Genomic DNA, 1,012,037 nt, shown 5'->3' on the forward strand with positions numbered 1-1,012,037 from the left:
ATTTATACTTAATTTAATGATTGGGATGTTTTTTAAATTTTTATTTAAAGTTTAAGTAGTGTTTTGGGCCCCTGTAGTTTTCATGAGTTTGACAGTTCTTACTCTCAAACTCATGAATGAACCTTCCCCTCCCCTGATTGGTTGTACAGTGCTCACCTGATCCCAGCCGGCACATCGCACTAACTACGCCGCTGGATCAGGTAAGCACTGCGCGCTGATATCTGAACTGGGCCTGTCACAGGAAATGCAAGCAGGCCCGGGCTTCAGATGTCAGCGCGCAGGGTGAGTGCAGATCGGGGGCTTGCACGCGCAGCAAGCCCCCGACACCAAGTTCTGGGCCAAGAACATAAGAACATAAGAAATAGGAGCAGGAGTCGGCCATTTGGCCCCTCGAGCCTGTCCGCCATTTAATGAGATCATGGCTGATCTGATCTTGGGCTCAGCTCCATTTCCCTGCCCGCTCCCCATAACCCTTCACTCCCTTATTGTTCAAAAATCTGTCTATCTCCACCGTAAATATATTCAATGACCCAGCCTCCACAGCTCTCTGGGGCAGAGAATTCCACAGGTTTACGACCCTCTGAGAGAAAAAATTCCTCCTCATCTCAGTTTTAAATGGGCGACCCCTTATTCTGAAACTATGCCCCCTAGTTCTAGATTCCCCCATTTGGGGAAACATCTTCTCAGCATCTACCTTGTCGAGCCCCTCAGTATCTTATATGTTTCAATAAGATACGGGAAGGGAGGCGGGTTCCTAATAAAGCAGGTACTCACATTGGATAAGGGAATAAGGGGTTACGGGGAGCGGGCAGGGAAGTGGACGTGAGTCTAAGTTTGGATCAGCCATGATCCTATTGAATGGCGGAGCAGGCCCGAGGGGCCGTATGGCCTACTCCTGCTCCTACTTCTTATGTTTTTCTTATGTTATAAGATCTAGAGCTAGGGGATATGTTAGTGCTGAGGAATGGAACACTTACCCACTATTTGTACCCAGCATCACTCCATCTCAGTTACAATGCAGGTTAGACACAGAGGAATCTCTTTCTCAGTAATGTGCCCAAGTTCCAAAATCAGCAACCTCACCCCCCCGCCACCCCCCCCCCCCCACTACTACACAGCTGGTTCTGGCCTCTCTGACAAACTCTGGCTACCAATTAATGCAGTGGGGTTTTTTTGTTATCGCAGAGCTGCACTTACTCATTTCAAATTGGGTCTTTCCGGCTGTCTGATGGAGGAAACTTTCATGCCATTAGTCCTCTCTGGATTCATCCCCAGGTCCCAGAAGTGAAACAGCTGTATTGCAAGGCACTGCATCATCCAGCCCTTGCCTTAGCTCAATACTTTTGGTGTTACGCAGGAAGAGTAAAAATCGTTGATAGGATTTTCACCCATTCTAAGTGATTTATGTGTTGTCACACCATATTACTGCATTATATCCATTTCAGTTCTATTTTTCAATGTAGTAGTTTTTTTTTAATGTTACAGAGGGCAGTGTTGAATGGTTAGAATTGAATAAAGCTAACAATCCACAAAGATGATTTTGCATAACTTTTGAGCTCTTTCATCCTTTTGAAAGATTTCCAGCAATGCTTTGCTCACCATTGTAGAGTTTAAGGGGGTGAAATTGGGTGCATTTGCGCCCCCCCGTTATCGGCCCATGGGGGGGCGCTAACAGGGCGCAAATGGCTTTGTGACCGGGCGTGACGCTGACATCGACTCCCGCCATATTCGGCGTGGGTTCTGAGGCGACGCTGCGGCGTTGCACCCCGATCTCCTTCGCCTGGAGATCATGACGTCATCGCCGTGCGCATCGCCCCGGTAGCACCCCGGACCCGAAACAGACTTCAGCCCCTTGCGGCAGCGCCGGTCGAAAACACCGACAGCTGCAGGAGGCGCGCATCGGGCGGCCGCTTCGGGGGCGATGATTAATGGCGAGATGGCCGAGGTAAGTAAAAAAAAACTTACCTTTGTTGTTCCAGGTTTTTTCGCAGGTTCCTGCCCGCAACCGATCAGCCCGGCTCTCTGCTTGATCGCGCGGGATCACGGCTGCCTTGGTGGTCCAGGTAGGTACTTTTTCTATTGCAGAGCCTGCAGTGATAGCCCTTCCCTTTAAGAGAGGGTAGGAGCCTTTGAATGCGGCAGTGTTGCACGGCCCAGTGTGCAGCGCTGCTGAAGTCTGCGATGTTAGTGCACTCAGAAAGAAGTGAAGTGCTTGATTTAGCGCTCCACTTCCCACTGGGGGGCGCTAAAACTCAATTTCGTGGTCGATGGCGCTAATTAGCGCTGGGCGCTGAAGTTAGCGCCCAGGCGATGTTAGCGCCCCAAAATGGCCGATACCGAATTTTTCCCCCTAAGTGCTTATTTTCAGTGCAGTAGAAAATGCCAACAAAACATATTGGCCAATTACAAAATGGGTGAACAGTATTGTTCAGTCCACATGTCTTCCTAGGATGCGGGTTCGTAATAAAGCAGGTACTCACATTGGATAATGGAAGCACAGAACATATTTTTGCACAAAGTCTTCAAGCAGGATGACCTTTTGGTTTCTTGCAGGGAAGGTGTTGCTGAAACGGTCTGTTCCAGTATTTTACTTAAAGGAAAGCTTAAATATGAGGGAGAAAGGAGTAGAAGGATACCCTGATAGGGTTAGATGAAGTAGCACCCAACACAAGCTCATGGTCTACAGAGCAGCAGTGATACCCGCCCTGCTGTATGCCTCAGAGACATGGACCATGCACAGCAGACACCTCAAAGCACTGGAGAGGTACCACCAACGCTGCCTCCGCAAGATCCTGCAAATCCATTGGCAGGATAGGCGCACCAACGTCAGTGTCCTTGCTCAGGCCAACATCCCCAGCATCGAAGCTTTGACCACGCTCGATCAGCTCCGATGGACGGGTCACATTGCCCGCATGCCTGATACGAGACTCCCAAAACAAACGCTCTACTCAGAGCTCCGACACAGCAAGAGAGCCCCAGGTGGGCAGCAGAAACGCTTCAAGGACACCCTCAAAGCCTCCTTGAAAAAGTGTAACATTCCCACCGACACCTGGGAATCCCTGGCCCAAGACCGCACAAAGTGGAGAAGAAGTATCCGGGAAAGCGCTGAACACCTCGAGTCTCTTCGCCGGGAGCAAGCGGAAGCCAAGTGCAAACAGCGGAAGGAGGCGCGCATCAGGCGGGCGGCCGCTTCGGGGGCCTTGGTGGTCCAGGTAGGTCAACCCACCCACCCGCCCCTTCAACCACCGTCTGCCCCACCTGTGACAGAGACTGTAGGTCCCGCATTGGGCTCATCAGTCACCTGAGAACTCATTTTTAATGTGGAAGCAAGTCATCCTCGGTTCCAAGGGACTGCCTAAGAAGAGAGATGAAGTAGCGTGGGTGAAGGCTCGTGTGGAGCATAGACCAGTTGGACCGAATGGCCTGTTTCTGTGCTGTGATGTTCTATGTAATTGCACCCCTACTTATGACGTCAGTGCAATAGCAAGGGACCATATGAACAGGAATATATTCTGCTCCAGGCCAATGGTGTACATTATTTTGTAGTAATTGCCCAGATTTTAAAGTCCCTACATACAAATGTGAAGAGTAAGTATCTAAATCCAGCACTATATGGCATGAGCTGACAATCTACAAAGAGTTGGAAAGCATATTGTCTGGACTGCCAGAGGTCTGCAGGAACCTCGAGGGGTTAAGCCCATTAGCCATTCATTAGGTGGATTTTGATCCCACCTCAGTCCAGATGAGTTTTCTTCCTGCTGCTAAAACGTAATCTCAGTCGGACACCACGGGCTGGATTTTCAATGGGCCGTGGAGGCGTGATTTGAGGCGTGTGGGGTGTTAAAATCGTGAAAACTGGCGGGCGGGAGCCCCCTCGCCTGGTTCCCGACTCCGAGCAACTTTAACTCAGTCGTGTCTAATGGTCCCGACTCCGTCCCGCCTCCAACAGGCGGGATAGGTCGTTAAGGCCCTTAACAAGCACTACATAGCCTCTATAATCCTATTTTGAAAGGCCCTTGCGAATTTAACCCTTTTCCCACGTGAAACACGCCTGGTGGGAAACACGATGGTGAAACCTGGCGGGAGCACTATTGGATTGCTGACTATCAGCTGCAGATCAACCATTAAAGAGGAGATTTGATCAGCCATCATTTGCAAGTGGCAGGACTTTGTTGTCTCAGGTCTGGGGGAACTTTTAGAAGGCATAACCACAGCTGTGGAAGTTTGGAGCCTGACACCCATCTCCAGCGTGACCTCCTGGGAAGCCCCTCTCGCCACCCTCACTGAGCGCTTCCTCAACTGAGGCATATACCAGAAGCATGGGAGCCATTTATTTCCTTCCCTTCTGGGCATTAGATGAGCTCGAGCACCAGCCGCGGCAGCAGCAGAACCAGGAATAACAGCAGCACCAACAGCAGCAGCAGCAACAGGAGCGCCAGGCTGCTGCTCACCCACCTGAAGCTGCACAGGCCAGAAGGGGTCAGCGCTTGGAAGCCCGTCGGCGCAAACAGGGTCTACAGACACAGGGTCAGCTACCTCAACATGTCTGAGCAGCAGTGCCAAAGGCGACTCCGACTTTCGTGAGAGGTAGTGAGTGACATCTGCGCAATGCTGCAACAATACCTGCAGCCCAGAGGACCAGGTGGACAAGCCTTACCAGTGGCTGTCAAAGTCACCACCGCACTCAACTTTTTTGCCTCAGGCTCATTCCAGGGATCAGCAGCAGACATCAGCGGCATCTCCCAGGCAGCCGCACACACTTGCATCACGCAGGTAACCGATGCCCTCTTTGCCATCGCGCACAATCACATCCATTTCACCAAGGATCGAGCAAGTGTCACGGCGCGTGCGGTTGGATTAGCTCATCTGGCAGGCTTTCCAAGGGTGCAGGGCATCCTTGACTGAACACATGTGGCCCTTAAGGCACCCCATCGCAATCCAGGTATTTTTGTCAACCGCAAGGGCTTCCACTCCCTTAACGTTCAGCTGGTGTGTGACCACAAGAAGGAAATTTTGCATGTTTGTGCCAAGTACCCTGGCAGTTGCCATGACTCCTTCATACTGCGCCAGTCTAGTGTGCCTCCGCTATTCAGTCCGCCAGACCAACTTAACGGATGGCTACTTGGAGACAAGGGCTATCCCCTGAGGACATGGCTAATGACGCCGTTGAGGAGCCCATCCAACGAAGCTGCGGAGAGCTACAACTCCAGACACATGTCCACCAGAGCCATAATCGAGCAAACCATCGGTTTACTGAAGGTGCACTTCAGATGCCTGGATAGATCCGGTGGAGCCCTGCAGTACACAGCAGCCAGGGTCTCCAGAATCGTTGTGGTTTGCTGTGCACTTCACAACATGGCACAGCTTCGTGGTTTGCAGATTCCTGAGGACCAAGTGGCTCCTCACATACCCCATAGGAGGAGGAGGAGGAGGAGGAGAGCAAAAATGCACATCCTGCAGAGGCCCATCAACCAGCGGCAGCATTACGCGAGAACATTGCTGCCCGGGATGCAAGGAATGCACTCATCTTGGCCAGATTTGCCTAGCCTAGCCGATCAAGCACCTTTGCCTCGCAGCTTCTTGCCTGAGCATCGACAATGGCCAAGACCCTGTTGATTCCTAGCTATTTGACCAGCATACTGACAGTTGCAAGTAATCCTAAGCCCTCAATGTGAAAGTCCCATTCGCGAAATGACACACGCCACAACTGCAACAGTTGCCATCAGAATTTTTATGTACAAGAACCAACTGATGGCATTTTTACAATAAACACATTTCACCCAAGTGACTACCCTTGTGACTATTTGTGCAGAATTTTTCTCTTATGTGTGCTCCTACGTGGTGCCTCCCCTGTGGCTTCAGCAGATGTGGAGGCCCCTTGCTCACTTTGCTGCTGCTCCTGTCTCGACACCTTTGGTGGGCGTCCTCTGGGGTTGCGAGCCTGTGAGGGCTCGTCAACAGTCTGCTGCTCCTGCGGCTGTGCAGGGGTTGAGACGCCTATCTCACTTGGGTGTGGACTCCGGTGGGGCTCTGACCGAGGGCTCTGCAGTGGTATGGAAGTGTGAGCGCTTGGAGAGGAGCCCCCACTTCCTTGCTGTCTGCCACCAACTTACCTCTCATGGGTCAGGTCCCCCTCAGCGCCTGCAAGTAGCTGGAGAGCACCTTGCTGCACACCAGGGGGGCTATGGGGACCCGTATCTGCAATGGCAGTCCTACTCAGAAGGACTTCCATGCAGGTCTGGTTTCTCAGTTCAGTAGATGACCATCGCTCCTCCAGAGATGTTATTCTATTATGAACTCTCACCATGTTTTCAGCACTCTGGCGATTTATCTCCTCCATGGCTGAAGCCATCCTCTCGTCTACTGTTGCCATCCGTTCGAGGGGAGTTGCCATCCTTTCCGTCGTGATGCGTTCATGCGCCAATGACTCCACAAAGGCTCTGCTCATGGTCGCTATGGACTCCTCCATTCGTTCCACACTCGCAGCGACCCTGGAGACAAAACCTGCCAGAGACTCCTGCATCTGTTCCTGGAGTTCCAGCACCGCTGATCTTATGGATGGACCCAAAGGCAGAGGGTCGACATGCAGCTGAGCTGAGCTGGCAGAGTCCTGCGCCCTCTGACTAGGACTCTCCACTGCTGTCCCTGTCTCCACAATCTGCTGATGCTCACTTGTGAGCTGTGATACACCAGGTGACAACACTACTCTATGTCCCGAAGGTCCCACTGAGGTGTGAGTGTCTGCGCTGGTGCTGGGTGCGCTGAATTCTGGGGACGCTGTGCCCTCAGAGGTTGCAGCTTCCTCTGAGGAGTCTGGCTGCTCAGCCTGTTCTTCCTGGCTAGTGGGGACGGATGCTTGTGATGGTCCTGTGGGGGAGTAAAGGAAAGAGTCAGAGATGTGATGCCAAGGTTACATGCACATTGCATATTGCAGATGCTCATAAGTCCATCTGTTAGAGCTTCAAAATCATTATCAGTGACTCATGCAATGCCAATGAGAGAGATGGGAAACTTTTCTGTCACCAGTGTTGCACCCGTCTGTCCGTCCCCCACTTGCGCATCCTCCTCTACTCCCACAATTTCCAGGACCGCCTCCTCCCAGGGGGTCAGGTGGACTATTGAGGCTGTCCCTCCTCCTGTCCTCGCTCGCTCTCTTTTATTGTGAGCTCTCTTTTCCTGCAATGAGGGAGACAAGTGGAGGTTGAGTGAGAATGAAGGAGTGAGTGTAGAGATTCCATAGCATCGATACTTAGAAGGAGACAAAGATGGAGTGAGGTGGCAAGACCAAGGGCCCTCCCTATGTGTTGTCAGTTGTTTGCATAGCATCACAGTGATAGGGAGTGTGAGGGCTGCATAGTCGAATGTGAATGTGACCATAGAGAGAAAGGGAATGGGTAAGGGTGCATGGATGTCAGTGTCAAGTGGGATGTGGAGGAAGAGATTGCTGAAGCTGAGTGCTGATGAGGAAAGGCAATGGGGATCAAATTGAGGGTGATGGGAAAATCATACTCACTTTTCCAGTGCGGAGAAGGTCATGAAATCTTTTCCTGCACTGTATCCAGGTTCTGCGGGTGACTCCCAAGGAGTTGACCTCCTCAGCCACCTGCATCCACACTGCCTTGTTCTGCTTGGGAGGCCTCTTCCTCCCTGTAGAAGGGAAGAGCACCTCCCTGTTGGCCGCAGCCCCATCTACTAATGCCTGCAGGGCCACCTCGTCAAAACGAGGAGCTGATCTGGGTCTCCCGCTAGTCATCTTTCCTGCAGGTCTCTCACACTCCACAGGCAAAAAGCTTGGCAGTCTGCAGAAGAAGCAAGGCTTGCTGTAGACCTTAAATACAGCAGCAATGATGACGTCATCGGAGGCGACTTTCAGTCAGGAAAAACCCATTTGCCAAGGGTTCCCACACGTTGGAAATCAATTGGACAATTAAGTTAAAATTGCATCAATCTCCCACATCCATTTAGATTCGGGTGGATAACACGAAATGCGGATAACACGACACCATCCCGCACCTGAGTTAAAATCCAGCCCCACCTCTTTCTTCAATAGGCTGGCCAAACTCTGATGGTCTAACCCAATGGTTTTCAAACATTTCTGTGTGGGAGACCCTTGCAAGTATTAACACACTTCTACAGACTGCCGCAAAGAGCGACATTTTCCTGGGGACTCTTTGTCCTAAAGTCCAAACGATTTTGTCAGCTACCCAATAGGGAAACAGTGATAACATTGTAGGATTTTTTAAATTTATTAAGTGATAGTTTTAAAGTCGAATAAGCTCTTACATGAGCAGTGGCCTCTCAGGCGAGGCACTAGAGAGCAGCCGTCAGCTGTGTCTGCCGTGGCTCAGTGGGTAGCACTCTCGCTCTGAGTCAGAAGGTCGTGGATTCAAGTCCCACTCCAGAGACTTGAGCACATAATCCAGGCTGACACTCCAGTGCAATGCTGAGGGAGTGCTGCACTGTTTGGGTGAGACATTAAACCGAGGCCCCATCTGCCCTCTCAGGTGGACATAAAAGATCTCACGCCACTATTTCGAAGATGAGCAGGGGAGTTCTTCCTGGTGTCCTGGCCAATATTTATCCCTCAATCAACATCACTAAAACAGATTATCTGGTCATTATCACATTGCTGTTTGTGGGAGCTTGCTCTGCGCAAACTGACTGCTGCGTTTCCTACATTACAACAGTGACTACACTCCAAAAAGTACTTCATTGGCTGTAAAACACTTTGGGATGTCCTGAGGCGCTATATAAATGCAAGCATTTCTTTTTTTGCGGAACCATATCCCAGCAGGAGTCAGTCAGCACCCTTAGGTGAGGAGGATAAAGCATCTGAGGGACGTACAAGAATATTGAACTCAGCTACGTGCCTTTTGCTGATTTTTTTCCTCCCGCTTTCTGTCTCGCCTTTTTTTTTTACTAAGCTATAAATCATTTGTTTGTGGTTTGTGACTGCTGACAAACTGCTCGCAAGCAAAGCGGAGAAATAATAACCGACTATCAATAAGATAATAGCGCCAAACCTTCTACACCACAGTCAGAATGCATCATGTAATCTCACAGGGTCAGGATTTGCCCACTATTTATGGGAAACTCAATCAGTGGTGTTAATCCCCTGAAATTTTATGATGTCAAATTCTGAGTGTTGGCAAAGCATCAGTACGGCATGTTATTATTCCCTGTCATTCTTCTTTTTTCAGCAATTATAATGATTCAAATTGATTCCCTGACAAATACAAGTAGTGCTTGGATCATATATTTACACAGCTGCCTAACATCATGACGTAATGATTTAGGGCTAGAAAGTCGATGCAGAGGCGCCTCTCGTTAGCAGGGGGCGTTAACGGGGCGCAAACGACTTTTCGCCCGGGCGCGGCGCCGATACCCACTCCTACTAAATTCAGCGGTAACCGGTAGCTCCCCGCTCCGCTGCGCAGGCGCTGACGACGTCACCACCGTGCGCAGGGCCCTGTTTTCGCCCCGCCTGCAAAATTGGCCCGCGTCCCCTGAATCTGCGCCGGGCGGTGACAGTGACCGATTCAGGGGGCGGGAACGGAGCGGCAGGAGGCACGCGGGGCGCTAACTTAAGGGGAGGTGGCGGGCGGGGGAAAAAAATCGTCCCGACTTACTTGTCGCGGCCCGTTGAGCCTTTCAACACGGGGTCCGTGCCGCGATCTGGCAGCCCGGCACGACACCTCACCCGCTCCCCAGTGATCCAAGTAGGGCCCCGCAGAGTTGTGGGCTCGGGCCCTCCCCTTTAATGAGGGGAAGAGCCCTTCCATGCGGCAGCGCTACGTGGCCCAGTGCGTAGCTCTGCAGAATGCATCGCATTGATATTCGAGGTCAGCACTCCAAGAAGGAAGTGGAGCACTTGAATGCGCACTCCACTTCCCTCTTGGGGCGCTAAAAAGGAATTTAGCGCCCAAGTAACGTTAGCGACCCAAAATGGTCGCTAACGAATTTTTCTCCTTTAGTTTTTAATATGATTTCTGATTGAATACATTCTGATTGATTTAAACTAAATAAAACATCAACTTGCATTTATATATTTTTTTTATTCGTTTATGGGATCTGGGCGTCACTGGCAAGGCCAGCATTTATTGCCCATCCCTAATTGCCCTTGAGAAGGTGGTGGTGAGCCACCTGCTTGAACCGCTGCAGTCCGTGTGGTGATGGTACTTCCACAGTGCTGTTAGGTAGGGAGTTCCAGGATTTTGACCCAGTGAGGATGAAGGATCGACGATATGCTTCTAAGTCAGGATGGTGTGTGACTTCAAGGGAAACTTGGAGGTAGTGGTGTTCCCATGCGCCTGCTGCCCTTGTCCTTCTAGGTGGAAGAGGTCGCGGGTTTGGGAGGTGCTGCTGAAGAAGCCTTGGCGAGTTGCTGCAGTGCACCTTGTAGATGGTACATACTGCAGCCACAGTACGCCGGTGGTGGAGGGAGTGAATGTTTAAGGTGGTTCTTGAGTGTTGTTGGAGCTGCACTCATCCAGGCAAGTGGAGAGTATTCCATCACACTCCTTACTTGTGCCTTGTAGATGGTGGAAAGTGTGGTGTATGTAACCTGTTCCACCTTAAGAGAACGTAAGCCTGTTCCACCTTAAGAGATGTACTACTTTCTCTGGCTGCTGTATACGTAATACTGGTGGTGACCACCGGTATATAAGTACTGTGTAGTGATATTGTATTTAGTATAGTCCTGACCTCCAACTAGTAAAGACCTGTTGAAACTTTATTCTTGTAGTCTGTGTCAGTAATTAATCTTAATACAACTGGAACACACAGACTTAACAGTGGCGACGAGTCCGATTCTTACCCTGCGACAGTTTATATCCACGGCGGCTTCGTCCACAGAACGGGCGTCGAAGAGAGGCATCCACCCTCATCACCCTGCTGGAAGACACGTCGCGCGGCAGGCATCGAGAACCCGGAGTGCAGAAGACATCCTGAACTCGAAGCCTCCATCAGCGGCAGTCAGCTATCTTCTTTCTACCTCGGTGGTGGGTAAGCCGGTCAGCGGCGCGAGCAGAAAGTCGGCCGCGTTGGCTGTACAGACGGGGGAGGAAGACGGAGGAATAAGGGCGGTGAGATCGATTGCGACCGGAGATAAGGGCCGGGCCGCATTCGGGCCGAAAGGCGCAGCGCGGGGACATCGATCGCGGCTGGTGATAAGGGCCAGGCCGCTTTCGGGCCAAAAAGGCGCAGCGTCTGGGGCGACTGAAGGCGCGAGAGCCGCGGTGAATGCGAACACAGCCGGTGCTAATAACCGGGCTGCAAGAAGGGCTGCGAGGCGCGACATCGGGGAAGCGCGAATGCCCGAGGGAGCCGCGGTGAAGCGGAGACAGCGTCGGGGGAGTTACTAACCGCTGGGAAAGGGGAGCAGCAGCGGCACGCCAAACGCCATTGCAGCCAGTGGGTGAAGACCGCCAAGCGCGGGAAAACCGCCATTTTGTAGGCGGAGGACGAAGACAAGAGCGGGAAGCCGCCATCTTGGGATAAAATAAAAAAAAATTAAAAATTTAAAAAAATAAAAAATTGCAACGATGCCTAAACATGGGAACATTAATACCTTTGATAGCGACATCGAAGATTGGGCCATGTATGTAGAACGCATACAAAATTATTGTAAAGCAAATAAAATCCCAGATGCAGAGAAAGCACTAACTTTATTAAACTTAATGGGTGCGAAGACATACGGGCAATTGAAACACCTTTTATCACCAGATGAACCGGCGGATAAGACGTTCGAGGAGATTGTTACTGTCCTGAAAAATCATCTAAACCCCACGCCGCTGATGCTAGCGGAACGATTTAAATTTTACAGCAGAAGGCAGCTGAAGGATGAAAGCAATGCTGAATATTTAATGGAATTGCGTAAGCTAGCAAAGTACTGTCAGTTTGGAACGGGACTAACAGACGCGCTAAGAGATAAATTTGTGTGTGGATTATTAAAAGAAGATACACAAAAGCGACTGCTCGAGGAGAATGAGCTGACGCTTGAGAAAGCGGTCACTATGGCAGCAGCACACGAAGCCGCAGCGAGAGGCACGGCAGTAATGCAGCTACGGTCACCGGAACTCAGTACAAATAAATTGGGTTTGAGTACTGTAAAATGTTATCGTTGTGGAAAGACAACACACGATCAGAACCAGTGTTGGTTTAAAAACCAAGAATGCAGAACGTGTGGCAGGCTTGGCCACATAGCTAAAGTATGCCGGTCAGGAAAGAAGACCAGCAACAAAAAGTCACCGCAAGGAAAATACATAAAGGTGCACAAGGTGACAAAGACCAGTTCGAACGAACAGAAGTCAGATTCAGACGCTAGCAGTAATGAACTGGGTAGCTTAAGAGTACACAACGTTGGTAAGGATGCAGATCTCCAGACAATTTGGGTCACTCTTCAGATAGCAGGAGTCCAAGTAAAGATGGAATTGGACACTGGATCGGCATTGACGGTCATGAATAAGAAAGATTACAAAAGGTTATTCCAACATATTCCCCTACGGGATACGAAGATTATATTGAAAACATACACGGGGCAAAGAGTGTACCCCATCGGAAAGATAGAGGTAAAAGTGGTCCACAAGGGCGAAGAAAGCCAAGTAATGGACTTATATGTGCTACCTGAAGGAGGTCCACCACTACTGGGACGGGAGTGGATTAGGAAAATGAATATGGACTGGCACTCCTTAAAAGCACTAACGGTAGATTCCGGGGAAACAGATGTCAAACCTAAACGATTGTCCAAAATATTGGATGATGCTAAAGAGGTGTTCCAGCAAGGACTGGGAACACTGAAAGGAATTACGGCAAACATCAAGATTGATGAACATGCACAACCAAAATTTTTCAAAGCCAGACCGGTACCCTATGCAATACGACCTACTGTAGAAGCGGAACTGGAAGCGCTAGAACGTTCAGGTGTACTGTCTAAGGTAGATTGGAGTGAGTGGGCTACGCCCATTGTTCCCGTTATGAAACGTCCTTCGAGCAACAAGCCAGGAGAACCAGGGAAGGTTCGCATCTGTGGAGATTTCAAGATCACCGTTAATCCGGTGCTTCACACGGTGCAGTATCCGCTTCCGCGGATTGAGGATATTTTTGCTTCGTTGCCTGGCGGGAAACACTTCACCAAGATAGACCTGGCGCAGGCGTACTTGCAGATGGAGGTTGAAGAAGAGTCACGCCAGTACCTCACGATCAACACGCATAGAGGTTTGTACCGGTATAATAGGCTGGTTTTTGGAGTGGCATCGGCTCCGGCAATTTGGCAGAGGGCCATGGAGCAGGTATTACAGGGAATTCCAGGCACACAATGTTACCTGGACGATATTCTGATTACAGGTGATGGTGATGAAGAACACCTCGCAAACTTGGAACTGGTGCTCAACAGACTGAAAGAGTATGGACTTAGAGTTAATCGGCAGAAATGTGAGTTCTTTCAGAAGCGGATCTCGTACTGTGGTCATGTCATTGACCGGGAGGGGCTTCATAAGTCTCCTGACAAGGTAGAGGCAGTTGTAAAGGCTCCCGCTCCGGATAATGTCTCTCAGTTGAGGTCGTTTCTGGGATTGATTAACTATTACCATAAGTTTCTACCGAATCTATCTACGGTACTGCACCCGCTGAACGCTCTTTTACAGAAGGGGGTACCATGGGAATGGAGCGAAAACTGTAAGAAGGCATTTCGCAAAAGCAAAGAATTGATCACCTCAGAGGAAGTGTTGGCTCACTTCAACCCGACACTGCCTATTCGGTTGGCTTGTGATGCTTCTCCATATGGTATTGGGGCAGTACTCTCACACAAGTTGCCAAATGGCACGGAAAGGCCAGTCGCGTTTGCATCCAGATCATTGACCTCCGCTGAGCGCAACTATGCGCAGATCGATAGGGAGGCTCTCAGCCTTGTATGGGGAGTGAAGAAGTTTAATCATTACCTGCAGGGCCAAAAATTCACACTTCTGACAGACCATCAGCCGTTGGTATCCATTTTTAACCCTAAGAAGGGTGTTTCGGTGATGACAGCACAGCGATTCCAGAGATGGTCCCTTTTCCTAGGGGCACATCAATATCAAATAGAATTCAAAGGTACAAAGCAGCATGGCAATGCTGATGGGCTGTCGCGCCTGCCACTACCTGAAGCAGAAGAGACGACGAAAGTTGACCCTGTTGAGTTATTTCATTCGACCATCATCGAGTGTTTACCAGTCACCAATGCAAGTATTGAAAGAGAAACCAGGAACGACCCGACACTGTCCCGAGTTTACGAGGTGACAGTGAAGGGATGGCCAACACATGGTGATCCTCTGTTACCGGCATTCTCGGCAAGGCGAGACCAGCTGTCCGTCTGCCATGGTACTTTGATGTACGGGACAAGAGTGATTATTCCTCCCAAGTTACGGGAAAGAGTTCTAAAGGAACTGCATGAAGGTCATCTGGGGGGAGTTAAGATGAAAAGTCTTGCTAGGGCTTATGTATGGTGGCCGGGCATTGACCAACAGATAGAGGAGTTGACAAAAAGCTGCGCTGGGTGCCAAAAAGTGCAAAATGCACCTCCGATCGCACCGCTACACCCATGGGAATGGCCTTCAGCCCCATGGCAACGCGTACATATTGACTTTGCTGGTCCATTCATGGACTCCATGTTCCTAATTGCGGTGGACGCACATTCCAAATGGCCAGAAGTGATCAAGATGAATACCACTACTTCAGAAAAGACAATTGCGGTGTTAAGAACAATATTCGCAAGGAACGGATTGCCAGAACAGATATGTTCGGACAACGGACCACAGTTCGTGTCGGAAGAATTGCAAAAATTCTTAAAGAAGAATGTGGTGAAACATTATACCTCTGCCCCATATCATCCGGCGACAAACGGGTTGGCCGAGAGATTTGTCCAAACATTCAAAAAGGCAATAAAGGCCATGAACGATGATCAGATTCCGTTACAACACAAGGTGGACAATTTCCTAATGGCATATCGAAACGCCGCTCATGCAGTGACTAACCAAAGTCCTGCCATGATGTTTTATAACAGGAGGTTGCGGTCCAGGTTGGACTTGTTAAAACCAAATGTGCGGAGGGAAGTGGAAAACAAACAGTTCCGGCATATTAATAACAAGTCCACTCGAAGTTTCGACGTAGGACAACCAGTGTTGGCAAGGGGCTATGGAAACGAAAAATGGCAGTCCGGAACAATTCGGGCCAGACAAGGACCTCTGATGTACACAGTAGATATTGGTAACAATGTGATAAGGCGTCATGCGGATCAACTGGTAGAATCAAGAGCAAGGGTCGAACCCATGGTTGCGACAGAGACAACTGTGGAAGACGTTAATGAACCTGAAGCATCTACCTCGGCAGGGACTGTACCTGATGATGACGTCCAATACATAGGAAACCAACAAGAAGAGTCACCTCAGCAACAAGAATCAGAGACCACTGAAAGGCGTTATCCAAACCGAATCAGAAGGCCTCCTGAGAGACTGAACCTTTGAACTGTTTATACCTGAAGTTATATATGTATATATGTTATTATGTTATGTTAAATGGGGATATGACTGTTAAGCTAAAAAGGGAGGATTGTGGTGTATGTAACCTGTTCCACCTTAAGAGAACTTAAGCCTGTTCCACCTTAAGAGATGTACTACTTTCTCTGGCTGCTGTATACGTAATACCGGTGGTGACCACCGGTATATAAGTACTGTGTAGTGATATTGTATTTAGTATAGTCCTGACCTCCAACTAGTAAAGACCTGTTGAAACTTTATTCTTGTAGTCTGTGTCAGTAATTAATCTTAATACAACTGGAACACACAGACTTAACAGAAAGGCTTTGGGGAGTCAGGGGATGAGACACTCGCTGCAGAATACCTAGCCTCTGACCTGTTCTTTTTGCCACAGTGTTTATGTGGCTGGTCCAGTTAAGTTTCTGGTTAATGGTGACCCCCAGGATATTGATAGTGGGGGATTCGGCGATGGTAATGGCATTGAATGTCAAGGGGAGGTGGTTAGACTTTCGCTTGTTGGAGATGGTCATTGCCTGGCACTTCTGTGGAGCGAATGTTACCTGCCACTTATCAGCCCAAGCCTGAACGTCGTCCAGGTCTTGTTGCATGCGGGCATGGACTGCTTCATTATCTGAGGAGTTGTGAATGGCGCTGAACACTGTGCAGTCATCAGCGAACATCCCCATTTCTGACCTTATGTTGGAGGGAAGGTCTTTGATGAAGCAGCTGAAGATGGTTGGGCCTAGGACACTGCCCTGAGGAACTCCTGCAGCGATGTCCTGGGGCTGTGATGATTGACCTTCAGCCACCACAACCATCTTCCTTTGTGCTAGGTATGACTCCAGCCAGTGGAGCGTTTTCCCCCTGATTCCCATTGACTTCAGTTTTACTAGGGCTCCTGGATGCCACACTCGGTCAAATGCTGCCTTGATGTCAAGGGCAGTCACTCTCACCTCACCTCTGGAATTCAGCTCCTTTGTCTATGTTTGGACCAAGGTTGTAATGAGGTCAGGAGCCGAATGGTCTTGGCGGAACCCAAACTGGGCATCAGTGAGCAGGTTATTGGTGAGTAAGTGCCGCTTGATAGCACTGTCGATGTCACCTTCCATGTTCCTGTTCCTGGGACTAGGGACAGGGTCACTGGCTTAAGGCTTAGGAAGCTAAGCAGAGCCAGGCCTGGTTAGTACCTGGAGGGGTGACCATCAGGGAAAACCAGGTGTAGAAGGTCACAGAAGGAGCCCTGAGGAGGGGTGGTTGGTGAGAAGGTCATGGAAGGAGCCCCGGGAGGAGCGGCTGGTGAGCAGGCCTGGGCGTTGGGCTGAAGATTGTCGGACAGGAGGAATGGCGGAAATGGAATGGAATGGCGGTGCGCACAGACGCAGCGGCTTTGCTTCTCCCAGGATGGTGCTATTTACGTTTAATGTTAATGTTATTTGTACTGGACTCATGGGAGCTTGCAAGATCACATTTCGTTGTTCATGTACTTGTGCATTGTACAATGACAATAAAGTTGAATTATTATTTATTAATTATTAATCACTTTGCTGATGATTGAGAGTAGACTGATGGGGCGGTAATTGGCCGGGTTGGATTTGTTCTGCTTTTTGTTGACAGGACACACCTGGGCAGTTTTCCACATTGTCAGATAGATGCCAGTGTTGTAGCTGTACTGGAACAGCTTGGCTAGAGGCGCGGCTAGTTCTGGAGCACAAGTCTTCAGCACGATAGCTGGGATGTTGTCAGGGCCCATAGCCTTTGCTGTATCCAGTGCGCTCAGCCATTTCTTGATATCACATGGAGTGAATCAAATTGGCTGAAGACTGGCTTCTGTGATGGTGCGGACCTCAGGAGGAGGCCGATAGTGATCATCCACTCGGCACTTCTGGCTGAAGTTGGTTGCAAACGCTTCAGCCTTGTCTTTTGCACTCACGAGCTGGGCTCCACCATCATTGAGGATGGGGATATTCTTGGAGCCTCCTCCTCCCGTTAGTTGTTTAATGGTTCACCACCATTCACGACTGGATGTGGCAGGATTGCAGAGCTTTGATCTGATTCATTGATTGTGGGATCTCTTAGCCCTGTCTACAGCATGCTGCTTCCGCTTTTTAGCATGCATGTAGTCCTGTGTTGCAGCTTCCCCAGGATGGCACCTCATTTTTAGATATGCCTGGTGCTGCTCCTGGCATGCTCTTATATAGTGTCTTTAATGTAGTAAAACCTCCCAAAAGCGAAGGCCCATAACTTTTCAGGCCTTATATGTGAAAGGTTATGGAAAAATAATGGAAAACATTGGGAAATATGGTTGTTGCAAAATTGGGACGTTGTTGTTGAGGTGTTTCATGCCTCTATCATTCCTACCGGATGTGCATGGGGGACAGTACCTTATCATAACAACAACTACTTGCATTTATATAGCACCTTTAACATAGTAAAATGTCTCAAGGTGCTTCACAGGAGCGTTATCAAACAAAATTTGACCCTGAGCCACATAAGGAGATATTAGGCCAGGAAGAGGTAGGTTTTAAAGAGCGTCTTAAAGGAGGAGAGAGAGGTAGAGAGGTGGAGAGACTTAGGGAGGGAATTCCAGAGCTTGGGGCCCAGGCAACAGAAGGCACGGCCGCCAATGGTGGAGCGATTAAAATTGGGAGTGCGCAAGAGGCCAGAATTGGAAGAGCGCAGAGATCTCAGAGGGTTGTGGGGCTGGAGGAGGTTACAGAGATAGGGGGGGGCGCTAAGACATTAGTAAATAAGGATGAGTAAGTTGTTGTTGATGATGAAAAATAAAAATAAATTATCAGGGTAAACAGGAATGGAGTGGTCGAAATTTTCCCGTTGCTGAGCGTGCGGGTTTGGGGGTGGGTCGGCAGTAAAAATCCCGGAAATTGTGAGCGTGTGGGAAACCACTACAGATTCGGAATGCTGCAAGTCTTTACACAAGTCTCCATGCAGTCTGACCTCATTAACTCTCCCACCATTGACAGATCGCTTCTGTCATCTCTACTTCACCTGCCCTCTATTCCATCAGCATGGGCGCACCTTGTACTCTCTCATCTTGGTCCTCAGAATCTCACCACGATCAGCCTGAACACCAGCATCACCAACAAGCACACCAACCTTCTCCGCAATCACCTGATGCTGCACAGGTCACAGGGCATCAGCACCCAACCACATTGCTGCCCGGGATACCAGGGATGCCCTCACCATGACCACATTTACTTCACTTGATGCTGTACACCCTGGCTGCCACATGATGCGCCAGGTTGGCACCACCCCACACCAATGCCATAAAGCATCCCTACAATGTCCAAGCCATTCCTTTCACACTCATCACAATTGCAGGGGGTGGGTACCGTTATGTCTCACCATTCACTGCAATGCACTCAACCAGTTCCAAAGGTGCACATAAATCTGTCCAAGAAGGCAAAGTGTTGAAAATAAAGATTTCAATGTTTGACACCACATTAACAGAAACTTCACATGAACACAGGTGCCTACCCTTGTGCATTGTTAGTTGGTATGATTGCACTAGGATGAGAGTGAGTGGGAGGAGTGGCTAGTGAGATGGGGAAGTGATAATGTAGATAGAGAGGGATGGGTGGAGGTACAAGGTAAGTTGTTGTGAGTAAGGATGTACAGGAGTAGGGTAGGGAAGGCAAAGTGTGGGGATGTGATGAGTGGCACAGCAGGATGATGTTGAGTCTGGCTTTGCAGTAACATTTCGTGATTACAGAGTGTGATGAAATATATGCCTTCATCAGCCTATGTGTTTTACCTGTGTGTTTCACCTGCTTGTATTGTGTGAACCGCCCCCTTTTGTTCCTATTGTGTGTATTGGCTACGCCCCTGTCTTTTGCCATATAAAGATCTCAAGAGCTGTATGAGTCATTCCTACCAGACGCCCGATGTGGGAAGACCTGTAATGCTGCTATGTTCTTAGTGATTGAATCCTTTAAACTCCTTGTCTTTGAGTTATTGAAGGCACATCAATTTTAATCACTAAAACACCAGGATGGATCGACTCCTGAAACCAGAGCGCTTGGATCTGGACCCCCATGCCTCAGATGCAGCCACACAGTTCGGACACTGGTTCCAATGCTTCAAATTTTTCATTGCAAACTCATCCACTGCCATAGCCGCAGCCGAAACCGCTACCGGAGACATGAAACTGGGAATCCTGCGAAACTGGGTGAGCCATCGGGTCTCCCCCCTCATCCAAGATGCCACCAGCTACGAGGAGGCCTGCACCATCCTGAAGGCCCACTACGCGCGGCCAATAAACGTGGTGTACGCCAGGCATCTTCTGACTACTCGCACGCAGCGGCATGGTGAGTCACTAGAGGACTTTATACTAAACCTAAAAGTACTGGGCAGAGACTGTAACTGTAAGGCCATGCCTGCCATCGTGTACACGGAGGAGATGATTCGAGACTCCCTTATTGCGGGCCTCAGTTCAAATTATATTCGGCAGAAACTGTTTGAAAAGGAGGGACTGGACTTAAAACAGGCTATAGATATAGCGCGATCGCTGGATATGGCCCAGAGGACCTCTGAATCCTGTTCCCCAGGCCACGCGGCCCACTCCGCCTCGTGCGCGCCGTGGGGGCCGCCATCTTGGAAGCCATCTTCACCTCTCAGGTCTCAGGCCAGCCCAGCACCATCGGAGCCCCAGCCTCCACCCAGGAGCCCCACTACTGCCGCAATGCATCGGGGCCCGAAATGCTACTTCTGCGGCCAGGACAAACACTCCAGGCATCTGTGCCCAGCGAAGGGCACCACCTGTTTTAAATGCGGGAAGAAAGGACATTTCAGCAAAGTCTGCAGAGGGAACCCCGCCTCCAACTCCACCACCGCCGCGTGCGCGCCGTGGGAGCGGCCATCTTGGAAGCCATCTTGTCCACCCTCATGGAGTCCACCATCTTGCCCCGACTACACAGACCTCCAGGATCCACTGGTGGCCTCGATCACAGTGGATCAGTCCAGGCCGCATCCGTTGTCTAAATCGATGATGGACATAGAGGTAAACGGGAACAAGGTTAAATGCTTGATTGACTGCGGGAGCACCGAAAGCTTTATTCATCCTAGCCTGGTAAAACGACTTTCACTAACGATAGTCCCCACACAGGGCAAAATCGCCATGGCCGATAAGACTCATACCTCAAAAATTACAGGTTTCTGCGCGGTTATGTTGTCGGTAAAAGGCAATGATTACAGAGATTTTAAACTATTGATAATGCCAGATCTCTGTGTGAGCGTGATCTTGGGTCTGGACTTCCAGTGCCACCACCAAAGTATCACGCTTACCTACGGTGGGTCCCAGCCGCCCCTCACAGTGTGCGGTCTGGCTACCCTGAAGGTCAAGCCGCCCTCTCTGTTCGCCAACCTCGCACCCAACTGTCGACCCATAGCGACCAAGAGTAGGCGGTACAGCTGGGAGGACAGACGGTTCATTGCGTCGGAAGTAGAAAGACTCAAGCGGGAAGGTATCATCGAATGCAGTACCAGCCCGTGGCGCGCCCAGGTAGTAGTAGTTAAGGGTAGCGAAAAGAAGCGGATGGTGATAGATTATAGCCAGACGGTTAATCTATACACCCAGCTAGACGCCTACCCTCTGCCCCGCATAACGGATATGGTTAACCAGATCGCGCAATACCGGGTGTTTTCCACCATCAACCTAAAATCGGCATACCACCAGCTCCCCATTAGGCTGGAGGACCGTCCATACACCGCCTTCGAGGCGAACGGACGTCACTACCACTTCCTCAGAGTCCCCTTTGGGGTAACGAACGGGCTCTCGGTCTTCCAGCGGGAGATGGACCGCATGGTCGATGAGAACCAGTTAACAGCCACCTACCCATACCTAGACAACGTCACCATCTGCGGCCACGATCAGCAAGACCACGACTCGAACCTCGCGAGATTTCTGAAAACCGCCCTCAGACTCACTCTCACCTACAACGAGGATAAGTGTGTCTTTAGCACCACGCGCCTCTGTATCCTGGGCTGCATGGTGGAAAACGGGAAAATCGGTCCGGACCCTGACCGATTGCGCCCCCTACGGGAGCTACCCCTACCAAACACCCCCAAGGCCATGAAAAGGTGCCTGGGGTTCTTCTCCTATTACGCCCAATGGGTCCCCAATTATTCCGACAAGGCCCGTCCCCTCCTGAAATCAACGTCCTTCCCGCTCACGGCCGAGGCCCACGCCGCCTTCAACAGCATTAAACACGACATTGAGAAGGCCGCGCTGCGGGCAGTGGACGAAAACATCCCTTTCCAGGTCGAAAGCGATGCGTCCGACTTCGCTTTAGCAGCCACCCTCAACCAGGATGGGCGGCCCGTAGCCTTTTTCTCAAGAACCCTCCAAGGGCCCGAGATCAGGCACTCCTCGGTAGAGAAGGAGGCCCAGGCCATAGTGGAGGCAGTGCGGCACTGGAGGCACTACCTAGCCGGCAAACGCTTCACCCTGCTTACCGACCAGCGGTCGGTAGCCTTCATGTTTAACAACAAACAGAGGGGGAAGATGAAGAACGACAAAATTCTCAGGTGGCGGATCGAACTCTCCACGTTTGAGTACGACATAATATATAGGCCGGGGGCCCTCAACGAATCCCCCGACGCCCTATCACGAGGGATGTGTGCCAGCATCCAGGGGGACAGGCTACAGAGCCTCCACAATGGCCTCTGCCACCCGGGGGTCACCCGGCTATTCCACTTTATAAAATCCCGTAACCTGCCCTATTCCATCGAGGAGGTCCGGTCTATGACCAGGGACTGCCGCACTTGTGCGGAATGCAAGCCCCGTTTTTTCAGGCCCGACCGAGCCCACCTGATCAAAGCTACACGGCCATTCAAGCGCCTGAGCTTAGATTTCAAGGGACCACTCCCCTCCACCGACCGCAATGTGTACTTCCTCAACATTGTGGACGAGTACTCCCGCTTCCCATTCGCCTACCCCTGCCCAGATATGACCAGTGCCACGGTCATCAAGTGCCTTGGCAACCTGTTTTGCACGTTCGGCATGCCCAACTACATCCACACTGACAGGGGGGCGTCGTTCGTGAGCGATGAACTGCGCCAATACCTGCTGTCAAAGGGGATAGCCACGAGTCGGACCACTAGTTATAACCCCCGGGGTAATGGGCAAGTGGAGAGGGAGAACGCGACAGTGTGGAAGGCGGTCACCTTAGCACTAAGGTCTAAAGGCCTCCCCACCTCCCGCTGGCAGGAGGTCCTCCCAGACATACTCCACTCGATAAGGTCGCTACTGTGTACTGCTACTAACGCCACTCCTCACGAGAAGATGTTTGTCTTTCCCCGCAAATCAACCTCAGGAGTATCCCTACCCTCGTGACTCTCCGCCCCAGGGACAGTCCTGTTACGGAAACATGTGAGGGGCCACAAAACGGATCCCCTCGTGGAGGCAGTACACCTACTCCACGCAAACCCACAGTACGCGTACGTCAAGCACGCCGACGGGCGTGAAGACACCGTGTCCATAAAGGACCTCGCCTCGGCAGGAAGCGACGACGACGACCCATCACCACCACCCCCAGAAGAACCTCCACCATCCCCAGAGGTATCCTCACCACCCCCAGCAGTACCTGCAACACCCCCAGCACATGGGTATGCCCAGGAGGGCACCACGGGCTCCCGGTCGGAACCCGAGGTACTGTCGCGACGTTCAGGAAGGACTATCACACCCCCGGACAGACTAAATCTGTAGAAGGGGTGAATGTGATGAAATATATGCCTTCATCAGCCTATGTGTTTTACCTGTGTGTTTCACCTGCTTGTATTGTGTGAACCGCCCCCTTTTGTTCCTATTGTGTGTATTGGCTACGCCCCTGTCTTTTGCCATATAAAGATCTCAAGAGCTGTATGAGTCATTCCTGCCAGATGCCCGATGTGGGAAGACCTGTAATGCTGCTATGTTCTTAGTGATTAAAAGCCTTAGTTGAATCCTTTAAACTCCTTGGCCTAGAAATTCAGTATAGCCACTTTTGGGGCGGTAAAGTCGGGCGGGCGCTAAAGTTTGCGCCCGCCGGAAAGTGGAGGCCACTTCGCCGATATTCAGTAGCTTTGGCCAAGGAGTTTGCTCGAGCGCTAAAACTGGCGTTGCACCCCTATCTTTAGGCGCTAAGCCGGCGGTGCAGACTGATACCGCCGAGGCCGGGCGCAGCGCAGTTGCGGTCATGTTTTGATTGACAGCAGACACCCTGGCGCCGGCCAGCTCTTAAAGGGGGAAGGGTCGACTTGGTCTGCTACCACGCCCTGGATACTGCAGCCCTCCAGCTAGGCCTAAACACTGCTGCTGGAGAGAAATAGCGCCAGCAAGGATGCAGAGGGCCCGTGAGCGAGCGCAGCGTTTCTCTGCCCATGATTTGAAGGTGCTGGTTAGGGCTTTGGAGAAGAGAAGAGATATCTTGTTCCCGGACAGTGGCAAGAAGGCTCCCAAGAGGCTGTACAGGAGAGCCTGGAGGGAAATCGGCCAGAGGGTCACAGCCAACAGCGATGTCCCCAGGACTGGTGACCAATGCCGGAAAAAGTTTAACGACCTCACTCGGTTGGTCAGGGTGAGTACCCTTTCCAGTGTCCTCCTCATCCTTGCATGTGCACCTCACATTATGGGCAAAGGGACCTCAAAGGCCTAATGGCCAGCCCTCCTCCAGCAGCTATGGCACTGGCATGAACATCAATAGCACTTTCTGCACTTTACACACTGGCCAAGCTATTCGACCATGGGAGGCAGTGCACACAACAACAGGGCACCACACTGGCCAAGCTATTCGACCATGGGAGGCAGTGCACACAACAACAGGGCACCACACTGTACTTAGAAGCCGTCCTTTCTCTTGCAGGCCAAGCTGGCCGAGAATCTGAAGAGCCGGACTGTCACCGGGGGAGGCCGTGCCCAGTTCCAGGAGCTCAGTGACCTGGAGGAGCGCGTGGGTCGATTCATGGGTGCCCGGGTGATTGGCCCCGTTGCAATTGGAGATGCCGACCCTGTGCTGTGCCCCAATGGAAAGGACATGACCGTTTGGACCTCTCTCGTTCCCCTTGCGCTTCAGATCTACATCCTTTGCCACTGTCCGACCAATGCACATAATGCCACCACTCATGCCTCCCTCGCTGACGCCCTGTCCTCACTCTAAAGCTACTCTTGGGCCTTCCTGCTTTCAGCTGGTGAGGAGCAGGTCCCTGAAGCTGCGAGTGTCAGTCCCTCGGAAGAGGAGGACGACGAGGAGTAAGAGGAAGGCGGCACATCGGGGGAACCCTCATCCGCGCCAGGGGATGGCAATGGAGGGGAGACGTCTTGCCTGGAGGAGAGCCAGGGGGAAGTGTTGCAGGGGGGTGTAGCTCCTGTGCCCAGTGGCGTCCAGCCACGCGGGAAGGGTCGGGCAGCACGGCTGCCTTCTCCCCAGAGGGGGGAAGTGTTGCAGGGGAGTGTAGCTCCTGTGCCCAGTGGCATCCTGCCACGCGGGAAGGGTCGGACAGCTCGGCGGCCTTCTCCCCAGAGGGGGGAAATGTTGCAGGGGAGTGCAGTTGCTGGGCCCAGTGGCGTCCAGCCACGTGGGAAAGGTCGGGCAGCTCGGCGGCCTTCTCCCCAGAGGGAGAGTCCGGCCTCCAGTCCGGAGACGGTCCTCGCCCAGGAGGTGCGCCTCCTTGATCAAATGTCCGCGGACTCGGATCGTCGCCACACCGAGTTCATGGGGGTTGTGGCACGGTTGCCTGAGGCCATTGAGTCCCTGGCTCATAGTGTGGCCGATTTCGGGGCCTCACAGGCCAGGGGTTTCGAACAACTCGCGGCAGCACAGGCCAGGGGTCTCGAACAATTCGGGGCATCACAGGACGCGAGTCGGGCAGAATTCAGGGCATCACAGGACGCGAGTCGGTCCGAATTCAGGGCAGCACAGGCAGCGAGTGGAGAGTTGACGAGTGGTGCCATGCAGTCACTGGCTGGTCTGATGCGGGCACAGACCAGGGCAGTACGGGCACTCACTGCTGCCACACTCGCTGTGTCACGCACGCATCGCCAGGGCACCCGCCGCGCTGCTGCAGCACAGCGGTCTGGCCTTCACCAGATTGCTGCGCTTGCTGCAGTGCTAGCCCGGCCGACTGCCAGTGTCTCTGGCGACCAGCGAGTGCCTGGCATCAGCCAGCTTGCCCCCATTGCTGCAGCCGCCACTGCCACTCCCCCAGCAAAGCTGCAACGAGCTGCTGGAGAGACTGATGCTGCCCAGCCACAGCTGCAGCAGTCAGCAGCCGGCCCCTCCAGGGCCGGAGCTCGTCTAGGCCGACCCCCAAGGGCATCTGCCGTCACGCATTGTGCCCCTCAGGAGCCTTCCCCCAGCCTTGCAACACCCACAGGGCCCAGGTTGAGGCGGAGCAGCAGGTTGGCCAGGGGCCGGAAAAGCCTGGACAAGGACTTGCCCTCTCGGCGCACAAAGTAGAGTGTGTTGCCAAATGTTTTTTTATATGGGGGTGTTTGTGTCTGTATGGGGGGGGTTTATTTTGGTAAGGCCGAGGATGAAGGCAAATGTTTTTTTATATGGGGGTGTTTGTGTTCTGTATGGGGGGGTTTGTCTTGGTAAGGCCGAGGATGAAGGCCATTTGGATGGACAAGTTTTGTTATTCCTCCCCAGGTTGTGGGAGTGAGATATGTTTTTGACTGTTTTTTGGGGGTCTTGTCTGTTTTTGGGTTTCATGTGGGAAGGGCCCTGAGTTTGTTCAATAAAGCTTTTTATTTATTCAGCTTGTCCATGTGTGATGTTTCAAGTGGTTGTTGCGTTAACCGGCTGAGGGCTTGCGGAGCGGCTGCATTCATGTGCCTTCATTGCCACAAGCCATTCCCTGACAGGGGGCCTAGAAGTGTCGTTCAATAAGCCGCCGACGGACGGCCCTTGGACCTTGTGGCTCCCTCCTGGGCTGGTACTCCTCCTCCTCCTCCTCCTCCTCCTCATGGTCCTCCTGCTCGTCCTCCTGAGGTGGTGGTCCAACGTGAGGTGGCAGTGCCTGAGTCCTGCGGATAGCCAGGTTGTGCAGCATGCAGCAAACGACGACGAACTGGGAGACTCTATATCCGGTGAATACTGTAGAGATCCGCCGGAACGATCCAGGCAGCGGAACCGTTGCTTGAGGACGCCAATCGTTTGCTCTATGATGTTCCTTGTGGCTTGATGGCTTTCGTTGTATGCCTCCTCAGCAGGGGTCCTGGGCGCGCAGAACGGGGTCATGAGCCATGTACACAAAGGATAGCCTTTGTCCCCGATAAGCCATCCTCTTGGGGGAGGCTGTGCCTGGAACATGTCAGCCACAGTAGTCTGGCGCAGGATAAATGCATCGTGGCTGCTGCCTGGAAAGCGGGCATTGACAGCTAGGATGCGCTGCCTGTGGTCACACACCAGCTGTACATTGAGGGAATGGTAGCCCTTCCGGTTGCGGTAATCCTCGGCATTGTCGATAGGTGCCCGCATAGCCACATGCGTGCAGTCAATGGCGCCCTGCACCATGGGGAAGTCGGCGATCCTCGCAAATCCGACTGCACGCTGCTCCTGCCTCTCTAGGGTCATGGGGAAGGAGATGAATTGGTGTCTCCTTGCAAAAAGGGCATCGGTGACCTGCCGGATGCAGCGATGCACGGCGAACTGGGAGATATTCGCTATGTCCCCAGCAGCGGCTTGGAAGGAGCCGCTTGCATAAAAGTTCAGAGCCACCGTGACCTTCACTTCCACCGACAGAGACGTCCTGCACATCAGCTGTGGACGCAGATCTCTGTGAAGCAGCTGGCAGATCTCTGCAACCACCTCCCTTCTGAAGCGCAGCCTCTTAACACAATGCGCGGCAGTCATGGTGAGATAGGACACCTGCTGGCGGTATTCCCTGAGTGGGTAAGGCCTACGTTGCCGACGCCTGATGGCCCCTCTGCGTCTCGGCATGGCTGCCCCTCTCACACAGCGTCTGCGAGCCCTTCGCACATAATGCTGGAACTGAGGGTTGGAACCCCATGCAGCCCCCATAATATACTTGCAAACAGTGAAATCACAATGAGTCAAATTTCCAAGCTCTGGCCAGAAGCCAAAAATACCTCTCCTATGTTGGCCCAAATCAGTAAGGTCTCTTCCTTGGTCTCTGTCCAGAAATCCATAGCACTAAAGTCATTGCAGCAAAATGGCTGGCCTTTATAGTTCAGTCTAAGTGCCCTTTAATTAGCGCTCCCCAAGGCCCGCAGGGCCTCTGCTGCGTTCCACTTCACAGTTCTTAACAGCGCCACACCCACATTGGGCGGGCGCCACTGAAGTTCCGGTTTGGGGCGCACAAACGGCGTTGCACGACGAAATGACGTCATAAGCTGCGCGCGCAGCTGAGCGCGCGCAAACACTTTGCGCCAGCGCTAAATGTCAACTGAAGTTGGGCGTAGGTGCAGATCGGTCTGCGCCCGGGCGCTAAGTGCCTAGCGCTCGAGATCTACTCCTCTTATGGCGCTAACGGCTGGCGAACGCAACTGAATTTCTAGGCCCTTGTCTTTGAGTTATTGAAGGCACATCACAGAGATCATTGAAAGGTTTGCGCCACTGCAGCCTGGTCCTCCTGACGACATCCCTGCTCGAGCCCTCTTGTGCAATGTTGCTGAGTGGATGATCCATATCAGCCTCCTTCTTGAGGACCCCACCATCACAGAAGCCAGTCTTCAGCCAATTCGATTCACTCCACGTGATATCAAGAAATGGCTGAGCGCACTGGATACAGCAAAGGCTATGGGCCCCGACAACAACCCAGCTATCATGCTGAAGACTTGTGCTCCAGAACTAGCCGCGCCTCTAGCCAAGCTGTTCCAGTACAGCTACAACACTGGCATCTATCTGACAATGTGGAAAGCTGCCCAGGTATGTCCTGTCCACAAAAAGCAGGACAAATCCAGTCCAGCCAGTTACTGCCCCATCAGTCTACTCTCAATCATCAGCAAAGTGATGGAAGGTGTCGTCGACAGTGCTATCAAGCGGCACTTAATCACCAATAACCTGCTCACTGATGCCCAGTTTGGGTTCCGCCAGGACCACTTGGCTCCCGACCTCATTACAGCCTTGGTCCAAACATGGACAAAGGAGCTGAATTCCAGAGGTGAGGTGAGAGTGACTGCCCTAGACATCAAGGCAGCATTTGATCAAGTCTGGTATCAGGGAGCCCTAGTTAAATTGAACGTCAATGGGAATCAGAGAGAAAACTCTCCACTGGCTGTAGTCATACCTAGCACAAAGGAAGATGGTTGTAGTTGCTGGAGGTCAATCATCTCAGCCCCAGGATATCACTGTAGGAATTCCTCAGGGCAGTGTCCTAGGCCCAACCATCTTCAAGTGCTTCATCAATTACCTTCCCTCCATCATAAGGTCAGAAGTGGGGATGTTTGCTGATGATTGCACAGTGTTCAGTTCCATTCGCAACTCCTCAGATAATGAAGCAGTCCATGTCCGCATGCAGCAAAACCTGGATGCCACAAAAGTGCCAGGCAATGACTGTCTCCAACAAGAGAGAGTCTAACCACTGCCCCTTGACATTCAACGGCATTACCATCACGAATCCCCTACCATCAACATCCTGGGGGTAACCAATGACCAGAAACTTAACTGGACCAGCCACATAAATACTGTGGCAACAAGAGCAGGTCAGAGGCTGGGTATTCTGCGGCAAGTGTCTCACCTCCTGACTCCCCAAAACCTTTCCACCATCTACAAGGCACAAGTCAGGAGTGTGATGGAATACTCTCCACTTGCCTGGATGAGTGCAGCTCCAACACTCAAGAAGCTCGACACCATCCAGGACAAAGCAGCCCGTTTGATTGGCACCTCATCCACCATCTTAAACATTCACTCCCTCCACCACCAGCGTACCGTGGCTGCAGTGTGTACCATCTACAAGATGCACCACAGCAACTCGCCAAGGCTTCTTCGGCAGCACCTCCCAAACCCGCGACCTCAACCACCTAGAAGGACAAAGGCAGCAGGCGCATGGAAACACCATCACCTGCAAGTTCCCCTCCAAGTTACACACCATCTTGGAAATATATCGCCGTTCCTTCATTGTCGCTGGGTCAAAATCCTGGCACTCCCTCCCTAAGAGCACTGTGGGAGTACTTTCTCCACACGGACTGCAACGGTTCAGGAAGGCGGCTCACCACCACCTTCTCAAGGGCAAATAGGGATGGGCAATAAATTCTGGCCTTGCCAGCGCCGCCCACATCCCAGGAACGAATAATTTTTTTTAAATGTGCTTGGTTGATACTGACCATCCCAATGCATAAAAAAGCAGATTTGTCCTGTAAAATGCTGACAAACTGACACGGGTTAAAAGATCGAAGGTCAGCTGACAATTGGCATGTATCCTCCTTATTGGGAGCATTGCCTAAACATAGGTACATATAGATACATAGAAGATAGGAGCAGGAGTAGGCCATTTTGCCCCTCGAGCCTGTTCCGCCATTTAATGAGGTCATGGCTGATCATCCGAATTCAGTACCCTGTCCCTGCTTTCTCCCCATATCCCTTGATCCCTTTAGCCTTAAGAAATATATCTAACTTCTTCTTGAATATAGATACATAGAAGATAGGAGTAGGAATAGGCCATAGGAGGCGTGAATGGCGAGGGAAAGAATGGAAACCAAGAACCATGTGCTCAGACATGTAGATCAAGTGCAGAGCCTGTACAGTAACCTTGTGAAAATAAGGCAATACAAGCCATGGACTCTGAAATTATCGGTCCGTTAGGGGCAGTGTGCTCTAGAAACTTTTGCTGAATGTTAACAATGTTCATTGAAAGGTGCCGTGAATATGCTGGGTAGATGCCTGGTGCGTTGAAGTGTGTCAGGTGTCCATCCTGAGAAAAATCAGACGCCCATATCCCAAGAATGAATTCATTAAAATTAAATAATTAATTAAATTGGTCTTGACTACCTGGGTGCAATGGTATGGGAGATTGAGTAGTCTTATAGGAACATAGAAACAGGAGGAGGCCATTCAACCCCTCGAGCCTGTTCCACCATTCAATGAGATCATGGCTGATCTGTATCTTAATTCCATTTACCTGCCTTGGTTCTTTATCCCTTAATACCCTTGCCTAAAAAGAATCTATCAATCTCAGATTTTGACATTTTCAGTTGACCCCTAGCCTCAACATCTTTTTGGGGAAATGAGTTCCAGATTTCCACTACCCTTTGTGTGAAGAAGTGCTTCCTGACGTCAACCCTGAAAGGCCTGGCTCTGATTTTAAGGTTAAGGCTCCTTGTTCTGGATGCCACCACCAGAGGAAATAGTTTCTCTCTATCTACCCTATCAGCTCCTTTTAATTATGTTAAACACCTCAATTAGATCGTCCTTTATTCATCTATGGCTAGAGTGGTATTTCCAACGCTTTGAGAGAACATTTTTCAAATTTCCCCTTTTTATTCAGGTGGGCCATCTGTCAGCTTCTCAGTGCTTATTGTGCACGTACATCCCTCTTATGACCTGACATGGTCTCAGCACTGAGGACGTGATCCTCTGGCCATGTGAAAAAGACAAAGAGACATACCAGTGCGGCTGTTTTTAAAGCGTTGTGAAAGCTGTGAAGTGCGCGACTCCCTCGACTGATGGTGACATTATGATTTATGGCGCCTAGTTGGGGTCTGTTCGTGACCGTGACTGGCTAACGTGTAGTCATGTGACCTAAAAGGAGCCTAACTCTTCCCTGCCTTCCAATGGGAGCTGGAACAAAACAAAAAAAATTCCTACCGAGATGCTCCTTATAAGGAGACTGTAACATTACTGCAAAAGTAGATAATTGCCAGCCTACAGTTAAACAAAATAGAACATTTTCAAAAGAGTTTGGAGCCATGCAGTGCCACTGTTTGCAGCAGGAAAGTGGTTCCTTTGATGTTCAAAGGATGACTCTCAATCGTGCAGCACCCACTTCTTTGGCTTTAGAATTTAACGTGTCCCATCCACCATTCATTTCCTGGACACTTTGCTACATTCTGTCTTTGCTTATTAAGGTGTGGAATACAATAGTAGTCCCTAAAAACAGCTTATCTGCTCATTATCACAGTGCTGTTTGTGGGAGCTTGCTGTGCACAAATTGGCTGTCATTTTTCCCACATTACAGTGGCAACACTTCAAGAGTACTACATTGGCTGTAAAGCGCTTTGAGACGTCCTGAGATCATGAAAGGCGCTATATAAATGAAAGTCTTTCCTTCTTTCTTTCCTTCTTTCTTTCCTTCTTTCCATCTTTCTTTCCTTCTTTCTTTAGAAACATAGAAACATAGAAGATAGGAGCAGGAGTAGGCCATTCGGCCCCTCGAGCCTGCTCCGCCATTCAATGAGATCATGGCTGATCATCCAAATTCAGTACCCGGTCCCTGCTTTCTCCCCATATCCCTTGATCCCTTTAGCCTTGAGAAATATATCCAACTCCTTCTTGAATATATTTAATGAATTGGCCTCTACTGCCTTCTGTGGTAGAGGATTCTACAGGTTCACCACTCTCTGGGTGAAGAAATTCCTCCTCATTTCTGTCCTAAATGGCCTATCCCTTATCCTTAGACTGTGACCCCTGGTTCTGGACTCCCCGACCATCGGGAACATTCTTCCTGCATCTAGTCTGTCCAGTCCTGTCAGAATTTTATAAGTTTCAATGAGATCCCCTCTCATTCTTCTAAACTCCAGCGAGTACAAGCCCAATCGACCCAATCGCTCCTCATACGTCATTCCTGCCATCCCAGGTATCAGCCTGGTGAATCTTCGCTGAACTCCTTCCATGGCAAGAACATCCTTCCTCAGATAAGGCGACCAAAACTGCACACAATACTCAAGATGTGGTCTCACCAAGGCCCTTTACAACTGCAGCAAGACATCCTTGTTCCTGTACTGAAACCCTCTTGCTACGAAGGCCAACATACCATTTGCCTTCTTAACTGCCTGCTGCATCTGCATGTTTACCTTCAGCGACTGGTGCACAAGGACACCCAGGTCTCGTTGCACTTCCCCTTCTCCCAATCTATTGCCATTCAGATAATAATCTGCCTTCCTGTTTTTGCTACCAAAGTGGATAACCTCACATTTATCCACGTTATATTGCATCTGCCATGCTTCTGCCCAATCACCCAACCTGTCCAAATCATCTTGGAGTTTCTCGGCATCCTCTTTACAGCACACACGCCCACCCAGCTTTGTGTCGTCTGCAAATTTGGAGATATTACATCTAGTTCCCTTGTCTAGATTATTAATATATATTGTGAATAGTTGGGGTTCAAGGACCGATCCCTGCGGTACCCCACTAGTCACTGCCTGCCACTCGGAAAAAGACCCGTTTATTCCAACTCTTTGCTTTCTGTCTGCCAACCAGTTCTCTATCCAAGTCAGTACCTTGCCCCCAATCCCATGTGCCTTAACTTTACACGCTAATCTCTTATGCGGGACCTTATCGAAAGCCTTCTGAAAGTCCAAATACACCACATCCACTGGTTCTCCCTTATCTATTTTACCAGTTACATCCTCAAAAAATTCCAGTAGATTAGTCAAGCACGATTTACCCTTTGTAAATCCACGTTGACTTTGTCCGATCCTGTCACTGTTTTCCAAGTGCTCTGCTATTACATCTTTTATGATGGACTCTAGCATTTTCCCCACTACCGATGTCAGGCTGTAATTCCCCGTTTTCTCTCTACCACCTTTTTTGAATAGTGGGGTAACATTAGCTACCCTCCAATCCATGGGTACTGTTCCAGATTCCATCGAATGTTGGAAGATGATCAGCAATGCATCTACTATTTCTAGGGCCACTTCCTTAAGTACCCTAGGATGTAGATTATCAGGCCCTGGGGATTTATCGGCCTTCAATCCCATCAATTTCCTTAACACCATTTCCCGACAAATACTGATTTCTTTCAGTTCCACCCTTTCATCAGACCCTATGTTCCCCGACATCTCTGGGAGGTTATTTGTGTCCTCCTTTGTGAAGACAGAACCAAAATATGTATTTAATTGGTCTGCCATTTCTTTGTTCCCCATTATAAATTCCCCTGATTCTGACTGCAAGGGACCTACGCTTGACTTCACCAATCTTTTTCTCTTTACATATCTATAAAAGCTTTTACAGTCAGTTTTTATGTTCCCTGAAAGCTTACTCTCATATTCTATTTTCCCCTTCTTAATGAATCCCTTTGTCCTCCTTTGTTGAATCCTAAACTGCTCCCAATCCTCAGGTTTACTGCTTTTTCTGGCCAATTTATATGTCCTCTCCTTGGATCTTATGCTATCCCTAATTTCCCTTGTTAGCCACGGTTGAGTCACCTTTTTTGTTTTATTTTTATGCCAAACTGGGATGAACAAATTCTGTAGTTCATCCATGCGGTCTTTGAATGTTTGCCATTGCCTATCCACCGTCAACCCTTTGAGTGACATTCCCCAATCAATCCTACCCACCTCGCACCTCAGACCATCGTCGTTTCCTTTGTTTAAATTCAGGACCCTAGTCTCTGAGTCAACAACTTCATTCTCCATTTTAATGAAGAATTCTATCATATTATGATCGCTCCGACCCAAGTGGCCTCGTACAACAAGATTGTTAATTAATCCTTTCTCGTTACGTAATACCCAGTCTAAGATGGCCTGATCTCTGGTTGGTTCCTCGACATATTGGTCCAGGAAACCATCCCGTAAACACTCCAGGAATTCCTCCTCCACAATATTGTTACTAATTTGGTTAGCCCAATTTATATGTAGAATAAAGTCACCCATGATGACTGCTGTGCCCTTATTGCACGCTTCTCTAATTTCCAGTTTAATGCCATCCCCAACCTCCGCCTTACTGTTTGGAGGTCTATATACCACTCCCACTAACGTTTTCTGCCCCTTGGTATTTCTCAGTTCTACCCATACAGATTCCAATTCATCAGAGCTAATATCCTTCCTTCCAATTTCTTTCTTTCCTTCTTTCTTTCCTTCTTTCTTTCCTTCCTTCTTCTTTCTTTCTTTCTTTCCTTCTTTCTTTCCTTCCTTCTTCCTTCTTTCTTTCTTTCCTTCCTTCCTTTCCTACTTTCTTTCCTTCCTTCTTTCTTTCCTTCCTTCTTTCCTTCTTTCTTTCCTTCCTTTTTTCTTCTTTCTTTCTTTCCTTCTTTCCTTCCTTCTTTCTTTCCTTCTTTCTTTCCTTCTTTCCTTCTTTCTTTCATTCCTTCTTTCCTTCTTTCTTTCCTTCTTTCCCTCTTTCCTTCTTTCTTTCCTTCTTTCTACCTTTCTTCAAAAAAAAGTAACACTCCCTTCCATTTCCCCAGAAACGGCTATACCTCATACTTGATAAACCTCAGGATTATATTTAAAGTGACAAGCTGGTTAAAACCTACAGAGAGGAGTGAGGCTGATCCCCTGTGTTATAAGGAACAACTAGATAAGCAAGGACCCTTCAGCCTGAAAATGAGAGGACTCAGAGGGGACCTTAGATAGATATGTAAGGTACTTAAGAGGATAGAGAAAAGATAACCTGAAACAATACTTTCAGATATACCAGGGCAGAAGGACAAGTGGGCACCGGCTCAGAGATGTGAATGGTAAGATTAGGACAGATATCAGAAAGTCTCTCTTTACACAGAGGGTGATCAACAGCTGGAATGGTTTGCCAGGACTGGACTCATTTAAGAAACTGTTGGATGCTGTAATGAAAAAATGATGAGTTTAGTATTTTGAAAGGATGAGATCAAATGGGATAAGGTCCTTCTATTCCGGGAATTGATAGTGAATCCTGGGAATCTTATTTCTTTGTAAATTAAAATTTGATGAATTTTTTTGTTGCTCATATTGCCGAATTATATTAATCCGTGAGAACGGGACATTTTCTGCTCTTTACATCACTGTTAGTGCTGGACGCGTTTCAAATGCAGAGTAAGACTGGTTCAACCTGCCTTGGGATATTGTGATCTTGTGGGTCCTACAGCAAGATGCAACAAGATCAGTCGCAATTTTTAAAGTTACTTCAGGTTCTTTGAACTAGTTCGACAGCCCAGCAGGTATATTCCAACATAAAACTGATATTAATTTGTACCCTGATTCCCCGTACGGTGAATTCCTGATCTAAGCCTGGCCATTTGGGGAAGGAAGGGGAAGGAGAAGGAGGGGGAGGTCGACCCAGACCACATTTACACATTTCCTAATTGCTGACTAACATTGTCAGATGGGCAGGAAATGGTGCTAGGTGCAGGGGAATCGAAAAGAAACAACTTTAACCAAAAAAGCTGGTTGGGGCAAGGGTAAGGAATCTGCACCAGATTTGCTCGAATTCATACCCACAGCAATTGGGGGATCTTAGCTACAAGGATGGGCTGGAGAAGCTGGATTTGTTTTCCTTAGAGCAAAGGAGGTTGAGGGGTGATTTGATAGAGGTGTACAAGATTATGACGGGTTTGGACAGGCTAGACGGGGAAAGGCTGTTCCCACTAGTTGATGGTACAAGGACAAGGGGACACAGATTTAAGGTTTTGGGCAAGAGATACAGGGGGGGATGTGAGGGAAAACTTTTTTACGCAGCGAGTGGTGATGACCTGGAATTCACTGCCGATGGAAGTGGTGGAAGCGGAGACACACGGGGGAGAAATTCGGTGGAGCCGCAAACGGGGTGCCAAGCTCGCCTGCGCGCCGGAATTAGCGCAGCGATCGGAGCAGTAGCGACCGCCGGAAATTCAGCTTGAGCGCCCCAAGAGGGACACGGGGCGAGGCTCGAGGCGCTCTGCGTCCCTCTTAGGGCGCTGAAACTGAATATCGCAGCGCAACGTGCCGCAGCGCAGGCCTTCTTCCCAGTCTTAAGAGGGAGGGGCCTGCACCAGCGCGATCAGAGATCGCGAGTGCCGGCAAAAGAGCCCGGCGCCGAGGAGAAGTGCCAGGCTCTCGGAAAACAGCCGGCACTGCCGCGGGGGGAGATCAGGAGGCTGGGGACGGAGGTGCTGGCAGGCAGCCGCCGAAAAAACAGCCGCCCCGCACCTCCACCTTAATTTGCGCCACTGCCACCACAGGTAGGCCCCGTGAACCGGGCGCAATTTGCGAACGGCGCTACAGAGGCAGGCGCTACCGAATATTGAGATCGGGGCGGTAGCGGGGCGCTGCGCACACCGATAACGTCATCGGTGGTGGTGCAGCGCAACAGGCTAACGCCGCCATTAGCGCCCCAGCTAAATATCGCGGGAGGCGTGGCCAGTGGCGCTAAAGCCACTGAGTGCCCTCTTTAGGCGCTAACTGGTGGCGCAGCCCACCAAATTTCTAGGCCTCAATGTTTTCAAGGGGAGACTGGATAGGCACTTGAGGGAAATAAACTTGCAGGGCTACGGGGATAGAGCGGGGGAATGGGACTGACTGGATTGCTCTACAGAGAGCCGGCACGAACTCGATGGGCCGAATGGCCTCCTTCTGTGCCGTATGATTCTATGACATCATGACTCTACTTTTGTCATCTTTTGTGGACAGCAAGTGCGGACAACGTGAGGCTCAGCTGTGAAGCCCCCCATGGTTGAGTAGGAGGATTGCTGTGCAGGCCAAGTACCCGAAGGTGACCAGCGACTGTGGAACCATACCTAAGGGTGGCTCCTTACCTTCAGTGAGGGAGAGGGAGGTAAATACAACATCTTCCAAGCAGGGAATGCAGTTTGTTCAACAGCACATTGCTTAAAATCAGAGTGCCGTTTGACTGAACTTAGTCCTCACTTTTACACAAATGACACTTTTGGTCTATTATTTCTTGTAAGACCATTATAAGTCCTTCTCTCCTTTTGCAAAGATTTATGAAAGGGATTGGGGGGTGCGGAGAATTTCCACGAGGGTTCTCCTCTTCGACCCAGGAGTCAGAGTTGAGACTAAATTCTCGCCTTTTCACTGTTGTTCAGATTGTCCTACGCTTCGTATCTAACCATTATCGCCATCAGATCAGACATTCCCCTCTCACCAATTTTCCTCTCTCCTGAAGGCACTGTGGGTTTCTGCCACCATCTGGTGCTGTGCCCGAGTAGCCATTATTCGGATGTGTGCCTTGTCAGTGAGTGTTGGCGGGCTATTCAACTACAGGGGCATCACAGTAAAGCCCAATCCTGCCCTCGCCTCAGTGCACACTTTCCGGCTGGCTGGAAATCAGGAGCAGGAAACTTGACTGATTTTCCCTTCTCTAACCCAGGGGCGCTGAGGCCAATTATCACAGAATCAAGGGCGCGATCTTGCCAGCCCTGGGGAGGCAGGTATGGAGGCGGGACTGCTGGGAAAATGGCAGAATCTGGGGGCAGGTGCCCAACCCGCCCCCAACCCGCCTCCGTGTCATCTTTCCAGGAGGCGGGTAGCCGACCCGCACCGGGTCCCGTCTCCATGGAGGCAGGAAGGGGATTAGTGCCACTTATCTGCCTGTTACCAGGTAGTTAACAGGCAGATAAGAGGATTATCCCCATTTTACCCACACAAGTGCGGGCTTCCCGAAGGCTGCGAAACCCGCTAGGGTCACTGAGGTGAGTAGTGGGTCTACGGGGGTCGGAGGGGTGCAAAAGTGCGCTGTGAAGGTAAGTGATGGGTGCAAGTGTGGAGAGGTGAGTATCTGAGGTAAGTGGAAAGTGTTAGAAAAAGTTTACTTACCTTTGTTTCTTCCTACAGGCTTCAAGAGTTGGGGATGCGGAGAGTCTCGCATCTCCGCGGCAGAGATGACAGACGGCCGTTGCATTCTCCAATGCAACAACCATCTAATTTCTGCAAAAGAAAGCGGTTTGATGAGGTCTTGAATTCAAGAACTCATCAAACTACAGAGAATGTCAATGTTTGGCAGCTTCACAGAGCTGTCAAACGATGACAATTCATCTGTCAAAAATTTTTGACAGATGAAACGTCATACGCTGATGTAACCAGCTTTCCCTTAATTGGCCTGCTAAGCCCGCTGGGCGGGCTTAACAAGGTCAATCAAGGGAAAATAGCGTGGGTTGGCCAGAAGTTGATGGAGGCGGGACTGAAACCCGACAAGTGGGAGCCCCGCCTCCAAAAGCTCCCCATTGGCAAAACCCAGCCCATAGAATCACACAGCACAGAAGGAGGACATTCGGCCCTTCGTGCCTGTGTCGGCTCTCTGAAAGAGCTAACAAATTCGTCCCACTCCCCTGCTCTTTCCCATGGCCCTACAATGTTCTTCTTTTCAAGTATATATCCAATTCCCTTTTGAAAATTACTATTGAATCTGCTTCCACCGCCCTTTCAGGAAGCGTGTTCCAGATCATCACACCTCGCCGTGTAAAACAATTCTCCTCACCTGCCCTCGTTCTTCTGCCAATCACTGTAAATCCGTGTCCTCTGGTTACCGGCCCTCCTGCCACTGGAAACAGCTTCTCCTTATTCACTCTATCAAAGCCCCTCATAATTTTAAGCCCCTCTACTAAATTTCCCCTTAACCTTCTCTGCTCTAAGGTGAACAATCCCAGCTTCTCTAAGTCTCTCCACATAACTGAAGTCCCTCACCCAATTGTAGCTTTCCTACCACCGGCCCCTCTGTGATGGTATTGGCTGAGGGAAGAATGTTGGCCAGAACACCGGGAGAAATCCCTGCTCTTGTTCATAGGATTACATAGGATATACGGCACAGAAACAGGCCATTCAGCCCAACCAGTCCATGCTGGCGTTTATGCTCCACTCGAGCCTCCTCCCGTCTTTCCTCATCTAAATCTATCAGCAGAACCCTCTATTCCCTTCTCCCTCATATGCTTGTCCCGCCTCCCCTTAAATGCATCTATACTATTCGCTTCAACCACACCCTGTGGTAGCGAGTTCCACATTCTCACCACTCTCTGGGTAAAGAAGTTTCTTCTGAATTCCCTATTGGATTTCTTGGTGACTATCTTATATTGATGGCCTCTAGTTATGCTCTTCCCCACAAGTGGAAACATTCTCTCTGTATCCACTCTATCAAAACCTTTCATAATTTTAAAGACCTCTATTAGGTCACTGCTCAGCCTTCTTTTTTCAAGAATAAATGTCCTGGGACCTTCAATGGTATGAGATCGCAGATTATTAAGGTTGGTGACACAAAATTATACAGGACCTCAAGGCACTTAGGCTGCAATTTTACCATTGGAGGCGGGTTGGAGTCGGGTTGGTTGGTCAGCGGGTTCCGGTCCCGCTGCCGGTTTCAGCCGCTCTGAATGAACAATTTTCCCTTAACTGGGCGCGTTACCCGGCCCAATCAGTGGGTTCGGGTCATGCTGCTCGTTTCTGCTGACTTCTTCCATTCAGCTGCATTTAAGGGGCCTTGTGGTGTTTCATTCATATTCTGATGCTTCTCGGTGTGGCAGATAGCGAGATGACTGCTTCAAGAGCAAAGGCTTCTCCAAGATTTGATGATGACTCCCTCCATGCTCTTGTGGAGGGAGTGAGAGGGCGCCAAGAGGTTCTGTTCCCCTCCAATGGACGGAGGAAGCCTCCTCAGCAAACCAAGGCAGCCTGGCTGCACATTGCTGAGGAGGTGAGCGCCAGGTCTTTGTGCACACGCACCTGGGTTCAGTGCAGGAAAAAGTTCAATGATCTGCTACGTACAGCAAAAGTGAGCATAACATCACACTTACCTTCAATCTGCTCCCCATCTCCTCTCATCACCAGCACTCTGCATTGTCAATGTACTCCTGCACATCCCAACTTACCCTTACATCCCTTGCACCCTTAACCATCCCTCCCTCTCTATGTACAGAATCACTCCACCATTCTACTATGCACCCCTCACACTCGCTATCACTGTTATGCAATGGCAACAACTAACAACGCACAGGGAGGGCCCTTGGTATTGGCATCTCACTCCATCTTTGTCTCCCTCTAAGCATCTATGCTATGGATTCTCTACACTCACTCCAACATTCTCACTCAAACTCCACTTGTGTCCCTCATTGCAGGAAAAGAGAGCCCACAATAAGAGGGAGAGGGGGAGGGCAGGAGGAGGGCCACCTTCCATGGCGCACTTGACCACCGCTGAAGAGGCTGCTATCGACATCGTCAGAGGTGCTGAGGAGCTGGAAGTGGGGGATGGGGAGACGGGTGCAGTACAGAAAGCTGGTGACAGAATAGATTTGCAACCCTCTCATTTAGATTGCATGAGTGACTGATTTGGCACCTGATGTTCATACAGATTGAATTCTGATCATCTGCACAATGGGATGTGTCTGCTATGTTAATATCACATGTCTAACTCATGCCTTTACTCCCCCACAGGACCATCGAGAGCCCCCCTCCCCACTGTCCAGGAGGAAGAGCCACAAGACTCTTCAGAGGAAGCTGCAGCCTCTGAGGGAGCAGCGTCAGCAGAAATCAGCGCACTCAGCACCAGCGCAGAGACACACACCTCGGTGGGTCATTCGCGAGATAGATTAGTGTTCTCACCTGGTGTATCACAAATGAGCATCAGCAGATGGTGGAGACAGCGACAGCACTGGAGAGTCCTTGTCAGAGGTCGCAGGACTCTCCTACCTCTGCGCAGCTGCATGTAGAGGCTGTGCCTCTGGGGCCACCCAGAAAGAGAGCAGTGCTGGAGCTTCGGAAATAAGTGCAGGAGTCTCTGACAGGGTTTTCATCCACGGTAACTGCGAGTGTGCAGAGAATGCAGGAGTCCATCTCAAACATGAGCAATGCAGTGGTGCACTCAATTGTGAATGTAGGTGCCGCCATGGAAAGGATGGCAACCTCCATGGAGGACATAAATCGCCAGACGCAAATGAACATGGTCACTCTTCGAAATAGATGGTCTGCTATGGAGGATAGATGGGCATCTATTGAGAAGAGGAACCAGAGACATGGACGTCCTTGTTATGAGGACTGTCAATACAGAGACGGGTCCTCATGGCCCCACTGATGTGCAGCAAGGTGCTCTCCAGCTACTTGCTAGCAGTGAAGTGCAGGTGACCCATGAGAGGGGTGTTGGTGGTCGGCAACAAGGAAGTGTGGGCTCCTCTCCAAGCACTCACACTCCCATGCCACTGCGGAGCCCTCGGTCAGAGCCCCCGATTCCTCACCCAACTGAATGGCCATCTCAGCCCCTGCACAGCCGCAGGAGGGGCAGACTGTTGCCGAGCCCTCCCAGTCTCCCAAACCCAGAGGAAGCCTGCCAAAGGCATCTAAGCAGGTGCAGCAGAGAAGTGAGCAAGGTGCCTCAACATCTGCTGAAGCCACAGGGGAAGCACCACATAGAAGCACACGCAAGAGAAAATTAACACACAAATAGTCATAAGGGTAGTCACTTGGGTGTTTGGATCTAATACAAAGTGAAGATTCTCATCATTATTTCAATTGTAATAAAGAAATGCGATGGCAAAGAATCAAAGTGTTGGCCTTTGTGTGCTCAGAAATGGAAGTGTCACAGTGAGGGGTCAGGGTGCCTTTCATCTGTAGTGATGGTGAGGAGAGTGATAGGAATGCACAGTTTATTGTACAGATGCTGTATGGTGTTTTAAGAAGGCCGGCTAGACAATCATTTCCATGTGCCAGCCACATGTGTTTGCTGCATAAAATTACGTGAATCTGGCATGGATTAGTGCATCCTTTGCCTCATGGCAAGCAATGTGCTCGCGTGCTGGTGGAACTGGCACATCCGCCTCCGCAAGATCTTCCTCCTCTTCCAAGGAGGCTGCGCGCTGAGCCACTTGTTCCTCAGGCAGCACTAAGCCACGCTGCTGTGCGATGTTGTGCAGGGCACAGCAGACCATCATGATTCTGGAGACCCTGGCTGGTGAGTACTGTAGGGCTCCACCAGATCTGCCGAGGCACCTGAATCGCATTTTGAGCAAGCCCATGGATTGCTCTATGATGCTTCTGGTGGAAATGTGGCTGTCATTGTAACGCTCCTCAGCTGTGTTTGATGGCTTCCTCATCGGTGTCATTACATAAGAACATAAGACATAGGAGCAGGAGTAGATCATTTGGCCCCTCGAGCCTGCTCCGCCATTCAATGAGATCATGGCTGATCATCCAAACTCAGTACCCTGTTCCTGCCTTCTCCCCATATCCCTTGATACTTTTAGCCTTAAGAAATATATCTAACTCCTTCTTGAATATATTTAATGAATTGGCCTCAACTGCCTTCTGTGGTGGAGAATTCCACAGGTTCACCACTCTCTGGGTGAAGAAATTCCTCCTCATCTCTGTCCTAAATGGCTTACCCCTTATCCTTAGACTGTGGCCCCTGGTTCTGGACACCCCCACCATCAGGAACATTCTTCCTGCATCTAGTCTGTCTAGTCCTGTTAGAATTTTATGTTTCAATGAGATCCCCTCTCATTCTTCTAAACTCCAGCGAGTATAAGCCCAATTGACCCAATCTCTCCTCATATGTCATTCCTGCCATCCCAGGTATCAGTCTGGTGAATCTTCGCTGCACTCCCTCCATGGCAAGAACGTCCTTCCTCAGATAAGGAGACCAAAACTGCACACAATACTCAAGGTGTGGTCTCACAAAGGCCCTGTACAACTGCAGCAAGACATCCTTGTTCCTGTACTCGAACCCTCTCGCTACGAAGGCCAACATACCATTTGCCTTCTTAACCGCCTGCTGCACCTGCATGCTTACCTTCAGCGACTGGTGCACAAGGATACCCAGGTCTCGGTGCACTTCCCCTTCTCCCAATCTATTGCCATTCAGATAATAATCTGCCTTCCTGTTTTTGCCACCAAAGTGGATGACCTCGCATTTATTCACATTATACTGCATCTGCCGTGCATCTGCCCAATCACCCAACCTGTCCAAATCATACTGGAGTTTCTCAGCATCCTCCTCACAGCACACACGCCCACCCAGCTTTGTGTCATCTGCAAACTTGGAGATATTACATCTAGTTCCCTCGTCTAGATCATTAATATATATTGTGAATAGCTGGGGTCCTAGGACCGATCCCTGCGGTACCCCACTAGTCACCGCATGTCACTTGGAAAAAGTCCCGTTTATTCCAAATCTTTGCTTCCTGTCTGCCAACCAGTTCTCTATCCAAGTCAGTACCTTGCCCCCAATCCCATGTGCCTTAACTTTACACGCTAATCTCTTATGCGGGACCTTATCGAAAGCCAGCTGAAAGTCCAAATACACCACATCCACTGGTTCTCCCTTATCTATTCTACCAGTTACATCTTCAAAAAATTCCAGTAGATTAGTCTGTAATGTTATCTTAGTAACGTAATTACGAGTCTCACAAGCAGTTGTTGAGGAGAACCATTTTATTCAGTCCTGCTTCTGTGTCTCCCAGTACAGTCTGAAAGCATGGCCAAGATGGCGTCGGATCCCGCCCCTGGATATGACATCAGCCGTCAACCAGCTGTCAATCAAACCCCCGCTGTCCTTACAACAGCTACGGTTATCCTTACATCTTCCCCCTTCAATGAAGACATAACACAGTAACAACATAACATAACATAACACATAGAACTTGTTAACATCATATGGAACCAGTCAGTGTAACTAATTGCAGGTAGGTATAAACCTTACCCACACCCATGAGTCCATTAACTGTTTACAGTCTTATCAATCCCTGTCTACAGGTCAAGTTTAACTACAGGCTTTCTGGTGCGCTGTGACCTGCATGGCTGGACGGGTGTTTGCTGAACCACCCCAGTTGTATCCACATTATCACTATTGTGTCCTTTGTCTCTTTGTGGCATTTCCCTCATCTCGTCTCTTTGTAGCATTTCCCTCATCTCATCTCTTTGTGGCATTTGGTAGTGCTCTCTTTTGATATTGGCGTTAAGGTCCTTGGGATCCATGCAGACACGCAATTTATCAGTTTTCTTTGAATTGACGCAGACCATGGAATTTACCCAGTCAGTCGGTTCCTCAATCTTCTTTATGACAGCTAGTCCCTCCATGCGGTTTAACTCTTTCCCCAGTTTTTCACGGAGAGCCACTGGAACTCTCCTGGGTGCGTGAATCACAGGTTGTGCATCCTCTCTCAGTTTGATGGAGTATGTAAAGGGCAGTGCTCCGAAACCCTGAAAGACATCTGCATATTTGTGTGTTATAGTCTCATGAGTCAGATTTGTAGTATCTTGGGGGGCACTCCGCACACAGTTCCATTCATTGATAGTATAGATTCGTTTTACCAAGCCCAAATCCACACAGGCCTTGTCCCCCAACAGTGACTCATGTCCTTCAGGCACTATAACAAAGGTCAGAGGGTGAATGTGATTTTTTACCTTACCATTCAGCCTACACGTTCCTTTTGTTTCAATGCTTTGTCCATTGTATGCCTTCAAAGACACAGTCTTGTTCAGTATTTTAGGTTTCACTTTGAGATTCCATGTATCACTCCAACTTATGAGGTTTGCCTTAGCACCTGTATCTAGCTTAAAGGGAACAATGGTGCCATTTACCAGCAAGGGAGCTATCCAAACTTCAGTCTGTGGTCCTACAGAGTGCACTTCATTAGCATTGTTGCCCTGTTTTGACTCATTTTGCACCATTCCAACAAACAAAGTCTCCGCTCCTGTCTCTTCAGTCGTAATAGCATGCACTGTCTTTTTACCTTCAGTTTTCTCTTCTAAAAAACACATCTTGGCAAAGTGATTCCTGCCTTTACATTTTGCGCAGTTCTTCCCATAAGCAGGACACTGTCTGGCCACATGTTTATAACCGCACCGTCTGCATTCGTAAGGCGTATTCGTCTTGAACTCCGTGGGCCCTCTTGTGTCCCTTTTGTGTATCACATCCACCGGCAGGCTTTTTAGCCCCAGGGCGCTCTCCTGCTATGCTGCTCCCTTCGAACGTTTTTGTGTGCATGGCTGAGAGTTCACTAGCATGACAAATTTTCACTGCTGCATCCAAATTTAGGTCATTATCTCTGTGATAATAATGATAACTTCCAGGAAGTTATGTGTCACTTCCTGTGAACTGTGAACTGTGAAACTATGAACTGTGAACGTTGTACATACATCACTTCCTGTCATACATCACTTCCTGTTGGACTGGTATAAATACTGAACTACTCAGTATTGTAAGGGGCTTCTACCAGAGGCATGGTGAAGACCTCTCCTGTATATAGTGTGATTATAAGTTGTTTAAAGCTTACTTTAAAGTTACTTAATGTGTGAGACTCCTTTTTCTTACATCAATCTCTAAGCATTCTCTCCCTCACCTTCTTGTCGAGTATTCCAAAAACGACTTGATCGCATATCATCGATTCCTTCAGGTCCTTAAAGTTGCATGTTTGTGCTTTTATTTTCAAGTCCGTCAAAAAAACATCAAAGGATTCTCCTTGCTTTTGCACGCGGGAGCGAAACATGAATCTCTCATACGTTTCATTCTTTTTTGGAGTGCAGTATTCGTCGAACCGTTCTATCACCTTGTCCAGATCATTTTTATCATCTTCGGCTGCAAATGTAAATGTATTAAACAGCTCGATTGCCTGCGAGCCAGCCACTGTTAGCAACAAAGCTACTTTACGTGTTCCAGAGCTAGTCGAAGCGTCAATCGCTGTGAGGTAGAGAAGAAAGCGTTGCTTGCAGACACACCAATTTTCATCCACATTTCCTTCTAGTTGCAGATTAGCCAGAGGTTTAATTCCTTCCATTGTTGTAGTATGTCCTTATCGTGAGTTCTATAAATCCTGGTACCATGTAATGTTATCTTAGTAACGTAATTACAAGTCTCACAAGCAGTTGTTGAGGAGAACCATTTTATTCAGTCCTGCTTCTGTGTCTCCCAGTACAGTCTGAAAGCATGGCCAAGATGGCGTCGGATCCCGCCCCTGGCTAGGACATCAGCCGTCAACCAGCTGTCAATCAAACCCCCGCTGTCCTTACAACAGCTACGGTTATCCTTACAAGTCAAGCACGATTTACCTTTTGTAAATCCATGTTGACTTTGTCTGATCCTGTCACTGTTTTCCAAGTGCTCTGCTATTACATCTTTTATAATGGACTCTAGCATTTTCCCCAGTACCGATGTCAGGCTTACTGGTCTATAATCCCCTGTTTTCTCTCGACCACCTTTTTTGAATAGTGGGGTAACATTAGCTACCCTCCAATCCATGGGAACTGTTCCAGAGTCTATAGAATTTTGGAAGATGACCAGCAATGCATCGACTATTTCTAGGGTCACTTCCTTAAGTACCCTAGGATGTAGATTATCAGGCCCTGGGGATTTATCGGCCTTCAATCCTGTCAATTTCCCTAACACCATTTCCCTACAAATACTGATTTCATTCAGTTCCTCCCACTCATTAGACACTATGGCCTAGAAATTAGCTATAGCCCCGCCAGCTCGCTGGCGGCCAGAATTTACCGCTGGGCGCGGAGCCACTCGCGCCCAGCCGATATTCAGTTTCAGCGCCCAAAGTCGAGGACGGCCGCTGTTCAAGGGCGTGGCCGCCCCGGCTTGGGGTGCTGAAACTGAATATCGGCGCGCTAGTGGCCGCAGCGCCACCCGCAGCGGAGCGGCAGGCTGCGGTACTGCAGGCCTTCCTCCCTCTCTTAAGGGGGAGGTGCCTGCAGCAGCCGGGGCCCCGATCGCGAGTGCCGGCAAAAGAGCCCGGCACAACGGAGAAGTGCCGGGCTCCCGGAAACCAGCCGGCAATGCCGCGGGGGGGGTGTGGAGGAGGCCGGGGAAGGAGGTGCGGGCAGGCAGCCGCCGAAAAAGCAGCCGGCCGCACCTCCACCTTAAAGCGCCCCACTAAGGCTGCTGTACGGACCCGGTCTCCGAATGTTATTAGCGGCCGCCACGGAAGAGGCGGCCGCTACTGAAGATGGGGGTCGGGCCGGTGTCGGGGCGGTACCGGGGTGCTGCGCACACCGATGATGTCATCGGTGGCGGCACAGCGCTAACGGCTACCGCCACAATTAGCGCGTCAATGAAGTTCGCCCGAAGTTTGCAGACTGGCGCAGAAGCCCTCTTTGGGCGGTAACTGGGTGCAAAGCCCACAGAATTTCTAGGCCTATGTTCCCCGACATCTCTGGGAGGTTATTTGTGTCCTCCTTTGTGAAGACAGAACCAAAGTATGTATTTAATTGGCTGATCTGGCCTTGGCCTCAACTCCACTTCCCTGCCCACTTCCCATAACCCTTGACTCCCTTATCGTTAAAAAATCTGTCTACGCCTTAAATATATTCAATGACCCAGCCTCCACAGCTCTCTGGGGAAGAGAATTCCAAAGATTCTCGACCCTCAGAGAAGAAATTCCTCCTCATTTCCGATTTAAAACAGTGCCCCCTTATTCTGAAACTATGCCCCCAGTTCTAGATTCCCCCATGAGGGGAAACATCCTCTCTGCATCTACTCTGTCAAGCTCCTAGAGTCTTATATGTTTCAATAAGATCCCCTCTCATTCTTCTAAACTCCAATGAGTATAGGTCCAACCTGCTCAACCTTTCACAGAATCACAGAAACCCCACAGTGCAGATAGAGGCCATTTCGGCCCATCGAGCCTGCACCGACACATATCCCACCCGATCCCCGTAACCCCTACACCAACACATATCCCACCCTATCCCTGTAACCCCACGTATTTAATCACCCTAACACTAAGGGTCAATTTATCATAGCCAATCAACCTAACCCGCACATCTTTGGACTGTGGGAGGAAACCGGAGCACCCGGAGAAAACCCACGCAAACACGGGGAGAATGTGCAAACTCCACACAGACAGTCGCCCGAGGCCGGATTCGAACCCGGGTTTCTGGTGCTGTGAGGCAACAGTGCTAACCACTATGCCACCGTGCTTTCTTCATAAGATAACCCCTTCATCTCTGGAATCAACCTCGTGAACCTTCTCTGAACTGCCTCCAATGCAAGTATATCCTTCCTTAAATATGGAGACCAAAACTGTACGCAGTACTCCAGGTGTGGTCTCACCAATGCCCTGTACAGTTGTAACAGGACTTCCCTACTTTTATACTCCATTCCCTTTGTAATAAAAGCTAGCACTTCATTTGCCTTACTTGCTGTACCTGCATGCTAACTTTTTGTGATGCATGTACAAGGACCCCCAGATCCCCTGTACCTCAGCATTTTGTAATCTCTCCCCATTTAAATAATAATTTGCTTTTTTATTTTTCCTACCATTGTGGATAACCTCGCATTTTCCCACATTATACTCCATCTGCCAGATTTTTGCCCACTCACTTAGCCTATCTATATCCCTTTGGAGATTATTTGCGTCCTCCACACAATTTGCTTTCCCACCTATCTTTGTATCATCAGCAAATTTGGCTACATTACACTCAGTCCCTTCATCCAAGTCATTAATATAGATTGTAAATAGTTGAGTCCCCAGCACCGATCCCTGTGGCACCCCACTAGTTACAGTTTGCCAACCTGAAAATGACCCATTTATCCCGACTCTCTGTTTTCTGTTAGTTAGCCAATCTTCTATCCATGCTAATATATTACCCCCAACCCCGTGAGCTCTTATCTTGTGTAGTAACCTTTTATGTGGCAACTTATCGAATGCCTTCTGGAAATCCAAATACACGACATCTACTGGTTCCCCTTTATCCACCCTGCTCATTACATCCTCAAAGAACTCCAGCAAATTTGTCAAACACGATTTCCCTTTCATAAAACCATGCTGACTCTGCTTGACTAATTATGATTTTCTAAATGTCCTGCTATCACTTCCTTAATGATGGATTCCAGCATTTTCCCAATGATAGATGTTAGGCTAACTGGTCGATAGTTGCCTGCTTTCTGTCTCCCTCCTTTCTTAAATAGGGGTGTTACATTTGCAGTTTTCCAGTGGACCTCTCCAGAATCCAGGGAATTTTGATATATTACAACCAATGTATCCACTATCTCTGCAGCCACCTCTTTTAAGACTCTAGATGCGCGCCATCGGGTCCAGGGGACTTGTCCACCTTTAGCCCCATTAGTTTGCCTAGTACTTTCTCTATAGTGATAGTGATAGTTTTAAGTTGTCCCCCACCCCAATAGCCCCTTGATTATCCATTATTGCGATGCTTTTAGTGTCTTCTACCGTGAAGACTGATATAAAATATTTGTTCAAGGTCTCTGCCATTTCCCAATTTCCCATTATTAATTCCCCAGACTCATCCTCTAGGGGACCAATGTTTACTTTAGCTACTCTCTTCCTTTTATATACCTGTAGAAGCTCTTACTGTCTGTTTTTATATTTCTTGCTAGCTTATTCTCATAAGCTATCTTCTCTTTCTTTATCATTTTTCTAGTCGTCTTTTGCTGCTTTAAAATTTTTTTCCAATCCTCTGGCTTTTCACTATTCTTCACAACATTGTATGCTTTTGTTTTCAATTTGATACCATCCTTTATTCCTTAGTTAGCCACAGATGGTTCATCCTTCTCTTAGAGTCTTTCTTTCTCACTGGAATATATCTTTGCTGAGAGTTATGAAATATCTCCTTAAATGTTTGCCACTGCTTTTCTACAGTCTTACCCTGTAATATATTTTCCCAGTCCACTTTAACCAAGTCTGCCTTCATACTTTTGTAATTACCTTTGTTTAAGTTCAGGACACTAGTTTGAGACCTAGCTTTCTCACCCTCAAACTGAATTTGAAATTCTACCATGCTTTGATCAGTCTTCCCAAGAGGATCCTTCACTTCGAGATCATTAATTAATCCAGCCTCGTTACACATTACCAGATCTAAAATAGTCTTCTCCCTGGTTGGTTCCACAACATATTGTTCCAAGAAACCATCCCGCATACACTCTAAGAACTCTTCCTCAAGTCTACCTTTGCCAATTTGCTTTGTCCAATCAATATGAAGATTAAAATCTCCCATTATTATAGCTGTACCTTTCTTACAAGCCTCTATTATTTCTTGATTTATTCTCTGTCCTACAGTGTGGCTACTGTTTGGGGGCCTGTAGACCACTCCCACCAGTGACTTTTTACCCTTATTATTTTTTATCTCCACCCAAACTGATTCTATGTCTTGATCTTCTAGGCCAATATCATTTCTCATTACTGCACTGATCTCATCCCTTATTAACAGAGCTACACCAGCTCCTTTTCCTTTCTGCCTATCCTTATGAAATGGCAAATACCCCTAAATATTCAGTTCCTAGCCTTGGTCACCTTGCAACCACGTCTCTGTAATGGCTATCAGATCATACCCATTTATTTCTATTTGTGCTGTCAACTCATCTATCTTGTTATGAATGCCATGTCTTCAGGGGATAGTCCTTGTCTACAAGGAGCCATCCAGAAAGTTGGGTTGACGAATTGAACAGCTGAGGCATAGTAGACTGCCGCAGTATGAACCAGTCATGGCAACTGCCAGGGAACTTGGCGCAAACATGCATAATGTTCTTCCTGTGGTTACACACCAGCTAGACATTAAGGGAGTGGAAGCCGTTGCGGTTGACAAATACAGCTGGGTTGTGATGGGTGCCCTAATGGCCACACGTGTGTGGTCTACGACGCCCTGCACCCTTGGAAAGCCTGCCATATTTGCAAAGCCAACCGCACGCGTGGTTACACTTGCTTCATCCGTGGAGAAGTGGATGTAATTGTGCGACTTTGCAAAGAGGGCATCGGTAACCTGAGTGATGCAAGTGTGTGCGGCTGACTGGGAGATGCCGCTGATGTTTGCTGCTGATCCCTGGAAGAACCCTGAAGCAAAGAAGTTGAGTGCGGCGGTGACTTTGACAGCCACTGGTAAGGAGTGTCCACCCGCTCCTCTGGGCTCCAGGTGTTGGTGCAGCATTGCGCAGATGTCAGCAACTACCTCTCGCGAAAGTCTCAGCCTCCTTTGGCACTGCTGCTCACTCATGCTGAGGAAGCTTATCCTCTGCCTGTAAACACTGTGTTGGGGGTATCTCCTGTAGCGCGGTGCAGCCCTGCGCTGACGCCCGCTGCCCTGTGCATCATCAGGTGGCTAAGGAGAAGGTTGGATCTCCTGTTGTTGATGCTGCTGTTGTGCCTGGTTCTGCTGCTGCTGTGGCTGCTCTTCCTCCAATTCTGAGGACCAGGATGAGAGGGTGTAAATGGTTCCCATTCCACTGGTATATATCTCAGTTGAGGAATAGATGTTATAAGCACTCAGTCAATGTGGGGAGAGGGTTTTCCAAGGAGGTCACAGTGCGTATGGATCTCAGCTTAAACACAAGCTCAATAGACTGCAAAATGTGTTCCAAAACCTCAAAACACAAAGTTCTGGCATCTGAAAGTCAGCCATGTTACACGTCCGCTTTTATGCTGCAGATGCAGCTGTCAAGAAATCAGCTAGTTGGTGAACCCGGCACAATCAACTGGCGTGTTTGTCGCACGACAGGCAACCCGCTGAAAATGTAGTAAAATGGGAAGAGTCTATAAAAATGGGATTATGTGCCTCTCTTGGTGTCGGGTCTGATCGGGACGCGCAGACCCGACACTTTGCAAAGTTGCGAGGAGGCAGGGTGGCGGCAGTTCCGCAACCCACTGTCAATCATTTAGATTTTCACTCCTGGCCCGCCTCCAAACCCGTCCTCTGAGCACCGGCAAAATCGTGGCCTTAATTTGCTCTGTGTGCTAATTCTAGAGCGCCAGTTAACGTATTTGTGTTAAATGAACACAGTAATTATATCATTTATTTTGCACAGGGTAAAAACTAAATTACAATTGTGCAGATTAGGATTTAACATGAATGCTTTAACCAGTGTGCTAAAAATAGCCACAGAGGAAATTAAGTCCCCTGATGTTTAAATTAAATAAAAGGTACCATCTTCCGTGTAATTCTAATACTGTACGGCCTGGACATTCTTTGTATTTAAATTTCCCCTTAAGGTTATAATTTCATAGCAGTGAAAATAATGGTTTGCATTGCATGCTGCATTAGGGACCAGTTTTGAAACTCCATTTTAATAATGTCAGAGACCAACCAGAATAGACTAACTTGAGCAGCTTCAAAAGTTCTTTCAATAACCCCCAACCTATAAGGGCAAACGTTGTGAAGCTTTGCTGCTGACATGGGGTGTCACTTGATGTAAGAGCAAGTCGGAGATAGGGCTAAGATATTGTTACTCCCATTCTGCACCCCGCACAAATTCAGCTCTGTAGTATTTAGTGCTGTCACTTCTACAACAACAATATGAATTTATATAGCGCCTTTAACGAGGTAAAATGTCCCAAGGCGCTGCACAGGAGCATAATCAGACAAAATTTGACACCGAGCCACATAAAGAGAAATTAGGGACAGGTGACCAAAAGCTTGGTCAAAGAGGTAGGTATTAAGGAGCGACTTAAAGGAGGAGAGAGAAGTAGAGAGGCGGAGAGGTTGAGGGAGGGAATTCCAGAGCTTAGGGCCGAGGCAGCTGAAGGCACAGCCTCCAATGGTGGAGTGATGGAAATCAAGGTGGCACAAGAGGCCCGAATTGGAGGAGAATAAAGAGGGAGAAAATAGATTATGAGAGTAAACTAGCATGAAATATAAAAACAGACTATAGTAATCTGGGATGTAATGTTTAAGTTATCCAACAGATGGAGCCAAAGATTAAGGGATCACATTCACCAGTGTTTAAGGTAATGTCCTGGTACACCAGTTAGTATGGTAATGTAGCATTGCATTATGGGTATGACTCAGAGGGAATCCTCCATCTTGCATCGTGCAGTTAGAAATACTGGGCTAGATTTTCAGTCGCTTGCGCCAGCAGTTAGCGCCTTAAGAGAAGTGATTTTCGGGCGCTATGCGTGTAGCGCCCGGGCGCAGCGCAGTTTGCGCCCTGCCCCAAATTAAGTTGCCCGTTAGCGCCGGCGCAAAGTTTAGCGCCCGCCCGGATGCGCGCGCAGAAAATGACGTCACATCCTCGTGCAACGCCCTTTGTGCGCCCCGATTCCAAACTTCAGTCGGACCGCCCCATTGTGCGGCTGGCGGCCGGAGCGTTTGGAAAAAGGAACGCAACACAACCAGCGCGGGCCCCGGGGGGCGCAAATTAAAGGGGACGTACTCTCCAGTATAAAGGCCAGCCTTTTTTCAGAAAACACTCTTGTGCAACGCATTTCTGGAGACACAACAAGGAGGATAGCTAACTGGTTTCAAGCAGCAAGAGCCAGGTATTTTTGGACTCAGGCCAGAGCGCTGCAAGTGGCCTTTTGGAAATTAGCGTGTTTGCCAGGATTTGATGGGGGTTGCATGGGGTGCCAACGCGGAGCTGCAGCTCCATGTCCGTAGGGCTCGCAGACGCATTGTGAGAGGGGCAGCCCTGGCTAGAGGCAGAGGGGGCTACAGGCGTCGGCCACGTAGGCCTTACCCAGTCAGGCTATACCGCCAACAGCGCTCCTACCTAAACATGAGTGCCGCGCGATGTGTTAGAAGGCTCCGATTCCGAAAGGAGGTGATTGCAGAGATCTGCCACCTGCTTCGCCGAGATCTGCGGCCAAAGCTCAGGTGCAGGACGTCTCTGTCGGTGGAAGTGAAGGTGACGGTGCCATTGAACTTCTATGCCACCGGCTCCTTCCAATACGCTGCTGGGGACATAGCAAACATCTCCCAGTACGGCGCGCATCGCTGCATCCGCCAGGTGACCGAAGCACTGTTCAGAAGGAGAAGCCAATTCATCTCCTTCCCCATGGCCCTGGAGAGCCAGCATCAGCGCGCATTGGGATTTTCCAGACTCGGGGAATTCCCCTTGGTGCAGGGCGCCATTGACTGTACGCATGTGGCTTTGCGGGCCCCTCTGGAGCATGGCGAGCAGTATCGCAACAGGAAGGGCTACCATTCTCTGAATGTGCAGCTGGTCTGTGACCACAAGCAGCGCATCATGGCAGTCAATGCCAGCTTCCCAGGCAGCAGCCACGATGCCTTTATCCTGCGGCAGAGTACTGTGCATGACATGTTCCAGGCACAGCCTCCCCCAAGAGGATGGCTACTCGGGGACAAAGGCTATCCTTTGTGCACCTGGCTCATGACCCCGCTCCGCGCGCCCAGGACCGCTGCTGAAGAGGCCTACAACGAGAGCCATCAAACCACCCGCAACATCATCGAGCTAACTATTGGGGTCCTCAAGCAGCGGTTCCGCTGCCTTGATCGCTCCGGAGGAGCTCTCCAGTATTCGCCGGACCGGGTCTCCCAATTTGTGGTGGTTTGCTGCATGCTACACAACCTGGCTATCCGCAGGACTCAGGCACTGCCACCTGACGTTGGACCAGCACCTCAGGAGGAGGAGCAGGAGGAGCATGAGGAGGAGGAGGAGGAGGAGCAGGAGTACGTTCCCAGGAGGGAGCGACCAGGGCCAAGGGCCGCACGACGCCACCTTATTACACGGTACTTCTAAGCCCCCTGTCAGGGAATGGCCAGGGGCCATGAGGGAAGATGAATGCAGCCGCTCCGCAAGCCCTCAGCCGGCGAAGCCAACAAACACTAAGAAGAACAACCATGGAGACTGCATGAATAAAGATAATTTTTTATTACACAAAAATGAAAAGCCCTTCCCACATGAATCCCCAAAAACAATAAACGGGCCCCACAAAAAGCCCAACAAACGACTCACTCCCACAAACTGGGGAGGAGTCACTCCACCTTTCTTCAAACCGGGCCTCAACGTCGGCCTAACGCAAAAAATAAGCCCTCCAACAACACAACCATGGGCAAAATAAAGATGGCCACCGCCATATAAAAGGAAAGCTGGCCACACCCTCTACTGAGTGGCCCGCGAGGGCGAGACCTTGCCCAGCCTTTTGCCTCCCCTGCCCGGCCTGCTGCTCCTTCGCAAGCTCTGCCCAGTGGCTGCTGCGAGGCTGGGGGAAGGCGCCTGAGGCTCAGATGCCCTTCCGCCAGATGCCGCTGGGGGGCGGCCTACACGGCGTTTGGGCCTCGAGGGGCTGTCTGCTGAGTGGCGCACCTGAGCCTGGCCACCATCAGCTGCAGCCGCTTGCCCTTGACGCCCCAGTGGGGGAATGGCGGCGACGGATGGCGCAATGTGGGCCAGCTGGCGTCTGGGATGCGCTGGCTGGTGCTGTGGCGCGGTGGCACTCGGCCGGGCCCGCACTGCAGGATCCGCAACAATCAGCCGAGGGGCGGCTTGCTGGGATGGTCCAGCGCGGCGGCTGCCCTGGCGATGCCTGCCTGAGACAGCGCGTGTGGCAGCAGTGAGTGCCCCTGTGGTCCTGCTGTGCGCGCGCATCACAGCCGCCAGGGTCTTGACGGCATCAGTCAGCATGCGGCCACTCGCGGCAGTTGCTGCCCCGAACTCGCGCACACTGGTCGCCAGCGACTCGATGGCCTCAGGCATGCGCCCCACCACGCTCATGAGCTCCGTGTGGCGCCGGTCCGAATCCTCGGCCATCTTATCCAGCTTCCGCACCTCCTCCGAGGTGAAGGTGTCCGGACTGGAGTCGCGACTCTCCCGCTGGGGAGGAGGGGGCCGAACTAGGGGACCCTTGCCGCGTTGGTGGCGGCGAGTGTGCCGAACAGCAGCACTCCCCTCTGATCCTTCCCCCCTTTGGGGGGAAGGCCGCGGGCCACGCGCACGGCTCCTGGGTGGCTGGACGCCACTGGTCCCAGAAGCTGCATTGCCCTGCGACAGTTCCTCCAGGCACTCGTCCAGTGAGGAGGTGTCAAGCATTTCCTCCTCTCCTGCGGGACGTGACTGTTCCCCCGAAGGTCCGGCTTGCTCCTCCTCCTCCTCCTCCTCGTCGGAGGTGCTGTCACTGGCAGCTTCAGGGTCCTGGTCGTCACCAGCTGAAAGCAGGAATGCACAAGAGTAGCTTCAGAGTGAGGAGACGGCGTCAGCGAGGGAGTTAGGACTGGTGGCATTCAGCGCATTGGTGGGACAGTGGCAAAGGAGGTAGCTCGGATGGGCCAGTGCGACGCGAGAGGGCCAAAAGGCGAGGTCCTTACCATTGCCGGGCAGTGGAGGGTCGGATACTCCGCACGCTGTGGGGACAATCACACGGGCTCCCATGAGCACACACACGCGCTCCTCCAGCCGAGTGAGCTTCTGCAGCTTGGCGCGGCCACCCCTGGCAAGCGCCTGGCGATTAAACGCTACTTTAGCCTGCAAGAGAAAGGACGGGCTGTAAGTGCGCAGTGAAGCCCTGATGTAGTGTGCACTGCCTCCCATGGTGGAATAGCGTGGACAGAGTGAAGCCCTGATGTAGTGTGCACTGCCTCCCATGGTGGAATAGCGTGGACAGAGTGAAGCCCTGATGTAGTGTGCACTGCCTCCCATGGTGGAATAGCGTGGACAGAGTGAAGCCCTGATGTAGTGTGCACTGCCTCCCATGGTGGAATAGCGTGGACAGAGTGAAGCCCTGATGTAGTGTGCACTGCCTCCCATGGTGGAATAGCTTGGACAAAGTGTAGAGTGCCGAATGGCCATGTGATGCTCATGACTGTCCCAATGCTGCTGGCTGAGGGCTGGCCAATAGGACTTTCAGCTCCCTTTGCCCATCATGTCAGGTGTACATGCAAGAATGAGGAGGAGACTGGAAAGGCTACTCACCTTCACAATCCTGGTCAGATCGTTGTATTTTTTACGACATTGTTTGTGGGTCCTGGGGGCATCGCCGGTGAACGTCACCCTCTGGGCGATCTGCTTCCAGGCTTTGGTGTAGTCATGGTGGGTTGGCTTCCTCCCACTCTCTGGGAACAAGATCTTGCGCCTCACCTCCAGAGCTGTGACCATTATGTCCAGACCACCCTCTGAGAAGCGCAGAGCACGCTGACGGGCCTTCTCTGGCGTTGCCATGACTCCCTGGGGCTGAGCAGCAGTGTTGAGGCCTCTTTGCAAGGCTGCAGTGTGCAGGGCGTGGCAGCAGACCAATTCGTCCCTTCCCCCTTTAAGAGCTGGTCGGCGCCACGGGGTCTGCTGTCAGTCCAAAAATGACCGCACCCGCGCTGCGCCCCGCCTGGGCGCTATCCCTCTGGACCGCCGGCTTAGCGCCTAAAGATAGGAGTGGAACGCCTCTTTTAGCGCTCCACCAATCCCTTAGGGCGAAGCCACTGAATTTCCGGCAACGGGGCGCTACTTTGGGGCGGGCGCTAACTTCGGGCGGGCGCTAAGGTTAGCGCCCCAAAACTGTCTATACTGAAAATCTAGCCCACTGTGTTTTGCTTGCAGCCTGTAAGAGATGTCTCTCTGCTACACCGTGTAATAAACAGTTGGGTTTTGTTCCTTAAGATCTCGAGATGTCTCTCTGCTACACCGTGTAATAAACAGTTGGGTTTTCTGCCTAAGAACTCGCTTCTCTCAGTTTCGGACCTTACTACTCGGATATCACACAGACAGTAAGAGCTTCTACAGGTATATAAAAAGGAAGAGAGTAGCTAAAGTAAATCTTGGAGGCTACCCGGGCTGGGATCAGCGATCAAGGAATCTCGAACTCTATCTTTGAGTTGGGTATTTGAACTGATTTGACTCCCTCACCCTGTTTAATCAAACTGTCATTTGTAAATAGGGGACTTTAGATTGATTCATCTCCCTAATTCTGTTTAATTGTACACTAGAACATCCCAGTCAATGGCAAGATTTATATTCACCAGATATTCATGGGTGATTTTAACCTTCATATAGATTGGACAAATCAAATTGGCAAAGGTAGCCTTGAGGACAAGTTCATAGAGTGTATTCGGGATGGTGGAACCAACCAGGGAACAGGTTATTTTAGATCTGGTAATGTGTAATGAGTCAGGATTAATTAATGATCTCATAGTAAAGGATCCTCTAGGGAAGAGTGATCATAACATGATAGAATTTCACATTCAGTTTGAGGGTGAGAAACATGGGTCTGAAGCTAGTGTCTTAAACTTAAATAAAGGTAATTACAAAAGTATGAAAACAGAGTTGGCTAAAGTGGACTGGGAAAATAGATTAAAAGATAAGATGGTAGATAAGCAGTGGCAGACATTTAAGGAGATATTTCATAACTCTCAACAAAGATATATTCCAGTGAGAAAGAAAGACTCTACGAGAAGGGTGAGCCATCCGTGGCTAACTAAGGAAGTTAAGGATGGTATCAAATTGAAAGAAAAGGCATACAATGTTGCGAAGATTAGTGGTAGGCCAGAAGATTGGGAAATTTTTAGAAACCAGCAAAGGATGACTAAAAAAAAATAAAGAGGGAGAAAATAGATTATGAGAGTAAACTAGCATGAAATATAAAAACAGACAGTAAGAGCTTCTACAGGTATATAAAAAGGAAGAGAGTAGCTAAAGTAAACATTGGTCCCTTAGAGGATGAGACTGGGGAATTAATAATGGGAAACAAGGAAATGGCAGAGAATTTGAACAAATATTTTGTATCTGTCTTCACAGTAGAAGACACTAAAAGCATCCCAATAATAGTAGATAATCCAGGGGCAAAAGGGAGGGAGGAACTTAAAACAATCACTATCACTAGAGAAAAAGTACTAGGCAAACTAATGGGACTAAAGGCTGACAAGTCCCCTGGACCTGATGGCCTGCATCCTAGGGTCTTAAAAGAAGTGACTGCAAAGATAGTGGATGCATTCGTTGTAATCTTCCAAAATTCCCTAGATTCTGGAAAGGTCCCAGCGGATTGGAAAACCGTAAATGTAATGCCCCTATTCACGAAAAGAGAGAGACAGAAAGCAGGAAACTATAGGCCAGTTAGCCTGACATCTGTCATTGGGAAAATGCTGGAATCCATTATTAAGGGAGTACTAGCAGGACATTTAGAAAATCATAATACAATCAAGCAGAGTCAACATCGTTTTATGAAAAGGAAATCGTGTTTGACAAATTTATTAGAGTTGTTTGAGTATGTAACGAGCAGGGTGGATCAAGGGGAACCAATAGATGTAGTGTATTTGGATTTCCAAAAGGCATTCAATAAGGTGCCACATAAAAGGTTACTGCATAAGATAAGAGCTCGTGGTGCTGGGGGTAATATAGTGGCCTGGATAGAGGATTGGCTAACTAACAGACAGCAGAGAGTCGGAATAAATGGGTCATTTTCAGGTTGGCAAACTGTAACTAGTGGGGTGCCACAGGGATCGGTGCTGGGGTCTCAGCTATTTACAATCTATATTAATGACTTGGATGAAGTGTACCAACGCCAAATTTGCTGACGATACAAAGATAGGTGGGAAAGCAAGTTGTGAGGAGGACACCATGGGCTCGATTTTAATAGCCCTGAGGAGACGAGTTTGGAGGCAGGTTGGCAGCGAAAATCAGAAAAAATGGCTTCAGACACCCAACCCACCTCCATCCCACCCCCACCCGATTTTCATGAGTGTTGGGTCAGCCGCTCCCAAACTAACCCGACGGGAACTGGTGGGACAGGTAGTTAAGGCAGTTAACAGCGTGTTAACTGCCTTGCTAATCCTATTTTTATAGTGGTTTCCCATTTTCGTGCTTCTGGCTCCTGTTTCCCGTCTTGTCAGAAACACGCCAGCTGCAAGGAGACGAGTTTCTCGAGGACATGATTTGTAGTCATTGGTGCAGCACTTTAAAAGCGCTCCTGTAACATGGCTGACATTCAAATGCAACAACTTTGTTGTTGGAGGTTTGGGATAAGATTTTGCAAATCTACTGACCTTGTGACTGTTCAAGCTGACACCCATCTGCAGTGTTACCTGATTGGAATAATTTCAGGCCACTTTGAGTGTACGCTTACAAGCTTCTTGCCTCAACTGAAATCTATAGCAACGGGATTGGAACCATTTACATCCTCTCGTCCTGGTCATCAGATTCGGAGGAAGAGCAGCCGCGGCAGCACCACAACTGCAGCACCAGGAACGCCAGCCTCCTCCTCACCCACCTGATGCTAAACTGGACACAGGGCATCAGGCCCTGATAAAATTGCTGGCGGGAGGCCAGCAATGGCATCACCATGGCCAGATTTTCTTCACTTGATGCTGTAAATCCTGGCTGCCACATGATGCGCCAGGTTGACACCATCCCACACCAGCACCATGAAGCATCCCTTTAATGTCCAAGCCATTCCATGCACACACATCACTATAGCGGCGGGGGTGGGTTTGGGGGAGCGGTGTAGTTATGACACAACAATCACTGGAACTCAGTAAAACACCTCTCAATGTGCGCTCAGATCTGTCCAATAAGGGGCACTTTTGGAAAAAGATATTGGGCCAGAAATTCCAGGCCAGAAGCGTGAGTACGGTTGGGTTACTCACGCATCTGGCCGTTGGAAATGCCAGCGTTCAGCAGGAACAGCGCATGCGGGGAACGCCGGCATTTCCAGACCCGAGGTCTATTCACAGCGCGTGCGACTGCACAGGCAGCGCTTGCGCAGTGAACTTTGTAGATTTCACTGATGGATTCAGTGAGGGTAAGTCCCTAGAACTTACACGTGAAAAAAGCAAGTGTAAAGTTGTTCATTGGCTGGGGAAGGAGATATATTTTATGAAGGAGCTTATGAAATGCAATATTTAGGTTTGGGAAAGGGAGGGAAGTTATTTTAAGTAAGTTTTAAACTTTAATTTTTTTTTTTTTAAACGAGTTTTCAGAACGGTAGGTAGAAGGAGCAATTGTGGCTGTGTGAATGGAATGTGAGAATGAGTTATGTATGTATGTCCACATATATTCCTTTACGTATATGTATGTATGTTTTATATTCCTTTACTAATGTGTATGAATGTATGTTTTTAATTATGATTTTCCAATAAATTACTTTCTCTGAAAGTCATAATTAAAATAATACATTCATACACATAAGTAAAGGAATATATACATAACACGCAAAGGAATATATACAGACATACATACTTTCAGAAGCTCCACGATAATAAATATCTTCCTCCGCAGCCTCTGGAGCAACTGTACCCATGCTTTTTTCATGTGTAACTTGTAATGACTTGACCTCACTGAAAGCATTAATGAAAGCGGCGAATTATACTGCGCACGCGCTGCCTGTGCAGTCGCACGCGTTCTGCCTCTGAACCCCTTCGTTCAGAGGACAGGAAATGCCGGTTTTCCCCACATGCACTGTGCATGCTGAAAACCGGCATTTCAGCCAGCCAGATGCGTAAGTACCCCGACCGTACTCGCGCATTTGGAAGGGAATTACTGGGCCAACATTTTACATGTCAATAAAATGAAAAATTTAACAATTGCATGACTTGCCCCCTCGCATCTGCGACTGAGGGTCCAAGGAGGTGCATTGCGCAAGAGGTCATCATCGTACGTATCCTCACACTGTTCCCTTTGGGGAACTGTATGAAGTGGTGGAAGGATTTATGGCCGTGATTAACGCTCATTCCGTGACCGTAACCATCTTTGAACCAGCCATTAGGGTGGTTAGTCCTATGGTGGGAGGGTTTTACGGGCTCCCACAACCCATCTGAGGGGGGGGGGGCCACCAACACCCACGGACGCAAGTATCCCGCTGGATGTCCACCCAGAATTTAAAGTTGGAACTCCGACTCCACTTGCCGGGACTGTCTGGAGTGGGGTTCAAAACCTTACTCCTTCTGGCCCAGCGGCGGGGATGCTTACTGCTACGCAAAAGGCCCACTCCGCACAAAAGGTGACACCCATACGTTTCCTGCGCCTTTTCCCTCCCCGTGACTGGAGCCCTATGCTGCCATTTCACGTTGCTAATCGGATTGGGCCTTTGTCATAGCGGTAGGATCCCCGCCGCTGGGCCAGATCAGGGTAGGGTTTCGAACCCCGCTCCAGACAGTCCCGGCAAGTGGAGTCGGAGCTCCGGCTCTAAATTCTGGGTTGACATCCAGTGGGATATTTGCGTCTGTGGGTGTGGGTGGCCCCCCCTCCTTGTATAGCTTGTGGGAGCCCGTAAAACCCTCCCGCCATAGGACTAACCGCCCTAATGCCTGGTTCAAAGATGGTTACGGTCACGGAATGAGCGTTAATCATGGCCATAAATCCTTCCACCACTTCATACAGTTCCCCAAAGGGAACAGTGTGAAGACACGTATGACGACGACATTGCTAAATAAATAAATGGAATTAAAAAAATTCTTTTAGGGCTTTTAAAAGTCTTTAAATTGCTTTAATTCTGTTTAAAACTACTTCAGATTACTCAAAATAATGTAAACATTTAAAAAAGTTTATGAAAGTTACCAAAATCTTCAAAAAACTTCCAAAAACCTATTTAAACTGCTGCTTTGCATGTAAAAATGGTTAGCAGCTTGACAGAAACATTGGGGGCGTGTCCAGTGAAACTGAGACCTCAAGGGGCGTGTCTCACTTGCACTGCACGCTCCTGACTTCACGCTGGCTGCACTCCTGGGCGGCGTGACGTCATACGCTGCCCGGGATTCTTTTTCTGGAAACACCAATTCCAGGCGTCCCTGGAGCTAATCGGCAGTAGCGCGGGGTAAGTGTAAATACGGGACTTGCACGCGCTGCAAGCCCCGTTCTGGAATTTCTGGGCCATTACACTGTGTGACAACACATTACCAGAAACTTCACATGGACATTGGCTAAACATCTCCAATGCCTACTCTTGTTAGTTGGTATGCTTGCAGTAGGATGAGGGTGAGTGTGAGGGGTGGCTAGTGAGATGGGGAAGTGATAAAGTAGATAGAGCGGGATGGGTGGCGGTTCAAGGTAAGTTGGTCTCCTGGGGAGGTCTCTTCTGTCCTTGGAAGGGAAGAGAACCTCCCTGCGTGCTCTGACTCCCTCCATAAGCATATGGAGGGAGTCACTGGAGAGCCTGGGTGCAATTGTTCACCTTTGTGCAGTGATTGTCAGTGTTTGCAGCACCTCAATGCTGTCAAACACTGACAGATCAACTGTCAAAATAAAATTGTGCATGGTCCCTTTAAGGAAACCGACAGGTGACACGTCATCAAATGACGTCCTCAGACCCGCTTCCTGTTAATTGGCCGGTAAGCTCGCAGGCCAATCAAGGGAAAATCACATCTGCAGAGCGGAGGCAGCTGGGGGCAGGACTGGAACATGGAAACCAGCTGTCCCACCCCCAGAATTAAATTTGCGGCCAAAGAGTCTGCAAAGGGATATAGATAGGTTAAGTGAGTGGGCAAACATTTGGCAGATGGAGTATAATGTGGGAAAATGTGAGGTTATCCACTTTGGTAGGAAGAATAGAAAAGCAAAATATCATTTAAATGGAGACTACATAATGCTGCGGTACAGAGGGATCTGGGTGTCCTCGTACATGAAACACAAAAGGTTAGCATGCAGGTACAGCAAGTAATTAGGAAGGCAAATGGAATGTTGGCCTTTATTGCAAGGGGGATGGAGTATAAAAGTAGGGAAGTCTTGCTACAACTATACAGGGCATTAGTGAGACCAGACCTGGAGTACTGCGTACAGTTTTGGTCCCCTTATTTAAGGAAGGATATACTTGCATTGGAGGCAGTTCAGAGAAGGTTCACTAGGTTGATTCCTGAGATGAAAGGTTGAGCAGGTTGGGCCGATATTCATTGGAGTTTAGAAGAATGAGAGGTGATCTTTTTGAAACATAAGATTCTGAGGGGGCTTGACAGGGTAGATGCTGAGAGGATGTTTCCCCTCGTGGGTGAATCTAGAACTAGGGGGCATAGTTTCAGGATAAGGGGTCGCCCATTTAAGACGGAGATGAGGAGGAATTTCTTCTCTGAGGGTCGTGAATCTTTGGAATTCTCTACCCCAGAGGCGGAGTCAGTGAATATATTCAAGGCTGAGATAGACAGATATTTGAGCTACAGGGGAGTCAAGGGTTATGGGGAACAGGCAGGGAAGTGGAGTTGAGGCCAAGATCAGATCAGCCATGATCTTATTGAATGGCGGAGCAGGCTCGAGGGGTCGATTTGGCCTACTCCTGCTCCTGTTTCTTATGTTCTTAAGTTCTTATGATATTTCAGTGCAGTTACCAAGACTTCATCTGCTTGTTCATGTGGATGTCAAAGATTCGATGACACTGTTCACAGAAGAGCAGGGAGTTCTCCCGGTGTCCTGGCCAGCAATCCTCCCTCAACCAAAACCACCAGAAACAGATTGTGCGGATTTTCACATCACTGCTATTTTGTGGGATCTTGCGATGCGCAAATTGATGGCTGCCCATAACAACAGTGATCAGACCTCAACAAGTAACTGATTTATTGTGAAGCATTTTGGGATGTCCCGTGGGACACAATAAGCTGCTACCTAAATGCAAGTTCTTCTTTCTTTCCACTCTCTAAATTGAGGGTAATTTTATTTCCTGGTACTGTGGTGAGGTTGCCAACACTCCAGGACTGCCTGGAGCCTCCTGGAATTAATCTTCAGGACACTGCTGCTGAGCGACCATGCTGGGAGAAAGATCATAGGGCCGTTAAAATGAATTGTCTAATTGTCTATTTCGTTTTCATTTTCTTTAAATTTATTAGTTAAAACATTTTTTGGAGGTGGGGAAAAGTAGCTGATTGGATGATTCTTGACTGTTGGTCAATCAGGTACGGAGTCTATTCACTTTCCAATTGGCGTGGGTAGGCCGGGCACCGTGACGATGCTTGTGCTGGGGGACCAATGGCGGGAGCGGGGTGGTTGGAAGCAGGAGGTTAAGCAGGAATATGTCCAACCAGAGCTGGTAACCCTCTTCTTCTTCTTAGGCAGTCCCTCGGAACCGAGGATGACTTGCTTCCACATTAAAAATGAGTTCTCAGGTGACTGATGAGTCCAGTGCGGGACCTAGTCTCTGTCACAGGTGGGGCAGACGGTGGTTGAAGGGGCAGGTGGGTGGGGTGCTTGGGTTGACATGCCCTCCTTGCGTTGCCTGCGCTTGGCTTCCGCTTGCTCCCGGCGAAGAGACTCGAGGTGTTCAGCGCCTTCCCGGATGCTTCTCCTCCACTTTGTGCGGTCTTGGGCCAGGGATTCCCAGGTGTCGGTGGGGATGTTACACTTTTTCAAGTAGACTTTGAGGGTGTCCTTGAAGCGTTTCCTCTGCCCACCTGGGGCTCTCTTGCCGTGCCGGAGCTCCGAGTAGAGCGCTTGTTTTGGGAGTCTCGTATCGGGCATGCGGACAACGTGACCCGTCCATCAGAGCTGATCGAGCGTGGTCAAAGCTTCGATGCTGGGGATGTTGGCCTGAGCAAGAACACTGATGTTGGTGCGCCTATCCTGCCAATGGATTTGCAGAGCACTGGAGAGGTACCACCAACGCTGCCTCCACAAGAGATCCTGGTAACCCTACACTCAGCTCATACCCAGTTTCCCGGCTTCCCGCTCCCTCATGCACCTCTGCTGTGCCAGTTTTCTGTGCGCGAGCCTTGGTTCCTTTCAAAGTGGCCAAACGAGTGCTATATTTTTTTGGTTACTTCTGTGTTCAGTTTTCTGCACTGATTGCCGTTGATGGGGTGAGGGGTGGTTGGATATTTAACGTAGTCTTGAAAAGGACCTCGTCCACTCCATGCTTGGGATGGGAACGAGGTCTTTTGCGATCATCCCTTACTCGGGCGGCGGACACAACGGAAATGCACCGCCGACAATGTAATCGCTGATACGATGGGATTCTTTTATAATTAAATCTTTAATTTGCCGTGACAACATTTCACTGTGCCAGAGGTTTCAGCAGCAGCTGAATCAGCTGCATGTGATCTGTAATAGACACATTAAATTAGAAGTAGGCAGAGCGGAAAGGGCTAAAATAAACATTTACCAGAGCAAAGATAACATGTTACTCCAGGCAGCCGAAGACAAAAGAAATTCAGAAATGAATGGTGTTGTCTCAGAGATTTGAGGCAATGACAAGCAGGAGGAAGAATTATGGTAAACAGCTTTAGGAAAGGAAACAGTAGCCTTATAGTGGGTATAAATGCGCCATCCCGTCCAGTCCTGAGCCTTACAGACCAGGAAGTTGCCAGGTTGGATTTCCGGTTCCAATTTAAGAATAGCGTTTGAGCTCCCTTGATGGCTGGTCCCAGCCTGGTTGGAAGTGATAGCACTAAATACAACAGAGCTGAAATTGTGCGGCAATTACATATGATTACATAGGATATAGAGCACTGAAACAGGCCATTTGGTCCAACCAGTCCATGCCGGCATTTATGCTCCCCTCGAGCCTCCTCCCGTCTTTTCTCATCTAAATCTATCAGCATATCCCTCTATTCCCTTCTCCCTCATATGCTTATCTAACCGCCCCTTAAATGCATCTATACTATTCGCTTCAACCACTCCCCGTGGTAGCGAGTTCCACATTCTCACCACTTTCTGGGTAAAGAAGTTTCTTCTGAATTCCCTATTGGATTTCTTGGTGACTATCTTATATTGATGGCCTCTAGTTTTGCTCTTCCCCACAAGTGGAAACATTGGGGTCGATTTTCCTGAAGCTGTCGGGAAGAAGGCGGGACTACAACTTTCGGGTTTTAGACCCGCCTACTTCGACGTCCGGCCAATCCGCGCGATTTTCCCTTGATTGACCTTGTTGAGCCCGCCCAGCGGGCTCAGCAGGCCAATTAAGGGCCACCCGGCAACAGGTGACATCACAGACTGCAATTTCATCTGTCAAGAGTTCTTGACAGATGAAATATCAGTGTTTCACAGCTGTTTGAAGCTGTGAAACACTGACAGTCTGAGTTCTAACATGAGTCCTTCTGCACAGACTCAGTTAGAACTCTCAGCAGCACTCAAAGCTGAAGGCTGTCACTTTTCACAGATCGCAGCCGTTCAGCTTTAAGTGCCGGCTGAGTGATGGGCTCCCGACGGCTACAGGAAGAAAGGCTGTTAAGGTAAGTACAGGTAAGTAAAACTTCTTTACACACTTTAGACACACCAAACACACTTACCTTTGCACTCATGCACCCATCACTCACCTGAACACCGACATGTCAACCCCTCCAACTCCTTCAACCCGACAGCCCGCCTGCTCTAACCTGGCGTGGTTTGGAGTCGTCGGGAATCCCACATGAAACCCCTCAAAATAGGGATTAGGCTAAAAACTGCCAGGCAGTTAATTGGCACTAATCCCTTCCCGCTTGGTTTCGGCGGGTCCCAGTGTGGGGCGGGTACCCGCCGCCCCTGAAACTTGCGTGGGGCGGGGTTTTTGGGCGGGATGGTGTCGGGACCCCCAAATTCGGGATTTCCCCCCCCCCCCACACGCCTGAAACCCCGCCTGACGGCGCCAGGAAAATCGACCCCATTCTCTCTGTATCCACTCTATCAAAACCTTTCATGATTTTAAAGACCTCTATTAGGTCACCCCTCAGCCTTCTTTATTCAAGAATAAATGTCCTGGGATCTTCAACGGCATGAGATCGCACAGATTATTAAGGTTGGTGACACAAAATTATACAGGACCTCAAGGCACTTAGGCCGTGATTTTACCATTGGTGGTGGGTTGGAATTGGGTTGGCTGGTCAGAGGGTTCCAGCCTGTTCATCCTTTCCTGATAGGTATACATTCGCATTTCTGGTATCATCCTTGTAAATCTTTTCTGCACCCTCTCCAATGCCTCTATATCCTTTTTATAATATGGTGACCAGAACTGTACGCAGTACTCCAAGTGTGGTCTAAGCAAGGTTCGATGTAAGTTTAGCATAACTTCCCTACTTTTCAATTCTATCCCTCTAGAAATAAACCCTAGTGCTTGGCTTGCTTTTTTTTTGGCCTTGCTAACCTGCGTCGATACTTTTAGTGATTTGTGTATTTGTACTCCGAGATCCCTTTGCTCCTCTACCCCATTTAGATTCTTATTTTCCAAGTGATAAGTGACCTCCCTATTTCCCTTGCCAAAATGTAATGGCCCAGAAATTCGGGTCCCAACGCGTGAGTAAGCACGGAGTACTCACGCGTGGACCCGATGGAAGTGCCGGTTTCTTGCATGCACTACGCATGCACGGGAAACCGGCATTTCCGATCCTCTGAACGAAGGGGTTCAGAGGTCGAACGCGTGCGCGTGGGAGTCTGCGCGTGCGCATTGAACTTCCTTTTTTTTTACAGGTTTTTCCATGCGTGAAGGCCTCTACATTTTACACATTTAAAAACCAGGCGTAAGGGCTTCATTTTAAAAGGTAAGTGGTCAATTAATTAAAATTAGAACATTTTTTCCACAGGTTTATTATTTTTAAATACTTTAAAGTAAGGTAAGTGTATTTTTAGCCCCGTTTTTTTATAAAATTATTTTTTTCAAAAATTTAAATTATTGTTTAAAATAGTTATTTAATGTTATTTATAGTTTATTTAAAAAGTGTGATTTAAAAAAAAAATTATTTTAAGGTTAACCACTGTTTTGGGGGCTGGAGTTTTCATAGGTTTGACAGTTCTTTCTGTCAATCTCATGAATGGGATTTTCCCTCCTCCGATTGGTTGGCCATGGCTCACGTGATCCCAGCGGACGCGTCGCACTAACTACGCCGCTGGATCACGCAAGCACAGCACTTCGGGAGCTGGACCGGGCCACAGACAGGAAATCCACGCAGGCCCAGGCCTCAACGGCCGGCATGCTAGGTAAGTGTAGGTCGGGGGCTTGCACCCGCGGGAAGCCCCCGACACGAATTTCTGGGCCATTACCTCACATTTATCTGTGTTGAAATTCATTTGCCAATTATATGCCCATTATGCTAGTTTATTAAGATTAGAAGCAGGGCAGCAATATTTTAGCCCCATCTCCGACCTACACTTACATCTAGTGACGCTATGTGCCAGCAGCAAAGCTTTACAATTTTGCCCTTGAAGGAAGTCAGAGAGGAAATAGCAGGGGCTCTGACCACTATTTCCAATTTCCTTAGATCTGCAGCTGTTGACAGAGGACTGCAGGGTAACCCCTAAGTTCAAGAAGGGAGAGAAGGGTGAACCAGGTAAGATAACTCGTAGAATCCATAATTCAAGATCAAATACAGCATTTAAAGATGCAAGGCATAATCAAGGGCAGCCAGCATGAATTTGTTGAAGTCACGTTTGAAGAAGTAACTAACTATAAGCTATAGATGTAATATATACGCATTTTCAGAAGGCATTTGCCGTGGTTCAGCGGTAGCACTCTCGCCTCTGAGTCAGAAGGTTTCCCTGACATCCAAAATCCAGGCTGACACTTCAGTGCGGTACTGAGGTGGGCCACACTGCACTGTCGGAGGTGCCGTCTTTCAGATGAGATGTTAAACCAAGTGACATGAATCAGTCATTCATGAAAGAAAGACTTATGAAATAATACTGAGCGGCCTGCGGGTGGCGCTGTCCAGGGAGAGTATAAATACTCGGGCACGGGCCCAGCTTGCGCAGGACATTCTTAACAGGAACTAGTGAAGGACGCAACTAGACCTCCATGTTGTAAAACAGTTGATTAAAGCTTTGTTTAACGCTTAGACCAAGTGCCTAGTAGTTTTCTAACGTCACCGAGGTCCTACTGAAACCACATCCCAAGAATCGGTGCCTTTGGGAGTGGGGAATGGAAGGGAAAAAGAAAACACTAAAAAGAAAAAATTGTTTTTGAAAGAAAGCACGAGCAGCAAATTAGAATTATAAACTGACCAGAGAAGTAGACTTCCAAAGGTGAAGGGACTTTCTCTCGGTTGTGATACTGAAACTCTGAGGTTATTTGAACTTTAGGTGATGGTGTAAAACAGGCGATAATCAGTTTTCACTTCCAGTGTGTTCGGTGACGGGCGGGCGGCATCACATATGAACCTCACACCACAGAAGGTCAGTTCCTGGAGCTGCTGACTCTGACCCTGCAAACCTTGGCAAGGATGATAGCCGCAACAGGCACAATCTGGTGTAACTGCAGGAATCACGCCCCTTCCGCCCTCCACCCCGCAAGGATATTCTAACCCCAATTTTGACTGGGGCGGGTTTTGTGAGCTGGGGGGGTGGGGGGGTGGAGGAGTTGTGTTCGGGAAGTTGGAAGGCTGGGTTCTCCTGCACGCAGTGCAGTTTTAACGTCACAGCGTGCGATTTTTTTTCCAGCACGTTTCCCCGCCTGGATTGACCAACTTGGTTGCCTGTTGGGTAGGGAAAGCTCCGGAGGAGGCCGCAGGCCAGGAGCAGCTGAGTTAGTGGTAGCGTGAGGGGTCCAGATCTTGGTGGGGGAGGCAGCGGTGGCGATTGCAGGGATCTGATCGCGGGGAAGGGGTCCGATCCCACGGAAACAGGTGAGATTGGTGGGCCGAGCAGAAGCGCTCCTGCTCCTCCTGGCCCACAAGCATTGCTGTAAAGGCACTTACCTTTTCCATGAAGAAGTCCTCGGCTCCCTTTAGCTGCCGGGTTTTCCAAGGCCCGGGAAACCCGGCCGGCCAGGGTTAAACCTGGAAGACAGGTTAAATCATTATAATATTTACATGGCCAACCTGCCTTCTGGGAGCGGGCTGGCTGCCCCCTCCCCCTGCCCCCCGTCCTGCTTCCATTAAAACCAGAAGTGGGTGGGTTGGGGCCGGTTTCGTGATTTTCAAAATTTTCACTTCTCAGCCAACCCAAACCCAGCCGTTTTTGGGGGTTAAAATCCCCCCCCCCCAAGAATCTACTAGGTCTAATTCATTTCCTTCTTTGTTGTTGGAAATAATTTGGCTTCTGAAGTTAAAATTGTGAAAGTCCAGAGACGACTGTTGGTGTTATCAGCAAACGAACACTGTGGGGGTAATTTTTGTTAAGTCTGTGTGTTATAGTGAGAATTATTACACAGACCACAAGAGTAACTTCAACAGGTCTTTACTGGTTGGAGGTCGGACTATACTGAATACAATATTATTACACTGTGCTTATATACCGGTGTGGTCACCACTGGTATTACGTATGCAGCAGCCAAAGAAAGTAGTACCTTTCTTAAGGTGGACCAGGCTTAAGTTCTCTTAAGGTGGAACAGGTTACATACACCACAATCCTCCCTTTTTAGCTTAACAGTCATATCCCCAATAAACATAACATATATACATATATAACTTCAGGTATAACAGTTCAAAGGTTCAGTCTCTCAGGAGGCTTTCTGATTCGGCTTGGATAACGCCTTTCAGTGGTCTCTGATTCTTGTTGTTGAGGTGCCTCCTCTAGTTGGTTGCCAATGTATTGGGTGTCATCATCATCAAATACATCCTCGGCCGAGGTAGATGCTTCAGGTTCATGAACGTCTTCCACAGCTGTCTCTGTCACAACCATGGGTTCGACCCTTGCTCTCGACTCTACCAGTTGATCCGCATGACGCCTTATCACATTATGACCAATATCTACGGTGTACATCAGAGGTCCTTGTCTGGCCCGGATTGTTCCGGACTGCCATTTGTCGTTTCCATAGCCCCTTGCCATCACTGGTTGTCCTACGTCGAAAGTTCGAGTGGTCTTGCTGTTAATATGCCGAAACGGTTTGTTTTCCACTTCCCTCCGCACATTTGGTTTTAACAAGTCCAACTTGGACCGCAACCTCCTGTTATAAAACATCATAGCAGGACTTTGGTTAGTCACGGCATGATCGGCGTTTCTATATGACATCAGGAACTTATCGACCTTGTGTTGCAGCGGAATCTGATCATCATTCATGGCCTTAATAGCCTTTTTGAATGTCTGGACAAATCTTTCAGCCAACCCGTTTGTCGCCGGATGATATGGGGCAGAGGTATAATGTTTAACTCCATTCTTCTTTAAGAATTGTTGGAATTCTTCCGATACAAACTGTGGTCCGTTGTCCGAACAGATCTGTTCTGGCAATCCGTTCCTTGCGAATATTGTTCTTAACACCGCAATTGTCTTTTCTGAAGTAGTGGTATTCATCTTGATGACTTCTGGCCATTTGGAATGTGCGTCCACCGCGATTAGGAACATGGAGTCCATGAATGGACCAGCAAAGTCAATGTGTACGCGTTGCCATGGGGCTGAAGGCCATTCCCATGGGTGTAGCGGTGCTATCGGAGGTGCATTTTGCACTTTTTGACACCCAGCGCAGCTTTTCGTTAACTCCTCAATCTGTTGGTCAATACCCGGCCACCATACGTAAGCCCTAGCAAGACTTTTCATTTTAACTCCCCCCAGATGACCTTCATGTAGTTCTTTTAAAACTCTTTCCCTTAACTTGGGAGGAATAATCACTCTTGTCCCGTACATCAAAGTACCATGGCAGACGGACAGCTGGTCTCGCCTTGCCGAGAATGCCGGTAACAGAGGATCACCCCGTGTTGGCCATCCTTTCACTGTCACCTCGTAGACTCTGGACAGTGTCGGGTCGTTCCTGGTTTCTCTTTCAATACTTGCGTTGGTGACAGGTAAACACTCGATAATGGTCGAATGAAATAACTCAACAGGGTCAACTTCCGTCGTGTCTTCATCTTCAGGTAGTGGCAGGCGCGACAGGCCATCAGCATTGCCATGCTGTTTCGTACCTTTGAATTCTATCTGATATTGATGTGCCCCTAAGAAAAGAGACCATCTCTGGAGTCGCTGTGCTGTCATCACCGAAACACCCTTCTTAGGGTTAAAAATGGACACCAACGGTTGATGGTCCGTCAGAAGTGTGAATTTTTGGCCCTGTAGGTAATGATTAAACTTCTTCACTCCCCATACAAGGCTAAGGGCCTCCCTATCGATCTGCGCATAGTTGCGCTCAGCGGAGGTCAATGATCTGGATGCAAACGCGACTGGCCTTTCCGTGCCATTTGGCAATTTATGTGAGAGTACTGCCCCAATACCATATGGAGAAGCATCACAAGCCAACCGAATAGGCAGTGTCGGGTTGAAGTGAGCCAACACTTCCTCTGAGGTGATCAATTCTTTGCTTTTGCGAAATGCCTTCTTACAGTTTTCGCCCCAGTCCCATGGTACCCCTTTCTGTAAAAGAGCGTTCAACGGATGCAGGACCGTGGATAGATTTGGCAGAAATTTATGGTAATAGTTTATTAATCCTAGAAACGACCTCAACTGAGAGACATTCTCCGGAGCGGGAGCCTTTACAACTGCCGCTATCTTGTCAGGAGACTTATGAAGCCCCTCCCGGTCAATGACATGACCACAGTACAAGATCCGCTTCCGGAAGAACTCACATTTCTGCCGATTTACTCTAAGTCCATACTCTTTCAGTCTGTTGAGCACCCGTTCCAAGTTAGCGAGATGCTGTTCATCACCATCACCTGTGATCAGAATGTCGTCCAGGTAACATTGTGTGCCTGGAATTCCCTGTAATACCTGCTCCATGGCCCTCTGCCAAATTGCTGGAGCCGATGCCACACCAAAAACCAGCCTATTGTACCGGTACAACCCTCGATGCGTGTTGATCGTGAGGTATTGGCGTGACTCTTCTTCAACCTCCATCTGCAAGTACGCCTGCGCCAGGTCTATCTTGGTGAAGTGTTTCCCGCCAGACAGTGAAGCGAAAATATCCTCAATCCGTGGAAGTGGATACTGCACCGTGTGAAGCACCGGATTAACGGTGATTTTGAAATCTCCACAGATGCGAACCTTCCCTGGATCTCCTGGCTTATTGTTCGCAGGACGTTTCATAACGGGAACAATGGGCGTAGCCCACTCACTCCAATCTACTTTAGACAGTACACTTGAACGTTCTAGTGCTTCCAGCTCCGCTTCAACCGCAGGTCGTATTGCATAGGGTACCGGTCTGGCTTTAAAAAACTTTGGTTGTGCATGTTCATCAATCTTGATGTTTGCCGTAATTCCTCTCAGTGTTCCCAGTCCCGGCTGGAACACCTCTTTAGCCTCATCCAATATTCTGGACAATCGTTTAGGTTTGACAGCTGTTTCCCCGGAATCTACCGTTAGTGCTTTCAAGGAGTGCCAGTCCATATTCATTTTCCTAATCCACTCCCGTCCTAGTAGTGGTGGACCTCCTTCAGGTAGCACATATAAGTCCATTACTTGGCTTCCTTCGCCCTTGTGGACCACTTCCACCTCTATTTTTCCGATGGGGTACACTCTTTGCCCCGTGTACGTTTTCAATATAATCTCCGTATCCTGTAAGGGAATATGTTGGAATAACCTTCTGTAATCTTTCTTATTCATGACCGTCAATGCCGATCCAGTGTCCAATTCCATTTTTACTTGGACTCCTGCTATCTTAAGAGTGACCCAAATTGTCTGGAGGTCTGTATCCTTACCAACGTTGTGTATTCTTAAGCTATCCAGTTCATTACTGCTAGCGTCTGACTCTGACTTCTGTTCGGTCAAACTGTTCTTTGTCACCTTGGGTACCTTTGCATATTTTCCTTGCGGTGACTTTTTGTTGCTGGTCTTCTTTCCTGACCGGCATACTTTAGCTATGTGGCCAAGCCTGCCACACATTCTGCATTCTTGGTTTTTAAACCAACACTGGTTCTGATCGTGCGTTGTCTTTCCACAACGATAACATTTGACAGAACTCAAAACCAATTTGTTTGTACCGAGTTCTGGTGGCCGTAGCTGCATTACTGCCGTGCCTCTCGCTGCGGCCTTGTGTGCTGCTGCCATAGTGACTGCCTTCTCGAGAGACAGCTCATTCTCCTCGAGCAGCCACCTTTGTGTATCCTGTTTAAATAAACCACACACAAATCTCTCTCGAAGTGCCTCTGTCAGTCCCGTTCCAAACTGACAATATTTTGCTAGCTTACGTAATTCCATCAAATATTCAGCATTGCTTTCATTTTGCAGCTGTCTTCTATCGTAAAATTTAAATCGTTCCGCTAGCATCAGCGGCGTGGGGTTAAGATGATTTTTTAGGACAGTAACAATCTGTTCGAACGTCTTATCCGCCGGTTCATCTGGTGATAACAGGTGTTTCAATTGCCGGTATGTCTTCGCACCCATTAAGTTTAGTAATGTTAGTGCTTTATCTGCCTCAGGAATTTTATTTGCCTTACAATAGTTTTGTATGCGTTCTACATACATAGCCCAGTCTTCTATATCACTGTCGAAGGCATTAATGTTCCCATGTTTAGGCATCGTAGCAATTTATCGTATTTTTAATGTTATCTAAGATGGCGGCTTCCCGCTCTTGCCGTCGCCCCCCGCCCACAAAATGGCGGTTTTCCCGCGCTTGGCGGTCTTCACCCGTCCCCCGACGCTGTCTCCGCTTCACCGCGGCTCTCGCGCCTTCAGTTTCCCCAGACGCTGCGCCTTTAGCCCGAATGCGGCCCTTATCTCCGGTCATGATCGATGTCCCGCGCTGCGCCTCTCGCTCGAAAGCGGCCCGGCCCTTATCTCCGGTCGCGATCGACCTCACCGCCCTTATTCCTCCGTCTTCCCAGCCCCGTCTGTACAGCCAACGCGGTTGACTTTCTGTCGCGTCGCTGCCTGGCTTACCCACCACGAGGTAGTAGAAGAAGCTGACAGTCGCTGATGGAGGCTTCGAGGTCAGGATGCCTTCTGCACTCCGGTTGCTCGATGCCTGCCGCTCGACGTGTCTTCCAGTAGGTGATGAGGGTGGAAACCTCTCTTCGACGTCCTGTCTGTGGACGAAGTCGCCGTAGAAATTACTGCAGCAGGGTAAGAATCGGACTCGTCACCACTGTTAAGTCTGTGTGTTATAGTGAGAATTATTACACAGACCACAAGAGGTCGGACTATACTGAATACAATATTATTACACTGTGCTTATATACCGGTGTGGTCACCACCGGTATTACGTATACAGCAGCCAAAGAAAGTAGTACCTTTCTTAAGGTGGACCAGGCTTAAGTTCTCTTAAGGTGGAACAGGTTACATACACCACAATTTTGACTCTGGGTGATATTGAATCAGTCGCCCATTGTACTGCTCTCCTGGTTTTCGTTCCCATGCAAGACTTTGGAATTAAAGCTGGGTTTCAGTCACAGAAACCAGGCACCGTGGAGAGTTCTGTGGGATAACAGCGTTGCTGCATCTGGATAAACGGTTTGCCGGGAGGTTTCATCACATGGCCTCTTGCCTCCAACCGCCCCCATACTCCCGCCATTGGTCGCCCTCGCCGCGCACCGCCTTCCCTGGAAAGTGAGTAGACGCCACCGGATGATTCTTGAATATCGGTCAAACAGACTTCACCACCCCCCCCTCGAATTTTTTTTTAATGCTCCCATGATTTTTCTCGCTCAGGATTGCTCGCATCGGTGTCCGGGAGATTAACCTGAAGGCTTCAGGACAATCCAGGAGGGAGGGTTGGCAACCCTAGTGGGATGCGAGACACCCGGCTTCAACTTTTAAAAGACATTCGGTTAGACTGACCTCCTAAATTGTTGCTGAAATTATTACGCAAGTGAAACACTTCCTTACCGGAACTGAACTAAAAAGCCCTTTATATAGTAGCCTCCTGTTTGGTTGCTTTCAAAAAATCCCCCAAGTGTTGGCCAGGTTGATGTTACAAGAACTGCCATTGACTCCAGTGCCCTGGGCCTATTTCTCAGCACGCAAGGTGGGGACTTGGGTTGGTGAGGGAGGGTTTCTAAGGAACTGGAGAATTCACTGATTTTGCTGGCCAAGGACGTCTTGTGTGTGAGCCGTTGCTGTTTAATAGCAGGGCGTTCCAATTATGAAGGAACAGTTGAGAGTTATGCCCCTGGTCTGGGAGGAGAAGAAAAATCATCCTTCTTAATGGCTATCACGTTACCCCTGCTGGAAAGTTATGTGTCTGTGCTTGTGTGTGAAAGTTGGGCGAGGACTTGGGTTGGTCTTCCTGTGGTAAATGCGCATCGTCAGAGAGCCTGGTGACGTTTACTGTTCAGTTCACACATTGTCACTTGGGTGAGGCACTAGAAGTTCTCGTGGAACTTTTTTGTATCCCAGAATGAGGATCAAGGGGGGGAATTGGAAAAAGGAAGCCCTTAGGTTTGAGTGGAAATTATAAAATGGAGGTGAATGATATCCGATCATGTTCTCGCTCAGGAGCCATCACCCACATTTTGAGGCGGTTGCCCCTTTTCCTCTGTACTTTTCCCACAATGACGATTCAATATTCTCAGAATTATTGAAAGCTTAGAGTCTAAATCAGTGGTTTTCAAAGTCTCAGGGAGCTCCTAAAAATACTGACATATTCTTGGAAGACTCCTTCGAATATACACTCCTGGAACTCCGGCAAATATTGATAACACTCCCAGGGATCCCCTTTACATACTGACACACGCCCTGGACTCCCTACAAATACCGGCACACGCCTGCAGATTCCCAGCAAACAATGACACACTCCTGTGGACTCCCTGCAAATATTGATACATTCCTTCTACTCCCCGCAAATATTAACACACTCCTGGGAACCTCCTACAAATATTGAGACATTCCCCGAGGTACTAGAGTCCTAATTTCTGAAAGACAGTGCCACTCACCCAAAGGAAGGGTGTAATATTATGGCAGAAAATATTTTTATTCGTACACACAGCAACAGAAATAATGTGCTAGTAAGTCAATAGATACAGTAAAAGATAGTAATCTGATGATGGATGAACAGGAATCTAACGATCTCGTGGTCTCCTTAGGGTCCAGGGTCCCAGTATGAAAAGCTATGGCCGGAACGGATTGCATTCTGTCGCAGCCTGGAAGCAAAATCATTATTTTTTGCAGGATGGGGAGACAGTATAGTCAGAGGTTCTTTCCCCTTGACCTTCAGATTTGGCCACCGACTTGGAAGAGAGAACTCATCTGTTCAGCTGCCAGGTCTTCCAATGTCCCAGTCCCTACACTCATTTTGCCCTAATTAATTTCACATCACTGGGGCTTTCAAAAGTCTTTTTATCAAAAGAAGCCCTTTGGGAAATCTCCATGTCTAACCAATGCTGGGATCAAAATCTAGATATCAGGTTTGAAAGAAAGACTGCGCGGAAGTATTTTTCCAGCTTGTCACTTTGCTGGTTGGGATGTCAGAAGGCTCCTCTGCTCCCAAAAGGGAACATTTTGGCACATAAGTAAGCTGGGAATGTTTTCTTCAGTTCGAACATCCAGATTGCAATCCAGATTGCAGGCCTGCCCTCTGAGATCCACGCAGATATCAGATTAATGCCAGCACAAATACATGTCATTGAAAAAAGGCAGCAGGCAATTGCAATCCCTGATTGTAATTAATATTGCCATTTATTTAATAGACAATTACATTATCTGGTGATAAGAAAAATAATTTTCGGTATTGCTGCATAGGGTAGATAGAGAGAAACTATATCCTCTGCTGGAGGGAGTCCAAAACAAGAGGGTATACTCGTAAAATTAGAGCTAGGCTGTTCATGCGTGACATCAGGAAAAAAGAAAGATTTGCATTTCTATAGCGCCTTTCGCGACCACCGGACGTCTCAAAGCACTTTACAGCCAATGAAGTACTTTTGAAGTGTAGTCACTGTTGTAATGTGGGAAACGCGACAGCCAATTTGCACACAGCAAGCTCCCACAAACAGCAATGTGATAATGACCAGATAATCTGTTTTTGTTATGTTGGTTGAGGGATAAATATTGGCCAGGACGCCGAGGATAACTCCCCTGCTCGTCTTCGAAATAGTGCCATGGGATCTTTTACGTCCACCTGAGAGAGCAGTTTAACATCTCATCTGAAAGACGGCACCTCCGACAGTGCAGCACTCCCTCAGCACTGCGCTGGAGTGTCAGCCTAGCTTTAGGTGCTGAAGTCTCTGGAGTGGGACTTGAACCCACAACCTTCTGACTCTGAGGCGAATGTGTTACCAACTGAGCCACAGCTGACACACTTCTTCACGGAAAGGGTAGTGGAACTCTGGAACTCTCTCCCCCAAAAAGCTGTTGAGGCTAGGGGGTCAATTGAAAATTTCAGAACTGAGATTGATAGACTTTTCGGGTCAGGCAGCATCTGTGGAGAGAGAAACAAAGTTAACGTTTCAGGTCGATGACCCTTCGTCAGAACTGGAAAAAGCACAGGAAATGAAACAGATTAAGCAAGTGCAGGGGGAGGGAAAGGAGGGAGGGGAGGAAAGAACAAAAGGAAAGAACAAAAGATCTGTGCTAGGATAGAAGGCAGGAGAGATTAAATGACAAAAGGGATGATGGTGCGAGGCAAAAGGAGATGGTAATGGGACAAAAGATGAGTCTAGAAGAGGTGTAAATGTGAAAAAATAGGGTCAGAGGTTATGGTCTGAAATTGTTGATCTTGATGTTGAGTCCAGAAGGTTGTAAAGTGGCTAATTGAAAGATGAGGTGCTGTTCCTCGAGCTTACGTTGAGCTTCGTTGGAACAGAGGCTGAGGACAGAGAGGTCAGAGTGGGAGTGGAGCGGTGAATTAAAGTGACAGCTCGGGGTCACGCTTACGGACTGAACGGAGGTGTTCCGCAAAGCCGTCACCCAATCTACGTTTGGTCTCTCCCATGTAGAGAAGACCGCATCGTGAGCAGCGAATACAGTATACTAAATTGCAAGAAGTCCAAAGCTGTGCGGGTTAGGTTGGTTGGCTATGATAAATTGACCCTTAGTGTTAGGGGGATTAAATACGTGGGGTTACGGGGATAGGGTGGGGTATGTGTTGATGTAGGGGTTACGGGGATCGGGTGGGATATGTGTCGGTGCAGGCTCGATGGGCCGAAATGGCCTCTATCTGCACTGTGGGGTTTCTGTGTGTGATTCTGTGTGTGAAGTACAAATAAATCGCTGTTTCACCTGGAAGGAATGGTTGCGGCCCTGGACAGTGGGAAGGAAGGAGGTAAAAGGGCAAGTGTTGCATCTCCTGTGCTTGCACGGGAAGGTGCTGTGGGAAGGGGAGGGGGTGTTCGGGGTGATCGAGGAATGGACCAGGGTGCCGCGGAGGGAGCAGTCCCTTCAGAATGCTGAAAAGGGAGGGGAAGATGTGTTTGGTGGTGGGATCACGTTGGAGGTGGCGGAAATGGCGGAGGATGATCCGTTGAATGTGGAGGCTGGTGGGGGGAAAGGTGAGGACAAGGGGAACCCTATCGTGGCTCTGGGAGGGAGGGGAAGGGGTGAGAGCACATCTTCCCCTCCCCTCCCCTCCCCTTTCAGCATTTTTTTTCACATGGCAGCTATTGATGATTCTGCCATTCTCATTTACACCTCTTCTAGACTTACCTTGTCCCATTACCATCTCCATTTGCTTTGTACTATCATCCCTTTTGTCATTTAATCTCTCCTGCCTTCCACCCTATCACAGACCGTCCCTTTTGTGCTTTCCTCCCCTCCCCCTTTCCCTGCACCTGCTTAAAACCTGTTACATCTCGAACCTTTTTCCAGTTCTGATGAAAGCTCATCGGCCTGAAACGTTGACTCTGTTTCTCTCTCCACAGATGCTGCCTGGCCTGCTGAGTGTTTCCAGCACTTTCTGTTATTTCAGATTTCCAGCCTCCGCAGTATTTTGCTTTTGTATCGATAGACTTTTGGTAGGTAAGGGTATTAAGGGATATGAAGCCAAGGCGGGTAAATGGAGTTAAGATACACATCAGCCATGCTCTAATTGAATGACGGACCAGGCTGGATGGCCTCCTCCTGTTCCTAAGTTCCGTAAAGCATCTGGATAAAGAGGACCTTTAGGGGACTTGGTAATGTAGTTGGGCATTGACCTGGCCCAATGCAACTTTCAGCCTCAAGAGTCGATACTGAAGACCCTCGGAACCAGACATCTGTAGATCGCTTTTCAAGTGACAAAAACTCAGATCATCCAGTTCCTTCGACAAACAAATGTACAATTATTTCCCAAAGCAACACTGGTTCTAATTTGGAAGTAAGGAGGGCAAACTCATTGATTCCACACAACCCAAGTGGTCTCTCCATCCTCGAGTCCCTTTAAACTGATGATGCCATCAATCCTCCCTAGAAACCAACAACTTCATTCTCACAAATAACAACAGAAAATGCTGGAAAAACTCAGCAGGTCAGGCAACATCCGTGGAGAGAAATTTGAGTTGACGTTTCGGGTTGGACCCTTCTTCAAAACTGGAAAGAAAAGAAACTAGATCGAAGGCAGGGCTGCGATCGGACAAAAGAATAAAAGAAACAAAAGAAGTAAAAGAGATTAGAAGCTAGACGAGATGGTAATAGGCTGGGATTGGGTGTAAAGTGTACTGGCAGGGCAAAAGATAGCTGCCAGGTGTGAGAGAGAAACAAAAGGAAAGGGGGGGGGGGGGGAAAGGAGTGGAACAATTACAAGAGAAAATGAAATGGGGGCCGAGCTTATGATCTGAAATTGTTGAACTCGATATTGAGTCCGGAAGGCTGCAGACTGCCTAATCGGAAGATGAGGTGCTGTTCCTCGAGTTTACGTTGAGCTTCCGTGGAACAATACAAGAGGCCAAGGACGGTGAGGTCCGAGTGGGAATGGAGCGGTGAATTAAAATGACAGGCGACCGGAAGCTCGAGGTCACCCTTACGGACTGAACGGAGGTGTTCCGCAAAGTGGTCACCCAATCTGCGTTTGGTCTCCCCAGTGTAGAGGAGACCACATCGTGAGCAGCGAATACAGTATACTAGATTGCGAGAAGTACATTCTCACATTTTTCCATCCCAAGAGACTTCCTTTGGGTCTGTTAAACCAAAAACTTTAATCATGTGGTTATACTAGATTGAGCTTGATTAATGATAATCTATAATGTACTGCAGCAACTCGCCAAGGCTTCTTCGGCAGAACCTCCTAAACCCATGACCTCTACCACCTAGAAGGACACAGGCAGCAGGCGCATGGGAACACCACCACCTCCAAGTTCCCCTCCAAGTTGACTTGGGAATATATTGCTGTTCCTTCATCGTCGCTGGGTCAAAATCCTGGAACTCCCTCCCTAACAGCACTGTGGGAGTACCTTCACCACACGGACTGCAGTGGTTCAAGACGGCGGCTCACCACCACCTTCTCAAGGGCAATTAGGGATGGGCAATAAATGCTGGCCTTGCCAGCGACGTCCACATCCCAGGAACAAATAAAAAAATAAGGTTTTCTTCACGCCTATTTCAAATTAATAAACTTTTGAAGAAATACATCTAATGATAAATCAGTTCTGCTCTGTAATTTTTGGTTTGATATTTACATTCACTGTGCTCAGAAAAGACAGGAGTTTTATTGCAATATAAAGAACATTTGATTTGTGCTTCATTACTTCTCCACTGAATGGAGAAATGGAAACGACAGAGGGCGCCAGTCTTTACTCTCCTCCCTTCCACTCTGCGCTTTCCAGCTCGGCTCCACTCTTCTGCTCAGCTACACTGTCAGAACCAGCCGAGTTGGGCATTTGCTTCCAGAAACCCGCACCGTAATAGTTTTAAACGAGCTCCTTTCCCGTTCGGTATATTTATTTGAAAAAAAACTTCTTTTATTGTCTATGATGTCTCAGTCTGATTCACTGATACACGCGTAACAGTTTGCAGCGCTCCGACTGTGTGTCAAAGCAGATCGCGAAGGGGGACAACTGGTCCGCATCACCCAACACAATTCCGCGCAAAATAGGAGAGCGAGAAAAAAATCAGTGCCTCTGGCTTCTAAGCATTCTTTTTGCAGATATACCTGGCATCTTAACATTGACAATTACCTTAACATTGACGATGCATTTTAACATCGACAATGCATTTTAACATCTTAACATTGACAATTACCTTAACATTGACGATGCATCTTAACATTGACAATTACCTTAACATTGACGATGCACCTTAACCCTGACAATGCATCTTAACATCTTAACATTGACAATGCATCTTAACATTGACAATGCATTTTAACATATTAACATTGACGATGCATCTTAACATTGACGATGCATCTTAACATTGCCAATGCATCTTAGACAATGTATCTTAACATTGACAATGCATCTTAGACAATGCATCTTAACATTGACAATGCATCTTAGACAATGCATCTTAACATTGACAATGCATCTTAGACAATGCATCTTAACATTGACAATGCATTTTAGCATTGACAATGCATCTTAGACAATGCACCTTAACAGTGACAATGCATCTTAACATTGACAAGGCATCTTAACATCTTAAATTGACAAGGCACAGTTTGACTGCGGTCTTATTTCTCTGCAAGGAATTCTTATGAGGTAAGGAGGTGTTTGGGGTGAATGTGGGATAGGGTGGGGAGAGGGCGAAGGCTGCCAATTGTTTTGAACCTCCCCCTACAACAACAAACCACCTCCCCACCACTGTCAGAACGACTGTGCATTTAAAGCCTTGGTTTCCGAGCCGAGCCGGCTCGCTGGTGCGCGGTCCGAGCCGAGCTGGGACAAGCCGAGCCGAGCCAGTCAGCTGTTGCGGTGCGCCGTATTGAGCCCAGCCCAGCCCAGCTCCGCCCACACGGCTGGCTCGCCGGAGTTTGGCACATTTTCATTTTAACCCGAGATTGCTTTGGTGTGGGGGAGGAGGAGGGCAAAAAAAAAAGCAGCCGATGCTGAAAAAGTGGCCAAGTTAAGCGCAGCGCCGCCGCCGGCACCCCTGAGTTCAGGGACTCAAAAGCTTGTGCAGCCTCCACTCAATCTGTGCAACCAGGGGCAGAGGGAGCAGTTGATTCTCTCTCTCGCTCTCTAAACAAAATGTAGCCCTGGACAGTCCTGCAATGAAGGGCAATGTGCGACTCGGGACAACAAATCCAGCAGCAATGATGTGCTGACAGGGCTGGTGAAGTTTTATTTTTTCCGCGGCAGTGATATTATTAGCTGTTTGTGGCTCTGGGTTGGTGCAGCGAGATTTTGGCTCCTCGTTGTGTGCAGAATCAATTCAGTAATAAAACAGGAGAGAGGAATTGTATTTAATATGAATTCTGTCTCTGGAAGCAAAGCTGGTTTTGCAAGGAATCGGAAGCATGTGGTGAGTGATTGATTGAATTAAAAAAAACTATTTTAGATATTGCAAATCGATTGTAAATGTGTAAGACAACTGCAGTTGGTACGAGTTGATTTTTATTTTTTCCAAATGTGTTGTCTTTTTTTCAAATCAAGGGGACGGCGGAGAGTTATTCGCCGACCAAACTGGCAACTTTCACCCCCGAGATCTGGTACAGGAAAGGGTTTCAGATGTGCGAGGATCCGCGGACTGCCAGCCGACCGGCCCCCGAGGGAGCGGGACCCGTCCCGGGTTCGGGCACCTCCTCGCCCGGCTCGTCTCTCGGCGGCTCGCCCGGCTCGGGCTCGGGCTCGGGCACCTCCTCGCCCGGCTCTGTGGCCGGATCGTCGCCGGGCTCCTCCTCGGGCACCGGCTCGCCCGGCTCCTGCGGCTCGGAGGATAAAGGGATTTGGTGCGAGAATTGCAACACCCGGCTGGTGGAACTCAAGAGGCAGGCGCTGAAGATGATGATCCCGGGGGCTTTTTCTAGCAAGGTATGTGTGTCTCTGTTTGTGTCTGTCTATGCGTGTGTCTGTGTGTGTGTCTGTCTCTGCGTCTGTCTCTGTGTTTGTGTGTGTGTGCCTGTCTATGTGCGTGTCTCTGCGTCTGTCTCTGTGTGTCTGTCTGTCTATGTGTGTGTCTCTGTCTGTCTCTGTGTGTCTCCGTGTGTGTGTGTCTACGTCTGTCTCTGTGTGTGTGTCTATCTATGTGTGTGTCTGTCTGTCTGACTCTATGTGTCTATATCTGTGTGTCTGTCTCTGTCTGTGTGTCTGTCTCTGCGTCTGTATCTGTGTCTGTGTGTCTATGTGTGTGTCTCTGCGTCTGTCTCTCTGTGTATCTGTGTGTGTCTGTGTGTGTATGTGTCTGAGTGTCTCTGTGTCTGTCTCTGTGTGTCTCTCTGTCTGTGTGTGTGTGTGTCTCTGTGTCTGTCTCTGTGTCTGTCTCTGCCTGTGTGTCTCTCTCTGTCTCTGTGTGTGTGTGTCTCTGTGTCTGTGTCTGTCTCTGCCTGTGTGTCTCTCTCTGTCTCTGTGTGTGTGTCTCTGTGTCTGTGTGTGTGTGTGAGGCTCGACACGTTTTACACTGTCACACAGCTCAGACCTCTCCTGCAGATCGAACCGTGCCGGAGTATTTAATACAGGTCGGGGGCTGAAGGTTAGCCGGAGATGGGAGTTGGGTGGTGGTGGGGGGCTAGCGATAGTATTTTATCGATCATAAGATTGTAATCGATTCGATTCTCCGCTTCTATATATATGAAAAGTGTTTAGCTCCGAGAAAGACATCCATTAGAACCGGATCATTAAGAATGTCACTTCATATGGGAGATTCCCCTTCACTGTAAAAATGATATAATATTTATGTGCTCAATATGTGTGTGTGTGTGCTGGAATGTTAATGATTTTTGCAAATGCTAGCAGGTCAAAAATCTTGAAGTGGCAACATAAATGATTGAAATTCCTCCCACTCTAGGTATATATTCGGGTCTATCTTCGCTGCTGAGCTGACTGACGGGAATTTAGTAGTAGTAATAAATATATTTAATATATAAATGCAAAAAACATTAAAAAGTCCCACCGCCGCGAACAGCAGCAGCAGCAGTCAGTCAGTCATTGAGTATGTGCTGGTTCCTCACTGGTCTGAACCATTTTACACTCCAGGTTTGGAAGGCAAAGCAAAATCTGTGTGTGCGATTTAAACGAGGCAGCGTAAAGGTTGGGGCGATTAGGAAAAAGTGGGTGCGCATTTAGAAGAGTACGCGCGTGTATTTGATGTTCGTACATTGGTGAATGATCTATCGCCGCTGCTTCAGTGGCCCGCCCGGGGCTGTGGGCAAGATTCGGTCTGTTACCGGGGGGCAGGGGGAATGGCACAGACCGAGCGAGAGCTGTACACGGTTAAAAGCTCCCTCTCTCTCCCTTTTCAACAGTGGGCACTGACTGCAGCGAGCAGCGAGCGGATCACCGGGCAAGCGATGCCTTCATTCATTCATTCATTCACTCACTCCTACTGGCGCAGTACCTGATGCTTGCTCGCTGCAGATCTTTTGCCCAATCCCAGCGGTTTTATGTTGCGCTCCAGACAGTTAACAATCACATCAGATGGGGGTGAGGGAGGGAGAGGGGAGGGGGGCACTCTAACTCTTTTCCCCATTAACCCTGTCGCCCCCCCCCCCCCCTCTCCCCCCTCCGGTCGAATCCACATTCACTCAGGTGGCAGAGGGCGAATATTGAACAGAAACACATGTTTTGCCCCCATCCTTAACACCAAATAGGAGATTATTTGCACAGTGAAGACGAGAACGGTCAACCTGCACCAGTTGGGGTGATTCCAGATCAGATATTCCTATATTATACATATATACAAGGTTAAAGGGGCTGGATTCATTATGAACTGACAATCTGTATTGAATTAAAGCGATCTGTCGTATTTATAATTCGTTCATTTTATTGAATGTAACATATGTATAATAATGGATAATATATGTTGAAGGGAAGAGGCGAGTCATGCTTTTCTGAATTCATACACTATTCACACACATCCCACTCCTTTCCCCTATAGCCCTGCAATTTAAGTATTTATCCAATTCCCCTTTGAAAGTTACTATTGAATCTGCCTTTCAGGCAGTGCATTCCCGATCGCAAAAAACTGGCTGCGTTAACACAAAATCTCATCTCCCCCCCTGGTGCTTTTGTCAATTATTTTCAAGCTGTGTCCTCTGGTAACCGTCACCCTCCAGCCAGTGGAAGCAGTTTCTCCCGATCGACACTATCAGAACCCCCTCCTCGGTTCGAGAACACGCTGCGTGCACATATACTGGCGGCACAGAGAGGAGGCGAGCTGATGGGGGAAATCGCACAGCACATGATCAGTGTAGCAATGCTAATCCCTGGGGACCCACTTACACTCTATCTGCAAAGTGACTCGTGGCAAGGGGCCGAGCCTGGTTAACTGGCTGTCTGGGATGGTGCTGCTGACGGAGGTGTTAATAATTCTTCCCGGGGGGTGAGGGGAAGGCACGGGGGGGAGGGAGCGGGGCATTAACCAGATCGCCCCGGCCAGGTGTCTGTAGACAGAAGCCAGGTATTTGAAGACGAGTCTTGCCCATGTCACAAAGGGGAATGAATGGAAGGGCACCCTGTGTGATTCCTCATCCATTGTCGGCCCGATGGTGCTAGAGTCCAGCTGCTTATTACCTTGTTGGTGACACCGAGGCACTGCACATTATATCTGAACTAATTGACTCATAAACCTCCCATTGCTTCCCGAAGACAGGCTGACCAGAAGGGCGGCATTTGACCAGCATTCTGAAACCTGGATCTCTCAGCCCCGCAGCCACCCTGTGAATTGGCTCAGAATCACAGGGAAGGGAGGGTTCAGTGTTAGGACACACAACCTCCAGGTGTCTAAAATCTAAATAGCAGAGGTTCTTTTGGCAGGGGAACCCGGACATCTAAGTAGGAACCGCGGAAATGAACCGGCGACCAGGTTTACGAAGCGGACCTCTTAGATTTATGTCAATGAAATGATGGCGAGAGGTTTTTGATCATTGATTTAAAACTCAGTCGAAATACTGTGTGTGTGTGTGAATCTGGGCTCCAGGTTAGAGAAGCGGCTCTCTGATCAGCTATTCGACCATGAAATCCCGCCCCCCTCCCCCGGACAGGGAGATGAAACTGATCAGAGGTTCGCCTCGCCAACACTGACCTCAAGGCGATGGGCAATAACTTTTGAATACCTTCCTCTTTAAAAGGTATCCGGCCCATTTTAACTTGCACACAATAAAGCTTTATTTCGGGACTCTTCTTTCCTGCTCCCTTTTATAACCACACAAGCAATAATGAAATACTGACATTTCCGTGGGGGGCGCAGTTTCCTTGTCCAGCGGCACAACCTCAGATCATAAACATTTAAGCACGGTGAGAGAGATTGTGGGAACATAAGCAGCACCTGGACAGAAGGAACTAGATTTTATAGCCAGCTGAAATCTCAAGTCTGGGGAATGTGTGTGTGAGAGTGCGTGTGTCTGTGTTTCTGTCTGAGTGTGTGTCTGTGAGTGTGTGTCTGTGTGAGTGTGTGTGAGAGAGTGCGTGTGTCTGTTTCTGTCTGAGTGTGTGTCTGTGTGTGTGAGTGTGTGTCTATGTGAGTGTGTGTGTGAGAGTGCATGTGCCTGTTTCTCTCTGAGTGTGTGTCTGTATGTGAGTGTGTGTGAGAGAGTGCGTGTGTCTGTGTTTCTGTCTGAGTGTGTCTGTGTGTGTGACAGTGTGTGTGTTTCTGTCTGAGTGTGTGTCTATGTGAGTGTGTGAGAGTGCATGTCTGTTTCTGTCTGAGTGTGTGTCTGTATGTGAGTGTGTGAGAGTGCGTGTGTCTGTGTTTCTGTCTGAGTGTTTGTGTGTCTGTATGTCTGTGTGTGAGTGTGTGTGTCTATGAGTGTGTGTGTGAGTGCGTGTGTCTGTGTTTCTGTCTGTGTGTGTGTGTGTCTGAGTGTGTGTGTCTGTATGAGTGTGTATGTGTGTTTTGTGTGTGTGTTTGTATGTATGTGTTTGTATGTGTCTATGTGTTTGTGTGTGTGTCTGTATGTATGTGTGTGTGTGTCTGTCTGTCTGTGTCTGTATGTATATGTATGTGTGTGTGCTTAAAGCTGGGTTTTCCCTTTCCCTGGTTTACACAATCTTCTTTATATCTTTAGTGCAGATGCAGTATGCACGGGCTATTCCTCGCAGTCTGTGGATGTGCATTTCTCTCAGTCCCAGTGCAGTGTTCCCTTATCTGGGTCTCTTCCCAGTGCTGTAACCACATTTAGCAACACATTAATATTGGAGCGACTGTCCTATTTTGTTGCATTGTGTTCCTTAATCACCTGTGTGACATAGACATTGCTAAAATGCAAGGGGATTCTTTGTCCTTGGAAGTGAACGGAACACTTTCAAGCCACTTATTGTACTGTCATGAGAGGGGACGGTATTAAGTGGAATATTGTACCTGTAGTAGGTAGATTTATTGAAAAGCAGTTGACGTGGGTCTGACAAAGGGGTTCCCTCACCTGAGTACAGTAATTGCAGTTTAAAATAAATTGATTCTGGTGAAATATTCGGGCAGTTTTTCTAATATTTTCTGCTTGGAACAATATCAGGTCGTGTTCTGCACCCACTGGCTAGTGCTTGATGTCACGGTGTTAATTCCTTTGACTTTTATTTAACTGTAATTGCCAAGGGAGTTGCTTTCTGATTAACATTGCTCGTTATAACCTTGTGATCGCCTTCATAGCATTTGCACTTGTAAAATCTGCTCTGAACGTTAGTTGGTTCAAAAGAGGGGGGCCAGTTGTTTTGTTAAGAAAACCCACAGCTCTGTGCTCTTCGTTGGTCGGGAGTGTTGCACCCCCCCCCCCCGCCCCCAGTACCTCGGCTTACAGCGCGAGCTTCCCCCGACCCAGTCAAGTTCCAGGAGCTGCCTTGTCACGCAGACCTGCCCAAGAGCAGGCCCTGCCTGGAATCGGGGCCTTTGCCCAGTCTTTGGCCGGGGCGGTATGTGATAGCAGAGGGTTGGTTCAATCGGGCATCTCCACCGCCAATTGCAGCAAGAATGGCCACTGCCAACTGCTCAGAACGTGGCATCGGTGGAGATGGCCAAGTACGATGGCACTGCCGACAGCCTGGCAATCTTTCATGCGGGCAGTGAATCGATAGCTGCAGCACTGTGGGATTCAGTTACTCCTGACACGTTACTGGGATACTTAACCCTTTGTTACCCATGGTTTGTAAAATAAAAAAACGGTTGTGTTTTTGTACTGTCATAACTATTTTCCTAATGACATGTCAATGGATAAGGGATCAGGAGCAGAATTCCTGGCTGGTTGGGATTTGTGCCTGGGGTTCGGATGCCTTATTAAAGTGACCGCCCCCCCTCCTTCCCTCCACCCCACCCCACCCCACCCCATGGATCAAGCATTGAACTTGGGACCTGGTTTTATATGGCTCAGTACCACACCAGCTGGTGCCTTTAAACACGGAGCTGGGGGAGGGGCACGCATTCTTACAGCGAGACGCTCTAGTGAAGCAAGAGGCCTTAAGGTCATTTTATGTTTTGGAGTGTTGGAGGAACATTGCTTAGTTGGAGACTCACTACCTCTGAGCAGAGCATTCCCCTTTTGACTCTACATGCCACACACAGGCCCTTATTGGGCCGGTTGGAGGGCCAGCAGGGAGTAGCCCCACCTTCTCTCTGCCTCTGACCTCCACTGCCATGAAAACGTGGGCCTCAGACTCCCTGGGAGGCTGTGTGTGCACTGTGTGCAGGCAGCAGTGGTCGTGTCGCCCTAGCTGGGTCAAGATAGGTGCCAGCCATGGCTCAGCGAGTAGCACTCTCGCCTTTGAGTTAGAAATTTGTGGGTTCAAATCCCCCTCCAGAGACTTGAGTACAAAATCCAGGCCGACACTCCGATGCAGCACTGAGGGAGCGCTGCACTGTTGGGAGGTGCCATCTTTCGGATGAGAAGTGAATCCAAGGTGCTCTCTCACGTGTGGATGTGAAAGATCCCATGGCACTATTTTGAAGAAGAGCAGGGGAGATCTGGTCAACGTTAATCCCTCAACCAACATCAAAAAAGGACCCAGAATATCAGGTCATTATCACATTGAGACGTTAAACCGAGGCCCCATCTGCTCTTTGAGGTGGACGTAAAAGATCCCACGGCACTATTTCGAAGAAGAGCAGGGGAGTTATCCCCGGTGTCCTGGACCAATATTTATCCCTCAACCAACATAACAAAAACAGATTATCTGGTTACTATCACATTGCTGTTTGTGGGAGCTTGCTGTGCGCAAAATGGCTGCTGCGTTTCCCACATTACAACAGTGACCACACTTCAAAAAGTACTTCATTGGCTGTAAAGCGCTTTGAGACGTCCGGTGGTTGTGAAAGGCGCTATATAAATGCAAGCCTTTCTTTTCATTGCTCTTGGTGGGAGCTTGCTGTGCGTAAATTGGTTGCCATGTTTCCTACATTATAGCAGTGACCACACTTCAAAAAGTACTTTGTTGGCTTTGTAAAGCGCTTTGGGATGTTCTGAGGTCGTGAAGGGCGCTATATGAATGCAAGTCCTTTCTTTCTAAAAAGCAGCATTGTAATTGCGAGCTGGGCTGAAGAACAATCAGAGGGAGCAACAACGGGAGATCACGGATGGGGACTTCATTGGAAAAAATAGCAACAAAGTGGACTAATTTTTAATGACTGCCAAATGCTTCAGCAGGTTAGCATGGAGCCGATTAGAGAGCGGACCAGATGTCCTGCAAGGTTAAACAGATTTTCCAAGGGGTGGGGAGAGGGGGGGGAAATGCACAAATGTAAATATTTGGTTCAGCAAGCAGATGGCAGCGGCTTGCTAGAGGCTTGATGCTCTTGTTATTTTGCCAGTGGTGCTGCTGGTCAGTTCTGATCTCGGGTTTCAGGCATTAAGCTGGGCCCACAGCTTTTATGGCAGGTCAAAGCAGCTCATAAACTGAGACACACAATTAAAATAGCATCCACCAGTAATGACCCGCTCACCGGTGGGGGGGGGGGGATGGTCACCAGTTGCAGTGATCTGAGTGATATATTGATAAGGGTTTCTGTAGTCTGAATACATAAAACTCTACGCTGCACTGGTAATGTGCTTTGTCCTTATTTTTGCTGCTAGTTTCATTTTTCTTCCCGCCCGTTCCCCCGTCTTGCCAAAAGTCCAATTGATTCCATGTAAATTCCGGAATCAAACGCACCATCTGCTAATTAGATTATATAGAACTCCAGTGTTCAAAGCCAACCGCATAGAGTTCCAGGCGTAACACTTCAATATACCAGTCTTTATATGTCAGTTGTGGCTCAGTGGGCAGCACCCTCGCCTCTGAGTCAGAAGCTTGTGGGTTCAGGTCCCACTCCAGAGACTTGAGCACAAAAATCTGCGCTGACACTCCAGTGCAGTGCTGAGGGGGTGCTGCACTGTCGGAGGTGCCGTCTTTCAAATGAGACGTTAAACCGAGGCCCCGTCTTCTCTCTCAGGTGGACGTAAAAGATCCCCCGGCACTATTTCGAAGTAGAGCAGGGGAGATATCCCCAATGTCCTGGCCAATATTTATCCCTCAATCAACGTAACAAAAACAGATTATCTGGTCATTATCACACTGCTGTTTGTGGGATCTTGCTGTGTGCAAATTGGCTGCTACATTACAACAGTGACTACACTTCAAAAAGTACTTCATTGGCTGTAAAGCGCTTTGGGATGCCCAGTGGTCGTGAAAGGCGCTTTATAAATGCAAGTCTTTTCTTTTTGCTCAGTGGGTAAGTGCGTCCTCAGCGTGGAACTGAGTTGCAACGATCATTAAGATACCAGATTCGAGTCCTATTACAGGCTGAGCTGTCTGATCTCAGCCATGACATTTGAGGGGATGCTATAACTAACCTCATTGCCATTGGGCTGGGGAGAGCAGAAAAGAAGCCAGGGTTCAGTCCAAAGATGTGCGGGTTAGTTTGATTGGCTATGATAAATTGACCCTTAGTGTTAGGGGGATTAAATACGTGGGGTTACGGGGATAGGGTGGGATATGTGTCGGTGCAGGCTCGATGGGCCGAAATGGCCTCTATCTGCATTGTGGGGTTTCTGTGATTCTGTGATTCCTGATCCTGAATCATCACCCAGTGAGTCCTGTTGGAAAATGTGCAAATGTTGGTAATGATTCTGCCACCTTTTACTTGTCACATTACCATCCTCTTTTGCCTTTGCACCATCATCCCTTTTGACATTTAATCTCTCCTGCCTTCCACCCTATCGCAGACCTTCCCTTTTGTTCTTTCCTCCCCTCCCCTCCTTTCCCTGCCTCTGCACCTGCTTAAAACCTGTTACATCTCCAACTTTTTCCAGTTCTGATGAAAGGTCACAGGCCTGAAACGTTAACTCTGTTTCTCTCTCCACGGATGCTGCCTGGCCTGCTGAGTATTTCCAGCATTTTCTATTTTTATTTCAGATTTCCAGCATCCGCAGTATTTTGCTTTTGTGCAAGTGTAGATGTCGGTTGCGATCAATGGTCCCCCTCATTTCTTTTTGGGTGCGCGGTCCCTTTAAGGGGCTGCGCGGCCCATTCAAAATTTCGCGCATGCGCGAAGTCTTGCATTGAAAAGCCAGTGAACGGCCTGCGCGGGACCTCCAGACAGCTGTGCGGCTGCGCAGCTTAGCGGGAAGGTTGGTTGCGATGCCCGCTTATGAGTGAATAGCGTGGTTAAAAATGGATGCCTGGGTGAGGTACTGGAGGCCTGCTGGTATGTGTGGAACCGTACCCCAGTGATGCACCAATTCCTTCTGCAGTACAGTGGAGAAAATACTAATGCTTGCATTTATCCAGTGCTTTTGACTTCGTGAAGTGCGGTGACTGTTAGAACATAACATAAGAACATAAGAAGTAGGAGCAGGAATAGGCCATACGGCCCCTCGGGCCTGCTCCGCCATTCAATAGGATCATGGCTGATCCGAACCTAGACTCACGTCCACTTCCCTGCCCGCTCCCCGTAACCCCTAATTCCCTTATCAGCTAGGAAACTGTCTATCTCCGTTTTAAATTTATTTAATGTCGCAGCTTCCACAGCTCTCTGAGGTAGCAAATTCCATAGATTTACTACCCTCTGAGTGAAGAAGTTTCTCCTCATCTCAGTTTTGAAAGGGCAGCCCCTTATTCTAAGATTATGCCCCCTAGTTCTAGTCTCACCCATCAGTGGAAACATCCTCCCCGCATCCACCCGATCAAGCCCCCTCACAATCTTATATGTTTCCATAAGATCGCCTCTCATTCTTCTGAATTCCAATGAGTAGAGGCCCAACCTACTCAACCTTTCCTCATAAGTCAACCCCCTCATCGTTGCTATGTTAGAAAGCGCTACACGTTACCACGGCAACAAGATCCCACAAACAGCAGTGAGATGAATGACAAGGACAGCTGCTTTGTTTTGGTGGTTTTGGTTGAGGAAGTAATGTTGGCCAGGGCATAGGGTGAACTCCCTGCTCCTCTTCATTTAGTGCCTCGCTCCTCCTTTAAGATGCTCCTTAAAACCTACCTCTTCACCTGTCCTAATATCTCCTCCTGTGGCTCGGGGTCAGATTTGGTTTGATAACGCTCCAGAGAAACGCTAAAGTCGCGATATAAATGCAAGTTGTTGTTGCATGAGGCATTTAATATCCACCTGAATCAGCGCAGTAGGCAGATCAGACTTTGGTTGAATGTATCATCCAAAGGACAGCACATTCGTAGGAGGTTATCTCCGTAACCTCCTCCAGTCCTCTGAGAACTGTGCGCTCCTCCAATTCTGGCCTCTTGTGCCTCACCCACTTCCTTTGCCTGATCATTGGCAGTCGTGCCTTCAACCATCCAGGCCCTAAGCTCTACAATTATTTCCCCAAACCTCTTCACCCCTCACGCTCTCCTCCTTTAAGACATTGCTTAAAACCTACCTCTTTGACCAAGCTTTTGGTCATCTGTCCTAATATCTCCTTATGTGGCTCGGAGTCAAATTTTGTTTGTTAACGCCCCTGTGAAGTGCCTTGGGACGTTTTACTACATTAAAGGCGCTATATAAATGCAAGTTGTTGTTGTTTGATGACGCATGAAATAATGCATTGTTAGTCAATGACATTTCTTTACAAACCACTATTGACGGATTTGTATTATTAATTGTATTGATGCTTTTGAAAAGACAATTCATCGTGTGCCTACACATTTTCTGGGGATAAACATGGTACTGCTCATTAAGTTGTCATTTATGATGCAGGCCCACGTTTTCTGCATTTACCCATCCTTTCAAAAGGAGACTGGATAGGCACTTGCGGGAAATAAACTTGCAGGGCTACGGGGATAGAGCGGGGGAATGGGACTGACTGGATTGCTCTACAGAGAGCCGGCACGGACTCGATGGGCCGAATGGCCTCCTTCTGTGCCCCGATGACTCTGTGACTGATCATGTTCTGCTCCTATCGGAAAGGCCCGGGTATCCTGCTACTTCCCGCTTGTTCATGCTTTTAATTTTTGACTGTCTGCGTTGTAGTCATTTCTTGGCAACGTTAAAGGAACTATATAAATGCAAAATAAAAACAGAAAATGCTGGAGAAACTCAGCAGGTCAGGCAGCATCTGTGAAGAGAGAAACAGAGTTAACGTTTCAGGTCAATGACCTTTCGTCAGAACTGGAAAAAAGCAGGAAATGGAACAGATTTTTAAGCAAGTTTAGGGGCTGGGAAAGGGGGGAGGGGATGAAAGAACAAAAGGGAAGGTCTGTGATAGGATAGAAGGCGGAAGAGATTAAGAGACATTAAGAGATATTCAAGGCAAAAGAAGATGGTAATGGGACAGGTTAAGAAACAAAGGATGGCCCCAGTCGCTCCCTCTCTCTCTTCCCCCCAGTTGCTCTCTCTCTCTTCCCCCCAGTCGCTCTCTCTCTCTCTTCCCCCCAGTCGCTCCCTCTCTCTCTTCCCCCCAGTCGCTCCCTCTCTCTCTTCCCCCCAGTCGCTCTCTCTCTTCCCCCCAGTCGCTCCCTCTCTCTCTTCCCCCCAGTCGCTCCCTCTCTCTCTTCCCCCCAGTCGCTCCCTCTCTCTCTTCCCCCCAGTCGCTCGCTCGCTCTCTCTCTTCCCCCCAGTCGCTCTCTCTCTCTCTTCCCCCCAGTCGGCCCCTCTCTTCCCCCCAGTCGCTCTCTCTCTCTTCCCCCCAGTCGCTCCCTCTCTCTCTTCCCCCCAGTCGCTCCCTCTCTCTCTTCCCCCCAGTCGCTCCCTCTCTCTCTTCCCCCCAGTCGCTCCCTCTCTCTCTTCCCCCCAGTCGCTCCCTCTCTCTCTTCCCCCCAGTTGCTCCCTCTCTCTCTTCCCCCCAGTTGCTCCCTCTCTCTTCCCCCCAGTCGCTCCCTCTCTCTCTTCCCCCCAGTCGCTCCCTCTCTCTCTTCCCCCCAGTTGCTCCCTCTCTCTCTTCCCCCCAGTCGCTCCCTCTCTCTCTTCCCCCCGTCGCTCCCTCTCTCTCTTCCCCCCAGTCGCTCCCTCTCTCTCTTCCCCCCAGTCGCTCTCTCTCTCTCTTCCCCCCAGTCGCTCCCTCTCTCTCTTCCTCCCAGTCGCTCCCTCTCTCTCTTTCCCCCAGTCGCTCCCTCTCTCTCTTCCCCCCAGTCGCTCCCTCTCTCTCTTCCCCCCAGTCGCTCCCTCTCTTCCAATAACAACATGCCCTCAAAAAAGCCTCGGCACCGCCGGGCACCCCCAGCTAGTCTATATATATAAAACGGTCCGTCTGTCTTTCCGTCTGTCTTTCTGTCTGTCTTTCCGTCTTTCTCTCTGTCTGTCCGGCTATACAATCAAAAGTTATAGAGCGTACCTACACACATGTTCTATCAAACGAAAGCTTATCATTAGGGGAGTCTAATAGGCGTATTTACTTTTTGGTCAGACAAAAATTTTACAGACAGTAGACAAAAAAGGTTCAAAAAACGGCAACATTCCGCTCATTAGCGTTGAGTGACGTGATGGTTGACCAATCGTACAGGGGATTAACCTGATGGTTAACCAATCGGTGCGTCACAGGGGGCGTTTCATTGCGTGTGTGGGCGGGCCTAATCCTTCTGAGCTGAGGTGAGTGGCCGCCATCTTGATTCCTAACGATTCATTTATTTTTCCCACTTTCTGCGTGTTTATTTTCAAATCTAGATTTCCAGCGAAAAAAAAGTTGCTTTTAAAACATAATTAAATTGTTTTTAAAAAAAGTTAATTAATTTGTCAATATTTTCTCTAACCTTATTAATTTTCCTACCTTTCACCCTTTTTTTCCCCTCTTGACTCGCTACCTCCACCGGGCGCCGCAACCTTCCAGGGTTACCCCGCCTGCAGGCCTCGAAGCCTCAGCCTCTCCTCCCCAGCCACGCCCGAGCTAGGCACCTCCCGTCCTGCTCAACAAGCGGCCCGCGATCGCCACCATCTTTGTAAAGGCTGGCGGGGCGGGCCTGAGCCAAGCGTAGCCACCACCGCCATCTTTGTAAAGGCTGGTGGGGTGGTACAGAGCTCCGCGGAGCCATCGCCGGCGCTGGGCTCGGGTGCTTTGTGGCCTGCGGCCGAACGGCGGCTGCGGAGCTCGGGCTGCCCGGGGCGCTGGGCTCGGCTGGGCCATGTCAGTGCGGGTGCCCGAGGCCGCGGGGCCTAGCCTTCTCCAACCACCGGCAGCACAACTCTCAACACTGGCAGAGGGGAGAGGGTCTGCTGGCTCCCCCCTCCCTTTCCCCCCCTTCCCCCCTCCTTCCCCCACACCCCCCCTTCCCTTCCTCCCTTCCTTCCCCTTCTTCCCCCCTCCCCCCTTCCCCCCTTTCCCTTCCCCCTTCCCTTCCCCCTTCCCTTCCCCCCTTCCCTTTCCCCCACCCCTTTCCCCTCCACCCCTTTCCCCCCACCCCTTTCCCCTTTCTCTCCTTCCCGCTCTCTCTCCTTCCCTCTCTGTCTCTCTCCTTCCCTCTGTCTCTCTCCCTCTTTCTCCCTCTCTCTGTCTCTCTCTCACTCCCTCTCTCTCCTTCGCTCTCTGTCTCTCTCTCCTTCCCTCTCTCTCTCCTTCCCTCTCTCTCTCCTTCCCTCTCTCTCTCTCTCTCCTTCCCCCCCTCTCTCTCTCCTTCCCCCCTCTCTCTCTCCTTCCCCCCCTCTCTCCTTCCCCGCCTCTCTCTGTCTGGCACAGGGTTCTTGAGTTCCCTCGGCACCGCCGGGCACTCCAGCTAGTATACGATATATGATATACGATATCTATATACGATAAGGGCCAAGGTTATGATATGAAATTGTTGAACTCTATGTTGAGTCCGGCAGGCTGTAAAGTGCTTAATCGAAAGATGAGGTGCTGTTCCTCGAGCTTACGCTGAGCTTCCGTGGAACAATGCAAGAGCCCGAGTACAGTGAGGTCTGAGTGGGAATGGAGCGGAGAATTAAAGTGACAGGCGACCGGAAGCTTGGGGTCCCCCTTACGGATTGAACGGAGGTGTTCTGCAAAGCGGTCACCCAATCTGCGTTTGGTCTCCCCAATGTAGAGGAGACCACATCGTGAGCAGCGAATACAGTATACTAGATTGCAAGAAGTACAAATAAATTGCTGTTTCACCTGGATGCAAGTTATTGTTGAATTGCTGGATTGTCGTCCTTGATTATACTCTCCAGTCCTGCCATGAGGTTTGAACCCAGAGGCAAAAGCAGTACCAGCTGAGCCAAGTTGATGCAAATTGGAGGATTAAAACAAACGCCAATATGTAATGCTGATCTGAGGCTGAAACTCTTCTTTGATTAGCACATTGCATGCAGTCTTTAATTGGTGCATACCTTTTTATTCAATTATAGTTTAGGTGATTACATGTTCTACAATCCTATGTATTGTTCTTGTACATTAGCTTGTCTTCATTTTTAAAGATTAGTTTCTAGAAATTCTGTTTCTTGGCAAAGTAGCTCTACAGAGACTTGAGCATAAAATTTCAGCGGACGTTAAACCGAGGCCCCGCCTGCCCTCTCGGGTGGACGTAAAAGATCCCGTGGCACTATTTCGAAGAAGAGCAGGGGATTTCTGGTCAAATTATGTTTAGCCGCAATTATAATCCTGCCCTGGAGTAATACAGCGTCGAGCCTCTAGAGGGAGCTCATTTGGAAAATCCAGTTTTGGTTGGTGTTGAAAATGTTTGAAAGAAAATGGCTGCATGGAAGTTATTCTGTAATATTTTTGCATGTAGTTCAGTAAGCGGAGCCCTAGATATTGCAGGTCCATATAATCCAGTTTACAGGTCCCTATAATCTAGCTCCTTGTATGTCAGAGCAGTTTGTGTGATGAAATATTCCATTCATCACTGCCTGTGACTGTGGTCGGTTTCAGTTTCATTTCCCTTCCCCCAGTTCCGTTTCCTCACCATTGTATTGTATATTGGAATGTGTTGTGTGTAGGGCTCCGCCCATACCTGGCCCCTATGTAAGCAAGCTCAGTCTGGCCTCATATCCAGTACTGCAGCCCTCCGGATGGAAGATATCTCTCTCCACTACGTGTTACCTTCTAAGTTAATAAAAGCCTTGTTTTGTTTCGCTAACATCGAGTCTCGGAATTATTGAGGCACATCAATTTTATTAACTTATTTTTCAACACAATGGATCAACTCCTGAAACCCGAACGTTTGGATTTGGATCAGCATGCTCCGGACGCATCAGCACGCTTCGGACACTGGTTTATGTGTATGGAATTCTTCCTGGACAATTCCGCAGCCGTCAAAGACGCTACGGACGCTGCGAGTATGAAACTCGGAATTCTGCGGAATTGGGTAAGCCACCGGGTTTACCCCCTCATCCAAGACGCCGACACGTACCTGGCCGCCTGCGACATCTTAAAGGCGCATTACCAGCAGCCTACGAATGAGGTGTATGCTAGGCATCTGCTCGCTACTCGCGCACAGCGACCTGGGGAATCGGTGGAGGAGTTCCTAGGCACCCTGAAAATGCTTGGCAAAGACTGCAAGTGCCGAGATGTAAAAGCCGCAGTGTACACTGACGAGCTTGTTCGCGATGCCTTTATCACAGGCCTCAGCTCCACTTACATCCGGCAAAGACTGCTGGAAAAAACGGGATTGGACCTGAAACAGGCTGCGGACACCGCGCGATCCCTGGATGTGGCCCAGAGAAACTCGGACGCCTACTCTTCAGCCCGCGCCGTCCACGCCGCCACGTGTGCACCAAGGGCGTCGCCATCTTGGAAGGCATCTTCCCCGCCCGGCAGCCCGACACCGTCGGGGCCCCGCTCTCCCCCCAGAAGCCCTACGACAGCCGCGACGTGTCGGGGACCCAACTGCTACTTCTGCGGGCAGCCAAAGCACACCAGAAACCTGTGCCCGGCGAAAGGCACCACCTGCTTTAAGTGCGGTAAGAAGGGGCACTTCGGGAAGGTGTGCAGAGGGAACCCCGCCGGAAAACCAACCGCCGGAAAACCCGCCACCGCCGCGTGCGCACCGTGGGAGCGGCCATCTTGGACGCCATCTTGCCCGACCTCGTGGGGTCCGCCATCTTATGAGCAGACAGCGTGGACGCCATCTTGTCTCGATCAGGGCCCTACAGTGGCATCAGTCACAGTGGACCAGACCAGGCCGCACCCGCTATCCAAATCAATGGTGGACATCGAGGTAAACGGGTGCAGGGTTAAATGTTTAATTGACAGTGGAAGCATGGAGAGTTTTATCCACCCTGAACTGGCACAACAACTCTCCCTAAAGGTGGTCCCTACTCAGGGTACCATCTCTATGGCTGATAAAACCCAGACATCGACCATTCTGGGTTACTGCACGGTACAATTGTCCGTTAACGGAACTGTATATGATAATTTTAAAGTATTAATCATGAAGAATCTATGTGCGAGCGTGATCTTGGGCCTGGATTTCCAGTGCAACCACCAAAGCATCACGCTCAAGTACGGTGGGTCCCAGCCGCCCCTCACAGTGTGCGGTCTGGCTACCCTGAAGGTAAAGCCGCCTTCGCTATTCGCGAACCTTACCCCTAACTGCCGGCCAATAGCGACCAAAAGCAGGAGGTACAGCTGGGAGGACAGGCGGTTTATCGCGACCGAGGTAGACAGGCTCCTAAAAGAGCGCATTATTGAACGCAGCAACAGCCCGTGGCGCGCCCAAGTGGTAGTGGTAAGGGGTAGCGAGAAGAAACGGATGGTGATCGACTATAGCCAAACGATCAACAGGTACACCCAACTAGACGCCTACCCGCTACCCCGCATATCAGAAATGGTGAACCAAATCGCCCAATACCGGGTGTTCTCCACCATCGACCTTAAGTCAGCGTACCACCAGCTCCCTATCAGACCAGAGGACCGCCCGTACACTGCCTTCGAGGCAAACGGACGCCTCTACCAATTCCTCAGAGTCCCCTTTGGGGTGACGAATGGGGTCTCGGTCTTCCAGAGGGAGATGGACCGCATGGTCGATGACCACCACTTGCAGGCAACCTTCCCCTACCTCGACAACGTCACCATCTGTGGTCACAACCAGCAGGATCACGACTCGAACCTCGAGAGGTTCCTGGAAACCGCACAAAAACTCAACCTCACCTACAACGAGGACAAGTGCGTTTTCAACACCACGCGCCTCTGCATACTAGGCAGCGTGGTGGAGAATGGGGAAATCGGACCAGACTCCAACCGATTGCGCCCCCTACGGGAGCTGCCCCTGCCCAACACTCCCAAAGCCCTGAAAAGGTGCCTCGGGTTATTTTCTTATTATTCCCAATGGGTCCCCAACTACTCCGACAAAGCCCGCCCCCTCTTGAAAGCATCCTCTTTTCCGCTCTCTGCTGAGGCCCACGCCGCCTTCAAAAGCATTAAGCAGGATATTGAGTGGGCCACGCTACAGGCAGTGGACGAGAACACTCCATTTCAAGTGGAAAGTGATGCGTCTGACTTCGCCTTGGCGGCCACCCTCAACTAGGCGGGGCGGCCCGTAGCTTTCTTCTCGAGGACCCTCCAAGGGCCCGAGATCAGACACTCCTCCGTGGAAAAGGAGGCCCAAGCCATCGTGGAGGCAGTGCGCCACTGGCGCCACTACCTAGCCGGCAAATGCTTCACCCTACTTACCGACCAGCGGTCGGTAGCGTTTATGTTCAATAATAAACAGAGGGGGAAGATTAAAAATGATAAGATTCTTAGGTGGCGGATCGAGCTCTCCACCTTCGAGTATGACATCATTTACCGGCCAGGGGCCCTTAACGAATCCCCTGACGCCCTCTCACGAGGGATGTGTGCCAGCGCCACCGGGGATCGGCTACAGACCCTCCACAACGACCTCTGCCACCCAGGGGTCACGCGGCTGTTCCACTTCATAAAGTCCCGTAACTTACCCTACTCGATTGAGGAAGTTCGGTCTCTGACCAGTAACTGCCGCACTTGCGCTGAGTGCAAGCCTCGGTTCTACCGCCCAGATAGAGCCCACTTAATCAAAGCCACACGGCCCTTTGAGCGGCTCAGCTTAGATTTCAAGGGCCCCCTCCCGTCCGTCGACCGCAATGTTTACTTCCTGAACATTGTGGACGAATACTCCCGGTTCCCATTCGCCTTCCCCTGCCCAGACATGACCAGCGCCACGGTCATTAAATGCCTCAACAGCCTGTTCTGCCTGTTCGGTATGCCGAGCTACATCCATACGGATAGGGGGGCGTCCTTCATGAGTGAAGAGCTACGCCAGTACATGCTGTCCAGGGGGATCGCCACGAGCCGTACCACCAGCTACAACCCCCGGGGTAACGGCCAAGTGGAGCGAGAGAACGGGACAGTATGGAAAGCAGTCACTCTAGCTCTAAGGACCAAGGGCCTCCCTATCTCCCGCTGGCAGGAAGTCCTCTTGGATGTGCTCCATTCGATACGGTCGCTATTGTGTACTGCCACTAATGCCACGCCTCATGAACGAATGTTTGTCTTTCCCCGGAAATCCACCTCAGGCGTATCCATGCCGTCATGGCTCTCCACCCCAGGTCCGGTATTCGTGCGAAGGCATGTGAGGGGCCACAAGACGGACCCTCTCGTGGAGCCAGTGTACCTACTCCACGCCAACCCCCAATACGCATATGTCCGGCACGCCGACGGAAGGGAGGACACCGTGTCCATAAAAGACGTCGCCCCAGCCAGTAACGACAACAACCACGGCGATAGCAGCAACAATGATCGCAGCGACTCTTACCCACCCACTACTCTTTCATCACCCCCGGAAGAACATCGACCAACGGCACCCCCACCAACTACCCCTTCAACAACCCTGGTGGCACCCCCGGCAGAGACCCAGGAGGCTACCGGGGACACCCAGCCGACACCCGCGGCACCGCAACAGCCACGTCGGTCGCAGAGGACTATCAAACCCCCGAACAGACTGTGGCCTAGAAATTGGGTTTTGGCTTAGCCAGGGCTTTAGCGCCGGAAGTTAGTGCCGGCGCTAAGTCCCCTGCGCGCGCCAAAACTTCAGTGGCGTCGCGCCCAAACGGCTGCCGGCGCTACTGAAGGGTCTTTGCGGCGGTACATCGGCGCTAACTGCCGTTTCGCGCCGCAATTCCGGCGCTGCGGCACCCGATGCGGTGCGGCAGGCTGGGGACGTGCAGGCCTCCTCCTCCCGTTAAGGAGGAGCTGCCTGCACCCGGCCGCGGCCCGCGCAAATCAGCTTAAAAATGAGCCCGGCACCTCGGACAAGTGCCGGGCTTGCATCTGTTCCGGGGGGGGAGGGGGGAGAAGTCCGGGGAGGGAGCTGCGGGCAGGCGGCCGGCGGGAAAGTGGCCGGCCGCCGCGGGGCCTTTAATGCGCCGGCGCAAACTGAAGTAAGGCACCTCTGCCAGAACGTTGCTTGCGGCTGCCACGGGCGAGGCGGCCGCAACTCAATTTCGGAGTTCGGGCGGGTTACCACGGCAACCAGGACGCTGCGCACACCGATGACGTCATCGGTGCCGGCGCAGCGCTACCGGTGCAACGCCGATTTAGGGCCCCAGGGAATTTTTAAACTGGCCATAACTCTGGCGCTAGTCCCTCTAGCGCCTCAAAAGCGGCGCTAAGGCTAGTGAATTTCTAGGCCTAAATCTATAGAAGGGGTGAATGTGATGAAATATTCCATTCATCACTGCCTGTGACTGTGGTCGGTTTCAGTTTCATTTCCCTTCCCCCAGTTCCGTTTCCTCACCATTGTATTGTATATTGGAATGTGTTGTGTGTAGGGCTCCGCCCATACTTGGCCCCTATGTAAGCAAGCTCAGTCTGGCCTCATATCCAGTACTGCAGCCCTCCGGATGGAAGATACCTCTCTCCACTACGTGTTACCTTCTAAGTTAATAAAAGCCTTGTTTTGTTTCGCTAACATCGAGTCTCGGAATTATTGAGGCACATCAGTTTGTACAGTAACTGGAGCCACATTAAACTGCCCAAATGAAAACAGAAAATGCTGGCGATGCACAGCAGTTTAGGCAGCATCTGTGAAGAGGAAAGACACACAGAGGTGTACAAGATTTATGATGGGTTTGGATAGGCTAGACGGGGAAAGGCTGTTCCCACTAGTTGATGGTACAAGGACTAGGGGACACAGATTTAAGGTTTTGGGCAAGAGATACGGCGGTGGGGGGGGGGGGGTGGGAATGTGAGGAAAAACTTTTTTACGCAGCGAGTGGTGAGGACTTGGAACTCGCTGCCGACGGAAGTGGTGGAAGCGGAGACACTCAATGCTTTCCAGGGGAGACTGGATAGGCACTTGAGGGAAATAAACTTGCAGGGCTACGGGGATAGAGCGGGGGAATGGGACTGACTGGATTTCTCTACAGAGAGACGGCACTGACTCGATGGGCCAAATGGCCTCCTTCTGTGCCATTATGACTCTTAAGACCCTGTCACCATTTTGAATGACTATCCTTCATCAGAACTGAAGATTAAACAACAACAACTTGTATTTATATAGCCCCTTTAACGTCCCAAGGCGCTGCACAGGAGTATTTTAAGACAAAAAATTTGACACCGAGCCACATAAGGATAAATTAGGGCAGGTGAGCAAAAGCTTGGTCAAAGAGGTAGGTTTTAAGGAGCGTCTTAAAGGAGGAAAGAGAGGTAGCGAGGCGGAGAGGTTTAGGCAGGGAATTCCAGAGCTTAGGGCCTAGGCAACAGAAGGCACGGCCACCAAAGGTTGAGCGATTATAATCAGGGATGCTCTAGAGGGCAGAATTAGAGGAGCACAGATATCTCAGGGCGGGAGGGAGGTGGGGGGATATTGTGGGGCTGAAGAAGATTACAGAGATAGGGAGGGGCGAGGCCATGGAGGGATTTGAAAACAAGGATGAGAATTTTGAAATTGAGGCGCTGCTTAACCAGGAGCCAATGTAGGTCAGCGAGCACAGGGGTGATGGGCGAACGGAACTTGGTGCGAGTTAGGACACTGGCAGCCGAGTTTTGGATGACCTCAAGTTTACGTAGGGTAGAATGTGGGAGGCCAGCCAGGAGTGCGTTGGAATAGTCAAGTCTAGAGGTAACAACAGCAGTGGATGAGCTGAGGCAAGGGCGGAGACAGGCGATGTTACGGAGGTGGAAGTGTAAACATTTCAATAGGGTGGGAAGAAAGGGTAGGGGAGAGAATCAACAGATGTTCCAATCACAGAGAGGGAGTTAATGGGTTGAATGACCTACAACCTGCTTATTGGAAAACGGTTAGCTGTTCTATTTATTTGTTCAGAGGATCTGTGTGGCACTGGAATGGCTGCATTTATTGCCCAGCCACGGTACGCTGGTGGTGGAGGGAGTGGATGTTTAAGGGCCTTCATCTGCCGACACCCTAAGCTCTGGAATTCCCTCCCTAAACCTCTCCACCTCTCTACCTCTCTCCTCCTTTGAGGCGCTCCTTAAAACCTAGCTTTTTGACCAAGCTTTTGGCCATCTGTCCTAATATCTCAATATGTGGCTCGGTGTCAAATTTTGTTTGATAACGCACTTGTGAAGCGCCTTGGGGACGTTTTACTACGTTAAAGGCGCTGTATAAATATAAGTTGTTGTTGGTACTGTAATCAGACAGCTCTCAGCGTCTAACCCGAAGCATTGAATTATCCTGAACACAGGCACGGCCCAAAGTTGCTGCAGTTCTTCCACCTGTAAGTTGGCGCAGAAAGAGAGTGCTGCCTAAACCGTGGCTTTACAAATCGCACGCACCTACAGTGTGACGGCAGCTGTGCTTCGAAACAAAAGAAGGACCTACATTTCTATAGCGCCTTTCACGACCTCTGCACCTCCCAAAGCGCTTTACAACCAATGAGGTACTTTTTGAAGTGTACTCACTGTTGGAATGTAGGAAACATGGCAGCCAAAGTGCACAGCAAGCTCCCACAAACAGCAATGTGATAATGACCAGACAATCTGGGTATTTTCAGTGATGTTTAATGAGGGATAAATATTGGCCAAGACACCAGGGAGAACTCAAAATAACAACAGAGAATGCTGGAAAAACTCAGCAGGTCAGGCAACATCCGTGGAGAGAAATTTGACGTTTCAGGTTGAAACCCTTCTTCAAAACTGGAAAGAAAATAAAAAGATCGAAGGCAAAGCTGCGATCGAACAAAAGAAGACGATCGCAGCTTTGCCTTCGATCTTTTTATTTTCTTTCCAGTTTTGAAGAAGGGTTTCAACCCGAAACGTCAACTCAAATTTCTCTCCACAGATGTTGCCTGACCTGCTGAGCTTTTCCAGCATTCTCTGTTGTTATTTTGGATTTCCAGCATCTGCAGTATTTTGCTATCGTACCAGGGAGAACTCCCCTGCTCTTCTTTGAAATAGCACCTTGAGGTCTTGCCTTTAACAGCCACTGAAGGGGGCAGAACGGGGCCTCATCAGAAAGACAGTGCCTCCGACGGTGCAGCACTCCCTCAGCCCAGCACTGGAGCGTCAGCCTAGATTTCGTACCCAAATCTCTGGAGTGGGGACTCGAACTCACAACCTTCTGGCATCAGAGGCAAAGAGTGACTACCCACTGAGCCACAGCTGACACACATCAGTCCTGCCAAAGAAAGGCTGTGTCGTTCCGACTGCGAGCGGGTAACTGTTGAAAGTCCTGGTTGTGTGAAATAAATCAGTGAAGGTGCCAGTAGAGGACGTTTCGTGGCAGCTAGCTCCGACTGCAGTCTGAGCTGCGAGGCTTAGTTAGCCATGCAGAGATGCTGACTGGCATGCGGGAGGCAGGAGGGAGCCTGCCTGGGAGTGTGCTGTCAGCTGTTGAGGACGTGTCATCTGTGCAGCGAGCGAATATTTTAGATGACTTTCCATTCATGCCCTCGGCATGGGAGGAAGCCTTCTTGTTTAACAAGGGCAATTAAGCAGCCAAGTGCTGGGGGACAGTCACTGGGTAGAGGCAGTTTGGCCGTTCTTTTTAACTGCGAGGGAAAGGGGGTCCTTTTCTTCTCCCCCCATCTCCCAGTGAAGCTCCGACGCGGAGTGAGGCGCAGAGCGGGACGCTGATTAATTGCTCACCGCACGCTTCAGTGACAAGCTGACAGACTTGGGTGGCTGTTTCCCAGCAGTTGCCTTTCCACACGGAGCTGGCAGGCCGGGCTTGGCTTTCTGTCCCTGCTTCGATAGCTTCATTACACAGGCCTCGATGACTCTTCAAGATAAGATGCGGGAATCTGATAAGGACTTATTTGCTTTCTAACGACAGATAACTGTGCGGTCGAGTACCAGAGGGGAGGTGGAGGTGGAGAAAAGGACTTGGCTGGAAATAAATCTATTTTCTCTCCCCCCCCCACCCCCCCCGCCACCCAACCTCAGATTATATCAATGCGATGCATGTACTCAATTCAGAGTGGAGATGATTGGATTGGGGAACTTGGTGAGAATTCTGTTGGTTATCTGCATAAACCGTCTTCCGAGGCACCAGCGCTGGGATCCTGTGCACTGAAGTCATTGACCTTGCCTTTGGCTCAATAGCAGCATTTTTTACTCCCATCTGGCCGATGCGTTTTTAACCTTTGTTGAAAATCCAGATCACTTCTCACCAAACCCCTCTTGTGAAGCCCCTTTGGTAATAATCGAAAGGGTCTCTCGGGTAGAATCGGGGGTCTCTGGTTTCCCCTCCTCCGCTGTCAGCAAACTCTTTCCCCCCCCCGAATGGTTAATGTTCCCCCCTCCACCCCCACCGCCCTCCATGCTTAAGCTGTGCCATATGACAACCAAGCTGAATGCAATCATTCTATTCGAGCTATAATTGGACTCCACTGAAATATTGAATGCTTTGGGGCAGGCTGTGTGCTTCAGGCCCCGGAGTCTGTAGTTTTACACTGAGCGCCACTGACTTTAATCGGGGGGGGGTGGGGAGAGGCAGCCTCCCGGACAGGCGTCCCCCAACCATTCAGGTGTCAACCGTGGCTCAGTGGGCAGCACCCTCGCCTCTGAGTCGGAATAGTCGTGGGTTTCAAGCCCCACTCCAGACACTTGAGCACATAATCCAGGCTGACACCCCAGTGCAGTGCTGAAGGAGTGCTACACTGTCGGAGGTGCCGTCTTTCGGATGAGACGTTAAAACCGAGGCCCCGTCTGCTCTCTCGGGTGGATGTAAAAGATCCCACGGCACTACTTCGACGAAGAGCAAGGGGGGTAAGTTCTCCTCCAGTGTCCTGGCCAGTATTTATCCCTAAACCAACATCATGGCAGGAATAACATATGAGGAGAGATTGGGTCGATTGGGCTTATATTCGCTGGAGTTTAGAAGAATGAGAGGGGATCTCATTGAAACTTATAAAATTCTAACAGGACTAGACAGACTAGATGCAGGAAGGATGTTCCCGATGGCGGGGGAGTCCAGAACCAGGGGTCACAATCTAAGGATAAGGGGTAAGCCATTTAGGACAGAGATGAGGAGGAATTTCTTCACCCAGAGAGTGGTGAACCTGTGGAATTCTCTACCACAGAAGGCAGTTGAGGCCAATTCATTAACTATATTCAAGAAGGAGTTCGATATATTTCTTAAGGCTAAAGGGATCAAGGGATATGGGGAGAAGGCAGGGACAGGGTACTGAATTTGGATGATCAGCCATGACCTCATTGAATGGCGGAACAGGCTCGAGGGGCCGAATGGCCTACTCCTGCTCCTATCTTCTATGTTTCTATTTAAAACAGATTATCTGGTCATTTATCACATTGCTGTTTCTGGGAGCTTGCTGTGAGCAAATTGACTGCTGTGTTTTGAAGGGAGGTGGGTAGCAAGATAGTGGGGGATAAATTCAGTTGGTAGCGCTACCTGTTAGCGCCTTAAGAGGGCGATAAGTGGGGCGCTAACCAACTAGCGCCCGGGCGCGGCGATATCTGCGCCTCTCGCGAAATTGAGCGGACATTTAGCGGCGGCGCTAAACCATACTGCCCGCTCTCCTGCGCACGCAGATCTTGACGTCATTCCAGAGTGCAACGCCCTTGGGGCGCCCCGGACCAGAAATTCAGTGGCGCCCCCCTCCTTTCCGCCCGTCGCTACCAACAACAGGTTGACTGGAATGCTTCCCAGTCGCTGTGGGGCTGGGGGGAGGGTGCTATTTAAAGGGGGCTCTTCCTGTCTCCTGTGTGGCAGCCATTTTTGGACCACTTGTCCTGAGAGAGTGGGAGATTTGCAGAGAGACAAAGGGAGAAAGAGAGACTTCTGCATTGAGTCAACGCTGTCTGAGGTAGTTTTGGCTTCTGACCATAACTTTGTAGTTACTTTGCTTTTTCACCGGCATAACTTTGATTGCCCACATACTATGGGGGCTGCAATGGATGGGAACATCGTGCTTCTCCATCACATTGAGAGGGCACAGAGACGCAGAGAGAGAGTGGCAATCATGGCCATACAGAGGAGGGCCAACAGGCCTCGGTACAGGAGACCTTCCCCTCCCAGGGTTTTTCGCCAACAGTTCTCATACATCAATATGTCTGAGGAGCAGTGTTTGTGAAGGCTGCGATTCAGCAAGGAGGTGGTCGCTGAGCTCTGCCACCTGCTTCAGCCAGATCTGCAGCCTCAACTGAGGAGCAGGACGTCTCTGTCGGTGGCAGTGAAGGTAACAGTGGCTCTCAACTTTTATGCCACCGGCTCCTTTCAATCTGCTACTGGGGACATTGCCAATATCTCCCAGTTTGCAGTGCATTGCTGCATCCGTCAAGTCACAAGTGCCCTCTTTAAAAGGAGACGAGAGTACATCTCTTTCCCCATGACCCCAGACAAGCAGCAAGAGTGCGCAGCGGGCTTTGCAAGAATAGCGGGCTTCCCCATGGTGCAGGGCGCCATTGACTGCACCCATGTGGCTTTTTGGGCGCCGCAAGAGAATGCCGAGGATTTCCGCAACCGAAAGGGCTTCCATTCCTTGAACGTTCAGTTTGTCTGTGACCACAGACAGCTGATACTCGCTGTCAATGCCCACTTTCCAGGCAGCAGCCACGATGTCTTCATCCTGCGCCAGACTTCTGTGGCAGACCTTTTCGAGGCCCTGCTTCACCCAGGAGGCTGGCTTCTCGGGGACAAGGGCTATCCTCTGTGCACCTGGCTGATGACCCCACTCTGTTCACCCAGTACCCCTGCAGAAGAACGATACAATGAGAGCCATCAAGCTACCAGGAACATCGTTGAGCACACAATCGGCGTGCTCAAGCAACAATTCCGCTGTCTGGACCACTCTGGAGGAGCCCTGCAGTACTCGCCTGAGCGAGTCTCCCACTTCGTTGTTGTGTGCTGCATGCTGCATAACCTGGCAATCCTCACTGCCCAGCCAATGCCACCGGGCCTTGGAGCACCAGCAGAGGAGGAGGAGGAGGAGGAGGAAGAGCAGCAGCACCAACAAGACGGGAGGGAGGCACAAAGTGCAAGGGCCGTCCGTCAAAGGCTTATAGCAAGTTGCTTCTAGGCCCCCTCTGAGGGAATGGCTTCTGCCATTCAAAGAACCTGAATGGAACCATCCCGCAACCCCTAAGCCGGTCAAGGCAACAATGAGTGCAAAGAGCAAACATGCACATTTTGAATAAAGACACTTCTTTATTTACCAAACTGTGTATCCTTCCCGCATGACAAAGTAATAGAAAGAAACACACAAAAAAACAGTCAATCACATAACTGGCTCTCACAACCTGGAGACAATGTCCAAAACAGTAACAAAAATATGACCACGATCCTCGGCCTTCAATAAAACAATGAACAACATTTTGCCACACCTTCTACTTTTTACCCTTCGAGGGTGATCTGCTTCCCTTGCGAAATTGCCCCCTTCCCACCCTGCAGCTCCTCCGCACTGGGACCCCAGTGGCTGCAGCAAGGCTGGGGGAAGGCTGCTGAGTGTCAGAAACTGAGACTGCAGATGCCCTTGAGGGACGGCCTGGACCAGCTCTGGGCCTGGAGGGCCCGGCTGCTGACTGCTCCAACTCTGCATGGGCGGCAGCAGTCTGTCCTACAGGTGGTGGCAACTGCAGTGGAGAAGTGACAGTGCTGGCAGCAGGAATGCTGTCATCCTGAGAGAGGACAGCAACTCCCCGCTCGACCGACACACTGGCACTCCCACGGGGCAGCACTTCAGCATGCGGAGCAATCTGCAGGAGCACAGATTGCTGGCCTGCTGCGGTGCGGGGAGGGCCCCGGGGAAACCTGCCCGATCCAGCGAGGGTGACATCAGTTAGTGCTCGCATGGCCTCAATCTGCGTCTGCATGAGACCAGCCACTGACTGCATTGCAGCACTTAGCATTTGCGTGGCAGCCGCCTGTGCTGCACCGAAGTCCTGGACACTCCTTGCCAGTGACTCAATAGATTCGGGCATCCTTGCCACTGCAGCCATGAGCTCAGTGTGCCTTTGCTCCGCCTGGGCGCTCATTTCAGCGAAGAGCCGCACCTCGTCTGCGCTCACTGTAGCAGGACTCGAGGCCATATTCTCCCTCCGGGGAGAAGGCCCCCGAGCTTCCCTACCCCCCTCGTGTTGCTGCAGCCCGCTGGGTCCTGGAGCTTCACCCTCATCAGACCATTCCCCCCGCTCCCCTCCAGGGAAGTTGTGTCCCCAGTATGGCCATGGGCTGCCTCGGCAGAGGGTTGCGCTGATGGTCCGGCTTCCTCTTCCTCCTCGCCTTCAGATTCACTCACAGTGGCAGCTTGAGGGCCCATCTCCTCACCTGGTGAATCAGCATCTGAAAGCAGGGAGGTACAAGAGTGGCTTTAGCGTGAGGACAGGGTGGCAGCAAGGGAGGAATGAGTGCAGCGATGTACTGATTTGGATCGAGAGTGTCAAAGGCTGTTGTTGTGAGGAACAAGTGGAAGGAGAGAGGTCAAAAAGGTGATGACCTTACCATTGCTGGCCAGAAGGGGGTCGGCGTCTCCAGTGGCGACGGGGCCAAGCATCCGGCTTGCCACAATCCGGTGGACTCGCTGCTCCAGATCGGTCAGGGCTTGAAGGTGAGGCCGGCCTCCCCCGGTACGTTGCTGCTGTCTCCTATTATGCGCCAGCTTGCCCTGCAAGAAAAACGACGGGGTCTGAGTAAAGATGCAGCCATGATCTTGGCTGAAATGCCTCCCATGGTCGAATAGCCCTTACTGTGTGCAGCCATGATCTTGGCTGAAATGCCTCCCATGGTCGAATAGCCCTTACTGTGTGCAGCCATGCTCTTGGCTGAAATGCCTCCCATGGTCGAATAGCCCTTACTGTGTGCAGCCATGTTCTTGGCTGAAATGCCTCCCATGGTCGAATAGCCCTTACTGTGTGCCGCCATGCTCTTGGCTGAAATGCCTTCCATGGTCAAATAGCCCTTACTGTGTGCAGCCATGATCTTGGCTGAAATGCCTCCCATGGTTGAATAACCCTTACTGTATGCAAAGTGCTGAATGTGCGTGTGAGTTTCCTGAAAGGGCCATAGTTGTTGGAGGAGTGCTGGGCATTGGGGCTTTCAAGACCCTTTGGCCATAAAGCAAGGTCGAGATGGAGGGATGAAGAGGTTTCTGAAAAAGGCCCTCACCCTGACGACCCGAGTGAGGTCGTTGAACTTCTTCCTGCATTGCACAGGGGTCCTCGGCACCATGCTGCTGGAGGTCACTCTGTGAGCCACCTCCCTCCAAGCTTTTCAGTACTCGCTGGGCAGAGGCCTCCTGCCACTCTCCGGGTACAGGAGAGATCGCCTGCGCTCCACCGCGCCAACCAGAGCCTCCAAGGCCCCCTTGCTGAAACGCTGCGCTCGCTCCCTGGCCCTCTCCATGGTCCTTGGCTGCAGGATTTGGCAACAGGTCTGTCCAGGCCGAGAGTCAGGGCTCCGATGCGCAGGGTGCGGCTGCAAATCAAGATCGACCCTCCCCTTTAAGAGCTGACCGGCGCCAGCGTGTCTGTGTGCGATCGCTAACTGACAGCACCTGCGCTGCACCCGCCCTCTGAGTTAGCGCCTCGCTCCTCCGGCTTAGCGCCTTAAGAGAGTCGTGCAGCGCCTGATTTAGCGCTGCAATCAGCTCCAGGGGCGAAACAGACCAATTTAGCAGTAGGCAGTGATAATTTGCGCCGGGCGCTAAACTTTGCGCCCGGCCGATAATAGCGCCCCAAATGGGGCGATACCGAATTTCTCCCTCAGTATGTTTTGGGAGCGCAGGGACCTGATCACTCTGGTACAATAGGTAGCTCTTCTGGTGGTCAGACTGAGGCATGTCCGTTGGATCAGAATAGAAGAGACTTGTATATTTGGCCACTAGATGTGAGCTGGGAATGTTTAGTCCTGACACTGGGTGCCTGGAATAGAAAGGTGCTGACATGAATCTTGTCATTCATGTGGAAAGACTTATGAAATAATACTGGGCAGCCTGCTGGTGGCGCTGTCCAGGGAGAGTATAAATACTCGGGCACGGGCCCAGCTTGCTCAGGACATTGTTTAACAGGAACTAGTGAAGGACACAACTAGATCTCCATGTTGAAAAACAGTTGATTAAATCCTTGTTTAATACTCAGACCAAGTGCCTAGTAGTTTTCTTACATCAGGTGCGCTGCAATTCCCAGCCCCGACATCAATCACTTTGCTCAGCAGAACCCAGAAGAAAACGAGGTTACAAAATGTTGGCGAGCACCAGACAGACAGAGCAGTGGTTCCAGTCAAGCCGAAACGCACGCATCGCTTAGCGAGACAGACATCGAGTTCAGATGTCCACACAGACCTGGCAGGTATCCCGCCTCAACATCAGTCAGCATTTTAGATGGTTGTGGTCGCTTTGACCTGGATATGGATGACTTAGTGTATGAAAGCACAAAGACACATTGTGACTAGAAGGTTTTTGCTTTAAAAAAAACCTACTGCCTTTTCTTTCTCTCTTGTTTTTTTCTTGTCTTCTTGCTGGGGTTTGGTCCCCGGGACACGTGTGAGCTGTAGGCGATGAGTGCCGTTCAACTATTCGACCATGGGGATCATCTCCGGGCACTGATCAGGAGTGGATTACCCCCTCCTCCCCGGAAACGATCCCTGGAAGCTGTGCTTTGTTCCGCGCGGTCCGTTTCCTTTGATGCGCGGTCCCTTTAAATTTGTGCGCGTGTGCGATATTTACAATGCAACAGCCGGTGAGCGGCCTGCGCGGGACCTTGCAGATTATTGCGCGGCCACACGCGCGCACCTTAGCGGGAACATCGCCCTGCGGCCGATTTTATTTGGGTCCTCCTTTGCGCACAGGCGCTGAGGCCACCTGCAGCGTCTGTACAACGATCTTAGCTGAGAGACAACGCAAGGATTGAACCCAGGACCATTCCTGGTCTGTACGACTCGGTGTACCACACCAGGCAGTATGTTTAACAACAGGGGGAGGCACCGCTTGTGCTTGGCATCCTTTGACTTTTAAGTGTCAGCTGTGGCTCAGTTGGTAGCACTCTTGCCTCTGAGTCAGAGAGTTGTGGGTTCAGAGTCCCACTCCATGGAACTTGTGTACATAAAGCTAGGCTGACACACAGAGCTGAGGGAGTGCTGCACTGTCGGAGGTGCCGTCTGTCGGATGAGACGTTAAACCGAGGCCCCGTCTGCTTTCTCAAGTGAACGTAAAAGATCCCACAAGCACTATTTCCTAGGCAAAAATTATCCCTCAATCAACAGGACAAAAACTGGTTATCTGGTCAATGGCCCAGAAATTCGTGTCGGGGGCTTCCCGCGGGTGCAAGCCCCCGACCTACACTTATCTAGCGCGCCGGCAGTTGAGGCCTGGGCCTGCGTGGATTTCCTCTCTGTGGCCCGGTCCAGCTCCCGACGCGCTGTGCTTGCGTGACCCAGCGGCGTAGTTAGTGCGATGCGTCGGCTGGGATCACGTGAGCCATGGGCAACCAATCAGAGGAGGGAAAAAGTCCATTCATGAGTTTGACAGAAAGAGCTGTCAAACTCATGAAAACTCCGGGCGCCCAAAACAGTACATAGCCTTAAAATAAATTTTTTTAAAACATCACACTATTTAAATCTACTATAAATAACATTAAATAACCATTTTAAACAATAATTTAAATTTTTGAAAAAAATAATTTTATAAAAAATCGGAGCTAAAAATACACTTACCTTACTGTAAAGTATTTAAAAATAATAAACCTGTGGAAAAAATGTTCTAATTTTAATTAATTGACCACCTACCTATTAAAATGAAGTCCTTACGCCTGCTTTTTTAATGTGTAAAATGTAGAGGCCTTCATGCACGGGCAAACCTGTCAAAAAAAAGGAAGTTCAACGCGCACGCGCTGCCTCATACGTCGCACACGCTGCCTCATACGTCGCACACGCTGCCTCATACGTCGCACGCGCTGCCTCATACGTCGCACGCGCTGCCTCATACGTCGCACGCGTTTCACCTCTTAACCCCTGCTTTCAGGGGACCGGAAGTGCCGTTTTCCCGCGCATGCGCTGTGCATGCAAGAAACCGGCACTTCCATCGGGTCCACGCGTGAGTACCCCGTGCGTACTCACGCGTTGGGACCCGAATTACTGGGCCATTATCACATTGCTGTTTGTGGGAGCTTGCTGTGCGCAAATTGGCTGCCGTGTTTCCTACATTACAGCAGTGACTACACTTCAAAAGTACTTCGTTAACTGTAAAGCGCTTTGAGACGTCCGGTGGTGGTGAAAGGCGCGATAGAAATGCAAGTCTTTCTTTTAAAGAGTTGGTAGGTTAAGCGAGCGGTTGGGGTAAAATGCAACGTGGGGACAGGTGTATCTGGTTGGAGGAGACAGTGGACATCTCATGGCTGGTGACCTGGTAGTTTAACCTGTCGGTGACGTATTGGGCCAGATTCCCAGCCCATTGATTATGATTGGCTGGAAAATCTAACGCGGGCAGTGTGTCTTGGAAACCAGAAGGGAGAAGACTTTGGGATGGTTTCCACAGCGGTGCTCGCTGGCCGCTGCCCTCGGTCCTACTCTCCTCAGCCCCCCCCCCCTCTCCTCCCACCCACTTGTTGTGCGGCACTGGTTCCAGTCCGCTAGCGAGCTCTCCTTTCTGTGACCTCCACCCCTTTTAAAACAACCTTTTTACGTCCTGACGCTTTGTAGTGAGGTTCAGAGATGCTGAAAGCTGGTCAAAGTGTTAGAGACCCGACCTGTACGAAGAGCCAAAGTCTGGGGGTAATGGAGGGTCGGATTTAACTTTTTCAAAGGTTCATCTAAGAGCTTCTTCTCACCCCTGTGCAAACACAGCAATGCAGGAGGCTTATCTTCTTCCCCCCCCCCCCCCAACCTTAACCAAGGCTGACAGCGTAGACCAGAGACTTGGCACCCTCCTGCTCTGTATAGCTCAGTGTCTCCCCGAGCCCCACAGACCAACTGTGAGACATCAGCTTGCTTCACAGTGCTCTACAGAATACACAGCAGGAGTTAACGCTAAGCACTTGTGTCTCGCCACTGAAGACGTTGCTGTTTTGAGGGAGAATTGGATGGCCATTGGCTTCTGTTGCCAACAGATGAGTGTGGAGCTCCCAACACCATTGTAAGAAGCAGAACACTGATGCTGTTTTCTTATGATTCATCAGTCTTGTGCCGATATATAAACCAATTTGTGCTGAAGTGCCTTGTATACCCACCCGCTCTGAAGTACGGGTTGTTGCTTCAAAAGAGAAGACAATTGTTTATCATTCACTGAACGCCCTCCAGTGACTCCCTTAATTATGACCCACAGAGAATTACTGGTGTTCTCCTCTTTGTGACTGGATTGCTAGCAATTGCATCTCTTCGCCCCTCTGGTATTCTCACCCTCGTTTCATGAAAGGACTGGCTCGTCCTACGGTATACGTCAGAGGGGCAGACAGTCCTCTCGTACTTCATGAATAGGCCAAGATTTTTAGTGTCAGCACACTATCCAACTGTGAGGGGAAACCATAGCCTAACGGGTACGGTAGCATAGTAGTTATGTTGCTGGACAGAAGCCTGGACTAATGATCTCAGCGCACATGAGTTTAAATCCCACTATGGCAGCTGGGGAATTTAAATTCAGTTAATTAAATAAATCTGGAATAAAAAGCTAGTATCAGTAATGGTGATCATAAAACTATTGGATTGTTGTAAAATCCCATCTGGTTCACTCGTGTCCTTTTAGGAAAGGAAATCTGCTGTCTTTACCCGGCCTGGCAAATGGTCTAGCAAGCCACTCAAACTGCGAGGAAAACACCTCACAGACTGCAGCGGCTCAACACCACCACCTTCTCGAGGGCAATAGATGCGGGCTTTGCATGAATAAAGAAAAAAAAACGAGTCCTATTCTCACCCCTGTGCAAGAGCAGGAGGCTTATCTTCTCCCCCCGCCGCCAACCTTAACCAAGGCTTATCTTCTTCCTCCCTAACCTTAACCAAGGCTGACAGCGTATACCAGAGACTTGGCACCCTCCTGCTCTGTATAGCTCAGTGTCTCCCCAAACCCCACAGACCAACTGTGAGACATCAGCTTGCTTCACAGAATGCACAGCAGGAGTTAACGCTAAGCGCTTGTGTCTCGCCACTGAAGACGTTGCTGTTTTGAGGGAGAATTGGATGGCCATTGGCTTCTGTTGCCAACAGTTTGAGTGTGGAGCTCCCAACACCATTGTTTAGAAGGGAGCTCGGATCGAAAAGTCTTGACAGGATTTTAGTTGTTTGGAGTAAACCCAAAATTGTTTTGCAAGGCCCAAAAGCAGCAAATCATCAGGGCAGCACCAAAGTCAGTAAAACATTGTACATTTTTTGTTCGTCTGCTCTGAACAGCTTGTCTGCCGAGTCATTAGCACAGCCTTGAGTGCATTCATCGACTCTCTCTCTCTCCATCAGCTCCCCCACTGAGCCCTGCTTTTTTGATCTGCTCATGATCCACAGCTCTGCTCGTTCCTTAATGACAGGTGGTATCTAATGGGCAGGAGCTGGGTCCCTAACCTGTGACCTGTGTTGGAATTCTTTGATATCTTTCCTCCCCACAGCAGAGGCATCTCAACGGACCAAATCTCTGGGGCCTGGGGGCATCTGGGAACCACAGAACCAAAAAGGATATAATTAAGACTTAACTACATGGCTACCCACTGTGTGTGTGTATGTGTGTGTGTGTGAGCTGAGGGCAGGAGGGGGGGGCGAGAATTTAACCGTAACGTTTTAAAATCTGTTGGAGTCATTAGAGACTGAAGGGGAGAACAAAAAGGCACCAACGAGGCCATGGCTTTAATTAAAGACAACAGTGTTCAGGAAATGATAGGGAATTCATTCTCCTGACTTCTCACTCCAGCTAATTGAGCCAGCATTCACTGGAAGGGCCTGCGGTTCACGATGACCCTCCCTCAATCCCCCCCTCACTCCCTCTCCCCCCTCATTCCCTCTCCCCCAACATAGTGCTGCGCGTTGCACAGTTGGACCCACTGTACGTGGGACACCAAGACCTTAACAACACAACTTATTGTAGGCCTCCTTCGCACTAGAGCGTGGCTCTCTTCTACAAAGATTTTCAATTTCAATTTCAATTTTCAATTTCAATTTCAATTTTATTTGTCACATAACCAAATACAACAAGTGAAATCCAGTCAGTGAAATGCTTTTTTCTTAACGAGCCGAGCACACCAAACAGCAAAGGACACTTAGCTGCCTGGTACGCACGGAGCTCGCAAGGACGGCAGCCATCTTCATTGGCGCCATCACAAAGAGGGTACAGGTCGGGTCTTCCAGACATAACAGGCGAACGGCTGAGGCTCCTCGCACCAGGAAACTTGACCCTCGGAAGGGTGGTGGTGTTTTTTTTTGCCACCTGGACCTCGGATCCCATAATCTGCCGTGAGTGCTAAAGGAGCCTGGCTCTCCTACATGACCTATAATTCCAGGTTTCAAAGCCGCTGTGTCATTTGACCTGAAGGATTCACCTTCAGTTGGGCGATCGACCCTGTTTAAAGGGGGCGGTTTAGGTTTTTTTTTTGCTGACCTTTTGCCTGCTCATAAAATTGAAAGCAGTTTAAGATGAGTTTAAGCGAGTGATTGTGCACCAGGCTGGTGTCCTTCAAGGGGTGGTGGTGGGGGTTATGACTCCCAACTAGAGAAGGTGCTGTAGACATGTTGACTTTCTGCTTCCCAGAACTGAAATGGTGCCCCCTGTTGACTCATAAGGGAATGGCACTGATAGATGTTGTAAATCCATGGCTCAACCCCATCTTTCTCAAGACCATTTCAGTGAGTGACTTTTGCAGGATGCACAATGGGACATGGTCTGTGTGTTTGTGGCAATCAATTGAGAACAGAAAAAAAAATAATCTGTTGTGCAAAACCAGCCACCATAGAATCTTACAGCACAGATGGAGGCCATTCGACCCATCGTGCCTGTGCCGGCCCTTTGGTAGAGCGAACCAATTAGCCCCACTCCTCCCCCGCTCTCTCCCTATAGCCCTGTAAATGGTTCCCCCCTTCAAGTATTTATCCAATTTCCCTTTGAATGTTATTATTGAATCTGCTTCCACCGCCCTTTCAGGCAGTGCGTTGCAGATCATAACAACTCGCTGCATAAAAAAAAACCTCATCTTCCCTCTGGTTCTTTTGCCAATTATCTTACCCCTGTGTCCTCTGGTTGCCGACCCTCCTCCCACTGGAAATAGTTTCTCCTTATTTGCTCTATCAGAACCCTTCATATCTTTGTTGTGGCTCTGAAATCACTGGAGTGTGCAAATAGATCTGGTGTACATCGGGAGTGTACCATCATTTTCATAGTCATAGAGTTATACAGCACAGAAAGAGGCCCTTCGGCCAATCGTGTCCACGCTGGCCATCAAGCCCTATCTATTCTAATCCCATTTTCCAGCACTTGGTCCGTAGCCTTGTATGCTATGGCGTTTCAAGTGCTCATCTAAATGCTTCTTGAATGTTGTGAGTGTTCCTGCCTCTACCACCCTTTCAGGCAGTGAGTTCCAGATTCCAACCACCCTCTGGGTGAAAAAGTTTTTCCTCAAATCCCCTCTAAACCTCCTGCCCCTTTACCTTGAAACTATGCCCCCTGGTTATTGACCCCTCTACTAAGGGGAAAAGTTCCTTTCTATCTACCCTATCTATGCCCCTCATAATTTTGTATACCTCAATCAGGTCCCCCCTCAGCCTTCTCTGCTCTAAGGAAAACAACCCCAGCCTGTCCAATCTCTCTTCATAGCTGAAGCGCTCCAGCCCAGGTAATATCCTGGTGAATCTCCTCTGCACCCTCTCCAATGCAATCACATCCTTCCTATAGTGTGGCGACCAGAACTGCACACAGTATTCCAGCTGTGGCCTAACTAGCGTTTTGTACAGCTCCATCGTAACCTCCCTGCTCTTATATTCTATGCCTCGGCTAATGAAGGCAAGTATCCCATATGCCTTTTTAACCACCTTATCTACCTGTCCTGCTGCCTTCAGGGATCTATGTACATGCACACCAAGGTCCCTCTGATTCTCTGTCCTTCCTAGGATCCTACCATTCATTGTGTATTCCCTTGCCTTGTTAGTCCTCCCAAAATGCATCACTTCACACTTTTCAGGGTTAAATTCCATTTGCCACTGTTTTGCCCATCTGACCAACTCATCTATATCGTCCTGTAGCCTGAGGCTTCCCTCCTCGCTATTTACCTCTCCACCAATTTTTGTGTCATCTGCGAACTTACTGATCATACCTCCTACATTCATATCTAAATCATTAATGTACACTACAAACAGCAAAGGACCCAGCACCAATCCCTGCGGTACACCACTGGACACAGGCTTCCAGTCACAAAAACAACCTTTGACCATCACCCTCTGCCTCCTGCCACTAAGCCAGTTTTGGATCCAATGTGCCAAATTGCCCTGGATTCCATGGGCTCTTACCTTCTTGACCAGGCTCCCATGTGGGACTTTGTCAAAAGCCTTACTGAAGTCCATGTAGACTACATCAATTGCACTACCCTCATCCACACACCTAGTCACCCCTTGAAAAATTCAATCAAATTGGTTAGACATGATCTCCCCCTGACAAAGCCATGCTGACTATCCTTGATTAATCCTTGTCTCTCCAAGTGGAGACTAATTCTGTCCCTCAGAAATGTTTCCAATAATTTCCCTACCACTGATGTTAGGCTCACTGGCCTGCAATTTCCTGGTTTATTCCTACTACCCTTCTTGAATAATGGTACTATGTTAGCTGTCCTCCTGTCCTCTGGCACCTCCCCTGTGGCCAGAGAGGTTCTGAAAATTTGTGTCAGAGCCCCTGCAATCTCCTCCCTTGCCTCACACAGCAGCCTAGGATACCTCTTGCTGGGGATTTATCCACTTTTAATCCCGCTAAAACCGCTAGTACCTCCTCCCTCTCAAAACTAATTTGTTCAAGTATATCACAATCCCCCTGCCTGATTTCTATGCCTACATCGTCCTTCTCCATCGTGAACACAGATGCAAAATATTCATTTAAAACCTCACCCACATCTTCCGGCTCTACACACAGATTGCCACTTTGGTTCCTAATGGGCCCTACTCTTTCTCTGGTTATCCTCTTGCCCTTAATGTACTTATAAAACACCTTGAGATTTTCCTTTATTTTGCCCGCCAGTGTTTTTTCATGCCCCTTCTGTGCTCTCAAAATTTCTTAAGTACCCCCCTGCACTTTCTATACTCCTCTAGAGCTTCCACTGTTTTTAGTCCTTTGTATCTGCCAAAAGCCTCCCTTTTTTTCCTAATCCATTCTTGACATCCAAGGTTCCCTGGGCTTTTTGGTCCCACCTTTACGGGAACATGTTGGCATTGTACTCTCTCTATTTCCTTTCTGAAAGACTCCCACTGCTCTGATGTGGATTTTCCTACAAGTAGCTTATCCCAATCCACTTTGGCCAGATCCTGCCTTATATTAAAATCGGCCTTCCCCCAATTTAGAACCTTTATTTCCGGTCCATCTTTGTCCTTTTCCATGACTACCTTAAATCTCACCGAATTATGGTCATTGTCACCAAAATGCTCTCCTACTGACACTTCTACCACCTGCCCGGCTACATTGTGGTCAGATAATTTGTGTACTTAACCTGCTATTAATAGTTATCACTAAAACAATTTGACTTGAATGTTGCAAGTACTTGTTCACTTCTGTAAATTATTATACACTACTTCTTGCGTAGTAAGAACCCTAAGCTCTGGAATTCCCTCCCTAAACCTCTCCGCCTCTCTACCTCACTCTCCTTCTTTAAGACACTCCTTGAAACCTACCTCTTTGACCAAGCTTTTGGTCACCTGTCCTAATATCTCCTTAATACAAAAGCAAAATACTGCGGATGATGAAAATCTGAAATAAAAACAGAAAATGCTGGCAATACTCAGCAGGTCAGGCAGCATCTGTGGAGAGAGAAACAAGAGTTAATGTTTCAGGTCGATGATCCTTCATCAGAACTGGAAAAAGTTAAGAGATATAACAAGGTTTTAAGCAAGTGCAGGGACAGGGAAAGGGGGGAGCGGAGGAAAGAACAAAAAGGTTTGTATTGATGCTTTTGAAAAGACAATTCATTACGTGCCGAGATAATGTTTTGGGCATCAACATGGTATTGGTCATTAAGTTGCCATTTACGATGCAGGCCCAAGTTTTCCGCATTTACACGGGGTTGGATAGGCTAGACGGGGTAAGGCTGTTCCCACTAGTTAATAGTACAAGGACTAGGGGACACAGATTTAAGGTTTTGGGCAAGAGATACAGCAGGGAAGTGAGGAAAATCTTTTTTACGCAGCGAGTGGTGATGACCTGGAATTTGCTGCCGACGGAAGTGGTGGAAGCAGAGACACGCAATGTTTTCAAGGGGAGACTGGATAGGCACTTGAGGGAAATAAACTTGCAGGGCTACGGTGGCTAGAGCGGGGGAATGGGACTGACTGGATTGCTCCACAGAGAGCAGACACGGACTCGATGGGCCGAATGGCCTCCTTCTGTGCCGCTATGACTCTATCCTGATCATGTTCAGCTCCTAGCGGAAAGGCCCTTGTATCCTGCTATTTCCTGCTAGTTCATGCTTTTATTTTTTTGACTGTCCGCGTTGTAGTCGTTTTCTTGGCAACGCGGTATTCCTAGCTCTGAAGTTGTGCGTAGTTGATTTTTCATGTAGAAAGTGGCCATTTTAAGTGTCGGCCATTTTGAGCTGTGCTGATTTTGCATTCTCAGGTGTCTGCAGTGCTGTTAAGAACTTTAAAAAAAAACTTTGAGCTGTGACTATCGTGAATAACTGCATTGTTTATATGTGGACAGTGACTGTGGGTCACCTGCAATGCCACAAGGGCGCGGGGAGTGAAGAAAGGAGGAAGTTGCTTTTATAGGACAACTTTTACGTCCTCAGGACGTCCCAAAGCGCTTTTACAGCCACTGAATTATTTTTGAAGTGTAGTCACTGTTGTAATGTAGGAAACGCAGAAGCCAATAGTAATGAGATGATTGACTGCATAATCTGTTTTTGGTGATGTTGGTTGAGGGATAAACGCTGGCCTAGGACACCGGGGCGAACATCCCTGCTCTTCTTCAAATAGCATCGCGGGAACCTTTACGTCCAGCTGAACAAGCAGGCGGAATCTCAATTTAACGCCTCATCCGAAAGACAATGCAGTACTTCCCTCAATACCGCACTGTGGCGTCAGCCTAGGTTATGATAGAGCATTGAATGCACACAGCAGGACTGGCTTGGAGAGGTTTGTGCTGTCTCACCATTCTCATGCAGCAACAACAAAAACTTGCATTTATATAGCGCCTTTCACGACCTCGGGACGTCCCAAAGCGCTTTACAGCCAAGGAAGTACTTTTTTTTGAAGTGTAGTCACTGTTGTAATGTAGGGAAACGCGGCAGCTCCGCAAATGTTAGACCCCTCCCTCCGCGTGGGCGGAAACCGGGTAGAAAGGGAGGTAAAATCCAAGCGGTCCACTTACAGCTCGTTTTCCGCCCCCCGCCACTGTTTTCTTGGGCGGGAGTCTCATATAATATGCAAATCGGGGGCCTGTTACTTAGATCGGACCCCGGTGCTTTTTAACTGCCTACAGAGTGAGACACCCTCCGCAAAACATCCCGGTCCATAAACCCTGCGGGGCCCCTGTGAGGTAAGCGTAAAACCTGTCTCTGTGTGGCCTGGAAGTGCACCATTCGAACACTCTTCCCCCGCCCCTCCCCGCGACTTACGCGACGGCCTCTGGGCTGCTCGATCCTCCTAGGCCTGAAGCCGGTGTGCTGCCTCTGGACGCCCATTTCGGATGAGGCCGGGCGTTTTAAGATGAAGCGGGCCTCCCACTGCAGCTCCTCCGGTGGACATCCCGTGCATCCCGCTGGCTTCTGGCCTGGGAGTTAAACTCCCCGCCGGCCCCCCCAATAGAGTGTCCATTTTCATCCCTATAAATTGTAAATGTTCTTTTTCAGCATCTCTTTGCATCTGTGGTGACATACGTCACCAGGATTAATTCCTTTCCTTTTTTTTCATCGACAGTGGCTGTTGGGAAAGACGATGGACATTGGCATAATTGACAGGCGCTGGGCTAGACAACAGGCGCTGGGCTAGACGACGTGCGCTGGGCTAGACGACAGGCGCTGGGCTAGACGACGTGCGCTGGGCTAGACGACGTGCGCTGGGCTAGACGACGGGCGCTGGGCTAGACGGTGGGTGCTGGGATAGACGACGGGCGCTGGCATAGACGACGGACATTGGCATAATTGACGGGTGCTGGGATAGACGATGGGCGCTGGGATAGACAACGGGCGCTGGGCTAGACGACGGGCACTGGGCTAGACGGCGGGCCCTGTGATAGACGACGGGCGCTGGGCTAGACGGCAGGCCCTGTGATAGACGACGGGCCCTGGGATAGACGACGGGCCCTGGGATAGACGACAGGCCCTGGGCTAGATGGCAGGCCCTGTGATAGATGACGGGCACTGGGATAGACGGCAGGCCCTGTGATAGACGACGGGCCCTGGGATAGACGACGGGCCCTGGGATAGACGACAGGCCCTGGGCTAGATGGCAGGCCCTGTGATAGATGACGGGCACTGGGATAGACGACGGGCCCTGGGCTAGATGGCAGGCCCTGTGATAGATGACGGGCACTGGGCTAGATGGCAGGCCCTGTGATAGATGACGGGCACTGGGCTAGACGGCGGGCCCTGGGATAGACGACGGGCCTTGGGATAGACGACGGGCCCTGGGATAGACGACGGGCCCTGGGCTAGACGGCGGACTCTGGGCTAGACGACGGGTACTGGGCTAGACGGCGGGCCCTGTGATAGACGACGGGCCTTGGGATAGACGACGGGCCCTGGGATAGACGACGTGCGCTGGGCTAGACGACGGGCGCTGGGCTAGACGGTGGGCGCTGGGATAGACGACGGGTGCTGGCATAGACGACAGGCGCTGGGATAGACGACGGGCGCTGGGCTAGACGATGGACATTGGCATAATTGACGGGCGCTGGGATAGACGATGGGCGCTGGGATAGACAACGGGCGCTGGGCTAGACGACGGGCACTGGGCTAGACGGCGGGCCCTGTGATAGACGACGGGTGCTGGGCTAGACGGCAGGCCCTGTGATAGACGACGTGCCCTGGGATAGACGACGGGCCCTGGGCTAGACGACGGGCACTGGGCTAGACGGCGGGCCCTGTGATAGACGACGGGCGCTGGGCTAGACGGCAGGCCCTGTGATAGACGACGTGCCCTGGGATAGACGACGGGCCCTGGGATAGACAACGGGCCCTGGGCTAGACGGCGGACCCTGGGCTAGACGGCGGGCCCTGTGATAGACGACGGGCCTTGGGATAGACGACGGGCCCTGGGATAGACGACGGGCCCTGGGATAGCCAACTGGCCCTGGGCTAGACGGCGGACCCTGGGCTAGACGACGGGCCCTGGGATAGACGACGGGCCCTGGGCTAGACGGCGGACCCTGGGCTAGACGACGGGCCCTGGGATAGACGACGGGCCCTGGGATAGACGATGGGCCCTGGGATAGACGACGGGCCCTGGGCTAGACGACGGGCCCTGGGATAGACAGGCGTTGGGCTAGACGGTGGGTGTTGGGGGGCTATTTGTCTGCAGGGAGGCATCACTGAGCCTTATTGTGCCCTTAGCCATTGCCACACACCTTCACTTACATTGGGCTCCTCTGTGATTCTGTTCTTTAGTCTTATTTTTGCGATTTTTTTCTGGAAGGATGATGGTGGCAGGTTTCATTGCGAGACTGTCTGATCCGCTGCCAGGGGTAGTGGCGGAATATTCCGGCACATGTCTCCATAGCGAGCAAACGAACAATGATCGCAGCCTCTTCATTAAAAAATCTCCAACCTTGTATTAAAATGCACAGAACCCATAACTTTGCAATAACCTGCCAGCGTTTAGCTATTCAATCCCTGTCACTATAATTATTAAGGATGATTCTCTATTATCTTTCTTCCTCAAAAGAAAAAAATGATTTTTTGGGGGTTGGGTGGGGGCTCGAATTCCTTTTCAAAGCTTTAGTGAGCTGAGCTGTCATTTGTCTTCAGCCTCATGGTGAGCTGACTGTCAACAGTTATTAAACGAAAGGCTTACAATTAAACAGTGCTACTGATTGTCGACAAGGCTTCTTCGCTGTGCGGTTGGTCCGTGTGTGTGTGTGTGTGTGTCTCTGTCTCTCACTCTGTGTGTGTGTGTGTGTGTGTCTCTGTCTCTCACTCTGTGTGTGTGTGTCTGTCTGTCTCTCACTCTGTGTGTGTGTGTCTGTCTGTCTCTCACTGTGTGTGTGTGTGTGTGTGTGTGTGTGTCTCTGTCTCTCACTCTGTGTGTGTGTGTGTGTCTCTGTCTCTCACTCTGTGTGTGTGTGTCTCTGTCTCTCACTCTGTGTGTGTGTCTCTGTCTCTCATTCTGTGTGTGTGTGTCTGTCTGTCTCTCACTGTGTGTGTGTGTGTGTGTGTGTGTGTCTCTGTCTCTCACTCTGTGTGTGTGTGTGTCTCTGTCTCTCACTCTGTGTGTGTGTGTCTGTCTGTCTCTCACTCTATGTGTATGTGTGTGTGTGTGTCTGTCTCTCATTGTGTGTGTGCGTGTCTTGCATGCATCCTGGCTCTCTCTCCCTGTCTCCCTCTCTCTGTTTCTTTGGTATACGCACTCTCTGTGTTGGCTGCTGTACGATGCTATCTTTGCTGTTGGACATTCTTGTCTAGTCGGATCAGTAAATAGAGGACAAGTGCAATGACGTTGGTTTATCAATGACTGCATGTGTAGCCACAAACTTTAGCTCGACTCCCCTCCAGTTTTCTTCTCTCCTGTTCTGGAAGTGGGGACTGGGGTATGGATGCCAGAGCATGTTATCCAAAATGTGTCACATGACAGGGAGCCTATGCTGTCCCACCCGTTCCCCCACGGGTGATGGAGCAGGTTTGCCGTTCTTCTGAACACGCGATGATTCGGTTCAGGACACAGGATTCTGCTTCTGAGTTTTGCGTGTGTAAAATCTACTTGGAAGAGTTACGTTTATTTGGGCTTTCATAAAACATGCAGCCATTCCCCTCCCTGAGAGAACAGACCAGGCCTCGGCTTAACATCGCATCTGAAAGACGGCACCTCCGACAGTGCAGCGGGCTCTCTCAGCCTAGATTTTGTGCTCAAGCCTCTTGGAGTGGGGACTTGAACCCACAACCTTCTGACTCAGAGGCGAGAGTGCTACCAACACCGCCACCGCTGGCACCTCGCTGGCAGGTTTGAGAAACATGTCATTTTGTGATTGATCTAAAACAAGGGGGCAGAGGGTGAAACAAACACAGCAAAGAGCTTTTGCGTGTAAGGCACTGTTTTACTTGGAATTACATTGAATAGGCAGCACAGAAACAGGCCATTCGGCCCAACCAGTCCATGCTGGTGTTTATGCTCCACTCGAGCCTCCTCCCGTCTTTCCTCATCTAACTCTTATCAGCGTAACCCTCTATTCCCTTCTCCCTCATATGCTTGTCCAGCCTCCCCTTAAATGCATCTATACTATTCGCTTCAACCACTCCCTGTGGTAGCGAGTTCTACATTCTCAGCACTCCCTGGGTAAAGAAGTTTATTGTTTGAGACGGGGGTGGTGGGGTGGTTGCACTGTTCTGTTGTGAGGAGTTGTGTCGAGTAGTTTCACGAAACGAATGGTGGAACAAGGCTCTGTGGTTTGGCTGGGGGGGTGGTGTTATTGGAGAGTTGTCCCCTACCAGCTCAGTTTCAGTCACTTATACCTCAGCTTTACAGCAGGGGCCAGGACAGTCCAACAAAAAAGGGCTGGTTGGGGCGGGGGTGGGGGGGGGGCCAAGTTTGTTATGTCAACCTCCCTGCCCACGGACAGTGGACGGCTGGTGCCTCTCAGCCGTTTGGGCAGCGGGAGGCTAACGAGGTAATCACCATTTTACAAAAGGCTCGCTCCCTAATCCTTTTTTTAAGTCACAACACTAAGAGCTGCCCGGGCTCCTGAATCTAGAGATCTGTGCAGTGAGACGAGGCATTCTTTCCATTCCGTTGCAAATAAGTTATGCCAGAAATAAGTCATCGGTCGAAATGAAGGCTTCTCTCTGAGAGCGGGGCGATTAGCACTTCTCTTTAACGTTGATTTATTTCGAGGAGTAATTCGTTTCTATGATGGGGAGGGGTGGGGGCGGGGGGGTAAGAAAGGGGACATAAATAACTTCTTCTAGTCAAGTGAAGGGAAATAGCAAAAAAAATCATTCCAATGAAAAGGAGTCTGTAATCGGTGAAATTGATACGGAGAAACATTCTACTGAATGGGATCTGATTAACTGACCAAAGCTGCAGGAAGTTTCCACTGGGCCTCCCGTCTCCTCAGTGTTCCTCCACCAAAATGCCCCTGGGTGGCTTTCAACCTCCAAGTTGTGAACAAAGGACGCTGAAGGTTGGGGTGGGGGGGCAGGGTGGGTGGAGAGGGGAACAGGTTCAAACTGGCAAGAAAACAAGTTTGGGACTGACGCATAGCGAGAGTGACCAGCAAGTGCAATGGACTTCCAGATATAGAGTATTAGAGGCAGAACATTGCATTCATTTTTAGAAACAGTTGGATGCTTTCCTTGGCCTTGTCTCACCCAACCTTTTACAACTTCCTCAAGCCCAATGTTCTGGCTCTCAGCCTCTCCTCCTTTGACTTTGTCCGTTGTGTATCCCCTCCCCTTCCCCTTCACCCGCCCATTTATGGCGGCAGTGCCTCCTGCCAACATATACCTCCCCCCCCCCCCGCCCCCCAGTACACTGGAATTCCTGTCAACGGCCCTCCCTTACAATGTGTCATGAATCTTATCATGACTCATGAAGTAACATTGGGCGGCCAGCTGGTGGCGCCATCCAAGGAGTATAAATACTCGGACGTGAGCCCAGCTTGCTCAGGATGTTTCTGTAACCAGGAACTAGTGATGTAACTAGAATCTCATGGTTGTGAAACAGTTGATTAAAGCCTTGTTTTATATTCAAACCAAGCGCTCGGTAGTCTTTTTACATCACACTGTCTCTCCACATCTTCAGAAACCTCCTCATAATCTTCCTCTTCGGTAGTGTCCCCGAACTCTTCTCTGATCTCCTGCTCGCTTTGCTCGTCACCCCTCCACACCGCCCCCCCCCCCCCCCCGCCATCCCTTTGTAGAGCACCTTGGGATGTTTTATTTCTTGAAAAGCACTGTTGCTGATGATCGCAAGTTCTTTCTTTCTGGATCGATGGGTTGTTGTTGGACTGAATGGCCTTCCTCCCCTGGATCCATCGTGTGACCTTCCAAGGCTACTGTCAAAAACTCAACACAACCTTAAAAGGGACATGTGAATATTGCAATGGCTGGGGATGTTTTGGTAAATAAATGCTATTTGTACCCTTAGCTCATTGTTGCCCGGGTTGCGCTTATGAATGGGACGAGCTCGCATTGGCCAGGACTTGAAATAAATGAGTTCAGTGTCTTCATTAAATCAGTGCGAGACTTCACGTGAACAAGAGAGTGTGTTCACTACTAATACTTCCTTGCGTGACTCCAACGCATTTTTGCGTGTTATAATGTGAGATGCGGTGATGGCTGGTGAGTCACGGTCTTTAAGAAAGACTTGCATTTATATAGCGCCTTTCACGACCACCAGACGTCTCAAAGCGCTTTACAGCCAATTAAGTACTTTTGAAGTGTAGTCACTGTTGTAATGTAGGAAACACGGCAGCCAATTTGCACACAGCAAGCTCCCACAAACAGCAATGTGATAATGACCAGATAATCTGTTTTAGTGATGTTGATTGAGGGATAAATATTGCCCAGGACACCGGGGAGAACACCCCTGCTCTTCTACGAAATAGTGCCATGGGATCTTTTACGTCCACCCGAGAGAGCAGACGGGGCCTCAGTTTAACATCTCATCCGAAAGACGGCACCTCCGACAGTGCCGCACTCCCTCAGCACCGCACTGGGAGCGTCAGCCTAGATTTATGTGCTCAAGTCCCTGGAGTGGGACTTGAACCCACAACTCAGAGGCGAGTGTGCTACCACACTGAGCCACAGCTGACACTTTCGGATAAGATTATGAGAAAGCTGGAAACCAGCAAGCGGCTATCCGGTTTGTCAAGCTTAATCCTCCCATAGGCCATGTAACATCTCAATCAGCTGCACTCCGCTTAACCTCTTGACGGACGGCTTTCTATAAATACTGCCTGATCTCCAAAGGTTATTGAGCTAAGTTCCAAAATGTTCATCCCTGCTCCCATCTCCACTGACCAATCCTGACCTCAACTCCAGAGACAAAATTCCCTCCCCTCCCCTCCCCGCTCTGCTGCCACACCACAAGATTTGATCTTGTAGCCTTTGATCTTTTCTCTCTGTACCTAAGGGGGGTAATTTTGACTTGAGATGTTCTTTTATTTATATATTCGCGGGATGTGGGCGTCGCTGGCAAGGCCGGCATTTATTGCCCATCCCTAGTTGCCCTTGAGAAGGTGGTGGTGAGCCGCTTTCTTGAACCGCTGCAGTCCGTGTGGTGAAGGTGCTCCCACAGTGCTATTAGGGAGGGAGTTCCAGGATTTTGACCCAGCGATGATGGAAACAAAATCGGGAGCGGCGTTCAACGGGAAGCCGAGCTGAGATCACCTGGGTTGCACTATTGACAAGAGTCACAATAACCCCCATGTTCTTCAGATTCAATATATTGACTATATATGGGCACTGTTATGGCCAGAACACAGGCACAAGTCGAGCTATCGCTTTGACTGTATGGATATGTGCAGTAAGTGGAAGTTGTTATACAGTTCGGTGTATATGCGTGCGGACAACATGATGACTCGATGTGTGGAGCATCCTAGGGCTGGGTTAGGGGCTGTGTGGTGTTAGATTGATTTAAACAGCAAACTGGTGACAATCAGGGCAAGAGCATCCCTTCCAGGGATTGCTCTACCAGAATGAGCATCAGTACTCATTTTTAAAATCACAACACACGTTTTGCTTTTGCTTTGAGGCCCGACACCCAGTGACAGCCAGAATTTCAGTATTTTAACAGTCATGCAACATGACAACAGGGCAGAGTGTCAGTTTCAAAAGTGAATTGTCCCATTTCCTACCAGCTCCCTGTCAGCCGTGGCTCAGTGGGTAGCACTCTTTCCTCTGAGTCAGAAGGTTGTGGGTTCAAATCCCACTCCAAAGACTTCAGCGCAAAAATCTAGGCTTGCAGTGCAGTGCTGAGGGAGTGCTGCACTGTCGGAGGTGCTGTCTATCGGATGAGATGTTAAACCGAGGCCCCGTCTGCTCTCTCAGGTGGATGTCAAAGATTCCATTGTGCTATTTTGAAGAAGAGCAGGGGAGTTATCCCCGATGTCTAGGCCAATATTTATCCTTCAACCAACATCACAAAAACAGATTATCTGGTCATTATCACATTGCTGTAAGTGGGAGCTTGCTGTGCGCAAATTGGCTGCCGGGTTTCCCACATTACAACAGCGACTGCACTCCAAAAATGTACTTCATTGGCTGTAAAGCGCTTTGAGACATTTGAGGTTGTGAAAGGCGCTATAGTAATGCAAGTTCTTTCTTTGTTCACTTAGGAGGCGCACTGGCTGGTATGTAACTAAGCCCTATAGACATGTTGGAGCCCAGTTGGCTGCTCTCAGCTGGAGTGGTAGAGGTGGAAATCTTGGCCTCAGTGCCTTGACTGGATGTGGGGGAGGCGGGGGAGGGCGCGGGGTAATCAAATCAATCAAATCAAATCAACTTTTATTGTCATTGTTAGTGCACAAGTGCAGTACAACGAAATGTAGGCTTGCGGCTCCCGAGAGTGTACATTTGGATTAAGACATTTAAACATTCAACATACATTTGGCTTGTAGTATATTAACATAAATATAACCATAATAAAGTGCATTGGCAGATGTGCAGGCTTTAGAGTTTATTTGTGGAGTTCAGTAGGATGACAGCCCTGGGAAAGAAGCTGTTCCTAAATCTGGTCGTACGGGTGCGAATGCATCTGTAGCGTCTCCCAGATGGCAGGAGGGCGAACAAACTGTGGCTGGGGTGGGTAGGGTCTTTGATGATGGACCGTGACCTCCGTAGGCAGCATTTCTGGTATATGTGCTCTATGGTCGGTAGCCGGGTGCCGGTAATGCGTTGGGCAGTTTTGACTACCCGCTGCAGGGCTTTCCGGTCATAGTAGCTACAGCTGCCATACCATACTGTGATACAGTTTGTCAGGATGCTCTCTATAGTGCAGCGGTAAAAGTTAGAGAGGATCAGGGGTGACAGATTACATCCCTTCAGCCTCCTTAGGAAATATAGGCGCTGCTGGGCCTTCTTCACCAGAGAGGAGGTGTTGAGGGACCAGGAGAGGTCTTCCGTGATGTGGACTCCAAGGAACTTAAAACTGTTCACCCTTTCCACCACAGCCCCATTGATGTGGATGGGGGTGTGACTTCCGCCTTTGGACTTCCTGAAGTCCACAATGATTTCTTTTGTTTTCTTGGTGTTAAGGGCCAGGTTGTTATCGGCACACCACTTCACGAGATGCTGGACCTCCTCCCTGTAGGCTGACTCATCGTTGTTGGTGATCTGGCCTACTACCGTGGTGTCATTCGCAAACTTGATGATGGTGTTGGAACCATTAACAGCCACACAGTCGTGGGTGAAGAGGGAGTAGAGGAGGGGGCTCAGCACACATCCTTGTGGGGCCCCCGTGTTCAGGGTCAGGGGGGTGGAGGTGTGGTTACCTAATTTGACAGACTGGGGTCTGTTTGTTAGGAAGTCCAGGGTCCAGTTGCAGAGGGAAGTGTTCAGGCCAAGAGTTTGGAGTTTGGTGGCCAGCTTGTTGGGGACGATAGTGTTGAATGTTGAGCTGTAGTCTATGAACAGCATTCTGATGTAGGTCTCCTTACCATCTAGGTGATTCAGTGCCGAGTGTAGAGCAGTTGTGATTGCATCCTCCGTTGATCTGTTTGCACGATAGGCAAACTGGTGTTGGTCAAGGGAGGCAGGAACACTGGCTTTGATGTGGACTAAGACCAGTCTCTCGAAACACTTCATTATGATGGGTGTGAGTGCGACAGGTCGATAGTCGTTCAGGCACGTCACAGCCGTTTGTTTTGGCACAGGAATAATGGTAGCGGTCTTGAAGCATGTAGGGACTACTGCCTGGGCCAATGACTGATTGAAGATGGCGGTGAAGACATCAGCCAGCTGATCAGCACATTCCTTGAGTACCCGTCCAGGGATGCTATCCGGTCCCGCAGCCTTTCGTGTGTTCACTCCGCGTAGAACACCCCTTACGTCGGAGGTCGACAGAGTGAGCACCTGGTCTTCCGGGGGTGGCAAGGCTTTGGTAGCCGGCTCCCTGTTGTCCCTGTCGAAGCGAGCGTAGAAGTTGTTAAGCTCCTCCGGAAGGGAGGCATCGCTAACCGGGGGACTGGTGTTTTTGCCCTTGTAGTCAGTGATGGACTGGATGCCTTGCCACATGCGCCGGGGGTCCGAGTTGTTGCGGAAGTGATCCTCTATCCGCAGTGTCTGTTTCCTTTTGGCAGTCCTGATACCCTTTTTTAGGTTGGTCCTAGCTGCACTGTAAGCCGCCGCGTCGCCAGATTTAAATGCTGCGTCGCGTGCTTTCAACAGTGAGCGGACCTCTCCGTTCATCCAGGGTTCCTGGTTGGGGTATGTCCTGATATTTTTATGGGTCGCGACGACCTCGACGCAGCTGTTGATGTAGAATAGCACTGTGGATGCGTATTCCTCCATGTCATTATGGACAAACATGCCCCAATCAGAGCGTTCGAAGCAGTCCTGAAGCTCCGATCCTGCCCCCTCTGGCCATACTTTCACTGCTCTCACTGATGTTCTCCCTCTTTTGATGAGCGGTTTGTATGCCGGGGCTAGAAACAGGGAGAGGTGGTCAGACTTCCCAAGGTGGGGGCAGGGAATGGCCTTATAAGCGTCTACAATGCTCGTGTAGACTTGATCCAGTGTGTTCTCCCCTCTTGTGGGGCAGGAGACATTCTGGTGGAATTTCGGTAGTACAGTTTTTAGGTTTATGTGGTGGAATTCTGGTGGAATCAGCCAAGGTCCCCGCGCCTGACTACCATCAGCGACTCCTGCCGCTCGCAGGAGGATAAGGACTAGATTCTGTTGTGACGTGTTCACATTGGAAAGTCTGCTGATGACACTCACTGTCTGGCTCTTCATGGGAGCAGTGGCTATTTTGGGGGGATGGGATGGGAGGAGGGGGGGGGGGCGGTGGTAATGGAGGGGGTGCCAGGAGCTGTGAAGCTGTACTCCAACACAAAGCAGTAGTTTCTGGGGAGGAGGTGGACAAAAGAAAATCAACCCCCTTTGCCTCAAATGTCCGGACAAAGTAATTCACAAATCATTAAAAGTAACAACGCAGGTTAACAAAGCCATAAAAAATGCAAACAAACACTGGGGTTCATTTCTAGAGGAATTGAGTTCACAAGCAGAAGCGCTATGTTAAATCTCTATAGAACCTTAGTTTAGACCAAACTTGTGAGTACTGTGCAGAGCTCTGGGGCAGGATTTTCATTGGGCTGTGAAGGCGGGATCAGGGGCATGTAGGGGGTTAAAATCACGAAATCGGGGGGCACGAACCCATCCCACCCCCAACCCGCCTCCATGCCAGTTTCAAAGGGCGGATACCCGACCTGTGCTGGGAGCCGCCTCCCCGAGGCGGGAAGGGGATTAGTGCCAATTAACTGACTGTTAACAGGTAGTTAACAGGCAGTTTTTAGCCTAATCCCTATTTTTATTCCTGAAGTGTGGGATTCCCGACGGCTCCAAACCACGCCAAGTTAGCGAGGCGGACCGTCGGGCTGAAGGGCTTGGAGGGTTTGAGATGTCCGGTGTTCAGGTGAGTGATGGGTGCATGAGTGCAGAGGTAAGTGTGTTTGGTGTGTGTAAAGTGTTTAAAGAAGTTCTACTAACCTTTACTTACCTTTACAGCCTTCCTTCCTTCAGGTCTCGGGAGTCCCTCATCTCACCGGCACAGAAAGCAGAATGGCCACGAGCTGTCAAAAGTTGCAGCATTCAGCTTTCTGTTCTGGAGAGATCGCTAAATCAGCCTGAGAGGCAGGAATTAACTTAGTGTACAGATTGTCAGTGTTTGACAGCTTCAAAGAGCTGTCAAATGCTGATATTTCATCTGTCAAAAGCTCTTGACAGATGAAATGTCAATCTGTGACGTCACCTGTTGTCGGGTGGCCCTTAATCGGCCTGCTGAGCCCGCTGGGCGGGCTCAACAAGGTCAATCAAGTGAAAATCGAGTGGGTTGGCCACAACTCGATGGAGGCGGGACTACAACCCCAACAGTTGTAGTCCCGCCTCCTACACGCCTCCAGTATCAAAATCCAGCCCCTGGTCTCCATATTACAAAAAAGGGTGTCGAGGCACTGGAGAAGGTGCAAAAAAAGGTTTACAGGGATGATACCAGAACTGAGAGGGTTACAACTATCTGGAAAGATTGAACAGGCTGGGGCTCTTTCCTTGAGAAAAGAGAAGACTGAGGGGGTGACCTGATAAGGGCCTTTAAAATTATGAAGGAGTCCGCAAGGGTAGACATAGGGAGGGTGTCCCCACTTGTGGTGAGACCAAAACTGGGGGCCATAAATATAAGATAGTCATTGATAAATCCAATAGGGAATTCAGGAGAAACTTCTCTACCCAGAGAGCGGTTAGAATGTGGAACTCACTACCACAGGGAGTGGTTGAGGCGAACAGCGTAGATGCATTTAAGGGGAGGCTAGATAAACACACGAGGGAGAAGGGAATAGAGGGTTATGTTGCTAGGGTTACATGAAGAGGGCTGGGAGGAGAGTTGTATGGAGCATAAACACCGGCATGGATCAGTTTTCTGTGCTGTAAAAATCTATGTAGTTCTATGTAAAGTGTCTCCACACGAAACATTAACCAGCCATTTTAACAAAATTTAAGAAGTATTTAAGCACTAAGCCATGTGGGGTAACTTCAGCGTATTGGATTCTAGGTGACATTTATGGGGTGGGGATGGAGAAAGGGTTTGCTGTTCCCTTTTCAGCAATTTTTTATTTTCTTCCTTTCCGCGGGAGGCTACGTGCCACAGCCCAGGGTGATGAGCAGCGAGCTGTCACTGGGGAATCATGCAGTGGGAGTTGGATTGACATTGTACCGTTAGTTGACCAGCAAACGCCATCCGGATTTATTTCAGTGTGCAACAGGGGGACAGCATGCCCTGAGCATAGCCCACGTTCGTATAATGGTTGACAGGGAGGGAGTTTCCGAGCTGGAGGCTTAACTGAGGGGGCCGTACAGGTGACATCGTAAATCTTGCGCGGGAGAAGCTGGGGATGATTTGTGAATGTTGTCTAAACCCACTCACTGTAACGCTATATTACAGCTCCAGTCGCTGCCCACTCGGTGACTCTCTCACCTTTCAGAGGTTTAAATATATATTTTAGTGTCGCTAAATTCAGATCCGTTACCATTCAAGGCTGAGTTGTGGCTTTTTTTAAAGGTTTGTGAGGTAAACCGACAGCCGGGTGTGGTGGCAGTGTAACATTGGCAGAAAGAAACTAGGTCAGTGTTAAGACAATAGCGATGCTGCGACTGCTTATCACAGTGTGGGTAAAGCCCCTGTGTACTTACTCACAATGGATATCCTTATATCTCTTTCTCTCTGTCTTTATCTCTCTCTCCCTCTCTCTCTTTATCTCTCTCTCCCCCTCTCTCTCTCTCTTTCACCCTCTTTCTCTCTCTCCCTATCTCTCTCACCCTCTTTCTCTCCCTCTCTCTATCTCTCTCCCTCTCTCTCTCTCTTTCACCCTCTTTCTCTCCCTCTCTCTCTTTATCTCTCTCACCCTCTCTCTCTCCCTCTCTCTATCTCTCTCCCTCTCTCTCTCTTTCTTTATCTCTCTCACCCTCTTTCTCTCTCTCTCTCTCTCACTTTCTCCCTTTCTCTCCCTCTCTTTGCATCTCTCTCCCTCTTTCTTTCTCTCTCCCTCTTTCTCTCTCTCACTCCCTCTCTTTGCATCTCCCTCTTTCTTTCTCCCTCTTTCTCTCTCTCTCTCTCTCCCTCTCTCTCCCTCTCTTTGCATCTCCCTCTTTCTCTCTCCCTCCTTCTCTCTTTCTTTCTCTCTCTCCCTCCCTCTCTTTGCATCTCCTGCTTTCTTTCTCCCTCTTTCTTTCTCCCTCTTTCTTTCTCTCCCTCTCTTTGCATCTCCCTCTTTCTCTCTTCCTCTTGCTCTCTCCCTCTTTCTCTCTTTCCCTCTCTCCCTCTCTTTGCATCTCCCTCTTTCTTTCTCCCTCTTTCTTTCTCTCTCTCTCCCTCTTTCCCTCTCTCCCTCTCTCTCTATCTCTCTCTCCCTCTCTCTCCTTCTTTCTTTCTCTCCCTCTCTCTCCCTCTCTCTATCTCTCTCTCTCCCTCTCTCTCTCTCCCTCCTTCTCTCCCGCTCTATCTCTCTCTTCCCCCCTCTCTCCCTCTTTCCCTCTCTCTCTCTCTCTCTATCTCTCTTGTACACTCAGTAATTTCAATTAAAAAAAACTAAAACCGTATTCACAAAGAACTCCTGGGGTGATTTTTTTTTCAGGAGGTACGTTATAAGGAATGTTGCTCAGAGCACAATTTGATCTTCGAAAACAATTTTTTGAAAAAGATTGCGATACGACTTATCTCCACTCCCCAGTCCAACTGTCCTGGACTTGTATCAAAATAGATGAATGCGATGAAAGGTGCAGATCGGTGAGCCTGGTATGTTATGAATAGGAATGCAGCTTATCTGCGCTGTTTGAAGTTCAGGGAGATCTCGCTGCACCAGCCAGTCCCTGCTTGTTGTTATGTTTCCCCGCGGTTTTCACACTTGCCTTGGCGTAAACCAGTGGAGCCCTGTGTAAATAGGTTGCTGTCACCGAGACCCGCACACAGAGCCATCTGGAAATCTGAGGTAACGGTGCTCTGCTTGGAACTGCCATGTTCGTTTGACCCATGACCTCAACTGTCCAATCCGCGCCTGGCAAAAATACACCGAACCCACTTAACTTACTGATCGCACTTTAGCCAAGTAATCAAGAGCAAGGAAGTGGAAATAAAGCTGGGCTCCGATAAGAAAACCAGCTTGCGTTAACCTAGAATTCACTAAGGCTTGCAGTCTTTCTTTCAAATCTTTTCTTTCTTGTAGAAAAACAGACCCAGTTTGTGTCTGCACTGTTGCACAATGCCATTCTTGCCTCAGTCGGTAGCGCTGTCGCCTCTGAAGCAGAAGGCAGCGGGTTTGAGCCGCACTCCAGGGATTTAAGCACGTTATCCAGGCCACCACTGCAGGGCAGAAAGAACGGAGCTGCATTTATAAACCACCTGCCGCATCTTAAGGCTGTCCCACAGTCCTTCACAGCCAATGAATTACTTTTGAACTGTAGTCACAGTTGTTAATTAAGCAAATGCAGCAGCCGGTTTCCGCACAGCAAGATCCCACAAACAGCAATGAACAGTTAGTCTGTTCCAGTGGTGTTATAAGATCATAAGAACATAAGAAATAGGAGCTGGAGTCGGCCATTTGGCCCCTCAAACCCGCTCCGCCATTCAATGAGATCATGGCTGATCTTCTACCTCATCTACCACACTATCCCCATATCCCTTGATTCCCTTCTTTCCCAAAAATTTATCAACCTCTGTCTTGAATATACTCAATGACGGAGCATCCACAGCCCGCTGGGGTAGAGAATTCCAGATTCACAACCCTTCGAATGAAGAAATTTCTCCTCATCTCAGTCCTAAATGGCCGACCCCTTATTCTGAGACTGTGACCCTGTGTTCTAGATTCCCCAGCCAGGGGAAACATTTTCCCAGCATTAACCCTGTCAAGCTCCTTAAGAATGTTATATGTTTCAATGAGATCACCTCTCATTCTTCTAAACTCTAGGGTATGTAAGCCTAGTCTACTCAATCTCTCTTCATAGGGTAATGCCCTCATCCCAGGAACCAGTCTAGTGAATCTTCGCTGCACTTCCTCTCAGGCAGGTATGTCTTTCCTTAGGTAAGGAGACCAGAACTGTACACAGTACTCCAGGTGTGGCCTCACCAATGCCCTGTTTAATTGTAGTAAGATTTCTTTACTCTTATACTCTAATCCCTTTGTAACAAAAGCTAACATACCAGTTGCTTTCCTAATTGCTTGCTGTACCTGCATGTTAACTTTCTGTGATTCATGTAGAAGGACACCCAGGTCCCTCTGAATGCAAACATTTCCCAGTCTCTCACCATTCAAAAAATATTCTGCTTTTTTGTTTTTCCTACCAAAGTGGATAACTTCACACTTCCCCACATTGTATTCCATTTGCCATGTTCTTGCCCACTCAGTCAATCTGTCTATGTCTCTCTGCAGCCTCTTTGCGTCCTCCTCACAGCTTACTTTCCCACCTAACTTTGTATCATCAGCAACCTTGGATACGTTACACTCAGTCCCTTCATCTAAGTCATTAATATAGATTGTAAATAGCTGAGGCCCAAACACTGATCCTTGCGGTACCTCGTTAGTTACAGCCTGTCAACCCGAAAAAGTCCCGTTTATTCCTACTCTCTGTTTTCTGTCCATTAACCAATCCTCAATCCATCCATGCTAATATATTACCCCCAATCTCATGAATTCTAATTTTGTGTAATAACCCCTTGTGTGGCACCTTATCAAATGCTTTTTGAAAATCCAAATACACTACATCCACTGGTCCCCCTTATCCATCCTACTAGTTACATCTTCAAAAAACTCTAACAGATTTGTCAAACACAATTTCCCTTTCATAAAACCATGTTGACGCTGCCTAATCATATTACGATTTTCTAAGTGCCCTGTTACCATGTCCCTAATAATAGATTCTAGCATTTTACCTACTACTGATGTCAGGCTAACTGGCCTAAAGTTCTTCGTTTTTTCTCTTGCTCCTTTCTTAAATAGCGGGGTTATGTTTGCTACCTTCCAATCCTTGGGGGTGTTCTCGAATCTAGGGAATTCTGGAAGATTAATACCACGATCTCTGCAGCTACCTCTTTTCAAACCCTGGGATGCAGATCGTCAGGTCCAGGGGATTTGTCGCCACATAGTCCCATTAATTTCTCCAGTACTATGGGGGAAAAATTCAGTTGGTTGCGCCTCCCATTAGCACCTTAAGAGGGCGCTAACGGGACGCAACGCAACTAGCGCCCGGGCGCGGCACTGCCCACGCCTCCCGCAAAAGTCAGCGGGAGGCTAGTGGTGGCGCTAACCAGTAGCGCCCTGCGGCGCTGCGCCGCTGGCGATGACGTCATTGGTGTGCGCAGCGCCCCGCTGACGCCCCGGCCACGATCTTCGGGAGCGCCTCCTGTCTTACCGGCAGACGCTATGTCCGACGGGGTCAGGGGGGGCGTACCTGCGGCCGGGGAGGCGCAATTTAAAGGCGAGGTGCAGGGCGGCCATTTTTGTTGCTGGCCGCCTGCCAGCACCTGCTTGCGCTCCCGTCCCAGACCTCCTGAAACGCCCCCCGCGGAGTGCTGGCTGCGCTCCAAGAGTCCGGCACTTCTCTTGCGCTGCACAAGGCCCCTCCCCTTTAAGAAGGGGAGGAAGGCCTGCAATACCGCGGCGTGTGGCGTGTGGCGCAATATTGACTCTCAGCGCCCCAAGAGGGATGCGGGGCACTTCCAGTAGCGCCCCGCATCCCTCTTGGGGCGCAACCACTCAATTTCCGCCGCGGGGACGCTAATTTTTCCGGGGCACTACTTTTAGCGCCCCGGCAAAGCTAGCACCCCAATTGAGGCACTACTCAATTTTTAGCCCTATGTCTTTACTTACACTAATTTGTTTAAGTTCCTCATTCTCTCTAGACCCTTGGTTCCCCATTATTTCTGGAATGTTTTTGTGTCTTCTACCGTGTAAACAGATACAAAGGGCTCGATTTGGTCAATGGGGAGCTTTTGGAGGCGGGACTCCCACTTTTTGGGTTGTAGTCCCGCCTCAATCGACTTGTGGCCAACCCACGCTATTTTCCCTTGATTGACCTTGTTAAGCCCGCCCAGCGGGCTCAGCAGGCCAATTAAGGGACACCTGGTTACTGGTGACATCAGTGATTGACATTTCATCTGTCAAGAGCTTTTGACAGATGAAAAATCAATGTTTGCCAGCTCTGTGAAGCTGTCAAACACTGACAATCTGTCTTCTAACTTGAGTCCTTCTACTCAGACTCAGTTAGAGAGATCTCCAGACCAGAAAGCAGAGGCTGCAGCTTTTGACAGTTCAGCGGCCATTCTGCTTTCTGTGCCGGTGAGCTGAGGGACTCCCGAGAACTGAAGGAAGGAAGCCTGCAGGAGAAAGTAAGGGTAAGTAAAACTTATTAAAACACTTTACACTTACCTCACACACTTACCTCTGCAGACGTGCACCCATCACTCACCTGCACAACGGACATCTCGACCCCTCCAACCCCTGCAGACCGACGGTCCACCTCGCTAACTTGGCGTGGTTCGGAGCCGTCGGACAGCCCACACTTCAGGGCTAAAAATAGGGATTAGGCAAAAAAACTGCCTGTTAACTACCTGTTAACAGGCAGTTAATTGGCACTAATCCCCTTCCCGCCTCGGGGAGGCGGCTCCCAGCACAGGTCGGGTACCCGCCTCCTGGGACATTGGCACGGAGGCGGGTTGGGGGCGGGATGGGTTCCTGCCCCCCGATTCTGCAATTTTCCCACCACTCCCGCCTCCAAACCCGCCTCCTCGGGGCTTGGAAAATCGAGCCCAAAGTATTTGTTTAGTGTCTCTGCCATTTCCTTATTGCCCATTATAATTTCTCCTGCCTCTGCTTCTAATGGGCTCACGTTTACTTTCACTAATCTCTTCCTATTTACATACCCATAGAAACGTTTACAATCTGTTTTTATGTCTCTTGCTAATTTACTCTCATATTATTTATTCTCTTTCCTCATCAATTTCTTGGTCGTCCTTCGCTGAATTCTAAAATTCTCCCAATCCTCAGGCTTACTACTCTTTTTAGCAACATTATAAGCCTCTTCTTTTGATCTAATACTATCGTTAACTTCTCTTGTTAGCCACAGTTGGACCACTTTTCCTGTGGGATTTTTGTGCCTTAAAGGAATGTATATTTGTTGTAAATGATGTATTAATTCTTTAAATGCTAGCCATTGCTTCTCTACTGTCATACCTTTTGTAGTTTCCCAATCTACCTTAGCCAACTCGCCCCTTATACCTACGTAGTTTGCTTTGTTTAGGTTTAAGACCCTAGCTTCGGATTTAACTAAGTCACTTTCAAACTCAATATAACATGTTATCATATTATGGTCACTCTTCCCTAAAGCCCCTTTACTAAAAGGTTATTAATTAACCCTTTCTCATTGCACAATACTAGATCTAAAATAGCCTGTTCCCTAGTTAGTTCCTCAACATACTGATCGAGAAAACTATCTTGTATACATTCCATGAACTCGTCCTCCACACTATTACTGCAAATTTGGTTTGCCCAGTCTATATGTAGATTAATGTCCCCCATGATTACTGTATTACCTTTGTTACCTGCGCCTCTAATTTCTTGATTTATACTCTGCCCTACATTACAACCCCCACCAATGTTTTCTGCCCCTTGCTGTTTCTTAGCTCCACCCAAACTGATTCTACGTCTTGATTTTCGGAGCAAAGATCCTTTCTCTCTACTGTCTTTATCCCATCCTTTATTATTAGGACTACTCCTCCTCATTTTCCATTTTGCCTATCTCTTCTAAAAGTTAAGTATCCTGGAATATTTAGTTCCCAACCGTGGTCACTTTGCAACCACATCTCCATAATGGCTATTAGATCAAACCTCCATCACTATATCCTGGGTCCACGTACCTTCCTGACTTACAGTCACACTCTCCTGTCCCTGACCACTGACGAACTCTAAAGTATTACTTAACCTAAAGAGTGTGACTGCCTCCTGGAACAAAGTGTCCAGGTAACTCTTCCCCTCCCTGGTGCATCGCAATGTCTGCAGCTCGGGATGGTTGTTGGTCGAGGGATGGTTGTTGGCCAAGAGATGGGTGTTGATCGAGGGATGGTTGTTGGTCGAGGGATGGTTGTTGGTCGAGGGATGGTCGTTGGTCGGGGGATGGTCGTTGGTCGGGGGATGGTCGTTGGTCGAGGGATGAGTGTAGGTTGAGGGATGGGTGTTGTTCGAGGGATGGGTGTTGGTCGAGGGATGGTTGTTGGTCGAGGGATGGGTGTTGGTCGAGGGATGGGTGTTGGTCGAGGGATGGGTGTTGGTCGAGGGATGGGTGTTGGTCGAGGGATGGGTGTTGGTCGAGGGATGGTCGTTGGTCGAGGGATGGGTGTTGGTCGAGGGATGGGTGTTGGTCGAGGGATGGGTGTTGGTCGAGGGATGGGTGTTGGTCGAGGGATGGGTGTTGGTCGAGGGATGGTCATTGGTCGAGGGATGGGTGTTGGTCGAGGAATGGGTGTTGGTCGAGGGATGGGTGTTGGTCGAGGGATGGTCGTTGGTCGAGGGGTGGGTGTTGGTCGAGGGATGGGTGTTGGTCGAGGGATAGGTGTTGGTCGAGGGATGGGTGTTGGTCGAGGGATGGGTGTTGGTCGAGGGATGGTCGTTGGTCGAGGGATGGGTGTTGGTCGAGGAATGGGTGTTGGTCGAGGGATGGGTGTTGGTCGAGGGATGGTCGTTGGTCGAGGGGTGGGTGTTGGTCGAGGGATGGGTGTTGGTCGAGGGATAGGTGTTGGTCGAGGGATGGGTGTTGGTCGAGGGATGGGTGTTGATCGAGGGATGGTCGTTGGTCGAGGGATGGTTGTTGGTCGAAGGATGGGTGTTGGTCGGGGGATGGGTGTTGGTCGAGGGATGGGTGTAGGTCGAGGGATGGTTGTTGGTCGAGGGATGGGTGTTGATCGAGGGATGGTCGTTGGTTGAGGGATGGGTGTTGGTCGAGGGATGGGTGTTGGTCGAGGGATGGGTGTTGGTCGAGGGATGGGTGTTGGTCGAGGGATGGGTGTTGGTCGAGGGATGAGTGTTGGTCGAGGGATGGGTGTTGGTCGAGGGATGGGCGTTGGTCGAGGGATGGGTGTTGGTTGAGGGATGGGTGTTGGTCGGGGGATGGGTGTTGGTCGAGGGATGGGTGTTGGTCGAGGGATGAGTGTAGGTTGAGGGATGGGTGTTGGTTGAAGAATCGGTGTTGGCCAGAACACCAGTGAAAGTTCTCCAGCTCCTCTTCGAATAGTGCTACGGGATCTTTTATGTCCATTCAAACAGATCTTTTACGTCCATCCGAACAGGCAGACAGATTTAACATCTCATCCAAGAGACAGCACCTCTGACAGTGCAGCACTCCCTCAGCACTGGTTATTTTTATCCAGTTTTGATTTAGTGGCTGTCCCTTTAAATCTAGTCAAGAGTGCATAAGCAGTTCAAAAACCAGCTATAATTTAGATTTTGTACTAAGCCTATCCTGGTACATTCTCTAGGCCGACACTCCAGTATTGTACTGAGGGAGTAGTGTACAGTGGGAAGCACCATAATAAAAAGGCATGGGAGAGGGTAAAGAAGAGATTTACTAGAATGGTTCCAGGGATGAAGGACTTCAGTTACGTGGAGAGACTGGAGAAGCTGCGGTTGTTCTTCTTAGAGCAGAGAAGGCTAAGAGGAGATTTGATAGAGGGGTTTAAAATCATGAAGGGTTTAGATAGAGTAAATAAAGAGAAACTGTTATCAATGGCTGAAGGGTCGATAACCAGAGGGCACAGATTTAAGGTGATTGTGATTGGCAAAAGAACCAGAGGCGACATGAGGAAAAACATTTTTACTCAACGAGTGGTTAGGATCTGGAATGCACTGCCTGATAGGGCGGTGGATACAGATTCAATAGTAGCCTTCAAAAGGGAATTGGATAAATACTTGAAGGAGAAAAATTGCAGGGATTTGGGGAAAAAGTGGGGGAGTGGGACTAACTGGATTGCTCTTCGAAAGAGCCGGCACAGTTTCGATGGGCCGAATGGCCTCCTTCTGTGGTGTACTATTCTGTGATTCTATAAGTTGGATGATACTGAGCCAAGTTCTGGCACGGTGTCCACATCCAGAACATTAACAAACGATTTTCAACAATATCTTTTTTTATTTTGTTTTTTCTGTTTATTTATAAGTTTTCTTCCCCCGCTCCCCCCCTCCCGCCCACCCCCTACTTTCTTTAAACATCTGAAAATATACCCTGTGCCCCCAGAACAGTTCATACCATTTCCTGCCAGACAGGCCCATTGCGAAAGGTGTGAAATTATTTTTCCTGTAAACTCCCAATAAAATGCGACCTACTTTTTAAATAGTGCGCTCTCAAAGTAACAGCATTCCATCTGTGGAATCCCTTGAGCTCTTCGACAATAAATGCTTCCTAGACAAGTATAGTATTTCTTCAAAGCTGGATGTGCCGTGTGTTTATTTGCTTTATTTTTGTCTTGAAGGAAAGGGAAGTCACTGGATAGCAACAGGAGGAGGCCATTCAGCCCCTCGAGCCTGTTCCGCCATTCAGTTAGATCTGGGCTGATCTCCGTCTCCCCGCCTTGGTTCCATAACCCTTTAATTCCCTTACCCAACAAAAAATCTCTCAATCTCAGTTTTGACATTTTCAATTGCGCGCCCCCGCCCACAGCCTCAACAGCTTTTCGGGGGAAAGAGTTCCAGATTTCCACTACCCTTTGTGTGAAGAAGTGCTTCCTGACATCACCTCTAAACGGCCTGGCTCTAATTTTAAGGTTATGCCCCCTTTGTTCTGGACTCCCCCCAACCAGAGGAAATAGTTTCTCTCGATCGACCCTATTGAATCCTTTAATCGTCTTAAACACCTCGATTAGATCACCCCTTAATCTTCTGCACTCAAGGGAATACAGGCCTAGTCTGTGCGAACGGGCCTCATAATTTAACCCTTTTAGCCCCGGTATCATTATGGTCAATTGCTAAAAGTTGGGCCAGCAGTAAAGAACGGTGGCTGCCAGTGACCGTGTGGTTTTATTAGCACCGCTGTCCCGATCATGCGCACAGCTTGGATTTTACTACCCCGGGGGTTGAGTCAGTGACTGGAGGCTGATTCCTTTTCCCAGCCCACTTTATGTAGGCCCCTTGTGCTGGGAGCAATCAGCTCAGCAGGAGAGCTTTTCAGCACCGCTTTGTGACATCCTACTGCTATTGACTGTGTGTCTGATGAGAGAAGCCCGCTTCCTAACAGCCGACGCTTTGAACCTCTCCTGAATTTCAAAGCCGCTTTCAAGATAAATAGCCGACAAGCTTTGCCCTCTTCTGTATTTGAATTGAGGAAACAATTGACCTTTGCACCCTAGTGTTCTGCCCCCATCCTAGCCAGAGGCACTCAGCCCAGGGCTGCGGCTCCCCTAGCTGTAGAAACCACCCCCTTTACAGGCACTTTTTAAATTGAACTTTCGGCGCGTGGGCCTCCTGCTACTGTCCGAAACCCCGTTCAGCTTTCGCCCCAGCGGCCATTCCCCACTATCAAGCGGAGCTGGTGAGTCCAGCAGCAGGTCCCACGGTCCACAGGATAGTGAGTCTCCATTGCCGCCAAAGCGAGGTGAGCCAGGTCTGGTGCAGCCAATAGCCGCGGGGCCGGGGCTTTTGCCGCCGGCTGCTCTTTTACCAAGTTAAAAAAAACTCAAGTCAGACAGTGCCTTTAACGTAGTAAAACGTCCCAAGGTGCTTCACAGGAGCGTTATCGAACAAAATTTGACACCGAGCCCACATAAGGAGATAGTAGGACAGGTGACCAAATATTTGGCCAAAGAGGTACGTTTTAAGGAGCATCTTAAAAGAGGAGAGAGAGGTAGCGAGGCAACGAGGTTTAGGGAGGGAATTCCAGAGCTGAAAGTCGAGGCAGCTGAAGGCAAGACCGCCAATGGTGGAGCGATTAAAATTGGGGATGCACAAGAGGCCAGAATTGGAGGAGCGCCGAGATCTCGATGGGTTGTAGGGCTGGAGGAGGTTACAGAGATAGGGAGGGGTGAGGCCATGGAGGCAGTTCCACATCAAAGCCACTGTGGACATGCAAGGTTACAACGCTGTCCATTTCCCCATTTCCTTCGACCCTTACTGTCGGCACTATTGGCTTTGAAGGCAGCGTGCAGAATCAGAAGAGATGGGGTCAGCTCCCTCCTCTGGTGGACACGCCAACTCTGCCAGCGGGATGAGCACTTGTTGGAGGGGGGTCATGGTTTTTTGTTGCGGTGCGTTCTGCTGATTCTCGCTCACTGGCCGTACGAGGACTTCTTCAGTAAAAACATAATCAACTTTGAAACAAATGCGCGAAGTGGAGATTGCAAGGTGATCTAATGGACGTTTTCCCACACAGCAGCCGTCACTGCACTCCACTCGTAATTGAAGCACGTTGAGATGTTTCTGAGATACATGGCAAGGCACTATTTAAATACAAGTCTTTGGCCGTGATTTTTTCATTGGAGGCGGGTTGGGTGCCCGTCAGGTGGTTTCTGGCTTCCAGTCTCACCCCCAACTGCATCCAGTCCACAGACATGATTTTACGTTGATTGACCTTGTTAAGCCCACCCTGCGGCCAATTAAGAGGAAGCCGGTCAGATGACCTCATTTGATGATGCGTCATCTGCCAGTTTTCTAAAAGGGACCACGCACAATTTTTTTTGACAGCTGCTTTCTCAGTGTTTGACAGCATTGAGGTGCTGCAAACACTGTACAAAGGTGAACTCTTGCACCCAGGCTATCGAATGACTCCCTCCATAGGCTGGAATAGATGGCAGCTGCAGGTGAGGTGACAGAAGCGATCTGTCACTGGTGAGAGAGGTTCTCCCAATGAGGTGGCACTGGACCTGGATTTCAAAACTTGTTACCTAAAGAAATGTGTAAATGCATTAAAAATGAATTTCCCAACATTTTCTTACCTCTGAGACTCACCAGTGCACCAGTGGATCCTTCACACCACTTCTGCAGCTGTCATCAATGCAGAAACATTACAGCAGACTCACAACATGCCACACTTACCTGGCGTGGTGGCCAGACATTGGGAAACCCGAGGCAGAAGCGGCAAAATTAAAAAATAGCCTGTCAATTACTATCAACTAGAAACATAGAAAAATAGGAGCAGGAGTAGGGATAGGCCATTCGGCCCTTCGAGCCTGCTCCACCATTCAATATGATCATGGCTAATCCTCTTATCTCAATACCATATTCCCGCTCTCTCCCCATATCCCGTGATGCCTTTTGTGTCTAGAAATCTATCTATCTCCTTCTTACATATATTCAGTGACTTGGCCTCCACAGCCTTCTGTGGTAGAGAATTCCACAGGTTCACCACCCTCTGAGTGAAGAAATTTCTCCTCTTCTCAGTCCTAAATGTCCTACCCCGTACCCTGAGACTGTGACCCCTCGTTCTAGACACCCCAGCCAGGGAAAACATCCTCCCTGCATCCAGCCTGTCTAGCCCTGTCAGAATTTTATACATTTCAATGAGATCCCCTCTCATTCTTCTAAACTCTAGTCGACCCAATATCTCCTCATACGACAGTCCTGCCATCCCAGGAATCGGTCTGGTGAACCTTCGCTGCACTCCCTCTATGGCAAGTATATCCTCTCTTAGGTAAGGAGACCAAAACTGCACACAGTACTCCAGGTGTGGTCTCACCTAGGCCCTGTACAACTGTAGTAAGACATCCTTGCTCCTGTACTCAAATCCTCTTGCAATGGAGGCCAACATACCATTTGCCTTCCTAACTGCTTGCTGCACCTGCATGTTTGCTTTCAGTGACTATTGTACAAGGACACCCAGGTCCCTTTGTACATCATCATTTCCCAATCTATCACCATTTAAATAATATTCTACCTTTCTGTTTTTCCTACCGAAGTGGATAACTTCACATTTATCCACGTTATACTGCATCTGCCATGTATTTGCCCACTCACTCAACTTGTCAAAATCGCCTTGAAGCCTCTTTGCACCCTCCTCACAACTCACAATCCCACCTAGTTTCGTGTTGTCAGCAAACTTGGAGATATTACATTTGGTTCCCTCATCCAAATCCTTGATATGTATTGTGAATAGCTGGGGCTCAAGCACTGAGCCTTGCAGTACCCCACTAGTCACTGCCTGCTGCCCCGAAAAAGACCCATTTATTACTACTCTCTGTTTCCTGTCTGTTAACCAATTTTCAATCCATGCCAGTATGTGTTGCTATGGGTACCCGCATGGGTCCTAGCTATGCCTGCCTTTTCGTGGGATATGTGGAACTCTCTTTGTTCCAGTCCTACTCGGGTCCCCTCCCTCACCTCTTTTTCTGGTACATTGATGACTGTATCGGTGCTGTTTCCTGCTCTCGCCCTGAACTAGACAATTTAATTCACTTTGCCTCCAATTTCCACCCTTCCCTCACCTTCACAGGGTCCATCTCCGACTCTTCCCTTCCCTTCCTCGACTTCTCCGTCTCCATCTCTGGAGATAGCTTATTGACCAACATTCACTACAAGCCCACTGACTCCCACAGCTACCTGGACTACACTTCCTCCCACCCTGCCTCCTGTAAGGACTCTATTCCATTCTCCCAGTTTCTCCCAGTTTCTCCATCTCCGCCGCATCTGCTCCGACGATGCCACTTTCCATACCAGTGCTTCCGACATGTCTTCCTTTTTCCTCAACCGAGGATTCCCCTCTACCATGGTTGACACGGCCCTCGACCGTGTCCGTTCTGTCTCCCGCACTTCTGCCCTCACCCCTGCCCCTCCCTCCCGGAACCACGATAGGGTTCCCCTTGTCCTCACCTTTCACCCCACCAGCCTCCACATTCAACGGATCATCCTCCGCCATTTCGGCTACCTCCAAAGTGATCCCACCACCAAACGCATCTTCCCCTCCCCTCCCCTTTCAGCATTCCATAGGCACCGCTCCCTCCGAGACACCCTAGTCCATTTCTCTACCACCCCAGCACCCCTTCCCCTTCGCCTGGCACCTTCCTGTGCAAGCGCAGGAGATGCAACACCTGTCCTTATACCTCCCCCCTTCCCACTATCCAGGGCCCCAAACACCCCTTCCAGGTGAAACAGCGATTTACTTGTACTTCTTGCAATCTAGTATACTGTATTCGCTGCTCACGATGTGGTCTGCTCTACATTGGGGAGACCAAACGGAGATTGGGTGACCGCTTTGCGGAACACCTCCGTTCAGTCCGTAAGGATGACCTTGAGCTTCCGGTCGCCTGTCATTTTAATTCACCGCCCCATTCCCACTCAGACCTCACTGTACTCGGGCTCTTGCATTGTTCCACGGAAGCTCAGCGTAAGCTTGAGGAACAGCACCTCATCTTCCGATTAGGCACTTTACAGCCTTCCGGACTCAATATTGAGTTCAACAATTTCAGATCATAACCTCAGCCCCCATTATATTTTTACTTATTTTTTATCCACACCTTTGTTTTGGCCCTTTCCCCCCCCCCCCTTTTTTTCTCTCTCCCACATGGCAGCTGTCTCCCATTCTGCCAGCGCATTTCACACCTAATCTAGAGCCGTCTTTTGTCTCCACTAGTCCTATCACCATCTCGTCTCGTTTTGAATACCTCTTAATGTCTCTTCACTTCTCTTTTGTTCTCTCCCAGCCTGGCCTCTCAATCTATTTCATTTCCTGTGCTTTTCCAGTCTTGACAAAGGGTTTGACCCGAAACGTTGACTCTATTTTCTCTCCACGGATGTTGCCTGGCCTGCTGAGTTTTTCCAGCATTTTCTGTTGTTATTTCAAGACTGCTGCCATCACCCCCTTCTGCAAAAGCCCTCTATTCTCTCCAACCACATCCAGATCTCCAATATCCCTTTCTTTTCAAGGTCCTCAATCAAATTGCCACCCAGCTTTGTGTCCATCTTAGAAACATAGAAAAATAGGAGCCTGCTCCGCCATTTCATATGATCATGGCTGATCCTCTATCTCAATACCATATTCCCGCTCTCTCCCCATACCCCTTGATGCTTTTTGTGTCTAGAAATCTATCTACTTCTTAAATATATTTAGTGACTTGGCCTCCACAGCCTTCTGTGGTAGAGAATTCCACAGGTTCACCACCCTGAGTGAAGAAATTTCTCCTCATCTCAGTCTGAAATGTACTACCCCTTATCCTGAGACTGTGACCCCTCGTTCTAGACCCCCCCAGCCAGGGGAAACATCCTCCCTACATCCAGTCTGTCTAGCCTTGTCAGAATTTTATACGTCTCAATGAGATCCCCTCTCATTCTTCTAAACTCTAGTGAATACAGGCCAAGTTGACCCAATCTCTCCTCATACGACAGTCCTGCCATCCCAGGAATCAGTCTGGTGAACCTTCGCTGCACTCCCTCTATGACAAGTATATCCCTTCTTAGGGAAGGAGACCAAAACTGCACACAGTACTCCAGGTGTGGTCTCACCAAGGCCCTGTATAACTGTAGTAAGACATCCTTGCTCCTGTACTCAAATCCTCTTGCAATGAAGGCCAACATACCATTTGCCTTCCTAACTGCTTGCTGCACCTGCATGTTTGCTTTCAGTGATTGGTGTACAAGGACACCCAGGTCCCTCTGTACATCAACATTTCCCAATCTATCACCATTTAAATAATACTCTGCCTTTCTGTTTTTCCTACCGAAGTGGATAACTTCACATTTATCCACGTTATACTGCATCTGCCATATATTTGCCCACTCACTCAACTTGTCTAAATCGCCTTGAATCCTCTTTGCATCCTCCTCACAACTCAGAATCCCATCTAGTTTCATGTCGTCAGCAAACTTGGCAATATTACATTTGGCTCCGTCATCCAAATCATTGATACATATTGTGAATAGCTGGGGCCCAAGCACTGATCCCTGCGGTACCCCACTAGTCACTGCCTGCCACCCCGAAAAAGGTCTGTTAACCAATTTTCAATCCATGCCAGTACATTACCCCCAATCCCATGTGTTTTAATTTTGCACACTAACCTCTTATGTGGGACTTTATCAAAGGCCTTCTGAAAATTCAAATACACCACATCCACTGGTTCTCCCTTATCTATTCTACCAGTTACATCCTCAAAAAGTAGATTTGTCAAACACAATTTCCCTTTCATATATTCATGTTGACTTTGTCTAATCCCGTTGATATTTTCTAAGTGTCCTGTTATCACATCCTTTATAATGGACTCTAGCATTTTCCCTACTACTGATGTTTGGCTAACTGGTCTGTAGTTCCCTGTTTTCTCTCTCCCTCCTTTTTTAAATAGTGGGGTTACATTTGCCACCCTCCAATCTGCAGGAACTGTTCCATAATCTATAGAAATTTGGAAGATGACAACCAATGCATCCACTATTTCCATGGCTACCTCTTTTAGTACTCTGGGATGCAGATTATCAGGCCCTGGGGATTTATCAGCTTTTAGTCGCATTAATTTCTCCAGCACTATTTTTTTACTAATACTAATTTCCTTTAACTCCTCCTTCTCACGAGACCCTTGGTTCCCTAGCATTTCTGGGAAGTTATTTGTGTCCCCTTCCGTGAAGACAGAACCAAAGTATTTGTTTAATTGCTCTGCCATTTCCTTGTTCCCCATTATAAATTCTCCCATTTCTGACTGTAAGGGACCTACATTTGTCTTCACTAATTATTTTCTTTTTATATACTCGTAGAAGCTTTTACAATCCGCTTTTATGTTCCTTGCAAGTTTACTCTCATACTTTATATGACTCCTCTTTGGATCTAATACTATCCTTAATTTCTTTTGTTAGCCATGGTTGGGCCGCTTTTCCTTTTGTGTTTTTGTGCCAGAAAGGAATGTATAACTGTTGCAATTCATGCATTCGTTCCTTAAATGTTAGCCATTGCCTATCCACCATCGTGCCTTTTAATGAAGCTCCCCAATCTATCATAGCCAACTCAGTCCTCATACCATCATAGTTTCCTTTGTTTAGATTTAGGACCCTAGTTTCAGATTGGACTTCTTCACTTTCCATCTTAATGAAGAATTCTAACATGTTATGGTCACTCTTCCCTAAAAGACCCCGCACAACAAGATTATTAATTAACCCCTTCTCATTGCACAATACCCAATCTAGGATAACCTGTTCCCTAGTTGGCTCCTCAGCGTCCTGGTCTAAAAAACCATCTTGTACACACTCCAGGAATTCATCCTCCACAGTATTATTGCTAATTTGGTTTGGCCAGTCTATATGTAGATTAAAGTCACTCAATTACTGTAGTACCCTTGTTACATGCTTCTCTAATTTCCTGTTTGATGCCGTCCCCTACATTACCACTACTGTTTGGAGGCCTATAGACAACTCCCACCAATGTTTTCTGCCCCTTGGTGCTTCTTAGCTCCACCCAGACTGATTCTACATCTTGATTTTCTGAGCCAATATCCTTTCTCATTATTGCTCTGATTTCATCTTTTACTAAGAAGGCCACCCCACCTCCTTTTCCTTTTTGCCTGTCCTTCCTAAATATTGAATATCCTTGGATATTCAGCTCCCAGCCTTGGTCACCCTGCAGCCATGTCTCCGTAATCGCAATTATATTGTATCCGTTTACATCTATTTGTGCTGTTAATTCGTCTACCTTATTATGAATGCTTTGTGCATTCAGATACAATGCCTTTAGATTTGTCTTTTTAACATTTTTAGACATCTTAACATTTTTTTCTACTATGGTCCTATTTGTCTTAGAAGCATAGAAGCATAGAAGATATGAGCAGGAGTAGGCCATTCGGCCCCTCGAGCCTGTGCCGCCATTTAATGAGATCATGGCTGATCATCCAAATTCAGTACCCCGTGTAGTGTCCGCGTACCAATAACACACGGACTGCAGGAGAACGGTAATAACAGGTGTTTACTGAACAGAGGGTATGCTGGAACTGAAAGTACAGAAGCCTGCTACGGCTTTATATACAGGTGTGGTCACTGCCGGTACTACAGTATAAAAGCAGTTCTCTCTTAAAGGTACATACACAACACCCCGTCCCTGCTTTCTCCCCATATCCCTTGATCCCTATAGCCTTTAGAAATATATCTAACTCCTTCTTTAATGAATTGGCCTCAACTGCCTTGTGTGATAGAGAATTCCGCAGGTTCACCACTCTCTGGGTGAAGAAATTCCTCCACATCTTAGTCCTAAATGGCTTACCCCTTACCTTTAGACTGTGACCCCTGGTTCTGCACTCCCCTGCCATCGGGAACATCCTTCCTGCATCTAGTCTGTCTAGTCCTGTTGGAATTTTATAAGTTTCAATGAGATCCCCTCTCATTCTTCTAAACTCTAGCGAATATAAGCCCAATTGACCCAATCTCTCCTCATACGTCATTCCTGCCATCCCACGTATCAGTCTGGTGAATCTTCGCTGCACTCCCTCCATGGCAAGAACATCCTTCCTCAGATACGGTTATTACCACTTTTTCTTACCCGGACCCTATTTGTTAGTGCACTCCTTTGTTTGTACGCTCTATCCCTTCCTGTCACAATCTAGTTATCCTTACCCCAATCACTTTCCTGCACTGCTTCCTGTCTTTTCTCTTTAGCATTCTAGATTTCTCTCCATGGGGGCCCTCCCCCCCTGAAATAAAGAATAGATTTGCCTTTCTAATCTAGGCTTTATTAACTTTAAAAACCCAGTAGCACATCTTTCAACACCAGTCTCCAACAATGACTAGAGAGAACTGAATTTAAGATGGCCACCACAAATCACCTGACATCCACTACCAATGAGTTTACAACATATATCTCAAGGTAGAAACAAACAACCAATTACAATACTTCTTACTAATACAGAGAACAACCACCCCATTCACCAATCACAATACTTCTTATTAGACATAGGAAATAATCACCACATTCACCCCTCCTTTTAAAACATACTCCAACCTAAATAACCTTTACAATTTATAATTAATTTATTTACAACTAAAATACAAATATAATATTTCAACAACTTTAAAACATTACTATCAATTTAAAAGTCCATTTTCAATCGGTCGACCGGATATCTTGTTCGTGTCGACCTTCTTAACCTTGGTGAAATTCCTTGCCCTCCCACACCCGGAGGCACCGAAGTATCTTCTGCAGACAGGCTATTCATATCCCGATTATCAACGGTTTCCAGATTGGAAATCCCATCAGGAAGTAAACTAGGACGGTCATGAACATCCATCAAAGGCTGACTAATAGAAGTATAATTATCTGCAATAGGATTGGAAACATTCGTAGTATCTATAACAACATCCACATTATCTAAATCATGACTATTATTAGTATCCTCGGAAGAGGGCTGGCCACCACAAGGAGCCAAGTCTTTAATTGAAACAGTACTTTCTTTCCCATCTTGGAATCGAATATGAGCATATTGGGAATTTGCCTCCAACAGCTCCACCTCCTCCACTAAAGGATCATATTTTGACAATCTAACATGGCGTCGAAGCAACACAGGTCCCTGCATAGTAAGCCATGAAGGTACCGAATATCCCGTAGTAGATCTCCGCGAGTAATTAAAGAGCCTTTCATGGGGGGTCACATTAGTAGCCGTTGAAAGCAATGATCTAATGGAATGCAGGGCATCAGGCAGTACCATTTCCCACTGTGTATTCTTAAGATTCCGGGATGTCAAAGCCAACATAACTGCCTTCCAGATCACCCCATTGTATCGTTCGCACTGTCCATTACCCTGGGGGTTATACGGGGTAGTTCTACTAGTAGAAATTCCCCGACTCTGAAGGTATTCCTTCAACTGGGAAGACATAAAAGAACTTCCTTGATCCAAATGGATATACGCAGGCATCCCAAAGATGACAAAAAGTTGAGTCAGACATTTGATAACTGTAGCAGCTGATACATCTGCGCAAGGAAAAGCAAAAGGAAACCTTGAAAACTCATCCACAACAGTAAATATGTATCGATTTTGAGTCGTTGAAGGAAGAGGCCCCTTAAAATCAACGCTCAAACGTTCAAAAGGAGAAGTAGCCTTTATAAGATGAGCTCGTTGAGGCTTAAAGAAATTCGGTTTACACCGAGCACAGATAGAACATGATGAAGTCATCCGCTTGACGTCTTCAACTGAAAAGGGCAAATTCTTACTGCGTACGAAGTGTATCATCCTCGTAACCCCAGGATGACATAAAGCATTGTGAAGATTAATAAGCGTATCTCCGTGAATCACAGAACAATAAGCCCTCGACAGTGCATCAGCAGCAACATTATCCTTCCCCGGACGATAAACTATATCAAAATGGTAACATGCCAACTCAATCCTCCACCTCATTATTTTATCATTTTTGATCTTTCCAAAATGTTTAACATCAAACATAAAGGACACAGATTTTTGATCGGTTACCAACGTGAAATGTCGCCCCGATAAATAATGTCTCCATTTACGCAGTGCTTCTACTATTGCATATGCCTCTTTCTCTATTGAAGAATGCCTTTTTTCACTATTGTTCAAAGTACGTGAGAAAAAGGCCACAGTTCTTCCATTTTGGTTCAGAGTAGCCCCAATTGCAAAATCAGAAGCATCCGTCTCAATCACAAAGGGAACTTGCTCATCAATAGAATGCACAACTGCTCCTAGGATATCCTTTTTACATTTATCAAAACATGTCCTGGCCTCCCATGATAGAGGATATGTCGTAACCCGTATAAGGGGCCGGATCTTCTGCGAAAAGTTTGCAATCCAATTAGAATAGTAAGAAAACAGTCCAACAACTCGTTGCAAAGCCTTAGAATTAGTAGGATAAGGTAAATCGATCAATGGTCGCAGACGTTCTGGATCTGGTTTAATCTTATTTCCCGAGATAATATACCCCAGTAGATTTACCTCAGTAGTCGAAAAGATACACTTCTCTTTATTAAAAGTTAAACCAACTTTTTCCGCAGCTTGAAGGAATCTTTCTAAATTAGAATCATGCTCCACCCTTGATTTACCACACACCGTAATATCATCTAAATATGAAAAGGTGTCAGAGAGAGAGTTATCACTTATAAAAGCATCCATTGCCCATTGAAAACAAGCAACACCATTAGTAACACCAAATGGTATTCGGCAAAACTGATACAGCTTTCCACCAGCCTCAAAGGCTGTATATGGTTGATCCCTCTTAACAATAGGAATCTGATGATAAGCACTCTTTAAATCAATAGTGCTAAAAAACTTATACTGAGATACTTTGTTGATAAGCTCATCAATCTTAGGCAAAGGGTACGCATCTAATTGAGTATACCTATTAATAGTTTGAGAGTAGTCTATCACCATTCGTTTCTTATGCCTCTCGTTAGTGGTGACAACTACCTGAGCCCGCCAAGGCGAACAACTAGGTTCAATGATTCCTTCCAATAAAAGACGTTGGACTTCAGAATTAATAAATTCTCTATCCTGACTGCTATACCTTCTTGACTTGGTAGCAATTGGCTTACATTCCGGCATCAAATTGGAAAAAAGTGATAATGGAGAAATGGATAAAGAAGTTAATCCACAAATGGATAAGGGTGGCTTAGTCCCTCCAAACGAAAGACTAAGACTCTCGTGTAATTTAAGCACATCATGACCAATCAAAATATCCGCACAAAGATTAGGCAAAACAGATAGGCATATATCAGTATACGTATTACCTAGAAGAATCAATTTCACAAGGCAACAACCAGCTACTTGTGAAGTAAGGGTCGTCTGAGCCATACACACCTGATAAGTAACAGGCAAAATTTTCAAACACTTTTCCTTCACAAACTGAAGACTTATAAAACTCTCGGTACTGCCCGTATCTATGAGAGCCTTCACTTCTAACCCATTAACTTGGGCCATAACTATAGCTTTGTTTAGGCCATGAGCAAATGCAGCAGAAATTGATGCAATAAACGCCCTTTCTACAGGTTGAATAGTCGCAGAAGAGGAGGTAATTGAACCTAATGATTTACAAACACGTGCATAATGACCTCTCTTGCCGCATTTACTACATACAGCCTCCCGGGCAGGACACTTCAAACGAGAATGCCGGACATTCCCACAAAAATAACACTTCTGAATCCTAGAGGCAACAGCCGCCGAAGTAAAAGGTGGAGCTGTTGGAGTAGAAACTATTTCAGAATCTAGTAAACCACTCCCATTAAGTCCACCTAATTCCTTTTCGTCCGGAACTGCTGAAACCACAGTCACAGGCCGATTAGAAAGAGCATAAGAATCCGAACTTCTCCGAGCCATATCCAATGTAGAAGCTTGCTCAAAAGCACTCTTGAGATCCAAAGTCTTATTTTCTAACAACCGCTGACGAATTGATCTAGGCAGTAGTCCATTAATAAAAGCATCCCGTACCGATTCTTCCTTATATTCTTCGGCCGTCACGGCTTTATAATTACAGTTAGCACCAAGGTGCCGAAGTGCTTGTAAATAAGTATCCAAAGATTCTCCCACCTGCTGCCTACGGGCAGATAGAAGGTAACGTGCAAATACCTCATTCTTTGGTTTAACAAAAATCTTCTCCAATGTAGAAATAGCCAATTCGTAAGTTTTACAGTCCAAAATATACTTATACACATCCGGAGCAATGTAGTTGATCAGCATATTCAGCTTATTCAGAGACTCTTGTTCCAACACACCCAAAAAGTTTGTAAATGTACAATACCAATGTTTCCATTTATCATCCACTCCTGCAGAATTAGGGTCAGCATTGAATCGTTCCGGTTGAAGATATCGCTCCACTCTGATAAAAAGTTAATAAATTGAAATAAAGAATAGATTTGCCTTTCTAATCTAGGCTTTATTAACTTTAAAAACCCAGTAGCACATCTTTCAACACCAGTCTCCAACAATGACTAGAGAGAACTGAATTTAAGATGGCCACCACAAATCACCTGACATCCACTACCAATGAGTTTACAACATATATCTCAAGGTAGAAACAAACAACCAATTACAATACTTCTTACTAATACAGAGAACAACCACCCCATTCACCAATCACAATACTTCTTATTAAACATAGGAAATAATCACCACACCCCCCCACACTTATTTAGTTTAAAGCCCTATCTACCTCCCTAGCTATTCGATTCGCTAGAACTCTGGTCCCAGCATGGTTCAGGTGTAGTCCGTCCCAACGGAACGGCTCTCTCTTTCCCCAGTACTGGTGCCAGTGCCCCACGAATCGAAACCCACTTCTCCCACACCAATCTTTGAGCCACGCATTCATCTCCCTGATCCTATTGACCGTATGCCAATTTGCTCGTGGCTCCGGTAATAATCCAGAGATTATGACCTTTGTGGTTCTGCTTTTTAATTTAGTCTCTAGCTGCTCAAACTCTCTCAGCAGAGCCTCTTTCTTTGTCCTACCTATGTTGTTGGTACCTACGTGGACCACGACAACTAGATCCTCCCCCTCCCACTCCAAGTTCTTCTCCAGCCCAGAGGGGATGTCCTTAACCCTGGCACCGGGTAGGCAACATAGCCTTTGGGACTCACGCTCCTGGCTGCAGAGAACAGTGTCTATCTCCCCTATCTATACTGTCACCTACTACAACCACCTTCCTTTTTACTCTCCCCACTTGAATGGCTCTCTGTACCACTGTGCCGTGGTCAGTTTGCTCGTCCTCCCTGCAGTCCCCGCACTAGTCCACAAGGGTTGCAAGAACCTTCAATCTATTGGACAAGTGCAGGGACTGAGGCTCCCGCAATACTACCTCCTGGATCCCTGTACCTGCCTCACTCGCAGTCACACCCTCCTGTCCCTGACCGCATGTCAATTCTAAAGTATTTAATCTAAAGGGTGTGGCTGCCTCCTGGAGCAAAAGGTCCGGGTAACTTTCTCCCTCCCTGATGTCTCGCAATGTCTGCAGCTCGGACTCCAGCTCCTCAACTCGGAGCCGAAGTTCCTCGAGCCGCAGAAGTATAATGGATTCAGGAGGTGTGTTTCTGGAGCGAGAGGATTGAGGGATGTGGGAAGAAGGTGGAGATAACCACAATTAGAAAGAGCAGGCTTGGGCCAAGTGGCATATTGCTGTTCCAAAGTCTCTTGTCTATCGAGATGATTTGGTAGAATTCCAAGTGGTTTAGCAGAATCTGTAGGGAACTGTTGACATCCATTCCCTTTCACCGTCACTCCTCTGTGATCCATCTCCATGGCACCATCCTAGCTCGGCTTCACTCCTACCCATCCCAATGCAGCAAGCGCATCTCCTGCAACTTCTCCTTCCACCTCCGCCTCGTCACCTCAGGAGTTCCATCATTACCCCACCTATTCACTCTCTCTATGCTGCCTCTCCGCAGCAACATCTATGGGCATTGGTGGTGGTGCGGGGGTGAGTGTGTCGGGGTGGGGGGGGGCGGTGGTCAGCTTCCATATGTGTGTTCACAACACCCAACTCTACCTCTCTACCACCATTGACTTCACCATTACCACTGTGCAGTCTGACTGCTTGTCTGACATCCAGTCCTAGATGAGCCAAAGGTTTCTCCAACTTAACATTGCTAATTCTCTTCAGTTCCTGCCAAAAACTCCACACTGGAGCCCTCTTTCCTTCCCGCTCCCTGGCTGCTCATTTGGGATGAACCTGATGGTTGGCGCCCACAGTATCTACTTGACTCTGAGCTGAATTTCAACCCTCATATCCTATCCATCACCAAGACCAACCGACACCGACTTCCACCTCCTCAACACTGCCTGCCTCTGCCCTTACCTCACTTGCTGCTGAAACCCCCAGCCATGCCTTTGCCATCGCCAGGTTTGAAATCTCCAAACTCTTCCTGCCAGTCTCCTGAGGTCCACCCTATGTAGACTTGAATTCAGCCAAAGTTTGACCCTGCCTCACACTGAGTCCAGCCCCGGCTCACTCTTGCCCTTGAAGACCGTTGTTGGCTCTTTATCCCTCAATGCATTAATTTCAAAGTCCTTGACCTAGTTTACAAATACCTTCAAGGCCTTGCCCGCTCCACCACGGCAACCTCGTCTTGTGTGTCAGAGCATCCACCCTCTGACTCTCGCCTCCTTTTCATCCCCTCGCCCTGCACTCCAATCCTGGCAGCAGAGCCTTTGACGGTCTTACCCCCACGCTCTCTCCCTAACCGCACCTCCCCTTGACTTACTCCCTCCCTCCCCGTTTTCAAAAGCCTCCTGAAAACTTCTCTTTCCGGTTACTTCTGCTATCTCTTCTACTGCTGCCCCACCATTGGAAGCCGTGCCTTTAGCTGCCTAGGCCCAAACCTCTGGAATTCCCTCCCTAAACCTCTCTGCCTCTCTACCTCTCTCTCCTCCTTTAAGACGCTCCTGAAAACCTACCTCTTTGACCAAGCTTTTGGCCACCTGCCCTAATATCTCCTTATGTGGCTCGGTGTCAAATTTTGTTTGATAGTCGCTCCTGTGAAGCCCCTTGAGATGTTTTACTATGTTAAAGGCACTATATAAATGCAAGTTGTTGTTGTGTGAATTCTGCCCTTATGAAAGCACTTTGGGACAATTACTACAATAAAAATGTCACACGACCAACGTTCCCACTAAGCACGCAGTCCAATTGCAAGGTCCCGCACAGGCCGCTCACTGGCTTTTGCACTGTTGATACCGCGCAGACGCAAAGATTTAATTGGGCGGCGCACGGGGGGAGGCAGGCCGCGCAGGAGGCGGTGCGGCTCACTGGGGACATTGCATATACAGTAACTTCTTGAAGCTCTATTTGTCGTAAAAGCCTTGATAGTCTGAACGACCATTACTTGTTCTGTTCCCTGTTACATTATTGTGCATGAACGGTTCCATGTTGAGTGAGGGGGCAGGAGGAGCTCATTTCCGCGAAGGTTCACCAGACTGAGCGAAGGTTCACCAAACTGATTCCTGGGATGGCAGGACTGTCGCATGAGGAGAGATTGGGTCGACTAGGCCTGTATTCACGAGAGTTTAGAAGAATGAAACGTATAAAGTTCTGACAGAGCTAGACAGACTGGATGCAGGGAGGATGTTTACCCTGGCTGGGGGGTCTAGAAAGAGGCGTCACTCCCGAGGAACCCCAACAAATATTGACACGCTCCCGGGGAACCCCAACAAATATTGACACACTCCCGGGGAACACCAACAAATATTGACACGCTCCCGGGGAACCCCAAAAATATTGACACGCTCCCGGGGAACCCCTACAAATATTGACACGCTCCCGGGGAACCCCAACAAATATTGACACGCTCCCGGGGAACCCCAACAAATATTGACACACTCCCAGGGAACCCCAACAAATATTGACACGCTCCCGGGGAACCCCAACAAATATTGACACGCTCCCGGGGAACCCCAACGAATATTGACACACTCCCGGAGAACCCCAGCAAATATTGACATGCTCCCGGGGAACCCCAACAAATATTGACACACTCCCGGGGAACCCCAACGAATATTGACACGCTCCCGGGGAACCCCAACAAATATTGACACACTCCCGGGGAACCCCAACAAATATTGACACGCTCCCGGGGAACCCCAACGAATATTGACACACTCCCGGAGAACCCCAGCAAATATTGACACGCTCCCGGGGAACCCCAACAAATATTGACACACTCCCGGGGAACCCCAACGAATATTGACACGCTCCCGGGGAACCCCAACAAATATTGACACACTCCCGGGGAACCCCTACAAATATTGACACACTCCCGGGGAACCTCTACAAATATTGACACACTCCTGGGAACTCTACACATATTGACACACTCCCGGGAACCTCTACAAATATTGACACACTCCCGGGGAACCACTACAAATATTGACACACTTCCGAGGAACCCCAACAAATATTGACACACTCCCGGGGAACCACTACAAATATTGACACACTCCCGGGGAACCCCAACGAATATTGACACACTCCCGGGGAACCCCAACAAATATTGACACACTCCCGGGGAACCACTACAAATATTGACACACTCCTGGGGAACCCCTACAAATATTGACACACTCCCGGGGAACCCCTACAAATATTGACACACTCCCGGGGAACCCCAACAAATATTGACACACTCCTGGGGAACCCCTACAAATATTGACACACTCCCGGGGAACCCCAACAAATATTGACACACTCCTGGGGAACCCCTACAAATATTGACACACTCCCGGGGAACCCCAACAAATATTGACACACTCCCGGGAAACCCCTACAAATATTGACACGCTGCTGGGTAACCCCAACAAATATTGACACACTCTCGGGGAACCCCTACAAATATTGACACACTCCCAGGGAACCCCTACAAATATTGACACACTCCCAGGGAACCCCTACAAATATTGACACACTCCCGGGGAACCCAAATAAATATTGACACACTCCCAGGGAACCCCTACAAATATTGACACACTCCCGGGGAACCCCAGCAAATATTGACACGCTCCCGGGGAACCCCTACAAATATTGACACACTCCCGGGGAACCCCAACGAATATTGACACGCTCCCGGGGAACCCCAACAAATATTGACACACTCCCGGGGAACCCCAACAAATATTGACACGCTCCCGGGGAACCCCAACGAATATTGACACACTCCCGGAGAACCCCAGCAAATATTGACACGCTCCCGGGGAACCCCAACAAATATTGACACACTCCCGGGGAACCCCAAGGAATATTGACACGCTCCCGGGGAACCCCAACAAATATTGACACACTCCCGGGGAACCCCTACAAATATTGACACACTCCCGGGGAACCTCTACAAATATTGACACACTCCCGGGAACTCTACACATATTGACACACTCCCGGGGACCCCCTACAAATATTGACACACTCCCGGGAACCTCTACAAATATTGACACACTCCCGGGGAACCACTACAAATATTGACACACTTCCGAGGAACCCCAACAAATATTGACACACTCCCGGGGAACCACTACAAATATTGACACACTCCCGGGGAACCCCAACGAATATTGACACACTCCCGGGGAACACCAACAAATATTGACACACTCCCAGGGAACCCCTACAAATATTGACACACTCCCGGGGAACCCCAGCAAATATTGACACGCTCCCGGGGAACCCCAACAAATATTGACACACTCCCGGGGAACCCCTACAAATATTGACACGCTCCCGGGGAACCCCTACAAATATTGACACACTCCCGGGGAACCCCAACAAATATTGACACGCTCCTGGGGAACCCCTACAAATATTGCACACTCCCGGGGAACCCCAACAAATATTGACACACTCCCGGGGAACCCCAACAAATATTGACACGCTCCCGGGGAACCCCAACAAATATTGACACACTCCCGGGGAACCCCAACAAATATTGACACACTCCCGGGGAACCCCTACAAATATTGACACGCTCCCGGGGAACCCCTACAAATATTGACACACTCCCGGGGAACCCCAACAAATATTGACACACTCCAGGGGAACCCCAACAAATATTGACACGCTCCCGGGAAACCCCAACAAATATTGACACGCTCATGGGAAACCCCAACAAATATTGACACGCTCCCGGGAAACCCCAACAAATATTGACACGCTCCCGGGAAACCCCAACAAATATTGACACACTCCCGGGGAACCCCTACAAATATTGACACACTCCCGGGAAACCCCTACAAATATTGACACGCTGCCGGGGAACCCCAACAAATATTGACACACTCCCGGGGAACCCCTACAAATATTGACACACTCCCAGGGAACCCCTACAAATATTGACACACTCCCAGGGAACCCCTACAAATATTGACACGCTCCCGGGGAACCCCAACAAATATTGACACACTCCTGGGGAACCCCTACAAATATTGACACACTCCCAGGGAACCCCTACAAATATTGACACACTCCCAGGGAACCCCTACAAATATTGACATGCTCCCGGGGAACCCCAACAAATATTGACACTCTCCCGGGGAACCCCAACAAATATTGACACACTCCCGGGGAACCCCAACAAATATTGACACACTCCCGGGGAACCCCTACAAATATTGACACACTCCCGGGGAACCCCAACAAATATTGACACACTCTCGGGGAACCCGAACGAATATTGACACTCTCCCGGGGAACCCCAACAAATATTGACACACTCCCGGGGAACCCCAACAAATATTGACACACTCCCGGGGAACCCCTACAAATATTGACACGCTCCCGGAGAACCCCAACAAATATTGACACACTCCCAGGGAACCCCTACAAATATTGACACACTCCCGGGGAACCCCTACAAATATTGACACACTCCCGGGGAACCCCAACAAATATTGACACGCTCCTGGGGAACCCCTACAAATATTGACACACTCCCAGGGAACCCCAACAAATATTGACACACTCCCAGGGAACCCCTACAAATATTGACACACTCCCGGGGAACCCCAACAAATATTGACACGCTCCTGGGGAACCCCTACAAATATTGACACACTCTCGGGGAACCCCAACAAATATTGACACGCTCCCGGGGAACCCCAACAAATATTGACACGCTCCCGGGGAACCCCAATAAATATTGACACACTCCCGGGGAACCCCAACAAATATTGACACGCTCCCGGGGAACCCCTACAAATATTGACACGCTCCTGGGGAACCCCTACAAATATTGACACGCTCCCGGGGAACCCCAACAAATACTGACCTGCTCCCGGGGAACCCCAACAAATATTGACACGCTCCCAGGGAACCCCTACAAATATTGACACTCTCCCGGGGATCCTCCACAAGTATAATGCAGGTGCCACCTCCCACACCAAAATGTCGAGTGGAAGTGTGCGAGCATCAACCCTGCCATTACGTGCCTGAAAACCATAGGCGGGCGTTTTCACTTGATGAAACAATTCAAAGAACAATTGAGATCAACGTTGCTCGGGAAGCTAAACCCCAATCTGGTTTCTTTGGGCTTTTGACATTAGCAAGCTGTACTGTGGAAAGGTCTACTGGAGGTGCATTCCAGAGGAAAACCTGGTGTCGGGCTGATAAGCATTTTCATGTGGGAATTCAGCCCAATAAATCTAATCAGCCCAGGTGGGCAAGATCTTATCACTTGTCTAACCACGGATTAGCACACATAGGAAGGTTGTAAAGCGAAAGATAAATGTCAGTGAGAGGTGCCTGTCTTACAATATAAAAAAGAATTTTTAAAATGTGTAGGCGACAGATGCACGAGGAGATTAGTGTTGGACAGATTCCTCCAGTGAGATTGAGTGCTGGCGTTTGAGTTCTTGTTTGTTCGTGATGTGACTCCCGTCTTCTGCCCTGTGTAAACTTAAGCTCCTCCAGTACTCTACTCCCTGTATCTTAACTCACACCAAGTCCCGTTCACCCATCACCCCAGGGCTCGCTGACCTACATTGGCTCCCGGTCCGGCAACGCCTCGATTTAAAAATTCTCATCCTTGTGTTCAAGTCTCTCTGTGGCCTCGCCCCCCTCCCTATCTCTGTAATCTCCTCCAGCCCTGCAACCCTCTGAGATCTCTGCGCCCCTCCAATTCTGGACTCTTGTGCATCCCCTCACTTCCTTCGCTCCACCATTGGCGGCCGTGCCTTCAGCTGACTAGGCCCTAATTTCTGGAATTCCCTCCCTAAACCTCTCTGCCTCTCTCTCCTCCTTTAAGACGCTCCTTAAAACCGACCTCTTTCACCAAGCTTGCGGTCACCTGTCCTAATATCCCCTTACGTGGTGTCAAATGTTTCTTTGATAATCGCTCCTGTGAAGCGCTTCAGGATGTTTTACGATGTTAAAGGCGCTATATAAATGCTAGTTGTTATTTTAGCACATTCCAGCTGCTGGCCTCTGCTCAGGTTGGATTCTGGGCGGCAGGTATTGTGAGCCCACTGGTCGACCATTCTGCTGCCAGATTTAAAGGAGTAAAAAAATAAGCGCCGATGGCTCCGGGAATCCGACCTGAATAAAAGTGGCTTTTCAGAGACTTGTGCCAGTGCACCACGAGGCCTCGAAGATTGGTCAAAGCCAGCAAGATGTTGGAATCCCAACAAGAGGGCCCCAGTTTCCCAATGAGAGGATCTTCCATCTTAACTTCCCAAAGCAGCAACTGGTGAACTGCATTTTTTGATTCTTTTAAGTGCAACTGGTCAACCCCACAACTTGGATTTTTGCAGTGTTGGGCTAAGCTGTTCCAAGGTCTGGGCGAGCCTAACAAGACCCAAACAAAAACCTACAATGAAATGGTCTGGTCTCTCATCTCTCCCCGGCTATCAGCGAGCAGCAGCGTAATCGTAAATGAAAACTTGTGGTTATTGGCGTGCGTCAGGTGGATGTTAAATATCCCTATACAACAACAACAACGATGAATCGCATTTATATATAGCGCCTTTAACGTAGTAAAACGTCCCAAGACGTTTCACGGGAGCGCAAGCGGACAAAATACTGACTCCGAGCCAAAGAAGGAGACATGAGGACAGGTGACCAAAAAAAGCTAGTCAAAGAGGTAGCGTTTAACGAGCGTCTTAACGGACTGAAGCGCAGTAACTGTTGCTGTTCGTTGAGTGTGACGGCCGTTGTTGGCACTCCCCAACAACAGGTGACTCTCAAACTGAAGGGCCAAACTCTGAATTCTGGCTTTCGGAGAAATGGAAGACACTCCTGTTCCATGTGCCCTGGGAATTGAATATATACTCAAAAAGGAAAAAAAATTGCAGCGTTATGGGGAAAGAGCGGGGTGGGGTGGGGGCGGTGTGGTGGGGGAGTGGGACTAATGGGATAGCTCTTTTCAAAGAGCCAGCACAGGCACGATGGGCCGAATGGCCTCCGCCTGAGCTGAAAGATTCGCTGATTAAGGGGGACTCTTATGTTGAAGTAACATTAAAGGGAAGTCAGAAGCTCAACGGGAGCTGGATGCCTTTTGCATTAAAATATTCACTCGCAGCACTTTTCCTGCATTAAATCAAAACTCCACCTCCTGCCGTAGCTGATCACCTGAGCAGGGTCATGTCTTCCAGCTTCCTCTCACCGATGTCTCACCTCACAGATGCTCCACTGGGATGCAATATGGCGTTGGCTCCTCTCCCTCTGAGTCAGTCTGTTCAGCAGCAGGTTTTGAAGGGCCCCAGGACTGTAACAGTGTTTGCGTTGATAATCGCTACATTTTTTAAACTCTTTTAATGTGGTCTACAGATCGGTTCCACTTTGTCAGTTCTGTTCTTAATAAAGACGGAGCTGGTCATCAACCCTTCCTCCCTACCTCTCCCTTAAGGTGTGATTGATATTACATCAGCACGTGCCATTGGGAGATCTGACAGTATTTATTATATACATGATACATGTACACATATATATATCAAAAATAAATACTGTTATACATGTATACATTAAAAAAAATTCCTTTATGAGATGTGGACGTCGCTGGCAAGGCCAGCATTTATTGCCCATCCCTAATTGCCCTTGAGAAGGTGGTGGTGAGCCGCCTTCTTGAACCGCTGCTGTCCGTGTGGTGAAGGTGCTCCACGGTGCTGTTAGGGAGGGAGGGCCAGGATTTTGACCCAACGATGATGAAGGAATGACGATATATTTCCAATGACAAGATGGTGTGTGACTTGGTGGGTAACTCGAAGGTCGTGGTGTTCCCTTGCGCCTGTCTATATATGTACACATGCATATATGTACACACACACATGTATATATGTGTGTACACTTATATATGGACGTATGTACACGCGCGCACACGTATATATACGTACATGTGTATATATGTACACACACACGTGTGTGTGACGAAGTCCAACACCGCCTTCAGTGTGCCAGTGCAGCCTTCGGTCGCCTGAGGAAGAGAGTGTTTGGAGACCAGGACCTCAAACCCGGCACTAAGCTCCTGGTCTACAGAGCAGCAGTGGTACCTGCCTCAGAGACATGGACCATGTACAGCAGGCACCTCAAAGCACTGGAGAGGTACCACCAACGCTGCATCCGCAAGATCCTGCAAATCCATTGGCAGGATAGGCGCACCAACGTCAGTGTTCTTGCTCAGGCCAACATCCCCAGCATCGAAGCTTTGACCACGCTCAATCAGCTCCGATGGACGGATCACATTGTCTGCATGCCCGATACGAAACTCCCAAAACAAGCACTCTACTCGGAGCTCTGACACGGCAAGAGAGCCCCAGGTGGGCAGAGGAAACGCTTCAAGGACACCCTCAAAGCCTCCTTGAAAAAGTGTAACATCCCCACCGACACCTGGGAATCCCTGGCCCAAGACCGCACAAAGTGGAGGGGAAGCATCCGGGAAGGCACCGAACACCTCGAGTCTCTTCACCGGGAGCAAGTGGAAGCCAAATGCAAGCAACGCAAGGAGCGCACGTCAACCCAAGCACCCCACCCACCTGCCCCTTCAACCACCGTCTGCCCCACCTGTGACAGAGACTGTAGGTCCCACATTGGACTCATCAGTCACCTGAGAACTTATTTTTAATGTGGAAGCAAGTCATCCTCGGTTCCGAGGGACTGCCTAAGAAGAAGAAGACACACACACGTGTGTATATATAGCTGTAATCTGTGGCAGTTCAGGATCAGCACTTCTGTTCCAGCTTTGGACTATCTAATGCATTCACATTTTGTACCCAGAGTGCTTTCATTTTCTCTGTGTCAGTATGCACATGAAAAATTCCTTTTATGCACTATTTTACTGCAGTTGTTAACCCACTGAAATGCGTTGTGTGTTGGTTGTAACGACTGCAGTCCAACAACGTGCAATCTAGAGCGTTACTGCGGGAGATGAAACTCCAAAGTGACTGTAGCAGACTAACCTCAGAGGTGTGTCGCAGTTACCGTGCTACCCAGCCCAGCCCAGCCCAGACCAGCTCAGCCCAAACCAGCTCAGCCCAAACCAGCTCAGCCAAGCCCAGCCCAAACCAGCCCAGCCCAAACCAGCTCAGCCCAGTCCAACCCAGCCCTTTTAATATTGTGTTTACACTGCAGAGTAATTTTAAAAGAACTTGCCTTTATACAGCGCCTTTCACAACCTCATGACACCCTCAAACACTTTACAGCCAATGAAGTACTTTTCAAGTCAAGTGTAGGCACTGTTGTAATGTAGGAAACGCGGCAGCCAATGTGCGCACAGCAAGCTCCCACAAACAGCAATGTGACAAATGACCAGATAATCTGTTTTTAGTAATGTTGGTTGAGGGATAAATATCGGCCGGGGCATCGGGGAGAACTCCCCTGCTCTTCTTCGAATAGTGCCATGGGATCTTTTATGTCGACCTGATGGGGCCTCGGTTTAACATCTCATCTGATAGATGGCAGCTCTGACAGTGGATATGAAGCTTGGGACGGGGAATTGGTGGCTGTCTGAATTTGCATCGAAGAGGAAAATCCAGCTCATTCAGGGGTATGACGAGCATCAGACAAAATTGGTGGAGCTTTCACACTTAGAAATTTGACTGAAAACATACCCATTAACATCTGGCGTTTCAGTAGGATTTTTATTGACCCTGTTCGGTCTCAGAATGAATACTTGCACTTCCAGCCATCTTGCTTTAGGATACAGCGACTGAACCATTGATCATTTTAAGTGCCTTTCTGAATTTCCAGCTACCTCATGGAGGTAAAATGGCACCATTTGATATAGTGTGAGCATTAGCACAAGAGACCCATTCAAATCTAGGTGTACGTTCAAATTAATGAGAGATCTGGCAAGGCAAAAGTAAGCAAGATATTTATCTTGGACAACGAGCCCTGGACCAGAGGAAGCAAAAATCCTCGAGCAAGGGTAGCCATTGGAATGAAAAGTTTTTGCTCGCAGGATAGTCGAAATGTCCAACAAAAAGTTCCAATGAAGGGTAGGCACTCGACATGTCATAACCCTTCTTTCTTCTTCACTGACCTGCTGTGCGCTCTGTTTTTAAATCAAATTTGTAGCTTTTTCCATTTTATCTTCCTGGACAAAGTAGTTGATTGGGATCAATTAGAATGATACAGCACTGAAGGAGGCCATTCGGCCCATCGTGTCTGTGCCGGCTCTTCGAAAGAGCGATCCAATTAGTCGCACTCCCTCCTGCTCTTCCCCTATAGCTCTGCAAATGTTTTCCTTTTCAAGTATTTATCCAATTCCCCGTTGGAAAGTTACTATTCCTAATTGGCAGATTTAAATAAGGAGCAGGGTCGATATCTGTCGAGAAGTGCGACTGAGGAATAGAGAGGGATTTAACGCGACTTGACTATTTTTCCCGGGAAGGTCAGGGAACGGAAATCAGCCTTGCCTAAAGTGAAGGGTCAACAGGTGGTGTGTGGGAGGAGAGTCTGCAATCGAATGATTACACCTGGACTCTGGATGGATGGAGTGGCCTTTTCCCTCTCTGGATTTTCCTGCAATGACCTTGTATTCCCTATTTTCCAGAATGCCACCTTCCTTAAATGAGGCTCTATTACACTCAGGAGCTTGGACTGTTACAGTTACTAATACTTGCATGTAATAGAATCATACAGCACAGAAGGAGGCCATTCGGCCCATCGTGCCTGTGCCGGCTCTTTGGTAGAGCGATCCACTCAGTCCCACTCCTCCTGCTCTTTCCCCAGAGCCCAGCATTTCCCCCCACTTCGAGTATGCATCCAATTCCCTTTCGAAAGTTACTATTGAATCTGCTTCCACCGCCCTTTCAGGCAGCGCGTTCCAGATCAACAACAACACGCCAGGTTAAAAAAGAAAAAATTCTCTTCATCTTCCCCCCCACCACCACCCCCCCCCCCCCACCCCTGGTTCTTTTGCCATAGAGAGAGATACACTATTACTGACTGTATAAAGAGCAGCATCGGTGCTTCTGCAGCAGCCTGTGCCCATTGGGATACTGAAAGTGGTCTGATTAATTCAAGGAAACGGTCTGAGGAGTAATTGGGAGGACGACACTGCTTTCATTCTGTTGATAATTTCAACGAAAAAATTGATGGAATACAAAATGGGAAAAAAAATCGCGACTTTTTCACTAAAATTATCGACAAGAGAAATTTCACCCCACCCCCTCCCGGTGAATAATATTAAAGGAACCTTCAGTACTGTTGGTGTGAACCACTTGACCCCCCTTTTGTCTAGCTGTTTTCACACTTAAAGGCGAATTGTTTTCCTGAAAAAATCTTCATGATTAAGGGAGGGGAGTGGGGTGCTCGGCCCCGATTTTAACTCCAGGCGGATTCCCTGCTCAGGCCCGAGTTAAAATTGCAGTCGGGTCTCAATGATGTCATCGGGCCGCAACACGCTTCTGTGTAAAGAAGGACCCTGTCGGCTCCGGGCGGGTGTCCTTGCTGCCTGCTCAGGAGAGCGGGTTAAAATTGCAGACGTTGCGACCATGGCGGCTTTCGGCCTGGTAAGAGGCAGGGGCGATTTTAACTGCCCACCCGCCAGGTTTCTGCTGAGCGAGTAGGGTTAAAATCGCCCCTGTGGCCTTGTTTTTTTTTTGCAGTCTGCTGGGGGAGTTTAGTGTGATGAGGGAGGGGGTGCAAAAGGCGAATCTTCGGTAACATTTTTTGGAAAGTTTCATTCGAGTTGGTTGCATCTGATTAAACAAAACTCATGTTGACAAACGGGAGCCAAACTGACCAGTTTCTTCCCCCACTCCCCAGAATTTGACATCCCTCGCCTCAAGTTCACTCCCAAGCTATCGAGCAAAATTGCAATGCACGACAAGAAAATAATAATTCCTCGTGAATAAAAGATTTGTTTGGATTCCGCTGAGGCTGTGGCGCTGTTGTTAAACCCTTGTATTTAACTTGTGAATGCGAGAGTAGCAATAAAAAGCCAGTGCTCCCTGGTCTGTTGACAGATCCTCGATTTGGTTCTCGAGTGCAGTTGTTGGGAGCAGCATTTTAATGCTTATCTCGCTGTAATAAAGCCAGAGGTTCCCACAGTTCAAGGCACACACTGCAAGGGGGCCACAGAGAGTGCTGGGTTTTCAGCATTACCCCTTAGCCACACAACAGTGTTTAGACAAATGGTCCCCCCCCGTCCCCGCTGCCAGAGCCCACTTATCAGTCAGAGCTGGTCAGTGCTTGGGGGCTTGCCTCATTTCACTCTCAATGTGCTGGACACCCTGAGAACAGGGCTTGTGCTGCTTATAAAAGAAAGACTTGTATTTTCGACAACGTCTTTCACGACCTCAGGGCGTCCCAAAGCGCTTTACAGCCACTGAAAAAAAAAATGTAAGTCACTGTCGTAATGTAGGGAAATGCGGCAGCCAACTTGCGCACAGAAAGCTCCCACAAACGGCAATGAGATAATGACCAATGATGTCTTAGTGATGTTGATTGAGGGATTAATGTTGGCCCGGGGAGGGGGGGCGGGGGGTGTTTGCAAGGGCTACCCATTGCAGAATGGAAAGATTGCATTTATTTAGGACCTTATCACTTCAGCAGAATGTCTGGAAGCACTTTGCCAATTGAATCGTCTTTTATTTGGAGTGCAGTGACTGTTGTTATGTGGTCAAAGCCCCCACAAACAGCGTTGAGATGAATGACCAGACAGTTTGTGCTTTTTAGTGATATTTGTGGAGGAAGGAATGTTGCCCATTTAATTTATTTTAAATAAAATAGGTTAGTGGCTCTGTTAAGAGCGGACGGAACAAAGCAGACATATTTGTACACCTACATCAAACAGTAATTTCCAGGCTATGATCTTGTGTTGGCTACATTCCGTTAGCCTTTTTAATTCTTCACCACATTGTAACGTATGTACCTGCACGGTCACATTACACTAAGTTATACCTGTTAGACAGCCCTCACCTGGCCATACCCACCTATTCCCAGTTACACTGAGCTATTTTATTTTATTCGTTCATGGGATGTGGGCGTTGCTGGCAAAGCCAGCATTGATTGCCCATCCCTAATTGCCCTTGAGAAGGTGGTGGTGAGCCGCCTTCTTGAACCGCTGCAGTCTGTGTGGTGATGGTACTCTCACAGTGCTGTTAGGGAGGGAGTTCCAGGATTTTGACCCAGCGACGATGAAGGAACGACGATATATTTCCAAGTCAGGATGGTGTGTGACTTGGAGGGGAACTTGGAAGTGGTGGTGTTCCCATGCGCCTGCTGCCCTTGTCCTTCTAGGTGGAAGAGGTCCCGGGTTTGGGAGGTGCTGCTGAAGAAGCCTTGGCGAGTTGCTGCAGTGCATCTTGTAGATGGTACACGCTTGCAGCCACGGTACGCCGGTGGTGGAGGGAGTGAATGTTTCAGGTGGTGGATTGGGTGCCGATCAAACGGGGCTGCTTTGTCCTGGATGGTGTCGAGCTTCTTGTTATACAGCCCTATTCCCAGTTACACTGAGCCATACCAGTTGCACATCACTTCCCCAGCCTCACTGACCTCGTCCCGGTTATATTGATCCATGTCATTCTTGCTGAGCCTTTACATCCCGTTTCCAATCATGCCTGTACGGCATGTTTGCAGATGACAGAACTAACACCTCAGCTAACACTGTACGGTATTAAGTATTGAAACCATCATCAAATGGTATCAGTTCTCGTGCTTCGCTGCTTGTCACTCAGCCGTTTTATTACACGGGCTGGCAGTAAGGATTAACGCGCCCATTGCTACATAATCCAATCTTCATTTTCTTTTTGCGAGTTCTCTTATTGTAAGATCGTAGGGGGACTACAAGCTGCAGAACAAAATATGGTATCAATCATGTACGATATTAACTTAACACCAGCAGCAAGTTATTAAAGTTAATGTTTAATAACTGCGCATCGATAATATAATATAAAGTTGGCAAGACAATTTAGCTGGAATCTATAGTACAGAACTCTGTTTTTAATATTTTATAATTGGGTCCCTGGGGTCAAACTATATTGCTTCCCATCCTCGGAATTTCATAACACTTGATTCCTGGTGTTAGCAGTTTGATGTAGCGGTGGATTTAATCTGTGCCGTGGTCAGAGTCAAATTTACAACAAAAAGTGGGGCAGAAATGTTGAACCCCCGTCCCGAAGAATAAAACGGAGTAGCAGAACTCCGCCCGGGGGCTCGGGTAGCCGGGGGGTAGAGCTTCCGCACGGCTGCGCTGGTTTTCTCGGCACAGTTCGCCTGAAATCGGCGTAACCCGCGCAAAAGAGCGGGAATTTCAAACGCAAGTTACGTTCAGCACAACTCGAGGTTCCGCGATCTCTTGCGCTGGAAGCCGGCCCTGCCCCCCAAAACAGGCCCCGCCCCCAGATCAAATTAATCACCATGGCGAGTTTCCGCTAACTGCGCCCGTTTGCGGGCCTTCGAGGAGGCTCCAAAATTAAGCTGGTTCTTTTGGGCGCAAGGACACTGATAGGCACCTTTTAAAAGCTTTTGAAAGTCTTTTTTTTTTAATTTACTAAGGAACTGATTACTGTACCCCAGTGTAACTAGCAAACGATTCAAAATATTTTTAAAAAAGTTGTTTGCAGTTATTTAAAAATTGGGTTACTCACAGGTGGTGGACTGGACACACTGATTTAAAAAAATGCTTATTTTTTGCGATTAAACCTATTTTCAGCTGTATTCATCAAACTTTACCAAGTTACCACTCTTACATATATCAAGGAATACTTCATGAAGCAAATTTTACGTTTTAAAATGCTGCCTGATTGTGCGGGTTTAATGGCAGATTTTGTGATCGGCAACTCGAGAAAAAAAAACTTTTCAAAAGTGGCAGAGATTTGGCCACAATTTGAGCCCGGATCGCCGACTGTGCCCAGAGCGGAAACTCGATCCCTGAGGTGGTTTTGAGGGGAGTGGCCTGGTCGATTTGAGTTGTGGGTGAATTCTAGATGAAAAAACCGTAGATTGGAGACCAAAGACCGCTGCTCTGCCTCCAGCTCAATCGCCTGTTCTCAATTAGGCACCGCGAGGCACGGATACGGCTGCTTGCATTTATACCGCGGCTTAAATGTGGATAAACGTCTCAAGATGCTTCACAGAGGCGCAATCGTAAAGAAAATGGCTGCCGAGCCAAAGAAGGTGCTATTGGGAGAGGTGAGCAAAAGCTGGGTCAAAGAGGTGCGTTTTAAGAAGGGTCTTAAAGGGCGGGGGGGGGGCAAAGAGGCGGAGGGAGGGAGTTTTAGAGTACGGAGCTTAGGTGGCTAAAGGTATGGCTGTCAATGATGGGGCGAAGCAGGGAAGATGCTCAAGAGGCCAGAGGCAGGGGAATGGATAGCTCTGGGGGCAAGGGCGGTGTGGTTTGTAGTGCTGGAGAAGGTTACAGAGCTTAGGGAGGGGTGAGGGCTGTAAGGTACAATTGAGTAGATTGGGCTTATACTCTTTGGAGTTTAGAAAAATGAGAGGTGATCTCATTGAAACATATAAGATTCTGAGGGGGACTGACAGGGTAAATGCCGAGAGGCTGTTTCCCCTGGCTGCAGAGTCTAGAACTAGGGGCCATAGTCTCAGGATAAGGGGTCGGCCATTTAAGACTGAGATGAGGAGGAATTTCTTCACTCAGAGGGTTGTGAATCTTTGGAATTCTCTGCCCCAGAGGGCTGTGAATGCTGAGTCTTTGAGTATATTCAGGGCTGAGATAGATAGATTTTTTGACTCTAGGGGAATCAAGGGATGTGGAGATCGGGTGGGAAAGTGGATTTGAGGTCGAGGATCAGCCATGATCTTATTGAATGGCAGAGCAGGCTTGAGGGGCCGTATGGCCAACTCCTGCTCCTAATTCTTATGTTCTTAAGCTGATTTAAGTATAAAGATGAGGGCCTAGAAATTCAGTTGCCTTCGCGCCGCTTTTGAGGCGCTAGAGGGACTAGCGCCAGAGTTATGGCCAGTTTAAAAATTCCCTGGGGCCCTAAATCGGCGTTGCACCGGTAGCGCTGCGCCGGCACCGATGACGTCATCGGTGTGCGCAGCGTCCCGGTTGCCATGCCGACGGGCCCTAGCGCCGAAATTCAGTTGCGGCCGCCTCGCCCGTGGCAGCCGCAACTAAGACTCTGGCAACAGAGTCTTGCATGAGTTTGCGCCGGCGCATTAAAGGCCCCGCGGCGGCCGGCCGCTTTCCCGCCGGCCGCCTGCCCGCAGCCCCCTCCCCGGACTTCTCCCCCCCACCCCCCGGAACAGATGCAAGCCCGGCACTTGTCCGAGGTGCCGGGCTCATTTTTAGACAGATTTGCGCGGGCCGCGGCCGGGTGCAGGCAGCTCCTCCTTAACGGAAGGAGGAGGCCTGCACTTCCCGAGCCTGCCGCACCGCATCGGGTGCCGCAGCGCCGGAATTGCGGCGCGAAACGGCAGTTAGCGCCGATTTACCGCCGCAAAGACCCTTCAGTAGCGCCGGCAGCCGTTTGGGCGCGGCCCTGCTGAATTTTTGGCGCGCGCAGGGGGACTTAGCGCCGGCACTAACTTCCGGCGCTAAAGCCCTGGCTAAGCCAAAACCCAATTTCTAGGCCGAGAAGTTTAATTTGGAGGCGTTGGTCGTTTTTTGTTGTTCCTACAAATTGATGCAGCAGTGACTAGAAATGCTCAAGATGTTTTCACAGTATCTGACTGTGATGCCAGGAATGTTGAACTGGGCTTTATAACCCCAGCGTAAAGAGAAGTAATGGGATTGTTGAGTGCTTAAAAGAGTCAATTTATCCTGAACTGGGAGGGGTTAACAAACTATCATTGGTATAGGCTAAGTAATGCATGACTATCTCATGTCTTGCCTTATCTGTATGCGTGGGGCATCTGTCTGATACGGGATGTTCGAGTAGGCTACGTGCCCACCCAAGATGTTATCCTTGAGATTAAGAGGATGCTGGTGTACCAGAACTGAGGTGTTATGTCAAACATCACAAAATGCGTAATTGCAATGTTGTTTTGCAATTTAGAAAACAAACCTACTAGTGACTTTGTGGCATGTCTTTCTGTCTGAGAAAATGTTAATTAGGGAGCCCATTTCAGCGAACTCCTAGTTTCTAATCAGACCAAAGGGTGAATATAATGGTGTGACCTCAAACCTAACAGAAAGAAAGATATTTCTATAGCGCCTTTCACAACCTCAGGACGTCCCAAAGCGCTTTACAGGCAATTATTTTTAAAATGTACTCACTCTTGTAATGCAGGAAATGCAGAAGCCAATTAATGCACAGCAAGAGCCCACAAACAGCAACGTGATAGTGACTGGGTGATCTGTTTTTTATTGATGTTGGTTGAGGGATAAATATTGGCCAGGACACTGGGGAGAACTCCCCTGCTCTTCTTCGAAATAGTACAATGGGATCTTTTACGTCCACCTGAGAGCAGATGGGGCCTCGGTTTAACGTTCCATCCGAAAGACGGCACCTCCGACAGTGCAGCACTCCCTCAGCACTGCAATGGAGTGTCGGGCTAGATTTTGTGCTCAAGTCTCTGGAGAGGGATTCTGTTAAGTCTGTGTGTTCCAGTTGTATTAAGATTAATTACTGACACAGACTACAAGAATAAAGTTCAACAGGTCTTTACTAGTTGGAGGTCAGGACTATACTAAATACAATATCACTACACAGTACTTATATACCGGTGGTCACCACCGGTATTACGTATACAGCAGCCAGAGAAAGTAGTACATCTCTTAAGGTGGAACAGGCTTAAGTTCTCTTAAGGTGGAACAGGTTACGTACACCACAATCCTCCCTTTTTAGCTTAACAGTCATATCCCCATTTAACATAACATATATACATATATAACTTCAGGTATAAACAGTTCAAAGGTTCAGTCTCTCAGGAGGCCTTCTGATTCGGTTTGGATAACGCCTTTCAGTGGTCTCTGATTCTTGTTGCTGAGGTGACTCTTCTTGTTGGTTTCCTATGTATTGGACGTCATCATCAGGTACAGTCCCTGCCGAGGTAGATGCTTCAGGTTCATTAACGTCTTCCACAGTTGTCTCTGTCGCAACCATGGGTTCGACCCTTGCTCTTGATTCTACCAGTTGATCCGCATGACGCCTTATCACATTGTTACCAATATCTACTGTGTACATCAGAGGTCCTTGTCTGGCCCGAATTGTTCCGGACTGCCATTTTTCGTTTCCATAGCCCCTTGCCAACACTGGTTGTCCTACGTCGAAACTTCGAGTGGACTTGTTATTAATATGCCGGAACTGTTTGTTTTCCACTTCCCTCCGCACATTTGGTTTTAACAAGTCCAACCTGGACCGCAACCTCCTGTTATAAAACATCATGGCAGGACTTTGGTTAGTTACTGCATGAGCGGCGTTTCGATATGCCATTAGGAAATTGTCCACCTTGTGTTGTAACGGAATCTGATCATCGTTCATGGCCTTTATTGCCTTTTTGAATGTTTGGACAAATCTCTCGGCCAACCTGTTTGTCGCCGGATGATATGGGGCAGAGGTATAATGTTTCACCCCATTCTTCTTTAAGAATTTTTGGAATTCTTCCGACACGAACTGTGGTCCGTTGTCCGAACATATCTGTTCTGGCAATCCGTTCCTTGCGAATATTGTTCTTAACACCGCAATTGTCTTTTCTGAAGTAGTGGTATTCATCTTGATCACTTCTGGCCATTTGGAATGTGCGTCCACCGCAATTAGGAACATGGAGTCCATGAATGGACCAGCAAAGTCAATATGTACACGTTGCCATGGGGCTGAAGGCCATTCCCATGGGTGTAGCGGTGCGATCGGAGGTGCATTTTGCACTTTTTGGCACCCAGCGCAGCTTTTTGTCAACTCCTCTATCTGTTGGTCAATGCCCGGCCACCATACATAAGCCCTAGCAAGACTTTTCATCTTAACTCCCCCCAGATGACCTTCATGCAGTTCCTTTAGAACTCTTTCCCGTAACTTGGGAGGAATAATCACTCTTGTCCCGTACATCAAAGTACCATGGCAGACGGACAGCTGGTCTCGCCTTGCCGAGAATGCCGGTAACAGAGGATCACCATGTGTTGGCCATCCCTTCACTGTCACCTCGTAAACTCGGGACAGTGTCGGGTCGTTCCTGGTTTCTCTTTCAATACTTGCATTGGTGACTGGTAAACACTCGATGATGGTCGAATGAAATAACTCAACAGGGTCAACTTTCGTCGTCTCTTCTGCTTCAGGTAGTGGCAGGCGCGACAGCCCATCAGCATTGCCATGCTGCTTTGTACCTTTGAATTCTATTTGATATTGATGTGCCCCTAGGAAAAGGGACCATCTCTGGAGTCGCTGTGCTGTCATCACCGAAACACCCTTCTTAGGGTTAAAAATGGATACCAACGGCTGATGGTCTGTCAGAAGTGTGAATTTTTGGCCCTGCAGGTAATGATTAAACTTCTTCACTCCCCATACAAGGCTGAGAGCCTCCCTATCGATCTGCGCATAGTTGCGCTCAGCGGAGGTCAATGATCTGGATGCAAACGCGACTGGCCTTTCCGTGCCATTTGGCAACTTGTGTGAGAGTACTGCCCCAATACCATATGGAGAAGCATCACAAGCCAACCGAATAGGCAGTGTCGGGTTGAAGTGAGCCAACACTTCCTCTGAGGTGATCAATTCTTTGCTTTTGCGAAATGCCTTCTTACAGTTTTCGCTCCATTCCCATGGTACCCCCTTCTGTAAAAGAGCGTTCAGCGGGTGCAGTACCGTGGATAGATTCGGTAGAAACTTATGGTAATAGTTAATCAATCCCAGAAACGACCTCAACTGAGAGACATTATCCGGAGCGGGAGCCTTTACAACTGCCTCTATCTTGTCAGGAGACTTATGAAGCCCCTCCCGGTCAATGACATGACCACAGTACGAGATCCGCTTCTGAAAGAACTCACATTTCTGCCGATTAACTCTAAGTCCATACTCTTTCAGTCTGTTGAGCACCAGTTCCAAGTTTGCGAGGTGTTCTTCATCACCATCACCTGTAATCAGAATATCGTCCAGGTAATATTGTGTGCCTGGAATTCCCTGTAATACCTGCTCCATGGCCCTCTGCCAAATTGCCGGAGCCGATGCCACTCCAAAAACCAGCCTATTATACCGGTACAAACCTCTATGCGTGTTGATCGTGAGGTACTGGCGTGACTCTTCATCAACCTCCATCTGCAAGTACGCCTGCGCCAGGTCTATCTTGGTGAAGTGTTTCCCGCCAGACAACGAAGCAAAAATATCCTCAATCCGCGGAAGCGGATACTGCACCGTGTGAAGCACCGGATTAACGGTGATCTTGAAATCTCCACAGATGCGAACCTTCCCTGGTTCTCCTGGCTTGTTGCTCGAAGGACGTTTCATAACGGGAACAATGGGCGTAGCCCACTCACTCCAATCTACCTTAGACAGTACACCTGAACGTTCTAGCGCTTCCAGTCCCGCTTCTACAGTAGGTCGTATTGCATAGGGTACCGGTCTGGCTTTGAAAAATTTTGGTTGTGCATGTTCATCAATCTTGATGTTTGCCGTAATTCCTTTCAGTGTTCCCAGTCCTTGCTGGAACACCTCTTTAGCATCATCCAATATTTTGGACAATCGTTTAGGCTTGACATCTGTTTCCCCAGAATCTACCGTTAGTGCTTTTAAGGAGTGCCAGTCCATATTCATTTTCCTAATCCACTCCCGTCCCAGTAGTGGTGGACCTCCTTCAGGTAGCACATATAAGTCCATTACTTGGCTTTCTTCGCCCTTGTGGACCACTTTTACCTCTATCTTTCCGATGGGGTACACTCTTTGCCCCGTGTATGTTTTCAATATAATCTCCGTATCCCATAGGGGAATATGTTGGAATAACCTTTTGTAATCTTTCTTATTCATGACCGTCAATGCCGATCCAGTGTCCAATTCCATCTTTACTTGGACTCCTGCTATCTGAAGAGTGACCCAAATTGTCTGGAGATCTGCATCCTTACCAACGTTGTGTACTCTTAAGCTACCCAGTTCATTACTGCTAGCGTCTGAATCTGACTTCTCTTCGTTCGAACTGGTCTTTGTCACCTTGTGCACCTTTATGTATTTTCCTTGCGGTGACTTTTTGTTGCTGGTCTTCTTTCCTGACCGGCATACTTTAGCTATGTGGCCAAGCCTGCCACACGTTCTGCATTCTTGGTTTTTAAACCAACACTGGTTCTGATCGTGTGTTGTCTTTCCACAACGATAACATTTTACAGTACTCAAACCCAATTTATTTGTACTGTGTTCCGGTGACCGTAGCTGCATTACTGCCATGCCTCTCGCTGCGGCTTCGTGTGCTGCTGCCATAGTGACCGCTTTCTCAAGCGTCAGCTCATTCTCCTCGAGCAGTCGCTTTTGTGTATCTTCTTTTAATAATTCACACACAAATTTATCTCTTAGCGCGTCTGTCAGTCCCGTTCCAAACTGACAGTACTTTGCCAGCTTACGCAATTCCATTAAATATTCAGCATTGCTTTCATCCTTCAACTGCCTTCTGCTGTAAAATTTAAATTGTTCCGCTAGCATCAGCGGCATGGGGTTTAGATGATTTTTAAGGACAGTAACAATCTCCTCGAACGTCTTATCCGCCGGTTCATCTGGTGATAAAAGGTGTTTCAATTGCCCGTATGTCTTCACACCCATTAAGTTGAATAACGTTAGTGCTTTCTCTGCATCTGGGATTTTATTTGCTTTACAATAATTTTGTATGCGTTCTACATACATGGCCCAATCTTCGATGTCACCATCAAAGGTATCAATGTTCCCATGTTTAGGCATCGTTGCAATTTATTTTATCCCAAGATGGCGGCTTCCCGCTCTTGTCTTCGTCCTCCGCTTGGCGGTCTTCACCCACTGGCTGCAATGGCGTTTGGCGTGCCGCTGCTGCTCCCCTTTCCCAGCGGTTAGCAACTCCCCCGACGCTGTCTCCGCTTCACCGCGGCTCCCTCGGGCATTCGCGCTTCCCCGATGTCGCGCCTCGCAGCCCTTCTTGCAGCCCGGTTATTAGCACCGGCTGCGTTCGCCTTCACGACGGCTCTCGCGCCTTCAGTCGCCCCAGACGCTGCGCCTTTTTGGCCCGAAAGCGGCCCGGCCCTTATCACCAGCCGCGATCGATGTCCCCGCGCTGCGCCTTTCGGCCCGAATGCGGCCCGGCCCTTATCTCCGGTCGCGATCGATCTCACCGCCCTTATTCCTCCGTCTTCCTCCCCCCGGTCTGTACAGCCAACGCGGCCGACTTTCTGCTCGCGTCGCTGACCGGCTTACCCACCACCGAGGTAGAAAGAAGATAGCTGACTGCCGCTGATGGAGGCTTCGAGTTCAGGATGTCTTCTGCAATCCGGGTTCTCGATGCCTGCCGCGCGACGTGTCTTCCAGCAGGGTGATGAGGGTGGATGCCTCTCTTCGACGCCCGTTCTGTGGACGAAGCCGCCGTGGATATAAACTGCCGCAGGGTAAGAATCGGACTCGTCGCCACTGTTAAGTCTGTGTGTTCCAGTTGTATTAAGATTAATTACTGACACAGACTACAAGAATAAAGTTCAACAGGTCTTTACCAGTTGGAGGTCAGGACTATACTAAATACAATATCACTACACAGTACTTATATACCGGTGGTCACCACCGGTATTACGTATACAGCAGCCAGAGAAAGTAGTACATCTCTTAAGGTGGAACAGGCTTAAGTTCTCTTAAGGTGGAACAGGTTACATACACCACAGATTCGAACCCACAACATCATATTAATGAGTGTTGTCATTAAGCTTATTTTCTTTTAGCTGCCTAGGTCTTACACTCTGGAATTCCCTCCTTAAACCTCTCCACCTCTCTCTCCTCCTTTAAGGCGCTCTTTAAAACCAACATCTTTGACCGAGCTTTTGGTGACTCGTCCTAACATTTCTTTATGTGGGTTCAGTGTCAAATTTTGTCTGAAAACGCTCTTGTGAAGCACTTTGGGATGTTTTACTACATTAAAGGCGTTATATATATGCAAGTTGTTGTTGTTATGATTGGAAGTCTGGAGGGCACAAGCAAAACAAATTGGAAAGTTTTAAATGATACTACCTGTGGCTTCGTGGATGTGGGAAGTGGAGAAATCAGTGGCTAAGAACAATATTGAGATAAGTACAGAAAACAAGTATAAAAAGGAAACATTCTAGTTCCAGGCCAGTTGGCATTATGGGAACGTCATCCGTGGAATGCAAGGGCCTGCGGTTGAGCATTGGGGAACTACGGAGATGTGGCGATGTCCTGCAGTCTACGATTGCCCGGCAGAAAGTTCAGAGCGCTTGCCTCTCACTGGCTGCTTTAGCTGTGGCTGGTCATCTGAACACTCCCAGGGGAGCTGGTGGAAAGTTTGTTGGCCGGCCCAGGCTTTGGCGAGTTGGATGGGCCCTTTCCCATCGCGTGCATCAGATTCTCCCCGAGAACTTGCCCGTGAGCGTTTTCTTTAAATGCAGCGCTGATTAAAAAGGACACGGATGGCACAATCCCTCTGCAAAGCCTGCCATTTTTTGGAATGGAGCTGAGAGGAGTTGGCCCTCGCTGTCCAAACCTCCAGTTTGCCGACACTCGCGGTTTCTTAGCGGAATTCACCGCTCACCATTTACTTGGATAGAGAGTTCGGCTCAAGCATCTGACGTGAAGCAGCGACGGCAACAACAACAACAAATTACACTTATAAAAAGCACCTTTGGTGTGGCGACCCACACAAGGAGGTTTGCGGGGGGTGAGTGGGAAAGGCGGAAGGAATTGGGACGCGAGGCACCAGAAAAATAAATTCTGCGAATTGAGTTTGTTGGTAATGATGAAAGGGCAGATGTCTTCGGTTAACGTGTTGCTTAAGGAGTGACCAGTCACTGCACTTGTCCCTTCACTGGAGTCTGGAGGTATGTGAGGAAACTGGTGTGATTGAAGCTTCACTTAGGATTACATTGGATATACGGCACAGGAACAGGCCATTCGGCCCAACCAGTCCATGCCGGTGTTTATGCTCCACTCGAGCCCCCTCCCGTCTTTCCTCATCTAAACCTATCAGCGTAACCCTCTATTCCCTTCTCCCTCATATGCTTGTCCAGCCTCCCTTTAAATGCATCCATACTATTCGCTTCAACCACTCCCTGTGGTAGTATTTTTTTTTATATCCCCTGGAACAATCTTAATTCTCGAGTATTAAAGGAACGGGCAGTTAAGGTTTAAGCTTTTCTTCCCCCCAGTTTATGAAGAAACAATAGGCCTATGTAAACTGAAAATGCACGTGACAGCTCTTTTTAAGATTATTATGACTACAGGTTCAGTAATTGGATATAAAACTAAATAAAATTTCACCGCCAGATATTCAAGTGGACAGAACCCTCTTTCTTTCAGTGGCTGAAGTCAGGAAACGGCTTCTTATTATGGCCCCACAGGAGGATGTGGGCCCATGTTAAGAAAAGTCAGATTAAAAATGTTCCTTCTACATAATAACTTACACATGTAACAGTAACGGCAGCATGCTTAACACATACAATGGATGCGTTATTTAATAAGAAGAAATAAAAGAGGGGCTCTGGTCACATGACACCAGCCCTTTCCCGCTCGGCACTGTTATCAATAATAACTGTGAGGTAATCCAGTGTTTGCAGAAGTTAGTCTTGATCCGGGAGTATTACACTCACTCACTAGTCTCAGTTATTGGCAAGGGTTACCATTGGCGGCCATGCCTTCAGCTGACTAGGCCCTAGGCTCTGGAATTCCCTCCCTAAACCTCTCCTGCCTCTCTACCTCTCTCCCTCCTCCCTTAAGACGCTCCTTAAAACCTACCTCTTTGACCAAGCTTTTGGTCACCTGCCCTAATACCTCCTTATCGCTGTTCCCTCTCAGCTGCGCGGCCACGCAATGGGAAAGGTCCCGCGCAGGCCTCTCCATTACCGCGGACGTGCGGAAATTTAAAGGGACCGCAAACTAAAAGAAACAGGCCGCACGGAGCAAAGCACAGCCTACAGGGAGCGTTGCCCCTAATGTGTCAAATTTTGCTTGATCATGTGACGCGCCCTGGGACGTTTTACTGCGTTAAAGGCGCTATATAAATACAAGTTGTTGTTGTATTTATTTAGAGCGCTAAAACAAAAGCAAAAATACCGCGGACGCTGGAAATCTGAAATGAAAACTGAAAATGCTGGAAACACTCAGCAGGTCAGGCAGCATCCGTGGAGAGAGAGAAACAGAGTTAACGTTTCAGGTCGAAACGTAAAAGGCCATCGACCTGAAATGTTAACTCTCTCATTCTTCCTCTCCCCACAGATGCTGTCTGACCTGCTGAGTGTTCCCAGCATTTGTTATTTATTTAGAGCGCTCTCCGCTTCAGGAAAGGCGCATCCCGCGGAGGAATGTTGGACGGGTGAGATTCTTCTACAGAAGTAATCGGCCACGCGGCGCTGTGGAGATTACAGTGCCTGCTCCGTTCATTCGCTGAATCAATCTGCCCATTTGACCCACAGTTAGAGGCTGTAAATCCAGCTGGCACCGGCAACCCTTATCTTTCATCTTCGTACTTTCTCCCAGCTTCATTGCGTACATGCTAGGCAGCGAACAGGCCCCTTTCTTTTAACCGTGGGGTTAATATGGTGCTAACAATCTCGTCCGTCAAAGGTCTTGGGTCTCGCAGTGATCACTGGCAGTCCAGTCCCAGATGGAGTCGCCTGATGCAGTCGCCTGGACTTTCTCCCCCTCACCAAGTTCCTGCCTCCTGTCTGCTTGCTGTCCCTTCTTATTGATACAGGAGTGATTCCTGCCCTCCTGTATGCTTCAGAGACATGGACCATGTACAGCAGGCACCTCTAGATGCAGGAAGGATGTTCCCGATAGCGGGGGAGTCCAGAACCAGGGGTCACAGTCTAAGGATAAGGGGTAAGCCATTTAGAACTGAGATGAGGAGGAATTTCTTCACCCAGAGAGTGGTGAACCTGTGGAATTCTCTACCACAGAAGGCAGTTGAGGCCAATTGATTTAATATATTCAAAAAAGAGTTGGATATATTTCTTAAGGCTAAAGGGATCAAGGGATATGGGGAGAAGGCAGGGACAGGGTACTGAGTTTGGATGATCAGCCATGATCTCATTGAATGGCGGAGCAGGCTCGAGGGGCCGAATGGTCTACTCCTGCTCCTGTCTTCTATGTTTCTATGTTTCAAAGCGCTGGAAAGGTACCACCATCGCTGCCTCCTTAAGATCCTGCAAATCCATTGGCAGGATAGGCGCACCAACGTCAGTGTTCTCGCTCAGGCTAACATTCCCAGCATTGAAGCTTTGACCACGCTCGATCAGCTCCGATGGACGGGTCACATCGTCCGCATGCCCAATAGGAGACTCCCAAAACAAACGCTCTACTTGGAGCTCCGACATGGCAAGAGAGCCCCAGGTGGGCAGAGGAAACGCTTCAAGGACACCCTCAAAGCCTCCTTGAAAAAGTGCAACATCCCCACCGACACCTGGGAATCCCTGGCCCAAGACCGCACAAAGCGGAGGAGAAGCATCGGGAAGGCGCCGAACGCCTCGAGTCTCTTCGCCGGGAGCAAGCGGAAGCCCAGCGCAAGGAGCGCACGTCAACCCAAGCATCCCACCCACCCGCCCCTTCAACCACCGTCTGCCCCACCTGTGACGGAGACTGTATAACCCACATTGGACTCATCAGTCATCTGGGAACTAATTTTTAGTGTGGAAGCAAGTCATCCTCAGTTCCGCGGGACTGCCTAAGAAGAGAAGCAGCCCACACTACGGGCTTCACTGCACTCTGGGGAATGATAATCTTGCTTCAATGCTGAAGGTTGTTTACTTGCAAACTCCAATTTCCTCCTGCGCTTTCCTGCTGGGAATGCCAGCCCAAGCATGGAATTCAGCCAACCCTCTGGACTCCCTTTTCCCTTTCTTTAGCAGTGATAATCGGGTGGGCTGAGCAAAGGGTGTCAGCTGGATTCATTCCTGGGATGGGGGGATTGTCCTATGAGGAGAGATTGAGTAGACTCGGCCTATATTCTCTGGAGTTTAGAAGAATGAGAGGTGATCTCATTGAAACATAGAACATTCTTACAGGGCTTGACAGGGTAGATGCAGGGAGGATGTTTCCCCTGGCTGGGGAGTCTAGAACCAGGGGTCACAGTCTCAGAATAAGGGCTCGGCCATTTAGGATGAGGATGAGATGAGGAGAAATTTCTTCACTCAGAGGACGGTGAATCTTTGGAATTCTCTACCCCAGAGGGCTGTGGAGGCTCAGTCGTTGAGTATATTCAAGACAGAGATCGATAGATTTTTGGATATTAAGGGAATCAAAGGATATGGGGATAGTGCAGGAAAGTGGAGTTGAGGTAGAAGATCAGCCATGATCTTATTGAATGGGGGAGAAGGCGCGAGGGGCCATTCTTTCACCCTAAAGTACAAGATGGCCCCTTGCGTCAAGGTGACCCCCTGCGTCAAGATGGCCCCCATGCCAAGATGGCTCCTTGCATCCCTAAGTGGTCACACCCCTTCTTTGAATGCCCTTTTACTACTTCTTTATAAAAGTGGCATGCTATTTCTCTTTATTTTGACCTGCAACCATCTTTTACACATTCTCCTTAGCTTTCCTAATCTTCCGTTCTATATTTCTTGTAGTTTTTTTCTCCATAGCATCACTTACCGTGCATCTAGCAGTTGGGTTGCAGTAATTGACCTCAGTTCCCACTCGTGATTGCTATCCCAACAATCCCCCTCGTCAGAAAGTGTGATATTGGGTAATGATGATATTGGGCTTTGATGCGATGCCTACGGCTGCTGAATAGTCTGCCAACAGTAATTGTTTGGACTCATGCATAAATAATAAACAGTTGGCTGATGGACATCATTGCTTTCGCATATTAGTAGGTTCCCAGAGGCTATCAGACAAATGGCTCATGTTTTTAAAGTTGTTCTTGAGATGTGGGTAACACTGACAAGGCAAAAAGACTTGCATTTTATATAGCGCCTTTCATGACCTGAGGATGTCCCAAAGCGCTTTACTGTCAATGATAGTACTTTTTGAAGTGTAGTCACTGTTGTAAAGTCGAAAACACAGCTTCCACCAACAGCATTGTGGTAATCTGTTTTAATGATGTTGGTTGAGGGATAAATATTGACTAGGACATAGGGAGAGCTCCCCTATTTCTCTCAGAATGGTGTTGTGGGATCTATTATGTCCACCTGAGAGGGCTGATAGGGGTTCAGTTGACTATCTCATCTGAAATACAGCACCTGGGAGTGTTAACCTAGATTTTTGTACTCGAAGTCCCTGGAGTGGGATTTAAACCCACAACCTTCGAACTCAGAGGTGAGAGTGCTACCCACTGAGCCACAGCTGACACCATGTTTATTGCGTCAGTAATTATTGTCCATCGCTAGTTGCCTTGAGGGCATTAAGCTCAACCATGTAGTGTGGGACTAACGTCATGCATGGACCAGACCGGTTAAGGGTGGCATGGTCCCTATCTGAAGGATATTAGTGAACCAGTTGGGTTTGAATGACAATCTGGCAGCTTCATGGTCACTTACAGGGTGCCAGCGCTCCAATCGCCAGATTTATTAGTTCCGCCTTCACTGTGTAATCAAATTAGTGACGCGTTTCTGTATTCGAGTTCCAATCTAGCACTTGAACATGTTAAGGGAGTCCACTTATCCCACGAGGTACATTTAATTGGAACTGTGCTTTCAGAGAAGCTCCACCAGAGAGCTGCGTGACGAGCTCAGTTAACCTCTTGGAACTAATGTTGAAATAGTAGCCATTCACATATATTTTTGCCAGAAGGCGGCACCTCCGGCAGTGCAACTCTCCCTCAGTACTGCACTGGAGTGTCAACCTAGATCATGTGCTCAGGTCCTGGAGTGGGACTTGAACACAAGAGATGTTTATGCTATCACTTGAGCTGAGATACCTTGTCCATCCCTCTCCTTGACACCTTGTCCTACCTGCTCCTTGACACCTTGTCCTACCTGCTCCTTGACACCTTGTCCATCCCTCTCCTTGACACCTTGTCCATCCCTCTCCTTGACACCTTGTCCATCCCTCTCCTTGACACCTTGTCCATCCCGCTCCTTGACACCTTGTCCATCCCTCTCCTTGACATCTTGTCCATCCCTCTCCTTGACACCTTGTCCTACCTGCTCCTTGACACCTTGTCCATCCCTCTCCTTGACACCTTGTCCATCCCTCTCCTTGACACCTTGTCCATCCCGCTCCTTGACACCTTGTCCATCCCTCTCCTTGACACCTTGTCCATCCCGCTCCTTGACACCTTGTCCATCCCTCTCCTTGACACCTTGTCCATCCTTCTCCTTGACACCTTGTCCTACTCGCTCCTTGACACCTTGTCCATCCCTCTCCTTGACACCTTGTCCATCCCTCGCTTTGACACCTTGTCCATCCCTCTCCTTGACACCTTGTCCATCCCTCTCCTTGACACCTTGTCCATCCCTCGCTTTGACACCTTGTCCATCCCTCTCCTTGACACCTTGTCCATCCCTCTCCTTGACACCTTGTCCATCCCTCTCCTTGACACCTTGTCCTACCCGCTCCCTGGCAACTGTCTGAGGCTGAACCACACTGTTCGCAGCCTTGGTGTCCTATTTGACCCCGAGATGAGCTTCCGACCACATAGCTGCTCCGTCACCAAGACCGCCTAGATCCACCTCCATAACATCGGCTGTCTCCGCCCCTGCCTCAGCTCATCTGCTGCTGAAACCCTCATCCAAGCCTTTGTTACCTCCAGACCTGACTATTCCAATGCTCTCCTGGCCGGCCTCCCCTCTTCCGCCCAGCTCCAACAACACTCAAGAAGCTCGACACCATCCAGGACAAAGCAGCCCGATTGATTGGCACCCCATCCACCACCACAAACATCCACTCCCTCCACCACTGGCGTACCGTGGCTGCAGTGTGTACCATCTACAAGATGCACTGCAGCAATTCGCCAAGGCTTCTTCGGCAGCACCTCCCAAACCCGCGACCTCTTCCACCTAGAAGGACAAGGGCAGCAGGCGCATGGGAACACCACCACCTCCAAGTTCCCCTCCAAGTCACACACCATCCTGACATAGAAATATATCGCCGATCCTTCATCGTCGCTGGGTCAAAATCCTGGAACTCCCTCCCTAACAGCACTGTGGGAGTACCTTCACCACACGGACTGCAGCGGTTCAAGAAGGAGGCTCACCACCACCTTCTCAAGGGCAACTAGGGATGGGCAAAAAATGCCAGCGACGCCCACATCCCATGAGTGAATAAAAAATAAATAAACTTGAGCTTATCCAAAACTCTGCTGCCATATCCTAACTCGCACCAACTCCCATTCACCCATCAGCCCTGTGCTCGCAGACCTACATTGGCTCCCGGTCCGGTAAAGCCTTGATTTTAAAATTCTCGTCCTTGTTTTCAAATCCCTCCATGGCCTCGCCCCTCCCTATCTCCGTCACCTCCTCCAGCCCTACAACCTTGCGAGGTATCTGCCCTCCTCCAATTCCGGCCTCTTGAGCATCCCCGATTTTAATCGCTCCACCATTGACAGCCGTGCCTTCAGCTGCCAAGGCCCCAAGCTCTGGAATTACCTCCTTAAACCCCTCCGCCTCTCTCTCCCTCTCGCTCCTCCTTTAAGACTCGCCATAAAACCTATCTCTTTGACCAAGCATTTGGTCACCTGCCCTAATATCTCCTTATGTGGCTTGGTGTCAAATTTTTGTTTGATTACGCTCCTGTGAAGTGCCATGGGATGGTTTACTGCATTAATAATGTTATATAAATGCAAGTTGTTGTTGTTGTTGTAGGGGATGCTACCACTTTGCAAGTGAACTGGCCCAATAACTTGCATTGGTCTCTTCCACTCCTGCACATTTTTATATCCCTAAATGCAAGTATAAAAAGAGCGAACTTGCATTTATATAGCGCCTTTCATGACCTCAGGATGACCCAAAGTGCTTAATGGCCAATGAAGTACTTTCGAAGTGCAGTCACTGTTGTAAGGTTTGTGCAGGGTTCCCACTCCCGGGTGCTGGGCAGCGGGCCCCCTGCTGAAAGGTGCACGAGGGTGGCCGTTGGCCGGGCTCGGGATCAGCCTCAGCTGTGAGGCCGCCCCGTGGGCCCGACAAAACGTGTCCCGGCTCAGGCGCGCGGCAGCCCGAGCGTGGTGCCTTGTTCACAAGCATGGGAACAGGAGGAGGCCATTCAGCCCCTCAAGCCTGTTCCGCCACTCTATTAGATCGTGGCTGATCTGCACCGCAACTCCTGCTGAACCGTCTTTGTTCCATATCCTTTGATGCCCTCACCTGACAAAAATCTCACTTTAGAATTTGACTTTATGTGACATTAGAGGGAGCTTTCCTGCGAAGGCTGGTAAATTTGTGATGTATGCCATTTACTGCTAAAGTTTTTATCAAAAATCTGTCAGTGCTATCATGGCTCTCAGCGGGCCGGGCAGGTCACATGATCTCTTCGACTGGGCTCTTGTTGGAGACTTGGCCCTTTAATTATTAGATATCATCTCACTAAATGGCCTTCTTTGTAACTGTAAAAACAATGTATCACTTTTCAGCAGCACTTACTGCAGTATTTCCTAGTTTAAATGAATCTCAGGAGCCGCTGGATGGAGGCCAGGGTTGACAACATGTACTGAAAGGGCCTTGGCATTGACTGAGATTCCAGCACTTTTCTGGGAGGGCTTGCTGAGGATTTTCTTTTTCTTCTTTTGTCGGCAGTTGACCCCCTGCTGAATTTTTTTTTCTACCGAGCGCATGGAGAATGACTGACGGGGGGGGGGCGGTGTGGGGGAATAGACCCTCTGGTCCCTCCAGCCTTGTCCCACACAATCGCGATGCCTCGTACACCACAGTGTGCACACTCCACAATGCACCCTGAAAAACTGTGTCATCTCTTGGTAGGCCTCCTGCAAAAAAAAAAACCACACACCCGCCCCCGGTCAATTTGGGGAAAAAAAATATCTGGGCAATTCCCCTCCTGACCCCCCTTAGACAATCGAAACTAGTCCAGGAGATCACTCTGGCCCTGATAATTCCCTGCAGTACCTACCGTTTGTCCGAGGTGATCTCCAGCCCAGCTCTCGCTTGAAGGAATTCCATAAATGGACGTCCACCGCGCGAGACGGCGGCCTGTTCCAGAGATCCGCTATTCTCTGGGAAGGGAACCACCTCCTGACCTCTAACCTAGATCTGCTAACGGTTAAAGAGCCCGACCTAATCTACTTGGGGTAAAAGCCATCACTTTGGCCACTTCGCTTCATGCCTCTTTGAATGCTGCCCGTGCCATAGAAACATAAAAGATAGGAGCAGGATTAGGCCATTCGGCCCCTCGAGCATGCTCCGCCATTCAATGAGATCATGGCTGATCATCCAAACTCAGTACCCTGTCCCTGCCTCTCCCCATATATCTATCTATCTATCTATCTATCTATCTATATATATATAAATAAAGCAGTATATCTGTCTGTATGTCTGTCTGTCCGCTATAAACTCAAAAGTTATAGAGCATACCTACACATATGTTATATCAAAAGAAAGCTGATGATCAGGGGAGTGTCATAGGCATATTTACTTTTTGGTCAGACAAAAATTGTTCCGACAGTATACAGAAAACGTTCAAAAATCCGCTCATTAGCGGTTGACCAATCCTACCGCTCATTAGCTTTGAGTGACATGATGGTTGACCAATCCTACACTTCAGTCACCTGATGGTTCACCAATCAGTGCGTCACGGGCGGGACCTAATCCTGCAGCCTCCCGAAACTTCGCCGCCATTTTTCCCCCTGCTTTTCCTCCACAGCGAGCAGGGCAGCTCCGTCGACCCGCCGGAGCGGGAGGTGAGTTGGGGTCACTCGGGCCGGGCCTCACAACCGCTCGGCGCGAGACACAGAGCGGGGGAGCGGCAGCGGGCGGCCGTCAACCACGTGGCCTGGCACACAGAGCGGGGCAGCGGCCGGCCGTCAACCGCGCGGCCCTCTAAACTGCCCTGGCAACGCCGGCCCCCCCCTGCTAGTAGAAATATAGAAGAAACACACAGTGTCACCTCAGCTGGAAGAACCAGGTGAGCCAGCGTCTCTCTGGCCCACACTTGTAAAAACCAGCCTCAGTAGCTGCCTTTACACTGGCTTTAGAGAGATGGCTGCTCTTCTGGTTCCCAGTGTACGGGCCCCATGTACTTGCTGGCACCCCTGACTTGAAGGATTTGCTAAGACTGGAGGTCGAGAAGACTCAGTTTTAAAGAAAAAGTACCAATAATAATAAGGAAGAAAGGTCTTACGTTTACATAGCGCCTTTCACAACCTCCAGATGTTCCAAAGCGCTTTACAGCCAATGAAGTACTTTTGAAGTGTAGTCCCTGTTGTAGGAAACAGCCAATTTGCGCACAGCAAACTCCCACAAGCAGCAATGTGATAACGACCAGATCATCTGTTTTTTTTTTAGTGATGTTGGTTGAGAGATAAATATAAAATGGCCTGGACACCAGGGAGAACTCACCTGCTCTTCTTCGAAATAGTGCCGCAGGATCACTTACTTCCACCTGGGAGGGCAGACGGGGCCTCGGTTTAAGAGCTCATCCGAACGACAGCATCTCTGACAGTGCCGCACTCTCTCAGTACTGCACTGGAGTGTCAGCCTAGATTATGGGCTCAAGCCTCTGGAGTGGGATTATAAACACACAAACTTCTGACTCAGAGGTGAGAAAACACCCACTGAGCCACAGCTGACACTGGGAAGCTGGATGAGGGAGACAAGAATATGTTGATGGGGTGCAGTGAAGTAAACGGGGCAGGAATAGGTTCGTTGTGGAGCATAAATGCCAGCATGAAGGACAAGGGCAGCAGGCACATGGGAACACCACCACCTCCAAGTTCCCCTCCAAGTCACACACCATCCTGACTTGGAAGTATATCGCCGATCCTTCATCGTCGCTGGGTCAAAATCCTGGAACTCCCTACACAACAACACTGTGGGAGCACCTTCACCACACGGACTGCAGCGGTTCAAGAAGGCGGCTCACCACCACCTTCTCGAGGGCATTTAGGGAAGGGCAATAAATGCTGGCCTTGCCAGCAACGCCCACATCCCAGGAACAAATTTTTTAAAAAGCATGGGCCGAATGGGCTGTAACTGTGCTGGAAGTTCGATGTAATTCTGTGTAAACTCGGCACCTCCTCCCCTGATGTGTAGCAGTCTAAGTAAGTCGGAAACTTCTGGAAGCAGCGGGGACCCGTAGCAAACGTGTCTGCACCATCTTCCAGAGGACTCCGCTGGCGTTATGGCGGGAGACCGGGAGAAGTCCCGAGGAGTTTAGGCTGCACCGTTGTGTTTGGGTACAAACCAAGGGCTCGACCTAAAGGCGACATGTAATGTATCCAGGCCACCAAAGCTATAGCGTTACATCATTGCCGTCAACTTCGTCGTCTCAATGCCCCACCCAGACTCTAAATTATGTTGGGCCTGATGGAGATGCCGGGGTGTTGAGGGACCAATGGTGGGATTCAATTTGGAAACCTGGCTATATTTAGGCCACAGAGAAGATTGCTTATCGGGATGAAATACTGATCCAGGCCAAAAAGCCCAATCTCGCGGGCGAGCGGCGATCTTTTACTGCTGTTCGTTAGGCATGGGGGTTACAAAGGTTGAAATAACATTTGAGCTCACTAAGTATTCCACTGGGTCATACCGGGACATTGGAGTACTGATTTGAAAAAGAATTATACAGAGATAGTAAGTGCTGGCATATGATTACCCCCAGCCTGTCATCACACTGAGAGATTCACATGATGTTACAAACCAGCAAAGTAAAGCCCGAAGGTTTCGAATTCTCATCTGAACAACAACAACAACTTGATGTTATATAATGCCTTTTTAAAATTATTAATTCATGGGATGTGGGCGTCGCTGGCAAGACCAGCATTTATTGCCCATCCCTAGTTGCCCTTGAGAAGGTGGTGGTGAGCCGCCTTCTTGAACCGCTGCAGTCCGTGTGGTGAAGGTACTCCCACAGTGTGTTAGGGAGGAAGTTCCAGGATTTTGACCCAGCGACGATGAAGGATCGGCGATATACTTCTAAGTCAGGATGGTGTGGGACTTGGAGGGGAACTTGGAGTGGTGGTGTTCCCATGCGCCTGCTGCCCTTGTCCTTTCTAGGTGGAAGAGGTCGCAGGTTTGGGAGGTGCTGCCGAAGAAGCCTTGGCGAGTTGCTGCAGTGCATCTTGTAGATGGTACACACTGCAACCACGGTACGCCGGTGGTGGAGGAAGTGAATGTTTAAGGTGCTGGATGGAGTGCCAATCAAGCGGGCTGCTTTGTCCTGGATTGTGTTGAGCTTCTTGAGTGTTGTTGGAGCTGCACTCCTCCAGGCAAGTGGAGAGTATTTCATCACAGTCCTGACTTGTGCCTTGTAGATGGTGGAAAGGCTTTGGGGAATCAGGAGGTGAGACACTCGCTGCAGAATACCCAGCCTCTGACCTGCTCTTGTTGCCACAGTATTTATGTGGCTGGTCCAGTTGAGCTTCGGGTCAATGGTGACCCCCAGGATGTTGATGATGGGGGATTCGGCGATGGTAATACCACTGAATGTAGAGGTGGTGGTTAGACTTTCTCGTAGTAAAACGTGCTGAGGCACTTCACAGGAGCGTTATCAGACAGAAACTTGACACCGTCAAGCTTGGTCAGAGAGGTAGGTTTGAAGCAGTCACTATCTTGGGCAGCTGTACCTATCAAGAGAGTTGGTGTTGGGTGGCTGTTCCACTGCTTGAGGTGTCACTGGCCAACACAAACCCTGCTTTCTCCTGATTCCACGGGTGGGTTTCCAGCGGCAGTCAATGGCCGATGATGAGGAGTGGGGGAATAGCTGGAGGTCACTGTGCAGCAAATGGCGGATTGGCTTCTGCTAGTTTCTGACTTTGTGTTTCTTCTGACCAACCGTTGCCATCTGCCACCGGCACACCGTGGACGTAGAATAGGTCACTGGACATTAATGGCGTTTAGTAAGGAAGGAGTTTTGTTCCGCACGATGGCTCCTGTGTCTGATGCTTGTGAACACAGGCAAGTCAGTGTAGTGCCATCCACACTATCCATCGCACTGACACGCACTTAGCTTTGGTAATGTTACAATATAATTGCAGCTCCAGTCCGCTGCGCACTGCAGGCTGTGGTCTGAGCAGCCCGCCTTAGGTTGGTGTGAAATTATGTTTACTGGGAGTTGTTCTGAAACGGCATTGGTCATGCACTGTTTCCCTGACGCCAGTGGGTTACATCACGTGACCACAAGAGACCAGTGAAAACAACAACAACTTGCATTTATACAGCACCTTTAACGTATTAAAACCCTCCCAAGGTGCTTCACAGCAGCATTATCAAAAGAAATTGACACTGAGCCATATAGGAGACATTAGGACAGGCTGAGGGGAGACCTTATTGAGGTGTATAAAATTATGAGGGGCATAAAGTGGATAGAAAGGACCTATTTCCCTTAGCAGAGGGGTCAAAAACCAGGGGGCACAGATTTAAAGTAATTGGGGGAAGGTTTAGAGGGGATTTGAGGGGAAATTTCTTCACCCAGAGGGTTGTGGGGGTCTGGAACTCACTGCCTGAAAGGGTGGTAGAGGCAGGAACCCTAACCACATTTAAAAAGTACTTGGATGTGCACTTGGGATGCTGTAACCTGCAGGGCTACGGACCAAGAGCTGGGAAGTGGGATTAGGCTGGATAGCTCTTTGTTGGCCGGCATGGACACGATGGGCCAAAATGGCCTCCTTCCGTGCTGTAACTTTCTATATATGATAGGTGAGCAGAAACTTGGTCAAAGAGGTAGGTTTTAAGGAGCATCTTAAAGGAGCAGAGAGAGGTGGAGAGGCGGAGAGGTTTAGGGAGGGAATTCCAGAGCTTGGGGCCCAGGCAGCTGAAGGCACAGCCGCCAATGGTCCCCACCGCATGATCAGCAGCTAAGACCGAGAATAAAAGAATTTATTCATCCTCGAAGGGCCCTTCAGCCAAACCTCAAGTTGAAAGCCTTTCAATGCGATGAGTTAAATTCGCATTAGAAGTGATGATCACGCAGATACTGGGAGGCCCATTGTGGTCCCCTGGAGATTGCTGACGCTCTCCACTTCAGAACACTCCGCACATGCTCTGTGGAAGCAGGAGGTTCGGTGGTCTGAAGGGGCCTTTTCTCCTTCTGTACTCTTCATTAGGTCCCAATCCCCGCACGACTGATCACAAGCGCCTCTTGCTGGAGGAGCTGGGACTGCGCTGGGGAGCTGTGGTTAGGGAGCTGCCCTTGGGGGGCTGCGGTTGGGGGGCTGCGGTCGTGGAGCTGCGGTTGGGGGGCTGCGGTTGGGGGGCTGCGGTCGTGGAGCTGCGGTCGGGGGGCTGCGGTGGGGGAGCTGCGGTCGTGGAGCTGCGGTTGGGGGGCTGCGGTCGTGGAGCTGCGGTGGGGGAGCTGCGGTGGGGGGCTGCGGTCGTGGAGCTGCGGTGGGGGAGCTGCAGTTGGGGGAGCTGCGGTGGGGGAGCTGCGGTCGGGGAGCTGCGGTGGGGGAGCTGCGGTGGGGGAGCTGCGATTGGGGGGCTGCGGTGGGGGAGCTGCGGTCGGGGAGCTGCGGTGGGGGAGCTACGGTCGGGGAGCTGCGGTGGGGGGCTGCGGTCGTGGAGCTGCGGTGGGGGAGCTGCGATTGGGGAGCTGCGGTGGGGGAGCTGCGGTGGGGGAGCTGCGGTCGGGGAGCTGCGGTGGGGGGCTGCGGTCGTGGAGCTGCGGTGGGGGAGCTGCGGTGGGGGGCTGCGGTCGTGGAGCTGCGGTGGGGGAGCTGCGATTGGGGGGCTGCGGTGGGGGAGCTGCGGTCGGGTAGCTGCGGTGGGGGAGCTGCGGTGGGGGAGCTGCGGTCAGGTGTCTGCGGTGGGGGAGCTGCGGTGGGGGAGCTGCGGTGGGGGAGCTGCGATTGGGGGGCTGCGGTGGGGGAGCTGCGGTCGGGGAGCTGTGGTGGGGGAGCTGCGATTGGGGAGCTGCGGTGGGGGAGCTGCGGTGGGGGAGCTGCGGTGGGGGGGCTGCGGTCGGGTGGCTGCGGTGGGGGAGCTGCGGTGGGGGAGCTGCGGTCGGGGAGCTGCGGTGGGGGAGCTGCGGTGGGGGAGCTGCGGTGGGGGAGCTGCGATTGGGGGGCTGCGGTGGGGGAGCTGCGGTGGGGGAGCTGCGGTCGGGGAGCTGCGGTGGGGGAGCTGCGATTGGGGGGCTGCGGTGGGGGAGCTGCGGTGGGGGAGCTGCGGTCGGGCAGCTGCGGTCGGGGAGCTGCGGTGGGGGAGCTGCGGTGGGGGAGCTGCGGTGGGGGAGCTGTGGGGAAGCTGCGGTGGGGGAGCTGCGATTGGGAGGCTGCAGTGGGGGAGCTGCGGTGGGGGAGCTGCGGTGGGGGAGCTGCGGTCGGGGAGCTGCGGTGGGGGAGCTGCGGTGGGGGAGCTGCGGTCATGGAGCTGCGGTGGGGGAGCTGCGGTGGGGGAGCTGCGATTGGGGGGCTGCGGTGGGGGAGCTGCGGTCGGGGAGCTGTGGTGGGGGAGCTGCGATTGGGGAGCTGCGGTGGGGGAGCTGCGGTGGGGGAGCTGCGGTGGGGGGGCTGCGGTCGGGTGGCTGCGGTGGGGGAGCTGCGGTGGGGGAGCTGCGGTCGGGGAGCTGCGGTGGGGGAGCTGCGGTGGGGGAGCTGCGGTGGGGGAGCTGCGATTGGGGGGCTGCGGTGGGGGAGCTGCGGTGGGGGAGCTGCGGTCGGGGAGCTGCGGTGGGGGAGCTGCGATTGGGGGGCTGCGGTGGGGGAGCTGCGGTGGGGGAGCTGCGGTCGGGCAGCTGCGGTGGGGGAGCTGCGGTCGGGGAGCTGCGGTGGGGGAGCTGCGGTGGGGGAGCTGCGGTGGGGGAGCTGTGGGGAAGCTGCGGTGGGGGAGCTGCGATTGGGAGGCTGCAGTGGGGGAGCTGCGGTGGGGGAGCTGCGGTGGGGGAGCTGCGGTGGGGGAGCTGCGATTGGGGGGCTGCGGTTGGGGAGCTGCGGTTGGGGGGCTGTGGTGGGGGAGCTGCGGTCGGGGAGAGCTCGGAGTGTTCTGAAGTGGAGAGCGTCAGCAATCTCCAGGGGACCACAATGGGCCTCCCAGTATCTGCGTGATCATCACTCCTAATGCGAATTTAACTCATCGCATTGAAAGGCTTTCAACTTGAGGTTTGGCTGAAGGGCCCTTTGAGGATGAATAAATTCTTTTATTCTCGGTCTTAGCTGCTGATCACATATCTCGATTCAAATGATTCATTATATGATAATGCTGCAGAAAACCTGCCTCGTTTCCTGTTAGTGTTTAACGGTGATGTATTTAATTCCCAGTCCTTTGTGTGTCTCCCTTTCTTTACATTTGGAATGATTTATTGTGGGCAAAGTACTGCCAGGTTACACATAATGTGGCTCCATTACTTAAAAGCCAAGTGCCCCAATGTCCCACCCCCACCGAGCGTATTTTGTCATCGATTCTATCTCAAACGTAATAAATACAGCGGATGGATAATTCCCGTTCATAGAATCGATTACGCAGCGCAGAAGGAGGCCATTTGGCCCATCGTGCTCATTGCCGGTTCTTTGAAAGAGCTGTCCAATTAGTCCCACTCCCCTGCTCTTTCCAACACAGCCCTACAAATTTTTCCCTTTTATGTACTCCAGTGCAGTGCTGAGGGAGTGCTGCAATGTCGGAGGTGCCGTCTTTCGGACGAGACGTTAAACCGAGGCCCTGTCTGCTCTCTTGGGTGGACATAAAAGATCCCACGGCACTATTTCGAAGAAGAGCAGGGGAGTTATCCCCGGTGTCCTGGCCAATATTTATCCCTCAACCAACATCGCTAAAAACAGATTATCTGGTCATTATCTCACTGCTATTTGCAGGAGCTTGCTGTGCGCAAATTGGCTGCTGCGTTTCCTAAATTACAACAGTGACTACACTTCAAAAAGTACTTCATTGGCTGTAAAGCGCTTTGGGACGTCCTGAGGTCGTGAAAGTGCTATAGAAATGCAAGTCTTTCCATCTTTCTTGTATAACCAATTCTCTTTTGAAAGTTATTATTGAATCTGCTTCCACCACTCTTTTAGGCAGTGCGTTCCAGATCACAACAACCCGCTGTGTCATTTTTTTCCCACATCTCTCCTCTGATTCCGTTGCAAATGACCTTAAACCTGTAAGCTCTGGTTACCGAGCCTCCTGACTGACGTAAGAAAACTACTAGGCACTTGGTCTGAGTATTAAACAAGGCTTTAATCAACTGTTTTTCAACATGGAGATCTAGTTGTGTCCTTCACTAGTTCCTGTTAAAGAATGTCCTGAGCAAGCTGGGCCCATGCCCGAGTATTTATACTCTCCCTGGACAGCGCCACCAGCAGGCCGCCCAGTATTATTACATAAGTCATTTTCACATGAATGACAAGATTCATGTCACTGCCGTTTTCATCTTATTTACTCAATCAGAACCCCTCATAATGTTGAACGCCTATCAAATCTCCTCTTAACCGTCTCTGCTCCAAGGAGAATAACCCCAGTTTCTCTAGTCGTCCACATGCGAGGGCACCAAATAGTTCATGTTTTTGCTCCAGTGAGTCTTCTCCTCTCCTGGAAGGGCTCGCTATCTCACCCTCGATTAGGTGTCGCAAAACCGCCTTCAGTAGCTCAGCCCGGGCCTCGGGTGTTTGTGGAAGTTGCTCTCAATGACCTGCTACAATTTACTGATGGGAGCCATGAATCATGTGGGGGGTGGAGGGGCGGGGCCACACTTCAACTGTAGGCTGGTTGTATAAAATGGCGGTGAGCCTGCACCAGGGGACATAGTGCGACAGTGCACACACGGACACAGTGAACAGAGAGAGGCTCCTCACACACACACACACACACACACACACACACAGTGAGCAGAGAGAGGCTCCTCACACACACACACACACACTGAGCAGAGAGAGGCTCCTCACACACACACACACACACACACACACACACAGTGAGCAGAGAGAGGCTCCTCACACACACACACACACACACACACACACACAGTGAGCAGAGAGAGGCTCCTCACACACACACACACACACACACACACACACACACACAGTGAGCAGAGAGAGGCTCCTCACACACACACACACACACAGTGAGCAGAGAGAGGCTCCTCACACACACACACACACACACACACAGTGAGCAGAGAGAGGCTCCTCACACACACACACACACACACACACACAGTGAGCAGAGGCTCCTCACACACACACACACACACACACAGTGAGCAGAGAGAGGCTCCTCACACACACACACACACACACACAGTGAGCAGAGAGAGGCTCCTCACACACACACACACACACACAGTGAGCAGAGAGAGGCTCCTCACACACACACACACACACACAGTGAGCAGAGAGAGGCTCCTCACACACACACACACACACACAGTGAGCAGAGAGAGGCTCCTCACACACACACACACACACACAGTGAGCAGAGAGGCTCCTCACACACACACACACACAGTGAGCAGAGAGAGGCTCCTCACACACACACACACACACACAGTGAGCAGAGAGAGGCTCCTCACACACACACACACACACACAGTGAGCAGAGAGAGGCTCCTCACACACACACACACACACAGTGAGCAGAGAGAGGCTCCTCACACACACACACACACACACACACAGTGAGCAGAGAGAGGCTCCTCACACACACACACACACACACAGTGAGCAGAGAAAGGCTCCTCACACACACACACACACACACACACACAGTGAGCAGAGAGAGGCTCCTCACACACACACACACTGTGATGAAATATTCCATTCATCACTGCCTGTGACTGTGGTCGGTTTCAGTGTCATTTCCCTTCCCCCAGTCCTCATTGTATTGTTTATTGGAATGTGCTGGAATGTGCTGTGTGTGTAGGGCTCCACCCATACCTGGCCCCTTTTGTAAGCTAGCTCAGTCTGGCCTCAGTCTCCAGAAGGAAGATACCTCTCTCTCTTACGTGTTACTTTCTAAGTTAATAAAAGCCTTGTTTTGTTTCGCTAACATCGAGTCTCAGAATTATTGAGGCACATCAATTTTATTAACTTATTTTTCAACACTATGGATCAACTCCTGAAACCCGAACGTTTGGATTTGGATCAACATGCTCCGGACGCATCAGCACGCTTCGGACACTGGTTTGAGTGTATGGAATTCTTCCTGGACAATTCCGCAGCCGTCAAAGACGCTACGGACGCTGCGAGGATGAGACTCGGAATTCTGCGGAATTGGGTAAGCCACCGGGTTTACCCCCTCATCCAAGACGCCGATACGTACCTGGCCACCTGCGACATCTTAAAGGCGCATTACCAGCAGCCTACGAATGAGGTGTATGCTAGGCATCTGCTCGCTACTCGCGCACAGCGACCTGGGGAATCGGTGGAGGAGTTCCTAAGCACCCTGAAAATGCTTGGCAAAGACTGCAAGTGCCGAGATGTAAAAGCCGCAGTGTACACTGACGAGCTTGTTCGCGATGCCTTTGTCACAGGCCTCAGCTCCACTTACGTCCGGCAAAGACTACTGGAAAAAACAGGGTTGGACCTGAAACAGGCTGCGGACACCGCGCGATCCCTGGATGTGGCCCAGAGAAACTCGGACGCCTACTCTTCAGCCCGCGCCGTCCACGCCGCCACGTGTGCACCGAGGGCGCCGCCATCTTGGAAGGCATCTTCCCCGCCCGGCAGCCCGACACCGGCGGGGCCCCGCTCTCCCCCCAGAAGCCCTACGACAGCCGCGACGCGTCAGGGACCCAACTGCTACTTCTGCGGGCAGCCAAAACACACCAGAAACCTGTGCCCGGCGAAAGGCACCACCTGCTTTAAGTGCGGTAAGAAGGGGCACTTCGGGAAGGTGTGCAGAGGGAACCCCGCCGGAAAACCAACCGCCGGAAAACCCGCCACCGCCGCGTGTGCGCCGTGGGAGCGGCCATCTTGGATGCCATCTTGCCCGACCTCGTGGGGTCCGCCATCTTATGAGCAGACAGCGTGGACGCCATCTTGTATCGATCAGGGCCCTACAGTGGCATCGGTCACAGTGGACCAGACCAGGCCGCACCCGCTATCCAAATCAATGGTGGACATCGAGGTAAACGGGTGCCAGGTTAAATGTTTAATTGACAGTGGAAGCACGGAGAGTTTTATCCACCCTGAACTGGCACAACAACTCTCCCTAAAGGTGGTCCCGGCTCAGGGTACCATCTCTATGGCTGATAAAACCCAGACATCGACCATTCTGGGTTACTGCACGGTACAATTGGGCGTTAACGGAACTGTATACGATAATTTTAAAGTATTAATCATGAAGAACCTATGTGCGAGCGTGATCTTGGGCCTGGATTTCCAGTGCAACCACCAAAGCATCACGCTCAAGTACGGTGGGTCCCAGCCGCCCCTCACAGTGTGCGGTCTGGCTACCCTGAAGGTAAAGCCGCCTTCGCTATTCGCGAACCTTACCCCTAACTGCCAGCCAATAGCGACCAAAAGCAGGAGGTACAGCTGGGAGGACAGGCGGTTTATCGCGACCGAGGTAGACAGGCTCCTGAAAGAGCGCATTATTGAACGCAGCAACAGCCCGTGGCGCGCCCAAGTGGTAGTGGTAAGGGGTAGCGAGAAGAAACGGATGGTGATCGACTATAGTCAAACGATCAACAGGTACACCCAACTAGACGCCTACCCGCTACCCCGCATATCAGAAATGGTGAACCAAATCGCCCAATACCGGGTGTTCTCCACCATCGACCTCAAGTCAGCGTACCACCAGCTCCCTATCAGACCAGAGGACCGCCCGTACACCGCCTTCGAGGCGAACGGACACCTCTACCAATTCCTCAGAGTCCCCTTTGGGGTGACGAATGGGGTCTTGGTCTTTCAGAGGGAGATGGACCGCATGGTCGATGACCACCACTTGCAGGCAACCTTCCCCTACCTCGACAACGTCACCATCTGCGGCCACAATCAGCAGGATCACGACTCGAACCTCGAGAGGTTCCTGGAAACCGCACAAAAACTCAACCTCACCTACAACGAGGACAAGTGTGTTTTCAACACCACGCGCCTCTGCATACTAGGCAGCGTGGTGGAGAATGGGGAAATCGGACCAGACCCCGACCGATTGCGCCCCCTACGGGAGCTGCCCCTGCCCAACACTCCCAAAGCCCTGAAAAGGTGCCTGGGGTTATTTTCTTATTATTCCCAATGGGTCCCCAACTACTCCGACAAAGCCCGCCCCTCTTGAAAGCATCCTCTTTTCCGCTCTCTGCTGAGGCCCACGCCGCCTTCAAAAGCATTAAGCAGGATATTGAGCGGGCCACGCTACAGGCAGTGGACGAGAACACTCCATTTCAAGTGGAAAGTGATGCGTCTGACTTCGCCTTGGCGGCCACCCTCAACCAGGCGGGGCGGCCCGTAGCTTTCTTCTCGAGGACCCTCCAAGGGCCCGAGATCAGACACTCCTCCGTGGAAAAGGAGGCCCAAGCCATCGTGGAGGCAGTGCGCCACTGGCGCCACTACCTAGCCGGCAAACGCTTCACCCTACTTATCGACCAGCGGTCGGTAGCGTTTATGTTCAATAATAAACAGAGGGGGAAGATTAAAAATGATAAGATTCTTAGGTGGCGGATCGAGCTCTCCACCTTCGAGTACGACATCATTTACCGGCCAGGGGCCCTTAACGAATCCCCTGACGCCCTCTCACGAGGGATGTGTGCCAGCGCCACCGGGGATCGGCTACAGACCCTCCACAACGACCTCTGCCACCCAGGGGTCACGCGGCTGTTCCACTTCATAAAGTCCCGTAACTTACCCTACTCGATTGAGGAAGTTCGGTCTCTGACCAGGAACTGCCGCACTTGCGCTGAGTGCAAGCCTCGGTTCTACCGCCCAGATAGAGCCCACTTAATCAAAGCCACACGGCCCTTTGAGCGGCTCAGCTTAGATTTCAAGGGCCCCCTCCCGTCCGTCGACCGCAATGTTTACTTCCTGAACATTGTGGACGAATACTCCCGGTTCCCATTCGCCTTCCCCTGCCCAGACATGACCAGCGCCACGGTCATTAAATGCCTCAACAGCCTGTTCTGCCTGTTCGGTATGCCGAGCTACATCCATACGGATAGGGGGGCGTCCTTCATGAGTGAAGAGCTACGCCAGTACATGCTGTCCAAGGGGATCGCCACGAGCCGTACCACCAGCTACAACCCCCGGGGTAACGGCCAAGTGGAGCGAGAGAACGGGACAGTATGGAAAGCAGTCACTCTAGCTCTAAGGACCAAGGGCCTCCCTATCTCCCGCTGGCAGGAAGTCCTCTCGGATGTGCTCCATTTGATACGGTCGCTATTGTGTACGGCCACTAATGCCACGCCTCATGAACGAATGTTTGTCTTTCCCCGGAAATCCACCTCAGGCGTATCCATGCCGTCATGGCTCTCCACCCCAGGTCCGGTACTCGTGCGAAGGCATGTGAGGGGCCACAAGACGGACCCTCTCGTGGAGCCAGTACACCTACTCCACGCCAACCCCCAATACGCATATGTCCGGCACGCCGACGGAAGGGAGGACACCGTGTCCATAAAAGACGTCGCCCCAGCCGGCATCGACAACAACCACGGCGATAGCAGCGACAACGATCACAGCAACTCTTACCCACCCACTACTCTTTCATCACCCCCGGAAGAACATCGACCAACGGCACCCCCACCAACTACCCCTTCAACAACCCTGGCGGCACCCCCGGCAGAGACCCAGGAGACTACCGGGGACACCCAGCCGACACCCGCGGCACCACAACAGCCACGTCGGTCGCAGAGGACTATCAAACCCCCGAACAGACTAAATCTATAGAAGGGGTGAATGTGATGAAATATTCCATTCATCACTGCCTGTGACTGTGGTCGGTTTCAGTGTCATTTCCCTTCCCCCAGTCCTCATTGTATTGTTTATTGGAATGTGCTGGACCGTGCTGTGTGTGTAGGTCTCCACCCATACCTGGCCCCTTTTGTAAGCTAGCTCAGTCTGGCCTCAGTCTCCAGAAGGAAGATACCTCTCTCTCTTACGTGTTACTTTCTAAGTTAATAAAAGCCTTGTTTTGTATTGCTAACATCGAGTCTCGGAATTATTGAGGCACATCACACACACACACACAGTGAGCAGAGAGAGGCTCCTCACACACACACACACACACACAGTGAGCAGAGAGAGGCTCCTCAAACACACACACACACACAGTGAGCAGAGAGAGGCTCCTCACACACACACACACACACACAGTGAGCAGAGAGAGGCTCCTCACACACACACACACACAGTGAGCAGAGAGAGGCTCCACACACACACACACACACACACACACACACACAGTGAGCAGAGAGAGGCTCCTCACACACACACACACACACAGTGAGCAGAGAGAGGCTCCTCACACACACACACACACACACAGTGAGCAGAGAGAGGCTCCTCACACACACACACACACACACACACACACACACAGTGAGCAGAGAGAGGCTCCTCACACACACACACACACACAGTGAGCAGAGAGAGGCTCCTCACACACACACACACACACACACACAAACGTTGCCATTTGCTTCTTGCCGTCAAGTATCTATTCCAAGTATTCCAACGCTCTCCTGGCACCCTCCGCAAACTTGAGCTCATCCAAAACTCTGCTGCCCGTGTCCTAACTCGCACCAAGCCCCGTTCACCCATCACCCCCTGTGCTCGCTGCCCCGTGTCCTAACTCGCACCGAGCCCCGTTCACCCATCACCCCCTGTGCTCGCTGACCCGTGTCCTAACTCGCACCAAGCCCCGTTCACCCATCACCCCCTGTGCTCGCTGCCCCGTGTCCTAACTCGCACCGAGCCCCGTTCACCCATCACCCCCTGTGCTCGCTGACCCGTGTCCTAACTCGCACCAAGCCCCGTTCACCCATCACCCCCTGTGCTCGCTGACCGTGTCCTAACTCGCACCAAGCCCCATTCACCCATCACCCCCTGTGCTCGCTGACCCGTGTCCTAACTTGCACCGAACCCCGTTCACCCATCACCCCCTGTGCTCCCTGACCTACATTGGCTCCTGGTCCGGCAGCGCTTCGATTTTAAAATTCACATCCTTGTTTACAAATCCCTCCATCGCCTCCTCGCCCCCTCCCTATCTCTGTAACGTCCTCTAGCCCTACAACCCTCCGAGATCGCTGCGCTCCTCCAATTCTGGCCTCTTGCGCATCCCCGATATTAATCGCTCCATCATTGGCGGCCGTGCCTTCAGCTGCCTAGGCCCTAAGCTCTGGAATTCCCTCCCTAAACCTCTCTCTCTCTCTACCTCTCTCTTCTCCTTTAAGACGCTCCTTAAAACCTACTTCTTTGTCCAATCTTCTGGTCATCAGCCCATGTATCTCCTTACGTGGCACGGTCTCAAATTTTGTTTGAGTAACGTTCCCGTGAAGCGCCTTGGGACATTTTACTACGTTAAAGGTGCTATATAAATACAACTTGTTATTGTTGTTGAATTAGAATCTGCAGGTGAAGAGATCGGAAACGTTTTGTTTTTACACTTGCTCTTAGAGCGATCCTGGCAGCCTCGCCAGGTGGTGCGACTACTGTGCCCACTAGATCGGTGTTTATGGTTTAGTTACACCCGGTACCTGGAGAAACCTCTCGCTGTGAAGCCGCCCACCCTGTCACTGCGGGTAGGTACAGCTGGCACCCTCTGCAAAGGGCAGACACATCCCATTCGGTACAGTTAGCCCTCACCCAGCCAGCAGCCCCACCCCTAAAGGCAGAGCTGTTAAATGTTAGGTCGCCTTTAACAGCACTCCCAGGACGGATTTGGTTGGAATGCAGTGATTGCTTTCACTCGTTTTCATTTGAGTAGATGATCGATCTAATGGTCAATGGCAGATTTTACAGCCCCAGACTCTTGGCTTAAATTAGTGCTGAGAATACCACAGGCCGTGCCGGTGCCTTGTTGTTGCCTGAACGAAGCAGCCATTTTGGTTGGGCCTTTCTAATCATGGAGCCTGTTTGCTCAGTCCTGATAACAGGCGGATAAGGCTAATTGTATTGGGTGCAGAAGTTATCAGTGAGGTTGCGTATTAGGCTGGGCAAAGCCGTGGAACTGTGTGCGCTTATGTTTAATGTTTAACAGTTCGTGGTGTTGTCAGTGGCACCTCCGACTACCTCAGTGCAGCCCTGTTACAGAACTGCTTCATTTTCTCTGCTGTTTTCTTCTCCTTAACTTGCATTAGCGCAACATTAGTGCACAACCGCTGGGCTCCTCACTGGCTCTGGGGACACACACGGCCTGCTGTGGTACTGAGCCAGTCACACCAGGAGGGCCCTAGGCTCAGCCTTTGCTCTGATTGGCCGGGATGGGCTTCTACATTGGTACAGGAAACTCTTTATTATCCGGCGCCAACGGGACCGGCGTGGTGCTGGTTTATCAAAAAGTCCGGATTACAGAGAGGTATAGTTTAAAAGGTACGAGAGCTCCGTACACAACAACAAATCCAGGCTTCCCTGTTGCTAAGCAACATGTGCAGGAACTCCGGCCACAGACCAAGCGTCCCTGTTTCTTAGCAACAAGTGCACGAACCCCAGTTACACAGCCACAGATCCAGGAACTGCCACTAATATGAAGTAAAACTTACCTGAACCTACTCCTGAATTTTGCCGGTTAACAGAGATTTCCGGTTATTTAGGTGCCAGTTAAAAGAGAGTTTCCTGTACTGGGTTATGGAGGATAAAAAGAATTAGTCGGTGTTCCTGCTTCTGATCATAAGTCAGCAATCCTCTTTCTAGCAGAGCTGTGTGTGTGTACATGTGTGTGTATATGTGTGCATGTGTGTGTATATGTGTACATGTGTGTGTATATGTGTGCATGTGTGTGTATATGTGTACATGTGTGTGTATGTATGTGGATGTGTGTGTGGTGTCAGCTGTGGCTCAGTGGGCAGCACCCTTGCCTCTGAGCCAGAAGGTTGTGGGTTCAAGTCCCACTCCAGAGACTTGAGCACAAGAATCTAGGCCGACATTCCCAGTGCAGTGCTGAGGGAGTGCTGCACTGTTAGAGGTGCCGTCTTTCGGGTGAGACGTTAAACAGAAGCCTCGTCTGTTCTCTCAGGTGGACGCAAAAGATCTCCTGGCACTATTTCGAAGAAGAGCAGGGGGAGTTCTCCCTGGTGTCCTGGGGCCAATATTTATCCCTCAACCAACATCACTAAAAAAACCAGATTGTCTGGTCATTATCTCGTTGCTGTTTGTGGGAGCTTGCTGTGTGCAAATTGGCTGCCGCGTTTCTTACATTACAACAGTGACTACACTTCAAAACAACTTAATTGGCTATAAAGTGCTTTGGGACGTTGTGAAAGGTGCTATATACATGCGTGCTCTGCAGTGATTCCTCTCTTCCTACCTTGGTTGAATAGCTTGTTCACACCCACTATCAAGGCTCACACATTAGGAATGGTGACTTTGGTGTAGCATTGGTGGGCGGACCAGTTGTCGAACTTTACCCCAGCTAGAGTCAGCACCTCCCGCAAAGGAAGGGAGAAAACTGAATTTAAGAAAAGCTCTCACAAAGACTCTAGCTTGTACTCCTTCAAACGGTGAGTGGGCACATCATTGTGTGCCTGGACTGGTGCCTGAGGATCCTCACACCCCGGGGTGCAGTAGGAAACCGTGGCTGTTCTTAGACCAAGGAGGCAGGTGTCCGAGTGTAGCCTCACCTCCCACTCTCCCTCGCCCTTTCTCTCCTCTCTCTCTATCCACGTCCCCCCCCCCCCGCCCACACCACAACCAGCCTTCACAAGAATGTCTGACAGGCAGAGGTAGCCCCGCCTGTAAAATAACTGAGGCAGTGAGCAAGTAAGTGCTCGTGGCATCTGGACCCACCTCTCACTGTTCCCAAGGTTCCCCCGGGCGGCCCACAGCCAATAGTCTTCAGGTTCTACAAAACGTTCAAGCAGCCGTCACGTTTTGGTGCAGCAGCAACTCTCGAGGTGCTTCACAGAGAGGGTGAAGGGGAGAGACAGGGGGCTTGGAGTTAGTTAGACGGAAGAAGCAAGGAAGGTGACAGAAGGCATGGTCCAAGAAATAGATTTCGAGGAGGTTTCTGAAGGTATGGGGAGATTTAGCAAAGTGGAGCGGTCTAGGAAGCAAATTCCAGAGTGCAAGGGAGCTGAAGGAGCCTCTCCGCCTCTCCCGCTCCTCCTCTCCCTCTCTATCTCTCCCTCTCTACATCTCTGCCTCTCCCCTCTCTGTCTCTGTCTCTCCACCTCTCCATCTCTCCACTTCCCCGCCTCTCCATCTCCACCTCTCCCCCTCTCCACCTCTCCCTCTCTCCCCCTCTCCACCTCTCCACCTCTCCACCTCTCCCTCTCATAAGAACATAAGAACATAAGAAATAGGAGCAGGAGTAGGCCAATCGGCCCCTCGAGCCTGCTCCACCATTCAATAAGATCATGGCTGATCTGATCCTAACCTCAAATCTTCTATCACTCTGCATCCACCCGAACCTCTGCACCTCTCCCCCTCTGAACCTCTCAAATTCAAATTCAAATTCAAATCGCTTTATTGGCATGATAAGGTACATCTTATGTTGCCAAAGCATCAAAATACATTTATGGTTGAACACATAAACGCAGTTCTATTCATACAGTGTATAAACAGGTATATCCCTGAGTGTATAAATATACATTCGCCTTGTTTATATGTACTCTTTTCTTAGTTTACTGGTTGTCCCTCTGTTCATGACAAGCTGTAACATAGTGTGCCGCCAGTGTTACACAGCTTCTCTCCTCCCCCAGTAGGAATGGGAGTTTTTGGTTGTCATTCAGATTTCTGAATTCAGGGCATATTTGTGAGAATTTTTGGTAGAAATTCTCCCTGATGCCCTGATATTTTCCACAGGCTGTGAGGAAGTGCATCTCTGTCTCTACTACTCCCTGACTGCAGTGAGCGCATATCCTGTCTTCTCTTGGCAGCCTGGTCTGCCTGTGTCTGCCTTTTTCGATCGCTAGGCTATGTTCGCTAAGTCTGTACCTTGTCAAGGTTCTTCTCAGTTTGTTATCCTTTACCATGGTCAGGTAATCAGCTATGTTGTATTGTCTGTTTAGGGCCAAGTAGCAATTGAGTTTGCTTTGGGTTTTTGTTGTTTCTGCCCAATATGTCAGATATTTTTCCTTTTGCTTAGCGACGATTGTGTTGGGTCGAATTCTTTGTGTTACCCTGTCACTGTCCTGGGGCTGGTTATTGTTAGTATTGTTAGTAGTTACTTCACTGAGTCCCAGGACTAGTTGACTGAGGGTATTCTTCTTTATGGTCAGCTCTTGGCATTTCAGGGCATCGTAGTGATAGCATTGGGGGTTGCTCATTTGTAGGTGATTCCAAGATTTGGTGGCTCTTTTTTGGATAGTGATTATTAATGGATATTGGCCTAGTTCCGCCCTGCATGCATTGTTTACTGTTTTCCTCTCCATCTCTCCACCTCTCCCCCTCTCCACCTCTCCCCCTCTCCACCTCTCCCCCCTCCACCTCTCCATCTCTCCACTTCCCTGCCTCTCCATCTCCACCTCTCCCCCTCTGCACCTCTCCCCCTCTCCACCTCTCCCCCTCTCCACCTCTCCACCTCTCCGCCTCTCCACCTCTCCCCCTCTCCGCCTCTCCATCTCTCCACTTCCCCGCCTCTCCACCTCCACCTCTCCCCCTCTGCACCTCTGAACATCTCCCCCTCTGAACCTCTCCACCTCTCCGCCTCTCCCCCCTGACCCTCTCCGCCTCTCCAACTCTCCCCCTCTCCCTCTCTGCACCTCTCCCCCTCTCCCCCTCCCTCTCCACCTCTCCCCCTCTCCACCTCTCCCCCTCTGAACCTCTCCCCCTCTCCCCTTCTCCACCTCTGACCCTCTCCGCCTCTCCAACTCTCCCCCTCTCCCTCTCTGCACCTCTCCCCCTCTCCCCCTCCCTCTCCACCTCTCCCCCTCTGAACCTCTCCCCCTCTCCCCCTCTCCACCTCTCCCCCTCTCCCTCTCCACCTCTCCCCCTCTCCACCTCTCCCCCTCTCCACCTCTCCCCCTCTCCCCATCTGCACCTCTCCCCCTCTGCCCCTCTGCACCTCTCCCCCTCTGAACCTCTCCATCTCTCCCCCTCTCCACCTCCACCTCTCCCCCTCTCCCCCTCTGAACCTCTCCACCTCTCCCCCTCTCCCCCTCTCCCCCTCTCCACCTCTCCCCCTCTCCCCCTCTGAACCTCTCCAACTCTCCCCCTCTCCACCTCTCCCCCTCTGAACCTCTCCATCTCTCCCCCTCTCCACCTCCACCTCTCCCCCTCTCCACCTCTCCCCCTCTCCCCCTCTGAACCTCTCCACCTCTCCCCCTCTCCACCTCTCCCCCTCTCCCCCTCTCCACCTCTCCCCCTCTCCCCCTCTGAACCTCTCCACCTCTCCCCCTCTCCACCTCTCCCCCTCTCCCCCTCTCCACCTCTCCCCCTCTGAACCTCTCCACCTCTCCCCCTCTCCCCCTCTGAACCTCTTCACCTCTCCCCCTCTCCCCCTCTCCACCTCTCCCCCTCTCCCCCTCTCCACCTCTCCCCCTCTCCCCCTCTCCACCTCTCCCCCTCTGAACCTCTCCACCTCTCCCCCTCTCCACCTCTCCCCCCTCCCCCTCTACACCTCTCCACCTCTCCCCCTCTGAACCTCTCCACCTCTCCCCCTCTCCACCTCTCCCCCTCTCCCCCTCTGAACCTCTCCACCTCTCCCCCTCTCCACCTCTCCCCCTCTGAACCTCTCCACCTCTCCCCCTCTCCACCTCTCCCCCCTCCCCCTCTACACCTCTCCACCTCTCCCCCTCTTCCCCTCTGAACCTCTCCCCCCCTGAACCTCTCCCCCTCTCCACCTCTCCGCCTCTCCACTGCTCTTTTCTTCTTTAAGACGCTCCTTAAAACCCACCTCTTTGACCAAGCTTTTGGTCATCTGTCCTAATATCTCCTTATGTGGCTCGGTGTCAAATTTTGTTTGAGAACGCTCCTGTGAAGCACCTTGGGGCGTTTTACTACGTGAAAGGCGCTATATAAATGTAAGTTGTTGTTGTTGGAGGTTGGTGGTAAGAGGCACTTGGCTCAATGCGACATGTAGAACACTGTAACCCCAAAAACCTGCTTCCAGTGAGAGCGGAGAGCAGCTCAGACGTGGCCCTCACAGTAGGCCGGTGTCCTATTATTTGCACAACACATAACAGGCCCCTCACCTGGATTAGAGCGATATCTTCCCTGCAAACAGGAGAAGCTCGTAAACCAGGCTTCTTATCTCCTTGTTAAACGAAATGAGTGCGTGTGGGGGAGGGGGGTGGGGGTTGAGTGGTAGTAGACAGCACTGACTTAAAAGTAGAGGCCCAATGTGCTGTGATCATGTGGCACCTTTTCCCCATGTCAGCCCTTTAACCTCCTCTGGATTACTCACTGTGGTGATGGCAGATTTAATTGCACAGTTGTTGTCCTCTTGCTACTCCACTTCAGCCTGGAGGTAAAGGTTGGCTTCCTAAGAGAATTCTCTGCAAGTTACTTAACGCAACCAGATAACTAATTTCATCGAATCATAGAAGTTTACGGCACAGAAGGAGGCCACTCGGCCCATCATGTCCGTGCCGGACGACAAAGAGCTATCCAGCCTAATCCCACTTTCCAGCACTTGGTCCGTAGCCCAGTAGGTTATGGCACTTCAAGTGCATATCCAAGTACTTTTTAAATGTGAGGAGGGTTTCTGCCTCTACCACCCTTTCAGGCAGTGAGTTCCAGACCCCCACCACCCACTGGGTGAAAAAAGTTCTCCTCAACTCCCCTCTCAAGCTCCAACCAATTACTTTAAATCTCTGCCCCCTGGTTATTGACCTCTCTGCTGAGGGAAATAGGTGCTCCCTATCTACTCTATCTAGGCCCCTCATGATTTTATACACCTCAATTAGGTCTCCCCTCAGCCAAATGGCCTCCTGTGACATAAATTTCTATGATTCTATGAATACATTACATTTTCCTACATTACAACAGTGACTTCACTTCAAAAGAAGTTGGCTGTAAAGGGCTTTGCGACGTCCTGGGGTGGTGAAAGGCGCTATATAAATGCAAGTTCTGTCTTTCCTTTATTTCTACCTGTCTAGTGATAGCGCTCCGATTCCTTACAGCGGGCCTACTGTAGGTAATCGGGATCAAGCCAGGGTTTCCTGTCAATGGGAAGTAGTTCTGCTCAAGATGTTCAGTATGGCTGGGTTTTGTGAAAGGATTATTGTGGTAAACCACGTTCACTATCGTATCACTGTTAGTAGTTAGCACTGTTCACCACTGTTCGTTATAACTGTATCACTGACCACTATTGTATCACGGTACGAGGTCGCCTCTTGCCACACTGCTATACCTGGGATGACCACTGCCGACTCCGCCTTGGCTCCACCCACCAGGCCAGGTATAAAGGTGAGCGACTGGCTGGTATTCCTCCTGCTTGGATCGGATCACCCACGAGAGTGGGCTCTGTTATTTAGTCAATAAAAACCTTTAGTCACCTTCGTAACTCTTCGCCTTTTATTGGAGGAATTGATAGGTATATCAATTTTATTGACTAAATTTAATGATGTCCGACAACGAGTCACAACCGGCGGAGGAGCCACCAGCGCAGCTCCCAGGAGCACAGCCACACCAGCCAGCTTGGCTGCGAGCCCTCAGACCGCCGTACCTGGACCTGAACCCACGAGCAGCAAACTCAGCCGCAGACTTTAAACACTGGCTGGTCTGCTTCGAATCATACCTGAGAGAATCCAGCGTCCCTCAGGCATCCAAACTAAGTGTCCTGCAGGCACAACTGAGCCCGAGAGTATACACTCTCATCGAGGACATGACTACCTACGAGACCGCCATCAACCTGCTGAAACAGAAGTACCGGACCCCGGTAAACTACATGTACGCTAGGCACCTCCTAAGATCACGGCCGCAACAGCCAGGAGAATCAGTAGCCGAATTCTCACAGGCGCTATATGCACTCGCCAGGAACTGTGACTTTAAATCGGTGTCGGCAGCCGAAAATACTGAAGATAATATCCGCGACGCATTCCTGAAAGGCCTACGGTCCGAGTACTCACGGCAAAGACTGCTGGAAGCTAAAGACCTCAGCATGGAAAAAGCTGAAGCCCTCGCTATCTCCCTGGAAGTGGCCCACCAAGATCAGGAAGCATTCACCAGGTACTGCTCGCGACCCTGGGACTCGGGCCCGACCCCTACCACAGCACCCTTCCCAGCGCCGCCCCCGGGACCTACCTCTGCGTCGGCGTCCCGGACCCGACCGGCCCCGCCACCCCCGGCACCGGCCCCGACATCGGGCATCCGCGATCGGGCCGCCGGCTGTTTTTTTTGTGGCCAGGAGAAGCACCCGAGGTCGCGCTGCCCAGCCAAGAACTCCATATGTAAAACCTGCCTGAAGAAAGGCCACTTCTCCAAGGCCTGCAGGAGCGGATCCTCAGAGGCCAGCAGTGCCGCATGCGAACTATGGGGGCGGCCATCTTCGTTTAGGGCAACTGAGGCCAGCATCCCCACACATGAGTCATGGGGGCGGCCATCTTTGTTTAGGGCAACTGAGGCCAGCATCCCCACACATGAGTCATGGGGGCGGCCATCTTTGATTAAGGCAACCGACCCCAATAGTGCCTCATGGGGCCCTACCTCGTGGGAGACGCCATTTTACTCACCACGCCCGACCGCCTCGCCCGCAGATGACAACGACTCGCTCAGCTACACACTAGCTTCCGTCACCCTGGACCAAGCCTGCCCGCACCATCTGTCCAAGTCAATGATGGACATCAGAGTGAACGGCCACGCCACGACCTGCCTGTTCGACAGCGGAAGCACGGAGAGCTTCATCCACCCAGACACGGTGAGCCACTACTCCCTCTCTGTCCTACCAACGCGCAGCCGAATCTCGATGGCATCGAGGTCCCACGCCACGGACATCAGCGGCTACTGTGTCGTGACCCTGTCGGTTAAGGGCACGGAGTATAAAAACTTTAAACTCCTCGTCCTCCCCCATCTCTGCGCTGCCGTCCTACTAGGGCTGGACTTCCAATCCCACCTCCAAAGCGTAACCCTAGCATACGGTGGACCCCTCCCCCCACTCACAGTCAACAACCAGCAAACGTTAAACCGCCCACCGCGTAACACCTGCAGCCTCTCCACCCTCAAGGTCCCGCCACCCTCTCTGTTTGCTAACCTTACCCCTGACTGCAAACCCGTCGCTACCAAAAGCAGGCGGTATAGCGCCGGGGACAGAGCCTTCATTAGCTCTGAGGTGCGGCACCTCCTGAAAGAGGGCATTATCGAGGGGAGCAGCAGCCCCTGGCGTGCCCAGGTCGTAGTCGTAAAGACCGGCGATAAAAACCGCCTGGTCATCGACTACAGCCAGACCATAAACAGATATACCCAGCTGGACGCATACCCCCTCCCCCGCATATCTGACATGGTCAATCAGATTGCACAGTATAAAGTATTCTCGACCATCGACCTGAAGTCGGCCTACCACCAACTCCCTATCCACCCTGAGGACCGCCAGTATACCGCCTTCGAGGCGAATGGGCGCCTATACCACTTCCTTAGGGTCCCCTTCGGTGTCACTAATGGGGTCTCGGTCTTCCAAAGGGAGATGGACCAGATGGTTGACCAGAACGAACTGCAGGCTACATTCCCCTACCTAGATAACGTCACTATCTGCGGCCGCGACTGGCAGGAACATGACGCGAATCTGGAGAAATTCCTCCGTACGGCCCAACGGCTGAACCTCACCTACAATAAGGAGAAATGCGTGTTTAACACCACGCGCCTTGCCATCCTCGGCTGCGTAGTGGAGAACGGAATCATCGGCCCCGACCCAGAAAGAATGCGCCCCCTCATGGAGCTACCCCTCCCCCACTGCCCTAAAGCACTTAGGAGAACCCTGGGGCTTTTCGCCTACTATGCCCAATGGGTACCCAATTACGCGGACAAAGCCAGACCCCTCCTGAAAGCCACTTCCTTCCCCCTCACGGAGGAGGCGTGCGCGGCCTTCTCCCTCATTAAGGGAGACATAGCCAAGGCCACGATGCACGCAGTGGACGAGTCCATCCCCTTTCAGGTGGAGAGCGACGCATCCGACTTCGCCTTAGCCGCCACCCTAAACCAGGAGGGGAGGCCAGTGGCCTTCTTCTCAAGGACCCTACAGGGCCCCGAGATCCGACATTCGTCGGTCGAGAAAGAGGCCCAGGCGATCGTGGAGGCAGTACGGCGCTGGAGGCACTACCTGGCAGGCAAACGATTTACCCTCCTCACCGACCAGCGTTCGGTGGCTTTCATGTTTAATAACAAGCTGAAGGGCAAAATCAAGAATGACAAGATTTTGAGATGGAGAATCGAGCTCTCCACCTACGATTATGAGATCTTGTACCGGCCAGGCAAGCTGAACGAATCCCCTGATGCCCTTTCACGAATGACATGCGCCAGCGCGCATATCGATAGGCTTCAGACCCTCCACGACCAGCTCTGCCACCCCGGAGTCACCAGACTCTACCATTTCATTAAGGCCCGCAACCTGACCTACTCCATCGAGGAGGTCAGGACCATGACCAGGAACTGCCAGACCTGTGCGGAGTGCAAACCGCACTTCTATAGGCCGGACCGAGCAAGCCTGATCAAGGCCACCCGCCCCTTCGAGCGCCTGAGCATCGACTTTAAGGGGCCCCTCCCGTCCTCTGACCGTAATGTGTACTTCCTCAACATCGTTGATGAGTACTCCCGTTTCCCCTTTGCCTTCCCCTGCCCCGACATGACCAGTAGCACGGTCATTAAGTGCCTGAATGCCCTCTTCGCCTTGTTCGGGTTCCCGAACTATATACACAGCGACCGGGGCTCCTCCTTCATGAGCGAGGAACTCCGGCAATTCCTCCTACAGAGAGGTATTGCAGCAAGCAGGACCACCAGCTACAACCCCAGAGGTAACGGTCAGGTGGAAAGAGAGAACGCGACGGTATGGAAGGCCGTCCTCTTAGCCTTAAAGTCTAAGGGCCTCCCAACCTCCCGCTGGCAAGAAGTCCTCCCGACAGCGCTGCACTCCATCCGGTCATTACTTTGCACGGCCACTAACACCACCCTCCATGAACGAATGTTCGTTTTCCCCAGGAAGTCGACTACGGGAACCACTCTACCAACCTGGCTGACCGCCCCGGGGCCGGTCTGGCTGCGGAAACACGTGAGGACCCATAAAACGGACCCCCTGGTCGAGAGGGTGAACCTCCTGCACGCCAACCCCCAGTACGCCTACGTGGCGTACCCAGACGGGCGGGAGGACACTGTCTCCCTACGAGACCTCGCACCCTCAGCCGATCCGGAAACACCGCCACCACCCCCCCCAACCTCAGTCCAGGTAGACGGCATGCCGGAACCCCACGATCCCTCGCCGACCACGCAAACACCAGCATCAACACCGGATAAGGCACCAGCACCGGATAAGGCAACACCACCGCTGCGGCGATCGGAGAGGCTTACGAAGCCTCCGGACAGACTGACCTACCAGAATTGGTAGTACACTTCACCCCGCCGGACTTAATTCTAAACAAGGGGTGAATGTGGTAAACCACGTTCACTATCGTATCACTGTTAGTAGTTAGCACTGTTCACCACTGTTCGTTATAACTGTATCACTGACCACTATTGTATCACGGTACGAGGTCGCCTCTTGCCACACTGCTATACCTGGGATGACCACTGCCGACTCCGCCTTGGCTCCACCCACCAGGCCAGGTATAAAGGTGAGCGACTGGCTGGTATTCCTCCTGCTTGGATCGGATCACCCACGAGAGTGGGCTCTGTTATTTAGTCAATAAAAACCTTTAGTCACCTTCGTAACTCTTCGCCTTTTATTGGAGGAATTGATAGGTATATCAATTATGTATTGTGTGGCTGGTGTAACAGGCCACTTACGCTGTGTAACATGTCTGTGGGCAGACAGGCCTGCAGATCTTACATTAAAACCACTATTGGAAATGTATTAGTGCCAGATCCGTACAGCCCAAGGAGCCAGTCGGATTGAAAGTGAATCAATTCCTAGCGCTGCACGTTCTGCATGGGTTGGTCCACCAAGATGGCGGCTGCGGCTAATGCACGTGAGGTTATCGGAGTCGGCGCCCGCGCACACACGGTCTGGGACAGTCGAATTGTTCAATCAGAACAGCTGGTTATGTTCCCAAGCCTTGCTGTATCCGAACCTACTGAAGTTCACTCTAACACTTAGGAGGCAAAGGTTGAAGTGTCACCTGCAAGTGGAGGCTTAAGTGATCGAGGCAGGCGGAGGAGGATGCCTTTGACAACTATCCCTTCAGATCACTCCAGCAGCTAACTGTCTGCTCTTGTCAGTTAAGATTTTGCAGAACCCCTTTGAAGTGGCCTGACTGGAACAGACTGGCCCCCCTCCGTCTAATGACTGTGAAATGTTATCTGGAGAGCACAGATCAGCGCAGTGGCAGCTACTGCTCCAACCTTCTTTCACAACACCGGGGTCGTTTATAAGCTTAATAAAGCCATTGATTCATGAGCCCACAGCAGAATAAAATGACCATGCAAGCCGCTGGATTGTTGTAAAATCCCAACAAGTTCACTAACGTTCTTCAGCGAAGCTCGTCTAAAACTCTGCCGTCCGTGTCCCGTCCCGCACCAGGTTCTGCTCACTCCTCACATCCCCCGTGCTCGCTGATCTACATTAGTTCCCTCCCAACAACTCAAATTTATAATTCTCATTTTCGGCCTAAACATTCGGTTGCTTTGCGCCTCCCCTAAGAGGGCGCTAACGGGGCGCAAAGCAGCTAGCGCCCGGGCGCGGCGCCGCCAACGCCTCCCGCGAAATTCAGCGGGAGGTTAGCGGCAACGGTAACCGTTAGCGCCCCGCGGCGCTGCGCCGCCGGCGATGACATCATCGCCGTGCGCAGCGCCCTGGCTGCGATCTTTGGTAGCGCCCCCTGACTTACTGCCGGACGCTATGCCCGACAGGGTCGGGGGGGGGTCTACCTGCGGCCGGGGTGACGCTAGTTAAAGGGGAGGTGGCGGGCGGCCATTTTTGTTGCTGGCCGCCTGCCAGCACCTGCCCCCGTTGCCGTCCCCGACCTCCTGACCCCTCCCCTTCCCGCGGAGTGCCGGCTGCTCTCTGTGAGCCCAGCAATTCTCTTTAATAAGGGGAGGAAGGCCTGCAGTACTGCGTGGCGCTGCGGCACGTAGCACCGCGATATTCCCTCGCGGCGTCCCAAGAGGTGAGGCAGGGTGCTTCCAGTAACGCCGCGCTTCCCTCTTAGGGCGCTACCGATGAATTTTGGCCGCTGGGGCTCTAATTTTTTCGGGGTGCTAAAAGCATGGCCATGGCCTTGCCCCTCCCTATCTCCTCCAGCTCTACAACCCTCCGAGATCTCTGTGTTCCGCAGATTCTGGTCTCTTGTGCAGCCCCACTCCCTTGATCCCATCCATTGGCTGCCGTACCTTCAGCCATCTGGGTCCTATGCTCTGGAATTATCTCCCTAAACCTCTGCGCTTCTCAATATCCCTTTCCTCCTTTAAAACCCTCCTTAAAACCCACCAAGCTTTTAGTTACCAATTCACCCCACCTCCTCAAATCTGCTTTTTTTGGCTCGTTGTCAATTTTCGGCTGATTACACTTCTGTGAAGCAATTATTTTTATGTTAAAGGCGCTGTGGGATTGCAAGTTGTTGTAAGGAACCTATCGTCCTTGCCTCGTCTGGTCCACATGTGACTCCCGTCCCACACTAGGTGGTTGACCCTTAATGGCCTCGGGACAACTAGGGATGGAGAATAAGCACTGCAATGTCAGAGTCGCCCACATTCCAGTAACAGAAAAAAAACTATTCTGCTGCTCGGGCTTACACCTCCTCGATCAAACCCTCCCACCCAACTGACACGGAGCGTAGCTTTCCACAGGATGTCTCCGGTGGTGCTGGACCTTATCTGGTCGTGTTTGAGCACCAGAATCGGTGTCTAGGAACCAGCTTAAGGCACACATCCTCTCGTGAAAGGTGTTTGCCATTCCATTCACTGATTAGAGATGAGAAGCAGACGAGCTGTCGGGCATTCATCACCCACACCAACAACTTGCCTTTGTATAGCACCTTTAATGTAGGTAATATTCTCAGGGGCTTCACAGAGGGCAGTCAGAGGATGAGGAGTAGTACAGTAATACGCCTCCCAAACGTGGCACCTTCGCCGCCTAAAAGGACAAGGGCAGCAGGCGCATGGGAACAGCATCGCCTCCCAAGATCCCCTCCAAGTCACACACCACCCTGATTTGGAAATATATCGCCGATCCTTCATCGTCGCTGGGTCAAAATCCTGGAACTCCCTCCCTAACAGCACTGTGGGAGTACCTTCACCACACGGACTGCAGCAGTTCAAGAAGGCGGCTCACCACCACCTTCTCAAGGGCAATTAAGGATGGACAATGACGACCCTATCCCAAGAATGAATATAGAATCCTACTGCACAGAATGAGGCCATTCGGCCCATCATGCCTGTGCCAGCTCTTTGAAAGAGCTCTCCAATTAATCCCACTCCCCCCCACCCCCCTGCTCTTTCCCCAAGTATTTATCCAATTCCCTTTTGAAAGTCACGATTGAATCTGCTTCCACCCCCCTTTCCGGCAGCGCATTCCCAATCATCATAACTCGCCGCGTAAGAACAAAATTCTCCTCATCTCGCCCTCCCTGGTTCTTTTGTCAGTAATCTTAAACGGCCTGAACGACAAGGCGACCTCAGTGGGCGAAGAGCCCTCTCCTGAGCCTGCCCTGAATACTGTTCCCAAAAGCTGAGAACAAGAAAGACAAATGCAACAAGTAAGAGCTTAACAGGACAGCGCAGTCGAGATAACGTGGCCACTCACGCAGGCGCTCAAGCCGTCACGGGATTTTAGTCGTGCATTTCTCTGGATCCAGCAGGGGGAAAGGCTTATGCCACTTTAGGTAGGCCGAGTGTGAAGGTAACATGTGACCCAGGGGAACAGCCGTGGCTGATTAACTCGGAACCTGGCCCGCTCGTGATTTCAGTCATTTATGAATGGAGGTCCTCGGGGCAAATTTTAGCATCAATAATTAATGTCTCTTTATGCGCCATTATACATTATATCCATGGATTTCACATTTTAATAATTAACACTTAAAATTAGAGCTGCCATGCTGCATAATTAATATTTAAAACTGGTTTCTTTCGGTACATTTGTTTCCCGTGGCGGCGATCGTGGTGTCACTCACCGAAGAACAGCTGGTTTTCATTTAAACCTTAAGAATTGTTCAGCTAATAAAACAATCCTCAATCAGTGGTTAATGCAGAGTATGGGTGCACTCGGGGAGGGGGAAGAGAGGGGCAGAGAGAGAGAGGGAGGGCAGAGAGAGAGAGCAGGACAGAGAGAGAGAGAGCAGGACAGAGAGAGCGAGAGAGAGCAGAGAGAGAGGGGCAGAGGTGGGAGAGCAAAGGGAGGTAGAGAGAGGGGGACAGAGAGAGGGGGGTCAGAGAGAGAGAGGGAGCAGAGAGAGAGGGAGCAGAGAGTGAGGGGGCACAGAGAGGGGGAGAGAGAGAGGAGAGGGGACAGAGAGAGGGGGGATAGAGAGAGGGGGTGCAGAGAGAGAGGGAGCAGAGAGAGAGGACAGAGAGAGAGGGAGCAGAGAGCGAGGGAGCAGAGAGAGAGAGGACAGAGAGAGAGAGGGACAGAGAGAGAGGGGACAGAGAGAGAGAGGGGACAGAGAGAGAGGGGACAGAGAGAGAGGGGACAGAGAGAGAGGGAGCAGAGAGAGAGGGGACAGAGAGAGAGGGGACAGAGAGAGAGGGGACAGAGAGAGAGGGAGCAGAGAGAGAGGGGACAGAGAGAGAGAGGGAGCAGAGAGAGAGGGAGCAGAGAGAGAGGGGACAGAGAGAGAGAGAACAGAGAGAGAGGGGACAGAGAGAGGGAGCAGAGAGAGAGGGACAGAGAGAGAGGGGACAGAGAGAGAGGGAGCAGAGAGAGGGGGACAGAGAGAGGGAGCAGAGAGAGAGAGGACAGAGAGAGAGGGGACAGAGAGAGAGGGGACAGAGAGAGAGAGAGGACAGAGAGAGAGGGGACAGAGAGAGGGAGCAGAGAGAGAGGGGCAGAGAGAGAGAGGGAGCAGAGAGAGAGGGGACAGAGAGAGAGGGGACAGAGAGAGAGAGGACAGAGAGAGAGAGGACAGAGAGAGAGGGGACAGAGAGAGAGAGGGGAAAGAGAGAGAGGGGACAGAGAGAGAGGGAGCAGAGAGAGAGGGGACAGAGAGAGAGGGGACAGAGAGAGAGGGGACAGAAAGAGAGGGGACAGAGAGAGAGAGGGGACAGAGAGAGAGGGGAAAGAGAGAGAGGGGACAGAGAGAGAGGGGACAGAGAGAGAGGGGACAGAGAGAGAGGGGACAGAGAGAGGGGACAGAGAGAGAGGGGACAGAGAGAGAGAGAGGGGACAGAGAGAGAGGGGACAGAGAGAGAGGGGACAGAGAGAGAGGGGACAGAGAGAGAGAGGACAAAGAGAGAGGGAACAGAGAGAGAGGGAGCAGGGAGAGAGGGAGCAGAGAGAGAGAAAGCAGAGAGAGAGAGAGGGGACAGAGAGAGGGGACAGAGAGAGAGGGGACAGAGAGAGAGGGGACAGAGAGAGAGGGGACAGAGAGAGGGGGGACAGAGAGAGAGGGAGCAGAGAGAGAGGGAGCAAAGAGAGAGGGGACAGAGAGAGAGAGGGAGCAGAGAGAGAGAGGGGACAGAGAGAGAGGGGACAGAGAGAGAGGGGGGACAGAGAGAGAGAGGGGACAGAGAGAGAGGGGACAGAGAGAGAGGGGACAGAGAGAGCGGGGACAGAGAGAGAGAGGGAGCAGAGAGAGAGGGGACAGAGAGAGAGGGGACAGAGAGAGAGAGGGAGCAGAGAGAGAGGGGACAGAGAGAGAGGAGACAGAGAGAGAGAGGACAGAGAGAGAGGGAGCAGAGAGAGAGGGGACAGAGAGAGAGGGAGCAGAGAGCGAGGGGACAGAGAGACAGGGGACAGAGAGAGGGGACAGAGAGAAAGGGGACAGAGAGAGAGGGGCAGGAAGAGAGGGGCAGAGAGAGAGGGAGCAGAGAGAGAGGGGACAGAGAGAGAGGGGACAGAGAGAGAGGGAGCAGAGAGAGAGAGAGAGAGAGAGAGAGAGGGGGGACAGAGAGAGGGGGGACAGAGAGAGAGGGGACAGAGAGAGAGGGGGCAGAGAGAGAGGGGGCAGAGAGAGAGGGGACAGAGAGAGAGGGGACAGAGAGAGAGGGGACAGAGAGAGAGGGGCAGAGAGAGAGAGGGGACAGAGAGAGAGGGGCCAGAGAGAGAGGGGCCAGAGAGAGAGGGAGCAGAGAGAGAGGGGACAGAGAGAGAGGGGACAGAGAGAGAGGGGCAGAGAGAGAGGGGCAGAGAGAGAGAGGGGACAGAGAGAGAGAGGACAGAGAGAGGGGGGACAGAGAGAGAGGGGGCAGAGAGAGAGGGGACAGAGAGAGAGGGGACAGAGAGAGAGGGGCAGAGAGAGAGAGGGGACAGAGAGAGAGGGGACAGAGAGAGAGGGAGCAGAGAGAGAGGGGACAGAGAGAGAGGGGACAGAGAGAGAGGGGACAGAGAGAGAGGGGCAGAGAGAGAGGGGCAGAGAGAGAGGGAGCAGAGAGAGAGGGGACAGAGAGAGGGGACAGAGAGAGAGGGACAGAGAGAGAGGGGGCAGAGAGAGAGGGGACAGAGAGAGAGGGAGCAAAGAGAGAGGACAGAGAGAGAGTGGACAGAGAGAGAGGGAGCAGAGAGAGAGGGGACAGAGAGAGAGGGAGCAGAGAGAGAGGGAGCAGAGAGAGAGGGGACAGAGAGAGAGAGCAGAGAGAGAGGGGCAGAGAGAGAGGGAGCAGAGAGAGAGGGAGCAGAGAGAGGGGCAGAGAGAGGGGACAGAGAGAGGGGACAGAGAGAGAGGGGACAGAGAGAGAGGGGACAGAGACAGAGAGGGACAGAGAGAGAGGGGACAGAGAGAGAGGGGACAGAGAGAGAGGGAGCAGAGAGAGAGGGGACAGAGAGAGGGGACAGAGAGAGAGGGGACAGAGAGAGGGAGCAGAGAGAGAGGGGACAGAGAGAGAGGGGACAGAGAGCGAGGGGACAGAGAGAGAGGGGACAGAGAGAGAGGGGACAGAGAGAGAGGGAGCAGAGAGAGAGGGGACAGAGAGAGGGGACAGAGAGAGAGGGGACAGAGAGAGGGAGCAGAGAGAGAGGGGACAGAGAGAGAGGGGACAGAGAGAGGGAGGGACAGAGAGAGAGGGGACAGAGAGAGAGGACACAGAGAGAGAGGACAGAGAGAGAGGGAGCAGTGAGAGAGAGGGGACAGAGAGAGAGGGGACAGAGAGAGAGGGGACAGAGAGAGAGGCAGAGAGAGAGGGGCAGAGAGAGAGGGGACAGAGAGAGAGGGACAGAGAGCGAGGGGGCAGAGAGAGAGGGGACAGAGAGAGAGGGAGCAAAGAGAGAGGGGACAGAGAGAGAGAGGACAGAGAGAGGGAGCAGAGAGAGAGGGGACAGAGAGAGAGGCAGCAGAGAGAGAGGGGGCAGAGAGAGAGGGGACAGAGAGAGAGGGAGCAAAGAGAGAGGGAGCAGAGAGAGAGAGGACAGAGAGAGGGAGCAGAGAGAGAGGGGCAGAGAGAGAGGGAGCAGAGAGAGAGGGGCAGAGAGAGGGGACAGAGAGAGAGGGGACAGAGAGAGAGGGGACAGAGAGAGAGGGGACAGAGAGAGAGAGGGACAGAGAGAGAGGGGACAGAGAGAGAGGGGACAGAGAGAGAGGGAGCAGAGAGAGAGGGGACAGAGAGAGAGGGACAGAGAGAAGGGGGACAGAGAGAGAGGGAGCAGAGAGAGGGAGCAGAGAGAGAGGGGACAGAGAGAGAGGGGACAGAGAGAGGGAGCAGAGAGAGAGGGGACAGAGAGAGAGAGGGACAGAGAGAGAGGGGACAGAGAGAGAGGGGACAGAGAGAGAGGGGACAGAGAGAGAGGGAGCAGAGAGAGAGGGGACAGAGAGAGAGAGGGACAGAGAGAGAGGGGACAGAGAGAGAGAGGGACAGAGAGAGAGGGGACAGAGAGAGAGGGGACAGAGAGAGAGAGGGACAGAGAGGGAGCAGAGAGAAAGGGGACAGAGAGAGAGGAAGCAGAGAGAGAGGGGACAGAGAGAGAGGGGACAGAGAGAGAGGGGACAGAGAGAGAGAGAGAGCAGAGAGAGAGGGGACAGGGAGAGAGGGAGCAGAGAGAGAGGGAGCAGAGAGAGAGAGAGCAGAGAGAGAGGGGACAGAGAGAGAGGGAGCAGAGAGAGAGGGGACAGAGAGAGAGGGACAGAGAGAGAGGGGACAGAGAGAGAGGGGACAGAGAGAGAGGGGACAGAGAGGGGAGCTCTCCTTGATAATTTGGCAACAAGGTCAAACTTGAAAGCTTGCAAGAACAAACCCAAAACAAAAAACTATGAAAAATGGATTGACCCAGATTGCCATAACATGAGGAAAAAACTTAGAAAAATATCAAACCAAAAACACAGACAGTCAGAAAATGAGGAATTATGCCTTACTTATTGTCAGACACTAACACAATGCAGAAACACACTCAGAACCAAAAAAGAGCAGTATATTAAGAATACACTCAGCTCCATTGAGAAATCCATTGATTCCAATTGTTTCTGGGACAACTGGAATACATTACACAAAAAACAACATGACGAATTGGCCATTCAAAATGGAGACACATGGGAAAACCACTTTGAAAAATTATACCAGAAAAACACACTAAGGCCAGAGCAACACCAAATATGCAAAAAACTGGAAAAGCTCGAAATGGCCATAAAAGATAACTAAAACTGGCTATCCTAAAACTCTTCAACTTGGTTCTGAGTGTCGCTTACTTCCCTGATATCTGGAACAAAGGACTCATAACGCCCATATACAAAAGTGGGGACAAAGTCGACCCAAATAACTATCGAGGCATCTGTGTAAACAGTAACCTGGGGAAGGTATTCTGTAGTATCATAAACAAAAGACTTATAAACTTCCTTGAGGAGCACAATGTCTTGAGTAAAAGCCAAATTGGATTCCTACCAAACTATAGAACATCAGATCATATCTTCACCCTGCAGACCCTAATTGACAAACATGTTCATCAAAACAAAAGCAAAATCTACGCATGCTTTATAGATTTCCAAAAGGCTTTCGATTCCATCTGGCACGACGGTCTATTCCTGAAACTTATCGAAAGCAAGGTAGGGGGAAAAACATATGATGTAATTAAATCAATGCATACAAACAATAAATGTGCAGTTAAAATTGGAGACAAACAAACAAAATACTTCCCACAGGGGTGGGGGGTGACGCAGGGCTCGCCCATCTCACCGACACTCTTTAATATTTACATAAATGAATTGGCAAAACTACTGAACAATCTACAGCACCCGGCCTCACCCTATATGAATCCAAGGTTAAATTCCTCCTCTATGCAGATGACCTGGTCACCAACTAAGGAGGGTCTACAGCAGAACCTGGATCTGCTGGAGTCGTTCTGCCAGACCTGGGCCCTGACAATAAATCCCCAAAAAACCAAAGTCCTTGTGTTCCAGCAAAGATCCAGACATCAGGGACCCAAAATAAATTTCACACTAGGAACAACCAAAATTGAACAAACCACTAACTACACACACTTGGGCTTAAAAATCAGTTCTACGGGAAATTTTCATCTGGCTGTGAATGAACTGAAAGAGAAAGCAAGAAGGGCTTTCTATGCCATTAAAAAATCAATCCAAATAGAAATCCCAATTAGCATTTGGCTCAAAACTTTTAAATCAGTAATTGAACCAATTGCACTCTATGGCAGTGAGGTGTGGGGACCGCTTACACAACAAGAATTTGCAAAATGGGACAAACACCCAATTGAGATCCTACATGCAGAATTCTGTAAAAGTATCCTCCGGACTCAAAGGAAAACCGTAAACAATGCATGCAGGGCAGAACTAGGCCAATATCCATTAATAATCACTATCCAAAAAAGAGCCACCAAATTTTGGAAACACCTAAAAATGAGCAACCCCCACTGCTATCATTACGAAGCCCTGAAATGCCAAGAGAGGACCATAAAGAAGAATACCCTCAGTCAACTAGTCCTGGGACTCAGTGAAGTAACTACTAACACTACTAACAATAACCAGCCCCAGGACAGTGACAGCGTAACACAAAGAATTCGACCCAACACAATCGTCACTAAGCAAAAGGAAAAATATCTGTCATATTGGGCAGAAACAACAAAAACCCAAAACAAACTCAATTGCTACTTGGCCCTAAACAGACAATACAACATGGCTGATTACCTGACCATGGTAAAGGATAGAAAACTGAGAAAAACCTTGACAATGTATAGACTTAGTGAACATAGCCTGGCGATCGAAAAAGGTAGACACAGGCAGACCCGGCTACCAAGAGAGGACAGGATATGCTGTCACTGCAGTCAGGGAGTGGTGGAGACAGAGATGCACTTCCTCACAGCTTGTAGAAAATATCAGGGCATAAGGGAGAATTTCTACCCAAAATTCACAAAAATATGGCCGGAATTCAGAAATTTGAATGACGACCAAAAACTCCCATACCTACTAGGGGAAGAGAGAAATTGAGTAACCTTAGCGGCACACTATGTTACAGCTTGCCATAAACAGAGGGACAACCACTAAATATAAGAAAAGAGTATATACAAATTATATGAATGTATATTTATACACTCAGGGATATATCTGTTTATACACTGTATGGATAGATCTGTGTTTATGTGTTCAACCATGAATGTTTTTCGATGCTTTGGCAACATAAGGTGTACCTTGTCATGCCAATAAAGCGATTTGAATTGAATTGAATTGAATTGAGAGAGAGAGAGAGAGAACAGGACAGAGAGAGAGGAAGGGTGGGCGATGGGATGAATCTTGATTGTCAGTCAAACAGCCTTTTGCCCCCAACTCCTATATTTTTATTAACTAATAAAACAATAGTGTTCAAACAAAATGAAAAAAAACTTGCAATTGTTTTTTTTACCGTGATTTTTCTCCCGGGTTGCTCACAGCAGTTTCCTGGAGATGAACCTTTGAAGCTGGAGACTCCAGCGCACTCCCGGAGGGTTGTCGAACCTCCGTGTGGGACATTCACTCACTGAGTGAGCGTGACTCAGTCCCACGACATGTGGTGCGTTTACCCACTCGGCCAGTCGGGGGAGCCCTTCTTCCTTTCTCTTTAACGCTGTCTAAACAATTCTTCCATCTTTGTTTCTCTCTGTCAGAATTCAGTCACAAAGGCTTCTGCTCCTCACAATCCAGTGAGGCGCTCAATCCGTTCCCCACGTCCCGTGGAAGTGGGTTCTGTAGTTTAAAAAGAAAAACTTGCATTTATATAGCGCCTTTCACAACCACCGGACATCTCAAAGCGCTTCACAGCCAATTAAGTACTTTTGAAGTGGAGTCACTGTTGTAACGTGGGAACCGCAGCAGCCAATTTGTGCACAGCAAGCTCCCACAAACAGCAATGTGATAATGACCAAATAATCTGATTTTGTTCTATTGATTGAGGGATAAATATTGGCGCAGGACACCGGGGATAACTCCCCTGCTCTTCTTCAAAATAGTGCCACGGGATCTTTTACATCCACCTGAGAGAGCAGGCGGGGCCTCAGTTTAACGTCTCAGCTGAAAGACGGCACCTCCGGCAGTGCAGCACTCCCTCAGTACCGCACTGGGAGTGTCAGCCTAGATTTTTGTGCTGAATTCTCTGGAGTGGGACTATGAACCCTTCAGACTCAGAGGTGAGAGTGCTGCCCACTGAGCCACAGCTGACACCTAAGTTTAGGTGACCGCACAGCTCTCCCCCAGTGAACGTCAGGCAATCATCTGAGGGGTCGTCGGCTGGTGCAGGCTGAGGTTGCGAAGCCGGCACGAGGCCTGATTTTTAAAGCAGCCGCCTCGTCTTATCGGGCCTGTACGCCAAAAGCATTTGATTTTTGTACCTGTCGGTGGCAGACTGGGGGGCGGCCTGCAGTGATAGGCTGTGCTGAGGCCTGGGGTGACGGGGGGGGGGGGAGGGGGGGTTGGGGGAGGGGTGGTGGTTATACTGAAATGAGCCAGTTTCAGAGCTATTCGAGGTCAGAGGCGTCAACACGTGGAAATATTAGCAGTGAGATTTGAGTTCAAGAGGCGCGAGGCCGATTGTAATCTTCTTCCACTTTTTTCTTTTGCCAGTTTTCTCCCCCTCCCCCTGCCTCTTCTCCTCCTCCTCCAAAGACGTGAGCTCCTTTCAGGGCCCGTGGTTCCACAAGAGCCAGGACTCTCACAATTGGCCAATATTTACATGAATGTTGGCTATTCAACTGCAGGGGAGGCATCGCAGCCCAGTTGATCTCGAACTTGCATTGCTATAGCGCCATCCACGACCTCAGGACGTTCCAAAGCGCTTTATAGCCCATGAATTGTAGTCGCCGTTGTAATGTCGGAAACGTGGCAGTCAATTTGCCCACATTGCAAATAGCAATAAAACAAGTGATCAAGTCATCTGTTATTAGGTGTTGGTTGAAAGAATAATATTGGCCAGCACACCGGGGAAAATTCCCCTGCTCTTCTTCGAATAGTGTCGTGGGATCATTTACGTCCAACTGAGAGGTTAGACAGGACCTCGGGTTTAGCGTCTCAGCTGAAAAACGGCACCTCCAACAGTGCAGCACTCCCTCAGTGAAGTGTCCTAACCCGATGGCCACATGTGTATTTTCAGGCAAGGGAGCGATCAGGAGCAGAAACCTTGGCTGATTGTCACCCCGCCCCCCCCACCCAGGGCACCAGTGCCACTTCTATTTCCGTATTGCCATCGCTCAGCTAGGGATCAGCTGGCAAAGCACAAATCTAGAGTCCAACCTGGGGACATCCTGACTTAACCACCCAACGATTTAACTGGCTGAGCTTCCAAGGGAGCTGCGTAAACCCATTAAGTAGCTGAAGCCGTTTTTAGTTTGAGATGAAAGACATCAACATACCTGGGGACTAGGGTTACCACCTCTGGTTGGACATATCCCTGGAGGATTCATCACATGACCAACAACCTCCCCGCCCCCGCGCTCCCGCCATTGGTCGCCCGACATGTCCATCCTCGCAGTGCACCACAATCTAGGGTGACCGTATTCTCTAAACCGAATCTGGGGCGGGAGGAGAGCAAAATAGCCCGGACGGAAAATGTAGGTTGTGCAGCATAGCGAGGCAGAATTTTTTAGCAGCACATATACACTACAAATGCAAAAACAAATGTGCACATAATTACCACAGACGTGACGTCACACTGTTGAAGCACATTCGGACAACCGTTTTTAAATAATACAATAACACTGGTCAGTCTGTTGACCGGAAACTCTGATTCTGTCTCACGCTATGATATGCACATATTCCAATGACTATGGCCCTATTCTATTCGGGGACGTGTTTCCTGAACCGGGGACACTGTTTGCCCGGGGACACAGTCCCTCACCCGGGGACTGTCCCCGGAAAATGGGGACGTGCGATCAGCCTATCACAATCCTACGCCAATCGGAAGGTGAGCAGCCTCTTCGTTATCCCATTGGTTGAATCTTCGCTGTCCGTCAGACAGCCTCTACCCACATACTTTTTATAACTTGTAAACAAAATCGATCAGAGAAATTGTAACAAAAAAAAAAAATGTTTTTATTACCCCAATGATTTTTCTCCTGGGGTCCCTTGAATCAGTGGCCGGGAGATTAGTCTTTCATTCCAGGAGACTCCAGGGCAATCTTGGAGGGTTGGCGACCCTAACTGGGGATGGAGTTTGGTGTTTACAGGCCTTGGTGGCGAGAGCAGCAGCCAGGGTTATGAGTCCCTTCAGTAAATGGATTCCAGGTGGTTGGGACTGTGAAAGGGCGACTCAGAGGCACCGCCACCATAAAGTAACAGCAGTTTACAGCGACAGCAGCACTATTTATATTCCAAATTAGCAGCTTGGTCTCATTTCCAGAAACCCGCAATTGTCTGGATTTATAAAGACCCCCGCAGTGGGACCTAATCAACAGTCCCTCAGAGTTCCTGACCTCCTGGCTATAATTACAGAGCTGCTTGTGCCCAGATCACCGTTCCATTTTAATTTTCATTTGATTCATTCTTGGGATGTGTGGGCGTCCTTGGCTAGGCCGGCGCTTATTGCCCGTTCCCCTAGTTGCCCTGGTGAAGGTGGGCCTTCTTCTTGAACCGCTGCACCTGGCCGTTTTTTTTGATACAACCGACTGGCTCGCTCGGTCAGTTCAAAGGGCAGTTAGGAATCAACCACTAGTACGATAGCAAAATACTGCGGATGTGCTGGAAATCTGAAATAACAACAGAAAATGCTGGAAAAACTCAGCAGGCCAGGCAACATCCATGGAGAGAGAAACAGAGTCAACGTTTCAGGTCGAAACCCTTCTTCAGAACTGAAAAAACACAGGAAATGAAACAGATTAAAAGGCCAATTTGGGGGCTGGGAAATGGGGATGAAAGAACAAGAGAGAAATGAAGAGACATTAAGAGGTATTCAAAACGAGACGAGATGGTGATAGGACTAGTGGAGACAAAAGACGGCTCGAGATTAGGTGTGAAATGCGCTGGCAGAATGGGAGACAGCTGCCATGTGGGAGAGAAAAAAAGGGGTGGGAGGAAAGGGCCAAATCAAAGGTGTGGATAAAAAATATATATAAAAATGTAATAAAAACCTCGGCCCCTATTACATTTTTATATATATTTTTTATCCACACCTTTGTTTTGTGCCCTTCCCCCTTTCTCTCTCCCACATGGCAGCTGTCTCCCATTCTGCCAGCGCATTTCACACCTAATCTAAAGCCGTCTTTTGTCTCCACTAGTCCTATCACCATCTCGTCTGGTTTTGAATACCTCTTAATGTCTCTTCACTTCCCTTTTGTTCTTTCATCCCCATTTCCCAGCCCCCAAACTGGCCTTTTAATCTGTTTCATTTCCTGTGTTTTTTTCAGTCCTGACGAAGGGTTTTGACCTGAAACATTAACTCTATTTCTCTCTCCACGGATGTTGCCTGGCCTCTGAGTTTTTCCAGCATTTTCTGTTGTTATTTAGGAATCAACCATGCTGGTGTGGGGCTGGAGTCAAATACAGAATCATAGAATCATGCAGTAAACAAAAGCGTTCAAAGAAATTTTGTCAGTGGTCAGAGTGATATACCTATCAATTCATCCAATGAAAAGCGACGAGTTAAGAAAGTAACTATAGGTTTTTATTGGCTAAATAACAGAGCCCACCCTCGTGGGTGATCGGATACAACAAGGAGGAATGCCAGCCAGTCGACTACCTTTATACCTGGGCAGGTAGGTGGAGTCATGGGCGGAGTCAGCAGTGGTCAGCCCAGGTATAGCAGCGTGACAAGAGGCGACCTCGTATAGTGATACAACAGTGTGAACAGTGATAACCATAGAGTAACGATATGACAGTGATAACTATAGTGTAACGATAGTGAACGATAAAAGTGGTTTACCACATTCACCCCTTGTTTAGATTTGAGTCCGGCGGGGTGAAGTGTACTACCAGTTCTGGTATGTCAGTCTGTCCGGAGGCCTCGTAAGCCTTTCTGATCGTCGCAGCGGCAGTGTTGCATTATCCGGTGTTAATGCTGGTGTCTGCGTGGTCGGCGAAGGCTCGTGGGGTTCCGGCATGCCGTCTACCTGGGCTGGAATTGGGGGGGTGGTGGGGGGGGTGAAGGTGGTGTCTCTGGAGTGCCCGAGGGTGCGAGGTCTCGTAAGGAGACTGTGTCCTCCCGCCCGTCTGGGTATGCCACATAGGCGTACTGGGGGTTGGCGTGCAGGAGGTCCACCCTCTCGACCAGGGGGTCCGTTTTATGGGCCCTCACGTGCTTTCGCAGCAAGACGGGCCCCGGAGAGGTCAGCCAGGTTGGTAGCGTGGTTCCCGTAGTCGACTTCCTGGGGAAAGCAAACATTCGTTCATGGGGGGTGGCGTTGATGGCAGTGCAAAGTAGTGACCGGGTGGAATGCAGCGCTGCCGGGAGGACTTCCTGCCAGCGGGAGGTTGGGAGGCCCTTAGACTTTAAGGCTAAGAGGACGGCCTTCCATACCGTCGCGTTCTCTCTTTCTACCTGGCCGTTCCCTCGGGGGTTGTAGCTGGTGGTCCTGCTTGCAGCAATACCTCTCGCTAGTAGGAACTGATGGAGTTCCTCGCTCATGAAGGAGGAGCCCCGGTCACTATGTATATAGTTTGGGAACCCGAACAAGGCGAAGAGGTCGTTCAGGCATTTAATGACCGTGGTACTGGTCATGTCTGGGCAGGGGAAGGCAAAGGGGAAATGGGAGTACTCATCAACAATGTTGAGGAAGTACACATTACGGTCAGAGGACGGGAGCGGCCCCTTAAAGTCGATGCTCAGGCGCTCGAAGGGGCGGGTGGCCTTAATCAGGCTTGCTCTGTCCGGCCTAAAGAAGTGCGGTTTGCACTCGGCACAGGTCTGGCAGTTCCTGGTCATGGTCCTGACCTCCTCGATGGAGTAGGGCAGGTTGCGGGCCTTAATGAAGTGGTAAAGTCTGGTGACCCCGGGGTGGCAGAGGTCGTTGTGGAGGGTCTGAAGTCTATCACTTTGCGCGCTGGCGCATGTAATTCGTGACAGAGCATTGGGGGGTTCGTTCAGCTTACCTGGCCGGTACAAGATATCATAATCGTAGGTGGAGAGCTCGATTCTCCACCTCAAGATCTTGTCATTCTTGATTTTGCCCCTCAGCTTGTTATTAAACATAAAAGCGACCGAACGTTGGTCGGTAAGGAGGGTAAATCGTTTGCCTGCCAGGTAGTGCCTCCAGCGTCGTACCGCCTCCACAATCGCCTGGGCCTCCTTCTCGACCGACGAGTGTCGGATCTCAGGGCCCTGTAGGGTCCTTGAGAAGAAGGCCACTGGTCTCCCCTCCTGGTTAAGGGTGGCGGCTAGGGCGAAGTCGGATGCATCGCTCTCGACTTGGAAGGGGATGGACTCATCCACTGCGTGCATAGTGGCCTTGGCAATGTCTCCCTTAATGAGGGAGAAGGCTGCGCACGCTTCCTCCGTAAGGGGGAAGGATGTGGACTTCATGAGGGGTCTGGCTTTGTCCGCATAATTGGGCACCCATTGGGCATAGTAGGTGAAGAGCCCCAGGGTTCTCTTCAGTGCCTTTGGACAGTGGGGGAGGGGTAGCTCCATGAGGGGGCGCATTCTTTCGGGGTCGGGGCCGATGACTCCGTTCTCTACTACACAGCCGAGGATGGCAAGGCGCGAGGTGTTAAACACACATTTATCCTTATTGTAGGTGAGGTTCAGCCGTTGGGCCATATGGAGGAATCTCTCCAGATTAACATCGTGGTCCTGCCGGTCGCGGCCGCAGATGGTGACGTTATCTAGATAGGGGAACGTGGCGTGCAGCCCGTTCTGGTCAACCATCCGGTCCATCTCCCTTTGGAAGACCGAAACCCCGTTGGTGACGCTGAAGGGAACCCTAAGGAAGTGGTAGAGGCGGCCGTTCGCCTCGAAGGCTGTATACTGGCGGTCCTCAGGGTGGATAGGGAGTTGGTGATAGGCCGACTTAAGGTCGATGGTGGAGAATACCCGGTACTGCGCAATCTGATTGACCATATCAGATATGCGGGGAAGGGGGTATGCGTCCAGCTGGGTGTACCTGTTTATGGTCTGGCTGTAGTCGATGACCAGGCGGTTTTTATTGCCGGTCTTAACGACCACGACCTGGGCACGCCAGGGGCTGATGCTCCCCTCGATGATGCCCTCCTTCAGGAGACGCTGCACCTCAGAGCTAATGAAAGCTCTGTCCCCGGCGCTGTACCGCCTGCTCTTGGTAGCGACGGGTTTGCAGTCGGGGGTGAGGTTAGCGAACAGAGAAGGTGGCGGGACCTTGAGGGTGGATAGGCCGCAGGTGTTACGCGGTGGGTGGTTTAAAATCTGCTGGTTGTCGACTGTGAGTGGGGGGAGGGGTCCGCCGTATGCTAGCGTGACGCTTTGGAGGTGGGATTGGAAGTCTAGGCCTAGTAGGACGGCAGCGCATAGCTGGGGCAGGACGAGGAGTTTAAAATTTTTATACTCCGTACCCTTAACCGACAGGGTCACAACACAGTAGCCGCTGATGTCTGTGGCGTGTGACCTCGATGCCATCGAGATCCAGTTGCGCATTGGCAGGACAGGGAGGGAGTAGTGTCTGGGTGGATGAAGCTCTCCGTGCTTCCGCTGTCGAACAGGCAGGTCGTGGCGTGGCCGTTTACTTTGATGTCCATCATCGACTTGGACAGGTGATGCGGGCGGGCCTGGTCCAGTGTGACGGAGGCTAGTGTATAGCTGAGCGAGTTGTTGTAGTCTGCAGTTGAGGCGGTAGTCGGGTCTAGAGGCACGGTGGTGGTCGGGCGTGGTGGGTAAAATGGAGTCTCCCACGAGGTTGGACAAAATGGCGGAGAAGATGGCTGCCCCCATAACTCACATGAGGCACTGCTGGTGTCAGTTGCCTGTATCAAAGATGGCCGCCCCCATGACTCACATGTGGGGATGCTGGCCTCTGTTGCCTTGAAGGAAGATGGCTGCCCCCACAGCTCGCATGAGGCACTGCTGGCCTCTGATGATCCACCTCTGCAGGCCTTAGCGAAGTGGCCTTTCTTCATGCAGTTAGAGCAGGTAGAGTTCCTGGCTGGGCAGCGCGACCTCGGGTGTTTCGCCTGGCCGCAGAAGAAGCAGCCGGCGGCCCGATCGCGGGGGTCCGATGTCAGAGCCGGTACCGGGGGTGGCGGTCTCGATCGGGTCCGGGACGCCGACGCTGAGGTAGGTCCCAGGGGGGTTGCTGCGGGGGGTATCGCGGTCGGGGTCGGTCCCAAGTCCCAGGGTCGCGAGTTACAGTACCTTGAGTATGCCTCGAGGTCCCGATGGGCCACCTCTAGAGAGAGAGCGAGGGCTGCAGCTTTGTCCAGGTCGAGGTCCCTTGCTTCCAGTAGTCTTTGCCGTGAGTAGTCGGACCGCAGGCCTTTCACGAAGGCATCGCGGACATTGTCTTCAGTATTTTCTGCCGCCGTTACCGCTTTAAAGTTACAGTCTCTGCCGAGTGCTTGTAGCACCCGTAAAAATTCCTCCACGGGCTCTCCTGGCTGTTGCGGGCGGGATCTCAGGAGGTGTCTGGCATACATGGAATTTACCGGGGTTTGGTACTGTCTTTTCAGCCGGTTGATGGCGTCCTCGTATGTTTTAAGGTCCCGGATGAGTGCGAATACTTTAGGGCTCACTTGGGCGTTCAGAACTCTTAGCATGGATTTCTGAGGCACGCCGGATTCTCCCAGGTAGGCTTCGAAGCAGCTCAGCCAGTGTTCGAAGTCGAGGGCTGAGTTTGCTGCCTGTGGGTTTAGATCCAGGTACGGTGGTCTGAGGGCTCGCAGCCAGGCCGGCTGCTGTGGCTGTTGTAGCTGGGCGTCTGGCTGGTCGCTTGGCTGGTCGTTTGACTGCTCAGGTGTCGACATTTTAAAATTTAGCCAATAAAATTGATATACCTATCAATTCATCCAATGAAAAGCGACGAGTTAAGAAAGTAACTATAGGTTTTTATTGGCTAAATAACAGAGCCCACCCTCGTGGGTGATCGGATACAACAAGGAGGAATGCCAGCCAGTCGACTACCTTTATACCTGGGCAGGTAGGTGGAGTCATGGGCGGAGTCAGCAGTGGTCAGCCCAGGTATAGCAGCGTGACAAGAGGCGACCTCGTATAGTGATACAACAGTGTGAACAGTGATAACCATAGAGTAACGATATGACAGTGATAACTATAGTGTAACGATAGTGAACGATAAAAGTGGTTTACCACACAGAGTTATGAGACCTTTCAGTCAATGGATTCCACCGTGCCCGTGCCGGCTCTTTGGTAGCGCTATCCAATCAGTCCCACTCCCCCTTGCTCTTTCCCCAGAATCCCTGCAAATTTCTCCTTTTCAAGCATTGATCCGATTCCCTTTTGTAAGTTACTATTGAATCTGCTTCCACCGCCCTTTCAGATCATAACAACTCGCTGCATAAAAAACAAATAGGCCAGACCGGCGAAGAACAGCAGATTTCCTTCCCTAAAGGACAATAGTGAATTAGTTGGATTTTTACAACAATTTTGACAGCTTTATGGCCAGCCTTACTGATGCTTTCACTAGGTATTTCCAGATTTTTAAAACAATTCAAATTCTCAAATTGTCATGGTAGGATTGTGAACTTGTGTTCCCCGGATCAATAGTCCCGGCCTTTTGATTACTAGTCCAGTAACATAACCACTGTACTCTCATACCCCATTGACTTCCTTCACAAAGGGTGGAGTTTTACTTTTTAATGAAAACTTATTAAAAGTTTTTTTTTTTAAAGTGATCAAGAGGAGGGTAACAAACCCGATCCATCAGTCGAACAGGCCTCATTGATCTCACTTTGTTATTAGACGGGGCCACTCGAACCCCTCGGCCCACCATTGACCAGATCCGATGTCAAGCAGGGGGCTTCCCTAAATGAATGTTCTTTGGTTAATGGACGCTGCCCGATGGAACCGATCTATCTGAAAATCAGAATGATTTATGAATCGGTTGCCTGCTGCTGCCGAGCTCCTCCAGAGTATTGAGCAACTACATCCAGGCCAACACTCCCAGAGCAGTGCTGAGGGAGTGCTGCACTGTCAGTTGTGCCGCTTTTTGGATGAGACGTTAAGCCGAGGCCCCGCCTATCCTCTCAGGTGCACGTAAAAGATGCTGACGTAGGAAAACTACTAGGCACTTGGTCTAAGCGTTAAGCAAAGCTTTAATCAACTGTTTTACAACATGGAGGTCTAGTTGTGTTCTTCACTAGTTCCTGTTAAGAATGTCCTGCGCAAGCTGGGCCCGTATTTATACTCTCCCTGGACAGCGCCACCCGTAGGCCGCTCAGTATTATTTCATAAGTCTTTCTTTCATGAATGACTGATTCATGTCAGATGCCATGGATACAAAGAAGAGATGGGGAGTTCTGGTGTCCTGGCCAATATTTATCCCTCAATCAACATCACTGAAAACAGATTATCCGGTCATTAATCACATTGCTGTTTGTGGGAGCTTGCTGTGCACAATTTGGCTGCCGTGTTTCCTACATTTACAACAGTGACAACACTTCCAAAAAGTACTTCATTGGCTGTAAAGGGCTTTGGGACATCCTGAGGTCGTGAAAGGCACTATATAAATGCAAATTCTTAATTGGTTGTTGAACAGTGAAAACAAGATCAGAAATTGCTGGAAATACTCAGCAGGTCAGGCAGCATCTGCGGAGAGAGAAACAGAGTTAACGTTTCAGGTTGATGACCTTTCATCAGAACTGGAAAAGTTAGAGATGTTTTAGGTTTTAAGCGAGTACAGAGGCAGGGAAAGGGGGGAGGGGAGGAAAGAACAAAAGGGAAGGTCTGTGATAGGATGGAAGGCAGGAGAGATTGAAAGACAAAAGGGATGATTTACTTGTACTTCCTCCAATTTAGTATACTGTATTTGCTGCTCAGGATGCGGTCTCCTCTACATTGGCGAGACCAAATGCAGGTTGGGTGACTGCTTTGCGGAACACCTCCGTTCAGTCCGTAAGGGTGACCCCGAGCTTCCGGTCGGTTGTCACTTTAATTCTCCGCTCCACTCCCACTCTGATCTTTCCATCCTCGGCCTCTTACACTGTTCCAACGAAGCTCAATGTAAGCTCGAGGAACAGCACCTCATCTTTCGATTAGGCACTTTACAGCCTTCTGGACTCAACATCGAGTTCAACAATTTCAGACCAGAACTTCTGCCTCTATTTTTCCGTATGGCAGCTGTTGATGATTCTGCCATTCCCATTTGCACCTCATCTTTTGTTTCTTAACTTGTCCCATTACCATCTCCTTTTGCCTTTTAATCTCTCCTGCCTTCCAGCCTATCACAGACCTTCCCTTTTGTTCTTTCCTCCCCTTTTCCCTGCCCCTGCACTTGCTTAAAATCTGTTACATCTCTAACTTTTCCCAGTTTTACCGAACGGCCATCGACCTGAAACGTTAACTCTGTTTCTTTCTCCACAGATGCAGCCTGACCCGCTGAGTATTTCCAGCACTTTCTGTTATTATTTCAGATTTCCAGCACCCGCAGTATTTTGTTTTTTGTATTAGTGAAAACAGGATGCCTGGCTGCCCACTGAAGATTGGTGGGAACTAGTCGCGGTAACTCGCTTGCCTCCCTTCACGTAACACCTCCTTCTTTCTATTCGCAGGACCCGGCTTTCTCGGCCCTGATCCACGACAAGCTGCAGGTGCCCAACACCACCCGCAAAGCCTGGAACGAGCGCGACAACAGGTGCGACATCTGCGCCACCCACCTCAACCAGCTGAAGCAGGAGGCCATCCAGATGGTGCAGACACTGGAGCAGGCGGCCACGCTGGAGCAGTACGACCCCTCGCCGGGCTCCCCCCCGCCCCTCTCCAACATCCCCTCGCTGGTGGGCTCGCGCAACATCGGCAGCCTGCAGGCGGCCCGGGACTGGGCCTTTGTCCCGGCGGCCTACGCCGCCGCCACCACCACCTACGCGGGCTTCCTGACCAACAAGCACGCGGGCAAGCCCAACTCGCTGGGCGTTGGCTGCGGGGCGGAGAAGAAGGGCGGCCCCCCCGGGCATCCGGTCACCAAATCCGGGCTGCAGATGGTCACCAGCCCCAGCAACGGCAACATCCTGAGCTCGGTCGCCATCCAAGCCCACCAGTACCTGGAAGGAACGTGGTCCGTGTCCAGGACGAATGGCGTGACGCTCTACCCCTATCCAGTAAGTGTTTGTAAGGCACGTGCGTAACACACACACACACACACAGACACCCCTCCGTAAACTTGAGCTCGTCTAAAATTCTACTGCCCGAGTCCCAACTCGCACCAAGTCCCCTTGGGTCGGAGCGATCATAGTATGATCGAATTCCTCATTAAGATGGAGAATGAAGTAGTTGACTCAGAGACTAGGGCCCTGAATTTAAATAAAGGAAACTATGATGGTCTGAGGCGCGAGTTGGGTAGAATTGATTGGGGAATGTCACTCAAAGGGTTGACGGTGGATAGGCAATGGCAAACATTCAAAGACCGCATGGATGAACTACAGAATTTGTTCATCCCAGTTTGGCATAAAAATAAAACAAAAAAGGTGACTCAACCGTGGCTAACAAGGGAAATTAGGGATAGCATAAGATCCAAGGAGAGGACATATAAATTGGCCAGAAAAAGCAGTAAATCTGAGGATTGTGAGCAGTTTAGGATTCAACAAAGGAGGACAAAGGGATTAATTAAGAAGGGGAAAATTGAATATGAGAGTAAGCTTGCAGGGAACATAAAAACTGACTGTAAAAGCTTTTATAGATATGTGAAGAGAAAAAGATTGGTGAAGTCGAGCATAGGTCCCTTACAGTCAGAATCAGGGGAATTTATAATGGGGAACAAAGAAATGGTAGACCAATTAAATACATATTTTGGTTCTGTCTTCACAAAGGAGGACACAAATAACCTCCCAGAGATGTTGGGGAACATAGGGTCTGATGAAAGGGAGGAACTGAAAGAAATCAGTATTTGTAGGGAAATGGTGTTAGGGAAATTGATGGGATTGAAGGCCGATAAATCCCCAGGGCCTGATAATCTACATCCTAGGGTACTTAAGGAAGTGGCCCTAGAAATAGTAGATGCATTGCTGATCATCTTCCAACATTCGATGGAATCTGGAACAGTACCCATGGATTGGAGGGTAGCTAATGTTACCCCACTATTCAGAAAAGGTGGTAGAGAGAAAACGGGGAATTACAGACCGGTAAGCCTGACATCGGTAGTGGGGAAAATGCTAGAGTCCATTATAAAAGATGTAATAGCAGAGCACTTGGAAAACAGTGACCGGATCGAACAAAGTCAACATGGATTTACAAAAGGTAAATCGTGCTTGACTAATCTACTGGAATTCTTTGAGGATGTAACTGGTAAAATAGATAAGGGAGAACCAGTGGATGTAGTGTATTTGGACTTTCAGAAAGCTTTTGATAAGGTCTCGCATAAGAGATTAGCGTGTAAAGTTAAGGCACATGGGATTGGGGGCAAGGTATTGACTTGGATAGAGAACTGGTTGGCAGACAGAAAGCAAAGGTCTTTTTCCGCGTGGCAGGCAGTGACTAGTGGGGTACCGCAGGGATCGGTCCTTGGATCCCAGCTATTCACAATATATATTAATGATCTAGACAAGGGAACTAGATGTAATATCTCCAAATTTTCAGACGACACAAAGCTGGGTGGGAGTGTGTGCTGTGAGGAGGATGCCAAGAAACTCCAGGATGATTTGGATAGGTTGGGTGATTGGGCAAAAACATGGCAGATGCAATATAATGTGGATAAATGTGAGGTTGTCCACTTTGGTGGCAAAAACAGGAAGGCAGATTATTATCTGAATGGCAATAGATTGGGAGAAGGGGAAGTGCAACGAGACCTGAGTGTCCTTGTGCACCAGTCGCTGAAGGTAAGCATGCAGGTGCAGCAGGCGGTTAAGAAGGCAAATGATATGTTGGCCTTCGTAGCGAGAGGGTTTGAGTACAGGAACAAGGATGTCTTGCTGCAGTTGTACAGGGCCTTGGTGAGACCACATCTTGAGTATTGTGTGCAGTTTCGGTCGCCTTATCTGAGGAAGGATGTTCTTGCCATGGAGGGAGTTCAGCGAAGATTCACCAGGCTGATACCTGGGATGGCAGGAATGACGTATGAGGAGAGATTGGGACGATTGGGCTTGTACTCGCTGGAGTTTAGAAGAATGAGAGGGGATCTTATTGAAACTTATAAAATTCTGACAGGACTGGACAGACTAGATGCAGGAAGGATGTTCCCGATGGTCAGGGAGTCCAGAACCAGGGGTCACAGTGTAAGGATAAGGGGTAGGCCATTTAGGACAGAAATGAGGAGGAATTTCTTCACCCAGAGAGTGGTGAACCTGTGGAATTCTCGACCACAGAAGGCAGTAGAGGCCAATTCATTAAATATATTCAAGAAGGAGTTGGATATATTTCTTAAGGCTAAAGGGATCAAGGGGTATGGGGAGAAAGCAGGGACCGGGTACTGAAATTGGATGATCAGCCATGACCGCATTGAATGGTGGAGCAGGCTAGAGGGGCCGAATGGCCTACTCCTGCTCCTATCTTCTATGTTTATGTTTAAGTCCCGCTCACCCATCACCCCTGTGCTCACTGACCTATGTTGGCTCCCGGTTAAGCAACACCTCGATTTGAAAATTCTCAAATCACTCCCATGGCCTCGCCCCTCCCTATGTCTGTAACCTCCTCCTGTGCTACAACCCCCCGAGGTCTCGGCCCTCCTCCAATTCTGGCCCCTCGCACGTCCCCGATTTTCATCACTCCGCCATTGGCGGCCGTGCCTTCAGCTGCCAAGGCCCTAAGCTCTGGAATTCCTCCCTAAACCTCTCTGCCTCTCTACCGCCCTCTCTTTAAAGACGCTCTTTAAAATCTACCTCTTTGACCAAGCATTTGGTCACCTGCCCTAATAGCTCCTTATGTGGCTCGGCGTCAAATTTTCAGGATTATGCTCCTGTGAAGCTCCTTGGGATGTTTTACTAGGTTAAAGGCGCTATGTAAATGCAAGTTATTGTTTACAACTGGTTATAAGTTAGACTTAGGCAAGCGGGAGGGGTGTGTTGCTGCGATGAGTGAGCGCACACTCCTCACTGGGCAGATGGAAATTCCACCCGTGCGGTTCGGAGACCGGCGATGGCTTTTCACGCACGTCAGATGATTGAAAGCAAAACGGACTCTTGATTAGGGTTACGGGGGGAAAGATGAGATTGGTTCTGATTTTACCCCGGTATAAGCTTCCATCACACCTCGCGAAGACGACGGGATCAGGGCAATCCCTCGTGAGCAAAACGAAAAAAAAAAATTGTTGGAATTGTGGGACCCCCCAGAAACGTGGCTGATTCCCCCAATTGGGAAGTAGTGTCGGCAGGGGATGCTGGTGAGGAGATCATGGGCCCTCGGCCCTTGACTTCCTGTCCGTTAACTTAAATAGAAGGGGATTGCGGGCCTGCAATGTCCAGACCAGCGTTCCCCGTGAGCATCCCTTCCCGGTGAGAGTGCCTGATCGGGGGAGTCAGCCGTATTGTCTTTCAGTGCAGTTTGTGGGGGAAACCCTGCCACCCCATTTCCTACCATAATCCCTGACATGAATCAGTCATTCATGAAAGAAAGACTTATGAAATAATACTGAGTGGCCTACGGGTGGCGCTGTCCAGGGAGAGTATAAATACTCGGGCACGGGCCCAGCTTGCGCAGGACATTCTTAACAGGAACTAGTGAAGGACACAACTAGACCTCCATGTTGTAAAACAGTTGATTAAAGCTTTGTTTAATGCTTAGACCAAGTGCCTAGTAGTTTTCTTACGTCAATCCCCATACACTGGGTTCCTGCATCAGCAGCCATCACTGACTGGGAGATTCCTCACGGTGAGGGAGGGATAGTCATCCCTGGGTCCAGAGCGGCATTTATTGAGGGCCTTAGACCAGGTGGCCTGTCCGTCCACTCAATACAATATTTTTTTCCAAATTGATTCACTGCCGAGGCAGTAAAGTAAATCACACGAGGAGCAGGACTTCCTGAGAGGCCGCGAGGGTGAAAGTGATGCTCCACCAGCCCTTCACCCTCCTTCAGCAAATGTGGTGCCCCTTTAATTAATCTCCCGCACACTTTTCAGTTCATCAGCTTTTGCAGGGCGAGTCCCATCGATGCAGTTGTCAGCACGGTTAACTCCCCATGGATTCCCCGCTCAGGCCTGAGTTAAAATTACAGTCGGGTCTCAGTGATGTCATCGGGCCGCAGCGTGCCTTAGTAAAGAAGGACCCCGTTGGCTCTGGGCGGGCGTCCTTGCTGCCTGCTCAGGAGAGCAGGTTAAAACTGCAGACATTGGGATCATGGCGGCTTTCGGACATGCAAGAGCCAGGGGTGATTTTAACTGCCCACCCGCCAGGTTTCTGCTGAGCGAATAGGGTTAAAATCGCCCCCAAAGCCAAAATGGGCAAATCAAGATTAAAGGATGTTAATGTTAAGCGTATCGTGACACCACTATTCCCAGCCAGAATGGAAGTGATTGGGCAATTCCCTCGTCAATCACTGCTGTGTGTGACTGGGATTGATTATACGCACATAATTTGTATTGTGTAAGCATCCTCCACTCACTGCATGTTGCTGGGGAAATCACCCTGCTTTTATCGGGAGACTTCACTGTAGTTTCGATCATGTGTTCTGGATTTCAGCTGTGGCTCAGTGGGTAGCACACTCATCTCTGAGACTGAATGGTTGTGGGTTATATATCTAGGCTGACACTCCAGTGCAGTGCTGAGGGAGTGCTGCACTATCGGAGGTGCCGTCTTTCGGATGAGATGTTAAGCCTGCTCTCTCAGGTAGATGTAAAAGATCCTATGGCACTATTTCGAAGAAAAGCAGGGGAGTTATCCCCGGTGTCCTAGCCAATATTTATCCCTCAACCACAACACAACAAAAACAGATTATCTGATCATTTTCACGTTGCTGTTTGTGGGAGCTTGCTGTGCGCAAATTGGCTGCCACGTTTACAACAGTGACTACACTTCAAAAGTACTTCATTGGCTGTAAAGCGCTTTGAGATGTCCGGTGGTCGTGAAAGGCACTATAGAAATACAAGCCTTTCTTTAGGTTGATTAGTCATTGATTTCACTGCAGTTTGTGGGATCTTGCTGTGTGCAAGTGGCTGTCCTGTTTAGCTACACAACAATAGTCACCGCACTGAAAAACTCGCTGCATCCGAAACACTTTGAGCTGTTTCTGAGAAATGTGTTGAGGTGCATAGACTAGGCTTGTATTCCCTTGAATACAGAAGATTAAGGGGTGATCTAATTAAGATGATTAAAGGAGTTGACAGGGTCGACAGAGAGAAACTATTTCCTCTGGTTGGGGGGAGTCCAGAACAAGGGGGCATAACCTTAAAATTAGAGCCAGGCCGTTCAGGAGTGATGTCAGGAAGCACTTCTTCACACAAAGGGTAGTGAAAATCTGGAACACTCTCCCCCAAAAATACTGTTGAGGCTGGGGGGGGCGTCAATTGTAAATTTTAAAAGTGAGATTGATAGATTTTTGCTAGCCAAGAGTATTAAGGGAAAGGGAACCAAGGCGGGGAGATGGAGTTAAGATACAGATCAACCATGATCTGAATGAATGGCGGAACAGGCTGGAGGGAATGAATGGCCTCCTCCTGTTCCTAAATGCAAGTCTTGCTTTTTTATTTATTTATGTTTACGATGCTGAGAAGTAGCAGCCAGAGGAAGTGGTCCTCCGGCCTGCTCTGAACCTGGTTGATCTTTGAAAAGGGATCCAGATGGCCGCACTCTCACTCTCTGACTAACATCGGTTATTTATGGGATGGGCCTGGTTGTCGGAGATGGATATGTGGGGAGGAACAGAAACAATAATCAAAGTGAGATCTCACCAGTGGTCATGTACTGAATATCCTGAGTGTAGCTGAACAAACACCACACAGGCTCACCGAGCACATAAAAGGCAGCAGTCAGTCCCAAGACCCCGACTGCTTCTCAATTGGAGTCAGCTTTGACCTTTTAGATTCCACTGAGATAAATTGGGAAAACGTTGGAGCTCCATTCGGGAGGTTAAAGTACCCACGCTGACTGTTTCAGTGCTCCTTTAAAGCAGATGGGGATGTTTTGAGGGAATTATTATTGTAACATACTCGCTCCATTTAATTAGAATCATGGAATCGTGCAGCACAGAAGGAGGCCATTCGGCCCACCATGCTTGTGCTGGGTCTTTGAAGGAGCTGTCCAATTGGTCCCACTCCCCCGCGCTTTCTCCACAACCCTGCACGTGTTTCCTTTGTAAGTATTTATCCAATTCCCTTTTAAAAAATACTATTGAATCTGCTTCCACCACCCTTTCAGACACTGCGTTCCATATCGTAACAACTCGCTCCGTAAAATAATTTCTCCTTATCTCCCGTTTAAGGAACTTTTTTTTAAATTCTCCTAGTTTGTAGGAGAATTTTAGTTTTCACGTTCCCGCTACACTTCCACAGCGGCCTGCCACCTCGGATCTCCTTGTCAACCTTGGCTCAGTTGGTAGCACTCTCGCCTCTGGGTCATAAGGTCGTGGGTTCAAGTCCCACTCCAGAGACTTGAGCACAAAATCCAGGCTGACTCTCCAGTGCAGTGCTGAGGGAGTGCTGCGCTGTCGGAGGTGATGAGATGTTAAACTGAGGCCCCCATCTGCCCTCCCAGGTGGACGTAAAAGATCCCATGGCACTATTTCGAAGAAGAGCAGGGGAGTTCTCCCCGGTGTCCTGGCCAATATTTATCTCTCAACAGCATCACTAAAAAAAAGATTATCCGGTCATTATCACATTGCTGTTTGTGGGAGCTTGCTGTGCCCAAATTGGTTGCCGTGTTTACCTACATTACAGCAGTGACTACACTTCAAAAAGTGCTTCATTGGCTGTAAAGTGCTTTAGGACATTGTGAGGTTGTGAAAGTCGCTATATAAATGCAAGACTTTCAATCCTACCTATTAGGAAGCCATGTGACTTGACGTTAGCCATGGGTTTTGTGGGCAAGTGGCTTCGTACATACATACAAAGTGTTTACAGCACAGAAACAGGCCATTCGGCCCAACAAATCCATGGCGTGTTTATGTCCCACCTTCTTCATCTAACCCTATCAACATATCCTTCTATTCCTTCTCCCTCACGGGCTTATCTAGCTTCCCCATAAACAGTTCAGTAATGGTCGGCATCCGTATCAGCCAGAGAGCTTTACCACTCAAAGGCTCGCAGCTACCTGGGTACTGAACTTGTATACCTGCCTCCCACTCAGCATCTAGGCTGAAAGGTGCCGCTGAACTGTAAGGAGCCACTCTCAGACTGAGCTCCCGGGTCAGGCCAACGGAGCAGCCCCCTCGGGAGCCCTAGATCTGGAGTGGCAGGTGTCTTGAAGGCTCCTGGCAGCAGCTGGAGGACAACATTAGACTGAGGGTTCTTCTGTTGGCCCAGCTGGTTAAAGCAATGAGTAGCTGAGCATTACAGCCCGTGAAGATCCCAGGTATGATCTCTCGTTGGTTTAATGATCTGAGACGGATGGCGGTAGGGGCAGTACAATTGGCCCCAGCAGAGCTGGGTGAGGCAGGGGAGAATCAACCGCGGTTCACCGTTCTGGTCGTTACCCCCCTGTATGCATGGGTAGCAGGTGAGTAGAGGGTCAGGTTTGGCTGTGATACACCCATCATCCCCTACCTCTGCCGTTTCCCCCCCCCCCCCCCTGCCTGCACTTGTTTATAATTCATGCTCAGTCTGGGCTCACACATGAAGAACAATCACTTAGGTCTGAAGGGTCACTGAAAGATCACTGCCTCGCATGGAATCAATGAAACATATCAAACTCATTGAAATGTATAAAATTCTTAGAGGGCTTGACAGGGTAGATACTGAGAGGTTGTTTCCCCTGGCTGGAGAGTCTAGAACTAGGGGTCACAGTCTCAGGATAAGAGGTCGGCCATTTAGGACTGTGATGAGGGTAAATTTCTTCACTCGGAGGGTGGTGAATCTTTGGAATTCTCCACCCCAGAGGGCTGTGGATGCTCAGTCGTTGAGTATATTCAAGGCAGAGATTGATAGATTTTTGGACTCTAAGGGGGGAAAATTGGCTCACGCCCCCTTTGGGTCGCTAACTTTGCCGGGGCGCTACTTTTACTGCCCCGAAAAAGTTAGTGCCCCCGCAGCCAAAATTCCATGGTAGCGCCCCAAGCAGGAGGCGGGGCACTACTGGAAGCGCTCCCCCTCCCTCTTGGGGCACTCCCATGGAATATCGGGCGCCACGCACGCTGTCACGTAGTGTCGCGTTCTGTAGGGCTCCCCCCCCCCGATTAAAGGGGAGGGGCACCAGCGGCCCTGCTGACCCACCAGGGAGCAGGGTGTCGGGAAAAGAGCCCAGCGCTCGTGGAGTGCCAGGGTGCCCGATCGCGGCTGGCACTCCGCAGCCATGGTCTTATTGAGGGGCCGTATGGCCTACTGCTGCTCCTATTTCTTATGTTCTTATGAGAGGAGGGGGCAGAGGTGGGATGGGGAGGGGGCGGGGAGTTGGCAGAATGCTTTAAAAGAAAAACTAAATTTCTCCGACAAGGCTGCAAGTTTAGAAGAAGGTTTTTACATCCATACCCCACAGCGGAAGGAGTCATTTTACATTGAAAGTGCTCCAGTGGCACACTGCTCTTTGACCCCCAATTGAAGCTAAGTTTTCTCCTGCCCCTGCTTTGCATTTCCCAACAGGTAGACCTGACAATGAAAGTTTGTTGCCCAGATTTCCAAAAGATCCGTACGTTCACCGAGAAGAGGCAGTTCTTCCGTCACTCTTGTCGAGTGATGGACAGGAAGCCAAATGAGAACAAGGAACTTTCATCTTCTAATCCAATAACCTTTGAAATGCCTTGTGCATGAGCGTTGGGAAATGCGGTTCATGAAAGCTATCTCCAGGGTAAGGATGCAGAAGGTGAGTGAAGTACGGACTGACAAAGAAAGTCCATCGCACAGTCTGGACAGGCCTCAGTGCGGACTCCAGCCTGCCCTATCATCTTAGAGAAGGGAGCTGTCCTGGTTATGGCTCGATATTTGTACATCTTGAAGCTGCTCCCTGGAGGCAGCCCGAGAGCAGGTAATTTGCACTGTTCTTATTCTGATGTGACGTGGTGAGGTTTCACCTCACCGGCACCATAAGTCGAAATGGTGATAACACAAGGGCATGAAGCTACATTGCCAGGGAAGGTTCTACACACAATCTTTGCTCCCAGATGCTGATTAAGACGCGAAGGGGTTAAATTGGACCTGGGCGGGATCACGAATCAGGCAGAATCGCATTTACCACCCGTTAAAGGACACGCCCAATGTTCAGTTCGATGGAAGTTAACGGAACCGAATATCGGGCGGGGTGTACAACCGGCGGCCAATGCGGTACCGCCCGCTTTGCACTATTGCCCAGACGTATATCTACCCGTAAGAAGTGTACGGACTTCTCTCCTTGGAACAGTTGAGATCATCTGACAGTTGAGTGGAAGGCACTTCCCCATACACTGGCAGGATAGACGCACCAACGTCAGTGTTCTCGCTCAGGCCAACATCCCCAGCATCGAAGCTTTGACCACGCTCGATCAGCTCCGGTGGACGGGTCACATTGTCTGCATGCCCGATACGAGACTCCCAATACAAGCCCTCTACTCGGAGCTCCAGCACGGCAAGAGAGCCCCAGGTGGGCAGAGGAAACGCTTCAAGGACACCCTGAAAGCCTCCTTGAAAAAGTGTAACATCCCCACCGACACCTGGGAATCCCTGGCCCAAGACCGCACAAAGTGGAGGAGAAGCATCTGGGAAAGCGCCAAACACCTCAAGTCTCTTCGCCAGGAGCAAGCGGAAGCCAAGCACAGGCAGCGCAAGGTGCGCACATCAACCCAAGCACCCCACCCACCCGCCCCTTCAACCACCGTCTGCCCCACCTGTGACAGAGACTGTAGGTCCCGCATTGGACTCATCAGTCACCTGAGAACCCATTTCCGGTTCTGAGGGACTGCCTAAGAGATAAAGGTTGGAATTTTTGCTCCTTTTATCGTACTTGCTGGGCTTTATATCTCCCTGCGCAGTTTAGACACAGTAGAGCACCTCCCAGCAATGCACGAGTGGTGCATTACGACACTTTGCTGAACATTTGTAATGCTTTCCATCGTCGTTCCTCGCCTGGAGCCGCTGACTCTCGCTGGATCGGAGGCCCCCATGTGGCCCTGCTTTATATATCAGAGCCCAGATGATGAATATCAACGGGCTATTTGCTACTTGACCACTCTAGCCTCCTGCACGTCCCAGCCTCCCTCTGTCCCACCATTGACGGCAGAGAATTCCGCTGCCTCGGTCTCGCTTGACAGAATTCTTTGCCTCCCTCTCCTCCTTTGAAAAAATGTTCTCAAGTCCCATTTTTTTCTTGCAGGCCTCCTAACCTCTTGTTTCCGGCTTGATGTTCCTGTTCCCCTTCTGGAAAGTGGCTTGAGGGCCATTGTGCACATTAAGGACGTTCTATAAATCTAAATTATTTAGCGGGGGGGGGGGTGGGGGGGCGGGGGGGCGGGGAGTGTGATGGATGGGATCAGAGTCAAGGCTGATCCTGCCCACACTTTCCAGCAGGTGGTCTCTAGATAGTGATCAGTGGGTGGAAACACTTGCTGATCCCCACTGTCCCCCCTGGCGATGCCCCCCACCCCAGCTCTCTCCCAGCCTAGGAGTAGTGAGGACAACTGTAGTGCTCTCTCCCTCCCGCTACCCCGGGTAAGTTCAGATAACTCGACACAGACCAGCCATATCAAACCTTGCCAGCTTGTCTGCCCACACCGGCCAACGGCCTATGCTTCCTGTCGGACTCTTAGGATTTGAATTAAAATGGCCGCTCAGGTGCCCTTGACATTTGCAGCGTACCTGAATGACGGGTTCATCGGTATTTAATCGGTGTTGATAGTCTCTCGTGAGGCGGTTTCCTAAAAAAAGAAAAGAAATGGATAAAAGCATCTGTGGAGCACTGGTGCTAAAACATTCCAGGAACACACGTAAGTGAACTGACACATCGTATACTGTATTTAGAGAGGTGTGAAGCAGCCCTTAGCAACGACATAACAAAGGCCAGCTTCTCATCCACAATGCAAATAAGTGGACAACCTGATTTGGAAGGACACACAATAGAAAAGGAGGAGGGCACTCACTTAAAAAAAAGAAAATTAATTAACGCTCAGGGGGCACTCGACCCCCCTTCAACTGAAAGAGCAGCCATTGTTTGGACCGAGGGAGTATTTTCTGCTTTGGGATTCTTATTTGTTTTGCTAATCATTTACAGCTCGCTAGGTGCTGATGAATGCTAAAGTCAGGCTCCCCCATTTTACAGAAGCGAGTTCCTGGATTCCAACCAGTCATCTGAGTAAAAGCTGGCAAACTGGCCACAATGGCTGAACGTGCCCACTGAGCTGTGAGCCCGCCCTGAGGTGACTTTGCCCCTGAAAGGCTTGCGAGCGCATTAACCCCATGGCGAGAGTCCGAGCGCCACCACTGTACCCCAGCCCACAAGTGCCAGCTCCTGGGGTCCGGGTGGCGGAGCGCTAATGAAGCCTGCTAGGCGGGCCGGAGGGCCGGTCCAGCTGCTCACGTCCAGAAGAAATCAGCAACTGGTTGGCCCCAATTTTCTCCACCCATCCTCTCCTGGAGTCGGTGACCATCAAAGTGACCATTCTTCATGTGTGCACCAAGACAGGGAGGTTCTGGTAAATAAAGAGCTCCGGTTTCTCTACTCTCTCCTCATAGCTAAAGTCTTTCGCCCCAGTATCATCTTAGTGAAGCACTTCTGCACCCTTTCCAAGGCCTGGACATCATTCCCACAACAGCGGTTTAACCAGTGATTTGCACAGTTTCACTGTTACCTTTTGTACTTTGTATCCCTATTGATAAGATTTAGGATCCCATATCTTATTCCTTACAATTTTATCAACTTGTCTTTCCACTTTTACAGATTTGTGTATTTGAACCCCTAAGTCTTTCTGTACCTCTATTCCCTTTTAAGGTTTTACCATTTAATGGATGTTTCTTTATTTTTCCTCCCAAAATGTCTTACCTCATAGTTCTTCACATTAAATTTGATCTGACATCTATTTTCCCAATTCACTAACGTGTCTCTCATTCTAGTAAGCGCAATGGTCCCAGCACTGACCCTTGGGGGGGGGGGGGGCAATATTCTTTATAACACTCCAATCTGAAAACATCCATTCACCGATACTCTCTGTTTTCTGTCCTTAAGCCAACCTCCAAGCCATGCTGCCACATTGCCTCTAAAACATGTGCCTTGATTTAATGAACAGCCTTCCGTGTGGTACTTTATGAAATGCTGTTTGAAAGTCCATGTACACAACATCCGCTGCATTTTCTTTATCATTCCACCCCATTACTTCCTCAAAGATTTCTATTAAATTTGCCTTTTACAAATCGACGCTACATACCTTTAATTAACCCATATCTTTCAAAGCATTAATTTTATCCTGTATTATGGCCTTTAAAAGCTTACTCACTACCAGTGTTGGGCTGACTGGTCGATGGATATCTAGGGGGTCATTTTCACTTTTGGCCAACAGGAATTCATGCTTTATACACGGTTCCTTTAGTAGTTACACCACTTGTTTGAGTGCTAAGCGATTTTCATCCGTTAAACTCCAGTCACTGATCGCTAGTAGCAGATATTTTGCCTCTCGCTCACCATGGTGTTTTCTCTCTTTCCCCCGATCCTATCTATAGCCAATCCTAACTCTACACAGCTAGTATTGCTTAAAAGTGCAAATGTATCAAAACAGACTGCAGCCCAGGGCAAAAGAGGGAAAACTCACATTAAACCATGCCAACCGTTAAACAAACTGCAGAGTGGAAAAGTACTTTACCCCTCACATACTTCAGGTGCTAAGTCCACCCTCCTCACTGGGCACAATAGCAAAACTGAGGGGGGCAAACAGTGGCAAGCACAGAAATATTTATTGCACATTATTGTACCAGCAGCAGAGAAAGTTAAGATTTTTGCACTACATCACTAACTATCCCACATAGACAACACAAACATACACACACACACACACACACACACACAGACATACACACACACAGACATACACACACACAGACATACACACACAGACATACACACACACAGACATACACACACACAAACACACACAGACACACCCACACAGACATACACACACAGACATACACAGACACACACACACACAGACATACACACACAGACATACACAGACACACACCCCCACAAACACACACAGACACACCCACACAGACATACACAGACACACACACACACACACACAGACATACACACACACACAGACACACACACACACAGACATACACACACACACAGACACACACACACAGACATACACACACACACAGACACACACACACACACACACAGACATACACACACACACAGACACACACACAGACATACACACACACACATACACAGACACACACACACACAGACATACACACACACACACACACAGACATACACACACACACAGACATACACAGACACACACACAGACATACACACACACAGACACACACACACACACAGACATACACACACACACAGACAGACACACACACACACACACACACACACAGACATACACACACACACAGACACACACACACACAGACATACACACACACACAGACACACACACACACAGACATACACACACACACACACACAGACATACACACACACACACAGACATACACAGACACACACACACACACACACCCACAAACACACACAGACACACCCACACAGACATACACAGACACACACACACACACACAGACATACACACACACACAGACACACACACACACAGACATACACACACACACAGACACACACACACACAGACATACACACACACACACACACACACCCACAAACACACACAGACACACCCACACAGACATACACAGACACACACACACACACACACAGACATACACACACACACAGACACACACACACACACAGACATACACACACACACACACAGACATACACACACACACAGACACACACACAGACATACACACACACACAGACATACACAGACACACACACACACAGACATACATACACACATACACAGACACACACACACACAAACACCCACCCACCCAGACATACACACACAGACACACCCACAAACACACACCCACACACACACACAGACACACACACAGACACACACACACAGATAGAAACACACAAACACACAGACATACACAGACACATCCACACCCACACAGACATACACAAACACATAACACCCACACATATATACACACGGATACACACACATACATAGACACATCCACACGCACACATACACAGACACATATACACACAGACACATACACCCACAAACACACACAGACAGACAAATACACACACACATCCACACGGACACCTACATACACTCATAAACAAACACAAAAGCACACACCAACAAACACACACGCAAACACAGACAGACATATACATACATCACACAAGCACACAGAGAGAGAAACATACACACAGGCACACACACACATGTGCCAACACATATATACAAACACACACACATATATAAAAACACACAGCCCTACTTACACACACCAACACATACATACTTATATACACACACACAGGTACCCATGCATACATGCACCCACACATATGTATACATACATGCCAACACATATATACATAAGTACACTTATACACACACAGGTACACACATGCCAACCAACATTTTCATACGTATATACATATACACATACATGCACCTCGCACCTAGCACCATTATTGGGCCTGTTATGTGAACCCTTACAATGATTTTGCGTCCTTTTGTTGTTCCTTATCTATCTGTTGGGTTTTCCAATGTACAGGGAAGCGGTAAATTCCCACTGTGTTCTGAACTATTTCAGATCCGATGGAGTGACATCAGCCAGTACCCCCGACGGGTCTCAATGATGTAACAGAACCCTAATTCTGATTGTTTTACGCATCGCTTTGCGCATACGCTGTCGTTTCTTGCACTTCGGTCCGAAGAGTACCAAGGTGTGATTTCCTGAATGTTCTTCCTTTCTCTCTGGGCTCAGTCCTGGCCTCATCTATGAGGGCACGTGCGAAATGGAAAAGGGGCTATTCTGTGGGAGACCTCAGGGCCGAGCCTGTCCCGACCTCACCCAGCTTGCACTCATGTACTTTTCACCAAGAGTCAGTAGGTGGCTGGATTTCTCGTTCTTTTGCCGAGGGGCTGTATTACTAATTGTAGGAGCCAAAACGCACCGTTCCCAACTGTCCAGTGCAGTTACCAGCGGAGCCACTGGTGAAGCCTTGCTAGTCTGGTCCATAGCGGTTCACCCCATCATGTCATAGACGGTGTCCACAGAGGCGGGTGGGATCACCTGACGGTAAAGGACTTACTTGGGAGGGGGGGCAGGGGTGGAGGGGAATTATAAAGGGAGAATGTGCAACAGTATTGAGCAATATGAAGTTGCTTGGCTCTCGCATTTTTCTAATTTCACTTTACCAAACCCCTCACTAGAATCAAACAGTAAATCATTTCTTGTAGGTGTTGTGTGGAAAGAGGGTGTATTTTGGAGACTGCTGAGCATTTTTGGCACTGTAAGGGTTAACGGTACAGTTCCGCCCCCCACCCCCCACATCAACATATAGAGCAGTATCTCAGTTGTACCAGAGAACAGAACAATTCCGTAGCCAGAGAGCCCCATGCCACTCAGAGCAGTGTCTGCCAGAGCCATTCATTCTTTCTGGCTCTGACTCGTGTCCCAGTGGCTCCACGAAGACTGCTGGCTCAGCACCATGTTGCCTAGTGACTCTACTGATGCTGCTACTTCAACCTCCCTTTTAACTATCAATGGGACGTAACTTCAATCAGCTCTCTTCCAGATGGGGTTCTTTAGTCCTGCTGTACATTCTGCCATTCACCTCGTGCTGCAGCTTTGGTTCTCCCTCAGACTAGGTATATTGGAGCCAGTAATACACAGATGCTTGTAGACTTTTTTTTTAGGGACGTGGATAAAGCTGACCAGGGCGACATTTATTGCCCATCCCTAGTTGCCCTGAGACGGTGGGGGTGGGCCGCCTTCTTGAACCGCTGCAGTCCGTGTGGTGAAGGTGCTCCCACAATGGTGTTAGGTAGGCAGTTCCAAGATATTGACCCAGCAGCGATGAAGGAACAATGATATACACAAAGGTCCGAATGGCCTCCTTCTGTGCTGTATCATTCTATGATTCCATGCCCAAGTCAGTATGGCGTGTGACTTGGAGCGGAGCTTTGAGCTGATGGTGTTCTGATGACATTGCTGCCTCTTGTCCTTCTCGGGGGGTGGTGGAGGGTGGGGGAGGTCAGATGTGGCAGGGGAGGGAGGTGCTGTTGAAGTAACCTTGGTGAGTTGCTGCAATGCATCCTGTTGATCATATGTACTGTCATGAATCTTATCATGACTCATGAAGTAACACTGGGCGGCCAGCTGGTGGCGCCGTCCAAGGAGTATAAATACTCGGGCGCGGGCCCAGCTTGTTCAGGATGTTTCTGAAACCAGGAACGAGTGATGTAACTAGAAATCTCATGGTTTTGAAACAGTTGATTAAAGCCTTGTTTTATACTCAAACCAAGTCTTTTTACATCATGTATGTCAGCCACAGTGTGTCGGTGGTGGAGGAGGTGAAAGGCGGTGGATATCGAGTCCAGCGGTATGAGGATGATCAAGGGAATGTGTATGAAGCTTGATTGCATTTTGAAGCAAACGTAGCTACTGTTGTATCTGTAAAAATATTGGCCTAGAAATTCAGTTTGGGCCCGCCAGCTCGCTTGCGCCCAGAAGTTACCGCTGCGCGCGGAGCCACTTGCGCCCGCCGGAAATTCAGTTTCAGCGCCCCACGTCGAAGCCGGCCGCTATTCAAGGGTTTCGGCGCCCCCGTTTGGGGCGCTGAAACTGAATATCGGCGTGCTAGGTGCCGCAGCGCCACTCGCTGCGGAGCGGCAGGCTGCGGTACTGCAGGCCTTCCTCCCTCTCTTAAGGGGGAGGTGCCTGCAACAACGAGATCGCCGCTCGCTAGTGCCGGCAAATGAGCCCGGCACCACGGAGAAGTGTCGGGCTCCCGGAAAACAGCCGGCAATGCCGCGGGGGGGGGGGGTGGTGGAGGAGGCCGGGGAAGGAGGTGCGGGCAGGCGGCCGCCGAAAAAGCGGCCGGCCGCACATCCGCCTTAACTCGCCCCGCTAACGCTACAGTACAGCCCCGTTTTCTGATCGCTGTTTGCGGCCGCTGCGGAAGAGGCGGCCGCAACTCAATATGGTGGTCGGGCCGGTAGCGGGGCGGTAGCGGGGCACTGCGCACACCGATGACGTCATCGGTGGCGGTGCAGCGCTACTGGCTAACGCCGCCATTACCGCAGCGCTGAATATCGGCGAAAGCTCAGCAAGTGGTGCAAAAGCCCTCTCTGGGCGAAAACTGGGCGCAAAGCCTACTGAATTTCTAGCCCATTGCGTCTAGTGTGCGCTTTTGTCCATCACGCAATACTTCCTGTATCACAATTCAGCGTCACACTTTGGCGTCACTCGTGTCTATATGCTAATTTATTATAATTAATTTTGTATTCATAAAGCAGCAATAGAACAGGTGAGGAACATATGAATTAACTGCAAGGAAAGCAGGGCGATAAACTCCCAGTGAGGATATAACTAAGGGCATGTGAATCAAGCTTGACCAGTTAGCAGAACTTAGAATCAATCAATTAATGAAAAGATTATTCCAAATATTTATCAGTAAATATCTGTTTCAAATCTACTTTTCGCTCATCTAAATTAATGTCCTACTGGCTTGACTTGCCTTGGAACAATATGCTGAGTTCACCTTATCTATTCCATTTAATATCTGATCTATCTCAGTGAGGTTCCCACCTGAACCACCACCTCTCCAAAATTGGTTTTAACAAAACATTTGGAGGGAAAAATCCGGTCGCGCCCCCTTTGGGGCGCTAACTTCGCTGGGGAGCTACTTTTAGCGGCCCGAAAAAGTTAGCGCCCCGCGCTGTAACTTGAGTGGTAGTGCCCCAAGTAGTAGGCAGGGCGCTACTGGAAGCGCTCCCCCTCCTTCCTGGGGCGCTACCATTCAATATCGCAGCGCCACACGCATCGGCACGTGGCACCGCGGTATTACAGGCCTCCCTCCCCTCATTAAAGGGGAGGGGCCTAGCACAGCGCTCTCCGGAATGCCAGGCTGACCGATCGCCTTCGGCACCCCGCATCAAGAAGCGGAAGGGGGCATGTGCTGGCAGGCGGCCCAAAAAAATGGCCGCCCGGCAGGTGCCCTTTAATTTGCACCTCCGGGGCTGCAAAAACACCACCCTGACCCCGTCGGACGTATCATCCAGTGGTAGGCCAGGGAGGCGCGAGCGGGGCGCTGCGCACGGCAATTATGTCATCGCCGGAGGCGCAGCACCGTGGGGCACTACCGGCTACCGCCGCCGTTAACCTCCTGCTGAATTTCGCAGGAGGCGTTAGTGGCGCTGCGCCTGGGCGCTAGGGGCTTTGCGTCCCGTTGGCGCCCCCTAACGGGAGGTGCAAAGCAACCCAATTTTTCCCCTTTGGAACCATCCACCAGTTAAGGAAGTCAAAGACATGATAAGCACTGAAAGTGTAGTTGGATACGAGGATGGGAGAGCCAGGCTGCTGGAGGGGCAAACTTCAGTGGGGCAAAAGGCCTTTTCTCCTCTTTGACTGGTCTAGTGTTTATAGCAGTTGCGTTGTTCAAACTTTTCAAATATATCGACACACCTCCTTGGATCCCCGAGGACAGGAAGAACTGGCCAACGACCCGCCTCCGGGCCAAATCCAGAGGCACTGTTGAGCAAGTAGTTGGGGTGTGAGTGACCGCGTTCGAGGGGGACGACCCCTCCTTCCCTCCCCCCCACCTTTGAGCTGAGATTGGACACTCACCATTCAGGAATTTTGGGCCAAAGCCACTCCCTACCACACCATGTCATAGCACATTGGTGTATTAACCACTTTAAAAAAAAAAAGAATTTGAATTTATATAGCGCCTTTCACAACCAATAAAGTACTTTTTGACATATAGTCACTGTTGTAATGCAGGAAACGCAGCAGCCAATTTGCGCACAGCAAGCTCCCACAAACAGCAATGAGATAATGACCAGATAATTTGTTTTAGTGATGTTGATTAAGGGATAAATATTGGACACCGGGGATAACTCGTGATATCGTGCCGTGGGGATCTTTTACGTCTACTTGAGAGGGGGCAGACGGGGCCTCGGTTTAACGTCTCATCTGAAAGACGGCACCTCCGGAAGTACTGCGATGCTTTAGTAAAAATGGATTTCTGTGTTGTCTGGGATTTCTCTGCTTCTGTGCTCACCAACCTGCAATTTTTCTGTTCATTAAAATGAGTTTTGAGGACACAAGTGCAACTTGTTTCTAAGTTATCTGCTGGCATCGAATATAAAACCAAAATGGCTGCTTGACAAGCCCCAGTGTGGTCAGGAGGATGACATCATCAAGGCCGTGGAACCCTGGTGCTTGTACAGAGGAGTTTCTGACTTGCAAGCCCAAAATACAAACGCTGGCGTTCTCCCTTTACACAAGAAGGGTGCGTTTGTTGAATGTCTCTGGATTTGCCTCCAGTGTCAATGGGGATTATAGAGACGGTTTGGCTCGTAACTCTGTTCAATTAGGAATGGTATCGGTCATGCCGAGGGCAGTGTTGCCAGAGAAGAGCAAGTAGTTAACTGTTTGTTAAACAGCACCCTCACATGCTGCAGCAATTATCTCAAATAGCCATGGATTTTACAACCAAAACATTTCGAAACCCCGCACACACACCAGTTACTCCCCGGTTCACCATCTAAGTGATTGTGGGCTGTTAAAGTTGCCAGTGACACTATCTTATACATCCTCTCATGAACCAAAGCATCGTCCAGGTTTAAAAAAAAAATCCTCTCAATTGCTATTGTGGTCTGTTGAAAACTATTGGCATTGTCCAGGGGTACCTTTCAGAAGGTCCCTTATCCCCCTAAAGAGGATTGTAAAAATTGTTACACATGAATGATTATTCATAGAATGACACAGCGCCGAAAGAGGCCATACGGCCCACCGTGCCTGTGCCGGCTCTTTGAAAGAGCCACCCAATTAGTCCCACACCCCTCGCTCTTTCCCCACAGCCCTGCAAATATTTGCTTTCCAAGTGTATATCCTGTTCCATTTTGAAAGTCACTATTGAACCTGCTTCCAACACCCTTTCAAGCAGTGCATTCCAGATCACAACAACTCATAGCAATATAGTAATTTTGAAACAGGGAATTGGATCTCTGCTTAAAAAGGAAAAATTTGCAGGGCTATCGGGGAGTGGGACTAATTGGGTGGCTCTTTCGGAGAGCTGGCACAGGCATGATGGGCCGAATGGCCTCCTTCTGAGCTGGTTGATTCTACGATTCTATCCTGGTCTCCAGCCACGCAATGGATTGAGGCATTCCTTTTTCAACTGAGAACATCTTGGCAAAAGGATCTAAGATGCATTTGAGGGGAAGCTACATGGGGGAGAAAGGAATAGAAAGATCTGCTGATAGTGTTCGAGGAAGAGAGGTGGCAGGAGGTTCAGGTGGAGCATAAACACCGGCCGAGGCCAGTTGGGCCGAATGGCCTGTTTCTGTGCTGTAAATACGAAGTAATGAAAAGAAAAAGAAAGACTTGCGTTTATATAGCGCCTTCCAGGACATTCCAAAGTGATTTTGAAGTGCTGTTGTAATGTAGGAAACACGGCAGCCAATTTGTGCACAGCAAGCTCCCACAAACGGCACTGTGATAATGACCAGATATTTAGTGATGTTGATTGAAGGATAACTATTGGCCAGGACACCGGGGAGAACTCCCCCGCTCTTCTTCGGAATAGTGCCGTGGGATCGTTTACATCCACCCAAGAGAGCAGACGGGGCCTAAATTTAATGTCTTATCCGAAAGACGGCACCTCTGACAGAGCAGCACTCCCTCGGCACGGCACTGGGCGTGTCAGCCCTAGATTTTTGTGCTCAAGTCTCTGGAACGGGGCTTGAATCCACAACCTTCTGACTCAGAGGTGAGAGCGCTGCCCACCGAGCCACGGCTCAGTGGAGGAGAAGCATCCGGGAAGGCGCCGAACACTTCGAGTCTCTTCGCTGGGAGCAAGCGGAAGCCAAGCACAGGCAGCGCAAGGAGCGCATGTCAACCCAAGCACCCCACTCACCCGCCCCTTCAACCACCGTCTGCCCCACCTGTGACAGAGACTGTAGGTCCCGCATTGGACTCATCAGTCACCTGCGAACTCATTTTTAGTGTGGAAGCAAGTCATCCTCGGTTCCGAGGGACTGCCTAAGAAGAAGGAGAGCCACAGCTGACACTACCTGATGAGAAGTAAGCTGGAGATACAGCATTCCCACCATAAAACAATCGAGAGGAACGAGGGAGCTTTTGAGTTATAACGAGGAGCCTCCAGTGTCCTGATTGAAAAGTAAAAGGCGCATTAGGTGTTTCCAGTGCAAAAGCAAAATACTGCGGGTGTTGGAAATCTGAAATAAGTGTTAGCGGCGTCAGCTTCAATTAATGTATCGGGCTGACACGGGCAGCGCTGTCTGGCACTGAGCATTCATTACCTGCGGGCGTTATTGAACATGACACTTCCATGGTGTCATTCTGTACACTTCACTAGTTACTGCTGGATAGAGGGCAACTCTCAGTCTGCGGCACTATCAGGATGCGGTGATTGCATTGGGGTCTCCCTCGGGACGGGGGGGGGGTGAGATAGCCTCTGCCAAAGATTCGGAAAGTTCCTCACTGCTCTCGAGAAGCATGCTGGGGAAACACACCCGCCAGATGCACGGGGCCATTCTCCTCACAGGGCTTTGGAACCCTTTGCTTTGGCCTTTGCTTTTTGTATTTTGCATTCGTCCCCTCGCAAGAGGGATGGGGAGAAATGACGTGAGAACATAAGAAATAGGAGCAGGAGTAGGCCCTTCGGCCCCTTCGAGCCTGCTCCACCATTCAATGAGATGATAGCTGATCTTTTACCTCATCCCCACTTTCCCGCCCAATCCCTCGACTCCTTTAGTGTCCAAATACCAAAATTTCTCTCTTATCTACCCTATCAAATCATTGAATCATAGAAACATAGAAGATAGGAGCAGGAGTAGGCCATTCGGCCCCTCGAGCCTGCTCCGACATTCAATTGGATCATAGCTGATCATCCAAATTCAGTACCCTGTCCCTGCCTTCTCCCCATATCCCTTGATCCCTTTAGCCTTAAGAAATATATCTAACTCCTTCTTGAATATATTTAATGAATTGGCCTCAACTGCCTTCTGTGGTAGAGAATTCCACAGGTTCACCACTCTCTGGGTGAAGAAATTCCCCCTCATCTCTGTCCTAAATGGCTTAGACTGTGACCCCTGGTTCTGGACTCCCCCGCCATCGGGAACATCCTTCCTGCATCTAGTCTGTCTAGTCCTGTTAGAATTTTATAAGTTTCAATGAGATCCCCTCTCATTCTTCTAAACTCCAGCGAGTATAAGCCCAATCGACCCAATCTCTCCTCATACGTCATTCCTGCCATCCCAGGTATCAGTCTGGTGAATCTTCGCTGCACTCCCTCCATGACAAGAACATCCTTCCTCAGATAAGGCGACCAAAGCTGCACACAATACTCAAGGTGTGGTCTCACCAAGGCCCTGTACAACTGCAGCAAGACATCCTTGTTCCTATACTCAAATCCTCTCACTACGAAGGCCAACATACCATTTGCCTTCTTAACCGCCTGCTGCACCTGCATGCTTACCTTCAGCGACTGGTGCACAAGGACACCCAGGTCTTGTTGCACTTCCCCTTCTCCCAATCTATTGCCATTCAGATAATAATCTACCTTCCTGTTTTTGCCACCAAAGTGGATAACCTTGCATTTATCCACATTATACTGCATCTGCCATACATCTGCCCAATCACCCAACCTGTCCAAATCATACTGGAGTTTCTCGGCATCCTCACAGCACACACGCCCACCCAGCTTTGTGTCATCTGCAAACTTGGAGATATTACATCTAGTTCCCTCGTCTAGATCATTAATATATATTATGAATCGCTGGGGTCCTATCACCAATCCCTGCGGTACCCCACTAGTTACTGCCTGCCACTCGGAAAAAGACCCGTTTATTCCAACTCTTTGCTTCCTGTCTGCCAACCAGTTCTCCATCCAAGTCAGTACCTTGCCCCCAATCCTATGTGCTTTAACTTTACACGCTAATCTCTTATGCGGGACCTTATCGAAAGCCTTCTGAAAGTCCAAATACACTACATCCACTGGTTCTCCCTTATTTATTCTACCAGTTACATCCTCAAAAAATTCCAGTAGATTAGTCAAGCACGATTTACCTTTTGTAAATCCATGTTGACTTTGTCCGATCCTGTCACCGTTTTCCAAGTGCTCTGCTATTGCATCTTTTATAATGGACTCTAGCATTTTCCCCACTACCGATGTCAGGCTTACCGGTCTATAATTCCCCGATTTCTCTCTACCACCTTTTTTGAATAGTGGGGTTACATTAGCTACCCTCCAATCCATGGGTACTGTTCCAGAGTCTATAGAATTTTGGAAGATAACTAGCAATGCATCTACTATTTCTAGGGCCACTTCCTTAATTACCCTAGGATGTAGATTATCAGGCCCTGGGGATTTATCGGCCTTCAATCCCGTCAATTTCCTTAACAACATTCATCCTGTGTGTTTCCCAGTCTGGTGTGAATTTGTACTGAATTATAGCTCGTTTTGTGCTGCAGTCTCAGGCTCACTAGAAACTGGATCGAGCTGCTCAGACCCATTTTGTACAGGACTCTTTCGTCAAGGTGAGAGGATGGGAGGGCTGGTGGTGTGCGCTCGCAGTACTGGTACCAATTGGGCCGACTGAGTGTGCTTTAGGCCCTGGGCCTCCTGTAGCACAGTGTGCGCTGTAAGGTGGAAGTAGGGTCGCCAACCCTCCACGATTGGCCCTGGAGTCTCCGGGAATTAAAGATTCATCTCCTGGACACAGCTGCGAGCAACACCCCGGGAGAGAAATCATAAAGGTGGGGTGGGGGGGTTCCCCGATTTTCTTTGACCATTTTTGTTTTATTAGCTATAAAAATACTGGAGATGTCCGGATGGTTGGCGGCGGGAGGTCACGTGATGAAACCTCCAGGAATACGTTCAACCAGAGTTGGCGACCGCGTGTGGACGGCTAAGCACCGGGGGAGCAGTCAGAGCAGCTGCTCATGGGGCATGAAATTCCCTCATTAGAATGATTCAAGTGAAGTATTCGCTCCCCCCACCCGCCTCAGAACTCAGCCTCCGTGTCGGGAAAGCGCTGCCGGTTTTCAATACTCAAAACAAAAACCGGCAGTGGCTGGAAGGGTGATGTCAGCCATTTTGGGCCTGTAATTCTAACATTCCTCTCGTGACCCTAATATAGAATAACGTCCCCAAGATAGATATAGGGTTGGGGGCTCAGCTCGGGGTCATATAGGATACGGAAGTTGCAAACCCCCCTGGCTCAGTCTGGCGAGGGAGAGGGACGGAATCGCTGGCGATTGAATGGAGTTTGTGGGGTGGTTCGGTGGGGGACGCAGCGACAATGGCTTTGGTCTTTCACGTGTTTAACTGGATGGAGGAAATTGCAGCTCATCTGTCAGATTTTGTCTTGATAATCGCTCCTGCCAAGGGCCTTGGGACGTTTTTACTGTGTCCATTGTCTTCAGTCCCCGCCACAAACTCCATTCCCGAGCCACCGACTTCACTCCCCTCCCTGGCAACTGCTTGTTGTTGTTAAAGGCATTATATAAATGCAAGTTGTTGTTATAGATGTCGGACAAGCGGTCTGACAACAACAACAACAGCGTGCATTTATATAGAAACATAGAAAAATAGGAGCAGGAGTAGGCCATTCGGCCCTTCGAGCCTGCTCCGCCATTCAATATGATCATGGCTGATCCTCTATCTCAATACCATATTCCCGCTCTCCCCATACCCCTTGATGCCTTTTGTGTCTAGAAATCTATCTATCTCCTTCTTAAATATATTCTTGGCCTCCACAGCCTTCTGAGGTAGAGAATTCCACAGGTTCACCACCCTCTGAGTGAAGAAATTTCTCCTCATCTCAGTCCTAAATGTCCTACCCCTTCAATGTAGTGAAGCCTCCCAAGGTGCTTCCCAGGCGCGTTATCAAACAAAATTTGACATCAAGCCACATAAGGAGATAATTAGGACAGGTGACCAAAAGCTTGGTCAAAAAGGTAGATTTTAAGGAGCATCTTAAAGGAGGAGAGAGAGAGGTAGCGAGGCGGAGAGATTTAGGGAGGGAATTCCAGAGCTTAGGGCCCAGGCAGCTGAGGCACGGCCCCCAATGTTGGAGCGATTAAAATTGGGGATACACTAGAAGCCTGAATTGGAGAACACAGGGAGAACAGAGGGTCGAGAGAGGTAGTGGTGAGGTAGTTCTGGGTGTCGTCTGCGTACATCTGGAACCTGACCTCATGGAGGAAAAATTTGGTGGTGCCCTAACTTTAGCACCCCGAAAAAGTTAGCGCCCTTGCGCCATAAATTCAGTAGTAGCGCCCCAAGCAGGAGGCGCGGCGCTACTGGAAGCGCTCCCCCTCCTTCTTGGGGCACTACCAGTGAATTTCGCGGCGCTATGTGCAGCAGCACCACGCGCGTCGGTACGTAGCGCCGCGTCATTGCAGGCCTCCCTCCCCTGATTAAAGGGGAGGGGCCTAGCACTGCGCGGACCGGGAACGAGGTACCGGGAAAACAGCCCGGCACCCTGGAGAAAAAAGGGGAAGAGGGCAGGTGCTGGCAGTCAGCCAGTAAAAAAAAATGGCCGTCCGACACCTACCCTTTAACTTGAGCCGCCGCGGCCGCAAAAATGCCACCCTGACCCTGTCGGACATATCGTCCGGCGATAGGTCAAGGGGCACAACCCAAGTTTGCGGCTGGGGCACGAGCGAGGTGCTGCGCACAGCGATGATGTCATTGCTGGCGGCGCAGCGCCACAGGGCACTACTGGCTACCGCCACTGCTGACCTTCCGCTGAATTTCGTGGGAGGCGTTACCGGTGCCGCGCCCGGGCGCTAGTGGCTTTGCGCCCCGTTAACGCCCCCGGGGGCGCTAATGGGAGGCACAAAGCAACCCAATTTCACCGCCCCCCCCACCCCCCGTATCTTTGGATGATATTGCCAAGGGCAGCATGCAGGTGAGGAAGAGGCGGGGCAAAGGAAGATCCGCCCATGCTCCCCCTCCCCAATGGAAAATGGCACAACATAAGAAACGGGATGGATTCCAGCAGATCCAGGCTCTTCCCCCCCCCCATTTTCTTTCTGCCCGGCTCGGAGGTCCTCCAGGTTTCCCCGTTGGCCTCGGCCAGAATTTTGGGCCCTTGGAAGACACGCCGGGTTAGGTTAGTGGAAGCCCAAGCCCATTGGATGCTGTGATGAGGGGAATTGTCGTGGATTGTTTTGGAAGAATGAATTCAAATGGACTGAATTAATTCGCTCGTTGTTGTTTATCATGGGGATGTGTCCAGTTCTTTACATCCTAATGCACTTTTTCAAAAAGAGGGTAAGCAGTGTGTGCAGGTGCGACATGCGTGGTTTGAAATGTAAACAATAGTCCTGAACAGTTTGCAAATGCAGCAATTCAGCCGAATGAATCTCTGGGCTAGAGCCAGGGTTTCTACTCCTGATCACTAGCCAGGATCAACGGTGAAATAAGTATGTGTGCACAGGATAGGGCTTGGCTGTGATCTCGAAACATAGGCAGGAACACAGGAACAGAAATAGGCCATTCAGCCCCTCTAGCCTGTTCCACTCTTCAATTAGATGATGGCTAAATGGCGGAACAGGCTCTAATTGAGGTGTTTAAGATGATTAAAGGAGTTGATAGGGTAGATAGAGAGAAACTATTTCCTCTGGTGGGGGGAGTCCAGGTCAAGGGGGCATAACCTTCAAATTAGAGCCAGGCCGTTCAGGGGTGATGTCAGGAAGCACTTCTTCACACAAAGGGTAGTGGAAATCTGGAACTCTCTCCCCCAAAAAGATGTCAAGGCTGGGGGGTCAATTGAAAATTTAAAAATTAAGATTGATAGATTTTTGTTGGGTAAGGCTATTAAGGATTACAGACCAAGGCGGGTAGATGGAGTTAAGATACAGAGCAGCCATGATCTAATTGAATGGATGAACAGGCTCGAGGGGTTGAATGGCCTCTTCCTGTTCCTATATTCGTAGCTCTCTTTCCATCTGCCCCCTGCCCGTCCTTATCCCATCACCTTCAGGAAAGGAAGGTAGAAAATATGGGGGAAAATATATTAATATCATCTGATATATATATTTTTTATTATCCACACCTTTGTTTTGTGCCCTTCCCCCTTTTTCTCTCTCCCACATGGCAGCTGTCTCCCATTCTGCCAGCGCATTTCACACCTAATCTAGAGCCGTCTTTTGTCTCCACTAGTCCTATCAGCATCTCATCTGGTTTTGAATACCTCTTAATGTCTCTTCACTTCTCTTTTGTTCTTTCATCCCCAGTTCCCAGCCCCCAAATTGGCCTTTTAATCTGTTTCATTTCCTGTGTTTTTTCAGTCCTGACGAAGGGTTTCGACCTGAAACGTTGACTCTGTTTCTCTCTCCATGGATGTTGCCCGGGCCTGCTGAGTTTTTCCAGCATTTTCTGTTGTTATTTTGGATTTCCAGCATCCGCAGTATTTTGCTATCGTATTAATATCATCTATTGTTTTCAACGGCAAATTAGTACGTTCGATGCCCGTGTGTCTGTGATGTTTGGAAGTATGTTACCCTCAGCTAATACAGTATTGACCTCAGCCATTTGAAAGTAAACAAATTGCTTGTGAAATTAGCTTGGATTTCCGAAGACACTCCAGGCGGGGTTGAAGTCTCTGGGTGACACACGCAGCAAGTGTGGAGAAAAGAAAAAAGAAAGACTTGCATTTATGTAGCGCCTTTCACGACCTCAGGACGCCCCAAAGCACTTTACAGCCAATGAAGTACTTTTTGAAATGTAGTCACTGTTGTAATGTAGGAAACGCGGCAGTCAATTTGCACACAGCAAGCTCCCACAGACAACACTGTGATAATGAGCAGATCATCTGTTTTAGTGATGTTGATTGAGGGATAAATATTGGTCAGGACACCGGGGAGAACTCCCCTGCTCTTCTTTGAAATAGTGCCACAGGATCTTTTACGTCCACCTGAGAGAGCAGACAGTACTCGGTTTAACATCTCATCCAAATGACAGCACCTCTGACAGTGCAGCACTCCCTCGGTACTGCACTGGAGTGTCAGCCTGGATTTTTGTGCTGAAATTTCCGGGTGTGGGACTTGAACCCAGAACCTTCAGTGACTCAGAGGCAAGAGTGCTACCCAGAGGAATCCTGATTTATAAAATAAAAACAGAAAAAGCTGGAACTACTCAACGGGTCAGACAGCATCTGTGGGGAGAGAAACAAAGTTAACACCTCAGGTCACTGACTTTTCGTCAGAACTGGCGCAAGTTAGAAATGTACCGGTTTTAAGCAAGGACACCCCAAAGCACTTTACAGCCAATGAAGTACTTTTTGAAATGTAGTCACTGTTGTAATGTAGGAAACGCGGCAGCCAGTGGCAGTCAGACTGGGAAAGGGGGAGGGGAAGAAAGAAAAAAGGGAAGGTCTGTGATAGGGTGGAAGGCAGGAGAGACTAAATGACAAAAGGGATGATGGTGCAAGGTAAAAGGAGATGGTAATGGGTCAAGTAAAGCTGGGTCTAGCGGGGCTGTAAATGGCAACAGCAGAATCATTACCAACAACTGCTGTTGGAAAAAATGAGAGCAGTGGTTATGATATGAAATTGTTGAACTCGATGTTGAGTCCAGAAGGCTGTAAAGTGCCTAATAGAAAGATGAGGTGCTGTTCCTCGAGCTTACGCTGAGCTTCATTAGAACAGTGTAGGAGGCCGAGGACAGAGAGGTCAGAGTGGGATGAAGAATTAGAATGGCAAGCGACCGGAAGCTCAAGGTCAACCAGAAAAAGATTGGTGAAGTCAAGCGTAGGTCCCTTACAGTCAGAATCAGGGCAATTTATAATGGGGAACAAAGAAATGGAAGACCAATTAAATACATATTTTGGTTCCGTCTTCACAAAGGAGGACACAAATAACCTCCCAGAGATGTCGGGGAACATAGGGACTAATGAGAGGGAGGAACTGAAAGAAATCAATATTTGTAGGGAAATGGTGTTGGGGAAGTTGACGGGATTGAAGGCCGATAAATCCCCAGGGCCTGATAATCTACATCCTAGGGTACTTAAGGAAGTGGCCCTGGAGATAGTAGATGCATTGCTGGTCATCTTCCAGAACTCGATAGACTCTGGAACAGTACCCATGGATTGGAGAGTAGCTAATGTTACCCCACTATTCAAAAAAGGTGGTAGAGAAAAAGCGGGGAATTATAGACCAGTAAGCCTGACATCGGTAGTGGGGAAAATGCTAGACTCCATTAAAAAAGATGTAATAGCAGAGCACTTGGAAAGCAGTGACAGGATCGGACAAAGTCAACATGGATTTACAAAAGGTAAATTGTGCTTGACTAATCCACTGGAATTTTTTGAGGATGTAATTGGTAAAATAGATAAGGGAGAACCAGTGGATGTGGTGTATTTGGACTTTCAGAAGGCTTTCGATAAGGTCCCGCATAAGAGATTAGCGTGCAAAATTAAGGCACATGGGATTGGGGGCAAGGTATTGACTTGGAAAGAGAACTGGTTGGCAGATAGAAAGCAAAGAGTTGGAATAAACGGGTCGTTTTCCGAGTGGCAGGCAGTGACTAGTGGGGTACCGCAAGGATCGGTCCTAGGACCCCAGCTGTTCACAATATATATTAATGATCTGGACGAGGGAATTGGATGTAATATCTCCAAATTTGCAGACGACACAAAACTGGGTGGGAGGGTATGCTGTGAGGAGGATGTAATGAAACTCCAGTACGATTTGGACAGGTTGGTTGATTGGGCAGAAACATGGCAAATGCACTATAATGTGGATAAATGTGAGGTTATCCACTTTGGTGGCAAAAACAGGAAAGCAGATTATTATTTGAATGGCAATAGATTGGGAGAAGGGGAAGTGCAAAGAGACCTGGGTGGTGTTGTGCACCAGTCGCTGAAGGTAAGCATGCAGGTGCAGCAGGCGGTTAAGAAGGCAAATGGTATGTTGGCCTTCGTAGCGAGAGGGTTCGAGTACAGGAACAAGGATGTCTTGCTGCAGTTGTACAGTGCCTTGGTGAGACCGCACCTTGAGTATTGTGTGCAGTTTTGGTCGCCTTATCTGAGGAAGGATGTTCTTGCCATGGAAGGAGTGCAGCGAAGATTCACCAGGCTGATACCTGGGATGGCAGGAATGACGTATGAGGAGAGATTGTGTCGATTGGGCTTATACTCACTGGAGTTTAGAAGATTGAGAGGGGATCTCATCGAAACCTATAAAATTCTGTCAGGCCTGGACAGACTAGATGCAGGAAGGATGTTCCCGATGGCCGGGGAGTCCAGAACCAGGGGTCATAGTCTAAGGATAAGGGGTAAGCCATTTAGGACTGAGATGAGGAGGAATTTCTTCACCCAGAGAGTGGTGAACCTGTGGAACTCTCTGCCACAGAGGGCGGTGGAGGCCAGTTCATTAAATATATTCAAGAAGGAGTTGGATATATTTCTTAAGGCTAAAGGGATCGAGGGATATGGGGAGAAGGCAGGGACAGGGTACTGAGTTTGGATTATCAGCCATGATCTCATTGAATGGCGGAACAGGCTCGAGGGGCCGAATGGCCTACTCCTGCTCCTATCTTCTATGTTTCTATGTTTCTTACGAACTGAATGGAGGTGTTCCACAAAGTGGTCACCCAATCTGTGTTTGGTCTGCCCAATGTAGAGGAGACCACGTCGTGAGCAGCGAATACAGTATACTAGATTGCAAGAAGTACAAGTAAATCGCTGTTTCACCTGGAAAGAGTGTTTGGGGCCCCAGACGGTGGGAAAGGAGGAGGTGAAAGGGCAGGTGTTGCATCTCCTGCGCTTGCACGGGAAGGTGGTGTGGGAAGGGGTGTTGGGAGTGATTGAGGAGTGGACCAGGGTGTTGTGGAGTGAGCGATTCCTTCGGAATGCTGAAAGGGGAGGGGAAGGGAAGATGTGTTTGGTGGTGGGAGCACGCTGGAGGTGCCGGAAATGGCGGAGGATGATCCGTTGAATCCTAATCATGATGGATGAGAAGGCAAAACCTTGAGAAACATGGAAGATGAATGTAGATAACATGAAATCCACAATCTATAGAAAAACAAAGACGTGTCTAAAGCTTTCCCTGGCTTTGTGCCTTTGGCCGGGAATCCATCATTCAGCTCAATCAAAGATGCGGCAATAAATTATTTCTTATTCAGTAAGGCACTGGCTGAAGACGAGAGTCCCTCTTCTGCATTGCTGCAATGTCTGTGGCTGTGTAGAGGTTGCCAGGTGTTTTCATGTTGTGCCAGTAAAGCTCTTGGTTAGAGTGTCAGCCGTGGCTCAGTGGGCAGCACTCGCGCCTCTGCGTCAGAAAGTTAGAGGGTTCAAATCCCACCCTCGAGACTTAAGCACCAAATCTAGGCTGGTACTCGCAGTGGTGCAGGCGCTGTCTTTTGGATGAGACGTTAAACCAAGGCCCCGTCTGCCCTCTTAGGCGTGCGTAAAAGATCGATCGCAGGGCAGTATTTCAAAGAAGAGCAGGTGCGTCTGGCTGAAAACAGAAAATGCTGGAAATGCTCAGCAGGTCAGGCAGCATCTGTGGAGAGAAAAACAGAGTTACCCTTTCACGAAGGGTCATCGACCTGAAACGTTCTAGGAAGGAGGTGAAGGCCTTAGAGAGGGTGTAGAAAAGATTTATGAGAATGATTCCAGGGACCTCATTTGCGTTGATAGACTGGAGAATCTGGGGTTGTTCTCCTTAGAACAGAGAAGGTTGAGAGGGGATTTGATCAAAATCATGAGGGGTCTAGACAGAGTAGATAGAGAGAAACTGTTCCCATTGGCGGAAGGGTCGAGAACCAGAGGACACAGATTTAAGGTGATTGTCAGAAGAACCAAAGGTGACATGAGGAAAAACTTTTTTTACTCAGCAAGTGATTATGATCTGGAATTCACTGCCTGAAAGGGTGCTGGAGGCGGATTCAATCGTGGCTTTCAAAAGGGAATTGGATAAGTACCAGAAGGAAAAAAATTGCAGGGCTACGGGGAAAGGGCGGGGGAGTGGGACTAGCTGAAGTGCTCTTGCAGAGAGCCGGCACGGGCTCGACGGGCCGAATGGCCTCCTCTTCTGTGCTGTAACCATTCTATGATTCTATGATATTGAGCTAGGTTACTGGTGGCAAACTAGAGCTAAGAAAACTCTGTTCATCTTGTATTTACTAAAGCTAGCTTAACTGAGACATGGCCCAGTGCATCAGTCAGGAGGGCATCAGTCCGTGCCTGTTTTATGGCAAGTTTTGGCCAAGGAAGGACGTGTGCAACAAAAATAAAAATAAAAGCAGGCGACGTTTTTGGGACAGTTCCAGAAAATTCCACGGTTGGGGTCAAGTTAGTCGGCCTTTCAATTCAGGTTTAAAGCAGATCTGGGCTGAAGGTATTTACATTTCAAACTGTCGGCCAAGTTGAACTTCCAGCCAAGGAATTCAAAACACCTTTACATGTAACTGTTCGTTACTCAGTGGCCCCCCCCACCAAAAAAACCTTCGAGAAAATGCTGGAAACGCACAGCACATCCATCAGCATCTGAAAGGTGAAAGGATGGGGCCCGAGCTACACGCGGAGACCTGCTGTCACAGCTCCGTTCACTCCACCTGAAACGTTAATCGGCCTTTTCTCTTTCCAGACGCTGACCGTCCCGCCGGGCGATTCCAGCACGTTCTGGCCCTGAAATTTCCGCGGGGATTCTCCTGGTTTCCCGCTGTTAACTCTGGACATTTTCAGCTGTTTCCCGTATGGGGGGTGGGGGGCGGATTTTCGCCTCATCTCCTGCCAGATCTATGGCGGCAGTCCGGGAAAACCATCGCCCCACGGAATTTCAGGGCCTTTGTTTTTATTTTGGATTCCCAACATTTGTAGATTTATTTACCCCTTCTTATCTCAGACTTAGTGTCAGCTGTGGCTCAGTGGGCAGCACTCTTGCTCTCTGAATCAGAAGGTTGTGGGTTCAAGTCCCACTCCAGAGACTTGAGCACAAAAATCTAGGCTGACGCTCCCAGGGGAGTGCTGCACTGTCGGAGGTGCTGTCTTTCGGATGAGACGTTAAACCGAGGCCTCGTTCTGCCCTCTCAGGTGGATGTAAAAGATCCCATGGCACTATTTTGTAGAAGAGTAGGGGAGTTATCCCCGGTATCCTGGACAATATTTATCTCTCAATCAACATCACTAAGAACTGATTATCTGGTCATTATCACATTGCTGTTTGTGGGATTTTGCTGTGCGCAAATTGGTTGCTGCATTTCCCACATTACAACAGTGACTACACTTCATCGGCTGTAAACACTTTGAGACGTCCGGTGGTCATGAAAGGCACTGTATAAATGCAAGTCTTTCTTTCTTTCAAATTTCTTCCCAAGCCATCTGCTCCAGTCATCCAAGTAGACTTCTCCAGATCAGCCAAGAGCCATGGTCCAAATAAGTATCGTTGGGTCTTGGGTACCACAATCAGGGGTTCAATTCAGTTAGGATCGGATCAGATCATCGCATTCTAGGGAGGGAGGTTTCCGTGAACCAGTGAGAGTAGAGCAAACACTAAATCTAGTGTAGGCAAATTCGGCAGACATACCGTGCCAGCAACACACTATAAACAGAGGGGTTGGTGTAACCCTAACCTACCTGCCCAGCGGAAACCAAGCGGGTGGCCAATTAAATTCCCCTGGGTTACTTACCTCCATTAATTCAGGTTGTTTCCTACATTACAACAGTGACTACACTTCTGAAGGACTTCATTGGCTGTAAAGCGCTTTGGGACGTCCTGAGGTTGTGAAAGGCACTCTACCAATGCAAGTTCTTTCTTTCTTGCTGTCTTAATCCTGCCGTGTCCTGATTTTAATCTGCCTGAAGCCGGCCGGGTCCTCCTTTAAATATGCTAATCAGGATACGATGACACCAATCAGATCCCGACTGAATTTTAACCCAGGCCTGAGTGAGGAAAAATGTAAGAAGTCACACAACACCAGGTTATAGTCCAACAGTTTTATTTGAAATCACAAGCTTTCGGAGCGCTGCTCCTTCATCAGGTGAAGTGGAGAGATGCATAAAGACACAGCTTATATAGTCAGAGAATAATGTCAGATGATTATAGGTAATCTTTCTAACTGCCATTTATCACACCTCAGCAGAGAGATAATCACAGCAATCAAAGGTGTGATAAATGGCAGTTAGAAAGATTACCTGTAATCATCTGGCATTATTCTCTGACTATATAAGCTGTGTCTATATGCATCTCTCCACTTCACCTGATGAAGGAGCAGCGCTCCGAAAGCTTGTGATTTCAAATAAAACTGTTGGACTATAACCTGGTGTTGTGTGACTTCTTACATTTGTCCACCCCAGTCCAACACCGGCATCTCCACACCATGAGCGAGGAAAGGCACTGGTGCTTTCCTGCCAGGCTGAAGCAGACCAGAGGAGGATCGGGACGTGGAGGGGCCCTGAGTGGTAAGTGTTCTTTGTGGGGTAAGAGGTGCAGGAGTGAGTGCTCCGCTGGGCCCACCTATCCAACTGGACAGAATGTAATCTCGTCATCATTTTAAAAAAAAATCAATCATACCCCTAGCTAGCCTAAAGCTAACAATTGAATGAAGTGAACTTCTCTCAGATGGAACGGCAACCAATTTTATTTTCGAGGTTAGAGGGAGGGGAAAGAAAGAAAAGAAAGACTTGCATTTATATAGCGCCTTTCACGACCACCGGACGTCCCAAAGCGCTTTACAGCCAATGAAGTACTTTTTCAAGTGTAGTCACTGTTGTCACGTAGGAAAAGAGGAAAGAGGAGACAGAGGGGGTGACCTGATCGAGGTCTTCAAGATTATGAAAGGGTTTGATAGGGTAGACGTAGAGAAGATGTTCCACTTGCGTGTGAGATCAGAGCTAGGGGCCATAAATATAAGATAGTTACTAATAAATCCAATAGGGAATTCAGGAGAAACCTCTTTACTCAGAGAGCGGTGAGAATGTGGAACTCGCTACCACAGGGAGTGGTTGAGGCAAATAACATCGATGCATTCAAGGGGAAGCTAGATAAACAAATGAGGGAGAAAGGAATCGAAGGATATGTTGATGGGGTGAGATGAAGAGGGGTGGGAGGAGGCTCGTGTGGAACATAAACACCGGCACGGACCAGTTGGGTCAAATGGCCTCTTTCCGCGCTGTAAATACTTCTATTACTCTGAAGTGTCATTGCTTGAGCCATTGTTGTTGATTGACGTTTGAGGGAGTGGCAGCACCTTATGGCAGAGGCAGTGTTCTCAACGATAATGAGTGTTTTTTTCAACGGTTAACAAAGGGTGACACAATAATACTCGTGTTTATACAGCATCTCATCCCATCTCAAAGCGTTTCACACAGTAAGTTATTTTGAAGTGCAACTGCTTGTTGTTATGTAGGCAAAACAGTTGTATTTCCAGAGTGACAGCAACTGAAATCTTCCTTAAACCTTATAGGGACACGTGTAGGTCATTCGGCCCATCGAGGCTGTTCCACCATTTCATTAACTACCGCAGCCATTTAAAAAAAAACTCAGCTCCCTGCCCTTTCTCCACATCCCTTAATACTCTTTACAAATAAGTATCTATCTCTCTCCTGTAATGATATCAGCAAATAGAGATGGTATTTGCCTGTTCGATTATGATGCCTTAATAGCATGTTTGCATGTATTGATTGCTTGTGCCTGAAGAGCAGAGGGCATGTGACCGAGACAAGCAAGGGAGTTTAGTTTTAGTTTCAGTTTCGTTCTAGATGCATCACAAGCATCGTGTCTCCTGTAAAAGCTCTATAAAAGAGTTGAACAAGCTTTAGATTAAAAGTCATTCTCTTTCATAAATGTCTCGTCATTGAGCCCACAAAGAAATCAATACATGGTGTCAGAAGTGACTGAAAGAGATGAAGAGAAGAAATCTGAAGTTAAATCAGCTCTCCACAAATTAGCAAGCCAAAAGAGAACATCGTTGCTTACCATTGGAGAATAGCTAACGAAGTGAAAAAATGGAAGGTTTACACCCACCGGCGACGCTTCAGTTGACAGGTAATGTGGCTGAAAATTGGAGGAGATTCAAACAACGTGTGGGGTTGTATTTATCAGCAATCGGAGCTGACGAGAAAAGTGATAATAAGAAATCGTCAGAGTTCTTACATGTCGTGGGTGATGAAGCGCTGGAGGTGTATAATAACTTCACATTCGCTGCTAATGGAGACAAAATGAAGCTAGATAAAATAATGGAACAGTTTGAGGCCTACTGCATACCTAAACGTAACGTGACGTTTGAGAGGCACAGATTTTTCACATGTGTACAGAAAACGGGTGAGACTATTGATCAGTATGTGACTGAACTGAGAAACAGAAGCAAATCGTGTGAATTTGGGGGACTGACAGACTCGCTGATAAAAGACAGACTGGTGTGTGGTATTCCAGATAATGTTCTAAGGGAAAGACTGCTAAGAGAGCAAGATCTAGACCTGGGAAAAGCCATAGCACTGTGTAGGGCTACAGAGACTGTGAAGTCGCAAGCAAAAGAGCTGTTCAGTGATAATAGCTGCAACGTGGATGCAGTGAGAAAGAACGAACACAAACTGGTTAACAAAAAGAGCGCCAATGTGAAAAAAGAGGCATGGCCAGCGAACGAAAATGAAAGGGACAATCGAAAGACATGTAGTCGATGCGGTACACAGCATCCACCAAGAAAGTGTCCAGCATATGGTAAAACATGCAATAGTTGCAACAAAAACAACCATTATGCCCGTTGCTGTAAGAACCAAATGCAACAAAGCAAGGTCCATGCAGTAGATGAAAGCGACATAGAGGAGTTCTATGTAGATGTTGTGTCTGAAAACAAAAAAGAAGAAAGAGACTGGATGTTGACACTAAAAGTGAATGACATACACATTCCATTTAAATTGGATACTGGAGCACAAGTTAATGTGATATCAGAGACTGATTTTAAGAAAATTAGACCCAGACCAAAGATACATGGAATCAAAGTGAAAGTGACAGGATACTCAGGTACTGATATACCAGTGAAAGGAAGATGCATTGTCAAAGTAACACACAAGGACAGAGAGCACACGCTAGCATTAATCGTGGTGCCAAAGGATGTGCAAGCCATACTAGGTTTAAAAGCCTGTGAGAGACTGAACCTGGTAAAGAGAGTCCTCGTTGTGGAAAGCGAAGGAGAGACAGTCTATGATGAACTGAATGTTGCGTACACACCGGGTAAGCTGATGTATACAGCAGACACGTTGTCCAGAGCTGTTGACCCAGGAGAGCCCGCAAACACAGTGAAAAGACTGAAGTACAAGGCAAAAGACAGTGGAACTGACTTCTACCAGAGCATGCTTGTATACCGCACAACGCCGCTCGAGTGTGGTATGTCACCAGCCCAACTCCTTATGGGACGTCGGCTAAGGTCAAACCTACCCATCCTGGAGAACCTCCTGAAAACAAAAGAGGGGGAGAAAGTGAGGAAGTTCAAAGAACAACAGAAAGAAAAGCAAAAGTACTACTATGACAGAGGAACACAAAACCTACCTGAACTCCACACTGGTGACCAAGTAAGGTTGAAAGACAAAACAAACACATGGACTCAGAAGGGAACTGTCCTGAGTGAAGTTCAACCAAGATCATACACCATTCAGACAGATGAGGGTGCTGTTCTGAGAAGAAATCATCGAGATCTTCTCATGGGACCAGCAACAGCAGGTCAAGAGACTGATACTGTTGAACAACCTGATCACACAGCTGAGAACCAATCATCTGAGGCAACAACTCAGATTCAAGGACAATCAATCAGAAAATCCTCAAGACACGTGAAGCCTCCTGAGAGACTCATTGAGCAAATTTAAGGACTATTGTTATAGAAGAAAGTAATGTTATCTTATTCTTTCTTCAAGTTCCAGTGTATTGACATATTTCATGTGAACACACAAAGCAAGGTTAAAAAACCTTGATCATGATAATGATAATGTAAGTTCATTAAGTGTTACAGTTAAAATGCAGATTAATAAAAAGAAAACATGTTGTTAGTTAAAAGTAAAATACTTTTGTTTTAAGAAAAGGAGATGTAATGATATCAGCAAATAGAGATGGTATTTGCCTGTTCGATTATGATGCCTTAATAGCATGTTTGCATGTATTGATTGCTTGTGCCTGAAGAGCAGAGGGCATGTGACCGAGACAAGCAAGGGAGTTTAGTTTTAGTTTCAGTTTCGTTCTAGATGCATCACAAGCATCGTGTCTCCTGTAAAAGCTGTATAAAAGAGTTGAACAAGCTTTAGATTAAAAGTCATTCTCTTTCATAAATGTCTCGTCATTGAACCCACAAAGAAATCAATACATCCCCCCCCCCAACTTTAAACACCTCAATTGATTCTGTTTCTATGGCCTTTTAGGACAGTCTATTCCACAATCTCACAGCCCTTTGTGTGAAGATATTTTCCTAGTTTGATTTCTAACTGACAGTGTGAATTCTAAGATTACGCCCCCTTGGTCTGGATTCTCCTACCAGAATTCCCTCCTTAAAAAAACATATTACAGAAGTACAGTGTTATGGAAAGTAAGATGGCGGGGTGGACTTTTCCTCGTCCCCTAACATTTTCTCGCATTCTTATCTGTTGTGGTTATTCAGTGCCAGCCTGAAGGGGCAGTGCTTTAATATTTCTCAAGCCATTTAAAGTGACACTATCGGGGGCGATCTTAAAGAGAATCGATTGCTAACTGCTGTTGCCATGGAGCACCAGCTTTGCAGTTCATTAACCCTCTGAGGACTGAATGTGCTCTTCACCTTTTCAGTAAGTCATCTTCTCCCAGGCTAGGGACACCTCTCTGCCTATGCATCTCCCTCTCCTTTAAGGCCGCCCTTAAAAGCCACTTCTTTGACGAGACTCGTAGGAACCTCTCCTAGTATCTCCTTCTTTGGCTTGGTGTTGATTTTTGTTTGATTACGGTTCTTTGAAGTGCCTTGAAGTGTTTTTCTACATTAAGGGCGCTATATGAATGCAAGCTGTTGTTTGATTCCTGTTCTACGCTGATCTTGGAGTGCTGGGGATGCTATAAATGGCATTAGTGCCTTTGGGTGAGGGGGGGGAATTTAATCACTATCCAGTAGCCCCTCCTAGCAGGTGTGCTTATGTAGGTGCCTGGTGCGGACATGGTAGCATTTGGCTGTAACCTCTTCCATCGTCAAATAGCCTGTCAGTGCTCATTAACTCGGCCCACGCATGAAGAATAGTCACTTGGGTGAGGTGACTGGGCCTACGGGACCAGACTCCAACATGAAACAGTGTTTTCAGGAGAGGGGAGGGGGAGATATACTCTCGGGAGTTTAGAAGAATGAGAGGTGACCGCATTGAAACATAAGATTCTGAGGGGGATTGACAGGGTAGATGTTGAGAGGTCTAGAACTAGGGGTCATAGTCTCAGGATAAGGGGTCGGCCATTTAAGACTGAGATGAGGAGGAATTTCTTCACTCAGAGGGTTGTGAATCTTTGGAGTTCTCCACCCCAGAGGGCTGTGAATGCTGAATCGTTGAGTATATTCAAGGCTGAGATCGATAGATTTTTGGACTCTAGAGGAATCAATGAATGTGGGGATTGGGCGGGAAAGTGGAGTTGAGGTCGATGATCAGCCATGATCTTACTGAATGGTGGAGTAGGCTCGAGGGGCTGTACGGCCTACTCCTGCTACTAATTCTTATGTTCTTATGAGATAACTGCAAAGAAAAATAAACATAGAAACATAGAAGATAGGAGCAGGAGTAGGCCATTCGGCCCCTCGAGCCTGCTCTGCCATTCAATGAGATCATGGCTGATCATCCAAACTCAGTACCCTGTCCCTGCTTTCTCCTCATATCCCTTGATCCCTTTAGCCTTAAGAAATATATCCAACTCCTTCTTGAATATATTTAATGAATTGGCCTCCACTGCCTTCTGTGGTAGAGAATTCCACAGGTTCACCACTCTCTGGGTGAAGAAATTCCTCCTCATCTCTGTCCTAAATGGCTTACCCCTTATCCTTAGACTGTGACCCCTGGTTCTGGACTCCCCGGCCATCAGGAACATCCTTCCTGCATCTAGTCTGTCCAGTCCTGTTAGAATTTTATAAGTTTCAATGAGATCCCCTCTCATTCTTCTAAACTCCAGTGAGTATAAGCCCAATCGACCCAATCTCTCCTCATGCGTCATTCCTGCCATCCCAGGTATCAGTCTGGTGAATCTTCGCTGCACCCCGTGTGTAATTTTAGCAATCGTGTAAAGTTAATACAACAACAACAACTTGTATTTATATAATGCCTTTAACGTGGTAAAACGTTTCAAGGCTCTTCACTGGAGCATTATCAGACAGAATTTGACACCGAACCACATAAGAAGATATTAGGGCAGATGACCAAAAGCTCGGTCAAAGAGGCAGGTTTTAAGGAGCATCTTAAAGGAGGGAAGAGAGCGGGAGAGGTTTAGGGAGGGAATTCCAGAGCTTAGGGCCCCGGCAGCTGAAGGCACGGCCACCAATGGCGGAGCGAAGGAACTCGGGGGATGTGCAAGAGGTCAGAATTGGAGGACGCAGAGATCTCGGTGGGTTGTAGGGCTGGAGGAGGTTACAGAGATAGGGAGAGGGCAAGAACGTGGAGGGATTTGAAAACAAGGATGGGAATTTTAAATCTGATATGGGCAGAAGAGCTTTGTATGAGTTGAAGTTTATGGAGGGCACACCCTCCATAACAACACCCCCTAAACTCACTATTTGGTGTTATTAATGTTCTTCGCTGCTTTTTAACAAGAATAAGAAAAAATAAACATGCACTGAAAGGAAGTGGTGTTGAGCTTTTAGTCCTTGGAGTTGCAGCTAGGGTTAAACAATACTGGCTGGCTACGTTTTTGAATTGGTCTATTATTAGTACATTGTTTATCTATCCACTAAAACCGAGTGTTGTGGAGTGATTGGCCTTGAGCAATGATGATCCATTCAGTACAGGCCCAGCTGTTAGAACCATTACAGAGCACTCCTGACCTTGACATTTGGTGACAGATAAGATAGAAACATAGAAAAATAGGAGCAGGAGTAGGCCATTCGGCTCTTCGAGCCTGCTCCGCCATTCAACATGATCATGGCTGATCCTTTATCTCAATACCATATTCCCGCTCTCTCCCCATACCCCTTGATGTCTTTTGTGCCTAGATATGGGAACAGCTACTGAGGATGCTTTTCCCCTGTCCTTTAAAATAGTGGAGGCTTGCTGCTTTCCTCTCTCATGACGGTTGAATCACCACCTTCAGAAAGACAGGCACTCGAATCAAAAGCAAAATACCGCGGATGCTGGAAATCTGAAATAAACACAGAAATTGCAGGAAACACTCAGCAGGTCAGGCGGCATCTGTGGAGAGAGAAACAGAGTCAACATTTCAGGTCGATGACCTTTCATCAGAACTCGAATCAAGCTGTTCTTCGGAACCTAGGAACAGGAGTAGGCCATTCAGCCCCTCGAGCCTGTCCTGACATTCAATACGATCATGGCTGCGCTGTATCTTAACTCCATTTACCCACCTTGTTTCCGTAGCCCTCAACACCCTTGCCTAACAAGAGTCCATCGATTTCAGTTTTGAAATTTTCAATTGACCCCGAGCGTCTACAGCTTTTTTGCGGGGGAGAGCGTTCCAGATTTCCACTACCCTTTGTGTGAAGAAGTGCTTCCTGACAGTACCCCTGAACGGCCTGGCTCTAATGTTAAGGTTCTGCCCCCCTTGTTCTAGACTCCACCCCCACCAGAGGAGATAGTTTCTCTCTCTCTACCCACCCATCAAATCGTTTAATCATCTTAAACACCACAATTAGTTCACCCCTTAATCTTCTATATTCGAGGGAACACAAGCCTAGCCTATGCAACCTCTTTCCCTGACTGTAGCTTCTTGTTTCCCATTCATCAAATTAGGAAGCAAGCGTCATTGCGAAGACCAACGTGTCCATCAACATAAACTTTGCCTGCTCAAGCTGTGTCGCCTGCTAACACCTATGTGGTGAAAGTGATAGTGCAGTAGTTATAGGTACTGGAAAACGTAACTCGGGGGGTCAAGGGTTCAAATCCCACCACTGGGAGTTGTGAAACTGAATTTGATAAATGTGGTAATCGGGTTCCCAATAGTAACAGGGTTTGTCCTGGACTCTCCCGGAATTGGAAATGAATCTCCTGGACTCTGCTGCGGAACGACTCCGGGAGAGAAATCAGAGGGGCATTAGAAATAATTGTGTCTCTTGTTTTGCCTCCAGTTTTTCTTTGAACACTTTCGTTAATTAGTTATTCAAATATTGGAGATGGGGGTGCGTGGGGTGGTTGGAGGCTGGAGGTCATGTGATGGAACCTCCACAAATACGCCCAACGTATACATAGGCTGGTACCAGGGAAAAATTACTATTGTTAAAGATATTGGATTGCCGTTAAAAACCCAACTGATTCGCTAATGTCTTTCAGGGATGGAAACTGCCAGCCCTGCCTGTCCGGCCCACACATGACTCCAATAAAGTCCCAGCATTGTAAATATTATAAATGTCCATCAGATTGCTGGTGTGATGTAATCCAGTTATTTATTTTCATTCTTGGGTTGTGGGCATCGCTGGCAAGACCATCATTTATTTCCCGTCCCTAGTTGTCATGAGAAGGTGGGCCTTCTTCTTGATCCAGCTGACTGGTTGGCTAGGTCACTTCAGAAAGCAGTTAAACATCAACCACATTGGTGTGGAACTGGAGTCTCATACAGGCCCAGACCAGGTAAGAATGGCAGGTTTCCTTCCCTAAGGTACATTGGTGAACTAGTTGGCCTTTTAATGATAATCCAGCAACTTCATGATCACTCTTACTGAAACTATTTTCTTTTTTCGATCTCAAAATTCTCATCCTTGTTTTCAAATCCCTCCATGGCCTCGCCCCTCCCTATCTCTGTAATCTCCTTCAGCCCTACAACTCCCCCCCACCCTTGAGATATCTACGCTCCTCTAATTCTGCCCCCTTGAGCATCCCTGATTATAATTGCTCCACCATTGGTGGCCGTGCCTTCTGCTGCCTAGGCCCTAAGCTCTGGAATTCCCTGCCTAAACCTCTCCGCCTCGCTACCTCTCCCTCCTCCTTTAAGACGCTCCTGAAAACCTACCTCTTTGACCAAGCTTTTGGTCACCTGCCCTAATTTCTCCTTATGTGGCTCGGTGTCAAATTTTTTGCCTTATAATGCTCCTGTGCAGCGCCTTGGGACGTTTTACTACATTAAAGGCGCTATAGAAATACAAGTTGTTGTTGTTAAATTTCCAGGCTGTATTCAAATTCTCAAACTGCCAGGGTGGGATTTTGAACTCACATTTTCTGAATTGCTGGTCTGGTGACATAACCATTGCACTCGATTTGGACTTTATTTTGGGGGTTCCTTTGTCAACAAACATACCAGTTGAAACTGCTTTCCGATAACACTTTGTCACTCTGATAGGAACAAGAGCAGGAGTAGGCCACTCAGCCCTTCAAGTCTGCTCCGCCATTCAATTAGATCATGGCCGATCTGGACTTCAACTCCATTTACCCTTAGCTCCATATCCCTTGATACAAAAATCTATCGGTCTCAGTCTTGCGTGCTCCAATTGTCCCAGCACCCACAACCTTCTGAAGGAGAGAGTTCCAGATTTGTGTGGAAAAAGGGCTTCCTGATTTCGCTCTGAGCTCGAATGGCCTGGCTCTAATTTTAAGATGACGTCGCCTCATTCTTGATTCCATCACCAGAGAAAGCAGTTCCTCTGTATCTACTCTCTCAAATCCTTTTAACATTTTAAACACCTCAGTCAGATCACCCCTCAACCTTCTAAACTCGAGGGAATACAAGCCATGTTTATGCAACTTGTCCTCATAGGGGCATGATGGCATCTCCAGTAGAGGGGACACAAACTCCAGCCCCACCTTGTCTACGCCGCAGGACAACCCCAGATTTGCCACGGGGAGGGTAGAAGATGAAGTAACTTAAGAAGTAGTGGCTAAGTGATGCTAAACTTGGGATTAGAGCGAGACAGACTGATATAAACTAGCTCCGTCCAGGAGTGACCTGAACCCAACCCATGGGTCCTTCGGTCACCCTTGGTCCTGGAGATCTTCATCACACATCTGTCATCCTTTCTATCACTTCAGTTCTGCTTACTATGGCTTTTGCTTGCTGGCACTAGACTTGAGACCTAATTTTTGAGCCAGATGTTTGGCATTACAGACATGAAGAATGTGCAGGGTGTGACTTCAAACACCCCTAAAATATCCTGGAAGCTGGAAGGAAATTGAACATATAATTAATCTGTCAGAATGTGGCTTTTCAAATATTTGAAATGGTGGGCCTTTCTAGCAAAGTGTGTGAGATTTTTTGTGAAGGTGTAACAACAGACTAACCAGAGAGATCAGTGCATGGGAGAAGACACCCATTTCACGCTGATAGAGTTGGAGATTGTAGCCCTTGTTTAGAATGACGTTTGAGCTGCCTGTCAATACTGGTTTATGTATGATGGTGCTTAGGGTGCCTGACCCCTGACCCTAGGTTAAATGGCCACCTGGTCTGAAGGCGGTTGATGGAGTGCCTCAGGTGTGGGGCACTCCTCCCCCCTCCACCCACCCAATTGATGCCATTCTTCAATACAATTAACCTGAAGTTCTGAAACCCATTGGCAGCAGGAGCCCACATTTTGATATGTCTGACAAATTACAGTCAGATCTCCAATTCAGTCAGGAGGAATCATGGCTGTCTGTCCTTCATTTGGTGTGTCATCCGAAAGGCGGAGCCTCCGACAGCGCAGCACCCCCTCAGTAGGGTACTGAAGGGCCAGCCTAGATTTTGTGCTCACGTCTCTGGAATGCAACTTGAACTCACAGCCTTCCGATTCAAGAGGTGAGAGTGCTACCACTGAGCCATGGCTGACACTTGAGTAGCTGGTGAATAGGATTGCTCCCTGGGGATACGTGACGTATTTGAATCCTCCTGTTAATAGTGCCAGTTACAGTTAGATTATTTGTTGAGTGGTTACTTAGGTTTCCTTTCAATTAACAAATAAAGTGTTGTCATTTCCTATCTGGCGGCATCTTCTGTGTCTAGACACATTTGTGAAGTTTTTTTAAAATTTGTTTTTATGGGATGTGGGTGTCGCTGGCCCATCCCTTGAGAAGGTGGTGGTGAGCCGCCTTCTTGAACCGCTGCAGTCCGTGTGGTGAAGGTGCTCCCACAGTGCTGTTAGGGAGGGAGTTCCAGGATTTTGACCCAGCGACGATGAAGGATCGGCCATATATTTCCAAGTCAGGATGGTGTGTGACTTGGAGGGGAACTTGGAGGTGGTGGTGTTCCCATACGCCTGCTGCCCTTGTCCTTCTAGGTGAAGAGGTTGCGGGCTTGGGAGGTGCTGCTGTTGCTGAGTTATGGCATTGTGGCATGTGTTTTGGAATTGCTGAATTGGTGACCGCCTCAAGACATGTGAGCACGCACACACACACACTCAAACACACAGTCACACACAAACACACATACACTCAACCACACACGTACACTCAAACACAGTCACACAAACATGCGCACACTCAAAACACAAACACACACAAACACATGCATACACTCAAACACACACGTACACTCAAACACAAACACTCAAACACACACGTACACTCAACCACAGACGTACACTCAAACACAAACACACTCAAACACACACGCACACACAAACACACACAAACACACAAACACACACAAACACACGCACACACAAACACACGCGCACACAAACACACGTGCACACAAACACGCACACACACAAACACGCACACACAAACACACGCGCACACAAACACGCGCGCACACAAACACGCACACACACACACGCACACACAAACACACGCACGCTCACACGCACACACACACAAACACACGCACACACAAACACACGCACACACAAACACGCACACACAAACACACGCACACACACGCACACACAAACACACACGCACACACATACACACACACGCACACACGCACACACAAACACACACAGTCACACAAATATGCGCACACTCAAAACACAAACACACACTCAAACACAAACACGTGCACACTCAAACACACACGCACACACAAACACACTCAAACACACAGACGCACACACAAAGACACAGACAAACACACACACATGCACACACAAACACGTGCACACACAACAATTCTTAACGTTGGGTGAAGAAAAGTAGAGAATTGGACAAATTTGGCTGCAGTTATGCCGTAGAGCTATGTGACCCTTTCCAGAATGTCAGTTTAGACCTTAACATTTCCCTGGCACTTAATTTACTATTGGATTGAAAAGCGTGTTACTTTTTGCGGCTTGTGGCTCCCACCACACAAACGAGCTTTCCACAGCAGAATGAGAAGATCACTTTCTGTGTCTGGTGCCAACATTTAATTTTGATACGAGCGTAAAGCCAGCTGTTTTGTGTTTCGCATCTTTGTGCCCTGCCAATTATTTTCCCTCCAAACCAAATACATCGTTTCTAATACGTGCTCAACTTGGCACCACCATTTTGTGTGTGCCTGTGCGCTCGGGAGGGTGGGTCATAGTTTGGTACTTTTGGGTCAACGTCAACAACAACTTGCATTTATATAGCGCCCTTGAAGTAGTAATATGTCCCAAGGCACTTCACAGGAGCGTAATTAGACAAGAATTGACGCCGAGCCGAAGAAGGAGACATTAGAACTGGTGAGCAAAAGATTGGTCAAAGAGGTAGGTTTTAAGGAGCTTCGTAAAGAAGAGAGAGAGGTAGAGAGCTGGAGAGACTTAGGGAGGGAATTCCACAGCTTAGGGCCTAGATGGCTTTAGTCACGGCTAGGGTTGCAAAATTCCAGGAATTTTTAAAAGAGGAAACTTTCCATGGGAATTTTTGGGAATTTAGAGTTTTTTTACACACCGATGGTTTTTGTCTCTGACCCTTATATTATCTTTGTCAACAAAATAGACACACTGTTCCATACAAATAAAAACAGGCTTTCAAAACTTTATTTAGGTTATAATTTTGAACTTTATTGAACCCCCACAAAAAAGACCCATCTAAAATAAAATAAAAAGAGCGTCAGCTTATTTAGCCTGTATTTTGTCCCTTTGAGTCTTCTACTCGTGAGTCTTCTACTCATCATTGCTCCTCCTGATTCTCTGACTCTGACGTGTCCATTTCCTCCTCTGTGTCACTGTCTAGCTGTGTGGTGGACACTTCTGTATCTGGCTCAATAAGTTGTAGGTTCGCCCAGATAGCCACCAGTTTCTCCACTCTCGTTAGTCAGCCGGTTGTGCACCTTTGTATGCGTATTCCCAAAAAGTGACCAGTTTCGTTCAGAGGCCGCTGATGAAGGTGGGATTTGGAGTATCACCGATGCAATGGGTGACAGTGCCTCAGATGCACAAAGTCCCTTCCACCAGGAATGTGCACTGATATGCTTGCATGATTCCCATATCCCGTCCCCATTCCAAAGACCTTGCTTGGTAGAGAACTTTGCCAGACTTCCCAGAACTTTGCCCACGTCCACATTGAGGTGGCGTGAGAGGGTAGAAATCGCACTGAGCGCTGTTGATCTGTTCTCCAGAAAGTATTGGTCTCCCAACATGCTTTGGGTCCAGCATGTATGCTGCAGCATGAATCGGCTTGACACAAAATTATTGACGCGTCTGTATGAATTGAACAATTGCCTTCTCCTCTGCTTTGAGCAGCAGGGATGTGGGTAGGACAATGCTGATTTGTTCTTTTAAATCAGCAAAAAGCCTGAGAACATCTGACAAGACAGCGTCATCTCCTTCAATCTGAGCAATTGCAGATGCTACTGGTGAGAGTAATTTAAGGCTGCTAACCACTCTCTCCCAAAACACATCATCCAGCAGTATTTTCTTGATGGTGGTTTCCATATCCCCAGACTGGGATATTGCCATTTCTTGCAGTGACTCCTTACCCTCCAGAAGGCTGTTGTACATTATGACAACGCCACCCCATCTAGTGTTGCTGGGCAGCTTCAGTGTGGTGTTCTTGTTCTTTGTCGTTTGCTTGGAGTTGTAGGTTGCTGCAACTACCTGTTTTACCCTGACATACTTAACAACTTGCTTGGCTCTCTTGTACAGTGTTTCCATGGTTCTCAAACCCATGATGTCCTTGAGGAGCAGGTTGAGCCCATGAGCTGCGCACCCAATAGACGTAATATGAGGGTAGGCCTCCTCCACTTGAGCCCAAGCAGCCTTCATATTCGCAGCATTGTCAGTAACTACTGCAAAGACCTTTTGTGATCCAAGATCGTTGATGACCGCTTTCAGCTCATCAGCAATGTATGTGCCTGTGTGTCTGTTGTCCTTTGTGTCTGTGCTCTTGAAGAACACTGGGAGAGGAGTGGAGACGATGTAGTTTATGATGCCCTCCCCTCGTACATTTGACCACCCATCTGAGATAACTGCAACACAGTCTGCCATCTCTATCGTTTCTTTGAGCTTTCCTTGGACTCTGTTATACTCAACCTCCAGCAAATAAGTAGACAAAGCATGTCTGGTGGGAGGACAGTATGCAGGGCGAATAACATTGAAAAATCTCTTCCAGTACACATTGGCTGTGAGCATGAGGGGTGAGCCTGTCGCATATACAGCTCGAGCAAGGCACTCATCTGCATTCTTCTGGCTATGGTTATCCATTGTATCAAAGAACCTTCCAAGTGGGCCAGGAGTTGCTGATGATAAGGAGCCTGATGCTGAATGTAAACCATCATCTTCTTGAATGGAAGCAGAGGAACTCTGGGCTGACTGCTGTGAACTTTGAGTGAAGTTGTTGCATTTGGATAAATGCTGCTACATCTTTGTGGCATTCTTTACATATGGCTTTGTACAGTGTTTGCACATGTACACAGTCTTTCCATCTTTAATGCCTGGGGTAAAATGCTTCCACACATCCGACGGTAAACGTGGCATTGTTCTATGCAGAGAAATAAAGGGCATTCGTCTCTGTGTCGAACTGCGGTCGATCAGCACGATTGCAACAGGGTGAGTAAATTTTTCCTGATGCTCCATGCAATGGAAGCATGACCTGTGCACGCACGATGCTACATCACCAATAGAGAGAGCTAATCGCTCATCCACTCATCCAACCAGTCAGGACACATTTGTTCACAGTCACACACAAAACTTGTAATTATTAAAACAAGCCAAGAAGATAAACATACATTGATTAAGAAATTCCTTAATAATTAAGATGCCATCTCTGTTAGTAATTTTAAGAGAGGACCTGTGAAAAAAAATGAAAGAAATACAAAAAAAACCCAAAAACAATATTATGCTAGCATGTGCTTTTTTGGGCAAAATTCCCAAGCTAAACTTCCTGTGGAAAATTTCCAGAAATTTACCGGAAACTTTCCACCCCTTCGCAACCCTAGTCACAGCCACCAGTAGTGAGGTGAAGGAAGTGGGGGATTGACATTCCATTTGTTCCCCCTCTTTGCTCTTTGTTAAATTTGGCTATACAATTTACTTTTAACAAGTGTCTTTTGGGAGTTTTTCTCTCACTGTGCTTTTTAAAAAAATATACATTGGGCCTGTGAGAAAGGGAAATGGTGGAGCTGGGTCTGTTAATGGCAACTACCCCACCCTACCATTACGTTAACAAGCCTGAAGCAAGAGCAGAGATCAGAGGGCTGATTTTAACTTTCAGGAGGGGGCAGAAACCTTGCGGCCCGTTATACATCCCGCCGGATTTTACTTGCCTTTGAAGTCGCAGGGCTTTCCTTTGAGATGTTCAGCTACGTTGGGGCCTGTCCATGTTAGGGCAGATCGCACGCGGCCTTCCGAAGGAATGGGTTTGATGGGCCAAATAGCCTTCCACTCATTCCATGCTTTCTGGTGTCCTGAAGTCAGCCATCCTGCCGCTGACTCCATCTCACACAGAGGGAGGAAACTCTCTCTTCAAACTGTTGTCGACGCAAAGCCTCCCAGTGACTTGTGGGACTAGGGAGAATAGCTTGGTACTGCTGCAAATAGCGCTGGGGTGGCTATCTCAAATCATTTGGGCCTGTGTTTTCAAAAAAGGAAATTTTATGTGTATTTCTCACTTCACCACTGTTCGTTGCTCTTCACACATGGGGTCCCTTCCTTATCCGATAGAGAAGGCCATTGACCAGAAACTTAATTGGACCAGCCACATAACTACTGTGGCAACAAGAGCAGGTCAGAGGCTGAGTATTCTGTGGTCAGTGTCTCCCCTCCTGACTCCCCAAAGCCTTTCCACCATCTACAAGGCACAAGTAAGTGGTGAGATGGAATACTCTCCACTTGCCTGGATGAGTGCAGCGCCAACAACACTCAAGAAGCTCGACACCATCCAGGACAAAGCAGCCCGCTTAATCGGCACCCCATCCACCACCTTAAACATTCACTCCCTCCACCACCGGCGCACCGTGGCTGCAGTGTGTACCATCTACAAGATGCACTGCAGCAACTTTCCAAGGATTCTCGGGCAACACCTCCCAAACCCGCGACCTCTTCCACCTAGAAGGACAAGGGCAGCAGGCGCATGGGAACACCATCAACTCCAAGTTCCCCTCCAAGTCACACACCACCCTGACTTAGAAGTATATCGCTGATCCTTCATCATCGCTGGGTCAAAATCCTGGAACTCCCTACCTAACAGCACTATGGGAGTACCTTCACCACATGGACTGCAGCAGTTCAAGGAGGTGGCTCACCACCACCTTCTCAAGGGCAATAAGGGATGGGCAATAAATGCTGGCCTTGCCAGCGACGCCCACATCCCATAAAATGAATTAAAAAAAAACATGGCCTCCATCATTGGCTTTTGAGACAGATGGACTGACCACTTACTCAGTGACGATCCTCTTTAACTGCTAATTACTTGGCAGTTCAGACTTTGGGCAAACCACTAAAGATTTGACCAGACTTACCGAACAATTTTAACTGGGAGCCACTGGCCGATGTTTGCAAATGATGCTCAGCGTCCAGTTATCTTTATCCCATGTGTGACCCCCAAATATTTTAAAGGGGCATCATGGTGGGCATGAAAAAACGTGTTTGGCAAAATCTTTTCCTTGTTTTGGAGGCACATGATGCACTGACATAAACCGTACTGAGACACGCGATTGCACGTCTCTTGTGTACGTGGTCAATCTCAATATGAGGAAAATGGTTCTGGGCTATTCTGGTTATATTTGTCTCTTTCCTTGCCGCTCTCTGAAAAAAACCATAAGGGTCTTGAAATTATGCTGTGGAAAGGTTAGTGCAGGAGTACAATGTCCATCTGTAGAGGAACAGGAGCAGGCCATTCAGGCCTTGGAGCCTCGCCAGTCGTTTTATTAAACGTGGCAGTCCTTTCTGTCTTTTTGATCCCAGTTTCCCGGCTTTTGTTCATATTCTTTAATACCCCTCTCTCCAAAGTATTACTTCAGTTGATTCTGCAATCTATGGCCTTCTGAGATGCTGAGTTCCACATCCTCACAGCCCTTTGTGTGAAGACATGTTTTTTCTGGACTTACATTTAACTGGTTTAGCTTGAGTTCTAAGATTATGTTCCCTTGTTTTGTATGACTCGGAGATGGAAACTTTACCACTGAGCCAGAGCCCCATTCCTCTACTGACAGAAAGAGTCATTCCCTAATAACCCTGCCAATTCCCTTCATTATTTTAAAACACTTCAGTTAGATCACCCCATAGCCTCCTCAAAGGAAAAAGAATGACTTGCATTTCTATAGCGCCTTTCACAACCTCAGGATGTCCCAAAGCACTTTACAGCCCATGAAGTACTTTTTTGAAGAGTAGTCACTGTTGCAAAGAACGAAACGCGGCAGCCAATCTGCGCACAGCAAGCTCCCACAAACAGCAATGTGATAATGACCAGATAATCTGCTTTATTAATGTTGGTTGAGGGATAAATATTGTCCGGGACATTGGGGAGATCTCCCCTGCTCTTCTTTGAAATAGTGCCGTGGGATCTTTTACGTCCACCCGAGAGGGCAGATGGGGCCTTGGTTTAACATCTCATCTGAAAGATGGCACCTCCGACAGTGCAGCTCTCCCTCAGCGCCGCACTGGGAGTGTTGGCCTGGATTATGTGCTCAAGCCTCATAAGCTGTCCTCACCACCTTAAGGAAGTGTAGTCACAAGTTTAGCTAGTCCCTATATATGAAAACAGGTGTTAAAATAGTAAAAAATAAGGGGGGAGAAATTCAGTATCGCCCCATTTGGGGCGCAATTATCGGCCGGGCGCAAAGTTTAGTGCCTGGCACTAATTATCGCCTCCGACTGCAAACTTGGCTTTTATCGCCCCTGGAGGTGATTGGAGCGCTAAATCAGGTGCTGCACACCTGTCTTAAGGCGCAAAGGCCGAGGAGCGAGGCACTACCTCAGAGCGCTGGCGAAGCTCATGTTATGTCAGTCAGCAATGGAACACTGACACACTGGCGCCGGCCAGTTCTTAAAGGGGAGGGTAGATCTTGCTCTCAATCCACATCCTGCTCATTGCAGCCTTGAATCTCGGCCTGGAGAGATCTGCACATCAAATCTGTTGGAAAGAACAATGGAGAGGCCCAGGGAAAGAGCTCAGAGTGCAGCCCCCACAGTCTCTTCTAAATCGATGCAAAGAAGATCAAATCAGAAAGAACCTGCAAAGTACTGCTCAGTACCCAAAACTCCTCAACACAGCTTTGAATATCTCCTGCAGTCTCTCTCTCTCAGAATGCGTGGTGCAAAAATGTCGCCGACAAAAAATAGCGCTCCCCCAGTACCTTCCCGACTGCAAAACGCTCCCCTCAACCTGTCGTTGCTAGCGGCAGGTGGTAAGACAGGGGGCGCCACTCAATATCCGGTCCGGGACGCTACCGGGGCATTGCACTCTCGACTGATGTCACGATCTGCCAGCGCAGGAGATCGTGGCGGTAGTGTTTAGCGCCGCCGCAAAATGTCTAGTTAATTTCATGAGTGGCGCAAACATTGCCGCACCCGGGCGCTAGTTGCTTTGCGCCCCATTAGTGCCCTCTTAAGGCGCTAGCGGGAGGCGCAAACCAACCAAATTTTTCCCCCAAGGAGTTTAATATGAATTCGTTAAGCATTTGAACACTAATAATCTTCAAGGCCAAATAGTTCGGCCAAGTAGGTTACTATGAAGACAGTGCCTCTTTTTAAGGCGCAGTATATGTTGGCCACCCAGCCAGGCTCATTTTTACAAGGTCACATCATCAACTCCAGTCAGAACGAGTGTAAAAATAGAAGCCCACACCAGGTTGGAGCGGAGAGGAGAGCTGAAGACAACCCTGCCTTGGTTACATTTTAGTTTCCCTCTCAACGGTTCCGCCAAACTGGAACAACGAACTGCGTTCTGCGGAACTGAATACCAGGAGACAGCGTTCTTTCTGTTGCCCGAACTGCTCAACTTAATAACCGCCAGAAAACATAATCAGCTCCACACAATGATTCCTCTCACTTACCTCCACGTCAAGTTGAAGGTATTTTAAACAAATTCAGTGTAATGTAAGCAGAGCCCTGCTGTAGAGGCTAGCCACCATGACATGTTTATTTACTGACCCGTATAATTAGTGTTTAGAATTTGTGCTCTCTGTTGACAGCAACTAACATTTTTGGAGACCTCAGGAATGTTTTGAAAGAAAATCTCAATCACTGTGGAACTGTAATATGTTGAACCTATTGGAAAAGCTCCTGAGATAGATCTTAGAGAACCAAAGCCCGATTTTAACCCGCAGCAGGAATCGGGCAGGCAGGGGCCGGGAGACAAGTGCCAAACCCCCCTACGTATGAGGAGAGATTGGGTCGATTGGGCTTATACTCGCTGGAGTTTGGAAGAATGAGAGGGGATCTCATTGAAACTTATAAAATTCTAACAGGACTGGACAGACTGGATGCAGGAAGGATGTTCCCGATGGTCAGGGAATCCAGAACCAGGGGTCACAGTCTAAGGATAAGGGGTAAGCCATTTAGGACTGAGATGAGGAGGAATTTCTTCACCCAGAGAGTGGTGAACTCGTGGAATTCTCTACCACAGAAGGCAGTAGAGGCCAATTCATTAAATATATTCAAGAAGGAGTTGGATATATTTCTTAAGGCTAAAGGGATCAAGGGGTATGGGGAGAAAGCAGGGACACGGTACTGAATTTGGATGATCAGCCATGATCGCATTGAATGGCAGAGCAGGCTCGAGGGGCCAAATGGCCTACTCCTGCTCCTATCTTCTATGTTTCTATGTTTCTAGGACCACGGCAGCCTGAGGCTAGGCCGAATTTAACTCCCGGGGCCACATCTGCATGCTGCCTATTCTGTTAGCTCCTCCAGCTCTACAACCCTCTGAGATATCTGCGATCCTCCAATTCTGGCCCCTTGTGCATCCCCGATTTCCTTCGCCCCACCATTGATGGCAGTACCTTCAGCCGTCTAGGCCTCAAGCTCTGGAATTCCCTCCCTAAACCTCTCTACCTCTCCACCTCTCTCTCCCCCTTTAAAACGTGGGCCCAAGCATCACATTTCCCCCACCACTGCCGCCGGGAATCTGCCTCTCCCTCTAGCAGGGAAGTTGGCCAATGACAGTGGGGCGACAGGGCCCCAAGAACCCGGTTGATTTTCTCCCTTACTGCCATTGCCACTGCCAACCCTTGGGATTACCAGAAGAAGAGTGACAGTAGACCATGGCCAGAGGAGGCAAGTCCGCCGTTTCAAATGTTGGATGGCGAGGGGGTCTCCTAGTGCCCATCACTCCCTCTCTTCAGCCCCTAACCTTGTTCAGACTCTCCTGGCCCCCTTAAATCTTCCTCCTCCTCACATCCCTCGGCAGTAGCGACATGCTCCCTTTGTGGCCACGAGCTCGGCATCCATAATTAAGAAGTCCAAGAAAAACGGGACAGGATCACTGTGGGGCTGAGATGGCAGGTGCAAGTCTTGCCCCTTCTCCGATGGTAAACCCACCCCCCCTCCGGGGGAAGAATCAGCCCTATCACAGTGCTGCCTACAGGGCCAACAGGTACTGCAGTTAACTGGTCACACTCTTATAATGGGTTTTACCATAGTCGGAGTGTGACTTATTAGGGTAGAAATTAGCAACACGTATGTTACCTAAAAAAATATAGTCCCCCATATTCCTAATACTTCATGACTCTAAATAAGAACATAAGACGTAGGAGCAGGAGTAGGTCATTTGGCCCCTCGAGCCTGCTCCACCATTCAATAAGATCATGGCTGATCTGATCTTGGCCTCAACTCCACTTCCCTGCCCGCTCCCCATAACCCTTGACTCCCTTATCGTTCAAAAATCTGTCTATCTCCACCTTAAATATATTCAATGACTCCGCCTCCACAGCTCTCTGGGGAAGAGAATCCCAAAGATTCACGACCCTCTGAGAGAAGAAATTCCTCCTCATTTCCGATTTAAATGGGTGCCCCCTTATTCTGAAACTATGCCCCCTAGTTCTAGATTCCCCCACGAGGGGAAACATCCTCTCTGCATCTACCCTGTCAAACCCCTTCAGAATCTTATATGTTTCAATAGGATCACTTCTCATTCTTCTAAACTCCAATGAGTATCGGCCCAACCTGCTCAACCTTTCCTCATAAGAGAACCCCTTCATCTCAGGAATCAACCTCGTGAACCTAAATACTCTCATACAAAGGAACATTCTCACTTGCATTTGAGCATTATCCCAGCCACATGAATGATGATTACTTAAAGGTCTGGAGGTGTGTTGTGCACATCAATAAAAGCCCAAAGATCAGTTGAACGCCATTGAACTGGGGCTTGCTTTTTAATGTGAAGTTAAGGATTTGAAGAAACATGCAATCCTTAAACATGATCTCGTCCCTTCAGACACAGAGGGAAATGGTCTATGTTTAATTACAATTAAAATTAAGTTCAACGGTTACAGAACATTGTGGGGGTGGGGGGAGGGGCGGTGAAATTCCTCTTTTAACAAAAGACAAGAAAATGCCCATTATTCTCTGTAATTAAGAACCCGCTAACAATGAACTCATGGTCCCAGAAACCCCAGGAGTCACCAGTTCCTGCAATTTGTTTTTTGTTAAGTATGGAGGAAGAGAGACATTTCCTGCTTTTCATCGAAAGAAGACCTTCTTGTGATTCAAACCTGATCTGCCAGCTACAGGCTAAGGGTCTAAGGGATGACAGCCAGGAGGCGAGGCTCGAGAACTCGGGCGATTTGCCTCCTTACTGCCAACCCCAGGGGCCACCAGAAGAGGAGTGATAATAGACCGTGGCCAGAGGTAGCAAGTCCACCATTTCAAATGTTGGATGGAGGGGCGTCTACTGGTGCCCGTCGCTCCCTCTCTTCAGCCCCCGTACCTCGTCCAGATCCTTTGGTTCTTTGTAGTCGGACAATTCTTACAGTCAGAAAATGGGACCCATCACTGTGACCATGAAGGTTGTCTCCTGGTTGCAATTCCCCACATTGCTGTTGTTTGGCATTGGGGCCTGTTTTCGATATCACTGGAACATGGCCCAGGAAGTGGAATGGTAGGGTGCAATTGAGAGCAACAGTGTCTGCAATGGCTCCATTTAATTTGGAAAATGGCAGATATCGTCAGTCATGAGGCAGTTGCACAGCGACCATTCCTGCTGGCTTTCCTTCACTCTCTTGGAAGAGCCTGGTCACCTCTCTTAACTGCACGGCTAAGATCCAGAACTTTGCCTAATGGGGCAATCCCACATCTTGGCGGTCTGAAACACGATAGGTTGGAACACCAGTGCCCTGTGTCGGCATGCCAGCTTCGAGAACATTTCTTTACAAAAGAACTCTATAGCCTAGAAATGACTGATATTAGCAGGGGGAAAGCTTAATGCATTGGTCAGACATTCCTTTGTCTGCAATTTAAATCATGTGTTAGCCCATTTATTTTAACTGGTTAAAATAGCAGAAAGAAGATTTTATATGAATACACCAGGGGTAATTTTCTGAGTCTGCGGGCATTGTTGATAGCCTCGTCCTCTGGAAGTGCTAATCAGAAACTCGGGTACACCATGCCCACAATTTCCTGACCATACAGTGCAGACCTGAATATCTGATATATGCTCCTGGTGGATGAATCGCCCCACTGGGACCACAAACTCTTAAAACGAACCCATTGAGCATGTAATACCGCAACCAGTAATCTCAAGCTTTTAAGTTTAAATCTGGCCAAGTGTAAAATTGGGAATATTTTAGTAACCTTGTTGGAGAATTTCAAATGATTCTGGACCACTAACGGATCCAGCTGTCAATGACTGATCCAGTTGTCAATGATGGTGGATCCAGCTGTTAATGATGGTGGATCCAGCTGTCAATTATGGTGGATCCAGCTGTCAATGATGATGGATCCAGCTGTCAATGATGATGAATCCAGCTGTCAATAATGATGAATCCAGCTGTCAATAATGATGAATCCAGCTGTCAATAATGATGAATCCAGCTGTTAATGATGGTGGATCCAGCTGTCAATGATGATGGATCCAGCAGTTAATGATGGTGGATCCAGCTGTTAATGATGGTGGATCCAGCTGTTAATGATGATGGATCCAGCTGTCAATGTTGATGGATCCAGCTGTCAATGACTGATCCAGCTGTTAATGATGGTGGATCCAGTTGTTAATGATGATGAGTCCAGCTGTCAATGACTGATCCAGCTGTCAATGATGATGGATCCAGCTGTCAATGACTGGTCCAGCTGTTAATGATGGTGGATCCAGCTGTTAATGATGGTGGATCCAGCTGTCAATGATGGTGGATCCAGCTGTCAATGATGGTGGATCCAGCTGTCAATGATGGTGGATCCAGCTGTCAATGATGGTGGATCCAGCTGTCAATGTTGATGGATCCAGCTGTCAATGACTGATCCAGCTGTTGATGATGAATGCAGCTGTCAATGATGATGGATCCAGCTGTTAATGATGGTGGATCCAGTTGTCAATGATGATGAGTCCAGCTGTCAATGACTGATCCAGCTGTGAATGATGATGGATCCAGCTGTCAATGATGGTGAATCCAGTTGTCAATGATGATGAGTCCAGCTGTCAATGACTGATCCAGTTGTCAATGATGATGGATCCAGCTGTCGATGAATGATCCAGCTGTCAATGATGATGGATCCAGCTGTCAATGATGGTGAATCCAGTTGTCAATGACTGATCCAGCTGTCAATGATGATGAATCCAGCTGTCAATGACTCATCCAACTTTCAATGATGATGGATCCAGCTGTCAATGATGGTGAATCCAGTTGTCAATGTTGATGAATCCAGCTGTCAATGACTCATCCAGCTTTCAATGATGATGGATCCAGCTGTCAATGATGGTGGATCCAGCTGCCAATGTTGGAACATTGCATCCAGCTGTTAATTGATAAATCCAGCTGACATCCATGCCTCTAAATATGTCAAAGGAACTTTGTCATCTGGTAATGGACATGGATAAATTTCTGATAGGGAGCAAGATTATGGGGACAGTTATAGATCGAGATCATCAAAGGCTCTATGGGTCACAATAGTTTCTTTGTTACTGGGGTGCGAGGGGTAGACTTTGAAAAGTGGGAGGCCAGGGTTGAATGTTGGAGATGTCAACATGGATGAGTGTTTTGCTTGATAGCGATTAAGGAGTATTTATGCACAACTGTTCCTCAGAAGATTCGATGGCGGGGTAGTGCTCACAATAGAGCGGCTTGTACGTGGCCTGTAAAAGGAACAGGCTTTATGGATCAGACAGCTTATTCTTTTCATGTTTTCTTATGTTCTTTAACAACTCACCAGGCTAAAAGACAATGAACAATGTAATGCACTAATGATTGAAAAAGGAAATAATGAAATAAAGATAATCTTAAAGCAATAAGATGAAAACTGCTTTAGAACGTGATTTTTTAGGAACAGCAAAAGCCTATTGGGTTCATAAGCCAGTTGTTTTATTGATAAATCTCCACCCCTCTCACCCACTTTCTCAACATATTCCTTAACCCTTTCTATCTCATAGGAGCATAGGAACCAGGAGTATTCAGCCCCTCAAGACTGGCCTGCCATTCAGTTAGATTATGGCTGACCTCCAGAAATGCATCTAATTATCTCCTGAATCCATTCATACTGTCCATCCCCTGCTAACTCACTCCATCAATCGTTTACCCTTCGAGTCCAGATGTTCTGCTTACTTCTCTTCTTGCTGGTAATGCAGCAGAAAATTATGTTGGAGTGGAGTCTCAGGATTGGCTTAAGTAACTACACAAACCCACTGAGAGATTGTCCAAACAAGGGAACAACACGATTGTGACTGTACTCATCTTTGCACCTTGTAGCCAGCACACAGACATGTCTATCGCTGTGAACCTTGAAGAATGTGATTCTGTAATGAACAACAATTTGTATTTATTTAGCGCCTTTAACATAGTGAAACGTCCTGAGGCGGTTCACAGGAGCGACTATCAAACAAAATTTGACACCGAGCCACATAAGGAGATATTAGAGCAAATGACCAAAAGCTTGGTCAAAGAGGCGGGTTTTAAGGAGCATTTTAAAGAAGGAAAGAGCAGTGGAGAGGCAGAGAGGGGGAGAGGTGCAGAGGGGGAGAGGTGGAGGTGGAGAGGCGGGAAAGTGGAGAGGTGGAGAGACAGAGACGGAGAGGGGAGAGGCAGAGATGTGGAGAGGGAGAGGCAGAGCGGGAGAGGCGGAGAGGTTCCTTCAGCTCCCTCGCACTCTGGAATTTGCTTCCTAGACTGCTCCACTTTGCTAAATCTCCCCATACCTTCAGAACCCTCCTCCCCATACCTTCAGAAACCTCCTCCTTTAAGGAGCATTTTAAAGAAGGGGAGAGAGGCGGAGAGGTTTGGGGAGGCAATTCCAGAGCTTAGGGCCTAGGCAGCTGAAGGCACGGCCGCCAATAGTGGAGCGATTAAAATCAGGGATGCTCAAGAGGCCAGAATTGGAGGTGTGTAAATACCTCGGAGGGTTGTAGGGCTGGAGGCGATTTCAGAGATAGGCAGGGGCGAGGCCATGTACGGATTTGAAAACAAGGATGAGAATTTTAAAATTGAGGCGTTGCCGGACCGGGAGCCAGTGTTGGTCAGCGAGCACAGGGGGTGATGGGTGAACGGGACTTGGTGCGAGTTAGGACACGGGCAGCAGAGTTTTGGATGAGCTCAAGTTTACTGAGGGTGGAATGTGGGAGGCCGGCCAGGAACGGTTGGGTTGAAAGGTAAATGAGAATAAGATGAAAAGTTGTGAGCTCGTATTTCTTGAAAGGATGTAAAAGGCTCTGGACGATCTCCAGGGGTTTTTTAGTGGAATGATTTATGATCCGCGGAACGATACCTGAGACTCTGTACCTTTTTGAAAATTTCTTTTGAAGAATTGGGTCAGGAATTTCGATGGGGTTTGGAGTGTTCCCCGGGAGGATCCGTTGTAACCCGTGCCGCCCTTTCATTGCAGATATCCCAGCTGATGTCCGAGAACTGCCGGGAGGGGTTGACCGAGGCTGTTCTGAACCGCTACAATGCCGACAAACCATCGGTGTACAGCTTCCCGAGCTCCCAGAGCACCTACGTGTCGAGTGTGGCCTCAAGTGGGACCTCAGCCGCGGCCTCATTCTTTGCCAGGTAAGGCTCTGCTCTCAGTGATGGTGGTTGCGTTTAAGTAGAAAAAAGGCTTTGAAGAGGAGCTGGAACCCGCCTGTAACGCACGCACGGAGGTATCTGACATGGATCAGTCATTCATGAAAGAAAGACTTATGAAATAGTACTGAGCAGCCTGCGGGTGGCGCTGTCCAGGGAGAGTATAAATACTCGGGCACGGGCCCAGCTTGTGCAGGACATTCTTAACAGGAACTAATGAAGGACACAGCTAGACCTCCATGTTGTAAAACAGTTGATTAAAGCTTTGTTTAACGCTTAGACCAAGTGCCTGGTAGTTTTCTTACGTCAGTATTCATACAGGAATGCGAGAGATGTTTACTCTAGGAAGCACGTCTACCAAAAAATACAAATTGAATCGGTTGGTAAGTGAAGTGCCCAGTTGTGGTACTGAGTCATACTGACCGGCGAAGTCCCAGGTTCAAGCCCCAATCTTTGATGAGTTAGGTCATCTACAGTTGGCCTCAGCACCCTTGAGAGAGGAAGGGGAAAAGCCAACCCGGTCACTGCCGCTGGAAAGACTGCGTCCTCGGAGTTCAGGCGAGGACAGGGTTGGGCACAGCTGTAATTCCCTCCTGGTTAAATAGTCTGTCAACACCCACTGTCTGGACTCAGAAACATGAAGAATGACCATTGGGCATGATATTCCGGGGTGGTTTGGTACCCTGGGATTGTACGGCAGCATAAATGTCCCCCTTAGCTAGCAAAATTATGTTTGCAACGAGGTCAATTTCAATCTTAGACAATTCTGGACTGATTTGGGATACAGAACCAGTCCAGGAATGTGTAGAGATTCAGAAACAATCACTAGCTCGACCCCAGTAAAGTATTAAATCAGAGAGAGTACGCTGAGACCTTACATAACTGCATTCTATTAATGTGTAAAATACCACTGATATAATGCAGACCAGAATGACTGTTCCTGTGATATTTAAGTGAGAAACTAGCTGCTGTGGTAGCCATTCTTTGTATGAAACCTGAAAAAATTGACCATTGCCAGCACCGAGAGAGAAGGCAAGAGGTCATTCCTGCTAGGTCCTGCTGTTGTACTCTCTGTTTTTATTGAATGCCATATCTCTGTGGATGTGCTCCTGTCCCTGTGCTTTGCATGTTTGTGTAAGTATAGAACAAGAGAGAGGATGGACATGCTCATCGATGCGAATGAGCTGGTTCTCCAATATCTGGATGTACAGCTTGTTTCCAAGATGGCAGGATTGATGGTTTCTCCATGAACCTATTTTTGCCGCTAAAATGTAGTGGAACCCCCTTGATAAAACCGCAGAGATCTGAGAATAAGGCTGTAGGTTGGATGCAAGCCATATCAACCCGTTAGTGAAGATATCACGGCCCTTTCAGGCCAACCCACCCCACCTCCCCCTCCATCCTATAAGAACATAAGGAAGTCCAGAGTAAGAAAAGGCCTACAGCCCATCAAACCTGCTCCGTTTCTGATTATTCTACCACGGCCTTCCCTCCCACTACCTACCAGTCCCCTACTTTAGGGAACACAAAGTTTGTTCTCCTATCTCCCCATAACAAAAAGAGTTTAATAGTATTATTTATATCTCTAGCACCTTCAGTCCTCCCACTTCACCTTGAAACTTCCAGCGGGACACGATATTGAAGGAGGTTGTAAACCAGTGACTAAAATCACTTTAGTTTAAAAATGGGGTAGTTTTAATGCATAAAAAAATGTCAAATTCTGTTAAACTTGTACTCCCTAAGCTCTAGGGCGATTCACACTGATGCCCCTACAGGCAATGGTGAATAGTGGCATTTTTTAAGCGTCCAAACTGTGTACAAACAGGAGATTCTTTTTTCGGAGATGTCTGGGGCTCCTCCCAATCAGCTTTGATTTTGACACTTCAATTTGGTGCATTCTTCAGCATTATAGAGCACACTTTTATCTTATACTTACACCACTGCGTTGGTGTCTATGCTACTTCATTATAATACGCCTTACAATTTGAACAGCCAAAACGTGCTCCTCTGATGACTCTGGGATTTTATCAGGTGAACAGTTTGCCTCCTTTGTTTCCCCAGTAAACTACTCTTATCGCTGACCCCATTACCCTTTTCTATTCTTACATTGAACATAACTATGTTGTGGTCACTATCTCTCAATTGTTCTCCTACTCCTCCGTCAGTCATTTGCCCCAGTTCAATTCACAGAACTAAATAAAGCCATGCTTCTTTCCTTGTTGGACTGGAAACATACTGATCTCGGATGCAGTCTTGGATTCTCATCTTTGTTTTCAAATCTCTCCATGGCCTCGCCCCTCCCTATCTCTGTAATCTCCTCCAGCACTGCAACCCCCCCCCCCCCCCCGAGATATCTGCGCTCCTCCAATTCTGCCCTCTTGAGTATCCCTGATTATAATCGCTCCACCATTGGTGGCCCTGCCTTCAGTTGCCTGGACCCTAAGCTCTGGAATTCCCTGCCTAAGCCTCTCCGCCTCTTTCCTCTTTTCAATTCAATTCAAATCGCTTTATTGGCATGATGACAAGTTACATCTTATGTTGCCAAAGCATCAAAAAACATTCATGTTTGTTCACAAAAATACAGATCTATCCATACAGTGTATAAACAGATATATCCCTGAGTGTATAAATATAATTTCATATAATTTATATATACTCTTTTCTTATATTTAGTGGTTGTCCCTCTGTTTATGGCAAGCTGTAACATAGTGTGCCGCTAGTGTTACACAATTTCTCTCTTCCCCTTGTAGGTATGGGAGACACTCCTTAAAACCTACCTCTTTGACCAAGCTTTTGGTCACCTGCGCTAATATTTCCTTATGTGGCTCGGTGTCAAATTTTGACTTATAACACTCCTGTGAAACGCCTTGGGATGTTTTACTATGTTAAAGGCGCTAAGTAAATTCAAGTTGTTATTGTTGTTGGATGCATTTGAAAAAACATTTCTCACATTTACCAGATGCATTTTCTTTGATCTAGTCCACCTTGGGATAGTTAAAATCACCCAATATTATTGCCCTGTGTCAGCAGTGGATCAGTAGGTAGCATCCTCACCTACCAAGTCAGGAGGTTGTGGGTTCAAGTCCCACACCATGAGGCTTGAGCACAAGTGCAGTGCTGAGGGAGTGCAGCACTGTCGGTGGTGCCGTCTTTCGGATGAGACGTTAAACCGAGGCCCCGTCTGCTCTCTCAGGTGGACGTATTTCGAAGAAGAGCAGGGGAGTTCTCCCCGGTGTCCTGGGCCAATATTAATCTCTCAACCAACATAACAAAAACAGATTATCTGGTCATTATCACATTGCTGTTTGTGGGAGCTTGCGGTGTGCAAATTGGCTGCCGCGTTTCCTACATTACAGCAGTGACTACACTTCAAAAATAAAGTACTTCATTGGCTGTAAAGCGCTTTGGGACGTCCAGTGGTTGTGAAAGGTGCTATAGAAATGCAAGTCTTTCTTTGTTCTTATATATCTGTCTGCAGCTCTCCCCTTCTATTGCCGCTCCACTGTTTGGTGGCCTCTGATTCACAGCAGGAGTTGTATCACTTCCCTTCCTGTTTCTTAACCCTGCACATGTGGATTCTGTCTTAACACAAGCCTCTCAGATATCCTTACATTCTGGCATTGTGACGGAATCTGTCACTAACACTGCCGCCCACCTTTCTTCCCTCCCGATCTCTACTAGAAAATGCTATAACCAGGAATATTCAGTTCAGTGTCCTGTCAAAACCTAAGCCGCATCACCGTTGTAGCGACTATATCATATTCCTCCATAATTGTTGATGTTCCTAACCTATTTTCTCCATAGTCCAGACCGGCCCTCTGTCTCCTCCCCTGTACCGGTTGGCACCCAGTCTCCCCAGTGTCCAGGCTGACTTCCCACCCCCCCACCACACCCCCGTCTCACCTGTTTTCCGCCCCCTGCCCCCCAACCACCGTCGAACCCCGTCCCTCACCGTCTTCCTCCCTCCCCCCCAGGCACTGTTGGCAATCTGCACTGCCTCAGTCCAGGCTGGCATCCTGTCCCCCTCCAACCCTCTTCTCCCCCATACTGACCATGCTGGCTCTCTTCCAACGCCCCCCCTCCCCCCCCCGAACACGCCATGTCTGCTGCGGTGGATGCTGACACTCTATCCCCCAACCCTCCCGGCCCCCAGGGCCCCGTTGCCGTGGTACCGAAAGCTGGAGAGGCTGAGCTCCATTCTCTAGGTGGCAAATCCCGACCAGAGTACGGAGCCGCGTTCAAACACTTGCAGCCTGCAGCAGCCGGGCTCAGGCAGGAGCTGCAGGAAGGGAGCGGGAGGCCGCCCTCTGCTGAACACTCTCTGATCAGCAGAAATTAATGGTGCTTACCCTCCACCGTACCCCCTGCCATCAGAGTGTAGTCTTGGCTTCCAGCTGAAATTGTTTTATTGAATATTTTTACAGAGACCTGGTGTAACATTAACAGTGACTGTTTAGATCTGGTAAGATGCCAGAAGGAAACTTGATGCACATTGTAAGCTTTGCCAATCGAATATTCCAGCGAATGTGTTTTTATCCACTCCTATCCTTACTGTTTCTCCTCAAGTCTTAACCCTTCTGTCCTGTTTCATTTGGTACATAACCTTTGTTGGAATTTGGTCTTAATGCAAAGAGCAGGAATGGGCCCAGTATGATGTGTATGATATATAATATAACCCCTCTCTTTGGCTATTGCCATTGGCTTCCTTCCTCCCACCCCTAAATGTCCTCCTTTTCCCTGCTCGCTGCCTATCTCCTGCTTTGTCAAGGGCCCTGAGGCTTTTGATTTGTGACTAGCCCTATGCAGATTAGTTGTCGTTGGGACGTGTTTGCCTTTGGGGAAGGTGAGGAGCTTTCCTGTTTTTCGTTGCCATGGGGATTGCAGTTCCCCCTGTTCATTTTGAGAGCGGTAAAGATATTCAGATCGCTCCTAGTAATTGACTAGGTGTGAGGTGCTGAGTGGCCATCACGATACTATGGCTGCCACCTGATGTTTTATGTTGATATATACACACTGTATCGACAGGACAGGTTGATTCAGGGTTAGCTTCTACTCGGTTGGAGGCCGTAAATCAGTGCAGCCCACGAGCAAGTGTCCGTATAGGCTGCAGCCCTGAAAAGGAATCGGGACTGTCTGCTGAAAGCGGGATCACATTACCTGCTGAGCAGTGACACCGCAAAGTGTTACTTCGAGTGACAGCTCCCTGTAAATCAGCAGCGCTCAAGCTCTTTAAAAGATCTGTCACAGAGGCAACTTGGATTTCAGGCCGTGCAGAGGCTGTTCAGACAGTACCGGAGAGTTTCATTGGGTGCTCGCTGACTGACAGACCTAAAACACACTAAAGCCCAACCGCATGAAAGTCGAGGACATGCTGTTCCTCCATTTCCCCTTTTATTTTCTCCCCAATCGTTGCTAATGGTTTTTCCTTCCTTCCCCCACCCTTACTGGTTTTCTCCCTTACCTCCTGTCCCCTGAAGCCATACAGTGACTACACTTCAACGTTTCATTGTACGTGAAGCACTTTAGGAGGTCCTGAGAGGCTCTGCACTAATTTGACAGGCATATGCCACCACTTTTAATTCCTTTCTTTCATTTCCTGGGCTATGTTGTGCATTTAACCATTAAATCCAGATGTTTCCCTGAATGTCCCAGTGAGCTTACCCATTGAGTAGCAAGACCATACAGACCAAGAAGGTCCAAAGCTCAAGCCTTTTTTCTATTCGTTCACTGGATGTGGGCATCGCTGGCAAGGCTAGCATCTATTGCCCATCCCTAATTGCCCTTGAGTGGCTTGCTAGGCCATCTCAGAGGGGCAGTTAAGAGTCAACCACATTGCTGTGGGTCTGGAGTCACATACCGGCCAGACCAGGTAAGGACGGCAGATTCCTTCCCTAAAGGACATTAGTGAACCAGATGGGATTTTATGACAATCCGGTAGTTTCATGGTCACCATTACTGATACTGGTTTTTTATTCCAGATTTATTTAATTAACTGTATTTAAATTCCCCAGCTGCCGTGGTGGGATTTGAACTCTTAGTCTCACCGGATTATTAGTGCAGGCCTCTGGATTACTAGCACAGTAACATTACCACTATGCTACCATTCCCTTAACGTTGCTTGCCTTGCTTCACAAGAGAAGATGGAACCAACAGTAACAACAACAACTTGCCTCTAACATTGAAAAACATCTCAAGGCACTTCACAGGAGCGTAATATCAGACATAAATTGGACACCGAGACACATAAGGAGATATTAGGACAGGTGGCCAAAAGCTTGGTCGAATAGCTAGGTTTTAAGGAGCGTCTTAGAGGAGGAGAGAGAGACGGAGAGGTTTAGGGAGGGAACAAGCAACAGTGGATCCTCTGAGAGCCTCAGAAGGTTGTGATGAGCTGTATTGTTCGCCCAGGAAAGATTTAATCATCGTTGAGGGAAGTCTGGCCTTCACTTGTCATTCAGAGTTTCTAAGGGGTCTGGGGGCGTTTCACCTGGAGACATTTTAGAAAAATGAGACTGGAATTGGTGTCTTTGTTTAGCGGTCTTTGCCTTGCCATTGAAGGAATGAAAATGTATTTATTCCCACAGTAACTAGTGCTTCAAGGAAAATGGTCTGACAAGCCAGGGGAGAGACATGCATATTATTGGAAAAATGTAAAATAAATATCCATAATAATATCATTAGAATATCTATTGCAATATATCCTTCTGAGCCTTTCTCCAGCTCATTGAAGCAGCTTGACGCATTATCAGAAAATGGTTGCTAGGTTATAAATATGAAATACAGTGATCTCTCTCAGTAGGAGTTACATTATTATGGTGCAACGAATGCCCCGGTGGATCACCGTATCTCTCATCAGGTATGGACAGCAGCCTTGCTGCGATTTCATCGTGTGGGTTTACCGAAGGAGAACTGGAATCCCGTTCACTGCACGCTAACCTCATATAACTATTGCAGACCGTAGGCATTCTGATACTGTTACCTCGTTTCGATTTAACCCCGCTTTTCCCACCCTGCTTAAAACAATACAGGCGGGCATTGCAAATCTGTGGGCCTTTGGCACCACCCCCCCCCCCTGCTGGCCTAAATGCTGGGATACACCCGCTGGTGACCTCTGACCCCCACCGTATTAATATACTAATTGGTCACCTGTCCTAAGTATCGCCTTATGTGTCTCGGTGTCAAATTTACATCTGATTACGTTCCTGTGAAGTTCCTTGGGACATTTTATTACGTTATAGACGCTATATAAATGCAATTTGTTGTTGTTGTAATGGTGGGTGGCCGTGCCACTATGATGGTGAATCCTGGAGGAAGGGGCTGCTGGGTGCAGGGGAAGGAGCAGCTCACCCCCGTCACCGGAAAGGTGAAGGAAGTGGCCCCGTAAGCCCCCTTTATAAGTGGGCCGAAAGATCCCAACAAAAGTCACTTCAATCTTTGGGGGTTTAGGCCATGAACTATGACCCCTCCCCCCAGGTGGGCCCCACACCCAGTACTCTAGTGGCCAGCATGCCTGCTCCCGCTCAATATACTGTCCGCTAATGCTCAGCCTAGAGCATTCAAGTCAGCCCCCAAAATTCCTGAGTTCGGGGTGGTCCGAAAAAGAAGATTTCCACCCGGGGGTGGGGGGGGGCGGCGGCAGGATCTGGGGCGGAACCAATTCATCTGGGATTTTGCCACTTTTATAGTGCCCGTTAAATTCTGGTGGCCGGCACGGGCTCGACGGGCCGAATAGCCTCCTTCTGTGCTGTAACCATTCAATGATTCTATGGTGGGTGGGGAACCATGGGCAGGTCTCCCACCCAGCCTCTTTGCCCCGCCCATGTCAATGGTCTGATTACACCTCCGTGAAGCTCCTTGGGACATTTCTGGCCATGTTAAAGGCACTATATAAACGTACGTTGTTGGGGGAGTGTCCGAAGAGAATCAGTTACCGTGCCCAAGAGGCCCTCGTGCTCCACCGAGAGCAGGCGATTGAAGATAGGAAGTTTATTGTTGGGTCCTTGCCCTGGCCTCCTCTGTGCCTCTGACTTGGATGCTCACCCAAGCCATGCTCTGCATTTTGGCACGGAGTTGGGGGGGGGGGGGGGGGGTGGTGGTGTCTGCATCTTTTGGGCATGGGTAGACGGGGGTTTTGCCTCGCCACACCTGCACTGACGGAGTGGGTCCATCGGAAATCTCAGGCCCATTTAAGTTGAGTTTGAATTTGTTTGCCTTCACGTAGGATGCGCATAACCTGTATTAGCCAGATTTCCTTCTTGTTATAAAAACAGAAAATGCTGGAAATACTCAGCAGGTCAGGCAGCATCCGTGGAGTGAGAAACAGAGCTAACGTTTCAGGTCGGTGAATTTTCGTCAGAACTGGACAAGGTTAGAGATGTAACAGGTTTTAAGCAAGAACAGAGGGGGGAAAGAACAAAAGCGAAGGTCTGTGATCGGGTGGAAGGCAGGAGAGATTAAATGACAAAAAAGGATAATGGTGCAAGGCAAAAGGAGATGGTAATGGGACAAGTTGAGAAACAAAAGACGGGTCTGGAGGTGGTGAAAATGGGAATGGCAGAATCATTAGCTATTACCAACAGCTGCTGCCTGAAAAAATGGGAGCAGAGGTTATGGTCTGAAATTGTTGAATTCAATTTAGAGTCCAGAAGGCTGTAAAGTGCCTAATCGAAAGATGAGGTGATGTTCCTCGAGCTTACGTTGAGCTTCGTTGGAACAGTGGAGGAGGCCGAGGACAGCCCTTGTTGATTAGCCTAGGCTCCCAAATTAAACTAATTACTTTTTTAAAACATTAGAGATATATATATATATATATATATATATTTAAAAAAGGCCTGGGAATCTGAACTAGAAAATGCTGGAAATGCACAACAGGCATATCAAATTCGATGCGACCCTTTTACATGCAGCCCTTTTTTTACGTCAAAGAGAAAAACTCTCACGGAGGGCCACGTCCGAAATGTTCACCTGTCGCTGTCCCTCTCAGATGGTCTACTGGCCAGACCTGGCATTTTCTGTTTTGGTGGTAACATTTGAAGTACGGCAGGAACTGCGGTGGAAGATTAAAATGGGACGACTGCTTTTTCTTTTCATTCTCGTAGTGAAAGAACAATTTCGATAAAGGCACCTCATTTATTGCGAAACCGCAAGTCGTTTTCTTTAAAAGAAAAAACGTTTAACTTGCAGCGATGGTTGATGAAGGAGAAGAGAATGCTTTGTTGCTGCGATAAAAGAATTAGATTCTTAAGAGATTCAAATCGCACTGTGAACTATTAATAACGAAACATTAACCTGAAGTGCTCATATTCAATTTCCTGTCCTCCATTTCAATGAATTTTCCCTTTTCGCTATTATAATACAGGTGCGTGTGTATTCATGCGACGTTACCCTGTCCTTTATTTTAATGGCGATGTTAACACTGCCATGCAAAATTCTTTGATCGGCTATTTTAATGTTTGCTGTGTTTAGCAGAATCGGATTAATTTTCTCTGCTCTTTTAGTGGGGCCACTAACCTATTCACGAGTTAATGCCTCTATTAAAATAACAGACAGAGAGTCACGGTTTCATACAAATGCTTAAATGCCCTCGCAAATTAATATTGTACCATTATCTTATCCCATCGGTTCCTCAGACTATTCTCCCTGTATTTCTGTTTAAATGTTATATCACTTGTGTAACTTCAAAGGGTCTCTGTGGATAAATACGTTCTACAAAAATTCGGTTGATTTGCACAAAGCAACTAGCGCCCGGGCGTGGCGCCGCTAACGCCTCCCGTGAAATTCAGCGCCCTGTGGCTCTGCGCCTCCGGTGAAGACATCATTGCCGTGTGCAGCGCCCCGGCCGCGATCTTCGGTAGCGCCCCCTGACTTACCGCCGGACGCTATGTCCGATGGGGTCAGGGTGGCCTACCTGCTGCCGGGGCGGTGCTAATTAAAGGGGAGGTGCCGGCTATCCATTTTTGTTGCTGGCTGCCTGCCAGCACCTGCCCCCGTTGCCATCTCCGGCCTCCTGTGAAGCCCCCCCGCGGAGTGCCGGCTGCGCTCCGTGAGCCCGGCACGTCTCTTGAGTGCCCGGTTCTTTTGTCGGCACTCCGATCCCTGGTAGCCCAGCTGGGCCCTGGGTTGCGCAGCGCTAGGCCCCTCCCCTTTAATCAGGGGAGGGAGGCCTGCAGTACCATGGCGCTACGTGCCAACGCGTGTGGCGCTGCTGCACGGCGCACCGCGATATTCATTGGTAGTGCCCCAAGAGGGTGGTGGCGTGCTTCAAGTAGCGACCCCCCTCCCTCTTGGGGCGCTACCAGTGAATTTCGGGCACGGGGGCGCTAACTTTTTCAGGGCGCTAAAAGTAGCGCCCCAAAGGGGGCGCGACCCAATTTTGCCCCCTAACTTTTCTATGTGTGAGTGAAGATTAAAACCTTCTCATACTGGCCCCTTCCGCATGCCCTGATTACTCTGGCACATGGCGATTGGCTGCAACCTAACCTCTGTCATTTGCTGCTTCCGCACATCATGCACGCAGGAGCTTCTGCCTCCACTGTGTCAGCCAATGAGTTGGAAGCAGGGCAGGACTTACAGCAAACAGAGTCTATTTTATTGCAATGTCTATTTACTCAGCAAACAGAAAATGGAGTCTATTGAAACAGCACACTACAGCTAACAGAGCCTATTTACTCAGCAAACAGTGTCTACTTACTCAGCAAACAGTGTCTATTTACTCAGCAAACAGAGTCTATTTACTCAGCAAACAGAGTTTGTTTAAATGAACTACAGCAAACAGAACTCATGACCAAAACTACAGCAGAGTCTTCCGATAAAAGCAGGATTATTTTCTCCAGCAAAAATGCAGTGAGCAGAGGATAGAAACACAATACAAATTACAGCAGGCGTGATTGATGGGAGGATTACCCAATCATCTCCATTCTGATCGGGTGTCACAAGATGCAGCCTTTAACGTTATGCATTCAGGTCACGGGTGATGACCGTGGAAATCACACCCACCTGTGACCTGACAATGAACCTTAGAGCAAATTTGTCCGCCTGCTGCAAGCATTGATTTGCTTCCGCACATCACGCACGCCCAACATCTCCTAAGCTTCTGCCGCTCTTTAAATTGAAAGCCTAAACGCTCGTTGCGTTCGTTTCCGAGGAAAAAAAAAGAGTCGGGGTGTCCCCAGTACATTTGGGCAGCCCGACCTCTCCACAAGGATTTCTCATATCGAGCCCAGATCACAGTCTCAAGGAATTGCAAACACTGGGGGTGAGTTTCCTCAGGGCTCTGCCCACTCCATCGCCGTACCTTTGATGGAGTTTCGGCAGAAACCTTCTTCAAGTGTGTGAACTCCCATCAGACTCCCCGCCGAGGTTGCACTGGTGCAGCGGGAGAAGCTTCTGAAGAAATTCACCCCTCCATGTCTAGCTCAGGGTTCGCTCTCGGGCATGTCCCGCAGAGCAATGAGCTGTAGGTCCAGGCATCTGATTCCCCACAAGGTAAAGATAGAAAGAGGTCGCATTTATATTGCACTTTTCACAACCTCAACCCGTCCCAAAACACTTCACAGCCAAGGAACTACTTAGTCACTGTTGCAATATAGGCAAATGCAGCAGCCAATTTGCACACAGCAAGCTGCCAGAAATAGCAGTGAGACAAATGGCCAGATCATTTGCTTTTTTAGTGATGTTGTTTGAGAGATTAATGTGGGCTGAGACACCGGGGATAACGCCCCTGCTCCTCTTCGATAATAGCGCTATGGGATCTTTCACGTCCGCCTGAGAGGGCAGGTGGAGCCTCGGTATGACATCTCATCTGTAAGACGGCACCTCCGACAGTGCAGCACTCCCTCGGTACTGCACTGGGAGTGTCAGCCGAGATTTTATTTTGCTCAAGTGTCTGAACCCCTTCTGACTCAGAGGTGAGCATGCTACCCACTGAGCCACGGTGACACGGGTGAGGGGCTAGGGGTTCAGCTACCCCCCACCCCTGGGGCATCTTACCTCACCACAAGTCGGGGCCTGGAGGAGCGAAGGGAGCAAGCCCGAGAGGAAAGTTAGTAAAAAGTTTCACAAATTAACAAAGGAAATCTCCGGCTGCGAGAAGGGATGAATCTCCAAATGCCACAAATGTGATGAAATGGCAAATCTAATGAGCTCCGGTCAACTGAGCCCAGCACAACTGTACAATTGTGATTCTGTTTTCCATTTTCTCAGCAAAGATTTAGTGTGCTAGGAGTAATCATCACACACAACAACCATAATAACACATTATCTGTAGTGATATGAATTCAATGGCACATTCACATCTAGTTAACTCATATTGCCTGTGACCCTTTGGCTGGCCATCACTGAGATGATTTTCCAGAGAGATAAAAAAACAAATGACTCAGATCTCCCATGGAATTCAATCGAAATGACATCAGTCTGTACTTGTAGTTCTATTATTTAAAGGGGAATGTTACAGTTAGGTTACGTACTTGCATGGAAGGCGTTTCACACAGTGCAGATCAGCTGCACAGGCCCGAAGCTCTGGATTTCCCTGCCTAAACCTCGCCGCCACTCTACCTCTCTCCTCCTCCTCCTCCTCCAATGTCAGCTGTGGCTCAGTGGGTAGCACACTTGCCTCTGAGTTAGAAGGTTGTGGGTTCGAGTCCCACTCCAGGGACTTGAGCACATAAAACTAGGCTGACACTCCGTGCAGTGCTGAGGGGAGTGCTGCACTGTTGGAGGTGCCGCCTTTCGGATGAGACGTTAAACCGAGGCTCCATCTGCTCTCTCAGGTGAACATAAAAGATCCCATGGCACTATTTCGAAGAAGAGTCAGGGGAGTTATCCCCGGTGTCCTGGCCAATATTTCTCCCTCAACCAACATAACAAAAGCAGATTATCTGGTCATTATCACGTTGCTGTTTGTGGGACCTTGCTGTGTGCAAATTGGCTGCCACGTTTCTTACATTATAACAGTGACTACGCTTCAAAAAGTACTTCATTGGCTGTAAAGTGCTTTGAGACGTCCGGTGGTTGTGCAAGGCACTACATAAATGTAAGTCTTTCTTTAGGACACTCCTTAAAACCTACCTTTATGACCAAGCTTTTGGTCACCTGTCCGAATGTCTTTGGCTCAGTGTCAAATTTTGTCTGATTACGATCCTGTGAAGTGCCTTGGGACGTTTTACTACTTTGCTATATAAATGCAACTTCTTGTTGTTGCCGAGTTGCCTAGTCTCAGCTGGAGCAGGCAGCAGGGGCTCTCCAACCAGCTTCAGTTTGCCCTGGTTGGAGAGGGGAAACTATCATTGCAGTGGTTTCCTGGTGCTGATCGCTATCCCAACGACCCTGCTGGATAGGGACGGGGACCATATGAGGCTCGACTGTGATGCTGCCGACAGTTAGAATGACCGTCGACACTCACTGGCCGGGCTCGTGAATGACAAGAGGACACCGTGTCAGAGGCTGGCCAGCACCTCTGGCATTGTACCCCAGCGTGAGACAGGGGACGTGAGGGAACACATTTAAAACATGGCATGGGGCGGGGGGAACAAAAACCATTAGCCTATAAGCGCCACTTACAGAATCAGAACTATTTTAGTTAAGAGATTGCGGTAGCTTTCTGACTTTGATTTGAAAGCCTTTATCATCTCTTTGCCTAGGGGGCAGACAGGGCCTGACATTCTGAAATGTGCTTCCAGTGGGAAAGGCCCCTCGCTGGGAGCGTAAATTCAGAAAATCACCCTCGCTACATAGAATGACATAGTATGTATAGCACAGACACAGGCCATTCGGCCCAACTGGTCCATGCCAGTGTTCATGCTCCACATGAGCCTCCTCCCACCTCTCTTCACCTCACCCTATCAGCGTAATCTTCTATTCCTTTCTCCTTCATGTGTTTATCTAGCTTCCCCTTAAAGTCTGAATTATTAAATCTGCATAAAAACAGTTAGAATATCTATATATTAATAAGAACCTTGTGTAGAGCATACACTTCCTGTTTCACAAGCCTTACTTCCTGTTGTCACAAATTTTCGGTCATGTTTTTCTGCAAATTGCTATGTTAACAATTCCCTTTCAATTTTGTCATGTCAACGGTCACGATGCAGTTGCAGCCTCTGACCACTGGATGGCACTGTGGAGTGAGTTTCTGTAATCTCTCTCCCGACTCCACTGCCATCTTGTATATAGGAAAACAACCTATATTAATCAACTGACCATGGGTTTATGCCGCTGGCAACTTAATAGATGGAAAATCCCAGTCGATCCCAGATTCATGCCATTGAGTCGCCGCACATTGAGCTCAAGGCCCGAAGTCTGCCTCACAGGAGGCAGAAAAAGTCGATGGCTGAGGTGTGTATTTTCCAGCGGGCATTTACAGCACAGTTTGACGGTCTGCTGCCTGCCCTCAGCTGGGCATTGGGCGGGTGAGCTTCAAGGGGGGGCAGAGAAAAACAAGCACGAAAGAAGGGAGCTGATTATTTTTCCTCAGCCAGAAAGCTACTGAAATGACTGAGAGAAAAAGGGTTTCAGAACAATGAAAATGTTGAAAACATTGTAATATTTTTAAGTAAGCCTGGCAGCCAACAGAAGCTGATGGAGAAAGTGCACCAAAGAAAAAGGGCCAGAGGACTTAAATGGAAACACAAGGAAAAGTGAATTTAAAATAGACATTAAGGAAAATCTTCTTCAAGAGTGATGATGTTTGGAATAATCTACTAGACAAAGTAATATAGGTAAGACCATTGGGGTTATTTACAATACAATTAGGCCCCTCATTGAGAGAGTTAATGTACTAGAGGGATGAGCTTCGGTAGGCTGAAAGACTATTTCTCATTCCCGACTTTCTTATATTAAAGTAATCTGAAGGTCACCAGTGATGTGGGGCCGTGGCCTGCTGAGCAATATACTTGCAGACAATATAGAGAGCTTGTTCATCTCTCTCTGTAAGAGCTAAGCCCATTATCTGAAGACCATCGAGTTCCTCTTTCAGACAGCAAGCTATCAGGCCGGGTAATCGTTTGCCTGTAGCATCCAGATGACGAATAAATAACTGCTGGTTGTGAGCTCCTTCGGGCCCTCATACGTGACACCACTTTCAAACCAGTGAGGACATTGTGTTCTCTCCCGAAATCTCATCCTTTTTATTTCTTGGACACAAATGGAAACCTTCATGTTCAGCAAAGGAAATTGGTACACCGCCATTTTCAAACAAAAGATCACAAGATAGATACAGATGAGGAAGGCCACGCGGCCTCTTGTTACCTCATCTATCCAGGCAGAAAAGCCTACAGCCCTCTCATCACAACAGTCTTGTACCTTCACCAGTGTTCTTAGGAAATGATTTTTTAAAGAGGGAGAGCTCAATTATCTCAAAACCAGCCCCGTAAACTGTTAATTAAGGATTGTTTTCCCTAGGCAGAGAAGGTTAAGGGGAGATTTAATAGAGGCGTTCAAAATCATGAAGGGTTTTGATGAAGTAGATAGAGAGAAACTGTTTCCATTGCCAGGAGGGTCGGTAACCAGAGGACACAGATTTAAGGTGATTGGCAAAAGAGATAGTGGGGAGATGAGGAGTTTTTTTTATGGAGCGAGTTGTTGTGATCTGGAATGCACTGCCTGAAAGGGCGGCGGAAGCAGGTTCAATAATAACTTTCAAAATGGAATTGGATAAATACCTGAAGGGGAGAAAATTCCAGGGCTATGGGGAAAGAGCGGGGGAGTGGGAGTAATTATTTACCTCTTTGGCACAATGGGCCAAATAATCTCCTTCTGTGCTGTAAGATTCTATGATTCTAATATAGTGTTGATGCGCTATCAATTACTCATAAAAGACGGAGAGTTAGGAGAGTAACTAAAAGGCTTTTATTAGCAAAGAACAGAGCATGCCTCTCGTGGTTGACTGGGTTCCAAGAAGGCAGGGGGCTGCAGAGCAGTCACCTTTATACCTGGGCCTGTGGGTGGAGCCAGGGGCGGAGCCAGCAGAGGCATGCTGAGGCATGCATAGATACAACAGTGTGCAACAACAACAACGGTGAACAACAATAACAGTGGTTTACCACAAGTGTTGCGTACGTGTTTTAATTTCCCATACACCTGGGCTTAGCTGCTAGTCTCAGCTGCCATTCCTCGCCTCCAGAGACCTACACTTCAAATCAGCTGAAGGGGAAACCGAGACTGTGTTTCCTGGCAGCTGCGAATAGTCAGGGTAAAACAGAACCCTGTCCCTTGCAGTCTGTACTTCGGCAAACACGAGTCCGCAGCACTGGATCCTCCGAGAGGCTGCGGGTTCAAGAGCGAGGCAAGAGGGGTAGAGGTCAACTGTTGCGAAGGCTGAGGCAATGCTCAGGGAACCGAGAGCTCTAGAGTGCCTGACCTTGGAGGTTCTCAGTAATCTCTCCTGATGCTCAGCTATTTTGTTCACACATAACACACAACCCTTGCTCCAGGCAAAGGGGTCATGGATGGTCAGTGATCCCACGCTAAGCCAGGCTGCAAGTCAAGCAAAGCCACCCATTAAACAGTCTGAGAACAGGCATATCTTATGCAGCAGGCAGACCCGATGGTTTGGAGAGGTCCTGTATTTATCGAGAGGTCAATTTAACACTTTATTAACTCTCTTGCAGGAGCTAACTATAGAAGGAATTTGTATTGATGTAGCATCTTATCACAGCCTCAGGACATCCCAAAGCGCTTCACAGCCAATGAAGTACTTTTGAAATGCCGTCATTGTTGTAATGTGGAGAACCTGTAGCAGACAATTTGTGCACAGCCCGTTAATCGGTAATTATCCATTTGAGGGAAGGAATCAATTTCTGTAAAGCCACCCTAATTGAGAACTGGGCTCAGTGTACAGGAATATTATGGCGGTCATATCAGGACGACAAGTTTCTGTGCAGCCTTTTGGATGTGGGTCTGGGATGAGAACTTACGTTTCAATTCCTAAAACAAAAGGTCCCTTTCAATTTGGGGGAATGCTAATAAAAACAGAAAACACTGGGAATTCACAGCAGGTAGTTCAGCATCTGAAAGAGAAGGAAAGGTTGATGTGGAATCCGTGATCAGAACTGGTACAGGCCCACGTTAACAGCCTGTGTTTTCTCTTTCAGATCCTTACCAGCTCTGCATTATCAGCATTTTTCGTTATTATCTTAGGTTTGTAACGTTCCCAGTTTTTTTTTCTCCCTGGGAGTTGATGGTGACGTATTCTGCAGTTGTATAAGTTTGACTGCGCTGGACTCCTGCGGGGTTTCATGCCCTCTCGTGCACGACTCACCTCGTTTGTGCAAGGCTCCTTTTCGTTGGTTAGTTTAGTAACGCCATGGCCAACCAGTCCTTCAGACAGTCGCTAACAGGCCAACAGTTGCGTTTGCAAAGTGCACAAAAGAATTCTGGGCCAGTGCTTTAACCACTGCAATACTAGAGGAAATAGTACGCTAGGAAATCTACACACATGCGCAAAGACACACAGAGGGTCATTTTGACTTTGGGCGACAGTGTAAAACAGTCGATAACTAATCGGCCGCCTGATAGACATCTCTCCCCATTTTCATTTCCCTAAGAAAACACGGGTCCCCGAGAGCAAGCATCAGACGCAGGGAAAACTTGGTTCTCTTGATACCCTAACGGAGACCAAAAGCACACCAAGACAGTGAGAAATGGAAAGCAGTGCTCGGAGATCCTGTGTCTGCATCTGAGCCCTTTCTCTCTTAACCCTTGACACCAATAAAAGTGCCTCTGTCTCCCTGCCTGAGGTGAGATTGGAGTTCGCTCTCTCTTTCTCTTTGTGTGAGATGAGGTTGGTTTTCTTTATCTGTGTCTGCATTCCTCATCCCTCCCTCTCTGAGATGAGACTGAAATTCTCCCTTTATCTGTCATTGTGTGTGGTATACTTCACAGAAAACAGCTTTCTTTTACAGAACGTTACAGCATCCTTCAGGCCTGATAGTTTTAATCCAGGATGTGTCCTTGGCTGTTTATGTGTACGTGAGTTCTTTATCCAGCAGTCTAGTCTATTCAGCAGGCTGGATTATTGGGTTATGCTGCACTCTCGGGGGGTGGGGGGGTGGTGTTCCATCAGTAATGCCATTAGAGCATGTACTGTACATCAATTTGCGCGTCCCATAAGCCCACAGGAGTTCCTCATGTCGAATGTTGGATGAAAAATCTGTTGTAGCTTTGTACTCTTCACCCTGAAACTTTGGTGGTATGATTCTGCAACATGGTCATAGTGCATTAGACTCCCAGATGTCCTTACGTTGGCCTCTGAGAGAGAGCCTGGGCCCCTGCAAAATCAAATGTTAGCAGCCGACTTCAAAATGTTTTGAAACTTTATCCACATGGAATGTCGAAGGATGCTGCCAGTGAGAGGAGGAGGCAGTGAGAGGAGAAATGGTTTCATACCGTAGATCAAAAATGGAGGCCGGCTGACTAAAAAGGCAGCCATATTGAGGCCTATACTTTAGGCCTTACTGCCCTACCTCTGGAAGAATAGCTTATTATTTGATGCACAGCCATGCTAAATTATATATGTAGATGAAACATTTTACTCTTACAGAGTGTTTGCCTAATCTAGCAGCCACCATTATCAATTTAACAAGGTTTGATTAAGATTATTAAACCACTTAAAATGCTCATATTTTGCTACCCTATTTGAATCAGCTCTTTGTTTCATTAAACATTTAGAACACTGAACCATTTCCTGATCACAGATAATGGATACAAGGTACTGAATTAAACTCGACACCACCCAGGACAAAGCAGCCCGTTTGATCGGTACCCCATCCACCACTTTAAACATTCACTCCCTCCACCACCGGCGTACTGTGGCTGCAGTGTGTACCATCTACAAGATGCACTGCAGCAACTCGCCAAGGCTTCTTTGGCAGCACCTCCCAAACCCGCGACCTCTTCCACCTGAAAGGACAAGGGCAGCAGGCACACGGGAACACCACCACCTCCAAGTTCCCCTCCAAGTCACACACATAGAATCATAGAAATTTACAGCACAGCCCACCGTGTCTGTGCCAGCCGACAAAGAGCTATCCAGCCTAATCCTACTTTCCAGCTCTTGGTCCATAGCTTTGTAGGTTACGGCACTTCAAGTGCACATCCAAGTCCTTTGTAAATGTGATGACACCATCCTGACTTGGGAATATATCGGCCATTCAAATTTTTTGCCTTATAACACTCCTGTGAAGCGCCTTGGGACGTTTACTACGTTAAAGGCACTATATAAATACAAGTTGTTCCTTCATCATCGCTGGGTCAAAATCCTGGAACTCCCTCCCTAACAGCACTGTGGGAGCACCGTCACCGCAGGGACTGCAGCGGTTCAAGAAGGGCAATTTGGGATGGGCAATAAATGCTGGCCTCGCCAGTGACGTCCACATCCCATGAACGAATAAATAAAAAGTTATGGAACCGTAACATCAAAGAGGGACATTTTCAGCCTGTGTGTTCATTTTAATGGATGGTAAATTTTGGGGCGCACATACCCAGTGTCCGATTGTGCTGCTGATCTATAAATCTTTGCACCGGGAGTGCTACAGATGACAATTTACCCCTAATATTAATCACAACATTGTATAACTCCAGTTAAGATGTCAGTATACAGCCATCCCACTCCTGCGCTGCTGTGCTTAGGATGCCTCTATGTTTGTTCCCTGCAATCATAAACTAGTAAGACATAGAAACATAGAAGATAGGAGCAGGAGTAGGCCATTCGGCCCCTCGAGCCTGTTCCACCATTTTATGAGATCATGGCTGATCATCCAAATTCAGTACCCTGTCCCTGCTTTCTCCCCATATCCCTTGACCCCTTTAGCCTTAAGAAATATATCCAACTCCTTCTTGAATATATTTAATGAATTGGCCTCAACTGCCTTCTGTGGTAGAGAATTCCACAGGCTCAGCACTCTCTGGGTGAAGAAATTCCTCCTCATCTCAGTCCTAAATGGCTTACCCCTTATCCTTAGACTGTGACCCCTGGTTCTGGACTCCCCCGCCATCGGGAACATCCTTCCTGCATCTAGTCTGTCTAGTCCTGTTAGAATTTTATAAGTTTCAATGAGATTCCCCTCTCATTCTTCTAAACTCCAGCGAATTTAAGCCCAGTCGACCCAATCGCTCCTCATACGTCATTAAATACTCGCATTAATTATATGTCACGAAGAAATCTAAGAGCGCTCCACACAATGAATTCCTTTGCTATACAGGTGACACACCAGCCATTCCCCACAATGGGATGAATGACCAGCTCGTTCCATTTTTGGTAGAGGGAACGGGAGCCTGTTGGCCAGAACACCAGGAGAGCGCCCTGCTCTTCTTTCAAACTATTTCATAAACATCTGTCGGGACAGAGGGGTAGGACCTCAGTTTAGCCTTTGAGCCAAAGGACGGCGCCTCTGGCAGTGCAGCATCCCTTCAGCACTGTACTGGATTCCATCTGGTATCACACGCGCCCAATGTTGCCACTAAGCTGCCCGTGCGCCCGGCCGGGCGGGCACCTGCAAGCTCCCGCGCAGGCCGCTGAGCAGCTCTTCCATTGTAAATACCGCCCAGGCGCAAACATTTAAAGGGACTGTCATGAATCTCATCATTCATGAAGAAATGACTCATGAAGTAACACTGGGCGGCCAGCTGGTGGCGCCGTCCAAGGAGTATAAATACTCGGGCGTGGGCCCAGCTTGCTCAGGATGTTTCTGTAACCAGGAACTAGTGATGTAACTAGAAATCTCATGGTTTTGAAACATTTGATTAAAGCCTTGTTTTATAGTCAAACCAAGTGCTCAGCAGTCTTTTTACATCAGGGACCGCATAATAAAAGAAACAGGCCGCGCAGAACAAAGCACTGCTTCCAGGGAACGTTGCATCTCTAAAACTGCTTTGGTAACAATTTCCCTGTTCGTTGAGCTTACTAGAGCCAGGACTGGCGTGGAGTGAGATACTACGGTTTGAGCTGATGGTTCAGCTGTGGGATGCTGCATGAGTTCATTGGTATTGATGTTATCCCGGGCCTTTACAAGCCCTTAAAAATGTCCGATTGGCTCAATTACTGCTCATGTTAATCCTCAGATCAGCGCTGAACACGGGACAGTTTGTCCTTTCCTGGGATGGCAGGAATGACGTATGAGGAGAGATTGGGTCGATTAGGCTTACATTCGCTAGAGTTTAGAAGAATGAGAGGGGATCTCATTGAAATTTATAAAATTCTAAAAGGACTAGACAGACTAGATGCAGGAAGGATGTTCCCAAAGGCGGGGGAGTCCAGAACCAGGGGTCACAGTCTAAGGATAAGGGGTAAGCCATTTAGGACTGAGATGAGGAGGAATTTCTTCACCCAGAGAGTGCTGAACCTGTGGAATTCTCTACCACAGAAGGCAGTTGAGGCCAATTCATTAAATATATTCAAGAAGGAGTTAGATATATTTCTTAAGGCTAAAGGGATCAAGGGATATGGGGAGAAAGCAGGGACAGTGTACTGAATTTGGATGATCAGCCGATCTCATTAAATGGCGGAACAGGCTTGAGGGACCGAATGGCCTACTCCTGTTCCTATCTTTTATGTTTCTATGTTATGTTTTGCACTTGCTCCGAATTTTACGACCCTGGCCCGTAATTTGCGGCCCCTACGGGTGCGTATAAGGTGTGTACGCACCCGTAAGGGCCGCCCGACTTCAGGGTTTTCTTGACAGATACAACGCATCCCCGGGAAATGGGCATCCGCAGGCGGAGAGTTGGGCTAACTTCTGCCCAGCGAATGCCTGTGAAATTCTCACGCAAGGCCTGCTTTTACCAGCGTCAGAGTTTTAAAAAATATAAAAATACATTTCTTGCAATCATTTATACGTTAAAAAACCTGTGCAGTAAGGTAAGTTTATTTTTAGCCCCTTTAAAACATTTAAATTAATTTTTCGAAAAATTTAATTTTTGTTTTAAATATTTAATTAAATGGCATTTTAATTCATTTTAAATATGTAAAAAATATATATTTATTTGATGTGTAGATGTATTTTTGGGGGTCTTCCCATTCCCATTGGGATGGGGGGATTGTCCTATGAGGAGAGATTGAGTAGACTAGGCCTATATTCTCTAGAGTTTAGAAGAATGAGAGGTGATCTCATTGAAACATACAAAATTCTTACAGGGCTTGACAGGGTAGCTGCAGGGAGGATGTTCCCCCTGGCTGGGGAGTCTAGAACCAGGGGCCACAGTCTCAGAATAAGGGGTCGGCCATTTAGGACTGAGATGAGGAGAAATTTCTTCACTCAGCGGGTGGTGAATCTTTGGAATTCTCTACCCCAGACGGCTGTGGAGGCTCAGTAATGTCAGGTTTTTTTCAAGCAAAGCATGTTCCCACAGGCACCTAGATGAAAGTTGATTAATATGCTGAACTAATGTTGTTTTTCATGGAGGCAAAACAATAAGCTATTCGTTAGCTGGTCTAGGTAATTGCAAAACACCTCTCGCACATTGTGCTGGAATATCCTTCGATCTCTATCTCTATGAAGAGGGAGATTAGAACGAGAGAAACAGGGACACAAAGCTTTTGAATCTGGAAGGTGGTGAGAGCAGTCAGATATGTTAAAGGGAAGATGAGAGGGATTTGGCTGAAGTGAACAGGTTAGAAATGCTGGAGAACAGCTAAAAAAAAAATCTTGTTTTAAAACAAATAAAATGAGCCAATGATGTGGGGAAATGTGGTGTGTTCTTTATTTTGTATTATTAAATGTGGTGTCAGCTGTGGCTCTTGCCTCTGAGTCAGAAGGTTGTGGGTTCAAGTCCCACTCCAGGGATTTGAGCACAATAAATCTAGACTAACACTAGGTGCCGTCTTTCAGATGGAGACGTTGACCCGAGATACTGTCCACTCTCTTAAGGTGGAAGTAAAAGATCCCAGGGCACTATTTTTGAAGAAGTACAGGGGAGTTATCCCCGGTGTCCTGGCCAATATCTATTCCTTAATAAACATCATAAAAACAGATTTTCTGGTCATTATCACATTGCTGTTACTGTGCGCAAATTGACTGCCACATTTCCTACATTACAACAGTGACCACACTTCAAAAGTATTTCATTGGCCGGAAAGCGCTTTGGGACGTCCTGAGGTTGTGAAAGGTGCTATAGAAATGCAAGTCTTTCTTACTTTTAAGTGTCACTGATTGAACTAAATGGATCTGATCGTTACTGTTGCTCTTTGTGTTCACTTGCTTGTGAAATAAAGCAGCTTAACAATTGGTTAAAACACTTGCTTGGTTCACCTTTGGAGAGCTTGAAGGAAGTACATGCGCAGAAGACATGAATAAAGTTCAGGTCACAAAGGGCTATTATTATATCGTACCAGAGTCATCATCTGAGAAAAGAAGTATGCTGCTCAGACTGCTTACAGGGACGACTGACCCCGCAGAACCTGAGAAGGTATCTACAGCAAACCTGAACTTGTAACTGGCCCATTGCGTTGAGTCCTTTGCCCAATGATACAGGTCATATCCATACAGGGCGTACTCAAGACATTCAAATTTTGCAGCGGTAGGTCTTATATGCCACGTCCGTTAGGTCCATTTGTTACAGAAGGGAAGCGTTTTAAGCGGCGTGAAAAGACTCCGGCCGTATTGCGGAGACTGATCCCAGGCAGGATTAATCCCAGCCTTCAGCGCAATTTCCAGAATCACAATCCGTAGACTTTTTCTGGCTCTTGTGCCCTCTCCCCTGTTGGCCAGTACGAGAAACAACAGCTCTGCTCCTGTTTTGGTGCTCTGGCCTTTCCTCTGGTTTCCCAGATGGTCGCCAATTACGTGGGTATGATCTGTAATTGGTGAAATAATTGAGAATATTGAGCTGAAATAGCCTCGCTGTAGAAATGATCCGCAACATACCAGAATCATTCCCATCATTAGTGACAGGGTCGAGTGGATTTTAAAGCCATATGAATGGGCTCTGTGGGGCTGGTACACATCCAATATAGGATTTTTACCAATGGACTTGTTTCAATCAAAGATTCTTCATTAACGTTTATGTGAAAACGATGCCACAACCACCAAACTGCCCTGAATACTGAACACAGAAGCCGATCAGAATAGGAGTCTGTAAAATCAGGACAGGCAAACAATTAGGAATAAGAGGCTCTGAAGATTCTGTTGCTGTGTGAGTGTGTTCTTAACGCTGATACTGTTTGTAGGGATCCTAATGATACAGCATCGAATGATAAAGAAATAACAACTCGATTTATTATGGTTTAAAACATCACAAAGTGCAGCTCAATTTCTAATGACCAAGTCCAGCTTCTGACTGACTCTTTCAAATTGATTCCTACGGGTTGCTTAATTGAAAAATTGACTCTTATAGGGGACAGCTCTGAATATTCATACTCATGTTTTTAAAAGTGAAACCTTCTACAATTTTCTCTTTTAATGTTTAATCTTATTTTTAGAGCGACAAAATAAATGCATCAAATGCAACTGTCCTTTGTACTAATGTGTTGACGATGCTCCAACACAGGTTTTAATTGCCATTAACAGGTTACAGGTGAATATTGAAACTTTCTCTCTTGTATGCAGACAGACCTCAAGAGTCGAGGGAAGAAAGCGTGTATGTAACACCTCACATTATGAGGTTTGATGTGCCACCTGATGATAATGTTGTACGGAGGGACTGCAGTATTTGAAAAATGTACTCTTTTTAAGGATTGATTTACAAAAGAAAATGTGACGGCAATTATATTGACAAAAGCAATATGCTGTTGATGATAACAGTGCAGGGCTGATGTCAGTAATTTGTCATTTGTGCCAATGATATGCTATTTATGGCATTATTGATGCATCATTGGTGTTAAATGGAGCACTGTTGACATTGATGGGTCAGAGTGATATTTATGATGAATTATTGGTGTTGATTGTGTATTATTGGTGACCGTGGTGCATTATTGATGTTTGTGGTGCATCATTGGTGGTGGTGATCGCTCATTATTGTTAACAATGTGTTGTTGATGTTCATGGTGCCTTATCTGTCAATGGTGAGTTAATGGTATATTATTGGTGTTAACAGCACAATTAATGATGGACTGTTGATGCTACTAGCATGATATTAGCATTAATGATGTGTGATCAATGATGCACTTTTGGTGTTAATGGTGTGTCATTGTTGTTGATAAAGTGTCACTGTTTGCTTTCAATGCCCTATCCCTTTCTTGCCTCATCTCCGACACGCAGCAACCCATGGTTGGATGTGGTTCTACAGCTACTGTCAGCCCTCTGGTACCTCAGTAAAATGGCCATTCTTCTTAAGGCAGTGAGTGTTAGCAGACCATTTGACTGTGGGAGGGCATTAAATCTGAGACTGATCCTGTCCCCACCAAGGTTTAGTATGCTGCTGACCTTCACTGTCCACACTTGTGGACACTCAGGCAAGGTACCAGAGGATTGGTAATATCCATGGGACTGTATCCCTGATAGAGTTCTTTTGAGGATGTGACAGATATGGTGGACGGAGGAAATGCAGTGGATGTGGTGTATATGGACTTTCAGACAGCCTTTGACAAGGTACTGTACAGTAGACTATTAGAGAAGATTAAGGGGTATGGAATTAGGGGTAGGGTAGCAAATTGGATTAAAAACTAGTTAGAAGGAAGGAAACAGAGAGAAGGAGTTAAGGACAGTTTCTCAGATGGGCTGGAAGTAGTGTCCCAGAGGTTTCTGTTCTGGAACCGCTTCAGTTCACTGTGTACATCAATGATTTGTATATAGGGCGAGAGGGAGTGGTGTCCACTTCAGACAATATTAAAATAGGAGACATAGTAAATCATTTGGAGGACCAAAGGAAGCTGCAAGGGGATATTGATAAGAGGGTGGAATGGGCAACAAAAGTGACAGATGGAATATAGTGTCAGTAAATGTGAGATGATGCATTTTGGCTAAAAAAAAAGCCATAATTATACTTTGGGGGAAAGAACATAAGAACATAAGAAATAGGAGCAGGAGTGGCCATTCAGCCCCTCGAGACTGCTCCACCATTCAATAAGATCATGGCTGATCTGATCTTGGCCTCAAATCCACTTCCCTGCCTATAACCCTTGATTCCCCTGTTTTTCAAAAATCTGTCTATCCCCGCCTTGAATATATTCAATGACTCCGCCTCCACAGCTCTTTGGGGAAGAGAATTCCAAAGATTCACGACCCTCTGAGAGAAGAAATTCCTCCTCATCTCCGTTTTAAATGGGCGACCCCTTATTCTAAAACTATGCCCCCTAGTTCTAGATTCCCCCACGAGGGGAAACATCCTCTCTGCATCTACCTTGTCAAGCCCCCTCAGAATCTTATATGTTTCAATAAGATCACCTCTCATTCTTCTAAACTCCAGTGAGTATAGGCCCAACCTGCTCAACCTTTCCTCATAAGACAACCCCTTCATCCCAGGAATCAACCTCGTGAACCTTCTCTGAACTGCCTCCAATGCAAGTATATCCTATATCAAGAAAGCAGGGTGATGTGGAAGAACAGAGCGATTTGGGGGGGTCAGGTTCACAAGATATTAAAAGCAGCCCCTCAAGTCGATGAGGTCATTTTGGGAAAAAAAAAGCTGATGCTGCCAACAAAACCCAAGAAAGTGTGCATCTTAAATGCTGCTGGGTCTCCCGAGTTGCCTTGCTTGGTGTTTATAGAGTGTTCATAGAATGGTACAGCACAGAAGGAGGCCATTCGGCCCGCCGTGCCTGTGTTGTCACCTGCTGTGGGAGTATCTGCGTTCGATGGCACTGTCAAACTGAAAGATGCCTATAGACTGCCCTTAGTAAACACCATCAGAATGTATCCCAGCGGTGACATTTCCACAAGTCCTCTAAAAGAACTGGAAATGGAAACCTGAGCCTTTGGTGGCCGAAAGGTCAAGGATCAGCTCATGCAGCAATAATTAGATATAATGGTCAAAATGACTCCTGGAAGTTTTGTATTGATTGTGGCTCTGTTGTATACGTGCATAATGGCCCACTGGTCAATTAATCCGATTTGCTTTCTGTATAAAGGGTAACATTTGTACAGCTCATTATTCTTTCAGCCATTACGTTTGGGTAAATAAAATTTAAAACATTTCAGATTGCATTGGTTAGCTCTTGCAGACCACAGAAGTACCGTGGGATTACATCATTCCTTCTTGAAGGCCAAAGGCTGAAACCTTCCACTGCAGACTGTCATGACAGTTCCACCTTTAATATTTGTTAAAAGCTCTCTAATTGAAAGTTGTTAGAAGTGTGCCTGTTAATATACTGTGATGCATACAGGGCACTGACTGTCAGGGTAATGTGGTAGCCTGTGGGTTACCCTGTGCCCATTATACACAGGGTATTATTCACTGTCAGGGTAATGCACGGCAGCCTATGTTACCCTGTGTCACAGGGCATTAACTATCAGGATGATGCACTGCAACCTGTGTGTTGCCTTGCATCTAATATATACAGGGCATTGACCGTTAGTGTAAAGAAAGAAAGATTTCCATTTATTACAACGCCTTTCACGACCTCAGGAGGTCCCAAGGCGCTTTACAGCCAATGAACAATAAAAAACTTGAATCAGTAAAAAGTGACCATGAAGCTGTTGGATTGTTGTAAAAACCAAACTGGTTCACTAATGTCCTTTAGGGAAGGAAACCTGCCGTTCTTACCCGGTCTGGGCCTATATGTGACTCCAGTCCCACACCAATGTGGTTAACTCTTAACTGCCCTCTGAGGTGGTAGCGATCCCCTCAGTTGTATCAAAACCGCTGTCTGCAGCTGTTCAAGAGGAAGGCCCACCTTCTTGGGGCACCAGGGATGGGCAATAAATGCCAGCCATACCAGCGACGCCCACATCCCGAGAATGATTTTTTAAAATTACACCCTGTGCCCATTATATACACAAAGCACTGTCAGGGTAAAGCACTGCATCTAATCTGTTACACTGCTCCAAATATATGCAGGACATTGACTATCACAGTAATGCATGATAGCCCATGGGTTACTGTATATCTATAGGCATTGTCTGTCAGGGTAGTACAGTGCATCCAGAATATTATCCTACAGCTAAGCTGTTTGGGGTAGGGTCGTAGACAATGGTTTCTTTTTTGAGTTGGGCATTTGAAATTGTTTTGCCCTTGTGGCTGAGGTGATACGAATCCCTTGATCGCGTACAGTGCTGTTTTGTTATAAAGAGCCCATGTAATTTGCCAGTGCCACACGTAGGGAGCGGTGCAATGTCGGAGGTGCCGTCTTTCAGATGAGGTCTTAAACCGAAAACCCGTCTGCCCCTCTCAGTGGCGGGAAAAGATCTAATGGCACTGTTTGAAGAGAAGAGCGGAGTAGCTCTCCCACTGAGTCCTGACCAACATCAAAAACAGGCTAACCGGGCAATGCACCTCTCTGCTGTTTATGGGAGCTTGCTGTGCGCAGGTTGGTTGCTGTGTTTGCCTACAAAACAACAGTGACTACACTCCAGAACGACTTCATTCACTGTGAAATCTATTGAGAGACATTCTAAAGACTCAAAAGGCACTGAATTAGTGCACTAGCATTCAATATGTTTATTTAACATTATTAAACATGAATGCACATACAAATGTATTAACGCGTTTGTATTTGTCTATTAGCACTTAATCTGTTTGTATTTATGTATTGACATTTACAACAGCGTATTAACGTTTAATGTGTTTGTACAAGTGTATTAACATTTAACATGTTTCTATGACATTACTTGGTCTGGTTGTTTAAAAGAGGCAGTTACTTATTTGGTTTAAATAGATTAACGCCTCCATTAAAATAACGGGACCAAGTATTTCAGCGTGTGATTAGTGCAGTGTTTGCACTGTACATTTGCAAGGGTTATTGAGCTAGCTTTTGGAAGGGTGTTAACATCATAAGAAATGATTTTGTTTTATCTCGGCACTGCAGTACAGGGAGCAGAGACTCTCGGTGGAATCCAGCGCTGCCGTGCTCTTCCACTTCATTTTTAAAGGCCGTAGCACTTTGACAAAAGATCACAGAAAGACTTGCTGTCCGACAGTTAGATAAAGACATGAGGGAGAAAGGAATGGAGGGTTCTGCGGATAGGGTGAGATGAAGAGGGGTGGGAGGACGCTCGTGTGAAGCACAAACCCCGGCGTGGAGCAGTTGGGTCGAATGGCCTGTTTCTGTGCCGTACATTCGATGTAATTCTATGTTTTGGTGCGGTGAGTTTTCGCATGAAGAGCTTGCAGTTATTCGATTTAAGATAAGGCTCATCGTGTGAGACCTCTCCCTGGAGTATTCCTTTAATTGGCTCTTGAGTGACTCATTGGGTACAGCAGAGGGTGGAAATGAGAGGTTCTGTCTCTGGGGGGGAAGGAAAGACAGACATTACCTGACTCTTGTTCTGTCAGCCAGTCACAGAGTGGGGCTAAAGGTGGCCGTGAATCAGTTTGCAGCTTGAAACACCGCACCAGCTGTATTGGAGGATGAGCATGGGCTAGGCAGTTGACAAGGGCAGCACAAAAAATAAATGAAGCATGACAATAGCCCCCATGTAAATAGCTGCAGTAAAAGCTCTGCTTACTAATCAACGCTGTAGGATTTCAACAGGAAGGTTATATCATTGAACCCAGCCATACTGCAAACTGTAGGTTCCAGTCATTAAAGAAAAGACAACCTTCAGACAGCACCTTATATCTCAAAAGTGCTTCACACAATTAGTTACCTTTGAAGTTGACTGTTGCGACATAGGCGAATGCGGCAGCCGTTTTCCCGCTGCAATGAGATGAGTGACTGGTTAATCAGTTTGTGGTGGCACTGGTTAAAGGAAGAACGTTGACCGGGACCCTGGGAGATCTGATTGCTCTTGTTCGAATAGTGCCACCGGATCTTTACAAACCAGCGCAGCAGGCAAACTGGGCCTCACCTGAAAGTCGGCACCGCTGACAGTGCGGCACTCCCTCGGTACCGCACCCGCGTGTCGGCCCAGATTATGAGCACATCATTAGCGTTGAAGAGCACCCTGTCCGGTAAATTGGGACCAACACATTGCTTCTTGTAACAGCCTCTTACTCGGGCTGGGTCCATTAGTAGATTCAAGCTTTCAATAGGCAACATTTGCTGAAAAAATTATTTGACGGTTGTTGATTTAAATACAAGGACAGAATGTCAGGAAAAGGTAGTTGTCCAGCTGTGTAATTAGTAGGCCAAGTGATTCGGTATAGCGCAAAAATCCCACAAATTTCTACACTTGCCAGATGTAGCACAGTTTTCTTTCCGATTACCATAACGTTGGAAAAAAGCCCTGGGGCAGAGAAAGTGCAGGTTCCTGAAGTCAGGAGGTCGTGGGCTCAAGCCTTCACTTCAGAGACTTGAGTGCGTGATCTTGGCTGAGGGAGGGCTGCGTTATTGGAGGTGCCGAATTTTGGATGAGATATTAAACCAAGGCCCCGTCTACATACTCAGGTGGGTGGAAAAGATCCCATGCGCTATTCAAAGAAAAGCAGGGGCGTTCTCCCTGGTGCCCTGGCCAATATTTATTCCTCATCCAACACCACTAAAACAGATTATCTGGTCAGTTATCTCATTGCTGTTTGTGGGAGCTTGCTGTGTGCAAATTGGCTGCCGAGTTTCCTACATTTACAACAGTGACTACACCTCAAAAGAACTTCATTGGCTGTAAAGCTCTTCGGGACATCTGAAAGAGTCTATATAAGTGCAAATTCTTTCTAATCCAGAGCCAGCCCAGGTTGAATTAATTTACCCTGAGATTGAGCAGAATGAGAATTGATTGTTATAACTTCTTGAAGAGTTGCCCTTGTTCATGCTGTCCATTCCCTGTGAACTGCAGGAGATCTGAATGGATCTAATTTTACAGAATAGAATGATTGGAGGGAAATTAAGCGACGGCTGTGAATAGGAAAACGGCATAGACAACAGGCAAGGAGCCAAGGAATATGGAGAGGCAATCAGCCGCTGCTCCTCATCAGAGGTGATTTTTGTTTCCTTTTGTTGCCGTCAGCCAGAAGCAGAGTCTGAGAAGCTGCAACTTAGCAAGTTCAACATCTATGTCTGATGAATTAGATTGCAGTATCAGCGGGAGCACTGACGTTTGGTATTGATTAACTCCAGAGACCCTCTATCCACTACTGACGATAACACAGGGCACTTTTAAGTAAGAGTGCTGCAGACAACAGGCTCATGGCGCTCACACCACCCACAGTGCTCTTCAATATAAAGGACAAGATCCCCCGTTCCCAGACTGAGATCTGTGTTTTCCTGGTTCCGACCTGTTCCACTCGTCCTCTGTCCCTCCTCCACCTGTCCAATTAACACACAGAGGTGGTGCTTGAAATAAAAACGTATCACAGTCTCTTGTTATAAATTAATAGAAGTCAGTGGAAGTGATTCAGAGACAGACTGTCCCTCTTTTTATTTGAACCCAAAAAAACCAATTCGACTGTAAATAAACAAAAGTTCAACTAAATCTTAGCAAATCAAATTAAAATTTGGTGTTCCGAATTGATGATGCATTCCAGTCCCCGCGGCGCCCAACGGTCGCGGAAATACTCAAGCGTACTGGCGGACACCGCGTGCTCCATCTCCAGGGCCACGCGGGCGCGAACATGGCCGCAGAAGAGAGGCAGGCAATCCGGCTGGACGACCCCCTCGACCGCCCGCTGCGACCGCCCGCTGCCTGGACCAATTGATTGCTCTTTTAGCCAGGCCCAGGAGCAGGCCCACAAGGAGGTCCTCCAGCCTGTCCGCTCCCCTCCGCACCGGGTGACCGTAGATCAAGAGCGTGGGACTGAAGTGCAACCAAAACTCGAGGAGCAGCCCCTTCAAGTAGTGAAAGAGGGGCTGCAACCTCTCACACTCCATATAAATGTGAAACACGGACTCCCAGAGACAGACTGTCAGAGGATAGATATAAAGAAAGAAAGAACTTGAATTTATATAGCGCCTTTCATGACCTCAGGACGTCCCAAAGCGCTTTACAGCCAATGAAGTACCTTTTGGAGTGTAGTCACTGTTGTAATGTGGGAAACGCAACAGCCAATTTGCACACAGCAAGCTCCCACAAACAGCAATGTGATAATGACCAGATAATCTGTTTTTTAGTGATGTTGATTGAGGAATAAATATTGGCCAGGACACAGGGAGAACTCCCCTGCACTTCTTCAAAACAGTGCCCAGGATCTTTTATGTCCACCTGAGAGGGCAGACGGGGCCTCGGTTTAACGTCTCATCCGAAAGACTGCCCCTCTGACAGTGCAGCACTCCCTCTTGTATTACCTGTGATCTCACTGTATCACAAGCTCAGTACAGTCTGTACTTCGCCTATCAAAACAAAATGTGCTTTTTTTTTGTCTGCTTTCCTTTTCCTATCAATTTTTTTTTCTTGCCTCTTCCCCCGGAGTCGCTGAGTCCTTCCTGGCGAGGTGAGTTTTCGGTGTCTGGTGGAACTCACCCTCCTGGTTGGCCCATTCCTACCACAGCCCAGAATCCAGGGAGAAAGAAAAAGGAAGCCTTCCATTTCTATAGCGCCTTTCACAATCTCAGGACGTTGCAAAGCGCTTTACAGCCAATGAACTACTTTTGAAGTCTAGTCACTGTTGTAATGTAGGAAACGCGGCAGCCAATTTGCACACAGCAAGCTCCCATGAACAGCAATGTGATAATGACCAGATAATCTGTTTTTTAGTGATGTTGATTGAGGGATAAATATTGGCCCCAGGACATCAGGCCTACCACCGCCTGCGAAATTCACCTGTCCCTTTGCGGCAGCGGTAACCCCTAGCGCCACGATCTCCTGCACCTGGAGATCGTGACGTCATCCGGCTGCGCATCGCCCCGGTAACGCCCCGGACCCGAAATTCATTTCCACCCCCTGCAGCGTCGCTGGGCCATGACACCGACAGCTGCAGGAGGCGTTGATCGGGAGGCCGGGCGCTTCGGGGGCGAGACTTAAAGGCGAGGTGGCCGAGGTAGGCTGCAGTGCAGTGGGCTGATCGGGGCCAGATCGCGGCTGTCGTCGGGGACCAGGTAAGTTTTCCCCTCACAGAGCCCGCAGCGATGGCCCTTCCCTTTAAGGGAGGGAAGGAGCCTTCCAACGCGGCAGCGCTGCACAACTTCCGCCCCGCCTGCTGCTCAGTTTCGCGGTCGCCGGCGTTAATGGGTGCCCAGGCGATGTTAGCGTCCCAAAATGGTCAACACCGAATTTCCCCCCCTTTGTTTTGCTGTTTGCCGAGGTAGATAGACTGCTTGCTGTGAATGCTGCCGTAAGTCCCGCCCCTCCTCCTCCGACTCATGGTCCGACACAGTGGTGTCAGTGGACAATCTGTGAGTTTAGCCTAACTGCTGCTGGTCTCCTCCTCAGCTCCATTGTCATGACTATCAACCAACAGCAGGTAGCAGCCCCTAGATAGTGCAGCTCCGTGGACTGTGGGCAGTTGCTTGTGGCAGTGACTTACGCTGGAGCCTGGCATGAATCACACCGAGTAGAGTAGCTGGTATTATTTGTAGTTGAACCCATGAATTTAAAATAGTCAGGCAGCAACCGCTTCTATAATGAGTCATCCTTTCTATATAACGTGCAGTCACTAAAGGGAAAGTGCCTGACTCTTTTCGCCTCCCGCTCCCCGTATAATCAAATTTAACAGACTTGCTGATATCGGCAGACTAACGGGGGCGGGGGGTTGCCAATTAAGTGGAGTTTTCCAAGTCATTGGTGGAAGTTGTTCTGTTGTGAATTGATTCCCGTAAATCCGTAGAGTTCCACGGACACAACAGGCCTGGCTGGACTGCTTCAGAGTGCGATTGATTGGAGAAAGGGAAAACTGTTTAACGGAAAAATAAAATGACCAGGGAACGAAGCAGTGCGATTCTTTCAGCCTCTGGTCATTGAGCTTCCTGTCATGAGGGCTCATTAATAAAATCCTCAGCTTTCTATATGTACCTCTCTAATCTACTGGATGTTAATGGATGGGAGCCGAAATCGCCCTGTCTGGTATTAGTGCCAAATACTAACGCATTCTTATGAGGTACCTTTTGTGTCATCCCATTTAAGATAAAGGTGTCTCAAACCTTTTGTAAATAACAAAGGACTTTTGTCGTGTTAATGCTTTTGTTACTTGTATTACGGAGCGCAATTTCAAGCCCAGTGACTGTTAAACAGTTGGCCACCATGGGGGTTAATGTCACCTTTAGGCAATAGTGTAAAATGGGCGCTATCTGATCAGGCGCCCGTTAAACGTCTCTTCACGTTTTCTTTTCCACTGACCTTCTTTAGAGAAGAGCAGGGGGCGTTCTCCCCGGTGTCCTGGGGCCAATATTTATCCCTAAACCAACATAACAAAAACCGATTATCTGGTCATTTACCACATTGCTGTTTGTGGGACCTTGCTGTGCGCAAAATGGCTGCCGCGTTTCCTACATTACAACAGTGACTGCGCTTCAAAAAGTACCTCATTGGCTGTAAAGCGCTTTGGGACATCCAGAGGTCGTGAAAGACACCGTATAAATGCAAATCTTTCTTTTGTTTTAAGAGAAATGAAACGTTGCTCTTTTAAAGGGAACTGCCTTCCAAGATGCTTCACTCTGTACGCAGCTGAGGTGTGGTGATGTCATCACATTACCAACCAGATTTATTTATGTTTTTTAATCTTCATTGTAGCGAAATCCGAAAGCCGCATTGAAGATCTTCCCATCGCCGTGCCGTTAGTTTAGCCCGTGCTGAGAGCCAAAACCTCGGCTCTCCTTCCTTCCCCCCTTCAAAACCCATCTCTCCTCATCCTTCTTCCCTGGATTACTTTCAAGTAATATCCCGAGTTTTCCTTATCTGTGCCATTCCTACCGTATCTAGACAAGAATTTTCAAAGCGGGACCTTCGAGGACTGCCTATAACCGTGCCCCCCACCCCCCTCAGCCCATCTCTAGGCCTGAGTGTTTCCATTCACTGATTTTCCATCTCCCTGCTCCTGTTTATGCCATCCCATGCTGTGTGCCATTTTCTGCCTGAGAGGGCGGGTAGGCAACCCTTTCTCCAGGCCTCCTAAAATTCTGGAATAAAATCACGGTGGAGTGGAAGCAATCGCGTTGTTACTTTAAAGGAAGGTCGAGCGGACGATGCTTCCTCAAAGAGAGAATGAGACCCTGATACATAGAAACATAGAAGATAGGAGCAGGAGTAGGCCATTCAAGCCTGCTCCGCCATTCAACGAGATCATGGCTGATCATCCAAACCCTAGCACCCGGTCCCTACACCGACAGCCATCCTCCCCAAGCCCTATCCCCGTAACCCCACATATTTAATCCCCCCTAACACTAAGGGCCAATTTTTATCATGGCCAATCAACCTAACCCGCACATCTTTGGACTGTGGGAGGAAACCGGAGCACCCGGAGGAAACCCACGCAAACACGGGGAGAATGTGCAAACTCCACACAGACAGTCACCCGAGGCCAGATTTGAACCCGGGTCCCTGGCGCTGTGAGGCAACAGTGCTAACCACTATGCCACCATGCTTATCCTCAGTTGGCTTCTGAGAAGGGTACGGGAACCGTTCGAGAGAGAACGGCTGGTTTGAGGGCGGGGCTGACGTCCCGTTGATCAACGGGGCACCGCTGGCGGAACGTTCTGGAGCACTTTGTGCTTCCTCTTTCCGGTTCTGCCAGGTTGAGGTGGGTCGGCTAAAGGTGAAAGGTGTCGGAAAGCCAGAAGAGCAATGAAGTAGAGGATGGCAATGCCATTTCATTAGCTCCTCGGGAATGGGGGTTGCAGCCAGACAGGTCAAGTAACGGTGGTTGGACATTCCCTTCCCCAGTGACACCTAAGCTTCTAGCTATGCCGCGAGAATTAAACATTTACGATGGTTAATGGCAGTATTTGATCATTTTGAATGCAATCGAGACAAATTATCACAAGCGGCGTGAAGATGGGAAAAATGAGACTGGTATCTACTCATGTGGGCTGATATTATACATTTATTAAATATTCTGCCAGCCCTGAGCAGCAGTGACTTCCACTGACAAGGTCATTGGCCGTTATTTCAATTAATTCACTCTTGATCCTTGCTATGACAATGGGTATTACCATTTCAGCGGCAATCTTTAATTGTAGTTTAGTACTGTAAATAGATTAATGGTCTGCCAGCTTCAGTGGTTGAAGGACGTGATAAAGGGCTGGTGGACTTTCTAATGTGACGGGGAAGATGGAGAGACTGAGCAGGTGAGCTGAGCCTTTCATCCACTCGGTGGGGTGGGGGGCGGCGGGGCGGGGTAGTGTGTGTGTGACAGGACAGGAGCACAATGGTACCCAGTGAAGCGCGACTCCAATCAGACCAATTGGAACATGAGAGCAAGTTTTCAGCCTACCCGCCCCTTCCTCCTGACTAATGGAGAGTGGTTTCTGAGGGATAGACAGTTATAAGAAAAATTTGCATTTATATAGCGCCTTTCACGATCTCAGGACATCCCAAAGCGCTTTACTTTTGAAGTGTAGTCGCTGTTGTAATGTAGCAAACGCAGCAGCCAGTTTGCGCACAGCAAGCTCCCACAACCAGCAATGTGATAATGAGCAGATCATCTGTTTTTGTTATGTTGATTGAGGGATAAATATTGGCCAGGACACCGGGGATAACCTCCCCCCACACCCCGCTCCTCTTTGAAATAGTCCCATGGGATCTTTCACCTCAACCTGAGAGAGCAGACGGGGCCTCGGTTTAACGTCTCATCCGAAAGACGGCACCTCCGACAGTGCAGCACTCTCTCAGTAATCCACTGGAGTGTCAGCCTAGATTTTTGTGCTCAAGTCCCTGGAGTGGGACTATGAACCCACAACCTTCTGACTCGGAGGCGAGGGTGCTGCCCACTGAGCCACAGCTGACACATCGTGTGTACTCATATGATGGGTGCGCTTACACAACCTGTAAGAGTGACTGGGGCAGTTGCCTGTGGTTCAGTAATCAACTCCCACTTGTGGGGAAGAGCAAAACTAGAGGCTATCAATATAAGATAGTCACCAAGAAATCGAATAAACAATTCAGAAGAAACTTCTTTACCCAGAGAGTGGTGAGAATGTGGAACTCGCTACATAGAAACATAGAAACATAGAAGATAGGAGCAGGAGTAGGCCATTCGGCCCCTCGAGCCTGCTCCGCCATTCAATGAGATCATGGCTGATCATCCAAATTCAGTACCCTGTCCCTGCCTTCTCCCCATATCCCTTGATCCCTTTAGCCTTAAGAAATACATCTAACTCCTTCTTGAATATATTTAATGAATTGGCCTCTACTGCCTTCTGTGGTAGAGAATTCCATAGGTTCACCACTCTCTGGGTGAAGAAATTCCTCCTCATCTCTGTCCTAAATGGCTTACCCCTTATCCTTAGACTGTGACCCCTGGTTCTGGACTCCCCGGCCATCGGGAACATCCTTCCTGCATCTAGTCTGTCTAGTCCTGTTAGAATTTTATAAGTTTCAATGAGATCCCCTCTCATTCTTCTAAACTCCAGCGAGTATAAGCCCAAACAACCCAATCTCTCCTCATACGTCATTCCTGCCATCCCAGGTATCAGCCTGGTGAATCTTCGCTGCACTCCAAGAACATCCTTCCTCAGATAAGGCGACCAAAACTGCACACAATACTCAAGATGTGGTCTCACCAAGGCCCTGTACAACTGCAGCAATACATCCTTGTTCTTGTACTCGAACCCTCTCGCTACGAAGGCCAACATACCATTTGCCTTCTTAACCACCTGCTGCACCTGCATGCTTACCTTCAGCGACTGGTGCACAAGGACACCCAGGTCTCGTTGCACTTCCCCTTCTCCCAATCTATTGCCATTCAGATAATAATCTGCCTTCCTGTTTTTGACACCAAAGTGGATAACCTCGCATTTATCCACGTTATATTGCATCTGCCATGCTTCTGCCCAATCACCCAACCTGTCCAAATCATACTGGAGTTTCTCGGCATCCTCCTCACAGCACACACGCCCACCCAGCTTTGTGTCGTCTGCAAACTTGGAGATATTACATCTAGTTCCCTCGTCTAGATCATTAATATATATTGTGAATAGCTGGGGTCCTAGGACCGATCCCTGCGGTACCCCACTAGTCATTGCCTGCCACTCGGAAAAAGACCCGTTTATTCCTACCACAGGGAATGGTTGAAGCGAATAGTATAGATTCATTTAAGGGGAGGCTGGACAAGCATATGAGGGAGAAGCGAGTAGAGGGTTATGCTGATAGAGTAAGATGAGGAAAGACGGGAGGAGGCTGGAGTGGAGCATAAACGCCGGCATGGACTGGTTGGGCCGAATGGCCTGTTTCTGTGCCGTATATCCAAAGTAATTCTATGTAAGCTTGTGGAACGATTCCTCTGTCATCCTTCATGCTTGAGGTTTCAGTTGAAGTAGGTGAAACTTTTAGATTGCTTTCTTGGTAACTAATTCTTCCCCCGCCCCCCCCCCCCCCACCCCACCGCCCCCAACCCAAAAATTGCGCTGTGTGATATAGGAAGATAATACACTTTTTTGTTTTAATTTGTTCTCGAGCTCTGGGGCGACCTGACAACGCTGCAACTATTGTCCAATCAGAGTCGCACTTTGACTTGCTAGGCCACTTCAGAGGGGGGTTAAGAGTCAACCACGCTGACTCACGTGTAGGGTGAGGTGACACTCCCTTCTCTCAAAGATTAGGTGGGGTTTTCTGACAAACCAGCAGCTTTCGCGTAAGTCTTATTGAAATCGCTTTCACGATTTACCACAGTGGTGTTTGAAATCCCATCCCCGGGGAGGGAGGCTATTCCCATACCTTAGCGAGATGAACCCTACCCGCCTGGGCCGTCAAAATCGTCCAGGTCACTGAACCGACCTGCCTGAATCACCGCTGTTAGCATTATGCCGGACGGTGAGATTTTGAATTTCAGGATTTTAACCCCTCTCCCGACCTTTTCCTGCCTGTCGGGGGTTGGGGGAGGGGGAAGGGGAGGGGGGGTGGTGGAGTTAACACCAAGGCCCAAAACTCACTCGCCCCAAAACTGGCCCGCAGTGAAAATCGGGACCCGCGACCTCTACAACTACTGTATGTGCTTGAATGTTGGTGTGAACTTCCTCTGTGTGCTAATTTAACGCGGGCATTAAGCAAGTTGATGGCTCCATAAAAAGGTGGACTAAAGAATTTGACACCAATACTTTAACGTGTTTGCTGATATATCGCACAGTGCGATCTCATTCCTGTTTTCTAATCTTTCAGTTGCTGTGAATGAGAATTTCAGATGACTTGCTCAGTAAGGAGCAACCTTGTACAGGTGGTGTTGATCCCCCCTTCTCAGTTGTAAGTTCAGCTCTCTGAGGCGGCATACCATTTATGGTCAGTTTTTGAAGACTTGGCTTCAGTCCGTAGTCACAGGAGAGCATCTGGCATTTAACCAAATTGCTGTCTGATTGGAGATCTCAATGACTGAGCATCAAGGGGGCAATTATCAGCCTGTGCTACTGCAAGGCTGTTAGCGACGGTTTTTCTGTGAGGGATTGGCTTTGCACTAGCTAGCTGTCAAACAGTCATGATGCGGAGTTCCAAGGGGACTGTGATACATTTTAGTTATGGGAAGGCAGTCTTGGAAACGCAGCAAGGGGCAAAAGTTGAGATACTGCGGGGAGAGGTGCGGGGGGGTCAATTTTAAACCAACCCGCCCGTCGAGAAACTAACGGGATCAGGGGCAACGCTGGCTGTACGCCTGGTATTTGCACAGCAGCAGTGTTTGTTTTAGGCAGTCCCTCGGAACCGAGGATGACTTGCTTCCACATTAAAAATGAGTTCTCAGGTGGCTGATGAGCCCAATGCGGGACCTACAGTCTCTGTCACAGGTGGGGCAGACGGTGGTTGAAGGGGCGGGTGGGTGGGGTGCTTGGGTTGACGTGCGCTCCTTGCGCTGCCTGCGCTTGGCTTCCGCTTGCTCCCGGCGAAGAGACTCTAGGTGTTCGGCGCCTTCCCAGATGCTTCTCCTCCACTTTGTGCGGTCTTGGGCCAGGGATTCCCAGGTGTCGGTGGGGATGTTACACTTTTTCAAGGAGGCTTTGAGGGTGTCCTTGAAGCGTTTCCTCTGCCCACCTGGGGCTCTCTTTCCGTGCCGGAGCTCCGAATAGAGCGCTTGTTTTGGGAGTCTCGTATCGGGCATGCGGACAATGTGACCCATCCATCGGAGCTGATTGAGCGTGGTCAGAGCTTCGATGCTGGGGATGTTGGCCTGAGCAAGAACACTGACGTTGGGGCGCCTATCCTGCCAATGGATTTGCAGGATCTTGCGGAGGCAGCGTTGGTGGTACCTCTCCAGTGCTTTGAGGTGCCTGCTGTACATGGTCCATGTCTCTGAGGCATACAGCAGGGCGGGTAACACTGCTGCTCTGTAGACCGTGAGCTTGGCGCTGGGTTTGAGGTCCTGGTCTTCAAACACTCTCTTCCTCAGGCGATCGAAGGCTGCACTGGCACACTGAAGGCAGTGTCACAGTAGGCCTTAATGCTCCGGGGCAGATACAATCAGCCAGGGTTTCTGCTCCTGATCGCAATCGAGTCACCCCCCCCCCACCATGGTCGAGTAGCCAACCAGCAGTCATTGTCAAGGCTCTTGGCATGAATAATGGCTACTTGGCTAAAGTGCAGGTGGGCGTGGTAGGGGGTGTTTGAGGGGTGGGGGGTGGTGAGCAGAAGGGAGGACAGTCAGGTCCGAGGTACTGAGGTACCATAACCCAGCAAGAAATTAACAGCTTCAAAAAACAGGGGAGATAAGATTGGCAGAAAAAGATGGGAGAAAATATTTTTAAACAAATTTTTCTAACAATACATATAATAAACTGAGAATTTTTTTAAGAGTATCTCAGAGGTTTCAATGGCGAATACTTTTGGCTGATTCAGAGAGTGAAACTGTCTTTAAAAATAACCTTTGCCAACCAGACGACAATACCCTTTAGGACTATTTGTTTTCTCTGGCAAATTGGAATTGACCTTAAACAGCCTCGTACTGGTGAGCATGTAATTCAGTGCATGAGGTAACCAATTCAGAAAGGATATGAGGGTTGTTACGTTATTTTAATGAGAACTCACCGATCCCGACGGTTGTCCCTTCAGTCTCGGGTCAAAGTGAGCCTTGGAGACAAATTTCAATTCTAACTTGGCATCAAGTCATAGAGTCATACGACACAGAAGGAGGCCATTCGGCCGATCGAGTCCGTGCCGGCTCTCTGCAGAACAATCCAGTCCGTCCCATTCCCCCGCTCTATCCCCGTAGCCGTGCAAGTTTATTTCCCTCAAGTGCCTATCCAGTCTCCCCTGAAAACATTGAGTGTCTCCGCTTCCACCGCTTCCGTCGGCAGTGAGTTCCAGGTCCTCACCACTCGCTGCGTAAAAAAGCTTTTCCTCACATCCCCCCTGTGTCTCTTGCCCAAAACATTAAATCTGTGTCCCCTAGTCCTTGTACCATCAACTAGTGGGAGCAGCCTTTCCCCGTCTAGCCTATTGCAAACCCGTCATAATCTTGTACACCTCTATCAAATCACCCCTCAACCTCCTTTGCTCTAATGAAAACAAATCCAGCTTCTCCAATCTGTCCTTGTAGCTAAGCCTGGGGAGACGAAGAGAATTTTTTTCACGCAGCAAGTGGTTATGATCTGGAACACACTGCCTGAAAAGGGTGGTGGAGGCAGATTCAATAGTAATTTTCAAAAGGGAAATTGGATAAATAATTAAAAAGGAAAATAAAATTGCAGGGCTATGGGGAAAGAGCGGGGGAGTGGGACTGGTTGGAGAGCTCTTTTAAAGTACTGGCACAGGCACGATGGGCCGAATGGCCTTCTGTGTATGATTCTATCGGCAAAACGGCAAGAACCCGATGGTACAAAAAGAAAATACTGCAGATGCTGGAAATCTGAAATAAAAACAGAAAATGCTGGAGAAACTCAGTAGGTCAGGCAGCATCTGTGAAGAACCTGATGGTCTTTTGTTCAGGTCACAATCCCGTTCGCCTCCGCTGATTACCCTCTCTGTTTGGGCAGACTTACAGTGATTTAAAGCTGCTGGATGCCTTTGGAGCTTCACCCCCCCCCTCGATCTCTTATTTATAATGTTTCTGCCGTTCGAAACGGTGAAGGGTTTTGTAAAATTTTGTAGCCCATTTAGACAAAAATGAGCTTTTACGGGAAAGCACGGAACTGCAATCCAGCGGGTGCTGAGCGTGACCACCCCCCACGCAGCCTTGGCTGGGTGGCGCCCAGGGTTTCTTATCAGGAGGGCTATTAGGACGTGGAATTCCCTACCACGATACAGTGGTGGAAGGGGAATCCACAATGCGCTTTTAAAAGGGAAGTGGGAAAAATAAAAAGGGTATGGGAAAAGGGCGGGGGGGGGGAATGAGATTAAGTGGATAGCTGTTTCAAAGGGTTAGCACAGGCGCGATGGGCTGAATGGGTACCTGTGCTGTAAAAGTCTTATGATTTTCTGATTGTAGTCAGAGCGTCAGCTTGAGGGGAGGTTAAATGGATGGATGGAAGCTCGGGAATTGAAGAGGAAGCATAGCTCAGGGCTTAGTAAAAGAAAAGGAGCTTTATCGTGTCCTCAGGACGTCCCAAAACGCTTCACGACCAATAAATTGCTATTATTGCGTAAGTGAATGCAATAGCCAATTTTGGACACAGCAAGCTCCCACAAACAGCAGTGAGATGAACGACTGGTTTATCGTCCTCGGCCTCTTGCATTGTTCCACGGAAGCTCACCGTAAACTCGAGGAACAGCACCTCATCTTCCGATTAGGCACTTTACAGCCTTCCGGACTCAATATCGAGTTCAACAATTTCAGATCATAACCTCGGCCCCTATTACATTTTTATATATTTTTTATCCACACCTTTGTTTTGTGCCCTTCCCCCCTTTTTCTCTCTCCCACATGGCAGCTGTCTCCCATTCTGCCAGCGCATTTCACACCTAATCTAGAGCCGTCTTTTGTCTCCACTAGTCCTATCACCATCTCGTCTCGTTTTGAATACCTCTTAATGTCTCTTCACTTCTCTTTTGTTCTCTCCCAGCCCTCATACTGGCCTTTTAATCTGTTTCATTTCCTGTGCTTCTTCAGTCTTGACAAAGGGTTTCGACCCGAAACGTTGACTCTATTTCTCTCTCCACGGATGTTGCCTGGCCTGCTGAGTTTTTCCAGCATTTTCTGTTGTTATTTCGGATTTCCAGCATCCGCAGTATTTTGCTATCGGACTGGTTTATCCATTTTTGGTGGTGTTGGTTGCGGGAGAATGTTTGTCCAGGACACTGGGAGAAGCCATTGCTCTTCCTGCAATAGCAGCGCGGGATCTTTCGAACCAACCAAGGGAGCTTGGTGTCAGCAGTGGCTCAGTGGGTAGCACTCTCACTTTCCAAGTTAGAAGGCCATGGGTTCATCGTCCCACTACAGAGACTTGAGCACATAATCTAGGCTGGCAGTCCGCAGTGCAGTACCGAGGGAGCGCCGCAATATCGGAGGTACCATTTTCAGATGAGATGTTAAACCGAGGCCCCTTCTGCCCTCTCAGCTGGACGTAAAAGATCCCACGGCACTATTTCAAAGAAGAGCAGGGGCGTTCACCCCGGTGTCCTGGCCAATATTTATCCCTCAACCAACATCACTAAAATAGACGATCTGGTCATTATCTCATTGCTGTTTGTGGGAGCTTGCTGTGCACAAATTGCCTGCCGCGTTTCCCACATTACAACAGGGACCACACTCCAAAAGTACTTCATTGGCTGTAAAGCGCTTTGGGGCGTCCTGAGGTTGGGAAAGGCGCTATATAAATGCCAAGTCTTATCTAAAAATGGGGAAAATTCACGTTGGGAAATTCGGATTTGGGACAACCGGGGTAAACGTCTTGGTCAGAATGGAACGACTGCTCCTGATTTGACATTGACTTTAAGCCACTTTCCTCAGCCTCTTCCGTGCCCCCCCTCCCCAGCCCGCAGGTTACGATATGATCTGCCGCACGCACGCAGCGTTTTAGCAGCAGCCTCTGAGTCTTCCTGACCATTGAGCTCGGTCTGACTCGCTCCCATCGGTGCAGCTCTGTTTCAGCAATGCTGTCATCTCATGAGATCAGTGGGATTGCATCAGACGAGGAGGAGGCGGGGGGGGGGGGGAAATGATGGAGAGATAGACGTACAGCTGACAGCGAGGGGCGGGGGAGGGGAAGGGAGGGGAGTGCCGTCTTCTGAAGCAATTAATAAAGGAGCAGTCGGGTGTCACTGAAGCACGGGGGGAAGAGAGGAGGAAAAATACCGAGTCAAGAGCTCTCGCCCTTCCCATTTGTCCAAAGGAAAGGCTGTGAATAATGTTCTTTGTAATTAGGTCGCGTTTCTTGTAAGATCAGCACGCGTTGACTTTGACTGTTGTATCTGTTCCAGCACACTGCCTCCCAGCACAGTGCGAGGGTTAGCCGGTGTTCCAGTGTGTGCCCAAGTGAACAAAGATGTTCTCCTTACAGCCAAACCCTCCCCTCCTTTTAACAGCTTAAAAAAAAAATCAGTTCTATACTGTGTCCAACTGCTCTTCCCTCGTTCTCCGTCCCCCCACTCCCCCGTCCCCCTCTCCCCCTTCCCCCCGTCCCGCCCACTCCCCCGTCCCCCCTCTCCCCGTCCCCCCCTCTCCCCCGTCCACCCCTCTCCCCCGTCCACCCCTCTCCCCCGTCCACCCCGCTCCCCCGTCCCCCCTCTCCCCCGTCCACCCCTCTCCCCGTCCCCCCCTCCCCCGTCCCCCCTCTCCCCCGTCCCCCCTCTCCCCGTCTCCCCCGTCCCCCCCTCTACCCCGTCCCCCCCACTCCCCGTCCCCCCACTCCCCGTCCCCCCTCTCCCCGTCCCCCTCTCCCCCGTCCCCCCGTCTCCCCCACTCCCCTGCCCCCCCCACTTCCCCGTCCCCCCCACTCCCCGGTCCCCTCCATCGCCCACTCCCCCGTCCCCCCACCCTCCACACCCTCCCAACATGACTCAATTGCTCAGCAATGAAGCCACTGGCCTCAGCTCTGCGCCCACCCTTCACTGGGTTTCCCCACGCCAGGTCACCCTTTGGTTGGTGCAGCATGTCTCGGATCGAGAAGGCGGCAGCTTCCAGTCGGGAGACGAGCAGGAAGCCAAAGAAATGAAACTCCCGCCCGCCCGACCGCCAGCAAGCCCGCCCGCGGGAACCGTGTGGGCCCAGAGGCGAAGCGTTTGACTCGCGGCAGAGTTTCCGCTTCACGAGGGAGGCGCCCGCCGCCAGTGACTGCTTTGCTCGACTGAAGCCGCTCCTTTTTCTTTTAACCCTTCCATCGGCGAGCGGGTAACTTCACCCGTGACCACAATTAGTAAGGCTTTCGAAAGAAAATGCAGAGGGAGAATTTTTAAAAATAACTTTGTGCTGAAATCGTGCCAGCAACAGATTGAGTCGCGATTTAGAGGAAGGGGTAACAAAAAAAGGCAAAGAAAAACCCTTTGCCCGATTTTGCATTTGAGTTTTAATTGGCAGTCGATTCCACGTGGAACGCGAATCACTTAAAACCGCAAACTCGGAAAATCACTGGCCGCCAAATAAAACAAAAAAGGCAGCAATTAACTGCGGCAATTAAGTGCAGTAATTGACTGCCAATTAAGTGGTGTGTCTGCGTGGCTCTGTTTCAGTGAAAGTGGGAGTGATCTGTGAAAAGGAGACGCGTAAAAACACAAAGGCCCGGATTTTGCGGCCCGGCAGCGTAATTTGAGGATTACCCCGCCGGCATCCGAACGGGAATGCGCACTTACCCGATGGGGACCCTCCTTGGAGAACCTGCCGGCAGACGCTGGGTGGTAGAGGGCAGGGTGGTGGCCCACGGCTCCCAGGGGGTGCAGCGTGTGCGGGAGCGTACCTGGGATCACGTGGGCCGGTGCTCCAATCAGGACACCGAAGGTCACTCACTCACCCACCCACCCCCCATCCCGCCCCAGTCTCTCACTCACGAGCCAACCAAAATTTTTTATTGTGGGGAAATAACTTGCATACAAATGCTTGCAATATTCAAGTAAAATGCAGCAACTTTGTCTTTGCGTCCAAAAGCATAAATCGAGGGATGTTAATTTTGTATATTGTTGAAAATTTTTAGAGGAGTTTTCTATTCTGATGGGGGTTGATGGTAAGTTTGAGAGACTGGCTTGCAGTTTAAGCTTTTAAAATTAAATATGTACTTGGATTTCCAAAAGGTTACGCCGCTGCACCTGTTTGCGCCGGCTGTGACATTTTCAGGCGTAATTGCTGGGCAGTTGGTGGGCAATTAGCCCAACGTGGCGCCAGCAATTGGGATTTCCAAGGCGGTGCGGCTCAGCTTGACAGATCGCAAGTTCGGGATTCAGCGCGTGCGGAAATCCTGCGCTTGCTGTCCATCTCGAAGGCGGTATGACGGCGTACTCTCATACCCACCGCAAAATCCGGGTCACAGAGTGTAAAAGAGACTGACATTGTTGAGACGTGCGTGTGTGTGTGTGTGGGGTGTGTGTGTGTGTGTGTGTGTGTGTGTGCGCGTGCTTGGTGAAAAGACAGCCGAGGACTCATGAATTCTTCATGAGTGTGGCTGGGTGTGAGCTGGAGTGAGGAGGACATCCTCCAGCTAGCAAGAGGAAACAAAAACCTAAGTGGCTTTCAGCTGCAGTGCTTATTGTGGCTCCGACTCCAGCCGCTCTGGTTCTCAAAGAAACTTCTGTCAGAGACTCTCCGGAGATGAGGAAGAGGGTGGGGGAGGGAAACAATTCTTAATTTACTCCGCTGCGCTGAGAGGAGTCATTGATTTCAGACGGAGAGCCACTTACTGGGGGAAGGACGAGAGTTGGCAGAGACTCCACGGTGTGTGCTCGCTTTGACCAGTTTAATGGGGATCCTACAAGGACTTGCAGGCGGCCAAGAGAGGAGCTGGTGCGATCCCTGCAGCGGGGAGAGAGCTGCTATCTGCTGCATCCTCAAGCTCACAGCCTACCTCCTGCTGCAGGCAGGGGCTGCACGGGCAGGTGCCTGTGCCTAAGGGAAGCCGCCCGGGAGTCCGGCTGGATCATGTAGAGCAGGACGAACGAAGACAAGCGGGTGGGTGGGGAGGGGGGGTGGTGGGAGAGTGGATTAGGACAGAGAGCGAAAACCTAATTTGCAGCGAGCAGTATGGATTTTCAACTTGCAGTCGAAGGATTTTCTTCACCTGCCTCGGAGTCTGTGAAAAGTGCAAGGGATTCTAACCTTGCACAGGAATGAGAGGGGACTTGAATTGAGCTCGTTATCTGCTCGTTTCTGTGCAGGCTAGGGTTGCAGATGATGGACTGGTCCGCACTGTAAGTAAATGCCTTTCTTTGCTTGTTTATATCAGTTAACAGCACCCTCCGTGCATATTCAGTGTGTGTGTCTGTGGGCTTGTCAATACTGAAAGAGACTCGTAAATGTTGAATTGCTGGTTCCTGGTAATATAAAGTACCGTTCTATTTTCTGTGTAGTGTCCCACAAGGATTAGAACCAGGAAAGGTGAGGCAGCTGCAACAGACTGCCCGACACTTGGAGCTAATCTTTCTGCTAGTTAGTAATAGGGAAAGACTTGCATTTATATAGCGCCTTTCACAAACACCGGACGTCCCAAAGCGCTTTACAGCCAATGAAGTACTTTTTTTTGAAGTATAGTCAATGTTGTAATGTAGGAAACTCAGTAGCCAATTTGCGCACAGCAAGCTCCCACAAACAGCAATGTGATAATGCCTAGATAATCGCTTTTTGTTAGTGATGTTGACTGAGGGATAAATATTGGGCAGAACAACGGGGATAACTCCGCTGCTCTTCTTCGAAATAGTGCCATGGGATCTTTTACGTCCACTCTCAAGCCTCAGATTAACATCTCATCCGAAAGACGGCACCTCCGACAGTGCAGCACTCCCTCAGCACTGCACTGGGAGTGTCAGCCTAGATATTTGGGCTCAAGTCTCTGGAGTGGGACTTGAACCCACAGCCGCCTGACTCAGAAGGCAAGTGTGCTGCCCACTGAGCCACGGCTGACCCTGAGCAATGAGTGGTAAAGTGTTTCCTCCACATGAAGTGTAATCTGTCACCGTTTTCACGCTGTCATTGATTGTGAGCTGCACTTGTTTACCAGTAAATGATCAAAAACATGGATAATAATAAGCCCCCTTCCTTTTCTTTCTTTCCATATCTCCGAACTTTGAAGTAGAATTGCCTTTCGCTGTCCCATGCTTTGCCTTTGCGAGGTGGAGGGATTGCGCGTGACAAGTTCTGCAGAGTAAACCCCCGCGCCCCCCCCCCCCCGCAAACCCCGTGCGCTGTTAGCATTTGCGAGACGGAGTTAAAAGCCTGTAGTCAGGTCAGCGTGTGGTGCGATTTTCCTTGACTGCAGGAGAGATATCCCCGGTGTCCTGGCCGATATTTATCCCTCAGTCAAGATCACTGACACAGATTATCTGGGCATTATCAAATGGCTGTTTGTGGGAGCTTGCTGTGCGCAAATTGGCTGCCGGTTTCCTACATTACTACACTTCAAAAAGTACTTCATTGGCTGTGAAGCGCTTTGGGACACCTTGAGGTCGCGAAAGGCGCTAAATAAATGCAAGTCTTTCTTTCAATTCAGCCTTGATTGCAGTGTTACAGGATCGAGCCGAAGACCTTCAATCTTTTCGTGGTGGGTATGGAGCTGAGGTCTGGCGTCCTGAGATACTCCAGATCAAAGGGACCTGTCGTGAATGGTGTGAGTGAGTGAGCCCAGGCATTATTCTGGGACAGTAAGAAAAACTCACTGGCTAAAACAATGAATAAATAAATCAAATGAAGACGCATCTGAGCCAAGCACGGTTGGGGTTGAAAATAATCACCTCGTTAATTGATCTCTGTGGCCTGTCATTAGCAAATCATTACCGCTTTTCAGAGAGTACACTTGTTTGTCTGCAATCGATGGAGTCGTCTGCATTTAGTTGGATCAGTTGGTGCAAAGTGATGTCCTGGCTTCCATTGCGATCACACACGGGAGGGGAGAAGAGCAGGGGAGGGGAGGGGGTTGAATGAGGGGAGGGGGTGGGGGAGGGAGAGGTTGGGGGGGAGGGGGAGATGGGGAGGGGGAGGAGAGAAGGGAGGGTAAAGAAGGGGGAGACGGGGGGGGCATGGGTGGGAGAGGGGGTGGGGAGGAGAGAAGGGAGAGGGGGAGGGAGGGTAGGGAAGGGGGAGATGGGGAGGAGAGAAGGGAGAGGGGGAGGGAGGGTAAGGAAGGGGGAGGAGGCACGGGAGGGGGAGGTGGGAGGGGGTGGGGAGGAGAGAAGGGAGGGGGAGGGAGGGTAGGGGAGGGGCTGGGAGAGAGGGGAGGAGGGTGGGGGGAAGGGGCAGAAGAGGGAGTGTGTAGGGAGGGGAGGCTGTGGGAGAGGGGGGAGGGGTAGGAGAGGGAGGGGTGTAGTGGGAGGGGAGAGGAGGGTAGGGGTTGGGGGTAGGGTCAAGGGCATGGGGTGTGAGGGGGGAGGGAGAAGGGGAGGGGAGAGGAGAGGAGGGAATGGGGTGGGAGGGGTTTGGTGGAGGGGAGGGGGCTGGAGGGAACGGGCTGGGGGAGGGGAGGTGGAGGAGCTTCGGTTATTTTCCTTTCTGCCCTCGCCCACCTCCAACATAATAAAGTTGGTGCAAAGTGATGATTTGCTGAAGCCTGCGCTGTGCATGGTTTCCAGGCAAACCTGTTGCCTGATAGCGTGAACGGACTGCGCTGAAAGCTCGCCCGCCTTACTGCCGACTGCATCAGGTTGTTGTTGTTTGAGATGGCAGTGTAGCGTTTGGTTTGACGGTAATGTGGCGTGTCCTGTTTTGCTACGAATGGTTATAGGGCAGCTATTCAACATGATCTTACTCTGACTAATTATTGATACAAAAACCCACTGTTTTTTCAGATTTATTATTAAGTATACCAGTTGACCTCCTATGGCATTGCTCACATGCTTTCGGCGTCTGGAGTCCAGTTATGAAATTTTGGCTGCTGAGATGGCCTGTCCCTTTAAGGGGTCACTGCTCAGGTACTCCCTGCGGGGAAGCGGTCTCAGTCGGCACATTCTGTAGATTGGCGGTTGCTTGTAAATCCCTAGCTCTTAGCCTTGAGCCAGCGGGAAGGTGTAAAGCTCAGAAAAGCCAGCGGGAAGTGACTGTCTTTCTATATATGGTGGACGGTCCCAAGTATGATGCAAACGCGTCAGACACGTAGGCCCCGGATTTCCTCGGACACGTAAACAGGGTTTCCGGCGGACTCGCGATGAAGTCACGGGTTATACTGTGCGTGAGGCACACTGAAAGGAAAGTAAGATAGAAGGATGGACTGACTCACTTATACAGCGCCTTTCACAACCTCCGACCTTCCCAAAGCGCTTCACAGCTAATGAAGTACTTTTTTGAAGTGTAGCCACTGTTGTAAATGTAGGAAACGCGGCAGCTGATTTGCTCACAGCAAGCTCCACAAACCGCAATGTGATAATGACCAGATAATCTGTTTTTAGTGATGTTAATTGAGGATAAATATTGGCCAGGACACTGGGGATAACTCCCTTGCTCGTCTTCAAAATAGTGCTGTGGGATCTTCTACATCCACCTGAGAGAGCAGACGGGGCCTCGGTTTAACGTCTCATCCAAACGATTTGTAGCACTGACTGAGGCCAGCTAACTTGGCACCAGCCCCATATCAAACTTGGCTCTTCTTGGCCTACAGTGCCCCCCTCCCTCCCACTTTTTAATTTCTTTAGATTCTTTTTTATCTTTTTAGAGAAAAAAAGAGATTTCTTTCTTTCTTCCAACCAACTTCCGCCATGCTCCGTTTGCCAATTGGCACAGGCCGTGGGTGACCTGTGCCAGGCCGGTGCCAGTGCTGCCTTTGACAGAACACGAAGGTGGGGGGGAGGTGCTTCTATGGCAACCTGGGGTCGGCTGACCCCGCCGGTTCCCTCTGACCCTGTTGCTGAAGCCTGGGGCCTCTGCTCAGCACCGGTGACCCAGCCTGAGCGCTACGACACATCAGGCGTCAGGTCACAGGGGTCAAACGCTCACCCTCAGGGAGCCAAGTAGCGCAGTGTGTCGGCGTCTCCCACAATTTAAAGGGGTTTTGATAAAGTCAATAGGGAGAAACTATTTCCACTGGCGGGAGGATTGGTAACCAGAGGGCACAGATTTTAAGATAATTGGCAAAAATGCCGGTGGGGGTGAAGGAGAACTTTTTTTACCCAGCCATTTGTTACGATCCGGAACGCGCTGCCTGAAAGGGCGGGGGAAGCAGATTCAATAGTAACTTTCAAAAGGGAATTGGATAATTACTTGAAAAGGAAAAGGAAAAATTTGCAGAAGTATGGGGAAAGCTGGGGGACGGGGAGTGGGACTTAATGGAGAGCTCTTTCAAAGAGCCAGCACAGGCAGGATGGGCCAAATGGCCTCCTTCTATGCTGTAGAATTCTATATGTGGAAGCGAGGACCTTTAATGCATTGCACCATTTACTGACGGCCTGTTTGGTAATGGTTGTCCCCTACCCTCCTGCACCGATTGAAATCAGTCGCTCTGTCTCTGTACGTGAACATAGCACAGCATTAGGCAGCCTTGAGACGAAGCAGTTCTTGGCTCTCCCACCTGGCTGTCACCCATCCCCGGAAGTTGGGCATGAGGCAGGCTTGGCAGTTGATGTCGACAGTGCTGAATTGTTCACTCGCCTGAACTGGAGGCTAATGGAAATTACCGGTGGCAACATAAGCAGATGAATACTTAAACATTCTTCTGTCAGGCGCTTTAATGGAGGCGTTAGTCCCATTTAATATAAATTGGCTAATGACTGTTATTATCTCTGCACTCCTCCAATTCTGGCCTCTTTCGCACATCCCCGATTTTCATCGCTCCACCATCGGTAGCCGTGCCTTCAGCTGCCTAGGCCCTAAGCTCTGGAATTCCCTCCCTAAACCTCTCCGCCTCTCTACCTCTCCCTACTCCTTTAAGACGCTATTTAAAACCTACCTCTTTGACCATCTGCCCTAATATCTCCTTGTGTGGCTCGGTGCCAAATTTTGTTTGATAGTCGCTCCTGTGAAGCTCCTCGGGACGTTTTACTGCGTTAAAGGCCCTATATAAATGCAAGTTATTGTTAAAATTGGGGAGCGACTAATGCCAGAGTGTGAAGCTTCTGTCTGTGGATATTACCAATGGTCCTTTCTGGGTGACGGTATTAAATTGCACTTCAAAGTTCCCGGAAGAAGGAAAGTCATCAAACCCGAGGAGCTCCAGTCTCCTGCTCTTGTCAAACGCAAAGTGCCCTGGTCACCGAGCTATCTCAAATGTTGCTGGAAGTTGGCTTATTTCCTCAAAGATTAAACTGCATTCTTCAGTAGAGCCTGGAGAAATTGTTATATTGCAAGGACAGCCACCGCCAGCCAATTCACACTTCCTTCTTGACGCCTGACAAGCCCCCCTCTCGCACGTCCTGGCTGGTTCCTCGGTCTTATTTCCATTTTTCTTGGGCATTTGATGTGTTTTGTCTGTATAAGGTTTACATCTGAACCATTAATGGTTCGTAATCATGTTTAGTGCCAGCCCATCTTTTGTTGTGATATTCATTTCAGACAGCTTAATCTTTGACATGACCTCACAGCATAGCCTCAAATCCTTCATGTGGTGAGGCAAAATACAGATGGCCTGCTTAGTGCTTCACCAACCAGGTTGCCTAGCAACAGTGCCAGTAATTGAGATACATCTTGATGTCTGATTAAATTAATGTTACTTGCAACCATATTTACTCTTTTTTCCCCCTTCCTATATTAGTCTAATGATAACAATTGATTTTATTTACCGTTTGTGGAGCACTGTAAGCGGATTTGTTCAACAGGCCTTTAAATGGTGCACATCTGTTTTAGAGAACCCATTTAATTGTAACACGCTAATCCAAAAGTGTCTCGGTCATTTTTCATAAGGCCAAGAGCTTCCTTTAGCGCGCCGACCGGCCTTTTCGTGTTTGGGTCAAGTGGATTTGGGTGACCCGCGTTCTCTGAGGTGATTGACCCCTTTTAGTTCTCAGGACTGAGAGTTGCCAGAATATAATGTATGACAAGGTTTCCGTTTTTAAAGCTGGAGTTTGACACTCGCAGTTAGTAATGTACTGGATGATGCGATTACGATTTGCTGCGTTGCTAAGCGGCCGGTTATAGGTGCTACGTGATTTTCCCCCAGCCCCTTTCCCACACAGTGAGTGGGTTATCTCGGACGTATCTTCGGGAGGAGCCATCGAGTAGAAGACTGGGCCCAGGCTCCTGTCCACAGCAAAGAGTGGGGCGGAGAGGGGGCATTGGTTGGCAATTGAGCCCGGCCCCTTTCTCACGGACGGAGCAGCCAGCTCCAGAGGTGTCTGAGAGTAGATCGGCCGCCCACCCTCTTGAGTGATACATGGTTGTTGGGGGGGGGTGCAGCAAGGCTAGACCTAAAGAACGAGAGAATAGAGGCTTTTAGAACGGGAGGGTGTAAAAGAGATCTTCAGAACATCACTGCCTCCCAGTGAGAACCACGGTTCCGGATTTTATGCACACGAGTGTCATCAATGGCTCTGTGCGGAGAGCAAGAAGGAACCACAGCCCAGAGTGGAGTCAACCCTAGGATGCCTCATCTCACCCGGTCACGTCTGTGCAGTAGCTCTCCTCCTAGCAACCAGCTGGAGCTCGTCCTGTTGAATTCAGCAGGTCCGAGAGGTAGGCTGCTGTGGGGTTTCAACCCCGTGACCTGCTGGTTGCCTGGTTTAAGGTCCCGTAACATACGTCTGACTCTCTGCGGGAATTAGTCGCTGCTTGGGTTACTCTTACACAGGAGAAAGAAAGAAAGAGCTTGCATTTAGTTCAATCTTAGATTCTCATCACGACTCCTGATTTTAAAAAAAACGTAAAGCAGAAATGAATGGTAGAAAAAAGAAGTTGATTTTAAAAAGATCATCCTTGCATGTTCCAGCTAATATTAACAAACGTGCGTGCGGTGGACAGTTTTGACAGTCGAGCCTGGAATGGGCACTCAGCTGGTGAACCGCTGGACTGTCGGGCTTGGTGTTAGTCAGTTCAGTGGTCTCTTCCTTCCCCTTCTCCCTGCTGGTGCAGGCTGGTTCTCCCTGAGGGAGGGTTCAGCTGCCCACCTCCTCAAGTCTCTTTCATTTTTCACTGGGAAAATTCTTTGTTTCATCCTTTAAAAAAAAGTGACAACCTCTTTTAATGCATCTTTTTAATAAAAAATATATAATAATTTATTGCCCATCCCTCGTTGCCCTGAGAAGGTGATGGTGAGCCGCCTTCTTGAACCGGTGTTAACGTTTTTTTTATACAACTGAGTGGCTCGCTAGGCCACTTCAGGGATAGTTAAGATGCAACCGCATTGGTGCGGGACTGGAGTCACATGTAGGCCAGATCTGGGTGAGGATGCCAGGTGACATAAGAAAACTACTAGGTACTTGGTCTGAGTATTAAACAAGGCTTTAATCAACTGTTTTTCAGCATGGAGATCTAGTTGTGTCCTTCACTAGTTCCTGTTAAAGAATGTCCTGAGCAAGCTGGGCCCGTGCCCGAGTATTTATACTCTCCCTGGACAGCGCCACCAGCAGGCCGCCCAGTATCATTTCATAAGTCATTTTCACATGAATGACAAGATTCATGTCAGCAGGTTTTCCTTATTTAAGGAAGAATATACTTGCATTGGAGGCAGTTCAGAGACGATTCACTCGGTTGATTCCAGAGATGAGGGGGTTGACTTATGAGGAAAGGTTGAGCAGGCTGGGCCTATACTCATTGGAATTTAGAAGAATGAGAGGGGATCTTATTGAAACATATAAGATACTGAGGAGGCTCAACAAGGTAGATGCAGAGAGGATGTTTCCCCTCGTGGGGAAATCTAGTACTCGGGGGCATAGTTTCAGAATAAGGGGTTGCCCCTTTTAGAACTGAGATGAGGAGGAATTTCTTCTGAGGGTCATGAATCTTTGGAATTCTCTGCCCCAGAGAGCCGTGGAGGCTGGGTCATTCAATACATTTAAGGTGGAGATAGACAGATTTTTGCAAGATAAGGGAGTGAAGGGTTATGGGGAGCGGGCAGGGAAATAGCTTTGAGCCCAAGATCAGCCATGATCTTATTGAATGGCGGAGTAGGCTCGAGGGGCCAAGTGGCCTACTCCTGCTCCTATTTCTTATGTTCCCTAAAGGACATTAGTGAATCAGAGTGTTAAATAAACACTCAGCTGTTTTCAATGGGCTTGTACAATCCATGGATTGCTTTTCTGGGGGTGGAGATTGTGTGTGGGGGAGGGGGGGTTCACAGTTTGGGATGGGCTAGCTCTAAGTCAGTATTACATAGAATTACATAGAATATACAGCACAGAAACAGGCCATTCGGCCCAACCAGTCCATGCCGATGTTTATGCTCCACTCGAGCCTCCTCCCACATCTACTCATCAACTCTATCAGCGTAACCCTCTATTCCCTCCTCCCCATGTGCTTATCTAGCTTCTTCAGAATTCCCTATTTGATTTCTTGGTGACTATCTTATATTGATGGCCTCTTCTTTTGCTCTTTCCCCTCCAGTGGAAACACTCTCTCTGTGTCTACTCTATCAAAAAAGTATGGCCCTAACACAAATCTCACGTCAGTACTGCACCAGACAACTGAAAGACACAGCAGTTCTGTGATGGAACGGGACCGTACGGTGTCCGCCAGTATGCTTGAGGCCTTCCGTGACTGGTGGGCACCGCGGGTGACGGAGTGTCTCCCAGACACCAGCAGTAACATTATGATTTTACAAATTTCCTTTCGTTTTGTTGAAAGCACATTTTAAGTTTGAGTTTCTTTAGTGCCCCTTAGCCTCCAAACTAATATAGAAACATAGAAGATAGGAGCAGGAGTAGGCCATTCGGCCCCTCGAGCCTGCTCCGCCATTCAATGCGATCATGGCTGATCATCCAAATTCAGTACCCGGTCCCTGCTTTCTCCCCATACCTCTTGATCCCTTTAGCCTTAAGAAATATATCCAACTCCTTCTTGAATATATTTAATGAATTGGCCTCTACTGCCTTCTGTGGTAGAGAATTCCACAGGTTCACCACTTTCTGGGTGAAGAAATTCCTCCTCATTTCTGCCCTAAATGGCCTACCCCTTATCCTTAGACTTTGACCCCTGGTTCTGGACTCCCTGACCATCGGAAACATCCTTCCTGCATCTAGTCTGTCCAGTCCTGTCAGAATTTTATAAGTTTCAATGAGATCCCCTCTCATTCTTCTAATCTCTCCTCATACGTCATTCCTGCCATCCCAGGTATCAGCCTGGTGAATCTTCGCTGAACTCCTTCCATGGCAAGAACATCCTTCCTCAGATAAGGCGACCAAAACTGCACACAATACTCAAGATGTGGTCTCACCAAGGCCCTGTACAACTGCAGCAAGACATCCTTGTTCCTGTACTCAAACCCTCTCGCTACGAAGGCCAACATACCATTTGCCTTCTTAACCGCCTGCTGCACCTGCATGCTTACCTTCAGTGACTGGTGCACAAGGACACCCAGGTCTCGTTGCACTTCCCCTTCTCCCAATCTATTGCCATTCAGATAATAATCTGCCTTCCTGTTTTTGCCACCAAAGTGGATAACCTCACATTTATCACGTTATATTGCATCTGCCATGCTTCTGCCCAATCACCCAACCTGTCCAAATCATCCTGGAGTTTCTCGGCATCCTCCTCACAGCACACACGCCCACCCAACTTTGTGTCGTCTGCAAATTTGGAGATATTACATCTAGTTCCCTTGTCTAGATCATTAATATATATTGTGAATAGCTGGGGTCCAAGGACTGATCCCTGCGGTACCCCACTAGTCACTGCCTGCCACTCGGAAAAAGACCCGTTTATTCCAACTCTTTGCTTTCTGTCTGCCAACCAGTTCTCTATCCAAGTCAATACCTTGCCCCCAATCCCATGTGCCTTAACTTTACACGCTAATCTCTTATGCGGGACCTTATCGAAAGCCTTCTGAAAGTCCAAATACACCACATGCACTGGTTCTCCCTTATCTATTTTACCAGTTACATCCTCAAAAAATTCCAGTAGATTAGCCAAGCACGATTTACCTTTTGTAAATCCATGTTGACTTTGTCCGATCCTGTCACTCTTTTCCAAGTGCTCAGCTATTACATAATTTATAATGGACTCTAGCATTTTCCCCACTACCGATGTCAGGCTTACCGGTCTGTAATTCCCCGTTTTCTCTCTACCACCTTTTTTGAATAGTGGGGTAACATTAGCTACCCTCCAATCCAGATTCCATCGAATGTTGGAAGATGATCAGCAATGCATCTACTATTTCTAGGGCCACTTCCTTAAGTACCCTAGGATGTAGATTATCAGGCCCTGGGGATTTATCGGCCTTCAATTCCATCAATTTCCCTAACACCATTTCCCTACAAATACTGATTTCTTTCAGTTCCTCCCTTTCATCAGACCCTATGTTCCACGACATCTCTGGGAGGTTATTTGTGTCCTCCTTTGTGAAGACAGAACCAAAATATGTATTTAATTAATCAGCCGTGATGACGTAGCTATGCGGAGCAGGCACCCGTCCGAAATAGTTAGCGATGAGTGAGTGAGCTCCTTTTGAGAAGGAGCTGGTTACGAATGGGAGTGAAGGATATTGGCAGGGGTATAGACAGGCAATCAAACACTCAGTGGAAATGATGGTTGGGCAAGGCATATGTCAGCTGTGGAATTGAGCCAGTCAGGGTTGAACATTGGAGGCTGTATTGATCGTTGGACTGATGTGGCGTTCAATCAAAGTGCTGTGGAGAGGTTTATCTCTTTGGAGGTCTTGCCTTCTCCAGTCTCAAAGGTTTAAGTGTCTCTGATATTTGAAATTCTACATGTTCGGATGGAAAGAGGTTTGATGGTTCATCAAACCTTTTCTCATTCGGTGCTTTTGTCTTCAATAAAAAGGAGAAATGTTCTAATATTGGAAGAAAGAAATTAGTGAGAGGGATGAGACGGTTTACGTTAGGTCCACCATGGGCCCAGGTGGTAAAAGGATCAGGCGGGATCCTAGATTCAACTCCCGGTCTTCGCTGAATGACTTGATCGCTGACAGGACAGCAGCCGGGCCTGGAGGTTGGAATCAGTGCCCCTGGGCTAGGGAAGGGGCTAAACCAGCCAGGGATCCCATTCCTGATCGCTGTTCAGTGATTCCCTGCTGCAAAGTGGAAGTACTGACATTGTCTCAGAACAGGGATTGGGATTGGGTTATGAAGCCAACCATGGAAAATAACCCAGCAACCACCACTGTCTAGCTTGACGTATGGAGAATTGGCCACTGCAGCCATCAAACTATACCGCAGCAAGAGACAGTGCCTTCAGGAAAGGGGCAGAGAGAATCGGCAAACATATAAGGGGAAATTTTAACCCAAAATAACGGGTGGGTTGGGGTTGGGTGGGAGGTTAAAATGTTAAAAATACGAATCCTGACCCCAACCCGCCTCCAACCCGCCCACTTCCAGTTTTGATGAAGGTGGGACAGGGGCGGGAAACCAACCCGCTCCCAGGAGGTGGGTTGGCACTTTAAATATGATAATGATGTTGTAAGCCTCGGATTTAACCTGCCATAGTTACATTTCATTGCATTGTCCTTAACCTGTTTGGGGATCGGATCCCCACACCTCTCCTGGGGTTAGGGATCGGACCCCCCCTCCCCTCCCCACATCGGCCCCCCCCCGGGGTCGGGACTTGCACCTACCTGGGTTGCGGCCTCTTGTCCAGTGTTCCCTGCCCGACTGGAAGCCAGCCTGTCAATCTCCACCCCTTCCCCCCCCCCACCCCCCCCCCACCCCCACCGCACTCCCAATGAGTCTCCATGTAAAAATTCCGGCCATAGTTGCATTTCATTACATCATCCTTAAACATGTGATTCTCAGAAGCAACACCCATGGTAACCCGATCCCTGTGATAATGAATACTCTATCCATAGCAAAACCAAACCCACACTGAAATATAGTTAGGAGCCAATATTAACTTATAAAATTAATAACTTGTAACATATACAAGATATGCTCTTTACCAATAATATTGTGTGAAGCAAAATTCAATAGCACTGCAGTTTGAATCCTGTGGCACAACATGACTTCAATGCAAATGACCAAAACACAAGATAGATACAGATGAGGGGGACCATTATTCGGCCTTTTCTAGGCCTTTCAACCCACTGGGAACCTAATGTCCACCACAGCACCACCTGTTTCTTAAATAGTTCCTCAGCCTTCTGCCTTGTACATGGTACAATCACAAGAGCCATGCATCACTAACTTAAAATGCGAGAGGCGGGGACTTCACTCAGCCGCACAAACGGTGAGAAATCCCTTTTGGTATACACAACAAGAAATGTCACTGTGTTTTGGATGATGTTGATAAACCTCAGCCTTTGCTCTTGAGGTTAATGTTGTTAATTTGGACCCCCAGCGTGCTGCCGCCTTCTAACAGACTCGTAGCTACGTGCCGTTCTATATGTAGCTGATGCTCTTGTACTTGGGCCGAAGTTCATTGTACTGTACTATGGCTGTTTGTTTCTTTAAGGTAAGGGGAACTTCAGGGCTCCCAGTTGGGAGCCATGCTCAGAGGGAGTAGTGGGTTGGAGACAGAACTGCAGCTTCGCAGTGACGATTCTGCTCATCCAACCTCCCGTTGAGTGAAGCTTCCTGCTGCTGGGGGACATGGGATGGCTGCATTGATCCGGCCATGCTGTGCTGTAGCAGGGTGTTACCGTTTGTTCCATCCGCTCCCTCGCGGTCTCGTTCAACCTCGCTCCCTTCGCTCAGACGTCCAGCTGGTTAGAAGCTTCTTTTCCTGACCCTTTTTTTTCCTGTTTCTCCAGAGCCGCCCAGAAGCTCAACCTGTCTTCCAAGAAGAAGAAGCACCATCGGCCTCCCGCTCCGAATGTGTCCGAGCCCCCCCCGTTCCCGACCAGCTTCAGCGGCATTCTGCAGACGTCCCCGCCTCCGGCCCCACCATGCCTGCTCAGGGCCATCAGCAAGGTGAAGGACAACCCAGGGATGGGAAAGGTAAGCAGCAACGCGGCAGTCTGGGAGCACTACGCATGGGGTTGCCGACTTATTCCAGGGTTGTCCCGGAGTCTCCATTAATCTCCTGGGCACTGCTGCGAGCCACCCAGGAGAGAGAAATCAAAGGGGAACTTTAAAAAAAATTGTGTGTTTCTTTTCACTTTCTTTGAAGACTTTTGTTGATTAGTTATAAAAAAATATTGGCGATGGGGTGGGCGGGACAGCAGGTTTGTTGGACCCAATCAGGGTAACAAAGTGTCTGCTCGCTTTCCGATTGGCCGCATAAGAAGGTGAGGCGCCACGAGAATGCATTTTGGAAGGACTAACAAGGCAAGGGAATACACAATGAATGGTAGGACCCTAGGAAGGACAGAGGATCAGAGGGACCTTGGTGTGCATGTACATAGATCCCTGAAGGCAGCAGGACAGGTAGATAAGGTGGTTAAAAAGGCATATAGGATACTTGCCTTCATTAGCCAAGGCATAGAAAATAAGAGCAGGGAGGTTATGATGAAGCTGTACAAAACGCTAGTTAGGCCACAGCTGGAATACTGTATGCAGTTCTGGTCGCCACACTATAGGAAGGATGTGATTGCATTGGAGAGGGTGCAGAGGAGATTCACCAGGATGTTACCTGGGCTGGAGCGCTTCAGCTATGAAGAGAGACTGGACAGGCTGGGGTTGTTTTCCTTAGAGCAGAGAAGGCTGAGGGGGGACCTGATTGAGGTGTACAAAATTATGAGGGCCATAGATAGGGTAGATAGAAAGGAACTTTTCCCCTTAGTAGAGGGGTCAATAACCAGGGGGCATAGTTTCAAGGTAAAGGGCAGGAGGTTTAGAGGGGATTTGAGGAAAAACTTTTTCACCCAGAGGGTGGTTGGAATCTGGAACTCACTGCCTGAAAGGGTGGTAGAGGCAGGAACCCTCACAACATTCAAGAAGCATTTAGATAAGCACTTGAAACGCCATAGCATACAAGGCTACGGACCAAGTGCTGGAAAATGGGATTAGAATAGACAGGGCTTGATGGCCGGCATGGACACGATTGGCCGAATGGCCTCTTCCTGTGCTGTATAACTCTATCTATGACTCTATGATCAATGGCGGGAGCGCAGGGGCGGGGCAGTTGGAAGCGGGAGGTCATGTGATAACACCTCCCGAATTACGTCCAGCCAGAAGTTGGCGACCCTGGGCTCCCGTCAGAAGTGCCACAAGTAATGAGGCGCTCGGCAATTAGACTCAGTCTGCCGCGGGCTTATCTCTCGGCTCGTAACTGGGGAGAGATTGCTGCACGCCCGGACACAAACTCTGATCTATTCTGACCAGCTGGCATTGGGCCACAAAAGCACTCTGGCTAAACGTCACCTGACAGAAGAGCCAGCATTTTTAAATGCACAAGGAGGAATGGGCCAGCTCTGCACTGAAGAGCTGGCGAGCCCTTCTACCAACTAACAACTTGGTTAATTGAATCGGTTCTGTATTTATTTTCCATTTATTTGTTGCTGTTTATGGCCCTTCTCCCGTCAGGAACTGGAGTGTCTACGTTTGGAATAAAAAATTACATAATGTAGGACTAACCAGGGGATTAGAGTCGACAGGAAAACCATTTAATGGTCATTTTCTTCCTACCAGTTTTCCCTCCCTATTTATTGCCCTCCTCCCCACCACCCCCCCCTTGCTTGGTTCGGTTCAGTGGGCGCTGGGTACCCTAATACCTTGCCCAAGTGGCCGCTGATGTAAAAAGACTGCTGAGCACTTGGTTTGAGTATAAAACCAGGCTTTAATCAACTGTTTCACAACCATGAGATTCTAGTTACATCACTAGTTCCTGGTTACAGAAACATCCTCAGCAAGCTGGGCCCACACCCGAGTATTTATACTCCTTGGACGGCGCCACCAGCTGGCCGCCCAGTGTTACTTCATGAGTCATGATAAGATTCATGACAGCCGCCATTGACAGTGAACCTTGCCGGGTATTCGACCAGAGGAACATCTCACCCGGCGCCCGTAAGGCCACAGTCCCAGCAGGGGCTCGCTGGGTACAGATCAGGAGCTAGAGCCGGGCTAGATTTCCCACCGAGGGTGGCGCGGGCCCATTGTAGCTGCACCGTGTGAGCGCGGAATCGGCACCGACCCCGGGGGGGATTTAACCTGGAACCTCCTTGGTGTGCGTGGCTCAGCTACGCGGTGGATAAACTCACCTGGGGAGGTGAGTGAGTGGGAGTGAGCGGTTTGAATGTCATATTAGAATGTCATCTTTGGCATAGTGGAGTGGTAATACTGATGTTCCGTTCACTCCACTGAGCTCATGCTGTTGGATAATTCCTTCTTTACCCTTTTAACAGATTTGGGGTTGGACCTTTCTAAGTGGTAAGAGTAAAAATCAGAGAGAGAGAGAGTCATCATTGGGTGATGTTCATAGTATCATGATACAGCACAGAAGGAGGCCATTTGGCCCATCGTGCCTGTGCAGGCTCCTTGGTAGAGCTATCCAATTAAGGACTCGATGGGCCGAATGGCCTCCTTCTGTGCCGTTATGACTCTATGCGCTGGATTTTATCAATGGAGGTGAGTAGGAGGCGGGACTCCCACTTTTGGGGTTGTAGTCCCGCCTCCATCCAACCCACTCAATTTTCCCTTGATTGACCTTGTTGAGCCCGCCCAACAGGTGACGTCACAGATTGACATTTCATCTGTCAAGAGTTTTTGACAGATGAAATATCAGCGTTTGACAGCTCTTTGAAGCTGTCAAACACTGACAATCTGTACTCTTAAGTTAATTCCTTCCTCTCAGGCTGATTTAAGAGATCTCTCCAGAACAGAAAGCAGAGGCTGCAACTTTTGAGAGCTCACGGCCATTCTGCTTTCTGTGCCGGTGAGATGAGGGACTCCCGAGACCTGAAGGAAGGAAGCCTGCATTAGTAAGTAAAGGTAAGTAAAACTTATTTAAACACTTTATACACACACCAAACACACTTACCTCTGCACTCATGCACCCATCACTCACCTGAACATCGGACATCTCGAACCCTCCAAGTCCTTCAGCCCGACGGTCCGCCTTGCTAACTTGCCGTGGTTTGGAGCCATCGGGCAGCCCACACTTCAGAGATAAAAATAGGGATTAGGCTAAAAACTGCCTGTTAACTAGCTGTTAACAGGCAGTTAATTGGCACTAACCCCCTTCCCGCCTTGGGGAGGCGGCTCCCAGCACAGGTCAGGTACCCGCCTCCTGGGAAACGGGCATGGAGGCAGGTTGGGGGCGGGATGGGTTCATGCCCCCCGATTTCGCAATTTTAACCCCCCACACGCCTCCAATCCCGCCTCAATGGCCCGGTGAAATTCGAGCCCTATGACTCTAATCCCACTCCCCCGCTCTTACCCCATAGCCCTGTAAAAATTTTTCCCATCAAGTATTTATCCAATTCCCTTTTGAAAGTTACTATTGAATCTGCTTCCTCCACCCTTCCAGGCAGCGCATTCCAGATCACAACAGCTCGCTGCATAAAAAAAAGTTTCCGCATGTCATCTCTGGTTCTTTTGCCAATCACCGTAAATCAATGTCTTCTGGTTACCGACCCTCCTGCCAGTGGATACAGGTTCTCCTTATTTACTCTATCAAAACCCCTTCATGATTTTGAATGCCTCTATCAAATCTCCTCTTAACCTTCACTGCTCCAAGGAGAACAACCCAGGCTTCTCCAGTCTCTCCACAACCTCTTGGCAACAGGTCAAGGTTGAGATTGGCACAAACCGGGGAGCTGGTCACCTGCTTTCCCTGTCACGACAGGAGGCACCTGATTCATGGAGATGAAAAGCAAAAGAAAGAAATAGTTGTGGTAACTAAGGGATGATATACCTCAGTAAAAAAAATTTTAGGTACCTTAGGCAGGTGTCTCTAGGCCGTAGTGCCAAGATTGTCAGCACAGACTTTATTTAAAATGATGTCTCATTTTTGGCTCAAGGATAGAACCCAATTGTGCCTTTGTCCATTGACCCCCATTGTCCTCACCTTTATGCAGTTTTGGAAGACTGGTTCATAACTCAAGCCATCAGAGCCGTGAGATACCACAGGGATCGCTGTCCACATAGGAAACATTGCTTAAGATGTGGCCTACACTGGAACAATGGCCCCTCACAGCAGAATGTAGCGAGCAGGGTGTTGCACACAGCCCGGAAGGATGGCTTTTTTCAGTGTGAGCCAAGTGTGGATAATGACTAGTTATAAAACAGACTGCCCCTGCTTTACTTTTTACAACAAGGCTGCTATTAGTTTCTGACAGTACACAGGCAAAGTGCACAGGAACGCGTTACACAAAAGAAGACCAGAGCCCCGGATTGACTTCAAGGGACATAAGGCCAAACTTCCCGCTTGCACGCTCCCGGCGCGGAGCCGTAACCACCATGAGCGCGCATTGGGAAATTGTGCTTGTGCTGTTGGGTTAGGGTCACTAACCCTCCAGGATTGTCCTGGAGTCTCCAGGAATTAGAGATTAATCTCCCGGACACTGCGTTAGGGTGTCCCAGGAGAAAAATCATAGGGGCATTTAAAAAAGTTATCTTTTTTTCCCCTTATTTTCTTTGAACACTTTATTAGTTATAAAGATATTGGAGATGGGGGATAAAAGGCTGAGGGGGGAATTTTCTGGTGGGGGGGGAGTGTGGGGGGCGGTGGACAGTGGGCAGGATTGGTGGCGGGTCGTGTGGGAAATTCGATTTTTTTGACAGCGGGTCAGGACACCGCTGTCAACCCGCCGCAACGTGCTTTTCCCAATGTCAGGTCTGTCAGCGCTGAGCAGACCCGGACAGACCCAACTGGCAGTGGCGGCCAACCCAATTAAACTCATTAGCATCTAGTTCACAGATGATTAACCGGCTTTTTTAATTTACCTTTTGACTTTAACTTCATGGCCACAGGAACCACACTGTTCGGGGACCACGGCTGTCAACCTGAGGCGGGAGTTCAGTGGCCATTGCTCCAGCTGATTTCTTGATAGCTTCAAATATACAGTAAAAGCTCCCACCTGACAGATCATCACTTTCCTCAGCCACAAGCTGTTTCTCAGTCCATTTCCAGCACAGATTCTGCAGACTTTCCACTTTCCACTCTTCATCCACTCTCACCTCATTGGAAGAACTCTCACCATTGACAGAATGCTTCTGTCATCTTTACTTTACCTGCCATCTATTCCATTAACATCGGTGCCCTTTATACTCTCTCACCTTGGTCTTCAGAATCTGACCACAATCAGCCCCAACACCAGCAGCACCAACAACAACACCAACCTTCTCCGCAATCACCTGATGCTACACAGGACACAGGGCATCAGCACCCAATCACATTGCTGCCCGGGAGGCCAGGGATGGCCTCACCATGGCCAGATTTACTTCACTTGGCGCTGTAAACCCATATGGCTGCCACATGATGCGCCAGGTTGGCACCACTCCACACCAACACCATAAAGCATCCCTACAATGTTCAAGCCATTCCTTTCACACTCATCACCACTGTGGGGGGTACCATTATGTCTCACCATTCACTGCAACTCACTAAGTCACTTCCAAAGGTGCACACAAATCTGTCCAAGAATTCAAAGTGTTGAAAATAAAGGTTTCAATGTTTGACCACATTAACAGAAACTTTACATGAACATTGGATAAAACACAGCCAAGTGCCTACCTTTTGTGTGTTGTTAGTTGGTATGATTGCGCTTGGATGAGGGTGAGTGTGAGGGGTGGCTAGTGAGATGGGGATGTGATAATGTAGATAGAGAGGGATGGGTGGAGGTGCAAGCTAAGTTGGTGTGAGTAAGAATGTGCAAGAGTAGGGTAGGGAAGGCAGAGTGATGGGGATGTGATGAGAGGCACAGCAGGATGAGGTTGCGAGTGGCTTTGTACTAACATTTCATGATGTAATGAGATCATTGAAAGGTTTGTGCCACTGCAGCCTGGTCCTCCTGACCACATCCCTGCTTGTGCCCTTTGGTGCAATGTGCAACCAGGCTGCGTTGGTCTCCTGGGGAGGTCTCTTCTGCCCGTTGGAAGGGAAGAGAACCTCCCTGCGTGCTCTGACTCCCTCCATAAGCATAGGAAGAAAGTCATGGGAGAACCTGGGTGCAGCCCTGCACCTCTGTGCAGTGATTGTCAGTGTTTGCAGCACTTCAATGCTGTAGAACACTGACAGCACAAATGTCAAAAGAAAGTTGGCCATGGTCGCTTTAAGGAAACTGGCTGATGACGCATCATGAATGACGTCATCAGACCCGCTTCCTCTAATTGGACCGGGAAGCACGCTGGGCGGGGCTTAACAAGCCCTAGCAACAGAATTTCATTTTACAGAGCGGGATGGAGCCAGTAGCGGGGTCGGGACCCGCCACTGACGTCGCCCGCCACGGACCCGCTGAGGTCGGGAAAATCTCAGCCTGAGAGTCAGGAATCATCCGTTCGCTTTCCAATTGGCCGTGGTAAGGCGGGGTGCCACGAAGATGCACGTGTCGGGCGACCAATGGCAGAGGAGGGAAGGGGGGGCGGGGCAATTGGAGGCGGGAGGTCATGTGATGAAACCTCCAGGATAATGTCCAATCAGAGTTCTTAACTGTAGCGAGGTTCCTTGCCGGAAGATGTGCTTGCGGGAACGTTACCCTATAGGAGGAGGAGCAAGCCATTGAGCTTGCACTGCCATTTTGTTACCATAGAAGCATAGAAGATAGGAGCAGGAGTAGGCCATTTGGCCCCTCGAGCCTGCTCTGCCATTCAATGCGATCATGGCTGACCATCCAAACTCAGTACCCTGTCCCTGCTTTCTCCCCATACCCCTTGATCCCTTTAGCCTTAAGAAATATATCTGACTCCTTCTTGAATATATTTAATGAATTGGCCTCTACTGCCTTCTGTGGTAGAGAATTCCACAGGTTCACCACTCTCTGGGTGAAGAAATTCCTCCTCATCTCTGTCCTAAATGGCTTACCCCTTATCCTTAGACTGTGACCCCTGGTTCTGGACTCTCCGACCATCGGGAACATCCTTCCTGCATCTAGTCTGTCCAGTCCTGTCAAAATTTTATAGTTGACAGTTCCTATCAGTTCCCTACCATCTCTCCCATTTCCCTTTTAATACCCTTCCTACCTTTTTAATCTCTTTGTATATGGGATTGTGCTTGTATGTTCTGGTAGTCTGGTTGAATTTTATATCTGACAGGCGCGGTGGTGTCATTTCATAAATAACTCCTGCGAAGAGAAAAATAGGTTATTCTTGCCCCTTGAGTGAGCATCTATTTTAATTAAATTTGCTGTACATTAAGAAACAGAACTGGAGTGAATGTTTGTGCTGATCAAAGGAAACGATGTCGGTGCTAGATAATCAAAGACATTTATCACCAGTGTCAGCATCAGGCGGCACTCCCAGGTCAGGTATAACCGAGGGAGATGAAGAGCAGATCGTACGCTCGCTCCGGCTGCAACACAGTGCCTGAGCTCCAACCTTAAACGAGGAGCAGCTCCCCCACCCCGCCCTTCCATTTCCCACACCCAGCCATCCTTACCATCCCCGTGAGCGAGGTTGGCTATTTACTGTCCTGTTATCGGCGGTTACATGCTGTGACTCCCAACTGGTTAAAAACTGTCGCAGCTCATTTCACCGAGGACCTTTTACAACTCGCCGAGGGAGAAAGATTTTCAGTCAGGCTGACGTCGGTTTGGATTCAGACTCAGCCAGGTGTCGAATGTTTTTTGAAAATGAATACTTTTTTAATAGAGAGTTTTCACCACTGCTGTGAGCTCTGAGACAGTCCAGCCGAGATAGCAGTCCCCCCCAGCCCGAGAGCGAAAGAGGAAGCAGGGAGCTTGCATTAATATAGCGCATTTCACGTCCTCAGGACTCCGCAAAACGCTTCACAGCCAATGAAGTACTTCTGAAGTGTAGTCACGGTTATAATTAGGCAATTTGTGCACAGCAAGCTCCCACAAACAGCAATGCGATAATAACCAGATAATCCATTTCAGAGTCGAGCCTCGGTGTCGTCATCAGGGCCCGATCTGCCTCTGTAACAAGTGAAACAAATCAAGTTAACCAATTGTTGAATTAAAGGCTGGTGTGCTGCAGCGATTAATTTTGTTTTAGTGGGTCAATAATTGACTTTAATTTGAATTGCACTGCAGATGTCACTACTGTATTTGACTTAATCAGTGGTGATTATGGAAAGCACCCGAGTACCATATAATTACAGGATCTCCCGCTACCGTACTCACGTTAAGTCAGTTAGGTATTGTGGTCAGGGGAGCGGAGTGTGGGTATATTTTGGTGGGCTGGGCACTGGGGGGTGGGGGGTGCAGGGTGCATAGCTGAGGTGTGTAAGTTGGGCTCTAGGTTGAAGGGGGTGGGCAGGGGGTTCGAGGCTGGGGTGTAACATACCTGGAGAGTAAAAGGATAGCATAGCTTTAATTCCTATTATTATGCATTTGCTACCATTTCATCCCACGTGAGTGACCATTGGAGAGCAAGAAAGCAGCAGAGGTGGTTGCCAAAATGTTAAAATGCACGTTAAAGGGAGAGTGAGTGGGGGGGAATAAAGCGCATTGTACCGACCGATGGCAAATTTGTCGAATAGCCGCGCGATCTGATGGTCAGCACAAGATGCTGGGAGGTCCTAGTGAAGCGAGGCCTTGGGTAGAGAGAGGAACTCCCTGGAGATATTGGGGGAGCAATGGAGACGTGCTATTTGTACAGATGCTCAGCATGACGTGAATTGCCGCGCATGCACAGAGGACTATAAGAGGTACCGAGGCACAGAAACGTTGCGTGTGCTCAAAAGGATGGGAAATTACTGGATGAGAAAGTGGAGCCTGAGAGAGAGCGAGGCAGGTTTGTGAGGGATTGGGGAATGGTCGGAGTCATTATTAAGATGTTAAGGGTTATGTGTAGTGCTTCGTTTGAGAATTATATGGAGGGATTTGAACAGAAGGATTTTAACAACTACTAACGGCAAGAAAGAAGATAAGATGGAATAAAACCACAATATATCGATATTGTCGTAAAAATGTAAGGAGACACAGCAGTGATTTTAAGGTCATTATCTCAGGCTTTAAACTGTGAGCTTTATCGTTTCTCTTCAAAGAGCTTATTGCCCAGCAATCATAAGCATCATTCTCTATATAAAGAAAAATGTCTTTCTCTCTTTCACTATCTATCCATGAGTCAGTATTGGCTAACACATGTACTATCCAGTGACCCTTGCTGTGCAGCGCAAGGTCAGGCTGGGCTGCGATGCTCACCACAGTTCAACAGCCTATTGACACTCCCTGACTAGACTTAAAGCAGCGTCTCCTTGGGCGAGGTACCGGGGGAGGAACCGGTGCCCGTGGTAAACCCCAGCAGGTGTCAGTGCCTTTCCGCAGAGCAGAATACGGAGAATTTTTGTTTTGAATGAGAGAGCACCACCCAGAAGCCGCTGTGCAGGCCTGGGCACGGACTTTGGGTGCGTTTTAACTAGTTTAACTTGCATCACGACACTCAAGGGCAAATTTGACTGTTTCTACAGGTAGAGTCAGCTGTGCTGTCAGCTGCAGACTGCGTAGCCAGTTCATTCTCACTCTGGCAGGAGGCACTTCCTGGGCTCAACACAGACGCACAAAGGATAGACGACTTCCACAGTGTCTATGATGAAAAAGAAGGCAGTCAGGCAGATGCAATTACCTCCCAGGCGGGAGGTTAATCAGATGGAAGTAGTACATTTTTTTGCTAATTCGTTTGTGTCAAGTGATCTGATTGATAGTATTTTAAGCTGTGCCATAGATCACTGCGCTGCACGATCATCCTACATTACTCCACATACGGCAGCGCTGCCTTGTAAGTTATGGCTGAAGGACTTAAGCGACTGTACCTCATTTGATTCAAGCACAAAGTTGTACACGTCAGCCCATGGTCATCAGTTTAAAGGAATAGTGTGAGGAAGGTCCAGACAAATATAATTTAAAGAAAGGAAGAAAAGACTTAGGAACAGGAACAGGCCATTCAGCCCCTCGAGCCTGTTCCGCCATTCAATGAGATCATGGCTGATCTGTGACCTAACTCCAATTACCCGCCTTTGCCCCATATCCCTTAATGGCCCAGAAATTAGGATCGGGGGCTTGCCGCGCGTGCAAGCCCCCGATGTGCACTCACCCTGCGCGCCGACATCTGAAGCCTGGACCTGCTTGGAATTCCTGTCACTGGCCCGGTTCAGATGTCGGCACAATGTGCTTGCCTGATCCAGCGGCGTAGTTAGTGCGATGTGCCGGCTGGGATCAGGTGAGCACTGTGCAGCCAATCAGGGGAGGGGAAACTTCATTCATGAGTTTGATAGTAAGAACTGTCAAACTCATGAAAAGTACGGGCACCCAAAAGACTAGTTTAACTTTAAATAAAATTTTAAAAAACATCCCAATAATTAAATAAACTATAAATAACTTTAAAAAACTATTTTAAACAATTAATCAAATTTTTGAAAAAAATAATTTTTTAAGAAATCGGGTCAAAAAATAAACTTACCTTACTGTCAAGTCCTTAAAAACAATAAAGCTGTGGAAAAAATGTTATAGTTTTAAATAATAGACCACTTACCTTAAAGAATCAAGTCCTTACGTCTCCTTTTTACATTTCTAAAAAGTTCAGGCCCTTGCACACGGGCAAACTTGTCAAAAAGAAGGAAGTTCAACGCGTGCGCGCAGAGTCCTGCGTGCACGCGTTGGACCTCTGAACCCCTTGGAGGAAATGCCGGTTTCCCGCGCATGCGCTGTGTATGCTGAAATCCGGCACTTCCAACGGGCCCACGCGTGAGTACCCCGTCCGTACTCACGCGTTGGGACCGGAATTACTGGCCCAATACCTTTGGTTAATAAAAATCTATCAATCCCAGATTTAAAATTAACAATTGACCTGGAGTTAACTGTTGTTTGCAGAAGAGAGCTCCAAACTTCTACCACCCTTTGTGTGTAGACGTGTTTCCTAACTTCACTCCTGAAAGGTCTGGCTCTAATTTTTAGACTGTGCCCCCTAGTCCTAGACTCCCCAACCAGCGGAAATAGTTTCTCTCTATCGACTCTAAGTTTCCCTTACTTGCATTTATAAAGCATCTTTTGCGATCTCAGGACGTCCCAAAGTGCTTTACAGTCAACAAAGTACTTTTTGAAGTGTAGTCACTGTTGTAATGTGGGAAACGTGGCAGCCAATTTGCGCACAGCAAGCTCCCACAAACAGCAATGTGATAATGACCAGATAATCCGTTTTCGTGATGTTGGTTGAGGGATAAATATTGGCCAGGACAACAGGGATAGCTCCCCTGCTCTTCTTCGAAAAATGTTTACGTCCACCTTAGAGGGCAGACAGGGCCTCGGTTTAAGGTCTTGTCTGAAAGACAACACCTCCGACCATGCAGCACTCTGTCAGTACTGCATTGGAGTGTCAACTTAGAGTTTGCTCTCAAGTCTCTGGAGTGGGATTTGAACCCACAACCGTCTAACTTGGAGGCGGGAGTGCTTCCCACTGAGCCACGGCTGACACCGAACCTTCACCTTCGATCTGAAATAAAATTAAATGAAGCTCCCCTGATGGAACCCTGACCTGTGCTAAATTAGTTGATTCCTGCCCAATACAGTAGCTAGATGACAACTGACCCCAGCAACCTTGGGCTAAGGAGGGGAATTCCTGGGAGGGTTCAAATTCCTAAATGCCACCCAATGACCAAGTGATGGAACGCATGCACGTGGATGTTAGATGAGGCAAGACATTTCAAGTTAACTTTAATGCCCGTGCAATGGATCTGTACAAAGCACACAAAGGGTGATCAGCCATGGAAGAGAGAAGCTGGAAGTTAAAGGCCTCATTGTTATTCAGTTGGGAGCAATAGTTGGCCTTTGGCCTTCAACTTTGGCAATAATATCGGGCGTAATTTGTGAATTAAATAGATGTGCCAATAATTCCCTTGGTTCTTTGATAGCTATTGCACATACTGGGGGAGAAATTCAGTATCACCCTGTTGGCTTCTATCGCCCCTGGAGGTGATTGGAGCGCTAAATCAGGCGCTACACACCTCTCTTAAGGCGCTAACACCGAGGAGCGAGGCACTAACTCAGAGCGCTGGTGAAGCTCATGTGATGTCAGTCAGCAATGGAACACAGACACACTGGCGCCGGCCAGTTCTTAAAGTGGAGTGTCGATCTTGCTCTCCATCCACACCCTGCTCATTGCAGCCTTAAATCTCGGCCTGGAGAGACCTGTACATCAAATCTGTTGAAAAGAACAATGGAGAGGCCCAGGGAAAGATGTCAGACTGCAGCCCCCATAGTCTCTTCTAAATTGATGCAAGGAAGATCAAATCAAAATGAACCTGCAAAGTGCTGCTCTCCAGAAGTCTCTCTCTCTCAGAATGCATGGTGCAAAAATGTCGCAGACAAAAAAAGGCAGGAAGCGGTCGCCTTTAAATAGCGCTCCCCCAGTCCCTTCCCGGCTACAAAACGCTCCCCTCAACCTGTCGTTGCTAGCGGCAGGCGGTAAGGCAGGGGGCGCCACTCAATATCCGGTCCAGGGCGCTACCGGGGCATTGCACACTCGACTGATGTCACGATCAACGGGCGCAGGAGATCGTGGCGGTAGTGTTTAGCACCGCCGCCAAATGCCTGGTCAATTTCGCGAGCGGTGCAAACATCGCCGCGCCCGGGCGCTAGTTGCTCTGCGCCCCATTAGCGCCCTCTTAAGGTGCTAACGGGAGGCGCAAACCAACCAAATTTTTCCCCCACTGTCTTTACATCACGTTTAGACTTCTGCACATGTCTTGCATCTACTACAAGGTGCTGGACTTGTTGTATGGCATCACCTTAAGCTTTGTGCAAGGCAGCTCTGCTGCCCTGGCAACGTTAATCAATAGTTTAAAAAAAATTATCACTTACTATTACAAATTTGTATTTAACTGTTCTTTGCTGGCACGGGCAAGTAACCCCGCACGACTTCCCGTAAACAGTCGACCGACCGCTGTGTGCACAACGCACAAATCTGTTTGCCATTGACTTCTTGAATTCCAGATGTTGGATGGGGACTAACAAAACTAATTTAAAAGGCTCTGGGCTCATATGGCGTCATTTTAATAATGGAACCTCTCTGCTCCCTAATTGCACCAGATCTGGTGAACCCATCTGACCAATTCATGCGGTGATTGGGGAGGGAGGGAGGGAGGGGTGGAAGTAGTGAGTTCCGACAGCAATCTAGCCATCTTTTGGGCACGGCTGCTGCTTCGACATTTGCGTTTTCATTTCAAAAAAAGCAGAAACCATTAAACTAATAAAAAAAAGGCTGTTAACGTTTAAAATGATGTGCAGAAAGATATTTAGGCGATCAGTCTTTACTGTTCTGTAAGCGTGTATGTAATCCACGTGAGAAAATGGCCATGTATCACTTCTGCACGATTTAAAAATGGTACATATCTTTCTGTCCCTCTCTTACTGCGCTCATTCCCTTTTAAGTGGATTAACAGATAACAAACACTTGGTCAATGTGAACTCCGAGACTGGTTTCGATCATCTGAGGGGGTCGGAGAGGAATTTCCCCCCCCCCCCCATTATTGGCCTGGGTTGTTTTTCTTTGGGTTTTTTTTTGTCTCTCCCAGTAGATTACATGGCTGCCGAGGCGGGGGGGCGGCGGTGGGGAAAAGGGTGGGGGAGTAGGAAGTGTCTAGTCCTGATGCTCCGGCCATCGTGAGTGTGTGGGGCCAGGCTCGGTGGACCAACTGGTCTTTTCCTGCCCGCCATTTTCATACGTTCGGAATATCAAGGATACCGAGCAAATCTTTTGCGGGATTTAAGCTTATTAGTGGCGGGGAATGAAATACTTTCTGGGAGTGTCAGCACCAAGCACTCCTAGGTCACATTATCACGGTCAGACGCAGACCGAAGCTCCCTCTACTGCAGAGCAGTCAGGCACTTAGAGGGTCTCGCCCACTAGCCTCCATTTTTATTTTGAGGAAGCTCAGGTGAGAGTGCGGAGGCCAGGCCTAAGATCCAGGGCCTGAGATGAGAATAACATCTATTTGAGGGGCCCTAGTAAGGTGGGTGCATGGCCATGCTTTTAAATTGACATGATGTGAAGATGCCGGTGTTGGACTGGGGTGGTCAATTGTGAGAAGTCAAACAACACCAGGTTATAGTCCAACAGCTTTATTTGAAATCACAAGCTTTCGGAGCGCTGCTCCTTCGTCGGGTGAAGTGAAGAGATGCATATAGGCACAGCATATATAGTCAGAGAACACTGCCAGATGATTACAGGTAATCTTTCTAACTGCCCTTTATCGCACCTCGGCAGAGAGATAATCACAGCAATCAAAGGTGTGGAAGGTGTCCAAACAGGTCAGTCAGGAAAACATTACATCAAAGAACAATGATGTGGGGTCACAAGGGGTCAAATGTTGCAGATGCTGGGGTCTGTATGAAAAACAAAAAACAATCACAGCAGGTCCGGCCGCATCTGTGTAGAGAGAACAAGCCAACGACGACTCGAGTTTGGATGACTCTACGTCAGGTGGGGTTACATGTAGCGTGACATGAACCCAAGATCCTGGTTGAGGCCGTCCTCATGAGTGCGGAACTTGGTTATCAGTTTCTGCTCGACGATTTTGTGTTGTCGTGTGTCTCGAAGGCCGCCTTGGAGGATGCTTACCCGAAGATCGGAGGCTGAATGTCCTTGACTGCTGAAGTGTTCCCCGACTGGGAGGGAACACTCCTGCCTGGCGATTGTTGTGCGGTGTCCGTTCATCCGTTGTCGCAGTGTCTGCATGGTCTCGCCGATGTACCATGCTCCGGGGCATCCTTTCCTGCAACGTATGAGGTAGACAATGTTGGCCGAGTCACATGAGTATGTACCATGTACCTGGTGGGCGGTGTCCTCACGTGTGATGATGGTATCTGTGTTGATGATCTGGCATGTCTTGCAGAGGTTGCCGTGGCAAGGTTGTGTGGTGTCATGGTCGCTGTTCTCCTGAAAGCTGGGTAATTTGCTGCGAACGATGGTCTGTTTGAGGTTAGGCGGCTGTTTGAAGGTGAGTAGTGGAGGCGTGGGGATGGCCTTAGCGAGGTGTTCGTCGTCATCGATGACATGTTGAAGGCTGCGAAGAACATGGCATAGTTTCTCCGCTCCGGGGAAGTACTGGACGACGAAGGGTACTCTGTTGGTTGTGTCCCGTGTTTGTCTTCTGAGGAGGTCTATGCGATTTTTCGCTGTGGCCCGTCGGAACTGTCGATCGACGAGTCGAGCGTCATATCCCGTTCTTACGAGGGCGTCTTTCAGCGTCTGTAGGTGTCCATCATGTTCCTCCTCGTCTGAGCAGATCCTGTGTATTCGCAGGGCATGTCCATAGGGGATGGCTTCTTTGAGGTTGTCCGTGGGCTTGCGGTAGAGTGAAATGCCGAGGTGTCCGTCTTTGATGGAGATTCGTGTGTCCAAGAATGAAACCGATTCTGAGGAGTAGTCCATGGTGAGTTTGATGGTGGGATGGAACTTGTTGATGTTATCGTGTAGTCTTTTCAGTGATTCTTCGCCGTGGGTCCATAGGAAGAATATGTTGTCGATGTATCTGGTGTATAGCGTTGGTTGGAGGTCCTGTGCAGCGAAGAAGTCTTGCTCGAACTTGTGCATGAAGATGTTGGCGTATTGGGGTGCGAATTTGGTCCCCATGGCTGTTCCGTGTGTTTGGGTAAAGAACTGGTTGTCGAAGGTGAAGACCTTGTGGTCCAGGATGAAGCGGATGAGTTGTAGGATGGCGTCTGGAGATTGACTGTTGTTGGTGTTGAGTACTGAGGCTGTCGCAGCGATGCCGTCAACGTGGGGGATGCTGGTGTAGAGTGCCGAGACGTCCATCGTGGCGAGGAGTGTTCCTGGTTCAACTGGTCCGTGGGTGCTGAGTTTCTGTAAGAAGTCTGTAGTGTCGCAACAGAAGCTGGGGGTTCCCTGTACAATGGGTTTCAGGATGCCCTCGACGTATCCAGAGAGGTTCTCACACAGGGTTCCGTTGCCTGATACGATAGGACGTCCGGGTGTGTTGGCTTTGTGTATCTTTGGGAGGCAGTAGAAGTCTCCCACGTGGGAAGTACGTGGGATGAGAGCGCGTAGGGTGCTTTGAAGGTCTGGATCGAAGGTCTTGATCAGTCTGTTGAGTAGGCGGGTGTGTTCTTTGGTCGGATCTGCGGGTAACTGTCTGTAGTGTTCCTGGTTGTCCAGTTGTCGGTATGCTTTAAATTGACAAACCTGGGTGAACAGTCTCGAGCAGCTGCCACCACCAAGATTGAAAGGAGTAGGAGAGAAGACTGGATGAACCATGATGTAGTGTTGAAGCAATTTGGGTTTGAAATGCCTCTAGATAGATGGGGAAAGGGAAGACTGTGGGAGGCCAGGAGACCCACATGTTTTTGAGGTCCTGAGAAAGAATAAGTTGGAATCGGAGCCTGCAATCAGTTTGGGTTTCAACACAGCGAGAACGCAATTCATCTGGCACCTTTGCTGATGAATGGGGAAAAGAAAATTCTCTTTGCCAAGAAACTTTCATGTTTAGATCAGAATTTGCCCTCCAGCCCACTTAATTATACATTCAGCAATTTTATCTAAACGAAGAAAAAAGCACATTTGACACAAAAGAGATTGGACTTCTAAAACATGCTGCTGAGTCGAGGCAAAATTTGACGGCAACTTGAATATATTTAACCCAAGCAGTGCACAAAACCAGATAATTAGCCAAAATGTTATGCTTGGATAGCATTTACAGTAAACCCAATATATTAATATCGGCAGAACCATTCTACTGTGCAAACATCACCTCCCCTTTCCAACCACCATAACTTTGTGCCCAGGTATGACTCCAGCCAGTGGTGAGTTTTCCCCCCTGAGTCCCATTGACTTCAGTTTCACTAGGGCTGCTTCATGCTACACTCGGTCAAATGCTGCCTTGATGTCGAGGGCAGTCACTCTCGCCTCACCTCTGGAATTCAACTCCTTTGTCCATGTTTGGACCAAGGCTGTAATGAGGTCTGGAGCCCAGTGGTCCTGGCGGAACCCAAACTGAGCATCGGTCAGCAGGTTATTCAAAACGCCCAGTTGGTAATTTAGTTTCAGAAGTATGATCGGGCCATTAGTAGCTGTTCAGTCCAATCGATTGAGAAAGATGTCACAGACCTGCTACCAGGTTAATGAGTTGTGAGGTTTAATGCATCATGTCAACAGCAGAATGAGGAACTGTCGTTAAAGAAGTGTCGTTAAAGCCTGAAAGGTCGACAGGTTCAGGCGGCCTCTCTGTAAATGAAAGCACTGGACTGTTTGAGTGGTGAATGCCGTCTGAAGCACTTACCCCATGGTGATCCAATGAACGTGTTGTGCTATAGGAAGAAGGGCTGGTCTGTGGTCTGAGAGGAGCAGGGCTCAAGTGACTGATTAAGAGATCTGGGGGAAGAGGTTAAATTTCCTTGTGGCTTCTCCCGCTTTGCTGCCGTAACTTTGACACAAATTTGGTGGAAATCCTGCCTACGGGGTTTCCGCTGAACCTCTCGGAGTTACGAAGGCTCAGCGCTACTCTTAGAGACCAACTCTTTCTCAGAAAGAAGGAAGAACTTGCGCCTTTCATATCCCCAAGGATGTCCCAATGCGGTTTACAGCCAATGAAGGTCCTTTGAAGTGTAGTCACTGTTGTTTTTGCAGGCAAACGTGACAGCCAATTTGCGCACAGCAAGCTCCCACAAACGTCAATGAGATAATGACCAGCTAATCTGTTTTTGGCAGTGTTAGTCGAGGGATAAATGTTGGCCAGGGCAACTCCCATACGCTTCTTCGAATAGTGCCATGGGATCTTGTAGGCCCACCACCAGAGCAGGCAGGGCCTTGGTTTAACGTCTCATCCAATAGACGGCACCTCTGACAGTGCAGCACTCCCTCAGTAATGCACTGGAGTGTCAGCCTGGATTATCTACTCAAGGCTCCGGAGTGGGACACGAACCCACAAGTTCCTGACTCACAGGCAAGAGTGCTACTACCAAGCCGAGGTTGACACTTAAGGCTTCACTCTCTTCCAGTCTTACATCCCAGCCCTCAATCTCCACTCGTTTCTGAATGTGCACTTATGCATGTTCCCCTCCCTTCACCACCAACATCAGTGGCCGACCCTTCAGCCGTCCCAGTCCTGCTCCCTGAAATTCAGGCCCCGATATTGACAGGGGCGGGTTTTCAAGCAGAGGTAGGGAGGAGTGCCGGTCGGGTGTGACAGGATCCCCGCCCGTAAGTCAGCCTGATTGACAGGCTTGGCTTCCAGTTGGGCGGGGCGCTCTCTGGAGCAGGCCTCAGCCGCAGCTAAGGAGCCGGCAGCTACTAGTGGGAGGGGGTCTGATCCCCGACCCCGGAGTGGTGGGGGTGGGGGGTGGGCGGAGTCCGATCCTCGACCCCAGGGGGGGGAGTCTTTGGTTGGGAGAGGAGTCTGATCCCACGGGAGCAGGTAAGCTTAGGGAGCTGCGGGGAAGCACTCGTGCTCCTTCTACCCACAAGCAGTGCTGTAAGGGCCCTTACCTTTTCCCCGAAGCTGTCCTCACCTCCCTTGAGCTGCCGGGTTTCCCGAGGCCTGGGAAACCTGGCCGGCCAGGGTTAAACCAAAATAACAACAGAAAACGCTGGAAAAACTCAGCAGGCCAGGGCAGCATCCATGGAGAAACAGAGTTAACGTTTCAGGTCGATGACTTTTTGTCAGAACAGACCAACTCCTGGGAGCGGGTTGGCTGCCTGCTCCTTGTCCCACTCCATTAAACCCGGAAAGTGGGCAGGTTGGGGTTGGTGTTAAGTTTGAGATTTTTTTAATGTTTACATCTCACCCGACCCCCAACCCACCCGTTTGTGGGGGTTAAAATTCACCCCAGTCTCTAAATCCCTCCACCATGCTTCTTTTCAAAGTCGCCTCGAAACCTACCTTGCCTTTGGTCACCTCCCCTGACTCACCTCCCAATTCCTGCTCAGTGGCCAGCTTGTGAAGCACCTTGGGACGTGTTGCTACACTGAAGGCATTGTATACGTGTAAGTCGTTGCGTGAGAGGAAGTGAGGAAACATCCTTATAAATACCTCCGCTGTGCAATAAAGTTCACTTAAATTACATTGTGGGATCGTGAGACATGAATGTATGAATGCTTAACATTCCTCTTTCCACTGCTTTGGAAGAGGCGGTAGGTAGCTTGTTTAAAATTAATGGGCTCTCTCACAGGAACATAGGAACAGGAGTCGGCCATTCAGCCCCTCGAGCCTGTTCTGCCATTCAATCAGATCATGCGTGATCAGTATCTTAACTCCATCTACCCGCCTTGGTTCCAGAACCGTTAATACCCTTGCCTAACAAAAATCTACCAATTTCAGTTTTGAAATTTTCAATTGACCCCCCAGCCTCCACAGCTTTTTGGGGGAGAGAGTTCCGGATTCCCACTACCCTTTATGTGAAGAAATGCTTCCTGACATCACCCCGGAACGGCCGAGCTCTAATCTGAAGGTTATGCCCATTTGTTCTGCACATCCCCACCACAGGAAATAGTTTCTCTCTATCTACTCTGTCAAATCCTTTAATCACATTAAGCACCCCAATTAGATCACCCCTTAATCTTCTTTACTCAAAGGAATACAGGCATAGTCTATGCAACCTGTCCTCATAATTTAACCCTTTAGCCCCTGCTAAGATAGCAAGAAGTGGATTTTCAGATGAATAATTTAAAATGATTGGACTCAAGTATCCAATAGTGTAATTTTAGGGTCTTGGAGTTTAGTTTTCTTGGAGTTTTGTTGCCTGACTGTAGATTCAGGGTTTAACAAGTCCCTTATTCCCTGCTGAGAAGCAAGAGAAGAAATTCCGTTCAGCAAAAGTGAGACCCCCTCTGAACCCTCTGTATAATTGTTGTCTGCATCAGATTTTATTGCATCCACTAAACGCACCTCATGATTGGGTAACAATGGCATTACTCAATGTTTGAAACCCTCTAACCAGGTTTCCGTCCTTGCCACAGTACCAAAATGGCTCTCATCAAAGTCACAAATTACATCCTTTGTGACTGTGACAAAGGCAAACTATCCCTTCTCGTCCTTCTTGACTTATCGGCAACCTTTGACACAGTTGACCACTCCATCCTTCTCCAACACCTCTCCACCATCGTCCAGCTGGGTGGGACTGCACTCGCCTGGTTCCATTCTTATCTATCTTAATGTACCCAGAGAATCACCTGCAACGGCTTCTCTTCCTGCTCCCGCACAGTTACCTCTGATGTCCCCCAAGGATCTATCCTTGGCCCCCTCCTATTTCTCATCTACATGCTGCCCATTGGCGACATCATCTGAAAACGTAGCATCAGTTTCCACATGTACGCTGACGACACCCAGCTCTACCTCACCACCACTTCTCGCGACCCCTCCACAGTCTCTAAATTGTCAGACTGCTTGTCCAACATCCAGTTCTGGATGAGCAGAAATTTTCTCCAATTAAATATTGGGAAGACCGAAGCCATTGTTTTTGGTCCCCGCCACAAACTCTGTTCCCTAGCCACTGACTCCATCTCTCCCTAGCATCTGTCTGAGGCAGAACCAGACTGTTCGCAACCTTGATGTCGTATTTGACCCTGAAATGAGCTTCTGACCACATATCCGCGCATAAGTAAGACCGCCTACTTCCACCTCCATAACATCGTTCATCTCCACCCTTGCTTCAGCTCATCCTCTGCTGAAACCCTCATCCATAGCTTTGTTAACTCTAGACTTGACTGTTCCAACACACTCCTGGCTGGCCTCCCACATTCGACCCTACGTAAACTTGAGGTCATCCAAAACTTGGCTGCCCGTGTCCTAACTCGCACCAAGTTCCGTTCACCCATCACCCCTGTGCTCGCTGACCTACATTGGCTCCCGGTTAAGCAACACCTCGATTTCAAAATTCCTATCCTTGTTTTCAAATCCCTCCATGGCCTCGCCCCTCCCTATCTCTGTAATCTCCTTCAGCCCCACAACCCCCCTGAGATATCTGCGCTCCTCTAATTCTGCCCTCTTGAGCATCCCTGATTATAATCGCTCAACCATTGGTGGCCGAGCCTTCAGCTGCCTGGGCCCTAAGCTCTGGAAATCCCTCCCTAAACCTCTCCGCCTCGTTACCTCTCTTTCCTCCTTAAAACCTGCCTCTTTGACCAAGCTTTTGGTCACCTGCCCTAATTTCTCTTTATGTAGCTCGGTGTCGAGTTTTCTCTCTTATAATACTCCTGTGAAGCACCTTGGGACATTTTACTACGTTAAAGGTGCTATATAAATCATAGAAACATAGAAGATAGGAGCAGGAGTAGGCCATTCGGCCCTTCGAGCCTGCTCCGCCATTCAACGAGATCATGGCTGACCATCCAAACCCTAGCACCCGGTCCCTACACCGGCAGCCATCCCACCCAAGCCCTATCCCCGTAACCCCGTAACCCCACGTATTTAATCCCCCCCAACACTTAAGGGTCAATTTTTTATCATGGCCAATCAACCTAACCCGCACATCTTTGGACTGTGGGAGGAAACCGGAGCACCCGGAGGGGAGAATGTGCAAACTCCACACAGACAGTCACCCGAGGCCGGATTTGAACCCGGGTCCCTGGCGCTGTGAGGCAACAGTGCTAACCACTATGCCACCGTGCTGCCCTTGAAGTTGTTGTTGTTGTTACAGCTCGGTGCTCGTGTCAGGCACTGTTTCTCTGGCACCTGATCGTCAGGAATGGCTGCCTGCTCTGGCAGTGCGAACATAAGAACAATGTTCCCTTTAACTTTTTTGGGGGTGCACGGCCCCTTTAAGGGGCTGCGTGGCCCATTCAAAATATCGCGCATGCATAACCAAGGAAGGGTTACCCACGCACAGTTTGCGACAATTTTCCACACACGACTCCCTCTTCCTGCTCCTGAGCACTCATGATGTCATGCCTCTTGTACTGAGCATCTGGAAAGAAAGACTTGCATTTCTGTAGCGCCTTTCACAACCACCGGGTGTCCCAAAGCGCTTTACAGCCAATGAAGTACTTTTGAAGTGTAGTCAATGTTGTAATGTAGGAAATGCCGCAGCCAGTTTGCGCACAGCAATGTGATAATGACCAGATCATCAGTTTTAATGATGTTGATTGAAGGATAAATATTGGCCAGGACACCGGGGATAACCCCCCCTGCTCTTCTTCAGTAATAGTGCCCTGGGATCTTTTACATCCACCAGACAGCGCCTGGGTTTAACACCTCATCTGAAAGACGGCACCTCCGACAGTGCAGCACTCCATCAGTACCGCACTGGAGTGCTAGCGTAGATTTTTGTGCTCAAGTCTCTGGAGTGGGACTTGAACCCACAACCTTCTGACTCAGAGGTGAGAATGCGGCCCACTGAGCCACGGCTGACACATGTCTATGTTAAAGCGGGCGTGCCTTTCAAAACCGCCTCACAGGTGCGTGGCACAGGGACATGATGTTTCAGCCTGTCCCTTTCAGGCTCGGAGCTTTGCAAGAGAAACAGACATGATCTCTTGACTTTAACCTTCAAATTACTGTCAGCTACGGGAAGCCAGGCTAAGGTATGTCTTGGCAAAACATCTGACAGAAAGGATGTAGGAACAACCCACGCAGATGGTGGAAAAATGTGCTAACTGATTGATAACAGCCTGTGCAGATGTGATCAGCTTTAGTCTGGCTTCCTCTGTGCCTGTCTTTCTGTGGGATGGCAACATAAATGCCAACACATCCGAGGAAATGGAACGCTCTTGAAGGTTGACCCTGCTCCCGGGATGGATCTCAACCAGTGTCTAGTTGTGTCTTTAATTGATCCTGATGTCATAGAGTCATAGAGTAATACAGCACGGATAGAGGCCCTTCGGCCCATCGTGTCCGCGCCGGCCATCAAGCCCTGCCTAATCTAATCCCATATTCCAGCATTTGGCCCGTAGCCTTGTATGCTATGGCATTTCAAGTGCACATCCAAATGCTTCTTAAATGTTGTGAGGGTTTCTGCCTCCACAACCCTTTCAGGCAGTGAGTTCCAGACTCCAACCACCCTCTGGGTGAAAAAGTTCTTTCTCAAATCCCCTCTAAACCTCCCGCCCTTTACCTTGAATCTATGCCCCCTAGTTATTGACCCCTCTACTAAGGGAAAAAGCTCCTCAGCATCCATCCTATCTATGCCCCTCATAATTTTGTACACCTCAATCATGTCCCCCCTCAGCCTCCTCTGCTCCAAGGAAAACAAACCCAATCTGCCCAGTCTCTCTTCATAGCCGAAGCGCTCCAGCCCTGGTAACATCCTGGTGAACCTCCTCTGCACCCTCTCTAACGCGATCACATCCTTCCTGTAGTGTGGCGACCAGAACTGCACACAGTATTCCAGCTGTGGCCTAACCAGTGTTTTATACAGCTCCATCATAACCTCCTTGCTCTTATATTCAATGCCTCGGCTAATGAAGGCAAGTATCCCATATGCCTTTTTTACCACCTTATCCACCTGTTCCGCCGCCTTCAGGGATCTGTGTACTTGCACACCCAGATCCCTCTGACCCTCCGTCTTGCCTAGGGTCTTTCCATTCATTGTGTATTCCTTTGCCTTGTTAGTCCCCCCAAAGTGCATCACCTCGCACTTTTCCGGGTTAAATTCCATTTGCCACTGTTCCGCCCATCTGACCAACCCATCTATATCGTCCTGCAGACTGAGGCTACCCTCCTCGCTATTTACCACCCTACCAATTTTTGTATCATCCGCGAACTTACTGATCATACCCTTTACATTCATATCCAAGTCATTAATGTAGACCACAAACAGCAAGGGACCCAGCACCGATCCCTGTGGTACCCCACTGGCCACAGGCTTCCAGTCACAAAAACAACCTTCGACCATCACCCTCTGCCTTCTGCCACTAAGCCAGTTTTGTATCCAATGTGCCAAGGCACCCTGGATTCCATGGGCTCTTACCTTCTTGACCAGTCTCCTGTGCGGGACTTTATCGAAGGCCTTACTGAAATCCATGTATACCACATCCACTGCGTTACCCTCATCCACACACCTAGTCACCCCCTCAAAAAATTCAATCAAATTAGTCAGACATGATCTTCCCTTGACAAAGCCATGTTGACTATCCCTGATTAATCCTTGCCTCTCCAAGTGGAGACAAATTTTGTCCCTCAGAATTTTTTCCAATAATTTTCCTACCACTGATGTTAGGCTCACTGGCCTGCAGTTCCCTGGTTTTTCCCTACTACCCTTCTTGAATAATGGTACTACATTAGCGGTTCTCCAATCCTCTGGCACATCCCCTGTGGCCAGAGAGGTCCTGAATATATGTGTTAGAGCCCCCGCAATCTCCTCCTTTGCCTCACACAGCAGCCTGGGATACATTTCATCCGGGCCTGGGGATTTATCCATTTTTAGGCCAGCTAAAACCGCCAATACCTCCTCCCTCTCGATGTTAATATGTTCGAACATATCACAGTCCCCCCGCCCTATTTCTATGTCTACATCGTCCTTCTCCATAGTGAAAACAGATGCAAAAAATTCATTTAGAACCCCTCCTACATCTTCCGGCTCCACACACAGATTGCCACTTTTGTCCCTAATGGGCCCTATTTTTTCCCTAGTTATCCTCTTACCCTTAATATACTTATAAAACATCTTCGGATTTTCCTTAATTTTGCTCGCCAGTGTTATTTCATGGCCCCTCCTTGATCTCCTAATTTCTTTTTTAAGTATCCCCCTGCACTCTTTGTACTCCTCTAGGGCTTCCTCCGTCTTTAGCCTTTTGTATCTACCAAAAGCCCTCCTTTTTTTCCTAATCCAATTAAAATGTATATTATAAAGTGGGGTCCTATATGCTTTGATGTGAAGGGGTTTGGATTACCCCTGCCATCGCTCTCCCTGCTATCAATCTTCTTGCCATCAATAAAAACCATATTAGAATTTTCAAAGCTACAAATTCTTTAATTTTATTTCCTCCCTTTTATTTAATATTGCAGTTGTTTCCCGTCATGTTTTTCAATCTATCTTTGTGTTATTATCTCTTGTGCCTTCCTTAATTCCTTTATTTCTTTCCACCATTTCTTTCACACTTTCTTTCTGTAATGTATGTACCTTTAAGGGGGGAACTACTTTCTACAGCTCATGTATACTGTAGTACCGGCAGTGACCACACCTGTATATAACGCTGAGTAGTAATCTGTTGTTTCAGTTGCAGTTTGAACCACGTTGAGTAAACACCTGTTGTACCGTTCTCTACAGTCCTTTTCTTATTATTACACGGACGTAACAGTGGCGACGAGCAAGTTCGAACCTACCTGCAACTCTGCATCACCTCCCAGGGATTCGCTCCTGGAGAACAGTAGAAGGTCGAGTCCAGAAGCACGGGCGTCGACCACAGGCAACCGCCCAGTCATCCAGCGGAGATTTGAGCATCGCAGGGGAGGCTGTCGAGAGCCAGGCTTGGCTTTCCAGTCACAGTGGTCCAGCGAAACGGGCTGGCAACAGGTACTGTGCAGACCCTTCCCGGACAGTGACGGGCTAGAGCCCGACCGAGCGGCACAGAAAAAGGCCGAGCAGCGTCGACGGGGGAGAGAGAGAGGGCAGAGCGCACAGGGCGCAGCCGGTGTTCAGGACCGAGCGGCGTCAACGGGGGAGAGAGGCGAGACAGAGCAGAGCGCAGCCGGTGGTCAAGGGCCGAGCAGCGTCAACGGGGGAGAGAGGCGCACAGGAAAACGCGAGGCACTGCCATTGCCACGAGGACCGCAGAGAGCGGCGTTGGCAGCAGCGCAGGAGCAGCGCACGAAACCCACAGGGCGTCGCCATTTGCCACGAGGACCGCCGAGAGCGGCGTTGGCAGCAGTGCGGGAGACGCCATTTTAAGCCGCAGCGGGGAAGAAAGGAAAGCGCGGGAGACGCCATTTTAAGCCAGTCTAACCACACCCAAAAATGCCGAAGAGTGGCAGTATTACAGCGTTCGACAATGAAGTCGAAGATTGGACGACATATGTCGAATGCATAGAAGTATACTGCAAGGCGAATGAAGTGCCAGATGACAAGAAAGCGCTGGTATTGTTGAATTCAATGGGTACAAAAACATATGGCTTACTACAAAACCTAGTAACCCCAGAGAAGCCAGTAGAAAAGGATTTTGAAAACATAGTGTCAATCCTACAGGACCACTTAAACCCCACACCGCTGCTGATAGCAGAAAGATTTAAGTTTCACAAAAGGAACCAGCATAAAGATGAAAGTAATGCTGAGTATTTAACGGAACTGCGCAAGCTATCGAAACACTGCCAGTTTGGAACGGGACTAGCAGATACTTTAAGGGACAAGTTTGTGTGTGGGCTTCAAAGTGAAGGAACCCAGAAATGGCTTCTATCAGAAAAGGATCTTATGCTGGACAAGGCTTTCAGCATTGCAGTATCACACGAAGCAGCAGCACGGGGCGCTGCAGAGATACAACGGAGACCGCAAGAATATGGCACAAATGAAATGTCATACGGAACAGTGAAGTGCTATCGCTGCGGCAGAACAACACACGACCATAATGATTGCTGGTTCAAGGACAAAGTGTGCAGACAGTGTGGAAAAGTAGGACACATAGGTCGGGAAAGAAAACCAGCAGCAAGAAATCTCCACAGGAGAAGTACAAGAAGGTACATAAGGTGACGGAGAGTAGTTCAGACGAACAGAAGAGTGATACAGACTCCGGAAGCAAGGAGCTGGGTTGTCTGAAACTACATAATGTGATCAAAACGGAGGATCACCAAACTATCTGGGTCACGCTCAAGATAGCAGGAGTCCAAGTGAAAATGGAATTGGACACAGGATCAGCCCTAACAGTCATAAACCGAAGGGACTACAAGCGGCTATTCTCACATATACCCTTGAGAGATACAAAGATTGTCTTGAAGACGTACACGGGGCAAAAAGTCTACCCCAAAGGAAAAATAAGGGTGAACGTTATATATAACGGCAAGGAAACACCAAAAATGGACCTATATGTATTGCCAGATGGAGGACTACCACTACTAGGACGTGAATGGATCCGGAAGATACAGCTAGATTGGCATTCCATACAAGCACTGACTGTTGATGCCAAAAAGGATGACGACGTCACACCTGGACGACTGTCAAAAATGCTAACTGACGTACAAGAAGTGTTCCAGCAGGGACTCGGAACACTAAAAGGCATAACAGCGACGATCAAAATAGAGGAAAATGCAAGCCCAAAGTTTTTTAAGGCCAGACCGGTACCTTATGCGATCCGCCCAGCCGTCGAAGCAGAGCTGGAAGGTTTGGAACGTTCAGGAGTACTGTCCAAAGTGGACTGGAGCGAGTGGGCTACACCCATCGTTCCTGTAATGAAGAGGTCGTTGAGTAATACGCCTGGGGAACCAAAGAAGGTTCGCATCTGTGGGGACTTTTAAGGTGACAGTGAACCCAGTCCTTCACACTGTACAATATCCGCTTCCGCGGATTGAAGATATTTTCGCCTCGCTATCTGGAGGGAAACGCTTCACTAAGATTGATCTGGCCCAGACGTACCTGCAGGTAGAAGAAGCCTCGAAACAGTACCTCACGATCAACACTCATAAAGGTCTCTACCAATACAACCGGCTGGTGTTCGGGGTAGCATCAGCTCCGGCTATTTGGCAAAGGGCAATGGAACAAGTCCTGCAAGGGATTCCAGGGACCCAGTGTTATTTGGACGACATCCTGGTCACAGGCGAAAATGACAGTGATCACCTCGCCAACCTGGAGCAGGTGCTCACTAGATTGAAGGAATATGGGCTCCGAGCTAATCGCCACAAATGCGAGATTTTCCAGAAGCAGATCTCGTATTGTGGCCACGTTATTGATAAAGAGGGGTTACATAAGATTGAGGCAGTAGTCAAGGCTGCAGCACCGGAAAATGTGTCACAACTGAGGTCGTTCCTCGGGCTGGTGAACTACTACCATAAGTTCTTGCCGAATTTGTCTACCGTACTACACCCACTGAACACCCTACTGCAAACGGGGGTACCATGGAAGTGGAGTGACGAATGTAAACGAGCTTTCCAGAAGAGCAAAGCATTGATCACATCAAAAGAGGTGTTGGCTCATTTCAACCCAGCACTACCAATTCGGTTGGCATGTGATGCATCACCCTATGGCATTGGCGCGGTGCTGTTGCACAAATTCCCGGACGGCTCGGAGAGGCCAGTAGCCTTTACGTCTCGGTCACTAACCTCAGCCGAGCGTAACTACGCCCAGATTGACAGGGAGGCCCTCAGCCTAGTGTGGGGAGTGAAAAAGTTCAATCACTATCTGCACGGGCAGAAGTTCACCTTGCTGACTGACCACCAACCACTTGTCTCCATCTTTAATCCAAAGAAGGGCGTTCCGGTGATGACTGCGCAACGGCTACAAAGATGGTCCCTTTTTCTAGGGGCGCACCAATATGAAATCGAGCATAGGGGCACGAAACAGCATGGAAACACTGATGGGCTATCACGCCTGCCACTGCCTACTGCGGAAGAAGCACCAACAGTGGATCCTGTCGAAATATTTCATTCGACTATAATTGAATACTTGCCAGTAACTAACGCTGGTATAGAGAAGGAGACACGAAATGACCCGACACTGTCTCGGGTATATGATTTGACGGTGAAGGGATGGCCAGCACATGGCGACTCACTGTTGCCAGCATTCTCATCCAGAAGAGAACAGCTGTCAGTATGCCAGGGGACCTTGATGTGTGGATCCCGAGTGGTAATTCCACCCAAGTTAAGGGAGAGAGTGCTCAATGAGCTTCACGAAGGTCATCTGGGAGGGGTGAAAATGAAAAGCCTTGCTAGGACTTATGTGTGGTGGCCGGGGATCGATCAGCAAATCGAGGACCTGACAAAGAGCTGCTCAGGATGCCAGAAGGTCCAAAATGCACCACCACATGCCCCTCTACACCCATGGGAGTGGCCCTCATCTCCATGGCAACGGGTGCATATTGATTTTGCTTGTCCATTCATGGACTCAATGTTTTTAATAGCCGTGGATGCGCACTCGAAATGGCCTGAGGTGATAAAAATGTCCTCCACCACCACGGAGAAAACTATTGCAGTCCTACGGACCATTTTTGCCAGGAACGGCTTGCCAGAGCAGATTTGCTCTGATAACGGACCACAGTTTGTGTCCGAAGAGTTTCTAAGATTTAAGATATACACATCCGCCCCGTGTCATCCAGCCACAAATGGATTGGCTGAGAGGTTCGTACAAACCTTTAAAAAAGCAGTAAAGGCCATGTGCGACGACGACATTCCACTGCAGCATAAGGTGGACAATTTCCTGTTAGCCTACAGAAATGCGACACATACAGTCACCAACCAGGCCCCAGCCATGATGTTCTTTAACCGAAGGTTGAGATCTCGTCTGGATTTGCTCAGACCAAATGTACGAAGAGATGTTGAGAGTAAGCAATTCCAGCACATCAATGAGAAGCCGACAAGGAGCTTCAATGTAGGGCAACCAGTCTTGGCCCGCGACTACCGAACAGAGAAATGGCAATCAGGAATGATATGCACACGGCAGGGGCCACTAATGTACACAGTGGACGTTGGGGAGAGCATCGTGAGACGCCATGCTGACCAGATCCTAGAGTCACAGGAACGAGTCAACCCCATGCCTCGCCCATACGTACCTGGTGATGAACCCGACGTACAGGTAGCATCTACCCCAGAAACAGTAGCATCGGAAGCTGATGAACCAACCGACGACAGGGGGCCAGAATCGCCTCCGCACCAAGAGCAAGACACTCGGGAAAGGCGCTATCCAGAAAGGATCAGGAAGCCTCCCCAAAGACTGAATTTATAAATAGACTATTTTCAGCTAATGTTGCATGTTAAAAGTGTTAATTGTAATTAGTTTGATATTTAATTGTTAAATGAGTGTTATGGTAATGTTAATCTAAAAGGGGAGGAATTGTAATGTATGTACCTTTAAGGGGGGAACTACTTTCTACAGCTCATGTATAGTGTAGTACCAGCAGTGACCACACCTGTATATAACGCTGAGTAGTAATCTGTTGTTTCAGTTGCAGTTTGAACCACGTTGAGTAAACACCTGTTGTACCGTTCTCTGCAGTCCTTTTCTTATTATTACACGGACGTAACACTTTCTTTGTCCTGTATCTCACTATCTTCCTTCCACTCTTTCTCTCCCTTGCGCTTTCTCTCGTTCTCTCTCTCTCTCTCTTGATCTTTTCTTTCTCTCCCTCTCTTGCTCTTTCTTTCTTGCCCTCTGTCTCTGGTCCTTTCTCGCTGTCTCCGCAGTGAGTTATAAATGAAGTGTTATCTCCTCGTGTGGACTCACTCAGTGCCACCCTTTGAGCCACCAGTTAGGATTATAGAGTCCAACCTCTGGCTCTTTCTTTTGAATGCGTTTGATACTATAGAAAGAAAGGAAGAAAGAAAGACTTGCATTTATATAGCGCCTTTCACGGCCACCAGACGTCACAAAGCACTTTACAGCCAATGTAAAGTATAGTCACTGTTGTAATGTGGGAAACACGGCAGCCAATTTGCGCACAGCAAGCTCCCACAAACAGCAATGTGATAATGTGTTTTTTTGTTATGTTGATTGAGGGATAAATATTGGGCCCAGGACACCGGGGATAACTTCCCCTGCTCGTCTTTGAAACAGTGCCAAGGGATCTTTTACGTCCACTTGAGAGGGTAGACGGGGGCCTCGGTTTAACGTCTCCTCCGAAAGACGGGTGAGACGTTACAGGGACTGCCGCAATGTGAGACAATCGAAAGCCGTGTCGCTTTATTATGTATGTGGTGTTTCCTCTGCCCCGGGAAGCATCCGGGAAGGCGCCGAATACCTCGAGTCTCTTCGCCGGGAGCAAGCGGAAGCCAAGCGCAGGCAGCGCAAGGAGCGCACGTCAACCCAAGCACTCCACCCACCCGCCCCTTCAACCACCGTCTGCCCCACCTGTGACAGAGACTGTAGGTCCCGCATTGGACTCATCAGTCACCTGCGAACTCATTTTTAATGTGGAAGCAAGTCATCTTCGGTTCCGAGGGACTGCCTAAAAGGAGAAGAAGGAAGACGATGTGGTGTAAAAATTGCTTCTGTAGGCAACAATATGGTGTGAAGTACTGAAACGTTAGTCTCAGTATTGTGTGACGCACCGCAACAATGGCATGGGGGGGAGGTGGGGGAGAGAGGACGGGTGGAGGCCTCAGGAGATTTAGTTGCCCCGGCTTGTTTTCCATCCTTGCCTCATTTTCATTTGCCAGTCAGGCCATTAATGGCAAAATCATTGATCAAAAGTTACACCGCGAAGCATAAAGAGAGTCATTTTTATATAAAATTGACAGGCAAAAATAAAGCCTCCAGGCATCTCCTTCTGGACGTGTATGTTTTCCCTCTGTTAGCTGTCGGACTGCGGAAGTATAATTGCAGTTTAAGACACAAGATGGAAGCAGATATCGTAAATTAACCCGCAAGATGGATAGAAGAGCCACTGGCGTACATTGAAGGTAATAACTATTTGTAGATGATTAATCGTTTAGCTTCCATTCTTTCCAGTCCAGGCAGCACCTCTGCTCATCCCACGAGAGGAACGTGAATAGACAGGGTGTGCGCTATTGGGATGCCTTGGAAATCCGTATTGGCGAAGAGGGAAGAATTTAGCATTTATCGCGTGCTTTTTTTGGCCGCTTAATTAAATGGCCGCAGTAAGATTAATATCTCGTGTCCGTACTGTGGGGGATGCGTTTTGTACCAAGTTCGGAGACCTGCCAACCTGTCGGATTGATTTTAGTAAGTGAGGTCTTTAACCGAGAGACCATTCAGATAATAATGACACTAAGCACGTGAGGGACATCCTTTTAAGCTGGCAGTCCTGCCTGTCTTAAATTGAGCCCCTTGCGTCCAGTAATTTCTCCCGGCAAGTCAATTTGCCTGGTTAATAAATGGAGGTGAATGCAATAACATGGCCAGTGATTTGATAAGGACATTGTTTCACCGATCGTGTCTGGTGCTTAACACAAAAAAAAAGGGATTTTTTTTATTTCAGCGTTTGGTGTAGCCCAGACTCTCCGCCAGTGAATAAAATGGAGATTTTTCCAGCTCAGGTTTCAAGAGTGGGCCGTACCTGGCCTTGTCTGATTCTGCCTGGTGACTACCCAGTCCCCACCCACCGAAACACGTACGCCCCTTTAAATAGGGTCCATGGAACATCAGCGCATTGCTTTCTGTAATTATAAAGCACGATTAAACGCTTGAGGTCTTCCCAGGAATTCTTCATCACTTCCAAAAATAATATAATAATCGCTCGAACAGTAAAAAGCAGGAGACCCAACATGCCTGCCCCTTTCTGAGGCATCGGCCCCACCTGTTCACCTTCTTATTATATCCCTCAATCCCTTCTCTCCCTCCAGAAGCAGATGCAATTGTTTTTTAAACCTCTCTATATTGTGTGCTTCCCTGGTAACTGATTCCATGCGGGGGGGGGGGTGCGGGTGGTTGTGGGGGTCACAGTCTCAGGATAAGGGGTCGGCCATTTAAGACTGAGACGAGGAGGAATTTCTTCACTCAGAGGGTTGTGACCCTTTGGAATTCTCTGCCCCAGAGGGCTGTGAATGCTGAGTCTTTGAGTATATTCAAGGCTGAGATCGATAGATTTTTGGACTCTCGGGGAATCAAGGGACATGGGGACCGGGCGGGAAAGTGGAGTTGAGGTCGATGATCAGCCATGATCTCATTGAATGGCGGAGCAGGCTCGAGGGGCCGTGTGGCCTACTCCTGCTCCTATTTCTTATGTTCTTAACCTAAACCATCCGTCGAGAAAGTGACGGGATCGGGCGCGACGCTGGTTTCACGCCCGCCCGATTTTACTCTCCATTGAAGTCAACTGGAGAGCAATATTGAGCGGGGTGTAAAACCGGAGTTTCACCTGATCCCGTGGGATTCCCTCCCGGCTCATTAGGTTAAAATTACTGCCCGTGTGGCGACACGCCACCACTGGACATAATCCGCTCACGGCGGCACAGACAGTCTAAGCAGAAGCCCCCAGCCGGGGGCCCTTTCCTCCAGCAACTTGTTTCCCGCAGGGACAGGCTGCCGGGAGCACTTCCTGTCTGGGAAGTATTTAAGTGGATGCGCGGGCTTTTCTAGTTCCTGTTTGTCATGTGGTTGGAATAAAGTAGTTGTGTTTTCAATAGCTCTGGTCTCGACTCCCACGTTTGCCGCGGTATCTCAACACTGGTGACCCCGACGCTCAGGACGAATCCTAAGCTAGCATGGCGGATACAAACGCAGTCACGGTTAAATTACCAGGCTTTTGGGAGAACCTCGCCGAAGGCTGGTTCATTCAAGCTGAGTCCAGATTCCGGCTGAAAGGCATTACAGTCGACGCCACGAAGTACGACTACCTCGTCGCCTCGCTCACCTACGCTACAGTCCCCAAGGTTTGGGCAGCGCTGCAGAATCCACCAACGGAGGGCAAGTACGAACATCTGAAGGCTGCGCTACTTAAAAAATTTCAAACGTCCTCTTACCAGCGCCACTGCCAACTCCTGGACCTCCCCGGCCTTGGTGACGCTTCACCATCAGACCTGCTTTCCCACATGCTGTCCCTCTCAGACGACAAAAATCCCGGCGCCCTTTTTCGCACGCTTTTCATTCGGCAGCTCCCCGCCAGCATCCGCCCGCTCATTGTGGAGTCTGACTCCACGGACCTGAATGATATAGCCGAAAAGGCCGACCGGCTGCTCTCTGCACAGGCCGCTCACGACGTCGCGCCCGACCTCACGGCAACGACCACGCGGTCTTCCCGGGCCGCTAGGCCCGACCGCCCTACCACTCCGGGTCACTGCTACTACCACACCCGTTTTGGCGCTAGGGCTCAACGCTGCACGCCACCGTGTTCCTTCAAACCCCCCCCAGCACCGGCCCCCGCGATGGCCGCGGGGCAGAAGGAGCCCCTACTGTACGTCACTGACGACAGAACCAACCGCCGATTTCTGTGCGACACAGGGGCCCAGCACAGCATCACCCCCGCCTCCGCCCTCGAGATCCAACGCGGCACACGGGGTATCACACTGGCTGCAGCCAACGGCTCTGAAATCCGCACATATGGCACCCGCATGGTCACGCTCGACCTCGCGGGCCGCCGCTACCGCTGGGAGTTCCTCACAGCCAAGGTCCTCTGCCCACTCATCGGCGCCGACTTCCTACGCGCCTACGGCCTCCTTGTCGACATTCCGAGGCACCGCCTCGTCGACATCAACACTATGGCCCCCATCCCCGGCGCCTTTACCCCGGCCCGTTCGGCCGGCCTGACGACCTACTGCCTCGCCGGAGCCACGGACGACTACTCGGCACTCCTAGCTGAGTTTCCCGCCCTCACTAACCCGACCTTTTCGGCCAAAGCCGCCAAGCACGGTGTGGAACACTATATCCCCACCACCGGCCCCCCAGTTTCTGCCCACGCCCGCAGACTCAACCCGGCCAAGCTGGAAATCGCGCGGGCCGAGTTCACCAACATGGAACAACTCGGCATCATCCGCCGCTCCAGCAGCCCTTGGGCCTCGCCCCTCCACATCGCCCCCAAGCCCGGCGGAGGCTGGCGCCCTTGCGGGGACTACCGCCGCCTCAACGACGACACCACCCCCGATCGATACCCGGTGCCACACATCCAGGACTTCTCGGCCCGACTGGCCGGACGAACCGTCTTTTCCAAAGTCGACCTGGTGCGCGGTTACCACCAAGTCCCCGTACACCCCGCGGACATCCCCAAAACGGCCGTCATCACCCCATTTGGCCTGTTCGAGTTCCTGAGGATGCCCTTCGGCCTCAAGAATGCAGCACAGGCTTTCCAGCGCCTTATGGACTCAGCCCTCCGGGACCTGAACTTCCTATTCGTCTATCTAGACGACATTCTCGTGGCCAGCTCCTCCAAACAGGAACACCTTCGCATCCTGTTCGGGCGCCTAGCCCAACACGGGCTCATCCTCAGCCCGGCAAAGTGCCAATTCGGCCTAACCGAGATCGATTTTCTCGGTCACCACATCACCCCTGCTGGGGCCGTCCCCCTGCCCAACAAGGTGCAGGCCGCCCAGCAATTCCCCCGCCCTACAACCATCAAGGGCCTCCAGGAGTTCCTCGGGATGGTGAACTTCTACAACAGGTTCATCCCCAGAGCCGCAGCCCTCATGAAGCCCCTATACGACTCCCTCCGAGGAAAATCCGGCAAGATGGACGTAGCCTGGACCACTGACACGGCAGCCGCCTTCGACGCCACCAAAAACGCGCTCGCCGACGCCACTCTGCTCGCGCACCCGAGGGCCGATGCCCGGGTCGCGCTCACCACCGACGCCTCCGACCACGCGGTCGGGGCCGTGTTCGAGCAGTGGGTCAATGGCGCGTGGCAGCCACTTGCCTTCTACAGCCACCAACTGCGCCCCCCGGAGGTCAAATACTCCACTTTCGACCGCGAGCTTCTCGCACTCCACCTGTCGGTCCGCCATTTCAGGTTCCTCCTGGAAGGCCGCCCCTTCACCGCGTATGTGGACCACAAGCCACTCACATACGCGATGGCCAAGCACACCGAACCCTGGTCCGCTAGGCAGCAACGCCAGCTCGCGGCCGTCTCCGAGTTTACTACGGACATTCAGCACGTCTCCGGTAGAGACAACGTGGTCGCCGACTGCCTTTCCCGTCCCGCCGTCTGTGCGAATCACCTCGCGGTCGACTACGCACAACTAGCAGCGGCCCAGCTCACGGACCCAGACCTCCTCTCGGCGGCTACCAGCCTGCCAGGGCTACGCCTAGCCAAGGTCGCGCACGGGCCCGAAGCCACGGCAGTCACGTGCGACGTCTCACTCGGCCAACCCAGGCCGGTCGTCCCTGAGACCTGGCGCCGCCGCGTCTTCGACGCGCTCCACGGGCTCTCTCACCCGGGTTCCCGCGCATCCGTCAAACTCCTCTCCAAGCGCTTCGTCTGGCGCGGCCTCAGCAGAGATGTTCGGACTTGGGCCACCTCCTGCCTCGCCTGCCAACGGGCTAAGGTACAGCTGCACACCAAAGCACCCCTGGGAGACTTCGAGGTACCCAGCCGCCGCTTCGACCACGTACACGTCGACATCGTCGGTCCCCTGCCGCCATCGCAAGGCCAAACTTATCTCCTCACGATGGTCGACCGCTACACACGCTGGCCTGAGGCAGTGCCGCTGACCTCCACCACCACAGCCGACATCGCCAGGGCGTTCGTTAACACCTGGGTTGCGAGGTTCGGCGTACCGGCCGACATAACCTCCGACAGAGGCGCCCAGTTCACCTCCGAACTCTGGACGGCCACAGCATGCAACCTCGGGGTGACGCTCCACCGCACCACGGCGTACCACCTGCAGGCCAACGGACTTTGTGAACGCTTCCACAGGTCACTCAAGGCCTCACTCCGCGCCGGCCTGCAGGACAGTACCTGGACTGACCGCCTACCGTGGGTGCTACTCGGCCTACGCACCGCGGTCAAGGAAGACCTCCAGTCCTCGGCAGCGGAGTTAGTCTACGGACAACCGCTGCGCGTCCCAGGCGAATTCCTTCCGGAGCCTACCAAGCCTTGGTCGGCCGAACAGCAGCGGCTCGACTCTTTCTCTTCCGCTCAGCAGTTCGCCCCACTTCCGGTCAACCGACACGGCGAACTCGCACCTCACGTCCCGCCAAATTTACAGCAGGCGCGCTTCATCTTCGTGCGACACGACGCGCACCGCGGGCCCCTGCGACCCCCGTACGACGGTCCGTACGAGGTACTACAAACCGGGGACAAGGTCTTCAAGCTGCGACTCGGCGACAGGGTCGAGACAGTCTCCATCGACCGGCTCAAACCAGCACACACAGAACCAGGGGAACAGGTCCCCGTGGCCCAGCCTCCAACTAGAGGCCGTCCCCCTGGCAAGCCAGCACAGCTGGCGGCGAACCGCCCGACCCAACCAACCAGACCGGCGACCACTCAGAGCCGCTGCGGCAGAACCATTAGACCACCGTCACGACTCGTCCACTCCTCCTAAGCGGATTCTGGGGGGAGCTCTGTGGCGACACGCCACCACTGGACATAATCCGCTCACGGCGGCACAGACAGTCTAAGCAGAAGCCCCCAGCCGGGGGCCCTTTCCTCCAGCAACTTGTTTCCCGCAGGGACAGGCTGCCGGGAGCACTTCCTGTCTGGGAAGTATTTAAGTGGATGCGCGGGCTTTTCTAGTTCCTGTTTGTCATGTGGTTGGAATAAAGTAGTTGTGTTTTCAATAGCTCTGGTCTCGACTCCCACGTTTGCCGCGGTATCTCAACACCCGCAACTTTCATTACCATTTGTGTAAATATAGAGCCTCAATTCCGCTCTTGCTCCCGACTTCCTGATTTTCAATTAGTTGCGTTCAAGGCAGGGGACAATGATAGCGTTTTCATTTTTACTGATTGTCTCTCTAATGGGGAACTAACTTCAAATCTCTCGCGCCCCCTCTCTTCCCCCCCCCCCCCGCCGTCCCTGTTATGCTATGAATCCTAAGCATTGTATCAAACCTTTCCCCCACCCCACACCCCCACTCCAGATAATATAAATCGTCAGCACCATTTTATGAAGTGGGCTTGTTGTACAGGGTTAGAACAATATGCTTGCTTTCGAGCCCACATATAACATGATTCTACTCTGTGTATTTCTGGACTATCTTATTAGAGAGACCTCTGGATACTTCTGTTGCTATGTGTTGGCGATACAGACATTGTCATAAATATCTGATATAAAAAAAGACTTGCATTTATATAGCGCCTTTCACAACCTCAGGACATCCCAAAGTGCTTTACAGCCAATGTAGTGTTTTTGAGTCACTGTCGTAAGGCAGGAAACACAGCAGCCTATTTGCGCACAGCAAGCTCCCACAAACAGTACAATCTGTTTTTAGCTGTGGTTAAGGGATAAATATGGCCAGGACACCGGGGAGAACTTCACTGCGCTTCTTCGAAATAGTGCCATGGGATCTTTTACGTCCACCTGAGAGGGCAGACGGGGCCTCAGTTTAACATCTCATCCAAAAGACGGCACCTCCGACAGTGCAGCGCTCCCTCAGTACTGCACTGGGACTGTAAGCCTAGATTTATGTGCTCAAGTCTCTGGAGTGGGACTTGAACCCACAACCTTCTGATCAGAGCCAATGCGCTATCTACTGAGCCACGGCTGGCACCACAATATTACAAGTACAGGAAACTTTCTGATATCCGGCACTGACGGGACCGAGCTGGTGCCGTACCATCAAAAGTGCCGGACATACCAGCGTTAATGTTGAGAGATACGGAACTGAAAAGCTCCGTGTGAATCAACAAACCCTAACAGCTTCAAAACAGTCGGCTGCAGCTGCAAGCGTCTCTAGCTGAAGCTGTTGCTATAGCTACAGACCTTGCAGTGCCTGACTGGGAAAGAAAAAGCAACGAGAACTGAAAAAACTTATAGAAAACGGCTCCTGATTTTTGCCGTTAGATCGAGTATTCCGGACATATAACCTCCAGATAAACCAAAGTCTCCTGTAAATGGATAATGTTACGTTGCATTACCAAAGATAGCTTTTTATCAAAACGTTTGTAGAAATTCAAATGATTATTCTGCACACATTTCACCAACGAGGATATAGCCCATAATTTCACTGGGGAAATCATTTGATCTGTTGTCTCTTTAGAGGGGAGGGGGGTCGAAAAACATTTTGGTAACATGGCCTTCGCCCCCCGCCCCCATCCCAACCCTCCCACTCCTCCAACTATAGACTGTGTCCTCAGTTCTCTGTCTCCTGTCCTAGGTAACGGAACCCCCTGTTCTCGTGTGCATCTTAGCTGCGCATGGAGACGGGGGGACAATGATACGAAAGAAAAGGTTTGGCACTTCCCCACAAGGAAGACCATTGACTATTGTTGGTATTAAAGGTCAGATTCAGGAGGCCAGCTGGCTAAATATTTGGCTAGGAATGGGATTCAGGGTTATGTGGATCACTGCAGTCAGAGATGATTGAATCTGGTGTGGAAGGTGATGGTTCCTGAACTGCTGGGTCCACGGAGATGATGGTGCGCTGCATATGGAGCCAGTCAAGGGTGAAGCATGAAAGTTAAATTACTTCAGCTCCTCCAAAACACCACTGCCTGAATCCTATCCCGCGACAAGTCCCACTGGCCCATCACAGCTGTTCGCTGACCTACATTGACTCCTGCTCCCTTCAAACATCACAAATTTACCCCCCTGGTTAAGTCTCTAGATGGCCTCGCCACCTCCCAATCTCTGTACCCTCCTCCAGCACTACAACCACACCCTGAACTGTCTGTTCCTCTCTCCAACCTCTTGTGTATCCCCCTCTCCCTTTGGCCCATCACCGGGGACCGTGCCTGCAGCTGTCTATTTGTGATTGTGTAGCGTCGTTATAAATACGTCCTCCTTCCTTTAAATACATTTACAACATAACCAGCAGAGAAACTCGGCCTATAAAAACATAAGAAATAGGAGCAGGAGTAGGCCATTTGGCCCTTCGAGCTTGCTCCGTCATTCAATGAGATCATGGCTGATCTTCTGCCTCAACTCCATTCACCGGCCCTATCGCCATATCCCTTGATGCCCTTACTAGTCAGAAATCTATCGACTTCTGTTTTGAATATACCCAATAACTGAGCCTCCACAGCCCTCTGGGGTAGAGAATTGCAAAGATTCACCACCCTCTGTGTGAAGAAATTTCTTCTCATCTCAGTCCTGAATGGCCTACCCTTTATCCTGAGGCTGTGGCCCCTGGTTCTAGACTCCCCAGCCAAGGGAAACATTCTCCCAGCATCCACCCTATCAAGCCCTGTAATAATTTTGTATGCTTCAATGAGATCCCCTCTCATTCTTCTGAATTCAAGAGAATACAGGCCTAGTTTACTCAATCTCTTCTCATACGACAGTCCCGCCAACCCAGGAATCAATCTTGTGAACCTTCGTTGCACTCCCTCTATGGCAAGTATATCCTTCCTTAGGTAAGGAGACCAAAATTGTACACAGTACTCCAGGTGTGGTCCCATCAAGGCCCTATATAATTGGAGTAAGACTTCTTTACTCCTGTACTCAAATCCTCTTGTAATGAAGGCCAGCATACCATTTGCCTTCCTAATGGCTTGCTGCACCTGCACATTCACTTTCAGTGACTCATGTACAAGGACACCCAGGTCCCTTTGAGCATCTGCATCCCCCAATCTTTCACCATTTAGGAAATACTCTGCCTTTCTGTTTTTTCTACCAAAGTGGATAACTTCACATTTATCCACATTATATTCCATCTGCCCTGTTCTCGCCCACTCACTGAGCCTGTCAAGATCCCCTTGAAGCCTCTTCACATCCTCTTCGCAACTGACACTGCCACCTAGCTTTGTGTCATCAGCAAATTTGGAAATGTTACATTTAGTCCCCTCATCCAAATCATTGATATAGATTGTGAATAGCTGGGGCCCAAGCACCGATTCTTGCGGTACCCCACTAGTCACAGCCTGCCATCCTGAAAAAGACCCGTCTATCCCTACTCTTTGTTTTCTGTCTGTTAACCAATTTTCAATCCATGCTAGTATATTACCCCCAATTCCATGTGGCCTAATTTTATTCACCAACCTCTTGTGTGGGACCTTATCGAAGGCCTTCTGAAAATCCAAATACACCTCTACTGGTTTTTGCCGTGCTTTCAGCTGTGGCTCAGTGGGTATCACCCTCGCCTCTGAGTCAGAAGGTTGTGGTTTCAGGCTCCACTCCAGAGACTTGAGCACAAAAATCTAGGCTGAAGCACCCAGCGCCGTACTGAGGGACTGCTGCACTGTCGTTGGTGCCGTCTTTCGAATGAGACGTTAAGCCGAGGCCCCGTCTGCTCTTTCAGGTGGACGTAAAAGAATCCATGGCACTATTTTGAAGAAGAGCAGGGGAGGTCTCCCTGGTCAATATTTATCCCGCAATCAACATAACAAAAGCAGATGATCTGGTCATTATCACATTGCTGTTTGTGGGAGCTTGCTGTGCGCAAATTGGCTGCCGCGATTCCAACATTACAACAGTGACTACACTTCAAAAAGTACTTCACTGGCTGTAAAGCGCTTTGGAACTTACTGAGGGTGTGAAAGGTGCTATATAAATGCAAGTCTTTCTTTCTACGTAAGAACAGAAGAAATAGGAGCAGGAGTAGGCCATCTGGCCCTTCGAGCCTGCTCCGCCATTCAATAAGATCATAGCTGATCTTCTCCACTACCTCATCTCCATTTTCCTGAACTATCCCCATAGCCCTTGGTTCCCTTAATATTCAAAAATCTATCGATCCCAGTCTTGAATATACTCAATGACTGAATCTCCACAGCCCTCTGGGGTAGAGAATTCCAAAGAGTCACCACCCTCTGAGTGAAGAAATTTCTCCTCATCTCAGTCCTAAATGGCCGACCCCTTATTTTGAGACTGTGACCCCTGGTTCTAGACCCCCCAGCCAGGGGAAACATCCTCCCTGCATCTACCCTGTCAAGCCCTGTAAGAATTTTGTATGTTTCAATGAGATCACCTCTCATTCTTCTAAACTCTAGGGAATATAGGCTTAGTCTACTCAATCTCTCCTCATAGGACAATCCCCTCATCCCAGGAATCAGTCTGGTGAACCTTCGTTGCACTTCCTCTATAGCAAGTATATCCTTCCTTCGGTAAGGAGACCAAAACTGTACACAATACTCCAGGTGTGGTCTCACCAGGGCCCTGTATAATCGCAGTCATCATCTTTACTCTTATACTCCAATCCCTTTGTAATAAAGGCCAACATACCATTTGCTTTCCTGATTGCTTGCTGTACCTGCATGTTAATTTTCTGTAATTCGTGTACAAGGACACCCAGGTCCCTCTGAACACCAACATTTTCCTGTTCCTCACCATTTAAAAAATATTCTGTTTTGTTGTTTTTCTTACCAAAGTGCATGACTTCACATTTCTCCACATTATATTCCATCTGCCATGTTCTTGCCCACTCACTTAACCTGTCTATATCCCCTTGCAGCCTCTTTGTGTCCTCCTCACAGCTTACTTTCCCATTTTGTATCGTCAGCAAACTTGGATACATTACACTTTGTTGGCTGTTTCTGCAGGAGAATATTTACAGAAGGAAAGAGGGTTTTTTGTAATCCAAAGAAAATCGTTATTAGAGTTCACTGAAATATTGCACCTTCTCCGAGCTCTCCCAGCTCCTTCTCTGTGAGACTGTTTGGCCGATTGGTTACAGCGTTGCTGCTCACTGTGTGACAAGTCGTTTATGTTGAAAAGGCAGAGCATGGAGGAAGCAGCAGGAGAGAGGGAATTAATAAAGCAAGCGGGGGCAATGATTGTTTTACACTTAATTGAACAGAAACATCTGTAATTGATCGCAGCTGTAGTTGATCAGCGCCTGATTAATTGGCCAATTGGATTTTTTTTAGCTGTTGCCGTGCTCCTAATGGAAAGCCTTCAGTGGTCTTTTCGCTGGCTATCATGTGAGACCGCCAAAGGATGTAGGAATTGTTCAGTCGATTTTGAAAATGACGTGAAGCCACCGTGTCTCTCGCCGGCCTGCTGCAGAGCCTCTTCTATGACAGCTTGATTTGAACGGTGCTTGCCTTGTAGGGTTGAATGGGTAGCAGCGCAGACGGGGCTGTGAAGCAGTGTGCTGGCACGCTCAGCGCTGATGTGGCAGGCCTTGTGCTGACACTCTTGATCTTGTCACACCGTGGGGGCAATTTACACTTTGGACGACGGTGTAAAAACGTGCGATACCGCCTCAGCAACCTAATCTAAAGATAAGGGGTAAGCCATTTAGGACAGAGATGAGGAGGAATTTCTTCACCCAGAGAGTGGTGAACCTGTGGAATTCTCTACCACAAAAGGCAGTTGAGGCCAATTCATTAAATATATTCAAGAAGGAGTTAGATATATTTCTTAAGGCTAAAGGGATCAAGGGATATGTGGAGAAAGCAGGGACAGGGTACTGAATTTGGATGATCAGCCATGATCTCATTAAATGGCGGAACAGGCTCGAGGGGCCGAATGGCCTACTCCTGCTCCTATCTTCTACGTTTCAAACCTGTTAAGCGCCTCTCCTGAGTTTCGTTTCAGACCAGTGTCCCTGGTGAAGGGAGCAATTTGACACGATCGATAAAGAGTATTGAAAATAAAGTGTTCTGGGCTGTGTGCGATTTTCGTTCTGATAGTCTATTGGTTACCAAAATATTGTACATTGAGTGACAATGCTGATTATTAACAAATTGTCAATATTACTGTACAGACACTGATGAACTGATGCACTCCCACAGGGTTTCAACAGTATTCTCTGACTTGTGATAATTAGTGAATTGGTGCTCCACTTGAAGTGTCATTGCTGGAGAAATGGGCTGGATGAATAGATCCAATTTCATAGCTGGTTTTACACTATGAGAGCTGTCATCGCAGCCAGTCATTTGTTATTTTTCTGCGCAAAAAACACTCGGCTAATGGAAATATTTTCTCGGGAGGAAGAAAAGGACAAGATGACGGATATGAATTGGAACATCTCAGTCAGCGCTGCTGATGGGAGCGAATTACCCGGCGTTCAATTTACGGTCCTCTTGCCGGTTCACAATACGGCCAGTTTTATGGCTGTGTGCTCCCAGGTCAGCGGGTTTGTGGGTTCCAGTCCCCCCGCCAGAGACTTGAGCACCTAATCCAGGCTGACACTCCCAGTGCAGTAACTGAGGGAGTGCTGCACTGCCGGAGGTGCCGCCGCCATTGGGTGTGACACTACACCGGCTGTTAAGCCGGATGTTAAAGATCCCACGGCGCTACAACAACAGCAACTTGCATTTATATAGCGCCTTTAATGTCCCAAGGTGTTTTGCAGGAGCGTTATCAGACAAAATTTGACATTATTTTGAAGAAGAGCAGGGGACTTCTTAACCACAGTGTCCTGGCTAATATTTAATCTCTCAACCAACATCACTAAAAAAACAGATTAGCCCCAATTTTCCGAGTCCTCTGCAGCTGATTAAGAGGTGGGGGGGGGCGTTCCGCTAACCCGAGGACTCTGCCCTGAAAGTGAATCATTGGGAATCAGGCTGGAGGGTGGGGCTGGACGAAAGTTCCAATTGTCCCATTAAAAACCCGACATGAAGGGGCAGGTGGGTCTGTGGGATGGCATCGCCCAGCTGGATTCCCCATGGCTCCCACCTCCTTTGTTCCGGGCAACCTGGCCACCGCGAGGTCCCAACCACGGAGGAGCTTAAGCGGGTCCCCAGTAATGGTATTCCAGGCCAGGAACCTGGCCTGGAATATTCCCAGAAGGTTGCAGGCTGCCATCCAATCGGCCCTTTTATGAGAAAGAGCTGATTTCCCAAGATCTTGGTCTTTGAGATCGAATCTGCTGGCTACTGCCCCTACATGGCTGCCAGGTGTGCATTTTGTGCCCTCTCTCTGTTTAGTGGGCACCCAAGATGCACCCATACTGGCGCATGCACCTCGGAACATCGGAACAGGAGGAGGCCATTCAGCTCCTTGAGCCTGTTCCGCCATTCAGTTAGATCATGGCCGATCTGTATCTTAACTCCATCTCCCTGCCCGGGTTCCGTGACCCTTAATATTGTTGCCTAACAAAAAAATCTATCAACCTCAGTTTTGAAATTTTCAATTGACCCTCGGCCCCTACAGCCTTTTGGGGGAAAAGAGTTCCAGATTTTCACTACCCTTTGTGTGAAGAAGTGCTTCCTGGCATCACCCCTGAACGGCCTGGCTCTAATTTAAAGTTATGCCCACTTGTTCTGGACGCCACCCCACGAGAGGAAATAGTTTCTCTCCATCGACCCGATCGACTCTATACTCTTCGAAAGAGCTGGCGCAGATTCGATGGGCCGCATGGCCTGATTCTTTGTTGTATAATTCTATGATTCTAACTCCTTTAATCCTGGTCTTTGAAGCCGATCCTGCTGGTTACTGCCCTACATGGCTGCCAGGTGTGCATTTTGTGCATTCCCTGTTTAGCGGGCACCCAAGATGCACCCATACTGCCGCAGGAACCTGCCTATCCTATCCCGGCAAACCTTGGCAGGGTCAGACTACCTTCTCATTGGCAGTACATATACCCTAGCTTTATTCTTTCATTCGTGGGTACCATCTAACACTTCATCTAACATAGAAACATAGAAACATAGAAGATAGGAGCAGGAGTAGGCCATTCGGCCCCTCGAGCCTACTCCACCATTCAATGAGATCGTGGCTGATCATCCAAACTCAGTACCCTGTCCCTGCCTTCTCCCCATATCTCTTGATCCCTCTAGCCTTAAGAAATATATCTAACTCCTTCTTGAATATATTTAATGAATTGGCCTCAACTGCCTTCTGTGGTAGAGAATTCCACAGGTTCACCACTCTCTGGGTGAAGAAATTCCTCCTCATCTCTTTCCTAAATGGCTTACCCCTTATCCTTAGACTGTGACCCCTGGTTCTGGACTCCCCGGCCATCGGGAACATCCTTCCTGCATCTAGTCTGTCTAGTCCTGTTAGAATTTTATAAGTTTCAATGAGATCCCCTCTCATTCTTCAAAACTCCAGCAAGTATAAGCCCAATCGACCCAATCTCTCCTCATACGTCATTCCTGCCATCCCAGGTATCAGTCTGGTTATCTAACACAGGTTACCTGGTCATTATCGCATTGCTGTGTGTGGGGCCTTGCTGTGTGCAAATTGGCTGCCACGTTTCCCTACATTACTACGGTGGCTACACATCAAAATACTTCAATTGGCTGCAAAGCACTGTGGAACGTCCTGATGTTGTGAAAGGCGCTATGTAAATGAAAGTTCTTTCTTTTCAAAACTTGACAGCACACATTTACCTGAGAGCACATTCAAAAAGAACAGACGAAGGAGGTTAAAAATTGCAGTTCTTCTCTGCGACAGACACAGCCTAGTCTCCATAAGGAGGCGAAGGCACGTGCAATTTCGGGCAGTTGCATACAAAACTTTTCCAAACATTGTTTCGGCAGCAGTGCTGGTTGGAGGATGGGCTATTTTACCCGGAAGGTAGAAAATGGCAGGTCCAGCGACATCTGCCGGTGTATCATTTAGGCTCGAGACCCTGGGTGGGCAATAGCTGGGGCTGGAGGAGTGGGGACAAGGTGTGCAGCATTCACTGTATCCACCACAGACAGCGCACACCCTTTTACTCATAAGAGAACAACCCATTTAACCTGCAGGCACCCACCATGCACCATTATAACTGTCTGCTGTGATTTATTAATTAATATTACATAATTCTTACAGCAATTTGTAAGGAATTAGCAGTCCTTCTAAAGCTTGCTATGCTTGTTAAAAGTTTAATTACAAGTATTGACATGCCTGTTAATCTGTTGATAAGATTATGTAGTCTGGAGGCAGTACCAGTGTAATGGCTTTTGCAAGTCAAGCGGATGCTTGTTTTTGTTTTAATAGGTGTCCTTTCTTCCAGTTTCTCCCCTGCCACCTTGGAGGTGCCAACTAATGCTGGGCTACAGTTCCAGGGGTCCTGAGCACCCGCTGGTATCTCATCTAAGTGGCTGTTTTTCTAAACATCCACTCTTTTCACGTGGGTTGAAGATCCCACTCCAGAGACTTGAGCCCATAATCTAGGGTGACACGCCAGTGCAATACTGAGGGAGCCTCCGCTGCACGGTCGGAGTCACCAGTTTTCAGATGAGACGTTAAACCGAGGCCCCGTCTGCTCTCTCGGGTGGATGTAAAAGAAGGTCGTGGTGTCAAGCCCCACTCCAGAGACTTGAGCACCTAATCCAGGCTGACACTTTAGGGCAGTACTAAGGGAGTGCTGCACTGCCGGAGGTGCCGTCTTTCGGGTGTGATACTACACCGGCTATTCAGCTGGATATAAAAGATCCTGTGGCACAACAACAACAACTTGCATTTATATAGCATCTTTAACGTAGTAAAACGTCCCAAAGGAGCGTCGCATTATCAGATAAAATTTGACACTATTTTGAAGAAGAGCAGGTGGAGTTCTCCCCAGTCTCCTGGCCCATAATTATCCCTCAAACAACTTCACTAAAACAGATGATCTGGTCATTCTCTCATTGCTGTGGGAGCTTGCTGTGCCTGAATTGGCTGCTGTGTTCCCTACATTACAACAGAGACATTGAACCGAGGCCTCATCTGCCCTGCCAGGTGGATGTAAACGATCCCATGGCACTGTGCGATTAAGAGCAGGGGAGTTATCCCCGGTGTACTGTACAATATGCATCCCTCAATCAACACCTAAAAACAGATTATCTGGTCGTTATCACATTTTTGTTTCTGGGAGCTTGCTGTGCACAAATTGGCTACCGCGTTTCCCACATTACAACAGTGACTACACTTCAAAAAAGACTTCATTGGCTGTAAAGCGCTTTGGGACGCCTGGTGGTCGTGAAAGACGCTATATAAGTGCAAGTCTTCCTTTCTGATTGATCAAATGTAAAAGAGCCTGGCAAATGTGACCTTGTGGATTGTAGGGGTGGGAGAGATCGGGGGAATTGTTGCTGTAGCCTGAAGTAGGCAAGAAGAATTGGAAATCAGGTCATTAATCTCATTGCTAACCCTTAGCTTGCAATCTGTGTGCTTTTCACCATGCCCAAACAGCTACTAGCAAAGTCATACTCAATTGATGTATCCAGTATCACACTCCTGGCTAAAATATAATGCTATAATCCATCTCCACCCAGGCTGTTTCATTCTCAGCTACTAAATCATTCTTGTCTCTGTTATTTCCAACATTGCCCTCATCTTATAGCCAAAGGTGAGTTAATAACGTGCCCTGGTAAGGTTGTTGCTGTGGAGATCAATTTAACCCTTTAACTGCAAAAACACTTGATCGCTTATTTTTTGTCCCCATTCTTTAGGGTTCCCCTGCCCACTGGCACCTAGCCAAAAAGTGTGTAGAGAAGCAACCCAGTTCCCAGGTCTCTGCCAATTCTTAAAACAACCCTCGAAGAGCTGCACGAGCATCACATAGAAACATAGAAACATAGAAACTAGGAGCAGGAGTAGGCCATTCGGCCCTTCGAGCCTGCTCCGCCATTCAACGAGATCATGGCTGATCATCCAAACCCTAGCACCCGGTCCCTACACCGACAGCCATCCCACCCAAGCCCTATCCCCGTAACCCCCACATATTTAATCCCCCCTAACACTAAGGGCCAATTTTATCATGACCAATCAACCTAACCCGCACATCTTTGGACTGTGGGAGGAAACCGGAGCACCCGGAGAAAACCCACGCAAACACGGGGAGAATGTGCAAACTCCACACAGACAGTCACCCGAGACAGTCACACAAACTGGTTTAACCTTTCCGGAAAAAAAACAGCTCCCAATGAGAATGGCCAAATGTAAGAAGTCACACAACACCAGGTTATAGTCCAACAGCTTTATTTGAAATCACAAGCTTTCGGAGCGCTGCTCCTTCGTCAGGTGAAGTGGAGAAATGCATAAAGACACAGCTTATATAGTCAGAGAATAATGTCAGATGATTTCACATAAAGCTGTTGGACTATAACCTGGTGTTGTGTGACTTCTTACATTTGTCCACCCCAGTCCAACTCCGGCATCTCCACACAATGAGAATGGCAGTATGAGGTTGGAATGTTAATTTTTAATGGAGATATTTTTTTTTTCATTCGTTCCTGGGATGTAGGCTGTGCTGGCAAGGCCGGCATCTATTGCCCATCCCTAGTTGCCCTTGAGAAGGTGGTGGTGAGCCTCCTTCTTGAACCGCTGCAGTCCATGTGGTGAAGGCGCTCCCACAGTGCTGTTGGGGAGGGAGTTCCAGGATTTTGACCCAGCGACGATGAAGGAACGGCCGATATATTCCCAAGTCAGGATGGGGTGTGAATTGGAGGGGAACTTGGAGGTGGTGGTGTCCCCATGCGCAAGCTGCCCTTGTCCTTCGAGGTGATAGAGGTCGCGGGTTTGGGAGGTGCTGCCGAAGAATATGAGATTGGAGTGTCGAAAGAAAGACTTGCAGATGATCTAGTCATTATCACATTGCTGTTTGTGGGAGCTTGCTGTGCCCAAATTGGCTGCTGCATTTCCTCCATTACAAAAGTGATGACACTTCATTGGCTGTAAAGCACTTTGTGATGTCCTGAGGTCATGAAAGGCACTATATAAATGCAAGTCTTTTTATAATGGTTCTGTGTGGGTGCATATCGAATGACACTGTGAGGTTTGAGTGTCCATGTTAACCGTGCTGTAATCCTTGCATCTGGATCTGTATGTGAGTGTGAGTTGAAACAAATTCTTAAACACCTTCGGGCCCAAACTGGATGACTGTGGCCCAGAGACACCTGGTCCCACCTGGGACTGGAGTTTCCTCGTAAGGGGCAGAACCACTGTCCACCTCTTACCCATGGTAGAGAAGTGGGACCTGTAGTGTATGTAACCGTTCTACCTTTAAGAGAACTATTGTATGTAACCGTCCACCTTTAAGAGAACTATTTTAGGTGTTGCACTACTTTATCTTGGCTGCTGTATACTGTAATACCGGGAGTGACCACACCGGTATATAAGTGCTGTGTAAGGATTTATTGGGCAGATTCGCCCTGACCTTCGAATAGTAAAGTCCTGTTAAAGTTACTCTTGTAGTCTGTGTATTAATTCACCATATAACCCACAGACTTTACAGTGGCGACGGGTTCGATCTTACCCTGCGGCAGCGACACACCCGAAGCAGTTAACGAGCGTCGAGAAGAGGCACCCGCCCTCGTCGTTCTGCTGAGAGAAGACTCGAGTCTGCAGAGCAAGGAAGAAGGAAGGATTCAGACACGAAGCCTTCCATCAGCAACAGGCTGTTATTGTCCCTTCTGCCACGGCGGTGAGTGAGCCGATCAGCCAAGAGAAGCAAGTCGGCCACGTTGACTGAGTAGGGGGAAAATAAAAAGAAACGGAGGATAAGGGCGGTGAACTCGACCACGGTCGGGGGAAAGGAGCCGGACAGAAGTCGGGCCCAGAGGCGCTGAGACTGGGGCAGCGTAGGGCACGGAAGCCGCGGTACAAGCAGGAACGCAGCCGGTGTGAGAGACCGGGCTACAAGCGGGAACGCAGCCGGTGTGAGAGACCGGGCTACAAGCGGGCTGGGAGACGCAACAGCGTCGTGAGACAGCTAGACCGCGACCGGCGACAAAGGCCGGGCAGCTACCGAGGCCACGAGGCGCTGCGACCGGGATTGTAAGGCGCGGGAAGATATAAAAATAAATAAAACCGCGGAGAACTCAGCCGCAGCCGGGGGAGGAAAGGACCGGACTGCGAGAGGGCTGGGAGGCGCAATTGGAAGCCGCTGAGGGAGAGACAGAGCCCGAGTGAAGGGGGAACGGGACCGAGTGAGGGAGACCGAGCGAGATTCCGCCCAGCGGCTGGAACTGTTCGCCGCCAACGGGTTGTCCCCAGCGCCGGTTGCCGGCCGAGAAAAGGGAACAAGGAACGCACTGAAGCCGGCGCGCAGGCTGCGAACTCCGAAAGCCAGCGGTCGTCGCCCGAAGGAAAGCTTACCCCTCCCGCCAGGGGAAGAAACGTGGGAAGCCGCCAGTAGGCGGGGGAGAAGACAGAAGCGGGAAACCGCCATTTTGAAAGTGGGCGGGGAAGAAGACAAGCGCGGGAAACCGCCATTTTTGGAAAAAAAAAGTAACGAACAAATTCGTTGTGGTTTCTCAAAAAGATAGTGAAGATGCCTAAGCATGGTAACATCAACAACTACGATTCCGAGGTGGAAGATTGGGCCACGTATCTAGAACGCATCGAGATATATTGTGAGGCCAATAAAATAGCAGATGATGATAAAGCTCTCACCTTATTAAACGCAATGGGGGCGTAGACATACGGGCTATTGAAGCATCTTCTATCACCAGCTAAACCGGCGGATCAGACTTTCGCTGATATTGTTGCTGTCCTGAAGGATCATTTGAACCCCACACCGCTGATGTTGGCGGAACGATTCAAATTTTATGCGAGAACGCAACGGAAAGAGGAAAGCAACGCGGAATACTTGGTCGAACTGCGTAGACTAGCGAAATACTGCCAGTTTGGGGAAAATCTGACAGAGGCATTGAGAGACAAGTTCGTGTGCGGGTTGTCGAAGGAAGGAACACAAAAGCGACTGCTCGAAGAGAACGATCTTACACTTGACAAGGCTGTCCTTATTGCAGCATCACACGAAGCAGCCGTGAGAGGCACTGCGGAAATGCAGCTGAAGGCAGCGGTACTCAGCGTGGATCAAATGACTTCGGGTACAACAAAATGTTATCGTTGTGGGAAGACAACACACGACCAGAACCAATGCTGGTTTAAAAACCAGGAATGTAGAAAATGTGGCAAGCTTGGTCACATAGCTAAAGTATGCCGGTCAGGAAAGAAGACCAACAACAGAAAAAAGTCACCGCAGGAAAAGTACAGCAAGGTACACAAGGTGGCTGAGAAGAGTTCAGATGAACAGAATTCGGATTCAGACCCGAACGGCCAGGAACTGGGTAGTCTGAGAATTTACAATGTGAGTAAGGAAGCTGACCTACAAACTATCTGGGTCACACTAAAAGTAGCCGGAGTCCAAGTGAAAATGGAATTGGACACAGGATCAGCCCTATCAGTCATAAATCGAAGGGATTACAACCGGCTATTCTCACATATACCCTTGAGAGATACCAAGATCGTATTGCAGACATACACGGGGCATAAAGTATACCCCATGGGAAAGATACAAGTCAAGGTGAGAGACAGGGGCAAAGAACACCAAGGAATGGACTTATATGTACTACCTGAGGGAGGTCCACCACTTCTGGGACGGGAGTGGATCAGGGAAATAAACATGGGATGGCACTACCTAAAAGCAATAACGAGTGAGAACTCGGTGAAGACAATCAGCTCAGACTCTGAAACGGATGACGACAAGACCAGCCCAGGTGCGAAAGACAAGTCTAAAATGGACTTGCTGACTAAGGTTGGAAAAACGAAGGAGTGCATAAATACTGATGCTTCAAAGGAGAACAAAGTTTCAGAACAGAATTCCACTGAACAACAACAACATAGTTTGGCAGAGAATTCTGAGTCTGTCCAGTTTACAGACATGCACAAGTCTGAGGAACACCGGGCTCGAACTCAACTCCATTTCAAATTACAACAGCAATTAGGACAATTGAGTTGCCGTCTCGAGCAAGAGATAAAAGCAATGAAAACGTTCTTTGACACAGAGTGGGAGAATCTGGAAAGACAACAGAAACAGCTGAGGGAGAAAAGGGAGCAGGAGCACACAAACCGTCTGCGCAAGGAGGCCAAACGAATCAAAGCTGATTCGGTTTCTGAAGGTGCGTGCTCTAATCTGGTGGAGCAAGATGGTCAGCAACTGAAGGCGCTTGTTAGCAGATTGCAGGCAGAAAAGGCTGAGTTGGTCGCCATGAATTCCGAGCTCCTACTGAAGTTGGGTGCAGCATCACCGGACGATTCATTTGTGGAAATTCGAATGGTGGAGGCTGCGGATGATGGCGAAGTAGAAACAGCAAAGGAGCCCCAGGGCAAGGTTATAAGCAGCCCTGCAGCTACTGGGAAACGGATGAGGTCAGAAGAGTCAACGGTCAGTCAACTCCTTCATATGCTGAGGGACAAGACTCTGAAATGGGAACAATTTGGACATGAGTCTAAATCGTCAAAGGAGAGGAGTTTGGAGCTCCCAAAAGTTATTGGAATAGCTGAGGTTGCAACACAGACTGAGAAGATGGCAGCAGAGCAAACCTTGGATGCCAAAAGTACGCTGATTCACGTCAATGTTGAACAACAGAATGCTGAAACAGCTGCTCCAGTAGAGGGATTGAATAATACAATCAATCAATCTCCCAATGAAGTTGAAGTATTGAAATCACGAATGAGGTCATTAGTAAAAGACTTGCAGGAAGCCCAGAAAAAGCTGGATGAAACTGAACGCATGAAGAAGTCTCTTCAGGAAAGATGTCTGGATTTGGAACAAAAGCTGGCTAACGTCCAGCTGGGTCTGGAGGAAATAGAAGACCCTCTCGCTGGCCGAGCTCAGGACGACACCGAATATTATCATGACCTGTTGGACGACACCGAAAATTACGATGACCTGCTCTGCCCAGCTTGTGATGAAAACTCCCAAAGTGCAGAAACCATGAAGAATCACCTAAAGTCTAAGGAACATCGGGAGATGGTGGCGCTACTACGGAAAAAGGAGGACGAGAAGCAGGAACGGTGCATGCAGCTGGCAGCTGACAGTGGAGCCCAGAGAGTCTCCAAGAAGCAGAAAAGGAAAAGACGAAGCAGAAGATGATGACCATCTGAACCATTATCACCTCTACCAGGTCACGCACGTGGTCTCTCCGTACGGAGCCAAATCAGTTTGGAAGTAGAAAAACTTCCAAAGGTACTCAAGCTTTCAGAAGTCAACAATGCTGGTTCAGAAGTGACGGAAGTTCAAGCTGTTAAGTCCAGTGAAGGACTATTGGATGAGTCACTCCAGCAACGTGAACCGACTACACTGAGACTGAATCTGTGAACTGTTTTCCGCAGAGACTGAATCTGTGAACTGTTTCCCGCAGAGACTGAATCTGTGAACTGTTTCCGCAGAGACTGCATCTGTGAACTGTTTTTACATGAAGTTGGATATATGTTATGTTTAATGGGGAATAAGTATGTTGTAAGCTAAAAAGGGGGGATTGTAGTGTATGTAACCGTTCTACCTTTAAGAGAACTATTGTATGTAACCGTCCACCTTTAAGAGAACTATTTTAGGTGTTGCACTACTTTATCTTGGCTGCTGTATACTGTAATACCGGGAGTGACCACACCGGTATATAAGTGCTGTGTAAGGATTTATTGGGCAGATTCGCCCTGACCTTCGAATAGTAAAATCCTGTTAAAGTTACTCTTGTAGTCTGTGTATTAATTCACCATATAACCCACAGACTTTACAGGACCCAGGACAGCGAGTCCCAGCAGTGGGAGTTCCTGCATGTTTGACCAACAGGGGAGCTGGTGTGACCTCGGAGGCATTGGTATGTGAAGTGTGGCAAGGTGTACTGGCCCCCATTTCTGGCCGCAAGTGGGGCCCACCAGAGCTGAAGGGTGGAAATCCAGGCCGGGATCACTTACAAAGGGTGCTACAGTGCGGGGTGGGGGGTGGGGGGGTGCTGACTTCATTTTGTTTCCAGGGGGACCCGGTGCTTCTATCACCCAGCCGGCCACTTATGCTGCAGTTTGCGGACTTTTCTAATAGGAACAGGAGGAGGCCATTCAGCCCCTCGAGCCTGTTCCGCCATTCAATGAGATCATGGCTGATCTGCGGCCGAACTCCATGTACCTGCCTTTGGCCCATATCCCTTAATACCTTTGGTTAACAAAAATCTAGCAATCTCCGATTTAAAATTAACAATTGATCTAGCATCAATTGCCGTTTGCAGAAGAGAGTTCCAAAGTTCTACCACCCTTTGTGTATAGAAGTGTTTCCTAATTTCACTCCTGAAAGGTCTGGCTCTAATTTTTAGACTCTGCCCCCCTAGTCCTAGACTCCCCAACCAGGGGAAATAGTTTCTCTCTATCGACCCTATCTGTTCCCCTTAATATCTTGAAAACTTCGATCAGATCACCCCTTAATCTTCTAAATCCCGGGGAATACAACCTTAGTTTGTGTAATCTCTCCTCATAATTGAACCCCTGTTGGGGGTGGGGTGCCCCCCCGGATGCCAGAGGCTCGTTGGTCTGGGCCCCTGACCCCACGAACCCTGTGAGGTCGCGCGGTCGTGGCCGCGGGCAAGTGCCTCCTGCTACGCTTGCTGGCGCGCTTACTTTGGGGAACGACGTCCGCAAACACGTTCACAAATTTGTTAAAAACCGAAGCAGCGGAGGAGAGTATTGGGAATGGTGTGTTCCTATATTGAAAAAAAAGGAACATCTTATTAATCCAGTACAAGAATCTGAAACGTTCTAAATAATTTTAACTTAACGGGCCAGATTTTCCAATCGGAGGCTTCCTGCGGGCGGATGCCTCCGATCGGGAAAAATCTACGTACTTAACTGCTGGCTCCATAGGTCCTGAGACTTCCGCTCCTGGGCCTCTCCTGGTGCGCGGTTAGAGGCCCAGGTATCCCAGGGGCGCATGCGGTTCGCAAGCGTCCCTGGGGTCACGTGGGCCATGGGGAACCAATCAAAGAAGGGAATCCCCCTTCACACTTTTGACAGGTCTCTCTGCGTAGATCTGTCAAAAGTATGAATGGGGATCACCTTCAAAAACGTAGTTAAACATTAAATATATATTTTTTTAAATCACGTATTTAAAATTAGTTTAAATTACATTAAATTAAATATTTTAAACCAAAATAATAAAAGTTTTTTACAGGGCTAAAAATAAACTTACCTTTTTTTTAAAGAGTATTTTTAAATTATAAATGAATGAAAAAAAATGTATTCTTTAATTTTTTTTAACTCTTATGCTGGTAAAAGCAGGCCTTATGCTTTTACCAGGCGTAAGATTTTTAAAGGTTTTCAGCGGGCGGAGGTTGTGCAGAAAGCGGAACTCTCCGCCCGCGGAGGCCCTTCTCCCGGGCAGGCGGAGGATCTGCTTGACAGATCGGAAGTGCCGGGTTTTGGCGCGTGCGCTTCGCATGCCTGAAACCGGCACTTGCGAGGCCCCCTACGGGTGCGTACACACCTCGTTACGCACCCGTGGGGGTCGGAATATCCGGCCCAATACAGGAAACTCTTTTTTATCCGGCACCGATGGGACCGGCATGGTGCCGGTTTATCAAAAAGTCCGGATTACAGAGAGGTATAGTAAAAGGTACGAGAGCTCCGTACACAGCAACAAATCCAGGCTTCCCTGTTGCTTAGCAACAGGTGCAGGAACTCCGGCCACAAGATCCAAGCGTCCCTGTTGCTTAGCAACAAGTGCAGGAACCCCGGTTACACAGCCACAGATCCATGAACGGCCACTAATATGAAGTAAAACTTACCTGAACCTACTCCTGAATTTTTCCGGTTATTTAGGTGCCGGTAAATTGAGAGTTTCCTGTAGTTTTGAATTTAGATGACTGATAAGTAGCTGAAGCAGCTTGGCTCACAGAGCGTCTTGTCCCCCAGTAACACTTCACTGGTCACTGCTACCCTCGAAAACAGTTGTGTTTTTACATGGCAGGAGAGGGGCTGGAATAGGGGAACAGGTGTCTCCCAGCTCGCTGGGGGTGAGCAGATGCTGGGAGTCAACCGATGATGAATGAACTTGACATTTCCCATGAGCAGTAACTTCTCCACTGGATCTCACCTCAGCAGTTGCGCGTAAATGTTGCTTTAACAAGCCGCAATTTTTTCTCTCTCGCCATATTGGGCCAGCTATCAGCAAACCACAGGTTAGACAGCTACAAATCCTGTCTCACTTTACTCCAGGCAAGAAAAGAGCTTACCCATGGTACGTTTAATCCCATTGACATGGAGATTGCTCTTGCCAAAATAATCCCATTAGTTTCATGTTATTCAAAGCGCAATGATGGAAATCCGCGGCAAATCCAATCGGATGTTTCGAACGCGGTGCAACAGAATTCTGTAGGTCTTTCAGGGCAGGTTTTAACGCACATTTACATAGTGCACTGTGCACAATGCTGATTGACATACATGAAATTCCGCAGATTATCCAGGCACAGCTAATGCGGATCCGTGCTGGATGCAGGTAGAGATTAATTTAGTGAAAGGCGTGACTGATTCCACGGGCTGAATTTTGCTGGCGCTCAGAGGACGGGTTTGGAGGCAGGTTCGCTGTCAAAATCAAAAAAGATTGACAGCGGGCCGGTATCCCGCTCTGAACCCGCCCCCTAAGCAGCGGGCCATTCAATTGTGCTTGTTAGGAGGGTGTTTAAAGTAATTCAGTCCCCATTTTCCCCATTCCAAAGCATTTTGCCAAGTTTTCCACGAGGCTCCCATCGCTCGGGGTCACGACAGGTAAGTGTGTCAGGTTCTGAACAACTCCCCATTTCTTTCAATAGGTGACAGCTGCAAAAGTGGTTTAAAACCTGCCATTTTACAGCTGGTCATTTTCCAATCTCGGAAGCTTCAGCCTTCAGTATTTGGAACCCACTTGTCATAAATCTCATCATCGAGAAACTACCTATGAAATAACACTGGACGGCCAGCTGGTGGTGCCGTCCAAGGAGTATAAATACTCGGGCGTTGGCCCCAGCTTTCCAGGGACATTTTGTAACGACAAGGAGCTAGTGAAATACAACTAGACTTTCATTTTCTGAAATAAGTTGATTAAAGCCTTGCTTAATGCTCAAACCAAGTGCGTAGTGAGTTTTATCACGTCGCCACTTTTGAGCTTTATGCACTTTTGAAGTGTTTGGAGTGATCCCTCTATCCACTGTCACCCCTTTGGAACAACCTATCTCAACAATGGCCAGACACCGGGGCGAACTCCCCAGCTCTTCTTCGAAATAGGTGTCATGGGATGTTTTACGTTTGTGACGGCATTGCCTCCACAAAGGCAAAATCACAGTGGAATCAAGCCCCGTTCGGAAGGAGCAGGATTGATTTTACTTAAAGGGGGCATTGTCTCCGTGTGAGGAGGGGAAGGGTTGAGATTAATAGGACCCCATGACATCATGCGTGTGTGTCGATATTTACCCACTGTGATTGTGACTTCTTGACCTCCTAACATCTCCTTTAGGGTTCCCAACCCTCCCACTCTGGGCGGGAGTCTCCCGGAATGGGCGATTGGTCTCCCGAGGGCTGTTGTTGGCAACTCGGGAGAAATGGTCCTCGCACGTGCGGTTCGCGCAATCGCGATGCCCTGGCTGTCATGGTTTGCAACCAAACCGCAATGTCTGAGCCACGCTGGTCCCCCCCATTATTCAGAATGTGCCGGTTCCTTGCCAGCTGTGAAGATGATGACAACAGGGCCGAAAAAATCGCCTGGAAACTCCGTGAGTTCTGAGAGAGCAACTTGGAAAGGGAGAGAGAGAGAGAGAGAGCAACACAAACTGGGGGAGGGAGAGAGAGAGAGAGAGAGAGCAACACAAACTGGGGGAGGGGGGGAGAGAGAGAGAGCAACACAAACTGGAGGAGGGAGGGTGAGAGAGAGAGAGAGAGCAACACAAACTGGGGGAGGGAGGGAGAGAGAGAGCAACACAAACTGGGGGAGGGAGAGAGAGAGAGAGAGAAATGCATGCAGAGCCGAACTAGGCAGATACCCACTGATAATAAACATCCAAAAACGAGCACTAAACTTCCTAAATCACCTCAAATCTAGCTCCCCAGACACCCTTCATTTCAAAGCCTTTCAGACCCAAGAGCTAAACCCAGAAAAGAGTCCCCTGAGTCAGCTGCTACGGAAACTAAGTACTCAGCCGGACCCTGACCAGCCCCAGACCAACACAGCCGCCCAAACACCAATCCGAGTGAACCAAATCATTAAAAAATGCAAAGAAACCTACCTGGAACATTGGAACAAAATAACCGAAAGCCAAAGCAGATTAGAATGTTACCGGGCCCTAAAAAGAGAATATAAACTGGCAGACTACCTCACGACCATCAGAGACACAAAACAGAGACAGACCCTCACCAGGTACAGACTAAGCGACCACCAACTGGAAATTGAAAAAGGCAGATACAAGAAATCCTGGCAGCCTAGAGAGAATAGAATATGCGATCAATGTCTGGCTGGCGAGGTTGAAACAGAAATGCATTTCCTCCTAAAATGCGAAAAATTCAACACATCAAGAAACATATTATTCAACAAGCTAAGCCAAACAACCCCAGATTTCAAGGAATTGGATGATCTGTCAAAATTGAGATTAGTCCTAGGAGAAGGAGACAGACCATACCTTGGGGCCAAATATGTAACAACATGTCACAACCTGAGGACTGTTTAAAATTAAGACTGTTTAAAATTAATATTGAACGTACCAAATGAAGTACAAAGACTGTTTAAAATTAATACTGTTTAAAAGTAATATTGTATGTACCCAACAAATGTCAAATCGATTGACACCTACAGAATGTTGGAAAACTGTACCTTTTTGCTATGTAAGCTTTGGCAATATGGTTCTCTGTAAACTTTCATGCCAATAAAGCATTTTAATTGGAATTGGAATTGGAGCAACACAAACTGGGGGAGGGAGAGAGAGAGAGAGAGAGAGCAACGCAAACTGGGGGAGGGAGAGAGAGAGAGAGAGAGCAACACAAACTGGGGGAGGGAGAGATAGAGAGAGAGAGAGAGCAACACAAACTGGGGGGAGAGAGAGAGAGAGAGCAACACAAACTGGGGGGAGAGAGAGAGCAACACAAACTGGGGGAGGGAGAGAGAGAGAGAGAGAGAGCAACACAAACTGGGGGAGAGAGAGAGAGCAACACAAACTGGGGGAGAGAGAGAGAGAGAGCAACACAAACTGGGGGAGAGAGAGAGAGAGAGAGCAACACAAACTGGGGGAGGGAGAGAGAGAGAGAGCAACACAAACTGGGGGAGGGAGAGAGAGAGAGAGAGAGAGCAACACAAACTGGAGGAGGGAGAGAGAGAGAGAGAGCAACACAAACTGGGGGAGGGAGAGAGAGAGAGAGAGAGAGAGAGCAACACAAACTGGGGGAGGGAGAGAGAGAGAGCAACGCAAACTGGGGGAGGGAGAGAGAGAGAGAGAGAGCAACACAAACTGGAGGAGGGAGGGTGAGAGAGAGAGCAACACAAACTGGGGGAGGGAGAGAGAGAGAGAGAGAGAGAGCAACACAAACTGGGGGAGAGAGAGAGAGAGAGAGAGCAACACAAACTGGGGGAGGGAGAGAGAGAGAGAGAGAGCAACACAAACGGGGAGAGAGAGAGAGAGAGAGAGAGCAACACAAACTGGGGGAGAGAGAGAGAGCAACACAAACTGGGGGAGGGAGAGAGAGAGAGAGCAACACAAACTGGGGGAGGGAGAGAGAGAGAGAGAGAGAGAGCAACACAAACTGGGGGAGAGAGAGAGAGCAACACAAACTGGGGGAGGGAGAGAGAGAGAGAGCAACACAAACTGGGGGAGGGAGAGAGAGAGAGAGCAACACAAACTGGGGGAGGGAGGGAGGGTGAGAGAGAGAGCAACACAAACTGGGGGAGGGAGAGAGAGAGAGAGCAACACAAACTGGGGGAGGGAGGGAGGGTGAGAGAGAGAGCAACACAAACTGGGGGAGGGAGGGAGAGAGAGAGAGAGCAACACAAACTGGGGGAGGGAGGGAGAGAGAGAGAGCAACACAAACTGGGGGAGGGAGGGTGAGAGAGAGAGAGAGCAACACAAACTGGGGGAGGGAGAGAGAGAGAGAGAGCGACACAAACTGGGGGAGGGAGAGAGAGAGAGAGAGAGAGAGCAACACAAACTGGGGGAGAGAGGGAGAGCAACACAAACTGGGGGAGGGAGAGAGAGAGAGCAACACAAACTGGGGGAGGGAGAGAGAGAGAGAGCAACACAAACTGGGGGAGGGAGGGAGGGTGAGAGAGAGAGCAACACAAACTGGGGGAGGGAGAGAGAGAGAGAGCAACACAAACTGGGGGAGGGAGGGAGGGTGAGAGAGAGAGCAACACAAACTGGGGGAGGGAGGGAGAGGGAGGGAGAGAGAGAGAGAGCAACACAAACTGGGGGAGGGAGGGAGAGAGAGAGAGCAACACAAACTGGGGGAGGGAGGGTGAGAGAGAGAGAGAGCAACACAAACTGGGGGAGGGAGAGTCCTTGTGTTCCAGCAAAGATCCAAACATCAGGGACCCAAAATAAATTTCACAGTAGGAACAACCAAAATTGAACAAACCACTAACTACACATACTTGGGCTTAAAAATCAGTTCTACGGGAAACTTCAAACTGGCTGTGAATGAACTGAAAGAGAAAGCAAGAAGGGCTTTCTATGCCATCAAAAAATCAATCCAAATAGAAATCCCAATTAGCATTTGGCTCAAAATTTTCAAATCAGTAATTGAACCAATTGCACTCTATGGCAGTGAGGTATGGGGACCGCTAACTCAACAAGAATTTGCAAAATGGGACAAACACCCAATTGAGATCCTACATGCAGAATTCTGTAAAAGTATCCTCCGGACTCAAAGGAAAACAGTAAACAATGCATGCAGGGCGGAACTAGGCCAATATCCATTAATAATCACTATCCAAAAAAGAGCCACCAAATTTTGGAATCACCTACAAATGAGCAATCCCCAATGCTATCACTACGACGCCCTGAAATGCCAAGAGCTGACCATAAAGAAGAATACCCTCAGTCAACTAGTCCTGGGACTCAGTGAAGTAACTACTAACAATACTAACAATAACCAGCCCCAGGACAGTGACAGGGTAACACAAAGAATTCGACCCAACACAATCGTCGCTAAGCAAAAGGAAAAATATCTGACATATTGGGCAGAAACAACAAAAACCCAAAGCAAACTCAATTGCTACTTGGCCCTAAACAGACAATACAACATAGCTGATTACCTGACCATGGTAAAGGATAACAAACTGAGAAGAACCTTGACAAGGTACAGACTTAGCGAACATAGCCTAGCGATCGAAAAAGGCAGACACAGGCAGACCAGGCTGCCAAGAGAGGACAGGATATGCTCTCACTGCAGTCAGGGAGTGGTGGAGACAGAGATGCACTTCCTCACAGCTTGTGGAAAATATCAGGGCATCAGGGAGAATTTCTACCAAAAATTCTCACAAATATGCCCTGATTTCAGAAATCTGAATGACAACCAAAAACTCCCATTCCTACTGGGAGAGGAGAGAAGCTGTGTAACGCTGGCGGCGCACTATGTTGCAGCTTGCCATGAACAGAGGGACAACCAGTAAGCTAAGAAAAAAATATATATAAACAATGCGAATGTATATTTATACACTCAGGGATATACCTGTTTATACACTGTATGAATAGAACTGCGTTTATGTGCTGAACCATAAATGTATTTTGATGCTTTGGCAACATAAGATGTAACTTATCATGCCAATAAAGCGATTTAAATTGTAAAAAAAAAAAATTGAGAGAGAGAGAGAGAGAGCAACACAAACTGGGGGAGGGAGAGAGAGAGAGCAACACAAACTGGGGGAGGGAGGGAGAGAGAGAGAGAGCAACACAAACTGGGGATGGAGGGAGAGAGAGAGAGAGAGAGAGAGCAACACAAACTGGGGGAGGGAGGGTGAGAGAGAGAGAGCCACACAAACTGGGGATGGAGGGGAGAGAGAGAGAGAGAGCAACACAAACTGAGGGAGGGAGGGTGAGAGAGAGAGAGAGCAACACAAACTGGGGGAGGGAGGGAGGGTGAGAGAGAGAGAGAGCAACACAAACTGGGGGAGGGAGAGAGAGAGAGAGAGAGAGCAACACAAACTGGCAGAAGGAGGGAGGGAGAGAGAGAGAGAGAGAGCAACAAACTGAGGGAGGGAGGGTGAGAGAGAGAGAGAGCAACACAAACTGGGGGAGGGAGGGAGGGTGAGAGATAGAGAGAGCAACACAAACTGGGGGAGGGAGAGAGAGAGAGAGAGAGAGAGCAACACAAACTGGCAGAAGGAGGGAGGGAGAGAGAGAGAGAGCAACACAAACTGGCGGAAGGAGGGAGAGAGAGAGAGAGAGAGAGCAACAGAAACTGGGGATGGAGGGAGAGAGAGAGAGAGAGAGAGAGAGCAACACAAACTGGCGGAAGGAGGGAGGGAGGGTGAGAGAGAGCATCACAAACTGCGGGCTCCCTGTCACAATCCTGAGGTATTCCGTAACCGCAAAGGCTACCACTCACTTAATGTGCAGTGGTGTGTGATCACACACAGGAAATCCTCACCGTCCATACCCACTATCCTGCCAGCAGCCACGATGCCTTCATCCTGCGCCAGACCGGTGTTCCAGCTCTATTCCAGCCACCACATCAAGCTCGCGGCTGGCTGCTGGGAGACAAGGGCTATCTGCTCTCTACCTCTCTCATGATACCCCTCCGCAACCCCAACACTCCTGCCTAGCATTAATACAATGAGAGCCATGCCGCCACCAAGAACATCATTGAGCAGACCATCGGCGTGCTCAAGCAACGGTCCCGCTGCCTTGACCGCTCGGGAGGAGCCATCCAGTACTCGGCTGAGCGGGTGTCCCGTTTCGTCGTGGTGTGCTGCACAACTTGACCATCATGAGGGCCCAGCCATTGCCACCAGGCATAGCGGGACCACCTCAGGAGGAGGAGGAGGAGGAGGAACAGGAGCACGAACAGCAGCGACGGAGGAGCCCGCCACTCTATCGGCCTTTTGACCGCCTCATCAGGCTTCGGTTCCAATGATTCTAGGCCACTTCCCGGTTGCTCAGCACGTCACTATCATTCCATCAATTTCTCATTCCATACCACACCCCAAAGCTGAAATGAGACACAACCCCAAATCAGCAACATTCCAATAATAAATGTATCCAAATTCAACAACCACATATATACAACAAGAATATTAACTAATCACCCTTGTGTAAACCCTTACTTCCTCTCTTTACAGTGCCTTTCTCTTATCTCCTGCTCCTACGTAGTGTCTCCCCAGTGGCTGCAGCATGGCTGGTGGAAGGCTGCTGAGTGTCGGTGCCAGAGACTACAGATGGCCTTGCAGGATGCCCTCGACCAGCTCTGGGCCTGGAAGGCCCACTGTACGCTTCACCACCTCAGGGTGGGCGGCAGCATTCTGGCCTGGCTGGATGACAGTCAGCGATATCGGCAATGGCAGAGTGGCAGTGGTGGGAGCAGGAATGCTGTCATCCTGAGAGAGAGGACAGCAGGTTCCTGCTCCACTGACCCACTGCCACTCCCCCGGGGCAGCACCTCAGCATCCCTAACAATCTACTGGAGCACAGATTGCTGGCCTGCTGTGACACCGTGAGAGCCCCGGTGGGCTGTGGTGGACCCAGCGACGATGGCAGCAGTCAGAGCTTGCGTGGCATCAAGCTGAGACTGGATGCCACCAAGCATTGACTGCATTACAGCACTAAGACGTTGCGCCGCTTCCGCCTGTGCTGCAATGGAAGCTGCCACATCGCCCATGACACACATCATGAGGCCTGGATCTGCACGCTCTCTCTGGGAGTCCACTATCCTCTGCAGAGTGGAAATGATGGGCTCCATGGTGTGCGCAGAGCTCTGTGCAATGTTGGAGGCGGACTCCTCCACACTCCTTACCATTGCCGAGAGGCTATCGGGCACCCTTGCCATTGCACCTATTGTCTCTGTGTGCATGGCCATCAGCCTTATTGTGAACGCCACCCCATCGAGGTCCTCATTGCAGTCCTGTGCAGCAGAACACGTGCGCAAACTCGCCCTCCGGGGAGCTGGCTCCCGAGCTACCCTTTCCTGCTGGCCTTGCTGCAGCCCGCTTGTCCCAGTGCAGACACCTCCACTAAACTTGCCTCTAGAGATCGCGTAGTGCCAGTATCTGAGGTGGTGCCTGCGGGTGAGACATGCAGTGACGCGGTGCTTTGCTCCTCCTCCTCTTCTCCTTCCTCACTCTCAGGGGCTCAGGGACAGGCTGGTCATCTGGTTGCTGATTCTCTGAAAGCATAAAGGCACAAGACTCACGTTAAGGTGAGGGCAGTGGGGCAGGAATGGAGCAAGGAATGCAGATGGTATCAGGAGCTGGAAAGTGGGAAAGGCTTGTGGTGTGAGGGGGAAGTGGGACGAGAGAAGGAGAGGGGATGAACATACCGTTGTTGCCGCCAAGGGAGTCGCCGATGGCCACGGCACCCACCGCCTGCTGCCCAATGAGTTGCTGCACTCGCTCCTCCAGGTCTGAAAGCTGCTGGAGCTGCGCATCACCCCCGCCTGTTCTCTGTTGCTCCCTCCTATTGTGGGCCATCTTGGCCTGCAAGAGAAACGAATGTGTGTGAGTCAGAGTCCAGCTATGTGTTTGGGAGATATGCCTGCCGTAGTTGAATAGCTGTGATTGTAGGCAAGGTGTGAGATGTGGATGTGAGTTTGAGTAGGTGCAGATGCTTGGTGGGTGAGTGGTGGGGGTGTGGTGGTTTGTGCAATGTGTACAGACTGAGGTTCAGATGCTGGTATGTAGGACCTGTTGAAGCATGTACTCAACCTGACCACCCAAGTGAGGTCGTTGAATTTCTTCCGGCGCTGTGTCAGGCTGCGAACGGCCACACTACTGGCCGAGCCCTCCTGGGCCACTTCCCTTCACATTGCCCTGAAGACCTGGGGCAATGGCCTCCTTCCAGTGTCCGGGATCAGCACTGCCCTCCTTCACTCCACTCCCGCAACCAATGCCTCGTCCGTGAAACGACGAGCTCTTTCCCTGGGAGTGGGATCAGCGATCACCATCAAGGGATTGAGTTGTTTGCAGGTCGCCTTCACAGCCAGCATGCTGATAATGAAGATCTGCACAATGATGCAACCTCCCCTTTAAGAGCTGGAAGGGGCCAGTGTGAAGGATCATTCCCGATTGTATAGCCCCTGAAATTCATTATTCATCTTCTTCTTCTTCTTAGGCAGTCCCTCGGAACCGAGGATGACTTGCTTCCACATTAAAAATGAGTTCCCAGGTGATTGATGAGTCCAATGCGGGACCTACAGTCTCTGTCACAGGTGGGGCAGACGGTGGTTGAAGGGGCGGGTGGGTGGGGTGCTTGGGTTGACGTGCGCTCCTTGCGCTGCCTGCGCTTGGCTTCCGCTTGCTCCCGGCGAAGAGACTCGAGGTGTTCGGCGCCTTCCCGGATGCTTCTCCTCCACTTTGTGCGGTCTTGGGCCAGGGATTCCCAGGTGTCGGTGGGGATGTTACACCCTTTCAAGGAGGCTTTGAGGGTGTCCTTGAATTCATTATCACTCTGCTGGTAGCGCCTCGCTTAGGTTATTAGCGCTTGATTTAGCACGCCAGCTCTTTCCAGGAGCTCAAACGGCCAATTTAGGGGAAGCTCAGAATCGTTAGCGCCTGGCGCTAATTTTTCGCGATTTCAAAAATTAGCGCCCCAAAAGGGACGATACCGAATTTCCACCCCTGTATATTACTGCACGTGTGTGAAGCACCTTGGGACGTTTTCCGATGTTAAACGCAGTATATAAGTGCTGACTTCTATCAAGGGTACACTTGTAGGGAGTGAAGGTCAGTGATACAGGACAACAGTGCCGCAGCCCCATCTCCAGTGCAAGCCCCTGTCTGCTCAGGCCAGTAGTGCTGACTTGCAGACTGATCCCTTTTCTTTCCTCGCTATGCCCTATGAATAGCAAGGCCATAAAACTCGTTTATAAAGAACGGCTGTGCGACCTCCCTCCAAAGAGTGAGCGAGAATGCTCGGTACAAGTTAAGTGATTTATGTAGGCCAGTTTTATCTTTGACTGAATATTATTTGTATTCTGGGGGACGAGAACTCTATTACTGGTGAGGTGATTCACTGAAAGCAATCCCACAGTACTTGAGAAAGTGGCCCTGCACCCTTGCACTCCCGTTGTCAGTGGCAGCGTGTGAGGGAAGGTGTTACATAAAATAGCTTTTCTTCATTGGCTTTAATGTTTTGCCAGCACATCTTTTTTTGGGCCTCGGCTTCAGTTCAGCGACTTCCCATAAAAGTAGTAACTGCGGTAGAGTGCAACTTGTACAGTCATAGGCCGCCATTTTGCCGGCGCTCAGGGGGCAGGTTTGGAGGCGGGTCAGAGGTTAAATTCGATTTGATTGACGGCGGGTTCCGAACCCGCCTCCAAACAGCCTTCCCAAGTGTCGGGTCCCCGATTTGCGAATGGACCCGACACCTAGCAGCGGGAAGCGGATTAGAGGCAATTACCTGCCTGTTAGCAGGTACTTGTCAGCAGTTTTCAGCCTGTTTTGGGGTTTTTTCCCGCTACTGGGTCGGGTTTCCCGACATCTGGACACCACGCCAGGTAAGTGTGGCATGTTGTGAGTCTGGTGTAATGTTGTGAAAAGACGACAGCTGCAGAAGTGGTGTGAAGGATGCAATGTCGCACATGGTGAGTTTCAGAGCAAAGAAAATGTTGGTTACTGCATTTTAAAAATATTTACAGATTTCTTTAGCTTACAAGTTTTTAAATCCAACTGTATATCCAGTGCCACCTCATTGGGAGAACCTCTCTCGCCAGTGACAGATCGCACCTGTCATCTCGCCTGCAGCTGCCATCTATTCCAGCATATGGAGGGATTCATTGGAGAGCCTGGGTGCAAGAGTTCACCTTTGTGCAGTGATTGTCAGTGTTTTCAGCACCTCAGTGCTGTCAAGCACTGAGAAATCAACTGTCAAAATAAAATTGTGTGTGGTCTCTTTAAGGAAACTGGCAGATGCCGCGTCATCAAATGACATCATCAGACCCTCTTCCTGTTAATTGGCTGGCAAGCCCGCAGGGCGGGCTTAACAAGGTCAATCAAGGGAAAATCATGTCTGTGGAGCTGGGGGGCGGGACTGGAAGCCAAAAAACAGCTGTCCTGCACCCATCCCGACACCGCTGACAAAATCGCGGCCATAGTTTTTAAAAATTCAGTAACGAGATGTGGGTGTCGCTGGCAAGGCCGGCATTTATTGCCCATCCCTAATTGCCCATGAGAAGGTGGTGGTGAGCCGCCTTATTGAACCGCTGCAGTCCGTGTGGTGCGTAATGATTTTGATACAACTGAGTGGCCATTTCAGAGGGCAGTTAAAGAGTCAACCACATTGCTGTGGGTCTGGAGTCACGTATAGGCCAGACCGGGTAAGGACAGTAGATTTCCTCCCCTAAAGGACATTAGTGAACCAGATGGGGTTTTACAGCAATCCGGTAGTTTCATGGTCACCATTACTGATACTAGCTTTTTATTCCAGATTTATTGGATTAACTGAATTTAAATTCTCCAGTTGACATGATGGGATTATGAACTCACGCCTCCTGATCATTAGTCCAGGCCTCGGGATTATTAGTCCAGTAACATAACCACTATGCTACCATTCCCATAGCAAACAGGTACATAGAGGGACACCATTGATCACTGTGAGCATATAGAAACACCATTTATATTGAAGGATTGCTCAGGTTTGTCGACATCGCAACAGTCACTGCGCTACAGAAGTCATTCATCGTGTGAAGCACTTTGAAACATTTCAATATGATGAAGTAATAATCATTGTATAATGTAATATTATTTAACTTGCTATTTAAATGATTGTCACGGCAGGCCTGTCGTAGTGAAATTAATACCACCCTTTAGTAATCTCAAACAACCCGATATGGAGTGGTGGAATTTACCTCGGAGATCAGAGGAAGGCGGGTGCTTGAATGAGAAGGTATCTGATATTTGGACAGTGACGACCTCCCCTGAATCAGCAGAGAGAGCAGTACCTCCTTTAGAGCAGATGTTTTAAATCAGTGCCGAGCACAAACTGGAGCTGACAGTTTACTGGAATCGAACTCTTAACTTGCTGCCTTCTCCACCTCTTCCAAACCTTCAGCCAGCAGTTGGGCTGTTCTCTCAAATATTGAAACTCCCGTTGCTGTGGGATTCGAGGGCGAGTCAAACCCAGATCCACTGATGTGGCGTTGAAGTGAGTGTTAAGTGTTTGCTGTGAAGTGACTCAATATTAAACCAATTCCAACCTCCAATCAGCATCTCGGGCCAAGGCAATCCTGGATGAATCTTGTGTGACCTGGCACTCAGTGAACCAGGGGCGTTGTGGATTTTTGCCAACAGATATAAAAACACTGTTATGTCCTGTGGTGATATTTCATTCCACCAAGTATTAACTACATATTACTCAGTCAAGGATGGTAACAATAAAGTGCCTACAATTCATTTGGTAACTTCCTTCCCCCGTCGGTTTGTATTTTAGGCTAAGAGAATCTTCCACTCCCAGGCCTCTGCCAGTGTTGCTCTATAATTGTCCGCTAGTACAGGTGCCACAGCAACTCGGTTGCTTAGCCACTGATTTGCCATCCCTGCGGGGACATGTCTAAGGCTTAAGAGCCGAGATGGACAACTTGGCGAGTGGGTGGAATGAGCAGGGTCGTCTAATGGCCTTGGGCAGAGGAAAGGCGGCGTGGCCTCCCCGAGTGCAGCACGGGGGGTTGGCGGGGGGGGAACGGTAATAACTGCGGGCAATTGCTAACGTGCCAATTGCACATCATCAAGCCTCCAGTCCTCAGGCCCCTTAAAAGTGTTTCCGTGTGCGAGCCTCTGTTGCAGTAATGATGAGTAATTGCCTGGCCTAGTCTTCATTAACCTTCAATAAGCCTGTTCCCACAGCCGATTAATTGCTAATGGATTGATAGAGTTGTGTGCTGCCTGAGTGGTCTGCTCCATCACTCCTGTCTCTTGTGAACCACACTGTCCAGATGGGAAGGGCTCGGGATTGATCGATGAGCAGTGCAATCCCGAGAGCTGCCGAGCAGAGTGGTCGTCCATCCGTAACCGCTGGGAAAAAAAAAACCCGACACAAATAAACCTGAAATGAAATAACCTGGCGGCACACATAGACAGATAACCAGACAGACTGCAGTTGTCATCCCAACTGTAGGGAACTGCTGAGGGAAGGTGCAGCCAACATTCTGTGCGGAAGGTTGATTGAAGAAGCTGGTCTGCTATGATAGAAGAAAGGAAGGTACTTGCATTTCTGTAGCGCCTTTCACCACCTTAGGAGGTCCCAAAGTGCTTGACAGCCAATCACATACTTCTGAAGTGTCGTCACTCTTGTAACGCAGCAGCCAATTTGCACACAGCAAGGTCCCACAAGCAACCAGGTAATGACCAGATCATCTGTTTTTAGTGAAGTTGGTTGAGGGTTAAATATTGGCCCAAGGACACTGGGGAGAACGCCCCCCACCTCCCCACCCCGGTCTTCTTCGCATATCGCCATGAGATCTTTTACGTCCACCCGACAGACCAGACGGGGCCATGATTTAACGCCTCATCCGAAAGACGGCAGCCCCGACAGTGCAGCACTTCCCTCAGTACATTGCTAGCTTTTGTGCGCAAGTGGGAGAATCCCGAGCTGTTGAGGATTTGAGTACAGGAGTAAAGAAGTCTTACTCCAATTATTTAGGGCCTTGGTGAGACCACACCTAGAGTACTGTGTACAATTTTGGTCTCCTTACCCAAGGAAGGATATACTTGCCATAGAGGGGGTGCAACGAAGGTTCACGAGATTGATTCCTGGGATGGCGGGACTGTCGTATGAGAAGAGATTGAGTGAACTAGGCCTGTATTCTCTTTAATTCAGAAGACTGAGAGGGGATCTCATTGAAACATACAAAATTATTACAGGGCTTGATAGGGTGGATGCTGGGAGAATGTTTCCCCTGGCTGGGGAGTCTAGAACCAGGGGCCACAGCCTCAGGATAAAGGGTAGGTCATTCAGGACTGAGATGAGAAGAAATTTCTTCACTCAGAGGGTGGTGAATCTTTGGAATTCTCTACCCCAGAGGGCAGTGGAGGCTCAGTCATTGGGTATATTCAAAACAGAAGTCGATAGATTTCTGACTAGTAAGGGCATCAAGGGATATGGCGATAGGGCCGGTGAATGGAGTTGAGGCAGAAGATCAGCCGTGATCGTATTGAATGGCGGAGCAGGCTGGAAGGGCCGAATGACCTACCCCTGCTCCTATTTCTCATGTTCTTATGTTCCCAACACGCTGAGCTCCGGATGGTGCCTCAGTGATCAGATATCTCCTCAAGGCATGGCAGAAAACAAAGTGTGAACTAAAACACAATGCACCTGCAACAAGTCTCCTTCAAACCCTCCCTCTCAGTTAGGGTCGCCAACCCTCCGGGATTGTCCTGGAGTCTCCAGGAATTGAAGACTAATCTCCGGGACACTGCAGCGAGAAACCCAGGAGAAAAATCATAGGAGCATTCAACAAAAATTGTGGGGGTTTTTTTCATTTTCTTTGAACACTTTCATTTATTTGATATAGAAATATTGGAGATAGGGGAGCAAAAAAAGGCTGTTTGACTGACAAGTCAAGATTAATCCAGTTAGGTAACACTTGGTGTGGGAAGGCGGTGCACCTGGAGAATTGGCCAATGAGGTGGGAGTTCAATTGATGAAATCTCCAGGAATATCCCCAACCAGAGTTAGCAACCCTACTCTCAGCTGAGGAACCGTGCACAGGCGCAGCAGGAGACCAATAACTGGAAGAATGAGCGAGAGAAGTGTCGTTAAAAAAAAAATCGATATTTGGTTGTGTTTTTTCTATTCAGGGGCCTTTGTTTTTAGTGGGCAGGTTTTAAGGGGCTGTGTTGCCACAGTTAGTTCACTGATGCATGAGTTGAAACAAAGGACACCTCCTTACTGGCAATATCCTTTGAGAAAACGATGACGCTATCGCAGTAGAGGTCAAAAGGTCGCAGAGACTGTTTATTTATGAACCGCGTTGAACCCGAGTTCAGGCTTCGCTGTTGCCAGGAGGCCAGGATGAAGAGCTGTACAAGTACAGGGAACGTGAGGTTCCCAAAGCCCACCTTCAGTTCTGTAACCGGGAGAGGGGCCGATGCTGATTTTAACTTGTCTCGCCTGGTGTTAACCGGGCGGCAGCGGCCTCAGAATGGAGTTGGCAGCCTTCCCGCCCCGGTAACCCTGGCGACGCGTGGGTCACCATTTTGAAAAGGGTGCCCAAAGCTCCTGCCTGTTTCAGGCGATGGACCCCGTTTTAATATGCAAATTAAGGGGTGCCTAGGACCCCCCCCGAAACAGGCAAGCACTACGGGCGACCAGCGCTGTGCACATTCCGATCATTTCCACGGGTGAAAGGGGAGGTAAGGCCCGGGCAAAGCTGCTCTTCTGAGACCCACAAAAGAGGGCTGCTGCCCCAGAACCCCCCCCTCTCCTGCTGCGATCGTAACCTCACCCCACCCCACTACCCCCCGCACTCACCTTTCTGCTGGTTGGGTGCAGCCCAATATTGATAGGCCTCAATCCGGTGACCTTCATCGGGAGGCCCGTTTGACCCCAACCCTGCTCCCCCCCGCAGCTTGCTAGCCTGATGTTATTGAGGCCACAGCTTGGAACCATTTATCACAGAATCACAGAATAGTACAGCACAGAAGGAGGCCATTTGGCCCGTTGAACTTGCCAGCTTCTCGTGTGGGCAGGCCGCCCGACCAGCGCGTTCCACCGCTCGGTCACACACATTTCAGAATCCAGCCCCCGCCCGGGGGTATAAGATGCTCTTGGTTCACTGAGAAGTCTGGTTCCTCACCCTCAACGTAACCACCGCCCCCCCGCCCCCGCCCCCCACCGCCTAATACCCTCATGGGAGCACCATCACCACAAGGACGGCAGCAGCTCAAGATATAGGCCCATCATCACCTTCTCGGGGCAACTAGGGACGGGGAATAAACACTGGCCTTGCCAGCGACGCCCACATCCCGAGAGCAATTAAAAAAAAATTCCTTCTTTGTAGCCTCTTGTCGATCACTTGCTCTGCAAGATGGAACAACAACAGGTTGCATTTATACAGCGCATTTAACATAGTAAAACGTCCCAAGGTGCTGCACAGGAGCGTTAAAAGACAAAAAATTTGACACCGATCCACATAAGGATAAATTAGGGCAGGTGACCAAAAGCTTGGTCGAAGAGGTAGGTTTTAAGGAGCGTCTTAAAGGAGGAAAGAGAGGTAGCGAGGCGGAGAGGTTTAGGCAGGGAATTCCAGAGCTTAGGGCCGAGGCAACATAAGGCACGACCACCAATGGTTGAGTGATTATAATCAGGGATGCTCAAGAGGGCAGAATTAGAGGAGCGCAGATATCTCGGGGGGGGGGGGGGGGCTGTGGGGCTGAAGGAGATTACAGAGATAGGAAGGGGCAAGGCCATGGAGGGATTTGAAAACAAGGATGAGAATTTTGAAATCGCGGCGCTGCTTAACTGGGAACCAATGTAGGTCAGCGAGCACAGGGGTGATGGGTGAACGGGACTTGGTGCGAGTTAGGACATGGGCAGCCAAGTTTTGGATGACCTCAAGTTTACGTCGGGTGGAAATCACAGCATAATACTCAGTATCCCTGTTCTACTTTGACTATTACCAGCAATGTTTTTGGACGATAATGTATTTTAATGAAAGTTTCTGTCAACTACACTGAATTCGAAGTTATCTGATAATTTCTGTTTCTGGCACTAAATTCCAATTCTGTTATTTATATTGCATAATAATTCAAATTAGTTGATGATTCGATTTTTTTCTTAAGCTTTGAATTATCAAGAGTAGACTTTAAAAAGCAGACCCTTAAGTACGCAGCTGCAAATTAATCACAGACTTTCAGAAGATATCAGTGAAGCACTCGGGTCTTTACCCTGGGGGCTTATGATATCACCAGAGCCCCGGGGGGGGGGGGGGGGAAGCGAGAGGCTCATTACTCATTCTGCATCATCCCCACACATTTACTGGCATCGCTGTGAAGTGCTCACCGCTTCTAAGTGGACGAGTCTGTGAGTCAGACTGATGCTTCTTGGGGCCTTTCCGTTACCCCTGCGAATTGAGCATTGGTTAGCTCTTCACACAAAACGAACTACAAGTACACTATGGCTTTGGTTTTAAAGATCCCCAGAGTTCTGCAGTCTGTTACTACATAGAATTGCATAGGATTTACTGCACAGAAACTGGCCATTCGGCCCAACTGGTGCAGAGTGGTTGATCCACCTCGGCCTCCTCCTGAGGTCCCCACCATCACCGAAGCCAGTTTTCAGCCAATTCGATTCACTCCACGTGATATCAAGAAACGGCTGAGCGCACTGGATACAGCAAAGGCTCTGGGCCCCGACAACATCCCGGCTGTCGTGCTGAAGACTTGTGCTCCAGAACTAGCTGCACCTCTAGCCAAGCTACTCCAGTACAGCTACAACACGGGCAGCTACCCAACAATGTGGGAAACAGCCCAGGTATGTGCTGTCCACAAAAAGCAGGATAAACCCAATCCGGCTAATTGCCACCCCATCAGTCTACTCTCAATCATCAGCAAAGTGATGGAAGGTGTCATCAACAGTGCTATCAAGCGGCACTTACTCATCAAAAACCTGCACACTGATGCTCAGTTTGGGTTCCGCCAGGACCACTCGGCTCCCGACCTCATTACAGCCTTGGTCCAAACATGGACAAAACGGCTGAATTCCAGAGGTGAGATGAGAGTGACTGCCCTTGATATCAAGGCAGCATTTGACCGAATGTGACATCAAGGAGCCCTAGTAAAATTGAAGTCAATGGGAATCGGGGGGGGGGGGAGGGGAACGCACCACTGGCTGGAGTCATACCTCGCACAAAGGAAGATGGTTGTGGTGGTTGGAGGTCAATCATCTCAGTCCCATGATATCGCTGCAGGAGTTCTACAGGGCAGTGTCCTAGTCCCAGCCATCTTCAGATGCTTCATCAATGACCTTCCCTCCATCATAAGGTCAGAAATGGGGATGTTTGCTGATGATTGCACAGTGTTCTGTTCCATTCGCAACTCCTCAGATAATGAAGCAGTCCATGCCAGAATGCAGCAAGACCTGGATGGCATTCAGGCTTGGGCTAATAAGTGGCAAGTTGTGGCGGAGCCATTATGGGACTCCGATCAACTGTATATAATTCCCTTTAACAATATGTTAGCTACAGCCTGAGCCTGTATCTTTGTATATACTGTTTGCATGTACAGAGCGCGGTCCCTTTAAGAGCGCGGGCAAACGCGATGACATCACGCCGTTCATCACGTGATCCCCCACCGGCGGGAAAAACGTGATGATGTCATGACGCCAGCCACGGGACCGTCCAAGCAGTCCTCGTGGAGCCTCCGAACTGACTAGACCTGTATTCGTAGTTCTCCTGCATCTGTTTGTTAAACTCAAGTTAGTTTTACATTAAACATCGTTTGTTTGATCGCCTGAGTCGACCTCAGTCTCTTGATAGGAACTAGACATTCCTACATTGGTGACCCCGACTTTTGCGAACGCTTTTCGCAGAAGGAACGAAGCATGGAAACACACGCCATTGCATTGAAGCTACCGCAATTCTGGGAGCAACAAGCGACCGCGTGGTTCATCCAGGTCGAAGCCCAGTTTACATTACGGAACATCGTTGCGGATCAGACCCGATATTTTTACGTGGTCTCCGCACTCAACAGCTCCACCGCTTCGCGGATCGTCAGCCTGCTCGAGAACCCCCCGGACGACCGCAAGTATGAAACAATCAAGGCGCAGTTGTTACAGGTCTTCGGGCTCACGAAGTCGGAGCGCGCCCACCGACTGCTTGCTATGCCCGGCCTCAGGAACTCCAATCCGTCTGAGCTCATGAGCCAAATGCTCACGCTCCTTGGCTCCGAACCGGAATGCTTCCTCTTTAGGGAGCTCTTCCTCAGTCAGTTACCGGAGCAAGTACAAGCTGCCCTGGCCAGGTCCGAAGTCACAGACTGCACAGCGCTTGCTGCCGAAGCGGACAAGATTTTCGCGGTGACGCAGCAGTACTGCGTTGCCACGAGGTGCCCATCCCCCACAGACGCCACCCCAGCTCCTCAACCTTCGGGGCTGTGCTCCTACCACGCGCGGTTTGGCGCGAAAGCCAGATGTTGCCGCCCTTCCTGCAGCTTCTCTCCCCCAAAAAGAACAACTGCAACTCTGGCAAAGGAAGAACGGGTCTGACGGGTGCCCCGCGGCTGCGATGGCAGTCGGAAATTCTGGCAAGCTGTTGTTCATCACTGATTCCATCTCTGGTCGGCGATTCCTATGCGACACCGGCGCACAGTGCAGCATTATTCCCGCGTCCGCTATTGATGTTCAAGCTGGGAGGCACAGCCTCTCACTCGAAGCGGCTAATGGCGGAGCTGGCCGGACCTTCGGCAAACGGCGGGTCCAGGTGTGCTTCGGCGGCCAGCGATTTGTTTGGGAATTTGTTACGGCCAGGGTTTCACAAGCCATTCTCGGTGCGGATTTCCTGTGCGTCAACGGCCTCCTGGTCGATGTGCGGAACCGGCCAACGCGGCCACGTTTCACTCCATTCCTTGCCACCATGGTAACACCATGTCGCGCACCGTCTCCTGCGCTTTCCCAACTCCGGACGAGTTCGCTCGCCTGCTCGGTGAATTTCCGGACCTGACCAGACCTATGTTCTCCTTTGCAGCTACGAAGCATGGTGTGGAACACCACATCACTACCACCGGCCCCCCGGTCCACACGCGGGCCCGGCGCCTCGAACCCGGCAAGCTGGCGGTCGCGAAGGCGGAGTTCGCTACGATGGAACGCCTGGGGATTATTCGCCGGTCCAATAGTCCCTGGTCTTCGCCTCTCCACATAGTACCAAAACCTGGCGGCGGATGGTGGCCATGCGGCGACTATCGGAGACTTAACGACGCTACCACTCCTGATCGATACCCGATCCCCCACATTCAGGATTTCTCTGCCCATTTGGCTGGGAACACCGTGTTTTCCAAGGTGGATCTGGTCCGAGGCTACCACCAGGTCCCGGTACACCCGCAGGACGTGCAGAAGACTGCAGTCATCACCCCATTCGGCCTTTTTGAATTTTTGAGGATGCCTTTTGGGTTGAAGAACGCTGCCCAGGCCTTCCAGCGCCTCATGGACTCCGTGCTGTGGGACCTCAAGTTCCTTTTCGTCTATTTAGATGACATCCTCGTGGCCAGTCGAAATAAGGAGGAACACATCGTGTACCTACGCACCCTCTTTCGTCGCCTCAGCCAACACAGCCTGATTCTCAACCCGGCCAAGTGTCAGTTTGGTCTGCCCCACATTGATTTCCTGGGACATTGCATTACCTCGGAGGGAGCGGTACCTTTGCAAGCAAAGGTAGAGGCGGTGACATCCTTTCCACGCCCGCAGACCATCAAGGCCCTGCAGGAGTTCCTCGGGACCACCGTTTCGTGCCTAAGGCAGCTCTGCTCATGCAGCCCCTGTACGAGGCCCTCAAGGGCAAGTCGGGCAAGGATCCGGTAAGCTGGACGGTCAACATGGACCGGGCGTTCGTTGACACAAAAAGCGCCCTCGCCAACGCGACCATGCTGGTGCACCCACTGCCAAGTGCCACCATCGCCCTCACCACCGACGCATCAGAATACGCCATCGGCGCAGTGCAGGAACAGTGGGTAAATGGAACGTGGCAACCGCTGGCGTTCTTCAGCCGTCAACTACGGCTAAACAAGCGGCAGTACAGTACCTTCGACCGGGAGTTGCTGGCTCTTTTTCTGGCCATCCGCCATTTCCGGTTCTTGCTGGAAGGACGTCCTTTCACTGCTTTTGTAGACCATAAGCCACTAACGTTCGCTATGGCCAAGACTGCCGAACCGTGGTCAGCCCGACAACAACGTCAGTTAACGTTTATCTCTGAATTCACTACTGATATTCAGCACGTGGCCGGTAAAGACAACCTGGTGGCGGATTGCCTCTCCCGCGCAACTGTTCAGGCAGTCCAGCTCGGCATCAACTGTGCCCTCATGGCTGCGGATCAAGCCTCGGATCCAGAGGTGCAAGCTTACCGAACCAGCCCCTCTAGCCTCCAAGTGGCCGACGTCAAATTCCACGCCGCAGGCACCACGCTACTTTGTGACATCTCCGTAGGAGATCCTCGCCCTATCGTGCCGGTTGCCTGGCGCCGAAAAGTGTTTGACGCCATACACGGGTTGTCACACCCTGGCATGAAGGCCTTGCAAAGGCTGATGTCGTCCAAGTTCGTTTGGCGGGCATGCATATGGATGTCCGCGACTGGGCCAACACCTGCGTGGTCTGCCAAAAGGCCAAGGTGCAGCGTCACGTCAAAGCTCCATTGGCCACCTTCGCTGTCCCGGAGCGACGGTTCGATCACGTGAATGTGGACCTGGTGGGGCCACTTCCACCTTCTCATGGGTTTACACATATCCTTACGATGGTAGACCGCACCACTAGATGGCCAGAGGCAGTTCCCTTGTCATCCACCACTTCGGCAGACGTGGCCAGGGCATTCATCTCCTCTTGGGTCACCCGTTTTGGGGTACCGGCGGACATCTCTTCTGATTGTGGACCACAATTTTCCTCTGAGCTCTGGAACGCAGTGGCTCAGGGGCTCGGCATCAAGCTACATCGCACCACAGCCTACCATCCACAGGCGAACGGCCTGTGCGAACGGTTTCACAGGTCACTCAAAGCCGCACTGAGGGCCAGCCTCCAAGGCGCTGGATGGGTGGACAGGCTACCATGGGTCCTGTTGGGTCTTCGCACGGCACCCAAGGAAGATCTTCGCTTGTCCTCGGCAGAGCTCGTCTATGGCCAGCCGCTACGCGTACCAGGGGATTTCCTTCCGACTCCAACAGAGCCATGGTCCGCATCCAATCAACTCATCAGCCACCAGGAGGCAGCCAGGTGTTTTGCACCAGTACCAACGTCGCATCACGGCTTTCAGAGCTCCCACGTCCCAGCAGAGCTGAAGAACACCGAATATGTGTTCATCCGCCACGATGCTCATTGGGATCCGCTCAAGGCCCCTTACACTGGTCCTTTCCGCGTGCTAGAGCCGGGAGACAAAACTTTCTCGGTGGATATCGGAGGTAAACCGGACCACATTTCGGTTGACCGGTTGAAGCCGGCACACTTGGACCTTGACTGCCCGGTTGAGACCGCACAGCCGCCAAAACGTGGCCGACCGCCCACAGTCGCCGTGCCAGATGAAGCGCAAACGTCTGCCAGCCCGCCCGCCGTCCAGCAGCTTCCACTTCAAGTGTACAGAAGTCGCTCTGACAGGCTTGTCAGGCCTCCTCGCCGTTTCACTTTTTCTGTTATAGACAATTCTGGGGGGGCGCATGTGGCGGAGCCACTAAGGGACTCCGATCAACTGTATATAATTCCCTTTAACAATATGTTAGCTACAGCCTGAGTCTGTATCTTTGTATATACTCTTTGCATGTACAGAGCGCGGTCCCTTTAAGAGCGCGGGCAAACGTGATGATGTCACGCCGTTCATCACGTGATCCCCCACCGGCGGGAAAAACGTGATGACGTCATGACGCCAGCCACGGGACCGCCCAAGCAGTCCTTGTGGAGCCTCCGAACTGACTAGACCTGTATTCGTAGTTTTCCTGCATCTGTTTGTTAAACTCAGTTAGTTTTACATTAAACATCGTTTGTTTGATCGCCTGAGTCGACCTCAGTCTCTTGATAGGAACTAGACATTCCTACAAAGTAACATTTACGCCACGAAAGTGCCAGGCAATGACTATCTCCAACAAGCGAGAGTCTAACCAACGCCCCTTGACATTCAACAGCATTACTATTGCCAAATCCCCCACCATCAACATCCTGGGGGTCACCATTAACCAGAAACTTAACTGGACCAGCCACATAACTACTGTGGCTACAAGAGCAGGTCAGAGGCTGGGAATTCTGCGGCGAGTGTCTCACCTCCTGACTCCCCAAAGCCTTTCCACCATCTACAAGGCACAAATCAGGAGTGTGATGGAATACTCTCCACTTGCCTGGATGAGTGCAGCTCCAACAACACTCAAGAAGCTTGATACCATCCAGGACAAAGCAGCCCGCTTGATTGGCACCCCATCCACCCCCTTAAACATTCACTCCCTGCACCACCGGCGTACCGTGGCTGCAGTGTGTACCATCTACCAGATGCAGTGCAGCAACTCGCCAAGGCTTCTTCGGCAGCACCTCCCAAACCCGCGACCTCTTCCACCTAGAAGGACAAGGGCAGCAGGTGCATGGGAACACCATCACCTCCAAGTTCCCCTCCAAGTCACGCACCATCCTGACTTGGAAATATATCGCCGATCCTTCATTGTCGCTGGGCCAAAATCCTGGAACTCCCTCCCTAACAGCACTGTGGGAGTACCTTCACCACAAGAACTGCAGCGGTTTAAAAAGGCGGCTCACCACCACCTTCTCAAGGGCAATTAGGGATGGGCAATAAATGCTGGCCTTGCCAGCGATGCCCACATCCCATAAACTAATTTAAAAAAGCAATCACTAGTAATAACCATGTGTAATCACTAGAAATCACTAGTAATAACCATGAGTAAGCACTAGTAAAAACCATGTGTAATCGCTAGTAATATCCATGAGTAATCGCTAGTAATAACCATGTGTAATCGCTAGTAATCACTAGTAATAACCATGTGTAATCACTAGTAATAAACATGTGTAATCACTAGTAATGTTCATGAGTATTCGCCAGTAATAACCATGTGTAAACACTAGTAATAACCATGAGTAATCACTAGTAATCACTAGTAATAACCATGTGTAATCGCTAGTAATAAGCATGTGTAATCGCTAGTAATGTCTATGAGTAATCGCTAGTAATAACCATGTGTAATCACTAGCAGTAACCATGAGTAATCACTAGTAATAACCACGAGTAAGCACCAGTAATAACCACGTGTAATCACTAGTAGTAACCATGAGTAATCACTAGTAATAACCATGAGTAAACACTAGTAATAACCATGTGTAATCAATAGTAATCAGTAATAATCATGTGTTATCACTAGTAATCACTAGTAATAACCATGTGTAATGTAAAGTAATATCCATGAGTAATCACTAGTAATAACCATGAGTAATCACTAGTAATGACCATGAGTAATGATTAGTAATATCCATGAGGAATCACTAGTGGTAACCATGAGTAATCACTAGTAATAACCATGTATAATCACTAGTAATAACTATGTGTAATCACTAGTAATCACTAGTAATAAGCATGAGTAATCACTAGTAATAACCATGTGTAATCACTAGTAATAACCATGAGTAATCACTAGTAATAACCATGTGTAATCACTAGTAATAAGCATGTGTAATCGCTAGTAATGTCCATGAGTAATCGCTAGTAATAACCATGTGTAATCACTAGCAGTAACCATGAGTAATCACTAGTAATAACCACGAGTAAGCACCAGTAATAACCACATGTAATCACTAGTAATATCCATGAGTAATGACTAGAAATAACCATGTGTGATCACTAGTAGTAACCGTGAGTAATCACTAGTAATAACCATGAGTAAACACTAGTAATAACCATGTGCAATCAATAGTAATCAGTAATAATAACCATGTGTAATCACTAGTAATCACTAGTAATAACCATGTGTAATGTAAAGTAATATCCATGAGTAATCACTAGTAATAACCATGAGTAATCACTAGTAATGACCATGAGTAATGATTAGTGATATCCATGAGTAATCACTAGAAGTAACCATGAGTAATCATTAGTAATAACCATGTATAATCACTAGTAATAACCATGTGTAATCACTAGCAATCATTGTAATAAGCATGTGTAATCACTAGTAATAACCATGTGTAATCACTAGTAATAACCATGTGTAATCACTAGTAATCAGTAGTAATAACCATGAGAAATGACTAGTAATAACCATGCGTAATCACTAGTAATAACCATGTGTAATCACTAGTATTAAGCATGAGTAATCACTAGTAATAACCATGTGTAATCACTAGTAGTAACCATGAGTAATGACTAGTAATAACCATGTGTAATCACTAGTAGTAACCATGAGTAATCACTAGTAATAACCATGAGTAAACACTAGTAATAACCATGTGTAATGACTAGTAATCACTAATAATAACCATGTGTAACCACTAGTAATCGCAAGTAATAACCATGTGTAATGACAAGTAATATCCATGAGTAACCACTAGTAATAACCATGAGTAATCATTAGTAATAACCATGAGTAGTGACTAGTAATATCCCTGAGTAATCACTAGTAGTAACCATGAGTAATCACTAGTAATAACCATGTGTAATCACTCAGTAGTAACCATGCGTTATCACTAGTAATAACCATGTGTAATCACTAGTAATAAGCATGAGTAATCACTAGTAATAACCATGTGTAATCACTAGTAATAACTATTACGTCCGTGAATGATTGAGACACGGACAGCAGGAGTTGAACAAAACAAGTCTTTACTGATGGAAGTCAATAGTGAAACTGAAACAACAGAGGCTCACTAGCGCCTTTTATACAGGGGTGGTGACTGCCGGTACTGCAGTCTGAGACCAGTTATTCTCTTAAAGGTACATACACAACAATTCCTCCCCTTTTAGATAAACAGTACATAACATTCATTTAACAACTAAATGATAACTAACTCCAATCACAATTACGGTTGCTAGATACATTGGTTAAGTTTAAGCAATTATAAGTTCAGTCTTTGAGGAGGCTTCCTGATTCTGTCTGGATAACGCCTCTTTGGGGTATCAGGTTCTTCTGGCAATGTTGAGTCGGGATCAATGTCGTTGTTTGGTTCATCTGCTTCCAATATTACCGGTTCTGCGGTAGCTGCAATTGGAACGTCGATTTCATTACCAGGTGTATCAGATCGTGGTGTGGAGTTGACGTTTTCCAGTGACTCTAGAATCTGGTCAGCATGGCGTCTTACAATGCTCTCCCCAACGTCCACGGTATACATGAGAGGTCCTTGTCGTGTACAAATCGTTCCTGGCTGCCATTTCTCAGTGCGGTAGTCCTGGGCCAAAACTGGTTGACCTATCTTAAAACTCCTGGTCGGCCTTTCATTCATATTCTGAAACTGCCTGTTCTCCACATCTCTTCGGACGTTTGGCTTAACCAAATCCAAGCGGCATCGTAGTCTTCGATTGAAGAACATCATGGCTGGAGTTTGGTTGGTAACCGCATGTGTTGCATTCCGGTAGGCAAACAAGAAGTTGTCCACCTTGTGTTGTAGGGGTATATCTTCATTACACATTGCCTTGATAGCCTTCTTGAATGTTTGGACAAACCTCTCGGCCAATCCATTAGTGGCTGGATGATATGGGGCAGATGTGTAATGCTTAACACCATTGTTTTTTAAGAACCTCCGGAACTCTTCAGACACAAACTGTGGTCCATTGTCAGAGCAAATCTGTTCAGGCAGCCCATTCCTGGCGAATATGGTTCGTAAAACTGTGATAGTTTTTTCCGTGGTGGTTGAGGACATTTTTATTACCTCTGGCCACTTTGAATGTGCATCCACCGCAATTAAAAACATCGAGTCCATGAAGGGACCAGCAAAATCAATGTGCACCCTTTGCCATGGAGATGAGGGCCACTCCCCTGGATGCAGAGGAGCTTGTGGTGGGGCGTTTTGGACCTTCTGGTATCCTGCACAGCTCTTGGTCATCTCTTCGATTTCTCTATCGATTCCCGGCCACCACACAAACGCTCTGGCTAAGTTCTTCATTTTTACCCCACCCAGATGACCCTCATGAAGCTCATTGAGCACTCTATCCGTCAACTTAGGTGGAATTACTACTCTGGATCCACACATCAAGGTTACTCTGCACACTGACAGCTGTTCTCTTCTCGGCGAGAATGCTGGCAGCAGTGGTTCGCCATGTGCTGGCCATCCCTTCACCGTTAAATCATAGACCCGTGATAGTGTCGGGTCATTCCGTGTTTCCTTTTCTACGTTTGCATTCGTCACAGGGAGACATTCGACTATGGTCGAGTGGAATAACTCCATTGGATCCACTGCAAGGTCTTCTTCTTCCACCGTCGGCAACGGTAGGCGTGACAATCCATCAGCATTTCCATGCTGTTTAATTCCTTTGTACTCGATATCATATTGGTGTGCCCCTAGGAAAAGGGAGCACCTCTGCAGCCGTTGTGCTGTCATTATCGGTACGCCCTTCTGAGGGTTGAAAATGGAGACAAGAGGTTGATGGTCGCTTAGTAGAGTAAATTTTTGACCGTGCAGGTAGTGATTGAACGTCTTCACCCCCCACACTAGGCTGAGGGCCTCTCTGTCACACAATCTGGGCGTAGTTACGCTCGGCAGAAGTTAACGAGCGTGACGCAAAAGCTATCGGCCTCTCTAAACCATCAAGGAATTTATGTGACAGTACCGCCCCAATGCCGTAGGGAGAAGCATCACACGCCAGTCTAATCGGCAGTGCTGGGTTGTAATGAGCCAATGCTTCCCTTCCTTACTCTTCTGAAAGGCCCGCTTACAATCATCGCTCCATTTCCATGCTACCCCCGTTCATAGCAGGGCGTTCAGTGGGTGCAGAATTGTCGACAAATTCGGCAAAAACTTATGGTAGTAATTCACCAATCCGAGGAATGACCTCAGTTGCAACACATTTTCAGGCGCTGGGGCCTTAACAACCGCTTCAATTTTGTCAGGGGACTTATGTAACCCCTCTTCTTCATCAATCACGTGGCCACAATACGATATCTGTTTCTTAAAAAATTCGCACTTGGGGCGGTTGGCTCGCAGCCCATGTTCCCGTAGTCTAGTGAGCACCTGTTCTAGGTTGTTAAGGTGTTCACTGTCATCTTCACCTGTCACAAGGATGTCGTCCAAGTAACACTGAGTCCCCGGAATCCCTTGCAGGACTTGTTCCATCGCTCTTTGCCATATCGCCGGAGCCGATGCTACTCCGAATACCAATCGATGATACTGGTAAAGACCTTTGTGAGTGTTTATCGTGAGATACTTCCCAGAGGACTCTTCCACCTCCATCTGCAAATATGCTTGTGCTAGGTCAATTTTTGTAAAACGCTTCCCTCCAGACAGTGAGGCGAAGATGTCTTCTATCCTTGGAAGAGGATATTGCACTGTGTGAAGGACTGGGTTCACCGTCACCTTGAAATCCCCACAGATGCGAATCTTCCTTGGCTCCCCGGACTTATTGCTTAACGTTTTCTTCATGACAGGAACGATGGGTGTCGCCCACTTGCTCCAGTCGACCTTAGACAACACGCCTGCCTTCTCCAGATTCTCCAGCTCTGCCTCGACGGCTGGGCGAATTGCATATGGTACCGGTCTTGCTTTGAAAAACTTGGGAACTGCATTCTCTTCTATTTTTATCGAGGCGGTTATGCCTTTAAGCGTGCCCAGTTCTTGTTGAAATACCTCTTTGGCGTTAGCTAAGATTGTTGACAATCGTCCAGGAGTGACGTCTTCATCTTTTTTACCGTCCACCGTCATTGCATGAATGGAGTGCCAATCTAAGTTTATCTTCCTGATCCATTCCCGTCCCAATAATGGTGGTCCACCATTTGGCAGTATGTAGAGATACAATTTCCGTATTTTCTTGCCGTTGTATTCGACAGGCACCCTTATTTTTCCTCTGGGGTATACTTTTTGCCCCGTATACGTCGTCAAGACGATGGATGTCTCTCTCAAGGGTATGTGTGAAAATAGCCGCTCGTAGTCTCGTCGATTCATGACGGTTAGCGCTGATCCTGTATCCAATTCCATTTTAACTTGGGACCCTGCTATCGTGAGGGTGACCCAAATGGTTCGGTGATCCTCTTTTGCGATTACATTGTGAAGTTTGAGACAGCTTAGTCTCCTGTTCCCGGATTCACTATTGCTCATCTGGTCTTCGGAACTACTGTCCGTCATCTTTTGTACTTTCTTGTACGGTTCCTTAGTAGCCTTTTTGTTGTTGCTGGTCTTCTTCCCAGACCTGCAAACTTGTGCAATGTGTCCCATCTTCCCGCATTGCCTGCATATTTTGTCTTTGGACCAGCAGTCCTTCTGGTCATGGTTAGTTCTGCTGCAGCGATAACATTTCGTGGGTGCCGTATTCCTGTGGTTTTTGTTGAATTTCTGCAGCTCCCCTGGCTGCTGCTTCATACGATACTGCCACGCTGAAAGCCTTATCTAGCGTCAGCTCTTTCTTTGAGAGTAACTTCTTCTGTGTTCCTTCACTCAGGAGTCCACAGACAAATTTGTCCCGTAGGGTATCTGCCAGTCCTGCTCTGAACTGGCAGTGCTTTGATAGCTTGCGTAATTCCGTAAGGTACTCAGCATTGCTCTCATCTTTATGCTGAGTTCTCCTGTGGAATTTAAATCTTTCTGCTATCAACAGCGGTGCAGGGTTTAGGTGTTCCTGTAGGACAGCAACAATTTCGTTAAAACTCTTCGCCTTCGGTTTGGCTGGCGTAATCAGGTCTCGCAATAGGCCGTATGCTCTAGCGCCCATTAAGTTTAGCAATATCGATGCCTTTTTCTCCTCCGCTATTTCGTTTGCCTCGAAATATACCTCGACTCTTTCCACATACGTGGTCCAGTCCTCTATTGTATTATCAAAAGCAGTGATACAGCCAGTCTTCGGCATCTTGCAAATCTAAAATGGCGCCTCCCGCGCTTTGCCTTCTTCCCCGATTTAACAAAATGTCGCCTCCCGCGCTTTGCCTTCTTCCCCGCTGATTAAGATGGCGCCTCCCGCGTTTTGCCTTCTTCCCCGCTGTTGTTAGCGCTGCTTTCCGCGGTTCCCGTTGTAACCTGCAGCTCCTCGCGGTTTCTTGCGCATTTAATATTTCTTTTTTTATTATTTTCCCATCGTGGAACAACCCTGTGGGACTCTTGCCTCCCTCTTCGCGGGTCTATACGCAGCCCGGCTTCGTAGCACCGGCCGCGCCCTGTGTGCTCCACCCTCTCTCTCTCTTCTTCCCGACAACGCTGCTCGGCCCCGTTGCAAACCACCCGCTCGAGTTCGCGACCGCCGCAGCCCAGGAAGGATCAGTGCACTACCTGCCACCAGCCCGATTAGCTGAAGCACCGTCGACAGGAACCAGGCCCCGCTTCCGACAGCTTCTCCAGCAATCTTCAACTCCGCAAACACAGGGGCGGATGCCCACGGTCAACGCCCGTTTCTACTGCCTCTTACCCTCGACCTCTGCTCACTTCGCTGTAGGAATGGATCCCAGGAGGTGGTGCAGACTGTAGGTAGGTTCGTATCTGCTCATCGCCAGTATTACGCTTGTGAATGATTGAGACACGGACAGCAGGAGTTGAACAAAACAAGTCTTTACTGATGGAAGTCAATAGTGAAACTGAAACAACAGAGGCTCGCTAGCGCCTATTATACAGGGGTGGTGACTGCCGGTACTGCAGTCTGAGACCAGTTATTCTCTTAAAGGTACATACACAACAATAACCATGCGTAATCACTAGTAATCACTAGTAATAAGCATGAGTAATCACAAGTAATAACCATGTGCAATCACTAGTAGTAACCATGAGTAATCACTAATAATAACCATGTGTAATCACTAGTAATCATTGTAACAAGCATGAGTAATCACCTGTAACAAGCATGAGTAATCACCGGTAATAACCATGTGTAATCACCAGTAGTAACCATGTGTAATCACTAGTAATCACTAGTAATAAGCATAAGTAATCACTAGTAATAAGCATAAGTAATCACTAGTAATGTATAATCATTGTAATAACCATGTGTAATCACTAGTAATCACTAGTAATAAGCATGTGTAATCACTAGTAATAACCATGTGTAATCACTAGTAATAACCATGTGTAATCACTAGTGATAACAATGAGAAATGACTAGTAATAACCATGCGTAATCACTAGTAATAACCATGTGTAATCACTAGTAATAAGCATGAGTAATCACTAGTAATAACCATGTGTAATCATTAGTAGTAACCATGAGTAATGACTAGTAATAACCATGTGTAATCACTAGTAGTAACCATGAGTAATCACTAGTAATAACCATGAGCAAACACTAGTAATAACCATGTGTAATGACTAGTATTCACTAATAATAACCATGTGTAACCACTAGTAATCGCAAGTAATAACCATGTGTAATCACAAGTAATATCCATGAGTAATCACAAGTAATAACCATGAGTAATCATTAGTAATAACCATGAGTAGTGACTAGTAATGTCCCTGAGTAATCACTAGTAGTAACTATGAGTAATCACTAGTAATAACCATGTGTAATCACTAGTAATAAGCATGAGTAATCACTAGTAATAACCATGTGTAATCACTAGTAGTAACCATGAGTAATGACTCATAATAAACATGTGTAATCATTAGTAGTAACCATGAGTAATCACTAGTAATAACCATGAGTAAACACCAGTAATAACCATGTGTAATGACTAGTAATCACTAATAATAACCATGTGTAACCACTAGTAATCACTAGTAATAACCATGTGTAATCACAAGTTATATCTATGAGTAATCACTAGTAATAACCATGAGTAGTGACTAGTAATATCCATGAGTAATCACTAGTAGTAACCATGAGTAATCACTAGTAATAACCATGTGTAATCACTAGTAATAACCGTGCGTAATCACTAGTAATCACAAGTAATAACCATGAGTAATCATTAGTAATAACCATGAGTAGTGACTAGTAATATCCCTGAGTAATCACTAGTAGTAACTATGAGTAATCACTAGTAATAACCATGTGTAATCACTAGTAATAACCATGTGTTATCACTAGTAATAACCATGTGTAATCACTAGTAATAAGCATGAGTAATCACTAGTAATAACCACGTGTAATCACTAGTAGTAACCATGAGTAATGACTCGTAATAACTATGTGTAATCACTAGTAATAAGCATGAGTAATCACTAGCAATAACCATGTGTAATCACTAGTAATAACCATGTGTAATCACTAGTAATAAGCATGAGTAATCACTAGTAATACCATGTGTAATCACTAGTAATACCATGTGTAATCACTAGTAGTAACCATGTGTAATCAGTAGTAATAACCATGTGTAATCACTAGTAATAACCATGTGTAATCACTAGTAATATCCATGAGTAATCACTAGTAATACCATGTGTAATCACTAGTAGTAACCATGTGTAATCAATAGTAATAACCATGTGTAATCACTAGTAATAACCATGTGTAATCACTAATAATCACTAGTAATAAGCATGAGTAATTACTAGTAATACCCATGTGTAATCACTAGTAGTAACCATGAGTAATCACTAGTAATAACCATGTGTAATCACTAGTAGTAACCATGAGTAATCACTAGTAATAACCATGTGTAATCACTAGTAATAAGCATGAGTAATTACTAGTAATAACCACGTGTAATCACTAGTAGTAACCATGAGTAATCACTAGTAATAACTATGTGTAATCACTAGTAATAAGCATGAGTAATCACTAGCAATAACCATGTGTAATCACTAGTAATAACCATGTGTAATCACTAGTAATAAGCATGAGTAATCACTAGTAATACCATGTGTAATCACTAGTAATACCATGTGTAATCACTAGTAGTAACCATGTGTAATCAGTAGTAATAACCATGTGTAATCACTAGTAATAACCATGAGTAATCACTAGTAATACCATGTGTAATCACTAGTAGTAACCATGTGTAATCACTAGTAATAACCATGTGTAATCACTAGTAATAAGCATGAGTAATTACTAGTAATAACCACGTGTAATCACTAGTAGTAACCATGAGTAATCACTAGTAATAACTATGTGTAATCACTAGTAATAAGCATGAGTAATCACTAGCAATAACCATGTGTAATCACTAGTAATAACCATGTGTAATCACTAGTAATAAGCATGAGTAATCACTAGTAATACCATGTGTAATCACTAGTAATACCATGTGTAATCACTAGTAGTAACCATGTGTAATCAGTAGTAATAACCATGTGTAATCACTAGTAATAACCATGTGTAATCACTAGTAATATCCATGAGTAATCACTAGTAATACCATGTGTAATCACTAGTAGTAACCATGTGTAATCACTAGTAATAAGCATGAGTAATCACTAGTAATAACCATGTGTAATCACTAGTAATAAGCATGAGTAATCACTAGTAATAACCAGGTACAGGTTGAGTGTCCTGAATCCGGCAACCTCGGAACCGAGGCTGAGCGGGTTTTCGTGTTTATCTGGACTTCGGAACGTGTTTCTGATATCTGAAGTCCGGAAATATCGCAACCTGGGCTCGGGCGTTTCTGGACTTTGGACATCAGAAATACGTTCTGGTCCGGAAAGGCCTGGGCCCAGGCCCGGTTTGACAGGGTGTCGGGATTCCGGAACATTCCAGATTCCGGATTTTGGACGCTCAACCTGTACTGCCAAAAGTCTGTGTGGACCGGCATGCAGTGTACATCTCTGTAAGCTATGGGCCAGTCACTTGGTGCCACAGCCTTGAACTACATTTAACTTTGGTCTCAGGCTCCAGCTGTGGTCATCTAATATCCAAACACTCAGGTTTTACTTGGTCTTATAATGGCATTGGAATCAGTGATTAAATTATCACCATATTACTTACTCCCAGCAACCTATAATTCTACCTTCACAATTAAATGTTGCTAGAAGGAGGATATGTTAACAGGTTATTAGAAGTCTTCAGTTCCTGTGTATAGAAGGTTAGCTGTAAGGACTTCTGATATACTGGTCAGTCCGCCATGAAGCAACCCGTGCAGACAAGTAAATCCAATCACAGCATGCCAAGAATTAGGGTCAGCCGTGGCTCAGTGGGTAGCACTCTCGCCTCTGAGTCACAAGATCGTGGGTCCAAGTCCCACACCATGAGACATAATGTAGGCTGACACTCCAGTGCAGTACCGAGGGAGCGCTGCACTGTTGGAGGTGCTGTCTTTCGGATGAGACATTAAACCAGTGTCTGCCCTGTCGGGTGGATGTAAATGATCCCACGGCACTATTTGAAGAAGAGCAGGGGAGTTCTCCCCCGGTGCCCTGACAAATATTTATCCCTCAACCAACATCAGATTATCTGGTCATTATCACATTTTTGTTTGTGGGAGCTTGCTGTGCGCAAATTAGCTGCCACATTTCCTACATTACAACAGTGACTGCACTTCAAAAAAAGTATTTCATTGACTGTAAAGCGCTTTGGGACATCCTGAGGTCGTGAACGGCGCTATATAAATGCAAGTCTTTCCTTTAGTTTCTCCAGAAGAGTGCTAGGACCCCAGCTATTCACAATATATATTAATGATCTAGACGAGGGAACTAGATGTAATATCTCCAAGTTTGCAGACGACACAAAGCTGGATGGACGTGTGTGCTGTGAGGAGGATGCCGAGAAACTCCAGTATGATTTGGACAGGTTGGGTGATTGGGCAGATGCATAGCAGATGCAGTATAATGTGGATAAATGCGAGGTTATCCACTTTGGTGGCAAAAACAGGAAGGCAGATTATTATCTGAATGACAATAGATTGGGAGAAGGGGAAGTGCAACGAGACCTGGGAGTCCTTGTGCACCAGTCACTGAAGGTAAGCATGCAGATGCAGCAGGCGGTTAAGAAGGCAAATGGTATGTTGGCCTTTGTAGCGAGAGGATTCGAGTACAGGAGCAAGGATGTCTTGCTGCAGTTGTACAGGACCTTGGTGAGACCACACCTTGAGTATTGTGTGCAGTTTTGGTCGCCTTATCTGAGGAAGGATGTTCTTGCCATGGAGGGAGTGCAGCGAAGATTCACCAGACTGATACCTGGGATGGCAGGAATGACGTATAAGGAGAGATTGGGTTGATTGGGCTTATATTCGCTGGAGTTTAGAAGAATGAGAGGGGATCTCATTGAAACTTATAAAATTCTAACAGGACTATACAGACTAGATGCAGGAAGAGTGTTCCCGATGGCAGGGGAGTCTAGAACCAGGGGTCACAGTCTAAGGATAAGGGGTAAGCCATTTAAGACAGAGATGAGGAGGAATTTCTTCACCCAGAGAGTGGTGAACCTGTGGAATTCCCTACCACAAAAGGCAGTTGAGGCCAATTCATTAAATATATTCAAGAAGGAGTTGGATATATTTCTTGAGGCTAAAGGGATCAAGGGATATGGGGAGAAAGCAGGGACAGGGTACTGAGTTTGGGTGATCAGCCATGATCTCATTGAATGGCGGAGCAGGCTCGAGGGGCCGAATGGCCTACTCCTGCTCCTATCTTCTATGTTTCTAACTGGAAGGTAATCATTCACGCCGATATAATATAATGTAACGACATCAGCAGGTTTCTGAAAACAAGCTGTCGGGAGAGAAAGCACACGTTGGAAATTCCCACCCTCCCACCCCTGCACCATGTTTATTTTGCAAGCAGAGAGTCTCACCCAAACAGTAAATGGATTGCTGTGTAGGCCTCCTGCAGCGGGGCCTGTGACTAACCAGCAGAATTTCAGATTTAAGGCCGTTTGATTTAGGCCATCTTTGTCACCTGGATTATCCAAGTGAATTTAGTCTCCACCAAATGGAGCTTGGTCGCTAGCTGCCCACCTCCCTCCTCACAAGCCCCGGGCTGTTCTCTGTACAGCTGAAACAGCTGGTCCGGGCCAGCCGGACGGAGTGCGCTTTGCGGCGCTCGCGCGCCAGAGACCGCGAGACAAGAGGAGGCATTTTTTACGATGCGTTGGTCGGCTTGTGTTCTGGAGACGTGTACCGTGAGCAGAATGAGTTAAACCGTAAGCAGGCTGTTCAATCGTTCAGATGAAGTTGCTGGCAGGGGGGGGATTGGTGGGTGAGGCCTCTCTCATGTCGCATGTCAAGTCCTAACGCTAGCCTCAAGGTTTCTGCACGTAATGGTCATGTACGGCTGGGCAGTCGATGTATACAAACACTGTCACAAGTGAATAAAGTTACACTTTCCTTTCCTTTCTCACCACTTCACAGTGCTTGCATTGTGCTGAGAGAGAACCGTGTGTTTTTTTGGAGACGTTCACAGACAGGATCTCATTTTATACGCTGCACTTAAAACCGCCAAAACCAGACACCTTTTTGGCAGCTGACCACTTTTCACATCACCAGTTAATTGTGAGCAGGTGAGAGTGGTCTAGAAATGAAGAATACATCATTTTTTTTGTAGAAACCCTGGCTCCAATTTTACCAGTGCGGCCATTTTGTTACCACTTTTGTCCAAGTCCAGAAGCGGAGGCAGGGTGTGACAAGGTGGGGCAGAGGGTAGGAACCTAATGCTAAGACTTGTTTTGCTACTAATGACGATGGGCAGGATTTTCATTGTGCCGTGGAGTCGGGATTGGAGACGTGCGGGGGGTTAAAATCCCGAAATCAGGGGTCCCGACCCCTTCCCGCACCCAAACCCGCCTCCATGCCAGTTTCAAAGGAGGCGGGTACCCGCCCCGCACTGGGACCCGCCTACCCGAGGCGGGAAGGGGATTAGTGCCAATTAACTGCCTGTTAACAGGTAGTTAACAGGCAGCTTTTAGCCTAATCCCTATTTTTGATGTTGAAGTGTGGGATTCCCGACGGCTCCAGTTAGAGGAGGCGGGCCGTCGGGTTGAAGGACTTGGAAGGGCCAAGATGTCGGTGTTCAGGTGAGTGATGTGTGCATGAGTGCAAAGGTAAGTGTGTTTGGTGTGTCTAAAGTGATTAAATACATTTTACATACCTTTTCTTACCTTTTCAGCCTTCCTTCCTTTAGGTTCCGGGAATCCCTCATCTCACCGGCACAGAAAGCAGAATGGCTGCGAACTGTCAAAAGTGACAGCCTTCAGCTTACTGTGCAGGAGAGATTTCTAACTGAGTCTGTGGAGAAGGACTCAGGTTAGAAGTAAGACTGTCAGTGTTTGACAGCTTCAAACAGCTGTGAAACGCTGATATTTCATCTGTCAAAAGCTCTTGACAGATGAAATTTCAGCCTGTGACGTCACCTGTTGCCGGGTGGCCCTTAATTGGCCTGCTAAGCCCGCTGGGCGGGCTCAACAAGGTCAATCAAGTTAAAATCGCGTGGATTGGCCGCATCTTGATGGAGGCGGGACTACAACCCCAAAAGTTGTAGTCCCGACTCCTGAGTTAAATTCCTCCCCGATCAGTCTTAAACCTTAGTGTCTCCACATCATAAGACGCAGACATAAGTGGGGGGGAAAGAAAGACAAAGTGAAAATCTGCCCATTAGTGCCCAGTTTATTGTTCACCAATCTCCACTCAGAAATAGGGCAGCTGTCTGAGCAAGGTTTTTCTGCACTCATATCGGAACAGGGTGCCTGTCAGGCATATCGCTTGCAAGCACTGTAAACACATCACTGTGAAAAGGTGAGGAATGAAGTGTGAAATGTTGATTTGTTCTTCAGTCGTCTCCCGTCCGTACTAGAGGGCAGCAAGGATCGTAGAATCTTGCAGCACAGAAGGAGGCCATTCAGCCTATCATGCCCCACTCCCCTTGCTCTTTCCTCATGGCCTGGCAAATTTCTCCCCCTTTCAAGCATGTCTCCAATTGCCCCTTTGAAAGTTAACATTGGATCTTCTGTCACCACATTCCATGTGAGTGACACTGCAATTAACCAATCAAAATGTTGCTATCATGGTTTCTTTTGATTCACAAGGGATGAGGGGATGTCAAAGAGGTCAAGGAATTGCCTATTGGTCCAGTTTGACCTCTCCAGCTTGGCTCCAGGGGAACATCGTTTATTACATAGAACATAGAATGTGCAGCACATAAACAGGCCATTCGGCCCAACTGGCCTATGCCGGCATTTATGCTCCACACCAACCTTCACCCACGTTACTTCATCTCACCATATCAGCATAACCTTCTATTCCTTCCTCCCTCATGCACTTATCGAGCTTCCCTCTAACTGCATCGATGCTATTTGCTTCAACCACTCCCTGTGGTAACAAGTTCCAGCATTCTCACCACTCTCTGGGTAAAGAAGTTTCCCCTCGGTCATTCTGAGTATTGGAGGGAATCCCGCTGACTGGGAGCCACTTCAGACCTCCTCTGTTTCCACAGCCAATCGAAAATTTAGCTGCAGGCAAAATTGGCTGAATGATTTTACTATGTCCAACTCGAGAGTTTAGATGTGGCATTTATTGTGCATTCAACTCCTAATTGTGTAAAATACACCGTCCAGCACATGACCTTGGAGTGTCAGATTCTTAAAGAGGAAGCTCATATCCAAGTCGCAGCGACAGCTGGCCACTGTGCCGGGTGGATAACAGTTCGATAAACAGGCCTCCTGCCCAGCGTACCTGCCCCAGGTGACCTATTCCCCGATAAACAGGCCTCCTGCTCAGCGTACCTGCCCCAGGTGACCTATTCCCCGATAAACAGGCCTCCTGCCCAGCGTACCTGCCCCAGGTGACCTATTCCCCGATAAACAGGCCTCCTGCCCAGCGTACCTGCCCCAGGTGACCTATTCCCCGATAAACAGGCCTCCTGCTCAGCGTACCTGCCCCAGGTGACCTATTCCCCGATAAACAGGCCTCCTGCCCAGCGTACCTGCCCCAGGTGACCTATTCCCCGATAAACAGGCCTCCTGCCCAGCGTACCTGCCCCAGATGACCTATTCCCCGATAAACAGGCCTCCTGCCCAGCGTACCTGCCCCAGATGACCTATTCCCCGATAAACAGGCCTCCTGCCCAGCGTACCTGCCCCAGGTGACCTATTCCCCGATAAACAGGCCTCCTGCTCAGCGTACCTGCCCCAGGTGACCTATTCCCCGATAAACAGGCCTCCTGCCCAGCGTACCTGCCCCAGGTGACCTATTCCCCGATAAACAGGCCTCCTGCCCAGCGTACCTGCCCTAGGTGACCTATTCCCCGTCGATATTTACCTGAGGATATATCTGCAAGGTCTTGGATAAGTCGGTGGGGTGTAAATACACCCAGGGGAACGGGCTGGCCTTTCTCTCATAGCTGAGACTCATGGCTCCTGACTGACAGTAAGGAAGAACGTTCATTTAAAGCCAAATTATTTCATCCCTCAACGTAACTTTAAGATGACGACAAGATGATCAAATAAGTTCAGAGCATTAGCAGATGAATCAACAGTGCACCACATGGTATACTGAGCTGTGTAGACTAGCATGGTCTAGTCCTATATCTGGCCTGTGCTGACTTAGAAAGTCTCCGCTGAAATGGCGGCGGCATGTGCATAGAATGATCCAGCACAGAAGGAGGCCATTCGGCCCATCGTGCCTGTTCCGGCTCTTTGCGAGAGCTGTCCAATTAGTCCCACCACCCACCCCCGCTCTTTCCCCGTAGTCCTGCAAATTTCTCCTTTTTAGGTATTTATCCAATTCCTGTTTGAATGTTACTATTGAATTTGCTTCCACCACCCTTTCGGGCGGCGTGTTCCAGATCACAACAACTCGCAGCGTAAAGACATTTCCCCCGGATTTATATGTTACATAATGAATATCATCCTCTTGTCCCTGGACTAGGGAGAGGAAAGAGCAGCCCAGTTTTCTGTCACTAACTTCTCTCTCCCTTCCCTCGACTGCCAGTGGATGTGGATGGACATTAGCTGAGGTCAGCAATGGGTTCAGTCGTGATGCCCCGCATGGTCAAGCAGCTGCTAGTATTCTTTGGAGTCACTTTGGGCCTTGAGGTACAATTTAGAGTGCACACGCTTAGCTTCGTTGCTGCGCTGGGCATGTAGTGTGAATGTACCACATTCATTTGATTCAGTCGAGGGATGTCACAGGATGGTTTCATCAACAAATTCAGGAAACCAGTAAATAAGGCACTCATTGAAAACATGCCAACCACAAAAAAATGCTGCATGTGTTCTCTGTTTCACCCTATCATGCAGATTAGTCACTTAAATAATTGGAAGATTTAGTTTGAAGGTCTGGCTTTAGTCACTGACTGTTCACCAGATGCCAGGAAATTCCAGCATCAGTCATCAACAACTCTTTCACCGAGTCCCGCAGATAGCACCGAGTCCCGCAGACAGCACCGAGTCCCGCAGACAGCACCGGCTCCGGCAGACAACACCGAGTCCCGCAGACAGCACCGGCTCCCGCAGACAGCACCGGCTCCCGCAGACAACACCGAGCCCCGCAGACAACACCGGCTCCCGCAGACAACACCGGCTCCCGCAGACAGCACCGAGTCCCACAGACAACACCGAGTCCCGCAGACAACACCGGCTCCCCCAGACACCGAGTCCCGCAGACAGCACCGAGTCCTGCAGACAGCACCGAGTCCCCCAGACAACACCGGCTCCCCCAGACACCGAGTCCCGCAGACAGCACCGAGTCCCCCAGACAATACTGGCTCCCGCAGACAACACCGAGTCCCGCAGACAGCACCGGCTCCCGCAGACAGCACCAGCTCCCACAGACAGCACCGGCTCCCGCAGACAACACCGGGTCACCCAGACGACACCGGGTCTCCCAGACGACACTGGCTCCCGCAGACAGCACCAGCTCCCACAGACAACACCAAGTTCCGCAGACAGCACCGGGTCCCGCAGACAACACCGGGTCACCCAGACGACACCGGGTCTCCCAGACGACACCGGCTCCCGCAGACAGCACCAGCTCCCACAGACAACACCGAGTTCCGCAGACAGCACCGGGTCCCGCAGACAACACCGGGTTTCCCAGACAACACCAGGCCTCCCAGACGACACCAGGTCTCCCAGACGACACTGGGCCTCCCAGACAACACCGGGTTTCCCAGACGACTCTGGGGCCACAGACAATGCACATTATAATGCAAGAATATTGCTGAGGCAGCATCGACTTATAAATAGAACAGTGTAGAGCCTTGATGCAAAGTACTGTCTTGTACTCGGGTTATTTACTCTTCCATTGGCCTGAAGCGGACTCCGTTCTTTTTTTTGCTGATGTATTGGGGTAGTGGACTGTCTTGCCAGAGCTGTCATGAAACAGTAAACTGGATGGCCGTGCGACAAACAGCTCAACTCCCTAACATGCAGTTACTAATCAAAGGCTTGTTCCGAGGCTTTCTCTGGCAGGCACTTTGTGGTTCTGAACTATAAATTAGAGGGAGGTTTTGCTGTCAAACAATAACTTTAAACAAAGGCTATTCAAAGCAAACCGCTCGTTCTGTGATGCAGCTCCTTGGGTGCTATTCAATATTATGAATGTTTCACCCAATTGGATATCTGATATGTGTTTATTTCTGGCTAAGTAAATAGATATTAAACATTTCTAATCTTTTTGGAAAAAACAACACCCATTGTGTTCATTGTTCACTGAATGCTTTCAGCTGTTTGCTTCTAATAAGTGAATACTGGTCTCCCCACGCTGCCTCCACCTTATCTGTGCAATCAATTAACAACAACTTTAAAGATAGAAAAATGTCCCAAAGGCATCTCACAGAGGCCAAAGCAGATGCTGATCCAATGAAGGAGAGATTTGGAGGGTTGACCAACTGCATGATCAAAGAGGTGGCTTTTAAGGTGTTAAAGGACGGGAGGGGGGTGAAGAGACAGAGAGGTTTGGGAGGGGAATTCCAGAGAGTGGGACCAAGGCAGCTGAAGGCACGGCCGCCAATGGTGGGGCGAAAGGAGGGGGAATGTACAAGCGAAGGCACAATCTTCATCAACTGTGGGTCGCAACCTTCATCCGCTAGTTCTCCAGCTCTGGGTTACTGCTCACTGCTGCTCACCCCCTGTGCTTGACTGTAAGCCAATCCTTCAGTCACTTCATCTTTGGAACTCTCTCCCTAACCTACTTTTCCTGCCTACCTCGCTTTCTTCAATGGCTTCTCAAAAAACCCATCTCCTTAACCAGTGTTGGGTTGACCTTCCACCTTGAACTTTCCCCATCTCCTGCTGGGTGTCCTCCTCTGCCCTGGCAAAATCCCGCGAAGCGAGGGACTCGAGACAAAAATGAAAGTAGTTGTTATTTTGTTTTACCAAAGTTTCCACCCCAAACAGCGGAATTCTGTTACCTCAGTAAACCAAATCACACTAATGATAGAATGAAACATTTTAAGCTTCAAATCTTCATGATTATGACCCGAATGGGCAACATTAATCAAAGCAAATTGTTCAGTGTGGTGAAGGAGTCAAATACCAAGGCATAGAACTCAAAAGTAAGACTGGGAATCAGGCAGAAGATTTTTCACCCAAAGAGTCACAGGAATTTTGGGATCCATTTCCAGGAGAGACCATTGAAGTGGCCAGTGTAAGTGAGATCGAGGAGCAATGAAATGTATTTCTAAGGAAAGAAGAGATTGAGGGTTTTGGTGAGAATGATGGTGAAGTAGGGTTAGGTCTTTGGAAAAGAGAACTCACTCCAGAGACACGAGCACAAAATCTAGGCTGATGCTCCCAGTGCAGTACTGAGGGAGCGCTGCACTGTCAGAGGTGCCGTCTTTCGGATGAGACATTAAACCGAGGCCCTCTCTGCCACTCTCAGGTGGACGTAAAAGATCCCACGGCACTATTTCAAAGAGCAGTGGTGTTCTCCCCGGTGTCCAGGCCAATATTTAGACCTCAAGCAACTAAAACAGATTATTTGGTTATTATCTCATTGCTGTTTGTGGGAGCTTACTGTGCACAAATTGGCTGCCGTGCTCCCTACATCACAACAGTGACTACACTTCAAAAAAGTACTTCATTGGCTGTAAAAGTGCATCGGGGCATCCGGTGGTTGTGAAAGGCGCTATAGAAATGCAAGGCTTTTTTTCCCCCTTAGGTTTAATGGCCCCTTCCTGTTCCTAACAATTCTTATGGATGTTATATTGCAAGTAAAAAGCAATCAGAAATTGCGTGGCACCCATTTCTTAATGAGAAGCTTTTAACTGACTGAGATATTAATGAAGATTCCCCTAACACGCGTGTACGACATTCCTCTTGTCTGCTGGTTTAACAGAGAAGTTTCTTTTCAACAGGTTCTCATTTCTGTTACGGTAAAGGTCAGCACCAATTTGCTTTTGCATGGTGCCTTTAATCTAATAAATAGCCCAAGGTGCTTCACAGATAGCCATAAGTAAAGTGGACACTGGGCCAGAAAGAGCGAGGATAGGAGGGGGTTTCAACAGCCTGGGTGAAGAGATGGGATTTGGCCTGGTTTTCAAAGGAGGAGAGGGAGGTGGAGAGGTTCAGGAAAGGAATTCCAGACATTAGGAACACAGGTGGCTGAAGGTTGTGCTGCTCACGGTGGGGTAAAGAGGGGCGTTCACGTTAAAAAAAAAAGTACAAAGGTACGTCATGCAGCTGCATTCAGTGCTCGCAGACTAATATTGTGGACGGCAACTTCTAGGCTGCGGTTCCTGGTGAACCCCCGGCAAATGATTCATTGTTGTGGAAGGCACGTTATCCAGCTAACTGTACACGGAGGTTAGGAGGTGGGCAAGGGAGCCCAGACAGAGATCTGCAGCAAACCTGTCACTTCATAGAATCTTTTGGATAAAAAGTAAATTGAAATTTTGCAGTGAGTGGGAAGGCAAGAATTTTTAAGTACAGGAAATGATTGTTAGTCCTCCACAAAGCCATTCTATTTTCCATAGATCTCTGCTGTTCCACCTTCTCACTATACTCAATGGCTTCTCTTTCCAGAAATACATCTAATTGCTCTTTAAACCCATTTATATTCTTCACTTCAACGACCTTCTCTGGTACCTTACTCTATAATTCTATGGCCCTTTCGCTCTGAAAGCATTTCACGTCCAACTTCCTAAATTTTTAACTTGCGTTCCCCCTTGGAATTCGAGTGGCCTTGCACGGTGAACAATTTGCCTGGATCAACTTTGATCCTGGCAAATTGCCCTAACTTCAATTAAGGCACCTCAAAGTCTCCCCACTTCTAAAGAAAACAAGGGCTTAAACATCATGTAAGAATTTTCCTAAATTGTAGGCTTTGCAGGCGCACTAATGACTTGTTATGGAAGAGAGACTGCCGCAGTCCTTGAACTACGAGGGCTGAACAAAACTTTTTTTTTAAAAAGAGCCCTTTTATATTTGATAGGGAGAGATACTAGTTGGTGCTGTTGTAAATCAGAATAATCGTGGCTGAAAGTAATGCTTCTGGCAGTATGCATGAGCAGCCTTTTTAATTGTAACTGATTTATTTTAAGCTATTTAATTACAATAGATTAGTGTAGAAATGTAATGTTTAAAAGAAGGCAAAAGGGCATGCAGGAAGTGGAGCATGAAGAGGCAATTTTTAATCTACTCAATTCATTTTTAGCTCAATCTTTCCAGCGAGTTGTGACCATGAAATATTAAATGTCAGAGCTTTTTAAAGAGTTCCCCGATTGTCCGCTATTTCATTTGATGGCACTTCGCAGATGTATTTCTCACTGGCATTTCTTCTGTGCTGAATCCACCCCCCGTGCCCCCAATTTACTCCGTTTGTCATCTACTCTCCTGAAAGTACCGACTTGCAGCGTTCTGCAAGCAAGCCCTGCGTTCATCCAGCACCTTTCACCACCTCAGGACGTCCCAAAGCGCTTTACAGCCAATGAAGTGCTTTTGCAGCATTTCACTGCTGGAATGTAGGAAACGCGGCAGCCAATTTGCCCATTGCCAATTTTTTCCACAAGAGTCAATGAGCAATAATTCATTGACTCCTGCTGGCTCAGGCCGGGCGAGGACAAGATCTCGACTTGCCGATCATGCCCCCTGCAGTTGAATAGCTGACAAGGCTCCCACACGAGCAGTGGCCGATGGGACACCAGAGGGAGCCTGGAGGCTTGTGGAACCACATCCACAGGGAAAAGCCAGTGCGTTCAGGGAGGGGAATCGGGGAAAATAACATTTTGGAAGGTGGATTTGCTGGGCGGTACAAATGCAGAGGCCTGGATTTTCCTCTGCTATCCCCGCCCCCCAAACAAGGTGGGGGATTAGTGGAAAAGGTGGGGTAATGTAGTGTTTAGGCCTACCGCCACATCACCGCCCCAACCTGCCTCTGCCGGGAAAAACCGGCGACCACCTGTTACCTCACCCGAGCCTGTGAGGAGACAGAGCCTGGCAAGTGGTCTGAATTCCCTGCATTCCACCCACCTCACCACTGCCCCCCAGAGACCATTAGAAGAGGGGTCAGCATTGTCCAACAACAGTGGAATGATTGCCGATATCCCTTCAGGAGAGAAAGGGCCCAGTATTCGGAACCTCTCCCTCCCCTCAGGACCCTCATTAGGCCCCAGCTACTGGCTTTAGGCCCCCCCGCCCACCTCACCCCCCCCCCGCCGCCCCTGGCCAGCTCAGTCCAAGGCCTAACATGGAAGTTGCCCTCCGATCTGCGGGACACCTGCCCCCACTTTAAGCTGCGCTCCGCCTCCTCGGGTGCGGAGTTTCCCCGCGCCTTCCTCTCGGCCAATGGCAGGACCCCTCTTGGCAGTGGAGGTCCCATTTGGAACCCGCTCTGCCTTTTTGTGTTGAAGCTCAAGGAAGAAGCCGGTCCGGGTCTTGGCCTGGTCGGAAGACTCACCCCAGTCCACCTGGGGCAGGTTCAGGAAAATCCAGCCCAGAGCCTCTGACTTTGAGTTGACATGAACAGGAAGTGAAGAGCCTCCATTAAATCTCCAGGAGCTTGCATATGTAAAGTTAAGAACCTGCTAGCGCTCAAATCATAGCATCCTACGGCACAGAAGGAGGCCATTCAGCCCATTGAGTTTGTGCCGTTTCTTTGAAAGAGCTCTCCAATTAATCCCACTCCCCTGCCCTGCCCTGCCCTGCAGATGTTTCCTTTTCAAGTATTTATCCAAATCCATTTTGAAAGTTATCATTGAATCTGCTTCCACCGCCCTTTCAGGCAGTGCATTCCAGGTCACAACAACTTGCTAGTTTTCCACTAAAATATCCACGAGAGCACAAGGGATCAGACTGAGCACCCTTCCGGACCATCCCAACCCTGAGCCCTACAACCCTCTGAGATTTCTGCGCTCCTCCAATTCTGGCCTCTTGCACATCCCAAATTTAATCGCACCGTCATTGGCAGCCGTGCCTTCAGCTGCCTAGGCCCCAAGCTCTGGAATTCCCTTCCTAAGCCTCTCAGCCTCTCTCTCCTCCTTTAAGACGCACCTTAAAACCTACCTCTTTGACCATGTCCTGTCCTAATATCTCCTTATGTGGTTCGGTATCCAATTGTGTCTGATAATCGCTCCTGTGAAGCGCCTTGGGACATTTTACTATGTTAAGAGTGCTATATAAATGCAGAAAATGCTATATAAGTGCGCTATATAAATGCAAGTTGTTGTTGGCGATTCGTAGCAAAATTCTCTCCCTCTTTTTCTCTCTCTGTCACTACTTCCTTACTGTGTGCACACAGGTGAATAGATGAAGTGGTTTGCAGTTAGATTTAAGATGTGACGAAGTATAATGTAAACTCCACAAAGAAATGAATTCGAAGCTGGCCAATGAGCTGCCTTCAGTCAGGTCAGGCTGTCATGGACTAAAAGCAGTTTGGTCTTTTTTTTTTGAGGCCCACCGATTTTGAGGCCTAAACTGTGAAAACCAGGCGTAGACCAGGCCTGAATGTGAAGGCCCGCAATTAGGGTTGCCGACTCTGGTTGGATGTATTCCTGGAGGTTTAATCACATGACCTCCAGCCTTCCCGCGGCCAATTGGAAAGCAAACAGACTCTTCGCTACCCGATTGGATGATGCTAGACTGCCAGTCAAACGACCTTTTTTCCCCCCCTCGACTCTCCAATATTTTTTATAACTAATAAGTGGAAGCTTTCAAAGAAAATGAAATAAACACACTTTTTTTTTAATGCTCTCATGACTTTTCTCCCGGATTTTTCTCGCAGCCGTGCCCAGTGTCTAATTCCCGGAGACTCCAGGGCAATCCAGAAAGGGTTGGTAACCCTAGCTGTGATGTAGTAAGTGGTGGGGTTGGTGGGGTGTTGAATGCAGTGAAATGTCTTGTAGAATGGATGCTGTGTTTTAAATAAGGTGCATTAAAAGAGCGCCGTAAAAAAGGGCCGGCCTTATCCTGCTTCGAACATTACGGGGGTGTTTTTTTTTTCCCTTCCCGACAGGTAAAGGTCATGCTGCGCATCTGCCCGGCCTCGGTGGGGGACACGTCCGAATCCAGCTGCTTCTTTAAAGTCGACCCTCGCAAAAAGCAGATCACGCTGTACGACCCTCCGGTTAACGGGCTCCAGAATTCCTCGCAGAAGAGAGGGGGCCTGGTGCCGCCAAAGATGTTTGCTTTCGACGCCGTCTTCCCGCAGGACTCTTCGCAGGTAACCGCCTTCTGTTCTAACCGCTGCGGCCAAAATACCGCCCCGCCCCGCCCTTAAAGCCCTTTGTCTCACTCTCCGTTCCCAAGGCTACAATTTCCTGCACCCTTTTGTCGTCGGAGAGGGGTGGAGTTTAAAGCACCTCACATCAAGGCCTTATACATCAAGGCCTTATAAAATGTGGCTTGGGGCTCTTTTGTCTTCGCCCATTTGTAGGAACAGGAGTTAGGCCATTCAGCCCCTCGAGCCTGCTCTGCCATTCAGTGAGAACATGGCTGATCTGTAGCTTAACTCCATCCACCCCATCTTGGCTCCATATAAGAACATAAGAAATAGGAGCAGGAGTAGGCCATGTGACCCTTCGAGCCTGCTCCGCCATTCAGTGAGATCATGGCTGATCATCGACCTCAACTCCACTTCCCTGCACTATCCCCATATCCCTTGATTCCCTTAGATTCCAAAAATCTGTCAATCTCAGCCTTGAATATACTCAACGACTGAGCACCCACAGCCCTCTGGGGGGAGAACCCTTGTCCAGAGAAAATCTCTCGATCTCAGATTTAAAATTATTAATGGAGCCGGCATCTACTGCTCTTTGTGGGAGAGAGTTCCACACTTCTACCACCCTTTGTGTGAAGAAGTGTTTCCTAAGGTCTCTCCTGAATGGCCTGGCTCTGATTTTAAAGGTCATGTCTTCTTGACCCAGACTCCCCCCACCAGCGAATAATGTTTCTCTCTATCCATCCTATCAAACTAACTCATCTCAAACTAATCGTTATAATATTTCACACTGGTGAATTCTGACTTTTAAGCTTCAGCTCAGTGAAATATCACGTCTCTGGACGGTGAAAGTCTATTAATCACCAAGGGCTAAAGATGGATTACTGGTGTTTTAACCTAACCAGTATTAAGGTTATACTTAGGTGGATCATAAATACGGGAACTACGTATTAAATATGTGATAATCATAAAACTAGCATAGATGCATTTAAGGGGAAGCTAGATGAGCACGTGAGGGCGAAAGGACATGTTGATGGGGTGAGATGATGGAGAGGGTGGGACGAGGCTCGTGTGGAGCATAAACACCGGCATGGACCTGTTGGGCTGACTGGCCTGCTCCTGTGCTCTCAATACTCTCTGTAACTCCTCTTTATTTTTTACGACAGGCTGAAGTATGTGCAGGGACGGTAGCGGAAGTCATCCAGTCCGTGGTGAATGGTGCGGACGGCTGTGTGTTCTGTTTCGGGCACACCAAACTAGGTTAGTACGAGCTTTAATCACGTTCAATTGACAAGCAGTTACCCGCACACAACTTGGGGGGGGTTAAACTGGTCAGCGACATTTGTCCGCTGGGATGAAAACCCAATCCCCCAGAGGTCTCGGGGGGAAAAAAAGCTTTCAATTTTGCCCTTCACTGTAGACCTCGGTTTCTACAATTGGGTGTTCAATCTCAAAAATGGAAATGATTGAAATCAGCTTCGAAGTACGATTTGGACAGGTTGGGTGATTGGGCAGAAACATGGCAAATGCACTATAATGTGGATAAATGTGAGGTTATCCACTTTGGTGGCAAAAACAGGAAGGTAGATTATTATTTGAATGGCAATAGATTGGGAGAAGGGGAAGTGCAAAGAGACCTGGGTGTTCTTGTGCACCAGTCGCTGAAGGTAAGCATGCAGGTGCAGCAGGCGGTTAAGAAGGCAAATGGTGTGTTGGCCTTCGTAACAAGAGGGTTCGAGTACAAGAACAAGGATGTCTTGCTGCAGTTGTACAGGGCCTTGGTGAGACCACACCTTGAGTATTGTGTGCAGTTTTGGTCGCCTTACCTGAGGAAGGACGTTCTTGCCATGGAGGGAATGCAGCGAAGATTCACCAGGCTGATACCTGGGATGGCAGGAATGACGTATGAGGAGAGATTGGGTCGATTGGGCTTATACTCGCTGGAGTTTAGAAGAATGAGAGGGGATCTCATTGAAACTTATAAAATTCTAACAGGACTAGACAGACTAGATGCAGGAAGGATGTTCCCGATGGCGGGGGAGTCCAGAACCAGGGGTCATAGTCTAAGGATAAGGGGTAAGCCATTTAGGACTGAGATGAGGAGGAATCTCTTCACCCAGAGAGTGGTGAACCTGTGGAATTCTCTGCCACAGAGGGCGGTGGAGGCCAATTCATTAAATATATTCAAGAAGGAGTTGGATATATTTCTTAAGGCTAAAGGGATTAAGGGATATGGGGAGAAGGCAGGGACAGGGTACTGAATTTGGATGATCAGCCATGATCTCATTGAATGGCGGAGCAGGCTCGAAGGGCCGAATGGCCTACTCCTGCTCCTATCTTCTATGTTTCTATGTTTCTATAAGTTAGTTATTGGCTTGCAATGCTTTGAAATGTTGGAAGTTTCCCCTTGAGCAGCAATCCTAATATTGTAGGCCGTTCCCCATTTCCCATCTTTTCCGGCCTACCAAGACCCACCCCCTCCCGACTGAGGACACGACTTTGAGAGAGCAAAACCAGATTTCTGACGTTGAAAAGCATTAACGCGACTGATGTGAACTTCGCGGGCAGTCAGTTTTCAATAGAGGCGAACCCAACCTTGATGCGACCGGCCTTTACCTGTCCGAGTTGGGAGTCTTTTCCAAGTGGGTTGGTTTTCCCCGGCAAATAGAGCTCAGGGAGCCTTTTCCAACTTTAGGAAAAAAAGGGGTAGAGTTTACACTCGTTAAATCAGCCAAACCAGCGCAAAAGATCGGGGAATTTCAAGCGCAAATTACGACCAGCGCAACTCGAGTTTCCGCTGGTTTAAAAAAAAATCGCGCTGGAAGCTGGCCCGCCCCCAAAACTGGCCACGCCCCCCCCCAGATCGAATTAATCACCACGGCGAGTTTCCGCCGATCGTGCTCGTTTGCGACACTTCGAGGGGGCTCTTAAAATTAAGCTGATTTTTTTTTTGGTGCAAAGGCACCGATAGGCACCTTTTAAAAGCTATTAAATATTTTAAAATATTTCATTTACTGAGAAACTGACCACCGTACACCAATGAAACTAACTAATGGTTCTGTATAGTTTTTCAAAGTCATTTTCAGTTATTTTAAAATCGGGTTACTCACAGGTAGTGGACTAGACACTCTGGTTAAAAATGCTTATTTTTGGCGATAAACCTGTTTTCAGCTGTATTAATCAAACTGCACCAGGCTACCGCTCTTAAATACATCAAGGATGCGGCCGCTTGTGACGCGCCTGCCACGGTCCTTACTGAGATCAGCTACTAGAAATAGAGCATGAATCAAACCTGGGATCTTCCTGGATGTTACGACTCAGTCCCTCACCGTAACGTGCATTTGGCCGGCGAGCTACCTAGGAGGACTTTAGTTTCGGGGGAGCTGAGGGGAGACATCTTACCCAGAGGTCTCCGGAAGAAAAGCTTTCAATTTTGCCCTTCACTGTAGGCCTCGGTTTCTACAATTGGGTGTTCAATCTCAAAAATGGAAATGATTGAAATCAGCTTCGAAGGCTGAGAATAAGTTAGTTATTGGCTTGCAATGCTTTGAAATGTTGGAAGTTTCCTCTTGAGCAGCAATCCCAATATTGTAGGCCATTCCTCATTTCCCATCTTTTCCGGCCTACCAAGAGCCTGAGCAGCACTGACCTGTATTTGGAGTCGGTGCTGTTATCAAGGCCTAACACTAAAGAAGAGTTGAAATGTAGTGATGGTTAGACTCTGAGATGGTGCAGCTTACCGTGGAACGTGTGCACTTATCTCTGATGGCCTCCAAGTGCCTGAACATCAGTCCTCCAGAAGAACATTCCAACAGGTAATCATCTAAAATGGCAATTTTGTGACAAGACTGAGGTTCTGAATAAACATTTCGAGGGGAAATTGCACCTCTTTCTGTTTTAAGCTGCTGCGTCGAGTGAGGCCCGTACTGACCATAAATCTGTATTGGAAACTGTCGTTCTGTTCCATGTTGTAATTTGGACTCAAAAAGTGTTTTCATTTTTTTTGTGACGTGACAGGAAAGTCATACACCATGATTGGGAAAGATGACTCCATGCAGAATCTTGGCCTAATCCCCTGTGCTATCTCGTGGCTCTTCAAACTGATTAATGAGAGGAAGGAAAAGACAGGAGCTCGATTCTCGGTCAGGGTCTCTGCGGTAGAGGTCTGGGGGAAGGAAGAAAACCTGAAGGACCTGCTGTCCGAGGTAGCTACAGGCAGCCTGCAGGATGGCCAGTCACCTGGAGTCTACCTCTGTGAGGACCCGATCTGTGGCATGCAGGTAATACAGTTTTGCAGGTAGCAAAAAATGCAAGCTTGGTAGCTGATGTCTATCCCTGAACTTGCTCAGACTGCCCCAGACCTTGTAGTATCTTTTTTAACCAAAACATTTCTTCCGCTGAAAATGCAGAGTTCTACGGGTGGCCTCCAAGTGCCTGTTCTTCATGTGGGGGCCTAGACAGTAAGCGTTGCCAAGCTACCATGGATGGGTATTACTGAGGCCTCAACGCATGTCCAAACAAGCACTGGATAGCAATCAGGAGCAGGACACCCCCTGGCTGATCTTCTTCCCTCTCCCCCCCCCCACCAGCCTAGCCGAGGTCGCCTAGTCCTATTGTCACAACTCTATTACCACCCTATTTAAGATCAGCTAATTCCTCGCACACCAGGGACCAACCACACCACTTCTTTCCAGGTCCACGTGACTCAGTTCCTCACTGAGCAGAGCACTGACCAATGGAGGCTTTGCATGGGCTCTCCCCACCTTGTTTCTACTCATAGACTTACTCCACTGAAGCTCATTCTATGAGGGTGATTTTATTAATGGGGACGTGCTGGAGGCGGGACTGCTGCTTGTCGAGTTTAATCCCGCCTCCATCGACTTGTGGCCAACCCACGCTATTTTCCCTTGATTGACCTTGTTAAGCCCGCCCAGCGGGCTTAGCAGACCAATTAAGGGGAAGCCGGTTACAGAGAACGTCAGTGTATGACGAATTGTCATCGTTTGACAGCTCTGTGAAGCTGTCAAACACTGACATTCTCTCTTGTTTGATGAGTTCTTGCATTCAAGACTCACCAAACCTCTTTCCTGAGCAGAAATCAGATGGCTGTTGCATCGGAGAATGCATCAGCCCTTCTGTCATCTCTACCGTGGAGATGAGGCAGCTCCGCAGCCTAAAGGGATGAAGCCTGGAGGAAGCAGCAAAGGTAAGTAATCTTATTAAAACACTTTAGACTCACCTCACACACTTACCTCTCCGCACTTGCACCCATCACTCACCTGCACACCGGACTATTTTGGCCCCTCCGACCCCCGCAGACCCGCAGCTCGCCTCGCTGACCCTGGCGAGGTTCGGAGCCGTCGGGAAGCCCACACTTTAGGGCTCAAAATAGGGATTAGCCAAAAAACTGCCTGTTAACTACCTGTATTCAGGCAGTTAATTGGCACTAATCCCCTTCCCGTCTCGGGGAGACGGGACCTGGCGCGGGCCGGGTACCTGCCCCCTGGGAAGATGGCATCGTTTTGGTCTCCCTCACAAGTGGAAACATCTTCTCTATGTCTAAGCTGTAGATAATGTTAGATATCTAAAATAATACATTAATACATTATCTAAAACTCAATTTTTAAAGAGTAACCCCTTATGATGAGCTGAGAGTATATTGTGTTCTCCTTTTAATCTCTAATACACAAAGGGTAGTGGAAACCTGGAACCCTTGTCCCCTAAAAGCTGTTGAGGCTGGAGGTCAATTGAAAATTTCCAAACAGATTGGCAGAGTTTTGTTAGGCAAAGGTATTAGCGATATGGAACCAAGGCGGGTAGATGGATTAAAGATACAGATCAGCCCTGATCTAATTGAATGGTGGAACAGGCTCGAGGGGCTGAATGGCCTCCTCCTGTCCCTATGCAGCAGTGTCTTTATCTGCTCTAGACTTGACAATTCCAACGCACTCCTGGCTGGCCTCCCACGTTCTACCCTCCATAAACTTGAGCTCCTCCAAACCTCTGTTGCCCGTGTCCTAACTCGCACCAAGTCCCGTTCACCCTTCACCCCTGTGCTCGCTGCCCCGTGTCCTAACTCGCACCAAGTCCCGTTCACCCTTCACCCCTGTGCTCGCTGCCCCGTGTCCTAACTTGCACCAAGTCCCGTTCACCCTTCACCCCTGTGCTCGCTGCCCCGTGTCCTAACTCGCACGAGTCCCGTTCACCCTTCACCCCTGTGCTCGCTGCCCCGTGTCCTAACTCGCACCAAGTCCCGTTCACCCTTCACCCCTGTGCTCGCTGCCCCGTGTCCTAACTCGCACCAAGTCCCGTTCACCCTTCACCCCTGTGCTCGCTGCCCCATGTCCTAACTCGCACCAAGTCCCGTTCACCCTTCACCCCTGTGCTCGCTGCCCCGTGTCCTAACTCGCACCGAGTCCCGTTCACCCTTCACCCCTGTGCTCGCTGCCCCGTGTCCTAACTCGCACCGAGTCCCGTTCACCCTTCACCCCTGTGCTCGCTGCCCCGTGTCCTAACTCGCACCGAGTCCCGTTCACCCTTCACCCCTGTGCTCGCTGCCCCGTGTCCTAACTCGCACCGAGTCCCGTTCACCCTTCACCCCTGTGCTCGCTGCCCCGTGTCCTAACTCGCACCAAGTCCCGTTCACCCTTCACCCCTGTGCTCGCTGCCCCGTGTCCTAACTCGCACCGAGTCCCGTTCACCCTTCACCCCTGTGCTCGCTGCCCCGTGTCCTAACTCGCACCAAGTCCCGTTCACCCTTCACCCCTGTGCTCACTGCCCCGTGTCCTAACTCGCACCAAGTCCCGTTCACCCTTCACCCCTGTGCTCGGTGCCCCGTGTCCTAACTCGCACCAAGTTCCGTTCACCCTTCACCCCTGTGCTTGCTGCCCCATGTCCTAACTCGCACCAAGTCCCGTTCACCCTTCACCCCTGTGCTCGCTGTCCCGTGTCCTAACTCGCACCAAGTCCCGTTCACCCTTCACCCCTGTGCTCGCTGCCCCGTGTCCTAACTCGCACCAAGTCCTGTTCACCCTTCACCCCTGTGCTCGCTGCCCCGTGTCCTAACTCGCACCAAGTCCCGTTCACCTTTCACCCCTGTGCTTGCTGCCCCGTGTCCTAACTCGCACCAAGTCCCGTTCACCTTTCACCCCTGTGCTCGCTGCCCCGTGTCCTAACTCGCACCAAGTCCCGTTCACCCTTCACCCCTGTGCTCGCTGCCCCGTGTCCTAACTCGCACCAAGTCCCGTTCACCCTTCACCCCTGTGCTCGCTGACCTCCATTGGCTCCCGGTCTGGCAACGCCTCGATTTTAAAATTCTCATCCTTGTTTTTAAATCCCTCCATGACCTCGCCCCTCCCTATCCCTGTAATCTCCTCCAGCCTCACAACTCCCCCCCCCCCCCGAGATATCTGCGTCCCCCAGTTCTGGCCTCTTGCGCATCCCTGATTTTAATCGCTCGACCATTGCCGGCCGTGTCTTCAGCTGCCAAGGCTCTAAGCTCTGGAATTCCCTCCCTAAACATCTCCGCCTCTCTACCTCTCTCTGCTCCTTTAAGACGCTCCTTAAAACCTACCTCTTTGACCAAGCTTTTGATCACCTGTCCTAATATCTCAATATGTGGGCTCAGTGTCCAATTTTGTTTGATAGTCGCTTCTGTGAAGCGCCTTGTGATTTTTTTACTGTGTAAAAAGGCGCTGTTGTTGGTCGCGCTGTTGTTGGTCGGAGTTTAACACACGTTTCCATCCTGCCACTGTGTGTGCGTTTGTGTCTTTTTTTTGGCAGCTCCAGAACCAGAGCGAGCTCCGTGCGCCCACCGCGGAGAAGGCCGCCTTCTTCTTGGACGCCGCCATCGCCTCGCGCCGGAGCAGCACGCCCGAGTGCGACGAGGAGGACCTGCGGAATTCCCACATGCTGTTCACGTTGCACATCTACCAGTACCGCATGGAGAAGAGCGGCAAGGGAGGAAGTAAGCTCACTTCCCACTGCGTCCTTTCCTGGAGTCCGCGGCCCTCGATTAACGCCGACTGCGGTGCCGGTGCTGCACCAAACTTTTTGCCCCCCCCTGCCCCGTGTGTGCTCTCCAGCAGGGACCCTAAAATTTAGCGATCAGGGGAGGAAATGCTGGGCAATTTCTCTCCTCCACCCCCAGGGGATGACGAGACCACTGTTTTAAAAAAATAATTGTTGTTCTCAGGCTTGTGGGTGACGCTGGCAAGGCCCCATTTATTGCCCATCGCTAATTGCCCCAAAAATTTAATGCTGGGCCTTATTTTTGACTGATTGTTTTTACACGTGAGGGTGGTCACTTCGGAGAGCATTAGGATTAGTGTGGACTATAGTTACATTATTGGGGAGGTGGGGATGTTGACTGGGAGTGGGATCAGGATGGGCGGGGAGTGGGATGAGTGTCAAATTTGAGGGCCGGGCTGTTTCAACTTCCAGGCCTCATTTATTTACTGCCGGCCAGCATCCCGCCCACTACGGGCAGAAACAGACAGCTGGCCGGCGGGGGGTGGGGGGACAAGCTTGCGGTAGTAGAGGCCTCAGCTTTCCCTGTGGAGCCAGGATCGCTCCTCCTGGCCCCACAGGGGAAAGTCTAGGCAAAGGTGAGTTTAAAACTTACCTTTTAGGGCCTTCCCATCTTCCCCGACAGGTTTCACATATCATAGGACCCCGATCTGCATGTGTCAATGAGGCTTCCATCTGAGTCAGGCCTCAGCCGCCTAAAAATAGGGCCCAGTTAAAGCAGGGATGGGCGGGAATAGGAACATAGGCACAGGGAGGAGGCCACTCAGCCCCTTGAGCCTGCCCCGCCATGCTATTAGATCATGGCTGATCTGTATCTCAACTCCATTTATCCGCCTATTCTCCATATCACTTGACACCCTTGCCTAACAAAAATATATTGACCTGAGTCTTGACAGTTTCAATGTGCCCAGCCTCCACAGCTTTCTGAGGAAGAGAGTTCCTGATTTCCACTACCCTTTGTGTGAAAAGTGGTTTCACCCCTGAACGGCCGAGCTCTAATTTTAAAATTCTGCCCCCTTGTTCTAGATTCCCCCACCAGAGGAAATAGTTTCTGAGTACCAACCCACCTCAGTGACCCCTCAGTGCTCCCTCGGTGACCCCTCAGTGACCCCTCAGTTGATCCCTCAGTGACCCCTCAGTTGCTCCCTCAGTAACCCCTCAGTGACCCCTCAGTTGACCCCTCAGTAACCCCTCAGTTGCTCCCTCAGTTGCTCCCTCAGTGACCCCTCAGTTGATCCCTCAGTAACCCCTCAGTTGCTCCCTCAGTGACTCCTCAGTTGCTCCCTCAGTGACCCCTCAGTTGACCCCTCAGTTGATCCCTCAGTGACCCCTCAGTTGACCCCTTAGTTGATCTCTCAGTGACCCCTCAGTTGCTCCCTCAGTGACCCCTCAGAGTTACTCACTGATCGCTCCGTGTTACTCGATGACCCCTGCTGGAGAGTGAGCGGGTGTGGATTGCAAGTGAAAGCACAATCTAAGGCAACCCATAGTTGAATAGCTTGCCACCACTCTTGGCCAGCTCACTCGTGAAGAATAATACTCTTGGGCGATCTATGAGAGGGCTGTCAGGACCCGCGTAAATAAGTCTGTAGCAGAGCTGTTCTGAAGCAGCTTCGAGCTGTGAACTCACCCTGGGGTTTGAGAGTCTTCGGAACTGCTCGGGCCTGTTTCTCCCAGTTTATGATCCCATCTGAACCCCCACAATAAGGTCGGTGCGTTGTAATCACGTCCAGATCGCCATTGTTGTCTATAGATTGAAGACGGATAGTTTAATAATGCAGGGAATTGCTAATTTGAAACTGAAACTAGCACTGGAAGAGCCAGGGGTAGAGTTTGACTGCAATGGTGTAAAACGGGAGGGAGTGAGTCGGCAGCCCATTCAACGTCTCTCCCCATGTTTATTGAAGTCAAGATCTGATGTGCCTCAATGAATCCGAGACTCGACGTTAACGGAGCAAAGCAAGGCTTTTATTAACTCAGAAAGTAATACACATTGGAGAAGTGTCTCTCATCCAGAGATCTGCTATACTGCTGTGAGACACGCTGGGGCTTGCTTAAGTAGGGGCCAGGTATGGGCGGAGCCCTACACACAATACAATACAGGTAAGGAAATGAAACTGAAACGAAACTAAACACAGGGAATACAGTGCCTGATGAATGGCATATTTCATCACAAGATCTACACCCCCGCCGCCCCCCCCAGTGTCACCATCGGTGTGCCGTCTAAGAATTATCAGCAATATTCACAGCTTTGTGTTGTTTTCTGCCCTGCTGTTACTCTGTTTAAATGGCGACCGCTCTCTGTCGAGCCGATTGACTTGTCCGTAGCAAATGTCATTGAGGATGTCATCGGCACCCCCTATTGAAACAGGTACAAAACCTGTGGGATCGCACCATGCAATACCCCTGACGAGTTCATTGCGATGTTCGTACCAAGCTCCTCGCTTTCAGATTATAATCGTTATTCAGATAGTGGACAGAAGAGTTGTGCTTTAACACGCGTGTTAACAATATTGCCGGAAAGGACCAGTGGAAGAGTCTAGCTGTCGATAGTTTGGATTGTGTAAAAGCAGTGTTGTACAAACAGCAGTGGCCTGTTTATTTTGCCAGGTTTGGGAAGGGCCCTTTAAAGGAAAGGAAGTATATTTTTCTTCAGGATAAATGGTGTTGGTTTGCTGCGTTCCAGTCCAATAGACTGCCGGCTGGCGACTGTGTCGGGCAGCTGATAAATGTCTGGTCAGCGTTAAGGGGCTTAAAAGAGGAGCCATTCTTTCAGCCGGGTTTACACCATTAATGGTCATAGAATCACTGACTGATCCTGATCTCTTTTATCCTCTTCTGCCGGCAGTGTCAGGAGGCCGCAGCCGCTTACACCTCATTGACTTGGGCAGCTGTGTAAAAGTGCTGAGCAAAAGTCGCGAGGGGGGCTCCGGGCTCTGCCTCTCACTGTCCGCACTGGGAAACGTCATCCTGGCTCTCGTCAATGGCACCAAGCACATTCCCTACAAGTAAGCATTGTGGGTCTTTTCTCATCACCGCAGTGAGTGTGTGTGTCTGTGTAACTGTGTGTCTTTGTCTGTGTGAGTATGAGTGTGTGTGTCTTTGTCTGTGTGAGTATGAGTGTGTGTGTCTGTGTCTGTGTGAGTATGAGTGTGTGTGTCTGTGTAACTGTGTGTCTGTGTGTGAGTATGTGTGTGTGTCTTTGTGTGAGTATGAGTGTGTGTGTCTGTGTCTGTGTGAGTATGAGTGTGTGTGTCTTTGTCTGTGTGAGTATGAGTGTGTGTCTGTGTCTGTGTGAGTATGAGTGTGTGTGTCTGTGTCTGTGTGAGTATGAGTGTGTGTGTCTTTGTGAGTATGAGTGTGTGTGTCTGTGTCTGTGTGAGTATGAGTGTGTGTGTCTGTGTCTGTGTGAGTATGAGTGTGTGTGTCTTTGTCTGTGTGAGTATGAGTGTGTGTGTCTGTGTCTGTGTGAGTATGAGTGTGTGTCTTTGTCTGTGTGAGTATGAGTGTGTGTGTCTTTGTCTGTGTGAGTATGAGTGTGTGTGTCTGTGTCTGTGTGAGTATGAGTGTGTGTGTCTGTGTCTGTGTGAGTATGAGTGTGTGTGTCTTTGTCTGTGTGAGTATGAGTGTGTGTCTGTGTAACTGTGTGTCTATGTCTGTTTGAGTATGAGTGTGTGTGTCTGTGTAACTGTGTGTCTATGTGTGTGAGTATGAGTGTGTGTGTCTTTGCATGTGTGTCAGTATGTGTCTCTATGTGTGCGTGTCTGCGTGTGTCTGTGTGTCTACTTGTGTGTCTGTATGCGTGTGTGTGTCTGTGTGTGTGCATGCGTCTGCGTGTGCGTATATATCTGCACGGGTATGTGTCTGTGCATGTGTGTCTGTGTGTGTATATATATGTGTGTGTGTTTATCCATATTTATGTGTGTCAAGGGAGCTCCAAGTGGATATACACTAGACACGTCCGAGTAAAATAACATTATCTTTTAGTGCTCAGAGAGTGGGATTTGAGTGGAGTGTTTCCTGCAGCCTGCAAACTGTAAAGATCGATTGTTAAACAATGCAGCATCTTCCTCCCATCAACATGGGCTGCATTTGAGAATAAGCACACCCCGCACCGTCCACATGTCCCATTAGTGCATCTGGAAGACGGGACATGTCAACAAGCTTAACAAACGACTTCCTCTCAATTATCCTTTGGGCTCCTTTCGAGAACAAAAGCCCTCGATGCGGTGACCCGAGTGCCAGTAAATGTTCTGTCATTGCAACAAATGGGAAAAAAATAAGGAGAATATTTCACCAAACTTGGCGGGAATCCGTGTTTGATGAGAGTTTAGAGTCATTGCAACCTTGAAACTGCACCCCATTATTCATCCACAAACAATGTCGAACGTGCACAGTATGTCAAAGACTTCACTCTAAGTTTCGCGCCAATTCTGTTTCCTTATCCCTTCCCTGAGGTGGTGATCCAAACGTTCCTGTGTCAGCCTGGGGCCTTGCACAAAGGCTGATGCACGTCAGGAAAGTCAGTGTCGGTGGGCTATTCAACTACAGAGCCCATCGCATCACAGCCTACCTTTCCCACCACAGGTCACTGGGCAGTAGTAAAATCCCGGAGTGTGGACCAATTCTATCCCTCCCTGGCCCGGGGGACACGGTGGTCGATTGTGGCCTCCTTCCCACCAGCACCATCACTGCCCTGAGACGCGATCACGTAACTCAGCACAGATCACGGGGTAGAAATTTGTCTGGGCACATATTCGGGCCCAGACTCCAGAGGTCCAAAATTGGGCCTCAGGCCTCATTAACACTTTGGGCTCGAATTTCCAAGCCCCGAGGAGGCGGATTTGGAGGTGGGAGTGGTGGGAAAATTGCAAAATCGGGGGGCAGGAACCTATCCCGCCCCCAACCCGCCTCCGTGCCAATGTCCCAAGAGGTGGGTATCCGACCTGTGCTGGGAGCCGCCTCCCCGAGGCGGGAAGGGGATTAGTGCCAATTAACTGCCTGTTAACAGGTAGTTAACAGGCAGTTTTTGCCTAATCCCTATTTTTAGCCCTGAAGTGTGGGCTTCCCGACGGCTCCGAACCACGCCAAGTTAGCGAGGCGGACCGTCGGTCTGAAGGGGTTGGAAGGATCGAGATGTCCGTTGTGCAGGTGAGTGATGGGTGCATGTGTGCAGAGGTAAGTATGTGAGGTAAGTGTAAGAACATAAGAACATAAGAAGTAGGAGTAGGAGTAGGCCATACGGCCCCTCGGGCCTGCTCCGCCATTCAATAGGATCATGGCTGATCTGAACCTAGACTCACGTCCACTTCCCTGCCCGCTCCCCATAACCCTTAATTCCCTTATCAGCTAGGAAACTGTCTATCTCCATTTTAAATTTATTTAATGTCGCAGCTTCCACAGCTCTCTGAGGTAGCAAATTCCATAGATTTACTACCCTCTGAGTGAAGAAGTTTCTCCTCATCTCAGTTTTGAAATGGCAGCTCCTTATTCTAAGATTATGCCCCCTAGTTCTAGTCTCACCCATCAGTGGAAACATCCTCCCCGCATCCACCTGATCAAGCCCCCTCACAATCTTATATGTTTCGATAAGATCGCCTCTCATTCTTCTGAATTCCAATGAGTAGAGGCCCAACCTACTCAACCTTTCCTCATAAGTCAACCCCCTCATCGCTGGAATCAACCGAGTGAACCTTCTCTGAACTGCCTCGAGAGCAAGTATATCTTTTCTTAAATATGGAAACCAAAACTTTACGCAGTATTCCAGGTGTGGCCTCACCAGTACCCTGTATAACTGCAGCAAGACTTCCCTGCTTTTATACTCCATCCCCCTTGCAATAAAAGCCAAGATTCCATTGGCCTTCCTGATCACCTGCTGTACCTGCATACTAACCTTCTGTGTTTCATGCACCAGGACCCCCAGATTCCTTTGTACTGTAGCACTTTGCAGTTTCTTTCCATTTAGATAATAACTTGCTCTTTGATTTTTTCTGCCAAAGCGCATAACCTCACACTTTCCAACAGTATATTCAATCTATCAAATTTCTGCCCACTCACTTAGCCTGTCTATGTCCTTTTGCAGGTTTTTTATGTCCTCCTCACTCACTGCTTTCCCTCCCACCTTTGTATCGTCGGCAAACTTGGATACGTTGCACTTGGTCCCCTCCTCCAAATCGTTAATATAGATTGTAAAGAGTTGGGGTCCCAGCACTGACCCCTGCGGAACACCACTAGTTACTGATTGCCAACCCGAGAATGAACCATTTATCCCAACTCTCTGTTTTCTGTTAGATAGCCAATCTTCCACCCATGCCAGTATATTACCCCCAATCCCGTGATTTTTTATCTTGTGCAGTAATCTTTTGTGTGGCACCTTGTCAAATGCCTTTTGGAAGTCCAAAAACACCACATCCATTGGTTCCCCTTTATCCACCCTGTTTGTTACGTCCTCAAAGAATTCGAGCAAATTTGTCAAACATGACTTCCCCTTCATAAAACCATGCTGACTGTCCGATTAAATTATGCTTATCGAAATGTCCTGTTACTGCTTCCTTAATAATGGACTCCAACATTTTACCAACCACAGATGTTAGGCTAACTGGTCTATAGTTTCCAGCCTTTTGTCTACCTCCCTTTTTAAATAAGGGCGTTACATTAGCAGTTTTCCAATCTGCTGGGAGCTTTCCTGAATCCAGGGAGTTTTGGAAAATTACTACCAATGCACCCACAATCCCTACCGCTACTTCTCTCAAGACCCTAGGATGTAAGCCATCAGGTCCAGGGGATTTATCCGCCTTAAGTCCCATTATCTTACCGAGTACCATCTCTTTAGTGATTTTAATCGTGTTTAGCTCCTCCCCCACTATAGCCCCCTGTTTGTCCAGTGTTGGGATATTTTTAGTGTCCTCTACTGTAAAGACTGATACAAAATATTTGTTCAGTGTGTTTTAATAAGTTTTACTTACCTTTACTTTCTCCTGCAGGCTTCCTCCCTTCAGTTCTCGGGAGTCCCCCAGCTCACCGGCACAGAAAGCAGAATGGCCGCTGAACTGTCAAAAGCTGCAGCCTCTGCTTTCTGGTCTGGAGAGCTCTCTCACTGAGTCTGAGTAGAAGGACTTGAGTTAGAAGACAGATTGTCAGTGTTTGACAGCTTCACAGAGCTGTCAAACGCTGATTTTTCATCTGTCAAAAGCTCTTGACAGATGAAATGTCAATCGCTGACATCACCAGTAACCAGGTGTCCCTTAATTAGCCTGCTGAGCCCGCTGGTCAATCAAGGGAAAGTAGCGTGGGTTGGCCACAAGTTGATGGAGGCGGGACTATAACCCAAAAAGTGGGAGACCCGCCTCCATCACGTTCCCATTGATAAAATCGAGCCCTTTATGCGCGAGCTGCATTTGCAAGTGCCGTGTGTCGAAGATACGTCCCTAGGTGGGGGGGGGGAAGTGGTTGGAGCAGACAACGGGGGAGGCCGATCACAAAGACCGTGAAGTCGGGTGGGGGGGTGGGGGCTTAGGGCCCTCCTGCTCCTTCTGGCTCAACTGAAAGGTTTACATTTACCTGAACACTTACCTTTTGCTGGCTGCCGCTGAGCCAGCTCAACACCTGGTCCACTCATCGGCAACTAACTTTCCACAGGCGTCAGGCCCCGGAATAGCCTGTTTTAGGCAGCCGCCCAGAACGCCCGTTTACCTGGAACAATCGGTGGCCTCTTGAAGCTGGTTCCCATTTACACAACAGTCGGGTTTAGAAATTTGGACCATGAATAGGCGGGAAATCTAGCCCCTGTTTGATTGAGCGAGGTTTGTCAAAGTTTAGCTCTGGCTTCAAAGGAATTCATTCAGCCCAAAACTGCCGTTGGTGGAACTAAAGAAGAAATCTGAAGATTCAAGCTTGGTGATCATTCTTCGGACTAACAAAGTGGGCCAAGTCCGAAGATTGCATTCAGCGTGTTTGAAACGGCTCCAGGTTAGTCAAACCTAATCTGACACGTTAAGGCCTCTCGCACCAGTGTCCTCAAATCCACCTATTCTCACAGTTCATACTCACAGAAACTCCTGCGCTGAATAGTAACCCCTCAGGTCCAAGGTTTACCCTCTCTTGTGCGCAGGATTGGTGAATGTGTTCCAGTCTCCATGCTCGACGCTCATCGTTTGCCAGCTCTGTGAGGCTGTCAAACACTGACATTCTCTCTTGTTTGATGAGTTCTTGTATTCAAGACTCATCATACCTCTTTTGTACAGGGTTGGTTTGTCCACTCCAATCTCCATAGTCTTCATTCACATGGGGCCCATATTTGATTTATATACCCCAGTGTCCATTTAAGTTCAAGAGTACTTGTCACTGTCTTCACCACTTATCCACAGAGGTATTGAGTACAAAAGTAGAGAAGTTATGCTGATCCTTTGGGGGCGATGTTGTCAATGGGGGCACGTTGGCAGCGGGACTGCTGCTTGTCAGGTTTTAGTCCCACCTCCATCGACTTGTGGCCAATGTTAAGTCTGTGTGTTCTAGTTATTGTTAATAAGAATCACTGCACACAGACCACAAGAGTAAATTCAACAGGTCTTTACTAGTCGGAGGTCAGGCTGAACTGCCCAATAAATCATCACACAGCACTTATATACCGGTGTGGTCACCACCGGTATTACAGTATACTGCAGCCAAGATAAAGTAGTGCATCTCTTAAAATAGTTCTCTTAAAGGTGGAACGGTTACATACACCACAATCCTCCCTTTTTAGCTTAACAGTATATATTCCCCATTAAACATAACATAATAACATATATACACAACTTCATGTAAAAACAGTTCACAGATTCAGTCTCTGAGGAGGCCTCCTGATCCAAGACGGATAACGCCTTTCAGGGGTCTCTGGTTCTCGTTGCTGGGGTGACTCATCTAGTTGATCCCCTATGGATAGGACATCATCATCAGGTATATTCACTTCTGAGGTAGATGCTTCAGGTTCACTAACTTCCTCCACGGTTGTCTCTGTCGTAACCATGGGCTCGACCCTTGTTCTCGATCCCACCAGTTGGTCAGCATGACGTCGCATTACATTTTCACCAACATCTACCGTGTACATCAGGGGTCCTTGTCTGGCCCGAATTGTTCCAGATTGCCATTTCTCGTTTTTATAGTCCCTGGCTAACACCGGTTGACCTATTTCAAAACTCCGAGTGGGCTTGTTATTGATATGCTGGAACTGTTTGTTTTCGACTTCCCTCCGCACACTTGGTTTTAACAAGTCCAACCTGGACCGCAACCTCCTGTTATAGAACATCATGGCAGGACTTTGGTTTGTTGTTGCATGGGTGGCGTTTCGATATGCCAGTAGGAAATTGTCCACCTTGTGTTGCAGTGGAATCTGATCTTCGCTCATGGCCTTTATTGCCTTTTTGAACGTCTGTACAAACCTCTCGGCCAGCCCATTCGTAGCTGGATGATATGGGGCAGAGGTATAATGTTTCACCCCATTCTTCTTCAGGAATTTCTGGAATTCCTCTGACACGAACTGTGGTCCGTTGTCTGAACATATTTGCTCTGGCAATCCATTTCTTGCAAATATCGTTCTTAGCACCGCGATCGTCTTCTCCGAGGTAGTGATAGTCATTTTAATCACTTCTGGCCATTTAGAATGTGCGTCCACCGCAATTAAAAACATGGAATCCATGAATGGACCAGCAAAGTCAATATGTACATGTTGCCATGGGGTTGAAGGCCATTCCCATGGATGCAGCGGTGCAATTGGAGGTGCATTTTGGACTTTTTGACACCCTGAGCAGCTTTTCGTCAGATCCTCTATCTGTTGGTCGATACCCGGCCACCACACATAAGCCCTAGCAAGGCTTTTCATCTTGACTCCCCCCAGATGACCTTCATGTAGTTCTTTTAGAACTCTCTCTCTTAACTTAGGAGGGATAATCACCCTTGTTCCATACATCAATGTTCCCTGACAGATGGACAGCTGTTCTCGTCTTGCTGAGAATGCCGGTAACAGTGGATCACCATGGGCTGGCCATCCCTTTACTGTCAATTCGTAGACCCGGGACAGTGTCGGGTCATTCCTAGTCTCCCTTTCAATATTTGCATTGGTGACAGGTAAACATTCGATGATGGTCGAGTGAAATAACTCCACCGGGTCAACCGTCGGTGCCTCCTCCTCAGTAGGTAGTGGCAGGCGCGACAGCCCATCAGCATTACCATGCTGCTTTGTACCTTTGAATTCTATCTGATATTGATGTGCCCCTAGGAAAAGGGACCATCTCTGGAGCCTCTGTGCTGTCATCACCGAAACACCCTTCTTAGGGTTAAAAATGGATACCAACAGCTGGTGGTCTGTCAGCAGTGTAAACTTCTGGCCCTGCAGGTAATGATTAAACTTCTTTACTCCCCACACAAGGCTGAGAGCCTCCCTATCTATCTGAGCATAGTTGCGCTCAGCGGAGGTCAATGATCTGGATGCAAATGCGACTGGCCTTTCCAAGCCATTTGGCAACTTGTGTGAGAGTACTGCTCCAATACCATAAGGAGAAGCATCACAAGCTAAACGAATAGGTAGCGTTGGGTTGAAGTGAGCCAACACTGCCTCTGAGGTGATCAATGCCTTGCTTTTGCGAAAGGCCTTCTTACAGTCCTCGCTCCACTTCCATGGTACTTCTTTCTGCAAAAGAGCGTTCAGCGGGTGCAGCACCGTGGATAGATTTGGTAGAAACTTATGGTAATAGTTAATCAACCCTAGGAACGACCTCAACTGGGATACATTTTCCGGAGCGGGAGCCTTCACAACAGCTTCGATCTTGTCAGGTGACTTGTGCAGCCCCTCCTGGTCAATGACATGACCACAGTACGAGATCCGTTTCTGAAAGAACTCACACTTCTGGCGATTAACTCGAAGTCCATATTCCTTCAATCTGGTGAGCACCAGTTTCAAATTTGCAAGGCGTTCCTCATCGTCATCTCCTGTAATCAGGATATCGTCCAAGTAACATTGAGTGCTTGGAATTCCCTGTAATACCTGCTCCATGGCCCTCTGCCAAATTGCTGGAGCCGAAGCCACTCCAAAAACCAGTCTATTATATCGATACAAGCCTCTGTGCGTGTTGATTGTGAGATACTGGCGCGACTCTTCCTCAACTTCCATCTGTAAGTACGCTTGCGCCAGGTCTATCTTGGTGAAGTGTTTCCCGCCAGACAATGAAGCAAAGATATCCTCAATCCGCAGAAGCGGATATTGCACCGTGTGAAGCACCGGATTAACCGTGATCTTGAAGTCTCCACAGATGCGGACCTTCCCCGGTTCCCCTGGCTTGTTACTCGATGAACGCTTCATGACGGGAACAATGGGCATGGCCCACTCACTCCAGTCCACCTTAGACAGTACTCCTGAACGTTCTAGCCCTTCCAGCTCAGCTTCCACAGCAGGTCGTATTGCATAAGGTACCGGTCTGGCTTTGAAAAATTTTGGGTTTGCATGTTCTGCAATCTTGATTTTTGCCGTAATTCCTCTCAGTGTTCCCAGTCCCTGTTGGAACACCTCTTTAGCCTCATCCAATATTCTGGACAATCGTTCAGGTTTGACATCTTTTTTTCCGGAATCTACCGTTATTGCTTTTAGGGAGTGCCAGTCCATATTTATTTTCCTGATCCACTCCCGTCCCAGAAGTGGTGGACCTCCCTCAGGTAGTACATATAAGTCCATTCCTTGGTGTTCTTTGCCCTTGTGTACCACCTTGACTTTTATCTTTCCGATGGGGTATACTCTTTGCCCCGTGTATGTCTGCAATACTATCTCCGTATCCCGTAGGGGAATATGTGTGAATAACCTTTTATAATCTTGCTTATTCATGACCGTCAACGCCGATCCGGTGTCCAATTCCATCTTCACTTGGACTCCTGCTATCTGAAGTGTGACCCAGATAGTTTGTAGGTCAGCTTCCTTACTCACATTGTGAATTCTCAGACTACCCAGTTCCTTGCTGTTGGAGTCTGAATCCGAATTCTGTTCATCCGAACTCTTCTCAGCCACCTTATGTACCTTTCTGCACTTTTCCTGCGGTGACTTTTTGTTGCTGGTCTTCTTTCCTGACCGGCATACTTTAGCTATGTGACCAAGCTTGCCACATTTTCTACATTCCTGATTTTTAAACCAGCATTGGTTCTGATCGTGTGTTGTCTTTCCACAACGATAACATTTCGCTGTACCCAAAGCCATTTGATCTACGCTGAGTACCGCTGCCTTCAGCTGCATTTCCGCAGTGCCTCTCGCTGCGGCTTCGTGCGATGCTGCAATAGTGACAGCCTTATCAAGTGTAAGATCATTCTCTTCAAGCAGCCGCTTTTGTGTTCCTTCTTTCGACAATCCACACACGAATTTGTCTCTCAGTGCCTCTGTCAGTCTTTCCCCAAACTGACAGTATTTCGCTAGCTTACGCAGTTCAATTAAATACTCCGCGTTGCTTTCCTCTTTCAGTTGCGTTCTCGCATAAAATTTAAATCGTTCCGCTAACATCAGCGGTGTGGGGTTCAAATGATTTCTCAGGACAGCAACAATATTAGCGAAAGCCTGATCCGCCGGTTTAGCTGGTGATAGAAGATGCTTCAATAGTCCGTATGTCTTCGCACCCATTGAGTTTAGTAAGGTTAGTGCTTTATCTTCATCTGATATTTTATTTGCCTTACAATAAATCTCTATGCGTTCTACATACGTGGCCCAATCTTGAACATTGGGATTGAAATCGTTGATGTTACCACGCTTAGGCATCCTCGCAATCTTCTTGAGAAACAAAAAGAAATGTTTTCTTTTATTTTTTTTTCAAAATGGCGGTTTCCCGCGCTTGTCTTCTTCCCCCGCCTATGAAAATGGCGGCTTCCCGCGTTTGCCTTTCTCCCCCGCTGGCTGTAATGGCGATTGCCGTATTGCTGCGTTCGCCCTCCCCAGCGGTTCTCAAATCGTGCCTCCCAGCCCCTCTTGCAGTCCGGTCCTTTCCCCCGGCTGCGGCTGAGTTCTCCGCGGTTTTTAAAAAATTTTATCCCACGCCTCGCGGCCTCGGTAGCTGCCCGGCCTTTTTCCCCGGTCGCTGTCGAGCTCTCTCTCGACGCTGTTGCGTCTCCCAGCCCGCTTGCAGCCCGGTCTTTTACACCGGCTGCGTTTGCATTCACCGCGGCTCCCGTGCCTTACGCTGCCCCAGTCTCAGCGCCTCTGGCCCTGACTTCTGTCCGGTTCTTTTCCCCGGCCGTGGTCGAGTTCTCCGCCCTTATATCCTCCGTTTTTCCCTCCCCTACTTCACAGCCAACGTGGCCGACTTGCTGCTCGTCGCTGATCGGCTTACCCACCACCGTGATAGAAGGGATGATCACTGCCTGTTGCTGATGGAAGGCTTCGTGTCAGGATTCTTCCTTGCTCTTCAGACCCGAGTCTTTTCTCAGCAGGATGATGAGGGCGGATGCCTCTTCTCGACGCCCGTTAAACTGCCTTGGATATATCTCTGCCGCAGGGTAAGATCGTCATCGTCGCCACTGTTAAGTCTGTGTGTTCTAGTTATTGTTAATAAGAATCACTGCACACAGACCACAAGAGTAAATTCAACAGGTCTTTACTAGTCGGAGGTCAGGCTGAACTGCCCAATAAATCATTACACAGCACTTATATACCGGTGTGGTCACCACCGCTATTACAGTATACTGCAGCCAAGATAAAGTAGTGCATCTCTTAAAATAGTTCTCTTAAAGGTGGAACGGTTACATACACCACAGCCAACCCACGCTATTTTCCCTTGATTGACCTTGTTAAGCCCGCCCAGCGGGCTTAGCAGGCCAATTAAGGGGAAGCCAGTTACGGAGAACGTCAGCGTATGACGTTTCATCTGTCAAGATGAATTGTCATCATTTGACAGCTCTGTGAAGCTGTCAAACACTGACATTCTCTGTTGTTTGATGAGTTCTTGTATTCAAGACTCATCAAACCTCTTTTGTGAGCAGAAATTAGATGGATGTTGCATCGGGGAATGCAGCAGCCGTCTGTCATCTCTGCCGGTGAGATGCGAGACTCTCCGCATCCCCAACTGCTGAAGCCTGCAGGAAGAAACAAAGGTAAGTAAACATTTTCTATCACTTTTCGCTCACCGCACATACTTACCTCTCCACACTTGCACCCATCACTCGCCTCCACAGCGCACTTTTATACCCCGCAGACCCACTGCTCACCTCGGTGACCCTGGCGGGGTTGCCCGACGTCGGGAAGCCCGCGCCTCTGCTGGAAAAATGGGGAAAATCCTCTTATCTGCCTGTTAACTACCTGTTAACAGGCAGATAAGTGGCTGCAATCCCCTTTTCGCTTCCAGGGGACAGGACCTGGCGCGGGTCGGCTATCCGCCTCCTGGGAAGGTGGCATGGAGGCGGGTTGGGGGTGGGATAGGTAGCTGCCCCCAGATTCTGCCATTTTCCCGGCAGTCCCGCCTCCAAACCCGCCTCCCCAGGGCTGGCAAGATTGCGCCCTTTATAAAGTGCTGATTAGGCCACAACTAGAGTATTGCATCCAGTTCTGGTCACCACACTTTAGGAAGGATGTGAAGGCCCTTGAGAGGGTGCAGAGGAGATTTACCAGAATGGTTCCGGGGATGGGGGATCTTAGCTACAAGGACAGGTTGGAGAAGCTGGATTTGTTTTCATTAGAGCAAAGGAGGTTGAGGGGTGATTTGATAGAGGTGTACAAGATTATGACGGATTTGGACAGGCTAGACGGGGAAAGGCTGTTCCCATTAGTTGGTGGTACAAGGACTAGGGGACACAGATTTAAGGTTTTGGGCAAGAGATACAAGGGGGATGTGAGGAATAACTTTTTTACGCAGCGAGTGGTGATGACCTGGAATTCGCTGCCGACGGAAGCGATGGAAGCGGACACACTCAATGTTTTCAAGGGGAGACTGGATAGGCACGTGAGGGAAATAAACTTGCAGGGCTACGGGGATAGAGCAGGGGAATGGGACTGACTGGATTGCTGTGCAGAGAGCCGGCACGGACTCGATGGGCCAAATGGACTCCTTCTGTGCCGTTATGTCTCTTAAGACTCCGATCGGTACCTAGGGTTGGCAGCTTTTCTCCCTCACCTGGCTTCCCTACGGCCCTCTGTCTCTGGTTGGGTAAGACGGGAACCCTAAAATTGCCTTCATTCAGTCTTTTATTAAAAGGATTGAATTTCCACCTGCATCTATTCTGGGTCTAACTGAAAACGAATACAGCTTTAAACTTCAAAAAAAAGATGCCCCCCTCCCCCGCCCCCGCCCCCGCAGATGTTTTAATAATCTAGACAAGCCTCCACCAGCTAGAACCTTCTACAAATGGCTAGCATTTGTAAACACGCAGGGCAGAGAATATTCATGGCAGTCAGTAGCCTTCTGCTGGAATTGTACAAACACTATTATTATTTAATATTACAGGAAACTCTCTTTTAACCGGCAAAATTCAGGAGTACGTTCAGGTAAGTTTTACTTCATATTAGTGGCCATGTAACCGGGGTTCCTGGATCTGTGGCTGTGTAACCGGGGTTCCTGGATCTGTGGCCGTGTAACTGGGACTCCTGCACCTGTGGCTGTGCAACAGGGACTCCTGCACCTGTGGCCGTGCAACAGGGACTCCTGCACCTGTGGCCGTGCAACAGGGACTCCTGGATCTGTGGCCGTGTAACCGGGACTCCTGCACAAGTGCCGTGTAACCGGGGCTCCTGCACCTGTGGCCGTGTACGGGGCTCTCGTACCTTGGTAAGTATACCTCTCTGTAATCCGGACTTTTTGATCAACCGGCACCACGCCGGTCCCATCGGTGCCGGATAAAAGAGTTTCCTGTACAATCTGCCAAGCCCCTGCCTTTTAAACGCCCCCTCTTATGTACGTCAGGCATGAAACTAAACGCACCTTTCCACAAACCGCCTGGCTGTATACAGGACCAACGCCAACATTTTCCAGCGTTCGCAGACTCCCTGCTAATCTGAGGGGCTTCGGCCAAATTCCTTCTAATTGACTTACAAAGACTAGGCTAATGACAATCGATGGACCAGCAAGGCTGCCCCGAGCCTTAGAATTAGCGTGACGGCAAACGGAATCTGGTTTTAGAACAAGTTAGAGGTGTGATGGCTTAATGGCTGCTGAGGGCGAACAGCAGAACGTGGGCCTGCAGCTTCCGCTCTGGGGCGCAGTGGCCGATCCGGGCGCAAATTCCGCCCCAGAATTACGCTAGTTTTCAGCAGTGGTTTTCTCCCCCCCCAGGTTTCCACTCAAACTCATTTGCATATCGCCAAACTTAAAATCTGCCGTGAACACAGCAGTGTTTTAGATTGTAATTTTTAAAAAAATCTTTCGCTTTAATAGATGCTCCTTGATGTATTTAAGAGCGGTAACCTGGTGCCGTTTGATTAATGCAGCTGAAAACGGGTTTATCACAAAAAAATAAGCATTTCCTACAAGAGTGTCTAGTCCACAACCTGTGAGTAACCCGATGTAAAATAACTGAAAATGACTTAAAAAAAAACTGTACAGAACCATTGGCTCGTTATACCGGTGTACACCAGTCAGTTTCTTAGTAAATTAAAAAAGCAATTACATTCAAAAGCTTTTAAAAGGTCACAGAGTCATAGGGGGATAAATTGGGTCGCGCCCTCTTTGGGGCGCTAACCTTGCAGGGGCGGGAAAAAGTTAGCCCGAAATTCGCTGGAAGCGCCCCGCCTCCCTCTTGGAGCGCTGCGAGTGAATATCGCGGTGCTACGTGCCGCAGTACTGCAGGCCTTCCTCCCCTTATTAAAGGGGAGGGGCCTTGTGCAGCGCGACCCGGGGCCCAGCTGGGCCACCAGGGATCAGAGTGCCGGCAAAAGAGCCCGGTCACTCAAGTGAAATGCCGGGCTCACGGAGCGCAGCCAGCACTCCGCGGGGCCTGGGGAGTGCTCAGGAGGCCGGGGACGGCAGAGGGGGCAGGTGCTGGCAGGCGGCCAGCAACAAAAATGGCCGCCCGGCACCTTTAATTTGCGCCACCCCGGCCGCAGGTAGGCCCCCTTCACCCTGTCAGACATAGCGTCCGGCGGTAAGTGAGGGGGGTGCTACCAAAGATCGTGGCCCGGGGCGCTGCGCATGGTGAGGACTTCATCAGCGGAGGCGCAGCGCCGTGGGGTGCTAATGGTTACCGCCACCGCTAACCTCCCGCTGAATTTTGCGGGAGGCATTAGTGGCGCTGCGCCCAGGCGCTACTTGCTTTGCGCCCCGTTAGTGCCCTCTTAGGGAGGCACAAATCAACCGAATTTTTCCCCCATAGAGTCATAACGGCACAGAAGGAGGCCATTCGGCCCATCGAGTCCGTGCCGGCTCTCTGTGGAGCAATTCAGCCAGTCCCATTCCCCCGCCCTATCCCCGTAGCCCTGCAAGTTTATTTCCCTCAAGTGCCTATCCAGCCTCCCCTTGAAAACATTGAGGCCTAGAAATAGGGTTGAGGCGCCAAGTTCGCCTGAGCGCAGGATTTAGCGCAGCGTTCGAGTCTTCAGCGATCGTCAGATATTCAGTTTCATTGCCCCTAGAGGGAGACGGGGCAAGACTCGAGGCGCTCCGCGTCCCTCTTAGGGCGCTGAAACTGAATATCGCAGCGCAACGTGCTGCAGCGCCACACGCTGCGGCACGGCACGCTGTGGTACTGCAGGCCTTCCTCCCATTGTTAAGGGGGAGGGGCCTGCAGCAGCGCGATCCCCGATCGCGAATGCCGGCAAAAGAGCCCGGCACCGAGGAGAAGTGTTGGGCTCTCGGTAAACAGCCGGCAATGCCGCGGGGGGGGGGGGGGAGTCAGGAGGCCGGGGACGGAGGTGCTGGCAGGCGGCCGTCGAAAAAGGCGGCCGCCCCGCACCTCCACCTTAACTTGCGCCGCTGTCGGCACAGTAAGGTCCCGTGAACCGGGTGCGGGTAACCAAATATCGTGAACGGGGCGCAAATGGGGCACTGTGCACACCGATGACGTCATCGGTGGCGGCGCAGCGCAAAAGGCTAACGCCACCATTATCGCCCCAACTCAATATCGCGGGAGGCGCAGCCAGTGGCGCTACAGCCACTGCCTGCCTCTTTAGGCGCTAACAAGTGGCGCTACTCACCCAATTTCTCCCCCTGAGTGTCTCCACTTCCACCACTTCTGTCGGCAGCGAGTTCCAGGTCCTCACCACTCCGTAAAAAAGTTTTCCCTCACATCCCCCCCTGTATCTCTTGCCCAAAACTTTAAATCTGTGTCCCCGAGTCTTTGTACCGTCAACTAGTGGGAACAGCCTTTCCTTGTCTAGCCTATCCAAACCCGTCATAATCTTGTACACCTCTATCAAATCACCCCTCAACCTCCTTTGCTCTAATGAAAACAAATCCAGCTTCTCTAATTATTAGTGCCTATTAGTGTCCTGGTGGCCAAAGAAACAGCTTAATTTTGGAGCCTCCTCGAAGGCCCGCAAATGGGCGCAGTTAACGGAAACTCGCCGTGATGATTAATTCGATCTGGGGGCGGGGCCGGCTTCCTGTGCAATATTTTTTAAACCAGCGCAAAAGATCGCGGAACCTCGATTTATGCTGGACGTAATTTGTGCTCAGAATTTGGTTTGGCCAATTACAGGCGAATTGCGCTTGGGGGAAAAAAAACCAGCGTAATCTAGTGGAAGCGCCAGGCCGCGTTGCTTTTGTCACAGCGTCTACTTGTACTTAACCATGTCAGCCACCGTAGAAAGGGAGCAGTGGCGACCAAGCAGGTGTTTGGGAGGAGGGCGGGCCGAGGCCGGTTTTGAGGTAGGCTTTTGCTAATGGGACAAGGACGCGGGGCCTCGGGGGGAATTCCAGACCGACGGGGCAGTGTGACTGAAGGTTCTGCCACTGACGGTGGAAGAGAGAGGGAGGGGAGTCTACACAGAAGGCTGGCGTCAGAAGAGCTGAGGGTCTCGTCACGGCCCAAGCAACGCAGTGGCGTCCTTCTGAGACAGTAACACATTTTGATGTGGTTTGCATAATGGTATCGCAGCATTTGGCAACAGGTTTGCCGAACACATTTGAATGAAACCTTTTTTACCAGGAGAGAAAAGAAAGAAAGACTTGCATTTCTATAGCGCCTTTCATGACCTCAGGACGTCACAAAACGCTTTACAGTCAATTAAGTATCTTTGAGGTGTAGTCACTGTTTTAATGTGGGAAACGCGGCAGCCAATTTGCACACAGCAAGCTCCTACAAACAACAATGTGATAATGACCAGATCAGGGAGACGTCGGTAGAGTTCTTAATGAATACTTTGCATCTGTTTTCACAAAGGAGAGGGGCGAAGCAGGCACTGCTATCGGGGGGGAGGACTGTGAAATATTAGATGAAATAAACATAGTGAGAGAGGAAGTATTAAGGGGTTTTGCAGCTTTAAAAGTGGATAAATCCCCAGGCCCGGATGAAATGTATCCCAGGCTGTTAAGTGAAGCAAAAGAGGAAATAGCAGAGGCCCCGACCATCATTTTTCAATCCTGTCTGGCTTCAGGTGTGGTGCCGGAGGACTGCGAATGTGGTACCCTTGTTTAAAAAGGGAGAAAAGGATAGACCGAGTAATTACAGGCCAGTCAGCCTAACCTCAGTGGTGGGAAAATTATTGGAAAGAATTCTGAAGGACAGGATAAATCTTCATTTAGAAAGACACGGATTAATCAAGGATAGTCAGCACGGATTTGTTAAGGGAAGGTCGTGTCTGACAAACTTGGTTGAATTTTTTGAGGAGGTAACGAGGGTAGATGAGGGTAGTGCGTTTGATGTAGTGTATATGGACTTTAGCAAGGCTTTTGATAAGGTTCCACATGGCAGACTGGTCACGAAGTTAAAAGCCCATGGGATCCAGGGCAAAGTGTCAAGTAGGATTCAAAACTGTCTCGGAGACAGGAAGCAGAGGGTAATGGTTGATGGCTGTTTTTATGACTGGAAGGCTGTTTCCAGTGGGGTTCCGCAGGGCTCAGTACTAGGCCCCTTGCTTTTTGTGGTATATATCAATGATCCTAGACTTGATTAAGAAGTTTGCAGATGATACTAAAATCGGCTGTGTGGTTGATACTGAAGAAGGAAGCTGTAGACTGCAGGAAGATATCAATAAATTGGGCAGGTGGGCAGAACAGTGGCAAATGGAATTCAATCCGGAGAAGTGTGAGGTAATTCATTTGGGGAGGGCTAACAAGGAAAGGGAATACACATTAAATGGTAGGACACTGAGTAGTGTAGAGGAACAAAGGGACCTTGGAGTGCATGTCCACAGATCCCTGAAGGTAGCAGGCCAAGTAGATAAGGTGGTTAAGAAGGCATACAGAATGTTTGCCTTTATTAGCCGTGGCATAGAATACAAGAGCAGGGGGGTTATGCTTCAACTGTATAAAACACTAGTTAGGCCTCAGCTAGAGTACTGCGTGCAGTTCTGGTCACCACATTACAGGAAAGATGTGATTGCATTAGAGAGGGTACAGAGGAGATTTACAAGGATGTTGCCGGGAATAGAGAATCTTAGCTATGAGGAAAGACTGGATAGGCTGGGTCTGTTTTCCTTGGAACAGAGGAGGCTGAGGGGAGACCTTATTGAGGTGTATAAAATTATGAGGGGCATAGATAAAGTGGATAGAAAGGACCTATTTCCCTTTGCAGAGGGGTCAAAAACCAGGGAGCACAGATTTAAAGTAATTGGGGGAAGGTTTAGAGGGAATTTGAGGGGAAATTTCTTCACCCAGAGGGTTGTGGGGGTCTGGAACTCACTGCCTGAAAGGGTGGTAGAGGCAGGAACCCTAACCACATTTAAAAAGTACTTGGATGTTCACTTGGGATGCTGTAACCTGCAGGGCTACGGACCAAGAGCTGGGAAGTGGGATTAGGCTGGATAGCTCTTTGTTGGCCGGCGCAGACACGATGGGCCAAAATGGCCTCCTTCCGTGCTGTAACTTTCTATGATTCTATGATCCTAGATCATCTGTTTTTAGATGTTGGTTGAGGGATGAATAATGGCCAGGAGCGAACTCCCCTGCTCTTCTTCGAAGTAGTGCCATGGGATCTTTTACATCCACCTGAAAGGGCAGAGGGGGCCTCGGTTTAACGTCTCATCTGAAAGGCGGCCCCTCCGACAGTGCAGCACTCTCTCAGCACTGCACTGGGAGTGTCAGCCTAGATTTTTGTGTTCAGGTCTCGAGTGGGTCTTGAACCCACAACCTTTTGACTCAGAGGCACTAGGGTTGTCAACATTGGTCGGACATTACCCTGGAGGTTTCAGCACATGACCTCCTGCCTCCAACCACCCCACCCCCGCACTCCTCCATCACTGAGTGCCCGAGACGCCCGTCCTCGCGGCACCCTCCCTTCCTAATTGGAAAGCGAACAGTCCCTTCATTGGATGATTCTCGACTGTCAGTCAAACAGCCTTTATCCCCAGCTCCAGTATTTTTATAACCAATAAACAAAAGTGTTGGAAGAAGATGAGGAAAAAAACATAACCTCCTATTAAACCGCCCCTATGATTTTTCTCCCGGAGCTGATGGCGGCAGTGTCCTGGCGATGAATCTTCAATTCCCGGAGACGGCTCAGCAACCCTATCAAGTTGCGATGATGTTCTCGTTGGACAGGCAGGACGAGATAATAAGCTGTTGAGGTGGTGACTGTGGTGGGTTCCATCAATAAAGTATCTCATGGAGACACAGTGGTCAGTTCTAAGTGACCGTAATTACTACGGGTTACTCCCATGGGGAACTGGCAATTACACGGCTAAGGGAGTTCCAGGAGCTGGTAATTCCAGAGCAAAGGATCATAGCGACTGCGCCGTTATGTTTCATTGCCGTGTAAAATGAATCAATAGAAGTTGCTCGGAAATGAAAGGGAAGGCTTTTATTATGCCAGCAGATGGCCAGGGTTGCCCGCCAGCATTTGCTCGTGGATCACCAGGCCTGATGCAAGTGGATCAAGGTTTTAGATATCAAATAAGAAAGATACAGTTTCCCTTTTTTTTATTGGGCCTACCTGGTCCTGTAATTCAAAACGGCCTCACTGGAGAGCTGTGAGGATTGTGAGTCAGAACAGGAGTACGCTACAGGAAGCTTTATCGTTTTCATAATACTTTTATCTTAGGTACAGAAAGACAGAATATCAATGGTTCTTTAACAAGCATTTAACTGCGCTGGAAGTAAACTCTATTTGGGGTGTTTTATAATGCAGTTAACATCATTAAACCCAGCTTGACTATTCTGTGAAACAGTGCGGTGGAAAACTGAAATTATTGGGGCCTGGATTGCCCATTCAGTAGGCCTCACTGTTTTTATGTGGGGAGAAGGTGGTATTACAGCAGGGATCTGGTGTCAGTTTGGTTCAGTTGGTAGTACTTTTTGCCTCTTAAGTCAGAAGGTCATGAGTCTGAGACCCATGCCAAGGATTAAACTTCTAATCTGGGCTGACACTTGACTGCAGTACTGAGGGAGTGCTGCATGGTCAGAGGTGCTATATTTTAAATGAGGCGTTATGCTCAAGTCCTACAGGCCCGTCGAGGTGGATGTTAAAGATCCCTTGGTACCCGTTTCCACATATCCGCGGCATAACTAAGACTGCCTATTGCCACCTCCGTAGTGTCGCCCATCTCTGTCCTTGCCTCAGCTCATCCGCTGCTGAAACCCTCATCCATGCCTTTGTTACCTCTAGACTTGACTATTCCAACGCACTCCTGGCTGGCCTCCCATATTCAACCCTACATAAACTTGAGGTGATCCAAAACTCGGCTGCCCGTGTCCTAACTCACACCAAGTCCCGTTCACCCATCACCCCTGTGCTCGCTGACCTACATTGGCTCCCGGTTAAGCAACACCTCGATTTCAAATCCCTCCGTGGCCTCGCCCCTCCCCATCTCTGCAATCTCCTCCAGCCCCACAACCCCCTGAGATATCTGCGCTCCTCCAATTCTGCCCTCTTGAGCATCCCTGATTATAATCGCTCAACCATCGGTGGCCGAGCCTTCAGCTGCCGAGGCCCTAAGCTCTGGAATTCCCTCCCTAAACTTCTCCGCATCTCTACCTCTCTTTCCTCCTTTAAGACGTTCCTTAAAACCTACCTCCACCTGCCCTAATTTCTTCTTAAGAGGCTCGGTGACAAATTTTTTTCTTATAATACTCCTGTGCAGCGCCTTGGGACGTTTTACTACATTAAAGTCGCTATATAAATACAAGTTGTTGTTTGAAAAGCCAGGAGTTCGTCCTTTACACCCTGGCCAACATTACTTCCTCAATCAGCACCCCCAGGGAACAGATCATTCATCTCACTGCTGTTTGTGGGACATGATTGGTGCAGAAATCCTGCCATTGCTCATTTCATAACACTCATTTCAACATTAGATGCACAAAGATTATCTTTGTATAGCTAGTCCGGGCTCACAAGGTGCATTTTCATGTTGGCTTTGCAACAACAACAACAACTTGTATTTATGTAGTGCTTTAAATGTAGTAAAACGTCCCAAGGCGCTGCACAGGAGTATTTTGAGACAAAAAATGTGACACCGAGCCACAGAAGGATAAATTAGGGCAGGTGACCAAAAGCTTGGTCAAAGAGGTAGGTTTTAAGGAGCGTCTTAAAGGAGGAATGAGAGGTAGCGAGGCGGACAGGTTTAGGCAGGGAATTCCAGAGCTTAGGACCTAGGCAACAGAAGGCACGGCCACCAATGGTTGAGCGATTATAATCAGGGATGCTCAAGAGGGCAGAATTAGAGGAGCGCAGATATCGCGGGGGATTGTGGGGCTGAAGGAGATTACAGAGATAGGGAGGGGCGAGGCCATGGAGAGATTTGAAAACAAGGATGAGAGTTTTGAAATCGAGGTGTTGCTTAACCGGGAGCCAATGTAGGTCAGCGAGCACAGGGGTGATGGGTGAACGGGACTTGGTGCGGGTTAGGACACGGGCAGCCGCGTTTTGGATGACCTCAAGTTTACGTAAGGTAGAACGTGGGAGGCCAGCCAGGAGTGCGTTGGAATAGTCAAGTCCAGAAGTAACATGGATGAGAGTTTCAGCAGCGGATGAGATTAGGCAGGGGCGGAGACGGGCAATGTTACGGAAGGTGGAAATAGACGGTCTTAGTTATGCTGCGGATATGTGGTCGGAAGCTAATTTCAGGGTCAAATATGACACCAAGTAATATTTAACAGTAATCTTTATTTCATTGGAGCTTCACATGACTACATTGCATTTTTTCACCACCTGGAGTTCATCGTGAGCAGGTTTTTTTTCTCTTCTGACTGTATCCCAGGGAGGGCGCATTAGTGAAAGCGTTTGATTGCATTTTGATGTTTTTGTAGCTCTGTACTTGTCACACCTGTCTACAATAAAGGGTGGAATGACCCCCCGAACCACTCCGCCCCCCATAGTAACCCTGAAAGAAAGGTGGGAGGAGGGAGTGGGAGGGTGAATAATCAGCCAAAGTCAGGCTGTTTTGCTCCCTGGGACCAGAAGGTAGTAATGTTATAGCATAGATGCATTTAAGGGGTAGCTAAATAAGTACATGAGGGAGGAAGGAATATGTTGTTAGGGTGAGATGAAGTAAGGTGGGAGAAGGCTCGAGTGGAGCATAAACACCAGCATGGACCAGTTGGGCCGAATGGCCTGTTTCTGTGCTGTAAATTCTAAGTTCGACAGGATACAAAGAGGGCGAAATTCGGTTACGCCGCGTTTGGGGGCAGTAACCAAATTATCGCTGGAGATTTAGCGCCCGGCGTAGAAGCACTGCCCCAGCTGCTAAATCTGGCTTACTGCCCCAACGAGGAGGCGGAGCGCTATCTCGGGCGCTCCACTTCCTCTCGGGGCGGTGTCAGGGGCGCAAAGCGTGGTAGCGCCGGAGCGCTGACGCGTTTCAGTGCCCCTCCCCTTCCGTTAAAGGGGAGTGACGCTGCGAGCTCTGCAGGGCCTCCAATGGCCCACACTAGCCCACCGGGCGGCGTGGTGCTGTGGCTGCAGCCCGGCACTGAGACGGCGGCCAGGGAGGGCCGACCTGCAGGCCGGCCAAAAAAAATAAAATATAGGCCAGGCTCGCGACCCGCAAGGCTGGTGCTGACACCGCCCGCGGCAGCCTCGCAGGGTGCAGCCGGGTTTCTGCCGCGGGCCGGCAAGGGGTCGCGGCGCACGGTGATGACGTCATCACCGATGGCGCAGTGGCGCTACTGGTGGGAGCGCAGCGCTATCGGCTAGTGCCTCAGTAGCGCCCCCCTCCCCCAAGGCACTAACGGCAGGTGCAAAGGAGCCGAGTTTCGCGGCCAAAACCTTCAAGACTAAATTTCGCCGCCCTTCTGGTGACTTAGTGCTATGTCAAGCACTGGATTTCTCCACAATGCGGCTGTTTATTAATGGTTGAAGGACTGTATTTGTGAGGACACTTTTTTGGAATTTACCAATTCTCCAGGAGGGCGAGCTTCCTTGTGAAGAAGTGACTGGGAGATGGATGAAACTGCCTGAATCTGTGTCAGCAGAAATCCGTATTCCTCCTCATTCCTGAGCCTGGTGTCTCCAGGGAAGCAATGGTGTCAAATAACCACAACACGAAAACACTATGGAACAAAATAAGGCCACTTGGCCCATTAAGGTCATTCCTTAAAGCAGGGCCAATCTTACACGGGCTCTGCTCAACACAAATAATCTCCTGAGGGAGGTGTCTCAGCACGATTCAAACTTTCAAGATGGAACTGTCAGATTTCCCCTGAAGTTATAATCTAAAGAGCCGTGGATATGAATCAAAGTATCACAAAGTATTTACATCATAGAAACAGGCCATTCGGGCCAACAGGTCCATGCCCAGCCTGCTCCCACCCGTCCTCATCTCACCCCATCAGCATATCCTTCTATTCCCTTCCCCCCTCATGGGCTTATCTAGCCTCCCCTTAAATGCATCTCTGCTATTCACCTCAACTGCTCCCTGAGGTAGCGAGTTCCACATTCTAACCACTCTCAGGGTAAAGAAGTTTCTCCCTCAACCAACGTCACTAAAACAGATTATCTGGTCATTATCACATTGGTGTTTGTGGGGTCTTGCTGTGCGCAAATTGGCTGCCACGTTTCCTACATTACAACAGTGACTACACTCCAAAAAGTACTTAATTGGCTGTAATGCCCTTTGGGAGGTCCTGAGGCTTTGACAGGCGCTATAGAAATGCAAGTCTGTCTTTCTAAATTACATACTCAATCTGATATGAAACTTCGACACTTATTCAAGTGTCTGATTATTGCCATTTAAGTTATGGTTTTGTTTACTTTGGATGTTAGCTTGGACAGACCATCTATTACTAGTAGGTGTCTTCCTGTAATGGGAAGGAAAGTTTATAGACGCCTGTGGTTGCTGGTTGTTTTACTGGTCTGCAAACAAAAAAGACACTTAACTAAAGTAGGGGAACACTTATAAAATCACATACTATATCACCGCAAGCACCATTAATATACATCTTGTATCCTGTCTCTCATTCATTGCTTGAAGTAGTGGAAAGGGGGTGGCTCAAATTTTACAGTTAAACTGACCCTGATTAAATGATTCCCTTTTCATAGACTCGTCGTAAGTATGGAAAGGGACCGTTTTGACCTATTGTGCGTGTTCCACTGCTGGCTCCACACTAGAGTTGTTCTGCCTGGCTACCTGCTCTCTACTCTTTCACTAATTTGTCTTGAAGATATTTAACAGTTTCCTGTACAGTATTTACAGGACCCAGCGCAAGGGCCTTCTTTTCCTGCTAACTATTTAAACTGATGGAGAAAGCTGTAAGCACGCCTGCCATTTTGTCGGCAAAGCCTATTTTTAGTGTGTTTAGAAAATGCACCACTTGCGAACATGCGAACGGTGATGGAGAGGAAAAGACCATCTGGTCCACCCAGCCTGTCCCGCACAATTATGATACCTTGTGCATCACAGTATAGACACTGCCCATCCCATCCAAAAATCATGTGATCTCCTGGGAGAGGCAAAAAAACAGGGCAATCTGGGGAGAAAAAAAATCTGGGAAATTCCTCTCCGACGCCACTGATAATTCCTTGTAGTACCTACCTTTTGGAGAAAGACCTTAACTGGTTTGGATTTTGTCCCTCAGCGTGCGCAACTACAAAAAGGCACAGGACTAGATTTTCCATTGCGCTCCGCCCAAGATTGGTGTGTTAGTCAGCGAGATAGGGTCAAAGGGGAGCCAGCCGAGATCTGTGCAATGGGTAGAAGGTTAAGCAAAGTCTCTGTGGGCTGATTTAAGGGGCAGGGATCTGGTGCTAGATCTGCCGTCCCATCTTCCCTGCTGCACTGTGTGGGCGCCGGTGGATTCCTAGAGGGAGAGCCAAGCCTTAAAAGTTCGGAGAATCAAATCCGGACTGTCCCAATTACACTGGAAATAGAGGCTGTTTGTTATTCTACATTAACAATCAGAATCCCATTCAACACAATGAAAGGCTTTTGCAGGCAACAGATGTGGGTCCATGGTGAGTGACTGAAGAACTATGTGAAATATTCCGCTGAGCAATAAACAAACTTCAAACGCAAACGCAGTGAGAAGCCTCTTCCATACTCGAAGACTTGCAAGGCACTTAGGTCAATGAGGGAGGTTTTATGTTCAAAATTTTTGCAACATAAATTTTGTTCGAACACATGCATTGCTCAGGGCATTCTAGACTTTTGGTGAGGGCATGTCTGTCTGTGTGTTTGTGAATGTTCATTTGTTGGTATCTATGTGCACGCACATTGTATGTGTGTGAGATAAAGACTATTAAGAGCCATAATATTTAATATATGCATGACATCTTCCCAAATGTTGAACTGCTACAGAAGATTATAACTATATCTTTTTTTAAATGAAATATTATTGATGTGAGGGCACCTTGACATCAGTTTAAGCTTCATCACAGTCACATAGGCCCATGGCAGGATCCTACATTACATAGAATTACATGGAATGTACAGCACAGAAACAGGCCATTCGGCCCAACTGGTCCACGCTGCTGTTTATGCTCCACACGAGCCTCCTCCCACCCCTCTTCATCTAACCCTATCAGCATAACCTTCTCCCTCATGTGTTTATCTAACTTCCTCTTAAATGCACCTATGCTATTCGTATCAACCACTCCCTGTGGTAGCGAGTTCCACATTCTCACCACTCTCTAGGTAAAGAAGTTTCTCCTGAATTTTTTATTGGATTTATTAGTGACTATTTTATATTTATGGCCCCTAGTTCTGGTCTCCCCCACTTGTGGAAACATCTCTATGTCTACCCTATCAAACCCTTTTATAATCTTGATGACCTCTATCAGGCCTCCCCTCAGCCTTCTCTTTTCCTAGGATCATAGAATGGTTACAGTACAGAAGGAGGCCATTCGGCCCGTCGAGCCCGTGCCGGCTCTCTGCAAGAGCACTTCAGCTAGTCCCACTCCTCCCCCGCCCTTTCCCCGTAGCCCTGCAAACATTTTTCCTTCAGGTACTCATTCAATTCCCTTTTGAAAGCCACGATTGAATCTGCCTCCACCACCCTTTCAGGCAGTGCATTCCAGATCATAACCACTCGCTGCGTAAAAAGGTTTTTCTTCATGTTGCCTTTGGTTCTTCTGCCAATCACCTTAAATCTCCGGTTCTCGACCCTTCCACCAATGGGAACAGTTTCTCTCTAACTACTCTGTCTGGACCCCTCATGATTTTGAACACCTCTATCAAATCTCCTCTCAACCTTCTCTGCTCTAGAGAAAAGTGCTCCAGCCTGTTCAATCTTTTCTGATAGTCATAACCTCTCAGTTTTTTTTGTTGCACCTTCTCCAGTGCCTCTATATCCCCCTTTTGGAGAACAGAACTGCGCACAGTACTGTAAGTATTTCAAGTCATCTCGTGTTGTTACTTCACTGTTACAGGGAGAGCAAGCTCACCATGTTGCTGCGGGAGTCTCTCGGCAACCTGAACTGCCGAACAACCATGATCGCCCACATCTCCGCCTCCTCCAGCAACTACTCAGAAACCCTGTCCACCATCCAGATCGCGTCGAGGGTGCTTCGAATGAAGAAGAAAAAGACGAAGGTTGGTGGGAGTTACATTTAGATACGAAAGCGGGTCACCAGCGTGGAGATAGGTTGATTGTTTTTTTTGTTTTGTTTCTTACATTGGAGCGAGTGAGTGGGGCAAGGACCTCGGTGAAAGTCCGCTGGACACCAGGGGAAGGCCGCAACCAAACTAGAACTTTAGCTTGTGGCTCTCTGTTTGTGGCCTCAAATTTAAAATTCCCACCCTCATGTTCAAATCCCTCCATGGCCTCTCGCCCCTCCCTATCTCTGTAACCTCCTCCAGCACTACAACCCTCCGAGATCTCTGCGCTCCTCTAATTCTGGCCCCTTGCGCATCTCTGATTTTAATCGCTCCACCATTAGTGGCCGTGTCTTCAACTGCCAAGGCCCTAAGCTCTGGAATTCCCTCCTTAAACCTCTCCACCTCTCTCTCTCCTCCTTTAAGACGCTCCTTAAAATCGACCTCTTTGACCAAGCTTTTGGTCATTTGCCCTAATTTCTCTTTATGTTGGCACGGTGTCAAATTTTGTTTGATTACGCTCCTGTGAAACACCTTGGGACGTTGATTGTTCCCAGTAAGATTCATTTAATTTGGTCCTTAATTTTGCTTTAAATCTGTTCCCCAGGGGAGGTTCTGAGGCCCATTGTAATGGCCTTTAGCTCCTTCCGCGCCGACTGGGAATGGAAACTGGGGCCGCTTGGTCTGTCTGATTCAGCAACTCACTGGGTAAACTTGCTGAGATTAGCTTCCTTTTCACCGACCAGGGGCCGAGCCTGGAACCACCTGAGGCCTACACGGCTCAGCTCCGCTCTCACCAACTCAGCCTTCAGTTGGCTCAGCTTGCAGCCTGATTAGGTTTTGAGATTGCAGTTTGCAAATTGATTCCCTTCACTACCATGTGAAACATCACTTCATTACAAACTGTAAGATAGGAACATTAGGAGCAGGAGTAGGCCATTCAACTCTTCGGGCCTGTACCGCCATTCAGTTAGCTCATGGCTGATCTGCACCTCAACTCCATTTACCCATTTTTTTGGGGGGGGGGGTATTAAGAGAATCAAGGGTTATGGGGCTAGTGCGGGAAGGTGGAGATGAGGTAGAAGATCAGCCATGATCTCATTGAATGGCGGAGCAGGCTCGAAGGGCCAAATGGCCGACTTCTGCTCCTATTTCTTATGTTTTTATGTCCCTGCCTTTGCTCCATATCCTTTGCTACCCTTACCTAACAAAAATCTATCACTTTTCAGTCAGGAAAGCTCCAATTGTCCCAGCATTCGCAGCCTTTTTGGGGGAGAGAATTCCAGATTCCTGCTACCCTTTGTGTGAATGAGTGATTCCCAGTCCCGTTTCCGAATGGCCCAGGAGCCGGGTAATGGAAAGATACAGCTGCACATCTGAGAGATTCATCAGGTGGCTGGAGAGGCGTAAAACCTGGCTACACACCGGGGGTCATGATTGAATATGAGTAATTGGTATTTATACATAGCACTGCCCTGAGGAGATGAGTAACCTAGTTCAGGCTGAAGGTGCACAGTGCAACTCTTTCACCCTGTAATTATCCAACACCTAAAGCACCGTGGAATCCTGCGTAGACATGTAGTAAAACCAGCCAGTGCGAATGACTCGGAACAACAAAGGTTCGGGCAGAGGGAGGGATAAAAGGTTATCTTTCAGGAAGGGAGGGGAGGGTGGAGAGAGGCTCAACCTAGCCCCCTCTGGAGCATCTCTTTGGCAGCCAGTCTCAGGCCAGCACTGGTACAGGTAGTCTGCCCATCTCTTCACCTGTGCCTGGTCCGTGGCACAGTGTGACAAGGTAAAGAGGAACATACCCTCCAAGGGGCGAGTTTCGCTCTCAGAAAGGAGAGGTAGTTAACAAAAATAAGAGCAAATTAGAAAATTCTACATCTCTCTCTCTCTCTATTGCGTTCTATATTTCCAGTCTCCGCACAGCTGGATTTTTTATCACCCCCAGATGTGGAACTTGCTCATTCCATCCAGCCACGTTCATCGTTGCTGTCCTCCTCGACACAGGTTTAAAGTGATTGGCAAAAGAACCAAAAGGCGACATAAGAAAAAACATTTTTACGCAGCGCGTGGTTAGGATCTGGAATGCACTGCCTGAAAGGGTGGTGGAGGCAGACTCAATCACGGCTTTCAAAAGGGGGTTGGATAAGTACCTGAAAGAGAAAAATTTGCAGGGCTACGGGGAAAGGGCGGGGGTGTGGGACTAGTTGAAGTGCTCTTGCAGAGAGCCGGCACGGGCTCGACGGGTCGAATGGCCTCCTTCCGTGCTGTAACCATTCTATGATTCCATGATTCCTCGTCTGTCAGCCGTGACTCAGTGGGTAACGCTCTCGCCTCTGAGTCAGAAGGTCGTGGGCTCAAGCCCCACTCCAGAGACTTGAGCACATAATCCAGGCTGACACTCCAGTACTGAGCGAGCTCCGCACTGTTGGACTTGGCGTCTTTTGGATGAGATGTTAAACCGAGGTCCCGTCTGCCCTCTCGGGTGGATGTAAAAGATCTCATGGCACTATTCAAGAAGGGCAGGGGGTTTCTCCTGGCGAACATTTATCCCTCAACCAATACCACTAAAACGGATTAACTCATCATTTCTGGTGGGACTTAATGAGCGCAAATTAGCTGCTGCGCTTGCCTGCAAACTGGTGCAGGGAATGGTATATGTCACACTGGTATATGTCACACTGGTATATGTCACACTGGTATATGTCACACTGGTATAGTAGGGAGGGCTCGCCTGTAATTGGAGCAGAGGAGCAGAATAGAAGGACCTTTACTCTGCAATTAATCCACGCTACGCCTAACCCGGAAGTGTCCCATTCCCCCAAAGTATCGGCCCTCACTTTTGATGCACATAACATTCACAAAATACATCATTAAAAAAAAAACATGTCTAGACAAGCTCTTAAATAGTTCCCTTGAATTAGTGTAGCTTGTTTAGTACGTGAGATGTTTGCCTGCATTTAACGATGTTTAAACAAACTAAATTAAATGAAAAGTGGCAGCTGTGGAACTTGGCCAGTTGGCCAACCCTGAAGTTATCCCGCCGTGGAGCACCTTTATCGGCGAGCACGATCAAACAGGCAAAGCTACACAAAACAAAACCGTACGTTCTTTTTACATTGAGAGACCGAGGTGAAGGTCCAAGGCTCAGAGTGAGCACTTTCCAACTTAATATAAAATTCTATCGTATTATGGTCCCTAAAGGCCCCTTTGCTACAAGGTTGTTAATTAACCCTTTCTTGTTGCACAATACTAGATCCGCACAACTCTGATTGGACGCATTCCAGGAGGTTTCATCACATGACCTCCCGCCTCCAACTGCCCCGCGCGCCCCCCCCCCCCACGCTCCCGCCATTGGTCGCCCGACACGTCCATCCTCGCAGTGCCCCGCCTTCCCACGGCCAATTGGAAAACAAAGAGACTCTTCATTACCCGATCGGACGATGCTTGACTGTCCGTCAAACAGCCTTTCTCCCCCCCCAAGTCCGATATTTTTATAACTAGTAAACAAAAGTGGTCAAAGAAAATTTTTAAACATCATAATTTTTTTATGTCCCCTGTGATTTTTCTCCCGGGCGTTGCTCGCAGCCGTGCCCTGGAGATTAGTCTTCAATTCCTGGAGACTCCGGGGCAATCCCAGAGGGTTGGTGACCCCATGTGAGGAACGCCAGTAAGGATAAGGGAAAGGAGGAGATACTGGCAGAGCAGAGGTTAGGTGATGCTAAATTTGGGTAGGCCGCGGAACGATGGGTAGGCAAGAACATAAGAAATAGGATCAGGAGTAGGCCGTACGGCCCCGCGAGCCTGCTCCGCCATTCAATAGGATCATGGCTGATCTTCTACCTCAACTTTGTTTTCCCGCCCGATCTCCATATCCCTTGCTGTCCTGTGGACTAACCAAGGGCGGAAGAGTTAGCCCTGCACATTTTGTGCCAATTTTCCATGCGCGACACTTACCCGCTCTATTCATAGAAACATAGAAGATAGGAGCAGGAGTAGGCCATTCGGCCCCTCGAGCCCGCTCCACCATTCAATGAGATCATGGCTGATCATCCAAACTCAGTACCCTGTACCTGCTTTCTCCCCATATCCCTTGATCCCTTTAGCCTTAAGAAATATATCTAACTCCTTCTTGAATATATTTAATGACTTGGCCTCAACTGCCTTCTGTGGTAGAGAATTCCACAGGTTCACCACTCTCTGGGTGAAGAAACTCCTCCTCATCTCTGTCCTAAATGGCCCACCCCCTATCTTTAGACCGTGACCCCTGGTTTTGGACTCCCCCGCCATCGGGAACATCCCTCCTGCATCTAGTCTGTCTAGTCCTGTTAGAATTTTATAAGTTTCAATGAGATCCCCTCTCATTCTTCTAAACTCCAGCGAGTATAAGCCCAATTGACCCAATCTCTCCTCATATGTCATTCCTGCCATCCCAGCTATCAGTCTGGTGAATCTTCGCTGCACTCCCTCCATGGCAAGAACATCCTTCCTCAGATAAGGCGACCAAAACTGCACACAATACTCAATTCCCCGTACCCCCGTACCCCCATATATTAGGGTAGTTTTCTTAATGGAAGGAATGTGATTTTCCTCAGGGAGGGGGGAGCGGTGGATTTTCTACCATTTGTACCAGTCAGAAGCCAGGAATTCATTTTGATTTTGCAGCAGGGAATTCTACATATTGTTAATGCACGAACTTTACACACCAGGATGGACATCTCCTTCTGAAACCACCCAGAAGCAGCAGGTGATCATTTCGTTCGCTCTGTAAAAATTTACTATTTTCGCCAGGCTTCAGGGAGAATATTTCTTCTCCATGTAATGATTTTGCCTCAAGCGACTGTATTTCCACCTCACCCAGAATGGAAGTCCAGAGGGTAAATATCTGCACCTGGCCCTTCCATTGTTTCCCCCGACCGTACCACACTGACACTGACAGCACCACGACACAAAGAGAACAATCACGTGGCAGGACATCACCAGCTCGTCCCCTTGCTGACCATAGAAACATAGAAACATAGAAGATAGGAGCAGGAGTAGGCCATTCGGCCCTTCGAGCCTGCTCCGCCATTCAATGAGATCATGGCTGATCATCCAAATTCAGTACCCTGTCCCTGCCTTCTCCCAATATCCCTTGATCCCTTTAGCCTCAAGAAATATATCCAATTCTTTCTTGAATATATTTAATGAACTGGCCTCCACCGCCCTCTGTGGCAGAAAATTCCACTGGTTCACCACTCTCTAGGTGAAGAAATCCCTCCTCATTTCAGTCCTAAATGGCTTACCCCTTATCCTTAGACTATGACCCCTGGTTCTGGACTCCCCAGCCATCAGAAACATCCTTCCTGCGTCTAGTCTGTCCAGACCTGACAGAATTTTATAGGTTTCGATGAGATCCCCTCTCAACCTTCTAAACTCCAGTGAGTATAAGCCCAGTCGACACAATCTCTCCTCATACGTCATTCCTGCCATCCCAGGTATCAGCCTGGTGAATCTTCGCTGCACTCCCTCCATGGCAAGAACGTCCTTCCTCAGGTAAGGTGACCAAAACTGCACACAATACTCAAGGTGCGGTCTCACCAAGGCCCTGTACAACTGTAGCAAGACATCCTTGTTCCTGTACTTGAACCCTCCCGCTACGAAGGCCAACATACCATTTGCCTTCTTAACCGCCTGCTGCACCTGCATGCTTACCTTCAGCGACTGGTGCACAATAACACCCAGGTCTCTTTGCACTTCCCCTTCTCCCAATCTATTGCCATTCAAATAATAATCTGCCTTCCTGTTTTTGCCACCAAAGTGGATAACCTCACATTTATCCACATTATAGTGCATTTGCCATGTTTCTGCCCAATCAGCATGTCATACCCTCCCCAAACCGTGAGGTGGAGACAGAAACAAAAGTCTTTAAACTTGCTAACAACACAAAACTGGTTAAGCTGCAAATAAGGCAAACAAGGGTACCAGATAGACTGGGGGCAGGGGGAGTCGCACATGTAATTTAATGTGGACTAGTTCAAGGTGGTGAGACTGGGCAAGGCGAATAAACAATGACAATATAAGATAGGATCATAGGAACAGGAGGAGGCCATTCAGCCCCTCGAGCCTATTCTGTGCCATTCAGTTAGATCATGGCTGATCTGTAGCTTATTAACTCCATCTGCCTTGGTTCCATAACCCTTAATATCATTGCAAAAATCTGTCAATCTCAGTTTTGACATTTTCAATCGACCCAGCCTCAACAGCTTTTTGGGGAGAGAGTTCCAGATTTCCACTCCCCTTTGTATGAAGAAGTGCTTCCTGTCATCAGCCCCCGTTTGGCCTAGCACTAAATTTAAGGTTATGCCCCCTTTTTTCTGGACTCCCCCCACCAGAGGAAATAGTTTCTCTCTATCTACCCTATCAACTCCCTTAATCATCTTAAACAGCTTAATTAGAAACATAAGAACATAAGAAATAGGAGCAGGAGCAGGCCATTCGGCCCTTCGAGCCTGCTCCGCCATTTAATGAGATCATGGCTGATCCGATTTTGGCCTCAACGCCACTTTCCTGCCCGCTCCCCATAACCCTTGACTCCCCTGTTGCTCAAAAATCTGCCTATCTCCGCCTTGAATATATTCACTGACTCCGCCTCCACAGCTCTCTGGGGTAGAGAATTCCAAAGATTCACGACCCTCTGAGAGAAGAAATTCCTCCTCATCTCCGTTTTAAATGGGCGACCCCTTATTCTGAAACTATGCCCCCTAGTTCTAGATTCCCCCATGAGGAGTAGTATCCTCCCTGCATCTACCCTGTCCAACCCCCTCAGAATCTTATATGTTTCAATAAGATCACCTCTCATTCTTCTAAACTCCAATGAGTATAGGCCGAACCTGCTCAACCTTTCCTCATAAGACAACCCCTTCATCCCAGGAACCAACCTAGTGAACCTTCTCTGAACTGCCTCCAATGCAAGTATATCCCTCCTTAAATAATGAGACCAAAACTGTACGCAGTACTCCAGGTGTGGTCTCACCAGTGCCCTGTACAGTTGTAGCAAGACTTCCCTACTTTTATACTCCATCCCCCTTTGCAATAAAGGCCAACATTCCATTTGCCTTCCTAATTACTTGCTGCACCTGCATGTTAACTTTTTGTGTTTCATGTACGAGGAACCCAAATCCCTCTGTACCGCCGCATTCTGCAGTCTTTCTGCATTTAATTAATATTTATCTTTTCTATTCTTCCTACCAAAGTGGATAACTTCACATTTTCCCACATTATACTCCATCTGCTAAATTCTTGCCCACTCACTTAACCTATCTATATCCCTTTGCAGATGTCCTCCTCACAACTTGCTTTCCCACCTATCTTTGTATCATCTGCAAATTTGGCTACAATACACTCGCTTCCTTCATCCAAGTCATTAATATAGATTGAAAATAGTTGAGGCCCCAGCACTGATCCCTGTGGCACCCCACTAATTACAGATTGCCATCCTGAAAATGACCCATTTATTCCGACTCTCTGTTTTCTGTTAATTAGCCAATCCTCTCTCCAATCTAATCCAATCCAATCTAATCCAATCCAGTCTAATAGATTACCCCCAACACTGTGAGCTCTTATATTGTGCAGTAACCTTTTATGTGGCACCTTGTCGAATGCCTTTTGGAAATCCAAATACACTGGGCTGGATTTTCATTGAGGAGTCGGGTTGGAGGCAGGACTACAACTTTTGGGGTTGTAGTCCCGCCTCCATCGAGTTCTAGCCAACCCACGCGATTTTGACTTGATTGACCTTGTTGAGCCCACCCAGCGGGCTCAGCAGGCCAATTAAGGGCCACCCGGCAACAGGTGACATCACAGATTGAAATTTCATCTGTCAAGACCTTTTGACAGATGAAATATCAGCATTTCACAGCTGTTTGAAGCTGTCAAACACTGACAATCTGTACTCCAAGTTAATTCCTTCCTCTCAGGATGATTTAGAGATCTCCCCGGAACAGAAAGCTGAATGCTGCAATTATTAACAGCTCGCAGCCATTCTGCTTTCTGTGCCAGTGAGATGAGGGACCCCTGAGACCTGAAGGAAGGAAGGCTGTAAAGGTAAGTACATGTAACTAAAACTTCTTTAAACACTTTACATGCACCAAACACACTTAGCTTTGCACTTATGCACCCATCACTCACCTGAACACCGGACATCTCGACCCCTTCAAGCCCTTCATCCCGACGGTCCGCCTCCTCTAACTTGGCGTGGTTTGGAGCCGTCGGGAATCCCACACTTCAACATTAAAAATAGGGATTAGGCTAAAAACTGCCTGTTAACTACCTGTTAACAGGCAGTTAATTGGCACTAATCCCCTTCCCGCCTCGGGGAGGCGGGTCCCAGTGCGGGGCGGGTACCTGCCTCCTTTGAAACTGGCATGGAGGCGGGATGGGTTCGTGCCCCCCCGATTTCAGGATTTTAACCCCCCACATGCCTCCAATCCCGCCTCCACGGCCCAATAAAAATCCTGCCCACTACATCTACTGATCCCCCTTTATCCACTCTGCTCGTTACCTCCTCAAAGAACTCTAATAGATTTGTCAAACACAAATTAGATAACCCCTTAAACTTATACACTAGAGGGAATACGAGCCTAGTCTATGCAACCTGTCTTCAAAATTTAACCCTTTTAGCCTCAGTATCACTCTAGTAAATCTGCACTTCACCCCCTCCAAGACCAATATATCCTTCCTGAGATATGGTGTCCAGAACGGAACGCAGTGCTCCAGATGCAGTCTATACAACTGTTGCATAACTTCCAGCTTTGAATGGTCATAGACGACCTACAACATAGAGGTATCTGCGACTCTTAGAATCAAGGTAAACGAGGTCTTATGGTGTACAGCCAGAGAAAAGGAACATGTGCCTCAGGATAAAATTGAGCTTGCGTGGGATACTGGTTAGGCCTCATCTGGAGTACTGTGTACAGTTCTGGGCATCATACTAGAGTGAGGAGATCCCAGGTTTGGAAAAGGTGCAGGGGTGGGGATCTAAATACTGGCGATTAGGCACTTAAAATAGAAATGAAGGAAACTGGGATTGTTTATACTGGCATGTAGAAGGCTCAGGGGAGACCTTATTAAAATGTTCAAGATTCAAAAGAATATAGGTGTATAATGAATGGTTTAATGGAATCACAAACTCGGAGATCACAGACTCGAGCTCAGCGCGTAGAAGGCGAACAGAACTGTTTAGTTTTCGCAGGTGGCGATCATAGAATCATACAGCACAAAGGAGGCCATTCAGCCCATCATGACTGTTTCAGCTCTTTGAAAGACCTATCCAATTAGACCCACTCCCCTGCTCTTTCCCCACAGCCCTGCAATTTTTTTCTCCTTCAAGTATTTATCCAATTCCCTTTTGAAAGTTATTATTGAATCTGCTTCCACCGCCCCTTCAGGCAGTGCATTCCAGATCATCAACAACTCGCTGCCTAAATTTTTTTTTCCTCATGTCGCCTCTGGTTCTTTTGCCAATCATCTTAAATCTGTGTCCTCTGGTTACCGACCCTCCTGCCACTGGAAACAGATTCAAATGGGAGCTGGGCAGTTTTTTTTTAACCAAAGAAAGGTGATAGAGGAGTACGGTGATTGTTGTACTCGAGGGGAATCGAAGGATATGGAGAGCGGGCGGGAAAGTGGAGTTGAGGTGGATGATCAGCCATGATCTTATTGAATGGCGGAGCAGGCTCGAGGGGGCCGTATGGCCTACTCCTGCTCCTAATTATGTTGCTTATGTTCTTATAAGGGATAGTGTGGTATTATCTGAACTTAGCCGTATGTTTAACGCATGGGCTTCCCACACTGTGATGGACGTTTCCCTTCAGTACTGTGGCCAGATGGACCACAGTTGTCATTTCCAGTCCTGTATATTCCTATGTTCCTGTAAAAGCTTACATCGAGTTACATCAAGTCTACAGCACAGAAACAGGCCATTCGGCCCAACTAGTCTATGCCGGTGTTTATGCTCCTCCTCCCACCCCCTCTTCATCTAACCCTATCAGCTTAACCTTCTATTCCTTTCTCCCTCACATGCATAGTTAGCTTTGGCAGTGTTGGTTAGAAATGACAGAAGATAATACAATTACCAGTACAGGTTGAGCGCCCCGAATCCGGCAACCTCGGGTCCGAGGCCGAGCTGGTTTTCGGGTTTTTCCGGACTTCGGAACGTGTTTCTGATGTCCAAAGTCCGGAAACGCCCGAGCCCAGGATGCGATATTTCTGGACTTCGGACATCAGAAACACGTGCCGAGTCCGGAAATGCCTGGGCCCAGGTTGCGCTATTTCCGGGTTTTGGTAAGCCTCCCTCAGGGTGTCCGGATTCCGGAACATTTTATGGATTGCGGACCCCTGCCACCAATCGTCCCCGAGTCCGGATTCCAGAACATTCCGGATTCCAGAACTCCAGATTTGGGACACTCAAACCTGTACCATAAATATACTGTGAACTCCCAGCCCCAATCTGCAGCCCCCACCAGCCACTGCAGGGGGTGGGACAATCCAGCTCTGATTGCCCCCACCTCCCCCATTGTTAATATTGAGGCGCGACACACCCTCCGTCTGAGATCCTTGCCATTGTTTCGCTCGCACAGGCTCGTGGTCCGAACTTTGCCGTACAGCAGTCTTCTTGTCTGAGATTAGCGGATGGGCGGGGCCAGTCGCCATGGCTACGCGGAGGGGGGAGGGGTTTGACTCCGCTGATTTAAGTGCAAAATGCAGACGAGTGATCCACCGGCCGGTAGCTTCTGGCAGTGGGAAACCCTTCAATTGCCTCATTACCTCGCTTGTTAAACCCGGCAGGTTCGAAGCTCCTCCTGCGACTGTCCGTTCGACTTCGCAGAGCGCGGGACAGGTTAATCTGCTGATTGCAGTATGTGTGCGCGGTGGCCCCTGGATCAGGTCCACACTGGGGTGTGAGACATCTGATCTGGCTCTGCGATACAGCCAGTATTCTGTTATCGTGAGATAAAGTAGGGCAGGGGGAGGCTCGTACGGAGCATAAATCAGTTGGGCCGAATGGCCTGTTTCTGTGCTGTAATTTCTATGCAGTACGTCACAAAATATGGCCGCGCGCTCGTCTAAGGTTATCTGTAGTTGCTGCCAATTAGCAAATCAGCTTGCAAAAATAAATAACGGCTTTCTGTCTTTTCGACAGCCTTGAAATACTTTGTAATCTAGTAGTGTAATAAATCAAAGGCTTCTGGGCTGCTTTAACTAGCAGGCATTTGTCAGAACGTGTCTCAACCATGTCTAATGCCATCCTACACAAACCACAAGTTATTTTCTGTCTATTCTAAACACGGAGTAGGCTGCGTTCTACAACTGTTACATATCAGTTGGCCCATTAAACTAGCAGTAATACAGGCTTCTCAGCCTCATGCACGTAGGTTAGACTTGAGGCCTGGCTGATCTACCTGTCACTTGAATCTGACTCCCATGCTTTAGATCAGTTTTATTAGAAAAAAAACTTCCATTTACGACCTCGGGACGCCCCAAAACATCAGATTACATCGGATATACGGCACAGAAACAGGCCATTCGGCTCAACCAGTCCATGCCGGCGTTTATGCTCCACACGAACCTCCTCCCGTCTTTCCTCATCTATCAACGTAACCCTCGATTCCCTTCTCCCTCATATGCTTGTCTAGCCTCCCCTTAAATGCATCTATACTATTCGCTTCAACCACTCCCTGTGGTAGCGAGTTCCACATTCTCAGCACTCTCTGGGTAAAGAAGTTTCTTCTGAATTCCCTATTGGATTTCTTGGTGACTATCTTATATTGATGGCCTCTAGTTATGCTCTTCCCCACAAGTGGAAACATTCTCTCTGTATCCACTCTATCAAAACCTTTCATAATTTTAAAGACCTCTATTAGGTCACCCTTCAAGAGAAAAGAGACCCAGCCTGTTCATCCTTTCCTGATATGTATACCCTCGCATTTCTGGTATCATCCTTGTAAATCTTCTCTGCACCCTCTCCAGTGCCTCTATATCCTTTTTATAATATGGCGACCAGAATTGTATGTAGTACTCTAAGTGTGGTCTAACCAAGGTTCGATACAGGTTTAGCATAATCTCCCTACTTTACAATTCTATCCCTCTAGAAATAAACCCTAGTGCCTGGTTTGCTTTTTTTATGGGCTTGCTAACCTGCGTCGCAACTTTTAGTGATTTGTGTATTTGTACTCCCAGATCCCTTCGTTCCTCTACCCCACCTAGACTCGCACCCTCCAAGTGATAAGTGACCTCCCTATTCTTTCTACCAAAATGTAATACCTCACATTTATCTGTGTTGAATTTCATTTGCCAATTATATGCCCATTCTGCAAGTATTGACTATCCCCCCCAATTTGGTGTCATCCGCAAATTTACAAATTGTGTTTTTGATTCCTAAGTCTAAATCGTTGATGTAAATTGTGAACAGCACTGATCCTTGTGGAACACCACTACCACCTCTGCCACTGTGAATAGCTACCCTTTACTCCTACTCTCGGCTTTCTGTCCTGAAACCAGCCAGCAATCCATTCTGCTACTTGTCCCCTGACTCCGCATTCTCTGACCTTGTTCATCAGTCTATTATGGGGTACCTTATCGAAGGTCTTTTGAAAATCCAGATAAATTACATCTACTGCATTACCAGTGTCTACTCTCTCTGTTACCTCTTCAAAAGATCCAATAAGGTTGGTTTCCCTTTTGAAAGTCATGCTTTCCCTTTTGAAACGCTTTACAGCCATATAAGTACTTTTGAAGTGTTGCCACTGTTGGAATGCAGGAGCCAATTTTCGCACACAGCAAGATCCCACAAAAAGCAATGACCAGATAATCTGTTTTTAGCGATGTAGGTTGAGGGAGTAAATATTGGCCAGGACACTGAGGATAACTCCCCCATGCTTTTCTTCAAGTAGTCGCCACGGGATCTTTTATCTTGACCCGAGAGGGCAGACGGGGCCTCGGTTTAACATCTCATCTGAAAGACGGCACCTTCCTGACAGTGCAGCACTCCCTCAGCACTGCACTGAAGTGTCAGCCTAGAGTTTTGTGCTCAAATCTCTGGAGTGGGACTTGAACCCGCAGCCTTTCTGACTCCATCGAGCGAGAGTGCTGCCCACTGAGCCATGGCTGACACTAATGAGAGTTGTTCCTATTCAGAGTTAAGTGCTTTCAGTTGGAGGGTCCAATTTGCTCTTTAGAGGAACGGACGATCTTCCGCTAATGGGAAACCGGTATCCCCAGTGTGATTGCATGTTAAATGCGCAACTGTGGTAGCGGGTTGTTTTTTTGTGCACAGTTGCTCACTAGCTTTCTTCTGCTCTCTGCACGCAGTACACCTCCAGTTCATCCGGAGGCGAGAGCTCCTGTGAAGAAGGAAGAATGCGTCGGCCAACTCAACTCCGGCCGTTCCACCCACGGGGCGCCGCTGACCCTGACCTCCCCCTCTTAAACCTCTCGAGCGACCCGGACTACTCTTCCAGCAGCGAGCAGTCGTGCGACACGGTGATCTACGTGGGCCCGAACGGCACCGCCCTGTCGGACAAGGAGCTGACCGACAACGAGGGCCCGCCCGACTTTGTGCCCATCATCCCCTCGCTGCAGAAGAACAAGAACGAGCTGAGGCCGGAGAACACCGGCGAGCCCGCGGCCGCCCACCCTGAGAAGGACTGCCTGAAGTGCAACACCTTCGCCGAGCTGCAAGAGCGGCTCGAGTGCATCGACGGCAGCGAGGAGCCCGACAAGTTTCCTTTCGAAGAGGTTCCCGTCGCGCCGTGTGCCGACGAGCCCGTGAAATGCGAGGAGGCTCAAGCCCAACAGGCCGAGGCCCAGCACTCCGGAGAGGCCCATCGACCCGGTGACCTGACGCCCTCTCGCTGGACCGGCGAGGAGAATTCGGAGGATAGCAATCCTGCCCAAAGCCGAGCCCAGGCTCCCCAGTCCCCTGTCCCAGCAGGCACCCACGGTAATGGTTCTGCACCATCCTCTCCGAGGAGTGTCATGGGGAGTAGCAGCACCCAATTAAATGCGCCAAGAGCACAGGCCACCAATGCACAGGGTGCGAAAGAAGTCCCGCATAGTGGTGGCAGTGCAGAGGCTAAGCCAAGACCTATGGGCTCTCCAAGGCTCGGGATAGCGAGTCTTTCGAAGACAGCGGAATATAAACCCCAACATTCTCCATCCCAGCGCTGTAAAGTGTACACCCAGAAGGGGTCCTTGCCAAGCCCCGCCCCACCCCCACCGCAGACACTAACCAAAGACTGTGAGAAACCCTGTGATGAACTGCTGGATCAGCCTGAAGTCAGGACCGCGCCGGTGGGAATGAGCCCACAAATAATGAAGAAATCTGTATCTTCCGGCACTGAGTACTCGCAGGACTCCACGTTCTCAGATCAGGAGCAGGACCCGGAGGAGGACTCGAGGAAGGAAATCCTGGCCAAGGCCACAGTCACCCTGCAACAGCCGCTGGAGTTGAATGGAGAAGACGAGCTGGTTTTCACCCTCGTGGAGGAGCTGACCATCAGCGGGATCTTGGAGAACGGGCGGCCCACCAGCATCATCAGCTTCAACAGCGATTGCTCGGTCCAGGCCTTAGCCTCAGGCTCCAGGCCCGTCAGCATTATCAGCAGCATCAACGAGGACCTGGACTGCTACGCCAACGCCACTCCGTTTTCCGAAGTGAGCATCACCAAGTTCCTGCCCTTCCCGAAGCCGGGGCTTGACGAGAAAGTCTTGGTTTCCACCAGCCAGCGCTCCTCCATTAGTTCCTGGCTGAGCGAGATGAGCACGGGAAGCGACAGCGAACAGTCGTGCCACAGCTTTGTCGCACAGACCTGCGGCGGTGACGGCGAAGCATTGGCCGACCCATCGATGCTGGACCTGGCGAGCGACCTTCCGGATGAGTGCGTGGCATACGCAAGGAGCGGGAAGTACTCCGTTATGGACAAGTTCTTCGGCGTGCACGAGAAAGCCGACGAGGCCCAAAGCTTGTATCAGATGGCAGCCAACAAAAACTGCAAAATCTCGGCCTTGGGGAGGGCCACCGTCAGGATATCGAACACGTCGGGCCTGACCAGCGCTGAGGGCTGCTTTCCTATTAAGACCAACATTTCAGTGCACCCATGCATCCGGCTAAAGCCAATTAATTTATCCGAGCAGAACAGCGCGATCTCGTCCGCCAAGTCTGCTCCTGCGCTCTCCCGCGACTGCGACATCAAGCCGGCAGGCGACTACGGCGCGAAGGAAATGAAGTTTGACGACCCGTGGCTGAAGCGCGAAGTGGAAGAGGAAGAGGAAGAAGAAGAAGAAGAAGAAGCAGCAGACGGCAGCCTGGATGGTAACTACCGAGCGGAGAGAGGGGGTGGGCCGACTTTCGGCCAGAATAAGAAGCAGAGTTCAGCTGACAGCATCAGCAGCGGCGAGGCCGCCGATTCCCCCATCCAGGCCGATCATCTCAAGAGGGTTGTGGACGGCTGCGAGAGGCCTCTGAGCGCCTCGGCCAGCCAGAGCTCCATTTTCTCATCCGACGGTGTCAAGAATGGGAGCCTGCCCAGAGGCTTGCAGCACTCGCTGCCCTACAAGCACGACGACCCCGACGGCATCTCGCTGAGGTCCCTGTGCCTGGGGATAGAGAGTGGCAGCGCCTCCGCCGCCACCTCACAGGCCTCCACCCCGTGTAGCCCCAAAGCCACCCTAGAGAGGGCTGGGTCTCCTAAGCATGGGATGCTGCCCAGACCTAAAGGAATGCCTCCCTTGCCTCCGGTTAGGAAGTCCAGCCTTGATCAGAGGAACAGGGCGAGCCCCCAGCACATGTCGTGCAGCAGCAGCACATCCAGTCAAGCCATGGCTTCGCTGGCAAGTACGCCAGATGAATGGATCGCTCACGTCAAGGCCAGGACCTCAAATTCAGACAACGGCAGCAAAGCAAGCAATGGAAAAAATGAACCGCTCAGCAGCCGAGCCAACTCCCTGAACAGGAGATACGCGGGGCAGTACGAGTGTTTATCTCTAGAAAGGGCGGGGAGCTTGACATTCATCGGGTCAAAGGTCAGTGCCTGCCGAGATAGCACAATGCCCAGAACAGGCAGGAGCTTGAATCGAGCCACCGTGTCTTCACCCACACACTCTGGCCTTCCACCATCAGTGGGGGCCTCCCCAAAGTCCAGCTCATCCAAAATGTCCGCCGTCAGCAAGCTCCTCTTAGCAAGCCCCAAGTCGCGAAGCTTGTCCGCCTCCAGCACAAAGACCCTGAGCTTCTCCACCAAATCCCTGCCTCAGTCTGTCGGGCGCAGCTCAAGCATGCCGTCCAACTCCAAGAACATGTCCTGGTCAACACAGTCACTCAGCAGCAAGCAAAGCAGAGGTTCCAGCATCGTAGCAAAGTTGCCCCTCAGAGCTGTCAACGGGCGAATCTCTGAATTACTCCAAGGGAGCACGGGCATCAGGGCCAATCACCTGCGGGGCAGCGCAGAGTTGGAGGAGCGGGGCGCCCACACCGGCGAGAAGTCCCCCCCACAGGCCCTCCCTTCCCCTTACAGCAAGATCACGCCACCGCGCAAGCCACACAGGTGCAGCAGCGGCCACGGGAGTGACAACAGCAGCGTTCTGAGCGGCGAGCTCCCGCCAGCCATGGGGAAAACGGCCCTCTTTTACCACAGCGGCGGGAGCAGCGGCTATGAGAGCATGATAAGGGACAGCGAGGCGACGGGAAGCGCGTCCTCGGCTCAGGACTCCATGAGCGAAAACGGAAACTCAGTCGCAGGGAGGTCCAGGAGTCTGAAGTCGCCAAAGAAAAGGATGAATGCAGGTAGGATAACAACACCTCCTTTCTGTTGATGCTGGGGACTGAGGTCAGCTGTAAAGAAGATAAGCGAACTGATCCATGCATCTAAGGGGAGGCGAGATAAATACATGAGGGAGAAAGGAATGGAAGGATATGCTGATGGGGTGAGATGAAGTAAGGTGGGAGGAGGCCAGAGTGTGCATGGACCAGTTGGGCCGAATGGCCTGTTTCTGTGCTGTGAATTCTATGTAATCCTATATTCAAGCTACTGGGAAGGGTAGGGTATGTTGGGGGTTGGGAAGTTCTACAGTGGGGGGGGGGGGGGGGTCACAGATAGTGACCACCCATCCAGTTTTCAACCTGACAGCCCAATTTTGAAGTTGGCTTGCCAGTAATTCAAGAACTGAAACCAGATAAGAAAGACAGTTTCCAAAGCGATGGGCAGTCGTGATAAAGTCCAACGGTGTACGCAGGAAAGGACCGCTCACGCATCCATGTGCAAATGTGACATTGGCCCCCTTTCACGTTCCAGCTTGCGCGAGGGGGTCCGGTCCAGTCCGGTCCGGTCCGGTCTGTGTGCGCGTCTTCGATGCATTTGACTTTGGCTAGCGGAGTGCTTGGTGATCAGCCGATCAAATTGACTTGTGTTTCGTAAAATAGGTGTGACTTCTCTTATTTACGCACTGTGGTGGATTAAAAAAACCTTGCCTGTTAGCGTTCTCAGATTTAGACGACCTTAGAACTTTTAGTTTAAATGAACACCTCTGTAGACTTGAGGCATTTTGTTTCACACGAGAAGTCGCAAATGCCACCTAATATTGTACTACCGCTTGGGGTCCATTGGCAGCCACTTTGATTGTGGGTGTGCGTCTGCTTCCTGACTGTTCTAGTCCATGTGGCTGATACTGGGTAGTCAAAGTAGGAGATTGGCGGTTTGGCCGCAGTCAGTTGAAGAAAGACAGTCGAATCACAAAGGCTGAAAATGAAATAAAAGCAGGAAATGTTGGAGGGTCCGTCAACATCTGAAAGAGAAGAAATCAAAGGCATATTAATGGGTCGGGTGCAGGCAAAGCAACCCTAACGCCTCCCGCCAAATTCAGCAATTTTTTGGGGGGCCGACCTGTCCCATTCCCCTTTTATTCTTTGGGGTGCCGGCCGCGATCACTGTGGTCCAGCAGGGCCCCGGTGCGCGCAGCGCTAGGCCCCTCCCTTTTAATCAGGGGAGGGAGGTCTGCAATGACGCGGCGCTACGTGCCGACGCGCGTGGCGCTGTTGCACGTAGCGGGGTGACATTCACTGGTAACGCCCCAAGAAGGAGGGGGAGCGCTTCTACGGTGCAGGGGCGCTAACTTTTTCGGGGCGCTACAATTAGCGCCCCAGCGATGTTAGCGCCCCAAAGGGGGCGCCATCGAATTTTTCCCCAGAGTCTCCAGGAATTAAAGATTAATCTCCTAAACACGTTTGAGAGCAACACCGGGAGAAAGACCACAGAGCCAGTAAAAAAAATATATATTTTAATTTATTAGTTATGAAAATATTGGATATGGAGAGAGAAGGATATTTGACTCGGTGGGGCGGTTGGAGGCAGGAGGCTATGTGTTAAAATCTCCAGGAATACGTCTAACCAGAGTTGGCAACCCTACTTGATAAGCACTCCAATGAGAAGGTCCACCTGCAATGTTCACCCTTCTTTCTCCTGTTCTTCCTGAAGGACCATTAACCCTATTTTTTTTAAGAAACACAAAGAGAGAGTAAAGGGCAGAGGCCAGTCAGCGCGTTAAAGGTCCGTGCAAGCATCACATTTCATCCTTTTTGATATGAGTAAGCAGCACCACCAGCTGTAATTGTGGCTCTCCGTGTGCCACAGCCTGGTAGGTTTGATTACAGCGCAGAAGCTTAATTAGTGTTTCCTTCCTTTCTGCCGAGTCCGTTGTCAGCAGCAGTCCGCTTCTGAAGAACGCTACCCACCCCCCCAAGCCCGCCCACCTTTTTCTTTTCCTTTTGTTACCACCTGCCCACTGAAGTATGTTGTTAATGAGATCTACCAACAGAGCCAGGGGTGGGGGAGGACCCAGGCCCAGACCCCCAGGCTCCTTCAGTGTTTTGCCTGCAGCCAGTGATGTTCCTCAAGGCAGCAGCTGAGAACTGTCACTGCCAGTGCTCTCAGCCTGCATTCAAAGTAAAAGCGGGAGTCTTCTTAAGCCCAGTAATCCCAGGATAGAGGATATTCAGCAGGCAACTGCGGCGCACAGAATCGGTTCCGCTTGAGCAAACCTGATTATTGATTAAGGATAAAGACGCAGGTTCGTTGCAAATGTGTCCCATGGTTCCACATCAAGGTCTCTGCTTGTAAGACAGTGAAATATTGCGAAGTTTGAGCATTCCACGATAGCTCACTGTGTGGGAGGCAGGGTGTGGTTTGGTGCTAAGGTACAGTGAGAAGGGGCCGAGCTTCATACCCGTTCCCTACAGGTCTGGGCCAGGGCAGGCTTTGGGATGCTATAATTGGGCTCTGAGTATCAGAAAGGAAAAAAAAAGGGCCATGGTTCCTGCTTCTTATTGTTACCCAGCGACACTTTTTGGAACACCCCTGTACGTTGCTTAGAATCTGGCTTGGCTGTGACACCCTGTCCTCAAATCAGACATGTGACACACTGGGGGTAATTTTTACGCACAAATATGGGTGGGTTGGGGTCGGGTAGGATCTTAAAATTTTTATAAATCTCAAACTCGACCCCAACCCACCTCCAACACGCCCACTTCCGGTTTTAACGGAAATGTGACAGGGGTCGGACAACCAACCCGCTCCCAGCAGGTGGGATGGCCATTTAAATATTATAATGAGGCTGCGTGCCTCATATTTAACCTGTCTTCCAGGTTTAACCCAGGCCGGCCGGGTTTCCTGAACCTCGGGGATCGCGGCAGCTTAAAGGGAGGCAAGGACTGCGTCATGGAAAAGGTAAGTGCCTTTAAGGCACTGGTTGTGCATCAACAGAAGCAGGACGGCTACCTCCCAGTCCCCCACGCCTATCCGCTTCCTTGCCCACCATCAAAACCCCTCACCCCTGCGATCAGAACCCCCCCTAATTGGAGACCAGCGCCCATGCCCACTCCAAACCCTGCCGCGGGAGCAGGGCCTCACTGTTAGGATCAAAGAGGAGAGGGGGGACAGTGGAGTACTGACCACTGGAGTGATTGAACCTGTGGTGTGATGGAATCTGTGGAGTGATGGAATCTGTGGAGTGATGGAATCTGTGGAGTGATGGAATCTGTGGAGTGATGGAAACTGTGGAGTGATGGAATCTGTGGAGTGATGGAATCTGTGGGTGATGGAATCTGTGGAGTGATGGAATCTGTGGAGTGATGGAATCTGTGGAGTGATGGAATCTGTGGAGTGATGGAATCTGTGGAGTGATGGAATCTGTGGAGTGATGGAATCTGTGGAGAGATGGAATCTGTGGAGTGATGTAATCATTGGAGTGATGGAATCTGTGGAGTGCTGGAATCTTTGTAAAGATGGAATCGGTGGAGTGATGGAAACTGGAGTGATGGAATCTGGAGTGATGGAATCTGTGGAGTGATGGAATCTGGAGTGATGGAATCTGTGGAGAGATGGAATCATTGGAGTGATGGAATCTGGAGTGTTGGAATCTTTGGAAAGATGGAATCGGTGGAGTGATGGAAACTGTGGAGTGATGGAATCTGTGGAGTGATGGAACCAGTGGAGTGATGGAAACTGTGGATTGTTGGAATCAGTGGAGTGATGGAAACTGTGGAGTGATGGAAACTGTGGACTGATGGAAGCTGTGGAGTGATGGAATCTGTGGAGTGATGGAATCTGTGGAGTGATGAAATCTGAAGAGTCATGGAACCTGTGGAGTGATAGAATCTGTGGAGTGATGGACTCTGTGGAGTGATGGAATCTGTGGAGTGATGGAAACTGTGGAGTGATGAAATCTGGAGTGATGGAATCTGTGGAGTGATGCAATCAGTGGAGTGATGGAATCTGTGGAGTGATGGAAACTGTGGAGTGATTAAATCTGTGGAGTGATGGAATCTGTGGAGTGATGGAATCTTTGGAGTGATGGAAACTGTGGAGTGATGGAATCAGTGGAGTGATGGAATCTGCGGAATGATGGAATCTGCGGAGTGATGGAATCTGTGGAGTGAAGGAATCTGGACTGATGGAATCTGTGGAGTGATGGAATCTGTGGAGTGATGGAAACTGGAGTGATGGGATCTGTGGAGTCATGGAATCTGTGGAGTGATGGAAACTGGATTGATTTAAACTGTGGAGTAATGGAAACTGCGGAGTGATGGAATCTGCGGAGTGATGGAATCTGTGGAGTGATGGAAACTGGAGTGATGGAATCTGTGGAGTGATGGAATCTGTGGAGAGATGGAAACTGTGGAGTGATGGAATCATTGGAGTGATGGAATCTGTGGAATGACGGATTCTGTGGAGGGATGGAATCTGTGGAGTAATGGAAACATTGGATGATGGAATTTGTGGGGAGATGGAATCTGTGCAGAGATGGATTCGGTGGAGTGATGGAATCTGTGGAGAGATGGAAACTGGATTGAGGGAAACTGTGGAGCGATGGATTCGGTGGAGTGATGGAAACTGGAATGATGGAATCTGCGGAGTGATGGAATCTGCGGAGTGATGGAATCTGCGGAGTGATGGAATCTGCGGAGTGATGGAATCTGCGGAGTGATGGACACTGTGGAGTGATGGACTCTGTGGAGTGATGGAATCTGTGGTGTGTTGGAATCTGCGGAGAGATGGAATCTGTGGAGAGATGGACTCTGTGGAGTGATGGAATCTGTGGTGTGTTGGAATCTGGAGAGATGGAATCTGTGGAGTCGTAGAATCTGTGGAGTGATGGAATCTGTGGAGTGATGGAAACTGGATTGAGGGAAACTGTGGAGCGATGGGTTCGGTGGAGTGAAGGAATCTGTGGACTGATGGAATCTGTGGAGTGATGGAATCTGTGGAGTGATGGAATCGGTGGAGTGATGGAATCTGTGGAGAGATGGAATCTGTGGAGTGATGGAATCTGTGGAGTGCTGGAATCTGTGGATAGATGGAAACTGTGGAGTGATGGAATCTGGAGTGATGGAAACTGGATTGAGGGAAACTGTGGAGCGATGGAATCTGCGGAGTGAAGGAATCTGGACTGATGGAATCTGTGGAGTAATGGAAACATTGGATGAAGGAATCTGTGGAGTGAAGGAAACTGCTGAGTGATGGAATCTGTGGAGTGAAGGAATCTGTGGAGTGCTGGAATGTGTGGAGTGCTGGAATGTGTGGAATGCTGGAATGTGTGGAGTGCTGGAATGTGTGGAGTGCTGGAATGTGTGGAGTGCTGGAATGTGTGGAGTGATGAAATGTGTGGAGTGATGGAATCGGTGGAGTGATGGAATCTGTGGAGTGGTGGAATCATTGGAGTGATGGAATCTGTGGAGTGATGGAATCTGTGGAGTGATGGAATCTGCGGAGTGATGGAATCTGCGGAGTGATGGAATCTGCGGAGTGATGGAATCTGCGGAGTGATGGAATCTGCGGAGTGATGGAATCTGAGGAGTGATGGAATCTGAGGAGTGATGGAATCTGTGGAGTGATGGAATCTGTGGAGAGATGGATTCGGTGGAGAGATGGAAACTGTGGAGTGATGGGACCATTGGAGTGATGGAATCTGTGGAATGACGGAATCTGTGGACTGACGGAATCTGTGAAGTGATGGAATCTGTGGAGTGATGGAAACTGTGGAGTGATGGAATCTGTGGAGTGATGGAAACTGGAGTGATGGAATCTGTGGAATGATGGAATCTGCAGAGTGATGGAAACTGCGGTGTGATGGAATCTGTGGAGTCGTGGAATGTGTGGAGTGATGGAATCTGTGGAGAGATGGATTCTGTGGAGTGATGGAAACTGGATTGAGGGAAACTGGAGCGATGGATTCGGTGGAGTGATGGAATCTGTGGAGAGATGCAAACTGTAAAGTGATGAAATCTGTGGAGAGATGGAACCTGTGGAATGATGGAAACTGTGAAGTGATGGAATCTGTGGAGTGATGGAATCTGTGGAGTGATGGAATCTGTGGAGTGATGGAATCTGTGGAGTGATGGAATCTGTGGAGGGATGGAATCTGTGGAGAGATGGAATCTGTGGAGTGATGGAATCTGTGGAGAGATGGAATCTGTGGAGAGATGGAATCTGTGGAGCGATGGAATCTGTGGAGTGATGGAATTTGTGGAGAGATGGAATCTGTGGAGTGATGGTAACTGGATTGAGGGAAACTGGAGCGATGGATCCGGTGGAGTGATGGAACTGTGGACTGATGGAATCTGTGGAGTGATGGAATCTGTGGAGTGATGGAATCTGTGGAGTGATGGAATCTGTGGAGTGATGGAAACTGTGGAGTGATGGAATGTGTGGAGTGATGGAATGTGTGGAGTGATGGAATGTGTGGAGTGATGGAATGTGTGGAGTGATGGAATGTGTGGAGTGATGGAATCTGTGGAGTGATGGAATCTGGAGAGATGGAAACTGTGGAGTGATGGAAACTGTGGAGTGATGGAATCTGTGGAGTGATGTAATCTGCGGAGCGATGGAATCTGCGGAGCGATGGAAACTGCGGAGCGATGGAAACTGCGGAGCGATGGAAACTGCGGAGTGATGGAGACTGCGGAGTGATGGAAACTGCGGAGTGATGGAAACTGCGGAGTGATGGAATTTGTGGAGCGATGGAAACTGTGGAGTGTTGGAATCTGTGGAGTGATGGAATTTGTGGAGAGATGGAATCTATGTAGTGATGGAATCTGTGGAGTGATGGAATCTGGAGAGATGGAAACTGGAGTGATGGAAACTGTGGAGTGATGGAATCTGTGGAGTGATGGAATCTGCGGAGTGATGGAATCTGCGGAATGATGGAATCTGCGGAGTGATGGAATCTGCGGAGTGATGGAAACTGGAGTGATGGAAACTGTGGAGTGATGGAATCAGTGGAGAGATGGAAACTGCGGAGTGATAGAACCTGTGGAGTGATGGAAACTGTGGAGTGTTGGAATCTGTGGAGTGATGGAATTTGTGGAGCGATGCAATCTATGAAGTGATGGAATCTGTGGACTGATGGAATCTGTGAAGTGATGGAATTTGGGGAGAGATGGAAACTGTGGACTGACGGAATCATTGGAGTGATGGAATCTGTGGATTTGTGGAAACTGTGGAGTGATGGATGCATTGGACTGATGGAAACTGTGGAGTGATGGAGTCGGTGGAGTGATGAAATCTGTGGAGTGTTGGAATCTGTGGAGAGATGGAAACTGTGGAGTGATGGAATCTGTGGAGTGATGGAAACTGTGGAGTGTTGCAATCTGTGGAGAGATGGATACTGTGGAGTGATAGAATCTGTGGAGTGATGGAATCTGTGGAGTGATAGAATCTGTGGAGTGATGGAATCTGTGTGGAGTGCTGGAATCTGTGGATAGATGGAAACTGTGGAGTGATGGAATCTGGAGTGATGGAAACTGGATTGAGGGAAACTGTGGAGCGATGGAATCTGCGGAGTGAAGGAATCTGGACTGATGGAATCTGTGGAGTAATGGAAACATTGGATGAAGGAATCTGTGGAGTGAAGGAAACTGCTGAGTGATGGAATCTGTGGAGTGAAGGAATCTGTGGAGTGCTGGAATGTGTGGAGTGCTGGAATGTGTGGCGTGCTGGAATGTGTGGAGTGCTGGAATGTGTGGAGTGCTGGAATGTGTGGAGTGCTGGAATGTGTGGAGTGATGGAATGTGTGGAGTGATGGAATCGGTGGAGTGATGGAATCTGTGGAGTGGTGGAATCATTGGAGTGATGGAATCTGTGGAGTGATGGAATCTGTGGAGTGATGGTATCTGTGGAGTGATGGAATCAGTGGAGAGATGGAAACTGTGTAGTGTTTGAATCTGTGGAATGAAGGAATCAGTGGAGTGAGGGAATCAGTGGAGTGATGGAATCTGCGGAGTGATGGAACCTGCGGAGTGATGGAATCTGCGGAGTGATGGAATCTGCGGAGTGATGGAATCTGCGGAGTGATGGAATCTGCGGAGTGATGGAATCTGAGGAGTGATGGAATCTGAGGAGTGATGGAATCTGTGGAGTGATGGAATCTGTGGAGAGATGGATTCGGTGGAGAGATGGAAACTGTGGAGTGATGGGACCATTGGAGTGATGGAATCTGTGGAATGACGGAATCTGTGGACTGACGGAATCTGTGAAGTGATGGAATCTGTGGAGTGATGGAAACTGTGGAGTGATGGAATCTGTGGAGTGATGGAAACTGGAGTGATGGAATCTGTGGAATGATGGAATCTGCGGAGTGATGGAAACTGCGGTGTGATGGAATCTGTGGAGTCGTGGAATGTGTGGAGTGATGGAATCTGTGGAGAGATGGATTCTGTGCAGTGATGGAAACTGGATTGAGGGAAACTGGAGCGATGGATTCGGTGGAGTGATGGAATCTGTGGAGAGATGCAATCTGTAAAGTGATGAAATCTGTGGAGAGATGGAACCTGTGGAATGATGGAAACTGTGAAGTGATGGAATCTGTGGAGTGATGGAATCTGTGGAGTGATGGAATCTGTGGAGTGATGGAATCTGTGGAGGGATGGAATCTGTGGAGTGATGGAATCTGTGGAGAGATGGAATCTGTGGAGAGATGGAATCTGTGGAGCGATGGAATCTGTGGAGTGATGGAATTTGTGGAGAGATGGAATCTGTGGAGTGATGGTAACTGGATTGAGGGAAACTGGAGCGATGGATCCGGTGGAGTGATGGAACTGTGGACTGATGGAATCTGTGGAGTGATGGAATCTGTGGAGTGATGGAATCTGTGGAGTGATGGAATCTGTGGAGTGATGGAATCTGTGGAGTGATGGAAACTGTGGAGTGGTGGAATGTGTGGAGTGATGGAATGTGTGGAGTGATGGAATGTGTGGAGTGATGGAATGTGTGGAGTGATGGAATGTGTGGAGTGATGGAATGTGTGGAGTGATGGAATGTGTGGAGTGATGGAATCTGTGGAGTGATGGAATCTGGAGAGATGGAAACTGTGGAGTGATGGAAACTGTGGAGTGATGGAATCTGTGGAGTGATGTAATCTGCGGAGCGATGGAATCTGCGGAGCGATGGAAACTGCGGAGCGATGGAAACTGCGGAGCGATGGAAACTGCGGAGTGATGGAGACTGCGGAGTGATGGAAACTGCGGAGTGATGGAAACTGCGGAGTGATGGAATTTGTGGAGCGATGGAAACTGTGGAGTGTTGGAATCTGTGGAGTGATGGAATTTGTGGAGAGATGGAATCTATGTAGTGATGGAATCTGTGGAGTGATGGAATCTGGAGAGATGGAAACTGGAGTGATGGAAACTGTGGAGTGATGGAATCTGTGGAGTGATGGAATCTGCGGAGTGATGGAATCTGCGGAGTGATGGAATCTGCGGAGTGATGGAAACTGGAGTGATGGAAACTGTGGAGTGATGGAATCAGTGGAGAGATGGAATTTGTGGAGTGATGGAAACTGTGGAGTGTTGGAATCTGTGGAGTGATGGAATTTGTGGAGTGATGCAATCTATGAAGTGATGGAATCTGTGGACTGATGGAATCTGTGAAGTGATGGAATTTGGGGAGAGATGGAAACTGTGGACTGACGGAATCATTGGAGTGATGGAATCTGTGGATTTGTGGAAACTGTGGAGTGATGGATGCATTGGACTGATGGAAACTGTGGAGTGATGGAGTCGGTGGAGTGATGAAATCTGTGGAGTGTTGGAATCTGTGGAGAGATGGAAACTGTGGAGTGATGGAATCTGTGGAGTGATGGAAACTGTGGAGTGTTGCAATCTGTGGAGAGATGGATACTGTGGAGTGATAGAATCTGTGGAGTGATGGAATCTGTGGAGTGATAGAATCTGTGGAGAGATGGCAACTGTGGAGTGATGGAATCTGTGGAGTGATGGAATCTGTGGAGTGATGGAATCTGCGGAGTGTTGGAATCTGCGGAGAGATGGAAACTGTGGAGTGATGGAGACATTGGAGGAATGGAATCTGTGGAGTGATGGACCTGTGGAGAGATGGAATCTGTGGAGTGATGGAATCTGTGGAGTGATGGAATCTGTGGAGAGATGGAAACTGTGGAGTGATGGAATCTGTGGAGTGATGGAAACTGTGGAGTGTTGCAATCTGTGGAGAGATGGATACTGTGGAGTGATAGAATCTGTGGAGTGATGGAATCTGGGGAGTGATGGAATCAGTGGAGTGATGGAATCTGCGGAGTGTTGGAATCTGCGGAGAGATGGAAACTGTGGAGTGATGGAGACATTGGAGGAATGGAATCTGTGGAGTGATGGACCTGTGGAGAGATGGAATCTGTGGAGTGATGGAATCTGTGGAGTGATGGAATCTGTGGAGAGATGGAAACTGTGGAGTGATGGAATCATTGGAGAGTTGGAATCTGTGGAATGACGGAATCTGTGGAGGGATGGAATCTGTGGAGTGAAGGAATCTGTGGAGTGATGGTATCTGTGGAGTGATGGAAACTGTGGAGTGTTGCAATCTGTGGAGAGATGGAAACTGTGGAGTGATAGAATCTGTGGAGTGATGGAATCCGTGGAGTGATAGAATCTGTGGAGAGATGGCAACTGTGGAGTGATGGAATCTGTGGAGTGATGGAATCTGCGGAGTGATGGAATCTGCGGAGTGTTGGAATCTGCGGAGAGATGGAAACTGTGGAGTGATGGAGACATTGGAGGAATGGAAACTGTGGAGTGATGGACCTGTGGAGAGATGGAAACTGTGGAGTGATGGAATCTGTGGAGTGATGGAATCTGTGGAGAGATGGAAACTGTGGAGTGATGGAATCATTGGAGAGTTGGAATCTGTGGAATGACGGAATCTGTGGAGTGATGGAATCGGTGGAGTGATGGAATCTGTGGAGTGATGGAGTCTGGAGTGATGGAATCGGTGGAGTGATGGAAACTGTGGAGTGATGGAATCGGTGGAGTGATGGAAACTGTGGAGTGATGGAATCCGTGGAGTGATGGAATCTGTGGAGTGATGGAATCTGTGGAGTGATGGAATCTGTGGAGTGATGGAATCTGTGGAGTGATGGAATCTGTGGAGCAATGGAATCGGTGGAGCGATGGAATCGGTGGAGTGATGGAATCTGTGGAGTGTTGGAATTGGTGGAGTGTTGGAATTGGTGGAGTGATTGAATCTGTGGAGTGATGGAATTGGTGGAGTGTTGGAATTGGTGGAGTGATTGAATCTGTGGAGTGATGGAATCTGCGGAGTGTTGCAATTTGTGGAGTGATGGAATCTGTGGAGTGAGGGACCTGTGGAGTGATGGAATCGGTGGAGTGATGGAATCGGTGGAGTGATGGAATCGGTGGAGTGATGGAATCGGTGGAGTGATGGAATTGGTGGAGTGATGGAATCTGTGGAATGGCGGATTCTGTGGAGGGATGGAATCTGTGGAGTAATGGAAACATTGGATGATGGAATCTGCAGAGTGATGGAATCTGCGGAGTGATGGAAACATTGGATGAAGGAATCTGTGGAGTGCTGGAATCTGTGGAGTGCTGGAATCTGTGGAGTGATGGAATCTGTGGAGAGATGGAAACCGTGGAGTGATGGAATCATTGGAGTAATGGAATCTGTGGAATGACGGATTCTGTGGAGGGATGGAATCTGTGGAGTAATGGAAACATTGGATGATGGAATTTGTGGGGAGATTGAATCTGTGCAGAGATGGATTCGGTGGAGAGATGGAAACTGGATTGAGGGAAACTGGAGCGATGGATTCGGTGGAGTGATGGAAACTGGAATGGTGGAATCTGCGGAGTGATGGACACTGTGGAGTGATGGACACTGTGGAGTGATGGACTCTGTGGAGTGATGGAATCTGTGGTGTGTTGGAATCTGCGGAGAGATGGAATCTGTGGAGAGATGGAATCTGTGGAGTGATGGAATCTGTGGAGTGATGGACTCTGTGGAGTGATGGAATCTGTGGAGAGATGGAATCTGTGGAGTCGTAGAATCTGTGGAGTGATGGAATCTGTGGAGTGATGGAAACTGGATTGAGGGAAACTGTGGAGCGATGGGTTCGGTGGAGTGATGGAATCTGTGGACTGATGGAATCTGTGGAATGATGGAATCTGTGGAGTGATGGAATCGGTGGAGTGATGAATTCTGTGTGGAGTGTTGGAATCTGTGGATAGATGGAAACTGTGGAGTGATGGAATCTGGAGTGATGGAAACTGGATTGAGGGAAACTGTGGAGCGATGGAATCTGCGGAGTGAAGGAATCTGGACTGATGGAATCTGTGGAGTAATGGAAACATTGGATGAAGGAATCTGTGGAGTGAAGGAAACTGCTGAGTGATGGAATCTGTGGAGTGAAGGAATGTGTGGAGTGCTGCAATGTGTGGAGTGATGGAATGTGTGGAGTGATGGAATCGGTGGAGTGATGGAATCTGTGGAGTGGTGGAATCATTGGAGTGATGGAATCTGTGGAGTGATGGAATCTGTGGAGTGATGGAATCTGTGGAGTGATGGACCTGTGGAGAGATGGAAACTGTGGAGTGATGGAATCTGTGGAGTGATGGAATCTGTGGAGAGATGGAAACTATGGAGTGATGGAATCATTGGAGAGTTGGAATCTGTGGAATGACGGAATCTGTGGAGTGATGGAATCGGTGGAGTGATGGAATCTGTGGAGAGATGCAATCTGTAAAGTGATGAAATCTGTGGAGAGATGGAACCTGTGGAATGATGGAAACTGTGAAGTGATGGAATCTGTGGAGTGATGGAATCTGTGGAGTGATGGAATCTGTGGAGTGATGGAATCTGTGGAGGGATGGAATCTGTGGAGAGATGGAATCTGTGGAGTGATGGAATCTGTGGAGAGATGGAATCTGTGGAGAGATGGAATCTGTGGAGCGATGGAATCTGTGGAGTGATGGAATTTGTGGAGAGATGGAATCTGTGGAGTGATGGTAACTGGATTGAGGGAAACTGGAGCGATGGATCCGGTGGAGTGATGGAACTGTGGACTGATGGAATCTGTGGAGTGATGGAATCTGTGGAGTGATGGAATCTGTGGAGTGATGGAATCTGTGGAGTGATGGAAACTGTGGAGTGATGGAATGTGTGGAGTGATGGAATGTGTGGAGTGATGGAATGTGTGGAGTGATGGAATGTGTGGAGTGATGGAATGTGTGGAGTGATGGAATGTGTGGAGTGATGGAATCTGTGGAGTGATGGAATCTGGAGAGATGGAAACTGTGGAGTGATGGAAACTGTGGAGTGATGGAATCTGTGGAGTGATGTAATCTGCGGAGCGATGGAATCTGCGGAGCGATGGAAACTGCGGAGCGATGGAAACTGCGGAGCGATGGAAACTGCGGAGTGATGGAGACTACAGAGTGATGGAAACTGCGGAGTGATGGAAACTGCGGAGTGATGGAATTTGTGGAGCGATGGAAACTGTGGAGTGTTGGAATCTGTGGAGTGATGGAATTTGTGGAGAGATGGAATCTATGTAGTGATGGAATCTGTGGAGTGATGGAATCTGGAGAGATGGAAACTGGAGTGATGGAAACTGTGGAGTGATGGAATCTGTGGAGTGATGGAATCTGCGGAGTGATGGAATCTGCGGAATGATGGAATCTGCGGAGTGATGGAATCTGCGGAGTGATGGAAACTGGAGTGATGGAAACTGTGGAGTGATGGAATCAGTGGAGAGATGGAAACTGCGGAGTGATAGAACCTGTGGAGTGATGGAAACTGTGGAGTGTTGGAATCTGTGGAGTGATGGAATTTGTGGAGCGATGCAATCTATGAAGTGATGGAATCTGTGGACTGATGGAATCTGTGAAGTGATGGAATTTGGGGAGAGATGGAAACTGTGGACTGACGGAATCATTGGAGTGATGGAATCTGTGGATTTGTGGAAACTGTGGAGTGATGGATGCATTGGACTGATGGAAACTGTGGAGTGATGGAGTCGGTGGAGTGATGAAATCTGTGGAGTGTTGGAATCTGTGGAGAGATGGAAACTGTGGAGTGATGGAATCTGTGGAGTGATGGAAACTGTGGAGTGTTGCAATCTGTGGAGAGATGGATACTGTGGAGTGATAGAATCTGTGGAGTGATGGAATCTGTGGAGTGATAGAATCTGTGGAGAGATGGCAACTGTGGAGTGATGGAATCTGTGGAGTGATGGAATCTGTGGAGTGATGGAATCTGCGGAGTGTTGGAATCTGCGGAGAGATGGAAACTGTGGAGTGATGGAGACATTGGAGGAATGGAATCTGTGGAGTGATGGACCTGTGGAGAGATGGAATCTGTGGAGTGATGGAATCTGTGGAGTGATGGAATCTGTGGAGAGATGGAAACTGTGGAGTGATGGAATCATTGGAGAGTTGGAATCTGTGGAATGACGGAATCTGTGGAGGGATGGAATCTGTGGAGTGAAGGAATCTGTGGAGTGATGGAATCTGTGGAGTGATGGAAACTGTGGAGTGATGGAATCGGTGGAGTGATGAATTCTGTGTGGAGTGTTGGAATCTGTGGATAGATGGAAACTGTGGAGTGATGGAATCTGGAGTGATGGAAACTGGATTGAGGGAAACTGTGGAGCGATGGAATCTGCGGAGTGAAGGAATCTGGACTGATGGAATCTGTGGAGTAATGGAAACATTGGATGAAGGAATCTGTGGAGTGAAGGAAACTGCTGAGTGATGGAATCTGTGGAGTGAAGGAATGTGTGGAGTGCTGGAATGTGTGGAGTGATGGAATGTGTGGAGTGATGGAATCGGTGGAGTGATGGAATCTGTGGAGTGGTGGAATCATTGGAGTGATGGAATCTGTGGAGTGATGGAATCTGTGGAGTGATGGAATCTGTGGAGTGATGGACCTGTGGAGAGATGGAAACTGTGGAGTGATGGAATCTGTGGAGTGATGGAATCTGTGGAGAGATGGAAACTGTGGAGTGATGGAATCATTGGAGAGTTGGAATCTGTGGAATGACGGAATCTGTGGAGTGATGGAATCGGTGGAGTGATGGAATCTGTGGAGAGATGCAATCTGTAAAGTGATGAAATCTGTGCAGAGATGGAACCTGTGGAATGATGGAAACTGTGAAGTGATGAAATCTGTGGAGTGATGGAATCTGTGGAGTGATGGAATCTGTGGAGAGATGGAATCTGTGGAGAGATGGAATCTGTGGAGTGATGGAATCTGTGGAGAGATGGAATCTGTGGAGAGATGGAATCTGTGGAGCGATGGAATCTGTGGAGTGATGGAATTTGTGGAGAGATGGAATCTGTGGAGTGATGGTAACTGGATTGAGGGAAACTGGAGCGATGGATCCGGTGGAGTGATGGAACTGTGGACTGATGGAATCTGTGGAGTGATGGAATCTGTGGAGTGATGGAATCTGTGGAGTGATGGAATCTGTGGAGTGATGGAATCTGTGGAGTGATGGAAACTGTGGAGTGATGGAATGTGTGGAGTGATGGAATGTGTGGAGTGATGGAATGTGTGGAGTGATGGAATGTGTGGAGTGATGGAATGTGTGGAGTTTTGGAATGTGTGGAGTGATGGAATGTGTGGAGTGATGGAATCTGTGGAGTGATGGAATCTGGAGAGATGGAAACTGTGGAGTGATGGAAACTGTGGAGTGATGGAATCTGTGGAGTGATGTAATCTGCGGAGCGATGGAATCTGCGGAGCGATGGAAACTGCGGAGCGATGGAAACTGCGGAGCGATGGAAACTGCGGAGTGATGGAGACTGCAGAGTGATGGAAACTGCGGAGTGATGGAAACTGCGGAGTGATGGAATTTGTGGAGCGATGGAAACTGTGGAGTGTTGGAATCTGTGGAGTGATGGAATTTGTGGAGAGATGGAATCTATGTAGTGATGGAATCTGTGGAGTGATGGAATCTGGAGAGATGGAAACTGGAGTGATGGAAACTGTGGAGTGATGGAATCTGTGGAGTGATGGAATCTGCGGAGTGATGGAATCTGCGGAATGATGGAATCTGCGGAGTGATGGAATCTGCGGAGTGATGGAAACTGGAGTGATGGAAACTGTGGAGTGATGGAATCAGTGGAGAGATGGAAACTGCGGAGTGATAGAACCTGTGGAGTGATGGAAACTGTGGAGTGTTGGAATCTGTGGAGTGATGGAATTTGTGGAGCGATGCAATCTATGAAGTGATGGAATCTGTGGACTGATGGAATCTGTGAAGTGATGGAATTTGGGGAGAGATGGAAACTGTGGACTGACGGAATCATTGGAGTGATGGAATCTGTGGATTTGTGGAAACTGTGGAGTGATGGATGCATTGGACTGATGGAAACTGTGGAGTGATGGAGTCGGTGGAGTGATGAAATCTGTGGAGTGTTGGAATCTGTGGAGAGATGGAAACTGTGGAGTGATGGAATCTGTGGAGTGATGGAAACTGTGGAGTGTTGCAATCTGTGGAGAGATGGATACTGTGGAGTGATAGAATCTGTGGAGTGATGGAATCTGTGGAGTGATAGAATCTGTGGAGAGATGGCAACTGTGGAGTGATGGAATCTGTGGAGTGATGGAATCTGTGGAGTGATGGAATCTGCGGAGTGTTGGAATCTGCGGAGAGATGGAAACTGTGGAGTGATGGAGACATTGGAGGAATGGAATCTGTGGAGTGATGGACCTGTGGAGAGATGGAATCTGTGGAGTGATGGAATCTGTGGAATGATGGAATCTGTGGAGAGATGGAAACTGTGGAGTGATGGAATCATTGGAGAGTTGGAATCTGTGGAATGACGGAATCTGTGGAGGGATGGAATCTGTGGAGTGAAGGAATCTGTGGAGTGATGGAATCTGTGGAGTGATGGAAACTGTGGAGTGATGGAATCGGTGGAGTGATGAATTCTGTGTGGAGTGTTGGAATCTGTGGATAGATGGAAACTGTGGAGTGATGGAATCTGGAGTGATGGAAACTGGATTGAGGGAAACTGTGGAGCGATGGAATCTGCGGAGTGAAGGAATCTGGACTGATGGAATCTGTGGAGTAATGGAAACATTGGATGAAGGAATCTGTGGAGTGAAGGAAACTGCTGAGTGATGGAATCTGTGGAGTGAAGGAATGTGTGGAGTGCTGGAATGTGTGGAGTGCTGGAATGTGTGGAGTGATGGAATCGGTGGAGTGATGGAATCTGTGGAGTGGTGGAATCATTGGAGTGATGGAATCTGTGGAGTGATGGAATCTGTGGAGTGATGGAATCTGTGGAGTGATGGACCTGTGGAGAGATGGAAACTGTGGAGTGATGGAATCTGTGGAGTGATGGAATCTGTGGAGAGATGGAAACTGTGCAGTGATGGAATCATTGGAGAGTTGGAATCTGTGGAATGACGGAATCTGTGGAGTGATGGAATCGGTGGAGTGATGGAATCTGTGGAGAGATGCAATCTGTAAAGTGATGAAATCTGTGGAGAGATGGAACCTGTGGAATGATGGAAACTGTGAAGTGATGGAATCTGTGGAGTGATGGAATCTGTGGAGTGATGGAATCTGTGGAGTGATGGAATCTGTGGAGGGATGGAATCTGTGGAGAGATGGAATCTGTGGAGTGATGGAATCTGTGGAGAGATGGAATCTGTGGAGAGATGGAATCTGTGGAGCGATGGAATCTGTGGAGTGATGGAATTTGTGGAGAGATGGAATCTGTGGAGTGATGGTAACTGGATTGAGGGAAACTGGAGCGATGGATCCGGTGGAGTGATGGAACTGTGGACTGATGGAATCTGTGGAGTGATGGAATCTGTGGAGTGATGGAATCTGTGGAGTGATGGAATCTGTGGAGTGATGGAATCTGTGGAGTGATGGAAACTGTGGAGTGATGGAATGTGTGGAGTGATGGAATGTGTGGAGTGATGGAATGTGTGGAGTGATGGAATGTGTGGAGTGATGGAATGTGTGGAGTGATGGAATGTGTGGAGTGATGGAATCTGTGGAGTGATGGAATCTGGAGAGATGGAAACTGTGGAGTGATGGAAACTGTGGAGTGATGGAATCTGTGGAGTGATGTAATCTGCGGAGCGATGGAATCTGCGGAGCGATGGAAACTGCGGAGCGATGGAAACTGCGGAGCGCTGGAAACTGCGGAGTGATGGAGACTGCGGAGTGATGGAAACTGCGGAGTGATGGAAACTGCGGAGTGTTGGAATTTGTGGAGCGATGGAAACTGTGGAGTGTTGGAATCTGTGGAGTGATGGAATTTGTGGAGAGATGGAATCTATGTAGTGATGGAATCTGTGGAGTGATGGAATCTGGAGAGATGGAAACTGGAGTGATGGAAACTGTGGAGTGATGGAATCTGTGGAGTGATGGAATCTGCGGAGTGATGGAATCTGCGGAATGATGGAATCTGCGGAGTGATGGAATCTGCGGAGTGATGGAAACTGGAGTGATGGAAACTGTGGAGTGATGGAATCAGTGGAGAGATGGAAACTGCGGAGTGATAGAACCTGTGGAGTGATGGAAACTGTGGAGTGTTGGAATCTGTGGAGTGATGGAATTTGTGGAGCGATGCAATCTATGAAGTGATGGAATCTGTGGACTGATGGAATCTGTGAAGTGATGGAATTTGGGGAGAGATGGAAACTGTGGACTGACGGAATCATTGGAGTGATGGAATCTGTGGATTTGTGGAAACTGTGGAGTGATGGATGCATTGGACTGATGGAAACTGTGGAGTGATGGAGTCGGTGGAGTGATGAAATCTGTGGAGTGTTGGAATCTGTGGAGAGATGGAAACTGTGGAGTGATGGAATCTGTGGAGTGATGGAAACTGTGGAGTGTTGCAATCTGTGGAGAGATGGATACTGTGGAGTGATAGAATCTGTGGAGTGATGGAATCTGTGGAGTGATAGAATCTGTGGAGAGATGGCAACTGTGGAGTGATGGAATCTGTGGAGTGATGGAATCTGTGGAGTGATGGAATCTGCGGAGTGTTGGAATCTGCGGAGAGATGGAAACTGTGGAGTGATGGAGACATTGGAGGAATGGAATCTGTGGAGTGATGGACCTGTGGAGAGATGGAATCTGTGGAGTGATGGAATCTGTGGAGTGATGGAATCTGTGGAGAGATGGAAACTGTGGAGTGATGGAATCATTGGAGAGTTGGAATCTGTGGAATGACGGAATCTGTGGAGGGATGGAATCTGTGGAGTGAAGGAATCTGTGGAGTGATGGAATCTGTGGAGTGATGGAAACTGTGGAGTGTTGCAATCTGTGGAGAGATGGAAACTGTGGAGTGATAGAATCTGTGGAGTGATGGAATCCGTGGAGTGATAGAATCTGTGGAGAGATGGCAACTGTGGAGTGATGGAATCTGTGGAGTGATGGAATCTGCGGAGTGATGGAATCTGCGGAGTGTTGGAATCTGCGGAGAGATGGAAACTGTGGAGTGATGGAGACATTGGAGGAATGGAAACTGTGGAGTGATGGACCTGTGGAGAGATGGAAACTGTGGAGTGATGGAATCTGTGGAGTGATGGAATCTGTGGAGAGATGGAAACTGTGGAGTGATGGAATCATTGGAGAGTTGGAATCTGTGGAATGACAGAATCTGTGGAGTGATGGAATCGGTGGAGTGATGGAATCTGTGGAGTGATGGAGTCTGGAGTGATGGAATCGGTGGAGTGATGGAAACTGTGGAGTGATGGAATCGGTGGAGTGATGGAAACTGTGGAGTGATGGAATCCGTGGAGTGATGGAATCTGTGGAGTGATGGAATCTGTGGAGTGATGGAATCTGTGGAGTGATGGAATCTGTGGAGTGATGGAATCTGTGGAGTGATGGTATCTGTGGAGCGATGGAATCGGTGGAGTGATGGAATCGGTGGAGTGATGGAATCTGTGGAGTGTTGGAATTGGTGGAGTGTTGGAATTGGTGGAGTGATTGAATCTGTGGAGTGATGGAATCTGCGGAGTGTTGCAATTTGTGGAGTGATGGAATCTGTGGAGTGAGGGACCTGTGGAGTGATGGAATCGGTGGAGTGATGGAATCGGTGGAGTGATGGAATCGGTGGAGTGATGGAATCGGTGGAGTGATGGAATTGGTGGAGTGATGGAATCTGTGGAATGACGGATTCTGTGGAGGGATGGAATCTGTGGAGTAATGGAAACATTGGATGATGGAATCTGCAGAGTGATGGAATCTGCGGAGTGATGGAAACATTGGATGAAGGAATCTGTGGAGTGCTGGAATCTGTGGAGTGCTGGAATCTGTGGAGTGATGGAATCTGTGGAGAGATGGAAACCGTGGAGTGATGGAATCATTGGAGTAATGGAATCTGTGGAATGACGGATTCTGTGGAGGGATGGAATCTGTGGAGTAATGGAAACATTGGATGATGGAATTTGTGGGGAGATTGAATCTGTGCAGAGATGGATTCGGTGGAGAGATGGAAACTGGATTGAGGGAAACTGGAGCGATGGATTCGGTGGAGTGATGGAAACTGGAATGGTGGAATCTGCGGAGTGATGGAATCTGCGGAGTGATGGAATCTGCGGAGTGATGGACACTGTGGAGTGATGGACACTGTGGAGTGATGGACTCTGTGGAGTGATGGAATCTGTGGTGTGTTGGAATCTGCGGAGAGATGGAATCTGTGGAGAGATGGAATCTGTGGAGTGATGGAATCTGTGGAGTGATGGACTCTGTGGAGTGATGGAATCTGTGGAGAGATGGAATCTGTGGAGTCGTAGAATCTGTGGAGTGACGGAATCTGTGGAGTGATGGAAACTGGATTGAGGGAAACTGTGGAGCGATGGGTTCGGTGGAGTGATGGAATCTGTGGACTGATGGAATCTGTGGAATGATGGAATCTGTGGAGTGATGGAATCGGTGGAGTGATGAATTCTGTGTGGAGTGTTGGAATCTGTGGATAGATGGAAACTGTGGAGTGATGGAATCTGGAGTGATGGAAACTGGATTGAGGGAAACTGTGGAGCGATGGAATCTGCGGAGTGAAGGAATCTGGACTGATGGAATCTGTGGAGTAATGGAAACATTGGATGAAGGAATCTGTGGAGTGAAGGAAACTGCTGAGTGATGGAACCTGTGGAGTGAAGGAATGTGTGGAGTGCTGGAATGTGTGGAGTGATGGAATGTGTGGAGTGATGGAATCGGTGGAGTGATGGAATCTGTGGAGTGGTGGAATCATTGGAGTGATGGAATCTGTGGAGTGATGGAATCTGTGGAGTGATGGTATCTGTGGAGTGATGGAATCAGTGGAGAGATAGAAACTGTGTAGTGTTTGAATCTGTGAAATGACGGAATCAGTGGAGTGAGGGAATCAGCGGAGTGATGGAATCTGCGGAGTGATGGAATCTGCGGAGTGATGGAATCTGCGGAGTGATGGAATCTGCGGAGCGATGGAATCTGCGGAGTGATGGAAACTGAGGAGTGATGGAATCTGAGGAGTGATGGAATCTGAGGAGTAATGGAATCTGTGGAGTGATGGAATCTGTGGAGTGATGGAATCTGTGGAGAGATGGCAACTGTGGAGTGATGGAATCTGTGGAGTGATGGAATCTGCGGAGTGATGGAATCTGCGGAGTGTTGGAATCTGCGGAGAGATGGAAACTGTGGAGTGATGGAGACATTGGAGGAATGGAAACTGTGGAGTGATGGACCTGTGGAGAGATGGAAACTGTGGAGTGATGGAATCTGTGGAGTGATGGAATCTGTGGAGAGATGGAAACTGTGGAGTGATGGAATCATTGGAGAGTTGGAATCTGTGGAATGACAGAATCTGTGGAGTGATGGAATCGGTGGAGTGATGGAATCTGTGGAGTGATGGAGTCTGGAGTGATGGAATCGGTGGAGTGATGGAAACTGTGGAGTGATGGAATCGGTGGAGTGATGGAAACTGTGGAGTGATGGAATCCGTGGAGTGATGGAATCTGTGGAGTGATGGAATCTGTGGAGTGATGGAATCTGTGGAGTGATGGAATCTGTGGAGTGATGGAATCTGTGGAGTGATGGTATCTGTGGAGCGATGGAATCGGTGGAGTGATGGAATCGGTGGAGTGATGGAATCTGTGGAGTGTTGGAATTGGTGGAGTGTTGGAATTGGTGGAGTGATTGAATCTGTGGAGTGATGGAATCTGCGGAGTGTTGCAATTTGTGGAGTGATGGAATCTGTGGAGTGAGGGACCTGTGGAGTGATGGAATCGGTGGAGTGATGGAATCGGTGGAGTGATGGAATCGGTGGAGTGATGGAATCGGTGGAGTGATGGAATTGGTGGAGTGATGGAATCTGTGGAATGACGGATTCTGTGGAGGGATGGAATCTGTGGAGTAATGGAAACATTGGATGATGGAATCTGCAGAGTGATGGAATCTGCGGAGTGATGGAAACATTGGATGAAGGAATCTGTGGAGTGCTGGAATCTGTGGAGTGCTGGAATCTGTGGAGTGATGGAATCTGTGGAGAGATGGAAACCGTGGAGTGATGGAATCATTGGAGTAATGGAATCTGTGGAATGACGGATTCTGTGGAGGGATGGAATCTGTGGAGTAATGGAAACATTGGATGATGGAATTTGTGGGGAGATTGAATCTGTGCAGAGATGGATTCGGTGGAGAGATGGAAACTGGATTGAGGGAAACTGGAGCGATGGATTCGGTGGAGTGATGGAAACTGGAATGGTGGAATCTGCGGAGTGATGGAATCTGCGGAGTGATGGAATCTGCGGAGTGATGGACACTGTGGAGTGATGGACACTGTGGAGTGATGGACTCTGTGGAGTGATGGAATCTGTGGTGTGTTGGAATCTGCGGAGAGATGGAATCTGTGGAGAGATGGAATCTGTGGAGTGATGGAATCTGTGGAGTGATGGACTCTGTGGAGTGATGGAATCTGTGGAGAGATGGAATCTGTGGAGTCGTAGAATCTGTGGAGTGATGGAATCTGTGGAGTGATGGAAACTGGATTGAGGGAAACTGTGGAGCGATGGGTTCGGTGGAGTGATGGAATCTGTGGACTGATGGAATCTGTGGAATGATGGAATCTGTGGAGTGATGGAATCGGTGGAGTGATGAATTCTGTGTGGAGTGTTGGAATCTGTGGATAGATGGAAACTGTGGAGTGATGGAATCTGGAGTGATGGAAACTGGATTGAGGGAAACTGTGGAGCGATGGAATCTGCGGAGTGAAGGAATCTGGACTGATGGAATCTGTGGAGTAATGGAAACATTGGATGAAGGAATCTGTGGAGTGAAGGAAACTGCTGAGTGATGGAACCTGTGGAGTGAAGGAATGTGTGGAGTGCTGGAATGTGTGGAGTGATGGAATGTGTGGAGTGATGGAATCGGTGGAGTGATGGAATCTGTGGAGTGGTGGAATCATTGGAGTGATGGAATCTGTGGAGTGATGGAATCTGTGGAGTGATGGAATCTGTGGAGTGATGGTATCTGTGGAGTGATGGAATCAGTGGAGAGATAGAAACTGTGTAGTGTTTGAATCTGTGAAATGACGGAATCAGTGGAGTGAGGGAATCAGCGGAGTGATGGAATCTGCGGAGTGATGGAATCTGCGGAGTGATGGAATCTGCGGAGCGATGGAATCTGCGGAGTGATGCAAACTGAGGAGTGATGGAATCTGAGGAGTGATGGAATCTGAAGAGTAATGGAATCTGTGGAGTGATGGAATCTGTGGAGTGATGGAATCTGTGGAGAGATGGATTCGGTGGAGAGGTGGAAACTGTGGAGTGATGGGACCATTGGAGTGATGGAATCTGTGGAATGACGGAATCTGTGGACTGACGGAATCTGTGAAGTGATGGAATCTGTGGAGTGATGGAAACTGTGGAGTGATGGAATCTGTGGAGTGATGGAAACTGGACTGATGCAATCTGTGGAATGATGGAATCTGCGGAGTGATGGAAACTGCGGTGTGATGGAATCTGTGGAGTCGTGGAATGTGTGGAGTGATGGAATCTGTGGAGAGATGGATTCTGTGGAGTGATGGAAACTGGATTGAGGGAAACTGGAGCGATGGATTCGGTGGAGTGATGGAATCTGTGGAGAGATGCAATCTGTAAAGTGATGAAATCTGTGGAGAGATGGAACCTGTGGAATGATGGAAACTGTGAAGTGATGGAATCTGTGGAGTGATGGAATCTGTGGAGTGATGGAATCTGTGGAGAGATGGAATCTGTGGAGTGATGGAATCTGTGGAGAGATGGAATCTGTGGAGCGATGGAATCTGTGGAGCAATGGAATCTGTGGAGAGATGGAATCTGTGGAGTGATGGAATTTGTGGAGAGATGGAATCTGTGGAGTGATGGAAACTGGATTGAGGGAAACTGGAGCGATGGATCCGGTGGAGTGATGGAACTGTGGACTGATGGAATCTGTGGAGTGATGGAATCTGTGGAGTGATGGAATCTGTGGAGTGATGGAATCTGTGGAATGATGGAAACTGTGGAAGGATGGAATTGGTGGAGTGATGAATTCTGTGGAGTGTTGGCATCTGTGGATAGATGGAAACTGTGGAGTGATGGAATCTGTGGAGTGATGGAATCTGTGGAGTGATGGAATCTGTGGAGTGATGGAATCTGTGGAATGATGAAAACTGTGGAGTGATGGAATGTGTGGAGTGATGGAATGTGTGGAGTGATGGAATGTGTGGAGTGATGGAATCTGTGGAGGGATGAATCTGTGGAGTGATGGAATCTGGAGAGATGGAAACTGTGGAGTGATGGAAACTGTGGAGTGATGGAATCTGTGGAGTGATGGAATCTGCGGAGCGATGGAATCTGCGGAGTGATGGAATCTGCGGAGTGATGGAAACTGCGGAGTGATGGAAACTGCGGAGTGATGGAAACTGTGGAGTGATGGAATTTGTGGAGCGATGGAAACTGTGGAGTGTTGGAATCTGTGGAGTGATGGAATTTGTGGAGAGATGGAATCTATGTAGTGATGGAATCTGTGGAGTGATGGAATCTGGAGAGATGGAAACTGGAGTGATGGAAACTGTGGAGTGATGGAATCTGTGGAGTGATGGAATCTGTGGAGTGATGGAATCTGTGGAGTGATGGAATCTGCGGAATGATGGAATCTGCGGAGTGATGGAATCTGCGGAGTGACGGAAACTGGAGTGATGGAAACTGTGGAGTGATGGAATCAGTGCAGAGATGGAAACTGCGGAGTGATAGAATCTGTGGAGTGATGGAAACTGTGGAGTGTTGGAATCTGTGGAGTGATAGAATTTGTGGAGTGATGCAATCTATGAAGTGATGGAATCTGTGGACTGATGGAATCTGTGAAGTGATGGAATTTGGGGAGAGATGGAAACTGTGGACTGACGGAATCATTGGAGTGATGGAATCTGTGGATTTGTGGAAACTGTGGAGTGATGGATGCATTGGACTGATGGAAACTGTGGAGTGATGGAGTCGGTGGAGTGATGAAATCTGTGGAGTGTTGGAATCTGTAGAGAGATGGAAACTGTGGAGTGATGGAATCTGTGGAGTGATGGAAACTGTGGAGTGTTGCAATCTGTGGAGAGATGGAAACTGTGGAGTGATAGAATCTGTGGAGTGATGGATTTTGTGGAGTGATAGAATCTGTGGAGAGATGGCAACTGTGGAGTGATGGAATCTGTGGAGTGATGGAATCTGTGGTGTGATGGAATCTGCGGAGTGTTGGAATCTGCGGAGAGATGGAAACTGTGGAGTGATGGAGACATTGGAGGAATGGAATCTGTGGAGTGATGGACCTGTGGAGAGATGGAAACTGTGGAGTGATGGAATCATTGGAGAGTTGGAATCTGTGGAATGACGGAATCTGTGGAGGGATGGAATCTGTGGAGTGAAGGAATCTGTGGAGTGATGGAATCTGTGGAGTGATGCAATCTGTGGAGTGATGGAAACTGTGGAGTGTTGCAACCTGTGGAGAGATGGAAACTGTGGAGTGATAGAATGTGTGGAGTGATGGAATCTGTGGAGTGATAGAATCTGTGGAGAGATGGCAACTGTGGAGTGATGGAATCTGTGGAGTGATGGAATCTGTGGAGTGATGGAATCTGCGGAGTGTTGGAATCTGCGGAGAGATGGAAACTGTGTAGTGATGGAGACATTGGAGGAATGGAATCTGTGGAGTGATGGACCTGTGGAGAGATGGAAACTGTGGAGTGATGGAATCTGTGGAGAGATGGTAACTGTGGAGTGATGGAATCATTGGAGAGTTGGAATCTGTGGAATGACGGAATCTGTGGAGGGATGGAAACTGTGGAGTGAAGGAATCTGTCCAGTGATGGAATCTGTGGAGTGATGGAATCTGTGGAGTGATGGAATCGGTGGAGTGATGGAATCGGTGGAGTGATGGAATCTGTGGAGTGATGGAGTCTGGAGTGATGGAATCGGTGGAGTGATAGAAACTGTGGAGTGATGGAATCGGTGGAGTAATGGAATCCGTGGAGTGATGGAATCCGTGGAGTGATGGAATCCGTGGAGTGATGGAATCCGTGGAGTGATGGAATCTGTGGAGTGATGGAATCTGTGGAGCGATGGAATTGGTGGAGTGATGGAATCGGTGGAGTGATGGAATCTGTGGAGTGATGGAATCATTGGAGTGAGGGACCTGTGGAGTGATGGAATTGGTGGAGTGATGGAATCGGTGGAGTGATGGAATCGGTGGAGTGATGGAATCGGTGGAGTGATGGAATCTGTGGAATGACGGATTCTGTGGAGGGATGGAATCTGTGGAGTGAGGGACCTGTGGAGTGATGGAATTGGTGGAGTGATGGAATCGGTGGAGTGATGGAATCGGTGGAGTGATGGAATCTGTGGAATGACGGATTCTGTGGAGGGATGGAATCTGTGGAGTAATGGAAACATTGGATGATGGAATCTGCAGAGTGATGGAATCTGCGGAGTGATGGAAACATTGGATGAAGGAATCTGCGGAGTGCTGGAATCTGTGGAGTGATGGAATCTGTGGAATGATGGAAATGGTGGAGTGAAGGAATCTGTGGAATGATGGAAACTGGAGTGATGCAATCGGTGGAGTCATGGAAACTGTGGAGTGATGGAATCTGTGGAGTGATGGAACCTGTGGAGTGATGGAATCTGCGGAGTGTTGGAATCTGTGGAGTGATGGAAACTGTGGAATGATGGAGACATTGGAGGAATGGAATCTGTGGAGTGATGGAAACTGGAGAGATGGAATCTGTGGAGTGATGGATTCTGTGGAGTGATGGAAACTGTGGAGTGATGGAATCTGGAGTGTTGGAAACTGTGGAGTAATGGAATCTGTGGAGTGATGGAATCATTGGAGTGATGGAATCAGTGGATTTATGCAATCTGTGGACTGATGGAATCTGTGGAGTGATGGAAACTGTGGCGTGATGGAATCTGTGGAGTGATGGAAACTGGAGTGATGGAATCTGTGGAGAGATGGAATTTGTGGAGAGATGGGAACTGTGGAGAGATGAAACCTGTGGAGTGATGGAATTTGTGGAGAGATGGAATCTGTGGAGTGATGGAAACAGTGGAGTGATGGAATCTGTGGAATGATGGAATATGTGGAGTGATGGAATCTGCGGAGTGATGGAATCTGTGGAGTCGTGGAATGTGTGGAGTGATGGAATCTGTGGAGTGATGGAAACTGGATTGAGGGAAACTGGAGCGATGGATTCGGTGGAGAGATGGAATCTGTGGAGTGATGAAATCTGTGGAGAGATGGAATCTGTGGAATGATGGAAACTGTGAAGTGATGGAATCTGCGGAGTGATGGAATCTGCGGAGTCGTGGAATCTGTGGAGTGATGGAATCTGTGGAGAGATGGAATCTGTGGAGTGATGGAATCTGTGGAGAGATGGAATCTGTGGAGTGATGGAATCTGTGGAGAGATGGAATTTGTGGAGAGATGGAATCTGTGGAGCGATGGAATCTGTGGAGAGATGGAATCTGTGGAGAGATGGAATTTGTGGAGAGATGGAATCTGTGGAGTCGTGGAATCTGTGGAGTGATGGAATCTGTGGAGTGATGGAAACTGGATTGAGGGAAACTGGAGCGATCGATCCGGTGGAGTGATGGAATCTGTGGACTGATGGAATTGGTGGAGTGATGGAATCTGTGGAGTGATGGAATCTGTGGAATGATGGAAACTGTGGAACGATGGAATTGGTGGAGTGATGAATTCTGTGGAGTGTTGGAATCTGTGGAGAGATGGAATCAGTGGAGTGATGGAATCTGTGGAGCGATGGAATTGGTGGAGTGATGGAATCGGTGGAGTGATGGAATCTGTGGAGTGATGGAATCATTGGAGTGATGGATTTTGTGGAGAGATGGAATCTGTGGAATGTTGGAATCTGTGGAGTGTTTGAATCTGTGGAGTGTTGGAAACTGGATTGAGGGAAACTGTGGAGCGATGGGTTCGGTGGAGTGATGGAATCTGTGGACTGATGGAATCTGTGGAGTGATGGAATCTGTGGAGTGATGGAATCGGTGGAGTGATGAATTCTGTGTGGAGTGTTGGAATCTGTGGATAGATGGAAACTGTGGAGTGATGGAATCTGGAGTGATGGAAACTGGATTGAGGGAAACTGTGGAGCGATGGAATCTGCGGAGTGAAGGAATCTGGACTGATGGAATCTGTGGAGTAATGGAAACATTGGATGAAGGAATCTGTGGAGTGAAGGAAACTGCTGAGTGATGGAATCTGTGGAGTGAAGGAATCTGTGGAGTGCTGGAATGTGTGGAGTGATGGAATGTGTGGAGTGATGGAATGTGTGGCGTGATGGAATCGGTGGAGTGATGGAATCTGTGGAGTGGTGGAATCATTGGAGTGATGGAATCTGTGGAGTGATGGAATTTGTGGAGAGAAGGAATCTGTGGAATGATGGAAACTGTGGAAGGATGGAATTGGTGGAGTGATGAATTCTGTGGAGTGTTGGCATCTGTGGATAGATGGAAACTGTGGAGTGATGGAATGGAGTGATGGAATGTGTGGAGTGATGGACTGTGTGGAGTGATGGAATCTGTGGAGTGATGGAATCTGTGGAGTGATGGAATCTGGAGAGATGGAATCTGTGGAGTGATGGAATCTGCGGAGCGATGGAATCTGCGGAGTGATGGAATCTGCGGAGTGATGGAAACTGCGGAGTGATGGAAACTGCGGAGTGATGGAAACTGTGGAGTGATGGAATTTGTGGAGCGATGGAAACTGTGGAGTGTTGGAATCTGTGGAGTGATGGAATTTGTGGAGAGATGGAATCTATGTAGTGATGGAATCTGTGGAGTGATGGAATCTGGAGAGATGGAAACTGGAGTGATGGAAACTGTGGAGTGATGGAATCTGTGGAGTGATGGAATCTGTGGAGTGATGGAATCTGTGGAGTGATGGAATCTGCGGAATGATGGAATCTGCGGAGTGATGGAATCTGCGGAGTGACGGAAACTGGAGTGATGGAAACTGTGGAGTGATGGAATCAGTGCAGATATGGAAACTGCGGAGTGATAGAATCTGTGGAGTGATGGAAACTGTGGAGTGTTGGAATCTGTGGAGTGATGGAATTTGTGGAGTGATGCAATCTATGAAGTGATGGAATCTGTGGACTGATGGAATCTGTGAAGTGATGGAATTTGGAGAGAGATGGAAACTGTGGACTGACGGAATCATTGGAGTGATGGAATCTGGATTTGTGGAAACTGTGGAGTGATGGCTGCATTGGACTGATGGAAACTATGGAGTGATGGAGTCGGTGGAGTGATGGAAACTGTGGAGTGATAGAATCTGTGGAGTGATGGAATCTGTGGAGTGATGGAAACTGTGGAGTGATGGAATCTGTGGAGTGATGGAAATTGTGGAGTGATAGAATCTGTGGAGTGATGGAATCTGTGGAGTGATAGAATCTGTGGAGAGATGGCAACTGTGGAGTGATGGAATCTGTGGAGTGATGGAATCTGTGGAGTGATGGAATCTGCGGAGAGATGGAAACTGGAGTGACGGAGACATTGGAGGAATGGAATCTGTGGAGTGATGGACCTGTGGAGAGATGGAAACTGTGGAGTGATGGAATCTGTGGAGTGATGGAATCTGTGGAGAGATGGAAACTGTGGAGTGATGGAATCATTGGAGAGTTGGAATCTGTGGAATGACGGAATCTGTGGAGGGATGGAATCTGTGGAGTGAAGGAATCTGTGGAGTGATGGAATCTGTGGAGTGATGGAATCTGTGGAGTGATGGAATCGGTGGAGTGATGGAATCGGTGGAGTGATGGAGTCTGGAGTGATGGAATCGGTGGAGTGCTGGAAACTGTGGAGTGATGGAATCGGTGGAGTGATGGAAACTGTGGAGTGATGGAATCCGTGGAGTGATGGAATCCATGGAGTGATGGAATCTGTGGAGTGATGGAATCTGTGGAGCGATGGAATCGGTGGAGCGATGGAATCGGTGGAGTGATGGAATCTGTGGAGTGATGGAATCATTGGAGTGATGGAGTTTGTGGAGTGATGGAGTCTGTGGAGTGATGGAATCTGTGGAGTGATGGATTTTGTGGAGAGATGGAATCTGTGGAGTGTTGGAATCTGTGGAGTGTTGGAATCTGTGGAGTGTTGGAATCTGTGGAGTGTTGGAATCTGTGGAGTGTTGGAATTGGTGGAGTGTTGGAATTGGTGGAGTGATTGAATCTGTGGAGTGATGGAATCTGCGGAGTGTTGGAATTTGTGGAGTGATGGAATCTGTGGAGTGAGGGACCTGTGGAGTGATGGAATTGGTGGAGTGATGGAATCGGTGGAGTGATGGAATCGGTGGAGTGATGGAATCGGTGGAGTGATGGAATCTGTGGAATGACGGATTCTGTGGAGGGATGGAATCTGTGGAGTAATGGAAACATTGGATGATATAGTCTGCAGAGTGATGGAATCTGCGGAGTGATGGAAACATTGGATGAAGGAATCTGCGGAGTGCTGGAATCTGTGGAGTGATGGAATTTGTGGAGTGATGGAACCTGTGGAGTCATGGAATCCGTTGAGTGATGCAATCTGTGGAGTGAGGGACCTGTGGAGTGATGGAATTGGTGGAGTGATGGAATCGGTGGAGTGATGGAATCGGTGGAGTGATGGAATCTGTGGAATGACGGATTCTGTGGAGGGATGGAATCTGTGGAGTAATGGAAACATTGGATGATGGAATCTGCAGAGTGATGGAATCTGCGGAGTGATGGAAACATTGGATGAAGGAATCTGCGGAGTGCTGGAATCTGTGGAGTGATGGAATCTGTGGAGTGATGGAAATGGTGGAGTGAAGGAATCTGTGGAATGATGGAAACTGGAGTGATGCAATCGGTGGAGTCATGGAAACTGTGGAGTGATGGAATCTGTGGAGTGATGGAACCTGTGGAGTGATGGAATCTGTGGAGTGTTGGAATCTGTGGAGTGATGGAAACTGTGGAGTGATGGAGACATTGGAGGAATGGAATCTGTGGAGTGATGGAAACTGGAGAGATGGAATCTGTGGAGTGATGGATTCTGTGGAGTGATGGAAACTGTGGAGTGATGGAATCTGGAGTGTTGGAAACTGTGGAGTAATGGAATCTGTGGAGTGATGGAATCATTGGAGTGATGGAATCTGTGGATTTATGCAATCTGTGGCGTGATGGAATCTGTGGAGTGATGGAAACTGTGGCGTGATGGGATCTGTGGAGTGATGGAAACTGGAGTGATGGAATCTGTGGAGAGATGGAATTTGTGGAGAGATGGGAACTGTGGAGAGATGGAACCTGTGGAGTGATGGAATTTGTGGAGAGATGGAATCTGTGGAGTGATGGAAACAGTGGAGTGATGGAATCTGTGGAATGATGGAATATGTGGAGTGATGGAATCTGCGGAGTGATGGAATCTGTGGAGTCGTGGAATGTGTGGAGTGATGAAATCTGTGGAGTGATGGAAACTGGATTGAGGGAAACTGGAGCGATGGATTCGGTGGAGAGATGGAATCTGTGGAGAGATGCAATCTGTGGAGTGATGAAATCTGTGGAGAGATGGAATCTGTGGAATGATGGAAACTGTGAAGTGATGGAATCTGCGGAGTGATGGAATCTGCGGAGTCGTGGAATCTGTGGAGTGATGGAATCTGTGGAGAGATGGAATCTGTGGAGTGATGGAATCTGTGGAGAGATGGAATCTGTGGAGTGATGGAATCTGTGGAGAGATGGAATTTGTGGAGAGATGGAATCTGTGGAGCGATGGAATCTGTGGAGAGATGGAATCTGTGGAGAGATGGAATTTGTGGAGAGATGGAATCTGTGGAGTCGTGGAATCTGTGGAGTGATGGAATCTGTGGAGTGATGGAAACTGGATTGAGGGATACTGGAGCGATCGATCCGGTGGAGTGATGGAATCTGTGGACTGATGGAATTGGTGGAGTGATGGAATCTGTGGAGTGATGGAATCTGTGGAATGATGGAAACTGTGGAACGATGGAATTGGTGGAGTGATGAATTCTGTGGAGTGTTGGAATCTGTGGAGAGATGGAAACTGTGGAGTGATGGAATCTGTGGAGTGATGGAATCTGTGGAGTGATGGAATCTGTGGAGTGATGGAATCTGTGGAGTGATGGAATCTGTGCAGTGATGGAATCTGTGGAATGATGGAATGTGTGGAGTGATGGAATGTGTGGAGTGATGGAAACTGTGGAGTGATGGAATGTGTGGAGTGGTGGAATCTGGAGAGATGGAAACTGTGGAGTGATGGAAACTGTGGAGCGATGGAAACTGGAGTGATGGAAACCGTGGAGTGATGGAATCAGTGGAGAGATGGAAACTGTGGAGTGATAGAATCTGTCGAGTGATGGAAACTGTGGAGTGTTGGAATCTGTGGAGTGATGGAATTTGTGGAGAGATGGAATCTATGTAGTGATGGAATCTGTGGATTTATGGAATCTGTGGAGTAATGGAATTTGGGGAGAGATGGAAACTGTGGAGTGATGGAATCAGTGGATTGATGGAATCTGTGGATTTATGGAAACTGGAGTGATGGATGCATTGGACTGATGGAAACTGTGGAGTGATGGAGTCGGTGGAGTGATGAAATCTGTGGAGTGATGGTATCTGTGGAGTGATGGAATCTGTGAAGTGATGGAAACTGTTGAGTGATGGAATCTGTGGAATGATGGAAACTGTGGAACGATGGAATTGGTGGAGTGCTGAATTCTGTGGAGTGTTGGAATCTGTGGAGAGATGGAAACTGTGGAGTGATGGAATCTGTGGAGTGATGCAATCTGTGGAGTGATGGAATCTGTGCAGTGATGGAATCTGTGGAATGATGGAAACTGTGGAGTGATGGAATGTGTGGAGTGATGGAAACTGTGGAGTGATGGAATCTGGAGAGGTGGAAACTGTGGAGTGATGGGAACTGTGGTGTGATGGTATTTGGGGAGAGATGGAAACTGTGGACTGATGGAATTATTGGAGTGATGGAATCTGCGGATTTATGGAAACTGTGGAGTGATGGATGCATTGGACTGATGGAAATCTGTGGAGTGTAGGAATTTGTGGAGAGATGGAATCTGTGGAGTGTTGGAATCTGTAGAGTGATGGAATTGGTGGAGTGCTGGGATCTGTGGAGTGATGGAATGGGTGGAGTGATGAATTCTGTGGAGTGTTGGAATCTGTGGAGAGATGGAGACTGTGGAGTGATGGAATCTGTGGAGTGATGGAAACTGGAGTGTTGCAATCTGTGGAAAGATGGAAACTGTGGAGTGATAGAATCTGTGGAGTGATGGAATCTGTGGAGTGATGGAATCTGTGGAGTGATGGAATCTGTGGAGTGATGGATGCATTGGACTGATGGAAATCTGTGGAGTGTAGGAATTTGTGGAGAGATGGAATCTGTGGAGTGTTGGAATCTGTAGAGTGATGGAATTGGTGGAGTGCTGGGATCTGTGGAGTGATGGAATGGGTGGAGTGATGAATTCTGTGGAGTGTTGGAATCTGTGGAGAGATGGAGACTGTGGAGTGATGGAATCTGTGGAGTGATGGAAACTGGAGTGTTGCAATCTGTGGAAAGATGGAAACTGTGGAGTGATAGAATCTGTGGAGTGATGGAATCTGTGGAGTGATGGAATCTGTGGAGTGATGGAATCTGTGGAGTGATGGAATCTGCGGAGTGTTGGAATCTGTGGAGAGATGGAAACTGTGGAGTGATGGAATCATTGGAGTGATGGAATCTGTGGAATGACGGAATCTGTGGAGGGCTGGAATCTGTGGAGTGAAGGAATCTGTGGAGTGATGGAATCTGTGGAGTGACGGAATCGGTGGAGTGATGGAATCTGTGGAATGATGGAATCTGTGGAGTGATGGAATCGGTGGAGTGATGGAAACTGTCGAGTGATGGAATCGGTGGAGAGATGGAATTTGTGGAGAGATGGAATCTGTGGAGCGATGGAATCTGTGGAGAGATGGAATCTGTGGAGAGATGGAATTTGTGGAGAGATGGAATCTGTGGAGTTGTGGAATCTGTGGAGTGATGGAATCTGTGGAGTGATGGAAACTGGATTGAGGGAAACTGGAGCGATGGATCCGGTGGAGTGATGGAATCTGTGGACTGATGGAATTAGTGGAGTGGTTGGAATCTGTGGAGTGATGGAATCTGTGGAGTGATGGAATCTGTGGAATGATGGAAACTGTGGAACGATGGAATTGGTGGAGTGATGAATTCTGTGGAGTGTTGGAATCTGTGGAGAGATGGAAACTGTGGAGTGATGGAATCTGTGGAGTGATGGAATCTGTGGAGTGATGGAATGTGTGGAGTGATGGAATCTGTGGAGTGATGGAGTTTGTGGAGAGATGGAATCTATGTAGTGATGGCATCTGTGGACTGATGGAATCTCTGAAGTGATGGAATTTGGGGAGAGATGGAAACTGTGGAGTAATGGAATATGTGGACTCATGGAATCATTGGAGTGATGAAATCTGCGGAGTGTTGGAATCTGGAGAGATGGAAACTGTTGAGTGATGGAATCTGTGGAATGATGGAATCTGCGGAGTGATGGAATCTGCGGAGTGATGGAATCTGTGGAGTCGTGGAATGTGTGTAGTGATGGAATCTGTGGAGTGATGGAAACTGGATTGAGGGAAACTGGAGCGATGGATTCGGTGGAGTGATGGAAACTGTGGAACGATGGAATTGGTGGAGTGATGAATTCTGTGGAGTGTTGGAAACTGTGGAGAGATGGAAACTGTGGAGTGATGGAATCTGTGGAGTGATGGAATCTGTGGAGTGATGGAATCTGTGCAGTGATGGAATCTGTGGAATGATGGAAACTGTGGAGTGATGGAATGTGTGGAGTGATGGAAACTGTGGAGTGATGGAATGTGTGGAGTGATGGAATCTGGAGAGATGGAAACTGTGGAGTGATGGAAACTGTGGAGCGATGGAAACTGGAGTGATGGAAACTGTGGAGTGATGGAATCAGTGGAGAGATGGAAACTGTGGAGTGATAGAATCTGTGGAGTGATGGAAACTGTGGAGTGCTGGAATCTGTGGAGTGATGGAATTTGTGGAGAGATGGAATCTGTGGATTTATGGAAACTGGAGTGATGGATGCATTGGACTGATGGAAACTGTGGAGTGATGGAGTCGGTGGAGTGATGAAATCTGTGGAGTGATGGTATCTGTGGAGTGATGGAATCTGTGAAGTGATGGAAACTGTTGAGTGATGGAATCTGTGGAATGATGGAAACTGTGGAACGATGGAATTGGTGGAGTGATGAATTCTGTGGAGTGTTGGAATCTGTGGAGAGATGGAAACTGTGGAGTGATGGAATCTGTGGAGTGATGCAATCTGTGGAGTGATGGAATCTGTGCAGTGATGGAATCTGTGGCGTGATGGAATCTGGAGAGATGGAAACTGTGGAGTGATGGGAACTGTGGAGTGATGGAATTTGGGGAGAGATGGAAACTGTGGACTGATGGAATTATTGGAGTGATGGAATCTGCGGATTTATGGAAACTGTGGAGTGATGGATGCATTGGACTGATGGAAATCTGTGGAGTGTTGGAATTTGTGGAGAGATGGAATCTGTGGAGTGTTGGAATCTGTAGAGTGATGGAATTGGTGGAGTGATGGGATCTGTGGAGTGATGGAATGGGTGGAGTGATGAATTCTGTGGAGTGTTGGAATCTGTGGAGAGATGGAGACTGTGGAGTGATGGAATCTGTGGAGTGATGGAAACTGGAGTGTTGCAATCTGTGGAAAGATGGAAACTGTGGAGTGATAGAATCTGTGGAGTGATGGAATCTGGGGAGTGATGGAATCTGTGGAGTGATGGAATCTGCGGAGTGTTGGAATCTGTGGAGAGATGGAAACTGTGGAGTGATGGAGACATTGGAGGAATGGTATCTGTGGAGTGATGGACCTGTGGAGAGATGGAAACTGTGGAGTGATGGAATCTGTGGAGTGATGGAATCTGTGGAGAGATGGAAACTGTGGAGTGATGGAATCATTGGAGTGATGGAATCTGTGGAATGACGGAATCTGTGGAGGGCTGGAATCTGTGGAGTGAAGGAATCTGTGGAGTGATGGAATCTGTGGAGTGACGGAATCGGTGGAGTGATGGAATCTGTGGAATGATGGAATCTGTGGAGTGATGGAATCGGTGGAGTGATGGAAACTGTCGAGTGATGGAATCGGTGGAGTGATGGAAACCGTGGAGTGATGGAATCTGTGGAGTGATGGAATCTGTGGAGAGATGGAATCTGTGGAGTGATGGAATCTGTGGAGAGATGGAATCTGTGGACTGATGGAATCTGTGGAGAGATGGAATTTGTGGAGAGATGGAATCTGTGGAGCGATGGAACCTGTTGAGAGATGGAATCTGTGGAGAGATGGAATCTGTGGAGTGATGGAATTTGTGGAGAGATGGAATCTGTGGAGTCGTGGAATCTGTGGAGTGATGGAATCTGTGGAGTGATGGAAACTGGATTGAGGGAAACTGGAGCGATGGATCCGGTGGAGTGATGGAATCTGTGGACTGATGGAATTGGTGGAGTGATGGAATCTGTGGACTGATGGAATCTGTGGAGTGATGGAATCTGTGGAATGATGGAAACTGTGGAACGATGGAATTGGTGGAGTGATGAATTCTATGGAGTGTTGGAATCTGTGGAGAGATGAAAACTGTGGAGTGATGGAATCTGTGGAGTGATGTAATCTGTGGAGTGATGGAATTGCTGGAGTGATGGAATCTGTGGAGTGATGGAATCTGTGGAGTGATGGAAGCAGTGGAGTGTTGGACACTGTGGGGAGTTGGAAAATGTGGAGTGATGGAATCTGTGGAGTGATGGAATCTGTGGAGTGATGGAATCTGTGGAGTGATGGAATCAGTGGAATGTTGGACTCTGTGGAGAGATGGAATCAGTGGAGAGATGGAAACTGTGGAGTGATAGAATCTGTGGAGTGATGAAAACTGTGGAGTGATGGAATCAGTGGAGAGATGGAAACTGTGGAGAGATGGAATCTATGTAGTGACAGAATCTGTGGCCTGTTGGAATCTGTGAAGTGATGGAATTATTAGAGTGATGGAATCTGTGTATTTATGGAATCTGTGGAGTGCTCAAATTTGGGGAATGATGGAAACAGTGGAGTGATGGAATCAGTGGAGTGATGGAATCTGTGGATTTATGGAAACTGTGGAGTGATGGATGCATTGGACTGATGGAAACTGTGGAGTGATGGAGTTGGTGGAGTGATGAAATCTGTGGAGTGATGGAATCTGTGGAGTGATGGAATCTGCGGAGTGATGGAATCTGTGGAGTGATGGAACCTGGAGTGATGGAATCTGTGGACTGATGGAATTGGTGGAGTGATGGAATCTGTGGAGTGATGGAATCTGTGGAATGATGGAAACTGTGGAACGATGGAATTGGTGGAGTGATGAATTCCGTGGAGTGTTGGAATCTGTGGCGAGATGGAAACTGTGGAGTGTTGGAATCTGTGGAGAGATGGAAACTGTGGAGTGATGGAATCTGTGGAGTGATGGAATCTGTGGAGTGATGGAATCTGTGGAATGAGGGAAACTGTGGAGTGATGGAATGTGTGGAGTGATGCAAACTGCGGAGTGATGGAAACTGTGGAGTGACGGAATCAGTGGAGAGATGGAAACTGGAGTGATAGAATCTGTGGAGTGATGAAAACTGTGGAGTGTTGGAATCTGTGGAATGATGGAATTTGTGGAGAGATGGAATCTATGTAGTGATGGAATTTGGGGGGAGAAGGAAACTGTAGAGTAATGGAATATGTGGACTGATGGAATCATTGGAGTGATGAAATCTGCGGAGTGTTGGAATCTGGAGAGATGGAAACTATGGAGTGATGGAATCTGTGGAATGATGGAATCTGCGGATTGATGGAATCTGCGGAGTGATGGAATCTGGAGTCGTGGAATGTGTGGAGTGATGGAATCTGTGGAGTGATGGAAACTGGATTGAGGGAAACTGGAGCGATGGATTCGGTGGAGTGGTGGAATCTGTGGAGAGATGCAATCTGTGGAGTGATGAAATCTGTGGAGAGATGGAATCTGTGGAATGATGGAAACTGTGAAGTGATGGAATCTGCGGGGTGATGGAATCTGCGGAGTCGTGGAATCTGTGGAGTGGTGGAATCTGTGGAGAGATGGAATCTGTGGAGTGATGGAACCTGTGGAGAGATGGAATCTCTGGACTGATGGAATCTGTGGAGAGATGGAATCTGTGGAGAGATGGAATCTGTGGAGCGATGGACTCTGTGGAGAGATGGAATCTGTGGAGAGATGGAATCTGTGGAGTGATGGAATCTGTGGAGAGATGGAATCTGTGGAGTCGTGGAATCTGTGGAGTGATGGAAACTGGATTGAGGGAAACTAGAGCGATGGATCCGGTGGAGTGATGAATTCTGTGGAGTGTTGGAACCTGTGGAGAGATGGAATCTGTGGAGTGATGGAATCTGTGGAGTGATGGAATCTGTGCAGTGATGGAATCTGTGGAGTGATGGAATCGGTGGAGTGATGGAATCGGTGGAGTGATGGAATCTGTGGAATGATGGAATCTGTGGAGTGATGGAATCGGTGGAGTGATGGAAACTGTGGAGTGATGGAATCGGTGGAGTGATGGAATCTGTGGAGAGATGGAATCTGTGGCGTGATGGAATCTGTGGAGAGATGATATCTGTGGACTGATGGAATCTGTGGAGAGATGGAATTTGTGGAGAGATGGAATCTGTGGAGCGATGGAACCTGTTGAGTGATGGAATCTGTGGAGAGTTGGAATCTGTGGAGTGATGGAATTTGTGGAGAGATGGAATCTGTGGAGTCGTGGAATCTGTGGAGTGATGGAATCTGTGGAGTGATGGAAACTGGATTGAGGGAAACTGGAGCGATGGATCCGGTGGAGTGATGGAATCTGTGGACTGATGGAATTGGTGGAGTGATGGAAACTGTGGAGTGATGGAATCTGTGGAGTGATGGAATCTGTGGAATGATGGAAACTGTGGAACGATGGAATTGGTGGAGTAATGAATTCTGTGGAGTGTTGGAATCTGTGGATAGATGGAAACTGTGGAGTGATGGAATCTGTGGAGTGAGGGAATCTGTGCAGTGATGGAATCTGTGGAATGATGGAAACTGTGGAGTGATGGAATGTGTGGAGTGATGGAAACTGTGGAGTGATGGAATCTGTGGAGTGATGGAGTTTGTGGAGAGATGGAATCTATGTAGTGATGGCATCTGTGGACTGATGGAATCTCTGAAGTGATGGAATTTGGGGAGAGATGGAAACTGTGGAGTAATGGAATCTGGAGAGATGGAAACTGTTGAGTGATGGAATCTGTGGAATGATGGAATCTGCGGAGTGATGGAACCTGCGGAGTGATGGAATCTGTGGAGTCGTGGAATGTGTGGAGTGATGGAATCTGTGGAGTGATGGAAACTGGATTGAGGGAAACTGGAGCGATGGATTCGGTGGAGTGATGGAATCTGTGGAGAGATGCAATCTGTGGAGTGATGAAATCTGTGGAGAGATGGAATCTGTGGAATGATGGAAACTGTGAAGTGATGGAATCTGCGGAGTGATGGAATCTGCGGAGTCGTGGAATCTGTGGAGGGATGGAATCTGTGGAGAGATGGAATCTGTGGTGTGATGGATTTCTGTGGAGAGATGGAATCTGTGGAGTGATAGAATCTGTGGAGAGATGGAATCTCTGGACTGATGGAATCTGTGGAGAGATGGAATCTGTGGAGAGATGGAATCTGTGGAGAGATGGAATCTGTGGAGAGATGTAATCTGTGGAGTGATGGAATTTGTGGAGAGATGGAATCTGTGGAGTCGTGGAATCTGTGGAGTGATGGGAAACTGGATTGAGGGAAACTGGAGCGATGGATCCGGTGGAGTGATGGAATCTGTGGACTGATGGAATTGGTGGAGTGATGGAATCTGTGGAGTGATGGAACCTGTGGAGTGATGGAATCTGTGGAGTGATGGAATCTGTGCAGTGATGGAGTCTGTGGAATGATGGAAAGTGTGGCGTGATGGAATGTGTGGAGTGATGGAAACTGTGGAGTGATGGAATCTGTGGAGTGATGGAATCTGGAGAGATGGAAACTGTGGAGTGATGGAATCTATGGAGTGATGGAATCTGCGGAGCGATGGAATCTGCGGAGTGATGGAATCTGCGGAGTGATGGAATCTGCGGAGTGATGGAAACTGTGGAGTGATGGAAACTGTGGAGTGATGGAATTTGTGGAGAGATGGAATCTATGTAGTGATGGAAACTGTGGAGTGATGGAATCTGTGGAGTGATGGAAACTGTGGAGTGATGGAATCTGGAGAGATGGAAACGGGAGTGATGGAATCTGGAGAGATGGGATTTGTGGAGAGATGGAATCTGTGGAGAGATGGAATCTGTGGAGAGATGGAATCTGTGGAGTGATGGAATTTGTGGAGAGATGGAATCTGTGGAGTGATGGAAACAGTGGAGTGATGGAATCTGTGGAATGATGGAATCTGCGGAGTGATGGAATCTGTGGAGAGTTGGAATCTGTGGAGTGATGGAATTTGTGGAGAGATGGAATCTGTGGAGTCGTGGAATCTGTGGAGTGATGGAATCTGTGGAGTGATGGAAACTGGATTGAGGGAAACTGGAGCGATGGATCCGGTGGAGTGATGGAATCTGTGGACTGATGGAATTGGTGGAGTGATGGAACCTGTGGAGTGATGGAATCTGTGGAGTGATGGAATCTGTGGAATGATGGAAACTGTGGAACGATGGAATTGGTGGAGTGATGAATTCTGTGGAGTGTTGGAATCTGTGGATAGATGGAAACTGTGGAGTGATGGAATCTGTGGAGTGAGGGAATCTGTGCAGTGATGGAATCTGTGGAATGATGGAAACTGTGGAGTGATGGAATTTGTGGAGTGATGGAAACTGTGGAGTGATGGAATCTGTGGAGTGATGGAATCTGGAGAGAAGGAAACTGTGGAGTGATGGAAACTGTGGAGTGATGAAAACTGTGGAGTGTTGGAATCTGTGGAGTGATGGAGTTTGTGGAGAGATGGAATCTATGTAGTGATGGCATCTGTGGACTGATGGAATCTCTGAAGTGATGGAATTTGGGGAGAGATGGAAACTGTGGAGTAATGGAATATGTGGACTCATGGAATCATTGGAGTGATGAAATCTGCGGAGTGTTGGAATCTGGAGAGATGGAAACTGTTGAGTGGTGGAATCTGTGGAATGATGGAATCTGCGGAGTGATGGAATCTGCGGAGTGATGGAATCTGTGGAGTCGTGGAATGTGTGGAGTGATGGAATCTGTGGAGTGATGGAAACTGGATTGAGGGAAACTGGAGCGATGGATTCGGTGGAGTGATGGAATCTGTGGAGAGATGCAATCTGTGGAGTGATGAAATCTGTGGAGAGATGGAATCTATGGAATGATGGAAACTGTGAAGTGATGGAATCTGCGGAGTGATGGAATCTGCGGAGTCGTGGAATCTGTGGAGTGATGGAATCTGTGGAGAGATGGAATCTGTGGTGTGATGGAATCTGTGGAGAGATGGAATCTGTGGAGTGATGGAATCTGTGGAGAGATGGAATCTCTGGACTGATGGAATCTGTGGAGAGATGGAATTTGTGGAGAGATGGAATCTGTGGAGCGATGGAATCTGTGGAGAGATGGAATCTGTGGAGAGATGTAATCTGTGGAGTGATGGAATTTGTGGAGAGATGGAATCTGTGGAGTCGTGGAATCTGTGGAGTGATGGGAAACTGGATTGAGGGAAAGTGGAGCGATGGATCCGGTGGAGTGATGGAATCTGTGGACTGATGGAATTGGTGGAGTGATGGAATCTGTGGAGTGATGGAACCTGTGGAGTGATGGAATCTGTGGAGTGATGGAATCTGTGCAGTGATGGAATCTGTGGAATGATGGAAAATGTGGAGTGATGGAATGTGTGGAGTGATGGAAACTGTGGAGTGATGGAATCTATGGAGTGATGGAATCTGCGGAGCGATGGAATCTGCGGAGCGATGGAATCTGCGGAGTGATGGAATCTGCGGAGTGATGGAAACTGTGGAGTGATGGAAACTGTGGAGTGATGGAATTTGTGGAGAGATGGAATCTATGTAGTGATGGAAACTGTGGAGTGATGGAATCTGTGGAGTGATGGAAACTGTGGAGTGATGGAATCTGGAGAGATGGAAACGGGAGTGATGGAATCTGTGGAGAGATGGGATTTGTGGAGAGATGGAATCTGTGGAGAGATGGAATCTGTGGGAGAGATGGAATCTGTGGAGAGATGGAATCTGTGGAGTGATGGAATTTGTGGAGAGATGGAATCTGTGGAGTGATGGAAACAGTGGAGTGATGGAATCTGTGGAATGATGGAATCTGCGGAGTGATGGAATCTGCGGAGTGATGGAATCTGTGGAGTCGTGGAATGTGTGGAGTGATGGAATCTGTGGAGTGATGGAAACTGGATTGAGGGAAACTGGAGCAATGGATTCGGTGGAGTGATGGAATCTGTGGAGAGATGCAATCTGTGGAGTGATGAAATCTGTGGAGAGATGGAATCTGTGGAATGATGGAAACTGTGAAGTGATGGAATCCGCGGAGTGATGGAATCTGCGGAGTCGTGGAATCTGTGGAGTGATGGAATCTGTGGAGAGATGGAATCTGTGGAGTGATGGAATCTGTGGAGAGATGGAATCTGTGGAGTGATGGAATCTGTGGAGAAATGGAATCTGTGGACTGAAGGAATCATTGGAGTGATGGAATCTGTGGATTTTTGGAATCTGTGGAGTGATGGAATTTGGGGAGAGATGGAAACTGTGAAGTGATGGAATCAGTGGAGTGATGGAATCTGTGGATTTATGGAAACTGTGGAGTGATGGAATCTGTGGACTCATGGAATCATTGGAGTGATGAAATCTGCGGAGTGTTGGAATCTGGAGAGATGGAAACTGTTGAGTGATGGAATCTGTGGAATGATGGAATCTGCGGAGTGATGGAATCTGCGGAGTGATGGAATCTGTGGAGTCGTGGAATGTGTGGAGTGATGGAATCTGTGGAGTGATGGAAACTGGATTGAGGGAAACTGGAGCGATGGATTCGGTGGAGTGATGGAATCTGTGGAGAGATGCAATCTGTGGAGTGATGAAATCTGTGGAGAGATGGAATCTATGGAATGATGGAAACTGTGAAGTGATGGAATCTGCGGAGTGATGGAATCTGCGGAGTCGTGGAATCTGTGGAGTGATGGAATCTGTGGAGAGATGGAATCTGTGGTGTGATGGAATCTGTGGAGAGATGGAATCTGTGGAGTGATGGAATCTGTGGAGAGATGGAATCTCTGGACTGATGGAATCTGTGGAGAGATGGAATTTGTGGAGAGATGGAATCTGTGGAGCGATGGAATCTGTGGAGAGATGGAATCTGTGGAGAGATGTAATCTGTGGAGTGATGGAATTTGTGGAGAGATGGAATCTGTGGAGTCGTGGAATCTGTGGAGTGATGGGAAACTGGATTGAGGGAAAGTGGAGCGATGGATCCGGTGGAGTGATGGAATCTGTGGACTGATGGAATTGGTGGAGTGATGGAATCTGTGGAGTGATGGAACCTGTGGAGTGATGGAATCTGTGGAGTGATGGAATCTGTGCAGTGATGGAATCTGTGGAATGATGGAAAATGTGGAGTGATGGAATGTGTGGAGTGATGGAAACTGTGGAGTGATGGAATCTGTGGAGTGATGGAATCTGGAGAGATGGAAACTGTGGAGTGATGGAAACTGTGGAGTGATGGAATCTATGGAGTGATGGAATCTGCGGAGCGATGGAATCTGCGGAGCGATGGAATCTGCGGAGTGATGGAATCTGCGGAGTGATGGAAACTGTGGAGTGATGGAAACTGTGGAGTGATGGAATTTGTGGAGAGATGGAATCTATGTAGTGATGGAAACTGTGGAGTGATGGAATCTGTGGAGTGATGGAAACTGTGGAGTGATGGAATCTGGAGAGATGGAAACGGGAGTGATGGAATCTGTGGAGAGATGGGATTTGTGGAGAGATGGAATCTGTGGAGAGATGGAATCTGTGGGAGAGTTCGAATCTGTGGAGAGATGGAATCTGTGGAGTGATGGAATTTGTGGAGAGATGGAATCTGTGGAGTGATGGAAACAGTGGAGTGATGGAATCTGTGGAATGATGGAATCTGCGGAGTGATGGAATCTGCGGAGTGATGGAATCTGTGGAGTCGTGGAATGTGTGGAGTGATGGAATCTGTGGAGTGATGGAAACTGGATTGAGGGAAACTGGAGCAATGGATTCGGTGGAGTGATGGAATCTGTGGAGAGATGCAATCTGTGGAGTGATGAAATCTGTGGAGAGATGGAATCTGTGGAATGATGGAAACTGTGAAGTGATGGAATCTGCGGAGTGATGGAATCTGCGGAGTCGTGGAATCTGTGGAGTGATGGAATCTGTGGAGAGATGGAATCTGTGGAGTGATGGAATCTGTGGAGAGATGGAATCTGTGGAGTGATGGAATCTGTGGAGAGATGGAATCTGTGGACTGAAGGAATCATTGGAGTGATGGAATCTGTGGATTTTTGGAATCTGTGGAGTGATGGAATTTGGGGAGAGATGGAAACTGTGAAGTGATGGAATCAGTGGAGTGATGGAATCTGTGGATTTATGGAAACTGTGGAGTGATGGAATCTGTGCAGTGATGGAATCTGTGGAATGATGGAAACTGTGGAGTGATGGAATGTGTGCAGTGATGGAAACTGTGGAGTGATGGAATCTGTGGAGTGATGGAATCTGGAGAGATGGAAACTGTGGAGTGATGGTAACTGTGGAGTGATGGAATCTGTGGAGTGATGGAATCTGCGGAGTGATGGAATCTGCGGAGTGATGGAATCTGTGGAGTGTTGGAATCTGTGGAGTGATGGAATCTGTGACGTGATGGAATTTGGGGAGAGATGGAAACTGTGGAGGAATGGAATATGTGGACTGATGGAATCATTGGAGTGATGGAATCTGCGGAGTGTTGGAATCTTTGGAGAGATGGAAACTGTGGAGTGATGGAATCTGTGGAATGATGGAATCTGCGGAGTGATGGAATCTGCGGAGTGATGGAATCTGTGGAGTCGTGGAATGTGTGGAGTGATGGAATCTGTGGAGTGATGGAAACTGGATTGAGGGAAACTGGAGCGATGGATTCGGTGGAGTGAAGGAATGCGTGGAGAGATGCAATCTGTGGAGTGATGAAATCTGTGGAGAGATGGAATCTGTGGAATGATGGAAACTGTGAAGTGATGGAATCTGCGGAGTGATGGAATCTGCGGAGTCGTGGAATCTGTGGAGAGATGGAATCTGTGGAGTGATGGAATCTGTGGAGAGATGGAATTCGTGGAGAGATGGAATCTGTGGAGCGATGGAATCTGTGGAGAGATGGAATCTGTGGAGTGATGGAATTTGTGGAGAGATGGAATCTGTGGAGTCGTGGAATCTGTGGAGTGATGGAAACTGGATTGAGGGAAACTGGAGCGATGGATCCGGTGGAGTGATGGAATCTGTGGACTGATGGAATTGGTGGAGTGATGGAATCTGTGGAGTGATAGAATCTGTGGAGTGATGGAATCTGTGGAATGATTGAAACTGTGGAACGATGGAATTGGTGGAGTGATGAATTCTGTGGAGTGTTGGAATCTGTGGAGAGATGGAAACTGTGGAGTGATGGAATCTGTGGAGTGATGGAATTGCTGGAGTGATGGAATCTGTGGAGAGATGGAATCTGTGGAGTGATGGAATCTGTGGATAGATGGAATCTGTGGACTGATGGAATCTGTGGGGAGATGGAATTTGTGGAGAGATGGAATCTGTGGAGCGATGGAATCTGTGGAGAGATGGAATTTGGGGAGTGATGGAATCTGTGCAGTGATGGAATCTGGAGAGATGGAAACTGTGGAGTGATGGATTCTGTGGAGAGATGGAATCTGTGGAGTGATGGAATCTGTGGAGAGATGGAATCTGTGGAGTGATGGAATCTGGAGAGGGCTGGAATCTGTGGAGTGAAGGAATCTGTGGAGTGATGGAATCTGTGGAGTGACGGAATCGGTGGAGTGATGGAATCTGTGGAATGATGGAATCTGTGGAGTGATGGAATCGGTGGAGTGATGGAAACTGTCGAGTGATGGAATCGGTGGAGAGATGGAATTTGTGGAGAGATGGAATCTGTGGAGCGATGGAATCTGTGGAGAGATGGAATCTGTGGAGAGATGGAATTTGTGGAGAGATGGAATCTGTGGAGTTGTGGAATCTGTGGAGTGATGGAATCTGTGGAGTGATGGAAACTGGATTGAGGGAAACTGGAGCGATGGATCCGGTGGAGTGATGGAATCTGTGGACTGATGGAATTAGTGGAGTGGTTGGAATCTGTGGAGTGATGGAATCTGTGGAGTGATGGAATCTGTGGAATGATGGAAACTGTGGAACGATGGAATTGGTGGAGTGATGAATTCTGTGGAGTGTTGGAATCTGTGGAGAGATGGAAACTGTGGAGTGATGGAATCTGTGGAGTGATGGAATCTGTGGAGTGATGGAATGTGTGGAGTGATGGAATCTGTGGAGTGATGGAGTTTGTGGAGAGATGGAATCTATGTAGTGATGGCATCTGTGGACTGATGGAATCTCTGAAGTGATGGAATTTGGGGAGAGATGGAAACTGTGGAGTAATGGAATATGTGGACTCATGGAATCATTGGAGTGATGAAATCTGCGGAGTGTTGGAATCTGGAGAGATGGAAACTGTTGAGTGATGGAATCTGTGGAATGATGGAATCTGCGGAGTGATGGAATCTGCGGAGTGATGGAATCTGTGGAGTCGTGGAATGTGTGTAGTGATGGAATCTGTGGAGTGATGGAAACTGGATTGAGGGAAACTGGAGCGATGGATTCGGTGGAGTGATGGAAACTGTGGAACGATGGAATTGGTGGAGTGATGAATTCTGTGGAGTGTTGGAAACTGTGGAGAGATGGAAACTGTGGAGTGATGGAATCTGTGGAGTGATGGAATCTGTGGAGTGATGGAATCTGTGCAGTGATGGAATCTGTGGAATGATGGAAACTGTGGAGTGATGGAATGTGTGGAGTGATGGAAACTGTGGAGTGATGGAATGTGTGGAGTGATGGAATCTGGAGAGATGGAAACTGTGGAGTGATGGAAACTGTGGAGCGATGGAAACTGGAGTGATGGAAACTGTGGAGTGATGGAATCAGTGGAGAGATGGAAACTGTGGAGTGATAGAATCTGTGGAGTGATGGAAACTGTGGAGTGCTGGAATCTGTGGAGTGATGGAATTTGTGGAGAGATGGAATCTGTGGATTTATGGAAACTGGAGTGATGGATGCATTGGACTGATGGAAACTGTGGAGTGATGGAGTCGGTGGAGTGATGAAATCTGTGGAGTGATGGTATCTGTGGAGTGATGGAATCTGTGAAGTGATGGAAACTGTTGAGTGATGGAATCTGTGGAATGATGGAAACTGTGGAACGATGGAATTGGTGGAGTGATGAATTCTGTGGAGTGTTGGAATCTGTGGAGAGATGGAAACTGTGGAGTGATGGAATCTGTGGAGTGATGCAATCTGTGGAGTGATGGAATCTGTGCAGTGATGGAATCTGTGGCGTGATGGAATCTGGAGAGATGGAAACTGTGGAGTGATGGGAACTGTGGAGTGATGGAATTTGGGGAGAGATGGAAACTGTGGACTGATGGAATTATTGGAGTGATGGAATCTGCGGATTTATGGAAACTGTGGAGTGATGGATGCATTGGACTGATGGAAATCTGTGGAGTGTTGGAATTTGTGGAGAGATGGAATCTGTGGAGTGTTGGAATCTGTAGAGTGATGGAATTGGTGGAGTGATGGGATCTGTGGAGTGATGGAATGGGTGGAGTGATGAATTCTGTGGAGTGTTGGAATCTGTGGAGAGATGGAGACTGTGGAGTGATGGAATCTGTGGAGTGATGGAAACTGGAGTGTTGCAATCTGTGGAAAGATGGAAACTGTGGAGTGATAGAATCTGTGGAGTGATGGAATCTGGGGAGTGATGGAATCTGTGGAGTGATGGAATCTGCGGAGTGTTGGAATCTGTGGAGAGATGGAAACTGTGGAGTGATGGAGACATTGGAGGAATGGTATCTGTGGAGTGATGGACCTGTGGAGAGATGGAAACTGTGGAGTGATGGAATCTGTGGAGTGATGGAATCTGTGGAGAGATGGAAACTGTGGAGTGATGGAATCATTGGAGTGATGGAATCTGTGGAATGACGGAATCTGTGGAGGGCTGGAATCTGTGGAGTGAAGGAATCTGTGGAGTGATGGAATCTGTGGAGTGACGGAATCGGTGGAGTGATGGAATCTGTGGAATGATGGAATCTGTGGAGTGATGGAATCGGTGGAGTGATGGAAACTGTCGAGTGATGGAATCGGTGGAGTGATGGAAACCGTGGAGTGATGGAATCTGTGGAGTGATGGAATCTGTGGAGAGATGGAATCTGTGGAGTGATGGAATCTGTGGAGAGATGGAATCTGTGGACTGATGGAATCTGTGGAGAGATGGAATTTGTGGAGAGATGGAATCTGTGGAGCGATGGAACCTGTTGAGAGATGGAATCTGTGGAGAGATGGAATCTGTGGAGTGATGGAATTTGTGGAGAGATGGAATCTGTGGAGTCGTGGAATCTGTGGAGTGATGGAATCTGTGGAGTGATGGAAACTGGATTGAGGGAAACTGGAGCGATGGATCCGGTGGAGTGATGGAATCTGTGGACTGATGGAATTGGTGGAGTGATGGAATCTGTGGACTGATGGAATCTGTGGAGTGATGGAATCTGTGGAATGATGGAAACTGTGGAACGATGGAATTGGTGGAGTGATGAATTCTATGGAGTGTTGGAATCTGTGGAGAGATGAAAACTGTGGAGTGATGGAATCTGTGGAGTGATGTAATCTGTGGAGTGATGGAATTGCTGGAGTGATGGAATCTGTGGAGTGATGGAATCTGTGGAGTGATGGAAGCAGTGGAGTGTTGGACACTGTGGGGAGTTGGAAAATGTGGAGTGATGGAATCTGTGGAGTGATGGAATCTGTGGAGTGATGGAATCTGTGGAGTGATGGAATCAGTGGAATGTTGGACTCTGTGGAGAGATGGAATCAGTGGAGAGATGGAAACTGTGGAGTGATAGAATCTGTGGAGTGATGAAAACTGTGGAGTGATGGAATCAGTGGAGAGATGGAAACTGTGGAGAGATGGAATCTATGTAGTGACAGAATCTGTGGCCTGTTGGAATCTGTGAAGTGATGGAATTATTAGAGTGATGGAATCTGTGTATTTATGGAATCTGTGGAGTGCTCAAATTTGGGGAATGATGGAAACAGTGGAGTGATGGAATCAGTGGAGTGATGGAATCTGTGGATTTATGGAAACTGTGGAGTGATGGATGCATTGGACTGATGGAAACTGTGGAGTGATGGAGTTGGTGGAGTGATGAAATCTGTGGAGTGATGGAATCTGTGGAGTGATGGAATCTGCGGAGTGATGGAATCTGTGGAGTGATGGAACCTGGAGTGATGGAATCTGTGGACTGATGGAATTGGTGGAGTGATGGAATCTGTGGAGTGATGGAATCTGTGGAATGATGGAAACTGTGGAACGATGGAATTGGTGGAGTGATGAATTCCGTGGAGTGTTGGAATCTGTGGCGAGATGGAAACTGTGGAGTGTTGGAATCTGTGGAGAGATGGAAACTGTGGAGTGATGGAATCTGTGGAGTGATGGAATCTGTGGAGTGATGGAATCTGTGGAATGAGGGAAACTGTGGAGTGATGGAATGTGTGGAGTGATGCAAACTGCGGAGTGATGGAAACTGTGGAGTGACGGAATCAGTGGAGAGATGGAAACTGGAGTGATAGAATCTGTGGAGTGATGAAAACTGTGGAGTGTTGGAATCTGTGGAATGATGGAATTTGTGGAGAGATGGAATCTATGTAGTGATGGAATTTGGGGGGAGAAGGAAACTGTAGAGTAATGGAATATGTGGACTGATGGAATCATTGGAGTGATGAAATCTGCGGAGTGTTGGAATCTGGAGAGATGGAAACTATGGAGTGATGGAATCTGTGGAATGATGGAATCTGCGGATTGATGGAATCTGCGGAGTGATGGAATCTGGAGTCGTGGAATGTGTGGAGTGATGGAATCTGTGGAGTGATGGAAACTGGATTGAGGGAAACTGGAGCGATGGATTCGGTGGAGTGGTGGAATCTGTGGAGAGATGCAATCTGTGGAGTGATGAAATCTGTGGAGAGATGGAATCTGTGGAATGATGGAAACTGTGAAGTGATGGAATCTGCGGGGTGATGGAATCTGCGGAGTCGTGGAATCTGTGGAGTGGTGGAATCTGTGGAGAGATGGAATCTGTGGAGTGATGGAACCTGTGGAGAGATGGAATCTCTGGACTGATGGAATCTGTGGAGAGATGGAATCTGTGGAGAGATGGAATCTGTGGAGCGATGGACTCTGTGGAGAGATGGAATCTGTGGAGAGATGGAATCTGTGGAGTGATGGAATCTGTGGAGAGATGGAATCTGTGGAGTCGTGGAATCTGTGGAGTGATGGAAACTGGATTGAGGGAAACTAGAGCGATGGATCCGGTGGAGTGATGAATTCTGTGGAGTGTTGGAACCTGTGGAGAGATGGAATCTGTGGAGTGATGGAATCTGTGGAGTGATGGAATCTGTGCAGTGATGGAATCTGTGGAGTGATGGAATCGGTGGAGTGATGGAATCGGTGGAGTGATGGAATCTGTGGAATGATGGAATCTGTGGAGTGATGGAATCGGTGGAGTGATGGAAACTGTGGAGTGATGGAATCGGTGGAGTGATGGAATCTGTGGAGAGATGGAATCTGTGGCGTGATGGAATCTGTGGAGAGATGATATCTGTGGACTGATGGAATCTGTGGAGAGATGGAATTTGTGGAGAGATGGAATCTGTGGAGCGATGGAACCTGTTGAGTGATGGAATCTGTGGAGAGTTGGAATCTGTGGAGTGATGGAATTTGTGGAGAGATGGAATCTGTGGAGTCGTGGAATCTGTGGAGTGATGGAATCTGTGGAGTGATGGAAACTGGATTGAGGGAAACTGGAGCGATGGATCCGGTGGAGTGATGGAATCTGTGGACTGATGGAATTGGTGGAGTGATGGAAACTGTGGAGTGATGGAATCTGTGGAGTGATGGAATCTGTGGAATGATGGAAACTGTGGAACGATGGAATTGGTGGAGTAATGAATTCTGTGGAGTGTTGGAATCTGTGGATAGATGGAAACTGTGGAGTGATGGAATCTGTGGAGTGAGGGAATCTGTGCAGTGATGGAATCTGTGGAATGATGGAAACTGTGGAGTGATGGAATGTGTGGAGTGATGGAAACTGTGGAGTGATGGAATCTGTGGAGTGATGGAGTTTGTGGAGAGATGGAATCTATGTAGTGATGGCATCTGTGGACTGATGGAATCTCTGAAGTGATGGAATTTGGGGAGAGATGGAAACTGTGGAGTAATGGAATCTGGAGAGATGGAAACTGTTGAGTGATGGAATCTGTGGAATGATGGAATCTGCGGAGTGATGGAACCTGCGGAGTGATGGAATCTGTGGAGTCGTGGAATGTGTGGAGTGATGGAATCTGTGGAGTGATGGAAACTGGATTGAGGGAAACTGGAGCGATGGATTCGGTGGAGTGATGGAATCTGTGGAGAGATGCAATCTGTGGAGTGATGAAATCTGTGGAGAGATGGAATCTGTGGAATGATGGAAACTGTGAAGTGATGGAATCTGCGGAGTGATGGAATCTGCGGAGTCGTGGAATCTGTGGAGGGATGGAATCTGTGGAGAGATGGAATCTGTGGTGTGATGGATTTCTGTGGAGAGATGGAATCTGTGGAGTGATAGAATCTGTGGAGAGATGGAATCTCTGGACTGATGGAATCTGTGGAGAGATGGAATCTGTGGAGAGATGGAATCTGTGGAGAGATGGAATCTGTGGAGAGATGTAATCTGTGGAGTGATGGAATTTGTGGAGAGATGGAATCTGTGGAGTCGTGGAATCTGTGGAGTGATGGGAAACTGGATTGAGGGAAACTGGAGCGATGGATCCGGTGGAGTGATGGAATCTGTGGACTGATGGAATTGGTGGAGTGATGGAATCTGTGGAGTGATGGAACCTGTGGAGTGATGGAATCTGTGGAGTGATGGAATCTGTGCAGTGATGGAGTCTGTGGAATGATGGAAAGTGTGGCGTGATGGAATGTGTGGAGTGATGGAAACTGTGGAGTGATGGAATCTGTGGAGTGATGGAATCTGGAGAGATGGAAACTGTGGAGTGATGGAATCTATGGAGTGATGGAATCTGCGGAGCGATGGAATCTGCGGAGTGATGGAATCTGCGGAGTGATGGAATCTGCGGAGTGATGGAAACTGTGGAGTGATGGAAACTGTGGAGTGATGGAATTTGTGGAGAGATGGAATCTATGTAGTGATGGAAACTGTGGAGTGATGGAATCTGTGGAGTGATGGAAACTGTGGAGTGATGGAATCTGGAGAGATGGAAACGGGAGTGATGGAATCTGGAGAGATGGGATTTGTGGAGAGATGGAATCTGTGGAGAGATGGAATCTGTGGAGAGATGGAATCTGTGGAGTGATGGAATTTGTGGAGAGATGGAATCTGTGGAGTGATGGAAACAGTGGAGTGATGGAATCTGTGGAATGATGGAATCTGCGGAGTGATGGAATCTGTGGAGAGTTGGAATCTGTGGAGTGATGGAATTTGTGGAGAGATGGAATCTGTGGAGTCGTGGAATCTGTGGAGTGATGGAATCTGTGGAGTGATGGAAACTGGATTGAGGGAAACTGGAGCGATGGATCCGGTGGAGTGATGGAATCTGTGGACTGATGGAATTGGTGGAGTGATGGAACCTGTGGAGTGATGGAATCTGTGGAGTGATGGAATCTGTGGAATGATGGAAACTGTGGAACGATGGAATTGGTGGAGTGATGAATTCTGTGGAGTGTTGGAATCTGTGGATAGATGGAAACTGTGGAGTGATGGAATCTGTGGAGTGAGGGAATCTGTGCAGTGATGGAATCTGTGGAATGATGGAAACTGTGGAGTGATGGAATTTGTGGAGTGATGGAAACTGTGGAGTGATGGAATCTGTGGAGTGATGGAATCTGGAGAGAAGGAAACTGTGGAGTGATGGAAACTGTGGAGTGATGAAAACTGTGGAGTGTTGGAATCTGTGGAGTGATGGAGTTTGTGGAGAGATGGAATCTATGTAGTGATGGCATCTGTGGACTGATGGAATCTCTGAAGTGATGGAATTTGGGGAGAGATGGAAACTGTGGAGTAATGGAATATGTGGACTCATGGAATCATTGGAGTGATGAAATCTGCGGAGTGTTGGAATCTGGAGAGATGGAAACTGTTGAGTGGTGGAATCTGTGGAATGATGGAATCTGCGGAGTGATGGAATCTGCGGAGTGATGGAATCTGTGGAGTCGTGGAATGTGTGGAGTGATGGAATCTGTGGAGTGATGGAAACTGGATTGAGGGAAACTGGAGCGATGGATTCGGTGGAGTGATGGAATCTGTGGAGAGATGCAATCTGTGGAGTGATGAAATCTGTGGAGAGATGGAATCTATGGAATGATGGAAACTGTGAAGTGATGGAATCTGCGGAGTGATGGAATCTGCGGAGTCGTGGAATCTGTGGAGTGATGGAATCTGTGGAGAGATGGAATCTGTGGTGTGATGGAATCTGTGGAGAGATGGAATCTGTGGAGTGATGGAATCTGTGGAGAGATGGAATCTCTGGACTGATGGAATCTGTGGAGAGATGGAATTTGTGGAGAGATGGAATCTGTGGAGCGATGGAATCTGTGGAGAGATGGAATCTGTGGAGAGATGTAATCTGTGGAGTGATGGAATTTGTGGAGAGATGGAATCTGTGGAGTCGTGGAATCTGTGGAGTGATGGGAAACTGGATTGAGGGAAAGTGGAGCGATGGATCCGGTGGAGTGATGGAATCTGTGGACTGATGGAATTGGTGGAGTGATGGAATCTGTGGAGTGATGGAACCTGTGGAGTGATGGAATCTGTGGAGTGATGGAATCTGTGCAGTGATGGAATCTGTGGAATGATGGAAAATGTGGAGTGATGGAATGTGTGGAGTGATGGAAACTGTGGAGTGATGGAATCTGTGGAGTGATGGAATCTGGAGAGATGGAAACTGTGGAGTGATGGAAACTGTGGAGTGATGGAATCTATGGAGTGATGGAATCTGCGGAGCGATGGAATCTGCGGAGCGATGGAATCTGCGGAGTGATGGAATCTGCGGAGTGATGGAAACTGTGGAGTGATGGAAACTGTGGAGTGATGGAATTTGTGGAGAGATGGAATCTATGTAGTGATGGAAACTGTGGAGTGATGGAATCTGTGGAGTGATGGAAACTGTGGAGTGATGGAATCTGGAGAGATGGAAACGGGAGTGATGGAATCTGTGGAGAGATGGGATTTGTGGAGAGATGGAATCTGTGGAGAGATGGAATCTGTGGGAGAGATGGAATCTGTGGAGAGATGGAATCTGTGGAGTGATGGAATTTGTGGAGAGATGGAATCTGTGGAGTGATGGAAACAGTGGAGTGATGGAATCTGTGGAATGATGGAATCTGCGGAGTGATGGAATCTGCGGAGTGATGGAATCTGTGGAGTCGTGGAATGTGTGGAGTGATGGAATCTGTGGAGTGATGGAAACTGGATTGAGGGAAACTGGAGCAATGGATTCGGTGGAGTGATGGAATCTGTGGAGAGATGCAATCTGTGGAGTGATGAAATCTGTGGAGAGATGGAATCTGTGGAATGATGGAAACTGTGAAGTGATGGAATCCGCGGAGTGATGGAATCTGCGGAGTCGTGGAATCTGTGGAGTGATGGAATCTGTGGAGAGATGGAATCTGTGGAGTGATGGAATCTGTGGAGAGATGGAATCTGTGGAGTGATGGAATCTGTGGAGAAATGGAATCTGTGGACTGAAGGAATCATTGGAGTGATGGAATCTGTGGATTTTTGGAATCTGTGGAGTGATGGAATTTGGGGAGAGATGGAAACTGTGAAGTGATGGAATCAGTGGAGTGATGGAATCTGTGGATTTATGGAAACTGTGGAGTGATGGAATCTGTGGACTCATGGAATCATTGGAGTGATGAAATCTGCGGAGTGTTGGAATCTGGAGAGATGGAAACTGTTGAGTGATGGAATCTGTGGAATGATGGAATCTGCGGAGTGATGGAATCTGCGGAGTGATGGAATCTGTGGAGTCGTGGAATGTGTGGAGTGATGGAATCTGTGGAGTGATGGAAACTGGATTGAGGGAAACTGGAGCGATGGATTCGGTGGAGTGATGGAATCTGTGGAGAGATGCAATCTGTGGAGTGATGAAATCTGTGGAGAGATGGAATCTATGGAATGATGGAAACTGTGAAGTGATGGAATCTGCGGAGTGATGGAATCTGCGGAGTCGTGGAATCTGTGGAGTGATGGAATCTGTGGAGAGATGGAATCTGTGGTGTGATGGAATCTGTGGAGAGATGGAATCTGTGGAGTGATGGAATCTGTGGAGAGATGGAATCTCTGGACTGATGGAATCTGTGGAGAGATGGAATTTGTGGAGAGATGGAATCTGTGGAGCGATGGAATCTGTGGAGAGATGGAATCTGTGGAGAGATGTAATCTGTGGAGTGATGGAATTTGTGGAGAGATGGAATCTGTGGAGTCGTGGAATCTGTGGAGTGATGGGAAACTGGATTGAGGGAAAGTGGAGCGATGGATCCGGTGGAGTGATGGAATCTGTGGACTGATGGAATTGGTGGAGTGATGGAATCTGTGGAGTGATGGAACCTGTGGAGTGATGGAATCTGTGGAGTGATGGAATCTGTGCAGTGATGGAATCTGTGGAATGATGGAAAATGTGGAGTGATGGAATGTGTGGAGTGATGGAAACTGTGGAGTGATGGAATCTGTGGAGTGATGGAATCTGGAGAGATGGAAACTGTGGAGTGATGGAAACTGTGGAGTGATGGAATCTATGGAGTGATGGAATCTGCGGAGCGATGGAATCTGCGGAGCGATGGAATCTGCGGAGTGATGGAATCTGCGGAGTGATGGAAACTGTGGAGTGATGGAAACTGTGGAGTGATGGAATTTGTGGAGAGATGGAATCTATGTAGTGATGGAAACTGTGGAGTGATGGAATCTGTGGAGTGATGGAAACTGTGGAGTGATGGAATCTGGAGAGATGGAAACGGGAGTGATGGAATCTGTGGAGAGATGGGATTTGTGGAGAGATGGAATCTGTGGAGAGATGGAATCTGTGGGAGAGTTCGAATCTGTGGAGAGATGGAATCTGTGGAGTGATGGAATTTGTGGAGAGATGGAATCTGTGGAGTGATGGAAACAGTGGAGTGATGGAATCTGTGGAATGATGGAATCTGCGGAGTGATGGAATCTGCGGAGTGATGGAATCTGTGGAGTCGTGGAATGTGTGGAGTGATGGAATCTGTGGAGTGATGGAAACTGGATTGAGGGAAACTGGAGCAATGGATTCGGTGGAGTGATGGAATCTGTGGAGAGATGCAATCTGTGGAGTGATGAAATCTGTGGAGAGATGGAATCTGTGGAATGATGGAAACTGTGAAGTGATGGAATCTGCGGAGTGATGGAATCTGCGGAGTCGTGGAATCTGTGGAGTGATGGAATCTGTGGAGAGATGGAATCTGTGGAGTGATGGAATCTGTGGAGAGATGGAATCTGTGGAGTGATGGAATCTGTGGAGAGATGGAATCTGTGGACTGAAGGAATCATTGGAGTGATGGAATCTGTGGATTTTTGGAATCTGTGGAGTGATGGAATTTGGGGAGAGATGGAAACTGTGAAGTGATGGAATCAGTGGAGTGATGGAATCTGTGGATTTATGGAAACTGTGGAGTGATGGAATCTGTGCAGTGATGGAATCTGTGGAATGATGGAAACTGTGGAGTGATGGAATGTGTGCAGTGATGGAAACTGTGGAGTGATGGAATCTGTGGAGTGATGGAATCTGGAGAGATGGAAACTGTGGAGTGATGGTAACTGTGGAGTGATGGAATCTGTGGAGTGATGGAATCTGCGGAGTGATGGAATCTGCGGAGTGATGGAATCTGTGGAGTGTTGGAATCTGTGGAGTGATGGAATCTGTGACGTGATGGAATTTGGGGAGAGATGGAAACTGTGGAGGAATGGAATATGTGGACTGATGGAATCATTGGAGTGATGGAATCTGCGGAGTGTTGGAATCTTTGGAGAGATGGAAACTGTGGAGTGATGGAATCTGTGGAATGATGGAATCTGCGGAGTGATGGAATCTGCGGAGTGATGGAATCTGTGGAGTCGTGGAATGTGTGGAGTGATGGAATCTGTGGAGTGATGGAAACTGGATTGAGGGAAACTGGAGCGATGGATTCGGTGGAGTGAAGGAATGCGTGGAGAGATGCAATCTGTGGAGTGATGAAATCTGTGGAGAGATGGAATCTGTGGAATGATGGAAACTGTGAAGTGATGGAATCTGCGGAGTGATGGAATCTGCGGAGTCGTGGAATCTGTGGAGAGATGGAATCTGTGGAGTGATGGAATCTGTGGAGAGATGGAATTCGTGGAGAGATGGAATCTGTGGAGCGATGGAATCTGTGGAGAGATGGAATCTGTGGAGTGATGGAATTTGTGGAGAGATGGAATCTGTGGAGTCGTGGAATCTGTGGAGTGATGGAAACTGGATTGAGGGAAACTGGAGCGATGGATCCGGTGGAGTGATGGAATCTGTGGACTGATGGAATTGGTGGAGTGATGGAATCTGTGGAGTGATAGAATCTGTGGAGTGATGGAATCTGTGGAATGATTGAAACTGTGGAACGATGGAATTGGTGGAGTGATGAATTCTGTGGAGTGTTGGAATCTGTGGAGAGATGGAAACTGTGGAGTGATGGAATCTGTGGAGTGATGGAATTGCTGGAGTGATGGAATCTGTGGAGAGATGGAATCTGTGGAGTGATGGAATCTGTGGATAGATGGAATCTGTGGACTGATGGAATCTGTGGGGAGATGGAATTTGTGGAGAGATGGAATCTGTGGAGCGATGGAATCTGTGGAGAGATGGAATTTGGGGAGTGATGGAATCTGTGCAGTGATGGAATCTGGAGAGATGGAAACTGTGGAGTGATGGATTCTGTGGAGAGATGGAATCTGTGGAGTGATGGAATCTGTGGAGAGATGGAATCTGTGGAGTGATGGAATCTGGAGAGATGGAATCTGTGGAGAGATGGAATCTGTGGAGAGATGGAATCTGTGGAGAGATGGAATATGTGGAGTGTTGGAATTTGTGGAGAGATGGAATCTGTGGAGTCGTGGAATCTGTGGAGTGATGCAATCTGGAGAGATGGAAACTGTGGAGTGATGGAAACTGTGGAGTGATGGAATCTGTGGAGTGATGGAAACTGGATTGAGGGAAAGTGGAGCGATGGATCCGGTGGAGTGATGGAATCTGTGGACTGATGGAATTGGTGGAGTGATGGAATCTGTGGAATGATGTAATCTGTGGAGTGTTGGAATCTGTGGAGAGATGGAAACTGTGGAGTGATGGAATCAGTGGCGAGATGGAAACTGTGGAGTGATAGAATCTGTGGAGTGATGTAAACTGTGGAGTGTTGGAATCTGTGGAGTGATGGAATTTGTGGAGTGATAGCATCTATGCAGTGATGGAATCTGTGGCCTGTTGGAATCTGTGAAGTGATGGAATTTGGGGAGAGATGGAAACTGTGGAGTAATGGAATGTCGACTGATGGAACTATTGGAGTGATGGAATCTCTGGATTTGTGGAATCTGTGGAGTGATCGAATTTGGGGAGTGATGGAAACTGTGGAGTGATGGAATCAGTGGAGTGGTGGAATCTGTGGATTTATGGAAACTGTGGAGTGATGGATGCATTGGACTGATGAAATCTGTGGAGTGATGGAATCTGGAGAGATGGAATCTCTGGACTGATGGAATCTGTGGAGAGATGGAATCTGTGGAGAGATGGAATCTGTGGAGCGATGGAATCTGTGGAGAGATGGAATCTGTGGAGAGATGGAATCTGTGGAGTGATGGAATTTGTGGAGAGATGGAATCTGTGGAGTCATGGAATCTGTGGAGTGATGCAATCTGGAGTGATGGAAACTGTGGAGTGATGGAAACTGTGGAGTGATGGAATCTGTGGAGTGATGGAAACTGGATTGAGGGAAACTGGAGCGATGGATCCGGTGGAGTGATGGAATCTGTGGACTGATGGAATTGGTGGAGTGATGGAATCTGTGGAGTGATGTAATCTGTGGAGTGTTGGAATCTGTGGAGAGATGGAAACTGTGGAGTGATGGAATCTGTGGAGTGATGGAATCTGTGGAGTGATGGAATCTGTGGAGTGATGGAATCTGTGGAGTGATGGAAACTGTGGAGTGTTGGATGCTGTGGAGTGATGGAATCTGTGGAGTGATGGAATCTGTGGACTGATGGAATCTGTGGACTGATGGAATCTGTGGAGTGTTGGAATCTGTGGAGTGATGGAATCAGTGGAGAGATGGAATCTGTGGAGTGATGGAATCTGTGGAGTGATGGAATCTGGAGAGATGGAATCTCTGGACTGATGGAATCTGTGGAGAGATGGAATCTGTGGAGAGATGGAATCTGTGGAGCGATGGAATCTGTGGAGAGATGGAATCTGTGGAGAGATGGAATCTGTGGAGTGATGGAATTTGTGGAGAGATGGAATCTGTGGAGTCATGGAATCTGTGGAGTGATGCAATCTGGAGTGATGGAAACTGTGGAGTGATGGAAACTGTGGAGTGATGGAATCTGTGGAGTGATGGAAACTGGATTGAGGGAAACTGGAGCGATGGATCCGGTGGAGTGATGGAATCTGTGGACTGATGGAATTGGTGGAGTGATGGAATCTGTGGAGTGATGGAATCTGTGGAGTGTTGGAATCTGTGGAGAGATGGAAACTGTGGAGTGATGGAATCTGTGGAGTGATGGAATCTGTGGAGTGATGGAATCTGTGGAGTGATGGAATCTGTGGAGTGATGGAAACTGTGGAGTGTTGGATGCTGTGGAGTGATGGAATCTGTGGAGTGATGGAATCTGTGGACTGATGGAATCTGTGGAGTGATGGAATCTGGGGAGTGATGGAATCTGTGGAGTGATGGAAACTGTGGAGTGATGGAAACTGTGGAGTGATGGAATCGGTGGAGTGATGGAATCTGTGGAGAGATGGAATCTGTGGCGTGATGGAATCTGTGGAGAGATGGAATCTATGTAGTGATGGCATCTGTGGACTGATGGAATCTCTGAAGTGATGGAATTTGGGGAGAGATGGAAACTGTGGAGTAATGGAATATGTGGACTCATGGAATCATTGGAGTGATGAAATCTGCGGAGTGTTGGAATCTGGAGAGATGGAAACAGTTGAGTGATGGAATCTGTGGAATGATGGAATCTGCGGAGTGATGGAATCTGTGGAGAGATGCAATCTGTGGAGTGTTGAAATCTGTGGAGAGATGGAATCTGTGGAGTGATGGAATCTGTGGAGAGATGGAATCGCTGGACTGATGGAATCTGTGGAGAGATGGAATTTGTGGAGAGATGGAATCTGTGGATCGATGGAATCTGTGGAGAGATGGAATCTGTGGAGAGATGTAATCTGTGGAGTGATGGAATTTGTGGAGAGATGGAATCTGTGGAGTCGTGGAATCTGTGGAGTGATGGGAAACTGGATTGAGGGAAAGTGGAGCGATGGATCCGGTGGAGTGATGGAATCTGTGGACTGATGGAATTGGTGGAGTGATGGAATCTGTGGAGTGATGGAACCTGTGGAGTGATTGAATCTGTGGAGTGATGGAATCTGTGCAGTGATGGAATCTGTGGAATGATGGAAAATGTGGAGTGATGGAATGTGTGGAGTGATGGAAACTGTGGAGTGATGGAATCTGTGGAGTGATGGAATCTGGAGAGATGGAAACTGTGGAGTGATGGAAACTGTGGAGTGATGGAATCTATGGAGTGATGGAATCTGCGGAGCGATGGAATCTGCGGAGTGATGGAATCTGCGGAGTGATGGAATCTGCGGAGTGATGGAAACTGTGGAGTGATGGAAACTGTGGAGTGATGGAATTTGTGGAGAGATGGAATCTATGTAGTGATGGAAACTGTGGAGTGATGGAATCTGTGGAGTGATGGAAACTGTGGAGTGATGGAATCTGGGGAGATGGAAACGGGAGTGATGGAATCTGTGGAGAGATGGGATTTGTGGAGAGATGGAATCTGTGGAGAGATGGAATCTGTGGAGAGATGGAATCTGTGGAGTGATGGAATTTGTGGAGAGATGGAATCTGTGGAGTGATGGAAACAGTGGAGTGATGGAATCTGTGGAATGATGGAATCTGCGGAGTGATGCAATCTGCGGAGTGATGGAATCTGTGGAGTCGTGGAATGTGTGGAGTGATGGAATCTGTGGAGTGATGGAAACTGGATTGAGGGAAACTGGAGCAATGGATTCGGTGGAGTGATGGAATCTGTGGAGAGATGCAATCTGTGGAGTGATGAAATCTGTGGAGAGATGGAATCTGTGGAATGATGGAAACTGTGAAGTGATGGAATCTGCGGAGTGATGGAATCTGCGGAGTCGTGGAATCTGTGGAGTGATGGAATCTGTGGAGAGATGGAATCTGTGGAGTGATGGAATCTGTGGAGAGATGGAATCTGTGGAGTGATGGAATCTGTGGAGAGATGGAATCTGTGGACTGATGGAATCATTGGAGTGATGGAATCTGTGGATTTATGGAATCTGTGGAGTGATGGAATTTGGGGAGAGATGGAAACTGTGAAGTGATGGAATCAGTGGAGTGATGGAATCTGTGGATTTATGGAAACTGTGGAGTGATGGAATCTGTGCAGTGATGGAATCTGTGGAATGATGGAAACTGTGGAGTGATGGAATGTGTGGAGTGATGGAAACTGTGGAGTGATGGAATCTGTGGAGTGATGGAATCTGGAGAGATGGAAACTGTGGAGTGATGGTAACTGTGGAGTGATGGAATCTGTGGAGTGATGGAATCTGCGGAGTGATGGAATCTGCGGAGTGATGGAATCTGCGGAGTGATGGAAACTGTGGAGTGATTGAAACTGTGGAGTGATGGAAACTGTGGAGTGATGGAATCAGTGGAGAGATGGAAACTGTGGAGTGATTGAATCTGTGGAGTGATGGAAACCGCGGAGTGATGGAATCTGTGGAGTGATGGAAACTGTGGAGTGTTGGAATCTGTGGAGTGATGGAATCTGTGACGTGATGGAATTCGGGGAGAGATGGAAACTGTGGAGGAATGGAATATGTGGACTGATGGAATCATTGGAGTGATGGAATCTGCGGAGTGTTGGAATCTTTGGAGAGATGGAACCTGTGGAGTGATGGAATCTGTGGAATGATGGAATCTGCGGAGTGATGGAATCTGCGGAGTGATGGAATCTGTGGAGTCGTGGAATGTGTGGAGTGATGGAATCTGTGGAGTGATGGAAACTGGATTGAGGGAAACTGGAGCGATGGATTCGGTGGAGTGAAGGAATCCGTGGAGAGATGCAATCTGTGGAGTGATGAAGTCTGTGGAGAGATGGAATCTGTGGAATGATGGAAACTGTGAAGTGATGGAATCTGCGGAGTGATGGAATCTGCGGAGTCGTGGAATCTGTGGAGAGATGGAATCTGTGGAGTGATGGAATCTGTGGAGAGATGGAATTCGTGGAGAGATGGAATCTGTGGAGCGATGGAATCTGTGGAGAGATGGAATCTGTGGAGTGATGGAATTTGTGGAGAGATGGAATCTGTGGAGTCGTGGAATCTGTGGAGTGATGGAAACTGGATTGAGGGAAACTGGAGCGATGGATCCGGTGGAGTGATGGAATCTGTGGACTGATGGAATTGGTGGAGTGATGGAATCTGTGGAGTGATGGAATCTGTGGAGTGATGGAATCTGTGGAATGATGGAAACTGTGGAACGATGGAATTGGTGGAGTGATGAATTCTGTGGAGTGTTGGAATCTGTGGAGAGATGGAAACTGTGGAGTGATGGAATCTGTGGAGTGATGGAATTGCTGGAGTGATGGAATCTGTGGAGAGATGGAATCGGTGGAGTGATGGAATCTGTGGATCGATGGAATCTGTGGACTGATGGAATCTGTGGAGAGATGGAATTTGTGGAGAGATGGAATCTGTGGAGCGATGGAATCTGTGGAGAGATGGAATTTGGGGAGTGGTGGAATCTGTGCAGTGATGGAATCTGTGGAATGATGGAATCTGTGGAGTGATGGAATCTGGAGAGATGGAAACTGTGGAGTGATGGAATCTGTGGAGTGATGGAATCTGGAGCGATGGAAACTGTGGAGTGATGGATTCTGTGGAGAGATGGAATCTGTGGATTGATGGAATCTGTGGAGAGATGGAATCTGTGGAGTGATGGAATCTGGAGAGATGGAATCTGTGGAGAGATGGAATCTGTGGAGAGATGGAATGTGTGGAGAGATGGAATCTGTGGAGTGTTGGAATTTGTGGAGAGATGGAATCTGTGGAGTCGTGGAATCTGTGGAGTGATGCAATCTGGAGAGATGGAAACTGGAGCGATGGATCCGGTGGAGTGATGGAATCTGTGGACTGATGGAATTGGTGGAGTGATGGAATCTGTGGAATGATGTAATCTGTGGAGTGTTGGAATCTGTGGAGAGATGGAAACTGTGGAGTGATGGAATCAGTGGCGAGATGGAAACTGTGGAGTGATAGAAGCTGTGGAGTGATGTAAACTGTGGAGTGTTGGAATCTGTGGAGTGATGGAATCTGTGGAGTCGTGGAATCTGTGGAGTGATGCAATCTGGAGAGATGGAAACTGGAGCGATGGATCCGGTGGAGTGATGGAATCTGTGGACTGATGGAATTGGTGGAGTGATGGAATCTGTGGAATGATGTAATCTGTGGAGTGTTGGAATCTGTGGAGAGATGGAAACTGTGGAGTGATGGAATCAGTGGCGAGATGGAAACTGTGGAGTGATAGAATCTGTGGAGTGATGTAAACTGTGGAGTGTTGGAATCTGTGGAGTGATGCAATTTGTGGAGTGATAGAATCTATGTAGTGATGGAATCTGTGGCCTGTTGGAATCTGTGAAGTGATGGAATTTGGGGAGAGATGGAAACTGTGGAGTAATGGAATGTCGACTGATGGAACCATTGGAGTGATGGAATCTCTGGATTTGTGGAATCTGTGGAGTGATCGAATTTGGGGAGTGATGGAAACTGTGGAGTGATGGAATCAGTGGAGTGATGGAATCTGTGGATTTATGGAAACTGTGGAGTGATGGATGCATTGGACTGATGAAATCTGTGGAGTGATGGAATCTGGAGAGATGGAATCTCTGGACTGATGGAATCTGTGGAGAGATGGAATCTGTGGAGAGATGGAATCTGTGGAGCGATGGAATCTGTGGAGCGATGGAATCTGTGGAGAGATGGAATCTGTGGAGTCATGGAATCTGTGGAGTGATGCAATCTGGAGTGATGGAAACTGTGGAGTGATGGAAACTGTGGAGTCATGGAATCTGTGGAGTGATGGAAACTGGATTGAGGGAAACTGGAGCGATGGATCCGGTGGAGTGATGGAATCTGTGGACTGATAGAATTGGTGGAGTGATGGAATCTGTGGAGTGATGGAATCTGTGGAGTGTTGGACTCTGTGGAGAGATGGAAACTGTGGAGTGATGGAATCTGTGGAGTGATGGAATCTGTGGAGTGATGGAATCTGTGGAGTGATGGAAACTGTGGAGTGCTGGATGCTGTGGAGTGATGGAATCTGTGGAGTGATGGAATCTGTGGACTGATGGAATCTGTGGAGTGATGGAATCTGTGGAGTGTTGGAATCTGTGGAGTGATGGAATCAGTGGAGAGATGGAATCTGTGGAGTGATGGAATCTGTGGAGTGATGGAAACTGTGGAGTGATGGAATCTGTGGAGTGATGGAAACTGTGGAGTGATGGAAACTGTGGAGTGATGGAAACTGTGTAGTGATGGAATCAGTGGAGAGATGGAAACTGTGGAGTGATAGAATCTGTGAAGTGATGGAAACTGCGGAGTGATGGAATCTGTGGAGTGATGGAAACTGTGGAGAGATGGAATCTGTGGAGTCGTGGAATCTGTGGAGTGATTTAAACTGGATTGAGGGAAACTGGAGCGATGGATCCGGTGGAGTGATGGCATCTGTTAACTGATGGAATTGGTGGAGTGATGGAATCTGTGGAGTGATGGAATCTGTGGAGTGATGGAATGTGTGGAATGATGGAAACTGTGGAATGATGGAATTGGTGGAGTGATGAATTCTGTGGAGTGTTGGAATCTGTGGAGAGATGGAAACTGTGGAGTGATGGAATCTGTGCAGTGATGGAATCTGTGGAGTGATGGAATCTGTGAAGTGATGGAATCTGTGGAATGATGGAATCTGTGGAGTGATGGAATCTGGAGTGATGGAAACTGTGGAGTGATGGAATCTGTGGAGTGATGGAATCTGGAGAGATGGAAACTGTGGAGTGATGGAACCTGTGGAGTGATGGAATCTGGAGAGATGGAAACTGTGGAGTGATGGAATCTGTGGAGTGATGGAATGTGGAGAGATGGAAACTGTGGAGTGATGGATTCTGTGGAGAGATGGAATCTGTGGAGTGATGGAATCTGTGGAGAGATGGAGTCTGTGGAGTGATGGAATCTGGAGAGATGGAATCCCTGGACTGATGGAATCTGTGGAGAGATGGAATCTGTGGAGAGATGGAATCTGTGGAGAGATGGAATCTGTGGAGTGATGGAATTTGTGGAGAGATGGAATCTGTGGAGTCGTGGAATCTGTGGAGTGATGCAATCTGGAGAGATGGAAACTGTGGAGTGATGGAAACTGTGGAGTGATGGAATCTGTGGAGTGATGGAAACTGGATTGAGGGAAACTGGAGCGATGGATCCGGTGGAGTGATGGAATCTGTGGACTGATGGAATTGGTGGAGTGATGGAATCTGTGGAGTGATGTAATCTGTGGAGAGATGGAATCTGTGGAGTGATGGAATCTGGAGAGATGGCATCCCTGGACTGATGGAATCTGTGGAGAGATGGAATCTGTGGAGAGATGGAATCTGTGGAGCGATGGAATCTGTGGAGCGATGGAATCTGTGGAGAGATGGAATCTGTGGAGTGATGGAATTTGTGGAGAGATGGAATCTGTGGAGTCGTGGAATCTGTGGAGTGATGCAATCTGGAGAGATGGAAACTGTGGAGTGATGGAAACTGTGGAGTGATGGAAACTGTGGAGTGATGGAATGGGTGGAGTGATGGAAACTGGAGTGATGGAATCTGTGGAGTGATGGAATCCGTGGAGTGATGGAATCTGTGGAGTGATGGACCTGTGGAGTAATGGAATCTGTGGAGTTATGGAATCTGTGGAGTGATGGAATCTGTGGAGTGATGGAATCTGTGGAGTGATGGAATCTGTGGAGTGATGGGATTTGTGGAGAGATGGAATCTGTGGAGTGTTGGAATCTGTGGAGTGTCGGAATTGGTGGAGTGATGGAATCTGTGGAGTGATGGTATCTGTGGAGTGATGGAATCTGAATAGTGTTGGAATCTGTGGATAGATGGAAACTGGAGTGATGGAGACATTGGAGGAATGGAATCTGTGGAGTGATGGACCTGTGGAGTGATGGAAACTGGAGTGATGGAATCTGTGGAGTGATGGAATCTGTGGAGTGATGGAATCGGTGGAGTGATGGAATCGGTGGAGTGATGGAATCGGTGGAGTGATGGGATCATTGGAGTGATGGAATCTGTGGAGTGATGGAATCGGTGGAGTGATGGAAACTGTGCAGTGATGGAATTGCTGGAGTGATGGAATCTGTGGAGCGATGGAAACTGTGGAGTGTTGGATACTGTGGGGAGTTGGAAAATGTGGAGTGATGGAATCTGTGGAGTGATGGAATCTGTGGAGTGATGGAATCTGTGGAGTGTTGGAATCTGTGGAGAGATGGAAACTGTGGAGAGATGGAATCTATGTAGTGACGGAATCTGTGGCCTGTTGGAATCTGTGAAGTGATGGAATTATTAGAGTGATCGAATCTGTGTATTTATGCAATCTGTGGAGTGCTCAAATTTGGGGAATGATGGGAACAGTGGAGTGATGGAATCAGTGGAGTGATGGAATCTGTGGATTTATGGAAACTGTGGAGTGATGGATGCATTGGACTGATGGAAACTGTGGAGTGATGGAGTTGGTGCAGTCATGAAATCTGTGGAGTGATGGAATCTGTGGAGTGATGGAATCTGCGGAGTGATGGAATCTGCGGAGTGATGGAATCTGCGGAGTGATGGAATCTGTGGAGTGATGGAATCTGTGGACTGATGGAATTGGTGGAGTGATGGAATCTGTGGAGTGATGGAATCTGTGGAGTGATGGAATCTGTGGAATGATGGAAACTGTGGAACGATGGAATTGGTGGAGTGATGAATTCCGTGGAGTGTTGGAATCCGTGGCGAGATGGAAACTGTGGAGTGTTGGAATCTGTGGAGAGATGGAAACTGTGGACTGATGGAATCTGTGGAGTGATGGAATCTGTGGAGTGATGGAATCTGTGCAGTGATGGAATCTTTGGAATGATGGAAACTGTGGAGTGATGGAATCTGTGGAGTGATGGAATCTGTGGAGTGATGGAATCTGTGGAATGATGGAAACTGTGGAACGATGGAATTGGTGGAGTGATGAATTCCGTGGAGTGTTGGAATCTGTGGCGAGATGGAAACTGTGGAGAGTTGGAATCTGTGGAGTGATGGAATCTGTGGTGTGATGGAATCTGTGCAGTGATCCAATCTGTGGAATGATGGAAACTGTGGAGTGATGGAATGTGTGGACTGATGGAAACTGTGGAGTGATGGAATCTGTGGAGTGATGGAATCTGGAGAGATGGAAACTGTGGAGTGATGGAATCTGCGGAGTGATGGAATCTGCGGAGTGATGGAATCTGCGGAGTGATGGAAACTGTGGAGTGATGGAAACTGTGGAGTGATGGAATCAGTGGAGAGATGGAAACTGTGGAGTGATAGAATCTGCGGAGTGATGGAAACTGTGGAGTGTTGGAATCTGTGGAGTGCTGGAATATGTGGAGAGATGGAATCTATGTAGTGATGGCATCTGTGGACTGATGGAATCTGTGAAGTGATGGAATTTGGGGAGAGATGGAAACTGTGGAGTAATGGAATCTGTGGACTGATGGAATAATTGAAGTGATGGAATCTGTGGATTTATGGAATCTGTGGAGTGATGGAATTTGGGGAGAGATGGAAACTGGAGTGATGGTTTCGGTGGAGTGATGGAATCTGTCGATTTATGGAAACTGGAGTGATGGATGCATTGGACTGATGGAAACTGTGGAGTGATGGAGTCGGTGGAGTGATGATGTCTGTGGAGTGATGCAATCTGTGGAATCATGGAATCTGTGAAGTGATGGAATCTGTGGAGTGATGGAATCTGTGGAGTGATGGAATCTGCGGAGTGATGGAATCTGTGGCGTGATGGAATCTGTGGAGAGATGGAATCTGTGGAGTGTTCGAATCTGTGGAGTGATAGAATTGGTGGAGTGATGAATTCTGTGGAGTGTTGGAATGTCTGGAGAGATGGAAACTGTGGAGACATGGCATCTGTGGAGTGATGGAATCTGCGGAGTGTTGGAATCTGTGGAGAGATGCAAACTGTGGAGTGATGGAGACATTGGAGGAATGGAATCTGTGGAGTGATGGACCTGTGGAGAGATGGAAAATGTGGAGTGATGCAATCTGTGGAATGACGGAATCTGTGGAGGGATGGAATCTGTGGAGTGAAGGAATCTGGTGAGAGATGGAAACTGTGGAGTGATGGATTCTGTGGAGTGATGGAATCTGTGGAGTGATGGAATCTGTGGCGAGATGGAAAATGTGGAGTGATGGTATCATTGGAGTGATGGAATCTGTGGAATGATGGAAACTGGAACGAGGGAATTGGAGTGATGAATTCTGTGGAGTGTTGGAATCTGTGGCGAGATGGAAACTGTGGAGTGATGGAATCTGTGGAGTGATGGAATCTGTGGCATGATGGAATCTGTGCAGTGATGGAATCTGTGGAATGATGGAAACTGTGGAGTGATGGAATCTGTGGAGTGATGGAATCTGGAGAGATGGAAACTGTGGAGTGATGGAAACGGGAGTGATGGAAACTGTGGAGTGATGGAATCTGCGGAGTGATGGAATCTGCGGAGTGATGGGATCTGCGGAGTGATGGAATCTGCGGAGTGATGGAAACTGCGGAGTGATGGAAACAGTGGCGTGATGGAATCAGTGGAGAGATGGAAACTGTGGAGTGATAGAATCTGTGGAGTGATGGAAACTGGAGTGTTGGAATCTGTGGAGTGATGGAAAATGTGGAGAGATGGAATATATGTAGTGATGGCATTTGTGGACTGATGGAATCTGTGAAGTGATGGAACTTGGGGAGTGATGGAAACTGTGGAGTAATGGAATCTGTGGAGTGATTGAATTTGGGGAGAGATGGAAACTGGAGTGATGGTTTCGGTGGAGTGATGGAATCTGTCGAGTTATGGAAACTGGAGTGATGGATGCATTGGACTGATGGAAACTGTGCAGTGATGGAGTCAGTGGAGTGATGAAATCTGTGGAGTGATGGAATCTGTGGAGTGATGGAATCTGGAGAGATGGAAACTGTGGAGTGATGGGAACTGTGGAGTGATGGAAACTGTGGAGTGATGGAATGGGTGGAGTGATGGAAACTGGAGTGATGGAATCTGTGGAGTGATGGAATCCGTGGAGTGATGGAATCTGTGGAGTGATGGCCCTGTGGAGTAATGGAATCTGTGGAGTGATGGAATCTGTGGAGTGATGAAATCTGTGGAGTGATGGAATCTGTGGAGTGATGGAATCTGTGGAGTGTTGGAATTGGTGGAGTGATGGAATCTGTGGATTGATGGTATCTGTGGAGTGATGGAATCTGAATAGTGTTGGAATCTGTGGAGAGATGGAAACTGGAGTGATGGAGACATTGGAGGAATGGAATCTGTGGAGTGATGGACCTGTGGAGTGATGGAAACTGGAGTGATGGAATCTGTAGAGTTATGGAATCTGTGGAGTGATGGAATCGGTGGAGTGATGGAATCGGTGGAGTGATGGAATCTTTGGAGTGATGGAATCTTTGGAGTGATGGAATCTGTGGTGTGATGGAATCTATGGAGTGATGGAATCGGTGGAGTGATGGAAACTGTGGAGTGATGGAATCTGTGGAGTGATGGAATCGGTGGAGTGATGGAATCTTTGGAGTGATGGAATCTTTGGAGTGATGGAATCTGTGGAGTGATGGAATCTGTAGAGTGATGGAATCAGTGGAGTGATGGAAACTGTGGAGTGATGGAAACTGGAGTGATGGAATCTGTGGAGTGATGGAATCTGCGGAGCGATGGAATCTGCGGAGTGATGGAATCAGTGGAGAGATGGAAACTGTGGAGTGATAGAATCTGTGGACTGATGGAAACTGCGGAGTGATGGAATCTGTGGAGTGATGGAAACTGTGGAGTGTTGGAATCTGTGGAGTGATGGAATCTGTGAAGTGATGGAATTTGGGGAGAGATGGAAACTGTGGAGTAATGGAATATGTGGACTGATGGAATCATTGGAGTGATGGAATCTGCGGAGTGTTGGAATCTGTGGAGAGATGGAAACTGTGGAGTGATGGAATCTGTGGAATGATCGAATCTGCGGAGTGAAGGAATCTGCGAAGTGATGGAATCTGTGGAGTCGTGGAATGTGTGGAGTGATGGAATCTGTGGAGTGATGGAAACTGGATTGAGGGAAACTGGAGCGATGGATTCGGTGGAGTGCTGGAATCTGTGCAGAGATGCAATCTGTGGAGTGATGAAATCTGTGGAGAGATGGAATCTGTTGAATGATGGAAACTGTGAAGTGATGGAATCTGCGGAGGGATGGAATCTGCGGAGTCGAGGAATCTGTGGAGTGATGGAATCTGTGGAGAGATGGAATCTGTGGAGTGATGCAATCTGTGGAGAGATGGAATCTGTGGAGTGATGGAATCTGTGGAGAGGTGGAATCTGGAGAGATGGAATTTGTGGAGTGATGGAATTCGTGGAGAGATGGAATCTGTGGAGTCGTGGAATCTGTGGAATGATGGAATCTGGAGAGATGGAAACTGTGGAGAGATGGAATTGGTGGAGTGATGGAATCTGTGGAGTGATGGAATCTGTGGAGTGATGGAATCTGTGGAATGATGGAAACTGTGGAACGATGGAATTGGTGGAGTGATGAATTCTATGGAGTGGTGGAATCTGTGGAGAGATGGAAACTGTGGAGTGATGGAATCTGTGGAGTGATGGAATTGCTGGAGTGATGGAATCTGTGGAGAGATGGAATCTGTGGAGTGATGGAATCTGTGGATAGATGGAATCTGTGGACTGATGGAATCTGTGGAGAGATGGAATTTGTGGAGAGATGGAATCTGTGGAGCGATCGAATCTGTGGAGAGATGGAATTTGGGGAGTGATGGAATCTGTGGAGAGATGGAATCTGGACTGATGGAATCTGTGGAGTGATGGAATTTGTGGAGAGATGGAATCTGTGTAGCGATGGAATCTGTGGAGAGATGGAATCTGTGGAAAGATGGAATCTGTGGAGGGATGGAATTTGTGGAGAGATGGAATCTGTGGAGTCGTGGAATCTGTGGAGTGATGGAATCTGGAGAGATGGAAACTGTGGAGTGATGGAAACTGTGGAGTGATGGAATATGTGGAGTGATGGAAACTGGATTGAGGGAAACTGGAGCGATGGATCCGGTGGAGTGATGGAATCTGTGGACTGATGGAATCATTGGAGTGATGGAATCTGCGGAGTGTTGGAATCTGTGGAGAGATGGAAACTGTGGAGTGATGGAATCTGTGGAATGATGGAATGTGTGGAGTGATGGAATCTGCGGAGTGATGGAATCTGTGGAGTCATGGAATGTGTGGAGTGATGGAATCTGTGGAGTGATGGAAACTGGATTGAGGGAAACTTGAGCGATGGATTCGGTGGAGTGATGGAATCTGTGGAGAGATGCAATCTGTGGAGTGATGAAATCTGTGGAGAGATGGAATCTGTGGAATGATGGAAACTGTGAAGTGATGGAATCTGCGGAGTGATGGAATCTGCGGAGTCGTGGAATCTGTGGAGTGATGGAATCTGTGGAGAAATGGAATCTGTGGAGTGATGGAATCTGTGGAGAGATGGAATCTGTGGAGTGATGGAATCTGTGGAGAGATGGAATCTGGACTGATGGAATCTGTGGAGTGATGGAATTTGTGGAGAGATGGAATCTGTGTTACGATGGAAACTGTGGAGAGATGGAATCTGTGGAGAGATGGAATTTGTGGAGTGATGGAATTTGTGGAGAGATGGAATCTGTGGAGTCGTGGAATCTGTGGAGTGATGGAATCTGGAGAGATGGAAACTGTGGAGTGATGGAAACTGTGGAGTGATGGAATCTGTGGAGTGATGGAAACTGGATTGAGGGAAACTAGAGCGATGGATCCGGTGGAGTGATGGAATCTGTGGACTGATGGAATTGGTGGAGTGATGGAATCTGTGGAGTGATGGAATCTGTGGAGTGATGGAATCTGTGGAATGATGGAAACTGTGGAACGATGGAATTGGTGGAGTGATGAATTCTATGGAGTGTTGGAATCTGTGGAGAGATGAAAACTGTGGAGTGATGGAATCTGTGGAGTGATGGAATCTGTGGAGTGATGGAATTGCTGGAGTGATGGAATCTGTGGAGTGATGGAATCTGTGGAGTGATGGAAGCTGTGGAGTGTTGGATACTGTGGGGAGTTGGAAAATGTGGTGTGATGGAATCTGTGGAGTGATGGAATCTGTGGAGTGATGGAATCTGTGGAGTGATGGAATCTGTGGAGTGTTGGAATCTGTGGAGAGATGGAAAATGTGGAGTGATAGAATCTGTGGTGTGATGGAAACTGTGGAGTGTTGGAATCTGTGGAGTGATGGAATTCGTGGAGAGATGGAATCTATGTAGTGACGGAATCTGTGGCCTGTTGGAATCTGTGAAGTGATGGAATTATTAGAGTGATGGAATCTGTGTATTTATGGAATCTGTGGAGTGCTCAAATTTGGGGAATGATGGAAACAGTGGAGTGATGGAATCAGTGGAGTGATGGAATCTGTGGATTTATGGAAACTGTGGAGTGATGGATGCATTGGACTGATGGAAACTGTGGAGTGATGGAGTTGGTGGAATGATGAAATCTGTGGAGTGATGGAATCTGTGGAGCGATGGAATCTGTGGAGTGATGGAATCTGCGGAGTGATGGAATCTGTGGAGTGATGGAATCTGTGGACTGATGGAATTGGTGGAGTGATGGAATCTGTGGAGTGATGGAATCTGTGGAGTGATGGAATCTGTGGAATGATGGAAACTGGAACGATGGAATTGGTGGAGTGATGAATTCCGTGGAGTGTTGGAATCTGTGGCGAGATGGAAACTGTGGAGTGTTGGAATCTGTGGAGAGATGGAAACTGTGGAGTGATGGAATCTGTGGAGTGATGGAATCTGTGGAGTGATGGAATCTGTGCAGCGATGGAATCTGTGGAATGATGGAAACTGTGGAGTGATGGAATGTGTGGAGTGATGGAAACTGGAGTGATGGAATCTGTGGAGTGATGGAATCTGTGGAGTGATGGAATCTGTGGAATGATGGAAACTGTGGAACGATGGAATTGGTGGAGTGATGAATTCCGTGGAGTGTTGGAATCTGTGGCGAGATGGAAACTGTGGAGAGTTGGAATCTGTGGAGCGATGGAATCTGTGGTGTGATGGAATCTATGCAGTGATCGAATCTGTGGAATGATGGAAACTGTGGAGTGATGGAATGTGTGGACTGATGGAAACTGTGGAGTGATGGAATCTGTGGAGTGATGGAATCTGGAGAGATGGAAACTGTGGAGTGATGGAATCTGCGGAGTGATGGAATCTGCGGAGTGATGGAATGTGCGGAGTGATGGAATCTGCGGAGTGATGGAATCTGTGGAGTGATGGAATCTGTGGAGTGTTGGAATTTGTGGAGAGATGGAATCTGTGGCGTGTTGGAATCTGTAGAGTGATGGAATTGGTGGAGTGATGGAATCTGTGGAGTGATGGAATTGGTGGAGTGATGAATTCTGTGGAGTGTTGGAATCTGTGGAGAGATGGAGACTGTGGAGTGATGGAATCTGTGGAGTGATGGAATCTGTGGAGTGTTGGAATGTCTGGAGAGATGGAAACTGTGGAGACATGGAATCTGTGGAGTGATGGAATCTGCGGCGTGTTGGAATCTGTGGAGAGATGCAAACTGTGGAGTAATGGAGACATTGGAGGAATGGAATCTGTGGAGTGACGGAATCTGTGGAGGGATGGAATCTGTGGAGTGAAGGAATCTGGACTGATGGAATCTGTGGATTTATGGAATCTGGTGAGAGATGGAAACTGTGGAGTGATGGATTCTGTGGAGTGATGGAATCGGTGGAGTGATGGAATCTGTGGAGAGAAGGAAACTGTGGAGTGATGGAATAATTGGAGTGATGGAATCTGTGGAATGACGGAATCTGTGGAGGGATGGAATCTGTGGAGTGAAGGAATCTGTGGAGTAATGGAATCTGTGGAGTGATGGAATCGGTGGAGTGATGGAATCTGTGGATTGATGGAATCTGTGGAGTGATGGAATCCGTGGAGTGATGGAATCTGTGGAGTGATGGAATCTGTGGATTGATGGAATCTGTGGATTTATGGAATCTGGTGGAGTGATGGAAACTTTGGAGTGATGGAATCTGTGGAGTTATGGAATCGGTGGAGTGATGGAAACCTTGGAGTGATGGAATCTTTGGAGTGATGGAATCTGTGGTGTGATGGAATCTATGGAGTGATGGAATCGGTGGAGTGATGGAAACTGTGGAGTGATGGTATCGGTGGAGTGATGGAATCGGTGGAGTGATGGAAACTGTGGAGTGATGGAATCTATGGAGTGACGGAATCGGTGGAGTGATGGAATCTTTGGAGTGATGGAATTTTTGGAGTGATGGAATCTGTGGAGTGATGGAATCTGTAAAGTGATGGAATCTTTGGAGTGATGGAATCTGCGGAGTGATGGAAACTGTGGAGTCGTGGAATCTGTGGGGTGATGGAATTTGTGGAGAGATGGAATCTGTGGAGTGATGGAATCTGTGGAGTGATGGAATCTGTGGAGTGATGGAATCTGTGGAGTCTTGGAATCTGTGGAGTGATGGAATCTGCGGAATGATGGAATCTGCGGAGTGATGGAATCTGCGGAGTGTTGGAATATGTGGAGAGATGGAAACTGTGGAGTGATTGAGACATTGGAGGAATGGAATCTGTGGAGTGATGGACCTGTGGAGTGATGGAATCTGTGGAGTGATGGAACCTGTGGAGTGATGGAATCGGTGGAGTGATGGAATCGGTGGAGTGATGGAATCTGTGGAATGACGGATTCTGTGGAGTGATGGAATCTGTGGAGTATTGGAAACATTGGATGAAGGAATCTGTGGAGTGCTGGAATCTTTGGAGTGATGGAATTTGTGGAGCGATGGAACCTGTGGAGTGATGGAATCTGTGGAGTGAAGGAATCTGTGGAGTGATGGAAGCTGGAGTGATGCAATCGGTGGAGTCATGGAAACTGTGGAGTGATGGAGAATATGGAGTGATGGAATCTGCGGAGTGTTGGAATCTGCGGAGTGTTGGAATCTGTGGAGTAATGGAATCTGTGGAGTGATGGAATCTGCGGAGTGTTGGAATCTGTGGAGAGATCGAAACTGTGGAGTGATGGAGACATTGGAGGAATGGAATCTGTGGAGTGATGGAGCTGTGGAGTGATGGAAACTGTGGAGAGATGGAATCTGTGGAGTGATGGAATCTGTGGAGTGATGGAAACTGGAGTCATGGAAACTGTGGAGTGATGGAATATGGAGTGTTGGAAACTGGAGTAATGGAATCTGTGGAGTGATGGAATCATTGGAGTGATGGAATCTGTGTATTTATGGAATCTGTGGAGTGATGGAATTTGGTGAGAAATGGAAACTGTGGAGTGATGGAATCAGTGGAGTGATGGAATCTGTGGATTTATGGAAACGGTGCAGCGATGGATGCATTGGCTGATGGAAACTGTGGAGTGATGGAGTCGGTGGAGTGATCAAATCTGTGGAGTGATGGAATCTGTGGAGTGATGCAATCTGTGAAGTGATGGAAACTGTGGAGTGATGGAAACTGTGGAGTGATGGAATCTGTGGAGTGATGGAATCTGCGGAGTGATGGAATCTGTGGAGAGATGGAATCTGTGGAGTGTTCGAATCTGTAGAGTGATGGAATCTGTGGAGTGTTGGAATCTGTGGAGAGATGGAAACTGTGGAGTGATGGAATCTGTGGAGTGATGCAATCTGTGGACTGATGGAATTTGTGGAGTGATGGAATCTTTGGAGTGATGGAATCTGTGGAGTGATGGAATCTGTGGAGTGATGGAATCTGTGGAGTGCTGGAATCTGTGGAGTGTTGGAATCTGTGGAGTGTTGGAATCTGTGGAGTTATGGAATCTGCGGAGTGATGAAATATGCGGAGTGATGGAGACATTGGAGGAATGGAATCTGTGGAGTGATGGACCTGTGGAGTGATGGAATCTGTGGAGTGATGGAATCTGTGGAGTGATGGAATCGGTGGAGTGATGGAATCTGTGGAATGATGGATTCTGTGGAGGGATGGAATTTGTGAAGTAATGGAAACATTGGATGATGGAATCTGTGGAGTGATGGAAACTGCGGAGTGATGGAAGCATTGGATGAAGGAATCTGTGGAGTGCTGGAATCTGTGGAGTGATGGAATTTGTGGAGCGATGGAACCTGTGGAGTGATGGAATCTGTTAAGTGATGGAATCTGTGGCGTGATGGAATCTGTGGAGTGATGAAATCAGTGGAGTGATGGAATCGGTGGAGTGAAGGAATCTGTGGAGTGATGGAAACTGGAGTGATGCAATCGGTGGAGTCATGGAAACTGTGGAGTGATGGAGAATGTGGAGTGATGGAACCTGCGGAGTGATGGAATCGGTGGAGTGATGGAAACTGTGGAGTGATGGAATCGGTGTTGTGATGGAATCAGTGGAGTGCTGGAAACTGTGGAGTGATGGAATCTGTGGAGTGATGGAATCGGTGTAGTGATGGAATCTTTGGAGTGATGGAATCTTTGGAGTGATGGAATCTGTGGAGTGATGGAATCTGTGGAGTGATGGAATTTGTGGAGCGATGGAACCTGTGGAGTCATGGAATCCGTCGAGTGATGCAACCTGTGGAGTGATGGAATCGGTGGAGTGAAGGAATCTGTGGAGTGATGGAAACTGGAGTGATGCAATCGGTGGAGTCATGGAAACTGTGATGTGATGGACAATGTGGAGTGATGGAATCTGCGGAGTGTTGGAATCTGCGGAGTGTTGGATTCTGTGGAGTGATGGAATCTGTGGAGTGATGGAATCGGCGGAGTGATGGAATCGGTGGTGTGATGGAATCTTTGGAGTGATGGAATCTGTGGAGTGATGGAATCTGTGGAGAGATGGAATCTGTGGAGTGATGGAATCGGTGGAGTGATGGAAACTGTGGAGTGATGGAATCGGTGGAGTGATGGAATCTGTGGAGTATTGGAAACATTGGATGAAGGAATCTGTGGAGTGCTGGAATCTGTGGAGTGATGGAATTTGTGGAGCGATGGAACCTGTGGAGTGATGGAATCTGTGGAGTGAAGGAATCTGTGGAGTGATGGAAGCTGGAGTGATGCAATCGGTGGAGTCATGGAAACTGTGGAGTGATGGAGAATATGGAGTGATGGAATCTGCGGAGTGTTGGAATCTGCGGAGTGTTGGACTCTGTGGAGTAATGGAATCTGTGGAGTGATGGAATCTGCGGAGTGTTGGAATCTGTGGAGAGATCGAAACTGTGGAGTGATGGAGACATTGGAGGAATGGAATCTGTGGAGTGATGGAGCTGTGGAGTGATGGAAACTGTGGAGAGATGGAATCTGTGGAGTGATGGAATCTGTGGAGTGATGGAAACTGGAGTGATGGAAACTGTGGAGTGATGGAATATGGAGTGTTGGAAACTGGAGTAATGGAATCTGTGGAGTGATGGAATCATTGGAGTGATGGAATCTGTGTATTTATGGAATCTGTGGAGTGATGGAATTTGGTGAGAAATGGAAACTGTGGAGTGATGGAATCAGTGGAGTGATGGAATCTGTGGATTTATGGAAACGGTGGAGTGATGGATGCATTGGAATGATGGAAACTGTGGAGTGATGGAGTCGGTGGAGTGATGAAATCTGTGGAGTGATGGAATCTGTGGAGTGATGCAATCTGTGGACTGATGGAATTTGTGGAGTGATGGAATCTTTGGAGTGATGGTATCTGTGGAGGGATGGAATCTGTGGAGTGATGGAATCTGTGGAGTGCTGGAATCTGTGGAGTGTTGGAATCTGTGGAGTGTTGGAATCTGTTGAGTGTTGGAATCTGTGGAGTGATGGAATCTGTGGAGTGATGGAATCTGCGGAGTGATGAAATATGCGGAGTGATGGAGACATTGGAGGAATGGAATCTGTGGAGTGATGGACCTGTGGAGTGATGGAATCTGTGGAGTGATGGAATCTGTGGAGTGATGGAATCGGTGGAGTGATGGAATCGGTCGAGTGATGGAATCTGTGGAATGATGGATTCTGTGGAGTGATGGAATTTGTGGAGTAATGGAAACATTGGATGATGGAATCTGTGGAGTGATTGAATCTGCGGAGTGATGGAAACATTGGATGAAGGAATCTGTGGAGTGCTGGAATCTGTGGAGTGATGGAATTTGTGGAGCGATGGAACCTGTGGAGTGATGGAATCTGTGGAGTGATGGAATCTGTGGAGTGATGGAATCAGTGGAGTGATGGAATCAGTGGAGTGAAGGAATCTGTGGAGTGATGGAAACTGGAGTGATGCAATCGGTGGAGTCATGGAAACTGTGGAGTGATGGAGAATGTGGAGTGATGGAACCTGCGGAGTGATGGAATCGGTGGAGTGATGGAAACTGTGGAGTGATAGAATCGGTGGTGTGATGGAATCGGTGGAGTGCTGGAAACTGTGGAGTGATGGAATCTGTGGAGTGATGGAATCGGTGGAATGATGGAATCTTTGGAGTGATGGAATCTTTGGAGTGATGGAATCTGTGGAGTGATGGAATCTGTGGAGTGATGGAATCTGTGGAGTGATGGAATTTGTGGAGCGATGGAACCTGTGGAGTCATGGAATCCGTCGAGTGATGCAATCTGTGGAGTGATGGAATCTGTGGAGTGATGGAATCTGTGGAGTGATGGAATCTGTGGAGTGATGGAATCGTTGGAGTGAAGGAATCTGTGGAGTGATGGAAACTGGAGTGATGCAATCGGTGGAGTCATGGAAACTGTGGTGTGATGGAGAATGTGGAGTGATGGAATCTGCGGAGTGTTGGAATCTGCGGAGTGTTGGATTCTGTGGAGTGATGGAATCTGTGGAGTGATGGAATCTGCGGAGTGATGGAATCGGTGGTGTGATGGAAACTGTGGAGTGATGGAATCGGTGGAGTGATGGAATCTGAGGAGTATTGGAAACATTGGATGAAGGAATCTGTGGAGTGCTGGAATCTGTGGAGTGATGGAATTTGTGGAGCGATGGAATCTGTGGAGTGATGGAATCTGTGGAGTGAAGGAATCTGTGGAGTGATGGAAGCTGGAGTGATGCAATCGGTGGAGTTATGGAAACTGTGCAATGATGGAGAATATGGAGTGATGGAATCTGCGGAGTGTTGGAATCTGTGGAGTAATGGAATCTGTGGAGTGAGGGAATCTGCGGAGTTTTGGAATCTGTGGAGAGATCGAAAATGTGGAGTGATGGAGACATTGGAGGAATGGTATCTGTGGAGTGATGGAGCTGTGGAGTGATGGAAACTGGAGAGATGGAATCTGTGGAGTGATGGAATCTGTGGAGTGATGGAAACTGGAGTGATGGAAACTGTGGAGTGATGGAATATGGAGTGTTGGAAACTGGAGTAATGGAATATGTGGAGTGATGGAATCATTGGAGTGATGGAATCTGTGTATTTATGGAATCTGTGGAGTGGTGGAATTTGGTGAGAAATGGAAACTGTGGAGTGATGGAATCTGTGGATTTATGGAAACGGTGGAGTGATGGATGCATTGGACTGATGGAAACTGTGGAGTGATGGAGTCGGTGGAGTGATGAAATCTGTGGAGTGATGGAATCTGTGGAGTGATGCAATCTGTGAAGTGATGGAAACTGTGGAGTGATGGAAACTGTGGAGTGATGGAATCTGTGGAGTGATGGAATCTGCGGAGTGATGGAATCTGTGGAGTGATGGAATCTGTGGAGTGTTGTAATTTGTGGAGAGATGGAATCTGTGGAGTGTTCGAATCTGTAGAGTGATGGAATTGGTGGAGTGATGGAATCTGTGGAGTGTTGGAATCTGTGGAGAGATGGAAATTGTGGAGTGATGGAATCTGCGGAGTGATGCAATCTGTGGACTGATGCAATTTGTGGAGTGATGGAATCTTTGGAGTGATGGAATCTGTGGAGTGATGGAATCTGTGGAGTGCTGGAATCTGTAGAGTGCTGGAATCTGTGGAGTGTTGGAATCTGTGGAGTGTTGGAATCTGTGGAGTGATGGAATCTGTGGAGTGATGGAATCTGCGGAGTGATGAAGTATGCGGAGTGATGGAGACATTGGAGGAATGGAATCTGTGGAGTGATGGACCTGTGGAGTGATGGAATCTGTGGAGTGATGGAATCTGTGGAGTGTTGGAATCTGTGGAGTAATGGAATCTGTGGAGGGATGGAATCTTCGGAGTGTTGGAATCTGTGGAGTGATGGAATCTGTGGAGTGATGGAGCTGTGGAGTGATGGAAACTGTGGATTTATGGAATCTGTGGAGTGATGGAATTTGGTGAGAGATGGAAACTGTGGAGTGATGAAATCTGTGGAGTGATGGAATCTGTGGAGTGATGCAATCTGTGAAGTGATGGAAACTCTGGAGTGATGGAAACTGTGGAGTGATGGAATCTGTGGAGTGATGGAATCTGCGGAGTGATGGAATCTGTGGAGTGCTGGAATCTGTAGAGTGATGGAATTGGTGGAGTGATGGAATCTGTGGAGTTTTGGAATCTGTGGAGAGATGGAAACTGTGGAGTGATAGAATCTGTGGAGTGATGGAACCTGTGGACTGATGGAATCTGTGGATTTATGGAATCTGGTGAGAGATGGAAACTGTGGGGTGATGGAATCTGTGGAGAGATGGAATCGGTGGAGTGATGGAATCATTGGAGTGATGGAATCTGTGGAGTGAAGGAATCGGTGGAGTGATGGAAACTGTGGAGTGATGGAATCTGTGGAGTTATGGAATTGGTGGAGTGATGGAATCTTTGGAGTGATGCAATCTTTGGAGTGATGGAATCTGTGGTGTGATGGAATCTATGGAGTGATGGAATCGGTGGAGTGATGGAAACTGTGGAGTGATGGTATCGGTGGAGTGATGGAATCGGTGGAGTGATGGAAACTGTGGAGTGATGGAATCTGTGGAGTGATGGAATCGGTGGAGTGATGGAATCTGTGGAATGACGGATTCTGTGGAAGGATGGAATCTGTGGAGTAATGGAAACATTGGATGATGGAATCTGTGGAGTGATGGAATCTGCGGAGTGATGGAAACATGGATGAAGGACTCTGTGGAGTGCTGGAATGTGTGGAGTGATGGAATTTGTGAAGCGATGGAAACTGTGGAGTCATGGAAACTGTGGAGTGATGGAATCTGTGGAGTGATGGAATCTGCGGAGTGATGGAATCTGTGGAGTGATGGAATCTGTGGAGTGTTGTAATTTGTGGAGAGATGGAATCTGTGGAGTGTTCGAATCTGTAGAGTGATGGAATTGGTGGAGTGATGGAATCTGTGGAGTGTTGGAATCTGTGGAGAGATGGAAACTGTGGAGTGATGGAATCTGCGGAGTGATGCAATCTGTGGACTGATGCAATTTGTGGAGTGATGGAATCTTTGGAGTGATGGAATCTGTGGAGTGATGGAATCTGTGGAGTGCTGGAATCTGTGGAGTGCTGGAATCTGTGGAGTGTTGGAATCTGTGGAGTGTTGGAATCTGTGGAGTGATGGAATCTGTGGAGTGATGGAATCTGCGGAGTGATGAAGTATGCGGAGTGATGGAGACATTGGAGGAATGGAATCTGTGGAGTGATGGACCTGTGGAGTGATGGAATCTGTGGAGTGATGGAATCTGTGGAGTGTTGGAATCTGTGGAGTAATGGAATCTGTGGAGGGATGGAATCTTCGGAGTGTTGGAATCTGTGGAGTGATGGAATCTGTGGAGTGATGGAGCTGTGGAGTGATGGAAACTGTGGATTTATGGAATCTGTGGAGTGATGGAATTTGGTGAGAGATGGAAACTGTGGAGTGAAGAAATCTGTGGAGTGATGGAATCTGTGGAGTGATGCAATCTGTGAAGTGATGGAAACTCTGGAGTGATGGAAACTGTGGAGTGATGGAATCTGTGGAGTGATGGAATCTGCGGAGTGATGGAATCTGTGGAGTGCTGGAATCTGTAGAGTGATGGAATTGGTGGAGTGATGGAATCTGTGGAGTTTTGGAATCTGTGGAGAGATGGAAACTGTGGAGTGATGGAATCTGTGGAGTGATGGAACCTGTGGACTGATGGAATCTGTGGATTTATGGAATCTGGTGAGAGATGGAAACTGTGGGGTGATGGAATCTGTGGAGAGATGGAATCGGTGGAGTGATGGAATCATTGGAGTGATGGAATCTGTGGAGTGATGGAATCGGTGGAGTGATGGAAACTGTGGAGTGATGGAATCTGTGGAGTTATGGAATTGGTGGAGTGATGGAATCTTTGGAGTGATGCAATCTTTGGAGTGATGGAATCTGTGGTGTGATGGAATCTATGGAGTGATGGAATCGGTGGAGTGATGGAAACTGTGGAGTGATGGTATCGGTGGAGTGATGGAATCGGTGGAGTGATGGAAACTGTGGAGTGATGGAATCTGTGGAGTGATGGAATCGGTGGAGTGATGGAATCTGTGGAATGACGGATTCTGTGGAAGGATGGAATCTGTGGAGTAATGGAAACATTGGATGATGGAATCTGTGGAGTGATGGAATCTGCGGAGTGATGGAAACATGGATGAAGGACTCTGTGGAGTGCTGGAATGTGTGGAGTGATGGAATTTGTGAAGCGATGGAAACTGTGGAGTCATGAAATCCGTCGAGTGATGCAATCTGTGGAGTGATGGAAGCTGCGGAGTGATGGAATCTGTGGAGTGATGGAATCGGTGGAGTGAAGGAATCTGTGGAGTAATGGAATCTGGAGGGATGGAATCTTCGGAGTGTTGGAATCTGTGGAGTGTTGGAATCTGTGGAGTAATGGAATCTGGAGGGATGGAATCTTCGGAGTGTTGGAATCTGTGGAGTGATGGAATCTGTGGAGTGATGGAGCTGTGGAGTGATGGAAACTGGAGTGATGGAAACTGTGGAGTGATGGAATCTGGAGTGTTGGAAACTGTGGAGTAATGGAATCTGTGGAGTGATGGAATCATTGGAGTGATGGAATCTGTGGATTTATGGAATCTGTGGAGTGATGGAATTTGGTGAGAGATGGAAACTGTGGAGTGATGGAATCTGCGGAGTGATGGAATCTGTGGAGTGATGGAATCTGGTGAGTGTTGGAATTTGTGGAGAGATGGAATCTGTGGAGTGCTGGAATCTGTAGAGTGATGGTATTGGTGGAGTGATGGAATCTGTGGAGTTTTGGAATCTGTGGAGAGATGGAAACTGTGGAGTGATGGAAACTGTGGAGTGATGGAATCTGTGGAGTGATGGAATCTGTGGTCTGATGGAATCTGTGGATTTATGGAATTTGGTGAGAGATGGAAACTGTGGGGTGATGGAATCTGTGGAGAGATGGATTCGGTGGAGTGATGGAATCATTGGAGTGATGGAATCTGTGGAGTGATGGAATCGGTGGAGTGATGGAAACTGTGGAGTGATGGAATCTGTGGAGTTATGGAATCGGTGGAGTGATGGAATCTTTGGAGTGATGGAATCTTTGGAGTGATGGAATCTGTGGTGTGATGGAATCTATGGAGTGATGGAATCGGTGGAGTGATGGAAACTGTGGAGTGATGGTATCGGTGGAGTGATGGAATCGGTGGAGTGATGGAAACTGTGGAGTGATGGAATCTGTGGAGTGACGGAATCGGTGGAGTGATGGAATCTTTGGAGTGATGGAATTTTTGGAGTGATGGAATCTGTGGAGTGATGGAACCTGTGGAGTGATGGAATCGGTGGAGTGATGGAAACTGTGGAGTGATGGAATCGGTGGAGTGATGGAATCTGCAGAGTGATGGAATCTGTGGAGTGATGGAATCTGTGAAGTGATGGAATCATTCAAGAGATGGAATCTGTGGAGTCGTGGAATCTGTGGGGTGATGGAATTTGTGGAGAGATGGAATCTGTGGAGTGATGGAATCTGTGGAGTGATGGCATCTGTGGAGTGATGGAATCTGTGGAGTGTTGGAATCTGTGGAGTGATGGAATCTGCGGAGTGATGGAATCTGCGGAGTGATGGAATCTGCGGAGTGTTGGAATATGTGGAGAGATGGAAACTGTGGAGTGATTGAGACATTGGAGGAATGGAATCTGTGGAGTGATGGAATCTGTGGAGTGATGGAACCTGTGGAGTGATGGAATCAGTGGAGTGATGGAATCGGTGGAGTGATGGAATCTGTGGAATGACGGATTCTGTGGAGTGATGGAATCTGTGGAGTATTGGAAACATTGGATGAAGGAATCTGTGGAGTGCTGGAATCTGTGGAGTGATGGAATTTGTGGAGCGATGGAACCTGTGGAGTGATGGAATCTGTGGAGTGAAGGAATCTGTGGAGTGATGGAAGCTGGAGTGATGCAATCGGTGGAGTCATGGAAACTGTGGAGTGATGCAGAATATGGAGTGATGGAATCTGCGGAGTGTTGGAATCTGTGGAGTGTTGGAATCTGTGGAGTCATGGAATCTGTGGAGTGATGGAATCTGCGGAGTGTTGGAATCTGTGGAGAGATCGAAACTGTGGAGTGATGGAGACATTGGAGGAATGGAATCTGTGGAGTGATGGAGCTGTGGAGTGATGGAAACTGTGGAGAGATGGAATCTGTGGAGTGATGGAATCTGTGGAGAGATGGAATCTGTGGAGTGATGGAAACTGGAGTGATGGAAACTGTGGAGTGATGGAATATGGAGTGTTGGAAACTGGAGTAATGGAATCTGTGGAGTGATGGAATCATTGGAGTGATGGAATCTGTGTATTTATGGAATCTGTGGAGTGATGGAATTTGGTGAGAAATGGAAACTGTGGTGTGATGGAATCAGTGGAGTGGTGGAATCTGTGGATTTATGGAAACGGTGGAGTGATGGATGCATTGGACTGATGGAAACTGTGGAGTGATGGAGTCGGTGGAGTGATGAAATCTGTGGAGTGATGGAATCTGTGGAGTGATGCAATCTGTGAAGTGATGGAACCTGTGGAGTGATGGAAACTGTGGAGTGATGGAATCTGTGGAGTGATGGAATCTGCGGAGTGATGGAATCTGTGGAGTGATGGAATCTGTGGAGTGTTGTAATTTGTGGAGAGATGGAATCTGTGGAGAGTTCGAATCTGTAGAGTGATGGAATTGGTGGAGTGATGGAATCTGTGGAGTGTTGGAATCTGTGGAGAGATGGAAACTGTGGAGTGATGGAATCTGTGGAGTGATGCAATCTGTGGACTGATGGAATTTGTGGACTGATGGAATCTTTGGAGTGATGGAATCTGTGGAGTGATGGAATCTGTGGAGTGATGGAATCTGTGGAGTGCTGGAATCTGTGGAGTGTTGGAATCTGTGGAGTGTTGGAATCTGTGGAGTGATGGAACCTGCGGAGTGATGAAATATGCGGAGTGATGGAGACATTGGAGGAATGGAATCTGTGGAGTGATGGACCTGTGGAGTGATGGAATCTGTGGAGTGATGGAATCGGTGGAGTGATGGAATCGGTGGAGTGATGGAATCTGTGGAATGATGGATTCTGTGGAGGGATGGAATTTGTGGAGTAATGGAAACATTGGATGATGGAATCTGTGGAGTGATGGAATCTGCGGAGTGATGGAAACATTGGATGAAGGAATCTGTGGAGTGCTGGAATCTGTGGAGTGATGGAATTTGTGGAGCGATGGAACCTGTGCAGTGATGGAATCTGTGGCGTGATGGAATCTGTGGAGTGATGGAATCTGTGGAGTGATGAAATCAGTGGAGTGATGGAATCGGTGGAGTGAAGGAATCTGTGGAGTGATGGAAACTGGAGTGATGCAATCGGTGGAGTCATGGAAACTGTGGAGTGATGGAACCTGCGGAGTGATGGAATCGGTGGAGTGATGGAAACTGGAGTGATGGAATCGGTGTTGTGATGGAATCGGTGGAGTGCTTGAAACTGTGGAGTGATGGAATCTGTGGAGTGATGGAATCGGTGGAGTGATGGAATCTTTGGAGTGATGGAATCTGTGGAGTGATGGAATCTGTGGAGTGATGGAATCTGTGGAGTGATGGAATTTGTGGAGCGATGGAACCTGTGGAGTCATGGAATCCGTCGAGTGATGCAATCTGTGGAGTGATGGAATCTGTGGAGTGATGGAATCTGTGGAGTGATGGAATCTGTGGAGTGATGGAATCGGTGGAGTGAAGGAATCTGTGGAGTGATGGAAACTGGAGTGATGCAATCGGTGGAGTCATGGAAACTGTGGTGTGAAGGAGAATGTGGAGTGATGGAATCTGCGGAGTGTTGGTATCTGCGGAGTGTTGGAATCTGTGGAGTAATGGAATCTGTGGAGAGATGGAATCTGCGGAGTGTTGGAATCTGTGGAGAGATCAAAACTGTGGAGTGATAGAGACATTGGAGGATTGGAATCTGTGGAGTGCTGGAGCTGTGGAGTGATGGAAACTGTGGAGAGATGGAATCTGTGGAGTGATGGAATCTGTGGAGTGATGGAAACTGGAGTGATGGAAACTGTGGAGTGATGGAATATGGAGTGTTGGAAACTGGAGTAATGGAATCTGTGGAGTGATGGAATCATTGGAGTGATGGAATCTGTGTATTTATGGAATCTGTGGAGTGATGGAATTTGGTGAGAAGTGGAAACTGTGGAGTGATGGAATCAGTGGAGTGATGGAATCTGTGGATTTATGGAACGGTGGAGTGATGGAATTTGGTGAGAGATGGAAACTGTGGAGTGATGGAATCAGTGGAGTGATGAAATCTGTGGAGTGATGGAATCTGTGGAGTGATGGAACCTGCGGAGTGATGGAATCTGGAGTGATGGAATCTGGTGAGTGTTGGAATTTGTGGAGAGATGGAATCTGTGGAGTGCTGGAATCTGTAGAGTGATGGTATTGGTGGAGTGATGGAATCTGTGGAGTTTTGGAATCTGTGGAGAGATGGAAACTGTGGAGTGATGGAATCTGTGGAGTGATGGAATCTGTGGTCTGATGGAATCTGTGGATTTATGGAATTTGGTGAGAGATGGAAACTGTGGGGTGATGGAATCTGTGGAGAGATGGATTCGGTGGAGTGATGGAATCATTGGAGTGATGGAAACTGTGGAGTGATGGTATCGGTGGAGTGATGGAATCGGTGGAGTGATGGAAACTGTGGAGTGATGGAATCTGTGGAGTGACGGAATCGGTGGAGTGATGGAATCTTTGGAGTGATGGAATTTTTGGAGTGATGGAATCTGTGGAGTGATGGAACCTGTGGAGTGATGGAATCGGTGGAGTGATGGAAACTGTGGAGTGATGGAATCGGTGGAGTGATGGAATCTGCAGAGTGATGGAATCTGTGGAGTGATGGAATCTGTGAAGTGATGGAATCATTCAAGTGATGGAATCTGTGGAGTCGTGGAATCTGTGGGGTGATGGAATTTGTGGAGAGATGGAATCTGTGGAGTGATGGAATCTGTGGAGTGATGGCATCTGTGGAGTGATGGAATCTGTGGAGTGTTGGAATCTGTGGAGTGATGGAATCTGCGGAGTGATGGAATCTGCGGAGTGATGGAATCTGCGGAGTGTTGGAATATGTGGAGAGATGGAAACTGTGGAGTGATTGAGACATTGGAGGAATGGAATCTGTGGAGTGATGGAATCTGTGGAGTGATGGTACCTGTGGAGTGATGGAATCGGTGGAGTGATGGAATCGGTGGAGTGATGGAATCTGTGGAATGACGGATTCTGTGGAGTGATGGAAACTGTGGAGTATTGGAAACATTGGATGAAGGAATCTGTGGAGTGCTGGAATCTGTGGAGTGATGGAATTTGTGGGGCGATGGAACCTGTGGAGTGATGGAATCTGTGGAGTGAAGGAATCTCTGGAGTGATGGAAGCTGGAGTGATGCAATCGGTGGAGTCATGGAAACTGTGGAGTGATGCAGAATATGGAGTGATGGAATCTGCGGAGTGTTGGAATCTGCGGAGTGTTGGAATCTGTGGAGTCATGGAATCTGTGGAGTGATGGAATCTGCGGAGTGTTGGAATCTGTGGAGAGATCGAAACTGTGGAGTGATGGAGACATTGGAGGAATGGAATCTGTGGAGTGATGGAGCTGTGGAGTGATGGAAACTGTGGAGAGATGGAATCTGTGGAGTGATGGAATCTGTGGAGTGATGGAATCTGTGGAGTGATGGAAACTGGAGTGATGGAAACTGTGGAGTGATGGAATATGGAGTGTTGGAAACTGGAGTAATGGAATCTGTGGAGTGATGGAATCATTGGAGTGATGGAATCTGTGTATTTATGGAATCTGTGGAGTGATGGAATTTGGTGAGAAATGGAAACTGTGGTGTGATGGAATCAGTGGAGTGGTGGAATCTGTGGATTTATGGAAACGGTGGAGTGATGGATGCATTGGACTGATGGAAACTGTGGAGTGATGGAGTCGGTGGAGTGATGAAATCTGTGGAGTGATGGAATCTGTAGAGTGATGCAATCTGTGAAGTGATGGAACCTGTGGAGTGATGGAAACTGTGGAGTGATGGAATCTGTGGAGTGATGGAATCTGCGGAGTGATGGAATCTGTGGAGTGATGGAATCTGTGGAGTGTTGTAATTTGTGGAGAGATGGAATCTGTGGAGTGTTCGAATCTGTAGAGTGATGGAATTGGTGGAGTGATGGAATCTGTGGAGTGTTGGAATCTGTGGAGAGATGGAAACTGTGGAGTGATGGAATCTGTGGAGTGATGCAATCTGTGGACTGATGGAATTTGTGGAGTGATGGAATCTTTGGAGTGATGGAATCTGTGGAGTGATGGAATCTGTGGAGTGATGGAATCTGTGGAGTGCTGGAATCTGTGGAGTGTTGGAATCTGTGGAGTGTTGGAATCTGTGGAGTGATGGAACCTGCGGAGTGATGAAATATGCGGAGTGATGGAGACATTGGAGGAATGGAATCTGTGGAGTGATGGACCTGTGGAGTGATGGAATCTGTGGAGTGATGGAATCGGTGGAGTGATGGAATCGGTGGAGTGATGGAATCTGTGGAATGATGGATTCTGTGGAGGGATGGAATTTGTGGAGTAATGGAAACATTGGATGATGGAATCTGTGGAGTGATGGAATCTGCGGAGTGATGGAAACATTGGATGAAGGAATCTGTGGAGTGCTGGTATCTGTGGAGTGATGGAATGTGTGGAGCGATGGAACCTGTGCAGTGATGGAATCTGTGGCGTGATGGAATCTGTGGAGTGATGGAATCTGTGGAGTGATGAAATCAGTGGAGTGATGGAACCGGTGGAGTGAAGGAATCTGTGGAGTGATGGAAACTGGAGTGATGCAATCGGTGGAGTCATGGAAACTGTGGAGTGATGGAACCTGCGGAGTGATGGAATCGGTGGAGTGATGGAAACTGTGGAGTGATGGAATCTGTGGAGTGATGGAATCGGTGGAGTGATGGAATCTTTGGAGTGATGGAATCTGTGGAGTGATGGAATCTGTGGAGTGATGGAATCTGTGGAGTGATGGAATTTGTGGAGCGATGGAACCTGTGGAGTCATGGAATCCGTCGAGTGATGCAATCTGTGGAGTGATGGAATCTGTGGAGTGATGGAATCTGTGGAGTGATGGAATCTGTGGAGTGATGGAATCGGTGGAGTGAAGGAATCTGTGGAGTGATGGAAACTGGAGTGATGCAATCGGTGGAGTCATGGAAACTGTGGTGTGAAGGGGAATGTGGAGTGATGGAATCTGCGGAGTGTTGGTATCTGCGGAGTGTTGGAATCTGTGGAGTAATGGAATCTGTGGAGTGATGGAATCTGCGGAGTGTTGGAATCTGTGGAGAGATCGAAACTGTGGAGTGATAGAGACATTGGAGGAATGGAATCTGTGGAGTGATGGAGCTGTGGAGTGATGGAAACTGTGGAGAGATGGAATCTGTGGAGTGATGGAATCTGTGGAGTGATGGAAACTGGAGTGATGGAAACAGTGGAGTGATGGAATATGGAGTGTTGGAAACTGGAGTAATGGAATCTGTGGAGTGATGGAATCATTGGAGTGATGGAATCTGTGTATTTATGGAATCTGTGGAGTGATGGAATTTGGTGAGAAGTGGAAACTGTGGAGTGATGGAATCAGTGGAGTGATGGAATCTGTGGATTTATGGAACGGTGGAGTGATGGATGCATTGGACTGATGGAAACTGTGGAGTGATGGAGTCGGTGGAGTGATGAAATCTGTGGAGTGATGGAATCTGTGGAGTGATGCAATCTGTGAAGTGATGGAAACTGTGGAGTGATGGAAACTGTGCAGTGATGGAATCTGTGGAGTGATGGAATCTGCGGAGTGATGGAATCTGTGGAGTGATGGAATCTGTGGAGTGTTGTAATTTGTGGAGAGATGGAATCTGTGGAGTGTTCGAATCTGTAGAGTGGTGGAATTGGTGGAGTGATGGAATCTGTGGAGTGTTGGAATCTGTGGAGAGATGGAAACTGTGGAGTGATGGAATCTGTGGAGTGATGCAATCTGTGGACTGATTGAATCTGTGGAGTGCTGGAATCTGTGGGGTGTTGGAATCTGTGGAGTGTTGGAATCTGTGGAGTGTTGGAATCTGTGGACTGATGGAATCTGCGGAGTGATGAAATATGCGGAGTGATGGAGACATTGGAGGAATGGAATCTGTGGAGTGATGGACCTGTGGAGTGATGGAATCTGTGGAGTGATGGAATCTGTGGAGTGATGGAATCGGTGGAGTGATGGAATCTGTGGAATGATGGAATCTGTGGAGGGATGGAATTTGTGGAGTAATGGAAACATTGGATGATGGAATCTGTGGAGTGATTGAATCTGCGGAGTGATGGAAACATTGGATGAAGGAATCTCTGGAGTGCTGGAATATGTGGAGTGATGGAAGTTGTGGAGCGATGGAACCTGTGGAGTGATGGAATCTGTGGAGTGATGGAATCTGTGGAGTGATGGAATCTGTGGAGTGATGAAATCAGTGGAGTGATGGAATCGGTGGAGTGAAGGAATCTGTGGAGTGATGGAAACTGGAGTGATGCAATCGGTGGAGTCATGGAAACTGTGGAGTGATGGAGAATGTGGAGTGATGGAACCTGTAGAGTGATGGAATCGGTGGAGTGATGGAAACTGTGGAGTGATGGAATCGGTGGTGTGATGGAATCGGTGGAGTGCTGGAAACTGTGGAGTGCTGGAATCTGTGGAGTGATGGAATCGGTGGAGTGATGGAATCTTTGGAGTGATGGAATCTTTGGAGTGATGGAATCTGTGGAGTGATGGAATCTGTGGAGTGATGGAATTTTTGGAGTGATGGAATCTGTGGAGTGATGGAATCTGTGGAGTGATTGAATCTGTGGAGTGCTGGAATCTGTGGAGTGTTGGAATCTGTGGAGTGTTGGAATCTGTGGAGTGTTGGAATCTGTGGACTGATGGAATCTGCGGAGTGATGAAATATGCGGAGTGATGGAGACATTGGAGGAATGGAATCTGTGGAGTGATGGACCTGTGGAGTGATGGAATCTGTGGAGTGATGGAATCTGTGGAGTGATGGAATCGGTGGAGTGATGGAATCGGTGGAGTGATGGAATCTGTGGAATGATGGATTCTGTGGAGGGATGGAATTTGTGGAGTAATGGAAACATTGGATGATGGAATCTGTGGAGTGATTGAATCTGCGGAGTGATGGAAACATTGGATGAAGGAATCTGTGGAGTGCTGGAATCTGTGGAGTGATGGAATTTGTGGAGCGATGGAACCTGTGGAGTGGTGGAATCTGTGGAGTGATGGAATCTGTGGAGTGATGGAATCTGTGGAGTGATGAAATCAGTGGAGTGATGGAATCGGTGGAGTGAAGGAATCTGTGGAGTGATGGAAACTGGAGTGATGCAATCGGTGGAGTCATGGAAACTGTGGAGTGATGGAGAATGTGGAGTGATGGAACCTGCAGAGTGATGGAATCGGTGGAGTGATGGAAACTGTGGAGTGATGGAATCGGTGGTGTGATGGAATCGGTGGAGTGCTGGAAACTGTGGAGTGCTGGAATCTGTGGAGTGATGGAATCGGTGGAGTGATGGAATCTTTGGAGTGATGGAATCTTTGGAGTGATGGAATCTGTGGAGTGATGGAATCTGTGGAGTGATGGAATTTTTGGAGTGATGGAATCTGTGGAGTGATGGAATCTGTGGAGTGATTGAATCTGTGGAGTGCTGGAATCTGTGGAGTGTTGGAATCTGTGGAGTGTTGGAATCTGTGGAGTGTTGGAATCTGTGGACTGATGGAATCTGCGGAGTGATGAAATATGCGGAGTGATGGAGACATTGGAGGAATGGAATCTGTGGAGTGATGGACCTGTGGAGTGATGGAATCTGTGGAGTGATGGAATCTGTGGAGTGATGGAATCGGTGGAGTGATGGAATCGGTGGAGTGATGGAATCTGTGGAATGATGGATTCTGTGGAGGGATGGAATTTGTGGAGTAATGGAAACATTGGATGATGGAATCTGTGGAGTGATTGAATCTGCGGAGTGATGGAAACATTGGATGAAGGAATCTGTGGAGTGCTGGAATCTGTGGAGTGATGGAATTTGTGGAGCGATGGAACCTGTGGAGTGATGGAATCTGTGGAGTGATGGAATCTGTGGAGTGATGGAATCTGTGGAGTGATGAAATCAGTGGAGTGATGGAATCGGTGGAGTGAAGGAATCTGTGGAGTGATGGAAACTGGAGTGATGCAATCGGTGGAGTCATGGAAACTGTGGAGTGATGGAGAATGTGGAGTGATGGAACCTGCAGAGTGATGGAATCGGTGGAGTGATGGAAACTGTGGAGTGATGGAATCGGTGGTGTGATGGAATCGGTGGAGTGCTGGAAACTGTGGAGTGCTGGAATCTGTGGAGTGATGGAATCGGTGGAGTGATGGAATCTTTGGAGTGATGGAGAATATGGAGTGATGGAATCTGCGGAGTGTTGGAATCTGTGGAGTGTTGGAATCTGTGGAGTAATGGAATCTGTGGAGTGATGGAATCTGCGGAGTGTTGGAATCTGTGGAGAGATCGAAACTGTGGAGTGTTTGAATCTGTAGAGTGATGGAATTGGTGGAGTGATGGAATCTGTGGACTGATGGAATTTGTGGAGTGATGGAATCTTTGGAGTGATGGAATCTGTGGAGTGATGGAATCTGTGGAGTGATGGAATCTGTGGAGTGCTGGAATCTGTGGAGTGTTGGAATCTGTGGAGTGTTGGAATCTGTGGAGTGTTGGAATCTGTGGAGTGATGGAATCTGTGGAGTGATGGAATCTGCGGAGTGATGAAGTATGCGGAGTGATGGAGACATTGGAGGAATGGAATCTGTGGAGTGATGGACCTGTGGAGTGATGGAATCTGTGGAGTGATGGAATCGGTGGAGTGATGGAATCGGTGGAGTGATGGAATCTGTGGAATGATGGATTCTGTGGAGGGATGGAATTTGTAGAGTAATGCAAACATTGGATGATGGAATCTGTGGAGTGATGGAATCTGCGGAGTGATGGAAACATTGGATGAAGGAATCTGTGGAGTGCTGGAATCTGTGGAGTGATGGAATTTGTGGAGCGATGGAACCTGTGGAGTGATGGAATCTGTGGAGTGATGGAATCTGTGGAGTGATGGAATCTGTGGAGTGATGAAATCAGTGGAGTGATGGAATCGGTGGAGTGAAGGAATCTGTGGAGTGATGGAAACTGGAGTGATGCAATCGGTGGAGTCATGGAAACTGTGGAGTGATGGAGAATGTGGAGTGATGGAACCTGCGGAGTGATGGAATCGGTGGAGTGATGGAAACTGTGGAGTGATGGAATCGGTGGTGTGATGGAATCGGTGGAGTGCTGGAAACTGTGGAGTGATGGAATCTGTGGAGTGATGGAATCGGTGGAGTGATGGAATCTTTGGAGTGATGGAATCTTTGGAGTGATAGAATCTGTGGAGTGATGGAATCTGTGGAGTGATGGAATCTGTGGAGTGATGGAATTTGTGGAGCGATGGAACCTGTGGAGTCGTGGAATCCGTCGAGTGATGCAATCTGTGGAGTGATGGAATCTGTGGAGTGATGGAATCTGTGGAGTGATGGAATCGGTGGAGTGAAGGAATCTGTGGAGTGATGGAAACTGGAGTGATGCAATCGGAGTCACGGAAACTGTGGTGTGATGGAGAATGTGGAGTGATGGAATCTGCGGAGTGTTGGAATCTGCGGAGTGTTGGATTCTGTGGAGTGATGGAATCTGCGGAGTGATGGAATCTGCGGAGTGATGGAATCTGTGGTGTGATGGAATCTTTGGAGTGATGGAATCTGTGGAGTGATGGAATCTGTGGAGTGATGGAATCTGTGGAGTGATGGAATCTGTGGAGTGATGGAATCTGTGGAGTGATGGAAACTGTGGAGTGATGGAATCGATGGAGTGATGGATTCGGTGGAGTGATGGAAACTGTGGAGTGATGGAATCTGTGGAGTGATGGAATCGGTGGAGTAATGGAATCTTTGGAGTGATGGAATCTTTGGAGTGATGTAATCTGTGGAGTGATGGAACCTGTGGAGTGATGGAATCGGTGGAGTGATGGAAACTGTGGAGTGATGGAATCGGTGGAGTGATGGAATCTGCAGAGTGATGGAATCTGTGGAGTGATGGAATCTGTGGAGTGATGGAACCTGTGGAGTGATGGAATCGGTGGAGTGATGGAAACTGTGGAGTGATGGAATCGGTGGAGTGATGGAATCTGCAGAGTGATGGAATCTGTGGAGTGATGGAATCTGTGAAGTGATGGAATCATTCAAGTGATGGAATCTGTGGAGTCGTGGAATCTGTGGGGTGATGGAATTTGTGGAGAGATGGAATCTGTGGAGTGATGGAATCTGTGGAGTGATGGCATCTGTGGAGTGATGGAATCTGTGGAGTGTTGGAATCTGTGGAGTGATGGAATCTGCGGAGTGATGGAATCTGCGGAGTGATGGAATCTGCGGAGTGTTGGAATATGTGGAGAGATGGAAACTGTGGAGTGATTGAGACATTGGAGGAATGGAATCTGTGGAGTGATGGAATCTGTGGAGTGATGGTACCTGTGGAGTGATGGAATCGGTGGAGTGATGGAATCGGTGGAGTGATGGAATCTGTGGAATGACGGATTCTGTGGAGTGATGGAAACTGTGGAGTATTGGAAACATTGGATGAAGGAATCTGTGGAGTGCTGGAATCTGTGGAGTGATGGAATTTGTGGGGCGATGGAACCTGTGGAGTGATGGAATCTGTGGAGTGAAGGAATCTCTGGAGTGATGGAAGCTGGAGTGATGCAATCGGTGGAGTCATGGAAACTGTGGAGTGATGCAGAATATGGAGTGATGGAATCTGCGGAGTGTTGGAATCTGCGGAGTGTTGGAATCTGTGGAGTCATGGAATCTGTGGAGTGATGGAATCTGCGGAGTGTTGGAATCTGTGGAGAGATCGAAACTGTGGAGTGATGGAGACATTGGAGGAATGGAATCTGTGGAGTGATGGAGCTGTGGAGTGATGGAAACTGTGGAGAGATGGAATCTGTGGAGTGATGGAATCTGTGGAGTGATGGAATCTGTGGAGTGATGGAAACTGGAGTGATGGAAACTGTGGAGTGATGGAATATGGAGTGTTGGAAACTGGAGTAATGGAATCTGTGGAGTGATGGAATCATTGGAGTGATGGAATCTGTGTATTTATGGAATCTGTGGAGTGATGGAATTTGGTGAGAAATGGAAACTGTGGTGTGATGGAATCAGTGGAGTGGTGGAATCTGTGGATTTATGGAAACGGTGGAGTGATGGATGCATTGGACTGATGGAAACTGTGGAGTGATGGAGTCGGTGGAGTGATGAAATCTGTGGAGTGATGGAATCTGTAGAGTGATGCAATCTGTGAAGTGATGGAACCTGTGGAGTGATGGAAACTGTGGAGTGATGGAATCTGTGGAGTGATGGAATCTGCGGAGTGATGGAATCTGTGGAGTGATGGAATCTGTGGAGTGTTGTAATTTGTGGAGAGATGGAATCTGTGGAGTGTTCGAATCTGTAGAGTGATGGAATTGGTGGAGTGATGGAATCTGTGGAGTGTTGGAATCTGTGGAGAGATGGAAACTGTGGAGTGATGGAATCTGTGGAGTGATGCAATCTGTGGACTGATGGAATTTGTGGAGTGATGGAATCTTTGGAGTGATGGAATCTGTGGAGTGATGGAATCTGTGGAGTGATGGAATCTGTGGAGTGCTGGAATCTGTGGAGTGTTGGAATCTGTGGAGTGTTGGAATCTGTGGAGTGATGGAACCTGCGGAGTGATGAAATATGCGGAGTGATGGAGACATTGGAGGAATGGAATCTGTGGAGTGATGGACCTGTGGAGTGATGGAATCTGTGGAGTGATGGAATCGGTGGAGTGATGGAATCGGTGGAGTGATGGAATCTGTGGAATGATGGATTCTGTGGAGGGATGGAATTTGTGGAGTAATGGAAACATTGGATGATGGAATCTGTGGAGTGATGGAATCTGCGGAGTGATGGAAACATTGGATGAAGGAATCTGTGGAGTGCTGGTATCTGTGGAGTGATGGAATGTGTGGAGCGATGGAACCTGTGCAGTGATGGAATCTGTGGCGTGATGGAATCTGTGGAGTGATGGAATCTGTGGAGTGATGAAATCAGTGGAGTGATGGAACCGGTGGAGTGAAGGAATCTGTGGAGTGATGGAAACTGGAGTGATGCAATCGGTGGAGTCATGGAAACTGTGGAGTGATGGAACCTGCGGAGTGATGGAATCGGTGGAGTGATGGAAACTGTGGAGTGATGGAATCTGTGGAGTGATGGAATCGGTGGAGTGATGGAATCTTTGGAGTGATGGAATCTGTGGAGTGATGGAATCTGTGGAGTGATGGAATCTGTGGAGTGATGGAATTTGTGGAGCGATGGAACCTGTGGAGTCATGGAATCCGTCGAGTGATGCAATCTGTGGAGTGATGGAATCTGTGGAGTGATGGAATCTGTGGAGTGATGGAATCTGTGGAGTGATGGAATCGGTGGAGTGAAGGAATCTGTGGAGTGATGGAAACTGGAGTGATGCAATCGGTGGAGTCATGGAAACTGTGGTGTGAAGGGGAATGTGGAGTGATGGAATCTGCGGAGTGTTGGTATCTGCGGAGTGTTGGAATCTGTGGAGTAATGGAATCTGTGGAGTGATGGAATCTGCGGAGTGTTGGAATCTGTGGAGAGATCGAAACTGTGGAGTGATAGAGACATTGGAGGAATGGAATCTGTGGAGTGATGGAGCTGTGGAGTGATGGAAACTGTGGAGAGATGGAATCTGTGGAGTGATGGAATCTGTGGAGTGATGGAAACTGGAGTGATGGAAACAGTGGAGTGATGGAATATGGAGTGTTGGAAACTGGAGTAATGGAATCTGTGGAGTGATGGAATCATTGGAGTGATGGAATCTGTGTATTTATGGAATCTGTGGAGTGATGGAATTTGGTGAGAAGTGGAAACTGTGGAGTGATGGAATCAGTGGAGTGATGGAATCTGTGGATTTATGGAACGGTGGAGTGATGGATGCATTGGACTGATGGAAACTGTGGAGTGATGGAGTCGGTGGAGTGATGAAATCTGTGGAGTGATGGAATCTGTGGAGTGATGCAATCTGTGAAGTGATGGAAACTGTGGAGTGATGGAAACTGTGCAGTGATGGAATCTGTGGAGTGATGGAATCTGCGGAGTGATGGAATCTGTGGAGTGATGGAATCTGTGGAGTGTTGTAATTTGTGGAGAGATGGAATCTGTGGAGTGTTCGAATCTGTAGAGTGGTGGAATTGGTGGAGTGATGGAATCTGTGGAGTGTTGGAATCTGTGGAGAGATGGAAACTGTGGAGTGATGGAATCTGTGGAGTGATGCAATCTGTGGACTGATTGAATCTGTGGAGTGCTGGAATCTGTGGGGTGTTGGAATCTGTGGAGTGTTGGAATCTGTGGAGTGTTGGAATCTGTGGACTGATGGAATCTGCGGAGTGATGAAATATGCGGAGTGATGGAGACATTGGAGGAATGGAATCTGTGGAGTGATGGACCTGTGGAGTGATGGAATCTGTGGAGTGATGGAATCTGTGGAGTGATGGAATCGGTGGAGTGATGGAATCTGTGGAATGATGGAATCTGTGGAGGGATGGAATTTGTGGAGTAATGGAAACATTGGATGATGGAATCTGTGGAGTGATTGAATCTGCGGAGTGATGGAAACATTGGATGAAGGAATCTCTGGAGTGCTGGAATATGTGGAGTGATGGAAGTTGTGGAGCGATGGAACCTGTGGAGTGATGGAATCTGTGGAGTGATGGAATCTGTGGAGTGATGGAATCTGTGGAGTGATGAAATCAGTGGAGTGATGGAATCGGTGGAGTGAAGGAATCTGTGGAGTGATGGAAACTGGAGTGATGCAATTGGTGGAGTCATGGAAACTGTGGAGTGATGGAGAATGTGGAGTGATGGAACCTGTAGAGTGATGGAATCGGTGGAGTGATGGAAACTGTGGAGTGATGGAATCGGTGGTGTGATGGAATCGGTGGAGTGCTGGAAACTGTGGAGTGCTGGAATCTGTGGAGTGATGGAATCGGTGGAGTGATGGAATCTTTGGAGTGATGGAATCTTTGGAGTGATGGAATCTGTGGAGTGATGGAATCTGTGGAGTGATGGAATTTTTGGAGTGATGGAATCTGTGGAGTGATGGAATCTGTGGAGTGATTGAATCTGTGGAGTGCTGGAATCTGTGGAGTGTTGGAATCTGTGGAGTGTTGGAATCTGTGGAGTGTTGGAATCTGTGGACTGATGGAATCTGCGGAGTGATGAAATATGCGGAGTGATGGAGACATTGGAGGAATGGAATCTGTGGAGTGATGGACCTGTGGAGTGATGGAATCTGTGGAGTGATGGAATCTGTGGAGTGATGGAATCGGTGGAGTGATGGAATCGGTGGAGTGATGGAATCTGTGGAATGATGGATTCTGTGGAGGGATGGAATTTGTGGAGTAATGGAAACATTGGATGATGGAATCTGTGGAGTGATTGAATCTGCGGAGTGATGGAAACATTGGATGAAGGAATCTGTGGAGTGCTGGAATCTGTGGAGTGATGGAATTTGTGGAGCGATGGAACCTGTGGAGTGGTGGAATCTGTGGAGTGATGGAATCTGTGGAGTGATGGAATCTGTGGAGTGATGAAATCAGTGGAGTGATGGAATCGGTGGAGTGAAGGAATCTGTGGAGTGATGGAAACTGGAGTGATGCAATCGGTGGAGTCATGGAAACTGTGGAGTGATGGAGAATGTGGAGTGATGGAACCTGCAGAGTGATGGAATCGGTGGAGTGATGGAAACTGTGGAGTGATGGAATCGGTGGTGTGATGGAATCGGTGGAGTGCTGGAAACTGTGGAGTGCTGGAATCTGTGGAGTGATGGAATCGGTGGAGTGATGGAATCTTTGGAGTGATGGAATCTTTGGAGTGATGGAATCTGTGGAGTGATGGAATCTGTGGAGTGATGGAATTTTTGGAGTGATGGAATCTGTGGAGTGATGGAATCTGTGGAGTGATTGAATCTGTGGAGTGCTGGAATCTGTGGAGTGTTGGAATCTGTGGAGTGTTGGAATCTGTGGAGTGTTGGAATCTGTGGACTGATGGAATCTGCGGAGTGATGAAATATGCGGAGTGATGGAGACATTGGAGGAATGGAATCTGTGGAGTGATGGACCTGTGGAGTGATGGAATCTGTGGAGTGATGGAATCTGTGGAGTGATGGAATCGGTGGAGTGATGGAATCGGTGGAGTGATGGAATCTGTGGAATGATGGATTCTGTGGAGGGATGGAATTTGTGGAGTAATGGAAACATTGGATGATGGAATCTGTGGAGTGATTGAATCTGCGGAGTGATGGAAACATTGGATGAAGGAATCTGTGGAGTGCTGGAATCTGTGGAGTGATGGAATTTGTGGAGCGATGGAACCTGTGGAGTGATGGAATCTGTGGAGTGATGGAATCTGTGGAGTGATGGAATCTGTGGAGTGATGAAATCAGTGGAGTGATGGAATCGGTGGAGTGAAGGAATCTGTGGAGTGATGGAAACTGGAGTGATGCAATCGGTGGAGTCATGGAAACTGTGGAGTGATGGAGAATGTGGAGTGATGGAACCTGCAGAGTGATGGAATCGGTGGAGTGATGGAAACTGTGGAGTGATGGAATCGGTGGTGTGATGGAATCGGTGGAGTGCTGGAAACTGTGGAGTGCTGGAATCTGTGGAGTGATGGAATCGGTGGAGTGATGGAATCTTTGGAGTGATGGAGAATATGGAGTGATGGAATCTGCGGAGTGTTGGAATCTGTGGAGTGTTGGAATCTGTGGAGTAATGGAATCTGTGGAGTGATGGAATCTGCGGAGTGTTGGAATCTGTGGAGAGATCGAAACTGTGGAGTGTTTGAATCTGTAGAGTGATGGAATTGGTGGAGTGATGGAATCTGTGGACTGATGGAATTTGTGGAGTGATGGAATCTTTGGAGTGATGGAATCTGTGGAGTGATGGAATCTGTGGAGTGATGGAATCTGTGGAGTGCTGGAATCTGTGGAGTGTTGGAATCTGTGGAGTGTTGGAATCTGTGGAGTGTTGGAATCTGTGGAGTGATGGAATCTGTGGAGTGATGGAATCTGCGGAGTGATGAAGTATGCGGAGTGATGGAGACATTGGAGGAATGGAATCTGTGGAGTGATGGACCTGTGGAGTGATGGAATCTGTGGAGTGATGGAATCGGTGGAGTGATGGAATCGGTGGAGTGATGGAATCTGTGGAATGATGGATTCTGTGGAGGGATGGAATTTGTAGAGTAATGCAAACATTGGATGATGGAATCTGTGGAGTGATGGAATCTGCGGAGTGATGGAAACATTGGATGAAGGAATCTGTGGAGTGCTGGAATCTGTGGAGTGATGGAATTTGTGGAGCGATGGAACCTGTGGAGTGATGGAATCTGTGGAGTGATGGAATCTGTGGAGTGATGGAATCTGTGGAGTGATGAAATCAGTGGAGTGATGGAATCGGTGGAGTGAAGGAATCTGTGGAGTGATGGAAACTGGAGTGATGCAATCGGTGGAGTCATGGAAACTGTGGAGTGATGGAGAATGTGGAGTGATGGAACCTGCGGAGTGATGGAATCGGTGGAGTGATGGAAACTGTGGAGTGATGGAATCGGTGGTGTGATGGAATCGGTGGAGTGCTGGAAACTGTGGAGTGATGGAATCTGTGGAGTGATGGAATCGGTGGAGTGATGGAATCTTTGGAGTGATGGAATCTTTGGAGTGATAGAATCTGTGGAGTGATGGAATCTGTGGAGTGATGGAATCTGTGGAGTGATGGAATTTGTGGAGCGATGGAACCTGTGGAGTCGTGGAATCCGTCGAGTGATGCAATCTGTGGAGTGATGGAATCTGTGGAGTGATGGAATCTGTGGAGTGATGGAATCGGTGGAGTGAAGGAATCTGTGGAGTGATGGAAACTGGAGTGATGCAATCGGAGTCACGGAAACTGTGGTGTGATGGAGAATGTGGAGTGATGGAATCTGCGGAGTGTTGGAATCTGCGGAGTGTTGGATTCTGTGGAGTGATGGAATCTGCGGAGTGATGGAATCTGCGGAGTGATGGAATCTGTGGTGTGATGGAATCTTTGGAGTGATGGAATCTGTGGAGTGATGGAATCTGTGGAGTGATGGAATCTGTGGAGTGATGGAATCTGTGGAGTGATGGAATCTGTGGAGTGATGGAAACTGTGGAGTGATGGAATCGATGGAGTGATGGATTCGGTGGAGTGATGGAAACTGTGGAGTGATGGAATCTGTGGAGTGATGGAATCGGTGGAGTAATGGAATCTTTGGAGTGATGGAATCTTTGGAGTGATGTAATCTGTGGAGTGATGGAATCTGTGGAGTGATGGAATTGGTGGAGTGATGGAAACTGTGGAGTGATGGAATCGGTGGAGTGATTGAATCTGCGGAGTGATGGAATCCGTGGAGTGATGGAATATGTTAAGTGATGGAATCATTGAAGTGATGGATTCTGTGGAGTTAAGGAATCTGTGGAGTGATGGAATTTGTGGAGAGATGGAATCTGTGGAGTGATGGAATTGCTGGAGTGATGGAATCTGTGGAGTGATGGAATCTGTGGAGTGTTGGAACCTGTGGAGAGAAGGATAATGCGGAGTATTGAAATCTGTGGAGTGTTGGAATCTGTGGAGAGATGGAAACTGTGGAGTGATGGAGACATTGGAGGAATGGAATCTGCGGAGTGATGGAATCTGCGGAGTGATGGAATCGGTGGAGTGATGAAATCTGTGGAATGATGGATTCTGCGGAGGGATGGAATCTGTGGAGTAATGGAAACATTGGATGATGGAATCTGTGGAGTGATGGAATCTGCGGAGTGATGGAAACATTGGATGAAGGAATCTGTGGAGTGCTGGAATCTGTGGAGTGATGGAATTTGTGGAGCGATAGAACCTGTGGAGTGATGGAATCGGTGGAGTGAAGGAATCTGTGGAGTGATGGAAACTGGAGTGATGCAATCTGTGGAGTAATGGAATCTGTGGAGTGATGGAATCTGCGGAGTGTTGGAATCTGTGGAGAGATCGAAACTGTGGAGTGATGGAGACATTGGAGGAATGGAATCTGTGGAGTGATGGAGCTGTGGAGTGATGGAAACTGTGGAGAGATGCAATCAGTGGAGTGATGGAATCTGTGGAGTGATGGAAACTGGAGTGATGGAAACTGTGGAGAGATGTAATATGGAGTGTTGGAAACTGGAGTAATGGAATCTGTGGAGTGATGGAATCATTGGAGTGATGGAATCTGTGTATTTATGGAATCTGTGGAGTGATGGAATTTGGTGAGAAATGGAAACTGTGGAGTGATGGAATCAGTGGAGTGATGGAATCTGTGGATTTATGGAAACGGTGGAGTGATGGATGCATTGGACTGATGGAAACTGTGGAGTGATGGAGTCGGTGGAGTGATGAAATCTGTGGAGTGATGGAATCTGTGGAGTGATGCAATCTGTGAAGTGATGGAAACTGTGGAGTGATGGAAACTGTGGAGTGATGGAATCTGTGGAGTGATGGAATCTGCGGAGTGATGGAATCTGTGGAGTGATGGAATCTGTGGAGTGTTGGAATTTGTGGAGAGATGGAATCTGTGGAGTGTTTGAATCTGTAGAGTGATGGAATTGGTGGAGTGATGGAATCTGTGGAGTGATGGAATCTGTGGAGTGATGCAATCTGTGGACTGATGGAATTTGTGGACTGATGGAATCTTTGGAGTGATGGAATCTGTGGAGTGATGGAATCTGTGGAGTGATGGAATCTGTGGAGTGCTGGAATCTGTGGAGTGTTGGAATCTGTGGAGTGTTGGAATCTGTGGAGTGTTGGAATCTGTGGAGTGATGGAATCTGTGGAGTGATGGAATCTGCGGAGTGATGAAGTATGCGGAGTGATGGAGACATTGGAGGAATGGAATCTGTGGAGTGATGGACCTGTGGAGTGAGGGAATCGGTGGTGTGATGGAATCTTTGGAGTGATGGAATCTGTGGAGTGATGGAATCTGTGGAGTGATGGAATCTGTGGAGTGATGGAATCGGTGCAGTGATGGAATCTGTGGAGTATTGGAAACATTGGATGAAGGAATCTGTGGGGTGCTGGAATCTGTGGAGTGATGGAAACTGTGGAGTGATGGAATCGGTGGAGTGATGGAATCTGTGGAGTATTGGAAACATTGGATGAAGGAATCTGTGGAGTGCTGGAATCTGTGGAGTGAGGAATTTGTGGAGCGATGGAACCTGTGGAGCGATGGAATCTGTGGAGTGATGGAATCTGTGGAGTGAAGGAATCTGTGGAGTGATGGAAGCTGGAGTGATGCAATCGGTGGAGTCATGGAAACTGTGGAGTGATGGAGAATATGGAGTGATGGAATCTGCGGAGTGTTGGAATCTGCGGAGTGTTGCAATCTGTGGAGTAATGGAATCTGTGGAGTGATGGAATCTGCGGAGTGTTGGAATCTGTGGAGAGATCGAAACTGTGGAGTGATGGAGACATTGGAGGAATGGAATCTGTGGAGTGATGGAGCTGTGGAGTGATGGAAACTGTGGAGAGATGCAATCAGTGGAGTGATGGAATCTGTGGAGTGATGGAAACTGGAGTGATGGAAACTGTGGAGTGATGTAATATGGAGTGTTGGAAACTGGAGTAATGGAATCTGTGGAGTGATGGAATCATTGGAGTGATGGAATCTGTATTTATGCAATCTGTGGAGTGATGGAATTTGGTGAGAAATGGAAACTGTGGAGTGATGGAATCAGTGGAGTGATGGAATCTGTGGATTTATGGAAACGGTGGAGTGATGGATGCATTGGACTGATGGAAACTGTGGAGTGATGGAGTCGGTGGAGTGATGAAATCTGTGGAGTGATGGAATCTGTAGAGTGATGGAATTTGTGGAGCGATGGAACCTGTTGAGCGATGGAATCTGTGGAGTGATGGAATCTGTGGAGTGAAGGAATCTGTGGAGTGATGGAAGCTGGAGTGGTGCAATCGGTGGAGTCATGGAAACTGTGGAGTGATGGAGAATATGGAGTGATGGAATCTGCGGAGTGTTGGAATCTGCGGAGTGTTGGAATCTGTGGAGTAATGGAATCTGTGGAGTGATGGAATCTGCGGAGTGTTGGAATCTGTGGAGAGATCGAAACTGTGGAGTGATGGAGACATTGGAGGAATGGAATCTGTGGAGTGATGGAGCTGTGGAGTGATGGAAACTGTGGAGAGATGCAATCAGTGGAGTGATGGAATCTGTGGAGTGATGGAAACTGGAGTGATGGAAACTGTGGAGTGATGTAATATGGAGTGTTGGAAACTGGAGTAATGGAATCTGTGGAGTGATGGAATCATTGGAGTGATGGAATCTGTATTTATGGAATCTGTGGAGTGATGGAATTTGGTGAGAAATGGAAACTGTGGAGTGATGGGATCAGTGGAGTGATGGAATCTGTGGATTTATGGAAACGGTGGAGTGATGGATGCATTGGACTGATGGAAACTGTGGAGTGATGGAGTCGGTGGAGTGATGAAATCTGTGGAGTGATGGAATCTGTGGAGTGATGCAATCTGTGAAGTGATGGAAACTGTGGAGTGATGGAAACTGTGGAGTGATGGAATCTGTGGAGTGATGGAATCTGCGGAGTGATGGAATCTGTGGAGTGATGGAATCTGTGGAGTGTTGGAATTTGTGGAGAGATGGAATCTGTGGAGTGTTTGAATCTGTAGAGTGATGGAATTGGTGGAGTGATGGAATCTGTGGAGTGATGGAATCTGTGGAGTGATGCAATCTGTGGACTGATGGAATTTGTGGAGTGATGGAATCTTTGGAGTGATGGAATCTGTGGAGTGATGGAATCTGTGGAGTGATGGAATCTGTGGAGTGCTGGAATCTGTGGAGTGTTGGAATCTGTGGAGTGTTGGAATCTGTGGAGTGTTGGAATCTGTGGAGTGATGGAATCTGTGGAGTGATGGAATCTGCGGAGTGATGAAGTATGCGGAGTGATGGAGACATTGGAGGAATGGAATCTGTGGAGTGATGGACCTGTGGAGTGATGGAATCTGTGGAGTGATGGAATCGGTGGAGTGATGGAATCTGTGGAATGATGGATTCTGTGGAGGGATGGAATTTGTAGAGTAATGCAAACATTGGATGATGGAATCTGTGGAGTGATGGAATCTGCGGAGTGATGGAAACATTGGATGAAGGAATCTGTGGAGTGCTGGAATCTGTGGAGTGATGGAATTTGTGGAGCGATGGAACCTGTGGAGTGATGGAATCTGTGGAGTGATGGAATCTGTGGAGTGATGGAATCTGTGGAGTGATGAAATCAGTGGAGTGATGGAATCGGTGGAGTGAAGGAATCTGTGGAGTGATGGAAACTGGAGTGATGCAATCGGTGGAGTCATGGAAACTGTGGAGTGATGGAGAATGTGGAGTGATGGAACCTGCGGAGTGATGGAATCGGTGGAGTGATGGAAACTGTGGAGTGATGGAATCGGTGGTGTGATGGAATCGGTGGAGTGCTGGAAACTGTGGAGTGATGGAATCTGCGGAGTGATGGAATCGGTGGAGTGATGGAATCTTTGGAGTGATGGAATCTTTGGAGTGATAGAATCTGTGGAGTGATGGAATCTGTGGAGTGATGGAATCTGTGGAGTGATGGAATTTGTGGAGCGATGGAACCTGTGGAGTCGTGGAATCCGTCGAGTGATGCAATCTGTGGAGTGATGGAATCTGTGGAGTGATGGAATCTGTGGAGTGATGGAATCTGTGGAGTGATGGAATCGGTGGAGTGAAGGAATCTGTGGAGTGATGGAAACTGGAGTGATGCAATCGGAGTCACGGAAACTGTGGTGTGATGGAGAATGTGGAGTGATGGAATCTGCGGAGTGTTGGAATCTGCGGAGTGTTGGATTCTGTGGAGTGATGGAATCTGCGGAGTGATGGAATCTGCGGAGTGATGGAATCTGTGGTGTGATGGAATCTTTGGAGTGATGGAATCTGTGGAGTGATGGAATCTGTGGAGTGATGGAATCTGTGGAGTGATGGAATCTGTGGAGTGATGGAAACTGTGGATTGATGGAATCGGTGGAGTGATGGATTCGGTGGAGTGATGGAAACTGTGGAGTGATGGAATCTGTGGAGTGATGGAATCGGTGGAGTAATGGAATCTTTGGAGTGATGGAATCTTTGGAGTGATGTAATCTGTGGAGTGATGGAATCTGTGGAGTGATGGAATCGGTGGAGTGATGGAAACTGTGGAGTGATGGAATCGGTGGAGTGATTGAATCTGCGGAGTGATGGAATCCGTGGAGTGATGGAATATGTTAAGTGATGGAATCATTGAAGTGATGAATTCTGTGGAGTTAAGGAATCTGTGGAGTGATGGAATTTGTGGAGAGATGGAATCTGTGGAGTGATGGAATTGCTGGAGTGATGGAATCTGTGGAGTGATGGAATCTGTGGAGTGTTGGAACCTGTGGAGAGAAGGATAATGCGGAGTATTGAAATCTGTGGAGTGTTGGAATCTGTGGAGAGATGGAAACTGTGGAGTGATGGAGACATTGGAGGAATGGAATCTGCGGAGTGATGGAATCTGCGGAGTGATGGAATCGGTGGAGTGATGAAATCTGTGGAATGATGGATTCTGCGGAGGGATGGAATCTGTGGAGTAATGGAAACATTGGATGATGGAATCTGTGGAGTGATGGAATCTGCGGACTGATGGAAACATTGGATGAAGGAATCTGTGGAGTGCTGGAATCTGTGGAGTGATGGAATTTGTGGAGCGATGGAACCTGTGGAGTGATGGAATCGGTGGAGTGAAGGAATCTGTGGAGTGATGGAAACTGGAGTGATGCAATCTGTGGAGTAATGGAATCTGTGGAGTGATGGAATCTGCGGAGTGTTGGAATCTGTGGAGAGATCGAAACTGTGGAGTGATGGAGACATTGGAGGAATGGAATCTGTGGAGTGATGGAGCTGTGGAGTGATGGAAACTGTGGAGAGATGCAATCAGTGGAGTGATGGAATCTGTGGAGTGATGGAAACTGGAGTGATGGAAACTGTGGAGAGATGTAATATGGAGTGTTGGAAACTGGAGTAATGGAATCTGTGGAGTGATGGAATCATTGGAGTGATGGAATCTGTGTATTTATGGAATCTGTGGAGTGATGGAATTTGGTGAGAAATGGAAACTGTGGAGTGATGGAATCAGTGGAGTGATGGAATCTGTGGATTTATGGAAACGGTGGAGTGATGGATGCATTGGACTGATGGAAACTGTGGAGTGATGGAGTCGGTGGAGTGATGAAATCTGTGGAGTGATGGAATCTGTGGAGTGATGCAATCTGTGAAGTGATGGAAACTGTGGAGTGATGGAAACTGTGGAGTGATGGAATCTGTGGAGTGATGGAATCTGCGGAGTGATGGAATCTGTGGAGTGATGGAATCTGTGGAGTGTTGGAATTTGTGGAGAGATGGAATCTGTGGAGTGTTTGAATCTGTAGAGTGATGGAATTGGTGGAGTGATGGAATCTGTGGAGTGATGGAATCTGTGGAGTGATGCAATCTGTGGACTGATGGAATTTGTGGAGTGATGGAATCTTTGGAGTGATGGAATCTGTGGAGTGATGGAATCTGTGGAGTGATGGAATCTGTGGAGTGCTGGAATCTGTGGAGTGTTGGAATCTGTGGAGTGTTGGAATCTGTGGAGTGTTGGAATCTGTGGAGTGATGGAATCTGTGGAGTGATGGAATCTGCGGAGTGATGAAGTATGCGGAGTGATGGAGACATTGGAGGAATGGAATCTGTGGAGTGATGGACCTGTGGAGTGAGGGAATCGGTGGTGTGATGGAATCTTTGGAGTGATGGAATCTGTGGAGTGATGGAATCTGTGGAGTGATGGAATCTGTGGAGTGATGGAATCGGTGCAGTGATGGAATCTGTGGAGTATTGGAAACATTGGATGAAGGAATCTGTGGAGTGCTGGAATCTGTGGAGTGATGGAAACTGTGGAGTGATGGAATCGGTGGAGTGATGGAATCTGTGGAGTATTGGAAACATTGGATGAAGGAATCTGTGGAGTGCTGGAATCTGTGGAGTGATGGAATTTGTGGAGCGATGGAACCTGTGGAGCGATGGAATCTGTGGAGTGATGGAATCTGTGGAGTGAAGGAATCTGTGGAGTGATGGAAGCTGGAGTGATGCAATCGGTGGAGTCATGGAAACTGGAGTGATGGAGAATATGGAGTGATGGAATCTGCGGAGTGTTGGAATCTGCGGAGTGTTGGAATCTGTGGAGTAATGGAATCTGTGGAGTGATGGAATCTGCGGAGTGTTGGAATCTGTGGAGAGATCGAAACTGTGGAGTGATGGAGACATTGGAGGAATGGAATCTGTGGAGTGATGGAGCTGTGGAGTGATGGAAACTGTGGAGAGATGCAATCAGTGGAGTGATGGAATCTGTGGAGTGATGGAAACTGGAGTGATGGAAACTGTGGAGTGATGTAATATGGAGTGTTGGAAACTGGAGTAATGGAATCTGTGGAGTGATGGAATCATTGGAGTGATGGAATCTGTATTTATGCAATCTGTGGAGTGATGGAATTTGGTGAGAAATGGAAACTGTGGAGTGATGGAATCAGTGGACTGATGGAATCTGTGGATTTATGGAAACGGTGGAGTGATGGATGCATTGGACTGATGGAAACTGTGGAGTGATGGAGTCGGTGGAGTGATGAAATCTGTGGAGTGATGGAATCTGTGGAGTGATGCAATCTGTGAAGTGATGGAAATTGTGGAGTGATGGAAACTGTGGAGTGATGGAATCTGTGGAGTGATGGAATCTGCGGAGTGATGGAATCTGTGGAGTGATGGAATCTGTGGAGTGTTGGAATTTGTGGAGAGATGGAATCTGTGGAATGATGGAATCTGTGGAGTGATGGAACCATTGGAGTGATGGAATCTGTGGAGAGATCAAATCTGTGGAGTGATGGAAACTGTGGCGTGATGAAAACTGGAATGATGGAATCGGTGGGGTGCTGGAATCTCTGGACTGATGGAATCTGTGGCGTGATGGAATCTGTGGAGTGATGGAATCTGTGGAGAGATCAAATCTGTGGAGTGATGGAATCTGTGGAGAGATCAAATCTGTGGAGTGATGGAATCTGTGGAGTGATGGAACATGTGGAGTGACGGAAACTGTGGAGTGATGGAAACGAGTGATGGAATCGGTGGAGAGATGGAATCTGTGGAGTGATGTATTCGGTGGACTGATGGATTCTGTGGAGTGAAGGAATCTGTGGAGTGATGGAAACTGTGGAGTGATGGAGAATGTGGCGTGATGGAAACTGGAGAGATGGACTCTGTGGAGTGATGGCATCATTGGAGTGATGGAATCTGTGGAGAGATGGAAACTGTGGAGTGCTGGAATTCGTGGAGAAATGGAATCTGTGGAGTGATGGAAACTGTGGAGTGATGGAATCTGTGGAGTGGTGGAATCGGTGGAGTGATGGAATCTTTGGAGTGATGGAATCTGTGGAGTGATGGAATCTGTGGAGTGATGGAATCGGTGGAGTGATGGAAACTGTGGAGTGATGGAATCGGAGTGATGGAATCTGCGGAGTGATGGAATCTGTGGAGTGATGGAATCTGTGAAGTGATGGAATCATTGAAGTGATGGAATCTGTGGAGTTAAGGAATGTGGAGTGATGGAATTTGTGGAGAAATGGAATCTGTGGAGTGATGGAATCTGTGGAGAGATGGAATCTTTGGAGTGATGGAATTGGTGGAGTGATGGAATCTGCGGAGTGATTGTATCTGTGGAGTGATGGAATCTGTGGAGTGATGGAATCTGTGGAGTGATGCAATCTGTGAAGTGATGGAATCTGTGGAGTGATGGAATTTGTGGAGCGATGGAACCTGTTGAGCGATGGAATCTGTGGAGTGATGGAATCTGTGGAGTGAAGGAATCTGTGGAGTGATGGAAGCTGGAGTGGTGCAATCGGTGGAGTCATGGAAACTGTGGAGTGATGGAGAATATAGAGTGATGGAATCTGCGGAGTGTTGGAATCTGCGGAGTGTTGGAATCTGTGGAGTAATGGAATCTGTGGAGTGATGGAATCTGTGGAGTGCTGGAATCTGTGGAGTGATGGAATTTGTGGAGCGATGGAACCTGTGGAGTGATGGAATCTGTGGAGTGATGGAATCTGTGGAGTGATGGAATCTGTGGAGTGATGAAATCAGTGGAGTGATGGAATCGGTGGAGTGAAGGAATCTGTGGAGTGATGGAAACTGGAGTGATGCAATCGGTGGAGTCATGGAAACTGTGGAGTGATGGAGAATGTGGAGTGATGGAACCTGCAGAGTGATGGAATCGGTGGAGTGATGGAAACTGTGGAGTGATGGAATCGGTGGTGTGATGGAATCGGTGGAGTGCTGGAAACTGTGGAGTGCTGGAATCTGTGGAGTGATGGAATCGGTGGAGTGATGGAATCTTTGGAGTGATGGAGAATATGGAGTGATGGAATCTGCGGAGTGTTGGAATCTGTGGAGTGTTGGAATCTGTGGAGTAATGGAATCTGTGGAGTGATGGAATCTGCGGAGTGTTGGAATCTGTGGAGAGATCGAAACTGTGGAGTGTTTGAATCTGTAGAGTGATGGAATTGGTGGAGTGATGGAATCTGTGGACTGATGGAATTTGTGGAGTGATGGAATCTTTGGAGTGATGGAATCTGTGGAGTGATGGAATCTGTGGAGTGATGGAATCTGTGGAGTGCTGGAATCTGTGGAGTGTTGGAATCTGTGGAGTGTTGGAATCTGTGGAGTGTTGGAATCTGTGGAGTGATGGAATCTGTGGAGTGATGGAATCTGCGGAGTGATGAAGTATGCGGAGTGATGGAGACATTGGAGGAATGGAATCTGTGGAGTGATGGACCTGTGGAGTGATGGAATCTGTGGAGTGATGGAATCGGTGGAGTGATGGAATCGGTGGAGTGATGGAATCTGTGGAATGATGGATTCTGTGGAGGGATGGAATTTGTAGAGTAATGCAAACATTGGATGATGGAATCTGTGGAGTGATGGAATCTGCGGAGTGATGGAAACATTGGATGAAGGAATCTGTGGAGTGCTGGAATCTGTGGAGTGATGGAATTTGTGGAGCGATGGAACCTGTGGAGTGATGGAATCTGTGGAGTGATGGAATCTGTGGAGTGATGGAATCTGTGGAGTGATGAAATCAGTGGAGTGATGGAATCGGTGGAGTGAAGGAATCTGTGGAGTGATGGAAACTGGAGTGATGCAATCGGTGGAGTCATGGAAACTGTGGAGTGATGGAGAATGTGGAGTGATGGAACCTGCGGAGTGATGGAATCGGTGGAGTGATGGAAACTGTGGAGTGATGGAATCGGTGGTGTGATGGAATCGGTGGAGTGCTGGAAACTGTGGAGTGATGGAATCTGTGGAGTGATGGAATCGGTGGAGTGATGGAATCTTTGGAGTGATGGAATCTTTGGAGTGATAGAATCTGTGGAGTGATGGAATCTGTGGAGTGATGGAATCTGTGGAGTGATGGAATTTGTGGAGCGATGGAACCTGTGGAGTCGTGGAATCCGTCGAGTGATGCAATCTGTGGAGTGATGGAATCTGTGGAGTGATGGAATCTGTGGAGTGATGGAATCGGTGGAGTGAAGGAATCTGTGGAGTGATGGAAACTGGAGTGATGCAATCGGAGTCACGGAAACTGTGGTGTGATGGAGAATGTGGAGTGATGGAATCTGCGGAGTGTTGGAATCTGCGGAGTGTTGGATTCTGTGGAGTGATGGAATCTGCGGAGTGATGGAATCTGCGGAGTGATGGAATCTGTGGTGTGATGGAATCTTTGGAGTGATGGAATCTGTGGAGTGATGGAATCTGTGGAGTGATGGAATCTGTGGAGTGATGGAATCTGTGGAGTGATGGAATCTGTGGAGTGATGGAAACTGTGGAGTGATGGAATCGATGGAGTGATGGATTCGGTGGAGTGATGGAAACTGTGGAGTGATGGAATCTGTGGAGTGATGGAATCGGTGGAGTAATGGAATCTTTGGAGTGATGGAATCTTTGGAGTGATGTAATCTGTGGAGTGATGGAATCTGTGGAGTGATGGAATTGGTGGAGTGATGGAAACTGTGGAGTGATGGAATCGGTGGAGTGATTGAATCTGCGGAGTGATGGAATCCGTGGAGTGATGGAATATGTTAAGTGATGGAATCATTGAAGTGATGGATTCTGTGGAGTTAAGGAATCTGTGGAGTGATGGAATTTGTGGAGAGATGGAATCTGTGGAGTGATGGAATTGCTGGAGTGATGGAATCTGTGGAGTGATGGAATCTGTGGAGTGTTGGAACCTGTGGAGAGAAGGATAATGCGGAGTATTGAAATCTGTGGAGTGTTGGAATCTGTGGAGAGATGGAAACTGTGGAGTGATGGAGACATTGGAGGAATGGAATCTGCGGAGTGATGGAATCTGCGGAGTGATGGAATCGGTGGAGTGATGAAATCTGTGGAATGATGGATTCTGCGGAGGGATGGAATCTGTGGAGTAATGGAAACATTGGATGATGGAATCTGTGGAGTGATGGAATCTGCGGAGTGATGGAAACATTGGATGAAGGAATCTGTGGAGTGCTGGAATCTGTGGAGTGATGGAATTTGTGGAGCGATAGAACCTGTGGAGTGATGGAATCGGTGGAGTGAAGGAATCTGTGGAGTGATGGAAACTGGAGTGATGCAATCTGTGGAGTAATGGAATCTGTGGAGTGATGGAATCTGCGGAGTGTTGGAATCTGTGGAGAGATCGAAACTGTGGAGTGATGGAGACATTGGAGGAATGGAATCTGTGGAGTGATGGAGCTGTGGAGTGATGGAAACTGTGGAGAGATGCAATCAGTGGAGTGATGGAATCTGTGGAGTGATGGAAACTGGAGTGATGGAAACTGTGGAGAGATGTAATATGGAGTGTTGGAAACTGGAGTAATGGAATCTGTGGAGTGATGGAATCATTGGAGTGATGGAATCTGTGTATTTATGGAATCTGTGGAGTGATGGAATTTGGTGAGAAATGGAAACTGTGGAGTGATGGAATCAGTGGAGTGATGGAATCTGTGGATTTATGGAAACGGTGGAGTGATGGATGCATTGGACTGATGGAAACTGTGGAGTGATGGAGTCGGTGGAGTGATGAAATCTGTGGAGTGATGGAATCTGTGGAGTGATGCAATCTGTGAAGTGATGGAAACTGTGGAGTGATGGAAACTGTGGAGTGATGGAATCTGTGGAGTGATGGAATCTGCGGAGTGATGGAATCTGTGGAGTGATGGAATCTGTGGAGTGTTGGAATTTGTGGAGAGATGGAATCTGTGGAGTGTTTGAATCTGTAGAGTGATGGAATTGGTGGAGTGATGGAATCTGTGGAGTGATGGAATCTGTGGAGTGATGCAATCTGTGGACTGATGGAATTTGTGGACTGATGGAATCTTTGGAGTGATGGAATCTGTGGAGTGATGGAATCTGTGGAGTGATGGAATCTGTGGAGTGCTGGAATCTGTGGAGTGTTGGAATCTGTGGAGTGTTGGAATCTGTGGAGTGTTGGAATCTGTGGAGTGATGGAATCTGTGGAGTGATGGAATCTGCGGAGTGATGAAGTATGCGGAGTGATGGAGACATTGGAGGAATGGAATCTGTGGAGTGATGGACCTGTGGAGTGAGGGAATCGGTGGTGTGATGGAATCTTTGGAGTGATGGAATCTGTGGAGTGATGGAATCTGTGGAGTGATGGAATCTGTGGAGTGATGGAATCGGTGCAGTGATGGAATCTGTGGAGTATTGGAAACATTGGATGAAGGAATCTGTGGGGTGCTGGAATCTGTGGAGTGATGGAAACTGTGGAGTGATGGAATCGGTGGAGTGATGGAATCTGTGGAGTATTGGAAACATTGGATGAAGGAATCTGTGGAGTGCTGGAATCTGTGGAGTGAGGAATTTGTGGAGCGATGGAACCTGTGGAGCGATGGAATCTGTGGAGTGATGGAATCTGTGGAGTGAAGGAATCTGTGGAGTGATGGAAGCTGGAGTGATGCAATCGGTGGAGTCATGGAAACTGTGGAGTGATGGAGAATATGGAGTGATGGAATCTGCGGAGTGTTGGAATCTGCGGAGTGTTGCAATCTGTGGAGTAATGGAATCTGTGGAGTGATGGAATCTGCGGAGTGTTGGAATCTGTGGAGAGATCGAAACTGTGGAGTGATGGAGACATTGGAGGAATGGAATCTGTGGAGTGATGGAGCTGTGGAGTGATGGAAACTGTGGAGAGATGCAATCAGTGGAGTGATGGAATCTGTGGAGTGATGGAAACTGGAGTGATGGAAACTGTGGAGTGATGTAATATGGAGTGTTGGAAACTGGAGTAATGGAATCTGTGGAGTGATGGAATCATTGGAGTGATGGAATCTGTATTTATGCAATCTGTGGAGTGATGGAATTTGGTGAGAAATGGAAACTGTGGAGTGATGGAATCAGTGGAGTGATGGAATCTGTGGATTTATGGAAACGGTGGAGTGATGGATGCATTGGACTGATGGAAACTGTGGAGTGATGGAGTCGGTGGAGTGATGAAATCTGTGGAGTGATGGAATCTGTAGAGTGATGGAATTTGTGGAGCGATGGAACCTGTTGAGCGATGGAATCTGTGGAGTGATGGAATCTGTGGAGTGAAGGAATCTGTGGAGTGATGGAAGCTGGAGTGGTGCAATCGGTGGAGTCATGGAAACTGTGGAGTGATGGAGAATATGGAGTGATGGAATCTGCGGAGTGTTGGAATCTGCGGAGTGTTGGAATCTGTGGAGTAATGGAATCTGTGGAGTGATGGAATCTGCGGAGTGTTGGAATCTGTGGAGAGATCGAAACTGTGGAGTGATGGAGACATTGGAGGAATGGAATCTGTGGAGTGATGGAGCTGTGGAGTGATGGAAACTGTGGAGAGATGCAATCAGTGGAGTGATGGAATCTGTGGAGTGATGGAAACTGGAGTGATGGAAACTGTGGAGTGATGTAATATGGAGTGTTGGAAACTGGAGTAATGGAATCTGTGGAGTGATGGAATCATTGGAGTGATGGAATCTGTATTTATGGAATCTGTGGAGTGATGGAATTTGGTGAGAAATGGAAACTGTGGAGTGATGGGATCAGTGGAGTGATGGAATCTGTGGATTTATGGAAACGGTGGAGTGATGGATGCATTGGACTGATGGAAACTGTGGAGTGATGGAGTCGGTGGAGTGATGAAATCTGTGGAGTGATGGAATCTGTGGAGTGATGCAATCTGTGAAGTGATGGAAACTGTGGAGTGATGGAAACTGTGGAGTGATGGAATCTGTGGAGTGATGGAATCTGCGGAGTGATGGAATCTGTGGAGTGATGGAATCTGTGGAGTGTTGGAATTTGTGGAGAGATGGAATCTGTGGAGTGTTTGAATCTGTAGAGTGATGGAATTGGTGGAGTGATGGAATCTGTGGAGTGATGGAATCTGTGGAGTGATGCAATCTGTGGACTGATGGAATTTGTGGAGTGATGGAATCTTTGGAGTGATGGAATCTGTGGAGTGATGGAATCTGTGGAGTGATGGAATCTGTGGAGTGCTGGAATCTGTGGAGTGTTGGAATCTGTGGAGTGTTGGAATCTGTGGAGTGTTGGAATCTGTGGAGTGATGGAATCTGTGGAGTGATGGAATCTGCGGAGTGATGAAGTATGCGGAGTGATGGAGACATTGGAGGAATGGAATCTGTGGAGTGATGGACCTGTGGAGTGATGGAATCTGTGGAGTGATGGAATCGGTGGAGTGATGGAATCTGTGGAATGATGGATTCTGTGGAGGGATGGAATTTGTAGAGTAATGCAAACATTGGATGATGGAATCTGTGGAGTGATGGAATCTGCGGAGTGATGGAAACATTGGATGAAGGAATCTGTGGAGTGCTGGAATCTGTGGAGTGATGGAATTTGTGGAGCGATGGAACCTGTGGAGTGATGGAATCTGTGGAGTGATGGAATCTGTGGAGTGATGGAATCTGTGGAGTGATGAAATCAGTGGAGTGATGGAATCGGTGGAGTGAAGGAATCTGTGGAGTGATGGAAACTGGAGTGATGCAATCGGTGGAGTCATGGAAACTGTGGAGTGATGGAGAATGTGGAGTGATGGAACCTGCGGAGTGATGGAATCGGTGGAGTGATGGAAACTGTGGAGTGATGGAATCGGTGGTGTGATGGAATCGGTGGAGTGCTGGAAACTGTGGAGTGATGGAATCTGCGGAGTGATGGAATCGGTGGAGTGATGGAATCTTTGGAGTGATGGAATCTTTGGAGTGATAGAATCTGTGGAGTGATGGAATCTGTGGAGTGATGGAATCTGTGGAGTGATGGAATTTGTGGAGCGATGGAACCTGTGGAGTCGTGGAATCCGTCGAGTGATGCAATCTGTGGAGTGATGGAATCTGTGGAGTGATGGAATCTGTGGAGTGATGGAATCTGTGGAGTGATGGAATCGGTGGAGTGAAGGAATCTGTGGAGTGATGGAAACTGGAGTGATGCAATCGGAGTCACGGAAACTGTGGTGTGATGGAGAATGTGGAGTGATGGAATCTGCGGAGTGTTGGAATCTGCGGAGTGTTGGATTCTGTGGAGTGATGGAATCTGCGGAGTGATGGAATCTGCGGAGTGATGGAATCTGTGGTGTGATGGAATCTTTGGAGTGATGGAATCTGTGGAGTGATGGAATCTGTGGAGTGATGGAATCTGTGGAGTGATGGAATCTGTGGAGTGATGGAAACTGTGGATTGATGGAATCGGTGGAGTGATGGATTCGGTGGAGTGATGGAAACTGTGGAGTGATGGAATCTGTGGAGTGATGGAATCGGTGGAGTAATGGAATCTTTGGAGTGATGGAATCTTTGGAGTGATGTAATCTGTGGAGTGATGGAATCTGTGGAGTGATGGAATCGGTGGAGTGATGGAAACTGTGGAGTGATGGAATCGGTGGAGTGATTGAATCTGCGGAGTGATGGAATCCGTGGAGTGATGGAATATGTTAAGTGATGGAATCATTGAAGTGATGAATTCTGTGGAGTTAAGGAATCTGTGGAGTGATGGAATTTGTGGAGAGATGGAATCTGTGGAGTGATGGAATTGCTGGAGTGATGGAATCTGTGGAGTGATGGAATCTGTGGAGTGTTGGAACCTGTGGAGAGAAGGATAATGCGGAGTATTGAAATCTGTGGAGTGTTGGAATCTGTGGAGAGATGGAAACTGTGGAGTGATGGAGACATTGGAGGAATGGAATCTGCGGAGTGATGGAATCTGCGGAGTGATGGAATCGGTGGAGTGATGAAATCTGTGGAATGATGGATTCTGTGGAGGGATGGAATCTGTGGAGTAATGGAAACATTGGATGATGGAATCTGTGGAGTGATGGAATCTGCGGACTGATGGAAACATTGGATGAAGGAATCTGTGGAGTGCTGGAATCTGTGGAGTGATGGAATTTGTGGAGCGATGGAACCTGTGGAGTGATGGAATCGGTGGAGTGAAGGAATCTGTGGAGTGATGGAAACTGGAGTGATGCAATCTGTGGAGTAATGGAATCTGTGGAGTGATGGAATCTGCGGAGTGTTGGAATCTGTGGAGAGATCGAAACTGTGGAGTGATGGAGACATTGGAGGAATGGAATCTGTGGAGTGATGGAGCTGTGGAGTGATGGAAACTGTGGAGAGATGCAATCAGTGGAGTGATGGAATCTGTGGAGTGATGGAAACTGGAGTGATGGAAACTGTGGAGAGATGTAATATGGAGTGTTGGAAACTGGAGTAATGGAATCTGTGGAGTGATGGAATCATTGGAGTGATGGAATCTGTGTATTTATGGAATCTGTGGAGTGATGGAATTTGGTGAGAAATGGAAACTGTGGAGTGATGGAATCAGTGGAGTGATGGAATCTGTGGATTTATGGAAACGGTGGAGTGATGGATGCATTGGACTGATGGAAACTGTGGAGTGATGGAGTCGGTGGAGTGATGAAATCTGTGGAGTGATGGAATCTGTGGAGTGATGCAATCTGTGAAGTGATGGAAACTGTGGAGTGATGGAAACTGTGGAGTGATGGAATCTGTGGAGTGATGGAATCTGCGGAGTGATGGAATCTGTGGAGTGATGGAATCTGTGGAGTGTTGGAATTTGTGGAGAGATGGAATCTGTGGAGTGTTTGAATCTGTAGAGTGATGGAATTGGTGGAGTGATGGAATCTGTGGAGTGATGGAATCTGTGGAGTGATGCAATCTGTGGACTGATGGAATTTGTGGAGTGATGGAATCTTTGGAGTGATGGAATCTGTGGAGTGATGGAATCTGTGGAGTGATGGAATCTGTGGAGTGCTGGAATCTGTGGAGTGTTGGAATCTGTGGAGTGTTGGAATCTGTGGAGTGTTGGAATCTGTGGAGTGATGGAATCTGTGGAGTGATGGAATCTGCGGAGTGATGAAGTATGCGGAGTGATGGAGACATTGGAGGAATGGAATCTGTGGAGTGATGGACCTGTGGAGTGAGGGAATCGGTGGTGTGATGGAATCTTTGGAGTGATGGAATCTGTGGAGTGATGGAATCTGTGGAGTGATGGAATCTGTGGAGTGATGGAATCGGTGCAGTGATGGAATCTGTGGAGTATTGGAAACATTGGATGAAGGAATCTGTGGAGTGCTGGAATCTGTGGAGTGATGGAAACTGTGGAGTGATGGAATCGGTGGAGTGATGGAATCTGTGGAGTATTGGAAACATTGGATGAAGGAATCTGTGGAGTGCTGGAATCTGTGGAGTGATGGAATTTGTGGAGCGATGGAACCTGTGGAGCGATGGAATCTGTGGAGTGATGGAATCTGTGGAGTGAAGGAATCTGTGGAGTGATGGAAGCTGGAGTGATGCAATCGGTGGAGTCATGGAAACTGGAGTGATGGAGAATATGGAGTGATGGAATCTGCGGAGTGTTGGAATCTGCGGAGTGTTGGAATCTGTGGAGAGATCGAAACTGTGGAGTGATGGAGACATTGGAGGAATGGAATCTGTGGAGTGATGGAGCTGTGGAGTGATGGAAACTGTGGAGAGATGCAATCAGTGGAGTGATGGAATCTGTGGAGTGATGGAAACTGGAGTGATGGAAACTGTGGAGTGATGTAATATGGAGTGTTGGAAACTGGAGTAATGGAATCTGTGGAGTGATGGAATCATTGGAGTGATGGAATCTGTATTTATGCAATCTGTGGAGTGATGGAATTTGGTGAGAAATGGAAACTGTGGAGTGATGGAATCAGTGGAGTGATGGAATCTGTGGATTTATGGAAACGGTGGAGTGATGGATGCATTGGACTGATGGAAACTGTGGAGTGATGGAGTCGGTGGAGTGATGAAATCTGTGGAGTGATGGAATCTGTGGAGTGATGCAATCTGTGAAGTGATGGAAATTGTGGAGTGATGGAAACTGTGGAGTGATGGAATCTGTGGAGTGATGGAATCTGCGGAGTGATGGAATCTGTGGAGTGATGGAATCTGTGGAGTGTTGGAATTTGTGGAGAGATGGAATCTGTGGAATGATGGAATCTGTGGAGTGATGGAACCATTGGAGTGATGGAATCTGTGGAGAGATCAAATCTGTGGAGTGATGGAAACTGTGGCGTGATGAAAACTGGAATGATGGAATCGGTGGGGTGCTGGAATCTCTGGACTGATGGAATCTGTGGCGTGATGGAATCTGTGGAGTGATGGAATCTGTGGAGAGATCAAATCTGTGGAGTGATGGAATCTGTGGAGAGATCAAATCTGTGGAGTGATGGAATCTGTGGAGTGATGGAACATGTGGAGTGACGGAAACTGTGGAGTGATGGAAACGAGTGATGGAATCGGTGGAGAGATGGAATCTGTGGAGTGATGTATTCGGTGGACTGATGGATTCTGTGGAGTGAAGGAATCTGTGGAGTGATGGAAACTGTGGAGTGATGGAGAATGTGGCGTGATGGAAACTGGAGAGATGGACTCTGTGGAGTGATGGCATCATTGGAGTGATGGAATCTGTGGAGAGATGGAAACTGTGGAGTGCTGGAATTCGTGGAGAAATGGAATCTGTGGAGTGATGGAAACTGTGGAGTGATGGAATCTGTGGAGTGGTGGAATCGGTGGAGTGATGGAATCTTTGGAGTGATGGAATCTGTGGAGTGATGGAATCTGTGGAGTGATGGAATCGGTGGAGTGATGGAAACTGGAGTGATGGAATCGGAGTGATGGAATCTGCGGAGTGATGGAATCTGTGGAGTGATGGAATCTGTGAAGTGATGGAATCATTGAAGTGATGGAATCTGTGGAGTTAAGGAATGTGGAGTGATGGAATTTGTGGAGAAATGGAATCTGTGGAGTGATGGAATCTGTGGAGAGATGGAATCTTTGGAGTGATGGAATTGGTGGAGTGATGGAATCTGCGGAGTGATTGTATCTGTGGAGTGATGGAATCTGTGGAGTGATGGAATCTGTGGAGTGATGCAATCTGTGAAGTGATGGAATCTGTGGAGTGATGGAATTTGTGGAGCGATGGAACCTGTTGAGCGATGGAATCTGTGGAGTGATGGAATCTGTGGAGTGAAGGAATCTGTGGAGTGATGGAAGCTGGAGTGGTGCAATCGGTGGAGTCATGGAAACTGTGGAGTGATGGAGAATATAGAGTGATGGAATCTGCGGAGTGTTGGAATCTGCGGAGTGTTGGAATCTGTGGAGTAATGGAATCTGTGGAGTGATGGAATCTGCGGAGTGTTGGAATCTGTGGAGAGATCGAAACTGTGGAGTGATGGAGACATTGGAGGAATGGAATCTGTGGAGTGATGGAGCTGTGGAGTGATGGAAACTGTGGAGAGATGCAATCAGTGGAGTGATGGAATCTGTGGAGTGATGGAAACTGGAGTGATGGAAACTGTGGAGTGATGTAATATGGAGTGTTGGAAACTGGAGTAATGGAATCTGTGGAGTGATGGAATCATTGGAGTGATGGAATCTGTATTTATGGAATCTGTGGAGTGATGGAATTTGGTGAGAAATGGAAACTGTGGAGTGATGGAATCAGTGGAGTGATGGAATCTGTGGATTTATGGAAACGGTGGAGTGATGGATGCATTGGACTGATGGAAACTGTGGAGTGATGGAGTCGGTGGAGTGATGAAATCTGTGGAGTGATGGAATCTGTGGAGTGATGCAATCTGTGAAGTGATGGAAACTGTGGAGTGATGGAAACTGTGGAGTGATGGAATCTGTGGAGTGATGGAATCTGCGGAGTGATGGAATCTGTGGAGTGATGGAATCTGTGGAGTGTTGGAATTTGTGGAGAGATGGAATCTGTGGAGTGTTTGAATCTGTAGAGTGATGGAATTGGTGGAGTGATGGAATCTGTGGAGTGATGGAATCTGTGGAGTGATGCAATCTGTGGACTGATGGAATTTGTGGAGTGATGGAATCTTTGGAGTGATGGAATCTGTGGAGTGATGGAATCTGTGGAGTGATGGAATCTGTGGAGTGCTGGAATCTGTGGAGTGTTGGAATCTGTGGAGTGTTGGAATCTGTGGAGTGTTGGAATCTGTGGAGTGATGGAATCTGTGGAGTGATGGAATCTGCGGAGTGATGAAGTATGCGGAGTGATGGAGACATTGGAGGAATGGAATCTGTGGAGTGATGGACCTGTGGAGTGATGGAATCTGTGGAGTGATGGAATCGGTGGAGTGATGGAATCGGTGGAGTGATGGAATCTGTGGAATGATGGATTCTGTGGAGGGATGGAATTTGTAGAGTAATGCAAACATTGGATGATGGAATCTGTGGAGTGATGGAATCTGCGGAGTGATGGAAACATTGGATGAAGGAATCTGTGGAGTGCTGGAATCTGTGGAGTGATGGAATTTGTGGAGCGATGGAACCTGTGGAGTGATGGAATCTGTGGAGTGATGGAATCTGTGGAGTGATGGAATCTGTGGAGTGATGAAATCAGTGGAGTGATGGAATCGGTGGAGTGAAGGAATCTGTGGAGTGATGGAAACTGGAGTGATGCAATCGGTGGAGTCATGGAAACTGTGGAGTGATGGAGAATGTGGAGTGATGGAACCTGCGGAGTGATGGAATCGGTGGAGTGATGGAAACTGTGGAGTGATGGAATCGGTGGTGTGATGGAATCGGTGGAGTGCTGGAAACTGTGGAGTGATGGAATCTGCGGAGTGATGGAATCGGTGGAGTGATGGAATCTTTGGAGTGATGGAATCTTTGGAGTGATAGAATCTGTGGAGTGATGGAATCTGTGGAGTGATGGAATCTGTGGAGTGATGGAATTTGTGGAGCGATGGAACCTGTGGAGTCGTGGAATCCGTCGAGTGATGCAATCTGTGGAGTGATGGAATCTGTGGAGTGATGGAATCTGTGGAGTGATGGAATCTGTGGAGTGATGGAATCGGTGGAGTGAAGGAATCTGTGGAGTGATGGAAACTGGAGTGATGCAATCGGAGTCACGGAAACTGTGGTGTGATGGAGAATGTGGAGTGATGGAATCTGCGGAGTGTTGGAATCTGCGGAGTGTTGGATTCTGTGGAGTGATGGAATCTGCGGAGTGATGGAATCTGCGGAGTGATGGAATCTGTGGTGTGATGGAATCTTTGGAGTGATGGAATCTGTGGAGTGATGGAATCTGTGGAGTGATGGAATCTGTGGAGTGATGGAATCTGTGGAGTGATGGAATCTGTGGAGTGATGGAAACTGTGGAGTGATGGAATCGGTGGAGTGATGGATTCGGTGGAGTGATGGAAACTGTGGAGTGATGGAATCTGTGGAGTGATGGAATCGGTGGAGTAATGGAATCTTTGGAGTGATGGAATCTTTGGAGTGATGTAATCTGTGGAGTGATGGAATCTGTGGAGTGATGGAATCGGTGAAGTGATGGAAACTGTGGAGTGATGGAATCGGTGGAGTGATTGAATCTGCGGAGTGATGGAATCCGTGGAGTGATGGAATATGTTAAGTGATGGAATCATTGAAGTGATGGATTCTGTGGAGTTAAGGAATCTGTGGAGTGATGGAATTTGTGGAGAGATGGAATCTGTGGAGTGATGGAATTGCTGGAGTGATGGAATCTGTGGAGTGATGGAATCTGTGGAGTGTTGGAACCTGTGGAGAGAAGGATAATGCGGAGTATTGAAATCTGTGGAGTGTTGGAATCTGTGGAGAGATGGAAACTGTGGAGTGATGGAGACATTGGAGGAATGGAATCTGCGGAGTGATGGAATCTGCGGAGTGATGGAATCGGTGGAGTGATGAAATCTGTGGAATGATGGATTCTGCGGAGGGATGGAATCTGTGGAGTAATGGAAACATTGGATGATGGAATCTGTGGAGTGATGGAATCTGCGGACTGATGGAAACATTGGATGAAGGAATCTGTGGAGTGCTGGAATCTGTGGAGTGATGGAATTTGTGGAGCGATGGAACCTGTGGAGTGATGGAATCGGTGGAGTGAAGGAATCTGTGGAGTGATGGAAACTGGAGTGATGCAATCTGTGGAGTAATGGAATCTGTGGAGTGATGGAATCTGCGGAGTGTTGGAATCTGTGGAGAGATCGAAACTGTGGAGTGATGGAGACATTGGAGGAATGGAATCTGTGGAGTGATGGAGCTGTGGAGTGATGGAAACTGTGGAGAGATGCAATCAGTGGAGTGATGGAATCTGTGGAGTGATGGAAACTGGAGTGATGGAAACTGTGGAGAGATGTAATAAGGAGTGTTGGAAACTGGAGTAATGGAATCTGTGGAGTGATGGAATCATTGGAGTGATGGAATCTGTGTATTTATGGAATCTGTGGAGTGATGGAATTTGGTGAGAAATGGAAACTGTGGAGTGATGGAATCAGTGGAGTGATGGAATCTGTGGATTTATGGAAACGGTGGAGTGATGGATGCATTGGACTGATGGAAACTGTGGAGTGATGGAGTCGGTGGAGTGATGAAATCTGTGGAGTGATGGAATCTGTGGAGTGATGCAATCTGTGAAGTGATGGAAACTGTGGAGTGATGGAAACTGTGGAGTGATGGAATCTGTGGAGTGATGGAATCTGCGGAGTGATGGAATCTGTGGAGTGATGGAATCTGTGGAGTGTTGGAATTTGTGGAGAGATGGAATCTGTGGAGTGTTTGAATCTGTAGAGTGATGGAATTGGTGGAGTGATGGAATCTGTGGAGTGATGGAATCTGTGGAGTGATGCAATCTGTGGACTGATGGAATTTGTGGAGTGATGGAATCTTTGGAGTGATGGAATCTGTGGAGTGATGGAATCTGTGGAGTGATGGAATCTGTGGAGTGCTAGAATCTGTGGAGTGTTGGAATCTGTGGAGTGTTGGAATCTGTGGAGTGTTGGAATCTGTGGAGTGATGGAATCTGTGGAGTGATGGAATCTGCGGAGTGATGAAGTATGCGGAGTGATGGAGACATTGGAGGAATGGAATCTGTGGAGTGATGGACCTGTGGAGTGAGGGAATCGGTGGTGTGATGGAATCTTTGGAGTGATGGAATCTGTGGAGTGATGGAATCTGTGGAGTGATGGAATCTGTGGAGTGATGGAATCGGTGCAGTGATGGAATCTGTGGAGTATTGGAAACATTGGATGAAGGAATCTGTGGAGTGCTGGAATCTGTGGAGTGATGGAAACTGTGGAGTGATGGAATCGGTGGAGTGATGGAATCTGTGGAGTATTGGAAACATTGGATGAAGGAATCTGTGGAGTGCTGGAATCTGTGGAGTGATGGAATTTGTGGAGCGATGGAACCTGTGGAGCGATGGAATCTGTGGAGTGATGGAATCTGTGGAGTGAAGGAATCTGTGGAGTGATGGAAGCTGGAGTGATGCAATCGGTGGAGTCATGGAAACTGGAGTGATGGAGAATATGGAGTGATGGAATCTGCGGAGTGTTGGAATCTGCGGAGTGTTGGAATCTGTGGAGTAATGGAATCTGTGGAGTGATGGAATCTGCGGAGTGTTGGAATCTGTGGAGAGATCGAAACTGTGGAGTGATGGAGACATTGGAGGAATGGAATCTGTGGAGTGATGGAGCTGTGGAGTGATGGAAACTGTGGAGAGATGCAATCAGTGGAGTGATGGAATCTGTGGAGTGATGGAAACTGGAGTGATGGAAACTGTGGAGTGATGTAATATGGAGTGTTGGAAACTGGAGTAATGGAATCTGTGGAGTGATGGAATCATTGGAGTGATGGAATCTGTATTTATGCAATCTGTGGAGTGATGGAATTTGGTGAGAAATGGAAACTGTGGAGTGATGGAATCAGTGGAGTGATGGAATCTGTGGATTTATGGAAACGGTGGAGTGATGGATGCATTGGACTGATGGAAACTGTGCAGTGATGGAGTCGGTGGAGTGATGAAATCTGTGGAGTGATGGAATCTGTGGAGTGATGCAATCTGTGAAGTGATGGAAATTTTGGAGTGACGGAAACTGTGGAGTGATGGAATCTGTGGAGTGATGGAATCTGCGGAGTGATGGAATCTGTGGAGTGATGGAATCTGTGGAGTGTTGGAATTTGTGGAGAGATGGAATCTGTGGAATGATGGAATCTGTGGAGTGATGGAACCATTGGAGTGATGGAATCTGTGGAGAGATCAAATCTGTGGAGTGATGGAAACTGTGGCGTGATGAAAACTGGAATGATGGAATCGGTGGGGTGCTGGAATCTCTGGACTGATGGAATCTGTGGCGTGATGGAATCTGTGGAGTGATGGAATCTGTGGAGAGATCAAATCTGTGGAGTGATGGAATCTGTGGAGAGATCAAATCTGTGGAGTGATGGAATCTGTGGAGTGATGGAACATGTGGAGTGACGGAAACTGTGGAGTGATGGAAACGAGTGATGGAATCGGTGGAGAGATGGAATCTGTGGAGTGATGTATTCGGTGGACTGATGGATTCTGTGGAGTGAAGGAATCTGTGGAGTGATGGAAACTGTGGAGTGATGGAGAATGTGGCGTGATGGAAACTGGAGAGATGGACTCTGTGGAGTGATGGCATCATTGGAGTGATGGAATCTGTGGAGAGATGGAAACTGTGGAGTGCTGGAATTTGTGGAGAAATGGAATCTGTGGAGTGATGGAAACTGTGGAGTGATGGAATCTGTGGAGTGGTGGAATCGGTGGAGTGATGGAATCTTTGGAGTGATGGAATCTGTGGAGTGATGGAATCTGTGGAGTGATGGAATCGGTGGAGTGATGGAAACTGTGGAGTGATGGAATCGGAGTGATGGAATCTGCGGAGTGATGGAATCTGTGGAGTGATGGAATCTGTGAAGTGATGGAATCATTGAAGTGATGGAATCTGTGGAGTTAAGGAATGTGGAGTGATGGAATTTGTGGAGAAATGGAATCTGTGGAGTGATGGAATCTGTGGAGAGATGGAATCTTTGGAGTGATGGAATTGGTGGAGTGATGGAATCTGCGGAGTGATTGTATCTGTGGAGTGATGGAATCTGTGGAGGGATGGAATCTGTGGAGTAATGGAAACATTGGATGATGGAATCTGTGGAGTGATGAAATCTGCGGAGTGATGGAAACATTGAATGAAGGAATCTGTGGAGTGCTGGAATCTGTGGAGTGATGGAATTTGTGGAGCGATGGAACGTTTGGAGTAATGGAATCCGTCGAGTGATGCAATCTGTGGAGTGATGGAATCTGTGGAGTGATGGAATCTGTGGAGTGATGGAATCTGTGGAGTGATGGAAGCTGTGGAGTGATTGAATCTGTGGAGTGATGGAATCAGTGGAGTGAAGGAATCTGTGGAGTGATGGACACGAGTGATTCAATCGGTGGAGTCATGGAAACTGTGGAGTGATGGAGAATGTGGAGTGATGGAATCTGCTGAGTGTTGGAATCTGCGGAGTGTTGGAATCTGTGGAGTAATGGAATCTGTGGAGTGATGGAATCTGCGGAGTGTTGGAATCTGTGGAGAGATGGAATCTGTGGAGTGATGGAATCTGTGGAGAGATGGAAACTGTGTAGAGTTGGAATCTGTGGAGTGATGGAATCTGTGGAGAGATGGAAACTGTGGAGTGGTGGAATCTGTGGAGTGATGGAAACTGTGGAGTGATGGAATGGGTGGAGTTATGGAATCATTGAAGTGATGGAGTCTGTGGAGTGATTGAATCTGTGGAGTGTTGGAACCTATGGAGAGATGGAATCTGTGCAATGACGGATTCTGTGGCGGGATGGAGTCTGTGGAGTGATGGAATCTGTGGAGTGATGGAATTTGTGGAGCGATGGAACCTGTGGATTTATGGAATCTGGGGAGAGATGGAATCTGTGGAGTGATGGAATCTGTGGAGTGGTGGAATCTGTGGAGTGATGGAATCAGTGGAGTGATGGAATCTGTGGAGTGGTGGAATCTGTGGGGTGATGGAATCTGTGGAGTGATGGAATCTTTGGAGTGATGGAATCTTTGGAGTGATGGAATCTGTGAAGTGATGGAATCGGTGGAGTGATGGAAACTGTGGAGTGATGGAATCTTTGGTGTGATGGAATCTATGGAGTGATGGAATCTGTGGAGTGATGGAGAATGTGGAGTGATGGAAACTGTGGAGAGATGGAATCTGTGGAGTGATGGAATCTGTGCAGTGATGGAAACTGGAGTGATGGAAACTGTGGAGAGATGGAATCTGTTGAGTGATGAAATCTGTGGAATTATGGAATTGGTGGAGAGATGGAAACTGTGGAGTGATGGGTACATTGGATGAAGGAATCATTGGACTGATGGAATCTGCGGAGTGATGCAATCTCTGGAGTGATGGCATCTGTGGAGTGTTGGAATTGGTGGAGTGATGGAAACTGTGGAGTTATGGAAACTGTGGAGAGATGGAATCTGCAGAGAGATGGAATCTGTGGAGAGATGGAATCTGTGGAGTGATGGAATCTGCGGAGTAATGCAATCTGCAGAGTGATGGAAACTGGAGTGAAGGAATCTGTGGAGTGATGGAAACTGGAATGATGGAAACTGTGGAGTGATGAAATCTGCGGAGCGATGGAAACATTGAATGAAGGAATCTGTGGAGTGCTGGAATCTGTGGAGTGATGGAATTTGTGGAGCGATGGAACCTATGGAGTCATGGAATCCGTCGAGTGATGCAATCTGTGGAGTGATGGAATCTGTGGAGTGATGGAATCTGTGGAGTGATGGAATCTGTGGAGTGATGGAAGCTGTGGAGTGATTGAATCTGTGGAGTGATGGAATCAGTGGAGTGAAGGAATCTGTGGAGTGATGGATACTGGAGTGATTCAATTGGTGGAGTCATGGAAACTGTGGAGTGATGGAGAATGTGGAGTGATGGAATCTGCTGAGTGTTGGAATCTGCGGAGTAATGGAATCTGTGGAGTGATGGAATCTGCGGAGTGTTGGAATCTGTGGATTTATGGAAACGGTGGAGTGATGGATGCATTGGACTGATGGAAACTGTGGAGTGATGGAGTCGGTGGAGTGATGAAATCTGTGGAGTGATGGAATCTGTGGAGTGATGCAATCTGTGAAGTGATGGAAACTGTGGAGTGATGGAAACTGTCGAGTGATGGAATCTGTGGAGTGATGGAATTTGGTGAGAAATGGAAATTGTGGAGTGATGGAATCAGTGGAGAGATGGAATCTGTGGATTTATGGAAATGGTGGAATGATGGATGCATTGGACTGATGGAAACTGTGGAGTGATGGAGTCGGTGGAGTGATGAAATCTGTGGAGTGATGGAATCTGTGGAGTGATGCAATCTGTGAAGTGATGGAAACTGTGGAGTGATGGAAACTGTGGAGTGATGGAATCTGTGGAGTGATGGAATCTGCGGAGTGATGGAATCTGTGGAGTGATGGAATCTGTGGAGTGTTGGAATTTGTGGAGAGATGGAATCTGTGGAGTGTTTAAATCTGTAGAGTGATGGAATTGGTGGAGTGATGGAATCTGTGGAGTGATGGAATCTGTGGAGTGATGCAATCTGTGGACTGATGGAATTTGTGGAGTGATGGAATCTTTGGAGTGATGGAATCTGTGGAGTGATGGAATCTGTGGAGTGCTGGAATCTGTGGAGTGTTGGAATCTGTGGAGTGTTGGAATCTGTGGAGTGTTGGAATCTGTGGAGTGATGGAATCTGTGGAGTGATGGAATCTGCGGAGTGATGAAGTATGCGGAGTGATGGAGACATTGGAGGAATGGAATCTGTGGAGTGATGGACCTGTGGAGTGAGGGAATCGGTGGTGTGATGGAATCTTTGGAGTGATGGAATCTGTGGAGTGATGGAATCTGTGGAGTGATGGAATCTGTGGAGTGATGGAATCGGTGCAGTGATGGAATCTGTGGAGTATTGGAAACATTGGATGAAGGAATCTGTGGAGTGCTGGAATCTGTGGAGTGATGGAAACTGTGGAGTGATGGAATCGGTGGAGTGATGGAATCTGTGGAGTATTGGAAACATTGGATGAAGGAATCTGTGGAGTGCTGGAATCTGTGGAGTGATGGAATTTGTGGAGCGATGGAACCTGTGGAGCGATGGAATCTGTGGAGTGATGGAATCTGTGGAGTGAAGGAATCTGTGGAGTGATGGAAGCTGGAGTGGTGCAATCGGTGGAGTCATGGAAACTGTGGAGTGATGGAGAATATGGAGTGATGGAATCTGCGGAGTGTTGGAATCTGCGGAGTGTTGGAATCTGTGGAGTAATGGAATCTGTGGAGTGATGGAATCTGCGGAGTGTTGGAATCTGTGGAGAGATCGAAACTGTGGAGTGATGGAGACATTGGAGGAATGGAATCTGTGGAGTGATGGAGCTGTGGAGTGATGGAAACTGTGGAGAGATGCAATCAGTGGAGTGATGGAATCTGTGGAGTGATGGAAACTGGAGTGATGGAAACTGTGGAGTGATGTAATATGGAATGTTGGAAACTGGAGTAATGGAATCTGTGGAGTGATGGAATCATTGGAGTGATGGAATCTGTATTTATGGAATCTGTGGAGTGATGGAATTTGGTGAGAAATGGAAACTGTGGAGTGATGGAATCAGTGGAGTGATGGAATCTGTGGATTTATGGAAACGGTGGAGTGATGGATGCATTGGACTGATGGAAACTGTGGAGTGATGGTGTCGGTGGAGTGATGAAATCTGTGGAGTGATGGAATCTGTGGAGTGATGCAATCTGTGAAGTGATGGAAACTGTGGAGTGATGGAAACTGTGGAGTGATGGAATCTGTGGAGTGATGGAATCTGCGGAGTGATGGAATCTGTGGAGTGATGGAATCTGTGGAGTGTTGGAATTTGTGGAGAGATGGAATCTGTGGAGTGTTTGAATCTGTAGAGTGATGGAATTGGTGGAGTGATGGAATCTGTGGAGTGATGGAATCTGTGGAGTGATGCAATCTGTGGACTGATGGAATTTGTGGAGTGATGGAATCTTTGGAGTGATGGAATCTGTGGAGTGATGGAATCTGTGGAGTGATGGAATCTGTGGAGTGCTGGAATCTGTGGAGTGTTGGAATCTGTGGAGTGTTGGAATCTGTGGAGTGTTGGAATCTGTGGAGTGATGGAATCTGTGGAGTGATGGAATCTGCGGAGTGATGAAGTATGCGGAGTGATGGAGACATTGGAGGAATGGAATCTGTGGAGTGATGGACCTGTGGAGTGATGGAATCTGTGGAGTGATGGAATCGGTGGAGTGATGGAATCGGTGGAGTGATGGAATCTGTGGAATGATGGATTCTGTGGAGGGATGGAATTTGTAGAGTAATGCAAACATTGGATGATGGAATCTGTGGAGTGATGGAATCTGCGGAGTGATGGAAACATTGGATGAAGGAATCTGTGGAGTGCTGGAATCTGTGGAGTGATGGAATTTGTGGAGCGATGGAACCTGTGGAGTGATGGAATCTGTGGAGTGATGGAATCTGTGGAGTGATGGAATCTGTGGAGTGATGAAATCAGTGGAGTGATGGAATCGGTGGAGTGAAGGAATCTGTGGAGTGATGGAAACTGGAGTGATGCAATCGGTGGAGTCATGGAAACTGTGGAGTGATGGAGAATGTGGAGTGATGGAACCTGCGGAGTGATGGAATCGGTGGAGTGATGGAAACTGTGGAGTGATGGAATCGGTGGTGTGATGGAATCGGTGGAGTGCTGGAAACTGTGGAGTGATGGAATCTGTGGAGTGATGGAATCGGTGGAGTGATGGAATCTTTGGAGTGATGGAATCTTTGGAGTGATAGAATCTGTGGAGTGATGGAATCTGTGGAGTGATGGAATCTGTGGAGTGATGGAATTTGTGGAGCGATGGAACCTGTGGAGTCGTGGAATCCGTCGAGTGATGCAATCTGTGGAGTGATGGAATCTGTGGAGTGATGGAATCTGTGGAGTGATGGAATCGGTGGAGTGAAGGAATCTGTGGAGTGATGGAAACTGGAGTGATGCAATCGGAGTCACGGAAACTGTGGTGTGATGGAGAATGTGGAGTGATGGAATCTGCGGAGTGTTGGAATCTGCGGAGTGTTGGATTCTGTGGAGTGATGGAATCTGCGGAGTGATGGAATCTGCGGAGTGATGGAATCTGTGGTGTGATGGAATCTTTGGAGTGATGGAATCTGTGGAGTGATGGAATCTGTGGAGTGATGGAATCTGTGGAGTGATGGAATCTGTGGAGTGATGGAATCTGTGGAGTGATGGAAACTGTGGAGTGATGGAATCGGTGGAGTGATGGATTCGGTGGAGTGATGGAAACTGTGGAGTGATGGAATCTGTGGAGTGATGGAATCGGTGGAGTAATGGAATCTTTGGAGTGATGGAATCTTTGGAGTGATGTAATCTGTGGAGTGATGGAATCTGTGGAGTGATGGAATCGGTGGAGTGATGGAAACTGTGGAGTGATGGAATCGGTGGAGTGATTGAATCTGCGGAGTGATGGAATCCGTGGAGTGATGGAATATGTTAAGTGATGGAATCATTGAAGTGATGGATTCTGTGGAGTTAAGGAATCTGTGGAGTGATGGAATTTGTGGAGAGATGGAATCTGTGGAGTGATGGAATTGCTGGAGTGATGGAATCTGTGGAGTGATGGAATCTGTGGAGTGTTGGAACCTGTGGAGAGAAGGATAATGCGGAGGATTGAAATCTGTGGTGTGTTGGAATCTGTGGAGAGATGGAAACTGTGGAGTGATGGAGACATTGGAGGAATGGAATCTGCGGAGTGATGGAATCTGCGGAGTGATGGAATCGGTGGAGTGATGAAATCTGTGGAATGATGGATTCTGCGGAGGGATGGAATCTGTGGAGTAATGGAAACATTGGATGATGGAATCTGTGGAGTGATGGAATCTGCGGAGTGATGGAAACATTGGATGAAGGAATCTGTGGAGTGCTGGAATCTGTGGAGTGATGGAATTTGTGGAGCGATGGAACCTGTGGAGTGATGGAATCGGTGGAGTGAAGGAATCTGTGGAGTGATGGAAACTGGAGTGATGCAATCTGTGGAGTAATGGAATCTGTGGAGTGATGGAATCTGCGGAGTGTTGGAATCTGTGGAGAGATCGAAACTGTGGAGTGATGGAGACATTGGAGGAATGGAATCTGTGGAGTGATGGAGCAGTGGAGTGATGGAAACTGTGGAGAGATGCAATCAGTGGAGTGATGGAATCTGTGGAGTGATGGAAACTGGAGTGATGGAAACTGTGGAGTGATGTAATATGGAGTGTTGGAAACTGGAGTAATGGAATCTGTGGAGTGATGGAATCTGTGTATTTATGGAATCTGTGGAGTGATGGAATTTGGTGAGAAATGGAAACTGTGGAGTGATGGAATCAGTGGAGTGATGGAATCTGTGGATTTATGGAAACGGTGGAGTGATGGATGCATTGGACTGATGGAAACTGTGGAGTGATGAGTCGGTGGAGTAATGAAATCTGTGGAGTGATGGAATCTGTGGAGTGATGCAATCTGTGAAGTGATGGAAACTGTGGAGTGATGGAAACTGTGGAGTGATGGAATCTGTGGAGTGATGGAATCTGCGGAGTGATGGAATCTGTGGAGTGATGGAATCTGTGGAGTGTTGGAATTTGTGGAGAGATGGAATCTGTGGAGTGTTTGAATCTGTAGAGTGATGGAATTGGTGGAGTGATGGAATCTGTGGAGTGATGGAATCTGTGGAGTGATGCAATCTGTGGACTGATGGAATTTGTGGAGTGATGGAATCTTTGGAGTGATGGAATCTGTGGAGTGATGGAATCTGTGGAGTGATGGAATCTGTGGAGTGCTGGAATCTGTGGAGTGTTGGAATCTGTGGAGTGTTGGTATCTGTGGAGTGTTGGAATCTGTGGAGTGATGGAATCTGTGGAGTGATGGAATCTGCGGAGTGAGGGAATCGGTGGTGTGATGGAATCTTTGGAGTGATGGAATCTGTGGAGTGATGGAATCTGTGGAGTGATGGAATCTGTGGAGTGATGGAATCGGTGCAGTGATGGAATCTGTGGAGTATTGGAAACATTGGATGAAGGAATCTGTGGAGTGCTGGAATCTGTGGAGTGATGGAAACTGTGGAGTGATGGCATCGGTGGAGTGATGGAATCTGTGGAGTATTGGAAACATTGGATGAAGGAATCTGTGGAGTGCTGGAATCTGTGGAGTGAGGAATTTGTGGAGCGATGGAACCTGTGGAGCGATGGAATCTGTGGAGTGATGGAATCTGTGGAGTGAAGGAATTTGTGGAGTGATGGAAGCTGGAGTGATGCAATCGGTGGAGTCATGGAAACTGTGGAGTGATGGAGAATATGGAGTGATGGAATCTGCGGAGTGTTGGAATCTGCGGAGTGTTGGAATCTGTGGAGTAATGGAATCTGTGGAGTGATGGAATCTGCGGAGTGTTGGAATCTGTGGAGAGATCGAAACTGTGGAGTGATGGAGAGATTGGAGGAATGGAATCTGTGGAGTGATGGAGCTGTGGAGTGATGGAAACTGTGGAGAGATGCAATCAGTGGAGTGAAGGAATCTGTGGAGTGATGGAAACTGGAGTGATGGAAACTGTGGAGTGATGTAATATGGAGTGTTGGAAACTGGAGTAATGGAATCTGTGGAGTGATGGAATCATTGGAGTGATGGAATCTGTATTTATGCAATCTGTGGAGTGATGGAATTTGGTGAGAAATGGAAACTGTGGAGTGATGGAATCAGTGGAGTGATGGAATCTGTGGATTTATGGAAACAGTGGAGTGATGGATGCATTGGACTGATGGAAACTGTGGAGTGATGGAGTCGGTGGAGTGATGAAATCTGTGGAGTGATGGAATCTGTGGAGTGATGCAATCTGTGAAGTGATGGAAACTGTGGAGTGATGGAAACTGTGGAGTGATGGAATCTGTGGAGTGATGGAATCTGCGGAGTGATGGAATCTGTGGAGTGATGGAATCTGTGGAGTGTTGGAATTTGTGGAGAGATGGAATCTGTGGAGTGTTTGAATCTGTAGAGTGATGGAATTGGTGGAGTGATGGAATCTGTGGAATGATGGAATCTGTGGAGTGATGCAATCTGTGGACTGATGGAAATTGTGGAGTGATGGAATCTGTGGAGTGATGGAATCTGTGGAGTGATGGAATCTGTGGAGTGATGGAATCTGTGGAGTGTTGGAATCTGTGGAGTGTTGGAATCTGTGGAGTGTTGGAATCTGTGGAGTGATGGAATCTGTGGAGTGATGGAATCTGCGGAGTGATGAAGTATGCGGAGTGATGGAGACATTGGAGGAATGGAATCTGTGGAGTGATGGACCTGTGGAGTGATGGAATCTATGGAGTGATGGAATCGGTGGAGTGATGGAATCGGTGGAGTGATGGAATCTGTGGAATGATGGATTCTGTGGAGGGATGGAATTTGTAGAGTAATGCAAACATTGGATGATGGAATCTGTGGAGTGATGGAATCTGCGGAGTGATGGAAACATTGGATGAAGGAATCTGTGGAGTGCTGGAATCTGTGGAGTGATGGAATTTGTGGAGCGATGGAACCTGTGGAGTGATGGAATCTGTGGAGTGATGGAATCTGTGGAGTGATGGAATCTGTGGAATGATGAAATCAGTGGAGTGATGGAATCGGTGGAGTGAAGGAATCTGTGGAGTGATGGAAACTGGAGTGATGCAATCGGTGGAGTCATGGAAACTGTGGAGTGATGGAGAATGTGGAGTGATGGAACCTGCGGAGTGATGGAATCGGTGGAGTGATGGAAACTGTGGAGTGATGGAATCGGTGGTGTGATGGAATCGGTGGAGTGCTGGAAACTGTGGAGTGATGGAATCTGTGGAGTGATGGAATCGGTGGAGTGATGGAATCTTTGGAGTGATGGAATCTTTGGAGTGATAGAATCTGTGGAGTGATGGAATCTGTGGAGTGATGGAATCTGTGGAGTGATGGAATTTGTGGAGCGATGGAACCTGTGGAGTCGTGGAATCCGTCGAGTGATGCAATCTGTGGAGTGATGGAATCTGTGGAGTGATGGAATCTGTGGAGTGATGGAATCTGTGGAGTGATGGAATCGGTGGAGTGAAGGAATCTGTGGAGTGATGGAAACTGGAGTGATGCAATCGGAGTCACGGAAACTGTGGTGTGATGGAGAATGTGGAGTGATGGAATCTGCGGAGTGTTGGAATCTGCGGAGTGTTGGATTCTGTGGAGTGATGGAATCTGCGGAGTGATGGAATCTGCGGAGTGATGGAATCTGTGGTGTGATGGAATCTTTGGAGTGATGGAATCTGTGGAGTGATGGAATCTGTGGAGTGATGGAATCTGTGGAGTGATGGAATCTGTGGAGTGATGGAAACTGTGGAGTGATGGAATCGGTGGAGTGATGGATTCGGTGGAGTGATGGAAACTGTGGAGTGATGGAATCTGTGGAGTGATGGAATCGGTGGAGTAATGGAATCTTTGGAGTGATGGAATCTTTGGAGTGATGTAATCTGTGGAGTGATGGAATCTGTGGAGTGATGCAATCGGTGGAGTGATGGAAACTGTGGAGTGATGGAATCGGTGGAGTGATTGAATCTGCGGAGTGATGGAATCCGTGGAGTGATGGAATATGTTAAGTGATGGAATCATTGAAGTGATGGATTCTGTGGAGTTAAGGAATCTGTGGAGTGATGGAATTTGTGGAGAGATGGAATCTGTGGAGTGATGGAATTGCTGGAGTGATGGAATCTGTGGAGTGATGGAATCTGTGGAGTGTTGGAACCTGTGGAGAGAAGGATAATGCGGAGTATTGAAATCTGTGGAGTGTTGGAATCTGTGGAGAGATGGAAACTGTGGAGTGATGGAGACATTGGAGGAATGGAATCTGCGGAGTGATGGAATCGGTGGAGTGATGAAATCTGTGGAATGATGGATTCTGCGGAGGGATGGAATCTGTGGAGTAATGGAAACATTGGATGATGGAATCTGTGGAGTGATGGAATCTGCGGAGTGATGGAAACATTGGATGAAGGAATCTGTGGAGTGCTGGAATCTGTGGAGTGATGGAATTTGTGGAGCGATGGAACCTGTGGAGTGATGGAATCGGTGGAGTGAAGGAATCTGTGGAGTGATGGAAACTGGAGTGATGCAATCGGTGGAGTCATGGAAACTGTGGAGTGATGGAGAATGTGGAGTGATGGAATCTGCGGAGTGATGGAAACATTGAATGAAGGAATCTGTGGAGTGCTGGAATTTGTGGAGTGATGGAATTTGTGGAGCGATGGAACCTATGGAGTCATGGAATCCATCGAGTGATGCAATCTGTGGAGTGATGGAATCTGTGGAGTGATGGAATCTGTGGAGTGATGGAATCTGTGGAGTGATGGAAGCTGTGGAGTGATTGAATCTGTGGAGTGATGGAATCAGTGGAGTGAAGGAATCTGTGGAGTGATGGATACTGGAGTGATTCAATCGGTGGAGTCATGGAAACTGTGGAGTGATGGAGAATGTGGAGTGATGGAATCTGCTGAGTGTTGGAATCTGCGGAGTGTTGGAATCTGTGGAGTAATGGAATCTGTGGAGTGATGGAATCTGCGGAGTGTTGGAATCTGTGGAGAGATGGAATCTGTGGAGTGATGGAATCTGTGGAGAGATGGAAACTGTGTAGAGTTGGAATCTGTGGAGCGATGGAATCTGTGGAGAGATGGAAACTGCGGAGTGGTGGAATCTGTGGAGTGATGGAATCTGATGAGTGATGGAACCTGTGGAGTGTTGGAAACTGGAGTGATGGAAACTGTGGAGAGATGGAATCTGTTGAGTGATGAAATCTGTGGAATTATGGAATTTCTGGAGAGATGGAAACTGTGGAGTGATGGGTAAATTGGATGAAGGAATCATTGGACTGATGGAATCTGCAGAGTGATGCAATCTCTGGAGTGATGGCATCTGTGGAGTGTTGGAATTGGTGGAGTGATGGAAACTGTGGAGTTATGGAAACTGTGGAGAGATGGAATCTGTGGAGAGATGGAATCTGTGGAGAGATGAAATCTGTGGAGTGATGGAATCTGCGGAGTAATGCAATCTGCGGAGTGATGGAAACTGTGGAGTGAAGGAATCTGTGGAGTGATGGAAACTGGAATGATGGAAACTGGAGTGATGGAATCATTGGAGTGATGGAATCTGTGGCGTGATGGAAACTGTGGAGTGATGGAAACTGTGGAATGATGGAAACTGTGGAGTGATGGAAACTGTGGAGTGATGGAATCGGTGGAGAGATGGAATCAGTGGAGTGCTGGAATCGGTGGACTGATGGATTCTGTGGAGTGAAGGAATCTGTGGAGTGATGGAAACTGGAGTGATGGAAACTGTGGAGTGATGGAATCTGTGGAGTGATGGAATCTGTGGAGTGATGGAAACTGGAGTGATGGAGAATGTGGTGTGATGGAAACCGTGGAGAGATGGAATCTGTGGAGTGATGGAATCATTGGAGTGAGGGAATCTGTGGAGAGGTCAAATCTGTGGAGTGTTGTGATCTTTGGAATGATGGATTCGGTGAAGTGATGGAATCTGTGGAATGATGGAATCTGTGGAGTGATGGAACCATTGGAGTGATGGAATCTGTGGAGAGATCAAATCTGTGGAGTGATGGAAACTGTGGCGTGATGAAAACTGGAATGATGGAATCGGTGGGGTGCTGGAATCTCTGGACTGATGGAATCTGTGGCGTGATGGAATCTGTGGAGTGATGGAATCTGTGGAGAGATCAAATCTGTGGAGTGATGGAATCTGTGGAGAGATCAAATCTGTGGAGTGATGGAATCTGTGGAGTGATGGAACCTGTGGAGTGACGGAAACTGTGGAGTGATGGAAACGAGTGATGGAATCGGTGGAGAGATGGAATCTGTGGAGTGATGTATTCGGTGGACTGATGGATTCTGTGGAGTGAAGGAATCTGTGGAGTGATGGAAACTGTGGAGTGATGGAGAATGTGGCGTGATGGAAACTGGAGAGATGGACTCTGTGGAGTGATGGCATCATTGGAGTGATGGAATCTGTGGAGAGATGGAAACTGTGGAGTGCTGGAATTTGTGGAGAAATGAAATCTGTGGAGTGATGGAAACTGTGGAGTGATGGAATCTGCAGAGTGATGGAAACTGGAGTGAAGGAATCTGTGGAGTGATGGAAACTGGAATGATGGAAACTGTGGAGTGATGAAATCTGCGGAGCGATGGAAACATTGAATGAAGGAATCTGTGGAGTGCTGGAATCTGTGGAGTGATGGAATTTGTGGAGCGATGGAACCTATGGAGTCATGGAATCCGTCGAGTGATGCAATCTGTGGAGTGATGGAATCTGTGGAGTGATGGAATCTGTGGAGTGATGGAAGCTGTGGAGTGATTGAATCTGTGGAGTGATGGAATCAGTGGAGTGAAGGAATCTGTGGAGTGATGGATACTGGAGTGATTCAATCGGTGGAGTCATGGAAACTGTGGAGTGATGGAGAATGTGGAGTGATGGAATCTGCTGAGTGTTGGAATCTGCGGAGTAATGGAATCTGTGGAGTGATGGAATCTGCGGAGTGTTGGAATCTGTGGAGAGATGGAATCTGTGGAGTGATGGAATCTGTGGAGAGATGGAAACTGTGTAGAGTTGGAATCTGTGGAGCGATGGAATCTGTGGAGAGATGGAAACTGTGGAGTGGTGGAATCTGTGGAGTGATGGAATCTGATGAGTGATGGAATCTGTGGATTGTTGGAACCTGTGGAGTGTTGGAACCTGTGGAGAGATGGAAACTGTGGAGTGATGGAATGGGTGGAGTTATGGAATCATTGAAGTGATGGAGTCTGTGGAGTGATTGAATCTGTGGAGTGTTGGAACCTGTGGAGAGATGGAATCTGGGGAGAGATGGAATCTGTGGAGTGATGGAATCTGTGGAGTGGTGGAATCTGTGGAGTGATGGAATCAGTGGATTGACGGAATCTGTGGAGTGGTGGAATCTGTGGGGTGATGGAATCTGTGGAGTGATGGAATCTTTGGAGTGATGGAATCTTTGGAGTGATGGAATCTGTGGAGTGATGGAATATGTGGAGTGATGGAAACTGTGGAGAGATGGAATCTTTGGTGTGATGGAATCTGTGGAGTGATGGAATCTGTGGAGTGATGGAGAATGTGAAGTGATGGAAACTGGAGAGATGGAATCTGTGGAGTGATGGAATCTGTGCAGTGATGGAAACTGGAGTGATGGAAACTGTGGAGAGATGGAATCTGTTGAGTGATGAAATCTGTGGAATTATGGAATTTGTGGAGAGATGGAAACTGTGGAGTGATGGGTACATTGGATGAAGGAATCATTGGACTGATGGAATCTGCAGAGTGATGCAATCTCTGGAGTGATGGCATCTGTGGAGTGTTGGAATTGGTGGAGTGATGGAAACTGTGGAGTTATGGAAACTGTGGAGAGATGGAATCTGTGGAGAGATGGAATCTGTGGAGAGATGGAATCTGTGGAGTGATGGAATCTGCGGAGTGATGCAATCTGCGGAGTGATGGAATCTGCGGAGTGATGCAATCTGCGGAGTGATGGAAACTGTGGAGTGATGGAAACTGGAGTGATGGAATCGGTGGAGAGATGGAATCAGTGGAGTGCTGGAATCGGTGGACTGATGGATTCTGTGGAGTGAAGGAATCTGTGGAGTGATGGAAACTGGAGTGATGGAAACTGTGGAGTGATGGAATCTGTGGAGTGATGGAATCTGTGGAGTGATGGAAACTGTGGAGTGATGGAGAATGTGGTGTGATGGAAACCGTGGAGAGATGGAATCTGTGGAGTGATGGAATCATTGGAGTGAGGGAATCTGTGGAGAGGTCAAATCTGTGGAGTGTTGTGATCTTTGGAATGATGGATTCGGTGAAGTGATGGAATCTGTGGAATGATGGAATCTGTGGAGTGATGGGACCATTGGAGTGATGGAATCTGTGGAGAGATCAAATCTGTGGAGTGATGGAAACTGTGGCGTGATGAAAACTGGAATGATGGAATCGGTGGGGTGCTGGAATCTCTGGACTGATGGAATCTGTGGCGTGATGGAATCTGTGGAGTGATGGAATCTGTGGAGAGATCAAATCTGTGGAGTGATGGAATCTGTGGAGAGATCAAATCTGTGGAGTGATGGAATCTGTGGAGTGATGGAATATGTGGAGTGATGGAAACTGTGGAGTGATGGAAACGAATGATGGAATCGGTGGAGAGATGGAATCTGTGGAGTGATGTATTCGGTGGACTGATGGATTCTGTGGAGTGAAGGAATCTGTGGAGTGATGGAAACTGTGGAGTGATGGAGAATGTGGCGTGATGGAAACTGGAGAGATGGACTCTGTGGAGTGATGGCATCATTGGAGTGATGGAATCTGTGGAGAGATGGAAACTGTGGAGTGCTGGAATTTGTGGAGAAATGGAATCTGTGGAGTGATGGAAACTGTGGAGTGATGGAATCTGTGGAGTGGTGGAATCGGTGGAGTGATGGAATCTTTGGAGTGATGGAATCTGTGGAGTGATGGAATCTGTGGAGTGATGGAATCGGTGGAGTGATGGAAACTGTGGAGTGATGGAATCGGAGTGATGGAATCTGCGGAGTGATGGAATCTGTGGAGTGATGGAATCTGTGAAGTGATGGAATCATTGAAGTGATGGAATCTGTGAAGTTAAGGAATGTGGAGTGATGGAATTTGTGGAGAAATGGAATCTGTGGAGTGATGGAATCTGTGGAGAGATGGAATCTTTGGAGTGATGGAATTGGTGGAGTGATGGAATCTGCGGAGTGATTGAATCTGTGGAGTGATGGAATCTGTGGAGTGATGGAATCTGTGGAGTGATGGAATCTGCGGAGTGATGGAATCTGCGGAGTGATGCAGACATTGGAGGAATGGAATCGGTGGAGTGATGGAATCTGTGGAATGACGGATTCTGTGGAGGGATGGAATCTGTGGAGTAATGGAAACATTGGATGATGGAATCTGTGGAGTGATGAAATCTGCGGAGTGATGGAAACATTGAATGAAGGAATCTGTGGAGTGCTGGAATCTGTGGAGTGATGGAATTTGTGGAGCGATGGAACGTTTGGAGTCATGGAATCCGTCGAGTGATGCAATCTGTGGAGTGATGGAATCTGTGGAGTGATGGAATCTGTGGAGTGATGGAAGCTGTGGAGTGATTGAATCTGTGGAGTGATGGAATCAGTGGAGTGAAGGAATCTGTGGAGTGTTGGATACTGGAGTGATTCAATCGGTGGAGTCATGGAAACTGTGGAGTGATGGAGAATGTGGAGTGATGGAATCTGCTGAGTGTTGGAATCTGCGGAGTGTTGGAATCTGTGGAGTGATGGAATCTGCGGAGTGTTGGAATCTGTGGAGAGATGGAATCTGTGGAGTGATGGAATCTGTGGAGAGATGGAAACTGTGTAGAGTTGGAATCTGTGGAGTGATGGAATCTGTGGAGAGATGGAAACTGTGGAGTGGTGGAATCTGTGGAGTGATGGAATCTGATGAGTGATGGAACCTGTGGAGTGTTGGAACCTGTGGAGTGTTGGAACCTGTGGAGAGATGGAAACTGTGGAGTGATGGAATGGGTGGAGTTATGGAATCATTGAAGTGATGGAGTCTGTGGAGTGATTGAATCTGTGGAGTGTTGGAACCTATGGAGAGATGGAATCTGTGCAATGACGGATTCTGTGGCGGGATGGAGTCTGTGGAATGATGGAATCTGTGGAGTGATGGAATTTGTGGAGCGATGGAACCTGTGGATTTATGGAATCTGGGGAGAGATGGAATCTGTGGAGTGATGGAATCTGTGGAGTGGTGGAATCTGTGGAGTGGTGGAATCTGTGGAGTGATGGAATCAGTGGAGTGATGGAATCTGTGGAGTGGTGGAATCTGTGGGGTGATGGAATCTGTGGAGTGATGGAATCTTTGGAGTGATGGAATCTTTGGAGTGATGGAATCTGTGAAGTGATGGAATCGGTGGAGTGATGGAAACTGTGGAGTGATGGAATCTTTGGTGTGATGGAATCTATGGAGTGATGGAATATGTGGAGTGATGGAGAATGTGGAGTGATGGAAACTGTGGAGAGATGGAATCTGTGGAGTGATGGAATCTGTGCAGTGATGGAAACTGGAGTGATGGAAACTGTGGAGAGATGGAATCTGTTGAGTGATGAAATCTGTGGAATTATGGAATTTGTGGAGAGATGGAAACTGTGGAGTGATGGGTACATTGGATGAAGGAATCATTGGACTGATGGAATCTGCAGAGTGATGCAATCTCTGGAGTGATGGCATCTGTGGAGTGTTGGAATTGGTGGAGTGATGGAAACTGTGGAGTTATGGAAACTGTGGAGAGATGGAATCTGTGGATAGATGGAATCTGTGGAGAGATGGAATCTGTGGAGTGATGGAAACTGGAATGATGGAAACTGTGGAGTGATGAAATCTGCGGAGTGATGGAAACATTGAATGAAGGAATCTGTGGAGTGCTGGAATCTGTGCAGTGATGGAATTTGTGGAGCGATGGAACCTTTGGAGTCATGGAATCCGTCGAGTGATGCAATCTGTGGAGTGATGGAATCTGTGGAGTGATGGAATCTGTGGAGTGATGGAATCTGTGGAGTGATGGAAGCTGTGGAGTGATTGAATCTGTGGAGTGATGGAATCAGTGGAGTGAAGGAATCTGTGGAGTGATGGATACTGGAGTGATTCAATCGGTGGAGTCATGGAAACTGTGGAGTGATGGAGAATGTGGAGTGATGGAATCTGCTGAGTGTTGGAATCTGCGGAGTGTTGGAATCTGTGGAGTAATGGAATCTGTGGAGTGATGGAATCTGCGGAGTGTTGGAATCTGTGGAGAGATGGAATCTGTGGAGTGATGGAATCTGTGGAGAGATGGAAACTGTGTAGAGTTGGAATCTGTGGAGCGATGGAATCTGTGGAGAGATGGAAACTGTGGAGTGGTGGAATCTGTGGAGTGATGGAATCTGATGAGTGATGGAATCTGTGGAGTGTTGGAACCTGTGGAGTGTTGGAACCTGTGGAGAGATGGAAACTGTGGAGTGATGGAATGGGTGGAGTTATGGAATCATTGAAGTGATGGAGTCTGTGGAGTGATTGAATCTGTGGAGTGTTGGAACCTGTGGAGAGATGGAATCTGGGGAGAGATGGAATCTGTGGAGTGATGGAATCTGTGGAGTGGTGGAATCTGTGGGGTGATGGAATCTGTGGAGTGATGGAATCTTTGGAGTGATGGAATCTTTGGAGTGATGGAATCTGTGGAGTGATGGAATATGTGGAGTGATGGAAACTGTGGAGAGATGGAATCTTTGGTGTGATGGAATCTGTGGAGTGATGGAATCTGTGGAGTGATGGAGAATGTGGAGTGATGGAAACTGTGGAGAGATGGAATCTGTGGAGTGATGGAATCTGTGCAGTGATGGAATTTGTGGAGAGATGGAAACTGTGGAGTGATGGGTACATTGGATGAAGGAATCATTGGACTGATGGAATCTGCAGAGTGATGCAATCTCTGGAGTGATGGCATCTGTGGAGTGTTGGAATTGGTGGAGTGATGGAAACTGTGGAGTTATGGAAACTGTGGAGAGATGGAATCTGTGGAGAGATGGAATCTGTGGAGAGGTGGAGTCTGTGGAGTGATGGAATCTGCGGAGTAATGCAATCTGCGGAGTGATGGAAACTGTGGAGTGAAGGAATCTGTGGAGTGATGGAAACTGGAATGATGGAAACTGTGGAGTGATGGAATCATTGGAGTGATGGAATCTGTGGCGTGATGGAAACTGTGGAGTGATGGAAACTGTGGAATGATGGAAACTGTGGAGTGATGGAAACTGTGGAGTGATGGAATCGGTGGAGAGATGGAATCAGTGGAGTGCTGGAATCGGTGGACTGATGGATTCTGTGGAGTGAAGGAATCTGTGGAGTGATGGAAACTGGAGTGATGGAAACTGTGGAGTGATGGAATCTGTGGAGTGATGGAATCTGTGGAGTGATGGAAACTGTGGAGTGATGGAGAATGTGGTGTGATGGAAACCGTAGAGAGATGGAATCTGGAGTGATGGAATCATTGGAGTGAGGGAATCTGTGGAGAGGTCAAATCTGTGGAGTGTTGTGATCTTTGGAATGATGGATTCGGTGAAGTGATGGAATCTGTGGAGTGATGGAATCTGTGGAGTGATGGAACCATTGGAGTGATGGAATCTGTGGAGAGATCAAATCTGTGGAGTGATGGAAACTGTGGCGTGATGAAAACTGGAATGATGGAATCGGTGGGGTGCTGGAATCTCTGAACTGATGGAATCTGTGGCGTGATGGAATCTGTGGAGAGATGGAATCTGTGGAGAGATCAAATCTGTGGAGTGATGGAATCTGTGGAGAGATCAAATCTGTGGAGTGATGGAATCTGTGGAGTGATGGAAACTGTGGAGTGATGGAATCTGTGGAGTGATGGAAACTGTGGAGTGATGGAAACGAGTGATGGAATCGGTGGAGAGATGGAATCTGTGGAGTGATGTATTCGGTGGACTGATGGATTCTGTGGAGTGAAGGAATCTGTGGAGTGATGGAAACTGTGGAGTGATGGAGAATGTGGCGTGATGGAAACTGGAGAGATGGACTCTGTGGAGTGATGGCATCATTGGAGTGATGGAATCTGTGGAGAGATGGAAACTGTGGAGTGCTGGAATTTGTGGAGAAATGGAATCTGTGGAGTGATGGAAACTGTGGAGTGATGGAATCCGTGGAGTGGTGGAATCTGTGCAGTGATGGAACCTGTGGAGTGATGGAATCGTTGGAGTGATGGAAACTGTGGAGTGATGGAATCGGTGGAGAGATGGAATCGTTGGAGTGATGGAAACTGTGGAGTGATGGAATCGGTGGAGAGATGGAAACTGTGGAGTGATGGATTCATTGGAGTGATGGAAACTGTGAAGTGATTGAATCTGTGTATGAAGGAATCTGTGGAGTGATGGAAACTGTGGAGTGATGGAATCATTGGAGTGATGGAATCATTAGAGTGATGGAATCTGTGGAGTGGTGGAATCTGTGGAGAGATGGAATCTGTGGAGTGATGGAATCAGTGGAGTGATGGAAACTGGAGTGATGGAATTTGTGGAGAGATGGAATCTGTGGAGTGATGGAAACTTTGGAGTGATAGCATCTGTGGAGTGATGGAAACTGTGGACTGCACGAATCTGTGGAGTAATTTAAACTGTGGAGTGATGGAAATTGTGGAGTAATGGAATCTGTGGCGTGATGGAAACTGTGGAGTGATGGAATTGGTGGGGTGATGGAATTTGTGGAGAGATGGAATCTGTGGAGTGATGGAAACTGTGGAGTGATGGAAACTGGAGTGATGGAAACTGTGGAGAGATGGAATCTGTGGCGTGATGGAATCTGTGGAGTGATGGAATCTGTGGAGTGATGGAAACTGTGGAGTGATGGAATCTGGAGTGATGGAAACTGTGGAGTGATGGAAACTGTGGAGTGATGGAAACTGTGGAGTGATGGAATCTGTGGAGTGATGGAATCGGTGGAGTGATGGAATCGGTGGAGTGATGGAATCTGTGGAGTGACAGAATCTGTGGAGTGTTGGAATTTGTGGAGAGATGGAACCATTTAAGGGATGGGATCATTGGTTTGTTTTAATCTGTGGAGTGATGGAATCTGTGGAGTGTTGGATCCTGTGGTGAGATGGAATCTGTGGTGAGATGGAAACTGTGGAGTGATGGAATCTGTGGAGTGTTGTACCATTGGAGTGATGGAATCTGTGGTGTGATGGGATCTGTGGATTGATGGAATCGGTGGAATGATGGAATCTGTGGAATAATGGAAACAGTGGAGTGATGGAATCATTGGACTGATGGAATCTGGTGTGTTGGAATCTGTGGAGTGATGCAATCTGGAGTGATGGACTCATTGGCGTGATGGAATTTGTGGAGTGAAGGTATTCGTGGAGTGCAGGAATTTGTGGAGTGATGGAATCTGTGGAGTGATGGAATCTGTGGAGTGAATACGTGTTGATGAGCTGGAGTCCGAGCTTCAAACACTGAGACACATCAGGGAGGGGGAGAGTTACCTGGACTCTGTGTTCCAGGAAGTAGTCACACCAATTAGATTAACTAATTCAGATGTAGTCCGTGGTCAGGGACAGGAGGGTGTGACTATGAGTGAGGCAGGTACGGGGATCCAGGAGGTAGTGTTGGAGGAGCCTCAGCCCTTGCTCTTGTCCAACAGGTTCGATGCTCTTACTCCCTGTGAGGACAGGAGCAGAGACTGCAGGGAGGATGAGCAACCTGGCCACAGCACCGTGGAACTGGGGGCCATTCAAGTGGGGAGAGTAAAAAGAAATGTTATAGTGGTAGGGGATAGTATAAGGGGGATAGATAGGGTTCTTTGCAGCCGAGGGCGAGAGTCCCGAAGGTTGTGTTGCCTGCCCGGTGCCAGGGTTAAGGACATCTCCTCTGGGCTAGAGAGAAACTTGGAGTGGGAGGGGGAGCATCCAGTTGTCGTGGTCCATGTTGGTACCAACGACATAGATAGGACAAGGAAAGAGGTTCTGCTGAGGGAGTATGAGCAGCTAGGGGCCAAATTAAAAAGCAGAACCACAAGGGTAATAATCTCTGGATTACTACCTGAGCCACGAGCAAATTTGGCTAGGGTAAATAAAATCAGAGAGTTAAATGCGTGGCTCAAAGACTGGTGTGGGAGAAATGGGTTTTGCTTCTTGGGACACTGGCACCAGTACTGGGACAGGAGAGAGCTGTTCCGTTGGGACGGACTTCATTTGGCCAGTGCTGGGACTAGAATCCTGGCGAATTGAATAACTAGGGCTGTAGAGAGGGCTTTAAACTAATTAGTGGGGGGGGCGGTTTCAAGAGAGCGAAAAATAAAAATGTCAGCGGAGAAGGCAATAGAGCAAAGTAGCAGTGGGGAAATTAAAAACCAGAGCGTGTCAGGAAGAGACAGAATATATAAAGATAAAGGTAAAGTAGTAAAGGGGGTAAAAGCAGGAATAAATTGTCACAAAATATATTTGAAAGTTCTTTATCTGAATGCACGCAGCATTCGTAACAAAGTAGACGAGTTGACGGTACAAATAACTACACGTGGGTATGATCTGGTGGCCATTACAGAAACATGGCTGCGAGGTGACCATGACTGGGAACTGAACATCCAGGGGTATTTGACTATTAGGAAGGACAGACAGGAAGGAAAGGGAGGTGGGGTGGCTATGTTAATAAAGGATGGAATCACTGCAATAGTGAGAAATGATATTGGGTCAAAGGATCAGGATAGTGAAACAGTTTGGGTGGAGATAAGGAATAATAAGGGGAAAAAGTCATTAGTGGGCGTAGTCTATAGGCCTCCTAACAGTTGCAACTCTATTGGTTGGAGTATAAATCAGGAAATAGTTGGGGCTTGTAATAAGGGAACAGCTATAATCATGGGAGATTTTAACTTTCATATTGACTGGACAAATCAAATTGGGCAGGGCAGCCTTGAGGAAGAGTTCATAGAGTGCATTAGGGACGGGTTCCTTGAGCAGTATGTAACTGAACCAACCAGGGGGCAGGCAATCTTAGATCTGGTCCTGTGTAATGAGACAGGATTAATAAAAAAATGTCCTAGTAAAGGATCCCCTTGGTATGAGTGACCATAACATGGTTGAATTCCAAATTCAGTTGGAGGGTGAGAGAGTTGGATCTCAAACCAGCATACTAAGCTTAAATAAAGGAGACTATGAAGGTATGGGAGCAGAGTTGACTAAAGTGGACTGGGAAAATAGATTAAGGTGTAAGACGGTACAGGAGCAGTGGAGTACATTCAAGGAGATATTTCACAACTTTCAAGAAAAATATATTCCACTGAGGAAAAAGGGGCGTAAAAGAAAAGACAGCCATCCGTGGCTAAGTAAAGTAATAAAGGATAGTATCCAACTGAAAACAAGGGCATATAAAGTAGCCAAATCTAGTGGGAGGATAGAAGATTGGGAAGCATTTACAAGCCAGCAAAGAATAACTAAAAGATTAATTAAGAAAGGGAAGATAGATTATGAAAGTAAACTAGCAAAAAATATAAAAACAGATAGCAAGAGTTTCCACAGTTATATAAAAAGAAAAAGGGTGGCTAAAGTGAATGTTGGTCCCTTAGAGGACGAGACCGGGAAATTAGTAGTAGGGAACATGGAGATGGCAAATAAGCTGAACAAATATTTTGTATCAGTCTTTACAGTAGAGGACACTAAAAATATCCCAACACTGGACAAACAGGGGGCTATAGGGGGGAGGAGCTAAACACGATTAAAATCACTAAGGAGATGGTACTCGGTAAGATAATGGGACTTAAGGCGGATAAATCCCCTGGACCTGATGGCCTACATCCTAGGGTCTTGAGAGAAGTAGCGGTAGGGATTGCGGATGCACTGGTGGTAATTTTCCAAAACTCCCTGGATTCAGGAAAGGTCCCAGCAGATTGGAAAACTGCTAATGTAACGCCCTTATTTAAAAAGGGAGGTAGACAAAAGGCTGGAAACTATAGACCAGTTAGCCTAACATCTGTGGTTGGTAAAATGTTGGAGTCCATTATTAAGGAAGCAGTAACAGGACATTTGGATAAGCATAATTTAATCGGACGGAGTCAGCATGGTTTTATGACAGGGAAGTCATGTTTGACAAATTTGCTCGAATTCTTTGAGGACGTAACAAACAAGGTGGATAAAGAGGAACCAGTGGATGTGGTGTATTTGGACTTCCAAAAGGCATTTGACAAGGTGCCACACAAAAGATTACTGCACAAGATAAAAAATCACGGGATTGGGGGTAATATACTGGCATGGGTGGAAGATTGGCTATCTAACAGAAAACAGAGAGTTGGGATAAATGGTTCATTCTCGGGTTGTTCCGCAGGGGTCAGTACTGGGAACCCAACTCTTTACAATCTATATTAACTATTTGGAGGAGGGGACCAAGTGCAACGTATCCAAGTTTGCCGACGATACAAAGATGGGAGGGAAAGCAGTGAGTGAGGAGGACATAAAAAACCTGCAAAAGGACAGACAGGCTAAGTGAGCGGGCAGAAATTTGGCAGATGGAATATAATGTTGGAAAGTGTGAGGTTATGCACTTTGGCAGAAAAAATCAAAGAGCAAGTTATTATCTAAATGGAAAGAAACTGCAAAGTGCTACAGTACAAAGGGATCTGGGGGTCCTGGTGCATGAAACACAGAAGGTTAGTATGCAGGTACAGCAGGTGATCAGGAAGGCCAATGCAATCTTGGCTTTTATTGCAAGGGGGATGGAGTATAAAAGCAGGGAAGTCTTGCTGCAGTTATACAGGGTACTGGTGAGGCCACACCTGGAATACTGCGGACAATTTTGGTTTCCATATTTAAGAAAAGATATACTTGCTCTCGAGGCAGTTCAGAGAAGGTTCACTTGGTTGATTCCGGAGATGAGGGGGTTGACGTATGAGGAAAGGTTGAGTAGGTTGGGCCTCTACTCATTGGAGTTCAGAAGATGAGAGGCGATCTTATTGAAACATATAAGTTGTGAGGGGGCTTGATCGGGTTGATGCAGGGAGGATGTTTCCACTGATGGGTGAGACTAGAACTAGGGGGCATAATCTTAGAATAAGGGGCTACCCTTTCAAAACTGAGATGGAACCTGTGCAGTGATGGAATCATTGGAGTGATGGAATCAGTGGAGTGATGGAATCAGTGGAGTGATGGAATCTGTGGAGTGTTGGAATCTGTGGAGTGATGGAATCTGTGGAATGATGGAATCTGTGGAGTGATGGAATCTCTGGAGTGATGGAATCTGTGGAGTGGTGGAATCAGTGGAGTGATGGAATCAGTGGAGTGATGGAATCTGTGGAGTGATGGAATCTGTGGAGTGATGGAATCAGTGGAGTGATGGAAACTGGAGTGATGGAATCGGTGGAGTGATGGAAACTGTGGAGTGTTGGAATCTGTGGAGAGATGGAATCTGTGGAGTGTTGGAATCTGTGGACAGATGGAATCTGTGGAAAGATGGGAACTGGAATGAAGAAATCTGTGGAGTGATGGAAACTGTGGAGTGATGGAATATGTGGAGCGATGGAATCTGTGGAGTGATGGAATCTGTGGAGTCATGGAATCTGTGGACTGATAGAAACTGTGGAGTGATGGAATCTGTGGAGTGATGGAATCTGTGGAGTCATGGAATCTGTGGAGTGATGGAAACTGTGGAGTGATGGAATCTGTGGAGTCATGGAACCTGTGGAGTCATGGAACCTGTGGAGAGATGGAAACTGTGGAGTGATGGTATCTGTGGAGTGATGGAATTTGTGGAGTCATAGAATCTGTGGAATAATGGAATCTGTGGAGTGATGGAATCTGTGGAGTGATGGATACTGGAGTGATGGAATCTGTGGAGTCATGGAATCTGTGGACTGATAGAAACTGTGGAGTGATGGAAACTGTGGAGTGATGGAATCTGTGGAGTCATGGAATTTGTGGAGTTATGGAATCTGTGGAGAGATGGAAACTGTGGAGTGATGGAATCTGTGGAGTGATGGAATCTGTGGAGTCATAGAATCTGTGGAATAATGGAATCTGTGGAGTGATGGAATCTGTGGAGTGATGGAAACTGTGGAGTGATGGAATCTGTGGACTGATGGAAACTGTGGAGTAATGGAATCGGTGGAGTGATGGAATCTGAGGAGTGATGGAATCTGTGGAGTGATGGAATCTGTGGGGTGATGGAATCTGTGGAGTGATGGAAACTGGATGATGGAAACTGGAGTGATGGAATCTGTGGAGAGATGGAAACTGGAATGAAAGAGTCTGTGGAGTGATGGAAACTGTGGAGTGATGGAATCTGTGGAGTGATGGAATCTGTGGGGTGATGGAATCTGTGGAGTGATGGAAACTGGATGATGGAAACTGGAGTGATGGAATCTGTGGAGAGATGGAAACTGGAATGAAAGAGTCTGTGGAGTGATGGAAACTGTGGAGTGATGGAATCTGTGGAGTGATGGAATCTGTGGAGTGATGGAATCTGTGGACTGATGGAAACTGTGGAGTGATGGAATTGGTGGAGTGCTGGAAACTGTGGAGAGATGGAACCATTTAAGGGATGGAATCTATGGAGTGATGGAAACTGGCGTGCTGGAATTGGTGGAGCGATGGAAACTGTGGAGTGAAGGAATCTGGACTACTGGAAACTGTGGACTGATGGAATCTGTGGAGTGGACGAATATGTGGAGTGATGGAATTTGTGGAGTGATAGAATTGGTGGAGTGATGGAAACTGTGGAGTGAAGGAATGTGTGGAGTGCTGGAAACTGGCGTGATGGAATATGTGGAGTGAAGGAATCTGTGGAGTGCTGGAAACTGTGGACTGATGGAATCTGTGGCATAATGGAATCTGGGGAGTGAAGGAATCTATGGACTGATGGAAACTGTGGACTAATGGAAATCGTGGAGTGATGGAATCGGTGGAGTGATGGAAACCGTGGAGTGATGAAATCTGTGGCGTGATGTAATCTGTGGAGTGATGAAAACTGGAGTGATGGAAACTGTGGGGTGGTGGAATCAGTGGAGTGATGGAATCTTTGGAGTGAAGGAATCTGTGGAGTGAGGTAAACTGTGGAGTGATGGAAATCGTGGAGTGAAGTAATCTGTGGACTGGTGGAATCTGTGGAATGCTGGAAACTGTGGACTGATGGAATCTGTGGAGTGATGGAAACTGTGGAGTGATTGAATCTGTGGAGTGATGGAATCGGTGGACTGATGGAATCTATGGAGTGAAGGAAACTGTGGAGTGATGGAAACTGTGGAGTGCTGGAATCGGAGTGATGGAATCTGTGGCGTGAAGGAATCTGTGGAGTAATGGAACCTTTTAAGGGATGGAATCATTGGAGTGATGGAATCTGCAGATTGATGGAATTTGCAGAGTAATGGAATCTGTGGAGTGATGGAATTTGTGGAGAAATGGAATCTGTGGAGTGATGGACACTGTGGAGTGATGGAATCGGTGGAGTGCTGGAATCTGTGGAGTGATGGAAACTGTGGAGTGATGGAAACTGTGGAGTGATGGAATCTGTGCAGTGATGGAAACTGGAGTGATTGAATCTGTGGAGTGATGGAATCGGTGGAGTGATGGAATCTGTGGAGTGATGGAATCTGTGGAGTGATGGAATCTGTGGAGTGATGGAAACTGTGGAGTGATGGAAACTGTGGAATGCTGGAATCTGTGGAGTGATGGAATCTGTGGAGTGATGGAAACTGTGGAGTGATGGAAACTGTGGAGCGATGGAAACTGGAGTGATGGAAACTGTTGAGTGATGGAATCGGTGGAGAGATGGAAACTGGAATGAAGGAATCTGTGGAGGGATGGAAACTGTGGACTGATGGAATCTGTGGAGTGATGGAAACTGTGGAGTGAAGGAATCTGTGGAGTGATGGAATCTGTGGACTGATGGAATCGGTGGAGTGATGGAAGCTGCGGAGTGATGGGATCGGTGGAGTAATGGAATCTGTGGAGTGTTGGAATCTGTGGAGTGTTGGAAACTGTGGAGTGATGGAAACTGTGGAGTGATGGAATCTGTGGAGCTATAGAATCAGTGGAGTGGTGGAATCTGTGGAGTGATGGAATCTGTGGAGTGATGGAATTTGTGGAGTGGTGGAATCATTGGAGTGATGGAATCTGTGGAGTGATGGAAACTGTGGAGTGATGGAATCTGTGGAGTGATGCAAACTGTGGAGTGATGGAATCAGTGGGGTGCTGGAATCTGTGGAGAGATGGAACCATTTTAGGGATGGAATCATTGGAGTGATGGAATCTGTGGAGTGATGGAATTTGTGGAGTGGTGGAATCATTGGAGTGATGGAAACTGTGGAGAGATGGAATCGGTGGAGTGATGGAATCTGTGGAGTGATGGAATCTGTGGAGTGATGGAATCTGTGGAGTGATGGAAGCTGTGGAGTGATGGAAGCTGTGGAGTGATGGAATCTGTGCAGTGATGGAATCTGTGGAGTGATGGAAACTGGAGTGATGGAAGCTGTGGAGTGATTCAATCTGTGGAGTGATGGTATCTGTGGAGTGATGGAAACTGTGGAGTGATGGAATCTGTGGAGAGATGGAAACTGTGGAATGAAGGAATCTGTGGAGTGTTGCGGCTGAAAATTCAGTAGCCTTAGCGCCTCATTTGAGGCGCTAGAGGGCCTTGCGCCGGAGTTATGGCAAGTAGTGAAATTCCCTGGGGCCCTAAATCGGCGTTGCTCCGGTAGCGCTGCGCCGGCACCGATGACGTCATCGGTGTGCGCAGTGTCCCGGTTGCCGTGGTATCCCGCCCAAACTCCAAAATTGAGTTGCGGCCGCCTCGCCCGTGGCAGCCGCAACCAGCGTTTTGTCAGAGGTGCCTTACTGCAGTTAGCGCCGGCGAATTAAAGGCCCCGCGGCGGCCAGCCGCTTTCCCGCCGGCCGCCTGCCCGCAGCTCCCTCCCCGGACTTCTCTCCCCCGCCCCCGCCGGAACAGATGCAAGCCCGGCACTTGTCCGAGGTGCCGGGCTCATTTTTAAGCAGATTTGCGCGGGCCGCGGCCGGGTGCAGGCAGCTCCTCCTTAACGGAAGGAGGAGGGCTGCACTTCCCCAGCCTGCCGCACCGCATCAGGTGCCGCAGCGCCGGAATTGTGGCGCGAAACGGCAGTAAGCGCCCTTTTCCAGGCGCTAAGACCCTTCAGTAGCACCGGCAGCTGTTTGGGCGCGGCACCGCTGAATTTTTGGCGCGCGCAGGGGACTTAGCGCCGGCACTAATTTCCGACGCTAAAGCCCTGGCTAAGCCAAAACCCAATTTCTAGGCCATGGAAACTGTGGAGTGATGGAATCGGTCGAGTGATGGAAACAGTGCAATGATGGAATCAGTGGAGTGCTGGAATCTGTGGAGTAATGGAAACCGTGGAGTGAAAGAATCGGTGAAGTGATGTAATCTGTGGAGTGAAGGAACCTGTGGAGTGATGGAAACTGTGGAGTGCTGGAATCGGTGGAGTGATGGAAACTGTGGAGTGAAGGAATCTGTGGAGCGAAGGAATCATTGGAGTGATGGAATCCTTGGATTGTTGGAATGTGGAGTAATGGAATCTGGATTGATGGAATCTGTGGAGTGATGGAATCTGTGGAGTGATGGGATCTGTGGAGTGCTGGAATCTGTGGAGTGATGGAAACTGCAGAATGATGGAATCTGTGGAGTGCTGGAATCGGTGGAGTGATGGAAACTATGGAGTGATAGAATCGGTGGAGTGACGGAATCTGTGGAGTGAAAGAATCTGTGGAGCGATGGAAACTGTGGAGTGATGGAATCTGTGGAGTGATGGAATCTGCGGAGTGATGGAACCTGTGGAGTGATGGAATCTGTGGAGTGATGGAATCGGTGGAGTGATGGAATCTGTGGAGTGATGGAATCGGTGGAGTGATGGAATCTGTGGCGTGTTTGAATCGGTGGAGTGATGGAAACTGTGTAGTGAAGGAATCTGTGGAGTGATGGAAACTGTGGAGTGATGGAAACTGTGGACTGATGGAATCTGTGGAGTGATGGAAATGGTGGAGTGATGGAAACTGGAGTGATGGACTTAGTGGAGTGTTAGAATCGGTGGAGTGATCGAATCTGTGGAGTGATGGAATCTGTGGCGTGATGGAAACTGGACTGATGGAAACTGTGGACTGATGGAATCTGTGGAGTGATGGAAATGGTGGAGTGATGGAAACTGGAGTGATGGACTAAGTGGAGTGTTAGAATCGGTGGAGTGATCGAATCTGTGGAGTGATTGAATTATTGGAATGAAGGAATCTGTGGAGTGATGGAAACTGTGGTGTGATGGAAACTATGGAGTGATGGAATCGGTGGAGTGATGGAATCTGTAGAATGATGGAATCTGTGGAGAGATGGAAACAGTGGAGCGATGGAACTATTTAAGGGATGGAATCATTGGAGTGATGGAAACTGTGGAATGAAGGAATCTGTGGACGGATGGAAACTGTGGAGTGATGGAAACGGTGGTGTGATGGAATCGGTGGAGTGATGGAATCTGTAGAGAGATGGAAACTGGAATAATGGAAGCTGTGGAGTGATGGAATCTGTGGAGGAGTGGAATCTGTGGAGTGATGGAATCTGTGGAGGAGTATAATCTGTGGAGTGATGGAATCTGGAGTTATGGAAACTGTGGAGTGATGGAATCGGTGGCGTGAGGGAATCTGTAGAGTGATGGAATCTGTGGAGTGATGGAATCTCGGGAGTGATGGAATCTCTGGAGTGATGGAATCTGTGGAATGATGGAATCTGCAGACTGTTGGAATTTGCGGACTGATGGAATCGGTGGATTGATGGGATCTGTGGAGTGATGGAATATGTGGAGTGATGGAAACTGTGGAGTGATGGAAACTGTGGAGTGATGGAAACTGTGGAGTGATGGAATCGGTGGAGTGAGGGAATCTGCAGAGTGATGGAATCTGTGGAGTGATGGAATATGTGGAGTGATGGAATCGGTGGAGTGAGGGAATCTGTGGAGTGATGGAATCTGTGGAGTGATGGAATCTGTAGAATGATGGAATCTGTGGAGTGATGGAATCTGTGGAGTGATGGAATCTGCAGACTGATGGAATTTGCGGAGTGGTGGAATCGGTGGCGTGATGGGATCTGTGGAGTGATGGAATATGTGGAGTGATGGAAACTGTGGCGTGATGGAAACTGTGGAGTGATGGAAACTGTGGAGTGATGGAAACTGTGGAGTGATGGAATCAGTGGGGTGCTGGAATCTGTGGAGAGATGGAACCATTTTAGGGATGGAATCATTGGAGTGATGGAATCTGTGGAGTGATGGAATTTGTGGAGTGGTGGAATCATTGGAGTGATGGAATCTGTGGAGTGATGGAAACTGTGGAGTGATGGAATCTGTGGAGTGATGCAAACTGTGGAGTGATGGAATCAGTGGGGTGCTGGAATCTGTGGAGAGATGGAACCATTTTAGGGATGGAATCATTGGAGTGATGGAATCTGTGGAGTGATGGAATTTGTGGAGTGGTGGAATCATTGGAGTGATGGAAACTGTGGAGAGATGGAATCGGTGGAGTGATGGAAGCTGTGGAGTGATGGAAGCTGTGGAGTGATTCAATCTGTGGAGTGATGGTATCTGTGGAGTGATGGAAACTGTGGAGTGATGGAATCTGTGGAGAGATGGAAACTGTGGAATGAAGGAATCTGTGGAGTGATGGAAACTGTGGAGTGATGGAATCGGTCGAGTGATGGAAACAGTGCAATGATGGAATCAGTGGAGTGCTGGAATCTGTGGAGTGATGGAAACTGTGGAGTGAAAGAATCGGTGAAGTGATGTAATCTGTGGAGTGAAGGAACCTGTGGAGTGATGGAAACTGTGGAGTGCTGGAATAAGTGGAGTGAATGGAAACTGCGGAGTGATAGAATCTGTGGTGTGATGGAATTTGTGGAGTGATGGAATCGGTGGAGTGATGGAAACTGTGGAGTGAAGGAATCTGTGGAGCGAAGGAATCATTGGAGTGATGGAATCCTTGGATTGTTGGAATGTGGAGTAATGGAATCTGGATTGATGGAATCTGTGGAGTGATGGAATCTGTGGAGTGATGGAATCTCTGGAGTGATGGAATCTGTGGAATGATGGAATCTGCAGACTGTTGGAATTTGCGGACTGATGGAATCGGTGGATTGATGGGATCTGTGGAGTGATGGAATATGTGGAGTGATGGAAACTGTGGAGTGATGGAAACTGTGGAGTGATGGAAACTGTGGAGTGATGGAATCGGTGGAGTGAGGGAATCTGCAGAGTGATGGAATCTGTGGAGTGATGGAATATGTGGAGTGATGGAATCGGTGGAGTGAGGGAATCTGTGGAGTGATGGAATCTGTGGAGTGATGGAATCTGTAGAATGATGGAATCTGTGGAGTGATGGAATCTGTGGAGTGATGGAATCTGCAGACTGATGGAATTTGCGGAGTGGTGGAATCGGTGGCGTGATGGGATCTGTGGAGTGATGGAATATGTGGAGTGATGGAAACTGTGGCGTGATGGAAACTGTGGAGTGATGGAAACTGTGGAGTGATGGAAACTGTGGAGTGATGGAATCAGTGGGGTGCTGGAATCTGTGGAGAGATGGAACCATTTTAGGGATGGAATCATTGGAGTGATGGAATCTGTGGAGTGATGGAATTTGTGGAGTGGTGGAATCATTGGAGTGATGGAAACTGTGGAGAGATGGAATCGGTGGAGTGATGGAAGCTGTGGAGTGATGGAAGCTGTGGAGTGATTCAATCTGTGGAGTGATGGTATCTGTGGAGTGATGGAAACTGTGGAGTGATGGAATCTGTGGAGAGATGGAAACTGTGGAATGAAGGAATCTGTGGAGTGATGGAAACTGTGGAGTGATGGAATCGGTCGAGTGATGGAAACAGTGCAATGATGGAATCAGTGGAGTGCTGGAATCTGTGGAGTGATGGAAACTGTGGAGTGAAAGAATCGGTGAAGTGATGTAATCTGTGGAGTGAAGGAACCTGTGGAGTGATGGAAACTGTGGAGTGCTGGAATAAGTGGAGTGAATGGAAACTGCGGAGTGATAGAATCTGTGGTGTGATGGAATTTGTGGAGTGATGGAATCGGTGGAGTGATGGAAACTGTGGAGTGAAGGAATCTGTGGAGCGAAGGAATCATTGGAGTGATGGAATCCTTGGATTGTTGGAATGTGGAGTAATGGAATCTGGATTGATGGAATCTGTGGAGTGATGGAATCTGTGGAGTGATGGAATCTCTGGAGTGATGGAATCTGTGGAATGATGGAATCTGCAGACTGTTGGAATTTGCGGACTGATGGAATCGGTGGATTGATGGGATCTGTGGAGTGATGGAATATGTGGAGTGATGGAAACTGTGGAGTGATGGAAACTGTGGAGTGATGGAAACTGTGGAGTGATGGAATCGGTGGAGTGAGGGAATCTGCAGAGTGATGGAATCTGTGGAGTGATGGAATATGTGGAGTGATGGAATCGGTGGAATGAGGGAATCTGTGGAGTGATGGAATCTGTGGAGTGATGGAATCTGTAGAATGATGGAATCTGTGGAGTGATGGAATCTGTGGAGTGATGGAATCTGCAGACTGATGGAATTTGCGGAGTGGTGGAATCGGTGGCGTGATGGGATCTGTGGAGTGATGGAATATGTGGAGTGATGGAAACTGTGGCGTGATGGAAACTGTGGAGTGATGGAAACTGTGGAGTGATGGAAACTGTGGAGTGATGGAATCAGTGGGGTGCTGGAATCTGTGGAGAGATGGAACCATTTTAGGGATGGAATCATTGGAGTGATGGAATCTGTGGAGTGATGGAATTTGTGGAGTGGTGGAATCATTGGAGTGATGGAAACTGTGGAGAGATGGAATCGGTGGAGTGATGGGAGCTGTGGAGTGATGGAAGCTGTGGAGTGATTCAATCTGTGGAGTGATGGTATCTGTGGAGTGATGGAAACTGTGGAGTGATGGAATCTGTGGAGAGATGGAAACTGTGGAATGAAGGAATCTGTGGAGTGATGGAAACTGTGGAGTGATGGAATCGGTCGAGTGATGGAAACAGTGCAATGATGGAATCAGTGGAGTGCTGGAATCTGTGGAGTGATGGAAACTGTGGAGTGAAAGAATCGGTGAAGTGATGTAATCTGTGGAGTGAAGGAACCTGTGGAGTGATGGAAACTGTGGAGTGCTGGAATAAGTGGAGTGAATGGAAAGTGCGGAGTGATAGAATCTGTGGTGTGATGGAATTTGTGGAGTGATGGAATCGGTGGAGTGATGGAAACTGTGGAGTGAAGGAATCTGTGGAGCGAAGGAATCATTGGAGTGATGGAATCCTTGGATTGTTGGAATGTGGAGTAATGGAATCTGGATTGATGGAATCTGTGGAGTGATGGAATCTGTGGAGTGATGGAATCTGTGGAGTGCTGGAATCTGTGGAGTGATGGAAACTGCGGAATGATGGAATCTGTGGAGTGCTGGAATCGGTGGAGTGATGGAAACTATGGAGTGATAGAATCGGTGGAGTGACGGAATCTGTGGAGTGAAAGAATCTGTGGAGCGATGGAAACTGGAGTGATGGAATCTGTGGAGTGATGGAACCTGTGGAGTGATGGAATCTGTGGAGTGATGGAATCGGTGGAGTGATGGAATCTGTGGCGTGTTTGAATCGGTGGAGTGATGGAAACTGTGTAGTGAAGGAATCTGTGGAGTGATGGAATCTGTGGCGTGATGGAAACTGTGGACTGAAGGAAACTGTGGACTGATGGAATCTGTCGAGTGATGGAAATGGTGGAGTGATGGAAACTGGAGTGATGGACTAAGTGGAGTGTTAGAATCGGTGGAGTGATCGAATCTGTGGAGTGATGGAATTATTGGAATGAAGGAATCTGTGGAGTGATGGAAACTGTGGAGTGATGGAAACTATGGAGTGATGGAATCGGTGGAGTGATGGAATCTGTAGAATGATGGAATCTGTGGAGTAATGGAATCTGTGGAGAGATGGAAACAGTGGAGTGAGGGAACTATTTGAGGGATGGAATCATTGGAGTTACGGAATCGTTGGATTGTTGGAATCTGTGGAGTGATGGAATCTGTGGAGTGATGGAAACTGTGGAGTGAAGGAATCGGTGGAGTGATGGAATCTGTAGAATGGTGGAATCTGTGGAGAGATGGAAACAGTGGAGTGATGGAACTATTTAAGGGATGGAATCATTGGCGTGACGGAATCGTTGGATCGTTGGTATCTGTGGAGTGATGGAATCTGTGGAGTGATGGAAACTGTGGAATGAAGGAATCTGTGGACGGATGGAAACTGTGGAGTGATGGAAACTGTGGTGTGATGGAATCGGTGGAGTGAGGGAATCTGTAGAGAGATGGAAACTGGAATAATGGAAGCTGTGGAGTGATGGAATCTGTGGAGTGATGGAATCTGTGGAGGAATGGAAGCTGTGGAGTGATGGAATCTGTGGAGGAGTGGAATCTGTGGAGTGATGGAATCTGTGGAGGAGTATAATCTGTGGAGTGATGGAATCTGTGGAGTTATGGAAACTGTGGAGTGATGGAATCGGTGGCGTGAGGGAATCTGTAGAGTGATGGAATCTGTGGAGTGATGGAATCTCTGGAGTGATGGAATCTGTGGAATGATGGAATCTGCAGACTGTTGGAATTTGCGGAGTGATGGAATCGGTGGAGTGATGGGATCTGTGGAGTGATGGAATATGTGGAGTGATGGAAACTGTGGAGTGATGGAAACTGTGGAGTGATGGAAACTGTGGAGTGATGGAATCGGTGGAGTGAGGGAATCTGTAGAGTGATGGAATCTGTGGAGTGATGGAATATGTGGAGTGATGGAATCTGTAGAGTGATGGAATCTGTGGAGTGATGGAATCTGTAGAATGATGGAATCTGTGGAGTGATGGAATCTGTGGAGTGATGGAATCTGTGGAATGATGGAATCTGCAGACTGATGGAATTTGCGGAGTGGTGGAATCGGTGGAGTGATGGGATCTGTGGAGTGAAAGAATCGGTGAAGTGATGTAATCTGTGGAGTGAAGGAACCTGTGGAGTGATGGAAACTGTGGAGTGCTGGAATCAGTGGAGTGAATGGAAACTGTGGAGTGATAGAATCTGTGGTGTGATGGAATTTGTGGAGTGATGGAATCGGTGGAGTGATGGAAACTGTGGAGTGAAGGAATCTGTGCAGCGAAGGAATCATTGGAGTGATGGAATCCTTGGATTGTTGGAATGTGGAGTAATGGAATCTGGATTGATGGAATCTGTGGAGTGATGGAATCTGTGGAGTGATGGAATCTGTGGAGTGCTGGAATCTGTGGAGTGATGGAAACTGCGGAATGATGGAATCTGTGGAGTGCTGGAATCGGTGGAGTGATGGAAACTATGGAGTGATAGAATCGGTGGAGTGACGGAATCTGTGGAGTGAAAGAATCTGTGGAGCGATGGAAACTGTGGAGTGATGGAATCTGTGGAGTGATGGAACCTGTGGAGTGATGGAACCTGTGGAGTGATGGAATCTGTGGAGTGATGGAATCGGTGGAGTGATGGAATCTGTGGCGTGTTTGAATCGGCGGAGTGATGGAAACTGTGTAGTGAAGGAATCTGTGGAGTGATGGAAACTGTGGAGTGATGGAAACTGTGGACTGATGGAATCTGTGGAGTGATGGAAATGGTGGAGTGATGGAAACTGGAGTGATGGACTTAGTGGAGTGTTAGAATCGGTGGAGTGATCGAATCTGTGGAGTGATGGAATCTGTGGCGTGATGGAAACTGTGGACTGAAGGAAACTGTGGACTGATGGAAATGGTGGAGTGATGGAAACTGGAGTGATGGACTAAGTGGAGTGTTAGAATCGGTGGAGTGATCGAATCTGCGGAGTGATGGAATTATTGGAATGAAGGAATCTGTGGAGTGATGGAAACTGTGGAGTGATGGAAACTATGGAGTGATGGAATCGGTGGAGTGATGGAATCTGTAGAATGATGGAATCTGTGGAATAATGGAATCTGTGGAGAGATGGAAACAGTGGAGTGAGGGAACTATTTGAGGGATGGAATCATTGGAGTTACGGAATCGTTGGATTGTTGGAATCTGTGGAGTGATGGAATCTGTGGAGTGATGGAAACTGTGGAGTGATGGAATCGGTGGAGTGATGGAATCTGTAGAATGATGGAATCTGTGGAGAGATGGAAACAGTGGAGTGATGGAACTATTTAAGGGATGGAATCATTGGTGTGACGGAATCGTTGGATCGTTGGTATCTGTGGAGTGATGGAATCTGTGGAGTGATGGAAACTGTGGAATGAAGGAATCTGTGGACGGATGGAAACTGGAGTGATGGAAACTGTGGTGTGATGGAATCGGTGGAGTGATGGAATCTGTAGAGAGATGGAAACTGGAATAATGGAAGCTGTGGAGTGATGGAATCTGTGGAGTGATGGAATCTGTGGAGGAATGGAAGCTGTGGAGTGATGGAATCTGTGGAGGAGTGGAATCTGTGGAGTGATGGAATCTGTGGAGGAGTATAATCTGTGGAGTGATGGAATCTGTGGAGTTATGGAAACTGTGGAGTGATGGAATCGGTGGCGTGAGGGAATCTGTAGAGTGATGGAATCTGTGGAGTGATGGAATCTCGGGAGTGATGGAATCTCTGGAGTGATGGAATCTGTGGAATGATGGAATCTGCAGACTGTTGGAATTTGCGGAGTGATGGAATCGGTGGAGTGATGGGATCTGTGGAGTGATGGAATATGTGGAGTGATGGAAACTGTGGAGTGATGGAAACTGTGGAGTGATGGAAACTGTGGAGTGATGGAATCGGTGGAGTGAGGGAATCTGCAGAGTGATGGAATCTGTGGAGTGATGGAATATGTGGAGTGATGGAATCGGTGGAGTGAGGGAATCTGTAGAGTGATGGAATCTGTGGAGTGATGGAATCTGTAGAATGATGGAATCTGTGGAGTGATGGAATCTGTGGAGTGATGGAATCTGTGGAATGATGGAATCTGCAGACTGATGGAATTTGCGGAGTGGTGGAATCGGTGGAGTGATGGGATCTGTGGAGTGATGGAACTGTGGAGTGATGGAATCTGTGGAGTGATGGAAACTGTGGAGTGATGGAATCGGTGGAGTGAGGGAATCTGTAGAATGATGGAATCTGTGGAGTGATGGAAACTGTGGAGTGATGGAATCGGTGGAGTGAGGGAATTTGTGGAGCGATGAAAACTGGAGTTTTGGAATCTGTGGAGTGATGGAATCTATGGAGTGATGGAATCTGTGGAGTGATGGAATCTGCGGAGTGATGGAAACTGTGGAGTGATGGAATCTGTGGAGAGATGGAATCTGTGGAGTGATGGAATCTGTGGAGTGCTGGAATCTGTGGAGTGACGGAAACTGTGGAGTTTTGGAGTCTGTGGAGTGATGGAATCAGTGGAGTGATGGAATCTGTGGAGTGACGGAAACTGTAGGGTTTTGGAATCTGTGGAGTGATGGAATCATTGGAGTGAAGGAATCTGTGGAGTGATGGAAACTATGGAGTGATGGAATCTTTGGAGTGAAGGAATCTGTGGAGTGATGGAATCTGTGGAGTGGTGGAATCATGGGAGTGATGGAATCTGTGGAGTGATGGAATCTGTGGAGTGGTGGAAACTGTGGAGTGATGGAAACTGGAGGGATGGAATTTGTGGAGAGATGGAATCAGTGGAGTGATGGAATCTGTGGAGTGATGGAAACTGTGGAGTGATGGAATCTGTGGAGTGATGGAATCTGTGGAGTGATGGAATCTGTGGAGTGATGCAATTGCTGGAGTGATGGAATCTGGAGTGATGGAATCTGTGGAATGACGGAAACTGTGGTGTTTTGGAATCTGTGGAGTGATGGAATCTGCGGAGTGATGGAAACTGTGGAGTAATGGAATCTGTGGAGTGAAGGAATCTGTGGAGTGATGGAAACTGTGGAGTGATGGAATCTGTGGAGTGGTGGAATCATGGGAGTGATGGAATCTGTGGTAACATAAGAACATAAGAAATAGGAGCAGGAGTAGGCCAATCGGCCCCTGGAGCCTGCTCCGCCATTCAATAAGATCATGGCCGATCTGATCCTAATCGCCAATCTACTATCACAGAACCATCTCCTGAATCTAACAGAATTAGACACACGAAATAGGAGCAGGATCAGGCTACACGGCCCCTGGGCCCGCTCCGCTACCCACAGGGCCATGTCCGATCCGAACTTAGACTCATGTCCAAATTCCTGCCCGCTCCCCGTAACCCTTAATTCCCTTTACTTCTAGGAAACTGTCTATTTCTGTTTTAAATTTATGTAATGATGTAGCTTCTACAGCTTTTTGGGGCAGCATATTCCATGGACCTACCACCCTCTGAGTGAAGTAGTTCCTCCTCATCTCAGTTTTGAAAGAGCAGCCCCTTATTCTAAGACTATGCCCCCTAGTTCTAGTTTCACCCATCATCGGGAACACCCTCCCCGCATCCACCCGATCCAACCCCTTCACAATCTTATATGTTTCAATAAGATCGCCTCTCATTCTTCTGAACTCCAATGAGTAGAGTCCCAATCTACTCAACCTCTCCTCATATGTCCATCCCCTCATCCCCGGGATTAACCGAGTGAACCTTTTTTGTACTGACTCGAGAGCAAGTATGTCTTTTCTTAAGTATGGACACCAAAACTGTATGCAGTATTCCAGGTGCGGTCTCACCAATACCTTGTACAACTGAAGCAATACCTCCCTATTTTTATATTCTATCCCCCTAGCAATGAATGCCAACATTCCATTGGCCTTCTTAATCACTTGCTGCACCTGCATACTAACCTTTTGAGTTTCGTGCACCAGGACCCCCAGATCCCTTTGTACTTCAGTACTTTCCAGTTTCTTGCCATTAAGATAATAACTTGCTCTACGATTTTTCCTGCCGAAGTGCATAACCTCACACTTTCCAGTATTGTATACCATCTGCCAAATCTCTGCCCACTTACTTAGCCTGTCTATGTCCCCTTGCAGGTTTTTTATGTCCTCCTCACTCACTACTTTCCCTCCCATCTTAGTATCATCTGCAAACTTTGATATGTTACACTCGGTCCCCTCCTCCAAATCGTTAATATAGATTGTAAAGAGTTGGGGACCCAGCACTGACCCCTGCGGAACACCATTAGTTACTGATTGCCAGTCTGAGAATGAACCATTTATCCCAACTCTCTGCCTTCTGTTAGATAGCCAATCCTCTATCCATGCCAGAATATTACCCCCAATCCCGTGATTTTTTATCTTAAGCAATAATCTTTTGTGTGGCACCTTGTCAAATGCCTTTTGGAAGTCTAAATACACTAAGTCCAATGGTTCCCCTTTATCCACCCTATATGTTACTTCCTCAAAGAACTCCAGCAAATTTGTCAAACATGACTTCCCCTTCATAAAACCATGCTGACTTTGTCCAATTAAATTATGATTATCCAAATGTCCTGTTACTGTCTCCTTAATAATGGACTCCAAAATTTTACCTACCACAGATGTTAGGCTATAGTTTCCAGCCTTCTGTCTACTGCCCTTTTTAAATAAGGGTGTTACATTAGCAGTTTTCCAGTCTGCCGGGACCTTTGCTGAGTCCAGGGAGTTTTGGAAAATTATTACTAATGCATCCACAATCCCTGCCGCCACTTCCCTCAAGACCCTAGGATGTAAGCCATCAGGTCCAGGTGATTTATCCACCTTGAGTCCCATTATTTTACCGAGTACCACTTCCTTAGTGATTTTGATCGTGTTTAGCTCCTCCCCCCCTATAGCCCCCTGTTTGTCCAGTGTTGGGATATTCTTAGTGTCCTCTACTGTAAAGACTGATACAAAATATTCATTCAATGTTTTTGCCATCTCCATATTTCCCACCATTAATTTCCCGGTCTCATCCTCTAAGGGACCAACATTTACTTTAGCCACCCTTTTTCTTTTTATATAACTATAAAAACTCTTACTATCTGTTTTTATATTTTTTGCTAATTTACTTTCATAATCTATCTTCCCTTTCTTAATCAATCTTTTTGTTATTTTTTGCTGTCTTTTAAAGTTTTCCCAATCCTCTATCCTCTCACTAGATTTGGCTACCTTATATGCCCTTGTTTTTAGTCGAATACTATCCTTAATTTATTTACTTAGCCACGGATGGCTGTCTTTTCTTTTACACTCTTTTCTTCTCAGTGGAATATATATTTTTTGGAAGTTGTAAAATAACTCCTTAAATGTACACCACTGTATCGTCTTACCCTTTAATCTATTTTCCCAATCCACTCTACTCAATTCCGCTCTCATACCTTCATAGTCTCCTTTATTCAAGCTTAGCACGCTTGTTTGAGATCCAACCTTCTCACCCTCTAATTGAATATGGAATTCAACCATGTTATGGTCACTCATTCCAAGGGGATCCTTTACTAGGACATTTTTAATTAATCCTGTCTCGTTACACAGGACCAGATCTAAGGTTGCTTGCCCCCTGGTCGGTTCAGTTACATACTGCTCAAGAAACCCATCCCTAATACACTCAATGAACTCATCCTCAAGGCAGCCCTGCCCAATTTGATTTGTCCAATTAATATGATAGTTAAAATCCCCCATAATTATAGATGTTCCCTTATTACAAGCCTCAACTATTTCCTGATTGATACTCCGTCCAACAGAGTTGCCACTGTTCGGAGGCCTATAGACTACGCCCACTAGTGTTTTTTTCCCCTTATTATTCCTTACCTCCACCCAAACTGTTTCATTGTCCTGATCTTTTGACCCAATGTCATTTCTCTGTATTACAGTGATTCCTTCCTTTATTAACATAGCCACCCCACCTCCCCTTCCTTCCTGCCTGTCCTTCCTGATCGTTAAATAACCTGGTATGTTTAATTCCCAGGCATTGTCACCCTGCAGCCATGTTTCTGTAATGGCCACAAGATCATACCCATATGTAGTAATTTGTGCCATTAACTCATCTATTTTGTTACGAATGCTACGTGCATTCAGATAGAGAACTTTCAAAGATGTTTTGTGACACTTAGTTCCTGCTTTTGCCCTTTTTATTACTTTACCTTTTACTCCATACCTTCTGCCCCTTCCTGACATGCTCTGGTTTTTAATTTCCCCACTGCTACCTAAGTCTATGACCTTCTCTGTTGTCATTTGTATTATTTGCTCTCTAGGAACCTCCCCCCCACTAGTTAGTTTAAAGCCCTCTCTACAGCCCTAGTTATATGACCCGCCAGGACTCTAGTCCCAGCACTGGCCAAGTGAAGCCCGTCCCAACGGAACAGCTCCCTCCTGCCCCAGTACTGGTGCCAGTGTCCCAGGAAGCAAAACCCATTTCTCCCACACCAGTCTTTGAGCCACGCATTTAACTCTCTAATTTTATTTGTCCTAGCCAAATTCGCTCGTGGCTCAGGTAGGATTATTACCCTTGAGGTTCTGTTTTTTAATTTGACCCCTAGCTGCTCATACTCATTTAACAGAACCGGCTTCCTAGTCCTATCTACGTCGTTTGTACCAACATGGACCACGACAACTGGATCCACCCCCTCCCACTGCAAGTTTCTTTCCAGCCCAGAGGAGATGTCCTTAACCCTGGCACCGGGTAGGCAACACAGCCTTCGGGACTCTCGCTCTCGGCTGCAGAGACCTCTATCTATCCCCCTAATAATACTATCCCCTACCACTACAACATTTCTATTTACTCCCCCCTCTTGAATGGCCCCCCGTTCCACGGTGCTGTGGCCAGGTTGCTCATCCTCCCTGCAGTCCCTGCTCCTGTCCCCACAGGGAGTAAGAACCTCGAACCTGTTGGACAAGAGCAAGGGCTGCGGCTCCTCCAGCTCTACCTCCTGGATCCCCGTACCTGCCTCACTCGTAGTGACACCGTCCTGTCCCTGACCATGGGCTACATCTGAATTAATTAACTTCATAGGTGTGACCACCTCCTGATACACAGAGTCCAGGTACTTCTCCCCCTCCCTGATGTGTCGCAGTGTCTGAAACTCAGACTCCAGCTCATCAACATGGAGCTGGAGTTCCTGTAGCAGCAGACACTTGTCACAGACGTAATCACCGTGAGCCTCAATGGGGTTCACCGGCTCCCACATCTCGCAACAGTAACACATCACCTGCTCCATTCTATGTAATTAATTAAATTTTTTATTGTTAGTTATGGACACCCTCTGCCTGATTTTAGATGCTAGTATCCCCTTTAATTAATTGGATTTAAATTAAATCAATCACTCTAGTTACACCAGTTAAATGGTTTACCAACAGTCACTCCGCACCAGAAAGGCCTTATTAACTACAACCCACAGAGCTAACGTTTGAAAAGAGCACCTAACACCCCACTTACCCTAACTCACACTTACCCAAACTCACAGCGCTCTTTAATGACTCGCACTCAGTGCTTGCTCGCACTAAGACTGGTCTTTTTATACTGTTTGTTTGTTTACAGCCAAATGAGTCACCCCTGCTGATTGGTTAGAAAACTGGTTTCCACTGCCTGCTGTGCCAATTTACTCCTACTGCAGTGTAACCTTGTTTTACTCTTCTTAAACCAACAGAATCCCAAATATTTAACTTTTCCCCTTTACTTAAACTGCTTAAGTAATCTTATCAAGAATGATTTAAAGAGAAATAACAATTAAAGAACACGCACACTTACCCAAACTCACAGCACTCTTTGATGATGTGTTGGAACCTGTGGAGTGATGGAATCTGTGGAGTGATGGAATCTGTGGAGTGATGCAATCGGTGGAGTGATGGAAACTGTGGATTGCTGGAAACTGTGGAGAGATGGAATTTGTGGAGAGATGGAATCAGTGGAGTGATGGAATCTGTGGAGTGATGGAATCTGTGGAGTGATGGAAACTGTGGAGTGATGGCATTTGTGGAGACATGGAATCTGTGGAGTGATGGAATCTGTGGAGTGACGGAAACTGTGGAGTGATGGAATCTGTGGAGTGATGGAATCTGTGGAGTGATGGAATCTGTGGAGAAATGGAATCTGTGGAGTGATGGAATCTGTGGAGTGATGGAAACTGTGGAGTGATGGAATCAGTGGTGTGATGGAATTTGTGGAGTGATGAAATCATTGGAGTGATGGAATCACTGGAGCGATGGATCCTTTGGAGTGATGGACACTGTGGAGTGATGGAAACTGTGGAGTGATGAAATCGGTGGAGTAATGAAATCGGTGGAGTGATGGAAACTGTGGAGTGATGGAATCGGTGGAGTGCTGGAATCTGTGGAGTGATGGAAACAGTGGAGTGATGGAATCAGTGGAGTGATTGAAACTGTGGTGTGACGGAATGGTGGATTGATGGAAAATGTGGATTGATGGAATCGGTGGAGTGATGGAATCTGTGGAGTGATGGGATCTGTGGAGTGATGGAATCTGTGGAGTGATGGAATCTGCGGATTGATGGAATTTGCGGAGTGATGGAATTGGTGGAGTGATGGAAACTGGAGTGAAGGAATCGGTGCAGTGATGGAATCTCTGGAGTGATGCAATCTGTGGAATGACGGAATCTGTGAAGTGACGGAAACTTTGGAGTGATGGAATCTGTGGTTTGATGGAATTTGTGGAGAAATGGAATCTGTGGAGTGATGGACACTGGAGTGATGGACACTGGAGTGATGGAAACTGTGGAGTGATGGAATCGGTGGAGTGATGGAAACTGTGGAGTGGTGGAATCGGTGGAGTGCTGGAATCTGTGGAGTGATGGAAACTGTGGAGTGATGGAAACTGTGGAGTGATGGAATCGGTGGAGTGATGGAAACTGGAGTGATGGAATCTGTGGAATGATGGACTCCGTGGAGAGATGGAAACTGGAATGAAGGAATCTGTGGAGTGATGGAAACTGTGGACTGATGGAATCTGTGGAGAGATGGAATCTGTGGAATGATGGAATCTGCGGAGTGATGGAATTTGGGGAGTGATGGAATCTGTGGAGAGATGGAAAGTGTGGAGTGAAGGAATCTGTGGACTGATGGAATCGGTGGAGTGATGGAATCTGTGGACTGATGGAATCTGTGGAGTGATGGAATCTGTGGAGTGATGGAATCTGTGGAGGGATGGAATCTGTGGACTGATGGAATCTCTGGAGTGATGGAATCTGTGGAGTGATGGAATCTGTGGAGTGATGGAATGTGTAGTGTTGGAAACTGTGGAGTGCTGGAATCTATGGAGTGATAGAACCGGTGGAGTGATGGAATCGGTGTAGTGATGGAATCTGTGGAGTGATGGAATCTGTGGAGTGATGGAATCTGTGGAGTGATGGAATCTGTGGAGTGATGGAATCTGCAGAGTGATGGAATCTGCGGAGTGATGGAATCGGTTAAGTGATGGAACCTGTGGAGTGATGGAAACTGTGGTGTGACGGAATCGGTGGAATGATGGAAACTGTGGAGTGATGGAATAGGTGGAGTGATGGAATCTGCGGATTGATGGAATTTGCGGAGTGTGGAATCGGTGGAGTGATGGAAACTGGAGTGAAGGAATCGGTGGAGTGATGGAATCTGTGGAGTGATGGAATCTGTGGAGTGATGGAAGCTGTGGAGTGATGGAATCGGTGGAGTGATGGAATCTCTGGAAAGATCAAATCTGTGGAGTGATGGAATCAGTGCAGTGACGGAAACTTTGGAGTGATGGAATCTGTGGTGTGCTGGATTTTGTGCAGAAATGGAATCTGTGGAGTGATGGACACTGGAGTGATGGAAACTGTGGAGTGATGGAATCGGTGGAGTGATGGAAACTGGAGTGATGGAATCGGTGGAGTGATGGACACTGGAGTGATGGAAACTGTGGAGTGATGGAATCTGTGGAGTGATAGAAACTGTGGTGTGATGGAATCGGTGGAGTGATGGAATCTGTGGAGAGATGGAAACTGTGGTCTGATGGAATCTGTGGAGTGATGGAATCTGTGGAGTGATGGAAACTGTGGAGAGATGGAAACTGTGGAATGAAGGAATCTGTGGAGGGATGGAAACTGTGGACTGATGGAATCTGTGGAGAGATGGAATCTGTGGAATGATGGAATCTGCGGAGTGATGGAATTTGCAGCGTGATGGAATCTGTGGAGAGATGGAAACTGTGGAGTGCTGGAATCTGTTGAATTTTGGATTCTGTGGAGAGATGGAATCTGTGAAGTGATGGAAACTGTGGAGTGATGGAATAGGTGGAGTGATGGAATCGGTGGAGAGATGGAATCTGTGGACTGATGGAATCTGTGGAGTGATGGAATCTGGAGTGATGAAAATTGTGGAGTGATGCAATCTTTGGAGAGATCTAATCTGTGGAGTGATGGAATCTGTGGAGTGATGGAATCGGTGGAGTGATGAAATCGGTGGAGTGATGGAAACTGTGGAGTGATGGAATCGGTGGAGTGTTGGAATCGGTGGAGTGATGGAATCGGTGGAGTGATGAAATCGGTGGAGTGGTGGAAACTGTGGACTAATGGAAAATGTGGAGTGATGGAATCGGTGGAGTGATGGAATCGGTGGAGTGATGGAAACTGTGGAGAGATGGAGTCTGTGGAGTGATGGAATCTGTGGAGTGATGGAAACTGCGGAGTGATGGAATCTGTGGAGTGATGGAAACTGTGGAGTGATGGAAACTGTGGAGTGATGGAACCATTGGCGGGATGAAATCCTTGGATTGTTGGAATTTGTGGAGTGAAGGAATCGTTGGAATGACGGATTCTGGGGAGTGTTGGAATCTGTGGAGTGATGGCATCTGTGGAGTGATTGAATCTGTGGAGTGATGGAAACTGTGGAATGATGGAATCTGTGGAGTGATGGAATCTGTGGAGTGATGGAATCTGTGGAGTGAGGGAATCTGTGGAGTGAGGGAATCTGTGGAGTGAGGGAATTTGTGGAGTGACGGAATCTGTGGAGTGATGGAATCTGTGGAGTGATGGAATCAGTGGAGTGATGGAATTTGTGGAGACATTGAATCCGTGGAGTGATGGAATCTGTGGAGTGATGGGATCTGTGGAGTGATGGAATATGTGGAGAGATGGAATCATTGGACTCATGGAACGATTGGATTCTTGGAATCCGTGGACTGAGGAATCTGTGGAGTGATGTTATCATTGGAGTGGTGCAATCTGTGGAGTGATGGAATTTGTGGAGAAATGGAATCTGTGGAGTGATGGAATCTGTGGCGTGATGGAAGCTGTGGAGTGACGGAAACTGTGGAGATTTGGAATCTGTGGAGTGATGGAATCTGCGGAGTGATGGAATCTGCGGAGTGATGGAATCTGCGGTGTGTTGGAATCTGTGGAGTGATGGAATCTGTGGAGTGATGGAAACTGTGGAGTGATGGAATCTGTGGAGTGATGGAACCTGTGGAGTAATGGAAACGGTGGTGTGCTGGAATTTGTGGAGTGATGGAAACTGTGGAGTGATGGAAACTGTGGAGCGATGGAATCTGTGGAGTGATAGAATCTGTGGAGTGAAGGAATCAGTGGAGAGATGGAATCTGTGGAGTGATGGAAACTGTGGAGTGATGGAATCATTGGACTGATGAATCTGTGGTGTGTTGGAATCTGTGGAGTGATGGAATCTGTGAAGTGATGGAATCTGTGGATTGTTGGAAACGGTGGAGAGATGGAATTTCTGGAGAGATGGAATCTGTGGAGTGATGGAATTTGTGGAGAAATGGAATCTGTGGAGTGATGGAAACTGTGGAGTGATGGAATCTGTGGAGTAATGGAATTGGTAGAATGATGGAATTTGTGCAGTGCTGGAATCTGTGGAGTGATGGAACCATTGGAGGGATGAAATCCTTCGATTGTAGGAATCTGTGGAGTGTTGGAATCTGTGGAGTGTTGGAATCTGGAGTGATGGAAACTGGAGTGATGGAAACTGTGGAGTGATTGAATCTGTGGAGTTATGGAATCTTTGGAGTGATGGAATCTGTGGAGTGATGGAATCGGAATGACGGATTCTGTGGAGTGATGGAATCAGTGGAGGGATGGATCCTTGGATTGTTGGAATTTGTGGAGTGATGGAATCGGTGGAGTGATGGATTCTGTTGAGTGATGGAATCTTCGGAGTGGTGGAAACTGTGGAGTAATGGAATCTGTGGAGTGATGGAATCTGTGGTGTGTTGGAATTTGTGGAGTGATGGAATCTGTGGTGTGTTGGAATTTGTGGAGTGATGGAATCTGTGGAGTGATGGAATCTGTGGAGTGATGGAATCTGCGGAGTTTTGGATTCTGTGGAGAGATGGAATCTGTGGAGTGATGGAAACTGTGGAGTAATGGAATCGGGAGAGTGATGGAATCGGTGGAGAGATGGAACCTGTGGAGTGATGGAATCTGTGGAGTGATGGAATCTGTGGAGTGATGGAAATTGTGGAGTGATGGAATCTTTGGAGAGATGGAATCTGTGGAGTGATGGAATCTGTTGAGTGATGGAATCGGTGGATTGATGAAATCGGTGAAGCGATGGAAACTGTGGAGTGATGGAATCGGTGGAGTGATGGAATCGGTGGAGTGATGGAAACGGTGGAGAGATGCAATTTGTGGAGAAATGGAATCTGTGGAGTGATGGAAACTGGAGTGTTGGAATCTGTGGAGTGATGGAAACTGTGGAGTGATGAAAACTGTGGAGTGTTAGAATCTGTGGATAGATGGAATCTGTGGAGTGATGGAATCATTGGAGTGATGGAATCTGTTGTGTGTTGGAATCTGTGGAGTGATGGCCTTGGTAGAATGATGGAATCTGTGGAGTGCTGGAATCTGTGGAGAGCTGGAACCTGTGGAGTGATGGAATCTGTGGAGTGATGGAATCTGTGGAGTGCTGTAATCTGTGGAGTGAGGGAATCTGTGGAGTGATGGAATCTGTGGAGTGAAGGACACTGTGGAGTGATGGAACCATTGGAGGGATGAAATCCTTGGACTGTTGGAATCTGTGGAGTGATGGAATCTGTGGAATGAGGGAATCTGTGGAGTGTTGGAATCTGGAGTGATGGAAACTGGAGTGATGGAAACTGTGGAGTGATGGAATCTGTGGAGTTCTGGAATTTGCAGAGTGATGGAATTTGTGGAGTGCTGGAATCTGTGGAGTGACGGAATTTTTGGAGAGATGGAATCTGTGGAGTGATGGAATCTGTGGAGTGATGGAATCTGTGGAGTGATGGAATGTGTGGAGTGATGGAATCATTGGAGAGATGGAATCTGTGGAGTGGTGGAATCATGGGAGTGATGGAATCTGTGGTGTGTTGGAATCTGTGGAGTGATGGAATCTGTGGAGTGATGGAATCTGTGGAGTGATGGAATCTGTGTAGTGATGGAAACTGTGGACTGATGGAGTCTGTGGAGTGATGGAATCTGTGGAGTGATGGAATCGGTGGAGTTTTGGATTCTGCGGTGTGATGGAATCTGTGGAGTGATGCAATCTGTGGAGTGATGGAAACTGTGGAGTGCTGGAATCTGTGGCGTGATAGAACCGGTGGAGTGATAGAATCGGTGTAGTGATGGAAATTGTGGAGTGATGGAATCTGTGGAGTGATGGAATCTGTGGAGTGATGGATTCTGTGGAGTGATGGAATCGGTGGAGTGATGGAATCGGTGGAGTGATGGAATCTGCAGGGTGATGGAATCGGCAGAGAGATGGAATCTGTGGAGAGATGGAACCTGTGGAGTGATGGAATCGGTGGAGTGATGGAATCTGCGGAGTGATGTAATCGGTTAAGTGATGGAATCTGTGGAGTAATGGAAACTGTGGAGTGATGGAATAGGTGGAGTGATGGAATCTGCGGATTGATGGAATTTGCAGAGTGATGGAATCGGTGGAGTGATGGAAACTGGAGTGAAGGAATCTGTGGAGTGATGGAATCTGTGGAGTGACGGAATCTGTGGAGTGATGGAAGCTGTGGAGTGATGGAATCGCTGGAGTGATGGAATCTGTGGAAAGATCAAATCTGTGGAGTGATGGAATCAGTGGAGTGCCGGAAACTTTGGAGTGATGGAATCTGTGGTGTGCTGGAATTTGTGGAGAAATGGAATCTGTGGAGTGATGGACACTGGAGTGATGGAAACTGTGGAGTGATGGAATCGGTGGAGTGATGGAAACTGTGGAGTGATGGAATCGGTGGAGTGATGGACACTGGAGTGATGGAAACTGTGGAGTGATGGAAACTGGAGTGATAGAAACTGTGGAGTGATGGAATCGGTGGAGTGATGGAATCTGTGGAGAGATGGAAACTGTGGATTGATGGAATCTGTGGAGTGATGGAGTCTGTGGAGTGATGGAAACTGTGGAGAGATGGAAACTGTGGAATGATGGAATCTGCGGAGTGATGGAATTTGCAGAGTGCTGGAATCTGTGGAGAGATGGAAACTGTGCAGTGCTGGAATCTGTGGAGTTTTGGATTCTGTGGAGTGATGGAATCTGTGGAGTGATGGAATCTGTGGAGTGATGGAATCTGTGGAGTGGTGGAATCTGTGGAGTGGTGGAAACTGTGGAGTGATGGAAACTGTGGATTGATGGAAACTGGATTGATGGAAACTGTGGACTGATGCATTCTATGGAGTGATGGAAACTGGAGTGATGCAATCTGTGGAGTGAGGGAATCTGTGGAGTGATGGAATTTGTGGAGTGATGGAATCTGTGGAGTGATGGAATCAGTGGAGTGATGGAATCAGTGGAGTGATGGAATCATTGGACTGATGGAACGATTGGATTCTTAGAATCTGTGGACTGAGGAATCTTTGGGTGATGGAATTTGTGGAGAAATGGAATCTGTGGAGTGATGGAATCTGTGGAGTGATGGAAGCTGTGGAGTGACGGAAACTGTGGAGATTTCGAATCTGTGGAGTGATGGAATTAGTGGAGTGATGGAATCTGCGGAGTGATGGAATCTGCGGTGTGTTGGAATCTGTGGAGTGATGGAATCTGTGGAGTGATGGAAACTGTGGGGTGATGGAATCTGTGGAGTGATGGAATCTGTGGCGTGATGGAAACTGTGGTGTGCTGGAATTTGTGGAGTGATGGAAACTGTGGAGTGATGGAAACTGTGGAGCGATGGAATCTGTGGAGTGGTAGAATCTGGAGTGAAGGAATCAGTGGAGAGATGGAAACTGGAGAGATGGAATCGGTGAAGTGATGGAATTGGTAGAATGATGGAATTTGTGGACTGCTGGAATCTGTGGAGTGACGGAATCTGTGGAGTGATGGAAACTGGAGTGATGGAACCATTGGAGGGATGAAATCCTTGGATTGTTAGAATCTGTGGAGTGATGGAATCTGGAATGAGGGAATCTGTGGAGTGTTGGAATCTGGTGTGATGTAAACTGGAGTGATGGAAACTGTGGAGGGATGGAATCTGTGGAGTAGTGGAATTTGCAGAGTGATGCAATTTGTGGAGTGCTGGAATCTGTGGAGTGACGGAATTTGTGGAGAGATGGAATCTTTGGAGTGATGGAATCTGTGGAGTGATGGAATCGGAATGACGGATTCTGTGGAGTGATGGTATCAGTGGAGGAATGGAATCCTTGGATTGTTGGAATTTGTGGAGTGATTTAATCGGTGGAGTGATGGATTCTGTGGAGTGTTGGAATCTTTGGAGTGATGGAATCTTTGGAGTGATGGAATCTGTGGAGTGATGGAATCTTCGGAGTGGTGGAAACTGTGGAGTAATGGAATCGGTGGAGTGATGGAATCTGTGGTGTGTTGGAATTTGTGGAGTGATGGAATCTGTGGTGCGTTGGAATTTGAGGAGTGATGGAATCTGTGGAGTGATGAAATCGGTGGAGTGATGGAAACTGGAGTGATGGAATCGGTGGAGAGATGGAATCGGTGGAGTGATGAAATCGGTGGAGTGATGGAAACTGTGGAGTGATGGAATCGGTGGAGTGATGGAATCGGCGGAGTGATGGAATCTGCGGAGTGATGGAATCTGTGGAGTGATGGAAACTGTGGAGAGATGGAGTCTGTGGAGTGATGGAATCTGTGGAGTGATGGAAACTGGAGTGATGGAATCTGTGGAGTGATGGAAACTGTGGAGTGATGGAAACTGTGGAGTGATGGAACCATTGGAGGGATGAAATCCTTGGATTGTTGGAATTTGTGGAGTGAAGGAATCATTGGAATGACGGATTCTGTGGAGTGTTGGAATCTGCGGAGTGATGGAATCTGTGGAGTGATTGAATCTGTGGAGTGATGGAAACTGGAGTGATCGAATCTGTGGAGTGACGGTAACTGTGGAGTTTTGGAATCTGTGGAGTGATGGAATCAGTGGAGTGATGGAATTTGCGGAGTGATGGAAACTGTGGAGTGATGGAATCTGTGCAGTGATAGAAACTGTGGAGTGATGGAATGTGTGGAGTGATGGAATCATTGGAGTGATGGAATCTGTGGAGTGGTGGAATCATGGGAGTGATGGAATCTGTGGTGTGTTGGAATCTGTGGAGTGATGGAATCTGTGGAGTGATGGAATCTGTGGAGTGATGGAATCTGTGGATTGATGGAATCGGTGGAGTGATGGAAACTGTGGAGTGATGGTATCTGTGGAGTGATGGTATCTGTGGAGTGATGGAAACTGTGGAGAGATGGAATTTGTGGAGAGATGGAATCTGTGGAGTGATGGAATTTGTGGAGAAATGGAATCTGTGGAGTGATGGAATCTGTGGAGTGATGGAATCTGTGGAGTGATGGAATCTGTGGAGTGATGGAAACTGTGGAGTGATGGTATCTGTGTAGTGATGGAATCTGTGGAATGATGGAAACTGTGGAGAGATGGAATTTGTGGAGAGATGGAATCTGTGGAGTGATGGAATTTGTGGAGAAATGGAATCTGTGGAGTGATGGAATCTGTGGAGTGAAGGAATCTGTGGAGTGATGGAAACTGGAGAGATGGAATTGGTGGAGAGATGGAATCTGTGGAGTGATGGAATCTGTGGAGTGATGGAATCATTGGAGTGATGGAATCTGTGGAGTGATGGAATCTGGAGTGATGGATCCTTTGGAGTGATGTAATCAGTGGAGTGATGGAAACTCTGGAGTCATGGAATCGATGGAGTGATGAAAACTGTGGAGTGATGGAATCTGTGGAGTGATGGAATCTGTGGAGTGATGGAAACTGTGGAGTGATGGAAACTGTGGAGTGATGGAAACTGTGGAGTGATGGAATCTGTGGAGTGATGGAAACTGCGGAGTGATGGAAACTGTGGAGTGATGGAATCTGTGGAGTGATGGAATCTGTGGATTGAGGGAATCTGTGGAGTGATGGAAGCCGTGGAGTGATGGAATCTGTGGAGTGAAGGAAACTGTGGAGTGATGGAATTTGTAGAGAGATGGAATCAGTGGAGTGATGGAGTCTGTGGAGTGATGGAATCTGTGGAGTGATGGAATCTGTGGATTGAGGGAATCTGTGGAGTGATGGAAGCCGTGGGCTGATGGAATCTGTGGAGTGAAGGAATCTGTGGAGTGATGGAAACTGTGGAGTAATGGAATTTGTGGAGAGAAGGAATCAGTGGAGTGATGGAATCTGTGGATTGAGGGAATTGTGGAGTGATGGAAGCTGTGGAGTGATGGAATCTGTGGAGTGTTGGAAACTGTGGAGTGATGGAATCTGTGGAGTGATGGAAACTGTGGAGTAATGGAATTTGTGGAGAGAAGGAATCAGTGGAGTGATGGAATCTGTGGAGAGATGGAATCGGTGGGGTGATGGAATCTGTGGAGTGATGAAAACTGTGGAGTGATGGAACCATTGGAGGGATGAAATCCTTGGATTGTTAGAATCTGTGGAGTGATGGAATCTGGAATCAGGGAATCTGTGGAGTGTTGGAATCTGGAGTGATGGAAACTGGATTGATGGAAACTGTGGAGTGATGGAATCTGTGGAGTTATGGAATTTGTAGAGTGATGCAATTTGTGGAGTGCTGGAATCTGTGGAGTCACGGAATTTGTGGAGAGATGGAATCTTTGGAGTGATGGAATCTGTGGAGTGATGGAATCGGAATGACAGATTCTGTGGAGTGATGGAATGAGTGGAGGGATGGAATCCTTGGATTGTTGAAATTTGTGGAGTGGTGGAATCGGTGGAGTGATGGATTCTGTGGAGTGATGGAATCTGTGGTGTGTTGGAATTTGTGGAGTGATGGCATCTGTGGTGTGTTGGAATCTGTAGAGTGATGGAATCTTTGGAGTGATGGAATCTGTGGAGTGATGGAATCTGTGGAGTGATGGAATCTGTGGTGTGTTGGAATTTGTGGAGTGATGGCATCTGTGGTGTGTTGGAATTTGTGGAGTGATGGAATCTGTGGAGTGATGGAATCTCTGGAGTGATGGAATCTGTGGAGTGATGGAATCTGTGGTATGTTGGAATTTGTGGAGTGATGGAATCTGTGGAGCGATGGAATCTGTGGAGTGAGGGAATCTGTGGAGTGATGGAATCTGTGGAGTGATGGAATCATTGGACTGATGGAACGATTGGATTGTTGGAATCTGTGGAGTGATTGAAACGGTGGAGTGATGGAATCTGTGGAGTGATGGAATCTGTGGAGCGATGAAAACTGGAGTGATCGAATCTGTGGAGTGATGGAAACAGTGGAGTGAAGGAATCTGCGGATTGATGGAATCTGTGGAGTGATGGAATGTGTGGAGTGATGGAATCATTGGTGTGATGGAATCTGTGGAGTGGTGAAATCATGGGAGTGATGGAATCTGTGATGTGTTGGAATCTGTGGTGTGTTTGAATCTGTGGAGTGATGGAACCTGTGGAGTGATGGAATCTGTGGAGTGATGGAATCTGTGGAGTGATGGAATCTGTGGAGTGATGCAATCAGTGGAGTGATGGAAACTGTGGAGTGATGGTATCTGTGGAGTGATGCAATCGGTGGAGTGATGGAAACTGTGGAGTGATGGTATCTGTGGAGTGATGGAATCTGTGGAGTGATGGAAACTGTGGAGAGATGGAATTTGTGGAGAGATGGAATCTGTGGAGTGATGGAATTTGTGGAGAATTGGAATCTGTGGAGTGATGGAATCTGTGGAGTGATGGAATCTGAGGAGTGATGGAAACTGTGGAGAGATGGAATTTGTGGAGAAATGGAATCTGGAGTGATGAAATCCTTGAAGTGATGGAATCTGTGGAGTGATGGAAACTGGAGTGATGGAATCTGTGGAGAGATGGAATCGGTGGGGTGATGAAAACTGTGGAGTGATGGTACCATTGGAGGGATGAAATCCTTGGATTGTTAGAATCTGTGGAGTGATGGGATCTGTGGAATGAGGGAATCTGTGGAGTGATGGAAACTGTGGAGTGATGGAACCATTGGAGGGATGAAATCCTTGGATTGTTAGAATCTGTGGTGTGATGGAATCTGGAGTGATGGAAACTGGAGTGATGGAAACTGTGGAGTGATGGAATCTGTGGAGTTATGGAATTTGTAGAGTGATGAAATTTGTGGAGTGCTGGAATCTGTGGAGTGACGGAATTTGTGGAGAGATGGAATCTTTGGAGTGATGGAATCTGTGGAGTAATGGAATCTGTGGAGTGATGGAATCTGTGGTGTGTTGGAATTTGTGGAGTGATGGAATCTGTGGTGTGTTGGAATTTGTGGAGTGATGGAATCTGTGGAGTGATGGAATCTGTGGAGTGATGGAATCTGTGGAGTGATGGAATCTGTGGTGTGTTGGAATTTGTGGAGTGATGGAATTGGTGGAGTGATGGATTCTGTGGAGTGTTGGAATCTGTAGAGTGATGGAATCTTTGGAGCGATGGAAACTGTGGAGTAATGGAATCTGTGGAGTGATGGAATCTGTGGTGTGTTGGAATTTCTGGAGTGATGGAATCTGTGGTGTGTTGGAATTTGTGGAGTGATGGAATCTGTGGAGTGATGGAATCTGTGGAGTGATGGAACCTGTGGAGTGATGGAATCTGTGGTGTGTTGGAATTTGTGGAGTGATGGAATCTGTGGAGTGATGGAATCTGTGGAGTGAGGGAACCTGTGGAGTGATGGAATCTGTGGAGTGATGGAATCATTGGACTGATGGTACGATTGGATTGTTGGAATCTGTGGAGTGATGGAAAGTGTGGAGTGATGGAATCTGCGGAGTGATGGAATCTGTGGAGTGATGGAATCTGTGGAGTGATGGAATCTGTGGAGTGATGGAATGTGTGGAGTGATGGAATCATTGGAGTGATGGAATCTGTGGAGTGGTGGAATCATGGGAGTGATGGAATCTGTGGTGTGTTGGAATCTGTGGAGTGATGGAAACTGTGGAGTGATGGTATCTGTGGAGTGATGGAATCTGTGGAGTGATGGGCCTAGAAATTCAGTTTGTTGCGCCAGCCGTTAGCGCCTTAAGAGAAGTGAATTTCGGGCGCTATGCGTGTACCGTCCGGGCGCAGCGCGATCTGCGCCTCGCCCCAAATTAAGTACACATTTAGCGCCGGCGCAAAGTTTAGCGCGCGCTCACCTGCGCGCGCAGAAAATGACGTCATATCCTCGTGCAACGCCCTTTGCGCGCCCCGATCCAGAACTTCAGTGGGACCGCCCCATTGTGCGGCCGGCGGCCCGCACGCTTGTTTAGTGGAACGCAACAGAGCCGACGCGGGACCCGGGGAGCGTAAATTAAAGGGCACTTACCCTGCACTATAAAGGGCAGCCATTTTGCAGCAAACACTCTTGTGCAACGGATTTCTGGAGAGAGACCAAGGAAGACAGCTTTCTGGTTTGGGCCCACACTAGCTCAGGTATTTTTGGCTTCAGGCCAGAGCGTTGCAAGTGGCCTCTTGTATATTTGACTGTTTGGCAGCATATTATGGGGGCTGCATGGGGTGCCAACGCTGAGTTTCAGCGTCATGTCCGTAGGGCTCGCAGACGCGGTGTGAGAGGGGCAGCCCTGGCTAGACGCAGAGGGGGCAACAGGCGTCGGCAACATAGGCCTTACCCAGTCAGGGCATACCGCCAGCAGCGCACCTACCTCAACATGAGTGGCGCGAGATGTGTAAAAAGGCTGAGATTCCGAAAGGAGGTGGTTGCAGAGATCTGCCATCTGCTTCGCAGAGATCTGCGTCCAAAGCTCAGGAGCAGGATGTCTCTGTCGGTGGAGGCGAAGGTGACGGTGGCCTTGAACTTCTATGCCACCGGCTCCTTCCAATCCGCTGCTGGGGACATAGCTAACATATCCCAGTTCGCCGTGCATTGCTGCATCCGCCAGGTGACCGATGCCCTTTTCAGAAGGAGACGCCAATTCATCTCCTTCCCCATGGCCCTGGAGAGGCAGCATCAGCGTGCACTGGGATTTGCAAGATTCGCGGCCTTCCCCTTGGTGCAGGGCGCCATTGACTGTACGCATGTGGCTTTGCGGGCACCTGTGGAGCATGCCGAGGATTACCGCAACCGGAAGGGCTACCATTCCCTCAATGTGCAGCTGGTGTGTGACCACAAGCAGCGCATCCTAGCTGTCAATGCCCGCTTTCCAGGCAGCAGCCACGATGCCTTTATCCTGCGGCAGACAACTGTGCGTGACATGTTCGAGGCACAGCTTCCCCCAAGAGGATGGCTTCTCGGGGACAAAGGCTATCCTTTGTGTACCTGGCTCATGACCCCGCTCCGCGCGCCCAGGACCCCTGCTGAAGAGGCATACAACGAGAGTCATCAAGCGAGCAGGAACATAATCGAGCAAACAATTGGCGTCCTCAAGCAGCGGTTCCGCTGCCTGGATCGTTCCGGCGGATCTCTGCAGTATTCCCCGGACCGAGTGTCCCAATTCGTCGTTGTTTGCTGCATGCTGCACAACCTGGCTCTCCGCAGGACTCAGGCACTGCCACCTCACGTTGGACCACCACCTCAGGAGGAGGAGCATGAGGAGGAGGAGCAGGAGGAGGAGGAGTACCATCCCAGGAGGGAGCGAGAAGGTCCAAGGGCCGTCCGTCGGCGGCTTATTGAACGGCACTTCTAAGCCCCCTGTCAGGGAATGCCTTGTGGCCATGAAGGAACATGAACGCAGCCGCTCCGCAAGCCCTCAGCCAGCGAAGGCAACAAACACTTACAGCAACAAACATGGACACTCTCTGAATAAAGAGAAATCTTTATTTTAGACCAATGAAACCCCTTCACACATGAAACCCAGAAACATTAAACGGCCCCAAAAAACAGTACATCAAATGACTCACTCCCACAACCTGGGGAGGAATAACTGAACATTTGTTCAAAAATGGCCTTCATCCTCGGCCTTAACCCAAAAAACATCCCCAGAAACAAAACAACCATGGCCAAAAGAAACATAGGCATCGCCATATAAAATAACACTTGGCCACACCGTCTACTTCTTGAGCCGCGAGGGCGAGACCTTGTTGAGCCTTTTGGGGCCCCTGCCCGGCCTGCTGCTCCTCCGTAAGCTCTGCCCAGTGGCTGCTGCGAGGCTGGGGAAAGGCTCCTGAGGGTTAGATGTCCTTCCGGCAGATGCCCTTGGGTGGCGGCCTAGACGGGGTTTGCCCCTCGAGGGTCCGGCTGGTGATTGGCGCAGCTGTGCCTGGCCAACATCATTCGCAGCCGCTTGCCATTGAAGCGCCACTGGGGGAGTGGCGGTGACGGCTGGAGGAATGTGTGCAATCTGGCGGATGGTCGGCCCTGGCTGGTGATGTGCCACTCTGGCACTCGCACGGGCCCGCACTGCAGCATGCGCACCAATCTGCCGAAGGGCAGCCCGCTGTGCTGCTGCAGCGCGGCGGGTGTCCAGGCGATGCCTGGCTGACGCAGCGCGTGTGGCAGCAGTCAGTGCCCCTGTTGCCCTGGTCTGCGACCGCAACAGAGCAGCCACTGTCTGGACGGCATCACTGATCAGCCGGCCACTCGCGGCATGTGAGGCCCCGAACTCGCGCACACTACTAGCCAGGGACTCGATGGCCTCAGGCATCCGTGCCACTACCCCCATCAGCTCGGTGTGCCGGTGATCCGAATCCTGGGCCATTTGATCGAGGTGGCGCACCTCCTCTGAGTTGAAGGTGGCCGGACTGGAGTCCGGACTCTCCCGCTGGGGAGCAGGGGGCAGAGCTGGCCAACCCTTGCCACGTTGCCGGCGGCGACTGGGCCCAGCAACTGCACTCCCCTCTGATCCTTCCCCCCTCTGGGGGGAAGGCCGCGGACCAACCGCAGCCCTCCTGGGTTGCTGGACGCCACTGGTCCCAGCAGCTCCACTCCCCTCCGACACTTCCTCCAGGCTCTCCTCCAGGGAAGACGTGTCCACTACTTCGGCATCTGCAGCCGCACCTGACTGCTGCCCTGATGGTCCGCCTTCCTGTTCCTCCTCCTCCTCCTCCTCGGAGGGGCTGTCACTGGCATCTTCAGGGAGCTCCTCGTCACCAGCTGAAAGCAGGAAGGCACAAGAGTAGCTTTAGAGTGAGGAGAGGGCGTCAGCGAGGGAGGCATGACTGGTGGCATTCAGCGCATTGGTCGGACAATGGCAAAGGAGGTAGATCGGATGCGCAAGTGCGACGAGAGAGGTCCAAAAGGTGATGTCCATACCATTGTGGCCCAGAAGAGGGTCGGCATCTCCACAGGCGACGGGCCCAATCACCCGGGGTCCCATGAGGCGACTCACGCGCTCCTCCAGGGGAGTGAGCTCCTGGATCTGGGGGCGGCCTCCCCCGGTCTGCTCCTGGTGCCTTCGGTTGTTGGCAAGTTTAGCCTGCAAGAGAAAGGACGGCCTGTAAGTACGGTGTGTAGCCCTGATGTGGTGTGCACTGCCTCCCATGGTGGAATAGCTTGGCCAGTGTGTAGCCCTGATGTGGTGTGCGCTGCCTCCCATGGTGGAATAGCTTGGCCCGTGTGTAGCCCTGATGTGGTGTGCGCTGCCTCCCATGGTGGAATAGCTTGGCCAGTGTGTAGCCCTGATGTGGTGTGCGCTGCCTCCCATGGTGGAATAGCTTGGCCAGTGTGTAGCCCTGATGTGGTGTGCGCTGCCTCCCATGGTGGAATAGCTTGGCCAGTGTGTAGCCCTGATGTGGTGTGCGCTGCCTCCCATGGTGGAATAGATTGGCCAGTGTGTAGCCCTGATGTGGTGTGCACTGCCTCCCATGGTGTAAAGTGCAGAATGTGCAATTGATGTTCATGACTGTCCCATAGCTGCTGGCTGAGGGCTGGCCATTAGGGCTTTCAGGTCCCTTTGCCCATCATGTCAGGTGTACATGCAAGGATGAGGAGGAGACTGGAAAGGGTACTCACCCTGACAATCCTGGTCAGGTCATTAAACTTCTTCCGGCATTGGACATTGTCCCTGGGGGCATCGCCGGTGGCCGACACCCAGTGGGCGACCTCCCTCCAGGCTTTCCTATAGACGCTGGTGGGAGGCTTCCTGCCAGTGTCCGGGAACAAGATATGCTGTCTCTTCTCCAAGGCCCTCACCATCACCTTCAAGTCATGGGCTGAGAAGCGCAGGGCACGCTCACGGGTCTTCTGCACCGTTGCCATGGCTCCTTCTGATCACCAGCAGTGTTCAGGCCTAGCTGGAAGGCTGCAGTGTGCAGGCCGTTGCAGCAGAGCAAGTCGACCCTTCCCCCTTTAAGAGCTGGCCGGCGCCACGGTGTCTGCTGTCAATCAAGAAATGACCGCACCTGCGCTGCGCCCGGCCTCGGCGCTATCCCTCTGCACCGCCGGCTTAGCGCCTAAAGATAGGCGTGCAACGCCAGTTTTAGCGCTCAAGCAACCTCTTAGGGCGAAGCTACTGAATATCGGCGAAGTGCCATCGACTTTGCGCCGGGCGCAAACTTTAGCGCCCGCCCGACTTTTCCGCCCCAAAAGTGGCTATACTGACTTTCTAGGCCATGGTATCTGTGGAGAGATGGAATCTGTGGAGTGATGGAGTCTGTGGAGAGATGGAATCTGTGGCGTGATGGTATCGATGGAGTGATGGAAACTGGAGTGATGGAATTGGTGGAGTGATGGAAACTGTGGAGTGATGGAATCTGTGGAATGATAAAATTGGTGGTGTGATGGAATTGGTGGAATGATCGAAACTGTGGAGCGATGGAATCTGTGGAGTGATAGAATCTGTGGACTGAGGAATCTGTGGAGTGATGGTATCATTGGAGCGATGAAAACTGGAGTGATGGAATCTGTGGAGTGACGGAAACTGTGGAGTTTTGGAATCTGTGGAGTGATGGAATCAGTGGAGTGATGGAATCTGCGGAGTGATCGAAACTGTGGAGTGATGGAATCTGTGGAGTGATGGAATCGGTGGAGTGATGGAAACTCTGGAGCGATGAAAACTGGAGTGATCGAATCTGTGGAGTGACGGAAACTGTGGAGTTTTGGAATCAGTGGAGTGACGGAATCAGTGGAGTGATGGAATCTGCGGAGTGATGGAAACTGTGGAGTGATGGAATCTGTGGAGTGATGGAATCTGTGGAGCGATGAAAACTGGAGTGATCGAATCTGTGGAGTGACGGAAACTGTGGAGTTTTGGAATCTGTGGAGTGATGGAATCAGTGGAGTGATGGAATCTGCGGAGTGATGGAAACTGTGGAGTGATGGAATCTGTGGAGTGATGGAATGTGTGGAGTGATGGAATGTGTGGAGTGATGGAATCATTGGAGTGATGGAATCTGGAGTGGTGGAATCATGGGAGTGATGGAATCTGTGGTGTGTTGGAATCTGTGGAGTGATGGAATCTGTGGAGTGATGGAATCTGTGGAGTTATGGAATCTGTGGAGTGATGCAATCGGTGGAGTGATGGAAACTGTGGAGTGATGGTATCTGTGGAGTGATGGAATCTGTGGAGTGATGAAAACTGTGGAGAGATGGAATTTGTGGAGAGATGGAATCTGTGGAATGATGGAATTTGTGGAGAATTGGAATCTGTGGAGTGATGGAATCTGTGGAGTGATGGAAACTGGAGAGATGGAATTGGTGGAGAGATGGAATCTGTGGAGTGATGGAATCTGTGGAGTGATGGAATCATTGGAGTGATGGAATCTGTGGAGTGATGGAATTTGTGGAGAAATGGAATCTGGAGTGATGAAATCATTGAAGTGATGGAATCTGTGGAGTGATGGAAACTGGAGTGATGGAAACTGTGGACTGATGGAAACTTGAATGATGGAATCCGTGGAGAGATGGAATCGGTGAGGTGATGAAAACTGTGGAGTGATGGTACCATTGGAGGGATGAAATCCTTGGATTGTTAGAATCTGTGGAGTGATGGAATCTGTGGAATGAGGGAATCTGTGGAGTTATGGAATTTGTAGAGTGATGGAATTTGTAGAGTGATGGAATCTTTGGAGTGATGGAATCGGAATGACGGATTCTGTGGAGTGATGGAATGAGTGGAGGGATGGAATCCTTGGATTGTTGGAATTTGTGGAGTGATGGAATCGGTGGAGTGATGGATTCTGTGGAGTGTTGGAATCTGTAGAGTGATGGAATCTTTGGAGTGATGGAAACTGTGGAGTAATGGAATCTGTGGAGTGATGGAATCTGTGGTGTGTTGGAATTTGTGGAGTGATGGAATCTGTGGTGTGTTGGAATCTGTGGTGTGTTGGAATCTGTGGAGTGATGGAATCTGTGGAGTGATGGAATCTGTGGAGTGATGCAATCTGTGGAGTGATGGAATCTGTGGTGTGTTGGAATTTGTGGAGTGATGGAATCTGTGGAGTGATGGAATCTGTGGCGTGAGGGAATCTGTGGAGTGAGGGAATCTGTGGAGTGATGGAATCATTGGACTGATGGAACGATTGGATTGTTGGAATCTGTGGAGTGATGGAAACTGTGGAGTGATGGAATATGTGGAGTGATGGAATCTGTGGAGCGATGAAAACTGGAGTGATCGAATCTGTGGAGTGATGGAAACAGTGGAGTGATGGAATCTGTGGAGTGATGGAATGTGTGGAGTGATGGAATCTGTGGAGCGATGAAAACTGGAGTGATCGAATCTGTGGAGTGATGGATTCTGTGGAGTGGTGGAATCTGTGGAGTGATGGAATGTGTGGAGTGATGGAATCATTGGAGTGATGGAATCTGTGGAGTGGTGGAATCATGGGAGTGATGGAATCTGTGGTGTGTTGGAATCTGTGGAGTGATGGAATCTGTGGAGTGATGGAATCTGTGGAGTGATGGAATCTGTGGAGTGATGCAATGGGTGGAGTGATGGAAACTGTGGAGTGATGGTATCTGTGGAGTGATGGAATCTGTGGAGTGATGGTATCTGTGGAGAGATGGAATCTGTGGAGTGATGGAGCCTGTGGAGAGATGGAATCTGTGGAGTGATGGTATCGATGGAGTGATGGAAACTGGAGTGATGGAATCGGTGGAGTGATGGAAACTGTGGAGTGATGGAATCTGTGGACTGAGGAATCTGTGGTGTGATGGTATCATTGGAGCGATGAAAACTGGAGCGATGGAATCTGTGGAGTGACGGAAACTGTGGAGTTTTGGAATCTGTGGAGAGATGGAATCAGTGGAGTGATGGAGTCTGCGGAGTGATGGAAACTGTGGAGTGATGGAATCTGTTGAGTGATGGAATCGGTGGAGTGATGGAATCTGTGGTGCGATGAAAACTGGAGTGATCGAATCTGTGGAGAGACGGAAACTGTGGAGTTTTGGTATCTGTGGAGTGATGGAATTAGTGGGGTGATGGAATCTGCGGAGTGATGGAAACTGTGGAGTGGTGGAATCTGTGGAGTGATGGAATCTGGAGTGATGGAATGTGTGGAGTGATGGAATGTGTGGAGTGATGGAATCATTGGAGTGATGGAATCTGTGGAGTGGTGGAATCATGGGAGTGATGGAATCTGTGGTGTGTTGGAATCTGTGGAGTGATGGAATCTGTGGAGTGATGGAATCTGTGGAGTTATGGAATCTGTGGAGTGATGCAATCGGTGGAGTGATGGAAACTGTGGAGTGATGGTATCTGCGGAGTGATGGAATCTGTGGAGTGATGGAAACTGTGGAGAGATGGAATTTGTGGAGAGATGAAATCTGTGGAGTGATGGAATTTGTGGAGTGATGGAATCAGTGGAGTGACGGAATCAGTGGAGTGATGGAATCTGCGGAGTGATGGAAACTGTGGAGTGATGGAATCTGTGGAGTGATGGAATCTGTGGAGCGATGAAAACTGGAGTGATCGAATCTGTGGAGTGACGGAAACTGTGGAGTTTTGGAATCTGTGGAGTGATGGAATCAGTGGAGTGATGGAATCTGCGGAGTGATGGAAACTGTGGAGTGATGGAATCTGTGGAGTGATGGAATGTGTGGAGTGATGGAATGTGTGGAGTGATGGAATCATTGGAGTGATGGAATCTGGAGTGGTGGAATCATGGGAGTGATGGAATCTGTGGTGTGTTGGAATCTGTGGAGTGATGGAATCTGTGGAGTGATGGAATCTGTGGAGTTATGGAATCTGTGGAGTGATGCAATCGGTGGAGTGATGGAAACTGTGGAGTGATGGTATCTGTGGAGTGATGGAATCTGTGGAGTGATGAAAACTGTGGAGAGATGGAATTTGTGGAGAGATGGAATCTGTGGAATGATGGAATTTGTGGAGAATTGGAATCTGTGGAGTGATGGAATCTGTGGAGTGATGGAAACTGGAGAGATGGAATTGGTGGAGAGATGGAAATCTGTGGAGTGATGGAATCTGTGGAGTGATGGAATCATTGGAGTGATGGAATCTGTGGAGTGATGGAATTTGTGGAGAAATGGAATCTGGAGTGATGAAATCATTGAAGTGATGGAATCTGTGGAGTGATGGAAACTGGAGTGATGGAAACTGTGGACTGATGGAAACTTGAATGATGGAATCCGTGGAGAGATGGAATCGGTGAGGTGATGAAAACTGTGGAGTGATGGTACCATTGGAGGGATGAAATCCTTGGATTGTTAGAATCTGTGGAGTGATGGAATCTGTGGAATGAGGGAATCTGTGGAGTTATGGAATTTGTAGAGTGATGGAATTTGTAGAGTGATGGAATCTTTGGAGTGATGGAATCGGAATGACGGATTCTGTGGAGTGATGGAATGAGTGGAGGGATGGAATCCTTGGATTGTTGGAATTTGTGGAGTGATGGAATCGGTGGAGTGATGGATTCTGTGGAGTGTTGGAATCTGTAGAGTGATGGAATCTTTGGAGTGATGGAAACTGTGGAGTAATGGAATCTGTGGAGTGATGGAATCTGTGGTGTGTTGGAATTTGTGGAGTGATGGAATCTGTGGTGTGTTGGAATCTGTGGTGTGTTGGAATCTGTGGAGTGATGGAATCTGTGGAGTGATGGAATCTGTGGAGTGATGGAATCTGTGGAGTGATGGAATCTGTGGTGTGTTGGAATTTGTGGAGTGATGGAATCTGTGGAGTGATGGAATCTGTGGCGTGAGGGAATCTGTGGAGTGAGGGAATCTGTGGAGTGATGGAATCATTGGACTGATGGAACGATTGGATTGTTGGAATCTGTGGAGTGATGGAAACTGTGGAGTGATGGAATATGTGGAGTGATGGAATCTGTGGAGCGATGAAAACTGGAGTGATCGAATCTGTGGAGTGATGGAAACAGTGGAGTGATGGAATCTGTGGAGTGATGGAATGTGTGGAGTGATGGAATCTGTGGAGCGATGAAAACTGGAGTGATCGAATCTGTGGAGTGATGGAATCTGTGGTGTGTTGGAATCTGTGGAGTGATGGAATCTGTGGAGTGATGGAATCTGTGGAGTGATGGAATCTGTGGAGTGATGCAATGGGTGGAGTGATGGAAACTGTGGAGTGATGGTATCTGTGGAGTGATGGAATCTGTGGAGTGATGGTATCTGTGGAGAGATGGAATCTGTGGAGTGATGGAGCCTGTGGAGAGATGGAATCTGTGGAGTGATGGTATCGATGGAGTGATGGAAACTGGAGTGATGGAATCGGTGGAGTGATGGAAACTGTGGAGTGATGGAATCTGTGGACTGAGGAATCTGTGGTGTGATGGTATCATTGGAGCGATGAAAACTGGAGCGATGGAATCTGTGGAGTGACGGAAACTGTGGAGTTTTGGAATCTGTGGAGTGATGGAATCAGTGGAGTGATGGAATCTGCGGAGTGATGGAAACTGTGGAGTGATGGAATCTGTTGAGTGATGGAATCGGTGGAGTGATGGAATCTGTGGTGCGATGAAAACTGGAGTGATCGAATCTGTGGAGAGACGGAAACTGTGGAGTTTTGGTATCTGTGGAGTGATGGAATCAGTGGGGTGATGGAATCTGCGGAGTGATGGAAACTGTGGAGTGGTGGAATCTGTGGAGTGATGGAATCTGGAGTGATGGAATGTGTGGAGTGATGGAATGTGTGGAGTGATGGAATCATTGGAGTGATGGAATCTGTGGAGTGGTGGAATCATGGGAGTGATGGAATCTGTGGTGTGTTGGAATCTGTGGAGTTATGGAATCTGTGGAGTGATGCAATCGGTGGAGTGATGGAAACTGTGGAGTGATGGTATCTGCGGAGTGATGGAATCTGTGGAGTGATGGAAACTGTGGAGAGATGGAATTTGTGGAGAGATGGAATCTGTGGAGTGATGGAATTTGTGGAGTGATGGAATCATTGGAGTGATGGAATCGGTGGAGTGATGGAATCATTGGAGTGATGGAATCGGTGGAGTGATGGAAATTGTGGAGTGATGGTATCTGTGGAGAGATGGAACCTGTGGTGTGTGGGAATTTGTGGAGTGATGGAATCTGTGGTGTTTTGGAATTTGTGGAGTGATGGAATCTGTGGAGTGATGGAATCTGTGGAGTGATGGAATCTGTGGAGTGATGGAATCTGTGGAGTGATGGAATCTGTGGTGTGTAGGAATTTGTGGAGTGATGGAATCGGTGGAGTGATGGAATCTGTGGAGTGTTGGAATCTTCGGAGTGGTGGAAACTGTGGAGTAATGGAATCTGTGGAGTGATGGAATCTGTGGTGTGTTGGAATTTGTGGACTGATGGAATCTGTGGTGTTTTGGAATTTGTGGAGCGATGGAATCTGTGGAGTGATGGAATCTGTGGAGTGATGGAATCTGTGGAGTGATGGAATCTGTGGTGTGTAGGAATTTGTGGAGTGATGGAATCGGTGGAGTGATGGAATCTGTGGAGTGAGGGAATCTGTGGAGTGATGGAATCTGTGGAGTGATGGAATCATTGGAGTGATTGAATCGGTGGAGTGATGGAAATTGTGGAGTGATGGTATCTGTGGAGAGATGGAACCTGTGGAGTGATGGAATCTGTGGAGAGATGGAATCTGTGGAGTGATGGAATCGGTGGAGTGATGGAAACCGGAGTGATGGAATCGGTGGAGTGATGGAAACTGTGGAGTGATGGAATCTGCGGAGTGATGGAATCTGTGGAGTGATGCAATCAGTGGAGTGATGGAAACTGTGGAATGATGGTATCTGTGGAGTGATGGAATCTGTGGAGTGATGGAAACTGTGGAGAGGTGGAATTTGTGGAGAGATGGAATCTGTGGAGTGATGGAATTTGTGGAGAAATGGAATCTGTGGAGTGATGGAATCTGTGGAGTGATGGAATCTGGAGTGATGGAAACTATGGAGAGATGGAATTTGTGGAGAGATGGAATCTGTGGATTGATGGAATCTGTGGAGTGATAGAATCATTGGCGTGATGGAAACTGTGGAGTGATGGAATCTGTGGAGTGATGGATCCTTTGGAGTGATGTAATCGGTGGAGTGATGGAAACTCTGGAGTGATGGAATCGGTGGAGTAATGAAAACTGTGGTGTGATGGAATCTGTGGAGTGATGGAATCTGTGGAGTGATGGAATCTGTGGAGTGATGGAAACTGTGGAGTGATGGAACCATTGGAGGGATGAAATCCTTGGATTGTCGGAATCTGTGGAGTGATGGAATCTGTGGAATGAGGGAATCTGTGGAGTGATGGAATCTGTGGAATGATGGAATATGTTGAGTGATGGAATCTGTGGAGTGATGCAATCGGTGGAGTGATGGAAACTGTGGAGTGATGGTATCTGTGGAGTGATGGAATCTGTGGAGTGATAGTATCTGTGGAGAGATGGAATCTGTGGAGTGATGGAGTCTGTGGAGAGATGGAATCTGTGGAGTGATGGTATCGATGGAGTGATGGAAACTGGAGTGATGGAATCGGTGGAGTGATGGAAACTGTGGAGTGATGGAATCTGTGGACTGAGGAATCTGTGGTGTGATGGTATCATTGGAGCGATGAAAACTGGAGTGATGGAATCTGTGGAGTGACGGAAACTGTGGAGTTTTGGAATCTGTGGAGTGATGGAATCAGTGGAGTGATGGAATCTGCGGAGTGATGGAAACTGTGGAGTGATGGAATCTGTGGAGTGATGGAATCTGTGGAGTGATGGAATCGGTGGAGTGATGGAATCTGCGGAGTGATGGAAACTGTGGAGTGATGGAATCTGTGGAGTGATGGAATCTGTGGAGCGATGAAAACTGGGGTGATCGAATCTGTGGAGTGACGGAAACTGTGGAGTTTTGGAATCTGTGGAGTGATGGAATCAGTGGGGTGATGGAATCTGCGGAATGATGGAAACTGTGGAGTGATGGAATCTGTGGAGTGATGGAATCTGGAGTGATGGAATGTGTGGAGTGATGGAATGTGTGGAGTGATGGAATCATTGGAGTGATGGAATCTGTGGAGTGGTGGAATCATGGGAGTGATGGAATCTGTGGTGTGTTGGAATCTGTGGAGTGATGGAATCTGTGGAGTGATGGAATCTGTGGAGTTATGGAATCTGTGGAGTGATGCAATCGGTGGAGTGATGGAAACTGTGGAGTGATGGTATCTGCGGAGTGATGGAATCTGTGGAGTGATGGAAACTGTGGAGAGATGGAATTTGTGGAGAGATGGAATCTGTGGAGTGATGGAATTTGTGGAGTGATGGAATCATTGGAGTGATGGAATCGGTGGAGTGATGGAATCATTGGAGTGATGGAATCGGTGGAGTGATGGAAATTGTGGAGTGATGGTATCTGTGGAGAGATGGAACCTGTGGTGTGTGGGAATTTGTGGAGTGATGGAATCTGTGGTGTTTTGGAATTTGTGGAGTGATGGAATCTGTGGAGTGATGGAATCTGTGGAGTGATGGAATCTGTGGAGTGATGGAATCTGTGGAGTGATGGAATCTGTGGTGTGTAGGAATTTGTGGAGTGATGGAATCGGTGGAGTGATGGAATCTGTGGAGTGTTGGAATCTTCGGAGTGGTGGAAACTGTGGAGTAATGGAATCTGTGGAGTGATGGAATCTGTGGTGTGTTGGAATTTGTGGACTGATGGAATCTGTGGTGTTTTGGAATTTGTGGAGTGATGGAATCTGTGGAGTGATGGAATCTGTGGAGTGATGGAATCTGTGGAGTGATGGAATCTGTGGTGTGTAGGAATTTGTGGAGTGATGGAATCGGTGGAGTGATGGAATCTGTGGAGTGAGGGAATCTGTGGAGTGATGGAATCTGTGGAGTGATGGAATCATTGGAGTGATTGAATCGGTGGAGTGATGGAAATTGTGGAGTGATGGTATCTGTGGAGAGATGGAACCTGTGGAGTGATGGAATCTGTGGAGAGATGGAATCTGTGGAGTGATGGAATCGGTGGAGTGATGGAAACCGGAGTGATGGAATCGGTGGAGTGATGGAAACTGTGGAGTGATGGAATCTGCGGAGTGATGGAATCTGTGGAGTGATGCAATCAGTGGAGTGATGGAAACTGTGGAGTGATGGTATCTGTGGAGTGATGGAATCTGTGGAGTGATGGAAACTGTGGAGAGGTGGAATTTGTGGAGAGATGGAATCTGTGGAGTGATGGAATTTGTGGAGAAATGGAATCTGTGGAGTGATGGAATCTGTGGAGTGATGGAATCTGGAGTGATGGAAACTATGGAGAGATGGAATTTGTGGAGAGATGGAATCTGTGGATTGATGGAATCTGTGGAGTGATAGAATCATTGGCGTGATGGAAACTGTGGAGTGATGGAATCTGTGGAGTGATGGATCCTTTGGAGTGATGTAATCGGTGGAGTGATGGAAACTCTGGAGTGATGGAATCGGTGGAGTGATGGAAACTGTGGAGTGATGGTATCTGTGGAGTGATGGAATCTGTGGAGTGATAGTATCTGTGGAGAGATGGAATCTGTGGAGTGATGGAACCATTGGAGGGATGAAATCCTTGGATTGTCGGAATCTGTGGAGTGATGGAATCTGTGGAATGAGGGAATCTGTGGAGTGATGGAATCTGTGGAATGATGCAATATGTTGAGTGATGGAATCTGTGGAGTGATGCAATCGGTGGAGTGATGGAAACTGTGGAGTGATGGTATCTGTGGAGTGATGGAATCTGTGGAGTGATAGTATCTGTGGAGAGATGGAATCTGTGGAGTGATGGAGTCTGTGGAGAGATGGAATCTGTGGAGTGATGGTATCGATGGAGTGATGGAAACTGGAGTGATGGAATCGGTGGAGTGATGGAAACTGTGTTGTTTTGGAATCTGTGGAGTGATGGAATCAGTGGAGTGATGGAATCTGCGGAGTGATCGAAACTGTGGAGTGATGGAATCTGTGGAGTGATGGAATCGGTGGAGTGATGGAAACTCTGGAGCGATGAAAACTGGAGTGATCGAATCTGTGGAGTGACGGAAACTGTGGAGTTTTGGAATCAGTGGAGTGACGGAATCAGTGGAGTGATGGAATCTGCGGAGTGATGGAAACTGTGGAGTGATGGAATCTGTGGAGTGATGGAATCTGTGGAGCGATGAAAACTGGAGTGATCGAATCTGTGGAGTGACGGAAACTGTGGAGTTTTGGAATCTGTGGAGTGATGGAATCAGTGGAGTGATGGAATCTGCGGAGTGATGGAAACTGTGGAGTGATGGAATCTGTGGAGTGATGGAATGTGTGGAGTGATGGAATGTGTGGAGTGATGGAATCATTGGAGTGATGGAATCTGGAGTGGTGGAATCATGGGAGTGATGGAATCTGTGGTGTGTTGGAATCTGTGGAGTGATGGAATCTGTGGAGTGATGGAATCTGTGGAGTTATGGAATCTGTGGAGTGATGCAATCGGTGGAGTGATGGAAACTGTGGAGTGATGGTATCTGTGGAGTGATGGAATCTGTGGAGTGATGAAAACTGTGGAGAGATGGAATTTGTGGAGAGATGGAATCTGTGGAATGATGGAATTTGTGGAGAATTGGAATCTGTGGAGTGATGGAATCTGTGGAGTGATGGAAACTGGAGAGATGGAATTGGTGGAGAGATGGAATCTGTGGAGTGATGGAATCTGTGGAGTGATGGAATCATTGGAGTGATGGAATCTGTGGAGTGATGGAATTTGTGGAGAAATGGAATCTGGAGTGATGAAATCATTGAAGTGATGGAATCTGTGGAGTGATGGAAACTGGAGTGATGGAAACTGTGGACTGATGGAAACTTGAATGATGGAATCCGTGGAGAGATGGAATCGGTGAGGTGATGAAAACTGTGGAGTGATGGTACCATTGGAGGGATGAAATCCTTGGATTGTTAGAATCTGTGGAGTGATGGAATCTGTGGAATGAGGGAATCTGTGGAGTTATGGAATTTGTAGAGTGATGGAATTTGTAGAGTGATGGAATCTTTGGAGTGATGGAATCGGAATGACGGATTCTGTGGAGTGATGGAATGAGTGGAGGGATGGAATCCTTGGATTGTTGGAATTTGTGGAGTGATGGAATCGGTGGAGTGATGGATTCTGTGGAGTGTTGGAATCTGTAGAGTGATGGAATCTTTGGAGTGATGGAAACTGTGGAGTAATGGAATCTGTGGAGTGATGGAATCTGTGGTGTGTTGGAATTTGTGGAGTGATGGAATCTGTGGTGTGTTGGAATCTGTGGTGTGTTGGAATCTGTGGAGTGATGGAATCTGTGGAGTGATGGAATCTGTGGAGTGATGGAATCTGTGGTGTGTTGGAATTTGTGGAGTGATGGAATCTGTGGAGTGATGGAATCTGTGGCGTGAGGGAATCTGTGGAGTGAGGGAATCTGTGGAGTGATGGAATCATTGGACTGATGGAACGATTGGATTGTTGGAATCTGTGGAGTGATGGAAACTGTGGAGTGATGGAATATGTGGAGTGATGGAATCTGTGGAGCGATGAAAACTGGAGTGATCGAATCTGTGGAGTGATGGAAACAGTGGAGTGATGGAATCTGTGGAGTGATGGAATGTGTGGAGTGATGGAATCTGTGGAGCGATGAAAACTGGAGTGATCGAATCTGTGGAGTGATGGAATCTGTGGTGTGTTGGAATCTGTGGAGTGATGGAATCTGTGGAGTGATGGAATCTGTGGAGTGATGGAATCTGTGGAGTGATGCAATGGGTGGAGTGATGGAAACTGTGGAGTGATGGTATCTGTGGAGTGATGGAATCTGTGGAGTGATGGTATCTGTGGAGAGATGGAATCTGTGGAGTGATGGAGCCTGTGGAGAGATGGAATCTGTGGAGTGATGGTATCGATGGAGTGATGGAAACTGGAGTGATGGAATCGGTGGAGTGATGGAAACTGTGGAGTGATGGAATCTGTGGACTGAGGAATCTGTGGTGTGATGGTATCATTGGAGCGATGAAAACTGGAGCGATGGAATCTGTGGAGTGACGGAAACTGTGGAGTTTTGGAATCTGTGGAGTGATGGAATCAGTGGAGTGATGGAATCTGCGGAGTGATGGAAACTGTGGAGTGATGGAATCTGTTGAGTGATGGAATCGGTGGAGTGATGGAATCTGTGGTGCGATGAAAACTGGAGTGATCGAATCTGTGGAGAGACGGAAACTGTGGAGTTTTGGTATCTGTGGAGTGATGGAATCAGTGGGGTGATGGAATCTGCGGAGTGATGGAAACTGTGGAGTGGTGGAATCTGTGGAGTGATGGAATCTGGAGTGATGGAATGTGTGGAGTGATGGAATGTGTGGAGTGATGGAATCATTGGAGTGATGGAATCTGTGGAGTGGTGGAATCATGGGAGTGATGGAATCTGTGGTGTGTTGGAATCTGTGGAGTGATGGAATCTGTGGAGTGATGGAATCTGTGGAGTTATGGAATCTGTGGAGTGATGCAATCGGTGGAGTGATGGAAACTGTGGAGTGATGGTATCTGCGGAGTGATGGAATCTGTGGAGTGATGGAAACTGTGGAGAGATGGAATTTGTGGAGAGATGGAATCTGTGGAGTGATGGAATTTGTGGAGTGATGGAATCATTGGAGTGATGGAATCGGTGGAGTGATGGAATCATTGGAGTGATGGAATCGGTGGAGTGATGGAAATTGTGGAGTGATGGTATCTGTGGAGAGATGGAACCTGTGGTGTGTGGGAATTTGTGGAGTGATGGAATCTGTGGTGTTTTGGAATTTGTGGAGTGATGGAATCTGTGGAGTGATGGAATCTGTGGAGTGATGGAATCTGTGGAGTGATGGAATCTGTGGAGTGATGGAATCTGTGGTGTGTAGGAATTTGTGGAGTGATGGAATCGGTGGAGTGATGGAATCTGTGGAGTGTTGGAATCTTCGGAGTGGTGGAAACTGTGGAGTAATGGAATCTGTGGAGTGATGGAATCTGTGGTGTGTTGGAATTTGTGGACTGATGGAATCTGTGGTGTTTTGGAATTTGTGGAGTGATGGAATCTGTGGAGTGATGGAATCTGTGGAGTGATGGAATCTGTGGAGTGATGGAATCTGTGGTGTGTAGGAATTTGTGGAGTGATGGAATCGGTGGAGTGATGGAATCTGTGGAGTGAGGGAATCTGTGGAGTGATGGAAATTGTGGAGTGATGGTATCTGTGGAGAGATGGAACCTGTGGAGTGATGGAATCTGTGGAGAGATGGAATCTGTGGAGTGATGGAATCGGTGGAGTGATGGAAACCGGAGTGATGGAATCGGTGGAGTGATGGAAACTGTGGAGTGATGGAATCTGCGGAGTGATGGAATCTGTGGAGTGATGCAATCAGTGGAGTGATGGAAACTGTGGAGTGATGGTATCTGTGGAGTGATGGAATCTGTGGAGTGATGGAAACTGTGGAGAGGTGGAATTTGTGGAGAGATGGAATCTGTGGAGTGATGGAATTTGTGGAGAAATGGAATCTGTGGAGTGATGGAATCTGTGGAGTGATGGAATCTGGAGTGATGGAAACTATGGAGAGATGGAATTTGTGGAGAGATGGAATCTGTGGATTGATGGAATCTGTGGAGTGATAGAATCATTGGCGTGATGGAAACTGTGGAGTGATGGAATCTGTGGAGTGATGGATCCTTTGGAGTGATGTAATCGGTGGAGTGATGGAAACTCTGGAGTGATGGAATCGGTGGAGTAATGAAAACTGTGGTGTGATGGAATCTGTGGAGTGATGGAATCTGTGGAGTGATGGAATCTGTGGAGTGATGGAAACTGTGGAGTGATGGAACCATTGGAGGGATGAAATCCTTGGATTGTCGGAATCTGTGGAGTGATGGAATCTGTGGAATGAGGGAATCTGTGGAGTGATGGAATCTGTGGAATGATGGAATATGTTGAGTGATGGAATCTGTGGAGTGATGCAATCGGTGGAGTGATGGAAACTGTGGAGTGATGGTATCTGTGGAGTGATGGAATCTGTGGAGTGATAGTATCTGTGGAGAGATGGAATCTGTGGAGTGATGGAGTCTGTGGAGAGATGGAATCTGTGGAGTGATGGTATCGATGGAGTGATGGAAACTGGAGTGATGGAATCGGTGGAGTGATGGAAACTGTGGAGTGATGGAATCTGTGGACTGAGGAATCTGTGGTGTGATGGTATCATTGGAGCGATGAAAACTGGAGTGATGGAATCTGTGGAGTGACGGAAACTGTGGAGTTTTGGAATCTGTGGAGTGATGGAATCAGTGGAGTGATGGAATCTGCGGAGTGATGGAAACTGTGGAGTGATGGAATCTGTGGAGTGATGGAATCTGTGGAGTGATGGAATCGGTGGAGTGATGGAATCTGCGGAGTGATGGAAACTGTGGAGTGATGGAATCTGTGGAGTGATGGAATCTGTGGAGCGATGAAAACTGGGGTGATCGAATCTGTGGAGTGACGGAAACTGTGGAGTTTTGGAATCTGTGGAGTGATGGAATCAGTGGGGTGATGGAATCTGCGGAATGATGGAAACTGTGGAGTGATGGAATCTGTGGAGTGATGGAATCTGGAGTGATGGAATGTGTGGAGTGATGGAATGTGTGGAGTGATGGAATCATTGGAGTGATGGAATCTGTGGAGTGGTGGAATCATGGGAGTGATGGAATCTGTGGTGTGTTGGAATCTGTGGAGTGATGGAATCTGTGGAGTGATGGAATCTGTGGAGTTATGGAATCTGTGGAGTGATGCAATCGGTGGAGTGATGGAAACTGTGGAGTGATGGTATCTGCGGAGTGATGGAATCTGTGGAGTGATGGAAACTGTGGAGAGATGGAATTTGTGGAGAGATGGAATCTGTGGAGTGATGGAATTTGTGGAGTGATGGAATCATTGGAGTGATGGAATCGGTGGAGTGATGGAATCATTGGAGTGATGGAATCGGTGGAGTGATGGAAATTGTGGAGTGATGGTATCTGTGGAGAGATGGAACCTGTGGTGTGTGGGAATTTGTGGAGTGATGGAATCTGTGGTGTTTTGGAATTTGTGGAGTGATGGAATCTGTGGAGTGATGGAATCTGTGGAGTGATGGAATCTGTGGAGTGATGGAATCTGTGGAGTGATGGAATCTGTGGTGTGTAGGAATTTGTGGAGTGATGGAATCGGTGGAGTGATGGAATCTGTGGAGTGTTGGAATCTTCGGAGTGGTGGAAACTGTGGAGTAATGGAATCTGTGGAGTGATGGAATCTGTGGTGTGTTGGAATTTGTGGACTGATGGAATCTGTGGTGTTTTGGAATTTGTGGAGTGATGGAATCTGTGGAGTGATGGAATCTGTGGAGTGATGGAATCTGTGGAGTGATGGAATCTGTGGTGTGTAGGAATTTGTGGAGTGATGGAATCGGTGGAGTGATGGAATCTGTGGAGTGAGGGAATCTGTGGAGTGATGGAATCTGTGGAGTGATGGAATCATTGGAGTGATTGAATCGGTGGAGTGATGGAAATTGTGGAGTGATGGTATCTGTGGAGAGATGGAACCTGTGGAGTGATGGAATCTGTGGAGAGATGGAATCTGTGGAGTGATGGAATCGGTGGAGTGATGGAAACCGGAGTGATGGAATCGGTGGAGTGATGGAAACTGTGGAGTGATGGAATCTGCGGAGTGATGGAATCTGTGGAGTGATGCAATCAGTGGAGTGATGGAAACTGTGGAGTGATGGTATCTGTGGAGTGATGGAATCTGTGGAGTGATGGAAACTGTGGAGAGGTGGAATTTGTGGAGAGATGGAATCTGTGGAGTGATGGAATTTGTGGAGAAATGGAATCTGTGGAGTGATGGAATCTGTGGAGTGATGGAATCTGGAGTGATGGAAACTATGGAGAGATGGAATTTGTGGAGAGATGGAATCTGTGGATTGATGGAATCTGTGGAGTGATAGAATCATTGGCGTGATGGAAACTGTGGAGTGATGGAATCTGTGGAGTGATGGATCCTTTGGAGTGATGTAATCGGTGGAGTGATGGAAACTCTGGAGTGATGGAATCGGTGGAGTAATGAAAACTGTGGTGTGATGGAATCTGTGGAGTGATGGAATCTGTGGAGTGATGGAATCTGTGGAGTGATGGAAACTGTGGAGTGATGGAACCATTGGAGGGATGAAATCCTTGGATTGTCGGAATCTGTGGAGTGATGGAATCTGTGGAATGAGGGAATCTGTGGAGTGATGGAATCTGTGGAATGATGCAATATGTTGAGTGATGGAATCTGTGGAGTGATGCAATCGGTGGAGTGATGGAAACTGTGGAGTGATGGTATCTGTGGAGTGATGGAATCTGTGGAGTGATAGTATCTGTGGAGAGATGGAATCTGTGGAGTGATGGAGTCTGTGGAGAGATGGAATCTGTGGAGTGATGGTATCGATGGAGTGATGGAAACTGGAGTGATGGAATCGGTGGAGTGATGGAAACTGTGGAGCGATGGAATCTGTGGACTGAGGAATCTGTGGTGTGATGGTATCATTGGAGCGATGAAAACTGGAGTGATGGAATCTGTGGAGTGACGGAAACTGTGGAGTTTTGGAATCTGTGGAGTGATGGAATCAGTGGAGTGATGGAATCTGCGGAGTGATGGAAACTGTGGAGTGATGGAATCTGTGGAGTGATGGAATCTGTGGAGTGATGGAATCGGTGGAGTGATGGAATCTGCGGAGTGATGGAAACTGTGGAGTGATGGAATCTGTGGAGTGATGGAATCTGTGGAGCGATGAAAACTGGGGTGATCGAATCTGTGGAGTGACGGAAACTGTGGAGTTTTGGAATCTGTGGAGTGATGGAATCAGTGGGGTGATGGAATCTGCGGAATGATGGAAACTGTGGAGTGATGGAATCTGTGGAGTGATGGAATCAGTGGGGTGATGGAATCTGTGGAGTGGTGGAATCATGGGAGTGATGGAATCTGTGGTGTGTTGGAATCTGTGGAGTGATGGAATCTGTGGAGTGATGGAATCTGTGGAGTTATGGAATCTGTGGAGTGATGCAATCGGTGGAGTGATGGAAACTGTGGAGAGATGGAATTTGTGGAGAGATGGAATCTGTGGAGTGATGGAATTTGTGGAGAATTGGAATCTGTGGAGTGATGGAATCTGTGGAGTGATGGAAACTGTGGAGAGATGGAATTGGTGGAGAGATGGAATCTGTGGAGTGATGGATCCTTTGGAGTGATGTAATCGGTGGAGTGATGGAAACTCTGGAGTGATGGAATCGGTGGCGTGATGAAAAATGTGGAGTGATGGAATCTGTGGAGTGATGGAAACTGTGGAGTGATGGAAACTGTGGAGTGATGGAATCTGTGGAGTGATGGAATCTGTGGATTGAGGGAATCTGTGGAGTGATGGATCCTTTGGAGTGATGTAATCGGTGGAGTGATTGAAACTCTGGAGTGATGGAATCGGTGGCGTGATGGAATCTGTGGAGTGATGGAAACTGTGGAGTGATGGAAACTGTGGAGTGATGGAATCTGTGGAGTGATGGAATCTGTGGATTGAGGGAATCTGTGGAGTGATGGGAGCTGTGGAGTGATGGAATCTGTGGAGTGATGGAATCTGTGGAGTGGTGGAAACTGTGGAGGGATGGAATTTGTGGAGCGATGGAATCAGTGGAGTGATGGAATCTGGAGTGATGGAATCTGTGGAGTGATGGAAACTGTTGAGTGTTGGAATTTGTGGAGACATGTAATCTGTGGAGTGATGGAATCAGTGGAGTGTCGGAAACTGTGGAGTGATGGAATCTGTGGAGTGATGGAATTTGTGGAGAAATGGAATCTGGAGTGATGAAATCATTGAAGTGATGGAATCTGTGGAGTGATGGAAACTGGAGTGATGGAAACTGTGGACTGATGGAAACTGGAATGATGGAATCTGGAGAGATGGAATCGGTGGGGTTATGAAAACTGTGCAGTGATGGAACCATTGGAGGGATGAAATCCTTGGATTGTTGGAATCTGTGGAGTGATGGAATCTGTGGAATGAGGGAATCTGTGGAGTGTTGGAATCTGGAGTGTTGGAAACTGGAGTGATGGAAACTGGAGTGATGGAATCTGTGGAGTTATGGAATTTGTAGAGTGATGGAATTTGTGGCGTGCTGGAATCTGTGGAGTGGCGGAATTTGTGGAGAAATGGAATCTTTGGAGTGATGGAATCTGTGGAGTGATGGAATTGGAATACCGGATGGAATCCTTGGATTGTTGGAATCGGTGGAGTGATGGAATCTTCGGAGTGGTGGAAACTGTGGAGTAATGGAATCTGTGGAGTGATGGAATCTGTGGTGTGTTGGAATTTGTGGAGTGATGGAATCTGTGGTGTTTTGGAATTTGTGGAGTGATGGAATCAGTGGAGTGATGGAAACTGTGGAGCGATGAAAACTGGAGTGATCGAATTTGTGGAGTGACGGAAACTGTGGAGTTTTGGAATCTGTGGAGTGATGGAATCAGTGGAGTGATGGAATCTGCGGAGTGATGGAAACTCTGGAGTGATGAAATCTGTGGAGTGATGGAACCTGTGGAGCGATGAAAACTGGAGTGATCGAATCTGTGGAGTGACAGAAACTGTGGAGTTTTGGAATCTGTGCAGTGATGGAATCAGTGGAGTGATGGAATCTGCGGAGTGATGGAAACTGTGGAGTGATGGAATCTGTGGAGTGATGGAATCTGTGGAGTGATGGAATCTGTGGAGTGATGGAATCTGTGGAGTGTTGGAATCATGGGAGTGATGGAATCTGTGGTGTGTTGGAATCTGTGGAGTGATGGAATCTGTGGAGTGATGGAATCTGTGGAGTGATGCAATCGGTGGAGTGATGGAAACTGTGGAGTGATGGTATCTGCGGAGTGATGGAATCTGTGGAGTGATGGAAACTGTGGAGAGATGGAATTTGTGGAGAGATGGAATCTGGAGTGATCGAATTTGTGGAGAAATGGAATCTGTGGAGTGGTGGAATCTGTGGATTGGTGGAATCTGTGGAGTGATGGAAACTGTGGAGAGATGGAATTGGTGGAGAGATGGAATCTGTGGAGTGATGGAATCTGTGGAGTGATGGAATCTTTGGAGTGATGGAATCTGTGGAGTGATGGAATCTGTGCAGTGATTCAATCTGGAATGATGGATCCTTTGGAGTGATGTAATCGGTGGAGTGATGGAAACTCTGGAGTGATGGAATCGGTGGAGTGATGAAAACTGTGGAGTGATGGAATCTGTGGAGTGATGGAATCTGTGGAGTGATGGAAACTGTGGAGTGATGGAATCTGTGGAGTGATAGAATCTGTGGACTGAGGAATCTGTGGAGTGATGGTATCATTGGAGCGATGAAAACTGGAGTGATCGAATTTGTGGAGTGACGGAAACTGTGGAGTTTTGGAATCTGTGGAGTGATGGAATCAGTGGAGTGATGGAAACTGTGGAGTGATGGAATCTGTGGAGTGATGGAGTCGGTGGAGTGATGGAAACTGTGGAGTGATGGAATCGGTGGAATGATAAATTCAGTGGTGTGATGGAATCGGTGGAGTGATGGAAACTGTGGAGTGATGAAAACTGGAGTGATCGAATCTGTGGAGTGACGGAAACTGTGGAGTTTTGGAATCTGTGGAGTGATCGAATCAGTGGAGTGATGGAATCTGCGGAGTGATGGAAACTGTGGAGTGATGAAATCTGTGGAGTGATGGAATCTGGAGCAATGAAAACTGGAGTGATCGAATCTGTGGAGTGACAGAAGCTGTGGAGTTTTGGAATCTGTGGAGTGATGGAATCAGTGGAGTGATGGAATCTGCGGAGTGATGGAAACTGTGGAGTGATGGAATCTGTGGCGTGATGGAATCTGTGGAGTGATGGAATCTGTGGAGTGATGGAATCATTGGAGTGATGGAATCTGTGGAGTGGTGGAATCATGGGAGTGATGGAATCTGTGGTGTGTTGGAATCTGTGGAGTGATGGAATCTGTGGAGTGATGGAATCTGTGGAGTGATGCAATCGGTGGAGTGATGGAAACTGTGAAGTGATGGTATCTGTGGAGTGATGGAATCTGTGGAGTGATGGAAACTGTGGAGAGATGGAATTTGTGGAGAGATGGAATCTGTGGAGTGATGGAATTTGTGGAGAAATGGAATCTGTGGAGTGATGGAATCTGTGGAGTGGTGGAATCTGTGGAGTGATGGAAACTGTGGCGAGATGGAATTGGTGGAGAGATGGAATCTGTGGAGTGATGGAATCTGTGGAGTGATGGAATCTTTGGGGTGATGGAATCTGTGGAGTGATGGAATCTGTGCAGTGATTCAATCTGGAGTGATGGATCCTTTGGAGTGATGTAATCGGTGGAGTGATGGAAACTCTGGAGTGATGGCATCGGTGGAGTGATGATAACTGTGGAGTGATGGAATCTGTGGAGTGATGGAATCTGTGGAGTGATGGCAACTGTGGAGTGATGGAAACTGTGGAGTGATGGAATCTGTGGAGTGATGGAAACTGTGGAGTGATGGAATCTGTGGAGTGATGGAATCTGTGGATTGAGGGAATCTGTGGAGTGATGAAAGCTGTGGACTGATGGAATCTGTGGAGTGAAGGAATCTGTGGAGTGATGGAAACTGTGGAGAGATGGAATTTGTGGAGAGATGAAATCAGTGGAGTGATGGAATCTGTGGAGTGATGGAATCCGTGGAGTGATGGAAACTGTTGAGTGTTGGAATTTGTGGAGACATGGAATCTGTGGAGTGATGGAATCTGTGGAGTGTCGGAAACTGTGGAGTGATGGAATCTGTGGAGTGATGGAATTTGTGGAGAAATGGAATCGGTGGGGTGATGAAAACTGTGGAGTGATGGAACCATTGGAGGGATGAAATCCTTGGATTGTTGGAATCTGTGGTGTGATGGAATCTGTGGAATGAGGGAATCTGTGGAGAGATGGAATCGGTGGGGTGATCAAAACTGTGGAGTGATGGAACCATTGGAGGGATGAAATCCTTGGATTGTTGGAATCTGTGGTGTGATGGAATCTGTGGAATGAGGGAATCTGTGGAGTGTTGGAATCTGGAGTGATGGAAACTGGAGTGATGGAAACTGTGGAGTGATGGAATCTGTGGAGTTATGGAATTTGTAGAGTGATGGAATTTGTGGAGTGCTGGAATCTGAGCAGTGACGGAATTTGTGGAGAAATGGAATCTTTGAAGTGATGGAATCTGTGGAGTGATGGAATCGGAATGACGGATTCTGTGGAGTGATGGAATGAGTGGAGGGATGGAATCCTTGGATTGTTGGAATTTGTGGAGTGATGGAATTGGTGGAGTGATGGATTCTGTGGAGTGTTGGAATCTGTCGAGTGATGGAATCTTTGGAGTGATGGAACCTGTGGAGTGATGGAATATTTGGAGTGATGGAATCTGTGGAGTGGTGGAATCATGGGAGTGATGGAATCTGTGGTGTGTTGGAATCTGTGGAGTGATGGAATCTGTGGAGTGATGGAATCTGTGGAGTGATGGAATCTGTGGAGTGATGCAGTCGGTGGAGTGATGGAAACTGTGGAGAGATGGAATTTGTGGAGAGATGGAATCTGTGGATTGATGGAATCTGTGGAGTGATAGAATCATTGGAGTGATGGAATCTGTGGAGTGATGGAATCTGTGGAGTGATGGATCCTTTGGAGTGATGGAATCTGTGGAGTGATGGAATCTGTGGAGTGATGGAAACTGTGGAGTGATGGAAATGGTGGAGTGATGGAATCTGTGGAGTGATGGAAACTGTGGAGTGATGGAAACTGTGGAGTGATGGAATCTGTGGAGTGATGGAATCTGTGGATTGATGGAATCTGTGGAGTGATGTAATCGGTGGAGTGATGGAAACTCTGGAGTGATGGAATCGGTGGAGTGATGAAAACTGTGGAGTGATGGAATCTGTGGAGTGATGGAATCTGTGGAGTGATGGAAACTGTGGAGTGATGGAAACGGTGGAGTGATGGAAACGGTGGAGTGATGGAATCTGTGGAGTGATGGAAACTGTGGAGTGATGGAAACTGTGGAGTGATGGAATCTGTGGAGTGATGGAATCTGTGGATTGAGGGAATCTGTGGAGTGATGGAAGCTGTGGAGTGATGGAATCTGTGGAGTGTTGGAATCTGTGGAGTGGTGGAAACTGTGGAGAGATGGAATTTGTGGAGAGATGGAATCAGTTAGAGAGTTAAATGCGTGGCTCAAAGACTACTTTGTAGGAAAATCCGCATCGGAGCAATGGGAGGCTTTCAGAAGGGAGATTGAGATCATACAATGGCAACATGTTCCCGTAAAGGTCAAGGGTGGTTCCAAAAACCACAGGGAACCTTGGATGTCAGGGGATATACGAGAATGGATTAGGAAAAAAAGGAGGGCTTTTGGTAGATACAAAAGGCTAAAGACGGAGGAAGCCCTAGAGGAGTACAAAAAGTGCAGGGGGATACTTAAAAAAGAAATTAGGAGATCAAGGAGGGGCCATGAAATAACACTGGCAAGCAAAATAAAGGAAAATCCGAAGATGTTTTATAAGTATATTAAGGGTAAGAGGATAACTAGGGAAAAAATAGGGCCCATAAGGGAAAAAGTGGCAATCTGTGTGTGGAGCCGGAAGATGTAGGAGGGGTTCTAAATGAATTTTTTGCATCTGTTTTCACTATGGAGAAGGACGATGTAGACATAGAAATAGGGCGGGGGGACTGTGATATGCTCGAACATATTAACATCGAGAGGGAGGAGGTATTGGCGGTTTTAGCTGGCCTAAAAATGGATAAATCCCCAGGCCCGGATGCAATGTATCCCAGGCTGCTGTGTGAGGCAAAGGAGGAGATTGCGGGGGCTCTAACACATATATTCAGGACCTCTCTGGCCACAGGGGATGTGCCAGAGGACTGGAGAACCGCTAATGTAGTACCATTATTCAAGAAGGGTAGTAGGGAAAAACCGGGGAACTACAGGCCAGTGAGCCTAACATCAGTGGTAGGAAAATTATTGGAAAAAATCCTGAGGGACAAAATTTGTCTCCACTTGGAGAGGCAAGGATTAATCAGGGATAGTCAACATGGCTTTGTCAAGGGAAGATTATGTCTGACTAATTTGATTGAATTTTTTGAGGGGGTGACTAGGTGTGTGGATGAGGGTAACGCAGTGGATGTGGTATACATGGATTTCAGTAAGGCCTTCGATAAAGTCCCGCACAGGAGACTGGTCAAGAAGGTAAGAGCCCATGGAATCCAGGGTGCCTTGGCACATTGGATACAAAACTGGCTTAGTGGCAGAAGGCAGAGGGTGATGGTCGAAGGTTGTTTTTGTGACTGGAAGCCTGTGGCCAGTGGGGTACCACAGGGATCGGTGCTGGGTCCCTTGCTGTTTGTGGTCTACATTAATGACTTGGATATGAATGTAAAGGGTATGATCAGTAAGTTCGCGGATGATACAAAAATTGGTAGGGTGGTAAATAGCGAGGAGGGTAGCCTCAGTCTGCAGGACGATATAGATGGGTTGGTCAGATGGGCAGAACAGTGGCAAATGGAATTTAACCCGGAAAAGTGCGAGGTGATGCACTTTGGGGGGACTAACAAGGCAAAGGAATACACAATGAATGGAAAGACCCTAGGCAAGACGGAGGGTCAGAGGGATCTGGGTGTGCAAGTACACAGATCCCTGAAGGCGGCGGAACAGGTGGATAAGGTGGTAAAAAAGGCATATGGGATACTTGCCTTCATTAGCCGAGGCATTGAATATAAGAGCAAGGAGGTTATGATGGAGCTGTATAAAACACTGGTTAGGCCACAGCTGGAATATTGTGTGCAGTTCTGGTCGCCACACTACAGGAAGGATGTGATCGCGTTAGAGAGGGTGCAGAGGAGGTTCACCAGGATGTTACCAGGGCTGGAGCGCTTCAGCTATGAAGAGAGACTGGGCAGGTTGGGTTTGTTTTCCTTGGAGCTGAGGAGGCTGAGGGGGGACATGATTGAGGTGTACAAAATTATGAGGGGCATAGATAGGATGGATGCTGAGGAGCTTTTTCCCTTAGTAGAGGGGTCAATAACTAGGGGGCATAGATTCAAGGTAAAGGGCGGGAGGTTTAGAGGGGATTTGAGAAAGAACTTTTTCACCCAGAGGGTGGTTGGAGTCTGGAACTCACTGCCTGAAAGGGTTGTGGAGGCAGAAACCCTCACAACATTTAAGAAGCATTTGGATGTGCACTTGAAATGCCATAGCATACAAGGCTACGGGCCAAATGCTGGAATATGGGATTAGATTAGACAGGGCTTGATGGCCGGCGCGGACACGATGGGCCGAAGGGCCTCTATCCGTGCTGTATTACTCTATGACTCTATGACTGGTGTGGGGGAAATGGGTTTTGCTTCCTGGGACACTGGCACCAGTACTGGGGCAGGAGGGAGCTGTTCCGTTGGGACGGGCTTCACTTGACCAGTGCTGGGACTAGAGTCCTGGCGGATCATATAACTAGGGCTGTAGAGAGGGCTTTAAACTAACTAGTGGGGGAGAGGTTCCTAGAGAGCGAATAATACAAATGACAACAGAGAAGGTCATAGACTTAGGTAGCAGTGGGGAACTTAAAAACCAGAAACTGTCAGGAAGGGGCAGAAGGTATGGAGTAAAAGGTAAAGTAATAAAAAGGGCAAAAGCAGGAACTAAGTGTCACAAAACATCTTTGAAAGTTCTCTATGTGAATGCACATAGCATTCGTAACAAAATAGATGAGTTAATGGCACAAATAACTACATATGGGTATGATCTTGTGGCCATTACAGAAACATGGCTGCAGGGTGACAATGCCTGGGAATTAAACATACCAGGTTATTTAACAATCAGGAAGGACAGGCAGGAAGGAAGGGGAGGTGGGGTGGCTATGTTAATAAAGGAAGGAATCACTGTAATACAGAGAAATGATATTGGGTCAAAAGATCAGGACAATGAAACAGTTTGGGTGGAGGTAAGGAATAATAAAGGGAAAAAAACACTAGTGGGCGTAGTCTATAGGCCTCCGAACAGTGGCAACTCTGTTGGACGGAGTATCAATCAGGAAATAGTTGAGGCTTGTAATAAGGGAACATCTATAATTATGGGGGATTTTAACTATCATATTAATTGGACAAATCAAATTGGGCAGGGCTGCCTTGAGGATGAGTTCATTGAGTGTATTAGGGGTGGGTTTCTTGAGCAGTATGTAACTGAACCGACCAGGGGGCAAGCAACCTTAGATCTGGTCCTGTGTAACGAGACAGGATTAATTAAAAATGTCCTAGTAAAGGATCCCCTTGGAATGAGTGACCATAACATGGTTGAATTCCATATTCAATTAGAGGGTGAGAAGGTTGGATCTTAATCAAGCGTGCTAAGCTTGAATAAAGGAGACTATGAAGGTATGAGAGCGGAATTGAGTAGAGTGGATTGGGAAAATAGATTAAAGGGTAAGACGATACATGATCAGTGGTGTACATTTAAGGAGTTATTTTACAACTTCCAAAAAATATATATTCCACTGAGAAGAAAAGGGTGTAAAAGAAAAGACAGCCATCCCTGGCTAAGTAAAGAAATTAAGGATAGTATTCGACTAAAAACAAGGGCATATAAGGTAGCTAAATCTAGTGGGAGGATAGAGGATTGGGAAAACTTTAAAAGACAGCAAAAAATAACAAAAAGATTGATTAAGAAAGGGAAGATAGATTATGAAAGTAAATTAGCAAAAAATATAAAAACAGATAGTAAGAGTTTTTATAGTTATATAAAAAGAAAAAGGGTGGCTAAAGTAAATGTTGGTCCCTTAGAGGATGGGACCGGGAAATTAATGGTGGGAAATATGGAGATGGCAAAAACACTGAATGAATATTTTATATCAGTCTTTACAGTAGAAGACACTAAGAATATCCCAACATTGGACAAACAGGGGGCTAAAGCGGGGGAGGAGCTAAACACGATCAAAATCACTAAGGAAGTGGTACTCGGTAAAATAATGGGACTCAAGGCGGATAAATCACCTGGACCTGATGGCTTACATCCTAGGGTCTTGAGGGAAGTGGCGGTAGGGATTGTGGATGCATTCGTAATCCTTTTCTAAAACTCCCTGGACTCGGCAATGGTCCCGGCAGACTGGAAAACTGCTAATGTAACACCCTTATTTAAAAAGGGCAGTAGACAGAAGGCTGGAAACTATAGACCGGTTAGCCTAACATCGGTGGTAGGTAAAATTTTGGAGTCCATTATTAAGGAGACAGTAACAGGACATTTGGATAATCATAATTTAATAGGACAAAGTCAGCATGGTTTTATGAAGGGGAAGTCATGTTTGACAAGTTTGCTGGAGTTCTTTGAGGAAGTAACATATAGGGTGGATAAAGGGGAACCAGTGGACGCAGTGTATTTAGACTTCCAAAAGGCATTTGACAAGGTGCCACACAAAAGATTATTGCTTAAGATAAAAAATCACGGGATTGGGGGTAATATTCTGGCATGGATAGAGGATTGGCTATCTAACAGAAGGCAGAGAGTTGGGATAAATGGTTCATTCTCAGACTGGCAAGCAGTAACTAGTGGTGTTCCGCAGGGGTCAGTGCTGGGTCCCCAACTCTTTACAATCTATATTAACGATTTGGAGGAGGGGACCGAGTGTAACATATCAAAGTTTGCAGATGATACTAAGATGGGGGGGGAAAGTAGTGAGTGAGGAGGACATAAAAAACCTTCAAGGGGACATAGACAGGCTAAGTAAGTGGGCAGAGATTTGGCAGATGGAATACAACACTGGAAAGTGTGAGGTTATGCACTTTGGCAGGAAAAATCGTAGAGCAAGTTATTATCTTAATGGCAAGAAACTGGAAAGTACTGAAGTACAAAGGGATCTGGGGGTCCTGGTGCACGAAACTCAAAAGGTTAGTATGCAGGTGCAGCAAGTGATTAAGAAGGCCAATGGAATGTTGGCTTTCATTGCTAGGGGGATAGAATATAAAAATAGGGAGGTATTGCTTCAGTTGTACATGGTATTGGTAAGACCGCACCTGGAATACTGCGTACAGTTTTGGTGTCCATACTTAAGAAAGGACATACTTGCTCTCGAGTCAGTGCAAAGAAGGTTCACTCGGTTAATCCCGGGGATGAGGGGATGGACATATGAGGAGAGGTTGAGTAGATTGGGACTCTACTCATTGGAGTTCAGAAGAATGAGAGGCAATCTTATTGAAACATATAAGATTGTGAAGGGGTCGGATCGGGTGGATGCAGGGAAGATGTTCCCGATGATGGGTGAAACTAGAACTAGGGGGCATAGTCTTAGAATAAGGGGCTGCTCTTTCAAAACTGAGACGAGGAGGAACTACTTCACTCAGAGGGTGGTAGGTCCATGGAATATGCTGCCCCAAAAAGCTGTAGAAGCTACATCATTACATAAATTTAAAACAGAAATAGACAGTTTCCTAGAAGTAAAGGGAATTAAGGGTTATGGGGAGCGGGCAGGAATTTGGACATGAGTCTAGGTTCGGATCGGTCATGGCCCTGTGTGTAGCGGAGCGGGCCCAAGGGCCGTGTAGCCTGATCGTGCTCCTATTTCGTGTGTCTAATTCTGTTAGATGCAGGAGATGGTTCTGTGATAGTGGATTGGCAGTTAGGATCAGATCAGCCATGATCTTAATGAATGGCGGAGCAGGCTCGAGGGGCCGATTGGCCTACTCCTGCTCCTATTTCTTATGTTCTTATGAAGGAATCTGTGGAGTGATGGAATCTGTAGAGTGATGGAAACTGTTGAGTGATGGAATTTGTGGAGACATGGAATCTGTGGAGTGATGGAATCTGTGGAGTGTCGGAAACTGTGGAGTGATGGAATCTGTGGAGTGATGGAATTTGTGGAGAAATGGAATCTGGAGTGATGAAATCATTGAAGTGATGGAATCTGTGGAGTGATGGAAACTGGAGTGATGGAACTATTTAAGTGATGGAATCATTGGAGTGATGGAATCGTTGGATTTTTGGAATCTGTGGAGTGATGGAATTGGTGGGGTGATGATAACTGTGGAGTGATGGAATCTGTGGAGCGATGGAAACTGTGGAGTGATGAAAACTGTGGTGTGACGGAATCGGTGGATTGATGGAAACTGTGGAGTGATGGAATCGGTGGAGTGATGGAATCGGTGGAGTGATGGTATCTGTGGAGTGATGGGATCTGTGGAGTGATGGAATCTGTGGATTGATGGAATTTGCGGAGTGATGGAATCGGTGGAGTGACGGAAACTGGAGTGATGGAATCTTTGGAGAGATGGAATCAGTGGAGTGATGGAATCTGTGGGGTGATGGAATTTGTGGAGAGATGGAATCAGTGGAGAGATGGAATCAGTGGAGTGATGGAAACTGTGGAGTGATGGAACCATTGGAGGGATGGAATCCTTGGATTGTTGGAATCTGTGGAGTGATGGCAACTGTGGAGTGATGGAATTTGTGGAGTGATGGAATCTGTGGAGTGATGGAAACTGGAGTGATGGAATCTGTGGAGTGATGGAATCGGTGGAGAGATGGAAACAGTGGCGTGATGGAACTATTTAAGAGATGGAATCATTGGAGTGATGGAATCGTTGGATTGTTGGAATCTGTGGAGTGATGGAATCTGTGGAGTGATGGAATTGGTGGAGTGATGGTATCTGTGGAGTGATGGAATCTGTGGCGTGATGGAAACTGTGGAGAGATGGAAACTGTGGAGTGATGGAATCTGTTGAGCGATGGAATTTGTGGAGAGATGGAATCAGTGGAGTGATGGAATCTGTGGAGTGATGGAATTTGTGGAGTGATGGAATCTGTGGAGTGACAGAAACTGTGGAGTGATGGAAACTGTGGAGTGATGGAATCGGTGGACTGATGGAAACTGGAGTGATGGAATCTGTAGAATGATGGAATCTGTGGAGAGATGGAAACAGTGGCGTGATGGAACTATTTAAGAGATGGAATCATTGGAGTGATGGAATCGTTGGATTGTTGGAATCTGTGGAGTGATGGAATCTGTGGAGTGATGGAATTGGTGGAGTGATGGTATCTGTGGAGTGATGGAATCTGTGGAGTGATGGAAACTGTGGAGAGATGCAAACTGTGGAATGAAGGAATCTGTGGAGGGATGGAAACTGGAGTGATTGAAACTGTGGCGTGATGGAAACTGGTGTGATGGAATCGGTGGAGTGATGGAATCTGTGGATTGATGGAATCTGCGGATTGATGGAATTTGCGGAGTGATGTAATTGATGGAGTGATGGAAGCTGTGGAATAATGGAATCGGTGGAGTGATGGAAACTGTGGAAAGATCAAATCTGGGGAGTGATGGAATCAGTGGAGTGATGGAATCTGTGGAGTGACGGAAACTTTGGAGTGATGGAATCGGTGGAGTGATGGAAACTGTGGAGTGATGGAATCGGTGGAGTGATGGAAACTGTGGAGTGATGGAATCGGTGGAGTGCTGGAATCTGTGGAGTGATGGAAACTGTGGAGTGATGGAAACTGTGGTGTGATGCAAACTGTGGAGTGATGGAATCGGTGGAGTGATGGAAACTGTTGAGTGATGGAAACGGTGGAATGAAGGAATCTGTGGAGTGAAGGAATCTGGAGTGATGTAAACTGAAGTGATCGAATCGGTGGAGTGATGGAATCTGTGGAATGATGGAATCTGTGGAGTGATGGAATCTGTTGAGCGATGGAATTTGTGGAGAGATGGAATCAGTGGAGTGATGGAATCTGTGGAGTGATGGAATTTGTGGAGTGATGGAATCTGTGGAGTGACAGAAACTGTGGAGTGATGGAAACTGTGGAGTGATGGAATCGGTGGACTGATGGAAACTGGAGTGATGGAATCTGTAGAATGATGGAATCTGTGGAGAGATGGAAACAGTGGCGTGATGGAACTATTTAAGAGATGGAATCATTGGAGTGATGGAATCGTTGGATTGTTGGAATCTGTGGAGTGATGGAATCTGTGGAGTGCTGGAATTGGTGGAGTGATGGTATCTGTGGAGTGATGGAATCTGTGGAGTGATGGAAACTGTGGAGAGATGCAAACTGTGGAATGAAGGAATCTGTGGAGGGATGGAAACTGGAGTGATTGAAACTGTGGCGTGATGGAAACTGTGGTGTGATGGAATCGGTGGAGTGGTGGAATCTGTGGATTGATGGAATCTGCGGATTGATGGAATTTGCGGAGTGATGTAATTGATGGAGTGATGGAAGCTGTGGAATAATGGAATCAGTGGAGTGATGGAAACTGTGGAAAGATCAAATCTGGGGAGTGATGGAATCAGTGGAGTGATGGAATCTGTGGAGTGACGGAAACTTTGGAGTGATGGAATCGGTGGAGTGATGGAAACTGTGGAGTGATGGAATCGGTGGAGTGATGGAAACTGTGGAGTGATGGAATCGGTGGAGTGCTGGAATCTGTGGAGTGATGGAAACTGTGGAGTGATGGAAACTGTGGTGTGATGGAAACTGTGGAGTGATGGAATCGGTGGAGTGATGGAAACTGTTGAGTGATGGAAACGGTGGAATGAAGGAATCTGTGGAGTGAAGGAATCTGGAGTGATGTAAACTGAAGTGATCGAATCGGTGGAGTGATGGAATCTGTGGAATGATGTAATCTGTGGAGTGATGGAATCTGTGGAGTGATGGAATCTGTGGAGGGATGGAAACTGTGGAATGATGGAATGTGCGGAGTGATGGAATTTGTGGAGTGATGGAATCTGTGCAGAGATGGAAACTGGAGTGAAGGAATCTGGAGTGAAGGAATCTGGAGTGATGGAAACTGTGAAGTGATCAAATCGGTGGAGGGATGGAATCTGTGGAATGATGGAATCTGTGGAGTGATGGAATCGGTGGAGTGATGGAATCGGTGGAGTGATGGAATCTGTGGAGTGATGGAATCTGTGGAGAGATGGAAACTGTGGAATGATGGAATGTGCGGAGTGATGGAATTTGCGGAGTTTTGGAATCATTGGAATGTTGTAATCTGTGGAGTGATGGAATCTGTGGACGGATGGAAACTGGAATGGTGGAATCTGCGGAGTGATGGAATTTGCGGAGTGATGGATTCTGTGGAGAGATGGAATCTGTGGAGTGAAGAAATCTGGAGTGATGGAAGCTGGAATGATGGAATCTGCGGTGTGATGGAATTTGCGGAGTAATGGAATCTGTGCAGAGATGGAAACTGTGGAGTGAAGGAATCTGGAGTGATGGAAACTGTGGAGTTATGGAATCTGTGGAGTGATGGAATCGGTGGAGTGATGGAAATTGTGGCGTGATGGAATTGGTGGAGTGCTGGAAGCTGTGGCGAGATGGAATCTGTGGCGAGATGGAAACTGGATGATGGTATCGGTGGAGTGATGGAAACTCTGGAGTGATGGAATCGGTGGAGTGCTGGAATCTGTGCACTGATGGAATCTGGAGAGAAGGAATCTGTGGAGTGATGGAATCATTGGGGTGATGGAATCGTTGGATTGTTGGAATCTCTTGAGTGATGGAATCGGTGGAGTGATGGAATCGGTGGAGTGATGGAATCTGTGGAGTGATGGAATCTGTGGAGTGATGGAATCATTGGAGTGATGGAATCTGTGGAGTGATGGATTTTTTTGAGTGATTGAACTTGTGGAGTGATGGAATCTGTGGAGTGATGGAATCTGTGGAGTGATGGAATCATTGGAGTGATGGAAACTGTGGAAAGATGGAATCTGTGGAGTGATAGGATCATTGGACTGTTGGAATCTGTGGAGAGATGGAAACTGTGGAGTGATGGAATCATTGGACTGTTGGAATCTGTGGAAAGATGGAATCTGTGGAGTGATGGGATCATTGGAATGTTGGAATCTGTGGAGAGATGGAAACTGTGGAGTGATGGAATCATTGGACTGTTGGAATCTGTGGAAAGATGGAATCTGTGGAGTGATGGGATCATTGGAATGTTGGAATCTGTGGATTAATGGAATCTGTGGAAAGATGGAAACTGGAGTGATGGATTCATTGGAGTGATGGAATCTGTGGAGTGATGGAATCTGTGAATTGATGGAATCTGTGGAGTGATGGAATATATGGAGTGATGGAATCTGGAGAGATGGAAATTGTGGAGTGGTGGAATCAGTGGACTGTTGGAATCTGTGAAGAGATGGAATCTGTGGAGAGATGGAATTTGTGGACTGATGGATTCATTGGAGTGATGGAATCTGTGGATGATGGAATCTGGGGACTGTTGGAATCTGTGGAGAGATGGAAATTGGATTGACAGATTCATTGGAGTGATGGAATCTGTAGAGTGATGGATTCATTGGAGTGATGGGGGGTCAATTTTATCTCAGGTGCGGGGAATTGGCGGGTTCCCCGAATATAGTGATTCCCACACGATTCTAAATGGGTCTATAAGATTGATGCAATTTTAACTCAATTGGCCAATTGATTTCCAGCATGTGGGAAGCCTTGGCAATTGAGTATTTCCAGTCAGAAAGTCGCAGAATATGACGTCATCATTGCTGCTGCTTTTAAGGTCCACAGCAAGCCTTGCTTCCTCTGCAGGCTCCCAAATTTCACCATTAAGATGGCACAGGAGCCTGCAGGAGCAACGGCCAGCGGGAGGGCCAGATCTGCCCCCAGATTTGATGAGGCTTCACTCCAGGCATTGCTGGATGGTGCTAGGGCCCACAGTGAGGTCCTGTTCCCTTCTTCAGGGAGGAAGAGGCCTCCCAGTCAGACCAAGGCTGTGTGGCTACAGGTGGCAGGTCAAGTCAACTCCTTGGGGCTCACACGAAGAACGTGGTTGCAGTGTAGGAAAGGATTCCATGACCTTCTTCGCACTGGAAAAGTAAGTACTGTATGATGTTTCCATCACCCTCAATCTGATCCCCATTGCCTTTCCTCACCAGCACTCAGCTGTAGCAATCTCTTCCTCCACATCCCACTAGACACTCACATCCATGCACCCTTACCCATTCCCTCTCTCTCTATGCTCACATTCACATAACTGTTCCACCATGCAGCCCTCACACTCCCTCTCACTCTGATGCTTTGAACACAACTGACAACACACAGGGAGGGCCCTTGGTATTGCAACCTCACTCCATCTTTGTCTCCTTCTAAGTATCGATGCTATGCAATCTCTGCACTCACTCCTTCATTCTCACTCAACCTCCACTTGTCTCCCTCATTGCAGGAAATGCGAGCTCACAACAGGAGAGAGCGAGCCAGGACAGGAGGAGGGCCGCCCTCATTAGCCCAGCTCACCCCCTGGGAGGAAGGCATCCTGGAGATTGCCGGGGCTGACCGAAATGTGGATGTTGGGGAAGGACAGACAGGAGCATCCCCGCAAGCTGGTGACAGAATAGTTTTCCATCTCTCTCATTGGCATTGCATGAGTCGCTGATAATGATTCTGAAGCTACATCATATGGACTTATGATCATCTGCAAAATGCAATGTGTATGTACCCTTGGCATCACATCTCTAACTTTTTCCTTGACTCCCCCACAGGACCATCGAGAGCCCCCGTCCCCAGTGTGCAGGAGGAAGAGCCTGAGCAGCCAGACTCCTCAGAGGAATCTGCAACCTCTGAGGGCGCAGCGTCAGCAGAAATAAGCGCACCCAGCACCAGCGCAGACACTCACACCTCGGTGGGACCTTCGGGACATAGAGTAGAGTTGTCACCTGGTGTATCACAGCTCACAAGTGAGCATCAGCAGATTGTGGAGACAGGGACAGCAGTGGAGAGTCCTCGTCGGAGGGCGCAGGACTCTGCCAGCTCGGCTCAGCTGCATGTCGACCCTCTGCCTCTGGGTCCATCCGTAAGATCAGAGGTGATGGAACTCCATGCACAGATGCAGGAGTCTCTGGCAAGTTTTGTCTCCAGGGTCGCTGCGAGTGTGGAGCGAATGGAGGAGTCCATAACGAACATGAGCAGAGCCTTTGTGGAGTCAGTGGCGCATGAATGCTTCAACACGGAAAGGATGGCTACCTACATGGAAATGATTGCTGCCTCCGTGGTAAGGCTGGCTACCGTAGAGGAGAGGATGGCTACGGTAGAGGAGAGGAGGGCAACGGTAGAGGAGAGGGATACGGCCATGGAGGAGGTTAGTCGCCAGGGTATGGAAAACATGGTGAGTGTTCAGAATAGAATGACATCTCCTGAACAGAGAAACCAGACCTTCATGGAAGTCCTTCTGAGTAGGACTGCCATTGTAGATACGGGTCCCCATGGCCCCCCTGATGTGCAGCAAGCTGCTCTCAAGCCACTTGCAGGCACTGAGGGGGACCTGACCCATGAGAGAGAGGTTGGTGGCAGACCTCAAGGAAGTGGGGGCTCCTCTCCAAGCGCTCACACTTCCATGCCACTGCAGAGCCCTTGGTCAGAGCCCCGCCGGAGTCCACACCCAACGGAGATAGAGGTCTCAACCCCTGCACAGCCGCCGGAGCAGCAGACTGCTGGCGAGCCCTCACAGGCTCGCCACCCCAGAGGACGCCCACCAAAGGTGTCGAGACAGGAGCAGCAGGAAAGTGAGCAAGGGGCCTCCACATCTGCTGAAGCCACAGGGGAACCACTACGTAGGAGCACGCGTAAGAGGAAAATAAAGCACAAATAGTCACAAGGGTAGTCACTTGGGTGAAATGCTGTGTATTTTGTAAAAATGCCATCAGTTGTTTGTTTTTCATAAAAATTCTGATGGCAACTTCTGCAGTTGTGGCGTGTGTCATTTCGCGAATGGGGCTGGAGGTCCTCTAATGCCAAGAGGGGAAGGAAAAAAAGGCCTCCCATGCTTCTGGTAGATGCCTCAGTTGAGGACGCGCTGAGTGAGGGTGGCGAGAGGGGTCTCGCAGGAGGTCACACTGGAGAAGTGTGTGAGGCTCCAACCTTCCACAGGTGTGGTTAGGCCTGGTAAAAGTTGCCCCAGACCTGAGACAACAAAGTCCTGCCACCTGCAAATGATGACTGATCAAAAATCCTCTTTAATGTTGGACCTGCAGCTTATAGTCAGCAAGCCAACAGTGTTCACACCAGGTTTCACAGGCGTGATCCCCACCAGGTGCGTTTTACGTGGGAAAAGGGTGAAACAGGCCTGTTCAGGATTATAAAGGCCAATCAGTTCTGTTTAAGGGCCCTAAAGGCGGGACTGATTCGGGTCAATCAGACACACCTAGGTTAAAATGGCGTGGAGGAGGGAACCAGGCGGGGGGGTCCGGACCCCCAGCTTTTGCAATTTTAACCCCCCGCATGCCTAAAGGCCCGCCTGTTGGCTGCGTTAAAATCGAGCCCATGGATTCTCTGGATAGATGGAAACTGTGGAGTGATGGAATCATTGGAGAGATGCAAACAGTGGAATGATGGATTCATTGGAGTGATGGAATCTGTGGAGTGATGGAATCTGTGGAGTGATGGAATCTGTGGAGTGATGGAAAGTGTGGAGTGATGGAATCTGTGGAGTGATGATATCTGTGGAGAGATGGAAACTGTGGAGTGATGTTATCTGTGGAGAGATGGAATCATTGGATTGATGGAATAGTGGAGTGATGGAATCTGTGGAGTGATGGAATCTGTGGAGAGATGGAATCTGTGGAGTGATGGAATCTGTGGAGAGATGCAATCTGTGGAGTGATGGAATCTGTGGAGTGATGGAATCATTGGAGTGATGGCATCTGTGGAGTGCTGGAAGCTGTGGAGTGATGGAATCTGTGGAGAGATGGAAACTGGAGTGCTGGAATCATTGGAGTGATGGAATCTGTGGAGAGTTGGAAACTGTGGAGTGATGGAAACATTGGACTGTTGGAATCTGTGGAGTTGTGGAAACTGTGGAGTGATGGATTAATAATTGGACTGTTGGATCCTGTGGAGTGATGGAAACTGTGGAGTGATGGAATCATTGCACTCTTGGAATTTGTGGAGAGATGGAATCTGCGGAGAAATGGAAACTGTGGAGTGATGGATTCATTAAATTGATGGAATCTGTGGAGTAACGGAATCTCTGGAATAATGGAATCTGTGGAGTGATGGAGTCTGTGGAGTGATGTTATCTGTGGAGAGATGGAATCATTGGATTGATGGAATAGTGGAGTGATGGAATCTGTGGAGTGATGGAATCTGTGGAGAGATGGAATCTGTGGAGTGATGGAATCTGTGGAGAGATGCAATCTGTGGAGTGATGGAATCTGTGGAGTGATGGAATCATTGGAGTGATGGCATCTGTGGAGTGCTGGAAGCTGTGGAGTGATGGAATCTGTGGAGAGATGGAAACTGGAGTGCTGGAATCATTGGAGTGATGGAATCTGTGGAGAGTTGGAAACTGTGGAGTGATGGAAACATTGGACTGTTGGAATCTGTGGAGTTGTGGAAACTGTGGAGTGATGGATTAATAATTGGACTGTTGGATCCTGTGGAGTGATGGAAACTGTGGAGTGATGGAATCATTGCACTCTTGGAATTTGTGGAGAGATGGAATCTGCGGAGAAATGGAAACTGTGGAGTGATGGATTCATTAAATTGATGGAATCTGTGGAGTAACGGAATCTCTGGAATAATGGAATCTGTGGAGTGATGGAGTCTGTGGAGTGATGGAATCTGTGGAGTGATGGAATCTGTGGAGTGATGAAAACTGTAGAGTGATGGAACTGGAGTGAGGGAATGTGTGGAGTGATGGAATCTGTGGAGTGATGGAATCTGTGGAGTGATGGAATCTGTGGAGTGATGGAATAATTGGATTGATGGAATCTGTGGAGTGATGGAATCTGTAGAGTGATTGAATCTGTGGAGTGATGGAATCATTGGATTGATGGAATCTGTGGAGAGATGGAATCTGTGGAGTGCTGGAATCTGTGGAGTGATGAAATCATTGGATTGATGGAATCTGTGGAGCGATGGAAACTGTGGCGTGATGGATTCATTGGAGTGTTGGTATCTGTGGAGAGATGGAAACTGTGGAGATATGGCAACTGGAGCAATGGAATCATTGGACTATTGGAATCTGTGGAGAGATGGAATCCGTGGAGAGATGGAAACTGTGGAGTGATGAAATCTGTGGAATAATGGAATCTGTGGAATGATGGAATCTGTGGAGAGATGGAATTTGTGGAGAGATGGAAGCTGGAGTCATGGATTTATTGGAGTGCTGGAATCTATGGAATGATGGAATCTTGGGAATGATGGAATCTGTGGAGTGATGGAATCTGTGCACTGATTGAAACTGGAGTGCTGGAATCATTGGAGTGATGGAATCTGTGGAGCGATGGAAACTGTGGAGTGATGGAAACATTGGACTGTTGGAATCTGTGGAGTTGTGGAAACTGTGGAGTGATGGAATAATTGGACTGTTGGATCCTGTGGAATGATGGAAACTGTGGAGTAATGGAATCATTGTACTCTTGGAATCTGTGGAGAGATGGAATCTGCGGAGAAATGGAAACTGTGGAGTGATGGGTTCATCGAATTGATGGAATCTGTGGAGTAATGGAATCTCTGGAATAATGGAATCCGTGGAGTAATGGAGTCTGTGGAGTGATGGAATCTGTGGAATGATGCAATCTGTGGAGTGATGAAAACTGTGGAGTGATGGAAACTGGAGTGAGGGAATGTGTCGAGTGATCGAATCTGTAGAATGATGTAATCGGTGGAGTGATGGAAATGTGGAGTGATGGAATCTGTGGAGTGATGGAATTATTGGATTAATGTCATCTGTGGAGTGCTGGAAACTGTGGAGTGATGGATTCATTGGAGTGTTGGAATCTCTGGATTGATGGAAACTGTGGAGTGATGGAATCTGTGGAGAGATGGAATCTGTGGAGAGATAGAAACTGTGGAGTGATGGATTAATTGGATTGATGGAATCTATGGAGTAATGGAATCTGTGGAATGATGGTATCTGTGGAGTGATATAATCTGTGGAGAGATGGAATCTGTGGAGTGATGGAATCTGTGGACTGAAGGAATCTGTGGAGTGATGGAAACTGTGGAGAGATGGAATCATTGGACTGTTGGTATCTGTGGAGTTGTGTAACCTGTGGGGTGATGGAATCATTGGATTTTTGGAATCTGTGGAGAGATGGAAACTGTGGCGTGATGGCTTCATCGAATTGATGGAATCTGTGGAGTGATGGAATCATTGGAGTGATGGAATCTGTGGAGAGATGGAAACTGGAGTGATGGAATCATTGGAGTGATGGAATCTATGGAATGATGGAATCTGTGGAGTGATGGAATCTGTGGAGTAATGAAAACTGTGGAGTGAGGGAATGTGTGGAGTGATGGAATGTGTGGAGTGATGGAATGTGTGGAGTGATGGAATTGGTGGAGAGATGGAATCTGTGGAGAGATTAAATCTATGGAGGAATGGAACCTGTGGAATGATGGAATCTGTGGAGTGATGCAATCTGTGGGGAGATGGAAACTGTGGAGTGATGGAATCTTTGGACTGCTGGAATCTGTGGAGAGATGGAAACTGGAGTGATTGATTCATTGGAGTGATGGAATCTGTGGAAGATGGAATCTGGGGAATGATGGAATCTGTGGAGTGATGGAATCTGTGGAGTGATGGAAACTGTGGAGTGATGGAAACTGTGGAGTGATGGAATCTTTGGACTGCTGGAATCTGTGGAGAGATGGAAACTGGAGTGATTGATTCATTGGAGTGATGGAATCTGTGGAAGATGGAATCTGGGGAATGATGGAATCTGTGGAGTGATGGAATCTGTGGAGTGATGGAATCTTTGGAGTGATGGAAACTGTGGAATGATGGAAACTGTAAAATGATGGAATCTGTGGAGTGATGGAAAATGTGGAGTGATGGAATCTGTGGAGTGATGGAATCTGTGGAGTGATGGAATCGGTGGAGTGGTGGAATTATTGGACTGTTGGAATCTCTGGAGAGATGGAATGATTGGATTGATGGAATCTGTGGAGTGATGGAAACTCTGGAGTGATGGAATCATTGGACTGTTGGAATCTGTGGAGTGATGGAAAATGTGGAATGATGGAATCTGTGGAGCGATGCAATCTGTGGAGTGATTGAATCATTGAAGTGATGGAATCTGTGGAGTGATGGAATCTGTGGAGAGATGGAAACTATGGAGTGATGGATTCATTGGAGTGATGGAATCTGTGGAGTGATGGAATCTGTGGAGTGATGGAAACTGGAGTGATGGAATCTGTGGAGAGATGGAATCTGTGGAGAGATAGAAACTCTGGAGTGATGGAATTTGTGGAATGATGACATCTGTAGAGTGCTGGAAGCTGTGGAATGATGGAATCTGTGGAGTGATGGAAACTCTGGAGTGATGTAATCATAGGACTGTTGGAATCTGTGGAGTTGAGGAAACTGGAGTGATTGATTCATTGGAGTGATGGAATCTGTGGAAGATGGAATCTGGGGAATGATGGAATCTGTGGAGTGATGGAATCTGTGGAGTGATGGAATCTGTGGAATGATGGAATCTGTGGAGTGATGGAATCTGTGGAATGATGGAATCTGTGGAGTGATGGAATCTGTGGAGTGATGGAAACTGTGGAGTGATGGAATCTGTGGAGAGATGGAAACTCTGGAGTGATGGATTCATCGAATTGATGGAATGTGTGGAGTGATGGAATCATTGGAGTGATGGAATCTGTGGAGAGATGGAATCTGTGGAGTGATGGAATCTGTGGAGTGGTGGAATCATTGGACTGCTGGAATCTGTGGAGAGATGGAATCTGTGGAGTGGTGGTATCATTGGACTGTTGGAATCTGTGGAGTTGAGGAAACTGTGGAGTGATGGAGACTGTGGAGTGATGGAAACTGTGGAGAGATGGAATCTGTGGAGAGATTGAATCTGTGGAGAGTTGGAAACTGTGGAGTGATGGATTCATTGGACTTTTGGAATTGGTGGAGAGATGGAATCTGTGGAGTGATGGATTCATTGGATTGATGGAATCTATGGAGTAATGGAACTTGTGGAATGATGGTATCTGTGGAGTGATGCAATCTGTGGAGAGATGGAAACTGTGGAGTGGTGGAATCATTGGACTCTTGGAATCTGTGGAGAGATAGAATCTGTGGAGAGATGGAAACTGGAGTGATGGGTTCATTGGAGTGATGGAATCTGTGGAAGACGGAATCTGGGGAGTGACGGAAACTGTGGAGTGATGGATTCATTGGAGTGATGGAATCTGTGGAGTGATGGAATCAGTGAAGTGATGGAATCTGTGGAGAGATGGAATCTGTGGCGTGATGGAATATTTGGACTGTTGGAATCTGTGGAAGATGGAATCTGTGGAGAGATGGAAACTATGGAGTGATGGATTCATTGGAGTGATGGAATCTGTGGAGTGATGGAATCTGCGGAGTGAAGGAATCTCTGCAGTGATGGAAACACTGGAGTGGTGGAAACTGTGGAGTGAAGGAATCTGTGGTGTGATGGAATCATTGGAGTGATGGAACCAATCTGTGGAATGATGGAATCTGTGGAGTGATGGAATCTGTGGAATGATGGAATCTGTGGAGTGATGGAATCTGTGGAATGATGGAATCTGTGGAGTGATGGAATCTGTGGAATGATGGAATCTGTGGAGTGATGGAATCTGTGGAGAGATGCAATCTGTGGAGAGATGGAAACTCTGGAGTGATGGAATTTGTGGAATTATGGCATCTGTAGAGTGCTGGAAGCTGTGGAATGATGGAATCTGTGGAGTTGTGAAAACTGGAGTGGTGGAATCGTCGGATTGTTGGATTCTGTGGAGTGATGGAAACTGGAGTGATGGAATCTGTGGGGTGATGGAATCTGTGGATTGTTGGAAACTGTGGAGAGATGGAATCTGTGGAGAGATGGAATCTGTGGAGAGTTAGAAACTGGAGTGATGGATTCATTGGATTGATGGAATCTATGGAGTTATGGCAACATGGGAGTGATGGAATCTGGATACATGGAATCTGTGGAGTGATGGAATCTGTGGAATGATGGAATCTGTGGAGTGATGGAATCTGTGGACTGATGGAAACTCTGAAGTGATGGAATTTGTGGAATGATGGCATCTGTGGAGTTGTGGAAACTGGAGTGGTGGAATCATCGGACTGTTGGATTCTGTGGAGTGATGGAAACTGGAGTGATGGAATCTGTGGAGTGTTGGAATCTGTGGAGTGATGGAATCTGTGGAGTGGTGGAATCTGTGGAGAGATGGAATCTGTGGAGTGATGGAATCTGTGGAGTGATGGAATCTGTGGAGTGGTGGAATCTGTGGAGAGATGGAAACTGTGGAGTGATGGAATCACTGGACTGTTGGAATCTGTGGAGTTGAGGAAACTTTGGAGTGATGGAAACTGTGGAGTGATGGAAACTGTGGAGAGATGGAATCATTCGACTGTTGGAATCTGTGGAGAGATGGAATCATTGTATTGATGGAATCTGTGGAGTGATGGAAACTCTGGAGAGATGGAATCATTGGACTGTTGCAATCTGTGGAGTTGAGGAAACTGTGGAGTGATGGAAACTGTGGAGTGATGGAAACTGGAGAGATGGAATCTGTGGAGAGTTGGAAACTGGAGTGATGGAATCTATGGAGTAATGGAACTTGTGGAATGATGGTATCTGTGGAGTGATAGAAAATGTGGAGTGCTGGGATTATTGGACTGTTGGAATCTGTGGAGAGATGGAATCTGTGGAAAGATGGAAAATGTGGAGTGATGGAATTATTGGACTGTTGGAATCTGTGGAGAGATGGAATTATTCGATTGATGGAATCTGTGGAGTGATGGAAACTCTGGAGTGATGGAATCATTGGAGTGTTGGAATCTATGGAGTGATGGAAACTGGAGTGATGGAATCTGTGGAGTGATGGAATCTGTGGAGTGATGGTATCTGTGGAGTGATGGAATCTGTGGAGAGTTGGAAACTGTGGAGTGATGGAATCTGTGGAGCGATGGAATCATTGGATTGATGGAATCTGTGGAGTTGAGGAAACTGTGGAGTGATGGAAACCGTGGAGAGATGGAATCTGTGGAGAGTTAGAAACTGGAGTAATGGATTCATTGGATTGATGGAATCTATGGAGTAATGGAATCTGTGGAGAGATGGAATCTGTGGCGTGATGGAATATTTGGACTGTTGAAATCTGTGGAGAGATAGAATCTGTGGAGAGGTGGAAACTATGGAGTGATGGATTCATTGGAGTGATGGAATCTGTGGAGTGATGGAATCTGCGGAGTGAAGGAATCTGTGGAGTGATGGAAACATTGGAGTGATGGAAACTGGAGTGAAGGAAACATTGGAGTGATGGAAACTGTGGAGTGAAGGAATCTGTGGGGTGATGGAATCTGTGGAGTGATGGAAACATTGGAGTGATGGAATCTGTGGAGTGATGGAATCTGTGGAATGATGGAATCTGTGGAGTGATGGAATCTGTGGAGTGATGGAATCTGTGGAGTGATGGAATCTGTGGAGTGATGGAAACTGTGGAGTGATGGAATCTGTGGAGAGATGGAAACTCTGGAGTGATGGATTCATCGAATTGATGGAATGTGTGGAGTGATGGAATCATTGGAGTGATAGAATCTGTGGAGAGATGGAATCTGTGGAGTGATGGAATCTGTGGAGTGGTGGAATCATTGGACTGCTGGTATCCGTGGAGAGATGGAACCTGTGGAGTGGTGGAATCATTGGACTGCTGGAATCTGTGGAGTTGAGGAAACTGTGGAGTGATGGAGACTGTGGAGTGATGGAAACTGTGGAGAGTTGGAATCTGTGGAGAGATTGAATCTGTGGAGAGTTGGAAACTGTGGAGTGATGGATTCATTGGACTTTTGGAATTGGTGGAGAGATGGAATCTGTGGACAGATGCAAACTGTGGAGTGATGGATTCATTGGATTGATGGAATCTATGGAGTAATGGAACTTGTGGAATGATGGTATCTGTGGAGTGATGCAATCTGTGGAGAGATGGAAACTGTGGAGTGGTGGAATCATTGGACTGTTGGAATCTGTGGAGAGATAGAATCTGTGGAGAGATGGAAACTGGAGTGATGGATTCATTGGAGTGATGGAATCTGTGGAGTGATGGAATCAGTGAAGTGATGGAATCTGTGGAGAGATGGAATCTGTGGCGTGATGGAATATTTGGACTGTTGGAATCTGTGGAAGATGGAATCTGTGGAGAGATGGAAACTATGGAGTGATGGATTCATTGGAGTGATGGAATCTGTGGAGTGATGGAATCTGCGGAGTGAAGGAATCTGTGCAGTGATGGAAACACTGGAGTGGTGGAAACTGTGGAGTGAATGAATCTGTGGTGTCATGGAATCATTGGAGTGATGGAACCGTTGTAGTGATGGAATCTGTGGAATGATGGAATCTGTGGAGTGATGGAATCTGTGGAATGATGGAATCTGTGGAGTGATGGAATCTGTGGAATGATGGAATCTGTGGAGTGATGGAATCTGTGGAGAGATGCAATCTGTGGAGAGATGGAAACTCTGCAGTGATGGAATTTGTGGAATGATGGCATCTGTAGAGTGCTGGAAGCTGTGGAATGATGGAATCTGTGGAGTTGTGAAAACTGGAGTGGTGGAATCATCGGATTGTTGGATTCTGTGGAGTGATGGAAACTGGAGTGATGGAATCTGTGGAGTGATGGAAACTCGAGTGATGGAATCATTGGACTGCTGGAATCTGTGGAGTTGTGGAAACTGTGGAGTGATGGAATCATTTTACAGTTGGAATCTATGGAGTGATGGAATCAGTGGAGTGATGGAATCAGTGGAGTGGTGGAATCTGTGGAGTGATGGAATCTGTGGATTGTTGGAAACTGTGGAGAGATGGAATCTGTGGAGAGATGGAATCTGTGGAGAGTTAGAAACTGGAGTGATGGATTCATTGGATTGATGGAATCTATGGAGTTATGGAAACATGGGAGTGATGGAATCTGGATACATGGAATCTGTGGAGTGATGGAATCTGTGGAATGATGGAATCTGTGGAGTGATGGAATCTGTGGAGTGATGGAAACTCTGAAGTGATGGAATTTGTGGAATGATGGCATCTGTGGAGTTGTGGAAACTGGAGTGGTGGGATCATCGGACTGTTGGATTCTGTGGAGTGATGGAAACTGGAGTGATGGAATCTGTGGAGTGATGGAATCTGTGGAGAGATGGAAACTGTGGAATGATGGATTAATTGAATAGATGGAATCTGTGAAGTGATGGAATCATTGGAGTGATGGAATCTGTGGAGAGATGGAAACTGGAGTGATGGAATCATTGGAGTGATGGAATCTATGGAATGATGGAATCTGGGGAATGATGGAATCTGTGGAGTGATGGAATCTGTGGAGTAATGAAAACTGGAGTGAGGGAATGTGTGGAGTGATGGAATGTGTGGAGTGATGGAATCTGTTGAATGATGCAATCTGTGGGGAGATGGAAACTGTGGAGTGATGGAATCTTTGGACTGTTGGAATCGGTGGAGAGATGGAATCTGTGGAGAGATGCAATCTATGGAGTAATGGAACCTGTGGAATGACGGAATCTGTGGAGTGATGCAATCTGTGGAGAGATGGAAACTGTGGAGTGGTGGAATCATTGGACTGTTGGAATCTGTGGAGAGATGGAAACTGGAGTGATTGATTCATTGGAGTGATGGAATCTGTGGAGTTGTGGAAACTGTGGAGTGATGGAATCATTGGACTGATGGAATCTGTGGAGTGATGAAAACTGTGGAATGATGGAAACTGTAAAATGATGGACTCTGTGGAGTGATGGAAAATGTGGAGTGATGGAATCTGTGGAGTGATGGAATCTGTGGAGTGATGGAATCTGTGGAGTGATGGAAACTGTGGAGTGATGGAATCGGTGGAGTGATGGAATTATTGGACTGTTGGAATCTGTGGAGAGATGCAATGATTGGATTGATGGAATCTCTGGAGTGATGGAAACTGGAGTGATGGAATCATTGGAATCTGTGGAGTTGTGGAAACTGTGGAGTGATGGAATCATTGGACTGTTGGCATCTGTGGAATGTTGGAAAATGTGGAATGATGGAATCTGTGGAGTGATTGAATCATTGAAGTGATGGAATCTGTGGAGTGATGGAAACTGTGGAGTGATGGAATCTGTGGCAAGATGGAAACTATGGAGTGATGGATTCATTGGAGTGATGGAATATGTGGAGTGATGGAATCTGTGGATTGATGGAAACTGTGGAGTGATGGAATCTGTGGAGAGATGGAAACTCTGGAGTGATGGAATTTGTGGAATGATGGCATCTGTAGAGTGCTGGAAGCTGTGGAATGATGGAATCTGTGGAGTGATGGAAACTCTGGAGTGATGGAATCATTGGACTGTTGGAATCTGTGGAGTTGAGGAAACTGGAGTGATGGAAAATGTGGAGTGATGGAATCTGTGGAGTGATGGAATCTGTGGAGTGGTGGAATCTGTGGAGATGGAATCTGTGGAGTAATGGAATCTGTGGAGTGATGGAATCTGTGGAGTGGTGGAATCTGTGGAGTGATGGAATCTGTGGAGTGATGGAATCTGTGGAGTGGTGGAATCTGTGGAGAGATGGAATCTGTGGAGTGATGGAATCTGTGGAGTGTTGGAATCTGTGGAGTGGTGGAATCTGTGGAGAGATGGAAACTGTGGAGTGATGGAATCACTGGACTGTTGGAATCTGTTGAGTTGAGGAAACTAGAGTGATGGATTCATTGGATTGATGGAATCTGTGGAATGATGGGATCATTGGAGCGATGCAATCTGTGGGGAGATGGAAACTGTGGAGTGATGGAATCTTTGGACTTTTGGAATCGGTGGAGAGATGGAATCTGTGGAGAGATGCAAGCTGTGGAGTGATGGATTCATTGGATTGATGGAATCTATGGAGTAATGGAACTTGTGGAATGATGGTATCTCTGGAGTGATGGAAACTGGGGAGTGAGGGAATGTGTGGAGTGATGGAATGTGTGGAGTGATGGAATCTGTTGAATGATGCAATCTGTGGGGAAATGGAAACTGTGGAGTGGTGGAATCATTGGACTGTTGGAATCTGTGGAGAGATAGAATCTGTGGAGAGATGGAAACTGGAGTGCTGGAATGATTGGAGTGATGGAATCTGTGGAGAGTTGCAAACTGTGGAGCGATGGAAACATTGGACTGTTGGAATCTGTGGAGTTGTGGAAACTGTGGAGTGATGGATTAATAATTGGACTGTTGGATCCTGTGGATTGATGGAAACTGTGGAGTGATGGAATCATTGCACGCTTGGAATTTGTGGAGAGATGGAATCTGCGGAGAAATGGAAACTGTGGAGTGATGGATTCATTAAATTGATGGAATCTGTGGAGTAATGGAATCTCTGGAATAATGGAATCTGTGGAGTGATGGAGTCTGTGGAGTGATGGAATCTGTGGAGTGATGGAATCTGTGGAGAGATGGAAACTGGAGTGATGGAATCTATGGAATGATGGAATCTGTGGAGTGATGAAAACTGTAGAGTGATGGAACTGGAGTGAGGGAATGTGTGGAGTGATGGAATCTGTGGAGTGATGGAATCTGTGGAATGATGGAATCTGTGGAGTGATGATATCTGTGGAGAGATGGAATCTGTGGAGTGATGGAATCTGTGGAGTGATGGAATCTGTGGAGTGATGGAATAATTGGATTGATGGAATCTGTGGAGTGATGGAATCTGTAGAGTGATTGAATCTGTGGAGTGATGGAATCATTGGATTGATGGAATCTGTGGAGAGATGGAATCTGTGGAGTGCTGAAATCTGTGGAGTGATGAAATCATTGGATTGATGGAATCGGTGTAGTGATGGAAACTGTGGAGTGGGGGATTCATTGGAGTGTTGGTATCTGTGGAGAGATGGAAACTGTGGAGATATGGCAACTGGAGCAATGGAATCATTGGACTATTGGAATCTGTGGAGAGATGGAATCCGTGGAGAGATGGAAACTGTGGAGTGATGAAATCTGTGGAATAATGGAATCTGTGGAATGATGGAATCTGTGGAGAGATGGAATCTGTGGAGAGATGGAAGCTGGAGTCATGGATTTATTGGAGTGCTGGAATCTATGGAATGATGGAATCTTGGGAATGATGGAATCTGTGCACTGATTGAAACTGGAGTGCTGGAATCATTGGAGTGATGGAATCTGTGGAGAGATGGAAACTGTGGAGCGATGGAAACATTGGACTGTTGGAATCTGTGGAGTTGTGGAAACTGTGGAGTGATGGAATAATTGGACTGTTGGATCCTGTGGAATGATGGAAACTGTGGAGTAATGGAATCATTGTACTCTTGGAATCTGTGGAGAGATGGAATCTGCGGAGAAATGGAAACTGTGGAGTGATGGGTTCATCGAATTGATGGAATCTGTGGAGTAATGGAATCTCTGGAATAATGGAATCCGTGGAGTGATGGAGTCTGTGGAGTGATGGAATCTGTGGAGTGATGGAATCTGTGGAGAGATGGAAACTGGAGTGATGGATTCATTGGAGTGATGGAATCTGTGGAATGATGCAATCTGTGGAGTGATGAAAACTGTGGAGTGATGGAAACTGGAGTGAGGGAATGTGTCGAGTGATCGAATCTGTAGAATGATGGAATCGGTGGAGTGATGGAAATGTGCAGTGATGGAATCTGTGGAGAGATGGAACCTGTGGAGAGATAGAAACTGTGGAGTGATGGATTCATTGGATTGATGGAATCTATGGAGTAATGGAATCTGTGGAATGATGGAATCTGTGGAGTGATGGAATCTGTGGAGAGATGGAATCTGTGGAGTGATGGAATCTGTGGACTGAAGGAATCTGTGGAGTGATGGAAACTGTGGAGAGATGGAATCATTGGACTGTTGGTATCTGTGGAGTTGTGTAACCTGTGGGGTGATGGAATCATTGGATTTTTGGAATCTGTGGAGAGATGGAAACTGTGGCGTGATGGCTTCATCGAATTGATGGAATCTGTGGAGTGATGGAATCATTGGAGCGATGGAATCTGTGGAGAGATGGAAACTGGAGTGATGGAATCATTGGAGTGATGGAATCTATGGAATGATGGAATCTGGGGAATGATGGAATCTGTGGAGTGATGGAATCTGTGGAGTAATGAAAACTGGAGTGAGGGAATGTGTGGAGTGATGGAATGTGTGGAGTGATGGAATGTGTGGAGTGATGGAATTGGTGGAGAGATGGAATCTGTGGAGAGATTAAATCTATGGAGGAATGGAACCTGTGGAATGATGGAATCTGTGGAGTGATGCAATCTGTGGGGAGATGGAAACTGTGGAGTGATGGAATCTTTGGACTGTTGGAATCTGTGGAGAGATGGAAACTGGAGTGATTGATTCATTGGAGTGATGGAATCTGTGGAAGATGGAATCTGGGGAATGATGGAATCTGTGGAGTGATGGAATCCGTGGAGTGATGGAAACTGTGGAGTGATGGAATCTGTGTTGTGATGGAATCTGTGGAGTGATGAAAACTGTGGAATGCTGGAAAATGTAAAATGATGGACTTTGTGGAGTGATGGAAAATGTGGAGTGATGGAATCTGTGGAGTGATGAATCTGCGGAGTGTTGGAATCTGTGGAGTGATGGAAACTGTGGAGTGATGGAATCGGCGGAGTGATGGAATTATTGGACAGTTGGAACCTGTGGACAGATGGAATGATTGGATTGATGGAATCTGTGGAGTGATGGAATCATTGGACTGTTGGAATCTGTGGAGTGATGGAAAATGTGGAATGATGGAATCTGTGGAGTGATGCAATCTGTGGAGTGACGGAATCATTGAAGTGATGGAATCTGTGGAGTGATGCAATCTGTGGAGTGATGGAATCTGTGGAGAGATGGAAACTATGGAGTGATGGATTAATTGGAGTGATGGAATCTGTGGAGTGATGGAAACTGTGGAGTGATGGAATCTGTGGAGAGATGGAAACTCGAGTGATGGAATTTGTGGAATGATGGCATCTGTAGAGTGCTGGAAGCTGTGGAATGATGGAATCTGTGGAGTGATGGAAACTCTGGAGTGATGGAATCATTGGACTGTTGGAACCTGTGGAGTTGAGGAAACTGGAGTGATGGAAACTGTGGAGAGATGGAATCTGTGGAGATTTGGAAACTGTGGAGTGATGGATTCATTGTATTGATGGAATCTATGGAGTAATGGAATCTGTGGAATGATGGAATCTGTGGAGTGATGGAATCTGTGGAGTGATGGAATCTGTGGCGTGATGGAATATTTGGACTGTTGGAATCTGTGGAGAGATGGAATCTGTGGAGAGGTGGAAACTATGGAGTGATGGATTCATTGGAGTGATGGAATCTGTGGAGTGATGGAATCTGCGGAGTGAAGGAATATGTGGAGTGATGGAAACATTGGAGTGATGGAAACTGGAGTGAAGGAATCTGTGGGGTGATGGAATCTGTGGAGTGATGGAATCTGTGGAGTGATGGAATCTGTGGAGTGATGGAATCTGTGGAGTGATGGAATCTGTGGACAGTTGGAAACTGTGGAGTGATGGAATCTGTGGAGCGATGGAATCATTGGATTGATGGAATCTGTGGAGTTGAGGAAACTGTGGAGTGATGGAAACTGTGGAGAGATGGAATCTGTGGAGAGTTAGAAACTGTGGAGTGATGGATTCATTGGATTGATGGAATCTATGGAGTAATGCAATCTGTGGAGAGATGGAATCTGTGGCGTGATGGAATATTTGGACTGTTGGAATCTGTGGAGAGATGGAATCTGTGGAGAGGTGGAAACTATGGAGTGATGGATTCATTGGAGTGATGGATTCATTGGAGTGATGGAATCTGTGGAGTGATGGAATCTGCGGAGTGAAGGAATCTGTGGAGTGATGGAAACATTGGAGTGATGGAATCTGTGGAGTGATGGAATCTGTGGAATGATGGAATCTGTGGAGTGATGGAATCTGTGGAATGATGGAATCTGTGGAGTGATGGAATCTGTGGAGTGATGGAAACTGTGGAGTGATGGAATCTGTGGAGAGATGGAAACTCTGGAGTGATGGATTCGTCGAATTGATGGAATGTGTGGAGTGATGGAATCATTGGAGTGATAGAATCTGTGGAGAGATGGAATCTGTGGAGTGATGGAATCTGTGGAGTGGTGGAATCATTGGACTGCTGGAATCTGTGGAGAGATGGAATCTGTGGAGTGATGGAATCTGTGGAGTGGTGGAATCTGTGGAGTAATGGAATCTCTGGAATAATGGAATCTGTGGAGTGATGGAGCCTGTGGAGTGATGGAATGTGTGGAGTGATGGAATCTGTGGAGAGATGGAAACTGGAGTGATGGAATCTATGGAATGATGGAATCTGTGGAGTGATGGAATCTGTGGAGTGATGAAAACTGTAGAGTGATGGAACTGGAGTGAGGGAATGTGTGGAGTGATGGAATCTGTGGAGTGATGGAATCTGTGGAATGATGGAATCTGTGGAGTGATGATATCTGTGGAGAGATGGAATCTGTGGAGTGATGGAATCTGTGTAGTGATGGAATAATTGGATTGATGGAATCTGTGGAGTGATGGAATCTGTAGAGTGATTGAATCTGTGGAGTGATGGAATCATTGGATTGATGGAATCTGTGGAGAGATGGAATCTGTGGAGTGCTGAAATCTGTGGAGTGATGAAATCATTGCATTGATGGAATCGGTGTAGTGATGGAAACTGTGGAGTGGTGGATTCATTGGAGTGTTGGTATCTGTGGAGAGATGGAAACTGTGGAGATATGGCAACTGGAGCAATGGAATCATTGGACTATTGGATTCTGGAGAGATGGAATCCGTGGAGAGATGGAAACTGTGGAGTGATGAAATCTGTGGAATAATGGAATCTGTGGAATGATGGAATCTGTGGAGAGATGGAATCTGTGGAGAGATGGAAGCTGGAGTCATGGATTTATTGGAGTGCTGGAATCTATGGAATGATGGAATCTTGGGAATGATGGAATCTGTGCACTGATTGAAACTGGAGTGCTGGAATCATTGGAGTGATGGAATCTGTGGAGAGATGGAAACTGTGGAGTGATGGAAACATTGGATTGTTGGAATCTGTGGAGTTGTGGAAACTGTGGAGTGATGGAATTATTGTACTGTTGGATCCTGTGGAATGATGGAAACTGTGGAGTAATGGAATCATTGTACTCTTGGAATCTGTGGACAGATGGAACCTGCGGAGAAATGGACACTGTGGAGTGATGGGTTCATCGAATTTATGGAATCTGTGGAGTAATGGAATCCCTGGAATAATGGAATCCGTGGAGTGATGGAGTCTGTGGAGTGATGGAATCTGTGGAGTGATGGAATCTGTGGAGAGATGGAAACTGGAGTGATGGATTCATTGGAGTGATGGAATATGTGGAATGATGCAATCTGTGGAGTGATGAAAACTGTGGAGTGATGGAAACTGGAGTGAGGGAATGTGTCGAGTGATCGAATCTGTAGAATGATGGAATCGGTGGAGTGATGGAAATGTGGAGTGATGGAATCTGTGGAGTGATGGAATTATTGGATTAATGTCATCTGTGGAGTGCTGGAAACTGTGGAGTGATGGATTCATTGGAGTGTTGGAATCTCTGGATTGATGGAAACTGTGGAGTGATGGAATCTGTGGAGAGATGGAATCTGTGGAGAGATAGAAACTGTGGAGTGATGGATTCATTGGATTGATGGAATCTATGGAGTAATGGAATCTGTGGAATGATGGAATCTGTGGAGTGATGGAATCTGTGGAGAGATGGAATCTGTGGAGTGATGGAATCTGTGGACTGAAGGAATCTGTGGAGTGATGGAAACTGTGGAGAGATGGAATCATTGGACTGTTGGTATCTGTGGAGTTGTGTAACCTGTGGGGTGATGGAATCATTGGATGTTTGGAATCTGTGGAGAGATGGAAACTGTGGCGTGATGGCTTCATCGAATTGATGGAATCTGTGGAGTGATGGAATCATTGGAGCGATGGAATCTGTGGAGAGATGGAAACTGGAGTGATGGAATCATTGGAGTGATGGAATCTATGGAATGATGGAATCTGGGGAATGATGGAATCTGTGGAGTGATGGAATCTGTGGAGTAATGAAAACTGTGGAGTGAGGGAATGTGTGGAGTGATGGAATGTGTGGAGTGATGGAATGTGTGGAGTGATGGAATTGGTGGAGAGATGGAATCTGTGGAGAGATTAAATCTATGGAGGAATGGAACCTGTGGAATGATGGAATCTGTGGAGTGATGCAATCTGTGGGGAGATGGAAACTGTGGAGTGATGGAATCTTTGGACTGTTGGAATCTGTGGAGAGATGGAAACTGGAGTGATTGATTCATTGGAGTGATGGAATCTGTGGAAGATGGAATCTGGGGAATGATGGAATCTGTGGAGTGATGGAATCTGTGGAGTGATGGAAACTGTGGAGTGATGGAATCTGTGTTGTGATGGAATCTGTGGAGTGATGAAAACTGTGGAATGCTGGAAAATGTAAAATGATGGACTTTGTGGAGTGATGGAAAATGTGGAGTGATGGAATCTGTGGAGTGATGAATCTGCGGAGTGATGGAATCTGTGGAGTGATGGAAACTGTGGAGTGATGGAATCGGCGGAGTGATGGAATTATTGGACAGTTGGAATCTGTGGACAGATGGAATGATTGGATTGATGGAATCTGTGGAGTGATGGGAACTCTGGAGTGATGGAATCATTGGACTGTTGGAATCTGTGGAGTGATGGAAAATGTGGAATGATGGAATCTGTGGAGTGATGCAATCTGTGGAGTGACGGAATCATTGAAGTGATGGAATCTGTGGAGTGATGCAATCTGTGGAGTGATGGAATCTGTGGAGAGATGGAAACTATGGAGTGATGGATTAATTGGAGTGATGGAATCTGTGGAGTGGTGGAAACTGTGGAGTGATGGAATCTGTGGAGAGATGGAATCTGTGGAGAGATGGAAACTCGAGTGATGGAATTTGTGGAATGATGGCATCTGTAGAGTGCTGGAAGCTGTGGAATGTTGGAATCTGTGGAGTGATGGAAACTCTGGAGTGATGGAATCATTGGACTGTTGGAACCTGTGGAGTTGAGGAAACTGGAGTGATGGAAACTGTGGAGTGATGGAAACTGTGGAGAGATGGAATCTGTGGAGATTTGGAAACTGTGGAGTGATGGATTCATTGTATTGCTGGAATCTATGGAGCAATGGAATCTGTGGAATGATGGAATCTGTGGAGTGATGGAATCTGTGGAGTGATGGGATCTGTGGAGTGATGGAAACATGGATGTGATGGAATCTGTGGAATGATGGAATCTGTGGAGTGATGGAATCTGTGGAGAGATGGAATCTGTGGAGTGATGGAATCTGTGGACTGAAGGAATCTGTGGAGTGATGGAAACTGTGGAGAGATGGAATCATTGGACTGTTGGTATCTGTGGAGTTGTGTAACCTGTGGGGTGATGGAATCATTGGATTTTTGGAATCTGTGGAGAGATGGAAACTGTGGCGTGATGGCTTCATCGAATTGATGGAATCTGTGGAGTGATGGAATCATTGGAGCGATGGAATCTGTGGAGAGATGGAAACTGGAGTGATGGAATCATTGGAGTGATGGAATCTATGGAATGATGGAATCTGGGGAATGATGGAATCTGTGGAGTGATGGAATCTGTGGAGTAATGAAAACTGTGGAGTGAGGGAATGTGTGGAGTGATGGAATGTGTGGAGTGATGGAATGTGTGGAGTGATGGAATTGGTGGAGAGATGGAATCTGTGGAGAGATTAAATCTATGGAGGAATGGAACCTGTGGAATGATGGAATCTGTGGAGTGATGCAATCTGTGGGGAGATGGAAACTGTGGAGTGATGGAATCTTTGGACTGTTGGAATCTGTGGAGAGATGGAAACTGGAGTGATTGATTCATTGGAGTGATGGAATCTGTGGAAGATGGAATCTGGGGAATGATGGAATCTGTGGAGTGATGGAATCTGTGGAGTGATGGAAACTGTGGAGTGATGGAATCTGTGTTGTGATGGAATCTGTGGAGTGATGAAAACTGTGGAATGCTGGAAAATGTAAAATGATGGACTTTGTGGAGTGATGGAAAATGTGGAGTGATGGAATCTGTGGAGTGATGAATCTGCGGAGTGATGGAATCTGTGGAGTGATGGAAACTGTGGAGTGATGGAATCGGCGGAGTGATGGAATTATTGGACAGTTGGAATCTGTGGACAGATGGAATGATTGGATTGATGGAATCTGTGGAGTGATGGGAACTCTGGAGTGATGGAATCATTGGACTGTTGGAATCTGTGGAGTGATGGAAAATGTGGAATGATGGAATCTGTGGAGTGATGCAATCTGTGGAGTGACGGAATCATTGAAGTGATGGAATCTGTGGAGTGATGCAATCTGTGGAGTGATGGAATCTGTGGAGAGATGGAAACTATGGAGTGATGGATTAATTGGAGTGATGGAATCTGTGGAGTGGTGGAAACTGTGGAGTGATGGAATCTGTGGAGAGATGGAATCTGTGGAGAGATGGAAACTCGAGTGATGGAATTTGTGGAATGATGGCATCTGTAGAGTGCTGGAAGCTGTGGAATGTTGGAATCTGTGGAGTGATGGAAACTCTGGAGTGATGGAATCATTGGACTGTTGGAACCTGTGGAGTTGAGGAAACTGGAGTGATGGAAACTGTGGAGTGATGGAAACTGTGGAGAGATGGAATCTGTGGAGATTTGGAAACTGTGGAGTGATGGATTCATTGTATTGCTGGAATCTATGGAGCAATGGAATCTGTGGAATGATGGAATCTGTGGAGTGATGGAATCTGTGGAGTGATGGGATCTGTGGAGTGATGGAAACATGGATGTGATGGAATCTGTGGAATGATGGAATCTGTGGAGTGATGGAATCTGTGGAGAGATGGAATCTGTGGAGTGATGGAATCTGTGGACTGAAGGAATCTGTGGAGTGATGGAAACTGTGGAGAGATGGAATCATTGGACTGTTGGTATCTGTGGAGTTGTGTAACCTGTGGGGTGATGGAATCATTGGATTTTTGGAATCTGTGGAGAGATGGAAACTGTGGCGTGATGGGTTCATCGAATTGATGGAATCTGTGGAGTGATGGAATCATTGGAGCGATGGAATCTGTGGAGAGATGGAAACTGGAGTGATGGAATCTATGGAATGATGGAATCTGTGGAGTGATGGAATCTGTGGAGTGATGAAAACTGTAGAGTGATGGAACTGGAGTGAGGGAATGTGTGGAGTGATGGAATCTGTGGAGTGATGGAATCTGTGGAATGATGGAATCTGTGGAGTGATGATATCTGTGGAGAGATGGAATCTGTGGAGTGATGGAATCTGTGTAGTGATGGAATAATTGGATTGATGGAATCTGTGGAGTGATGGAATCTGTAGAGTGATTGAATCTGTGGAGTGATGGAATCATTGGATTGATGGAATCTGTGGAGAGATGGAATCTGTGGAGTGCTGAAATCTGTGGAGTGATGAAATCATTGCATTGATGGAATCGGTGTAGTGATGGAAACTGTGGAGTGGTGGATTCATTGGAGTGTTGGTATCTGTGGAGAGATGGAAACTGTGGAGATATGGCAACTGGAGCAATGGAATCATTGGACTATTGGATTCTGGAGAGATGGAATCCGTGGAGAGATGGAAACTGTGGAGTGATGAAATCTGTGGAATAATGGAATCTGTGGAATGATGGAATCTGTGGAGAGATGGAATCTGTGGAGAGATGGAAGCTGGAGTCATGGATTTATTGGAGTGCTGGAATCTATGGAATGATGGAATCTTGGGAATGATGGAATCTGTGGAGTGATGGAATCTGTGCACTGATTGAAACTGGAGTGCTGGAATCATTGGAGTGATGGAATCTGTGGAGAGATGGAAACTGTGGAGTGATGGAAACATTGGATTGTTGGAATCTGTGGAGTTGTGGAAACTGTGGAGTGATGGAATTATTGTACTGTTGGATCCTGTGGAATGATGGAAACTGTGGAGTAATGGAATCATTGTACTCTTGGAATCTGTGGACAGATGGAACCTGCGGAGAAATGGACACTGTGGAGTGATGGGTTCATCGAATTTATGGAATCTGTGGAGTAATGGAATCCCTGGAATAATGGAATCCGTGGAGTGATGGAGTCTGTGGAGTGATGGAATCTGTGGAGTGATGGAATCTGTGGAGAGATGGAAACTGGAGTGATGGATTCATTGGAGTGATGGAATATGTGGAATGATGCAATCTGTGGAGTGATGAAAACTGTGGAGTGATGGAAACTGGAGTGAGGGAATGTGTCGAGTGATCGAATCTGTAGAATGATGGAATCGGTGGAGTGATGGAAATGTGGAGTGATGGAATCTGTGGAGTGATGGAATTATTGGATTAATGTCATCTGTGGAGTGCTGGAAACTGTGGAGTGATGGATTCATTGGAGTGTTGGAATCTCTGGATTGATGGAAACTGTGGAGTGATGGAATCTGTGGAGAGATGGAATCTGTGGAGAGATAGAAACTGTGGAGTGATGGATTCATTGGATTGATGGAATCTATGGAGTAATGGAATCTGTGGAATGATGGAATCTGTGGAGTGATGGAATCTGTGGAGAGATGGAATCTGTGGAGTGATGGAATCTGTGGACTGAAGGAATCTGTGGAGTGATGGAAACTGTGGAGAGATGGAATCATTGGACTGTTGGTATCTGTGGAGTTGTGTAACCTGTGGGGTGATGGAATCATTGGATGTTTGGAATCTGTGGAGAGATGGAAACTGTGGCGTGATGGCTTCATCGAATTGATGGAATCTGTGGAGTGATGGAATCATTGGAGCGATGGAATCTGTGGAGAGATGGAAACTGGAGTGATGGAATCATTGGAGTGATGGAATCTATGGAATGATGGAATCTGGGGAATGATGGAATCTGTGGAGTGATGGAATCTGTGGAGTAATGAAAACTGTGGAGTGAGGGAATGTGTGGAGTGATGGAATGTGTGGAGTGATGGAATGTGTGGAGTGATGGAATTGGTGGAGAGATGGAATCTGTGGAGAGATTAAATCTATGGAGGAATGGAACCTGTGGAATGATGGAATCTGTGGAGTGATGCAATCTGTGGGGAGATGGAAACTGTGGAGTGATGGAATCTTTGGACTGTTGGAATCTGTGGAGAGATGGAAACTGGAGTGATTGATTCATTGGAGTGATGGAATCTGTGGAAGATGGAATCTGGGGAATGATGGAATCTGTGGAGTGATGGAATCTGTGGAGTGATGGAAACTGTGGAGTGATGGAGTCTGTGTTGTGATGGAATCTGTGGAGTGATGAAAACTGTGGAATGCTGGAAAATGTAAAATGATGGACTTTGTGGAGTGATGGAAAATGTGGAGTGATGGAATCTGTGGAGTGATGAATCTGCGGAGTGATGGAATCTGTGGAGTGATGGAAACTGTGGAGTGATGGAATCGGCGGAGTGATGGAATTATTGGACAGTTGGAATCTGTGGACAGATGGAATGATTGGATTGATGGAATCTGTGGAGTGATGGGAACTCTGGAGTGATGGAATCATTGGACTGTTGGAATCTGTGGAGTGATGGAAAATGTGGAATGATGGAATCTGTGGAGTGATGCAATCTGTGGAGTGACGGAATCATTGAAGTGATGGAATCTGTGGAGTGATGCAATCTGTGGAGTGATGGAATCTGTGGAGAGATGGAAACTATGGAGTGATGGATTAATTGGAGTGATGGAATCTGTGGAGTGGTGGAAACTGTGGAGTGATGGAATCTGTGGAGAGATGGAATCTGTGGAGAGATGGAAACTCGAGTGATGGAATTTGTGGAATGATGGCATCTGTAGAGTGCTGGAAGCTGTGGAATGTTGGAATCTGTGGAGTGATGGAAACTCTGGAGTGATGGAATCATTGGACTGTTGGAACCTGTGGAGTTGAGGAAACTGGAGTGATGGAAACTGTGGAGTGATGGAAACTGTGGAGAGATGGAATCTGTGGAGATTTGGAAACTGTGGAGTGATGGATTCATTGTATTGCTGGAATCTATGGAGCAATGGAATCTGTGGAATGATGGAATCTGTGGAGTGATGGAATCTGTGGAGTGATGGGATCTGTGGAGTGATGGAAACATGGATGTGATGGAATCTGTGGAATGATGGAATCTGTGGAGTGATGGAATCTGTGGAGAGATGGAATCTGTGGAGTGATGGAATCTGTGGACTGAAGGAATCTGTGGAGTGATGGAAACTGTGGAGAGATGGAATCATTGGACTGTTGGTATCTGTGGAGTTGTGTAACCTGTGGGGTGATGGAATCATTGGATTTTTGGAATCTGTGGAGAGATGGAAACTGTGGCGTGATGGCTTCATCGAATTGATGGAATCTGTGGAGTGATGGAATCATTGGAGCGATGGAATCTGTGGAGAGATGGAAACTGGAGTGATGGAATCATTGGAGTGATGGAATCTATGGAATGATGGAATCTGGGGAATGATGGAATCTGTGGAGTGATGGAATCTGTGGAGTAATGAAAACTGTGGAGTGAGGGAATGTGTGGAGTGATGGAATGTGTGGAGTGATGGAATGTGTGGAGTGATGGAATTGGTGGAGAGATGGAATCTGTGGAGAGATTAAATCTATGGAGGAATGGAACCTGTGGAATGATGGAATCTGTGGAGTGATGCAATCTGTGGGGAGATGGAAACTGTGGAGTGATGGAATCTTTGGACTGTTGGAATCTGTGGAGAGATGGAAACTGGAGTGATTGATTCATTGGAGTGATGGAATCTGTGGAAGATGGAATCTGGGGAATGATGGAATCTGTGGAGTGATGGAATCTGTGGAGTGATGGAAACTGTGGAGTGATGGAATCTGTGTTGTGATGGAATCTGTGGAGTGATGAAAACTGTGGAATGCTGGAAAATGTAAAATGATGGACTTTGTGGAGTGATGGAAAATGTGGAGTGATGGAATCTGTGGAGTGATGAATCTGCGGAGTGATGGAATCTGTGGAGTGATGGAAACTGTGGAGTGATGGAATCGGCGGAGTGATGGAATTATTGGACAGTTGGAATCTGTGGACAGATGGAATGATTGGATTGATGGAATCTGTGGAGTGATGGGAACTCTGGAGTGATGGAATCATTGGACTGTTGGAATCTGTGGAGTGATGGAAAATGTGGAATGATGGAATCTGTGGAGTGATGCAATCTGTGGAGTGACGGAATCATTGAAGTGATGGAATCTGTGGAGTGATGCAATCTGTGGAGTGATGGAATCTGTGGAGAGATGGAAACTATGGAGTGATGGATTAATTGGAGTGATGGAATCTGTGGAGTGGTGGAAACTGTGGAGTGATGGAATCTGTGGAGAGATGGAATCTGTGGAGAGATGGAAACTCGAGTGATGGAATTTGTGGAATGATGGCATCTGTAGAGTGCTGGAAGCTGTGGAATGTTGGAATCTGTGGAGTGATGGAAACTCTGGAGTGATGGAATCATTGGACTGTTGGAACCTGTGGAGTTGAGGAAACTGGAGTGATGGAAACTGTGGAGTGATGGAAACTGTGGAGAGATGGAATCTGTGGAGATTTGGAAACTGTGGAGTGATGGATTCATTGTATTGCTGGAATCTATGGAGCAATGGAATCTGTGGAATGATGGAATCTGTGGAGTGATGGAATCTGTGGAGTGATGGGATCTGTGGAGTGATGGAAACATGGATGTGATGAAATCTGTGGATAGATGGAATCTGTGGAGTGATGGAATCTGCGGAGCGAAGGAATCTGTGAAGTGATGGAATCATTGGAGTGATGACACCTGTGGAGTGATGGAATCTGTGGAGTGATGGAAACTGTGGAGTGATGGAAACTGTGCAGTGATGGAATCTGTGGAATGATGGAATCTGTGGAGTGATGGAAACATTGGAGTGATGGAAACTGGGGTGAAGGAATCTGTGGAGTGATGGAAGCATTGGAGTGATGAAATCTGTGGAGTGATGGAATCTGTGGAGTGATGGAATCTGTGGAGTGATAGAACCTGTGGAATGACAGAATCTGTGGAATGATGGAATCTGTGGAGTGATGGAATCTGTGGAGTGATGGAAACTGTGGAGTAATGGAATCTGTGGAGTGATGGAATCAGTGGAGTGATGGAATCTGTGGAATGATGGAATCTGTGGGGTGATGGAATCTGTGGCGTGATGGAATCATTGAAGTGATGGAATCTGGAGTGATGGAATCTGTGGAGAGATGGAATCTGTGGAGAGATGGAAACTATGGAGTGATGGTTCATTGGAGTGATGGAATCTGTGGAGTGATGGAATCTGTGGAACGAAGGAATCATTGGACTGCTGGAATCTGTGGAGCGATGGAAACTGTGGAGTGATGGAATCTTTGGACTGTTGGAACCTGTGGAGTTGTGGAAACTGGAGTGATGGAATTTGTGGATGGATGGAAACTGGAGTGATGGAATGGAAACTGGAGTGATGGAATCTGTGGAGTGATGGAATCTTTGGAGTGATGGAATCTTTGGAGTAATGGAAACTGTGGAATGATGGAAACTGTAAAATGATGGAATCTGTGGAGTGATGGAAAATGTGGAGTGATGGAATCTGTGGAGTGATGGAATCTGTGGAGTGATGGAATCGGTGGAGTGGTGGAATTATTGGACTGTTGGAATCTCTGGAGAGATCGAATGATTGGATTAATGGAATCTGTGGAGTGATGGAAACTCTGGAGTGATGGAATCATTGGACTGTTGGAATCTGTGGAGTGATGGAAAATGTGGAATGATGGAATCTGTGGAGTGATGCAATCTGTGGAGTGATTGACTCATTGAAGTGATGGAATCTGTGGAGTGATGGAATCTGTGGAGTGATGGAATCTGTGGAGAGATGGAAACTATGGAGTGATGGATTCATTGGAGTGATGGAATCTGTGGAGTGATGGAATCTGTGGAGAGATGGAAACTGTGGAGTGATGGAATCTGTGGAGAGATGGAATCTGTGGAGAGATGGAAACTCTGGAGTGATGGAATTTGTGGAATGGTGGCATCTGTAGAGTGCTGGAAGCTGTGTAATGATGGAATCTGTGGAGTGATGGAAACTCTGGAGTGATGGAATCATAGGACTGTTGGAATCTGTGGAGTTGAGGAAATTGGAGTGATGGAAACTGTGGAGTGATGGAAACTGTGGAGAGATGGAATCTGTGGAGAGATGGAATCTGTGGAATGATGGAATCTGTGGAGAGATGGAATCTGGAGATTTGGAAACTGTGGCATGATGCATTCATTGGATTGATGGAATCTATGGAGTAATGGAATCTGTGGAATGATGGAATCTGTGGAGTGATGGAATCTGTGGAGTGATGGAATCTGTGGAGTGATGGAATCTGTGGAGTGGTGGAATCTGTGGAGAGATGGAAACTGTGGAGTGATGGGATCACTGGAGTGATGGAATCTGTGGAGTGATGGAATCTGTGGAGCGAAGGAATCTGGAGTGATGGAATCATTGGAGCGATGAAATCTGTGGAGCGATGGAATCTGTGGAGTGATGGAAACTGTGTAGTGATGGAAACTGTGGAGTGAAGGAATCTGTGGAGTGATGGAATCTGTGGAATGATGGAATCTGTGGAGTGATGGAAGCATTGGAGTGATGGAAACTGTGGAGTGAAGGGATCTGTGGAGTGATGGAACCTGTGGAGTGATGGAAACAGTGGAGTGATGAAATCTGTGGAGTGATGCAATCTGTGGAGTGATGGAATCTGGGGAGTGATGGAATCTGTGGAATGATGGAATCTGTGGAATGATGGAATCTGTGGAATGACGGAATCTGTGTAGTGATGGAATCTGTGGAGTGATGGAATCTGTGGAGTGATGGAATCTGGGGAGTGGTGGAATCTGTGATATGATGGAATCTGTGGAATGATGGAATCTGTGGAGTGATGGAATCGGTGGAGTGATGGCGACTATGGAGCGATGGAATCTGTGGAATGATGGAATCTGTGGGGTGATGGAATCTGTGGAGTGATGGAATCATTGACGTGATGGAATCTGGAGTGATGGAATCTGTGGAGAGATGGAATCTGTGGAGAGATGGAAACTATGGAGTGATGGATTCATTGGAGTGATGGAATCTGTGGAGTGATGGAATCTGCGGAGTGAAGGAATATGTGGAGTGATGGAAACATTGGAGTGATGGAAACTGGAGTGAAGGAATCTGTGGGGTGATGGAATCTGTGGAGTGATGCAATCTTGGGAGTGATGGAATCTGGGGAGTGATGGAATCTGTGGAATGCTGGAATCTGTGGAATGATGGAATCTGTGGAATGATGGAATCTGTGCAGTGATGGAATCTGTGGAGTGATGGAATCTGTGGAGTGATGGAATCTGGGGAGTGGTGGAATCTGTGATATGATGGAATCTGTGGAATGATGGAATCTGTGGAGTGATGGAATCGGTGGAGTGATGGCGACTATGGAGCGATGGAATCTGTGGAATGATGGAATCTGTGGGGTGATGGAATCTGTGGAGTGATGGAATCATTGACGTGATGGAATCTGGAGTGATGGAATCTGTGGAGAGATGGAATCTGTGGAGAGATGGAAACTATGGAGTGATGGATTCATTGGAGTGATGGAATCTGTGGAGTGATGGAATCTGTGGAGCGAAGGAATCTGGAGTGATGGAATCATTGGAGCGATGAAATCTGTGGAGTGATGGAATCTGTGGAGTGATGGAAACTGTGTAGTGATGGAAACTGTGGAGTGAAGGAATCTGTGGAGTGATGGAATCTGTGGAATGATGGAATCTGTGGAGTGATGGAAGCATTGGAGTGATGGAAACTGTGGAGTGAAGGGATCTGTGGAGTGATGGAACCTGTGGCGTGATGGAAACAGTGGAGTGATGAAATCTGTGGAGTGATGCAATCTGTGGAGTGATGGAATCTGGGGAGTGATGGAATCTGTGGAATGATGGAATCTGTGGCATGATGGAATCTGTGGAATGACGGAATCTGTTTAGTGATGGAATCTGTGGAGTGATGGAATCTGTGGAGTGATGGAATCTGGGGAGTGGTGGAATCTGTGATATGATGGAATCTGTGGAATGATGGAATCTGTGGAGTGATGGAATCGGTGGAGTGATGGCGACTATGGAGCGATGGAATCTGTGGAATGATGGAATCTGTGGGGTGATGGAATCTGTGGAGTGATGGAATCATTGACGTGATGGAATCTGGAGTGATGGAATCTGTGGAGAGATGGAATCTGTGGAGAGATGGAAACTATGGAGTGATGGATTCATTGGAGTGATGGAATCTGTGGAGTGATGGAATCTGTGGAGCGAAGGAATCATTGGACTGCTGGAATCTGTGGAGAGATGGAAACTGTGGAGTGATGGAAACAGTGGAGTGATGAAATCTGTGGAGTGATGCAATCTGTGGAGTGATGGAATCTGGGGAGTGATGGAATCTGTGGAATGCTGGAATCTGTGGAATGATGGAATCTGTGGAATGATGGAATCTGTGTAGTGATGGAATCTGTGGAGTGATGGAATCTGGGGAGTGGTGGAATCTGTGATATGATGGAATCTGTGGAATGATGGAATCTGTGGAGTGATGGAATCGGTGGAGTGATGGCGACTATGGAGCGATGGAATCTGTGGAATGATGGAATCTGTGGGGTGATGGAATCTGTGGAGTGATGGAATCATTGAGGTGATGGAATCTGGAGTGATGCAATCTGTGGAGAGATGGAAACTACGGAGTGATGGATTCATTGGAGTGATGGAATCTGTGGAGTGATGGAATCTGTGGAGCGAAGGAATCATTGGACTGCTGGAATCTGTGGAGAGATGGAAACTGTGGAGTGATGGAATCATTGGACTGTTGCAATCTGTAGAGTTGTGGAAACTGTGGAGTGATGGAATTTGTGGATGGATGGAAACTGGAGTGTTGGATTGATTGGAGTGATGGAATCTGTGGAGTGATGGAATCTGTGGAGCGATGGAAACTGTGGAGGGATGGAATCTGCGGAATGAAGGAATCTGGAGTGATGGATTCATTGGAGTGATGGAATCTGTGGAGTGGTGGAATCATTGGAGTGATGGAATCTGTGGAGAGATGGAAACTATGGAGTAATGGATTCATTGGAGTGATGGAATCTGTGGAGTGATGGAATCATTGGACTGTTGGCATCTGTGGAGTTGAGGAAACTGTGGAGTGATGGAAACGAGTGATGGAATCTGTGGTGAGATGGAATCTGTGGAGAGATGGAAACTATGGAGTGATGGATTCTGTGGGGGGATGGAATCTGCGGAGTGAAGGAATCTGTGGAGTGATGGAAACATTGGAGTGATGGAAACTGGAGTGAAGAAATCTGTGGAGTGATGGAACCATTGGAGTGATGGAATCTGTGGAGTGATGTAATGTGTGGAATGGTGGAAGCTGTGGAGTGATGGAATCTGTGGAATGATGGAATCTATGTAGTGATGGAATCTGTGGAGTGATGGAAACACTGGAGTGACGGAACCTGTGGAGTGATGCATTCGGTGGAGTGATGGAAACTATGAAGTGATGGAATCTGTGGAGTGATGGAATCTGTGGAGTGATGGAATCATTGAAGTGATGGAATCTGGAGTGATGCAATCTGTGGAGTGATGGAACCTGTGGAATGATAGAATCTGTGGAATGATGGAACCTGTGGAATGATGGAATCTGTGGAGTGATGGAACCTGTGGAGTTATGGAATCTGTGGAGTGATGGAATCTGTGGAGTGATGGAATGGGTAGAGTGATGTAATCTGTGGAGAGATGGAAACTGTGGAGTGATGGAATCTGTGGAGAGATGGAATCATTGGACTGTTGGAATCTGTGGAGTTGTGGAAGCTGGAGTGATGGAATCATTGGACTGTTGGAATCTGTGGAGTGATGGAAACTGTGGGGTGGAGGAATCTGTGGAGTGATGGAATCTATGGAGAGATGGAATCGGTGGAGTGATGGAAACTGTGGAGAGATGGAATCTGTGGAGTGATGCAATCTGTGGAGAGATGGAGTCTGTGGAGTGATGGAAACTGTGGAATGATGGAAACATTGGAGTGATGGAATCTGTGGAATGATGGAATCTGTGGAGTGATGGACTCTAGAGTGATGGAATCTGTGGAGTGATGGGATCATTGGACTGTTGGAATCTGTTGAAGGATGGCATCTGTGGAGTGATGGAACCTGTGGAGTGGTGGAATCTGTGGAGTGATGGAATCTGTGGAGAGATGGAATCTATGGAGAGATGGAATCGGTGGAGTGATGGAAACTGTGGAGAGATGGAATCTGTGGAGTGATGCAATCTGTGGAGAGATGGAGTCTGTGGAGTGATGGAAACTGTGGAATGATGGAAACATTGGAGTGATGGAATCTGTGGAATGATGGAATCTGTGGAGTGATGGACTCTAGAGTGATGGAATCTGTGGAGAGATGGAAACTGTGGAGTGATGGAATCTGTGGAGAGATGGAATCTATGGAGAGATGGAATCGGTGGAGTGATGGAAACTGTGGAGAGATGGAATCTGTGGAGTGATGCAATCTGTGGAGAGATGGAGTCTGTGGAGTGATGGAAACTGTGGAATGATGGAAACATTGGAGTGATGGAATCTGTGGAATGATGGAATCTGTGGAGTGATGGACTCTAGAGTGATGGAATCTGTGGAGTGATGGGATCATTGGACTGTTGGAATCTGTTGAAGGATGGCATCTGTGGAGTGATGGAACCTGTGGAGTGGTGGAATCTGTGGAGAGATGGAATCTGTGGAGTGATGGAATCTGTGGAATGGTGGAATCTGTGGAGTGATGGAAGCATTGGAGTGATGGAAACTGTGGAGTGAAGGGATCTGTGGAGTGATGGAACCTGTGGAGTGATGGAAACAGTGGAGTGATGAAATCTGTGGAGTGATGCAATCTGTGGAGTGATGGAATCTGGGGAGTGATGGAATCTGTGGAATGATGGAATCTGTGGAATGATGGAATCTGTGGAATGATGGAACCTGTGTAGTGATGGAATCTGTGGAGTGATGGAATCTGTGGAGTGATGGAATCTGGGGAGTGGTGGAATCTGTGATATGATGGAATCTGTGGTATGATGGAATCTGTGGAGTGATGGAATCGGTGGAGTGATGGCGACTATGGAGCGATGGAATCTGTGGAATGATGGAATCTGGGGTGATGGAATCTGTGGAGTGATGGAATCATTGACGTGATGGAATCTGGAGTGATGGAATCTGTGGAGAGATGGAATCTGTGGAGAGATGGAAACTATGGAGTGATGGATTCATTGGAGTGATGGAATCTGTGGAGTGATGGAATCTGTGGAGCGAAGGAATCATTGGACTGCTGGAATCTGTGGAGAGATGGAAACTGTGGAGTGATGGAAACAGTGGAGTGATGAAATCTGTGGAGTGATGCAATCTGTGGAGTGATGGAATCTGGGGAGTGATGGAATCTGTGGAATGCTGCAATCTGTGGAATGATGGAATCTGTGGAATGATGGAATCTGTGTAGTGATGGAATCTGTGGAGTGATGGAATCTGTGGAGTGATGGAATCTGGGGAGTGGTGGAATCTGTGATATGATGGAATCTGTGGAATGATGGAATCAGTGGAGTGATGGAATCGGTGGAGTGATGGCGACTATGGAGCGATGGAATCTGGAATGATGGAATCTATGGGGTGATGGAATCTGTGGAGTGATGGAATCATTGAGGTGATGGAATCTGGAGTGATGGAATCTGTGGAGAGATGGAAACTACGGAGTGATGGATTCATTGGAGTGATGGAATCTGTGGAGTGATGGAATCTGTGGAGCGAAGGAATCATTGGACTGCTGGAATCTGTGGAGAGATGGAAACTGTGGAGTGATGGAATCATTGGACTGTTGCAATCTGTAGAGTTGTGGAAACTGTGGAGTGATGGAATTTGTGGATGGATGGAAACTGGAGTGTTGGATTGATTGGAGTGATGGAATCTGTGGAGTGATGGAATCTGTGGAGAGATGGAAACTGTGGAGGGATGGAATCTGCGGAATGAAGGAATCTGGAGTGATGGATTCATTGGAGTGATGGAATCTGTGGAGTGGTGGAATCATTGGAGTGATGGAATCTGTGGAGTGATGGGTTCATTGGAGTGATGGAATCTGTGGAGTGATTGAATCTGTGGAGAGATGGAAACTATGGAATAATGGATTCATTGGAGTGATGGAATCTGTGGAGTGATGGAATCATTGGACTGTTGGCATCTGTGGAGTTGAGGAAACTGTGGAGTGATGGAAACGAGTGATGGAATCTGTGGAGAGATGGAAACTATGGAGTGATGGATTCTGTGGGGGGATGGAATCTGCGGAGTGAAGGAATCTGTGGAGTGATGGAAACATTGGAGTGATGGAAACTGTGGAGTGAAGAAATCTGTGGAGTGATGGAACCATTGGAGTGATGGAATCTGTGGAGTGATGTAATGTGTGGAATGGTGGAAGCTGTGGAGTGATGGAATCTGTGGAATGATGGAATCTATGTAGTGATGGAATCTGTGGAGTGATGGAAACACTGGAGTGACGGAACCTGTGGAGTGATGGAATCGGTGGAGTGATGGAAACTATGAAGTGATGGAATCTGTGGAAAGATAGAATCTGTGGAGTGATGGAATATGTGGAGTGATGGAATCATTGAAGTGATGGAATCTGGAGTGATGCAATCTGTGGAGTGATGGAACCTGTGGAATGATAGAATCTGTGGAATGATGGAACCTGTGGAATGATGGAATCTGTGGAGTGATGGAACCTGTGGAGTTATGGAATCTGTGGAGTGATGGAATCTGTGGAGTGATGGAATGGGTAGAGTGATGTAATCTGTGGAGAGATGGAAACTGTGGAGTGATGGAATCTGTGGAGAGATGGAATCATTGGACTGTTGGAATCTGTGGAGTTGTGGAAGCTGGAGTGATGGAATCATTGGACTGTTGGAATCTGTGGAGTGATGGAAACTGTGGGGTGGAGGAATCTGTGGAGTGATGGAATCTCTGGAGTGATGGAATCGGTGGAGTGATGGAAACTGTGGAGAGATGGAATCTGTGGAGTGATGCAATCTGTGGAGAGATGGAGTCTGTGGAGTGATGGAAACTGTGGAATGATGGAAACATTGGAGTGATGGAATCTGTGGAATGATGGAATCTGTGGAGTGATGGACTCTGTAGAGTGATGGAATCTGTGGAGTGATGGGATCATTGGACTGTTGGAATCTGTTGAAGGATGGCATCTGTGGAGTGATGGAACCTGTGGAGTGGTGGAATCTGTGGAGAGATGGAATCTGTGGAGTGATTGGAATCTGTGGAATGATGGAATCTGTGGAGTGATGGAAGCATTGGAGTGATGGAAACTGTGGAGTGAAGGGATCTGTGGAGTGATGGAACCTGTGGAGTGATGGAAACAGTGGAGTGATGAAATCTGTGGAGTGATGCAATCTGTGGAGTGATGGAATCTGGGGAGTGATGGAATCTGTGGAATGATGGAATCTGTGGAATGATGGAATCTGTGGAATGATGGAATCTGTGTAGTGATGGAATCTGTGGAGTGATGGAATCTGTGGAGTGATGGAATCTGGGGAGTGGTGGAATCTGTGATATGATGGAATCTGTGGAATGATGGAATCTGTGGAGTGATGGAATCGGTGGAGTGATGGCGACTATGGAGCGATGGAATCTGTGGAATGATGGAATCTGTGGGGTGATGGAATCTGTGGAGTGATGGAATCATTGATGTGATGGAATCTGGAGTGATGGAATCTGTGGAGAGATGGAACCTGTGGAGAGATGGAAACTATGGAGTGATGGATTCATTGGAGTGATGGAATCTGTGGAGTGATGGAATCTGTGGAGCGAAGGAATCATTGGACTGCTGGAATCTGTGGAGAGATGGAAACTGTGGAGTGATGGAAACAGTGGAGTGATGAAATCTGTGGAGTGATGCAATCTGTGGAGTGATGGAATCTGGGGAGTGATGGAATCTGTGGAATGCTGGAATCTGTGGAATGATGGAATCTGTGGAATGATGGAATCTGTGCAGTGATGGAATCTGTGGAGTGATGGAATCTGTGGAGTGATGGAATCTGGGGAGTGGTGGAATCTGTGATATGATGGAATCTGTGGAATGATGGAATCTGTGGAGTGATGGAATCGGTGGAGTGATGGCGACTATGGAGCGATGGAATCTGTGGAATGATGGAATCTGTGGGGTGATGGAATCTGTGGAGTGATGGAATCATTGATGTGATGGAATCTGGAGTGATGGAATCTGTGGAGAGATGGAATCTGTGGAGAGATGGAAACTATGGCGTGATGGATTCATTGGAGTGATGGAGTCTGTGGAGTGATGGAATCTGTGGAGCGAAGGAATCATTGGACTGTTGCAATCTGTGGAGTTGTGGAAACTGTGGAGTGATGGAATTTGTGGATGGGTGGAAACTGGAGTGTTGGATTGATTGGAGTGATGGAATCTGTGGAGTGATGGAATCTGTGGAGAGATGGAAACTGTGGAGGGATGAAATCTGCGGAATGAAGGAATCTGGAGTGATGGATTCATTGGAGTGATGGAATCTGTGGAGTGGTGGAATCATTGGAGTGATGGAATCTGTGGAGTGATGGGTTCATTGGAGTGATGGAATCTGTGGAGTGATTGAATCTGTGGAGAGATGGAAACTATGGAGTAATGGATTCATTGGAGTGATGGAATCTGTGGAGTGATGAAAACTGTGGAGTGATGGAATCTGTGGAGAGATGGAAACTGTGGAGTGATGGATTAATCAAATAGATGGAATCTGTGAAGTGATGGAATCATTGGAGTGATGGAATCTGTGGAGAGATGGAAACTGGAGTGATGGAATCATTGGAGTGATGGAATCTATGGAATGATGGAATCTGGGGAATGATGGAATCTGTGGAGTGTTGGAATCTGTGGAGTAATGAAAACTGTGGAGTGAGGGAATGTGTGGAGTGATGGAATCTGTTGAATGATGCAATCTGTGGGGAGATGGAAACTGTGGAGTGATGGAATCTGTGCACTGATTGAAACTGGAGTGCTGGAATCATTGGACTGATGGAATCTGTGGAGAGATGGAAACTGTGGAGTGATGGAAACATTGGACTGTTGGAATCTGTGGAGTTGTGGAAACTGTGGAGTGATGGAATAATTCGACTGTTGGATCCTGTGGAATGATGGAAACTGGAGTAATGGAATCATTGTACTCTTGGAATCTGTGGAGAGATGGAATCTGCGGAGAAATGGAAACTGAGGAGTGATGGGTTCATCGAATTGATGGAATCTGTGGAGTAATGGAATCTCTGGAATAATGGAATCCATGGAGTGATGGAGTCTGTGGAGTGATGGAATCTGTGGAGAGATGGAAACTGGAGTGATGGATTCATTGGAGTGATGGAATCTGTGGAATGATGCAATCTGTGGAGTGATGAAAACTGTGGAGTGATGGAAACTGGAGTGAGGGAATGTGTCGAGTGATCGAATCTGTGGAATGATGGAATCGGTGGAGTGATGGAAATGTGGATTGATGGAATCTGTGGAGTGATGGAATTATTGGATTAATGTCATCTGTGGAGTGCTGGAAACTGTGCAGTGATGGATTCATTGGAGTGTTGGAATCTCTGGATTGATGGAAACTGGAGTGATGGAATCTGTGGAGAGATGGAATCTGTGGAGAGATAGAAACTGTGGAGTGATGGATTCATTGGATTGATGGAATCTATGGAGTAATGGAATCTGTGGAATGATGGAATCTGTGGAGTGATGGAATCTGTGGAGAGATGGAATCTGTGGAGTGATGGAATCTGTGGACTGAAGGAATCTGTGGAGTGATGGAAACTGTGGAGAGATGGAATCATTGGACTGTTGGTATCTGTGGAGTTGTGTAACCTGTGGGGTGATGGAATCATTGCCTTTTTGGAATCTGTGGAGAGATGGAAACTGTGGCGTGATGGCTTCATCGAATTGATGGAATCTGTGGAGTGATGGAATCATTGGAGTGATGGAATCTGTGGAGAGATGGAAACTGGAGTGATGGAATCATTGGAGTGATGGAATCTATGGAATGATGGAATCTGGGGAATGATGGAATCTGTGGAGTGATGGAATCTGTGGAGTAATGAAAACTGTGGAGTGAGGGAATGTGTGGAGTGATGGAATGTGTGGAGTGATGGAATGTGTGGAGTGATGGAATTGGTGGAGAGATGGAATCTGTGGAGAGATTAAATCTATGGAGGAATGGAACCTGTGGAATGATGGAATCTGTGGAGTGATGCAATCTGTGGGGAGATGGAAACTGTGGAGTGATGGAATCTTTGGAGTGTTGGAATCTGTGCAGAGATGGAAACTGGAGTGATTGATTCATTGGAGTGATGGAATCTGTGGAAGATGGAATCTGGGGAATGATGGAAAATGTGGAGTGATGGAATCTGTGGAGTGATGAATCTGCGGAGTGATGGAATCTGTGGAGTGATGGAAACTGTGGAGTGATGGAATCGGCGGAGTGATGGAATTATTGGACAGTTGGAATCTGTGGACAGATGGAATGATTGGATTGATGGAATCTGTGGAGTGATGGGAACTCTGGAGTGATGGAATCATTGGACTGTTGGAATCTGTGGAGTGATGGAAAATGTGGAATGATGGAATCTGTGGAGTGATGCAATCTGTGGAGTGACGGAATCATTGAAGTGATGGAATCTGTGGAGTGATGCAATCTGTGGAGTGATGGAATCTGTGGAGAGATGGAAACTATGGAGTGATGGATTAATTGGAGTGATGGAATCTGTGGAGTGGTGGAAACTGTGGAGAGATGGAAACTCGAGTGATGGAATTTGTGGAATGATGGAATCTGTAGAGTGCTGGAAGCTGTGGAATGTTGGAATCTGTGGAGTGATGGAAACTCTGGAGTGATGGAATCATTGGACTGTTGGAACCTGTGGAGTTGAGGAAACTGGAGTGATGGAAACTGTGGAGTGATGGAAACTGTGGAGAGATGGAATCTGTGGAGATTTGGAAACTGTGGAGTGATGGATTCATTGTATTGATGGAATCTATGGAGCAATGGAATCTGGGGAATGATGGAATCTGTGGAGTGATGGAATCTGTGGAGTGATGGGATCTGTGGAGTGATGGAAACATGGATGTGATGAAATCTGTGGATAGATGGAATCTGTGGAGTGATGGAATCTGTGGAGCGAAGGAATCTGTGGAGTGATGGAATCATTGGAGTGATGACACCTGTGGAGTGATGGAATCTGTGGAGTGATGGAAACTGTGGAGTGATGGAAACTGTGCAGTGATGGAATCTGTGGAGTGATGGAAACATTGGAGTGATGGAAACTGGGGTGAAGGAATCTGTGGAGTGATGGAAGCATTGGAGTGATGAAATCTGTGGAGTGATGGAATCTGTGGAGTGATGGAATCTGTGGAGTGATAGAACCTGTGGAATGACAGAATCTGTGGAATGATGGAATCTGTGGAGTGATGGAATCTGTGGAGTGATGGAAACTGTGGAGTAATGGAATCTGTGGAGTGATGGAATCAGTGGAGTGATGGAATCTGTGGAATGATGGAATCTGTGGGGTGATGGAATCTGTGGAGTGATGGAATCATTGAAGTGATGGAATCTGGAGTGATGGAATCTGTGGAGAGATGGAATCTGTGGAGAGATGGAAACTATGGAGTGATGGTTCATTGGAGTGATGGAATCTGTGGAGTGATGGAATCTGTGGAACGAAGGAATCATTGGACTGCTGGAATCTGTGGAGCGATGGAAACTGTGGAGTGATGGAATCTTTGGACTGTTGGAACCTGTGGAGTTGTGGAAACTGGAGTGATGGAATTTGTGGATGGATGGAAACTGGAGTGATGGAATGGAAACTGGAGTGATGGAATCTGTGGAGTGATGGAATCTTTGGAGTGATGGAATCTTTGGAGTAATGGAAACTGTGGAATGATGGAAACTGTAAAATGATGGAATCTGTGGAGTGATGGAAAATGTGGAGTGATGGAATCTGTGGAGTGATGGAATCTGTGGAGTGATGGAATCGGTGGAGTGGTGGAATTATTGGACTGTTGGAATCTCTGGAGAGATCGAATGATTGGATTAATGGAATCTGTGGAGTGATGGAAACTCTGGAGGGATGGAATCATTGGACTGTTGGAATCTGTGGAGTGATGGAAAATGTGGAATGATGGAATCTGTGGAGTGATGCAATCTGTGGAGTGATTGACTCATTGAAGTGATGGAATCTGTGGAGTGATGGAATCTGTGGAGTGATGGAATCTGTGGAGAGATGGAAATTATGGAGTGATGGATTCATTGGAGTGATGGAATCTGTGGAGTGATGGAATCTGTGGAGAGATGGAAACTGTGGAGTGATGGAATCTGTGGAGAGATGGAATCTGTGGAGAGATGGAAACTCTGGAGTGATGGAATTTGTGGAATGGTGGCATCTGTAGAGTGCTGGAAGCTGTGGAATGATGGAATCTGTGGAGTGATGGAAACTCTGGAGTGATGGAATCATAGGACTGTTGGAATCTGTGGAGTTGAGGAAATTGGAGTGATGGAAACTGTTGAGTGATGGAAACTGTGGAGAGATGGAATCTGTGGAGAGATGGAATCTGGAGATTTGGAAACTGGCATGATGCATTCATTGGATTGATGGAATCTATGGAGTAATGCAATCTGTGGAATGATGGAATCTGTGGAGTGATGGAATCTGTGGAGTGATGGAATCTGTGGAGTGATGGAATCTGTGGAGTGGTGGAACCTGTGGAGAGATGGAAACTGTGGAGTGATGGAATCACTGGAGTGATGGAATCTGTGGAGTGATGGAATCTGTGGAGTGAAGGAATCTGGAGTGATGGAATCATTGGAGCGATGAAATCTGTGGAGTAAAGGAATCTGTGGAGTGATGGAATCTGTGGAATGATGGAATCTGTGGAGTGATGGAAGCATTGGAGTGATGGAAACTGGAGTGAAGGGATCTGTGGAGTGATGGAACCTGTGGAGTGATGGAAACAGTGGAGTGATGAAATCTGTGGAGTGATGCAATCTGTGGAGTGATGGAATCTGGGGAGTGATGGAATCTGTGGAATGATGGAATCTGTGGAATGATGGAATCTGTGGAATGACGGAATCTGTGTAGTGATGGAATCTGTGGAGTGATGGAATCTGTGGAGTGATGGAAACTGGAGGGATGGAATCTGCGGAATGAAGGAATCTGGAGTGATGGATTCATTGGAGTGATGGAATCTGTGGAGTGGTGGAATCATTGGAGTGATGGAATCTGTGGAGTGATGGGTTCATTGGAGTGATGGAATCTGTGGAGTGATTGAATCTGTGGAGAGATGGAAACTATGGAGTAATGGATTCATTGGAGTGATGGAATCTGTGGAGTGATGAAAACTGTGGAGTGATGGAATCTGTGGAGAGATGGAAACTGTGGAGTGATGGATTAATCAAATAGATGGAATCTGTGAAGTGATGGAATCATTGGAGTGATGGAATCTGTGGAGAGATGGAAACTGGAGTGATGGAATCATTGGAGTGATGGAATCTATGGAATGATGGAATCTGGGGAATGATGGAATCTGTGGAGTGTTGGAATCTGTGGAGTAATGAAAACTGTGGAGTGAGGGAATGTGTGGAGTGATGGAATGTGTGGAGTGATGGAATCTGTTGAATGATGCAATCTGTGGGGAGATGGAAACTGTGGAGTGATGGAATCTGTGCACTGATTGAAACTGGAGTGCTGGAATCATTGGACTGATGGAATCTGTGGAGAGATGGAAACTGTGGAGTGATGGAAACATTGGACTGTTGGAATCTGTGGAGTTGTGGAAACTGTGGAGTGATGGAATAATTCGACTGTTGGATCCTGTGGAATGATGGAAACTGGAGTAATGGAATCATTGTACTCTTGGAATCTGTGGAGAGATGGAATCTGCGGAGAAATGGAAACTGAAGAGTGATGGGTTCATCGAATTGATGGAATCTGTGGAGTAATGGAATCTCTGGAATAATGGAATCCATGGAGTGATGGAGTCTGTGGAGTGATGGAATCTGTGGAGAGATGGAAACTGGAGTGATGGATTCATTGGAGTGATGGAATCTGTGGAATGATGCAATCTGTGGAGTGATGAAAACTGTGGAGTGATGGAAACTGGAGTGAGGGAATGTGTCGAGTGATCGAATCTGTGGAATGATGGAATCGGTGGAGTGATGGAAATGTGGAGTGATGGAATCTGTGGAGTGATGGAATTATTGGATTAATGTCATCTGTGGAGTGCTGGAAACTGTGCAGTGATGGATTCATTGGAGTGTTGGAATCTCTGGATTGATGGAAACTGGAGTGATGGAATCTGTGGAGAGATGGAATCTGTGGAGAGATAGAAACTGTGGAGTGATGGATTCATTGGATTGATGGAATCTATGGAGTAATGGAATCTGTGGAATGATGGAATCTGTGGAGTGATGGAATCTGTGGAGAGATGGAATCTGTGGAGTGATGGAATCTGTGGACTGAAGGAATCTGTGGAGTGATGGAAACTGTGGAGAGATGGAATCATTGGACTGTTGGTATCTGTGGAGTTGTGTAACCTGTGGGGTGATGGAATCATTGCCTTTTTGGAATCTGTGGAGAGATGGAAACTGTGGCGTGATGGCTTCATCGAATTGATGGAATCTGTGGAGTGATGGAATCATTGGAGTGATGGAATCTGTGGAGAGATGGAAACTGGAGTGATGGAATCATTGGAGTGATGGAATCTATGGAATGATGGAATCTGGGGAATGATGGAATCTGTGGAGTGATGGAATCTGTGGAGTAATGAAAACTGTGGAGTGAGGGAATGTGTGGAGTGATGGAATGTGTGGAGTGATGGAATGTGTGGAGTGATGGAATTGGTGGAGAGATGGAATCTGTGGAGAGATTAAATCTATGGAGGAATGGAACCTGTGGAATGATGGAATCTGTGGAGTGATGCAATCTGTGGGGAGATGGAAACTGTGGAGTGATGGAATCTTTGGAGTGTTGGAATCTGTGCAGAGATGGAAACTGGAGTGATTGATTCATTGGAGTGATGGAATCTGTGGAAGATGGAATCTGGGGAATGATGGAAAATGTGGAGTGATGGAATCTGTGGAGTGATGAATCTGCGGAGTGATGGAATCTGTGGAGTGATGGAAACTGTGGAGTGATGGAATCGGCGGAGTGATGGAATTATTGGACAGTTGGAATCTGTGGACAGATGGAATGATTGGATTGATGGAATCTGTGGAGTGATGGGAACTCTGGAGTGATGGAATCATTGGACTGTTGGAATCTGTGGAGTGATGGAAAATGTGGAATGATGGAATCTGTGGAGTGATGCAATCTGTGGAGTGACGGAATCATTGAAGTGATGGAATCTGTGGAGTGATGCAATCTGTGGAGTGATGGAATCTGTGGAGAGATGGAAACTATGGAGTGATGGATTAATTGGAGTGATGGAATCTGTGGAGTGGTGGAAACTGTGGAGAGATGGAAACTCGAGTGATGGAATTTGTGGAATGATGGCATCTGTAGAGTGCTGGAAGCTGTGGAATGTTGGAATCTGTGGAGTGATGGAAACTCTGGAGTGATGGAATCATTGGACTGTTGGAACCTGTGGAGTTGAGGAAACTGGAGTGATGGAAACTGTGGAGTGATGGAAACTGTGGAGAGATGGAATCTGTGGAGATTTGGAAACTGTGGAGTGATGGATTCATTGTATTGATGGAATCTATGGAGCAATGGAATCTGGGGAATGATGGAATCTGTGGAGTGATGGAATCTGTGGAGTGATGGGATCTGTGGAGTGATGGAAACATGGATGTGATGAAATCTGTGGATAGATGGAATCTGTGGAGTGATGGAATCTGTGGAGCGAAGGAATCTGTGGAGTGATGGAATCATTGGAGTGATGACACCTGTGGAGTGATGGAATCTGTGGAGTGATGGAAACTGTGGAGTGATGGAAACTGTGCAGTGATGGAATCTGTGGAATGATGGAATCTGTGGAGTGATGGAAACATTGGAGTGATGGAAACTGGGGTGAAGGAATCTGTGGAGTGATGGAAGCATTGGAGTGATGAAATCTGTGGAGTGATGGAATCTGTGGAGTGATGGAATCTGTGGAGTGATAGAACCTGTGGAATGACAGAATCTGTGGAATGATGGAATCTGTGGAGTGATGGAATCTGTGGAGTGATGGAAACTGTGGAGTAATGGAATCTGTGGAGTGATGGAATCAGTGGAGTGATGGAATCTGTGGAATGATGGAATCTGTGGGGTGATGGAATCTGTGGAGTGATGGAATCATTGAAGTGATGGAATCTGGAGTGATGGAATCTGTGGAGAGATGGAATCTGTGGAGAGATGGAAACTATGGAGTGATGGTTCATTGGAGTGATGGAATCTGTGGAGTGATGGAATCTGTGGAACGAAGGAATCATTGGACTGCTGGAATCTGTGGAGCGATGGAAACTGTGGAGTGATGGAATCTTTGGACTGTTGGAACCTGTGGAGTTGTGGAAACTGGAGTGATGGAATTTGTGGATGGATGGAAACTGGAGTGATGGAATGGAAACTGGAGTGATGGAATCTGTGGAGTGATGGAATCTTTGGAGTGATGGAATCTTTGGAGTAATGGAAACTGTGGAATGATGGAAACTGTAAAATGATGGAATCTGTGGAGTGATGGAAAATGTGGAGTGATGGAATCTGTGGAGTGATGGAATCTGTGGAGTGATGGAATCGGTGGAGTGGTGGAATTATTGGACTGTTGGAATCTCTGGAGAGATCGAATGATTGGATTAATGGAATCTGTGGAGTGATGGAAACTCTGGAGGGATGGAATCATTGGACTGTTGGAATCTGTGGAGTGATGGAAAATGTGGAATGATGGAATCTGTGGAGTGATGCAATCTGTGGAGTGATTGACTCATTGAAGTGATGGAATCTGTGGAGTGATGGAATCTGTGGAGAGATGGAAACTGTGGAGTGATGGAATCTGTGGAGAGATGGAATCTGTGGAGAGATGGAAACTCTGGAGTGATGGAATTTGTGGAATGGTGGCATCTGTAGAGTGCTGGAAGCTGTGGAATGATGGAATCTGTGGAGTGATGGAAACTCTGGAGTGATGGAATCATAGGACTGTTGGAATCTGTGGAGTTGAGGAAATTGGAGTGATGGAAACTGTTGAGTGATGGAAACTGTGCAGAGATGGAATCTGTGGAGAGATGGAATCTGGAGATTTGGAAACTGGCATGATGCATTCATTGGATTGATGGAATCTATGGAGTAATGGAATCTGTGGAATGATGGAATCTGTGGAGTGATGGAATCTGTGGAGTGATGGAATCTGTGGAGTGATGGAATCTGTGGAGTGGTGGAACCTGTGGAGAGATGGAAACTGTGGAGTGATGGAATCACTGGAGTGATGGAATCTGTGGAGTGATGGAATCTGTGGAGTGAAGGAATCTGGAGTGATGGAATCATTGGAGCGATGAAATCTGTGGAGTGATGGAATCTGTGGAGTGATGGAAACTGTGTAGTGATGGAAACTGTGGAGTAAAGGAATCTGTGGAGTGATGGAATCTGTGGAATGATGGAATCTGTGGAGTGATGGAAGCATTGGAGTGATGGAAACTGGAGTGAAGGGATCTGTGGAGTGATGGAACCTGTGGAGTGATGGAAACAGTGGAGTGATGAAATCTGTGGAGTGATGCAATCTGTGGAGTGATGGAATCTGGGGAGTGATGGAATCTGTGGAATGATGGAATCTGTGGAATGATGGAATCTGTGGAATGACGGAATCTGTGTAGTGATGGAATCTGTGGAGTGATGGAATCTGTGGAGTGATGGAATCTGTGGAGTGGTGGAATCTGTGATATGATGGAATCTGTGGAATGATGGAATCTGTGGAGTGATGGAATCGGTGGAGTGATGGCGACTATGGAGCGATGGAATCTGTGGAATGATGGAATCTGTGGGGTGATGGAATCTGTGGAGTGATGGAATCATTGACGAGTTGGAATCTGGAGTGATGGAATCTGTGGAGAGATGGAATCTGTGGAGAGATGGAAACTATGGAGTGATGGATTCATTGGAGTGATGGAATCTGTGGAGTGATGGAATCTGTGGAGCGAAGGAATTATTGGACTGCTGGAATCTGTGGAGAGATGGAAACTGTGGAGTGATGGAAACAGTGGAGTGATGAAATCTGTGGAGTGATGCAATCTGTGGAGTGATGGAATCTGGGGAGTGATGGAATCTGTGGAATGATGGAATCTGTGGAATGATGGAATCTGTGTCATGATGGAATCTGTGGAGTGATGGAATCTGTGGAGTGATGGAATCTGGGGAGTGGTGGAATCTGTGATATGATGGAATCTGTGGAATGATGGAATCTGTGGAGTGATGGAATCGGTGGAGTGATGGCGACTATGGAGCGATGGAATCTGTGGAATGATGGAATCTGTGGGGGGATGGAATCTGTGGAGCGATGGAATCATTGATGTGATGGAATCTGGAGTGATGGAATCTGTGGAGAGATGGAATCTGTGGAGAGATGGAAACTATGGAGTGATGGATTCATTGGAGTGATGGAATCTGTGGAGTGATGGAATCTGTGGAGCGAAGGAATCATTGGACTGCTGGAATCTGTGGAGAGATGGAAACTGTGGAGTGATGGAATCATTGGACTGTTGCAATCTGTGGAGTTGTGGAAACTGTGGAGTGATGGAATTTGTGGATGGATGGAAACTGGAGTGTTGGATTGATTGGAGTGATGGAATCTGTGGAGTGATGGAATCTGTGGAGAGATGGAAACTGTGGAGGGATGGAATCTGCGGAATGAAGGAATCTGGAGTGATGGATTCATTGGAGTGATGGAATCTGTGGAGTGGTGGAATCATTGGAGTGATGGAATCTGTGGAGTGATGGGTTCATTGGAGTGATGGAATCTGTGGAGTGATTGAATCTGTGGAGAGATGGAAACTATGGAGTAATGGATTCATTGGAGTGATGGAATCTGTGGAGTGATGGAATCATTGGACTGTTGGCATCTGTGGAGTTGAGGAAACTGTGGAGTGATGGAAACGAGTTTTGGAATCTGTGGAGAGATGGAATCTGTGGAGAGATGGAAACTATGGAGTGATGGATTCTGTGGGGGGATGGAATCTGCGGAGTGAAGGAACCTGTGGAGTGATGGAAACATTGGAGTGATGGAAACTGTGGAGTGAAGAAATCTGTGGAGTGATGGAACCATTGGAGTGATGGAATCTGTGGAGTGATGTAATGTGTGGAATGGTGGAAGCTGTGGAGTGATGGAATCTGTGGAATGATGGAATCTATGTAGTGATGGAATCTGTGGAGTGATGGAAACACTGGAGTGACGGAACCTGTGGAGTGATGGAATCGGTGGAGTGATGGAAACTATGAAGTGATGGAATCTGTGTAATGATGGAATCTGTGGAGTGGTGGAATCTGTGGAGTGATGGAAACTGTGGAGAGATGGAATCATTGGACTGTTGGTATCTGTGGAGTTGTGTAACCTGTGGGGTGATGGAATCATTGGATTTTTGGAATCTGTGGAGAGATGGAAACTGTGGCGTGATGGCTTCATCGAATTGATGGAATCTGTGGAGTGATGGAATCATTGGAGTGATGGAATCTGTGGAGAGATGGAAACTGGAGTGATGGAATCATTGGAGTGATGGAATCTATGGAATGATGGAATCTGGGGAATGATGGAATCTGTGGAGTGATGGAATCTGTGGAGTAATGAAAACTGTGGAGTGAGGGAACGTGTGGAGTGATGGAATGTGTGGAGTGATGGAATGTGTGGAGTGATGGAATTGGTGGAGAGATGGAATCTGTGGAGAGATTAAATCTATGGAGGAATGGAACCTGTGGAATGATGGAATCTGTGGAGTGATGCAATCTGTGGGGAGATGGAAACTGTGGAGTGATGGAATCTTTGGAGTGTTGGAATCTGTGCAGAGATGGAAACTGGAGTGATTGATTCATTGGAGTGATGGAATCTGTGGAAGATGGAATCTGGGGAATGATGGAAAATGTGGAGTGATGGAATCTGTGGAGTGATGAATCTGCGGAGTGAAGGAATCTGTGGAGTGATGGAAACTGTGGAGTGATGGGAACTCTGGAGTGATGGAATCATTGGACTGTTGGAATCTGTGGAGTGATGGAAAATGTGGAATGATGGAATCTGTGGAGTGATGCAATCTGTGGAGTGACGGAATCATTGAAGTGATGCAATCTGTGGAGTGATGGAATCTGTGGAGAGATGGAAACTATGGAGTGATGGATTAATTGGAGTGATGGAATCTGTGGAGTGGTGGAAACTGTGGAGTGATGGAATCTGTGGAGAGATGGAAACTGGAGTGATGGAATCATTGGAGTGATGGAATCTATGGAATGATGGAATCTGGGGAATGATGGAATCTGTGGAGTGATGGAATCTGTGGAGTAATGAAAACTGTGGAGTGAGGGAACGTGTGGAGTGATGGAATGTGTGGAGTGATGGAATGTGTGGAGTGATGGAATTGGTGGAGAGATGGAATCTGTGGAGAGATTAAATCTATGGAGGAATGGAACCTGTGGAATGATGGAATCTGTGGAGTGATGCAATCTGTGGGGAGATGGAAACTGTGGAGTGATGGAATCTTTGGAGTGTTGGAATCTGTGCAGAGATGGAAACTGGAGTGATTGATTCATTGGAGTGATGGAATCTGTGGAAGATGGAATCTGGGGAATGATGGAAAATGTGGAGTGATGGAATCTGTGGAGTGATGAATCTGCGGAGTGATGGAATCTGTGGAGTGATGGAAACTGTGGAGCGATGGAATCGGCGGAGTGATGGAATTATTGGACAGTTGGAATCTGTGGACAGATGGAATGATTGGATTGATGGAATCTGTGGAGTGATGGGAACTCTGGAGTGATGGAATCATTGGACTGTTGGAATCTGTGGAGTGATGGAAAATGTGGAATGATGGAATCTGTGGAGTGATGCAATCTGTGGAGTGATGGAATCATTGAAGTGATGGAATCTGTGTAGTGATGCAATCTGTGGAGTGATGGAATCTGTGGAGAGATGGAAACTATGCAGTGATGGATTAATTGGAGTGATGGAATCTGTGGAGTGGTGGAAACTGTGGAGTGATGGAATCTGTGGAGAGATGGAATCTGTGGAGAGATGGAAACTCGAGTGATGGAATTTGTGGAATGATGGCATCTGTAGAGTGCTGGAAGCTGTGGAATGTTGGAATCTGTGGAGTGATGGAAACTCTGGAGTGATGGAATCATTGGACTGTTGGAATCTGTGGAGTTGAGGAAACTGGAGTGATGGAAACTGTGGAGTGATGGAAACTGTGGAGAGATGGAATCTGTGGAGATTTGGAAACTGTGGAGTGATGGATTCATTGTATTGATGGAATCTATGGAGTAATGGAATCTGTGGAATGATGGAATCTGTGGAGTGATGGAATCTGTGGAGTGATGGGATCTGTGGAGTGATGGAAACATGGATGTGATGAAATCTGTGGATAGATGGAATCTGTGGAGTGATGGAATCTGCGGAGCGAAGGAATCTGTGGAGTGATGGAATCATTGGAGTGATGACATCTGTGGAGTGATGGAATCTGTGGAGTGATGGAAACTGTGGAGTGATGGAAACTGTGCAGTGATGGAATCTGTGGAATGATGGAATCTGTGGAGTGATGGAAACATTGGAGTGATGGAAACTGGGGTGAAGGAATCTGTGGAGTGATGGAAGCATTGGAGTGATGCAATCTGTGGAGTGATGGAATCTGTGGAGTGATGGAATCTGTGGAGTGATAGAACCTGTGGAATGACAGAATCTGTGGAATGATGGAATCTGTGGAGTGATGGAATCTGTGGAGTGATGGAAACTGTGGAGTAATGGAATCTGTGGAGTGATGGAATCAGTGGAGTGATGGAATCTGTGGAATGATGGAATCTGTGGAGTGATGGAATCTGTGGAGTGATGGAATCATTGAAGTGATGGAATCTGGAGTGATGGAATCTGTGGAGAGATGGAATCTGTGGAGAGATGGAAACTATGGAGTGATGGTTCATTGGAGTGATGGAATCTGTGGAGTGATGGAATCTGTGGAACGAAGGAATCATTGGACTGCTGGAATCTGTGGAGCGATGGAAACTGTGGAGTGATGGAATCTTTGGACTGTTGGAACCTGTGGAGTTGTGGAAACTGGAGTGATGGAATTTGTGGATGGATGGAAACTGGAGTGATGGAATGGAAACTGGAGTGATGGAATCTGTGGAGTGATGGAAACTGTGGAATGATGGAAACTGTAAAATAATGGAATCTGTGGAGTGATGGAATCTGTGGAGTGATGGAATCGGTGGAGTGGTGGAATTATTGGACTGTTGGAATCTCTGGAGAGATCGAATGATTGGATTAATGGAATCTGTGGAGTGATGGAAACTCTGGAGTGATGGAATCATTGGACTGTTGGAATCTGTGGAGTGATGGAAAATGTGGAATGATGGAATCTGTGGAGTGATGCAATCTGTGGAGTGATTGACTCATTGAAGTGATGGAATCTGTGGAGTGATGGAATCTGTGGAGTGATGGAATCTGTGGAGAGATGGAAACTATGGAGTGATGGATTCATTGGAGTGATGGAATCTGTGGAGTGATGGAATCTGTGGAGAGATGGAAACTGTGGAGTGATGGAATCTGTGGAGAGATGAAATCTGTGGAGAGATGGAAACTCTGGAGTGATGGAATTTGTGGAATGGTGGCATCTGTAGAGTGCTGGAAGCTGTGGAATGATGGAATCTCTGGAGTGATGGAAACTCTGGAGTGATGGAATCATAGGACTGTTGGAATCTGTGGAGTTGAGGAAACTGGAGTGATGGAAACTGTGGAGTGATGGAAACTGTGGAGAGATGGAATCTGGAGATTTGGAAACTGTGGCATGATGCATTCATTGGATTGATGGAATCTATGGAGTAATGGAATCTGTGGAATGATGGAATCTGTGGAGTGATGGAATCTGTGGAGTGATGGAATCTGTGGAGTGATGGAATCTGTGGAGTGGTGGAATCTGTGGAGAGATGGAAACTGTGGAGTGATGGAATCACTGGAGTGATGGAATCTGTGGAGTGATGGAATCTGTGGAGCGAAGGAATCTAGAGTGATGGAATCATTGGAGCGATGAAAGCTGTGGAGTGATGGAATCTGTGGAGTGATGGAAACTGTGTAGTGATGGAAACTGTGGAGTGAAGGAATCTGTGGAGTGATGGAATCTGTGGAATGATGGAATCTGTGGAGTGATGGAAGCATTGGAGTGATGGAAACTGTGGAGTGAAGGGATCTGTGGAGTGATGGAACCTGTGGAGTGATGGAAACAGTGGAGTGATGAAATCTGTGGAGTGATGCAATCTGTGGAGTGATGGAATCTGGGGAGTGATGGAATCTGTGGAATGATGGAATCTGTGGAATGATGGAATCTGTGGAATGACGGAATCTGTGTAGTGATGGAATCTGTGGAGTGATGGAATCTGTGGAGTGATGGAATCTGTGGAGAGATGGAAACTGTGGAGTGATGGATTAATCAAATAGATGGAATCTGTGAAGTGATGGAATCATTGGAGTGATGGAATCTGTGGAGAGATGGAAACTGGAGTGATGGAATCATTGGAGTGATGGAATCTATGGAATGATGGAATCTGGGGAATGATGGAATCTGTGGAGTGTTGGAATCTGTGGAGTAATGAAAACTGTGGAGTGAGGGAATGTGTGGAGTGATGGAATGTGTGGAGTGATGGAATCTGTTGAATGATGCAATCTGTGGGGAGATGGAAACTGTGGAGTGATGGAATCTGTGCACTGATTGAAACTGGAGTGCTGGAATCATTGGACTGATGGAATCTGTGGAGAGATGGAAACTGTGGAGTGATGGAAACATTGGACTGTTGGAATCTGTGGAGTTGTGGAAACTGTGGAGTGATGGAATAATTCGACTGTTGGATCCTGTGGAATGATGGAAACTGGAGTAATGGAATCATTGTACTCTTGGAATCTGTGGAGAGATGGAATCTGCGGAGAAATGGAAACTGAGGAGTGATGGGTTCATCGAATTGATGGAATCTGTGGAGTAATGGAATCTCTGGAATAATGGAATCCATGGAGTGATGGAGTCTGTGGAGTGATGGAATCTGTGGAGAGATGGAAACTGGAGTGATGGATTCATTGGAGTGATGGAATCTGTGGAATGATGCAATCTGTGGAGTGATGAAAACTGTGGAGTGATGGAAACTGGAGTGAGGGAATGTGTCGAGTGATCGAATCTGTGGAATGATGGAATCGGTGGAGTGATGGAAATGTGGAGTGATGGAATCTGTGGAGTGATGGAATTATTGGATTAATGTCATCTGTGGAGTGCTGGAAACTGTGCAGTGATGGATTCATTGGAGTGTTGGAATCTCTGGATTGATGGAAACTGGAGTGATGGAATCTGTGGAGAGATGGAATCTGTGGAGAGATAGAAACTGTGGAGTGATGGATTCATTGGATTGATGGAATCTATGGAGTAATGGAATCTGTGGAATGATGGAATCTGTGGAGTGATGGAATCTGTGGAGAGATGGAATCTGTGGAGTGATGGAATCTGTGGACTGAAGGAATCTGTGGAGTGATGGAAACTGTGGAGAGATGGAATCATTGGACTGTTGGTATCTGTGGAGTTGTGTAACCTGTGGGGTGATGGAATCATTGCCTTTTTGGAATCTGTGGAGAGATGGAAACTGTGGCGTGATGGCTTCATCGAATTGATGGAATCTGTGGAGTGATGGAATCATTGGAGTGATGGAATCTGTGGAGAGATGGAAACTGGAGTGATGGAATCATTGGAGTGATGGAATCTATGGAATGATGGAATCTGGGGAATGATGGAATCTGTGGAGTGATGGAATCTGTGGAGTAATGAAAACTGTGGAGTGAGGGAATGTGTGGAGTGATGGAATGTGTGGAGTGATGGAATTGGTGGAGAGATGGAATCTGTGGAGAGATTAAATCTATGGAGGAATGGAACCTGTGGAATGATGGAATCTGTGGAGTGATGCAATCTGTGGGGAGATGGAAACTGTGGAGTGATGGAATCTTTGGAGTGTTGGAATCTGTGCAGAGATGGAAACTGGAGTGATTGATTCATTGGAGTGATGGAATCTGTGGAAGATGGAATCTGGGGAATGATGGAAAATGTGGAGTGATGGAATCTGTGGAGTGATGAATCTGCGGAGTGATGGAATCTGTGGAGTGATGGAAACTGTGGAGTGATGGAATCGGCGGAGTGATGGAATTATTGGACAGTTGGAATCTGTGGACAGATGGAATGATTGGATTGATGGAATCTGTGGAGTGATGGGAACTCTGGAGTGATGGAATCATTGGACTGTTGGAATCTGTGGAGTGATGGAAAATGTGGAATGATGGAATCTGTGGAGTGATGCAATCTGTGGAGTGACGGAATCATTGAAGTGATGGAATCTGTGGAGTGATGGAATCTGTGGAGAGATGGAAACTATGGAGTGATGGATTAATTGGAGTGATGGAATCTGTGGAGTGGTGGAAACTGTGGAGAGATGGAAACTCGAGTGATGGAATTTGTGGAATGATGGCATCTGTAGAGTGCTGGAAGCTGTGGAATGTTGGAATCTGTGGAGTGATGGAAACTCTGGAGTGATGGAATCATTGGACTGTTGGAACCTGTGGAGTTGAGGAAACTGGAGTGATGGAAACTGTGGAGTGATGGAAACTGTGGAGAGATGGAATCTGGAGATTTGGAAACTGTGGAGTGATGGATTCATTGTATTGATGGAATCTATGGAGCAATGGAATCTGGGGAATGATGGAATCTGTGGAGTGATGGAATCTGTGGAGTGATGGGATCTGTGGAGTGATGGAAACATGGATGTGATGAAATCTGTGGATAGATGGAATCTGTGGAGTGATGGAATCTGTGGAGCGAAGGAATCTGTGGAGTGATGGAATCATTGGAGTGATGACACCTGTGGAGTGATGGAATCTGTGGAGTGATGGAAACTGTGGAGTGATGGAAACTGTGCAGTGATGGAATCTGTGGAATGATGGAATCTGTGGAGTGATGGAAACATTGGAGTGATGGAAACTGGGGTGAAGGAATCTGTGGAGTGATGGAAGCATTGGAGTGATGAAATCTGTGGAGTGATGGAATCTGTGGAGTGATGGAATCTGTGGAGTGATAGAACCTGTGGAATGACAGAATCTGTGGAATGATGGAATCTGTGGAGTGATGGAATCTGTGGAGTGATGGAAACTGTGGAGTAATGGAATCTGTGGAGTGATGGAATCAGTGGAGTGATGGAATCTGTGGAATGATGGAATCTGTGGGGTGATGGAATCTGTGGAGTGATGGAATCATTGAAGTGATGGAATCTGGAGTGATGGAATCTGTGGAGAGATGGAATCTGTGGAGAGATGGAAACTATGGAGTGATGGTTCATTGGAGTGATGGAATCTGTGGAGTGATGGAATCTGTGGAACGAAGGAATCATTGGACTGCTGGAATCTGTGGAGCGATGGAAACTGTGGAGTGATGGAATCTTTGGACTGTTGGAACCTGTGGAGTTGTGGAAACTGGAGTGATGGAATTTGTGGATGGATGGAAACTGGAGTGATGGAATGGAAACTGGAGTGATGGAATCTGTGGAGTGATGGAATCTTTGGAGTGATGGAATCTTTGGAGTAATGGAAACTGTGGAATGATGGAAACTGTAAAATGATGGAATCTGTGGAGTGATGGAAAATGTGGAGTGATGGAATCTGTGGAGTGATGGAATCTGTGGAGTGATGGAATCGGTGGAGTGGTGGAATTATTGGACTGTTGGAATCTCTGGAGAGATCGAATGATTGGATTAATGGAATCTGTGGAGTGATGGAAACTCTGGAGGGATGGAATCATTGGACTGTTGGAATCTGTGGAGTGATGGAAAATGTGGAATGATGGAATCTGTGGAGTGATGCAATCTGTGGAGTGATGGAATCATTGAAGTGATGGAATCTGTGTAGTGATGCAATCTGTGGAGTGATGGAATCTGTGGAGAGATGGAAACTATGCAGTGATGGATTAATTGGAGTGATGGAATCTGTGGAGTGGTGGAAACTGTGGAGTGATGGAATCTGTGGAGAGATGGAATCTGTGGAGAGATGGAAACTCGAGTGATGGAATTTGTGGAATGATGGCATCTGTAGAGTGCTGGAAGCTGTGGAATGTTGGAATCTGTGGAGTGATGGAAACTCTGGAGTGATGGAATCATTGGACTGTTGGAATCTGTGGAGTTGAGGAAACTGGAGTGATGGAAACTGTGGAGTGATGGAAACTGTGGAGAGATGGAATCTGTGGAGATTTGGAAACTGTGGAGTGATGGATTCATTGTATTGATGGAATCTATGGAGTAATGGAATCTGTGGAATGATGGAATCTGTGGAGTGATGGAATCTGTGGAGTGATGGGATCTGTGGAGTGATGGAAACATGGATGTGATGAAATCTGTGGATAGATGGAATCTGTGGAGTGATGGAATCTGCGGAGCGAAGGAATCTGTGGAGTGATGGAATCATTGGAGTGATGACATCTGTGGAGTGATGGAATCTGTGGAGTGATGGAAACTGTGGAGTGATGGAAACTGTGCAGTGATGGAATCTGTGGAATGATGGAATCTGTGGAGTGATGGAAACATTGGAGTGATGGAAACTGGGGTGAAGGAATCTGTGGAGTGATGGAAGCATTGGAGTGATGCAATCTGTGGAGTGATGGAATCTGTGGAGTGATGGAATCTGTGGAGTGATAGAACCTGTGGAATGACAGAATCTGTGGAATGATGGAATCTGTGGAGTGATGGAATCTGTGGAGTGATGGAAACTGTGGAGTAATGGAATCTGTGGAGTGATGGAATCAGTGGAGTGATGGAATCTGTGGAATGATGGAATCTGTGGAGTGATGGAATCTGTGGAGTGATGGAATCATTGAAGTGATGGAATCTGGAGTGATGGAATCTGTGGAGAGATGGAATCTGTGGAGAGATGGAAACTATGGAGTGATGGTTCATTGGAGTGATGGAATCTGTGGAGTGATGGAATCTGTGGAACGAAGGAATCATTGGACTGCTGGAATCTGTGGAGCGATGGAAACTGTGGAGTGATGGAATCTTTGGACTGTTGGAACCTGTGGAGTTGTGGAAACTGGAGTGATGGAATTTGTGGATGGATGGAAACTGGAGTGATGGAATGGAAACTGGAGTGATGGAATCTGTGGAGTGATGGAAACTGTGGAATGATGGAAACTGTAAAATAATGGAATCTGTGGAGTGATGGAATCTGTGGAGTGATGGAATCGGTGGAGTGGTGGAATTATTGGACTGTTGGAATCTCTGGAGAGATCGAATGATTGGATTAATGGAATCTGTGGAGTGATGGAAACTCTGGAGTGATGGAATCATTGGACTGTTGGAATCTGTGGAGTGATGGAAAATGTGGAATGATGGAATCTGTGGAGTGATGCAATCTGTGGAGTGATTGACTCATTGAAGTGATGGAATCTGTGGAGTGATGGAATCTGTGGAGTGATGGAATCTGTGGAGAGATGGAAACTATGGAGTGATGGATTCATTGGAGTGATGGAATCTGTGGAGTGATGGAATCTGTGGAGAGATGGAAACTGTGGAGTGATGGAATCTGTGGAGAGATGAAATCTGTGGAGAGATGGAAACTCTGGAGTGATGGAATTTGTGGAATGGTGGCATCTGTAGAGTGCTGGAAGCTGTGGAATGATGGAATCTCTGGAGTGATGGAAACTCTGGAGTGATGGAATCATAGGACTGTTGGAATCTGTGGAGTTGAGGAAACTGGAGTGATGGAAACTGTGGAGTGATGGAAACTGTGGAGAGATGGAATCTGGAGATTTGGAAACTGTGGCATGATGCATTCATTGGATTGATGGAATCTATGGAGTAATGGAATCTGTGGAATGATGGAATCTGTGGAGTGATGGAATCTGTGGAGTGATGGAATCTGTGGAGTGATGGAATCTGTGGAGTCGTGGAATCTGTGGAGAGATGGAAACTGTGGAGTGATGGAATCACTGGAGTGATGGAATCTGTGGAGTGATGGAATCTGTGGAGCGAAGGAATCTAGAGTGATGGAATCATTGGAGCGATGAAAGCTGTGGAGTGATGGAATCTGTGGAGTGATGGAAACTGTGTAGTGATGGAAACTGTGGAGTGAAGGAATCTGTGGAGTGATGGAATCTGTGGAATGATGGAATCTGTGGAGTGATGGAAGCATTGGAGTGATGGAAACTGTGGAGTGAAGGGATCTGTGGAGTGATGGAACCTGTGGAGTGATGGAAACAGTGGAGTGATGAAATCTGTGGAGTGATGCAATCTGTGGAGTGATGGAATCTGGGGAGTGATGGAATCTGTGGAATGATGGAATCTGTGGAATGATGGAATCTGTGGAATGACGGAATCTGTGTAGTGATGGAATCTGTGGAGTGATGGAATCTGTGGAGTGATGGAATCTGTGGAGAGATGGAAACTGTGGAGTGATGGATTAATCAAATAGATGGAATCTGTGAAGTGATGGAATCATTGGAGTGATGGAATCTGTGGAGAGATGGAAACTGGAGTGATGGAATCATTGGAGTGATGGAATCTATGGAATGATGGAATCTGGGGAATGATGGAATCTGTGGAGTGTTGGAATCTGTGGAGTAATGAAAACTGTGGAGTGAGGGAATGTGTGGAGTGATGGAATGTGTGGAGTGATGGAATCTGTTGAATGATGCAATCTGTGGGGAGATGGAAACTGTGGAGTGATGGAATCTGTGCACTGATTGAAACTGGAGTGCTGGAATCATTGGACTGATGGAATCTGTGGAGAGATGGAAACTGTGGAGTGATGGAAACATTGGACTGTTGGAATCTGTGGAGTTGTGGAAACTGTGGAGTGATGGAATAATTCGACTGTTGGATCCTGTGGAATGATGGAAACTGGAGTAATGGAATCATTGTACTCTTGGAATCTGTGGAGAGATGGAATCTGCGGAGAAATGGAAACTGAGGAGTGATGGGTTCATCGAATTGATGGAATCTGTGGAGTAATGGAATCTCTGGAATAATGGAATCCATGGAGTGATGGAGTCTGTGGAGTGATGGAATCTGTGGAGAGATGGAAACTGGAGTGATGGATTCATTGGAGTGATGGAATCTGTGGAATGATGCAATCTGTGGAGTGATGAAAACTGTGGAGTGATGGAAACTGGAGTGAGGGAATGTGTCGAGTGATCGAATCTGTGGAATGATGGAATCGGTGGAGTGATGGAAATGTGGAGTGATGGAATCTGTGGAGTGATGGAATTATTGGATTAATGTCATCTGTGGAGTGCTGGAAACTGTGCAGTGATGGATTCATTGGAGTGTTGGAATCTCTGGATTGATGGAAACTGGAGTGATGGAATCTGTGGAGAGATGGAATCTGTGGAGTGATGGAATCTATGGAGTAATGGAATCTGTGGAATGATGGAATCTGTGGAGTGATGGAATCTGTGGAGAGATGGAATCTGTGGAGTGATGGAATCTGTGGACTGAAGGAATCTGTGGAGTGATGGAAACTGTGGAGAGATGGAATCATTGGACTGTTGGTATCTGTGGAGTTGTGTAACCTGTGGGGTGATGGAATCATTGCCTTTTTGGAATCTGTGGAGAGATGGAAACTGTGGCGTGATGGCTTCATCGAATTGATGGAATCTGTGGAGTGATGGAATCATTGGAGTGATGGAATCTGTGGAGAGATGGAAACTGGAGTGATGGAATCATTGGAGTGATGGAATCTATGGAATGATGGAATCTGGGGAATGATGGAATCTGTGGAGTGATGGAATCTGTGGAGTAATGAAAACTGTGGAGTGAGGGAATGTGTGGAGTGATGGAATGTGTGGAGTGATGGAATTGGTGGAGAGATGGAATCTGTGGAGAGATTAAATCTATGGAGGAATGGAACCTGTGGAATGATGGAATCTGTGGAGTGATGCAATCTGTGGGGAGATGGAAACTGTGGAGTGATGGAATCTTTGGAGTGTTGGAATCTGTGCAGAGATGGAAACTGGAGTGATTGATTCATTGGAGTGATGGAATCTGTGGAAGATGGAATCTGGGGAATGATGGAAAATGTGGAGTGATGGAATCTGTGGAGTGATGAATCTGCGGAGTGATGGAATCTGTGGAGTGATGGAAACTGTGGAGTGATGGAATCGGCGGAGTGATGGAATTATTGGACAGTTGGAATCTGTGGACAGATGGAATGATTGGATTGATGGAATCTGTGGAGTGATGGGAACTCTGGAGTGATGGAATCATTGGACTGTTGGAATCTGTGGAGTGATGGAAAATGTGGAATGATGGAATCTGTGGAGTGATGCAATCTGTGGAGTGACGGAATCATTGAAGTGATGGAATCTGTGGAGTGATGGAATCTGTGGAGAGATGGAAACTATGGAGTGATGGATTAATTGGAGTGATGGAATCTGTGGAGTGGTGGAAACTGTGGAGAGATGGAAACTCGAGTGATGGAATTTGTGGAATGATGGCATCTGTAGAGTGCTGGAAGCTGTGGAATGTTGGAATCTGTGGAGTGATGGAAACTCTGGAGTGATGGAATCATTGGACTGTTGGAACCTGTGGAGTTGAGGAAACTGGAGTGATGGAAACTGTGGAGTGATGGAAACTGTGGAGAGATGGAATCTGTGGAGATTTGGAAACTGTGGAGTGATGGATTCATTGTATTGATGGAATCTATGGAGCAATGGAATCTGGGGAATGATGGAATCTGTGGAGTGATGGAATCTGTGGAGTGATGGGATCTGTGGAGTGATGGAAACATGGATGTGATGAAATCTGTGGATAGATGGAATCTGTGGAGTGATGGAATCTGTGGAGCGAAGGAATCTGTGGAGTGATGGAATCATTGGAGTGATGACACCTGTGGAGTGATGGAATCTGTGGAGTGATGGAAACTGTGGAGTGATGGAAACTGTGCAGTGATGGAATCTGTGGAATGATGGAATCTGTGGAGTGATGGAAACATTGGAGTGATGGAAACTGGGGTGAAGGAATCTGTGGAGTGATGGAAGCATTGGAGTGATGAAATCTGTGGAGTGATGGAATCTGTGGAGTGATGGAATCTGTGGAGTGATAGAACCTGTGGAATGACAGAATCTGTGGAATGATGGAATCTGTGGAGTGATGGAATCTGTGGAGTGATGGAAACTGTGGAGTAATGGAATCTGTGGAGTGATGGAATCAGTGGAGTGATGGAATCTGTGGAATGATGGAATCTGTGGGGTGATGGAATCTGTGGAGTGATGGAATCATTGAAGTGATGGAATCTGGAGTGATGGAATCTGTGGAGAGATGGAATCTGTGGAGAGATGGAAACTATGGAGTGATGGTTCATTGGAGTGATGGAATCTGTGGAGTGATGGAATCTGTGGAACGAAGGAATCATTGGACTGCTGGAATCTGTGGAGCGATGGAAACTGTGGAGTGATGGAATCTTTGGACTGTTGGAACCTGTGGAGTTGTGGAAACTGGAGTGATGGAATTTGTGGATGGATGGAAACTGGAGTGATGGAATGGAAACTGGAGTGATGGAATCTGTGGAGTGATGGAATCTTTGGAGTGATGGAATCTTTGGAGTAATGGAAACTGTGGAATGATGGAAACTGTAAAATGATGGAATCTGTGGAGTGATGGAAAATGTGGAGTGATGGAATCTGTGGAGTGATGGAATCTGTGGAGTGATGGAATCGGTGGAGTGGTGGAATTATTGGACTGTTGGAATCTCTGGAGAGATCGAATGATTGGATTAATGGAATCTGTGGAGTGATGGAAACTCTGGAGGGATGGAATCATTGGACTGTTGGAATCTGTGGAGTGATGGAAAATGTGGAATGATGGAATCTGTGGAGTGATGCAATCTGTGGAGTGATTGACTCATTGAAGTGATGGAATCTGTGGAGTGATGGAATCTGTGGAGTGATGGAATCTGTGGAGAGATGGAAATTATGGAGTGATGGATTCATTGGAGTGATGGAATCTGTGGAGTGATGGAATCTGTGGAGAGATGGAAACTGTGGAGTGATGGAATCTGTGGAGAGATGGAATCTGTGGAGAGATGGAAACTCTGGAGTGATGGAATTTGTGGAATGGTGGCATCTGTAGAGTGCTGGAAGCTGTGGAATGATGGAATCTGTGGAGTGATGGAAACTCTGGAGTGATGGAATCATAGGACTGTTGGAATCTGTGGAGTTGAGGAAATTGGAGTGATGGAAACTGTTGAGTGATGGAAACTGTGGAGAGATGGAATCTGTGGAGAGATGGAATCTGGAGATTTGGAAACTGGCATGATGCATTCATTGGATTGATGGAATCTATGGAGTAATGCAATCTGTGGAATGATGGAATCTGTGGAGTGATGGAATCTGTGGAGTGATGGAATCTGTGGAGTGATGGAATCTGTGGAGTGGTGGAACCTGTGGAGAGATGGAAACTGTGGAGTGATGGAATCACTGGAGTGATGGAATCTGTGGAGTGATGGAATCTGTGGAGTGAAGGAATCTGGAGTGATGGAATCATTGGAGCGATGAAATCTGTGGAGTGATGGAATCTGTGGAGTGATGGAAACTGTGTAGTGATGGAAACTGTGGAGTAAAGGAATCTGTGGAGTGATGGAATCTGTGGAATGATGGAATCTGTGGAGTGATGGAAGCATTGGAGTGATGGAAACTGGAGTGAAGGGATCTGTGGAGTGATGGAACCTGTGGAGTGATGGAAACAGTGGAGTGATGAAATCTGTGGAGTGATGCAATCTGTGGAGTGATGGAATCTGGGGAGTGATGGAATCTGTGGAATGATGGAATCTGTGGAATGATGGAATCTGTGGAATGACGGAATCTGTGTAGTGATGGAATCTGTGGAGTGATGGAATCTGTGGAGTGATGGAATCTGTGGAGTGGTGGAATCTGTGATATGATGGAATCTGTGGAATGATGGAATCTGTGGAGTGATGGAATCGGTGGAGTGATGGCGACTATGGAGCGATGGAATCTGTGGAATGATGGAATCTGTGGGGTGATGGAATCTGTGGAGTGATGGAATCATTGACGAGTTGGAATCTGGAGTGATGGAATCTGTGGAGAGATGGAATCTGTGGAGAGATGGAAACTATGGAGTGATGGATTCATTGGAGTGATGGAATCTGTGGAGTGATGGAATCTGTGGAGCGAAGGAATTATTGGACTGCTGGAATCTGTGGAGAGATGGAAACTGTGGAGTGATGGAAACAGTGGAGTGATGAAATCTGTGGAGTGATGCAATCAGTGGAGTGATGGAATCTGGGGAGTGATGGAATCTGTGGAATGATGGAATCTGTGGAATGATGGAATCTGTGTCATGATGGAATCTGTGGAGTGATGGAATCTGTGGAGTGATGGAATCTGGGGAGTGGTGGAATCTGTGATATGATGGAATCTGTGGAATGATGGAATCTGTGGAGTGATGGAATCGGTGGAGTGATGGCGACTATGGAGCGATGGAATCTGTGGAATGATGGAATCTGTGGGGGGATGGAATCTGTGGAGCGATGGAATCATTGATGTGATGGAATCTGGAGTGATGGAATCTGTGGAGAGATGGAATCTGTGGAGAGATGGAAACTATGGAGTGATGGATTCATTGGAGTGATGGAATCTGTGGAGTGATGGAATCTGTGGAGCGAAGGAATCATTGGACTGCTGGAATCTGTGGAGAGATGGAAACTGTGGAGTGATGGAATCATTGGACTGTTGCAATCTGTGGAGTTGTGGAAACTGTGGAGTGATGGAATTTGTGGATGGATGGAAACTGGAGTGTTGGATTGATTGGAGTGATGGAATCTGTGGAGTGATGGAATCTGTGGAGAGATGGAAACTGTGGAGGGATGGAATCTGCGGAATGAAGGAATCTGGAGTGATGGATTCATTGGAGTGATGGAATCTGTGGAGTGGTGGAATCATTGGAGTGATGGAATCTGTGGAGTGATGGGTTCATTGGAGTGATGGAATCTGTGGAGTGATTGAATCTGTGGAGAGATGGAAACTATGGAGTAATGGATTCATTGGAGTGATGGAATCTGTGGAGTGATGGAATCATTGGACTGTTGGCATCTGTGGAGTTGAGGAAACTGTGGAGTGATGGAAACGAGTTTTGGAATCTGTGGAGAGATGGAATCTGTGGAGAGATGGAAACTATGGAGTGATGGATTCTGTGGGGGGATGGAATCTGCGGAGTGAAGGAACCTGTGGAGTGATGGAAACATTGGAGTGATGGAAACTGTGGAGTGAAGAAATCTGTGGAGTGATGGAACCATTGGAGTGATGGAATCTGTGGAGTGATGTAATGTGTGGAATGGTGGAAGCTGTGAAGTGATGGAATCTGTGGAATGATGGAATCTATGTAGTGATGGAATCTGTGGAGTGATGGAAACACTGGAGTGACGGAACCTGTGGAGTGATGGAATCGGTGGAGTGATGGAAACTATGAAGTGATGGAATCTGTGTAATGATGGAATCTGTGGAGTGGTGGAATCTGTGGAGTGATGGAAACTGTGGAGAGATGGAATCATTGGACTGTTGGTATCTGTGGAGTTGTGTAACCTGTGGGGTGATGGAATCATTGGATTTTTGGAATCTGTGGAGAGATGGAAACTGTGGCGTGATGGCTTCATCGAATTGATGGAATCTGTGGAGTGATGGAATCATTGGAGTGATGGAATCTGTGGAGAGATGGAAACTGGAGTGATGGAATCATTGGAGTGATGGAATCTATGGAATGATGGAATCTGGGGAATGATGGAATCTGTGGAGTGATGGAATCTGTGGAGTAATGAAAACTGTGGAGTGAGGGAACGTGTGGAGTGATGGAATGTGTGGAGTGATGGAATGTGTGGAGTGATGGAATTGGTGGAGAGATGGAATCTGTGGAGAGATTAAATCTATGGAGGAATGGAACCTGTGGAATGATGGAATCTGTGGAGTGATGCAATCTGTGGGGAGATGGAAACTCTGGAGTGATGGAATCTTTGGAGTGTTGGAATCTGTGCAGAGATGGAAACTGGAGTGATTGATTCATTGGAGTGATGGAATCTGTGGAAGATGGAATCTGGGGAATGATGGAAAATGTGGAGTGATGGAATCTGTGGAGTGATGAATCTGCGGAGTGATGGAATCTGTGGAGTGATGGAAACTGTGGAGTGATGGAATCGGCGGAGTGATGCAATTATTGGACAGTTGGAATCTGTGGACAGATGGAATGATTGGATTGATGGAATCTGTGGAGTGATGGGAACTCTGGAGTGATGGAATCATTGGACTGTTGGAATCTGTGGAGTGATGGAAAATGTGGAATGATGGAATCTGTGGAGTGATGCAATCTGTGGAGTGACGGAATCATTGAAGTGATGCAATCTGTGGAGTGATGGAATCTGTGGAGAGATGGAAACTATGGAGTGATGGATTAATTGGAGTGATGGAATCTGTGGAGTGGTGGAAACTGTGGAGTGATGGAATCTGTGGAGAGATGGAATACTGGAGTGATGGAATCATTGGAGTGATGGAATCTATGGAATGATGGAATCTGGGGAATGATGGAATCTGTGGAGTGATGGAATCTGTGGAGTAATGAAAACTGTGGAGTGAGGGAACGTGTGGAGTGATGGAATGTGTGGAGTGATGGAATGTGTGGAGTGATGGAATTGGTGGAGAGATGGAATCTGTGGAGAGATTAAATCTATGGAGGAATGGAACCTGTGGAATGATGGAATCTGTGGAGTGATGCAATCTGTGGGGAGATGGAAACTGTGGAGTGATGGAATCTTTGGAGTGTTGGAATCTGTGCAGAGATGGAAACTGGAGTGATTGATTCATTGGAGTGATGGAATCTGTGGAAGATGGAATCTGGGGAATGATGGAAAATGTGGAGTGATGGAATCTGTGGAGTGATGAATCTGCGGAGTGATGGAATCTGTGGAGTGATGGAAACTGTGGAGCGATGGAATCGGCGGAGTGATGGAATTATTGGACAGTTGGAATCTGTGGACAGATGGAATGATTGGATTGATGGAATCTGTGGAGTGATGGGAACTCTGGAGTGATGGAATCATTGGACTGTTGGAATCTGTGGAGTGATGGAAAATGTGGAATGATGGAATCTGTGGAGTGATGCAATCTGTGGAGTGATGGAATCATTGAAGTGATGGAATCTGTGTAGTGATGCAATCTGTGGAGTGATGGAATCTGTGGAGAGATGGAAACTATGCAGTGATGGATTAATTGGAGTGATGGAATCTGTGGAGTGGTGGAAACTGTGGAGTGATGGAATCTGTGGAGAGATGGAATCTGTGGAGAGATGGAAACTCGAGTGATGGAATTTGTGGAATGATGGCATCTGTAGAGTGCTGGAAGCTGTGGAATGTTGGAATCTGTGGAGTGATGGAAACATTGGACTGTTGGAATCTGTGGAGTTGAGGAAACTGGAGTGATGGAAACTGTGGAGTGATGGAAACTGTGGAGAGATGGAATCTGTGGAGATTTGGAAACTGTGGAGTGATGGATTCATTGTATTGATGGAATCTATGGAGTAATGGAATCTGTGGAATGATGGAATCTGTGGAGTGATGGAATCTGTGGAGTGATGGGATCTGTGGAGTGATGGAAACATGGATGTGATGAAATCTGTGGATAGATGGAATCTGTGGAGTGATGGAATCTGCGGAGCGAAGGAATCTGTGGAGTGATGGAATCATTGGAGTGATGACATCTGTGGAGTGATGGAATCTGTGGAGTGATGGAAACTGTGGAGTGATGGAAACTGTGCAGTGATGGAATCTGTGGAATGATGGAATCTGTGGAGTGATGGAAACATTGGAGTGATGGAAACTGGGGTGAAGGAATCTGTGGAGTGATGGAAGCATTGGAGTGATGCAATCTGTGGAGTGATGGAATCTGTGGAGTGATGGAATCTGTGGAGTGATAGAACCTGTGGAATGACAGAATCTGTGGAATGATGGAATCTGTGGAGTGATGGAATCTGTGGAGTGATGGAAACTGTGGAGTAATGGAATCTGTGGAGTGATGGAATCAGTGGAGTGATGGAATCTGTGGAATGATGGAATCTGTGGGGTGATGGAATCTGTGGAGTGATGGAATCATTGAAGTGATGGAATCTGGAGTGATGGAATCTGTGGAGAGATGGAATCTGTGGAGAGATGTAAACTATGGAGTGATGGTTCATTGGAGTGATGGAATCTGTGGAGTGATGGAATCTGTGGAACGAAGGAATCATTGGACTGCTGGAATCTGTGGAGCGATGGAAACTGTGGAGTGATGGAATCTTTGGACTGTTGGAACCTGTGGAGTTGTGGAAACTGGAGTGATGGAATTTGTGGATGGATGGAAACTGGAGTGATGGAATGGAAACTGGAGTGATGGAATCTGTGGAGTGATGGAAACTGTGGAATGATGGAAACTGTAAAATAATGGAATCTGTGGAGTGATGGAATCTGTGGAGTGATGGAATCGGTGGAGTGGTGGAATTATTGGACTGTTGGAATCTCTGGAGAGATCGAATGATTGGATTAATGGAATCTGTGGAGTGATGGAAACTCTGGAGTGATGGAATCATTGGACTGTTGGAATCTGTGGAGTGATGGAAAATGTGGAATGATGGAATCTGTGGAGTGATGCAATCTGTGGAGTGATTGACTCATTGAAGTGATGGAATCTGTGGAGTGATGGAATCTGTGGAGTGATGGAATCTGTGGAGAGATGGAAACTCTGGAGTGATGGATTCATTGGAGTGATGGAATCTGTGGAGTGATGGAATCTGTGGAGAGATGGAAACTGTGGAGTGATGGAATCTGTGGAGAGATGGAATCTGTGGAGAGATGGAAACTCTGGAGTGATGGAATTTGTGGAATGGTGGCATCTGTAGAGTGCTGGAAGCTGTGGAATGATGGAATCTCTGGAGTGATGGAAACTCTGGAGTGATGGAATCATAGGACTGTTGGAATCTGTGGAGTTGAGGAAACTGGAGTGATGGAAACTGTGGAGTGATGGAAACTGTGGAGAGATGGAATCTGGAGATTTGGAAACTGTGGCATGATGCATTCATTGGATTGATGGAATCTATGGAGTAATGGAATCTGTGGAATGATGGAATCTGTGGAGTGATGGAATCTGTGGAGTGATGGAATCTGTGGAGTGATGGAATCTGTGGAGTGGTGGAATCTGTGGAGAGATGGAAACTGTGGAGTGATGGAACCACTGGAGTGATGGAATCTGTGGAGTGATGGAATCTGTGGAGCGAAGGAATCTGGAGTGATGGAATCATTGGAGCGATGAAAGCTGTGGAGTGATGGAATCTGTGGAGTGATGGAAACTGTGTAGTGATGGAAACTGTGGAGTGAAGGAATCTGTGGAGTGATGGAATCTGTGGAATGATGGAATCTGTGGAGTGATGGAAGCATTGGAGTGATGGAAACTGTGGAGTGAAGGGATCTGTGGAGTGATGGAACCTGTGGAGTGATGGAAACAGTGGAGTGATGAAATCTGTGGAGTGATGCAATCTGTGGAGTGATGGAATCTGGGGAGTGATGGAATCTGTGGAATGATGGAATCTGTGGAATGATGGAATCTGTGGAATGATGGAATCTGTGTAGTGATGGAATCTGTGGAGTGATGGAATCTGTGGAGTGATGGAATCTGTGGAGTGGTGGAATCTGTGATATGATGGAATCTGTGGAATGATGGAATCTGTGGAGTGATGGAATCGGTGGAGTGATGGCGACTATGGAGCGATGGAATCTGTGGAATGATGGAATCTGTGGGGTGATGGAATCTGTGGAGTGATGGAATCATTGACGTGATGGAATCTGGAGTGATGGAATCTGTGGAGAGATGGAATCTGTGGAGAGATGGAAACTATGGAGTGATGGATTCATTGGAGTGATGGAATCTGTGGAGTGATGGAATCTGTGGAGCGAAGGAATCTGGAGTGATGGAATCATTGGAGCGATGAAATCTGTGGAGTGATGGAATCTGTGGAGTGATGGAAACTGTGTCGTGATGGAAACTGTGGAGTGAAGGAATCTGTGGAGTGATGGAATCTGTGGAATGATGGAATCTGTGGAGTGATGGAAGCATTGGAGTGATGGAAACTGTGGAGTGATGTAATGTGTGGAATGGTGGAAGCTGTGGAGTGATGGAATCTGTGGAATGATGGAATCTATGTAGTGATGGAATCTGTGGAGTGATGGAAACACTGGAGTGACGGAACCTGTGGAGTGATGGAATCGGTGGAGTGATGGAAACTATGAAGTGATGGAATCTGTGGAATGATGGAATCTGTGGAGTGGTGGAATCTGTGGAGTGATGGAAACTGTGGAGAGATGGAATCATTGGACTGTTGGTATCTGTGGAGTTGTGTAACCTGTGGGGTGATGGAATCATTGGATTTTTGGAATCTGTGGAGAGATGGAAACTGTGGCGTGATGGCTTCATCGAATTGATGGAATCTGTGGAGTGATGGAATCATTGGAGTGATGGAATCTGTGGAGAGATGGAAACTGGAGTGATGGAATCATTGGAGTGATGGAATCTATGGAATGATGGAATCTGGGGAATGATGGAATCTGTGGAGTGATGGAATCTGTGGAGTAATGAAAACTGTGGAGTGAGGGAACGTGTGGAGTGATGGAATGTGTGGAGTGATGGAATGTGTGGAGTGATGGAATTGGTGGAGAGATGGAATCTGTGGAGAGATTAAATCTATGGAGGAATGGAACCTGTGGAATGATGGAATCTGTGGAGTGATGCAATCTGTGGGGAGATGGAAACTGTGGAGTGATGGAATCTTTGGAGTGTTGGAATCTGTGCAGAGATGGAAACTGGAGTGATTGATTCATTGGAGTGATGGAATCTGTGGAAGATGGAATCTGGGGAATGATGGAAAATGTGGAGTGATGGAATCTGTGGAGTGATGAATCTGCGGAGTGATGGAATCTGTGGAGTGATGGAAACTGTGGAGTGATGGAATCGGCGGAGTGATGCAATTATTGGACAGTTGGAATCTGTGGACAGATGGAATGATTGGATTGATGGAATCTGTGGAGTGATGGGAACTCTGGAGTGATGGAATCATTGGACTGTTGGAATCTGTGGAGTGATGGAAAATGTGGAATGATGGAATCTGTGGAGTGATGCAATCTGTGGAGTGACGGAATCATTGAAGTGATGGAATCTGTGGAGTGATGCAATCTGTGGAGTGATGGAATCTGTGGAGAGATGGAAACTATGGAGTGATGGATTAATTGGAGTGATGGAATCTGTGGAGTGGTGGAAACTGTGGAGTGATGGAATCTGTGGAGAGATGGAAACTGGAGTGATGGAATCATTGGAGTGATGGAATCTATGGAATGATGGAATCTGGGGAATGATGGAATCTGTGGAGTGATGGAATCTGTGGAGTAATGAAAACTGTGGAGTGAGGGAACATGTGGAGTGATGGAATGTGTGGAGTGATGGAATTGGTGGGGAGATGGAATCTGTGGAGAGATTAAATCTATGGAGGAATGGAACCTGTGGAATGATGGAATCTGTGGAGTGATGCAATCTGTGGGGAGATGGAAACTGTGGAGTGATGGAATCTTTGGAGTGTTGGAATCTGTGCACAGATGGAAACTGGAGTGATTGATTCATTGGAGTGATGGAATCTGTGGAAGATGGAATCTGGGGAATGATGGAAAATGTGGAGTGATGGAATCTGTGGAGTGATGAATCTGCGGAGTGATGGAATCTGTGGAGTGATGGAAACTGTGGAGCGATGGAATCGGCGGAGTGATGGAATTATTGGACAGTTGGAATCTGTGGACAGATGGAATGATTGGATTGACGGAATCTGTGGAGTGATGGGAACTCTGGAGTGATGGAATCATTGGACTGTTGGAATCTGTGGAGTGATGGAAAATGTGGAATGATGGAATCTGTGGAGTGATGCAATCGGTGGAGTGACGGAATCATTGAAGTGATGGAATCTGTGTAGTGATGCAATCTGTGGAGTGATGGAATCTGTGGAGAGATGGAAACTATGCAGTGATGGATTAATTGGAGTGATGGAATCTGTGGAGTGGTGGAAACTGTGGAGTGATGGAATCTGTGGAGAGATGGAATCTGTGGAGAGATGGAAACTCGAGTGATGGAATTTGTGGAATGATGGCATCTGTAGAGTGCTGGAAGCTGTGGAATGTTAGAATCTGTGGAGTGATGGAAACTCTGGAGTGATGGAATCATTGGACTGTTGGAATCTGTGGAGTTGAGGAAACTGGAGTGATGGAAACTGTGGAGTGATGGAAACTGTGGAGAGATGGAATCTGTGGAGATTTGGAAACTGTGGAGTGATGGATTCATTGTATTGATGGAATCTATGGAGTAATGGAATCTGTGGAATGATGGAATCTGTGGAGTGATGGAATCTGTGGAGTGATGGGATCTGTGGAGTGATGGAAACATGGATGTGATGAAATCTGTGGATAGATGGAATCTGTGGAGTGATGGAATCTGCGGAGCGAAGGAATCTGTGGAGTGATGGAATCATTGGAGTGATGACATCTGTGGAGTGATGGAATCTGTGGAGTGATGGAAACTGTGGAGTGATGGAAACTGTGCAGTGATGGAATCTGTGGAATGATGGAATCTGTGGAGTGATGGAAACATTGGAGTGATGGAAACTGGGGTGAAGGAATCTGTGGAGTGATGGAAGCATTGGAGTGATGCAATCTGTGGAGTGATGGAATCTGTGGAGTGATGGAATCTGTGGAGTGATGGAAACTGTGTCGTGATGGAAACTGTGGAGTGAAGGAATCTGTGGAGTGATGGAATCTGTGGAATGATGGAATCTGTGGAGTGATGGAAGCATTGGAGTGATGGAAACTGTGGAGTGATGTAATGTGTGGAATGGTGGAAGCTGTGGAGTGATGGAATCTGTGGAATGATGGAATCTATGTAGTGATGGAATCTGTGGAGTGATGGAAACACTGGAGTGACGGAACCTGTGGAGTGATGGAATCGGTGGAGTGATGGAAACTATGAAGTGATGGAATCTGTGGAATGATGGAATCTGTGGAGTGGTGGAATCTGTGGAGTGATGGAAACTGTGGAGAGATGGAATCATTGGACTGTTGGTATCTGTGGAGTTGTGTAACCTGTGGGGTGATGGAATCATTGGATTTTTGGAATCTGTGGAGAGATGGAAACTGTGGCGTGATGGCTTCATCGAATTGATGGAATCTGTGGAGTGATGGAATCATTGGAGTGATGGAATCTGTGGAGAGATGGAAACTGGAGTGATGGAATCATTGGAGTGATGGAATCTATGGAATGATGGAATCTGGGGAATGATGGAATCTGTGGAGTGATGGAATCTGTGGAGTAATGAAAACTGTGGAGTGAGGGAACGTGTGGAGTGATGGAATGTGTGGAGTGATGGAATGTGTGGAGTGATGGAATTGGTGGAGAGATGGAATCTGTGGAGAGATTAAATCTATGGAGGAATGGAACCTGTGGAATGATGGAATCTGTGGAGTGATGCAATCTGTGGGGAGATGGAAACTGTGGAGTGATGGAATCTTTGGAGTGTTGGAATCTGTGCAGAGATGGAAACTGGAGTGATTGATTCATTGGAGTGATGGAATCTGTGGAAGATGGAATCTGGGGAATGATGGAAAATGTGGAGTGATGGAATCTGTGGAGTGATGAATCTGCGGAGTGATGGAATCTGTGGAGTGATGGAAACTGTGGAGTGATGGAATCGGCGGAGTGATGCAATTATTGGACAGTTGGAATCTGTGGACAGATGGAATGATTGGATTGATGGAATCTGTGGAGTGATGGGAACTCTGGAGTGATGGAATCATTGGACTGTTGGAATCTGTGGAGTGATGGAAAATGTGGAATGATGGAATCTGTGGAGTGATGCAATCTGTGGAGTGACGGAATCATTGAAGTGATGGAATCTGTGGAGTGATGCAATCTGTGGAGTGATGGAATCTGTGGAGAGATGGAAACTATGGAGTGATGGATTAATTGGAGTGATGGAATCTGTGGAGTGGTGGAAACTGTGGAGTGATGGAATCTGTGGAGAGATGGAAACTGGAGTGATGGAATCATTGGAGTGATGGAATCTATGGAATGATGGAATCTGGGGAATGATGGAATCTGTGGAGTGATGGAATCTGTGGAGTAATGAAAACTGTGGAGTGAGGGAACATGTGGAGTGATGGAATGTGTGGAGTGATGGAATTGGTGGGGAGATGGAATCTGTGGAGAGATTAAATCTATGGAGGAATGGAACCTGTGGAATGATGGAATCTGTGGAGTGATGCAATCTGTGGGGAGATGGAAACTGTGGAGTGATGGAATCTTTGGAGTGTTGGAATCTGTGCACAGATGGAAACTGGAGTGATTGATTCATTGGAGTGATGGAATCTGTGGAAGATGGAATCTGGGGAATGATGGAAAATGTGGAGTGATGGAATCTGTGGAGTGATGAATCTGCGGAGTGATGGAATCTGTGGAGTGATGGAAACTGTGGAGCGATGGAATCGGCGGAGTGATGGAATTATTGGACAGTTGGAATCTGTGGACAGATGGAATGATTGGATTGACGGAATCTGTGGAGTGATGGGAACTCTGGAGTGATGGAATCATTGGACTGTTGGAATCTGTGGAGTGATGGAAAATGTGGAATGATGGAATCTGTGGAGTGATGCAATCGGTGGAGTGACGGAATCATTGAAGTGATGGAATCTGTGTAGTGATGCAATCTGTGGAGTGATGGAATCTGTGGAGAGATGGAAACTATGCAGTGATGGATTAATTGGAGTGATGGAATCTGTGGAGTGGTGGAAACTGTGGAGTGATGGAATCTGTGGAGAGATGGAATCTGTGGAGAGATGGAAACTCGAGTGATGGAATTTGTGGAATGATGGCATCTGTAGAGTGCTGGAAGCTGTGGAATGTTAGAATCTGTGGAGTGATGGAAACTCTGGAGTGATGGAATCATTGGACTGTTGGAATCTGTGGAGTTGAGGAAACTGGAGTGATGGAAACTGTGGAGTGATGGAAACTGTGGAGAGATGGAATCTGTGGAGATTTGGAAACTGTGGAGTGATGGATTCATTGTATTGATGGAATCTATGGAGTAATGGAATCTGTGGAATGATGGAATCTGTGGAGTGATGGAATCTGTGGAGTGATGGGATCTGTGGAGTGATGGAAACATGGATGTGATGAAATCTGTGGATAGATGGAATCTGTGGAGTGATGGAATCTGCGGAGCGAAGGAATCTGTGGAGTGATGGAATCATTGGAGTGATGACATCTGTGGAGTGATGGAATCTGTGGAGTGATGGAAACTGTGGAGTGATGGAAACTGTGCAGTGATGGAATCTGTGGAATGATGGAATCTGTGGAGTGATGGAAACATTGGAGTGATGGAAACTGGGGTGAAGGAATCTGTGGAGTGATGGAAGCATTGGAGTGATGCAATCTGTGGAGTGATGGAATCTGTGGAGTGATGGAATCTGTGGAGTGATAGAACCTGTGGAATGACAGAATCTGTGGAATGATGGAATCTGTGGAGTGATGGAATCTGTGGAGTGATGGAAACTGTGGAGTAATGGAATCTGTGGAGTGATGGAATCAGTGGAGTGATGGAATCTGTGGAATGATGGAATCTGTGGGGTGATGGAATCTGTGGAGTGATGGAATCATTGAAGTGATGGAATCTGGAGTGATGGAATCTGTGGAGAGATGGAATCTGTGGAGAGATGTAAACTATGGAGTGATGGTTCATTGGAGTGATGGAATCTGTGGAGTGATGGAATCTGTGGAACGAAGGAATCATTGGACTGCTGGAATCTGTGGAGCGATGGAAACTGTGGAGTGATGGAATCTTTGGACTGTTGGAACCTGTGGAGTTGTGGAAACTGGAGTGATGGAATTTGTGGATGGATGGAAACTGGAGTGATGGAATGGAAACTGGAGTGATGGAATCTGTGGAGTGATGGAAACTGTGGAATGATGGAAACTGTAAAATAATGGAATCTGTGGAGTGATGGAATCTGTGGAGTGATGGAATCGGTGGAGTGGTGGAATTATTGGACTGTTGGAATCTCTGGAGAGATCGAATGATTGGATTAATGGAATCTGTGGAGTGATGGAAACTCTGGAGTGATGGAATCATTGGACTGTTGGAATCTGTGGAGTGATGGAAAATGTGGAATGATGGAATCTGTGGAGTGATGCAATCTGTGGAGTGATTGACTCATTGAAGTGATGGAATCTGTGGAGTGATGGAATCTGTGGAGTGATGGAATCTGTGGAGAGATGGAAACTATGGAGTGATGGATTCATTGGAGTGATGGAATCTGTGGAGTGATGGAATCTGTGGAGAGATGGAAACTGTGGAGTGATGGAATCTGTGGAGAGATGGAATCTGTGGAGAGATGGAAACTCTGGAGTGATGGAATTTGTGGAATGGTGGCATCTGTAGAGTGCTGGAAGCTGTGGAATGATGGAATCTCTGGAGTGATGGAAACTCTGGAGTGATGGAATCATAGGACTGTTGGAATCTGTGGAGTTGAGGAAACTGGAGTGATGGAAACTGTGGAGTGATGGAAACTGTGGAGAGATGGAATCTGTGGAGAGATGGAATCTGGAGATTTGGAAACTGTGGCATGATGCATTCATTGGATTGATGGAATCTATGGAGTAATGGAATCTGTGGAATGATGGAATCTGTGAAGTGATGGAATCTGTGGAGTGATGGAATCTGTGGAGTGATGGAATCTGTGGAGTGGTGGAATCTGTGGAGAGATGGAAACTGTGGAGTGATGGAATCACTGGAGTGATGGAATCTGTGGAGTGATGGAATCTGTGGAGCGAAGGAATCTGGAGTGATGGAATCATTGGAGCGATGAAATCTGTGGAGTGATGGAATCTGTGGAGTGATGGAAACTGTGTAGTGATGGAAACTGTGGAGTGAAGGAATCTGTGGATTGATGGAATCTGTGGAATGATGGAATCTGTGGAGTGATGGAAGCATTGGAGTGATGGAAACTGTGGAGTGAAGGGATCTGTGGAGTGATGGAACCTGTGGAGTGATGGAAACAGTGGAGTGATGAAATCTGTGGAGTGATGCAATCTGTGGAGTGATGGAATCCGGGGAGTGATGCAATCTGTGGAATGACGGAATCTGTGTAGTGATGGAATCTGTGGAGTGATGGAATCTGTGGAGTGATGGAATCTGGGGAGTGGTGGAATCTGTGATATGATGGAATCTGTGGAATGATGGAATCTGTGGAGTGATGGAATCGGTGGAGTGATGGCGACTATGGAGCGATGGAATCTGTGGAATGATGGAATCTGTGGGGTGATGGAATCTGTGGAGTGATGGAATCATTGACGTGATGGAATCTGGAGTGATGGAATCTGTGGAGAGATGGAAACTATGGAGTGATGGATTCATTGGAGTGATGGAATTTGTGGAGTGATGGAATCTCTGGAGCCAAGGAATCATTGGACTGCTGGAATCTGTGGAGAGATGGAAACTGTGGAGTGATGGAAACAGTGGAGTGATGCAATCTGTGGAGTGATGGAATCTGGGGAGTGATGGAATCTGTGGAATGCTGGAATCTGTGGAATGATGGAATCTGTGGAATGATGGAATCTGTGTAGTGATGGAATCTGTGGAGTGATGGAATCTGTGGAGGGATGGAATCTGGGGAGTGGTGGAATCTGTGATATGATGGAATCTGTGGAATGATGGAATCTGTGGAGTGATGGAATCGGTGGAGTGATGGCGACTATGGAGCGATGGAATCTGTGGAATGATGGAATCTGTGGGGTGATGGAATCTGTGGAGTGATGGAATCATTGACGTGATGGAATCTGGAGTGATGGAATCTGTGGAGAGATGGAATCTGTGGAGAGATGGAAACTATGGAGTGATGGATTCATTGGAGTGATGGAATCTGTGGAGTGATGGAATCTGTGGAGCGAAGGAATCTGGAGTGATGGAATCATTGGAGCGATGAAATCTGTGGAGTGATGGAATCTGTGGAGTGATGGAAACTGTGTAGTGATGGAAACTGTGGAGTGAAGGAATCTGTGGAGTGATGGAATCTGTGGAATGATGGAATCTGTGGAGTGATGGAAGCATTGGTGTGATGGAAACTGTGGAGTGAAGGGATCTGTGGAGTGATGGAACCTGTGGCGTGATGGAAACAGTGGAGTGATGGAATCTGTGGAGTGATGGAATCTGTGGAGCGAAGGAATCATTGGACTGCTGGAATCTGTGGAGAGATGGAAACTGTGGAGTGATGGAAACAGTGGAGTGATGAAATCTGTGGAGTGATGCAATCTGTGGAGTGATGGAATCTGGGGAGTGATGGAATCTGTGGAATGCTGGAATCTGTGGAATGATGGAATCTGTGGAATGATGGAATCTGTGGAGTGATGGAATCTGTGGAGTGATGGAATCTGGGGAGTGGTGGAATCTGTGATATGATGGAATCTGTGGAATGATGGAATCTGTGGAGTGATGGAATCGGTGGAGTGATGGCGACTATGGAGCGATGGAATCTGTGGAATGATGGAATCTGTGGGGTGATGGAATCTGTGGAGTGATGGAATCATTGACGTGATGGAATCTGGAGTGATGGAATCTGTGGAGAGATGGAAACTATGGAGTGATGGATTCATTGGAGTGATGGAATCTGTGGAGTGATGGAATCTGTGGAGCGAAGGAATCATTGGACTGCTGGAATCTGTGGAGAGATGGAAACTGTGGAGTGATGGAATCATTGGACTGTTGCAATCTGTAGAGTTGTGGAAACTGTGGAGTGATGGAATTTGTGGATGGATGGAAACTGGAGTGTTGGATTGATTGGAGTGATGGAATCTGTGGAGTGATGGAATCTGTGGAGAGATGGAAACTGTGGAGGGATGGAATCTGCGGAATGAAGGAATCTGGAGTGATGGATTCATTGGAGTGATGGAATCTGTGGAGTGGTGGAATCATTGGAGTGATGGAATCTGTGGAGTGATGGGTTCATTGGAGTGATGGAATCTGTGGAGTGATTGAATCTGTGGAGAGATGGAAACTATGGAGTAATGGATTCATTGGAGTGATGGAATCTGTGGAGTGATGGAATCATTGGACTGTTGGCATCTGTGGAGTTGAGGAAACTGTGGAGTGATGGAAACGAGTGATGGAATCTGTGGCGAGATGGAATCTGTGGAGAGATGGAAACTATGGAGTGATGGATTCTGTGGGGGGATGGAATCTGCGGAGTGAAGGAATCTGTGGAGTGATGGAAACATTGGAGTGATGGAAACTGTGGAGTGAAGAAATCTGTGGAGTGATGGAACCATTGGAGTGATGGAATCTGTGGAGTGATGTAATGTGTGGAATGGTGGAAGCTGTGGAGTGATGGAATCTGTGGAATGATGGAATCTATGTAGTGATGGAATCTGTGGAGTGATGGAAACACTGGAGTGACGGAACCTGTGGAGTGATGGAATCGGTGGAGTGATGGAAACTATGAAGTGATGGAATCTGTGGAAAGATAGAATCTGTGGAGTGATGGAATCTGTGGAGTGATGGAATCATTGAAGTGATGGAATCTGGAGTGATGCAATCTGTGGAGTGATGGAACGTGTGGAATGATAGAATCTGTGGAATGATGGAACCTGTGGAATGATGGAATCTGTGGAGTGATGGAACCTGTGGAGTTATGGAATCTGTGGAGTGATGGAATCTGTGGAGTGATGGAATTGGTAGAGTGATGTAATCTGTGGAGAGATGGAAACTGTGGAGTGATGGAATCTGTGGAGAGATGGAATCATTGAACTGTTGGAATCTGTGGAGTTGTGGAAGCTGGAGTGATGGAATCATTGGACTGTTGGAATCTGTGGAGTGATGGAAACTGTGGGGTGGAGGAATCTGTGGAGTGATGGAATCTCTGGAGTGATGGAATCGGTAGAGTGATGGAATCTGTGGAGAGATGGAAACTGTGGAGTGATGGAATCTGTGGAGAGATGGAATCTATGGAGAGATGGAATCGGTGGAGTGATGGAAACTGTGGAGAGATGGAATCTGTGGAGTGATGCAATCTGTGGAGAGATGGAGTCTGTGGAGTGATGGAAACTGTGGAATGATGGAAACATTGGAGTGATGGAATCTGTGGAATGATGGAATCTGTGGAGTGATGGACTCTGCAGAGTGATGGAATCTGTGGAGTGATGGGATCATTGGACTGTTGGAATCTGTTGAAGGATGGCATCTGTGGAGTGATGGAACCTGTGGAGTGGTGGAATCTGTGGAGAGATGGAATCTGTGGAGTGATGGAATCTGTGGAATGATGGAATCTGTGGAGTGATGGAAGCATTGGAGTGATGGAAACTGTGGAGTGAAGGGATCTGTGGAGTGATGGAACCTGTGGAGTGATGGAAACAGTGGAGTGATGAAATCTGTGGAGTGATGCAATCTGTGGAGTGATGGAATCTGGGGAGTGATGGAATCTGTGGAATGATGGAATCTGTGGAATGATGGAATCTGTGGAATGATGGAATCTGTGGAGTGATGGAATCTGTGGAGTGATGGAATGTGGGGAGTGGTGGAATCTGTGATATGATGGAATCTGTGGAATGATGGAATCTGTGGAGTGATGGAATCGGTGGAGTGATGGCGACTATGGAGCGATGGAATCTGTGGAATGATGGAATCTGGGGTGATGGAATCTGTGGAGTGATGGAATCATTGACGTGATGGAATCTGGAGTGATGGAATCTGTGGAGAGATTGAATCTGTGGAGAGATGGAAACTATGGAGTGATGGATTCATTGGAGTGATGGAATCTGTGGAGTGATGGAGTCTGTGGAGCGAAGGAATCATTGGACTGCTGGAATCTGTGGAGAGATGGAAACTGTGGAGTGATGGAAACAGTGGAGTGATGAAATCTGTGGAGTGATGCAATCTGTGGAGTGATGGAATCTGGGGAGTGATGGAATCTGTGGAATGCTGCAATCTGTGGAATGATGGAATCTGTGGAATGATGGAATCTGTGTAGTGATGGAATCTGTGGAGTGATGGAATCTGTGGAGTGATGGAATCTGGGGTGTGATGGAATCTGTGGAGCGAAGGAATCATTGGAGTGATGGAATCGGTGGTGTGATGGCGACTATGGAGCGATGGAATCTGGAATGATGGAATCTATGGGATGATGGAATCTGTGGAGTGATGGAATCATTGACGTGATGGAATCTGGAGTGATGGAATCTGTGGAGAGATGGAAACTACGGAGTGATGGATTCATTGGAGTGATGGAATCTGTGGAGTGATGGAATCTGTGGAGCGAAGGAATCATTGGACTGCTGGAATCTGTGGAGAGATGGAAACTGTGGAGTGATGGAATCATTGGACTGTTGCAATCTGTAGAGTTGTGGAAACTGTGGAGTGATGGAATTTGTGGATGGATGGAAACTGGAGTGTTGGATTGATTGGAGTGATGGAATCTGTGGAGTGATGGAATCTGTGGAGAGATGGAAACTGTGGAGGGATGGAATCTGCGGAATGAAGGAATCTGGAGTGATGGATTCATTGGAGTGATGGAATCTGTGGAGTGGTGGAATCATTGGAGTGATGGAATCTGTGGAGTGATGGGTTCATTGGAGTGATGGAATCTGTGGAGTGATTGAATCTGTGGAGAGATGGAAACTATGGAGTAATGGATTCATTGGAGTGATGGAATCTGTGGAGTGATGGAATCATTGGACTGTTGGCATCTGTGGAGTTGAGGAAACTGTGGAGTGATGGAAACGAGTGATGGAATCTGTGGAGAGATGGAAACTATGGAGTGATGGATTCTGTGGGGGGATGGAATCTGCGGAGTGAAGGAATCTGTGGAGTGATGGAAACATTGGAGTGATGGAAACTGTGGAGTGAAGAAATCTGTGGAGTGATGGAACCATTGGAGTGATGGAATCTGTGGAGTGATGTAATGTGTGGAATGGTGGAAGCTGTGGAGTGATGGAATCTGTGGAATGATGGAATCTATGTAGTGATGGAATCTGTGGAGTGATGGAAACACTGGAGTGACGGAACCTGTGGAGTGATGGAATCGGTGGAGTGATGGAAACTATGAAGTGATGGAATCTGTGGAAAGATAGAATCTGTGGAGTGATGGAATCTGTGGAGTGATGGAATCATTGAAGTGATGGAATCTGGAGTGATGCAATCTGTGGAGTGATGGAACGTGTGGAATGATAGAATCTGTGGAATGATGGAACCTGTGGAATGATGGAATCTGTGGAGTGATGGAACCTGTGGAGTTATGGAATCTGTGGAGTGATGGAATCTGTGGAGTGATGGAATGGGTAGAGTGATGTAATCTGTGGAGAGATGGAAACTGTGGAGTGATGGAATCTGTGGAGAGATGGAATCATTGGACTGTTGGAATCTGTGGAGTTGTGGAAGCTGGAGTGATGGAATCATTGGACTGTTGGAATCTGTGGAGTGATGGAAACTGTGGGGTGGAGGAATCTGTGGAGTGATGGAATCTCTGGAGTGATGGAATCGGTAGAGTGATGGAATCTGTGGAGAGATGGAAACTGTGGAGTGATGGAATCTGTGGAGAGATGGAATCTATGGAGAGATGGAATCGGTGGAGTGATGGAAACTGTGGAGAGATGGAATCTGTGGAGTGATGCAATCTGTGGAGAGATGGAGTCTGTGGAGTGATGGAAACTGTGGAATGATGGAAACATTGGAGTGATGGAATCTGTGGAATGATGGAATCTGTGGAGTGATGGACTCTGTAGAGTGATGGAATCTGTGGAGTGATGGGATCATTGGACTGTTGGAATCTGTTGAAGGATGGCATCTGTGGAGTGATGGAACCTGTGGAGTGGTGGAATCTGTGGAGAGATGGAATCTGTGGAGTGATGGAATCTGTGGAATGATGGAATCTGTGGAGTGATGGAAGCATTGGAGTGATGGAAACTGTGGAGTGAAGGGATCTGTGGAGTGATGGAATCTGTGGAGTGATGGAATCTGGGGAGTGGTGGAATCTGTGGAATGATGGAATCTGTGGAATGATGGAATCTGTGGAGTGATGGAATCTGTGGAGTGATGGAATCTGGGGAGTGGTGGAATCTGTGATATGATGGAATCTGTGGAATGATGGAATCTGTGGAGTAATGGAATCGGTGGAGTGATGGCGACTATGGAGCGATGGAATCTGTGGAATGATGGAATCTGTGGGGTGATGGAATCTGTGGAGTGATGGAATCATTGACGTGATGGAATCTGGAATGATGGAATCTGTGGAGAGATGGAACCTGTGGAGAGATGGAAACTATGGAGTGATGGATTCATTGGAGTGATGGAATCTGTGGAGTGATGGAATCTGTGGAGCGAAGGAATCATTGGACTGCTGGAATCTGTGGAGAGATGGAAACTGTGGAGTGATGGAAACAGTGGAGTGATGAAATCTGTGGAGTGATGCAATCTGTGGAGTGATGGAATCTGGGGAGTGATGGAATCTGTGGAATGCTGGAATCTGTGGAATGATGGAATCTGTGGAATGATGGAATCTGTGGAGTGATGGAATCTGTGGAGTGATGGAATCTGTGGAGTGATGGAATCTGGGGAGTGGTGGAATCTGTGATATGATGGAATCTGTGGAATGATGGAATCTGTGGAGTGATGGAATCGGTGGAGTGATGGCAACTATGGAGCGATGGAATCTGTGGAATGATGGAATCTGTGGGGTGATGGAATCTGTGGAGTGATGGAATCATTGACGTGATGGAATCTGGAGTGATGGAATCTGTGGAGAGATGGAATCTGTGGAGAGATGGAAACTATGGCGTGATGGATTCATTGGAGTGATGGAATCTGTGGAGTGATGGAATCTGTGGAGCGAAGGAATCATTGGACTGCTGGAATCTGTGGAGAGATGGAAACTGTGGAGTGATGGAATCATTGGACTGTTGCAATCTGTGGAGTTGTGGAAACTGTGGAGTGATGGAATTTGTGGATGGGTGGAAACTGGAGTGTTGGATTGATTGGAGTGATGGAATCTGTGGAGTGATGGAATCTGTGGAGAGATGGAAACTGTGGAGGGATGGAATCTGCGGAATGAAGGAATCTGGAGTGATGGATTCATTGGAGTGATGGAATCTGTGGAGTGGTGGAATCATTGGAGTGATGGAATCTGTGGAGTGATGGGTTCATTGGAGTGATGGAATCTGTGGAGTGATTGAATCTGTGGAGAGATGGAAACTATGGAGTAATGGATTCATTGGAGTGATGGAATCTGTGGAGTGATGGAATCATTGGACTGTTGGCATCTGTGGAGTTGAGGAAACTGTGGAGTGATGGAAACGAGTGATGGAATCTGTGGAGAGATGGAAACTATGGAGTGATGGATTCTGTGGGGGGATGGAATCTGCGGAGTGAAGGAATCTGTGGAGTGATGGAAACATTGGAGTGATGGAAACTGTGGAGTGAAGAAATCTGTGGAGTGATGGAACCATTGGAGTGATGGAATCTGTGGAGTGATGTAATGTGTGGAATGGTGGAAGCTGTGGAGTGATGGAATCTGTGGAATGATGGAATCTATGTAGTGATGGGATCTGTGGAGTGATGGAAACACTGGAGTGACGGAACCTGTGGAGTGATGGAATCGGTGGAGTGATGGAAACTATGAAGTGATGGAATCTGTGGAAAGATAGAATCTGTGGAGTGATGGAATCTGTGGAGTGATGGAATCATTGAAGTGATGGAATCTGGAGTGATGCAATCTGTGGAGTGATGGAACGTGTGGAATGATAGAATCTGTGGAATGATGGAACCTGTGGAATGATGGAATCTGTGGAGTGATGGAACCTGTGGAGTTATGGAATCTGTGGAGTGATGGAATCTGTGGAGTGATGGAATGGGTAGAGTGATGTAATCTGTGGAGAGATGGAAACTGTGGAGTGATGGAATCTGTGGAGAGATGGAATCATTGGACTGTTGGAATCTGTGGAGTTGTGGAAGCTGGAGTGATGGAATCATTGGACTGTTGGAATCTGTGGAGTGATGGAAACTGTGGGGTGGAGGAATCTGTGGAGTGATGGAATCTCTGGAGTGATGGAATCGGTAGAGTGATGGAATCTGTGGAGAGATGGAAACTGTGGAGTGATGGAATCTGTGGAGAGATGGAATCTATGGAGAGATGGAATCGGTGGAGTGATGGAAACTGTGGAGAGATGGAATCTGTGGAGTGATGCAATCTGTGGAGAGATGGAGTCTGTGGAGTGATGGAAACTGTGGAATGATGGAAACATTGGAGTGATGGAATCTGTGGAATGATGGAATCTGTGGAGTGATGGACTCTGTAGAGTGATGGAATCTGTGGAGTGATGGGATCATTGGACTGTTGGAATCTGTTGAAGGATGGCATCTGTGGAGTGATGGAACCTGTGGAGTGGTGGAATCTGTGGAGAGATGGAATCTGTGGAGTGATGGAATCTGTGGAATGATGGAATCTGTGGAGTGATGGAAGCATTGGAGTGATGGAAACTGTGGAGTGAAGGGATCTGTGGAGTGATGGAATCTGTGGAGTGATGGAATCTGGGGAGTGGTGGAATCTGTGGAATGATGGAATCTGTGGAATGATGGAATCTGTGGAGTGATGGAATCTGTGGAGTGATGGAATCTGGGGAGTGGTGGAATCTGTGATATGATGGAATCTGTGGAATGATGGAATCTGTGGAGTAATGGAATCGGTGGAGTGATGGCGACTATGGAGCGATGGAATCTGTGGAATGATGGAATCTGTGGGGTGATGGAATCTGTGGAGTGATGGAATCATTGACGTGATGGAATCTGGAATGATGGAATCTGTGGAGAGATGGAACCTGTGGAGAGATGGAAACTATGGAGTGATGGATTCATTGGAGTGATGGAATCTGTGGAGTGATGGAATCTGTGGAGCGAAGGAATCATTGGACTGCTGGAATCTGTGGAGAGATGGAAACTGTGGAGTGATGGAAACAGTGGAGTGATGAAATCTGTGGAGTGATGCAATCTGTGGAGTGATGGAATCTGGGGAGTGATGGAATCTGTGGAATGCTGGAATCTGTGGAATGATGGAATCTGTGGAATGATGGAATCTGTGGAGTGATGGAATCTGTGGAGTGATGGAATCTGTGGAGTGATGGAATCTGGGGAGTGGTGGAATCTGTGATATGATGGAATCTGTGGAATGATGGAATCTGTGGAGTGATGGAATCGGTGGAGTGATGGCAACTATGGAGCGATGGAATCTGTGGAATGATGGAATCTGTGGGGTGATGGAATCTGTGGAGTGATGGAATCATTGACGTGATGGAATCTGGAGTGATGGAATCTGTGGAGAGATGGAATCTGTGGAGAGATGGAAACTATGGCGTGATGGATTCATTGGAGTGATGGAATCTGTGGAGTGATGGAATCTGTGGAGCGAAGGAATCATTGGACTGCTGGAATCTGTGGAGAGATGGAAACTGTGGAGTGATGGAATCATTGGACTGTTGCAATCTGTGGAGTTGTGGAAACTGTGGAGTGATGGAATTTGTGGATGGGTGGAAACTGGAGTGTTGGATTGATTGGAGTGATGGAATCTGTGGAGTGATGGAATCTGTGGAGAGATGGAAACTGTGGAGGGATGGAATCTGCGGAATGAAGGAATCTGGAGTGATGGATTCATTGGAGTGATGGAATCTGTGGAGTGGTGGAATCATTGGAGTGATGGAATCTGTGGAGTGATGGGTTCATTGGAGTGATGGAATCTGTGGAGTGATTGAATCTGTGGAGAGATGGAAACTATGGAGTAATGGATTCATTGGAGTGATGGAATCTGTGGAGTGATGGAATCATTGGACTGTTGGCATCTGTGGAGTTGAGGAAACTGTGGAGTGATGGAAACGAGTGATGGAATCTGTGGAGAGATGGAAACTATGGAGTGATGGATTCTGTGGGGGGATGGAATCTGCGGAGTGAAGGAATCTGTGGAGTGATGGAAACATTGGAGTGATGGAAACTGTGGAGTGAAGAAATCTGTGGAGTGATGGAACCATTGGAGTGATGGAATCTGTGGAGTGATGTAATGTGTGGAATGGTGGAAGCTGTGGAGTGATGGAATCTGTGGAATGATGGAATCTATGTAGTGATGGAATCTGTGGAGTGATGGAAACACTGGAGTGACGGAACCTGTGGAGTGATGGAATCGGTGGAGTGATGGAAACTATGAAGTGATGGAATCTGTGGAAAGATAGAATCTGTGGAGTGATGGAATCTGTGGAGTGATGGAATCATTGAAGTGATGGAATCTGGAGTGATGCAATCTGTGGAGTGATGGAACGTGTGGAATGATAGAATCTGTGGAATGATGGAACCTGTGGAATGATGGAATCTGTGGAGTGATGGAACCTGTGGAGTTATGGAATCTGTGGAGTGATGGAATCTGTGGAGTGATGGAATGGGTAGAGTGATGTAATCTGTGGAGAGATGGAAACTGTGGAGTGATGGAATCTGTGGAGAGATGGAATCATTGGACTGTTGGAATCTGTGGAGTTGTGGAAGCTGGAGTGATGGAATCATTGGACTGTTGGAATCTGTGGAGTGATGGAAACTGTGGGGTGGAGGAATCTGTGGAGTGATGGAATCTCTGGAGTGATGGAATCGGTAGAGTGATGGAATCTGTGGAGAGATGGAAACTGTGGAGTGATGGAATCTGTGGAGAGATGGAATCTATGGAGAGATGGAATCGGTGGAGTGATGGAAACTGTGGAGAGATGGAATCTGTGGAGTGATGCAATCTGTGGAGAGATGGAGTCTGTGGAGTGATGGAAACTGTGGAATGATGGAAACATTGGAGTGATGGAATCTGTGGAATGATGGAATCTGTGGAGTGATGGACTCTGTAGAGTGATGGAATCTGTGGAGTGATGGGATCATTGGACTGTTGGAATCTGTTGAAGGATGGCATCTGTGGAGTGATGGAACCTGTGGAGTGGTGGAATCTGTGGAGAGATGGAATCTGTGGAGTGATGGAATCTGTGGAATGATGGAATCTGTGGAGTGATGGAAGCATTGGAGTGATGGAAACTGTGGAGTGAAGGGATCTGTGGAGTGATGGAATCTGTGGAGTGATGGAATCTGGGGAGTGGTGGAATCTGTGGAATGATGGAATCTGTGGAATGATGGAATCTGTGGAGTGATGGAATCTGTGGAGTGATGGAATCTGGGGAGTGGTGGAATCTGTGATATGATGGAATCTGTGGAATGATGGAATCTGTGGAGTAATGGAATCGGTGGAGTGATGGCGACTATGGAGCGATGGAATCTGTGGAATGATGGAATCTGTGGGGTGATGGAATCTGTGGAGTGATGGAATCATTGACGTGATGGAATCTGGAGTGATGGAATCTGTGGAGAGATGGAATCTGGGGAGTGGTGGAATCTGTGATATGATGGAATCTGTGGAATGATGGAATCTGTGGAGAGATGGAAACTGGAGTGATGGAATCATTGGAGTGATGGAATCTATGGAATGATGGAATCTGGGGAATGATGGAATCTGTGGAGTGATGGAATCATTGACGTGATGGAATCTGGAGTGATGGAATCTGTGGAGAGATGGAACCTGTGGAGAGATGGAAACTATGGAGTGATGGATTCATTGGAGTGATGGAATCTGTGGAGTGATGGAATCTGTGGAGCGAAGGAATCATTGGACTGCTGGAATCTGTGGAGAGATGGAAACTGTGGAGTGATGGAAACAGTGGAGTGATGAAATCTGTGGAGTGATGCAATCTGTGGAGTGATGGAATCTGGGGAGTGATGGAATCTGTGGAATGCTGGAATCTGTGGAATGATGGAATCTGTGGAATGATGGAATCTGTGGAGTGATGGAATCTGTGGAGTGATGGAATCTGTGGAGTGATGGAATCTGGGGAGTGGTGGAATCTGTGATATGATGGAATCTGTGGAATGATGGAATCTGTGGAGTGATGGAATCGGTGGAGTGATGGCGACTATGGAGCGATGGAATCTGTGGAATGATGGAATCTGTGGGGTGATGGAATCTGTGGAGTGATGGAATCATTGACGTGATGGAATCTGGAGTGATGGAATCTGTGGAGAGATGGAATCTGTGGAGAGATGGAAACTATGGCGTGATGGATTCATTGGAGTGATGGAAACTATGGCGTGATGGATTCATTGGAGTGATGGAATCTGTGGAGTGATGGAATCTGTGGAGCGAAGGAATCATTGGACTGCTGGAATCTGTGGAGAGATGGAAACTGTGGAGTGATGGAATCATTGGACTGTTGCAATCTGTGGAGTTGTGGAAACTGTGGAGTGATGGAATTTGTGGATGGGTGGAAACTGGAGTGTTGGATTGATTGGAGTGATGGAATCTGTGGAGTGATGGAATCTGTGGAGAGATGGAAACTGTGGAGGGATGGAATCTGCGGAATGAAGGAATCTGGAGTGATGGATTCATTGGAGTGATGGAATCTGTGGAGTGGTGGAATCATTGGAGTGATGGAATCTGTGGAGTGATGGGTTCATTGGAGTGATGGAATCTGTGGAGTGATTGAATCTGTGGAGAGATGGAAACTATGGAGTAATGGATTCATTGGAGTGATGGAATCTGTGGAGTGATGGAATCATTGGACTGTTGGCATCTGTGGAGTTGAGGAAACTGTGGAGTGATGGAAACGAGTGATGGAATCTGTGGAGAGATGGAAACTATGGAGTGATGGATTCTGTGGGGGGATGGAATCTGCGGAGTGAAGGAATCTGTGGAGTGATGGAAACATTGGAGTGATGGAAACTGTGGAGTGAAGAAATCTGTGGAGTGATGGAACCATTGGAGTGATGGAATCTGTGGAGTGATGTAATGTGTGGAATGGTGGAAGCTGTGGAGTGATGGAATCTGTGGAATGATGGAATCTATGTAGTGATGGAATCTGTGGAGTGATGGAAACACTGGAGTGACGGAACCTGTGGAGTGATGGAATCGGTGGAGTGATGGAAACTATGAAGTGATGGAATCTGTGGAAAGATAGAATCTGTGGAGTGATGGAATCTGTGGAGTGATGGAATCATTGAAGTGATGGAATCTGGAGTGATGCAATCTGTGGAGTGATGGAACGTGTGGAATGATAGAATCTGTGGAATGATGGAACCTGTGGAATGATGGAATCTGTGGAGTGATGGAACCTGTGGAGTTATGGAATCTGTGGAGTGATGGAATCTGTGGAGTGATGGAATGGGTAGAGTGATGTAATCTGTGGAGAGATGGAAACTGTGGAGTGATGGAATCTGTGGAGAGATGGAATCATTGGACTGTTGGAATCTGTGGAGTTGTGGAAGCTGGAGTGATGGAATCATTGGACTGTTGGAATCTGTGGAGTGATGGAAACTGTGGGGTGGAGGAATCTGTGGAGTGATGGAATCTCTGGAGTGATGGAATCGGTAGAGTGATGGAATCTGTGGAGAGATGGAAACTGTGGAGTGATGGAATCTGTGGAGAGATGGAATCTATGGAGAGATGGAATCGGTGGAGTGATGGAAACTGTGGAGAGATGGAATCTGTGGAGTGATGCAATCTGTGGAGAGATGGAGTCTGTGGAGTGATGGAAACTGTGGAATGATGGAAACATTGGAGTGATGGAATCTGTGGAATGATGGAATCTGTGGAGTGATGGACTCTGTAGAGTGATGGAATCTGTGGAGTGATGGGATCATTGGACTGTTGGAATCTGTTGAAGGATGGCATCTGTGGAGTGATGGAACCTGTGGAGTGGTGGAATCTGTGGAGAGATGGAATCTGTGGAGTGATGGAATCTGTGGAATGATGGAATCTGTGGAGTGATGGAAGCATTGGAGTGATGGAAACTGTGGAGTGAAGGGATCTGTGGAGTGATGGAATCTGTGGAGTGATGGAATCTGGGGAGTGGTGGAATCTGTGGAATGATGGAATCTGTGGAATGATGGAATCTGTGGAGTGATGGAATCTGTGGAGTGATGGAATCTGGGGAGTGGTGGAATCTGTGATATGATGGAATCTGTGGAATGATGGAATCTGTGGAGTAATGGAATCGGTGGAGTGATGGCGACTATGGAGCGATGGAATCTGTGGAATGATGGAATCTGTGGGGTGATGGAATCTGTGGAGTGATGGAATCATTGACGTGATGGAATCTGGAGTGATGGAATCTGTGGAGAGATGGAATCTGGGGAGTGGTGGAATCTGTGATATGATGGAATCTGTGGAATGATGGAATCTGTGGAGAGATGGAAACTGGAGTGATGGAATCATTGGAGTGATGGAATCTATGGAATGATGGAATCTGGGGAATGATGGAATCTGTGGAGTGATGGAATCATTGACGTGATGGAATCTGGAGTGATGGAATCTGTGGAGAGATGGAACCTGTGGAGAGATGGAAACTATGGAGTGATGGATTCATTGGAGTGATGGAATCTGTGGAGTGATGGAATCTGTGGAGCGAAGGAATCATTGGACTGCTGGAATCTGTGGAGAGATGGAAACTGTGGAGTGATGGAAACAGTGGAGTGATGAAATCTGTGGAGTGATGCAATCTGTGGAGTGATGGAATCTGGGGAGTGATGGAATCTGTGGAATGCTGGAATCTGTGGAATGATGGAATCTGTGGAATGATGGAATCTGTGGAGTGATGGAATCTGTGGAGTGATGGAATCTGTGGAGTGATGGAATCTGGGGAGTGGTGGAATCTGTGATATGATGGAATCTGTGGAATGATGGAATCTGTGGAGTGATGGAATCGGTGGAGTGATGGCGACTATGGAGCGATGGAATCTGTGGAATGATGGAATCTGTGGGGTGATGGAATCTGTGGAGTGATGGAATCATTGACGTGATGGAATCTGGAGTGATGGAATCTGTGGAGAGATGGAATCTGTGGAGAGATGGAAACTATGGCGTGATGGATTCATTGGAGTGATGGAAACTATGGCGTGATGGATTCATTGGAGTGATGGAATCTGTGGAGTGATGGAATCTGTGGAGCGAAGGAATCATTGGACTGCTGGAATCTGTGGAGAGATGGAAACTGTGGAGTGATGGAATCATTGGACTGTTGCAATCTGTGGAGTTGTGGAAACTGTGGAGTGATGGAATTTGTGGATGGGTGGAAACTGGAGTGTTGGATTGATTGGAGTGATGGAATCTGTGGAGTGATGGAATCTGTGGAGAGATGGAAACTGTGGAGGGATGGAATCTGCGGAATGAAGGAATCTGGAGTGATGGATTCATTGGAGTGATGGAATCTGTGGAGTGGTGGAATCATTGGAGTGATGGAATCTGTGGAGTGATGGGTTCATTGGAGTGATGGAATCTGTGGAGTGATTGAATCTGTGGAGAGATGGAAACTATGGAGTAATGGATTCATTGGAGTGATGGAATCTGTGGAGTGATGAAAACTGTGGAGTGATGGATTAATCAAATAGATGGAATCTGTGAAGTGATGGAATCATTGGAGTGATGGAATCTGTGGAGAGATGGAAACTGGAGTGATGGAATCATTGGAGTGATGGAATCTATGGAATGATGGAATCTGGGGAATGATGGAATCTGTGGAGTGTTGGAATCTGTGGAGTAATGAAAACTGTGGAGTGAGGGAATGTGTGGAGTGATGGAATGTGTGGAGTGATGGAATCTGTTGAATGATGCAATCTGTGGGGAGATGGAAACTGTGGAGTGATGGAATCTTTGGACTGTTGGAATCGGTGGAGAGATGGAATCTGTGGAGAGATGCAATCTATGGAGTAATGGAACCTGTGGAATGATGGAATCTGTGGAGTGATGCAATCTGTGGAGAGATGGAAACTGTGGAGTGGTGGAATCATTGGACTGTTGGAATCTGTGGAGAGATGGAAACTGGAGTGATTGATTCATTGGAGTGATGGAATCTGTGGAGTTGTGGAAACTGTGGAGTGATGGAATCATTGGACTGTTGGAATCTGTGGTGTGATGGAATCTGTGGAGTGATGAAAACTGTGGAATGATGGAAACTGTAAAATGATGGAATCTGTGGAGTGATGGAATCTGTGGAGTGATGGATTCATTGGATTGATGGAATCTATGGACTAATGGAATCTGTGGAGAGATGGAATCTGTGGTGTGATGGAATATTTGGACTGTTGGAATCTGTGGAGTGATGGAATCTGTGGAGAGGTGGAAACTATGGAGTGATGGATTCATTGGAATGATGGATTCATTGGAGTGATGGAATCTGTGGAGTGATGGAATCTGCGGAGTGATGGAATCTGCGGAGTGAAGGAATCTGTGGAGTGATGGAAACATTGGAGTGATGGAAACTGGAGTGAAGGAATCTGTGGGGTGATGGAACCTGTGGAGTGATGGAAACATTGGAGTGATGGAATCTGTGGAGTGATGGAATCTGTGGAATGATGGAATCTGTGGAGTGATGGAATCTGTGGAATGATGGAATCTGTGGAGTGATGGAATCTGTGGAGTGATGTAAACTGTGGAGTGATGGAATCTGTGGAGAGATGGAAACTCTGGAGTGATGGATTCATCGAATTGATGGAATGTGTGGAGTGATGGAATCATTGGAGTGATGGAATCTGTGGAGTGATGGAATCTGTGGAGTGGTGGAATCATTGGACTGCTGGAATCTGTGGAGAGATGGAATCTGTGGAGTGGTGGAATCATTGGACTGCTGGAATCTGTGGAGTTGAGGAAACTGTGGAGTGATGGAGACTGTGGAGTGATGGAAACTGCGGAGAGATGGAATCTGTGGAGAGATTGAATCTGTGGAGAGTTGGAAACTGTGGAGTGATGGATTCATTGGACTTTTGGAATTGGTGGAGAGATGGAATCTGTGGAGAGATGCAAACTGTGGAGTGATGGATTCATTGGATTGATGGAATCTATGGAGTAATGGAACTCGTGGAATGATGGTATCTGTGGAGTGATGCAATCTGTGGAGAGATGGAAACTGTGGAGTGGTGGAATCATTGGACTGTTGGAATCTGTGGAGAGATAGAATGTGTGGAGAGATGGAAACTGGAGTGATGGATTCATTGGAGTGATGGAATCTGTGGAAGACGGAATCTGGGGAGTGACGGAAACAGTGGAGTGATGGATTCATTGGAGTGATGGAATCTGTGGAGTGATGGAATCTGCAGAGTGAAGGAATCTGTGCAGTGATGGAAACACTGGAGTGGTGGAAACTGTGGAGTGAAGGAATCTGTGGTGTGATGGAATCATTGGAGTGATGGAACCATTGTAGTGATGGAATCTGTGGAATGTTGGAATCTGTGGAGTGATGGAATCTGTGGAATGATGGAATCTGTGGAGTGATGGAATCTGTGGAATGATGGAATCTGTGGAGTGATGGAATCTGTGGAGTGATGGAATTTGTGGAATGATGGCATCTGTAGAGTGCTGGAAGCTGTGGAATGATGGAATCTGTGGAGTTGTGAAAACTGGAGTGGTGGAATCATCGGATTGTTGGATTCTGTGGAGTGATGGAAACTGGAGTGATGTAATCTGTGGAGTGATGGAATCTGTGGATTGTTGGAAACTGTGGAGAGATGGAATCTGTGGAGAGTTAGAAACTGGAGTGATGGATTCATTGGAATGATGGAATCTATGGAGTTATGGAAACATGGGAGTGATGGAATCTGGATACATGGAATCTGTGGAGTGATGGAATCTGTGGAGTGATGGAGTCTGTGGAGTGATGGAAACTCTGAAGTGATGGAATTTGTGGAATGATGGCATCTGTGGAGTTGTGGAAACTGGAGTGCTGGAATCATCGGACTGTTGGATTCTGTGGAGTGATGGAAACTGGAGTGATGGAATCTGTGGAGTGTTGGAATCTGTGGAGTGATGGAATCTGTGGAGTGGTGGAATCTGTGGAGAGATGGAATCTGTGGAGTGATGGAATCTGTGGAGTGATGGAATCTGTGGAGTGGTGGAACCTGTGGAGAGATGGAAACTGTGGATTGATGGAATCACTGGACTGTTGGAATCTGTGGAGTTGAGGAAACTGTGGAGTGATGGAAACTGTGGAGTGATGGAAACTGTGGAGAGATGGAATCATTCGACTGTTGGAATCTGTGGAGAGATGGAATCATTGTATTGATGGAATCTGTGGAGTGATGGAAACTTTGGAGAGATGGAATCATTGGACTGTTGCAATCTGTGGAGTTGAAACTGTGGAGTGATGGAAACTGTGGAGTGATGGACACTGGAGAGATGGAATCTGTGGAGAGTTGGAAACTGGAGTGATGGAATCTATGGAGTAATGGAACCTGTGGAATGATGGTATCTGTGGAGTGATAGAAAATGTGGAGTGCTGGGATTATTGGACTGTTGGAATCTGTGGAGAGATGGAATCTGTGGAAAGATGGAAAATGTGGAGTGATGGAATTATTGGACTGTTGGAATCTGTGGAGAGATGGAATGATTGGAGTGATGGAATCTGTGGAATGATGGAATCTGTGGAGTGAAGGAATCTGTGGAGTGATGGAAACATTGGAGTGATGGAAACTGTGGAGTGAAGGAATCTGTGGGGTGATGGAATCTGTGGAGTGATGGAATCTGTGGAGTGATGGAATCTGTGGAGTGATGGAATCTGTGGAGTGATGGAATCTGTGGAGAGTTGGAAACTGTGGAGTGATGGAATCTGTGGAGCAATGGAATCATTGGATTGATGGAAGCTGTGGAGTTGAGGAAACTGTGGAGTGATGGAAACTGTGGAGAGATGGAATCTGTGGAGAATTAGAAACTGTGGAGTGATGGATTCATTGGATTGATGGAATCTATGCAGTAATGGAATCTGTGGAGAGATGGAATCTGTGGCGTGATGGAATATTTGGACTGTTGGAATCTGTGGAGAGATGGAATCTGTGGAGAGGTGGAAACTATGGAGTGATGGATTCATTGGAGTGATGGATTCATTGGAGTGATGGAATCTGTGGAGTGATGGAATCTGCGGAGTGAAGGAATCTGTGGAGTGATGGAAACATTGGAGTGATGCAAACTGTGGAGTGAAGGAATCTGTGGGGTGATGGAATCTGTGGAGTGATGGAAACATTGGAGTGATGGAATCTGTGGAGTGATGGAATCTGTGGAATGATGGAATCTGTGGAGTGATGGAATCTGTGGAATGATGGAATCTGTGGAGTGATGGAATCTGTGAAGTGATGGAAACTGGAGTGATGGAATCTGTGGAGAGATGGAAACTCTGGAGTGATGGATTCATCGAATTGATGGAATGTGTGGAGTGATGGAATTATTGGAGTGAGAGAATCTGTGGAGAGATGGAATCTGTGGAGTGATGGAATCTGTGGAGTGGTGGAATCATTGGACTGCTGGAATCTGTGGAGAGATGGAATCTGTGGAGTGGTGGAATCATTGGACTGCTGGAATCTGTGGAGTTCAGGAAACTGTGGAGTGATGGACACTGTGGAGAGATGGAATCTGTGGAGAGATTGAATCTGTGGAGAGTTGGAAACTGTGGAGTGATGGATTCATTGGACTTTTGGAATTGGTGGAGAGATGGAATCTGTGGAGAGATGCAAACTGTGGAGTGATGGATTCATTGGATTGATGGAATCTATGGAGTAATGGAACTTGTGGAATGATGGTATCTGTGGAGTGATGCAAACTGTGGAGAGATGGAAACTCTGGAGTGGTGGAATCATTGGACTGTTGGAATCTGTGGAGAGATAGAATCTGTGGAGAGATGGAAACTGGAGTGATGGATTCATTGGAGTGATGGAATCTGCGGAGTGATGGAATCAGTGAAGTGATGGAATCTGTGGAGAGATGGAATCTGTGGCGTGATGGAATATTTGGACTGTTGGAATCTGTGGAAGATGGAATCTGTGGAGAGATGGAAACTATGGAGTGATGGATTCATTGGAGTGATGGAATCTGTGGAGTGATGGAAGCTGCGGAGTGAAGGAATCTGTGCAGTGATGGAAACACTGGAGTGGTGGAAACTGTGGAGTGAAGGAATCTGTGGTGTGATGGAATCACTGGAGTGATGGAACCGTTGTAGTGATGGAATCTGTGGAATGATGGAATCTGTGGAGTGATGGAATCTGTGGAGTAATGAAAACTGTGGAGTGAGGGAATGTGTGGAGTGATGGAATGTGTGGAGTGATGGAATCTGTTGAATGATGCAATCTGTGGGGAGATGGAAACTGTGGAGTGATGGAATCTTTGGACTGTTGGAATCGGTGGAGAGATGGAATCTGTGGAGAGATGCAATCTATGGAGTAATGGAACCTGTGGAATGATGGAATCTGTGGAGTGATGCAATCTGTGGAGAGATGGAAACTGTGGAGTGGTGGAATCATTGGACTGTTGGAATCTGTGGAGAGATGGAAACTGGAGTGATTGATTCATTGGAGTGATGGAATCTGTGGAGTTGTGGAAACTGTGGAGTGATGGAATCATTGGACTGTTGGAATCTGTGGTGTGATGGAATCTGTGGAGTGATGAAAACTGTGGAATGATGGAAACTGTAAAATGATGGAATCTGTGGAGTGATGGAATCTGTGGAGTGATGGATTCATTGGATTGATGGAATCTATGGACTAATGGAATCTGTGGAGAGATGGAATCTGTGGTGTGATGGAATATTTGGACTGTTGGAATCTGTGGAGTGATGGAATCTGTGGAGAGGTGGAAACTATGGAGTGATGGATTCATTGGAATGATGGATTCATTGGAGTGATGGAATCTGTGGAGTGATGGAATCTGCGGAGTGATGGAATCTGCGGAGTGAAGGAATCTGTGGAGTGATGGAAACATTGGAGTGATGGAAACTGGAGTGAAGGAATCTGTGGGGTGATGGAACCTGTGGAGTGATGGAAACATTGGAGTGATGGAATCTGTGGAGTGATGGAATCTGTGGAATGATGGAATCTGTGGAGTGATGGAATCTGTGGAATGATGGAATCTGTGGAGTGATGGAATCTGTGGAGTGATGTAAACTGTGGAGTGATGGAATCTGTGGAGAGATGGAAACTCTGGAGTGATGGATTCATCGAATTGATGGAATGTGTGGAGTGATGGAATCATTGGAGTGATGGAATCTGTGGAGTGATGGAATCTGTGGAGTGGTGGAATCATTGGACTGCTGGAATCTGTGGAGAGATGGAATCTGTGGAGTGGTGGAATCATTGGACTGCTGGAATCTGTGGAGTTGAGGAAACTGTGGAGTGATGGAGACTGTGGAGTGATGGAAACTGCGGAGAGATGGAATCTGTGGAGAGATTGAATCTGTGGAGAGTTGGAAACTGTGGAGTGATGGATTCATTGGACTTTTGGAATTGGTGGAGAGATGGAATCTGTGGAGAGATGCAAACTGTGGAGTGATGGATTCATTGGATTGATGGAATCTATGGAGTAATGGAACTCGTGGAATGATGGTATCTGTGGAGTGATGCAATCTGTGGAGAGATGGAAACTGTGGAGTGGTGGAATCATTGGACTGTTGGAATCTGTGGAGAGATAGAATGTGTGGAGAGATGGAAACTGGAGTGATGGATTCATTGGAGTGATGGAATCTGTGGAAGACGGAATCTGGGGAGTGACGGAAACAGTGGAGTGATGGATTCATTGGAGTGATGGAATCTGTGGAGTGATGGAATCTGCAGAGTGAAGGAATCTGTGCAGTGATGGAAACACTGGAGTGGTGGAAACTGTGGAGTGAAGGAATCTGTGGTGTGATGGAATCATTGGAGTGATGGAACCATTGTAGTGATGGAATCTGTGGAATGTTGGAATCTGTGGAGTGATGGAATCTGTGGAATGATGGAATCTGTGGAGTGATGGAATCTGTGGAATGATGGAATCTGTGGAGTGATGGAATCTGTGGAGTGATGGAATTTGTGGAATGATGGCATCTGTAGAGTGCTGGAAGCTGTGGAATGATGGAATCTGTGGAGTTGTGAAAACTGGAGTGGTGGAATCATCGGATTGTTGGATTCTGTGGAGTGATGGAAACTGGAGTGATGTAATCTGTGGAGTGATGGAATCTGTGGATTGTTGGAAACTGTGGAGAGATGGAATCTGTGGAGAGTTAGAAACTGGAGTGATGGATTCATTGGAATGATGGAATCTATGGAGTTATGGAAACATGGGAGTGATGGAATCTGGATACATGGAATCTGTGGAGTGATGGAATCTGTGGAGTGATGGAGTCTGTGGAGTGATGGAAACTCTGAAGTGATGGAATTTGTGGAATGATGGCATCTGTGGAGTTGTGGAAACTGGAGTGCTGGAATCATCGGACTGTTGGATTCTGTGGAGTGATGGAAACTGGAGTGATGGAATCTGTGGAGTGTTGGAATCTGTGGAGTGATGGAATCTGTGGAGTGGTGGAATCTGTGGAGAGATGGAATCTGTGGAGTGATGGAATCTGTGGAGTGATGGAATCTGTGGAGTGGTGGAACCTGTGGAGAGATGGAAACTGTGGATTGATGGAATCACTGGACTGTTGGAATCTGTGGAGTTGAGGAAACTGTGGAGTGATGGAAACTGTGGAGTGATGGAAACTGTGGAGAGATGGAATCATTCGACTGTTGGAATCTGTGGAGAGATGGAATCATTGTATTGATGGAATCTGTGGAGTGATGGAAACTTTGGAGAGATGGAATCATTGGACTGTTGCAATCTGTGGAGTTGAAACTGTGGAGTGATGGAAACTGTGGAGTGATGGACACTGGAGAGATGGAATCTGTGGAGAGTTGGAAACTGGAGTGATGGAATCTATGGAGTAATGGAACCTGTGGAATGATGGTATCTGTGGAGTGATAGAAAATGTGGAGTGCTGGGATTATTGGACTGTTGGAATCTGTGGAGAGATGGAATCTGTGGAAAGATGGAAAATGTGGAGTGATGGAATTATTGGACTGTTGGAATCTGTGGAGAGATGGAATGATTGGAGTGATGGAATCTGTGGAATGATGGAATCTGTGGAGTGAAGGAATCTGTGGAGTGATGGAAACATTGGAGTGATGGAAACTGTGGAGTGAAGGAATCTGTGGGGTGATGGAATCTGTGGAGTGATGGAATCTGTGGAGTGATGGAATCTGTGGAGTGATGGAATCTGTGGAGTGATGGAATCTGTGGAGAGTTGGAAACTGTGGAGTGATGGAATCTGTGGAGCAATGGAATCATTGGATTGATGGAAGCTGTGGAGTTGAGGAAACTGTGGAGTGATGGAAACTGTGGAGAGATGGAATCTGTGGAGAATTAGAAACTGTGGAGTGATGGATTCATTGGATTGATGGAATCTATGCAGTAATGGAATCTGTGGAGAGATGGAATCTGTGGCGTGATGGAATATTTGGACTGTTGGAATCTGTGGAGAGATGGAATCTGTGGAGAGGTGGAAACTATGGAGTGATGGATTCATTGGAGTGATGGATTCATTGGAGTGATGGAATCTGTGGAGTGATGGAATCTGCGGAGTGAAGGAATCTGTGGAGTGATGGAAACATTGGAGTGATGCAAACTGTGGAGTGAAGGAATCTGTGGGGTGATGGAATCTGTGGAGTGATGGAAACATTGGAGTGATGGAATCTGTGGAGTGATGGAATCTGTGGAATGATGGAATCTGTGGAGTGATGGAATCTGTGGAATGATGGAATCTGTGGAGTGATGGAATCTGTGAAGTGATGGAAACTGGAGTGATGGAATCTGTGGAGAGATGGAAACTCTGGAGTGATGGATTCATCGAATTGATGGAATGTGTGGAGTGATGGAATTATTGGAGTGAGAGAATCTGTGGAGAGATGGAATCTGTGGAGTGATGGAATCTGTGGAGTGGTGGAATCATTGGACTGCTGGAATCTGTGGAGAGATGGAATCTGTGGAGTGGTGGAATCATTGGACTGCTGGAATCTGTGGAGTTCAGGAAACTGTGGAGTGATGGACACTGTGGAGAGATGGAATCTGTGGAGAGATTGAATCTGTGGAGAGTTGGAAACTGTGGAGTGATGGATTCATTGGACTTTTGGAATTGGTGGAGAGATGGAATCTGTGGAGAGATGCAAACTGTGGAGTGATGGATTCATTGGATTGATGGAATCTATGGAGTAATGGAACTTGTGGAATGATGGTATCTGTGGAGTGATGCAAACTGTGGAGAGATGGAAACTCTGGAGTGGTGGAATCATTGGACTGTTGGAATCTGTGGAGAGATAGAATCTGTGGAGAGATGGAAACTGGAGTGATGGATTCATTGGAGTGATGGAATCTGCGGAGTGATGGAATCAGTGAAGTGATGGAATCTGTGGAGAGATGGAATCTGTGGCGTGATGGAATATTTGGACTGTTGGAATCTGTGGAAGATGGAATCTGTGGAGAGATGGAAACTATGGAGTGATGGATTCATTGGAGTGATGGAATCTGTGGAGTGATGGAAGCTGCGGAGTGAAGGAATCTGTGCAGTGATGGAAACACTGGAGTGGTGGAAACTGTGGAGTGAAGGAATCTGTGGTGTGATGGAATCACTGGAGTGATGGAACCGTTGTAGTGATGGAATCTGTGGAATGATGGAATCTGTGGAGTGATGGAATCTGTGGAGTAATGAAAACTGTGGAGTGAGGGAATGTGTGGAGTGATGGAATGTGTGGAGTGATGGAATCTGTTGAATGATGCAATCTGTGGGGAGATGGAAACTGGAGTGATGGAATCTTTGGACTGTTGGAATCGGTGGAGAGATGGAATCTGTGGAGAGATGCAATCTATGGAGTAATGGAACATGTGGAATGATGGAATCTGTGGAGTGATGCAATCTGTGGAGAGATGGAAACTGTGGAGTGGTGGAATCATTGGACTGTTGGAATCTGTGGAGAGATGGAAACTGGAGTGATTGACTCATTGGAGTGATGGAATCTGTGGAGTTGTGGAAACTGTGGAGTGATGGAATCATTGGACTGTTGGAATCTGTGGTGTGATGGAATCTGTGGAGTGATGAAAACTGGAATGATGGAAACTGTAAAATGATGGAATCTGTGGAGTGATGGAAAATGTGGAGTGATGGAATCTGTGGAGTGATGGAATCTGTGGAGTGATGGAATCTGTGGAGTGATGGAAACTGGAGTGATGGAATCATTGGAATCTGTGGAGTTGTCGAAACTGTGGAGTGATGGAATCATTGGACTGTTGGAATCTGTGGAATGTTGGAAAATGTGGAATGATGGAATCTGTGGAGTGATTGAATCATTGAAGTGATGGAATCTGTGGGGTGATGGAACCTGTGGAGTGATGGAATCTGTGGAGAGATGGAAACTATGGAGTGATGGATTCATTGGAGTGATGGAATCTGTGGAGTGATGGAATCTGTGGAGTGATGGAAACTGTGGAGTGATGGAATCTGTGGAGAGATGGAAACTCTGGAGTGATGGAATTTGTGGAATGATGGCATCTGTAGAGTGCTGGAAGCTGTGGAATGATGGAATCTGTGGAGTGATGGAAACTCGAGTGATGGAATCATTGGACTGTTGGAAACTGTGGAGTTGAGGAAACTGGAGTGATGGAAAATGTGGAGTGAGGGAAACTGTGGAGAGATGGAATCTGTGGAGTGATTCAATCTGCGGAGTGGTGTAATCTGTGGAGAGATGGAATCTGTGGAGTGATGGAATCTGTGGAGTGATGGAATCTGTGGAGTGGTGGAATCTGTGGAGAAATGGAAACTGTGGAGTGATGGAATCACTGGACTGTTGGAATCTGTTGAGTTGAGGAATCTGGAGTGATGGATTCATGGGATTGATGGAATCTGTGGAGTGATGGGATCATTGGAGTGATGCAATCGGTGGGGAGATGGAAACTGTGGAGTGATGGAAACTTTGGACTTTTGGAATCGGTGGAGAGATGGAATCTGTGGAGAGATGCAAGCTGTGGAGTGATGGATTCATTGGATTGATGGAATCTATGGAGTAATGGAACTTGTGGAATGATGGTATCTCTGGAGTGATGCAAACTGTGGAGTGATGGAAACTGTGGAGAGATGGAATCTGTGGAGAGATGGAATCAGTGGAGAGTTGTAAACTGGAGTGATGGATTGATTGGATTGATGGAATCTGTGGAGTGATGGAATCATTGGAGGGGTGCAATCTGTGGGGAGATGGAAACTGTGGAGTGATGGAATCTTTGGACTTTTGGAATCGGTGGAGAGATGGAATCTGTGGAGAGATGCAAACTGTGGAGTGATGGATTCATTGGATTGATGGAATCTATAGAGTAATGGAACTTGTGGAATGATGGTATCTGTGGAGTGATGCAATCTGTGGAGAGATGGAAACTGTGGAGTGGTGGAATCATTGGACTGTTCGAATCTGTGCAGAGATGGAATCTGTGGAGAGATGGAAACTCTGGAGTGATGGATTCATCGAATTGATGGAATGTGTGGAGTGATGGAATCATTGGAGTGGTGGAATCTGTGGAGAGATGGAATCTGTGGAGTGATGGAATCATTGGATTGATGGAAGCTGTGGAGTTGAGGAAACTGTGGAGTGATGGAAACTGTGGAGAGATGGAATCTGTGGAGAATTAGAAACTGTGGAGTGATGGATTCATTGGATTGATGGAATCTATGCAGTAATGGAATCTGTGGAGAGATGGAATCTGTGGCGTGATGGAATATTTGGACTGTTGGAATCTGTGGAGAGATGGAATCTGTGGAGAGGTGGAAACTATGGAGTGATGGATTCATTGGAGTGATGGATTCATTGGAGTGATGGAATCTGTGGAGTGATGGAATCTGCGGAGTGAAGGAATCTGTGGAGTGATGGAAACATTGGAGTGATGCAAACTGTGGAGTGAAGGAATCTGTGGGGTGATGGAATCTGTGGAGTGATGGAAACATTGGAGTGATGGAATCTGTGGAGTGATGGAATCTGTGGAATGATGGAATCTGTGGAGTGATGGAATCTGTGGAATGATGGAATCTGTGGAGTGATGGAATCTGTGAAGTGATGGAAACTGGAGTGATGGAATCTGTGGAGAGATGGAAACTCTGGAGTGATGGATTCATCGAATTGATGGAATGTGTGGAGTGATGGAATTATTGGAGTGAGAGAATCTGTGGAGAGATGGAATCTGTGGAGTGATGGAATCTGTGGAGTGGTGGAATCATTGGACTGCTGGAATCTGTGGAGAGATGGAATCTGTGGAGTGGTGGAATCATTGGACTGCTGGAATCTGTGGAGTTCAGGAAACTGTGGAGTGATGGACACTGTGGAGAGATGGAATCTGTGGAGAGATTGAATCTGTGGAGAGTTGGAAACTGTGGAGTGATGGATTCATTGGACTTTTGGAATTGGTGGAGAGATGGAATCTGTGGAGAGATGCAAACTGTGGAGTGATGGATTCATTGGATTGATGGAATCTATGGAGTAATGGAACTTGTGGAATGATGGTATCTGTGGAGTGATGCAAACTGTGGAGAGATGGAAACTCTGGAGTGGTGGAATCATTGGACTGTTGGAATCTGTGGAGAGATAGAATCTGTGGAGAGATGGAAACTGGAGTGATGGATTCATTGGAGTGATGGAATCTGCGGAGTGATGGAATCAGTGAAGTGATGGAATCTGTGGAGAGATGGAATCTGTGGCGTGATGGAATATTTGGACTGTTGGAATCTGTGGAAGATGGAATCTGTGGAGAGATGGAAACTATGGAGTGATGGATTCATTGGAGTGATGGAATCTGTGGAGTGATGGAAGCTGCGGAGTGAAGGAATCTGTGCAGTGATGGAAACACTGGAGTGGTGGAAACTGTGGAGTGAAGGAATCTGTGGTGTGATGGAATCACTGGAGTGATGGAACCGTTGTAGTGATGGAATCTGTGGAATGATGGAATCTGTGGAGTGATGGAATCTGTGGAGTAATGAAAACTGTGGAGTGAGGGAATGTGTGGAGTGATGGAATGTGTGGAGTGATGGAATCTGTTGAATGATGCAATCTGTGGGGAGATGGAAACTGGAGTGATGGAATCTTTGGACTGTTGGAATCGGTGGAGAGATGGAATCTGTGGAGAGATGCAATCTATGGAGTAATGGAACATGTGGAATGATGGAATCTGTGGAGTGATGCAATCTGTGGAGAGATGGAAACTGTGGAGTGGTGGAATCATTGGACTGTTGGAATCTGTGGAGAGATGGAAACTGGAGTGATTGACTCATTGGAGTGATGGAATCTGTGGAGTTGTGGAAACTGTGGAGTGATGGAATCATTGGACTGTTGGAATCTGTGGTGTGATGGAATCTGTGGAGTGATGAAAACTGGAATGATGGAAACTGTAAAATGATGGAATCTGTGGAGTGATGGAAAATGTGGAGTGATGGAATCTGTGGAGTGATGGAATCTGTGGAGTGATGGAATCTGTGGAGTGATGGAATCTGTGGAGTGATGGAAACTGGAGTGATGGAATCATTGGAATCTGTGGAGTTGTCGAAACTGTGGAGTGATGGAATCATTGGACTGTTGGAATCTGTGGAATGTTGGAAAATGTGGAATGATGGAATCTGTGGAGTGATTGAATCATTGAAGTGATGGAATCTGTGGAGTGATGGAACCTGTGGAGTGATGGAATCTGTGGAGAGATGGAAACTATGGAGTGATGGATTCATTGGAGTGATGGAATCTGTGGAGTGATGGAATCTGTGGAGTGATGGAAACTGTGGAGTGATGGAATCTGTGGAGAGATGGAAACTCTGGAGTGATGGAATTTGTGGAATGATGGCATCTGTAGAGTGCTGGAAGCTGTGGAATGATGGAATCTGTGGAGTGATGGAAACTCGAGTGATGGAATCATTGGACTGTTGGAAACTGTGGAGTTGAGGAAACTGGAGTGATGGAAAATGTGGAGTGAGGGAAACTGTGGAGAGATGGAATCTGTGGAGTGATTCAATCTGCGGAGTGGTGTAATCTGTGGAGAGATGGAATCTGTGGAGTGATGGAATCTGTGGAGTGATGGAATCTGTGGAGTGGTGGAATCTGTGGAGAAATGGAAACTGTGGAGTGATGGAATCACTGGACTGTTGGAATCTGTTGAGTTGAGGAATCTGGAGTGATGGATTCATGGGATTGATGGAATCTGTGGAGTGATGGGATCATTGGAGTGATGCAATCGGTGGGGAGATGGAAACTGTGGAGTGATGGAAACTTTGGACTTTTGGAATCGGTGGAGAGATGGAATCTGTGGAGAGATGCAAGCTGTGGAGTGATGGATTCATTGGATTGATGGAATCTATGGAGTAATGGAACTTGTGGAATGATGGTATCTCTGGAGTGATGCAAACTGTGGAGTGATGGAAACTGTGGAGAGATGGAATCTGTGGAGAGATGGAATCAGTGGAGAGTTGTAAACTGGAGTGATGGATTGATTGGATTGATGGCATCTGTGGAGTGATGGAATCATTGGAGGGGTGCAATCTGTGGGGAGATGGAAACTGTGGAGTGATGGAATCTTTGGACTTTTGGAATCGGTGGAGAGATGGAATCTGTGGAGAGATGCAAACTGTGGAGTGATGGATTCATTGGATTGATGGAATCTATAGAGTAATGGAACTTGTGGAATGATGGTATCTGTGGAGTGATGCAATCTGTGGAGAGATGGAAACTGTGGAGTGGTGGAATCATTGGACTGTTCGAATCTGTGCAGAGATGGAATCTGTGGAGAGATGGAAACTCTGGAGTGATGGATTCATCGAATTGATGGAATGTGTGGAGTGATGGAATCATTGGAGTGGTGGAATCTGTGGAGAGATGGAATCTGTGGAGTGATGGAATCTGTGGAGTGGTGGAATCATTGGACTGCTGGAATCTGTGGAGAGATGGAATCTGTGGAGTGGTGGAATCATTGGACTGCTGGAATCTGTGGAGTTGAGGAAACTGTGGAGTGATGGAAACTGTGGAGAGATGGAATCTGTGGAGAGATTGAATCTGTGGAGAGTTGGAAACTGTGGAGTAATGGATTCATTGGACTTTTGGAATTGGTGGAGAGATGCAAACTGTGGAGTGATGGAGTCATTGGATTGATGGAATCTATGGAGTAATGGAACTTGTGGAATGATGGTATCTGTGGAGTGATGCAATCTGTGGAGAGATGGAAACTACGGAGTGGTGGAATCATTGGACTGTTGGAATCTGTGGAGAGATAGAATCTGTGGAGAGATGGAAACTGGAGTGATGGATTCATTGGAGTGATGGAATCTGTGGAAGACGGAATCTGGGGAGTGACGGAAACTATGGAGTGATGGATTCATTGGAGTGATGGAATCTGCGGAGTGAAGGAATCTGTGCAGTGATGGAAACACTGGAGTGGTGGAAACTGTGGAGTGAAGGAATCTGTGGTGTGATGGAATCATTGGAGTGATGGAACCGTTGTAGTGATGGAATCTGTGGAGTGATGGAATCTGTGGAATGATGGAATCTGTGGAGTGGTGGAATCTGTGGAATGATGGAATCTGTGGAGTGATGGAATCTGTGGAGAGATGCAATCTGTGGAGAGATGGAAACTCTGCAGTGATGGAATTTGTGGAATGATGGCATCTGTAGAGTGCTGGAAGCTGTGGAATGATGGAATCTGTGGAGTTGTGAAAACTGGAGTGGTGGAATCATCGGATTGTTGGATTCTGTGGAGTGATGGAAACTGGAGTGATGGAATCTGTGGAGTGATGGAAACTCTGGAGTGATGGAATCATTGGACTGTTGGAATCTGTGGAGTTGTGGAAACTGTGGAGTGATGGAATCATTTTACAGTTGGAATCTATGGAGTGATGGAAACTGGAGTGATGGAATCAGTGGAGTGATGGAATCTGTGGAGTGATGGAATCTGTGGATTGTTGGAAACTGTGGAGAGATGGAATCTGTGGAGAGATGGAATCTGTGGAGAGTTAGAAACTGGAGTGATGGATTCATTGGATTGATGGAATCTATGGAGTTATGGAAACATGGGAGTGATGGAATCTGGATACATGGAATCTGTGGAGTGATGGAATCTGTGGAATGATGGAGTCTGTGGAGTGATGGAATCTGTGGAGTGATGGAAACTCTGAAGTGATGGAATTTGTGGAATGATGGCATCTGTGGCGTTGTGGAAACTGGAGTGGTGGAATCATCAGACTGTTGGATTCTGTGGAGTGATGGAAACTGGAGTGATGGAATCTGTGGAGTGATGGAATCTGTGGAGAGATGGAAACTGTGGAGTGATGGATTAATCGAATAGATGGAATCTGTGAAGTGATGGAATCATTGGAGTGATGGAATCTGTGGAGAGATGGAAACTGGAGTGATGGAATCAATGGAGTGATGGAATCTATGGAATGATGGAATCTGGGGAATGATGGAATCTGTGGAGTGATGGAATCTGTGGAGTAATGAAAACTGTGGAGTGAGGGAATGTGTGGAGTGATGGAATGTGTGGAGTGATGGAATCTGTTGAATTATGCAATCTGTGGGGAGATGGAAACTGGAGTGATGGAATCGTTGGACTGTTGGAATCGGTGGAGAGATGGAATCTGTGGAGAGATGCAATCTATGGAGTAATGGAACCTGTGGAATGATGGAATCTGTGGAGTGATGCAATCTGTGGAGAGATGGAAACTGTGGAGTGGTGGAATCATTGGAGTGATGGAATCTGTGGAGTTGTGGAAACTGGAGTGATGGAATCATTGGACTGTTGGAATCTGTGGTGTGGTGGAATCTGTGGAGTGATGAAAACTGGAATGATGGAAACTGTAAAATGATGGAATCTGTGGAGTGATGGAAAATGTGGAGTGATGGAATCTGTGGAGTGATGGAATCTGTGGAGTGATGGAATCTGTGGAGTGATGGAAACTGTGGAGTGATGGAATCGGTGGAGTGATGGAAACTGGAGTGATGGAATCATTGGAATCTGTGGAGTTGTCGAAACTGTGGAGTGATGGAATAATTGGACTGTTGGAATCTGTGGAATGTTGGAAAATGTGGAATGATGGAATCTGTGGAGTGATTGAATCATTGAAGTGATGGAATCCGTGGAGTGATGGAACCTGTGGAGTGATGGAATCTGTGGAGAGATGGAAACTATGGAGTGATGGATTCATTGGAGTGATGGAATCTGTGGAGAGATGGAATCTGTGGAGTGATGGAAACTGTGGAGTGATGGAATCTGTGGAGAGATGGAAACTCTGGAGTGATGGAATTTGTGGAATAATGGCATCTGTAGAGTGCTGGAAGCTGTGGAATGATGGAATCTGTGGAGTGATGGAAACTCTGGAGTGATGGAATCATTGGACTGTTGGAATCTGTGGAGTTGAGGAAACTGGAGTGATGGAAAATTTGGAGTGATGGAAACTGTGGAGAGATGGAATCTGTGGAGTGATGGAATCTGTGGAGTGGTGGATCTGTGGAGAGATGGAATCTGTGGAGTGATGGAATCTGTGGAGTGATGGAATCTGTGGAGTGGTGGAATCTGTGGAGAGATGGAAACTGTGGAGTGATGGAATCACTGGACTGTTGGAATCTGTTGAGTTGAGGAATCTGGAGTGATGGATTCATGGGATTGATGGAATCTGTGGAGGGATGGGATCATTGGAGTGATGCAATCGGTGGGGAAATGGAAACTGTGGAGTGATGGAATCTTTGGACTTTTGGAATCGGTGGAGAGATGGAATCTGTGGAGAGATGCAAGCTGTGGAGTGATGGATTCATTGGATTGATGGAATCTATGGAGTAATGGAACTTGTGGAATGATGGTATCTCTGGAGTGATGCAAACTGTGGAGTGATGGAAACTGTGGAGAGATGGAATCTGGAGAGATGGAATCAGTGGAGAGTTGTAAACTGGAGTGATGGATTCATTGGATTGATGGAATCTGTGGAGTGATGGAATCATTGGAGGGGTGCAATCTGTGGGGAGATGGAAACTGTGGAGTGATGGAATCTTTGGACTTTTGGAATCGGTGGAGAGATGGAATCTGTGGAGAGATGCAAACTGTGGAGTGATGGATTCATTGGATTGATGGAATCTATAGAGTAATGGAACTTGTGGAATGATGGTATCTGTGGAGTGATGCAATCTGTGGAGAGATGGAAACTGTGGAGTGGTGGAATCATTGGACTGTTCGAATCTGTGGAGAGATGGAATCTGTGGAGAGATGGAAACTGGAGTGATGGATTCATTGGAGTGATGGAATCTGTGGAAGATGGAATCTGGGGAGTGATGTAAACCGTGGAGTGATGGAATCTGTGGTGTGATGGAATCTGTGGAGTGATGAAAACTGTGGAATGATGGAAACTGGAGTGAGGGAATGTGTGGACTGATGGAATCTGTGGAGTGATGGAATCTGTGGAAAGATGGAAAATGTGGAGTGATGGAATTATTGGACTGTTGGAATCTGTGGAGAGATGGAATGATTGGATTGATGGAATCTGTGGAGTGATGGCAACTCTGGAGTGATGGAATCATTGGACTGTTGGAATCTGTGGAGAGATGGAATCTGTGGAAAGATGGAAAATGTGGAGTGATGGAATTATTGGACTGTTGGAATCTGTGGAGAGATGGAATGATTGGATTGATGGACTCTGTGGAGTGATGGCAACTCTGGAGTGATGGAATCATTGGACAGTTTGAATCTGTTGAGTTGTGGAAACTGTGGAGTGATGGAATCATTGGACTGTTGGAATCTATGGAGTGATGGAAACTGGAGTGATGGAATTTGTGGAGCGATGGAATCAATGGATTGAAGGAATCTGTGCAGTTGAGGAAACTGGAGTGATGGAAACTGTGGTGAGATGGAATCTGTGGAGAGATGGAATCGGTGGAGAGTTAGAAACTGTGGAGTGATGGATTCATTGGATTGACGGAATCTGTGGAGTGATGGAATCAGTGAAGTGATGGAATCTGTGGAGAGATGGAATCTGTGGCGTGATGGGTTATTTGGACTGTTGGAATCTGTGGAGAGATGGAAACTATGGAGTGATGCATTCATTGGAGTGATGGAATCTGTGGAGTGATGAAATCTGTGGAGTGAAGGTATCTGTGGAGTGATGGAAACACTGGAGTGATGGAAACTGTGGAGTGAAGGAATCTGTGGGGTGATTGAATCATTGGAGTGATGGAACCATTGGAGTGATGGAATCTGTGGAATGACGGAATCTGTGGAATGATGGAATCTGTGGAGTGATGGAATCTGTGGAGTGTTGGATACTGTGGAGTGATGGAATCGGTGGAGTGATGGAAACTATGGAGCGGTGGAATCTGTGGAATGATGGAATCTGTGGAATGATGGAATCTGTGGAGTGATGGAATCTGTGGAGTGATGGAATCTGTGGAGTGATGGAAACTGTGGAGTGATGGAAACTGTAGAGTGAAGGAATCTGTGGAGTGATGGAAAGTGTGGGATGAAGGAATCTGTGGAGTGATGGAATCTGTGGAATGATGGAATCTGTCGAGTGATGGAAACATTGGAGTGATGGAAACTGTGGGGTGAAGGAATCTGTGGAGTGATGAAACCATTGAAGTGATGGAATCTGTGGAGGGATGGAATCTGGGGAGTGATGGAATCTGTGGAATGATGAAATCTGTGGAGTGATGGAATCTGTGGAGTGATGGAAACTGTGGAGTGATGGAATCGGTGGAGTGATGGAATCGGTGGAGTGATGGAAACTATGGAGCGATGGAATCTGTGGAATGATGGAATCTGTGGGGTGATGGAATCTGTGGAGTGATGGAATCTTTGGAGTGATGGAATCTGTGGAGTGATGGTATCTGTGGAGTGATGGAATCTGTGGAGAGATGGAAACTATGGAGTGATGGATTCTTGGAGTGATGGAATCTGTGGAGAGATGGAAAATGTGGAATGATGGAATTATTGGACTGTTGGAATCTGTGGAGTTGTGGAAACTGTGGAATGATGGAATCATTGGAATGATGGAACCTGTGGAGTGATGCAATCTGTGGAGTGATGGAATCATTGGAGTGATGGAATCTGTGGAGTGATGGTATCTGTGGAGTGATGGAATCTGTGGAGAGATGGAAACTATGGAGTGATGGATTCATTGGAGTGATGGAATCTGTGGAGAGATGGAATCTGTGGAGAGATGGAAACTCTGGAGTGATGGGATTTGTGGAATGATGGCATCTGTAGAGTGCTGGAAGCTGTGGAATGATGGAATCTGTGGAGTGATGGAAACTCTGGAGTGATGGAATCATTGGACTGTTGGAATCTGTGGAGTTGAGGAAACGAGTGATGGAAACTGTGGAGTGATGGAAACTGGAGAGATGGAATCTGTGGAGATTGGAAACTGTGGAGTGATGGATTCATTGGATTGATGGAATCTATGGAGTAATGGAATCTGGAATGATGGAATCTGTGGAGTGATGGAATCTGTGGAGTGATGGAATCTGTGGAGTGACGGAAACATGGGAGTGATGAAATCTGTGGATGGATGGAATCTGTGGGGTGATGGAATCTGCGGAGCGAAGGAATCTGTGGAGTGATGAAATCATTGGAGTGATGAAATCTGTGGAGTGATGGAACCTGTGGAGTGATGGAAACTGTGGAGTGATGGAAACTGTGGAGTGAAGGAATCTGTGGAGTGATGGAATCGGTGGAGTGATGGAACCGGTGGAGTGATGGAAACTATGGAGCGATGGAATCTGTGGAATGATGGAATCTGTGGGGTGATGGAATCTGTGGAGTGATGGAATCATTGAAGTGATGGAATCTGGAGTGATGGAATCTGTGGAGAGATGGAATCTGTGGAGAGATGGAAACTATGGAGTGATGGAATCATTGGACTGTTGGAATCTGTGGAGTTTTGGAAACTGGAGTGATGGAATATGTGGAGTGACGCAATCTGTGGAACGAAGGAATCATTGGACTGCTGGAATCTGTGGAGAGATGGAAACTGTGCAGTGATGGAATCTTTGGACTGTTGGAAACTGTGGAGTTTTGGAAACTGTGGAGTGATGGAATTTGTGGATGGATGGAAACAGGAGTGATGGAATGGAAACTGGAGTGATGGAATCTGTGGAGTGATGGAATCTTTGGAGTGATGGAAACTGTGGAATGATGGAAACTGGAGTGAGGGAATGTGTGGAGTGATGGAATCTGTGGAATGATGGAATCTGTAGAATGATGGAATCTGTGGAGTGATGGAAAATGTGGAATGATGGAATTATTGGACTGTTGGAATCTGTGGAGTTGTGGAAACTGTGGAGTGATGGAATCATTGGACTGTTGGAATCTGTGGAGTGATGCAATCTGTGGAGAGATGGAATCTGTGGAGAGATGGAAACTGGAGTGATGGAATCATTGGACTTTTGGAATCTGTGGAGTGATGGAATCTTTGGAGTGATGGAAACTGGAATGATGGAAACTGGAGTGAGGGAATGTGTGGAGTGATGGAAAATGTGGAATGATGGAATTATTGGACTGTTGGAATCTGTGGAGTTGTGGAAACTGTGGAAGGATGGAATCATTGGAATGATGGAATCTGTGGAGTGATGCAATCTGTGGAGTGATGGAATCATTGGAGTGATGGAATCTGTGGAGTGATGGAATCTGTGGAGTGATGGAATCTGTGGAGAGATGGAAACTATGGAGTGATGGATTCATTGGAGTGATGGAATCTGTGGAGAGATGGAATCTGTGGAGAGATGGAAACTCTGGAGTGATGGGATTTGGGGAATGATTGCATCTGCAGAGTGCTGGAAGCTGTGGAATGATGGAATCTGTGGAGTGATGGAAACTCTGGAGTGATGGAATCATTGGACTGTTGGAATCTGTGGAGTTGAGGAAACGAGTGATGGAAACTGTGGAGTGATGGAAACTGGAGAGATGGAATCTGTGGAGATTGGAAACTGAGGAGTGATGGATTCATTGGATTGATGGAACCTATGGAGTAATGGAATCTGGAATGATGGAACCTGTGGAGTGATGGAATCTGTGGAGTGATGGAATCTGTGGAGTGATGGAAACATGGGAGTGATGAAATCTGTGGATGGATGGAATCTGTGGGGTGATGGAATCTGCGGAGCGAAGGAATCTGTGGAGTGATGAAATCATTGGAGTGATGAAATCTGTGGAGTGATGGAATCTGTGGAGTGATGGAAACTGTGGAGTGATGGAAACTGTGGAGTGAAGGAATCTGTGGAGTGATGGAATCTCTGGAATGATGGAATCTGTGGAGTGATGGAAACATTGGAGTGATGTAAACTGTGGGGTGAAGGAATCTGTGGAGTGATGGAACCATTGGAGTGATGAAATCTGTGGAGTGATGGAATCTGTGGAGTGATGGAATCTGGGGAGTGATGGAATCTGTGGAATGATGGAATCTGTGGAGTGATGGGAACTGTGGAGTGATGGAATTGGTGGAGTGATGGAATCGGTGGAGTGATGGAAACTGTGGAGCGATGGAATCTGTGGAATGATGGAATCTGTGTTGTGATGGAATCTGTGGAGTGCTGGAATCATTGAAGTGATGGAATCTGGAGTGATGGAATCTGTGGAGAGATGGACTCTGTGGAGAGATGGAAACTCTGGAGTGATGGAATCTTTGGACTGTTGGAATCTGTGGAGTTTTGGAAATTGTGGAGTGAAGGAATTTGTGGATGGATGGAAACAAGTGATGGAATGGAAACTGGAGTGATGGAATCTGCGGAGTGATGGAATCTGTGGAATGATGGAACCTGTAGAATGATGGTACCTGTGGAGTGATGGAAAATGTGGAATGATGGAATTATTGGACTGTTGGAATCTGTGGAGTTGTGGAAACTGTGGAGTGATGGAATCATTGGACTATTGGAATCTGTGGAGTGATGCAATCTGTGGAGTGATGGAATCATTGAAGTGATGGAATCTGTGGAGTAATGGAATTTTTGGAGTGATGGAAACTGTGGAATGATGGAAACTGGAGTGAGGGAATGTGTGGAGTGATGGAATCTGTGGAATGATGGAATCTGTAGAATGATGGAATCTGTGGAGTGATGGTAAATGTGGAATGATGGAATTATTGGACTGTTGGAATCTGTGGAGTTGTGGAAACTGTGGAGTGATGGAATCATTGGACTGTTGGAATCTGTGGAGTGATGCAATCTGTGGCGAGATGGAATCTGTGGAGAGATGTAAACTGGAGTGATGGAATCATTGGACTGTTGGAATCTGTGGAGTGATGAAATCTTTGGAGTGATGGAAACTGTGGAATGATGGAAACTGGAGTGAAGGAATGTGTGGAGTGATGGAATCTGTGGAGTGATGAAATCTGTGGAGTGAAGGTATCTGTGGAGTGATGGAAACACTGGAGTGATGGAAACTGTGGAGTGAAGGAATCTGTGGGGTGATTGAATCATTGGAGTGATGGAACCATTGGAGTGATGGAATCTGTGGAATGACGGAATCTGTGGAATGATGGAATCTGTGGAGTGATGGAATCTGTGGAGTGTTGGATACTGTGGAGTGATGGAATCGGTGGAGTGATGGAAACTATGGAGCGGTGGAATCTGTGGAATGATGGAATCTGTGGAATGATGGAATCTGTGGAGTGATGGAATCTGTGGAGTGATGGAATCTGTGGAGTGATGGAAACTGTGGAGTGATGGAAACTGTAGAGTGAAGGAATCTGTGGAGTGATGGAAAGTGTGGGATGAAGGAATCTGTGGAGTGATGGAATCTGTGGAATGATGGAATCTGTCGAGTGATGGAAACATTGGAGTGATGGAAACTGTGGGGTGAAGGAATCTGTGGAGTGATGAAACCATTGAAGTGATGGAATCTGTGGAGGGATGGAATCTGGGGAGTGATGGAATCTGTGGAATGATGAAATCTGTGGAGTGATGGAATCTGTGGAGTGATGGAAACTGTGGAGTGATGGAATCGGTGGAGTGATGGAATCGGTGGAGTGATGGAAACTATGGAGCGATGGAATCTGTGGAATGATGGAATCTGTGGGGTGATGGAATCTGTGGAGTGATGGAATCTTTGGAGTGATGGAATCTGTGGAGTGATGGTATCTGTGGAGTGATGGAATCTGTGGAGAGATGGAAACTATGGAGTGATGGATTCTTGGAGTGATGGAATCTGTGGAGAGATGGAAAATGTGGAATGATGGAATTATTGGACTGTTGGAATCTGTGGAGTTGTGGAAACTGTGGAATGATGGAATCATTGGAATGATGGAACCTGTGGAGTGATGCAATCTGTGGAGTGATGGAATCATTGGAGTGATGGAATCTGTGGAGTGATGGTATCTGTGGAGTGATGGAATCTGTGGAGAGATGGAAACTATGGAGTGATGGATTCATTGGAGTGATGGAATCTGTGGAGAGATGGAATCTGTGGAGAGATGGAAACTCTGGAGTGATGGGATTTGTGGAATGATGGCATCTGTAGAGTGCTGGAAGCTGTGGAATGATGGAATCTGTGGAGTGATGGAAACTCTGGAGTGATGGAATCATTGGACTGTTGGAATCTGTGGAGTTGAGGAAACGAGTGATGGAAACTGTGGAGTGATGGAAACTGGAGAGATGGAATCTGTGGAGATTGGAAACTGTGGAGTGATGGATTCATTGGATTGATGGAATCTATGGAGTAATGGAATCTGGAATGATGGAATCTGTGGAGTGATGGAATCTGTGGAGTGATGGAATCTGTGGAGTGACGGAAACATGGGAGTGATGAAATCTGTGGATGGATGGAATCTGTGGGGTGATGGAATCTGCGGAGCGAAGGAATCTGTGGAGTGATGAAATCATTGGAGTGATGAAATCTGTGGAGTGATGGAATCGGTGGAGTGATGGAACCGGTGGAGTGATGGAAACTATGGAGCGATGGAATCTGTGGAATGATGGAATCTGTGGGGTGATGGAATCTGTGGAGTGATGGAATCATTGAAGTGATGGAATCTGGAGTGATGGAATCTGTGGAGAGATGGAATCTGTGGAGAGATGGAAACTATGGAGTGATGGAATCATTGGACTGTTGGAATCTGTGGAGTTTTGGAAACTGGAGTGATGGAATATGTGGAGTGACGGAATCTGTGGAACGAAGGAATCATTGGACTGCTGGAATCTGTGGAGAGATGGAAACTGTGCAGTGATGGAATCTTTGGACTGTTGGAAACTGTGGAGTTTTGGAAACTGTGGAGTGATGGAATTTGTGGATGGATGGAAACAGGAGTGATGGAATGGAAACTGGAGTGATGGAATCTGTGGAGTGATGGAATCTTTGGAGTGATGGAAACTGTGGAATGATGGAAACTGGAGTGAGGGAATGTGTGGAGTGATGGAATCTGTGGAATGATGGAATCTGTAGAATGATGGAATCTGTGGAGTGATGGAAAATGTGGAATGATGGAATTATTGGACTGTTGGAATCTGTGGAGTTGTGGAAACTGTGGAGTGATGGAATCATTGGACTGTTGGAATCTGTGGAGTGATGCAATCTGTGGAGAGATGGAATCTGTGGAGAGATGGAAACTGGAGTGATGGAATCATTGGACTGTTGGAATCTGTGGAGTGATGGAATCTTTGGAGTGATGGAAACTGGAATGATGGAAACTGGAGTGAGGGAATGTGTGGAGTGATGGAAAATGTGGAATGATGGAATTATTGGACTGTTGGAATCTGTGGAGTTGTGGAAACTGTGGAAGGATGGAATCATTGGAATGATGGAATCTGTGGAGTGATGCAATCTGTGGAGTGATGGAATCATTGGAGTGATGGAATCTGTGGAGTGATGGAATCTGTGGAGTGATGGAATCTGTGGAGAGATGGAAACTATGGAGTGATGGATTCATTGGAGTGATGGAATCTGTGGAGAGATGGAATCTGTGGAGAGTTGGAAACTCTGGAGTGATGGGATTTGGGGAATGATTGCATCTGCAGAGTGCTGGAAGCTGTGGAATGATGGAATCTGTGGAGTGATGGAAACTCTGGAGTGATGGAATCATTGGACTGTTGGAATCTGTGGAGTTGAGGAAACGAGTGATGGAAACTGTGGAGTGATGGAAACTGGAGAGATGGAATCTGTGGAGATTGGAAACTGAGGAGTGATGGATTCATTGGATTGATGGAACCTATGGAGTAATGGAATCTGGAATGATGGAACCTGTGGAGTGATGGAATCTGTGGAGTGATGGAATCTGTGGAGTGATGGAAACATGGGAGTGATGAAATCTGTGGATGGATGGAATCTGTGGGGTGATGGAATCTGCGGAGCGAAGGAATCTGTGGAGTGATGAAATCATTGGAGTGATGAAATCTGTGGAGTGATGGAATCTGTGGAGTGATGGAAACTGTGGAGTGATGGAAACTGTGGAGTGAAGGAATCTGTGGAGTGATGGAATCTCTGGAATGATGGAATCTGTGGAGTGATGGAAACATTGGAGTGATGGAAACTGTGGGGTGAAGGAATCTGTGGAGTGATGGAACCATTGGAGTGATGAAATCTGTGGAGTGATGGAATCTGTGGAGTGATGGAATCTGGGGAGTGATGGAATCTGTGGAATGATGGAATCTGTGGAGTGATGGGAACTGTGGAGTGATGGAATTGGTGGAGTGATGGAATCGGTGGAGTGATGGAAACTGTGGAGCGATGGAATCTGTGGAATGATGGAATCTGTGTTGTGATGGAATCTGTGGAGTGCTGGAATCATTGAAGTGATGGAATCTGGAGTGATGGAATCTGTGGAGAGATGGACTCTGTGGAGAGATGGAAACTCTGGAGTGATGGAATCTTTGGACTGTTGGAATCTGTGGAGTTTTGGAAATTGTGGAGTGAAGGAATTTGTGGATGGATGGAAACAAGTGATGGAATGGAAACTGGAGTGATGGAATCTGCGGAGTGATGGAATCTGTGGAATGATGGAACCTGTAGAATGATGGTACCTGTGGAGTGATGGAAAATGTGGAATGATGGAATTATTGGACTGTTGGAATCTGTGGAGTTGTGGAAACTGTGGAGTGATGGAATCATTGGACTATTGGAATCTGTGGAGTGATGCAATCTGTGGAGTGATGGAATCATTGAAGTGATGGAATCTGTGGAGTAATGGAATTTTTGGAGTGATGGAAACTGTGGAATGATGGAAACTGGAGTGAGGGAATGTGTGGAGTGATGGAATCTGTGGAATGATGGAATCTGTAGAATGATGGAATCTGTGGAGTGATGGAAAATGTGGAATGATGGAATTATTGGACTGTTGGAATCTGTGGAGTTGTGGAAACTGTGGAGTGATGGAATCATTGGACTGTTGGAATCTGTGGAGTGATGCAATCTGTGGCGAGATGGAATCTGTGGAGAGATGTAAACTGGAGTGATGGAATCATTGGACTGTTGGAATCTGTGGAGTGATGAAATCTTTGGAGTGATGGAAACTGTGGAATGATGGAAACTGGAGTGAAGGAATGTGTGGAGTGATGGAAAATGTGGAATGATGGAATTATTGGACTGTTGGAATCTGTGGAGTTGTGGAAACTGTGGAATGATGGAATCATTGGAATGATGGAATCTGTGGAGTGATGCAATCTGTGGAGTGATGGAATCATTAGAGTGATGGAATCTGTGGAGTGATGGAATCTGTGGAGTGATGGAATCTGTGGAGAGATGGAATCTGTGGAGAGATGGAAACTATGGAGTGATGGATTCATTGGAGTGATGGAATCTGTGGAGTGATGGAATCTGTGGAGTGATGGAATCTGTGGAGAGATGGAATCTGTGGAGAGATGGAAACTCTGGAGTGATGGGATTTGTGGAATGATGGCATCTGCAGAGTGCTGGAAGCTGTGGAATGATGGAATCTGTGGAGTGATGGAAACTCTGGAGTGATGGAATCATTGGACTGTTGGAATCTGTGGAGTTGAGGAAACGAGTGATGGAAACTGTGGAGTGATGGAAACTGGAGAGATGGAATCTGTGCAGATTGGAAACTGTGGAGTGATCGATTCATTGGATTGATGGAATCTATGGAGTAATGGAATCTGGAATGATGGAATCTGTGGAGTGATGGAATCTGTGGAGTGATGGAATCTGTGGAGTGATGGAAACATGGGAGTGGTGAAATCTGTGGATGGATGGAATCTGTGGGGTGATGGAATCTGCGGAGCGAAGGAATCTGTGGAGTGATGAAATCATTGGAGTGATGAAATCTGTGGAGTGATGGAATCTGTGGAGTGATGGAAACTGTGGAGTGATGGAAACTGTGGAGTGAAGGAATCTGTGGAGTGATGGAATCGGTGGAGTGATGGAACCGGTGGAGTGATGGAAACTATGGAGCAATGGAATCTGTGGAATGATGGAATCTGTGGGGTGATGGAATCTGTGGAGTGATGGAATCTGTGGAGAGATGGAATCTGTGGAGAAATGGAAACTATGGAGTGATGGAATCATTGGACTGTTGGAATCTGTGGAGTTTTGGAAACTGGAGTGATGGAATATGTGGAGTGACGGAATCTGTGGAACGAAGGAATCATTGGACTGCTGGAATCTGTGGAGAGATGGAAACTGTGGAGTGATGGAATCTTTGGACTGTTGGAATCTGTGGAGTTTTGGAAACTGTGGAGTGATGGAATTTGTGGATGGATGGAAACAGGAGTGATGGAATGGAAACTGGAGTGATGGAATCTGTGGAGTGATGGAATCTTTGGAGTGATGGAAACTGTGGAATGATGGAAACTGGAGTGAGGGTATGTGTGGAGTGATGGAATCTGTGGAATGATGGAATCTGTAGAATGATGGAATCTGTGGAGTGATGGAAAATGTGGAATGATGGAATTATTGGACTGTTGGAATCTGTGGAGTTGTGGAAACTGTGGAGTGATGGAATCATTGGACTGTTGGAATCTGTGGAGTGATGCAATCTGTGGAGAGATGGAATCTGTGGAGAGATGGAAACTGGAGTGATGGAATCATTGGACTGTTGGAATCTGTGGAGTGATGGAATCTTTGGAGTGATGGAAACTGTGGAATGATGGAAACTGGAGTGAGGGAATGTGTGGAGTGATGGAAAATGTGGAATGATGGAATTATTGGACTGTTGGAATCTGTGGAGTAGTGGAAACTGTGGAATGATGGAATCATTGGAATGATGGAATCTGTGGAGTGATGCAATCTGTGGAGTGATGGATTCATTGGAGTGATGGAATCTGTGGAGTGATGGAATCTGTGGAGTGATGGAATCTGTGGAGAGATGGAAACTATGGAGTGATGGATTCGTTGGAGTGATGGAAACTGTGGAATGATGGAACCTGTGGGGTGAAGGAATCTGTGGAGTGATGGAACCATTGGAGTGATGAAATCTGTGGAGTGATGGAATCTGTGGAGTGATGGAATCTGGGGAGTGATGGAATCTGTGGAATGATGGAATCTGTGGAATGATGGAATCTGTGGAGTGATGGAATCTGTGGAGTGATGGAAACTGTGGAGTGATGGAATCGGTGGAGTGATGGAATCGGTGGAGTAATGGAAACTGTGGAGCGATGGAATCTGTGGAATGATGGAATCTGTGGTGTGATGGAATCTGTGGAGTGATGGAATCATTGAAGTGATGGAATCTGGAGTGATGGAATCTGTGGAGAGATGGACTCTGTGGAGAGATGGAAACTATGGAGTGATGGATTCATTGGAGTGATGGAATCTGTGGAGAGATGGAATCTGTGGAGAGATGGAAACTCTGGAGTGATGGGATTTGTGGAATGATGGCATCTGTAGAGTGCTGGAAGCTGTGGAATGATGGAATCTGTGGAGTGATGGAAACTCTGGAGTGATGGAATCATTGGACTGTTGGAATCTGTGGAGTTGAGGAAACGAGTGATGGAAACTGTGGAGTGATGGAAACTGGAGAGATGGAATCTGTGGAGATTGGAAACTGTGGAGTGATGGATTCATTGGATTGATGGAATCTATGGAGTAATGGAATCTGGAATGATGGAATCTGTGGAGTGATGGAATCTGTGGAGTGATGGAATCTGTGGAGTGATGGAAACATGGGAGTGATGAAATCTGTGGATGGATGGAATCTGTGGGGTGATGGAATCTGCGGAGCGAAGGAATATGTGGAGTGATGAAATCATTGGAGTGATGAAATCTGTGGAGTGATGGAATCTGTGGAGTGATGGAAACTGTGGTGTGATGGAAACTGGAATGAAGGAATCTGTGGAGTGATGGAATCTCTGGAATGATGGAATCTGTGGAGTGATGGAAACATTGGAGTGATGGAAACTGTGGGGTGAAGGAATCTGTGGAGTGATGGAACCATTGGAGTGATGAAATCTGTGGAGTGATGGAATCTGTGGAGTGATGGAAACTGTGAAGTGATGGAATCTGGGGAGTGATGGAATCTGTGGAATGATGGAATCTGTGGAATGATGGAATCTGTGGAGTGATGGAATCTGTGGAGTGATGGGAACTGTGGAGTGATGGAATTGGTGGAGTGATGGAATCGGTGGAGTGATGGAAACTGTGGAGCGATGGAATCTGTGGAATGATGGAATCTGTGGTGTGATGGAATCTGTGGAGTGATGGAATCATTGAAGTGATGGAATCTGGAGTGATGGAATCTGTGGAGAGATGGACTCTGTGGAGAGATGGAAACTATGGAGTGATGGAATCTGTGGATTGATGGAATCTTTGGAACGAAGGAATCATTGGACTGCTGGAATCTGTGGAGAGATGGAAAATATGGAGTGATGGAATCTTTGGACTGTTGGAATCTGTGGAGTTTTGGAAATTGTGGAGTGAAGGAATTTGTGGATGGATGGAAACAAGTGATGGAATGGAAACTGGAGTGATGGAATCTGTGGAGTGATGGAATCTGTGGAATGATGGAACCTGTAGAATGATGGAACCTGTGGAGTGATGGAAAATGTGGAATGATGGAATTATTGGACTGTTGGAATCTGTGGAGTTGTGGAAACTGTGGAGTGATGGAATCATTGGACTATTGGAATCTGTGGAGTGATGGAATCTGTGGAGTGATGGAATCTTTGGAATGATGGAATCTGTAGAATGATGGAATCTGTGGAGTGATGGAAAATGTGGAATGATGGAATTATTGGACTGTTGGAATCTGTGGAGTTGTGGAAACTGTGGAGTGATGGAATGATTGGACTGTTGGAATCTGTGGAGTGATGCAATCTGTGGAGAGATGGAATCTGTGGAGAGATGGAAACTGGAGTGATGGAATCATTGGACTGTTGGAATCTGTGGAGTGATGGAATCTTTGGAGTGATGGAAACTGTGGAATGATGGAAACTGGAGTGAGGGAATGTGTGGAGTGATGGAAAATGTGGAATGATGGAATTATTGGACTGTTGGAATCTGTGGAGTTGTGGAAACTGTGGAATGATGGAATCATTGGAATGATGGAATCTGTGGAGTGATGCAATCTGTGGAGTGATGGAATCATTGGAGTGATGGAATCTGTGGAGTGATGGAATCTGTGGAGTGATGGAATCTGTGGAGAGATGGAAACTATGGAGTGATGGATTCATTGGAGTGATGGAATCTGTGGAGTGATGGAATCTGTGGAGTGATGGAATCTGTGGAGAGATGGAATCTGTGGAGAGATGGAAACTCTGGAGTGATGGGATTTGTGGAATGATGGCGTCTGTAGAGTGCTGGAAGCTGTGGAATGATGGAATCTGTGGAGTGATGGAAACTCTGGAGTGATGGAATCATTGGATTGATGGAATCTATGGAGTAATGGAATCTGGAATGATGGAATCTGTGGAGTGATGGAATCTGTGGAGTGATGGAAACATGGGAGTGATTAAATCTGTGGATGGATGGAATCTGTGGGGTGATGGAATCTGCGGAGCGAAGGAATCTGTGGAGTGATGAAATCATTGGAGTGATGAAATCTGTGGAGTGATGGAATCTGTGGAGTGATGGAAACTGTGGAGTGATGGAAACTGTGGAGTGAATGAATCTGTGGAGTGATGGAATCTCTGGAATGATGGAATCTGTGGAGTGATGGAAACATTGGAGTGATGGAAACTGTGGGGTGAAGGAATCTGTGGAGTGATGGAACCATTGGAGTGATGAAATCTGTGGAGTGATGGAATCTGTGGAGTGATGGAATCTGGGGAGTGATGGAATCTGTGGAATGATGGAATCTGTGGAATGATGGAATCTGTGGAGTGATGGAATCTGTGCAATGATGGAAACTGTGGAGTGATGGAATCGGTGGAGTGATGGAATCGGTGGAGTGATGGAAACTGTGGAGCGATGGAATCTGTGGAATGATGGAATCTGTGGGGTGATGGAATCTGTGGAGTGATGGAATCATTGAAGTGATGGAATCTGGAGTGATGGAATCTGTGGAGAGATGGACTCTGTGGAGAGATGGAAACTATGGAGTGATGGAATCTGTGGAGTGATGGAATCTTTGGAACGATGGAATCATTGGACTGCTGGAATCTGTGGAGAGATGGAAAATATGGAGTGATGGAATCTTTGGACTGTTGGAATCTGTGGAGTTTTGGAAATTGTGGAGTGAAGGAATTTGTGGATGGATGGAAACAAGTGATGGAATGGAAACTGGAGTGATGGAATCTGTGGAGTGATGGAATCTGTGGAATGATGGAATTATTGGACTGTTGGAATCTGTCGAGTTGTGGAAACTGTGGAGTGATGGAATCATTGGACTATTGGAATCTGTGGAGTGATGCAATCTGTGGAGTGATGGAATCATTGAAATGATGGAATCTGTGGAGAGATGGAATCTGTGGAGTGATGGAATCTGTGGAGAGATGGAATCTGTGGAGAGATGGAAACTATGTAGTGATGGATTCATTGGAGTGATGGAATCTGTGGAGTGATGGAACCATTGGTGTGAGGGAATCTGTGGAGTGATGGAATCGGTGGAGTGACGGAATCTGTGGAGTTGAGGAAACTGTGGAGTAATGGAAACTGTAGAGTGATGGAAGCTGTGGATTGATGCTATCTGTGGAGAGTTGCAAACTCTGGAGAGATGGAATCATTGGACTGTTGGAATCTGTGGAGTTAAGGAAACTGGATTGCTGGAAACTGGAGAGATGGAACCTGTGGAGAGATGTAATCTGTGGAGAGTTGGAAACTGTGGAGTGATGGATTCATTGGATTGATGGAATCTGTGGAGTGATGGAATCATTGGCGTGATGCAATCTGTGGGGAGATGGAAACTGTGGAGTGATGGAAACTGTGGAGAAATGGAATCTGTGGAGAGATGGAATCTGTGGAGATTTGGAATCGGCGGAGAGTTGGAATCTGTGGAGAGATGCAAGCTCTGGAGTGATGGATTCATGAGAGTGATGGAATCTGTGGAAGGTGGAAACTGGGGAGTGATGGAATCTGTGGTATGATGCAATCTGTGGAGTGATGAAAACTGTGGAATGATGGAAACTGGAGTGAGGGACTGTGTGGAATGATGGAATCTGTAGAATGATGGAAGCTGTGGAGTGAGAGAAAATGTGGAGTGATGAAATTATTGGACTGTTGGAATCTGTGGAGAGATGGAATCTGTGGAAAGATGGAAAATGTGGAGTGATGGAATTTTTGGACTGTTGGAATCTGTGGCGAGATGGAATGATTGGATTGATGGAATCTGTGGAGTGATGGATTCATTGGATTGATGGAATCTATGGAGTAATGGAATCTGTGGAATGATGGAATCTGTGGAGTGATGAAATCTGTGGAGTGATGGAATCTGTGGAGTGATGGAATCTGTGGAGTGATGGAAACATGGGACTGATAAAATCTGTGGATAGATGAAATCTATGGAGTGATGGAATCAGTGAAGTGCTGGAATCTGTGGAGAGATGGAATCTGTGGAGTGCTGGAATATTTGGACTGTTGGAATCTGTGGAGTGATGGAATCTGTGGAGAGATGGAATCTATGGAGTGATGGAAACGGTGGAGTGAAGGAATTTGTGGAGTGATGGAATCTGTGGAGTGATGGAATCATTGAAGTGATGGAATCTGGAGTGATGGAATCTGTGGAGAGATGGAATGTGTGGAGAGATGGAAACTATGGAGTGATGGATTCATTGGAGTGATGGAATCTGTGGAGTGATGCAATCTGTGGAGCGAAGGAATCATTGGACTGCTGGAATCTGTGGAGAGATGGAAACTGTGGAGTGATGGAATCATTGGACTGTTGGAATCTGTGGAGTTGTGGAAACTGTGGTGTGATGGAATCTTTGGAGTGATGGAAACTGTGGAATGATGGAAACTGGAGTGAGGGAATGTGTGGAGTGATGGAATCTGTGGAATGATGGAATCTGTAGAATGAATGACTCTGTGGAGTGACGGAAAATGTGGAATGATGGAATTATTGGACTGTTGGAATCTGTGGAGAGATGGAATGATTGGATTGATGGAATCTGTGGAGTGATGGAAACTCTGGAGTGATGGAATCATTGGACTGTTGGAATCTGTGGAGTTGTGGAAACTGTGGAGTGATGGATTCATTGGATTGATGGAATCTATGGAGTAATGGAATCTGTGGAATGATGGAAACATGGGAGTGATGGAATCTGTGGATAGATGGAATCTGTGGAGTGATGGAATCAGTGAAGTGATGGAATCTGTGGAAAGATGGAATCTCTGGCGTGATGGTATATTTGGACTGTTGGAATCTGTGGAGAGATGGAATCTGTGGAGAGGTGGAAAGTGTGGAGTGATGGATTCATTGGAGTGATGGAATCTGTGGAGTGATGGAATCTGCGGAGTGAAGGAATCTGTGGAGTGATGGAAACATTGGAGTGATGGAACCATTGGAGTGATGGAATCTGTGGAGTGATGGAATCTGTGGAATGATGGAATCTGTGGAGTGATGGAATCTGTGGAATGATGGAATCTGTGGAGTTATGGAAGCTGTGGAATGATGGAATCTGTGGAGTGATGGAATTTGTGGAATGATGGCATCTGTGGAGTTGTGGAAACAGTGGACTAATGGAAACTGTGGAGTGATGGAAACTGGAGTGATTGAATCTGTGGAGTGATGGAATCTGTGGAGAGATGGAAACTGTGGAGTGATGGATTCGTCGAATTGATGGAATCTGTGGAGAGATGGAATCTGTGGAGTGATGGAATCTGTGGAGTGGTGGAATCATTGGACTGCTGGGATCTGTGGAGAGATGGAATCATTGGACTGTTGGAATCTGTGGAGTTGAGGAAACTGTGGAGTGATGGAAACTGTGGAGTGATGGAAACTGTGGAGAGATGGAATCTGTGGAGAGATGGAATCTGTGGAGAGTTGGAAACTGGAGTGATGGATTAATTGGATTGATGGAATCTGTGGAGTGATGGAATCATTGGAGTGATGCAATCTGTGGGGAGATGTAAACTGTGGAGTGATGGAATCTTTGGACATTTGGAATCGGCGGAGAGTTGGAATCTGTGGAGAGATGCAAGCTCTGGAGTGATGGATTCATTGGAGTGATGGAATCTGTGGAAGGTGGAAACTGGGGAGTGATGGAATCTGTGGTATGATGCAATCTGTGGAGTGATGAAAACTGTGGAATGATGGAAACTGGAGTGAGGGACTGTGTGGAATGATGGAATCTGTAGAATGATGGAAGCTGTGGAGTGAGAGAAAATGTGGAGTGATGAAATTATTGGACTGTTGGAATCTGTGGAGAGATGGAATCTGTGGAAAGATGGAAAATGTGGAGTGATGGAATTTTTGGACTGTTGGAATCTGTGGCGAGATGGAATGATTGGATTGATGGAATCTGTGGAGTGATGGAAACTCTGGAGTGATGGAATCATTGGACTGTTGGAATCTGTGGAGTTGTGGAAACAGTGGAGTGTTCGAATCATTGGACTAATGGAATCTATGGAGTGATGGAAGCTGGAGTGATGGAATCAGTGAAGGGATGGAATCTGTGGAGTCATGGAATCTGTGGAGAGTTGGAAATTGTGGAGAAATGGAAGCTGTGGAGAGATGGAATCTGTGGAGTGATGGAATCAGTGAAGTGATGGAATCTGTGGAGAGATGGAATCTGTGGCGTGGTGGGTTATTTGGACTGTTGGAATCTGTGGAGAGATGGAATCTGTGGAGAGATGGAAACTATGGAGTGATGGATTCATTGGAGTGATGGAATCTGCGGAGTGAAGGAACCTGCGGTGTGATGGAATCTGTGGAATGATGGAATCTGTGGAGTGATGGAATCTGTGGAATGATGGAATCTGTGGAGTGATGGAATCTGTGCAATGATGGCATCTGTAGAGTGCTGTAAGCTGTGGAATGATGGCATCTGTGGAGTGATGGAATTTGTGGAATGATGGCATCTGTGGAGTTGTGGAAACTGGAGTGGTGGAATCTGTGGAGTGATGGAACCTGTGGAGTGATGGAATCATTGGACTGTTGGAATCTGTGGAGTTGTGGAAAATGTGGAGTGATGGAATCATTGGACTGTTGGAATCTATGGAGTGATGGAAACTGGAGTGATGGAATCAGTGGAGTGATGGAATCTGTGGAGCCATGGAATCTGTGGACAGTTGGAAACTGTGGAGAGATGGAATCTGTGGAGAAATGGAATCTGTGGAGAGTTAGAAACTGTGGAGTGATTGATTCATTGGATTGATGGAATCTGTGGAGTTATGGAAACATGGGAGTGAAGGAATCTGTGGAGTGATGGAATCAGTGAAGTGATGGAATCTGTGGAGTGATGGAATCTGTGGAATGATGAAATCTGTGGAGTGATGGAATCTGTGGAACGATGGAATCTGTGGAGTGATGGAATCTGTGGAGTGATGGAAACTGTGGAGTGATGGAATCTGTGGAGAGATGGAATCTGTGGAGTGATGGAATCTGTGGAACGATGGAATCTGTGGAGTGATGGAATCTGTGGAGTGATGAAAACTGTGGAGTGATGGAATCTGTGGAGATATGGAATCTGTGGAGAGATGGAAACTCTGGAGTGATGGAATTTGTGGAATGATGGCATCTGTGGAGTTGTGGAAACTGGTGTGGTGGAATCATCGGACTGTTGGATTCTGTGGAGTGATGGAAACTGGAGTGATGGAATCTGTGGAGTGATGGAATCTGTGGAGAGATGGAAACTGGAGTGATAGATTCATCAAATTGATGGAATCTGTGGAGTGCTGGAATCTGTGGAGAGATGGAAACTGGAGTGATTGATTCATTGGAGTGATGTAATCTGTGGCAGTTGGAATCTGGGGAATGATGGAATCTGTGGAGTGATGGCATCTGTGGAGTGAAGGAAACTGTGGAGTGATGGCATCTGTGGAGTGATGGAAACTGTGGAGTGATGGAAACTTTGGAGTGATGGAATCTGTGGAGAGATGGAAACTGGAGTGATTGATTCATTGGAGTGATGGAATCTGTGGAAGACGGAATCTCTGGAATGATGGAATCTGTGGAGTGATGGAATCTGTGGAGTGATGGAATCTGTGGAGTGAAGGAAAGTGTGGAGTGATGGAATCGGTGGAGTGATGCAATCTGTGGAGTGATGGAATCATTGAAGTGATGGAATCAGTGGAGTGATGGAATCTGTGGAGTGATGGAATCTGTGGAGAGATGGAAACTATGGAGTGATGGATTCATGGGAGTGATGGAACCTGTGGAGTGATGGAATCTGTGGAGTGATGGAAACTGTGGAGTGATGGAATCTGTGGAGAGATGGAATCTGTGGAGAGATGGAAACTCTGGAGTGATGGAATTTGTGGAATGATGGCATCTGTGGAGTTGAGGAAACTAGAGTGATGGAAACTGTGGAGTGATGGAAAATGTGGAGTGATGGATTCTGTGGAGAGATGGAATCTGTGGAGATTTGGAAACTGGAGTAATGGATTCATTGGATTGATGGAATCTATGGAGTAATGGAATCTGTGGAATGATGGAATCTGTGGAGTGATGGAATCTGTGGAGTGATGGAAACATGAGAGTGATGAAATCTGTGGATAGAAGGAATCTGTGGAGTGATGGAATTTGTGGAGAGATGGTATCTGTGGAGTGATGGAATATTTGGACTGTTGGAATCTTTGGAGAGATGGAATCTGTGGAGAGATGGAAACTATGGAGTGATGGATTCATTGGAGTGATGGAATCTGTGGAGTGATGGAATCTGCGGAGCGAAAGAATCTGTGGAGTGATGAAATCATTGCAGTGATGGAATCTGTGGAGTGATGGAATCTGTGGAGTGATGGAAACTGGAGTGAAGGAATCTGTGGAGTGATGGAATCTGTGGAATGATGCAATCTGTGGTGTGATGGAAACATTGGAGTCATGGAAACTGTGGAGTGATGGAATCTGTGGAGTGATGGAATCTGGAGTGATGGAAACTGTGGAGTGATGGAAACTGTGGAGTGATGGAATCGGTGGAGTGATGGAATCGGTGGAGTGATGGAAACTATGGAGCGATTGAATCTGTGGAATGATGGAATCTGTGGGGTGATGGAATCTGTGGAATGATGGAATCATTGAAGTGATGGAATCTGGAGTCATGGAATCTGTGGAGAGATGAAATCTGTGGAGAGATGGAAACTATGGAGTGATGGATTCATTGGATTGATGGAATCTATGGAGTAATGGAACCTGTAGAATGATGGAATCTGTGGAGTGATGGAATCTGTGGAGTGATGGAAAAATGGGAGTGATAAAATCTGTGGATAGATGGAATCTGTGGAGTGATGGAATCAGCGAAGTGATGGAATCTGTGGAGAAATGGAATCTGTGGAGTGATGGAATATTTTGGACTGTTGGAATCTGTGGAGAGATGGAATCTGTGGAGAGATGGAAACTATGGAGTGATGGATTCATTGGTGTGATAGAATCTGCGGAGTGATGGAATCTGCAGAGCGAAGGAATCTGTGGAGTGATAAAATCTGTGGAGTGATGGAATCTGTGGAGTGATGGAAACTGTGGAGAACTGGAATCTGTGGAGTGATGGAATATTTGGACTGTTGGAATCTGTGGAGAGATGGAAACTATGGAGTGATGGATTCATTGGAGTGATGGAATCTGCGGAGCGAAGGAATCTGTGGAGTGATAAAATCTGGAGTGATGGAGTCTGTGGAGTGATGGAAACTGTGGAGTGATGGAAACTGTGGAGTGAAGGAATCTGTGGAGTGATGGAATCTGTGGAATGATGGAATCTGCGGAGTGATGGAAACATTCGAGTGATGGAAACTGTGGATTGAAGGAATCTGTGGAGTGATGAAACCATTAGAGTGATGAAACCTGTGGAGTGATGGAATCTGTGGAGTGATGGAATCTGGGGAGTGGTGGAATCTGGGGAGTGATGGAATCTGTGGAATGATGGAATCTGTGGAATGATGGAATCTGTGGAGTGATGGAAACTGTGGAGTGATGGAATCGGTGGAGTGATGGAATTGGTGGAGTGACGGAAACTATGGAGCGATGGAATCTGTGGAATGATGGAATCTGTGGGATGATGGAATCATTGGAGAGATGGAATCTGTGGAGAGAAGGAAACTGGAGTGGTGGATTCATTGGATTGATGGAATCTATGGAGTAATGGAATCTGTGGAATGATGGAATCTGTGGAGTGATGGAATCTGTGGAGTGATCGAACCATTGAAGTGATGGAATCTGTGGAGTGATGGAATATGTGGAGTGATGGAATCTGTGGAGAGATGGAATCTGTGGCGAGATGGAAACTATGGAGTGATGGATTCATTGGAGTGATGGAATGTGTGGAGTGATGGAACCATTGGTGTGAGGGAATCTGTGGAGTGATGGAATCGGTGGAGTGATGGAATCTGGAGTGCTGGAATCTGTGGAGTTGAGGAATCTGTGGAGTGATGGAAACTGTAGAGTGATGGAAGCTGTGGATTGATGGAATTTGTGGAGAGTTGGAAACTCTGGAGAGATGGAATCATTGGACTGTTGGAATCTGTGGAGTTAAGGAAACTGTGGAGTGATGGAAACTGGAGAGATGGAATCTGTGGAGAGAAGTAATCTGGAGAGTTGGAAACTGGAGTGATGGATTCATTGGATTGATGGAATCTGTGGAGTGATGGAATCATTGGAGTGATGCAATCTGTGGGGAGATGGAAACTGTGGAGTGATGGAAACTGTGGAGAGATGGAATCTGTGGAGATTTGGAAACTGTGGATTGATGGATTCATTGGATTGATGGAATCTATGCAGTAATGGAATCTGTGGAATGATGGAATCTGTGCAGTGATGGAATCTGTGGAGAGATGGAAACATGGGAGTGATGAAATCTGTGGATAGATGGAATCTGTGGAGTGATGGAATCAGTGAAGTGATGGAATCTGTGGAGAGCTGGAATCTGTGGAGTGATGGAATATTTGGACTGTTGGAATCTGTGGCGAGATAAATCTGTGGAGAGATGGAAACTATGGAGTGATGGATTCATTGGAGTAATGGAAACTAGAGTGATGGAAGCTGTGGGTTGATGGAATTTGTGGAGAGTTGGAAACTCTGGAGAGATGGAATCATTGGACTGTTGGAATCTGTGGTGTTAAGGAAACTGTGGAGTGATTGAAACTGTGGAGAGATGGAATCTGTGGAGAGATGTAATCTGTGGAGAGTTGGAAACTGTGGAGTGATGGATTCATTGTATTGATGGAATCTGTGGAGTGATGGAATCATTGGAGTGATGCAATCTGTGGGGAGATGGAAACTGTGGAATGATGGAATCTGTGGAGTGATCGAAAAATGGGAGTGATAAAATCTGTGGATAGATGGAATCTGTGGAGTGATGGAATCAGCGAAGTGATGGAATCTGTGGAGTGATAAAATCTCTGGAGTGATGGAATCTGTGGAGTGATGGAAACTGTGGAGAAATGGAATCTGTGGAGTGATGGAATATTTGGACTGTTGGAATCTGTGGAGAGATGGAAACTATGGAGTGATGGATTCATTGGAGTGATGGAATCTGCGGAGTGATGGAATCTGCGGAGCGAAGGAATCTGTGGAGTGATAAAATCTCTGGAGTGATGGAATCTGTGGAGTGATGGAAACTGTGGAGAAATGGAATCTGTGGAGTGATGGAATATTTGGACTGTTGGAATCTGTGGAGAGATGGAAACTATGGAGTGATGGATTCATTGGAGTGATGGAATCTGTGGAGTGATGGAATCTGCGGAGCGAAGGAATCTGTGGAGTGATAAAATCTGGAGTGATGGAATCTGTGGAGTGATGGGAAACTGTGGAGTGAAGGAATCTGTGGAGTGATGGAATCTGTGGAATGATGGAATCTGGAGTGATGGAAAGATTCGAGTGATGGAAACTGTGGATTGAAGGAATCTGTGGAGTGATGGAACCATTAGAGTGATGAAATCTGTGGAGTGATGGAATCTGTGGAGTGATGGAATCTGGGGAGTGTTGGAATCTGGGGAGTGATGGAATCTGCGGAGAGTTGGAAACTGTGGAGTGATGGAATCTGTGGAGCGATGGAATCAATGGATTGAAGGAATCTGTGCAGTTGAGGAAACTGGAGTGATGGAAACTGTGGTGAGATGGAATCTGTGGAGAGATGGAATCGGTGGAGAGTTAGAAACTGGAGTGATGGATTCATTGGATTGACGGAATCTGTGGAGTGAAGGAATCTGTGGAGAGATGGAATCTGTGGCGTGATGGGTTATTTGGACTGTTGGAATCTGTGGAGGGATGGAATCTGTGGAGAGATGGAAACTATGGAGTGATGGATTCATTGGAGTGATGGAATCTGTGGAGTGATGGAATCTGCGAAGTGAAGGAATCTGTGGAGTGATGGAAACACTGGAGTGATGGAAACTGTGGAGTGAAGGAATCTGTGGGGTGATGGAATCATTGGAGTGATGGAACCATTGGAGTGATGGAATCTGTGGAATGATGGAATCTGTGGAATGATGGAATCTGTGGAGTGATGGAATCTGTGGAGTGATGGATACTGTGGAGTGATGGAATCGGTGGAGTGATGGAAACTATGGAGCGGTGGAATCTGTGGAATGATGGAATCTGTGGAATGATGGAATCTGTGGAGTGATGGAATCTGTGGAGTGATGGAATCTGTGGAGTGATGGAAACTGTGGAGTGATGGAAACTGTGGAGTGAAGGAATCTGTGGAGTGATGGAATCTGTGGAATGATGGAATCTGTCGAGTGATGGAAACATTGGAGTGATGGAAACTGGGGTGAAGGAATCTGTGGAGTGATGGAACCATTGGAGTGATGGAATCTGTGGAGGGATGGAATCTGGGGAGTGATGGAATCTGTGGAATGATGGAATCTGTGGAATGATGGAATCTGTGGAGTGATGGAATCTGTGGAGTGATGGAAACTGTGGAGTGATGGAATCGGTGGAGTGATGGAATCGGTGGAGTGATGGAAACTATGGAGCGATGGAATCTGTGGAATGATGGAATCTGTGGGGTGATGGAATCTGTGGAGTGATGGAATCATGGAAGTGACGGAATCTGGAGTGATGGAATCTTTGGAGAGATGGAATCTGTGGAGAGATGGAAACTATGGAGTGATGGAATCATTGGACTGTTGGAATCTGTGGAGTTTTGGAAACTGGAGTGATGGAATATGTGGAGTGATGGAATCTGTGGAACGAAGGAATCATTGGACTGCTGGAATCTGTGGAGTGATGGAAACTGTGGAGTGATGGAATCTTTGGACTGTTGGAATCTGTGCAGTTTTGGAAACTGTGGAGTGATGGAATTTGTGGATGGATGGAAACAGGAGTGATGGAATGGAAACTGGAGTGATGGAATCTGTGGAGTGATGGAATCTTTGGAGTGATGGAAACTGTGGAATGATGGAAACTGGAGTGAGGGAATGTGTGGAGTGATGGAATCTGTGGAATGATGGAATCTGTAGAATGATGGAATCTGTGGAGTGATGGAAAATGTGGAATGATGGAATTATTGGACTGTTGGAATCTGTGGAGTTGTGGAAACTGTGGAGTGATGGAATCATTGGACTGTTGGAATCTGTGGAGTGATGCAATCTGTGGAGAGATGGAATCTGTGGAGAGATGGAAACTGGAGTGATGGAATCATTGGACTGTTGGAATCTGTGGAGTGATGGAATATTTGGAGTGATGGAATCATTGGACTGTTGGAATCTGTGGAGTTGTGGAAACTGTGGAGTGATGGAATCATTGGACTGTTGGAATCTGTGGAGTGATGCAATCTGTGGAGAGATGGAATCTGTGGAATGATGGAAACTGGAGTGAGGGAATGTGTGGAGTGACGGAAAATGTGGAATGATGGAATTATTGGACTGTTGGAATCTGTGGAGTTGTGGAAACTGTGGAGTGATGGAATCATTGGACTGTTGGAATCTGTGGAGTGATGGAATCTTTGACGTGATGGAAAGTGTGGAATGATGGAAACTGGAGTGAGGGAATGTGTGGAGTGATGGAATCTGTGGAATGATGGAATCTGTAGAATGATGGAATCTGTGGAGTGATGGAAAATGTGGAATGATGGAATTATTGGACTGTTGGAATCTGTGGAGTTGTGGAAACTGTGGAGTGATGGAATCATTGGACTGTTGGAATCTGTGGAGTGATGCAATCTGTGGAGAGATGGAATCTGTGGAATGATGGAAACTGGAGTGAGGGAATGTGTGGAGTGACGGAAAATGTGGAATGATGGAATTATTGGACTGTTGGAATCTGTGGAGTTGTGGAAACTGTGGAGTGATGGAATCATTGGACTGTTGGAATCTGTGGAGTGATGGAATCTTTGGAGTGATGGAAACTGTGGAATGATGGAATCTGTGGAGTGATGGAATCTGTGGAGAGATGGAAACTATGGAGTGATGGATTCATTGGAGTGATGGAATCTGTGGAGAGATGGAATCTGTGGAGAGATTGAAACTCTGGAGTGATGGGATTTGTGGAATGATGGCATCTGTAGAGTGCTGGAAGCTGTGGAATGATGGAATCTGTGGAGTGATGGAAACTCTGGAGTGATGGAATCATTGGACTGTTGGAATCTGTGGAGTTGAGGAAACGAGTGATGTAAACTGTGGAGTGATGGAAACTGGAGAGATGGAATCTGTGGAGATTGGAAACTGTGGAGTGATGGATTCATTGGATTGATGGAATCTATGGAGTAATGGAATCTGGAATGATGGAATCTGTGGAGTGATGGAATCTGTGGAGTGATGGAATCTGTGGAGTGATGGAAACATGGGAGTGATGAAATCTGTGGATGGATGGAATCTGTGGGGTGATGGAATCTGCGGAGCGAAGGAATCTGTGGAGTGATGAAATCATTGGAGTGATGAAATCATTGGAGTGATGAAATCTGTGGAGTGATGGAAACTGTGGAGTGATGGAAACTGTGGAGTGAAGGAATCTGTGGAGTGATGGAATCTCTGGAATGATGGAATCTGTGGAGTGATGAAATCATTGGAGTGATGAAATCATTGGAGTGATGAAATCTGTGGAGTGATGGAAACATTGGACTGATGGAAACTGTGGGGTGAAGGAATCCGTGGAGTGATGGAACCATTGGAGTGATGAAATCTGTGGAGTGATGAAATCTGTGGAGTGATGGAATCTTTGGAGTGATGGAATCTGGGGAGTGATGGAATCTGTGGAATGATGGAATCTGTGGAATGATGGAATCTGTGGAGTGATGGAGTCTGTGGAGTGATGGAAACTGTTGAGTGTTGGAATTTGTGGAGAGATGGAATCATTGAAGTGATGGAATCTGGAGTGATGGAATCTGTGGAGAGATGGAATCTGTGGAGAGATGGAAACTGTGGAGTGATGGAACCTTTGGACTGTTGGAATCTGTGGAGTTTTGGAAACTGTGGAGTGATGGAATTTGTGGATGGATGGAAACAGGAGTGATGGAATGGAAACTGGAGTGATGGAATCTGTGGAGTGATGGAATCTTTGGAGTGATGGAAACTGTGGAATGATGGAAACTGGAGTGAGGGAATGTGTGGAGTGATGGAATCTGTGGAATGATGGAATCTGTAGAATGATGGAATCTGTGGAGTGATGGAAAATGTGGAATGATGGAATTATTGGACTGTTGGAATCTGTGGAGTTGTGGAAACGGTGGAGTGATAGAATCATTGGACTGTTGGAATCTGTGGAGTGATGCAATCTGTGGAGAAATGGAATCTGTGGAGAGATGGAAACTGGAGTGATGGAATCATTGGACTGTTGGAATCTGTGGAGTGATGGAATCTTTGGAGTGATGGAAACTGGAGTGAGGGAATGTGTGGAGTGATGGAAAATGTGGAATGATGGAATTATTGGACTGTTGGAATCTGTGGAGTTGTGGAAACTGTGGAATGATGGAATCATTGGAATGATGGAATCTGTGGAGTGATGCAATCTGTGGAGTGATGGAATCATTGCAGTGACGAAATCTGTGGAGTGATGGAATCTGTGGAGTGATGGAATCTGTGGAGAGATGGAAACTATGGAGTGATGGATTCATTGGAGTGATGGAATCTGTGGAGAGATGGAATCTGTGGAGAGATGGAAACTCTGGAGTGATGGGATTTGTGGAATGATGGCATCTGTAGAGTGCTGGAAGCTGTGGAATGATGGAATCTGTGGAGTGATGGAAACTCTGGAGTGATGGAAGCATTGGACTGTTGGAATCTGTGGAGTTGAGGAAACGAGTGATGGAAACTGTGGAGTGATGGAAACTGGAGAGATGGAATCTGTGGAGATTGGAAACTGTGGAGTGATGGATTCATTGGATTGATGGAATCTGTGGAGTAATGGAATCTGGAATGATGGAATCTGTGGAGTGATGGAATCTGTGCAGTGATGGAATCTGTGGAGTGATGGAAACATGGGAGTGATGAAATCTGTGGATGGATGGAATCTGTGGGGTGATGGAATCTGCGGAGCGAAGGAATCTGTGGAGTGATGAAATCATTGGAGTGATGAAATCTGTGGAGTGATGGAATCTGTGGAGTGATGGAAACTGTGGAGTGATGGAAACTGTGGAGTGAAGGAATCTGTGGAGTGATGGAATGGGTGGAGTGATGGAATCGGTGGAGTGATGGAAACTATGGAGCGATGGAATCTGTGGAATGATGGAATCTGTGGGGTGATGGAATCTGTGGAGTGATGGAATCATTGAAGTGATGGAATCTGTAGTGATGGAATCTGTGGAGAGATGGAATCTGTGGAGAGATGGAAACTATGGAGTGATGGAATCATTGGACTGTTGGAATCTGTGGAGTTTTGGAAACTGGAGTGATGGAATATGTGGAGTGATGGAATCTGTGGAACGAAGGAATCATTTGACTGCTGGAATCTGTGGAGAGATGGAAACTGTGGAGTGATGGAATCTTTGGACTGTTGGAATCTGTGGAGTTTTGGAAACTGTGGAGTGATGGAATTTGTGGATGGATGGAAACAGGAGTGATGGAATGGAAACTGGAGTGATGGAATCTGTGGAGTGATGGAATCTTTGGAGTGATGGAAACTGTGGAATGATGGAAACTGGAGTGAGGGAATGTGTGGAGTGATGGAATCTGTGGAATGATGGAATCTGTAGAATGATGGAATCTGTGGAGTGATGGAAAATGTGGAATGATGGAATTATTGGACTGTTGGAATCTGTGGAGTTGTGGAAACTGTGGAGTGATGGAATCATTGGACTGTTGGAATCTGTGGAGTGATGCAATCTGTGGAGAGATGGAATCTGTGGAGTGATGGAAACTGTGGAGAACTGGAATCTGTGGAGTGATGGAATATTTGGACTGTTGGAATCTGTGGAGAGATGGAAACTATGGAGTGATGGATTCATTGGACTGATGGAATCTGCGGAGCGAAGGAATCTGTGGAGTGATAAAATCTGGAGTGATGGAATCTGTGGAGTGATGGAAACTGTGGAGTGATGGAAACTGTGGAGTGAAGGAATCTGTGGAGTGATGGAATCTGTGGAATGATGGAATCTGCGGAGTGATGGAAACATTCGAGTGATGGAAACTGTGGATTGAAGGAATCTGTGGAGTGATGAAACCATTAGAGTGATGAAACCTGTGGAGTGATGGAATCTGTGGAGTGATGGAATCTGGGGAGTGGTGGAATCTGGGGAGTGATGGAATCTGTGGAATGATGGAATCTGTGGAATGATGGAATCTGTGGAGTGATGGAAACTGTGGAGTGATGGAATCGGTGGAGTGATGGAATTGGTGGAGTGATGGAAACTATGGAGCGATGGAATCTGTGGAATGATGGAATCTGTGGGATGATGGAATCATTGGAGAGATGGAATCTGTGGAGAGAAGGAAACTGGAGTGGTGGATTCATTGGATTGATGGAATCTATGGAGTAATGGAATCTGTGGAATGATGGAATCTGTGGAGTGATGGAATCTGTGGAGTGATCGAACCATTGACGTGATGGAATCTGGAGTGATGGAATATGTGGAGTGATGGAATCTGTGGAGAGATGGAATCTGTGGCGAGATGGAAACTATGGAGTGATGGATTCATTGGAGTGATGGAATGTGTGGAGTGATGGAACCATTGGTGTGAGGGAATCTGTGGAGTGATGGAATCGGTGGAGTGATGGAATCTGGAGTGCTGGAATCTGTGGAGTTGAGGAATCTGTGGAGTGATGGAAACTGTAGAGTGATGGAAGCTGTGGATTGATGGAATTTGTGGAGAGTTGGAAACTCTGGAGAGATGGAATCATTGGACTGTTGGAATCTGTGGAGTTAAGGAAACTGTGGAGTGATGGAAACTGGAGAGATGGAATCTGTGGAGAGAAGTAATCTGGAGAGTTGGAAACTGGAGTGATGGATTCATTGGATTGATGGAATCTGTGGAGTGATGGAATCATTGGAGTGATGCAATCTGTGGGGAGATGGAAACTGTGGAGTGATGGAAACTGTGGAGAGATGGAATCTGTGGAGATTTGGAAACTGTGGATTGATGGATTCATTGGATTGATGGAATCTATGCAGTAATGGAATCTGTGGAATGATGGAATCTGTGCAGTGATGGAATCTGTGGAGAGATGGAAACATGGGAGTGATGAAATCTGTGGATAGATGGAATCTGTGGAGTGATGGAATCAGTGAAGTGATGGAATCTGTGGAGAGCTGGAATCTGTGGAGTGATGGAATATTTGGACTGTTGGAATCTGTGGCGAGATAAATCTGTGGAGAGATGGAAACTATGGAGTGATGGATTCATTGGAGTAATGGAAACTAGAGTGATGGAAGCTGTGGGTTGATGGAATTTGTGGAGAGTTGGAAACTCTGGAGAGATGGAATCATTGGACTGTTGGAATCTGTGGTGTTAAGGAAACTGTGGAGTGATTGAAACTGTGGAGAGATGGAATCTGTGGAGAGATGTAATCTGTGGAGAGTTGGAAACTGTGGAGTGATGGATTCATTGTATTGATGGAATCTGTGGAGTGATGGAATCATTGGAGTGATGCAATCTGTGGGGAGATGGAAACTGTGGAATGATGGAATCTGTGGAGTGATGGAAAAATGGGAGTGATAAAATCTGTGGATAGATGGAATCTGTGGAGTGATGGAATCAGCGAAGTGATGGAATCTGTGGAGAAATGGAATCTGTGGAGTGATGGAATATTTTGGACTGTTGGAATCTGTGGAGAGATGGAAACTATGGAGTGATGGATTCATTGGAGTGATGGAATCTGCGGAGTGATGGAATCTGCGGAGCGAAGGAATCTGTGGAGTGATAAAATCTCTGGAGTGATGGAATCTGTGGAGTGATGGAAACTGTGGAGAAATGGAATCTGTGGAGTGATGGAATATTTGGACTGTTGGAATCTGTGGAGAGATGGAAACTATGGAGTGATGGATTCATTGGAGTGATGGAATCTGTGGAGTGATGGAATCTGCGGAGCGAAGGAATCTGTGGAGTGATAAAATCTGGAGTGATGGAATCTGTGGAGTGATGGGAAACTGTGGAGTGAAGGAATCTGTGGAGTGATGGAATCTGTGGAATGATGGAATCTGGAGTGATGGAAAGATTCGAGTGATGGAAACTGTGGATTGAAGGAATCTGTGGAGTGATGGAACCATTAGAGTGATGAAATCTGTGGAGTGATGGAATCTGTGGAGTGATGGAATCTGGGGAGTGATGGAATCTGGGGAGTGATCGAATCTGTGGAGAGTTGGAAACTGTGGAGTGATGGAATCTGTGGAGCGATGGAATCAATGGATTGAAGGAATCTGTGCAGTTGAGGAAACTGGAGTGATGGAAACTGTGGTGAGATGGAATCTGTGGAGAGATGGAATCGGTGGAGAGTTAGAAACTGGAGTGATGGATTCATTGGATTGACGGAATCTGTGGAGTGAAGGAATCTGTGGAGAGATGGAATCTGTGGCGTGATGGGTTATTTGGACTGTTGGAATCTGTGGAGAGATGGAATCTGTGGAGAGATGGAAACTATGGAGTGATGGATTCATTGGAGTGATGGAATCTGGAGTGATGGAATCTGCGGAGTGAAGGAATCTGTGGAGTGATGGAAACACTGGAGTGATGGAAACTGTGGAGTGAAGGAATCTGTGGGGTGATGGAATCATTGGAGTGATGGAACCATTGGAGTGATGGAATCTGTGGAATGATGGAATCTGTGGAGTGAAGGAATCTGTGGGGTGATGGAATCATTGGAGTGATGGATTCATTGGATTGATGGAATCTATGGAGTAATGGAATCTGGAATGATGGAATCTGTGGAGTGATGGAATCTGTGGAGTGATGGAATCTGTGGAGTGATGGAAACATGGGAGTGATGAAATCTGTGGATGGATGGAATCTGTGGGGTGATGGAATCTGCGGAGCGAAGGAATCTGTGGAGTGATGAAATCATTGGAGTGATGAAATCATTGGAGTGATGAAATCTGTGGAGTGATGGAAACTGTGGAGTGATGGAAACTGTGGAGTGAAGGAATCTGTGGAGTGATGGAATCTCTGGAATGATGGAATCTGTGGAGTGATGAAATCATTGGAGTGATGAAATCATTGGAGTGATGAAATCTGTGGAGTGATGGAAACATTGGACTGATGGAAACTGTGGGGTGAAGGAATCCGTGGAGTGATGGAACCATTGGAGTGATGAAATCTGTGGAGTGATGGAATCTTTGGAGTGATGGAATCTGGGGAGTGATGGAATCTGTGGAATGATGGAATCTGTGGAATGATGGAATCTGTGGAGTGATGGAGTCTGTGGAGTGATGGAAACTGTTGAGTGTTGGAATTTGTGGAGACATGGAATCATTGAAGTGATGGAATCTGGATTGATGGAATCTGTGGAGAGATGGAATCTGTGGAGAGATGGAAACTGTGGAGTGATGGAACCTTTGGACTGTTGGAATCTGTGGAGTTTTGGAAACTGTGGAGTGATGGAATTTGTGGATGGATGGAAACAGGAGTGATGGAATGGAAACTGGAGTGATGGAATCTGTGGAGTGATGGAATCTTTGGAGTGATGGAAACTGTGGAATGATGGAAACTGGAGTGAGGGAATGTGTGGAGTGATGGAATCTGTGGAATGATGGAATCTGTAGAATGATGGAATCTGTGGAGTGATGGAAAATGTGGAATGATGGAATTATTGGACTGTTGGAATCTGTGGAGTTGTGGAAACTGTGGAGTGATAGAATCATTGGACTGTTGGAATCTGTGGAGTGATGCAATCTGTGGAGAGATGGAATCTGTGGAGAGATGGAAACTGGAGTGATGGAATCATTGGACTGTTGGAATCTGTGGAGTGATGGAATCTTTGGAGTGATGGAAACTGGAGTGAGGGAATGTGTGGAGTGATGGAAAATGTGGAATGATGGAATTATTGGACTGTTGGAATCTGTGGAGTTGTGGAAACTGTGGAATGATGGAATCATTGGAATGATGGAATCTGTGGAGTGATGCAATCTGTGGAGTGATGGAATCATTGCAGTGACGAAATCTGTGGAGTGATGGAATCTGTGGAGTGATGGAATCTGTGGAGAGATGGAAACTATGGAGTGATGGATTCATTGGAGTGATGGAATCTGTGGAGAGATGGAATCTGTGGAGAGATGGAAACTCTGGAGTGATGGGATTTGTGGAATGATGGCATCTGTAGAGTGCTGGAAGCTGTGGAATGATGGAATCTGTGGAGTGATGGAAACTCTGGAGTGATGGAAGCATTGGACTGTTGGAATCTGTGGAGTTGAGGAAACGAGTGATGGAAACTGTGGAGTGATTGAAACTGGAGAGATGGAATCTGTGGAGATTGGAAACTGTGGAGTGATGGATTCATTGGATTGATGGAATCTGTGGAGTAATGGAATCTGGAATGATGGAATCTGTGGAGTGATGGAATCTGTGCAGTGATGGAATCTGTGGAGTGATGGAAACATGGGAGTGATGAAATCTGTGGATGGATGGAATCTGTGGGGTGATGGAATCTGCGGAGCGAAGGAATCTGTGGAGTGATGAAATCATTGGAGTGATGAAACCTGTGGAGTGATGGAATCTGTGGAGTGATGGAAACTGTGGAGTGATGGAAACTGTGGAGTGAAGGAATCTGTGGAGTGATGGAATGGGTGGAGTGATGGAATCGGTGGAGTGATGGAAACTATGGAGCGATGGAATCTGTGGAATGATGGAATCTGTGGGGTGATGGAATCTGTGGAGTGATGGAATCATTGAAGTGATGGAATCTGTAGTGATGGAATCTGTGGAGAGATGGAATCTGTGGAGAGATGGAAACTATGGAGTGATGGAATCTGTGGAATGATGGAATCTGTGGGGTGATGGAATCTGTGGAGTGATGGAATCATTGAAGTGATGGAATCTGTAGTGATGGAATCTGTGGAGAGATGGAATCTGTGGAGAGATGGAAACTATGGAGTGATGGAATCATTGGACTGTTGGAATCTGTGGAGTTTTGGAAACTGGAGTGATGGAATATGTGGAGTGATGGAATCTGTGGAACGAAGGAATCATTTGACTGCTGGAATCTGTGGAGAGAGGGAAACTGTGGAGTGATGGAATCTTTGGACTGTTGGAATCTGTGGAGTTTTGGAAACTGCGGAGTGATGGAATTTGTGGATGGATGGAAACAGGAGTGATGGAATGGAAACTGGAGTGATGGAATCTGTGGAGTGATGGAATCTTTGGAGTGATGGAAACTGTGGAATGATGGAAACTGGAGTGAGGGAATGTGTGGAGTGATGGAATCTGTGGAATGATGGAATCTGTAGAATGATGGAATCTGTGGAGTGATGGAAAATGTGGAATGATGGAATTATTGGACTGTTGGAATCTGTGGAGTTGTGGAAACTGTGGAGTGATGGATTCATTGGACTGTTGGAATCTGTGGAGTGATGCAATCTGTGGAGAGATGGAATCTGTGGAGAGATGGAAACTGGAGTGATGGAATCATTGGACTGTTGGAATCTGTGGAGTGATGGAATCTTTGGAGTGATGGAAACTGTGGAATGATGGAAACTGGAGTGAGGGAATGTGTGGAGTGATGGAAAATGTGGAATGATGGAATTATTGGACTGTTGGAATCTGTGTTGTTGAAACTGTGGAATGATGGAATCATTGGAATGATGGAATCTGTGGAGTGATGCAATCTGTGGAGTGATGGAATCATTGGAGTGATGGAATCTGTGGAGTGATGGAACCTGTGGAGTGATGGAATCTGTGGAGAGATGGAAACTATGGAGTGATGGATTCATTGGAGTGATGGAATCTGTGGAGAGATGGAATCTGTGGAGAGATGGAAACTCTGGAGTGATGGGATTTGTGGAATGATGGCATCTGTAGAGTGCTGGAAGCTGTGGAATGATGGAATCTGTGGGGTGATGGAAACTCTGGAGTGATGGAATCATTGGACTGTTGGAATCTGTGGAGTTGAGGAAACGAGTGATGGAAACTGTGGAGTGATGGAAACTGGAGAGATGGAATCTGTGGAGATTGGAAACTGTGGAGTGATGGATTCATTGGATTGATGGAATCTATGGAGGAATGGAATCTGGAATGATGGAATCTGTGGAGTGAAGGAATCTGTGGAGTTATGGAATCTCTGGAATGATGGAATCTGTGGAGTGATGGAAACATTGGAGTGATGGAAACTGTGGGGTGAAGGAATCTGTGGAGTGATGGAACCATTGGAGTGATGAAATCTGTGGAGTGATGGAATCTGTGGAGTGATGGAATCTGGGGAGTGATGGAATCTGTGGAATGATGGAATCTGTGGAATGATGGAATCTGTGGAGTGATGATATCTGTGGAGTGATGGAAACTGTGGAGTGATGGAATCGGTGGAGTGATGGAATCGGTGGAGTGATGGAAACTGTGGAGCGATGGAATCTGTGGAATGATGGGATCTGTGGGGTGATGGAATCTGTGGAGTGATGGAATCATTGAAGTGATGGAATCTGGAGTGATGGAATCTGGAGAGATGGACTCTGTGGAGAGATGGAAACTATGGCGTGATGGAATCTGTGGAGTGATGGAATCTTTGGAACGAAGGAATCATTGGACTGCTGGAATCTGTGGAGAGATGGAAAATATGGAGTGATGGAATCTTTGGACTTGGAATCTGGAGTTTTGGAAATTGTGGAGTGAAGGAATTTGTGGATGGATGGAAACAAGTGATGGAATGGAAACTGGAGTGATGGAATCTGTGGAGTGATGGAATCTGTGGAATGATGGAACCTGTAGAATGATGGAACCTGTGGAGTGATGGAAAATGTGGAATGATGGAATTATTGGACTGTTGGAATCTGTGGAGTTGTGGAAACTGTGGAGTGATGCAATCTGTGGAGTGATGGAATCATTGGAGTGATGGAATCTGTGGAGTGATGGAATCTGTGGAGTGATGGAATCTGTGGAGAGATGGAAACTATGGAGTGATGGATTCATTGGAGTGATGGAATCTGTGGAGAGATGGAATCTGTGGAGAGATGGAAACTCTGGAGTGATGGGATTTGTGGAATGATGGCATCTGTAGAGTGCTGGAAGCTGTGGAATGATGGAATCTGTGGAGTGATGGAAACTCTGGAGTGATGGAATCATTGGACTGTTGGAATCTGTGGAGTTGAGGAAACGAGTGATGTAAACTGTGGAGTGATGGAAACTGGAGAGATGGAATCTGTGGAGATTGGAAACTGTGGAGTGATGGATTCATTGGATTGATGGAATCTATGGAGTAATGGAATCTGGATTGATGGAATCTGTGGAGTGATGGAATCTGTGGAGTGATGGAATCTGTGGAGTGATGGAAACATGGGAGTGATGAAATCTGTGGATGGATGGAATCTGTGCGGTGATGGAATCTGCGGAGCGAAGGAATCTGGAGTGATGAAATCATTGGAGTGATGAAATCTGTGGAGTGATGGTATCTGTGGAGTGATGGAAACTGTGGAGTGATGGAAACTGCGGAGTGAAGGAATCTGTGGAGTGATGGAATCGGTGGAGTGATGGAAACTATGGAGCGACGGAATCTGTGGAATGATGGAATCTGTGGGGTGATGGAATCTGTGGAGTGATGGAATCATTGAAGTGATGGAATCTGTAGTGATGGAATCTGTGGAGAGATGGAATCTGTGGAGAGATGGAAACTATGGAGTGATGGAATCATTGGACTGTTGGAATCTGTGGAGTTTTGGAAACTGGAGTGATGGAATATGTGGAGTGATGGAATCTGTGGAACGAAGGAATCATTTGACTGCTGGAATCTGTGGAGAGATGGAAACTGTGGAGTGATGGAATCTTTGGACTGTTGGAATCTGTGGAGTTTTGGAAACTGTGGAGTGATGGAATTTGTGGATGGATGGAAACAGGAGTGATGGAATGGAAACTGGAGTGATGGAATCTGTGGAGTGATGGAATCTTTGGAGTGATGGAAACTGTGGAATGATGGAAACTGGAGTGAGGGAATGTGTGGAGTGATGGAATCTGTGGAATGATGGAATCTGTAGAATGATGGAATCTGTGGAGTGATGGAAAATGTGGAATGATGGAATTATTGGACTGTTGGAATCTGTGGAGTTGTGGAAACTGTGGAGTGATGGAATCATTGGACTGTTGGAATCTGTGGAGTGTTTGCGTGGGTTTACTCCGGGTGCTCCGGTTTCCTCCCACAGTCCAAAGATGTGCGGGTTAGGTTGATTGGCTATGATAAATTGACCCTTAGTGTTAGCGGGATTAAATACATGGGGTTACGGGGATAGGGTGGGATATGTGTTGGTGTAGGGATAACGGGGATCGGGTGGGATATGTGTCGGTGCAGGCTCGATGGGCCGAAATGGCCTCTATCTGCACTGTGTGGTTTCTGTGATTTCTGTGATTTCTGTGATGCAATCTGTGGAGTGATGGAATCTGTGGAGAGATGGAAACTATGGAGTGATGGATTGATTGGAGTGATGGAATCTGTGGAGAGATGGAATCTGTGGAGAGATGGAAACTCTGGAGTGATGGGATTTGTGGAATGATGGCATCTGTAGAGTGCTGGAAGCTGTGGAATGATGGAATCTGTGGAGTGATGCAATCTGTGGAGAGATGGAATCTGTGGAGAGATGGAAACTGGAGTGATAGAATCATTGGACTGTTGGAATCTGTGGAGTGATGGAATCTTTGGAGTGATGGAAACTGTGGAATGATGGAAACTGGAGTGAGAGAATGTGTGGAGTGATGGAAAATGTGGAATGATGGAATTATTGGACTGTTGGAATCTGTGTTGTGGAAACTGTGGAATGATGGAATCATTGGAATGATGGAATCTGTGGAGTGATGCAATCTGTGGAGTGATGGAATCATTGGAGTGATGGAATCTGTGGAGTGATGGAACCTGTGGAGTGATGGAATCTGTGGAGAGATGGAAGCTATGGAGTGATGGATTCATTGGAGTGATGGAATCTGTGGAGTGATGGAACCTGTGGAGTGATGGAATCTGTGGAGAGATGGAATCTGTGGAGAGATGGAAACTCTGGAGTGATGGGATTTGTGGAATGATGGCATCTGTAGAGTGCTGGAAGCTGTGGAATGATGGAATCTGTGGAGTGATGGAAACTCTGGAGTGATGGAATCATTGGACTGTTGGAATCTGTGGAGTTGAGGAAACGAGTGATGGAAACTGTGGAGTGATGGAAACTGGAGAGATGGAATCTGTGGAGATTGGAAACTGTGGAGTGATGGATTCATTGGATTGATGGAATCTATGGAGTAATGGAATCTGGAATGATGGAATCTGTGGAGTGATGGAATCTGTGGAGTGATGGAAACATGGGAGTGATGAAATCTGTGGATGGATGGAATCTGTGGGGTGATGGAATCTGTGGAGTGATGGAAACTGTGGAGTGATGGAAACTGTGGAGTGAAGGAATCTGTGGAGTGATGGAATCTGTGGAGTGATGGAATCTGTGGAGTGATGGAAACATTGGAGTGATGGAATCGGTGGAGTGATGGAATCGGTGGAGTGATGGAAACTGTGGAGCGATGGAATCTGTGGAATGATGGGATCTGTGGGGTGATGGAATCTGTGGAGTGATGGAATCATTGAAGTGATGGAATCTGGAGTGATGGAATCTGGAGAGATGGACTCTGTGGAGAGATGGAAACTATGGCGTGATGGAATCTGTGGAGTGATGGAATCTTTGGAACGAAGGAATCATTAGACTGCTGGAATCTGTGGAGAGATGGAAAATATGGAGTGATGGAATCTTTGGACTTGGAATCTGGAGTTTTGGAAATTGTGGAGTGAAGGAATTTGTGGATGGATGGAAACAAGTGATGGAATGGAAACTGGAGTGATGGAATCTGTGGAGTGATGGAATCTGTGGAATGATGGAACCTGTAGAATGATGGAACCTGTGGAGTGATGGAAAATGTGGAATGATGGAATTATTGGACTGTTGGAATCTGTGGAGTTGTGGAAACTGTGGAGTGATGGAATCTGTGGAGTGATGCAATCTGTGGAGTGATGGAATCATTGGAGTGATGGAATCTGTGGAGTGATGGAATCTGTGGAGTGATGGAATCTGTGGAGAGATGGAATCTGTGGAGAGATGGAAACTCTGGAGTGATGGGATTTGTGGAATGATGGCATCTGTAGAGTGCTGGAAGCTGTGGAATGATGGAATCTGTGGAGTGATGGAAACTCTGGAGTGATGGAATCATTGGACTGTTGGAATCTGTGGAGTTGAGGAAACGAGTGATGTAAACTGTGGAGTGATGGAAACTGGTGAGATGGAATCTGTGGAGATTGGAAACTGTGGAGTGATGGATTCATTGGATTGATGGAATCTATGGAGAGATGGAATCTGTGGAGAGATGGAAACTCTGGAGTGATGGGATTTGTGGAATGATGGCATCTGTAGAGTGCTGGAAGCTGTGGAATGATGGAATCTGTGGAGTGATGCAATCTGTGGAGAGATGGAATCTGTGGAGAGATGGAAACTGGAGTGATAGAATCATTGGACTGTTGGAATCTGTGGAGTGATGGAATCTTTGGAGTGCTGGAAGCTGTGGAATGATGGAATCTGTGGAGTGATGGAAACTCTGGAGTGATGGAATCATTGGACTGTTGGAATCTGTGGAGTTGAGGAAACGAGTGATGGAAACTGTGGAGTGATGGAAACTGGAGAGATGGAATCTGTGGAGATTGGAAACTGGGGAGTGATGGATTCATTGGATTGATGGAATCTATGGAGTAATGGAATCTGGAATGATGGAATCTGTGGAGTGATGGAATCTGTGGAGTGATGGAAACATGGGAGTGATGAAATCTGTGGATGGATGGAATCTGTGGGGTGATGGAATCTGCGGAGCGAAGGAATCTGTGGAGTGATGAAATCATTGGAGTGAAGAAATCTGTGGAGTGATGGAATCTGTGGAGTGATGGAAACTGTGGAGTGATGGAAACTGTGGAGTGAAGGAATCTGTGGAGTGATGGAATCTGTGGAGTGATGGAATCTGTGGAGTGATGGAAACATTGGAGTGATGGAATCGGTGGAGTGATGGAATCGGTGGAGTGATGGAAACTGTGGAGCGATGGAATCTGTGGAATGATGGGATCTGTGGGGTGATGGAATCTGTGGAGTGATGGAATCATTGAAGTGATGGAATCTGGAGTGATGGAATCTGGAGAGATGGACTCTGTGGAGAGATGGAAACTATGGCGTGATGGAATCTGTGGAGTGATGGAATCTTTGGAACGAAGGAATCATTAGACTGCTGGAATCTGTGGAGAGATGGAAAATATGGAGTGATGGAATCTTTGGACTTGGAATCTGGAGTTTTGGAAATTGTGGAGTGAAGGAATTTGTGGATGGATGGAAACAAGTGATGGAATGGAAACTGGAGTGATGGAATCTGTGGAGTGATGGAATCTGTGGAATGATGGAACCTGTAGAATGATGGAACCTGTGGAGTGATGGAAAATGTGGAATGATGGAATTATTGGACTGTTGGAATCTGTGGAGTTGTGGAAACTGTGGAGTGATGGAATCTGTGGAGTGATGCAATCTGTGGAGTGATGGAATCATTGGAGTGATGGAATCTGTGGAGTGATGGAATCTGTGGAGTGATGGAATCTGTGGAGAGATGGAATCTGTGGAGAGATGGAAACTCTGGAGTGATGGGATTTGTGGAATGATGGCATCTGTAGAGTGCTGGAAGCTGTGGAATGATGGAATCTGTGGAGTGATGGAAACTCTGGAGTGATGGAATCATTGGACTGTTGGAATCTGTGGAGTTGAGGAAACGAGTGATGTAAACTGTGGAGTGATGGAAACTGGTGAGATGGAATCTGTGGAGATTGGAAACTGTGGAGTGATGGATTCATTGGATTGATGGAATCTATGGAGAGATGGAATCTGTGGAGAGATGGAAACTCTGGAGTGATGGGATTTGTGGAATGATGGCATCTGTAGAGTGCTGGAAGCTGTGGAATGATGGAATCTGTGGAGTGATGCAATCTGTGGAGAGATGGAATCTGTGGAGAGATGGAAACTGGAGTGATAGAATCATTGGACTGTTGGAATCTGTGGAGTGATGGAATCTTTGGAGTGATGGAAACTGTGGAATGATGGAAACTGGAGTGAGAGAATGTGTGGAGTGATGGAAAATGTGGAATGATGGAATTATTGGACTGTTGGAATCTGTGTTGTGGAAACTGTGGAATGATGGAATCATTGGAATGATGGAATCTGTGGAGTGATGCAATCTGTGGAGTGATGGAATCATTGGAGTGATGGAATCTGTGGAGTGATGGAACCTGTGGAGTGATGGAATCTGTGGAGAGATGGAAGCTATGGAGTGATGGATTCATTGGAGTGATGGAATCTGTGGAGTGATGGAATCTGTGGAGTGATGGAATCTGTGGAGAGATGGAATCTGTGGAGAGATGGAAACTCTGGAGTGATGGGATTTGTGGAATGATGGCATCTGTAGAGTGCTGGAAGCTGTGGAATGATGGAATCTGTGGAGTGATGGAAACTCTGGAGTGATGGAATCATTGGACTGTTGGAATCTGTGGAGTTGAGGAAACGAGTGATGGAAACTGTGGAGTGATGGAAACTGGAGAGATGGAATCTGTGGAGATTGGAAACTGTGGAGTGATGGATTCATTGGATTGATGGAATCTATGGAGTAATGGAATCTGGAATGATGGAATCTGTGGAGTGATGGAATCTGTGGAGTGATGGAAACATGGGAGTGATGAAATCTGTGGATGGATGGAATCTGTGGGGTGATGGAATCTGCGGAGCGAAGGAATCTGTGGAGTGATGAAATCATTGGAGTGAAGAAATCTGTGGAGTGATGGAATCTGTGGAGTGATGGAAACTGTGGAGTGATGGAAACTGTGGAGTGAAGGAATCTGTGGAGTGATGGAATCTGTGGAGTGATGGAATCTGTGGAGTGATGGAAACATTGGAGTGATGGAATCGGTGGAGTGATGGAATCGGTGGAGTGATGGAAACTGTGGAGCGATGGAATCTGTGGAATGATGGGATCTGTGGGGTGATGGAATCTGTGGAGTGATGGAATCATTGAAGTGATGGAATCTGGAGTGATGGAATCTGGAGAGATGGACTCTGTGGAGAGATGGAAACTATGGCGTGATGGAATCTGTGGAGTGATGGAATCTTTGGAACGAAGGAATCATTGGACTGCTGGAATCTGTGGAGAGATGGAAAATATGGAGTGATGGAATCTTTGGACTTGGAATCTGGAGTTTTGGAAATTGTGGAGTGAAGGAATTTGTGGATGGATGGAAACAAGTGATGGAATGGAAACTGGAGTGATGGAATCTGTGGAGTGATGGAATCTGTGGAATGATGGAACCTGTAGAATGATGGAACCTGTGGAGTGATGGAAAATGTGGAATGATGGAATTATTGGACTGTTGGAATCTGTGGAGTTGTGGAAACTGTGGAGTGATGGAATCTGTGGAGTGATGCAATCTGTGGAGTGATGGAATCATTGGAGTGATGGAATCTGTGGAGTGATGGAATCTGTGGAGTGATGGAATCTGTGGAGAGATGGAATCTGTGGAGAGATGGAAACTCTGGAGTGATGGGATTTGTGGAATGATGGCATCTGTAGAGTGCTGGAAGCTGTGGAATGATGGAATCTGTGGAGTGATGGAAACTCTGGAGTGATGGAATCATTGGACTGTTGGAATCTGTGGAGTTGAGGAAACGAGTGATGTAAACTGTGGAGTGATGGAAACTGGAGAGATGGAATCTGTGGAGATTGGAAACTGTGGAGTGATGGATTCATTGGATTGATGGAATCTATGGAGTAATGGAATCTGGATTGATGGAATCTGTGGAGTGATGGAATCTGTGGAGTGATGGAATCTGTGGAGTGATGGAAACATGGGAGTGATGAAATCTGTGGATGGATGGAATCTGTGCGGTGATGGAATCTGCGGAGCGAAGGAATCTGGAGTGATGAAATCATTGGAGTGATGAAATCTGTGGAGTGATGGAATCTGTGGAGTGATGGAAACTGTGGAGTGATGGAAACTGCGGAGTGAAGGAATCTGTGGAGTGATGGAATCGGTGGAGTGATGGAAACTATGGAGCGACGGAATCTGTGGAATGATGGAATCTGTGGGGTGATGGAATCTGTGGAGTGATGGAATCATTGAAGTGATGGAATCTGTAGTGATGGAATCTGTGGAGAGATGGAATCTGTGGAGAGATGGAAACTATGGAGTGATGGAATCATTGGACTGTTGGAATCTGTGGAGTTTTGGAAACTGGAGTGATGGAATATGTGGAGTGATGGAATCTGTGGAACGAAGGAATCATTTGACTGCTGGAATCTGTGGAGAGATGGAAACTGTGGAGTGATGGAATCTTTGGACTATTGGAATCTGTGGAGTTTTGGAAACTGTGGAGTGATGGAATTTGTGGATGGATGGAAACAGGAGTGATGGAATGGAAACTGGAGTGATGGAATCTGTGGAGTGATGGAATCTTTGGAGTGATGGAAACTGTGGAATGATGGAAACTGGAGTGAGGGAATGTGTGGAGTGATGGAATCTGTGGAATGATGGAATCTGTAGAATGATGGAATCTGTGGAGTGATGGAAAATGTGGAATGATGGAATTATTGGACTGTTGGAATCTGTGGAGTTGTGGAAACTGTGGAGTGATGGAATCATTGGACTGTTGGAATCTGTGGAGTGATGCAATCTGTGGAGTGATGGAATCTGTGGAGAGATGGAAACTATGGAGTGATGGATTGATTGGAGTGATGGAATCTGTGGAGAGATGGAATCTGTGGAGAGATGGAAACTCTGGAGTGATGGGATTTGTGGAATGATGGCATCTGTAGAGTGCTGGAAGCTGTGGAATGATGGAATCTGTGGAGTGATGCAATCTGTGGAGAGATGGAATCTGTGGAGAGATGGAAACTGGAGTGATAGAATCATTGGACTGTTGGAATCTGTGGAGTGATGGAATCTTTGGAGTGATGGAAACTGTGGAATGATGGAAACTGGAGTGAGAGAATGTGTGGAGTGATGGAAAATGTGGAATGATGGAATTATTGGACTGTTGGAATCTGTGTTGTGGAAACTGTGGAATGATGGAATCATTGGAATGATGGAATCTGTGGAGTGATGCAATCTGTGGAGTGATGGAATCATTGGAGTGATGGAATCTGTGGAGTGATGGAACCTGTGGAGTGATGGAATCTGTGGAGAGATGGAATCTGTGGAGAGATGGAAACTCTGGAGTGATGGGATTTGTGGAATGATGGCATCTGTAGAGTGCTGGAAGCTGTGGAATGATGGAATCTGTGGAGTGATGGAAACTCTGGAGTGATGGATTCATTGGACTGTTGGAATCTGTGGAGTTGAGGAAACGAGTGATGGAAACTGTGGAGTGATGGAAACTGGAGAGATGGAATCTGTGGAGATTGGAAACTGTGGAGTGATGGATTCATTGGATTGATGGAATCTATGGAGTAATGGAAACATGGGAGTGATGAAATCTGTGGATGGATGGAATCTGTGGGGTGATGGAATCTGCGGAGCGAAGGAATCTGTGGAGTGATGAAATCATTGGAGTGAAGAAATCTGTGGAGTGATGGAATCTGTGGAGTGATGGAAACTGTGGAGTGATGGAAACTGTGGAGTGAAGGAATCTGTGGAGTGATGGAATCTGTGGAGTGATGGAATCTGTGGAGTGATGCAATCTGTGGAGAGATGGAATCTGTGGAGAGATGGAAACTGGAGTGATAGAATCATTGGACTGTTGGAATCTGTGGAGTGATGGAATCTTTGGAGTGATGGAAACTGTGGAATGATGGAAACTGGAGTGAGAGAATGTGTGGAGTGATGGAAAATGTGGAATGATGGAATTATTGGACTGTTGGAATCTGTGTTGTGGAAACTGTGGAATGATGGAATCATTGGAATGATGGAATCTGTGGAGTGATGCAATCTGTGGAGTGATGGAATCATTGGAGTGATGGAATCTGTGGAGTGATGGAACCTGTGGAGTGATGGAATCTGTGGAGAGATGGAATCTGTGGAGAGATGGAAACTCTGGAGTGATGGGATTTGTGGAATGATGGCATCTGTAGAGTGCTGGAAGCTGTGGAATGATGGAATCTGTGGAGTGATGGAAACTCTGGAGTGATGGATTCATTGGACTGTTGGAATCTGTGGAGTTGAGGAAACGAGTGATGGAAACTGTGGAGTGATGGAAACTGGAGAGATGGAATCTGTGGAGATTGGAAACTGTGGAGTGATGGATTCATTGGATTGATGGAATCTATGGAGTAATGGAAACATGGGAGTGATGAAATCTGTGGATGGATGGAATCTGTGGGGTGATGGAATCTGCGGAGCGAAGGAATCTGTGGAGTGATGAAATCATTGGAGTGAAGAAATCTGTGGAGTGATGGAATCTGTGGAGTGATGGAAACTGTGGAGTGATGGAAACTGTGGAGTGAAGGAATCTGTGGAGTGATGGAATCTGTGGAGTGATGGAATCTGTGGAGTGATGGAAACATTGGAGTGATGGAAACTGTGGGGTGAAGGAATCTGTGGAGTGATGGAATCTGTGGAGTGATGGAATCTGGGGAGTGATGGAATCTGTGGAATGTTAGAATCTGTGGAATGATGGATTCTGTGGAGTGATGGAATCTGTGGAGTGATGGAAACTGTGGAGTGATGGAATCGGTGGAGTGATGGAATCGGTGGAGTGATGGAAACTGTGGAGCGATGGAATCTGTGGAATGATGGAATCTGTGGGGTGATGGAATCTGTGGAGTGATGGAATCATTGAAGTGATGGAATCTGGAGTGATGCAATCTGTGGAGAGATGGACTCTGTGGAGAGATGGAAACTATGGAGTGATGGAATCTGTGGAGTGATGGAATCTTTGGAACGAAGGAATCATTGGACTGCTGGAATCTGTGGAGAGATGGAAAATATGGAGTGATGGAATCTTTGGAGTGTTGGAATCTGTGGAGTTTTGGAAATTGTGGAGTGAAGGAATTTGTGGATGGATCGAAACAAGTGATGCAATGGAAACTGGAGTGATGGAATCTGTGGAGTGATGGAATCTGTGGAATGATGGAATCTGTAGAATGATGGAACCTGTGGAGTGATGGAAAATGTGGAATGATGGAATTATTGGATTGTTGGAATCTGTGGAGTTGTGGAAACTGTGGAGTGATGGAATCATTGGACTATTGGAATCTGTGGAGTGATGCAATCTGTGGAGTGATGGAATCATTGAAGTGATGGAATCTGTGGAGAGATGGAATCTGTGGATTGATGGAATCTGTGGAGAGATGGAATCTGTGGAGAGATGGAAACTATGTAGTGATGGATTCATTGCAGTGATGGAATCTGTGGAGTGATGCAATCGGTGGAGTGATGGAATCTGTGGAGTGCTGGAATCTGTGGAGTTGAGGAAACTGTGGAGTAATGGAAACTGTAGAGTGATGGAAGCTGTGGATTGATGGAATCTGTGGAGAGTTGCAAACTCTGGAGAGATGGAATCATTGGTCTGTTGGAATCTGTGGAGTTAAGGAAACTGTGGATTGATGGAAACTGGAGAGATGGAATCTGTGGAGAGATGTAATCTGTGGAGAGTTGGAAACTGTGGAGTGATGGAAACTGTGGAGAGATGGAATCTGTGGAGAGATGGAATCTGTGGAGATTTGGAAACTGGAGTGATGGATTCATTGGATTGATGGAATCTATGGAGTAATGGAATCTGTGGAATGATGGAATCTGTGGAGTGATGAAATCTGTGGAGTGATGGAATCTGTGGAGTGATGGAATCTGTGGAGTGATGGAAACATGGGACTGATGAAATCTGTGGATAGATTAAATCTATGGAGATGGAAACTATGGAGTGATGGAAACTGTGGAGTGAAGGAATTTGTGGAGTGAAGTAATCTGTGGAGTGATGGAAACTATGGAGTGATGGATTCATTGGAGTGATGGAATCTGTGGAGTGATGCAATCTGTGGAGCGAAGGAATCATTGGACTGCTGGAATCTGTGGAGAGATGGAAACTGTGGAGTGATGGAATCATTGGACTGTTGGAATCTGTGGAGTTGTGGAAACTGTGGTGTGATGGAATTTGTGGATGGATGGAAACTGGAGTGATGGAATGACTGGAGTGATGGAATCTGTGGAGTGATGGAATCTTTGGAGTGATGGAAACTGTGGAATGATGGAAACTGGAGTGAGGGAATGTGTGGAGTGATGGAATCTGTGGAATGATGGAATCTGTAGAATGAATGAATCTGTGGAGTGATGGAAAATGTGGAATGATGGAATTATTGGACTGTTGGAATCTGTGGAGAGATGGAATGATTGGATTGATGGAATCTGTGGAGTGATGGAAACTCTGGAGTGATGGAATCATTGGACTGTTGGAATCTGTGGAGTTGTGGAAACTGTGGAGTGATGGATTCATTGGATTGATGGAATCTTTGGAGTAATGGAATCTGTGGAATGATGGAAACATGGGAGTGATAGAATCTGTGGATAGATGGAATCTGTGGAGTGATGGATTCATTGGATTGATGGAATCTATGGAGTAATGGAAACATGGGAGTGATGAAATCTGTGGATGGATGGAATCTGTGGGGTGATGGAATCTGCGGAGCGAAGGAATCTGTGGAGTGATGAAATCATTGGAGTGAAGAAATCTGTGGAGTGATGGAATCTGTGGAGTGATGGAAACTGTGGAGTGATGGAAACTGTGGAGTGAAGGAATCTGTGGAGTGATGGAATCTGTGGAGTGATGGAATCTGTGGAGTGATGGAAACATTGGAGTGATGGAAACTGTGGGGTGAAGGAATCTGTGGAGTGATGGAATCTGTGGAGTGATGGAATCTGGGGAGTGATGGAATCTGTGGAATGTTAGAATCTGTGGAATGATGGATTCTGTGGAGTGATGGAATCTGTGGAGTGATGGAAACTGTGGAGTGATGGAATCGGTGGAGTGATGGAATCGGTGGAGTGATGGAAACTGTGGAGCGATGGAATCTGTGGAATGATGGAATCTGTGGGGTGATGGAATCTGTGGAGTGATGGAATCATTGAAGTGATGGAATCTGGAGTGATGCAATCTGTGGAGAGATGGACTCTGTGGAGAGATGGAAACTATGGAGTGATGGAATCTGTGGAGTGATGGAATCTTTGGAACGAAGGAATCATTGGACTGCTGGAATCTGTGGAGAGATGGAAAATATGGAGTGATGGAATCTTTGGAGTGTTGGAATCTGTGGAGTTTTGGAAATTGTGGAGTGAAGGAATTTGTGGATGGATCGAAACAAGTGATGCAATGGAAACTGGAGTGATGGAATCTGTGGAGTGATGGAATCTGTGGAATGATGGAATCTGTAGAATGATGGAACCTGTGGAGTGATGGAAAATGTGGAATGATGGAATTATTGGATTGTTGGAATCTGTGGAGTTGTGGAAACTGTGGAGTGATGGAATCATTGGACTATTGGAATCTGTGGAGTGATGCAATCTGTGGAGTGATGGAATCATTGAAGTGATGGAATCTGTGGAGAGATGGAATCTGTGGATTGATGGAATCTGTGGAGAGATGGAATCTGTGGAGAGATGGAAACTATGTAGTGATGGATTCATTGCAGTGATGGAATCTGTGGAGTGATGCAATCGGTGGAGTGATGGAATCTGTGGAGTGCTGGAATCTGTGGAGTTGAGGAAACTGTGGAGTAATGGAAACTGTAGAGTGATGGAAGCTGTGGATTGATGGAATCTGTGGAGAGTTGCAAACTCTGGAGAGATGGAATCATTGGTCTGTTGGAATCTGTGGAGTTAAGGAAACTGTGGATTGATGGAAACTGGAGAGATGGAATCTGTGGAGAGATGTAATCTGTGGAGAGTTGGAAACTGTGGAGTGATGGAAACTGTGGAGAGATGGAATCTGTGGAGAGATGGAATCTGTGGAGATTTGGAAACTGGAGTGATGGATTCATTGGATTGATGGAATCTATGGAGTAATGGAATCTGTGGAATGATGGAATCTGTGGAGTGATGAAATCTGTGGAGTGATGGAATCTGTGGAGTGATGGAATCTGTGGAGTGATGGAAACATGGGACTGATGAAATCTGTGGATAGATTAAATCTATGGAGATGGAAACTATGGAGTGATGGAAACTGTGGAGTGAAGGAATTTGTGGAGTGAAGTAATCTGTGGAGTGATGGAAACTATGGAGTGATGGATTCATTGGAGTGATGGAATCTGTGGAGTGATGCAATCTGTGGAGCGAAGGAATCATTGGACTGCTGGAATCTGTGGAGAGATGGAAACTGTGGAGTGATGGAATCATTGGACTGTTGGAATCTGTGGAGTTGTGGAAACTGTGGTGTGATGGAATTTGTGGATGGATGGAAACTGGAGTGATGGAATGACTGGAGTGATGGAATCTGTGGAGTGATGGAATCTTTGGAGTGATGGAAACTGTGGAATGATGGAAACTGGAGTGAGGGAATGTGTGGAGTGATGGAATCTGTGGAATGATGGAATCTGTAGAATGAATGAATCTGTGGAGTGATGGAAAATGTGGAATGATGGAATTATTGGACTGTTGGAATCTGTGGAGAGATGGAATGATTGGATTGATGGAATCTGTGGAGTGATGGAAACTCTGGAGTGATGGAATCATTGGACTGTTGGAATCTGTGGAGTTGTGGAAACTGTGGAGTGATGGATTCATTGGATTGATGGAATCTTTGGAGTAATGGAATCTGTGGAATGATGGAAACATGGGAGTGATAGAATCTGTGGATAGATGGAATCTGTGGAGTGATGGAATCAGTGAAGTGATGGAATCTGTGGAAAGATGGAATCTGTGGCGTGATGGAATATTTGGACTGTTGGAATCTGTGGAGAGATGGAATCTGTGGAGAGGTGGAAAGTGTGGAGTGATGGATTCATTGGAGTGATGGAATCTGTGGAGTGATGGAATCTGCGGAGTGAAGGAATCTGTGGAGTGATGGAAACATTGGAGTGATGGAACCATTGGAGTGATGGAATCTGTGGAGTGATGGAATCTGTGGAATGATGGAATCTGCGGAGTGATGGAATCTGTGGAATGATGGAATCTGTGGAGTTATGGAAGCTGTGGAATGATGGAATCTGTGGAGTGATGGAATTTGTGGAATGGTGGCATCTGTGGATTTGTGGAAACAGTGGACTGATGGAAACTGTGGAGTGATGGAAACTGGAGTGATTGAATCTGTGCAGTGATGGAATCTGTGGAGAGATGGAAACTGTGGAGTGATGGATTCGTCGAATTGATGGAATCTGTGGAGTGATGGCATCTGTGGAGAGATGGAATCTGTGGAGGGATGGAATCTGTGGAGTGTTGGAATCATTGGACTGCTGGAATCTGTGGAGAGATGGAATCATTGGACTGTTGGAATCTGTGGAGTTGAGGAAACTGGAGTGATGGAAACTGTGGAGAGATGGAATCTGTGGAGAGATGGAATCTGTGGAGAGATGGAATCTGTGGAGAGTTGGAAACTGGAGTGATGGATTAATTGGATTGATGGAATCTGTGGAGTGATGGAATCATTGGAGTGATGCAATCTGTGGGGAGATGGAAACTGTGGAGTGATGGAATCTTTGGACTTTTGGAATCGGTGGAGAGATGGAATCTGTGGAGAGATGCAAGCTCTGGAGTGATGGATTCATTGGAGTGATGGAATCTGTGGAAGGTGGAAACTGGGGAGTGATGGAATCTGTGGTGTGATGCAATCTGTGGAGTGATGAAAACTGTGGAATGATGGAAACTGGAGTGAGGGACTGTGTGGAATGATGGAATCTGTAGAATGATGGAAGCTGTGGAGTTATGGAAAATGTGGAGTGATGGAATTATTGGACTGTTGGAATCTGTGGAGAGATGGAATCTGTGGAAAGATGGAAAATGTGGAGTGATGGAATTTTTGGACTGTTGGAATCTGTGGCGAGATGGAATGATTGGATTGATGGAATCTGTGGAGTGATGGAAACTCTGGAGTGATGGAATCATTGGACTGTTGGAATCTGTGGAGTTGTGGAAACAGTGGAGTGTTGGAATCATTGGACTATTGGAATCTATGGAGTGATGGAAGCTGGAGTGATGGAATCAGTGAAGGGATGGAATCTGTGGAGTCATGGAATCTGTGGAGAGTTGGAAATTGTGGAGAGATGGAAGCTGTGGAGAGATGGAAGCTGTGGAGAGATGGAAGCTGTGGAGTGATGGAATCAGTGAAGTGATGGAATCTGTGGAGAGATGGGATCTGTGGCGTGATGCGTTATTTGGACTGTTGGAATCTGTGGAGAGTTGGAAATTGTGGAGAGATGGAAATTGTGGAGAGATGGAAGCTGTGGAGAGATGGAAGCTGTGGAGTGATGGAATCAGTGAAGTGATGGAATCTGTGGAGAGATGGGATCTGTGGCGTGATGCGTTATTTGGACTGTTGGAATCTGTGGAGAGATGGAATCTGTGGAGAGATGGAAACTATGGAGTGATGGATTCATTGGAGTGATGGAATCTGTGGAGTGATGGAATCTGCGGAGTGAAGGAATCTGCGGAGTGATGGAATCTGTGGAATGATGGAATCTGTGGAGTGATGGAATCTGTGGAATGATGGAATCTGTGGAGTGATGGAATCTGTGGAATGATGGCATCTGTAGAGTGCTGTAAGCTGTGGAATGATGGAATCTGTGGAGTGATGGAATTTGTGGAATGATGGCATCTGTGGAGTTGTGGAAACTGGAGTGGTGGAATCTGTGGAGTGATGGAACCTGTGGAGTGATGGAATCATTGGACTGTTGGAATCTGTGGAGTTGTGGAAAATGTGGAGTGATGGAATCATTGGACTGTTGGAATCTATGGAGTGATGGAAACTGGAGTGATGGAATCAGTGGAGTGATGGAATCTGTGGAGTCATGGAATCTGTGGAGAGATGGAATCTGTGGAGAAATGGAATCTGTGGAGAGTTAGAAACTGTGGAGTGATTGATTCATTGGATTGATGGAATCTGTGGAATTATGGAAACATGGGAGTGATGGAATCTGTGGAGTGATGGAATCAGTGAAGTGATGGAATCTGTGGAGTGATGGAATCTCTGGAATGATGGAATCTGTGGAGTGATGGAATCTGTGGAACGATGGAATCTCTGGAGTGATGGAATCTGTGGAGTGATGGAAACTGTGGAGTGATGGAATCTGTGGAGAGATGGAATCTGTGGAGTGATGGAATCTGTGGAACGATGGAATCTGGAGTGATGGAATCTGTGGAGTGATGGAAACTGTGGAGTGATGGAATCTGTGGAGAGATGGAATCTGTGGAGAGATGGAAACTCTGGAGTGATGGAATTTGTGGAATGATGGCATCTGTGGAGTTGTGGAAACTGGAGTGGTGGTATCATCGGACTGTTGGATTCTGTGGAGTGATGGAAACTGGAGTGATGGAATCTGTGGAGTGATGGAATCTGTGGAGAGATGGAAACTGTGGAGTGATGGATTCATCAAATTGATGGAATCTGTGGAGTGATGGAATCATTGGAGTGATGGAATCTGTGGAGAGATGGAAACTGGAGTGATTGATTCATTGGAGTGATGGAATCTGTGGCAGATGGAATCTGGGGAATGATGGAATCTGTGGAGTGATGGCATCTGTGGAGTGATGGAAACTGTGGAGTGATGGAAACTTTGGAGTGATGGAATCTGTGGAGAGATGGAAACTGGAGTGATTGATTCATTGGAGTGATGGAATCTGTGGAAGACGGAATCTGGGGAATGATGGAATCTGTGGAGTGATGGAATCTGTGGAGTGATGGAATCTGTGGAGTGAAGGAAAGTGTGGAGTGATGGAATCGGTGGAGTGATGCAATCTGTGGAGTGATGCAATCATTGAAGTGATGGAATCAGTGGAGTGATGGAATCTGTGGAGAGATGGAAACTATGGAGTGATGGATTCATTGGAGTGATGGAATCTGTGGAGTGATGGAATCTGTGGAGTGATGGAAACTGTGGAGTGATGGAATCTGTGGAGAGATGGAATCTGTGGAGAGATGGAAACTCTGGAGTGATGGAATTTGTGGAGTGATGGAATCATTGGACTATTGGAATCTGTGGAGTTGAGGAAACTAGAGTGATGGAAACTGTGGAGTGATGGAAAATGTGGAGTGATGGAATCTGTGGAGAGATGCAATCTGTGGAGATTTGGAAACTGGACTAATGGATTCATTGGATTGATGGAATCTATGGAGTAATGGAATCTGTGGAATGATGGAATCTGTGGAGTGATGGAATCTGGAGTGATGGAATCTGTGGAGTGATGGAAACATGAGAGATGAAATCTGTGGATAGATGGAATCTGTGGAGTGATGGAATTTGTGGAGAGATGGTATCTGTGGAGTGATGGAATATTTGGACTGTTGGAATCTTTGGAGAGATGGAATCTGTGGAGAGATGGAAACTATGGAGTGATGGATTCATTGGAGTGATGGAATCTGTGGAGTGATGGAATCTGCGGCGCAAAGGAATCTGTGGAGTGATGAAATCATTGGAGTGATGGAATCTGTGGAGTGATGGAATCTGTGGAGTGATGGAAACTGTGGAGTGATGGAAACTGTGGAGTGAAGGAATCTGTGGAGTGATGGAATCTGTGGAATGATGGAATCTGTGGTGTGATGGAAACATTGGAGTCATGGAAACTGTGGAGTGAAGGAATCTGTGGAGTGATGGGACCATTGGAGTGATGAAATCTGTGGAGTGATGGAATCTGTGGAGTGATGGAATCTGGAGTAATGGAAACTGTGGAGTGATGGAAACTGTGGAGTGATGGAATCGGTGGAGTGATGGAATCGGTGGAGCGATGGAAACTATGGAGCGATTGAATCTGTGGAATGATGGAATCTGTGGGGTGATGGAATCTGTGGAATGATGGAATCATTGAAGTGATGGAATCTGGAGTCATGGAATCTGTGGAGAGATGGAATCTGTGGAGAGATGGAAACTATGGAGTGATGGATTCATTGGATTGATGGAATCTATGGAGTAATGGAATCTGTGGAATGATGGAATCTGTGGAGTGATGGAATCTGTGGAGTGATGGAAAAATGGGAGTGATAAAATCTGTGGATAGATGGAATCTGTGGAGTGATGGAATCAGCGAAGTGATGGAATCTGTGGAGAAATGGAATCTTTGGAGTGATGGAATATTTTGGACTGTTGGAATCTGTGGAGAGATGGAATCTGTGGAGAGATGGAAACTATGGAGTGATGGATTCATTGGAGTGATGGAATCTGCGGAGTGATGGAATCTGCGGAGCGAAGGAATCTGTGGAGTGATAAAATCTGTGGTGTGATGGAATCTGTGGAGTGATGGAAACTGTGGTGTGATGGAAACATTGGAGTCATGGAAACTGTGGAGTGAAGGAATCTGTGGAGTGATGGGACCATTGGAGTGATGAAATCTGTGGAGTGATGGAATCTGCGGAGTGATGGAATCTGGAGTAATGGAAACTGTGGAGTGATGGAAACTGTGGAGTGATGGAATCGGTGGAGTGATGGAATCGGTGGAGCGATGGAAACTATGGAGCGATTGAATCTGTGGAATGATGGAATCTGTGGGGTGATGGAATCTGTGGAATGATGGATTCATTGGAGTGATGGAATCTGCGGAGTGATGGAATCTGCGGAGCGAAGGAATCTGTGGAGTGATAAAATCTGTGGAGTGATGGAATCTGTGGAGTGATGGAAACTGTGGAGAAATGGAATCTGTGGAGTGATGCAATATTTGGACTGTTGGAATCTGTGGAGAGATGGAAACTATGGAGTGATGGAATCTGTGGAGAGATGGAATCTGTGGAGATTTGGAAACTGGAGTGATGGATTCATTGGATTGATGGAATCTATGGAGTAATGGAATCTGTGGAATGATGGAATCTGTGGAGTGATGAAATCTGTGGAGTGATGGAATCTGTGGAGTGATGGAATCTGTGGAGTGATGGAAACATGGGACTGATGAAATCTGTGGATAGATTAAATCTATGGAGATGGAAACTATGGAGTGATGGAAACTGTGGAGTGAAGGAATTTGTGGAGTGAAGTAATCTGTGGAGTGATGGAAACTATGGAGTGATGGATTCATTGGAGTGATGGAATCTGTGGAGTGATGCAATCTGTGGAGCGAAGGAATCATTGGACTGCTGGAATCTGTAGAGAGATGGAAACTGTGGAGTGATGGAATCATTGGACTGTTGGAATCTGTGGAGTTGTGGAAACTGTGGTGTGATGGAATTTGTGGATGGATGGAAACTGGAGTGATGGAATGACTGGAGTGATGGAATCTGTGGAGTGATGGAATCTTTGGAGTGATGGAAACTGTGGAATGATGGAAACTGGAGTGAGGGAATGTGTGGAGTGATGGAATCTGTGGAATGATGGAATCTGTAGAATGAATGAATCTGTGGAGTGATGGAAAATGTGGAATGATGGAATTATTGGACTGTTGGAATCTGTGGAGAGATGGAATGATTGGATTGATGGAATCTGTGGAGTGATGGAAACTCTGGAGTGATGGAATCATTGGACTGTTGGAATCTGTGGAGTTGTGGAAACTGTGGAGTGATGGATTCATTGGATTGATGGAATCTTTGGAGTAATGGAATCTGTGGAATGATGGAAACATGGGAGTGATAGAATCTGTGGATAGATGGAATCTGTGGAGTGATGGAATCAGTGAAGTGATGGAATCTGTGGAAAGATGGAATCTGTGGCGTGATGGAATATTTGGACTGTTGGAATCTGTGGAGAGATGGAATCTGTGGAGAGGTGGAAAGTGTGGAGTGATGGATTCATTGGAGTGATGGAATCTGTGGAGTGATGGAATCTGCGGAGTGAAGGAATCTGTGGAGTGATGGAAACATTGGAGTGATGGAACCATTGGAGTGATGGAATCTGTGGAGTGATGGAATCTGTGGAATGATGGAATCTGCGGAGTGATGGAATCTGTGGAATGATGGAATCTGTGGAGTTATGGAAGCTGTGGAATGATGGAATCTGTGGAGTGATGGAATTTGTGGAATGGTGGCATCTGTGGATTTGTGGAAACAGTGGACTGATGGAAACTGTGGAGTGATGGAAACTGGAGTGATTGAATCTGTGGAGTGATGGAATCTGTGGAGAGATGGAAACTGTGGAGTGATGGATTCGTCGAATTGATGGAATCTGTGGAGTGATGGCATCTGTGGAGAGATGGAATCTGTGGAGGGATGGAATCTGTGGAGTGGTGGAATCATTGGACTGCTGGAATCTGTGGAGAGATGGAATCATTGGACTGTTGGAATCTGTGGAGTTGAGGAAACTGGAGTGATGGAAACTGTGGAGAGATGGAATCTGTGGAGAGATGGAATCTGTGGAGAGATGGAATCTGTGGAGAGTTGGAAACTGGAGTGATGGATTAATTGGATTGATGGAATCTGTGGAGTGATGGAATCATTGGAGTGATGCAATCTGTGGGGAGATGGAAACTGTGGAGTGATGGAATCTTTGGACTTTTGGAATCGGTGGAGAGATGGAATCTGTGGAGAGATGCAAGCTCTGGAGTGATGGATTCATTGGAGTGATGGAATCTGTGGAAGGTGGAAACTGGGGAGTGATGGAATCTGTGGTGTGATGCAATCTGTGGAGTGATGAAAACTGTGGAATGATGGAAACTGGAGTGAGGGACTGTGTGGAATGATGGAATCTGTAGAATGATGGAAGCTGTGGAGTTATGGAAAATGTGGAGTGATGGAATTATTGGACTGTTGGAATCTGTGGAGAGATGGAATCTGTGGAAAGATGGAAAATGTGGAGTGATGGAATTTTTGGACTGTTGGAATCTGTGGCGAGATGGAATGATTGGATTGATGGAATCTGTGGAGTGATGGAAACTCTGGAGTGATGGAATCATTGGACTGTTGGAATCTGTGGAGTTGTGGAAACAGTGGAGTGTTGGAATCATTGGACTATTGGAATCTATGGAGTGATGGAAGCTGGAGTGATGGAATCAGTGAAGGGATGGAATCTGTGGAGTCATGGAATCTGTGGAGAGTTGGAAATTGTGGAGAGATGGAAGCTGTGGAGAGATGGAAGCTGTGGAGTGATGGAATCAGTGAAGTGATGGAATCTGTGGAGAGATGGGATCTGTGGCGTGATGCGTTATTTGGACTGTTGGAATCTGTGGAGAGATGGAATCTGTGGAGAGATGGAAACTATGGAGTGATGGATTCATTGGAGTGATGGAATCTGTGGAGTGATGGAATCTGCGGAGTGAAGGAATCTGCGGAGTGATGGAATCTGTGGAATGATGGAATCTGTGGAGTGATGGAATCTGTGGAATGATGGAATCTGTGGAGTGATGGAATCTGTGGAATGATGGCATCTGTAGAGTGCTGTAAGCTGTGGAATGATGGAATCTGTGGAGTGATGGAATTTGTGGAATGATGGCATCTGTGGAGTTGTGGAAACTGGAGTGGTGGAATCTGTGGAGTGATGGAACCTGTGGAGTGATGGAATCATTGGACTGTTGGAATCTGTGGAGTTGTGGAAAATGTGGAGTGATGGAATCATTGGACTGTTGGAATCTATGGAGTGATGGAAACTGGAGTGATGGAATCAGTGGAGTGATGGAATCTGTGGAGTCATGGAATCTCTGGAGAGATGGAATCTGTGGAGAAATGGAATCTGTGGAGAGTTAGAAACTGTGGAGTGATTGATTCATTGGATTGATGGAATCTGTGGAATTATGGAAACATGGGAGTGATGGAATCTGTGGAGTGATGGAATCAGTGAAGTGATGGAATCTGTGGAGTGATGGAATCTCTGGAATGATGGAATCTGTGGAGTGATGGAATCTGTGGAACGATGGAATCTCTGGAGTGATGGAATCTGTGGAGTGATGGAAACTGTGGAGTGATGGAATCTGTGGAGAGATGGAATCTGTGGAGTGATGGAATCTGTGGAACGATGGAATCTGGAGTGATGGAATCTGTGGAGTGATGGAAACTGTGGAGTGATGGAATCTGTGGAGAGATGGAATCTGTGGAGAGATGGAAACTCTGGAGTGATGGAATTTGTGGAATGATGGCATCTGTGGAGTTGTGGAAACTGGAGTGGTGGTATCATCGGACTGTTGGATTCTGTGGAGTGATGGAAACTGGAGTGATGGAATCTGTGGAGTGATGGAATCTGTGGAGAGATGGAAACTGTGGAGTGATGGATTCATCAAATTGATGGAATCTGTGGAGTGATGGAATCATTGGAGTGATGGAATCTGTGGAGAGATGGAAACTGGAGTGATTGATTCATTGGAGTGATGGAATCTGTGGCAGATGGAATCTGGGGAATGATGGAATCTGTGGAGTGATGGCATCTGTGGAGTGATGGAAACTGTGGAGTGATGGAAACTTTGGAGTGATGGAATCTGTGGAGAGATGGAAACTGGAGTGATTGATTCATTGGAGTGATGGAATCTGTGGAAGACGGAATCTGGGGAATGATGGAATCTGTGGAGTGATGGAATCTGTGGAGTGATGGAATCTGTGGAGTGAAGGAAAGTGTGGAGTGATGGAATCGGTGGAGTGATGCAATCTGTGGAGTGATGGAATCATTGAAGTGATGGAATCAGTGGAGTGATGGAATCTGTGGAGAGATAGAAACTATGGAGTGATGGATTCATTGGAGTGATGGAATCTGTGGAGTGATGGAATCTGTGGAGTGATGGAAACTGTGGAGTGATGGAATCTGTGGAGAGATGGAATCTGTGGAGAGATGGAAACTCTGGAGTGATGGAATTTGTGGAGTGATGGAATCATTGGACTATTGGAATCTGTGGAGTTGAGGAAACTAGAGTGATGGAAACTGTGGAGTGATGGAAAATGTGGAGTGATGGAATCTGTGGAGAGATGCAATCTGTGGAGATTTGGAAACTGGACTAATGGATTCATTGGATTGATGGAATCTATGGAGTAATGGAATCTGTGGAATGATGGAATCTGTGGAGTGATGGAATCTGGAGCGATGGAATCTGTGGAGTGATGGAAACATGAGAGATGAAATCTGTGGATAGATGGAATCTGTGGAGTGATGGAATTTGTGGAGAGATGGTATCTGTGGAGTGATGGAATATTTGGACTGTTGGAATCTTTGGAGAGATGGAATCTGTGGAGAGATGGAAACTATGGAGTGATGGATTCATTGGAGTGATGGAATCTGTGGAGTGATGGAATCTGCGGCGCGAAGGAATCTGTGGAGTGATGAAATCATTGGAGTGATGGAATCTGTGGAGTGATGGAATCTGTGGAGTGATGGAAACTGTGGAGTGATGGAAACTGTGGAGTGAAGGAATCTGTGGAGTGATGGAATCTGTGGAATGATGGAATCTGTGGTGTGATGGAAACATTGGAGTCATGGAAACTGTGGAGTGAAGGAATCTGTGGAGTGATGGGACCATTGGAGTGATGAAATCTGTGGAGTGATGGAATCTGTGGAGTGATGGAATCTGGAGTAATGGAAACTGTGGAGTGATGGAAACTGTGGAGTGATGGAATCGGTGGAGTGATGGAATCGGTGGAGCGATGGAAACTATGGAGCGATTGAATCTGTGGAATGATGGAATCTGTGGGGTGATGGAATCTGTGGAATGATGGAATCATTGAAGTGATGGAATCTGGAGTCATGGAATCTGTGGAGAGATGGAATCTGTGGAGAGATGGAAACTATGGAGTGATGGATTCATTGGATTGATGGAATCTATGGAGTAATGGAATCTGTGGAATGATGGAATCTGTGGAGTGATGGAATCTGTGGAGTGATGGAAAAATGGGAGTGATAAAATCTGTGGATAGATGGAATCTGTGGAGTGATGGAATCAGCGAAGTGATGGAATCTGTGGAGAAATGGAATCTTTGGAGTGATGGAATATTTTGGACTGTTGGAATCTGTGGAGAGATGGAATCTGTGGAGAGATGGAAACTATGGAGTGATGGATTCATTGGAGTGATGGAATCTGCGGAGTGATGGAATCTGCGGAGCGAAGGAATCTGTGGAGTGATAAAATCTGTGGAGTGATGGAATCTGTGGAGTGATGGAAACTGTGGTGTGATGGAAACATTGGAGTCATGGAAACTGTGGAGTGAAGGAATCTGTGGAGTGATGGGACCATTGGAGTGATGAAATCTGTGGAGTGATGGAATCTGCGGAGTGATGGAATCTGGGGTAATGGAAACTGTGGAGTGATGGAATCGGTGGAGTGATGGAATCGGTGGAGCGATGGAAACTATGGAGCGATTGAATCTGTGGAATGATGGAATCTGTGGGGTGATGGAATCTGTGGAATGATGGATTCATTGGAGTGATGGAATCTGCGGAGTGATGGAATCTGCGGAGCGAAGGAATCTGTGGAGTGATAAAATCTGTGGAGTGATGGAATCTGTGGAGTGATGGAAACTGTGGAGAAATGGAATCTGTGGAGTGATGCAATATTTGGACTGTTGGAATCTGTGGAGAGATGGAAACTATGGAGTGATGGATTCATTGGAGTGATGGAATCTGTGGAGTGATGGAATCTGCGGAGCGAAGGAATCTGTGGAGTGATAAAATCTGGAGTGATGGAATCTGTGGAGTGATGGAAACTGTGGAGTGATGTACACTGGAGTGAAGGAATCTGTGGAGTGATGGAATCTGTGGAATGATGGAATCTGTGGAGTGATGGAAACATTCGAGTGATGGAAACTGGATTGAAGGAATCTGTGGAGTGATGAAACCATTAGAGTGATGAAATCTGTGGAGTGATGGAATCTGTGGAGTGATGGAATCTGGGGAGTGGTGGAATCTGGGGAGTGATGGAATCTGTGCAATGATGGAATCTGTGGAATGATGGAATCTGTGGAGTGATGGAAACTGTGGAGTGATGGAAACTATGGAGCGATGGAATCTGTGGAATGATGGAATCTGTGGGATGATGGAATCATTGGAGAGATGGAATCTGTGGAGAGATGGAAACTGGAGTGGTGGATTCATTGGATTGATGGAATCTATGGAGTAATGGAATCTGTGGAATGATGGAATCTGTGGAGTGATGGAATCTGTGGAGTGATGGAACCATTGAAGTGATGGAATCTGTGGAGTGATGGAATATGTGGAGTGATGGAATCTGTGGAGAGATGGGATCTGTGGCGAGATGGAAACTATGGAGTGATGGATTCATTGGAGTGATGGAATGTGTGGGGTGATGGAACCATTGGTGTGAGGGAATCTGTGGAGTGATGGAATCGGTGGAGTGATGGAATCTGTGGAGTGCTGGAATCTGTGGAGTTGAGGAATCTGTGGAGTGATGGAAACTGTAGAGTGATGGAAGCTGTGGATTGATGGAATTTGTGGAGAGTTGGAAACTCTGGAGAGATGGAATCATTGGACTGTTGGAATCTGTGGAGTTAAGGAAACTGTGGAGTGATGGAAACTGGAGAGATGGAATCTGTGGAGTGATGGAATCATTGGAGTGATGCAATCTGTGGGGAGATGGAAACTGTGGAATGATGGAAACTGTGGAGAGATGGAATCTGTGGAGATTTGGAAACTGTGGATTGATGGATTCATTGGATTGATGGAATCTATGCAGTAATGGAATCTGTGGAATGATGGAATCTGTGCAGTGATGGAATCTGTGGAGAGATGGAAACATGGGAGTGATGAAATCTGTGGATAGATGGAATCTGTGGAGTGATGGAATCTGTGGAGTGATGGAATCAGTGAAGTGATGGAATCTGTGGAGAGATGGAATCTGTGGAGTGATGGAATATTTGGACTGTTGGAATCTGTGGCGAGATAAATCTGTGGAGAGATGGAAACTATGGAGTGATGGATTCATTGGAGTAATGGAAACTAGAGTGATGGAAGCTGTGGGTTGATGGAATTTGTGGAGAGTTGGAAACTCTGGAGAGATGGAATCATTGGACTGTTGGAATCTGTGGAGTTAAGGAAATTGTGGAGTGATGGAAACTGGAGAGATGGAATCTGTGGAGAGATGTAATCTGTGGAGAGTTGGAAACTGTGCAGTGATGGATTCATTGGATTGATGGAATCTGTGGAGTGATGGAATCATTGGAGTGATGCAATCTGTGGGGAGATGGAAACTGTGGAATGATGGAATCTGTGGAGTGATGGAATCAGCGAAGTGATGGAATCTGTGGAGAAATGGAATCTGTGGAGTGATGGAATATTTTGGACTGTTGGAATCTGTGGAGAGATGGAAACTATGGAGTGATGGATTCATTGGAGTGATGGAATCTGCGGAGTGATGGAATCTGCGGAGCGAAGGAATCTGTGGAGTGATAAAATCTCTGGAGTGATGGAATCTGTGGAGTGATGGAAACTGTGGAGAAATGGAATCTGTGGAGTGATGGAATATTTGGACTGTTGGAATCTGTGGAGAGATGGAATCTGTGGAGAGATGGAAACTATGGCGTGATGGATTCATTGGAGTGATGGAATGTGTGGAGTGATGGAACCATTGGTGTGAGGGAATCTGTGGAGTGATGGAATCGGTGGAGTGATGGAATCTGTGGAGTGCTGGAATCTATGGAGTTGAGGAATCTGTGGAGTGATGGAAACTGTAGAGTGATGGAAGCTGTGGATTGATGGAATTTGTGGAGAGTTGGAAACTCTGGTGAGATGGAATCATTGGACTGTTGGAATCTGTGGAGTTAAGGAAACTGTGGAGTGATGGAAACTGGAGAGATGGAATCTGTGGAGTGATGGAATCATTGGAGTGATGCAATCTGTGGGGAGATGGAAACTGTGGAGTGATGGAATCTGTGGAGATTTGGAAACTGTGGATTGATGGATTCAATGGATTGATGGAATCTATGCAGTAATGGAATCTGTGGAATGATGTAATCTGTGCAGTGATGGAATCTGTGGAGAGATGGAAACATGGGAGTGATGAAATCTGTGGATAGATGGAATCTGTGGAGTGATGGAATCAGTGAAGTGATGGAATCTGTGGAGAGATGGAATCTGTGGAGTGATGGAATATTTGGACTGTTGGAATCTGTGGCGAGATAAATCTGTGGAGAGATGGAAACTATGGAGTGATGGATTCATTGGAGTAATGGAAACTAGAGTGATGGAAGCTGTGGGTTGATGGAATTTGTGGAGAGTTGGAAACTCTGGAGAGATGGAATCATTGGACTGTTGGAATCTGTGGAGTTAAGGAAATTGTGGAGTGATGGAAACTGTGGAGAGATGGAATCTGTGGAGAGATGTAATCTGTGGAGAGTTGGAAACTGTGCAGTGATGGATTCATTGGATTGATGGAATCTGTGGAGTGATGGAATCATTGGAGTGATGCAATCTGTGGGGAGATGGAAACTGTGGAATGATGGAATCTGTGGAGTGATGGAATCAGCGAAGTGATGGAATCTGTGGAGAAATGGAATCTGTGGAGTGATGGAATATTTTGGACTGTTGGAATCTGTGGAGAGATGGAAACTATGGAGTGATGGATTCATTGGAGTGATGGAATCTGCGGAGTGATGGAATCTGCGGAGCGAAGGAATCTGTGGAGTGATAAAATCTCTGGAGTGATGGAATCTGTGGAGTGATGGAAACTGTGGAGAAATGGAATCTGTGGAGTGATGGAATATTTGGACTGTTGGAATCTGTGGAGAGATGGAATCTGTGGAGAGATGGAAACTATGGAGTGATGGATTCATTGGAGTGATGGAATCTGTGGAGTGATGGAATCTGCGGAGCGAAGAAATCTGTGGAGTGATAAAATCTGGAGTGATGGAATCTGTGGAGTGATGGGAAACTGTGGAGTGAAGGAATCTGTGGAGTGATGGAATCTGTGGAATGATGAAATCTGTGGAGTGATGGAAACATTCGAGTGATGGAAACTGTGGATTGAAGGAATCTGTGGAGTGATGGAACCATTAGAGTGATGAAATCTGTGGAATGATGGAATCTGTGGGGTGATGGAATCATTGGAGAGATGGAATCTGGGGAGAGATGGAAACTGGAGTGATGGATTCATTGGATTGATGGAATCTGGAGTAATGGAATCTGTGGAATGATGGAATCTGTGGAGTGATGGAATCTGTGGAGTGATGGAATCATTGAACTGATGGAATCTGTGGAGTGATGGAATATGTGGAGTGATGGAATCTGTGGAGAGATGGAATCTGTGGAGAGATGGAAACTATGGGGTGATGGATTCATTGGAGTGATGGAATGTGTGGAGTGATGGAACCATTGGTGTGAGGGAATCTGTGGAGTGATGGAATCGGTGGAGTGATGGAATCTGTGGAGTTGAGGAAACTGTGGAGTAATGGAAACTGTAGAGTGATGGAAGCTGTGGATTGATGGAATTTGTGGAGAGTTCGAAACTCTGGAGAGATGGAATCATTGAACTGTTGGAATCTGTGGAGTTAAGGAAACTGTGGAGTGATGGAAACTGTGGAGAGATGGAATCTGTGGAGAGATGTAATCTGTGGAGAGTTGGAAACTGTAGTGATGGATTCATTGGAGTGATGCAATCTGTGGGGAGATGGAAACGGTGGAGTGATGAAAACTGTAGAGAGATGGAATCTGTGGAGATTTGGAAACTGGATTGATGGATTCATTGGATTGATGGAATCTATGCAGTGATGGAATCTGTGGAATGATGGAATCTATGCAGTAATGGAATATGTGGAATCATGGCATCTGTGGAGTGATGGAATCTGTGGAGTGATGGAAACATGGGAGTGATGAAATCTGTGGATAGATGGAATCTGTGGAGTGATGGAATCAGAGAAGTGATGGAATCTGTGGAGAGATGGAATCTGTGGAGTGATGGAATATTTGGACTGTTGGAATCTGTGGAGAGATGGAATCTGTGGAGAGATGGAAACTATGGAGTGATGGATTCATTGGAGTAATGGAAACTAGAGTGATGGAAGCTGTGGGTTGATGGAATTTGTGGAGAGTTGGAAACTCTGGAGAGATGGACTCATTGGACTGTTGGAATCTGTGGAGTTAAGGAAACTGTGGAATGATGGAAACTGGAGAGATGGAATCTGTGGAGAGATGTAATCTGGAGAGTTGGAAACTGTGGAGTGATGGATTCATTGGAGTGATGCAATCTGTGGGGAGATGGAAACGGTGGAGTGATGGAAACTGGAGAGATGGAATCTGTGGACATTTGGAAACTGTGGATTGATGGATTCATTGGATTGATGGAATCTATGGAGTAATGGAATCTGTGGAATGATGGAATCTGTGGAGTGATGGAATCTGTGGAGAGATGGAAACATGGGAGTGATGAAATCTGTGGATAGATGGAATCTGTGGAGTGATGGAATCAGCGAAGTGATGGAATCTGTGGAGAAATGGAATCTGTGGAGTGATGGATTCATCAAATTGATGGAATCTGTGGAGTGATGGAATCATTGGAGTGCTGGAATCTGTGGAGAGATGGAAACTGGAGTGATTGATTCATTGGAGTGATGGAATCTGTGGCAGATGGAATCTGGGGAATGATGGAATCTGTGGAGTGATGCCATCTGTGGAGTGATGGAAACTGTGGAGTGATGGAAACTTTGGAGTGATGGAATCTGTGGAGAGATGGAAACTGGAGTGATTGATTCATTGGAGTGATGGAATCTGTGGAAGATGGAATCTGTGGAGTGATGGAATCTGTGGAGTGATGGAATCTGTGGAGTGAAGGAAAGTGTGGAGTGATGGAATCGGTGGAGTGATGGAATTATTGGACTGATGGAATTTGTGGAGAGATGGAATGATTGGATTGATGGAATCTCTGGAGTGATGGAAACTCTGGAGTGATGGAATCATTGGGCTGTTGGAATCTGTGGAGTGATGGAAAATGTGGAATGATGGAATCTGTGGAGTGATGCAATCTGTGGAGTGATGGAATCATTGAAGTGATGGAATCTGTGGAGTGATGGAATCTGTGGAGAGATGGAAACTATGGAGTGATGGATTCATTGGAGTGATGGAATGTGTGGAGTGATGGAACCATTGGTGTGAGGGAATCTGTGGAGTGATGGAATCGGTGGAGTGATGGAATCTGTGGAATGCTGGAATCTGTGGAGTTGAGCAAACTGTGGAGTAATGGAAACTGTAGCGTGATGGAAGCTGTGGATTGATGGAATTTGTGGAGAGTTCAAAACTCTGGAGAGATGGAATCATTGGACTGTTGGAATCTGTGGAGTTAAGGAAAATGTGGAGTGATGGAAACTGTGGAGAGATGGAATCTGTGGAGAGATGTAATCTGTGGAGAGTTGGAAACTGTAGTGATGGATTCATTGGAGTGATGCAATCTGTGGGGAGATGGAAACGGTGGCGTGATGAAAACTGCAGAGAGATGGAATCTGTGGAGATTTGGAAACTGTGGATTGATGGATTCATTGGACTGATGGAATCTATGCAGTAATGGAATCTGTGGAATGATGGAATCTATGCAGTAATGGAATCTGTGGAATGATGGAATCTATGCAGTAATGGAATCTGTGGAATGATGGAATCTGTGGAGTGATGGAATCTGCGGAGCGAAGGAATCTGTGGAGTGATAAAATCTGTGGAGTGATGGAATCTGTGGAGTGATGGAAACTGTGGAGAAATGGAATCTGTGGAGTGATGCAATATTTGGACTGTTGGAATCTGTGGAGAGATGGAAACTATGGAGTGATGGATTCATTGGAGTGATGGAATCTGTGAAGTGATGGAATCTGCGGAGTGAAGGAATCTGTGGAGTGATAAAATCTGGAGTGATGGAATCTGTGGAGTGATGGAAACTGTGGAGTGATGGAAACTGGAGTGAAGGAATCTGTGGAGTGGTGGAATCTGTGGAATGATGGAATCTGTGGAGTGATGGAAACATTCGAGTGATGGAAACTGTGGATTGAAGGAATCTGTGGAATGATGAAACCATGAGAGTGATGAAATCTGTGGAGTGATGGAATCTGTGGAGTGATGGAATCTGGGGAGTGGTGGAATCTGGGGAGTGATGGAATCTGTGGAATGATGGAATCTGTGGAATGATGGAATCTGTGGAGTGATGGTAACTGTGGAGTGATGGCATCGGTGGAGTGATGGAATTGGTGGAGTGATGGAAACTATGGAGCGATGGAATCTGTGGAATGATGGAATCTGTGGGATGATGGAATCATTGGAGAGATGGAATCTGTGGAGAGATGGAAACTGGAGTGGTGGATTCATTGGATTGATGGAATCTATGGAGTAATGGAATCCGTGGAATGATGGAATCTGTGGAGTGATGGAATCTGTGGAGTGATGGAACCATTGAAGTGATGGAATCTGTGGAGTGATGGAATATGTGGAGTGATGGAATCTGTGGAGAGATGGGATCTGTGGCGAGATGGAAACTATGGAGTGATGGATTCATTGGAGTGATGGAATGTGTGGAGTGATGGAACCATTGGTGTGAGGGAATCTGTGGAGTGATGGAATCGGTGGAGTGATGGAATCTGTGGAGTGCTGGAATCTGTGGAGTTGAGGAATCTGTGGAGTGATGGAAACTGTAGAGTGATGGAAGCTGTGGATTGATGGAATTTGTGGAGAGTTGGAAACTCTGGAGAGATAGAATCATTGGACTGTTGGAATCTGTGGAGTTAAGGAAACTGTGGAGTGATGGAAACTGGAGAGATGGAATCTGTGGAGTGATGGAATCATTGGAGTGATGCAATCTGTGGGGAGATGGAAACTGTGGAGTGATGGAAACTGTGGAGAGATGGAATCTGTGGAGATTTGGAAACTGTGGATTGATGGATTCATTGGATTGATGGAATCTATGCAGTAATGGAATCTGTGGAATGATGGAATCTGTGCAGTGATGGAATCTGTGGAGAGATGGAAACATGGGAGTGATGAAATCTGTGGATAGATGGAATCTGTGGAGTGATGGAATCAGTGAAGTGATGGAATCTGTGGAGAGATGGAATCTGTGGAGTGATGGAATATTTGGACTGTTGGAATCTGTGGCGAGATAAATCTGTGGAGAGATGGAAACTATGGAGTGATGGATTCATTGGAGTAATGGAAACTAGAGTGATGGAAGCTGTGGGTTGATGGAATTTGTGGAGAGTTGGAAACTCTGGAGAGATGGAATCATTGGACTGTTGGAATCTGTGGAGTTAAGGAAATTGTGGAGTGATGGAAACTGTGGAGAGATGGAATCTGTGGAGAGATGTAATCTGTGGAGAGTTGGAAACTGTGCAGTGATGGATTCAATGGATTGATGGAATCTGTGGAGTGATGGAATCATTGGAGTGATGCAATCTGTGGGGAGATGGAAACTGTGGAATGATGGAATCTGTGGAGTGATGGAATCAGCGAAGTGATGGAATCTGTGGAGAAATGGAATCTGTGGAGTGATGGAATATTTTGGACTGTTGGAATCTGTGGAGAGATGGAAACTATGGAGTGATGGATTCATTGGAGTGATGGAATCTGCGGAGTGATGGAATCTGCGGAGCGAAGGAATCTGTGGAGTGATAAAATCTCTGGAGTGATGGAATCTGTGGAGTGATGGAAACTGTGGAGAAATGGAATCTGTGGAGTGATGGAATATTTGGACTGTTGGAATCTGTGGAGAGATGGAATCTGTGGAGAGATGGAAACTATGGCGTGATGGATTCATTGGAGTGATGGAATGTGTGGAGTGATGGAACCATTGGTGTGAGGGAATCTGTGGAGTGATGGAATCGGTGGAGTGATGGAATCTGTGGAGTGCTGGAATCTGTGGAGTTGAGGAATCTGTGGAGTGATGGAAACTGTAGAGTGATGGAAGCTGTGGATTGATGGAATTTGTGGAGAGTTGGAAACTCTGGAGAGATGGAATCATTGGACTGTTGGAATCTGTGGAGTTAAGGAAACTGTGGAGTGATGGAAACTGGAGAGATGGAATCTGTGGAGTGATGGAATCATTGGAGTGATGCAATCTGTGGGGAGATGGAAACTGTGGAGTGATGGAATCTGTGGAGATTTGGAAACTGTGGATTGATGGATTCAATGGATTGATGGAATCTATGCAGTAATGGAATCTGTGGAATGATGGAATCTGTGCAGTGATGGAATCTGTGGAGAGATGGAAACATGGGAGTGATGAAATCTGTGGATAGATGGAATCTGTGGAGTGATGGAATCAGTGAAGTGATGGAATCTGTGGAGAGATGGAATCTGTGGAGTGATGGAATATTTCGACTGTTGGAATCTGTGGCGAGATAAATCTGTGGAGAGATGGAAACTATGGAGTGATGGATTCATTGGAGTAATGGAAACTGTAGAGTGATGGAAGCTGTGGATTGATGGAATTTGTGGAGAGTTGGCAACTCTGGAGAGATGGAATCATTGGACTGTTGGAATCTGTGGAGTTAAGGAAACTGTGGAGTGATGGAAACTGGAGAGATGGAATCTGTGGAGAGATGTAATCTGGAGAGTTGGAAACTGTGGAGTGATGGATTCATTGGATTGATGGAATCTGTGGAGTGATGGAATCATTGGAGTGATGCAATCTGTGGGGAGATGGAAACGGTGGAGTGATGGAAACTGGAGAGATGGAATCTGTGGAGATTTGGAAACTGTGGATTGATGGATTCATTGGATTCATGGAATCTATGGAGTAATGGAATCTGTGGAATGATGGAATCTGTGGAGTGATGGAATCTGCGGAGAGATGGAAACATGGGAGTGATGAAATCTGGATCGATGGAATCTGTGGAGTGATGGAATCAGCGAAGTGATGGAATCTGTGGAGAAATGGAATCTGTGGAGTGATGGATTCATCAAATTGATGGAATCTGTGGAGTGATGGAATCATTGGAGTGATGGAATCTGGAGAGATGGAAACTGGAGTGATTGATTCATTGGCGTGATGGAATCTGTGGCAGATGGAATCTGGGGAATGATGGAATCTGTGGAGTGATGCCATCTGTGGAGTGATGGAAACTGTGGAGTGATGGAAACTTTGGAGTGATGGAATCTGTGGAGAGATGGAAACTGGAGTGATTGATTCATTGGAGTGATGGAATCTGTGGAAGATGGAATCTGGGGAATGATGGAATCTGTGGAGTGATGGAATCTGTGGAGTGATGGAATCTGTGGAGTGAAGGAAAGTGTGGAGTGATGGAATCGGTGGAGTGATGGAATTATTGGACTGTTGGAATCTGTGGAGAGATGGAATGATTGGATTGATGGAATCGCTGGAGTGATGGAAACTCTGGAGTGATGGAATGATTGGACTGTTGGAATCTGTGGAGTTGTGGAAACTGTGGAATGATGGAATCTGTGGAGTGATGCAATCTGTGGAGTGATGGAATCATTGAAGTGATGGAATCTGTGGAGTGATGGAATCTGTGGAGTGATGGAATCTGTGGAGAGATGGAAACTATGGAGTGATGGATTCATTGGAGTGATGGAATGTGTGGAGTGATGGAACCATTGGTGTGAGGGAATCTGTGGAGTGATGGAATCAGTGGAGTGGTGGAATCTGTGGAGTGATGGAAGCTGTGGATTGATGGAATTTGTGGAGAGTTCGAAACTCTAGAGAGATGGAATCATTGGACTGTTGGAATCTGTGGAGTTAAGGAAACTGTGGAGTGATGGAAACTGTGGAGAGATGGAATCTGTGGAGAGATGTAATCTGTGGAGAGTTGGAAACTGGAGTGATGGATTCATTGGATTGATGGAATCTATGGAATAATGGAATCTGTGGAATGATGGAATCTGTGGAGTGATGGAATCTGTGGAGTGATGGAAAAATGGGAGTGATAAAATCTGTGGATAGATGGAATCTGTGGAGTGATGGAATCAGCGAAGTGATGGAATCTGTGGAGAAATGGAATCTGTGGAGTGATGGAATATTTTGGACTGTTGGAATCTGTGGAGAGATGGAATGTGTGGAGAGATGGAAACTATGGAGTGATGGATTCATTGGAGTGATGGAATCTGCGGAGTGATGGAATCTGCGGAGCGAAGGAATCTGTGGAGTGATAAAATCTGTGGAGTGATGGAATCTGTGGAGTGATGGAAACTGTGGAGTGGTGGAAACTGTGGAGTGAAGGAATCTGTGGAGTGATGGAATCTGTGGAATGATGGAATCTGTGGAGTGATGGAAACATTCGAGTGATGGAAACTGTGGATTGAAGGAATCTGTGGAGTGATGGAACCGTTAGAGCGATGAAATCTGTGGAGTAATGGAATCTGTGGAGTGATGGAATCTGGGGAGTGATGGAATCAGGGAGTGATGGAATCTGTGGAATGATGGAATCTGTGGAGTGATGGAAACTGTGGAGTGATGGAATCGGTGGAGTGATGGAATTGGTGGAGTGATGGAAACTATGGAGCGATGGAATCTGTGGAATGATGGAATCTGTGGGGTGATGGAAACTGGAGTGATGGATTCATTGGATTGATGGAATCTATGGAGTAATGGAATCTGTGGAATGATGGAATCTGTGGAGTGATGGAATCATTGAAGTGATGGAATCTGTGGAGTGATGGAATATGTAGAGTGATGGAATCTGTGGCGAGATCGAATCTGTGGAGTGATGGAAACTATGGAGTGATGGATTCATTGGAGTGATGGAATGTGTGGAGTGATGGAACCATTGGTGTGAGGGAATCTGTGGAGTGCTGGAATCGGTGGAGTGATGGAATCTGTGGAGTGCTGGAATCTGTGGAGTTGAGGAAACTGTGGAGTAATGGAAACTGTAGAGTGATGGAAGCTGTGGATTGATGGAATTTGTGGAGAGTTGGAAACTCTGGCGAGATGGAATCATTGGACTGTTGGAATCTGTGGAGTTAAGGAAACTGTGGATTGATGGAAACTGGAGAGATGGAATCTGTGGAGAGATGTAATCTGGAGAGTTGGAAACTGTGGAGTGATGGATTCATTGGATTGATGGAATCTGTGGAGTGATGGAATCATTGGAGTGATGCAATCTGTGGGGAGATGGAAACTGTGGAGTGATGGAAACTGTGGAGAGATGGAATCTGTGAAGAGATGGACTCTGTGGAGATTTGGAAACTGGAGTGATTGATTCATTGGACTGATGGAATCTATGGAGTAATGGAATCTGTGGAATGATGGAATCTGTGGAGTGATGGAATCAGCGAAGTGATGGAATCTGTGGAGAAATGGAATCAGTGGAGTGATGGAATATTTTGGGCTGTTGGAATCTGTGGAGAGATGGAATCTGTGGAGAGATGGATACTATGGAGTGATGGATTCATTGGAGTGATTGAATCTGTGGAGTGATTGAATCTGCGGAGCGAAGGAATGTGTGGAGTGATAAAATCTGTGGAGTGATGGAATCTGTGGAGTGATGGAAACTGGAGTGAAGGAATCTGTGGAGTGATGGAACCTGTGGAATGATGGAATCTGTGGAGTGATGGAAACATTCGAGTGATGGAAACTGGATTGAAGGAATCTGTGGAGTGATGGAACCATTGGAGTGATGAAATCTGTGGAGTGATGGAATCTGGGGAGTGATGGAATCTGTGGAAAGATGGAATCTGTGGAATGATGGAATCTGTGGAATGATGGAATCTGTGGAGTGATGGAATCTCTGGAGTGATGGAAACTGTGGAGTGATGGAATCGGTGGAGTGAAGGAATCTGTGGAGTGATGGAATCTTTGGAGTGATGGAAACTGGAATGATGGAAAGTGGAGTGAGGGAATGTGTGGAGTGATGGAATCTGTGGAATAATGGAATCTGTAGAATGATGGAATCTGTGGAGTGATGGAAAATGTGGAAAGATGGAATTATTGGACTGTTGAAATCTGTGGAGAGATGGCATGATTGGATTGATGGAATCTGTGGAGTGATGGAAACTCTGGAGTGATGGAATCATTGGACTTTTGGAATCTGTGGAGTTGTGGAAACTGTGGAGTGATGGAATCATTGGACTGTTGGAATCTGTGGAGTGATGAAAACTGTGGAGTGATGGAACCTGTGGAGTGATGCAATCTGTGGAGTGATGGAATCATTGACGTGATGGAATCATTGATGTGATGGAATCTGTGGAGAGATGGAATCTGTGGAGAGATGGAATCTGTGGAGTGCTGGATTCATTGGATTGATGGAATCTATGGAGTAATGGAATCTGTGGAATGATGCAATCTGTGGAGTGATGGAATCTGTGGAGTGATGGAATCATTGAAGTGATGGAATCTGTGGAGTGATGGAATCTGTGGAGTGATGGAATCTGTGGAGAGATGGAATCTGTGGAGAGATGGAAACTATGGAGTGATGGATTCATTGGAGTGATGGAATCTCTGGAGTTGAGGAAACTGTGGAGTAATGGAAACTGTAGAGTGATGGAAGCTGTGGATTGATGCAATCTGTGGAGAGTTGGAAACTCTGGAGAGATGGAATCATTGGACTGTTGGAATCTGTGGAGTTAAGGAAACTGTGGAGTGATGGAAACTGGAGAGATGGAATCTGTGGAGAGATGGTATCTGTGGAGATTTGTAAACTGGAGTGATGGATTTATTGGATTGATGGAATCTATGGAGTAATGGAATCTGTGGAATGATGGAATCTGTGGAGTGATGGAATCTGTGGAGTGATGGAAACTGTGGAGTGATGGAATCTGTGGAGAGGTGGAATCTGTGGAGAGATGGAAACTCTGGAGTGATGGAATTTGTGGAATGATGGCATCTGTGGAGTTGTGGAAACTGGAGTGGTGGGATCATCGGACTGTTGGATTCTGTGCAGTGATGGAAACTGGAGTGATGGAATCTGTGGAGTGATGGAATCTGTGGAGAGATGGAAACTGTGGAGTGATGGATTCATCAAATTGATGGAATCTGTGGAGTGATGGAATCATTGGAGTGATGGAATCTGTGGAGAAATGGACACTGGAGTGATTGATTCATTGGAGTGATGGAATCCGTGGCAGATGGAATCTGGGGAATGGTGGAATCTGTGGAGTGATGGCATTTGTGGAGTGATGGAAACTGTGGAGTGATGGAAACTTTGGAGTGATGGAATCTGTGGAGAGATGGAAACTGGAGTGATTGATTCATTGGAGTGATGGAATCTGTGGAAGATGGAATCTGGGGAATGATTGAATCTGTGGAGTGATGGAATCTGTGGAGTGATGGAAACATGGGAGTGATGAAATCTGTGGATGGATGGAATCTGTGGAGTGATGGAATCAGTGAAGTGATGGAATCTGTGGAGAGATGGAATCTGTGGAGTGATGGAGTATTTGGACTGTTGGAATCTGTGGAGAGATGGAATCTGTGGAGAGATGGAAACTATGGAGTGATGGATTCATTGCAGTGATGGAATCTGTGGAGTGATGTAATCTGCGGAGCAAAGGAATCTGTGGAGTGATGGAATCTGCGGAGTGATGAAATCTGTGGAATGATGGAATCTGTGGAGTGATGGAAACATTGGAGTGATGGAAACTGTGGAGTGAAGGAATCTGTGGAGTGATGGAATCTGTGGAATGATGGAATCTGTGGAATGATGCAATCTGTGGAGTGATGGAATCTGGGGAGTGATGGAATCTGTGGAGTGATGGAATCTGGGGAGTGATGGAATCTGTGGAATGATGGAATCTGTGGAATGATGCAATCTGTGGAGTGATGGAATCTGGGGAGTGATGGAATCTGTGGAATGATGGAATCTGTGGAATGATGGAATCTGTGGAGTGATGGAATCTGTGGAGTGATGGAATCTGTGGAGTGATGGAACCTGGGGAGTGATGGAATCTGTGGAATGATGGAATCTGTGGAATGATGGAATCTGTGGAGTGATGGAATCTGAGGAGTGATGGAATCTGTGGAGTGATGGAAACTGTGAAGAGATGGAAACTATGGAGTGATGGATTCACTGGAATGATGGAATCTGTGGAGTGATGGAAGCATTGGTGTGAGTGAATCTGTGGAGTGATGGAATTGGTGGAGTGATGGAATCTGCGGAGTGCTGGAATCTGTGGAGTTGAGGAAACTGTGGAGTAATGGAAACTGTAGAGTGATGGAAGCTGTGGATTGATGGAATCTGTGGAGAGTTGGAAACTCTGGAGAGATGGAATCATTGGACTGTTGGAATCTGTGGAGTTAAGGAAACTGTGGAGTGATGGAAACTGTGGAGAGATGTAATCTGTGGAGAGTTGGAAATTGAGGAGTGATGGATTCATTGGATTGATGGAATCTGTGGAGTGATGGAATCATTGGAGTGATGCAATCTGTGGAGAGATGGAAACTGGAGTGATGGATTCATTGGAGTGATGGAGTCTGTGGAAGATGGAATCTGGGGAATGATGGAATCTATGGAGTGATGGACTCTGTGGAGTGATGGAATCTGTGGTGTGATGCAATCTGTGGAGTGACGGAATCTGTGGAGTGATGGAATATTTGGACTGTTGGAATCTGTGGAGAGATGGAATCTGTGGCGAGGTGGAATCTGTGGAGTGATGGAATCTGTGGAGTGATGGAATCTGTGGAGTAATGGAAATATGGGAGTGATGGAATCTGTGGATAGATGGAATCTGTGGAGTGATGGAATCAGTGAAGTGATGGAATCTGTGGAGAGATGGAATCTGTGGAGGGATGGAATCTATGGAGTGATGGATTCATTGGTGTGATGGAATCTGTGGAGTGATGGAATCTGCGTAGTGAAGGAATCTGTGGAGTGATGGAAACTGTGGTGAAGGAGTCTGTGGACTGATGGAAACTGTGTAGCGAAGGAATCTGTGGAATGATGGAATCTGTGGAGTGATGGAATCTGTGGAATGATGGAATCTGTGGAGAGATGAAATCTGTGGAGAGATGGAAACTGTGGAGTGAGGGAATCTGTGGAGTGATGGAAGCTGCGGAGTGATGGAAACTGTGGTGTGATGGAATCTGTGGAGTGAAGGAATCTGTGGAGTGATGGAAACATTGGAGTGATGGAAACTGTTGAGTGAAGGAATCTGTGGAGTGATGGAACCTGTGGAATGATGGAATCTGCAGAGTGATGGAAGCTGTGAAGTGAAGAAATCTGTGGCGTGTTGGAATCTGTGGAGTGATGGAAACTGTGGGGTGATGGAATCTGTGGAGTGATGGAATCTGTGGAGTGATGGAAACTGTGGAGTGATGGAAAATGTGGTGAGATGGAATCTGTGGAGTGATGGAATCATTGGAGTGATGGAATCATTGGTGTGAGGGAATCTGTGGAGAGATGGAATCATTGGACTGTTGGAATCTGTGGAGAGATGGAAACTGTGGAGTGATGGAATCATTGGACTGTTGGAATCTATGGAGTTGTGGAAACTGTGAAGTGATGGAATCTGTGGAGTGATGGAATCTGTAGAGAAGCATGCAGTAAGGGCACAGCAGTCATCATGGGTGACTTTAATTTACATATAGATTGGGCTAACCAAATTAGTAAAAGTACTGTGGAGGAGTAATTCCTAGAATGTTTACGGGATGGTTTTCTGGAACAATATGTCGAGGAACCAACCAGAGATCAGGCCATCTTAGACTGGGTATTATGTAATGAGAGAGGATTAAGTAGCAATCTTGTACGAGGCCCCTTGGGTCAGAGCGATCATAATATAATAGAATTCTTCATTAGGATGGAGAGTGAAGTAGTTGACTCGGAGACTAGGGTCCTGAATTTAAATAAAGGAAACTACGATGGTCTGAGGCGCAAATTGGGTAGGATTGATTGGGGAATGTCACTCAAAGGGTTGACGCTGGATAGGCAATGGCAAACATTCAAAGACCGCATGGATGAACTACAGAAGTTGTTCATCCCAGTTTGGGATAAGAATAAACCAAAAAGGGTGACACAACCGTGGCTAACAAGGGAAATTAGGGATAGCATAAGATCCAAGGAGAGGGCATATAAATTGGCCAGAAAAAGCGGTAACCCTGAGGATTGGGAGCAGTTTAGGATTCAACAAAGGAGGACAAAGGGATTAATTAAGAAGGGGAAAATAGAATATGAAAGTAAGCTTTCAGGGAACATAAAAACTGACTGTAAGAGCTTTTATAGATATGTGAAGAGAAAAGGATTAGTGAAATTAAGTGTAGGTCCCTTGCAGTCAGAAGCAGGGGAAGTTATAATGGGAAACAAAGAAATGGCAGACCAATTAAATGCATATTTTGGTTCTGTCTTCACAAAGGAGGACACAAATAACCTCCCAGAGATGTTGGAGAACATAGGATCTGATGAGAGGGAGGAACTGAAAGAAATCAGTATTTCTAGGGAAATGGTGTTGGGGAAATTGACGGGATTAAAGGCCGATAAATCCCCAGGGCCTGATAATCTACATCCTAGGGTACTTAAGGAAGTGGCCCTAGAAATAGTAGATGCATTGCTGATCATCTTCCAAAATTCACTGGAATCTGGAACTGTACCCATGGATTGGAGGGTAGCTAATGTTACCCCACTATTCAAAAAGGGTGGTAGAGAGAAAGCGGGGAATTACAGACCGGTAAGCCTGACATCGGTAGTGGGGAAAATGCTAGAGTCCATTATAAAGGATGTAATAGCTGAGCACTTGGAAAACAGTGACAGGATCAGACAAAGTCAACATGGATTTACAAAAGGTAAATCATGCTTGACTAATCTACTGGAATTTTTTGAGGATGCAACTGGGAAAATAGATAAGGGAGAACCAGTAGATGTGGTGTATTTGGACTTTCAAAAGGCTTTCGATAAAGTCCCACATAAGAGATTAGCGTGTAAAGCTAAGGCACATGGGATTGGGGCAAGGTATTGACTTGGATAGAGAACTGGTTGGCGGACAGAAAGCAGAGAGTAGGAATTAACGGGTCTTTTTCCGAGTGGCAGGCAGTGACTAGTGGGGCACCGCAGGGATCGGTCCTTCGACCCCAGCTATTCACAATATACATTAATGATCTAGATAAGGGAACTAGATGTAATATCTCCAAGTTTGCAGACGACACAAAGCTGGGTGGGCGTGTGTGCTGCGAGGAGGATACCGAGAAACTCCAGGATGATTTGGACAGGTTGGGTGATTGGGCAGAAGCGTGGCAGATGCAATATAACGTGGATAAATGCGAGGTTATCCACTTTGGTGTCAAAAACAGAAAGGCAGACTATTATCTGAATGGCAATAGATTGGGAGAAGGGGAAGTGCAACGAGACCTGGGTGTCCTTGTGCACCAGTCGCTGAAGGTAAGCATGCAGGTGCAGCAGGCGGTGAATAAGGCAAATGGTATGTTGGCCTTCATAGCAAACAGGTTTGAGTACAGGAGCAAGGATGTCCTGCTGCAGTTGTACAGGGCCTTGGTGAGACCACACCTTGAGTACTGTGTGCAGTTTTGGTCGCCTTAGCTGAGGATGTTCTTGCCATGGAAGGAGTTCAGCGAAGATTCGCAAGGCTGATCCCTGGGATGGCAGTAATGACGTATGAGGAGAGATTGGGTCGATTGGGCTTATACTCGCTGGAGTTTAGAAGAATGAGAGGGGATCTCATCGAAACTTATAAAATTCTGACAGGTCTGGACAAACTAGATGCAGGTAGAATGTTCCCGATGGTCGGAGAGTCCAGAACCAGGGGTCATAGTCTAAGGATAAGGGGTAAGCCATTTAGGACAGAGATGAGGAAGAATTTCTTCACCCAGAGAGTGGTGAACCTGTGGAATTCTCTACCACAGAAGGCGGTTGAGGCCAAGTCTTTAAATATATTCAAGAAGGAGTTAGATATATTTCTTAGAGCTAAAGGTATCAAGGGATATGGGGAGAAGGCAGGTACGGGGTACTGAGTTTGGATGATCAGCCATGATCTCATCGAATGGCGGAGCAGGCTCGAGGGGCTGAATGGCCTACTCCTGCTCCTAGCTTCTATGTTTCTATGTTTCTATTCCTGAGGCATTGGGACCATTTCTGGGGAAGGTGGGACCTGTACAAGCTGGATGGGTTACACCTCAACAGAGCCGGAACCAATATTCTCGCAGGGATGTTTGCTAGTGCTGTTGGGGAGGGTTTAAACTAGCTTGGCAGGGGGTTGGGCACCAGCATATAGGAGTAGAAAAGAGGAAGAAGGTGCATAATAGAGTGAATGTGTTGGATAGTACTAGAGAAGAAAGTAGTACTAGAGGCGGAAGTTGTACCACATTAGACAGGAACAGAGTAAGAAAGACTATGATTTTTTTTTTAATGGGTTTAGAATGCATGTGCATAAACGCACAAAGTGTGGTAAATAAGGTTGGTGAGCTACAAGCACAATTAGCCATGTTTGCAGCCGAGAGCGAGAGTCCCGAAGGCTGTGTTGCCTGCCCGGTGCCAGGGTTAAGGACATCTCCTCTGGACTGGAGAGAAACTTGGAGTGGGAGGGGGAGGATCCAGTTGTCGTGGTCCATGTTGGTACCAACGACATAGATAGGACAAGGAAGGAGGTTCTGCTGAGGGAGTTTGAGCAGCTAGGGGCCAAATTAAAAAGCAGAACCACAAGGGTTATTACCTGAGCCACGAGCGAATTTGGCTAGGACAAATAAAATTAGAGAGTTAAATGCGTGGCTCAAAGACTGGTGTGGGAGAAATGGGTTTTGCTTCCTGGGACACTGGCACCAGTACTGGGGCAGGAGGGAGCTGTTCCGTTGGGACGGGCTTCACTTGGCCAGTGCTGGGACTAGAGTCCTGGCGGATCATATAACTAGGGCTGTAGAGAGGGCTTTAAACTAACTAGTGGGGGGGAGGTTCCTAGAGAGCAAATAATACAAATGACAACAGAGAAGGTCATAGACTTAGGTAGCAGTGGGGAAATTAAAAACCAGAGCGTGTCAGGAAGGGGCAGAAGGTATGGAGTAAAAGGTAAAGTAATAAAAAGGGCAAAAGCAGGAACTAAGTGTCACAAAACATCTTTGAAAGTTCTCTATCTGAATGCACGTAGCATTCGTAACAAAATAGATGAGTTAATGGCACAAATTACTACATATGGGTATGATCTTGTGGCCATTACAGAAACATGGCTGCAGGGTGACAATGCCTGGGAATTAAACATACCAGGTTATTTAACGATCAGGAAGGACAGGCAGGAAGGAAGGGGAGGTGGGGTGGCTATGTTAATAAAGGAAGGAATCACTGTAATACAGAGAAATGATATTGGGTCAAAAGATCAGGATAATGAAACAGTTTGGGTGGAGGTAAGGAATAATAAGGGGAAAAAAACACTAGTGGGCGTAGTCTATAGGCCTCCAAACAGTGGCAACTCTGTTGGACGGAGTATCAATCAGGAAATAGTTGAGGCTTGTAATAAGGGAACATCTATAATTATGGGGGATTTTAACTATCATATTAATTGGACAAATCAAATTGGGCAGGGCTGCCTTGAGGATGAGTTCATTGAGTGTATTAGGGATGGGTTTCTTGAGCAGTATGTAACTGAACCGACCAGGGGGCAAGCAACCTTAGATCTGGTCCTGTGTAACGAGGTGGGATTAATTAAAAATGTCCTAGTAAAGGATCCCCTTGGAATGAGTGACCATAACATGGTTGAATTCCATATTCAATTAGAGGGTGAGAAGGTTGGATCTCAAACAAGCGTGCTAAGCTTGAATAAAGGAGACTATGAAGGTATGAGAGCGGAATTGAGTAGAGTGGATTGGGAAAATAGATTAAAGGGTAAGACGATACATGATCAGTGGTGTACATTTAAGGAGTTATTTTACAACTTCCAAAAAATATATATTCCACTGAGAAGAAAAGGGTGTAAAAGAAAAGACAGCCATCCGTGGCTAAGTAAAGAAATTAAGGATAGTATTCGACTAAAAACAAGGGCATATAAGGTAGCCAAATCTAGTGGGAGGATAGAGGATTGGGAACACTTTAAAAGACAGCAAAAAATAACAAAAAGATTGATTAAGAAAGGGAAGATAGATTATGAAAGTAAATTAGCAAAAAATATAAAAACAGATAGTAAGAGTTTTTATAGTTATAGAAAAAGAAAAAGGGTGGCTAAAGTAAATGTTGGTCCCTTAGAGGATGAGACCGGGAAATTAATGGTGGGAAATATGGAGATGGCAAAAACACTGAATGAATATTTTACATCAGTCTTTACAGTAGAAGACACTAAGAATATCCCAACACTGGACAAAGAGGGGGCTAAAGGGGGGGAGGAGCTAAACACGATCAAAATCACTAAGGAAGTGGTACTCGGTAAAATAATGGGACTCAAGGCGAATAAATCACCTGGACCTGATGGCTTACATCCTAGGGTCTTGAGGGAAGTGGCGGTAGGGATTGTGGATGCATTGGTAATAATTTTCCAAAACTCCCTGGACTCGGCAAAGGTCCCGGCAGACTGGAAAACTGCTAATGTAACACCCTTATTTAAAAAGGGCAGTAGACAGAAGGCTGGAAACTATAGACCGGTTAGCCTAACATCTGTGGTAGGTAAAATTTTGGAGTCCATTATTAAGGAGACAGTAACAGGACATTTGGATAATCATAATTTAATAGGACAAAGTCAGCATGGTTTTATGAAGGGGAAGTCATGTTTGACAAATTTGCTGGAGTTCTTTGAGGAAGTAACGTATAGGGTGGATAAAGGGGAACCAGCGGACGTAGTGTATTTAGACTTCCAAGAGGCATTTGACAAGGTGCCACACAAAAGATTATTGCTTAAGATAAAAAATCACGGGATTGGGGGTAATATTCTGGCATGGATAGAGGATTGGCTATCTAACAGAAGGCAGAGAGTTGGGATAAATAGTTCATTCTCAGACTGGCAATCAGTAACTAGTGGTGTTCCGCAGGGGTCAGTGCTGGGTCCCCAACTCTTTACAATCTATATTAACGATTTAGAGGAGGGGACCGAGTGTAACATATCAAAGTTTGCAGATGATACTAAGATGGGAGGGAAAGTAGTGAGTGAGGAGGACATAAAAAACCTGCAAGGGGACATCGACAGGCTAAGTAAGTGGGCAGAGATTTGGCAGATGGAATACAATACTGGAAAGTGTGAGGTTATGCACTTCGGCAGGAAAAATCGTAGAGCAAGTTATTATCTTAATGGCAAGAAACTGGAAAGTACTGAAGTACAAAGGGATCTGGGGGTCCTGGTGCACGAAACTCAAAAGGTTAGTATGCAGGTGCAGCAAGTGATTAAGAAGGCCAATGGAATGTTGGCTTTCATTGCTAGGGGGATAGAATATAAAAATAGGGAGGTATTGCTTCAGTTGTACAAGGTATTGGTGAGACCGCACCTGGAATACTGCGTACAGTTTTGGTGTCCATACTTAAGAAAGGACATACTTGCTCTCGAGTCAGTACAAAGAAGGTTCACTCGGTTAATCCCGGGGATGAGGGGATGGACATATGAGGAGAGGTTGAGTAGATTGGGACTCTACTCATTGGAGTTCAGAAGAATGAGAGGCGATCTTATTGAAACATATAAGATTGTGAAGGGGTTGGATCGGGTGGATGCGGGGAAGATGTTCCCGATGATGGGTGAAACTAGAACTAGGGGGCATAGTCTTAGAATAAGGGGCTGCTCTTTCAAAACTGAGATGAGGAGGAACTACTTCACTCAGAGGGTGGTAGGTCCATGGAATATGCTGCCCCAAAAAGCTGTAGAAGCTACATCATTACATAAATTTAAAACAGAAATAGACAGTTTCCTAGAAGTAAAGGGAATTAAGGGTTACGGGGAGCGGGCAGGAATTTGGACACGAGTCTAGGTTCGGATCGGTCATGGCCATGTGGGTAGCGGAGCGGGCCCAGGGGCCGTGTAGCCTGATCCTGCTCCTATTTCGTGTGTCTAATTCTGTTAGATTCAGGAGATGGTTCTGTGATAGTGGATTGGCGGTTAGGATCAGATCAGCCATGATCTTATTGAATGGATGAGCAGGCTCGAGGGGCCGATTGGCCTACTCCTGCTCCTATTTCTTATGTTCTTATGTTCTTATGTGGCAATAACGGAAACGTGGCTTAAAAATGGTGAGGACTGGGCACTTAATATTCAAGGGTGCAAGGTGTTCAGAAAAGTTAGGGAAGGAAAAAAGGGAGGTGGGGTGGCTGTGCTGATTAAGGAAGACATTGTAGTGTTGGAAACGGAGGATGTTCTTGAGGGAACAAGGACAGAATCCATTTGGTTAGCGTTGAGGTGCAAAAAGGGTATGATCACGCTATTGGGGGTATTCTATAGGCCTCCAAATTGTGAGAGGGAGGTAGAGGAGCAAATCTGCAGGGAAATCGCAGAGATATGCAAGAGCTTTATAGAGTGGTGATATTGGAGGACTTTAATTACCCAAATATCGATTGGGATAATGTTAGGGTAAAGAGAAAGGAGGGGGAGGAATTTCTGAAATGTGTTCAGGAGAATTTCCTTGACCAGTATGTTCATGGCCCAGCGAGGAAGGAGGCATTGCTGAATCTGGTGCTGGGGAATGAGGTGGGCCAGGTCGACCAAGTATCTGTGGGAGAACACTTGGGTACAAGTGTTCATTGTATCATAAGATTTAGATTAGCAATGGAGAGGTGCAAGGAACAATCTAGAGTGGAGCTTTTACACTGGAATAGGGCTAACTTCCACAGGATGCGAAGGGATCTAGCCAGGGTAAAATGGAACCGAAGACTGACAGGGAAAACTGTAACGGAACAATGGGTGATCCTTAAGGAGCAGATGTTCCAAGTACAGGCTAGGTACATTTCAACAAGAGGGAAGGATAAGGGAACCAAAGCAAGTGCTCCTTGGATGATGAGGGAGATAGAGAAGATGATGAAACAGAAAAAGAGGGTGGCCTAGAAATTGAGTTTGCCTCCGCCAGGGCTGTAGCGCCCGAAATTTAGCGCCAGCGTTAATAGCCGCTGCGCCCGCCAAAAATTCAGCTGCGCCGCGCCCAGACGGCTGCGGGCGCTAATGGAGGGTGTCAGCGCCTCGCAATGGGCGCTGAATGCAGGATTGCGGCGCTAATCCCCCGCTGCGGCACCCGATGCGGTGCGGCAGGCTGGGGTACTGCAGGCCTCCTCCTTCTGTTAAGGAGGAGCTGCCTGCAGCCGACTGCTGGCCGGTGGAATCGCACGAAAAATGAGCCCGGCACCTCAGAGAAGTGCCGGGCTCGAGGCCCACACACATCTGTGCCGCGGGGGGGTGGTGGAGGAGTCCGGGGAGGGAGGTGCGGGCAGGCGGCCGCCGGGAAAGCGGCCGGCCGCCGCGCCACCTTAATGCGCCGGCGCTAAGTCCAGCAAGAAACTTTTGAAAAATCGTTGGTTGCGGCTGCCACGGGCGAGGCGGCCGCAACTGAATTTCGGCGTCCGGCCGCATTACCACAGCAACCGGGACGCTGCGCACACCGATGACGTCATCGGTGCCGGCGCAGCGCTACCGGCTAACGCCGATGGTAGGGCCCAAATCAATTTCCGAAGCGGCTATAATTCCGGCGCAAGGCCCTCTAGCGCCTCTAATTGGGCGCTAACCCCACTCAATTTCTAGGCCGGTGTATGATGCATGTCAGCTGAATTCTTCAAGGGAGAACCAGACCAATTACAGTAAGTTGAGAGGGGATGTGAAGATGAAAATAAGATTGGCAAAGAGAGAATATGAGAGTAGAATGGCGGTTAACATAAAAGGGAACCCAAAAATCTTCTACCGGCATGTAAACAGTAAGCGGGTAGTAAGAGGCGGGGTGGGGCCTATTAGCGACAAAGAAGGTGATATATGCTTAGAGGCGCAGGGAATAGTCAATGAGTACTTTGTATCGGTGTTTACTAAGGAGGTGAATGCTGACAAAATATCGGTAGCAGTGGAAAAGGTAGTGTTGCGTCCGTGTATAATAAGACACAGACTGCGGAGAACAGTACAACAGGTGTTTACTCAACGTGGCTCACACTGCAACTGATCTGTACAGATTACTACTCAGTGCTATATACAGGTGTGGTCACTGCCGGTACTGCAGTATACATGAGCTGTAAAACATAGTTCCCCCCTTAAAGGTATATACATTACAATTCCTCCCCTTTTAGATTAACAGTACCATAACACTCATTTAACAATTAAATATCAAACTAATTACAATTAACACTTTTAACATGCAACATTAGCTAAAAATAGTCTATTTATATATTCAGTCTTTGGGGAGCCTTCCTGATCCTTTCTGGATAGCGCCTTTCCCGAGTGTCTTGCTTTTGGTGCGGAGGCAATTCTGGCCCCCTGTCGTCGGTTGGTTCATCAGCTTCCGATGCTACTGTTTCTGGTATAGATGCGACCTGTACGTCGGGTTCATCACCAGGTACGTATGGGGTTCACTTGTTCCTGTGACTCTAGGATCTGGTCAGCATGGCGTCTCACGATGCTCTCCCCAATGTCCACTGTGTACATTAGTGGGCCCTGCCATGTGCATATCGTTCCTGGCTGCCATTTTTCTGTTCGGTAGTCGCGGGCCAAGACTGGTTGCCCTACATTGAAGCTCCTTGTTGGCTTCTCATGGATGTGCTGGAATTGCTTACTTTCAACATCTCTTCGAATATTTGGTCTGAGCAAATCCAGGCGAGATCTTAACCTTCGGTTAAAGAACATCATGGCTGGGGCCTGGTTGGTGACTGCATGTGTCGCATTCCGGTAGGCGAACAGGAAATTGTCCACCTTGTGCTGCAGCGGAATGTTGTCATTGTACATAGCCTTTATTGCCTTCTTAAAGGTTTGTACGAACCTCTCAGCCAATCCATTTGTGGCTGGATGATATGGGGCGGATGTGTAATGCCTTACCCCATTCTTTTTCAAGAACCTCCGGAACTCTTCGGACACAAACTGTGGTCCGTTGTCGGAGCAAATCTGTTCTGGCAAGCCATTCCTGGCAAAAATGGTCCGTAGGACTGCAATAGTTTTCTCTGTGGTGGTGGAGGACATTTTGATGACCTCAGGCCATTTCGAGTGCGCATCCACGGCTATTAAAAACATTGAGTCCATGAATGGACCAGCAAAATCAATATGCACCCGTTGCCATGGAGATGAGGGCCACTCCCATGGGTGTAGAGGGGCCTGTGGTGGTGCATTTTGGACTTTCTGGCATCCTGAGCAGCTCTTGGTCAGGTCCTCGATTTGTTTATCGATTCCCGGCCACCACACATAAGCCCTGGCTAGGCTTTTCATTTTTACCCCTCCCAGATGACCCTCATGAAGCTCATTGAGCACTCTATCCCTTAACTTGGGTGGAATTACCACTCGGGATCCACACATCAAGGTCCCCCGGCACACTGACAGCTGTTCTCTCCTTGTCGAGAATGCTGGCAACAGTGAGTCGCCATGTGCTGGCCATCCCTTCACCGTCAAATCATATACCCGAGACAGTGTCGGGTCATTTCGGGTTTCCTTTTCGATACAAGCGTTAGTTACTGGTAGGTATTCAACTATAGTCGAATGGAATATTTCGACAGGATCCACTGCTGGTGCTTCCTCCGCAGTAGGCAGTGGCAGGCGTGATAGCCCATCAGCATTTCCATGCTGTTTCGTGCCCTTATATTCAATCTCATAGTGGTGCACCCCTAGAAAAAGTGACCATCTTTGTAGTCGTTGCACAGTCATCACCGGAACGCCCTTCTTCGGATTAAAAATGGAGACAAGAGGCTGGTGATCAGTCAGCAAGGCAAGCCCGTGCAGATAGTGATTGAACTTTTTCACTCCCCACACTAGGTTGAGGGCCTCCCTGTCAATCTGGGCGTAGTTACGCTCAGCTGAGGTTAATGATCGTGACGCGAAGGCTATTGGCCTCTCTGAGCCGTCCGAGAATTTGTGCGACAGCACCGCTCCAATGCCGTCGGGTGACGCATCACATGCCAACCGAATTGGTAATGCTGGGTTGTAATGGGCCAATACCTCTTTCGATGTGATTAGTGTTTTGCTCTTCTGGAAAGCTTGTCTACATTCGTCACTCCACTTCCATGGCACCCCAGTTTGCAGTAGGGTGTTCAGTGGGTGTAGTATTGTAGACAAATTTGGCAAGAACTTATAGTAGTAGTTTACCAGCCCGAGGAACGACCTCAGTTGTGACACATTTTCCGGTGCTGGAGCCTTGACTACTGCCTCAATCTTCTCTGGGGACTTATGTAACCCCTCTTTATTGATAACGTGGCCACAATACGAGATCTGTTTTCTAAAAAACTCGCATTTGGGGCGGTTAGCTCGGAGCCCATATTCCTGCAATCTAGTAAGCACCTGCTCCAGGTTGGCAAGGTGATCACTGTCATTTTCGCCCGTGACCAGGATGTCATCCAAATAACACTGGGTCCCTGGGATCCCTTGCAGGACTTGTTCCATTGCCCTCTGCCACATAGCCGGAGCTGATGCTACCCCGAATACCAGCCGGTTGTATTGGTAGAGACCTTTATGGGTGTTGATTGTGAGGTATTTTTTTGATGCTTCTTCTACCTCCATTTGCAGATACGCCTGGGCCAGATCAATCTTAGTGAAGCGTTTCCCTCCAGATAGCGAGGCGAAAATATCTTCAATCCGCGGAAGTGGATATTGTACGGTGTGAAGGACCGGGTTCACTGTTACCTTAAAGTCCCCACGGATGCGAACCTTCCTTGGTTCCCCAGGCATGCTGCTCAATGACTTTTTCATCACAGGGACGATGGGTGTAGCCCACTCGCTCCAGTCTACCTTGGACAGTACACCTGAACGTTCCAGACTCTCCAGCTCTACTTCGACGGCTGGGCGGATCGCATAAGGTACCAGTCTGGCCTTAAAAAATTTTGGGCTTGTGTATTCTTCAATTTTAATCGTCGCTGTCATGCCTTTTAGTGTTCCGAGTCCTTGCTGGAACACTTCTTTCGCGTCAGTTAGGATCTTTGACAGTCGCCCAGGTGTGACGTCGTCATCCTTTTTGTCAGCCACAGTCAGTGCCTGTATGGAATGCCAATCCAGTTGTATTTTCCGGATCCATTCACATCCCAGTAATGGTGGTCCTCCATCTTGCAATACATACAGGTCTAGTTTTGGTGTTTCCTTACCATTATACATAACGGCCACCCTTATTTTTCCTTTGGGGTAGACTTTTTGCCCCGTGTACGTCTTCAAAATAATTTTTGTGTCTCTCAAGGGTATGTGTGAGAATAGCCGCTCGTAGTCCCGTCGGTTTATGACTGTTAGGGCTGATCCTGTGTCCAATTCCATCTTTACCTGGACTCCTGCTAACTTGAGAGTGACCCAAATGGTTCGGTGATCCTCCGTTGTGATCACATTATGTAGTTTCAGACAACTCAGTTCCCTGCTTTCGGAGTCGTTATCACTCTTTTGTTCGTCTGAACTATTCTCCATCATCTTATGTACCTTCTTGTACTTTCCTTTGGTAGGTTTCTTATAGCTGGTTTTCTTTCCCGTCCTGCAGACTCGTGCTATGTGTCCTACTTTTCCACACTGTCTGCACACTTTGTCTTTGAACCAGCAATCATTCTGGCCATGTGTTCTGTCGCAGCGATAGCACTTCTCTGTTCCATATGACATTTCGTTTGTGCCATATTCTTGCGGTCTCTGTTGTATCTCTGCAGCGCCCCGTGCTGCTGCTTCATATGATACCGCAATGCTGAAAGCCTTTTCCAGCGTAAGGTCCTTTTCAGATAAAAGCCGTTTCTGGGTTCCTTCACTTTGAAGCCCACACACAAACTTGTCCCTTAAGGTATCTGCCCGTCCCGCTCCAAACTGGCAGTTCTGTTAAATAATCAGCATTGCTTTCATCCTTATGCTGGTTCCGTTTGTGAAACTTGAATCTTTCTGCTATCAGCAGCAGTGTGGGGTTTAAATGTTCCTTTAGTATCGTTACTATGTCTTCAAAACTCTTTTCCATTGGCCTCGTTGGGGTTACTAGATTTCGTAATAAACCATACGTCTTTGCACCCATTAAATTTAACAATACCGACGCTTTCTTGTCATCTGACACCTCATTTGCCTTGCAGTACACCTCTATTCGTTCGACATATGTAGTCCAATCTTCGACTTCATTGTCAAATGCGGTGATACTGCCACTCTTCGGCATTTTGGGTGTGGTTTAAAATGGCGTCTCCCAATGGCTTAAAATGGCGTCTCCCGCGCTTTCCTTCCTCCCCCGCTGCTGCCAACGCCGCTCCCGGCGGTTCTCGTGGCAATGGCGGCGCCCTGTAGGTTTCGCGCGCTTCTCCTGCGCTGCTGCCAACACCGCTCTCGGCGGTCCTCGTGGCAATGGCGGCGCCTCGCGGGTTTCTGCACGTCTCTCTCTCCCTCTCTCCGACGCTGCTCGGCCCCTGAACACCGGCTGCGCCCTGTGCGCTCTGCCCTCTCTCTCCCCCGTCGATGCTGCTCGGCCCTTTGCTGTGCCGCTCGGTCGGGCTCTAGCCCACCGCTGTCCGGGAAGGGTCTGCGCACTACCTGTTGCCAGCCCGTTTCGCTGGACCACCTTGACTGGAAAGCCAAGCCTGGCTCTCGACAGCCTCCCCCGCAATTCTCGAGTCTCTGCTGGATGACTGGGCGGTTGCCCGTGGTCGACGCCCGAGTCTCTGGCCTTGACCTCCAATCCACTGATCTCCAGGAACGAATCCCCGGGAGGTGATGCAGAGTTGCAGGTAGGTTCGAACCTGCCTCGTCGCCAATGTTGCGTCCGTATATAATAAGACACAGACTGCAGAGAACGGTACAACAGGTGTTTACTCAATGTGGCTCACACTGCAACTGATCTGTACAGATTACTACTCGGTGCTATATACAGGTGTGGTCACTGCTGGTACTGCAGTATACATGAGCTGTAAAACATAGTTCCCCCCTTAAAGGTATATACATTACAGGTAGAAGCAATGGAAGGGATGAAAATTGAGAGACAGGATGTATGAGAAAGGCTGGGTATGCTTAGAGTGGACAAGTTGCCTGGTCCAGATGGCTTGTATCCCAGGTTACTAAGGGAATTGGGGGGAGGAGATAGTGGAAGGGCTTGCCATAATTTTCCAATCTTCCCTAGATGTGCGTGAGGTGCCTGAGGATTGGAAAGTGCCAAATGTGACACCATTGTTCAAGAAAGGGTGTAAGGACAATCCTAGTAACTACAGGCCGGTCAGTTTAACATCAGTGGTGGGTAAAGTTTTAGAATCAATAATCAAGGAAAAAAGTAACGGGCACTTGGAGAGGCTTAAGCTAATTAAGGAGAGCCAACATGGATTTGTAAAAGGCAGATCGTGTTTGACTAATCTAATTGAATTTTTTGATGAAGTAACAGGGAGGATCAATGAAGGGAATGCAATGGATGTTGTCTGCATGGATTTTAGGAAGGCGTTTGACAAATTACCACATAGAAGTCTGGTTAACAAAATTTGGGGCTCACGGAATAGGTGGGTCAGTGGCAGCTTGAATAAGGAATTGGCTTAAGGACAGAAAACAACGAGTTGTGGTAAATGGCTGTTTTTCAGACTGGAGGATGGTAGACAGTGGTGTTCCCCAAGGGTCAGTGCTAGAGCCACTGCTTTTTAAAATATATTTAAATGACCTGGATATTGGAATAAAAGTAGAATTTCTAAATTTGCCGATGACACCAAACTTGAGGGTGTGGCAAACAATGAGGATGATACAAATTGACTGCAACAGGACATAGAAAGGCTAGCAGAATGGGCAGACAAGTGGCAGATGGAATTTAATACAGAGAAGTGTGAGGTGATGCATTTTGGCAGAAGGAACAGGGAGAGGCAATATACACTTAATGGCACAGTTTTAAGGAGTGGAGGGACAGAGGGACCTGGGAGTTAATGTGCATAGGTCCCTGAAGGTGGCAAGACATAATGGCCCAGAAATTCGGGTCGGAGGCTTCCCGCGGGTGCAAGCCTCCGACCTGCACTTACCTAGCGCGCCGGCCGTTGAGCTGTGGGCCCGCGTGGGATTCCGATCCTGGGCCTGCTCCAACTGCCGGCGCACAGTGCTTGCGTATCCCAGGGCGCTGTTAGTTCGAAGCGTCCTCTGGGATCACGTGGGCCATGGAGAGCCAATGGTAGCAGGGAATCTGTATTCATAGATTTAACAGGAAGACCTGTCAAATCTATGAATACAATTCAGCCCCAAAACATCACTAAAACTTCAAATAATTTTTTTTTGTAATCACATTTTCAAAATAACTATAAATTACATACAATAACTATTTTAAACAATAATTTAAATTTTTGAAAAAATTAAATACAGTTTCTAACGGGGCTAAAAATAAACTTACCTTTAAGTATTTAAAAAAAATAAACCTGTGGAAAAAATGTTCTAATTTTACTTAATTCACCACTTACCTTGTTAAAAGCAGGCCTTGCGACTGCTTTTTATAAGCGCAGCTGCTGGAGACTTACCCTCCCGGAGAAACCTGGAAAAAAATGGAAGTTCCAGGTGTACGCGCTGCCTCTCCGGCGCACGCGTTCGACCTGTGAACCCCTTCCTTTAAGGGAACAGAAGTTCCGGTTTCCCGCGCATGCGCGAAACCGGCACTTTCGTTGGGCCGACGCGTGAGTACCCAACACGTACTCACCCGTGGGGACCCGAACTTCTGGGCCCCTTGGGTTTCATAAATAGAGGTATTGAGTACAAAAGTAGAGAAGTTATGCTGAACCTTTATAAAGCGCTGGTTAGGCCACAACTGGAGTATTGCATCCAGTTCGGGTCACCTAACGTTAGGAAGGATGTGAAGGCCCTTGAGAGGGTGCAGAGGAGATTTACCAGAATGGTTCCGGGGATGGGGGATCTTAGCTACAAGGACAGGTTGGAGAAGCTGGATTTGTTTTCATCAGAGCAAAGGAGGTTGAGGGGTGATTTGATAGAGGTGTACAAGATTATGACGGGTTTGGACAGGCTAGATGGGGAAAGGCTGTTCCCACTAGTTGATGGTACAAGGACTAGGGGACACAGATTTAAGGTTTTGGGCAAGAGATACAGGGGGGATTGTGAGGAAAAGCTTTTTTACTCAGCGAGTGGTGAGGACCTAGAACTTGCTGCCGACGGAAGTGGTGGAAGCGGAGACACTCAATGTTTTCAAGGGGAGACTGGATAGGCACTTGAGGGAAATAAACTTGCAGGGCTACGGGGATAGAGCGGGGGAATGGGACTGACATTTTGCTCTACAGAGAGCTGGCACGGACTCGATAGGCCGAATGGCCTCCTTCTATGCCGTATGACTCTATGATGGAATCTGTGGAGAGATGGAATCTGTGGAGTGATGGAATCTGGAGTGTTGGAATCTTTGGAGTGATGGAATCTGTGGAGTGATGGAAACTGTGGAGTGATGGAAACTGTGGAGTGATGGAATCTGTGGAGTGATGGAAACTGTGGCGTGATGGAATCTGTGGAGTGATGGAAACTGGAGTGATGGAAACTGTGGAGTGATGGAATCATTTGAGTGATGGAATCTGTGGAGTGATGGAATCTGTGGAGTGATGGAAACTGTGGAGTGATGGAATTTGTGGAGTGATGGAAACTGTTGAGTGATGGAATCTGTGGAGTGATGGAATCTGTGGAGTGATGGAAACTGTGGCGTGATGGAGTCTGTGGAGTGATGGAATCTGTGGAGTGATGGTAACTGTGGAGTGATGGAATCTGTGGAGTGATGGAAACTGTGGAGTGATGGAAACTGTGGAGTGATGGAATCATTTGAGTGATGGAATCTGTGGAGTGATGGAATCTGTGGAGTGATGGAATCTGTGGAGTGATGGAGTCTGTGGAGTGATGGAATCTGTGGAGTGATGGAAACTGGAGTGATGGAGTCTGTGGAGTGATGGAATATGTGGAGTGATGGAGTCTGTGGAGTGATGGAATCTGTGGAGTGATGGAAACTGTGGAGTGATGGAATCTGTGGAGTGATGGAAACTGTGGAGTGATGGAATCTGTGGAGTGATGGAAACTGTGGAGTGATGGAATCTGTGGAGTGATGGAAACTGTGGAGTGATGGAATCTGTGGAGTGATGGAATCTGTGGAGTGATGGAATCATTGGAGAGATGGAAACTGTGGAGAGATGGAATCTGTGGAGTGATGGAATCATTGGAGAGATGGAGTCTGTGGAGAGATGGAATCTGTGGAGTGATGGAATCATTGGAGAGATGGAGTGTGTGGAGTGATGGAATCTATGGAGTGATGGCCTACTTTGAAAACATTATCCTGACAATGTGGGAGTTGAACTAGCATGTGTGCCGTCAAAGCTGAATCAGTAATCGGGTTAACGTTTCAGGTCGATGACCTTTCGTCTGAACTGAAACGTTAACTCTGTTTCTCTCTCCACAGATGCTGCCTGCTCTGCTGAGTATATCCAGTATTTTCTATTTTTATTTCAGATTTCTAGCATCTGTAGTATTTTGCTTCTGAATGAGTAATCGTTATTCTGCTCACTCACACAGGCAGACTCAGCAAAACCTCCAAACCAGCTTTCCCAAAGGCCCATCTCCATTGCTGGCAACCCCTCCTCTACCTCGGTCAAGCAGCCAGTCCTTGTGTGTCAACCTGAAACAATGAATTGCTTGCAGACAGCATGTATACCTTTGGGTTCCTCGCAGCTGAGTCCAGTTCTGGCAGACACTTTTCTAGCCGGGATCCCTGGATAGCGGTCAGGAGCCGGAACCCTGGCCCATATCCCCCTGTACAGCCCAGGGACACTGAGGTGAATTGTAGCGCTGGTTTGATATATTTTTTTTAATAGACATTCTTTACACCTTGAATAGGTTTTTGTTAGGTAAGAGTGTTAAGTGTTACGGAACCAAGGCGTGTAAATAGAGTCAAGGTACAGATCTGCCATGATCCAATTGAATGGCAGAACAAGCTGGAGAGGCTGAATGTCATACTCCTGTTCTTATGAATACAAACTCCCAGTCGCATTTTCAGACAAAGGAAGAATATACTATTAACTACATTTATTTTTTTGAATTTGAGCCAAACATTGAAACATTAACTCTCATTTCCACACAGAATACATAATGTTGAATGTTGTTGGAAGCACATCCATTGTGAGGAGTGATTAATGGGGCAGGATTCAGGCATTGTGCTGGGGCTAGGCATAGCGGCTGATTGCCGACTGATAGTCAATGCACAGACATACTCCCATAAAAGTTAATCACTAGTTTAATGCCAGCACTGTTAGAATTAGGACTTGGGGACTCCCTTCACATTCCCATGGCGGAGTATAGCACATCTTGTACTGCAGCAAGGGAGTGAAACCAGAGGCGGGTTTGCACCCTACAGATTCCCTGGCTTGTTCTCTCGCACAGTTCAATCATATCAGGCCTCTGGAAGCCATGTATAAAAATAGGGTATTGCAACAAGTGGTAATATTCACAAGTGTTTCTGCATTGTAACCTCCTCTAGCCCTGCAACCCACTCCTCGCCCCCAACTCTGTACACGTGACCCCTAGTCTTACCGTTCCTGTCTGTCTCTAGTCCCTTCATCATTTTAAAACCCTCAATCATATCTACTCTAAGTCTGCTTTCCTAATGAAATAGCCCCAACTCCTGGGGGCTTTCCTGGCAGCAGAGAGCCCTTAGACTAGGTACCATTTTGCTCACCCTTCTCTGTATCTACTCCAGGGCCTTGATATCCCCATATAAGAACATAAGAAATAGGAGCAGGAGTAGGCCATTCGGCCCTTCGAGCCTGCTCCACCATTCAATAAGATCATGGCTGATCTTCTACCTCATCTCCACTGTCCTGCACTATCCCCATATCCCTTGATTCCCTTAATATTCAAAAATCTATCGATCTCTGTCTTGAATATACTCAATGACTGAACCTCCACAGCCCGCTGGGGTAGAGAATTCCAAAGATTCATCACCCTCTGAGTGAAGAAATTTCTCCTCATCTCAGTCCTAAATGGCCGACTCCTTATTCTGAGACTGTGACCCCTGGTTCTAGACTCCCCAGCCAGGGAAAACATCCTCCCTGCATCTACCCTGTCAAGCCCTGCAAGAATTTTGTATGTTTCAATGAGATCACCTCTCATTCTTCTAAACGCTAGAGAATATAGGCCTAGTCTACTCAATCTGTCCTCACAGGACAATCCCCCCATCCCAGGAACCAGTCTGGTGAACCTTCGTTGCACTCCCTCTAAGGCAAGTATATCCTTCCTTAGGTAATGAACCCAAAACTGTACACAATACTCCAGGTGTGGTCTCACTAGGGTCCTATATAATTGCAGTAAGATGTCTTTACTCTTATACTCAAATCCTCTTGTAATAAAGGCCAACATACCATTTGCTTTCCTAATTGCTTGCTGTACCTGCATGTTAACTTTCAGTGATTCATGTACAAGGACACCCAGGTCCCTCTGAACACCAACATTTCCCAATCTCTCACCATTCAAAAAATACTTTACTTTTCGATTTTTCCTACCAAAGTGGATAACTTCACATTTCTCCACATTATATTCCATTTACCGTGTTCTTGCCCACTCACTTAGGCTGTCTATATCCCCTTGAAGCCTCCTTGCATCTTCCTCACAACTTACATTCCCACCCAGCTTTGTATCATCAGCAAACTTGGACATATTACATTTGGTCCCTTCATCCAAATCATTGATGTAGATTGTGAATAGCTGAGGCCCACGCACTGATCCTTGCAGTACCCCACCAGTTACAGCCTGCCAACCCGAAAATGACCCGTTTATTCCTACTCTCTGTTTTCTTTCTGTTAACCAATCCTCAATCCATGCTAGTATATTAACCCCAATCCCATGAGCCCTAATTTTGTTTAATAATCTCTTGTGTGGCACCTTATCGAATGCCTTCTGAAAATCCAAATACACCACATCCACTGGTTCCCCCTTATGTATTCTGCTAGTTACAACCTCAAAAGATTCTCACAGATTTGTCAAACACAATTTCCCTTTCATAAATCCATGTTGACTCTGCCCAATCCTATTATTATTTTCTAAGTGCCCTGTTACCACGTCCTTAATAATAGATTCTAGCATTTTCCCTACTACTGATATCAGGCTAACTGGTCTGTAGTTCCCCATTTTCTCTCTCCCTCCTTTCTTAAATAGTGGGGTTCCAATCCGTGGGAACCGTTCTAGAATCTATGGAATTTTGGAAAATGACAACCAATGCATCCACTATCTCTATAGCCACCTCTTTCAAAACCTTAGGATGTAGGCCATCAGGTCCAGGGGATTTATCAGCTTTCAGTCCCATTAATTTCTCCAGTACTATTTTCTTACTAATATTAATTTCTTTCAGTTCCTTATTCTCGCTAGAGCCTTGGTTCTCCACTATTTCTGGGAAGTTTTTTGCGTTTTCTTCCGTGAAGACAGACACAAAGTATTTGTTTAATTTCTCTGCCATTTCCTTATTCCCCATTATAATTTCTCCCGTTTCAGCCTGTAAGGGACCCACATTTAGTTTCACTAATCGTTTCCTTTTTACATACCTATAGAAGCTTCTACAGCCTGTTTTTTTGTCTCTCGCTAGTTTACTCTCATATTCTATTTTGCCTTTCTTTATCAATTTCTTGGTCCTCCTTTGCTGAATTCTAAAATCCTCCCAATCCTCAGGCTTACTACTCTTTTTGGCAACATTATAAGCCTCTTCCTTTCATCTAATACTACTTTAACTTCTCTTGTTAGCCACGGTTGGACCACTTTTCCTGTGGGGTTTTTGTGCCTTAAAGAAATGTACATTTGTTGTAAATCATGTATTAATTCTTTAAATGCTAGCCATTGCTTGTCTGCCGTCATACCTTTTAATATAGTTTCCCAATCTACCTTAACCAACTCACCCCTCAGACCTACATAGTTTGCTTTGTTTAGATTTAAGACCCTAGTTTCGGATTTAACTAAATCACTTTCAAACTCAATATAAAATTCTATCATATTATGGTCACTCTTCCCTAAAGGCCCCTTTTCTACAAGGTTATTAATTAACCCTTTCACATTGCACAATACTAGATCTAAAATAGCCTGTTCCTTAGTTGGTTCCTCAACATACTGATCTGGAAAACTACCTTGTATACATTCCATGAATTCACCCTCCACACTATTACTGCAAATTTGGTTTGCCCGGTCTATATGTAGATTAAAGTCCCCCATGATTACTGTATTACCCTTGTTACATGCGCCTCTAATTTCCTGATTTATACTCTGCCCTACATTACAACTACTGTTTGGGGGCCTATAAACAACTCCCACCAATGTTTTCTGCCCCTTGCTGTTTCTTAGCTCCACCCAAACTGATTTTATTTCTTGATTTTCGGAGCTAAGATCCTTTCTCTCTACTGTCTTTATCCCATTCTTTATTATTAGGACTACCCCTCCTCCTTTTCCATTTTGCCTATCTCTTCTAAAAGTTAAGTATCCTGGAATGTTTAGTTCCCAACCTTGGCCACTTTGCAACCATGTCTCTGCTTTGGCTATTAGATCAAACCTGGTCATTTCTATCTGCGCTATTAATTCACCTATTTTGTTGCGAATGCTTCGCACATTCAGATGTAGTGCCTTTAGCTTTGACTTATTTCTATTTTTCCTTGACGTCACCTTAGTCACTGATGCCTTATTACCTTTGTTACTCTCTCTGTCCCTTCCTGACCCAGTCTGCTTATTTTTACCCAAAACTCTACTCTGCTCTAGAGCCTTGACATTTCTCTCGCTGTTTTTAAATTTACTCTTTTCTGAATCCTCCCACCCCCCGCCCCACCCCCGCACACCCCAGCCTTCATAAGTTTGGACTGCTGCGGAGCAACACCAGGGAGAAAAATCACCGGGGCCTTAAAAAAGGTATTTTTTTCCTCATTTTCTTTGAACACTTTTGGGGAACAAGACCTGACACAATGGGCCGGATTTTCCGAACGGAGGCTTCCAGCGTGCGGATGCCTCCGATCGGGAAAAATCTATGAACTTACCTGCTGGCTCCGTAGGTCCTGAGACCTCCGGTCCTGGGCCTCTGCTCTACGAAATGTGCAGAGGCCCAGGTATCCCAGGGGCTCAGGCGGTTCGCAAGTGTCCCTGGGGTCACGTGGGCCATGGGGAACCAATCAAAGAAGGGAATCCCTACGCATAGATCTGTCAAAAGTATGAATGGGGATCACTTAAAAAACACAGTAAAACATTAAATACATTTTTTTTTAATTAGTTAAAATTACATTAATTTAAACAAAAATTTAATTTTTTGAAGAAATTAATTAAAGTCTTTTAAGGGGCTAAAAATAAACATTTTTTAAAGTATTTTTAAATTTATAAATGAGTGAAAAATTTTTTTTTTAATTTTTTAAACTCATGCTGGGAAAAGCAGGCCTTACGCCTGGCGTAAGATTTTTAAAGGTTTTCAGCGGGCAGAGGTTGTGCAGAAAGCAGAACTCTCTGCCCGTGGAGGCCCTTCTCCCGGGCCAGCGGAGAGGATTCTTGACCAATCACAAGTGCCGGGTTTTACTGCATGCGCTTCGCGTGCCTGAAACCAGCACCTGCGAGGCCCCCCACGGGCGGGTACACACCTCGTACACACCCGTGGGGGCCGGAATATCCGGCCCAATACTCCCATGTGCAGCTAGACTACAGCCTCTTTTTTGACATCCAAATGGCCTTGTCTCAGAGCTTGCACGCGTTTAATGATTTGACTTCTCAGGTCCCTCTCTTGATCTTTGACCTTTAGCAGTAGGGTTGCCAACTCTTCAGGAAACTCCTGGAATTAAAGATTAATCCCCAGGACACTGCTGCGGAGCAACACCGGGGAGAAAAATCACAGGGGCCTTTAAAAAAAAGTAATGTTTTATCTCATTTTCTTGGAACACTTTGGTTTGTCGGTTATAAAAGTATTGGAGATGGGGAGGGAGGGGGGAAAGCTGATCGACCGACAGCCAAGAATCATCCAATCGTGTGACGGAGAGTCTGTTCACTAATCCAGTGGGGCCTGGGAAGGCGGGGCTCCGCGAGGATCGACGCGTCGGGCCACCAATGACAGCGGGGCTTGGGCGGGGCGGTTGGAGGTGGGAGGTCATGCGATGAAACCGGAGTAACGTCCGACCAGAGTTGGCATCCCCCTTTTACTGGGGGAATTGCATTCGTGGAATATCCGAAGCTAGTCGTGCCTGTGGCCCCATCTTTAAAGCTTAAACAATTGAAAATAAAAGCTGAGATTTGTGCCTTTGCGAGCAGCCCGTGCAGACCACAGACCAGACACTTCCTTACACCGAGGAAAGGAAAATCAGAGGGGGAAGCAACCCCGGGTCAGTTTAGATATTTCGTCACCACTTGGTTTCCCTTTGGCAGCGATCTGGTCAACTGGGCGGCAGAATGACACATTTTATGAGATTAAAAGTGGGGTAATAAAAATGAACTGCGATTCAAACATAGAAACATAGAAAAATAGGAGCAGGAGTCGGCCATTCGGCCTTTCGAGCCTGCTCAGCCATTCAATATGATCATGGCTGATCCTCTATCTCAATACATATTCCCGCTCTCTCACCATACCCCTTGATGCCTTTTGTGTCTAGAAATCTATCTATCTCCTTCTTAAATATATTCAGTAACTTGGCCTCCACAGCCTTCTGTGGTAGAGAATTCCACAGGTTCACCACCCTCTGAGTGAAGAAATTTCTCCTCATCTCAGTCTTAAATGTCCTACCCCGTATCCTGAGACTGTGACCCCTTGTTCTAGACCCCCCAGCCCAGGGGAAACATCCTCCCTACATCCAGTCTGTCAGGATTTTATATGTTTCAATGAGATCCCCTCTCATTCTTCTAAACTCCAGTGAATACAGGCGTAGTCGACCCAATCTCTCCTCATACGACAGTCCTGCCATCCCAGGAATCAGTCTGGTGAACCTTCGCTGCACTCCCTCTATGGCAAGTATATCCTTTCTTAGGTAAGGAGACCAAAACTACACACAGTACTCCAGGTGTGGTCTCACCAAGGCCCTGTACAAATGTAGTAAGACATCCTTGCTCCTGTACTCAAATCCTCTTGCAATTAAGGCAACATACCACTTATTCAAAATAACAACAGAAAATGCTGGAAAAACTCAGCAGGCCAGGCAACATCCGTGGAGAGAAATTAGAGTCAACGTTTCGGGTCAAAACCCTTTATCAAGACTAAAGAGGCACAGGGAATGAAATAGATTAAGAGGCCAGGCTGGGAGAGAACAAAAGAGAAGAGACATTAAGAGGTATTCAAAACGAGACGAGATGGTGATAGGACTGGTGGAGACAAAAGACGGCTCTAGATTAGGTGTGAAATGTGCTGGCAGAATGGGAGACAGCTGCCATGTGGGAGAGAAAAAAAAAGGAAAGGGGGGGGGAGAGAAACCAAAACAAAGGTGTGGATAAAAAATATAAGTAAAAATGTAATAGGGGCCGAGGTTATGATCTGAAATTGTTGAACTCGATATTGAGTCCGGAAGGCTGTAAAGTGCCTAATCGGAAGATGAGGTGCTGTTCCTCGAGTTTACGTTGAGCTTCCGTGGAACAATGCAAGAGGCCAAGGACGGTGAGGTCCGAGTGGGAATGGGGCGCTAAATTAAAACGACAGGCGACCGGAAGCTCGGGGTCACCCTTACGGACTGAACAGAGGTGTTCCGCAAAGCGGTCACCCAATCTGCATTTGGTCTCCCCAATGTAGAGGAGACCGCATCGTGAGCAGCGAATGCAGTATACTAGATTGCAAGAAGTACAAGTAAATCGCTGTTTCACCTGGAAGGGGTGTTTGGGGCCCTGGACAGTGGGAAGGGGGAGGTGTAAGGGCAGGTGTTACATCTCCTGCGCTTGCACGGGAAGGTGCCAGGCGAAGGGGAAGGGGTGCTGGGGGTGATAGAGGAGTGGACTAGGGTGTCTCGGAGGGAGTGGTCCCTACGGAATGCTGAAAGGGATGGGGAGGGGAAGATGCGTTTGGTGGTGGGATCACTTTGGAGGTGGCGGAAATGGCGGAGGATGATCCGTTGAATGTGGAGGCTGGTGGGGTGAAAGGTGAGGACAAGGGGAACCCTATCCTGGTTCCGGGAGGGAGAGGCAGGGGTGAGGGCAGAAGTGCGGGAGATAGAACGGACACGGTCGAGGGCCGTGTCAACCACAGTAGAGGGGAATCCTCGGTTGAGGAAAAAGGAAGACATGTCGGAAGCACTGGTGTGGAAGGTGGCATCGTCGGAGCAGATGCGGCGGAGACGGAGAAACTGGGAGAATGGAATAGAGTCCTTACAGGAGGCGGGGTGGGAGGAAGTGTAGTCCAGGTAGCTGTGGGAGTCAGTGGGCTTGTGGTGAATATTGGTCAATAACCTATCCCCAGAGATGGAGACGGAGAAGTCGAGGAAGGGAAGGGAAGAGTCAGAGATGGACCATGTGAAGGTGAGGGAAGGGTGGAAATTGGAGGCAAATTGAATGAAATTGTCTAGTCCAGGGCGATAGCAGGAAACGGCACCGATACAGTCATCAATGTATTCAGTGTATACCACTTATTCAGTTTCCCTTATTCAGTACTGTTCTGACGCGTCCTTGGAGATAACGGTCTGAATATGGAAATGCAACCCTCTTGCTGAAGTGGGGCTGAGTGATTACCACACGCGACTCATCGCAAAGGCATAAAAATCTGTTCTTTGTGTTAATTTACACTGGTCTATTTTTTGCTTGAATAATGATGGCACAGTAGCACAGCCGGTGATGGATTATTCCATGGGTTTCGTTCGATTCCCTGTTTCGCTCAAAGGTCCCTCAGCTTCCAAGTCGCGGCTCCAGTCCAGCCGTGCTGATCGTTGGAGAAAGTCTATGCTTTCTGTAGCAGAAGCTGTTCAGCAACAGCGAGGCGGTGGAGGCGCTGTCGTTAGGATACATTCACCTGGCAGTTGTCATGGACGCGAGGTTGCACAAGGGATGTTGCGCGCAGCCCAGGCACCTTCCTACAGGGAGCGGGATAAATCAGAGGGAGAATCCCACACCACCATCAAGATACCTTAAACATCCACTCCCTCCACCACTGGCCCACACTTTGTCCGATCTACAAGATGCACTGCTGGCAACTCGCCAAGGCTTCTTCGGCAGCACCTCCCAAACCCGCGACCTCCACCACCTAGAAGGACAAGGGCAGCAGGCGTATGGAAACACCACCACCTCCAAGTTTCCCTCCATGTTACACACCATCCTGACTTGGAAATATATCGCCGTTCCTTCATCATCGCTGGGTCAAAATCCTGGAACTCCCTCCCTAACAGGGAGCACTGCTGTCATTAACATTTATATGTCGTTATAAAAGGGTTAATCTTCTGACCACATCGTGACAGATCCACTACTATTACAATAAGACATCTGCCGTCAGTTAAAACTGGTTATTGACAGCAATTTTCAAAATCCCATGGGGGTTGGTGAGAAACCAGCCGGCAGCAACTCCAACCAGTGGGTGCCCAACACCATGGAACCATAGCCCAGGGAGAGTCAAATCCTTCAGGAGACAAAGAGCAGGGGAGGAAATCGGAGTGAAAAAAAAATCATAGAATCGTAGAATGGTTACAGCACAGAAGGAGGCCATTCGGCTTGTTGAGCCTCTGCCGGCTTTCTGCAAGAGCACTTCAGCTAGTCCCACTCCCCCGCCCTTTCCCCGTAGCCCCGCAATTCCTTTACATAAAAGAGGGTCATCCTTCCAGTATTATATATCGTAATTTTTATTCTTTAAAAAAAAATTGCAGGGCTCTGGGGAAAGGGCCAGCACAGGCACGATGGGCCATAAGGCCTTTTTCTGTGCTGTATGATTCTATGATTAACTGATACCATTTATACTGCACTCCTCACATGCAGGAAGAACTCTATGAGTGCTTTACAGTAACAAGGATAGGAGCACCGCACACTGATCGTGGAGAAGTTGAGGAGAATGGAGAGGCTTGGATGGACAACCGTAGGCATGATCAAAGAGGAAGGTTTTGAAAGCGGGAATCTCTCCCCAACATCTGTCTGAGCCTGAACCACACTGTTCGCAACCTTGGTGTCATATTTGACCCTGAAAGGAGCTTCCGACCACATATCCGCAGCATAACAAAGACCGCCTACTTTCACCTCCATAACATCGCCCGTCTCCGCCCTTGCCTCAGCTCATCCGCTGCTGAAACCCTCATCCATGCCTTTGTTACCTCTAGACGTGACTTTTCCAATGCACTCCTGGCTGGCCTCCCACATTCCACCCTACGTAAACTTGAGGTCATCCAAAACTCGGCTGCCTGTGTCCTAACCCGCACCAAGTCCCGTTCGCCCATCTCCCCTGTGCTCGCTGACCTACATTGGCTCCCGGTTAAGCAGCGCCTCGATTTCAAAATTCTCATTCTTGTTTTCAAATCCCTCCATGGCCTCGCTCCTCCCTATCTCTGTAATCTCCTCAGCCCCACATCCCCCCGAGATATCTACGCTCCTCTAATTCTGCCCTCTTGATTATCCCTGATTATAATCGCTCAACCTTTGGCGGCCGTGCCTTTTGTTGCCTAGGCCCTAAGCTCTGGAATTCCCTGCCTAAACTTCTCCGCCTCTCTACCTCTCTTTCCTCCTTTAAGACGCTCCTTAAAACCTACCTCTTTGACCAAGCTTTTGGTCACCTGCCCTAATTTATCCTTATGTGGCTCGGTGTCAAATTTTTTGTCTTAAAATACTCCTGTGCAGCACCTTGGAACGTTTTACTACGTTAAAGGCGCTATATAAATACAAGTTGTTGTTGTTGTGAATCGGGTAAAGAATTCCAGGAGGTGGGGGCGGGGGATATAAACATTTTAGCAGCAGCCACATCTGGGGGGGTGCTGATCCCACTGTGTTGTGTAATTCTCGTCAGACAAGCATCATTGTAAGGCACCCCTCCCCCAATTACGGCTCTTCACCTCAAACAGACGTGCCAACGGTGAAGATATAGTGTACCAGCGGATCACCGGTGGCATTGCTCACAGTGAGCCAGAAGAGTGTGACGGGGAAAGTGTTACAGAAGGTAGGTGTGACACTTACACAAAGTGTGCACTCTACAACAAACCTTTGTGCGCGCAATAGATTGAGAGTAAAGGTTCAGAGGACAGCAGATCTCATACCCATGGATATCCTAAGCCCAGAGTGGCTACTACAACAACTCCTGTTGGAGTTTCCGTAACGGGTTGTTTCTGAGATTGAGCCTGACTTGAAGCCCACCCAGTAGGACCTTATTTTGTTTTTAAAGCGCAGTAACAAGGCTCTGGGGGCGATTTTGCCAGCCCTGGAGAGGCGGGTATGGAAGCGGGACTGCCGGGAAAATGGCAAAATCTAGGGGCGGATATCAATCCCGCCTCCGTGCCATCTTCCCAGGAGGCGGGTACCCGACCCGCGCTGGGAGCCGCCTCCTCGAGGTGGGAAGGGGATTAGTGCCAATTAACTGTCTGTTAACAGGCAGTTTTTTTGATAATCCCTATTTTGAGCCCTAAAGTGTGGGCTTCCCGACGGCTCCGAACCTCGCCAGGTTCAGCGAGGCGAGCCGTGGGTCGGAGGGGCCGAGATGTCCGGTGTGCAGGTGAGTGATGGGTGCAAGTGTGGAGAGGTGAGTGTGTGAGGTGAGTCTTAAGTGTTTTAAAAGCTTTACTTACCTTTGCTTCTTCCTCCAGGCTTCAACCCTTCAGGTCTCGGGAGTCCCTCATCTCACCGGCAGAGAAAGCAGAATGGCCGCTGCATTCTCAAATGCGTCAGCCTTCTGCTTTCTGCTCAGGACAGATCTCTAACTGAGCCTGTGTCCCAGGTCTCAACTTCGAAGACAGATTGTCAGTGCTTGACAGCTTCACAGAGCTCTCAAACGAAGACAATTCATCTGTCAAAAGCTCTTGACAGATGAAACGTCACTCGCTGACGTCACCAGTAACCGGCTTTCCCTTAATTGGCCTGCTAAACCCGCTGGGCGGGCTTAACAAGGTCAATGAAGGGAAAATAGCGTGAGTTGGCCGTCGATGGAGGTGGGACTAAAACCAGACAAGCAGCATTCCCGCCTCCATCACGTCCCTATTGGCAAAATCACCCCGGAAGTGTCAGGGCCGGGCGTGCAAGACACTGTCAAGACTGAGAAAGTTAGGAAGAACGATGTGATAAATAAATCAGGAATAAAAACAGAAAATGCTGGAAACACTCTGCAGGTCAGGCAGCATCTATGGAGAGAGAAACAGAGTTAACGTTTCAGTCGATGACCTTTCGCCAGTGATAAATCAGGAAGTTGTGATTGGGCGACGCAAGCTTGAGTTTTTCAAATGCTGTAGCTTATGAGAGGAATAAAAGTCTGAGGGAGGTCAGCACTTCCTCAGTTCTGAGGTCCTGGGAAGGAATAAGGTAGAATAGGAGACTGTCAGAGGAATCTTAATTTCAACAATGTGCAGATGTAGAGAAAGGAAGGCAGGGTATTGTGAACTTAATAGAAAGAAAGACTTGTATTTTCTACAGCGCCTTTCACAACTTCAGGATGTCCCAAAGTGCTTTACAGCCAATGAAGTATTTTTGAAGTGTAGTCATTGTTGTAATGTAGGGAAACGTGGCAGTCAATTTGCGCACAGCAAGCTCCCACAAACAGCAACATGATAGTGACCAAATCATCTGTTTTCAGGGAAATAACAACAGAAAATGCTGGAAAAACTCAGCAAGTCAGGCAACATCCGTGGAGAGAAATTTGAGTTGACGTTTCGGGTTTGACCCGAAACGTCAACTCAAATTTCTCTCCACGGATGTTGCCTGACTTGCTGAGTTTTTCCAGCATTTTCTGTTGTTATTTCGGATTTCCAACATCTGCAGTATTTTGCTATCTGTTTTCAGGGGTTGGTTGACGGATAAATATTGGCCAGGACACTGGGACGAACTCCCCTGCTCTTCTTCAAAGATGGTGTCGTGGGATCTTTTACATCCACCTGAGAGGGCAGACGGGGCCTCGGTATAAACTCTCATCCAAAAGACGGCCCCTCCGACAGTGCAGCGGAAGCTCCCTCAGTACTGCACTGCGAGTGTCAGCCTGGATTTCGTGCTCATTAGCAAGGACTATAGTAATATTGATAAAGTGGAGAGAGAAGGTAGTTTGTGACAAAGAGAGGTTGGAGAATAGAAGTGAGCGAAGGAGTGCCTATCTGACAACAGGCTCATTGATAGCTCCTGTACAGGGGTGTGAGTGAAGTGCTAAAGAGATTTTTAGACCCTTTAATGTCCCTTTAAAATAACACTGATATGCCATACAAGTGGAGGGAATTAAAATGTATCGGTTGTTAACCTGATGTCATTATGCTAAACACTGATGCTATTCAGTAAAACAAGTGTCGTTCCTGTAGATCAGAGTGGAACCATTTCACACAGCAGACTGTATAATAGGGATGAAATTAATCATATTTATCACGCTTGGATTTAGCACGTAGTCTGAGGCACATTTCTATTGCACTGAGCTCATGGCTCCAGGAAATTTTCTCGCCTAGCAAAGAGGAGTATAATAGGCTTTTGTTAAAAATTGAAATATTTCAGCATTAGGTGTGATGAAATCGGACATTGTCAGGCACGGTGAAAGCGGATCCTGTGGAATGCATTCTTTCCGATTAGACTGGTGGAATCCTGTCGCTTGCCTGGCCTGTCAGAAGCTGTTTAGCAAGAGTGACGCACCCACCCTATTCTCCGTGGCCTCGCCCCTCCCTATCTCTCTAACCTCCTCCAGCCCTACAACCCTCCGATATCTCTACCTTCCTCCAATTCTGGGCTTTTGCGCTGCCCTGATTTTAATCGCTCCACCATTGGCGGCCGTGCCTTCAGATGCCCCAAGCTCTGGATTTGCCTCCCAAAACCTCTCTGCCTGTCTAGCTCTCTCTCCTCCTTTAAGATGCTCCTGAAAACCTACCACTTTGACCAAGCTTTTACCTGTCCTAGTATCTCCTTATGTGGCTCGGAGTCAAATTTTGTTTGATAACACTCCTGAGAAGCGCCTTGCATTTCTATAGCACCTTTCACAGCCTCAGGACATCCCAAAGCGCTTTACAGCCAATTAATCTTTTTGAAGTGTGGTCGTTGTTGTAATGTAGGAAATATAGCAGCCATATACACGACCTCAGGACATCCCACGGCCTTCTGACTTAGAGGCAAGAGTGCTATAACTGAACCGTGGCTAACACTAAACCTTCACGGGGCAGGCTCCGGGTTCATTCCCTGGTCTCTGCTGAGTTAGCTGATCCAGGCCAGTGTGGCAGTAACGTGCAATTGTACTCTGCCTCAGGCTAGGGAGGCCAAACTCTGGTTGCTGTCCGGTGATCTACTGGGAAGTGTGGACATTGGCCGAGGTCGGCATCAGGCTCAGCTGTGATGCCGCCCCCACAGTCAAATAGCACGCCGGCACTCACTGCCTAGGATCAGCACTGATGAATGGCTACTCGAGTGAGGTGCAGAGACAGTCATTCGGCACAAAGTGGAACCTTACCTCCGCAGATGCTGTGCTAGGGAAACGTTGCACATATGCACCTGCCTTTGAAAAATTAGCATGGCTATGGGGAAAGTGCAGGGGTCGTGAGACGAATTGGACAGCCCTTTCAAAGAGCCGGCACAGGCACAATGTGCCAAATGGCCTCCTCCAGTGCGGTTTGATGCTATGATCATGCTGCCCTCTAGTATGGAGGGGAGATGACTGAAAAACAAATAAACGATTAGTACTTCATTCCTCACCTTTTCACAGAGCTGTGTTTACAGTGCTTGCAAGTGAGATGCCTGACAGGCAACCTGCAGACAGTCCTCAAGAAGCTACAGATCATAAACTGAGGGTAATTTATATATTGGGAGAGTCATTCACTGGGGACACAGCAGATTCCACCCTCGGGCTCCTTGTAAACAAGGGCTTTGAAATGTATTAAATTGAAGGCGACGCCAGTGAAATCTGTACAAATATTTGCGCTTTGGCTGACTGCGTGGCATAAGAATAGCTGAAGAAATAGTAAACTGGAGTGATCGACATTTCTGCCCGGTCCTCTTCTCTCAGTAAACGGCTTCTATTTTCTCACTTCCCCTTCCTCTACATAGCGGCCGCCGATGCACTTCGAAGTGATTCACAGTATGGGAAACGGATTGGAGCCTTTTCCACGGGGCTTGAGACAGCACATTGCACCCGGGAGTCTGGGTCGACCCATACTGCAAACCACACCCTAATGAGAAAGAAAGACTTGCATTTATATATTTTTATTTATTTATTTATTTTTAGGCAGTCCCTCGGGAACTGAGGATGACTTGCTTCCACATTAAAAATAAGTTCTCAGGTGACTGATGAGCCCAATGCGGGACCTACAGTCTCTGTCACAGGTGGGGCAGACGGTGGTTGAAGGGGCGGGTGGGTGGGGTGCTTGGGTTGACGTGCGCTCCTTGCGTTGCCTGCGCTTGGCTTCCGCTTGCTCCCGGCTTCTCCTCCACTTTGTGCGGTCTTGGGCCAGGGATTCCCAGGTGTCGGTGGGGATGTTACACTTTTTCAAGGAGGCTTTGAGGGTGTCCTTGAAGCGTTTCCTCTGCCCACCTGGGGCTCTCTTGCCATGTCGGAGCTCCAAGTAGAGTGTTTGTTTTGGGAGTCTCGCATTGGAGCTGATCGAGCGTGGTCAAAGCTTCGATGCTGGGGATGTTGGCCTGAGCAAGAACACTGACGTTGGTGCGCCTATCCTGCTAATGGATTTGCAGGATCTTGCGGAGGCAGCGTTGGTGGTACCTCTCCAGTGCTTTGAGGTGCCTGCTGTACATGGTCCATGTCTCTGAGGCATACAGCAGGGCAGGTATCACTGCTGCTCTGTAGACCATGAGCTTAGTGCCGGGTTTGAGGTCCTGGTTTTGAGACCTTGCATTTATATACAGCGCCTATCACGATCTTGGGATGTCCCAAAGCGCTTCACAGCTAATGAAGTACTTTTTTGAAGTGTAGTCACTGTTGTAATGTGGGAAACGTGGCAGCCCAATTTGCGCACAGCAAGCTCCCACAAACAGCAATGTGATAATGGGCAGATAACCTGTTTTTAGGTGTTGGTTGAGGGATAGATATTGGCCAGGAGTAATGAGACTGGAGACCTGCTCCCAGGCCTAACCCGAATGCCAATACCCCTGCTGATCCAGCTTCCTTGTGGTACAGCTGAGGTGATGCTGCGAATTCTGACAGTGCAGGCTTACATCCAACTGCTGTGTGGCAGGGACAGCCACAGCTTCAATGCACTCATGTGATGTGCAACATTTCCTACCTGTACAACAGTGACACTTCAAAAAGTACCTGATTGGATGTAGAACTCTTTGGGACTCCCTGAGGTTGTGAAAGGCGCTATATAAATGCAAATCTTTCTTTTTAACCATTTTTTTCAAATTCTCTTGTTTCAAATTGCTTAGCAACACTGAATAAGATTAACACCAAAGAAGATTAACAGGAATAGACTCTCAGACAAGGTAGCAGAGGGTTGTACCCCAGCAAGGGTCAGTGCCTTTAGTATCCTGCAATGTTACACAGTTGACGTTTCACAATTTGCTGAGTTTTTTTCGGTACTTTTACTTTATTGCAACAGAACCTGTTGTGTATATTTTCTGGGAGCATAATCTTCGGTACAGTACTGGGAGCGTAAAAGGGAAAGGCTAAAAGAATTTTTTTTTCAAGCAAAGGGCTATTAGAATATGGAATGTACCTGTTGATGCCAAGTCAGTCACTACTTTTAACAAGGGTATTAGATAAACACTTGAAGACAAGAGATTTTAAAGGGTACGGGGAAAGAGCAGCAAAATGGGAATAGAATAGACAGCTAATTCACCAACAGTGAGGTTTGGAATAATAAAAACAAATAAACTAGCACCAGCAGAGTGGGCTGAATGGCCTCCTACTGTACTGAGGGCCTTGTGATTGAGCTTGGGGGCATTGGTGGTCAGTGCCACGCTGGCCGACGCATTAACCCACTAAGCTATTTTAGATTGTTTTGAATTGATTTGAGAGGAGTTGTCTATTGTGGCAAGCTTGGCACCGGTCCTCCTGGCGCCTGTAGCAAAGGGCTTTTTGATGTTTCCTGATGTTAAGGGCACTTCATAAAAGTCCAAGATGTTGTCGTAAAACTCATTTACAAAGTGTTGGGACTGCGCTCCTGTGCCTGGACAGATGGAACTATTTAGCGAAAACTCAAGTAAGAAATGTTCGTTTTGAATGGCAATTATCAGCTGTTGAGCTGAAGCCAACACCATGCTTTTATTTTGCAGTTCATTTGTAAATAGAATTTGGTTGTTTTTTGTCTTTTCTCAGCCAATTTTCTCCTCTAGGTGTTAACTCCTTATTGGGGTACAGTTCCACAGTCACCCTTTGTTTCTTCATGTGAGCCCAGCATTTTCAGGCTGCTCAACTGCAGGGGGCATCACAAGCGATCCCAGCCCATTTTTTTCCCCCTTCCCTAACCCAGCACCCAATTGTAGCAGCACTGCCAACACCACCTCAGCTAACTCAACGCAGGCCAGGAACTCAGCTATGGGTGGGCAGCACCCTCGCCTCTCAAGTGAGAAAGTTGTGGGTTCAAGTCCCACTCCAGAGACTTGAGCACATAATCCAGGCTGACACTCCAGTGCAGTACTGTTGGAGGTGCCATCTTTCGGATGAGGGGTTAAACCGAGGCCCCCATCTGCCCTCTCGGGTGGATGTAAAAGATCCCACGGCGCTATTGGAAGAAGAGCAGGGGAGTTCTCCCCAGTATCCTGGCCAATACTTAACCCTCAAACCGCATCTAAAAAACAGATGATCTGGTCACTATCATATTGCTGTTTGTGGGAGCTTGCTGTGCGCAAATCTTCTGCCGCGTTTCCTACATTACAACAGTGACTACACTTCAAAAGCACTTCATTGGCTGTAAAGCACTTTGGGACGTCCTGAGGTAGTGAAAGGCGCTATAGAAATGCAAGTCTGTCTTTGTTCCTGGCTGGTACAGTTCAGCTCCTCTCTCACTGAGCTGCTCAAACAGCTTGAGTACATTTTTACCAATCTTGCAAATTCAAAGTCATTATATAGATTTTAGTTGCTGATTGTTTCGCTTATCTGGACACGGAGCTAGAATCTGCCTTAAGAAGAACCTGCCCAGCCAATAGCTGACCACAGAAATCACCAATCCCAGAGAATTTAGATTTTAAAACTGCTTATTACGAATGAGTAAAATTCTTATTTTTTAAAAATTATTATTCCATACCTGGGTGTTGGTGAATGAGATCCCGGCCGATAGGCAGGCACAAATACACCCCATTTTCATCTTGAACAAGCCACAGTGAAGCTGCAGTAATGGCACGCATGTTATCTCGCAACAACAGATGGGTTTCTGCATCTTTAAAGAGAGTGCAGCGGTGTTTAATCTAATTATGCATACCGACTCTCTGAACTCCGACCTTCTGAAAAGTCAGTGGTTGGCGGGGGGCGGGGAGCGATGCTCAGTGGGGGTGGAGATTACACAGTGTGAACCCTTTGCATCGCAATAAAAAGTCTTACATTATCATTCTGCGCCTGCATTTTCGTCCCTTTTATTTACACCGTATTTTCATCTTTTTTATTGTCACTTATTTCATGTCATCTTATTCCAAGAGTTAAATGCTACTGAGATGGTCACAGTCTGCCTGCAGAGATTGCCGCCTGATTGACAGTCGTGTTCTGTAACTGTAATCTTTTACTTTCCTCGGGAACCACTTGGAAAAATGTGTCATATAAATTTAAAATGACCTTCAACCTCTGTGTTGGCATCTTGCGGCACCTTCACGGGCCCTTTTAGTGAAGGGGAGGGCCACCGCGTGTCAGAGCAGCCTTCGTAGCTGTGAACGATATCCCAGTGCCTTGTCACAACAGTTGCTTAGCCTGGTATCTGCCTAGTGTGTAACATCTACGACAGGAGCGCCAACCGTTTGTAAAAACACCGCATCTCATGGCTGAGGGAGTGCTGCACTGTCGCAGGTGCCGCCTTTCGGGTGAGACGTTAAACCAAGGCCCCGTCTGCTCTCTCGGGTGGACGTAAAAGATCCCGCGGCACTATTTCGAAGAAGAGCAGGGGAGTTATCCCTGGTGTCCTGGCCAATATTTATCCCTCAACCAACATAACAAAAACAAAAAATTAGGGTTGTATTCCCTAGAATTTAGAAGGTTAAGGGGTGATCTGATCGAAGTTTTCAGGATATTAAGGGGAACAGATAGGGTAGATAGAGAGAAACTATTTCTGCTGGTTGGGGATTCTAGGACTAGGGGGCAGAATCTAAAAATTAGAGCCAGACCTTTCAGGAGTGAAATTAGGAAACACTTCTACACACAAAGGGTGGTAGAAGTTTGGAACTCTCTTCCGCAAACGGCAATTGATGCTAGATCAATTGTTAATTTTAAATCTGAGGTTGATAGATTTTTGTTAACCAAACAAAGGTATTAAGGGATATGGGCCAAAGGCGGGTATATGGAGTTAGGTCGCAGATCAGCCATGATCTCATTGAATAGGCTCGAGGGGCTGAATGGCCTACTCCTGTTCCTATGTTCCTAAAAACAGTACAGGTAGACTATCCTTTATCCGAAAACCTCGGGACCAGCCGTGTTTCGGTTTTCGGAAAATTTCGGATTTCGGAAGGTATTTTATAAGACTGGGAAATTTGTCGGGGGTGGGTCGGCGGGGGTCCGCGGGGGGGTCGGCGGGGGGTCGGGGGTGGGGGTCAGCGGGGTCGGCGGGGGGGTCGGCGGGAGTCGGGGTCGGCGGGGGGGTCCGCGGAGGGGTCGGCGGGAGTCGGGGTCCACGGGGGGGGTCGGCGGGAGTCGGGGTCGGCGGGGGTCCGCGGGGGGTCGGGGGTCGGGGTCGTGCGCACGAATTACGCTGACCCTCTGCTCAGCGTAAGTCGTGCGCCACTCTGGTCATGTCGTGCGCACGACTTACGCTGAACGAAAAAACCTTCGGTTTTTAGAAGGTTTCGGTTTTCGGAAGTTCGGATAAAAGGTAGTCTACCTGTATCTGGTCATTATCACATTGCTTTTTGTGGGATCTTGCTGTGCGAAAATTGGCTGCCGCGTTTCCCACATCACAACAGTGACTACACTTCAAAAAGTACTTCATTGGCTGTAGAGCGCTTTGGGGACGCCCTGAGGCTGTGAAAGGCGCTATATAAATGCAAGTCTTTGTTTTTACAATGGCTTAACCTTTCATCTGGAGCCCATGTTTATAATGATATACTGATCGCCATCTTGACTAGGTTTAATGGGTGATGTGGAGTCAACATCAGAGTAGATTATACATGGTCGGTAGAAAGAGTGGGCATAATGGGCCAAATGGCCTTTTCTTGTTCCCTCTTTTGTTCTAATAAGGTGGTGGAGTGACGCTTGATTGTGATTAAAAGTGAATAGATTCTACCAGTGGCTGTTTCCTGCTTGACAGACGAGTATCTATATTTAACTTGCCCAGCTCCTGCTGTGCACACATTTCTGTTGTGTATTCCAATGTGTTTTCAAGTGTTCAGTTGAAGGTTAATGAGCTGTGGTTTATACTGGAAACTTTTTATAATCATATCTTTAGTCAACTATTTCCAAAAGTTAGGTTCAAGGTAAACCCTCTAAGTTCCGTAGTCTTACAGCTTTTGAGTTCTAGGGGAGAGATTATTTTGTAATTAACTGAATTTGCATAGTAAATGAGGTCTAATTAGCATAATTCATTAATCCATTATCCCTAATGGCATGACAATTATTCTGTTCAAGTTTCATAAAGATAAGGCTTGCAATTTTTCAATGTTATAAAAGAAAGTCTCGCAGCTAATTACCTCAATTTACATATGCAGATGAGGGTGCATTAGTATGACCTGTTAATATGTTCTTTCTAATGGGTATGATGATTTATAGCCTCTTGATTTTGCTGACACAAATTCTTAAGTTATTACTGAGGTAATGGCCCAAATTTTGCGGTAAAAATAACGGTGAGGCTATCAGCACCCATCGTTATTAAAGATTAGATCGGACAGCAACTTCCGGAGTCCGCACATGCGCAGTTAAATGCGGCAATCAGGAATTACTGTCCGCGTTACCCTGCTCCTACAGAAGCTCTGCTATTCCAGTACCTCGCAGAGAGACTCGACATTGAAGCACATGGAAGGGTGTGACGTTCCTATATCTGCATGATATATGCCCGCTAAACTCGCTAAAAAAGTTAGGATTTGCCCATTCAAGTGTAAGTAAATTTTTAACGGCGTGATAAGTCTTTTTGACTGCCAAACAACCTCTCTGGTTCTGAAAATTTACTTTTACAAGTGTGGAGTCTCATTCCTTCAGATTTTAATTATTGTTGGAGATTCAAAAAAAATTTAAAATTAAAATAATTTTTTAAAACTTTTTTTTGTTTCTTTTATCTCTCTTAATCTCATCTTTCTTTTGCTCTCTTTATTTATCTTCCTGTACATGATTTGACATTGAATTAATTATTCTAACTTACACTTCCTGGTTCAGACTCTGCGTTGCTCATTAATGATTCTTCAATCTAATTGGTTAAGGAGATATACAGTTGCTTGCTCTGTTCACACAGGTTCCAGATCCCGTGTAGAGCGCGCTGCGCCAAAATAGCTATCTGAATACAGCACGTTCCAGTGCAAAAGCCCATACAAAGTCTCTGGGCAAGTGCAAATTTAATGAACGGCCAGTGCCGTTCGTTCACCACTGACCGCAAAGTCTGGGCCATTATGATGTGCCACTGAGAATGCTGACCCCACTTTCTTCATTCATCTCCCCCACATACTTTGGGTAGCTCAAACCCTCAGTGAGGTAGATCCCTGTAAACGGCAAGATTAGCCCTTCATCATTGACCTGCCCCAATGCAAAGACAAAGCAGAAGTAACATCTAGTGTTATCACTGGTACCAGTACTCCATAAGAAAAGTGCACTGAAGCCTTATTGTTCTGCGTTACACTTCTTATGTGATACTCTCAGCTTGTTCTCAGCACTACCACCACCAGCAGCAGACCTGCATTCACAGTCTTTCACCTCAGTGTTACCCAGCTCCAAATGTGGCTCAGTGGGCAGCACACTTGCCTCTGGGTCAGAAGGTTGTGGGTTCAAGTCTCTACTCCTGGGACCTGAGCACATAAAGCTAGGCTGACACTCCAGTGCAATACTGAGGGAGTGCTGCACTGTCGGAGGTGTTGTCTTTTGGATAAAATGTTAAACCGATGCCCCGCCTGCTCTCTCAGGTGGATGTAAAAGATCCCATGGCACTATTTCGAAGAAGAGTAGGGGAGTTCTCTCCGGCCAATATTTTTCCCTCAATCAACATAACAAAAAACAGATTACCTGGTCATTATCGCTTGCTGTGTGCAAATTGGCTGCTGTGTTTCCCACATTACAACAGTGACTCCACTTCAAAAAGTACTTCATTGGCTGTAAAGTGCTTTGAGATGCCTGGTGGTCGTGAAAGGTGCTATAGAAATGCAAGTCTTCCTTTTCAAATGTTCTCTCTCCAGTTTCCAGTGCAGATTCACCAGAATGGTGAAACTAAAGGATTAAACTATGCGACTAGGTTGCATAAACTTGACTTCCCTTGAGTATAGAAAATTGAAGGGTGATCTATTTGAGCTGTTGAGCCATTCACCAGTCTTGTTCCTGGGATGGGGGGGTTGTCCTATGAGGAGAGATTGAGTAGACTAAGCCTATATTCTCTAGAATTTAGAAGAATGAGAGATGATCTCATTGAAACATACAAAATTCTTACAGGGCTTGACAGGGTAGATGCAGAGAGGATGTTTCCCCTGGCTGGGGAGTCTAGAACCAGGGGTCACAGTCTCAGAATAAGGGGCCGGCCATTTAGGACTGAGCTGAGGAGAAATTTCTTCACTCAGAGGGTGGTGAATCTTTGGAATTCTCTACCCCAGTGGGCTGTGGAGGCTCAGTCGTTGAGTATATTCAAGACAGAGATCGATAGATTTTTGAATATTAAGGGAATCAAGGGATATGGGGATCTGGCAGGAAAGTGGAGATGAGGTAGAAGATCAGCCATGATCTTATTGAATGGCGGAGCAGGTTCGAGGGGCCGAATGGCCGACTCCTGCTCCTCCTATTTCTTATGTTCTTATATCACTAAAAGGATTTGATAGGGTAGATACAGACAAACTATTACCTCTGGTGGGGGAAATCAGGGGAAATAGTTTTAAAATTAGAACTAGACCATTTAGGATGGTAATCAGGAAGCACTTTTTCACAGGAAGGTTAGTGGAAATCTGGAATTCCCTTCCCCTGAAAGGCTGTGGATGCTGGCTCAGTTGGAGCTTTCAAGACCGAGACCAACAGATTTTTGTTAGTTAAGTGCATCAAGGGATAAGGAGGAGGGAAATGGCGTTGAGGTGCAGATTAGGCATGATCTAATTGAACAGCGGGGCAGGCCCGAGGGGCCGAATGGCCAAATGTTCCGTGTTTGGGGGGGACAGTTGTGCGACACAGTGCAACAATGTTACCCATCTACACTATGCTTCACCCAATGAACGGTGAGGCCTGTTGCTGCTCGCTAACTTTGTACTGAATTAGCGGCAGCAAAAACGAAACAGTGGCCAATGTTTCCTGCTGTGGTGTGGGGCTGCAGTCGACAAGCTTACTCTGTCAGTGTATTAGGCTATGTGAACAGTCGTGGTACTGCAGAATCAAATTCCATTGTTTTCTCATCTCTTTGCTTCTCTTGAGCCAACCTGTGGCCCGTCAAAAGGTAAGCCCGGTGAACCTATTACCTTTGCTCCCTGAGGTGATGCGACTCAAGTGCATGGAAATCCTTACTCACCCCCCACATCGCCATGTGTCTGCCAGAATGTTGGAACGGTCCACTTCCGAACTGCTTTAGTTCAGCCATGCTAATAACTTACCTACTGAATGGGCCGTGGGCTTAAATATTATCGTCTTCGGAGGTTTTAATTTTCTCTGGCAATGCATTGGTTAGCCAAATTCCTTTGAATGTGGAGTTGAACGCAGTCGAATTTTTATGGGAATGTGTTAAACTGAAGAAATTAAACCCAACTGTGTCGTCGTGTAATGTAGCAGAACCGAGGCCTTCTGTTCTGCCCCACCCCACCCCAACGCAAATCTGCCATGATGCATGATGAGGCTTGCATGGGCTGCGGCTGAATTTGTTTCTGAAGAATTAAAGACAAAACTACTTCGCATTTGGAGCTAAGTTATTAGAGGGCAGTGAATGTGGACTTCAAGCAGTCAAGCACGGAGTAGCTAAGCTGATGAGTCCACACGGAGGAACAGCAGGACAGGGGAGGTGAGGGAGCTTAAAAGTCCTTCCGGACACCCTCGGACCCGAACAGTGCAGCGAGCTCTGCCGTTCTTGTCTAATACAGAAACGCAAAGAGCTGGAAAACACTCAGCAGGTCAGGCAGCATCGGCGGAGAGAGAAACGAGAGTTAGCGTTTCGGGCCGATGACCCTTCTCATAGCCCGGTCAACCTGGAAGTGACGCTGAGCGATACCGCCATGCAGACGCCAAGTGAGTTTACATCAGGTTCACTTAACGGAGGTGGGGACCATTTCGATTGAAGCGGGTCAGTCCTAAAGTAGCAGGGGGAGCGATTTACTGAACATTGGCGTGGAAATATTGTGCAACTTCATCTCCAGGCGATGGTATCTATCGAGTTGACAGCCCCCGCAACATCATCATTGCTTCATGCAGATTATCAAGGCAGTGGCCAAGGCACAAATCCACGCAGTTATAGCAGCACTTAGCTTTGACATCATTACATCAGGCTGTATATTAGCACCTTTTATTTTGCTTGCAAGCATGACGTAGATGACACATGAGCTGTACACCAAGACCTGTGTAAAAGACAAGGAGCAGCAGCATTGACTCGCAATGTCAGGGTACTTGGCTCCTAACAGACCTCACTTTACCAGTCTACCTTCCGTTTTCAGGTTCCCAGAGACGGCGTCTCCTCCCTAGCCTGTCTCCCGATGCAGTGTCTCCAGTCCGAAAACCGGTCAACAGCTCCGGGGTCCGCTGGGTTGACCTACGACCTGTGCAGAGGGGGATGGCAGAACCATTTGAGATCAAGGTCTACGAGATAGATGATGTGGAACGGCTGCAGAGGAGGCGGGCAGCAGACAGCAAGGTCTGTAGACTTTCTAAAGATAAACCTAAGTCCCATCTCTGTTATGGCTACAATATCATACCCTCCGTAATCAATGCTTCTAACACTCCAATGTTCTTTTGAATGCTTTGTGCTTTCACATACATAACCACTCAATCCTAACTCCAATATTTTTGGCAATCATAATTCCCCCTCCTTGTGATCTGTTCTTTATTAGTTTCCTGTTTTTTTTTCACCTTTCCTACCTCCCTTGTTCATCATTATCTTGTTTTCCCCTCCTCCTTGCTCTAGTACATTAAACCCTCCTGACAGGACTAGCTACTTTCCCAGTGCAGATGTTGGTCCCACCCATTGTTCAGGTGAAGTACATCCATCCTGTCCAGGACATCCCAATCCAGAATTGATTCCAGTGTCCCAGGAATCTGAACCCTTCTCTCATACACCATCTCTCCAGCCACCCATTTACCTCCTTCGCCTTACTACTCCCATACTGACTCGCGCATGGCAGCAGGATTACTGCCTTCAAAGTCCAGCTCTTGAATCGACCTACAAATTCGTGAAACTCCCTTTACAGGACATCATTCTATTTTGAATGCTTTGTGCATTCACATACATATCACTCAACCATAACTCCAATTTTATTCTATCCCTTGTCCAGAATGTTGAACGCTCAAGAAGCTCGACACCACCCAGGACAAAGCAGCCGCTTGATTGGCACCCTATCCACCACCTTAAACATTCACTCCCTCCACCACCGGCGTACCGTGACTGCAGTGTGTACCATCTACAAGATGCACTGCAGCAACTCGCCAAGCCTTCTTCGGCAGCACCTCCCAAACCCGTGACCTCTTCCACCTAGAAGGACAAGGGCAGCAGGCGCATGGGAACACCACCACCTCCAAGTTCCCCTCCAAGTCACACACCATCCTGACTTGGGAATATATTGCCGAGCCTTCATTGTCGCTGGGTCAAAATCCTGGAACTCCCTCCCTAACAGCACTGTGGGAGTACCTTCACCACACGGACTGCAGCGGTCCAAGAAGGCGGCTCACCACCACCTTCTTGAGGGCAACTAGGGATGGGCAATAAATGCTGGCCTTGCCAGCGACGCCCACATCCCATAAACGAATTAAAAAAAAACCACAAGGCAGTAATGGGATGTTCTGCTTGGGTTGAGAGGGAGGAATTGAGGGAAAGCAATGGTGACAGGCCTCTTGTGCTCCTTAAATCATACCTATGTGCTAACTTATCTTGCTGTTGGGTCCATGGACCACACTGTACTTTCCTAGCTGGAAATGAAGGAGATAAAAAAAACGGGATTCAATAAACCTTCAATACTGCATATTTTTAATTCTAGTTGCGGGGATTTGTGTGTTTCAACGCAAAACTGAAGATATTGGAGCATCGGCAGCAGAGGATCTCAGAGGTCAAAACCAAATATGATGTGCTGAAGAAGGAGCTGGAGGCCACCAAACAGCGCCTGATGCTAGATCCAAGTAAATGGATCAGTGAGTGTAAGTACCCCACTGGCCTTTGACCATCCGGTTACGAGCATGTTCCTGCAATCGGCGGTATTGGGAAGGCCGGGACTCTGGAAAGAGTGAGCTCCCGGAGCTTTAATTCTTGGGCAATAAAACACAATGATACAGATTGCAAACTCACTGAAGCGAAGAGGAGCCGGGGTTATGTCCCAACAGTGAGACACACACACACAAACAGCTTGGCTTTTTTCCCCTACAAAATGCCACTAAAAATAAATAGGGCATGATGTGCCTAAAAAGAAAAATGTTACTCTATCCCTTGTCCAGAATATTGAACGCCCAAAAATGTCCTTTTTTATAGCAAACTGAGAAATATTTTGTGAACTCTATTTATGTATTTTTTAAAGATACACGCGGTGGACTCAATTTTCCAATCAGCATTATTTTCACAGGGTTACCTAATGCATTTAAGTGGAAACTAGATAAGTATACGAGGAAGAGAAAGACTTGCATTTATATAGCCCCTTTCACAACCTCAGGATGTCCCAAAGCGTTTTAACACCATAAGAATTAGGAGCAGGAGTTGGCCACACGGCCCCTCGAGTCTGCTCCACCATTCAATAAGATCATGGCTGATCTTCGACTTCAACTCCACTTTCCCGACCAATCTCCATATCCCTTGATTCCCCTAGAGTCCAAAAATCTATCGATCTCAGCCTTGAATATACTCAAAGACTCAGCATTCACAGCCCTTTGGGGTAGAGAATTCCAAAGATTCACTGAGTGAAGAAATTCCTCTTCATCTCAGTCTTAAATGGCCGACCCCTTATCCTGAGACTATGCCCCCTGGTTCTAGACACTCCAGCCAGGGGAAACAACCTCTCAGCATTTACCCTGTCAATCCCCTTCAGAATCTTATATGTTTCAATGAGATCACCTCTCATTCTTCTAAACTCCAGACAGTATAGGCCCATTCTACACAATCTCTCATCATAGGACAGCCCTCTCATCCCAGGAATCAATCTAGTGAACCTTCGTTGCACCGCCTCCAAGGCAAGTATATCCTTCCTTAGGTAAGGAGACCAAAACTGTACACAGTACTCCAGGTGTGGTCTCACCAAGGCCCTGTACAATTGTAGCAAGACTTCCTTACTCTTATACTCCTACCCATTGCAACAAGCCAATTAAGTAATTTTTTGAAGTGTAGTCACTGCTGTAATGTAGGAAACGTGGCAGCCAATTTGCGCACAGCAAGCTCCCACAAACAACAATGTGATAATGACCAGATAATCTGTTTTAGTGATGTTGGTTGAGGGATAAATATTGGCCAGGACACCAGGGAGAACTCCCCTGCTCGCCTTCGAATAGTGGTCATGGGATCTTTTACATCATGAGAGGGCAGACGGGGCCTCGGTTTAACGTCTCATCTGAAGATGGCACCTCCAACAGTGCAGCACTCCCTCAGTACTGGACTGGAGTGTTTTCCCTCATTTTCTCCTCTGCTGAAGCCAGCGACTTCTTGCAGTTCCATGGACTCTGGTTGATTGCCGTCTATCACCCAGAGATGCTGACCTGCCTCAGTGCTTCCTCACCTAACATTTATATATTTTAATACACACACATTATATACACACAAACATACATATATATCTATATACACACATTATATACAAACAAATGTTAAGATAAGATGTTTAAAAATGTTAAAAAGACAAATCTAAAGACACTGTATCTGAATGCACGAAGCATTCGTAATAAGGTAAACAAATTAACAGCGCAAATAGATGTAAATGGATACGATATAATTGCGATTACAGAGACATGGCTGCAGGGTGACCAAGGCCGGGAGCTGAATATCCAAGGATATTCAATATTTAGGAAGGACAGGCAAAAAGGAAAAGGAGGTGGAGTGGCGTTGTTGGTAAAGGATGAAATCAGAGCAATAGTGAGAAAGGATATTGGCTCAGAAAATCAAGATGTGGAATCAGTCTGGGTGGAGCTAAGAAGCACCAAGGGGCAGAAAACATTGGTGGGAGTTGTCTATAGGCCTCCAAACAGTAGTGGTAATGTAGGGGATGGCATCAAACAGGAAATTAGAGATGCATGTAACAAGGGTACTACCGTAATCATGGGTGACTTTAATCTACATATAGACTGGCCAAACCAAATTAGCAATAATACTGTGGAGGATGAATTCCTGGAGTGTGTACGAGATGGTTTTTTAGACCAGTACGTTGAGGAGCCAAATAGGGAACAAGCTATCCTAGCTTGGGTATTGTGCAATGAGAAGGCGTTAATTAATAATCTTGTTGTGCGGGGTCCTTCAGGGAAGAGTGACCATAACATGATAGAATTCTTCATTAAGATGGAAAGTGAAAAGTCCAATCTGAAACTAGGGTCCTAAATCTAAACAAAGGAAACTACGAAGGTATGAGGAGTGAGTTGGCTATGATAGATTGGGGAGCTTCATTAAAAGGCATGCTGGTGGATAGGCAATGGCTAACATTTAAGGAACTAATGCATGAATTGCAACAGTTATACATTCCTTTCTGGTGCAAAAACACAAAAGGAAAAGCGGCCCAACCATGGCTAACAAAAGAAATTAAGGATGGTATTAGATCCAAAGAGGAGTCATGTAAAGTTGCCAGAAAAAGTAGCAAGCCTGAGGATTGGGAGCAGTTTAGAGTTCAGCAAAAAAGGACCAAGAGATTGATTAAGAGGGGAAAAATAGAGTATGAGAGTAAACTTGCAAGGAACATAAAAGCGGATTGTAAAAGCTTCTACAAGTATGTAAAAAGAAAAAGATGAGTGAAGACAAATGTAGGTCCCTTACAGTCAGAAACGAGAGAATTTATAATGGGGAACAAGGAAATGGCAGAGCAATTAAACAAATACTTTGGTTCTGTCTTCACCGAAGAGGACACAAACAACTTCCCAGAAATGCTAGGGAACCAAGAGTCTAATGAGAAGGAGGAATTAAAGGAAATTAGTATTAGTAAAAAAATAGTGCTGGAGAAATTAATGGGACTGAAAGCTGATGAATCCCCAGGGCCTGATAATCTGCATCCCAGAGTACTAAAAGAGGTAGCCATGGAAATAGTGGATGCATTGGTTGTCATCTTCCAAAATTCTATAGATTATGGAACAGTTCCTGCAGATTGGAGGGTGGCAAATGTAACCCCGCTATTTGAAAAAGGAGAGAGAAAACAGGGAACTACAGACCGGTTAGCCTAACATCAGCAGTAGAGAAAATGCTAGAGTCTATTATAAAGGATGTGATAACAGGACACTTAGAAAATATCAACGGGATTAGACAAAGTCAACATGGATTTATGAAAGGGAAACTGTGTTTGACAAACCTACTGGAGTTTTTTGAGGATGTAACTGGTAAATAGATAAGGGAGAACCGGTGGATGTGGTGTATTTGGATTTTCAGAAGGCCTTTGATAAAGTCCCACATAAGAGGTTTGTGTGCAAAATTAAAGCACATGGGATTGGGGGTAATATACTGGCATGGATTGAAAATTGGTTAACAGACAAGAAACAGAGAGTAGGAATAAAAGGGTCTTTTTCGGGGTGGCAGGCGGTGACTAGTGGGGTACCGCAGGGATCAGTGCTTGGGCCCCAGCTATTCACAATATATATCAATGATTTGGAGGAGGGAACCAAATGTAATATTTCCAAGTTTGCTGACTACATGAAACTTGTTGGGACTGTGAGTAGGATGCAAAGAGGCTTCAAGGCGATTTAGACAAGTTGAGTGAGTGGGCAAATACATGGCAGATGCAGTATAACGTGGATAAATGTGAAGTTATCCACTTCGGTAGGAAAAACAGAAAGGCAGAGTATTATTTAAATGGTGATAGATTGGGAAATGTTGATGTACAAAGGGACCTGGGTGTCCTTGTACACCAGTCACTGAAAGCAAACATGCAGGTGCAGCAAGCAGTTATTAAGGCAAATGGTATGTTGGCCTTCATTGCAAGAGGATTTGAATACAGGAGCAAGGATGTCTTACTACAGATATACAGGGCCTTGGCGAGACCACACCTGGAGTACTGTGTGCAGTTTTGGTCTCCTTACCTAAGAAAGGATATACTTGCCATAGAGGGAGTGCAGCGAAGGTTCACCAGACCGATTCCTGGGATGGCAGGACTGTCGTATGAGGAGAGATTGGGTCGACTAGGCCTGCATTCACTAGAGTTTAGAAGAATGAGAGGGAATCTCATTGAAATTTATAAAATTCTGACAGGGCTAGACAGACTGGATACAGGGAGGATGTTTCCCCTGGCTGGGGGGGTCTAGAACAAGGGGTCGCAGTCTCAGGATACGGGGTAGGACATTTAGGACTGAGATGAGGGGAAATTTCTTCACTCAGAGGGTGGTAAACCTGTGGAATTCTCTACCACAGAAGGCTGTGGAGGCCGAGTCACTGAATATATTTAAGGAGATAGATAGATTTCTAGACACAAAAGGCATCAAGGGGTATGGGGAGAGAGCGGGAATATGGTATTGAGATAGAGGATCAGCCATGATCATATTGAATGGCGGAGCAGGCTCGAAGGGCTGAATGGCCTACTCCTGCTCCTATTTTTCTATGTTTATATATATATCTATATACACACACATTATACACACACACACACATATATATATATGCATATATATAACTGTTATTTTAAAATAATATACTGCTTGACACAAATAGCAGACAATATTTTCTTCAGAGGGTGGGGTAGGTGGTGGGAGTGGAGAGGGGTGATAAAGGGCTGTTACTGAGAAATTCAGAACGATATACAGAAGGACAAGTGCCTTGTAAACTTTATATTGTATTATCCAAAACCTTACTTGGGCTCACTATTGTACAGTTGGTGCCCCTGTAGTCAGCATGTTGCCAGCCTGCGTTCTCTAGCTGTACTTCCTGCTGAACAGCTGCCCTGATTTCTTTTCCCAGTTGATTTGGACCAAGGATTCGAGGTGGACTCCCTGGAGTACCTGGAGGCCCTGGAGTGCGTCACCGAGCGGCTGGAGCACCGGGTCAACTTCTGCAAAGCCCACCTCATGATGATCACGTGTTTCGACATCGCCTGCGGGAGGCGTTAAAGGGGGCGGGCAAGTAAGCGCGCAGCAGGGGAGGAGAAGAAGAAGAAAAAAAAACACCCAAAGATAACAGGAAGACGACGAACGGAGGCGCGAAGTGTGGAGCACGTACGCGAAAAGAGATTTTTTTTTCTCGGCAGAATGTATACAGAGAGAAGAAGCATCAGTGGAAGGGATGAATTTTGGAGCGTGAGAATGTCCATTCTTTCGTTAGATTGACAGAGCACTTTGAGGAACTTTGGTTATGTTGTAAATATGAATCGCTTGCTCCAGTTCCCTTTTCTTCGGAGGGTGGGGGTGGGCGGGGGGGAGGGGGTGATGAAGGGCTGTTACTGAGAAATTCAGAATGATATACAGAAGGACTACAAGTGCCTTGTAAACTTTATTATATTATATTACCCAAAATCTTACATGGACTCATTATTGTACAGTTGGTGCTAGATGATGAATATTTCGCCGTACGGTTCTAGAGGCAGTATCCATTTTGTAACCCAAACCCAAACCTACACACCATTCCTGTTCACGTCCGCCAGCATTCTCAGCAAACTCGAGAGTGAAAAGGAAGTAGATTAAAGCCGGGCGGGAGGGGAGAATGCTAGCGATATCACTTTCTGTATGGGTCCACGGAAGAATATTTGGTAACGTTTTGAACCAATTTTGAATGATACTACATGGTACTTTTTTTATATAAAGGTTTGGCTGATTGTAAAGGGCATTGTTGTGTGGATTTGAGTTTTTAAATCCAGTAGAGGTACATTGAACAAAAAATAAAAAGGATAATGTTTCAGTAAAGGATGAACTCAAGATTGTTTTACTAGGTGTTTTAACTACTTGCTGTTTTTAAGTAACTTGTATCTATAGAGTAGGTCAGTAGTCAGGACCAGCACATTATTAAAGTGACTGTCTTTTACTAACAGTGAATGAGCCACTCAGAACCACAATGATGCCTCTCAGGCAGATCCCTGCAAAGTCTCTTTGTAGACTGGTTCAAAAGCACATGAACACTTCCTGTCCTATTGATTGTAGTCAGTGAGATAATTGTACAAGACACACGCACACACACACACACAATAAATGTAACCCCACTTGCACTTCCATGCTCTGTGCATACAAGTGCGACTAGCAGGCGATGCACGTTTTGTAATGTTACTGGATTGGCCCCTCCATCTCCTTCACAGGAACAGGAGGAGGCCATTCAGCCCCTCAAGCCTGCTCCGCCATTCAGATGATTAGATCGTGGCTGTTCTATACCTCAACTCGCCTGAGCTCCATATCCCTGGATCCCCTTACCCAACAAACACAGGCGACACTGTGCGTCCTGACATCTCCCCATGCCTATCTCCATCCCCAGGCCAATCCAACTCCCATCCAGTTAATAATTTGAGGAAAATGTACCAACCCCAGTCACCAAGCACCCAAACTTAAAAGTCCAGCTTGTACCATCCAGCCCGGATAGGCTGCCAGCCCTTACTGGTTAAATGCGAGCTCGTCAACCTGTATAAAAGCAATTGAAACAAGGGGAGCTCTGCAGAATAAGGGAGGCCACAGGGAAATAATCTTCATATTTAAGGATGTCTGTGTCCTTTTCACTATTATGCAGCAATAGAATACATAGGAAGAATTTTTTTTCATACGGAATAAAGTAAATTAATACAACGGTCACAACTGCATGACTAAGATTGCTGGATTGGAGAGAAAGGTTACAAACTCAGCCTCACCATTAGACCTAACTTAATAGGCCAAGCAGGTCAGTGAGGCAACACACAATTCCATGCACTCTGGTTCATCAGTTTTATTGTGGGGTAATCATTTTATTGCAGTTTCGTTCCACAAAGAACCGCAATTAAAAGAGCGAACGAGGGCTCTGCAGAAAGCTAATCATTGCCAGAATTGGCCGAGGGGGCCAAAGCCTTTCACACCCGTTCCAGGAGGCAGCAAGGGCTTTTCCTAGGGAACTCCCAATGGCCCTTGGGTATTCGTGCATCCAATTAATGAGCCAAGGGTGAAGTCCGTGTTTATCTGCCCGAGAAGCACATTGCCTCTGTTGTGGTCTTTCCCAAAGTCGTGCATTATATTTTGCAAATATTTGTCTCTTTAATGGTGCTTGAGGCAGTTTCAGCTCTAAATGTTTATGCGTCGTCTCTTTCTCTCTTGACTAAAATTAATGCCACACTTGGAGCTGCTGCCAACTAACACATCTTTGTCATGTTATGTATGAAGGACATAATTTATTTATGAACTCAGGATGCTCTTGTTTTATAAAGTTGCTTGTATTTTGTAATTTATTTACACATCACAATAAGAAGCTAACAAGTGCTATCTATGCATTGTTATGTACAGTCGCCTAATTCACATCGTTCTTCCTTCGTTCGGGCTTGGTTTCCTTTGCATTGTAACCTTGGACTTTTCTTGTCAGAACAATTGAGGCTTGCTGTTTACCTAACCCCTTGTATAAAATGTGTACGATAGTCAAATATTGTAGCCTGGTATTGTGAATAAACATTATATTTTACATCCTGTTAAAAAAAAAGTCACAGGCTCGTTGAAACGAGAGGCGTCAGAGTTACCCCCACGCGGCGACAATGGGTGACGTGCGCTGTAAGTCTCACCGTCTGAGGCGCCTGTCTTCGCCGTCTGCTACGCCCGTCTCGCGGCCGATAACTTCTACCATATTTCCCGGAATTTCTAATCGGAATACGAGTACGCCGGCGAATCGGAAAGTGGCGCGACCATTCTTTGCCAGCAGTCTGACGTGGTGTGGTTAAGTTACTAGAATGGTACCGGGGATGAGAGACTTCAGTTAGGTGGAGAGACTGGAGAAGCTGGGGTTGTCCTCCTTAAGAGCAGAGAAGGTTAAGGGGAGATTTAATAGAGGTGCTCAAAATTATGAGGGGGTTTATAGAGTAAATGAGGAGACAGGGTTGATAAGCAGAGGACACAGATTTAAAATAATTGGCTACGGACCAGAGGGGAGATGAGAATTTTTTTTACGTGGTGAGTTGTTGTGATCTGGAAAGCACTGCCTGAGAGGGTGGTTGAATAGTGACGTTCATAAGGGAATTGGATATATAAATTGCAGGGCTATGGGGAAAGAGCAGGGGAGTGGGAATGATTGTTTTGCCCTATCAAAGAGCCGACACAGGCATGATGGGCCGAATGGCCTCCTTCTGTGCTGTAAGATTCTGTGAATACATTAAACAGGGAGGAAATGTAAAGACTTAAACTGGCTTAAAGCCAAAGCAGGGCACTCCCCTACAGCGCTAACCCCCTAGGCCGATCTAACTCTCGGTGGAATGGGTCAGGCTGCTTTTGTTTAGTGTTAAATTGTCATGAGTTTTGAGTGCGGAGATTCCTCAGGATTTGCTGAGCCTGTTTTCTCTATGCAGACTGGCCCCCGTTTAAGCTGATGTGCTGGTTTGCTGCAGCAGTGCGGGCAAATATTTAAGGAAACAATCTCTGAGCAACAGACAAGCACGGGCTTTAACCCCGAGTGGCCGCGGCATGAAATCCGGCGAATTCACCGTCGCCACTGATTTCCACGGGGGGGCTGTGTTAATCAGCGGTTCAGCTGTTTCGAGGAGGGAAACGGGAAAAGCCCCAGGAAATTATGGGGTGATGTATATGGAATTTCCTGGGACTTTGGTGCTGTAAAACGTCGATGGCACAAGTCTGCAGGAAATTCTGGGGCGACATCTTTTGACACGGACCCTTGCTGGAAATCAACGCCATTGTCAATTACTGGCATTTAACACAAAACTCCTTCACAACATAACATACAGCTGGACATATGACAGAGGAGTGTTGGCTAGCGACTAACCTGCCGCCAGCTAGTTTTATTATTTTAATACCTTGGAGATCAATGGTTGTGAAAGGAAAATGTTCATCTAGTCTCTCACTTCTCTCTCTTGTCAAAGGATTATTTTATCGATACGACTATTGTTAGATCCGTGATTCTGAGAGTATGATGTTTTCCAATAACTACACGGATGCTGTAACTTAACAATCAACAGGTATTTACTGGAGGAGGGTAGTCTCAAGACTGGGGGTACAGAGGCATGCTCAAGGCTTATATACAGGTGTGGTCACTGCCGATACTACAGTATACAGGAGCTGTAAAAGTAGTTCTCTCTTAAAGGTACATACACTACAACTATGGTCACTGCTCCTCTGAACTTCCCTGCCTTATTGTTCTAACACACTGACCGCCTACCTGCTCAACCTCCTCTCTGTATTTTTGCTGTGTTAAAACCCACGATTTCCTCATTCACCTTGTCTCCTCTCTCGCTCTTTAAACCGCGGGGGCTTGTTGCACTATGGACCTTTGCTCTTCGCCTACACTTCTCAGTGCAAGCCTATAAATGTGGGTAAGGACACTGGCCAGTGTAGCACTAAACCATCTAGACCAGAGGCCCCCGCCTCCCTAACCGATTTACTCCCGGTTCGTGCTGAACTAGCTCTCACCCAGAGCACCGGTTGAAGTGTCCATGAGCAATGGAAGGGAGGGGGGAATACCCATTAGAGGTCTCATGGCTGGTCACCTCTGGTGGAAAAGTGTGCGAGTGTGGGGACTTGTGGTAAAAAGAAAGACTTGCATTTATACAGCGCCTTTCGCGACCACCGGACGTCTCAAAGCGCTTTACAGCCAATGAAGTACTTTTGAAGTGTAGTCATTGTTGTAATGTGGGAAACGCGGCAGCCAATTTGCACTCAGCAAGCTCCCACAAACAGCAATATGATAATGACCAGATGATCTGTTTTTGTTATGTTGGTTGAGGGATAAATATTGGCCAGGACACCGGGGATAACTCCCCTGCTCTTCTTCGAAATAGTGCCCTGGGATCTTTTACCCGAGAGGGCAGACGGGGGCCTCAGTTTAACGTCTCATCCGAAAGACGGCACCTCCGACAGTGCAGCACTCCCTCAGCACTGCACTGCAGTGTCAGCCTAGAGTGGGACATGAACCCACCACCTTCTGTAAGAACTGGATCAGGCTCAACTGGGATGCCTTCCACACATGATTAGCCCACCCACACTCTCTGTTTAGCCTCACACATAACCAGCCCCAGGGGCATGGTAAGAGGAGGCTGCTAGCTCCCATCGGACTGAACTAGGGTTGCCAACCCTCCGGGATTGCGCTGGATTCTCCAGGAATTGAAGACTAATCTCCAGGACACTGCTGCGAGCAGCACCCGGGACATTAAAACAAATGATGCACAGGAAACTCTTTGGTATCGGGCACCGACGGGACCGGGATGGTGCCGGTTGATTAAAAATTCCAGATGACGGAGAGGGTTATCTACCGAGGCTATTTTTAACCTGTTATTGAGGTGTTCGGACTTCCGACAGCGCCAAGAAGCCGAGTAGTGGCAGTTTGGAGAACTACCCCCACTGACTGACTCGGCCACCGCAGGAGACTCGGACTCGGCAACATTTCCGGTTATTGAGGTGTTTTCGACATTTTGCCAGTTAATAGATAAACGAGAGTTTCCTGCATTTTCTTTGAACACTTATTTGTTGTAAAAATATTGGAGTTGGGACAACAAAGGTGGTTTGACCAGGTGAGGAGGGGGGAGGTCAGGTGATGAAATCTCCAGGAATATGTCCAATCAGAGTTGGCAACTAAACCCCAGCAAGAGTTAGAACCTTCAGGTCAGGAGGGGAGTGACTGAGAAGAAAAAGGAACAAGACACAAACCTAACGCCTTGCAACATTCGCCACTGAAAAATAAGAGAGCATTGTCTCTGTAAAACTGTCCCGTCTGTCCCAAAGATAATGACGACATCAGTGAGACCCGGTACCCCCAGCCTCTCAGGTCTACTGTGCGTGTGTGTATGCTTGGTTTTCCCCCATTCGGTATTTGATTTTTCTATCACCACCCCCGCGTGTCACGTTAAAATGTCTCAGATGCTTCGCACAATGAATTAATTTTGAGGTGCAGTTGGCATTTTTTCCTGCTGCCGATTTTGTTTTATGTCAAATTGAAACAGCTGCTTGGGACTATTTTGACTGCAGCAGGCATCTGATCGAGCATAAAAGGAACGAGCAAGCTATCGGATGAAAGGGCACGTGTGAGATAGCTAACTCCCCAACTCTTAAAAGGCAGTCAGAGCACAGAACCACTGGCACCTCGCAGTGCTCTGCTGACACCGAACACAGTGCGTGCTTCTCATTCAAACTCTGACACCACTGTAATGTGTACAGGCTTAGATGACTACTTTACAAATAGAAGCTGCTATTCTTGAGGCTACTGTGCTTATTATACCACATTTTACCTACAACCGCACCTGTTAGTTTGCCTTTATCCCGGTATAAATTAGCACCATTTATTCAACAGCCCACTTCCTGACCTAACTCTTTAATTCCACTCTCAATTCAGACGACTTTTCTCCAACTCACTTCAATTAATGCTCATTAGGTCTCACGCTCACATTGTGACACACAGAATACTACCCCAATGTGTCAACAACAACATCTTGCATTTATATAGCGCCTTTAAACGTCCCAAGGTGCTTCTCAGGAGCGTAGTCAGATCAGAACTGACCCCGGGCCACAAAAGGAGATGTTAGAACAGGGGACCAAAAGCTTGGTCAAAGGGGTAGGTTTTAAGGAGAGTCTTAAAGGAGGAGAGAGAGAGGCGGAGAGGTTCAAGGAGGGAATTCCAGAGATCTCGGAGGGTTGTTGGGCTGGAGATGGTTACAGGGATAGGGAGGGGTGAGGCCATGAAGAGATTTAAAACAAGGCATTGCTGGACCATTCACTTTGAAATAACAATTATGCATAAGACAATAAAAAGATTATCAAAAGCAAGGGAATATTATTGTAAAGCATAATCAGGGAACAAATCACCATCTGCATGGCACACACACAAATATACACACATACATATATACACACACACACACATACATATATACACACACATACATATATACACACACATACATATATACACACACACATATATACACACACACACACATATATACATATACACACACATACATATACACACACACACATACATATATAAGAACATAAGAAATAGGAGCAGGAGTAGGCCAATCGGCCCCTCGAGCCTGCTCCACCATTCAATAAGATCATGGCTGATCTGATCCTAACCTCAAATCTTCTATCACTCTCCATCCCACCCGAACCCATGTGATCTCCCGGGAGAGGCGAAAAACCAGATCAAAAACCCAATGGCCAATTTGGGAGAAAAAATCTGGGAAATTCCTCTCCGACCCATCTAGGCGATCGAAACTCGTCCAGGAGATCACTCTGTCCCTATATTTTCTACAGTACTTACCTTCTGTAAAGGCGATCTCCACCCCAGCCAGGAACAGGAATAAAACCATCTCCTGAAATCTAACACAGAATTAGAACACAAGAAGTAGGAGCAGAACCAGGCTACATGGCCCCTGGGCCCGCTCCACTACCCACAGGGCCATGACCATTCCGAACCTAGACTCATGTCCAATTTCCTGCCCGCTCCCCGTAACCCTTAATTCCCTTTACTTCTAGGAAACTATTTCTGTTTTAAATTTATTTAATGATGTAGCTTCCACAGCTTTCTGGGGCAGCAAATTCCACAAACCTACCACCCTCTGAGTGAAGAAGTTTCTCCTCATCTCAGTTTTGAAAGAGCAGCCCCTTATTCTAAGATTATGCCCCCTAGTTCTAGTTTCCCCCATCATTGGGAACATCCTCAGCGCATCCACCCGATCAAGCCCCTTCACAATCTTATATGTTTCAATAAGATCGCCTCTCATTCTTCTGAACTCCAATGAGTAGAGTCCCAATCTACTCAACCTCTCCTCATATGACCACCCCCTCATCTCCGGGATTAACTGAGTGAACCTTCTTTGTACTGACTCGAGAGCAAGTATGTCTTTTCTTAACTATGGACACCAAAACTGTATACATATACACACACACACATACATACATATACACACACACATATATATATATACACACACATATATACACACACACACATACATATATACACACGCACATATATACACACACATATACACACACATACACACACATACCATCACACACTTGTAGGTACGCATACAGTTGTTGTGAACTGGTTGACTGGGCTGGTGTGAGTTTAAGTGTTTGGGAGCTACTTTCTTGCTTACATACACAGCGGTTCCGAGCTACATTAGTTGAGTCTAAGGATTCTGGCTAGATTGAATTAATCTAGCATTAAATTAACATTTTAAAAACATAAATTAGTTGCACAATTAAGAATGGTCCTCAAAATGAGTCTGCATTGTGTAGGAAGATTCTAAAACTGCACCAACCTGGGAAACTCACTTTGGTCTGACTGCTCGGTAACCAAATTCCAATTAATCTCAGTTCACCAGATCAGCTAATGTAGACCGGTATTTACTGGTCTTAACTGGGTGTAGATAAGAAAGCATGAAATGAAGGACCATTGACCCCATCAAACCCATCCTCCAGCCCCAGCCCATGACCTCCACCCATGTCCTTGATCTCCCAAGAAAAGGTCTCTAGAAACACTCCCTGATCCGCGAAGGTAACGGAACAAAAGGTGAGCTGTCTACTCGAGCTGCAAGTACTACAGCTGAGATAATCAATCCATCGGCAGAACTCCTCTTCCTGAAGGATTTAGAAACTGGGATCAGTGACACTCTGGGAGTGGAGGTGAGGGGATGGGTTCTGAGGAAGTCCTGAAGGTCACCAGCGATCACGCGCAACATTACTGTGTCCTGTATATTTGCTGTTTTCTTCTCTATTTGTTGACCCACTAGCACATTCTATCTGCTGCTGGTACAAATAATTCAATTCAATTCAATTTTATTTGCCATATGTAACTAGTACAATGGAATGCTTACTCCCCGTGGGGACACGTCAGCTATTCTTACAGCGCCGTGTTCAGAAAGTAAAATTCTTTGGCATCCAGTGGCAGTGGGAGCACGATGTCCCTCAGCCGCTCCATCCTCCTCGTCACCGCGGCCTCCTCCTCACTGCTGCCGGCTCGGCTCCACGTGTGGTGGCCTGCTTCTCCCGCTCACCCTCTGGCCACCATTCCCGGCTCCCTTCCTCCCAGTGGCTGCTGCTGGAAATGTTTCCAGCAATGAGAGCATTGTTTTCCTCTTTGCTTGAAATTAGGGCAAGTGTGTCAATATTACACAGGGGTGCCCCATGCAGAAATGCTTGAAGACCAGTTACACAGTATTTACAGCACAGAAACAGGGCCATTCAGTCCAACAGGTCCATGCCAGTGTTTATGCTCCACACAAGCCTCCTCCTACCCCTCTTCATCTAACCCCATCAACATATCCTTCTATTCCTTTCTCCCTTATGTGCTTATTTAGCTTCCCCTTGAATGCATCAAGGCTATTCGCCTCAACTATTCCCTGTGGTAGCGAATTGCACATTCTCACCACTCTCTGGGTAAAGAAGTTTCTCCTGAATTCCCTCTTGGATTTATTAGTGACTATCGCATATTTATGATCCACTAGTCCTGGTCTCACCCGCAAGTCGAAACATAATTTCTACGTCTACCCTTTCATAATCTTGAAGATCTCTATCAGGTCACCCCTCAGTCTTCTGTTTTCTAGAGAAAAGAGCCCCAGCCTGTTCAATCTTTCCTGATAGGTATAAACTCTCAGATCTGGTATCATTATTAGTTATCTCTGGTCCTCTGGTGTAGGCTTGCCTGCAAGTCTGTGGCTGAATTTGCATCAAGTAAATTACAATATAGGTCCCTCTTCAGTCATTTATGCTTTCCCTGCAATAAAAATGATGGGATGTTAAGTATACCTGCACCTTAAGGCACGGCACACCTGAGTCCCACTGCACTTTCAGTCTTGCATGCCCTGTCTTTAGGTGTCATAAGGGCTATCTTCAGGGCTGAGGCGTCAGCCGTTTTTCAAGTGCTGGGCAGCTGTTGCTAGTTTTCAAGGTTGGCATGTACATAGGCACGGGATGTCAAAATGTCACGCTCACCTCCTCAGGTTTGTTCGGTTTTCTGCGTGAGTCGGCCCCAGCAACATAATCAAGTTGTGAACCCGTTTGCTTTCACCACTTGGGCAAGCAACCAGAATGTGGCAAATAGAAAAGATGACAGGACCTGACTTTGAAATATATAATGACTTTAAGGCTTGGGCATTTCTGGACCCCTGCACGCTGAATCGAATCACAAGTGCATATGTAGCCAATTTTATTCAACGTATTTCAATAACAGCTGGTGTGGTTCTAATTTTGTTGGCTATTCATGGAATCAAGAAGAATTTGTTTCCATGGAAACCAATGCAGGTTTTTTTTTTCTCCCTGAAAGAACCTCAAGGTTGCTTCATTTACAAAGCCTCCCAGTATCTCTTCAACGTTTGCAAAATGCAGAGATCTGTTAACAACTGTTCTTCCCACATGCTGAGTTCAGGATTACCACTTTCCTGTCAAAGAAAGAAATATGAACTTGCATTTATACAGCGCCTTTCATGACCTTTACAGCCAAATGAAGTACTTTTGAAATTTAGTCAGTGTAGGAAATGCGGCAGCCAATTTTGCACACAGCAAGGTTCTGCAAGGAGCAATGAGATAGTGACGAGATAACCTGTTTTTTTTAGTGATGTTGGTTGAGGGATAAATATTGGCCAGGACTTCTTCAAAATAGTGCCATGGGATCTTTTACATCCACCCGAGAGGGCAGATATGGCCTCGGTTTAATGTCTCATCTGAAAGACGGCACCTCCGACAGTGCAGCACTCCCTCACCGGAGAGTCAGCCTCGATTTTGTGCTCGAGTCTCTGGCGTGGGATGTGAACCCAGGACCTTCGGACTCAGAGTGTGGGAGTGCTGCCCACTGAGCCACGGTTGATATCAAGGAATCTTCTAGCAGGGGGGCAGTTCTTCCATGAGTTAAAGGCCAGAGACCCGTCACCCTGCTCGGATTCTGTGCACCTCGTAGTGAGTGGTCACAGAGTGGCCGTCGAGATACCCCTGGAAGTGAGTTGGCCATTTGCTTGCTCAGTTGAAAAATGTTCAAGAGACCGAGGAAGGGGTTGGTGAGGCATGACAAGAAGAAGGGACCTATGAGAGAGGAGAAAATAACACCAAATTGGCTGTTTGCAAATTAAGCCTAAATGGGTTGAATCAGGTTATGACAAAAGTGAAGCATTGCTCTCCGAGATTTAGCTTATGCTATAAATTATTTCGGGCTGATGCATCACGGGCCATTCCCTCCCTTCTTATCGAAACATATAAGATTGTGAGGGGGCTTGATCGGGTGGATGCAGTGAGGATGTTTCCACTGATGGGTGAGACTAGAACTAGGGGGCATAATCTAAGAATAAGGGGCTGCCCTTTCAAAACTGAGATGAGGAGAAACTTCTTCACTCAGAGGGTAGTAAATCTATGGAATTTGCTACCTCAGAGAGCTGTGGAAGCTGCAACATTAAATAAATTTAAAACGGAGATAGACAGTTTCCTAGCAGATAAGGGAATTAGGGGTTACGGGGAGAGGGCAGGGAAGTGGACGTGAGTCTAGGTTCGGATCAGCCATGATCCTATTGAATGGCGGAGCAGGCCCGAGGGGCCGTATGGCCTACTCCTGCTCCTACTTCTTATGTTCTTATGTTCAAGACCCCAATGATTTGGAGTGTACCTTTAGTCTAGTTAAACAATCGCATAGCCCAAGGGTCCTAACTCTTGACAAAGGGGTTTTCACCCGAAATGTTGACTCTATTTTCTCTCCACTGGTGTTGCCTGGCCTGCTGGGTTTTTCCAGCATTTTCTGTTGTTATGTTGGTCCTAACTCTTTGTTGTGCGCAGTGGATACGATGATCATGCAGGCGCCTTTTTCCTGTCTTTACGGATGGTAGATTGGAAAGTACTCTTGTGAGGTGAGGCTGATTAGTATCCAAAAACAACAACTTGCATTTATATGGCACCTTTAAACATAGTAAAATGGCCCAAGGCATTTCACTGGAGAGCTATCAAACACAAAATTTGACACCGAGCCACATAAGGAGATATTAGGGCAGGTGACCAAAAGCTTGGTCAAAGAGGTGGGTTTTAAGGAGCGACATAAAGGAGGAAAAAGAGATAGAGAAACGGAGAGGTTTAGGGAGGGAATTCCAGAGCTTAGAGCCGAGACAGCTGCAGGCACGGCCACCAATGGTGGAGCGAAGGAGATCGGGGCTAGACAAGAGGCCAGAATTGGAGGAATGCAGAGATGTCAGAACTGATTTATTTTTCATAATCTTCATAATGAACAGAATATCATTTTGTAATAATGAATAAAAAATACACAACTTTGCTACCATTCTTGGTAGAACTCATTAAAAGGCTAACTGTTCCTATGCTAAATTACACTGTCTTTAGACTACAAGTGGTGTGGATCCGCCCTGCCATTCTTGACCGAGAGTTTGCATTTCTCTGAATGCCTCAGAATGACCTCTCCAGAGGGCAAGAGAGAAAGAGAGAGCCTGCCCTCTGAGTCCTCCTACAACTCTTTGCATAGGTGATTGGCTCACTGAGCTGCAAAGCAAAGTTACCACATGGAATAAAATGCTCTCCCGATCAATGTTCCCTGGAAGCTGCCTTTTGTTCTGCGCGGCCTGTTTCTTTTAGTGCGCGGTCCCTTTAAAGTTCCGTGCATGCGCAGTATTTACAATGGGGAGCCGGTGAGCGGCCTGCGCGGGATTTTTCCCATTACTGCGTGGCCGCGCAGCTTAGAGGGAACATTGCCCCCGACGTGGTACCTGTATGGTTGCTTAGCTGAACCCCCTGCCGGGCATAGTGAATGAAAACCCATTCTAACATAATGGTAAGAAATACAACCCTCATTGTCTCAAAATTAATGTAGCATGCAAAATTAAACAAACTGATGTCTATGAAGGCCGTTTCATGTGGGGTTAAATCAAGACACCATCTTAATCAACATTCTAAATGGTTTGTGCATTAATGTTTTGTGAGCTGAATCTGACCTTGTGGTAATAATATAAGACAAATTAAATCAAAATCCCTTCCAGGCCAAATATATAGAAGTCCCAAAATGTTATAGCTTGGCACGAGCTTCTTTACTGCTTTCATGATACATTAGCAGTTAAAAAAAAAGTTTCACTCACAGGAGAATGTCCCAGCTCATTGTTGATGCATTTATGCCGGACCCAGATACCCGTGGGAGGGGCCAGGTCATTCTATTCAAATACATGCGTGCAAATATATTTCTGAACTTAAATGACAGTGACTTAAATTAATTGGGGTCCTGTTTATTTTGGGAGGTATTTATCAGCCTGTCTTTTTACAAAATTAGAAAGAAAGAAAGACTTGCATTTGTATAGCACCTTTCATGACCTCCAGGCGTCCCAAAGCACATTACAGCCAATGAAACATAGAAACATAGAAGATAGGAGCAGAAGTAGGCCATTCGGCCCTTCGAGCCTGCTCCGCCATTCAATGAGATCATGGCTGATCATCCAAATTCAGTACCCTGTCCCTGCCTTCTCCCCATATCCCTTGATCCCTTTAGCCTTAAGAAATATATCCAACTCTTTCTTGAATATACTTAATGAACTGGCCTCCACCGCCCTCTGTGGCAGAGAATTCCACAGGTTCACCACTCTCTGGGTGAAGAAATTCCTCCTCATCTCTGTCCTAAATGGCTTACCCCTTATCCTTAGACTATGACCCCTGGTTCTGGACTCCCCGGCCATCAGAAACATCCTTCCTGCATCTAGTCTGTCCAGGCCTGACAGAATTTTATAGGTTTCGATGAGATCCCCTCTCAATCTTCTAAACTCCAGTGAGTATAAGCCCAATCGACACAATCTCTCCTCATATGTCATTCCTGCCATCCCAGGTATCAGCCTGGTGAATCTTCGCTACACTCCTTCCATGGCAAGAACGTCCTTCCTCAGGTAAGGCGACCAAAACTGCACACAGTACTCAAGGTGCGGTCTCACCAAGGCCCTGTACAACTGCAGCAAGACATCCTTGTTCTTGTACTCGAACCCTCTTGCTATGAAGGCCAACATACCATTTGCCTTCTTAACCGCCTGCTGCACCTGCATGCTTACCTTCAGAGACTGGTGCACAAGAACACCCAGGTCTCTTTGCACTTCCCCTTCTCCCAATCTATTGCCATTCAAATAATAATCTGCCTTCCTGTTTTTGCCACCAAAGTGGATAACCTCACATTTATCTGTGTTATATTGCATTTGCCATGTTTCTGCCCAATCACCCAACCTGTCCAAATCGTACTGGAGTTTCACGACATCCTCCTCAAAGCATATCCTCCCACCCAGCTTTGTGTCGTCTGCAAATTTGGAGATATTACATCCAATTCCCTCATCCAGATCATTAATATATATTGTGAACAGCTGGGGTCCTAGGACTGATCCTTGCGGTACCCCACTAGTCACTGCCTGCCACTCGGAAAACGACCCGTTTATTCCAAATCTTTGCTTTCTGTCCGCCAACCAGTTCTCTATCCAAGTCAATACCTTGCCCCCAATCCCATGTGCCTTAATTTTGCCCGCTAATCTCTTATGCGGGACCTTATCGAAAGCCTTCTGAAAGTCCAAATACACCACATCCACTGGTTCTCCCTTATCTATTTTACCAGTTACATCCTCAAAAAATTCCAGTAGATTAGTCAAGCATGATTTACCTTTTGTAAATCCATGTTGACTTTGTCCGATCCAGTCACTGCTTTCCAAGTGCTCTGCTATTACATCTTTTATAATGGACTCTAGCATTTTCCCCACTACCGATGTCAAGCTTACCGGTCTATAATTCCCCGCCTTTTCTCTACCACCTTTTTTGAATAGTGGGGTAACATTAGCCACCCGCCAATCCATGGGTACCGTTCCAGAGTCTATCGAGTTCTGGAAGATGACCAGCAATGCATCTACTATTTCTAGGGCCACTTCCTTAAGTACCCTGGGATGTAGATTATCAGGCCCTGGGGATTTATCGGCCTTCAGTCCCATCAATTTTCCTAACACCATTTCCCTACAAATACTGATTTCTTTCAGTTCCACCCTTTCATCAGACCCTACGTTCCCCGGCATCTCTGGGAGGTTATTTGTGTCCTCCTTTGTGAAGACAGAACCAAAATATGTATTTAGTTGGTCTGCCATTTCTTTGTTCCCCATTATAAATTCCCCCGATTCTGACTGCAAGGGACCTACGCTTGACTTCACCAATCTTTTTCTCTTCATATATCTATAAAAGCTTTTACAGTCAGTTTTTATGTTCCCTGCAAGCTTACTCTCATATTCTATTTTCCCTTTCTTAATTAATCCCTTTGTCCTCCTTTGTTGAATCCTAAACTGCTCCCAATCCTCAGGATTATTGCTTTTTCTGGCCAATTTATATGCCCTCTCCTTGGACCTTATGCTATCCCTAATTTCCCTTGTTTGCCACGGTTGGGTCACCTTTTTTGTTTTATTTTTATGCCAAACTGGGAGGAACAAATTCTGTAGTTCATCCATTCGGTCTTTGAATGTTTGCCATTGCCTGTCTACCATCAACCCTTTGAGTGCCATTCCCCAATCAATCCTACCCAACTCGCTCCTCAGACCATTGTAGTTTCCTTTATTTAAATTGAGGACCCTAGTCTCCGAGTCAACTACTTCATTCTCCATCTTAATGAAGAATTCGATCATATTATGATCGCTCCGACTCAAGGGGCCTCGTACAACAAGATTGCCAATTAATCCTTCCTCGTTACATAATACCCAGTCTAAGATGGCCTGATCTCTGGTTGGTTCCTCGACATATTGGTCCAGGAAACCATCCCGTAAACACTCCAGGAATTCCTCCTCCACAGTACTGTTACTAATTTGGTTGGCCCAATCTATATGTAGATTAAAGTCACCCATGATGACTGCTGTGCCCTTATTGCACGCTTCTTTAATTCCCCTTTTAATGCCATCCCCAACCTCCGCCTTACTGTTTGGAGGTCTATAAACCACTCCCACTAACGTTTTTTTCCCCTTAGTATTTCTCAATTCTACCCATACAGATTCCACCTCATCAGAGCTAATATCCTTCATTACAATTGTGTTAATCCCTTCTTTAACCAGTAATGCTACCCCACCTCCCTTTCCTTTTTGCCTATCTTTCCTGAATATCGAATACCCCTGGATGTTGAGTTCCCAGTCCTGGCCTTCCTTGAGCCACGTTTCCGTAATCCCAACCAAATCGTATTTGTTTACTTCTATTTGCGCAGCCAATTCATCCACCTTATTACAAATGCTCCTCGCATTAAGACACAAAGCCTTCAGGCTTGTTTTTTTAATGCTCTTAGACCTATTAGAATTATTATTTACTGTGGCCATGTTTGATTTAAACCGTTGATTTCTCTGACTGCCACTTTTGTTTTTCTCCTTCCTATCTTTTGCTTTTATCCTTGTTTCCCTTTCCTCTGTCTCCCTGCTCAGGTTCCCAACCCCCTGCCATTTTAGTTTAAACCCTCCCCCACAGCACTAGCAAACACTCCCCCTAGGACATCGGTTCCAGCCCTGCCCAGGTGCAAACCGTCCGGTTTGAACTGGTCCCACCTCCCCCAGAACCGGTTCCAATGTCCCAGGAACTTGAATCCCTCCCCCTGGCACCATTCCTCTAGCCACGTATTCATCTGAAGTATCCTTCTATTTCTACTCTGACTAGCACGTGGCACTGGTAGCAATCCTGAGATTACTACCTTTGAGGTCCTGTTTTTTTAATTTATCTCCTAACTCCCTATATTCCGCTTTTAGGACCTCATCCCGCTTTTTACCTGTATCGTTGGTGCCTATATGCACCACGACAACTGGTTGTTCACCCTCCCCTTCCAAGATGTTCTGCAGCCGCTCGGAGACATCCTTGACCCTTGCACCAGGGAGGCAACACACCATCCTGGAGTCTCGTTTGCGGCCGCAGAAATGCCTATCTATTCCCCTTACAATTGAATCCCCTATTACTATAGCTCTACCCCTCCTTTTCCTCCCATTCTGTGCAGCAGAGCCACCCCTGGTGCCAGGAAGTTGGCTGCTGCTGCCTTCCTCTGATAAGCCATCCCCCCAAACAGTACTCAAAGTGGTGTATCTGTTGGAGAGGGGGATGGCCACAGGGGACCCCTGCACTACCTGCCTGCGCCTAGTACTCTGCCTGTTGGTCACCCGTTCCCTTTCTTCCTGTCCAACCTCTACCTGCGGTGTGTCCAACTCCGTAAATGTGCTATTCAGTACCGCCACTGTTGTAATGTGGGAAATGCAGCAGCCAATTTGTGCACAGCAAGCTCCCACAGACAGCGACGTGATAATGACCAGATAATCTGTTTATTTCTGATGTTGGTTGAGGGATAAATATTGGCCAGGACACCGGGGATAACTCCCCTGATTTTCTTTGAAATAGTGCCATGGGATCTTTTACATCCACCCGAGAGAGCAGACGGGGCCTCAGTTTAACGTCTCATCCGAAAGACGGCACCGCCGACAGTGCAGAACTCCCTCAGCACCGCACTGAGAGTGTCAGCCTAGATTTTTGTGTTCGAGTCTCTGGAGGACTCTCAGGGGGGGTAAAAGATCCCACGGCACTATTTTGAAGAAGAGCAGGGGCCAATATTTATCCCTCAACCAAGATCACTAAAACAGATTATCTGGTCATTCTCTCGTTGCTGTTTGTGGGAGCTTGCTGTGCGCACAAATCGGCTGCGGCGTTTCCTACATCACAACAGTGGCTACACTCCAAAAGTATTTCATTACCTGTGACGTCCTGAGGTCGTGAAAGGCGCTATAGAAATGCAGGACCTTCTTTTCTTACCCTTTTTTCATGTCTTTCTGATGGCCTGGATGAAATCGGAGGATCACGGGGTGGTTAATCACGGGCACAAAATTGCATCTTGCCCGTGTGTGGCGCAGCCTATTCATAAAACCTACCCACCCACACCCCCGGCTCCACCAGACCACCAGGAAGTCACAATGCTTGGACTTTTTATGGCTTCCAATGCTTTCCAATTGAGAGTTTTTTTTTATTATATCCAATTAAGAGGTTTGGGTAGAATGTACCTTCGTAAAGTCCCTGCAGGCCTTTCCTGTTTAGTGGAGTTTTACTGCGTTCTTTAATGATCATTGTGTTTACATAAGCTCTGCTAGATCCACGCAGAGAATGACTGACGTTCTACTCAGTCACCACTCACAGAGCCGGGATTTATACAGGTGCTTGAGATTTTTAATTACTGAAATTCATGACTGAGTTACTTAAGAAAACAAAGCAGTGTTTTTGGAGGGAGGGGTCAGTCAAGGTATGAAAGGAGAGTTTTGGCTTGCATGCGGAATAGAGTGTTAGTTAGTCCTAAGGGTTTAGTTAGTCCAGTCCATCAGTGAGATAAATCAAACTTTATAGTAATGGAGCTTGAGGATATAAAACAGATGGCTGCTGTATGACTGTTGTGGGTCCAAAGTGAAAGGGGTTTGGACAGCGTCAGTCCATTTTCCTGTAGGTGGGGAATCCACAGATCAAAACTTCTCCTAAATTTAGCTGTAATTTGCCCCCCCACCCCCCACCCCCATAACCTGGTCTGTACCGTGCAGCTGTTTCTCCACATTACACTGAGCTACTGTCTAATGACCACAATCTTCCATTTACAACCCATTTACAGTTAAACTCAGCGGCGGAACTGGCCCCTTGACACAAAATCTAAATCATCTGTACATGCACGGCATAGTGCCAAATGTGCTTAATGTCCATAAAGGGTGCTTGAGGGAAACATGGAGGTTCGTGGCATGGTATTCCTGGTATACACAACCCAACCAGGAAACCTACAGATCTGCACTCTTGGACCAGCTTCAAAGAACCATCAGCAGCATTAACTTCCAGAGATGCGTGCAAGCCTTAAAGGGCCACTGTCATTTTGTTTGGCAAATACTTCTATTTCATTTGGGGAAGGGAACAGGCCCATGCATTGTTTTTGTCATGATGCAAGAAGTGACCGGATTATGTCTATTAAGACAATTTATGTGATCGTGTCATGTGTTTGTATACAAGTGCAGTTAAAAAAAAGCTGGTCACTTGCTCAAGAAGACAGCTCCCCCTTGAGGCAGAAGCCACTGTGGCTCTGAACCAGTAATTGGGACACTTGTTGAAACTCTGCATTGCGTACATAGGAATGGACAGTCCCAAAATTAAAAGGAAGATACTATATTACACTTTATGTTTTATACCCCTCGGTCATTTCATTTGCCAAAACACAAAATCCAGTTCCCTCTTGAATTTGTTCACACTGTCCATGTCTCCCCACACCCTGGGTAGTCTGCTTGTCACACTCACCAACCTCTGTATGAATTAGTTCAATCTAAACTAGCTGCTCACGTTCTGTCTTCTGATCTGACTTCCCCCCGCCCATATTTCCCAGTTCTTCTTTTGTGGGCCTGTTGAACAGAACCTATAAGAACATAAGAAATAGGAGCAGGATTAGGCCAAACGGCCCCTCAAGCCTGCTCCGACATTTAATAAGATCATGGCTGATCATCGACCTCAACTCCACTTTCCTGCCCTATCCCCATATCCTTTGATTCCCTTGGTGCCCAAGAATCTATCGATCTCAATCTTGAATATATTCAACAACTGAACATCCACAGCCCTCTGGGGTAGAAAAATTCCAAAGATTCACCACCCTCCGAGTGAAGAAATTTCTCCTCATCACAGTCCTAAATGGCCGACCCCTTATCCTGAGACTGTGCCCTCTAGTTCGAGACTCTCCAGCCAGGGGAAACAACCACTCAGTATTTACCCTGTCAAGCCCTCTAAGAATTTTATACGTTTCAATGAGATAGATATAAATGATTATTGGATCTCCTCATATCGCATCATTATGAATCATAAACCAGAGGCTGAGGTTTGAGTGAACACTGTTTGAATCCAAGAAGTGTGTGTTACTCCACTGAGGTGGACAGCAACAACAACAACAACAATAACTTGCATTTATATAGCGCCTTTCGCATAGTGAAGCCTCCCAAGACGCTTCACAGGAGCGTTATCAAACATAATTTAACAACATTAAGGAGACAGGTGCCCAAAAGCATGGTGAAAAGAGGCAGGTTTTAAGGAGCATCTTAAAGGAGGAGAGAGAGGTGGAGAGGTTTAGGGAGGGAATTCTGGATCTTGGTGCCCAGGCACGACCACCAATGGTGGAGCGATTGAAGTTGGGGCTGCATAAAAAGCCAGAATTGGAGGTGCACAGCGATCTCGGATGGTTGTGGGGCTGGAGGAAGTTACAGAGGTCGGGAGGGATTTGACCACAAGGATGAGAATTTTAAAACTGAGCTGGTTATTGTTGTGTATGTACCTTTAAGGGAATAACTGGTCTTAGACTGCAGTACCGGCAGTGACCACCCTGTATAAAAGGCCCTAGCAGGCTTCTGTATTTTCAGTCTGACGCTGCCTCCTGTTCAGTAAAGTACCTGTTAAACTGTTCTCCCGAAGTCCGTGTATTATTGAGGTGCGGACTTTACAGTGGCGACGAGTAAGTTCGAACTCACCTGCAGTGTGGCATCATCTCACGGGGATCTCACCTGAAAGGAAGGTCCTGGAAGGTCGTAGTCTGAGCAACGGGCGTCGACCGAGGGCAACTGCCCAAAGAATCCATCGGTGTTCGGAGAATTGCGGGAGAGACTGTGGTTCCAGCGAATCGTGCTGGTAGCAGGCAGCGCGCTGACCCTTCCGGACTGCGGCGGGCTCAAGCTCGATCGAGCGGCTCTACAAAACGGGCCGCGCAGCGTCGCCGGGAAAAGAAAACAAGAGAGGGTGGAGCGCACAGGGCGCGGTCGGTGCTCAAGAACAGGACAGCGGAGAGAAACTAAACGGGGGGGAAGGAAAGCGAGACGCGCCGAAGCTGCGGGTCGCTGCCATTACCCCATAGAACGCTAGGAGCAGCGTGGCAGTAAGGGGAATAAGTAAAAGCGCGGGAGGCGCCATTTTATCCCGTTGGGGAAGAAGCAAAAGCGCGGGAGGCGCCATTTTATTCCATTGGGGAAGAAGCAAAAGCGCGGGAGGCACCATTTTAAATCGCCCAAGATGCCGAAAAGTGGCAGTATCACTGCTTTCGACAACAAGGTAGAAGGCTGGACCACGTATGTGGAAAGAATTGAAGTGTACTGCAAGGCAAATGAGGTGGCCGATGGAAAGAGGGCGTCGGTATTATTAAATCTGATGGGTGCGAGTACGTACGGCCTATTGCGGAATTTAATTACCCCAGCTAAACCAATGGAGAAAAGTTTTGAGGAGATTGTTCATATCTTACAGGGACACCTAAGCCCTACACCACTGCTGATAGCAGAAAGATTCAAGTTCCATAAAAGAAACCAGCACAAAGATGAGAGCAATGCTGATTATCTTACGGAACTACGCAAGTTATCGAAGCACTGCCAGTTCGGAGCAGGACTGGCAGACACCTTATGGGATAAGTTTGTCTGCGGGCTCCAGAGTGAAGGAACCCAGAAACGACTACTTTCAAAAAAGGACCTGACGCTAGAACAGGCTTTCAGCGTGGCAGTATCCTACGAAGCAGCAGCACGGGGAGCTGCGGAAATACAACAGAAACCACAAGAATACAGCGCTAACAAAATGGCGTATGGAGCCGAAAAGTGCTATCGCTGCGGCAGAACAACCCATGAGCAGAAGGACTGCTGGTTTAAAGACAAAATATGCAGGTATTGCGGGAAAATGGGACATATAGCAAGAGTCTGCAGGTCGGGAAAGAAGACCAACACGACAAGAACTACTAAGGAACAGTACAGGAAAGTAAAGAAACTGACAGATAGTAGTTCAGAAGATCAGGAGAGTGATAAGGACTCCGGGAGCAGGCGACTAAGTTGTTTAAAGTTACACAACGTGATCGCAAAGGAAGATCACCGAACCTTTTGGGTCACCCTCATGATAGCAGGGTCCCCAGTAAAGATGGAATTGGACACGGGATCAGCCCTAACTGTCATGAATCGACGAGACTATGAGCGGCTATTCTCACACATACCCTTAAAGGACACGTCCATTGTATTGAAGACATACACGGGGCAAAAGGTCTACCCCAGAGGAAAAATAAGGGTGCCAGTTGAATATAACGGAAAGGAAACACAGAAACTATACATGTATATACTACGAGACGGAGGACCACCATTATTGGGACGTGAATGGATCCGAAAACTACAATTGGATTGGCATTCCATTCTGGCACTAACTGTGACTGACAAAAAAGATGATGAGGTCGCACCTGGACGTCTGTCACAAATTCTATCTGACGCGGAAGAGGTGTTCCAACAAGGACTTGGGACTCTAAAAGGAGTAAAAGCAACCATAAAGATTGAGGATAACGCAACCCCAAAATTTTTCAAGGCCAGACCGGTGCCATACGCGATACGCCCAGCTGTGGAAGCTGAACTGGAGAGTCTGGAGCGTTCAGGGGTGCTGTCTAAGGTGGACTGGAGCGAGTGGGCCACACCCATCGTTCCTGTAATGAAGAAAGCATTGAGCAGCACGCCTGGGGAGCCAAGGAAGGTTCGCATCTGTGGGGACTTCAAGGTGACTGTGAACCCAGTCCTGCACACAGTACAGTATCCACTTCCGCGGATAGAAGATATTTTCGCCTCACTATCTGGAGGGAAACATTTTACAAAGATTGACCTGGCTCAAGCGTATCTACAAATGGAGGTGGAAGAAGCATCTAGGAAATACCTCACGATAAACACTCACAAAGGCCTTTACCAGTACAATCGACTGGTATTCAGGGTAGCATCGGCCCCGGCTATTTGGCAGAGGGCAATGGAACAAGTCCTGCAAGGGATCCCGGGGACCCAGTGTTATTTGGACGACATCCTGGTTACGGGCGAAAATGACAATGAACACCTTGCCAACCTGGAACAGGTGCTCACGAGATTGCAGGAATATGGGCTACGAGCCAACCGTCCCAAATGCGAGTTCTTCAGGAGACAAATCTCGTATTGTGGCCACATGATTGATGAGGAAGGGTTGCATAAGTCGCCGGACAAGATTGAGGCTGTAGTCAAGGCTCCAGCACCGGAAAATGTGTCGCAACTGAGGTCGTTCCTCGGGTTGGTGAACTACTACCATAAGTTCTTGCCGAATTTATCTACAATTCTGCACCCACTGAACGCCCTGCTTCAAACTGGTGTAACATGGAAATGGAGTGATGAGTGTAAGCGTGCCTTTCAGGAATGTAAATGCCAAATCACTTCAAAAGAAGTATTGGCCCACTACAACCCAACACTACCGATTCGGTTGGCATGTGATGCGTCACCTTGCAGCATTGGAGCGGTGCTGTCACACAAATTCCGTGACGGTTCAGAGAGGCCAATAGCCTTTGCATCGCGCTCACTAACCTCAGCCGAGCGTAACTACGCCCAGATTGACAGGGAGGCCCTCAGCCTGGTGTGGGGGGTGAAGAAGTTCAATCACTATCTGCACGGGCAGAAATTCACCCTACTGACTGATCATCAACCCCTGGTCTCAATTTTTAACCCAAAGAAGGGCGTTCCGGTGATGACGGCGCAACGGCTGCAAAGATGGTCACTTTTTCTAGGGGCACATCAGTATGACATAGAGTACAAAGGTACGAAACAACATGGAAACGCTGATGGGCTGTCACGCCTACCATTGCCTACAGTGGAAGAAGCACATGCAGTGGACCCTGTGGAGATATTCCATGCAACCATAGTCGAATGTTTGCCTGTTACAAACGCAAGTATTGAGAAGGAAACCCGAAATGACCCGACACTCTCTCGGGTCTATGATTTGACGGTGAAGGGATGGCCAGCATATGGCGACTCACTGTTGCCAGCATTCTCACCAAGGAGAGAACAGCTGTCAGTGTGCCGGGGAACCATGATGTGTGGATCCCGAGTGGTAATTCCACCCAAGTTGAGAGATAGAGTACTCAATGAGCTTCACGAGGGTCATCTGGGAGGGGTAAAAATGAAGAGCCTAGCCAGGGCGTTTGTGTGGTGGCCGGGAATCGATAAAGAAATCGAGGATATGACCAAGAGATGCACAGGATGCCAGAAGGTCCAAAACGCTCCACCACAGGCCCCGCTACATCCATGGGAGTGGCCCTCATCTCCATGGCAACGGGTACACATTGATTTCGCTGGTCCATTTATGGACTCAATGTTTCTAATCGCTGTGGACGCCCATTCGAAATGGCCAGAGGTCATTAAAATGTCCTCCACCACCACGGAGAAAACTATTGCAGTCCTAAGGACCATCTTCACCAGGAATGGGTTGCCAGAACAGATTTGTTCCGACAATGGCCCACAGTTTGTGTCTGAGGATTTCCGGAGGTTCCTGAAGAATAATGGGGTGAAACATTACACATCCGCCCCATATGATCCAGCCACAAATGGTTTGAAAAAGGTTTGTTCAGACCTTTAAAAAGGCCATAAAGGCAATGTATAATGACGACATACCACTGCAACACAAGGTGGATAACTTCTTGTTTGCTTACCGGAATGCGACACATGCAGTAACCAACCAAACTCCAGCCGTACTGTTTTTCAACCGGAGACTAAGATGTCGCTTGGATTTGCTCAAACCAAACATAAGACGAGATGTTGAGGATAAGCAGTTCCAGCACATAAATGAGAAGCCAACCAGGAGCTTCAAGATAGGGCAACCAGTCTTGGCCCGCGACTACCGAACAGAAAAATGGCAGCCAGGAATGATATGCACACAGCAGGGACCACTAATGTACACAGTGGACGTTGGAGAGAGCATCGTGAGACGCCATGCTGACCAGATTCTAGAGTCACAGGAACAAGCCAAACCTGTACCACAAGCATGTGCACCTGGTAATGAGCCCGAAGTACAGATTGCGTCTACCTCAGAAGCAGGGGTATTGGAAGCTGATGAACCAACCAATGACAATGAGCCAGAATTGACTCCACCGCCAGAACAGGATACTCGAGAAAGGCGCTATCCAGTCCGGATCAGGAAGCCTCCTCAAAGACTGAACTTATAAATGACTATTTCAGTTGATGTATATATTACTGAGAAAATTGTAATTGTAATTAGTTATTATTTAGTTGTTAAATGAATGTTATGTACTGTTTATCTAAAAGGGGAGGAATTGTTGTGTATGTACCTTTAAGGGAATAACTGGTCTTAGACTGCAGTACCGGCAGTGACCACCCCTGTATAAAAGGCCCTAGCAGGCTTCTGTATTTTCAGTCTGACGCTGCCTCCTGTTCAGTAAAGTACCTGTTAAACTGTTCTCCCGAAGTCCGTGTATTATTGAGGCGCGGACTTTACAGTTATAATATATGCACATTTATGATTTTTGAAGGTAAAGGTTTTTCCTTGACTCTGCCTTATTCTGTAGCTGTTAGTTGACGTTTTCTTCGCGGAATGGTGCAGTGACGGGACCCCTCTATACAGAGCTTGGGCAGTATTTTGTTTTAAGTTGTTGAATGTTTTCACGTTACCTGTTATAGGAAACAGAGTGGTTTTATAACGCCATGATGTAACACTAGAGCACTAAAGAATCAGTAGACTGGAAGAGAAAGCAGGTCTGTTTTACTGGTCGATAACACCCTTGCATACAATATAAATCGATTAGAATTGCCATTAGACTTGGGCTGAGTTTTCTTATCTTATCTGAAAACCATGCAATTCAAACTAAATTTCCGCGCTTCCTCAGATAAGAACACTAGTTAAATATAACATCCATTGATGGCCAAGTGACTCAGTAATCTTTGAGGGGTTTGACATAATATAATGTAGGAGGGGCTGTGTCCTGGCTGTATAATGCACAACCACCACATTTTCCTCACCACGCTTGTGAGCAGGGGTATGTTATCATCCATAACATGGACTTCTCATTCTATTTCCCCACTTTCACTGCTGGGGTCTCCTTGCTCCACATACTTTCCTTGGTTGAAGTAACGAGCGGGAAACCTGGGTCCTGATTTTAGTCAGTTTTTGGAGGGGTGAGCTTTGACTTTTGGGTTCAAACCTTGCCTGCTCTGTGGGATGAAATAAAAAAGGAGGCCCAAAGTATTTTATAAGAACATAAGAAATGGGAGCAGGAGTCGGCCATTCGGCCCCTCGAACCTGCGCCGCCATTCGACAAGATCATGGCTGATCTGATCTTGGCCTCAACTCCACTTTCCTGCCCGCTCCCCATAACCCTCGACTCCCCTGTTTTTCAAAAATAGATACATGGAAGATAGGAGCAGGAGTAGGCCATTCGGCCTCTCGAGCCTGTTCCGCCATTCAAAGAGATCATGGCTGATCATCTAAATTCAGTACCCTGTTCCTGCTTTCTCCCCATATCCCCTGATCCCTTTAGCCTTAAGAAATATATCTAACTCCTTCTTGAATATATTTAATGAATTGGCCTCCACCGCCTTCTGTGGTAGAGAATTCCACAGGTTCACCACTCTCTGGGTGAAGAAATTCCTCCTCATTTCTGTCCTAAATGGCTTACCCCTTATCCTTAGACTGTGACCCCTGGTTCTGGACTCCCCGGCCATCGGGAACATCCTTCCTGCATCTAGTCTGTCTAGTCCTGTTAGAATTTTATAAGTTTCAATGAGATCCCCTCTCATTCTTCTAAACTCCAGCGAGTAATCTAAACTCCAGCGATATAATCTGTCTATCTCCGCCTTGGATATATTCAATGACTCCGCCTCCACAGCTCTCTGGGGTAGGGAGTTCCAAAGATTCACCACCCACGATTTTCACGATTTTAACGCCCGGGCCGCCGGTCGACTCCCCACCCGTTCCAGGCGGGAAACGGGCAGATTCACGTGGCCCAGATGTCCAGGTAGGTCCACGAGATGAGCTGCCAGGCCATCTGGCGGAGGTCTCTATGAACGGGGAGGTGGGGGGGGGGGGCGGGGTAGGGGGCAGTGAGGGGCAGCAGGGGAGGCCTGAGATTTCCTTGTGGGGGTCTTATATATACTTACCACTTGAGCAGGCCACAATACTGATAGTCTTACAAAGGCTACAACAGAGGCTTAAAAAGCCCTTCATACTTCAGTCCTAAATGTCCACACCAAGCCTTGTGTTCTGTAACTACTTTAAGTGTCAGCGCTCACAGAATAAAGGGATTAGGCTGTGTGGCGTTCAATTTCAATCACTTGTGAGAAGCTTAACCTAATAACTTTTATAATATAAATGGGCAAAATAATATTCCGTTTTCTCTTTTAAGACCCACAACACCATACCTGAACTGAAGGGACTGGGGAGCCAAGGCACAGCTCTTGATCAGATGTTACCAATGGTGTGCAAGAACAATAGGGAAGGTATCAGTGGGGTCTGTCTGATCACAATGGACAAATACCTGGTTGAAACAGGCCTGACCATTATAACAATCGGAAATGGTTCCTGTGCAGGCGGGGCCAGGGGACTAGGGCGTCACCTGTGTAGGGAGACCTGGCCAGTTGTTGAACAGTGTTGATGAAGGGCTGGACAGACAGTCTGGAAATCCGCTTGATCGCCTCTGTGGGTGGAGGAAGATTTTGCGCAGAATGCTCCTTCAGGCGATGAAACAGTTGGGGCAGCTTCCAAGATGGGTGAACAATATGATCTGTGGAAAGAAAAGGGCTTCCATTTATACAGTGTCTTTCATGACCTCAGGACTTTACAGCCAATGAGGTACTTTTTGACGTGTAGTCACTGTTGTAATGTCAGAAGCGCGGCAGCCAATTTGCGCACAGCAAGCTCCCACAAACAGCAATGTGATAATGATCAGGTAATTTTTTTTAGTGATGTTGGTTGAGGGATAAATATTGGCCAGGACACTGGGGATAACTCCCCTACTCTTCTTCAAAATAGTGCCACGGGATCTTTTACGTCCACCCGAGAGAGCAGACGGGGCCTCGGTTTAACGTCTCATCCGAAAGATGGCACCTTCGACAGTGCAGCTCTCCCTCAGCACTGCACTGGAGTGTCAGCCTAGATTTTTGTGCTCACATCTCTGAAGAGGGACTTGAACCCGCAACCTTCTGACTCAGAGACGAGTGTGCTACCCACTGAGTCACGGCTGACCCATTGGAAGGTGCGATGAGATGAATGGCATTCTCCTTTGTATCTACTGGAACCAATATCAACGCGGTGTTTGGCGACAGGAAGGACTCTCGGAGAGTCCGAACATTGATTTTAGCTGCGGTGCCACATAAAAGAAAGACTTGCATTTCTATAGCGCCTTTCACAACCATCGGACGTCTCAAAGCGCTTAAAGCCAATGAAGTACGTTTGAAGTGGAGTCACTGTTGTAATGTAATAAAGATTCTGCCCACCGCTGGACTGACCGTCAGAACAGACAGCTTGGAAGAAACCAGTCAGATCCATCAGCAAAAGGGATGTTTAAACTGTAATTGACTTTTACTTAGAGCCCAGTGAACTGGGTAGGAGATCACATGGTGGTAATGAACAAGGAGGAGTGAATGCGGCTGAACTCTCCCAGCAATGGTTCTATTACTAGCATGCTTCACCTTGTACAAGAACAATCACTGGTTTGTTATAAAACAACAAAAAGCCCCTGATACGCACACTTTCTCATTCACTGCCGCCTCGTTTATCATCTGTGACACGTGCATGGCCGCTGTAACAAGGCATTGTCAGTGCAGGGGAGTCATTCTTCTGTGGCGCTGGAAGACTTAACAAATGAGTTTCATTTGCTTTTGTCACAGTACATTGAAATCAATGAACGTGGCAGCTTCAATTTGTACACAGAGACCCACAACAGGGAAGCTTCCAGCAGGTGTCGAATTTATAAACGATTGGTGGCCTTGAAACGTCGAGTCCTGCTTCCCCCTCCCCTCCCCCCAACCCCACCACCATTGAAAAGAAGAACGAAGCAACAACAATGAAGAGGACACACACATTATGCTGAATAATTGCACTGTGTTAAAGCGCATTGAAGATATTCTTGCTCCCCTTTTCTTTCGAAGGGAGTGACTCACCTTGGGGGCCATCACTGTAATCAGTCTCACCGTGCCTCCACCCAAGTGGCCGTTCCTCATATCTGAGCCGAGGCGATTCAGTCGTCAGTGGGCTGCTCAACAGGGAACAGCATCGTAGCCAAGCCTGATGCTCTTAAGTACTTTAATCCTGAAGTTTCCACCACACAAATGGTTAAAGGACCCACAAAACAACGCTACCAGGGATGTCATAAACAGATAGAGTCTTCAATGCACTAACGACTATGTACGCCTAAATATTGAACCCGCTCACCCACAAGAAAATCAGAGTTAAATATCAGCTGCTCGTCGACTAGCTAAGGTGTTGGTTCTGTTGGTTAGAGGGTAGGTCTTGCTGAATTATCCAACTGTCCACCTCACAATAATGAAAGGAGCTAGGATATAAGTGTGGGCATTTCTACATTCGGTTACTGTTATCCTGATCAACTCTTGCAATCTCAGCACTCCTGAGAGGGAACAACAACAACTTGTATTTATATAGCGGAGGTTGGGGATGGCATTAAAAGGGAAATTAGAGAAGCGTGCAAAAAGGGCACAGCAGTCATCATGGGTGACTTTAATCTACATATAGATTGGGCTAACCAAATTAGTAACAATACTGTGGAGGAGGAATTCCTGGAGTGTTTACGGGATGGTTTCCTGGACCAATATGTTGAGGAACCAACCAGAGATCAGGCCATCTTAGACTGGGTATTATGTAACGAGAAAGGATTAATTAGCAATCTTGTTGTACGAGGCCCCTTGGGTCGGAGCGATCATAATATGATAGAATTCTTCATTAAGATGGAGAATGAAGTAGTTGACTCAGAGACTAGGGTCCTCAATTTAAATAAAGGAAACTACGATGGTCTGAGGCGCGAGTTGGGTAGGATTGATTGGGGAATGTCACTCAAAGGGTTGACGGTGGATAGGCAATGGCAAACATTCAAAGACCGCATGGATGAACTACAGAATTTGTTCATCCCAGTTTGGCATAAAAATAAAACAAAAAAGGTGACTCAACCATGGCTAACAAGGGAAATTAGGGATAGCATAAGATCCAAGGAGAGGACATATAAATTGGCCAGAAAAAGCAGTAAACCTGAGGATTGGGAGCAGTTTAGGATTCAACAAAGGCAGACAAAGGGATTAATTAAGAAGGGGAAAATAGAATATCAGAGTAAGCTTGTAGGGAACATAAAAACTGACTGTAAAAGCTTTTATAGATATGTGAAGAGAAAAAGATTGGTGAAGTCAAGCGTAGGTCCCTTGCAGTCAGAATCAGGGGAATTTATAATGGGGAACTGTGGTAAACCACTGTTATACCTGTCTGTATGTGTATGTGTATTCCACTAGGTACAGGTCTGGACATGCCTCGGCTGACTCCTCCCACTATTCCAGGTATATAAGTGACTACCTCCCAGTCCCTTAGTATTCTGGACGGGTCGACCACTCGAGACTAGACCTTCATTCTTTAGTTAATAAAAGCCTGGTTGTTACTCGCTTAACCTCAGTCTTTTGAGTAATTGATGGCTTTGTCGAGGGTGAGGTCACTCTGCTCCAGCAGTCGCTGTCGGGTGTAGTTGGACCTGTGGCCCGCTATGAAGGCATCCCGGATCAGTTCCTCCGTGTACTTAGTGGGCATTACCGCCTTGCAGAAATGGCAGACCAATTAAATACATATTTTGGTTCTGTCTTCACAAAGGAGGACACAAATAACCTCCCAGAGATGTCGGGGAACATAGGGTCTGATGAAAGGGAGGAACTGAAAGAAATCAGTATTTGTAGGGAAATGGTGTTAGGGGAATTGACGGGGTTGAAGGCCGATAAATCCCCAGGGCCTGATAATCTACATCCTAGGGTACTTAAGGAAGTGGCCCTAGAAATAGTAGATGCATTGCTGATCATCTTCCAAAATTCGATGGAATCTGGAACAGTACCCATGGATTGGAGGGTAGCTAATGTTACCCCACTATTCAAAAAAGGTGGTAGAGAGAAAACGGGGAATTACAGACCGGTAAGCCTGACATTGGTAGTGGGGAAAATGCTAGAGTCCATTATAAAAGATGTAATAGCAGAGCACTTGGAAAGCAGTGACCGGATCGGACAAAGTCAACATGGATTTACAAAAGGTAAATCATGCTTGGCTAATCTACTGGAATTTTTTGAGGATGTAACTGGTAAAATAGATAAGGGATAACCAGTGCATGTGGTGTATTTGGACTTTCAGAAGGCTTTCGATAAGGTCCCGCATAAGAGATTAGCGTGTAAAGTTAAGGCACATGGGATTCGGGGCAACGTATTGACTGAGAACTGGTTGGCAGACAGAAAGCAAAGAGTTGGAATAAACGGGTCTTTTTCTGAGTGGCAGGCAGTGACTAGTGGGGTACCGCAGGGATCGGTCCTTGGACCCCAGCTATTCACAATATATATTAATGATCTAGACAAGGGAACCAGATGTAATATCTTCAAATTTGCAGACGACACAAAGCTGGGTGGGCATGTTTGCTGTGAGGAGGATGCCGAGAAACTCCAGGATGATTTGGACAGGTTGGGTGATTGGGCAGAAGCATGGCAGATGCAATATAACATGGATAAATATGAGGTTATCCACTTTGGTGGCAAAAACAGGAAGGCAGATTATTATCTGAATGGCAATAGATTGGGAGAAGGGGAAGTGCAACGAGACCTGGGTGTCCTTGTGCACCAGTTGCTGAAGGCAAGCATGCAGGTGCAGCAGGCGGTTAAGAAGGCAAATGGTATGTTGGCCTTCATAGCGAGAGGGTTTGAGTACAGGAACAAGGATGTCTTGCTGCAGTTGTACAGGGCCTTGGTGAGACCACATCTTGAGTATTGTGTGCAGTTTTGGTCGCCTTATCTGAGGAAGGATGTTTTTGCCATGGAAGGAGTTCAGCGAAGGTTCACCAGGCCGATACCTGGGATGGCAGGAATGACGTATGAGGAGAGATTGGGTCGATTGGGCTTGTACTCGCTGGAGTTTAGAAGAACGAGAGGGGATCTCATTGAAACTTATAAAATTCTGACAGGACTGGACAGACTAGATGTAGGAAGGATGTTCCCGATGGCGGGGGAGTCCAGAACCAGGGGTCACAGTCTAAGGATAAGGGGTAGGCCATTTAGGACAGAAATGAGGAGGAATTTCTTCACCCAGAGAGTGGTGAACCTGTGGAATTGTCTACCACAGAAGGCAGTAGAGGCCAATACATTAAATATATTCAAGAAGGAGTTGGATATATTTCTTAAGGCTAAAGGGATCAAGGGATATGGGGAGAAGGCAGGGACAGGGTACTGAATTTGGATGATCAGCCATGATCGCATTGAATGGCGGAGCAGGCTCGAGGGGCCGAATGGCCTACTCCTGCTCCTATCTTCTATGTTTCTATGTTTAACTTAGTAAAATGTCCCACAGCAGCGTTTATAAAACAACATTTGAGACCAAGCCACATATTGAGATATTAGGACAGATGACCAAAAGCTTGGTCAAAGAGGTAGGTTTGAAGGAGCGTCTTAAAGGAGGAAAGAGAGGTAGAGACGCGGAGAGGTTTAGGGAGGACATTCCAGAGCTTAGGACCTTGGCAGCTGAAGGCGTGATCGCCAATGGTGGAGCGATTATATTCAGGGATGCTCAAGAGGGCAGAATTAGAGGAGCGCAGATGTCTCGTCGGGGAGGGGGGAAGGTGGTTGTGGAGCTGGAAGAGATTACAGAGATAGGGAGGGGGGGAAGCCATGGAGGGATTTGAAAACAAGGATGAGAATTTTGAAATTGAGGCGTTACGTAACCAGTAGAGAGAGAGTGAGATGAGCTGGGTAGCCCTGGCTCATGATGTACAAGTAGTGAAAGGGACAGTCAGCTTCGGGCAGACTGACTTTAGTGGATTGGTATGGTTTTAGTTCCCACCCCTGCCATCTTGGATCAGGTTTCAGTTAATAATCTTATTGCAACCTCTGTGTGGCTTATCGTTTGAGAGAAAAGCAGCATCAATAGCTTTGTCATTGTCTTTAAATCAAATAATAATCGGGCAAACAGGAGATCTTTCATTACCAGAGCTGGAGGCTTACGGGCTATATTTCCACTTTGTTGAGACTAAGCCCTAATTATGATTTTTGATAGAATTCCACATTTAAGTCAACATCCATGTGACCTTTTTTCACTCTCATCCCATTTTCCCATGAATCTAGAGGTTATGGTCGTTACTGCTAATTGAACCATTCATTTTACCCAACACCCTCTCCCGATTCAGACATTCCCGCTGCGAGTTTCAAATTATTTCTGCATTGCTCTTTTGCCTTTGTCCAAACTGGAAGATTCTGCCCAGTAGCAACGCCTTTGTGATGGAGGGACCAAACAAACAATCTTAAAACCTTGAATTAAATACAGAAAATGCTGGAAAGAAAGAAAGTCTTGCATTTATATAGCACCTTCCACGACCACTGGACGTCTCAAAGCGCTTTACAGCCAATGAAGAGTAGTCACTGTTGCAATGTGGGAAATGCAGCAGCCAATTTGCGCACAGCAAGCCCCCACAAACAACAATGTGATAATGACCAGATAATCTGTTTTTTTTGTTATGTTGATTGAGGGATAAGTATTGGCCAGGACACGGGGGATAACTCCCCTGGCTCTTCTTCGAAATAGTGCTGTGGGATCTTTTACACCCACCTGAGAGAGCAGACGAGGCCTCGGTTTAACGTCTCATCTGAAAGACGGCACCTCCGACACTGCAGCGCTCCCTCAGCACTGCACTGGACTGTCAGCCTAGATTTACGTGCTCAAGTCCCTGGAGTGGGACTTGAACCCACAAGCTTCTGACTCAGAGGCGAGAGTGCGGCCCACTGAGCCACAGCTGACACGGCACACAGCAGCTCAGCCAGTGGGCGTAAAACGGGCGTGAGGCCAAAGTTCGGGGGCCCAGCGTCCTGCGACCCAAGAACGTCTGAAAAAACGACCCGACCCGAATTTTAGTTCGGGACATTTTTCAGGCGTCCAGGGCAGCCGCCTAAAACAGGCAATTAGGCCCCTTGCATATTCTAATGAGGGGGTCTACCGCCTGTTTAAGGACCCCTCATTAGACTATTGGGCTGCCCTGCTGTCAGGCCTGCTCTCCTCAGGTTTGCTTGATGTGGATGCAGCCTAAGGGAAACCTTTGCTGTTCTTTGTGTAATCCACCTGGGCAAGGCATTATTCAAAGGTGCTCTGCTGCAGTTAGGTGCCAGAACGCGTTTAGAGTTTCTCACTGTGGAAAGCATTAAAGTGCTCACGACGACTGTATACAATTCACAACCTTCAAAAATCTATTAGTTCTTTTTGAAACAGATGGATTCCAACCCACCTCATTTAAGAAAGCGATGAGTTCAGTTGACAAACGCATTAATACAGAGAATGAGGTTGGCGCACAGGGTCCTGCCTTTGCATCAGCCTACACTTAGACTCAGTGCCTTTGACATGCTAGCAGTTTAATGTGACCAGTTTACATGAAGTAAAATGTTGTCACGCAGCTCTGGACTGACTCATGCACTTCAGCAATGAATGATGCCCTACACTAGCATTACCATGTTTACATGCCACGGTAATTTGACGGATCGCGATAATTCAGTGGCATGAATCAAACCATTTGTGTGCATCAAATTTATAGTCAGGCGCCGCGGCTCACCTGTAGGTGAGTCGAATCAAAAAAAACGTACAGGTTTGAAAGTAATGTTTATTAAACATACCCTTATTTCTTAGAATGGAAATCTCCATTATTCACCTATCTGGCAGAATTTTCACAGGACAAAGCCTTGAGCAAGATGTCACCTCACTACACCGCTTCGCTTGTTATTTGTATTTCATCTCCTTTTCTTACTGAATAAAACAACATAATATTCCCTTTGTTGTTTGTACTGCACTGTACTTACATTCATTCTTATGCTTAGGGTTTTGTATGATAGAAGACCAAAATCTGGGGACTCAAATTGTTGGGGGAATTTACATTCGCCAGTTTGAGGGTGGGGAGCAAAGATTGCTCACTGTATTGTCAGCTGTGGCTCAGTGGTAGCACTCTTGCCTCTGAGTCATAAGAACATAAGAATTAGGAGCAGGAGTCGGCCATACGGCCCCTCGAGCCTGCTCCGCCATTCAATGAGATCATGGCTGATCTTCGATCTCAACTCCACTTTCCCGCTTGATCTCTGTATCCCTTGATTCCCCTAGAGTCCAAAAATCTATCTATCTCAGCCTTGAATATACTCAAAGGGCTGGATTTTGCCAGCCCTGGGGAGGCAGGTCAGGTGGGAAAGTTGCAAAAAAATGGCGGCGGGTTCCGATCCTGCCTTCAACCCGCCTCTGCGCAACTTTCCCAAATGCGGGTTTGCAGACTCTGTTTCAGTCCCACCTCCAAGCGGCGGGATAGGCCCTTAAGGCACTTAACTGCTACTTAACAACCTCTACAATCCCATTTTGAGAGGCCTTTCAAAGTTTACCACATTTCCAGCGTGCTGCACGTCTCTCCTGGAACACACCAGCTAATCCTGTCAGGTTCACAAGTGGCTTCCTAACAGCTGCAGCACCACCATAAAAACAGAGCTGTCAACAAGGATCATTTGCAGGTGGCAGAACTTTCTTTTCTCAGGTCTTGGAGAACTTTTTGCAGGTCTACTGATTTTGGAAGTGTTGAAGCTGAGATCCATCTCCACTGTGACCTCCTGGGAAAACCCCCTCCCCACCTTGACTTGAGCGCTTCCCCAACTAAGGTATATACCAGCAGCATGGGAACCTTTCCTCCTGGACCTCAGATTCGGACGAAGACCAGCCGCGGCAGCAGCAGAACCCTGAACAACAGCAGCACCAACAGCAGCAGCAACATGAGCTCCAAGCTGCTGCTCACCCACCTGAAGCTGCACAGGCCAGAAGGCACCAGCGCAGGGAAGCACGTTGCCGCAGGAGATACCCCCAAAACAGGATTTACAGACAAAGGATGAGCTACCTCAACATGACTGAGCAGCAGTGCCAAAGGAGGCTGAGACTTTCGCGAGAGGTAGTGGGTGACATCTGCGCAATGCTGCACCAAGACCTGGAGCCCAGAAGAGCGGGTGGACACCCCTTACCAGTGGCCGTCAAAGTCACCACCGCACTCAACTTTTTTGCTTCAGGCTCATTCCAGGGATCAACAGCAGACATCAGTGGCATCTCCCAGTCGGCCACACACACTTGCATCACGCAAGTAACCGATGCCCTCTTTGCCAATGCGCACAATTACATCAACTTCTCCAAGGATCAAGCAAGTGTAACCGTGCATGCAGTTGGATTTGCTAATATGGCAGGCTTGCCAAGGGTGCAGGGCATCATAGACTGCACACATGTGGCCCTTAAGGCACCCCATCACAATCCAGCTCTTTTTGTCAACCACAAGGGCTTCCGCTCCTTCAATGTGCAGCTGGTGTGTAACCACAAGAAGGATATTTTGCATGTTTGTGGCAGGTACCCTGGCAGTTGCCATGACTCGTTCATCCTGTGCCGTCTAGTGTGTCTGCGCTCTTCAGTCCACCAGGCCAACTTTGCGGCTGCCTACTTGGAGACAAGAGCTATCCCCTGAAGACGTGGCTAATAACGCCATTCAGGAGGCCATCCAATGAAGCTGAGGAGCGCTACAACTCCAGCCATATTTCGACCAGATCCATTATCGAGCAAACCATCGGCTTGCTGAAGATGCGATTCAGATGCCTGGATAGATCAGGTGGAGCCCTGCAGTACTCAGCAGCCAGGGTCTCCAGAATCATCGTGGTCTGCTGTGCACTTCACAACATGGCACAGCATCGTGGCTTGCAGCTGCCTGAGGGACAAGTGGCTCAGCGCATATCCTCCTCAGATGAGGATGAGGAGGATGATGAGGATGAGAATGAGGATGAGGAGGAGAGAGAGAACGAAGACCTTGTGGAGGCGCATCAACCAGTGGCAGCAGCACGCGAGAACATTGCTGCCTGGGATGCAAGGGATGCATTCATCTTGGCCAGATTTGCTTAGGCTGCCCAATCAAACACATTTGGCTCGCATCTTCTTACCACACCATCGACAATCGAAAAGAACCTGCGGCTTCCTATCACTCTGACCACCATCATGATAAATCCAAGTCGCCCTGAGCCCTCAATGTGGAAATTCCATTTGCCAAATGACATAGCCCAGAACTTCAACAGTTTGCCATCACTTCATTTTATAACATTCAGTAAAGGATGGCATTTCACAATTAAACACAACAGAACGCCCAAGTGACTACCCTTGTGACTACTTGTGCTTTATCTTCCTCTTACGCGTGCTCCTACGTGGTGCTTCCCCTGTGGCTTCAGCAGATGTGGAGGCCCCTTGCTCACTTTCATGCTGCTCCTGCCTCGACACCTTTGGCGGGCGTCCTCTGGGGTTGCTGCTCCTGCGGCTGTGCCGGGGCTGAGACGCCCATCTCAGTTGGGTGAGGACTCTGGTGGGGCTCTGACCGAGGGCTCCGCAGTGGCATGGGAGTGTGAACGCTTGGAGAGGAG

At 47.7% G+C, this 1,012,037-nt stretch overlaps 1 protein-coding gene and 1 long non-coding RNA gene across 2 annotated transcripts; one reads left to right on the forward strand and one right to left on the reverse strand.

Annotated features, from left to right (window-relative positions):
- The first annotated feature begins 83,354 nt into the window (after positions 1-83,354).
- Positions 83,355-974,650, forward strand: kif26ba (kinesin family member 26Ba). The gene is made up of 15 exons (XM_085979789.1): positions 83,355-83,941; positions 84,073-84,450; positions 241,541-242,086; positions 302,793-302,959; positions 362,841-363,027; positions 466,508-466,714; positions 467,878-467,971; positions 470,729-470,991; positions 474,494-474,677; positions 477,588-477,747; positions 503,624-503,786; positions 517,146-520,617; positions 967,809-968,005; positions 969,342-969,498; positions 974,420-974,650. Exons 1-15 carry the CDS (start codon positions 83,888-83,890, stop codon positions 974,566-974,568), a joined length of 6,378 nt encoding a protein of 2,125 aa, XP_085835915.1. The 5' UTR covers positions 83,355-83,887; the 3' UTR covers positions 974,569-974,650.
- On the reverse strand, positions 356,874-405,403 carry LOC147120946 (uncharacterized). Its single transcript, XR_015075914.1, has 3 exons — positions 405,269-405,403; positions 370,150-370,250; positions 356,874-357,138 (listed from the first exon to the last, which is right to left on the reverse strand). It is a non-coding gene; the product is annotated as an uncharacterized LOC147120946 (long non-coding RNA).
- Positions 974,651-1,012,037: the final 37,387 nt, after the last annotated feature.

The sequence above is a fragment of the Somniosus microcephalus genome, chromosome 3 (assembly GCF_052327205.1).
Source record: "Somniosus microcephalus isolate GS21.2 chromosome 3, FLI_Smic_1.0, whole genome shotgun sequence".
NCBI classification, from domain to species: domain Eukaryota; kingdom Metazoa; phylum Chordata; class Chondrichthyes; order Squaliformes; family Somniosidae; genus Somniosus; species Somniosus microcephalus.

Excerpts from the sequence above, each read along its gene's own strand:
- kif26ba (XM_085979789.1), top strand. The coding sequence starts at position 83,888 with ATGAATTCTGTCTCTGGAAGCAAAGCTGGTTTTGCAAGGAATCGGAAG. Across the intron at positions 363,028-466,507 it reads ACAACCCAGGGATGGGAAAG|GTAAAGGTCATGCTGCGCAT; the intron begins GTAAGCAGCAAC and ends CCTTCCCGACAG. Across the intron at positions 467,972-470,728 it reads TTTCGGGCACACCAAACTAG|GAAAGTCATACACCATGATT; the intron begins GTTAGTACGAGC and ends GTGACGTGACAG.